The sequence below is a fragment of the Alligator mississippiensis genome, chromosome 1 (assembly GCF_030867095.1).
Source record: "Alligator mississippiensis isolate rAllMis1 chromosome 1, rAllMis1, whole genome shotgun sequence".
Lineage (NCBI taxonomy): Eukaryota > Metazoa > Chordata > Crocodylia > Alligatoridae > Alligator > Alligator mississippiensis.
Window position 1 is genome coordinate 37,201,650 of NC_081824.1, and position 972,770 is coordinate 38,174,419.

General features: G+C 41.7%; 3 protein-coding genes and 2 long non-coding RNA genes across 13 annotated transcripts; 3 read left to right on the forward strand and 2 right to left on the reverse strand.

Moving 5' to 3' along the window:
• Window positions 1–21,365: 21,365 nt before the first annotated feature.
• MYT1L (myelin transcription factor 1 like) lies at window positions 21,366–484,677 on the forward strand. 3 transcript variants are annotated; one of them, XM_059729960.1, is made up of 23 exons: window positions 21,366–21,522; window positions 142,649–142,763; window positions 307,316–307,370; window positions 307,553–307,586; window positions 307,888–307,950; window positions 353,099–353,457; window positions 357,324–357,419; window positions 375,590–376,561; window positions 381,039–381,173; window positions 384,851–384,941; window positions 387,195–387,302; window positions 390,548–390,759; window positions 398,293–398,540; window positions 400,967–401,203; window positions 403,050–403,171; window positions 404,090–404,158; window positions 439,310–439,372; window positions 446,678–446,761; window positions 448,552–448,773; window positions 470,177–470,268; window positions 473,311–473,414; window positions 481,427–481,570; window positions 481,893–484,677. In XM_059729960.1, exons 3-23 carry the CDS (start codon window positions 307,316–307,318, stop codon window positions 482,031–482,033), a joined length of 3,651 nt encoding a protein of 1,216 aa, XP_059585943.1. In that variant the 5' UTR covers window positions 21,366–21,522; window positions 142,649–142,763; the 3' UTR covers window positions 482,034–484,677. The 3 variants fall into 3 exon arrangements, with proteins under 3 accessions (XP_059585943.1, XP_019348233.1, XP_019348237.1); XM_019492688.2 differs by lacking the exon at window positions 21,366–21,522 and adding an exon at window positions 28,270–28,588; XM_019492692.2 differs by lacking the exons at window positions 21,366–21,522; window positions 357,324–357,419 and adding an exon at window positions 28,270–28,588.
• LOC132251189 (uncharacterized) lies at window positions 463,200–501,274 on the reverse strand. Its single transcript, XR_009463078.1, has 2 exons — window positions 501,086–501,274; window positions 463,200–463,558 (listed from the first exon to the last, which is right to left on the reverse strand). It is a non-coding gene; the product is annotated as an uncharacterized LOC132251189 (long non-coding RNA).
• On the forward strand, window positions 500,276–639,849 carry PXDN (peroxidasin). Of its 2 annotated transcripts, XM_019492675.2 has the most exons (23): window positions 500,276–500,606; window positions 543,319–543,390; window positions 545,194–545,265; window positions 554,479–554,550; window positions 565,876–565,947; window positions 566,604–566,675; window positions 569,545–569,714; window positions 573,029–573,146; window positions 577,544–577,713; window positions 580,839–581,111; window positions 582,547–582,663; window positions 585,191–585,349; window positions 586,271–586,383; window positions 593,048–593,204; window positions 596,413–596,521; window positions 597,945–598,102; window positions 600,954–602,457; window positions 603,057–603,191; window positions 608,067–608,275; window positions 622,907–623,027; window positions 632,895–633,027; window positions 635,729–635,842; window positions 636,948–639,849. In XM_019492675.2, the coding sequence occupies exons 1-23, from the start codon at window positions 500,383–500,385 to the stop codon at window positions 637,071–637,073; spliced, it is 4,470 nt and encodes a 1,489-aa protein (XP_019348220.1). In that variant the 5' UTR covers window positions 500,276–500,382; the 3' UTR covers window positions 637,074–639,849. The 2 variants fall into 2 exon arrangements, with proteins under 2 accessions (XP_019348220.1, XP_019348221.2); XM_019492676.2 differs by lacking the exon at window positions 554,479–554,550 and having other exon boundaries at window positions 500,277–500,606.
• Window positions 639,850–682,989: 43,140 nt separating this feature from the next.
• On the forward strand, window positions 682,990–926,862 carry LOC109284386 (uncharacterized). 6 transcript variants are annotated; one of them, XR_009463079.1, is made up of 9 exons: window positions 682,990–683,529; window positions 683,614–683,734; window positions 687,091–687,175; window positions 687,653–688,571; window positions 739,882–739,986; window positions 777,323–777,493; window positions 918,003–918,144; window positions 919,243–919,296; window positions 926,538–926,862. It is a non-coding gene; the product is annotated as an uncharacterized LOC109284386 (long non-coding RNA). The 6 variants fall into 6 exon arrangements; XR_002091830.2 differs by lacking the exons at window positions 918,003–918,144; window positions 919,243–919,296; window positions 926,538–926,862 and adding exons at window positions 782,003–782,084; window positions 784,109–785,690 and having other exon boundaries at window positions 682,994–683,529; XR_009463083.1 differs by lacking the exons at window positions 918,003–918,144; window positions 919,243–919,296; window positions 926,538–926,862 and adding exons at window positions 782,003–782,084; window positions 785,084–785,690 and having other exon boundaries at window positions 682,994–683,529.
• Window positions 827,765–901,015, reverse strand: TPO (thyroid peroxidase). Its single transcript, XM_059726945.1, has 13 exons — window positions 900,990–901,015; window positions 897,358–897,527; window positions 895,660–895,792; window positions 889,100–889,229; window positions 879,343–879,549; window positions 867,062–867,577; window positions 853,693–853,951; window positions 852,516–852,686; window positions 850,048–850,285; window positions 843,661–843,869; window positions 840,599–840,769; window positions 837,788–837,919; window positions 827,765–827,868 (listed from the first exon to the last, which is right to left on the reverse strand). Exons 1-13 carry the CDS (start codon window positions 901,013–901,015, stop codon window positions 827,765–827,767), a joined length of 2,466 nt encoding a protein of 821 aa, XP_059582928.1.
• Window positions 926,863–972,770: the final 45,908 nt, after the last annotated feature.

Here is a 972,770-nt window from a genome sequence, read left to right on the forward strand (position 1 = left end):
CATGGTGTCATTTCAGATCTGTGGTGACCAATGGCAGCTCCCAAATTCCATATGAAAAAAGTGACCATTATGGGCCTTTGGGAGAAGCCAGCCCTCTGGTGTCAGAGCACATAATTGAGGAAGCCCATACTGGTACAGAAGTGGCTGTTATTACTCTAGAAACCCGATAACCCAGATAGCTATGGGTTTGTGACTACCCCCTTTGACACTGGAAATTCAGCTTTTGAGCTGCTGGTGAATAAAATCTTTGGTGCTGTTATCAACATTACATTGCTGCAGGTAAGTATCAGCATCAGGGATATGCCTGAAATAATAGTTGGCTTTCAGAGACTGAGGTTCCCAAACTGTGCTGGGGCCAGTGGCAGCACATATTTGCCATAACCTGACGTTCTAAAGGGTCCACTAAATATATCATCAAGCAGTCTTCTGTCATTCAGGACTTGGTAGTTTGCAGGAACTGTTCACAAACAACAGTGTAGGAAGTGCTGGCCATGTACAGAACATGAAGGTTTGGAGGCTATCAGGTATTTATACATTTGGGTTAGTGAGAACCTTTAGGTGGTGCCCATTATTATTTGGAGGAATTCTGCACAGCTCCTGCTGCCATCACTTATGCCAGGCCATACCCAGAAAGCAAGCTCTTGCAGAGCTTTCAGTTACACTGTTAGCAGTTGCAAAAAGATGGAGTGTATGTTTTGATGGCTTGGTCCTTGGGCCCGCACTGTTCAATTTCTTTATTAGTGACTTGGACGACGGGGTAAAAAGCAGCCTGTTTAAATTTGCTGATGATACCAAGAATTGGGGTGAGGTAGGCATGCTAGTAGGGAAGGACAGATTACAGCAGGACCTGGACAGGTTACAGGGGTGGGCTAACGAAAATAGGATGGGTTTCAATACTGACAAGTGCAGGGTGCTGCACTTGGGCAGTGGGAACCAGCAGCACACTTATAAGCTGGGAAACTCCCTTCTCGAGAGCACGGTGGCAGAAAGAGATCTTGGAGTCATTATTGACTCCAAGATGAACATGGGCCGACAATGCAAGCTCACAGTCGGCAAGGCTAACTGTACCTTGTCGTGCATCCACAGATGCATCTCAAGCAGGGCCAAGGAGGTGATCCTCCCCCTCTCTGTGACACTGGTCAGGCCGCAGCTGGAGTACTCTGTTCAGTTCTGGGCACCGCACTTCAGGAGGGATGTGGACAGCATTGAGAGGGTCCAGAGGAGGGCCACCTGCATGATCCAGGGACAGCAGGGCAGACCCTACAATGAGAGGCTACGGGACCTGAACCTGTTCAGCCTTCACAAGAGAAGGCTGAGAGGGGACCTGGTGGCCATCTATAAACTTACTAGCGGGGACCAGCAGGGTTTGGGAGAGACCCTGATCCCCCTAGCACCCCCCGGCGTAACAAGGAATAACGGCCACAAATTGTTAGAGAGTAGGTTTGGACTAGACATCCGAAGACACTACTTCACAGTCAGGGCGGCGAGGATCTGGAATCAACTTCCAAGGGAAGTAGTGATGGCTCCTGCCCTGGGGGTCTTTAAGAGGAGGCTTGATGTCTACCTGGCTGAGGTCATTTGAGCCCCATTTTCTCTCCTGCCCAGGGCAGGGGGTCGGACTTGATGATCTACAAGGTCCCTTCCAACGCTACTTCTATGAATCTATGAAGCTATTTTTGAGCATTTTTGCAGGGAGTAGAACCTGAATACCAATGGATTCTTTGTTGATCCTTTCTGCAGGAAAATACCCTGATAAGCACTGTAAATCCTGGGTCAGTGGAGACTAGGGAATTAGGAAGCTGTACGTGCTCACTGTCATAACACACACAGTGTTTCTGATTCCATACCTGCACACTCAGGTGTTGTATCTGAACCTGGAAAACCTTGTAACATGGTCCTCCACTTGTTACAGGGTTTGGCATTGCCTGTGCTTCTAAGGTCAGGAGCTTATATTTTGTTCCTCATAAATTGTATGGGTTGTTTCAGGCTAAGTGTTGATATGTCTGTCAAATAAAGTATAGATCTAAAAGTAATTTTCCATGCTGTCTAGCTTGGGGTTATGGGGTGATATTTAAGATGATTGTGTTCATTGTTTGTTTTATTTTTTTAAACAAAATCTTTTGGCATGACCTCTGCTCCACATTTCTTTACAATTGGTTGGGCAGCAGCAATAGGGCCAACAAAAACAGAAGCTTATTAAATTTGTCAGCACAAATGAAGAAAACTTTAACAATGTGCAATCAGACCTACTAACTGCAACCAATAAATGTTTGTATTTTAAACAGGCCAACAATACATAAGCAGAAGGAAGTGCAACACCAAAGTGTGATGTATATCCCTGGAAGAAAAAGTGCACCTCAAATAAAGAGTCATGCAGGTGGCAGTGGTGATGGGGTATCAGATGCCTGTAGCTACTTTTATTTTCTATCTTTTTTCTATGTCTTGTGTGCAGATATAGAGTGAGGGGGTTGCAAGGCTCTCACTGTTGCCTGAAGTATTTAAGACAAGGACTTCTACCTCATACAGTTCCTGTAAAAAGAAAGTGTCCTTGGGCATTTGTACATGCCACAGGGGTTTACTTTGGTTTAATTCTCCCTAAATTGAAGTGGTGGGTCTTTAAAAACACCACTTGAATTTAGGGTGAAGTAACCCCAGTGGCGTGCACACAAGGGGAGAGCCCAACCTTTACCTGCCTCTCTGGAGGCAGGGAGGGGAGGGAGAGCAGCTGGCAGGCCGAGTGGTCCCTAAGCTGCAGGGTTGGGGGGACTGTTTCTTCCCTCTGCAGCAGCGGCGGCACCCCCGCAGGTGACACCCACCCGCAAGCACCTGGCCCAAGTGGTCCTGGAGGGCATGGCAGCTGTGGAAGGAAGTACGAGGCCCCCGCACAGCTCAGGTAGGCAGGATCCAAGGAGAGAAAAAAAAAAAGATCAGACTCACCGCTTTTTTTTTTCCTTCAGTGGAGCCTGCCTGCACAGGCTACTGCCAGGCTGCCTGCACAGGCTGACTGCACAGCCCCTGAGATGCAAGGTGCCCGGTGCTTCCCTCCACGGCAAACTAAGCCACCTCAGAGATGGTTTATTTTGCTGCATCCCAAAGCCATTTAATGCGCATTACACTGCTGACACATGCAAACAGCCCACCATTAAAGCACATTACAGTGCTGACACGTGCAAACAGCTGCACCATAAAAGCAGTGAAAAAAAGGCATTAAGCCATTTTAAAGGCCAATATTGTGGCCTGTACAAATCTTGTGTCTGGCTTTGCACAGGCCCATAACCTACACTTGGCTCTGTGCATCAAGCTCTGTCTTGTTACCTATGGCAGTTCTTGTGCCAGAGCCATCTCAGAATCCTGTGCCTGTTAGCCAGTTGGAGGCCCTAACACCCACAGTTTCCAGTTTGGCTCCCTCTCTTAGATGTGTATTTTCCCAGAATTTCTGTTCCTGCTCCAGATGCTGCATCTGTCTCTTCTGCCCAGTTAATGGGTAACATTAAATATACGAAAGTTGAGCTGAACTTGAAGACCTATACTTGTTTTGCTCTTGGACATGGGATTTTCTGTATGGATGGTTGAAGATATGGAAACAAGTATCTATCACTATAGGAATACCCAGTGAATTAGTGACATCTGAAGCCTAAGCCTCAAGGATCCTTTTCTCAAAAAAGAATGGACTCCCACTATAAGGAAGGATCTTGTAGATTCATGATCTAATGAACATGTGGGAAACTGCTCAAGATTATGGTGCAAACTCAATTTGTTCAGGGTGAAGGGGATCAGTACTCAATTCTGAGTTTGTTGGAATTTATGGAAATGATACACCTACTCCCAGGGCACATCTACACATGCAATTAATGCAGAGCAATAAATTCCAGCACATGTACTGGAATTTATTGCTCCCAGGAGCACCCTGAACATGTGGCTGGGACTGTAGCACATTGAGCTAGGTTGGAGCAGCCCTGCCTGGCTGGGGACCTGGGGGTCAGCCTACCAGCCTGGGGCTGCTCTGACCCAGCTCAACAAGCTGTATAGGGGCCAGCTGGAGCATGAGAATGCTCCAGTGTGGGGCTAGCCAGCGGGCAGCCCTTGCACTGAAGCACACTCATGCCCCAGCCAGCTGGGTCAGAGTCTACATGTGCATTGCTGTGCACAAAAAAAAAAAAAACTGCAGCAGGATGATTCTTTACAAGTACTAACCTGCAGCAGAGTTCATTAGTTTTCTGTTGCCTAATAGGGCTGTACATGTAGACGCTGAAATGTTTACTGTGGAGCTAATTAGGCAACTCCTCAGTAAATGTCTTGTGTAGACATGCCCACACAGTTCGATCCTGTAGAGACTGATGTTGTATGTAGGGTCTTCAGATACTATTCTAGTGGGAGTGGTACACAAATCTGGATGCAACATCAGAAAAGATACTCTAAGGGAATTCTACCACAAGATTACCATAGTCTTCTGTTTTATCTCATCTGCTTCTTAGTTTCAGTTAAATTAAAATGTGTTCCAAGAGAGGATACCATTTCTCATTCTGTGTCTTTTCACTTGATTCCTTAGTATATCAGATGGGATGGAATAGGAGGACAGTTTATTACATTCTACTGACTCCCATATAGTTGTGATTGGAAATGCTTGAAAAAAGTGAAATTAATACACAGTTATGAAGAACTAAAGTTATGAAGTCTTATTTACATAAGAATCCAATTACTTTGGACTATAAATGATAAAGGGGTACTGTAAGAGACAATGGATTAGTGGCCATTTTCCCAGCTATAAACTCTCTGAGGAAATAAGGTTAAAGTCCCTGAAGGTGCTGGGATATGTACTCATAAGAAACTCTTTGGTTCCTGAGTAGAAATAACAAATAAAATGAAAAAAAAATCCACGTCACTGTAATATATATATATATATATTATATACTAAAACACACAGTAGTATACGTAATGTGTACATACACAAATATGCACAGTACTTAATAGGAAGATTTTTTTAAAGATTGAAGATAGAAGATAAAAGATGGATGTATTTAATACATCTGCTTTATACAGCTTTTCTGTAAGAGAAGCTTAAGTGCAAGAACAGAACGGGGGGAGAGTTTTATATTTAATAGAATTTCCTAAAACCTTGAAGTTAGCTTGATTTATTACTGCTCTATATTAAAGAAAATAAAGGTATGCTTTTTTGTTTCTAGTGAAAATCTGCTATAAATTCCCTGATCAGGAGGAATTTCAAGATAAGTAAGTGAAATAAAAAAGGTGTATGACTAGGACAAACTAGTGGTAATGAGGAGGTTCAATAGTAAAATAAAGTGAACTCAGCTGAGTGAAAGTAACAGGTTAAGAACTGTTCTATCTTTCCCACTATCTAGCACAATATATAAAGTTGTTTTTGAGGTTTGATAATAAAAAAGTAAAAATAAACTTTAATGATATTTGTTTTAAAATGGTATTTGATTTATTTAATTATTTAATTTTTAAATAAAATTAAATCATAGATTCATAGATTCATAGATGTTAGGGTCGGAAGGGACCTCAATAGATCATCGAGTCCGACCCCCTGCATAAGCAGGAAAGAGTGCTGGGTCTAGATGACCCCAGCTAGATACTCATCTAACCTCCTCTTGAAGACCCCCAGGGTAGGGGAGAGCACCACCTCCCTTGGGAGCCCGTTCCAGACCTTGGCCACTCGAACTGTGAAGAAGTTCTTCCTAATGTCCAATCTAAATCTGCTCTCTGCTAGCTTGTGGCCATTGTTTCTTGTAACCTCCGGGGGCGCCTAGGTGAATAAATACTCACCAATTCCCTTCTGTGCCCCCGTGATGAACTTAAAGGCAGCCACAAGGTCGCCTCTCAACCTTCTCTTGCGGAGGCTGAAAAGGTCCAGTTTCTCTAGTCTCTCCTCGTAGGGCTTGGTCTGCAGGCCCTTGACCGTACAAGTTGCCCTTCTCTGGACCCTCTCCAGGTTATCCGCATCCTTCTTGAAGTGTGGCGCCCAGAATTGCATGCAGTACTCCAACTGCCGTCTGACCAGCGCCCAATAGAGGGGAAGTATCACCTCCTGGGACCTATTCGTCATGCATCTGCTGATGCACGATAAAGTGCCATTGGCTTTTCTGATGGCTTCGTCACACTGCCGGCTCATGTTCATCTTGGAGTCCACTAGGACTCCAAGATCCCTTTCCACCTCTGTGCACCCAGCAGGTCATTCCCTAGGCTGTAGGTGTGCTGGACATTTTTCCTCCCTAGGTGCAGCACTTTGCATTTCTCCTTGTTGAACTGCATCCTGTTGATTTCTGCCCACTTGTCCAGCCTATCCAGGTCTGCCTGCAGCTGTTCCCTGCCCTCCAGTGTGTCCACCTCTCCCCATAACTTTGTGTCATCTGCAAACTTGGACAGAGTACACTTCACTCCCTTGTCCAAGTCACTGATGAAGACATTAAAGAGTATCGGTCCAAGGACCGAGCCCTGCGGGACCCCACTGCCCACACCCTTCCAGGTTGAGACCGACCCATCCACCACGACTCTCTGGGTGCGACCCTCTAGCCAATTCGCCACCCACCGGACTGTGTAGTCATCCACATCACAGCCTCTTAACTTGTTCACCAGTATGGTGAACAAGTATCAAAGGCCTTCCTGAAGTCTAAGTATACGACATCCACCCCTCCTCCTGTGTCCAGGCGTTTTGTAACCTGGTCATAGAAAGAGACTAGATTGGTCAGGCACGATCTGCCCGCCACAGACCCGTTCTGGTTTCCCCTCAGCATAATTTGCCCTGCTGGGCTCTCACAAATGTGAGCCTTGATAATTTTTTTAAAGACTTTACCAAGGATGGAGGTGAGACTGACTGGCCTATAGTTGCCCGGGTCCTCCTTCCTCCCCCTTTTGAAAATGGGGACCACGTTAGCCCTTTTCCAGTCCTCTGGGACTTGGCCCGTGCGCCACGAGTGTTCGAATATTCCCACCAGTGGCTCTGCAATGATGTCAGCCAGTGCCTTCAGCACCCTCGGATGGAGCCCATCCGGGCCTGCCGACTTAAAGGCATCCAGTTCTTCCAAGTGACTCTGCACCACCTCAGGATCTACGTATGGAAGTCTGGCGCCTTGCTGCTGCCTCTCTACAACCCCAGTGAGAGACTTGTCGTGCCCCTCACTTAGGAACACTGAGGCAAAGAACTCGTTGAGGAGTTCAGCCTTGTCCCCCCTGTCTGTCACCAATTGTTTCTGCTTAAAACTAAATGCTCATGATTAATCTTGAAATGATTTATTGCTTGACTCTCAATAAAACTGTGAAATATGCTGCCACAAAATATTAAAGTAAAGGGGATTGTACAGTTGGAAGAAAGTGTCACTTCCATGGCACAGCTGCATAAAAAGGGTTGGGCATTCTTATACAGGCTTTTCGAAAGCACTTGGTATTTATTTTTAAAATCTCACCCTGTATGGTCACCCAGGGCTACCCACTTTCCAATGGTACAGCCTGTGATATAGAAATTACATATTTGGCCATGTTTTATGTGGGTTCAGTGCTGATCAAACTGCTTTGGATATTTTAGGTTGGAGAGTAGTTTATAGGGCAATTTTTGAAATGGGCTCCTTAATAAAACATTTAAGTCTCATGTTCAGATCATTCAGCGGACACGTAGATGCATAACCTTGCCATTTGCCTGATATAGCTAAAATCTAATTCTCTCTAGAGACAGAGTAGGCACCTACCTATCTTTAGTATTGGCACCTAAAACTGCTCTTTCAAGGTACTGAGGATTTCTATTTCCCTTTGAAACATAGGCAAAGAGTAGCCCACCTTTTAATATAATTACCTATCAGTGTTAGAGCACTTTTCCAGGAAACAGGAAACTCAAATTCAGTGACCTCCTCAACCTAAGGGGATTCTAACCTACATCCCCCATCAGAGTAGCCTAACTACCTGACTATAGGCAAGGCTAGGTGCAGCACTTTTCACTTCTTATGTTGAAGCTGTTTCAAAGTGAAAAAAGAGTGTGACCTTGTATCTTAGCATTTAAAGTATTTATGGAGGAGGGAGGAGTCCTGGTTTCTTATCCCAGCTCCCATCACTCTGTGCATTTTTCTTACAGTAACTATTTGGGGAAAAAAACAGGAATTATCTTGAGAGCTGTGACTGGAACCCAGGACTGAGTGAGTGGCATAATCATTAGCATCTCTGGCTGAGAATTTTGCACTCCTTTGAAGGCAGTGACCTCCCTTCAACAGGAGTGATGGAGAGTGTCCCCACTCCTAGGTTAGCTTATAGCCTGGGGGTTGGATGGAAGGAGGATGGTGTATGCAGCACTTCATCCTGGAAGGTGGTTGCAACACTTTGCCTAGTTTCTGGATCCCAATGGGATATAGGAGGAAGTAGGGTATCCATGTACTCAAGCTGAGACAGTTTTGGACATAAGTGTCTAGGGAGTTTTCAAGCTGAAGAGGGAGCCACCTAGTGTCAGCAACCTATACCCTATGGGCCAGCTCTAGCTGCATGACCATGGGCTACAGTAGTAGTGGGCAGCAAGGGGCTTCAGCAGTAGTCATTTTCCCCATGCCAGGTGCTTTCCTCATGCCAGTGCAGGGAAAAGTGGTGGCAGAGGGTGTGGGAAAAGGCACCAGAGGCAGGCGCCTTCCCTGTGAAAAGCGGCAATGATGGATGTTTTTCCAGGCTGGCGGTGTGGAAATAGCAGCAGTAATTGATTCCAAGAGCCCACACCCCAGCTGCTGGCCCACCTCTGACCCAAAGTGGGTGAATCTGGCCTGCAGCCTTATAAGGTTGCCAACCGTTGATCTAGTGAGTTTTTTAAGTTAGTGGCTGCTGAGAGGGAGGGTGGTCTCAAGGTTTAGGCAGCTGAGGAACCTTCACGCATGTATGAACCTCTACAGGTTAATATTTGTATGAGGTGTTAAGGAACGCACATGTAAATAGACTTTGTTTGACTCTTCATGGATTAATTCAAACTCTAATCCTTATAGGACATCTGAATGTTACCACAATACAAAGTAATTTTTGTAGTCCAGGGTTCTGGAAATTTAATATTTTAGTGCTAAATTTGTGGTGCTTTTGAAACTAAGCAGGTTACTCTTCCAGCAGGCTTTGCTTGTGAAAAAGGATAGATTGCCATAATCTGTTTATGGCATATTGAAACCTCTCCACCATATTATCCGCTTGCTCTTATCCACATCTTCATACTTTCTAACCTAATGTGTTTTCCTGTTTCTCACCAGCCCTGATCAGCTTTGCTTTTCCATCCTCTTCTCCTCCAAGTCCCCGTTGAAAGCACACTGCCTCCAGGAGGCCTGCTGTCCTTAGGCTTCTTCTCAAAGAAGCACGTGCTAAATAATAAATATGCTAACCTTTACTGCTCAGCTTGCAAGATCTGTTATGAGCTGTTCTTTAACCGTTGATTATTTAGGTCATCAGCCTACTTTAAATATGTGCATCACTCTATATGGATTGCTTTTGGTTCTGCTTGTATAATGCCTAACAGAATATGGCCTTAATTTTTTACTAGAGTCTCCAACTGCTGCACAGTAAAAATAATTAATAATGATAATGCATGAGTAGATAGTGGGACTGCTCATATGCATAGTGATATTTATTTGCCTAATTCTTTACAGGACTGGAGCCTTAGGCCCCAGTTCAGCAAGTAAATTAAGTACATACCATACTTTAACCACATCTTATTGATGTCCACATAGTTGATGAAGCAAAATCTGCATGATGTGAAGAGCATACAGTTGTAACAAGGTAATGTAAATATTGTTCAGATCAAATGTGATTGTCCACTAGATTCGTGCTTGCTTTGATGTGAATGGGACTATCACTTACTTTAGTTTGGACACCTGTTTAAATACTTTACTAAATTAGTCTTTAGCTCATGAACCTTTCCCAAAGTGTCTCATATGCTATTAACATTATATTCTATTCTCTCATTAGTGATAAAACAAATTAATGTGTTCCTGCCAAGTATTTTTATTAAGCCACTTTTCAAATGAAAACTCCCTTTGCATTTAGTAGTAATAGTTTCTTTTTTTTCTGTCTGGCAATGATAATTCCCATAATGGTTTACATAAGGGACTTTTGTTTGGGCGGGGAAATCAGCTAGTAGGAATAAAGAATCATTGGAATTAGAGACAGGCAGGCCTATTAGGTTGTCTACACTACTCCCCTGCAATTGTAGGTTTGCTCTCTACAGTATAATCTCCAGTGCTTTGTTTGGTCCAGTTGTAAATGACTTGAGCAATATGACTTTACTATTCTCTTAAGATATTACGCCACAATTTAATAGATTTCATTATTAGGGGTTTCCTTTCTTTTTTTTGTGCTAATATTGGACCTTAATATTTCTTACTTAATTTATTCCCCTTCCTCCTACTTATATCCTTTGGACACTCCAAACAATTACCTTCCCTTCTTGGTGTTTCAAACCTTCAAATACCCATAGAAAGTTATCTTGTCCCCCTTCAGTTATTTACTTAAGGTCTGTGCATGTGGTTCTTTTAATCTTTTCCCATAAGCTATTCCCGGCAGCCCTTTAATTGTTTTTATTGCTTTTCACTGAATTCTCTCCAATTTGTCGACATCTCTGTGGATTTTCTTCTTTGAAGTCAATAGCAAAACCAATAGCAAAACCAACAGCACACATCATCTCTCTGTACATAATAAGAAACAATTGTCCTGGTTTTGGATACAGAATGATGAACCAAACCAGATTATTACAAACTCTCTCACACAACATTTATACCATTATCATGAGCAATTTTTTTGTTATGTCCTAAAACATTACTTCCACCTGAATTAACCTGTAGTACTGAAATGCTGAGAGAGGTGTTTATTTTTGGCACAAATCAGTAATTCTGGGATTTTATGAGAATCCAAGAAAAATAAGCATTAACTGAAGAGGTCTGTTTTTAATCATAAACACTTTAACTGAGCATCTGAATGTCCCTTGCTTATTCAGACTGACATTGCAATATGAAAGTGTTGGGGTTCCATTATCCTAAGTGCACCTGTTATTTTTTTGGTCTTTTGGTCCCTTCAAAATAACATGATCTGCTATCAGCACTCTAGGTTATAATATGATGCCTGGGCACATGCAGATCCATAACTATAATTTTAGGCAGGCAGGATCTGTCCTTTGTTCTGTTTTTTGTTCGATCAGTGCTACACGAAACTGGGTACTGCTCTATGACCAGTGATCCTAGCAAGATGAAAATACAGATAAGCAATAATAATTCTTTATGCAGTTGTTTGACTTTTATATATTGTTCATGTTTATGCACATTGTATAGGATCAAATTCTGGAAAATGTGAAGCTTGTGGCATTAGGTATAAATATTATGTCACCTGACTTTTAAAATCTGTTTATAGCACACCTTGGCTCACAACAAACATAGAATGAATTTATTTATCTTAGTTTAGTCCCTTAACATTTTGCCTAAAATTGTGTGGTGAGGCTGCATAGTCATCTGTCTGTGCTCTATAAAGAAAAAATAATAATAAAAGAATGTTTCAAGTGTGTTGAAAATTCTTCTCTAAAACTGTATGGCAAGGTGTCTTTACAATATTTACTTGATTAAAAAAAGACTTAAAAAATTCAGCTCACCTCTTCAAAGGGGTGTGGGTACTGATATCTCTTACAATGGGAATTTATGTTCAGAGGGGTAGGCCTCAGAATAAACTGAACTAGGAATATAACTTTCCAGTTATGCTACCTACCCTGCTCAGTCCCTCTCTCTTATGGTGGCTTACATGTCATAGATTTCTAGGGTCGGAAGGGACCTTCTAGATCATCAAGTCTGACTCCCTGCTCTAAGCATGAAAGAGTACTGGGGTTAAATAACTTCAGCTAGGTGCCTGTCTAATCCTTTCTTGAACACCTCCAAGGTAGGGGAAAGCATCACCTCCCTTGGAAGCCCATTACATATTTTGGCAACCCTCACCGTAAAGAATTTCTTCCTCATAGCCAATCTAAATCTACTCTCTTTTAGTTTGTGGCCATTCTTTCTAGTAACCCTGAGGGGCACCCTAGTAAACAGAGTCTCCTTTATTCCCTGCTGACCCCCCATGATGAGTTTGTAGATAGCTACAAGATCACCTCTCAGCCTTCTCTTTTGAAGGCTGAAGAGATTCGGGTCCCTCAGTCTGTCTTCATAGGATCTTACCTGCAGGCCCTCAACCATACAAGTAGCCGTTCTCTGAACCCTCTCAAGGTTATCCACATCCCTCTTGAAGTGCAGTGCCCAAAACTGGATGCAGTACTTCAGCTGTGGCCTGACCAATGCTGCACAGAGGGGAAGTATCACCTCTCTAGATCTGCCCGTGATGCACCTAGTAATGCAAGAAAGAGTGTGGTTAGCCTTACTTATTACCTTGTCACATTGATGACTCATGTTCATTTTTGCATTGACCAAGACTCTGAGATCCCTTTCCACTGTTGTGGTACTCAGAATGGTACTTCCCAGTCTATAGGTGTATTGGAGATTCTTTTTCCCCCGGTGCAGCACCTTGCATTTATCCTTGTTAAATTGCATCCTATTCTGATCCGCCCACTTCCCCAGTCTATCCAAATCTGCCTGTCTCCCTACCCTCCAGTGTGTTTACTGTACCCCATAGTTTGGTGTTGTCTGTGAATTTGGACAGAGTACTTTCAACCCCCTCATCCAAATCACTGATGAAGATATTGAACAGCACCGGTCCAAGGAGAAAGCCCTGGGGAACACCACTGCCTTCATCTCTCCAGGGATAAACTGCCTCATCTACCACCACTCTCTGAGTGCATCCCATAAGCCAGTTTTTATCCACCTTACTGTGAAAAAATCCACATCACAGCTACTCAGTTTGCATGTAAAAATTGTGTCAAAAGCCTTTTTAAAGTCCAAGTAGGTAACAGCCCTTCATCTAAACACTTTGTGACCTGGTCATAAAAAGAGACCAGGTTAGTCAGGCAAGATCTGCCCTCTATAAACCCACGCTAGTTTCCCCTTAACATGTTATATTACCTGCTGGCCCCCAACAAATGTGATCCTTAATGATTTTTTCTAAGGTCTTGCCAAGAATAGAGGTGAGGCCTATAATTACCCGGGTCCTCTTTCCTCCCCTTCTTGAAAATAGGGATCACATTGGATCTTTTCCAGTCTTCTGGAACCTGTACTGAGTGCCATGAGTGCTCAAACAGTTGCACCAGTGGTTTCACTATGATACCAGCCAATTCCTCTAGTACCCTTGGGTGAAGACCATTGGCACCTGCTGACTTAAATATGTTCAACCCCTTCAAGTGCCCCTTCACTAGGTCAGTGCTAACCGTAGGTGGATTGGTATTTCTCTCATGCCAGACTAAAGTCTTATTGGGAAGAATGTTTGTATTCATGTCCAGGGAACACAGATGCAAAGGAGTCATTTGAAAGCTCCACTTTATCCATCTTGCCTGTTATGAGTTGCTCTAGAATATTTTGTAGAGGCCCTATGTTACCCTGTGCCTTCTTCTTGCTCCTTATGTACTTAAAAAAGGACTTTGGCCTTCCTCACTGCTTCCCTGAAAGCACAAGCCAAGCAGTTGTACTCTTCCTTGGTGGCCGCCCCCTGCTTCCACAGCTTGTAAGCCTCTCTTTTCATCTGAAGGTTCTCCTGGATTTCTCTGTTCAGGCAAGAAGGTTTTTTGGCTCTTTTGCCTCCCTTTGTGTGAACTGCGATGGTGTGCCTCTGTGCCTGCAGGATCAGTCCCTTGAGGAACTCCCATCCTTCTTAGACTCCCAACTCACAGATGTGATTATCCCTCAGTCCCACACTAACTAATCTCCTGAGCTCATTGCAGTTGGCTTTCTGGATGTCTATCACTTCTGCCCTACTAGCTGTCTTTCCCACTTTTCTCTGGATAGTGAATCCTATCAACTGGTGTCCACTATCCCCTAGGTGACCTTGTACCTGTAGATCCCCCACCAGGTCCTCCCCAGTGGCCAGAACCAAGTCAATTGGAGGTAAGAGACTCTGTTCTGGTCCACACAAGTTGTCCACATAAATAACAAGACATAACTTTTTTAGGTAATGATACTGAGGGTATTTTTGCTTGACTGTGTTCACTGTAATAAGAATATAGGTTGTAGCCATCTTGGTCTAAGGACATAGGCAGACAAGGTTCTTTGGGTAAATCTGATATCTCTTATTAGACTGACTCAAATAGTTGAAAAAATTCTTCTTAGCAAGCTTTTGGGTATAAATACCCTTCATCAGGCTGAGGAAGCATCTACAGTTGTTGTATGCTCTTCCTGAATTGGAATGAATAGTAAAGAAGCCAGAGGCTGGGATGGAATGCCAGTCAGTCAAGATGTAAATTGAGGAGTCAGTTCATGAGAGGCAGGTGGGGGGGAGAGGTGGGAATTAATGTAGCTGGTAAATATTGGAGAGGTACCTGGGGAGTCAGATGTCAGGCGGGTTATGGTGTGTCATGAATCCATTGTCTGTATTTAGCCCATGAATTTTAGTATCCAGGAGGCTGATGAAGTGAAGTTCATAGGCTTGTTCATGAAAGGTGCTTTGTAAATTCCCTTTGAGGATTAGAACTGAGAGATTGGAGCAAGAGTGATTTTCTTGTGAAAATGGCCCCACATTATGCCAAACTTTTTATGAGCCACCTGGAAGAAGAATTCCTCAAGGACTGCACCATCAAACCCTTCCTAAACTTCATCATTTGGACTGAAAACCTGCAATCTCTGACTGAGTTCCAGCAGAAATTCAACAATCATCACCCTTCCATCTGACTATCTTTTGAATACTCCAACACCAACATCTCCTTTTTAGACACAATGATCACTATCCAAAATGGTATGATACAGGCCATGATATACAAGAAACCCACAGACCAACATACTTATCTGCACAGAACCAGCAATCACCCTAAACACACAAAGAAAGCTGTAATATACAGCCAAGCTCCCAGATACCACTAAATTTCCAGTGAGGAGAATACCCGGGATCGCCACCTCACAAATTTCAAAAGGCTTTCACTCAACAATAACACTCCTCCAGAGAGCTAGATTGCATTATTGAAAGAGCCACCCAGATACCATCTAAATAATTGCTCCAGTACAGAAGGAAAACCCCCATGAATCTCACACCACTAGTTATGACATATCATCCCTCCCTGGAACCTATAGGGAAAATCCTCAAACACTTGCAACACGTACTAAAAGAAGACCCAGTTCTTAAAGAGATCTTCCCAGAACCACCCATCCTAGCCTTCAAACAACCACTGAACCTTGCTAACCTCATCACCAGAAGCAAACTTCCTATGGCCCAAAACATACCAAATGGATCTAGACCAGGCCATGACAAGAAATGTAAAACCTGCCAACATAGCTCCACCATCTGCACAATTACTACACCCCACAACAGAGCCATCAGCATTCTTCGATCTTACAGCTGTACCTCCAAAAATGTAATATATCTCCTCCAATGCAGCAAATGCCCTGATGGAAAATACGTAGGAGAGACCAAACAGCAACTGTGTACCAGAATTAACACACGCCGGAAATTTAGCAAAGACAAGAACACCCAATTACCTGTGGGGGCACATTTCTCACAAGAAAACCAATCTCTCTCCAATCTACAAATTCTAAACCTAAAATGGAATTTACAAAACACTTTTCACAGGTGAGCCTATGAACTTCACTTCATCAACCTCCTGGATACTAAAAATCATGGGCTAAATATAGACATTGGATTTATGACACATTATAACCTGCCTAACATCTGACTCCCCATGTACCTCTCCACTATTTACCAGCTACATTCATTCCCCTTCTCCCCCCGCCCACCCTTGACCCCTGTCTCTCACCCACTGACTCCTCAATTTACATCTTCACTGACTGGCATTCTTGCATGCATACCAGCCCAGCTTCTGGCTTCTTTACTATTCATTTCAATTCAGGAAGAGCACACACCAACTGCAGATGAGTCCTCAGCACGATGAAGGGTATTTATACCCAAAAGCTTGCTAAGAAGAATTTTTCCAACTATTTGACTTGGTCTAATAAAAGATATCAGATTTACCCAAAGAATCTTGTCTTCAGTGTAATATATACTTTCATGCCTGTCAAATTAAGAGGTGTGGATAAGAGTGCAATTGATTGCATCTCTTTCATTTTCCAATAACCAGGTTTCAGAAAGTGGCAGTAAGAGCAGAGCAGTAGTCATGTGTGATGCTACAATTTTTTTTGCCTTTGCTTGTGACAGATGTGGAGCTTCAGGAGCATCATTACACTACCCCGAACATATGAAACCTTGTGGGGCTAGGCTCCATAGATCTTGTGTACCTACTGGGCTTGCCAGTTCATGGCTCATCCATTAAATTAATTTATAATAATTTCTAGTAGCTCTAAACTGACAAGACTTGGCACATTGTACTATTGCTTACTATCTAACAGGTATTTCTCTTTTTTTAAACCACATTAAACATTTCACTGGGAAAATGATGGAAGTTATGGCTGGGACTGATACCCACCAACACAAAAGTTGTTGCAGATATTGTAGGACCTATCTGTTAAACTCAGTTACATTGTCTGCTGCACTTTTTCTTAGGACATTTGAAGTGAATTGTGCCTTATGACTGGAGAATCTATTGTTGAGTCCAGAAAACCTAGAATGAAAACTTCAATTTTTCCAAACTTAGGTGTGAAATATGAGCACATTTTTGATATCCAGGTGAAGTCACATATTCTGAGTGAGATATTATTTTTATCTTATTGCTATATTGTGTGATAGTAGGATGTTCTGTAAACCTCATCTGTCTTCTCTGAAATTCTCTCTTACTGAATATGGTCCGGTCTGTGCATCCTACAAGTTTTGCTTGAGTGAGAAAGTGCATTAATGGAAATTAAAAGATTGTCAAGCATTTGGTGAGGAATTAAGTCAGAGAATGTAGGAAGTTCATTTCCAGATGTTAGCATAACCATACAGAAGTGGTTCTGCTAATATGAGGTGGCAGATCCTCACTAAACAGTGTGCTAACAGCTTTGTGTGGGAGATAGTCCTTACAAGGAGTTGGTTGGTCAGTTAAAGGACTAAATATCAGAGGAGCCTGAGACATATAGCTTCTTCTTTTCTCCAGCAAATTCTATAGGAGACAACAGTAAAGATGAACTCTTGAATGGTTGCAGTTGGGTAAAGTGCAATTAGAGACTACTTATGCTTTGATGTACAGGAGTAGGTGGGCTCTATTTGGGTGTTCTGGGAGGAAGAGTTTGAGGTTCCAAATTTTACCAAAATAATGGTAAAATGGTGATTAAGCTCTAACTGGTGATTTGGCCTTAATCACAGCAATGAAGTATGTTACAAGTACTTCCTCTCTTTTGGCAACTACTGCTCTTCATTTCATTTAGTCAAAGCCATGTTTAGCAAACCTACTTCATAGAATCATAGAAACTTATGTTTGGATGGGACCTCAGGAAGTCATTTAGCCCAATTGCCTGCTCAAAGCAGGACCATCCTCAACTAGATCATCCCAGACAAAGCTTTGTCAAGTCAGGTCTTAAAAAGCTCCAAGGATGGAGCTTCCATCACCTCTCTGGGTAACCTGTTCCAGTGTTTTACTACCCTTCTAGAGAGAAAATATTTCCTGATATCTAACTTAAACTTCCCTTGCTGCAACTTGAGACTGTTGCTCCTTGTTCTGCCACCTGCCGCCACTGAGAACAGTCTAGCTCCATCCTCTTTCCAACCCCACTTCAGGTAGTTGAAGGCTGCTATTAAATCCCCTCTTCTCTAGACAAAATAAGCCCAGTTCCTTCAGCTTCTCCTCATAATTCATGTGCTCCAGCCATTCACCGTTTTTGTTGTCCTCCACTGGACTCTCTCCAATTTGTCCACAATGTAATTGTGGAAAATCCTGACAAATGAATGCAACTTCCTTCTATTGTATCAATGGCAACAATGTTTTAATTTGAAAATTATCAAATTCACTTGAAGAGTTCTACTAAATAAAACATTCAACTACCTTCTAAAAATACAAAAGACCTATTTATTTTACTGTGTAACTTAAACTTTGGGACATTCATTTCAACCAGGGCAAGAGAAGGGCATGAACCTAACTGTTCAGCTGTCACCTAAGGTAATGTGCCTACTCAGTTTAGGAAATTCTCAACTGCTGGGCTTCTGAATAAACCCAGTTTGTCCTGAGATTGTGTGTATTACAAGTGAGCAACCAATGGAAGTGGTTTTGTAAACCAAAGCTTTCTGTCTAGTAGAAAAGGGGTTAAAGCTAAATAAGGGCTGGGCAGGAAAAGAATCCAGGCAGAATGTCTCTACATAGAGAGCAGTTAGTATGTGCAACAAACTGCCAAGGACAGCAGAAAGAGAAGCTAGCATAAATAATTTAAACGGAGATTAGATAAATATTTGGAGGGGGATATTGTGGTGGAATAATTGCTAACTGGAAGGAGAAAGTGGACCTCTAAGCTTCCTGGCCCCTTTTTGTGCTAAATTGTCCTACAGTCCATTAGTCTGCAGCCTGCCACATCCCATAATTTTTAGATTTGGAGCTGGATTTTTTTAAAAGCTTGCACAAGAATGAACTGTAGAACATAGGCTGGGATGTTACTGTGTCGTGCAATATGGCTTTATGATTCATTCATTCTCCCAGACTGTTTCTCCAGAGCTGGTCTTGGGTTGGAATTCTCAGCCCTGCAAAGATACACAGGGTTGAGTGGAAGGAATATAAATGCTTCACTGGAGCCAGACTCAGGCTGGGGCAGTTGCTGTCAATATACTGAAGTTGAAATACATTGACAGGATGGTGGGGGAGGTATTCTGCAGTGCCGCAGATCCCAGGAATGCCTTATCTTGGGAGTAAAGGATTAGATTTTTTATACATTCATCAACACGGTTGTTTCTTGTTTCACTGAGATACATCTACAGCTTCAGGTAACGGACTTAGCCAGTTTGATATAGAAAAACCCTGTTTTGACAGTGTTCAGTAGTTTTACAGCATGAATGTAGAAAAAAATGTGCGTGTGTATTTTTTTCTTTTTAATCTGGAAAATGAAATGGGAAGCCAAACATTAGCAAATGGAATGTATATTTTTTTCTGCAAGAGGTAAGAGAAGTGACAGACAATTTACAGTGAAATGATTACATGTTTCATTGCATAATTTATGACAATGAATGTTTAGATGAAAACCTTGTTAAAACACTGCTCATATGGGAATCAAAAATCTTTGTAAACACACCAAAAGGCATCAGGTCCCCTGTTAATCTATTAAGCAACTTGGATTTTCTTCATGTCCATTCCCCTTCATTCTTATTCTTATCTCTTACAATATGAATGTGTAACCCTATAAAAGAATCCCATATGAATTGGAGACTTCTATGTCACAGCTGATTATTTGATAATCTAGGAGTGTTATCTTTTATTCCATGGTGACCACGCAAACCCTAGAGGACTGTTGTCACTCACACGCCATAGCCAGACTGTACAGGGAAAGCTCAGTCTTGGTCTCTTGGAGACAGGAAAATCTAAGCTACCATTTTTTAGCAGACTGTAAATGATTCCTATTCTTTGCTCCACAGAACATCCGATGTGGTGCCCAATCAGCTGAGAAAGCTGCACAGACGTCATTAGCTCTGTGTGTGTGTGTGTGTGTGTGTGTGTGTCAGGGACCAAGTGCACAGCCAACTGCAGCTGCTTGCAGAGTGGAACCTCCATTAGAGCAGCTCTATTGATTTCTGGTTCACACTGCAGCAGCAGGGTTGGAGCGCAGAAAAAAAAGCACCTCTCAAAACCCGGATTTCACTAAAGGCGTCTTTGTATGTAAAGGTCTAATGTGTACACAGCTTGGTCTGTGCCTGCAGCCTGCCACCCTGTTTGCTTATGAAAGTCGCACGCACACACAAAGAGAGAAGGAAGCTGAAGAGCCAACTCAACACCTTGCTTGCCTCAAAGAGCAGCCTCCTGCCCTGATTGCAATGCTAACGCTTGTATCAATGCTGGTTTAAGAAACCTGCATTTGTCCAGTAAATGTATTTCATACTTAACTGATAGAAAAGCCTCCTCTTGTATTTGCTGCATTTGGGATTTTTCCAGGAACCATTGTTCCAATTATATTTGTCCCAAATATATTTGACATGGGCTTGCTTCCCCCTTACTGCTGGTCATGATGTGTGATGCGTTATGTGCAAGAGACCATTGCAGGCTTTGGGATAAAATCATTTTCCCAATAGTTTTTTTTTTTTCAATATAGGAGGCAATGCACAGATGAAGCAGGAGCTGGGTTTGGCGATTTTTGTTCCTGTCCTCAGATCTGCTTTCTACCTAATGGCTGGCAATAATTTATAGCTGCATGTTAATATGTTGTCTTGGTATTTCAGCATATCTGAGGAGAAAATCCCTGCAAAGGCAGTATGTCTTTTCACAATAGCTGCATGTCAGTCTGGCAGACAAGAACTGTGAGCAATATACAATTAAGGGGGAAAAAACCCCCAGCACCATTAGATGTTAGGGGGAGGAGGGGGAAAGAAGAGATGGTAATACCTTTAAAAAATAAAAGGCAGTAAGCCATTATTAGCAAAAGCTATATTGAGCATGCTTGCCAGACAGGCAGCACAGCTCAGCTCTAGTTCCGCCCAGACATGTGCCTTGCCATTTTCATTTTAATCAGTCTGCTCGGGATGGCTGCTGATTCATTTTGCGGGATGGCCCCCTGGGAGCCAAGGTGGAAGCCTGAGGCGAGCTGCTATTGCATCAATGCAGCACTCCACATCAGAGACAGGGAGGGGAGAAAAGCTCCAACAGCAGATTGAGTTCAAAACATCAGGCTTGCTATTTAAAAAAAAAATGTCTGTAAAACGGAGAGGAAAAAACCCAAGAAACCCCAAAACCATTAAATAAAACACAATTAGCAGTGAGAAAATCTCTCCTGCTTTCTCCTGCTCCTTGTGTCCCAAGAATCGCTGGAGCTGCCATTTCTCTGCACAAGCCCTTGTTTAAAAAAGAAAAAAAGATGCTCTCTATTTCTCTATTTACCTGATAACTAGTTGGGGGTGGGATACCTGATTTAGCTGGAGACTTTGATTTGTGGGATTGACAACCTTATTATGCAGTGAGCTTATTATTGATATTATTCTGCTCTCGGTTGCCATGACCACCTTGTGAGAGACATTCAATTTTCTCTCTTCCATCATCATTATCTATGAGGCCATCTGTTGTGGAAAATGAATTCAGCCTCATTTGCATGACTGATAAGCAAATTTTTTTTTTATCTATTTAACAGAAGGTCATATGCCGGGGATTTGGAGCTGGTGAAAAAAAAAGTGGAGGAAAAAAAAAGCATATCGAGAGGATGAGTGGGAGTGCGTGCATTAGAGGATGTATGTGGAAGTAAAACAGATCCCTCAGGCCTGCTAGCCTATCGTGCTGCATTTGTCATTCCTGCCAGGGCGACATTTTTCCCCCCTAAGCTTCTGCACACTAAAGAGAGTGAGAGAGCTTTTTCCCTGCAGTCTACTTGAAGCCCCCCTGATTTTTACTCAGTGTTGGTGGGTGCATTTTCTTTTTTTTCCTAATCCCTGGAACATGGGGTGTCTTTTCAGTGTTCAATGAAGAAAAAAGCAGCCTTTTCTGGGTCTATGTGGTATGCTTCTTACTCCTCATTCTTTCAAAGTTGTAGTAAGATAGGGCTGTTTCTTAACCATGCTGAAATGCCGTTCTTCTGTTTAGCTTGTAATGGTTAAGGATACAGGTGATTGCTGTGTTTTATTGGGGGGGAGGGGGATTCTTTTAGCTAACTGGAGGGGTTATTGTTATTTCATTTTATTTTTGCAGTCAATTTTTGTAGCTGTTCTTACATGTCCATTGTTTGCTCTTTTCAAGTTCTTCTTGCAGTGCTGCTGTGTAGTTGAGAGTATGTTGAGCTATAGACTAGTTTTATTAATATTCCAGAGTCTGGCTTTAAAAGCATTACGTTGCATGCATTAAGCATGTTGTTGTTTATAAACTTGCTGCATGTTGTACGGTACTTGTTAGAAACCAAGATCCTGAGACAAAAACTTCACAGACAATCATAGAATACTCGAGCATTCCAGATATTCAAATACTTTTATATAAAAGATACTGAGATATGATGCTTTCTTTTAACACCAAATATGATATTTGTGACACTGTGACAGAAAACCAATGACTTGTATTTTTAAAGAAACAGTCGGATATAATTTGTATTTTTAAATATCATTAACATTAACATTTCAAATCTGGTTTAACATGTTATCTCCTTTATAAAAGAGGACCAGGTTTGCAAATGAGGGTTATTGGTTTAATTAACCCTGTTGAAACCTTCATAGCTTGTACTTCAGCTTGAAGATAGTTCAGATAAGTGCAGCTTGAAGATGATACTGGACAATGAAACTATAGTCCATGTAAATTTAGTGAAAATTATAAATATAACAGTAACTTAATACTAAAAATAATTATAGTCTAAAAACAAATCTGGAGTAATTAAAATATACTCTTGTAAAGCAGATTTTCTTCTTGCACCTGTATTAAAAGAGATTAAACTCCACTGAAAAAGCATGCTATTTTTCCTCTGTAATGAGCACTGTAATCTTGGTTAGATAAACTCTAGACAAATCCAAAATCTTTAAAATGTTCATTTCTTATAGAAATAATATGTTAGTGTAAACTTAGATTTTAAAAATCTAAAAATATTTTACAGGGCTGAAGTATTGCTTTAAAGACAGAAAGTGAGTTATGAAGTATCCCCCTTTTTGGCAAATAATTATTTTGTTTAAGTTATTTACTATTTACTAAGAACTTTGTCAAAATTTAACTCTGGATAGTCACTCTTTGCACACTGAAATGATTGTAGGAGCTGAATTTCAGGTGTAAAGAAGTTTCACTTCTATTGAGGTCAGATACAGTATGACAGGTCTCTCATTTGTCCACATTAAAGAACTTCAGTTAAATTACTCAACTAAAATACCTGCTTTTTGTTTCCAGAATTGTATTCTACAAGACCAGTAGTACAATATCATGATAACATATGACTACTAATATTGTTTTTAAAATTCTTCTCTCCTGCAAAATGCATATCTCTACTGTAGATTTCTTTAAAAGAATGGTATTTAATATGCCTTTGGTATCAGCCATATTTATCATGCATATTAGATTTTTGTGGTGGAAGTTGGATTACAAAACTAATTTCACACTCATAAAGTTGAGCACAATGCAGCTCTGATAGTTTGGATGGATTGTCTGAAATGTTATTAGTTTCCTCAATGGACTTCAGCTGAAAGTAACAGGAGAGTAGTAGGATACTGTGTATTAGCAGATAGTCTTGTAGCATGGAAAGGTGGAAGTTTCCACTTCCCATTCTCCCCCCATTAGAATTGTTAGGATCTTCCAAAGGAAAAAAATGGTAAACTTCTGAAAAAGCCTAAAAGATAGCACAGTTGGTTCTCTTCCCCCTGCCCCCAAAAAGTTAATTACCAAGCTTGGTTGGATTCCTCCTTGCCACCCTGACATTTGACTGCTGCTAATTCACTGATTAATCTCATTAATGTGATTATAGTAGGATTTGGAGTTGGCTGCCATTGTTCTGCAGACAGTGCTATTCAGCCCGAGCACTTGCCACCTCATTCAGTTGTGCTGTGATTTTTCAAAGGCTGGTTGAGTGAGCTATTGTGAAAGAGGTTTCTCTGCCTTTCCCTTTCAGCACCAGGAGCTGTCCGCTGCTGATAGCAATTACATTCAGCACTGACTGACTTCCTACTAGTTTACTGGCAATGTGAAAATGACTTACTTTCATCACCTTAATGATTCTGCTCATTGAGGTAAAAGCAGGAGAGGCTTTTATGCTTTATAATTAGCCAATATGAAGATGGCTGGAGCAAAATATAAAATCTATGCATTTTAATGTCCCTCCTTTCTATAAAAGCTGTTCTTGCATGCATTTTGTTTTGTCTGTGAATTCAACATAATAGTGAGCTTAAAGAGTACTTCCTTGCATCCGTGTAATTTTAGCATCAAGATATAATGGAAATTACAAGGGTTGAGTGATGCCTCCTCTTCAAAGTATTGCATATTGAGCTAATACTGGTAGTTTTCCTCTTTTTTCCTATGAATAAACAAGCATGCAATATCAAGTTAAACTCTACAAAATAATGTCTGCCCTCACGAGCACCATTATAGACAGGGACTTTCCTGTATTTGCCCTGCAAGCCCCAGTTTTCAGGAGTTTGACATTGGTAAGCGTGTTATTTGTCTGAAGCTTAGTCTGAAATATCTCTTCTAGGTTTCTTCGTTGTATCAATGACTGAGCCAGTTTGCAATTGCAGTAGTAGTAGTAATAATGATAACTTTTCTGGTTTGAGATTTCTAAGCCATACTAGGCATGATTTGTTTAAAATAAGATGTTTTGTGCCGCATTTGTGCATGATCTGCTGTGCTGTTTGCTATCTGCTTCTTATTATTTAAAAGTTGTATTGTTATCACTTTAATAACTAGCTCCTGCACATGCGCAGTAACTCTTTTATCATATATTCTTTCATTTGTATTCTTTATGAACATGACCCTGTGCTCCAAATTGAAGCCATACATTAAACTGTATGGTGGCAAGAATTTTTCACGACTCCAAAGGACCTATTGCCAATCATTACATTCAAAATTCATTTGTGCTAAAAGTGCCTCGCTGAAGAGCAGTTAATCTATTAAAGTAAAGAATGCACTTGGATGTTTTGAGTACCAAGTTACACAATAGATTGCAACGATTCCTCTGCAGACAGTCTATTGAATAAGTGATACTTGTCAAAATCCCCTAAATACATAGAGAGAGGGCCTAGTTTAACCTTTTGCGGGTTACTGAAAATTCCACTTTTTTCATGTAGGGTTTTTTGGAGGTTTTTTTGTTTTTTTGGTGTTTTTTAAACAAAGCATGTCTACAAAAACCTGCTCTTAAGTAACAACGCATCTTCCCCTTCTCCTTCTCCCTTCTCTCAACCCCTCCCACCTCCTAAAACCAGGAGTGTTTTTCCTCCGCTGCTTGGAAAGCCTGTATCTTTAGGGATCTATAAGGAAGGATTGCACAGAGCAAATTCTGCCGGTGACAGCCACGCTACGTAGTCTAATTAAGACTGCTCGTTAGTGGGTTTTTTCCTGTAATACAGGGCTGTAATTTCAGCCTGACAGGAGTAAGTTTGTCTGATGCTTGAGTTATGCTTCTGGTGTTTGTCTAATGTTTCAAGTCCTGCAAGGAACTACCACCAGTGGGAAGGCAAGTGAGGTGGTAGGGTTTCGAGGACAGGTCAGCTAGAAACGGGCTCACTTCACTTCGCCTTGAAGAAGAGTGCTGTGGTGTGTCGTGAGCACTGCTTAAACATGACCTGCGTCCCCTTGCCCCCACGGGGAATGCACGGGGAGGGGAGGGGAGGGGGAGAAGCCATCCCACAACGTTAAAACCATGCCCTAACTTCTTCGGCAGGATAATTAGGCCAATGAATCACCAGTCTCTCAGCTTGTTCTTTCACACTAGTCTTTTTGTAAATGCTTCTAATTTATGCAGCTACCTGAACATACACGCACGCATGCTTTGGCCCCCATCCTGCTCCCATGCAAGGCAATGGGAGTTTAGCTGCCATCTTCAGCTGGCAGAAGGACAGCTGTAGACAGCAGAGAGAGGGGGGAGCTAGGCTAGAGACTGACACTTTTAAGCCGTCTAAAAAGTTTGCAAACACCTGTCTGGATACTGCCTCCTCTCCCCCCCTCCCCCCCCCCCCACTTGGAGCAAGTATGTAGCATGAAGTAGGGAGCTGTGGCATATGGCAAAAAGAAGCTTATCGGGGGGGGGGGGTGCCCCCTCAAGGAAGTGAAGTTATTTTAAAATGCTAAAAAGAGAGGAAAAATTGATCCGAGACAATAGAAGAGAGAGAGTGTGTGTGTGAGAGGGAGAAAGATGATGATGAGTTTCATTAAACACCAAAGCCAGGCTTTATGAAGCAAGCACGCCTGACAACACTTGCTTTTCCGTTGCAAAGGTCAAAAAGAAGCCTTTTCTCCTTGGAAAACCTCTCGTAGCTCCCCCCTTGCCTGGTGGGCTGCTTCCACTTGGTCTGCCTTGTCTCTGCTTCACACCTGCATTGTTCAAGCATTCAGAGCTGCTCCTGCGGGTGCTTCCTCAGTGAGACACTGCTAGGCTTTGGCGTCAGGAGGAGTCCTTAGAGTATAGGGAGATATAATCAGAGATGACAGAGAAAAATTAAAGAAAAAACAGGGAGGTGGGGATGACAGGCGGGGGAAGAGACACGCAAATCCTTTTTGTTTTATGGGGAAGCGCTGCATTTTCCACCTTTAAAAAAAAAAAAAAAAGAGGCATCCAGTGGATTCTGCTTTTGCCAGTGCGCTCCCAGGATGCTGCCTCGGCCCCTCGGCCCCTGACAAGAGCCAGGGCTTTCCGGAAAGTTGGTTGAGGAGCCTCTGTGCTAGCTCAAGATGCTAAGGGCTGGGCACTGAGGCTCTTCTTCACTTAAGACTGCAGTGATTCCTGGCAAGGCTAGATGGGAAGGGAATTGTAACCTCTGTAGTAACCAGTATGTCTGGTTTTAACGCGTCAGGCAACAGGCTCAGTCTTTAGGGGGATGACCCGGCGGGCTGGGACTTCCCACTTCGGGGTCAGCCTCCACCGCTGGAGCAGTGGTCAGCTTTGTCTTCCTCGAACCCCTGCAGTGGGTTGTCAGCAGTGCTGGTACTTGCAAAGAGCATCACTGTAGACAGGAAACTAAGAGAGTGGAGGAACTGGGGGGTTGCAATGAATACAATGGGAATAAAGAGGGCAAGGCAATCGACGTGCGTCTTTGCAGACATTGACTTGAAGGGAGGGTTTTGCCTGGGAGCTACCCACAATTTTACTGGCAAGAGCACTACTTCTCTCCTCTCTGCGTGGGAGAAAAAGGGCATGAGGAAAGGCTGGGCTCCCAGTGGCTAGACTGGCAGACGTGCCACTTACCGTGAGCTCCCGCTTCCCTCCAGTCAGTTTATTAATGAGGAACTTGTGTTTCCCCTTGTTGAAAGATCGCTGCGGTGCTAGTTTGGGCACAGATTATCCTCCTGGAAAGGACGGGCATATCGGGGAGGAGTGGGGGAGGCAAAATTCAAACCACCCCCTCCCCTTGGACAGTGTTATCCTCCTATTCACCTCCTTCAGTCCTGACCACGATCCCCCGCGTTACAGAGGAGCCGGATTAAAAGGGAGCCCCTGCAATAAGGCTGATTACAGTGTTGGGGGAGGGGAGGGAAGGGGAAGGGAGGGGAGGAGAGGAGGTGTCAGTGAAAAGCTGTCTCCTGGAAGTGGGTGTTTATGGCAGAGAGCTTTGTAAGGGGGTGAAGTGCAGGGATTTGAGCGATCAAGACCCGCTCCTGAAGAACACAGCTCGTGCTTAGGCTGAGGCAGGCGGAGGATCAGAATCAGCAGGCGAAATGCTGGTGAAAGCCACCGACAAATCCTGCCCCCTTTTGTGTGCGGGAGAGTCCGCCTCTGCTGGGGCTGCCGGGCAAATAAAAGTTTAGCTGCCCAAGTTGATGTCGGGGTAGGTGACTGTTCATATCTGCAGCTCCTAATAGTTGGTTTCTTTTGTTTCCAAGGGGAGACTGTGGTGTTCGCTGGTAAAATAAATGAGGCTTTTGCAACCCTCTCCGAATTAACCCTCTGCACGCTGGCAGGCTATTTCAGCAGCCAGCAAACGATTGCTAACGTTTAATTACTCGCGTTTCTTAAAAGGAATATGTAAAAGAGTTACCGCTCGGATGATTTTTTTTTTCAAAGCCCCATTTTTTCCCCATTACATTAACAATCGAGGAGGTATTTTTAAAATCCTCTCTTCCTCGCTGTGTGTTAACAGCCTGCCTTGCATTTAGGCTTCCCAGCTATTACATTCAATACAGCAGTGCACATGATACCCATTCTGCTCCAGAGATTGAAGGGCCTGTGGGCACGGTGCGGGAAACACAGCAGACCTCCCCAATCCAGTCTGCCTCTTGCAAGCCTAATAAACAGGATGGTTTACAATTATTGGTTTAATCCAAAACTCGAGCTGAAAAAATCCCTAGCTCAGCGGTGAAGTTCACCCACACATTAGGATTTTAGGAAAATGGATGTGTGTTGTGTTGCTTAAAGGCTGCAGACTGAGACAGGGTAAGTCAGCAATATGCTACTGATGTTATTCTGCTGCAGTAATGTGGTCTCTAAGGGAACTTGCGCTTGATGCATACTACACAGCCCAGGCTTTCTGTAGCCCATCGCCTGTCTGTCTGCTGCTTTTAAATGGAGGTTACAGTTGATCCATCAGCCCCAGAGCTGCACGCATGCCCATCTTTTTGCATCGTTTAGTGGTGTCAACTTATTAATTTCTATCTTCTACTCCAGGCCCGGTGGTTTCCTGTCTGAAAGCATTATTACTTTTGTCCAGGTGGCAAAATAATTAGCATACTGATGAGGAGCGATCCTGTCTCTGAGCCTCGCTAGCAGGAGAAGATGTGCAGTGGGAAGTTGATTGGATGAATGGCGAACAAATGGTGGGCGTTCAAAGGCTTTAGAAGAGTTTTGTTGTCGTGGAGCAGGTTTGTCAATTTTCTGGGTGAATCTCTTAAGATGGAAGGCAGGGTGGCTGGTGCTGAAATGATTGCTTGCCAGACTGGGGCCTAGTTGAAGGTGCAGAATTGGACTGCATGCCTAGATCCTTCATTTGGACTACTTTGTTTTTGCAATTATTCAGCTTTCCTTTTGCTATTCCCTCCAGGTAAATATGTCCTTTTATCACTGTTCTTGCTGTCTCGGTGCTCTTTGCTGGTGTTGAGAAAGTGAAGGAAAGTTCAACTCTCTGGTCAGTCACAAATAGCCAGTGTGCTGTACTTTCTTCCCCGAAAGCTGCTCAACATCTTTTCCTATGCACAGATCTGGAGATAAGCTGAACAGCTTGGGGCCCGATCCTGCTCCCCCCGGAGTCAGGGGGGAGGGTGCCATTGATTTCACTGGGAGCAGGATCGATCCCTGGGTGCTGATTTGTTTGTTTGTTTTTTTCTGAAATGTGTAGCATTATTCAATGTGGTCAGTTCATCCCATCTAGAACAATGCAGTCAATCCTGTAACAATTATTTCAATTAAAGCCCCGGAGATAATGAGTTCTGATTGGGGTGCGTTTTCCTGCTTGGAAGATTTTTAGCTGCTTTACCAGCAAACTCACTCCTGGTCCTAAAACCTAAACTTTAGTTGTTATTGATCTACAAATTGCTACTGAAAAAAAACATTATTTCTGTATTGTTGAGGGAGACTCTTTATTGAAGATCAGGTGGGAGGGGGGAAAAATAACTAACCAGCCTTTCAATTAGACAGATTTCTGCTAGGAAATAACAGTGAACCTAGGTAGAATTCAGACTTTTAAGAGACTAGCCTCAAATGTACGTTTCTTATATAATTCTGCTGTTGTTATGTTCAATGTTGGTTGTTTTGATGTCTGGGTGAATTTGCTTCCTTTTTTGGAATAGTTTTATCCTGTTTTAATGGTTCTTAATGTCCTTAAAAATGGAGATTTTCATTTTAACTGACCTAATTTTTTTAACTGCTGTTAAGTTTGGGGTTAAGTAGAAATGATTATTCTTTAATTGTCTTTACATAGTTTTCTGACAATTGCTGATCAGTTTATGAATGATTTGTTTTAATTTTAGAAGTTTGTATTTTTAAGAGAGACCTTTAATTATTTTGCTGGAAAAACTGTATTTTTTCAAAGACAATTTTAGCTTTTATCTTTTTTTTTTAAATGTATTAGGAGTAAGAGTTTTTATTTTCATAAAATCCTAAACAAGCAGAAGAAGTCATCTTCCCTCCAAAATCTCCCCACAAAAAATGATGGCATAAAGTATTAACCCTTAATTAGCAGTTTGGAGTTACTTTTGATCATTTCATAATGCTGTTTAAGTTTGGAATGCTAAGGCTAAACTTGCTTGTTAGGGTGTAGATGAGTAGTCTAAAATTCTAAATTAGGAAAACCAAAGTGAAGTAAAACTTCATACAATAAAAAAGATTTTATTGAAAGATTTTTTTTCTTTAGAGCTGTTTTTTAAGCATATTCCTTTATCCACTGAAACAAAGAAAAGAAAGAACAATTGCAAATGGTGAATGTAAAATTGTTTACATTTTAAACTTATCTAAAACAATGGTTTGATTTTGTGTTTATTTATACCTTCAACTTTTTAGAGGCTGAACATTCATTTTTTTTTAATTTGATTTTAAAACCATTAAGGAAAATAGTTTAGTATTTTCTAGGTGTAGTGGCTTCTTTGTTTTAGGCTGGCATGCACAGGTATATTTCTGTATTTTTATAGAGGCCCAAATTGTATCACAATAGTTTTTAGTTCATAGGACGACTTTCTTGTTCTACTCTGCATTACTGGGGGGGGGAGGGATATGCATTGTAGAATTGAACTACTATATAGCTGGAGACAAAGACAATTAAGAAAGAAGAATAGGGACTGAAATGTGTTTTCATGATGTCTTTTCTTTCCTGGTGAATTTATACTATTATAGGTTAGGATGCTTTTTCCTTCACTTTTTTATTTTTATCATTTTGTTGTACAAAAGCTGAATAATATTTTAAAAGTCAGTACTTCATTCAGATATAAGTATATGTTTTTAAAAAGCACTCAAACATTGGTTGGATTTTGCAACTTTGTTTACTGAATGGTGAAAAAGTACTATTCTGAATACTGTGTTATTTTTCTGTCCTGGTCATGCTACATGCATGCAAAAATAGCAACAGAGAATTTTTATAAAACACATCCACTAACATTTCCATAAGTAACCTGTCTGTACATTGTTATTTTTAATATACAATATGACCATATTTTAAAAATGAAGTTTGCCCATATCAGACTGCATTTTATGATGAACTCTAGGTTCAATAATTGTTCTTTTAAAATCCTTATTGATGGCAAGATAATTTTTTCCTCCTCCCGAATTTTTATACTGCTGAACACCATTGTGGAAATGCTACATCTAATTTTAATTGATCAGAACTACACAACTGTTTGCATCATATGGACCAACTTTGAATGCAATAATAAAGCTGTTGATAGCATAGTGCAAGAAAAACTTTATGGCTGAAATTACTTGCTAATTCCCCTTCCCTGAAGAGAAGTGATGACAACCTAATAATGCCATTACAGTTACTTTAAATAGAAGGGCACCTATGGAGTGAATTGGGGCTTAGCACAGGTGGTGCACTTTTCTCCATAAAACATGCCATCTATTTAGAAGTCATGAGGAGAGCAAAAATCTTTTTAGTATGTTGATAAAGATTTTCCCTGTAGAATTTTCATAGCATCTTAGTCATGATGTTTCTAATCAAACCATCTCAAGCATACAGAGAAATCAACAGATTTTAATGAAACTGAACTGAAGAGGGAGTAGGTGGGGAGAAACAAGACAACAGGATTTCTGATCCCTTAGAAGAGCTGAGATAGAAAGCAATCAGCACTGTTATAAGATTGAGTTTTAAATCTGATCAGATCTCAGATCAGATTTGTTGTGGACATACTAGTTTAATACATTTACACTGAAGCTGCAGTGCATATAGAGCTCCATCACCAGGTAACAGTACTACTATCTAACCTGGTTTTGGAAATAATCAATACTGCAGAGCACCCCATTGAGAGCCATCAAATCAAGTCTGGTATGGAACTGTCTGGTAGACTGTAAACATTCAGAAATCAATGCTGCATCTGCCAGTAGACCCCTTGGTTCCCTGAAACTCTCACCTGCCTGATGCATCTGGGCAATTGGTTTCAGAAACCAGTTTCCTTCAGGATAAATTCAATGCATCTTGTGGGTCAAGCATAAGCAAATTGATTATAGCTCTGGATCATGCAAAGTCATAAACATCTGTAAGGCCACAGATTTTCAACCAACCCAGCACTGGGACTATTATTTTGTGAACCATTCAGAGTCCATGTTTTTTATACTTCCTGCCAGCATGGCATTTTTAAATTAGGAAGATGATTAAAAAGGGAATGGTATACTATGGATGTATGTTGACATGGACTGTTGCCAGATGTTTGAGTCTGGGTCTGTGTAAGGTGTTGCGCATTGCTACCTTCATTGGTAAGGGATTGTAAGACTATGGCTTTTTTTTTTTTTTTTTTAAATATCCATCCAGCTTGGTAGGTTTTGAAAAGGCACTATTTTGTTCTCAGTACTCAGTGTAGGCCTTATCCAAAGCACTATTGAACCAAAGAAAGACTCCTATTGACTCTAGTTAGCTTTGCAGCAAGTATTACATACTGTTTACCTTTAGTGTGACTTTGGGGCAAATATATTTGTGGTGTAACTTCACTGTAAATGGTAGAATTGCATCATGGATAGATATCTAAAACCTGATAACGTCTTATAGACATCTATGCTTTACAAATTAGGATGAATCTATAGGAGAATACAACAGTAATTTACATCTTTCATGCCTCATACTGGTCACTGACTGCCCTGTATTTTCAGGTCTCTGTTACAGGAATACTGACTGCAACACATTTCACACATACTGGGAAAATGTGATATTTATTTGAAATATGTCTATTATTTATATCATACATGAATGGTTTGTGCTATTTTTTGAAGGGAAATTCCCTTTTCTCCTACTGTCTCTGGTCAGGACTGGCATATATTACCAAGGGAATAAAATTTTATGCCTAATTTTAGTGTTTCTCTGCCTAATGTAGTGTGAATAAGTACCATGTTACAGCATTTAACCTTGTCCATCTTTGTCACTTCCTGAACACACTTGCTCAGCCCAAATAAAATTTAAAATTGCTGTAAGACAAGATTTCTTATTTGGATAAACTATGGAAAGTGATCTCTCTCTCTCTCTCACACACACACACACTTGGAGCAAATGCTTTGGGATTTCTTTCTGTGCTGCAACAAAGTCTTGCATAAGGATCAGGGAATACCTTTTAAAAGGGTTTCCCCAGGCCTCTTGTGCTGTTGGCTGCCAGTGGTTCATCTCCTTAATTCTTATCGCCTTCCCCAGAATTAGTTGCTAAATCAAGTGTCTTAATTTTATGAATTTAAGAATAGCTTATTCTAGTCTATCTTCTAAATAGGCTGTAGAGATTTGTTCTAATAATGTAGTTTCAGAGCTGTTAAACAATTTCTCTATTGTCTCAGAGACAAAGAATAAAAGGCCGAAGTTTGGATATGAAATTGTGGGAACTGCAAGGTGAACCCTACTATATAGAACAGTGCTGCTATGCCACACATGTAACCAGGGAGGATTATCATACCAAAATGCTTTCAGTTGACTTTGTATAGATTTGGAAAGGAGTTGAATTAAGGCTATGGACAAATGAAACTTTTAATCACTTTAAAAGGGGGGGGAAGCTTTTGCTCAGGAATGCATATCAGTTAAAATAATGCAACTGTTACGTCTGCATGTTTTTATAGTGATACAAGTTAGCTAAATCACTATATAAGCTTAACCATGTTTCATGCAGAATTAGTTACAACAGTGTTGCTACACTTTTATTGTTACAGGAGCATGCTGATGTAAAAGTAAGATATACAGTTACATCCTAACAGCTTTTATTAATATTATTCTATCAGTACAGACTGTTTATCTGTGCACTGGGATAGGTACCTGAGAAAACCATGCAGATGCATACCAGACAAAGTGTGGTATCTATTAATTTATATTCATAAAAATGCTTTTGGCGTCTTTGCAGAAGCCTCTTGGTTTGTGTATCGTTTATGGAATTACTTGGTCGTATAAGATGCTACGAAGTTTTACCAATAAAATTTGTCATAAGTCAGCACATTCTTGTATGTGTCCACACACTGTTTTGAATCTGGCTAATAAAACCTGTATCTTATACTGTTCAAGTTAAACTAAAATCCTTTTGACATTGCTGTGAGGATGCTGAGTTATTGTTAGTGGCACAAGCATTCCTCTACTAACAATCCCACAGTGCCCCTGTGACTGTGATAGTGACCAGTCTGGTCACAGTTTTGAAACCTGACAGACCAGAAGCCTGTTTCACTTCCCTTTAAAATCCAAGGTGTGTGTTTTGAAAACACCTTTTTCTTGTGAATATGCACATCTCCACACAAACACAAAAATAAAGCTTCCTCTAAACCTTGTGCCACTGTCTGGTTCAGGAAAGAAGTCCTGGATTTCCTCAGCTTCTGGAGAGAAGAGCTGGTACAAGACTTGCCACAGAAATAAATAATCATTTGGACATTGCACATAACGTGAAAAACCTGGGGATTACAGGGATGAGCAGTAATTCTGGGCAAAGGAGAAGGAACAGGGGGACTTCTATGAAATGACAATGAAGCCATAAGAAAATCTGGGGCACCTTTGTACCTGCCACCACATCCATGCCAAGTTGGATGTCACAGGAGACTCCAACATCACCCCAGGAGTGATGATAGGCACACTGGCAACAACTGAGGAAGAAACCCTAGTTGTCCATGCTGAAACAAGCTTGTTGAGAAGGGAGGCATGCAGGTTCACACCCAACAAAGGACCAGGAGCATTTTGAGATTGAGATGAGCTCAGAATTGGAATCCATTGGAGAGGGCAAGCAAAAGGGAACTCAGGTAGGTGTGTTATTGTGTGCTGCTTTTTTAAAAACTTTGTTCACAGGCCCTGAAATGTATGCCCCCTCACTTGTCCTCCTTCCTCCTCTCTCAGAATGGTATCTGAATGGAAATGGGCAGGGAAAAAAGGAACTGACTCTTCAAATCCAGTCTATTTTAACAAGGTTCAAGGGTTCACTGACAAACAGGCAAAAAAAAAAAAAAAAAAAAAGTGAACAAAGATAGAAGCAACCTCCAAACAGTCCCAAGCTTTTGGCATGGCAGATAGAATTTTTAGCAATATAAATCAATTATTTGCAAACAGAAAAATAAATGCACTGAAACATACCTGAGCATTCAAATAAATTGCATCAGAAATTTACAAGAATTCTTGCAAACAGTCCAGTTACCAGTGTTCCCAACTGCATACATTTTATGAATAAATTTGTAAGGCAAATGTAAATGTAAAAAAAATCTAGCGATTTGTGTGTGTGCAAGAGAGAACATCCAAAGTGACTTACTTGCATGGTGTACTAAGGTCAGGCACAGAAAGGGATAAGGCTTGGCTTAGAATTGGCTTGTAAAATTAGAGAGCAGCAGCTAAACTTCATTGCTTATGAAATTTTAGGTCAATCTTGGTATGAATATCCTTTTTGACCCTCCATACAATCCTAGTAACCCTCTCATATACATTCCTTTTTTGTTTGTTTGTTTGTTTTATTGTGCATTTCTAGGAAGGGATGCCTTGTTTCTCTTGCTGTTATAGGATACCATGCTTTGCAGTGAGGTCTGGAGTATCACTCTGAAATGGATGGCAGCATATGGGGACAGATGACCTCCAGCTGACTTGGGCATTTTCTTTCTCTGGGTCTTTGGCACCCTCATGTGCAGTAGACAGGCCAATAGCACCATTGTCTGAAATGAGCTTATCGGTATCTACTCCTCTATCTATACACTTCTTATCTCAGACAGTCCACTTGTGGAACCCCTAATGATTACAGACTTAAAGAAGTGTCCCCATATATTTACCATACTGAGGCAGTGTTCAGCTGCCCTGAATAGATATGTATTTTATGAATGCTTTTATGGATAAAAAATAGAAAGCTTTCTTCTGATATTATTTCTGATTGTGAACCCTTTAAGTCTAACAATATCTATTTGTTTTGTTTATCAGTGGCCTGGGCCTATGGTGTCCATGCAGACAAACTGATCAGAAGGACACATTTTGTGATCTTCTCCTGAGGTCTCAGTCTGGATCCTGTGACACAGGAGAGGGAAGAGAAGGTATACTGGAGGAAAGGCCGAAAGGTAGAGATGAATAGGGAAGCACACCAAGACATTTTTTCAATGCCTAAGTCAGCAAATCTAGATGCTGCAAAGTCTTACAATGCAAAACATCCCAGTGTCTTGCCCTCCAGCAGTCTATCCCATGTATCTGCCAACCTGCCAAGGCACTAGCATAGTCTGCCACAGTATCCCTTCTAATCAGCCCCAGTGAAATATAAAGATACTATGTTCTGAGTGTATCTATGCTGATGCAATTTAAGTAGGAGCACTCAATAAGTTAGTTTTTACATGGCTTGAATGTTTTTCAGAAGTAATTTGTTTATTACTGTGCAATAAACTTTTATTTTATGAAAATCATGATTTACTTACTTTGTCTTATGAAATGTGACCTCCCACAATCAGTAGGTCTCCCTGGGTCCATAAAATGTGTTATAAATGATTTTTCATTAAATTGTTAACCCAAGTACAGTTTATTCACAATGACGAACAAACTAAAACAAACCAGAATGACACATGGTATATTGTTAAGGTGCATTTTTAATGTCTACATCATCTGGATAGAGCTTCAAATAGGCTCTTGTACCTGCCCTTGTGTTGAGTATTCAAAATCAGCAGGTTTTCATTTCCCCTTCTGCTTGCTGGTAATGATTCCTCTCTTAGCTCTGAAAATATTAAGTAAAACACAGGATGCAGAAGTAGCATTAGGAGCATGTACAGAGATCGAATTTGGGCATAACATATCTCTAACCTACTTTTAGTCTACCAAATGCATATTTAACATCCAAATGCACCTGCTCAGACAATAGTTAGAACTCTTCTTGTTGATACTTAGGTGGCTGGTATATGGCTTCATGAATCAGGGGAAGCAAAAAATAGGCTGGTTTAGTGAAACTCACAGTTGCCATTGTTACTGCACCCATGAAGCTATATTCTGGTTCAGGAAATATGGTTTTACTTGTTTTTCAAGAAGTCCAGCATCCCTAACACACTTGATCATCGTGCATATTCCTTAGACAACTTATGTTAAGGTTAATAAAACAGCCCTTTTTGATCTACTATAACTTACAATACCTGTTTCTGTTAATGTGTTTAGGAACAAGGTGGAGGCAGTAGAACTTGGATATGTGTCCTGTCTGCTGCTTCACCACAGTTTGAAAAGTCCACTGCATCAAATACTTTTATTTAGTGTATATTGGCCAAAACCACAGTTCTATGCAACAGGGCAAGTTCTGTGACTTTGTGCATCTTATTAATGATCTTTTCCACTGTGGATTTATCAGCACCAAACTAAATGTCCAGTAATTGGTAGCAATCTGGGGTTGTAAGCTTTCAGATTGCAGTTGCCACCTGTTCTCCATCATCAAAACAGCTCTCACTTCAGTATCTCTGCACTGGAAGTTTGGGGTGAACTCAGCATGCCATTTAGAATGTGACTAGCCCCATCCAAAATACACATTCAGAGATTTGCTTTATGATCTCAAAGGTCTGTACCTTTTTCGTGAGACCTGAAGCACTGCTCCATTGTGTGTAGGTAGCTAGTGAATGCCTGCATTCTCCATTCTCCTTTGGTTTTCTTGTTTTCACACTTTCATGGTTATACACTGTAGTAGTTATCTAAAATTCTATTAATACCAAAGAACTAAGTACACTGTCTCCTAAAACAGATGAAAGAATTCTGTTGATGTGGTCAACATCCCTTTTTCATTTGAGATAGCATAGAAGTGGTAAATTGGCATGAAATAGAGAAAATTGTGGGATGGCCCCCCAAGAACTGCAAGGAGTTATATAAAAATGATATAAGGAAGAGATGGGTAAGAGGTGAAACAAAATGAATTGTCACAACTTGAATCCAAAATCCCACAGCCCCATGGAGGAAGACATTGGTATTTCATGGTACTGTACCAAAAATAGTTTCACAAGTCAATGCTCTGGAAATTGTATGGTGTACCGTGTACCCACAGTGCAGCATGTCTGTGGCCTGTATGAACTTTCATTATGAGGACATGCTACATTAATAAATGCAGCAAAATGAACCTAGGCTCTAGTAAAATTACTTTTTCAGCAGGTCTATGCTGGTACAAATACTGCTGGTAAAATGTTATTGTAGATACAGTCTGAATGTGTGTATGCTGGTATGATAGGATGCTTGGCTCATCCTTACTCATCTGTGAAATGTTGTGTTTAACATATAAATACAAACAAGATAGAGTCTGTCTGGCTGCTATGTTGTGACCAGTTGAAGATTAAGAAGCAGAGATGGAAAAGACAAAGTCAGAAGCCTCCATACAGGCAAGCTGTTTAAATGACTGCATATCGCATTGAGTTTAACACAGGTTATCATACCTGAAAATTCCAAATTTCAAAGCTTCAGAACTCTTGGCAGAGGTGATATCTTTTTATTAGACCAACTAAATATTTGCAAAAAAAAATTTTTATGTACAAGCTTTTGGGCACGATCACCCTTCCTCAGGCATAGGAAGAATGCAAAGATTGTAAAATTGCTCCTAGGTGGAAATGAAAATTCATATTTCACAGGAGAGCTGAACATGTATTAAGATCAGGAAACATTACTAGTTCATTTTGTGCAAACGAGGCTCAGATAAATGTTAGAACAGTCTATTTACCTCCATGTACTTTGGTTAAAATCCATTTAAGGAGGAAACTTTGATACAACTGTCACTCTATAGTCTAACTCTGGAACTTAAGAAAGCAGACCTAGTGCTTTGCCATTCATATCTAAATACGTTTTATGATTGCTTACTTGGGAACATGATGGTAAGTATAGAAGTAGATTGCCAGATACAATCTTTACACCAAGGGGACACAACTGCTTTCATATCCATATTTCAGAACTAGCAACACAATATTTTTCTTGTTTGAAGTCAATGAAATTTTTGTCATTGAGTGTAGTGTAGAATAGATCGGGGTAATAGTTGTATTAACTCTCTGCTATTTCACTTAGCATATGCGGTTTTGGCATATTTTAAGGCGATGTCATCGCCAGTCTGGTGAGCTTGAAGGCCCCCAGGTAGCATTTTGAATGGACATGAGTCAACATGTGGGAGATGGTTTGAAATTGTCCACAAGGGAATTTGTTGTCATTGCAAAGGTTCCACTGCTATAGTTTTGAGGCACAGTGACCCTGTCCAGTTCCTCCACTATTTAAATTGTACACGTTTTCAATTTTGCTATCAATGGGACTCGAATGCTAAAATATGTTTATCTTTGCTTTATCAGTTGAATTCTTAGGAATCAGATCTCTTTCTTGATTTATCAGTTTATCCAAAACTCTAAATACTGAATTTGAAAATGAAGTGTCTTTTACTTGCTAAAGTTTTTTTTTTCTGAAAAAACAGTAACATGGTTTTGGTAAGTTTAAAAAACAATCTTTTCCCGAGAGATTGCACCCTTAATACAAGCCAAGAAACGTTCTCCTGTCCTCTCCAGAGGCAGAGATAGTGCACCTGTTTACAAATAGATTGGAACGTTAATGATCAAAACAATATTGTATTGAAAGGGTTAGCGTATCTGTAACTAGTCAGTGTAGATTAGTAGCAAATAATGCTTTTTACTCAATATTTGATGAGTGGTAGATTTTGAAGGCTTCATGATTATTTAAATTTCTGGATTGTGCTTAGGACCTTACTTTGCTAAGTCATTCACTACTGTAACCATTCTCTTTTTCTTAAGGGTATGCAGAAGCTTCATCAACATAATAAGAAAATCTGTATACTAACCAAAATCATTGGATTGCTCTGATTAAATAAATGGTTGTATGTTGTGTAAACCTTAGAGACATGAATGTAGCTCTAGATACCTTAGTGAATATTTCAGAGGAGAAACAATGGTTGCAGTACAGTGTAACTGGTATATAACAAATAATAATTGTATACATCTGTTGGATATATGAGGAGAATACTCAGTATCTCAGAAAATTAGACCAGTAGTTCTCTACCTTTTTAGATTCAAGGCACTTCTCCATAATGTATCTGAATGTAGTGGCACCCCAATTCAAAAAATAATGTCACTTGTTTTGTTTTTATTTACTACAGACAAATAACAGAGTAATTCCTCTGTCCCAAAGAACTGAGATTGCAACAGTTCAGAATGAGATTCTAGATTATTTTTTGAATTCTCTGGTGTATCTTTTAATTCATACATGTGTGTTTGCATACCTAATAATGCTAATATTGTGTGGCACCCTGCAATGCCCTTAAAGGATCTGAAGGTAGCCTAGGGTACGATGTCACCCTGGTGAGGATCACTGAATCAGACACTGTTGACAGATGTAAAAAAAAAATATTCTAATGCATAACAGATTGATTCCTTATTCTGAAACAAGATATCTGTGGAAAGTTCCATGTAATTAAATAGTAATAATCATTTATGTAAATTTAAGTATGGATCTAGACTTAAATGCTTGAGCCAGGTGCACTCTTCTTAGAGAAAGACAAAAGTTTTCAAATGAGACAAAATAAAGTTTTAGCAATAGTGGCATATTTTGTATCAGTTTTAATAAGCTATATAAATTTACTAAATAAAAAATGAAGTCAAAACACTGAAAGGAAATATTTTTAAAATATAGTATTTTGACCTTCCTATTGGAAGCAAATTTAGTTTTAAAAAATTCTATAGTTTCATTTAAAATAAATGTTAAATTACAATATAAATAATTTTTGTTTTGAGTCAAATAACATTTTTGTTCAAAGAAAAAAAGTTTTTGGGGTTTTTTTTTTGCTTTGTCCAATAATTACAAAAAATCATTTTGGATTTACCTGAAACCATTTTAGTTCTTTTTATTATTACTAAGAATTCATTTTAATTCTTTTTCTTAGGAACTGGTAGAAAACTTCAACTAAAAACACAAAGAGTAAAAAATATGAACACTCATTTTTATACCTCTAAGACCTAAATCTCCCACACCTTCAAGTCACTGTTGTTACCCGCCAAAATGAATTGTAGAGATCTTGAGCTGAGATTAGAAAGGTGTAAGTGGTACTGGTTACTACAAGTTCTTTAGTTCTTATTAGCTCTACTTTATACTCTTGCCATATAAGCTTGAAACATTTCTTTCCACAAAGGTGAAAGGAAGAGGGACAGTGAGTCTTTTGTAGTCTTTGATAGCAAAACTTTTTTTTCCCAAGAAAGAGAACCAGTAACATAATGGCTTGGATTAAATAACTGTGGACTACATTTGAGGATTAGCTGGAGGGGTTCTTGATTTGCTATTGTAGATACAGAAAAGAGGATTGGATGCATCTCAGTCTTATAAAACACGTTATGAATACTAGGAAATGTGATCTTGTCTTTTGGGGTGTTTTTGTCATTACTATTACTTTTGCAAATGAGCTAGCCACACACTTCATTTTGGTTTCATGTTGATTTTCTCCCTTTTCGTCCTTCTGTAGGTCCCAGTAACATATTTCTATTTGAGTATCTCCTTTTCTGATGCAAAACCCAGGTTATAGTCTGGAAATCGATAGTGTGGCACAGGAGCAGATCTGTAAGTGCTGCTATCAGCTATCACCAGAATTTCTAACACATGCTGCTAGCTATTCCTGTTTTTTAGCAGTTTCTTCAGCCAGCAAGGAGAGGAGGCGGAGGAAGGGAGATATGGACAGGCTGCCCTTGGTGGTGTTAACTATCATGGCTTTGTTTCTCAGATTGGTGACAGGCACTAACACTGTTCTTCTGGAGGTGTGTTCTGATTGGCAGTACCACGTGGGCATTGGCTTGAGAAACAGTAACAGTAGCAGAGGTGTTAATAAAAAAAGACTTATGCTAAACTTTGACTGAGAAGCCAAGAAAACCTACCGAGTACAATGGTGTCTACATTGTTGTTGGCAAATGTTATTGCAGCATGCATGTGCATGCCTAGAGTAACTTTAATCTAGCTAGTCTGGCAACCAATCACAGAGAAGACCTGGCTGATTAGGGTTCAATATAAGCTGAACAGGCCTGCACAGGGGCTGTGTCTGGATAATAATTAGGGAGCTTGTTCACACTGAAACTTGTGCCACTGCATCTCTACCATGATAGTTAGCTGATTTTAGATTAAGATAGCTTGGATGTGTTTACATATGCCACCATTGCTCCTGATTTATGGTGTAATTATATTCTGAGACTGAATGCAATGTGGTGCAAACCTATTTTGCACTGTTAGAAGCACACACAATGCAGAGCATATGAAGGCATGTTAGGCCTTTAGCAGGTTCTCTTTTTTTATAGATGAGCAGCGGTCTGGGATATGAAATTTCACTGAAGTCTAGGTCACAAATACTACATAATACCATGAATAAAATCATGCTTTGTTCTACTTGTGTCTTCTGTCTCAAAGCTCTGCACAACTAAGTATAATTAACTAATGCTTACAATACCCTACTTAGGCAGGTTATATTATTTATAAATGTTTTCAGATCTGTGAACTAATACTTCATGAGGATAAGAGACTTACCAAGATACAAGTTGATCATGGTTAACATAAAAAAACTAATTTCCCTTCTTTGTGTATAAAGTTTCATTAGTAGTTTTTTCTTGAGAGAGAATCTGATTATTAAAGCGCTTGAAGCTGCACATTATAAAGTGATATGAAACATTCTTACCTAACTGTGTCTTAATAAAATGGCAAGACCAACCATTTATTCTAGAAGAACTTGAAGCTATTGTAAATGCTTTTGAAATGTTTCATTTACCTTGACAACACATGTAATGTGGTATTTTTGACAGATAGTTTATTTAGCTATTACTTCATTCAAGGGCACAGTCTTTATTCAGTGTCCTTGTATGTAGCAGTGCAACAGGGTTGTGACTAGAATATAATTTTGGGGAGGTATTCTAATGAAAACAAAAGGAAAACCAGGGACCATAACCCAACCCCCCTTTTTTGTGTGACCATCTTTCAAAGAACAATTTCTTTAAAAAGGGAACAAAGAAAACACCTATTTCTTACTTACCACATGAAAGCAATACATGTATTTAGCTAGGGCTTAAGAGCAGCTTTTGATACTGCAGCAAAATGAAATCAATGTCCAATCTTTTCTTGACAGTACAAGTATCATCCTGCATGCTAGTACAGAGGCCATGATGTACTTACAAGTATCACCTAATGGACTCGATTTCAAAATTCAATGCATCTCCATTTTTTGTAAAGTTTTCTAATAAAAAACCACACCATAAATAATAGTATCTGGACTTTTGTCACAAGAAATGTTATAACAGTAGTAATGTACATTAATGGAATCATTAGAAGATAGTACACCTCCATCAGTAAGGTAGTAAGGGATTTAAAATAAATTAGTCACGTTGCTGCACAAAAAGTGATGAAAATGTAGATTTTGTTGTCAGTGTACCTTATGACATAGTGCTGAAAATACATTTAGAATATAACTATTACTGATTTGTTGGGCATCTTTATAGTGCTCAGTTCAGTACAAAGCAGTCAGTTCTGCTTCAAAGTGCTGGCAATATAAGGCCCTGATCTTATGAAGGAATCCATGCCTGTGTATCCTTTATATCCACATAGATTCTCATTATTATCAGGGAGACTCCATGCCAGTGTAAAGGTCCATGTGAGCAGATAGTTTTGAAGATCTGACCTATATTAGACAGCACAATACAGACAAATCAGGCAGTGAAATGCCACCTAATATTCAAAATTCATAGTGGTGCAGATATCATCTTTTTAAAAGAGTAGCACACTTGATGCTGAAGAACTCCAGGAAATAAATTAATTTAAAGAGGAAATTACATGAAGAGAAGGTGGCCTTCTGTTGCACAAAAGAATAGGAAGGAAATACAAAAAGATAAATATTGTGATTAGAAGAGTATAATTTTGGAGTCTGACACCTTGTGATTTGCCAGGGATAGTAACACTTTGGTATGATCAGTACAAACATTTTTGGGAGCAGTAAATATTTCTGAGCCCTGGACTTGTGCCAGTGCCCAGAATAAAGAAAGTGAGGATGTCTGAAGTAACTTCATAAATGCTCTGGGGTGAGTCTGTAACACATTTGAGGTTCGGTAACACATGTAGAAACTGGTCCGCTGGCAGCAAGACCAAACTTTGTTGGAGCTAAGGTAAAACCTGAATTCAGCCTATTTGGCAGCATGTTAGTCTTAGCTGGTTCATGCCAAAAACGAAGAACTGAGTTTAAATGAGGTTCCCTAAAGTTATTTAAGGTCTAGGACCACATGCTTAGCTGGAGCAAACCAGCATAGCTTCAATCTGTCCTAGTCTGCATAGGTAGTTTCCTAGTAGATACTCAAAATAACTTCCAAGGAGCAAATAGATGTATAAAGTATATATGTATATAAAGTTGATGTATAAAGTATGGCCTAGGTCTCCTCCAATTGGAAGCAATGCTAAAGCCCTATATCTCCTATTCAGAAAGCTTACCTTGCTTTTATTGCACTAGCAAATATATTGTAGGAATCTGTCCTGCACTTGCATGAAGATACTTTGGTTAGACAAATAAGAGTTTTCATTCTTAAGCTCTTTTATTTTAGACTTGCAAGAGTTACAGTGAAAGGGGGTAGGTTGGAAAAAGGCGTAAGGCTAAGAGAGGGGAGGGGATAAATTAGGGGACAAGAGAGAGGAGCACTTAGAAATAGAATTTGTGATCTTGAAAATAAGAACAATCATTTACTGTTTTTTGTATTAAGGAAACATAAGTGTGTTTTTCACACAGTGAGTGTTGTATAATAATGAAAGCAGGTTAATTGATGTGCCTTGCTATATCCAAACACTCTGCTCTTCTGCTCACTGCTGTCCTTTGAACTGACATATGTTAATGCAGAGCATTCTCAGAATCAAGTTATAGCAACTAAACAGCAATTCCTGATAGAAAAAGAAAATGCAAACAGTATGGTGCTGCTGTATTTGCTGTGTGCTGGGCACAGGTAGCTTCTTGCATTGTAAAGAGAGATGATTCTTAGCTCACACACTGCTAGAAAAGATTAAGGACCAAATTCTTAACTCCATAAAAGCAATCTCTGCTCAGAGTGCATCCACTGACATCATTGCGGTTACATTGGACTGACATAGATTTTACTGAGAGAAGAATTTGATTTTGATTTGTAAATGATTGGGAGTCTGAGATATTTTTGGTGGAAAACTGGATGTGAAAAAGGAAGATTGCATAGTACTGAATCTCAAGGCCAAGGAATAGAGGTCTTCAAAAAATGTTCTTACATTCAGAAATCTAAAATCTTGGAAATACCTCCCTTCTCCTGCTTCCTACCCTGAAGTCAGTCTTTCATGCAATCCCCTTCTTACCCAAAAGCAGCCCTTCTGGTAATTTTCTGAATTTTAAATACTCTTAAATTAAAATTGCAGCTGATAGACTTTATTTAGACACTTCATTTTTTTTTTTTTCTACTCAACTTCCTGCACACTCTGCTACCTGTCTCACACTCAGAGTCAGAATGAAATTGGTCTCCGCAATATTAGGAAGTAATAAAGAAATAAGATCTTAGGGGAAAGAGAGCTGTGAAAATCTTCCCCCATACTTTGAAGCTATGTGAATGACAAAATAGATGCCCTTTTACCATACAGCATGTGGTTTTGTTTTGTGTGCATATAGAACCTAGCATGGTAGAGCCCTGATCTGCAGAGGCTTAACTGGACACTTGAGCACAAAGGGCAACATCAGCATCTGGGTTGCCAGCAACAGCAATGGAAGTCAAGGTGATGGTAGAGCTGCTGCTATTTTTGTGCCCCCCATGCACCACGGGTCAGGGCCCTGATTGCCCCCCTCTTTGTTATACTATTCTTGTTTTGTGACTGTGGTACAGATGCTACAGTATTATGAAACATTCAGTATGACAATAATCACTAATGCTGCATAAGAAATATAGGGTGCTGACAGAAGTGATGGTTTGTCATGCAGTCAGGCCCCTGAAGTGCTCTACAGATGTGCACTAAAAGAAATGCACAGCTGCAGAGAGCTTTAAAAATGCCCAATCGTGCAACAGTCTGAACCCTTATTACATCCAAAGTGGAGCACCTTCATTAACGTCTGTCAGCATGTTGCAGGAGCAGGGCTGGGCTGACACAGTTCAGCCCTGTTCCAGCACTGTCTTCAGAATGGGAGGGGGACAAGAAAGGGGAGGGAGTTACATCTGTGGTTTGCCCAGCCTGTTCCACCCACTCCACCCTTTAATGCAGGCTGGGCAAACCCCAGACTGAACTACCTGCAAACACTCCACTTGTCTCCCCTCTCCCATTCTGAAGAAAGCACTGGAGCTGGGAAAGGGGAGGGACAGGGCTAGGGAAGAGTGGATGCAGATAAGCAGCTGTTTCAAACTGCAGCTCAATCCTCCAACTCCCCCTCCCTCCCCCCCCACCCCCCACAACAAAGTGCCATGAGTTACAAAGGGGAGCTGCACATTTATCAGCACCCATAGTCAAGGCAGTTATTTCATTTTCACTAGGAAAAAAAACTTAGACAAGGCCACTCATGGATGGTTGATTAGTGTTGACTTCCATAGGTACCTCACCAGGCCGCCTCTTCTCCTGAGGTTTTCTATTAAATTGACACTACATTGATTATTTTGGTATATCTTTCATATTGCCAAAGACATAGCCTGAGCTAGTTTAGACTACCTGGCTAAGTACAGACAGTCAAAAAGCCCAAGGCTGAATCAATTTGGTCTTTGCAGGTTAGTCTTAACTGCAGAGATTAAACTGAGACACAACTGGACAGACTCTCACTTTTGATTGAGGAAATGAAGCCACATGCCTGTAATGGCTGAGGCCAGAAGCCAGGGGGTGCTAAAGCACAGCTCTCTGGCATGTAGCCCACATGCTGTCTGTGTTCACTTTCTCCTCTTGCTGCCCCTGAGGTCTCTGGTATTTGCAGTCCAGAATTACAGCAGAAGGACTCTGCAGAGTTGCTCATCACTTCCTCTTCCTGCTACCAGGTACCTCTGGGATTTGTAGTCCACAGTCACAGTCAGTAGTAAGTTTTTAGCAGGGGAGAGAAGCTCTGTACTCGGGGGGGGGGGAGGGGAAAGGAAGCTTAACCCCCCTCCCTGGCTTCAGATCCCAGCCAGGGTTTGCCTGGGGGGCGGGGAAGGGGGCCAGGTCGTGCCTTCTCCCCGACCCCAAACCCTTCTCTGTTGGAGCAGACAGCACAGCTCAGCCCAGGGCTGGAAAACATGGTGGGATTTTGGGGGACTATGATTTAACTTGAACCAGGAAGGGGTCTGGGACAGAAGTTTCATAAACTGTTTTGACCCAAATCAGTTAAGTCTGATACTACATTAAACCAGTATCCAAACCAAATGGCTTAAACCCATTTCAGCCATTTGAAAATGATATATGTGCATTGAACTTCTGTTCTGTTACAGGTTTAAACCAGTTTCTGATCACTTAAAATGGTTTATGTGTAACTTCTGTCCCTAGCCTGAAGTTCCAATAAACAGTTTGTTATGGTTTACACAGATGAAAGTTAGGAGATCTGGTCTATTGTCTATAATGTCAGCTAAAGCAAGTGTAAGTACTGGAAGGCAAGGTAGAGGCCTATCTCATTTATTTCATATAGAGGTAATCAAGTAACCTGTACTGAGTATTATTGATTATGAGCTTGTCCATAGCAGGTCCATGTTTGTTTAGTTACTGTTATGGAAAAGTGACAATGGTTTGAATTTAAAAGGATTTTCTTCATTATGAATACTTTTTGTTAAGTGGTAAGGATAAGTTTTAAAAGACAAGCAAGGAGATGTGCAGAAAAGAAGAAACTGAAAATGAGCACGATACAAATTAAAATGAGCATGATGGGTATGAACAGGCATTGATTTCTAGCAGTGCATATTTCTGAAAAAATTCCACTGCTAGAAATATTTCCAGGAAAAGGACTACACTAGTATTTAGCCTGCAGCCACCCCCTCTCTCCTACTTTCTGTGCCTTCCCCACACTGGTATGATCTTGATCTGGGAAAAGCAGGGACACCAGCAGCTGCTCCACTTCTTCCAGTCCCTAGCAGGTAGGGGAGGGGTAATGGGGTGGTAAGAAAAATGCCCCATGCCTTTCCTAGGTGAAGGATGTGGGTGGGAAGCAGGGAGATAAAGCCCCCACCTGTTCTCCAGACTGGGCAGTCTTCAGTCTAGGGAAGAAGCAGGGAGCAGTGGTGGCTGCTCCACTCCATGCCTCAATTGTGGAACAGTGAGACAAAGCCATGGGCGACTGGTGCCTCCCGAGTCTGGGAGGGGGGGGCACCAGCAGGGCATGACCAGGAAGGGGGGTTCCCCAGCAGCCAGCTGGCAACCAGGGGGGTTCTCCAGTGGCCAGCCAGTGACCGAGGGGGGGGGCGTTCCCTAGCAGTGCCGGTGACTGGGGGGCGGTCCTCCAACAGTCTGTCAGCAACTGGGCGGAGTCCCCCAGTGGCCAGCTGGTGACCAGGGGAGGGGGGTCCCCCAGCAGCCAGTCACCATGCATGCTGGCATCTCCACATGTGGACATGCTGCTGGCAGAGCCAATTTCAGGGGAGGCAGTAGTGCTTTCCATGCCACCCTACCAGGCAGAGCACTTGTCCTCCCTACATGTTGCCTATGGACAAAGGCCCTATTTCCCAGGCAGTCTCCAGTCTGGGGGAATGCAGAGAGCATTGCCCCACTGCTCTACTCCTTTTCTGGAACAGATTGGGGGAGGAGGGGAATGAAGCAGTATGCAGGCATTCATTCTTGAAAGTGAAATTCTCTTGTAGAAGGAAGGTCTTCCAGGTGTCAGTCTTTTCTCTGGAGGGGCATGTTCCCCCAGGAGAAACTGAATGGGCACTTGTACATTCCTAGTTTCTACCAGGAGAGTGGTGATTCTCCTGGTAGAGCTGTAATGCCTAAACTGGGTTTATATCTGAACAGGAAAGCATGTATATCCCTATACTAATTCACTTGGAGTCATACAAAAGTTAGGTTTAAAGTAGCTGGCTTGGATAAATGGAGTAGTCTAGTTATAGTACACAGAGATCAATGCAAGCTAATTTAACCATTTAATGGGAGACAAAAATCTAAGCCATGACTGGTGGCCACAGTAAGCATTTGTAAAACAACAAAGCTTGTGAGGAAAAAATTACTGCTTCCAGACTACCAATCAAATTCAAGTAAAAACATATTTTTAAAGTTTTAATAGGAACATATTTTCATAAAAGTTAAAAGAAATTGCTATTGCCCCAATCCAGCAGTTTCTGTTGGAGATTGTGGGATCAACAGGGGGATCAGAGGGGAAGATGAGGTCTGTTGGGGAATTGTGGGGGCACGTGGGGTCTGTGGGGTAGTTGTTGGGGTCCAGAAGAGTTTTTACCAAGATCAGGGGGACTCACAGGGTCTGCAGAGGGGTTTGGGAGGATGGGGGGGATCTCTCTTCCACCTCTAGACAAACGACCCCCCAGTGAACCTATCCCTCCATTCTGCCCACTCCTCCCCCCCACCCCAACTTACTTCCTCAGTTCCCAGCATCAGTGAATGCTGATAAAACTAGCACTGGGAGCAGCTTGTGGGATAGGGGGTTTGGTGTGCTGGAGGAGGGCAAGGGAGTCTTGCCCATCTGCGAAAGGGGGGGAGGGACTGGGGTCCTAAAAGTAACCTGGTTCCAGGGAGGGGGTAGAAAAAGCTCATCCCTGAGACTAGGGCCAGCAGCTGGGCTTTCCCAGCCCTGGGGCTGTTGGGAACTGTACAGAAGGTCAGTTAGATTGGTCTCACTTGACCTGAGCTAAGTTAGATGACCTTGGAGGTACACTTAACTTAGATCAGATTGTCCATTTTTAGATGGATTGAATTGTCCTGAACTTCTGTACAGTTCATGTATAGATATATCTATTTAGTGTAAGGTTCACACCTTGGTGAACTAAGTTAGATCAGGTGGCCATTTATTATAACACAGTCTAACCTGCCTGTTACTTCCTCAAATATCTGTATGCATCCAAAGCTGATTTATTACCCTTGTGCTATTTCAATGTACTAGAACAAAGAACTACCCTGGATGATTTTATTCTGCTTACTGTACAGCCTACTGGGCACCTATACACATGACGGACCTCTGCCCCAATGCGTGCTAATTAGCAAGTGTTGGAGCAGACTTGATTAATTGAGTCTGCTGTAAGTCTCTTTGAACCTGCTAATTAGCACACTCCAGCAGCCTCTGTCACGTCTATTCAGCATCCCCATGTTTCAAAATGACAGTGGGGGTGTTTTAACTAAAGCTTGTTAAATGAGTTTTAAAGTGCCCCCACCGCCATTTTCAAACATGGGATGCTGAATACATGTTCACACAGCTCTCAGAGCTGCTCTAATTAAAGCACCTCTCACTCCTCCCTGGAGCACATGTATAGATGCCCACTATTTTTTTAAAAAGTACTGAAATGTAATGGTCTCTGACGATCACACTGTAATACTGCTGAATATATTAACAATGCATAACTGATTCAAGTGTCTGATTTGCATTATCAGAGCACTGCTTTTGCTCAATAACCCTCTGGTACAAGAGAATTTGCGTGCCTTGTGCTGGCAGCCCAATCAGAATACAGGAATTTGCATATGCATAGTACAATCCTTCCAACATTTGAATAGGCATATTCCTGTATTTTATAGGTACTATGAACCCTCTGCTGTGATTGGCCCCTTTAGTCAGCAATCTTAACTGCACCAGCTATAAAATACCACCTATCTTTCTTGCTCCATTCTTCTAAAGGGAAGACCTGTGAAAAAGCTGAATGTCAGAGAAGAATATTAAAAGCCCAAAGAAAAGAAGTTTGTCAAATGACTGAAAAAATAAACCTCCATTTGACTCATTGTTCCTTTTTACAGACTAGCAATGGTTATATACTTTTATTTCTGATTGCTTATTTTGGGAGAATCCTAAGCTGTCCCTCTCAGTTCAGTTTTGATGTCTGTAAAATATTTTATTCTTTCCCCTTATAAAAATGTACATAATATGAGGTGTTCCCTGTTGTTGTTTGAGAGAAGAGCCATACTGGTGTAGAGAGAGGAAAGAGGACAAGCTACAGAAGACTGAGGAGAAAAGGAAAGAATTACATGGGATGGGGAAGAAAAGAAAGAGTTGAAAGGTTTTCTTTTTCTTTTCTTTTTTTAACTTTTTCTTTTAAAGTCATTTAGCTTCAGTTTTGCAGAATGTATTTTTGTCTTATTTCTTTTCTTTCAATAATTAATTTAAAAAAATAAAAAATGTGCATAACAACAGATTATTAGTTGCTTCCAGTGACCTAAGCAGATGAACTCAAGATGAAACCATTACCTCATTGAAATCAAGGGGTGTTTTGCCATTGATTTTGGTTGAGCCACAATTTCATCCTCCAATTCTAGTGTTCTAGAATTTTTTTCTGATCAGTTTATAGCAGTTACCATCTGAAACACACTTCAGTTGTTGTTAAGTTATAAATACTTCCGGGAATCATGTTGGAGTAGGGTTTGGGATAACTAAGAGAAGACCATTGGGTTCTATTTCTTCATCTGCCACTGATTCTCTCAAGGTTGTTCAGTCAGTTTCTGCATCTGATTCAAAGTCTGTTGAAGTGAATGGTCTCACTAACTTCAAGGCACTTTAGTAAAATGAAGTGTAAAGGGATCTAATCAATTTATAAAGAGCCATAATGAAAGTGTTTAGTATACCAGGATACTCTGTGACAGATATAATGCAACGTTGCAGATTTTTTCCCTCGTGTTGTGCTTTCATGCATGTATGCATTCTCTCCTCCCTCCTGTCTTTGACTGACATTTCTCCTTAGATAAGCAATTAATTCAGTGTCTTCTGTGTTTCTTGAAAAATACTTTTGGCCTGATCCATGCCTATTCATATATAAAAAAAAAAATTTTCCCAGTGACTTCAAAGAACTTTGGATTAGATGAGCAGGCTAATGTCTACTACTAAATATCCACATATTATTCTTAATCAGTTCTTCTGTTTTAGAAGCTCCTTTGCTAATGTGAATTGTCTCGTTCAAACAGTAGTGGTTATTTTTTTTCAAAAACCCGTAACTAATTTAATACAATTAAAAAGAATGCTGTAAATTAAAATTCTTAAGTAAGTCCCATTTCTGTCCTACCCAATGCCATAGGCTCCACCAAGGTGACTTTAGTGTGAGCAAGGGCAAAATTCAACCCTTAGAGCTTACATGATTGCTATCCTATCAGCACTTTCTGCAGTGTGGGAGACAGGTTGATCAGCAGAATCAGGGCTTTTGCTCTCTGAACAGCACGTTATCCTTCAACCTCCTGTGTCTGGAGAGGATTTCAGGACAGCAGTCAGGTCATGCCACACCTCAGAGGCTGATCACTTTGCTCCAGGCCATGCAAGGAGATTTTTGGCATCTGCTTCAGACAAAGCCCTTCAGTGTTTTCCCTGCCAGGAGCATAGGTGTTGCAGAGACAGATGCATGAGGTCAAGGGGCAGTGGAAATGTACAAGAAAGAGCAGCAAAACAGATACCATGTTTTTAACATGAGCTTTATATAGTCCATGCTTTTTGTTTCTCCTTTTTAAAAGAAAATACTAATGTCATGTTTTTTCATGGGACTAAGTTTATTGGTTCTATAGGGAACATGTCTGTCCTTTTTTAAATGAATTCCTCTTTCATTTCATTAAATATTTTGTAAATCAACATGTATTTAGAGATTAAAAATAAGTCTTCCACTTTGTAAAACATTTGTATAGATTCATAGATGTTAGGGTCGGAAGGGACCTCAATAGATCATCAAGTCCGACCCCCTGCATAGGCAGGAAAGAGTGCTGGGTCTAGATGACCCCAGCTAAATACTCATCTAACCTCCTCTTGAAGACCCCCAGGGTAGGGGAGAGCACCACCTCCCTTGGGAGCCTATTCCAGACCCTGGCCACTCGAACTGTGAAGAAGTTCTTCCTAATGTCCAGTCTAAATCTGCTCTCTGCTAGCTTGTGGCCATTATTTCTTGTAACCCCCGGGAGCGCCTTGGTGAATAAAACCTCACCAATTCCCTTCTGTGCCCCCGTGATGAACTTATAGGCAGACACAAGGTCACCTCTCAACCTTCTCTTGCAGAGGCTGAAGAGGTCCAGGTGCTCCAGTCCCTCCTTATAGGGCTTGGTCTGCAAGCCCTTAACCATACGAGTGGCCCTTCTCTGGACCCTCTCCAGGTTATCCACATCCCTCTTGAAGTGCGGTGCCCAGAATTGCACGCAGTACTCCAACTGTGGTCTGACCAGCACCCGATAGAGGGGAAGTATCACCTCCTTGGACTTATTCGTCATGCATCTGCTGATGCACGATAAAGTGCCATTGGCTTTTCTGATGGCTTTGTCACACTGCCGACTCACGTTCATCTTGGAGTCCACTAGGACTCCAAGATCCCTTTCCACTTCCGTGCCACCCAGCAGGTCATTCCCTAGGCTGTATGTGTGCTGGACATTTTTCCTCCCTAGGTGCAGCACTTTGCATTTCTCCTTGTTGAACTGCATTCTGTTGTTTTCTGCCCACTTGTCCAACCTGTCCAGGTCTGCTTGCAGCTGTTCCCTGCCCTCCGGCGTGTCCACTTCTCCCCATACCTTTGTGTCATCCACAAACTTGGACAGAGTACACTTCACTCCCTCATCCAAGTCGCTGATGAAGACATTAAAGAGTATCGGTCCAAGGACCAAGCCCTGCGGGACCCCACTGCCCACACCCTTCCAGGTTGAAACTGACCCATCCACCACGACTCTCTGGGTGCGACCCTCTAGCCAATTCACCACCCACCGGACTATGCAGTCATCCAAGTCACAGCCTCTTAACTTGTTCACCAGTATGGGGCGGGATACCGTATCAAAGGCCTTCCTGAAGTCTAAGTATATGACATCCACCCCTCCTCCTGTGTCCAGGCGTTTCGTTACCTGGTCATAAAAAGAGACCAGATTAGTCAGTATATTGGCTTGTTATACTTGAACAGTCACTATTGTTCAGTTTTGTTTTGAAGGGAAGTAGATTTTAGTAGATATCCTTTGGAAATGTTTAGGGTTAGCTAAAGATCGGGTATACTTCAGGTAGCAGCTGCACAAACTTCCTAGCAAACAATGCTAGCACAACTCAGTGCTGATGTGCCGTGCTATGCTACGTTAGGTCACTTGTGAGGAGAGGCTGTTGTTTGTTCCACTTGAGAAGTGCCCTTGTGATGCAGGTAAATCCAAGAACTAAAGGTGAGGTCTCTACCTTCATTTAGATTTTTATCCTTAACTTAATCTGGACCAAGACAGGCCAATGTACCTAGGCTCTGACAGTGTTTATACTACAACTTACTTTGAGATTTCAAGAAATACCAATTTATACAGGATTTTCTGTCTACATTCACTCACTGTTCACTTAAAGAAGGGTAGTTAGCCGTGTTCATCTCAAGTCAGGCAGAAAGCAGGACAGGGTGGCTCCTTAGCATCTGATGAAGTAGGCTGTTACTTATGAAAGTGTCTGCCTCTTTAAACCAGTTAGTCTCTAAGGTTTTACTCTGCCCTGTCTTCTGCCTGACCATTTACTTGGTAAAGAAAGTGGAAATATTAGGAACTAAAGTGTCTGATCCTGAAAAGTAAGTAACTTTTTCATATAGAGAGTAATATACATAAAATAGTATACACAATACACAATGCATAAAATAACATAGAATAGCAAATTGATTCGATACATGAGTCACATAGAAGTCACTATGTAGTCATCCTTCTTTTTAAGCCATTTACACCTCTGCTGTCAGAAAAATATGTATTAACATTCATGTTTGCAATATATGTTTAATAACTTGAAATCTATAGCAATTTGGAGGGTATCTGTGCCCTACTCTTAGTTAATGTGCTTGTTAGTTATTCATAATATACTGGTCACAAACATATTACTTTTTTCAAGGCTAATCCATTTGAGTGCATTTCTAGAGATGAGTAAATAATCCAATAGTTTGTGTAAACTGACATCAGATACTAAATATTCAAATATCATCAGAAACAGAAGCTTCTACTTTGCATTCCCAGTGTTGCAAATGCAAAGAGTTCAAGTGGTTTTACTACTGATTTACTGATTTACTACTGATTTACTAAGAGACATAAATAGGATTTCAAGCATTTTCTGATGAAATAAACTAGTATCATTTTTAACATTTCTATGCAGTCATAGAGAAGTAGGGCTAGAAGGGACCTCCAGAGGTCATCTAGTCCAACCCCTGTCTGAAGCAAGGTCACCTCTTTCCAAACCATAATCTAAACCAGGGGTGGGAAAAGTCTGGGCCATGGGCCAGATCAGGCTTGTGATGGACTCCATTTCCTAGCAGCCTCTGCCTGCCTTGCTGTGGTCAGTTTCCATGGTGACCTTAGAAGTGGTGGGGCCATGACAGTGTGGGGCCAGGATTTCCATGGAGACCAGCATCAGCAGCGCTGGCAAGGCACTCAGCTCAGTGGGGAGCTGCTCCAGGGCTGGGGTCTTGTGGCGATGACAGTATGGTCTAGAGCCGGGGTAGAGCTGTGATCCATTTCCTGCACGCCTAGGGCAGAGGTGTGCAGGCAGTGGATCACAGCTCTGCCCCAGCTCCAGACCATGCTGTCACTACTGCAAGATCCCAGCCCCGGTCCCGGAGCAGCTCCCCGCCCAGCTGCACACCCTGCCAGCGCTGCTGAGGCCAGTCTCCATGGAAACCCTGGCCCTACATTGTCATGCCACTGCTACTACCGGGGTCCCCATGGAAACCAGCTGCAGTGATGTGGGCAGGGGCTGCTGGGAAATTGAGTCCAGCCACTGGCCAGATCTGCCATTTTGCCCAGCCCTGACCTAAACTCCACATAAGACTACCAACAACCCTAACACAACGTAGACCTAACACCCTAACCTGCCACAAGTAAAGCAGGGAAACCATGGCAGCCAACATTTACGACATAACACAACATTTATTAGAAAAAGTCTCTCGATTCTAGGATGAGATTTCTGGTCAAGACAGGAATTCAGACCAGGGACTTGACCTGGGTCTACCACATTGCAGGGGAGCCTAGTTAAGCCTAACTCTGTGCCAGAGACTTAACTGGCAAAAGGTATACCCTGAGCAGAAATCGTGTGTGTGTGTGTGTGTGTGTGTGTGTGAGATCTCCCCACCCTGGCTGCTGGTGCTGGGGCACAATGTTCCCACACTCTGACCACTTGCTATGGCATGGACTCTTGGTGGCTGCCATGCTGGTGTCCTCTTTAAATCAAGGGCAAGGGCAAGGGCTCTGTACCAAGCTGTTGCTACTGCTCTGCACTGTGGCTGTTTGGGAATGGTTCCTGTAGTAGATAAGTCACAGAACTCTCTCCCCAAAGCTTCAAAAGCTCTTGCATTCTGATTGGAAATCAAGCTTTTGCTCAGTTCTAAGCAGAGAAATATGCATAACATTCTGCAAAGATTACTCCATCCCTTTGTCTCTTTCTCCTTATCATCACTTAATGTTGGCACACTACCATCAGGGTCATAGTAAGTAAATTACTTAGTTTATTAAAATTTTGTCTTTGATGTGCAGAGTTCCCTTTACAAGAGTTTTGTTTTCAGTGCAAAATATATTGTTTTGTAGAAATGAAAAATGTCTACTGATTAATTTCCTTTAAATGCAGTTTGTATATTCTGTAAGCAGAAAGGCGTTGGTATATATGCCATGTGATGTGAAAGCATTGTTTAGTTAGATTAGTATTGTTTAAATTAAATTAATAAAAGTGTGTACCCAATGCATTTTCACTAAAATTGTTTATTATGGTTGCACATTTCCTTTATACATAAACTTTGTTGTCAAATAACCTTTTAAACTGATTTTTTTCACCAACAGCAAGCTCTCTGAAGCTAAAAGATGCTTCAGTCATAACATACAATCAAATACATCACTTCATTGATCAATTTGAGCTCATTTTATTTGTTCTCATGACTTTTTTTCCTTCTACTGTGCTGCAGTTTTTTCTTTTAACATTTGGTTCTTTCTTGATTTTATTTTTTATTTTTTTCAGCCTAATTCTCTGTTGAATTTGTGTAAAGCTTGTGTCAAAAACCTTGAAATCTTCAAGAAAGAGGAACATATAAGTTTTGTCTACAAATTTAGACTAGTCTGTAGCATAGTTTCAAGTCTTTTCAATCTTAGCATATAAGTGATGAAAAGATTTAAAATCATTTGCTTCAAAATATTTTCACAGAGTTGTAGGACAAAATAGAGTCCAGTTACCTTTTGAAATCACTTTTTAAGCTCAGAGTAGCTACATTCTGAAGCAGTTTCATTTCATGTTACTTGGACTACCAATAAATATCAAAGGTAGCATTTCAACAGTTCCTGCTCTTAGATCTTCTCCTTCTGCTCTTTCATAGATTCATAGATGTTAGGGTCGGAAGGGACCTCAATAGATCATCGAGTCCGACACCCTGAAAAGGCAGGAAAGAGTGCTGGGTCTAGATGACCCCAGCTAGATGCCTATCCAACCTCCTCTTGAAGACCCCCAGGGTAGGGGAGAGCACCACCTCCCTTGGGAGCCCGTTCCAGACCCTGGCCACTCGAACTGTGAAGAAGTGTTTCCTAATGTCCAATCTAAATCTGCTCTCTGCTAGCTTGTGGCCATTATTTCTTGTAACCCCTGGGGGCGCCTTGGTGAATAAATACTCACCAATACCCTTCTGTGCCCCCGTGATGAACTTATAGGCAGACACAAGGTCGCCTCTCAACCTTCTCTTGCAGAGGCTGAAAAGATCCAGTTTCTCTAGTCTCTCCTCGTAGGGCTTGGACTGCAGGCCCTTAACCATACGAGTGGCCCTTCTCTGGACCCTCTCCAGGTTATCCGCATCCCTCTTGAATTGTGGCACCCAGAATTGCACACAGTACTCCAACTGCGGTCTGACCAGCGCCTGATAGAGGGGAAGTATCACCTCCTTGGACCTATTCGTCATGCATCTGCTGATGCACGATAAAGTGCCATTGGCTTTTCTGATGGCTTCGTCACACTGCCGGCTCATGTTCACCTTGGAGTCCACTAGGACTCCAAGATCCCTTTCCACTTCCATGCCACCCAGCAGGTCATTCCCTAGGCAGTAGGTGTGCTGGACATTTTTCCTCCCTAGGTGCAGCACTTTGCATTTCTCCTTGTTGAACTGCATCCTGTTGTTTTCTGCCCACTTGTCCAACCTGTTCAGGTCTGCTTGCAGCTGTTCCCTGCCCTCCGGCGTGTCTACATCTCCCCATAGCTTTGTGTCATCTGCAAACTTGGACAGAGTACATTTCACTCCCTCATCCAAGCCACTGATGAAGACATTAAAGAATATCGTTCCAAGGACCGAACCCTGCGGGACCCCACTGCCCACACCCTTCCAGGTCGAAACCGACCCATCCACCACGACTCTCTGGGTGCGACCCTCCAGCCAATTCGCCACCCACCGGACTGTGTAGTCATCCAAGTCACATCCTCTTAACTTGTTCACCAGTATGGAGTGGGATACCGTATCGAAGGCTTTCCTGAAGTCTAAGTATACGACATCCACCCCTCCTCCTGTGTCCAGGCATTTCGTAACCTGGTCATAAAAAGAAACTAGATTGGTCAGGCACAATCTGCCTGCCACGAACCCGTGCTGATTTCCCCTCAGCATAATTTGTCCTGCCGGGCTCTCACAAATGTGAGCCTTGATAATTTTTTCAAAGACTTTGCCAAGAATGGAGGTGAGACTGACTGGCCTATAGTTGCCTGGGTCCTCCTTCCTCCCCTTCTTGAAAATGGGGACCACGTTGGCCCGTTTCCAGTCCTCTGGGACTTGGCCCGTGCACCACGAGCTTTCAAATATTCCCGCCAGCAGCTCTGCAATGATGTCGGCCAGTGCCTTCAGCACTCTCGGATGGAGCTCATCCGGGCCTGCCGATTTAAAGGCATCCAGTTCTTCCAAGTGCCTCTGCACCATCTCAGGGTCTACGCATGGCAGCCTGGCACCTTGCTGCTGCCTCTCTACAACCCCAGTGAGAGACTTGTCGTGCCCCTCGCTTAGGAACACTGAGGCAAAGAACTCGTTGAGGAGTTCAGCCTTGTCCCCCCTGTCCGTCACCAATTGTTTCTGCCCATTTAGCAGGGGTCCTATTCCTCCCTGGGCCTTCCTTTTACTCCCTATATATCTAAACAACAATTTCTTGTTGTCTTTTACTTGGGTTGCCATCCTCAGCTCCATGGTAGCTTTGGCCTGCCTAACTGCCTCCCTACAAGCACGAGCAGAGGAGGTATATTCATCTTTGGTGATCTCTCCCTGTTTCCACTTTTTATGTGCTCCTCTTTTGTCCCTTAGGCTCTTGTGTGCAGCACATCTACTAATCCCATGTAAGTGCCAACAAAGAGTGCAGCTTAGTTTTTTTCTCACCGATTGCAAACTATTTGACTCTATCATACCATGCACATCAACAAAATACTGCTGTGTCATTTTGCCAGATGAATGCAATAAAATGAACTGAGGCCTTCTGGCAATACTGTAAGACACAAACTGGAGCCCAATAACATTGTTTTGCGTTCTTGATAGATTTTCTTGGTGTTCTAAGCCTGTGCAATAGCTGGGCTTGTCATGAGGAAATAACAGATACACTAATGATTCAACATTTGGATCTGCGTATGACAGAGTTTTAATGTGAACAAGAGGAATTACAGGATTAGGATTCTGTGGATAAACAACTACATGCATAATAGAGCACCAAGATCAGAAACAAAAACTGCTGCAACTTCTGATACCCTTGGTGGATTATAATGTCATTTGTCAAAGGTGCTGTCATTATAATTAAACAACAACACTTTTTCATTGTCCATTTGCAGCAGCTGCTCTGGCATTTTCTTCCGGCTTAGTTTCTTGGAGTTTTCTGTAAACTGTGGGCACATCTACATGTACTTCTTTTAAGTAGGCTTAACCTAAAATTGCCATTTTTAAGGTGCATGTCCAGGGTTCAAAATATGAAGGGTTTGTGGGAGCTGAGCCCCCCCATAAGAGATGAGAGCCCCCATAGGCCCAAACATAAAAGATGAGAGCCCCTGGCCTGCCTCATGCTTTTCTAAGTAGCTCAGATGGTGGCAGCAGCAATGGTGGCTCCTTCCGGCTTCCACCTGACACTGCCGCAGACTCCCCCACGAAAAGTCAGAGTGTAATTCGAACTCTACTTGTGTCTATACGTGCACGCCTTTAGAGCACCTTAAAATGGTGATTTAAGGCTATGTGAGCCTAAATTTGACACCTGTATAAAGCAGGTGTCAAATTTAGGTGCGAATAGGTAAGTTGCACAGTACACGTGTAGATGCGCTAATGCACATTAACACTGTGCATCGATAGACACATACTGCATTAATGTGCATTAGCGCATCTGCATGTGTGCGAATGTGACTTAGCTATTCACACCTAAATTTAATGTGCCTTAATATACCTTAGCATGTCCACGTGTGCCTAAGTCACCTTAATGTGCCTTAAGCAAATTTTAAGTTTAGGTGAGTGTAAATACATGTGTAGACATGCCCTGTAATATATAGATTACAGCTTTCAGGCATTTAGTTCAAACCTATAGTAAATGTAGCTGTAGACCCTTACTTCTAGCTCTTGACATCCTCTCACTGGGCACATCTACATGTGCAATTAGCACGGCTGAATAAACTGGCACAGTTCATGCCAGAGTGTATTGCTCCTAGGTGCTAAATTTGCACATGTGCATGGGACTGCAACATGTTGAGCTGGGTCAGAACAGCCCCAGCTGGCAGAGGTCCCACGGGGTCAGCCTGCCTGCCCAGGACTGTACCAACCCGGCTCAATGCGCTGCAAAGGGGCTGGCTGGGGCATGAGGGTGCTCCAGTGCAGGGCTAGCCTGCAGGCAGCCTGCACACTGAAACACCATCTTGCCATGCCAGCCCTGTCAGCATCTACACATGCATTGCAGCATAGTATATAATGTTGCTGCAGGATAGTACTTGTGTTTTACAAGTACTAACCTACAGCACTGTTTATTAATTTAATGTGCCCGAATACGGCCACACATATAGATGCTGAAACTTTACTGTGGAGCTAGTTGGGCACTCTGCAGTAAATGTCTTGTGTAGATGTGCCCACTGAGTGCTTCTTTACAGCCTGCTAAAAGTTGACCATAACTTGGCTTTCCATTGTCGTGTGTGTGTGTGTGTGTGTGTGTGTGTGTGTGGCACTCCACTTTTGTGATACGCAGTTCCATGAATTTTGAAATGTAATGGTCCTGGATTTATTGATATATGTATGTTTGCTCTAAATGATGAGTGTGTCACTGCACTGCTGTTGTTATGGATCTTGCTGAGCTAGAGCTTTGTGAGCTTGCAACCTGACATAATCAGTTTCTCAAGGATTTACTTTGCCATTATGGCAACATCCTTTGAAACAGTCACCAGTTTTCTGGGTAATAAAAATGTATTGCTCCACAGTACTGGCTAATGCCATATCTCTGATCTCAAACGCATTGATGTTCAATCCAGGATGAAACTTCCATTTTGCAGATATTGGCAATTTCAGGACAGAATTTCTGTGTGCAGTTTTATATCTAAATGCATGTGAACAGCATCCTTGCATATGACCTTCTCTTCTGTTCATCCTCTTCAGTTCACACAATGCAATTTATTATACATCAGTTGATTTTCTTCATTTTCATAATATTCAGCAACATTACATCTTCTGCTGACTTTTACAATGTCTTCTTAGCATTCTCCATTTGTGTGATGGTGGACATGCTACTGGCAGATTTTCTGTTTTTTATTTTGTTTCAATATTTTGCACAAACACAGCAGGAATACAAGTAGTATGTATTTTAAAATCTTAATAAGTAGTAACTTAAGCAGTTACTTATAGCTTAGAAATAAAAATGTAGTGACTTGAGCAGGTGCTTGTAGCTTAAACTATTAAATAGAAAAAAAAAAGACAAAAAACACAGAGACATGGTAATTAAATACATGTTAAAAGATGCACATACACTTTTGTTCTAAGCAGGTAGGGTTAGTGTGTCAGGTGAAAACTGGGCAGAGATCTGCTTTGCATGAAGTCTCGCAGTGGACGAAGCCCGACCTGCCTGTCAGTTTGCTTAAGAGTTCATAGGTGGTACACATGCACATGTTGCATCACATAATGCTTTTTCTATGCTCTCTTTGTTTATCTACTTTTTGTGGGGTGTTTTAGACTTTTTGCAACTTTTTAATTTTGTGCAAATCTCTACTCTATAAACTTTAAAATGATATATGATGTGTGGGGATACAGTAAATGCAGATACCTTTAAATGGTGTTAATGCTCCATAGCATGTTAGTATATAGACTGATAATCAAAGATGAATTTATGATGAAAATATAATAATGATGATTTAGACTTGGTGGGCAATTGAGGGGTATTTTATGTATTTTATACTTCTTTTATGAAAAAAAAACAAAATGCAAAAACATTTAGATTTGACAACTGAACACTGAAATTCGTAATCCTACTGTTCTACCTCATGAAGTTTATAATTAAGGTTTCTGCGCTCTCTTTCCCCTTTATTAGTTGGCTACTAAGTCAGACTACATTTTTCATGACGTCATTTGTAGAAACACTAGGTTTTTTTTCTTCCATGAGCATATATATAAAATGAGTAATTTTTTCTTGTTTTTCCAAAAATTTAACACATAGCCAAAATTCTAAATTTTATCATGAGTCCTTCAATATGTAATGCTCCCTAATTTTTCTTTTTAAATTAATATTTCTTTAGTGGTTTTGGACTTATGTTGTAGTTGTAATTGATAATTTATTTATGCAGAATACCCCAGAATACAAAACAAGGCAACACAATGAACCCTATCATGGGCAGGATCCCCTGGGAAGCCAGACTGAGAGGGAGAGGAGTCCAGGAGAGCTGTATGTAATTTAAAGAAGCCTTAGTGAGATTGCAGGAACAAACCATCCTGATGTGCAGAAAGACTAGCAAGTATGGCAGAAGACCAGATTGGCTTAGCAGAGAACTCTAAGGTAAACAAAATCACAAAAAGGAAGCTTATAAGGAGTGGAAACTTGGGCAAATAACTAGGGAGGAATATAAGAGCATTGCTCGGGAATGCAGGAATGAAGTCAGGAAGGCCAAAGCACAATTGGAGTTGCAGCTAGCAAGGGATATAAAGGGTAACAAGAAGGGTTTCTACAAGTATGTTGGTAGCAAGAGGAGGATCAGGGAAAGTGTGGGTCCCTTGCTCAATGGGGGAGAAAACCTTCTGACAGAGGATGCAGAAAAGGCTGAAGTGCTCAATGCCTTTTTTGCTTCAGTCTTTACAAGCAAGGTCAGTTCCCAGACGACTGCATCAGACAGCACAGTTTGGGGTGGAGGTGATCAGCCCTCAGTGGTGAAACACCAGGTTAGGGACTACATGTAAAAGTCCATGGGGCTGGATGGGATGCACCCAAGGGTGCTGAGGGACTTGGCTCATGTGATTGCAGAGCCATTGACCATCTTTGAAAACTCATGGTGATCAGGAGAGGTCCCAGACAATTGTAAAAGGGACCTCTTAGTGCCCATACTTAAGAAAGGTAAAAAAGAGGCTTCAGGGCAGGGGTGACTGATGCCTCCTGAATCTGAAGGAATACAATATGTGGGTGGGACCGGGGCAGGCCAAAAGTCCCATATCCACTCCTATACTTCTGTGCCATATCTTAGCTCACCCCCTCCCCCAACATGCTGCTGGCCTGCATGGCAAAATAAAACTGCCCTGTCCTGAGCGGTGCCAAGTCAGCGGCCAATATTAGGGGGTCATGTGCCCCCTACCAGTTGCCTGTGCTTCAGGGAACTACAGACCAGTCAGCCTCACCTCGGTCCCTGGAGAAATCATGGAGTAGATCCTCAAGGAATCTATTTCTAAGCACTTGAGGAGAAGAAGGTGATTAGGACCAGTCAGCATGGATTCACTAAGGGCAAGTCATGCCTGACCAACCTGATTGCCTTCTATGATGAGGTGACTGGCTCTGTGGATGTGGGAAGAGAGTGGATATGGGGAACCTTGATTTTAGCAAGGCTTTTGATATGGTTTCCCACAACATTCTCGCAGGCAAGCTCAGGAGGTATGGGCTGGATGAATGGACTGTAACGTGGATAGAAAACTAGGTGGAGCATTGGGTTCAGAGAGTAGTAATTAATGGCTCAATATCTAGTTGTCAGCCACTATCAAGTGGAGTGTCTCAGGGGTCGGTCCTGGGGCTGGTTTTTCTCAATGTCTTCTTCAACAACTTGGAAGATGACATAGAATGCACCCTCAACAAGTTGACAGCAGCTGGGGAGAGTAGTAGATATGCTGGAGAGTAGAGCTAGGATTTGGAGTGACCTAGACAAATTGTAGGATTGGGCCAAAAGGAGTCTCATGAGGTTCAAGAAGGACAAGTGCAAAGCCTGCAGTCAGGACGGAACAATCCCATGCACCAGTACAGGCTGGGGACTGACTGGCTGGGCAGCAGCTCTGCACAAAAGGACCTGGGGGTTACAGTGGACAATAAGCTGAATATGAGCCAGCAGTGTGTTCTTGTTGCCAAGAAGGCTAACAGCATACTGGGCTGCATTGTTAGGTATGTTGCCAGTAGCTTCCAGGAAAATGATCATTCCCCTCTATTCAACACTGGTGAGGCCACATCTGGAGTACTGTGCTCAGTTTTGGGCTCCCCACTACAGAAAGGATGTGGACAAATTGGAGAGAGTCTAGCAGAGGGCAACACAAATAGTGATGGGGCTGGGGGACATGACTGATGAGGAAAGACTGAGGGGACTGGGCTTGTTTTCTCTAGAAAAGAGGAGACTGAGAAGTGACTTAATAGTGGCCTTCAACTACCTGAAGCAGGGTTTGAAAGAGGATGGAGTGAGACTGTTCTCAGTGGTGGCAGATGACAGAACAAGGAGCAACAGTCTCAAGTTCCAGCAAGGGAAGTTTAGGTTGGATATTAGGAAGAACTTTCTCACTAGCGGGGTAGTAAAACACTGGAACGGGTTACGCAGAGAAGCGGTGGAATCTCCATCCTTGGAGATTTTCAAAACCTGCCTGACAAAGCTGTGGCTGGGATCATCTAATTGGGGATGGTCCTGCTTTGACCGGGGGCTTGGGCTAGATGACCTCCTGAGGTCCCTTCCAACCCTAAATTTCTGTGATTCTGCGATTAATTCTAACAGACTAAGAAGCCTTAGTTGTTGACCTAAACATTTGTGATTACCTAGATATGGTTCATGATCTGATTCCCTTTACTTTGTCCAAACAGAAAAGTATACCAACCAGCAATATGTACATTTGGGATTTTGAAAGAGGATTTTCTGAGTTTTAAAGCAACTGTCAGCCCAAGAGACATGAAACATAAGTTTAAGGTGAGATATGTTAAAAATAAAGGAATTGTTCAAGGACATTCCCTGGGCTCAGTACCATACTTTAGCAAAACTTGGCAATGTGGCCTTTGACTGTATAATAAGGTCCATCAAGCGGAAAGAATTGCTTTTGCTAGACTACTGTTGGATACTTCACATGGGTCTGTTATCCACACTTGTTCACTGAGTATAGGTATTTACACATAGAAAAGAAATCTGATCAGGGTGCTTTTTTAAACTTGCTGATAAGAACAACTCATAACCCAGCATATAGAATTTGATGTTAGGCAATTTAATAGCAGTGAGGGAAACTGGGCACTGGAATAGCCTGTGGGGGAAGTAATGGGTTCACTATCACTTAGAGTCTTCAGGTGCTTGTACACGAGCATGGAGGCTGCTCTGACACGCTGTAATTACAGCGTGTCAGAGCAAACATGATTAATCGAGTTGCCTGGAGCATGGTAAATACACGTATCAGCATTCCCATGCTTCAAAATGGTGGCAAGGGCACATGAACTAAAGCTCATCAAACAAACTTTAGTTCACGTGCCCATGCCACCGTTCTGAAGCACGGGGATGCTGATGCACAAGATGATGCAGTGCTTTAATTAGAGTGGCTCTCAGAGCTCCTCCACCCCCAGCCCCTGGGGCATGTGTAAAAGTGCCCTTCAAGTCTTTTTACAAGATATGTTTAAATCTAGTTAGGTTCTGAGACAAATGTGGGATGGTTGTGGTGGTTCCTCCTGGCTTTGGGATCTAGATAGCTATAGTCTATGGCCCTAGTCATCTTCTTTCCTCTTTTGGGCCATGGGAAGAACAAAATATTTTGCTTGCCCTAAACTTGCTCATAGAACTTGCAATTTCACATTAAGACAATGACTATAATCAATTGCCAGGCCTCAGGGCTTCAGCACCATTGGCTGAATCTATTCTATTTTTTTTGTGTTGTTTTGATTGGTTTTGTTTTCCCCATGTTTTGATTGCTTTTCCACCTTCCTCTGATGCATCAGAGATTAGCCACAGCTTGAGATGGGACACTACAGAGGTGGAACCAGGATAATGAGGTGGTACAGAAAATCAGCTTTTTATGTGCCTTGTTGATGTGTCTTACATCCATGATCCGAGTTAAACTGTGGAATTTGGGGCTTGGAACAAAAATTTCCCTCGGGTCAGATTAATGGGGGCTTTCATTTTTGTCTGGCTTCTTTGGCAGCAGGTTATCACTTGCTAGATCATCTGGGTTTATGCCACCTAATTGATTCCCTCCCTTTGCGGGGGAATCAGGCTTTGATGACACTTTTCATCTACCCTCTTCTCTTCCTGTAGCACAAAACAGCTAGGAATACTGGAATGCTTTGGTCTACCTAAAGTACTTAACAGGCATAATTGGCAGGACATTATATATTGACTGATCTCACATGTCTTGCCTACCCAATATTCTTGGTTTAGCTCATATAGAATGCTGGAGTGTGTTAATTAGCATAATTTAGTTTTCTCACCATGATAGCATCACAAATTCACATGCCAAATCTGTCCTGTTGTTTTCAACAAAGGTGTATGTGTGTGCCCTCAATCTCATGAGGGATTAGAAACCAGGGCAGCAACTTTCTTGGCAAGTATTCTAACCTTTAAATTGTTAGGTAAAAGGTAAGCAGTAGTGGAACCCCAAAATCTCTTGTATTTTTGAGTACAAGTGACCATGGCTGCTACTATTACGCGTTTCATGTGCCTAGATGATGTCTATCGGATTAAACTACTGAGGAACTTCAGCACATTTTAGATGCTTTTCCATCTTTGTGTCTAGGTTTTAGTGCAGTTCAATAGATGCTCAGCTGCTCAGATTGAGGAATTTTTGAGAATATCTGAAAACCTACATTTAGGCACCTAGAGATCACTGCACTGCAAAATATAGGGGCAGGATGGAGTTAGGCATCCAAAGGATTTTGTGGCTGCTGGAGCTGGGATTTTCTGGATCACTTTTTGCCAAGCATCCTGTTTAGGTGCCTTGTTTACCAACATGGAATTTGCCCTAAATCTTGAAAATGTATTTAATAAAGTTTTTCAGTTTATATTAAAATATGAAGGTTTTTCCATTGGAATTGCCAAAAAGAAGCAAACTAAGGCCTTGGTCTTGCAAAGATTTAACCATGTGCTTTAAGAAAAAAAGTAGTCTCATTTAATCTGGTGAGACTACCCACATGCTTCATGTTAGGCCTATTTTTTAAGTTTTTGCAAGACCAAGATTTTATAGCCTATATTGTAATACAGGGGTGGGCACCCTTTTCTGGCTGGGGATCAGAACCATTCACCTTGAATCAAAGATGGGTGGATACAAGGACCCGGCCCCTGCTGCTGCTTGTTCCCATGTCATCACAAATAAAGTGCCTGCAGCTGAAGCCCCATGCTGCTGCTGCATGCAATCGAAACTCATGTCTGCAAGCCAGATCCAATAGCTCCATGGTTCTGATCCAGACTGCAGGCAGTAAGTTACTAATCTCTATTCAAATGCACTGACATTGACAGCCCACACCATTCTGTCAAATACAGAAAAAAAGAACAAACCAAAATAGAGAAAGATATTTGCCAGATTTGTACACTTTCCATACTTTTATATGTTGCCTGTTATATGTACAGCAATTATAACATTTTCTAACAGAAACACAATTTTCAAGCTGCTGGTTCCTGTTTAATGTGCAAGATGTTTATCCTGAACAGCTAAGATTTAGGAGGGTTTTTTTTTTTTCCTCCAGACTCTGTACTATTAATCAGGTACAATGCTATTTTGCTTCTTGTTTTAAAAAGGACTGTCTGAAGCAATCTTGGCTGTTCCAGAGGGCTTGTTTACAAGTTACAGCTTCACTTTTGCTGTGCATGTTCATGCCCTAACAGTTCTTTTAAAGTAATAGAACTCAATTTTTTTGAAGTGTAAGTAAGATTGGAATGGATGCAGCTAAACTTCATGTCAATGTTGTTTCAGATCGCAAGTATTTACCATCCATACACTGAGAATTAGTGAAGCTCTGCATTCTGGTGCTAGTGTTTGTAGCAATTCCAATCCCAGCGGGATGAATGGTCTGGATGATGCATCTCAGCTGACTTCTGTCTCCTGCTGCTCTCCTTGTTTTAACATTGTCTGACTTCCACACACCTCTTCTATTTTTTCCCATTTTTGAAATGTATCAAGGCCACATCTATACTAAGGGGAGGAATGCTACTAACGTACTCCATATCGCAGTCATGTAAATGCATTAGTCATGGGCCTGGTAGCCAGTTATTGTAAGTAATATGCTTGATTCCAGCTTATGGCAAACCACTCTAATAGAGAACAGAAATTCAAATTCAGCTGGGAAAACTAAACTTTTGTTACTAAAATGCAAGAGATGTCATAATTTTCTCTTAGTAAGTACTTCCCCTCTGGGCTATGTTATATGTTATCTATTTATCTTAAGCACTTAAATAGTTCCCATAACCACTGTAGCTGAGAACCAACAAATCTTTAATTTGGTTATCCTTACAATAAACCTGAGAGACAGGAAAATGCTGTTATCCCCACCCCATGGATGGGAACTGAGGCACAAAGTGTCCTCTTCCAAATCACTCAGGAAGCCTGTAGATCTTAGCTAGCACTCGTTCCATTTAGGTCTCCATATCATAAGTAACTTTATTTTCTTCACCCTTAAAATTCTGATCACTACATGTGCCTGCAGGGAGAGCAGCCATTTTGTTGGCACTTGTTACTGACTTAATCACACACACTCTCACACATTCTCTCACACTTTATTTTTTGCAGATTTTTATTATTTGCTTGCTTAATGATCTCACTGTCATTCTCCAAGCACAAAGAGCAAATGATATAATTTTATTTCCAAGTGACTATTTTAGATTAAAGAAAAAAAAGAATAGAAATAGACATCAGGCAGAGTTAAGACAGACTGAAACAACTGATGAGGAAAAAAGGCATGGTAAAGGAAGTAATGATATTGCTCAACTACATATGGAACTGGGAACAGAATGAGGTTCATGGTTCATGTAAAATACAGTAATTTGGACAGCTGGAAAATCTGTGTCTATCAAACAGTTTGGAAAACTGTTCTTTTATTCCTTTTTTTTTTTTCTTTTGTAAATTCTGTATGAACAGACTTAGATTTTGGTCAATTCATAACTATTCAACAAATATAGCAGTTGAACAAATTTGAGTTTATGGATTCTTGTGACCTCTCTTTGCAACATTATAGTTATTACTACCGCTATGTGACTCATGACCTTACTTATATGGTAATTTTTCTTTGGTCTACTCCAGTCAGAACATTAGCATTGATACCATGTGTCCATTTAAGCGTCATCTTGCACTCCACAAACAATTAATAATTTGACTGTTTATGAATAATCTGGATTAGAAATTATTGGTCCAAATTATTCAGAGGAAAATTTAGAAATAATTAATTTTGTCCATGGAATGAATAGGCCCAGGGTCCATTTGCAAAGCAAATAGAGACTATTTGCTCCCTAAAAAATATTTGTGAATAATTTAACTAACTGTAAATATTGTAAATTCACTGTAGCAGATGGTTGAGTCCCTTAGCAGATCCACAACAGTGAAAAGAGTGGTGCAGTGATGGTGGAAAGCTCACTGCACATGCATCTGACAGCTGAGACCAGAGCTCTTGGCAGCAAACCAACAGCAAATGGGTGTGATCACTTCCCCTGGATCCACCCTATCTTTGCCTTATCCCTCTCCTTCGCTCCAGAGATTGATATCCAGTATGCAGTCTCTTTCTGGAGTGGCATTATGATGTAACAGTGTGTATTATGATGTAACACTCTTCCAAAGGCTTCTGTTTTGCTGACTTTTATAATTATCACCTGAAATTTATCGTAGACCAGAGGTTATAATAACCAGTCTCATTTACAATATGTCCTTATAGTCAGATATGATTGATGTGAGGGCTCTAAGTATATAGATTAAATAAACAGTGTGCCTACAATTTCAGTGTCAATCAAATTTGCATAAATAACATTAAGAAAGATTAATATTATTGTTTCAGAAAGTATAAATTTAAGTTGCATCAAATGTAGTTTCTTTATTAAATACATGTAAATTACATGTTAAAAATCCCATTAAGTACCAGTGGCCTTTAGAGTTTCTAACATGTCTTTACTAGTTCAGAGTATATTTTGTGAGGAGGGTCAGAATATAATGTGGTTCATCTTTTTGTCTCAGGCTCACAGATGCTACTGTAGGAGTATTGCAGAGGCTGATGTGGTTTTTAGTAGCTATGTTGGTGTAACTCTGTCACTGTATAAAAGACACAGTAAGGAAGATATTTTGGAAGAATAACATTGAAATGCCAGGTAAAATCCAATATTATATAGATAGTATCAGTTTTACTATGGGCAAGGTCTTTTGGTATCAAAGGCCTAACAGTTCCTTAAAGTATGGACTATATTACTCTCTCTTGTGCTTTGTTATGGTGTAATAGAGAATTATGGCTGTCTGGAGAAATTATCCCAAGTGTTATGGGTTCTACTGGGAAATAAATAGTCATGACCTAACTTACTCTTCCTAAGCCAAAGGCAAGGATGCATAATGGGGTCAATGTCAAGTATCTCACTGTTAAGCCTGAAAGAGAGACAGCATTACTAGTAGCACTATTAAAACAAAAAAGAAAAGAAAAAAAGGTCTTAATTATTTTCAGTATCTTAAATTACTAAAACTATTGCAACAGTTTTTTTCCCTTATTAATAGTGGATGGTCAGTATATGCTGAGACATTGTATTCACAATAAATACAAATAAAGGATTTAAATGTATATATTGTGTATATATATTACTTACAATACACACCTGTACATATACATATATATGTTTAATAAGCCAAACAAATTTTAACATTGTAGGATGCTTATAACAGGTATAACAGCCAACTAGAAAAGCAGTCTGGATTTTCAGTGAGCAAGGTCACGTATACATTCTTTATGTTCTTTGGGCTGATTTACACCATGGCTGCTACCTTTGGGGAAAGAGAACAAAAGAGAGAGAATGAAATTTGGCTTCTAAAGATTGTGGCAGCAACTAGAGTGCAAGAAAGTATAACAAGGGGGAATAGTGAAGAATGTTTATTGAACAGTTCCACAGCTCTTTCATTTGAAGTTATAGCTCTCCAAGGTTTGATGAAAGTAAGTAAATGAAGTAGACTCAAAAGTCTGGATGATTGCCAGAAAAGGGGGTCTCTTTCAGTTTTAGACCATGGTTCAAATTAGCAATTGGTAAAATAGCTCTAAGGATGTAAGAAAGATTATGAATCTTTGTCTAAAACACAAATTCAACTCTTTTGCGATTAGGTTAACTTTAAATAATTACTTCATTTGAACATGTTAGGGACTATTTAGAACAAGTTAAGGAGTATTTACAAAAGCTGGACATGTACAAATTCATGGCAGAATTGATGCATCTGAGGGTGTGACGGTAGCTGGCTCATGTGACTGCAGAGCTATGAGCCATCATCTTTGAAAATGTGTGGTGGTTGGGAGAGGTTCTGAATGATTGAAAAAGGGAAAATGTAGTGCCCATCTATAAGAAATGGAACAAGGATGCAGGAAACTACAGCTCAGTCAGCCTCACCTCAGTCCCTGGCAGTGACAATGTGTAGGGGATACATGGGGGTGCATGTGCCCCCCTGATTCAAGAGGCACCAGTTGCCCATGGTGCCTGGAAAAATCCTGATTGCCTTCTATGATGAGAAGACTGGCTCTGTGGGTGTGGGGAAAGCAATGAACCTTGACTTCAGTAAGGCTTTTAATACAGTCTCCCACAACATTTTTGCAAGCAAGGTAAGAAAATATGGGTTGGTTGGATGAATGGACTGTAAGGTGGATAGGAAATTGGCTGGACTGTCAGGCTCAAAGGGTAGTAACCAATGGCTCTATGTCTAGTTGGCAGCCGGTATCAAGTGAAATGACCCAAGGGTCAATCCTGGGGCCGGTTTTGTTCAATGTCTTCATCAGCGACCTGGAAGGTGAGATGGAGTGCACAGTCAGCAATTTTGCAAATGACACCAAGCTGGGGGGCATAGTAGATACATGGAAGGGTAGGGCTAGGATTCAGAGAGACCTAGACAGATTGCAGGATTGGACCAAAAGAAATTTCACGAGGTTCAGTAAGAACAAGTGCAAATTCCTGCCCATAGGATGGAACAATCCCATGCATCAGTGCAGGGTGAGGCTAGACTGGCTAAGCAGCAGCTCTGCAGAAAAGGACCTAGGGGTTACAATGGATAAGAAGCTGAATATGAGCCAAGGGTGTGCCCTTGTACCAAGAAGGCTAACATCATACTGGGCTGCATTGGTAGGTCAAGGGATCCCAGCAGATCAAGGGAAGTGATTATTCCCTTGCATTTGGCACTGGTGAGACCATATCTGGAGTACTATGTCCAGTTTTGGTCCTCTACAAAAAGGATGTGTACATGTTGGAAGAGGGTCCAGCAGAGGGAAACAAAAATGGTTAGGGGACTGGGGAACATGACTTATGAAGAGAGGCTGGGGAATTGGGCTTATTTAGTTTAGAGAAGAGAAGATGGAGAGGGGATTTAATAGCAGCCTTTGACTACCTGAAAGGTGGTTCCAAAAAGGATGGAGTTAGGCTGTTCTCAGTGGCGGCAGATGACAAAACAAGAAGCACTGGTCTCAAGCTATAGCAAGGGTTAGATATTAGGAAAAACTTCCTCATGAGGAGGGTAGTAAAGCACTAGAACAGGTGACCCAGAGAGGTTGTGGAATCTCCATTCTTGGAGGTTTTTAAAACTCGGCTAGACAAAGCCTTGGCTGGGATGATCTCATTGAGGATGGTCCTGCATGAGCAGGGGGTTGGGCTAGATTACCTTCTGAGGTCCCTTCCAAACCTAATTTTCTATGATTCTGCGATTCTATAACATTTTCATTTCCTTCTGCATTCCTTCATTTAAGCCATAAATTGAGATAATACACATGGACATACACATACAAATATGATATAGCTTTACAAAAGAGCTACTCTACCTTAAAAGTATGTGTTAGGGACTCATTACAATGTGGCTGAATCTGGGGTAACTGTCCACATATAACTTGCACTGAGGGTATGTAGACCACAGTAATGTATTCCCTGCTACATTCAGGGGGAAATACCTGTGATGATGTTTTGCTAAATGCAGATTAGGTGTGGACAGATGGAACAGTTACATGGTCAGCTGGTGTTTGCTCCCGACGCTAAGTCCCCTCACTTAAAGCTTTAATTGTATGTCTGTGTGGGTGCACAGAATGCTTCTTTTATTGCATTTTGGTCCACCTAGGTGGAAAACAAGGATGGAAGTCTTGTGAAAAGGTCTCTTGCTATTGCTCAGTTCTGCTGACCAACAGGTTTGGATATTTCATTCTTACGAAAAACTCCTGATGAACTGAATTAAGATGGAACCAGAGAGACCTGAAGAAGAATGTCTTGCATTTGAAATCTTGTCTAACTATATAGTTGATCCAATAGAAGATATCACCCTAAGAAATCCTTGACTCTCAATGATACCAATGGTATTTTATGGAACTTATTCTAACAAACTTAAAGATTTGATAAAGTATGATACCTTTTCAGCCTTTCTAAAGAATCCCTTCAAATACATGTTACAGATTTGTGTCCTTTGTATTAAATTTGGTAGATAGTTATTAAATTCTACAATGTTTTTCCTAAGAGGCAAATGATCTGGTTACAGAGCCAAATGTTCAGGTGCTTATTCAAACTACACAAAATTTATGAACTTCCTTGAGGTATTCTCCCATGCTTAAGTCAAATCTAGGCTTGGTCTGTATGCAAAAGAAACGAAGGTCAGATGGTAACTTCCAATCTGCTGTTTTACATAGAAGGAGCTGGTTGTTTAGTCCATTTCTAGAAGTATATGTATGCGACAAAATCCACCACCTCACTTAGCATTAATTGGCAGCCTTTTTCTGGAAATATCACTAAAAAAGTTAAGGCAAAAGCATAACTAGTAAGGTTTGTGCTTTGGGCAGATGCTATGTGCTGGAGGTGTTTGTGCAACCAGAGGTTAATGCCACAGCTGCTGGGTGTGTGGACCCTCTTGCTGCTGCTACTGTAGCTCACTTCTGTTGCCCCAGCTGTAATAGGGGGGCTGCATTAACCCTCTGGTTGTTGGCTATGCCAATACCTTTCTCTGTAGCAGCAAGGTTGCCTGAATGATACAAGGCTGATGAGGGGAGTAGGGGCATGCACATTCACCTTCCCCATCTGCAGTGCTGCTGCTGAACCCCAAGTGCTACCAGTTTCAGCTACCAGCAGCAAGGAATAACCATGGATTCAGTGGCACCCCTTTAAATTCATTCTGGCACCCATTTTATTTGGGGTGCCAGGACTCATGCCATGGTCACCCATCCCTAGTTTCAATACTGAACCAAGGATGAAGCAGGCATGGAGACTGCATTACTCTCTCAGAAGACATGCCAAATGCATGGGCTTAAGACTGTGTGTTGAATATTGACTATCCAGTACTTTTCATGAGAATGTAATCCATTTTATGAAAGCCTAATGCTTAAAATATTGTGAACAGGAAAGTCCAAAACCTACAGTAATTGTTGAATTAACAGGACATTCTAAATATAAGACTACTAGAAGAATATTTGAGTTCTTCATGAAGGCCAGGTGCACAGAAAAGGAAAACAAAAAAAAATGTAGGGTTAAACTGAATGAACTCTGTAATACGCATAATTACTCTCATATAGGACCCATTTTTTTTTAAATAGACTGTTAGTTATAAACATATTCAGTCTAAAAACATTGCAGTAGTATGTTGAAGTACTGATTTGTATTCAGTACTTGCTTTATTGTCCTTGGTTGTATCTAGCTTATGACTTTAATAGGATTTAAGGGTGTACACTTAGGCTTTGCTCTATTATAAGCCCTTTTTGTGAAAATTTGCCTTTGTGCATATTTTTGATTTTTGGTGTTGTCTTTAATGAAAAAAAATGTTCCTATTTGATCCAGTGTAGCGCAGTAGAGCACATGATATAGTATGGCCTATTGGCTATTCAGAAATCTGCAGAATATTGCAAAGAACCCAACTGAAGTCCATTCTCACTGTTATACACCAGACTGTAACTATGTGTAGCTGAACTCCGGGGCCAGGAGGGTCCTTCCAATCCTGTGATCTCACATTCCTGAATTCTAATAAGGAAGTTGGGTTTTAGAGCCCCTGGAGCCTTTTTTGACTGCTGCATGGGGCAGCACAAATAACAGGTAACTTTAATTATTAATAACAAATGTCCATGACAAATGAGCAGTTGGTTTTCATTTAAAAGCAACCTCCACAGTGAGAAGGACTGATAATTCACATTTATTCTTAAAACTGACCAAAGATGCATAGACTATCTCCAAGCTGGCCAGAGGAACCCCAGAACAGAAGATGACAATGTATGCTGGCTTTTACAGCAAGTTCAGAGACAGTGTATACCTTTTGGCTACTTCTGACTGATTAAAAGCATCATTATTAATTCAGCATCATACTTGACTATTGTCTAGGATTCCAGACCGCTATGGCTAGACTACTCTCTTGTTCCAGGAAGCAAGACTGTATCATTCCATCCTGTGTCACCTTCACTGCCGTAGATATCTGATCTGTCTCCAAACCCAGTACCTTTTCCCAAACTCTCTTTACTGCTCTTTTGTACCTTTTTGACCCTTTGTCCATCTTCTTTCCAGACAATTTGTTTGGCTTTTCCCCCTTCCTGACCTCTGTCTCCCCTTTCAGTGACTCTCCACAATCAGATGCGACTTGCATTTGCTTGCTTCCTTTATCCAGAACTGTTTCCCTAACTCCTGCCTTTCAGCCCCTGTGTCACATTTTCCTCTGATCTTCACAAACCTTCCTATTCAACACTTCAGCTTACAGCTGACTGTAAATGTTGCTCATTTAACCCTTTCACTATTATTGCAGCCCTCTCTCCTCCCCTTTTAGGTATTCAGTCAGTCAGCATGCTTTATATTTCAGCTTCCTTTCCATGTGACCTTCCTTTGCTGTTTTTGGTTGTTTTTTGTTTTTTGTTTGTTTTGGGGGGGGTTGTTTTTTGTTTTTGTTGCTTTGGAGCATGGCTGACCCCAGCTATATAATTTCTGAAGTTTGTGGAAATTAATATAAACTCACTCATATTTGGTCTCATTTGAATGGAAACCACACTTGAATAATTAACTACAAAGTGCGAATAAAGTTTTTTCACCTTAAATGCCAGCTACCATTTAGACACCTAAGAGAGAGAAAGGGATCCGGCTGTTTTAGTTTTATATTGTCAATGCAGCAGAGAGATGAATAAATTGGACTGAGAATGTAAATGAGTACATTGTCTCATAGAAGCTGCAGTAAATTGGGATGTTATGAGATTTACCTCAAAGGACTTTTTTAGTTTTAAATAATTTGACAGATTGCTAGCATGACCTGGGTGGGGGGTGAGGCCTGTGAAACAACATGAAATTACTTTGGTTTGGAACTTGGCTGCAGAGTGGATTAAGAGCTGGTGCAATCTCTGAGCAATGGACATGACTTGGAAGAAATACAAGGAGTGCATGAATATTTTAGAGCAAGGAGATCCTGAACTGTTGAACTCCCATTCCCAGTCTAGCAATCATAAGTCAGTCAAGGAAGAATCATGATGTAGTGCTGATTTTATATTCATATTAATATTGGAGTTTGCCATTAAGCCTACATTTGATCAACAAACCTAAAATAAAGGTAGAAGAGGGTCACCACTCCAGGCACATATGGCTTTTGCTTTCTACCAATGTAACTATGTTGTTTTCACTTTAATTCACAATTAGTGTAAGGAGAGGAGCAGCAAGCTCACACAATCACACAGAAAGAGAATCCTAGATTTGGCGAGAAATAGTCATAAACATTGCTTACAGACATTAAAAAACCCACAAAATGGTGCTTTACTTTAAACTCCATACACCCCTGCACCAAGCCCAGCACATGCCCAGAAGAGGCATTGTGTTAGCTGGACCTGGCTCACCCAACATCTGTATATATCAGGCGCTTTAGTGGGGCTTTTTTGGTGCTTTTATTGAATAGTTGATTGAATTCCCTTTAGGTAGAAGTGCCAAAAAGGCCCACTGAAGTGCTTGATCTGTACAGATGCTGCGGGGTTGGGTCCAACTAACACACTGATGCTTCTAGTAAAGCATGGTTTTTTGGGTTTGTTGTTTGTTTGTATTTTAATGTGGCAAAAAATGGCAAGAGATGCACTTGAAAGCATACAACTTTAAGTGTACTGACATGTGAATAAATAAATATGTATTTAGACCCAGACTATTCTACCATTATAAGGAGTAGCACCTTCCTATGTGAGCAGCCCTCTGGATCAACGGAACTAGTCTGTGCCTGCTGTGGCTCAGAAAAGCTGAGTGCAAATATGACTTTAAGATACTGTGTTTTCCTGTATCCATAAGCTATCTGTCTTTCTAATATATTAGAATTACTTCAAGTCTGCTTTATTTTATCCTGTTTGTGCATGGCCCCAAGGAACTGTTCCAAAAACCTTTAACTTACTGAAACATAGGAATATCTCAGTTGTGGCTTTTCCTCTGGTGGCTCAAAAATTTAGTCTGGGAAACTGAATAGGAGCCTTTATGGCACATTTACTTGACCAAGGTATTCTCCCACAGAAGGGGAACCGTTAGATTCAGTAGTGTAGATAGGGGGACGGGGGCACAATAATACCCACTATTGCACTGTTAGGCTAGCCATAATAACACAGCACAGCTACTGACACTGCCTCATAGGCCACTGCTGCTCAGGGCTCAGAAGTGCTCATGTATGCTTCTTTTAATTCAGTTTAAGTGACTTTTGCATTGTGTTTAGCATAAAGCACACTTGAAGAACTGGCCCATAATAAAATGAAGGTGGAAACATTAGTTTCTCACTCATAAACACTCAGATACAGTGTATATAGTTTAGTTTTTAATTAAATCAAAGTAGCCTGACCTGAAAGTCATCAGATAAAATAGTCATGCTCTCCCTTCACTGATTATTGCCTTGATCAGCAATGGGACTGATTTTTTTTAATGGAAAAAGGGAGAAAGAAGGACTGGGATTGAAAGACAGCCATATTCTCCTGGTGCCTTGTTAAGAAACTCTATAGCAGAAAAAGGCAAGGGGACTACATTCTGGTCAAAGGAAGAAATAATTTAGATGAAAGTAATTAAAAGGAGAAAAACAAAAATGAATCATTTGCCATGTGTTGTGATATCCTGATGATACCCTCTATATATTTATTGCTTCATCTAACAAGGTCCTTTCTTATCAAGGTCTGCATTTTGTTATAACATTTACCTTTCTGTCACTTTTATCTTAAAGAAGAGAAGCCATTGTTTTATACTTGATGCAGTATTTGAATAAAAAAAGAACTAATAATGTACTCCAGAAGCCAGATCCTCAACTGGCATCCATCAGCCTAGCTCCACTGCCTTGAGTTTACTTTGATGATTTGCACCGCCTGAAACTCTGCTCCACAATGCCATGAGCTTCTCAGGGCCTTTGTTTAACCAAAGGGGACAGGTCAGAACAAGCCTCGCCAGTGGCTGCTATGACAAGTGATGCAGGAGAGTTCAGGTGACAGATAGAGTTAGTCAGCCAGGAAACACAAAGCCATAATCAAGATGCCTTTATGTAAATGCAAATTTTTATTGTTCAAGAAAGTCTTTAGGTATTTTCTGCTGGCAAAGGGCAGTAAAATTTCCTGTCCTTACCCCTCAGTAAACAAAAAATACATGCGTATTAGTGTTACTTTCTCTTGCTTACTTACTGTATTTGAAATAGCATAATATGCTGTCTTGATTCTACATTCTGCATATATACAATACTTGCAATGAAACAATATATGTTTTGAGTGCAGAAGTGGGTAAAACATTTCCAAAATTTGTTTTGAAGAAGAAAAAGTAATAATATTCCTTAGACAATACTTAAATGTTCTCTTTGAGTTTTGATATACCATTTTAAAGCAAAAAGTAGTAGAAATCTTTTTTTTTTTTTTTTTTGTAATGTATGGGTTAGGATATATATCTTAACAATATTAGCAGGAAATGCATTTAATGCTACCTGTATACTGTTTTACTGTTATTCGTGCGGTATTATGATGACTATCTTGAAAGCAATGACTAATTTTCTTAAAAGCTGCATGTCATTTGTTCATATTGCAGACCTAGCTTCTCAGAGATTTATAAATGTTGGATAAGCACATAGCCTTTTATTCTTATAAAATAGCATTTAATGAGGCAACAGATCCTTGAAAAGTGATCAGGCTGTTTTTTTTTGTTTTTGGGGTTTTATTAAAATCCTTTTCAGACATGTCACAATATATTTAATCTGAAGTACATGCAAGAGAGAACATTTAATGCAGTATACAGAGAAAGATAAAATGTAGGAAAGGAATGCAAATGCGTTAGTACAAGACAAGTACGATGAAGTTTAAAAGTATACCATTGACTAGAGCAACTTCAAAATGTTGCTAAAAATACGGAGATACATCATCCGATAATTGGATGCAGGAGTGAAACCTTTGTCTATTGTCTTTTAACGGGATTTGTGTTCATAACTCTTGTGTACAGCTTTTAACAATGCCCTGTCTGTGCCTCTGAAATTTTAGTCTGGAGAGCTTTCCACTTCCCCTCAGAAAGTAATCCCTCCAAGGAGCAGCACCTTTTCTCTAGAACAACAGACTCCCAAAACTGGGTGCTAGACAGAGGCTAGAAATCATGCCATAGCGCAGGCAAGGTTCATGTGTTAATATGCTGATCTGCTCTGTGTCAGACACCAGCTTAGAATTGAATCTTGCCAAAAGCACAGGTGAAATATGCTGCTTGGGCTGAGCAATACCCTGAGCAGATACGAGTTTGTGGCACAAAACCAATAAACAAGGTCTTGATGCAAGCTGCAAAGATTAGTCAGGAGTGAATTCAGGTTATGGGAAGGAAAAAAATGCAGAAGCAAGAAATTGTTACTTCTGCTTCTGAAGGGGGGTATTCGAACGTCATACAGCCAGGGAGTTACGTAAGACTGCTTGCCTTCCGTCCACCCACACAGAATTTTGCCAGTGAGTACATGCTGGGATTAATGCTCTATGCAATGTTCAAAACTCTTTTCTCTCAAAATGAAACGTAATGCAACCTTTGCACAAGGCCAACATTGGAGCCATAGGCCACAGAACAGGATGGGCCACCCAGGCCATGGCCCGACCAACTTTTAGCACATTAATTTATATAACCCACAAATGCGCAAATTGTCATTCCACTTAAAACTGTATAGCTATTCTTTTAACTGCATAGCTAGTTACATTAACACGCTAAAAGTTGGTCGGGCCATGGCCCGGGTCGCCCACCCCATTCCATAATCTATGATTAGAGCAATATCTCTCTGATCTGCGTGGTAAGATATGGTCTTAAAACAGAGAAGTTTGTGTCTTTTTACGCTTCATAATCTAGGTTCTTTGAAAAGAAATACTTGTGTACAGGTGAAGAGCACTGGTAAGAATACAGAATGGCATGTTCTAGCTGGGTCCTTTTTAGGTTCAGGTAATTCAGTTGAGCACCTAAAGGACAAGCCTTTTATTATTTGCCTGTGATTAGATTTATTTTTATTTTGATTGTTTTGATGCTGGTTGTACATTTACATGGCACTTGCATGTGAGGAGGGTTGCCCATGTGACATTTATGCTGCCCTAATGCTGGCATTTAAGCACTTCACATATTATTCTCTTAGTAATCATAGTACTGGACATAATGTTATGGGTCCTGCTTGGAAACAGGCTGACTTACCTTCTGTCACCATAACTTTTGCAGTAATGATAACTGCTATGCTCTCAGCCCCAAATTGGCTTCCCTTGTAGATGTGAATAAATGGTAGTGAAGTTATTCACAGTTTACTGTGGTAAATATATTCATATTAAGACTTTTTATTTACTCTAAGAATACAGTAGCCCTTACAGTGTGATTACTTGAACAATTTGAAACAGATCTGAATACCTAGTTGAAGTTAGTTGTGTTTTTATTAACAGCAACTTTGAAGAAAGAGTTATTGAAAAGAGGTGAAGGATAATCCTTGAGGAATAGTTTTTAAGAAATATGTTGGAGAGAGAGAATTATATAAAAATAGTCTTAATAGCAGTATGGTGTTGTTTATACAATAGGCAGTTTGTAAATATATGTATTGTTACAGCTATAGTACAGTTGAGCTACTTAGTTGTATTATATTACACTGACAGTTCAGAAGTCACTCACTGCTTTATGTTGCATCCACGACCTGTGCTTACAAAACCAGAAGTGACTATTTGAAAACCCGCCCTTCATATTTTTAAACTAAATAAATATAAGATGTACCATAGAATCATGCAAAAAGAGCATGCAACAGAGACCTAGAGATATTCAGCATGCATACCTGCGCCATAGACAAATACACAATACCGTAAGGGATTTATGTCCAGGGCGCATTCAAGTAAACAAGCATATAGAAGCTACACACACATGCAAACACATTTTAGTTATCACTTAAATAATTACAGTTTCAAAGGCCACATCCTCTTTTTCCAGGTATTTCCAGGGACACAACATTGGGCACATCTACAAAAGATATTTACCGCGCAGTAGACTAATTAGTAGGGGTGTGCAAAATGGGCCGTATTCAGTTTGGATTCAGATTTGGCCTGAATCGGGGACAGTGATTCGATTCATTGATTCGGATCACTGTCCCCAATTCGATTCAGCTGAATCTGAATCCGGAGATTTGATGCTGATTCAGAGAATCAGTGATTCGGCCATAGACACAGCTTTAAATGTTTTTTCTACATACCTTGAGGTACCAGGCGCAGCTCGTGAACGCTGAGATGCTGGGGCAGATGAAGCATCCTACAGGAGCATGGGGGGAGCCCCCATGTGCTTGGCAGTGAACCCAGAAGTGAACTGGAAGTACTTCTGGTCCACTTCTGGGTCCGCTGGGGAGCGTGCTCTGGGGACCCCCCTTGTGCTTCTGTGGGACACTCCATCTGCCCCAGCATCTCAGCATTCATGAGCTGCCTGGTACCTTGTGGTAAGTAAAAAAAAAAAAAAAAAAAAAAAAAAAAAAAAAAACATTTAAAGCTGTGTCCAAATCGGTGAATCATTCCAAATCTCTATGAATTGATTTGGAGGGTTCCTATTTGATTTGGAGAGATTAAAGGATCTCCTGATTAGATTCAGATTTGGAGATTTGGCCACCGAATTGGGCCAAATCTCCGCCAAATTGAGTCAGTGACCAGAGCTTTGCAGAGCCCTACTAATTAGCTGTGCTAATTAAATGTCATGTGTCTACACATGCACTCCTATTAAGCACTGGAGTTTATTACATCATATTAATGTGCATGTGGCTCACATTCCATTGGCTGCTTTGCACAACAGCCTTAGCAGAATCTGACCTTAAAGTTGGAACAGAGAAATGCTGAAGAATCTGTCCCACTGAAAGTGGGGAGGAAGGAATGCTTTGTGACTTACTGATAAATTAAAAGTTTCTTTGCTATACATTTGCCAATATACAGAGTGAGCCTATGACCAGGCTTTACCCATGTTCTGTCAATCTTTGTCATTTTAAATCCTTGAGGCCACTGTCATTTAGCATAATGTAGATCAGCCTTCAGGCTCTTCTATGTGACCATGGACAGGCCCAGAAAACAGGTGGCTCAGAAATCATTCTTCTGAATGCTGATGTGCTTCTCAGCCATAGTGAAGATTTGGGCATAGAGATCTACAAATATTTTCAATGTATTTACAAATAGTGTTAAAACATGAAGAGAAAGAGACCTTGAATTCATTTAGAAATGTCAACCTTTAAGGAGTGTCTGGCAGAACAATATAAAAATTATGGTTCTTGATAAGAAGAAAATGTTAATCCAGCCTCTTTTAAAAAAGATATCAGTAGTTTGGAAGGGATTAAAATTAACATTTTGATCTTCAACAAGACAGCTATAAATCAGGGATAACTCTTGAAGTAAAAAAAATGCTGGATTGCTGCAGGGTAACCTGTATCACACTCTGAGTATTTTTATTTTATAAAAAATAAAATAACAAGATATGAGCCACTGCTCATTGTGTAAAATATATCAAATGATATTTCAAAATTTCCTGAGACGTTTGCTTCTCTAAAACATTTTGCCTATTTTGTTTTTAAAACTTTGATTTTAAAAGTTTTTCCCAATCCTAAAGATTTCATAGAGATTTTCCTAATGTAATCTCAGGATCTGAATTTAATTGTATTTACTATCAATCACCTTTTTATATAATGAGAAGACATGGGTGGTTCTGCTATATTCATTCGATTCGTGAGGTCAAAACAGCTATATGATCAGGGGGAAAAAAACAAAGTGCAGACTGTCTGCATAATGGCTGAATTGATAAATGTCTGTATTCCTAATTATATCATATACTTTGAATATATAAGTGGAGACAGAAATTCATGCCACTTATCCTGGGTAAGAATTTTTTGGCATAGAAGGGCTTCTGATCTGAACAGAGAGTTGTACATGCATGGTTCATTAAAGTGGAAAAGCCTCTGCATTTGAGATAAAGCCTGCAATCTCCACTCACATAGGTAGCCACACAGGGATACTCTTGTGCTCTCGAAGGTACATTAGGACAATTATGCAAGTCTAACATGTCTGTGATAAAGAATGCCAGGAAAGGGGTGTGGTGTCCCCAAATTAGGAGATTTCAGCCCTGTACATCAATTATTCATGTACTCCTTTTTGCAAACAAATGGAGCGATGTCACATTTCCTGGCTGCAGTTCTTTCATATACTTGTGAATAAACAATACATGGGAACCTCCTCAGGGGCATAGACAATAGGGAGCACTCTGCCAACTTGTGATTTTTATGCATCTTTTAGGTAGCTCAGGTGTCTCACCGTAAAACCTAGCATTCACGAACATTGTACAGATTTTTGACAACTGAGGGTCCATAAAACAATGGATCATCCATACATATAGTTTTTTCTCAGATGTAATATTGATAATATTCTTCTTTTACTAATATAAACTAGAATAGTTCCTCCTGTCATTTAATTATTTTGGAACACCAGAGATCAACACTGAAGGAAATTACATATTTATGATAAGGGAAAATTTTACAATAACTACTTTATTCAGTGCATTTTGTCTTTCTGTATTTATGAATTGTATGGGCAACTATCTATTTACTGCCAGTATCCTCATTATTCATCATTTGCCAAACAACTCCTAGTTTGCAGCTTTTGTACAAGTCATGTCATTATACATCTGAGTGCCTAATTGCACCCACTTCTCTTACACCACTAAACATCTCATGTTGCATTGATAACTTCTGCTGAAGGAACCTAGGTTATGCTGTGTTTGTTTCATCTTGAATGTACATATAAAGCATATGTTTATCTTAAGTGGTTGGATAAGTTAAACTTTTATAATCAGGTTTACAGTGCAAAAATTCAATTCTGTGAGTTCATCTATAATTTTATGAATTCTCTATATTCACCTGAAGTTGGCTGACATTTGTATGAGCCAACTTCTTCACTGGAGAACTTTCTGAGGCAGCATGAATGGCTAATATATTGGGAATTTTTTTTTTTTTTAACGGAACAGCCAGCTTTATTACTGACTGTTGACCGAATCTTAGTACGAGTCAAAATGAAGAGTTTTTATATGTGGAAAAAGTCTTAGTGAAGGGAATGGTGCATCATCTTCTGGGTAGGCAACTGAAGCATGCCACAGCTGAAATAATCAGTAACATAGTTTCAGTTTCACTGGGCATGTCTACACATGCATTTACGCCAGCTTAAATTTACTGTGCAGTGAGCAGGAATAGGTCGGTGTCTACATGCGCAGGTATTAAAGCACGTTAACTCTGTGTGTGGGCTGACTTGGGATTAAAGACAGTCTCAAGTCAGTCCACACACAGTGTTCCTGCACAGTAAGACATCTACATGTGTGTTACTGCACAGTAAATAATTGGGCATAAAATTGATACCTGCATTATGCAAGTATAAAATTTACACTCAAGTCAGCATAAGTTGCCATATTTGCTGCGCAGTATGGGCTTGTACATGTAGATGTGCGTCTCTACTGCACAGTAATTTTGCATGTACTGTGCAGTAATTTCACCCATACTGCGCAGTAAATGCACATGTATAGATGCACCCACTGAGAGTCAAAGCATATGCTACAAAATGCTGCAATCCTAAATGCAAAGTAGTTACATACATATTGATTGATAAAGGTTCATAATATAGTGCAGCTAGGAGCAATTTTTTAACAGAAGTTAGAAGAAATAAGTTAGAAGATACAGAAGTCTTCTACAAGTTAGAATAAATGGTAAAACTTCTGATATATTTTGTGTTCAAATAGATGTTGACTAAAGCACTTGGAACCTGCAGATTTATCCATAGATTTTGTCTTTGTAATATTAATCCCAGTCATTCTAGTCCATTTATAATGTCTAGTAAGTAGCAGAAAACCTGTCTTGAATTAAAAAGGCAAGGTATGGGCCAGGTTCTAAATCTCTTGGTACTGCTACAGGACATATCAGATTCATAGATTCATAGATGTTAGGGTCGGAAGGGACCTCAATAGATCATCAAGTCCGACCCCCTGCATAAGCAGGAAAGAGTGCTGGGTCTAGATGACCCCAGCTAGATACTCGTCTAACCTCCTCTTGAAGACCCCCAGGGTAGGGGAGAGCACCACCTCCCTTGGGAGCCCGTTCCAGACCTTGGCGACTCGAACTGTGAAGAAGTTCTTCCTAATGTCCAGTCTAAATCTGCTCTCTGCTAGCTTGTGGCCATTATTTCTTGTAACCCCCGGGGGCGCCTTGGTGAATAAATCCTCACCAATTCCCTTCTGTGCCCCCGTGATGAACTTATAGGCAGCCACAAGGTCGCCTCTCAACCTTCTCTTGCGGAGGCTGAAAAGGTCCAGTTTCTCTAGTCTCTCCTCGTAGGGCTTGGTCTGCAGGCCCTTGACCATATGAGTTGCCCTTCTCTGGACCCTCTCCAGGTTATCCGCATCCTTCTTGACGTGTGGTGCCCAGAATTGCATGCAGTACTCCAACTGCGGTCTGACCAACGCCCTATAGAGGGGAAGTATCACCTCCCTGGACCTATTTGTCATGCATCTGCTGATGCACGATAAAGTGCCATTGGCTTTTCTGATGGCTTCGTCACACTGCCGGCTCACGTTCATCTTGGAGTCCACTAGGACTCCAAGATCCCTTTCCACCTCTGTGCCACCCAGCAGGTCATTCCCTAGGCTGTAGGTGTGCTGGACATTTTTCCTCCCTAGGTGCAGCACTTTGCATTTCTCCTTGTTGAACTGCATTCTGTTGTTTTCTGCCCACTTGTGCAACCTATCCAGGTCTGCCTGCAGCTGTTCCCTGCCCTCCGGCGTGTCCACTTCTCCCCATAGCTTTGTGTCATCTGCAAACTTGGACAGAGTACATTTCACTCCCTCGTCCAAGTTGCTGATGAAGACATTAAAGAGTATCGGTCCAAGATGGTGCACAAGACACCAGAAAATGTTGGGTGTCATAAGTATTAAGTACATGTAATACTACAGCAGTCTTGATAGGATGTTAAGGTAAAGTATGGTACTTCCACATGTATCCCATAATTCTGATGGCCAAGAGAGGAATGTGCTAGAGCATCTGCCCCAAGCCAAACATCCAGTGACTTCTGTTGCTTGACAAGCCTTCTAATTATGTGGAGCAGTCACTGGATTTACTTCAGTTTTGATTTGGAAATATTCTGTGACTCCCTATTGTCCAGCCTTGCTAGCTGTTGAAAGAAAAAAATAGGTTTATAAAAAGTAGTACCCACCTGGTTATTCTGGGGTTCAGTGAAAGAACTACAACCTCTGCCAGTGGGAGATGGACAAAGAGACAGTAGGCCTTCATCTGCCCCTAACTGTTCCTCTTTTCAAGATCTGTTTTCTTTTCAAATTATGTACATTGACAAGGTAGGTAGAGACATTTTCTCCAATCTTTACCGTATTTGAAATTGAATGACTTTTTGTTTCTTACTAACCAGAATGTTACCATACTTTTACAAAGCACTCTGGTCTGATAATTATTTGACGGGAATATTAAAATATATCTATGAAGTTGTAGTTCTAAGAGTGGGAGCTGACACTCACACAGACAGAGGGATGGGTTGAAAAGTATATTTTGCAAAAGTCCAGATATGAAATTGCTGCATATACAAAGTGCTAATGAGGAGCAACATAAAATGCAATGTTTTGCCCTTGTAACCTGCAGATTTATAATGTCCCTATCCATTCCTTTTTAATCCCTCAAAATATAGTAATAATTGAGCCCTACAAGTTTGATCTGACTTACTTCCACCAGTGAATTTAAACTGCTATACATCCAATATAACTTTTAAAATTAAAGCATGTGAAACATCTTGAGGAAAAAAAAAGCAATGGTTGAGGAAGAAATTAATTTCATTTTGAAAATGATATGAAGTAGAAAGTTTTGGGATGCACAGTCCATAGTGGTGCAGGAAAAGAGTAAAGACCTTTTCTTTAAACAAAAAATGTTACAAGAACAACATGGCCCAGAATTGCTTAAGTCTAGTGAAAAAGATGAAGAAACTGGGTGAGGACGTTTCAATTCTGCTCCTTAATATCACTTAAATTTTTTTCACTTGAGCCCTCATTACTTGGGACCACTTAAGATGGTCTCCATATTAAGTGGCATGGTCTGGGAGTCTGTTTTCAGGAAAGAAGGTTCAAATTCTCATGGCTGGTTCTCCCTCTTACACTAAGATTTTGGGCCTGGGATTTCATTTTATTTCTTTTCGTTTTTTGAACATTAGGGAGAACACGCATGCTTCATACTCCTTAGGGTATTTCTGCCAGAAATCATGTAGTGAACTGAAAGGAAGTGTAAAAATTCCATAATTATTCCTTATCTGAAGTAGGTGTGTCAGACTCATTCTGTGGTGAAAGCTGATTTACCCATTTCATCCATGGGTTAAGTCTAAAAAGTCCCTCAGCTCGACAAGTTAAATACAGTGTTTAATTAAAAATAATTAAAGTAAATGCATCTGTAAAGCTCCTGTTCTGCTGCCAGCTAACATTCCCCTCTGGTCATGGTGGAATGCCTGGCCTCTCCCCATCCGTCCTTAGTTTGATACAGATGTTGATGTACCTTCCTGGATGCAGTTCACTTTGGAAATCCTTTCTCCTTTAAATATGCCACCTGGGCATTTCTCCCCTTCCCATCCACTCCCTCCATTTGATGATCATTTTTCCATTCCCTTCTTCCTCCCTGACATTTGTTTGCATAGGAATTCTCTCCTCATCCTTTGACTGAAACCTTTTTTTGCCTTTATAGTAGCTGTAGAGTGCGTTCCAAGCCTGAAACCGGTACTCTCCCTGTGCCAAGAAGATAAAGGATGTACCTAATTTCTCTGGAGATGGAGTGCTATTGTTGATCAGCACATGCAGCCTATGAACTTGTGAAACCTTAGGGTACTTGTACATGTGATGCCATTACCATGTACATGTGACAAAAATGTCACTTTGTGTGGCTTAATGGCATCATGCTGTACATGTATAGGAGTCTTGGGGGGTTTAAATGAGTTTGCATTATTGCAAAGTAAACTACATCCTGCTATAGTTTAGTTTACAACACTGGAAATTGCAATGATGCAACTGCTAACTTGCCCCCCATTCAGGAGAGAGGCGGGGAGGCTCCACAGAAAAGAAAGATCAGGCCTCTCACTGCTTTTGCCTTCAGCAGGCACCTACTGAAGGTAGAAGCAGCAAGGGGCCTGATCTTTTGTTTTATTTTTGGTGTAGACTGCCCACTTCTTCCATGACTGGTGGGGCAAGCTGCCAGTGGGCCAAGCAGCCCCTGAGCTGTCGGGGGGGTCCCTGTCCTTCCCTCCACAATGGCAGCACCTCCCCCACAGCTGCCTGGGCCAGGAGCTGCCCCAGGTCAGGGTTGGGGAAGAGTTGGATCAGGTCGGGTGCTACCTCTGCCGGGGGGGGGTCAAGGATCAGGTCCCTCACCATAACCATGACAGAAAGTAAAAACCCTAAATTGAAATGATGGGTTTCAATTAAAAACTCACTGTTTCAATTTAGGGTGCATAAAATGCAACCTTAAGGATTAAACCTCACATCTACAAGCACCCTTAGTTATTCTACCATCCTTCTTCCTATTTCTTTTATATTGTCATTTTCTTATTTAATTTTTTCTTCTTTCTTCACTTAGCATCATATCTTTAGGGGTTTAGGAGGTTTCTTTTAGACTTCAGGCTTGATGGCGGGTTCTCTCTTTGCACCTGCCTGAACAGTTTTTTGACTGCACTGGGAAGGACAGCCATTTTGGATCACTTAGTTTCTGTTCTCCTGGCCTTTGGTCCTTTTTTGCTCTCAACTTGAGCCTTTTTTTCCCCTCAGGAAGTTTATAATGACTTCCACCTAAATCTCTTGGATTTTATAACTGCCTGTTCTGTGAAGGGCTTATTCTGGCATTGGATACCCAACGTAAGTCATATATCTCAACAACTATGCCATCTGTCACATTTTAAATACAGAATGGGAAAGGAAACATTATTTCTCTTTGACAAATACTTGGTCTTGTCTCTGGTCTGGGCTTCACTTGGCACCATTGACCATTCAGGCCCTCCTTTCCGGATGCCCTCTTCTTGCTTCTCACCACATGCCACAGATCGGAACTCCTGTTCTAACAGTTGATTGACCCCTGATATATTTTGGAGCAAAATTTTTGTCTCCTTTCTCAGTCACTCCCACGTGGGAATTTCTTGCTTCCCAAGTACTTCACTTCCCACCCAGGACTGAGCCAGCAGTAGATTAAACTCTTAGAACTCAAAGCCCTATAGAGACTGCATGGAAGCTTGTGGGGCACAAGTCCACCAATTCTAGCTCCAAACATGCTTTTCCCCATTGTATACTCCACAGGACCTTTCAAGAGGATTATGTACCAGACCATCAGGATTGTCAAATGCCTCTTATGACAATAATCTGATCTAAGGTAGTCAAATTTAAGAGCACAGTTGTCTTCCTCAAGGACTAAACAAACTCCTTTCCAATCAGCTCCAGTACTCCAGTGCTGCCATCAATTCCTTTATTTATAGATTTACATTGAACATCATAGATTGTAAGGCTGGAAGGGACCTTGGAAAATCATCAGGTCCAGCCTCCTATACCAGGCAGGAAAGACAGGTGGGGTCAGGTGACCCCAGCAAGATGACTATCCAGTCTTCTCTTGTCATGCCACATTAGCCTCAGCTTCCTCTCCTGCTTCCTCATAAGGATCTAACAACCTTGGCTTTGGCAAGTTTCTTGGCACTGCCTATACCCAAGGTACCTTTTCTAGATCACACCCAGCCCAGGCCCAATAGCACTTCCTTTTCAATACTGTCACTTTGGGTTTCAAGTTTGATACAACTTGTGATTCTGACAGTCTTCTACCAGTGCAACCAGTGGAGCCCAGAGAACTTCACCCTCCTTAGGGACTGTCACTCTTCTCTGCTCTTTAGACAAAGAGGTTGGGAATATCAGGATCTTTTGTAAAATCACTGGGGGAGCTGATTGAACCTCCTTTGTACACTTTGCTCAAAATCCTGCACCAGTTGCCTGGACATTGACCATCTGGCAATCCTGGACCTTATCGATGTGCTATAGCATACACCAGTTTCAGCACCACCAGGTGAAAAGCATGTGGACTGAAAATACAATGTTTTGCCTAAGATAGCAAACATCATCAAGTTCCTTGATGGTGGAAGTGACAAGTGAAAAAGGTGGCAGCATGAAATCAATATTTTAAGGAGAGATACCATAAAGACTGAGTCACTTTGGCTAAAAAGACATACTAAGCCAATTGGCAATATAAGATTTCAGATTATCAAGCATTGTTGGATATGACTTACGGATAGCTGAGTGCTTTTCAAGCCTTTCTGACTCAGTGTCTCATTCTAGGGAGCCCTTTTTGTTTCTTATGTCAGAGGTTAAAGCTGTTATGAAAATAGCTTTGCAAATGTCCTTGGACTCTGCAGGAACATACTTTCACTATATTGACAACTCTATCCTTATTGTCTGGGCAGTATGGTTCTGGCCCTTAAGGAAATCCAAACATTGTTAAGGACAATGTTTTTTGAAGACACTTAGCATTTTGATTCAAACCTTGCTGAAGCCCTCCATTCCCTAGAATACTTGAGGGCAACCCTGAACTATTTTGTGGTCTACCCTTCCATCTCTAACCCAAGACCCAAACCTGATTTTTTTTTTAAGTCCAGAGAGAATGTCTGTCTGGTTACAAACCAGTTCAGCCTAGCCAGGTTAGACTAACCTGCAAAGATTGAATCAATTCAGGCTCAGGTTTTTTGAAGGTCTGTCCCTAGCCCAGTGGTGATTTCCTTAGTGAGGAAAGTGGGCAAGATCTAAGCCCTCATAGCATATCCTCTGTGTGGGTTATCTATCTAGATAGCAAGTGATGTATAGAGGATCTGCTATCTAGACCACCCAAAGTTCTTGCTGCAGGTGATTTCTGAGTTCTGCCAAAGCCTGTAGATCATCTTGTAAATCTTCCTCCCAAAATCATGTTCATCTTAAGCTGAAACTTCTTTGCATTTATGTCAGAGGAGAACGTTTGCTTACCTGCATAGGATCAAACCTTGTCACGTGTCTGTACCGCTTTGTCTCTGCCGGTAAAAGATCAAATATATCACCCCAAAGATTACCATTTGGATATTGGGCTGTATGGAATTGTTTTATTAGACTGCTTAGGTGGAGTTGCCCTTTGTGGTTTGATTCCACTTTGTTGTATTCAGGCTAACCCTACTGCTTCTCTTTGCAGTATCTTCAGAAAAGATATTTGCAAGATACTGGAGCTCTTCATATCATGCAATCATGGAAGCCTTTAAGGTAAACCTTCCATTTTGCTGCCAATCCTTTAGTTGCTATTCATTAGGAGGACTGTGGGTCCTGTCTCTGTGTGTGTGGATGGGAAGAAATGTGGGGTACTGGTATCAAGTGCAATGTACAAATTTGCCATTGAGAGGAAAGTGAGAAGCACAAACTGGCTGTTTATTCCCTTGATGTTGCGGGGGAGGGGGAGCATATGCCATAAGTGGGGCTGGAATGCAGGTAATGCTAAGGCAAAAATGTTTGTGGTCAAAAACTCTGAGGCTGAGCATATGCACAGCAAAAATGATGATATGTAGATAATACATCTTGGAAAAAACTAGTCAGTAATGTAATGGGGATGGAGCACCATAGCATCAGCCCTAGGCATCATTTCAAAAAGAGAGCAAGATCAGCAGCCACTGCCACTGCCCTGGTCCCTACTGCCACCACCTCCCAGATTACAGAATTTGGTAGTTACACCTCTGAAAACAGTTACTGGTTACTAAGTTCCTTTTCTTTTAATTTCTGACTTAAGAGTGTCCTGACAGACTCTGTACCATGGATTTGTTCTGGGATAGAGAAAGATGGGCATAATCAGTTGTGAACTCCCTTCTCATCTCCTTGTTTTTCAGCTCTGGCTTCTCTCAAACTTTTGAGGAGCAACAGACAGGCTGCTGAAGGCTAGTTCCTTTTGTATTTAAAAAAGAGAGTAGTGGACTGGGCGGAAACGGGATTTTTTTGGAGGAGGGGCTTGGGAGGCAGATCCTGTAATATTACATCATCTAAAGCACAGGTGCCTAGCTTGCTCTGCGGGCCATAGGTCTGACATATTTGATATCTCAGTTTAAAGTGTTGTTTGCTGAGAAATTCAGAAAACATACTGTTAATCAGAACTACAGAACTTGAATCTGAGGGGTAATGCATTACAGATAAAGGAAGAACTGCATACCAGTGTACAGCTTTATCAGAAAATGATCCATTTTTCTTATCCTCTTTTAAAGTTGCTTTTAAATTTCAATAAACATGTGGGTAACTGACTGATACCAATTGGCTTTGTGGTATAAGTGTGTTTTTTGGTGTGATATATAATGTAATATCGATCACATCTTTTGTTTCCTGTCAACCATCGGAACCAAGTTCTGCCCTGATGTAAACTGTGTAGCTTTACTGACTTCCGCAGGACTGTAAGTGAAAGCAGAATATATTTCTGTTTAACTACCCATCCCTACTTTTGAAATATCAGCAAAGTAATTATTCTCTTTTGAAAACAGAGGTAAAAATATATAACTGGGGGAAGCAATGAACTGGGGAAACTGAGAGTAGAATTTGGACTTATTTGTAAATTTAAGAGACAGTGATATATCACATAGCTATGAACACCTATCTGTCTGTCTACCTACATTGGAACCAGAGGGAACTGCAAAGGGTAGAACAATCCGTGCTGAAATGAATCTAAAAGAAGCAAATTTGTTGGGCCTAATGTGCTTTTGTTGTCCAGTAATACCTTTATTCCTCATGAAGGAGTATCAGGTTTATCCAGACCTGTTATACAATTCATAGCTAGCTGAATACAGTTCCAAATACTGACCTTTAAGTGGCATTAAAGGTCCAACATTACAGACCAGATTCACTAAGTCACTGATGCACGCCACTCATGCTGATTCACTGAGGCACACCATTCATGCAGAAAATAAAAAGTAGAATCTGCAGCACAGAAAATTCACTGATTTCTTACCTTTCCTCTATTTCAAGTCCATATGTGGAGACTTTGCAGGTTTGGAAGTCTTGAATCTTTTGGAAACAGGCAAAGTTTCAGGTATGAATTCTTAATTTATCATTTTAAAGCTTCAGCTAAGCAGCATGGATCAAGTACCAATTTAAGAATATGCATGTTTTATATCCTTTAGAAAATGTACCTTTTTAGTAGGGTTACTTCAACCAGTTCACTAAACTCACATATTTCAGACAGAATTGAGATAAACCATGTGCTGCCATATGCAAAAGGCATTAACATTTCACATATTAACAGACAATAATTGTAAAATGACCTAGGTATCTATTTTACATACATTTACATAGGTAAACCCCACAATTGTAAATATATGGTACCTGTGGTATGTAAGGTGAATTTGAGAGAGTTAATTGAGTACAGCTCCTTTTGTTGAAAAGCTTTTTTTTTTTTTTTTTTTTTTTTTTACTGCAATACAGAGATGTAGCTGCTCCATTAAGTCAGTTCTTGTTCATTACTTCATGTATGTGTCTTATTTCTTATGCTATTGAAATCCAAGACTATTTCTGGATTAGTGAGTAAAATCCAACACAAATTCCACATCATATAGTCATCATGACACTGTGGAGCTGGTGCATTTTTCCTTGATGTATCTTGAAGAATAGAAAGGAAAATGGCTGCATGTCCCTGTAGTGTGGGGTTTGGGAGCCTTGGATTCTCTTGCAACTCTGCCATTTACTAGTTGTATATCTTTGGGCAATGGCGTGTCTTTGAGCAAAAGCCCAACTGAACTGAACTGCAGTATCCTTCATTGCCGTGGGTTAATAATACTCCCTAGTGGAATTAAAGTTTAATCATGTTTGTTTGCTTTTTCAAAGGACTTTGGTTGAAAAACACTATCTAGCATATAAAAGGTAGTTCTTGTATTTATATTCTCTGACAAATATTCAATTGGCTTGGAAGGAGGAGTGTGTATGTGATGTATTGCATGTGAAGCCGCTTCTATTGCCAAATTATAATAAAAAAACACTAAAAACACTACTTGTCACAGTTACAGCTGCTGTTTGTGGTAAATTAGGTCCTAACTTAATACCAAATACAAACTGAGATGAGATTAATTTAGGTTTCCTGATCTGAGAGAGACTTCCTCTGTTTAGGCAAGGTTGAGTAACTGTCAAGTGTGTGAAACCTCTCTTTTGAGTTTAGGATCAATATCTGCATGGTCCACATGTAAAATCTTAGAGGGAAATTTTTGTTTTTGGTAATGCCAAACACATCCACCCACATATACACTTAAAGATATAAATTAATATATAAATGAAGTCCTTTGAGGACTGAAATGAAAGTGGATGCTTTTGGAGAACCCATCTAAAGGATGATGGGGAGATGTGATAATTATTTATTTAAAAAAAAAAAAATTGTGCTGACAGCTGTAGGCTGCCAAATGACACAAAATGGCAGAGAGAGACAACATATATGTCCAGAAACACATATACATACATGCCCTGCATACAGAATGAAGACAGTGAAGGAAAAGTATCTTTCTGGAATAAAAAAAATTAGCTCCCTCAGTCCTCAGAAGACCTAGTAGCCTTTTTACAGTGTAGTCAATATCAGCATTTCTCATCTGTGTATAAAAGAAATAAACCTAAGCTTGGTAGTGACAGAGAATTAAAATGCAAAAATTACAGCTTGGATTTGAAAAGCCAGAGTGGCTGAGGCTTGGAAAGCAGATATCACATCCCAACTGGAGTGAAATCCCTGACAGATTAATGGAATAATCAGGATGAGCTAAAATATTGAAAAGTTTATGAGTAAGTGGGAGATTCAGGTTCAAAAGTGTACGCTATGACAAGACTCTCAGAGTGCATCTGTGCAGCAGTCACAGACATACAGTCAGGAAGTGACTTCAGTGTAGCATGAAAACCTCAGCTGCCTTTTAAACTAGCTGGCTCAGATATGGATAGCAACCCGTTCATGGCAGCAAGGAGCTTACTATAGGGTTATTATTTACCCTGATTCTCAGTCACTTCAGTGACAAGCTGATCAGTCATACTATAGGCCAGTCATTCTCAAGCAAGGTGCTGTGGCACCCTGAATGTCATGAGATCTATTTAAAGGTGCTGTGGGGTGCCATCAATGTTAGCACTCTTAGATATGCAAACACTTGCACAAGTTTCACAATATGAACCCAAAGATTTCAAATAGGAATCCATAGCACCAAAAACATTTTGTCCTGTTGTGGTCTTTGCAACAAAACAAAGTATGAGCAAAAACTAAGATCTGGCATTTTCGGAGGGGTGCCTTGAATCTAACAAGAAAGGCCCTGGGTCTAAAAGGTTGAGAACCACTCTTCTAGACTGTCAATTAATATACATCCTTTAGTTTCTTGTTAGAAAATTGTGTGGGCATATTTACAGAACTATGTGATAAATTTAAACAGAAAAGTCATTAAGAAATTTCCACATGGATATCACCAATAGATATTTTGGTGAGGTATATATTTATAAAGTAGTCACCATCAAAAAATGTCTGAATTGCCTTTGAAACTAATAACATTACCACAGTATTCATTATTTTACCGTGGGAAATGTAAAGAATATTTTGAATATTACAAATTATCTAATCAAAGGCATAATTTTAACTTTGTAAAGGTGTATAAAGCACTAAATAAGGTATATAAAGCACTAAATAGTAAAAGGTATATCACTAAGAGCATTTATACACCTATTTTCCCTTAAGTTTTACAAAAAAAATTGGCATTTTTATAAACTAATGTCAGTTCAAGCTTTAATACTAATTAAACTAGGCTATTACATTAAAGCTTTGAAGGCCCATACGCTCCTCTAGAGGACCTGTGTCCTGGGGTTCTTTCCACAAATCAGGATCCTGAAGTCCTTGGGGTTATCTGTGCTGCAGATGTCTCTTCTCTTTGGTCCTTGGCTTAATGAGTCTCTCTGGATTGAGTTTCCCCATGATTTAATCTCCCTCCTGAAGTGGAGAACTCCCAGAGCAGCATTTTTGGCAGTCTCTCACCCAAGGCTTTCCTCTTTGGCCCTTTCTTACCCTTCTACCCTCATCCAAGTGGCAGGCTTTCTACACAAGCCTTATCCAAGGTCTGTCGTTTCCAGGCTACATTTCAGAAACTTTCCCTTCTCCCTGAAGTGCACATGTCACATTTCTACTCCTTCTGCTTATATAACTCTGCTTCCTACTAGTTCCACTCTCTGAACAATCTGATTAGCTGGGAGGAGAGAGTTCAGATGGCCATCAAAAATCCTATGCCTACTGCAGCATTATTTATAATCCATTGAGAATCCTGCTGCAACAATCATTTTCCTAGCCCACTTCTTTCACCATGTCAGCCTCTCTTTGTATCCCTCCAATGACTCCTCATTTTCTGTCACATCAAACATAAGCTACAGCCTTTGCTTTCAAGGACCTTCATGGCCTATCTGTTCTCTCCCTATCATCCCTCATTTACTATTGAGCTTTCAACTCCTGCATTGGATAAGCTTATGAGGCTAGCCTCCACTGTCCACTTTTTACATTTTCAAACAAACTCCTTTGTGCTTTGTCCCAGATTTTTTTCTCACATTTGGGAAGGGCTCATTTTAAACATACAGAAAACCCTGCTCTATAATACTTTTTCAAATGCGTTCTTACAACTCTCATTTGCTTGATGCATGAAGAAAACTTGACAGTGGTTATGCCTCCTGTATATTGATACATCTGCCTCTTAGGCTTACTAATATCATTGAATTGTTTCCTTACATTCCACTCTGTTTCCCTATATCCATTTATTCTCTCTTCTCCTTAGACTTTAAGTAGCAAAGACCATCTTTTTGGTCAGTTTTGTACAGTGCCTAGCACAATCTGGTCCTGGTCTGTAATGGGTACTTTGAGCACTACAGTCACACTGTGTTTTCTTGTATACCACAGTCCTCAAATGAAACCTGCGCCTGAAGGCAGAATGTAGAAAAAAAGATTTTTCCAGAGTCATGGTTGACTGTGAGACAGAGAAAGTCCTCTTGGAAACACAGAGAGCTCAGGAAGTGTGGCACAAAGGTGAGGCAGAAAGCTAGCCCCAGACCTGTGTGAGAGCCATAGCAAGACTGTTACTTATTTACTGTAAATAATTATTTGTAAATGCATTTAAATAATAAAGTGCTGTTTCCACATCACAAGCTTCATGAAGATACTATAGACTGCATGCAGCAGCTCACTTACCCTCAGCCAGCTGAATTGCTCCTTATGGCACAAACTACAGTGCTCAGTCAATAGCTATGGCTGTGAGAGGGTTAACGCTGGATTCTGCCCCTGTTCTTTGCAGCTTCAGGGAAAAGTGGCAGCCACCTTGGCAGCTGTAAGTCAGTGTTGGCTTGCTCTATTCTACCCTGCTTCTATTCCAGTGAGGAAAAATCAGCTTCCCCACTTAAGAAATGCACTTCAATTTGGAGAGCTGATTTTGAGGGGAAAGGTATGTGTGATGTGTGAGTAATTATGATAATAAATTCCTTGGCTGCAAAGCCCAGAATGTCTGCAGAAGTTCTATGAGCCAACCAGCACTGAGATAATTTATCAAGTGTTTTGTTAGATAGAGGGAAGGGGGCTGGGGGCAGGGAACCAAACAAGAAATCCATATAGTCCTCTTATAGTTACAGCATTTCTGTTGAAAAATATTTGGTGTGTGTGTGATATATATATTAGCATGTTATGTAGATGCACCCATTGAGTCAGCATCTCATGTAGATGTGCCCGTTGATCTGCAAAATTATAGTAGTTTACCTTCACTGTAATCTGTTAAATGTGATTCCCTATTTAAACTTCTAGTGTAGACAATCACAACTAGCCTACACCTCTTTTTTAAATACATATAAATATGGTCCCAAACAGAAATGTTTTTCATAGTCTTATTAAGAGATTCTTCTCCCATTTTAACTACCTGCTCAGTAGGCATATGTTCAGAGTTTTTACTTTTCTGTAGTCTAGTAACCAAAAATGAACCCTATAGTTCTCCTAGAGAAGTTACTAGTTCTTGTTTGGGAACTTAAACTATGCTGTTCACTGTAGTCTATATGTCACTTAAGGTCACTAAGGCCTCTTAGACTCTGAATTTTGGTCAATCTGGGACCATATTTATATGTATTTTAAAAAGGGGTGTAGGCTAATTGTGGTTGTCTACACTAGAAGTTTAAATATCAGGGAATCACATTTCAGTAAATTCGATGTTTTGTTGTGAACTTCTCTGTTGCTTTTAAAATGTCTAAAAACAGATTAAAGTGAAGGTAGACTATTATAATTTTGCAGATTAATGGGTGCATATACATGAGAAGCTGACTGCGCAGTAGCCAGAAAATACTGAATAGTAGTGCATCACAGCATGGACAGTGCTAATACACTACTGAGCAGTATTTATTAGGCTACTCCACAATAGCATCACCTAAAAGATGTTCACTGACACTGCTGCACAGTAACTCCAGTTACTCCAGTTACTGTGCAGTTGTTTAGTACCTGCTAATACAGATATTAAATAAATGTGCAGCAATAACTGTTCAGTAGTATCTTGTGTAGACACCCAATTATGAGCAACCAAGATAAAGAATAAAAGGTCAGTGGCTTAATCCTGTACCCCTGAAATTCAAGACAGTGTTGGATTGGACCCCACTGGTTTGGACAACTGTAAAACATTACATGCAATAGTACAATACTACATCTGAATAAAAATTGCTATGAAGGCAGCAGGATTAGTTAGCGAACATTTTAAACAAAAAAACCCTGACATTTTGCACCAGAAATTAACTTCTAATTTTTTTGGTTTGATTTGAATAAACATGTGTTACTGATGAGAGATCCTTGGTTTTGTGAACTACATTCACATTTCATACAGTTCTATAATTTTTCAGGCAATACTATGTAATGTGCAGCCTTGACTGGGTATGCAACAGTGCCCTCTACTGGAAAGAGTATATCAGATTCCCTTATCATTGGAAAACATTTGTTTCTTCCCCAGTTAATCACTCCTGTTACTCCCTTCTCCATCCCATTTAACAGAATGCTTTGTTATTAGTGTTGTAGCATGAGGAGCACCAGTCAGGTTCTGGTACTTGTCTGCTGCCTTTGAGTTGGCTGTATTGAAATTATCTGGTAGGCAGACCTGGCATTTCACTGGACTTGGAAGGCTCTGGTGAAATGAAACCACCTTCAAAATAATCTAGCATTTATGTTTGATTTGTTCTCCATCATCAAGACTTCATCTGAATAATGTGCAAACTAGGTGAAGCTGCAGCTGGCAATTATAGGGTATCTTAACTATTGCTTTCCATACATTCAAGCTTTTATTTCCTTTTAACACTATCTTGTAATGTCTTAGATTTGGGGCATTTGTTTTAAAAAAGTTTATGTTCTTTATGTTCTTTCTTTTACATCATTGATGGTTCCTTAGTTGCTTTGGTTTGGTTTTGAAGTATTTTGTATGGGTTGCATCTCTTGTTTGAGTGAGTGAAGCAACTCATCTTTGCATGAAGCAATGTGATCTCGTTAAAAAGGACCACTTTATAATAATGAGGTAGGCAGATTATGTAACTTTTTGGGAGAACTCTCCAGCCAGCAGAGAGACAGTTAGAGAGAAGTAGGCACTTGGTATCTTATGAGGGAATGGATAATGTCATAGTTAATGCCTGCAGCCTAGTGCTCATAGCATCTTACGCGTATGTATATCATCAGGAATGCAATTTGAAAAACAATGCAGAGAATATAGTTTTATATTGGTTGGAGAGCCATGGCTTTTGTTTAGTAAGGTAAAGAAATAGTTCCATAAATTCATCAAGTGGTAAAATAGAGCCCAGATGCAAACTTCAGGGACGTGGAGACATGAGGTTTTGGTTTGGCCCATTTCTGAAAAAAAAAAAAAAAAATGGTATCCTAAAGCATGTACATACAGAGGAGACAAACAAAAACTTTATTCCAAGGCTGAGTGTGGTCTTATATCTTTGAATACCCACAGTTATATGTAGAGAAATTCAGGTACTGGGAAAACATATATATATAGATAAAACCAAATTTAGCAAGGTACCAGCAATATTGCCTATATTTTCAAGAGGAGGTCTAAGTCTCAGGGTTTGTAAAATAAGCCACCCGTAAACAGCCAAACTGAAATTAGAATTAATTAGGGATGTTATGTGCAATAAGCACAATAAATATTTATGGCACTTTGCAGATACTTGAAGTTGAAAGCAGCTAAGAAGTTTTAAGTACTTAAAATAGTCATTTAAGTTTTAATTTTTCTTAGTCTGTAGACTTGTAAGCCATTGCTGCGCACTTTGGCTTTTCTGTTTAAAACTACTTTTTAAATAATTTAAATGCCTATTAATGACCTATGTTTTTTACATCATGGGTACTAGGGTTGGGAGTGTTGATAAGTTAGTGGATTGGTTACATGCAATTTGCTACAATGAATTAAAAGTGTTTATCTTGTTCAATGCTATCTTACTGAATGATCAGTAACTTCAATGGGAATACCTTTGCATCTGATACTATTGAAGGTGTCTATAGATGTTGAAATCTAGCTCTTAATAGTTCCTTATTCAGCGGGTGGCTCTTTTGACTTTGGTGGAATTGAATAACAATGGCAGAATCTGGTCCCAAATTTTTATTAAGAAGTGAATTGGCTGACAGTGATTTCCTGCTCACTCATTCCTCCTGATAGAGCAAGACTTTGCAACTCTTTCTGAGGCTGAATAATGCTTCATTTCTCAAATAGGGGGAGCAAAGTCTAACCCAATGTAATTATAAGGATGGAAAATGTTCTTCAGAAAATTAAAATATAAATCAGCATTTTTAAAAGTATGATAATCGTTCAGAGTCAATACAGATATAAATGAGTTAGTATGGGGAATATTTTTCAGTTTCTTTGAATGTTATTGAGGTAGAAAACAAAACAGAATAAAATAGATAACTAGGTGCTGCAGGCAGGTATTCTGAAATATCTATTTTGCTTATTTTCATGCTGGAACTAGCACTTTGTATATGGGAGCACTTTTCATCCTCACTGTGCTTCCCAGTTTTTAATATACGCTCTTCTACCCTCAGCTTTTAATATACCCTCAGTCCTGGAATTCAAGTAAGAATTTCCATTACCAATGGGAAAGCTGAAAGGGAGAAAGAGAGACAGACATTATATAAAGGAATCGGTATTAGGGGTAGGATTAGAAATAGAGATTGTGGATCCCATTCCATGCGCAAAGCACTAGATTGCATTCTCTTTGATTGTTTTACATTTTAGCAGATGGCTCAAATGCCTGAATAGTTCTTTGATTTTGAATATTCTGAATCAAGTGATTCACTGAAAAGGGAACTGGGAAGTTGTTTCACTTTGGGAAACACTGGGAATTCTCAAAGTGGCCTCTAACATTTCCAAAAGCTATATTATATTTATTGCCTCCACTTCCCAACAAGATCAGAGTAAAGGACAACATGTGTATGCACTCCAGGAGCAGACCATGGATTAAGGAGGTTGTGCCTCATAGATTCATAGATGTTAGGGTCGGAAGGGACCTCAATAGATCATCGAGTCCGACCCCCTGTATAGGCAGGAAAGTGTGCTGGGTTCAGATGACCCCAGCCAGATGCCTTTCTAACCTCCTCTTGAAGATCCCCAAGGTAGGAGAGAGCACCACCTCCCTTGGGAGCCCATTCCAGACCTTGGCCACTCGAACTGTGAAGAAGTTCTTCCTAATGTCCAATCTAAATCTGCTCTCTGCTAGCTTGTGGCCATTGTTTCTTGTAACCCTCAGGGGCGCCTTGGTAAGTAGAGCCTCACCAATTCCCCTCTGCGCCCCCGTGATGAATTTCTAGGCAGTCACAAGGTCGCCTCTCAACCTTCTCTTGCGGAGGCTGAAGAGGTCCAGGTGCCCCAGTCTCTCCTCGTAGGGCTTGGCCTGCAAGCCCTTAACCATACAAGTGGCCCTTCTCTGGACCCTCTCCAGGTTATCCACATCCCTCTTGAAGTGTGGCGCCAAAACTGGATGCAGTATTCTAACTGTGGTCTGACCAGCACCCGATAGAGGGGAAGTATCACCTCCTTGGTTCTGTTCGTCATCCATCTGCTGATGCACGATAAAGTGCAGTTAGCTGCTTTGCTGATGACTTCGTCACACTGACTCATGTTCATCTTGGAGTCTGCTAGGATTCCAAGATCCCTTTCCACTTTCATGCTGCTGAGCAGGTCATTTCCTAGGCAGTAGGTGTGCTGGACACTTTTCCTCCCTAGGTGCAGCACTTTGCATTTCTCCTTGTTAAAGCGCATTCTATTGTTCCACATTCATGGAAGGAACTATAGTCAAAATTCTATGACCTGCCCACCTGCCTACTTCCTACCCATCTAGAGGAGGAATAGTTGCCCTGCAGAGACTATCCTTAACCCTAGTCTGTGACTCAATATACAGATAGTCCACAGGCAGAAGTAAGGTCCATTGTATGCACAGCTTGTACTAGAGGTCACCACTTTGTAGCAAAAGATTTGACTATAGGTGCCAATCTTCCAGTAAGATTGTACTAAACTAGATGAACACTTTTTAGTTTATTTTAGAAGCAAGCATGTAAGCAAATCCAGCCTATTTTGTGTGTCTGTTTGTCTGAAGGGAGGCACTGCTTTCATGAATCAAAGAAAAAAGCCTAGCTGTAAACAAAAAAAAATCAAGGGCCAGCTTTGTCACCCTTACTCATTCACAAATCATGTGAAAGCCATGAAGAGTCTTGGCTAAGTGAGACCACAAGTTCTGGAAATCTTAGCATATATACTTAGCATTTATATAATGAATTTAACCTTGAAACATCCACCTAGAGTTAAGGAAGTATTAAATAAATATCAAATGAGATATAAAATATATCTCTCCATGCACAAAAGATGCTGCCTCAATACATTCAGAACTGCCCTCAGTAATCCACACTGAATATAAGACCTTTTCCCATATATTTCCCTCTTTCCTAAGGTAACCACATACACACTTTTTGTGACAGACTGTGCCCTTCAGATTTCTGGTAGTTGTTTGTCCGTATATATTTGTTCTCCCAACGTTTCCTTTTTAATTGCACTCTCCTTTCCTCTGCAGTGCTCTCTTGCTGACAGCAATATCAGTTGATGATGCTGGGCAGTGTTGTTATGGCAGGATCCCCTACTGTGTAACTCTTGTATGGAGCTTTGTATGCTGACTCTTGAGCAAATGCAAATTTTAAAGAAATGTTAATTTCCTCAGCAGTTCTAGATACAGGGTGTTATGATATTTAGGGCAAAACTCAGTAACCAAGACTAGGCACTGGAAAGCTAGGGCATCTTGCTTATTTGTTTTTCCTTTAAAGTGTCCTTGCTATAGATTTTCAGAACAAACACAGTATAATACAGTGTATGTCCATATCATGGCCTTCATCCAGTCCATCAAAAATGTATTACAGCAAGATTCAAGCATGAAGTAGAGAGAAGGAAAGCTTTTAAAAGGGAAGTGACTCAGGAAGAAGAGGGAAGAAAAAGTTTTTAGTTGCATTGGATGGTACAAACAAAAGGTCATCTGCTAACTGAGAATTATTTAGCTCTTATAGAAATGATTCAGCTCATCCATGTGCATGATCAGAGGGCAAAAGAATAGGTCCTACAAAGAGAGGCTGAGAGCCATGGGACTCTTCATTCTGGAAAAACATAGGCTTAGGGGGGACCTGGTGGCTACCTACAAGGGTTGTTCATCAGGATCTGGGAGAACGTCTGTTCACCAGAGCGCCCCAGGAAAAACAAGGACCAATGGTCATAAACTCCTACAAGACTGGTTTAGGCTGGACATAAGGAAAAAATCCTTTACTGTCCAAGCCCCCAAGACCTGGAATAGACTCCATCCAGAGGTGGTTCAGGCACCTACTCTAGACTTATTCAAGAAGTGTTTGGATGGTTATTTTGCTGGGGTCCTTTGATCCTAGCTGACTTCCTGCCCCTGGGGCAGGGGGCTGGACTTGATGATTTTTGAGGTCCCTTCCAGCCCTAATGTCTACGAGTCTATGAAAACCCCCCATATAAACAAGGAAAATTTTTTTTGTAAAGAAAAGAAGATTTACAAACATGATGGGCTATGTTTTTAATTGCTGCATCTATCCTTTAGTCTAACACTTGAGTGCATCCTTAGGCTCATAAATTTTGCTCATAAGTAATGGAGTCTCAACCACATGCACAGGCACAAAAAAAAAATCCAACAGAAATTCAAGTGCATGCATTTTTATATATGCACAATGTAGAGACATGCTATCATTTCAAATGCATTTCCCTATAGTTACTGCTTAGTGAGAGGGTAGGTTCACAGTATTTAGGTGTAAAAGATAAAACAAACAAACCCCTATTGCATCATTGAGTTCATTCCCTTGGCAGACAGATGATTGTCCCTTGGTTGGTAATGTTATATCATTAGCTATTACATGTATCTATAACTAGAATCAAATCTCAGTACCTTGCCCTGAGTTTTTCTCATTTATTAATCATTCAGCATCTAGATTTGCTAAATAAAGGGTGATACTGTAGGAGACTTACCAGTGTGTTTCTGTTGTTGGTGTTAGCACTTTGAGATATGCAAAAAACTTACTACTGCATACTATTCCTACTTTTTAATGAAAAGGGAACTCTCTTCCCCCCCCCCCCCCCAAGAGATGTAGAGAAACCATTTTCCTTTCTGTAAAGATCCTTATCAGTCACTATATTATATTCCTCGTGCTACTTCATGGTAGCAAGGGGCACCATAACCCTTTCATCACATTGCTTCAGTGCCCCTGGGCGTTCAACTGTGTCATTCTCTCTAAAGCTAGTAAGTGTAAGTGCAAGTGCATCTTGGAATAATTGTGTTGAAGAAACAACCTGGCACTACACACCTCAATCACACTGATCACTTGTCCACGAACAGCTGTCTACTGTACCATTAGCTTGTTGTCATTGTTCTTAGTTCCATTATTTTGGAATCTAAAGTTTAAAGCTTGCTTTGCTATTTCCACTCTTTATCTGGACTTGTCTCCTAATCTTTATTGATTACATAACTTTGTCATTTCCAAATGTTTGTTAGTGACATCCTTAAAAAATATTTTGATGCTTTTTAAATAATATTTTTGTAAGTCAAGCAATATGTTAATAAGAATAACAAGAGTAATTGACAACCAGGTCCTGAAATAGGTCTTATACTCCCTACTCGCTGATTCGGGAGTACAGGACCTGTATAGAACTGTCCTGTTAATGCAAATCCACCTGACCTGGAAGGATCCTCTGTATGTCTGAGTTAAAAGTCACAATCATCACCAAATTTATTGACCATCTGTAGACAGAGATTTCAGGAAAGTGACTCAGTAAATAAATTCACCGTCAATTAAAAAGGTGGAGATAATTTAACAAAATATTTTCCAGACCATACAATTCATTACCCTAGGCTAGATTTCTATCCCCACATCTCTGACCTTAGTGTGTTCATCAAGGAAGCAAAAGGGTGCAAAGATGTCTTTTGCAAGTGCCAAGGGAACTATTTCAGTTCCCTCTCTCAGGAGAGTATGGGGTTTTCTAAAGCACATTATACCCAGGAGTACAAAGCACAACAGTACAAATAAGACAGAAGGGTTCAGGCAGAAACATAACTATGCCAACTCTACTGGTTGCCCTCAGATGAGGGAGCTTTCAAAGAAATAGTGCTGATTATGCACTCTCTGTACATGCTAGGGGACTTCAGAAGGGATTGTGCTTGCTGATGCACAATCCCTCCTGGAGTTTCCCCCCAGGTTGGTACAGCTGTGTGCTGCTGTCAATGCAGGGTTATGTAGAAGACACAAATACTGGATTAATATCAACCTGTTTTTTTGGAGGCAAGAACATGTGTAACCATAACCAGGGATTACATTAAACATATCATTACATATCAAATGGAAGGGCAGAAGAATGACAACTGGCTCCCAAAACAGGTCCTATATTCCCAACTCACCTCTGGTCACTGCTCTAGAGTTGGGCAAAAGAAGAGATTCAGGGACACCTTGAGGGCCAATCTGAAGAAATGTGATATTAAATGTGATATTATTACTTGGGAGACTCGAGCAGTGAAGTGCCCCCAATGGTGCCGTTATATATAACAAGGTATTGATTGCTTTGAACAAACTCGCCTCACTAGGGAGGTGGATAGCTGAGAGAGACAAAGGGAAAGAGCTGTGACCTAATATTACCAGGATCCACGCCTTCCTTCCAAAACTACTTGCCTTGTCAAACACATGGATCTCAGCTTGGCCTCCTCAGCCATCTCTGGACTCACTAATGACTCCTCTATTTATTAGAAGACTGTCCTCCTTGAGGGACTGCCAAAGATGGTGACATTAAAACAACATTAGTTAGAAACATCCATTTCCTGGAGGGGATACCCAAGTAGTTTCTATATGTAATTTATATTTACAGGGCACACTTCAGTTTTAATGTAAATGGGAATGTCTTCCCATTAAATCAGTGAGATTTGTAGCCGCTTCTGCTAGCTCAGTATTTGGTTTGATGTGCCTGAAATTTAAGCAAGATAAAAAGTTGAAATTTATATAAAACAAGATCACAATTGTGGCATGTTTGCTGAAGCCAGTGCTAACAGAAATGCCAATTAGTGCTACGCGCGATGGAGATTTTTCGTGATGTGTTCACAGTGCTTCACTGGGAACTAGACTGAGACCGCCAAATCATTTTCCTACAGGAAAAATTGAGCGATCATCAAATGCTAATGACATTTGGCCATTAGTGACCTGTTCTATGTTTGAATCAGTGACCTGGAGGACATAGGCCTATTACCAATACACTGAGATGATTTTTCTCTGCAGTTATAGTAAATTTTAAATTGTGATACATTGAGAAAATTCATTGTTGCATAGCTATCAACTGCATACTTCCACTTGCGTGATGATATATAATAATAGTGGCCTAACCTGTAATATGAAGCAGCTACAAACTTATATTAGCTGCCAAGACCTCTTTTCTTAACACTTCTTGTCAATGGCCTGTGGACATACAACAGTAAAAGTATCAGAGCCCTCTGCTAAATGGAATCAGACCTGTTCAAATGTTATCAATTTTGTAATTGTCTCACCCTCTAGTGGCTTGTCTGAAAACATGCTTAAAAAAAAAAAAAGAGATCTCTGTTTTTGGAGCTTAAAATTCAGCAACTGGAGCCTGCCTCTTCAAGGCTAAAGTCCTGGTGCCTGACTAAGGGTACAGTTACATGACACTTTTACTACATAGTAAAGTCTATTTACTACACAGTAAAAGTGAAGCAGGCACACAATGCACAGTGCTACAATATACTAAATTACTTGAATCTAGGGTAAAGTTACCCTTTGAAAATTTGCAGTAACTTTGCTACATAGGAAAATTTATCATGAAATATATTATCCCTAATCAGTTTTATCCTAGGATAGCCCCATTCTCACTGCAAGGCAGCTCCCCAGCCAGCAGTCAGGTAGTGTCATAATGCCTACTGCTGGCAGTTACCTTGGTACAACTCATTGTGGGTCCATTTCTTGCTAAATTCAGGGTAAATTACTTCCTGGTAATTGTATCGTCTGTCAGCTCCCTGATTTCTAGCCCCTGTCAAACCCAGATATTCTCCACTGCTCTAGTGCTCCATACATTTATAAAATGACTTCAAAGCATCTGTTTTAATGCTACTAATAGCCAGGGGCAGATCCAGGGGGAAGCAGTGGGAGGGGGGCTGCAGTGGTGCAGCTACACCTCTTTAATTCCTGCTCCAGCAAAACTTTAAAGCCTGGGAGGGGCAGTTACATTTCTATTCAAGTAAAACTGAAGGAGTCAATTGACTTCATGGCTTATCATAATTTACTTTATTCCTACTAATCTGTCTTCATTTCTTGGGTGGGTATTAATGACCCTCTCTTTTTCAAACCTTTGAAATGATCTTGATGTTCCACTATTCAAACTATCTTTCCTCTTTGCTGTCTGTTAGTTATTTCTGGTAAGGTCTCTCTTCTATTTCATAGTCCTAGGACTTTCTAGCTAAAAACCTTACTTCAGGTGTGGTAATATTACCACAGGTGTAGAAATGACTGATACTGAAGTATTGGAAGCACTGTAAGGACACTCTAGAAAACTAGATTTTGCTTTATGAATCTGAATAAGAAATGCACATTTAACAATAATGACTACAGGGCTAATAAAACAATATATTTTTAGTATTTAATTTTAATATATAATCTTGCAAATTGGTGCACATTCCAATAAAGATATATTTGTTTTTGATTTCATCTTAAAATGAATACGGTAGTGCTAGTCTAGCATTCTAGTAAATCTTCTAGTTTATCTTTAATTGGAGAAGAGCATGCGTTGTGCTATATGTCACGATACGCCACACCATCCATACTCCCTTTTTCAACATCCTGGATCCACCCATGCAGATACCTAAGAGATTCTCCGTCAGTTCAAGTGAGAGGCCTTTGTTTTGAAACAGATTTAGGAGTTTTATTTCCTAGACGGCATGTGCAGGGTAACTATAGTGTCAATATAAAATTGTGCCCCTCAGCTGTTATGCCTTTGTGCTGACTTTTTTTCAGTAAGAAAAAATATACCTTTACTGACAGAAAGATGTTCTGTTGCTCCTGCTTTCTCCACACCCCTCCCTCCCCCAAAAGAAAAAAGATTTACAAGGTGGTTGTTCTTTGAATAGTAAAAGAATCTCCAATAAGCCATATGTGAGCAGTTTAGTATTACAGCCCCCTTTAGCATGGACCCAATTTTGCTAACATTTTTTGTTGCATGATATCAAATTGCAAACAAATTGCAAGACAAAAACCAGATGTTTGATATGTAAGTAACTGCAGACATTTGTGAGGTACCGATTGCTTTTGTGCAGGTGCTCTTTTTGCCTGAAACAGAGAAGCTGTGCTGCAGCTTGAAAATATGCCTCTAACAGGGCAAGAAATATTAGGAATGGTTAACTTTTATCCCAAGATGCAGTCTTGTACCTATTAGTTAGGCTTTGCTTTTATTATAGTATTGGCTACAATGGATTAAATGAATTGATCTAATGCATTAGAACTCATACTCTAAAAGCAATCCCAAATTTTCTGGAGAGTCCCCAAATCATGGCAGCAATACCTTCACCCTGAACCAAAGATTAGCAGAGTTAAGCGCTTCCAAATTATTGTAGTGCTAGTTAATTTTTTTAACCTCTGCTGTACATTTTTTGGCTCAACCAAGGCCATGCTTATCCTTAATCTCTTCCCTGTTTTTACCTCTAAAGGCATGTGAGCAAAATAGCATCTAAATTTTGAGAGCTCAGAGAAAGATGAAAAAGAGATGCCAAAATATTGAAATTAGGAACTGTAGCCATGTCAAAATCTTAACAAGGACTTCTACTTTTTCTGTCCCTCTTTGTCTCCTCCCCACTTACTCTCCATAACTCCTCCCCAGACAATGCAAGGGCTGCTTTTGCACTAATCAGCATAAATAGATGGTAGCTTCAAGTTTTCTGAAGGGAATTGTTCATAAAAGCCATGTTTTTGCTGTACTTCTGTTGGGATTTACTATAAGGAAGCAGGAAGGAAGCAGTCATTAAAGTAAAAGAAAACTAATAATATAAAGCATATGCAAGAATTGCTGTGTGTTGCAGAAGATAATAATGTTTAAAATATTAGTGTTAAAGCACTGAGCTCTTTACTGTTCTGTTGTTTTCAAGGTGCTCATATGTGGCTAAAAAAGGTCTTGGATATATGTTGCAGTCAGTAAGAAATTATTTTCTGTTTTGTTCTTTTTACTTGGAGGTCTATCTTCTGAGCGCATGTTAGAGATACCTAGCAGATAAGTCTGTGAAATGATTTGCTATGTGTTCTCTTAATGAAGATCCTGATAGTTGTAAATGAGATGTGAATTTTCAAGATCTGCAAATGAAACTGTGAGAAAAGCAGAAGCAGAAAATGTGTCTTTTATTTACGAGAAATCCTGTTTAGAATAGGGGAGCCAGTGTCTGGCACTGGTTTAGGAAAATGTGCACTCTTGAGGTGAGAGCGCTGGATTTTTGCTAATAATGCTGTAACCAGAACTTCCTTGATTCATTCAGGAACTTTCAGAAGCTGTGATGACATACTGTATCTATTTGCATCACAAATTCAAATGCAATACAAATAGAACGATTACTCTGTCTCTGAAGAACTTGATTTGTCTTCCTGTCTGGAAGCAGCAAAAAAGTATTCACAGCTCAGCTTTCCTGATGTTACATGGATAGATAATGTATTTTAATCAGGGATGAGGGAAGCACTCATTATGTAAAATGTGGCAGTGACTGGAATAGTGTGAGTGAAAAATGTGCCTATGGAAGCAAAAGGTTGGAGGTCTGCAGAAATGCTCCTTTAAAGGGCGACTGCAGGAACAGGTTGTGTGGAGCGGTGTTGATTGACAGGATTCTCTCACTCCAGCCAATCAAACTAGAACAGACAGGCCAAGAGGAAAAGAAAAATGGCAAAGGATCAAGTAACTGGAAAGGGGCATTTGCTCTGGGAGTAGAGCTACAATGACAGCACTGGTCCAGAGGTGACACAAGATAAGTGGCAAATTCAGGGAATGGGGGATGTTGGAGGAGAGAAAGAGACCTGCAGCATAGACAGACACCCTGGAGCAAAAGGGAGGGGGAGTCTGAAACAGACAAATATGCCTGAAGAAGGGAGGGGTGAGAAAGAGGCAAGCTCTGGAGAGAGAAAGAGAGAGTTCATTGAAAAGGGAGACAGAGAAAGGGCAAAGGCCTGAAGGCGAAAGAATGAGGGTGGAGAAGATGGGGAAGTGTTCTTGTAAGCTGAGCAAGAAGACGAGAGATTTATCAAAATGGAGAAGAACGAGCTAGAGCTAGAGACATTTCATTTGATGATGCCAGAAATTTAAATTCTTCTATTAGCTTTGGGGTGGAATCTCCACATTCCACAAGTCAAAGCATTTTACTTAAACAACATTCTAGGAGCTCTCAAATATTTGCCAAATGTAAGGAATGTTTAAATAATAATTAAAACCCCCACTATTTTTCAACACCAATTCTCATACTATAGCTTGTTATCCTAACACTCAGTAGGGTTATATTCCACTAAATCTTTTTTGTTGTGGAGGTTGGTTGTATTATATAGTTATATTTTTCTTTCCATTTTTATATTTCCAGTATGCCCAGCAGTACTACCTTTACTGTGTAACCATTCTGCATTGCTGCTGTAACTACTGTTGTCCTTGTCCTGACTACTCATTCCTGTTGGGTTCTTACCTAATTTACCCCACAAGGCCAAATTATGAAGAGTTTGGCTCCTGTGGCTAGACACCTACATGGAGGCTAAGTACAGGCAGTCAAAAAGCCCAAGGCTGAATTGAGTCAGTTTTTGCAGGTTAATTTAATCTGCATAGATTGAATTTGATAAGCCAGCAAACAGAAATTAAATTTGGATTCCAGAAATGCACCCACATGCCTGCAGTGGCTCAGGACACAAGCCAGGGGGTACTAGAGCATGCCTCTGGCTCAGCTGAAGCACACAGCTTGGGCCATGTGGGGTGGTGAGAGGGTTGCAAGGGAGGTACAAAGCACCCTGGAAAGTTGGGGGACTGTGAGTTAACTTGAATCTGGAGGGGATCTGGGACAGAAGTTCAATAAACCAATTTAACCTAAATCAGTTAAATCTAATACTACATCCATCCAGATTGATCTTAAACCAGTTTCAGACATTTTTAAAGCAGTTTATGTTCAATAAACTTCTGTTGTGTTACAGATTTGAACTAGTTTTCAGTCACTTATACTGGTTTATATATAATTTCTGGCCCTAGCTGAAATGGACATTTGGCATTGTATTGATTTGAAAATCTAAATAAGATTGGGAGAGCTTTGGGGAGCTGATTTTTGCTTTGAGTAGCCTAGCAAATTCAGGGGCTGGTTAAGACTGATGAAGTTTAACATTTTCTGTTACTGTTCATGATTATAAAACTTGGTGAAAATGTTGAACGCTAAGGTCTTGCAACATCAATACTAGGTTTTGCTATTTCAAAATTCAAAGCAGATTTTGCCAAGTTGCTACTTAGGACTCCTACATTTTTTAAGTAGCTGACATGCTGTTGAAAATAGCCAGATACCTTCTCAATCTGATAACAATTAATATTTTACTTTGGCATTAGGTAATGCTGTGCATACATATAGGGAAAATACACATATACTACTTGACCTGTTTGGCTATATTGACAGTTTAGATCAAATTTTCAGGAGGGCCTCAACAATGCCTCTCATCTTTCACTTGCTGTTGTTAGCTCAAGATGCTGGGCTGAATCTTGTATGCCTACTATATGCCACTTTTCTCACTAAATTCCATGGGAGAGAAAAAAGTAGATGTTATTTTTGGAAATAGCCATGGAAACTTAAAGGAATATCAGCTTATGTTAGTTTCATCTTCAATTGTTGCAGGAAATGGATTATAAGAATTTTATTATTTTTGCAAATTATACATGCTTTACAAGGCTGAAATCTCTTATAAATATAGCTGTAATGTTAACTTGGATAGCATACCTACTACCAGCAAGATATTTGAGATTAGGTTTTTGGATTTATATACAATTTTGTTATTCCATTCACTTTTCACTTATTACAACAAGGTCTAAGTATACATGCTTGTTTGTACATAAACATCTTGGCAAAGATGTGGTGTCCCCAATTTTTGGATATCCCACTTGAGAAACCTTCAAGTAGCTTCAGTCTTGGAGAGGTACATCTTTAACATTTTCTGAAAATTAGGCTTCCTTTAGATATCTCTACTTGGACACCCAAAAATCAAGGTACATAAAATGACTAGTCACTCCTAAAAATCTTGGCTTGTATGCTTATCCATGTTGGAACACTAGGTACTTTTCTGCATGTGCTCTACCAAGGAGTAATTATGGAAGTTTTGATTTAGCTTTTGTCAGGTGTTTGATAATAACAATATGAATGGTAACTGTTAAAGCTAGGAAGCTATCTTGGTGGATCATTTCATAAAAGGATACCTGGATTAAGCCTCTGTCAAATTAAACATCAAATTAAAAAGGGCTTGGGACCTGGATCTTCATTCTGAACAAGCAACACATGGTGTAATCAAGAGAAGAGACCATTAAATTATCCCACAGTTCTGTGACCATTCTGTTCATGTCCAGTTTCTTTCAGTTTAAGTGAAAGTGGCTGGTTCCTAATATTTTGGGTGACAGTGGTCCCAAGGGGAGGTTATAGCTGTTGAGGGTTATGGAATGCAGGGGTGACCATCTGGCTTTTCTGGGGCCTAGGATTTGGCAGCTTTGCCCTAAACCTATTGTAACATGGTACAGGATCTAGTCATCAGTTGCCTTTCATGTCTTCCAAAAGGCACAAAAGTAGAGTACAGTCAATTGCACTGAGGGGACTACCAAGTCCTGGACAGGGTTAAAATGTTTCCAGTCCCTAAGGGTGTCCTTGGATGCATTCCATGTGTGTTATTCCACATGAAAATTGTGGAGGGAGTTCCCATGACCCTCAGATGGGTGTAATTTTAAAAAGACTTTTTGGGGGTGAGGGGAATTGTACATGATTTCTAATATTTAATAAGACAAAAGAGCTTGAAGAGAATATATTTTTATCTGAATAATCTGGAAAATGAAGAAGAAATTTTCATTAAGAAATGAAAAGGAAAATTGTGCTCATAATTGCTACAGATAGTACTGTCAATTTTTAGTGCTAACATTTGGAAGCTTGAAATGAGGGCATTTAGGGAGGAAAAAGAGGGATGTGCCTTCAGCAACACTGAAAATTTATTAGTCTGGGAGAATTTTCAGGGGAGACACAGTGAGGGGGAAATGGTGAACATTTTGCTAAAAAAAAAATAATAGGGACATCTCCAAAATAGGAATGATTGGCATGTGTAAACTAAATAAATTCTCATGGGCTGGACCTACCAGTAATGCTCTTTGACCTTGCTTCATTATCATTTGGTCTTTTATTCTATTGTTTCCCAGAGCCCTCTCTGTTTCTGCTTTGCACACTCTCTCTCCCTCCAATCTTCCTCAGTGTTTGCTTAGAATTTCAGTGCTCTATTGCACTGTAGACCTTTGTTAGTGAGTATGAGAATAATAAATAGGCTAAGAAAGCAAGCTAAATCTGCCTCCTTAAAAAAAGAAAGCTTGCACATGAATATATTAACCTGTAGGTTGAAAGGTAACTACAGTAGTGTCTTGTGTCATTTACTGGGCTGCTGTTAGATCTTGTGTGATTTCTCAAGACATCTTATATCAGTTTGCATTAACCACAGGCTCTGTTAGATATGTGGTGTGAGGTTATCTCATGATAACACCACAAGTAATGCAGATCACGACTGTATGTTCACAGGATATCACCTCTTCCTACTGTAAAAATGCACAAACACGGCGAGCTCATAAGGGATTTACAGAGGAACTTTTTCTCAAGCGTATAACAATATGCAAATATCTCAGGATCAAAGGTAAGTCAAAGAAAAATGGCATTGAGTAGAATAAGTCAGCTCAGCTAGCAGCCTAACTACATGACAGACCCACAGGCAACTTCAGAGCTGTCAGCTTCACTGCCTGTGGATCCCACCAAGGAGCCAGATGCTGCTGTTGGAAGAATATTTTCCACAGCTTGGCATCTGGGTTTTGTGATGGCCTTGTGTCACGTGTTAGAGCAGGAGCGCTTACCCTGCTGCTGAAGATGGACACAAAGGAAAATAGGATGTGTCTGTATTAATAATAATTAACAATAAATTAGCAAGTCAGTTTTTAAGTAAGGTTCTACTTGCCAACATTAAATAGCTAAATACCTTAGAAAAACATACCAGCAGCTATGCTTTATGTAGGAACACACATTTAAACCTCACGCACAAACTAATTGTTTCCAGATTCTCGCTTTCAGCGATTTTTTTTTTTTTAACAAAAGTAAGAAGTGTATTTTTATCTCAATGTGCAGGAAATTACATGCATGGTATTCTTGAATTCATCCTTGCAAAACTGTCAGTCTAGCCCCAAATTCTAGTCACCCACTCTCTAATGTGGTGATTGATAGTAATGATGCTAATGAAAAAAATACCGCAAAATGCCATTTTGCTTGGCCACTAAATCCCATTGCATCACAATTAAAATGTACCTGTGCATGCTGAGGTAGCTGAAATCCTACAATGCTGTTCTGTTTAGAGAGGTAATTTAACTTTTTTAGTGCTAATTTCTTCCAGTTCACAACATTTACTAAAAATGGGAATGCCTTTGTGGATTTATTAAAATTATAAAAATATTGATCAGTCACTACTTACATGAGGTGTGAATGAGTCACAAAGCCCTGATGACCTGAAATTAAAAATATATTTTAAGATGAGAACTCATGCTAGACATGGAAATATAAATAAAAGTTAACTTGGCTGTGGTGGTAGGTTGTTTTTTAATTACTTTCTACTAAAAAATAATGTAGAGATCTTTATGAAAGCTATATATATGTTACATATTATATAAAAAAGATACAATTTTAAATGTGGGGTCAGATTTGTGGAGAACTCCTGCCATTCATTCTCTGGCCAAAGTTCCCCTAGAGTCATGCTGAACCAAGAACCCAAAGGTGCCATAATTTGACCCTTTACAAATACAATCATTTGTGGATGCTGTCACGGGACAGGATCCTTAAGGATGGCCGTGACCTCCCCAGGGCCACCTTACCACGCCAAGTTGGCCCAATGAGCACCCTCGATTCTCGCCCGCCACGTCTTTAATTGAATGATTGATAGGGAGGCTGCCTTTCAGTCCTTTTGGACACGGTCTTGATTGACTTTCTGGACCCCATGGGTTTCTGGACCCCTGGTGGGTTCCGCTCCAAGATAGATGTCACACAGGGTGTTTCGGGGCACCCTAGTTTTATGGGCTATGCATGGCTCCAACCGCCTCTCTACCACACCCCAAGCCTCGCTGATGGTACTGATGTTCTTTGGTCTGGGTCTTGTTATAATTTGGCCCCCTTGTCCTCTCTGGGCTCTCCACGGCCCTGTCTCACTCCACACCTCACTGGCGAGTGGGCTCTCTGTGGCCCTGTCTCGCAAAGTGCTGTGCCCTCTCTGGCACTGGGGTCTGTGCACCTCAAATGCTGTGCCCCCTCTGGTGCTGGGGTCCCCACACTGCTGTGGGTCCCCTATGAGGCCTCCTCCTTCCCTTAATAGCCTCACCCAAACCACCGGTCTTATACAACAATAAACAAAACACAAGCCCCTGGGCTGTAACATAAATTCAAGTCGCTCGGCTATAACCTCATTCAATAAGCCATGCCTGGTACCTCGAGGTATGTAGAAAAAACATTTATAGCTGTGTCTATGTCCAAATTGCTGATTCTCCGAATCAGCATTGAATCTTCAGATTCGGATTCAGCCTAATCAAATCGGGACAGTGATCCAAATCAATTAATCGAATCATTGTCCCCAAATAGAGCCAAATCTGAATCAAATATGGCCCACTTCGCACACCCCTAATGGGGCAGGCTGAGGCATTCATTAAACTAATTAATTAATTTTAGAAACAAGAAAAAACAAAAACAGGCTGAGATATGGACATGTTGGATAAAATTATAAATCCACTGAACTTGAACTAATTTTGTTGCCAAATAAGTAAAATCATGAGTCCAGTTAAATTTGACCATGTGCTGTGTAACAATGGCAAGTTTACTCAGTGACTGTTGTAGTAATGCCTGTCAGTGACCTTTGTGACCCTAGTCCAGATGAGGTACCCAGAACCAAAAAAATGAAATTCAGTCCCTTACACAACTTAATAACAGTCTTGGCTGTCACAATTTTATTAAACAGTTTAAGGAAAAAACCTAAATTTTTCAAATAATTGAGTAACTTAAGGCCATGAGTAGATTAAATGAGGGGCATGTGTGCAGGACACTTCAAAGTGTGTTAAATGATTTTGCACCACTTTAATGGTGTTGGTGTTTGCACGTGTCGGTGGCATATTGCACAGTAATTCCAGCTGCTATAGCAAATTCATCAGCATAATGCTCCTTAAGTAACTTGGGGTGCTCTACAGCAGCAAAGCAAAGCACCAGGCTCTGTGCAGCGCGGGGTCTCCGCAGGAATCCCATCCAGGCAGCTTGGGAGCAGCCTGGGAAGGCAGGCTCTGCACAAGAAAAAAAAAAGCAGCAAGCCTGATCTCCCCCTCTCCTGGAGCCTGCCTGCCTGAGCTGCATGGGGGCCTGGTGTTTCCCTCCACAGCTGCAGTGCCCCCTGGGGCCACCTGAGCTGGGTGCCTGTGGGCAGATGTTGCCTGGGGGGGGAGGGGGAGGTGCTGCTGCCATGGAGAGAAGCACCACCCCCGACCCCCTGCAGCCCAGGGACCGCTCCACCCACTGGCAGCTTGCCCTCCGCTCCCCACTGCCAGAGAGGCAGGTAAATTCAGGTGTGTGCATGACATGGGGATTTAAAAGGCCCTAAATTGAAGCAGTGTTTTTAAACACCCAGTGCTTCAATTTAGGGCCCATGTTTTATCTACACACACCCTAAGCTGCTAAAGTCGTTTGCTTGAAAGGAAACCTATCATGAACAAGAAGGAGTGTATTTGATGCTTACAAATTTTCCTGAAAGCAAATGACATGGCAGGGAAACCAGCAAGTTGGAACCCAGCACATCACTGTTTATGATGGTCCTGTGTCCAAACCTTTACTTTAAATAGCTGGGGAACTCTTGTCTCCATGGAGGGATCTTCTTGTTATTGAAAAAGATAGGAGTGGTCACAGGGATGACATGTCAATCACTGCCTTTGTCTCAGCTCAGCATGTGAATTAGTTAGTGAAATAAACTAAATAATATTAAAGGAAAAATGGGTTTAGAGATTTCCATGAAGATTAAAAAGTGAACCCATAAAAAGAATATTTGATAATGGAGCTTTTACGTGCCCGGCAGGGAGCCATGATGTTTTTGAGATTGTTCCCAGAGGTTTCACCTCTGAAAATTCCTAGTTATAGGGACTGATGTTACAACATCAAAGATCCTGACTAGCTGGCTCTGACATATCATTCCCAGCAGGTAATCCCCTCCGCGGTTAGTAGTTTGGGGAATGATGTCATATCACAGTAGGTGAGGAGGTACTTAGGTATTACCTCTGAATTATCCAGAAGAAGTAGCTAATTGAATAAATTAATAAATGGGAATATTTGGAGGATGTAAAGAAAGAAATAGCCAAATTTTACTTGCAGTTTTGTCTATAAATGTGGTTAAACTGAGTAATGAATGAAGAAATTATTTAATGCATGGACGAGATTTTTAACTAAAAAAATAATTTTCTGTCCTTGCTATGATTTCAAAAGATTAAAACTGATCAGATTCTCTTTTTAACAGATGTATAAACAATATATATGTCTTGGCAATAAGACCTTGAGTTCTTAATAAACATTTGTCTGTTGTACCTTAAATAACCTTTTTTGGTTTTGGTGTGTTCAGTTATTATCCAATGCTTCCTCTGGTTGAGAGAGAAAACAGCTATGTCTCATGTCCAGTAGTCTCTAGGCGTCTCTTTAGTTCTTACTGTATTTGATTTCCAAATGCTGCTGACCTGTATGTATAACATAGCTGGGCACTGAAAAAAACTCCAGTTACTCCTCTCCACCACTGCCCAAAGAGCAGTGATGGAGTATATGCTCCTTCTCTTCACAAGACTTTCCCTTTAAAGACACACTGGTATTTATCTTACCTTCCTTCCTCTTCAACCTGGATGATGCCACTCTAAACAAGGCAGGTCTGATAGTCAGGGTTTGATACTCAACACAGTTTAGGGCCATCAGATATAGTTAAGCACCGGAAATATTAGCTGCATTAGGGTTGTAATTCCCCTAGACTAACCACTTGGCTGATTAAAAGAGCATAATCCAAAATCTTTGCACAATCCTATTTTCTAACAACAAAATCATAAGTGTCTCAGAAAAAAATTAAAATTACCATATTTTGTCTATTCAAAGTTGGTCCTGAATTTAAAATGACCCCCCAGTAGCTAGATTCTATATATGGAAAAATTATAAATTTGTTATAATTTTCCTGGTATACAATCAACTTATCAGAGGGCTGTCCTAAATTCATCCCCTTCCTATTGCTTCATAAGGGAAAATAGAGGCTGAGGGGTGACAGACAAGTGCCCCCTTTGCCCTCTAGTCCCCACTTCTTCTGCATGAAGCCTTCTGCTCCCCTGCCACCTTCAGTCTCTGCCTCTGTTCCCCTCCACTCCCTTCCCTCTCTGCCTCTTCCCCCCACCCCCTTACTGCCAAATGCTGCTCAGACTCTATTCCCTCCTGGAGCACAGCTGTAGTGTGGAAGCTCAGCCCTTGCTGGGCCATGCAGCAGTGTCAGCACTGCTGACTGGCTGGTCTGTGGACAGAGTTTCCATGTACTCCATGCACAGGATGCAAACGGTGTTCATGAATGCAGTGCTTTATTCATGGATTTCGCCATTCACTGGGGATATGAGAATGTATCCCCCACGAATGGCAAGGGTCTCCTGTACCTCGTCCCAAGGATAGTGGTCACAAATAGTTTGCTAATAGAGATAAAATTGGAAATCAGGAAAAACGCCAGCAACCAGTAGCACAAGTGGGCTATATGCAATGTGCTCATAAGCAGCCAAATCCTTTGAGCTAGGGGACATTGTAATCTGAGTAAACTGGAGTCTCCCAGTCACATCTCTCTTAAACCTCAAGTACAGCATATTCTGGTAATCTAGAGTGGAGGTGAGTAACAGGGACCTCTGTGGTACAACTCACATTTGATAAGAAAGGGCAGTTGTAAGGTATTAGAAAGTGAAAAACATGTTTTAAGGTGACCGTAAGGAAATCCAGGACAACTGGGACATCTAAGACACTGCCTTCTCCACCCCCTCCCAAGTCAGCGGCACAGCTGCAAGCTGACAGGCAGGACAGTGGGTGCAGTCCAGCAGGGAGGTGGAGCTGCCTGGAGCACCATGCTGCTCTGCCTCCTTGTCCAACTATACCCTGTAGCTCTGGGATTCCAGGACTCCTGTTTTAATTTTTACCAATCGGCAGGGACTGGCCTTTGAAATCTGGAACTGTGCCAGCCAAACCAAGACACATGGTTACCCTATACTTACAGGGTCACCCTATATGGTCATACATATGGTCATCCTTAAATTTATGCAACATAGTTTTCTAAGCTTCCTCAAAAGTCAAACAAGACAAGATGCTTTATGCGGCTATGATGAAAGGAGGAGGCAGTTGTCTTTGGTGTAACAGAACGTAAGTATTTCTGTGTGTGCAAAGAGCCACTTTTATGCATAATGGTAATTGGCTAATGAAAACAGGATTATTTATTTGTCATCCAGCTGCTGCTTCCTTGTAGTCAGAATTGACTGAAAAATGGGAAGTTTCTCCTCGGGCACCATGGTCACGGGTTTTCCCTAGGAAGCAAACTAGTAGCTTGAGCCAGAAGAGCCTATTGTGACCATTGGTCTTGTCCTGGCCCAGGAATATGGCTAATAGTGCAAAATGGGAGGAAGAACTTAAAACATTAGCCAGGGGAACTAGCCTTAGAATTACAACCCTAATGCAGCTACTGTTTCCGGTGCTTAAATATATCTGATGGCCCTGTGCTGTGTTGAGTATCAAACCCTGAGTATCAGACCTGCCCTGTTTAGAGTGGCATCATCTAGGTTGAAGAGGAAGGAAGGTAAGATAAATACCAGCATGTCTATAAAGGGAAAGTCTTGTGAAGAGAAGGAGCATATACTCGATCGTTGCTCTTTGGACAGCGGTGGAGAGGAGTAACTGGAGTTTTTTTCAGTGCCCAGCTATGTTATACATACAGGTCGGCAGCATTTGGAAATCAAATACAGTAAGAACTAAAGAGATGCCTAGAGACTACTGGACATGAGACATAGCTGTTTTCTCTCTCAACCAGAAGAAGCATTGGATAATAACTGAACATACCAAAACCAAAATGCAGTGCCCCCAGCAGCTGTGACAAGGGCATGGCTGTGCTGATGATTGCAGGAGCAGAAGGGCAGCGGTGGGAGCCCTGAGGCAGCAAGCGCAGAGCTCCTGAAGAACTCTTTTTAGTGTGAGGGGCCTATAAAACTTTTATTTTCAATGAAGCTTCTCCATCATAACCTGATGACGATAACAAAAACATTTTTTTAAATTTTGTGGCAAAGGTCTCTATAATCAGTAAAGCATGAAGAGCAAAAAAACCTGAATTAGTTACAGGTGGACCCAATTTATTATTTTTATTTATTTATTTATTAGACTTATGCTCTGCCCTATCAGAACAGCTATTTATATAGGAAACTCTGTTAAAAAGGAAACACTTTTAGAACATTGCATTTTCTATAGGAGAGGAAGGTTCTATATACTGGCCAAAAATCATTTCTTCATGCAAGTCAAATAAGAACAAAAGGGAAATTATCTTTAGCCGTTCCCCCCCCCCCCCCCCCCCCCCAAAAATGAAGAATTAATTTAGCCTGGACAAATAGGAAATTATATCTTTAGGTTAGCACAATGCTAACATCTCGCCCCAAACAAACCATACCTCTTGGATGTACCTCTCACCCAAAACAAACTATAGCTGACAGAAAGTTCCTTTCAGAAACAAGACCTCTGACTTTCATCTACACCAGGGGTCAGTACCCCCTGGCACACATGCCAGAGCATGCCATCTGATGCTATTTTGCTCAGAACACCACTGCCGGCCTGGGCTCTGGTTGGCTGCTGCCAGCCACGGAGCCTGGGCTGCACCCAGCAGGCAGCTGGGAGGCTGCAAGCTCTGCTACAAGAAGCCCAGGCTTCATGCCTGGCAGCAGCTACCCAGACCCTGGGCTGGCTGTAGCCACAAAACTGCAAACAGCTGCATCAGGCTCCTGAGCCCCAGCATGAGCTCCATACCACCACCAGCTGCACACATACCTCAGAGTGGAAAGCAGGGGAGAGGCCAGGGTTGTCCTGTATCAGGCCTCTTCCCACCATCCATTCTGAGGCATGTGTGTAGCTGCCAATGGTTTAGAGCTGATGCCAGGGCTCCAGAAGAGGGGCAGTGCCAACCTCTTCCCAATGCTGGGGCCGGGCTGGGCTCAGCCAGCCCAGGAGGCTCCACCCCTTCCAGCACAGCTGCCTCCACTGCCTGCCGGCCCTGCGCAGCTGAGTCCATCCTGCTCAAGCCCACTCTTAGCCCAGCTCCAGCCCAGCCCCCACACAGGGAGGAAGCTGGCACCACCCCTGCCAGGGGCATTGTACCTTTGTGGGCTCAGCTGTGTGGCACAGGCAGTGGTGGCAGTGATGCTGGGAGAGGTGGCTACAGGGGGGTTAAGATGAAGTTTGAGGTAGCTACAGCCTCCCCCCCCCCCCAAGACTTCCCCCCAGTGCCTCCTCTGGGCAGGGAGCAGCAGCAGCAGTAGCATCACCCCAGCTCCTCATGGCTGCTGCAGCTGTATTGCAGCCACTTGGCCGAGGAGAGCCTAAGGTGAGAGCAGGGGGCCAGCATTGTGCTGCCCCAACTCCCCTCACCTCCCAGCCTGTTGAGCTGCCACAGCCCCAGGACAGGGGGCCTCACCCAGCCCAGTGTGGCATCCCCCGAGAGAGAAGGCATCTGGCTAATGGGCAGGCTCCCAGCTGGGGCCTCAGTGGGCTGCACTGCAACCTGGAGGCTGGTTCCCTTGGGAAGCACAAGGGCTGCAGTGGGCCTGGGGCATCACTGGGTCGGTCTTTGTCATGTGGCCCGGTCATGTGCATGCGTGTGTGTGTGTGTGTGTGTGTGTGTGTGTTTGTCTGGTGGTATGTGTGTGTGCATGCGTGCATATGTCTGGTTCTGTGTGTGTCTGTGGTTGTGTGTGCATGCATGCACACGTCTGGTTCTGGGCATGTGTGTGTACACATGTGTCTGTGTGTGTCTCATTCTCTGTGTGTGCATCTGAGTGTGTGTCTGGTTCTCTGTATGTGTTTGCCTGTGTGTGCCTGATTCATTCATTCTCTCTCTCTCTCCGTTTTTCTTCTTTTATCTTTCTCTAGTCTTTTTCTCTTTTTTCTTTCTCTTTCCCTCTTCCTTTCTTTCCCTCTTTTTCTCTCTCCTCTTTTTCTTTTCTTTCTCTTTCTCAGCACAACATGCTTAACAAAAATAGAATATGCAACTACAAGGTTGGATATGAGGTTTTATTTATTGTCATTAAGTTTAGAATTTTTAGGAAACCTGGTATTTACTGTAACCCCCGCCCCCCGAACATGTTTGATTATTAACTATATTAATATGCAGTGCGTCCTGCCATGTACCCCCCACTCCAGTTTTGTTTTTCTGGCATGCTGGCACTCCAGCACCTTAAAAGGTAAACATTGTGGTTCTTTTGGCACTCTGGCCAAAAACATTGCCTTCTACATCTTTCTTCTATTGTAAGATGCATATAAATCTACCATGTGGATTTACATTTTAACACACATGTTCTTCACCTACATGTATTTGTAGATGTTTGAGATGGAGAAAAAGATTTCATTGAGAAGAAAAGTATATCTAAGACCATGATATATAATGTAATAGGTGTTAAAGGAGAAAATTAGGCAGTATTGACCTCAAACAATATTAAAAGAAGTGTGTGTTTATGTTGAAGTTATTGCAAACAATTCAGTATGTTTATGCTTTACTGCTAAAAGGCTCAAAAGGTGATCCCTGGAGACTTTTACAGCTTTTACCTGTATTTCAAACTCTTTCTTTTTTGCCTACGTAGTAGATATATGAAAATGAGAATAGCATGAGATGAGACTGAAGGCTGCAGAATTAAAGAACATTGTTAGTTACAGTCACTTTCTTCGGTCTTCGTCCTCTGGGACTTTAGTTTTACTATGTCCCACTGAACCCATCCAGTGTCTTCTGTTGAAAGATAGGCTTTGCCTCTCTTCTATCTCTTCTGCATTGTAGTCATTGTTATGTGCCTCAGCTTTTAAATACCAGAATATGTTATAATTAAATTTTTAAAAGTCCTGTTTTCGACTGAAGTATGCCCCACAAAATTATATCCGACTCTGAGATTTGATGATATGTTGTTCTTAATTTGCATTCCTTGTGAGGAAGGGGAAGAAAGGAGGATATGGGTAGCTTTAACATTGCATTTTCTAGCTTTTCTAGAGACAAAATTATTTGTCTTTTTATATTTGAACAGAACTATTCTAATATTTTAAATTTAATTTTCTATTTACAATTATGAATGGAAGTCCAAATCATGATCCCATTCAAACAGATGGGAGAGTTCCTATATATTTCACTTGAATCAGGATTTAGCAGGGGGGAGGTGGGGGGACATCAATCTGTATCTGATAGACACTTTCTTCATGGCCAATGGGGTAATTACAGTCTGAAATTATGACCTTTACAATAAGAGATCTTCTTTTACTCTCTATCATGTAAAGATGTAATTGGGCCATAAAATCCTTATAAAAATTATGAAAGGAACTTGACTGAATAGATCTGGTAGATGATTTTAAAACCTGACTATCATAGTCATCATATAGAATTGGTATTTTTTAAATATTCCTTAATGTAATTATAGCACAATCTCATCTACCCAAAGTTAACCAAAACTTCCTTTTTGCTAGATCATGGCATAAATGTTTTCTCCAGTTGTTTACCTAGAGAAACCCTTATCTAACTGATTTTTTCCAATGCCCTCAAAACATTCCAGTTAAACAGAAGGCTTTTACTATAGACACCATAATAGTCCAATCTCTCACCACATTTCATAGACATTTAAAAAAAAATGACTAGTGATTTGGAAGGATCTCATTTTTTAAAAAGAATGATTTTTCATCATGTTCTAAATATCCTGGTTAAAGTATCTCGAGCTGACTATCCCAAATGGAGTCACTTAGAGTCAGTAACCACTGTTGCTAATAGTGGTTCTTTAAATTAAATATGACTTTGGGTTCCTCAAAAGCACTGGAAAGTAACAGACATTTACTACTTTACCTATTGCTACCATTATTGCTCAGGTCTCTTTTGTACTATTTGTGTATCCAAGAATGCCATTTACTGGGAGAGGAATTATTGAGCAGTAGGAATACATGAAGGATCGGTATTTTTAATATTTTCTATTTACACAGGGCATTTCAAGTGAGGATTTAGAGTACCCTAAAGACGCTAATTTTCATAGGCGACTGGTAGTGGGTGCTCTAAGGGGGGCATATGAAACCCCTGACAGGGCGGTCTCCAAAGCCGACACTGCCAGCAATGTCTGCGGGTGCTTGCCAGCTTTGCCCCCACTACTGATGCTGCCAGCGGCGTGTGCGGGTGCCCCCCCCCCCCCCCCGACTCAGGAGGCACCAGTTGCCCATGCTAATTTTCACATTATCCCAGTAAATTATGCTTACTGCGCCCATTTTATAGGTGAGGAAAGTAATAGATAATACATAGACAAGTTAAAGGATTAACTTAAGTTCATACAGTTAATTGCTTCTTAGCGGTCCTGGCTTGAAAACCATTTCTCAAATATGAGATTATACTATTCACCACATTTCAGTCAGTGTTACCACAGTCTGTAATTATAGGAATATACTGCTTCTAAATTGTAAGCCATATTTACATGAATATTATTTTTTGAGCAGCAACTGGCCTTTCATTAATATGTGTTTGTATCATAGCAGCAATAGTCCAACTATTTTAATGTAGTCTCTTTAGAAATTACATGATGAAATATTTTCTTATTTTTTAAGAAACACCTTTTTAAACTTACAAACAACTAGACCTGAAAAAAATTATTAAGAATTATTTAAAATTATTACAAACTGTTTGAACAAGGAATTTTACTTCATTGTTGTAACTTTCCACAGTGCTATGGTTAGAGAACTCTTTTTCCTCACTGAACTTTAAAAACAAATGAAAACATTTTTTAACTCAAATGCTCTCTGGTAAGATTTTTTTTTTTTAATTATTGGATACATTGGCCACCAGAGTTAACTTCTGAAGAAACAAAACTATACAGAAGATCACAAGTGAGGTTTGGATGTTCCCTGCTTCTTTCCTCCCCAATTCAGCAAGTTACTTATGCCTAGTTGTGAGCACAAGAGTTGTCCTAGCAAATCCATATACTTAAAGTTAGGCACATAATTAAATACCTTACTTGAAACATTGTTTTGATCTCCTGCTTCCAGTCAACACTGGAACCAACATGTTTATCTTTTTAGGGCACGGATTATCTTCTAGTGAGTGATCCTTTTTGATAAATGTGGCGTAGGGCTGATGGACTGTGGGATGGTTTATATATCCATATTGGATTTTCTTGAGCAGAAGATATTTCATCATGTCTGTTGATTCCAGAAGAGAGAGAGAAGAAATAGGGGATAAAAATAATGAGAAGGATGAGCAAGATCATAAGGAAAGTTTTATTTTGGATCTTGTTTCCTTAGCTTATTCTACTCTGTCAAAGCAACTCTCTCTTATTAGGGTTTCAGCACTGACTGTGCCACTTTTAATTGTCATGTTCTTGTTGTGTCATTTAAAAAGCTAAACTTGGAAGTGTTTAATTTCTTTTTGCATTGTTTAATAAAATGTGAAACAAAAAAAATGTCGGTGAAGCATGACTTTAAAACAGGACCTTGCTAACATGGGTAGAGTTAAAGAAAAGACAAAAAGGAAAGAAGAAAACTATTAAAAATTCATTTTAAAGGAAATTATTGCCTTGTCCATGACTGTCAGGAGCATAACAAGCAACTTAGATTTAAAATTCCCTTTTGGAACAGGAACAGCTATAATGGGGGAATCCAACTTCTCTGAATGTAGTTACACGTTGCACTAAGAGAAAGGAATAATAGGTCAGAGATAGCTGTAATGCTGTTGTGCAAGCCAATGCCCCCAAGAGATGCTAGAGAAATGTCCAAAAGAAGAGATGTCTAGCAAATGTTAAGAAAAAAATACTCTACTAATGAAACAGTTCTCATTTTTACAAAAAAATCATGTATTTGTATTGATTTTGCTTAACACTTGAGTTTTGCATACGCCTGAAAAACAGAGTGAATAGTGTTTTCATAAATGTCTAAGTCCTCTTCTGTAAAACATATTTGGGAATTTGACTTCTACTGACTTTCTCCAGCTGCGTGTTTGCTGTCAAACACAGATACATATCCAATGAGGTAACTGAAGTTGGCTGTCTCGCTACCAAGTCTAGCTTTAAAGGCCAGGCTTTAAAGTTTCACTTCAATGTAGTGAACCATGCCACAAGTGGGTGGATAGTGTTGACCTTGTCTGCTTATTTCACTATAAAAGTGCATCTCTTGTGGTTGTGAAGATGTTGCCGGTCAGTCAGTTTCCTATGTAGAGCTGTTTGGGAATTTTTTTATGCTTAAAATTCTGGTTTTATAAATCTTTTTGGAAAATGTCAACTCCACGCAATAAATTATTTTGGCCAGTTTTGTCAGCAAGGTTTTTTGGGTCCAGAATGGAATTTATGGTCAGAACAAGAATAAGATGCCAGAACAACCTATAAGACTTCTCTGCTTTCTGCTTATGGCACAGTTGTTAGGGTGCCTATCCTAATCTCTCTGGTCTATAGAGTGTCTTATACTGTCTCTCTCCTCCAGTGAATATTTCATTGCTTATATAAAGTGGATCAATTCCAAATAGAGCTAAGAGAAACCTGCTCCAATGCCTTAACTTAGGCACTACCTAAGGTGAGGGTCAGGTAGGTTTCATTCAGACAGTGCAAGGACTCAAATCTAGTGTTCCACATCTCAGTTAAATGCCCAAATCACTAGGCTTTTGGCTATTCTGGAGTGAATCTCTTTTTCAAAAAAGTGAACACTTAAAAAAAACCTCAAGGTATTTCCAAGTGAACAATTTCCCATCCAGTTCTACTTGCAAGAATGCAAATCAGTTTTGAAAATGTAGATAAGGTTATTAAGTCACTTCGAGACTTTGGAAAATTTACCCAAGATCCTTCATAGTCGTAATTATTTTAAGAAAATTATTAACTTGGTTCTGTAGTTAATATGCATTTTTATTTATTTATTTTGCATCGATAAGACTGGCAAAGCTGGGTACTACTTAAGGATGTGTGTTGTTTCTTTAAATTAAGTTCCAGTTTTCTTTTCTGGGAGGCCCTCTGTGACTTTTATCAATACTCAAATATCCCCTCTGCTTGGATAATTTAAGATATATTGTAAAAAGGTATAATGATATCCCCAAACAACACGTGGTATAAGAGGGGTGTACTTGGTACATGGTATATGATATATTCAGCTTAAAGTATTCATGTCCTCTATGTGCTTTTGCAGAACCAGGGGCTTTTTTAAACCTGTATTCTATTTATAGCAACATCACTACTAAAGAATACGCTAGCCACTGACATCAATTCCATTTAACTTAGTTTACTATTATGTTGCCATTCTTATTTGTCATTTTTCAATTTCAGGAATTATACAGCATTTATTCTTCTAATGTGTTGTAACATACCCAGATAGGTGTATTATAACATTGGAATATATTGGCATTGCATTTAAGAGTAATCTCTCACATTGTATACCTCCCTTTAAAGAGTATTTCTCCTACATTCAGAAAGTCCTCCTATATGTTTAATTATTGAGGTTAGACTGAATTCCATATTAAGGCTCATATAAGTGAATTGACATTTTATAGATGTTTTTAAGCTGCAGTTTTCATTGTGAAAATTGTAACTTTGAAATTCCTTTTATTTTCAAATAAGAAAAGAATTAATTCTTTTATCACAGTATTTTATCAGGCTACTGAATCATGTGATTTGATACAGTAAAAGGCCTGGTAAGAAAGAATGGACCCTAGTCTAGGAGCTAATCAAAATTATGCCAGTAGACTTCAGAAAACCTTGGAAAAAAGGTGTACAAACAACCATTTATTTATGATGCTGTAATTTACATTGGGTTTGAGTTCTAATGTAAATTATGTCTGGAAAGAATAAAGGCATAAATACTGTTACCCCAGGTTATTAAGAATTACTGTATTACAGACCCCCACCACTAGGTGGTAGGGACTGTTTAAGCTTCAAACTGCAACAAGTACTTAGATGGCTGTGGAAAGTGAAATATATAAAATACATGTCTGGTGTATAACTACTGAATGCAAGGATCAGAAAAATGAACTTTGGGCTGTTGCTATATTAGGTAAAATATGTTTCCACCAAGTTCATACATAAAATTGATAGTAAAATGTTCATAGACCTAAACGCTTTCTTACCTGCAGTTAATGTGCCCATTTATCTTGGATACCAAAAGGGCAGACCAAGAGGCTGAACACATATTCCTTCAGTCACATTGGACATGCATGGAAGAAGTCAGGACATGGATGGACATTCACAGAAGATTAGAATGGGATGCAATATTTAATCTAGTGCCAATGCTGCCAACTCAGCCATCCTGAAAAATCAGACATAGCCTAACATATATCATGCCTAAAATTATTTTATGTAGTGTTAAGAAAAACAGGACATTTGATTTTAAACTGTAATGGGTATATAAACTATAATGTTGTTATTTCAGTTGAGTCACCATAGGCCAGTCCTGTTGCTTACAGTGTAAGGAGTATTTGGGGAACTTCTCTTTTATTGTTCAGCTGTCTCATAAAAGCAGGGCCTAGTCTGCTGCTAGTAAGAAAATGATTGTGCATGAGCTTGTGGCTATACCTAATCTCTATCTCTGTGTGCATGTATCATATACACATACAGTTAAATATAAGAGAGAATCTGAGAGCAGTCAGGATAGTACTTCTGTCTGAGTAACAAAATGCATAACCTCAATAAACAGAATGGCAGCTCTTCAGTGTATTTTGGGAATGCTACAACAATATCAATTAAAACAAAAGTACTTTGAATCTTAAACTACACAGCTTTGCTGTTATATTAGGAAATGTATTTATAGATGTGTTTCAGGTATGTTGTCCTTTTTTCTTCTCCATCTAAATATATATATTTTTTTTTAAATGTCCCTGTTTTTTCCCTGCCAATCATATACTCATTTAGTCCCTGTTTCTTTTCTTGTGAGGCTAAGCTGGCTTCCTCATTTTTGCAGTTCATCAATACAAAACTGATTTGAAGCTGAGCTGTATAATAATAAGCCTTTCAGCAGCCAGGCTTGACACTTGCCTTGTAATTAAGGCCTTGATGGTTGTGTTGATGGCAAATGAAAGAAAATGGCTTTGTTCTCAATTCCAGAGGCTTGATTGCTGGTTCTCGTTCTCACCTGAATTCGACCCATTCTGCATTGTGCACATGATTGCTGGAGTGTGAGTAATTGCAGCACTGGCAGATGACATTTTCATGAAGCACACTCTGTACTGCTCCAGAGGGAATTTACAGAATTTATAGCTGGAGAAGCTCATCAAACATGGATTTAGGAAATGCCTATGTGAAAAGTGGGAGCCCACAACCAAATATCAGAGCTTTTCTTTTGACATTTGCTTTTACATAAAGGACTACTGCCTGCAACCTGTTTTACCTTATGTTAGCAATCTTTTCTGAACTCGATTTTGTGATTAAGAACAGTTATTTAAGTTAATTAAGGCTAAATCTCTGTCACACATTTTTCTTCATTTTTCTCCTTGAACTGGAGTATAAGTAGAATAAGGAGGAAATTTTATTTCTTGTTTCCTATAAAGATTTTACAGATGTAGCTGTTTGAAGCTCTATGGCTGCTTTCACCTCTTGATGAAGAGTAGCTTTGTTTTTTAAACCAGATGTATTTTCCTCTTCCTTGTGGCAATTTTTTTCATTCCATAGAATGTATTGTACATTTTATTTATCTTTTAAGTGACACAAACATTAGACATTTAAATAAAAAAGGAATAAAGGCCTGCACAGCAGTTTCAAAGGCAATAATGCACATGCCTTTAAGGAAAGAGAGCTTAAAATACTTGAATATCACCAAGCTCTTAGCTCTCCAGCATTGACTATTGTAAATATGAATTGCAGATTAGAGATTTGTATGGTATGTAACATGTCATGATATGTATAATTTTCTCCATCCTTCCACCCCATCACTTCTGCCTTTTTTTCCCCCACATCTGTCAGTCTCTGCATCTATCGCATATTCGCCTCATTGGAATGTAACCTTACTTAGCTTCTCTTTGCTCCCTTAACACAATAGCACTTGGACAACTACCTATAGATTGTTATTGCATTTATACCTTTCCCAGCAATTGAACTATTGAACTAACAAAAACATTTACACCATTCAACTGACCTTCTTCAATCACAAACTATTTAGGCTGTCACCCACTTTACAAGTGAAGATACATAACCACTGTGACTTGGATGTATTTTTATACTGCTGTCTGTCTGGCAACTGAAAAGTCTCTGTACTTAGCTGCTAATATTCCCTGAAGCTCCTTAATCACATCAGAGAGAGAGCCTTTCCTTTTTTTCATTTGGTGTTATTGAGAGATCCTGCATTGTTGCATGATTACATTTTTGTTGGGTTTATTGATTAGCCACTGGGAAAATTTAAGCAAGAGGATCCTTTGAGTTTCTGTAATAAATATTCTTTGATCATATGTAGTGCTGATGTTGTAAATGCAAGACTGCAATCTGAAATCCTGTTTCATGTTGTTAAACTGCCCATTGTTTTTGATGCGGTTTGCTTTTGCCACATTTCAGTCATGTATCTGAATCAGTACCAACACATGGCAACAGGAAATGGATCAATCTAAATATTGACAATGTTGCTAGTTTATACTACCATCCTCAGGCAATTTGGTAGCACAGGGACAGACATAAAAAAGCATCTTACCTGAATTTGTGGGTGGTGTAGTATTCCCACTCAAATCATGAGGGAATTTTGCCATTGACTTCAATGGAAGAAATATAAAGGCCATAATAAGTATCTCATGCTATTAGTTGTCTATTGTAGATACCTTCGTTCATTGCTAGTACTAGTTCTGAGTTTCAGTATTAGTCTTTAAGGCCCTTGGTGCTTTGTGGCCTACTTTTGAGACTTTAGATACAGATCCTGAAAGATACTTAGGTGGCAAACTCCCAGTGATTTCAGTTAGGCTCCTAAATAACTTTTGGGATTTGGTGTTCAGTTAATCACCTGCGGTTGTCCAGAACAAAGTAGTGATTATGCTTATGGGAAAGCACAAGGCAGAGATTTTACTAGCATGCAGGTTCTCAGCTTATAACGCATGAAGAAGAAAGGTAGTGTGACTTCAAGATACCTCTGAGCCATCCTGATCCTGGGATATTTGAAAGGTTCTAGGGAGATTCTTGGTACCAGTTAAGGGAAGGAATGCATGAAGTATGCAGCTCCCTGGGCTTAAAGCAGCTAACTTTTGGTTTGCAAAGTCCAAGACATAGTTTCAAACACTCCACAGACTCCTGGAACTGAAAATACTTTATAGCACTTACAGTTAGCGTAGCCACATTAATGAGTCATTGTGGGCAGTCTAATTACTTCTGATACAAAGCAGAAATACTTTGAGTGTAATATCATGTGAATATACCCATATTACTTCTGGTTCAGGAGGTAGCCTGCTTTTTGATCTGGAAGAAATATACCTATGTTCATGCTGCACCGTACCTGGAGTAATTAGCTTTGGTTCTGGTTAGCGTAGCCACTTAAAGCAGAACTGTGCATGGACAAATTAGTTCTTCAGGGACACTTTTAATTATCATGAAAATGGTGCTGTTTTAGCATGCCTTCACTGCATTCAGTTTGGGAAGTAACTGTGGACCACATCTTGAATAAGACTTAGTAGAAGCATGCTCATACACTGCCTGGCAGCTTGGCACATGCAGCAGGACACTTACAGGTAACACTGGGGCATTTGATGTGGAGAAGATCAGGTGATTCAGGACCAATTTTCTGAATTCAGAACAAAGACGGAATTATACCTAGTTCTATTTCTACAATTTGGAGTACCCTCAGTAAGCATCAACTAAACTCTCCTTTCACATGCTGAAAGACAATATATAGACTTCTATCACCTTATTATTTTCAACCCAAATCAACAGGTCATTGATAGTTATTTTCTCCTATTCAGAACTCTAAAATTTAGATTTGCTTTGTTATGTCTGAGATGCTGAGACAATCCTGAATTAAAGTTTATTAAACTAAAAATGGTGATGAAACCACAGAGCTTTTGTACTTTCAACCTTTCAGTTTAATTAAAACTAGAATGTAGTTCTGCATTTTGAGATCTAGATCTCCCATCCTGTAGGTTAGAATCTGTGTTTGCAATGGCTTTTACAGTATTTATTCTTTTAATTCCATCAGTTGGTGTCTCTATTTGTTCAACATCTAATTATACTATTCAGTCAAGTTCACCTTTTACTTTCTATCTCACTACAAATTGAACTTTATGGGATGCATATATGTTTGGCATACTAGTTTCTGTATCAGCTGTATTATATATCAAGCTATTAAAGACATCTTTTTTTGTAATCTTGTTCAGGATACAAGATATACTGCATTTGCAGGTTATACTTCAATGCAAATTCTACATTTATCTTTAAACAGCTTTATCACATGAGCTTAATTTTCCATTTATTTTAAGATTAATTTTCCATTTAAAAAATTGTTATAAACCAGTTACTCATAGGAACTTGTTTTGTAACTATGGAAAGCCCAGGGACTGCCAGGGAGCGCTGGGTCAGGAGCCAGTTGGGGCAGGAGGACATAGTCCCTGCCTGGACTCCTGTGGGGAGCCCTGGCAGAAGGCAGCTCCTGGGGCCAGGGAACTATCTCCCGACCCCTGGTGGATAGCTGACCAGGAGCTGATTTCGTTCCTCATCAGGTGTCTACACAAGCGCTATGGCACCATTACTAATCCCAAGTAAATTTGCTACTTGCATTTGCAAGTAGCAAATTAAACTGAAAGGTTGAAAGACACACATGCTTACTTTGCAGTAAAATGTATAAATGCGAAGCTAAGCATCTCATGTAGATGAACCCTGTCTGTCTGAAATTTCCAGTGTAGGTGCTAAACACGAGAAAAATAAACATGGGTTGATACAGGCAGCTGTCCCTAAGAGTTGTACTGATAGCACAAATTCCTTAAAAATCATAATATAGCAATCTAGATATGGCACAATTATTCATTGTAAATAAATTATCTAAAGGATTCCATTCACAAATAATTTACAAGGTGGTCCTGAGCTACAAAGAATGTATTCATTTTTCCAAAGTATTCTCCAAATGTATTTTTAGACAAACTGAATCGCCAGAGGCTGCTTCCCCTATTGTTCACTATTAGTTATCGTTAGTATGTGAATGATCACGATATCTTTTTTTCTGCTCTTTTTGGTTGACTAAAACTTCTGAAAGAAGATAAAAATTAATGAGAAACAACAAACAAATATTTTTGGAAATATAGATCAACCTGAACAAATGATTGTCAAAAGAACTGTTCTTTGTACTTTGAACAAATTTTTGTGAACATCCTTTTGCAGCATTTTGCCTAGCTCTAGCATCACAAAATATGCTTTACTGCATTACATTTTTCAAGTATATTACCATACTAATTAATTGTGTTATGTCTGTTTATCTTGGTCAAGGGCTATTGCAACTTGCAACCACAAAAGTATGGGCAGTAGCTCTTGTGGTGAGGGGATATTGTACTGAGTACCAAAGAATTTCCCCTAACTTACTCATTTTCTTCCCTTTTACTGTTCTGGTAGCAATAAACCAGAGAGCCTATTTCAGTAGGGTGGCATATGAAAAAAAAAATTCTGCTTCTATATGGAGCTGGATTGCACATTAGTTAGTATGAACTAGTTTATGTAAATATACATATAAATAAAGAAATAAAAGAGCAGACTTGATGGTCCTTAAGGATGTGTTTCAGATTCATCACCTTCATTACCTGCATCTTATTGCTTAGATAGTCGAGTGGTGTCTGTCCTAGAAATCCCTGCAGTAACAACATTCACATGCGTCTCCTCTATTGTCTGTGGTAGAGTTTGGTCATAAGTTTCTTCTAACAGGATCCATGTCTTCCTTTGTGTTTGCACTCTACTGAGGATACTAGTACTAAATCAAACTAGAGTTACTGCTTTTGATATTATGCCAGCCTTTCATAGTGCTGCAGGATTGCTTTGTTAATTTTCATTCAAAAGATTATGTGGCTATTAAATAGCTCAGTATGGGTGTTGCAGAAGATTGAATATGAAATCCAGCTAAAGTGTAAAACTATGCCTTGGACCTACATAGATGAGCCCTTGTTCTTTCATTCAAGGACAGAATTTATTTCTCTGTCTGTGTAGTACACACAGAATATAAACTGCTTTAACCAAAATCTGGCATTGTTCATGGTGTCAGTAATGTATGCCTATTGGCCACATCCATTCCCAATAAAATGTTTGAGCTACTATAGTCAATGTGGAACTGCAGATGTGTATTTCCTGTAACTCTTTTAAACAATTATATTTTGTGCAAGGGTTTCTTTCCATCTGATTATTGGCACTTTTTAAGATTCTATCACTTTATCATCTAGGTTGCTAAAGAAAACAGCAAGATTTGTCCAGAAGGGAAAGTCTATGTCTGTGTTCTACATTTAGTTTAATTATTGGCAAATAGCCTCAAATACTCAGTCTGGTTTTCTTCTGCTTTGGCTCTTTGGGCAGATCTGTCCTGTGAATGTGACCCTGTGAATGAACTTGTAGGCATTTAAAATGCTTCCAGAATCAAAAGCTTTTTTTCTTAAAAGCCTTCCCTCTCATCCTAAATAGATGAGAGCAGCAGGAAGTTAGATTTGAGAGAAAGGGCAAAATTCCGGCCTGTTGCGTGCTTGGGTGGCAGAAAATTCAGTGAACCTCTCTCCAGTAATTTCAGGGCATTCATGCAAGAGCAGAGCTCAACATGGACTGCATGCTCCTTTAGATGCTACGTACCTGGCAGCAATCCATAATCTCCAGGTAGATTGGCCATTCAAGTGAGGGACAATGTCAGAGCCCTTGTTGTCCAGCAGGCATGATACTATTGGCACTGAGTCTTAGTGGCAGGGCTTGCTGCTTTTTTAGAACAGCAGCAAGTAACGTAACAAAATATTTCACCTCTGTTCTCCAGCCATCTTGCCCCTTGCAAACAAAAAAGTACAGGGACAAGGGACTTTTCACTCAGCAGCTAGTGCCCTGCTCCCTTGGCCTCTGGCATGCCTCACAGTCAGAAGGACAACATTTTGCCCATAGTTTGAGAACTACATTGCAGTCTTCCCCCCAAAAAACAATCCTCCCCTTAGTGCCAGCTATGTTGTTTTCTCATTAATTTTGAATTGTTGCTTGGCAGTGACTGATTCTTTGAACCATTAATCATACCTAAGCTAAATTTGACATTGGGAAAACATGCCATCACGAATGCACACGGATACTTATGCATTGTCTGTCTTCAGTATTGAAGCATTCAAAAATTTTGAGGGCCCTAAAAGTCATCTTCGGATGTTTTTTCTCAGATAAAGGATGTTCTGTGTTAATGCTTTCCATTTCAGATTGCCCCATCTTAATTATACTTTTTGAGTTATGGACATTGTTTTATGAGGCTGAGATAGATTTGCTTCAAAATCAGATTGTCAAAAGTGCTATTTATTTATGGTTACATTTAGGCATGTTGTAATGTAAAAGAGTGTATTTTGTCTGTGGTGGTATCTCAGCAATTCAGTGATAGATGTACTGTATCTTTTCCTTAAACTAAATTGTCTGATTTTGCAAATGGATACAGACCATTGCATTTTGACTGGTCAATTAGGCTGCTGAGTTCTTGTTCTGCAGTTGCTCTTATTTATTCAAGACATTTTTATTTTTGTTTGACCTTTGACCTTTTGTATTTATTTCCAGAAGTCCAGCCTGTGGGCCTGAATCCATGTCTGCTGAAGTGAATGGCAAAAGGTCCATTGTCATCAGCAAAAGTTGGATTGGGCCCACAGTGCTTTGATTCAGGTGACTGCCAAGTAATCCCAGGGTCATGATTTTAGTAGATTTATCTGAACTGTCATCTGCTAATGTCTGTTCACAATGCTTATTAATCTTAAATGTATTGGTTCTTTTTTAATGATCAAAACTAGTGGAAGTGGTTTCAATTACTTTACCTTTTCCCACAATAATTAGTGCACAAATGAAAATTACTACACTAAACAGTGACCACCAGTACTGAGTGGTCACAGCATCTCAGACACACAATTTATTAAAGTATAATAGGGATTTGCTTGTTGCTTTTGTGCTGCTGAATGCTTCCCTGGGATTGTGTTCCAGTCTCAGTTTCCATTCTTCCTTCTTTTGAGGGGCAATAAGCATTTTCTGGGAATTGCTAGTTCTCAGCATTGGTCAGGATTTTGTCCATGATGGATACATGGAGCACTGGGTATTTCACCCCAAGTACTAAACCAACAAAGGTATTAGCTCCAGGTGTTTTCAGAACTCTCATGTTAAGTGCCAACACTTATAGCACTTCAGAGGCCTAGATACTAGTCTCTCCTTAAACATGTTTTATTTAGGTAATAGGAAGTACAGATTGTTACTATACTATCAGATAAATTCTACCCTCATTTGTATATAACAGCTCTCTTTCTACCGCTTCAGAAATAATTTAAATTTGTGTTTAGGCCACTGGAATTCAGGGGTTTAACATTAAAAGAAATGTAATTGAAGGCTGTAACAGGGAGCCAGAGGACTTCTGTTATTTTAAGAGGAAACTGTAGCAGGCTAAGCTGGATCAGGGAAAGGCTGGCAGCTAGGAAGCAAGCTAGACACTAATGAGCTGGCTGCCAGTAAACACACAGATTGCTAACCACAGGTAGAGGCTAACCCTGGGAGGGTAACTCACCCAGGGAATGAAGACAGAGCAGCAAACAGGACCAAGGGAGACGGGTAGACAGCCCACAAGCAAAGGACTGCAGACAGCTGAACTAAGCCCTGGCGTAGAAAGCTAAAGCATCATTGGGCACAGGAGGGGAACACCTATGAGTAGCTGCAGAATCACATGGCTGAATGGGGCAGGATTTAGGAGGCACATAAAAAAGCCAGTGCCTAAGATCAGGCAGTCGGTCTGGCCCTACAGCCAAAGGGGGAAGAGCCTCTGACCAGGAAGGCTGCAGAGGAATGCCTGGATGACATCTAAACTGCCCTGGGACTATCAGTAAGGTGCTGAGGACTGACAGGGAATACAACACAGGGTAGAGGGAAGTTTTATAGTATAGCAAGTGAGCTGGGGTTTATGTTTGGATCCAGTGTGAGGTTAGTTTGCATTACAGCCAGTGGGCTTACTTTTTTGTTAGTGATTAAACCAGTGGTTTGGGCGTGACTGTAGGGGTGTGTTCCACAGCAGGGCAACTGGGGGAGCATATTGTGGGTAACCCATAGTAGGGCTCCTGAGACGTGCGTTATGGGTAACCCACGGAAAGATGCCAGGGACACAAAAGTGTTTGGAAGCCCTAAGCCCTGCCAGAGACCAGACTCCAGAGAGAGAAGACTATTAAAAACTGTAGTAGGAAAGCCAAGTTAGATGGCCTGGCACTGGGAAGGCTAAGGCCAAAGCCCAAGAGGGGCAAAACCAGGACCAGGGGCCCAGAGCCACGAGGAGCAGGGCCATAGCCCTAGCAGAGAGATGGGGGCTGGCTCCAGCCATGAGGGCCAGGGCCTGACCCCAATAGCAACATAGAAATGGGCCAAGGGCTGAGGGCCCAAACCAAGAGAAATGGGCCAGGGACTGGACAAACCTGAGATTCAGAAGTTTGGCTAGGGGAGGTGTGCCTAGGCTAGTAGTCTACAGTAAAGAGTGACAAGTGGGCTCAAGCTAAGAGGGCTGAGGCTCATAAAGGCTGGTGCATGAATCTGTAGTATCATCTGTGAGGCATGGGCATAGCTACAGGGGTGGCCAGAGGCCATGAATAGCTAATAAGACAGTAGGTCCCCTGAGGCATTGATGGGCCAGAAGGGCCCACTTAGCAAGAGGGGCTAGACTGGACACAATCCAAGAGGTCCAAGAGGGCCCTACTGGACACAGAAGCAAAGAGGGCTCACTTTTGGACCTCTGGCAGACTCCATTTTTTAGTTCTATTATTCCAACAAAGGCATGGCAGGAAGTAGAAGAGGGAAGGTACCCAGGGAGTCAAAGCAGGACAGGAGCTGTGTGGCTACCAGCGGGTATTGCAGCCATCCCTGGGGCCTCAGTCCCATTACAAAGGCAATATAGTCTAAAATTTCAGAATTGAAGAACCAAATGCATATTTGCTTAGCAATCTGGCATGAAAACAGGTTCCTAAATGACTGTTAACACTAGTGGATATTTGATCTGCATATTTGCAGTTATATAAATGCACCTACAAATGTCTGATGGTGTTTAGATATGAGACTTGCATGTTATCGGACAACAGGCAAGAATATATGGCTGAAGTTGATGTTGTCGGTTCTTTAGCTTCCCAAGTCACAGTGACTTGAATTTTTGCTATGTCCAAATCTCCCAGTGATTTTAGTGAGAGGTTGTAAGCCCTTAATGCCTTTGAAAATTAGTTCATATGTATTTTAAAAATGTGGGTGAGGATGACATTATTCTCCTTCTTTCTCTTCCTCTCTCTCTTTCCCTCAGTATAGGAAATAGTTAATTCTGTTGTACTGATGGAATTAATAATTATTTATGTTTATAATGGAAAAAAACTTAAAAAAAAATAGTTAGATGTTGCTTATGAGAGGGAGAAGAGATAAAATTCTTGTATGTTAAATTTTGCTGCAGAAGTCAAAGTTTAGTCATCTGCTTTCTGCTCGAGTTGTCAGCGGTAATGAATAATGCATGTCATAAGGGGGTTGCCTTTACACTGCTATGGTTACAGTCGCTAGCCTTGGTGCTGAAGTAGAAACACCTCAGAAAATAAAAATATAGGAATAGATGATCCATTCACATTTCACAGAGTTGCAATGGTACGTTTATTGCATAAACAATTAAGTTTTACCTCGAATTAATGTGTAATTGAAGTTGGGTGACATAGTGTTGCTGTTTTCATCATTACAATATATCAATAAAATTGCAAGATTGGGTCAAACATTTCAAGCTTTACTGTCTCCTTATTTAGAAAACCCCCCTCTCACTTAGGTCATTGCATAGAGGCAGAGTAAAGTCATCATCAGGATAAGGTTCATTGTATGCAAGACATTATAACTATACTAATATAGAAAAGAAAACTGTTGAAGCTACAACAATGTTTCCCTAACAAATTAGAACCAGTTTCTTTGCTATTTTCTACTTAAAAATTATTAGCTTAATCAAAACAAAACAAATGGTATCAAGAATTCTGGGCTCTTAGTAGGGCTCTTTGCTTTAATAAGTAATCTCTTTATAGCCCATTGAACGGAACTATTATATATATTATATTATATTATTATTATTATTATATTATTATTATTATTACTATTTTATATGAAGAATTGTTAATGAGACAAGGTCCTTAAAGTGTAACTGCACTTATAAAATATATGCTGACTCTTCTGTGAACAGGCTTATCTTGTAAGCATAATTCCACAATCTTTCCATGGGTACTAATTCATTATTTTAAAGCACTATAAGTCCTCTCTTGTAGTATTTTTAGAAAAACCTAAATAGAGAACTAGTAAAACACATTTTACTATATTACATATGTAAGCTGTTTGTTCCATAGGAAAAAATATTTTATCTTATCAAGTTTCAGTTTCTAAGTTTTTTAAAGTATTTCTTTGACTGAGAAATAGCACATAAGGAGTCTAGTACAGTATCTTTTAGAGGATTTATGGTAATACCTCTGAATTTAGATGATCATAAACAGCATGGTGAGCCCCTTAGGGTCTCTTCATTTTCTTGACACACTCCACTGCTGCCCCATTAACACTTTGTCTGTTATTGCCATATACTCAGTTTAATGAGTATCTTTGAATTTGGAGCTCTATACAAGAAACAATAGCTAAAACAACTGATGTACCTTCTGTAGCTTTCAACACAGTTTCCATTTCTCTCTGCTAGCTTTTTTTAAAGAAAAAGTATTAAATTGTTTACTCTTCAGCATAGTACCTTATATCTGGAATGTCTTTTTTTAGGTATAGTACAATAAGCTCAAAAACTGAGTAATGGCTTTAAACACAAAACCATCTAAATCAAAGGTAAATACATACTTAATAGATGCCAGAGAAGGTGATTTGTAGCCTAAATTTGGTCCTGTTAATATTGAATCTTAATATAAAGGGAAAAAAAAGTATGCTATGTTTCTTATTCTGTCAAAGGACAAGACAATTTTATGTTTGTGTTAAGAAAACTGAAGATTTAATTTCTAATACCAGTGAGGAGCTAAGTATCTGGCATTTGAGGTTAGAGTGTAGTTCTTAATATTATTTATGATTAAATTTAATTTTTAAAATTGAATTTATTGCATTGATATAAATGCATGGATAAAACAGGTTAAATTAACAATGAAATAAACAATTAAACAAGCTTGTTGTCAATTAAGAAAATCTAAATTTAAGGCCTGTATAATATGGCACTGGACTACATCAGAACATTTAAGTCCAGTAATTTTATTTTGTGCTGCTTATTAATAGATCTGCTAAATTAATAACATGCTACAATACTTACTTTTATCCTTAACTTATCTACCACAGTTGCTACAGGGTCCAGAAAGGACTTGAAAAATTGAATAAAAGTTTTAGCCATTGGTCTTCATGTGAATTCTCTGCAGAAATCATTTTTATTTAATATTAAACTGTAAGCTTTTAAACAAAGATTTATTTGACTAAAGAAAATACAAGTGTGATTAATTTTTGCTGCTTTTCAGATGATTTAATTAATTAATTAATGTATTTTTATTAGAAAATGAATCTGGAAGAAAATTGGTGAATCCAATACAGTGGACCTACAAGCACCCTGACAGGCTCGGAGAGCAGAGTCTGGACCAAAGAACAATTACCCCATCAAACGATTTCAGGTACAATTGACCTAAATATAGCACTCTCTTGAGATCATTGGTAAGAGTTCATTTCCCATATTGTTTATCCCATTTGCTACTCCTAGTAACCATTATGATTTTATCTGCCCGGTGCTTCATGACTTCTGGGATGCATTTAAAAGTTCTGTTGTGTGTTCTCTTTAAAAAGACAACTAAAGCTAAAAAAAAAAAAAAAAATTGCAATTAAATTAATTGATGCATATATTGTTCTTGCTGCTGAAGTTGTATAGAGCAAGAATGAGTGCCCAAATTATTGTAGACCTGTAAAGCATGTGTAGATACTCCCACTGTGAGGGGATTTAATAGCAGACTTCAACGATCAGAAGGGTTGTTCCAAAGAGGATGCAGCTAGAATATTGTCATTGGTAGCAGAGGACAGAACAAGGAGCAAAAGTCTTAAGCTATAGCAAGGGAAGTTTAGGTTAGATATTAGGAAAAAAATTCTCACTATGAGGTAGTAAAGTACTAAAATATGTTACCCAAATAGGTTATGGAATCTCCATCCTTGAAGATTTTTAAGACCTGGCTAGACAAAGCCTTGACTGGCATGATCTATTTGGGGATGGTCCTGCTTTGAACAGTGGGTTGGACTAGGTCAGTGTTTCTCAACCCATGGGTCACAATCCAAAAGTGGATTGTGAGTGCAAGAATATATGAAAAGGTTGTGAACAAACTTTAAAAATTGATTCTCTTTTAAAGATAAAACCATGGGAAAACATGGGTTTTCTCTTGTAGGCTGGCAGAGTTCCAGCCTGCAAGGGGCTGCTTAGGGCCCCTTATGCCCGACACACTGGGGGGTGGGGGGATGGGAAGGATGGGGGTGTGGGGGGCTGGGACCCGGCCTTCCCCCTGGAAAGGCCAGGGAGATATTGTCGTCTTAAACTATTTACTGAGTCAGGACTGGTCATCAATGTTTACAAATGAGTCTTGGTACAAAAAAGGTTGAGAACCACTGGAGCAGATGACCTCCTGATGTCCCTTGCAACCCTAATATTCTATGATTATATAATTCTGTCTATATAGTATATCTCAGTTGTTTTGCCAGAGAATCCCATAATGCTAATATGCTTTGTCTGTGGAAAATAGTATGTATATAATGCTTTTTACAGGATAAAAAAGGACTTACCCATTTTGAATGTATTAGCACTTATATCTTACAGAGGTAAACCTTAAGAGCTCTAGATGCATCAAACTAATACATTTGGTTGACTTTGTCTAATGCCACACACAGTCATATTTTTGCTGAAATAATTTCAGAATTTTTAAACACTACTTGAAAAAAGGGAAGAGAACTTTAAATTTCTGCAAAATGTGAATTTCAGTTTAATCAGAAGGGCATATTTAAATTTTGTAGAGAATCAGAATAACAGTTATCACTGCTATAGTTATTTTTTAACCATAGTTCTCAAAACACTTTTTGTGGATTGTATAAGCTATATTATTCCTATTTTACATATGTAAAACTGAGGCTCAGAGAAGCTGGATAATTTAGTCATGGCTGTTCATTAAATCATGGCAGAACTGTGGATGGAGTCCAGATCCCAAACTCCATTCTCGTAGCCTATTCACTACAACAAGCTTCCTGTCTTAATCAAAGGTTTATATTTACATATGGATCACTATTAATTAGATTAGTATTTTTAAATAAATAAAAATCCTACCCAGCTTGGCTCTAGTTAGCCTTCTGTTGAAGCATTATGTTCATTTTGTGAACCATATTTGAATATGCGATCATTGGCGATCTGGACGGGGGCGTGGAGAGCACCCTTTCCAAGTTCACTGATGATACCAAGTTATGGGGCAAAGTTAGTACACTGGAGGGCAGAGAGCAGATTCAGGCCGACCTGGACAGGTTGGATCAATGGACAGAGAGAAATAGGATGCAATTTAATAAAGATAAATGTAAGGTACTCCACCTGGGAAGGAGGAACTCCCGGCACACCTATAGGTTAGGAAGTGTCCTTCTCAGCAGCTCAGAGGCAAAGAGGGATCTTGGAGTCATAACTGACTCCAAGATGAACATTAGCCGGCAGTGTAACGAGGCCATCAACAAGGCCAATCGCACCTTGTCGTGCATTAGCAGGTGCATGACTAATAGATCAAAGGAGGTGATGCTCCCCCTCTATGCAGCACTGGTAAGGCTGCAGTTGGAGTACTGTGTCCATTTTTGGGCGCCGCACTTCAAGAGGGATGCAGGGAATCTGGAGAGGGTCCAGAGGAGGGCCACTCGCATGATTAGTGGCCTTCATGATAGACCCTACGGCGGGGAGGTTGAGAGAGCTGAATCTCTTCAGCCTTCACAAGAGACGGCTGAGGGGAGATCTTGTGGCCGCCTATAAGTTTATTAGGGAAGGTCAACGGGGAATAAGGGAAGCACTGTTTACTAAGCACCCCAGGGAGTGACTAGGAATAGCAGGTGTAAACTAGTTGAGAGTGGATTTAGGTTAGATATTAGGAAGACATTTTTCACAGTAAGGGCGGCCAGGATGTGGAATGGGCTTCCAAGAGAGGTGGTGCTACCACCTAGCTTGGAGGTCTTCAAGAAGAGGCTAGATAATCACCTGGCTGGGGTCATCTGACCTCGGTCCTCTTTCCTGTCAGGGGCAGAGGGTCGGACATGATGATCCATTGTGGTCCCTTCCAACTCTACAATCTATGAATCTATGAATCTAAAAGGTATATACATGAACAAAATGGTGAGCATTTAGAGGAAGTTGACCAAATACTAGTAAATAAATAAATGATTAAAAAATATAACCAGTAAGGAAAGTTTAGACTATTGGAATGATTTTTCCCTAAAGTAAGATAAATGAAAAGGCATTATTTCAATTGCTAAGTGAAGCAGGAACAAATGGGAATAAGTTCCTGTGATGTACCCTGACTCCAAATATGGTCAGAAGTGCCTTGGAGACACACTCCTTGAGTGTTCTCATGCTTTCAGAGGTGTCCTTCAGGTCCAAACCCCTCTCTGCCATGTGCTGTTTGACTACCAAGAACAAAGTAAGGTGCTGCAAAGATCAGCTCCTTGGCCCACTGCACCTCAGATTTACCCATCTTATTTATGTCTTGTCAGCTCTTAGTAGAGTGTATTTTGCCAGCTAGAAGATTTGCAACCTAGTCTGGTCATGTGCTCAGAAATTTTAGATCCCTCCCCCTTTTATAGAAGAAACTTATCTGTGTGGTCAGACGCTTTGAAATCTCACTTATCCGTGACAGTAAAATATAAAAAGTACGAAAGAACAAAAGCAACCCTAAGAGATCAGTAACCATATGTTGAGATACAGACAGATATAAGAATAAACAAACAAAAGAAAATATCAGAGTGATAATTTTACTTTAACCCTGCATATTAGCCTACAGCTCCTCCTCAGCACAACAGGCTGGAAAGCAGCTGCTGCTTCTGACCTTTCTGCCAGGGCCTCCTGCAACTTATCTTCTCAGCCTATTACCCTCAGCCTGCTGGCTGAAGGCCTAGAGTCATTCCCTATGCCAGGAAACCTAAAAACAAACACTTGCAAGGCTTAAGCATGGTTTTTATCTGACCATTTACATACATTAGCCGTTTGATTTTGGGGACCCCATGCTATTGCACATAACTTCCTGTTCCCCAAGTATGTACCTTTTTACCATACTGGTGGTTTTCCTGATCTGATAATGACCAGGAGAATATTTAATCCTTTCAGACATAAAAGGTGCGTCTGCACATGCCACTATGGCACTGTTTTACTGTGCCATTATTTAGAACTGCCTTTCAGAAGTACTAAAAGATGGCACAGTAACAACTGGTACTATGCTGTGCGTACGGCACATAGTTATTTTTAGGCACTACATCACTGTAGCAATGCGCTATAACGTGGGGGTGCATCACTACAGTGACGTATCTGTGGCATCATGCGTTTTGCCTGCAGAAGTTTCATTGCCATAGCATGTTGCCATGGTGACCCAGCAGCATGTGAAGACTCCCCCAAAGACTACTAACCCGTATCTTAAAGACAGAGTCTGTCTCATTTTAATGTCCTCCCATGAAGAGCCTGAATAGCCAGGTGTTGTTCTCACTACAGGTCTCTCCTTTTAAACTGTGAATTTGCTATTGTCTGGAAGGGCCTGGCTCAAGTGCCTTAGACAACATCTTCAAGGGGCTATTTGACTGGCCATTTAACATACCCATGACAGATACAAATTCTCAGTGTTTATTTCTCTCAAGTATGATTAAGGGAGGAGCACTTAAGTTACTCATTGCCCTATCAAACAGTCTTTGCCAAAATATAAAAGTATATAAAATTTACATTCATAGCAAATACCACAGTTCATACAGACATAATAACAATAAAAATAAATATAGCTTGATGCTATTTATACTAACAGGTTATACATGCTATATCAGTAAAACAAATTCAAGAAAATATGCATGACATCCCACCATCACCCCAAAAGATGGGTCGGTTTTTTACAGTTACTATATGAAAAGATTGTGTGCGCGCCGGGTCTGACCCCGGGTTGCTTACGTCACTCTGCACGTGGGCTGTGGCCAGCAGCCCGGGCAGGCCGGGTCGGAGAGGGCGGGCACCGAGCTAGAATTAGGCACAGACACGTAACGGTTGATTTTAAGATTATTTTACTTACACCGAGATGGTCGTGGTGTAGGCTGAGAACTTGCTTGAGTTGCGGTTACAACAAAAAACACAAACACATGTGGAGGTTGCAAGGCTCCACGCAGACAGAACACGACAAACTCCGGATCTCCAGGACAAGCGCGCATTAAACTCGTCGTTACGTCTTATAGTAGGCTCCGTTCGAAGACGGGAAGAGGTGGGCGGTGGATCAGGCCATCAAACCCCTCTGAGCGACACACAGGGTTTCTATTACCCTGCCGCGCACACCCAGAGTCCCCACGAGATGGATGCGGAGTCCTCTTCGGCTTGGGAGGAAACTGCTCAAGCCTCTTATACGGCTAGCAGGCCAATCGCTAGCCGCCACGTGTGAATAATTTAGCACTAGCCAATTGCGGGGCACGAATTTGCATACGACGAGCGGGAAACCTTTGCACCGTGCATTTCTGTGCTGCAAAGGAAATGCACCCTGCAAAGATCACTGCAAAGTGGCGGGAACACTTCCCTGCACGCGGGTTCTCTGCGCAGCAGAACTCCTCCGTGCAACGAAGTTGTATACCCACGGGGATAATTCTTAGTGCCGAAGCACACACAAAAAAAAATCAGACCTTTGGGTCATGACAGATTGTATTAAATATTGGGGGAAAAATATCTTCCAAATTCTTCTCCTCTCAATACAAGGGCACATCGTATCAGAGAGGAAAACTCTTGCTTTGGAATGTAACTCCCAGCAAACTCAGCTAGTGGAAGAGTGCTCAAAAGAGGATAAAACATTCAAACATGCACGACTGAACATTTACTAGGTACGGATGGCTGAATTCAGAGGTTTTCATATTGTGCTATATGGATTCTATGTCTTTTTTTGCTGGCCTACTGAATGAAACATTTGAAAATCAAGTCGTGATTGACCAAATCAAGTACTGATTGAAGGTTAGGTAGGTTCATGAAAGGACCTCTGTGTTACAAAATGTTCCACAGAATAAAAAGTTAGAGAACTACCAGTTTAAGAAAGCAATCCTTCCAGGGTACCAAGGGACAGACTGAATGACTCACAAGTGGTTGTCTGAGGCTCAAATAAATCTGTATTGAAATATTTACCTAAATGTTCCTCAAGTGGACCAAAGTTTCTTTTTGCATTAAACAAATAGAATTGGTTAACTTTTTATTGACTATTACAGTTCTACGAAGGCACAACCCTGGAGGCAAAACCCAAGGGAAATATGATTTCTTCCAGCTCTTATGTTGGAAAAAAATCGACCCCAGTTCTGTAGTGGTACTTCATTTACACATATTTTTGTTATAAAATTGTTATACTCCCTCAGCACTGCCTGAATAGAAATGTGACTGCTCCTGCCAAGCACCTGGTTTTAAAGTTTGGGTGGAGCAGGAATCAAATGGTGTAGTGCCCGAAGACTGGAAGAAGGCCAATGTGGTGCCTATCTTCAAGAAAGGGAGGAAAGTGGATCTGGCTAAATATAGGCCCATCAGCCTGACTTCTATCCCAGGGAAGATCTTAGAAAAGTTTATTAAATAGGCCATCCTTAATGGACTGGCCGATGCCAACATCTTAAGGGATAGCCAGCACGGGTTTGTCGCGGGTAGGTCTTGCTTGACCAATCTTATTTCCTTCTACGACCAGGTGACTTATCACCTGGACAAGGGAGAAGAGATTGATGTTGTATATCTTGACTTCAAAAAAGCCTTTGATCTGGTATCCCATGATCACCTCTTGGTGAAACTGGCCAATTGTCGCCTTGGGTCCTCCACGATCCACTGGCTGGAAAATTAGCTCCGGGGTTGGACCCAGAGGGTAGTAATTGATGGAAGTCACTCATCATGGTGTCCTGTGACCAGTGGGGTCCCCCAAGGCTCTGTCCTTGGACCCATATTGTTCAACATCTTCATTAATGATGTGGACACTGGAGTCAGGAGCAGACTGGCCAAGTTCGCTGATGACACCAAACTTTGGGGAAAAGCATCCACACCAGAAGGTAGGCAGGTGATCCAGGCTGACCTGGATAGGCTCAGCAAGTGGGCGGATGAGAATCTGATGGTGTTCAACACAGATAAATGCAAGGTTCTCCATCTTGGGAAGAAAAACCCGCAGCATCCTTATAGGCTCGGCAGTGCTACGCTGGCTAGCACTATGGAAGAAAGAGACTTGGGGGTCATCATTGACCACAAGATGAACGTGAGCCTGCAATGCGATGCTGCGGCTAGTAAAGTGACCAAAACGCTGGCTTGCATCCATAGATGCTTCTCAAGCAAATCCCGGGACGTCATTCTCCCCTTGTACTCAGCCTTGGTGAGGCCGCAGCTGGAGTACTGCGTCCAGTTTTGGGCTCCACAATTCAAAAAGGATGTGGAGAAGCTTGAGAGAGTCCAGAGAAGAGCCACGCGCATGATCAGAGGTCAGGGAAGCAGACCCTATGATGACAGGCTGAGAGCCCTGGGGCTCTTTAGCCTGGAAAAGCGCAGGCTCAGGGGTGATCTGATGGCCACCTATAAGTTTATCAGGGGTGACCACCAGTATCTGGGGGAACCTTTGTTCACCAAAGCGCCCCAAGGGAAGACGACTAGGTCGAATGGTCATAAACTACTACAAGACCGTTTCAGGCTGGACATAAGGAAGAATTTCTTTACTGTCCGAGCCCCCAAGGTCTGGAACAGCCTGCCACCAGAGATGGTTCAAGCGCCTACATTGAACACCTTCAAGAGCAAACTGGATGCTTATCTTGCTGGGATCCTATGACCCCAGCTGACTTCCTGCCCTTTGGGCAGGGGGCTGGACTCGATGATCTTCTGAGGTCCCTTCCAGCCCTAATGTCTATGAAATCTATGACATGGGGGTGCAACTGCAGTATTGCAGCCCCTCTCTCCTTCGTTCAGATACACCCCTACCCTTAGTAGCCTTTATGAGTACTGTTTACTTTAGGAATGGCTTTATAATGAGGTCTCCTTTCACAGATTATGAGGGTCTATCTTTCAAGATGCTAGTACTTATTGAGAGCTGCTGACAACCTGTTTAATGTTTAAGGTTGCACTTCAGAGAAGATGCTCTTTATAGTTCTTTATAAAAATTAAGTGTTTTGAAAAGTAAGGCTACAGCTTCCAACCCCCAGCCTACATCCTCTCTGTGCTGTCAAAGAGTATAAACAGGCATCATATTTCTTTTGGAGGAAAGCCATTTGCCCCAGGATCTTGCAGATATATAAATCCATTGTCCTGCTTTAAGTACTTGTGCACAATAAAATGTGCTAACCCTGTTTCCTGGGACAATTCTGTGCATGTCTGTAAGTTAATCAAGGGTCATTTAGGTTAGTTTTAAGTCATTCCAGGGGTAGGCCTGTCAGGTTGTGTGCTGACCACCTACCAGCAGAGAAGCAGCAATGCAGCTTTGGAGGCCTTTGTGTTTTAACGGCTGCACCACTCACATTTTACTCTGAGTTAAAACCCTGGATGATGAAGACTGCTTTCAAATGAGACATCTGTTTACAGCCACAACAGTAAAAAAGGAGCTGCATATATACTCTAAATAGGTAGGTGAGAATTTCCTGGCCTGGGAGAATCCTGGCTGAATGGAGCTGGCATTTTAGGGCCACTTCATGAGAAAAATCAGGTAAATAAACATTTATTTCTAGCCAGGTCTGTATCGATCAACGTTTGTTCCCCAGTGTTCCACCAAACAAAGAGATGAGAATGGAGTGCAAAGAGGAGGGATAGTCAACCTGAGATTAGAGGGACCTAGGATAAAGTTCTTGCTATGCCACAGATGTCTGGTGTCATATAGGGTGCAGACAGTAATGCAGCTTCCCTGTCTAACTCATGGCACTTTGCAGAAAGCGCTATGACTTAGTGATCCTCCTCAGCCAGCAGGTGTTAGCTGTTTGGTTGGGAAGGTGGAGGATCAGCTCCAAATTGGAGTTGATCCCAAGAGAGAGGCTGTGTCTCTGCAGCATCTCTCCCCTAGCTCCACTGACCCTATCACAGCTCTGGTACTGTGTCTGGATGGGAGGAGGGGGAAGGTAGGGGAGGGAGCTTGTTCTGGGGATTCCCCAGCTGTGCTTGGAGGAGGGGAGGCTCCAATCCACCCTTCAGAAGTACAACCCCCAAAACAAGTTCCCTCCACACCCATTCCCCCTCTCCTTCTAAAAACAGCATGGGAAGCAGAGCTGGGCTACATCAGCTGAGCCCTGCTCCTGGTAGGCACAGACAGAAATTAATGAAGGTGCTCTGCTTTGGAGCTATACATCTGGACCCTCACGCAATGAGGGTTCAGATTGTCATGGGATTGGGTCCTTTTAAAGCTGCCTGCAGCTGTACACCTCTGTTTCCGCATGTCTGTACACTGCTTTCTGGGGACAGATCAGGCACAAATTGTGATGTCTGTGAGTGCTGTGCCCATAGGCTCTCTGTGCCTCAGTTCCCCATCAGTAAGATGAGGCTAATGGTGTTTCCCAACCTCATGGAGTGTTGTGAGAATAATTAGACTATGAACCTCTCCAGTCCTGTGGTAAAGCCAGGAGAGTTAAAATGACTATTATCTAATCTGAGGCTCTTTTCTCTTATCTCTTTTCTGATTTGGAAAAATGCAAAAGTGCTATACAGCTACATCTGCCCCACCTCCCTTGGAAAACGTACACAGAAAAATTTGTCCAAAAACAAACAATCATGGCTGTTGAGTATATTTTTATCTATTATCCCCTAATTTGTACATGTTGTGCAGCGTAATTAAGTAGGTGACTAATTAAAACAACAATAGGTCAAATGACTGTAGTATCATGTAAGATCATTCATTTGACTTGCAATTGCAAATACTCAACTCCAGATGACAGTATATATACAAAATAATGTATGTTTTTGCTTTCTGGACTCTACTTCCTCTTTTTCAAGTCAGTAGAAGTTTAACTAGATCTGGAGTGTTTCTGTGTTTTCAGTAACTTCATTAAGGACTCCCACTAATAATTTAGTTGTCATCCTTCTTAGCTTTCCTCATCAAGCAGGAATGAACAATATATATTTCTCAGCTGCACTGTGAATATATATGGATAATGATAAAAAAGTATGGGCACAGAAATCAACATAGTGCATCGAGTTAGTTTAGACAGAGTACTGCAAATATACTGTCATGATGACAAGTTCATATTAGTTGCTGGCAGTATGAGATAAGACTTCCTAATATGACCTTCTAAAAAAATGACAATGTATCAATCAAAATGTTATGCATTACTAAATTTGGTATTTATAAATAATTACCCTAAATTTTAGTACAGAAAATTATCGTATACAATTGTATTTCTTTTTCTCTCTAAATTTCAGTTGTTATAAAAATGTGGCTCCCACCTTCTTATATCATACTTCATAGATACCATCTCTGCTTCCATGACCAAGCATAACTGTTTATATCACATGAGCTGGCAAACTGTGATTGATCACAGGTTCTAACTGATGTTAGCAGACTAAAGAGAGCAGTTATGTTAAAGATGAAAATGTAAGGGCAGGGTCATGTCACCAATAAGAGTAAAAAAAAAAAATGTTTCTAGTGTTTTCAGGGATATATTGCTCAGTCTGCCAGAAAGCCTAATCCTTAAATCATCCTGAAAATTGTGTGGGATATAAGATCAAATTAAATTTACTATTAAAGGGTACAGTCTCTCCAAACTGCCCTGGGAGTTATATGTATAAATTCCCACATAGCAATGTGAAACAATAACCCTAAGAAAAATATATTTTTAAGAAACATAATGATAAGAGTCCTGATAACATACAACCAAAACTGAATGTGCTTTGGAGGGCTTCTGATTAAAAGACAAGAGATTTAAACAATTTTGGTTATTAGATCCTTATAGTCTCATAATACAGAACCTCCCTATTTTTATTCCTTTATCATTTGATGAAGAGACAGGGGAATCTCATTATCTTTATATCAGCTTCTTTCCAACTAGGACTTTTAATAGTCTCAAACAGCACTCTGCACTTATTATTTGATTCTCATACATTACAGTACACACACACACACACACACACACACACACACAGACAGAGTAAACAGAAGTATGCAAAGAGCTTGACAATTCTTTGATTGTATTTCACTTCAGTTGAACAGCCATGTACTATGATGCTTTAGTACATGTTATACTCCTACTGAAGTTGTAGCAGACACAAGGGTGTTGCTCCAAAGCCCATCATCGTCAGCATAAAGATACTCATTTATTTGGCAGGCTAAATATCAGACTAAAGGTACACAGGCATTGTAGAACCAGAACAAAATATATTCTTGATGCAATAGAGAGTGTATGCTATTACAGTACCTATTAAAAGGCTACCTATTTTATGCTTTAGACTAAAATGCAAAAATATACTGCAGCTCTTTTAGATGACTAGTAAAATGAGCTTGTTAAATAATTTAAGGTCTCAAACCTTTTAAGAACAGAAGTAATTGAGGTTTTAGATTTTTCAATCAACCAAAAAAAAAACAAACCTTTAAAAAGTATCTGTTAAAACCACCCCATGAGCTGGATGCTCCACATAGATCTTTACATAACTTCTGGCAAGATCTACGTTCCTTTCTGTGCATTCATGAATATGTAAGAACATGAGAATTGCCATTTCTGGGTCAGATGGTGTATCCGTCTTGCCCAGTATCCTGTATCACGAAGCGGCAGAGTGGATGCTGAAAAGGAGAGTGAATTGGTATGACCAGGATTTTTTTTTCCGCTGTTCCTCTCTCACTTGCAGCCTCCAGTATTTAAGGTCTAGGAAGGTCTAATTCAAAGGTTGTATTCCTAATTTCCATGCTCAATAGCTACTGATGCACCTCTCCTCCAAGAATTTGTCTATTCCCTTTTTGAATCTGGCTAAACTGCCAGCTTCCACAACATCTGGTGGCAATGAGTTCCAAACCTTAATTACGTGCTGTGTGAAAAATAACTTCCTTGTGTTGATTTTAAACTTACTACCTACTAGTTTCATTTTGTGACCCCTAGTTCTTGTATTGTGAGAGAAAGTAAATAATAAATACCTATTTATTTTCTCTTCACCACTTAGTATCCTATAAACCCTTATCATGTGCCTTCCTCAAGCGTCTCTTTTCTAAAGTGAATAGGTGTAGCCGCTTTAGTTTCTCCTCATATGAAAGCTCCATTCATACTGCTAATCATCTTTGTTGCCCTTTTCTGTACCTTCTTTAGTTCTTCTATATCCTTTTTGAGGTGTGGGGATCAGAATCTGAGGCTGTTTCTAGTGGTAGGTTAGAAGTTCAGTAGTTTCCAATTTGAGCTCCTTCAGGTGAATGCTATCAGGTCCTTAACAAAAATGTCTTTTACAAAAATGCAGTTTGTCCTCAATAATACCTACCAAGGGAAAGAATTGTTTAAGAATTCAGGCCTAAAAGTTCACCAGTAGACAAGGTTCTTCAGGCAAATCTGATGTACTTTATTAAACTAACTAAATAGTTGGAAAATGTTTTCTTAGCAAACTTTTGGGTTTTAAAAAACCCAAAAGCTTGCTGGAAAATGTTTTCTTACTATTTAGTTGGTCTAATAAAAGATATCAGATTTACCCAAAGAACCTTGTCTGCCTATGTCCTTAGACCAACATGGCTACAACCTACAGCCTTGTAAAGGTTCTCTGTGCTTTTACAAGAAGAAGCAGGAGGATTAAGTTGGATTTTGAGAAAGCGTACAAAGAGGGCACTGCAATGTCAGTATTGCTCCTTGGGGTCCTATGGGGAATTATTTTATTGTGGTTTGGAGGCAGGAACAGGACAGGAGAGGATGGAGTTTATGCCCATCAGTTTTATTCAGCATTGGCCCCAAATGACCCTGAGGATTTCTATTTAAAAATTCATACAGGAATTAAATGTTGCTTGAAGTAGCATTACCTCCTGCTGTGTCCTATCTCATGGCAGCTAATGAAGCAGTCCATAGGAACCTAGCCAATGGCAGCATGGGTCCAACAGTGCAGAAGAGTGGGACAGATCTTACCATCAGATGAGATCCTTTCTTGTTGGCTTTGGCAGGTTTTGCCCCTTATGCATTCCATAGTCTCACAAGCTGGAGGTTTTTAACAGGTCCTTCTTAGTGACTTGAGAGCACACTACAGAATCATAGAGCAATAGGGCTGGAAGGGACCTCCAGTGGTCATCTAGTCCAACCCCTTGCTTGAGGCAGGATTATCCCTATGCAATGCATCATTTTTTTTTTTTTTAGGACCATCATCCCTATCATTTCTATCTCTCTCCTAAGTAATTTCAATAAAACAGCCATATAGTTTCATTTTGTTTAAAATCCATGCAGCTAACTACAGAAGCAGAGATACTGTGGTTAGGTACTTTACACTAGTAGAATGATATAAAATTGGTTCCCTATTATCATCATTAGTATCAGAGTTTCATTCAGCTTCTTACATGACGAAGTGCTCAGTATAGTGGGGCTGAACTTTCCAAAGGCTCTCTGTTCTCCTCCTTTGCTTGAGGTTTTTTTTTTCATGACTTAGGATCCTGCAGCCAATATAATAGGTCATAAGGAAATTAAGAATATTTTAACTAATTAGACTTAAAATGAACCAGTGAAGGCATAGAAGTATATGCTATCAGAAAAATCTAGTTTTTGCATGCATACTTTCCCATGTTTACAAAACTCCAGATCTCTGCAAACTGAAAATCTTTATCAATTTCCTACTGTGGACTAGCACAGGGATGACAGCCTGGAGTAAGCAGATTGGTAGCGAGGCTAGCAGGTGCCAAAACATGCTGTTTCATGACCCAGTGTAAAGATGCCAAAAATAATTCCAAATATTCTTCAATAAACAAGTGCAGAAAACAAAGCTTCATAAAAATAGGAAGTAACATTGTCTGTAGTAGTGCAAAATGCTTGAACCTAGAAAACCAGGGTTCTCAATTTTCAGCCAGACTTGTGTTCATGTTTGGATGATAGTGTTTCAGCCAAAAGCCCATATGTAGCCACCTAAATTAATAGCCTAATTTCAGAAGTCCCTAGCACCACATTCCCATTGATTTCACCTACTTAACTGAGAATTTAGATAGCTTAACTTGAGCCACCCAAGTTGTTTGCAAATGTTGGACTTAATTTTTCTATGCCTTATAATCCCTATCTGAAAGATGGGAAAAATAATGCTTATCTGCCTTTATTTGCAGTGCTTCCAAATCCTGAAATGAAAAGTGCTACAAAAGTGTGTGTTATAGTTGTTATGTTATCACTTTATCTTAGTATTAATGTAAAGGCAAATTTAAAGTGCTGGAGCAAGTTTGTTTCAGCAGCCCAAAAGCAATTTGTGATAGATAAAGTGAGATCTGGATGTCTATGTTAAGCAATTGTGTTTAGCTTTAAAGATAGCAATACTGGAAGTGTGCTAAGTGAACTAGAACTTCTAAAATGCACTGCAGCATTATCAAGATCATTGGAGCACAATCACTACTCTGCATTTAGTCCTAAAGTAAGATCAGTGGAATAAATATATAGCTTAAAACAAAATGTAAAACCACAGAGGAAAGTGAATAAGGAAGAAGGTGTGAAGGTTTATTCTGATTTAAGTATGTTATTTAAATTTGAAATCCCTATGACACCACAGCTCCTTTACCAGGCTGCCACTAAGCATGTGTTGCATGAGATAGTTAAAAGTTGCTAAGAAGTAAATGACTGCAAATATGACAGTGGAGTGATGATTGTTGCAGTTTGCAGAAACCCAAAGAAAAGAGTGTGATAAAAATTTCAGGGTGAAAAAATATTGCTATGGCAACGAGTACTTTCATTTAAAAGTGAGTATGAAAACAAAGCCTAGGTATCCAAAGTTTATAAGAGGACATATATTACATGATGGAAATAGGGGAAATGACAGTTTAACCTTTTGGGACATGACCAAATGAGTGTGGATGTACATTATGTGGTGCCAAAGATCCATATGTGGCACCACACAATGCACACACAGGCATTCTCTGCACTGCTGCTTTGTAGCGCAGGGGGTTCTTTTGACCCTGGGAGATCCCAGGTCAGAAAATCTCATGCTAAGAAAAAAGTGGGGCAGCGCACGTGGTGGCAGCACGCACCACCTGAAACTGGATCCTGGCCAGCCAGAGCCACACTCACGCTGCCAACCAGGCTTCCTGCCATGGCTGCAGTCCCAGGAGGCCCCCAGGATTCCAGGTAAGGCTTCTGGGGCCAGCACAGTTGCTGGTCATGGCCTTTCCTACCCGACCTGGGATAACCTGCTGCGCACCAGAGCACATATGGAATGGGCATTCCCCAGGGACAAATAGCAGCAGCATAAGGTGTGCCACTACTACTTGTCTCCAGGGGCACAAATATCTGCGCAAATCTGGATGTGCCCTTTTAGTCTGTGGACATGTGTATGCAGTATGTGGTCCGTAGCACCAACTGATTAGGCTCTGTCGGAAGTGTCAGTGTTCTTTATATAAATAAAAAAAAATCATGGAATATATTGTATTATTATATCATTCCATCCATCCCTGTATCAGCCAGGTCCATACTTCCGCTGACCTTATGTACATCTCTACATGTAAACTGAAAATGAAAACGCATTTTTATAGAGAATTAACCCAAACAATCTAGAAAATCATAGGGGCTGTGCTGTCTGGAAGAGTAAGTTGCTTCACTATTTTTAATTTGCAGGGGCTGTCTACTGATTCGACCTGTGCTGTAGCACCCTTGTGCCCCAGCCAGCCACTCCACAGCACATTGAACCAGAGGGGAGCAGCCCTGTGCTGGCAGGCTGACCATAGGACCCCTTCCCAGCTGGGGCTGCTCCAACCTGATTCAGTGTACTGTAATCCTTTGCACATGTGTAAATGACAATAAACAGAGTTTATTGCTCCCAGGTGCATGTTCACCTTGGATTTTATTGCTTAGCATTAATTCCACCTGTAGCTGCTCCCAGTGGGATTATTCTAATTTATAGCCAGGACATGCTGTTAGAATAGTTTCCTGTGACTCCAGAGGCTTCAATCTGAGCCTGTGTCAGGCTCATAATGAAGGCTACCCTCACTTGACCCAGCTGTAAGTGGATACTCAGGGCAGAGAGTAAAAAGGGACCAGGTGTAATGCCAGCTACTTTGCTGGAATCTGCTCATTGTACAGAATACCAGTTCTAGGAAAGTAGGAGAAAACCTGCTTTTTATACTTCTGCACCAGGGAGGAATATTGCTCAGACCTTTAAGAGGGGCTGTGGTGAAGAAATTTCCCAGAAACTGGGCAAAGAGTATCTTGAAGGAGACAGTGTTTTGGATTAGAACTTGTCAGAAACTTTCAGTTGAAATGATTTTAGTGGAAAAAACATTTCATGCAAATTTGATCTTTTTCTGTGGAGAGATTTTGAGTACGCGAAGAATATTTTGGTTTCACACCAAGAAAACAAATTGAAATATTTTATTTTTGTTTTGTGAGACCCAAGTTTGAAATAATTTGCTCTGCTGAACTGACTTGAAAGGTTTAATTCGCTATTGGTTCAGCATTATACTGCTTCTCCTTTTGATGTCATATTATCTTGTGAAAGATTTTTGTTCAGATGCATGAGGGAGGCTACAGCTATTGCCCAGAATGAAATAAAAGTTCAGCCCAAAAAAAGTTTTGTGGAACTAATTTACTTGGATACTTATTATTATCTGTTCATTACATTGATAGTTGGGAACAAGATGAGAAGCACCGTACAAGCACAGACATGGTCCCTTCCATGCACAGGGCAGAGGCAGGGTGGGAAAAGGGGTAGAACACAAACAGAGAATGAATAAAGGGACGACAGCAAATATTGTGTTAGCTCCACTGGTCTGAACTGCGTTTTTGTGTGTGTGCAGTTGTGTGAGGGTAAGCTAAATGGAAAGGCAGGAGGGTGAAGGTAGGTGAGAGGGACAGCGATGAAGAGGGGTGGGGCAGCTGAGGCTGAAGAAGAATCTGTGAGGGAGGGAAAAGGGAATGAGACTGAGTAAACAGACAGAAAATACAGTCAAGGCTTCAGGTAATGCTCAAATAATATCTTCAGTGTCCTGGGGTTCCTGTTCGAGCTGCTTCTGCAACTGCTTCTGTTGAACTGAGTCCGTGCTGCAGCTGCTTTTCCTAGGGTCAGATGGCAGAGAGAGGATACCCCATAAGTTCCAGTTCTCACAGAGGGACTCTCTGCATAGTTCTGGATCTGAGAGGGTGCTTAGGAGAAGAATGGGGGCATTTTCCTCCTCCCAGCACAGAAGTACTTGGCTTAACTATTTCTGAAATTTCTTATGAGCTTCTTTACAACTTTAAAGTTAAAGTAAATTGAAGCAAAATAAAATGACCCAAAAAACCAGAAAGAAACTGAGTTGGAAACCTCAACTGATAATAAAATGAAGGAAAACTACTGGGACATGGGAAACTGAGGTAGGGTACATAGACCTATAGAATAAGCTCTGTCAGCAGGTTTAGAAAAGAAATATATTTATTTCTTCCATAGTATGAGATGATAGTGTATCTTAATCACATGAAGAAAACATACCTTAGTTACTATAAATGTGTAGCTGACACAGAGTTTTTTGCTTTATAGTTTATCTTCCAGCACAAAACAAAATATACTATACATTGTGTTTGCTACTGAGATTTAATCTAACATAATGGAATTTGCATTGCATCCTATATTGGGCCAAACTTGACCTGTTCAGGAGCAAAAATGAACTCTCTCTCTCTCTCTCTCCCTCCCTCCCACTTACTCCCATTCACCCACACAAATACATATAAAGCACCCACACATATATATATAAAGGAGACAGAAAATACTTTATTTTGATTAATCTAGTGCAAATTTTAATAGCTTCAATTAATACATATTTGTTTTGCCACAACATTCCTCAAGGTCTGGCTGGTTACATGTTTGTCTCAGCACCCTTATCCCTACAGTTTTATTGTAAACAAGCACTAAGGCAGGTTGCTTCAATTCAAAACTTTCAGATTTCCTTCATGTAGTCTCACTCTTTCTCTGTAAACTGTGTGGACTCTTCTACATGGAGCAGCATGTGTAGGTAGACTGGATGAATGCATCCCAAACTATTTAGAAAGTTTTGTGAAATATGACATTGCTCTCTTCAATCGTTCCCAAACTAAGTGTCCTGATATCAAAAGGGGTCAAAACATTTATAAGTGGAATTCATTTACTACAGATAGGCACAGTATAATAATGAGGTTGCAAACAGTTGCAAGTTGACTGAAAGTTTGGTTTCGGACCAAATGACTTGGAATTGCTGCTTGACTTGATGAAAGATGAATTGATGTAGCTCCTGCAGTGAGATAAATGTTTAAACTAAGGGCCTTGTTACAAAATAATTTTGGGTTCCTGGAACTCCTAACCCCTGGACTGTCTGCACATTAACGCCTGAAACTAGTTTTAAGCACTCATTAGGTGGATCAAAATTACACCACTCCAGGGCAGAACCGTCTCTGATCAGTGTTACCCAACTTGTGTCAGGCTAAGGTGTAGCCTTAGGGCTGTGTGAAGCTTCGGGTGCTGATTCAGTTTGGAGGAGATTCAGCCCAATTCAGTGGTCGCATCTCTGAATCTGAATTGAATCGGGAGACCAATGAAAAGGTCTGAATCAATTTGGAAAAGATTTGGAGAGTTTTGGCAATTCAGGCAGTCCCCGCTCGCTGCAGCAGGGAGCTGGACCTGGACTCCATGCTGGTAAGTAGGAGACAGGGAGAGAGGGGGGAGGCAGCCATAGGGGTCCTCTGTCAGGCCCCATCCTCTGCCTGCTTCCCCAGCCCCCCTGTGTGCCCCCTGATCCCTGCCTGCACTCCCAGCCCCCCCACCCCGCCATGGCTGCTCCACCCACCCCAGCTCCCAGATCTTTAAAAAACTCTCACTCACAGGCTTCTGTGAGGTGGAGGGGCAATCCCTGGTGCCCCATACTGTTGGGGGGCTCTGTCATGAGCCCCCCAGCCCCTGCCTGCTATCCCAACCCCTGCCCCCCATGGCTGCCCCACCTGGCTTCAGCTACCAGCTCTTTAAAAAAAAAACAACCCAAAACCCCCAGACTCACTAGCTGCTGCAGTGGCCTCGGGGCATCTGGGGGCTTGTTACAGAGCCCCCCAAAAAGCATGGGACAGTGGGGGGAAGCAGGGATCATACCCCGTCTGGCAGCAGCATGTAAGTTGGAGCTTTTTTTTTTTAAAGGGCTGGGAGCTGGGGTGGGCAGGGCAGCCATGGGGGTAGGGCTGCGAGAGCAGGCAGGGATCAGGTGGCTCATGACAGAGCCCCTCCATGCAGCTTGGGGCAGTGGGGGGCACCAGGGATCGTCCCCCCTACCTGGCAGCAGCTGGTGAATGGGGGCGGGTTTTGGGGGGGGGGTGGTTAAAGAACCAGGAGCTGGGAGAGCAGGCAGGGTAGCCATTAAGAACAGAAATGGAGGATGGGGCCAATTTGGAAATTTGGCTGATTTGGCAGCAGATGAATCTCTGAATCAGATTCAGCTGAATCCATTTGGGACAGTGATTCAAATCACCAAATCAAATCACTGTCTCCCGAATTAGCTGAATTCGAAGCAAATACTAGCCACTTCGCATAGGCATAGTAAACATCACCCCCACACCCTCCCCATCACTTCAGGTCCTCTTTCACTGCCCTCCCGCCCACCCTGCTTACTTGTGGCTGCCCGCACTCATTGTCCTGGAGAAGCAGGTGGGGAAGGGTTAACCTGCCTGCCCTGCTATATTGGTGCTCTCTGAACCTGCTCAGTCCAGAAAAGAACAGCATCACCGGTGGCTGCTTTTGGGACATACAAAGCAGGCACTCACAAGTGGGTGGGGGCAGTCATGAACCCCAAGGGATGGAGAGGAAGCCATGGGGGCAGGGGGAAAGGGGAAGCTGAGAGGGTGGGGGGGAGCCCCAGGTCAGGGGGAATCCAGGGAGCCCTGGGGGGCAGGGGCCATGGGGGAAGCCCAGAATGGGAGGGGCAGGGGATGAGGATTCAGTCCTCCAGGCCCCTACTGACCTGAAGTGTGACTGCTCCAAACTTGAGGTACCACTTAAATCCATCAACATTTGTGTGGCTCGCAGTCTAAGGTGTAACAAGGCCCCAAGCATTAGATTTACAAAGGCTTTTTGGGTGCCTGAAGATGCATATAGGCATTAGGTGAGCTACAAAAAGGATGCCTGAATAGATTAATCACCTAACTTCATTGAAAATCAATAATTGTTGAGCCTAATCCCACTAAGCACATCTGTAAATTTTGCTAAGCACCCTAGATACTAAAATATCTTTGTAAATCTGGACCTTCATCTAATATTTTAAAATATTATTTTTAGAGACAGAGCAGTTTGTCATCTTTAACAGTCACTGGTGAATGGCAAAAGTAACAGGCAGAGTTAATGGGAGATCTCCAGAATCAGATGGATATCCCATAGGATTCTTAAAGACATTTTCACACAAGTTAAGCATTTTCTTTCATGAAAGTTAATTTTTTAAACTTGAATACAACTCTCTTACCTAGCCTATATAAGAAGCCTTCATAGTGGGGAAACATCAAGATTAGGAAGGATTTACATTATTGTTGTTTAACAAGATAGAGCTGAATAAATCTGAATAAATGTTGAAATAATATACTGGCTCCCGGCTACTGGATACCTTTTTTACTGGCCTTACTCATTCAGACTGAGCTAACCTCATTTTGGGTTGCACATCTATAGGCAATCTCTGAAAATCACCAGCCTAATAGGAATGGGAGTGTGAATGGAAAAGCAGAAGCACTGGTCATAGCATTGGGAAGACAACATCAGATGTCCTTTTAACATTAAAGTTTGAAGCCCTTAGCGTAGAGGACATAGGGGACATATGTGTCACTAGATAGAATTGCTTCATGTACATAGTCTACCGAACCTCCTCAAGAGAAATCTCTCTCCACAATGATGGGCTATTTTCTATGGTTCTGTCCTTTTCACTTTCATTTGAATTCGGGTATTAGTTGCCTGATTTTTAAAGGTGCTGAGAAACTCATTGAAGTTAATGAAAATATGCTTTATACTTCTGAGAGTCAGACAATAAATAGCTTGCTGAACTTTCTTAGTTTAATTAATTCAAGTGATAGTTATGGACAGTAGGAAGTACAATGTTGATACTGTTTTTAACTAGTCTATCTTTTACTTAGTGTATGACAGTAAAGAAAATTTTGGCTAAAATCTAGATATACACAATACTCTAGTAACACAGAAATAGTTTTCAATGTAGAATAGGCACAATAACCATAAAACCCCCCTGAATTAATATGGGATGATTAAAATTCTATTTTTAATCAAATCCCCAAGAGAATCTCCAATTATGTACTATTGTACAAAGAAAAGAAAAAAAAATAGGTTATGAAGTACAAAGATAGGCAGAGACAGAAGTAAGATTGCCAGTGCAACATTAATGTGCCCCCCCTTGTGTGTATGCATTATGAAACCATCTTTAATTACATGATCACATATTATTTTTCCACAAGACTCCTGCCTTATGCAGTGCAAAGAATATATGGTAGTCACTTAATGAGTAGCTGTTCAATATTTTTTCTTTTCATTGTTCCATGTGTGGTCCCATGAATTATATACTGTATCCTATTTAACCCCTGCTCCAAAGACAGTTATTAATTTCCTCATGGGAATTTTTATACTGCTCATCACCAGTCTCCAAGTGCTTCACAAACATTATCTTTGCCATGGGTGACTGGTGCCGCCTTAGTCAAGGGGGCACATGCCCCCCAACGACCAGTCAGCAACTGGGGGGGTCCCCCCAAAGCCAATCTTGCCAACCAGGGGCAGTCCCCCTGTGGCAAATCTCACCAACCAGGGGGGAGGGTGTGGTCCTCTCATGGCCAATCGTGCCTACTGGGAAGTAGCCACGGTGCACCCACTCCCTGGCCAGCACTCACAGGGGGGCACTGGCACTCCCGTTTGCCCCCCCACCTGTCACCTAAGCGGGGAGTGCAGCCTGTGACGGGGTACACCAGTCACCAGTGCTCTCAGGGGGTGCACATGCATCCCCTATGCATCGCCACTGATCTTTACAATACCCCAGGGAAGAGAAGAGACATCTTTAGCCCTGTTTTACAGGTTGGGAACAATGGCACAGGGATATTAAAGTAAAAAATATATATCTATATATATAGATATAGATATACACACACACACACACACACACACTATATATTAGTGTATATATATATACTATATATATAGTAAATTTGGCTGCCCTATTTAAGATGCCTAGAGCTTGATTTTTTCAGAATATTTAGCATTATGTAGAATTTTATGTATTTGGTTGCCATTTACTTTAGTCCTAACTATGCAGGCTCTGCACTTTTACAACTCAGATTCCAGGGTAAAAAAGTCAGCTACCTATGAAATGAGGAACAAATTATTAGTGACCACATGTGAAAAGTCTGGTCTGAGTGATTAGTCTTTATCACAGAGGCATTCTGTGGCAGATGCAGGGATAGTGTCCTATTGTCTAGGATAGTATTCAACTGACTTCTCCATTATATACCATCCTCTCCTTTCCTGCAGTCCCCTGCCACTGACATTACATACTTCCCTGCTTTTAGAGCAAACAAAGCAGGGGTCCTGCAGACAACAACCTTTTTCAGTACATATCACTGATTCATTCTCAGAGAAGGTCTATCAGGTAAACTGAATGATTCAGGTGCCCTCTGGGAAAAATAATATATGATCATGTAATTAAAAACTCTGTCATAATGCATGTGCACAGGAGAGTAAATCTGGGTTCGTACAGCCAATCTTAATTCTGGTGTTTTCTGATTTCCTGGTCTTTGATGTTGCAATATCTTAATAATATCCAAATGATGATTTGATAATGTTATTACATTTACTTTAGTTTTTGTTTTACTGGTTTTTGGTTATGTCCCATTTCCAAAACTTTACAAAAAAGAACTGAAAAATCCAATAATGTGACATACTGACACTCACATGGGCCCACAGTAATTTGGAGCCTTAAAATCTGCCACACAGGCCTCTGCCACATGAACTATTGGATTACCTAATAGTCACAGGAGACTGTCATTTTCCCTGAGAATAGTACAAGATGAAGTTGTGATGCTTTGCTAGTGGGTTCACAGAAATTTTCTGACAGCAAAGGAATGGAAAAACTCAGTAATCAGGTTCTATTCCAGACTCTTCAGGAGAGTGTACTACAACGGGTACAACCTCTTCTGCCTGTCCTCCCACACACTCCTTATGCTCTTCTTCCTCCAACCTGTCTCTGGCACAATCCTTTGTCTTCCCTGACATTGTATTCTCATCCCAGTCCCATTCTCCTCACCCAGCCAGTCCTAGAGTCTGCTGCTTTCTTGTTGCATAGCCAGTGTTAGTCTCCCTTTCAGACTGTCAGTCCCCCAGCTTCTTGTCTCAGTATCCATTTCCTTGCCCACTCATTCCTAGTCTCCCCTCCATCCCATCCTGTTCCTTGTTTTCTTGTACAATCTGCATCCATTGCCCTTTCTGCTCTGCATCTAATCTGTCTTTCCTCCCCAAATTTCCAGTCACCTTTATGCCTATATTTCCTTTCCCCAACTCCCAGTCACTTGACTTGTTGAGCAGTCTTTCTAGTCTCCATTCACCTAGGTCATGTCTACACTTCAGTGTTGGCATGATCCAGCCAGGATAACTCCAAGCACAATCCACTCACTTGCTTCTGCTTGCACATTCTCAACTTGCAAATGCTCTGGTCAGGCTATTCTATTGTCATCTGCAATGAGTGCTTTTAAACATTCATGTCACCTATGTCTCAAGAATGGTAGCAAAAGGATTCCCTGGAGCATCCCCATCAGTATATTTCTAGACTTGGTGCACACAGTGAAATGAAGCCTATTTCTATCTGCCAAGTTGTACCTTCTAAGGTAAAATTGTTGTCACATTGTACCCAATAATCCCTCCAGCAATCAGCGCAACACAACAAACACAGCTGGAGTATGTGTAGAAAACTGCTGGAATGCAAATCTATGTAACATGACATGGAAAGTGGCACACACTCTTGGTCAGTCTTCAGATCTGTTATTGGAGATTAATGGAATTTTACATTAGTGTGCCTGTCTGTATAATGCAAGTCTGAGAATTTTTTTGTTACTCCTGCACCTGACACTTTTATTGAAGACGTAGGTTCATTCCCCTGCTCTGATGCATCTCCATCACTCTTTGGTATAACTTTGGACAAGTCTGTCCGAGTCTCAGGGCATGTCCCAGGTTTAGTGCCAGTTGGTATGTCCACAGTGCTGCACAAAACCAGATGATTTGAAATTGAATTCTAATTTCAAAGGTAACACATGAGGAGTGAGGATAGTTACATTGCCTCATGCTGTACTGTGAGCACTTCCCTACCTTAAAATAAAATACATTAAATATTGAGATATGCCTAGATACTACAGTAACGGGGCCCATATTAGTATATATAATTGATGGATATTAGGGGTTTGGAAGGAATAGAATTGAATTCCCCCAACATCATCCAGTACACAGATCTGACCCTCTCTTTCCTGTTCCATTTTTCCTTACACTCCTCTAATTCCACATTTATGTCCTACAACTGCCTGAACCCCCACCCCCCTTACAATTTCCTCAGTAGAGTTCTAATTCTTCCAGCGTGGTCTCCATCATTTTCATTATCTGAGTTCTCTTCCATTCACTTATTCCCAGTGGTAGCCCACATGTCAGACACAAGAGCTTCCACTTACTTGCCACTCAATACAGTAAGTAGGCTTAGAGGGGCTATTAGGATGTGAGAAGATGGTGAGACTGTGCAGTATACCTGTACCACCTGAGCGGAGGAAGGGGCAGAAGAGTAGAGATGCCAAAACCCTATTCCAAATCTGGATCTAGTATATGGGGAAGGAACCATATATAGCCATCTGCAGAAAATAAGAGGTGTGAAGTAGGCCATTCATTTCACTTGCATGTTTTCAGCTGAATGAGAACACCCAGTGAAGATGAATGCAACCTGAAATTATTGTTCTCAGAGAGATAAGCTGCTTCATTCTTTTCAATGAATGTTCTTATCTTCCTGTGCTGCCCACTCCAGTATCAGTCCCTGTAAGCCTATACTATAAACCAACCATGCCCTTTCCTATTATGTCTGTACTACACTATCAATGTGGGTGATTGGTACTCTGGTTGACCCACTCTAGGAATGAGCATCTTCATAACGTAGCTCCAACCATTTTACAGTGCCTTCACTGTTTCTGCACTCACCTGTGTGTCACCTGGTTCTTTGCTCTAGGATTCTTTCCTGGTCTCAGGGAAATTATGGGCGAACACTGTCTTTTGGGGACGGATAATAGAAGGAATATATTCCTTAGCTTTTACCTGAGTTTATACTCAGGTAAACTCTAAGGAATTATAATATATAATTAATTATAATTAATACTATATTATTATTACATTATACGATACAAAATGATAATTATAATTATTAATTAATAATATGATGTTATCAATATTATATTAATAATTAATATATTCCCACTAATGATATATTAATTATTAATTTATTATTTATGTAACAAATAATATATTAATAATATATTATATTATAAATTACTAATATTATTATTAGAAATGTAATATAATATTTCTTTGTGGATGTGAGACGTTAAGACTAAATAGAATAAAACTCAGGTAAATAGTTCAGAGAGACTGCAGTTTAGAGACACTCAATTCCACATCCAGGTGGATGTCCCCTGCCTGATCCTGACTTACAGCATCAAGGAAGGGGGCAGGGGTGGGAAACGCTAAGATGAGCCCTTTGAGAAAAAGCACCCTACATCTTGATTCATCTGGAAGGGTGGATGCTAGCTTACCTGCTCAGATAGGGGAAGAGGCAAAGGGGCAACCAGAAGGAAGTTAAATTTATCTCTTGTCTGCAAATGAAGTAGACAAAAATATCATCCCTCAAGACTGGATAGATTCCTACTTCAGCTAATATTCTTAGTACATGTAAAGATATATCTTTTTATCTATATATACAGATATATAGATAGTATATTATTTATATATATATGAAGGTTAGATATATCTATAGTGCCTGTTAAACAGCATCTAACAGCTATAAAAAGACTATATATGTTTTTAGGATAATATATATTCCTATTATATGTTAAGTAATTATATATAGTATATCTTTACATATAGTAGGTATATATATTGTCCTAAAAATATATGTAGAATCCTTTTTATAACACATAGATACTGTGTAGTGGGCACTATAGAAATATCTAACCTTTACATACAAAGAGGGTAGTTGTGCATGTGTAGGTCCTTTCACCTCCCTTTGTCTCGTCTTCCCCCTCTTGCCCACGTCTCAGGTGATGGGTCATTATTCTTTGTTGACAGTGAGTGAGAGTCGCTGGGCCTTGATTCCTCCCAGACTTGGTTTAGTTCCTTGTCCCGCAACTTGTTGGTGTTGGTTCTTCCAGCCAAATCTCCCTCTTCAGGTTTAGTTGTTCAGGTTTTCACTGCGATTGCCTTACTTCCTCCCTCTCAACCCCTTCATCACTGCTTCCAGCTCCTCCCAGTGAGCCTCTATATTTGGTGATTATCCCTGCATTGGCCAGTCTTGCATAGGTTGGTCTCCCCTAGCCCTGCTCCAGGTCTATTAGACTAAACTGCTTTACAGGGTCCAGGTGCATGGATTAGGACCAGATTAATTATAACTCAGAAGCAAAGGGGATCTTCTCACCAGCTGTCTCTCCCTAGCCTAGGAGTACTAAATCAGAGTGAGAGAAAGGGGGGGAAAAAAAGGAACAGATTTTCATCCACTGTAGCAGTGATCCAGACTCTCAAATACACTAAACAAAAGTTTTGAGTTCCCTGGGTCCCCTCCCAGGTTCAAAGGTCCAGATAGGCTTGCTTAAACTGTTTTGAACCTTGCTGATATTCTCCCAGCTGGCCTGGACAAATCTCTCCTTTGTCTGGACCATCTCTGCTTCCCTTGTGGCTACCCTCGGATCTCTGAGTCTGCTTTTGCCCTCTTCTCAGGCTGGCTTGGCTGCCCATCTCCCAGGGAACTCCCCCTGCTTGTCCCTTGCCCTCTGACTTGTAGGGCTACCTACTGCTACCCCGCCATCCATATTCCTTACCTCACTGGATGTGACTGGGTTGTCCTTTGCTTGTGGTCTCTGTGGTTGTGGTGCCCCATGAGGGTTCAGCTGGCTAGGTCCCTGGTTCTGCTGCTCCTCTTCTTAGTCCAGCTGCACCACCTTTGTTCTGGGAGACACTGGATACCGTGCTTCTTTCATCATCTTCCTTTAAACAGCCCAGGCTTCCTCCTGGGCCAATTGGTGCTGGCTCCTTGGGACACGTGTTCTCTGATCCCTGGTGCCTGCGTGCCACTCTGGTTTCCCCTTGGACTTCTTTTTCAGCGCACTGGCAAAACACAGCTCTCCTGGACCCAGCTGGGTGATTTTCCTGCCAGTACTACCAATCCCACGGGAGTATAGCAGGGCCTGTGTCCCAGCCCCTGCTATAGCAGTTCAAAAATGGCATAACCATAGAACAAAAATAAAGGTTACACAAGGATTTCTTGGATTCCGTGGAACTAGAAGATCTAACGTCCCACTAAATCCATCTAAACTACAGTATTAAAGGTTAGGTTTCATACGTGGAGCATAGCTGACACTGTTTGATAACCTGAAATAACATCTAATTACGAGGGGAGGGGGGGGAGATTATTGCATTGAAATAGAAATGTTCATTTGCAGAGTCTTTTTAGGCCTAACAAGAACAATCTCACCCAGGCATGCCACAAATTAGTGCCACACACTCCTCAAGTGTCACTCCCATTCCCTTCCCCCACCCAGTGCTTTGCTCTGCTTTCTGCTTTCTTCCTTATGTCCCCTACCCATTTGATACTATCCTTTCTAAATTCTGCTTTATCTGCTGCTGTTCTGCGTGTCCCCTCTCTGATCTTCTGTGAACTATGCACAGAGGACGTCCATGCTGCTTGCCACAGGTTGGTCATCCATCTTCTAACCCATACTTGTACATACTCATTAAAAAAAACCCAAAACAACAATAAAACCCCCACACACAACTCATTCCTGAGTCGATTGGAAGAATCTGCTTCCTAAAGAATGATGGGTCTGATCCTGTAACACTTGCTCCACTTTGGCACTTATTTCCAGTTATTAGTAAAGCTTTGGAAGGCTTTGGGATTTATCCATCAGAACTGACTTTACATTCTCTAATGATGAATTAAATATGTACCTGATTTTGGTTTTGTCTGAACAATGTATACTATGTACTTGTGTTGCACATAAACTACACAACTAAAACTGGGGAAAATGAAAAATATCCAGATACTAATTCGGTTTTACCTTTATTCAACAGTAGTAGTTGCATCCAGTTCAGGCATTTTGTACACAGTGAATGCTTTTCTCTTTTCATTTACATGTACTTATGTAAACTTTTGCTAAACAATTAATCTTTTTCAGTTTGATCTGGTGAGAGTGATTCCCTTGTGTGATCAGGAGTCAAGCATTGATTACTGTCATGCGAAGGGCAGAGGACATTAAAAATGTTAGAAAACCAGCCTTTTGTTACCTAAATAAACAGCTGGGGTCCTTTTTATGCCACAAAACATGTAAAGAAGCATATTATTGCTAATTCATTTAAGAAAATCATGAGCCACTTGAATATCATTGAAAAGAAAGGTACTTTGTACTGCAGTCATTCAGTCTAGTTTATAATGCTGGAGTCCTTCTAAGAAAATGTACTCTATATCCAGGCTTTAAAACAGTCTCTGATTTTCTCTGTGTAGTTATGAAGTACTGGACATCTGACAAGAGCATGACATTTTTTTAACTGTGTTAAGTATTCTTTATTTCTCAGTTTGTAAATTAAGACTTGAATCTCACTTTCATTTAAAAAAGGAGCAGAAGCAAGCCACACCTCCTCCCCTACGGTTCCTCTTGAAGTGCAAAGCAGGGTCCAAACATGACTTCTCCACATATCCCAATGTTTATAGCATGGAGGCTGGGAGGAACTGTGCTTTAGTAATGGCTAGATAACAATAGTCCTTTGGGCTAGGGGCAGAAGTTACAAATCAACTGGTTTAAGTGATCAGAAACTGGTTTAAACCTGTAACCGAACAGAAGCCCAGTGCACATATGCCATTTTCAAAATGTCTAAAACCAGTTTAAGATAAACCTGGTTGAAGGTAGTATCAGGCTTAATTGATTTGGGTCAACTCAGTTTATGAAACTTCTGTCCCAGACCCTTTCCTGGTTCAAGTTAAATCAGAGTCTCCCTGCATATTTTCCATCCCTGGGCTAGGCTATGCTGTCTGCTCTAGAGCGCAAAGCTGGCCTCACCCCTCTGCTCCCTAGCTGGAGCAAGGTCTGGGACTAGGGAGGAGGGTTAAACACCTCTTCCCATGCTCAAACTTACTGTTGGCTGCAACTGTGGACTACAAATCCCAGAGGCACTTGGAAGCAGAAAGAGGAAGTGATAAGCAACCCTGCAGAGTCCTGCTTCTCTAATTCTCCACTACAAATCCCAGAGACCTCAGGGGCAGCAGGCAGATGAAATGAATACGCAGCCAGAGAGCTTTGCTCTAGCGCCCCCACTTCCCCCTGCCCAGCTTCTGTCCTGGGCCACTGCAGGCATGTGACTGCATTACCTGAATCAAAGGTAAATGTCTGTTCACTTCTATTTCCATTTAATCTCTGCAGTTTAGACTAACCTGCAAAGACTGAATCAATTCAGACTTGGACTTTTTGATTGTCTGTACCTAGCCTTGGTGTCTATAGGCAGCTGGCCTAGATTAGAGAAACCCCTAAACTACTCTTAACTATGTCAGTATTAATGCAGAACAGACCCTGGAAATACCAACTCTCTTAAAATCCCTCCAGCCACGTTCCCCCCCGCCCCCCCCCCACACACACACACTTTTTCTGCTAAGTGGCTGAGAATCTGGGTTTTATTTTTGTATAATGAGCCCATTTTAAAAAGAAGGAAAAAATGATATGATGTTGAAATTATGAGATCACACCACAAATAAGACAGTAAAAGTACAGGGGCTGAGTACAGTGCATTATTGTATCAGACACTTGCCCTTTGATAGGAGGGCCAGATTTTGTTTCCTTCTATTCTTGAAAGAAATGTCACTAATATTCTGTATGTCTCCTTTAATCTTCCTTCATACTGCCTCCTTTTGTGATCTCTATGAACAACATCCTAGCCTGCCTGTCTGATGCCTGTATCCTCAGCACCATCTTCAATCCAGACTTCTCTCAAGACTCTTGTATCCAGGTGCTGTTTCAGTTTTGCAGATTTTTTCTGTTTAACGTATCTAAAATATGGCATTTATTTCATTCACGCAGCTTTTTAACTCTTATCTAGGCTTTCACAGAATCAAATCTCAATTTCTACAACAACTTTTTGTATGGCCCTGGGAAATAGTCTTACCCAGGTCAGATCCATCTAGAATGATACTTCAAAGATATTTTTTGTAGTGTGTTGATTTGACCATGTTGCCCCTTTCTGGTTCCCCCTTTTTTTTGGGACAACAAATAAGCTAACTGTTTTCATTGTTAAATCTCTTTGCAATCTACCCAATCTGCCTATCAGCTTTCTTTCAATATTGAAAGGTCAGCTTCTGCTTCCAAATGATTCCTGTTGCCATTCTGCACAGCTCACGTCCTGGATTTTCAAATAAGCATATTTGTGTTTTATCCCAGGCAGCATCTCCTGCTTGGGAGTGGTTTCACGAAGTTGCTTTATTATTTTCTTTCAAACTTTCTTTTGCTATGATGCCTGAAAAAAATCTTTACAGTAGTTAGGCTGGTGGTGGGTTGACAGCATTGCATCTCACGCTAGCCAGTATTGTCTTCCTGCTTTCTTATGCTGGCCCATTTCACATCCATCTATCATCTTTTATTTTATACTAATATTCTATATCTTCTAAGATCTGAGAGGCAGAGACTGTCTTTTCTGTAAGTTTGTACAGCACCTAGCATAGTGGGATTCTAGCTCACATCCAGGACTCTTAGACACTATGAATCAAAGGAGGCAAAAATGCTTCTGTAAATGTACAGGAGAACCTAGCTGGTGTGCTTGCATGTTGTGTGGAAGAGAATGGAAAATTGCAGAAAAGAAGCTAACCTCCAGAGCCAGGTACAGGCATTACACTTTTGCTGGTATAAATGATCGAAAACTGGTCTATACCTGTAACAGAACTGAAGTTTGGCACACACCGACTAGTTTAAAAATGGAGAAATCCAATCTAAGAATTGCCCCCCACCAAAGAGTGAACGTGTGTTCTGTCTGCTACCTATCTAAACTATGCTACTTATGGAAAACCATGCAACTTAGATTGATTCCTCCTCAGGCTTTTTGAGTGTCTGTACCTAGCCCAGAGTTCTGCTTTCTTAAAAATGTTCTGTCACTATCCTGAGATTCCTTGTCAGCTTCATACTTGCCTTTCTGCTTCCCTTAGCATGAAAACTTCTATACTCACATTCATGCTAGTTTACTATGCTATAATTTGACCACCATTTATACTATCTCTGAATTTACCTTTGTAGGTATTAGCAAGCACAGTTGCAGAGTGGAGCAAAATAAGGATGGATGTCTTTGAATGTCTTTGTTTTGGGGTATATTCATCAGTCCTTTAACATCACATTTGTACTGTCAAGTGAAAGCTGCAGTATAATTCTCCCAGTAAGTCAAGGCAAACAAGACTCTGAAATTTGCATGCTTGCTGCTGCTCACCTGGCATGCTTGCTCTTTATCAAAGCATGAATATTCTTCTGAGGCTTGGGCTAAGGAAAGTTAACAATTATGCCAGCAATGTAGTGGGAAATTTAAAATGTTTCCAAGCACACAAGCCAATGAAACATAAGCAAATGCTCAGAACAAATTTCATTGTATCATGATCTCTCTCTAAACATATGCCTGTGTGTATGGATTCCCAGACTAGATTGTTGGCTGCAGGAGAAAAACAGAAAAAGAGTAAAGAGAACCACAAATTCAGTTTCCAAACTTCATTTTATTTTGAAATACTCTTTCTTTTTCAAAAAACATCTGAGTGTTGGAGATAGGAAGAGAATAGAGAGATGGCATATGAATTAAATTTCTCCAACGTCATGTCTTAGGCACTTTGCTTTTTTTTTTGTCTCAAAAACTGTTCAAGAAACTGAGAGGATAGAGAGGGGCAGTGTGGGATGAGTGATAAAACTACCACAAAGCAAAACACAAATGTAAAATAACTGAATGGGGTTTTTTTGCTTTACTTTAGTGTTGTGAGCCTTGAAAACAGCATTTCCCACTTTATTTTCCATCTGCTGACTATAATTAAAGCCTATCATAGACTTTTGTAATTTGAAGCATTTTTTCTCCTATAGCTTTAGTGAATTTAGCCTTTTTCTTTTAATTGCCATTTTTTTCTTTTAAAATCCCAGGAAATCTTTTTTTAAAGTATACCTCTGATATGGGAATCATTGACATAGTGGCATTAACAGGTTTTACTGCTTTATCTCCTCCTAGAGTAAAGGTGGTCAAATGTGGCAGTGCTGATCCATGGATTGTCTGGCATGGTACTGCAGAGCAGTGAGGTTGCAATCCCAGTGCACTCTTTTGTGAGACAGAACTGAAGCTTCCTCTGGGTAAAATCTATTCCAAAACGTGTGGCTGTGAAGTGGAATTTGCTATATTGTGCTGGAAATGTACAGTTAGGCTGATGCATTAAAAGTCAAACCACATTAGCTTTACCTGTTTCCCTTTTCAAAATCATTTGTCAGTATATTTAGCGTTTAGCAAATACAGTGAACTGAAAACTTTGGAACAATACAGCGTGACATGTCAAATGGCTGGGGCGAGCAGGGGAGGGGGGGTGGGAAGAAAGGAAGGATGCAGTATAGTGCGTATATAGATATGATCTCATTGTACACCTTTTATCTGTCCTAGATGGTAAACTCTTTGAAGTGGGGACCACGTGCTCATCATAGAGATCTGGTAGCAATGAGACCTGTGGGTACTAGTGCAGTATCAGTAATTAATAATACAGATAGTGACTGTGTAAGTTCAACATGATTCTTCTACTGAAATCCAGAAGAGGAATGAAGAGAATTTTTTAATTTCTGTGCCCATTACTGTTTTCCTTACTTTGTTAAAATTTGAACAATCATCTTGAATGCAGTGGGAAGGGAGAGCTGTGATGTGGATATCAGCCCATAGGGATCTGGGCTAAGATCATCACATTCATTTCGCAAAGCACACTAAACAGCTATCAGACAGTAACAACTTTCAGTCATTACTTTAGCTGGGTTGGATTTGAATTGACCTCATAAAGGTGAAAGGCCCTATGGACCATTACTAGTCCCGCAGGGTCATGCAGTCCTCTTTTCCCGTCTCCTTAAATTTGTGCTTCATCAACCTATGTTTCTAGCATGAAAGCAACCAGAACTTTTTGTCTTTTACATGTACTATACAGACATTGTAAAGTACCTACTGAGTACAAGAAAAAAATCATACATTCAAGGAGTTTGTCTTTAAAATGAATTTTTAATGTATCACCTACATTTGAATTTTATCAAATTGGCCCTCAAGTTTCCCAGTTACTACTTGTATTATCTCTTTTCTTTTTTCTTTCTCTTTTTTTCTTTTCTTTGTGGTGATATTTTTCTGGACCAAAGTTAAATCTCCTGCAAGGTCTTCTGTCACTTTTTTTTTTATTTGAATCTCACCTTTTGTTCCCACTAGGATACCAAAGAGTGGCAAGTTCAGAAACAACAGGCAGGAAGATGAGATTATTTTCACTGTACGTCTTTATCTAAAAGGCTTTATTTTTGGCCCCATTATCTTACTGATAGGGATAGAGCACTAGGAAGTTTAATAACCCCATATTTTTGCATTGAAAGAAAGGTTAACCCTTCATATGTATAACTTCACATTTATCACTTTGCTCATTCTCATATTTGAGTCTTAATTATTTAATTCCTATAAATCAATCCCTCACCCCCTAAGAGTGAAATTGCACATTACACTTAGACCATACTACATCTGTGGACTGTTAAACTGTGTAAAAGTTAGAATATGCTGTAAGCAGTTGCACATTAAGAGTTAATACTGTTTCTTGTCTGTACAGCTCTGACTTGCCACTAGGGCTAGGGACAGACCTAGCCAAAGTGACAGACAGCCAAAGTGATCAGAAACTGGTTTAAACCTGTAAAGGAACAGATGTTCAGTGCACATAAACCAGTTTGAAAATGGCCGAAAGCAGTTTGAGATGAACCTGGTTGAATGTAGCATCAGACTTAACTGATTTGGTTCAAACTAGTTTATGCAATGTCTGTTCCAGACCCCTTGCTGGCTTAAGATAAATCAGAGCTGTCCCCCAGCATCCTGGCATGCTCTCTGGCTTGGCAGTGGTCTCTGCTCCACAGCAGAAATGGCCCCTCCTATGCTCTGCAGGCATTTCCTGGCTTCTGCTCCCCCCTCCCCTCTCCACTCTGTGCTAAGCAGGCATTCCCCCATCCCTCACAGACACCTCAGCATTAGCTAGCAGATCACATGCGGGCTACAGTTTGTGCTGTGGGAGACAACAGAGGCAGACAGGCTTTTTGGAGCTATTCAACAGGTAGCTTAATGTCCTTCCTTGTAAAGGAAGCTGTTTAAGAGCTGTTTGCTTCCCACACCTTCCCCTCACCACTCCCTGCTATGCAGGAATTCCCCCCTCCCCTCTGCCTTGTGGAGAAGGTATCTGTGTATTAGCTAGCAGACCACATGCTGGGTCCATACTGAATCAACAGGCAGAAACAACAGGTAGCTTGTAATGTCCCTCTGTTTTCTTAATGGGGCAATAAACACTGAGATAAGGGTGACACTGTTATCAGCACCCCCATTCCCACCCCCAGCTTGCTTGCCTGTCAGTTTGCTGCAGACCATATACAGAAGCAGGGAGGGAGTTGAAAAACTCTATATCATCAACATATACATGCACTGCACACATACCCTTTGCCTCGGTGCCCACCCCTTGAGCAGCAAGCTGGGAAAAGCCTGGGACTGCAGGCAGACTGGGAGTTTACACCCCTCCCTAATCAGAGCCTCCTTCTGGGACCTGGCCACACCCTGCTCAGTTCAGCTCTGCAAGGGAAGGGAGGGCTGCTCTAGCACCCCCTGGCTTCCAGCCTGAGCCACTGCAGGCATGTGCAGGCATGTGCCTGAATTTTCTCAGTCCAGAGGGGTTGTCTATATGGTTGAAACCGGTTCAGCCTAGCCAGGTTAGACTAACCTGCAAAGGTTGAATTAATTCAAGCTCAGGCTTTTTGAATATCTGTCCTTAGCCTAGAAGGCTGACAACTGGAGGCATGGCTAGGATCTCAGGGCAGGAGGGGCGACTGGGAGAGGTATATCCTGGAATGCTGCAGGACTGTAGATTGCTTTTTGTCCTCTGTGGAACACATAGAGGTTACTCTGACACAGGCTAGGTAGATTGACCCAGTGTTAACCTTTGTCTGAAGTGGCATAACTTTAAGATGCTCGGAGGGAACTTAGCATGAGTTAATGAGCTTTAACATGCAAATGCTTCCATTTTAAGCACCCTTAGTATGGTCTAAGCATAACATGTAACTTCACACTAAGATCAAATGACAGTGTACATAAAGGATGGGTAAGAAATTACCATTTGGGTCTGGCCTTAATCCTATTTTGCTAGTTTGCTGCAGTTACTGCCTTTAAAACTAACTGAAGTCCTTCTTTCAAATGCTGCATTTTACTCCTTAATAGATGAGTAAATATATTTTCTTGGGAAAATCACCTAATTATTTATATCTTTATGAGGTCCAGATAACAGTTCCTGTTCAGAACACTTATAATGAAGAACAGCAGCTTAAAGAACATTTGATAATCAGAATGCATGCCAATATTGTTAGTGCTAATAATAATAACAACACTGAGAAGTCAAAGTCTTCTTTTTAGATTTACATATCAATCTCTCTCTCTATTTCTTAGGGGGGTTACTTTTTTCCACATTTATGAGCACAATTAAGGGCTTAATTCAATTAAAAATATTTTGTAGCTGGTGCAACACAGAGAGCCATCTAGGACCCTGGAAACTGTGAAAATTGGCTGTACACCCAGTTAGCTCATGCAGCAAGGAATTAGCTGAAATGCAGAAGCCAATTAACAATAAAACTTTTATGCAGCACTAAGCTGTAGGCATTGGGGTAGCCAACCAGGAGGTGCAGAGCATATGCAAATGAACTGTTTCTCAGCTAACGTGAACCAGCTCTACAGAACCTTGTAAATCAACCCCTTTTCCCCACTCTCCCATTTACAATTCATGCAGTTGCAACCTGGAGTGGCAGTGGATGTAGTGACTGGGCTCAATAGCTGCTTTTCATAAGGGTATTTCTCTATGTAAGGAGCTACCTACATAGATTCCTTAAATGAAATGGAGATGGAAAAATGTGGCAGTTATTAATTGTTAGATTATGACTCATTATTAGTAAATACAGTCAGGGGCAGCATTTGGGAGCATTTGACTCTGAACCTTGCTCAGTTATGTACCCATTATGTAATTACATATGCCCTTTATCTATGACTCAGTCTCTACGTAGTATTTCTCTGTGGCAATGAGGGTTTGGAGGTAAATCTTGTCTTTTGTGGCCAGCTTACATACTCGCTTTTGGCATAGAAGGGGTTTCTGTGGGCCTGGGTAGAGAAACGAATTCTCCCCGTGAGAACAGACTGGCAAGAATCAATCCACAATCCCCAAGTCGCATAAACTCCCTCAGTCTACTTTACCAGCTGATTCTCTTTTGCTAAGTACCAGTGTGTCAAAATTGTGTAGGGAGCTCCTGCAAAGCTGGACTCAACAGAGCCCAGCCAAAATGAGTTTTTTGGATCTTGGCCCATCATCATCTATGCATCAGAGAAGACTCTGTCTGGGGCTCTCTCCAGCTCCTGCTGAGTGGAGAGGACTTGTTTCTGAACAAGTCATCCCTACAGATGGAATACACTATACAAGTGCAAAGGGTTACTATTCCAGGAATATTTAGTTATTTTTTTTACTACAGCTATGAATGCTTACAGAAAAAAATCAGTTTGCAGTTTTGCAGTGGGATCTATCTAGGCACCAAGGTCATGCATGAATCAATTGAAGGATAGCAACCATAATGAGAATATGGATATGCAACAAGGACATTTTAAAGCAGCATTTTAAAAGACCCAATACTGTGTTTTTCACTCTACTGATCTGAATTTGGCAGCAGTGTAATCCCTGGGGGCTGCCATTTCAATGATAGTTCCAACAGGAGACCCAGCCTAATGACCTGTATCAAAGCAGGAAGATCAGTGCTGCAGCCAGACAAACACAAAGCTGCCGCCAGTTGACACTCAGAAATGTAGAGGGTTTCCAGAAGCCATTTTTAGATCAGTTCTATATTTTGTCCAGAGTGGTTATTTTTTTCCCCTCTTTGCTTATTTTTGTATACAACAAACAAAGCAGGTGGAAAAAAGCATACAGGAAAAATACAGAATTAAAGGGAGCTGGGAAGATCTCCTGCTGTTCCCTGCCTTTCTGGCTGCATCTTTGATATTCTTGTCTTTCTAACTCGCATCAGATTAAAGAATGTGTACATCAAAGAGGGTGTTTATACATGTCCTCTGGGAGTAGGGGAGAGGAAGGACTTTAGAGCGGCTCCAAGAACTGCGCTAATTAAAGTGCCCAGACCGTCTTGTGTATTGGCATCCATGCGCTTCAAGTGTGCGGCTGGGGCACTTTATCTAAAGCTCATTAGACGAGCCATTTTTTAAATGTGGGGACACTGATACGTGAGACACTGGAGGCTGGTGGAGCACAATAATTACTATACTCCAGTAGACTCAATAAATGGTAACTGCTATGATGCGCTATAATTACAGTGTGTCAGAGCAGCCTTGCTCCTCATGTATAGGTATCCAGAATGGCAGGTTTACTTCATGTTTTAATGTTTTAGTTATAAGCCATTTACAATAAATAATTACCAATGCCTTGGCCCTAAGTGCTTAAGAAATGTTGTGTAGTCCATGAAAACTTTTCCTTATTTATGTTAGGATCCAACAGAACAGCAGGGTGAAGTTTCATCTATTGAGATTTCTTGTTCTTTGAAGATTTTTTGGACACAGTCTCTTTAACTATGTCCCTGCTTGACTAATACCATACATCTGTTTTGTCCCTTGGTAGTAAGGGATAGGGGAAAATCTCTAGAATTTACATTTTTCCCTAGAAGATGGCAGGGGCTGATGTTTCTAGCAGCAGGAGATGTCCATCTAGGAAAATTCATATCATGTCAGTCAGTCTAAACAGAATTACGGACATTTTTCTATGTAACTATGTATATATAATACATCTTACTGTGTAAACAGTAACATACACAATTTTTCCAGTTATGTTGGATATACTAGGTGAGACATTCAGGACCCATAACCAAGACCTTGTCAGACATTACATTTCTATGCAATTAAACTGTACTGTGCCACATGTTCAAACAGTTCAGCATGTGATGAAAATGACAAACGAATTACCAAGGTGCTCCTCCAGCCACAACAATGCTCTGATGCTGGGTTCCTTCACCAGCAAGTTTTAAAGACAAGTTTGGTAAACCCAAGCTTAGGGAATGGGTCCCCTATTCCGGGTTCCACATGGACCAATATGTTGAGGGTGTTTCCCAATCCCAAACCTGTGTGTCTACATATTTAAAAGGAGTTGGGTGTTTTGAAGGTCCTAGTATTCAGGAAACCTGGCTTCCGGGAACTGTTCCCTAGTGGTGGGTTTCCCCACAATGGAATCTGAGAAATTTTATCCAGGGTCCCAAAAATCATGCATCCTGACAAGCCAGATCTTGAATGACAAGTTTTTAGATCTCATTATGTGATTAGACATCTGCCAGAGGCCCAAGTACCACTTGCTACTTGAGAAGGAAAAGATCCATAAAAGTACAACATTTAGTAAAATCATTTACTGTGATTGTAAAGTGTCTTTTGTTATCTTTGTCAATGACAGGTTAAACTAGAGGTGCTCAACCTTTCTGCCCCACAGGCCAGAAGAGTAGCATGGGACCAATCCACAGGCTACGTTGAGGCCTGTACTTTAAAATCTGGGCTTGGTCCCGGCACTGCTCTCTCCCACCTCCACACACCAGAAATGGGTCCTCGGGGCCTGGCATCACCCTCTCCCACCCCGTCCTACTCATTCATTAGGATTGGGCCCTGGAGGGGCCTACGCTACCCCTTTCTGCATCCTGGGATTGGACTGTAGGGGTCTAGTGCCACCCCCTCCCTGACCTTCACACTGGGCACGACTACATGTGTATTTACACACACTTAAACTTAATGTGCCCTTACTTAAGGTGATTTAGATGTGTGTCTACATGTGGACAGGTTAATACACATTACAGTGCTAAAATTTAGGTGCGAATAGCTAAGTCGCATTAGCGTACATGCAGATGTGCTACTGCAGATGCGCTATTGTGCCTTAACAGTATGTTTCCATTGACACACATCACGTTAATGTGTGCTAATATACATGTGTGCTAATGAGACTTGGCTATTTGCATCTAAATTTGATACCTGCTTTAAGGATGCACACATGTAGACAAGTGCCCTTAATGTACCTTAAAGATGTTGATTTTAGACTAAACCCACTTAAAAGAGGCACATGTAGATATGCCCACTGGGATTGGGTGCTTGGTCCAGTGCACAAGACTCAGGGCTCTTCATGGTTTTAGAAATTTGGCAGCAGGTTAGTGATGCCACCACTCCCCTGCTGCCAAATTTCCAGACCTGGGGAGCCCCATGGATGGGATGACATGGTGCTACGGGCTGGATCTGGCCTGCAGGCTTGGGGATGAGCACCCCTGGATTAAACCAAAATACTGAATTAAAGCAGGGAGGAGGGGGTGAAGATTTAACACTAGTAAGCATGTATCAGACGTTCAGTTTTAACTGTTTGTGCAATTGCTCTACCCTGTCGTAAGAAGAAGCTATACTGGGACAGTTTACCCTTGAATGAAACACCTGCCAAGTTACTGTTGCTTGGCTTCCACTTATTGAAAGAAAGAGAAAATTTACAAAACAGTTACAACAGATCATTTGACAACCCCTGCACCCTCCCTTTTAAATTGGTGTACTTGTTTAATTTGTCCATCCCTTTTATGGATGGTATCCAAGTCTGTGTGGTTATCCTGTATGCTGCTGTAGTTGCAAACCTTCTGTCTCCCTCTCAGATTTCTGTTTTTTCTGCCATAATCATTTTGTAAAAACCAGGACTTCCACACACAGGTGCTAATTCTAACATAGGAACATCTAACTTGAAATCTACCAGTTCCAAAAAAGTAAGCTAAAGGTTTTTTTAACTGAATCTAAACCTTCTGTCAAATTTTGGGTTGGGGGGGTGTTTGTTTTGCAATTATTTTTTCTATTTTTCAAATTATTATCTTTTTTAGATGTCATAAAAACTCAAACAACAGGGAATGCTGACTACAAATAGGAAAATGTATCATACTATAAGTACTATCAAATGCACAAAGTAAAGAATTTAGGGAATATAGAGAAAGATAATCTCTAATTTTTTCATATGTAATGATTTTAAATGTTATGTGTAATAACACTACATGGTACTGTTATTATCAAATAATCATGTTGCTGAAGGGTTTTTTTTTAAATGATGGATTCCTTTAAATTTGGAAAAAATTTCAAGAATAAAATATTACTATTCTTATATGAGTAGCAGACAGTGTTGTTTACATATTTCATTTCTGTACGCTGAAAGGGATATTCCCAGTATGTTGTCATACACAATGAGCACATGCTTTAAAGCATACCTTAACACTGACTGATTTATCATCATCATTTGATTTAATGTTTTTTCCCAAACATTTTGAATAGTACGGTTTTAGCTTTCCTTGCCTGTGTTACAAGCATTCAGGTATGTTTAGCAATCTATTCTTTTCGTTCAAATGTTGCCTCTATTCTCAGACCACCCTTAGTGCTAAATCCTTCAATCAGATCCACAGCATGGAATTCAGATAAGCGGCTTAAATGGAGTATTATCTTGGCTGCAGTGTGTAAATGGGCATCCTTGGGATGTGTTCTACAGTGGATCTGCACCTTTTAGTGTTGAGGCTAACAGGTCTTTACAAAATGGCATGGAGTGATAGGTGAATAGGTTGATGATCATACGAAGCTCGAAATGTGCGGATTTTCACATCCTCAAATAAAACACATTCCCAACCTGAATCATGAGTCCCCTTGAGTCTCACTCTGTAAGATCTATTCTCTTCCAGATTCCCTAAATAGAACAAGAGCAGGAAGAGCAGGAGGTTCAACACTCTCAGCTCAGGGCCTGCTGCTTCTCATTCAGGCTCCATATACTGAAGTGTCCACATACTGAACAGTGCTTTAGTTCCTTTAGCATTTCCCTTGGGTCTACCCTGAAGAGCATCACGCTCTGGAGTATTTCTTATGGGCAAGGAAAGAATTCAGGATTTTATGCTAATACTTCTTACTGTGTGGCTTTCTTGATTCTATAATACACTTGTGCACTTGAAGGAGGTAGTATAATATCTTCATGGGAAGCCTTATTTAATGATCTAATGGTTGTACTGGATATAGTGATCAAAATTCTCTTCCTGTACAAAGCAGCAAATAAAAATGGCCAAAATAATTTAGGAAGTTGAATTGGGACAGAAGTGATGAAGTAGTTTATATTTGTTAGACCTACAGAATACGGTATTTTCTCACCTACCACATGCACTTTTTCCCCCCAAAAGACAGCTGCTGGAAATTGAAATGCACATTATATGCAAGGAAATTTTAGCAGGTTCTGCTGGCAATAGGGCAAAAGCAAAAGTAAAATCTGCATGACACATGGAGGTGGGTGCATATACACATGCATGTAAGTGTGACTGAATTTAATGTGCATTAAACTAATGTGCATTAAGCAATTTTGTTGGTATCTCCATATGCAGGGACTTGGCACTAAATTTAGTGGCTGGGCAGACCTGGCACTAAAGTTAGTGCCGGGTCGCATCCACATGAGTTAATGCACTTTAATTAATTGTGCCAAATTTGATACCTGAATTATCCTAAATTAACCATTTTAATGCACAATAAGGGTGTACATGTGTAGATGCACACCTGTAATGCACATTAAATTAGGCTAGTGCACATTGACACATCTCGTGTAGAAGTGCCCAGGGACCAGAACAATAAGCAGGCTGAGCTGCAAAAGAAGTGGGTGTGTTGGGTGGGTTTGTGGGTGGGTGTGGGGGGTGAGGTTTGTGGCGGGAATTGTTGGTATGAAGTTTGTGGTGGGGGCCGGGGGGGGGCACCACATACCTGCCCCTCCCACCCACCCCCTGCAGCACACAGCTCCCAGCACTGGTAGCAGCAGCCAGTGAGGCTACTGGGTCCACGGTCCTCTGCAGCCACAGCCCTGCCTGTACAGTGCCCCAGGGTCTGTACATGGCAAATGCACCTAGTCTGTTCTGCCCTGCTAGTGCATGCCTTTGTATAGGAGCCATCCTGGTCCTGTCCAAGGGCATGCACTCGTGGGGCAGGTCAGGCTGGGCCTGTTTGCCATGCACAGATCCTGGTCAGGCATTGCTGTGCTGCCATGGGGCTATGCCTCCAGAGGACCATGGTCCCAATGGCTCAGCTGGCTGCTGCTGCCAGTGCTGGGGGCTGTATGCTACAGGAGGTGGGGGGGTGACATGTGGCAGCCCCCTGTCAACCCCCCCACAAATTCTACACCCACCTACACCCCCTATATCCCCCCACACCAACCCACACAGTCCCCTCCTACCCCCATGTCCCTGCTTGCCTGGGTCCAGGTCACACTGCAGCCTTGCTCCACTCCTATTTGCCCCAGCATGCTGAGGTAGTATGCTGTGGCAGCCGGGGCACCATACAAATGCTCTGGCCAGAGCATCTCTCTGAAGGACTCAGACTCCAATCACCTCAGGGCATGGTCCTGGGCTCTGAACTGCTTTTTTCCCACATGTTGTTGGGTTGTTTTTTTTTTTATACTGGGATTTCCCGGTATCAGATTTAGAGTCTGCACTGCAAATATGCAACATGGGGAATATTTTTTCATTCTAAGCATGCCTCTTGCAGCATCTCAAACTGCTCTGAGATGTTGCAGCAGGCATGTGAGCACTCATCTGGACACAGCCACTGGGTCTATCCTGTCAGGTCTCCAGGTGTCAGGGCCTGTTTACTACACTGTATCTGTGCTGTGTCTAGAACAATAGAGTTCCATTTGAGGTTGATCCTTAGGCACTGCTACATTAAAAATGAGGATCAGGATTTTTTTTAAAGCGTCTGTTTCTTAGTTTTAAATGTTTCCTTTTATGTTCATTGTGTGCATCCTTGTATTTATACTGTAAGAAAGTACATATAAGAGTGTCAGCTTTATCTTTCTTTTCCAGGTCACTGTTTTAAACATTAGATCTCTCATATTTTTGCCTTGGGATGTATTTTTTTCTTCCTATGAGAAAATTTGCATACAACTATTAATTTATTGTCCTTTCTGGACCTTTTCTTCTTCAAATATATATTTCTCAAGATCGAGAGATCAAAATTAGATATAATATTCAAGGTGAGAGAACATAAAATCTCTGTCAAGTGGCAATGAATATTTTCAATTCACTTGTAATATATTCCAATATCCTGTTTGCATTATTTTTCTTTGCGGTGCTGTAGGTTGTGAATTATTTGGATGTGCTTTCCACATTAACTTTATTTCTGTGTAATGTTTCATGGGAATGTAAAAGCAGAAGAGACCTCCTGGGCAAGTTTCCTGTATTTACAAGAAACCGTTTGTCCCAAAGTGTACCCAAGAATATTCATCCTCTTGCACACCATCGCCACAAAATGCTCACTCAGTACCAGTAGGAAAAACAGAGCATCCAAGCCAATTTTCCACCCCCAGCTATAAACAAAAAAGCAGCAACAAATTTGAAGAAAGCAGCAAAAAAACCCAAAACCCAAAAAACAAACAAAAAAACAAAGAAAAAGAAAGAAATCCCCCCAGGGTCAAGAAGAAAATTCTTGGTCCCTGCAGGTGACTAGCAGAAGTACTGGATATGGAATTAACAACAACTCTTATGTATGCAAGTAACCAACACAGACACCAAGGGTGCCTGTAGAAGTTTGTGGAGGCTGCTTTGATGTGCTGTAATTACAGCACATTGGAGCAGACTCGATTTAACTGAGTCTGCTGGAGTATGCTAATTAGTTAATAGTAATAGTTGGTAGGGTCAGAAGGGACCTGAGCAGACCAAGTCCAACCCCCTGCCATGGGCAGGAAAGCATGCTAGGGTCAAATGACCCTGGCTAGGTGTCTATCTGGCCTCCTTTTGAAGACCCCCAGAGTAGGAGCAAGCACCATTGCCCCTGGAAGTTGGTTCCAAATCCTAGCCGCCCTGACTGTGAAGTAGTGCCTCCTGATGTCTAGCCTGAATCTACTGTCCATCAAGTTATGGTCGTTATTCCTTGTTACTCCCGGTAGTGCTCAGGAGAACAGGGACTCTCCCATTGCTTGCTGGTTCCCCTTGGCCAGTTTATAGATGGCCACCTGATCCCTTAACCTTCTCTTGTGGAGGCTGAACAGGTTCAGGTCCTGTAGCCTTCCCTTGTAGGGCTTGCCTTGTTGCCCCCTAATCGTGCGAGTGGCCCTCCTCTGGACCCTCTCGATGCTGGCCACATCCCTCCTGAAGTGCGGTGCCCAGAACTGGACACAGTACTCCAACTGTGGCCTGAACAATGTTGCATAGAGGGGGAGAATCACCTCCTTGGACCTGCTTGAGATGCATCTGTGGATGCACGACAAGGTGCGGTTAGCCTTCCTGACGCATCCTCACATTGGTGGCCCATGTTCATCTTGGAGTCAATAATGACTCCAAGATCCTTTTCTGCCTCTGTGCTGACAAGAAGGGTGTTCCTCAGCCTGTAGGTATGCTACTGGTTCTTCCTCCCCAGATGTAATACCTTGCACATGTCAGTATTGAAACCCATCCTGTTCTCATCCGCCCACCCCTGTAACCTTTCCAGATCTAATTGTAGCCTGTACCTCTCCTCAAGTGTGCCCACTTCTCCCCACATCTTAGTGTCATCCATGAATTTGAGCAAGGTGCTTTTCAACCCCTCGTCCAAGTCACTGCTGAAGATGTTGAACAGTGCGGGCCTGAGGACCAAGGCCTGGGGAACCCCACTGCCTACATCCCTCCAGGTCAAAAATGACCTGTCCACCACCACTCTCCGGGTGCAGCCCTCCAGCCAATTAGCGACCCATCTGACTGTGTAGGCATCAACACCACGGTCACCTACTTTTTTAATGAGAATGGGGTGAGAGACAGTGTCAAAAGCCTTCCTAAAGTCCAGAAAGGCTACATCCACCACAACACCTGTGTCTAAGGATTTTGTGACCTGGTCATAGAAGGCAACCATGTTGGTCTGACAGGATCTGCCTCTAATGAATGCATGTTGATTGCCCCTAAGCATAATCTCCCCTGCAGACGTGCACCTGGATAATTTTCCCAAAGAGCTTCCCCAGGACCGAGGTAAGACTAATGGGCCTATAGTTTCCTGGGTCCTCTTTCCTCCCTTTTTTGAATACGGGGAACACATTGGCCCTTTTCCAGTCCTCTGGCACCTTGCCAGAGCACCATGAGTGCTCATAAAGCCATTCCAGGGGTCCCGCAATGACCTCTGCTAATTCCCTGCAGCAGCTTCACTGCAGCAGCTTCCATGTCTTGTGTATCAGCAAGCTTGTGCTTCAAAATGGTGGTAATGGTGCTTTAACTAAAGCCCCTTGAACAAGCTTTAGTTAAAGCGCTCCACGCCACCATTTTGAAGTGTGAGGACACTGATACACAAGACACTACAGGTGCTTTAATTAGAGTGGCCTCAAGGCCGCTTTAATTTAAGTGCTCATCCCTGGAGTACATGTAAAAACACACCAAGATTCCTTTCAATTTCCTTATGGGAGGTACCTAATATTCAAAGCTACTTTCCTCGTGTTCCAGTAATTATTCCAAGACCGCCCCATCCTCTCATGCTGTTGCTTTCATAAACTTCTCAAGCTCCATCCTGAAGGCATTCAGGCTCTGTCTCTTCACTGCTTTGTTCAGAAGAAATTCTTGAATTTTACTCTTGTAAAAGTTAGAAACTTTCTTTTAATTCCAGTTTCAATTTGTTTGTGATCTATTTGTGCCCAACTGATCTTGAACCCATATTTTCCTTTAACTTAAATAAGCTCTTCTCCTTCCTGTATCTTCACCTCTCATGTATTTGTGAGGTAAAAATATCCCTTTTCAACCTTCACTTTGCTAAACTGAACAGGCCAAGCTCTTTTAATCTCCTTTCTCAACACAAAATCCCCATCCCTTTAAGCATCCTAATTTCCCTTCCCTTAAACTTCCTTTCTAAATTAATCTTTCTTAAACAAGTGATCCCTATGTGTTTGGCTTTCCACTTCACACTATCAAATTTCATACCATTTCTATCATTCAACTGCACAAGTGTGATAATCTGATGGTTCTTCATACAAGCGGTATTTCACCAACTCTGTCATCCACACAAGGTTTTGTCAACTGTTTATCATCTTCAGCCTAACACTTTTAATGTCAAAACCTTGTTAGTATTTTTTTTTCATTTTTCCTCCTGCAGAACCACACCTAGGAATGATTTGTATACAGATGGTGTATTAACTAAACCAGTCCATTTACTAAATATTCATGTAAAAGGTCCTGGGGCTTTCCCATTTTTAGTTATATCCAAATAAGCTACAAAAATAACATGACTTCCTTGAATTTCATGAAAGAAAGGATGACTAAAAAATATTTAAGCCATTTTATCTGAAGATTATATATAATGAAAAAGGGTAGGAGAAATGTGCTTCATTACAAAGGAAAATAGAGTGGGAGTGATTCATTATTGCAGTGTAAATCTGCACTTCTGTTTAAGTCAATAAATCTAGTCCATTTTAAACTCATGTAAATAAGGCCAGCGATTGCCCCAAAGACTTCAGAATTAGGAAATAGTTAGATACAATATATCTTATTTATTCTATTATAAAATGACCTAGATTATAAAATGACCCCCCAATAATTAGCTTGTATACATAGACATACATATATATGTGTATATATATATTTGTTATAATTTTCCAAGTATAGAGTCTAATTATTGGAGATTTGCCTTGACTTTGTCCCCATCCCACTGCTACAGCAGGGAAAATAAATCGTAGGGTTCTGTAGCTCTTTGGTCTCTGCTTCTCCCTCCCCCCACCTCCCAGATCTTTCCCCCGGCAGCCTCTTCACTGTCCCCTTGCTCAGAGAGACCCTGCTGTACCTGAGCAAGTGGAAGTGAGGAGAAAATTTGAAAACAATAACCTTGAAATTATATACTACCCATAGACTTAGTTCATCCAGAATTGATGTGTGTTACCTTTTTTTTGAAACTGCTTCAGGTTTTTGCATGGGTGTTTCGTACACACAATTTTGAGCAGCACTAGCTAGACTTATGTCTAGTATAATTTTTTTTGCAAAAATATATTTCTATGTGTATGAGTATGTATGTGTGTCTGTGGGCAGTTAGGTGGGTATACACTCCCCCCCCCCCCCCACACACACACATGCCTCTACTTCCACTTCCCTATCTCATGACCAGTCAGATTTACTTGACAGGCCCTAGAATAGATACACTGTTACAGCATTAAACGTATTACAATATTCGCACCTGGACATCCTTGCACCCATTTGCATCTCCTTACACGTTACAGTCACACTAGCCCCGCTCTGCTCCATCTACCTCCCCTACCTTTTCCCTTGCCCTGCTCCTGCCACCCCACTGTTCTCCTCCCTAGTCCTTAGTCCATGTCACTCTCTTCATCATCATTGTCATTGTCGTCTTCTCCTCTGTTATCCTAGATATTCTTATAGTTGTTCTAGATATACTTATAACTAGTATAAACTATGCATGGTATTAGTCCAAAGCCAAAAAGCTCATGATAATACAGGAAGACGAAGTAGGTGCTGTACCAGGTAAAAGGATTTCTGAAGCAATCGAAGTGAGGAGTGATATGCTGTCCCACATCCAAGACAGGAAAACAAACACAGTTATAGCAAATTGAGATTTAGAAAAAGCATATGACAAAGTGGATCATGATATATATTTGAAGTGCTAGGAAAAAAGGGGTTCACAGAAAAATTTATATGTTGGCTAAGGTTATTGTATAGAGAAGCAGAGTCAAGTCCAAATTAATGTACATCTAAGCAGTAGGCTTGTGTGAAGTGGCAAGTTCACTTTGGATTTGGATTTGGCTGATTCAGAGGACAGTGATTTGATTCAGAGATTCAAATTGCTGACCTGATCTGATCAGCTGAATCAGATCTAAAAGATTTGGTGCTGCTTTAGCGCCACTTCGGAGATTCAGCCATAGACTAAACAGGCAGCTGACACAGCTGCCTCTAGCTGGTAAGTCTGTTGGGGTTGGGGGGGAGGGGAGGAAAGGGGAGTGGCGGGGAGGGATTGGGGCATTCTGGGGCTTGGACCCAGCCAGGGCAGGGGGGCACATTACTTGAGGAGCGGGGCAGGTGTGGGCATGGCCCGCTCTAGGAGGAAGGGGGCAGCAGGGCATAGCCTCCTCTCCCAGCACTGCCATGCTCCCATCCTGTCTCCCCCCCCACACTGGCTGGCAAGTGGCGGCAGGGCAGAGTCCCAGCTTACAGAGCTGATGCAGTGTGGCAGCGCTGGGAGTGGGGCCTATGCCCTGCTGCCACTTGCCCCCTTTTACCCAGAGCAAGCCACACCTGCATTGCACCTCCCCCCGCCCCATGCTGGCTGGGCAGGCAGCAGCACCCCAGAGCCCCTGTTTCCAGTGCTGCTGCACCGCATCAGTGCTGGGAGAGGGGACTCTGCGTTGCTGCTGCTGCTTGCCAGCTGGTTCAGGGGGTCGGGCACTGCCGCCGCTTGCCAACTCAGATGGAAGGGTGTGTGATGGCATGGCAGCACTGGGAGTGGGGGCTATGCCCTGCTGCCTCTTGTCCTCTTTTGCCTGGAGTGAGCCGTGCCTGCATCCTGCCCCCCCCCCACCACAGCTGGGCAAGCAGCAGCAGGGAAGAGCCCCCACTCTGAGCGCTGCCGTGCCCGCATCCCGCGCCTCCCCCTGCATTGCTCCCCAAGTCCCGTGCTCTTCGCCCTGGCTGGGCAGCTTGTCTCAGCCCCAATTCCTTCCTCCCACACTCCCCTTCACCCCCTCCTCCCCAATCCCAACAGACTTACCAGCTGGAGGCAGCTGTCAGCTGCCTGTTTAGTCTATGGTCAAATCTCTGAATCAGCCAAGTCTTTTCTGAATTTTTTCCAAATTGAATTCAGAGTTTTAAATTGGTCTCCCAATTCAATTTGGATTCAGAGTTTCAGTCCCCAAATCAGGCCGAATCTTCTCCAAATCAAATAAGCTACCAAAGCTTTGCACAGCCCTAATAAGCAGGGCTTTTAAAATCCAAACAGCGGTGAGACAAGAGTGCCCCCCTATCACCACTACTATTTGTGTGTGTAGCATTAGCACAAAGAATAAGAAAAGACAAGGTCATAAATGGAGTAAAGGTACTGGGCAGGGGAAGTAGTTAGAGAGTGACTTTCAATGGAAAGGGTGCTAAAGCATACATCAGAATATGGAGATGCGACAGGGGCTAAACTAGACAGGTCAAAAGTAATGTAATGGGAGTGGAACTGGAAGGACTTAGAAAAGTTGAGCCTTCAAATAAGAGAGAGAGAAATCAGAAGGCTATGGATCTCAATGAATGCCAAGGGAAAAGGTAATACAGCATGGGAAAAGGTGACAGCAAGCATACCGCAAATATTTTGCTTATGGTCCAGACGGACACTGTCCTTTGCCAGAAAAGTGGTGGCAGTTAAGGCTGTGTTATTGCCAATTATTCTATATACAGGAATTGTATTCCCACTGATGTAGCAGCAGATACACAGGGAAATATGCGTGTTCTTTTGCAATGCCAAATGATAAAGGTTGACTAGATCTGAACTGTACAAAGCAAGAGAGATGGGAGGATGGGGGCTGCCAGATTTGGGATTGTTCATTTATGCAGAATATGTAAATGCAGTATGCAAGGCAGTCATAGAGGGAGAGGGAAAAGCAGTATACAGCACCCAATTTCACAAAGATGCAATTTTGTGGAAATGGGGACTATATGAATCCTCTTTGAAGAGTCCATGGGTGTGGCAACTGCTAATTCATCACATCAGGATGGGAGTTTTTATGCAGAGGTATAAAATAGAGAAGGTAGGGATAGAAGTCCTGAAGGAACATAAGAAATTGATGAAAGCGTTAAGGGAGAGAGACAGGATGGCTCTGGTGGGAATCTTTACAGAAGCACAAGTGAAGAAGGTGTGGGGAGCAGTGACTGGTAAACATCTAAAAGGGAAACATGCTGACCTAGTTTGGCTGGGTGTAAGAAATATTGCTCGTGAGAGAAGTGCAACAGAGATGGAGCTTGATGAGCTCATCAATGTGCTGAAGGCAGATATGCAGGGAAGAAGAAATGGTGGGACATATTTGGGAGTGTGCATATACAAAGGGGGTTTGGGAAAGGGTCTACTGATTTCTGAGCATCATCAAAATAAACCTGTTGTTAGCTTGAGAGATGGTACTATATCAGGGCTGGGCAGTTATTTCAGCTGGAGGGCCATTTAATGAGTTTATGTGAGCAGTCAAGGGCCACAAGGATATCTTCACCCCTTGACAGGTGCCCCAACTCCTGGTCGCCATCTTGGGTCCAGAAGTCCCGCCCCTAACCCCTGACCTTTGCCACCAGTAGTCCCTCCCCTCCCCCCCCCCCCAGAAGTACTCCTTTGGGGAGGAGGATTGCCATTTTGGAATCAGAAACAAACAAATCATATACTAAAAGTCAAACTTCTACTACAACATAATTTAATTTTATTTCAAAAAATATTTTTGTCCTGAGTTGAGTTTGTGTAGTGTATATAGAGATGATTGTGTAATAGCTCAAAAATAAAGTCTTACTCTTATATATGGGGGGGGGGGTGCGTGTGCATGTGTGTAGGGGGTGTAGCTGTGTTTGGGGGGGAAGGGTATGTTGCAGGGTGCGGGTGTGTGTATATGTAGAGGGGCTGTGGGTGCAGGGTGTGGGTGTGTTGGGTTTGTGGGGTTTGAGGGAGGGTGGGGAGGTGTGGAAACCCCTTCACATACTTCACCTCCCATAGTACACAGCCCCTGCCTTCGTAAATAATTGGAAATAGTATAAATGAATGCTAGAGAGAGGTTTGTTTGTTTTTTTGTGAAAGAGAGCTATTGGGAAAAAATTACAAAACAAATAAAACCAAACCAAATGATCACCTCCACAATATATACAGAAAAAAATATTCTCAAAATGTTATGGCAATATGAAGACAAACTAAAAGAGACAGGTGTGTTTGGCCAAGTAGCCTTTTCCTAAAATGTCTTGTATTTTTACGTTCACAACCCCCTTCTAAAGTGTCACATTAATCCTACTACCTAGAAGGCTGACAGTCCCTGTGGCTTTAATGAACTCTTTATCAGGGGGTGACAGCAAATGGTGCAGTCAGCAAGCAACCCTACTTCCCTCTACTCCTGAGACCATAAGCATGACTTCTACAGTGCTCCTAGCTTTATAGCTCTTAAGCTGCCAAGGTATAAATGTGTGTGACAATGGCCTTTAAAATGTGCGACAAAGACTCCAAATGGGACAGAAAACAAGGACAAATTGCAGAGCAGAGTTGAAATAATGTCAGCTTAATCTCTTTTATACATGTAAGGTTTTTATAACCTTGCTTTCTATATTTAACATTCTTCGTGTCAATAATTGACCATAATTAACGGTGGGAGAGGTCTGTGTGGGGCAGAAGAAACTGAGGTGTCAGATGAGTTTTTGGGTATAATCTCATTGTTTCTTATCAGTTCTTAAAATATTCTGCTTAATCCTATAGGATATACAATCTCCTCTCCTTATTGTAATTACTTCTTAAGACTCTCTTTTAGGTGATATCCTAATATACTTTTCTTTTTTCCCCAAAGTCTTTGTTAATACAGAAAACCAGTACAGTAACCTGTAATACCAGTATAGTTATTTTGTATTGTTTATTGTTCACAATAATGTTTATTGCTGCACAAGACAAAACTATTGTGACAATAGTCTTCTTCTCAGAGCAGTTTATATTGTAAAAGGTAAACTAGCAAGACAAGTGTGGCAGGCTTGCTGGACTTTTCCCATCTCTCCAGGTTTAGGAAACCCCAGATGCGATTGGTGGGGCAAAACCCATCAATCGGAGATGGGCACAGGAGGAGCTAGGAGAAGAGTCCGCTCTGCCTCTACTCTGGGGTGGGGGGGACAGGAGTGGACCTAGTTGGGGACTGCACATTGCAGCCCCCTGATTTGGTTCATCTTCAGCCTTGGGGTGGAGCCCCAGAAAGGGATATAAGCAGCTGTGTGCCAAGCACATGAGAGAGTTGGTGAGGGACAAAGAAGGAAGAGGTCCCAGGGCCAAGAAGACATGGGAGAGCTGCCCAGCAGGCATATCTGGCTGCCCAGAAGAGCCCAAAAGATTCTGCCGCTGGATGGAAGCAATGGGCAGTGCTGGCATTGCTGCACAGAGGGTCTGCAAGCGACCGGGACCCTGGGAGCCACAGCGAAGCAGCTGGGATTTCCAACCCCAGCATGAGGCCAGGCTGTGGTGCAGGTGTCACTGTATGGAGGGTCTGTGAGGATCCAGGAACCTGGGAGCCACAGCTAGGCGGCTCGGGTCTCTAACCCCAGCACAAGGCCGGGCTGCAGTGCAGGCGTCACTGCATGAAGGGGCCGGAAGGGACCGGGACCCTGGGAGCTGCAGCGAGGCATCTCGGGTCTCCAACTATGGCATGAGGCCACGTATGGGAGACAGCACTAGTGTGGGGTGAGTCATTGCAGGGTGTAAGGCCCTAGAGGAGGAGAGGCTGGGTGGTCTGGGATCCATTCCCTGCAGTGGGTCTGCCAGGGCCCTGGGAACAGAGTGGTTCCTGAGTGCAGGGAGCAGTATTTGGAGCAGCATGGCCCTGGGCATGCACGAGGTAGCCCACGCCCGCAACTCCCCCCGAGAAGGTTTGAGCCACTGGGATACATGAGCGAGTCATGCTGCTCTGCTGATGCCTGGAACTGAGCCCTCCCTTGAAGAAACATTAGCCAGGTCAGGGAGCATATGAACACTGCCCCACCCAGCTCCTTGGGACACGTGAGTCAGTGGAGCAATGGGTCTCCCACCAGGGAGTGACACTTGATGGGGAGAGGTAGCCTCAATAAAGGGGCAGAAGGAAGAGGCCCCCTAAAGGAGGGTAACCACTAGAGAACTCTTGCGTCTTATATTTTGGAGTGTTTGCTGATTGTTTGATACACACTGTGCATTTTTGGAGTGTTTATTAACTGTTAACAGTACACCTTGTATTTTAGAGTGCCATTTGTTGTTGTACTTACCTGTTCATAATGTTTGGGATCATTCTGCTTACCTGTTTACATTTGGTTTGTATATATACTTATATGTATTTGTAACCTGTACATACTCACCTTAGTTCACTACCTTTATGTATATAAAATTTGTACCTGGTTAAGACATTGCTTTCTGTTCCTCCTCTATTGAGACACGATAGGTGGAATGCAACTGCGAGTAGACTGCTGTTCCCACCCTCAGCATGTGTGCCCTGCTGATTTTCTCCTTTTATTGGTTGGTGGGGGGGCACTCACTTTGGGGACACTGGGTCTACACAAGCATAGAAAAATCTATGTGGCCTGAACTGTGCTTTACTATGAAAGCATGATAGGGCATTAATACTGATTAGGACATCTTGGCACTCCTGAAATATAAGTATAAAATCATACAAAAGGTGTCTTAAAAAGACATTATTAAAATTTCAAAGCAAAGTGCTTGAAAGTAAGAAAATCCCACAATTAAGGCTGCTCATGCAACTTTAATTAACTCTCCTTTATGTATCTATTATTAGAAAGTCCTAGCTATATGGTCAAGCTTGAGCATTCATATAGCTACTGGAATGCTCAGTATGCTTGTGGTGTGGCTGGGTAAGTACACAGCTCCCTACGCACATAACTGGACAAGGGTAATTAGCTGGTGTTAGATACTGGAGAGGGAGGACAGGCCCCTTCTTTCCACCCAAGGGCTTTTTAACCATTTGGGTATGTAAAGTAAAATACAATTCTGTCCCAAATTATTAATATCCCAATGGAATATCTGCAGTGTTCATCTCTATAATATTTGTGTGTTTGACAGCTATTAGTTTTTTTTCACAACATTCATGTAAGTGGACTTTCTCTTAATGCCTTTTGCATAGAGAATTGCTTACTGTCATAATTAAGACATTTCCTAACTTTTATTTTGCAGCATTAATGATATTTTTTTAACAGAGTTCCTTTGAGGATAACTTTTTATGTTTTTAAAGCAAACTTAAAAAAATACAAAATTGCCATACATGTGAATCTACAGCAAGTTTGTAGATTCACCACACAAACCTATGAGGTAATCAGGCATCTGATAGCAGTAGCAAGTTGTAGATCAGAACTAGAGGCAAAGACGACACTTTGCCAGTGGGTTTCATGGCCATTTTCTGGCAGCCATTGGTGGTGAGACTCTGGAATGCTGGCTTCCATTCGAGGCTCTATTAGGGTGTGCTTTTTAACAATCAGAGGCTTTTCTGCTCCATTCTCGTCTATCTCTCCTTGACTGGTCATATTTCTAAACCATCATAGTTTTCTCTCTTAATTCATGCCTACTCCTCAGACTTCTTATCCTAGTCTCCCAACCCAGCTATTCCGAATATCCCTGTTCCTCATCTGAGATCCTTCTCTTTTCCCTAGCCTGAACTAGCATCACTTCCCAAGTCCATGTATCCAATATTCATTGGCTCTCAGTGCCATTTTCGCTTTCTGATGTTATCATCCAGTTTAAGTGTCTCCCGTTCCTGGATTCCTTCAATCTTGCACAGCCAGTCCAAATCCTCCCCTTGCATCTGTCTCTCCTCTTCCATTCATTCAGACTCTCCCATTCCTCACACCCCAGCTTTAAGCCACCCCAGTGTATGACCTCAGTTTCCCTCTTTGGCTCCCAATCCCAGCCAGCCACTTATAGTGTCATACAGTAAGAATACTACTGAAAGAAGCAAAGGAAGGAGCAATAAATAGTTGGTATTTACACTTTAGCATGTGTGACTTTCTCTGAACAAGTTGGATTTTAGCAGGGATATAAATGAAGAGAGATTGGAGACATGGGGCATATGGATTGGGAAGCAATAGAGATGATTACAGAAGATGACATGGGAAAGGGAGAAAGAGGTAACAAAGGCTTCATGAAGGTGCGCATTCCTGACTAAAAGAAACAGTGATGGCAGATATAATAAGTGCCAAGTCTGGGATGGTCTTAAAGAGATTGATTTTATTAACAATACCAACAAAGTGAAATATACACAAGTTAACAATAGGCACATCTACATGTGTGCTTTACTGCACATTAGACTAATTTAATGCGCAGTAAAGCATCACCATCTACATGTGTGCCGTAATTAGCGCGCAATAGATTAATTTACTCTGGCATAGGGGAGTCCCATCAGACACAAGTACTAACCTATGCCACAGTAAATTACTGTACTTAGATGCACGGGTAGATGGAGACATCAGGATTAATTTACTCTGGCTCAAATTAAATTGGAATATATTCACTCATATTAATTGCATGTGTAGACACACCCACTTAGTAAGTAATATAAAGTCATCTTCTCATAGGATTTGATCTGGGAACAAGACCAAGTCTATAATTATTTTCCCCAACATAATAACTTCAATCTAGATCCAATACCTCATATAACTTCTCAATTAAAAACACTTAATTATAAACCATAACAAAGACACTTCCTCTTTCATTTTCTCCCACTTGGTAAATCTCATAGAAGTAATAAATTACACTAGAAATAGATCCTGTTCCATTCCTCTTCGTAGATTTACATAAAAATGTGACTTGCATCTATATTTTTTTTCGATTTCACTTAGATTTATGAAATCTAGAATATATATCTAGATTATAAACTGAAAACCATTTCAAATACAATTCCCTTCCCCTGTGTATTACATAGTGAAGTATTGTACCTCCACTACAAATATGCATGGTTTGTGATGCTCCAAACACTCTTCTGTTTAAGGTGTTGACATCAAATACAACAGTAAAAGCAGACAAACATGTTCAGCTATCACAGAAACCATCTTAGTGTTATAGGGATCAATGGAGGAGTAACCAGGTAAAATAATCTAGCCTGTGTTAAATACCAGGTCAGAGTAGATGATCAAATGGACCCTTCTGGATGGTAATTCTATTTCATAGATTTCATAGACATTAGGGCTGGAAGGGACCTCGGAAGATCATCGAGTCCAGCCCCCCGCCCAAAGGGCAGGAAGTCAGCTGGGGTCATAGGATCCCAGCAAGATAAGCATCCAGTTTAATCTTGAAGGTGTTCAATGAAGGCGCTTGAACCACCTCCGGTGGCAGGCTGTTCCAGACCTTGGGGGCTCGGACAGTAAAGAAATTCTTCCTTATGTCCAGCCTGAAACGATCTTGTAGTAGTTTGTGACCATTCGTCCTCGTCATCCCTTGGGGCGCTCTGGTGAACAAATGTTCCCCCAGATACTGGTGGTCACCCCTGATAAACTTGTAGGTGGCCATCAGATCACCCCTGAGCCTGCGCTTTTCCAGGCTAAAGAGCCCCAGGGCTCTCAGCCTGTCATCGTAGGGTCTGCTTCCCTGACCTCTGATCACGCGCGTGGCTCTTCTCTGGACTCTCTCAAGCTTCTCCACATCCTTTTTGAATTGTGGAGCCCAAAACTGGATGCAGTACTCCAGCTGCGGCCTCACTAAGGCCGAGTACAGGGGGAGAATGACGTCCCGGGATTTGCTTGAGAAGCATCTATGGATGCAAGCCAGCATTTTGGTCGCTTTACTAGCCGCAGCATCTCATTGCAGGCTCATGTTCATCTTGTGGTCAATGATGACCCCCAAGTCTCTTTCTTCCATAGTGCTAGCCAACATAACACTGCCACACATAACACAGATTTCACTGATTAGGTGAAATCTCAGGTCTTCACTCAAACTTTGAACCGAGGCAAACAATTTTTTTTTTTTTGAGTGTGAAGATATTTCATAATTTTAAAATACACACTCCTGGCTCACTTATAAGAATGTAACTACGCTATAATATTACCAGGTTTTTTCAGCTGGCTAAACCGTGAGTCCATTCTTTCTTTTCCTGCAATCCTCTGCCTCACTCACTACATACCTGTTAACTATTAGAAAAATGATTCACAGGTCTTGCTTCAGTACACAACACCAATTTGTCCTCAGATCAGATCCATAACATGAACTGAATAAGGCAGTGCTCCTTGAATTTTTGACCTAAGTGAGATAAAAAATGATACAGAATCATGATATTGTTTTGTTTCCAACTCTATTTGTTACTGATTTGGGGCAATGTACCTTCATTTCAAATAGGCTTTGGGTTCTTTATGCATTAAAAAAAATCAGGAGAGAGAGAAGGATATTTTGTTGGGAATAAGAACCTGAAGATCCTTTTGAGACCCATCTCCTGTCTGTCTTTTTTAAAACAAAACCTGCCTTTTTTTTCTCCCTTCTTTCCTGAGTCATACACCAAGACCCTTTCAGTGGGGTTCTTACTGCTTGACTCGTAGTTCCCCAAAGTCCCTTCCCCCTGTCATGGGATATACTGCCAGGAGGTCACTCTGTATTCAAATCAATTAATTTAATTCTTGCACAACCCAACATTAATTATCTGCATTATCTTTGGGACAACTTCCCGCAATCAGCTACTTTCTGTAACAGTCCTGAATGAGGGAAATCAACTCATTCCCCCCTTGGGGCTGACATTAGTTACAAAGCCCAATACTTTGTATAGGGGACATCCCCCCCTCCCCCTCACTTTGCCCACAGTCTGTCACCAAGTCCCTAAAGGAAATGAAATAACAATGAGAGAAAAAAAATGACTGAGGACTTCAATTCAAGGTGAACCTTTTCCTGGTTGGGCTGAGTACTGCACATGCACTGTTTCTTCACATATGCCCAGGACTGCAACACATAGAGCTGGGTCAAAGCAGCCCTGACTAGCAGGGAGCTTGGGAGGTCAGCCTGCTAGCCCAGGGTTTCTCCCCCCAGCTCAGTGTGCTGCAGAGGGGCTGGCTGGGGCACAAGGATGCTTCAGCACAGGGCTAGCTGGCAGTTATTTCCTGCACTGAAGCACCCTTGTGTCCCAGCCAGCATCTGTGTGTGTGCTACTGTGGAGTAAAAAATTCCGCAGCATGATAGTACTTGTATTTACAAGTACTACCCTAATGCAGAATTAATTAATTTATTCCAGCCTAATAGGGGTGCATGTGTAGAGCCATGCAGTTTACTGTGCAGCTAATAAATCTACTGCACAGTAAATGTCTTGTGTAGATGTGCCCAATGGGAATTTATGACCAGGTAAGGGTGGAGGGTAGGTGTTACAAAAAAGGAATTAATTGTTTAGTTTGTTGATTTTACTTAGGCAGTCAGACAAAATAATATGTGTGATATGAAAAATAACTGCTTTGAGATGAAGGTGGAAGGAAAAGGAATATGAGATTTCCCCACCCCACTTTATCTTCTGGGGTTGTTAACCTTGCTGTATAATATTAGCAGGAAGGCTTCCATCAGAGTAGCCCCAATCTCAGTAAAGGAAACCACATTTTGAGACAATAAAATTTTGCAAATGAGGGGATAAGAGCACATACTGCTATATTTCAACAATGCCAAAAGAAAAGTCACAGGAATCTCTAACTAGCAATCTACAACACATAGTACACAGGCAAAAAAATCCTTACATAGAGGGATATTTCTGCTTCTGTTGGATGAAATCCATGTGCCCTTTTTTTATCTATGGCTATTTATATGGCAATTTCTCCATATCATTCCACCTCCCTCCCCCCCCCCCCAACAAATATAACTCTATTAGTGACAGAGGAGTGGTCCCTGTTTAAGTGTGGTGCAGCTGGATGAAGACTTGGCCCCTAATGCTCTTTCCAAACTGGGAGCATTAGTAAAAGATATTCAGCATATCCAGTTCACTACAGGGCTACAAATGATGCAAGGCAGATTAGTATATTGTTTGTTTTCTGATCAAATACATGAATTCTAAGCCAATGCATATTACTCGCTCTGATAAAGACTGAGAGGATGTGCCAAACAAAGGAGGGCTGTTCCTGGTTCACCAGACAACAAGGCAGCCAGCACTTGGGTGTGTATAGTTTTTGTGGATATCCTCTGTTTCTGTTTGAGTAGGAAGCCAACGGGCTAATAGAGCTTCTACTTAAGTACACATGCGTGAGCAAGCCATAAGGTTCTATTGCTTCACATTGCTGGTGACCAAAGCCAGTAAATATGAATCAGTCCTACACAAAAGAAACTTACTAAGCCAAGTAGGTTGAAGGGAAAAGGATTTTGTGATATTTTTGTCATGTTTATAAATATATGTTTCCAAATGCTAGCATTAAGCAAGGAAAAATCGCTACTAATTTCCTCTTCCAAGTCTGAACCCAAACATGCAAAACTGTCTCCTTTTACCTTAAACTGGGAGAAAGAATCAAAATGTTGGCAAATTCTGTTGAGTCACCCTAGGCAGACAAATGTAGAGTAGAACTAACACTGTTCTATGACCTTTCTTCCAGCCCTTCCCCCACCAGTAAATGAGGGACAAGAGAACTTGATACAAAACTGGTATATCTGCTAGTTCAGTAGAAGCAGTCCTGACATAAGGCCAGGTACAGATATTACATTTTACCAGAATAGGTGATTGGAAAGCAATCTGTACCCATAACAGAACAGAAGTTTGGTGCACACAGATTGGTTTAAAAATGGTGGAAACCGTTTAAAAATTTCTCCCCCCGTGCCCCACCTCCAAGAGTAAATATGTGTTCTCTACCCATCTAAACTATGCTGCTTACAGAAAAACACATAACTTAGGTCAGTTCCTCATTGGGCTTTTCTAATATCTATACCTAGCCAAAGAGAGGGAAACTGGGTCTAATATGTCTGCCAAGAAGGCAGCTGGCTCAATAAAACCAGCAAAAGCTGGTACATTGCTTTGACGCTAACTAGTCAGGATGGTATGTGGCCAAACACTTCTTTCACATTAATTTAGCTTCATCTGTCCATCCTGACAATCATATAACCTCATATTCTTTCCAAAATAGTGTATATAAAATAAAAATTGAGCAGCCCCTCCTACTGAATTAAGCAAGACACACATGTAACTGGGACCTTAATTGTTAACATAATTCTTTTCTCTCTCTATTTTCCCTCCCCTTTTACCAAAATATTTCATTGCTCCCATGCATTATTCTCTTTTTCATAACAGCACTGGCTGTTTTTCTCATTATTAGCCAACATTTTCCATGGGCATTTGACACAAATTCAGCCAATGTCTTTAGAAACAATGATTTTCCACTACTTGTTAATTCCTTTTGTGTTTATACCAGACACATATAAGTAGGGCTACTAATTACTCTAAAAACGCCTGTGAGAAACTTGCCTAAATAAAAAATGTTCACGTCAAAAGTCCATTGAGGCAAATACAATTCTACTGATCCACATGAATTCTTCATGCAAAGTGGCAGCTGGAATCCAGTGTCTTATGCTTCGGAAAGAAGTTTCAGTTTGCATATTTGGTGTCCTTATTTAGTGAATGCACTTTTGTGGAGCAGGGCACACGTACTCAGTCATCTGCAACTTCATCACACTTCCAAAGTTAAATTCAATAGCTAATGCATAGCAGATTAAATAGAAGAACCTGTGGTACACACAGGTACTTATAAACCTTGCATGAGAAAGCAAAAAAAAAGGACACATGACAGCTTTGAGCCCCAAAACAATGTATTTTTTAGTTGACTTTCATTTTAGAAAAATAAACAGGGTGAATTTATTTTGGGATAGATGGAAATAAGGAAGAGATAGGCAGGCCACAGTCTAGCTGATTTTTAGATTTTATTATTAAGTTCTTGGCTTTGATGGATTTGGGCAGAGGTTGAAGAGAATGAAAGAGGATTTCAACCAAGTTAAATTACTTTATTACATTTTCATGTAAATGTTACAAATGTAACCCTGAATTCCTATCTTTGCCCCAGGGTGAATTATCCCCTTCCCATCGGGGGCTTCCCCTCCATCACCAGCAGTGTGGTGGGCCCTCCTTCCTTGTGGGAATCCCTTGCCCAGGGCGGGGGACTCGCAACTCCCTGTGGCCTGATGGGCCTGACTCGTCTCCAAGGGGTGAGATGTCTCTTGCCTTTGCCAGGAGACCCCAGATGCCTTGTACGGTTCTTCCGGCCTCTTGACCCACTCTCCACCCTGTGCACTGCCCTGTGCACCAGTGGCCTTATGTAGGGTTGGAGACCCGCGATGCCTCGTAAAGCTGCTGTGGTCTTGTCAGCTCCCAAATCCTCCATGCATCATTTTGTGCACTGGGCTATTCAGCCCTGTGCAGCGGTCTGTGCACTGAGGGCTTCTACCCCTGCCCTGTGCAGGGTTGAGGACCCGAATCACCTTGTACAGCTGCTTTGGCATCGTCTACTCCCAGACTCTCCATGTACTGACCTATGCACCAGCGTCATGGCTCTTTCTGTGGCAGGACTGGGATGCAACCACTTGCTATTCCTGTCTGGCAAATGCATCTTCTGGGTACTTTGGGCTCAAGGTAACAATTCAGGCTGCCAGTGAGCCTGACAGCCAGCCTGCCACACAAAATTTAAAAATTGGCTCTCATTAGCACTTAGCTTTTCTGGAACAAGCTGGGGAGGAAATTGAGCCAGACTTGAAATCTTCGATGAGAAAAGGCAAAGAAGGTTTGTTGAAGTTTGGCGGAATCCTTTGTTACCGAACAAAAAATTCAGCATATAGAAAATTTACAATTTACAGCTGGCTAAGATTATTGTGTATTTCAGCATGATAGTCTATTTTTTACATATAATCCTGACTATTCAGATTTGAAAATAAGGTTGATCTATTTATTTCTTTGTAGAATAGTCATCATTGTAGGATCTTGACTTGACCTGTGAGAAATAATTATTTCATGACACAGAAGAAACAGAATCAGAAGCAGATGCTGTGTGAAACGTAGAATAAGGCTGCTTAGTGGTCATTTAGAATTAGCAGGAGGTCATAGCTTTAGTGACCTTGTATTCCCAGTGGTAACTGGAAGACATGACAATTACCTTGAGCATGCTTATTAGCGTTACCTTGGCAATAGTTGAGGGCCATTTTATTTAAAACAAGACTCTTCAAATTGCTAGGTTTCTAGCAGTATTACTATGATTAGAATAGAAAGATTTTTAAATTGCCATCTACCTTGGTTCCATACCTGTGCTTTGCATTACAAAATAAGCTTCTCTTAGATTTTAAAAGATTAAACAACTGGGCCTTTTTTCAGTGAGCTTACATTTCCCATAGTTGTAAGCAATGGCATAACTAGGGTGGTGTGACAGGGACATCCACTCCAGGGACAAGGCTGCAGAGGGATCAAAAACTGGCTTTTGCAAAAGATACACTATTGTGATCACAATGGCAGTGACTACTGGAAGTTGCCACTGCCTCTGGGTGTGGCAGCTGCCCCAGTGATCAGCTACATTGTTATTCTGTTGGCCATGAATAACAGGTGCCTCCCATGACTGGGGGGGCACCATGGCGGCAAGTGGGGAGCAAGGACTGCCTGCAGCCACCACCAGTGGTGTTGACAGCAGGGTCAGGGGGGTGGTGGCAAGCAGCAGGTGGTGAGCGGGACCAACCGCAGCCACTGGTGACCATGTCAGTAGCAAGGGAGGGGGGCAGTGACCACCCGCAGAAGCCAGTGGCAGCTTCAGCAGCAGCCAATCTCAGGGAGGGCACGTGCTCCCCTATGCCCCTCCATGTGTCGCATATGCTGTTGGCTGTAGGCAGTGGTTGCTAGGTGGTTACACTGCAGCCCTGGCAGATGTTATTTAATCATGTAGTGGGAACTGACCCTTGATCCCAAAATTGTGCATCCTGCGATGACAGATGCATCAGCTGGGGTGCAGGAACCCAGTTCCTGATCCAGAGCTCCCCTTATTCTTGGACTTTAAAAGGCTCCCTAGGTAGCCTACCATTGAGGAACCATTCCCCAATGATGTGCTGCATGGCATGTTGTTCAAGGGGCTGGGCAGCATTGTCATTGCCCTGTTGATTAAAGGTGTGACTTCAAATGTTCTCTCAGTGGCTTTAAATATCCCATTGCATAGGCTGTAACAAATGCTTTTCAAGGGGCAGAAGGCAGCTGTCATTCTGACCTAGGGGCTGCCCTGGGTCTGGGATGCAGTTGGCTAGGTAGGAGACATTCCCTGATCTGAAACACAGTGAACTGCTGCTACTTGAAAGGTGCACAGTGCAGCTCAGATTTATGCATGCCCTTTAAACATGCTTGGGAATAATGGGGATGAAGGGAGCCCTAGATCAGGGAGTGGCTCCCAAATTGTTTATATGACACTAATTAAAAATAGGGTGATATGTAGATATCAATAATCCCTTTTTTGTTATAAAGTTATTTCTGCCAGCATGTTTTGACTTTTCCAAAAATGGGTTTCCTAATGTTGCTGCTGCTGTTGGTGTTTGTTCAAGTTTGATAAACCAAGTGAAAATGGTCAACTGGTTCACATTTACCTATCTGCAGTTTTAAGCCATTTTTCCTGACATCTTAAGATGTTAAGGACTGTTCACACTGTTCCCACTTTGAGAAGATATGGCAAATGTATTGTTTGTACAACTGATTGGAGGACAGGCCTGTCTTGCATAAATGAAAATTTGTTTAGATGCCTTCTCTTGTAATAGCGCCTGTTATTTCCTACTATGAATATTGTCTTCCAGCTGAAGTTCAGGCCACACAGAGTAGGAATAAGGAAAAAACATATGAATCTTTGGAGGTTGCTATGGATATTTTGTGATTTTCTAATTACAAACTAAGAGAGTAAATGCCTGGTGAATTCTGAAGTGATACATGGATTATAACTGCTTCCAGAATGGATAAACAAATTCAAATATCTCCCAAGAGTTGATGTAATTTGTAGTATCCCTAGATTAGGTCTATTAAAGGCTCTGATATGTCTGTGGGGAAGGGAGAAGAAATGCTGTAACTTGTGGAGTATGTAAGTCCAAGAAGTTGATGATCCAGGCCACATCTACATGAGACACTGACTGCACAGTAGCTCATTACTACTGCACAGTACTGTCATGTGACGTGATGCTACTGCACTGTAGTAACAAGCTAGTGCTCAGTAGTAATGAGCTACTGTGCAGTAATGCCAGTTATTGTGAAGTCATTTAGTACTTGTGTGTGCATCTTGTGTAGACACGGCCTCTGACTACCTAGGACACCAGCATAGTCGGGTCACCATGCCAGGATGTGGAGGGACTCTGGTTTAACTTAAACCAGGAAGGGATCTGGGACAGAAGTTGAATAAACTGGTTTGAGCTCTATCAGTTAAGTCTAATACTACTTTCAACCAGGTTTATCTCAGACTGGTTTTGTCCATTAAAAAACTGGTTTATGTGCACTGAACATCTGTTCTGTTACAGGTTTAAACAAATTTCTGATCACTTAAACCAGTTTATGTGTAACTTCTGTCCCTAGCCATGGTGACCTGACTATGCTGGTGTTCCAGGTAGTCAGGGGCCGGTGGAAGGGGTGAATAACTCCCCTCCTTGCCCCCTGCCTAAGGGTGCCGTGCTGACTGGCTTCTGGCCCCACCCCTGCCCCTGGAGCAGTGAGGGGGGAGTGACCCTGTCTCAGTGTCCCAGAGCACAAGCCTCTTCCCAGCAGAGGGGCCAGACTATATGCAGGGGTGGGGCAAGCATAGTTGCCACAGTTGAGTGGCAGCAGCAGCAGCCTCCAAGCCCTGGTGTTGCTGCTCGCTGCAGTCCACAGCAGCTCTGACCACCCTGCTCATGGGTCCCCCTCTCTCCAGGAAGAGGCTTACACTCCTCAGACACCAGGACAGTGGCTGCTGCCCTGCTAGGTCCCTGCCCCCTCACCACTTCAGTGACAGGGTAGGGGACATGACCAGAGTCCAGCTGGCATGGCCCTTTAGACTAGGGGGCAGGGAGGGAGCTTATTGCTTAATGCTGCACCTGCCTATGGCACTGTGAGCAAGTATTATTTTAGCTCTAGAATTGCATATTTGCCATGTATGAACATAGGTGGCAGAATGGGGGGGACTAATGGGGCTTAGCACCCCCAAACACAGGGCAGTGGTAGGGCCACAAGACAGGCCAGCCACGCTGCACAGCTGGCGGGGTGCGAGACTGAGCCATGAGGAGCTCATCCAGGGGGTGTGGCTCCTGTTGCTATGTGCACCCTGGGAGGTATGGGGGGGGTGTGCCCCTGGATCTATATGGGGTAGGGCTGCTACTTGTTGCGGGCTGGGGCCAGGACTGCGCTAGGCAACTCCCAGCAGGGGAGTGCTGGTCAGGGCCAAGCTCAAGGCGGGCAGCAGCAGCAGAGGAAGGAGTTTTAGTTGGGGGCTGCAGCCACCCCAAAAGTTGCCCTAGCCCCCGCTCCCAGTGCTGCTGCCACTGCCCTGAGCACAGCCCAGCTCCACACCCCCCGCCCCCAACCAGGAATAACTTAGTGGAGTCCTGGCCCCAGCCCACAGCGGCTGCTTGCCCTCACCCCACACTAATTTGGGGCACATGCCCCCCATGCCCTCCCAGGGTGCGTGGAGCAGTGGGAGCCACCACCCCCTCCCCATGCTGGGTGCCAGCACCCTCTCCCCATGCCAGGTGCCCCCCTGGATGAGCTGCTCATGGCTCTGTCCTGCGCCCCACCCTGGCTATGCAGGGTGGGACCTCAATCTGCTCCCCCACCTCCCCACAGCCATTTCCCCTGTACCCAGCATGTGGTACAGAGTTACCTGCTGGAGGGGGGAGTGGGGTGCATGCATGTATGTACACACACTCAGCCCCCCTTCCCCCAAATATTTTTTTCTTCCTCCGCCTATACATATGACTGCAGAAGTGGGAGGGAAACAAATTTACATCAATTGATAAATTGATTTACATGGGAAAAACACAAAATTTTAAAAGCAATCATTTAGGGAACAAGGATGAATGGGTTGCATAGTGGATATTCGTGCTTGGCCTCTTCTTCAGCCTTTTGTTATGGTTTGGTTCTAGCTTTCTTTTTTCTCATAAGACAAGCTAATTCCTAATTTTCTCCAGATGCCTATTGTTGGTAATATCTACCTCTCTTTTAGTAACACAGCAAGTAATGGCAAGCAGATGCACTATATGCTCTCCTTAGCTGATCTCAGAAATGTGCATGTCAGCCATGGCAGAATTCAACAGAAACCTATAGTCATAGTCCCTTTAAAGGCCACCCACAACTTACTTTGTCATCTATTCAGCCACAGAAGAACTTCCTCCCACAGAAGCGTAGAGAGATGCTACAGAAGAACATTTATAATAGGTTCTTTCTGATGTTTTAAGTCGCTATCTGGATTTTCAAATATACTCAACATCTAGCTCCTTCTGTAATTTTTATCTTTATTTTTAAAATTCTTATGCATCCTGTAGCACATGACCACTTGGGACCAGCTGGGTACCCAGATAAGACCTGAGCTCTTCTGAAAATCTGTCCCCAAGATTACAGTGAGATTGCTTTCTAAAAACATAGGGAACTTGGAATTCTTGGTGATCTGTAGCCTCTGAATTCATGGGATCGCTCTTGAAAAATCAGGCTTGATATAAGTAGCAGGGCACAAGAAACTCATTGGAAGTCAGTACAGGAAGATGAATTTCTAGAATAAATCCAAACAAAATATACACAGTGTAAAAGTGCTATTTTAACCTTTCCTTTTGTAAGAACAAAGCTGCCCCAAAAAGGCATCTCTTTTTCAAGTAGGGCTTCCATTTACCATTCCTCTACCCCAAAAGAAAAAGCTTTGAATTATTTCCAAAAAAAACAGGTGTACAAATTATTCTTGCTAAAGCCTTCAGACATCAGCTTTCAGTATAGGGACTGTTCTCTGAATGAGATTAGTCGCATGATATTGGGCATAATAATGATACAGGGACCCACTTAGACTAACAAGACTGAATAGAAATCAGACCAATCACTTTTAATTTGGAGAGATTCCAAGTTAATTTTGGATTAAATTCAGTTTTCCCCTCCTCTCTCAAACACTACCCCCATAAAAATTATATTAATGAGTCACACATTTCTTTTGTGTTCATGGGCATCGTAAAGGGATGATTCAATGGCCTGTACTCAGGTTTGAAGTATTTCCACATCCTGCAACTAAAGGTTTAATTCCCTTCAGGGTTGTCTCTGCCCTTCATTCTTTCAGGGGAGACTAAAGTCATTGCCTGTAGGACTTGTAGATGTTACCCTAAAAACCAGGTTCTTTTTGTTCTGTGTGTGGGCTGAGCCTGTGCTAATTTTTCAGAGTGTGAGGGCTTGTCCTAGTATCCTGGATCAGAAAGTTTCTTTCTGTTTTACTGTTGGCCACCTTGTAACATTTTGCTTGGGCACCTGCATTGTGTGGCATGGTTTGCACATCATTAGAAGCATTCTCCAGTTCAATAGGATGAAAATTGCAATATAAGTGTAAATAATGATTATTATTCAGTATACCCCTACATTAAAATGCATAGGGTTCTATTTTTGAAACAGAACATGAGACTTTTAAATCCAATTTCCATTCCATGCCGTTTGTTAATGTGATGGTACTTTTAGACCTAACAAACTCCTTTAACAATCACCCTGCAATATCTGTGCATTTGAAAATATAAAATATAGCATGGAAATGGCTTACAAAATACAAAATGCTCCTAAGCATGCTATACTAGCTCGTAGTCGGATTGGAAGTATAAAGAGAAAAACGGGTTTACAATCATTGTGATGCTCAGGGATTTACGTGCCTTACCCCCCATCAAGTACAGCTCTAGCGTTTTCTACTTTCATTAAAAATTTGTCACAACAGGCAAATCTGATTCCAAGTAGAAAATATATCAGGCAATAAGATATGGGGATAACTTATGCCTGTGACAAAATCTGTAGTGGAAACAGATAGTGGTGCAAAGTTTATCCATTCTTGTGACAAAGTTGTGGATAATAAAGGAAAATGTATCTGTTCTGGTGACAGTCTGAAGATATTATTTATGGCCCTTCGTAGATGCCATGATGCCAGTAACAGCAACTTATGATGCAGAAAATAAATATTCTTCCTAATGCTTTCTGACTTCTCTCTCTTGCCATTGGCCATGAGCTGATCCTGTAATCGTTTAGGAAAAATATACCAATACTGGAAAGTAACTTTCTACGTGAGCCCTCAAATCCTGATTGCTCTATTTTTTTAGGTTGTCTCTTTAATTATGCTAAATGATTGACAAAATATGAATTATTAAAAGCAAAGATGCTATTCTCTTTGAACAGGTAGGTATTAGTCATCAAAGGACAGAATAGGACATAGAAATATTTAAAAATGTGAGGTGTAACAGCTAACTAGTCAAAAACTTAATAGATAAAATTAAAAACAATATGCACAGTACTATGGTGCAGTGATGGCTTCAGACACATTTACAACAATATTCCAACAAGGATGATTGTGCCTTAAAGGCACTTGACAATTTTGAAGTCAATATGGATCCAGACAGCCTCAAGGCTGTGTCCCAGTAACTACAGAAAGTCAGGGCAGACATGGAGAATGTACACACTGGACTGCACCTTCACAGGAGGCAGCATGGTCTCCCCATCCATCCAGGATCTGATCTAACAACACACTGAAGTATATATATAACTCGAACCTTTTAGTTTCCTTTGATAGTATATGGATTGATGCCATAAGATCATAATAATAACCATTTACTGGGTCAGACCATAGGCCCATCTTACCCATTATCCTGTGTCACATAGGGGCAGAGCTGGATGCTGAGACAGTCAACGGGGTATGACCTGAATTTTTTCCACTGTTCCTCTCTCATTTGCAGCCTCCAGCATTTACGATCTAGGAAGTTCTAATTCAGAGGCTGTATCTTTAACTTCCATGCTCAACACACACCTTTTCACCCAAGAATTTGTCCAGTCCCTCTTTGAATCTAGCTAAACTGTCAGCTTCCACAGCATCTGGTGGCAATGAGTTCCACACTTTAATTACATGCTGCATAATCCCCCCGCCCCTGTCCTTTTGTTAATTTTAAACTTACTACGTTCTAGTTTCATTTTGTGGCCCTCGTTTTTGTATTGTGAGAGATAGTGGACATATCTACATGTGTACTTTAATGTTCAGTAGACTTTTTTACTGTGCATTAAAGCATCATGTAAAAAATGTGATATTTCGCTAATACACAGCAAAATAGTCTATGTACTGCACATTAAGCATCACTAAAAAAGCATACCAATGCCCTACTGTGCATTAACGCAGCCTCATGCTCATTAATTTAGTACCTCACATCGAAGGTACTAGATTTAATGTGCATTAGAAAAGGTGCATTAATGTACATGCAGATATGCCCAGTAAGTAATAAATCCTTATTTACTTTCTCTTCACCATTTAGTATTTTGTTTATGTTTTTCATGTCCCTCCTCAAGCGTCTCTTTTTTAAACTGAATAGGCCTAGATCTTTAGTCTCTCCTCATATAGGAGTCCCTCCATACTGCTAACCATTCTTATTGCCCTTCCCTGTACCTTTCTCTAGGTCTTTTCTATCCTTTTTGAAGTGTAGGGATCAGAATTAGGCATAGTATTAAAGATGTGGGCACACCATGAATTTATAAAGGGTATAATGATACCCTTCAGTTTTGTTTACAATTTCTTTCTTAATAATCCCTAACATTTTGTTTGTCTTTTTGATGGCTGCTGAGCACTGAGCTGAGGTTTTTAGCGAATGTGTCCAATGGCTCCCAAATCTCTTACTTGTGCCAATGATACTACTCTTATGCTGGTATGGGCGTGTAAGGCTGAAACACGTGGACTGCAGTTATAACTAGTTTGCCCAAGAGCTCCTGCTTTTTCCTCATCTTTGTGCATCTGTGCAAAAGTTAAGTAGAACTGGTCCATGTACTTTTTGGTCATTACTTATACAGACATATGCATAGCCACTGTAGCCCTGTGCTTAAGTACAGATGGAGCTAGGTGAAACCTATCCTTTTACCCTCACATAGTTCAAAGAAACAATGCTCTGGCTTTATGTGGCAAAGGGTAAATTTTACCTTATGGAATATTGTATACATATAAGCTTTGCAATTAAAATAAATATAATTTTTAATTTCTTGGGTTGTGATCCCTACATATCAAATATCAGACAGATGTCAGGAGGCTTTAGCTGTTGGGCATTTTGAAGCCCTTAAATGAAAGATAGTAAGCAGTTCTAAAATATTTTTATGCTAATTGGTAGGGCCCTTCTCAGGCATAACCTTTGTTTACAAACCTTAATATTTAATTCCACATTTCTTAACTAGTAGTGAGGCTTAGGTCCAGAAGGAGACAAGTAGCAAAAGTTCTGGTGTTGCTGTTTCCAAAATCAAGACAAGATCTTCCTCTCAAATTCATACTTTGGATTTATGTTGAATATTCTGCATTTGAATCCTGCGCACCTGCCATTAGTAGTAATGGTCTTGTATTGATCACAGAGCATGCAGCAATAATGTAAGATAGAAAACCAAGAATGGGATTTTTCATGCATCTCTTTGTTGCTTTATTTTAGCTTATATTGAAAGATCCAAACCACTGAGCTTCATCCATCTAAATGAACGAATGCTGTACTAAGGAATTCATTATCACTGTTATGTCTTTAATGCATTCTTTCTGGATGTTTGGCATGTTCCCCATCAATCACAGAGACTCTTTTTCTCCTGTCTCACCACACTCATAGCCCCATAGACTCAATGACACTCTGGGCTACATAACATATTTGGGCACTAGAACCAGATCCAAGTATTAAGTGCCTAAGTGGACTTAGGCAACAAAGTTTATTCCTATTCAACTCAGTTCAAGTCCCTGAAAAAGAAAGTGAACATGCCTACATGGTACTTTTGTAACATACGATCATCTTAGCCATAAGGCTAAGATACAAACAGTAGTGACAGGAAGATGCCTATGTTAATTTGTTTTCAGAAACTTGAGTCCACTTAGGCAGCTCATAGGTAGAATAGGATTTGGCCCTGAGTCTTCAGACACATGGTAAGGGAGGTTCCAGCTAATTTAATTTTTTTGGTGGCACCTTAGGGTGCAAACAAGCTTTCATAGGACCCATCTTAGGTTTAGGCAGCTTAGTTTAAACTGCCTCAGTGAGGAGTGACACATGTAGGCATTCTCTGACTGGCAAGAGCAGCACAGCCAGCTAGAAGTAAGTAACTCGGGGGATAGGGAGAGACTGGTGGGATCAGGGTGGGTTGGCAGGTCCACAGGAAGAGCTACCTGGTCTGGGAGAGGTAGTCAGGGGGTTGAAAGTATCCTGGTCAAGTGGCTGGGCTTCCCAGACTCAGGGTTGAGCTGTGAATGCATGCAGGCATTCACTTGTCTAGGTTAACCCTTGCTAAACTGGGTGAACTAACTTTAGATTGGGCATGCCATTTTTAGGGTGACCTAAGCTTCAATGCCTAGCCGGTTAGATCAATCTAAATGTAACACTTGCCCATAAAAACTAACTCATTCACAATGGCATAAACTTTCATAGGTAACCACTACTGTACTTCATCAGATACAAATTTATATCATCATATATTTCATAGCACCTGATGAAGTAAGCAGTTGCCTAAGAAAGCTTATGCCTCTCTGAAAAAGTTAGCCTTTAAGGTGTCACCCTACTCTGCCTTCTGCCTAATTTAAGACTAATATGGCTGACTACCTCTATTAAAGTATCTATCAGTTATCTAAGCCCCTATCATTTTCCCATGTGTAAAATAGACACTAGTTAAGTATTCTTGTAAGAACAATTTTGAGTATCTGACATATAATGCTAGGTATATTATGTGGTAAAACCACAGAGTATATGAACAAGTACAGTGGTATATTTTATTTCATGTTCTTAAAGTATTTTTGAAAAATTATTTAATCATATATTAGAGCCAGCTGGAATGCTTCAGAATTTTTCATTTAAATGACTATTTCTGCAAAATAAAAATGGAATCTGAGTTTTCAAGGTCCTCTATGATTTATCTAAATATTTTTATTTTATACATATCAATCTTATAACTTAGTCTGGTTCCTTGGCACTGCTTCAGTTGTACAGGAGAATTAGAAAGGATCCAGATCCCCTCAAATTAGGAATTCCCTTAGAGAGGGAGAGCCATAATTAATGATGAAATAGTGTAGCCCGATCCTCTGAAACTTCCCTTCAACTCCCAACTTGGTGGCACATCTGTTTTCTTTTTGCTTAAGAAAACAATGGTGTGGCTGGATCACAGTTGCTTTGGGGGCCACAGTCAGCCTAATGTAGTTTAAAGTAGCTTTATGGCTGTTCTAAGCAATACCTGAGGAAAAACTGCCCACAGTCTATCAGGAAGTCACAAGGAACTTCCTGCTCTCACAGTAGTTTATTATTGATGCGTTAGCTGGATTCAGGGAGGAAAGGCAAAACATCCCAGTTTTACAAATATATATTTTAATTTTTAAGCTATGGAGACTAGAAATTAAACTTACTATTATGTTGTTGATACCTGTAGGCCAAAAGTGAGGTTGGTACCTTTTTATTCTACAAACACACAGTAAAAGAAGTCCCTGCCCCAGACAAATGTAGAAGAAAAGAAGTATTATTATTCCCCATGGGCCCTTGAGGCTGCTGGGGATGGGGCAGGGGGACAGGGGGTGAATGGGAAGGCAGGGGAGAGGATGTACTGTTGAGAATGGAAAGAAAGAGGGAGAATTCTTACCTGATTTGGGACCCTAAAAAATCCCCATCTGCTGCTCCTGAGGCACGGTCTAAAAGAGGAATGCAGCCACCACTTAAACTCTTCTGAATCCACCCTTTCTAGTACAGGTAGGTGCAAGAGACAGAGACAAACGGAAAAAAAATTGCCCAAGTAGTTCGGTTACGGTTTGAATAGATTCCAGCTGTCCCAGACCTTTATAAATAACATGAGATCCTGCCTTTAAATGGTGGCTTGAGCCTGTACTGAGTATATGTAAGAGCTGCTTTTCAACATAAATCAGCAGTGTAACTCATAGGCTTGCCTATGCTTGAAATATATGTGAGGAGGTACTGTTTTCAGATGCTAAGAAGTTCTTTCAAAATTGTGATCGATATGAATGCTCAATCTTCTGTTGCATCAGAAACTAGGAGAGGTCAGGATGACATTGGATAAAATATACCAAATGGTTTGAATTATTTCAAGTACATTCACACTATGATCAGATTCAGACAATTGAAAATCAGTTTTAAAAGAATTTTGGTTGTTGATCTGACAGATTTCAAATGCATTAGTCTCTCTGTAAAACGTACATGGGTTTTGTCTGAATTTTTGATAAAGATCTTTAAACTGGTTGGATGAAGGAAGGTTTCTGCTTCCTGATCTTTCTTCATATTATTATGGAAGGTTCTGTATATATACTTAGGGGGCCTAACCTTTTACTGTCTTATACTTTTGTAATCATATGCACTTGAGCAAAATATTACCACACCATACTGGAGGAAGGGGGAAGGGATCATGGGGGAAGCCCTGCCAGGCTCCATCCCTTGCCTGCTCCCCTAGCCCCCCTGAGGAGCCCCTCGGCCCCTGCCTGCTCTCCCAGCCCCATAAATGGCTGCCCCACTTGGCTCCAGGTCCTGGTTCTTTAAAAACAAACACAAAAAAACAGCCCCGTCCTCACCAGCTGCTGCCAGGCGGGAGGGGGCAATCCCCACTGTACCCCACTGCATGGGGGGGCTCTGCCATGAGCCCCCATTCCCCGCCTACTCTCCCCTCCCCCCCATGGCTGCCCCACCCAGCCACAGCTCCCGGTTCTTTAGAAAAAAAAAAAAAGCCCCCACTCACCGGCAGCTGCAGGGGCTGTCAGGGCTTCTGGGGGCTCGTGACAGCATGGGGCAGTGGGGGGCAGTGGGGATCACGCCCCACCTGTCAGGAGCCAGTGAGTGTGGGGCTTTAAAAAAAAAAAGTGCTGGGACCCTGGGGCTGTGTGGGGCAGCTATCAATGGGCGGGGAGAGCAGGTGGGGGATGGGTTCTCATGGTAGAGCCCCCCATGCAGCATGGTGCAATGGGGATTGCCCCCACACCCGGCAGCAACCGGTAAGTAGGTGCTCTTTTTTTTTCCCCCTTAAAGAGCCGGGAGCTAGGGCTGGGAGACCAGGCAGGGCATAGGGGCTCATGACAGAGCCTCCCATGCAGCACGGGGCAGTGGGGGGCAGTGGGGATCACCCCCACCACCTAGCAGCATCTGGTGAGTGGGGGCTTTTTTTTTTTAAAGAGTTGGGAGCTGGGGTTGGGTAGGGTAGCCATTGATGGGGCTGGGAGAGTGGACAAGGACTGGGGCCTGTTTGATTCAGACATTCAGTCAATTCAATGGCAGCCAAATCTCCAAATCAGATGCAGCTGAATTGATTCAGGACAGTGATTCGAATCACCAAATCGAATCACTGTCCCCTGAATCAGCAAATCTGAATCCAAAGCTAATACTAGCTGCTTTGCACAGGCCTAGTGTAAATGGCTATGAGCAGTGAAGAATCAGGACTCTTTTAGCTCTCAAAACGTTTTACACATTTATAAGGAAACCATCTCCATACTGTGGTCACCACATATGGATAATAGCTTGAATTTTAGAAGTGCGATTAGAATAAAATCCTAGGGCCTTGTTACATGGTAAATTAGGGGGCTTCTGGAGCTCTTAATCTCTGGATTAGCTTCATGTTGACACCTTTAAGTGACTTAAAGCACTCAATATTCATTTTAAAGTTATGTCACTCCAGGGCAGGATTATCTCTAATCTGCCTAATTTTGGTCTTGTTCTATGAAGGTATGGCCATGCCCTGCAGCTGTTCCCCCAAGTTGAAATCCTCCAGCATCACAGGATGCAGTGACCTCATCTGAGTTAGGGTGATTAGAGATGCTGGGGTGCAGTGGGGCCAGACACAGTGCTTCAACCCCTGGGGATGTCAGGCAGACCAAGTATTGCACCCCCGAGTGTCCAGCATCCATGGTGCCTACCACTGTCACCCAGATGGGGTTGCTACTCCTACTGGCAGTGGCGTTGTGGGGAGGGGGAAAGCTCCAGAGAAAAAAGGACCAAGCCCCTCAGAGCTCAGGTGGCACCCAGCTGGGCAGCAGCCCACCCCACCCATGCCACAGCTGGCCAGGCTGTTGGCCACCTGAGCTCCAAGGAGCCCAATCTTTTTTTTCTCTGGAGCCCTCCTGCCTTGCCCTTGTCCTTGCCCCCCTCCCCCCCTGCAGGCTGTCAGCTGGCTGGGCACCTCCTGAGAACCAGAAAGGATCCAGCCCCTCAGAGCTACAAACTGGGCCAGGGAACTATGGTTCTTAATTAACAGTCTTTCAGTGATGGCCCATTGGCATGAGGAAAAGTGGCAAGGTCTAAACTGAAAACTCTGGCTTTGGGTCTGCTCCTAATTTCTGTTCCCATTCACCAGTTCTAAGTCACAGCTGTGCAGGTGAAGGAGAGTCAAAGATGGTTTTTCATTTTAAGGTGTAGCTGCTCCACTAAACTGAACAACATTAAGCTGATTAACATTTGTGAGGCTTACAGCATAAGGTGTAACAAGGGCCCTAGAGCGTATTGTTATATTCTTAGAAGTGTGTTAAACAGAGCTAGTACTGGAGGTGAGTAGGAGCTCTTGTGATACAGTATACTTGCTAGGATGCAGTCTCATACTATAGGTTCTAAATGTACTTTTAAAGGAAAAGTTACTAGCCCAAATTTCAAAATATTACCCAAGTGTAATAGATGTAGTGCAATGGATATAGTGAAGTCTGCTTTATCTGAAGACAGGATGCAACAATATTCTAATGAAAAGCAACAAAAATGATTAGTGGTCTGAAAAAATGACTTATGAGGAAAAAAGGTTGAAATAATTGGAATTAATTAGTTGGAGAAGAAAATAGTGTGGGGGGATTTAAAAGTCCTTATACCTGAAGTGAGATTATAAAATGGATAGTGGTAGATTGTTCTCTATGACTATAGTGGACAGGACATAGAGTAACACTCTTGCATTGCAATAAAGTAAGTTTAGGTTGAATATTAGGAAGGACTTCCTTGCTATGAAGGTGATCTAAGCATTGGGACAAATTAGCTAGAGAGTTCATGTGAGAGAAACTAGAGAGAAGCTTCCATCTGTGGCAGTTTAATGAGCAAGTTAGACAAACACTTGCCTAGGATAATATAGGCAGGGATGATCCTGCCTAAATTAAGAGGTTATACTAAATAATCTCCTGAGGTCCCTTCCTATGATCCTATGAGCAATGAAATTTCCCATGTTCCGGTCAATGTGGTGTGAACTCTGATGCCCAATGATGGTCATTTATATTTCAATATTGTTAATTATCTTTCTGCTGATTGAAACATGCTAGAAAAGAATGATGAGGCCATATATTGAAGAACTGTGCAATCTCCTGGGAGTGACCTCTCATTTTGAGAATTGTGTGTGGCACTTGGGAGATGAAAGCATTTTTTCCCTCTCCATTTAAGAATGAGCCAATCCAAATGAGCCCCACTAGCCCAAAAAGTTAATTGGGAAATCTAAACCATATGGACACCAAACTCTAGTAGCTCCATGGAGCTGAACATATGTGGACTTACTTTGCATAATGATCTGTAAGTGGCATACAGTAAAAGGGCTGACTGCACCTCATTCCTTTTTATAGTGTCACTGAGCATAACCTCTGAAGTGCTGAGCGATTTTTGTCTTTCATGCCACATCCTTTTGGGTTAAACAAATATATTCAGTGTTCATATCCTGTCACAGGGCAGCTCCAAATCCATCATGGGAACCTTAGTTTTGGTCTCTGAAGTGGGATCTTTTAATTTTTTTTTGGATGGAGCTAAGAAAAGCACTGCTATTATTTTGCATTTCTTACCCTTTTGTAGATTTCTGTATGAATTTAGGATGCTATATATATGCTTACTAGATCAAAGTACTCTAAACTGGGTTCATATTTGGTTGGATCATCATGCTCAATATGTAGCCATCAATTGCACAATGTATAGTTGGGAGTTGGTATTGAGTGGGGTTTCCCAGGGGTCTGTCCTGCATTCAGTATTGTTTAATATCTTCATTAATGATTTGGAATATAGGAATGAGAGCACACTTAGCAAATTTGTAGAGGACATCAAAATTGGTGGAAGTTGCAAACACTGGAGTGTAGGGCTAGGATCCAGACTGACCTGAATAAAATGGAGAAGTGGTCTGAAATTGAACAGATGGAATTTGATGAGGACAAATAAAAAGTGGGGACTGATTGACTAGGTGACATCACTGCAGAAAACGACATGGGGGTTACCATGGACTACAAGATGATTATAAGCCAACAGCATGCTCTCACCACAAAACAAATAAACAGTGTGTTCTTATTGTATTAACAGGAACACTACTTACAAATCAAAGGAAATGATCCTTCAGCTCTATTTGGAGCTGATGAGACCTCACCTGGAGTAATATGTCCAGTTTTGAGACTCATACTTCAAGAAAGATGAAGATAGATTAGAAAGAGTCCAATGAAGGACGACAAAGGTGATAAGAGTTCTGGGATACATGACATTTGAAAATAGGCTAAAACAGGGGTGGGCAAAATATGGCCCATTCTATCCGGCCCACGGGGCCTCTAAAATGTTTTTGAAAATTAAAATTTATCTGTCCTTGGTTCCTCTCAAAAAATGACAGGAACCAGGGTCAGTAGGACCCAAGGGAAGACCAGTGGGCTCCTGGAACAGCAGGGCCCACCCAGACCTGCCCCCCTGCTGGGGCTTCTGGCCTGGGGCCACGTGGCTGCACTGGTGCCAGAAACTCAGGTAAGGGGTGGGGGGGGGGGAGAGCAAGGAAGGAGCTGGTACAGAGCATGGGGAAAAGCAGCCCCTCGCCTGCCCTGTGGATGGTGCTCCCTGCTGCAGCCCTCGCAGCCTGCGTGGGGCTGTCCTGAGCAGGCACAAACAGCCCCATGTGGGCTGCAAATGACTGCAGTGTGGGGCGCTGGCCACCAGGCGGGAAAGGCTGCTTTTCCTGCGTACTCAGCACCAGCTGACTCCGGGTGCACCTGTCAGAGTTGTGCAGCAATGGCAGCAGCTGCAACCCCTGCACTTGCCGTGCTGGGCAGCGTTTGCTGCTGCTGCCTGCCTGGAGCTCGCGCTGCGGTAGACTGCAGTGAGGCTGCCACCACTGCCTCTGTGCTGCCCACTGCATGAGCTCTGGCTGGGCAGCAGCAGCCAACACTGCCCAGCACAGCAAGCAGGGGGGCCGCAGCTGCTGCTGCTGCATGGGCTTTAAGCAGCTGCAGCAGAGAGCACCAGTCACGGGGCGGGCGAGGGGCCACTTTTCCCCAAGCTCTGCATCAGCTCCTTCCCTGTCAGGGAGCAGAGGGGTCGGGGCTGTGTGCCCTGCCTGTACTGTGGGCCTGGGGGGGGCATTAGGAGTGAGCGGGCGCAGGAGCACAGGGCCCGCACTGGTGTCCCGGGGCCAGCACCAGCAGGGCCCAGAGCAGGGTGGCAGGGGTGCAGGTTCCTGGCTGGCAGGGGCTCTATGGAGCCGGGCCAGCTCCCCCCCCACTTCTGGTGCATCCCAGCTTGGCTCCAGAGACCTCTGCCAGTCTGCACCCTGCTCTGGGCCCCACCAGTGCTGGCCCTGGGACATGGGTCCCAAGACATTGGCACATTGGTCCGAAGATGGTGACCAGGGGGCGGGGCACCTGTCAAGGGGCAGGGCTACCCAGGCGGCCCTCAACAGCTTGCTAAAACTGGGTAAGTGGCCCTCCACCCAAAATAATTGCCTGCCCCTGGGCTAAAAGGACTAGGATTATTTAGTCTGGAGAAAAGAAGACTGAACAGGAATGGTTAACGGTCTTCAATTACCTGAATGGTGATAATAAAGGAGTTAGTCTAATCTCTGTGGCCAGAAGGGATAGGATAGGGGCAGTGGTCTCAAACTATCATCCGAATATATTTAGTTTGGAGATTAGGAAGAAAATTCCCACTGTGAGGGTGGTCAAGCATTTGAACAGACTAACTGCAAATGTTGTGGAATCTGCATCCCTGGAAATTTTTAAAGGCAGGTTAGACAGACACTTGCCTGGGATAATTTCTTTAGAGTTAGGGACAAACCTGCCTTTAGCAGGGGGATGGACTAGATGACTGCCTGAGGACACTTCCAGCCCTACTTTAATATGATTATATGATTAAAATAATAATTGAACACTGAACCTTTGACCATTGTGTTCCTGGATTCTCAGTTCTCTGTTTCACAAAAAATGAGAAGAGGTCAGGGTACCACCCAGGATATAAGCAGCCCAGGTTGTTCAATTATTTGCTACAGAAATCCTGATTGGTGTCCCATTTTAAATGACTTTCATAGATTCATAGATTGTTAGGGGCTGGAAGGGACCTTGCAGATCATTGGGTCCAGTCCCCCCCACTCTAGGCAGGAAGACAACTGGGGTCAAGTGACTCCAGCAGGGTGACTGTCCAGTCTCCTCTTGAAAACCTCCAGGGTAGGTGACTGTATCACCTCTGAAGGGAGTTTTTTCCACAGTGTGGACACCCTGACTATGAAGGAGTTTTTCCTGGTATTAAGCCTGAAGTGGCCTTCCAGGAGTTTATATCCATTGGCTAGTGATGTAGGCCCTGAAAAAATAGCACTCCAGGGCTCTGGGTACCTCCTGCAGGATTATTTGTTCTTTCCAGGTGTGGCAGGGCAGATACTGGGTGACAGTATGGAGAAACTGGAATGGGGCAGGCTAGCCCAGCTGTTAGGGGCATTGCTTTGGCCCACCAAATCTAGGCCTACCATAAGGCCATCATACATATTTATGTTACAACTACTTTGTTTAAACATAGCACAAAAATCCAACCTCAGAAAAATCTAAATCAATAATTCCTCTGAACTCTGTCAAATTAGGGGATGAACCGGTTGAAGACTTTGGTAGTTTTGGAACTTATTCTCAAAATCATATTCATACTCCCTACTGTTCATTTTGAATGACACAGGGCATATTCACAGGACCACTCTTAATTAATTCCACTTCTTCTTCTTTATATCCAGGGGTGCCCTAGTGAACAGTTGTTCACCAAGCTCCTGATGCACTTCTCTGATATAGCAGTAAGCTGCTATCAAGTCCCCTCTCAACCTTCTCTTCTTTAGGCTAAAGAGGCCCAGGTCCCTCAGCCTTTCCTTGTATGTCTTGCCTTGCACGTCCCTGATCATATGGGTGGCTCTTCTCTGGACCCTCTCAAGTTTTACCACATCCTTATTGAAGTGTGGTACCCAGAACTGGATGCAGTACTCCAACTGTGGTCTCACCAGTGCTTGGCTGTGTAAGACTGCTTGTATTACACAAACACCATAGCTGACTTTGTTACTAGAAGTCTAAATTAGAAGTGTCTGATCAGGACGAGTGGCTCCAATTCTCATTGTTCTCTGAACAATTTTTGCTTAGGACCAAACCTCTTGATTAGAACGTTTAAAAGAGAATCTCAGGGTAAAACTTCTTTTGTGGAGAATGCTGAAAATAGGATTTCTGATAGCCACCTAACATATGTTTGTGTATATGCATATATACAATTGCCCGTTATATCTATAAGGGGCTGGATCCAATTACATCTAGTAGCTGCTTAAGTGAAATTCTGGTCTGACCTGTTCAAGTCTCTAAATAGCCTCCAATATAGCAGTTTGCAATATAGCAGGATTCCACAATAGGTCATTAGAGTTTCTACAAAGAAATAGAGGGTAATGGTGGAGCAGGCCACGAGGTACTGCACCACCATTATCAGGCCTCATCGCCTGGCTCCATGTCAGTTTTTACGATAAGGGTGGGGGCTCTGTGGCAAAAATTATATGAAAGGATTCTGTGACTTTAGGAAGCTTGAAAATCACTGCACTAATGCATCTACTTTTGTAACATGCAGCCATCTTAGTTGTAAAATTAAGTCACAAAAATGAGGAGGATGAAGAACCACCCACTTTTTTGTATTAAGTTTTTTTAGGGTAGTGTAGGGTATGATAGTGTAGAATACAATTGAACTTTGTTTTCCTGACCTTATAATTTGTTACCTCAACAGCCAACTCTTGCCCTGGTTCCAAACTCCTCTTTTGGGGAAAAATCATTGAATTGGTAGTCTTCTGACAGCTCCAGGCAAATCTAGATGCTATTGGATTTCTGAACCCCTGTCAGTCTGGCTTTCAGTGGTTTTTGATTAGCTCTTTTAGTGGGTTTTTATATAGTTGTTTATGAGATGTTGATAACACCATTTGTTTGCATGACACAGGGGGTATTCACAGAACCACTCTTAACTAATTCCATTTCATCTTAGAAGGGAGGTCCCAGAGCATAGTGGTGGTTTTGTGCTTGGTTGTGGGTCAGGACCTTTGCTGTGATGTTTCAGAAACTTTGGCAGAATTTAATTTTGTTGCCCATCCAGTGCAATGTATTTTTGAGCATGAGATCATGAGTAAGGTGCAAGTAATATGCTGGTGATGGCCAAGTCTCTCTCTCTCTTTCATCTAGCACATGCCCTGTAGTCTTATTTCTTATACCTGGTTACAGCTGTGGATTGGTGGGGAGAACCATTAAGAGATGAATCCAGAGAAGATAGAGATTATGGTGGTGGGCAAACCTCATGTCTTGCAGAGGATAAGACCTCATGTCTCGACCTGTGATCGATGGGGTTCAACTTCCCCTTGTCACTCAGGTTCTTGGCCTTCCAGTGTTTCTCGATCTTTATTGCACCTAGATTTTCAGGCTGTTACAGATGGTACTGTAGTGCTCCAGAGTCTGCACTTGCTTCCAGTAGCTTTCCAGGTGCAATTCAAGGTGCTGTTTTCTTGGCCCTTGTCATTCTGGCTTTCAGTGACTTACAGAACCCAAAATGGTCTGGAAGCTACTTCCTAAAGAGCCACCTTCTCCCTTAAATTCCATTATGATTCTGAAGGTTATCCAAGAGCAGCTTCCTGCAAGTATAATCTGCGCACCAAGTTTGTTGGGCAAAAACATGTGGGAGGTTTGTTCTCAGTAGTTGCTTCTCAGGTTTGGAACTCCCTCCCTCGTGCAGTCCATTAGAGCCTGTGCCTGGACATCTTCCAGAAGCAATGCAAGGTATAGTTATTTTGCAAGGCCTTCAGAAGGCAGAATTAATTTGGGGGGCATTATTTAGGGAGTTTGTTCTATTCCATGCTAGTCTATTTTAATATTTTTACCTATCTTTATAACTTACCTATTTTAATGTATTCCCCCTGAGGCTATTTTGAGGAGGGTGGCATATATATGTATATTTATATATTATATAAACCTGATAAATAAAAAACCATAAAAATCAAGGCCCCAAACTGAACTGATGAAATCCTCTGGAGCAGCAACAGGAGGAAGTCAGACTTTATTTCGGTGCAAGTAGAGATGATTCACAGGTCTCCAAATGTGAATCTGAACGGCATTTTGCAAAGTCGTGAGTGCGAAGCACTAGAAACAAAATGAGAATAGTCGATTTTATATGTCAGCTCTGTAACAACAGTAATTTAAACCATGGTGAGTGATAATTTGAGCTAACGGAATCGCGTCACCAGAAAAAAAGAACCAAGAAAAAAAGTTTTAGAGTTTAGAAATAAAATCAAGGTGCTGCTATACTTAATTGGAAGTATTCTCTGTCTTGTGATGCCACAGCTATTTGATGGGCTTGCATTTGTTCCCCAGCAAATCAAATTTTATTTTAGCCTGTGCTTTCACCTTCAGGAAATACTCCTTGTCAGCCAGCATGTTTTGTCATGTTTTTCATTTATATACTGTTGATACAATTGTCCAGCAGTAGATGTAACTATTCATCTTCAAGGAAACTGTTGGCATTATACGTTATGTATTCAGATTTTACTACATGTGAGAGAAACCCCCTATATTTCTGACATAACAGTTCGATAAAATAGCAAGCCGTTAGGTCAGGGTGAACCTTGTAAGTGGTGCAGTTCATAGTAGGGTTGTGCGAAGCTTTGGTCGCTGATTTGATTCAGTGGAGATTCGGCCCGATTCAGCTGCTGAATCTCTGAATCTGAATCGAATCGAGAGAGCCTTTAATCTCTCCGAATTGATTTGGACATAGACACAGCTTTAAATGTTTTTTTTACATACTTCAAGGTACCAGGCGGCTTATGAAGGCTGAGATGCTGGGGTGGATGGAGTGTCCCATAGGAGCATGGGGGGGTTCCCCAGTGCACTCAGCGGTGGACCCAGAAGTGGACCAGAAGCACCCCCCTCTCTCCCCCCACTCCTGTAAGACGCTTCATCCGCTCCACCATTGCAGTGTTCATGAGCCACATCTGGTTCCTCAAGGTATGTAGAAAAAAAATTTTAAACTGTGTCTGTGGTTGAATCACTGATTCTCCGAATCAGCATCTAATCTTAAGATTCAAATTCAGCCAAATTGAATCGGGATGGTGATCTGAATCAGTTTATCAAATCACTGTTCCCTGCTTCAGGCTGAATCAGAATTGAATATGGGCCATTTCACACACCCCTAGTTTGTAGATTCAGTTGACAGAATCAGCTCAGATTTGACGCTTTTCCAAATAAATCAAAGAAGTTCTAACATAAACACATGGATCGGTGTGGAACAAGGAACCATGGCCCTGTTACTGGGGGAAGGCTGTGGGACAAACAAAAACTGTGAGGACCCTTTAAGAGTAGGGTCTTTGTGGCCCAAAAGGGAAAAGAATTCAGGAAAAGACAATACAGCAGGGAGGACAGACAAGAATGCCATGAGGGAAAAGCCCCAGGAGTCAAGCATCAAAAAGGAAAGAAGAGACAGGGTATCGGCAGTCGCAAACAGTCCCTGCCACAGGTGAAGAGAAACCAACTAGGGCTGAAAGGACTAATGAGAGCCCCCTGATTCATGGATTCATAGATGTTAGGGTCAGAAGGGACCTCAAGAGATCATCGAGTCCGACCTCCTGCATAAGCAGGAAAGAGTGCTGGGTCTAGATGACACCAGCTAGATGCTCATCTAACCTCCTCTTGAAGACCCCCAGGGTAGGGGGGAGCACCACCTCCCTTGGGAGCCCATTCCAGACCTTGGCCACTCGAACTGTGAAGAAGTTCTTCCTAATGTCCAGTCTAAATCTGCTCTCTGCTAGCTTGTGGCCATTGTTTCTTGTAACCCCCGGGGGCGCCTTGGTGAATAAAACCTCACCAATTCCCTTCTGTGCCCCCGTGATGAACTTATAGGCAGCCACAAGGTCGCCTCTCAACCTTCTCTTGCGAAGGCTGAAAAGGTCCAGTTTCTCTAGTCTCTCCTCGTAGGGCTTGGTCTGCAGGCCCTTGACCATACGAGTTGCCCTTCTCTGGACCCTCTCCAGGTTATCCGCATCCCTCTTGAAGTGTGGCGCCCAGAATTGCACGCAGTGCTCCAACTGCGATCTGACCAGCGCCCGATAGAGGGGAAGTATCACCTCCTTGGACCTATTCGTCATGCATCTGCTGATGCACGATAAAGTGCCATTGGCTTTTCTGATGGCTTCGTCACACTGCCGGCTCATGTTCATCTTGGAGTCCACTAGGACTCCAAGATCCCTTTCCACTTCCGTGCCACCCAGCAGGTCATTCCCTAGGCTGTAGGTGTGCTGGACATTCTTCCTCCCTAGGTGCAGCACTTTGCATTTCTCCTTGTTGAACTGCATTCTGTTGGTTTCTGCCCACTTGTCCAACCTATCCAGGTCTGCCTGCAGCTGTTCCCTGCCCTGCGGCGTGTCCACTTCTCCCCATAGCTTTGTGTCATCTGCAAACTTGGACAGAGTACATTTGACTCCCTCATCCAAGTCGCTGATGAAGACATTAAAGAGTATCGGTCCAAGGACCGAGCCCTGCGGGACCCCACTGCCCACACCCTTCCAGGTCGAGACCGACCCATCTACCATGACTCTTTGGGTGCGACCCTCTAGCCAATTCGCCACCCACCGGACTGTGCAGTCATCCACATCACAGCCTCTTAACTTGTTCACCAGTATGGGGTGGGATACCGTATCGAAGGCCTTCCTGAAGTCTAAGTATACGACATCCACCCCTCCTCCTGTGTCCAGGCGTTTCGTAACCTGGTCATAGAAAGAGACTAGGTTGGTCAGGCACGATCTGCCTGCCACAAACCCGTGCTGGTTTCCCCACAGCATAATTTGCCCTGCCGGGCTCTCACAAATGTGAGCCTTGATAATTTTTTCAAAGACTTTACCAAGGATGGAGGTGAGACTGACTGGCCTATAGTTGCCCGGGTCCTCCTTCCTCCCCTTTTGAAAATGGGGACCACGTTAGCCCTTTTCCAGTCCTCCGGGACTTGGCCCGTGCGCCACAAGCGTTCGAATATTCCTGCCAGTGGCTCTGCAATGATGTCGGCCAGTGCCTTCAGCACCCTCGGATGGAGCCCATCCGGGCCTGCCGATTTAAAGGCATCCAGTTCTTCCAAATGACTCTGCACCACCTCAGGATCTACGTATGGAAGTCTGGCACCTTGCTGCTGCCTCTCTACAACCCCAGTGAGAGACTTGTCATGCCCCTCACTTAGAAACACTGAGGCAAAGAACTCGTTGAGGAGTTCAGCCTTGTCCCCCCTATCTGTCACCAATTGTTTCTGCCCATTTAGCAGGGGTCCTATTCCTCCCTGGGCCTTCCTTTTACTCCCAATATATCTAAAAAACTATTTCTTGTTGTCTTTTACTTGGGTTGCCATCCTCAGCTCCATGGTAGCTTTGGCCCGCCTAACTGCCTCCCTACAAGCATGAGCAGAGGAGGTATATTCATCTTTAGTGATCTCACCCTGTTTCCACTTTTTATGTGCTCCCCTTTTGGCCCTTAGGCTGCCCTGGATTTCTCTGGTCAGCCATGGAAGCCTCCTGGCCCCTTTCCCTTTTTTGCCTTGCTCGGGGATCGTCTTGCTTTGTGCCCGAAGGATCGTTTCCTTTAGGCACAGCCACCCTTCTTGGGCTCCCATCCCTTCAAAACTCCTACTCTGCAGTGCTTCCTTGACTAATCGCCTGAGTGCATTGAGATCAGCTTTCCTAAAGTATAGCACTTTCACCCTACTAGTTACCTTACCCACTCGCTGTCTTATGTTGAATTCTATTATAAGGTGATCACTGTCTCCCAAATGGCTACCGATCTGGAGGTCCCCTATCATGTCATCTCCTGTTGCCAATACCAAATCCAGTATGGCATTCCCCCTAGTGGGACCATGCACCTCCTGTGTCAGGTGGAGGTCCTGTATACAGGTTAGAAACCTGCGTGAGCGATGGGACCTTGCTGTCTGCGTCTCCCAGCAGATGTCCGGGTAGTTTAGGTCCTCCATGACTACCTCCTCTTTAGCTTTTATGGTCTCCGAGAGTTGCCTCAGGAGCCCCGCATGTATTTCTTCCCCTTGGTGTGGGGGTCTGTAGCAGACCCCTACCACCAAATCCCTTTCTCCTTGCCCCCCATGTAACCTAACCCACAATCCTTCTACTTCCTCAACCTTGGATTCTGTCTTGATGAGGGTTGATGTATATTGCTCACTGACATAAAGTGCAACCCCCCCCCCTTTCTTCCCCGACCTGTCCTTTCTATACAATCTATAGCCCTCAATATGTACCGCCCAGTCATGGGATGAATCCCACCAGGTCTCTGTTAGCCCCACTAAGTCATAGGTGTTTAGTGCAAGCAGGAGCGCTAATTCATCCTGCTTGTTCCCCATGCTCCTAGCATTAGTATATAGGCACTTGAGCCCTGCGACTGGTGCCTTTGCTGTCCCCCTGCTCCGAGTCCCAAGGGGCCCCTGTTCTCAGGCCAAGTGATAGGATGGGCTGGCTAGCAGGGGATGGACTTGCTGGTATAAAAAGCTCTCCCTCAGGCCAGCAGACTTGCTCTAGCCCTGGTTGGGGAAAGATGAGACGCCCCCAAGTAGGCTGCCGTATAGCCTGGGGTCACAGTAAGTGGAGCCCTGATGTGTAAAAGTGAAGAAGCCTCTTTTTGTGTTCTGAGTTCACTTACAGTGAGGCTGATTTGAGTTCAGGTTGTTCTTTGTTTTGCGAGTACCCAGATGGGCTGTGCTTTTTGTTATGGCCAGAATAGCAAAAACTGGAGGACTGAAAGGGGCTTTAAAGGGAGGCTTGGAAGCCACGTCTTAGATGCCTTACAGCACCCTGTGAGGTTTAAAACCTTTGTGAGGATAGACGACCATCAAGAGAAAGTGGGAGTGGGCCATAGCTGGGGCTCATTGAGATCACTTTGGTAATCTTCTAGAAATTTTGCCATGCTAGTGACGTAGGCCCTGAAAAAACAGCACTTCAGGGCTCTGGGCACCTCCTGCAGGACTGTTTGTTCCATCCAGACGTGGCCGGCCAGATACTGGGTGACAGTATGGAGAAACTAGAATGGGGCAGGCTAGCCCAGCTGCTAGCGGCATTGCTTCTGCCCACCCAGTCTAGGCCTGCCATAAGGCCATAATACATATTTATGTTATAGCTACTTTGTTTAAACATAGCACAAAAATCCAACCTCAGAAGAATCTAATACGATAATTCCTCCGAACTCTGTCAAATTAGGGGATGAACTGGTTGAAGACTTTGATAGACTTGGAACTTATTCTCCAAATCATATTTCCTACTATACATTTTGCATGACACAGGGCATATTCACATAACCAGTCTTAGTTAATTCCACTTCTTCTTAGGAGGGAGGTCCCAGAGCATGGCAGTAGGTTTGTATTTCATTGTGGGTCACCACCTTTGCTGTGATGTTTCAGAAACTGGCAGAATTTAATTTTGTCGCCCCCCTATTGAAGGAGCATGTGAAGAAGAGCTGGTTTCACAATCTTCAAATCAAAAGAGGTGCTGAAAGACATACAGTGTATATACTAGCTGTGTGTAAACTATTAGAAATATCTGACTGTCTTGAGACTGGAGGTGAGGTTATATACATAACTGGCTGCCAAGGGAGATGGGTCACTATGAGATTTGAATATCCTGTGAATTATCTTCCCCTCAGAAAACCCCTGCTAAATGTTGTCTGCTTAAATTTAGAAGAACTATACTGCAGAAGGATCACTTACCATAACTGAAACTACTGTTGATAGTTTCAACAAAGAGGCTTGAAAACTGAACAGACAAGGAAGAGAGGCCTCCACTTTGATCATTAAAGGTAGTATCAAGGTTAAGGTTAAACAGGGAAATCTCCTTCACCGTAGCCTTTGTTGTATTTATTCTTAACCTAAGAATATAAGAACATACAAAATGCCATTTACTGGGTCAGACCATAGGGCCATCTGACTCAGTATTTTGTCTCATACAATGACAGAGAGTAGATACTGGGGAAGGGTGAACAGGGCATGTATAGAATTGTCCATCCCCTGCTCCTTTCCCACTGCAGCTTCTGGTAGAGGTTTAATGAGTTCTGGTTCAGAGGCTCCATCCCTATGCACCTGCCAATGAACCTTTTCTCCAAAAAATTGTCCAGTTGCCTTTTGAACTAGGTTATATTGACAACATCCACAACATCTTGTGGAAATGAATTTCACAAGTTAATTATTTGCTGTGTGAAAATGAACTTCCTTTTGTTTCTTGTAATCTTACTACCAATAGTTTAATATCTCCCAGTTTTACTATTATGAGACAGTAAATAGCAAATCCCTATTTATTTTCTCAGAGCTTCTTAATAGTTTGTAAACCTCTATCATGTTCCCTCTTAAAAAGTCTTTTTTCTAAGCTGAAAAGTCCTAGCCTATTTAGTATCTCTCCATATAAAAGCCCCTCCATATCACTGTTCATCCTTGTTGCCCTTCTATAGTTCTTGTATGTTCATTTTCTGATCCAGGGACCAAAACTGCTGACAATATTCAAAGTGTAATTTATAAAGGGGGAAAATTATCTTTTCTGTTGTTTACAATTCCCTTATTCATAATTCTTAACATTTTATTTGGCTTTTGGACTGCTGCTGAACATTGCATTAATGTTTTTAGTGTCCACAATGAATTCAAGATCTCTTTCCTGTGGTAACAGTTCAATTAATGTAGAACCCATCGTTAATATATGTATGTGTATATTTTGGGTTATTCCCCTCCTCCCGCCATGTGCCTCTCTTTGCATTTAGCAACATTGAATTTCATTTGCCATTTTGTTGCCCATTTGCTCAATTTTGCAAACCCCTTCTACAGTTCTTCACAATCTGCCTTCTTCAGACAGAGGCTAAAGTGTTTGACTTTTTTTTCCGGAACAGTTATATAAATGAAGGACTTCTGAACAGTGGTTTTAAAGTAGTGGTTTGGAACTTTGCAACTTGTATGTGTATATCAAAAATGTATACAACATCTCCGCTTATCAATAGAGCAAAGGAAGGCTGTATTTCTGTTGGCATCGTCACTTCAAGGATATTAAATGCTTTTGCTAGCGAGTATTCCTATTGAAAATGTCTCCTCTTTTAGAAGTTATATGTAACACACTATTTTTTTCTTATTCAGGGCATAAAAAACTGCTTGATGGGGAATACTTATCTTTTAAACCATCTTCCATTGTTTCATTTGCCTTCAAACATGATTAACTTATAAGCAAATGTATAGTTTGTGGAGGATTTTTAAAAGTTGTTTTGTGGGGTTTTTTCCCCCTCTACAGAACATTTAGTTAAAATTTCTGGGAAGTAATGTAATTATTTTTGTGCCATTTAAAGTTATAAAGAATGGTGCATTACCCATACATCCACTAGTAGCTGCATAAAGCTAATGTCAGCAAATGAGGAAACAAGGGAACAACTTGCATCCACTTGCTAGTGTGCAATCAGTGTAAGAGTTCCTAAGATGGGCAATTACCTTAACTGTCTGCCTAAAGCAGCAACTGAGTTGCATGATCAGTCCGCTGCACAGGATTATACACCTCCCACTACTTGATGAAGAAATTCACATTCTGCATTGATAGCTGTTTTATAATCCAGAGGGCTGTCTTTAAACTTATTAGCCAAAAAAATAAAAAGAAACCCTGAGAACAGAGACAGTGAGATTAAAAAAATATTTCATCAAGTATTTACTTCCTAAAGAAGTTCCAGTAGCACATAATGGTGTGGTGGTGGTTTGGGATCCATTAATATTTCTGCATCTTTTTGGCTCAGCTGTTTTCATTCATTTAGTTTAAATTACTTGACTTTATTTAGTTGAAACTAGCAAAAAAAAAAAAAAATTCAGATTTGAAATGGTTTCTTTCATGCTATAGCAAAATTCCATTTCCAATGCTTCTAGCAAAAAGGAAGTGTGCACATTCCTAATCCTTTGTTTGAGTGACTGCAGTGTAGTAATCCATAGGAGAAAAAGAGTCAAACAAACAGCTGGCATGTTTTAGCAGCTACTACTAGCTTTCTCCAATGGCTGTTTCTCTTGAAAAGGAGGAATGGCTTAGTGAATTGAAGCACAGGGCTGAGAGCCGATTGTTCTAATCTTACCGCTGATGCTAACTCCTTTTGTTAGGCAAGTCAGGTGCAATCGAGCTCTGCATAATAGGGGTGAAGCTTTCTGAAGGGTGGGTCTGAGACTGTAAAAAACTCCCCCAGGGCCTATTGACCATTAAAGTATTCATCACCTCCTGCTTCAAGTACAAGATGCATTTCTTTGACCTCGTTTTCTCTGACATAAATATAAAGCAACATGTATTTCCCTATCCCGTCCCCTCCCCCCAACACCTACTGCCCCCAAACAACATTGACTATTACAAAACAACAAAAAGGGAGGGGAAAACAAATCTCTACAAAAGCAAGACACTCCAGTGCACATATTCCCTCATCCCCCAGGGAGGGGATGGTAGAACAAACGCATGACACATGTTTGTCACATTGCTTGATGCAGTAGGGCAAGGGAGTCAATCATAAGGCCCATGGGTTGGATTTAGCCCCCAGAGCCAATCGTTCTGGTCTACCAGTGTACCAGAGAATTTGGGGGCTTGGCTAGTGGTTTGCTGTAGTAGCCAGGCCCTGAAGAGTTTGACACCCCTGTCCTGACACAGACTTTACTCACTCTGTGGCGCCTTGGCGGTCTGCTGCTTGTGCTGCTTCTATCACAGAAAGCAGCTGCATGCTCTACTGTCACTGCAGTAGCTGCTGCTGCTGCTATTTCACCTACCCTGCTTGCCCCACTGTTATTACAGTGGTTACTATTGCTGCCTCTTCTACAGTGATTGCTACCACTGCCATTGTGGTAGCCACTGCTGTCCTGTGCGTCAGGCCAGATCCTGCCTGCTAGGAGTCCTGCAATCTGGATCTAGCCAGGGGCAAAGGGGGCGTTTACCACCCTGCATTATTATTTATTTAGCATCTGTGGTTTTGGCATATTGTTTCAGGCATCTTAAGGCAATGTCATCACCAGTGCAAAGACCTTGAAGGCCACCAGGTAGCATAGTAAATGGATGAGTCAACAATGTGGGACATGGTTTGAACTTGTCCACAAGGACATTTGTTGTCATTGCAAAGGCCCCATTGATATAGGTTTGAGGAACAGTGGCTGTGTCCAGTTCAAAAAAGGTTGAGAAGTGCCCAATAGCAACATGGCCAGTTAAATCCTGGTTGTCTGACTGTAGGGTCAGAGATGATGGATTGATTGGTGCTTATACTGACCATTCTGCATGCCACTGAGTAAGTAAGGAAATGTCAGAGGATTTTGAAAGAGTGGACCATACTGGGCATCTTGAGGGGAGCTCAGCTATCATTGGGTGGATATGTCCCAGTGCACTGGCAGCATAGGATTATCACAGGTAGTAAATTTACAGGTATTCCTCACTTAACATCATCCCAGTTAACATTGTTTCGTTATTACGTCGCTGTTCTATTAGAAAACATACTTGTTTAAAGTCGCGCAATGCGTGGTTATAACATCAATTGGCTGCCACCTGCTAGTAGGTAACTATTGTGATGTAATTAGATTCGCTCAACATTGTTTTGCTTAAAGTCATATTTTTCAAGAATGTTACTATGACATTAAGTGAGGAGTAGCTACACTTCAGCATTTGTGTGGCGGAGATAAGGGGGAGCAACATTATTGAGGAGTGGTAACCATGGGAGTGGAGTGGGGTGCAACGTGCCTGACACAAGACACATTGTAACATGCAGTTGGGTGTCCAGTCTTTTGCTGTGTGATGAACAAGTCCATCCAGGGGCACTGTACTCTGCAACTGATTAACAGTGCAAGGCAGTTGAATGTAGCATGGAGGGATCAGCACACCAAGTCTGCAAGTTTTGCAGGTAGGCTATTCAGTAGCCTGCACTACAGAAAGACACTCTTAAAGAACAAGGATGAGTGCAGTATAAGGAACAATACAGGATATAATCTAGGGCAGTGGTTTTCGACCTTTTTTCATTTTCAGATCACTAAAAAAATTCGAATGGAGGTGCGGACCCCTTTGAATTATTAAGTAAGGATAGTCACATACTTTTGATTGATCATAGCTATCTTTTCTGGACCTCTTAAACATAGTCTGTAGACCCCCAGGTTGAAAACCACTGATCTAGGTAACTTTTCTGACTCAGTTTCCCCTCTGTCAGCATGACTTTCTCAACATCAATACTGTGAGCATTAATGTTCACAAATTATTATATTTCATAATTGCACTCTGTAGTGCTGTTTATGTCCACAATGCAGCAGCGTGAAAATAATATTGATTTGCTTGGATTCTGCCTTCGGTAATAATGTATATGTTAACATTTCAAACTGTGGCCTGTAGGGATTACTGATATCGATATTTTTTCTATTGTTTCATATACAAAGCAATAACCCCTAGAACCCTTGAATGACTTGAAATCAATAAATGGGGCACAAAGCTAGTTCACATCACAGTGCATATTGGTCCCTGATAATATCTTCTTTCCTTGTAATTTTACTGTTTCTCTATTATGACTAATTACTGCATCTCATCTTCATTTAAAGAAGCAGGCTCTGTCATTTCCTGGCCATTGCCTACTCCTACTGAAAACAGGAGAACCATTTAAGAGGTAAGCTATTACTCCACTTGCAAGGCTATCAAAAGTTGTATTGAGACCATGAGATTGTAACCCCTACAAGAGGTCTATTACTTTCAGCTTGATTGTACAACTTTTGATGAACAGTTATTCACACACATAACTTCTTTCATGTCAGTAAGGTCTAGATCTGTACAGTTAACCCCACCCAGTTTATACCACATGGATGCGTCTAGATGAGTGCAGTCCTCCGGTATGTGGTGCCATGAACATGTCTGCAGTACCACCTACTGCACAGTCAGGTGTTCTCCGTACTGCAAGGGCATGCTGCCCATGCATGTTCTGCTTGGTGGTCTTTTTATGGGTTTTTTTTACCCCTGGAGATCCTCTGCCCAGTAGGATCACTCCTGTGGCAGCCCCAGGAGGCCCCCAGATCCCCAGGTAAGGCTGCTGGGGCTAGCATAGTGCTGGCCCCAGCCTTCCCTACTGCCCCAGGGGTAACTTGCCATGTGCCAAAGCATCTGTGGCCTGGGCATTCCCTGGGGACAAGTAGCTGTGGTGCAAGGTGTACCACTGCTACTTGTCCCCAGGGAACCAAACGTGCTCACACATCTGGATGTGGCCCATTATTACAATGGGTCCCACATCTGATTTTGTATTTTAGGAGATGCTATAAGCCATATCAGAAGATCTGCACATATTTGTCTAGCAGCAGACCATGCACTAGTTCTGCCTCTCAGGTATTGCTTTCTTCGTAGAATTTTTTCCATGGCAGCCATTTGTTCTTCTGTCATTGATAGTTTTAGAACTGATTTTTTTTCTGCATTGTTTCTCCATTTTCATTAGCATCCTGTCCTTTCTCAGTCTTGCTTCGCATCCTCTTGATTTTATTTTCTGCATTGTAGGTTTGTCCCAACCAGTTTTTTCTGACATTTGAACAGCTTGATAACTACCTTTCTTGTTCCCATATTTATTAATGAATAGTATCCTAATTTTATAACCTGTCTTCATTACAGTAGAAGTCCTAGAGTCCTTTATTCTGGTTGCCATCTTCTATATATTTCATAACTCTTTCAATTCTTGTTCTAATGCAGTACTGAGTACTGTCTCTGTAGTCTTTTGAATAGGGCCATAATGCTCTCCTCTATTTATAGATCTTTCTGTTTTTCTAGCTCCTACAAAGATGGAACTGTTACATTTCAGCCATGATATCAATTGGTACTTCCAACCCAGTCCTCATTTCTTTACTTTTTTCTTATGATTTTTTTTAAAGACACATTGTAATTCATCATAACTTTTTTCAGTTCTCCTTGGATCCAATCCCTCAGGTCTTTGGCACTACCGAATCCTCACAGTTTAGAACCATCATCAAAGCTACATACCTTAAAACATACATCATTCTTGTTGATGTATCTTGTTATATGTAATGTTCTACCATCTAAGACCTCTTAAAATCTAAGACCAGCATTTGCAAACTTGGGTCCCTAAACTATGTCATTTCAAGTACATATGAGACATGAGTGCATGGTGTATTTTAAGAGGTGCTCGGCATCTATACACTCACTTAAGTCAGTAGTAGCTGCAGGTTCCTAGCACTTCTGAACATTAGGATAGTTATTCAAGGATCTAAATACAGACAAAGGTGCTTAAATGTAAACATCCAGATTTATGATGGCTCATTCAGTATAGTGACCAATGTCCAATGAATGCCACGTGTCTTTTTTTCGCCTTTGTCTGCTCTCACTGTGACAGTCAGCATCAGTCCAAATTGTCTCTCTTATCAATGCTTCTCAAATTATACCCAATATGTAGGTCAGATTAACAGACTAATAATCATCTAATGGACTCTCTAAAAACATGACACACCACAGTAGAGTCTTTTTAATCTGCTTCTATATTTTGAAGTTATTTAAAACACAGCTCAGTGAGATCTTTTTCCATTAATATCTTCCTGAATGCTGGGATTCAGTCCATCCAGTCCTGGAATTTTATCTTCATTTTTACTCTGATTTCTTTTTACCTATTCTAGTGTCACCCTTCCTTTCATTAATTTTTCATTTTCTGCCTCCAGGAAACTTCTTTCTGATTCTGGCATGTTTCCCTCATTCTCCCTGGTGAACATACTTGAGACAAAGAAATCATTTAGCTTTGCAGCAATCTCTGCCTCATCTGTCACTAAGTCTCTCTCCCCCATCACACAAGGAGACTATAGTCCCCCTCAAAATCCTCCTGATTCTAATCTGTCTGTACAGTCTCTTATTCTTTGTCTTTCTTCCATCCTTAGCAATTCTCTTTTTATGTTTTGCTTTTTATTTTTGTGACCTCTTTCTTATTGAACAGACAAATACATCTTATAATAGAATATTATTAGAAATACCGTGGGAATGTTCTTTCTATGCATGATCTTATATTTTAAAAAATCACATAATAACAGCTAAAAAATACTATATAGGCCATTATTTTCCTGCTGATTTTTACATAAGAATCCTATAGATTCTTATATGAACAAGTGCATCTTCTCATCATAAAAGTTGCATTTGTTTACGAAGTGGGTATATTCCTAGTCACTACCAGAGGATAAAAGTGAAAAGCAGATTTTTTGGGTTGGTGGCTAAAATGAAAATAAAGGGAATAAAAAGGTTTTTTACCAAAAAAAAAAAAATATTTTGGGGGGGGTCAAACATTCTGTATAGTGTTTGGGTGTTTCACCCCCGTTAAAAATTAGCTAAGTTCCATCTCAAAACATTTCAATGAAAAGTTTACTCGTTTCAATTTGCAAATGTTGACATGGCATTGCAACTTTTTAAAAAAATTGTTTCCATTTTTTCCTGAAATTATTTGCTTGATTTGGCATGAATTCCAAAAATATCCACCCAGTCCCAATTACTCCATAGCAGCTTTTAAGGTACTGGCAATTTAACCTGTTTACCATTGATTACTAGTTATTTGGTTCCACTGTACCCTCACGCCACCCTGTCACAGCTAAAACTGAGACTGTTTGTGTCCTGACTTAAATCTCCTGTAGCTCAGTGAAAAGGAGAAAACTATCATTTGAGAGAGACAGAGGGATAACTATACTAATTCACTGAGTTAGACATCAATTTGAAATGGCAATATGGCTCCTAAAAACTCATTTTTATTGGTGCATACACAGAGGTAGCACACTGAAGAGCTAAGAGGGATATTCCTCTAAACTGTTGTGCTGCATAAACTTTCAAAGTGCATATGTCTTATTGATGATGAGTACTGTTGACCCCAGGCTCTTGTGTGCTTATGAAAATTTTACCATTTGATCACACTTGGATTGCTGTAGTTCTAGTCACTACATTGTAGTGCTAAGAAATGTTGTCAGACTTGAAGAAGTTCAGAGAAAATCAGCTAAAATGATCCAGTGGCTAGAGGGAGTGGTTCATGAAGCTACAGAACTAGGTGAGGAGACATGCTATTGTTTTTAGATATGTGTCATGTATAAACATGGAAGTGGGGGAAGAATGATGTAGAGCACAGGTGTCAAATTCCCCTGCCTGCTAGGCTAGATCCAGACCAGTGGTGACAGCAGTATGAGCAGCAGGGGTTAATGCAGTGCTCGTTCACTCCTGCCTAGTGCTGATATGCATGCTCAGTAGGGCTCTGTGCCCTGTATTTAGATTGCAGGACCCGCTCTTGCTTGAGCTGCCCCCAAATTCCCACCCCTCTATTAGCCACGTGACACAGCTCTGTAGGCTAGACCTGGCTTGTGAGCAATGTCATGCCCCTGATATAGGGTGGTATGTAGATGTGTAACTGGAAGTTCTGGGGGGAATTTTATATCAATAAAATATTCTTGCAAAGAAAAATTATAGAATAATTTCCCAAGAGAGGCTGTGGATACCCATTCCTTGAAACATTTTAAATAACCTTGACAAAGAATCTAGATTGTATTTGAAATGATTTGCATAACAAAGAGATGGACTGGATGATACCCAGTAGGTTTTCTGATGTCAAACTTCTATGATCCTATTAATTTTCTATTTGGCTGGTTATCTGTCCATCAGTGCTTCTATTGAGTTTATCAGTGTAGTATCTGGGCACCTTTCTGTGAGTTTCATGTTTTCATTATAAATGCTCTGGAATTCTATGGAATACCGGATGGTAGACTTTGGGGATTACCTGCAGGCAGCCTGATGGGTCAGATATTTGTATTCCAGCTCTTGTGTCTGCAGATCTATTCTCAATTCACCCCATTGGACTGATTCAATTACACCTGCGATACAGAGTGGTTTTTTACAGGGACTCAACAATGCTTACACTCAGCTTCATTTTTGTCTAGATATTGTGAAGCCCTGTGGGGATATGTTTATCATAGTTTATATAACTGATGCCTATGGGGCAAAGAGAGGTTAAGAACAAAGAGACAGCTTTAAGAGTCAGTTTCAAACTTCCTTAAGACTCTGACCTTGATCCTCTTCTCTTGCCTGTCATCTTGTGACTCTTGCTATTGCTGGTGTCAGAAATAATTATATTTTTATTGGAAATAATATTGAAAATATGGCAAAATGATTCACCATGATTACACTATCATGGATTACGGTGTGGCAGTAGAGACTTTTGCTTCCAAGTTAAAATCTATTCATTTTATCATTACTTATTTCTCCAAACCCCAAATTCACCCCATTCTCATTCCTCTATCTTGTCCATCCTCAGTTTGACATGTGGATGGTAAGCAGAGCTATACAAGAAAAGGTTTTACTAAATTAATACTTCTAAAAATTTCAAAAGTATTTTCCTTTGCTCGTTTCCCCATTTTTTCCTCAATCTGTATTTTTAAAAAATCCAAAGTCTTATTTTTTGTGAACTAAAAACCCAGAAAAAAACAAGGTAATCACAACATTTTATTTAGGTTCTGACCTCTTTATTAAAAAAATAAAATAATTAGCTTATCTTTCAAAGTTAAGTGACCAGATAGTCTTACTGATCAAGATTGATTTTATCTTTAGGAACCAAGATGCCATTTTGGTGGATGCTATACAGGCACAGAAGAAAATATATTCTGTCCCAAACCATTTCAAATCTAAGTACAAGATGAGAGACAATCATAGAATCATAGAAAATTAGGGTTAGAAGGGACCTCAGGAAGTCATCTGGTCCAACCCCTTGCTCAAAGCAGGACCATCCCCAACTAGATCATCCCAGGCAAGGCTTTGTCTAGCTGGGTCTTAAAAACCTCCAGGGATGGAGTTTCCACAACCCCTCTGGGTAACCTGTTCCAGTGCTTTACTACTCTCCTGGTGAGAGAGTTTTTTCTAATATCTAATCTTAACTTCCCTTTCTGTAACATAAATGGATACACATAGATAAAGGAGGAAAGCAAACAATAAAAGATTACTGGTCAGCATGTAAAGTATTTCTCTGAAAACACCAGTAGGGATTTGAAGGAAAATATGACATGACTTGGCTGATGCTGATAGGTTGCATGAGCAGGGGGACAAAAGACCTTGTTTGAAAATGTAAAAATGTGTGATAGAAGCTTGGTCAAATCACTCTTCTTAATTCAGGGGTTTAGATTGTAGCCGTGTTGGTCTAAGGATATAGGCAGACAAGGTTCCTTGGGTGAGTTTGATATCTTTTATTAGACCAAACCCAAATGGTTGGAGAATAGTTATTAAGCAAGCTTTTGGGTTCAAAAACCCTTCGTCAGGCTAAGGAAGCTGCAGCAGTTGGTGTGTGCTCTTCCTGGATGGAATGAAAAGTAAAGAAGCCAGGGGCTGGGCTGGGCTGGGGAGTCAGCTGCCAGGCAAATTGTAATGTATCAAAAATCCAACCAGGACTTTTTTTCTTTCCAGGCAATAATTTGGTTCTTTCTTGGCCTCAAATGTTCTCTTTCCTCCTAAACCATATGCATCTGAATACCTATCACAATCACATAACATTAGTGAAATTCATTTATACTTTACATTAACTAAGTTCCTGCTGAAATTCTTATTGCTATCTAATCACTTATTCAAGTCTTGCAGTCCCATTTACCTAAATCCTTGATCTACAAACTGAAATCTGTACCCATACATTATTGTTTTTCAGGAAGTAGCTCTCATTTACTTCATGGAACTCTGTCACCTTTCCTAGCTTCTTGTCTTTTCATAAATTCAGTTATGGTTCTATTTATATTTCATTTCCTGTCCTTGAGGAGGACATACTTTAGAATACTTCTATAACCCAACGTTCAAAGTTCCTACTGGGCACATCTACATGAGATGCTACATCACCATAGTGACAAGCTACAGCAACCTAGCTCATTGCTACGGCAAAATAGCATTGGCAGGCACCAACTGTGACGTTGATGCTACTATGCAGTAGCGTCAGAAACAACCTGTGCAGCGCTGGGACTGTGCAGTAATATTTTAATGATGCTGCAGTATTTTAATGACTGCAAGACTTGCTTAAGCAAGTACTAAATTACTGCACTGTAACAACTGCACAGTCTGGTGCACGTGTAGACATACCCACAGAGTGCTGTTACTACTCTCACACCCTTGTCCAGTATAGCTCTTCTGTCTCCCTTCCCAAGGCAATCAATAGATGGGAATTGCTGTTTCATTTGTACTGCCTGAATACAAAGAACTCCCTTGTCTCTCTTGCCATTTCTTTTGGAAGCCCCTTATATCAGGCTTTTTGATGGACCTGATGTGTAGCAAATCTTATCCTACATGAGGAGAACCTCAGGCACGTCTCTGTCAGGTCAGGCTCTTTGCATAAAATGTTTCAGTTTCTTCATGGTCTTGACATAGACTTCTAGATTAACTGTGGGCCCCCCCTTAAGCAAGAAGTCAACAAGAAGAGCATTTTCTATGTCTATGAATGACTTGGGGGGAAAAAACTAGAAGGCATTACTTTCTGACTGATCCTCATATTTAAAGTTGAATGGATGTGAAGAGGAGAGTTGGCTGCACAGTCCAGTTATGAAACAGTGTATGTATGCAGTCCTTTTATGTCCTGAAATAGGAATGTGTTTCTTGTACTACTCTAAAGTGGTATGACTGTCCACCAGCAACCCACAATGAAGGTTTTTTGGGAAACAACTCTTTTTTTCCCTACAGAAAGCTATAAAGACCAAGGAGAGAAATGAATTTCTGAATCAACGGTGCCAGCTAGTCTTTTGCTTTTAACCTTACAGGCTCCTGTTTGACTTATCTTTTAATCAGTGCTCTGTTAGTATTGCATTTAGATTCGTATAGTATTTTATTATGTGGGCCAAAACATGCAAAGGAAATCAGTGCCTAACTTTGTCAGTGAAGGATGGAGCAATTTTATGGCATAAAGATTTCCCAAGAGTACAGAAGAGAAAAAGAAAGGTTGTGGCCCTGATCCTGCAGTTTATTATGTGTGACTATAGGTTTACTCCCACGTGGAATACTACTACCAACTTCCATGACAGCATGGAGGCAAACCTCAGCAAAGTCAGTTATTTGGTTACAGACCTTGTTACAGTTGCTGTCCCAAATTTAGCTTGCTTAACTCTATAATAATTAAATGTGGTGGTTTCAATAGTGCAGTGATCGCAAAGCAGTGGAAGCATTTGGTTTTCACAGTGACTACATAACATAGAATAAAAGCAATAAACCTCTCCACTTCTTTGAGACCTATCACCTAAGCATATGAAATGCTTAAAACATTGTAGAATTAAGACTTACACTTTACCACATGCTCACACAAATAAACAGGTGTGGGAGACAGAGCTACAATGACAAGAGACTTTCCTATTGTGACATTATGAATTAGTGGACTGGTAAGAATACGGCCTACATCTCCTGACTCTCAGTACTCTAACAGTAGATCTCAGCCTTTCCCTACAATTAGTGTTCAAGCTAGTACTTTACTTTTTTTTTTTTAACTACTTTGTTTGCTCCCACGATAAAATTTCAAAGTGAACAGTTGATAATGTAAGCTTAGTAGACTGGGCCATGAATTAAACATTTTATTAAACAGCATTGTAGGGACACTAATTTCACCTTGTTTCAGAAAGACTCACAAACATACTGCATTGTTAAAAGGTTTTTTATTTAATGGTCAAATTATTTTTGGCATTTCTGCAATATTTTAATAACAACCATGTATAAGACTACACAGTAAGTCTAAATATGTTACACAAGTAAGAATGGAGGCTGCAGTTTTTTTATTAATGATAATAATATAGTAAATGGCCCACAGAATCACTACAAAGATTCAAAATAATAATACATTGTATGACTGCTGAAACATAGTATCTTGAGCCAATTAAATAGCCCACATCTCTCATAAAGCAAATAAAAACATCAGGCAGAGAAAGGCAAAACAAGAGCCTTAGAATTTAATAGTATGATGGTCAGGGGTTGATTCCCTAAAGGAGACTATTAGACTTCCAGAATGTGCCCAAATTAACTCTGGAGTGATGCCAGTACTGCAGGGCCCTTAAGAGGGTTCAGAGGCAGCCTAGCAAGCTTCACCTTTGCTATGCTGTACGTGCTCATTAGATGTTCCTCTAGTGCTGTCAACTGCTTAATTCCCAGTTGAAATATAATCCACATAAATGTTCTAAATGCATATGCATCATCTACTTATTGATTATTTAGATTATTAGATTATTTAGTTTAGGTAAAATATAGTACTGGATAGTCTGGTTTTATTTTATGTACTGAAAAACAGCTGTTAAAAATATATAAAATATATACTCAGGTAATGGCCATGATTCTCACCAGTTTTATTTCTGTTGAGAAACATTTTACCAGGTTCTTTGTTCAAAAACCCTTTTAAAGGTATTGTGTTCTTAGCTTTAAATATAGTAGCCATTACATGCTGGTCATGAGAGGTGTTTGCTTATTAATAAATGAGCAGATTTATTAAGGAACTAGACCTTGAACAAATAAAGTAAGAGTGATACTCAAATATTCTTTTATCCTTTCTGAATTCTTTACAAATTTTTGAACCTGAAGCACTCATCGTAAATGGTAGGCACATTGGACAGATGTGACCAAATAAGTAAATGTATTCATGTAAATGACCTTTGATAATGTATGTTTGGAAAATAGTGATTTAGGACATACAATGTAGATGTCTGTAACACAAGGACATTCAATTTACAGGTTCCTTTCTCCTTACTTCTCGAAGTTATGCATGAACAAGTATTTTGTAAATGGAGAATGGTACAGACTTTTCTAAATCTACATTGATTCTAAAAACAAGTGTTGCATACCTTACTGTGGCCTAAAAAATGGATTTCAGTAGCTGTTATACAGTAAAGGCCACTTATAGCAGGCTTGTTGGGCAATCAAAAATCTGACAAGAATATTATTTTTTCTAGCCCATCTCAACCACTATTAGATCTGTGCTATGTCCTGTCAATTTCAAGGCCATTATTAGAGCTAAAATGCTTTGAATAATGATGTATTAAGCCTTAATAAGGCATTAGCCTCTGAGTACAGGCTAAGCATGGTCTCTGAGTTACAAAGTAATGAGTATTTTGATGTGCAAACAGCTGAGAATAGTCTGTTCCTAATGAATTAGCAGGTGTGCTTAAATCAGCTTAAGTTGTGTATATAGTATTGAAATGAATGGCATTTGACTATTTGTCAATGGGACTAATGCTGAATGAAGTCTATTGTCTTCTATCTTTAGTATATATGATGATTACTATTATGTTGTATATTGAGAATCACTGCCTTGTAAGACAATATAGTAACAAACAAACTTAGAGATGAAAGAACTATATTTTGCACATGTGTTTGGTATGTTTAAAAAAGGGAAAACAAACAACAATGACAACAACAAACCTCTCAAATTAATTCTTAATCCTGGAAATACTTATGTGCATACATAGCTTTACTACCAGAGCAGTTTTATTGATTTCAATGGCAGTATTCAAGTGGTAAAGTTAAGCATGAGTAGAAGTGTTTTCAGGTTGAGGTCCTTAAATGCATTTCCCCTTAGCAAAGCATTAAAAAATCTTAGCCATATTGTTCTGCAAAGTGATATAAAAACTGCTGTTTCCTCTTCCTTCCACAAATAATTGATTAAATGTATGCCATGTTCTCATTCTTGTTCTAATATTTGTCACAAGACCTAGAATATATTATCAGTAACAGAAGGAGATATTAGCCATTAAAATGTGGTCATAATTCATTTTTTTCTGACAAAAATTGTTACAAGAACAGAAAATGGCATAAAACCAACCCACATTAATGACATATAAAGTCATCAGATTGTCATATTAACACTATTGGAATTATTACCAAATAAACTCAGCTGATTCTTGGTTTGACACACATATTGTTTCATGTTAAATTAAGTTAAAATGGTCACTATTAAAAAATCAGTTTGCTAACACTTACCTTGTATGATATTTGAGGTAACACAGCTTAGAAAAGGAAATAATTGTGATAATTGTATATCTGTTAGAACAATGAGTTGACTTTCTTAATACAAGCCATAGAAAAAGAAATGTTATGCTATTGTAACAAATGTCATCAGTGCTTGAACCTGGGACCTAGAAAATTAACATTAGTCTCAACCACTTGAGGTAGACTTATGATCATGATTCAGCTTTTATTAGAGTCAATGGAAAAATTCCGATTGACTTCAATGGGAATTGTTTCAGGACCTACATCAATAGCCATCTTCTGTGCCAAAATGATATCCTCTGCAGATCAGTGATAAAAGGCGCACACAACCTTCTGAATTGTAATAACCCCCTTGTTAAATAAAAATAAATGCCTAGATAACCAGCAGTAGTACAAGATAGGGCAAAGAGGGAAGATGAAGGTAAAAAGAAAAAGAAGTAAAGGATAGGGAAAGAGAGAGCTGCTGAAGGCTTGAGTTAAAAAGAAGGAAAGGAGGATAAAGGAGTAGGAAAAGTTAAGAGGCAAAGAGAGAAGTGGAAGAGAGCCTACAAGAAGTGGAGAGTCAATATATAGTGAAAGTAGAGGACTGAAAAATGAGAGGAGAGAAGGTAAGAATGAAAACGATGGTAAAATCCTTCTGTGTCAAAAGCAGCACCTTCACTCAGGCACTGACAGAAATCAGTTTCCAGAATAACTGATTGAAATCATAAGAGCTGGCAAGGGGTACCCAAGTCACCTCACCGAAGATAAGAAAGGAAATCTGAGGCAGACTGACTTGCCGAAGTAGGCAGAGAAATAGAAAGGAGAAATGTCTGTCTTTTCATATTGCATCAGAACAATGGTTGTTGATGTATTTTTAAACATGAAAATTTTAGAAACTTTTTTGCTAAGTAACAGAAATAGAGTGCTCATCTGGGATTGCCAGTTGCTCAGCTTGTTAGAAATTAGAAAGAACATTGACCAGAAGCACTCTGCAGGCTAACTTCCTGAACTTCAACCTTCCCTTTAGCTCCACTAACTCTTCAAGGTATTATACATGACATCTCTGGGCACCTATGAAGAGACAATGCTAACTACTGCTGACACAAAAGGGCCATATCCCTGGTGTAACCACAATGAGTTGTACTAGAGATGAATTTTCCCTAATATTTCTAACCAGACATTTAGAGCAAAATCCTATTTTTTTTACATTATTGTATCTAGTTTGTTGCTGAGGCAGGTTGATAACTGTGGTCCCCATAGGGCTTAGGCAACATTGTTGTTTCTACTTCATCTTTCTGTGAGTGCTGAAGTCTCTGTCAAGACCTGTGTATAATACAAAAGATTAGACTTGGATTAGCACAATCCCCCAATTTATGTAGTAACAGAGCTGTACACAATTCAGAATCAAAATGGGAAATATGTAAACTAATATCAGTTGACTCTTGGGATACGGAAGTGAGAAATTAGTGGCTTAATCAGTAAGTAGCAAATCTGGAAGGACAGTAGAGGAGGCTTACAGGAGAAAGTGGCTAGCTTGGGGACTGCTGATATATAGGATCTCCGATAAAGTAAAGAGCAGTAGCTACTATATATATAGTACCATATACCATATATACCATATACCATATATATATATGGTACCAACTTTCTCTTTCTGTGCATCTCATAAGGAAGGATAAGCAATCTGGGCTTATGGTAGAGGTGATATCTTTTATTAGACCAACAAGATTTTTGCAAAAAAAATTCTTTAATTGCAAGCTCTCAGGCACAAACGCCCTTCATCAGGCATTGCAGAAGATTGTAAAAGTTCTCCTAGGTAGAAATGAAAGTTCATATTTCATAAGATTTAACAGAGGAGTCAATAGATGGAAAATTCCTCTGGGCAAGCAAGTCTTAGCTGTTAAAGTGTCTCTCACCTCTCTTGTGAGGTTCTGTGATGATGCAAATTAGCTTGATTGAGAATAAGGCATTTGTAAAGCCTATGAAGATGGCACAGGAGTGACCCTTGTCTAAAGTTCTTTGGGCCAGGGGCATCCTTCCCTGACTTTAATAGATCTATTACACAGGCTTGTCACTGTAGTTTAGGTATTACAAGGGTTGATGATTAATTGTTAAAAAGGTGTAATACCCATAAATTAGGCAACTATATAAATGCCATACTCAGTACTTATGCACAGTTTCAGATTCTGTTCTGGGTGCGATGTGGACATGCAAGCATCCACATGCCCAGTGAGCATGCTCAGCAGATACGCAGCACCATATACCCACCTAGGAATGTGTGTAAGGCTAGGTAAGTACCAAAATTTTAGCTCAGCAAAGATCCATGGTGGGGGGAGGAAAAGGAAGGCATTCTCAGATTTTTAATCCACCAACCTAGTGGTTAGAGCCCAGGATGTGAAACACAAAGGTTCTAAGTTCAAGGTGAGGTTGAGTCTGCATCTCTTGTCTCCCAGCATAGTGCTCTAACCACCAGGCTACACGTTGGATATCACTGAGACCCCTCTCCAAGCTGACCCACTGCACATTGCCTTTATTAATCATTGAATAAAATGGATGGAGAGCAGGGGGAAGTTTTTGTCCCATTGGGCATGAGGACCCAGGCTTGAACCCAAGGAAACATCTATCACAGTAAGCCACACATTCATAGATTCATAGATGTTACGGTCGGAAGGGACCTCAATAGATCATCGAGTCCGACCCCCTGTATAAGCAGGAAAGAGTGCTGGGTCTAGATGACCCCAGCTAGATACTCATCTAACCTCCTCTTGAAGGCTCCCAGGGTAGGGGAGAGCACCACCTCCCTTGAGAGCCCATTTCAGACCTTGGCCACTCGAACTGTGAAGAAGTTCTTCCTAATGTCCAATCTAAATCTGCTGTCTGCTACCTTGTGGCCATTGTTTCTTGTAACCCCCGGGGGCACATTGGTGAATAAAACCTCACCAATTCCCTTCTGTGCCCCCGTGATGAACTTATAGGCAGCCACAAGGTGCCTCTCAACCTTCTCTTGCGGAGGCTGAAAAGGTCCAGTTTCTCTAGTCTCTCCTCGTAGGGCTTGGTCTGCAGGCCCTTAACCATACGAGTGGTCCTTCTCTGGACCCTCTCCAGGTTATCCGCATCCTTCTTGAAGTGTGGCGCCCAGAATTGCACGCAGTACTCCAACTGCGGTCTGACCAGCGCCCGATAGAGGGGAAGTATCACCTCCTTGGACCTATTCGTCATGCATTTGCTGATGCACGATAAAATGCCATTGGCTTTTTTGATGCCTTCGTCACACTGCCGACTCACGTTCATCTTGGAGTCCACTAGGACTCCAAGATCCCTTTCCACCTCTGTGCCACCCAGCAGGTCATTTCCTAGGCTGTAGGTTTGCTGGACATTTTTCCTCCCTAGGTGCAGCACTTTGCATTTCTCCTTGTTGAACTGCATTCTGTTGGTTTCTGCCCACTTGTCCAACCTGTCCAGGTCTGCTTGCAGCTGTTCCCTGCCCTGCGGCGTGTCCACTTCTCCCCATAGCTTTGTGTCATCCGCAGACTTGGACAGAGTACATTTCACTCCCTCATCCAAGTCGCTGATGAAGACATTAAAGAGTATCGGTCCAAGGACCGAGCCCACGGGACCCCACTGCCCACACCCTTCCAGGTCGAAACCGACCCATCCACCATGACTCTCTGGGTGCGACCCTCCAGCCAATTCGCCACCCACCGGACTGTGTAGTCATCCAAGTCACAGCCTCTTAACTTGTTCACCAGTATGGGGTGGGATACTGTATCGAACGCCTTCCTGAAGTCTAAGTATACGACATCCACCACTCCTCCTGTGTCCAGGCGTTTCGTAACCTGGTCATAAAAAGAGACTAGATTGGTCAGGCACGATCTGCCTGCCACGAACCCATGCTGGTTTCCCCTCAGCATAATTTGTCCTGCCAGGCTGTCTCAGATGTGAGCCTTGATAATTGGTTCAAAGACTTTGCCAAGGATGGAGGTGAGACTGACTGGCCTATAGTTGCCCGGGTCCTCCTTCCTCCCCTTTTTGAAAATGGGGACCACGTTGGCCCTTTTCCAGTCCTCCGGGACTTGGCCCATGCACCACGAGCGTTCGAATATTCCCACCAGTGGCTCTGCAATGATGTCGGCCAGTGCCTTCAGCACCCTCGGATGGAGCTCATCCGGGCCTGCCGACTTAAAGGCATCCAGTTCTTTGCCACTTTCTTTGACTTGGTCTCCTCCTGGCCCTCCATTGATCTTTTTCTTGGTTTCCCAGGGGGGAAACATCAAAGTACAGATGGAGAGGGAACTGTATAATGCCTAATCTAAGACTGTGCTGGATGAGGGGCACCTAGAACCCAGGTCTCCTCTTCTATGGGTGGGTGACTTAACCACTAGGTTGTTGACTTAAAGCATAGGATGGTTCTTCTTTCTTCTAGTTGATAGGTGTACAGAGCTATTCTGTTGTAGCCTCTGGCTAAAAAAGAGCCCAAACTCTGTAATTGCCAAAGATGGCACTTATGCTGGGTTATTACCATCTAGGTGCTTAAAGACTGAATCTGCAGTCTGAGCTCCTCAACCTGCCATTTACACTCAGTGTGACACTCAGTGGTGACACCACTAACAGTGCTACCTTGCTGTACGACAGCCTCCATCTCACGTATCTCAGCGAGATGTTCCTTCCGCATAACTTTAAATGCGGCCTCTAAATCAGAAGCCTCCCACTTCCACCTCTTCCTGTCACACATTTCCAACTTGAGCTGCTTCTGTGTGGCTTTCAAATCCTCCCTCAAACTGCAAACCTCTTGAGCGTCCTTCATGGAACTAGCCTGCAAAGTCTTAATCTTACCTTGCAGACGTTCAAGTTCTACAGCCTTATCTAAGTCTATCACTGCCAGCCTCTGGCTCAAGCTCTCCTTCAAGGCAACCTCTTTTTTTGTCTTGTTAGATAAGCTCCTAACACATGCTTATGTGCCCAAAAGCAGAGCTTTCTTGCATGTTTTCTCAGCCTGTTTCCTCTCCAAGATCCATGTCACTCACTGGTGGCACAGATTTTCATATGCCAGCTCATTACACATCCCCATCTTTCCACAAGGTCATGTCCCTTACTGAGAAAGACCAGGCAGGCTTCTTCCTAAGATGTGGCTCCAGCCGCTTCTCAGACTTCTTCACCACTCACCACTATGACTAGGACTTAATTAATCTGAGCACTTTGTGTAGTGACCCATCCTTGGGTGACCCCTCCAAGACATTCCCTGGACTACCACACTGGTTCATAAAGCCAAAAACACAACTTCTAACCAAATTAACCCTTTTAATGCCCACCCAGGAATGCCAAAATGAAGGACTGCCCATGGGAATGCCAATTAACTAATTAATCCAGAGGGTCATTAATCCCCTATGACCCACAGGTAGTCGGGGTCAGAGCATTAAAGTAAGTTAATTTCCTTGGGCATTGATCTACTGTATGACCCCACTCAGAGTTAGAAAGACTAGCTACATACTACAACACAGGTTGATTGAGCAATATAAGCTGTATTACACAACAAAACCCACGCAACAACTACCCAATGCAATATTCCCATAACACCTGAGCCACAACACAATAAAATATGCCCAATGGGACAATAACCTGACGAACATCCCAAACCCAATGTCCCTGGTCACACAACCAATCAGCTACACATTACAATGAGCTTTTGTCACAACACAGTTAACTGCTATGCAACTTCACAGACAGCCCAGGAACCACAGTTGGCAGGCAAGAACACCCTGGACCTAGTCAGCAAGAGAAAACCCTCTGACAGTCCCTGAGGATTTCTAGCTTTTCCATGCTTAGGTACTCAGCACCTCAAACAGGGGAAGGGTGATACTTTACCCAGCTGTAGCTTCCCCACAACCAGGTCACAGCAAGGAACCTGCACTTGATGAACTCCCACACCCCGGGGAGAGCCTGGAGTCAGAACTGTCCAGCCAGAGTGAGAGCAAACCCAAACCCAAGCCCAAGCCTGAGCCACAACCAACTTCTGCTGGTTGCTCTGGACTGGATTTATAGCCTTCTAATCATGCCACCTGTCACTCACCTAATGATCTAATCATTGCTTTTTTTACAATACCCAATTAAATTCAAATCTGGGCAATACTTAAAGGGACCAATCCATTCAAACTATTTCAGCTCCATGCAAGCAACATTATCATAACTGCCTTGTTAATTAACATATCAACATTGATAAGCAGTTGCATTACCATTATACACTTAATAGTAGGTGATGACTTCATCAAGATTCAGAGTTCAAACCTTCTAGAAACTTCTCACCTCTAGTCGTATGGCACATGTATGGACTTTCACTGTTCTACATTAGGTCCTTCTCTCTCTGAGCTGACTCAAACTATCATCTCATAGATTCATAGATTCATAGATGTTAGGGTCGGAAGGGACCTCAATAGATAATCGAGTCTGACCCCCTGCATAAGCAGGAAAGAGTGCTGGGTCTAGATGACCCCAGCTAGATACTCATCTAACCTCCTCTTGAAGACCCCCAGGGTAGGGGAGAGCACCACCTCCCTTGGGAGCCTGTTCCAGACCCTGGCCACTCTAACTGTGAAGAAGTTCTTCCTAATGTCCAGTCTAAATCTGCTCTCTGCTAGCTTGTGGCCATTATTTCTTGTAACCCCCGGGGGTGCCTTGGTGAATAAATACTCACCAATCCCCTTCTGTGCCCCCGTGATGAACTTATAGGCAGCCACAAGGTCGCCTCTCAACCTTCTCTTGCGGAGGCTGAAAAGATCCAGTTTCTCTAGTCTCTCCTCGTAGGGCTTGGTCTGCAGGCCCTTAACCATACGAGTGGCCCTTCTCTGGACCCTCTCCAGGTTATCCGCATCCCTCTTGAAGTGCGGCGCCCAGAATTGTACGCAGTACTCCAACTGCGGTCTGACCAGCGCCCGATAGAGGGGAAGTATCACCTCCTTGGACCTATTCATCATGCATCTGCTGATACACGATAAAGTGCCATTGGCTTTTTTGATGGCTTCGTCACACTGCCGACTCATGTTCATCTTGGAGTCCACTAGGACTCCAAGATCCCTTTCCACTTCCGTGCTACCCAGCAGGTCATTCCCTAGGCAGTAGGTGTGCTGGACATTCTTCCTCCCTAGGTGCAGCACTTTGCATTTCTCCTTGTTGAACTGCATTCTGTTGGTTTCTGCCCACTTGTCTAACCTGTCCAGGTCTGCTTGCAGCTGTTCCCTGCCCTCCGGCGTGTCCACTTCTCCCCATATCTTTGTGTCATCCGCAGACTTGGACAGAGTACATTTGACTCCCTCGTCCAAGTCACTGATGAAGACATTAAAGAGTATCGGTCCAAGGACCGAGCCCTGCAGGACCCCGCTGCCCACACCCTTCCAGGTCGAAACCGACCCATCCACCACGACTCTCTGGGTGCGACCCTCCAGCCAATTCGCCACCCACCAGAATGTGTAGTCATCCAAGTCACAGCCTCTTAACTTGTTCACCAGTATGGGGTGGGATACTGTATCGAAGGCCTTCCTGAAATCTAAGTATACAACATCCACCCCTCCTCCTGTGTCCAGGCGTTTCGTAACCTGGTCATAAAAAGAGACTAGATTGGTCAGGCACGATCTGCCTGCCACGAACCCATGCTGATTTCCCCTCAGCATAATTTGTCCTGCCGGGCTCTCACAAACGTGAGCCTTGATAATTTTTTCAAAGACTTTGCCAAGGATGGAGGTGAGACTGACAGGTTTATAGTTGCCCGGGTCCTCCTTCCTCCCCTTTTTGAAAATGGGACCACGGTGGCCCTTTTCCAGTCCTCCGGGACTTGGAAATCTCTTATTTCATAGAAGAATAAACTAACAAGTAGGCTGTGCATATGCTAGATGCAGTTGCTCTCTACTCTTTCTGTTTAAGCTGGGACACTGGGCTGCCAAGAGTCAAAGTCTCATGGGGCCAGAAGAAGAGCCAAGCAAGAGGAAACCTGAATGTACAGCTCAGTGAAATGGGCAATCCCATGTGAGGGTGGTGTCTTGGATTCAGGTCCTTATTACAAGGATTGTTAATGCATTTCACATAGGATAGTCATTGCTTAAAAACAGAAATAACCCTAAAACCAGAGACCAGAACATAGGACTGCATAATGTATGGACCTTAGACTTTTTTTTTCTTACAAACATAGCTACAAGTGCCAGGATTTCTTTTGGGAGGTCAAGATACTTGTTACCTTTAACAACAGATTCTAGCTTCCTATCTTATGTACTTGAAACATATAAAAGTGTACATTATGTATACAGGCAACCATCGCCATTCATGGGGGATACATTTTTTTATCCCCTGCAAATGGTGAAATCCGCGAATAAGGCACTGAGTTCATGAATGCAGTGCCCCCAGTGGCTGGGGGGTGGGGCACGGTTCCAGTGGTGACAGCAGGAGCATGGCAGCAGGATCCCAGTGGCAGCAAGTGCAGAGCTCCCAAGGAGCTCCTGTAAGTGTATAAAGTCTATTTAAAATGAGGGTTCAGCATTTGTGAATATTTGAGACGGTGAATGCTGAACCCGTGAATAGCGAGGGTTTCCTGTATACATATTAGGGCTGTATGAAGCTTTGGATACTGATTCAATTTGGAGGAGATTCAGCCTGATCAGGCAGCTGAATCTCTGAATCTGAATTTAATCAAGAGAGCAATAATAAGGTCTGAATCAATCTGAAGCTCTCTGAATTGATTTGGAAAAGATTTGGAGAGCTTTGGAGAGAGTCAGAGATTTAGGCAGTCCTTGCTCGCTGCTGCAGAGAGCTGGACCCCAACTCCATGTTGGCAACTAGGCAGTGGGGGGGGCTTAAGGAGTGGAGAGGGGGCCATGAGGAGACCCCCGCTGGGCCCCAGACCCCCACAGCAGCCATGGGGTTCATGATTGCCCCCCTGCCTGGCAGAAGCCAGTGAGTGCAGACTTTTAAAAAAAATTTTTTTTTTAAGTCCCAGGAAGCTGGAGCTGGGTGGTGCAGCCATTGATGGAGCTTGGGAGAGCGGGCAGGGGATGGGAGCTTGTGGCAGAGCCCCCTCAAGCAGCATGGGGCTGTGGGGTGAAGCGAGGATTGCCGCTGCACCCCCCCCCCCGCCTGGCAGGAGCCGGTGAGTGCGGGGATACCTATATACATAATTTTTTCCGGGAGCCAGGGTGCTGGGGCCAGGCAGGGCAGCCATGGACAGGCCTGGGAGAGCGGATGGGGGATGGGGTCTGTTTGATTTGGGGATTCAACGGTTTTGTCTGATTCAACGGTGGGTGAATATCTGAATCAGATTCAGCTGAATCTGTTCAGGACAGTAATTTGAATCACTGTCCCCCAAATCTGCCGAATCTGACTCTGAAGTGAATACTAGCTGCTTTGCACAGGCCTAATACATAGATATGACACCTACGCTGGTCATCTACCATTTGTACATAAAAAGGTCAGCACATACCAGGACTTAAGAAAATCTGGTATCTCAGATACTACATCATGTACCTACACTTCCTAAAAGAGGCAATTGTGGCATCATTTGGAAAATAATGAGTTTCTCAGTTCTCCATGTGTTAAAGTTAGTCTCATGATGGAAAGGCACCTAGGTGGAAAGAAAGAACCATGCTGCCTAAGATGGAATTGATCTAGTGACTGAGAAAGGGGAGACTGAGAAGTCTTTATGCAATAAGGATTTCATTACTGGGGATAAAGGTATAGTTAGGACAAGTTGTGGAGACAGGGGAGCTGAAGAATAGGAGTGTAGTCAAGGCTACACATTGATCAGAACTATTCAAGAACTTGTCCAGCAGGTAAAATCCAATGTAAATATATGGAAGAATTGAAGGGGATCATATGGCCTTTTGTGCCAATGACGTAGGACTCCTAGGAAGAAGACATAGATACACAGGGTCTTTGTGATTGCTTTCTCTAAAATACTTTTATTCAGTTAGGCCTAGTCAAACAAGCTAAAACTCATGGTCTCAGTGTATGGCTTAGATGATGGTGTAAAGAATAGTGTTTAAATTTATTATGGACAGGTGAACATTTTGGAAAAGCGGAACACCAGTAAGGATGCCAGTAATACCAAGGAATCTGTGTATACAGTAAAGGGTAGGATGCTAAATTTAACTAAATTAAAGCAAGGATGGGAAAAGATCAGAGAGAACGCTTTTATGAAATCTGGAAGATATCATACTAAAGAAGAGAATAAAACAGATACCTGATCAAAAATTTAAACCTATATATCTGTCTATACAACCCCCCCCCCCAAATATGTGTCTAGCAATGGACACTAATATTGCTAAAACAGGTGTTACTGAAACATGAAATGAATATAATAGTTGGAAACTGTGAGCATCTTTACTTGTGCTCTGGGCATGGGGGGTGTTTTAATTAGAGCGGCTCTTGAGAGTCGTTGTAATTAAAGCGCTCAGAGCATCCACATGCTCACATCTATACAAGCATGAAGCAGGGTTATCCTACTAGCCTCTGGATTAAGAAAAGGAAATTGAGCACAAAATATTTAAAGAACAAGAAGGCAGCAAAATCTAACAAAATGTAAATGATAGCGAGTTCAATTATTCACATAAAAGTGAGTCTAATGGCACAATGAAACAACGTTTAGAGAAACAATTTCTTGACAACTTACATGATTGTTTCTTAAAACAGCTCTAGTTCTAGAATATACAAGGGGAAAGGCTATTCTTGACACAGTCCTGTAATACGCATGGGAGCTGATTAAAAAACTGAATGCAGCTGATGCTCTCAATGGGTGTGTCTTCATGCGCATTTATTGTTCATTAAATTTACTGCTCAGTAACTTACTGCTTAGTAAGCAGGCTTACACTGGCATCTACATGTGCAGGCATTAAAGCACAGTAACAGTATATGTGGGTCGACTTGTAACTAAAATTAGTCCTCAGTCAGTACATGTGCACAGTATTACTGCACAGTAAGGCATCTACATGTGCATTACTGTGCAGTAACTAATCAGACGTAAATTTAATACCTTCATGATGCAGGTATCCAATTTACACCAAAGTCAGTGTAAGTGGTCATATTTAGTGCACAGTATGGGCATGCCCATACTGCACAGTAAGTTTTGGGTACTGCACAGTAATTTTGGTTACTGTCCTGTGAATATGCACGTGTAGATGTGCCCAGTAAGAATGACTACAATATAATAAAGGGCATTATCTGAGGAGCAAGTAAAGTACCAAAAACTAATAAACTGATACCAAGTTCAGAATCAATTATGATGCAGTGAGAAGAGAAAAGCCTAAAGTAAAATGAAAAGGGAGGAATAACCTTAGCAAGGGTATAGGTTGTAGCTATGTTGGTCTAAGGACATAAGCAGACATGGTTCTTTGGGTAAATCTGATATCTTTTGGTCTAATAAAAGATATCAGATTTACCCAAAGAACCTTGTCTACTATAACCTTAGGCAAAGCATTTATTTAGAGAAATGATAATAAAGTCTCAGAAGGCATGCATACCACTGAAAAAATAGGAACCAGGAAGGCAGGAAGTAATCCAATATGACTAAATGGCAAGGTTCAAGAGGTTATTCAAGTCAAAAGTCTTTCAAAATTTGGAAAGCTAGTTCTACTGAAGCTGGTATACAGGAGGGTGATAAATAAAAATAAGGAAAATTAAGAGAAATTTTTGAAGAAAAAATAGCAACTAGCTAATGGTATAAGAAGAATGATAAAACATTTTAAGTAGCATCGTTAAAATGTTATTATGCCTAAAAGTTGTCTAATATTGCTGCCAACTATGCAACTGGCCCATAAAAGATATCACCAAAAATGTTGCTTAAGACATTTTAAGTGTCTTGGCAGCTTGTGAGCTTGTTGGTGGGGAAGCTGGATCCACTCAATCTCTGGGATATTGCATGAAGGAATTAACAAGGAGAAGGACATTGTTGAGATGCTAAAACATTTCTTTCTGTCCATCTTTATCATAGAGAACTTTAGGATGACACTTGTCTTGATCTAGTCTTTTCTGACAATAAAGCTGATGTACTAGCAAAAACTGAAGCAAATGTTTTACCTATATATAACAATCAAAGAGTGAGTCAGGGAGTTATGGAAATGACTCTTAAATCAATTCTGGTAAACTGGTGGAATAATAATTAAACAACCAAACAAAATAACCCAACACTTGGAATATCCTGATGTGATATATTTTAACCAGCACCAATTCTATAAAAGGAAAAAAAATACCTAATTTATTGGAGGTAAGGATTTTTGGTGTTATCTTTTTTGCATTAACTGTATAGTTGGAAAACAATTTTTGGGGGTGTAAAGTGCCCTTCCTCAGGTCTTCACTTTGTACTTTCTTAGATGTCAGTACAGTAGTGCATGAAATAGAACCAGTTGAAATAATTTTTAGATCCCCAAAAGACTTTTGACAAGGTCTGCCCAAGAGGCTGTTAACAAAACTAAATAGTTGTTTATTAGGTAAGAGGTACAATATTTATCTTGGATCAAAAACTGCCTAGAAGACACAAGACAAAAATCAGGATTACAAGGTGAATATTAATCATGGCAAAAGACTAACCACAAAATGTCTTAAGGTTCCATATTAGGCCCAATGTTTTTTAAATGAATGTATTAATGATCTGGAAAGTGGGTAGGCAATGTAGTAGAAAATTTTGCAGATGATGTAAACTGATTTGGTTTAGTTGAACTCAAAAAAAGAAGAGCATCAGAGGGACTCAGTCAAACTAAGTGAATGAATAACATAGTAGCAAATGAAATCCAGATTTAATAAATGCAAAATATTGAACAGAAAAAAATCTTGTATTTTTCATATACACAAACACAGTTCTAAATTCACTGTATGCACTGAGAAAAAGGATCTGGGTACCCAGTGAAGACATCTGGCTTTTATGAGTAGCTGTAGTAAAGAAGTGAAACAGAATGTTACCATGCAGAAAGAACAGAAATGGTGAATAATAAGGAAAACAGTATAATCCATTCAATTGTATATCAATGGTGTAACTTCATCTGCACAACACTTTACACTACTGGTTAGCTCATCTTAAAAATATTTAAGTATTGAGGAGGTTCAGAAAAGGATAAAAGAATCTTAACAAGGGACCTTGAAACATTTTGAATTATAAAGCAAGGTTGAGAAAGTTGGTCTTGTTTATCTTAGAAAGGAGATGAATAAAAAAGGACATGATAAAAAATAGAAGTTAAATGATATAGAAACGGTTCACTGTGAGCTTCTGGTTTCTATGTTTCATGGAAGATCTGAAACATAAGAGAAGAGGGACATTATATGAAATCAGATGATTTAAAAGTCAATGTTGATTTAAAAATTAAGTTTTCACGTAGCAGTCAACTACATTATAAAACTCATTTTCAAAAGGTGTTTTTGAAGACAGGAATTTAACAAGATACAAACATGGAACAGAGGTTTATGTAAATAATAAAAAGACTGAGTCATATCAAAATGTAGTAGTTTTGGAGAGGTAAAACCATGTTTGGGTTCTGTAAGTAGTAGGAATTAGAATGATACCTTTATCAGTGCTCTAACTACTTGTATCCTCTTCACAAGCTGGTCATTGTTGGAGATAGGATATTGGCTAGATGGCCCTGAGTCTTGCAGAGTATGTCAATTTTTGTATTCCAATTGTAACTGTAAAGACTATATAAAATGGACAAACTCTTTACATATTTGTAAATGTACATAGATGTATTTACATTTACATCTGGAAATATACTAGCACAAGCTAGTCAAGGAAAAGTTTAGGTTAGATCTATGGAAAAACTTCTTTTCCACAGAAGTAACTAGAATCTGAAACACACTTTCATCAGGGCTGGTTCAGTCACCATCCCTGGCAGTGTTCAAGAGGAGGCTGGACAAGCACCTTGTTGAGTTTGTTTGAGCTCAGTTACCCCCTGCCCATGGTAGGGGACCAGACTTGATGATCTTACAGGTCCATTCTGGTCCTACTTTCTATGATTCTATGATTCTGGATGTACATTTAGAAATATGTAAAAGTATCCATTGTGTAAAAGGTATTTGAACTGTACAGAATTCAAAAGTGTGGTTAAATTAATATAATGTATGAATAATTAATTGATCAAAAATATGAGCTCTGTAGCTACAAATATGTTTCTGTGTATACATATGATAAGCCTAAACAATGAAAGTCGAAATATTTCCTCTGACATGAGAAGTAATCTAGGTACTGATGCATATAATTCTATTGAGGATATCTTCTCAAACTATCCTCCTTACACATATGGGATTTCTTTCTTCACAAAAAGAAGTGGTGTTTTCAAATACAACATATAAAATAAAATGCCTAATTGAATCTATTTAGTGGGTCTAACTGAGCAGGGAAGACACAGCTGTTAATCTGATAAGATCCTGGAACAACTGTAAGAAGGGCTGGCTCTTATCACAGTGAGATTAATCTTTAAAGGGTATTACATGTCACTGTTTCTCAAATAATGTAAATAATTTTATATGGGGGCAGCTAGATACCTAAATGCTAACATAGTCTGGCAGCCACAGGCTCCTTGAAAAAATCTAAATGTATTTTCTCATGACCCAGAGACAAAAATAGTTACAGTCAAGCTTGATTAAAACAGTTTTGATATTTGGATTAGAATGAATGATAGACAAGTAATAGGTGTCTTTGTGGGGGCAACCCTTGTATCACACTTTGTATTGTCAATCTAGATTTGTCCTAGAAATTTGGAACAGTACGAGCAATCATGTGTACTGAGTATGTAAATGACTAGTAACATTTGCTACTAAATCTTAGCTCATGGGAGTGGTCTGTTTACACCGATCTGGCCTGCTAAGAGTACCATTTCTAGTACTGTTGAGATTCACAACTTGGACTACTGCAAAGACTTGATTGTTCACATGATGATGGAAAACGTGAGATATACCCTTGGCTCGATGGGACCCAGTAACAACTGGGATGCTTTTTGGTTGGATTTGAAACTGGCCCTAGCAGAAGATACGCAGAGTTTTCTGTTTTGTGCTGCCTTTCTCCACAAAGCCTCGCAATTATTGCTTTGCACAAATGATGGGATGTATCCTTATTTTAGACCTGGCACTAATTAGACCACTGCAAATCTTTTCTCAGTGGATTAGGGTGCGGAAAGCACAGTCCCAGCTGTGTTTTGGATTGGATACTTTGCAGCTTTGCTGGGTAGTTGCAAAGTATATGAAGGGAACAGCCTCTGTCCTTAGTACATGGTTGGAAACTCAGACTGTAATTATACACCCCAGCAAGATAGATGAACCTGGTAGCAAGGACTAGTGTTTGCCTTTTCATTATGACTAAGCAGAGTAGTTGAAATTGATGCAACTGTTCCCTTGATCCATCCCACTATGGTCTGACCTTTTTCCATGGTAGGTTGGAAGTCAGGATTACAGTTGTAGGGAGCCATCTAGGGAGACAATTTGGAAATGAAGTTTATTCAGACTTGCCCTGATAAACTGTTTTTGACATTTTCATTAACACCTAGGCCACATATTTACATGCACGTAGACAGATATATCCACAGACGGATTGAATCTCAAACCAAACAAAACACAAGGTGGCTGTCCTCCAGACCCTTCAGACATGTGCCAAGTGTTCATTCTAACCAGAGCTCGCTGGAAATATTTCCAGTGAGTATAAAAATATTTCCAGTAAGTATAAAAATATTTTATTTGAAATAACTTCTTTCTGTATAGGTGAAAAGTCTAATGTAAGGGTATAGTTTCTGATGACATTCCTGTTGGAAAGCTTTCTGATATCCAGGATGCTTTAATCATTTCAGAAAAGAGGAAGGAAAGATCCAAATTAAAAACCTGGATGTTTCAGCAGAGTCCTGTTTTATGAAAGCATTCAAAAAAAAAGTTTTCATTGTAATCTATTATTAAAACAAATTTCTAAATCTCAAAAATTGTCAAAAAACAGAATTATTATTCTCTGGCCAACTCTAATTTTAATTTCTCCTTTGCAATATATATTTTGGTGTTTCTGCAATGCATTCCATTTGTGGTTATGAACATTTTATCATTATAACTAGAGGACAGGTCTGCATTGTTCATACCTTGACTAGAATTCATATTAACAAGCAGCCTACTTCTTCATTTGTTACTCAAGAGCGGAAAGAATCTATTGTTTTATCATTTTGTTTACAATGTACTGTAATCTTTTCAGATAGGAATAGGTCTTATTAAGTGGTTCCAAATAGATTCCTAGGTAAGGGTATGATAACCCTACTGAATACATACCTAGACAAGAGTGGATTAAGGGATTGTTTGGGTTTCTTTTGGTTTTCCTTTTTTTAAAGACAAGAACACTTTATTTAAGTTATACTAGAAGCAATGAGCCAACTTCAAATGATAGATTTATAAATTAGTATAGCAGAGGGACTGGAGATAGCTGAAAAGATTGATTTTGACATAAGGACTCTTTCATCAATGAGGTTCTGGTTTAAATCCAGTCAACATTGTAAGGAGTGAAAATTATTACCATCTACTTGCTGTCTCGTTCCTCATCTTAAATGTTGTGGTGAATTCAGTCCAAGCTCTGACTAAACTAATGTCAACTGCAACCTCTTGGTAAAGAGATTAAAAAATAGGTGGCTTCCAAACTACTTTCTCACTTTCACAGGTTAACTCTCTACTTGATGATGATTAAACTGCATTGTTTTTTCTCAGATCGAATCTCTACTTAATGATATTATTCATTCTCCAAGACTATCATTCTGGTAGCTTTAACATTATGTGATTCAGGAAAGCATTTAAGCATGTACTCAAAGTTAAGTTAGTGGGAATTAGCCATGAGTATAAAAACTATTCTGAAATTGAAGCTGGGTCAGGATACAAGGGGAATCAGGAGAGGGAGACCTGGTGGTGGGAGTCTACTACAGGCCTCCCATCCAAGATGAGGAGTGCGATCAGGCATTCTCTGGAGTGCTGATTGAGGCAGCTGACACTAGAGACATGATTGTCATGGGTGACTTCAACTACCCTGACTTCTGTTGGGAGGACCACATGGCCACCTCCAGCAGGTCAGCCAACTTCTTGGCAACAATAGACAATATGTTTCTGACATACATTGTGGAAGGGCCTACTACAGGTAAGGCAACTCTGGATTTAGTGCTGACCAAGGGGGAAGACATCATAGGTGACTTGAGGATTGGTGGTACTCTGGGCAACAGCATTCACCATCTACCATAAGAATGGGAAACCAGCCAGCAGAACAGAAGTCCTAGACTTCAGGAAGTGAGATTCTGGCAAACTCACGAGGCTAATTGGTGAGGTCCTCTGCAAACAGCAACTAAATGATCTGAGAGTCCAGGAAAAGTGGTGTTTCCTTAAGGAGGCAATTCTCAAGGCTCAAAAAAAGGCCATAGCCATTTGGACAAAAAGCAGGAAAGGTGCCAAGAGACCCACTTGGCTCAACAGAGATATTAGGGAGCTATTAAAAAAGAAAGAGGAAGCATATAAGCAATGGAAGAATAGCTCAGCAACCAGAGAGGAATACACCTGTATCACCAGGGCCTGCAGATACGAACACGGAAAGCTAAGTCAGGTATGGAAATCAAGCTGGCAACTGGCATAAAAGACAACAAAAAATCCTTCTACAGATACATAGGGAGCAAGAAAAAATCAGGATCCACTGTGGGGCCCCTACTGAATACTCAGGGGCAGCCCACAGTCAATGCCTATGAAAAGGCAGAACTCTTAAATACATACCTCATGTTGGTATTCCAGAAATCAAACAGGAGCCATTCACCTGACCAGAGGCCCAGGGAAGATCGGGCAGACAACAGATTACATGTCATCAGTCTGTACAGGTGAAGGATCTTCTACAACACTTGAATGTTTTCAAATCTGCTGAGCCAGATGACCTGCGCCCAAGAATCTTGAAGGAACTGGCCGAACTTATAGCAGCACCACTGGCCAAGTTATTTAAACAGTCGTGGAACTCAGGAGTGGTCCCAGATGACTGGAAGAGGGCCAATGTGGTGCCCATCTTTAAGAAAGGGAAGAGGGATGACCCTGCAAACTACAGACCCGGTCAGCCTGACTTTGGTTCTGGGTAAAATCTTTGAAAAATTTGTTAAGGAGACCATCAGTTACAAGGTGGTAACCAACAGGGTGTTAAGAAGCAACCAGCATGGCTTTGTTGAGGGTAGATCATGCCTGACAAACCTTGTGTCGTTCTATGACCAGGTAACTAGCCATCTGGATGAGAGGCACAAGGGTGACATCATTTACTTAGACTTCAGCAAAGCCTTTGAGTCCATCTCCCACAAGATTCTTTCAAGAAAACTAGAGGGTACTGGGCTGGACCAGTCTATAGTGAGGTGGGTGGATGACTGGCCTAGAGGCTGCTCCCATAGAGTTGCAATTGATGGGAAGGCCTCATCTTGAAGGGCCATCTCCAGTGGTGTCCCCCAGGTATCGGTGCTTGGACCTGTGATCTTTAATATATTTATTAATGACTTGGATGTGGGGGTGAAAAGCTTGATGATCAAGTTTGTGGATGATACAAAGCTGTGGGAAATCCAGGCACATCAGAGGATAGGGCAAAGATCCAGGATGACCTTGAGAGACTGGATTCATGGGCAGAACAGAATCAGATGAGGTTTAACAGGAGGAAGTGCAAGGTCCTTCATCTAGGTAAGAAGAACCTTCATCATAACTACACAATGGGTGGTGGTCCACTGGCTGGCACAGCATCCTAATGGGGGTCACAATCAACCGGTGATCCCATTCGGATCACTCCATATGAGCCAATGGAGTGATGAGTTTGCCAGAAGGGCAAATAGAACTCTGCATGCATCAGCAGATGTGTGACCATCAGATCCAGAGACAGGCTACTCCCTGTCTATTCAGCATTGGTGAGGCCTCAGCTGGGGTATTCTATCCAGTTCTGGGCAACACGCTTCAAGAAGGACATGAATAACTTTGAGAGTATGAAAAAGAGCCACCCTTATGGTTAAGGGCATGGAGGATAGGCCATATGAGGAGAGACTCCGGTAATTGGGCCTGTTCAATGTGAATAATAAAAGACTGAGAGGTGATTTGATAGCAGCCTACAAGTACATTGGGGTGAGCATCAAGATTTAGGGGAGCAACTCTTCAGGAAGGCACCTCAGGGGAGAGCAAGGAACAATGGGCATAAGCTAATAGAGTAAATTCAGGCTAGACATAAGAACATTTATTTTCTCTGTAAGGGTCACCAGAATCTGGAACACACTCCTAGCAGAGATGGTACAGTTACCCTCCTTCGAGGTTCATAGATTCATAGATGTTAGGATCGGAAGGGACCTCAATAGATCATCGAGTCCGACCCCCTGCATAGGCAGGAAAGAGTGCTGGGTCTAGATGACCCCAGCTAGATGCCTATCTAACCTCCTCTTGAAGACCCCCAGGGTAGGGGAGAGCACCACCTCCCTTGGGAGCCCGTTCCAGACCTTGGCCACTCGAACTGTGAAGAAGTTCTTCCTAATGTCCAATCTAAATCTGCTCTCTGCTACCTTGTGGCCATTGTTTCTTGTAACCCCCGGGGGCGCCTTGGTGAATAAAACCTCACCAATTCCCTTCTGTGCCCCCGTGATGAACTTATAGGCAGCCACAAGGCCGCCTCTCAACCTTCTCTTGTGGAGGCTGAAAAGGTCCAGGTTCTCTAGTCTCTCCTCGTAGGGCTTGGTTTGCAAGGTGTTCAAGGTGAGGCTGGACAGGCACCTTGTCAAATTCGTCTGAGCCCAATAACTTTCTGCCAATGACAGGGGACTGGATTTGATGATCTTACAGGTAGTAGCTACAGTATACAAATATGTACATATTATGGGTGTAAATAATTGTGCACATACTTCTGAGACCAGAATTATTCACAAGAGTAAAACTGAAACCATAGTTTTGGAGGGTAGGGGGAGGCCCTGTTAAAATCTACACCACAAATCTCAGCAGGTAAGGCTAAGTACAGACAGTCAAAAAGCCTGAGGCTGAATCAATTAAATCTTTCCAATTTAGTCTAAGCTGCATAAATAGAACTGATAAGCAAGTGTACAGACATTCACTTTTGATTTTGGAAATGCAGCCACATGCCTGCAGTGGCCCAGGCCTGAAGCTGGGAGGTGCTAAAGCACAAGTCCCTGCTTGGCTGGCATAGACAGCTTGGGCCAAGGCTAGCACACCCACCCTGCAAAGAGTGGGGGAGGGATTTGTGTGGGAGGTGAAAAGCATCCTGGGATGCTGGGGACTGTGCATTAACTTGAATCTGCAGGGGCTCTGGGATGGAAGTTCAAAAAACTGATTTAATCCAAATCAGTTAAGTTTAATACTACACCCATCCAGATTTATCTTGAACCAGTTTTGGCCATTTTGAAAGCAGTTTATATGCACTGAGCTTTTGTTGTGTTACAGACTTGAAGCAGTTTCTGATCACTTATACCAGTTGATGTGTAATTTCTGTCCCTAGCCTAAGAGCTCCTTTGGCAGCTGACATGTTTATATGCAAACTCTGAATGTTAAATATCATACAGTTAATAAAAAAAAAGATATTTTTGTTCTTTGTAAGTTTCACAGGAGATAATATTTCAGAGTGGTATGCACAGTGCATACTAGGGGTAGGAGAACCATATGACAGTGCTGAGCTGGTTTTACCTTCCTCGGGATGAGAAGTGATACTATGACATACAGAAGATCTATCCTGGAAAAATGCCAGTAGCTGTGTAAAAAGGTTGCACATGAGCAGTATAGCAGAGAAATTCACACTTTTAGACATGGAAATATGGGGATCAAAAGAAGGCAGAGAACAGTGTGTCTCAACCTTTTTAGCCTCAAGGCACTCCTAGCTAGGCTCAAGGTACCCCTTTTTAGGCTCAAGGCATGGCTCAGAAAATGTCAACTCTTAGTTTTCACTCATTTTTTGACTACAGAAAAATAAAAATTGTCTTTTGGTGCAGATAATTCGGACTGTATATGGACATTGTTTCTCCTGTAGAGTTACTGCTCTCCCAGGAGAAATCACAAGTGTACAGATGTTCAGGATTTTTCTCCCAGAACAAAAATGGCTCCTCCAAGATAAAAATAACCTGGGAACAACCAGGATTAAATTACTCCCAGGAGAGTTTCTCCTGGGAAAGAGAACATCTGTATATGTTCTCTTTTGAGAGAAGCGACAGCAGAGTCATTCAGCCTCCGAGGATGCTTTCCTCCCTGCCCTCTCCCAGGGAAACAGTGTGTTTCTCACTGGATTCTGCTGTTCCAGCTGAGCAAGGTAAAGAACAGGGCCTCTTCACAATCCCCACATAATGTAGCAGGGAGACACAGGCAGTCTGGGCCAGCCAATCAGGGCTGCCCTGTGTATTGTTACCCTTCTGTCTCTGGGTAGACTGAAGGAGTCAGCAGAGGCCGGGGCCACGCATTTGTACAGTACTGCAAGCTCTCTGCTGTTCAATGGCTTGGCACTTGAATGACTGTTCAGGCATCCCTGAGTAAGTTTTTCTAGCAGGAGAACAAACCTGGGAGAATTCTCCAAGATTACTGTGTGCGTACATGATGTTAGAAAGACCACAATAGTTCAGAATGTGTTTAACATTGTAGATTCCTATTTTAAGTCTTTGAGTTTATCTTGTGAATTGTTTGCACATCTAACAATGTTAACATAGTCTGGCACCCTGCAGCCCCCTTGAAAAGATCTCATGGCAACCCAGGGTGTCACGACACCATGGTTGAAAATCACTGCCTTAGTTAGTCCACTGGGGGGGGGGGGGCGGTCAGGAGGGATATGTTATGTTTCCCTTGGTAACAGAAAAAAATATTGCTTTTCACTTGGTGAAAAAGTAATGAATTTTACAAGATAAATTGGATCATTCAATTAAATGAAGGTGATGGACTTCTGGATGTTATGAAATATATATGTTGATTGTGTGGTAGATGAGCCCGCTTGTGCTAGTATAGACACACATGTACAAAATATGTACAGCCATATTTATATATATTATGATACAACCATTTATAAAGAAATGCTGTAATTAAAGAGCATAAAAACATGCTTCAGTACTTCAGACATTAACAGACTTGCTTAATTTAATTATTGAGTATTCCCATTGAATACTGAAGAGACTTACTGATATACATGGGACTACATGTATATCTGCTTATGGGCTTAAAAGTTAATACGTGAAAGTGTTTGCAAGATCAAACCCTAAATAACTGGACAAACCATTCACAGATGCAAATACTTTTTAAAACTTTGAAAATGGTTTTGTTGTTCCATGAAATGAAGGCAAGATTAAGAAAAAAATCAGCGGCTTTTCATCTCTGTACATTTCTGTATAACCTATTAGCTACAGACATATGCAGTAAAAATCTTGAGTTTAACACTGGTTTTCCTCAACAGAGTTAAGAAGTGTTTGGAGCCAAGAGTTTAGTTCTTCCCAAAGAGGAAGGAATCAGCCAAGGATTTCACTCCATTCCAACCCTAAAGTTTAGAAGTGTTGGGAGCATAGGTTAAGGAAATAAGAAGTTAGGATGCAAAAGGATAAATTGTGTAGGAAAGTTTACTTGAATCCTCCTGTCTATCCCTCTGCATAATACAAGTGCAAAGGGACTTCTAATGAAATTAGAAGCACTGAATTTAAAACATAAAAGAAAATGTATTTTCTTTTATAGATAAATTACTAATGGTACTCCCTACCACAGGATATTAATGTAGCAAAGGGCATTACGTTGCACAAAAATTAATTAGATATTGTGAATAATAAAAACAGTATGAGCTTCCCTAACTGGGATGTAGTGCATGAGGGATAGTGACTCTTTTATTTTTTTTTATATGTTTAGGTTAATTCTTTTTTCTTTGGATATTTCTAGTTTAATCTTGCATATGACTTCTCACCAAGGCACATTTCTTGAAATCTGGGGTCAATATTGGTCTATCCTCACCTGTATTAATATTGATTATGGTAAACAGTTGAATTAAAATTCATATAGTGATAAAAATTAATTTACACTGGGATTAATTACCAGCTATGGGGGCGTGTCTAAACAAGATGTTTATTCCAGAGTTGCCTAATTAGCTCCACAGTAAACATCTCAGCATCTACATGTGTAGTGCTATTAGGATGGAGTAAACTAATTAACTCCACTGCAGGTTAGTACTTGTATTTACTACCCAGCAGCAGAGTTTTTTACTCCTCAGAAGTGCACATGTAAATGCTGACAGGACTGGCTGGGGCATGGGGGTGCTTCAGTGTGGGAGTTACCTACGGGCTAGCCCCACACTGAACCACCCTCCTGCTCCAGCAAGCCTCTCTACACAATTACTTTAACTAACAGATCTTATCCTTAAATGTTAGGATTCTTTATTGCCTAATATTTTTCAAGTTTTAGGTCTAACGCAGGTGTTTACTGTGAACATGCCCAGCTAAAAATCATCTGCTATCTTTACAGGTCTCAGTTTTCCACGTGGGATATTGCCAAGGAAGGAGGGAGAGAGGCTCATATGAAGGCATATAGGGGGGCAACCAGCAGGAGCCTACATACCAAGTTTAGCAATTAGGGCTAAGGGAGATTTGTCTGTCTAATTATAATTAAATTCTGTGAGTGCTAAACTGTGAGCATCGCTGGAAATCCTGCTGCTGGAACTCTGAGCAATCTGAATTCCTGCTGAACAGGGCCTGGCACAGAATATTATGAACTCATTAAACTCTCCTGTCTCCAACAAAAACAGTACTTGCTTTAGTGTGGTTTACTGTGGTGAATACTGCCACTTTAATACTACAGTATCATAGATTTCATAGATTTCATAGACATTAGGGCTGGAAGGGACCTCGGAAGATCATCGAGTCCAGCCCCCTGCCCAAAGGGCAGGAAGTCAGCTGGGGTCATAGGATCCCAGCAAGATAAGCATCCAGTTTGCTCTTGAAGGTGTTCAATGTAGGCGCTTGAACCACCTCCGGTGGCAGGCTGTTCCAGACCTTGGGGGCTCGGACAGTAAAGAAATTCTTCCTTATGTCCAGCCTGAAACGGTCTTGAAGTAGTTTATGACCATTCGACCTAGTCGTCATCCCTTGGGGCGCTCTGGTGAACAAACGTTCCCCCAGATACTGGTGGTCACCCCTGATAAACTTATAGGTGGCCATCAGATCACCCCTGAGCCTGCGCTTTTCCAGGCTAAAGAGCCCCAGGGCTCTCAGCCTGTCATCGTAGGGTCTGCTTCCCTGACCTCTGATCATGAGCGTGGCTCTTCTCTGGACTCTCTCAAGCTTCTCCACATCCTTTTTGAATTGTGGAGCCCAAAACTGGACGCAGTACTCCAGCTGCGGCCTCACTAAGGCTGAGTACAGGGGGAGAATGACGTCCCGGGATTTGCTTGAGAAGCATCTATGGATGCAAGCCAGCGTTTTGGTTGCTTTACTAGCCGCAGCATTGCACTGCTGGCTCATGTTCATCTTGTGGTCAATGATGACCCCAAGTCTCTTTCTTGCATAGTGTTGGCCAACATAGCACTGCCGAGCCTATAGGGATGCTGCGGGTTTTTCTTCCCAAGGTGGAGAACCTTGCATTTATCGGCGTTGAACACCATCAGATTCTCATCTGCCCACTTGCTGAGGCTGTCCAGGTCAGCCTGGATCACCCTCCTATCTTCTGGTGTGGATGCTTTGCCCCAAAGTTTGGTGTCATCGGCGAACTTGGCCAGTCCGCTTCTGACTCCAGTGTCCACATTATTAATGAAGATGTTGAACAATATGGGTCCAAGGACAGAGCCTTGGGGAACCCCACTGGTCACAGGACACCACGATGAGTGACTTCCATCAATTACTACCCTCTGGGTCCGACCCCGGAGCCAATTTTCCAGCCAGTGGATCGTGGAGGACCCAAGGCGACAATTGGCCAGTTTCTCCAAGAGGCGATCATGGGAAACCAGATCAAGGCTTTTTTGAAGTCAAGATATATGACATCAATCTCTTCTCCCTTGTCCAGGTGATAGGTCACCTGGTCGTAGAAGGAAATGAGATTGGTCAAGCAAGACCTACCCGCAACAAACCCATGCTGGCTATCCCTTAAGATGTTGGCGTCGGCCAGTCCATTAAGGATGGCCTCTTTAATAAACTTTACTAAGATCTTCCCCGGGATAGAAGTCATGTATGTTATAGTGTAAGACACCTGGACAAGTCTGTGACAGTTGAGCTCTAGTAAACATATTAGAATCTGCTAAAAAAAAGTCTTAAGCAAACAAAAGGGGTTAGCAGTATTGTGACTGAAAAGCTTCCAGAACTTCCTTTTTACACCACACTTTTTGAATGCCTGGTTGACTAGTTATGGGCCTTCTTGAATCATTTTTAAAAGAAATGAGGTATGGATAAAGTACATTAATAATATGAAGTATTAGTATGCTATCTTTTGATGTCTAAAGGACCCCCTATTAGGACAGGGGTCCTAATAATTCTAGACATAGACTTTCTGCTGAATACCTTGGTGGGATGGACACCTGGGTCGCAAAAGCTAAACCAGGTAATTGGACAAGAATTTGTAGTCTCTATTTAGAAATTTAATGCAATCCAGTCTATATATTATTTCTTGTTCCACAACTTTCCATTCAAGTTGATTTTCAAAGTTTTGCTGTCGAAGAACAGCTACCCGAGGTCAGTGATGGACTGTCCAGGGAAGTTAAAGTGTTCTGCCACGGCCTTGTGTGTCTTTCTAGGACTGATGTCAGGTCAGTGTTCATTCACCCAATCTGTCCAGTGTAGACAGCAGAGGGGCACTGTAACCAGGTGATGGCATATATGCCATTGGTACAGTTGCAGGTGAATGAACCTCAGGTGTTATAATCTGTGTCATTTGGTCCAGTGATGATGTGGTCTCTGTTGTTGAGGGAGCACAGCTGGCATCTACATCCATTGCAAGGTCTGGTGCCCTGGTGAGAATTGGAGTTAGATAACCTGTTGCTCGAGAGCTACCATTTGAGGTTGGGAGGCTGCCTGTGAACAAGGACAGGTTTATTCCCTGTGACTACAGGTAAGATGATCATCCTTTTCCAGGAGGGGTTGGTCATTAATAATGTGTCTAAGGGGTTCAAGCTGGAGGCTAAAATGACAACCAGAGGAATTCTATTGCACTTGTTCAAGGGTTGGTATTGTAGTAGGTCTGAATAAGGTCTGAGTCAGGCTTTGTTGATTTGAGCAGCTACAGTTTCGGGATTGTATTCTAATTCTAGGAGTCCCTACTCCAGATTCTCAAGGTGTGCATCCTGGTCAGTGGGATCAGAGCAGATGTAGTTTTAATGTAGAACTTAACTGTAGATGATGAATCTAGTGGCGTTCTTAGAATGAAAACTGGTGACTGTTGAAGGTTGCTGTGAAGGTTGGTTGGTTTCTGATACAGCGTGGTGGCGATGCGGCCACTGCAAACTTTCATTGTAGTTTATATGTAATCTGCTTGTTGTGGGGAACAAAGCCTCCTTAATATTGCTCATCCACCTCTTTTTCTTTGCTATAATAATAATAATTATAATAATAATACTCTGAAATAAAGCTTTTCATTCAGATATTGCAAAGCACTTTAAAAAGAAGGCAATATCATTATTACAAGTTTACAGATAGGGAAATTCAGTCAGAGATACTGAAATTAACCCTGCAGTCCAGTGATAGATTCTGGAATACAGCCTTCTGAGTTCAAGTCAAGTGTCCTTTCATTGCTCTGAAAAGAAAACAGTGTTTCTGTCCTTTGTTCACTTCAATGATGCGTTATCCCACCATTCTTTTTCGTATACTGGAGCTGGCCCATAGTGTGCTGATGTCAAGGGTTTTCTACTGAATACAATTAGTTTTGGATCATATGGATGGACCATAATGACAGGTGAAATATTTTTACATGAGAGATGATAGATTCATTTTTCTCTTTATGACTATACCAGAAATTATACAACTAAATCAAATATCACACTCTTTCAGTAAATTCAGTTTTCTGTTTTGTGTCATCATCCATTTATAGAGATCCTGATCCAAAGCTTAATCAACAGGACAGAAAAAACTGAGATACTGGATCATGGCTTTCCTGGGATTTTTAAATGGAAGTATCTTTCTTGTTCATGTTGTAATTCTATTAAATGGGACAAACAGAGGAGGAGGATCCTGGGAAAAGAAGGGTAAAGTTTAAAGGGATAGTATTATAGATACTATCTATATAGGGATAGTATTATAAGAAGTATTATAACCAAAATTGCAAACCCTTGCAGGTCTAAATAAGTGTAATTTTTCAGCTTGCCTTCTCCCCATGTACCTATATATCTCGTTGTTTTCTCTATCTGCAAAGTCACAAGAGTTGTTATTTTTTCAAAACAGATGTAGCCAATGACTGCTTCACAATTTTTGCTTCTAAATCTCTAGTACCTTATGAATTCCCAATATAATGCAAATTTTAAGATATATTTGTAGGGCCTCAGTTTTAGTGGATGCAGTACTTCTCATGCAGTTAATTATGCCTGCAATATTGTACCCATAATACATTGTAGATGCAGTACAAGCCCATTTTAATGCAACTTAGATTATTCTTACAATCCCTTTATCCTGCCAGACTAGTTCTTCATACCTCTGCAAACTATTCTCACTTTCCCCATGAGACCAAAAAAAGGCCTTACATTTTACCATGCTTTCCCTTTGTTTGGTGCAGTTCCTTTTATCCAGTCAGGATACAGAAACAGTGCCATGTGTCTCTGGTGACCAATTACAAAATAGTAAGATAGTGAGCATAATTTACAAGCCATCCACATGATTAAATTTGTTTAATATGTATTCATCAAATAATTTAAAGTAACAAGCATATTAACACAAGTCAAAATTTGTTTAGGAAAAAGCCAGATAATATAAAAGAGTGAAAGTCTTGCTCATTATGAATTTTTCCCAGTCATATTAAATTATGACTTAACATTCTCCCTGAGTTATATAGGTTTGTGTAGAGGAACAATTTCTTTCTGCGAAGGGTAACATATTTTGTAAATTAAATACTTGCTTAAATCAGAAAGAAAAAATTCGCCTGAAATTAGGAAAATAGATTTGAAAAAATAGACTTCAGGTGTCAAATTTATTCCTGATGTAGCTTCTTTGGCTCTAAGCAATCTATACGAAGGAGGAATTTGGCTTAAAATGGGTACATCTACACGTGCATTAATGCACTGTAATTATGGTGCATTAAGTTTAGTACCTGTAATAACAAATTAATTTTAGTACCTGTAATAACAGGTACTAAACTTAATGTGCTGTAATCGGCGCTACTGCACAGTAGGACTGGTGCATTTTTACGTGAAGTTAATGTGCAGTAGACTAATTCTATTGTGCATTAGTTTATTAGCATGGCTTTCTCTGTGACAAGCTAATGCGCAGTAGATTAATCTACTTCAAGATGCTGTGCTTCTAGCATCTTGTGTAGATGCATCCACTCACTAGAAAAAACAGGACTTCACAAACACTTCTTTGAAGTCTTAAACATTATTATGGAGGTGTATAAAACTTGATATTAAAAGAAGTTTTCCACCAAGTCAGAAAACCAAATTGATAGGCTATGATTAAAAAATTAGTAAACCTCTACATTAAGCCTGTAGGATAAATTACTATAGCAATCAGAATGAAATCAGACACATGAATGAGTTCAAGGGGCAACCAAATGAGGTGCTTTGACAGGGCCAACAGACAAACATGATGACACTAATCTTAATGATAACAGAAAAAAAATCAAAATGCATAAATAATTGGAATTCAGTAAAAGTGTTTTTCAATAGCAAACAAGCCTGATTAGGGCTTTTCTACACAGAAGAGATCTTGTCTTGGTGTGATTTTAAAGCACAATAGTCTTTCTTTAATAGTACCCCATGTGGCCATTCTTATTCCACGCTTTGCAGTTCAACATAGTCCATGTTGGTCCTGGATGAAACTAAACCACACTTGCACATGCACAAGAACTCCACAGAATTGCTATTTTCTAGTGCAGACACATCTTTATATCATACAGCTATGTTTTTAGGCACAAAAGTGTTATCCTTTAACATATTCCTGTTATTAATTTTTTAAATAATTTCTGCTAAAGATTTTTCATATCATTAAAAGATACAAAGGCCTTTTGATAGGAGTAGGAGGGGGGTTGCTTGTGTCTGTCAGCTTAAATATATATTTTAAAGATAAATTTTACATTCCTTTTTATCAGTAGGTGCTCTTCCCTCTCTCTCCCCCCACTCCTCTCCTCCCCAAAACATTCATGCATGGGTGCTGCTTATTTCTCAATTTTGAGACTGTCACTTTTCTCTCTAGCCACCCCTCTGTACTGGTGGCTGCTGCTATAGCACTTTTGCTTTGGCTGGGCAGGCAAAGTGAATCCCAGTGAAGCAATACATCAGTTATGAAACTCCCACCAGAAATTTTAATATCTGAACCTGTGATCGATGGGGCCAATCTTCCCATTGGTACATGGGGGATTTTAACACATAATTTTCATGATGTTAAAGTGAACTCACATAAATTCTCCACACAGAGGAGAAAAAAAAGATATGAAAAATCATAGAACCCATTGTCTATTTTTTAAAGTGCATGCAGCCTTTCTTTTTCCAGTTTTGTCTTGTCAAATTTCTCTCCTCTGTCATCATCATCCTTTTATAAATGTATATGATGTACAGTCATAGACTGATTTTCTTTTTTCTTTTTAGTGCACATAAAAAATAAGTATACATTATTTTTAATATAAGTATTTGATTTTAAAAGGCAAAGTGCTATCAATTCTTTTGATATTTATTACAATATTAGCATGAGAAACTCTTTTCTTCCCAATTTGGAAATGGTGTGTACTTCACTGGGAATTCCATAGTAATTCATCATCACAAAAATCTACTTATACTGAATGATATTGGAATTCTTTTGGAAGTTCATACCCCCTCTACTTCCATATAAAATTAATTAATTCTGATTTTTTATAGTGTGATTTTAGGAAATGTACTCACCCCTTCAATGCACTGAGGATTTGTATATGTATACAAATATTCATCTAATTTGATATTATTACTCTGTATCTCAGTGTATGGGTAATATATACCCATCTGGGCATGCACATACATCTAGAAGGAGAGCCCTCTATCCCCAGTTTGGTAAAAAGGGAGTTTACTTTGTTGGACAGGATGCTGGAATAAAGATAGAACACACTTCTCTCTTAAGAGAATCATTTTATTGGAAAGCTAAACAGAAATTTAACTCGCATTCAGATCAGACAATGGAAATGCAAAACAAATACTCATGCCTCAGAGGATGCGTATAGGCCAGACCCCAAGAACTCTAAGCTCTTCTTCAGTTCTTCCAACAGCTCAGGTCCATTATTCTTCCCTGTGGTTTACAATCATAAATATACAATAATTATCAATATGCATCTGTCTACAACCTGCTAGTAGTTTGCAAGTTCCCCTTAGGTACCCTTCTGTAAAATAGGGACAAGGATACTGACCTCTTTTGCAAAGCACTTTGAGATCTACTAATTAAAAATATGTAAAAAGAGTCCATTATTATTGCATTAATTTTTGCTTCTAATAAAGATAAAAAGGAATGCCTGGCAAAAAAAGTTACGTTAACTAGCAAGGAAAAATATTACAAAAATATGTAAATGTTTTAGTTTTAAATTAATATTTTAAAAATAATATATTAATAGGCCAATATATGTATGGTCCATTCAGAAATGTGAGCTGAGATTTGTTCCATGCTTGTGGAAGGTACAACACAGAACTCACAGCCCAGGAGAGAGTTTGGGCATTTTAAAGATATCTTTGTGCCTTCTTAATCCCAAATGGCACTTGGGGCTAGATAAGCCAACAATGGGCACATCTACATGTACAATTATGGCATATGAATAAACTCTGGGACATATTGCTCCAGAGTTTATTGCTCCTAGGTATGCTGTTTGAATATGCGCTCAGGAACACTAAACTCTGGAGCAATAAGCTGCTCACCTGCTCCCCCTAGACCCTCTGCTAGCCAGGGCTCCTCTAACCTGGCTCAGTGTGTTGCAGATGAATAAATTTCAGATCTTATTGTACCAGAGTTTAGTGCTCCTGGGTGCATATTCAAACTGTGCCTAGGAGTAAATTAGTTTACTCCAGCCTAACAGTGGTGTACATGTAGACACCGACACGTTTACTGTGCAGCTAATTAGTCAACTATGCAGTAAAAGTCTTGTGTAGATGCACCCAATGTAATTTAATTTGGGAGACACCCTTAGAGCAGGTGCCAAGAGGTAGATGGCAGGGAATCTTTTCTGCTCTGGAGACTCAAAAAAGTCCCCTGCCCCCGCTCCCCCTAAGTCTGTGTACCTCATTGCTGCTGCAACAATAGTGGTACAGGGCTGCTGCTGCTGCTGCCGCCGCCGCCACCGCCAGGGTGTGGATTTCCTGGGGCGCTACTATACCAGTGGTCCTCACTAAGTTGGAACCCAGAGCTGGTGCCCTGCTTTCCCATCCCAGGCTATGTGACTGTTTCACTAGCACTCTTCTCTTCCCCAGAAGTGACTCTTCCAGTGAACTTTCCCTGCCTTTTCTCATGCTTGGAAATTCCTCCAACATGATTCCACTTCTCTCAGTCTGTGAACCCTCATACAGATGTTTCTGCCTTGGACTTCCTCATAGGTGCTGCTGCTGCATTTCAGTTCTTCGTTTCCTCTTGTACTTGTGACACCTGAATGTACATTATCTTCCTCCTGCTATGTCCCTGACCTTCCACCTGCTGTTACTGCTGTTGCCATTCCTGTTCCTCTTTTGCTGTAGCTACTGTGCTCAGCTTCAGCTTCCCTTTTTCAAGGACTTAACTCTAGAGAGGATATGGCTTTCAAGTCATATCACAGAACTCTCCACCAACTGAGCTTCCATTCCTTTTCCCCTTGCTGGATATCCATCAGCCCTGTATCCCCATGTAGTTTATGCACTTTTTCTTTCACTGAGAGGATCAGGGAGTGAGTGATGAGCCGCTGATGAGGCCGTAAGAGGAGTAGTCTCAGTACTGACCTCCCACCTGTTCAGCAGCCATGGGAGAGGTAAAAATGAAGAGAGAAAGAAATTTTGGCAGCTAGCCAATGAAAGCAGGAGACGCCAGCTGGGTGACCAGTGAGCCAAAGAACAGGGCAAAAAGCCAGAGCCTATGGCCAAAAGCTGGAGGTTATGTCAGCCTGGGCTCCACTCAGACCTTCTAACATGGATTTAACAAAAAGCCATATTAAATTTACAAAACATTTATATAAATGCCCACTTAATAAGAAATGGGTGCTGTGCTACAGATATCTCCTCTATCATTTTTCAACAAAAGATAATAGTCTCTTAATTCTCCATATTGCCACTCCATTCATACTATCCCAGTTAACCCATCTCCTTCTCACCAACACATCCACCTTAACCCCCTACTTCTCTCTACCACATTTATCTATTCTACCTTCCTCAGATGTTTTATAGCATATTGTGGTAAATTATTTTCAGTGTACCAGTTCATTTATTCATAACAGTGAATTCACACTAACAAAATGGTTATATGACACTCATCTAATTTTATAATTCTCATCCAATCTGGGGAAAGAAATAATATTATTTTACTTATTTTACCAACTCCAGTGAAGGAAGGCAATTTAACTTTCAAATAATCATTTAATCATTTGAATAAAAATGGGAATAACAAATACCTTTGGAAAAGACGAGAGAGGTAGTTAGCAGTGTTAATCAGAAGTGAGGCAGAATATAGACAGGGTAGCATCTTAGAGATCATTATGGAAAGCTATGATTTGTTCATGGACACTCCACAAAGAAATAAATAAGCAAGAAATTATTCATAGTACTTCATCTCTGTCATAAGCCATTGATACCTCCATCATCTGACATTATTACTATTATTCCAAATAAGCAATAGGTTCATTTGAATGGTCAAATGTTTTATACAAAAAACCCCCAAACAAATAAACAAGTGAACCCCTATGCACAAAGTTTGAGAGGGACTGTGTGTTGAAAAGAAAAGAATTGAAAAAATGTATTTTAGAGAGAGGTTTAGATGGTATAAAATGCTTGTGCCTTCTGCACGGTTCACTGCTTTTTCTCCTAGGGATATTCCATATCACCCTTGGCCTGTAAATGCACAGGTGCATCTTGCAATGAATAAATGATGTGTGCTAGTGAACTAAGAGCAAATGGCAGGGACACACAGGACCAGAGCAGTGTCAGCAGTGATGTCACCTGCTGCCACTAGAGAAGAGAAATAGGTATCCCTTCCAGATACTCTGATCATCAGTGAACTGATTTTAATGCTGCTTGCTTATCCTTACAGATAGTGAAGTGGTTTCATTCAAAGAATTTTATTTATATTATATTTTGTGTATTTCTCATTTATGACTGTTGATAATCGATCTCGTATTTATGTACAAGCTATTAACACTATGGTAATGGCCAATTAAAAATAAGACTAGCAGATTCAATACATTTAAACATTTTTAATAGCCCAAAAGCAGCCTATTTTGGAAAAGTAATATAACAAGGATAAATGAGTAGCATTTATGGTGTTTCAAGTAATCAGTTCTGTCTGACAGCGATAAAAAAATCTCTAAGGTTGATAGATATCCAGGAAAGCAAAGACAAAACCTAAAATAAAGAGAACAAAGAGAAAGCCAGAGATGTAGGGAATGAGATGAGGAGAGAAGGCTGAAGCTGGGTTTTCTCAGTATTCCTTCTTCATTTATATTTTATAAGGTAAGTAATTTGCATTAAGGGCTAGTATGATGTTTCATCTCTAGTATCAGAGATGGAAGGGCTTGCATCACTTTTAACCTATTGCAATGACACAGTAGGAATATTATGCCAATAATACTCACATTATGTACGCTCGTTATTCCCTAATGCTGTAAATATCCTGAAATTGTAATCTTAAACACAGTTGAAATTTTAAAGTAGTGTTGTCTTATGTGGAGTCCAAACTATGGTGGTGTAAAGTAATGGAAAGTCTTCTAGAAGTGGAAAGGGTTCCCAGTTAGCCCCTGCAGAAAGTGGGTGGCACCAGACAGAATAGGGTGTTATGATATGATGTATACTGTTTAAGCAAATTTCTTGACCAGCCTTTTTGCAGTAATACCCCTGTGGAGCCACAGCTACAAGCTACAGATGCTCTTTTTAGCAGAAACGCTTGTACAAACACCTTCTTGGGTGCCTATACACATGCAGGGAGGCTGCTCCAATACACTGAAATTACAGTGTACTGGAGTAGACTCGATTAAATCCCTGATTAAATTAAGTCTGCAGGAGCGTGGTCACTCCAACAGATTCCAGCATCATGTGTATCAGAGTCCCTGTGCTGAAAAATGGTGGTGGGAAGGCTTTAGTTAAAGTGTCCCCACCGCCATTTGACGAGCTTTAGTTAAAGCACCCCCACCACCATTTTTCAGTGTGGGGATGCTGATACATGTTACGATTCGGGCACTTTAATTAGAGTGGCTCTTGGAACCTCTCTAATTAAAGTACCCCCCTTACCACTCCCAGAACATGTGTATAAATGCCCCTTTTACCCTTCAAGCTTGTGGATACATTGGGTGTAACAACACTTGCTTAATGGGTGTAACAATACTTGCACCCCTTGTAACAACACTTGAAAGCACTTGTCCCCTGTCCCTGAAAGCACTTAACCATAGACTTTTGCTTTAGTCATGTGTTTAAAGTTAATCGTGCACTTAAGTGCTCTCCTGAATAGGGATACTTTTCTGAAATGGATTTAGTTTTTTTTAGGTTAGCTTGACTCTTCAGATGCATTTATGATTGATAAGGATTAGTTTAGATACTGAATAGTTTAGACACTTACTTTCAATTTATGGCTTATTTGTGAGCTGTTTGCTTTAACTATTCAGTATGTTAGTTTTGTGGCCTGGTTAGGATTCTAAATCATGTGCCTTTGCTCCTGCTCTGTGGCTGGGTGAAGAAAACTTTCTAAACATAGGTGTAAGTAATAATGAATAATAATCAACAAATAATGAGCTCCCTGAATACATTTCAGGTGATTAATGATCTGTGCTAAAGTATATTGAACTTGGATTTTCAGCCCTTTTTACCAAAACTTGCTTGAATACTTGCAGGTGAATGGTAGCAATCCAACCTTGATACTTATATTAACATTGGCATTTGAAATTCAGAAAATTATTTAACCACTTCTAAATATAGTAGCACACAAACAAACAAAAACAATAACAATAGCAGGACTCAGTGCTTAATGGCATAAGTACTGCATAAAATCAACATAAAGACAAGGGTGAGTTGAAAACTGACTAAGTATTCCTTTTTGCACAACACATTTTTGAAGTACAATATTTTCCCCCTTAAGTCTAAGTAAACGACGTCAACCCCTACTCCTGCGTCCAGGTGTTTTGTAACCTGGTCATAAAAAGAGACTAGATTAGTCAGATTAGGATGAGAGGGACATCAGCCACAAACACTGACTTAGACAGAATGCCAGAATGGCATCTCTTGCTCCCCCTCTTCCCCAAACCACCTGGCCTTAGGAGCTGGGCTGGAGCAGCCCTGCACAGCTTGGCTGCAGGAGCTGAGTGTGGGAACACCTCCTTCCCCCTGGGAATACAGGGGAGTTTTGGTCTGGGCACAGAATCATTAGTTATGCTTCTGTTCACAATAATTCACAAGAGGGAAGTTACTGTAAGCCACGTCTGCTTGGTGTGATGCTCTGCTCCCTCTAGTAGAGTCTAGGTTCCAAAGAGGCTGTATGATCCTGACTAAAATTTGTGGGTCTTTCAGGGTAGAAACAGACATTGCTTTGCATTGTCTTTGTGCCACCCTAAAAAATTTTAGGGTCATCCAAAGGCCAAGCAAACAGACATCCACACCTCTTATTGCACCACAAATGCCCAGAATGTGTGGGTACGACAAAGGTTGTATCAATTTGTGCCACTACATAGCAGCAAGAGCCTGTTTTCTTTATGGTGTGAGAGCATGGGGAGCCCAGAATTGCCCATGCTCTCCAGCCACCCTTGGCAGGTGTCCAGGGGCTTGAGGGGCCTGATTCCACACACCTCAGGAATTCCTGCATGAGATCAAGCTTCTCAAACCCCAGGAGTGTAGGCCCAGCTTTCCCTAGTTAGAGACACACCCCAGGAAATCTTGGGGTGCATCCCTGTAAGTGTAGAAAACAAGGGTTTCCCAGTTGTAAAGATGTACCTCTGAGATCTCCAGGGCACATCTCCATAAATAGGGAAAGTCAGGGTTTTCCTGCTTACTGAGATGTGGCCCCAGTATCTCCAGTGTGTGTCTCCATTAGCAGGAAAAGCAAGGCAAGTGCTCCCAGGGCTTGAGGGACCTGATCCTGCACAGGAATCTCCAGGGTACTCAGGACCAATCCCTTCAAGCCCCAGGAGAACACATTGTCCACTATCCTGCAGCATCAACTTGCAGAACAATAGGTAATGTGTGTTTCACCCAACAAAGTGGATCTGCTGTGCTGGGACACATCCTGGAACAGCTGATCCAATTCATTTGACAATGTCTATTGCTAAGATTAGTTCAGGCAGGAGATGCTCCTGGAGGCCCATGCTTCAATCCCTGCTATTGACACCACTTTTACATTATAATTGTGCATGTAAAAGTGTGTGAATCATTTCATGGTACAGATAAATTGATGCAAAGGTCTTGAACCATTTCCATTTTAGTCACTTGGAACCCTGCCATTACTTTTGAATGAGCAGGATTTGGGCCTAAACTTTAAATAAGCATTTACAGAGTATGGTGGTCTTTGGGGGCTTTGAACTTCACATCTCTCTTTGCTTGTCCTCTTCTCATGCAACTATATCCTTCCCTTTCTCCAGGTCTTAAATCCCTTTATTCAAGATGTCATAACAACCCTTACTCCCTACAATGTTTAATAGGCCTGGCATTCTGTCTTCTGGACTTAGCACATTGTGAAGTACACGCAAAGGCTTCCTGCTAAATAGTAGGGCTGCGTGAAGCTTTGGGTGCTGATTCAATTCGGAGGAGATTAGGCATGATTCAGTGGCCAAATCTCTGAATCCAAATCAAATCAGGAGACCAATAGAAAGATCTGGATCAATTTGAAGTCTGTGAATCGATTTGGGAAAGATTCAGAGACTCGACAATTCAGGCAGTCCCCACTCGCTGCAGCAGGGAGCTGGATCTGGGCTCTGTGCTGGTAAGGGGGAGGGGGGGGGGGAGACCCCTGCCAGGCCCCATCTCCTGCCTGCTCCCCCAACCTCTCTGAGCACCCCCAACCCTCACCTACTCTCTCAGCCTGGTCAATGGCTGCCCTGCCTGGCCCCAGCATCCTAGCACTTTAAAAAAAAAAGAAAAAAGCCCCGTGCTCACTAGCTGCTGCAATGGCCATTGGGGCTTCTGGGGGCTTGTGGCAGAGACAGCAAGGATCACCTGCCTCCTCCACACCTGGCCTGGAGGGAACCAGTGAATGCATGGCTTTTTTTTTTTTTTTTTTAAGTGCTGGGATGCTGGGACCAGGCGGAGCAACCATTGATGGGGCTGGGAGAGTGGGTGGGGAGGGGGCCTGTTTGGTTCAGAGATTTGTCCGGTTTGTCAGCAGCCAAATCTCCAAAGCAGATATGGCTGTAACAATTTGGGACAACGATTTGAATCACCAAGTCGAATCACTGTCCCCTCAATCGGCCGAATCCAAATCCAAAGCGAATACAGGAAACCCTTGGTATTCACAGGTTCAGCATTTGAGGTTTCAAATATTCGTGAATGCCGAACCCGCATTATAAATATCCTTTAAACACTTACCAGAGCACCTTGGGAGCTCCACACTTGCTGCTGCCAGGCTCCCACTGCCACTGCCGGGCTCCCACCATCATAGCCGGAGCCATGCGCCCCCTGCCCCCAGCTGCCAGGGGCACTGTGAAATGCCCTATTCGTGGATTTCACCATTTGCGGGGATCACGGAAACATGTCCCCTGCGAATGGCAAGGGTTGCCTGTACTAGCTGCTTTGCATAGGCCTACTAAATAGCACTTGAAATACATTGTGTACACCTCAGAAACATCATGCACATGTTATTTAAGGATAACAGTATGCAAGGTCCCACAGACAGACTGGAGCAATTCCAAGAAAAGTAACAGAAGTTGCTGGTTGTCAGGTTGTGGGACGGAGCAGGGGTGGAGGGGATGGCGGGTAGAGAATTTATGTAAACAAATAAAAGTTTAAAAACTAGTTTTAGTTTTTTTCAGATTCTGAAACCAAACACTCAGCTCTAATGCCTACCAACCAGTTAAATCATAAGTACCTATATGATCCCATACATTATCCTTACAGTCAGATATGAATATCTGAATAGCACAGACAACCTGTAACTTTGCAACTTATTATACAGAAACAAAAATTAAAAGCTCATATAAATTCTGAAAAGAGAACTATAGGCACTGTGCCACTGCAACTAATATCTCTGTAAATGGAATATACCATCTTTAAAGAGAGGATTGGGCAGCTGTTGAAGGGGTTCTGGACATAATTATTAGTAAGATTTTAATATTGCACATCATTTACATTGCAATTTAAGCAGGTAGATGTTTTTAATTTACCATCTGTGTAGTGAAATCAATACCAGGAAAATTAGGTTTTGCTTTAATTAGTTCTAACCTGGTTGACTTCGTTTCAGAACACTATACAGTACCCAAAATAGATTACATTGCTGTAGAATTGTGCCATGGCTATTTGGTGTATCTTACACTGTGTTTATTATGCATGTTACTTTAAGGCAAGGCTGCTATCTCTTCTCTTTGATTCCACTGTTATCATTTTTATCCATAGTAATGTATTCTATATATTTTTATTCTTGTGACAACTGCCTCATGTATCAGCTGTTCAGAGATTCAGCACCATGGTGTGAGATGGATAGCCTGCTATTTTCCCCTTGTGTTGGGATTCCCACACATTTCCATGGAAACCTGTAACCCCAAAGGAATGAAACACTGAAGCTACTGCTATATTATAATGCTGTACTGTTTGAAAAAACAGGCATACTATGGCGCCTGTGAACATCACTATAGTGAAAGGCCTGCCTGTGTTTCCATCTAAAACCTTGTATTTTAAGGTTCAAGATTTAGTTTTACATTTGTCACAAAAGAAATTATATGCTGCTTTTCAACACAGAACTTTATTAACATTAATAGGCAGAGAACATATGCACACCTACAAATATATATATATATCAGCCAGAAAGCAAATTAAAAAAAAAACAATTTGGAAAAAAGGAGTCTAGAGAAGAGTGCAAATCTCTCCCTACTCCAAAAACTAATTGTCTGAAATAAGTACATTGAATATATCTTCAGTGGAATAGCTTACAATATTTTTCAATATCCCTGAAGTGATAGTTGTAGCCATGGAATTTTTTTCTTGAACAGTTGGTGAACCACAAAAACTGTAACTGATCATAGGATCGTGAAATCAGAATTGAAAAATATCTTCTAAAACTAAACACAAACTGAAGATGGGGATTGGAAGACAAAAGGGATCGGGTGCAGCCTGCATTTCAAAAAGCTCTGAATTTTTCAAAACCTGCTGCTCATTTGTGCAATCGGAACGAAGTGATTTTTAGAAAGGTGGGGGGGGGGGGGGGAGGTTGTAACATCTTGTGGTACCAAACACTCCTCCGTCTCTGACACTCTAGTCTAAATATGTGGATATATATTTGAACTCATCTGTAATGGGATACTCTCCAGGGGTCGTTGGAACCTAGGTAAGGTAAATATTTAAACTGGAGATGCCTGTTGTGATGCTGATTACTGTGTACTGCTATAGCAGCCAAAGGAATCAGTCAGGATCAGAGCCTCCTAAAGCAAGGTACTGAATGTATACATAAGAAAACGCAGTGCCAGTCTTGAAGTGTCTAATTCAAGACAAGGAACAACAAATAAGCATGAGAAGAGTGAAAGAAGAAGGACAAAAATATTAATTGAGGGAAATTTTGGTTGTATAGGAAATGAGAAGGCTTTTGATGATTAGAAGAATGATGTTTTGGAATGGTCTTCTGGACAAAGGAGCGGGGTCTTTAGCATAGAACTGGCAAGTTTATAGTAAGGATATAATGATAGGATGGGGGTGTTCTTAAATCAAAAATCAGCATATATGATAAGTAGAATGAAAAGCTTGAATTCTCCATTTTAGGACTAAAAAGTAACTCCCTATCGGTGGTCATTTGATAGTCCTGGCCAGGAAGGAATTTTTTCCCCCTTGATTTTTTGCTTTCTTCTGGAGCATTGGATATTGGCCACAGCTAAATGTGGCAGTTTGACTGCAGTATGCTAGTATTCCTGGTGGATCACATAAACCATCAAAGTATTTGCTTTTCTGGAGGATCTTGTTTTTCTGCTTGGTTCTACCAAACACCAGATTCAGTGTCAGGAAAGCTTTTTTACCTCAGATCAGACTGTGGGGACTGTGGGGATTTTTGTCTCCTGCAACATGATTGCTCTGTCTCGGACAATTTTAATACCATATTAATCCTATAACTTCTTTGTTACTGCAGTGGCAGGACGCTGGGAATAACCCTTCACTCTGAAGGGCTTTTCACTTGTCACACATTGTAGGGTCTTTTGCCTTGTGGCTGTAGTGTTGAAACAGAGCTGGCATGAACAGTTTTTAGGACTCATTGGGAAATGGTTGTCTGAAAATGCAGACGACTGGAATCATTGGCTCAAGAGGCCTCTCCCAGTCCTATATTTCTGTAGACTTTATCTGCAGGTTATCTTGGAGCATTTTTATATTTTTACTATAAAAACATTCCCAATCCACTTGTCTTCTGTTGGCTACTGATTTCCTGTAAGTGGACCATCTTTGGAAAAATAAGAAGACAGAAAAGTAGAAAATTTGTTTTTATTTATAACCTAACCCTGAAAAGAGGAGATGTGTAGGGGGATTGTGAGTAGTACATGTAGTGATTTCTAGAAAATCATAGACCATAAAGTCAAGTATATTATATGAAAATCTGAACCTTCATTCAGAAAAATATGACTGCAGAGGAAAGGCAGGAAGGGTGAACCTGGGAAATAAAATAAAAAAGCACAAAATGTATTATTTAAAAAATAATAATTAAGCCCATCTCATGATTCTTGTGGGCCTAATTCAATGCTATGAGCTAGAGTTTGTGAGGGGAAGAACAGTTAAGTTGATAAAGGGCTAGACATTTTGACTCCCCTTAAGTCAGCAGGATTTTTTCTGTTGAGTTCAATGAGGCTAGGATTTCACTTTCAGAGTCTAGTCCTATGAATTCCTGAGCACCTTCAGCAAGGTACTAAGCAGCTTATCAGCACACACTGACTTTCAAGAGAGTTGAGGGATATTCAGACCCTTACAGCAGAAGTAAGAAAAGACTGGAGAGAAAGTTCAGCATAGATTCACCTGGAGAGATTTCTTTGAATATTATACTGTATATTTGAGCAATCTATGAGGTTTCTATACAAATGCAACTATATAATGAAAGAGTACAGTTATCCCACATTTATCTCTCCACAATGCTCTTTAAAAAATGTCTGCTTTCTGTGTTGATGGCTGCTTTCTGTGTATACCACTAAAACCCAGCTAAGAGGATGGAAGAAAACAAGAAAGCAAATAAAAAATAAACCAGCCTTGGTTTTGGTTATCCTGTAACGGGATCTCCTCAGCCTACCAGGATCTCCCCACCTCATCCTATGCTTATCTCATTTTTATTGCTCCAGTTTTCTGTTCTAGACATCAAATTTATAAATTAGAAACACAAAACTATTTGTTTAGGCATTACTTGCAGGGCATTTTTAACAAACTGAGAAATGCTGGGCTGGGTTCTCACTGGAAGTGATTGAAGTGCTAGGTGCACTTATCAAAACTTTCTCAAAACTTTTTCTCTTCTCCAGCATGGCTTTTTTTTTTTAAGAGCACAGACAAGGTAAGATGAAAACAACAAATTTGTGCAGTTCTCTGGTTCATTATGGAGATAGATCTCCTGCCTCTTCTTTTGCTATTGCACTTGTGGAGTTTAAAAATGATTATTCTTCCAATAGTTCATCTCTACTGTGTCTCTGCACACACTGCTACAATATTTATGGTAACTAGAATGTCACTAGCTCTCTGGGGTAAACAAAGAAAGAGCTGTTCTGATGAATTTCATTTTAAAATGTATTCATATTTATTTATAAATTCAGGTATTTTCATTAATTGATCTAAAAAGGATTTTAGGATTGAAAGAACAAACCACCAAAAATCTTCTACCTGGAGCTGAGGGTGTCCTTGCTATTAGCTAAAAATGCAATACAAAAATAGTTACTGAACTAACACAAACAGTACGGTACTGCTTCAGCCATTAACCAGGGCAGGGATTTCAAATCTGAGTTTTCATCCTACCTGTTCTTACCTACCATTAGACACACCTCCTTAACTGCCCTGATTTTCTCAAATGCCATCTTAAACAGACTTATTTTGTTTTGCTCAAAAGGACAAACAATTCAGTTGCAAACCAAGGGTAGGAAGGAACATAATACAAAGGGAAGAGGACTGTTTTTTTTACACCCAGGGGTGCATCTACACGTGCAATTAGGGCAAAGATATAAATTCCATTGCAGTCTGCACCAGAGTTTATTTCTCCCAGGCACAGTGTTTACATGTGTGCCTGGTACTGCTACACATTGAGCCAGCACAGAGCCGCCCCAGGCTGGCAGGGTACTTGTGCGGAGGGGGTCAGCCCTGGGCTCTAGGGGGCCATGTCACACAGCAGAGAAGCTGGTGGGGGCACAAGGGCGCTACAGTACAGGGCTAGCCAGCAGGCAGCCCCTGCACTGTAGCTCCCTCATGCCCCAGCCAGCCCTGGTCACTGTCTACATGTGCATTGTGGTGTGATAAATTACTCCATTGTAGAATAGTACTTGTCCCAGACAGTACTATCCTATGGCAGGGATAAATACTTTATTGTGCCCTAATGTGGGTGTACGTGCGAATGGTGATGCTTTACTACAGAGCTAATTAATCAACTCTGCAGTAAAGTGCGCATGTAGATGCACCCAGGGAGTTCCAGTGCAAGTCTCTACAGCTCTCAACTGTTGCACCGTGAGCCAGTTTCACAAGTCATAAGTTCCCAAACAATTTTAATCCCATGAGTATTTCCCCATGAATTTGGACTCCTATTAATAAGTTCTAGAAAGCTTGGTATTTCATAGAATCATAACATTATAGAAAGGCCGAGGTAACAGGAGCAATCACTGTATTTCCTGCATACTGCACTCCCCCAAATAAGACATGCACCTTATTTTCCGAAGGCTAGATGCAGAAACAAGATTTTTCAAGAGTCATGGCCTTTTCATGGAAACACTGCCCTGCAAAATGGCTGCAAGATTCTCTTTCTCTATGAGGAAGAAGGATGGGATACAGACCAGTGTTAACCCTTTCATAGCCACTCTGAAATCCATGCCTTATTCCAGGGTATCCAGTTACTCCAGGTAAACAGGCTCCCTCACCATCTAATGGAAAAGTGATATAATGGTGCCTAATTTGTGCACACCTGTCTTCCCTGTATCCTGGTGTAATCTACATTGCAGCTGGAGCATCAGTGGCCATTGGACCAGCTATAGCAATGGCTGGGCCAGCAGCAGCCGTGGCTGATCTACTTGTGTCCCCTCTAAATCAGTGCCCAGGGCTGGTGCCCCACTGTCCCATCCCTAGTTATGCTATTGCTTTCATCCTTCATGCACAGTTGTGTTGGTGGCATAAGAATAGTTTGTGCCAGAAAGTGTGGACACCTGAGATGATCAGCCATAATTTTAAATGCACCTACTTATGATCAATCCTGATTATAATATCTTGCAAACATAACTGGAATTAACCAATACTGTCTCATTCAGCCATCATAGTAACTTCAGAGGGATGGGAAGAGGAAATAAGATGCTGGAAAGGAAAGGAAAGGTGGAAGGGACCATGAAGTCATTTAGTTCAGCCCCCTGCTCAAGGCAGAATCATCCTTCACTAAACTAGCTCAGCCAAGTATCTAACCTGTTCTTTCAAATTTCCAAGAATGAAGATCCCACACCATTTCTATGTAACCTGATCCAGGATTTAACCACCTGCACAGTCAGAAAATTCTTTCTAATCTCCAATTTAAATATTCTCTGCTGCAGTTTGGAGGCTGTTGCTCCTAATCTTGTCCCCTACAGTCACAGAAAAGTCATCTCCATCCTCTTTATTAATTATTCTTTAGGTATTTTAAGATTTTTATCAAATCTCCCCTTCAGTCTTTTCTTTTCCAGATTTACTAATCATAGTTCTTTTCCTCATAAGTCATGTTTCATAGGCTGCTTATAATTTTTATCACTCTCTGCTGGATTCTTTCCAGTCTGTCCACATTTTTCTTGAAGTGTGGGATCCAAAACTGAATGTAGTATTCCTGGCAGGTCTCACCAATGCCGAAGACATTGGAAGAATCACTTCCATTGATTTGCAAGAGACACTCCTGTTAATACAATCCAAAATGCTGTCGGCCTTGCCTTTCTTTTCCTTTCCTTGCCTTTCCTACAAGAATCCACTGTTGGCCCACATTCATCTTATGTTCTACTGTAACTACCAGGTCCTCTACCCAACTTGATGTCATCTGCAAATTTGCTAAATGTGCACTTAATCCCATTATCCAAATCCTTAGTTAAAGATCTTAAATAATACTGGACCCAGGGCAGGCCCCTGGGAAACCCCACTTGACAAGTCCTCCCAACTAAACATTGAGCTATGATGACTGTTCATTTCCAACTACAATAATCCAACTAGTTTTGTATCCATCTTACAGTTCTATCATCAAGTCTGTATTTCCTTAGCTTGTTAATCAGAATGTCATGTGGACAAAAGACTTGCTGAAATTAAGGTGCATCATATTCACTTCTTTCCCCCCATCCACAGAGCCTATCACTTTATTATAGAAAGAATTCAAGTTGGTCAGGCATGAATTAATCTTGGTGAATTTATGTTGGCTGCTCCTGATCATTTCTTTCTCTTGTTAAATTTCTTAATGTATTAAGAAAAATCTTTCTATCTGGAATATAAAAATATCTTTCACACAATATTTACCTCAGATACAGGATTGGATCCCATATAGGTAGGTTAGGACCTTATATATGTAGGTTAGGATTTGTCTTTAGTAGTCTACATGTGTTAAAAATGAGATACACTCAGATATCACAGCAGTGCTGAAATAGAATAAAAATATAATAAAACAAAGACACATTAAAAAATGGAAATCAGACCCTACCCAGGCTGACTTTATATTACAGAGAAATTCAGGAACACTTTTGTCAAGATAAGTTTTATTTGAAACCTGTGGAAGTAAGGATTTGCAACAAAAACTTTGAGAGAGTCTTAAGTACTGTGGCAGGGCTGGGAATACTTTAATATAGCACATTTGTAAATGCCTTCCAGGTCTTAGATGTAACAATAGTAATACAACAGTACTTCCTTTCATCTGTACCCTGGGAAGATATTTGGATTTTTGCTATATATATTAAGCTACAAATTCATATGCATCTGTTTTCTGATTTTTACTGGGGATGGTTTTGTGCAGGTCCAGGGCAGAACATTTTCAATTAATATTTCATTATTACATTTCTCCTCTTTCCTTTATTCTCTTTTTGCATTGTCCAATACAATATTGTTGTTTAAAAAAATACAAATAAGTAAATGAATAAAGTAGGTGCTCCTTTTGTATAGAACAGCCACAATAAATAGGGATCTTTGTCCATGTTTAAGTTATGTTAATTGTGTTTGTGGTACCATAGTGCATATTTTGCTTGTCTCCCTTATTATATTATCTTTTAATTGTTGCATTTCTAACAAGAATAAGCTGTTTATAACATATGATTATCAATAAACATAGCGGCCTATAGAATAACAACAGTAAATACTTTTGATATCTTATGGTTCTGAAATAGCATGCATGCCATCTCTCAGATCAGAAACAGGAAACAAAGTTTCAAACACTGCAGAATAGCGAACTAGATAGAAGTGATAGTATTCAGTGTATGTAATGACAGCAGTAATCATCTGATTTTAAACAGGCTAACAGGATGTTTTTCCATCCTCCTTTTACTCCGGAGGAAATTAATTTGTTTAAGTCTAAGGCACGGGCCTCCAAATTAAATGCAGTTGGTTGGTAATAAAGCGTTTCTCATATTTGTTTATCTGAAATGTTTGTTGACTGGGAGTACATATCAAGGAGAACTAACACACTTCTAATCCCATTTAATGAAATTCAAAAAAAGTTTCCATATTTCCTCATGGTGCCTTGTACATAAAATGGTATATTGATCTTTCATATACTGCTGTGTCTGTCATCATCTCCAATAACTATAGGCCTGAACCAGTGCCTATTAAAGTTAATGTCTTGACACTGACTAGATCAGGATGAAAACATCCTAGATGTGATTTACAGGGACAGATTTTTGAAATTATCTTTCAGACATTTGGTATAACGTCATCAAAACTGTGGTCCTAAATAGCATGAGCACAAACCCTGCACATATAAATACATTCACATATTGGTGCTTGCAAACACCTACTTACATGTACTCTTACGTGGCTTGTACCCACAACTGTGTCTGTTTCTGATACATTACTTTACATGTGTCTTTGTTCTTTTTCATTCTTTGCCATGAAAATTGGGAGCCCAAAGATATATAAATTGTTAATAGGTATTTTTACTTGGGTTTCTGAGAAATAATTTACGTTGTCCATGTCCAGACATGGATAGTAGGGAAGTTAATCATATAGAATAGACCAGAGAAGTCTTGTTTACTGACAAACGCATGCATTTTGTTCATATTGCTTCCTTAGGTTACCTCAGGATACTAAAGGTTCTTAGCAAGAATATTCTGATACTAACTTTAAAATAAATGCATCAGGCATCACAGTTTGCTTCAGAAAGTGCTCACTCCTATTTCAAGGCGACTTGCTAGGCATCAGATAGGAATTTTCTCAAGCAAAGCGGAGTACTTAAGGACTTATTTTGAAGTCATTTTCCACAATGCTCTTCTGGTTCTCTGAATAAGTAAGCTTCTGAACCATGAGAACAAGTCAGTAAGTCCATTTTCTGTAAAACACCGGGTTGTTTTCCAAGTAGGCAGTCAATCAGAAGTGTGGTTGGTTTCCCACATTGTAGCTATCTAGGTCTGTGTTGAGTATAAGTAATTCAAAATAAAAAAGGATTGAAGCAGAGCATTATAGTGATGACATGTTTTAATATATTCAAATTAAAGCTACAACCAAAACTGTTACCACTTTGACTGGAATTTATATCACTGTACTTTGTTTTTTTATTGCATGGTCTTTATTCTGTGTGTGAACTCAGGGGCTATACTGTATGTGCTTATTATTTAAAGACCTTGATATACTATACTAAGGCATTATTTTTAAATACCAAATATATGCATATTTAGGTATGTGTACTTACTTTCCTTGTAAGATTCATTACAATGCCTTCAGAGTTTGTAACTCTTGGTTATAAATCTATACTTTTGAGGCATATTTTGTAGACCACTGTCTTCAAAGCTCTCGTGGTTTATAGTCTCCAAAGCTCTTCCCTTCAGGAGAAGAAGGGAAATTTCTATGTCAGACTTAAACCAGGGTACCCCATAGAAAAAGATGTGTATATTAAATGGTATTATTTCTTTTATATTAGAATTGATGGAACTCTGCAAAACGGCAATCCATGTATTGTGTTTCAAAACGTTGGCTATACATGAGAGCTTCAAATAGGCCATGGTAATTTTCACAGTGATAGAAAATGTTTCTCCCCACTCATTGATCTATGACTAATGTTTAGAAAAGTTAACTGATATTGAAAGTGTTTGTGCTGATTCTACATTTTCTATTCTTGGCAGACAGTGAAATATAGGACATAATCTGTGGTGCAGTCAGGACCCAGTCTCCATGAGATGTTCCGAGTCACAGGAGCATGCACAGAGCTTCTCAAATTGCTGTGGCTCAGAACATCTCCTACACTTGAGTCCATCCTGAAGAACACATTTAATTCCTATATTCAACAATCTGCCAAGACTAGAAAAGAGATCTGGACCACTACAAATGTTTTTATACTTAATGATGTTGATAAGTTACTAGCACAAGCTAAACTGATATAAGCAAAGGTTAAATTAGTATAAGCGTGTCAACATTTGTGTTTCACGATGCTCTAATTAGATCCATTTTTAATCAATTTCATTAAATGCATTCACTCTTCTAGTGAAGACAAGGCCTTAGGAAGGTCTCAGCAGCTTTGCTATCTTACACTTTAATAGAAATGAGAGCAGATGACGGTACTGGACAAGAATACAATGTAGAAGTAAATGGTCAGGGTGATTAGTGACACAGTATGACTTGTTCATTTGGACTAACATTTAGATTAAGATTTCATTTGGACTAAGATTTAGATTCGTTCTAATTTACCAAACCTAATATCCTACCTTTTGTTATGGTTATGGTTAAATCAGACTTAAGGGAACACATACTGTTAAAAAATCATTTACTCAAGTGTTTTTGATCTCTTTGCTTTTGTTAGCTTTGACTCTCTGGATGACAGTCATCTTTGTTGGGTCCTTTAGTTTCCAAAGTTCAAATTTTCTGCTGTAGAAGACCTGATATTTTGAAAGTACTCTTCAGTCTAAGTAACCCCATTAATACATTTAGTTTGCAGTAAACTGAATGATTTATTTGGCCATGCTTACTGGAAGGATTAACAAATTACTAATGTTCAAGTTTGGACCATTACATTTTTCATCATCATCATCAGACATAGGTCTGTTCTCTTTATATGTTAGCTTTTGGGACAAGCTAGTAGACTGCCACAAGCATTTTCCATCAGGCCTGATGCTTCCTGTATGCTCCCTTTCATTCTTATAGCTAAGGTTGGATTTGGGTCAGTGACGATCTTCTGGAGTGGTATGAGAGTACGTTTGACCCTGTACTGCTGATTGGAGCAGTGCAAAGATCTGGTATTTGATTTATCAGCAGAACCAAAAAGTAAGAAAAAATTTTGGTTCAGAGAAATTTGAAATTAAATTATTTCAGATAGCTGCCTCAAGACAAACTGAAATATTTCTTTTTGGGTCATATGACATTTTTATTTGATCCACAATAGAACATTTCATATTTTGGAAGCTTCTAATAAAAACAAAAAATAAGAAGACAAACAAAAACTCCTACAGGGTTAAATTTTCAAAGCTGCCAGGATAGGAGGTGATGGTCATGGTGCTTTTTAACTGCATGCAGTAGCTAGGGAGCTGAAAAAACCAAGTTCAAATCCGTTCTCTGTCTGATTGAGAGCAGGCATTTGAATCAGGGTCTTCTGTCTCTCAAGAGAGTGCCTTTAATATCAGGCAATAGGATAGTCTGTGTCTCTCTACTCTGCATAAAATACCTGCTTAACAAACTTAATATTCACTGAGCCAGAAAGAAAGAGAATGGCTGTATTGCCTACCAGTTAGGGCATTCACCTAGGAATTGGGACACCTGGGTACTACTCCGTGCTCTAATGAATTTTTAAGTATTTTGTGTAAAGTGGAACAACATCAACCAAAAAGACTGCGGCAATTCACTCCAGAATACATTATAGCATGGTGGATAGTACATTCTCCTGGGAGATGAATTATGTGGCTTCAAACCCCCACAGGAAGGAAAACCTGAGGCCCTCTTTACATGTTTTACCTATTATACAATTACATGTTAAAAAGTCCAACTAGCTATAAAGTGATTGCTCGAAAATGTGTAATAACTTTATAGCTGGTTTCAATCCAGGCTTAATTTGCATGTGTAGGCAGTGCCCCTGCACTGGGGCAATCACCCAGGCATAGGCACCCCATGCACCCCTAGGATTGGAAGATCACAGCAGTACCCCGCTGCTGCCAATGCTGAGAGTCTTGCAGCTGAGGAAACTCTCAGTCCTGGCTCTTAGTCCCAGCTGCATCTGGCAGCTGTGGATGCTGGGTCTCAGCAGCGCCCCACAGGGCCAGGACCCAAAGTCTGCAGTTATAGTACTCTGAGTCCCAGCAGCCATGAGGCACTTATGTGATCTCCCAGTCTCAGGAGTGCATGGACCACCCCCATGGCTGGGATATTGTGGTGGCTGTGGTCTTCCAGCTGCAGGGATGCATGTGGCACTTCCAAGGCTGGGAGCCCCATCAGTAGAGGGGCCTTCTAGCTGCAGGATCCTGCTTCTTGCTAGTGCAGGAAGGAGCCTGGGATCAGTGATAAGGCCTGGGATCAATGCTCAGTCCACAATCACATCTCCTGCCATGCACAAGTGGCATGGCAGAAGGCACAATTGTATCGATCACACATTAGATCTCATTGCATATTTACCTGTACATATAGAGGGGGCCTGAGTCTCATCTCTTGAGCAAGTGACCTAACCATTGGGCTACTGAGAACAGAGCACCGTCTCCTCTCAGCTATGTACTTCTCACAGGGTAGACATCTGTGCGATTCAGAGAAGGTGGGTGTTTCAAACTCGGCATGTTTTGTCCAACATGTACTAGACAGACTTGGTTAAAATCGACACTCCTTTCACCTGCCCCTTCACCTTCAGATGGGGAGAATAAATTCATTCCAGTTCTACTGTTGATGGAGATGAACTTGCTCAAAGTTAGAGAGCAAGTCCAAAATATGTATTCTCCCATTGATCCGCAAGCAGGACTCTCCATGATATAGAAGTTATGGGTACATCACAAGTTAAAGGAATAATTTACATTCTACACTTAGTAATTTATTCATAGGCTTATCCTGCCCCTTTTTAAATAAGCTGTTTTACTCAAACTTTTATCTTAGCAAAGCTCCCTCTAGAACTCTCTTATAAAAGAGTTTGAATATAATGGTGTTTTCCTGGAAGTCGTCTTCATTATTTTATAGAATTGTACCATATTACTGTAAAAACTTTAACCTAAAATTTTAGCTACAAAGGGTGCACCTGGATTTGGAGGTAGGGGGTGCATGGAGACCCTTTCATTTCCATGTGCCTCCATCCAGACATGGCCCAGTTGTATACATATCCTGAGCATAGCTTGAGAAAGTATAGTTTGCTATTGTCACTGAAAGTGCTGCATAGCACAAAATGCTATCCGAAGCCATCCCAAGCATTTCACTACCCTCTCAGAGTCATTGTGTAGCCATCTGAATGCATCAGTTGGCCACATTTTAATTTATATTTATAAATTAAATTAATTTATTTATATTTAATTTTAATTTAATCTTATAGCTCCCATAATAAATACTATAGTAGGTTTAATTACGTCAAATGTCTTTTGAAAGGTTGCAAAACTTATTCCTGTTACAAGTAAGATACTGAAGTAACAGAATTTTGCTGTGCCCTGGTATAACTACTCCTATGTTCTTAGTTAATTAATAGAGCTGAGACGTTAGAAGCTAATGTCAGGAGGCTGAGAGTACATCTAGGGCAGTGGTGCACAACCTTTTTGCCCTGTGGGCCAGATGAACAGTGGTAGGTTGGTCCATAGGCCCAATTTCACATGCTGTGCTGGCCCAGCTGGGACCTGATCCAGCTGTGTGAGGATAGGCTAGCTGGAGCCTGATGTGTGGGGCTGCACCTAATCCAGCAGTCCAGCTATGCAGAGCTGGCCCAACTAGGACCCAATCCAGCCCCATGACGCTGGCATGCCCAGAGCTCAATCCCTCTCTGGGCAGTGGTCCAGCCCAGCAGCACAGAGTAAAAGCCTGATTCCTTTGTCCAGAGCCAGCCTAGGTATGGATGATCCAGCCATATGGGGCTTGGAAATGTGGTGATGTGGCAGCAGCAGCAGTGTTAATTGCCACTGCTTCCCCTCTGCCAAATTTCCAGAGCCTTAAGGATCCCTGCAGACTGGATGACATGGCTCTGTGGACCTGATCTAAGCACTGGGCTGGGGGTTAAATACCCCTGATCTACAGTTATAACTAGGATGTAAATATCATTCACAAAACTATCGAATTTAGTGACCTCTGGCAGAGTAGACCCGGCCCCAACCTTGACCCCTTATGTCTTTACCATACACTCAGCACTGCGTGGGCCCCAGGCTGCTAGCAGGGAGACATGAGTGGGAGCTGCGGGTATGGCTGAGCCACTAGGGAGCACTGCCCAGCTGTGGAGCCATGGCTTCCCTTCATCCCCATGGGTAGGGGCTGGGGCTGCAATGGACTTTTTCTCTGCCTGCACCCTGCCACCATGGGGAAGGAGGGAAGGAGGTGCCTGGTCCCCCACAGGGGTTGGGCGAGACCTCCCAGTCACAGCAGTGAGACTCCCAGCTCCATAGTGGGTCTGCCCAGTGTCCCCACAGTGGCAGAACCCAGGCAGCTGCCACGATGCCTCTTTGAGTCAAGCCACCTGCGTCCTTAGCACCACCTCAGGGCTGGGCAAGGCCCCATGCCACCCCGGCACCACAGGTGGAAGGGGGAAGGATGCAGCACAACCCACCTGTCCCCCAGGATGAGTTCAGGAGGGTCTGGTCCAGCAGCACAGATGAGATTTCCAGATCCAGGCCATTGTGGCACAAGCATGGCAGGAGGTGCAGGGACCCTATTGCAGGCCTGGGCCCCGCCACTGTGGGGCAGCTTGGCAAACCCACTACAGGGCCAAGAGTCTAGCTGCTGCAGAAGGAAGCCTCCCCCCTCTCCCCCTCTGCAAACCCACACCTCCTTCCCTCCCTCCCCTTAGCAGCAGGATCCAGGCACAGGAGAGGTCTGCAGCCCTGGCTCCACCTTCTGCCCCAGTCCCAGTCCCTGCCCATGGGGGCAATGGGAAGCTGCAGCTTCACAGCTGGGCAGCACCCCCTAGTAGAGCTACCCCCTAGTAGCTCAGCTGTGCCCATCCCCCCCCACCCCATTGCAGCTCCTCACCAGTGGCCTGTGGCCCGTGCAGCACCAGGCACACAGTGAAGACAAAAGGGGGAGGCCAGGGCTGGGGCCAATCCTGCCAGAGGACACTAAACAGTAAGCAGTAAATAAATATAATTGTCATTAACCATATAACCATTTACATCCCTAGTTGGAACCATTTCTCTCATTCACAGCTTATTCTAACATCCTGATGAAGAATACAAGACCATAGTTGCTACAGTATAAATTAAGGGTCAGACATTGCCATAAATCCTGGGCTTTTAGGAGATTTAGCTACCCTGGGCATTTTGACATAACATTTGTGCAATTAAGGCCTAATCAAAAACATACTGATATCAAAAGGAATCTTTGCATTTAATCGGGCTTTGAATCAGGTACTTGGAGCTGTCCCATTGAAAGGCATAATGTATCTGAGAGCAAAGTTGGGTGCAGTTTGATCCTTATATTTTCATTTTTTAATATTTTAACCCCATTTTCTCTTCCAGTCACTGGCATAATTCTCTCTCCCCCCTAACCGCCCCCCCCCACCCCGGCTCTGCTCATGCTCTTCCCCTCCCATAACTCCTGCTCCCCCATCCTTGCCAGAGGAGGCCCCCAGCTGCCAGGACTATGGAGCCAGGGACCTAGGTACACAGCCCCCTGCTCCTGGCAGGAGGCAGCAGCTGCTGCAATGGAGCAGAGCCCAGTTCCACCCCGCAGCTGCCTTCTGCCTGCCTGCTGTGGGCTCAGGCAGAGGGGGGGCTGCTCCCTGTCATGGCATGCACTCCTTGGGTGGCAGGGAGACCTGTGCCCCACAGATATGTGCATGGGGCAGGGGCTGTGTGCTGCTTACTTTAAGCTCCGCTGTTCTTTGCAGCACCAAGTTGCGCACAATGGGTAGCGGAGGCCCCAGAGGAGGGCAGCAGAGCCTGTGCCTGAACAGAGTAGTGCGCAGCCCCTGCCCCAAGCACAGATCTAGGAGGCATAGGTGTCCTCTACCCTGCCCCCCCCCAGGAGTGCACACAGTGGCAGGGAGCAGTCCTCCCCCCACCCCACCAAGCCCATGCCCACAGTGCACAGCCCCTGCCCCATGCACAGATCTGGAGGGCATTGGTCCACCCTGCCCCCTGGGAGTGTACACAGCAGTGGGGAGCTGCCCCCCCCCCGCCCCGGATGAGCCACTCGCAGCCCGTCCCACTCCCCACAGCGCCTTGCGGCTGTGCATTGCAGCTGCAGGCCCAAAGCCCCAGCCCTACCCAACTCCCTTTTTCCCTCCCTATGGGGGCCTCTCCCCACAACTTACCTGTGGGAGCTGCTCTCCAGGCTGCCTGGGGCCGTATGCCTGTACATGCACAATGTGCCTCCTGCCTGACCGCCCTCCTCCTGCTCCCTCTCAGCCTCCTGCAGGCTGGAATTCTGCCAGTCTGCAGAAAGCTCTGTCCAAAACTGCAAAATCCACGGGTTTCTCGGGTAAAATGAGAAATCTACGTTTGCCTCCAGTAAAAGGTAAAGTCTGTGGTTTACTCCATTTTTCATGGAAAACGGAAAACCTGGATCCCTGCTCATAACTGTGGACTTTGGAAGCCCTGAAATCCTCAGTCCTGTCAGAGTTTGTATAGCAAGGGTACCTAAGAGCCTCAGGTGTTAGAATCCTTGGTTCTCCAGCAACTTATCAGGTAATTTGACAGGAAAACATGCAGGTTTCCAATGGAAACTCACGCTTTTATTTGATGGTCCTTTAATTGCAAGAAACTGTAATCCCTGCAGTGGTCTCACATATCATGTCCTTCCTCCTACTAAATAGCCACCTGCTTATGTATCCAAAGATCATGTTCACCTTTTTATCTTCAGATTTGCACTAAGCTAAGAATAGTTATCTAAGTCTTTTTAAATGTCTTTACATTCCAGGATTCTGTCTCCCAACTTGTGTGACCCACTTTGTGTTCCATGTTACAGAAACTTTGTCCTATACCAAGTGATCCAGATTAGTCTGTGCAATGGATCTATCCCTAGTATTATTTATCACACCCCCAATTTGTTTATTATCTGCTAGTTTAATTAAGAACCATGTTACCTGTTACTCTGTCTTTTATATAACTAATGGTGATATTGAATAGTATTGAAGGCCCAAAACAGATTTCTTTGAAACAAAATTAGAAATACACCAGATATTTTCCATCTATAGTTGTATCAGTTAATCATTATGGACTACATTGGTTGTGTATAAGCCTGATTTTATTTTTGGGGTGCTTTATAATAGAATTCAAAATGCATCAGAGATGTCTAAGTATAAGATAACAACAAATTTATGTTTATTAACCAAACTTCTTATCTGATCAAAGAGCAATATCAAGTTCCTTCAAAAACCACATTACCTGCCTGATAAAACAAAGTTGATTTATCTTTCACTTTCCTACTGACTTTTGAGTGTGTCCTAATTGTATCCCAGGTGAACTTTTCCATGATTTTGCTAGGATTGATACCATGTTAAGTGGCTTATAGTTTTTCAATTGGTAGTTTGTTTGTTTGTTCTGTTTCCTAGAACTTTCCCAGAGTTATGAAAGGAACAATAATTGGCTAAGCCCTTTAATAGTCTTTGGAACAAGTTATCCCAAATTGCTGATTTAAAAATGTTTAATGGTTGCCATTTCTTATGCTTCCTGGTTATTGATGGAAAAATATTTGCTTATTAGTTTAATATATGAATATATTATCCTTTTTTTTTTGTTTGTACATAAGAGAAATATTTATTGACTATTTCATTTCTTCCTTATCTGTTTAGAAATTCAATATTATTACTGTTACTGCTACTACCAATTGTTACTTTCACTTGCCTCTTATCAGGGTGGTTTTTAACCAAAGACCTTATTATATGTTTCTGGAACTGTGGTTTCGGACATTTGATAAACCATTTCCAATCATCATATGTGTTTTATGTTTAAAAGTTTCCTTCTCCTCATTTTTTCTCAAGTTCTTAGCTTTGGGTTCCTGACCATTTAAGGTATCAAGTGTAATTAATATTGGCTAAGCCCATTTTCTATTTGCACATAAGTGAAATTAGGCCATGATAACTTGTGCCTTAGTGACCATTAATTTTTAGTTTAGTTGTCAATGCATCTTTATGCATGAGAATGAAGTGCAGTTTAGAATTACTCTGAAGTGGCCACACTACTTCTTGTGTTAGACAGTTATCATATCACATTTTTAGAAACTCCAGGAATGTTTTACTAGTGTCAGGATCAGATCTCCAACGTATGTCCCCCAAGCTACCAATCCTCCATAGTAACACAATTTTTCTTTCTATAAATGGAAATTAAAGGAGCTGCTCATCCTGTTTACATGATGATTTGGTTGCCTATAACAGGTCTTCTCTAGAACCTTGCCATGTGATACATGAGTTACAACAGGGGTGCTCAACTTCATGGCCACCTGAGCCAGATGAGAGCCACTGGGCCAGTCCATGGGCCAAATAACAGTGTCAAGATCAGGCCATAGGGCCTGGCACTGCTCCCTCCCTGCCCCAGGGGTATGGCACCCCCCTTTTCCTCCCCTGCACACTGGGATTGGACCACAGAGGCCTGGTGCCTTCCTCTCCCAGTTTACCACAATGAGGTCTGGTGCTGCCCTCGCCCTGCCTGTGTGCTGGGATCAGGTACCTGATCTACTGTGCAGGGTCCAGGGTTCCTCATGGGTCTGGATATTTGGCAGCCAGGGAGTGGTGTCACTACTCCCCCACTACCAAATTTCCAGACTGATGGGGAGCCCCACCAACTAGATCAAACATCACTGTGGGTTGGAGGCCTAGAATCCCTAAGTTAGATCATTGATCCATAAGCATTCCTGCTCTTCTGGACTGTCATTACTTCCTGGTAATGGAATCTTATATAGAAAGTGCCAGCACTGTCCTCTTCTGCCCACTCTTTATTCTCTAAATAAGTTTATGCAGTGTTTTCAACATTCCAGATGTATGACTTATCCCATCAGCCATAACTTTAGGCTATTCCAGAAGTTTTCTTTTCAGAAAGCGTACTTCTCATTATTCAAGTTTATTTCTCATGCTTCTGGCCTTGGCATATGTATTGGTATTAATGCTTCAGGCTCATAGTATCTAGAATAAAAGTGTGAGCATTTGTAATGTATTTGTCTTTTGGTCCTTCTCTAGCCCTCCTGACTACCGTAGCTCATCTGTGATCCAATCCATATACTCCCTCTGTAGAATTCAGTCCAATTTTCCATGAAAATGTAATGTAAATATCATATAGAAGGCAGATGAACTTCTTGCTGATCATTAAGGCTCAGATCTTCTCTTTCTAAGTAAATTTGACATTCCTTAGCATTTCTTGATGGAACTAAAGGTTCCCTAGGCCTCAGAGAGCCAAAGATGCGGCTACTTTGTCTAGACAGTTTCATACTCATACATAGGATTATTGAATGTGGTTGTGAGCCTTCAGCAACTCATTTTGTCTACGCACTCACATCCAGCATCAAACATAATATATGTACAGTAGGGTGAGGTCTGGATTTGGTTCCACTGTCATGGAAATAAACCTAAGTACATTAAAATCTCATTTCAAATCCCTATGCCCTGTCATTGGATCTGGGTGTTATGGATCTCCAGGTGCAGATTCAGGATTTGACAAGGGGAAGTCTGAGAGTAGAAAAACATGCTGAAAGGGTAGTTGAACCCCTGCTTTCAGCCTCCTCCTCCTTTGCCACCCACTGGTGTGGGCAGGCCCAGCTGCAGGAGTCACTAGGGGCTTTTAAAAGTCCCCGAAGCAGGTAAGAACTCCCTGTTCCCCTCATGCTCACTCAGATCTTCTCCCTTCCCATTCACCACCGCTGCTTTCCCTACTGTCCCTGGAGCACAGGGAAGCTTCAAAGCTTTTTCTTCCTGCTTCAGCCAGACTGCACAGGAGCTGGGCTCAGCTGGGACAGCAACAGTGGCAAGGGGCCTAGGGTGGGTTGCCGCACCCTGCTGGGTACCCTGGCAGCGGATGTGTGGAGGGGGATGTGACTGAGCATGTAGACAAAGGGGTGGGATTCTCATCTGCTTTGAGGATTTATAAAAAGTCCCCAGCAGTTCCTAAGGTTCAGTCCAAAAGAGGGCAAAGGGTGTGCAGCCATGCCACTGCAACTCGTCTGGATCTGCCCTCATGAATCTCTCATTTAAAGGGTTTTCCTAATGCGTGATTCTTTCTTCTGCCTGCCATGAGATATGCACTAGCTGTATCTTGATATGATTTAGAGTGCCTGAGTTTGATTAAAAAGTATATGAAAACTTGTGTTTTACTTCTTCACTCCTGAATATACAAACAATATCATCGTAAGTGGAACTAACATAATTTATGCTTGTTCTGTTAGCCTAAAATAATAATTAATTCAGCAGATTGTTCAGTGGTAGATTATTCCACATGATTTTTTTTTTAAGTGTTATAGAATCATAGGATCATAGAAAATGAGAGTTGGAAGGGGCCTCAGGAGAGGCTCAAAGCAGGACCATCTCCAACTAGATCATCCCAGCCAAGGCTTTGTCTAGCTAGATATTACACAAAGACTGAAGGTTGGGTAATTCCCCTTTTGGTAATTTATGAAATCATGGCACATTTATTAACACCAAGTTGAATCTCAAAGGAAGTTGTGGGAGCTACCAAGTATGTTGCTTTCTTGTTATTAAAATGAAAAAGAAAATGAGGTATATAATGGGTATTTGCTATATGCCAAACAGACTGTTCCACGCAAGGACGCAAAGCAGGCAGCTAAGCTACATGTAACAGCCACAAACATAGGCGTGTTTACTTATTTAATACATGTGCTACATTTATCAAAAGAGATGGGTAGTTAGCCATGCTTGTTTGAAGTCAGGCAGAAGGCAGGTTAAGGTTACTTTATAAACTAACACTGGGTGTCAAACTCATCTGGCCCCACAGGCTAGATAAGTGGAATGGAGCCAGTCCACAGGCTGGATGAATGTCACGGGACTACATCAGGCCAACAGATCAACCCCCACAGGTTAGATATAGCATGTATCCTGGACTGGCCGGAGGAGGTGCCACCTGTGGCACATGTCCCAGATGAGCCCCGCATGGGTGCCACATGCAGCTCAGTTCCATACTGTCAGGGCAGGCTCTGCACGTGAGTCAACTTCAAGACCCAGGGGCAGCACAGGGGATAATGAGGTTCCAGGGCCAGATCTGGCCCACAAGCCATATCTTTGAGAACCCTGGATTAACTGAATCAGAGGTGCATAAAAAAGTGTAACAAGAAATCAAAAGTGTAACTAGAAAGAATCCTGGCAAGGCCAGACTTTAGAATTCAGTGAGTTTCCTCACGAAGTTATCTTTATAGATGTTAGGCAACCATTTCCTTTGGTTCTTGACAAAGGATCATGTTCTGGCGAAGGGGTTCTGCTCCCGAGTCATGCACAATGGGCATATGCATAGATCTCACATCACTTATAGGAAAGGAGGCTCAGCTACTTTTGGAGTACTGTTGTGCTTTTGCTTGGGCCAGGTAAAGGATTCTTGTGTGTTTAGGGTTCCACAAAAGAAAACTGGGCAGGCTGAAGGAAGACTGGAGGACTTGCAAGAACAGACATTTTCTTCTCCCGACAGAAATTCCAAAGCTTAGCACTCAATTCCCTTTGTAAAGATCAGTTTAAAAGGATGTCTCTGGGGCAGCCATGGCCAGAATCAGCCTATAGTACAGTTTAAACCTTGCTGCCAAGAACCAGAACACTATGAAGCGGTGACTCTGGGAATGGCTCTTCCCTTCCCTTTTGTCCCACACATTTTCTGTCTTGGCTCTGCATCCTGTTTAGTGGAGACACAATACTGGTGTGGGGGGAGCTCCATGAAAAGGTCCACCCCAAGTTTTCCTGGACCTAAGTTACTTCCTGGGTAGTTTAAACCTAGGAGGGAATTATTTAGCTCAGTTTGGTGCTGATTGCTCTCTGCTAGCAGCATATTGGGTGTTAGAAGGACAGAATGTGTGAAAGATTAATTGCAAATCATTGGAGATGGTGTTTCTGAGCTTTCATATTTAAGGATAGGGTTTGGCCATTTTTAAGCAGTAGAGAGAAGTATATGGGTGCAGATCCCTGTAGTTTTGCATGAGGGAGTTGATGCTAGTCCTATCAGCTGTCAATCCAAAAATATTACCATAAACTGGTGATGACTGAAGTTGCGTGTGGTCCTGGGAAAGCAACCTCCCTACCTATTTGGGGGTTCTTGATTGCTAATCTTTGCTTTGAATCCTTTAAAGCAGCTGTTCTATGCATATGACCCTACCTGTGTCTCTAACTAGGCACCAAGCATGTCCTTATCTGATGTGGCTGATTCTCTACCTGGGAGTGGCCAAATTGCCAGTACAGGTGGCATGGGCAGCCTCTGTGTGGCATGTGGCAGATTAGAGAGGGAACACGCAGCACAGTGGCAGCCAGGGCAGGAAGCAAAAAGCAAAGGATCAGATCAGGCAGGGAACACACGGCTAGGAGCAGAAAGCAAAGCAGCCAACCAGGCAAGGGTGGGGCATCAGAGTAGCACTTGGGGCAGGAATGGGGCTAATTTATGGTTTGCCTGCCAAAAAGATTGTCCCCCCAGTGCTCTAGATATTATACGTAATGGGTGAAATACGTTTTCCCCTGATAAGGCCTTTGTTTCAGCACATTGCAGTAGAATCTGCATTTGTCACGTAGAGGATTAAAAAGGGCCCTTTTCTGATGCCATGCTGCACACTGCAAAACACTGGGAAATGAAGACAGGATGTTACTTGTTTCATAGAAGAATCAGAAAAAGCCACATCAACTTATGATACCATATAAGTCCCTGTTTATCATGCCATCTCAAATCTGATGAAAGCCCCTGTATCTTACTGGTAAAGAATTATGGTTGTCAGAATATTTACTATTGCATAATTAGTTACACAGGATTGGAGTGCTGTTTATAAAATGGAGGTATAAATATAGCTACATGCAGTAATTAAGCACTTTATTTAAACATGAGAAAAGACACCTAGACAGTGAGATACAAAAGCAAAAAGATAAAATTCCATATTAAATAGTAGTAGATTTATGATGGCTAATTGTGTCCCTTTGTCCTCTTCCCATTCTTTACTCCTTTCTTTTTTCCCACTCTAAAGCACTCTGTTACAAAGCAACGTATGTTATGGGGCTACTTGACCTTAGTTTCAAAAACTGTACAGAAATCTATTGCACCCTTATTACAAAATACTTCAGAGTAACCTGGATTTCTTTTCCAGAAAATCCATTTAAAAAAGAGGAAAATTATTGCAGTTACATTTTTGCAGAATTTATTATGAAAAAGGGCATATAAACCAATTGATTAAAGCAAAAATTATCACATGCTTTCTGTTTTAAAACAAATAAAAGGATCCTTAAAATCCCCTTTAAAGTGGACTTTCCCTTACAGGATAAAATGGAATTAAAATATTGTCAATAAATTGTGTGAGAGACTGTATCAATCTGTGCATTGATAGTCTGTGCATGCAGGATAAGAACATTGACTGCCTGCTAATCTATTCCCAGATGGAGGTGGATGCAGACGAGAAGCGCCATCGCACACGCTCCAAAGGTGTTCGAGGTATGTCTCTTGCTTCAGTAAATCACTCAAGGCCCCCGCTCAGGGTGACCTTCATCCTCCAGAATCTCTTTGCACAATTCATTCTGACCCTTGCTTTTACACAACCTTTTTGGTAATTTTCTGTAGAAGAGGGGTACTTGTAATAGATGATAAATTTTTATATATTTTCCATCTCTCTGCAGTTCCCGTGGAACCAGCCATACAAGAGCTGTTCAGGTTAGTGCTCCGAGTGTAAAATGTATCCCCATTAGCAATTTAGAAAATTCATGCCTTTTAATGGGTATAATGCACTTTCAAGTTCATTGGTGGTTTGCTCATGCCCTGCTGCACTGATGAAATTAATTCCCCTGAGACTTGCTAATAAAAAGCATCCCCTCTTTTTTTTCCCCTTCAGTTATTTGATTTCTCTCTTTCTGTCTTTGTTGCCCTCCATCTCTGTAATACCTACTGCCTGCTTTTAGTATAATCTGTCTGCAGCGCACCGGCACCTACATAATTAATTCTTTCCTTTTTGCAGCTGTCCTACTCCTGGCTGTGATGGCAGTGGTCACGTTAGTGGCAAATATGCAAGACATAGAAGGTAATACCTCTAATTTTTCAGAACATAGTGAAGAGATTTGGTAAACAAGTTATCTGGCATGACCTTGTTTACTCCCCAAACAATGATAAAAATGAGAGGCTGAAAATTCTAAAAGCCATTCTGGTTTTGTCCATTTTTTTCTTTTTTTTTCTGTGTTTTCTAACTAGCTTTGCCCTTTTTGTGAGGATAGTCAAAACATACATTTTCTATCACATCTTAGTAGAGCATAAAGTGGAAACTAAAACAAGGCAAATGAGGACAAGTCCCAAATTCTCTTATCAAACTTACAGCTATACTCTATTCCTCCTAATCATATAGGTGATAACCTTGAATGTCAGGCAAAATCTGAAACACTCTTTTGCTGAGGACACTTGTTCCTGTTTCCCATCATCTCTCGGTTTTTGTATGCAGTTCTGTAGATCACGTGTGGCAAATTAAAAATTGACCTTAGTGACGTTTTAGTGCCAGCGTGACTTCTGTCATTTAATGTGTTCATAAATGGAATGAAAACATAAGCTTTTGAGCACAGAGAGTTCAATGATCAGGTTAGAGTCAAAGGTCAAAGTCTAGGACAGATCAGTGATAATAAGACTTTGGATTCAGATGATTATATTATAGTCATAAATACTGTTACTTCAGCTCCTAAACTGTGATGAGTGGAGAGATCTCCAGCAGGATAATGTGTTTAGCTTTTTATTGTTACTAAAACATCAGGCATAATTACATTATATATATACATGTACCTGAAAATCATTTAGAATTTGATCTTTACATGTCTATATTCACAGTGTAAATGTTCAATTCAGCATGTGGTACATATAGATAAACAACTTTAGTTTCTTCTGCAGTTTGTTAATGCATCTCTTTGCAACCCTGTGAAAGTTACCTATTAGTTACTAAGTTGTTGAGCAAATCAATTTTTCTTATCCATGCAGTGCTTTATCTTATTTCATGTGACAACTATTTTAGAGGACAAAATGGCTGACTTTTGGCCATTTCTCTGTCAAACAAGAAAAAGCCACTTAACTTAATATTAAATTGTCTTAAAGCTTTTGTAGGTTTTTTTATTGATTCTTTTAAAGACCACTATAGTTTTAGGTTTTGAAGAAATCATTGCGATTTAAAGAGTACACATTTCACACTAAATATGGTGGCTACTTTGTAATAACGATATGTTGCCTAGAGGTTAAACTGAGGTAACAGCTGCTTTCATCTGTAAATTCAATTTGAGTCTAGGTGTGTGGTTTATGTGTAAATCTGCTCCACTCTCTCATATGCATCTAGTTTCTTTTCAGTGAATCATTCGTAAAGTTAAGGCTACACAAAGTTAGAAAATTAAGAAAAAACGAAGGTAAACTATGTTGTAAATAATCTTTTCAAAGCCATTTTAAAGGAAAATAAACAGGTTTTGTTTTTCTGTGTTTAATATTAACATTTCTTACCTTAATCTGTTTTATAATAGCTTTTTCAAGGATAGCAGTAATTTGGTTCACTGATTTAACAGAAATATACTAATCATTTTCCTTAATTTCAAAGAACATATATTTTTCCTCATATAAATTCAAGCTTCATCAGTAAATAATGAATGACACCAAATACTTTTTTTTCCTTCAGAAATTCCATGAATAGTCAACAGTTAAATATGATTATAAGTTCCTTCCCAAGAAATCAGTGGTACACAATTTAACTAAGTGTATTTCTTACAATTTAGATGTGTTGTTCAAACACATTATTTTTTAACCAAATGGAAGGAAACAATTTCTAAAGGAAATTTAATTTTGACAGTTGCATCTCTTCTGCATCACTGTACCTTTGCTATGCCTGTGAGTGTGTACTCTCACCTTTTCACTTGTCAGAATAGGGAATAGATGTATGGTTGGGCATGATTAGGTGCAGTTTTGAGTTGTTAATTCTGGATTTTGTTTTTTTAACATGATTCTGGTCTGTCAATAAATGAACAGACTGAATCTTAAATGAAATTTTGGGGAGACACAAAGTAGAAAAATAGGAAAGGTATCAAAACCTCTTCCCCCCATTTGCTGAAGTTTCTGTCTGTCTGTCTGTCTGTCTCTCTCTCTGTGTCTTTTTGGAACCCTGTCAGTCCATGAGTCAGATTATATTCAACTAACAGACCCCTTACTCATTTGACTAGAAAACAAGTTTTTGTGGGAGTTTTTAGCATAGTGTCTGTTTCAGAAAGATCAATTTTCAGTTATTCTATCAAATTGTACCAACAAATAACAACTTTAAGTTATTTTGAAAAAAAAGTTTTCCTTGCTTAATCGCTCCTCTGCTGTCCCCCATCGTAATTGTTTGGAAAGGGAAAAAAAAGGCATTTAATGTAAAAAGAATTTAGACCCTCATAAAGAATGCCATGTGTTCCAGGGAAGCACCTAGCTGAACTGAAATCCAACTCAGTTCCATTCAGTCCTACATAGGAATTTAATGAGGTTATGACCTTTCCATTCACAATAACAGATCAGCTCATTATTATGAATGAAATGTGTTTGCTTCTACTAGCAGATGCATTTAGAGTCCACAGAGATCTTATGATCTTTTTTTTTTCTAGATGTTTTGAATTCTCTAGGATTTCTGATCTTTTCTGCTTACAAAAGCATGTGACATAATTTTTATTTAGTTAATAGAACCATGCCATCAAATGGTGGCTAACACTCAGACCTCTTTAACTTAAACCAAAAAGAAAATAAAGACAGATCTTTAGATGAATATTTTATTGTTTTTGTTGGAAAATATCAATCTGGAAAACCAGAATTTAAAGGTTTGGTTTTAGGGATGTAAGTGCTGAAGTATTTTATGCCCCAAGGCCTACACATATAGGCTAGTATTCTGGAGTTCTATCCTCCTGTGGGGACCTTATATCCATACAAGTGAATGAGAGTTATAGGGGTTCTCCTGCATGACTCAGATTGTTGGATTAGGTCCAGTTTTGGACATTGAACCGCATAGGTGCATTTTTTCTGCACTGGGCAAAATTATGTTTTGAAGTTACACATGAATAAGAGGACTAATACAGGTAACTAACTACCTCTGTCAACATGTGCAAAATGACTGATTACAGTGAGGTTATCCATACCTAACTTAGGACAGACTGACCCATGTTGAAAACTTTGTTGTTATCCATGAAGAATTTTGTTTTAAAAAATAATTATTTATGCAATAGGTGGATACGATCTTTCATGTAAATAGATATTTAGGTACATCATAAAAACCTGCACTAGATACTATTAAAAAGTCTGGGGTATGTGCAATGGGCTACTGTGAAGCTGCCATAACATGGGTGTTTACAATTTTTTTTTCAAAAAACAGAAGCAATTAGGTTCTGTTATAGGCTAATCACTTGCAAATACCACACACTTCAAAATGAAGGCCATTTTAAAGAAATATGAGTACAAAGAAGAAATCTTAAAATTGTGTACTAATATTTCATATAATTGAAAACAGCTGAAGCCATTGTACTGAAATTGTTAAAGTGAAAAAAATCCTTTTAGGCTGTGACTATGTAAATTAAGTTTCAGTGAAGAAGGAATTTTTAAGGCTGAATCATAAATCCTTCAGATTTGTAAAGGGAATACTGATAGATCCCTGACTATAATACTGTGCTTCAGCTTGATTGCTGAAAAATCAAAATTTGGTTATGACAAAAAAGTGCAAAACCAAGCATTTCACGCAGACAAAATTCCTTCATGCCTTCTGATCGTACTGCATTTATAAGCCCCCTCTCCCCTTTTTTTTCCTATATAACATTAATGGAGCCTTGTGCAAAAGCAAACAACTACCACATTTATGAGTAGGAAACGTAAAAATAATGTCTGGATCTATAATATATGAATCTTCACTGACACTATAAAAGTCTTTTGCTTTTATCAGGCAAAACTTCCTATTAAATAACTTTAATATCAACCAGCTCTTTGTTGCGTCAGTATGCTGTCTCTGTTCCTTATCATCTTTTAAATTATACAGATAGACTTGTGATCATTCCTAATTTTTAAGGATGGAATTTGTTACTTGAAACAGGAGATTTGTTTGTTAAAAATACATTAATACTTTGCAGTTTAGCACTGCTCCTTTATTTATTTTTTTTAAATGCACTATATTATTGTTATGGCATTTTAGTTTATGTTTTAGTTCTGCCCTTTTTATAATAGACTGAGTCAAATAATTCAAACCTGAAACTTTAAAATTAAAAGACTCAAATGTCTTTCTCTTATTAGAAAATTATTGAATTTTCTCTGGCTTGTTGTGCCATATTTCTTATTCAAATTTTTTCATTTCATATACCTTTTCACCCACCAGTTTGATTGCCATGGCTGCAGCCGTGGGTGAATAATTGCCTGTCTTCACAGGAGCATGTTCTGGAGCTAAAGTCGAGTGCTTGCTTCCTGATGTATGCCTCATTTGGATTCTGCCGACAGCCTAGGGGCTGTATTATTCATGCCTTGACAGATAGCACTCACTAAAAGCATTGGAACAGGGCCAGGTACTGGCAGAGAGATAGTGGAGCATTGCAACTTGCAACTGAGAGGAGCATCTATAATACAAAAAAGAGAAATCCTCATACCTCCCTTTTACTGGTTTCACTTTGATGGAAAATTCATTTGCATCAAAATAAAATACCCTACAAATAAATATATTTTTTTCTAAACCATGCTTGAAAGTTTAACACAATTTTCCACATTTAATTGCAAAGCTGATTTTAATTAGTAAGGCCCTGCATGTGAAAAATGAAGATTCACTTGGGTGAGTGTAACACATTGCAGTGTCTGCTGAATGCTCTAATTAATGTATGGCTGCTGTACAACAGGGTGCACTGTGGGATATTTATGAAAAATTCTGTGCACGCAGCCAGTCTATCTGTATTTTAGTTCTTGAATCCACAAGAATAAATAACTTTCTCCCCTTTATTCTTTATGAGACATCATTGTGCATGCCATCACTCCATCCATAAACTTTATGGCATGCCTGTCTTTTTTACTATTTGTCAATGATATCATAAATCAGAAGTCAGGACATACATATTTTAACATTAATTTGAAAGCAGAGCATGGTTGCACACTGTGAAGAAACTGAGGTCCATTGATGCATTTGTGTAAAGTCTTAGCACAGAACACTGAGGTCCTTCTTGATACTTATTTTTTAAGCTACTATGAAAAATGAAGCTGAATCTGGGAAATAAATCCAAATGTATCTTCATATCTCTTGCGTTGCTATTCAACCTTTATTATACTATTAAAATAGTGATACAATAAATTCTTAGATATTTTCCAAAGGAAAAATCTTTTTATCCACCAATAATTAAAACGATTGTGTTTCACTTAATGATATAGTTGCTAATCATTTGCCAAAAACTGTGGAAAAATGTCAAAATATACTTCAAAGGTATTTTATATAATGTATTCTTGGGGATTTTTTCTTTAAAATTTTGGTAAACGTAGCTCCACTGCTTTAAGTCCAGTTAACTATTTTCTTCTACTAATTTTTAGTTGTAAGTGAAAGAGCAAAGGGAATTTCAAATGAAACACTGCAAACAATAAATAAATGTACTGACAGAGAATCCATAATATATTAGAGGTCTGTATTGGCTGCTGTCTGGTTTCTGCAATATATTCTTTGTCTGAATTTTTGATTAATGATTAAAAGGGTACAAACTTGGGCCTGAAACATCAACAAAATATATACCAGCAATTGGTGTATGGCTTTGCATGCTAGTGGCTATTGTCTAGGGCTTACCACACAAAGGAACCACAGTTCAATTCCTCCTACCACCATCTGGGTTGGGAATAGCAATTTCGGTGGCAGCAAGTTGTAGGATCTTGATGTGCCAGGAGTAGTAGCCTAATAAAGAGAGAAAATTCAAAGGCAGAATATCAGAAGGTGCTGACCCATCTGTGCAGTGACAATAAATAGCAGATTTGGGATGTGGGATATGCAGTAAGTCTCTGGGTTGGTACAATGTGTAGTGCTGAGATGATATGCTCATTTTCTTTCAAATGGCAGGTGCCAAGCTTATTTCTCATTCAGCACTCCCTTTGCAGCCACAGTGTCTGCTGTGGAAAGAGCTGTGTGGAGATGTAACTGTCAGCCACCAAATAAATGAGGACTGAGAGGGGAGTAAAGGGAAGGGAGTAAAGGAAAGAATACCCGGTAATACTGCAGAGACAATTTCCCCCAAAAGGCCCTACAAGTATCCACATATTTTTGTCTTCTTCCTAAAGGAAATTCATTTAAAAATGGCTGGCCTAGTATTTTGGTTGAAAACATAATGTGCTTTTATGACACGAATAGACAGTTTGAAGGTGAATTTAAGGTTTCTGCTTTTCAGGGCCTTGTTACACATTTCACTTAGAGCTGCTTAGATGTTAATCGATGTTAGTACTAGCTCGAGCTCGGAACAGTCACATCTTAAGGCTAAAAACCTTCTCTGAGTGTCCCCCACTTGCACAGCTGTGACTTCCCACTACAGCGCTGGCAAGCAGGGGACTGACTAGGAGCTACAGCTGTGAGTTGCCACCACAGAACTGGTGAGCCAGGGCCACCTTCTGTCCCTGCTCTAAAAAGTGAAAAAAAAAAAATGTAAAAAGAAATTAAGAGGTAGTAAATTAAAGAAAGTCTCATGTTTTAATTAATTGGGTTTTGGTATAGGAGTGTTAGGGGTGCTGGCCATGCTTCCTGGGGTGGCTGGGGGTGGGAGTGGTAAGGGGAGGTACTTTTTAGAGAGCTACTGCCCTGGGAAGGAAGTCCCAGTTTATGGGGACATGATCCTGCCCCCTAACTTGTTCCCCAGCCCTTTCCCCCGCAATCCCACTGCTGCTCCCATCCATGCCCCGCAACCTGGCTAGCTGGCATGTGCTCTGCAGGCTGTTTGCATGGGGTTGTACCCCTAGGGGTGGGAAAGGGATTTGGCCAAGTGTCAGAACCACCCCCTGGGCACAGAGTTTAGGGCATGGAAAGTTTAGCCATAGAGAACAGACGGGGAGGGGAGGGGAGCGGAGGGGGCACCTGGGATGCTGGTGGAGTGTAACTTGGTGGCTCATCTGTGGGGACTGTGGAATATGAGCTAATTAACACAGATCAGAGATAAACCTGCCATATAGTGGCATAACTTTAAGTGGCCTAAAGGGTGCTTAAAACTAGTTTCAGGTGTCAATGTGTGGACAAACCAGGGGTTAAGAGCACCAGGAGCCACCTAAAATTAATATGTAACAGGCCCTGAGACTGACAGAGGAAGATGGCTGCAGATATTGGGCAAGTTGTTTCATCTCTTTGTTCCTTATTTTCTGCATCTGTTAAAAAAGAAGCACATAGATCAGGGATGGGCAACGTAGAGCCCACAGACCAGACCAAGGGATTTTATGTGGCCTGTGGTGGGTCTACAGGCATGGGGCAGCCCAGACTATGGCATGTGTGGCTGATCCTGCTAGCCACTGCTTCCATTGTCACTGCTACCGCCAGCCCCCGCCCCACCGTCCACGTATCTCAGCCTGTCCATCCCATCCCACATCCACCACTTGGGGGTGCTGGATGATGCAGGCGGGTGGATGGGGTCTCCATAGAGACCAGCCTGGGACCCCTGTGGGCATAGCAGCTGGGCCTGGCAAATGGGATGGGGCCACAGATGAGTGGGCAGTGGCATCCAAGAGTGGGACAAATGGTCGAGGCCAGGGCTGGGATCATGGGGTGGTGACAGCATGAAGCCAGGCCCAGGGGAGAGCCATGATCTGCCCCCACACATCTCTGCAATGAGCGCTGGTTCTGGTTAGGATCAATTGCCCGACAACCCCTCCCCCCACACCTGGCCTAGGCCACAACAGCTCACCAAAACTCTTTAAGTGGCCATCTATCCCAAATAATTGTTTACCCCTTATGTAGACATATGGATAAGAACACTATATAAAAGGTTGCATATAGCTATTACATACTATATTTTCAACTTGTCTCTGATTTTTTCCTACTTGCACATAAATAGATAAGGATCTAAACCAGTGCCTAATTCAGTCAAGAGGAGTCTTTCCTAAAGCTGGATGATTGGGTAGAATCAAGTGATGGGAGAATTTTGCTTCCAGGTCCAACTAACTTTCCTATTTGAGATTTTTCCTACTTTGTCTTTATATTAGTAGCCTTATTATAGTTACTGAAATTTAATAAGCTATGAGTATTTATGATCATTGTTTATTACTGTGCATTTTAATAACACCTCAGTTTTTGTCACTGTTGTTACATAAACCTAAGGAAGGTCATAAGCAATCATACACATTCTGCAGAATTGAGTGGGGTACCAAGGAGCTGTATATGCTTTACCTGAAGACCAACACAGAAGAATGTTAATGTCTTGGAAGAAATTCTATCCATAGACAATAACTTATTTCCATTAATCTGTAGTTCTACATATTTCTTTAATTCATTCCTAGAGCCATTAATTCCTTACCCCAATTCTTATTAACCTCTGACCAAGGCATGGAAGAAGTATGTGGCAGAGGAATACAAAAATTACAAGGAGTCAGAATGAAAAATATAAAATGTTATCTAGCTCTCTCTCAAGTGAGTTACTGTGGTATCTGACACAGGGTCTGGACACACAACACATTTACACTAGTTTTGTACACCAATGTAAATCATAGCTCAGGCTTGAGGAAGGACACAATGTTCCTGAAAGCTTGTATGGTTTTTCTCTCAACTACATAACGAGTCTAATAAGATATCACCAAAAACCCCTTTGCTTCTCGCATATTTCTTGAACCATCATGGCTATAGCAGCATTTCAGCCTTGCTGCTGGGATTTAGAGCAGACAAAGAAGCAGTTAAATAAAACACCTACCTCAGAGTGATCTGTGGACACACAACTCCTACATCAATGTAACTTATGCTAGTGTAATTTTACCCTGATTCTTTCAGGGATAGGGTTAGGTGAAACTACCACAGTGTGTGTCTAGTACATGTGCTATTAATTTGAAGTAGACTTACTGCACAGTAAGCCTACCTAGGAGCATGTCTACACATGCCCCCCCAAATGTGCTCCCAATAGGAGCAGCCTGGTACAGGGCTGCTTTCACCCTGCTCTGCCCCCCTACAGCAACCAGAGGGAGCTCCAGGCTCCTGCTGAGTGCTAGCCTAGGGGCTGGCAGGAATCATAGGACTGGTTCTCATGTGCATGGGGCCAGGAGAGCTCTGTTGGCTGCAGTAGCAGTTGTCTCCTGGCCCTGTACACATCAGGAAGGGTCCTGAAGTTCATGAGGCAAGGAGACAGCTGCTGCTGCAGAGCTCTCCCACCCCATGCACATGGGGACAAGCCCTGTGGCCATTGGGGCTTCCCCATGAAGCTGGAGCTGGCTGGGACCTGCCCCAGACTGGATAGTTCCTGGCCAGTTCCAGGTTGTGTGAAGAAGCAGAGAGCTCCCAAGTTCTCGTGCTGCTTAGGTCCCAGCTCCTGTGGGAATCTGGGAGCTGAGCAGTGCAGGGAGAGGGGCAAGGCAGAGAGTTATCCCATCCCAGTCCTACTCAGCTCCTAGCTCCTGAATGGAGTTGGGAGCTGAGTAGTGGCAGGACTGGGGAAGTTCCCTGTCCCCTGTGGCTCCCCTAGTGTAGGGACTGATGGGGAGCAAATTTGCTTCTGGCCAGCAGCTACACAAGTGCTCAGTATCTACTGTGCAGTTAGTTTACTATCTGTATTTATGGGTAGTAGGTAATTGCCTAGTAGACTAATTTACTGCAAAGTAAATGTGTGCATGTGTAGATAGTGACACTTGACTGCACAGTAGATTAGTCTACTGCTCAGTAAAGCATCTTGTGTAGACACATCCACAGTGTAAGGTTTACATTATTTGTCTGCTCCTTGTTCACATTGGGCTAAAGGCTAATTAAACTAGTAAAAGTCAAGGTTGCATGTCCAAGCTTCCAGGTAGATGTATAACACAGAAAGTCCTGCTTCCCATCTGCCCAGTCTCCCCTGCCGACATACTTACTTATTAGGCCATGTGATTAGAGAAAGGAACATTGGTGTGTATAGAAAGAAACAAACAAAAAAAAAATAGGAGCAAAACCAAGGATATAAGAAAGAGGAGGATAAAGAATCAGATTTACTTTATTTTCTTTCTAAAATTACACTATGACCTGTCTTTTAAAATTGTTTATTGAAGTTCTTCAATAAGTTGAGACAGCCTTTCCAAAGCCATCACTTCTTATTAGTGGCTGATGCGATGTGCTGCTTCTAGTGGTGTCAACTCAGGACATGGAGGGGATGGGCGATCTATGAGCCATCTTCAGTGACAATAATAAAAAAAAAATCCCACAGTACAGATCAAATACCACACAGACATACAGATCCCACAGCTCATGAAGAGGTAATGGCCCAATACAGATTAAGGATGTGATCTGTAATTTTTGATGGCAACAAAGACAGGTGAGAAGAATTGGTCACATTTAATGACATTTCATACCATAGATTTATATTCATAGATTGTAAGGCTGGAAGGGAACTTGGAAGATCATTAGGTCCAGCCCCCTGCAATAGGCAGGAAAGACAACTGGGGGTCAGGTAACCCCAGCAAGGTGACCGTCCAGTCTCATCTTGAAGATTTCCAGGGTAGATGATTGCACCACCTCTGCAGGCGATTGCACTACCACAGTTTGGATATCCTAACTGTAAAGAAGTTTTTCCTTATGTTGACCCTGAAACAGTCTTCCAGGAGTTTATGGCCATTACTCCTGGTTTTCCCCAAGGGTGCCCTGGTGAACAATTGTTTGCTGAGCTCTTGATGTACTCCCCTGATGTAATAGTTCCAAGGCCCCTCTCAGTCTTCTCTTTTTTAGGCTGAAGAGTCCCAGGTCCCTCAGCCTTTCCTCATATGGCTTGCTGTGCAAGTCTCTGATCATGCAGCCCTTCTCTGGACACTCTCAAGCTTTACCACATCCTTGTTAAAGTGTGGTGCCCAGAACTGGATGCAGTACTCCAGCTATGGTCTCACCAATGCTGAGTAAAGCAGAAGAATCACTTCCTTGGTTTTGCTTGAGATGCATCAATTGATGCATGCTAGAGTATTATTTTCCCTACTGGCTACAGCATCGCACTGCCGGCTCATATTCATACTGTGGTCTATATTATGAGCTTAAACTTAGTAGGGGTCATATAAGCCCAGTATTCATTCCTGCCCACGGCAGGGAGTTGGACTTGATGATCTGCTCAGGTCCCCTCTGACCCTACATATATGAATCATCTATGAATTACCCTTAGGTCCCTTTCATTCATGGTGCTGGTCAGTTTGGCTCTGCCAAGCCAGTAGGTTTGTTGAGGACTGTTCGTTCCCGGGTGGAGCACTTTACATTTCTCAATGTTTAACTTCATCTGGTTTCGATCCGCCCAATCTGTCTAGGTCTGCCTGTATCTGCAGCCTATCTTCAAGCATGACCATGCTTCCCCATAAGTTGGTATTGTCCGCGAACTTGGCCAGTGAGCTCTTCACCCCCACATCCAAATCATTGATAAAGATGTTGAAAAGAACTGAACCAAGCACAGACCCCTGAGGGACATCACTGGCTGATTTCTCACCAGGATGATACAGATCCGTTCATTAGAACTCTTTAGGTCCTACCCCTCAGCCAGCTTTTGGAAGTTAAGGTATACAATGTCAACCTCCTTTCTGTTATCCAGGTGGTGAGTTACCTGGTCGTAGAAGGAGATGAGATTGGTAAGACAAGACCTACCTGCAACATGGCTGTCATTCAGAATCCTACCTTCTGCAAGCCTATTGCACATAGACTCCTTAATGAATTTTTCCAGGATTTTCCCTGGGATAGAAGTTAGGCTAATTGGCCTATAGTTACTCAGGTCCTCTCTCCTCCCTTTCTTGAGGATGGGCACAACATTAGCCTTCTTCCAGTCCTCAGGGACCTCTCTGGAGTGCCATGAGTTTTGGAAGAGTTTCACCAGGAATTCTGCTATGGCCTTGGCCAACTCCTTCAGCACTCTCGGATGGAGTTCATCCGGTCCTGCTGACTTATATATGTCTAATTTTTTTAATTAGACATATATGGCACCAGTTCTATGGCAATAGTAGGAAGGCGGTCATTTCTCCCATGCCCATTCTGTACCTTATCTGGAATGATTTTCCTCTTTGCCCGGTGAAATACCGAAGCAAAGTAGTCGTGCGGGAATCATTCAGTAGTCACCACAGTGGCTAGCTGTTGTTTATTGTGCTGTAAATTGTAGCATGAAGCTGATATGACAACTCTGGAAATACCAATGTGACCAAAGTTAGTAATATATGTGTTTTAAAGATCAAGCCTTAAATCAGTTCGGTAATTTATAGTGCTGTAAAACATGTTTAGCCAGAACAGCATATGATTGTCCCAAGATGTTAACACTAGGCATTCTCACTCATTTCTTGCTAGTTCTGGACCTAATTCAGCTCTTCAGGTGTGCCAATGCACACTTTTTTAATGCTATTGGTAAATATATTTGAAATAATCGCTGTGTGGAGTTCAATATCAGTGGACAAACAGGAAACTAATGGTGTTTCATAGTTTCATAGTAGCTTCATAGTAGTTAGGGTCAGGAGGGACCTGAACAGATCATCTAGCCTGACCCCCTGCCACAGGCAGGAATGAATGCTGGGTTCACAAGACCCCAGACAGGTGATCGTCCAACCTCCTCTTAAATTTGCTGAAGGTAGGGGCGAGGACCATTTCCCTGGGAATTGGTTCCAGATTTTGGCCACCCTAACTGTAAAATATTGCCTTCTGATCTCTAACCTAAACCTATTCTCCATCATCTTATTACCATTGTTCCTTGTCACCCCAGGTGGTGCTGGGGAGAAAAGGGCTCTACCTATTTGCTGTTGATCTCCCCTGATGAGTTTGTAGGCAGCCACCAGGCCTCGCCTCAGCCTCCTCTTGCTGAGGCTGAACAGGTTCAGGTCCCTCAGTCTCTCCTCATAGGGCCTGTCCTGCTGCCCTCTCACCAAGCGGGTGGCCCTCATCTGAACCCTCTCCAGGATGGCCACATCCTTTTTGAAGTGCGGTGCCCAGTACTGGATGCAGTACTCCAACTGTGGCCTGACCAAAGATGCATAGAGGGGGAGTATCACCTCTCTGGACCGGCTTGAGATGCACCTTTGAATGCATGACAAGGTATGGCTGGCCTTGCTGGCTGCAGTCTGGCATTGGCGGCTCATGTTCATCTTGGAGTCAATAATGACTCGGAGATCCCTTTCTGCCTCTGTGCTTTCAAGAAGGGAACTCCCCAGCCTGTATGTATGCTGTGAATTCCTTCTCCCAAGGTGCAGCACCCTGCATTTGTCTACGTTGAACTCCATCCTATTCTCATCTGCCCATTTTTGTAGTCTGTCTAAATCTAGTTGCAGCCTCTCTCTCCCTTCAAGTGTGTCCACCTTGCCCCACATCTTAGTGTCATCAGCAAACTTTGGCAGCATTCTTTCCACCCCCTCGCCTAAGTCGCTGATGAAGATGTTAAACAGTGCAGGCCCAAGGAAACAGTTTCTCCATCAATTATCTTGCAAGATCACATGCAAGGAATCTACCGGTTATATTTAGCTTTCTAGATATAGCCATTGATGAAATTTATGCTCTCAGTGCCTCACAAAAAAAGGTTATCCCTATTTTACAGGTAGGGAACTGAAATACAGACTAAAAGCTAGAACCACAAAGGGATTTATACATTTTACTGCCATTTCAGGTGCCAGTGCCCAAAATTTATATTCTCAAGCTGCCCACCCAGTTGCTATCTAAATTCTGCAGATTCTCTAGACATCTATACTTCTGCTTTTAAGGCATGCACCTGGCTGTGGATACTGATGAGAAAACGAACCTATCTCACATCTAAACCTCAGATTCACACACCAGCCATTCCTCTGCAGTCCTGTTGAGCACAGTTCACTAGGTGTTCTCAGAACACATCTTCCAAAACATAGCCTGAGGATATGCCGCTCCCTTTATTGAGTACCTCAGTGGTTAGGGCACCAGATTTGGGAGAGTTGGGTTTAATTCCCTTCTCTACCTGAAGGGATTAAAATTCACATCTCACACCTCCCCAGAAAGCACCCTGTCAGGCTGTACAGCAAAGGGGTGTTCTCATTGCCTCATGTTGAAGACATTTCACTTTACATAGAATTAATAGATATTCACTGGATCGGAGAGAAAACACATGGCTAATCACGAAGTCATCCAAGTTAGTGATTAAATCACTTGCTTTGGAAGGGAGAAACTTGTGTTCTAGTCCCTGCTTCAATTAATACTTTATATAAAACACTAAAGCAATGGTTCTCAACCTTGTTAGACTTGAAACATCCCAAAACAGACTCGAGGCACTCCTCAAAAAAAGCAAGCTCTTTGTTTCCCTTATTTATTTATTTTTTACTATTGAAAAATAATAAAGCAATTCTTCTGCTGCAAAGAACTCAGAGGCTGTGTGCAGATGAGTGCGGCCATGTGGTATGTGGCACCACAGACGCATCTGTGGTGCCACATACTGCACATTCAGCTGTTTTTTGCACTGCAAGGGAGCAGCATTAGGGGTGGATGGGGGGGGGGGGGGGTTGACTCCTAGATCTCCAAAGGTAAAAAAAAAAAAAAACCACGCGCAAAAAAAAAAAAAAAAAAAAAAGCAGAGTGGCATACATGGGGGACAGTGTGCACCACTTGAAACTGGGACCTGGCTGGCCAGAGCTGCCCTCTGGCTACTGACTAGGCTCCAAGCGGCAGGGTCACTACTGCTGCAGCCCCAGGACCCCAAGTAAGACTGCTGGGGCCAGTCCAGTGGAAGCCCCAGCATCCCCTACCCCAACCAAGGTAACCTGCCATATGTCAGAGGGCATGTGGCACAGGCATTTCCCAGGGACATGTAGCAGTGGCACAAGGTGTCCCAGTGCTAGTTGTCCCCAGGGAACCAAATGTTCATGTTCATGTGGATGCAGCCAGAAAGGCCACAACAGGTTAGAAGGTTTTTAACGCTTTGGATTCCTATTTAAAATCTATGGGTTTGCTATGAGAAACATGTTTGCACACCTGAAAATGCTAAAATTACATGGCATTTTGTGGCATGCTTAAAAGGATTTCAAGGCACCCCAGGATGGCCTTGGCACCCTTGTCAAGAATTACTGCACTAATGGAAACAAATAATGGATGCCAGATCCTGATAGAGCCAGGAAGCCTATTCTAGGTTACAGTCCTCACACTAGGCCATAGAGTCATACTCACTCTGTCTCCTGCCCTTTGAATACGTAAATAATAAATGCGAAGTGTAGAAACTTCAACATGAGAATACCCTTAACACAGAATATAATTTGAACATCACTTAGGGTACTCACCTGTGTGATGTTCATATCTCTGTAGGCTAGTAAACCGAGATTTCCTACATTCAGGGTGAGTGCTTTGGCCACTGCGTTACTGGATAAGGTTTTGCAGGGAAGGAGGAGGGCAGCTTTTCTTCTGGCCATGTTTTGAAAGAAAAAGCTAAAGTGACCTCATTTTTCAGAAAAAAAAGAGAAGCATGTAGGTGCTTAAATCATCCTATGCATTCTCTAAGGAGCCAAGAAATCACAAAGGAAATAAATATCTGAGCAAAGAATCAAACCCATGTGTTCTGAATCCTAGTCAGTTTCTTATTCTTATAGTAAAAATGGGTTTAAGCAAAGAAAGTGGCACAACTAACAAATGACCACTTGTTACATGCTTTTTGTACTGTTAATGTTTCATGTCGCAGAAGGCCCTGACCGGCCAATACTCATTAGAGAAGTGCTAGTTGTAGTTACTTCATTAGGGAAGTGCTGGTTGTAGTTCATTCTCCAATCAGCATTACAGTTAATGCCACGTTGATTTTAGCTCCTATAGTCAAGGTTAAAAAACTTTGATATTTATGACAAAATCTGTCATCTCTTTTTCAAAATGAAGTGCACACACTCACACCTGATGTACACAATATTTTTGTTTATAGTTTGTGAGGAAATCTGTTAATTAGCTTATAAGTTAAAATTAATTTTAAAAAAGAAATATGTCACTTGCTCTGTTATAGGTTTACAAAATGATTGTAATAACATAGACCTTTAAAACTTCCTGCAAGATTAAAATTCACTGAAGTCTACTGCATAGTTGCATTTGAAGTTTTTTTAAAAGGATTCACTGTGATTTTTCCATACCTGCAAGTTTCTTCTTCACTGGGGACTGAAGAAAAATGCTCCTCTTGCCCCACTCCTCTGTTTTTCTCAAATGTCTGGCTGGGATGAAATGCTTCTCTTATTAATTTGCTTTGTGGCCTACAGTGTCAGCTGTAGCCTACCCACCAGTATTTTTCATCCTACTCTGTTTGCTCCACACCCCTTAGTCTTTCCTTATTTTCTTTGATAATGATTTATTCCAGTCTTTCAAAACTTACTTTTTGAGAGAGCTTGGAGGCTTACTGTCGCCCCCTTGTTTTTTTAATGGATTTTATGCTTTTGCCATGAAGCACCACCATTTTGGGCACTAGGCACCATTTTTCTGCACAAGATATTTGCTTTTTCCATGATTTTAAGGTGGTTTTCTTCAACAAAATAATTTATTGGGGCGGGGGGGGGGGGGGAGGATTATACCATCCTCCAAATCTTTGGCACCATGATGCTCAGCACCACATTATACAAAGTCAACATCCTGAGATCAATCTATGACCACAGTGCACCCAAAGTATTTTTGTTTCTGGAACATTCCTACTGATCTGTGCCTCATTCCTAGGAGCCCTCTTACACATTACAGGAACTTGCCACTCCATACAAAAAGCATTATGTCTTCAAGACCACCCTGTCAGACACAGATTCTATGGAGGCTTCTGGACCATGAGGGCTAAGTGCACAAGCTCATAGCACTCTTGACCTTCCACAGTAATGGAGCCCTGACCTTGGCCAGGTCAGCACCTTTGTGCTCCACATGTGGCATTTCAGTTCTAATTCTGGATCTGTACACTGTCAAGCTATTTGCCATGACTCCTATTAACTCCAAAACTACTCTCTTTAGTACCAGATATTCAGAAGTACCATGTCCAGTATAGTAGCCTTCCATCAAATATGCCTGCATCAGCACTGCAGCTAGGTCTCATATTTGCTACCATACTACTTTTAACGCAAGAGTTGTCAGCTTCACCATTCAACACAGTTGTAATTTGACTACAACATAGACCCCCTTCTGGAACTGTATTTGAACATGTCCTCTCAAACTCCCAAGAAACCCTCACGTTCGGCATTGTGAAAGCATTATTTGTTTGATACCACACTGTTCCAAGTGTCTTAATCCTCTTACCCAAAATTGCCATTCTGGCTTTGGGGGCCACAGTCACTCTTCAGTTACCCTCGCCATGCAAGCCGTTTGAGGTAGTATTCTACAGTGTTCTCAAAGGCTACTTCATTAATGTAGCCTCCCTGACACTGGGGCCTGTTCTCTCCTGGACAGTCTTCTTGTGAAGAGGCTAAAGAGTTATTTTTCTTTCCCTGGCACTGCTTCTTCATCCACAGAACATTTGGGTTTCCAAGACTTACTGAAGTTCCTGAGCAAAGATATCTAACTTTGTTCTGAAGGGATAGTTGAGGCACCACTCCATTCATTATTGGACATCCTATACCAATCTAGGCCTGCTAAATTCATAAAAACAATGCTATTCTTATGCTCTGATGCTGTCTGACTTCCACTCCTCCTGTTGACAAGTGGGTTAAGATGAAGTAAAGAGGGCCCTGAGTTTTCATATTCTCACCCCATTCCATCTTGCCTTATTGTCACACCTATAAATGAAAAGATGGTTCTTCCAGATTTATTCCTAAAGATAGAGAACATAGGAACTTGGACTTTAAAGGAAAATCTATATTTATCTGCCGGTCCCCAATTTAGAATTTCTAATTATGAAGCATGTTTAGTAAAGAATGATCTCAAGATCTGTGAATTACTTGATGGCCATGTAGACCTTGTTTCTGCTCAGTCCTGAGATTCTTGCTTTGCTCAATCATGAAGGGAAGGCAGTTGCAAAAACACTGTTCTAAATAGCTCTAGACTCAGCTGAAAAAGCAGCTCAATCAATGGCCACATCGGCAGACATTGTTTTGGTGCTGGGTCTGGTTTGCCCAAAGACATTCAAAATCAGTCAAACACCTGCCTTCTAAAGTGATTGAGTTCTTCAGTGCCAAAAATATATGCCCCTTAAGTCCTTCACAGATTCCATAATAATCCCTGTTCCCTCAGGATCTGTCCCCCCTTTTCAGGAAAAGTCCTGATTTTTGCTGGTACAGCTTCGTTAAAAGGCTCCACTGGTTCCTTTTCCACAAACTATCTCCTCTTTCTCTTACACTTGGCAGTTGGGGCCACCAAAAATAGGGAGAGATTCAAAAAAGAGAAATGATTTCATGCCTTCCTATTCTGCATCTGTCCATGACCCCTCTGCATGACATTGCTTTGATAGTAAAGTACAGAAACATGCTAGTTTCTATATCTCCCCCTTTCTGTAACCACCTTTTTTGTTCAGTTTGGGTTTGGATCACTGTTGGATGCTGGGTGCTCAAGATAAGAATAACCAGTAACACCAATTTGCAGTAGGAAAGATATTGCTTCCCCTTCAAAGAAAGAGATTTTACAGCAATTATTTCCCAATCCCAAAGAGAAAAGGAGGATGTAGACTGACTTGAGAAAACTGAACAGTTATATCTGCAAGCTCAGATTAAAGATGGTCATCTGAGGAGCTATCATCCCATCTCTGGACTGGGGATGGATTACCATCTTCTCACTTGCAGGATGCAGGATATTTTTCCATATATCTTTTTGGCAGTCTCACAGAAAATGCCTACACTTGCTAATGGGACAGGACCAAAACCAGTATTAGGATGTCCTTGTCAGCCCTGATCCCCTGAGATTCCTCATGAAAGTTTTTTTGTTTTTAGCACTGTACATCCAAAGATAGGGGATCACAGTAAATCCTTATGATTGGTTTGTAAAAGAGCTCCCTGTGGAGCATGTTATGAAACTTACAGTCTTGTTCCAGTCACTCAGGTGGTGTAGACGTGTTCAAATGATTCGGGATTTGTTTTCCCAGTAGAAAACCTTGCTCAGAGACCCCTAAATAGATGATTGAATATTGAGGAGCAAAGAGCTTTCAGTGCTGATGCTGCACAGCCAGCCTGTGCACACATCTCAGAACGTTCTGCAGTCTGCCTTGCAACAGATAACAGTAGCAAGCAGGGCAGCCCTGATTGGCTAACTCAGACTGCTCAGGATCACCTGCAGGAAATATAACGGCTTCAGTGTGAAGATTGTGCTTTCCCATCCATGCAGCACACAGGGGCTGTGTTTTGCTTCGTGCTCTGCTGGAGCAGTAGAGTCCATTCTCAGTGACGCATTTTCTCTCTGGATCCAGAGGTTGTGGGAGGGAGTTGTGGTATCAAGACATGCTGGAATGCTGGACAGTTGTGTTGCAGCTTCTCTCAGAAGTGTAAATATACATGCATTTGGTTTACTGGGAATGATTTTAACCCTGGTTGTTCTCTGAATTGTTTCCCCCTGCCCCCAGTGGTAATTTTTGCTTTGGGAGAAAAATCCTGAATGTCTGCACGCTCATAGTTTCTACTGGGAGAGCAGTGACTCTCCCAGCTGAAACTGAATGTCTGTACATGGCCTTAGTCTCCAAGTAAATGATCAGATGTCAATGCAGCTGGACATGTTCAGAGCTACTTTGAATATCATACTGGCAAGGGCCTTTCTTTCTTAGGACCATTCACAGGCCCTGAGAGACCTAATCCTCACATTTCAGAAGTATCTTTAAGTCTCTCACATTTATTTCTTGGTCATGTGGCTTTGCATATGTTCATGTAACCCAGGTATACCAAGGGTGAGCCCTCCCAGCCAAATAGAGAGGAAGTGGTGACAGGCTAGGGTGCTGAGGGAGGGATGTCACCACCCTACATGTGGATCCCTCCATTTCCCTATAGAGACAATCCCACAAGTGTACACTTAACTATATACAGTTTTATTATTATAAATATAATTAAAGCATTTACATGCCAGAACTAATTGGATACCTGATATTATAAACGAACTTTCATAATCTCCAAGTCAAGAAATGAGTTACCCGACCCAATGAATCCAATAATAAGCACCCCAGTGGGTAAAACCCGTACTTAAAAATACGTACACAACTGACCCAAAGATTTATTCAAGCTCTCAAGCTTGTCAACATCATGGTTAACAACACTAAAATAAAAAGAACAATATTATTTATAAAATATAAAGTGCAACATAAACTCAGAACCTCAACCACATAGGAGTCTAATTATGAATTCATTCCCTGAGCCTGGAGCCTGGAGAACAGGAGTCCCCTCACCCACTCCCAACAGGGTCTCTGAGACATTAAGGCAATCACCATTATGTTTGTCTGTCTGTAGTCAAACATCTCCTAGTCATGTGAAACATTACAGAAGGTTACCTCAGCTGGGTTTTTTCCATTCATCATAAGTGGTCCTTCTTTGTAGCTATAATCAATAAAAGGTATTATTTTTTTTCTGCTTTGGAGCTACCTTCAGTCCCAGATCCCCTTCATAAACTTTCCTGATTCCATGGCCTTTCTTTCCATACATTTGATCCCAAAAGTGATTATTAAGAAAGTAACCCAAGGTTCTATGTGCAGCATATTGATAACCCCCTCCATAGCTGGGAATATGAGTAAGTTGTTCCCTTGGAGATCAAGTCCTATGACTTTGCCCTTGGTTCCAGATCTTCTAACTTGAACAATGACAGATTGCTACATACAGACCTGCACTCTTCATGTTACCACTTGGATGTTAGGTGGATCTCATAGCTAGAAATGGCTTGTTCAGTAGGACTGTATGAAACAACCGTGTTTCATTTTGGTTTGGGATTCAGCATTTCAGAGGGGCAGTGATTCATTTCAGTGTTTTGGATCATCATCCCATTTCAATTCGGCCAAATCTGTTTTGGAGTTTCGATGCTGTTTTAGTGTTTCAGCCATAGGCTATAATGGGTAATCACTAAACTGCCTATAACTTTATCATCTCATGCCTGATTCAGATGAAAATTGCAGGGATGGTAGCCCCTTCTGAAGGCATGACACCTGCCAGATTTCAAGGAGATAGATGCAGGGGGTTTGTGAAACTGCACCTCAAACTGTTCAAAGCAAAACTAGTATCAGTTTCCGGCAGCTGCAGCATGCTGTCATCCCACATGTAGATCTGGGGGCCTGCGCCCCACCAGAAGGAGATGGGGGAAGGATCAGAGAGCTTGGAGAGAAATCAGGGAGCTGGGAACTGGGGAAATGTTCAGGGACCTGAACATTCCCAGCTCCAAGTTCAATTCTCCAGCTCCCAGTTTCATTCCCCAGCTCTCTGATCATTCCCCCAGATCATTCCCCCTGGATCTGCACACTGGACATGAGCAGGCTGCCGCTGCAGGGTGGGGCCAGTGGAAGCACCACAGTTTTCCCAGTGCTCAGTGCAGGCTATGCCAAGCGGCTGCTGCTGGTCCCAGCCTGCAGCAGCAGTCTGCTGAAACCCCACACGCAGATCCAGGGGCCTGCATCCCTAGTAAGAGCTGGGGGAATGATCAGAGAGCTGGGGGAAGTGATCAGAGAGCTGGAAAATCAAACCAGGAGCTGGGGAATTGAACGGAGAGCTAGATGTCAATATCAGAGCAGTCCTCTTTCCCCTCCCTCTTAGTTTTTGTTTCCCTGCAAGCCCGGCTCCAAAATGCCAAAATTCTCCAAAACATTTCTGAAATGTTTCCTTTCCAATTTGTTTCAGAGCTGTTTTGGAGCCTTCCATTTCAATTCAGATTTGGTGTTTCTGGTGCTAAAATAGCCCTAAAACACCTCTGAAATGAAATGGCTGCCAAAATTTTGCAAAGCCCTATTGTTCAGTTCCAGCCATAGATAACCTCATTCATGGTAGGAAGGATTCCACTCAAATCTCCTTACCTGGCAAAGTTGTCAAGCTTTTGTGCCTGGAGTCAACTAAGGTTTATTTTACTGCCTAAAACATCCTTTTCTTCTTATATTACTGGCTGGAGCTGAGGAATTTGGGCTTGGCCCTTATTTCCATCCAAGTCTACTTTGTTGCTGTCTCTTGTACATATCCATCCTCTTTTTTCCCACCTTGTCATGCTCATGACCGCTTAGTAGAAGTTTCCACCTATGTGAGGACACTATTCTCAAGGGGGACCTAAACTTAGCCCTTGCATCTCTTTTGTGTCCACCATTTCAGCCAATGGCAACATGCTCCTTGCTGCCTTCCTAGTGACAACCACCTCAGCAGAGAGAGTTGGCAAAATTCAGTCCATTATGGCAGATCCTCCTTACGGCACTTTTCTTCTAGACAAGGTGACACTCACCCTAAGTTCTTGCTAAATAAAGTCTATAAGTTTCATTTCTACAGGTCTCTCTTCAAAGCTCTGTACCTCTTAAACTGAGGCTTTGTTACGTTTCCTGGATGGCAAAATGTCCTTGATTATTATGTCCCTTCCTGTACATGAAAGGCTATGCATGTCTCCACAACCTTTCATAAAGGTAGCTGACAGATCTGAAAGCACAGTTATTTCTATACAAGGACTGCCCGGTTGGATCACTGGCTGTGTAAAACTCAGTTAAGAGATTGCCAAAGTGGATATGCCATTTCTGGAACATGCTTATTTCACCAGAGGATAGGATTTATGCAGTGTTACTGTAATTGACATCTGCAAAGTATAGCAACACAGAGTTTGATTTATGCCCTCACTAAGCATCACATGCCTTCCAGCTGATTTATGGGTACTGTTTTGTAGTTACCCAAATGTGAGAACGTGTATATGAACAATTATCTGAAGGAGAAAAGGAGGTTACTTACTAGTAAATGGAGTTCTTTGAGCTATATTCTCCATACACACATTCAAATTCTGCTTTCTATTCCCTCCCGCTTAGAGTTATAAATCTACGGTAGAGAATAAACTAAAAGGTGGTATATGTGCTCCATCTTTTGTCCTTCCCAGTATGGGTAGGGTGTTTAGGATGGGTTGGAATTCACTCTACAGAAACTACTAAGACATAAAAAAAAATCTGGTTGAAAGCTCAGAGGCTTCCTTTTCTCAGCAATGTAGCTACATGCTCCCCTAGGAAAAATGGTTACCCCAAATTTCAAAATGGCCACAATCTTCTGTTTTTTTTCCAATGGGAGTGAAGCCAAACTGCCATCATAGAAAGTTGCTGTTGAGCTTGCTGGGCTTTCAGGCAGTTCTACAGAAGCAGGTCCAATTACCTCTTCAAGTGACAGTGGGAATGTAATGGCTTTGCAAAAGTTTCCCTGTGATGATAAATGCTACAGCTGTTTGAAATTAGTGCTTTTATGACCCAGGCTCTTCACAAGCCCAACCAACTACATGTGCAAATGTAGGCTTATTAGCTCTGATAGGACACTAAATGTTATTTGCAAAGAAAGGGAATGGCAGTGGCCGGCTTAAAAAAGTTCTATCCTCACATATTAACCCCATTTTGAATCTAATATATACTGCTTATATCTAGACTGAGAAAAAATATTTGAAATCAACCAACCAAAAGACTTGCCCAAAGTCCAATGTTCTTTCTTTCGTTTGTTTTTTCTTTCATTTGTTCGTTCTTTCTTTTTGAGAAAATAGGCAGATCAGGATCTGAGTTGCAAAATTATAAAATAAGTATATTTTTTAGAAGTGATAAAAAATAAATTCTGGCTACAGCATTCACATAATATCTTAGAATTCTCACATTCTGTTTCCAGTTTGATATTAAAAGGATGTAGGAGGAAGGACTGAACTGTTAAAATGGCATTGACTAAAATGGAACCACTTATTTAAAATGCCAGCATTTAAGTAAAATTATAAAATAGACATAACTTTAAGTATTATCCATCCACTATAATCCAGACTATTCTGTGGAAAATACAGCAATTCATCATTTTTAGAAGTCACAATCCAGCAGAAACCATTGTAAATTGTCATAGTTTAGGATATCTAGTAGAAAACCTTTTCAGTGTTCATGAAATGCTATGAGATAAAGTGAAACCCAGTCTCCAGAGACTTGGTGGAAGCAAGAATGGGATTTGAACATTCTTCCATCACAATAGAGGTGCTCCAATTTCTTATTGCATATCTCCAGAAAACCGGAGAGGAGGAATCGAGAGAACATGACAGAAACATTCTGAATGCTTGTAACAAAATCTGACCAAACTTTTCAATTTTCTGAAGCATAAGAAAATCAGAAATATAGGATCACAGAATTCAAAGGTGGGAAAGACCTACCTGCTGTATTACAATATGGCTTTGGTGATATCACAGATTTTGAGTGATATTGCATGTTCATCAGATGCATGGATCTTCCTTCAAAACTCCTTATGCAGTTTTGGACTATAAACTCTCATTTATTACATTTACAGTGTGCTTATATGAATAGTTGAACTAAAAGATACAGATGGTCCTTTTATCCATAGCATTTCCTTAGGCACAATATTCAAAACACCTGTGTGAGCTCGGAGCCTAGGTATTTTCAAAAGTTTTATTGATTTTCAGCGGGACATAGGTGTCCATGTAACTAAAGTAATGAGACTAAGGCAATGTTTACATGGTAAACTTCTCAAGGATGCTGCATCGCTCCATGTGGAGCTTGAGATTGTCTAATTAGCACTGATGAGTGACAGTGTCCATTAGCCTAATTAACACACATCTGCAGGAATGGTTACTCGGCTTCCAGTTTAGGGGCAGTCTTGCTTGAGAGCACTGCTGTCCAAGATGGTAAGTTTACTACATAAACATGGTCTTAGGCTTGTAAGTCACTCAGACATCCATAAAAATGGAATCTTCTATCTTATAAAAAGCATAGCTTTCAATTCCCTTTCTTTCAGCCTTTCCCCTCCTCATTCCCTTCCAGCCTTCTTATTGCATCTCCCTTTCAGCCATTTCCCCATCTTTACCTTCCAATCTCTTACCCCTTTCCTACTCTCTTTCCAGTCTCTGTCTTCTCTCTTTCCAGTCTCCATTCTCATTGGGCTCCTATACAATTGAGCAGCTGAACACGAGGAGAGAGAACTGCAGCATTTCCATGTGAAATAGAGCCTTAGGAGGTGTGCTGGCAGTAGAGTTTCAATAGGAAACAGCCATTTTCCACCCACAGCCCAGCTGCCACATGTAAATCATGCTGTGTGGGGCTTCCACTCCCTTGGAAAACTATTTTCATTTCCCTTAGGAGACTGTTCTACTGTCTAATAGAGCTAACTGTCAGCTATAATAAGTAACATTATATACAGTAGTATTTTTTTTTTATCGTGATATGAGTCAGGTTGGATCCTTACTATTCTGGACTAGAATATGATGAACTCTAATTAGACCATTTGACTTGAACCATACATGAAAATCAAGGCCAGATTAAGGGATAGCCATTATGGGCCTGTGCCTAGGGCCCCAACTTTTGGTGACATGTAATTATCTCGAAAGCTGAGCTTTAACTTTAAAAGGAAAAGTGTGTTTCTAGTCCTCATAACTGCAAAGAAAACCTTAAATTAACTGAGCACTCATGATGTAGTGATGTCAACCTGAATCTGCAGAGAGCCGGAAAGACTTTCTCAGAGAAGGGCAAACTGTCTCCTGCATTTCAGAAGTGTTAATTGTAGACCCTGCTGTTCTGGGGAGCCCTGCCAACATGATAGGCAATTCTGTATGTGGCAGGAGGTAGCAAACATACCTAAGTAAATATACGCTTGCTGCTGGGTTAAAGAGTAGGGTCTCCCTCCTGCACCCTGTCCAGTAAGGAGAAGAGGCGCCTGATGCCCCTCTTGCTGCTCCCAGAAGGAGGGGGGGGGAGGGGGACTATGCCACAGTCTCTGCCATTCTAGAAGTGGGGAGCTCCTGGGTATTGCCATACCAAGTAGAGTGCAAGACCATGGAGGAGGCCCATGTTGCAGCATGCCTGGGCCACTGGATTGTTTTAATCCAGCTCTAGTGGGAATGCTGCAGTTCAAAACTCTAATGACTGTTTGAAAAGTAAATAAATAGTGGTAAAATAGCTGTGTCCAGCAAAGAGATTTACAAAATACTGGAGGAAAGGCCATAAAGGCAGATGGGGTTTCGTTATAAGGTTACGCTTCAGTAGTAAACTGAAGGGCACAACAGCTTGTAACCAAATTTTGTCAGAGAAATTAAACTCAAGGAGGTATAATGATGAAGGCATTTCAGAAATCCTCTTCATGTTAAACAGATTTTTATGTTAACTTTTGTGGCACAGAGCCTATTGAGAAAGAAAGCACCTATGAAAAAAATAACGTGGAGGGTAAACCTACAGTTCCTTCATAATAATACGTTTGCTAAATGCATACTAATAAAGCTTAACATTTTTACAAAGAGACCAATTTTAGCTGCAGCTTCCTAATGCCAGAGAATACTGGAATGCTGTTCTTCCTTTCCGTTTGAGAATAATGATTTTTTCTCAATGTTACAAAAAGGCACAATCTTTTATTTTTTTTTTCAAAACAGTAAGGTTTAAACATCTCAATCCTCTAAATACCAGAATTTAGAATATTTCACACTTGAGTGACTCCTAACCAACCATGTAAAACAAAGAACAGTGTCCTGCAGCTTATGCTGGAAGTGCAAATCTGGTATCTAAACACTGAAATGGTGGCAGTTTTATCATTCTGTTTTTGTCCATTTCTTCTATAATTTTATTTGTTTACTGATAGTACTCACACCCCTACATAAGAAGGTATGATATCTAGTTATATTTATTTCTATTGGTTATATTATTCAGTCATTAGCCATTTGGATAAAACAAGCCGCTTATTATTATGGTTACATGAAGCTTACTGTATGGTATGTCCCAGTAGCGTATCATGTATTACTCTTAATTAAAGTTAAATTAGGAACCAATGCTGTTGTATATTTGTGGGCAGATGACAGAGAGAATACTTGTGATATAAATTGGTAGTTGATATTTTCATTATAAAAGCCTTACATTAGGGATATAAAAAAATGACAGTACTATATTGCTCAGTATTTAAGTGCATGGTAAATGGTAACTTAACCTGCTGTGTTGTTAAGTATTATCTATCAAGTTTGCATGTAAGGATGTTTATTGTGCAAACACATATATAGATATATTCTTGCATGATTGACAATGTAACAGCATGCCTAGTCTTCATTTTCCAGCAGTTTAGGTCTTTTTAAGTTTGTGCTAATAAAAATTGTACTTATTGTGCTCATCTTATTAGTATTACTCTTAAAAATTCTTCAATTACTTTTAAAAGATTATAATAGAGATGTTGTAAATTATAGCTAAGGCTCAGAGCATCATGGCTGGGCCACAGCATTGTTTCATCCGTGGTGCAAATAGTCATTGTAATATGTGTGTCTACCACTTGTCAAATCTCTAGATTAGTGTTACTCAGTTTTCCCATTCTTTAACTCCATGCAAAAATAGTTTGGGAAACCTCACTTTCATTTACCAGCAAAAAAATAAAGGGGTGCCATGACCTTATGCTTTTCACCATATTTGCCATTGTGATATGAATTTATTTATGTTCCTTCATTACTCATGCTTTCCTGAGAACTGGGAACAATGTGAAGTTAATAAGGATTTCTAGTCTTTGAGCTCCATTGAGTTCACTTGCCATTCTGAGATTAGAGCAGTTCTCAGGACTACTCCCTGAGGTGAACTCCTCACAGCCCAGCACACAGCACCACGTGTCAAATCTTTCTGGATTGTCAGGCAGATCCTGCTGTTTGTCTGCCCATCTCACACTTTTCTGATCCATGCACTTGTGGTTGACCACACTGTCTGTTCCAATGGAGTAGACAGGGAAGGGTTAACCTACCTGTCTAGTCACCACCACCACTTCTGGGCTACTGCTCTTCTCAGGGCTGAGTCTAGCCCAGAGAGCAGCAGCAGCAGTGGTGGCAGCAGTGGCCAGGCAGGCAGGTTAACCCTCCCCCGCTTGCTCTCCAGGGGCATCTGTATACATACTTTTTTCCAGTGACACGCCTGAGATCCATCGTTTCGGAGCAGACTTGATCAATTGAGTCTGCTCTGCACATGAACTGAAGTGAACTGCACTGCACCATGTGTAGTTGTATAAGCAGCAAGAAGTGTATCAGTCAGTGCATAGAAAATGGTGGTGGTGTGCTTTTGAACTAAAGCACCTCTAAGGTGTTTTGTTTCAAAAGTATGCCACCACCATTTTCTCAATGCTGATGCACATTTTGCCACTTATACAACTGGATGTGTTGCACATCACATACACGTGTAAAAATGCCCCAGGACAGACAATGTAGGCAGTTCACCCATATTATCACAGGAACATACCATCAGACCTTTGTTTTCTGTTGTCCTGTAATTAATTACATTCATTTCTTATATCTTGTCTTAAAACAGCTCTTTGGAGCTCAGAGAATATCTTCTGGCACATTTGTACAGCACCTAGTGAAGTACTCACTCTATCAAAAGGCTATTAGGAGTTGTTACACACATTGAGTGGAGATTATTATTTTTGGTCTGAGTTTGCAGAATAATTTGTTGGAAACAAATAAACCTCATAGATAGAGACAGAATGCATACACAACATGCATGCAACATTTGTGAAGGTCTATGCTGATGCAGTATCTAAAAGATGTTCCTGGAAATGTTCCTACAAAAGATGGTGCTGCCATTTCTACCAGGAAAGTAGCCTCTTCCAGTTCCCTTCCCACTTTCCAAATATGAGAAAATTAGACTATTAGAAATGAGAAATAATCTATGTATGCATGAGTTATTTGCCTCTGACAGATAATTATGGAGCATTACATTCACGCAGGGTGCAGACAGAAGTGCAACTCCTAGCTGTAAATCAGAGAAATTTTGTAAAGTGTTCTGAGTTACAATGGTATCCCAGACCAAACAGAAATTCAGCATTGGATCCAGAGGGGAGGGAAATCCAGCTGCTGGCTTGCAGCCTACAGCCAGGTTCCCATAGCAATGTCCAGGACTCTCTGCCAGTGCTCTCTGTTTGCAGAATGGGAGGCAGAAAAGGCAATGGAGGGAGCTCATTCTTGGGGCCAAAGGGTGGGGAAAACAACCGTTTACAAAATTCAAGACAAATTGACAGATTTTCAGGTTATTTATTTTTTTAAAGAAGTTTTCAATAGATTCTTCAAAATAATCCCATACAACATACTATACCCCTCACCAATTTTGATGAGTTAGTGCATGAGACCCTAAGGACTCAGTTTCTATCGACCATGTTAGGATAAGTAAAATAACTAAATAAAATGGATGACCATCAAAAAGTAAATCAGCATCAGTCATCTAAGTTAATATTAGTAATGTGAATAAAACAGTTAAAAAAAAATTATTGTGAACCTGAAAAATCCCCTTCAAAGTTTTGTCCTATTATCTGAATTTTTAATATTTAGGAAAGTGAACTCCTCAGGAAAGGTACTGGTTGGCCCTTAAATCTGCCATTCACAGTCACTGGATTAAATTATGCCAATTGATTTTGTGTTCAAGAAATATTCTAGTCTTGGATGTAAAACATTCGGCTCAGATCCAAGAAAACACTTAAGCACATGCTTAGCATAAGGTATGTGGGTAGTCTTATAGAGGGCAAAAAATATTATCCTAATTCCTCAACTGCTTTAAATCAGCATAGTGTATTGACTAGTCATTTGATTTACAGCACATAATCTCAATTATTACGTAAGTTTTAAATGCATACAATCATATAAACAGTTCAAAAATGTAATTTTTGTAGGAATCTAACATTTCTGGGTTTTAATTTTATTTTTACATAAAAACAGTTTTGTACTCTATTGTGTTACACTGGTATTCACTGTTCATTTACCTATTCTTTCTTCCGTTCTTTCTCCTATTTCTCATGTTCTTTCTCTGTCATCCCATCCTCATGCTGGTTTTTGTTTTTTTTTTTATTTCTGGTTCCATTTTCTTGCATTATATTTTAAATTAGACCTAAACTTGTAAAAGGTTGCATATTGAATAACTTTCCACACATGAGTGGACCTGTTGAACTTCTTGGAAATACCAATATATACCAATACCAATGCATAACAGTTATCAAGTGTGAAAGGGCAGCATCTGGGCCTAATTAGTTTGTAAAGCTCTTTGAGAAAAGTATCACATTCTGGTATCTGTACTGTGAGTAGCCTAGCACACTTTTAGGCACTGTGGCTTTTGTCTGAAAACAGATGTTGCCTTTATGCTGTGATAAACATTTTATGGTGGCACAAAGGCCAAACAAACAGAATTCATGCTCTTTGTCATGCCAAAAATACAAAAAATTGTGCCTACTATGATAGATAATATAACATTTGCTGATTTTTTGCAGTAGACATCTGTTTATTTTATGGCAGGAGAGCACAGGCAACCCACAGCTGCCTCTGCTCTCCAGTCACAGTATGCAGGTGCTCCTAGGGTTTCAGAGACCCAATTTTCCATGTCCCAGCAATTCTTACCCTGCCCCTGCCCTGAGAGTGTTTACCCATGTTCCCCTGTTTGCCGAGGTGCACCCCTGGAACCTCCCAGGGGGGAATTCCTGGGGTTCACATTTGCAAGCAGGGTTACAGGGGTTCCCCCATTTGCAGAGGCATACCACAAGTTGGAGTTTAACAGTGTGATACACATGCTGGAGGAATCGCCTGCTGAGGGGTTCCTGTACTGCATGTCTATAAGTAGGGGAATCCACATAGTTCCCTTGTTTGCAGTTGTCTCACAGGATCAGACCCTATAAGCCCTGGGTCACCCAGTGAAGTAGATCAGCTGTGCTGGGACACAGTCTGGTACAGCTTATCCCGTTCCAGGGACTACATCTGTTTATAGCCTTAGGGTGAAGTAATATATTCTATTTATACCATACTTCAGGCACTTAAAACATTAATTTTACATGTTAAAGCTCATTAATTTGTGCTAAGTACTGTCTGAACTTCTTCAGGCAAGGGTTAACTGGGCCATGCTATTTAGCTTCTGTTACATTAAATTCAGTCTGCTCCACAGAGATAAAATGAGCAATTTGTAATCTTCCAAAATCCCAGGGTACACTGCTTGCAGCCCCCCTCCCCCCCCCCCCGCCAACCCAGAGCTGGCTCCTAACCACACCCATGAATGCCAGCCCTCTAGTGGCAAGTCATAGAATCAGAAAATTAGGGTTGGAAGGGACCTCACGAGGATACCTGGTCCAACCCCCTGCTCAAAGCAGGACTGTCCCCAACTAGATCATCCCAGCCAAAGCTTTGTCTAGCTGGGTCTTAAAAACTTCCAAGGATGGAGGTTCCACAACTTCTCTCAGTAACCTGTTCCAGTGTTTTACTACCCTCCTAGTGCGAAAGTTTTTCCTAATAGCAAACCTAAACTTCCGTTGCTGCAACTTGAGACCATTGCTCCTTGTTCTGTTATCTGCCACCACTGAGAACAGTCCAGCTCCATCCTCTTTGTTACCACCCTTCAGGTAGTTAAAGGCTGCTATTAAATGCTCCCTCAGTCTTCTCTTCTCCAGACTAAGCCCAGTTCCCTTAGCTTCTCCTCAGAAGTCATGTGCCCCAGACCCCCTAACCATTTTTTTGACCTCCACAAGACTTTCTCCAGTTCTTTCACATCCTTTTTGTAGTGGGGATCCTAAAACTGGACACAGTAGTCCAGATGTGGCCTCACCAGTGCCAAAACAAGGGGAATAATCACTTTCTTTGATCTGCTGGCAATGCTCTTACAAATGCAAGCCAGTATGTTGTTAGCCACAACAAGGCCACAGTGTTGGCTCATAGTCAGAACTCTGCAGGCAAAAAGCAGCTTTGACTGTTAACATGCAACTGCTCATAAGACATTTTCACTTTAGTACATCTTAAGAGTCCACATATTTAGTATTGTCTAAGTGTAATGTGGAACTTCATCCTTAGTCTTGTCAAAGGTATTATGTTTCCTAAGCCCCTGTGGTAGCGGAGGGGGGGGGGCAGGAGATTCTGGGGGGAAGGAGATTTTGGGGAGCTCTTCATCTTAAAATTTTAGGCCTACGTCTCAAAATATATTAAGTTTGCAACTGTTCTGGTAAATTAGTGGTTTTCACCAACTTGAAATATTGCTGGAAATATAAAAATACATCCAGGAGTATTTCAATATTTGTATGAAATAGTGGCTAGAGAAATATATATTTTGAAATATATTTAACTTTGGTGAAAATCATTAATATAGTATGTATATGTATATGTGTATGTGTATTAGGACTGTGTGAAGCTTCAGTCCCTGATTCCATTCAGGAGTTTCAGCCTGATTTGGTGGCTGAATCTCCAAATCTGAATTGAATCAGAGGACCCTTCAATCTCTCCGAATCAAATTGGATCCCTCATAGCAGGGGCTCATGAGTGCTGCAATGCTGGGGCACATGGGGTGTCCCACAGAAGTGTGGGGGGCTCCCCAGTGCGATCAGCAGCAGACCTGGAAGTGGACCAGAAGCACTTCTGGTCCACTTCCTGGTCCACCGGGGAGCATGCAGGCCCCCCCCCCCCGCCCCTCTCCTGGCTCAGTGACTGGTGCCTCCTGGGTCCCACGGGGTACAGAGGGGCTCTCCAGCAGACCCAGAGACCCAGAAGTGGACCTGAAGTACTTCCGGGTTCACTGCTGAGCATGCTGGAGAGCCCCCCTCACTCCTGTGGGATGTTCCATGTGCCCCTGTATCACAGTGATCATGAGCTGTGGTATCTGAAGCCACATAGAAAAAACTTTTAAAGCTGTGCTTGTGTCAGAATAGCTGATTTGCCGAACCAAGATCGAATCTTCAGATCTGGATTAAGCTAAACCAAATCGGGGACAGTGATCCAAATCAATGAATTGAACGAATCAAATCACTGTCCCTGATTTGGGCTGAATCCGAATCCAAATCAAATAGGGCCCATTTCACATAGCCCTAATATATATGTATATGTAGGGTGTGTGTATATATAATTATTTTATTTATATTATTAATAATAAAATAATACAATTAATTAATATAAAAATAGTATATATTATATACTACATAATATTTACATTTATAAATATAAATATATATTTTTAAGTTTATATATATTTAAGTCAATAAGTCTCGAGTTAATACCTTATTTTTGAAAAAGAAGAAGAGTAAAATAAAATTCATGGCATTATTTGATAACATACACATACTGTTTAAAATAACTGATGTGTTGCCCCAGAAACATAGATTATAGGGTATTGTAAAATGCTTTGGATGCAGTCAGAACAGCAGAGATTAATAATTTGATGGATGAGTTTATTATATTTTAGTATTTGTTTAGTACCAGATTTACAAAGATAGCTAGCCACATAGGATTTTCAAAGGTACCAAAGCAGGTAAAGCATTTGGCTCCCACTGAAATGATGGTTGTTTGGCATCTAAACTTTTCCATTGCTTTTGAATATCTCATAGATCCCTACTTTCATTTTTAGGGCCCTATGTATCCACTAAAGATTATACTCAAAGTAAAATAAAATGACAAAAAAAAGAGGACATTGTTGTTGCTGACATTTAAGTTAAAACTTACTGGGTGCATATACACGTGCACTTTACTGAGGAATTGATTAATTAACTGTAGTAAAGTGTCACCATTTATACATACATCCATAATAGGAAATAGTAAATTAATTAACTCTGCCATAGGATAGTACTGTCCAGGACAAGTACTATCCTATGGCAGCATAATTTATACCCCCACAATGCACGTATAGACTGTGGCTGGGGCACAAGAGTGCTACAGTGCAGGGACTGCCTACTGGCTGGTGCTACACTATAACACTGCCAGCCCCTCCACCCCCCCCACCACTGCCGCCTGGGGCTGAACCCTCAGGGCTGATCCTCCAGAACCCCCTGGGGCTGCTCTGCCCCAGCTTAACATGCTGCATTCCTGAGTGCAGGTGTAAACACTGCACCCAGAAGAAATCAACTTCAGTATGACCTGCACCGGAGTTCATTTTCTCACCCTAATTACATGTGCAGATGCACCCATTGTGTATGATTGTTACAAAACACTAATGAAATGAAGAATAGGAAAAACAAGTACTACTGAACTACTGACTGATATTACAGTCTTTATTTTTGAAATCAGTGGGCATGTCTACACAAGACACTACTGTGTAGTAGCATTGTTAGGCATGAAGCATGACGCACCACTACGGTGCAGTAGTAATGAGCTACTGCAAAGTAGCTTGTTGCTACTGCACAGTAGCATCTGAAAAAAAAAATGCAGTGACGGTACTGTGCAGTAACACTGGTTATTGCGCAGTCATTTAGTACTTGCTTATCCAAGTATTAAATGACTGCCCAGTAACAACTGCTCAGTCCACCACTCATGTAGACATGGCCAGTGGGTGTTTCACTTGGGGTTGGGCTTCAATGTGAAGCTCATATGATCAGATGTTTTTTATAAAAGAAGAATCAAATCAGATAAAGTGCTGCTAGACATGTGATATATGATGTAGCCTGTGAGGGAGTAGGGAACATCAATCAGTATTGACCTAGGAGGCCCCTTCCAGTCCTATGTTTCTGTAGTTGACATGGTTAAAAAGGTATAAATTGTGGGATAGCTTAAAAGCGTGTTCATAATTAATTATATTGAAAAATCTTAAAATACATCAGATTTCTAGAAAGTGAATTTGGGGATCAAATTGTGTATTTCTCAATGGTTCAATGGGATTTAATGGAGAATAATACCCTCTATTTTGAAAGATTAGACATAGTTGCATACAATAGTTTAAAAAGTCATAGAAAGGATAGTCTATTAAATAACATTGATTATAGACATAATTTCTTTATATTTCTATACATTCTGATTAGTTGAATCCCTAATATATTCAACAGGATTTTTCCAAAATGAATATTAATAAAAGACTCTGAGAAAATAAATTGAATGGCAGACAGAAAGGAAATGGGAAATAATCAGAAGTAAATGTCATGAAGTCCAAGTATCAGGGGGGTATAGGTTGTAGGAAATCCAAGTATGCACTCTGGAAAACAAGTAGATCTGAAGTGTTGCAGGGAAAATGAAACAAATGTAGCTCACCAGGAAAATACAGTGAGGAATAAAAGCAATGGGAAAAACATACAAGACAAATAAATCAATGTGGTCATTACTACAAGCAGAGATATACAAGTCTAAAAAGTATGCTAATAAGATGATCACAGAAGGCAAAATTGAAATTGGAAAAAAAATTGCAGAAGATATAAGGACAATCAATAACAGATTTTACAAATTTATAAGGGCCAGGAGGTCAGTGAGAGAGTCTGTAGTCTCTTTATGTGACTGTGAGGGGAATTTAGTAACACAGGAGGCAGAGATTACTGGAGCTAAATGCTTTCTTTGACTCAATGAGTTTTACCAGAGAGACTGAGGGGAAAATGCCAGAAATGGAGAAACGAGTTCTGGAGGCAGAATATGATAAATTAATTAACTAAGTAAGGGTGATACCAAAATAGTTTTAAAAGGCAGAAGAAATGGGGCAGCTAAATAGAATATAAGTTCCTGGTCAAATTGCCTGCTTCCCAGGATCTTTTAAGAGATTGATATTTCTAAAATTCTATGGACATAAGGTGTGCACCAAAAATAAATAAATAAATAAAAAGAGAAGGTTCATAGGATGAACTCTGGTGATTGCAGCAGAGCTGTAGCAGGGCAGCCCTGTGCCCTGGGAAGTGGTGGCTCACAGGGCATTTCCAGCTTCAGCAATGGCTATTTTTGCATCCCTCCCTGCCCTTCCCTTCCCTCCCCTCCCTCCCAGCAGCACCCAGGGATGCTGCCTTGCTTGCCCCTCATCAGCTGTACTACTAGATTGGAGACCTGTAAGCCAAACATCCAGATGTATCCTAGAACAAATTCAGAGTGAAGGAGGAAATAAACGGTTTACACTGTTGTAAAATAGTCACCAGAATGGAATTTACGAAAATACCATCTTGGTTAACATAAGGTTTCATTTCCTCCTGTGCAGGGTGTTGTGTGCACTAGTCTTAATCCTGCAAAGACTTGCATATACTTTTGCCCTGATTCATGTCCCTTTAAGTTTAGTTAAATTGGTTCTGCTGTTTCCTAACAGAGAGGTCCCAGAGGGTAGTGATGGGTAAGCCCTCTTCATTGCCTTGGGACCTTTCCTGTGAGGTTTCACAGGGCTCCATCTTGTCACCCCTCCTGTTAAATGTGTATATGATGCCACTGGGTGAAATTGCGTGGAGATTTGGAGTGAGGTGCCATCAATATGCTGATGACACCAAGGTCTACCTCTCTCTCTCTTGCTTGAGAGAGGGGGTGACAGAGGGATTGTAGATGAACTGTTTGGGGCTCCATTTGATGATGTTTGCCAAACATTTAAGGCTGATGTAGATGTAGTGCCTCACCAGGACTTGAAAAGAGTTGACACAGAGGGAAACTATATTCAATGAGCACTACCATATATCTTATTAAGATGGGCTGCATATTTAATGAGGTGTCCTTGTATGCAAATGTAAAATGAAGGGCTTTTTTTCTCCATGCTGCTTGGGAGAAAAAACCTCTCACCTTCTATATAAGTAAATATGGTACTTTTGTATGTACATAGTTACCTTACAAAACTCATTGCCACAGGAGATGGTACAAACAGAGTATAGCCAGGTTCAAAAAAGGACTAGACAGATTCATGGATGATAAAGCTGTTAATTGCTATTAAACACAACAGTTAGAGACATTTCCTCTGGCATCTCTAAATCAATAATGGTAGATGCCAAGGATGGCAATCATTGCTTTAAATCAAAGGTAGGCAAAATACAGACCATGGGCTGGATCCGACCTGTGGAGTGATTTTGTCTGGCCTGCAGCAGGTCCCTTGACTTCACAAGCCCATAGCTTGTCCTGGGATGCCTGCACGACAGCAGCAGCCCCCAGCCGTGCCAGTTTGGCATGGGGCAGAGGCACAGACTGGAGTGCAGGGGCAGCAGCAGTGGGAACCCTGGTGAAGGCACTGAATCTAGGGCTGGGGGCTGGTCTCCATGGAGACTGTGCACAGCTGGGTCACGAGCTGCATCTGGGGCTGGGGGCCAGTCTCCATGGCTCCATGGCCCCCCAGCCCTGGCCCTGGATGCAGCACCATCACCCAGGATCCCACCACTGACACTGCTTCCATGCCACTCTGCCCCACACCGAGCCAACAAGGCTGAGGTTTGCCAACACTTCATGGACATCCTGGGGCAAGCTGTGGGCTGGCACAGAGTGAGGGGTCCCAGCTTCACCCACCTCCCCTGGCCTGGTTCTGGCCACCGCAAGTACATGGCAGGGTGTGGAGTCACTGCTCGATCCACTCCTCTTCCTCCCCCACATGCAGGCTCTACACTCGAGATTGGGGGAAGGGGAGGGAAGCTAGGTTCCTCCCGAACATCCTCCCCTTTATGGGGCTGCAGCCCCCCAGCAAGGCCTGGCAGTGGCTTGCAGTTCTGCCATCGCCCTGTACTGTCCCCGCCCCAAGATCCAGGGAGTTGTTTGGGCAGGGAGCTGCATCTAGGGCCAGGGCTGGGATCATGGGGCGGTGACAGCATGGGGCCAGGGCAAGGCAGAAATGCAATCTACTCCCTGCATACCCATATTGCAGGAACCACCATCCTTTGCAGGGGCTTGCAGGCAGTGGACTGTGGTTCTGACTTGGCTCTGGCCCCATGCTGTCACTTCCCTGCAACCCCACCTTCTGATCCCAGCCTCACCCTCCCATTCTGCCCCTGAACATGGCTGCCTGGGCCCCATCCCAAATAGGAAATTTTGGTGAGCTATTGCACGTGGTGGGAGGGTGCTCACCTAGTCCATGACAGCTCACTAAAACAGCCAATGTGGCTTTCAAGCCCAAATAATTGCCCACCCCTTCTCTAGATACATGCAATTCAATGTTTTCCCTCTAAAGTATTTGCTACTACCACAGTCAAAGCCAGTATAGTGGGCTAGAGGGACTCCTCATCCAACCCAGTATGACACTTCTTGTATTTCTGTGTTGTTTTATTTATGCAAGTTGCCCTTTTAATTTGTTCTGCTTCTTTTACTGTAAACCACCCTGAGCCTTTGTTGTGTAGGGCAGCATATACATTGCATAAATAAATAAATAAATGTTTTTTTCTGAATTGAGGCTGCAGTGCTCAGCACTTTTGTAAAAGCAAGCCCACTGCAAAAAGCCAGAGAGTAAAAACTGGGCTAGATTTAAAAAGGTATCTATATATTGAAAGATGCAAATAGTCCTGTAACGGGTCTTATAAAAACACCTAAACAGGATATGTACCTAACTAACATTGATTTCAATTGTTCCTCCAATGGGGGTGTTTTTGTATGAGTTAAGTAAAGTATATAAAAATGTATAAAATATATAAAAATATAAAGCAATGAGGATAATGTTGAAAATAGGGAAAACAATCATGATTGACCATTTTCTCTGCCTTTGTCCAATAATTGATTACCAGTAATTAGTAATATACCAATGACACTGGTATTTTAAATTGCCAAATAAAAAATAAAAAGTAGTGTTGTTTCATAGATTTCATAGAAATTAGGGGCTGGAAGGGACCTCATGAGATAGAGTCCAACCCCCCTGCCATAGGCAGGAAGTCAGCTTGTTGTTCTATAAGACCATATTATCTGCCCTGTCTGACTTCAAGGAGGATTGTTTTTGGGTCCTGACTGGATTAGATGGCTTGGCAGGTATTTAGCAGCCCTTTTATTTAGGGAAGAGGTAAGCTTTGCAATGCAATCTAAATATGACAGACCTCAAATTCATTTTATCTCCAGTGACTGAGATTTTCATAGCTGAAGACCTTTTCTGCCCTTCAGCTCTGAGTGTTTCACCTGTTTCATTCTTGTTGACTGTAGTATTCTCAGAAAGTTGTGAAAAGAAAGAAAAAAACAGTCCTATAAATAACTAGGACCTGGCCCACTGACAGGTTTGAAACTAAGGATCATGAGCTTGAGAGAATACAGTATTGAAGATACTGGTATTGAAGAAGTTATAGCACTGATTATCTAAATAAGAAAGAAAAAAACTATATAAAATACAAATAAAGAGCTCAGTGACCTTTGTTAGTAAGCAAATAACAAACTGGGATCTACAAAGAAAGAAATAAAAATTAAATTAGAGGACCTGGACACACGCATAATAATAAACCAATGTAATAATGGAGCACACAGGTGTGAGTAGGTTCTGTTCCATCTGTTAGGTGTATAAGTAGATTTGGGTACCTAACTGAAATTTTACTCCGTGCTGTTCAATTCCTGAAGGTCCATGAATTCATCTCCTTTTGTGACAGTGCTATCTTATCCATAAGAATCACTGACCACAAAGCAGAAAGAACCATTTTAACAGTACAGGGTCTTGAGCAGGTTGGAATAGTAATACACTTAGGCACCTAAATCTACTTATGCATCCTGAGTGGCACGGAAGTGGAAAGGGACTTTGGAGTCCTAGTGGACTCCAAGATGAACATGCGTCGGCAGTGTGACAAAGCCATCAGAAAAGCCAATGGCACTTTATCGTGCATCAGCAGATGCATGATGAATATATCCAAGGAGGTGATACTTCCCCTCTATCGGGCGCTGGTCAGACCGCAGTTGGAGTACTGCGTGCAATTCTGGGCGCTGCACTTCAAGAGGGATGCGGATAACCTGGAGAGAGTCCAGAGAAGGGCCACTCGTATGGTTAAAGGCCTGCAGACCAAGCCCTATGAGGAGAGACTAGAGAACCTGGACCTTTTCAGCCTCCGCAAGAGAAGGTTGAGAGGCGACCTTGTGGCTGCCTATAAGTTCATCACGGGGGCACAGAAGGGAATTGGTGAGGTTTTATTCACCAAGGCACCCCCGGGGGTCACAAGAAATAATGGCCACAAGCTAGCAGAGAGCAGATTTAGACTGGACATTAGGAAGAACTTCTTCACAGTTCGAGTGGCCAAGGTCTGGAACGGGCTCCCAAGGGAGGTGGTGCTCTCCTCTACCCTGGGGGTCTTCAAGAGGAGGTTAGATAGGCATCGAGCTGGGGTCACGTAGACCCAGCACTCTTTCCTGCCTATGCAGGGGGTCGGACTCGATGATCTATTGAGGTCCCTTCCGACCCTAACATCTATGAATCTATGAATCTAATAGGTGGGATAGAAGCTGGCCCGTGCTGTATAACTAGGGCCCTACTGAATTTATGGTAGAAGTGGGGTGCACTGCAGCTTCTTTGGTGGAGGGGTCCCACTTGCAGCTTGGTTGGCAAGGAAGTGAAAGCCATGGTTTTAAACATAGTGGCATTTTTGCCTTTTGCACTTTTCCCAGTTCTGCTGTGACTTGGGTAGGACCCTAGATTCAGGTGTAGTATAAACAGTATGCCAGAGTAATTTACATAATTTTAGTATCCACTTCTATCCTGGAGTAGCTACTTGCTTAATACAAGTGGTTTGGCACTATGATAGCTCCTGTTGTGGCACCTAGCTCAAGAAAGCTGATAGGCTGCATGTAGAGCTAACGTAAGTAACACAAGTGTTAACACGATGTATCTAGACTCAGAGGAAAGCATAATACCACAATACAGATCACACCTGGATCACTGAGCACCTGTATTGAAACGGTATCTTGACAGAACTCAATAAGACACTAGATAGGTAAGACAATGGTAGTATGTTTTAGCAGGTTGTAATTATGAAGAAAGTTTGGGAAATTGAATGTAAAAAAGGAGAATAAGAACAGACATTTTGATGTGCATAGAGGTCTATACAGAGCAATTTAGATCTTACAACAGCTTAACTACAGAAAACAGACACAAAGGCCGGATACAGTTTGGTCATGTACATGCCTCAAGTATCATAGGATCACAGAAAATTAGGTCATCTAGTCCAACCCCCTGCTCAAGGCAGGACCATCCCCAACTAGATCATCCCAGCCAAGGCTTTGTCCAGCCGGGTCTTAAAAACCTCCGAAGATGGAGATTCCACCACTTCTCTGGGTAATCAAATTCTTCCTAATATCTAACCTAAACTTCCCTTGCTGCAACTTGAGACCATTGCTCCTTGTTCTATCATCTGCCACCACTGAGAACAGTTTAGCTCCATCTTCTTTCAAACCCCCTTAAGGTAGTTGAAGGCTGCTATTTAATCCCCTCTCGGTCTTCTCTTCCCTAAACTAAATAAGACCAGTTCCCTCAGCCTCTCCTCATAAGACACGTGCCCCAGCCCTCTCACTATTTTTGTTGCTCTCTGCTGGACTCTCTCCAATTTGTCCACATCCTTTCTGTAGTGGGAGGCCCAAAACTGAACACAGTACTCCAGATGTGGCTTTACCAGTGCTGAATAGAGGGGAATGATCACTTCCTTTGACCTGCCGACTACACACCTGCCAATGCAGCTCAGTATGCTGTTAGCCTTCTTGGCAACAAGGGCACACTACTGGCTCATATTCAGCTTATTGTCCACTGTAACCCCCAGGTCCTTCTCCGCAGAGCTGCTGCCCAACCAGACAGCCCCTAGCCTGTACCAGTGCATAGGATTGTTCTGTCCTAAGTGCATGCTTTGCACTTGTCCTTGTTGAACCTCATGAGATTTCTTTTGGCCTAACTCTCTGATTTGTCTAAGTCACTCTGAATCCTAGCCCTACCCTCCAGCATATCTACTACTCCCCCTGACTTGGCATCATCTGAAAACTTGCTGAGGGTTCACTCTATGCCATCTTCCAGGTCGCTGATGAAGACATTGTGCAAAACCAGCACCAGGATCAGCTCCGGGGCACTCCATTTGATACTGGCTGCCAACTAGACATCCAGCCATTGATTACTGCCATTTGAGCCTGATGCTTCTGCTGGTTTTCTTTCCACCTTACAGTCCATTCATCCATTGCCTGAGCTTGCCTCAGAGAATGTTGTGGGAGACTATATCAAACACCTTGCTAAAATCAAGGTACACCACATCCACTGGTCTCCCCATGTCCACAGAGCCAGTCATATCATTATACAAGGAAATCAGATTGGTCAGGCATTGCCCTTGGTGAATCTGTGCTGACTGTTCCTGATTACCTTCTTCTCCTCCAAGTGCTTAGAAATCGATTCCTTCAGAATCTGCTCCATGATTTTTCCAAAGACTGAGGTGAGGCTGACTGGTCTGTAGTTCCCTGGATCCCCCTTTTTCCCTGTCTTAAATATGGGCACTATGTTTGCCCTTCTCCAATCATCTGGGACCTCTCCTGATCACCATGAGTTTTCAAAGAAGATGGTCAGTGGCTCTACAATCTCATTAGCCAACTCCCTCAGCATCCTCAGGTGCATCCCATCTGGCCCCATGGACCTGTATATATCTAGCTTTTCTAAATAGTCCATAACCTGTTCTTTTGCCACTGTTGGCTGCTCACCTCCTCCCCAAACTGTGCTGCCTGGTGCAGTAGTCTGGGAGCTAACCTTCCCTGTGAAGACTGAGGCGAAGAAGGCACTGAGTACTTCAGCTGTTTCTGCATCCTCTGTCACAAGGTTGCCTCCCCCATTCAGTAAGGGACTCACACTTTCCCTGATCTTCCTTTTGTTGCTGACATATTTGTAGAAACCCTTCTTGTTTCCCTTCATACCCCTTGCTAGCTGCAACTCCAATTGTGCTTTGGCCTTCCTGACTTCATCCCTGCATGCCTGAGCAATGCTTTTATACTCTTTCCTAGTTATTTGTCCAAGTTTCCACTTCTTATAAGCTTCCTTTTTGTGACTTAGTTTACTGAAGAGTTCCCAGCTAAACCAAACTGGTCTTCTGCCATACTTGATAGTCTTCCTATGCATCAGGATGGTTTGTTCCTGAGCTATAAGGAAGACTTCTTTGAAGAAGATTTAGGTGAAATGTAGGAATCTACATTCCAAAGACAGATTCAATTTGTCCATGCTCCACAAGTCCCTAAACTTAATAGGTGCCTCAGTTCAGATGGTAACTCCATTTTGGATTAGGGTTTTCTTAGTTAGTAGACACTGGTGCAGTTTGACCATTCATGCAACTAGCTCTCACCAGTACAATCCACACTGGTTCTCCCCTCCAGGGAACTGATCAATTAGGATCTGTACAACTAGACTAATTGTACAGTCTTGTGCTCAGCTCAAAAATGACAGTGGAGGTTCCTACATTTTTGCCCAATAGCCTAATAATTAGAGCACTTACCAGGACCTGTTATTTAAATATTCCTCTGCCCACAGGAATTTCAGCCTACATCTCCTACTTCACAGAACAGTGTCCTAACAACCATGTGGAGAGGAGTATACTGTACTTGGGTTCTGGTGCTTGCTTCTCAGGACTATTCATTCATTTTATTTTAGCCAGCTAATCATTAAAAAAAAAAATCTCAACAGTTTCTGGAGCCAAGGTTCTTCCTTTCCCTGGGACATGCCCTAACTATAGATCATGCTTTCCTTACTTGGCTTCTCCTGGCACTTTGGCTCTTGTGTTATTGGTTATCCAGTGGCCCAGGCTTAAACTGGAGAAGGGCATGGGTGAAGGGGCATGTTCTTTAGGTTGTTCTTCTGGCAAATGGGTTTGGATCTTGTCGGACTAAGGAGGGCCTGAGTGAGCGTGGTAACCACTAAGCTATTCCAAAAAAAGAGGAATATGCTACCAAAAAATTGAACTAGATGTTCTTGATCACAAGTAAATGGAGACATGTGTCACCTAAAGTAAGTCATGCACCTTAGCTCCAGAGATCAAGATGAGTTCAAACACATCCCTATGCTTACCATTTCTTTTTGATTATTTTTACATGCCTCTAGATTCTGTGGAAAACTCAGATATCCTAAGTCTCCCTATTAACCTTATAGGAACCCTAGGCTTTTAACTAAATTAAACTGAATCATCCTCTTGGTACAGGCACCTAAGCTCTAGGTATGAATAGGCACTTACATGACCAAACTTGATCTGGCTCCAAAATGATATGGCTTGATTTCTATTTAAAATCAGAGAAGAAAGAAGCATCCTTATATAGAGGGTAAGAGCTCTCTCTATAAACGGACATTGTCTTGGAGTGGAATCAGCTGTGGCAGGAATCAGCAAGCAGAAGAACCCCTATGCAGAAGTATGCATCAAGTCAGGGTGTGGCAGTCTGAAATGTGTGTCATGGGAATCTCCTGCAGGGGAATTTCTGTGGTGCACAATAAGCAAAAGATGCCCCCCCCCCCCCTTTTATGGCATCACAAACTGTGACTGCTTTGGGTTCTGGCAACATTTTTAGACACCTGGAACACAATAAGGAGCTGGGATATCTGTTTGCTCAGAAACTTGCCGCTACAAAAATGTTTATTGTGGCACAAAAGCAATGTCTGTTTGCACCCTCAGAAGCAGAAATAACGGCTATGAAAGGATGATTATATTTGACAGGCACTAATGGGGAAATGGTAGAAGCATGGAGAAAGGAGCACAACCCTATGGAAGAGAAGAAAGATTTCCATCTGTCATAAATATTATCTCTGATGTTAAAATAATTAGAGAACAAATGGCACCCAACTTTAGAGAAGCTGGACTTTCTGAAAGAGCCTTTTCAAAAAAATATTGCACATTATTATTTTTGTTGCTGTTTTTGTTTGAAAATTCCTGAAGCTGGTTCTGCCCTTTTTGGTTTGTTATGCTCTACGCAACTTTCTGGCATGTAATGGAGAGATTAAAGTAGATATTTTAGGAAAATTATCATCATCATCATCATAAAAATAGAGTACAAATGGATTCCCATTGTACATGATCAAATATTTAGTAGTATAGTATAAACCTATGTAGCACTACTTTCCCACTGTTAATTCTACTTGTCATTAGTTGTTAGAAAAAAAACTTTTAGGAATTAAAAAAAAAAGCATCTGTTCAACATGCAAAAGAGAGAAAACAATGAGTAGACTCTCTGTTAACATCCCTATTAACTGTATAATTGAAATTGTGATATTTGGGTGTGGCATTTTCTGGAAATTAATGACTGTTCAGCAATCCAGTGGTTTTAAATCCAGTGCTCTCTGCTTTACTCATTGTTGCCTAAGTAGTGTTATATTTGGAAAATGTACATTTTAGGGATAGTAATTAATCATAGTACAGAATTATAAGTGAATAAATTGACCCAAAGCTTTTATCAATCTGACCTGTAGAGGAGATCTGCCAGACAGTGTAATAACACAAATCTTTTATTTCCTGAACAGTGTGTATGGCTGCCCTTTGGCAAAAAAAAGAAAAACACAAGATAAGCAACCCCAAGAACCTGCTCCCAAAAGAAAACCATTTGTGGTTAAAACAGACAACTCTTCGGTAGATGAGTGTTATGAAACTGATGGAACAGAGGAAATGGATGAAAAGGAGGAGGAGGAGGAAGAGGAAGAAGAAGAAGAATATTCTGATGACAATGAAGAACAAGTTGATGATGATGAGGATGATGAAGAGATAGATCGAGAAGAGGATGAGGAGATTGAAGAGGAAGAGGAGGATGAAGAGGAAGGAGAAGATGTGGAGGATGAAGAAGAGGAGGAAGAAGAGGAGGAAGAAGAGGAGGAGGAAGAACGTGGTAATAATCACAGTATTAGTAAAAAGTAAACACTGTCTGTATTCTGGGTTAATCTTCCAATGTGGTGTGCAGGGATTTAACTGTGCAGCTCTCATTAAAGCTAATGGAAGTCATGCAGCTAAATCTCCCTGCTCCACACTGAAAATGTACCCCACTGTGTTCCTTTAACGTTTATTTTAATAAGACCATTTTACAAATATTTTGAAGCTACTAACTCTCAGATTATTCAAAATGGAGGGTGGAGGTGTGTGCATGCCAAAAATGTCTGCAGAAATGATTAACTGGAAAGCATGCACAAATCAAGTAAAAGTACAAGCAAAGGATCAGCTACAGATGGATGTTTGTACTGATCATTTGCATATACATTTACTGGATCGGCTCACATAATAGCACTGATTTCTCACAAAAATACCACCACATACTTGAAGATGCTTTTAGTGAACTGAAATGGGCCTCTTCCCTGTAAACATTCAGTCCTACTCCTTTTCCCCAAAAAATTCAGAAAGAATTTTCACCTATTTTGGTTCTTTGAGACTTGGATGTTGTGTACTTTAGTTGATTTATTAAAACTATTGAGAGCAACAGGTTTACACAGATGAAGTCCTTTAAAAATTTATATTTTTTCGACATAATACTATGCCTGTTATGCCTTTCAAATATACAGATACTTATAACTAGCCCAAGTAATGTAGTAGCACTGTGATTACCCATTGTCATTTCTCTTTATTGAGATTTTAGACTCTGTGACTAGTGCTTTTCAAAATATATAATCAATATCCTCAAATCTCGAAACCTCCACCTTAGTGACATTATAATGTACTGGGTTGAAAATGAAAGAACCATAAAAAGATTAATGAGCTTTCTAAAAAGCATTTTTCCCATTTCCAGGGAACAAGCTTTTGGTTGGTTAGATTCATCTTTCTAACCAATAGAAATATAAGAAAAACGTTCAGCACTTCTCAATTGGTTTCCTCTTAGGAGCCAGGTATAAAAGTTGTCTGACTTTTGTTTCAGCATTCAGCTAGATCAGGTCTAGAAAAAGATTGAGGAAATGCTCTTTTCATTCAGGCAACCATGTGGCCAACAGATGGCAACAGATTTTCTCAACTGTATGAACCCATAGTTTTTCCTTTTTCACTTTAAATTTGCCAACAAAATCTATCAAAACCAGACAGCCAAGCTTGAAAGTTCTGGAGGAATTTAACACTTAGGGAATTGTTTCCTTATGACGCTCTTGTTTCAGAGCCTGTAAGGAGAGTCCATCATTACTTAGGCTATTGCTTTCTTGTTCAACAAGCATAGGAAATATAGACATTCTTTCTTTAGGGTTAATGACTGAACTTCTCAGCATGTGGAACATAACACCAATGCATTGATTTGGGGTCCAGATGGAAAACAGTGATACTACACTATCAAAAATAATATAACGATCTTTCCCCTTGCCCTCACCCCACCCCTCTCCTCCCCCAAAGTACAGAACTAAAGAAACTAGCTTCTGTCAATTTGGCAAATTGTGTAGTACATTTACTTATATAGATATTATGAAATATAATACTTTACTCATATCCAGAACTACTACATATCTAGTTAATGATCCAAATCAATGATTTCTATGTATAGTAGGCTGTAGTTAAGGATCACAAGTTAAGGATTTTATAGAAGTATCTCTGTTAGGTAATCATCATAATACCTGCACTTAACCTAATAAAAAGTTCAGTTACCCAAAGGATTCCATGTCACCTCAAAGATAATGTGTAGTTTCCTTGATAAAAGAAAAAAGAAAGACTGATTCTGTAAAATAGTGGAATTCTTTTTAACATACCATAAAATAGGATACTTGATAGTAAAATTATACAGGGCAAATTGTTTTACTAATTTAAGCATCATTGTATTTGCTACTCTGTGATTCCACTCACAGCACAGTTGATTCATAAGAAAGAATTAGTTGTTAATTATGTTGATTGTCTCTTACTAGAAGATTTAGAAGGCAGGTTAGACAAAGATTTATATGAGATGACTTAGACAGGCTGTTTCTGCCTTCAATAGGAGTTTGCATTACACTATCTCTGGTGGTCCTTTCCAACCCTATTTTTCAATGGTTCTGTGATTCTTAAATAATGAGTTCTTTTTGTTTCTGTCAGAGTGGGCAGACCTAGTTTTAAGATGTTAATGGAATTTGTTTGTAGGAGAGACCTCCAAAGGAGGGTGCATTGGGTTCTGGCCCCCACTCCTACCTCTAATGACATTTTGGCATTTTGCACTTAATAGTCATTAGGTAAAATTAATAGTAGTGGAATTGCATCTGCCCTACTGGGGACAGGTAACAGAACCAAGGGCCCCTTCTTGTCTGGGACAGTACTCATCTCACCGAGCCTCAGTCACAATGGGTTGTTTTTATAGACCCAACAATCGTACCAGTTTTGCTACCCAGTGGACCATCTACAACAAGAGAGGTTAAGGGTGATCTTGATCTTGCCTTGCCATTGCCTTGGTGGTTAGGGCACTTTTTCTTGGAATTGGGATGTGTAGGTTCCAAATCTCCACTTCCCTGATAAATGCTCTAATCACTAGACTATTTGGTTTAAAGGTGGGAGGACTGTCCTTCTCCTTTGGTGTCAGTTTCTAATCATGGATTTTATGCCACTAACACCTTGGGCACATAGTGTTATGAACCTTCCCAAACAGAACAGGTTCTCGAAAGAGCAAACATGGCCAGACAAGATGAGTTGTGCAGGAGGGTGTAGGATCTAAAATCTATGTAAGTGACCTGAAATACCACTAACTTTAGCCATACACATTAGCACCTAAACTGGAGCCTAAATATAGAACTTCTTGTGGAGAATAAGATGCCTCTGCATTTCACATAACAGTTTCTGTTCCTTGTGCTGTAGTTTTATGAGCACATAAAGCTACAGGACAAGGGACAGAAATCGGAATGTGAACTGCAGAGGCAATTTATTCTCATAAACAAACCTAGTCTTGATGGAAATAACAATTAAAACCTAGATAATTTTGCTAGTTTTTTACTTCTTATATACTATTACTTAGGTCCAATTCAGTTTCCTGTTACAAACAGGTAAAACCATATACACTCTAGTAACTCTTTTAGTGGAATTTTGCATTTTCCCTAAGATAATAGAAAACTAGATGTTGGGCAGGATTTTCAAGGAGACTAGGTGAGCTAGGATCATAATTTTTACAGGAAATATTGGGACTTTTGCTCCAAAACTACTTAGGCCTTTTTGAAAATCCTATCTTTACTGTTCAATCTTTAATAAAATAAAGGACTTGGAAGATACAGAAGCATCCTAAAGCAACACTCTTACAAATCTCAAAATACCAATTAAAGAGAGTCAAGGACTTTTTGGAGCTTGGTCCCAAATCCTATGTTCATATCCCTGTTTATAATCAATTGTATCAAAATATAATGCTTAAAATTTCCTTTCTATGGCCAAAACATCCTTTTTAATTCTCTAGTAATGTACTTAGTCTCTTTCATTAATGTACCTAATCAAAATTGCCCCAGTTCTGTAAAGACCAAATGTACAGCACCACCATTAAAGGAAAAATAAATCTTTCCAATTTCCTTTACATTCCTAAAAGAGAAGGTAGACAAGCAACCTTTGCTGAGATAACCTAATCTACCAATTCCAATCCATATGAGAGGTCAAAAAGTGAAATAGTAAGAGAAAGACCACTTTTAGGAATGCCCTTTCCCTATGGTGGTTATGGCTGAACATCTTTGAATTCAAATACTAAGAGCACACTTGATTTACAAGACAAACTAAGGTAATTCTCTTCATGAGAAGAGATCATTTCAGATAGCTGGTTCCCAAAGACTGTTTCACAAAGCTTTTCTATTATAGAAAGAAATCTCCGTTGGAGGAGCTCCAGGAACAGATGTTCCAAGGCACCATTTAGCCTATATCACATGAAGACATTCAAGATGGCTTGTACTCCAGGTATTTCATAATCCCTCAGGGTCAGGAGGAGTCAGGCTGATTCTAGATCTAAGGAAATTTAATACATCAGTCACATCTAATCCATTTCACAGATCATGCTACAAAGGATTTATTGAAGTTTGCTAAAAGGTGAATAGTTAGGATGTATAGATCTGTCAAATGCTCCCTTTCTCATCCCAATAAAACAACACACATTAATTTCCTGAAAGTTCATGGTAATGGATACTGTACAAGATACAGCACTAAATTTTTGCATAAAAGGTACATCAAATCATAGCTGTAGGGCATAGTCAAGGAGCATATTCAAGGAGACAGAATACAGATCTTTGAATTATACACCATCCTTCAGAAATATACAGGACAGCTGCTTCATCTGTTTTCACATTTCTCTAGATTAGACTATTTTTTAAATAATCTGGTACAGGTGGCCTTTTCCTCAGTAGCACAGACAACACTGTTGTATACAAGCACTCATGTCTTTAAATCCACTGGCCAAATTTTTACTTAACATTGATAGTGCTCTCCTTTATCTTCCTGATCCCCTTGTCAGATTGCTTCTGCAGCTGATTATACACGTCTTTCTAAGCAAGAGGAGACACAAACACCAACTAAAGATAAAAGAATTGTGTGTCCTGAGAAAATTGTGGCAGAACATATCTCCCTACTGCCCTTGCAGTTTAAGAGACTCAGTCTGGGAGACAATGAAGTAAAAACATCTGTATTAAAAGAGGTGTCTTGTCCAATCTGGTGACCTTTCATCATATTTATTTATTCAGAGTATTAGCAGGAAAGCTGTCACCCAATTGGTGACTATAGTAAATATTCTAAATCACTCAGAGCAAAACGCCATGTGCCTGAATACTGCGTAGGCAAAACATCCGAGAAAAGAAAATTATAGCATTAAATGAAGAGTTCAGGAAACAGCAGTTCACTGTTTAGAAGAATGTAGATGGAAAGAGGTTCATTTTCCAGGCCCAGAAGTTCATTTTCCAGGCCCACAGAAGATGTAATAAATACATGACAACCTCACAAGGGAAATCAAATCTTAACACAGTGATGATAGTCTGTTTTATTTGTGTGCTTTGATATATATATAAATCTTCTTTATAAAAAAGGTGGAAAATACTGGAGTAGGCATATTTTGCCACTGGAACTATAAAGAGCAGGAATAATAAACCCTAGCAGAGCATGGGCGATTGGCCTTGCTCCAGCTAGTTGGTCAGTGCTTATTGATATAAAATGGCAATATTTGCTTTCAGCTCCAGTGCAAGTGATCAGACCTTACTGTTGCGTAAGATAAATATTGCTGCTATCCACCCTTACATACTAGCTCTACAATTCTTGCTGAACCAGACCCATGCAGATGTACAGATTGCTTAATATTCTGGTTGTTAATAGTATGTATACTTTCAGATTCACATTCTAGCCGAAGTGAGGGTTTCTGCATCAAATTTGGAAATAACAATTTGATGAAAATAATTAAAAACAAAATAGCTTAGACTGAAACTTGCAAACCTAAAAGGCAAGAATGTGAGAAGAGATAGCCAGTCGATATCCTTTGGACATGTCCAATTCTTGTAGAAATGATTCAGATGCATTTATTACATTTAATTTGTTTATCATTTACCAAAAATGTTGCTGATTAGTAAATTTTCTCTTGCTATTATATTTTGCAATTTAGGTTTCTTAGACCCTGTCATTTGTAAACATATATTTTAGAAGTTATTGCAAAGTCTCTTCTGTGACCAGGGTTATGAATCTGATTCTGAGCTCTCTTACATCTGCACTCATCAGAAATAACTCAGTTTAAGTCAGTTGAATTCAACATCTCCCCCATACTCCTTTTCCTTAAGAAACTTTAAATAAAGACTGCTCACCACACTATCAGGTAGCAATTTTTTCAGGCCCTGGTAAGGACTTTGCTCTGTGTCTATTTGTCATCACTTGAGTAGTCCTAGCCACTTTAACACAAATGCTTAAAGTTAGGAAGGGTTTTTGGTTGTAGCTGTGTTGGTCTAAGGACATGGCAGGAAAGGTTCTTTGAGTAGATGCGATACCTTTTATTAGACCAACTGAATAGTTGGAAAAAAGTTCTTAGCAAGATTTCAGGTACAGTCACCCTTCTTTAAGCATAGGGAGGAGTGTCTGCGGGTCTGAGACTCCAAGGAAAGAGAGAAGCTAAAAGCCTGGCAGGATGTCAATGAAAATGTAAATAGGTAGAAATTAGAAAGACAAAAGTTAAAGAAGGTAAGGGAGGGGGAAGATAGCAAGGGGATAAAAACTCAAAGTGAGACACTGTGGTAAAATACAAGATAGAAAAGAGGCTGTCTGTGAAAAACGAAGTAATAGGACATCAGGAAAACAGGAGTGAGAGAAGCTAAAAGTGTGACAGGATGTCAGTGAAAATAAAAATAGGTGGAAATTAGAAAAACAAAAGGTAAAGCAGGAAAGGGAGGGGAAAGAAAGCAAGGGAGAACAAGGGCAAGGGAAACACTACAGTGGTGATATTACAAGGTAAAAAGAGGCTAACAGTAAAAAGGGAAATAGTTGGAAACCAGGGAGACAAAGGGCAGAAAAATAGGGGAGGGGAAGGGAGGGGAGGGGAGAAAAGGTGGGGGAAAAGAAGAACATAAGAGGTCAGGTCAGTCAGGTACCTGGTGAATTAGATGTCAGGCAGGTTGTAATGTCATAAATCCAATGTCTATACTGAATCCATGATTTTTTGTATCCAATAGATTTACGAAGTGGAGTTCATAGGCTTGTCTATGAAAGGTGTTTTGCACGTTCTGTTTGAGGTTTAGAATTGGGAGATTAGGGAGAGAGTGATTGACCTGTGAGAAGTGTGTCCCCACAGGTAGTTGAGTATTCTTGTCTTTGATAGATTTTTGGTGTGCATTCAGTCTGGTGTGCAGTTGTTGTTTGGTTTCTCCTAGGGCTGTGCAAAGTTTCAGTCCCTGATTTGATTCAGCGGAGATTTGGCCCGATTTGGTGGCCAAATCTCTGAATCTGAATCGAATCAGGAGACCCTTTTATCTCTCCAAATTCAATCGGAACCCTCTAAAGATTCAGACATAGAGACAGCTTTAAGTGTTTTTTCTACATACCGCTAGGTAGCAGGGGCTCATCAGTGCCGCAATATTGGGGTGCATGGAGTGCCGAACAGAAGCACGGGGGGCTTCCCAGTGCACTCGGCAGCAGACCCGGAAGTGGACCAGAAGCACTTCCAGTCCACTTCTGGGTCTGCTGGGGTTTTCACAGGGACCCCCCCCTCCCCCGCAATCCCCCAGCTCAGTGACTGGTGCCTCCTGGGCCTGGGGGGGGGCACCCAGGGTCCCCCTGCAGCCAATTGCCAAGCTGGAGGGGCATGGGGGGGGCCCCCAATATGTTCCCCGGCAGACCTGGAAGTGGACTGGAAATATTTCTAGTCCACTTCTGGGTTCTCTGCTGAGCACGTGGAGGCCCCCCCCCCACACACTCTTGTGGGATCTCCAAGCACCCCAGCACCACAGCAATTGCACACCTGCTACCTCAAGGTATGTAGAAAAAACTTTTAAAGCTGTGTCTATGTCCAAATTGCTGCTTCTTCGAATCAGCATTGAATCTTCGTATTTAGTTGAATTGAATCAGGGACAGTGATCTGAATCAATTAATCGAATCACTGTCCCTGATTCAGGCTGAATCTGAATCCGAATCAAATACGGCCTGCTTTGCACACCCCTAGTTTCTCCTGCATATTTTCCATCAGGGCAATTGCTGCACTGGGTGAGACATATAACATTTCTGGAGATGCAGGTGTAAGATCCAGGAATGGTGATGGTTCTATTGTAGGGTTCTGTTATTGTGGGGGTGGTGCAGATGTGTTGTCAGGTTTTGCATTTCTTGTCCTGGCATGGTCTGGCATGGTTCCCCTCCCTTACCTGCTATACCTTTTGTCTTTTTAATTTCTACCTACAGGCAACCCTCGTAATTCGCAAATCCGCTATTTGCAAATCCGCTATTCGTGGATTCGAATATTTGCGGTGCACCACCCCAATGAGGTGGGTCAGGGCGAGCGCCATTGTGGCTCCCTCTGGTACTGCACTGAGCTCCTGCCTCTGCATAAGCAGGCACGGAGCGCCGTGCATGGTTGGGGAGGGCAGAGCCGGGGAGAGCAGAGCGGAGAACAGAGCCAGGCAGGTGGAGAGAGCGCGCTGGGGATTGGGAGGGAGGTGGCAGCGGTGGCAACATCTTCTCCCACAGAGGCAGCTGTGGTTGGTCCCCAGGTGCTGCGGGGGAGTCCTGCGCTTCCAACTTTTCGCAGGGGGGGAGCTGTGGGGTCTGACGGGGAGCCCTGTCAGTATTCATGGATTTCACCATTCGTGGGGATCTCCAGAATGGATCCCCCGTGAATCGTGACGGTCTCCTGTATTTACATTTTTACTGACATCATGCCACACTTTTAGCTTCTCTCTTTCCTGGGGGCCCCAGGCCTGCAGAGACTCCCTGTGCCTGAAGAAGGGTGACTGCGCCTGAAAACTTGCTAATAACGTTTTACCAACTACTCAGTTGGTCTAATAAAAGATATCACATCTACCCAAAGAACCTTACCTGCCTAAAGTTAGGAATATACTTAAGGTGCTTAAGTATCTTGCTGAACTGGGGCCTTATATACTTAGTCCCTGTAAGCAGAAGGTAGAGACACAAGGTCCTACATAACAACATACATTTCTGTTCCTTCAAAGTAAATTATCCTGATGTGTCTCGGTGCAATACAAGGAAAATGATCCCATTTGAAAACTGATAGTGGGTCACCACTGTGTATCCCCAATTCAGGTTGTCAAACTCATCTGGCCCCACATACTAGATGAGTGGCATAGTGCCAGTCCACAGGTCAGATAAATGGCATGGGGCCAGCCAACGGGCTGGATTGAGCCCATGGCTACCTCTTCTACAACCTTTGGCTTGCCAGATCCAGCACCCGCAGTACTAACTCCAGCCAGTCCAGGGCTGCCTCACAGGTGGCACCTGCATTTGCCAGATAGGGACACATGGTGCCCACTCTAGCCTGTCCAGGGCAGACACCACATGTATTGTAGGTCCCAAACCAGCTGGTATGGGCACCACATGTAGGACATTCCTGGGACAGCCAGAGCAGTAGCTGCAAATGTTGGATTTGGGCTGCAGGATAGGTTCCAGACTGGCCCTTTGCAGGGCTACCACTGGAAGCTGGATGATGTGGCTCTGCAGGCCAGATCTTTGATACCCTTGCCAATCTCCATACTGTTCTGTACACAGAACTTCCATTGACATCAGGGGGAGTTTTGAAAAGAGAGCTAGGGCAGTTGAAGAATTGGCAATCTGGATTAGAGGCTTAATCAGAGAGCTTCAGTTTAAAAATTCAAACCAGTGATACTTGACAGCTGACAGGTTTTTTAAATCTTTTGCCTGTGCATATGTATTAACACTTGTTTTATGCTGAATACTAATCCCCTGAATATTAATTGAAAATGAGACATTGGCCCCATTGAGTAACATCAAATTACCTTTGCATTTCATTGTGATCTGCTTTTATACAACTGTACCAGGGGAAGCAGCCCCACTTCTCAGCACAGCAATATAGGACTCTCACAGATTGCGGTTCCAGGAGCAGAGGGATCACAAGGGCTGTGCTTCTGTTGCTTCTGTCTACCTGCAAACAAATGCAGAGCAACTCTTTGACTTTACCTCTTCCACATGGTGGCTGGCTAAGTGATATAAATTGCTCCTGGTGGGAGCAAAGGGGGACCTGCAGAAGGACTTCAAAGGGGCGATGTTGTGAATTTACAGATGTATTCTCATATTCATTTCGACTTTCCGTCCTAATAAGCCACAACTTTTGGCACAGGTATGCACTGTTGCTTAGCCAGGGCTAGATCTAAAGAGTGTATCTAAAATTTAGTAAATAAAAATATCTGCCTACACATTGATGAATGAACTCTTAATCCTATGTTAGACCCATGAATTCCATTGCTTTCTGGAAACAGTAGTTCCAAGAGAAAATAAAATTAGGTTTTCAAGGTCAAGGACCTGTAATGAGTATATATTGCATGAGTCTCTCTCAACACTAAGGCTGTAGCAGTCCCAAAAACATGCAGATATGTTCCACTCATCCAGCTCTGTTAAGGAATCTAATTTTCCTACTTTTGCTAAAACATTTTTTTATGCAGCTCTGATAAGAACAAATTCTGCTCATCTACTTATGAACAATTTCCAATTTATTTATAGTGTTTATCACATTAGAGATGTGACTACATGGCCAACAGGATTTTACCCAGAGAAAATAGAGCATCTTGTATAGCTAGTGAGGAAATTTCATTTTTCCTCCTATAATTTTCCTCTCTAAGGGTTTTTATGGAAAGGAAAGTCACAGCAAGACGTTTTCTGGATTATTCTGTTTGATCCAGATTATATCCCATACATCAAATCTGTAGTTAGTTTTACCGTATACCTTAAAATCTAAAAGGGCACTGCATGACTGAGGATAAATAAAAATAAAAATACTCAGAAAATTATACTTCTAAAACAAAAGCAACACAAAAGCACCCAATTTATAATAAACATTTATATGATAATATAGGTAACCCTCATATACAAGTATTGTCTCATTTGTTAGTATGGTTTAACATAGAATTAATACAGAACAATTCAATTCATTCTTCTGTCATTTGTACCACACATGAGACAATCCTTTTACATCTTAAGAGGTGCATTTGCTTGAATGAATTAATTTAGATTACACACAGTCTGTGGAAATTGTCTGCAGGAGCTAGAATTAGCCAGCCAGACATCTTGTCTATGTAGTCAGCAAAAGACAGAGGTCTAAGGCTGGGAAAGAAACCTCTTTAAGGAGCTAGGTTAAGGATACCAAATGATAATTAGAGAGAACCATTAAAAGGGTCAAAGAAATCAAGCTGTTTTTGGTCACCTTGGTTATTAAAATCCTCTGAATTAATGGTCATACATAGGCCATATACAGAAAATATTGATATTAGTCTTTGTTAATTTTTTTTTATAATCTCACTAACATTAAGCATGTAAATTACCTCCTGGGGCTAGAGTGCTTTTTAAAGAAATCGCTGCTAGAGATTACAGACAGTATGTAGTAAGTATTAGTGTTTTGGTATTATTTTGATATAGCTGTGTTAGAGAAAGCTTTTTCTAGTTAACAGGATTAACTGTTCAGGATTTGACATGAACTGATTGTGTGAGCCAATCAAATTAAACTAGAATCCATAGCTACGACAACCCTGAAATCGAGATACAACAAACTGTGCTAGAAAGTGGAAAGGGAAACACTAAAGCACTGGACATCACGTCTGTTTTCAGTTATGCTGGTGTAAAGCCAAAAATACTCCATTGGTGTCAGTGATATAACAGAACTGAATTTGTCCCTATGGACCAAATGCATTTGAAAGCCAAGCAAAAGTCTTGTTCTTTTTCCAAGCAGACAATGGGATGGTATTCTTGGTTTACTATATAGACTTTTAAAGTGCTATGTAGCCTGGCTTGATAATTCCTTCCGCTCTATATCATTTCTCATGCATCACATACCTGTTCCAACCAAATACATTAGGTTACAAAAAAGTGCTGTTCGGCTGAGAAAAATCTGCTAAACAGCTTCTTGGATGTCCTGCAAACCACTGGTCTTAAATCTTTATAGAGTTTCCCCCTACTAGTTTGGCATTGTCTGGTATAATTAAAGTAGTAGTTCAGTATTGAAGTTAGGCTTTGGATCGAAGCCTGGATATTTATTGTTTCTCCTGCCATTACAATACATTGAATAAATCACTTTCTTCACAGAATTAAGCAGCAGAGGCAAAGGAATACAATATGACTGATACTTATTATTACATCATTAAGAACAGAGATGGCACCACATATTTTATCTATCTACTTGGGATATCAAATAATAAATATATTTAAAATATTATTTTGGGAACATCTAATGAATGTAACCCGCCTGCCTGGTTATTTGAAAACAGGAAAAATCATGATCTGTTCCTGAAGGAGTATTGGGTCAATTCTGAAAAAGAAGCATATTCTCACCCATTCTAGCTAGTCTACTACCTGATGGTTAAGACACTGTCCTGGGAAGGTGAAAGAGGATAGCTTGAATCCCTTCTGGTTGAGAAAGGCAGTGTGCCCAGATCTCACACGCCTTGTGGAAGACTAGCTAATTGCTTAAAATGAGAGGTGAGGGTACCTCCACTTGATCAAATTATAAAAACCTTCGCCATGTTATAAAAGAAATTGGCCAAGATGACATCTTGTGAGGATCCTAATCCTGTTGATGTGTATTAAGTATGCTCTGAATTTGTCTACTAGATCAGGCCCCTCAGGAGACTCAGTACTAAGATAATTTTAAAGTTAAACAGAAAGGTACCTAGTGAATTAGGTGCTTCCTGGTATAGGTGGCACCTAAGCATGTGTACGTTATGGCGTAGGGGTGTTGGATCACTGTTTTGGGTATAAGATCCTCTATTCTGTCTGAATCTTGCTTTAAGTACCTACAGGCTTTATGAAAGTAGTTCTGAGCTTAAAGCAGGTATGAGTAACAATTTACAAATGAGTTTCAGTCTGATGAAGTGACTCTTGTTGTTTTCATCATCATTTGTTTTCTGCTTATGGGATTATTGCTAAAGTCTCAAGAGTAATTCTTTTTTAAGGAATGATTTCATTGGACAATGGAAAAGCATCTTTGGGGACTAAGGGGAAAGAACAAGGTCCAATGAAAAGGGTAAAATAGGAGTAAGTGTGAAGAACAATGTTGAAGAAAGATACAAAATTTATTAGGCAGTCACCTTGACAGCACAGGAGAGAGTCAGAAATTGAAATAGGATTATAGGATCTATGCCTGATGGACTAAAAATTAGGAAGATCTGAGAGGAGGTGTAGATAAGAGCAGTATTTTCTAGAACACTGAGACTGCGTTTACATGAAACGCTTACTGCTCAGTAGCGTCGCAGGGCACAAACCATGCTGTGACGCTACTGCACAGTTGTAACAAGGTGCTGCACAGTAGTAACAAACTACTGTGCAGTCAGCATCACTATGAAGCCATGCAGGGATGCTACTGCGTAGTAATGCCAGTTACTACACAGTCATTTAGTACTTGGGTGTGCAAGTACTGAGTGACTGCACAGTAACAACTGCACAGTCAGTATCCCGTGTAGACACAGCCTAAAAGTAGGCATGGAAAGTTTGAACTAGATATGAAAACCAACAGGAAGACAGAAAGAATGAAAGTATAATAACCAGTCAACATGGCAGAAAAGAAAGCTGGGTTTAGTGGCAGAACTGGCCAGAACCTTGGATTAGGCAAACTGTTTGTTCCCACATGTAAGTCTATGGACATTCTATCAATATAGTTCTTATGCTGCCATTGTATTACTCCAGTATCAGAATGTCTTCTGGTAGGGCATTGAGACATGAATAAGGTTTATCTACCATAGTTCATTAAAAGACATAAGTAACATTGTTAGTATAATCTTGATGCCATTGCTTGATGTAGGTAATTTGAGAGATTTGCTGTTTATATGTTTTAATAGATAAATTGAAATTACTAGACCTCTCCTTAAGCAAACTCTTGGTTTTGGCCAATATGTTTATTAAGATTTGACTTCAAGGGATAAATATCTGCTAAAGGACTTTTTTTCAGAATAAGGTAAACAAGGCCTTTTTCTTTGCTACCTTGCACACTGTGTACTATTCTGCGTTTTATATTCCCTTTGTACAGGCCTACAGAACTCTACAAGGTACATTTTAGTCTAGAGTCAGGCCCCAAAAAATCACTTAAAGACATAGGTATTGACCATGGGTTAGCACAAAAAGATACTATACTTTAGCCGTTCTGCAGTGTCTCTTGATGTCCAGTCAGCAAGTTTGGGGTTAGCTGTCTGGTAGTCTATAATCAAAAAAGCTAGCCAGCAGGCTTTAGAGACTGTACTGGTTGTTTCTGATTCTATTAGCTTTCAGTTATTTCATGATTTCTACCTTTTCTTGAGATCTTCAGATAATCTGGATTCTTATGTATAGGCATTCTTAATTTTGAGAAATTTGTACAAAAATCATTCTTCTCAAAATGGCTTGAAAATGGAGATGGGGTGGGTGGGCTTGTAAATGCTGTGGCATATGTAGTAAAAGAATGAGTAGTGGAATTTTCTCAAGGACTTAGTGCTGGTTTAATATTGCTTCCTTTAAGATTATTGAAGTTTTACTTCACTGACAACAGTGGAAGCAGAATTATACTACTGCTGAGTGCTTTAGAAAAAACCCACCCAATATGTTATAACTATCTTTGGTTTGCCTTCCCATGATAAGAAAACCAAGGACCATTAAACCTGACTTGATTTGTGGAGAAGATATTAAAAACAGGGATGAGCCAAAATTACTAATCATTTAGAGATACATAATTAGGAGCCATCATCATGTATTTATAAAAAAGATAATTGTCCTTGGCAAATGCGTTTTTGCTTGAAGTCTTTGAATACTGAACATCAGCAGAGAGGTAGACAGTGGTGAACAACATGTACAATTTATGTGAGTTTTAGGGAAGCATTTGATATTGTTCCACTTAATAAAGTGATTTGGAAAGTCATAAAGCATAGTAGAGCAGCAAAAATACAAAGGGATAGAGCAAACAGATTCATGTTGGGTAGATTAGTTCTATTGACTCATAAGTAGCTCAGGCACTTCAGTGTAGAGCAATTTAAGGTAATGAGATTAAAGCCCCAAAATAATCACAGAAGCAGGAATACACAATCCAAACTAAGAATGTTTTAGGATGATTTCAGTGTGGATCGTCTACAAAATACTTGTAGAATATAACCTAACACAATCCCAGGTGAAGGTAGAGATACTGATTCTGGTCTTGTGTATGCTACTTTTATTTTGGGGGTGTACTTTTATTTTGGTTCACTCCACTGAACTTCAGCATAACTACCCCTGATTTTACACTATCATGAGACCAGATCAGGCTGAGAAAGTATAAATAAGAAAAATTTGGAAAATTTACTTTGGCACAGAGTAAGGTAAGCCCCCCTCCCCTCTCTCTCTGTATATACATGTGTATGTGTGCATATAATGGATATCTGACAGCTGTACTTATTTAATTATTTATGTGTGTGTTTGATTGACATGCTTCCCTATGTTTCAGGGCACATATGCAAATTGAATATGTACCATTGCAGTATTCCTTTCCAAAGAGGAAAAAGAAGAGGCAAATCCTTCCAAATAAACCCCTCCAACTTTCCCTCAAAGACTTGCTTATACTGAACCACACTCCACCGCATGTGAAAGGGGAGGCATAGTCTCAGATAGCTAAGGCGAAGCTTTGAGTGGTTTTCAAGGTTTCAGGCATCATGTCCATCTATAGTACTGAATAAATAACAATAATAATAATTGGGTGGATTGGAAGCTGAAAAGGAAGTTCTAAGGGCAAAGGAGGTGCTGGCGATAGCAAGAAAACAACTATCCTCCTAAAAGGATCTGAAATAGCAGCACTGAACAACAGTGATCACAAAAGTGGTGCAAGGGAACGCATAGCTAGAGGGACATTATTAGGAATAAATATGTATGTCCCTGCCAATTCAGATGACACTATATCAATTACTTTTTACACAAGTACATATATTCATAAATGTTTGGTTCTCAAAATGATTAATTAAAATGTATTTTTGCTGTGCTCAATTTTATCTCAATATGAGCAAATAAAATGTGGCCTTATTTTCTGGTAACTGTTTGATGGTAAGATACAGCTTATGATTCTGCAAGGATCCCTGTTATTGCTTTAAAAATACTCATACTTTTTTACTAAGTGAGCAAAAAAGCTGCCCCAGATTCATAGATGCTAGGGTCTATCAGTTTGCAAGACCAGATAAAGAGTAGAACAGAGAGAAAATTAAATACCAAAATATAACAGAAAAAAAAGAAATAAATATTTTTTTAAAGGAAGAAATGACACCACAAGACAGAATAGTTAATTATGTACAATATTTGAAGTCTGTGCAGACCTGCTTTGCAGCTCTCACTCTGATTTTATAATGCTGAACCCTACTGTGATATGCTATGTTCTTCAGCTCAGACCTTCCTTGCAGTGCTTAATGACTTCCTCACTTCATTCATTTCACTTTGAGCACTGGTTATTATTTGAATACTATAATTATTGTGGGAGATTCTAAGCGGTGGAACCCAACATTATAGCTATAATAAGCATTTGTGGGGCGAGGAAGGGGAGTAAAAATAAGTTGCATAGATGTTATATGGCATTAAGATGCATCAGATAAATAATTAGATTATTTTCCCTCCTGATTTTTGTTAGGTAAATAAAGATTAAATAAGAAATCAAATATGATAAAAATAAATTGCTTGGGTCTTTATATTAATGTATTCATACCACAGTAGGAACTGGTGCAGAAGCAACAAGTTATATATGATTAGTCCTGATTGTTCAGTTAGTCCCTGAAATCTACAGGACTGTTGAAGGGTTTGGGGTTTGGTTCAATTCTGATGAACTAATGGGAGTTGTCAGTTGACTTCTGTAGACTGGATTAGACTCAAGCAGAGTCTGAGCTCTGTTTCTCTCCTGTGGATAGGTGAAGAAACTCCCCATCATAGAAGATTTTGGAGAAAGTGTATTGAGTTGTCTACCCCTTCTCAGAATGTTTCTAGAGAAGGCAGCAATTTCCTTTTGTCTTTAGGCTTTTGTACAAAACAGAAACAAAAACCCTGTTGTTTATTTTTTCTCCTTCCTTCCTTCCTTCCTTCCTTCCTTCCTTCCTTGAAAAGTTAAAAATGTATGCTTTATTTGAATTGACAGTGCTGTATTATATTTTTAGACTGACTTTTATATATTCTAAACCTGTTTGTGTGATGTATAGAGGCATGTATGCACATTTCTATGTATATCACTCTGTCAGGTCAGGAGAAAAGTGGCGGCACAAAGACATATACTGTACATTTTGGAACTTCCATATGGTTGCAGGAAAAGCAGTAAAAACAGATGATGCTGTTTGGAGGATAAAACTACGCATCTGTTCAGGAAGCTAGTATAACTGCATAGGCTGAGAATTGTTAGCTATGGTATTTCCCTCATGCCCATGAAAGAAGACACCACAGATTTGAAAAGCCTTCTGGTTTTTGAAATCTGTGGCTGTTGGTAGGAATATAACTGCTGCTACTGAAGTATCATTGCCTCTCTCTGCAGAATCTCTCAAACTAAATGCTGTATATATTTTCCTTTGCAAAAAAAAGGTCCTGTTTTGCACAAGTTCTTATACTAAAAATATAGGAAGATTTATTCTTTCAAGAAATGTATAAAAACTTATTTGTAGAAGAAAAGGAAAGAAGCACTTTCAGGAATTCTGGGCCTTATTCCTGACTCTCCAGTGACTCATTTTGTGACCTGGGTTGAGTTACCTAAGTTCTCTGTGTCTCCCATCTGTAAAATGGAGCAAAAATACCTACCTCACAGGGGTGTTGTGAGGCTTTATTAATTAATTTTTGTAAAGTGCTTTGAGATCCTTGGATGAAAGGTGTTGTTGGAAATCCAATGCTTCTTCATTTTTATAGTGCAGTGCAGGAATTTTAGATTTTCAGGTGGTTGAAGGAACCTGACTTTTTATAACACTCCCCAAAAGTATCAAAATAGCCAGCATAGCAGGACACCTTGTTGTCTGTTATTTCTATAAGGATATATATAAAAAAAAAGCAACTTCCATGATCAAAACAGTCTGGGTTTTGACTTGTCACAAAACGTTGTGTTATTTTTGATTCACCACAAAACTACTCCCTCCAGGCTACAAGGTACCAGTTTCTTTCACTAAAACAGAAATGTTCAAGACTTTTAAAAAGATAGGCACACAGTGTCTAGTACTAATGACATGTTCTTTAATTACATGCAGGCAGACACCACTAACATAAACTAGCTCATGCCACAAAGTCACAGCTTCTAGTAGGGGAATGGCATATAACCTTTCTCAGGGAAGAACCAGGAGACTTCCTAATTGCACTTCTCCAATCCCAGCACAATCCATGACTCTTCTTAGAAGGATGCACAAATCTCTGTGTGTACCCACTCAGCCAAACTGACTGGACATTGCCCACTCCCTACCCACTTTTGCCTAAGTTGTTGCCTGGAGAAACATTTTGTTAGTGGCTCAAGAGCTTTTCTGAATGGAAATGCTACGATTTTGGCCAGAGCTTCCAAAGTCTGTGTAGGAGATATGATAAGACAGACAAGGTTCCTTGGGTGAATTTGATATCTTTTATTAGACCAACCTAAATGGTTGGAGAATAGTTATTAAGCAAGCTTTCAGGTTCAAAAACCCTTCATCAGGCTAAGGAAGCTGCAGCAGTTGGTGTGTGCTCTTCCTGGATGGAAAGAGGTTTACTTCTTCCTCATACTGTGTGGTCTTATAACAGCCATCCAAAATCCAGCCCACAAATAGTGTGTAGAGTCCTGATAAAATAGCTATTATCATTAAATACCAAAAAATACAAAGAACTAATTAAATTTTCAGTTTTAAAAATAAATAAACAATAAGTAAAGGAAGAAAATGTTAGAGCTGAATTAAAGTGAAGTAAAGTGGTGAAGTAATTTTACCACACTATTGGACTGACATGTTTCCAGAGTCATGTAAACAAAAATACATAGTAATCCAGGGTTACATGCAATACACATGCAGAGTACTTCGCATTCTGGCCTCAAGTAGCAAAGCACATAAACATATGCTTAAATACTTTACTGGACTGGCCAAAGGGCTTAACACCTCAACTAGGAGACAGAGTAGACCTGGACGCACTTCTCAAAAAATACCCAAACCTTTATATAAACAAGAAACATTCCTCTAGAAGTGCAGTGAGTTTTAAAGAAATCCATAGTGGAAGAAGCAAGAACACATGAAAAATACTGAGAGGAGGAACAAAGCTTGAATAAAAGGATTTATTCTCCTGCTTCCCTTACCCAGAAGTTATACTTTACATTTTTTTCCTCCATGATCTATTTTTCTTTTTCTTTTTAAGGTTGAACAGGCAGGAGAGTTGAAATAGGTATTACCAAACAAATAGAATAAGCAATATTATAGTTACAGCTTTCACCCAGCTTCACCAATGCTCAAAAGGAATTTACATGTCTTCACTCATACAGTATGTGAATCATATTTTGACTTTTCACTACCATGTAGGAAAAGTATAGCACATTCTTCCCATTGGTAATCATTGACATGCCCATCATTCCAGTAAAAAACCCATCTTTATTAAACAAACCCAAATGTCAAAGGTTTAAAAAGTATCACATAGCACACTCAGTGTGTACATGACCTTTACTAATAAGTATTAACTGAGATAATATACATCTTCATATCCTAGGTTTCAGTACACTGTGGGTGCATCTGCACAATTTTTTTACTGTGCAGCTGCCTAATTAGCTCATCAATAAAGTCTCAGCATCTACACATGTTGTCCTCTTAGGCTGCAGTGAAGTTAACTCTCCATAGGTTAGTACTTGTAAATACACGTACTATCCTACAGCAGTGTTCTTTAGTGTGTAGTAATGCCTGTGTAGATGTTGACAGGGCTGGCTGAGGCTTCAGAATGTGGGTTGCCTGCTGCCTAGCCCCACGCTGGAGCACACTTGTGCCCCAGGCAACCCCTCTGCAGCATGTTGAGCTGAGTCGGAGCAGCTCCAGGATGGCTCGCTGACCCCCCACAAGGCTCCCTGCCAGCTGGGGCTGCAACCCCTCTCAACATGCTGTTGCCCCAGGCAAACGTATAAACATGGTGACCATGATCAATAAACTCTGGCGCAATATACACCAGAGTTTAATGTATTGCATTAATTTCATGTGTAGATGCACCCTGTTAGACTCAAACTTGTACTAGCATCACAAGTTATTCTGGATGTCTAGTCCTAGGCTTAACATCACTGGCATTTTTCTGAGATATGGCTCTCTGCCTCATTAATTGCTTTTGCTTCTCCTTCTACATATCAGACATAGCCACAGTTAGCTGTAGGCATTCTATACCGATCAGATATTTCAAAGCAGCATTTGCACTGAATATTTTTCATGGGAATGATCCATAGCGCTAACATTCACAATAACATGAGGTTCATTCGTAAATTTAATTTTAGAATATGATAGTTAAATTGTTAAAAGCATTTGTTTTTCAAAAAATCCAGAATAATAGTTCAGTAATCCTTAACTACCTACTTCTCAGCAAACAAGTAAGAGGGAAGGATTTTAAATGGGGATCTGAACTGTATCTTACTGTCTTGCACTGAGAAACCTTAATCAGATCTACCTCATTTTTAGTGAACCGAAGCCATAAGTGGGAATGTTCACTATCCCGAGAATAACAGATTTCTCAAATAAAACAAAGATAAAAAGAACTCTATCAGTGACTTAAGCTTTCTAAACAGCTGAACTTAACACACACAGTCACTTATTAATAATCCTCCATGCTATATTTAAGGAACCCCAGTGTATATTAGACAATATATCACTTAAGAATCTCTGCTCTTTTTTTCGAAAACATAGGTTACTCATCTTTGTGCATCAGTTCCACTGCTTAACTACAGCCTACTATCATCCCAGGATCCCTAAACCACTATGTAGAAAGAACATTATCTTATGACTGTTGAGCTTTGTATTTAAAATTCTGATTTGTTCTTTTGTCCACCAGCCTCAAGAACGTATTCGCTTATTCCAAAAGCATGCCTGTCAGAAAATGTTATTATATTAAATTATCTTGCTACCTGAAATTTCTCACTACATTTCATTTAACCCCGAACACAAAGGTCACAGCTTAGAAACTGTTGCATATTTAGCTCTACCAATCTTGAAAAAAAGACTGAGTCCATTTCATAGTATCTTGACTTAGGTCAGCTCTTGAACCAGGTGTTAATTGACACAACTCCATTGATTCCTTTAAATTTACACTGGCTGAAAAGCTGGCCCACTATGTCATTCAAATTACTACTATGGGAAAAATTTTAACAGCTGTGATTACCTGTTACATACAAATGCCTGCAGCAAATATGCAGTGTTATTTGAGTAATTATCAAAGTATAGTTTACATTGAGCTCATTATTTAGTCAGCTTTAAATTTATTTTAAGACCTTATATCATGGTGACACATTTTAACTTTTGAGTTACCATAAGATATATCAAAAAACATTCTGTGTATCTCATACTGACTCCTTCGTTCAGAGTTGCCCCCCTGCCGTTTAGTAGCTACCAGAACTAAACCGAGTAAAAAGAGTTTCTCTGTGCTATGATAATGCAATATACAGCATAACATGCCAACAGTGTTGTTATCTAGCATTGCCGCTGTATAGGACAGGCATTTTGGTGTAGAACCAATATCATATATTTAAAACAATCTAGCTGGGAGATAGCACAGAAATTTATATTTGTGTTGTATATACAAGTCCTTCTACCTTCCTTTTCTGTAATTATTATCTTACATTTTTTTCACTTTTTCATAGTGTGTGATAACCAAGCTGATAGACTTTGATTTTTATCTATGGGCACACTTACTAAACTGTACTTTGTACCTCATTATGTATTTGTTTTTATGAGTATTTACATAACATTAATGATGTATACGATGCTTACCGAGAGACAATTCTTGCTTATTCATCAATAAGAAAACCAATCCAATAGTGCTCACTTCTTTATCATCTACCATACCAGGAAATATGGGAATGAGGAAAGTTTAACAAACCTAAAAAAAAATAAAAGAGCATGAATATTATACTTATTGCAAATCCACTAAAACTGTACAAGAAAAAGGAGAGAAAGGAGAAAAATGAGAATTTATGCCATAGTATTTTAGAAATAATACTAATTTTTTTTTAAGTCTTACCAGTTTCAACAGTTTGTTGTAAGTTTAGTAAAAGAAATCAATGGTACATAGCAAATATATGAAAATGTCCTTATGGGCTTTAGGAAAACTCACTTAATCAAAGAAGTTTAACTCAACTACACATGGGTCTTAACATTCTAGAGCAACTGTATGATTAACAGTATTTGACATGCAGTTTGTTTCTATCCATGCTATTGCAACAACAGTTCCAATTCTAGCCACTTTTTTCTTTTCTTTTCCTTTTTCTTTCTTTGTTTCTTTCTTTGTTTCTTTCTTTTTTTATGCAGAAGACCATCAAATGAATTGTCACAATACTCGAATAATGCAAGACACAGAAAAGGATGATAACAATAATGACGAGTATGATAATTACGATGAACTGGTGGCCAAGTCATTGTTAAATCTTGGCAAAATTGCAGAGGATGCAGCATACAGAGCCAGGACAGAATCAGAAATGAACAGCAATACATCTAATAGTCTGGAAGATGATAGTGACAAAAATGAAAATATTGGTCGGAAAAGTGAGCTGAGTTTAGATTTAGACAGTGATGTTGTTAGGGAAACAGTGGACTCCCTTAAATTATTAGCACAAGGACATGGTGTAGTGCTTTCAGAAAACATTAATGACAGAAATTATGCAGACAATACTTCACAGCAAGATAACAGGAATATGAACTTTGTAATGCTAGGGAAGCCTGTGAACAATGGACTCACAGAAAAAATGGTGGAGGAGAGTGATGAAGAGGTGTGCCTCAGCAGTTTGGAATGCTTACGGAACCAATGTTTTGACCTTGCTAGGAAACTCAGTGAGACAAACCCACAGGAAAGAAATCAGCAACAAAACATGAACACCCGTCAACATGTCAGGCAAGAAGATGACTTCCAAGGAAGAACACCAGATCGGAATTACTCTGACATGATGAATTTAATGAGGCTTGAGGAACAGTTGAGCCCCAGATCTAGAACTTTTTCTAGCTGTGCAAAGGAGGATGGGTGTCATGAAAGAGATGATGATACCACCTCTATTACTTCAGACAGATCTGAAGAAGTGTTTGATATGACAAAAGGTAACTTAACGCTGCTTGAGAAAGCTATTGCTTTGGAAACTGAACGAGCAAAAGCCATGAGAGAAAAAATGGCAGTGGAAGCTGGAAGAAGGGATAATATGAGATCATATGAGGAGCAGTCTCCAAGACAACTTTCTGGAGATGACAGGAAGCCTAAATCCAGTGACGGCCATGTCAAAAAGCCATATTATGGTAAAGGTAATATTTCTATATACCGTATGTTGTGTCATGAAAAAGTGTGAGCTAAGTACGGCTTACAACCCTAAAGTGAAGTTATTCATTCCACAAATGGGATCTTTATTTAATTTGCATTATGATGGCATGATTTGCAAATAAGATCAAGCTATGATCACAAAATAAAATGATTTATTCTGCAGTATTAGAAACATGTACAGTATTTCAGTGCATTACCATTTGGCTAAATTAGAAAAATGTAACTTTTCAGGGAAACCAAACAAATAAGAGATCATGTTGAAAGAGGCAAAGATTTTTCTGAAGTGTTTAATGTGTTTTATAGTAATTATGATTTAAAAACTATAAGGAGAATTGCATTGCTTGCCATATTGAATGGTGGAATTTTATGTAGCAGTTAGTCAATCAGCTATGAAGTGCATATTTTACGGATTGGATTGGGTAGGTGGCATCATGATTTATAAAATTATCATCAAATGACAGTTATTGATGAAGCCTCTCCCATCTAAAATATAGAATTACCTGATAGAAATTGAACAGTATCAGAATGACCGATAACATAAGATAGGGGCAGTGACTGCACATTAATTATTTTAAGATAGTAAGGTAATGGAAACCATTTGCTATGCAAGGCATGATGTGGCCTGGGCTGAGATCAATAGCAATTTCTTTCTTATATGCATTCCACTTCACTGGTTTCATTCCATTGTGGAAACAGTTAAGGTGCTGCCTTGACCATAATTCAATATAAAAGACAAAAAATAGACAAAAGGTTACTTTAGAATGTGTTTTAATTTAGGGAATTATCCTAGTGATGGTGCGTTTATATTAAAATGCCCCTTTTATGTGTCCACAAATGTACACATAGAAGACCTTTCCTATAAAGTGTTCAAAACCTCCTGAGGGTTGTTGGGTATCCCGAATTCCTGCTGATTTTAATGGAAGTTGAGGGCACAGTATTTCTCAGGAAATGTGAAGTACGTTGCAGAATTGGATCCATACTGTAGGCAACACTTGGTTTCCACTTCCATATTTAAAACTGTGGATTTTTTTTCTTTTTTTTCCTCAATCTATTTTCAAAGAATGGCCCTAACGTATGATTTTAACTTTAAAGTTAGCAGGTAGCATCTCAACTCAAGATATATTTTTTTTAAATTCCAGACTGTAAATAAAATAAAGATAAAAACAGTGTCTCAAAAGTTGTATAATTACAAACATGGAAGTTATTGGTGTCAATTTCTCTTTTGCAGTGTATCTGAGAGAGGCTTTGCTTGCTTTTAAACACAACTGTATGGTCCACTGACAAATTAGAAACTGGATATTTGAGGAAGACATTTTTATTTAGTTAACTACTACAAAGCCATGTGGTTTTTTGTACGAAGTACTGTTTGCACGTGACATATAGCAGGTGTATATTTGCCTCTTAATGTGTGGACATAAAAAAACCCATAGAGAATATGGAAAACCAATACTATTATTTTACAATCTTTAGAACAGAAGTATTTTCCAGACCGTGGATGCTTAGGGAAACACATAAACATATATATCTGCAGTCTTCAAAAGCCTAAAATTGCTTCTGACAATGGAGAAAATGTGGACTTCAGATTTCAGTGATTTCTAGAGTTTCTATGAAGTGATCCTGTCTCTAAGAGTGAATTAAATATATGCCAAAATAGAAGCCCTGAACCAAAAGACAACCCTGAAATTTGTGGTAGTTTGAATCAAGAAATTTTATGGGTGGGCTCCTTCTCTATCTGTAAAAAAAAAAGAATTAGGAAAAGAAGAATACCTCAGTGATTTAGAAAGGCGAATGAAAGAAAGAGCCTTGTGTATTATCATTCATTCTCATATCACATATAATCTCCCAAACATGCCAAGAAAGTTTTTTTTAAGGAGATGAATGATACAGCTAAATGGAAACATTCTCAGTGTATAAGGGAACAGTAAGGATTGGAGTTCCTGATTCTTCCTTTAGGACCTCTGCTCTTAGAGATCACTGAAACAATAAAGCAACAAAGCACTGAAGGAATGGCAAATCACCTTTTTTCCTTACCCTTTAAAATCTTCTGGAGAAGCTTTCCTCCAAGATGTATGACTTGTAAAACCTTACAAGCTTTTTCTGGCAATCTTCATTCAGGTGAAACTCACCATGGCAAAGATTAAGGATAAAGATTGCAAAATTGGACTAAAAAAATAATTGAGTAGCTTTCTCCATCAAACAGAACTGAGTACCCATAATAATCTACACATATATATTGAGAGGTGAATATAATCCTTGCCCCTGCGTTCTGTATAAAGCCGCATAGAATTTTAGCTGGATGCCTTCCATATAAGTCGATTGGAAACTGTGAAAATAAAATTCTGTACAAATTTTTGAAAATGTAAGTTTAGTGTACAGCATCTTTTCTAACTTGTTAGACCATAAAGGCTCTTCAGGAGCTGCTTTACTCTATAATGCTAAAGATCTGAACACAAAAGATATTTGCCTGACACTGTCAGGATATAAGTGAAGCTACGCTGAATATTCACTACCTGAAGTTCTAATCTAAGGACTCCAGAGAAGCCATTATGGTCTATTGTATCAATCACCTGCATTTTTAGTAGTCCTTGAATACTGTTATACTGACATATTTTTATTTAATTTCTTTTTATTATTTATTCACTTGTCTAACATGTTTCACACATTTCAAAGTGCTTTGCACAAAGAGTTGCACAGTATTTATTGTGTGTGTGGACAGGAGTGTGATTGGTGGTCTAGTGGTCTCAGCACAGGCCTATGTGGTTAAAACTCTTGAGTTCAAATCCCAGCATTAACACTGACTCCTTCTGTGGCCTTGGGTTTAACTGTTTAATCTCTGTATTGTTTTCCCCAAAGTGTAAACTGAGGATTATGGCATTTATCTACTTCACAGAGGTGATGTGATATTTCTGTGACTGGACAGAGCCTTAAAAATGGAATTTAATATACAGTATATATATCCTTACTATTATAAAGCAGAAAACATAGTGCTGCACTATATAGTCAATATATATGCAAATTTACAATAAACTGTTAATTAGAAATGTGTTTACAAAAGCTGAGTTTTAAAGATTGAAATTAGGCCAGAAGAGCAATCACCTGGTAAGGAAGTTCACAAAAACTAAGATGGTTGAGTAAGAGTTTGGAATTTAGAATATGCAAAAACCCCATGAAAAATATAAACTGTGGATTGAACGTACACTTTATCCCCCAGAAAGTACCACAGTACCACTGGTACTGAATGGTTCCTTTGATGCCATTGGGGCTGCCGTTATTCAGACTGGGGCTGAATTTGAGCCTAAGACTTAGCAGAAGCCAAATAGCAAAATCTTTTTAAAGGAAAAAGCATAAATCCTGAAGCAAAGCAATAAAAGGAGCAACATAAAATACATAAATGTTGATATAGATCAGCGTGGGTGCTGAAGTCAGGATGGACTGAAAGGGTGATGATGGTTGATTTTAGCCATTGTGAGCCACAGTCTTAGTACTTAGAATAACTTGAACATTATTTCCTAGATACTAATGTATAGATCAGTAATAGTCTCCAAAACATGGTAAGAGTGCTCAAGATGATGTGGTATAACTTGCAATATGTGTTGGGTTGGAAGATGCTACTTTACAAATGTTCTGTTTACATGAAACAAGCTGATGAAATATGTGATCAAGTTCTTGTTCAGGAGTAATTTCACCAGCAGTTCCATTACTTTCTTGGCATAAAACATTCGTTTGTTGAACAAAAATCTGCTTAGGTCCTTCCATTGATTTGTATATAAAGAAACTGAGAGCTTCATAAAAAATTATTAACCTTTTAATCTTATGAATATACAAACATTATGAAAGCATGACTGTAATAGCCCAATTATACTTACAGTACTTCTGATCAGATGGTTTTACCCCATCATAGTTTGTTGGAGAGAAAATGTTTTATACAAGTTCCTGTGCTTCATAAGGAATTCAGGGAAAACAGTGTCATCTGCTTAGAGTGCCTTTGAAATAGGCTTTATTTGTGCTGAATCACTGAATCAGTATGCTAAGGAGCTGGATCTGCTACTCTCTTGAGACTGAAACTCTATGACAGCACATTTGCAGGCTTTAATACATCCAGAAAATAGCACTGAAAAGAAGGGGGAGTCCAGCTAAACAGTTCCTGAGTGACCTTTTACCCTTTAGCTGATGATTTCCAGCAGAACATTGATTGACAGAGGTGGTTTTGCTATAAAAAAGGTCACTACCTAATGACTATGACTGGATATTGCTGTGATCATAGGAGCGTGCCATATGAAAAGAAAATAATGGGATAAAAGCAACAAAACTGTGTTAAGAAATAGAAGTTTGTTCTTTCAGTTTTCTTAAAAACATTTACCAAAGAATAATTTATATCACTTATAGCATTAAATGAACCTTCGTACAGACATGTGGAAAGGATCATTCACTTGACACATTTGTTGTAAATTATAGATCCCTCAAGAACAGAAAAGAAAGAGAGCAAATGTCCTACCCCTGGGTGTGATGGAACTGGCCATGTAACGGGGCTTTACCCCCATCACCGCAGTTTGTCAGGATGCCCACACAAAGATAGGGTCCCTCCAGAAAGTAAGTCCACATTGTTTCATGGAAACTGGGGATAAAACTCCAAAGATTTTTCTAGCATGCTTTCTATACCTTTTATTTATTTACTTCCATTTTCCAGTATGGTATGTCTCAATTTAGCAACCTGTTCTGTGTTTTAGGGTTTTTTTTTTCTTTATACCATCATTTTCATATTTCTACTAACTTTTACACTAAAAAGAACAACTTTTAAAGCTGTATTCTTTGATTTGGGAAATATGAGGTTATTTTGAAAGAGGTTCAGTCAAAGACAGTATCACACCATCAACCAGCCATGTCTTGCATTAAGACATGTTTGGAGAATTAATTTGCTTTCATTACTACTGTCTCTAGCTTGTAATAAGGAGATATAGATGGAAAAAAATCCAAATCAGCAATTTTGCTCATAAAACAACTCAGAATTTTAGACCATGTTCTATTGTCAGTTACGGTGGTCCAGCTTCCCCCAAAGTCGACGAGTTCTGTGAGTACTGAAGACAAGAGAAGTTGCACTTAGTTAAACAAAGATGAGCATTTAGTTCCAAATGTATATGGCCAGATTAGTCAAATTGTATAAATTGGCATAGTGCCTTTGAAGTCAATTATGACATGCTGATTTACACCAGCTGAGGTTCTGGCTAGGATCTGATTCACTTTCTTAATGATAAATAAACACATTTCAATAAGTTAAAAGGGGTAACTGTCCATGTGCCTGGGCTTAACCCACAGTAACTGAAAGCTAAACTTTGGTAATTTATCTCAGTGAAATGGAGGTAATTTACTATAGCTTAGCACAGGGCTACCCAACTTCTAAGTGTCCTGTGGCTGAAAGCCCTGAGGCCCATATCAGCAGGGTTCCCGCACGTCACGCCAAGGTAACCCATGGACCCTCAGGGTGCAGACAGCTTGGCGCCAACTCCATTCTTGCTGCACCTTGCGACCATACTCCCCCTCCCCATGTGTGCTGCCCCCTGCACAGAGCACCTATGCAGCCCTCAGGCTCATCCTCAGTTCCCCCAGCCATACTGCCCTGCTCTGCCCACTCCCTGGGGTTGGGGGCAGGCAGTGAATACTGGAGGGCAGCAGAGTGGGGGCAGGGGGTGGGGGGGGAGGAGCAGCAGCTAAATCAATGGGAGAACACCCGCTGGACAAGAGCCAGAAGTTAACCTCTTGTAGACCATCAGTTGGGTAGCACTGGTTTAGCTTTCACTTACTACAAAGTAAATGAGGCGCAGTTATCATGGAGCATGTACTTTAAGACCCTGCCACCTTTAGCTCATTGTAATGTGTTTGCATATCTACAGCTTTACTCACAGTGATGTAAAACTTTAGTTACTTGTTGTCTGTCACTTGAAGTCTGTGGACTTGATTCTTCACAGCCTCACAGCATAGTCATATAAGCCTGTGTAAATATAAATGCAACGTGGGTCCCAATCATTCCAAATTAGAATGGCAGCATTTGGCACCCATTTTGCTCAGATATAAATAACTGCACAAATTTGAGTGCAGAGAGGACTCAGACCCTGTTGATTGACACTGGTGTGAACCAGTGCAAGAAAGAGGAAAATCAAGCCGTTAAGGGCCTTGATACACATTAATTTTGGGCAGCTTCTGGAGCTTTTAACCCTGGATTGTCTGTACGTGAACACATTTAAGTGGTTTAAAGCACTCATTATGCGGCTTAAAATTATGCCACTCCAGGGCAGGATCATCTCTTGATCCACATAATACAACACCTGTTCCATTATGATGTGGTCACTCCTCAAAGAGGTGATGCCCAAATTGAAGGTGTGACTGGAAGCTAGCAATAAGTCTATCAACATTTATTTAGCTCATAGTTTAACATATAATCCAGGCCCTCCTAAGATGTATACCTTTCTGATCAAGGTATCTGACCAAGTCCAGTGTACAGTTACAATTTTATACTCATGTGGCACTGTTACCTTCAGTGGATATACACAAGCATAAACCTTGATTAATGTCTGAAGTAGGTCCAGAATTCACAAGGAAAGGGTGGGCTCAAAAGGAGAGGAAGCCAGAAATAAATTAGCACAGAGTGAAAGGCAGACCCAGACACCAGGTTCTCTTATAGCAAGATGGCTTTTCACACAACTAATATAATGAGGAAGTATGTTAGGGAACTCCCTAGTATCTTGGTTACTCTCTGAGTAGTATAGAATAAATTACTTTTTTTTTCCATTTTGCAAGACCCATAATTTTCTAAAGCGCAACTATTTTCTCAGGTGCTTAAAGTTCTCTCTCCTTTTTTGTTAATGGTAAATATAAAGCTCTTTAGAATTTGTAAATCAAAGAAGAATATAGCTTTAAACTGTTTGCATGTTCTGTAGCTATACTAAAATTAAAAAGGTGAGCTCATCTTTTTATTTTTTTTCTGTGATGCTGGACTTGTGAAGCATGTTTCAAAACAGCTGTAAATAGCAGGAATTTCAGCGTAAAAGATTTTTGCATCTGCACACTTTTTGGTACACATTTTAATATGCTGCTGGTGGAGTGATGACAATGATTATCTGTGGTTAAATCCTCAAGTCTCAATGCTGTTTTTATTTAGTTCTCTGCTCAGCTGAAGGATCAGTTGATTTCATTAGAATTCTTCTGAGGGAGAACTAAATAAAGCCTATTAATGCAATAGGAGAAAGGATGGTCATCTTAGTGAGTTAATGCATTAGCCATCTAGCTCTGAAAACATGGATTCTAATATGTCTCATGTCGTACAAAAGAACTTGTCTCAGTCCATTTTCTGTTTAATGTATCTTCACATTACAAAACCACTTGATTAGAGCAACATTATAAGAACAAGTGTTGCAATTCAGAAAATAATTGCCTTGACCGAGTTTGCGGGTACATTTTGCACCCAACTTGCAATGGATGCCCATGTAAATCCATTGACTTGCTTAAAGCTAGTGCATTAATCTCTACAGCAACTCTCAACCTAAAAGAGTGCTTGGGTGTTTCTTTTCCTTTTTTTTTTCAATTTACATCCAGTATAATAATATAACATTTGCAGAGATTTAATATAGACATAAAGGAACCAATTCTGTTCATTTTTCTGTAACTGGCAGTACCCATTGCCTGAAACAGGAATTAAACGCCTATGGCTTTGGGCAGAAATGGGTCCTGGTTAAATGAGTTGACTTTCATAATTATAGTCAAATCCTGCTCTCAGTTGTACTGATTTAAATCTGAAGTAACTCAATATATTGAAAGTACAACTGAGAGCAGACTTTCATCTGTTTGCTCCATATTTTGTGCACATAACTGTGTATTAAGAATGCATACACATCCTGAAAAAATGTGACCAATCCATACTTCAGTACTGGGCTATTCCTAATCCACACTTTATTATTGAGCTGATCACTGTTCAGCACTTATGCATGAAGATGTTGGGAATCTCCTGCTTCACCCTGCACCAGAGACACATTAATTATTAGACACTGTAACCTCCATAACTCTCACGATCCAATGTTATCCTGTGTTAATGAGTATAGGGTCACAATACCTCTTTTCCCTTTTTCAGGTTTTATTGGCGATGTGTGTTGTGTGTATTTTGAGGAATGATGGCTGTTAATGAATCCTGCTTTGTTTTAAAATGTTTTCATATATACTGGGACATGATTTTTTCTTGTTTTCATACTCTGCTGTTTTCTCTTACTCTCCTTGTCAAGTTCTTGCCATGCATGAAAATGTTCTTAAGTGTCCTACACCAGGCTGCACAGGTCGGGGCCACGTAAATAGCAACAGGAATTCTCACAGAAGGTAAGGAAGCTATCATTGGACTATAGTCTAAAGGGAACAGTGCTTCAGAACTGCAGCCCTTCTGGCAGTCTGTTTGGAGGCTGCGTGTGTGCATGTGTGGTTTTGTTGTTTTGTTTTGAACCTGACAGATGGTGCTTAGTGTGCTTTATTCTCTTTAAAGAGTAAATTCCTTAACTTGTAAGGGGGATAGATGTCCAGATAGATACTTCAGTGTAGACTTAAGCATTTTAAGAATTGTTTCCTTATGTTGTGGTTTTTATTTTACTTGTTTTTTCTGGTATTACTTGAACTATAGTTGTTTAAAAAAGAACACTGTGACTCTTTAGTGGTATGACACAGAAGAAAGGGCAAAGATTGTAAACATGATCAAGACTGGGACAGAGTTCTTTTTTAATACAACGGTTGTTTCTATCAGTGTTGATTATATAATGTGTGAAAAATTCCACTCGATTCTGAAAACTCCCTTTGTATGGATAAATGAGAAAGAGCACTTTAAGTCTGGCACTATCAAAAGGATCAACCTGCAGGCCTTACTCAGGCACATTTAAATGGGAGTTCTACCTGAGTAAGAAACATTATGAAAAAGCCTGTAAAATTGAAAAAAGGAGGAAGTCAATATATTGTTGCATATAAATTATTCCAGTAAAATTTCTTATAGGATTTTTAAAAAATCATCCTATAAACCCTCACAAAATGAATGTCATTTCCTCTTAAATTTGGGGGAATAATATATATTTTTAAATCTATTAAAAATTAGTTTTTCTTCACATTATGGCTTTTTCCATAAGAAAAACAAGGCCTGTATTGTAGTTTTCTATATAAAAATGCAGGGAAGGTAGGCAGAAAGTACTGGAAATACACCAGGTTACCTTCTAGATTATTTTCAGCAAGGAGCCTTAGGGGACTACTGAAGATACTGGAGGTATGGACCATGAAGTTTGCAGAGTTCTGGTTTACTGGACTATCTCATTTCAGCTACGTGTATCCTAGAATCCCCCTACAGGGGACCTACCCTTTGTGATGTGCTTTGGCACCCCCTTCTTCTCTGCAATTATATTTCCACTGGCTGCAGCAAAAGCCCCAGAGAAGATTCCATGGGAACCAATGCTGCTTGAAGCAGCATTAACTTCTGTTTGGATATCTGCTAGGATATCCAATGTGTGTAATGACAACATGTCAGGAGAGTGTATGACTTCGAAGTTGCCGAGTCCCTCTAACCTCTCTCTGCAGAACTGACCCAGAGGGATTTCCATGGGTACCCAGGGTGGAGCCAGGGGTGGTGGTGTAGAGCATTCTGCAGAGTCTGTGCTTACATCTTTCTGCAGCTATTGGGGCATTTTGCTCTGCTTACCTTTTTTCTGTAGAGAAGGAGCATCTGGGGATGCACTGATTTGCCTTTCACTATAATTTCTTTTTCTATGGAAAACACAGGGAGCTTCGGTCACATAAGCATGCAAAAACTATGATAAGAGAAATACCCCCTCCATTGTTAGATCACAGGTTTTTACATATTCTCTAAGAGCACCATCTGCTGGCACCAATCAATATATTTTCCACTGTTCTAAATCTATTCCAGTAGAAGCAGACTTATTATTGTCACTTCAAACATAGTTCAGGATTTGCAAATTAGAGTTCAAGTGCAGATGTCTGGATTCTTTTCATGTAACATCAACTGGAATTAGAGCACTCTTTCAGTACTTTAAATCCATGAATAAACATCAAGAATAATATATTTTAGACCTAGACTTTGAGACACTAGGCCAAATTCTGCACTGAGTTCTACACCTCACAGCTAAATTTGAGGTAATTATGCTGATTGACCTGTGAAGCAGCACAGAATTTGGCCTGTATGGTGTTGTCATTAAGTAATCTTCAGTGACCATCTTTGTGGCAGCACTCACATGAGTCTGAAGGGCAAAATTCTGCTAATAGAGCTGCATAGATTTCAGCTGATATTCTTTTCCTCTTACTTGAATGTCCATTGACTGCTGTCTCTGAATGTTCTGCCCGTCTTTAGTATGGGGAGAACAATAATGGTTATGAGATCTGCTGTGCAGCTTTGAAGCAGAATGTTGCTCAAGGAAAGGAAGTCTATTCTAGAGGAAATATATATATGATGCAAAAGATTTTGGAAACTTTTTTCCTCCAGATTCTTCCTCATGCTGCCTAAGGAGGAAAAGGAGTAATTGGATCAGTGCTATAATGTGAAACTACTCAGGACAAGACAATTAAATTTCCTTTCTGTAATTGCAGCCTCTCTGGATGTCCTATTGCTGCAGCAGAGAAACTGGCTAAAGCTCAAGAGAAGCATCAGAACTGTGATGTGTCAAAATCAAACCAGGCATCAGATCGGGTTTTAAGGTATTAGAAATCACTATAATACTTAATACTATGCAGAAATTAATCACACATTAGTTAATTTGAACATTTATATTTATGTACTTTGTACATACATCCATGTATATATATATATATATATATCTATATATATCTCCCTTAAAGAAGAGGTTAGAATCAGGGCTTCTGGATCCAGTTTTCCAACATTTCTTTCCCAACAAATTTACATGGGGGTGGGTTGGTAATTCTTTTGGCAAATACATGTAAAGCTGAAAGGCTCATTTTTGTCTTAGGCATTGTTTGGTGTAAAGATGACTGCTGGAGTGCAAAGTCTAAGAACAGTGTGAAAAAAGTTGGTATCTTTTGGGAATAAACTAATATTTACCGGTAAGTCTTGGTTTTTTCAGCAGGCTTTTACTAGTAAATATCAGTTTAATTGAAAACCAGAAGCCCTACTTGCAATACTAAATTGGCAGTGTACACCTTTCTTCTGAAAAATTGCTTCATGTAGTTTAGATTCCAAAAACACGCAAGGGCTAGTTCATGTCTGCATCCTCCACCCACACCTACAAACGATGAAGAGTAGAACAGCATTCTTTTGTCCTACACCTGGAGACAGGATGTTGAGCCAGTCTGGTATCATTACACCCTATCTTCATGCATTTGGGATTCTGCATTTATCATAAAATAGAGTTCATTTTTGCAATTTTAAATGCCCCCTAGTGTTGGGCCAGGCACAAATGGAGAAAACATGGTTTTTGTTGGAGCTAAGGTTTTAGATGGTAGTGCAAAGGCATTGACTTCTGCATGAATGTGCCAGCCCTACACGGATGATGCCCCAACAGCTGCAGAATTTTCCCACGGATACTGCGATATCGGTGGGTTAGGATGACAACATCCTTCCCTGCTCTTTGGGAGAATTTGAAGGGACTGTCACAACATACAGCACACAGATTCTCTTAGGCTTCCCATAGGTTTTTCTGCAACAGGTTTTCATTTGTATCTACATTTTAATAGGGTGGCTTAAAATGAAGGTTTCTTGTTGTATTATCAGCATCTTTCTTTGAATATTCTCTGAGTATTTCATCAAACCTTGATGGTCTTTCCTAAAACCTGGGGTGCTTAATAGTTGAGGAGACAGAATGATGTTCTGCATCACTATTCTGACTGTTATCTACTGTATACTGCCTTATTTTTCTTTCCCCAGTGCTTCAACTGGCATTCTCTGAACTATCCAGTTCTGGTTCTGGTTTTGGTTTTACTTTTTTCATATGATGTCCCAGAGACTCTCCTCATAGATTTTATGTTTTTAAAACTAATTATAAAATTATAAAAAACAAATTCATTCAAAAACAAATTTGCAAATCCTCATTAGCAAGAGTAGGGAAACATAAAATATGTTAGATTTTACATTAGACCAGTGCTCTTCAAAAAGAAGCTACAGGAAGTCAGGTGCCAGAGAGAGGGACTTCTTTTCAAAAGCAACATTTGGTTCTCTAGTAGATTCCTCAAGTGGTAGTTATGACAGTTTTGCTTTTTTTTTTTTTTGCCTATGGGTTGATCAGATATTTCAGCTCTTGATATGCAGTCAGAGTAATACTGTCATCTCAGGCACTGCTTCTTTTTGACCTTTAACTTATAGAACAATTTAAGATGCGTCCATCCACAACCAACTGACTGGGGACTTTGTACGTTCTAATCCCATGCACTGATTTTGCATTTGTCCTCATTGCATTCCCCCTCTCACCTGTATTTAAAGTGGCTTATTGAAATTGAAGTAACAGTCACAGGATTTGTGTTTTGTTTTGAATGTACAGTATATGAATTGGATTGTTGTTTAAAAGGGCCTAAATGATATCAGGCTAGATACACAGTGTAGTTTATGTCAGTCAGTTGTGTAAACTGGCCCATTGTATCTTGTGAAATATAAGGTGGGATCTTTCTAAAGAAACGCAGCATGCATAAAAAGAAGATAGTCTGAATGATATAATTTCTTGGATAATTTACACTGAGAGCTCTCATCTAATATCTATGAAAATGAATCTATTTATAAATTCAACATACTAAAATTGTATTAGTATCTTTTCCCTGTTTATCGTAATCTACTTTATCAGGCAGTTAGACATGATGATTCTTTTGATCTTGACTATATCAATATTCCTACAAGTTTCCTTTTCATTTCCTCAGCTTACAGAACTTGGTCAAGCACTTGATTCTAAGATTCTTAATTCAAACAATATCTCAGGTTTGCAGAAGATCATTAATTCATATTGAAATCAGTGGGATTACAGGGCACTCAGCATTTTAGAGGATTTGCCCTTTGACTGCAATCATTCTTCGCTTTCTTACATGAGTAAGGTCTGTAGGCTCTGGCCCTCATTTGCCTACTTTGCATATTGCAGCCTGCTAACTTCTGCATCTGTGCATCAAAGAGTCAGTACTTGTGGAAGATGGCTCTGTTGCACATATTTCACTAAGTCTTTAGAGACCTCTCAAAATGACTTAACAAAATTGATCAGGAGAGCCAGCTGAGCTTCCCCTCATTTCCCCACTTTCCCCTGGTTCACCCAGTCAATGGGAAACAGAACTGTAGATGACACAGCCTAAGACTATAATAATTTATACTTCCTTCTCTCTGGTGTTGTGAAATTCTTCAGTAGGACTATAGCTGGAGCAGCCTCACCAGGACTCCAGCTTCTGCTACAGTCATGCATACAGGGGTCAGCAGAAGCTGATGAAGCAGAAGTTCAGAAAGTCTCTTGCAAATCTCTCAAGATCAGCATAGATCTGTATATTGAAGGGATGGAACACTACTTGCTTTTATGACAGGACAAACCATTGAGGAAAGTCTACCAATTGATTGGCACCCTTAGTGCAATGTTACTTCTGACAAAGGAATACATCCAAAATGTTTACCAGTCTGCTTCTCCCTCTCTAGTCTACCTTCCCAGAAAGAAAACATTACTATGTAAAGTAATTTCAGAAAAGGAGGAAAATCCTTAAATATTTTCAAATGGAATATTTCACCAATTATATTACTTTTAGCCACAGAATAGTTTAGTAATATTATAATTAATTTTACTTATTCTATGCTTTGTTCAAGATCATATATATTGTTTGTCTGCTGAAAACAACCAAACCAATACATACAACAAAATATTACTGTCTCAAGTGCAATCAATAAGATTTTCTAAGATGAATTATTAAATATGCACAGACACAATAAACTGAACTGCATCTAATAAACTCTACATATCTTTAATTTCTAGGCCCATGTGCTTTGTTAAGCAATTGGAGATCCCTCAGTATGGCTACAGAAACAATGTCCCCACCACCACACCCCGCTCCAACTTGGCCAAGGAACTAGAGAAATACTCTAAGACTACGTTTGAATATAACAGTTATGACAACCATGCCTATGGCAAGAGAGCCATAGCTCCCAAGGTGCAATCCAGGGATATATCCCCCAAAGGATATGATGGTAGGAGGTGCACACTCTTATACATGAGAGACAAGTTTGTGGTTAATAATGTTGTTGTATATGTAAACATCATACAAATAAGACATATATTTCATGTTCATATAGTATTAAAGGGAACGCTGTTATGTTTAAATTACTTTAAAGGTCTTGGTATGTGGTGTTTGCTTCAGGATTGTTGCAATGGCCAGAGAACCTTTGTAGCTATTAAGCCCCTCGGATATATTGAGCCCAGAATAAAATCTAAATAATAGAGCAGCCCATGTGGTACATTAGCAATGTATTTTGCTGCAATCTGGAAGACCAGGCCTCCTGGGTTCCATTAAGAATCCAGCTGTCATATAGTAGTTCAAGCAACTCATATAAAGATAACATACTTGTTCTCTGGAGATGAGGAAGAAGGAAAGATGGACCTCATTGTTCTTCAATAGCCACTGCTACTCAGTTAATTAAGGGTGCCTGCTTGTCTTTACCCACATGAGAATGCCAATGGGTTCAGTGGAAGAACTCATGAGAGTCTGATGATCAGGACTTGGATGAAAGTGGCATTAACAACCCAGAATGTGGGGATATCTTCCCTCTTGACAAGAGAAATGTTGGTATGATGTCTGGCAGAGGAGAGGAATTGGGTTAGGAAACAGGATCTATCAGGTGCAAAAGAATGAAGGACTTGAAGTGTCTTATATTTTGGTATTCGGGATCTATCAGAATAACATACACTTTGTGATCTTTAAAATGGTACCCTGGATCTTCTTTTCTCTGAAACATGAAATGATTTATTTTCTTGTTAAAGTACTTGGTATTACTCATTGGCTACCATATGAATTCTCAGACAGGTGTCAAATCTTTGTATAGTAAATTAGAAATAAGTATGGGTTAGTAGAATAATCTCTACTGTTGCATTTAAACAGACTCTGACTTTGAAAAGTCAGAAGCGGGGAATGAGAGCATTGTTATAGCTTCTGCACCCACATTTCCTACATTCTTGATAGTTTAGCTCTGATAGGATCAACAGGCAAGTTGTTCCACAATAGTGGAGAGCGTAGCAGTGACTGTGTTTGTTTATGCCTAAACCTGTCTTTATATCTTAACCTTCCTCTATGCATCCTACTTCTACCTGGGAAAAAAACAGGAGATTGTAAAAAACAATGGGCTAATTCTGAGTAGTTCCTGAAATCAGTGGCTTTGCACCATTAGAACTGAAAATGGCATTTTACTTGTTCGGCATATACTTTATCTACTCTTGCAGATAGAAAATATACCAGATTCTACTAGACAGATTATGGGTATGTATAAATGTAGGGAGAATCTTTTCTGGTGTTGAAGTAAGCAGTCGGCATGTATCCTGGTAAAGTTAAGTTAGTAATTCATTCAAGTGTATGCGTAACTCCTATTGAATCAATAGGATTTAAGAATGGATTTAAAATTATACACATACTTAAGTATTTTTCTGAATTGAAACATAAAGGCTGAATGATCAGGGAGATCTATTTTACTTCATACATAAAAACTCAGCACCCACTAATATAAACAGAAGTTACCTGCATATACCCAGTGGCCAGAGCTGCAGGGAATTAAACATTTTTTTTCTTTGAAATACTGTTCTTTTTTTCTTTCATTGATCCTAGCTTGTTTCATAACACTATTGGTTACTTACAATTCAGTAAAATTCTTCTTCTTTCCCCAAAGCAGAATAACAGATCGCCTAGCCTAATTTTGGCTTACATACTTGTGGTGCATGCCTTGCTGGTATTGTATGTTCTTGCTGCTATAAAAACAGGTACAAGGTCATATTCTGATGCCATTAAAGAAAACCAATTGGCAGAAGACCTGAGTACATAGGGGCCCGAGGGCCCTGCCCCCCTCCCCCCTCAGAAATAGTGCTGTCTCCTGAAATGAGTAAAGCTTTCCACATGTCCATCATCTTAGCCCCTCCCCTGGCAAAAATAAATTTGGTGCCTATGCCAATTGAAGATATGCATTTCATTAAATGTAGACAAGATTTAATCCTCCGTATTAAAACTATAGCTCTGTATCCTTAGTTATTGCAGGTGTAAAAGGGAAAGCAATGGTCTCTTTCCAATTTTAGGAAAATGTCTCCTTAGCTGGAGAGAAGCACTTCTAGATGCTTTGTAATCTTTTTAATGACTATCACTGCACTTTCATGCATAATCAGCCATATTGACTATAGGAAGAACACCATTTTTTTTTGTGCAACTACATTTTCCTCTGTGTGTCTTCTTTTAGCAATCTATCTGGCCATTTTTGGCCCTGGCTTTATGCTGTGGATGCTAAAGCACATTGGCAATGTGTAGGGGGTGCAGACAGGTGCATGTGCACCCCCAGAGCATGGCAATGCACCCCTTGCAAAAAGGCACCACTGACACCGCCAGTGGTGTCTGCAGGCAGTCTGCGATCATCGCTGGCCATAGCTGCTGCTGTCGGCAGTGTCTGCAGGTGGTCGCCAACCAGTAGTCAGTGCTCACCCCCCCACCGCTTCCAAGAATACTGTTGCCGCCTGCAGGAGCTTGCCATGCTCCCTTCCCCCCCCGGGGGCACGCGGCATTCATGCTAAAGCATGCACACAGTGACTGAGCATATACATACAGCTATGCACTGGTCAAGTAAATATTTGGCTACATGCATGTGTACCTGAGTATAAGTCCCAGAAAACTGAGGAGAGGAAGAGGAAATAGGCCTTCCAATGTCTTAGCCCCAGTAGCTGGGTGTTTAAGGCCCTTACCAGGAAGCAAGCAGTTCTTGATCTTCCTCAAAGGGGGTTTGAACTTTCATCTACTCAGACCTCCTAGCACAGTACTCTAGTGATCATAGCATAGGTCCTCTCTCTAGCTCCCTTTTTGAGGCTAAGCCACTACCTGGTACATTGAATAAAATAAATGGAAAGAAGTGCTAGAGGGGGGGGAGTTTATGCCCTATCGGATGCAAGGGTCCAGGCTGAAACCTAGGACCATTTGTTCCATTTCCAACAAGCCACCATCTCCCTGAGCCACATATCCTCTGGCTCATTATCCTACACGTGGTCCCAGTTCATGGCTGACTAAGGAGTCAGTTTCAAAAAGAGGTCTAACCCCTGCACTTTTAGGATTAAAACATGGGGGGCCTCCTCCAGAGTCTAACACCTGCTAGTGATGGGTTTCTGGCTGGCTATATTTTCAGGTCTTAGATGTAGGTATGTGCCCAGAATCAATGTGTGTACATAGTTGCATATGTGCCCATTCAGTGCATAGTCCACTGAGCCTCACCAGTCCATAAACATATTCCTACATGTCTACATTTCAGGGGAATTAGAATTTTCACCTGTGCATACATGCCAAAATTGCCAGTTATGCAGATAGAAAACTTTAGACACACAAAGGGAAATAGGCTTCCAACCCATCTGCTATTGAAATCATCAGAGAGGTTTGTACTGTATTTACTTGAAAACAATTTTTTTTCTCCAGTCAGCATGGGGGGGAAACAGCCTTGTCTTGGATTCAAATACCAGCCTGAGACAGGTAGCAGTTCAGCTCTAGCTGTGGCCCCACGCATGGGACTGAAGCCAGAGCTGAACCACTGCCTGCCCCAGGCTGGAATGGCTCGTTTGGCAGGGGAGGGGGCACACAGCCAGGGGAGGTAGACTGGGGGTGGAGGAACCTAGAGGGAGTGAGGCAGGGAAGGCAGCGGGAGGGCATGTGGTAGGGGGTGCATGATGGGGGATGGGCAGCAGAGGGGCCAGACTGTATCTGGCCTTTTACCCCCCGCAACACTGCTTGCCCTGCCACAGATGTGAGGTGGACAAATTTAAGACCACCTTCCACTGATTAGATTCTGTACATGGAAAATTATAACCATGTTATAGTTTTCCATATATAGAGCTTAATTACTGGGGGAGTTGTCTTAAACTCCAAGTTGTCTTTGTTTTGGGTTAGTACAGGGAATAGATTACTATAACATAAGACTGATTTATTTCTGAACAATGTACTCTCTTAGAGGCATCCTAGGATTCAGTGGGAGACTGAAAAGTAGTTGGAGGTGAATTCTGTTGAACAGAATGCAAAATCTGCAACATTTCTGCAGAATGCAGAAATACAAATAGTATCAAGGGTCAGAAAAAATGACTTAATCTTTGAGTCTTTGTTTAATATAAAAAGTCACTAGGATGAGTAACCTGGGAATAGATAAATCCCCCTGGACTGTCCTTTTTTTTCTTTTTCAAGTAGACTTTAACAATAACTGCCTAAGGAAGGGACAACTTATGTTGTTCATTGTGAAGCCAGGAAGATTTTACAGGAGAACTGCTTTATACTGAATTGGGTTTTCTTGTTTGCTTTTTGTGTATGGAGCTGCATGATGGCATTATTTTATATGGCTTAAAGGGAGACAGCAGCATGACCCAGTATTCAAGGGAGACAGCAGAATTTTTCAATAGAAAAGAAATTCAGGTGATGGTGGGGAGCTTCTTCGAATTTGTTCCCAAGCTCCTCAGGTAGTCAAGCAGTCCTCTCTGTTCCCTAGTCCTCTCACTTCTTTGCATTGGGACTGAAAAATCCTAAAGAGTTAGGGAACATGAGAGTTAGAGAAAGTGTTGGAGCTATGATTAACTTAAACACTAGACAGAAACTTCTAGACCTTAGGATATTGGGCTGGATTTAATTGTTTTCCATTCTATCTGTTTGGAGAGGGCTCCATACCTGACACTGGACAGGGCTCCTAGTGCTCCCCAGCTTAGAGAAACATGCAAAATAACTGAAAAACAGAAGCTGACAGCTATTATGCCCCATGGCATTCATTTACAGAGAAATAAGAGCCCAAGACCCTCTTGGAAATGAAGTAGTTGGACAAGCAATCTGAGAACTATTATGGCTATCTCTTGATGGGAGGGACTGCTTTCTTTATTCTGGTTCACTGCTGACCATAAGCCACCGGGAGACTGCAGAGCTCTCAAACACAGTGACATGCACACAGAATTTCAGTTTAGCCTTTCCTGTGTATTATACTGTATGTCACTTCCACTCCCATTTGCTACATAGGGATTTCTGGAATTCACTACAGTCAGGTTTCCACATTTCTTTGTTCAAGTCTAATGTGAGATAGATAACTCAGATTGTGTCAAGTGTTTAAAATCTGTACAGTGAAAATCAAGATAAAATAACTGGAACCATACCTGAAAGTTTTCAGGCAAGAAAGCTGTTTTTTATGATTTTGGTAAAACAGAAGCTAATAATGATACTTAGAAATGTATTGACTTTCAATTTATTTATTTACAAATTACTCTTCACAACACAGCTAAGCATATGTATTATGATTTCTTCTCTATTGATGGGAAAAATAAAGCAGAAAAATCATGAGATTTGACCAGGCCACAGAGGGAGTCTGTATCAGAGTCTGGAGGAGTTTCTATCAGTTAGACCTGTGTAGAGTTCTCTCTCTCTTTCTCTTACTCTACATGCACGTATATATAACACCATTTATTGTCTGTCTTATATTTATTCAATTTTAATCTACTATAACATTTGTAATATGTCTTTAGTTTTCTGCAAGGGGTAGAAAAGTAATTATGTTATTTGTTCATTTGAAAGAGTCCCCATTTGGCAACTTGTGTGTAAAGTAGTTGCTGTTAAAAATACAGCACTACTGTCTTAATTGTAACCAAAATCCTGTCTATCTTATATATTGGAAAATAATTGAGTGTCTTGAATATCATAACAAGGTATCAATGGACAAATGCTGACTTTTTAATGACCACCAACAACTACCATTTTAATAATGAAACTCTTGAAAAATAAGTCACGCACATTCTCCATGAACACTCAGATAACAACAGTGATCTAAAGGGTGAAAAACCAAAGAAACTTCATGAATGCTTAACATTCACTTCATTAAAAAAAATCACACCTTGTGCATTATGTGGGTTTCCTGAGAAAACTCCTTCATCTGCTATAAATTAAGCATTTTTTCACATACTGTAAACATTGACTTCATTGCGCTGTCCAAAAAAATGATAATGAAAAGGACAGAGTAAGCACTGTATGACAAAGTCTACTCCTGGACTCCAATTGAGGCATATCTACTTTTTAAAGCAAAACCTAATCTATAAAGAGGCTGAAGGGAACAGATTACTACATATATGTCTGCTTAAACAGACACACCTGAAGAGACTGGCATTCCAATTGAAACTACTGGGGAAGAGCTCCAACTAGTGTGCTGACCTTTTATACAGAACTCTAACCAACACATACTTGTATATTTAATAGAACAACGTCTTGCACTTATACATTATTATGCAGTATGATCTCTGCAGTATTCAGAAATACACCTTAAGGGGAAAAAAATCACCATAACATGTATGTATCTCTTGACATTCTAATTTGTGTTACATGAAAACATAGCTATGCCCAGTCTTATTAAAACAACAGGCACTTTTTTATCAACCGTTAATGAATACACTTTTTTTGAGCAACTTCTTTGGATAAGTTGTTGAAGGAATCTGGGGGGAGGCAGGGAAGGAGCATGTATTTCATTTTCTCTAGGTAGAAAATTTTAGTATTCACTAAAAAATGAAACCCTGGTGAAGTGTTTAAAAAAATGAATTGTATTGTGCAGGAGAAAGTGCCCAATGTGTTTCACTGATTCTGTCATGAACAGCCGTTGTGATTTATAGTATGTGTCAGTGAACATGTAGTTAAATGCATGCCTATAGCCTGATTATGAGAAGTGCTCAGCATCCCCAGATTGTGTTGTTTTTAATGAGGGCTATGGGCTCTGAGGACCTCTGAAAATCAAGCAGTTTAATGTCCTTTTCTATTCATATTAATTTTGTTTATTGTTTATGAAGCTCCCACCTCCAACTTCAGCCAACACTCACCCCTTCATTCTGCGACCACTTTCTTTTCTGATTTTCTCCCACTTCCTCTCCCTGCTATTGACCAATGGCATGGCATTTGTTCGTGATTTTGAAAGAAAGACTACTCTGATTACCCAAGACATATGGTTAGCACTTTGGCCCAAAGATCAAGCATATTATTACTATGAGCTTGATCCTCTCTAGGTCCAGGGAGTGGGATCCTCACTAGGTCCAGGGAGTAAGATCTCTTATGAATCTGGATTTTCTGCAAATTAGCAGAACACTAGTAATGCACTAGAATTCATTACAAAAGAAGGAATGACCCAAAGAGCTCCCAGCTACCATATGAATATGTAAGAAACTCTTCCCCTGGAGTAAAAGCAGTGTTTCCCTGTGCCCTTAATTCATGCACAGTGCTTGTTTGCTAAATCTGGCCTGCTTTTCAGTACACTACATGGTCACATTAAACACATCTTTCATTGTTTTGAATTGGATGTTTAATACACGCACACATTTTTGGCATGTAAAAGTTGCACAAAAATCATGAAATGCATCCATCATTTTTATTTCCTTTTTTTTTTTAACTACCACTGTTGCTCATAATAAACTTCACCCCCAGCAAACTGTTTTTCTTTTCACTTATGTGATATGCTGGTACTTTTGAGTCATCCTTGTCATATTTCTTCCCACAGCTAAACGTTATTGTAAGAATTCAAGCCCAACCAGCAGCACAACAAGCAGTTATGCCCCTAGCAGCAGCAGCAATATGAGTTGTGGTGGAGGCAGCAGTGCCAGCAGTACCTGCAGCAAGAGCAGCTTTGACTATACCCATGACATGGAGGCAGCACACATGGCTGCCACTGCTATTTTGAATCTCTCCACTCGCTGCAGGGAGATGCCTCAGAACCTCTCCACTAAACCTCAGGATCTCTGTGCCAGGGTAAAAATGAGCAATTATGTTTATTGATGAAGCTGCTTCTTTACTTCACTAGTTTTGAGCCCCTGATAGATTGAAGAATAGCTTTAATACTTGCTTAATCTTTTTCTCAAAACAACTGAAAAATCTGGAAGCTCTGCTAAGGCAGGAAAATAAAAGATAAAGATGCAAATTACTCATCAGTAGCTCTTGAAATACAGATCAGTGTATACAGTTAAAATGGTGCTGATAAAATGTGTTGTGCTGTCTTTTAATCCTTCTCTTACTGAGAGAGTCTATAGTAAGTATAAAAGCTATTTGGGTTGCTTAAGTGGTATTAATTGCACTATAGAATTTTTTTTTACTAAACACCATTTGATTCATAAATTGTAAGAAAGGATTACAGTTTAATAACGTAATTTAATAAATAAATCACACATGAGCCCTAAGGTTTTAGGATCTAATACAAAGAAATCTATGCTACTTGTGCATAAAAATGTCTCACCTATCCAAAGTATATAATAGCTGTAAAATCACTGCATAATCCATTGAAACAAACAATAAAATCTACCACTATACATAACTTCAAAGTTGCATAACAGTAATAATGAAGTGTCACCAATGGTCTTTATTTTACTAAATTCTCAATCTCTTGTTAAATGCGAACAGAAACCAATGAAGTAAAGTAATTTTGAAGTTTACCTTTATGTATAGGAAACCTAGCATTATTAAAAATTAATCTGTTTTTTGAAACACCATAAGAACAATTTTATTTTGCTACAAACAGGTTAAATCTGATTCTGACAGCTGAGGAGAAATGACTATTTAAAATGCACCAGCAACCAATAAAGTGGTACCTATAGGAGGCCACTAGATGGCTAAGTAGACAGATGCAGTGCAGGGGATACAGTTTTATTGTGCTTATAGAAGAGCTTTTGAGCTGGCAGACATGTTCTGCCCTTCTCCAGATAAACAAAGGTTTTCTTTCTCCTATTGTGTAAAGATTTTTGATTATACATAACAAGTTAACAACCTTAGCAATTAGTGATGGCAATTAAAGATAATCTTAATTTTTATGAATCCAGACAGATTAGTAACTCTGTTTTCAAATGCTTCCTTTTTTAATTAATTGATGTATTTCTATAGATGAGGGGAAATGTCTTTGTGGAATGCAAATAAATGCAGTCGTGTGCAATACCAACAGGAATGGGAACATCCAGAGCAATAGCATTGTAAATATTGTGTGACATAAGGAGATGTTACCCCTCTCCAGACACACTAAAATATATATGCTAAATGGGGAAATATAAATATATTATCAAACATATATTAATATGAAGGCAATAATCAAGTATAGGTTAGAATAAAAAGTATCTATCAAGGAAATAGCCCAAAGCAAACGATTTTGAGTCAGTGTGTCTTCCTGCAGCTCTGTTATTACCTCAAGAGGAAAGAGAGCTGCTAGACATCTAAGGAGGCAGCAGCATTCACACCAGTTCTGAAATCAAATTTCTGGTGAAGAGTTTCACCCTTGAAAAATGAAGGATTGTTGTGAGCATTTTGTGTTTTTAATGTATGTCCTATCCTTCCCATAGAAAGAGAAAAAGGAAAAAAAGAAACAAGATTTGAAAGAAATAATTCTTGGTCTGTTTCCAAAAGGGAAAAAAAATCCCCTACCCACTCTGTATTTCACAGTTCCTCAGTCACTGCAGGGAATGTCAGAACCAGCTTCTTTGCCCAAGCCAGCTGATTATAAAGATAGACTTTGGAAAGTTAAGACATATTAAACCTTAACATCTGTGATGAAGGATCTGAGAGCTCTTAATAGTTTGTTTTCTCCTCATATGACAATGGAAAACACGGTGCAAATAGATTTTACTTAATAATCAAAAGCTCTCTTTCTAAATCCTTAACTATTAGTATCAAAAGAACAAAGCATTTTCTTGCTTTCTTTTTTCTTGCTTTCTTTCTTTCTTGCAGTTAGATACTACATTCTACCTGGTTTTTATTGCCCTAGTCACCTAAGCAGGTGTTAGGATTGGAAGTAGCCAGAATCATGCAGATGTTAACTCAGAGAGACTAACCTGTCAAGAAGTAAATCAGAGACATAAGGGCAGCAACCAGCAAATACCTTCAGAGATTTAGCCTTTCATTTACAAATTTTACACCTGTTTTCAAGGAGGTGGTAGTGAGTAGTAGGATGTCTCCCCTTTTATTTTTTTTCCAAATTTCAAATGAACCCTTCAGGAAAATATGAGTGAATCTACTTTACCAGCATTAATGTTGTGTAACAGAATCATGCTATGTGTGGGTGGGGGCTCAATACTTACAATCTATACAGGCATGGTAAAGCTTTTTATCATTCTGCTAAGCAATCAGATTAAAAACACAGAGAGGTAACAGTGTGATAGTGGGAAACTGAATTAACAATATTTTTCTTATTTTGACAGAATCCTGATATGGAAGTCGATGAAAATGGAACCTTGGATCTAAGCATGAACAAACAGAGGCAGCGAGATGGTTGTTGTACCATTTTGACACCGCTGGAGCCAATGTCGCCACAACGACAAGCTGTGATGAATAATCGGTGTTACCAACTGAATGAGAGCGACTGCTGGGACTTACCAGTGGACTACACTAAGATGAAGCCCAGTAGAATAGATGAAGATGATTCCAAAGAGATTAATGTATGTCTTTTTCATCTATGGGATCTCATTAAATCTGATTGTTTTAATACGTTAGTTTTCTAAACATTTGGTAGGAAAATACATGATGAACAAAAATAGATGGTTACCTACAAAAAAGACTTTCTGCTGGTGAATTTTTAAAAATATATCATATTTGCACACATCTGATCTGTGATTAACTCCCTTCAAACAACATTTGAACCATGAATGTGAATCATGTTTCCTAACAGTATTGTCTTGTTTAAATGTATTTTCTTCTGTGAAAACATTCTAACATTTTCCAAATGATCTTATCCTAGCCGAGTAAGTTGGCATAACTTTTTACAATACTGGAATCAAGGTTTAACCAGCTTTCAGGACAAGATGTACTCTTCATATTGAAATTTTAAAATGAAATACTAAACATGTAAAGTATGCTTTACACAGAAATGCATATCAGAAGCAACTGTGGAATACAGGATGAATTTTCATCTATTTGACCTAACCAAGATTTTGCTTGTTAGAAGGCCTGCTCCTGAATTATCCATGAATTCATGATTTCTATTACTGTTCAATGGACTTTACACCTTATTAGTAAAATATTTTATTTCTAAAGTATAATGAAGGGCTTGTGGATGTCATTGTTCCTTTCAAATTCACGTTGCTCTATTCTGTAAACAGAAAGGGATATGTGAAGGGAATTTGGTCCTTAGTGACTTTCTATCTGTTTTACACTGTACATTGTTGCATGGCATGTATTTTCCATTAGTGCTCTGAAAGGGTGCTCCTGACATTTGCTAATGCAGCAGTTTTATTTGTGATGCTACTTCTTGCATTCATCAGGTTTCAACTCGTGCTCATCATACTCTGTGCAGGATTTAACCCACTCTAATCTAACCAGGATTTTACAATTTCAGATTTTTGTAGTAGTAATTTTTTCTCTCTCCAGATCTATGTTACAAGATTAATAATTTCCACAGTAGTGTGTAGCAGGATGTCTCTTCAATTTATTTTAATTAGAACTTACTATGTCACCATTTTTAATAGTTTTGAAACATGCAAGATAATAGCATTTGGTTTTTTCCTCACTGAATACTGTCCTGCCTCCACTAAAGCGAATGAGTTTTACTATTGATTTCACTGGGTCCAAAATATCCCTCATTATCTAAGAAAAGGGAGGTAATGCAGACTGCATAGCATTCTTACTGAAACAAGCAGAATGATATTTTAACTCTGGTGCTTACAGCACCATCTACAGGAAATTCTGCATTCAGTCACTTTTCCTTCACCTCTGCTTTCAAATTTCAAAAGGCTGAATGCATCAGTAAAGTTAATTATAAATTACAAAATGATATTTTGCCAGGCAGATCCATTGAGGCTTGCCCCAGATTATGATACTATATGTGTGTATAGCAATGGCCATAATCATTGTTCCTGATTCATTGTTAAGGGACCTAACACTTTTAAAATATTATTTTTAAGTTGGCACTTTGATGTATAAAATATTATATTTAGGGTTTGGATTTTTTTCCTTGGCTGTGTTTTGTACAGTATGGTGACTGGGAAAAATGATTGATTCTTTGGAATGAGAATAACTGTGACCAGCAGAAAATATCTGGTTTTTTTCCTTTCTTCCTTAATTTTGAAAACAATGTGATTCTCTTTCATGTGTTTAGAAGTGTGTATTGAAATGTAAATGCACTATATAAAGGCTTAGTAGGTGAGAAAAAATGTAAAATAATGTCAGTATTTTTCTGACTAAATGGACATAATGGAGGTGCTATGTCGGATAGCTCTACATTGCGTTGTGTCTATGTATATTGTGGCCTCACCTAAGTGGGACTAATATCTCTGTGTTTGCATGCAGCCAGAAGACTTGGATCCTTTCCAAGAGGCTCTTGAAGAACGAAGGTACCCTGGTGAAGTTACAATCCCAAGCCCCAAACCCAAATACCCTCAGTGCAAAGAGAACAAAAAGGATTTAATAACGTAAGCATAATGTGAGGTGAAATTATTTTTTTCTCCTTTTAACCTCTTCTCTTTGTCTTTTTTTAAACAAACGAGTACATATACGCCTTGCAGTATGAGCATGCAACATTTGCAGCATATAAATGTTTCAAACTGCCAGTTAAGTAAAGTGATAAGCTAATGTGTATTTGCTTGTTCTTAATGATGCTATATTGTATTGAGACGCCATTTTCATTTAATCCTGTTCATTTTGCAGCTTTTCGATAGGATGCTTAAATCCCCTTGCAGTCATTGCAGCTAAACTGGAAACAATGAAACTTTTAAAAGTTTTTTTTTTTTAAACATACTTACTATTTTGGCTGTTTTTGTTTTTGTTTGGTGGCAGATGTCCAACACCAGGGTGTGATGGGAGTGGTCATGTGACTGGTAATTACGCCTCACATAGAAGGTGTGACTTCATTTTTTTCATGGTGGATTCTGTCTTTTCAATTTATTGTTTTCAGCTTACCTCAACAATGCTGTCAAAGTAAAACGTTGAACTATGTGTTAACCCTTTGAGTAATATATGTTGACCTTAAAGCATGCTAATTTGTGTGTTGTATAAACGTCTTTTATTTTTAAATAGATTACTAAAATTTCCAAAGTATTTTAAATCTTTTAACTAGTTAACCCAGGATCACAAATATTTTTGTTACACTTTACTATTCTATAAAACCAAAAAAAGGACTTTAATAGTATGTAGTATTGGAAGTAAAGTTTATTTATAAATATATTCAGAGGGTTAACTATATTACAAAATTCAATATTACAGCACTTGCCCCATCGCTTTTCTGCATTACAATTTTTATTTTTATTTTTTAATCTTTATGTTGTGTTTGTTTGGGAGAGCTAGTTTTATAGGTGTGTTGACTTACTTGGATATCCTGCCATGTCTTACAGTTTATCTGGGTGCCCCTTGGCTGACAAAAGCATTCGAAGTATGCTGGCCACAAGCTCACAAGAACTCAAGTAAGATATAAAGAAAATCATTCTCTTTATGTATTTGCTCACTATTTGTATATAATTATTTCAAAATATAGATAGGCTATTTGAGAAGTCACTAGCTGACACTTAGGGACTAATCCATGCTAGGAACTTCCATTTTGATCATTAGGAGTGCCACACAGTGGTCAGACTAGACTTAAATCTATTTATTTGGTATATGTTGATATATCTATTTTGGTTAGTCTATAAATGCAAATCTACTCTGACTTCTAACTGTCTTCTGTGCATACAGTATATGTTAGGGATGGGCAGGCTTCTGAAGTTCTGGAGTTCAAGTTTAGACAAGTTTTGGAGTTCAGGTTTCTATATTTTTTAATCCCATGTCAAAATGTATCCAAACACTCCAAGCCTCTTGAGTTTGTCAGTCTGAGCTGGAGACCTCATGAGAACAGATGGATGAAAATATTCCCAACTGCAATTTTGGCAAAGCAATTATTTTTTTTTTTCAGAACATCAATAAAATGGTAATTCTTGAATGAGGCAAAAGTTTTTAATTTAATCTGAACCAGTTTGTCTATCCCTAACTCATGTTTTATTTTCTCCAGGTTTACATCAAAGCTATTAGCCTAATTCATAGTCCCACTTGACTACTTTTTCTGGAATTTTCTTAGATGTTCTACTGTCTTATATTTTACATACATTAGAATGAAAATATGTGAGAAGTGTAAGTTAATATTAGTTTTACATTTAGTTATCTTTTTAAAATGTGAAAAAACCCTGTAGTTTTTCCATGATTAAATTGGGTCTTTTAATATTTACAGAGATTAAATATATTTATGTAGAATAATTTGCTATATACAGAGTTGTATAGAAAGTTATAAAATTCTTGGTAAAACTCTTAATTAGAATCAGATAGGAAAGGTGTAATATCTAGCTTTTAATTATTCCAAAAAAAAAAGCTACATGTTGTAAATTATCAACATTTGTAATTAATAATTCTACTCAAATGTTGTAACCTCCATCAAAATTTTACATAATCCATTATGGTAAAGTAGTATTAAAGGTCTACTTTCACTTGTCTCCTGAACCTGAACTTTTGCTGAAATTCTGCTCATGGAAGGGGTAGGGGAATGAATAATCACAGGTTAGTGACCTTCCTCAACATGTCCATAGTACATAGGAAGCAAGTGCAGAGGTTCAAATTAAAGAAAAATAGAGTAGGGAAGCATAAATAGGTACCTTTTGCTGATCTCTGAACTTACTGAGGAATATTCTCAAGTATTATGCAGGGATTTTACCTCTCATGGCCTGAGTAGCCTTAAGTTTATATGTGGACTGTTGAGGCAATGAACCCAAAAGCATGGGGACTGTTTTAGAAAGTCAGCTGCTAAATTCAGGTTACTCTTTAGATTTACATAACAGGTTAGTAGGTTCTCAAAGGGGTGAGAGGCTCACCTTGCTTAATCACCAACTCAAATATTATAGGTTTGAACTTTGTTACAGGTATCTCATTCTACTTAAAAGCTGGTAGTTGGGGTAGGTAAAGAGCCGAGAGAAAAATAGATCCAGTAAAAGCAGAAGGTGAGATGAAGCAAAGTACATAGAGTAGAGAACAGCTATAGAGAGTATCTTGGACTTCGAAACACGTAGTGAATGGGGAAGAGGTAAACAGTAACAACAGTGGTTGAAGGAAGTATGACTGTATAATGCCAGCATCTGTATGACTCTTGGGATAGCAGGAAGAATGTGTTCGCTAGAACCCTATGTGGCACTGTCAAAGAAAAATGTAATTTAAGTTGTCCAAAGTTGTACTTCGGGAGCATTGTCTTAAACTTTATGAAGAAAGTGGTTTATTGTCATCTTCTTCATCCCAGGCATCGCTACCAAAGTGTACATAATTCAGACCAATTATATATATATCCAATTATATATATATATGTCATATATATCATATATATATATGATATGGATGATTTTATATATATATTATATATATGATATGGATGATTTTGAAAACAACATATTTGGATTTTATGTGTGCATTGGGATATAATCAAAGTAAAAAACCTCCATCTTATAAGAATATTATTAAATTGCAAAGGCAGTTACTCAAATATTGGGAAATCCTAGGTTTAAGCTGTTATCTAGCCCTTCCTACATATTCATTATGAGAGATTTTTAATTACATGATCACATAATATTTTTTCTACAAAACAACCACCTTATTTGGTGCACAGAATGGATGGCCTTCCTGAATAAGCAATTATTCTATATTTTGTTTTGTCCTTGTGTTCAGTATGGGGTACCTATCCTGCTTTAGTTACTGTGTACTATTCAAACCCTGCTCTCAAAACAGAATTATTCATTTCATTTTGTATTCTCATTAGTTTAACATTATCCCCATTTTACAGAGAGGGAACTGAGGCACAGAGGGATTAAGTTAATAAGTATCCATTGATTTTGATTGTCTGATTTCAAACTTCTAGCATGCTATTTTTCAGAGTCCTTAACACTATATAAAACTACATTTGCAAAAGGAAGCTGCCATTGAGTTTATTGTCACTGTGAGAGGCCAGTGCTTTTGCATAAGCAATACTGACTGCCTGTGAAAATTCTGCTCTTACTGACCTGACTGACATCATGGTTGAAGGCAAGGCAAATCTAGTTCTACAGGGCAGTATCGCATTGCCTAGCCATGAGACTGTCCTTTCCCATCAGTCTCCTGCCTCATTCACTGTCTCTTTCTAAATTCTTCTCCAAATGAGAAGGTTTTCTACAGAGACTCCTTCACTATATTAACCCTGAGTTATCCCCTGAGTAGACCTATCTCATTCACTGAATAAGGTAGAGGGTTGCATAGGGAAAAATGTGATCATCTGAACACTGATCACAATGTATATCCATAAAATGAATTGAGCATAGGGATTCTGGCATTTGCTACTTTTGGAGTGTTTGATCTTGCAACCTGAATAATGTTCTTTTAAAACTGAGTTTTGGGGAACTAATTTCCTAGGATTTTAAAGTAGCAGACTGGACAAAACCCAGAAACTCCATATTGTGGCATCACAGACATCATACGGGACGTCAATAGCTTCAGAACCTTTTTCAACCACACAGCAATAACAGAAACTGACAGTAGTAATAGGTTATCATTTTATAGTAGACCAATGCTGAGAAACTTTGCCAGCACATTTCATACATATTTCCTGGCAGCACAGTTAAAATGAGATTCACGAACCTGGGTACTGGACAGGATTGTGCAAACATTCCTCTGCTTCTTCCTAACTGGCAGGAGGTATGGAATCATAGAAAATTAGGATTGGAAGAGACCTCAGGATTATCTAGTCCAACCCCCTGCTCAAAGCAGGACCATCCCCAACTAGATCATCCCACACAAAGCTTTGTCTAGCCGGGTAGTTGAAGGCTACTTTTAAATCCCCTCCCAGTCTTCTCTTCCCTAAACTAGTTAAGCCCAATTTCCTCAATCTCTCCTCATAAAACATGTGCCCCAGCCCCCTCACCATTTTGTTGCCCTCCATTGGACTCTCCAATTTGTCCACGTCCTTTCTGTACTGGGGTGCCCAAAACTAGACGTAGTACTCCAGATGTGGCTTCACCAATGTGGAATACAGGGAAAGAATCACTTTATATGACCTGTTCCTACCAGTGCAGCTGAGTATGCCATTAGCCTTCTTTGCAACAAGAATACACTGTTGGCTAATATTCAGCTTATTGTCCACTGTAAACCCCAGGTCTTTTTCTGCAGAGCTGCTGCCCAGCCTGTCAGCATCAAGCCTGTACCAATGCATAGGATTTTTCTGTCCTAAGTGCAGGACTTTGCATTTGTCTTTGTTGAACCTCATGAGATTCCTTTTGTGAGTGACAGTCTATTTCATCAGATGCGAAGATGTCTTATGACATGATGATGTATATGCTTCATCAAATACTTCAAGGCAGGCAAGGTTCTTTGAGTACATGTGATATCTTGTATTAGACCAACTGAGTAGTTGGAAAAAATGTTCCTGGCAAGCTTTCAGGCACAGTCACCCTTCTTCAGGCATGGGGAGTCTGCTGTTCTGAGACTCCCCATGCCTGAAGAAGGGTGACTGCACCTGAAAGCTTGCCAAGACATTTTTTTCCAGCTGCTCAGTTGGTCTAATACAAGATATCACATCTACTCAAAGAACCTTGCCTGCCTATGTCCTTAGACGAACATAGCTACAACCCAAAACCCATCAGATACTTCAAAGCACTTGAAGAAGTAGGCTGTCGCCTATGAAAGCTTATGCCTCTCCAAACTGGTTAGTCTCTAAGGGTATGTGTAGACATTACACTAAGATAGACTTAACTAGGGTTAGGTCAATCTATACAGATGTTTGGGGAGGATAAATCAGGTGAAAAGTGGCTATCCTGATCCAACTTTCTTCACCTTAGGAGGTGAACTAAGATAGATCAAGATTGGGTTGGCCCAGTCTAATAAACACCTGTACATGTTCAGAGAGCAGTCATGGGGCTGGGAAAGCCCAGCCACTTGTCCCAGCTCTGGGTCTGTGATTTTCTTACCATTGCTGACTGCCCTGACTGGGATAGTTTTAGCCTCAACCCTCTCACACACAGCAAACCTCCCCACAAAATGGATCCATTAGCTGACCCCAATCTCCCCTCCCTGATTTACTTAGATCTAGTTCCCAACCTTGTTCCTGGCACCAGAGAATGTCTGCACAAGTGGGGCTTGATCTATGATCACGCAGCTTAAAATAAGCTGCATGATCATCAGTTGTGTCCTGCAAGCGTGTGTAAATACCCTAAAGTGCCACACTGCCCTTCTACCAGACTTTAAACTAACATGACTCCCTCTTTCTCCCCAACTGTCAACCCTTCTGCCCCACCCCTTCCAATCTGCCCCAGAAATATCTCTTCTTCATCCCTAGCTCCTGTCCCAGTCCCATTATCCTCAGCTAACTAGTTTTAGTTCTTCTCCTCCCACCTTTTCATCCTTCCAATCTCAGCTTCCACTGCTAAACTACTTGCCTAGTATCAGTAGACACCTATACATGTGCCTGACACCTGCTCTGATGCACTCCAGCAGCATCGGCATCATGTGTAATTGAGTGTCCCCATGCTTCAAAATGGCGGCGGGCCTGCATTAACTAACGCTTTTTCAACGAGCTTTAGTTAAAGTGCCCCAGCCTCTGTTCTGAAGCACAGGATGCTGAATAAATGAAATGCTGTGGGCGCTTTAATTAGAGCAGCTCCCAAAAGCCGCTGTAATTAAAGACACCCCCCCCCCCCGGAGTACTGTTCCTCACTCCATTCCTTGTCCCCATGTCTTTTCATTGACAGTCCTTGTCTTTCTCAGCCCACACCACAGCTCTTTATCATATATTGTCTCACCTTTCTCCTCACCTCCTTCCTTCTTTTTATAAGTCCCACTCCCCTTGTCCAGCCTCAGTCTTCCCCAGAGGTTATCAATCAATTTCAGTCTCCCTCTCTACCTGCTATCCCATTTCCCCACTTCCCATGATAGTACCCAGTCCCATTGTCCTTGTCAAATCAAATCATCTTCCAGCATCTGCTCCTGCTCAAAGTCTGGCTCTTATTTCCTATGTATTTAAAACATGCTGCTTGAAAACACAGGAGAGATCTCCTCATGCTCTTATTTGTGCTATCCAGACATGATGTGGTCCACAACAGCCCAGAGCTACAAGTGTATGGAAAAGTTAGCTCAGCTTGAGATACTCTTTAGGGAATTTAGATGCTAATAATTTAACGCTCTACTTGCATGTGTGAACTTAGATTTTCCAAAGACTTGGCCAAATTTAGGAAGACTGTCTCAAAAGTAGATTTCTGACATGGTGGCCACCCTATGCCACAGCCAAAGCAAGAAGTACTAGAGCTTTTTAAAGAAAAGGTCGCCCACATTTTTTAACTTGGACAAAATAACAGGCATTTTCTTAGCCTTGTTATTGAAAACATCTAATTTTTTTAATTGATTTTTTTTCGGGAAAGGCCATTTGAGGTAGACATCCAACATGGAAAATTTGAGGGTTAAAGTTTGGCAAAGAAAAAACCCTGAAAACAGGGTCTGAAGTTGGAATGTGTGAAACTATTTTAAACATAGGTAATACTATCTTCCTTACCTATAATCATATACATGAAAGTGATAGCTGTGCAACACATTGCAAAATTATTGGATAATTATATTTATTCATGTTTTAAGTGACAGTTCAAAGGGCACTATCTTACATTTTTTAGAACTAAGAGCTGGTGTAGTATGCCATTGAAAAGGGAATATTCCACCTACTTCCTGTGGAAAACTCCAAAATAGACTATTTAAATATGTAATATTTTGAATGCATAAAAATTTAGATAATATTGAAGTGCTTTGTGAATGAAGTAGAGCAAGGGTAACTTAAGTTAATAATATTAGTAAGAAAATAGTTCTTAATGCCAAAAAAGGCAAAATAAACTATTAAAACTTCTGTAAAACACTTAGAAAGCAGGTTTCCCTAACTTACAGCATATCCAGAATACTTGGTGGTATAGTATGATATAAAGATTTTAGTCCTGGACACCTTTATAGCACATTGTACAATGTATGTTATCCCTCTGCGTATTGATACAATGCACTCAAAAGTATATAGTATGCAATTTTCAGCTGGAATTTTGCCAGGACATGGTGATGAACACATCTATGCCAAAAGAACCATGGAATGTTTAATGACCATACATAGATTTCTGCTTGCTCTAGATTGTTGTAATAACAACATACACATATCCTTTTTTCACACAAACTATCACAATCAATTAGATATGTTAATCTGCTATTCTTTACTTCTGTTCAATTTTTTCTGTGACATACCTGTCCCAAAGAGATCAATATATGCAAAAAAGGGTGAAATTTACTTGCAGAATCCTAAAAGCAGTTCTAAACTCCTTAATTCCTGCTCACTTTGTGATTGGGGTTTGCATTAGTTCCTATATGCAATTGAGAAGGAAACATCTGAAGATGGGTGGCCATCTCTTCAGGAAGAGGCCATAGGATCTGCATGTTATGATAGGCTCCAAAGGGAGGCAAACCAGTTGCTGGTTTTGCAGAACTGGTTAGTGTGTGTGTGTGTGTGTGTGTGTGTGTGTGTGTTAAGTATATGAGTGTGAGTATATGTGTACACACACACACACATATACACATGTACACACATATGCACCCACTACTCGCTCCTCTTCTCTTCTGCTTCCACCAACTACTGTTCATCTGGTGCTGCCTCTCCTATCTGGAGAATAGACAACCCAGGCAGCAGTAACAGCACCTTCTGTTGTCTCTCTCATGTCTATGAAAGTTCACTCTTCTCTGATTCATGTATTGCTTCCTAGTTTCAACATCCCAAATAGAACCTGTTTACTCATATATATAATTAATTGACTTCTCTGCAGGTTGCTGATTTTTAAATAATCAAATTGCAGCTGACTTATATGTAAATATGCAGTAATTGTTTATAAGACCTAAATAGCATCAACAATTAGAAGACTGGAAACTCAAAGTAACAGGGGATCGCTGAAAGGTTGATTATAGTATAAGCTTCTTAACTTTTTCATAACCAGAGCAGAGTCTGTTTTTATTATTTATCATACATATCATAATGGATTTTGTTTCTCAGAACTACAGTGATGGGACCCTAGAAATAAGTTAGGTCAAATTTCGCAGCAGCAAGTGGATGGAAGAAGCTTTCCCAGGCATCAAGCAATTTTAGACATGGCCAAATTAGATGTTGATATCAACACCTTCTATTCTGTAATTTCATTTTGATAGACACGGGTAGGACTATACAGTACTCCAGCCTGACATACAGTGAGAGCATAAACATGAAACTCTGTATACATAGTTCAGATACAGGCCAATGCAGTTACAGCATTTGGTCAATAATCTTCACTACTGAGGGGATTTCTTTAGCTTTTAGTTTCTAGTTACTGGCGCCAGCAAAAAGAACTTCAGTACTTTTAAGAGTGTCTCTGAAGAAATTAACTTCTGGCCTGAATCCAAGCCTTTTCAGTGTTATGTTTCAGGCTGTAATGGTGTTGAAAGACAACTTTTTTCTTCAAAAGTAAAAGGATGCTGGATCAAGCAGCAAGCTTCCCTATGGTGGGAGAGCAATTATCAGTCTAGTAACACACACTTATGTAGTTTCAGATGAATATTGAAAGGTTCAGTTGCTAATAGACTCTTTACTTCGCCTTCTGGTTTACTGTAGGAATGTAGTTTCCTAACTGCCACAGTGAGTTTCATTGTTTGATAATAAATAATTTTACAAAGTAAAGAAAAATTGCCCAAAACATTATAACATAATATAACAGATCTTCACTTAAAAATTAGATGATTCAATATTAAAAAACAACAATGTAAATATTCAGTTAACTAAGCCAAGCCAAACTCATGCAGGCTAAACACTATCCTTTTTCCTTCAGTGCCCTGCCAGTTACAGCCATTGTACATCTGTGGGTTCAAGAAAATGACTGCTTGGAGTTGAATTCTGTCATTCTTTTTATAAGGTTCTTTTACATGGCCAGATCCTATCTCTGCTGAGTGTAGGACTTACACTAAGGCAGATTACCTATATTTAACATAATTTCCCTAGAGTCAGTTCTCTGCCAGAGATTCCTGGTAGTGCCAATATTAAATTATGCCAACCTCCCAGAGGTTCAACACTCACGAGAATCTTCCATAAGCCTCCAAAATCATTTGGACCCCAGACACTGAGGTCCCCCAGCAAAATTTCCAATCTTCAGTTGTTTTCTGTAGGGGATGCCAAGTGGCCTGTCCCTTTGTTAACTTTAGGGAAGGAAGGCAGTCTTTCTGCTTTCTACGCTGGAGACTTAGGGCTTTGCTTTTCTTGTCTACCTTGATATAGGGGAAAGGCTTAGGACTAAATATGGCTATTTCTCTACTCTGGAGCTAGGTTTTCCTTGCTCCCTTTTCCATCTTATGTCACTTCTGACTCTAACTTCTGTATCCTTGGTCAGTCTTTATTGGTACTTCTCATTCCCCTTTTCCCTGTTTTTTCCTTGTATCAGTGCCCCCCTCCCTCTGCTCTCTTAGTCCTAAGAGATAGGAAGAAATGGGCCTTCATTTCATCAGCTATCCCTCAATATGAGGATAATGTCCAACGGGGGGAATTACAGCTGAGTTTTAAGGTGGCTGAGGAGTCCAATCCATGCTCTGCAAGTTTTCCTACAGACATGACAAAGCGGTTGTAGGAGATACAACTGTTGGCCAGGATGGTGTGCACTTTCCTTCTTCCCTTGCCATTTCTTGGCTTCCTGTGTAAGACAGTTGTCTTTGAAGTGGGCTGTATCTTGATATGTGGTGCAGCTCCATTGAGGCCTGTTACCAGCCAGCATTTCCCAATTTGTAGGGTTGATGCCACTCTCTTAAGGTATGCTTTCAGGGTATCCTTGTAGCACTTCCTTTGTCCTTCATGGGTCCTCGTACCATGACTAAGTTGAGAGAAGAGGATTTACCACACACAGTGGCTAGCTCAGTGGAGTTGATGTTTCATGATCTTTGCCTCAATGCTGGTTATGTTAGCTAAGGCTTGCATTTAACCCACTGTCCAATTACTTAGGTTAGGTTAGCTGTAAGATTAGGGACTGCTGTAATGCAGGGAATATTGAACATTCTCCAGGTCATCTCTTTCCTTCCTGCTGCCCCGTTATCAGGGGATGCCTCTACATGTGCTCCAACACATTCTGATTAGAAAGTGTTGGAGCAGACTTCCAAATAGTGGCAGGGGAGCTTTAAGTACAGCTCATTTGATGATCTTTAGTTAAAGTGCCCCTTCACCATTTTGAAATGCAGGATACTAAATACATGAGATGCTGTGGTGTTTTAATTAAAGCAGCTCTTGGGAGTATACATGTGCTCTGGGGTCAGGGGAGGGGTGTTTAATTACAGAGCGGTTGGGAGCTGCTCTAATTAAAACACCCCTCCCTCCACCCCAGAACACATGTATAAGCACCCTGGAGTTCTAACAACCATCATAGGTGCCCAGGGAGGAAGGGAGGAGAAGTTGTTAGGCACAGGTCTCTTGTTCATTCCCTACAGTGGCTACTGTTGGCAGGGGGCAAAAATATATACATATTTTAAGAGCCTGAAAAATAGCTATCCAGAGGTGCTAGCCAGGACTGGTAGTGTCTAGGACATTCCAAGGACCTTACAGGACAAAATGGTACAGCTGAAAAACAAGCAGTAAATATGGGGGAATTTACTGTTTATAATTGTGCATGCTAATCAGAAGATATTTGAAAATTTTAGGCCAAATCCTCATGCCAAACTCCCAATGCTTTCTATTTCCCGGGCTACATTGCTTCAGTTGGAAGTGTATGAATAAGGATCAAATGAAGGCAGCAGGATTTGGCAGGAAACACATACTTCCAGAATTGGCTTTCTAACACTGTCCCTTATTTGAAGACTTCAAAAAAAGTTTAAAGTCCAAATTCAGTAGTAAGCCAAAGACTTAAAATTTGCAAATATGCTTCTTTACAAATATATATATATATATATATATATATATATATATATATATATATATATTTATTTAAGGCCATATTGTAACTAACCGTCACTGAGACAGAAAGGGAGCAGAAAAAGGTCTTCCCCGCTTGACTAGTCCATGCATGGGCTTGTCCCAGTTGTCTGTAGGAGTGTGTATGTGTCTTTGTCAGTCTACTGCTAAGGACATTCAGTGCTCCAAATGGCACAGGAATGAACCCAGCCCCCATCCAGCCTAGCCCACAGAGTTCGCCAGATATGCTGGAGGGGGGAAGTTACATCATCTTGCAATCTAGACAGTTAGATTACCTATGTATCCCTTATAATAGACAGTTTCCCTGCTTTCGGGCCAAGCTATGTTGCTACTTCAAGATAATGTCTCGTTTTCTGTGAGCCCAACTAAGTGAAAACCTGAAGAGACTCCCTATACCTGTGGTTTTCAGCCTTGTTCCATTTGTGGCCTTCTAATAATAATTGAATGGTGGTGCGGGCCCCTTTGGAAATTTTGAATGGAGGCGCAAACCTCTTTGAATTGTAAGTGTGGGTATTCACATACTTTTGTTTGATCTTAGTCATCTTTCAGGGATCCCATAGACATGACCTATGGATCCCCAGGGGTCTGTTGACCACAGCTTGAAAACCACTGACTTATACCATTGAGAGCTGGTTGCCTGCACTCCATGCACAGCCTCTCCAACCTAGGCTGTCACCTGTTGGCAAGTTTCTCTTTCTGCCTCCCTACACAGTGTTATTCTGAACTTCTTGGCTGTGTCCACATGAGCATAGATGTTTGGTTCCCTGGGGACAAGTAGCGGTGGTACATGTTGCGCCGCCACTACTTGTCCCCGGGGAATGCCCGTACCATGCATGCTTTGGTGCACGGCAAGTTATCCTGCGTGGGGTAGAGGAGGCTGGGGACAGCACTGGGCTAACCCCAGCAGCCTTACCTGGGCTCGTGGGGGCCTCCCAGGGCTGCAGCAGCATTGACTCTGCCGTGCAGAGCCTAGCCAGCAGCCGCAACATGGCTCTAGGTGGCCCATTTCCGCTTTTGAGCGGCGCACGCTGTCCGTATGTGGACTGCTCCGCTTTTTTTTTTCTGTGGGTTTCTTTGACCCCTGGATATCAGGGGAAAAGGTGGAGTAGTGCACATGGGCAGCATTCCTTTGCAGTGCAGAGAACATCTGAATGTGCGGTATGTGCTACCGCAGATGTGTTTGCGGTGCCACATACCACAAGGCTGCACTCATCTGGACGCGGCCCTCATGCTTAATTTCAATTCTCTTCCAAAATCCATACTTGCGTAGCAGCGAAAAAAATCATTTTCTGAGCCGCCTTCCTCCTTACCTAGAATTGTCCTGCTTTTTCATTCGGAAAGTCCTGTTATTTTACATGCAAGAGGCAGAAACTTGTAGAGGAAGAAATTAGTATTTACGGTTTTAGTCATCTGAGCTGAGCTACGGTTACAAAAGATTATGTCTCTCTCTGCCACATAACATATGCACATATATTGTGTGACATATGCATACATATATGCTGACTTTAGGTTCTATTGATATTCCTTCCCTTCTTAAAAAAAATCAAGTTCAAATAAAAGAATATGATATCAACTAAAATGAACAGCCACAGCATAGTAGACCCAAGTATTAGAATACACAAATGGATACCTCAAAGGAAATAAACAGATTTGTCTTGGGGCCGGGGGGGAGAGACGGGGGGTCTGGACTTTGCTCAATAACTGCCATTTTTAAAACTTTATGATTATATGGTTTTTTTCTTCTTCTAAAATCAGTTCCCTCTGCACTGACTGTTCTGGATCCTGAAGTGGATCCAGCACCTAGAGCCTACAGTTGCCACCCTCTTGGTATTTTTAATTGCCATTTCCTAACTGAACATGCATTTATTAACCTTGTTAGCACAGGGTCATGGTCACCAGCATGCTGGTTATTCACAGAAAATAGAGCACCAGTGTCTCACGTTGTGGTTTTCTCCCCTATATTTTTTCTTATGTCCATCTTGTACGGACTCTGTGTGACTGGCCCTTGGTGGGGTCACTTACGACCCCACTGAAGATAATATAACTATTCTGTTGGCTGTCTGCCACCCATTTTTTTCTTAAGAATCTAATGTTTTTTCTCTCTCTTGCAATAAGGGTGATTGTTAGCCATTTTGGTTATAGCATTTCTTCCTCTCTAGTTCCCTGCTATCTATCTCTTTAGGCTATGTTGTTTATAACTCAGTAAGCTTATTAGAAGTTGGCACTTGTATTTTTGTCATTGTGAGTTCCTGAATTGTTAAACCTAGTAAAGAACTGTGGCAATAGTCTAAAAATGTGCGGCACTAATCCCTTTAATGTCAAGATTCTTTATTTTTATCAAGTCCCTTTGATATTTGTATTGACTTTACTGTTCATAAAGTCGATTGTAAGGACTTGATATGCTATATTTAAACTGATGTTCCAAAAAATTGCTGAAATGGAGCATTTATAAATTGTGGGATGTTATCTGTTTTTAGCTCCTATGGAATCCCATGGTGAAAAAAACTGCAGTTTACAGTGGATTATTACATTGCTACTTTATGTGTCATGTAACAGCATAACTCAAAAAAAAAATACAGACCCTAAATAAAATCCATCAAATAAGATATAATCTTCCATTTCATTTAAATAGATCCTTGGGCCACGTGCAATTAGGAGTCTCATTTGGTTTCAGTGGGTTTTTTTGCATTCTGTCTCCTGTATTTATTGCAGATTTCCACTTGGATACCTTATCTTTGATGGCAGCATGCATGCCTGGCCAGAACAGAACACCTTGGGCTCTGTTCCTGAACTTCTCAATACTCAAATGGGCACTGTAGGTTATACCTAGCATTTCCAACCTCATGTTTTGTGGTGTTATGACAATGTTCTTTGTACAGAATCCCATTATATGCAGCAATTTCATCCTTATAGTCTTAATAAGTTTTATACTTAGAGGTGTCTGGGCTTTTTCTGTTAGCTTTCTGTCTAGAATACTTTGCTGAAGCTCTTGTAAGGTTGGGCCATTTCATATTTCTCGCTTGAGTTTGTTAAATTTTGTGTCAGAAACAGGTAAAACTTCAGTTCTGTTTACATATTTCCCCTTGTTTTCACTGTCTAAGCACAATCTTAAAAGCATGTATGCTATCAACAGCTTCTTACTAAGACCTTGCATTTCTTCTGCATCTTCTCATGTTGCACAGTGTTCCACACAGGCATAGGTAATGCCTGAATGAACTACCTTTCAGGAAAGGGCTTTGATCAGTAACTTTTCAATTCTGTTATAATTTTCTGAAGTCTGAGCTCTGCTTTGCACAATGGCACCTCTACTGTTCCAACTATTCATGGTATGTTTCTACTTTGACTTACTTTTTGCACGTAACAATATTTGTGAAAACATTTACAACCAACGTCTTTTGCCACCATTCCTTTTTCTGGTGTTTGTGTTTTATTTACTGTTTCTGAAGCATGTGCCATTTAACCTTCATCTTGCAGAAGCACAGCCTTAATTCCTTATGAGCTAACATCAGCTTATTGTAAAAATTTCAAAGCCTCCTAAGTGCTTTGAATCTATGTCCCATATCCTGTTTTAAATTAGGTGATTAGGATCCTAAATCCAATGGACCTTCACTGGGATTTAGGCAACTAAATCACTTAGGTGCTTTTTGAAAAAAAGATATAATTGTTTCTTAACTTAGGCTCTTTCTTAATCTGAAAATGGTTCACTGATGCTTGACAACTTAAATTAATTTCCAAATCTTTTCTCTTGTCAGTCATTCCATTTCAATTCTGAACAGTCCCCAAGCTGCATTCTGAGGAGAGCATTTAACTGTGATAAATTAGCATTGAGTGTGCTTAGATATTTTAACATGTCCATGAATCTCTTTAAGGCCTTCTTGTCTTGGACTCTTTCCATTCATACAGTTGCCTCTGCCTTCCTTGGTTTTGGTCATATTTCTTTGCCACTGAATGTGTCCTACATAATTCATCTCATTCAATCTGACATTTACTTTTGTTCAATTCAAGGGTCTTTGACACAATACAGATATTATGCAATCTCACATGTGAAATTGATCATTTTTGCCTCCGTTCAGGAGATCATAAACAATTCCTTCCATGGCATCCAGCTCCTCAAAGATCTGGTATATGATGCCGTGGTTTATCCTGAGTGCTGAGGCAGTCCCCAAAGGAAACTGCTTAAATTTGTATTAACCACAAGGAGAATTGAAAGTGTAGTGTTTTGCACTTTCCATATTTGGTCAGAACTGTCAGAATACTTAGCGTATACCCAAACTACACCTACTCCTATGTACTGAAATCCTAGATGTGGTTGTCTACTTTTTCAGATGATATACTTTCATGTAGCTCCATTGACTTCAATAGGGTTTCACTAATGTATATCACCTGATGATATGGTGAAATGTCCTAAGCTATTATATCAGGTTCGCATTCATGTTTGATTGTCTTATTTACATTTGTTGGCGTATATCTGTCCTTAATTTGTTTAATGGCTGTACAGTTAACTCAGTATTTGTACAGTAACATTTACATTTCCATCTGGGTATGTTCACCGTTTTAATTTGTACCTCAGTGCTAGTGGGACTCTGGGTGTTAAAGAAATGTTTGGTAACACAGTAATATTTCTATCAATAAATGTTTTATACTCTTAAAACATACCTCTCAAATGTCTCATTATCCTCATCCTTAAAAATACCTTTTCTGTCCCAAAAACTGGAATTCCCACACATGTTTGCTCATCTGCCATTGTAGGCTACTTTCCCCCTTTAACACATTTAATTTCCTCTTTCACTTTTTAAAAATCTGTTTAATGGTATCTCTTCTTCTGCAAAAATGAGTTTATAAGTTTTATCACTTGGACTCATTTTGTATCCACTATGTGAAGGGGGCTTGAGTTTTTTATGGACCTTGTCCATCATTTTTTGATGTTCACTGGGCATGTCTACACATGTGCTTTAATACACAGCAGCTTATTTTACTGCTCATTAAAGCGTCATGTCAAAAATCTTGCTAATCTGCTAATGCACAGTAAAAATAGGCTATTGCACATTAAGCATAACTAAAAAAGTGTGTGTTTTTGCTACTATGCAGTAGGGCAGCCTAATGTGCATTTATTTAGTACCTCACATTAGAGGGCACTTTTATGTGTGTTCCAGGGGTGGGGAGGTGCTCCGAGAGCTGCTCTAAATAAATCAATGCAACATCTCATGTATCAGCATTCCTGCTCTTAAAAATGGTGGTAGGGGTGTTTGAACTAAAGCTTGTTCGACGAGGTTTAGTTCAAGTGCCCCTGCCAACATTTTTAAGCACAGAGATACTGATACACAAGACATGGGAAGCTTCTAAAGTGCAGCAAATACCACACTCCAGCAGACTCGATTAAATGAGTCTGCTCCAACAAGCTGTATTTATAGCCCACTGGAGCAGCCGCCACACTCATATACAGGCACCCACAGGTACTAAATTTAATATGTATTAGGAAAAGTTCATTAATGAATGTGTAGATACACCCACTGACTATGCTTACTTTGCACTCAGCCTCAGTTTCTGTGTGCAAATTCATTCTTATTTATTTATTTTCAACAAATAAGTTGCAGAAATTTGCTTTGTATAGTCATTGATTTTTATTAAAGAGCCATGGTTTATCATCCTCATCACTTTTTTCCTCCAGTTCTATTCAACATTGTGTTGCTTTATTTTTTTACAAGTTTTATTCGGAGCGTCTCACTTCTGCAGTGTGATTGTAACTGATTGTGCCACACCCAAAGGCCTATGAATGCTCTTGTGAGGCGGTTATAATTTTGTCAACAAACTCCATAGGGGCAATTCAGCATACTAGAAGCCCCATGGCAACACCATTTAAATTTAAGATACGAGGGAATTTTTTATTTTTTTCTTAAATAACCCATTATGAAAATAAAATCCCTGAGACATTAATCATGTTATTATTTTACTAGTCAGTTTATTGTATACTTTTTCCATATTATGAATCCTTAGTGGGTGCATCTACACATGCCATTAAGGTGACAAGATAAACTCTGACACAGGTCACGCTGGAGTCAGCTGCTCACAGGTGCAGCGTTTATGCATGCGCCTAGGACCACAACGCTTTGAGCCAGGGCAGAGCAGCCCTGGACCCCAAGTGGCAGCATTAGGTGGCAGAGGAGCTGGCTGGAGCACAGGGGTGCTAAAATGTGGAGCTAGGCAGCAGGCAGCCCTCACACTTTAGCACCCTCATGTCCCAGCCAGCCCCTCTCACCATCTACGTGTGCAGAGTAGCAGTGAATTACTCTGCTGTAGGATAGTACTATCCCAGACAGTACTATCCTACAGCCAAGTCAATTAATTTGCTGTGCCCTAACACCAGCGCATATATAGACTATGGCACTTTACTGTGGAGCTAATTATTTAACTCAGCAGTAAAGTGCACATGTAGATGCACTTACTATTATATACTTTTTGTGCTAATAATATATAATTGCATCAGAAAAATTTTAGCAAGGAAGGTGGAACGCTTGTCTGCTCTGTAGAGGAGTTAGACATTTATGAATCTGGGTGGGAGACAGAAGCAATGTGGGATTGTAGGCTAACCAGGCTACTATCATTATTTGTTTGCATTACAGTACTACATAGGAGCCTTACCCATAGGCCAAGACTCTTGTGTTGCTGGCATACAACATGTGGCGAAGAAGAGGTCCTGACTTTCCAAAGTTTGCAGTCTCAGTACATTAGATCCAAGTGTATTGTGTGTGTGTGTAGGTATGAACATATGTATATATTACCTGCATGTATCTGCTGAAGTGACCAGTGATGATGGTCAAGAGCAGGGGTTGTCACCCTATAGCCTGCAGGACAGATACAGTCAAAGGACATGAGGGTTTGGTGATATTGGACAGTGGGGCTTTCCCTGTGAAGATCAAAGAGAAGCAATAAGCAGCAGGGGGGAAAGTGGCAGCAACAGATACTTTTCCCATGCTGGCACAGAGAAATATGGAAAGGGTGGGTGTTTTCCCCATGTCAGCGGCAGAGAAAAGTGGCAATGGCAGCTGGATCTTAGTGACTGGCCATCATGAGCCCACCTCTGACTTTCATAGATTCATAGATGTTAGGGTCGGAAGGGACCTCAATAGATCATCGAGTCCGACCCCCTGCATAAGCAGGAAAGAGTGCTGGGTCTGGATGATCCCAGCTAGATACTCATCTAACCTCCTCTTGAAGACCCCCAGGGTAGGAGAGAGCACCACCTCCCTTGGGAGCCCGTTCCAGACCTTGGCCACTCGAACTGTGAAGAAGTTCTTCCTAATGTCCAATCTAAATCTGCTCTCTGCTAGCTTGTGGCCATTGTTTCTTGTGACCCCCGGGGGCGCCTTGGTGAATAAATACTCACCAATTCCCTTCTGTGCCCCCGTGATGAACTTATAGGCAGCCACAAGGTCGCCTCTCAACCTTCTCTTGCAGAGGCTGAAAAGGTCCAGTTTCTCTAGTCTCTCCTCATAGGGCTTGGTCTGCAGGCCCTTGACCATACGAGTGGCCCTTCTCTCCAGGTTATCCGCATCCTTCTTGAAGTGTGGCGCCCAGAATTGCACGCAGTACTCCAACTGCGGTCTGACCAACGCCCTATAGAGGGGAAGTATCACCTCCCTGGACCTATTCATCATGCATCTGCTGATGCACGATAAAGTGCCATTGGCTTCTCTGATGGCTTCATCACACTGCCGGCTCATGTTCATCTTGGAGTCCACTAGGACTCCAAGATCCCTTTCCACCTCTGTGCCACCCAGCAGGTCATTCCCTAGGCTATAGGTGTGCTGGACATTTTTCCTCCCTAGGTGCAGCACTTTGCATTTCTCCTTGTTGAACTGCATCCTGTTGTTTTCTGCCCACTTGTCCAACCTATCCAGGTCTGCCTGCAGCTGTTCCCTGCCTTCCGGCGTGTCCACTTCTCCCCATAGCTTTGTGTCATCTGCAAACTTGGACAGAGTACATTTCACTCCCTCGTCCAAGTCACTGATGAAGACATTAAAGAGTATCGGTCCAAGGACCGAGCCCTGCGGGACCCCACTGCCCACACCCTTCCAGGTCAAGACCGACCCATCCACCACGACTCTCTGGGTGCGACCCTCTAGCCAATTCGCCACCCACCGGACTGTGTAGTCATCCACATCACAGCCTCTTAACTTATTCACCAGTATGGGGTGGGATACTGTATCGAAGGCCTTCCTGAAGTCTAAGTATACGACATCCACCCCTCCTCCTGTGTCCAGGCGTTTCGTAACCTGGTCATAGAAGGAGACTAGATTGGTCAGGCACGATCTCCCCTCAGCATAATTTGTCCTGCCGGGCTGTCTCAGATGTGAGCCTTGATAATTTTTTCAAAGACTTTACCAAGGATGGAGGTGAGACTGACTGGCCTATAGTTGCCCGGGTCCTCCTTCCTCCCCTTCTTGAAAATGGGGACCACGTTAGCCCTTTTCCAGTCCTCCGGGACTTGGCCCATGCGCCATGAGCGTTCGAATATTCCCGCCAGTGGCTCTGCAATGATGTCGGCCAGTGCCTTCAGCACCCTCGGATGGAGCTCATCCGGGCCTGCCGACTTAAAGGCATCCAGTTCTTCTTGTACTAAGTCAATCTAACCCACAGCCTTAAAAGATTGCTGACCGTTGATCAAGAGTACTGACATTTAAAAAGTCAGCTACAGTCTTTAGTTATTACCACGCTGAGATGAAGGAGGGGAGTTGACATCTCACTGATCTATTATTTCAGGTGTCTGCAGTCTCAGGAATTCTGTATGAGTTTACAAGCAGTTCAGAAATATTTTTTTCAGAAATAACCAATTTGATTCTAGAGAGCCCTTCTACTATAGGGGTGTGAAATAAGAAGATTTCCATTCTTTCCTATGCCCAATTTTTTGGATACAGAGTGAACTCGATTCTGCAGGGCAGGCTGTTTGGCAACATTCTGTAGCACTAATTCACACAGAAATCATTTTTAAAAGAGGATAAATACTTAGAAATCGCAAACCTCACTTTACCTGTCTCACTATCTTAAATTTCTCCTAATAAAACTGATACCACCTTAAAAAAAAAAAGTGGAGTGTCAAGGAAGTCCTATTGGCTGTTGAATTGAGGAAGTTGCAGATTTAAAAACCCCTGATTTTCCTATATTTATTTCAAAATCTAAATTTTAGTAGAAATCTGAACACTTTATCTTAAGCTGATATTAGATCTTGAGCATTAAAAACCTGCTCATTACTCTTTTTTTAATTAAGAATTGGAAATTGCATTCAAGCAACTAGATTACTCATTAGGATAAATAAACCTAAACCAAAATGTGGCACTTGAACTTCTGAGCATCCATAAATACACTGCCAGATCCAGATCAGTTTTCAATCTTAAATTAAAACTTCCTGATTTGTGGGCACAGAATTGTTCTATGATTTTTTTTTCTTTTTGTGAAAAAGTCATGAACAAATTATGAAAATAATTAAAAATGGAATGAAAATAATGTAATGAATGAAAATAAATGCAATAAATATTAAAATCAGTTATGGATTTCTCTTCTAGGCAAACTGCTAGGACTGTTGTCTTTTATTTTTTCTGGAAAAAAGATTATATCATGGGGCCAGATTCTGTTCCTTCAGCTCATATGAACTGAGTGTAGATATTCAAGAGCAGTATTTGCAGAGAGTAATCTTAACAAAAGCCATTTTACATGATTGTTTTTGGTCTACAAAGGAAAATAACATTGTTATAGCTAGGATCTGGGAGAAGCACTAGATGTTTTACAGAATAAAAGGACTTCTTTAATAAAACAGTATTATCTGTAGTTTTATAAAGCACTAACTATTATCTGTAGTTTAAGCAAATAATTTGTCTGACCTCTATTTAATGTGTCAAACCTTGTGCCCAACAAGTGAGTACAATTTACATATATAAAAGAGTTATAATTTTAGATCATCTTTCCTGAATAATTTCAATAGTGTTATTTTTTTTTAACTTTACTGAGCTAGATTCTTAGTCCATTTCACCAATTTTACAAAAAGTTAATTTTATTGACTTCAGTGGGATTGTTCCCAGTTTAGACCAGGAAATTAATAAGAGTATCAAGTCCATTACTGCAACTTCTGTTAAAATTCTGATAAATGTTAATGTACCACAAACTGATTTGTCTTAAATATCCATTTCTAACCATACCATTTGGAGTTATTTATAAAAAACCAATTGTATATTACCTTAAAGTTAAAAGCGTGTGTTTTATGATAGTGACAGTGTTATTACCATTGAAAAAAAACCTTTTTTTTTAAATCTATTCACATTAATGAAAATACTTGTCATATAGGAGTAAAGTGGATATTGTGAATAACTTATTTAGCCCTTTTTTTTTAATGGAAACAACTTATATTCACAAGTTTATTTTTTGTAATAATATAGAGGTCTGATATTTTATAATGATGCTTCTTTTGGGTTCATTTATGTCCTGGAGGCATAACCCACAGAAACGGACCATGTAAAGATGGATCATTTATACAAAGCAGTTGGAATTCAGTGTACTACTTCCTGCCTATACCTTCTCTTATAACCATGTACCATACAGACCTTGACCTTGACATTTTCTCTGACTATGAGTACATAAACTGGACTTCTGCTAGGGCTCCTCAGGGTGTATATGGTGAACAGAAGACTAATTTTTTTTCATAGATTTCATAGACATTAGGGCTGGAAGGGACCTCATAAGATCATCAGGTCCAGCCCCCTGCCCAAGGGACAGGAAGTCAGCTAGGGTCAAAGGATCCCAGCAAGATAAGCATCCAAATGTTTCTTTAAAGTGTCCAGAGCAGGTGCTTACACTACCTATGGGGGGTTGGACAGTAAAGAAGTTTTTCCTTATATCCAACCTAAAACAGTCTTGTAGGAGTTTGTGACCATTGGACCTTGTTGTCATCCCTTTGGGTGCTCTGGTGAACAGGTGTTCTCCCAGATCCTGATGCACACCCCTTATGTACTTATGTACTAATAAGGGGTCCTTTCCCCACCCAACACTGTATCATATGTAAAGCTTTCATACTTCATGTTAGTTGAAACAGAAAAAATATTTCTTTGAATTTAAGAACCATATTTTCAGCTGTGTTCATATCTTCCGATTAACCTGAATTCTTTTAAATTAGGAATATCTGAAATAGCTGAAACAGTGATTTCTAAACAAACACTCTCAGAATGTGAATTGGAATGGTAAGTAAAACAGAATATTAAGGTTAATATTAGCTGATCTGGAAAGAGAAAAACACCATGTACGCTAATGTAATCATTCACTTTGAATTCAGGCTAGTGAATAGTTATTTGAGAGCAATTTGTTACAATCATAGGAAACAGCAAATGATTTTTTAAAATAAAACACATTTTTTTTTAAATCAGAAAAACCACAGCTTTTGCAAACAATACATAAGGCAAAATTGTTACAGTCTCTTTGTCAGGTCTTCTTTTTCCTTCTGCAGTGACAGGTGGTCTGTGACATGAAGGTATGTTAGCATGTCAGTGTTTCCTCTTTTGTCTCCTTTCCCAACACAGTATAATTTCTAGAGTATGGAAAGATGTTTTCTATATCAGACATATGCTGTCTCACCGCCATTTATCCCTAGTTATAACCTTTGCCATTCCTACTACTCTACAAAGCTGTTTCTGAAAACTGTCCTTGCTCTTAGTAGAACATGGAATTAAAGCTTTTTGTCCCAGTTTACCTCAAGGAAAAGGCAGTCAGTGCTGGAAAACCAAGCAGTGAATTATACAGCAAAAACTAGCACTATACATTTTCAAAGTGCTATTCATACATATTCCTAGGAAGCTGACATTATTACCCAGACTTGGTAAATAAATGTGGGGGTTCCCATTATATTCACTGAGAATTTGTGGAGGCTCAGTACTTCTGTAAATGCTGAGGGCTTATTGAAGTCAAAGGGAGTTATGGGGTTCAACCTCTCTGAACATCAGTTTCTAAATGTCTCAATAATGTTTTGGAATATTTGGCCAAAAACAGGTCTCCTTTTGTTTTGCCATAGTTTTCACTAGAATAACCTGCCCTTCTCAATGTGATATAATTTATGCTGAACATGTTTATTAATTTAAAAAAAAATCAGGCTCAAGCTTTCATAAGCCTCTGTAACTTGGTAATATGTAGGAGGCCAGGAAAAAGGCCATTTGTTTTCATAAAATGAAAAGAAGCAGTTTTTCTCTCCCTTGCTACTGACTCTTCACCCCAGAAATAGAGAGCATCACTGCTGCTTCTGCTATCTGGGGAACCTTAAAAAGCTTTTCTCAAACCTCATCTTCCAGCTGCCAACCTGCACCTTTGACCACATGACAAATCCTTTCAATCAAAGGGACAAACATGAAGAAAAAGATCAAAATCCTATCCAATTTTGTAACCCTGTGGTACAGTGGCACCTTTCAAGGTTGCTGATCAGTGCAGGGAGGTTACTGTGCATATAGAACACAAAGCCCAGTAGTTATTTTAAGGTTTAGTTAGGCTAAGTATTTTTATTAATTAATAAATTAATATTTACTCTGAGTAAAGACTAACCAAACTAGTTGGTTTTCTCAGTTGCTTTACTAAAACATGGGCTAAAAGAAAAGGTATTAAGGCAGCAATTCAGCCTTAGTACATTTTCTATCATTGTGATTACATTTTTTTGATTATTTTTCATTTCACCTTCTGCTAGTAAAAAAACCTCTTAGTGTGACTAAGTGGCATTCACAATCCCATTCATTTATGGCTGTGGTTTCACTGGAGATAGAACACTTAAGTAAAGGTCAAACATACCCCAACTTGAGTCTTTGGCTCCATCTTGCAAATGCCATTAGAACATGCTGTTCTTAAGTGACAGCCAGGGTATGTTTTTGTAGCTATTTTCTCCTTACACTCCAGCTCTGTTTGATGCAGTTGGCACAGTTCCTTTGATTAATGTGTTTCATATAATTTTAAATAGTTAAGACATTTGCATATGGAGTGACCATTGTAAACAAAAGAGACAAATGCTAAATAGCTAATTTAAGCAAGTCCTATGTCTCCCATTCTTTGTTCCCCAGTTCTCTTCTCCAAAATATTTGATGGATTGGTCAAACCACCAATTAAATATAAGTTGTGATATTTTTTATCTCTGCCTTTAAACTGCTGCTAGGAGGAGTTTTGTCCTTCAGACTAGTGAGTCTTTCCTGGGACATGCTGATTGCTTTAAATTCCCTTGGATACAGTGTACTCAGCACCTCCTAGGAAGCTCTCAGCAAGCACATTCAGAGCCTCACTTCTATATTTGTTTCTGCAGGGAAGGGTTATACAGTACAAAGGAGCAAAAGAGCAGGGAACTGACAGTAAAGCAAATGGCAGCAGCACATTCAGAAATAGCAGTTCAAGAATTATGCTGCAGCTAGCCGGTAATTTCAAGATTGTGCAGGGCAAGGAGCAGGTTACAGGTCTTTCACATCAGTCTTTATTAATAAGCTCCCCACCCCAGCCCAAAACCTAGATTAGAATGGGATTTTTACATCGCTCAGTATTTGTCTGATTTTTCTTTCATTCAAATCAGTAGTAAAACTCCCATTGACATCAGTGGCAGCAAAGGCAGGCCAATGTTAAACACTCTTGAAAAATCTTACATTGTTGCATACACTAATGAAATCACAGACACTGCCTACTGTATCTGCTGCTACCGTTGTGGAATTGGTTCTCTCTGACCGACATTCACTTCCAGGAAATGAGATCTCTCAAGTGAGAGATCTCCCTGTGGTTCTTCTATTTGGATCAGTCCTGACATGGAATGGCTGATTGGCAGCAAAAGTCCATGAAAGTTTAGTGGTGTCTGTTTTAAGATGCTATGTATTCATTTAACTGTGAACATAGAATAAGCTAAACAGACCAAGACACACTTTTTGGGGGGAGAAGTGTGTGCACATATGCTGTTATTCAGGAAGTGCTTTTATGATTTAAAATCCCAGCCTCCTTGAATCCATAGTAACTTTCAAGTATGGACAACCCCATTTCCTTTACTGTAAATATTAAACATTAACCAGGCCCTTAGGATTTCAGAAATGAACTTTTGAGCTTGTGTGTATTGAGACTTATTCCTCTCCTAATGTCAGTGAATTGTCTCCGGTGGAGGAGATCTGCAACTGGCCAATGCTACTCCCAAAATAAGGAGTGTTGGCTATGGATGTTGTGGGCAGGAAATGAGCTGATTCACAACTTCTCTCAGGCATCTTCTATGAGTGGGGCACTCTGAAGGTCATGCTTTTTCACATTTGAAGCACGCCATGTCTTTGGCTACTAGCCTGTTAAGCAATACAACCTGGATATATCTGGATATACCTCAGTGGTAACAGTGAGCAGAGCACCAGGACACTTGATGCTAGTGTGGTAAAAAATCCGGGTTGCTGGCACAATGGGCAGCATGCCATGGTGGTGACTGAATGCCTAACTGAATGCCTGAATCAATATAATTAATTTAAAAACCACATAGGTATCTGTGTGTGCAAGTGCAGAGATACTGTAAAACGTAACCAGTTTATAAGAGAAAGGCTTGAATTTAATTTAATAATATATATCTCATTCTTTTTCACCGCCACAAACATAGAAGCTTAGTGAGAGTGTAATATTTATAGCTCTGGAGCTGAAGCACAGAGTATATGTGCAAAGAAAAGCCATATGATGAATTACATTTCACTCAAAGAGAAGAAAATGCAGGCAGCCCTCTCCAATTTTGAAGCATTCAGTTGTTGGGAATTTATGGAAGTAGAGACAGGGACAGAAAACGTCTCTAAACTGATCTCAGTCTTATAGTTAGACTACCTCCATAGCCCTGATGTGGCTTCCACTACACCTAGAGAGGCTGAAATAACTGTGTAGTGCTAGTAGCATAGCCTTCCACTGCACACTTACCTCCTTCTCTGACCTGCACGTATCTCTCCTGCTCTCCTTTTCAGGATTGTGTTTTTTTTCCCACTTTGGGCATGTCCTCCACAAATGGCTTGCCCATATCCAATGGAATTTTACTGGTTCCCATGTCAAGAGTCCTCAGCATCTAAGAGACAAAGACAGGATTTTTCCAACTGTTTGTTCACTCAGATTTCACCAGCAAAATACTTTTTGGGCAGCCTCTGCCTGTTAATCTCCCATGATTTTACGTAGCCTGCCTCTCATACTTTTCTCCAAGGTCTTTTTCCTTTATTTGTATTAAATTCAGATATACCAGAATATATTCTGCATCTGTGCCTTCATTGAGACTATTGCATGCCATAGGACTGTCATGTCCGTAGTGCTCAGTGAAGGAAGAAGTGCAGGGGCCCTTTCTCACAGGAGAAAACAAATATTTAAAACATTTCTTAAAGCTAATATATATGTTGAATGCTCTTCACTATTTTGGTTGGACCCTCTAAAAACTCAGCATGAAAATCTAGCATTAACTACTTTTTTATTTTAATCTTATGGTCCTGTGATATTAATTAGGATCTAATTAGTATCTGCTTATGAAAGTGTATTTGCAGATATTAGAATATGTAAGCAGGAGCTAGAGCTCCACTGAACTTTCCTTTATCTAGATACTCATACCACAGAGCATATGTTCAAATGAGCTTAGCACTGGCCTAACTCTACTCCCATTAAAGCAAAAAAGTCCCATTGTGGAAGTTTGATGGAGGCAGTACTGAGTGCTTTTCAAAATCGCACTCTGTGAATCTTGGTAGTCAAGAAAATTAATTACAATACAGGAACATCATAGTGATTCAACTTTTCCTGTTCTAATGCAGGGGTTGCTTTGCTTGTCCAAGTCACTTCAGCTAAGTGAGGTGGACCACCAATAGAGATGGCAGAAGATGAAATAACATAAGCTGGGAGAACGGGATGAGGGACAAGTACAATGAAAGAGGGGATGATGGAGAGAGAGAAAAATGAATGGTGAAAGCAGGAAGAGTTATATAGTGCATGGAGATAAGAGAGCCTGACGAGGCAAAAAGAAGGGACAGAATACAAATAAAAGCTATCAGATGAGGTAGGCAAGAATGACAGGAACAGTAGAAGAGAGATGAATGGAGAAGGGACAGCAAGTGAGCATGAGGCAAGGAGAAGGATCAGAGAGTAACACTGTGCTTATAGGAATAGCAGAGGAGAAAAATGAGCAAGGAGCTAAGCAGAGGCCCGGGAGAGAGAAACAGACAATGGGGACAAAGATGAGAGTCTAGGTATAGGAAAAAAGAGGAAAGAGATCAGAAGGAAAATGAAAGGAAAGAAACATCAGGTGAGGAAAAGAAGAGGGGAGGTGAAAAGGGTAAAATAAAAAGTAGAAGGAATGGCAGAGCAGAAACAGGAATGGGAGGGATAAAAGATGAGAAAATAAATCCATCCCTAACAGAACAGCTTCACAGATAAGGTGTGCTGCTTGTAGGAATCCAACTGAGAGAGTTTTACATGGGTTAAGAACTAAAGGCCTGACTCTTCAGGAATCAAGGAGTACCCGAAGCCCAAATTTAAGTGAACTATAGTAAGAAAACTGAAAATAAATTAAAATAAAAAATGTAAAAGGGAAGAGGAGAGGGCAAAATGCCTGTGTACCTACTGGAATTACAGCAGAGAGCAGTCCTTCTTCTTACATTTCTGTAGGGAAAAACCCAGAATTATCTTCTGTGTTACATACTTATATTTGCAACTGACAACCTACCAAGACACCTGCTCAAATACTAAGATTTAGTGTTATAGCTTTTCCTTTCAGGTTGTATTTCAGAAATAGTTCAGAAATGACTAAAAGTTGTTACCTCTGGTCATTGTTCAATGCTGTAAATAAAATGAATTTAGGTTTCAGTCTAGTTCTTCCTGAAGAGGCAATTTACATTATGACGACCACCACAATTGTTGTGAACACTGTTGTTGGCAAACTTAGTAAAAAGCAAAGGAAGGAATAGCACAGAAAATGACTGTATTCTCAACCCATAAATGCTCCCTCCGAGTCAGTGCAGAAGTGCATGGGAAGGGCAAAGGAGTGAATCTTATTCTGCTGCCATTTCTGTTTTGCCTGGTTTGGAAGTTAAATAGAAGACTACTATGTCAAGGGCTGTTAATATACTGATTTTGACAGGCACTAAAATTCATATAGACATCAAAACACAAAATCTGTACCTTACAGTAAATAGTATTGCTTTACAGGTCTTCCTTCTTTTTTCTTTCTCCCTCTCTTTCCTCCCTTTCCTTGCCAAAGTATCCCCTCTGCATTCCATTCAGTGAACTACAAAAGAAGTATCAGTAGGACTTGCAGGCTGCTTTAAATTCCTAACTTTGTTAATGAAGCAATTTATTATTTCAGAGGAAAATGGTTTTATGGTTGCAGTCTTCAGGTCTGTAAAGAAAATGGACTGGTTCTAATCCCGGCATTTCATCAGACTTTTTTGTGTGACCTGCCCATCATTTAATGTCTCTATGTCCCAGTTTCTCCCTCTACAAAATGCAAGTAATACTTCTTTTATCACAAAAGTGCTGTTACAGCAATGTTTGCAAAGCACTTTCACATCCTCAGATAAAAGATGGAAATGCAAAGTTTTATTGTATTTGCCTTGACGGCCCAACCTGTTCATTCCACTCTTGGTGACTGATCAAAATAAGGCAGTATCTCAGAACATGAGTACTTTGAGGACAAGTATGTCAGTCCCAAAAACTGAATAAAAAGTAATTTTTTTTCTAATTTTTGACTATTCTATATGTTTTAATAAAAGATCACCTCTCTTTTTTAGAAACTGTCATCATGATCAAAAAAACAAAAATAACTCCTATAAGAAAGGTACAATTTTCTTAGCCTTTGTAATGTAGTCTTAAAAAGTTCTGTACAATCAAAGGCTGTGTTACATATCGCACTTTGAGCTGCTCAGATGTTTGGAATAGTCACACATTAAGGCTAAATAAGACTAAAAACCTTCTCTGACTGTTCCCTACCTGCACAGCTGTGACTTGCCACCAGAGGGCTGGCGAGCAGGGACCTGACCGGGAGCTACAATTATGAGTTGTCACTACAGGACTGGTGTGCTAGGACAGGCTTCCTTCTATCCGTCCTGCAGGTGGAGAGGTGTGAGAGGGTTTAGGGTGGATGGGATGGGATGGGATCATGAAGCTGGAGGGTTAATGGGATAGAGTTGGGTAATGAAACAGGTGGTGGAAAGGAAATGGGGATGGGGTAACGGGTGGTTTGATGAAGGAAGTCAGTCAGTGAGGGATAAAATAAAAAGAAATAAAAACAAAAAGAATTTTAAAAGAAATCAAGAATAAGTAAATTAAAGGAGGTATCATGTTTTAATATGTTGGGATTTGGGTTTGAGGTATGGGGGATGCTGGTCATGCTTCTGGGGTGGCTGGGAGGTGGTAGCAGTGAGGTAAGGAGCTTTTGGGAAACTGGGAAGGAAGCCCCAGCTCATGAGGACCTGCTCCAGCCTCCTGTCCTGTACCTCTCTCACCCCACCTCCTCCAAAACCCCACTCCTGGACCCATATATGCCCTGTGACCTAGCTAGCTGGCATGTGCTTTGCAGGCTGTTTTCATGGGATTACTCCTGTGGGGTGGGAGGGTCACACCCCTGGGGGAAGGAATGGACGTTTGCTTGGTGCCAGAACTACCCCTGGGGCAGTAGAGCTCAAGGGGTAGAAAGTCTCTTTACATGGAACACAAGGGCTGGGGAGAGGACACTGCATCCTGGGATGCTGGAGAATTGCTACGTGGGCAGCTCATCTCTGCGGAGTGACCACAAATTGATAGAACACAAACTGAGTAACATGAATCAGAGACAACCTGCCCTGGAGTGGCGTAACATTAAGCTGCCTAGAAGTGTGTTTAAAATTAAAATTAGTTTCAGATGTTAATGTGTGGCTAATCTAGGAGTTAAGAGCTCCAGGAACTACCTAAAATTAATGTGCAACAAGGCCCCAGTTGACTTAGTCCCATTAAATTCAAAAGGGTCTTTCCATAATAGCTTTTATCTATATCTGGCCTAAAAATGTAACATGTATGTACAGGTTAGATATACTGGTATATTTCGAAACCCTATGTTGATTTGTTTATCTTTGTAGTAGCACTAAAGTTTGCAATGAGGTTTGGATCTGCCTTGTGGTGAGTGCTGTATAAACACAGAGACAGGTCCGGTTCTTAGCGTGGATGAGTTGGATACCGATGATGGATTATGAACTGTTTTATAGCTGTACACAGCTGTTGAAGTCCAGACTAGCCTGGCAATGATTAAAAAGAGGTTGCTATCTGAAGGCTTTTATATGGCCTTTGTGAAATTTCAGCTCCAGGGAAGTGAATTTCCTAAGACAAAAATGAACTGCAGCAGATGAGGACTTTGCCATAAACAGAATTGTCTATAATGTTAACTTTTTTCTTAACTGTTTATTTATTTGTGAAGTGTCCACAGAGTGCTACTAAGCCCCCAAAAGTTTACAGCCTAGACAATATACAAATCTGCCAACTCATGTGAAACTCAAGAATACTCTTTTTTTCCTAGTGAAAATAAGGTCTGATTCATAAAGGGAAAAATTATCAACCCTAGTTTGCGAAAAGTTGTAAGTATGTTCTTAACTCTAAGCACATGTAGTTCAGTTGATGCTAAATCTGGGCCTATCTGAGTAGTTTCATGATTATTGTTTGAGTGTTTTTTAATATATAAATGAATACAACTTTACAGATAAATGAGCTGACTAGAAGGGAGACATTCCCATTTTTCCTTGTGTCATCAGCCTTTACCATTTGTAGTAAACTCTCTAAGAGAAAACAATATTGTGAAGTGAGTACATTAGCAACATATTCTGTGATTTATTGTTGTTTCAGAGTTTGCGGGGAGGGGGAGGCCTTTCTTTTATGTACCTTCATCTTCAAAATAGGAGTCGTCCTAATTCATAAGACTTAATACAGGGCGGGAGCTGAGGGGGCGGGGAACTCTTTCTGGTCTGTCTTACTTTTGTGTAAGATCCTAAATAAATACCCACAAGTGAGGCTGTATATTAAAAAGAAAAAAATCTGCTAGACCTAGAGAAAAGCCTGGAAATGCATGTTCAAATTATTTTATTCTTTTTAGTCTGCTGAGTTGGCACTAGTCACTTTTTGTTTGTTTGTTTGTTTGTTGTTTGTTTGTTTTGCATGGTTCTTCTGAGTCCAAAACCAATACTGAATCCAGCTGTCACAGCTTGTTGTTTAGCTGCCTTCACTGCTGCTGGAACGTGCATGTGCTCTGGCAGCAGTTTTCTTTGGAACATCCAGTTAAATGAATGGGACATCAAGATGCTCTAGGTATGTTCAGCCCCACTGGACAAGCTCATTTGCTGGATGTATCCAGTATGCTATTTAGTAGTGAAGTGGTTAACAGGGATCATTGTTTGGCTTTAGAGTCCCTTAACCTCTTTGCTGTTGAGAATAATGAAAAAGCTCCTTTGCTAAAGTCATTTTGAAAGCTAAAAATCAGTTTCTGCCCCTGTCAAATTATATTCATTTTTTAACTACCCATGGCAAAGTGTATGTTCCTTTTTCCACTTGTTCTGAGTTTGATTTGTCAAAGGTTTATCACTAAAATTGCCTCTTGTATTTGCACGTGCAAACCCCTGTGCTCACAATTTTCAGCATTAATCTATGCATGTATAGCTGACCAGCTCAAACATTGATATGTTCTGATATCAGGGCTTGAAAATTGAATATGTAAGCATCTGCTTGTCCATATATTCTGAAAATCTGGGCTCATGACTTTGATGACACTGAGGATTTTTATCTAGCTATATAATCTATGTGGAATGCAAAATAATAATGCAACACATTGAGGCCAATATAAATTTATAACAAAACAAGTATCATAGCCCAGAAATTAGCACATGAAAGTCCTTTTTAAAAGCCTTGCCTGCATGAGAAAGTTGCCCTGCTTTAACAAAAGGTAGTTTATATTGTTTTAAATAGTGTGTACCCCGGTGTGGACTCCCTTATATCAGTTATGATTAGGACTGTTTTGTTTGGGAATAAATTGCAATTCTTCTGAAAAAAAAGCCACTCTTAAACTGAAATAAGAGTTTAGAGGTTAACAAAGAACTGATTCAAATTACCGTAGTAGGTAGGGAGGTAGGGTAGAGATGCCCTGTGGGAGGATAAGGGAAACTCCTTTCAGAGTTTCTGTGGAAGAGGCAGGAAATTATGACTTCCAAACTCTGCAAGTCTCTTTGTTTTAAAAGGAAAGGAACTATGTGTTACAAACAAGGTCTACTGGGGGAATTTGCTAAATCTTTTCTCTCTAGTGGTTACTCGGGGTACATGCAGATATTTGGGGAGCTTAGCAGGAGTTTAGGTTGAATTACAAATGGCCACTCTTAGGGACCTTACACTTAGATCCCTAGTTAGGTTGATCTAAGTTCAAACTGTACAGAAGTTCAAGAAGTTTAGACCAGTCTAAAAATGGCTGACCTAGTCTAAGTTAAGTGTACCTCCAAGGTAATCTAACAGCTTGGGTCCACTGAGACTGATCTAACTGAACTCTGAACTTCTACACAGTTCCCAGAGCGGCCCCAGGGCTGGAAAAGCCCAGCCACTGGCTCTAGCCCCGGGTCTGGGCTTTTCCTACCTGCTACCCTGGCACTGAGCTATATTTAACCCCATGGACCAGCCAGCCTCCCCAAGGCCTGCCAAACCCCCATCCCACAAGCTGTTCCCAGTGTTGGTTTTACTGGCATTCCCCAGTGCCGGGAGTTCAGGAAGTAAGTCAGGGTGGAGGGAGGCATTGGGCAGGATGGGGGTGGAGGGTTTGGTTCACTGGGGGAGTTGTTTATCTGGGGGTTGAGGGGAGTCAGGGGGTCTAAAAATAGCCCCTCCCCTTCCCCCCCAATCCCTTGCTAGTCCCCCTGATCCCACAAAACCCTTCTGCACCCCACTTACCCCTCTGTGGACCTTGCTTGACCCCCTGATCCCCCAAGCTCCCTTAGTGAACCATACTAGCATCCCCACTCCCCCACTTCCCCTCATGGACCCAGACTGTCTCCCTGATTATCCCACCATCCCTGCCTCAGACCCCATTCCCCACCCCCCCCAAACCCTCCAATACCCCTGTGGACCCTGCTTGCCCCCAATCCCCCTGATCCCCCTCCTGAGGACACCACTTGCCCCCTGATATTCCCTACAGACTCTACTTGCCCCCTGATCCCCTCCAATCCCCCCCCCTGCAGACCCCAGTGCTCCCCCAATTCTACCAGTCCCTCCCCCTAGAGCCTCCTTGCTTTCCCAGTTCCCCCATAGTCCCCTGCCAGCCCTCCCATCCTGATTTACCTTAGATTGGGTGGCCTTTTTTAATTTAATCTAACCTACCTCTAACCTCCCTGAATGTCTGTATACACTTAAAGGAAGGGTCCATTCAGAGCCAAAGTTCAGGGATGCTTTGCTTACTGATGGGGTAATAAAGGTCCTTTCCTCCATCTCCTCTGGTATGACATGATAAAGGCCTGATCCAGATCCCAATCAAGTAATTGACCTTAATGTAAATGGGAACTGACATTAGTAGTGTTCCAGATACCTAAGGAAAAAGAGAAAAAAAAAAGAGGACAGTATAAAATATTAATTTTAATGCTTAGGTCTTACTTAGCATTTTTCCATTTGCAGATGTCAAAGCACTTTTAAAATCTAAATATTTTAAATTGAAGCATTCAAAAAGCAGCATTTTAACCATGTATTAACTACTTGATTTTTAATTGATAATGTCCAATCTATAAGACAATTAAACTCCAAGGACATGTGTGTTAGTCATCTGTATCTGGTGCAGGGCAAAGTAAAATATGCAAACTGTGTATATAGTGAATGAAGAACTTATTCGCTGTGTATTTGAGACCAGATTATGCACTTATTTGTATCTGAACATTGCCCTGAACTTTCATGGAGATACCCAAGCTCGGCCTCACCCAGAATTTAGGTGAGGTGGTAAATAAACTTGAATATTGTATCTGAATAGCATTATCTTCATTATTATTTGGTTATTATTTGTATCACAATAATGTCTCCAGCCATTATCTGCTGGGCGATGTAACACACCAATCTGAAAGAGTTATATAGAGGAAGAGGTATAAGAAAGAAGGGAAAGGGAATACTCCGTTCAAGTGTGACATTGGGGCATACAAATTAAATGACTTGCCTAATGTGTCAGGAATTTTGTGGCTGAACAAGATATTAAACTTACCTAGGTATACATGGGAAAATATCAAGAAAATAGTGATACACTGGTGTATGTATGGTGTCCCTCACCTGATCTCACCACCAGGTAAAACAGCACATCTGAATTACAGTTAACAGAGACTCTGGTTGAATTTTTGTCCCTCGGGTTACACTAATTGAGTTTGAGGCTTGGACCCTGTGAAGCTCCACAAGAGTAGAAGGTTATAACGAGCTGAACAAAATCTTAACGTTCAGCCTTCAAGGGTAAAAGAGTACCCTTCAAGGGTATGAGAGCTCCTAATTACTTGGACCCCTGATTTTCCAAAGATCTCCTCAGAAACAGTTGTGAAGCAAGAGTTCACTTACGTAAGGCCTGCATTAAGCAAAAGCTTAACTGGGGAGATCAGTAACTTATGTTAAATCGGGTATTCACACAAGCTTCAGGAGCTCGAGTATTACACCCCACCTGTCCTCCAGAAAGCTCACGTAAGCATATTTTAACTAGGAAATGTGTAGGGTTTGTCTGATTTGTACATGACGTACATAAAGTAGTTTCACCTCTCTTCCTTTTTTTGTTCCTTTTGACTGGATGAAGGAACTAAGACACCTTAGCTTTTTTGAGGCCTACTTCAGAAGTTCAAATACCTGCTGCTTGTTTTCATTAACATTTTAATTTATTCTTGATCATTCACACCTGTCTCCTCTATGTAGAAAATAAAGTACCGTGGGTTGTTTTTTTTTCCTAATTAACTATGACTATTCACAATTCTGCCGCACATAATTAAAGCAACAGCTCCTTTGTCCAGTTTGCTGTTTCTCAGTGGTTGGATTTGCATCCACATTACTTTTAGGCTGAAGTTTTGCCACAAGAGGGCAGTCTTTATTTTTTCTCTGCATGTTTCCTACCTTGCCTCTCAGAGGCTTTTTTCCTCTAGTACAAAGAGGTCAAGTGGTATCTGAGTGGTGCTGCCTACCTGATAGTGTTGTGTGTGGCAGGCTTAGAGCAGCAGAGGCAGCTGGAGACAGGATGCCTAAGATGTAATACTGTCATTATCTCAGTCTCTAAACGTTCAACAGAGGGTGTATGGGTTTGGACACTGAACATATCCAGCGCCTGTGATGAGGTGGCTTCAGGCTGCTGCTGCTCAGCCTTGGAAAAGCCCTCACACACCTACTGCTACCAGAGGGGAGAGGACCCGGAAAGCTTCTGCTTTCTGCTTCTGAAAATAGCAGGCATTTCTGGCCTCTGGTTTGGGATTAAGACGAAACCAGAGTCGTATCTGGGGTTTCCCAGGTTGGCATCTGTAGAAACAGCATCCAAATCAGTGACGTTTTCTGATGGACACTGAAGTCTTTGGTTGTTTCTTTGAAATAAATTACCCTATTTATATACACACATATATATTTATTTTAGGTGTCCCACCCCCGGTTGTGATGGCTCTGGACACATTACTGGAAATTATGCTTCACATCGAAGGTATGTAAAGAAATTCTTTCGGGTTGTTCAATATAAAAATATCAAGCGGTGTCTATCATGTAGAAAAGGGGAAACCGCTCTTCTTTTCGCTGAAGAGGGTAGGACAAGAAGCAGTGGGGCTGAACTGTGGCAAAGCAAATTTAAAATAAATCTGGGAAAATAAAATGTCCTTCCTGTCCATACAGTAGGACAGTGAAACAAGCTGCCTAGGGAGGTTGGGGAAGCTCCTTTACTGGAGGTTTGCAAGAGGCTGGATAAGCTTTTGTCTAGAATAGAGTAGGAACTGCTCCATCTTGCATGTGTGGTGCGCACTGAGGCAGGATCAGGTATACTCCGACCATCCTAGATAGAGACTTATCTAGTCTTTTCTTAAAGAGAATGAGAATTAAAGAAGATGCCCCAACTTGCTCCCCAACCAGTCAGCTGGATTTTACTAATGTCTATCCTAAATCTCATTTTCTCCAAATTAAGCTTATTTCTTTCCGTCCTGTCCCCAGTTCAAATGAACAGCAATTGATCATCATCTTTATGATTTTTACATATCAGATGACTGCTAGCATGGCCCCACTCAGTCTTCTCTTTTCCAGACAAAAAAAATCCCTAATTCCTTCAGCCTTTCCTCATCGATCATATTTTCTAAATCACTTTGTCATTCTTGTTGCTGGTAGACTCTCACCAATTTGTCTATATCTTTCTTTAAAATGCAGTGCCCAGCACAGTACTCCAGCTGACTTCTCACCATGTCTTTCAGACACCACTCCTGTTACTATATATAACAATGAGGCTCATTTTGTTTTGCAGCAGCATCACATGTAGACTTAAAGATGTTTCATGCAAAATGGGGAAAGGACCTGGGAGAGAAGGGAAAATCTTAATTTGTCCAATTAAACTATTGGTATTTACATCAGGTAGTAAGAAAAGCTGCAATGGTTGAGGTATAAGTGGTAACCATAGTATCTTCTAATTCACATAAGAGGAGCTATGAGGGTACTACAATAACCATGGTAAATGCTGAGTAGTTTACCCCCTGCATCTACATAAAAAGTATAAGGGAAAACAACTGCTTTATACTGAAATGATTCCACTGTTTAAAAGGAGTAGTAGAATGCAAGCTCTCTTAAGTAACACAAGCTTCCTGCTCTCATTAGAGTTGGTCTTGATTGTCTTCTCTGTTACAAAGACTTATCAGTGGGAACTCAGCTGCAGGCAGTAGATACAACAGTGTAAGACTGGTATAAGACAGAAAATTAAAACATAAATAAAGAACCAACATTAAGGAATCTGCCGCACCTTGGAGCCCAGTATAAATGACAAATAAGTTTTCCTTTAAAGCCTAATTAAATTTGAAACTAAGAATTACCTTGAAAAAGACATGGTGTAAAAATGTTAATATCACCTAAGTGATCTAGGTTTTTTTGCATTTTCATGAGTGATTTAGAGCCAGATTTTTAAAGGTATGTAGGTGCCTGAAGATGCTTAAGTCAGGCCAGATTTAAAAGCTTAAGTGTTTCCAAAATCCTTACCTCTATACTTAGACACATTTACAATACCTAGACTTCTAGATCACTTAGGAGTCTAGATCTTATCAACAGCCAATAAAAAAATAAAGGTGTTTTGCTAAAGCAATGCCCAAATTTGTTGCATCTGCTACTTCAGTTCCAAGCAGAAACATAGATTCAAAACATGGTACAAATGAGACCTAAGGTCTTATGGCCAGTCTTAAAAGTAATCTAAGCAGTCTGAGAGAACCCAAGGAATTCATAATCTTGAAAGAAACTAAGGAACTAGGGAAAGATTTTGGGCAAACGAAATGCACCTAAACCTACAAGTGAGATGAAGGACATCCCTGCCCTCATCTGTGACATATTTCAATCCTGAAAATAGAGAAAATGATCTTTGAGGACATTTTCCAGAGCTATTTGTGGCCACTGGGTTTCCAAAAAGACATACTCCATCTCCTATTACCCTGCCACCCTGGACAGTGGTGAGTTAGCGCATAGCTCCACCGTGTGATGTGCAGAAAATGTATAATTACCTTGGGCAGGTCTACACATACGTATCAAAGTGACACAATAAACTCTGGTGCTTATCATGCCAGAGATTTTTGCTCCCAGGTGCTGCATTTACACATGAGCCCAGGACCACAGCACATTAAGTTGGGTCAGAGCATGGGGCTCAGGGAGGGATCAGCCTGCCAGCCCAGGGCTGCTCTGACCCATCTCAACCTGCTGCAGAAGAGCTGGAATAAAAAACTCTGCAGCAGGACAGTACTTGTATTTACAGGTACTACCCTGCTACCGAGTTCATTAGCTTACTCCAGCCTAATAGCTGTGCACATGTAGTCACCGAGACATTTAATGAAGAGCTAATTAGTCTACTCTACAGTAAACATCTCATGTAGACATGCCCCCTGTTTATGAGTTTATGAAATTTGTGTGTCACACAGGACTCAGTGCAGACAGAGCCAAGAGTTAAAATATCAGATAGGTGGACCAGTCCTCTCCTACCTCACTGGCATGTAGGGGAGGGTACAGGCTGTTCAGCTCACTCAGATAAGGCAGACTGTTTCCCAGTGTGCATCAAACAATCCTACCAGCTAATGTAGAAAAAAAAGGCTGAGGCCACAGCCCAACTTTTTTTAAATTTTCTTTCACATAAGGCACCCAGATTCTTGGGTTTGTCCTGAGGTCAACATGTTTTTAAAAGGGTTTTGCTCTTGTGTTCTGGGTTTATATCCATCCCATGTCTCTGCTCCTGTAGGCAGTCCCTGCTCTGTGAAGAATTAGGGATCAGTTGATTGATAAATGGGCTGTCCAGGACAAATGCATCAGATTTTCAGTATTTCAACTGCCCTTAGCTGATTCTTCCCTCCCACACTCATTTTAGTGCATTTATGCCTCTATTTTGTTCTCCTGGTGCTTCCAGCAGGAACACTAATTTGAATCTCTCTTTTAAACAGACACCACTGGTGTTAATCATCTATACTATACAAACAGGCATTAATAATATAAAACATCTGCTCCTCGGGGATTTGACCATTGTCTGGGGATAATCTCACACTTTATGGTACATCTGTGGTGGGGCAATCCAGAGTTTTAGAATACAACTGGAAATGCTCATGTTCCTTATTGTGTCTCAGCAGTTACTCCAGTGCTTTCTAGCATTAATATGGAGTTTTACGTGGTAATCCAATGCATTATAGCTACTCAGATTGATCCAATTTTTTGTGTATTTGACCAATCATGTTTTCCTAATTTAGATTAGGGAGACTGGTTTAGACCATGGTTTCATTTGTTTTGTTGCATGCCCTGCATATGCCAGGAAGTAAAATAGGTGTTTGTATATGTGTGGGTGTGTGTATGTAAATACATCTTTTATTTGTCTGGGTCACTGGGGTTTAGTGACTGCAAGGCTCAATGACTCTGATTTCACCTCCCCTAGAAAGCCATGTTTTCAGCACCAAAAAGAAGCACTGGAAAGAGTTCTGCCTACTGAATCCCCAAGCCTACTGATTTTCCCTAGAGATATCAAGTCTATGTGCTGAGTTGTTCCAACAATTACTTAGCCTGTGAGATCTGGCAGGATGGCTACTAAAATATATACAATTGCATAGTCAGTGTATATTGATGAAAGGAATAATGAACTGATAACCTAAACCTTTAAGAATTGTTATGTGTAGTAGACTTCCCATCTGTCTAGTATTTTTACATCCGTCCCTGAAAATATATATTATTTTAATCCTTTTAAATCTGGGTTAAAGTAACATTTTTCTTTAAACTTGATAAAACTTTTAAAAACTCTTCCAAATATCTGAATGATGTACAGCTGTCTAACTCTCTGTTAAAATGTCTGGGCATGATTCGTATTTAAAATGCCTGCTGAATATTAAGCCCATGAATACATGAACCAAAATTTAGCCCTGGTATAATCATGTGCAATTCCATTTAAGTTAATGAGGCAATTCAAGAAGTTGAAGTTATACTTGCATAGTTCAGGGCTGAACGTTGCCTGTCATCCTCTGTCTTAAATTATAAGGAATTAGTCTGTCATAAAAAAATGAAATAAATATGTTTACTCTGTAATAGCTGTTAGTTACAATAGAGTAAAACGCTAAAACAAAGGCTCATATTTGACAAGTGTTTTCTTAAGGAACGTGCTGTTTAAAAAAAAACAACATACCTCCAGAATTGTGTGTTTGAAATGTACTAAGGAACCTGAAAGGTCTTGCATTTGCTAATAAATCATGATTCAAATTTTCAAAATCCTATTATAGTAAGATAATGCACAAACATACCAATAAGTGTGTGATAATTAAATTGATTGCTTATGAAGAAAGAGGTAAATCATTCATTGAGGCATCTTTTCTTTAGTCTGATATTGTGATGAAGACTATATGTAAATATCACTAGGCACGTCTACACATGCCCCTATGGTACTGTCGTTACTGAACTTTCATTTAGTACTTCCTTTTGTACGGTGGTGGCACACGGTTATTTCTAGCTGCTACATTGCTGTAGCATTGTGCTATATTCAGGGAGTACTTTGCTACGGCACCATATCTGCAGCATCACAGTTTGTGCCCGTCGATGCTATGTCATAGCATCACATGTAGATGCACCCAGGGCTGCCCAGTAACAACAATTATTACTTCACTAGGATGTGGCCTCACCAGTGCAGAATAGAGAGGAATAATCGCCTCCCTCGATCTGCTGGCAATGCTCCTACTAATGCAGCCCAGTGTGCTATTAGCCTTCTTGGCAACAAGGGCACACTTGACTCATATTCAGCTTCTGAATATGAGTGTAACCCTCAGCTGGTCCCAACCCTGTAGTGGTGCATGGGATTCTTCTGTCCTAAGTGCAGGACTTTGCACTGGTCTTTGTTGAACCTCATGAGATTTTTTTGGCCCAATCCTCTAATTTGTTTAGGCCACTCTGAATCCTACCTGAGTCCTACCCTCCAGCATATCTACTAGTCCTCCCAGCTTGGTGCCACTCGCAAATTTACTGAGGATGCAATCCATCACATCTTCCAGATTGTTAATGACCGTATTGAACAAATCTGGCCCCAGGACCAACATGTTTAGCACCAGGTACTTCAGAGGAGTGAAGTACTTCAGAGGAAGGTATAAGGATCCTAGAAGATTGGTTTGGGATGATGTACAACTACTAGTTCTCTTTCTATGAAGAATTAGACATTTGCTTAACCCTGGAAGCATGAGACTTGTATATCCCTTCCTTACAAGTTTTGTTAGCACCAATTCTACCTTTGAATATTCTTGATATCATCATAAATATTTAATACCTCCTGGAATCTTGTTAAGATCATGGCCTCAGTGATGGGCAATGAGTTATACAGCTTAATCTACATTTTGTAGAAAAGTATTTGCCTTTATTGGTTTTAAAATTTTCACCTTTTAATGCAATTGTTCCTGTTGTTGTTCATGTGGACAAACCTTTCTTAATCATCTCCCTTCTAAGGTAAATATTCCAAATCTTTTCAGTTTTTGCTCATTTTTTCAGGTCTCTGTTCATTCTTACCTTGCTTCTTTTATAATCCCCTTGTTCTGCAATATGCTTTTTTGCAACTGGGTGATGAGTACTGCAAACAGTATTGTCAATGAGATGGATAAAGTCATTATTGTGTTCTTATGCTTTGTTACAGTTCCATTCCTTATATAATCTAATGTCCTTTTAGCTGTCTTTGACCACAGTTGTATACTGAATAGAGGTCTTCACTGAGCTATCAATCATGAGGGCTAGGTCCTTTTCTTGAGCTGATGCAGTTAAATTGAAACCATGTAAAGTGTAAACTATTTTTTCCCTCTAATATAATTTACCTAGTATTTATCTATTCAGAATTTCATTTGCAGTTGTGTTGCTCTTTGCCCTAGCTTGTTTAGGTCTCAAATTCCTCACAGTCCTCTCAGGTCTTAACAGACTCATATAACATTTCTATTATCTGCAGATTTTGCTGTCTTATCACTTGCCTCCGTTTGTAAGAATTTTATAATTATAATTATTATATAAAAAACACATGGTCTAGGATGGAACCTTGAGGAATCCCACTCTTAACTTTTCACTCTGATGGAAATAGACCATTTAATACTCCTCTTGGCTTTGTGTCTCAGTTTTCACTTGTAGCAATATTTGTCTCTCGTCATAACTTTCAAAGGTCTTTAGATGCTTGTCTGTCTCTTCAGTTAATATCTCCTTTCATATCCGTATACTTAAGTTGAAAAACATTTAAATTTAAGATTAAACATCAGTTTTGGATGTACAAAGTTGTGTTCCCAATGTACATAAAAATAATTTTCAACTCTTTGAATAGTTATTTTGGTGTTCCCAGACTTTTTCAGCATAGCTGCAAGTAAAATCTATTCATTTTCACATTACCTATACTTTATATGGAAAAAATAACTTATGCAGTCTGCGGTCAGAGAAATCCTTTGCATCTGGTACAGTGCTGAGCACATTTTAGTGTCTAATAAATGCTAGTTTTACCAGCTAACTAGCGATGTCTATATTAGATTTTCACCTTTCCTTTGTGAACTTGGAATACTTCCCGAAGTGCCAGTCCCATCTTTTCCCCTTACCTGGTCTGCTTCTCAGCTTTCTGCTCCCTGCCCTACATTCTCAGCCCAAGCTGCTGCTCCACTTTGTTCCATACTCTGTACTGTCTGCCTGATCTGATGCTCTGCTTTCTGCTCTCTGCCATACCTATCATTGTACTTCCTGCCCCCTCCCCAGGCTGCTGCATGCCACACACAGAGGTTGCCCGTGCTACCTGTGGCACCCATAGCACAGGTTGGCCACCCCTGCACTAAAAGATTTCGAATGACAGTGATTTCAGTTAGCCCTCCTCAATAGATCCAAAGATCCTTCCTGTTTTTTTTCATTTTATTTTCCTTCTTTCACAACCAGAACAAATGTACTATCTTTCTGGTCATAAAACTGTGGATCCTACTATTTTTGGAGTCTTCTATTGCTATGTCAGCTGGATGGATCATCAGACACAGACTGTAATACCTACTTTATCTGTCTCCTCAAGGTCTTTCTGTGTGTAGCCTGCACAGTACTCCAAGTCCCAGCCTGCTATCACAAAGATAGATACTTGGATTCCCCTTGTGGTTATGTATTGCCAGCTATCTCTACTCTTTAAATTACCTGAGCTAATACTATTGAAAACAAAAAAGCAGAGTCTAGCTACTAGTATTTCATGTGGAAAGAATACACCTTTATAGATCCCCTTGTTAAAATTATAAAAAAATAAGGAATTATGCTGTAAAATATTATCTTCATTCAGTCTTTCAGGTTGTCCACGAGCAAAGAAAAGTGGAATCAGGATAGCACAAAGCAAGGAAGACAAAGAAGATCAAGAGCCAATTAGGTAAGTACAAATTTAGTCCAAATGGCCTTTATGTGTTTTATGAGATCAGGTACATCTACTTTTTTTACCTTGAACTTTGTTGTGTTTGTCACAGTAATTCAAGAAGAAAGGTATGCTGAAGCACATGACCTATGCTTAGCTGTTTTCAATCATGGTACACTAGTATATGATTCTCCACTATAAATCAGAATAAGAGAGGTGTCATGACATGACCAGAGCACATGGCGCAGCTGCTACTTGCAGCAATGACTTCCAGTTGGTGCTACGCCAATTGTGTGTTTGCATGGTTGCAGTAGCAGCCATATTTTTCTGCCCCATACCCACTCCCTCCTACACACACAAATCGGAGCCTGGGGCAGCTGCCTTGGTCATCCACCCTAGTTATGCCACTGCAGAGTAGCTCCATTGAGTTCAGTAACTAGTCTATGAGTCAGAGGAGCTGTGTTGGTTCATACTGAGGGAAGATCTGACCCTCTGAATGCTTCTTTTAATGTGAAATGCAAAAAGCACTTAAACGCCTGCCTCCCCAAACGTCATCATTCTCTTTTTTAAGTGTAAGAAAATACTGTAGGCCAACTATGATTATACAGAACAAAGTATTTAATGGGAAAAAGAAAGAAACAGCGTGCATGATTACATCTGAAAATCAAACCTTATAGTTTAGGTATCTAGAAATGAAAGCAAGTGCCTAACTTTAGGCAAAAAATAAAAACAAAATTTTTGCAACTATTTAGTTGGTCTAATAAAAGATATCACCTCTGCCAAAAGTTCTGCATAACTTTAGGCAAGTGTGAATTTGTTGGCCTGTGTTTCTCTGCAAGGTACAGTGATCTGAGCTCCCATTGAGACTTCTCAGCACCTTCCAGGATTAGATTCCAAATATTGCAGCCTTGTTTCAGAGCAGGATAACCAGAGTATGAAACTGATTGCTTCAGTTTCCTAAGATATAAAACATACTCAAACAGCAACACACTGAATAGTAAATTCAATTTCTTAAATAGTTAATATTGAAAGCTGCCCCTATTAACATTGGTAATTAAATATCTTCTTAAAAATATGCAGGGCCCTTTATATATATGGGAACAAATCATGAGAAAGACCATGCACCTGACGACCACCAAAAACTAATTTGATTGACATCTCTGGACCCTGTCCCATGAGGTTCTAATAGCAACATAATCAGTGAATGTGAAAGGCACTCAGCACGCTGCCCAATAACATTTCTGGTCGTTTATCATCTCTGCAAATCTGGCCCATGATCTTTTACCTAACTTCTTAGTGCTAAATGGGGCAAGAGTATAACTGATACCTAAGTTGACAACATTACCATAACTGCAAATTAGTCCCCTTAGTTTTTATATACACATTAAAACAGAACCTAGAATTTTACTAAGTAAGACTTTAAAAATTTAGAGTTTTTGTAGCAAATTTCACTAAGTGGTCACTGAAGCTCAGTAGTGGTATCCAGTGTGGTATATGCCATGATGAACATCTACATTTCAAACATGTATCTATCTCACAATGTCTCTTGTAACCGAACAAGCCTGGGGCTTTGCCATTGATTAGTATCTCTGTCATTGATGAACCGAAGAGCTACATATCTTTTTTTTCAGATTAACAAAGCTCTTTTAGCCTGATGCTTCACAGTATTCCATAAGGGGAATCTTAGATTTTTTTAGAGCATGATTTTTCTTTTTTTTTCATGTCAGGTTTATTTTGACTTTGTTGTAGAGGCTACCAGGTATATGATGGCAAGACAATAAAGTTTATCTCATCTATCTGCTATCCAGATGTCCAGTTCCTGGTTGTGATGGTCAGGGTCATATAACTGGAAAATATGCATCCCATCGCAGTGCATCAGGGTGCCCGCTAGCTGCCAAAAGGCAAAAGGATGGGTACTTAAATGGCTCACAGTTCTCTTGGAAGTCAGTGAAGACGGAAGGTATGTCATGTCCGACTCCAGGATGTGATGGCTCAGGACATGTCAGCGGTAGTTTTCTTACTCATCGTAGGTAAGTAACTACTGTCCAAAATACTCCTTCCATTAGATGAGTACATTTATAGTACAGCTTCTTGCATGGCACGTGACCATTTTAATTTTATTTTGACTTGCATATTTCTGTAGGAGGCAGTCTGTCTTGTGATTTAAATGCACTTGAAACAACTTGGAGTCAAGACTTACAAGTTTTAATTTTAGCCATAAGGTCTTCCAGGCAGAAATTGCATCCCCTCTATACCTAGAGCACAGAACATTTGCCACTTCCTTGCTAAAGGACCTTGGACCAATTACTGAAGCAGCTATATGAGCATAAGCCCCAAATGTACATACATTTAAATCAATAACATGTCATCAGTACCTTTACAGCTTACTAGTCAACTCTTGTGACCAGTGATTTTACTATACCAGAGGAAAGCAGAGCTTTTTTGCGATAGGAGGACCTTGCTGGTGCAGTATATTAGTATTTCTAAAACAATATGGCAATCCTACTATACCCCTAGCACAAGTATGTTAGTTTTCAGTGTTTAATGCGTTGTATATAATTCTATACTCTAGATTAGAATCTATAGCTTTTTGTTAATGTACTACACCCAAAGCAGTAGCAATCTGCAGGAAACCAGAACAGCATTCAGTTTGTTCTGTGAATACTAAGTAACCTACCTTGTAAAATGAATGCCAGCGGATGAACTTCATGCCATTTAAAACAGGGGGCTGCATAGTGCACTGGTTGCAAGCCCAGAGCTGCACACCATGTATGCTGCATGCTCAGGTGGCGGGGGCTCCCCAGCACTCCCACCACACAGCCAGCAGAGCTCCCAACCACATGGACAGAATGAGCTCCCCCTTGCTGCTGCTGTGTGTGCAGTATGAGTTCCCTGCTTCTCTTTGCTGCCATGGAGGCAGCAGGCTCACCGGCCTGGCTTGGCCTGCTGTGCTGCCACACTCCAGAGACGCCAGCTGCTTCAGCAGCTGCAGGGGGAGTGGGAGAGTGATAGGCAGTGACTAAGGTGCAAGGACTGGGGCACCAGCCCCAGGTGCCAACTTGTGGGAAAGGGGCACAAAATAGCAACTGCCACTTTCCCAGCCACTGCATCATTTCTGGCAGCTCGCTGCTATGGGTGTGACCCCTGCACCATCTAGGGTGCAGAACTGCTGTTATACCTCTAACTGTTCGACTTCCTTACTAGCTCACTGTGAGCCAGCTCCAAAACACTTAGAAGTCAGTGGAAACTTGCCATTTACTTCAGTGGTTTCTGGATCAGGCCTTCTGAACAACGGCAGCAAGAATCCTGGCACCTGATTTAAGGTCTGCCATCAGTGACAATACTGTACAAGTGATGTTATTTCAGGAAAACGGAGTAGGGAAGTACAGGCATTAAGCACATAGGCCAATACCCGGGTTTGGTGTGGGAGGAGGCCTATTACAGCTTAAGAGGATAGAATGAATATGGAATGTGGAAATGAGTCCCTAAATCTGATATTAAAGGGATTTTTTAGGCAGCTTAATTTTAAAAAAATTAAAAATTGCCCAGCTTCGATACTGTAAGTTGGTTTTAACTGTCTGGAGAGACTGGGCTTCAGGACCAGGCTTGCTACTCTAGAGCAGTAGGAGAAAGGCACATGCAAGGATAATATTTTAAGGGCACTTTGGTCCTGTCCTGTCTGTGTCTTCAGTGCTTCAGTTTCCTTCACATTAGAATTCACCCCTTGGGAAAGATGACCATGCATGTTTTAATGTCCTTTTAACAAGGAATAAATTTGCTACCATAAGAGAGTATATACATTCTTTTCCTTACAAATCTATAAACTAGGGCAGACCTGGGTCACTAGAATGAAATCCTGCATCTTTCTGCACTGTCACAAAAGCTCCCCTGTGGTAGAAGTGCAATACAGACAGTTGTACTTGCATTGTGTTGGGTGGTTGTGGGCAGCTTGGTAGAACAGTAGCAGCATGGCCTAAATATCTCTGAAATGCTTAGATGCACTGGTGAGAGAGAGTGGGAGTCATTTTTCGCCTTGTGAAGGAACATGAGTGGAAGCTGTGTGTGTGCAGGTCATGGGAAATGTTTGCCATGTGACTTTTTTTTAGACTATGCATTGTATGCATAGTGGGGGTTCATTAATTCTTGAGCTGTCAAGAAACCAGCAGGAAGATATTAGCAATGGATCCAGTTAAGACACCTCCTGACAAATAGGGCATCAGGTTAAGGAATAATATCTGAGTTATTAGCAGTAAGGATGCTGTCTGCAGGCTCCTGGCAAAGTTATGCAGTTGTTTTGCTGAGGATGGGAACAGACTGATCAAAAGGACTGAAAGAGTTGAAAAAAGATGGGGAGGCAGTTATCAGGAGCTGCTCATGGTGGGGCTCTGCACTTAGGGGCTTTTCTAAGCATCAAAAGGGGAAAATAAGCCTACCCATGATGGTTCTGCTGTGTTAAGATCCCTTTTATAGAGCTCCACCAACTAGGTATTCTGCATCTCTGTGCCATGACCAGCCCAATTCGGCAGGCTGCTTTGAGCATTCCTAGCACCCCTGACTTCAGTTTTGTTCCTCCAGGTACAATTAAGCAATACTTTGTTTTGGAAAGGCTGTTTGGTTAGTGTATTAACTACTAGTCACAATGCCTAAAGGGAAGGCTTGTAGGCACCTTATACTGTAAGACCTGCTGAAGAACCATAACTGGTCCAAAGGGTTTATACTCCAAACCACAGGGCCATAAGTAGGAGAATCACAAGTCTACCCCAGATCACAAGATGGCGAGAGGCCCACTTCCTGATAGAGGTGGATACAGGCAGACCAAGAAAGGGGTCAGAGGTGTAGTTTGCTCTTCATGACATGTCACATGTCAAAGCACAAGCTAGTTTCTGCCAAGTGGCTCCTTGACTATTAGTATAGTTCAGAGCTCCCATTTTGAGCATGGAGTATTTGCTTTTTTCCTGGAAATTGGTGCTTGTCCAGGATCAGACCAATCAGCATTTTTCTGGGAGGTGAGAGATATATGTTTGACCCCCCTCAGCTAGAAACCAGGCCCCCCACTTCCTGGATGACTTATCTATCCACCAGGCTATTGGGGTTTTAACAGAATTTGCTCAACACCACCAGAGAAAGCTTTCCAAGGAAAGTGCTGAACGTAGTGGTGCTAAATGAGGCATAAAGTCATTTGCTGGATTGGGATGGTCAGGTGCAGAGCTGTCTAGCACCTGACCATCCCAATTTGGTGAATCTCAAAAGGGCCAACCTAGAAGCTTGGCTAAGCCAAAATGAACTCATTCTGGGCTCATGTAGTTGCTGAATTTTAGGTATCTAAAGATGGGTCTCAGGTGCTTTAGCAAGATAGAGTTTCTGTGCATCACTTCTTAAACCTAGGCACCTAAATTTCACCTAGATCCCATTTTAGGTGCAGCAGCACAGAGGGCTCCTATATACATGCAGGGAGGCTGCTCATTCGAGTCTGCTGGAGCGTGGTAATTACTGCACTCCAGCAGAATCCAGTGTTACATGTATCAGCATCCCCCACACTGAAAAATGGTAGTGGGGTGATGAGCTTTAGTTTAAAGCACCCTGCCACCATTTTTCAGTGTAGGGACACTGATAGACATGACGCTCTGGGTGCTTTTAATTAGTGTTGCTCTTGGAGCTGTGCTAATTAAAGTGTACCCCTCCCCAGAGCACATTTATAAATGCCCATATACTTTTTTGTGAATCCCACCCTAAGATTCAAGAACAGGAGTCAACAACTTGTGGCCCGTGGGCCAGATCTGGCCCACAAAGAGACTATCTCCAGCCTGTGGAAGCTCAGACTATCAGCAACATGCTCCAGCCATGGTAGCAGAGGAGTCATATTTATTTTTGTACTACCTGTAGTGTTCAGTTTATTCTCTCTGCTGAAACAGAGTTGAAAACCCTAGGGTGCTAGCACCCCCCTTTTCTATCTGTTCCCTTTGCAGTATCTGCTGATCTCCAAGTAAGTGGGAGGTAGGGGGCTGAGTCACAAGCAGTGGCCTATGGTGGCAAAAGGTTGCCAACTCCTCTCTACAAGCATGAAAGATTTGCAGCAAATATTTACTGAAGAACAGGTCCTGCTAAACAAACTTCTTTGCATCATAAATTAATGTATTCAGGAAGCCTGTTTTCAGTCCTAAATTCTGGAGAAGCATGTGCTGTAATAAATCTTTATTTTCTTTTTTCCTCTTTTCTCACCAGTGTGCTGCTGATATTGCCTCTGTCCCCTTCAGATCTGCCTGCCCTGCCTTCTCTAGGTTCATCCTGGTTAGCTTGCCCCTCTTACCTTTGTACTCTAGCTTCCTTTTGCCCCTGTTTCAACTGGGTGACTCCCAGGCATGGTAGGAAAAATCCTGATTTGACTGGAAATATTTGCCACATAGGCAGAATCTTCAGAGAATACCTCTGCTAAACTCTAACAAATATCCATTCCACATGTTCAGGTGGAGACTCTCAGAGTCCTATAATTCAGCCAAAAGAAGGTAAACTTCCCTGGGGACAGCAAAATGTATCTCTCTAACTCCAGAGCAGATACTCGTGGCAAAGTTTAAGGCTGCCCCAAAGGTGGGAGGCTTCTGAATGCAATGGGTGTCACTTTTTTTTTTAACACAATGTATTTTATCTAGCTGTGTTCTGAGAAATGTTTTGACAAAACGTTCAGAAAAAAATCAGCCTAAGGCAAACACCTGGTGCTGAAAATTTCAAGCAGACCAGCTAAAGTTTGGCAAATGTATAAGTAGCTAAAAATAGGGTTTGATGATGGAAAAACTTAGACCCCTTAATTGTGTGCACCAGTTCTGCTTGTAATGATCTGGAAGTGGAAGCCTGTAGCAAATTAATGGAATATGCAGATTCTGTTAAAGGAATCAGAGCAGAAAACTATTATAAAAGGCCCAGGAGAGATAAAAAACACAGGCAGAAAATAACAAAATGGAATTCAGCTTAGAAGAAGATACAGGGGATAAACTGGGAAAGTAGTTATACTGAAAGGTCCTGACAAGTGATCATATACAGCAATCTTTTCATGTATTTACAATTTGACGTGGCAGCTAAATAGGCCAGCATAATTTTGGCGGCATATGAACATTACAGGGTAAGAAGGCAATAATCCCTCTGTATTAAATAAATGAAAACTTTCATATCACTCCCTTTCCCACTAAATATTTTCTGTGCTGATTCAGCAAATATTACGATAACAGAAACTTGCCACTGAACTTCTATACACATTTAAGAGGCAACTTTGACAGCACTCCTCAAGGTTTAGCCTTACAAAATGATTCAGTCAGTTTCCTGGTGTATTTTTGTGCCCCAGGGTGGGGGGACAGTGACGGGAAGTCACTGTGAAGGCACTGCCCTCCATCTAGCAGATGATAGAGGATTGCTCTCAGCTCTGTGGCTCTGTTTCTTAGTGCCACTGGGGACGGGGAATCTGTCAGTGAGCACAGGAGTGGGACTGGGCTCGCCCACAGCAAGCAGACTCTGTTCACAGCCAGGACTGTTCACAGCAGGCAAGCCTAGTCCTGATCCCATGCTCAATGATGGACTGGTTCTTGGGGAAGCAAGCGGGCTGTACTCCCTGGGGCTTCAACTGTCCACTCTCCTTCCCCCTGCCTTTGGGTGGGTGGGGGGAAGTAGGAGCACTGTGGGATGCTTGGGGTCTGTAGGCTCCTTGTAGTTCTCCAGTGCAGTGAACAGAAGTTAGATGGGGTACTACAAAGCATAGTATTATAGAAAAGTTCCTGTTTCATCCGGGATAATTTTTGAAGCACTTATGTCATTTTAAGATCATGGAAGGCAGTATATACAATCATCTCCTCTACTTTCATAGTGCTACAAGGGCATATTTAGTGCTATATATATAATGCCTGTCCATGGTCATACTAGTTTGGCAATGTTTATTGTTCCATCCAGTTTCACATTTGGTCTCACTCTTGTTTCATGATTCATTTTTATTTAGCAGTTAAGTTAAAGCTGTATTCTACTTTTTAGCTACCTTGAAAACGGGGCCAAAGAAGTGCTATCAATGCATGTGCCTAGTGGCCTTTTACTTGGGTCACGTTTCTGTGCATGTATCCCAGAACAACATGTTGACCACAGTGTGCTGCACTGAGTGGGCTTTACTGTTAAGTGATAACATTGAAATATTTAATTAAAGTAGTTCTCTCCTTGAAATTTCCCTACCACAATGATAGCTATACTTTAAAATGACTTGTGTCACTTTTTGCCATTAACATTTCTACTAATATAGATAAGTTATGGTGGTCATTTAATGTGATGCTTTATTGTTTGAAGCTTCCAAAACTATTAGAAACATTTCTGTACCAGGATTATACCTGCTTTAAAATCAGTTTAATTCACTGTCTACCAATTTACATTCCTTTTGAGTAGACATCTTCCAAAAGGCAAAGTAGATAAAATGTACAAAGATTATTGTCATTCAGACAGAGTAGAAAATTTAATATGGTTTAAAAGGGTGACATAACTCAAAGATGAGACTTCCTGGCTGAGAACCTTGAAATGGTATTGAACCAAAGGAAGAAAAGTAACCTAAAGGTTTCCTCTAGCAAAACACAGCAGGTGGGCACTGTGGGGGCTAAGGTGATTGCTCTTTCCACTGTAGTAGTACACTCCTTAAAAAAGACTAACAGAATCAACCTGTGTGAGGAACCCCACCATCACTAATATACCTGAACTGGTAACCTCTCCCCTCTTCCTTCTCCAGTGAGCATTGCATTTTAAATAAATGGGTCCTGGTTTAAGTATTCTTTTCAATTTCCTCCTGCTGGGGTTATCCTTGGGATTAGTTCAACTCTAATCCGTGTTGCCACTACTAACAATTTACTGGCAAGAGTGGAAAATCAATGGAACCCATAAAAATATTCTTCAGCAAGAAACAAACAAGTAGATGTAATACAAGGTGAGAAGAGACCATTGTATAAATGGTCACTTCTCAGCATTTATACTTAATGACTGAAGGTATAAATGGACTACAAAGTTCAGATCCAAATTTACCAAATATCTGGGAATATTTACTTTGAGGGTTGTGGCGTGGCCCATTGAAACAGATGGGGAAAACAGGATAATTTAAATCCTGATCTCAACTTCAAAGTGGTTTGCGTATGACTTTTATTTTAATCCATTTCTAGAAAAGTGAGGTGCTTAAAGTACCAGCATGTTCCTTTCAGTGTTTGGTAGAAGGATGTCCTTTTTAATAAGTAGGAAAATGGTTGTGTGTCCTTGACTTCAGGAACTTTGTGCAGGGGGTTGGAGTAGATGACCTGCTGAGGTCCCTTCCAACCCTTATTTTCTATGATTCTAAAACTGTCTGGTCAGTGTATCCATGCTACATAGTATATAGGCTTTGTGTTGAGTCTCTTGTTTCTTCACGTCCTTTTCGTAGCTTTGTCTATGTCTGCCTCCACCAGCAGAAGTTCCATGTGTATAATTCATTCACTTCTGGTGTCTTTGTGGGACTCCATTGTAGCAGTTCTGCCTCCATTGGGAAGGGCACCAGCCAGTGATGGGGCCTCTATAGCTGGCAGAAGGCACAGCTGAAAGGTACCTTCTACTAGGTGCTGGGTGATGGTAGAAGCCTTATCCTGCTTTGCAGATATAGTGTAACTCTACCCCCACAGAACAGTTTTGAGTGTGTATGCACTCAAAAGTTCTGCCAGGAGACACTTGTAGTGTAGCCAAGACCCTTGCCTTGTACCCTTCACAGCCTTTTGTATATACAGAAGTTGGATTTGCATTTGTCATATGATGAACTGTGAACACTCACACAAAAAATGTACATGTGAATTTGTATTCAAAGTAAGTTAGAAATGTAGCCTAACTGTTCTTTACAGTTCCCATTGGAAATAGATCAGTAAGCTTACATCCAGTTTTACAGTTGTGGTAACTGATATAGGAAAATTTAGGGGTAGATTGTGAGAAATCCTGCCTGTTTGTGCAGAGAGAGATAAAGCCTGGGAAACAATCCTCCCATAGGAGAACAAGCCACAGTCGCAGCCTTGAACAATCCTTGAGTACAAGTGCTGTTGAATTTGAATTTCATTGCTTCACCAGTATAAGTCTTACCAAATGGCATTGGGAGAAACAAAGGTTTATCAGGGATCTTCTGGGTCACTGACTCATTTCACAAAATGGATCAAACTCCGTTTTAAAATTAGTCACATTTCTTACCCCAACTATTCCAAGCAGTTTCCAACCAGTAGAGAAAGGTTCATGGTATGCTCTTCAAAGGATGGCTGCATATGCTCAGTTAGACCCATGATTTTTTCCCCCCTATAGTTAGCTAGAATGACTTCTGAGACTGGCATTACATGGTGGCCCTTTTATCCTACAATACAAGTCCATGGCTGTGCAATGGCCATACAACACATTTACAATGGTGTGATCTACCTTTGCACTGGTGTAATATGGTTGGTATGTAGTCATGCTGGTCCAGGGACTACTCTGGAAGCGAAGCCTTTGTGGTGATATCTTTTACTGGTCCAATTATATCATTGGAAGGGAAGTTAGACAAGTTTTACGTTTAGCTTTAGCTTTCCCAACCATGTAGTTACTGGTCCAATAGAAAATATTCCCAAAAAACTTGCTTTTTGCACTGGTAAGCATGTGGAGTGGACACATGAAGTACCCTAGTGTAAGTCACTGAGCTTCAGTGTAAAGATAGCCCTGAGAAATCAAAAGTTACAGTGGTGTACGTGCCCATAGCTCTGTTTGCCACGCCATCTAGTTCACTGTAATAGCTTCTAATACAGGCAGCTGTCTGGGAAGTGCTGAATGACCATCCTCCTGCTCTGGACACGTATGCTGTACATTATTATACAGATATTGTTACACCAATGTAAATATGCCTTGTGCCTGCACTCAGATTCAGTATCTAGTATTTCCTCTTCTGATGAGATGTCTTCAGGAGCAAGAACCGCTAGCATGACTAGGTATAGGTAACAATCCGTGCTATTTTACTGAGGCAGCTCATTTCAGGGGAACTTACTTTGTGGGCAGAAATGAGGTGTACATTGCCACTTTTCCCCCCTTAACTCTTCTTTCTCTCCCTTCATAAAAAAGAAGAGGACAACAGCATTTATATACATGCTTGGACTTTAACAATGAAAAATGCAAGGCACCTTTGTGCACTTGATTTGGATTAGCCAAAGCTCTCAGCTGGAGCGTGCCACCACCACAGGGTAAACACATGCTAAAACATTATATGCTTCTTGAATCAACTAATTTAATTCTCAGTTGACAGCACAGTATAACCTCATAAATGTGGCATTCAAAATTCTGGAATTCTCAAAAATCTGGCACTGCAGGCAGGTGGTGGCGGCTGCTTCCAGGGCTGCAGCAGGGAGCAAAGCGGAGGGAACTGTCAGTGGGTGCAGGGCAGGGGAGACATGGCTCTTGCTGAAGCAGGGACTGGGGTGAGTGGGAACAAGTGGATCCCCGGCAGGCACTGGACACAGCACAGGTTTTCCGCACTCACCTCATCCCCTGCTGTAGTGGCTCTGGGAGCGGCCAACGCCAGCTGTCTGCAGCTGCTGGGCTGTGCCATGCCCCGAACCCCCCGGGGCTCCGTTTGGTGCAGGCAGGTGGTGTTGGCTGCTCCTGGGACAACTGCACCAGGGTCTGGGATGAGCGGGGACAAGCGGAGCCCCAGGGCAGCATGGGGCATGGCTCAGCTTGTCCCCGCTCACTCCAGCACCTGCTGCAGCGTGTCCAGGAACAGCCAATGCCAGCTGCGGAGGGAGCTGTCAGTTGGTGTGGGGCAGGAGGGGTGCAGCGCTCACTGCTACACCCCCTACCCCAGGAAGAGCCCATCACAGTCCCCCAGCCCGCAGCCCTCCCAGGGTGTGCGTAGAAGTAAGGGCTACCCCCTCCCTGCTCCGCATCCACTGACAGTTCCCTCTGCTTTGCTCCCTGCTGCAGCCCTGGGAGCAGCCACCACCACCTGCCTGCAGCCGCTGGGCTACGCTGTGCCCCTCCCCCTGCCCCAGCCTCACTCCCTCCCTCACAGCCAGTTTCAAAAATCTGGCATTTGCAAATTTCCAGCAGGTGCTGGGTCCCAAGGATGCTGGATTTATGAGGTTATACTGTGTTTAGAAAAATACAGCATGTAAGCAGTGCACTTACCCAAACTTTACCTAATTGGGAGGAACAAATTTATTATCAGTGAAGCAAAGTGTTCAATTTTTTTTTCTACGAAGAATGGCAATAGCAGGCAAAGTAACCTTATTTACTTTCTCGATACAAAAATGCTAATATTCTACACTAGAATAAGCCAATCGTAGACCTTTATGCCTCTGTAAAAATCAACATAAGGTTTATCAGGCATTAGAGCATAAAAAAAAGTGAGTGAAAACAGGATTGCACACTAATTCCTCTTGTAACAGAAGATCTGTGACTCAGATGTCAGTTGTAAAGGCCTTACATCCGATGTGAGATTATGTGTATTAACCTACTGGAACCATTTATTAATCTGGTGACGTGTTTCTCTTTGTTGGGGTTGTTTTCAGAAAAGTCATTTTCTGAAAAGTGATTGTTGAGGAGTGATTTAACTCTTTGCCTACCAAAACAGAATTTACTACTGTTTTGTTTTGTTTACTAATGGCTCAAGACAAGTAAAAGCAGGCCATGTCTACATGGTTATGCTCTGCCCTTTGAATCATTTATCTTATACCTGCCTTGGCCACATATAACAATTAAAGTGTAACAGCTGCTGCCCTTTTGAAAGATCTCCAAATGTATGTGTTTGCATACTCAGAGAATAGGGACTATCTAACATGGAAGGGAGATTAAAGACTCCTGCAAGTCCTGACTCACTTTACTGCATAGTATATATTAATTTATTATTATTATCATTGTCATTATTACTATCATCATCATCATCATTGTTTATGTTATTGTTAGTGTTGTTATTATTATTGTTAATACTGATATTAAAAGGATGGTGTTAAAGTGATATTGTAGCCAGGATGGTCCAGGAGTTATGTGAGAGGAAAGAATTCCTTAGGATCCTTAGAATTCCAATCGTTTCTTGGACTCAACTGCATAGCTGGGAAGAGTTAGACAGGCTTCCAAGTACAAGACATTCTTCATCAGGTCTGAGCAATGAAAGACAGTACAGAATAGTCTATCTTAAAAAAGATACCTAGTGGGTGCACCTACACATGTGCATTTACTGTGCAATAGCCAAACTTACTGAGCAGTATGGGCACACCTCTACATGTGTACACCCATACTGAGCAGTAAATGTGGCAATTTACACCCGGTTAGTTACTGTGCAGTAACTCATGTGTAGACGCCTTACAGTAAGACTGTGTGCGTGGACTGACTTGGGACTTTAATACACTTTAATGCTTGCACGTATAGATGCCGGCCTGTTCCCATTTACTCCACAGTAACTTTAATCTGGTGTAAATGTATGTGTAGACACACCCAGTTGAACCAAAAGCTGATCAAGGGGTCTGCACTTTTCTGTTCCACCCATCAGTACTTGCAGTATTTAGTCTCATTGGCTAGAGACAGAAATTACACAAACTGGTGTAAGTGATCAGAAACAGATCTGGTTTAAAGCTGTAACATAACAGAAGTTTAGTGCACATAAACCACTTCCAAAATAGGTGAAACTGGTTTAAGATAAAACTGGATGGATGTTGTATCAGACTTAACTGAGTTAGGTTAAATTGGTTTATTGAACTTCTGTCCCAGATCACCTCCAGATTCAAATTAACTCACAGTCCCCCAGCTTCTCAGGATGCTTTGCACCTCCCCTTGCAGAGTGGGCTGGCTAGCCTTGGCCCAAGCTGTCCACTTCAGTCGAGCAGGGAGGCATGCTCTAGCACCTCCCAGCTTCTGACCTGAGCCATAGCAGGCATGTGGCTGCATTTCCAGAATGAAAAGTGAATATCTGTTCACTTGCATTAGAAATACATTTCCAACCTTTATACATGTAAGAACATAAGAAGAACCATATTGGGTCAGGCCAATGATTGATCTAACACCATATCCTATCTCTAACTATGGCAACTAGTATATATATATATTAACAGGAGTATATGAGCAGAGAATGTCTAGTATAATCTATCCCCTGTCAATCCCTTGCTGACTTTACCCATAATTGGTTTATGATGCATCCTCAGCTGTTATTTTGAATAGCTATGAATGGACCTATCCTCCATGCATTTGTCTAATCCCTTTTTGAACCTGGTTGTACTACCTGCCTCCACAAATTCCTGTGGCAACGAGTTCCACAAGTTAACTACACACTATTTTTAAAAAGTACTTCCTCCTGTTTGTTTTAAATCTGTTTAATTTCAGTGGATGCTCCCAAGTTCTCATATTCTGGGACTTCATGAATAACAGTTCCTTATTCACTTCATCCACAACTTTCATGATTTGGGAGCAGTCTATCAACATAGCCCACCTCAGCCTCCTCCTTTCCAAACTGAAGGGTCCTAGTGTTTTTTTAGTCTTCCCTGGGACAGCAGCTACTTCATATCATGTTGCTCTTTGTTGTCCTCTGTACTTTTTCTAGTTCCACTACATCCTGTTCTGCACACAAGATAATAGATTTATTTAGTGGTATAATGATGTTTTCTATTTTGTTTTCAATTCCTTTTTTAATGATACTTAAAATTTTATTAGCTTTTTTGGTCGCCACTGCACATTTTGCTAGTGATTTTAGAGAACTATCTACAATCCAAGATCTCTTTCCTGCGTCATAATGGCTAGTTCAGTGCCCAGCACTGTATATGTATAATTGAGGTATTTTTCCCCACGTCTATTACTTTGCACTTGTCAGTTTGCAAGTTGATCTGGCAATCAGTTTTGTGAGGTCTTTTGTGCAGCTCCTCTCTCTCAGCTTGGGATTTGACTACCCAGCATTAAAACTTTAAAATTCACTGTGCACTCACTTTTTCAGGTCCTTTATGAAAATATTGAACAAAACTACCCAAGCACATATCCCTGTGGGACTCCTTCCTCCATCATGAAAAATGACCTTTCAGCTATCCCTTTTGTTTCCTTTTGATCCATGAAAGGACCTTCCCTTCAGTCCTACAGCAATTCCATTTTTTAGTAGCCTGTGGTGATGAACCTGGTCAAAGCCTTTTTGAAAATCCATATATATTATAACTATTGGATCCCCCTTGTCCACATGCTTGTTAACACCCTTAAAGAACTCCAATAGAATGGTGAGGCAGGATTTCCCTTTACAAGAACTATACTGACATTTTCAGTAGATCAAGTGTATCCAAGTACTGCTGATTTTTTCCTTTTATTTAGATTCTATCTACTTGCCACAGAGATAGATGTGAAACTCACTGGTTCTCAGAATCACTTCTGGAGCTCTTTTAGAAGATGAGTGTTATATGAGAAACCTCCCAGTTGTCTGACACAGAGAGAATTTGTATAGATAGGTTATATACTATTGCCAAGTGTTCTAAAATTTCACACTGCTGTTCCTTCACAACTCTGGGGTGAAAACCAGATGGTTCTGGGACTTATTAACTGAATTTATTGATTTGTTCAAAAACCTCTTCTATTGGTTATTGCCATCTTTTTTATCCTTCTTCCAAATGGCTGTTACTATCCTTCTTCATCTTTAGGTGCTTAGAGCATCTAGCAGTTTCCACCGATTTATTGGAAATAGCCTCAACCCAAACCCCAGTGTTGGTCTGTTGAGACTTTTGAGCATATTGATAGGACCACAATGGACCACAATGATAGTCTGAGTAAATTCAGTTCTGGGTCATTTGTCTGGCTTATTAAAGATGTAGAAGGAAACATTCAGGATCAGATTAAGTGTAAACTGCTCTATTCATGATAATGGTATATTATTCTAAACTGCAGAGAAGACCATGTAAAAATCAGCATGACAGAGGATCCTAGCGGGCTGCTGGTAGTTTCTGTGTGGGTGCCAGCACAGGATGCAGGTAAGGCACTTACTTCATGACTCCCCCTAACACCACCCTCCCACATGGTAAAGTGAAGCCAACTGACAAATTTAACTCAGGTTGTCCCCTGTGGAAATTTGTCTTTGACTTAGTCTCTAAGCCAATTAAGCCCTCTTCTCAGGTTATAGCCTTACTATGCAAATACAAAAGTCCAAAGAAATCAGAATGCTTTTCTCCTGGGCAGAGGTTTGGGTCACAGTTTCTCTCTGCTGGCTTGGTGGTAATGTCTGCAGAACTTCCACCCCCTCTGTTTTCAATTTTTCATCTAGCCTTTGGGCTTCATTCCTGTGTCTTCCTTGTCTCTCGCTGTTGTGAGGAGCTAGAGATATATGTTAGCACTTTCCTTTCCCAGCATTCCCTGCCATGGTATTTACCAGCATCAACCCAAACTCCAAATCCCAGCATGTTCCAGTCCTTGCTAAAACCAGGAACTAGGTAATATTAGACACAGACCATGCCTCAAAGAACTGGTATACCCTCTTGCTCAGTATTTTTAATGATTTCACTGATGGTTGTTTTAGCAGAAAGATTCAGGTTTTGTGGAACAGCACACAGAGTGGGTTGAGGAGGGGGATTATTTAATTGGGCGGAGCCTGGTGAGAATACCTTCCTTGCCTCTGAACTGGGCAAATAATTTTGAAAATAAGTCCAAACAATCCCTTAACATGTCTGCCAAACCAAGCTCCTTTTTTTGCCTGGTGACATCTTGATGCAACATCATGGCACTGCAAATTCAGAAGATAATGTTTCTGTCCTGAAAAAGGATGATTTTTGTACAGCAGCACAGACATCCCTGCAATGATGATCCAGAAGAGCCTTTTCTCCAAGAGACCTGAGATACAGAAGGAATAGGTTAGCCACTTCCGTATTTGGGCTACATAAGAACATAGAGCACTGGATGGGAAGGTTCCTTGTGAGTCCGTATCACACAGTAGCATAAGTAGGGATATGAGAGGGGCACAAGTGTTGGACACTGAATTAGAAGGGGTGCCAGAATGACACTTCTCCTCACCCGTCAGGAGCAGCCATGTAAAAGCTGGGTGCTGGGACAGGACAGGAGCAGCCCCGACATGTCAGGATCAGTGAGGGTCTTTGAGTCCCCAGGGCACATAAAACTAATCTCCTTTCCCTCCCCCTCCCTCTGGTCTCTGGCATTTGGCACCCCTCACTCAGGGAAATTTTGCCCAGTGCACTAAACTTGATAGTTACACCTCTGCAATCACAGGCAACAATGCTTCTATGCTTATATGCTTCTTTGTATAAACTTAGCAAGCTCCATCTTAAAACAGATTGTTTGACACCACTATTGATATTTGTAAGGCTGTTCCAGGACCTCATTGGTACCAATGGTTAGAAACTTTCTTCAAACTTCCAGCCTAAATTTAATAACAGCCAGTTTGAATCTCTTACTGTGCCTGCCTTATCCCTTAGCTTATATAGCTGTTCTTCCACCCTTTTGATCACCTATGATGAAAAAATCATAAACCATTTAGTTTGCTAAACAGTACAAAACCTTCTTAGTTTCTCTTCATTCTTCTTTTCTGGTTGCATAAAGTAAACACCTTTTTGACACACTGTAAAAGCTACTAATTCACTTAACCTAGTTTACAATCAGATGCTTCAGCCAACTGTGATCCAGAGGTAAGATAAAAAACATTCCAGACGGAGCACGAAAGGAGAGAGATTCTAGGAGGGTGAGATTCCAGATGGAACAGAATCTTATCCCCATTTTCTCTTTTGTGCCAATAATATCTTTCTCTCAAATATAATTGTACATCTTGCATCATTTTATAGTTAGAATCCACTGAGCTACTACATTCTTTTGTATTTACATTGTTTTGCAAGACTCACTTCCTCCATAGTTATAGCATTGTGCTAGGTGCTGCACAAACAAACAAAAAAGAGATAATGTATTTCTTGAACAGTTTACTTCTTATACAGGAGACAAATACGTGGTAAAAGGAAAAGATCCTCAGAGAACAATAGATTTATCCAAGGTCATAGAGCAGGTCAGTGCAGATCTTGGAACAGAACTGTCCTGGCTCCCAGCTGCTAAACCATGCTAGCAGCTAGAAGCCTGCTGCTACCCAATGCTGCTACATGATAATGCTGACAGTATTTTATAATATTGATTGTATAATTTTTTAATAATTGTATAATATCTCAGGAACAGACAAGTATTGAATTTAATTTTTTTGATGGAAAAGGAAAAATTCAAATTTCTCTTTCTAAACAGCAGTGCTTAATAAAAATTCAGAGTTTTGTGAATGTAATAATTCAGACCTTTCAGAGCAGCATCTTTAATGACTGAATGTCAGCAATAGAAATTCGTAGATTGTAAGGTTAGTAAGTATAGTTTCAGTCATCTTGTTTAACCTCCAGCATACCACAGGACATAAAGGCTAGGTACAGACATTCAAAAAAGACAGGTAGCGAACAGAACCCTTTGGTGGGGTGTGGTAAATCTTCGATCAGGTTTTGTGTGTATCAAACTTCTCTCCTGTTACGGGTATAGACCAGTTTTGTGTGCTGAACTTCTGTTTTGTTACACATATAGACTGGTTTCCAATCACTTATACTGGTAAAAGTGTAATAACTGTACCTGGCCAGAACTTCACCTATGTATTACTTCATCAAGCTTGAGAACTTGTGGTTGAAATAAAGCATATAATTTAGTAACACATCAACTTTTAGTTAAAAATGTTGTGTGCTAGAGAAGATGCCACATCCCTTAGAAACCTGTTTCAAATTGGAGTTAGATTATATAGGAGAATGTAAATTGCAGTACTCATCTTGACTCCAGATTTAAACTAGATCTGTGAATAATTACAACATTATTAGGAATTTTTCATTTAGCAAAGGATGCTAAAGTTAATCATAAAAAAAATTTAAAAAAAATACATTAGAAGCGAGAAGCCATTGAGTGAATCAGTAGAGCCATGACCAAGGTGTAAAAGGTTCAGTCAGGGACAGTAAAGCCATAGCAGAGAAGCCGAATGAATTCTTTGCATCAGTTTTTATCTCAGAATATACTGGGGAAATTCCCATGCTGCATCAAGCCTTCCTACTAGATAGGTCTGAAGAGTTGGAGCACAATGAAGTGACAACAGAAGTTTTAGAACAAATCAATAAAGTAATAAGAAGTCACCAGGACCAGATGACCTTCACCTGAGAGTTCTGAAGGAACTCAAAGCAGAAATTGCAGAACTGTTTTATATTAAGTGTATATAATTTTCACTGTCTGCTAGGAAATGTTCTTTTTCTAAAGTCCAGCAAACAGCCTGATCCAGGATATGTTACATATTTTAAAAAGCCTTTTGGAAAGAAGACAGTTCATCTATGTGTAGTGGAGATCTCTGTAAAAACTGTTGTTACAAATGGCTTCTTTGCCAGGGGACTGATATGTTGCCAAAATAACACTCACCTTCAAAAAGGTCTCCCAACGTGATCTTAAAAACTGGTGAGTTTCTCTTCCAATTCTGGCAACTCAGTCAGAACAGCAGTCACATGGACATATGAGATCAGCTGGGGAAGAGTCAGCATGTTTTTTGTAAAGGGAAATCCTGCCTTGCCAGTCTACTGGAGTTCTTGGAGGGTTTTTAACAAGCATTTGGACAAGATGGATACATTTGGACTCAAAAAAGCTTTTGACAAGACCCTTCTCCTAAGGCTTTTAAACTAACTTTGCTGCCAGGGGACTGGAGGAAAGTTTTTTTCATAGATTGAGAACTGGTTAAAAGATAGGAAACAAAGGGCAGTGATCACTTTTCAGGATGGTGGGAGGTCAGAAATGTGGTCCCGCAGGGATCTGTGCTGGGCCCAATTTTGCTTAACATTTTCATCAGTGACCTGGACATGGGTGTGCATAGAGAAATCTCCAAATTTGCTGATGATACCAATTTATTCTGGGTAGTCAAATCCCAAACTGAAGAAGAGAAGCTGTGGAGAAATCTCACCCAGATTAGTGAGTAAAAAGTTGTAGATGAACTTCACTGTGGACAAGTGCCAGGTAATACACATTGCGTAAAAATACTTCAACTTCAACTGAAATAGATTCTATGATTCAGGAAAGAGACCTTGGAGTCATTGTAGATAGTTCTCTAAAAATGTCATCTTACTGTGTAGTGGCAATCAAAAAAGTCAGTAAAATGCTGGGTATCATTAAGAAATGAATTGAAAACAAAATGGAGACCATCATCATGCCATTTTACAAATCCATGATGCAGTCACATCATAAATATGGAACTATGTACAGTTCTGGTCTCCACATCTCCCAAAAAGGATGTAATAGGATTGGAAAAGTACAGAGAAGGGCACCCAAAGTGAAGAGAGGCATGGAGTAGTTGCTATACTAGAAGAGAGGTGATGGGGGATATGATAGAGGTCTATAAAATCATGAAGAGTGTGGACCCAGGGAACTGCTGTTCACCAAGTCCCAGAATACTAGAACTAGGGAGTGCCCACTGAAATTAGTAGAGACAGGTTTAAAACCAAGAAGCGAAAGTATTTTTTTATTACACTTGTAGAATTCATTGCCACAAGAGGTGATAGAGGCAGATAGCATAGCCAGGTTGGAAAAGGATCTAGACAAATTCATGTATGATATATCTGTTAATAGTCATTGAACAGAATGGTTGAAGATGTTTCCTCTGGTGTCTCTAAACCAATACTGGTGGGTAAGAGTAAGGGTAAGGAACAGGGTAAGGGTAAGGATCACTCTAGATGTATCTGATTCAGTACTCTCCCTCTAAAGCATCCAGTACTGCCACTGTCAGAGACAGACCTATTTGTTGTGTGAAGGGTTTGTTGGACCATTCTTTTGACCTAGTGTGGCACTTACATTTTAATAGTCTACTCCATCTCTGAGAACTAACTGTAAATGCATTCAGTGGGATGTATGTAGCATGTAGAATATAGAGGTCCACTAAGTTATATATTATATATGTCCGTATGTATATACATATGCATTTGTGTACAGGCAGTCCTCGGACTTACGACACAATTGGTTCCTGGATACCACATCTTAAGTCGAAACGTTGTAATTCGGAACCAATTTTTTCATAAGAAACTAGATTATAAATAGGGGATTGGTTCCTGAACCGAGGCCCGATACCCTATTTTCACTAAAAATACCTCAGAATTTTGTACTCGACCAATTATAGGTGAGTAATATAGCTACATTAATGTATTTATACTGTAAATAGCAATCGTATTGATTTGGAAGGACTTCTTTGAGGTGACTTTGCTGGACTTTTTGAAAGGCTCTTGTTTGGACTTTTTGAAGGGTTCTTGGCTGGAGTCTTCTCAGGAGTCTTGGCTACAGGTTTTTCTGGAGTCTCATCTGCTTTCTTAAAGGAAGTGTCCAAGGAAGTTTGGACAGATGTTCTCCAGGGAGATGAGCAACGCAGCGAACTTGTTCGCTGGTATGGCGTCTCATTGGATCAAGCATTGTAAAGTTGAAACTGATGTCATAAAATTGAAACAGGATAGCAATTTATAAACGTTGTAGGTGTGAAATATTGTAATTTGAAAGGTTGTAAGTCAAGGACTGCCTGTATTATATTATTATATATCATAATGTGTGTGTGTATGTGCGTGTGTATTGAACAACATAGAACAAGTTTCCTGGAAGCATTTCAAAATTTCCTTTGGTTTTCAAGGTTGATAGACATGGGAAAATAATACTTTACCTCAAAATGACAGTGAATATATTTTCCCTTTTTTCCCCATTCTATTCAAAATAAAAGCATCAAGGACATGATTTTTAGAGATGGGGATAGTTTTTTGCCCATAGTTAATTTCAGACGTAAAATGGTAAGCACAGGATATCCTGACCATTGTTTTCATTCATCACAATAGGGAGCAGAAAGAATGCATTCTCATGACAAGCTTTTCTATACTCCATAATTAGAAGAAAGCCATATGAAAAGCAATTTAAACTTTTTGGGCAACTTAAGTGACACAATGGATAACTGAGTCTGCATCCGTACACATCACAAATTCAGCATTCTAATATACATCCCATGACTAGCAATGGCAACATCCCGTTTTTGATCCTTTAGGGACATTTTTTGAAGATACATGGTGAAATAGTGGCCTCAGTAAAGTCAATGGCAACTCTCCATTTACTTTAGTGGGATAAGAATTTAAAGAGGGAAAAAGGTAGTAAGATTTCTGTATATTAGCAATTTTGCCAATAATTAAATGTCAGCTGCTGTAAGCTGACAGAGTTCTGTTGAAGACAGTATAGCTCTGTAGCTATGTTGATTTACACTGGCTGAGATCTTGCCTAATATTTAATTAATGAGTAAATAAAACCACTGAGCTAATAGTAACAGATACAGATATTCCATATACTTGTAATAGTACAGATACCATTTTTAAAGTCAACTGTTTCTGCTTTACTAGTTCTTGCTCACTATCGAGCTTTCTGTGCACACATTTACAAATGTAAAAAATTACTGATTGACTGAAAGTTGTTCTGTAGGGGATATCATATTTTGGCTAAATGAATTTCTGTGGCGGCCTTTATAGTACAGGAGCTCTACATTACACTAGATATTAATCAAAGTCTTTATAGCTTAACTGGGTAACTAGTTTGTCCTACATTTAAGAGATAATGAACTGAAAGAGAAAAATTGCTTCAGACCTTCAATTATCTGTGTTTTAAATGGACTGTTACATTTTCCTCAACTTCCTGAATCATAGCTAAAATTCCACATTTCATGAAACTATTTAGATATGTACTCACCTGTTATGTATAAAACTGCACTCAAAATAGTATGTAGATTTAGTATGTAGAATAATATGTAGATTTTGGAGGAACTAGGCCTAATACATACTGTCAAATCTAGTTTTATGTAAATTGTATATAATTTTCACTATTTACTGGGAAATGCACTTTTTCTAACAGACTGATGTGATGTATATCACGTATTTTAAAACGCCAGTTGGGAAGAAGACAATTCACTTATGTGAACAAGAGAACTTTATAAAAACAAACATATTTTAAAGGTGCTCATCATTCAAATGAGCTAAGTGTTGAAGATACAGCCAGCTTGTCTCTCCTGTCCTTGAAATGCAGAATGATCATGTTTGTGTTTATAAACTGGAGGGGGTGGGGGCAATAGTGTTTTGTTTAATTTGGACACTTAAGTGGTCATCCTTTAGAAAAGCTAATTTCTTACAAGGGCACTGCATCATTAGGTGACTGAATTGTTTAGAACTTTTACATGTTTTACCTTTTCCTAGTTTTCTATATAATCTGCATGAATGGAAAGAGGTGAGGGTAGAAGTGAAAAAGATCATTTATAATAAATTCTTGTTCTTTTTCAGAACCAAACACAATGTGGACAAACTTCCTCTCTGTTGTTTTCAGGCTGGTCTTAGTTGACAAATTTATCGTTAATGACCTCTTTCAATTAATAGACTCTTTTTTTACTGTTTACAGTCTATCGGGATGCCCCAGAGCCACTTCAGCCATGAAGAAGGCAAAGCTGTCTGGGGAACAAATGCTAACAATAAAGCAGCGGGCCAGTAATGGTAAAATTGTAATCATTATCATTTAAATATTGTTACTTTAGAAGATAAAATAGATATTGCTCTGTGGGCCTTTTCTGTGTATGTAGGTCTTTTTTTGTATTTTTAACGGATTCCTTGTAGTTAGAAAAGCAGTGGACTTTCATGTTGGGAAGCCTGATTTAGAAATACAGTGGGTCAGATTTTGGTCTGATTTATACTAGCATAAATCTGCAAAACTAAATATTACAGTGTACTAAAATGCTGTGCTTTTCTGGTTCATCTATCATGTTCCAATGTGATTAGTGGGTCTTAAATGGTTTGTCCAAAAGGGAAAAAACCTGGCTTTCAGAGGTGCTGAGCACTCACACTACCCTGAGCTGTGTGTGCATAGTACTTTGTGAAAGTTGGGCTGGAGGGACTTAAGCTACTCATCATCAGGAAATCTTACAGCCAGTTTGGAGGTCCCAAGCAGCCCCCACTCCTGGCTGATGGCCTTTGACTTATGGGAGACTAGGAAACTATTTCTGTTTTGTCCTCTGAGACAAAAAAAGACAAAGCATTGTAATGAACTTGTGTCATAGTATTTCCACCCCTATGTTGGAGTAAAATGAAAAGCACCTTCAGCATCGTATAGACAGTATAAGAGAAAGTACTTCTTAGTGCATGTTCAGAATTTTATTTAATAAGGGCCTTTGGAGTAGGGATTTTTCCTGAGCCATAAACCTCATCCCTTCCATGTAAAATAAGCTGCCATCAAAATCTGTAGAGCCGCAACCTTATCCTCTTTCAATTCAAAGTATACCACTTCCTTAATAACCTATAGAAAACTGCCTTCTCATTGTCTAGATCAGTGTTTTTTAACCTGCAGCCCACGGACCACATGCAGCCCAATCAACACACTGCTGTAGCCCATAAGTTGTGTGGGTGTGACACACATAACACATTGAGAGCTGCATTTGTGGCTCACTATGGCAAATAGGTTGAGAATCACTAGTCTAGACTCGTGGGGAGTTGATGATTACTGCTTCTGGCTAATTAAGAATTGTGCTCATTCTATTATTTTTGTTACCATTTCCCCCATCCCCACCCTTCCACCTGTATGTTTTACGTTTCAGACTGCGAGCTCACTGGGACAGGGACTATAATTAATTATATTTTTTATAGCACTTTATGCAAGCAGGCTTTGATTTAACCTTTGACATGGTTACAATGTAAAATATTTAGAATCAGTAGCAATCCATACTTGGGCCTTCTGCAGTGAGAAAACAAGATATGCAGGTTGGGGCTGAAATTAAGTAGCACTTTGTCTGACTCCAACAAAAGTCCAGTTCACACCTCAATGTTTAAGGAATAAAGGCTACTACCAGGCACTTCAAAGGAGCCTACAATTAGGTAAAATGTGAGATTCATTAGAATTCTGTAGAAGCCAAGAGAATCCCCTGGATTTTGGGAGGGACCTGTAAAAATATTGAAGTAATTTGGTATAGATGTAAAGTCACTAGAGTTCCCACTACATGCATGGGTTGCATAAAAGCATACATTACAGCTCCAAAGAATCTACTGACAGGCAAAATACCAACTACCTCACAAGAAAAACTGTTATGAGGACCATGAGTCAGTACGTACGTATGCTTGTACACGTATATACAAACCACTTGTTTGTATGTATGTAAGTCTGTTTATCTTTTTGGGGGATTCATTCAACTTTTGCGGGTGTGTCTCCTTTTGGAAACCCCTCTATTTGTTGTTCACTGTTATTGAGAAAAGAAATGTTAAACAGAACAGGAAATATCCAATGTGTCCGAACTTATTTTTGCCCTAATCACAAAATGCTGACGTGTTCTGCTAAAGTCCTTTTTTTTAAACTTAAGCACAATTGATGCGATTTCCTTAAGCCATTCAGTGTATTTCTATTATAGTACATTATATTAATATACTATAGCAGACTGAAAATTGTCTTACACTTCTTAACATATCAGGACAGATCCTCAGCTGGGATAAACTGGGTTGTTCCATCAACTTTGGTTACTGTGGGAGGCAGAAGGTTGAGGAAGGCAATGGTAGCAGAACTGAGCATTGAGCATTGAGAACCTGAGCATTGAGAAATCATGACCAGACCTCCCCAAAAGTATGGACGTGTTTTAAAAACTGAGAGATGTAAAAAATAAGTTTCTCAGTGTTCTTCTCTGTGAAGTTGTAGGAAGAAGCTTGTCTCTTACAGTTTATATAGTTCAAAAATCAACCCTAAATCAGAAGCAAAAATGTTGGAAGAAATTAGGCAGGGGATTCCACTTGCTCCCTCATAACTCCTGGCATACGGGCACTGCCGTTCTAGGCCTCTTTACCCTATCATTATCCTGCTTTCACCTATCCATTCTGTCATGACCAGTCTTCTGCCCCACATGTACCCACCTTCCATGCTCTTTTCATAGCCTCTGGGTATGATACCTTCCTCATGTGTTTGCCTTTCCTTCCCCTCAATCTTCCATGATTTTTCTTTTTTGCCCTGCTCATTCTGCTTTGATTCTTCCTCTTCTGTTTTGCTGCCTTCTTCACATATACCCCATTGCTGTCTGCTACATCCACATTACTCATTCCTTCCTTTTGATGCCTGTATGTTCACCCAGTCCTCATAGTGCCACTCTCTTCTATAGGCCAGTGTAGCATCTTTCCTGAGAGCAATTAGGATTCATTCTCATTCCCAAAGGATAGCAATGACCATCTTTGCTAAGGGCAACATACACTTTCTTCATCAAAACCTGCCCCAGACCTCTGGCTCAAAATAATTTCATGATTTAATTTAGAAGAGTTACCACTATGGCAAACCGTGGGAAGTTTGTCAGATTCAAGGGTTGGGTCAGTAAAGGCACTTGCTAGGGAAGTTTATTTACCATTTCTTTCATGTCTGTACTTGCCTCCCGCATAGCCCCAAGAGTTTGATGAGTCTTAGGGTTTTGAATGTTTATTTTAATAAGTTTAATTTCAAATGTGAAATGACTTGATGACTGAACTTAGATTTATAGCTTAATTTTTTAATGTCTCTTTTATTTTTATATTGCATAGGTATAGAAAATGATGAAGAAATTAAGCAGTTAGATGAAGAAATCAAGGAACTAAATGAATCCAATTCCCAGATGGAAGCTGATATGATTAAACTCAGAACTCAGGTAACAGTTTTATGAAGCCCTAAATTCAGCCACTTTTTATGTACAATTGGTGAAAAGAAATGTAGGAAATACACTATTCTCTCTTACACATTTTGCTTTTATTTCCTATATAATTTGTCATTTACAAGTTTAGAAAATATTATCTGCACTGCTATATCTATGACACATGCCACCAGTTATAAGAAAAATGAAAGCCACGGCTAAATATATTTTCCAAAATTGTCGCCAAGGATGACCTGTGTAGACAGTTTTGCATTTTCTTCTGGTAAGGTTATATGCAACTGTAACATCAGTTACACTCTCAAAGGGCTAACTTTTGTTATGCACTGCTATGGCAAGGAGTATGGATAGACAGCACCAGGCCTTCTGCTTGCAGAGGGAATTAATGCTAGAGAAACAGCAACTGCTGTACCTTCCCATATGGCAGGCTGTGTGCCTTCCACACCCAGAGAACCAGAGACCTGGTTCACAGCTCATTTTAAGCCCATCAGGGGTCCACAGGAGCAAGCAGAAAACAGAAAAAATACATTGTAAAATTTCTCATTTGTGCTTTTCAAGAAAACCTCTTTTTGGTGACAGCCTTGAGTGGTTTTCTGGCTCGTTTGAAAATGAGGGAAGAAATAAGAATGGTAAAATTTTTCATCCACCATTCACTGAAATTGTCATTTCCCCAACATTTTCCCGTCAAATCTTATATCCAGTACAGTTTGTAGCACTTCATCTGCCCACAACTTGTGCTTATGGAGAGCAAGTACCGAGGGTGTGATTTTTTCTAAGTGCGTTCCATTTACCAACCTCAGTATGTTCTCTTCTAAAAAGCCCCTTGACTTCAATGAGAGCCATGCTAAGCCAGTAGCATCCATTTTTGAAAGTCCCACTCCAGCAGTCTGTATAGCTGACTGTGCCTGCCTTCCCTTGTTCAAAAGAAATATGAGCAGGATCTGACCCATAGATTTTGTACAGTTATATCCTAGCCAAACCAGTATCAAGTTTAACCATTCCATGAATCTATACTTAGGGCTCTTCTTATCATTATTGACATTTGTGTCAAAGTATTTTTATAGTCATATGTAAGGAAACTGTATGAGTAGCTATATGAGCTATAACATATGAGTAGCTATATGAGCAGCATTAACATTTTTTAACATGAAATTAAAAAAAATATGAAACAGTCCTCCCACCCAAAGGGTATGTCTACACGTGTGCCCCATTGCACAGTTAGTATTGCTCAGTCCTGGCGATGTTCAGGTCATTTCCGACCTTACTGCGCAGTAGCTCATTGCTACTGCACAGTAGCGGTGAGCTACATTACCATAGCTCACCACTACAGTGATGTTGTGTCTCGTGTAGATGCACCCAAACAGCATAAAATACATACATGTGCATTGGCAAGATATTGGCTTGTTCTGATAACACCCAGTACTTGTGTTCTTTTGATAAGTAAAGTGTAATAGGGATGCAATCCTTATGAAGATTTGTGTATGTGAACTTCTTATAGGCCCAACTGTATGGTATTCTTGTATGGACTGAACCGAAATTCACCAAGGGGGTGGGGGAGGTAACTCCCTACATATTTTTGGATTTCTTTCGATCAATAAATAGAATGAAATATTTTAAAAATCCTTTAGCAATCACATACACATTCATAAAGTTACTGAGATATGAAAGTGCTTGCAGGATCAGGGCTTTGGCAGACAGAGCTGTATCAACATAATGATCATATGTTTACTTTAGTTTCTCGTATTTTGAGTCTCCAGCTGTTAGTTTTCCTATCTCAAACTGCATGCTCTCAGAAAACAGGGCAAGGGTTTATTTTGGGTCATTGCATACTTGAAGGAAGTTGCGGAGTTCTCCCCACTGCACATTCTTAAGGGATGTTCAGGGGACCTCATATATGTTTTGATGTGGAACAGCCTTGGAAAGGGGGTAAAAGTGTCGTGGTGATATTTACTGCCAATAAATTATTGGCACCAAATGGAGACTCATAGGAGAGTCAGACTTGATAATAATTTAAAAGTAATACTCTGATCTCCTTAACTTTCCTAAAGAAAACCAGCTTTTATTTTAAAATCACAGACTTAGTGGAGCAGTTACTAAGACTATCAAAGTTAAGGCTTTTAATATTAATGAAAAGTAAAGTGATATAAAAATGCATGGCCTGGTTTAGACTTCAATCATATTTCTTTACATAAGTTGGGAAATATGTAAGGGACAGTAAATTAAGGTAGAATATGGACTTCACTTTCTGTCAGTGTGAGAAGTAACTACTTGTACAAATTGCTGATATTCAGTATTTAATGAAAGTAGCAGTGTATTAAATCCTTATCCTCTGTAACTTCATTAAAATCAACACAGGTTAGATGCTTAGCACCTCAAGAGAAAGAAAAAAATCCTAATGGATGACCAACTGCTAAAGGATTAATCTTGCAAGATATTGTGCAGTCTCAAATTCTACTGAAGTCAATGGGTATTGACAGCACCCTGCATTTCACAGAATATCTATTTTTATGATATTTGATGTCAAACTCTTGACTTCTATCATTACTTTTGATATACTTTAATGATGAATATTTAAATGTAATGATTGTCAAAATGGCTGACTTCAACAAAGGAAAAATCACAAAAACATTCACATTCATAGTGGCAATGACTACTCTTTTGTGCTGTATTCCAAAGAGAACTCTTCTGTCTTTCTGTATGTGTAATGTGCCTTGTCTGCTCCCTGACATAGAAAAATACAATCCAGAAGTGTTTGAATATGTTTCCATTACTTCTGCTAACATAAAAATAATTTAATTGAAATTGGCACGGTTGCAAAATGATAGAAAAATAGTTCAAGAACCTTTTCCAAAGAAATGTAACCCTACAAACCAGCAATATAAGCCTCATCCTGAATTATCTGCTGCATAAATGTCAGTAGCCAAAGTCAGACCAACTCGAGAATTAATTTCATATGTACACAGAGTTCTTCAGAAAATATTTGCTCTCATCAATTAATAATGAGCACCAAATTTTCAAAAACAGCATCTAATTTTGTGTCTACAATAATGGGCATAACAAGGAGATGTGTAGTGACTTGATTGTATGAGATAAAGTAGATGGTCACATAAGGATCTTCTCCCCTTCAACCTTAAAGTTCTCATTTGAAGATTTACTGTAAGCACCCAGACCATAATATGATTGCAATTACAAATCAGATTGTTCAATATCAAAATTCATCATTTAGTCCTATAATTTAGTGTGAATGCTAAATTAGAGGTGGCTTGAGATTCATTTGAGAATTTGAGCATATCAGTATTAGTTTTACTTCTCCAGCTTCATTTTCTACCCTCTTGCCAATAGGTATCTTAGTATCCATACTCATACCCACCCATGCCTACTCGTACACACGCTGTACACGGATGGCATGTCACCCTACAGTGACATTTCTCTCTGCCCTGGTCATTTCTCAGAGTGCCCTACCCACCGATGTCCATATGCATGCTCCAAACCCAGAAAAATTCTTGAAAAGACATTCTGGGGTCATCTCCAGTACCTACTTCTGAATACACCAAAGACCAAGGTCTTGACCCTAAAGTATTTTCACCAGCATATTTCCAGGTTTTGAAAGACACAAATACTCTCAGGAGCGGCCAGGCTGGGACACATTGTTGGCAAGGGCATGTCCTTAGTTGTCCTGTGCAATGGAAAGCAAACAACCATGTACACTTCGAAAACTTAAAAAAGTGTCTTCTTTTTTTGACAGATGCTACTTGTCTGAATAATATATTTAACATAGATAATATTGCTAGAAATGCTAATGTCTCTCAAAAAGGGAATACATTTTGTAAGCATGACCATTATATTTATATCAACCTCATACCTAGTGGGTGCATCTACACATGCCATTAAGGTGACATGATAAACTCCGGTACAGTTTGTGCTGGAGTTAACTGCTCCCAGGTGCAGTGTTTACATGGGCGCCCTGGACCACAGCAGTTTGAACTGGGGTGGAGCAGCCCCGGTCTGGCAGCAGGCTTGGCACGTTAGCCCTGGACTCTGGGTGGTGGCTTCAGGTGGCGGAGGCGGCTGTCTGGGGCACAGTAGTGCCCAAGGACCAGAGTGTGTGGCTAGGCAGCAAGCAGAGGTCTGGACCCCTGCTGCCTGGGCTGACCAGGCATAATTTACACCTGGGTTAGCATTTACACATGTGTTTAGGCAGTTATTTTCTTCACAGTAAGATAGTACTGTACCCAACAGTACTATCTTATGGTGGCAAAAATTAGTTTGCTGTGGTCTAATAGTGTTGCACATGTAGACAGCTAATTAATCTACTGTGCAGTTAAGTGCATGTGGTGAAGCAGACAGTGGTAAGATGAGCTGAAGAGCCCCAGAGATGGTACAGGAGGTGCACCCAGTAAATCACAAACCTGATTTAGGCACCCATGTTACTTATGCAATGAACTGGGAGAGCTAAGTATCCAAGAATCCAAGATTGAAAATACTAAGCAGAGGGACTTCTAACCTGAATAGTGAAAGAAACGGCTGTATCTGAAATCCTGCCTCTCTCCCAAATTTAGGTGTCTTACCTGTATGAATGGGAGATTGGGGCTTACATTCCCAAATCACTTCCTTGACTCAGACACCTTAGTCATTCCTTTGGGAAATCAAGCCTACTTTTTTTTTTCTTAAGACCTCGTCAGGTCTTAAGGTCCCAGGGCTGACCTTATCCTGATGGTTAGAGCACTCAGCCTGCCAGTGGGAGATCTGGATTCATGTCTCTCCACAGCACCCATTTCCTGGGTAGATCACTTGATCCACAAAGCCAATAGGCCCTCCTGTTGAAGCTTGGCCAATGGCCAAACAGGATTGCAAGATTTTAGGGAGATAGTAAGGAAGAGAGCGCATGACACTGTAGCCTACTGATGAGAGCACCTCTTTGGCAGGGAGGCAGTCCTGGGTTCCAGCTCCTTCTCTTCGGGCTACTTATTCATTTTGTGCTAAAGTGTCATGGGATAAAAAGTAAAAATAGTTTCAGACTCCAGGGGTCCCCCAACCCAGGAGAATGCCCCACAGGACTACAGAGTCATACTCCCTCTTGCTTATTCATTCTTTCCACATGAGCCTTTCAAAATAGACCAGCTTCAACAAGAGGAATGGATCATCTGCAATCTACCTTCATAGCCTCCTTGTAGGTGGGATACCTAGCTATGAATCTGCACACGTTGAAGAGAGTGTAGAACCTAGGTCTACCATTTCCTGAGTGAGTGCTCTAACCACTAGACTATTATATAATAACAGTAGTCACAATACCACTGTCCTTATCTTTATCTTCTCTTCTGAGCACACCAGTTTTCTTTACCTGAAAGTGCAACTTAGGCATCTAAGTCCAGTGTGGGGGAAAGGAAAGGGGGTGCGAATCCCAATATCATGGAGGTGTTTTAGTCTAAGAGATGAGGATTTTAAAAGGAACTATCTCCAATATTTCCTATTGATTAAATTGGTTGTCCCTCCCTTGCCTCACTCCTCAGCAAACTGGCTATTGTGAATCCTGTTCTTAGGCACCTAACTTGAGTTTCTGAATTCCACTCCTGGCGTCTGCTAGGAAGTTAGGGAAGGCAGCAGTGAGCATTACAGTACTTATGAATGCATAGCCCTTTGTATATCTTGCCATTTAGTTCGCGTCAAGACATGCAGTCACATGTGGTTTGTAGGACTACAGACCTCTTTGCAGCACCCCAAACTGCACACCTGGCATGTTAAAACATACCCTGCAGTGCAGAGTTGCAGCACGGGGGCAAAATTTGCTACCAGGATTGGCTGGTAGCAAAAAAACCCAAAAACAAAACACAGAGAGAAAAAGCAGTGCAGCACATGCTACAATAGTGTGCGCCAGAAAAAACAGAAGCTCGTTCCTCCAGGGAGACACTCTGGCTGCTGGCCAGAGCATCTCTACTGTTTCATTTGTGCCCAAGATGCTCCAGCATGCTGGGAGCTGAGAGGAGCGGGGGAAGGTCAGTTTGCCAGAAGCAGGACAATTTGTCCCTCACCAAAGCACGTGTGCAGGGGCGTCCACTGAGGCACAAAGTAGTGACACAAATTTGTGCTGCTACTATTTGTGCTGCTGCAAGCACATTCAGCTGTTCTCTGAGCAGCAAGGCTGTGTGTAGATGAAATGAGGGGCATGTGTGCACGACACTTTAAAGTGGGCTAAATGCACCTCAGTGGCATATTGTGCATTAATTCCATCCACTGTAAGAAATTTGGCGATGTAATGTGCCTTAAATGACTTGGGGCACAGAAAACTAAAACTCCTCCGAGGAGTTTTAATTTGCTGCCCCTACAGCCGCGGAGCGAAGCACCAGGCTTAGGGGCCCTGCAGAAAGCTCTGCAGGCAGCCTGGCAGCAGCTGGGAAGGCAGTCTCCACCCAAGAGAGGAAAAAAAAAAGTGGCAAGTTTGATCTCCCCACCCCCAGAGCCTGCCTGCCTGCCTGCCTGAGCTGTGCAGGGGCCCGGTGCTTCCCTCCACAGCTGTGGTACCCTCCGGGGCTGCCCGAGCTGGATGCCTGCAGGTGGGTGCCACCGGGATGGGGGGGAGGGCACTGCTGCAGGAAACACCCGCCCCACCCCGCAGCCCAGGGAACACTCTGCCCGCCAGCAGCTCACCCTTCCCTCCCCACCAGAGGGGCAGGTAAGTGCGGGGTGTGTGCACAACACGGGGGTTTAAAGGGCCCCAAATTGAAGCGGTGGGTTTTTAAACCCACCGCTTCAATTTAGGGCCCCCATTTTGTCTACACACGCCCCAAGATAGCAGCCTGAGGGGAGAGCAGGGTTTGACCCTGGCAGATTCTGGGGTCAGAAACCTCCCCCCCCACAAAAAAACAGGGTGGTGCAAGAAAGGATAGCATATGCCACCCAAAACTGGAGCCTGGCCGGCCAGAGCCACACTCTGGCTGCCAACCAGGCTCCAACCGGCAGGATCACCACTGTTGCAGCCTCAGGAGCCCCCCAGGACTCCAAGCAAGGCTGCTGGGCATGTGGTACAGGCATTCCCCAGGGACAAGTAACAGCCGCACAAGGAGTACCACTGCTTTTTGTCCCTGGGAAAACAAAACACCCAACTTGTGTGGATGTGGCCCATGAGTTTAGGCACCTCTGGAGTCAGGCCGCCACTATACAAGGTTTGCAATTTTTGTCTTAGCCACTTAAAATCTCACTAAATCTGTACAAGTCCTTCTTTGGACATGCTCCTGAGTGCCTGAACAGCTTGAAAGACCCTTAGTAAATAGCTCTGACCCTTAGTAAATATGCAACAGGCCAGACATCAACAAATAACATAATGCTAATAAACAAGATTTTATTTAGTTTTTTTATTACACACAAACATTCACACCTCTTATAGCACAATACAATAATGAAAAACAGTCTTCAGATCCTCCTTCTACATTATTTTGTTATATATTGCACAAAAAATGTGTAAATTATTCACTAGCAGCTGTGTATAAGAGAATATGTATTATGCTATTATAAGTTGAATTTAAATATCATTGCAAAGAGCTCACTTGTACCAGAAAAAAGTTGTGCACTCTTAAGTATAAGAAAAAAAATATGATAAACATATAATTCATTGATACTGGCCCTGAACCTACAACCACCATGAATGGATTCTTACATCAGTACAGAGCCCCATGGACTCAACATGGGTGTAAGAGTCTGCCCACCTGGATCCGCTTGTTGTATCAAGGCCTATATTAATGTCTCTAGATGCAAAAAGGATATTTATTTTAAAAGTGTTAAGATGATATAAAGCCAATGCAATCAAATCTATATTAAATCAGTATTACCACCACAGAAAGACAAGCCGTTAAAGTAAATCCTACAATTACCCCTAAGTATTAGCTATTCTTACATGAAACCTTTTTAGATGAACAAAATGGTCTTTTGTCCTCTGATATTTCTGTTATTACTCAAAGAGAGCATGCTTTATAACGGCTTGCCTTATATTACATTGTACACAAATTTGTCCATTTTAGATTACCACAATGGAGAGCAACCTGAAGACGATAGAAGAGGAGAACAAAGTAATTGAACAGCAAAATGAGTCTCTTCTTCATGAATTGGCCAATTTAAGCCAGTCTTTAATTCATAGTCTAGCTAATATCCAGCTGCCACATATGGTAAGTGATTGAGAGCACAAGTTAAGGAATTTGGCGATCTTCAGTTCACTTCATACAGTAGATGTCTTTTTTATGTTTATGGTTCCTCAACCAGTTGGATATTTGTGGTAACAACACTGAAACCATAAAGATAAATCTAACGGCTAACAAAGACATGGCGGGCCTGTTCCAATGTATCCTGTAAAATTAAGTAAGATCTAAATAGGCATTTTAAATATTATAACAAATGGTGGCAATATGCCTTGATTATATGTTATGCTTAAATGAATATACGATTACAAAGATAAAAGTTGTATATGAACTACTATTTAATATCTCGTAGGAACCAATCAATGAACAAAATTTTGATGCTTACGTGACCACTTTGACGGACATGTATACAAATCAAGATCGTTATCAGAGTCCAGAAAATAAAGCCCTACTGGAAAATATAAAGCAGGCTGTGAGAGGAATTCAGGTCTGAACAGCTGCTATAGTGGTGAAAGTCTTGCTTAAAAAAAGGATGCCTCTTGTTTTTTGCTGCTGTAATTTACCAGAAAGTGTTATATATTTATTTCTGTTTGAAACAGTGTTATGCTTACAAGACTTCATAATGATTTTATGTCTTGCTTTAAAGATAGTAACTGCAGAATAGTTTTTTGAATACATTCACATTTTGTACGTTTTCATATAAGCTGACATAGTGTGATATGCCATGTAATGTTTATAGCTGCTAATGTATGCACATTTTTGGGGTATATATATTTCTGAAGAGGTAAGCTGATCAAAATAAATAGAGTGTAAATTCTTTTTAATGCTTTAGTGATTAAATGTTTTAGTATTTTGAACTGAAATGGACAAAAAAAAAAACAGCTTTGAATGACAATGTTGCGGTCTGCAGCCACTTTTTAAACACTATCATTTTGCCTCATGTTGGAGGATTTTATGGGATTTAAGAAATACATTTTGTGTGCATATTGTTTCATAGCAAGAATTGGTTGCAAAAATGCTTTATTTTTGAACAATGCTTGAAAATATTATGTGACTTTCGTTTTCGGAGGTTGGTGTGTGGTGGGGGCAATAAAATGAGGTTTTTTGAATTCCAAGAAAATGGCATGGATTAGATGTAAGATACAAAATGGGTAATTTATTGTAAGACAACATCAAGCCATGGAAACTTGACAGAAGATTCAAAGCAGCTTAAACAGCACTTTTTAATTAACTTCTAAGCATTACATGGTATGAATATGAGAACTTCCATTATGAAAGGAACTATATCAGAGGTGGACAACGTGAAGATTTCAGCTTTTATTTCCAAATAAACTTTGGAGCCACCATTCTCTTATCTCTCCTGGACTGCTTAATTCCCCTCTGAACTATCTGTTATAGCGATGTAGTTCATCTTTCAGAAATTCTGTACTTTCAATTTAAGATGGAGGACAATATTTTAAAATATTGCTTTTTTACATTTTTAATTTTGGGATAAACACAAATGATTTGTGTCTAATACAGTTACTGAACTGGATTCATTGCTTGCTTTAGTAGGAATGCAGTTCAGTAAAGATTTTTTCTTTTGCTTTGCCAAGCATTTGGTCCCATTTTTAGTACTTTAACATTTATATTTTGACTTTTGTTGGAGAACAATCATTACTGCAGCATTCACATATGCTTTGTATTTGTTCTATTCCTTATTGCAAAAATGAATGCAATCAAATTTTTAATGTAACTAAATATACTTCAGCACTTTTTTTGCTTTAAACTGGATCATTTTAAGAGAAAACTTATTTATACCTTCAATATTTGATTGTTTTCTTCAAAACAACTGCACTATATGTATGCATAAGACCACTTTTTCTTACTACATTTTTTCCTTCTTAAGTAGTAATTTTGATGGTGTTGTGTTTTACAGATGTTGAATTTATTTAAATTTGATAGCATATCTTTTCCTTCCATGTCTTGATGTTATGCAGAAAGTACAAAAGTACTTTAAAATTTTGTTATGAAAAAGATGGGTTTTGTAAAAAATAAAATATTTTTAGCAGAACAGGACTTACAGGGTCATTGTCCCCACAATGTGCCAGTTGACTATTTGCACTTACCTTGCCCTATATATCCATACGGAGGTGTGCAATTTCTTGTGTCATTAGCCTTGTGACACTAAACCTGAACAAATTATAGTGGAAGCCATTATGGCCAATCCAGTAATATTGCTAAGGGAGACTACAGGGATCTCACAACAAATATTCTGATACAATACTCAACCTCGGTATATATATATATGTATAAATATATGTATATCCCAGCGGCACTTTATACTATTCACTGTACAAAAGCTTACAGTTTTCCACGAGGACTTTAATAACTAGCTGGGAAAAGATTATGTAATTACTTTGGGGCTCTGCAGTATCTTATCTGTACAGTGCCCTTTTTCTGTTGTGCTATTAGTTGTAGCTGCCATGCTCAGAATTGCCTTTTTGAGAGCTGAAGCAAGGTGCTTGTTGTTCACCTTCTGCCATATATATTGTACTTTTGCCCTAGCCTCCTTTTAGGGCTTTCATTGTTCATAATGGCATATGCATTTTTCCACTGCATTGTGTCTGCAGCTTCTTTGCCAATATAGTAATGCTTTCGGTAGAGTAATAGGTAGTATCAGTTTTGGATTCTTATTGTTATCACCTATGTACAATGGAAAGGGATTTTAAGCACAAATCTGCTGCTCATCTAATGTTGGTACATAATATCAAATCAAAAGTTATCTGTGACTATTATATAGGGATCACAAAAGTGTCACATATTAGAATGCTGACCTTTCATATGAAATTATTGTGAGTCATCAGAGTTTATTTATTATAACTTATTGTTCATATTCATTTCTAAGTTACTTTAAGTAATCATTTATTAAGACAGAATTTTGTATAAACTATTTATTGTGCTCTCTGTGGAACTGAAGTTTGATTTATTTTTGTACTACACGGCATGGATTTGTTGACATTTTAATTTTGCTATAAATGTGTGGAATCACAAGTTGCTGTGATACTTCATTTTTAAATTGTGAACTTTGTACAAATTTTGTCATGCTGGATGTTAACACATCTTACTCTAAATAAATAAAAAAATGTGTTGCCACATTTGTAGTACAGTCATTCTATGATCAGTGCCAACATTTTATCTTTACTTAATGAATTGGTGTCCATAGCAAATAAATATCCAGTTCCTGATTTCAGTGATATGCTTTGGCCCATCATTCTTGTTGCAGGATTTTCAGTTGCACCATTGAATTATCTGGTTTCTTGCCACCAGACACGTGTAGGAACAGCCAAATGATTATATTCTTATCTTTTTTTAAATTTTCCTGCCAAAAGGTACGTGACATGGGAGCAAATGAGTGATACTTACCACTATGGATAACTTGACTGCAATATTGTCAGCAAGACTTTTAAAAATTGCTAATTAGGTTCATAGGCCCCACAAATGAGTTAAGTACCTGAAAAATAATCATCAGCCACAGGTGCCATAATCTTCAGATTCATTTGACCTCCACTGACCATGTTGTTTTTAGAACTGGTCAACTCAACAGGGAAGCTATGCTATAATATTAGTGAACACGAATGCTTTTGGTCATTGTTGTCTGAGATAGAAACAATACCTTATGATGCCTGTGGCCATGTGCTGTATCAACCAGCATCCTATGACTGCTGCAGACAAATAAATTAGGGTCAGCCCTCCAAATGAGTTAATAGCCAGTCTACATATTATTTTCACTGCTGAACAACCTCATTAAAAACATTTTTACTGGTATATAAACAAAATTAATTATGCCATTAATTGACTTATAAGTATAATGTTGACTTTAGCATGTGCTGGATTCCTGCGCTGGAATCTGTGTTTTACATTACTTAGTGGCATCAGCAAGTAACACTGCTTCATATTATCCCTCCAGGCCATTCTTCTTAATTACACTCATTAGAGATCATACTAACTGGCCACGGCAGAAGCAGTACCCTATACCCTAAGGCAGACAAATATATACCCTAGAAGCAGTAACATATACCCTAGATTCTCTTTCTTGCCCTTGCAACTGCTGGTCAACTGGCTGCTGAGAAAGGATAGAGGATGTAGAGTGCTCAGGACAAATCTACATGTTGGAGAGTAAGAGAAAGTTTATGGTAGGAAATGCAAAGTTTGTAATCAACCCATTATATCATATCAAAGCAACAAAGAAGAAAAGAGATTCATTGTTTATTTTATTCAAGTGTTTATGGTGTCCCTGAATCCACTGGGTTTTTTTCTTTGTGGTGAACATATAATATTACAGGAAGAGTCACAGAGAGTCTTTCAGCACAGGAAAGGAATGGTTTCCTAAATATAAGGTTAGGAAAGACCCGAAGAAAAAAGATGAGAAGCAGAAATAAAGTGTACATGTGAACAAAAGAGCACACATTTCTGAGACTAGCTATATTTCATGGCCTTTAGCTATTAGGGAAACCACTTGTCTTTTAAACAATTATTTGACTAACTACGGCTCCATCCCATATATCCCATATATCTGGAAGATTTCATAAGAAAGCTGATGATGCTAAAGAAAAGAAGAGTTGAGGCCACAGAATAGAGTGAAGAGACAGTTGAAGAAATGGGATATATAATACCTTGTGTGTACACACTTTGCAATAATTTTCAAATACATCCAATTTACACTGGATCTCACAGTGAGTTTGAGTCCTATAACATATATCCTAATACAAAATAGATCTTTTCATGTTAAAATTTTATATAATTATAATAGAGACATGTCCTTAAAGCTTGTTCTACCTTCTAATTTATCTCAACCTATTAACTGAATTCATCTGTATAAAACTAACTCGTAGTTTTCAGAATATTTAAAACATTTCTTCAGCAACCTTATACAGGTTGGCAGCTAAAATTTTGCTTTTCTATTTTAGGGCTTGTGTAGCTATGACCTTTTGAATATGAGAAATCTCTTAAAAATATCAATGCAGTGTTAGCTATGTTAGCTAAAATACATTGCAAACCCTTCATTACAAGAGAAAGAGAAGTTAAAAACTGCTAATAAAATTAATTCCAAAAAAAAAACTTGGCAGGTTGGAGCTAATACTTTTTATAGCCTATGAATGGACAGAGTATGGGTTTGCAGGTGCATGGAAAAATAGTCAGTTTGAATTTTAGGGCCTGACTATGTTGCTGCTGTGCCAAGTTCAAGACCACCACTGAGAAGCACATGCCTCCCACATACTTTTCCTCAGCATGCCAGCAGTGGAAATTAGGCAGCATAGCTGGCTTCGCGTCACCGTGAACACATGTCCCTGAGCTTTACTCCTTGGCTGTCTCAGGCTTGGTTTTAGTTCAATGTCTAAGCTCATTATATTGCCTAATTTCTGTGCTTTGGCATTCACTGAACAGGGGGGAAGGGAGCTACTAGCAGCAGTCTCAGGCTCACCTTGGAGCCAGGTAGACATGGCCATAGAGTCTTAGTATTCTCATCAGTAAATACCGATAGCCCCAACCCTTTCTTAAATATCTATAAGAACCAATTAATACTATCCAATGCCTTTCTCTTCTATCATGTACATGTTAGTATCCTATTCTTATATGTTCCCTACATCTTAATATCCAGATGACCTGTGATAGCTGTGAAGTAAGCCAGAGATTAATCACTTGGACACATGGGTCCATGGCAAATATTCCTCTCCGAGAACAAACTTCCCTACTCCTTGCATTTCATGGGCAATGAGAGCTATTAAAAAGAAGCTCAGACCACAGGCTGTGAAAAGGGTCTGACAATCTGTAGGTTGGCCAAGTATCTTTCCAAATTGTTTGCATGTCTATCAAACAACTGTGAACCATTTTCATTCCATCCAGGAAGAGCGCACACCAACTGCTGAAGCTTCCTTAGCCTGACGAAGGGTTTTTGAACCCGAAAGCTTGCTTAATAACTATTATCCAACCATTTGGGTTGGTCTAATAAAAGATATCAAATTCACCCAAGGAACCTTGTCTGCCTGTGTACCATTGAAACACTTAACACATAATGAAGCAGTATAAGATTGCTCATAGACCCAAGAGCAAGCATTGGAAACAGTGAAGAAAACCCAGTAGTGTAACTGAGGGACAATGACTGGGACAGCACCACTAGGCACTGCCGTTGGGGTGGGAGGGCATGTAAAAATAGCCTCCGCCACAGCCAGCAACTGGTTGCATCGCCCCCAGCAGCACAGCAGCCAGTATTTCCCTGTATGCTGCTGCTGCCCAGGGTGCAGAGCTGCCCTGTTACCCCTCTGAGAAAATCACAAAAACAAAACAAAGCACCAGTCCCAATGTAGTAAAACCATCCCAAACAGGTAGGGGTCCACTGCAATCCCTCAGAAGGACTGAGTCAGGAGTAGAAACCCTGACTCTAGGCCAGAAACCCAGAGCATTTTGCTAGCAAAACCTTGCAGACACAGAAAAGGAATATGCTCAGCCAGAAAAAGTAGCTACTGGAGCAGTTTGAGTGGAATAATTCCATCAGCTCACCTTTGGGCTGATCACACGTGGTTAAAAAGATTTGTGCAAAAACAGCTACAGAGTGAATGCAAGCCATTACAGCACATTCCTACAGCTGTACTGCTATGACAGGAAAATAAGGAAGGTCACTGCTGGTGACAAATGTACTGAGCAGGTTTTACCTTCCAGAGTTTAACATACCTGGTTCCATGGAACATGTGGTAGTCTAACCTCAGGCTACAGTAAATGTCCTTCTCTGCTGGAAGATACCAGGAAATCCAACAGGGAACTGGAAAGGATGAAAGACTACAGGCAGCAAAGCAATTCATATTGCCAGACTGGCCAGGTCACAGAAATGCCAAAAGGGTCTTGGTTACCTCCCTCCTACCAGATGAGGACAGGGGTGAGAACTGGTCAGATTTGGAAGGGGAGAAGGCAAACTGGAGAGAGAATCTGCAAACATCATTCCTTTTCCCTACCACATGATCCAGATCCATGCCCAGATAGTCCCATGTCACTTGTGACGAAAGGAAATGCCTGTGCTACTAGTGAGGCAAGGGAGTAGGCCCCTAGAAAAGCCCTTAGGATAGTACTGATCCTGCCTGCTTTTTCTCCTCTAGTTAATAACAAACCCTTTGCTACGAGCCTTTTGTGGCATAGACATTTCAAAGTCGGAGGTCTTTCTGAGCCAAACAGTTTTATTGGTTTAGCATAGTAGCCACTTGTCCCCAGGGAACGCCTGTGCCACACATGCTTCGGTGCACAGCAAGTTACCCCAGGTGGGGCTGGGCAAGCTGCATCCGCTACTGGGCTAGCCTCATCAGCCTTTCCTGGGGGCCTCCTAGAGCTGCAGCAGCAGCCATTCTGCTGTGTGGAGCCTGGCAGGCAGCCGGAGCATGGCCCCATGTGGCCCCACTCCGCTTTTGAACAGCGCACACTGCCTGTGCATGTGCTGCTCCAGTTTTTTTTCTGTGGGCTTTTTTAACCCCTTGATATTCAGGGGTCAAAAACCCCCATGGGGATAAAAAGCAGAGGAGCTAAAGCATGGGCAGCATGCTCTTGCAGTGTGGAAAACATCTAATTGTGCAGTATGTGGCATCACAGACATGTTTGCAGTGCCACATACTGCATGGCCACACTTGTCTGGATGCGGCCATGTTGCCCAAGGTACCAAACCTCCTCAGACTTTGTAGAGAATTAAATTGTTTCTCCTGACTGCCAGCTATGTTATAAAAGTTCCCCTATTCTTCCTCTCTCATCAGTCCTGCCTTGAACCTTGCCTGTGGGCTGTGATATGTTGATGTGGAAGCTAAGAAATGTCACTATGGATTGAAAAACATGAGATGGACTCCTACTCTGGACCTATGCCAAAAGTTACCTCTGTATTCAGGCTTGGAAATCAAAGCCAGCCAGATGTTAGCTACTCATATCATTCCCTTGGGTGTCACTGGCTACAGAAACTGGCGTACCTTAACTGGCCCTCAGTCACCCAGAACTACAGACTTTAAGCAGCGATAATTTTGGAATTGAGGAAAGTGGGCAAAAGAACTACATCTGTTTTTTGGGGGGTTTTTTTTTTTAATTCTATGACATACTGAAATCATGATTGATGAGAGATAACTCATTCAATTCTTAAAGCAGAAGATAGCATACGGGGTTTTATACTTAGAAAATGGAAGCTACTACCATACCAAAGAGAATATGATGTAGAGTAGGTCTATATTACTTTGGCAACACACTTGCGAGCACTGCTGCAAAGCATAGTCCTCCCCCTGAGTTTATGGTCCACGCATCACACCCTAAACCCAGAAAAGCAGCAGTAATGTCACCCCAAGGGAACACCCTCTCCCGCCCATTGCTGCTCTCATTATGCTTATCCCAGGGCATTCATAAGTAGATGACTCCAGCCACCATTAAGAGAAAGAGTGCTGCTAGATTAGTGAGATGGTGTGGGTGGGCAGGGATGTGCTCTCCAGCAGAACTTACACTCTAGTTGTAAAAAAAAAAATGCTTTCAGAACTCAGGATGAAAAGAGAGAAGGAAATGTACTCCTTTTTTCTTCCCTTTCTCTTTCCCAGTCCTCCCTTCCATCTTTTCCCCTCTTGATTTGGGGGGTGTGTGTGTGTGTGTGTGTGTGTGATAAAAATCCATGTGCTGGGAATAGTCAGTCAGTGTGTTGTTTTGGGAGGGCACAGGGGTCAGAGCAGCATGCAGAAAGGGGACGGGTCAGTACGGCTCGCAAGGAGAACGTAGGAGTAGGAGTGGTATTATTCAGAGTGCCATGTGGGGGTTAGGGTAGTACTCAGGGAAGGGCAGGTAGGTACTGCTGGATCCAATGTTGCCAAGACCTGGTGGCAACAGGATTTGGTGGCACTGGGTAACACAGATGGCTGTAGGGGGCTTAAATCCCCTTCCCAGCTGCTGCCAGCACTGACTTCTCCTCACACAGCAACATCTCCCAAAGGGCTACAGGGATTTGCACCAATGACACAAATTGTATTAACTTCTCCTTTACATATAATTAGTGACTTAAACAACATATTTGTATTCTCTTCTTGATAATAATAGGGGAAAGGCTTGAATAAATTCTTGAAGCTTTGAAACTTTCTAGAAGAGCACATTAGGGAAATACCAGCAGATTTTGTGAATTTTATAACATTTTAAAACCTTTTGTGTCTGGCTCTTGTCGTTCTTGGTTAAATCTTCATTCCTAAAACAAATCAGGCTACTGTAAAATGTACTGGCTATCTGCTTCTAACTTTAGATTTAATTTACTCTTGTGATGTTCATTCCAAAGAATTCTATACATATGCATAATTGTCACAGTGAAATACATGGTCTCATACAGCTCCAATAACAGGGTCAGTGCTATCACTCTGCCTGGAAGTATAGGCAACATTTACAAGTATGTCACACCTCTATGCTAATATTTAATCAGTTCATGACTGCCTAATTTTATTATTAAAATACAGGTTTTAGGTCTGAGGTAGTAGCAAGGAGCCAGCTCTTATGTGAGTAACCTTTCATAGACGAGCCTACAAACTTCACTTCATAAATCTACTGGATACAAAAATCATGGACTAAATACAGACATTGGATTTATGGCACATTATAACGTGCCTGCCATCTGATAACCTTAGATGCATATTGGCTTCTATTCTACTCAGAAGAGCATACAATTCAACAGCAGACTAGACTCTCTCTAAACCTGAAGAAGGGTGTTTGTGCCCAAAAGCTCACAAAGAACATTTTTCTAACTATTTAGTTGGTCTAATAAAAGCTATCACATCTACCCAAAGAACCTTGTCTGCCTATGAATAATATGAGAAACTTATCATTAAACTAGATATTTGAGATAGTGGCAGATTAGAGTAGTCTGTCTTGTAGAGAACCCACAGTTTGAATGGAATATCTAGCAATATTGAGTTCTCTTCTGAGCACACGAAGTACAGTGGCTACTCACCAGTCTGAGCAGATGAAGTCTCTGTAACTCAGAAAAATGAGGTGATAAGGGTTTTGAATGGGTAAATGAATATGGACCCTGTTGGGTTCAGCTGCTAGACTACTAATCCATCAGATGTTGTACTGAAATAAAAGCAAAGTTACCCTTCTATAGCAAAGTCATGGTTATACAGCAAAGGGGAGTGCTTTTAGCCCAGTATTTTACTGAAATAAAAAGGTTTCACTTTCAAGCTATAGTTGCTATCATACTGATTGTTAGATTAGTTTAGTTTTTTTGATATTACTTCATTTGTGTGACTAAGTAACCGCAGGTAGAACCCTTAGCAATCTGTATTGGCTTCAGTAGTCTAACCTTAAAAGTAAATGTTGTTAAAGAAAAAAAATGCTTTCTATTCTAGTGGCCATCTAAAATGTTAAACTAGAAAAGGAATATTAAGCAAATATGAATGGAAAAATAAACTGTTGAGACTTGATCCAAGAGAAAATATCCGCAGTTTGGCAACCTGCTCAAACCTTAGGAAACCACGGCTCCTTGATCTACAGCCAGCCTCTGTACTTAGGAGAAGAGTTGGCCTACCACGGGAAGTGAAAATAAAGAACTCTGTGAAAAAGAATTTCCCACAGGTAAAAGCCCTCAAAGAGGTGAGCTTTTGGTTTTTCCGCACACTAATTTCTCTTAGCATCACCACAAAAAGGAATTGTGTATTAACAGCTCAATCATAGAGCAAATCTCTTACTCTGGAAACAACCAGTGTATTATTTATAGCACAGTGGGTACGTCTACATGAGACACTATTGCACAGTGGTTACTGCTAATTTATTTAATACTTGTATAAGCAAGTACTAAATACTCAGTAATAAGAGTTACTGTACAGTAGCATTTTGACACTACCACACAGTAGTCTAATACTACTGTACAGTGCGGTCTCAGCATGGTTTTTGCCATGCAACACTACTGCACAGTATATCCTGCTGGGCATGTCTACACCAGCACAGTCAGCGGCTGGTGTAGACATGCCCAGTAGCACCTAGAGGCCTCCCCCAAGAATGGGGCCATTATGAGACACACACAGAAACAGCATAAGACACAGACCTGCACTAAGGACCGTACAGACAAAGCAGGAAAATATAATATGATTGCTTCTATCTTTTAGATGGGAAATGGATGCAGTCAGATTCAATGACTTGCCCAAGATCACACAAAATATCTGGGACAGAACAGATCTGTTGTAAAAACTTAACCATTAGGTTTTCTGTTGTATTGTATATTGTACTCTGAACAAATAAATAAACTCTTATAAAAATGTAATTTATAGTAAAACACTGAAAACCATTAAAATGTGAAAATTATTCAAGATACACTTTTAAGTACTCTTAGTATTTAGCTGAAGAGCTTTTCAATACAGAAATATTTCTGTTAAAAGTAAAAATTGATAAAATCTTGGGAGCCAAAATAGTTCATACCTTAAAAAAAGATAGACAGTATGACATACCCTAAGAGTTGTCCAGCTGGACTGTGTGTAAACTCCTTTCAGCTTCCCTCATAGTCATGCGGCAAGGAGGTATGTTTAACCCAGTTTTGCAAATCTGAATTTGAGTTAAATACCAGTGAAGACACCGTAGCTTAAGTTTAAAGTCAGGTTAGTGGCTAGAATTCTACCAGTTACTGTGACAGTTGGGGCCTAATAAATATTTTTTCTAACCTAACCGGGATATAACCAGGAAGTGGATTTATTCTGTGCCTATTGGAGCCAAAGGTAAAGTCGACTGAGGTCAACAGTGCAGTATTGAATACTGCCATAACAGCCAAGACTTGCCATTTGCCTTATAAAAAGAATACAAAGCACAGGGTATGAATGTACTGAAGTGCAAAATGGACCCAAAGACAGAACAGTCCAGATTTTAATCTATATTCTTCATAACTGAAATCTTAACAAAGCAGAATGAAAATAAAATTAATTGAACTTGTTTTTATTAGTGCAGGAAATAAAATCTATAAAATACAGTACTAGTGAGAGAGAGAACCAGCAAGTGGCAGTATTTGACAGAGGTAAGCAGAAACTTTAAAAAAGAAATACATTGTAAAACTGCAGGGTGAGCATTTTTACAAAAACTCAGAAAAAAATACTTCTGTTTTGTAGCATAGAATCTCACTAGCTTCAAGCCAGATCTTCAACTGAAAAAAAAAAAAGCAACACAATTCTCATGTGCTTTTCAACACAACGCATTTCTCATGGGCTTTTATATGGAGGGTCAACACAGTGACTCTGAAAACTTTATAAAAACTTTCATGAAAATTAGCTAAGACTTGCAAAGAGGAGAGGGAAAGCATATGTTTTAAAACCTTTGGAACTTTTATTTCACTAAAGAGTTGGGGGGGTGGTGTGTTTTAATTTTGCTTAGAAAACCATAGAATATGCAGCATTCTAACAATCACTATTAAGATCATTCTACAGTTTTATTACTGTATAGATTTTATAAAAGAAAACAAGATGCCTAAATGAATGTTTTGCTGATATATGAGAGAACCTTTATTCTTAAATTGTGATAGGGACAGCAAAGGCCAAGAAATGGGGCCACTGTGACACACATACAGATACAGAGTAAGACCCAGATCTGCTTTGAGGACCTTATAGACAAGGTAAACAAATATAATATTTATAACAAATACTTTGAAATTTATTTCCAAATATGCCTTTCTTAAATTATATGTATATACTACCTACCAAAAAGAAACCTAGAGACACCCATACAGGCAAATAAATCTTAATAGTAAAATAAATAGATCTCATTCCACTTCTGAAATTATGGATTTATTTAATATTTCTTCACTATGACCATCAACACTAGAGGGGAACCTCTGGCCTTGATCTTGTTTCTTACTAAAGGCTTGAATCTTTTTAGGTAGTTTTCTGAAGACATATTATTTAGGCTTGTTCTGTTTCTTATAAAGGAATAAAACTGTGACAAAAGAATGCTCAGGTAACAAAACCAAACTCTTAGCAGTTAGGACCCAGCAGAATTACTATTGGCCAAGCAACTCCAAAGTACATCAGATCTGTACTGTATAGTTAAAGCACCATGGTGAAGTATATCCTACCCATTTACTCCTGCCCTGTATGCTTCAGCTTTCTGAAATGAGAGGACATAGCCACCAGAGTAGGTCCTTGAACATTACCAAGACAAAGGTTCTCCACCAACCCTTCCCAGGCCAGCTGAACATCCCTTACACTATCTACGTAGATGGGGAGGCTCTGGAGTATGAGGAGTACTTTCCGTATCTCGGCAGCCACCTCTCTCAATGGGCTACCATCAATGAAGAAGTCCAGCACCGGGTCATCTGTGCTAGTGTCGCCTTCTTCAAGCCGCAACAATGTGCCTTAGAGAATAGAGACCTTTGGAAATTGACGAAGGTCCTGGTTTACAAACCTGTCATAATGATCACCCTCCTCTACTGTAGTGAAACCTGAACCATCTACAAACACCATATTGAGACCCTTGAGAGCTTTCACCAGTGGCTGAATCCTGGGGATCAAATGGGAGGACTGTCAGAACAGCATGAGTGTCCTCCATGAAACTATGTCCACCAGCATCGAAGCCTTGCTCTTGAGAAATCAACTTCGATGGATGGGCCACTATGTCCAGATGTCCAAGAACCTCCTCCTCACCAGATTCTCTTCTTCCAGTTCTCCATTGGCCAATGCTCAAAGGACAGCCAAAGGAAATGGTACAAAGACATGCTCAAGGTCGCCCTCAAGCATTGAGGCATTGACACTAATAGCTGGGAGGAGCAAGCTGCTGACCATTTGGCGTGGCACCACCTGGTCCATCAAGGCACGTGCCACTTCAAGGCCCAACAATTCGATACTGAGGTGGAACAACGGCAGTGGAGGTCGGAGAAGGAGACCAACACAGGGCTGTGAATCCCATTCCCCCACACAACAAAATGCTTTAATTGCTGACGAATGTCTGCATCCAGAATTGCGCTCCTCAGTCAGCTGAGGACCCATCAAGCCTGACAGACATCATCCTCAACTTCGAGGGACCATCAGCGAGACTTACCACATGCCAGTAATGCCAGGTACAGACAGCCTAAGCATGGATCTGAGCGTGGATCTCAGACACTCTGAAGCTGCCCCATTTTTGGACACTGGCATACATGGAACAGGAGTGAGTGGGGGGCATGCTTCATGGTAGATGTCCTTGGCACAGCAGAGAGGCAGTTTAGATTCTCAATAATTTCCTGCCCCTTTGTGAATATGCATACTCTTGCTTACTTAATGATCGTATACATTTTTTGTGCTTCATTTAGGGCGCAGGATGGCTATCCTCAGAAGATAAAATCCCTCTTGCTCTTGCAGGACAGTTTTGAATAAATTGTCTAGGAAGACGTTTGTCCTAGTAAGTAGCTTGGAATAGAATTTATTTCTTTTTTAACATAGTTTTAAAGCATTTTCTTAACACAAATTCTCCCTCTACTGCTCGGTGTCTCCAGAGAGATTCTAAGTCTTCCTCTACTTCTGAAGAGATCTTTTAATCAGCTTATATGTCCTTTCTTTCATTCTCTGGCAGACTCATCTTTTAAAATAAAACCAGATATTTGATGCACTGTCTGTTATTTTCACCTTGTAATCTTGCAACATACCACATTTACCCGAATCCAAAATGATTTTAAACTTAATATGAGCCACCCTGGCTCAGGGCAGGTGGTTGCTCAGCTCCAGCTTCGGCCCCAGACCAAAGCCAGAGCTGCTTCCTGTTCTGGGCCAGTATTTGAATCTAATATGAGACTGCTTTTCATCCTAGGTTGACTGGGGGGGAAGTGGACCTTATCTTGAATTCAAATAAATATAGTAATTTCCTTTTAAATTAATCCTGTCATACTGAATAAACTATATTAGCTGGAAGTTAACATATGATCACAGGAAAATACTGTAAATACTTGTAAGTTGTTGTCATCAGGTTTCAGAGTTAACACAACCTTGGGATTAATGTGCTGTGATACTTCTACCCTCACACAAATTCAGGGAAAAGGAACTGCATAGGTTTACAATTAGAATAATATGTTCTGAATCATAATACCTAAAGGCTTCAGTTTTTTAATAAAAAAGATAAAGCATTACATTCTTCTTCAATCACTGAAGAGCTTTAATATCCTTCTTACCCCAAAGAAATAAATATTGGGGTATGGAGAAAAAAAAACAGTAAAAAATCCTCAGCAAATTACAAGAAGGCTCCTTATGTTGGTTTCTAACCTTAAATTATGACCCAAAGTGAAGATTAGTTGGGAAAAGCAAAAGAAAAAAAACCCCAAGTTATATAATGCTGATGATGTAATTTATCTTATTGATTTATTTTTTCTAAATTATTCAGCACTGGCACCAAGACACAGTTTTTGACCCCAAAATGTAGCCCAGAACATATAATTGGTATGCTTAGAAAGCAGGAACTGACTACTGTCTCAGTAGCTCACTAAATGTCAGATTGATTTGCATTATACTGGAATAAGAAGCATTAATATTCTATCCAATGTATAGTGCTGTGCTAATTGCATGTCACCTCACACTCACTAATAATCCATAGGGCATGAAGAAAGCCTACACTAAATGAATCATGAGACATTAATATTGCATTCCTAAGAAACACAGAGGTTAAGTGTAACTGAAAGTAAATGGAAAGCATGCTGCATTAAGGTTAAATTATCCAATTAGATTGAACATATCCATAAAACTCTGAATCTCAGTCAGAGAGTTGCTGTTGCACTGACATCTCCTCTGTGTACAGCAACAGTATATTGAAAAGACCTTTCCACACTTGGCATGTCTTTCTGAGGTTATAAATAACCTCCATCGTGTACTTTCTTTTGGAAACTGAAATAATATTTCACAAATAATTTAATAAAAGAAACCAGTGTCATTTTCCTAAATGCTACCATTAATAATTTTTTTATTGATACATGGACATGTATGTGTGTTCTAATCTATTCTCAGGTGGCTAAATTGTCATAGCTCCATTGATTTCAGTGGAACCACACAATTTGCACTAGGTGAGGACTTAACTCTAGATTTTTATAGGACAGAGATGTGTTTGTTAAAGGGAAAGGTGTTCTCAGAGGAAAACCCTATTCATATATCTTAACATTTGTATTATGTTGTTCCTCACAGTTAAAATGTATAATAGATTCTATCTATCCAGGTATTAAAATAAGCCCAGATCCTTAAAGATATTTAGGGTGTGGACACATATAACATGATTACTATGCAATAGTTTATGCTCTATTTTATTCCCTATTAAATTTACTCCACGGTTGGTATGTCTAGACAAGAAGCTTTACTGTGCGATAGACTAATCTAATGCACAGTAAAGTATCATCATCTACATGTGTGCATTAATTACTGTGCATTAAATTAATTTAATGTGCTATTTGCTCATTGTTTCACCTTTACAGGGTGAAGGAGAGGCCTGGAGAGATCCTAGTGTCCCAAAGTATAGAGTGAAGAATAAGCCATTAAGTCAACAGCCTCCCTCAGCTGTCTGAACAGAAATGCCACAGAAGTGCTGCACCATGGAAGCAGGAATCAAAGCAGGGTGCTTCTATTGCAGGCAGAAAATCAACTTCCCTGCCTAAGATATGTACCCCAGTTCTGGGGGGCTGATTTTTTGGGCAAAGGTGCATATGGTATATGAATAAATATGGTACCTATGAACTTGAGAGCAGGCACACTAACGTATTTACCTAAATCCAAGAAGACCTTGAACGTAAGAACTTCACAATAATTAGATTCTATATATAGAACATTTACAAATTTGTTATAATTTTCTATGTATATAATCTAATTATTGGAGGGTCATCTTCAATTTTTCCCTCCCCCCACTGCTGCAACAGGTAAAGCAGTGGCAGGGGTGGGGACCAATGGTAGGGGTGTAGGCAATGGGGAGGGTTGTGAGTGAAGCAGGTGTTAGAGGGTATAAGCCGCTTGTCCCCCTGCCACCTGTCCCCCCGTTGCCTCTGCCTCCACCACAGCCTTGGGCTTCCCACCTCCCCTGCAGCCTCTGTCTCCTTGCCACCCCCCTCCTGCTTACCCTTGCTTCATGCTGGCAGGTTCTGTTCCTGCTCCAACCTGGGGAACAGAACACAGTCCCAGCCCAGCTTGGGAGAAGTGATGACAGTGTAGCTCAGGGCCCAGCCAGAGCTGCTGCTGCTACTGGAACAGGCTGGGGCCATGCTCTCTGCCCCAGGCTGGAACATGAGCAGAGCCTGCAGGTGCCAGAGCAGGGGTAAGTGGAAGAGATTTGTGGGGAGGAGCAGGCAGGGGGGCAGACACTGCAGCAGGGGTATAGTGGGTGTTTGAGGCTGCATGGGGGCAGAGGTGGCATGGAGTAAGATGGAGAGAAGATAGGGGAGGACGGCTGGAGGGCAGAAGTGGTATGAGGTAGGAACTAGGGGAGCTCTGGGCTGAACCTTGGGTCAGGGCTGGAGCTGCACCACCTGTCTGCTCCCCTGCTGCCTCATAGTCAATTCCAAGAAAGGGAATGTTAAATAGGGGGGTTATCCTTGTCTTGGATTTGACTAACTACGGTATATTACAGCAATCGTATACTGAAATGCTAATTCCCAGGAGAAATCATACAGTAATCTCAAGAGCTCAACAGAAGCAGGGAGTCTAAGGAAGAGTTCATTAATATGTGCTCCAACCATAATTTTTTTAGGATTCTACTGAAAGAGGCCAATCTTACCTCTGCTTCAATTCTGGATTAGGAATGCATGTGTGTTTGAAAACAATGCTCTCCGGACAGCTGAAGCACGCCTTTAACTTCCCTGACTGGCCTGAGGAAACGGAGGGCTTCAGCACAGTGAACGTGGGGAGGCGCAAAACATTTTTATGGCCTGATCGGAGCAGGCATCTCTGAGGTTCAGACCTGACCTGGGGTAGCTGTTGCTTGGAGAGGGATGCTGTGTTGCCTGGCTGTGTGCACATACCTCTGGGTGGAGGGTGGTTAGAGGTAATAATGGGACCCTCCCCTGGGTGTGCGCGTGTGTATGTGTGTGAGTCTTGCTGTGCATAAATGTCTCAGGAGGGGACAGGGGATGGAGGCAATAATGATTGAGGGGGAGTGCATGTGTGGGGGCTGGGAGGGGATGTGCGGGGTGTTTGTATGGATGGGAATGTGTGTGTGGAAGGAGTCCTGGGTGTATGTATGGGAGGTGGATGTGTGGGGGTGTGCGGAGGGAATGTATGGGTGTAGGTGTGCGTATGGGGGCTGTGAGGGACGTGTGTGTAGTGCATGGAGACGATGTGTGTGTAGGGGATGTGTGTGCCTGGGGGGTGCAGAGGGGATGTGGGGGGTATGGGTGTGTATGGAGGGGATGTGGGGATGTGTGTGTGGCAGGTGGAGAGGATGTCTGTAGGTGATGCAAAGGGGATGTGGGTGTGAGGAGGGGATGTCTGTGGGGGTGTCTGTGTAGCAGGGGGAGAGGATTTTTATGTGTGGGTATGTGGGTGGTGGAGTGTGTGGAGGGGATGTGTGTGTGCATGGAGGTGTGTGTGTGTGTGGGGTAGGCAGTGAAGGGGATGTGTGTGGGTGTGAGGGGTCGCCGTGTAGGTGCCGGTGATACGCGGCCGGAGACGGCCCCGGGCGGGGCGCGGGCAGGGAGACGCTGCCCGGAGGGGCCGTGTCCATCCCGCCTGGCGCGGCGCGGAGCCCCAGCCCGAGGCGGGGCGGTGCCACTGGCGTCCCCTCCTCCTCCCCCGTCCACCCCGCAGCCAGCCCGCGCCGGGGCCGGACTCGCCTCCGCCGCCGCCCGCAGGAACCGGAGCCGGAGCCGCCGCAGCCGCCGCGGGCGGGACGGAGACCGCCTGGCCCGCAGCATGGCGCGGGGCAGAGCCGCGCTCGGCTTGGCGCTGCTGCTACTGTGGGGCGCGGCGCTGGTCCTGCCCGCCGCGCCGCAGCCCCAGCCCCAGCCCCAGCCCCAGCCGGCGGCGCGGGGCAGCGTGTGGTGCCCGAGCCGCTGCCTCTGCTTCCGCACCACGGTGCGCTGCATGCACCTCATGCTGGAGGCCGTCCCCGCCGTGTCGCCGCAGACCACCATCCTGTGAGTCCGTCCCTCCCCCTCTCCGCCACATCCTCGGCCGAGCCGCCCTGGGGGCAGCGAGGGAGGTGCCCCCGGGGGCTACAGGCGGACGAGGTGCGGGAGCCCGTCCCGGGCTGCTCGGAGCCAGCGCGCCCGGGGCTGCACGTGCGGCGCCTTCGGGCGCGGGGAAGCCGCTTGCGTGGCTGCGCGGCCCGCCGGGGCTCCCCGGGAGGCGGCAGTGAGGCTTTTCCTGGCCGCCGCGGGGTTGCGAGCGCTTCCTTCGTACCCCCTTTTTTCCCTTCACCAAGTGCTGCCCCGCCGCCGCCCGTGTGCCAAGGGCCCGGGGCCGCGCGCGGCCGAGCCAGCCCCCGGGGATGGGGTGGAGGGGGCGTGTGGCGACATGAAAAACATGAAGGGCCCGCTGGGGGGCACTTCCGGCGCGATTCACGGAGATCCTGAGTCTCGCAAAGCTCCCAGCTTGAGGGCTTTGTCCCACTGACCTGCTTCTCGGTTTGGGAGGACTTGAGCAGGCTCTTCAGGACTTCCTGCTACTCTGCTTCCACACAGTTAACCATGGAGTTGAGCTTGGTCCTGGGGATTGTCTTCAGAGCCGGGTGTACTCCGGGCTTTCAGTGAGAGCTTTTCAAACCGGTCCTGCCAAGCCTTCCTGCCGTCCAGACTCCAAAGACCATTTCATCTGAAACCCCCCCTCTCCCTCGAAACCCCCACCCCAAATGACTTGCTCTTTGGCAAGATGTGTAATTTCTTGGCGGACCCCGATCCGTCCTGCTGTAGTTGTAAAAGTTTTAGTGAACAGTACAGGAAGCGAGTGGCTAATGTTTCTTACATTTGAAGCAAAGTACATTTACAGCACACCTTTTATATTGGCCGGGGAGCTTTGCTGAGTTTCCTGTCGTCTCATTTTGTGAATCAAGCTAAGCGTTTAAAAAAAAAAAAACGTTCCTAAGGATAAGGATGTGAGTTGAAACAGTTTGGATACATGGCCCGGGTAGGAGGGCCTGCAGCAGCAAAATATATTAGATTAAAACTAGCCAGGGTGCAACTCCCCTTACCACGGATATTTATAATCTTGCAATGAGTCAGAGGAAAATGTGTGAACAATACAGGCATTATACTTGTCTAACCTTCCTAATAGATCAAATCCCCCAGTCTCCCAAATTTGAGGTACTGTGCAATCATTTTCAACTTGTGAGTCACGGTTGTGGCTCTAACCTTTGGAATTGGTATTTTAAATGCATTCTTCTTAGTGTTAGTAAAAAATTAAAAATTGGTAAGGTAAAAAAAAAAAAAAAAAGGTGATGGGGCCACCTGTTCATGGCGAGCTAGACTAGGCCAGGTCAGGGGCAAAGGCCGTAGGAGTCCATCAAGGTTTTTTGAAACAATCTCTAAACTATGTCAATGTGTATTTTTACATTTTTATTTAACAGAGCTGTAAATATATATTCATGTCATATTTGATGGAGGTGGTAGACATGTAATCCATGACCTTAGCTAGGTTGTTTAGGAACATTAACGATTTGTTTCATGTTGATTCACTGTTGCTAGATGGTAGCTATAAAAATGCCATACTTTTGGAGCAGTAGGATGTTTCTACTGGCAGTGATCTATTTGCTACTTTTGCCTTATCTTTTCTTTCTTGAATATACGACTCTATTCTGAAAAGAGACTTTGTACAAATAGCATCATGGAATTGCCTTGTTTACTGTGCCTCAGCAATTTCCAGAGCATATTTTTTCAGTTTATGTCTTTTTCCAGACAGCCTCACTTGGGAGCTGACAGTTGAGCTGTATTCTTTCTGGCTCACACATCACCTCCAGTGGGGGATTAAAACAAAATGAGGCTTGGATGCAATCCAGTTAAATGTCTTCCCACAAATCAAAAACTCCCCACAACAGATCAAAGATTTATTCTGAAGAAGAGCTGGTAACATTCCTGGTGTGTTACCCTGCCATTGCTGCTCCTGCTTTTCAATCACCTAGTCCTCCTCTTTCCCTACTTCCTGACATCCTCCCTCCCTTCAATACTTTATTGGTGGATCCGTTGCCTTGGTTCAGAACAGCAGCAGTTCTACAGAAATCTGCAGAGCGTGACTGTAAGGGGTTCACCTGAGCAGATGAGATTGCAGGAACAGATCTTATGCACGTGCAGGGGCCTGTCCATTTCTAAGGTCCAGGTTCTGCAGATTTTTAGTTCTGTTTCTTTTCTATTCCTTGGAAAGCCCAAGAAAGCCTGTAAAGCCATGAGCTGCTCATTTCCCTAGTATTATCCTTAAGAACTACTTCTTCCTAATGTCCCCAAACTTCAGCTATCGACGATGAGGTAGAGTATCTGTGGGGATTGCTGATATTTATTTGAAATAATTCAAAAACATCTAATAATACATATGTAATATGTGCTTTTATTGTTACTCCTGTTTGCTAGTTTCATCCTATCCTATATTTAACTAAAAGTTTTCGGGTCAGGGATGTCTTTCAAGTTTCCGAGTAGCATGTTGTACCACTCATTCTAATTTAGGGTCTTTGAACGATGCTACAATGCAAACTGTTGTGCTGTAATCCACCCCTGATTGTCACCAGTACTAAAATATCACAAATTGGATTTTACATTCAGTTACACCAGTGCAGACCTATTGTCCTCAAATTTTCTGTGGTTACACTTAGGCAGTCCCTGTGTTTTAACTGGTTATGCTCCTGTGGTTGAGCTTATGGCCGTTGGATCTCTGCCTGAATTGGAATCAAATCCAGTTTATTTAATTTTGCTGTGTCGGATACATAGTGTAAAGCAGAGGTTCTCAGTCTTTTTAGGCTCAAGGCACCCCTCTTTAAACTCAAGGCACTATTTAGAAAATATCAGTTCTTAGTTTTCACTTGCGGTTTTTTCCCACAGCAGAAGAATAATACAGAATTCTTCTGTTGCAAAGAACTAGCACCACAACAGGTCAGAATGTTTTATCACAGTGAATAGCTATTTGAAGTCTCTTGGTTTGTCTTGTTAGCCATGTTTGCAAACCTAGCAGTGATAACATTGTATGGAATCCTATGACCCCCTTAAAAAGATCTCAGGGCACCCTAGGGTGGCAGAGCACCCTGATTGAAAATAACTGGTGTAAAGAGTTGTAATATTTTTTATTAAAAAGTAGAAAGAGCTTATTTGTCACAAAAGTAAGGGGAATCTGCTACACAGGCATCCACTGTGTATCTCTTTAAGTAACTACAGTACAGCATGTTTGTTTTAATAATATCCAAAACAGACCCATTTTATGTATCAACAAGGCTGCAGTATTTTGCCTGTGGTTGTTGATTTTAAAAGTTCTGAAAGTCTGTAGTTGCCTCTTAGGGTTTACTGCCTATTAGTTAACAAGTCACAAATGATAAGATTTAGTGATTAAGTAGGATGTGATGTTAACTATATGATTAGTTTCAGCCTCTTAATCTTTGATAGCACAACTGATATTTTAGCCCCAGTTTATAGCTGGAACTGGAAAAATCCTCTTACTGAACTCACCTGGATTGTATAGCAAACTTTCTGTGGTGAGTGTCTTCAGCTTCTGAAGGTGGTAACTCCTAAAGAAGGTGACGTAGCACCTTTTTGAATTTGCTGACTGATGGCTTTTGTGTGTCCATTGCTACTCTATTTTCTGCATGCCAGAAAAATGAAATGTATGACTTAAATCCTGTCAGTTTTCATCATTCCTATTGGAAATTCCATTGGTGATGGTGAAACTAGAATTCCTCATTCAATTCTGCTGTTCCAGGAAGTTACAAGTAACAAGTGACAAGCACCGGAGATATTCTGTATGTAGAAACTTTCAAAATTGGAGCTTGATAAAGATTCAGCACCATAGGTGCACCTTTTCTAAGCACTTGGTGGAGAAAAAGGTGATTAGGACCAGGCAGCATGGATTCATCAGGGGCAAGTCGTGCCTGACCAACCTGATTGCCTTCTATGATGAGGTGACTGGCTCTGCGGATATGGGGAGACTGGCGGATGTGGTGTACCTTGATTTTAGCAAGGCTTTTGATATGATCTCCCACAGCATTCTTGCAGGCAAGCTAAGGAGGTATGGCCTGGATAAATGGACTGAAAGGTGGATAGAAAACTGGCTGGAGTATTGAGCTCAGAGAGTAGTAATTAATGGCTGATGCCTAGTTGGTAGCTGGTATCAAGTGGAGTGCCCCAGGGGTCGGTCCTGGGACCGGTTTTGTTCAATGTCTTCATCAACGACCTGGAAGATGGTGTAGAGTGCACCCTCAGCAAGTTTGCAGATGATGCCAAGCTGGGGGGAGTAGTAGATATGCTGGAGGGTAAGGCTAGGATTCAGAGTGACCTAGACAAACTGGAGGATTGGGCCAAAAGAAATCTCATGAGGTCAACAAGGACAAGTGCAAACCCTGCACTCAGGACGGGACAATCCCATGCACCAGTACGGGCTGGGGGTGTACTAGCTGGGCAGCAGCTCTGCACAAAAGGATCTCAGGGTTACAGTGGACAATAAGCTGAATATGAGCCAGCAGTGTGCCCTTGTTGCCAAGAAGGCTAACAGCAGACTGGGCTTCATTGGTAGATGCGTTGCCAGTAGGTCAAGAGAAGTGATTATTCCCCTCTATTCAGCACCGGTGAGGCCACATCTGGAGTACTGTTTTGGGCCCCCTGTGTTCAGTTTTGGGCCCCCCATGACAGAAAGGATGTGGAAAAATTGGAGAGAGTCCAGTGGAGGGTAACAAAAATGTGGAGGGGGCTGGAGCACATGACTTATGAGGAAAGACTGAGGGAACTGGGCTTATTTAGTCTAGAGAAAAGTAGATGGAGGGGGAATTTATAGTAGCCTTCAACTACCTGAAGGGGGTTTCGAAAGAGGATGGAGCTGGACTCTTCTCAGTGGTGGCAGATGACAGAATAAGGAACAACAGTTTCAAGTTGCAGCAAGGGAAGCTTAGGTTAGATATTAGGAAGAATTTTCCTCACTAGGAGGGTAGTAAAACACTGGAACAGGTTACCCAGAGAGGTGGTAGAAACTCCATCTTTAGATGTTTTTAAAACCTGGTTAGACAAAGCTTTGGCTGTGATGTTCTAGTTGGGGCTGGTCCTGCTTTGAGCAGGGGGTTGGACTAGATGACCTCCTGAGGTCCCTTCCAACCCTAACTTCCTATAGTGCTGTAATCCCATGATTCTTGCTGTCACGATTACAGCATCCAATAAAGTGGGGTAAGAAAAGGGCAGAGAGCTTCTGTCTTGCAGCAGTCAGAAGGCATTGGATTGCAGATGCTATGACAAGGTTTGCCCAGTGCCTCAGCCCTATGGATTCGGCTTGCTTCCCTGGACCTGGCTTTGGCCCCATGCATGTTGGGTCATGCCTGCTACCCTTGGCCTACACACTGGCCCGTCATCTGGCTGGCAGCTTGCCACCCTTCTCCTGTTGCCATATTTCCAGACATGCAAGGAGCCTGTGGGCCAAATGACTCAGCTCTGCAGGCTGGAGATTGAGCACCACTATCCTAGCTTGTCTATCCAACCCCTTCTGCAACACCTCTTGTTGAGTTCTCACCTGGGAGTTGTTACTGGCCTGTGACTCCCTGTCTTTTGTTGTGGGCATGTATAGCAGACAAGTGTAGTCCTGTGGCTGAAAGGTGCTATATTAAATGATCTCTGTGTGCAAGTGCTTGTGGATTGGTCTGTAGGTAAGCTAGTTATTGTAGAAAGAGGAAACAGAAAACTAGTTGGGAAGAATAGAAAGGAAAAACACAAAGAAGGGGGTAGAGAATGAAGTGTAGGGGGAAAATTTTAAGGAACTTGAGGACAGGGAAGGGAAGACGGACAGCAATATCAATATAGGAAAAGCTATGCTATGGATTTCTTATGGGAAAATATATAAGAATATAGAAGAGTAAAGTTAAGAGATGAGAGAAGATATAATAAAATGTAGCAATTTAATTGTAACAATTAAAATAGAGTATAAATTGACAATCTATAGCAATTAATTACAGAAAAAATATTTTATCCTTAAAATTAAAGATGTTCTTATGCAAGCATTTTTGTCTGTGTGAAAAAGGTCAGTAATCCATAAAGGAAACTTCCAGCCTTGATTTTAGAATCTTGAAGCACTTGTTTTGAAAACATCTTTGTAATTTTTCTCTCCTATTGATCTGACTTAAAATAGAATTTTTATAATTACTTCATTTTGCATTCATATGAGTGCCTCAGACTTATGGTAGAGCTGAAAGGTAAGCCTGGTGCCATATTGTATTATACTCATAATACATCAATTCAAATTTTAGAGGCTGCATAATTTAGATAGCTCTGGTGCTGCGAACAGCTATGTGTATGCCTAACTTTGTGTATCAGATGTCTAGAATCCTAGTCCTTCAAGAATTTACTCATGGAGGGAACTGTTTACAGTGAGTAAAATGAAGCATATGTTTAAGTCTTTACAGATTTGGGGGAAATTTCCATTTCTGAAAACTGCATTTGTGAAAGCATCATTTTAAAATCTGCCTTGCAAAGGTTAGACATTAATTATACATCAATCCCTCCAAAAAGAGAAATAACACACTTTACAGGGGGGTTTAGTATTTTTCCCTTTTTAATGAAAAGACTGGACCTATTTGACTTTATCATTGGTTCCACTTGGAATTTGATGGAAAAATCAAGAGTACCTTGCCAGGCTTACTGCTGCAAACATGGGCAGGAATTCAGGGCAATCCAGAGGCATGGTGCAATGAGCACTGGCTGAACTGAAATGGAATGACTCCAATGTTTTTCTTGATTCATTCTCTTGCCCTGCTGCTGGGTTTCATTTCTTTTTGCCATGGAGCTATTGCTGTTGAATGGACTCTTTTTTAAACAAAGAAGACTGAATGAACATTAAAGTTACAGTAAATAAAACAGGAATACTGAAACTGTTTTGGGGGGATAGGGAGGGTTTGCAGGTTTCTTCCTCTTTGGTGTCTCAGTGAGAGCTACAGGGCTATGGTTGGCTGTTTGTGTTCCCACCTTTTTCTTGTGGTCTATCTGCTATATATATACATAGGATTTCTTTAGAGCTGGAAATGTCATTTTATGAGTTTGCACAGCGTTAAACTTAGGGCCTTTTGACACAACTGCAGTCAAATAGCTAGGGTGGATTTGATTTAAATCATTATTTAAATCACTGGTCAGGAAGCCTTGAATGAATCATTGTTTTCTACAAAAAGTGCATTCTTGTTGTTGGATATAACCTTCAATACAATATTCACAAACAGGGTCTCTTTTATGGCCTGGCAAGCCTGCTGCCATGCTGTGTTTTCCCTTCTACCATACTATTCCCTCACTAGATAGCAAATCAATGGGGAGGCTATACTCAGAAACTTATCCCTCGAGACTTCTGGAATGGTTTGCTCAAAATTTTTCTTTTTTGTTTTTACTTCTCCTTCCTCCTTGCATTTATCTCCAGACTCCTCCTCCTTGCCTAGATCTACTCCACACCCAACAATCCTGTTCCAGCGGTTCCCAAACTCTGACAGATTGTGAACCACCAATTTAAAACACTACAGCCTTAAGTACCACCAGCACATTTTTGTCATATAATATAATTATAATAAATCTGTTAACATGTGCCACTGGCACGTTGTTTGCATACCACGGGTGGTACATGTACCACGGATTGGGAACCGCTGCTCTATTAATTTAATTTCTTGAAACCTTGCACTTTTGGAGAGAGGCAAGTGCTTGTCTCCATGTACACAGATTGGCAGAGAGACAATAGAGCTGATGGGTGGGTAATCAGTTCTGTTCTGTCTCAACTCCCATCTACTGCTGTTAACAAGGATGTTATTTCTGGAGACACAAATCTAGTTTGAGAACTAAAACCAAGCATCATAGAGAAGCTTAATGGGATCGTCTAGAGTAGTCCCATTGGATAGAATGGTTAACTGTTAATTGTTGATTTTGATCTACCCTGCAGATAGTGCTAATCACACAATAATATTATGAAGTAGCAAAAGAGTTTAGTACACAGTTGTTTCTTCTTTTCCTCCTTGTAAGTTACAAAAGAAAACTTAACAAAAATGTAGGGCAGACCTTTAACTTTATTATTCCTTTAATGGCTGTGCTGCTGTCCTTCTTCCTGATGGAACCTTGTAATTAGAGCACTTCCTTCAAATCTTTTTTTATAATTATTTTTCCTCCAAACCTAATAAAACGTTCTGATTCCAACACTCCTTCCCCTTTTCGTAAGACAGAATACTGAATACAACAATCTACTTGGTACTGAACTAGAAGAGGAGAGAAAAATAATTTTACTGTGTACAGCATTACATATATTTTACAGGGATCATACTCAAATGCATGTTTTTTTTTATTTACACAGCATTGACTATATTGGTGCATGTGGTACTCTTTCATTGACTATTTGGCTGTCTTTGCTGTACAGTACAGTATAGTTAGGGTGACCATATTACTTTTAAGGAAAGTAGGCAGCAGCGCTTTACCATGCCTGCTCCTCCCTCTCCCCTGCCTGGCACATCATGCTGCTCTGCCTTAATTTCTGCTTTAATTTTCACCAACCAGCTGGGACCAGCCTACAAAATCCAGGACTGTCCTGGCCAAATTGGGACGTATGGTTACCCTGAGTATAGTGCAATGTAGACACCCCCAAACTAGTTTTGGGTACTGGTAGCAGCCTAGCACAGTGGTGTGGCTCTTGGCACAGGCTGCAGAACACCCCAAGAAGCCGGATAAACCTGTGGGCAATTAGTCAGCCTTAATCTGTGTAGCTGTAGCTACTTTGGTACATGGACTCGAAGTAGCTACATGCCCATAGTAGGTATGTCTTAACTGCAGTAGCAGCACTGACTATAGTGTACATAGTTCTAGAAGGTACAGCTTCCAACAGTTCTTAGTCATCCATTTGTTTCTAAAATGTAATACCGCTGAGTTCCTTAATGGTTTATATTTGGAATACAGGGCTAGAAGGGACGTTCTGGGCCATCAAATCCAGCCTTCTGTGTTTATAAGTAACCATTTATTCAAATATTCCTAAAATTTGCCCTGCCTGAACAACTCACACACGCTAAAGTTATAGATTGTGGACATATATATTAAGCTTGGTTTTAGTTGATGTTTGTAAAATGTTTTAATTGGTGTTTTGGATAACTTTTCATATTTTTAAAACAGTTTCACATAAGCAAGTAGTGTTGAAATGTAGTAATCATTCTCATAGCTCATAAAAAAATCTGTTTTTTAAATAAAATGAAACACTTCCATGCACTGTCTATTTACAAGTGGTGAAAAAAGCAGAAATTATGAGTGGATAGTGTAGCATACATACAGATGAGAAATTAATAAACCTAAAAAAATATTGCTTTGTTGCTGGTTGATTGCTTAATGGAGCAGGCTGTCTTTGAGCAACATTGCAGCTCTTGTTTTTCAGATCTGATAATTGGAATCGTGATTCTGGAAAAAGAGTTTTGGATAGATTACATTTTGACAGAAATACTTTCCCTCATTAGAGAAAGGAGTGTTGGAAAGCTCACTGGTTACTTTAGGAAGCATGAGTTGCTGGTCATTTGCTCTGACACAGGTGGTTTGCTTTGTCTCCATCAGAAGAAAACCTTACACAGTTGCTTTAATCAGCCAAAAAGGGCGAAGTTCCATGTTGAAAGAAGTTGTGCAATGCCCTCAGAGGGTTTTGAGAACAACCGATAGTGAGACGAGATGGAATTTGTTTAAGTAAAGATAAAGACATGTATACATTCCTACCAGAATCAGAGTCAAGTCAGACTTAATTGCATTGCTAAAAGCCAAGCCTAAATTACTTGATATCAATTAATATACTTTATTACTTACGCTATTGTATAATAAATTGGTTGAAAACCTTTGAGCATCATATTTTCATTTCTGGTAATCTACAGTTTACCTACTACTGCGTGCACTACATAAGATGCTTACTGTGCAGTATACTATTTAGCTGGAAAATAAATGTCTTGCGTCTACACATGTGCCCCTATTTGGCTGGAGCAAATTAATTTACTCCGCAGCAGAAGTATAAGTACTATCCTGCTGTGGAGTAAAAAACTCTGTAGCAGCGCATGTGTAGATGCCGCCCCAGCTGGCTGGGGCATGAGGGTGCTTCAGTGAAGGGCTGCCTGCTAGTTAGCGCTATGCTGAAATATCCTTATACCCCAGCCAGTCTCTCCACAGGATGTTGTGCAAGGGGGAGCAGCCCTAGGCTGGCAGACTGATCCCTGGACTCTGCCAACTGGGACTGCTCCGCCTTGCCTCAACCTTTTGCGGTCCTTGGTTGCATGTGAAGACAGGTGCCCAGAAGCAATAAACTTGGGAGCAATAAGCTCTGGAGTTTATTCATGTGCATTAACATGCATGTGTAGACACGCCCACTGTGTATTTCTTTGAATTATATAAAGAATGATATTCTGACAACTCTAGATCTGGGAAACAGCTGAAACATTGATTGAAACTATATATAAAAAAATAAGTCAGACAGAGTAAGCATGGAAGATTTCTATTGGAATTAATCACATCTGGTAAAGAAGTAAGTTGATAAAAAAGAAGATTGTAATGGAAAGTTAGGTATTGTTTCTGTTTATGCCCCTAATTAGCTTGTCAAAATTTCAAAAGTTCAAGTTTCAATTAAGAAAAAAACCCCTGAATATTTAAAGAAAAAAAATACAAGATTTTGAATAACATGTAAAAATATATTTATTGTGGTTTTGACAAGTTCTAACATTACAAAGTGTCTAATATTAAGAGGTGGGACTTGTTACAGATAGGCTACTCCCTGTCTAATCTGTTTTGGATAGGGAGTGGCTTATCCATTTTTTTATAGGCTGCCTATACATGGCAGCTCCATGTCTGGTTGGTATATCCATGTATTACCATAATGCTAACTTTGGTCATTCATTACTATCAGTATTTATTTGTGCAGCAATGGGAATGGACTAAGTAGTTTACACATAGACAAAGATAAGTGTCCTAGCTTCAAAGGAATAATGATGTAAGCAAATATTGTTTTGGCGAATGGTCAGTTGTATTTAACTAATGCACTCACTGACTATATATAGTCAGGAACTGAAATCTTCGCAGTTCAAGCCTGTAAATTAAGGATAATCTATTGACAATCAACCTCCTTTCTATGAAGACAAGAAGTAAGGGCTTTTTTCTTTTCTTTTTCTTTTCTTTTGTTGTTGTTGTTGTTGTAAAGGAATAGAAATTTTGGACCATTTCATTTTATATTGAGTCAGACTTATATTGACAGTTATCTTTAGTTCAGTTTGTTCCAAGTGAAGCTTAACATTCCTAAATACACACCTTTATAAAAATGTACTCAAGAAATATTACTGAACATAACATAATCAATTTTTTGTTCTGAGATGAAGCTCTTGGTTTATTGATTAATTTTATATTGTTGAATGAATGCATAGTAGTTTAATGCGTCTTACTGTGCTGTAATAAACAACCTGTGTAATAAAGTGGCCTTCCTGACTGTAACTCCAGAGGTGTGAGGATCATTTCTGGTTGTGAATTTGTATTTTGCTTAGCATGACTGAATCCTGGGCTATGACTGAGGGTTGGTTCTAGGCACTTTCATACAAATGAATAATAATGCAGTATATCAGGGCTGCTCGACCTCTAGCTTGTAGGCCACTTGTGGCCCATGGAGCCGTAGCATCTGGCCTGTGGGACCTGCCATGGGTCAGGAAATCTGGTGGTGGGGGAACACTGGCAGTCAATACTGCCACCCTTCCCTGCTTTCAAATTCCCAAGCCCTGCATGGCCAGATTAGGACTGGGCCACATATCCTTTTCCCTCTGTGTGGCTGGATTGGGGCTGGGCCATGCCCCCTTCCACCTCTGCACACAGACAGATGCCCCCTTCCACCTCTGCACACAGACAGATCAGGGCTCTGCCCCCTTCCCGCTACGCAGCTGGATCAGGCTCTGCCTTGTTGCCCTGTGCCAGATCTGTCCTGTGGAAGGACTAAGCACTATCTAGAGGGGGAAAAGGTTGGGCACCACAATAGACTCTTTATGTAATATTGTTCACTACAGTATGTAATGATTTTGGAGGTATGTGGCAATTCTATATACGGGGTGGATTTGATTTAAACAGATTTAAAACACTGGTCAGGAAGCCTTGATTTAATCATTGCTTTCTAAAAAAAATGTATTCTTGTTGTTTGCTTTCATTTTTAGAAGGTATACACTATACATTTTAAAGCAGTCATTTATTTTGATATTTTTTCAGATTAATTTTGCAGCTACATGAGAAACCTGTTATTATGATTTGGTTATTTTATTTACCAAAGTTAATTGAAGCAGGTATTTATGAAGTCATTGGGAGGTGAATTATCTCCATTTCACTAGATTAATCATGGATATTTGGGAGATATGTTTGCTGCACTGTATAAGGAAGAAATCAAATGAGCGCTGCAGTCATATGTTATTAGCTTGGGGCTTCCTTCACTTTCTTCTAGATTTGTTCTCATCTTTGATTTCTTCTCTCTTTTATGGCCTGGCAAGCCCACTGCCATGATAGGTTTTCCCTTCTACCATACTGTGACTGCTGGGTCTCGAGTAATCGGTCACGTGCTGCCTTGGCTCGCGCACTGAGGGGTGTACGCCCTGCAGCCTCCCGAAAAAGGCCGTGCTGTTGCTCCCTCTGCGGGAAGCCTTCCCCTATCTCTCCTGCCACGACTTGAATGTTTTCCACTGCGGGGGAATGACTACCCTGGGATCTTCTATGGCACGGGTGGCCCGGTGGTCACTAGCAGGGCTCTACCACCCCTACACCCTGTCCTCACGCCATCTCGATGAGTTGTCCTGTCTTCGTGACCATATACCTCTTCTTCTACTACCGTGGAGCATCCCGATTTCTCTCCTGTCCAGGATACTGGGTTCCGAGGCCGATTCGTTTATTCCGTCCTGGGTTGTGTTCACCGGTCTTGCTCGCGGTGTCTGTACTCTCCCCATAAGATTGGGTCCCTAATATAGTTCATGGCCTGTTGTGACCTATTTATGAAACTTTTCTAAAAAGGTTACATAAATATATTGTCTCAAATAGTGTATCATTAGAAGTTATATTCCATGATGACATCTTTGAGCTTTAATGTATCTTAAATTAAAGTTATCTTTATCCTGGTTTATTTAAAAAAAAAAAATCTTAACAAAACAAATATGATTAAATAAAAAACATCAGACTTTTTATTTTAAAAGATTATTCATTTTTATCTACCTTGTCTATATATGAACATATATATGTGTGTGTATGTGTTTGCACACAGACATATGTACATGTATATAATACAACTCCCCTTCATTTCCCCAAATCTAAGATATCTTTGAATTTAACCCCCCCCCATTAGATTTTAGCTATGGAAAATTATAAATCTGTTATTATTTTCCATGGCTAGAATCTAATTATTGTGGGGAGTCATTTTAAATTTGTTCTTCCTACAGATGCTCCAGGAAAAGAGCAGCAGCAGAGGGGCAGGCAGTGGGGAAAATAGAGGTGAGAAGGTAGTGGTGGAGGGAAGCAGGGGTGCAAGTAGGTGTTGGGGAAAGCAGGGGCAAGAAGCAGGAAGGGAGGAAGCAGGGGCAAGTGTTGGGGAAAACAGAGGTAGTGGTGGGGAAGCAGGCATCCTGTCGTCCCCCCCGGTCTACTTTCCCACCACTTGCCTTCCCTTTCTGCTGCCTTTTCTGCTGAGCAGGGCACAAGTGAAGCCCCAGAATCACCCCTACTCTGCACAGCCAGGAACAGCCATGCTGGGAGCCCAGCTCAGCAGGTGCAGGTTCCTTCTTCCCTGCCTTGTGCCCCTCCCCTGTCTCCCCTGCTGTCTGGGAGCTGGCTAAAAGGAAGAATCTGTGCACTGCAGATCCAGGGACCCTGCCTTGCTGCTCCCTGCAGCAAAGGGCAGGAACTGCTCTTGAGCCCCTGCCATGTCTACTTCAGCTTAGTGTCTAACTGCTCCAACTGGAGGCTGTGGGGAGCTGCTGTGCAGAGAAGCCCTGCTGGCTGAACACCACAGGAGCAGCTTACAGATGCCTCCTTCCCTGCATGGCTTCTGCCAGCAAGGAGACAAGGGGAGGGGACCTAGGGAAGGAGCAGAGCTGGACACAGGAAACTGCCTGCACAGCTGCTCCTAACAGCTTCCAGCTGAAGCAGTGTGATACTCAATTCTAAGATGAAGTTTTGTGTCGTCCCCCCCCATGATGAATGAGGGAAAAAAGCCCTCATCTTGGAATCAAGTAAATACATTATATATAAAAACTAAACTCACTTTTACATTCCAGTAAAATCCACAATCAATAATCTCTACTATTCCAGCCTTTTTATAGAACAGTTTCCTTAAGTTATCCTCTGTTGTCTTTTGTACATTCCATTGGGAATGGGGTTTCTAATAGTATTAACACATGTTCTGTAACTAACTCAATTTGCCTATATGCCATTATTTCTCATATGGTGTGTACTCTTTTTTTTTTCTCATCTGCTTTCCCTCACCACTGTGCAAAAGTCTAACTGAATATGTGCCTCAGAAATTATCCTAACTGCTGCAAGTATGTTTAGTTGTCATAGAAAGTAGAATATATATATGCAGTATTTTGAGAAGGCAAAATGTCTCTGGTTAATTTACTGGCCGTTGCAACAGATTTGGCTTTGAAAAAGTGTTCTTCTAACTGTAGGGGACTTATTACAAGAAATATGTGAACAAAGCATTTGAAAATATATTTTAAACTTTGACTATTCGTTGTATGGTGGAAGATCTCAAAATAAGAAGAAATGTATTTCCATATTGTTTTTCTGTAATGAACTGAGTTTTAACTGCTATGATTTAATGAACAGCCAACCCCTACCCCAGCCAACCAGCTCCCAGTTTTGCCTTTGAATACAGATACCTTTTTTCCTCCTTGCATATAGCCCATACCCTTTTAACCAAAATGAGGTGGTGAAACTTGAGGTGTGAGAAAACCAGATCCCTGTGGGTCTGTATTAATTGTTGCCATTCTGGGAGAGCCACTAACAATTAACAACAATTAATACTGCCAATGGTTCCCCCTACCAAATATTCTAACTTCTGTGGTGGTGTAGCCCCAAATGCAAGGTTTGGCCAGTGCCTGGATTTGGCTCCCAGTGGGGTAAACATGAAAGGTTAGACCCAGCACATGGCCCCAGAGCCAGCGTGCAGACTCTGACTTGGTGCACTGGGTAAGATTTGGCATGGGGCTAGAAGCTGGCACTTGGGCTTTGTGCCCCAGGCTGCACCCAGCACATGGCCCAAGACTTGGCACATTGGGTCAGTCTGCGGGCCCCATCTAGTGCATAAGGCTGGCAGCAGGCTCATCTCCCTAGCTGCTGTTACTCAGTTTCTGTAAGGAGTATTTTTCCCTTTGTTCTGCAGTGGTGGCTGTAGGGTTGTTGGGGCCCTGAGCAAGAAAGTCATTTGGGGCCCCTTAGAGGCTTAATTTTGATGACCTAGAGGCAAGTTGGACATTTTCAATTTCAATTTCACTTTGTCCTATCCACAAAACTGCAATAAAAGTATCTTAATATTCTTTGGGGGAATTAGATAAATAGTCAAGTGTTAAAATGAAATAGAGCCACTTCCTTGCAAAAACTTCCCCATCCCCAAAATTTGGGCCCCCTAAAGTGTGGGGCCCTAGGTGGTCGCCCAGTTTACCCTCCCCTAAGGCTGCTACTGCATTCTGCCTCTTTAAAACAAGGTTATATTATATATGAGGTTATGGTATATGTTGTAGTATATGCATGTCCTATATAGGAACATTGCATTGTTGTGAACACCACGTGAGGCTGAGTGATTTCAATTAGGAGAAAAAAATTCACATGAAAAATTTCTGCATTAGAAAATGTAGTTAGTACTAAATTTCTGAGCTCTGTTTTGATTCAGAATGGAGCTGGGTAGCACCCAAACTCTACCCAAAGCCCAGGAGGTTCCTGATCTGATTAGAACACATCTAGCATGATAGCACGGACTAAAACATAACATGGACTAAAACAGGGACTGTTACTCCAAAACACAGCTGCTGATGCTGCTTGGTGCTGCTGTCCCATTTTCTACATAGCCTACTGGTTAGAACCCTCATTTGGAACTGGGAACACCTTCTGGGCCCTCCTAATCAGGGCCGTCCCGGGGGGGTGAAACAGGGTGACTGCCCCAGGCCCCACATTTTGGCAGGCCCCACAGGCAGTGCCATACAGGCCCCACCGTGGCTACCATGCGCCACTGCTGCCGAGTGCTGACGGCTCTGCCGCCACTGAGCACTGTCAGCTGTGGCTGGTCACCACCCCTGCCCCCCCACCATCGATACCACTGCTGGCTTCTGCGGGCAGTCACTACCCCACCCCCTGGCCCCGCACTGGCTGATATGCCCCGCACCCTGCACATCCCTAGGGATGGCTCTGCTCCTAAGTCTCAAGAAAGTGTTGTAATCAACAGTCTGTAGAATTGCCTGGCTGGGGGTACTGGTGAAGTTATGCCACATCTACCCAGAGAAGCAAAGTTTGTGGGGCTACAAACAGAGCAAGTAAGAGGGGTTATAACTGTAGCTCAGTGTGGTGAGGAGTCCTGGGCCCAGTTGCAGCTTTCAGGATTGCCTGTACATCTTACATTAGAAACATCATTGTGGATTTGTTTTAAATCAAATTGATTTAAATCACACTTTAAATCACTGGTCAGGAAGCCTTGTTTTCTACAAAAAGTGCATTCTTGTTGTTTTGATATCTTCTATTCATTTAACTTCTTGAAACTTTGCACATTTAGAGAGAGGTAAGGGCTTGACTCTGTGCAGAGAGCCAACTTGCAGAGAGCCAGTAGGGCTGATGGGTGGGTAATCAGGTCAATTGTCTCTCATCTCCATACATGGCTGTTAACAAGGATGTTATCTCTGGAGATGACAAACTCTTTCTATGCCTGAAGAAAGGCGTCTGTGCCCATAAGCTTGCAAAGAACAATTTTTCCGAATATTTAGTTGGTCTAATAAAAGATATCACATCTACCCAAAGCACCTTGTCTCTCTATGACTTCTGAAGACACAAATCCAGTTTGAGAACTGAAACTGAGCATCACAGAGATTCTTAATGGGATCTTCTAGACTGAGCACTGAGTCGCCATTGGGTAGAGTGGTTTTCTTTAATCTATCCTAATCTGTAGGCGAGCCTCCAGGAACCCCAAAAGATTGAGCCCTTAATATAGTCCATGGCCTATTGTGAATGATTTATAAAACCTCTAAAAAGGTTACGTGACTACATTGTCTCAAATAGTATATAATATAGAAGTTATAATCCCTATTCCATGATGATATCTTTGAGCTTTAACATATTTTAAATTTAAACTATCTTTACAGAAATAATTTTTTTTAAAAAAAGCTTAACACAAAAATGATTAAATACAAAATTGGATTTAAATTTCAAAAATCAGATTTTTAATTTTTTTAAATTGTTTTTTATCTACCCTGAAAAACCTTTAGGTACAATAAAAAAAACACAACATAATTGGAAGTTGGGATTGGAGAGTAGGTCTATTCTCTCCTTAATCACTACTAGACTACACAGTCAGGGTCTTTCTTGGGCTATCTCTTTCTGGTTCCATTAATTTTGCACACCTTTTTACCAGGTTTCACCATTTCAGCAGGAGGGGTGGAAAGTGCCCCCATCCCAGCCTTGCCTCTGTATCCTACTGGTTAGAACATTCTCCTTAGGGTAGGGAGATGTGGTTTGAACTCATTGGCCACATCCAGACATGCAGGCACATACAGTTTGTGGCACTGCAAACCTCTTTGCAGCACTATAGACCACACATGGGAAATGTTAAAATTTGTCCCCCATGGCAAATTTACAGCATGGGGCCAAAATTTGCTACTGGGAAATCCTGGTAACAAAAAAAAGCGCTGGGAAGAAAAGCAGCTTGGTGCATGCCACAGGTGCGTGTGCCAGGAGACATGGAGGATTAGTTCTCAACTTTTTAAGACTCAAGACAGTCCTTGTTATACTCGTGGCACCCCCTCAGAAAATACTAGCTTCTAGCTTCCACTTGCTTTTTGCCTATATAAAAATAATAAGGTAGTTCTGTTGCCAGGAACTCAGAAAGACCACAACAGGTCAGAACGTTTTTGACACTACTGAATCCTATTTGAAAACTCTAGGTTTGTCTTGTGGATTGTGTGTAAGCATTTGCACCCATGTAGCAGGTCATGCCCTGAAGCAACCGAGTCACCCCCTAGTGGCTGCCTGGCTCCCCCTACTTGTTTGCCTCCTCCGGCTTCTCGGGGATCCACCCTGTTGCCTTTCCTGCCATGCCTTGATGTTGTAATTGGGCTGGGAGGCTGCCCCTAAAGGTCAGTGAGTTTTGGGTCAGGTCTTAGATCCTTGTCTGGGCTGAGGCCCTGCTGCACCCACAGCAAAATGGCTTTGGGCCACTTTACTGTGGCTGTCCCCTTCCACCTGAGGTCCACTGTCCCACAACCCTACCCTCCTGGGCCCCAACTCAGCCTTGCCCTTCACAGGCTTTGGGCCCCTTGGCTCCTATGTCACCCTTCACGTGCTCTGGGCTTGTGCCCTCAGTCTTGTTTGCTGCATGCTGCAGTCCTTCAGCTGAGAGCAGCATTCCTCCCAGGGCTGCTTGTGGCCTTCAAGCTTTTCAGGGCTTGCGACTGGGCTTTGGCCCTCTCAGCCGTAGTCGCCTTATGCTGCTTGTCTCCCCTTTGAATGGTTTAGGACTCGGGGTTCCCCGGCACCCTACTCGGTAGCCTCCTCCTCCCTTACAGCCACACCCTGGTCCTCCAGTCTTAGACTTAAATACAGATATAAAAAATACCACTTCCCAAACTAAACTGTACCCCCACTCTGGGCCAGCGCCCCACCCATGAACTACTGGTGCCTCTAGAGACTGGGGAGCACCATGGCGGTGAGCAGGGACTGCCTGCAGCGGCTAGTGTTGGTGTCAGTGGTGGTGAGTGGCAAGTGGGGTCTGCCTGCAACCGCCAGCATTGGTATTGGCAGTGGTGAGCAGGTGCTGCCTGCAGATGTCAGCGGTGGTATCGGTGGTGGGGATGGAGACTGGCAAGCGAGGACCACCTGCAGATGCCACCGGCTGCATTGGTGGCAAGGGGGGTGGCAAGTGGTGATAACCCTCGGAAGTCAGCAGCAGCTTCGGCAGCAGCCAATCTCAGGGAGGGCCCATGTGCCCCCTGTGCTTCCCCTACGCATCGCCTATGGCCCCACCCCAAGGCATATTTTCCTTTTAGCTGTTCTGTTTAGTTCCCCTGGCTCACTTGGTGTCTGTGGGCCTGTTTCCTGAAGCTCTTCTCTCCCAGGAGCTTTTCCTCCAACAGCACACAGGGACAGACTGCCCCATTTGCCTCAGGCCCTGGGCTTACGTGCTTTTAACCCCCATCAAATCCAGCCATACAGCTCCGCAGCCACACACACGGCCTTCCCCCTTGCCTAATGGCCAGCTTGTGCTCCTCTGCTGCAGCCCCACATGGCTGGCTTGGCCTGCTGCACTCTAAGGTGACAGGAGCCTCTGGTTCCCTGTCACAAAACCTAATAGTGCTAATACCGCACAGCATCCTGTGGCACCCTTAAAAGGATCTTGTGGCACCACAGTGCCCTGACTGAGAATTATTGTTCTAACCACTAGGTATTACATAGAGTAGACAGCACCAGGATGTCCTTCTCCTGTAGTGGTATTTTTGAATGAAAGTGTCTGTGACTGTTGACCTAAGTGCAGTGTTATTAGTAGGCGCATCTACACGTGCTCCTACAGCGCAGTTGTTATTGTGCCATCATTTCATACTTTCTTTAGGAAGTACTAAATGATGGCACAGTAACAGCCATTACTGCGCTGTCCTAGCGGCGCATGGTTATTTTTAGCAGCTATGTCACCACAGTGATAAACTATAAGATAGTTTGAAGTCGCTCATCACTAGGGCGACATAGCGTTGGCATTGTGGGTTGTGCATGCCAATGTTACGTTGCCATAGTGATGAGCTACGATGAAGTAGCATCTCATGTAGATGTGCCCAGTGTGATGCAAACATAGTCTGATTGGATTTACATATGCAGGGATATGTTTGTGAACCCTTAATCATTTTGGCATGAGATTAGGTGCTGAAGCACACAGCTCTGCTGAGATGCCAGCATCTCTGGGCACAAAGCAGAACTTGAGGTGAGCACTGGATTCTTGTTTTCTTAAAACAAAAAATACTTAGTTGCTCAGTGACTCTCAAGTACTCTTTTTATGGCTTGCTGTCCAGGATTTAGGCATCTAAATTCCACCTAAGTTGTGCTTTATGTACCTAAGCCGTTTTGTGGATCTGGGTCTCAGATACTAGACTGGCATCTGCAAGCCTTAGGATCAGGGAGCCACATTTTCCTTTCCGTCTTCATAGTCTTATATGAAGGCAAGAGTCTAGTACAGAGAACTTAAGCTTGTGTTTATATTTTTTTAATTAAAGCTTAACATCAACTGAATTTGTTTCTAAAAAGCCACAATTCATAGTTAACCAGTGAATAATTCTTGTTATTGATATTTAAATTTTGGGTGTTTGGCTGCTGCTGGTATTCTTCACTATGGCATTCTTAAAGATCATTTATATAATACAGGGGTTTTCAACCTTTTTTAATAAGTCTACCCTCGGTGGCTGGATGCAGAGGTGGGGGGACAGGGGTGTAGCACGCGGCTGGATGCAGAGTGGGTGGGAGGTACTGCGCGGACGGATACGGAATGGGGGGCCACTGCTACTTCATGTTTCCTTACTTTGTTTATTTTAATGCAAAATTACACAAAATCATGATTTACTATTTTAATTTAGTCACCTTTCTGTTTAGCTTTGATTCAGAAGGCTGAATGATTTTTTTTTGTATGTATAACCCGTTGTTGGCAGAACACTGATGATATTATAATTTTGTTTGCTAGGAGGAAGAAGGTAGACAGTTTAGACCAAAGGTATTTGCTACCCTGAGGCTATCGCGTATATAAAATGACTAACAAACATATACAAGACTAACAAAGCCTTCTTGGAAATGGCAGACACAGCTGTGGAATTTGCAGCAGTCAACTTTTCCATCTCTCCTTGCTTTTATTTTTTTTCCTCATACGCAGTTAGGACTTGGTCAGAGAAGAGAAAGGAAGAAAAGTGGGAAAGGAAAATTGTTGCAGGCATTTAATAGATATATATATATATAGAGCGAGAGAGAGACAGTTTATATTCTTTAAAAACTAAGATCTTTTTGATAAAAACAGGCTACTACAACAACAATTCTTGTCTATTTGTCATGTCTGTCATAAAAACAAAAAGTTACAAATTATAACAAATTGAGAACTACCATACTCCTCATTTAACATGTCTGAAAATCTGTATTTAAGGAATAAAGGATTATAGCATTAATGCATTTTACAGTTTTATGATGTTGTATGGTGGTTTGTACATCAGTGGGATGCTAGTATCTCCCAACTCAGTGAAACTGCATTACAAAAGTAAGATTAAACGCTATCAAATAACTAATTATTTGAATTTTGGGGTAGGCTGTTTGACAGAGTGTAGTCTTGCAATGTGGGCTGTAGTGAATTGCAGGGAATTGTGCTGCTGACCCCGCATTGCTCTGCTCCATTGCATGCCACTCTGCCCCATGCTGAGCTGGTGGGGCTGGGGGCTGCCACCATTGCTCAGGCATCCTGGAGCAAGCTGTGGGATGGCATGGGATGGGGGTGCTCCAGTGATGTCCGGAAGAGCCAAGGGCCTTGATGCAGGTCAGGCAAAATCACTCTGCAGGCCATATTTTGCCCACCCCTGCTCTCTTAGTGCACAACAGAACAGCTCCTTGAATTACCACCACTCTAGAGTCTCCCTTACCCACCTTTTGGCTTTTTTCTCCCCTGCTTTTTCACCCTTCCCTTCCCTTCTTTACTTTTTGTTTTCCTAATTTCTACCTATTTACATTCTCACTCATGTCCTCTCACACTTTTAGCTTCTCTTGTTCCTTGGGGTCACAGAACAGCAGAGACTCCCTATGCTTGAAGAAGGGTGATTGCGCCTGAAAACTTGCCAAGACCTATTTTCAAAGTACTCAGTAGGTCTAATAGAAGATATTACATCTACTCAAAGAATCTCTGCTTTCTTGTGTTGATGAGCCTTTCATATTTTCTTAGTGACTCCCTTTGGGTGACAAGGTTAGAGGCATTTTGAGATGTGATTAACTGGTATCTGCTAAAGCCAGAAGGGGGTGGAGGTTTTCACTGATAGATCTGGGAACTCTTCTGACTGCAGTGAAATGTTTTCATGGAAGAGTCCATAGAATCTCTACTAACCCCTGGTTCTTTGCTTGCAGGGGTAATAGCTGCAACCCCCTAGTGGATGAGGAATTATTCTCAAGGTTGGCCTTCTTTCCATTTAAACAGATATACCAATAATAGTTGGGTAGAGAGATTGCCTGAGACTACAGGTAGGTGCAAAGACATTGTATAACAGTTGAGACAGTGTAGCCTACTTTGTTGGTAAGGAAATATGCAGTCAGTCTTACCACAATTCCAGTTCCTGTATTGGAAGTGAAAGGGTCTTAAATCCCCTTTACCCCTTTACCATTTCAATATGAATACCAGTTTACCCCCATTCCATGCTAAATTATCCCATTGAGGGTGCAGGTGGATGGTGGTGTCCCGCCCCCCAATCGGGTATGGGGCAGAGTTGTCTGTCTAGAGTCAGGAAGTAAAAGGGCAGGTTAGTAGAACATGCAGAGCACATTTTTTTTTAAAAAAAAGAATATTTGACTTATTACCAAAAAAAAATAAATTTTTTTTGGCTCCACATGAATCTAATAGAAATTAGAGATAACATAAAAGCCATTGTTAATACAATCTTTTGAAAAGCCTCCATGTTTTGCCAGTAAGGTAAAACACTGCAGCAAGTCAGTAAGTGGTGGATCTGCCATGAATTAAAGCTTCCTGATCAATTATTGGATGCTAGCTTTTCCTTTTGGAATAATTTTTAGCCCTTGATTTTCCCCCCCTCCTCCCCCCCCCCCCCCCGGCTTATCTCCTGCCTTGTCTTCTTTAGCCCTTACCTTATAAAACCCAACTTTTCGTAGGAGGAAGCAAAATAGATACTATCCAGTGAGGTTCCTCATATGTTCAATACTGAGTATTATTTATGTATGGTACAGTAGAACCTAAGTATTTTGGATACAGATAGTTTACAGGTCACTTAGTTTGCAGAAGGTTGCCAAATTTAAGAGGCAGCTTCTCAGTTGCTTGCTGTGACTCTTACTTCTGAGGGAACTGTTTCTCTGATCAGCTGGACCGTAGCTGCGGTTCCACCCAACTGCTCCGAAAAGCAGAACCCTTTGACATAAAAGTCATAGCAAACAGCTTTCACAGCTTGGAGCCATCACACAGCTGCTTTCTGAGGCTATACGTCTCCCAGGCAAGTTCATCAACCCTCACTTTTGCCAGAGAGGAAGAACCCTAATCCTGCAAAGAATCTGGGCTCTTCCTGCATCCAGACCTGTCTACACTAGTGAAAACAAACAAACAAAAAGAGACATGCATGTCTCTTATGCATGAGACAATCCCATGCTAATGCATTTGTCTATCTACAGCGTTCCTTAGATTATCCCTATTTTCACACAAAGTCCATGTTTCTTTTTTCAGGAACAGCAACTAATGTTATTCATGCTGCTTCTCTTGCTTAGATTGCTCTTTCTTGAGCTCCTTCCCTAGGTCCCTCACTGGAGAAGGAGCATGATTAGATGAGAGTGATGCCTGCATTGATTGGCAGGGTGGGGATCTCAATCATAGGTTTGTTTCCAGCTTGGGAGCTGGCCAAAAACTGAACACGCCTTCTTGAAGGTCTGAAGAGCCAGGAAGGGTGCCAAAAAATCAGAGCTAACCTCTAAAATCATGGACTTAAAACTCTGTTTTTTGGCATACATACAAGTTGTTTTTAAAGGTGCTTAGAATATTGGCAGAATTTATTTTTCTGTCTAAATGCATGTCTTTTCCATTAACAATATATGCTCATTTGCTTGCACCTGCGTCCTGTTTTCCTAACAGGAAAAAATAACTAATTTTCCACTGAACAGACATTACAAAAATTGCTTTTGCAGGAGGATAACTTTTCATTTGCATCTTTCTGCTCAGAATTCACATTATTTTCTCTTGCAGGATGTTTTCATCTTAGTTTTGTTAGTTTATCTTTGAGCAGTGTAGTAAAACGTACATATTATGAGAATTCTGTAAATGTAAGGCCCTGTTTCTATCATATGATAAAAATCAAAGCTGTTGTAACTTAGAATGATACACCTAGTAACAACGCTTTTTGGTATCATTTTAACATCTTTTTAGATCAAACTGCTGGAAGTTTAAATTCAGCGAATACAGACTAGAAATCATAAAAGTAAATTTAAATCTGAGGAGAATTTCTTAGGAATATGGTAGATTTACTATCACTTGATGTTTGTAAGATCAAGACTGGCTGTATTTATGAAATTAGATACCCTAGTTCAAGCAGAAATTATTGATTTTTCACTTAGTGTACTTCTTTGGCTTGTACAGGGTATGAAAAGCTACTAGAAATCACTTTTTCTGTGATAGTGTGCACATATTGAATGGCATTTTAATGGTGTTTTTGTTTTTGTAACTATATCCTCAAAAAATATGAATCTAATTAGACTAATTCAAACATAACATCATATCTGGAATATGTGAGTAAAACACACATGGAGATAGAATTATGAAACATACTTTTTATAAATTTTGGTCATTACTCATACTTCACACATGTAAAGGCCATTTCATTGTATCTGAGAAGGGATCATTTAATTCCTGCCACAGGTAGCTCACTAAAGAATTACTGTGTAATTGTATTGCCATACCATGTAGGGGTCTCATCATGGACTCAGGCCTCATTACTGCAGCGTACTCTGTGTAGGGCTACAGAAGCTTTACTTGGTGCAACATGTGATAGTCTACTTTCTGACAGAGCTAAGCTACCAGGAATACACATCTCTAGTGCTCCAGACTACTATGGATCAAAGGGATGGGGGGAAAGGGAGAGGGGCAGGTGGGAAAGCAAAGGCTGCTTGGTGGCGGGGAGAGATGGGGAGAAGAGGTTGTAGGGGGGAGATAGCAGGGTGCAGAGGCAGTGGGGGAAGTGCAGCAGCTGCAGCTATTTGACCCAGTCCTGGGTAAGTGGCTGGAGCCCACAGCCACTGCCTGCCTCCTCCTGCCCCCCCCCATGCAATTTTAAAATGAGGGGCTTTCTCCTCCATGTTAAATGGGAGAAAAAAACCTTGTCTTAGTCTCAAGTAAATATGATAAATTGATAATGTTGTCTAGAGGTGTACCAATGCATCGGTCCGATATTGGATTGGCATCTATATAAAGAAAAATGACTATATCGGAAATCAGCCTGATGTGGCCAATAAATGCCTGTGCATGCATGCAGCCGCAGTGCAGCATGCAGGCAGCAGGGAGCACAGCCTGGCAGCTTGGAGAGCTGCATGCAGCTGGTAAGTCTGTCATTGTGGAAGGGGAGGGGATAGGGAAGGGGCGTGGGAGTGTAGATCAATGCCCCCTGCAGTGAGGGAGGGAATGGGGCTGGGGCTGGGGTAGGCACTGTCCAGTGGGGACGGGGTGGAGCAGCAGGGCATGCGGGGAAGGGGGTGTGGCTCTCGCTGTTGCATGCTGCTCAGCCATGAGGGCACAGCAGGGGGCGTGTGCCCTCAGATCTGCGTAGGGCAGGCTGCAGCTGTGGGCTGGGGCCAGAAGCTGTGCTGCGCTGCACTCGGGGTGGGCGTCAGTACCACTGGGAGGAAATTATGGGGGGGCTGCAGCCGCCCCAAATTTTGCTGTAGCCCCCTCCCAGTGTCACCACTGCCTGCCCCGAGTGCAGCGCAGCCCCTAGACCCAGCCCGCAGCTGCAGCCCCGCCCCCCCCGCTGCCCACCCTGTTCAGATCCAGGGGCACACCCCCGCCCCGGCCTCCCAGTCGAGCACTGTGTAGTGGTGGGAGCTGCTCCCCCTCCTTCCTGCGTGACCTGGATGAGCCACGGCTCTGTTCCGTGCCCGCCCCGCCCCTGCTGGCTGGGCAGTGCCTACTGCAGCCCCACACCCTCCCTCACCATGGGGAGCATTGATCTGCCCCCCACGTCCCTTCCCTCCCCCTTCCCCTTTCATCACAACAGACCTACCAGCTGGATGCAGCTGTATTGAAAATCGGATCAGTATCAGCCAATATGCCTCCTTAAAAATTGGGTATCGGTATCAGCCCACAACATCTCGATGCACCCCTAGTGTTGTCTTTTTCATTGTCTTTATTTAGTTTCAGAGTTTAAGCTCCCTTGAGGTGAAGAGGGGGAGTTGACATCTTGTTGCTCCTTCTGTAAAGTGCAGGCAGTCTCAGGCAGACAACATAGCCAGATTTTAAATCTCCTCAGAGTATTAAAGGAACCACAAGTGTTAGAAACATAATAAAGCACAAAACAAATTTTGGAATTTTAGATTTTGAAGTACAAATGGCTGTAAAGGATGGACTTTAGCAATTCAAGGATACAAAAATGGGGAGCCAGAATATGGGGAGCCATGTTTAGTTATCTTTGAGTAATGTTTCTATTAAACGTACATGCCTAAATCATGGGGATCTGTAAGAGGATGCAGTAATAGTAAACAACAGGCTTGAACCTGTAAAACTGGCCAGAGCCTAGGTATTGTCATTTACACCGATGTTTAGAAAGGCAAGCAGCAGCAATAGCAACAGAGGCACTGAAACAATATCTAAATGACAGTGGTTTGGCATCTGGAATGCTGTCTTTTCAACTATAATGGCAAACTTTTATTTAAAAAAAACGATAGTTATTTTGTCTTGTTTGTTTTTAGCTAGTTGTTCATATCAGTCCTACTTTGGTATACGAACACTAAAATATCTTAGATTAAATGTAGAAAATGACTTCTTTTCATTCTAACCAGTGGAGGGAAGCCACCTGGAAAATGAATTGCAAGGAGAATTAGCAGGCATATAAATTTGTTTCTAAAGAGTTATTAAAAATAAAATTTCAAGTGCTACATTATTGTTATTTTAAATTTTCTTAGTTTCTTGGAATTATATATGATTATAAACAAGCTGTATTAAGGGAAATTAGATGTAGGTAATATACTTTAAAAAATAATTGAGAAAAGAAAAAAACAATGGACTTGTCTTTGTCCAACAAAGTGACACATTTTTAACAGGGCTGTAGTTAAAGCAGCATTAAAGTGCCATTGACATTATCCAGTTACTGCACTGACTTGATTATATAACCTCTTTTGTGTAATTTTCATGCTCTGTTCTGTTTGAATGTTTTTACTATGCTGATGGCTGTTTTTCATTTCCTGCTGGGATGACCTTGAATAAAAAAGAAGAATAAAGTAGGCATAAGCAATGTAGTCTTGCTGGCATTTGCAGTTCTTTTGTTCTGCATTGAGAAGCCAAGTGGCTTGGCATTTATATTAGAGGTTTTTCTGCTGCTGGTGAGTAATTGGTCTGTATTCTCCTTTATTTGTTTTTTTGAATAATTGTCCAACTATATAGAGTATTCCCACTGAATTCTCTATTTGTGTTGAATTCCCACTGAAATTTTTCCTGTTCTGAATATTTCATCTAAGAATTACCAAAATAGCTAATAAGATTAATGTAATTTGACTACTGATTTTTATTTCGTATCTATAATTCTTTAAAAAAACTAATGCCCATTAATTTATTTTTCTTTCTTTAAAGAGATTTTCACTTTTTTTTCCTTGAAAAAGGAATATAAACAGTTAGTTTTAAGAAAAATGGCACATGATGCAATGGGAAGAATTGCCAATTAATGCTGCTTGGTGTTTCTTAAATACTATTACATCCTGAGGGGAAAATACATCATATTGTATATGCCATTTTTCCCCACACCTCTGCTATATGGAAGTTTTCAGAGAAGGTTCAATGATGGGTAAAAAGCACAATCAAATATATTTAGAATTCCTTCTTTGAAAACAGAAACAAGAATTGCATCTCTACTGATTCATGTGGAATCAAAGTACAGTTTTTTTTCAATTTGCCAGATTAAAGCATTGAAGATTGCATTATGATATTATGTTATTTACATGTACTTATGTGGAAAAGTTTAAAACTGAAGACAGTTAAAATTTTGGTTGGAATTTACACAAATATCGCATCCACTACTGTGATGTCTGAGCTACTAATGATCTTTGTCTTTTTTGTGTTATAATATTCCTGTGAAGCATTTCCATCTTGTGGTTGTGGTGACTTGCCAGGTTCACATAGTAAGAAAAGATACGTAACTACTTTTTTATTAAAAAAGAAGAAACTACCTCTTCTACTATGTGTCTTACACTAATATGGACAAATATAACTTTAAGTGATTTCATATTTTGTCAGCCTTAATCCTAGTGTTAGACGATTTCTTTTCTACTTGATGGATATTATATAGAGATGAATCTAGTATATTTTAATAATTTTCTTACTTAATATTTTTAATGTATGATTATTATAACCCATTTTTTAATTAACGGAATAGGTAGTCAGCTGCATTTGAGACTGATGCAGTGCCAGAAACAATGTAAATATTGTTTCAGGATAATTTTTATAAGTGCTCACACAAACTGAGGTTGTCAGATGTTTTGCTGTGTTCAGCTGAGTTTTACTAACTGCATTCCAGTATTAGTGAGCAAATGAAGAATTTATCTCCACTTTGGCTGGAAGAACAGTTGTGATTCAGGGGATTAAGGAATAAGATAGGGATGGGGATCCTGTGCAATCTTGATACTATGGAAAAAGTATTTCCAAAGCTTAGCTCATAAAACATTAGATTTGTACTTCTAAGTGTAAAATTTGATTTAAAAGCTTTTGACCATTTCCTGCCTCTGCCAACATGGGGTGAAAACAGTAAAGGAGGTAAATCTCCATTTTGATTACTTTTAATTTTGCTTTTCAGATGAAGGGGGACTTGGATTTAATACAAAGACTTAAAGGCCAAGTCTAAAAACAAAAGATGAAAAGCTAAACATTTCTAAATCTTGGCACATGCATAATGATAAGTTCATCCACAGGCATTTTTAACGCAAGAAAAGAGAGGGTCTGCAAAATAAACATAATCTTGATTTACTCATCTCCAAGATCTTGCAGATAGTATTATATGCAAACAATGCGGGTGCAGTCCAGCTGTTGGAGCTAGAAACTATACATGTTTTCCCATGTTCTGTTTTATTAAGCTCAACATTGTATCTAGGAAATCACTCTATGATTATAGTATTTCTGGTTTTGGTTTTCATTTGTTCACTGTGGCTCTACTGCTAGTTTTGTCGGGAATTTTTTCAGCTGTTATTCCCATAATTTATCCAGGAGGCCGAGTGCAAGATTCCTGAGTATTTCTCACAGCCTGTACTCTTTGTTTTGTTTAAGTTAATTAATCTGAAGAGCACTTGCATGCAGTTTCATGTGAGCTACCATTCATTTATAGAAGACTAAACATAGTAATAAATTTATATGACTCAGTGAAAATAGCAAATATACACCCCCTCATGATACTATATAGTACTCAAAATGTACTTTGATTTTGCATAGGTACATACTGCATTTCCTTATTTTCATAAATGTCATCCTATATCTATTGCATATATGACTATAAAGATTTTTGTTGCAAGTCTGATGGATCATTTTAACTAAAGCCTCCTTATGTAAGTAACGTGTAATGACAAAGGTCAGTTTTCTGTAAATAAGTATGCATTGTATAAAATTGTTATTTATTTATATGAATTAGCGGATTTAATTTTTGGCATTCTTGTCCTTGATATTTCTGTGGTTTGGTTGATCAGGGAACCATTTTAGAGGAATTACTTATTCAACAGCAAGTATTTGACTTCCAACCAACCACCCATGTAATCAGGAGGCAAGTAAGGCCCAAAAGATAAGGCTACTATTACAGTTAAGCCATGATACTGTGTGGGCACATCTACATGTTTGGAAGCCTACTAATGCCTCAGTCACTAATAATAAAATACATTTTAAATAATTCTAGATTTTGGTATTTGATTTTGGGTTTTTTATCATGGAAAATCAGAGCTCCTCCTGCCCACTTAACTCGCATATGTCCAGGCCCTTCACTCCCCATCCACAGCCCCCCACTCCAGCCCTCTGCCCCCCAGCCATGCCACAGGGGGCTCCCAGTTACCAGGGCTATGGGGCCAGGGACCCGGGTCCACAGCCCCTTGCCCCCAGCAGCAACACCCAAGCCTCAGCTGCTTCCTGTCACAACCCAAGAGTGTGATTTTTGTTTGTGTGCACTTCGGCACTGCTAAATTATTTCCCGCCACTCGTAGCTTTCTTTGCAGGGTGCATTTCTTCGTTGCAAAAAGAGAAGTGCACGCTGCAAGGAGTTCCCGCCATTTGTATTCAGATTTGTGCCCCACTATTGGCCAGTTCTAAATTATTCCCACGTGGCGGCTAGCGATTGGCTTGCTAACCGTATAAGAGGCTTGAGCGGTTTCCGCCCAAGTTGGAGGACTCCATGACTATCAGGAGGAGGAGAACTTCATGTCTCGTGAAGATCTTTAAGCGCTGTGGATCCTATCGGACCCAGCGTGTATCTCAAGAAGGCTATAGGGGTCTGATCAACCTCTCGCCTCTCCCTGTCGCTTCCTGATCTCTCGACGTACCCTTCCCTGCGCGCAAGTTCCACGGAGCCTAGAAAACTTTGTGTGAGTGAATCCAGAGCTCTACCTGGGTTTGTGTCCTGCAGTTATTTTCTTCCCATCGCCGAAACCCCATTGCGACGTACTTTCGAGGTTTTTATTCATCTTCCCGTCGCCAAAACCCCATTGCGACGTACCCTCATGTTCTGCAGGTTCGAGTTTTGTTTTGTTTTGTAACTGCAACTCAAGCAAGTTTTCCTGCCTGCACTGTGACCATCTTCGGTGTTAGTAAAATAATCTTAAATCAACCACTAAGCGTCCATGCCTAATTCTAGCGTGCCACCTGTCTTCCCCGACCCGGCGTGTCCGGGCTGCTGGCCACAGCCTGCCGCGCGAAAAAACCCCCGAGGGCCTCAGACTGCTCCTGGCCCACACACTTCCCATGGGAGGTGGTGGCTGCTGCAGCATAGCAGAGCTCAGAGCCCAGCTTCCCCTCCCCCATGGGTTACACAGCCAGAGCGGAGCCCATGGTGGGGTGGGCTGCCTGCTGCAGGCTTGAGTGGGAAGGCGCACACTCCCAGAGGGGCAGGGGGAAGCTGTGGCTCCCAGACCTGTGCGCGGGACGGGGGCAAGTGTGGGCTGCCTGCTCTGGGCTTGGGCTCCCCACCCTGCTGCCATCCCTCCAGACCTTTGCAGCCCAGTGGATGGGACCCAGTGCGACATGTGAAGCTCACAGCAGCAAGGAGCTTCCCACTGCCCTGGGGACGTGCCTTCTGTCTGCCCAGCAGGAATGAGGGGCACAACTCTGCGCTGTCACCCCGCTGCTGTCGGGCAGGCAGGGGACAATTTGCCAGGGTGACTCTGGGCTCACAGCAGCAAAGAGCGTCCCTGCTCTGTCCTGCCATCCCAGGTCCCAACCGCTGGCCTGCAGAGACCCCAGGGGAGGGCAGCTGGGTGGAGTGTCCAAGTCTGCATTTGGCAGGCAGCGCACTCAGTGCACAGATTTGGGGGGACCCTCCTATCCCATCCGGGAATGCGTGCAGCAGTGGGGAGCTGCCCCCCACCCCGGATAAGCCACCTGTGGTCCCGTCCTGCTCCCTGTGGCTGCTCCCTGCTCCCTGTGGCTGCGCATTCCGCCCCTCGGCTCCAAACCCCATGCACCATCCGGGTGGGCAACAGATCCAGCCTTTTCCACCTCCCTCCCCCCCATGGGGGGGGGCCTCAGTCTCCCCTCCCCACAAGACTTACCTGTGGGAGCTGCTCTCTAGATGCCCCCTGCCTGACCACACTCCCCCCACTCCTCCGAGCTCCCTTCAGGCTTGAACTCTGCTAGGCTGCAGAGCTCTTTGTAAAAGTACAAAATCGGCATATTTCTTTGTTAAAATGAAAATTCTGCATTTTCCTTGCGTAAAAGGGGATATCAGTGTTTTTTCCTGGAGGAAACTGAAAACCCAGATCCCTGCTAATAACATGGTGCAATAGCTTATTAGCACAGTTTTTGACTGGCTTGCTACTGTGCTGTGTTATTAGGCTACCATGTGGTAAGCGTCTCATGTAGATGCACCTTGTGACTGTTAAATGTGTTGTAAGTTGGACAGGTTGTAAGGTAATTGTGGATTTATCCTGTGGAACAGTAAAGGTCCACAATTGGGAATCGTAGGAAAGTAAAGCTGGAAGGGATCTCACAAGGTCATGTAGTCCAGCCACCTGTGTAAGGCAGGATAATCCCTGACTAAACTATCCCAGCCAAAGGTCTGTTTAACTTGCTTTTGAAAGTTTCCATGGATGGAGATAGCATAGTTTCTCTTGGTAGCTTCTTCCAATGCTTGACCACCCTCATAGTCATGTTCCTCCTAATTTGCAACCTACATTTCCTTTGTTGCAGTTTGAAGCTATTGCTCCTGGTCCTGTGGCCACAGAGAAAAGCCCATTTCCACCCTCTTTGTGATTCTACTCAGCCTTCTCTTCTCCAGGCAAAATAATCCTAGCTCTTTCAGTTTTTCCTTATAAGTCTTGCCTTCCAGGCCTCTGATCATTTTTTTTTGCTCTGTGCTGGACTCTTTCCAAACTGTCTACATCCTTCTTGAATGTATGACTTTGCCAGCCAAAAGCAAACATGCTTCATATAGCTTGAGGGCTTGGGTAGGGAGCTTGTGCCTGTCATCCACAACTCGGGTCCAACAGAACTTTTATTTCTTAGAATCTATTGGTTTACTTAAGTGTATTATGGATTTGATTTTGGATAACCCATAATGAGATGGGTATATATTGAGCAATAATTAAATGCACCAATTTTCCTTGTTAAAGAGTTGCCTTTTGTTAGACAGCCAGGTCCTACTGACAGAATAGAGAACATAGCAGTATATTTTTTAAACTATTGGTTTTGAAGTATTTTAAGGGCAACATGCAGCTTTTAATATATATCCATTAGCCAAAAATGAAGAGGTAAGGGTTAACTCTGAGAAACAGGATCAGTACTCATGCTCCTTTTTAACTTCAGGTTGCTAGGAATTTTAGTAAGGCACTATCCATTTACTCTTTTTAGGACTAAAAAAACTGTATTCATTTCTGATTTCTGTTGTATACTAATAACTAGCTCTTCATCTCAAATGATTGAGAGATGTGGGAAGTCCACAGCTTGATCTGTTAGGCCTGAAGTATGTGACCACAGTACCTTAAAGCACAAATGCTGAATTCAGCTCTTCTGTATATATATATGTTGTCAATGGTACTACTTTACCACAGTCAGATTAAAAAAATGTTCATGGTTTTAGCTTGGTGTGGTTACTTGGCAGCATTTGGAAGCTAAGCACATGCAGTACTCTACAAAATAAAATTGGAGTAAATTAGATAAAAGGAGAAAAAAATTTAAAGTAATCCAAATGCAATTTGCACTTGACTAGTGAGGGCCTCAACCTTAATTTTAACCTTTTTCACTTTTTCTAGTCCCTAAGAATTTTCTGATTATTATAAAACAGACCTAATGAAAAAAAAGCATGAGTATGTATTATTTTAATGTGCTTTAAAAGCACTTTTCTTATTGCAAAAAAATTAATTATTGTAGTGGACAGATTTACGAAAGGACTGAGATAGCTAAATGTTTCTAAGTCTTTTTATAGTTGGCTGTGTCCAAAATGACCATTCAAGAAGACCCTTCTTTAATGAGCACCAGGGTTGCCAACGCAAGACAGTTTCTTTTTTTTAAACTGAAAAAATGCAGACTTTTACTGACAACCAATCTCTTTTTACTGATGTATGTTTTACATAATATAAATGTAAGTCCCTGGACAAAGGCCAGCTTCAAATTTGGGGGGTTAACACCTGCCACAGTAAAACAAAAGTTTTCTTGTCAGTAAAAAGTTTCCAGATTGTCAGTAAAAAACAAATCATGGGTTGGCAATCTTGCTTGATTACATCACTGGTTTTGTATCATGCTCCTCCACCTAGGGGTTCTGTACTTACTCCTACACCCTGGTGCTCTGACCACACCCTGCACCATGCTGCCCACCCTCCCCCCCTCCCCCCAGTTTAATCCCCAGCCTTACACTTTTCAGTCCTGCTCCCCTCCCCCCACTTTTCCCAACATGGATTTGCAACAAAGGACTAGTATTGCCTACCTTTGATACAGTGATGCTAAAGGGAGGTGACGGGATGTAGCAGCAGCATATGGCTAGGGGCATGAGGGGGCTACAAAGGCTCCTGTGATCTACAATGACAGAATACTCCCTGGAGTGTGCTGTGCTCCCCTCAGACCCAGGTGATGATGCTCTGCTCTGTGTATCCATCAACGCTTGCCTACAGCTTATTAAATCAAGTTTCCAGTTGCTTAGTTTTGTTGGGTTTTTTTACGGATGGCTCAGTTTTTTTATGAGCTTTATAAGCAGGCATTTTTAGCTTTTATTTATTTATTTATTTATTTATTTATTTATTTTTAAACAGACTGTCTGTAAATTTACAGGCAGTTGGCAACCCTGCTGACCACCTACCCCCAAAGATCTCTACTTCCCGAAGGTGCCTGGAACACCCTGGTCTAAAGTGAAAGATCTCTAGGTGCTGGCATTTCCTATGTCTGCACATGCTCAGAACTTCTGCGGCTACGCAGCTTGATGCTGAAGTCATACTTAAGCTCCTTTGGGATCTAGAAACTATGCAGAACAGCTGTAAGTTCTCAGAGTGGGCCGTGGACTAGTCCTTGCCATGTACCAATATGTTCAGCTCCCAAGCACTATTAGATGGTCAGATTGAGTGTTATGGCAAAGCTCCTACCTGCTCCACACACTTGGGGCTCTGGTGTAAGGAATAAATGGGTGCCTTGTCTTTCTGCCATGGGGAGAGCCTCCTCAAGCATGGTCCATGGCCCTGTTGGCTTTCCCTGGCTGTTCTCAGTGCCCAGCTTGGAGCACTCCTAATGTATATGATGATAGCATTGGGCTGTTCACAGGATGTGATCATGGCTTCTTTATTTTTAAATAATAGTGATGGTAGTGCTATAGTTTATTTTTAAAGAGTAACACATGGGTAGAACACGTGCCCAGGAAGTGCCAGGAAGTGGGTTTCTAGGGCTGTCTGAGGGGTTACTACCTACATCTCCAACCTTCCTCATGACTGCCCTACCCATTTGTTTACAGGCAAAGCTGACTATGTGAGGGAATATTCTTTACACCTCTTGGTGCGACCATGCAGGAGGGAAGCCTGCTTCATGGAGCCAGGAGCAGAGAGAGCACAGGGACAGCCTGAGTTTGTAGCTTAGTGATGGGGCACTTGGTGAGGAAGGGAAAATCCTGGCTTCTGGTCTCTACTCCCATTACTGTTTGTATATTTTATAGTAAACAGCCATTGAATAAAAGAGAGAAATAGTGTAATACTGCTAGAAACAGGGACCACGTAAGTCCCTCAGTGTATGGGTGTTTGAATCAACCTTTTGAGATTCGTGACCCTCCTGGTGCATTTTAGATTCCAGCATGGAGCCCAGGTCCCTAATTAATAGGTACTGTAGCACTGAAGTTTAGGTTCCTAAGGCTTCCACTGAAGTTAGCTCTTCAGTTATCTTCAGTAACTTAAATATCTGAGGATAACAGCCTGCTGTTCTAACTCAAAGAAAAGTTTTCCACTGGAGGAGAAGATGAAACCAAATACCTATAACACGAGCCATTGTTTGTTTTTTTGTTTTTACATTTGCTTTATTTGGTATCACTGCAGTTTTATTGTGCAACACAGCAATATGGCAAAACATTTCCTTCTCCCATAATCTGTTGTAATCTCAGTGTTTTAAAGTTTAAATAAAAGTTTATCCCTTTTATCTCATTTTTAAACATTTAAATCTCGAAGTAGATCCCAGGCTTCTCTGTCCTCTTGTCCAGATAATTATGGAACAGAACTATGCAGTCTTCCACTTCCTTATTTTTAAATGGACTTTACTTTTGCCACAATAGTAGAGATCTGTGGGATTCATATTAAAGGTTGCAGGCCCAGTCCTCTTTCAGGACTGTGGTAGCTGTGTATCTTATGTGTCTTTAGGTTCATTATATTCATCTCCAAGGCAGATAAACAGAATTCTTTAATTCAGGGATGTCAGAGATCTGGCCTGTGGAGCCATTTCACCAGGCCTATGGGACTGGTAGATGGGTCAGGAATTCATGGATTGGGCGAGTGGTATTGGCATGCATGTTAAGGATGAGGTGGTCATCCTTCTTTCAAGGAACAAATGTTCTTATTGCTGTAGTAGAAATGTACTTGGAATGCAAGCTTCCTCTTTTTCTTGGCTAGAGATGTGTTTTAAATCTATATTACAAGGAAGAAGGAAATTTAAAATGGAATTCAGTTCTTGACTTTAATTTCATATATGAATAATATATCAAATTGTATATTAACTGTAGATTAATGGAACTATTTAGTGCATAATCATACTTACAATTTTCATTTATTTAAGAACATGTATCACTAAGATACAGATTTACAATTAAACACATACAATTACTGTAGCATAGGATGCACAGTAAAATGTTTTCCTACCTGATCTTCCTTTTCTGCATAATATTTGATGTCCATTCTAGTGCTTTTCACACAGATTTGTGGCCGAGAAGTTTTGGTTCAGAGGTAGTAGGGAAGATCAAGGAAGTGTACTACACAGCTGTGAAACCAAATTGAGTGGAGTTTGTTGCAGCCAATATTTTGTTTTCCATTAATGCAGTGAGCTGGAATGACCCACTTCAGGTCAGAGGAGAGCAGGTGCTAGGACACAACCCACTTCCATCTGCAGTGGCATGGGGAAAGTACCTCCAGCCAATCTGAAGCCACCTGCTGCTGAATGCTGCCGAAGGTCCATGTCTGCAGGCTGGATCTAAGGCCACTAACAGACATTAAAAGATGGCGTGATAGGGTCTAATGTGTGATCCCAATAGTTTCACTTTGTGCCATGCCACACTGTGGCTGAGCCCTGTCAGTTGATTGGAGCTCCCAGGCCCAGGGGTTCACCATGCACTCTTGAATGCTGCAATCAGCTGATGGGCCTGCTAAGTGTGGGGGTTCATGGGATTATCACATGCCAGGGGGAGGTGCACCCTGTGCTCCCAAGGCTGGGAGCTCAAACAGCTCCTCAGGGCTGGGAGCCCTGGTCATCTGATGGAGGTCCCAGCCTCGGTTACAGGCAGGTGCTGCTGAGGCTAGGAGCAGGGGCCACACATTTAATTAAGGGCATGACAGGAACCAGCGACAAGGTTATTACACATATTTTGCTGTTGCTTGTTCCTGGTTTTACTGATTGAACATGTGGCCAGATTAGTACTAAGATGAATTTAATGAATTAATTGTCTTAAAGTGTAATGTGTGTAAGGGGTCTAGTGGCTCTGCGGCCTGTCAGTTGCCAAACCCTACTTTAATGTGTTGGAAAATGGGGATAGAAAGCTGTAAACAGCTAAGGAGTTATTCTGTGAGGAAAGAGATCCTCCTGGTATACTGTTCCTAGGGCCATTCTGTATGTTAGGCAAATGTATGTTAATTTAGTGAACATTTTATGAAAAGATATGTTAACTCACCTATGAAAATATCACAATGTACATGAACAGTAATAATTTTTTAGATGTGTGATCTCTTTTCTAGATGTGAAACTTGACATTTGTCTTTGGCCAGCTCTAAATACTAAGATGGCAAGTAATTTTAAGGATGGTCTTTTTTTTAATTTAAAATTATAATAAATCCTTCATTATGAGAATTTTTTTTTCTTTTGGAGCAGAAGTTGTTAGTTTATATTATCCCAGCTGCCTGTGGAGAGTTCGGGATTGAGAGTATGGTCAGGGGTAGAAAGGTAAGAAAGGTTTATTGACTTAACAAAAACACAACTATGCATAATAACAAGACAAACAATGACAGACAAAAACAATTCGCATCAGCAACTTATCGGCAGTCCCCTCTGATGCCTGATGTACAACAAGTTTCTCTTTCCACAAAGTTCAGCGAAGTTAGGCGTCCCCGATCAGCGCTGTCCGAGAGGTACCGGGAAGGATCCTGGAATTCAGTTCTTGGCTTCCTCGCAGTCCACAGGCCTACTGATCCAGGCCAACAGCTAAATAATCTTTTTTACAGAGCTGTATCTTATTTCTGAATGATTTCCGGATATTCTAGCTAATTTATAGCTTCTGAATGGTACTGATAACACACAACCACTTAGATTTTTTTTACTTCGACTGTCTGTAGACTGACCAATAGCAGTACAAGCCTTGCATTCCTTTGATAAGGTAATTTTAACTACACCACAGGGCCTTACTACTTCAAGGCTTTGCTAAATTTACTAGGCCTTACTTTATACAAGGCCTCACTACATCTTAAACTTTAATTAGGCTTTTAGCAACAACATATAGCTTAATATCTAAACAAATACAGAAAAACACTTAGTCTAATTGTCATAGAGCCTTCAGCAAGCATCTTTATTACACAGACATAATTTCAGCTGTCATATATGATTAGGAATGCATGAGAAACAAAGGCAATCAAGAAGCAGGGGGAGAGTCTAGGTATGTACTTGCAATCCTTTATTACACTGTGTCAGTATCACTTGAACTGATTTTTGTTATGATAATTGTTATGACCTGCAGTGGAACATGGACTGAAGTGGGATACTACCATATTAACTCAAATACAAGACAACTGCCCAATAATTAAATTCTTTACACAGAAAATGTTTAAATATATGATCAATTTTCCATGTATAGAATCTAATTATTGGAGGATCATCTTCAATTTATCCACCCCCATGACTGCAGGTGGTGGGGGGAGGGGTGATGAGGGGGCAGTCATAGGACAGGTGGTAGGAGACAGACAGTAGGGGAGGCAGGAGGGGATGGCATGTGGTAGAGCAGGTGGAGGGCAGTAATGGGTCAGGTAGTAGAGGGTAGCAAGTGAGAGAGGCTGGCAGCCTGCCCTCTGCTACCTGCTTTGCCCCCCCCGCTCACTTATCCACCATTGTGCCTGCACCCCCACCACTCTTGCAGCATGATGTCCTGATTCCAGAGTCTGTCATGCTGCAGCCCATGGCACAAAACATAGCTCCAGCCTAGCCCTGTAGCAGTTGTGTGGAGCCAGCACTGCTATTCTAGCTTGGCCCCGTTGCACCAGTTGGGGGGAGCTGTAGTGACAGAGCCAGACTGGAACAACAGTTATGGCTCTGCTTCACTGCTGTGGGGCTGGGCTGGAGCCATATTGTGTGCCCGGGCTGCAGCAAGGACAGAGCCAGCAGGTGCAGAGGAAAGGTAAGGAGGAGTGTGGTAGAGAGGAAGAGAGGGAGAAAGATGAGGGTCGGGGGGAGACTAGGGTCTGCCAGGGAGGAATGGTAGGGCATGCAGAGGCAGTGTGGAGAGAGGAGGCAGGCAGCAGCTGTGGCTCCAGCTCCAGCCCCAATTTAGGTTGGTGTCTGAGCTGCAGCAGCTGCCTGCTCCCTGCTTCTCCCCCCCCCCGACCCGGTCTTATGCTCGATTGTAAAATGACGGGCCTTTTTTCCCCCCCGTGTTAAATGGGGGAGGCCCTCATCTTCTAATTGAGAAAATATGGCATTCTGCAAAAGCAAAATGTGAGAAGTTGAGACAATGCGTGAAGGGAAATGGGGAAGAACATAGTCTCTGGGAGGATAAGTGGTTTTGCAGAATGGGGAGACTAAATCCCAAATCACATTCTCTAGAAATCCCTTCAAAACCCCACCAATCCCTTGGTTAATCAGGCTGGATATATGCTTTGTGGCTCCCCTCGGAGGCAGACAGTCAAATAGTTTGTCTTTGTCACTATTTTTGACAGTGGAAAAAGAGGTGGGAAAGTGGAGAATGGTTCAGTTCAGAGTGGTTCAGGCACTGGACTCTGTTAACTCCAAGGTTCACAAGAGCAGTCTGAGGATTCCTTTCTTAGGACTGCTAGAAGCAAAGATTTCACATACCATAGGCATGATGGCTTTAATTGTTGTAAGCTGAAAAGATAATACTGACAGCTATTAAGGTGGCCTAGGGCTACTTTCTTCTAGAAATAATTCTGCCTGTGCCTTTCGGCCAGAGTTCTGTTTGTCTGTATGTCTTTTTCTTTCTTTTTTTTGCTCATTGATATAGTCTCATCTGCATAGCCACCTTATGCGCAGGTAGATGTTTTAAACTGAGTAAAGTTGAGTACCAAACAATAGTGGGAAGCTATGTAGCTCAGCTGGTAGGGTGACTGGCTATGGACTAGAAAGACCTGGGTCACAATCCTATGTGAGGGTGGTGGATTTCTATTCATCATTTCTACTTCCAGTGGTTTCCTGAGGCTCACCCACCTGATACCCATCCTATTCCAATAGGTCCTGATACCCATCCTATTCAATGGGTATCAGGACCTACCTGGAGATAAAGGTCCCTTTAGTTTGGTACTGATCATATCATCTCCTTCTCAATGCTGAGTTAAAAGAAACGGTGAAGCCCTGCCTCCACTGTCTCAGTGGTCTGTAAACAGGATATCTTTACCTAAAAAGGGTTGGTATTTTTGACAGTTTTGGTCTTGATCTCTTTGTGCCTTGTCTGATTGTAAAAAATATAATACAATAAAAGATAATTACAATTTCCTGTTGCAAAGATAAATGCTTTAATATTTGTAGGGCACTTGTATGCTACTGAAATTAATGTTCTTGATGAAAAGAGCTTCTGGGTAAATGTTATCATTATAATTTTGAGTGTTTTACTCCCACTTTATATGAGGATAGGTGATTGCATAAAATGTAAAGTAGAGATTCAGGACCTTAAAAATGATTGTTTGTGTTCACTCAACGTGACTTGTAACATGACTTCTTGGAGAGAAAAATAGAGGACATATAGGTGTTGGGTTTCCTATCAATAGAGGACAGAGTAGCAGAAAACCGGAATGTCCTCTATGATGGCCACCTTATCCAGGCACTGGACAGCAGAAAACACAGGCCAGATTCAAATTTAGGAGTTTTACACCAACTTTTCAAATGTAGCTTAAGCCCCCACCCAGGAACCTGGGAAAATACATTTTAAATGGGTGTTCTAATGTGAACAAACTTCCCCATTTGCAAGCAAATGTTAAACCAAAACGAGTTTATTATAAGGGGAAAAGATAAAAGGAGCAAACACAACATTAAAGAGAACTTAATTATTGGACCATAACTCAAACCCAGAACAGGTCAGTCACAATCATTAGCAAATCAACCCTGGAGCTATCACCTAGCCTGGTCATTTGGACAGGGAGTCACTCCCATGGCTGCCCTGGGGGTTTTACCAGATAAGCCAGCCAAAGTAGCAAGTGTTAGGTATGGAAGCTGGAGTTGCTGCCAGTGATGCTGGGGAGTGCTGCCCTGTCCACTGCTGCTAGGGGTCACAGCTGCTCCTTCTCCAGTGCTCTTAACGTAGCTATGCAATCCCAGCTCTTTTGGACCCTGCATGATGTCAGTGATAGCCTCAGAGATTTTTTTCAGCTATTGCAATTATAATGAGACTCTTTAGTGGCTTTCACATAAACCCACTAAAGAGTCTTGTGCTCAGAAGCACTTCTATTTCAAGGAGTGACTCCTATCTGGAATCTCTCCCATCCTCCCACTCATGCACATCAATTTGGCACTAAAACTGGGAGCCATCTTCCTGCAAATCACAGCTTACAGTGAGGGCTGACCTTTCAATTACGTTTGCATAACTTTGCATTAACAACATTTTTGTGCCTACAAACTACAGTTTTGGAAGATAGAGCTAATGGACACAAAATCTGATCCATCTGCCCTTTACAATTGGACACTTGAACCTCGAATAGTGTAATACAAACCCCCAAAACAGTGAAAACAGGCGTGAGTAGCCCCCTCAAACTTGCATACATTACAGAACACAGCCATTATCAAACATGAAGAGCGTAATCAGGGTTACATTGTTCAGCTATAAAGATAGTCCACATTTGCTGGAATGTATGGCATGTTACAGCTGTGCTGTGCAGCTTGGCACAGGATTTATGGCTGCATGAGGAGCCCAGGTCCATGCATGTGGTGGGATCTGAGGAAGTTTATCCCAGATTCCAAAAATTGCATATCCTGCCATTCCAAATCTGGAACAACTGGCATAGCAGGATGTAGAATTGTTGAGATCTGGGACACAATTCCTCAGATCCCATCGTGTGTTTAAATTGATGTCTGGCAGGGGCTTTAATTGCCTTCATACAGAGTTGTTTTTAATCCTCCCTCAATGCACGTACTGTATTCTCCTTCCTCTCCAGTTTTCCGAAACAGTTTTCAGAAGACAGGTACAACAAGTGTTACTAAATAGCAGAATTCTCTACACTTCTCATGGTCAACAGCTGGTATTCAGCACAGCTCACAGACTGCCTCTCACAGGCCACTTTGGCTAGTTGCACCAGTTCAGGTCAACCCCCTTATTACATCCCTTTAATACTGGGTTTTTTCCTTCCTTCTTTGATCTTGAATTATGAACAGAGACGAGGATCTTCTGTCTCAAAAAGTTACATAAGAAAAACATTTTCATACCAATGACTATACTGACATTTTTGGGTTTTTGTTTTTTTTTTTATTCCACAGAGATCTACGGTTTAATAGAATTAAAGAAATCCAGCCTGGTGCGTTTAGACGACTTAAAAACCTGAACACATTGTAAGTCATTTTTCTGCTTTAAAATCACTTTCTCTTTTCAGTCCAAGACTAGAACCTGGGCATTGTGTCAAATTCTGTTAGTGCAGTTCAACTGAGTAGTTGATGGGGATAGTCCCCTGAGGCAAGCAAGATTTCGCTCAGATTTGAAGTCATGTACATTTCTATGTTCTGAGTTTGATTTATGTTTGCTACACACTTGGTTAAATCTTAAGAGGTCTCAGAAAAAGTGTTGAATTTGTTAATGTTATACAATGTTTATTACATTCTTCAATGAAAGATATGAAAATACATAGTCAGATATTCTTAATTTTTAATACTGTGGTGGTGTTTTAAAATTTATAGAAGAGTAACATCAGATTTCTTACCATAGGCAATTATATCAAAGTTGTTCAATGATGGTCTACAACTGCAGTTTTACAATGTGTGGAGTACTTATGAGTTTCACAAACCCCAAGCTTAGATGCATTGAAATATTTTTATCTTAATAGACTAGGCCATTCTATAGCAAAACTTATTTTCATTTTTAATTGAAGTTAGTTTTTTAGAGGTCTCTGAAAACACATATTAAACAGAACAGAAAACATTTGAGCCCAACCATTATACAGATAATATATGTGTGCAGGCCTTTTACTGTAATATCTTCTTGCTTTTCCTTAAAATGTAACTTTTGAAATAGAAGGTAGAAATACAAGTAAACCTATTTCCATTCCATTCAACTGCATGGACAGTTTTATTTTTATATTCACAGTGATTTCTAATTTGGCTATTTTTCTATATACAAATAACAGGTGAATTGGATTTTTTTTTCCTTAACATGCATGAGAATCTTAAGAGAAGGACACAAGAAAATATTTTAGCAATTCATTTAGGACCTGTTTCAAAGCTGACTGTAATGAGTAGACTTTGAATTATTAATATTACTATTTATTACATTTATTTATATTTCAAGAATGTCTTGGGGCCCTAATCAGTCATTACAGCCATACTTCTCTAGTCGCTGACTGAACACTTAATAGCAAGAAGGTCCCTGTTGCAAAGAGTTCTCTCAAGTGAGGATCAAATTTGTTATTTTGAGTTTAATTCTTTTCATTGGGCCCACTTCACACTGGGAGCATCTACATGAGACACTAGTGCTCAGTGGTACTGCACATTTATTTAGTATTTTTATAATCAAGTAGTAAATAAATGTGCAGTAACTGGAGTTACTGTGCAGCAGTAATGCTGGCAAATGCCTTTTAGTGACACTACTGCGCAGTAGCCTAATAATATGGTGCAATAGCACATTAGCACTGTTGGTTTATAGTATGTCAGAGTAGCCTTCCTGAATGTGTGTAAATGCCCTAGAGGAGCAGTTGGTAGAGGGTTTTTTTCCCTTGCATCTTTAACCTGCATGAAACCAGGTCTCGCTTACATGCACAATGTAATTTTTTTCTTTTTAAAAACATTTTTTTTAAGCATTTAATCCTGATTAATTAGATTTAATCCTGCAATATGTTGAGGACACTCCTGTCCCAGTTCAAGGAAGTGTTAAGCAGATGTAGTTTAAAAGCTTTAAATCTTGATCCCAAAATGTTTTTGTATGGAAATATCCAAACATGCTTGGGTTTAAAAGAGAGTAGCCACAAAAACATCAATTTTATTTTGGGTAGCAATTATAGATATGCCGCAAATTTGTTTTTGTTTTTTTAAATGTGGGTTTTAATGTTTGGCTTGTTCAAACATTGTTATATTGTCAAAATATTCTGTATCCTTTTTATTAAAAAACCTGTTTTAACAACTTATGTATTATTTTCCTTTTTATAGGCTTCTGAACAACAATCAGATTAAAAGGATACCTAATGAAGCATTTGTAGACCTTGAAAATCTAAAATATCTGTAAGTTTAAATAACTCTGATCTTTATCTCAATTGATGATTTCAGAAATGGGAAAAACCAATTACAATTCAATTTGACTTACATCCTCAGGTGGTGAACTGTTATGAAAATCTTTAAATATGATTTTCAGCTACTGAGGCTAGAGGTGTGTATGTAAATAGATGGTTTGGGGATTGTTATAATGATATTGAGACTTACTTGCATGTTGCTGTTTTGAATCTAGCTACGGTAGTAACTGGAAATACTAGTTACAATAGAAATTTCAAAGGAAATTTACAGAGTATCTATTGAGCTTTGGATTTTTAAGGGAGGTAGGAGCAAACTTCCCACAAGTTCCTTGGAAAATTCAAGCCTAAAGTCCCCTGCTTCATACATCAACCATTTCAAAATTCAAAAAAATTTCTGAAACATGCTTTCTTTTCATTTGTATTGTACTTAGTTTTATTCTTAAGATAATTTAAAAGCTTATGTAAGGAATTGCTTTCACTGCTGGTTCAAGGTTACAGGAATTTTAGAAGTTAACCATGGGGGGGGGGGGGGGGTCCAACATTTTTAGGATGGTGAACACCATTTTTATCCTATTTCAAGGAAGGTGCAAGCATCTCGATTATCCAGATTAGCAAAAGATATTCAGTAAAAGAGCTGCCTGATTATATAATCAGATTTTTCAACTAAACATTAAATAGACATGGACATAGAGCTATTCTCCAGTTTCTTGAGCTGCTTCTTCAAATCTGGATTTGTGTTTTGTGGTAAATGTTTCATTCTGCTGCTTTTTGCGATATTGAATATTTTATAAATTACTATCCAGAAAGAATGGTGTTCAGTGTTAAGAAGGGTGGGATTCTATACCCTTTTTGTGAAACCATGTTTTAAATTAAAAAAGAAAGTATGAAATGATTCAGATTGGTTGAGTTTTTCATTTTGGAGTGCTCAGCACTGAGCTACGAACCATCTGTATCCATATATCCCTATATGATTGTGTGTGGGAAAATAAATATCTCTTAACTTTATTTGTATAGATGTTTTTTCTGTAGGTTAAAACTGCACTTAATTTTATTCCCTGGTGTTATTTTTAGCATGAGTGAATCTAGTATTTTTGAAAAGAGAGGTTCAGGAGGTGTAATGCATCTTCACATCACACAATGTATATTTTTCTACAATTAAAATGAAATTAGAAGCTTTATTAATATGCTAGAGGCCTACGGCTATATTATTCGGTTTATGATTGAAGCAAAAACAAATATAATGGAGTATGATTGCCAGCTCCAGGGTGGAGCAGGCACCTGGTGCTAGGGGGGTACAGATGTTTCTCCCCAAGCCTCGTCAGACAGAGCTGCTCTCTGCATGTGAGTCCCCTAGATGGCCCCAAAGTGCCCCAAAGTGCCACTTATTGCCTTGCCTTCAAAGTGGTACAGGAGGCCCCACAAATGCCTTCTGGCTCTACTCTGTCCCCATTATCCCACCATTCCCCTCACACCATACTGAGCCCTCCCCTGCCTCTGAGCATTCAGATCTCACCGCAGCCCCTCACACCCCCTGGACCTCTCTCACACACAATGCCTCTTGCTCCCAACCCTCTTCACATCCCATTTCACCCCTACCCCCGTCCCATTTTCTACTCGCACCTCCCTGCCCCCATAATACTCCAGTCCCTCCTTACCCCACATCCCTCTACCCAAGAGGTCCTCCTCCCCACAAAAGCCCTTTGGTATCCATGACACTCCATCTATATTCTCATGGCCCCCAGGAGCCCGTACTCCTCAAAATCCCTCCCAAACAGTTCTAACCTTGCCCCTCATGGCTCCCAACGATGGGGTAGGTAGGGCCAGAGTTGCAACTGCCCCGCCCCCCCCCCCATTGCTCCCCACCTCCTCACAGTATGCTCATAGGTGGCCACCACTGCCCTCTACCCTGAAGATACAGAAACAAACAGTTGGGGTCAGGAGAGGACTCACTTCAGCTGCTTGACAGTGTCCCTACCCATGGAGACCAACCCCCTTAGCCCAACCACCCTCCAGATCTGCCTCCAATTTTTAGTTATCCTGATGATCATTTTCCTAATTATAAATTGGGAGTCTTAATTCCCCAGTCTATCCCAGAGAACTCATGAAGTCAAAGACTGGCCTCTCTATTATATGGACTTAGTGCTTATTGACACAAGGACTCTACTGTGCAATAAGATAGAGTGAAAAATTAAAATGCTGTAGCAACTCAGGACTAGGTACAGTGGAGTGGGTAATCTCGCACAAAGGCATTCTTAGTGTGCCCTAAGAGTATCCACGTGGGAAATTACTGCAGAGTAGCTAGTGTGGTGTAAATTAACCCTCTAGCTAACCACACAATAATTTCTCTGTACAGGCAAGCCCATAATGTTTAGTTTTCTTATGTTCAAATGCTTTCTGGTTTCTTATCAATGTGTGCTAACTGAGACAGTTGAATGCTTCTCTCTGTTCATTTCAATGAATGTTTGAAAACAAATGCATTTGACTACCCCTTCCTGAGTTTTCTACTGTGTTTATCTTCCATTTTTGCTTTAGATGTTCAATGGGCACGTCTACACAAGATGCTTTACTGCTCAGTAGACTAATTTACTGTGCAGTAAAGCGCCACCATCTACATGTGCAGTAAATTAGTCTACTGCACGGTTAATTTACTACCTGCAAATAATTGACTGTGCCATAGTTAGCACAGTGTAGTATGTGTAGATGCCAACTGGGAGCAGATTTGTTTCTGGTTAGCCCCACCACAAGGGGCCACCAGCAGGCTAGCCCCAGGGCCACGGGGCTCAGAGCTTCTCTAGCTCCAGGCCTGGGGTGGCTCTTTGGCTGCCTCAACCTGGCCTTTGAAACTCTGCAGTGACTCCAAGGGCCTGTGCCACCTGCTGCCTGCTTCTAGTCACAGGGTTCTGCAGAAATGGCTCCGTGTTGGTCACAGCAGCCTGAATGGACCCTGGTCTTGGCCCCCAGCCCAGCCTCGCTGTATGCCCGCCTGTCCTGCACTGTGTACTGCAGGCATCTGCCTGGGCCTGGCAGACCCGGACTCTTACCTGCAGCCCTTGAGGGCCATCGAAGGAGCCACACTGGCATCATCCCTGATGCCACACACTGTGTCCTAGGGGCCTAACTGGTTCCAGGTTAAGACTGCGGAACTTGTGGTGCTGTGGGTTGGGGCCAGAGCCAATTCACCTGGGTTGGGTGCTCCAGCAACCATCTATGAGGCCCTGGTGGGCCACACGTGGGAGTACCAGCATAACCAGTTGGCACACCAGTGCTGCATAAAGGTCAAGGCACTATGGGCGTAGTAGGTCTGCGTCACTGATCACAACTGCCACTTGGGGACTGCCTGCAGAACCATGCCCTTTGCAGCAGCTGAACTACATCCATGTTGCCCGGAGCTGTGCCATGTTCTTGAGTATGGCCAGCCTGCTAAAGACTCTGCCTTAGTAGGGGGAGGATCCCTCGGGGTGCCAGGAGCACGTCCCACTATGGTCTCTGTCCATGGCATTGTCCAGCAGCTCTGTCAGGAGCCACAAATCATCACCGCCAGCGGGGACAGACTCAGACCACCAGGAGTACTGGCCATGCCCACCCTGCACTGGGATAAAGGTCCTCCCCACCCCTACCTCTGCTCCCAGCCCTGCCCCCACCCCTCCCTCCTCACCTGGCCTGGCTGAGCTCCCCTCAGGCCCCTGAATTTTCCCCCTGCAATATGCAGGGAGGTGGGAGGCAGTGCAAAACTTTGAGCAGCCAGTGCCCCCTCAGCTAGGCAGCCACGGGCCTCTCACATGTGGAGAAGAGCATCAGTGCCAGCAGCAGTTTCATCCTCAGCTGTGGGGGAGAAGCACCAGCTGCGCAAAGGAATGCATCTTCAGGGTCACCACCAGCTTGGACTGGGGCCCTCCATATGTGCTGGCTTTGGTAGTGGCAGACCCAGGACAAGACCCTGCTGCTAGTGGTGGGGTTCTGTTGTTCAGGATGGAGGGTTGGGTGGGATCTGTTTGAGAGAGATGATGGGACAGGGTCTGTTCTTTAGGAGGGAGGGTGAGACAGGGTCTGTGTTTGTGAAGGGGAATAATGTGCTTTGCAGAAAACTTTTCCCAGTGAGTTTGGTCTTGAGGGTGTGTGGTAGGTATGGGGTCTGTGGCCATGTTCCCTATAGCAGGGGGTGCAGGAGGAGGGGGTCCACCAGCACCTTTTGCACTGGGTGGCCTGGCCCCTGCTGTCAGGTGTGCAGCACCCAAGCCATATGTGGATACTAATGTAATGTAGTACATTGAATGAAGCTAGTAGCAGAAAGGGGGATGTGTAAAATGAAATGATAGGTGAGAGTTTCAGGGCAAACTGGTAGAAAAAACTTTAAGCATAGGGACAGACATTACACACACTGGTTTAAGTGATCAGAAACTGGTTTAAACCTGTAACAGAACGGATATTCAGTGTACATAAACCAGTTTGAATATAGCTGAAACCAGTTTGAGATAAACCTGGTTGAATGTAGTATCAAACTTAACTGATTTGGTTAAACTGGTTTATGCAATGTCTGTCTCAGACCCCTTGCTGGTTTAAATCAGACTCCCCCAGCATCCCAGCATACTCTCTGGGCTGGGTGGGGCTCTGGTCTATAGCACAGCTGGCCACTCCCTTCTGCTCCCCAGCTCCAGTTCTGGCATAGACTGCAGCCTGCTCCCCCTCTCCCCATCACCACTCCCTGCTAAGGAGGAATTCCCTCCTCCCCTCTGTCTTGCTGAGGAGGTGTCCGTGTATTAGCTAGCAGACCACATGCTGGCTGCGGACCCTATTGAAACAACAGGTAGAATCAACAGGCAGAATCAACTGGTAGCTGGCAATGTCTCTCTTGTTTCCTTAATGGGGTGAGTAACACTTGAGTTAGGGGGTGAGAAACACTGTTATCAATTCCCTGCTGGGCTAATCAAAGCATCCTGTAGCGGTCTGGCCATGCCCCCCTCAGCTCAGTACAGTGGAAGGAATGGGAGGGCTGCTCTAGCAACCCCCAGCTTCTAGCCGGAGCCAGTGCAGACAATTGCCTGCATGTTTGGGATGTCTGTGCAGTTATAAACCAGTTCAGCCTAGCCAGGTTAGGCTAACCTGCAAAGATTGAATCAATTCAGGCTCGGGCTTTTTGAGCGTCTGTCCCTAGCCTTATAGATATGTAGGTAAGAGTAAGGCTACAAATGAACTTATCATTAGAAACAAAGGGCCTGATTGTGAAGCAGTAGACAAGAAGCCAAACAAAGAATTAAGACCAGGGATGAAATGGTCTGTTTTAATCTGGGAAAAGATTTATTTTAGCAGCAGAGTATGGGCATGTTAACTGAGTGAGCAGTGAGTGGTCCACAGGCACAAGAAAGTTAAAATAATGAAGATGACAGGAACATGGAGAAAGCTTCTAATAGAGCAGAAAGGATAGAATAAGTGGTAGGGTTTTGACAGGTGCAGGGGAAGAAAAGGTGTGTTTATAAATTTAGGGAAACTAGTGTTATACCCTCCTCTCCTCTCCTCTCCTCTCCTCTCCTCTCCTCTCCTCCTAACTAGTGCATATAAAATGTAGCTGCTAATGTTCTCAGTGTTTGATGGCATGATCTTATCAGTTTCCTCTGAATCCACCAGGTACCTCCTCGTCTGGTGTCATCACAAATTTATACTGATAATCTCTTTATGGGTCTTTATAAGTCTTTCTTCCTTCCTTTTGGTCCCAAGAGTTCTAGTTTTTTGTATGTCTTCCTTCCTTCCTTCTACTCACTCATTAAATTTTGCATCACTAGCTTTGAACATTGTCATCATTTATTACTTTCTGGCAAGTGTCCTGAACAATCATCTCTGTCTGTCTTTGAACAACCTCCTATATATAATGTGACCTTTTAAACTTTGTCTGCAAGGCATATATCCACTTTTAAGCCCGTCTTAAAAGCCCACTTCTACACTGAATCTTTTTATCGGCCTCTTGAAGGCTCAGATCATATATAATCTCTTTTTCCCCATTTCTTCCCTCTGTTTGCTTACCTGTCTGTCTGCTTTACTTTGTGAACTATGTTGGACAGGAATCATCCTTTCTTATGTTTCTGGAAATGGCATAGGATTTTGCAGGTGTTACAGAAAGCAAGTAATAATGGCAGTATAAAATCTTTTATAAGACTAGTAAAATATAATCTCAATTCACTTTAATTCAGTGCTTTATCCATCCTTTGCAACATTCTTATAGTTTGATGTTTTAATAGATTAAAGAATTTATAATTAGTCATATTGCTGTGCCCTGAATTACACTTTTATTAAGACTGGGATAACTTTGGAGGGTATGCTTGTTAAGGAATAGAACTGTATTTGCAAAGCTCCAGATACTGGAAACAGTTGAGTTTAAAAGAGTTTGTTAAACATTTTGGGTTCTTATCCAGAGTGTTTTGACTTTTCATAGGTTTGTGTAAATTAAGTTGCTATGTTACTATGAATTTTCTGTCTCACTGTTCATGTCACATTCTGTTTCTTCTTAGATACTTTATTAAAGAACTCTGGTTTGTAACGGCTGGTATAGCTAGTATATTTGTTACAGCACATGGTTCTTGTAAACATTGTGGATTGCTATGAGTTATAGGCCACTATCCAGTAAATTCACTGTGCTCCACCAAGGCATCTTTAAGCACCCTGTGTTGCTTCAAACAGGGTTCTTTCTAACAGGAAAACAGTAGTTGTGTTTGTGTGGCACTTTAGGTGGGCTAATTAGTACTAATGAGTGATCATGTCACTTACTGTCCCCATGTTGATTAGAAATCTTTGTGCCTCAGACATGGTTGACCTTCTTCCAGATTAGGAAGCTGTCCTCCTACAGTAGCACAGTTTGCTTGAGGATGATGCTCTGAAATGCATTGTGTATATTGTAGATGTAGTCAGGGTCTTCAGAGAGAGAGGACACAATGGAGTAGGGTCACTTAAGTATTCTTTGACTGCTGCTGGAGGGTATATAAACCTATGTCCTGGCATAGTTTAAGGTCAGACCAGAAGGGCCTGCAGTGAGCTCTAGGACAGTGTTTCTCAACTCGTGGGTTACAACCCAAAAGTTTGTTGTGAGAATATATGAAAGGGTCATGAACAAACTTTAAAAATTGATCAGCAGACTTTAAAAATGGATTCTTCTTTAAAGGAGAAATAACATGGGAAACCTGTGGCTTTTCCCTTGTAGGCTGGCAGAGTTCCAGCCTGCAAGGGGTTAATTGCCCCCCCCCAATCCCTTCCCCCCAACACACTATGGGACTGGGACCTGGGGGGTGGGGGGCAGTGGGTCGGGAGTGGGGGGCAGTGGGTCAAGACTGATCATTGATGTTTACAAATGGATCCTGGTACAAAAAAGGTTGAGAACCACTGCTCTAGGAGATAGATAGGAAATACTATTCCTCCTCTGGTCTGCGGTGGAATGGCTAGCAGATCTTTGAAGTTGTCATTACATCATCTCCCTCAGCCCAAACAACACTGGTCACTACTTTGTTTTGCCGTTTTCTCTGTTATTTTGTCTGGTCCAACTTACTTGACTAGTGCTCTTTAAGGATCCAGAAGATGAAGAACGTATGGAAAATTATATATATAAAATATTGGATAGCAGGAAAAAATAGGAACTGAAATGCATAAGGATAAGATGAAAAGAGAAAGATGTTGTTAATTACCATGATCCCCCAAATTGACAACTCTGAAACAAAATAACTTATTTCCTTACCTGCAAATGGCATCTCTGCATATAAAGCGAAAAACAATCCTGAATCTGCCTAGATCATAATTCATTTACAGTGTGTACCCTCCTTTCAAATGAATTGTGAGGTTCATGTCTGCACCAGGATTTTACAGTTAATTAAAGGAAGACAGCAAAGGTTAGATTCTATTCCACATTTTAGGATGGTTAAATGGATAAATTGAAAATCATAAATGCAAAACATATAAGAATTGTGCTGCTGCATCTGGAAAGTCCCTAAAGTCAATGTTATAACCTATTTGATGTTCCTAAATGTTGCTCTGTTACAGACCTAAAATGAAATCTTGGCCCTGATGGAGTCAGTGGAAAAACTCCCCTTGATCTTATTAGGGCCAGGATTTCATCCTTTGTGTCGGGTGGAATTTTCCAGTATTTTCAGCTTGGAAACCATGTTGACAAATCTGCCCAGAATATACTGTATATCATCAGGAAGCTGTTCAAATGAGTCAGTCCATTGTCAAAATGAGAGCCAACATTAGTACATCAAAGTCTGCATTACCTTTTCTGCCATCCATAGTATAAAATGTCTAATGAATTCTATTCCAATCAATCTGCCAAAAAAACTGAAGACAGCATTTACCCCAATAACAAAAGTTAATTAAATTAAAGCCAAAGAGGTTAGTTTCGGGTTGATTTCACGGAAAAAGTACAGTTGATAATTTAATTGTGTGAATTTGTCTTCAGCTATTAAACTCATTTTTTTTGAGAACATAGGGATTTCTCTTAGCTGTCAGTAGCATTAGATATTATAACCCTTTAACTAGACCCTATCAAACATAATAAACACAAATGTTTGTACTGATTCAGCTTGGAAGTTTTTTATTTCATTCTCTGGGAGATGAACATATGATACGACATACATACACAAATAGGTGCTCATATGTGTAGAGTCCGGTTAGCACGCATGTGGGTACCAATGGATGCCTAGCATCCTTGCCTCTAAAGTGAAGAAACAAATATAAGATGCTTGATATTCTGAAACATGTGCACCTGTGAGTATTTTAAAATTTGGTAGATTATAATATAAAGAGCTCTATAACTTCTTTATTTTTTGGTCCAGTGTGCAAACCAAGTATTAGAAAGAAAAACATAAAACTGAAGGCCTGTGGTTTTTGGAAGCTACAGTTTATCCAGATGAATGTAGGGGAACATGCCACAAGCTCAACAAGAAATTAGGGTCTGGAGAACCTCCAGAAGGACAAGACAAGGTCAACTGAACAACAGCTCACCAGCACTGGTATAAAGGCCTGCAAAGCCCAGTCTGTTCCTTTTCTAGCAGTTGAGAGGACCATTTATCGAGGAACCAAAGTATTTTTGGTGTGTACATGTGTTGTGTTTTGTTTTGTTTTCTAATGTGTAGTTGGAAAAACTATCTCCACGTGCCAACTTAATTCTTCTTTTCCAACTTAATGTAGCTCTAGTTTGTGTACTAATATTACTGATTGTTTCTTGTTTCAGCTATTTGTACAAGAATGAAATCCAGTCAATTGACAGGCAAGCATTTAAAGGACTTGCCTCTCTAGAACAACTGTAAGTGCCTTTTCTCTTCTGTGCTGTCATCTGTTGGGTTGCCTATCAAAGAAAAGTGCACGCCTTTGTAATTATTTTTCTGCCTGCATGCCTTGCATGTCTGCTCAAAATGGGATATTAGTAAAAAAAAATTCTTTGATCATTTGCATGTGAAAAACCAAAAATGATCTCTGTCAAAGTCTTCATTTCTATGTTTGTCTTTTGTTTGTGATTTACATTCCAGTTGTTCCACTGTGCTGTGTAATAGACAAGGAAAAGAAGCATAATCATGGACAAGTGTGTTGACTAGAAAGTTGGGATTCAGTTCTCATTTTCCATACCTAGATCTTTCAAGTGATAAAACTCCTTTGACTACAGAAGAGTTACTTTTGCTTTATATCATTATAAATAAAAACTGGCTTAAGTTCCTGCAGATTATTTCAGTACTTTTATTTAAATTGTTTTAAATTAACATACTAATCCTATTGATACATATGTAGCTAGTTATTGCCATATGTAGAAGGGGAATAAAGAGAGAACCTCATTGTCAATCATGGAGAAAGTATTTAAATAATTTTCAGTTGTCTGCTAGGAAACTTCACAAAAAAGTTTTCCCAATCTAAAGCCAGCTACTGCAGCATTCTGATTAGAGTTTTTTTGTATGCTATTGGCAAATCTTCTTTTCTTTATAGACTGTTAAACCTATTAGATATCTGAAACTCCATCTGAAAGGCTGTAGGCATGTACATTTTTACCAGTACCAGGGGGACAAGCTGGACCTGGAATTCTCAGGTCAGCTCATGGAAGCTGTAAAGTCACGGGATGTGGTTGTCATGGGTGACCTAAACTACTCGGACATCTGCTGGGAAGAGCAGTGAGCCAGGTCTGATCGCTCATGTAGGTTCCTAGCCAGGATACAGGACCTCCACCTAAACCAGGAGGTGCATAGTTCTACCAGGGGAAATGCCTTGCTGGACTTGGTCCTTGCCACAGGCGACAACCTGGTGAGGGGTCTGCAGGTACTCAACCATTTGGGTGACAGTGATCATCGCCTACTGGAATTTACTATCCAGTGCAAGCAGGGTGGTGAAAGCAAGCAGCAAGGCACAGGTCTTTGCCTTTAGGAGGCCCAACTTCTGTAAACTAAGAAGGTTAGTAGGAGAGGCATTGGTGTCTCGGAGCTTCAATGAGATGGGAGTCCAAGACGGGTGGTTGTTCCTCAAGGACACGATCCTCCGAGCTCAAAGGGAGTCAGTCCCAATGCGCACCAAGGGTGTCAGGAGTGCTAAGAAGCCCCCATGGCTCGGCAAAGGCATCCAGGGATGCCTGAGAGCAAAAAAGGAGGTGTGCAAGCAGTGGAAGCAAGGAGCTAATACCAAGGAGGATTACACCTCCGTTGCTCAGGACTGCAGGGAAGCTGTTAGGAAGGCCAAGGCAGAGATGGAGCTAGGGCTAGTGACCAGAATTAAGGATAATAAAAAGTCCTTTTTCAAATACATAGGAAGTAAGACAAAGGCACCGGGTAACATGGGGCCCCTACAGGATAGGCTTGGCAATCTGGTGATTGCGACAAATGAAAAAGCTGACCTCTTTAATTAATTCTTTGCCTCCATATTCCTGAACAGGGACCGGGATATCTCCCCCACTAGAATTGTGGATGGACCCAGGGGAGGCACCGCCATGCCTAGGGTCAGAGATGACCTAGTTAGGGAACTTTTGGAGGGGCTGGATGTGTTTAAATCAGTAGGTCCAGTTGCTCTCCATCTGAGGGTGCTGAGGGAATTGGCAGGGGTTGTAGTGGGGCTTCTGGCACAGCTCTATGAGCGCTTGTGGGGCACTGGCCAGGTACCAGAGGATTGGAAAAGGGCCAATATGGTCCCCATTTCCAAGAAGGGGAGAAAGGAGGACCCCCGCAATTATAGGCCAGTTAGTCTTATCTCGGTCCATGGGAAGACCTTTGAGAAAATTATCAAGGAGCCCATCTGCAAGGGTCCAGCAAGGGAGGTAATGCTCAGGAGCAACCAACATGGGTTCACTGAGGGCAGGTTCAACCTGACTAACCTGGCTTCTTTCTATGATCAGGTCACAAAGTCCCTGGACGAGGGTGTCGGGGTGGATGTCATCTTCCTGGACTTTAAGAAGGCCTTTGACACAGTTTCCCACTACATTCTCTTAAAGAAAACTTGGTGACTGCGGCATTGATGCCTATACAGTCAGATGGATGGCAAATTGGCTAGATGGTCCCACCCAGAGAGTGGTGATGGATGGGTCGTTTTTGACCTGGAGAGATGTGGGCAATGGAATCCCCCAGGGTTCGGCCCTGGGGCCTGTACTGTTCAACATCTTTATTAGCGATCTGGATGTGGGTGTGGAATGCACGCTGTCCAAATTTGCTGATGACACCAAGTTGTGGGGTGAAGTGGGCACACTGGAGGGGATGGACAGAATCCAGCTAGATCTAGAGAAATTACAGAGGTGAGCAGATGAGAATAGGATGGAATTCAATGCAGACAAGTGCAAGGTACTGCATCTAGGGAGAAGAAACCAGCAACACACCTATAGGCTGGGGAACACCCTTCTTGTCAACATGGTGGAAGAAAGAGATCTTGGAATCAGTGTTGACTCCAGGATGAGCATGAGCCGCCAATGAGAGGAAGCAGTCAATAAGGCTAACTGCACCTTGTTGTGCATCTACAGATGCACCCTAAGCAGGTACAGGGAGGTGATCCTTCCCCTCTGTGGCATTGGTCAGGCCACAGTTGGAGTACTGCGTCCAGTTCTGGGTGCCACACTTCAAAAGGGGTGTGGCTAGCATTGAGAGAGTCCAGAGGAGGCCACTTGCATGGTCCAGGGGCAGTGGGGCAGGTCCTACGAAGAGAGGCTAAAGGGCCTGAACCTATTCAGCCTCCACAAGAGAAGACTGAGAGGGGATCTGGTGGCCATTTACAAACTCACTAGGGGGACCAACGAGAACTGGGGGAGGCTCTGTTCCCCTGGGCACCACCTGGGGTTACTAGGAATAATGGCCACAGATTGTTAGAGAGAAGGTTCAGGCTGGATATCAGGAGACATTACTTTACAGTTAGGGCTGCATACAGGAAACCAGATTAAATACATTGCCTGTCTTTGAACTGCTTCTAAAAGCAGCATATGCATAGTAATGGAAACCAACTATGAAGTTGATTAAAGCAGTCAGCACTGAGCATGACTATAAAGTACATGGCCCATATAGGGCAAACATGTTGACGGGAACATACCAAAAGAATAGGTTAGTGTAACTTATCTGAATAAGATGTATCATGATGCCCATTGAACACAGCTCCCCTCAGTGTCAGCTCTCTTTCAGGTCATGGTGAGCCACTACATTGCATACATTTCAACTTTGTCTTCACTCCCACAGCTGAGCTTCACTTTTCTTTCCCATTCCCAGTGATTCCTGCTTCTTCACTATGAGGTGGAGCTGGACCAGGTTGCCCTATCCCTCACCTGCGTATATATTTTTGAAGGATCCGAGGACTCATGATAAGAACACCTGGTTTCAGTCATGAGTGGACAGTAATAAGCACATGGATCATTTGTGGGGGTATCTAGAGTACCCACACATACTGAACAGTGCTGAGCTGCAGGATCACCATGACTTGACTTGCTGTTGACTCTGGTGGGGCCCACCCCAGTGATCTATATGGTAAATCATGACCCTTTTGTCTTTGGACTAATATCATACATAGTTTATACTCTCTTTAAGTAAACGTAGTGGCTTCTTAACCTGCCAGGGGAAATACCATGTGTCTGTGTCCAGGAAGGCAGTTTTCCTGAAGTGCTACCCAGGAGAACTGCTCTTCTGGCGTGGTTCAGTACCTGCCGAAGTACAGCGGCTTTAAGCCCAGTTTATGGAAATGGGAGTCTCCTCCCTTGTTTGCTCCAAGGACCTTATGGCTAAGGGCAAGCAAAACTCGGTGGCATCTGAACCCCAAGCCTCCAGGCTTGGGCCTGCAAGTAGGATGCCCACCAAAGGTTTTGGAAACATCTGAAGCCCCAGGTGTGGGTGGAAGAAGTTTGCTGGTAGTAGGGCCACTTATGGTTCTGGACACTTGGATTTGGCATTAGTTTTGGCTAATTTGGCCGTGGATACAAATTTAAATAAAAAATAAATAAATAAATAAAATAAAAATACTCTCTAAGTAGGTGCTAAAGTGCTACCTAAAAGTGTGTTTATGGAATACCTGTGCTAAAACTTGCGGCAGTTTAAAAAAAGTTAAAATGCATAATTTCTGAGTGAACTAAGTCTATGGGTAATATATGTAAATTACTACAGCTATGTTTATTTCAAGGACAAGTTTTTTTTTTAATTTGCTTCTCACTTCCATGTGTTTAGGGAGAGCAGGGTCTGATAGCAAGGTGGGGGCGAAAGAGTTCAGAGGGAAGAATTTGGGGGGCAGGGCAGAGGGCAAAGGGGCTATCTGACACCCCTCCTTCCTGATGCATTTCCCTTACTGTAACAATGAGAAGGGGACTAATTCAAGGCAAACCTCCAATGCTTAGATTCCATACCTGGAAAAATATAGTACACTTTTATACATTTTCCATATATTGAATCTAATTACTGGGGAGTAGTTTTAGAATCAGGGCCATCTTGTATTTGAGTAAATATGGTCTCTTATTCAGATGGGCTGCACTAACCTATTCTTGTTGTACATTCCTATCAGCATGTGTGCCCCGTGTTTTACACTCATGCTCAGTGTTGGCTACATTTAAATCAATTTCATACTTGGCTTCCATGACTGAGCACATGCTGTTTGGCAGCAGCTTCATGATAGACAATGTATTTAATGAAATTTTGTTCTATGTAAATGCAAGACAAGTGACTTCCCCTTCATGTTATTTGGGAGAGAAAAATCTCATCTTGTATTTGAGTAAATATGGTAACTTATTCAGAGAAGCATGAATATCTTAGCTGTTGGTTTGTATCTTGCTTTAATTTGAATGTGTGGCATGGAACCCAGCATCAGGCTTCAGAGAGTGGCTTTAAATGTTCCCAAACATATTGGGTTTCACGGCACAGCTTTAAATGTTTCTGTATGTGGAGAGTTTAGTCACTCGCTGTGAATGGGGGCATTTAAAGCCACAACAGGCAATCTGATGCCCGGTTGACAAGTTTGTCACTTGGGGATCTCCCTTATCCCCAGCTCTCTGCACATGAACATTTGTGAAGTTGCCTGCATGCCCCAGCATACACACAATGGGATCTGAGGAATTTTATCTCATCTCCCAGCAATTGTGCATGCTAGCATGACAGATTGTGAATGTGTGGCATGGCAGGATGCACAATTGCTAGGATGTGGGATAAAATCATTGTATGATTAAATTTAAATCTGCCAGGAGCTTAAGATTAGAAGTGATTTTGGAACCAGAACTTCCTACTTTCTTTTTATGTACATCTAGCACAGTGGGAACCTGACACCCAACTGAGGCCTCTATATACTACCGCCACACATACTAAAAATAATAATAAAGAGGGAAAAAAGGAAATGTTCTTTGATAAGAATTGATATTAGAATAAAATGTTTATTCACAATTACTTTTTTTCTTTTTAACACTGGGTGCATTGACATGTGTGTGGCAGGGCACTGTTGGTGCCTGCCACTTTAAGGACTGAGCCAAGCAGCCAGCAGGTGCTTGATTGTGGCAGTCATTTTAGATCTCTGTTCGCTCACATAAACAGAGCATTTTGCTGCTGGCAGGCCAGGCAGTAACATCGCCTGGCTGCAGGGCTGCTTGGAACATCCTGGAGGTAAGGGCAGGAGCTGTAGGGGATGGCTTGGAGGCTCCTGGTCCTGGGCATGACCTAGAACTGCACCCTGCCGGGAGTGGGTGGCCTGGTGGGGCTCTCAGTGACGCAGGAGCATCCAGGAAATTCCAGGCCAGTTACCACCCTGGTGAAAGGCGGGTTGGGGCACCTTAATAACCCCAGCTCCCACAAGCGGGTGGGTTACCCACTAGTAGGGTTCAGACGCTGGACCCTGGAGAGAAAGTGGGGCTATAGACTCGGAACCTGTCTTGAAATCCCCTGACTGGTCAATGCTGGGGCCAGGAAGGGTCGAAGGGTCAGGGGCCCACCATGAGGGACACCCAGAGCTGAGGGCCTGGGGTTCCGACTGGCCTGGAGGCGAGGCCAGGGCTAGTGTAGCCAAAGGTCCAGGGGGCGGGGGGGGGGGACGACCACATACACCCATAAGGGGGAACAACTCAGGGAGTTATGTAGCCTAGAATGAAGGCAGAGTAGGCTGCCTGAGTGGAGGTATCCAGGTGGGGTTCAAACTGGAAGATTCTGGGGCCCAGAGTGGGGCTGGTGATGCTGACAACAACGGATGCCATCTGCGAGGCTTGGGCTGAGGTGTACGGGAGGAATGGAGCCGCAGATAGCGCCCCCTGGCATTGGAGCAGAAATTGGCAGCCTTCCATCTAATTAAGATCATTAATTAATTAACAACAAGGTGTGGCAGGAGAGAAGGTGGGCGGTTGGCCCAGAGCAGGTGGGCGGGGCCGTTAGTAGGCGGGCCCTGAGGAGGCCCCCTGTTACAATGTGCTATTTATTTGCAGTAGGCTTATTGTGCAGTAAAGTACTGCGCAGTAAGCCTTCCTGAGAGCATGTCTACACATGCTCAGTCTTGAGTGCAGATTTGCTTCTAATGGAACAGTCTGGTACAGGGCCACTTCTGCCCTGTTGTGCCCCCCTGCAGCAGTCAGACAGAGCTCCAGGCTCCCCCTGGTGCTAACTTGGGGCTGGCAAGGGGGAAAGGGACAGTCCCAGTGGGCATGGGTCCAGGAGAGATCTGCTGGCTGTAGCAGCAGCTGTCTCCTGACCTCATGCACATCAGGAGGGACCCTGATGTCCACAGGACCAGGAGAGAGCTGCCATTGCAGCAGGCAGAGCTTTCCTAGCTCCGTCCCATCAAGGCACACAGCTGCTAGCAAGCCTCCTGCTGTGCAGGGGGGTAGGGCTTCCCTGCCTGGCTGGGGGTTACTGGGAGCTGTCCTGGGTGTGAGGCAGCTGCTGGATCGAGCCTCCTGCCTGGCGGGGGGTGGGGTGGAGAGAGTGAAGCATAGGGCCCACTGGCAGCTGCCCTGCTTGGAAGGAGCTGGCTGCTTTGGGGAGCAGATGGGACAATCCTTGCCTGTCCCTGGAGCAGCTCTGTGGAGCGTGGAGCTGTCTGCTCCAGGGAGCAGGCAGCGGCTGGGAATCCAGCCCCTGCTTGTTCCCCAGAGCAGCTCCATGCTTCAGGTGGGGGCTGGGAATCCAGCCTTCATCTGTCTCCCAGAGCAGCTCCACATGCCATGCTGGATTCCCAGCCCCTGCCCACTACCTGGAGCAGCCAGCTCTGTAATGCACAGAGCTGCTCTGGGGGACAGGTGGGGGCTGGGTTCTCAACCCCTGCTTGCCCTCCAGAGCTGCCAGCTCTACCCCAGGAGCCAGGATGGGGCAGAGAGCTCTCTAGTTCTGGTGCTGATTGGCTTCAAGCTCCTGCAGGGAGCAGGGGAGCTGAGCAGTGCCAGGGCCAGGGACAGAGAGTTTCCTGTCTCCTGTGGCCCCCTGATGCCTAGGCTGATTGGGAGCAAATTTGCTCCCAGTTAGCATCTACATGAGTGTTACTGTGCAATATCTACTGCTCAGTTAGTTTAGTACTTGTAAATATAGGTAGTAAACTAATTGTGCAGTAGATAATTTACTGCACAATAAATGTGTGCATGTGTAGATGGTAACACTTTACTGTACAGTAGTTTAGTCCACTGTTCAGTAAAGCATCTCATGTAGACACACCTACTGTATTTCTGTTTGCTGGCACAGATAATATTTAAACTGGCAGTATATAACGGCTAATTTATGGAATTTAAAGACTCTTCTTCAAGGATCTGTGGTTATGAGGACTGTAGACCTAAACTGATGGAGCACACAGGCTGCTTTTAAGCCTCTCCTAGGTTAAGGCCATCCCCACGACTGTGGGAATGTGCATGCTGATGGCCTTCTTCCTTCCACCTCCCCTCTTCCCCCCCCATTTAAGACTGATATGCCTCCAGAGTCAAACTACAGTACAAAACAGAATCTTTAACTCAGTTTCATTTCTAGAGTGCTGCACCAGGTGAATACCTGAACATAAATGGAAATGGATTTTCTCTACCCTGTCTTTATAAGGGTGTTAATTTAGTAAAAATAGGTGAAGAGAAAGGACATGCGTATCTGCTGCTGTTCTGGATTTTCTTCAAGCACTGATTAGTTATTTCATCCATTCAGAAGCAGCTCATTGACCTTTCTAATTGTGAGGTCATTTCAAACCCATTTTGTTCAGCACATGCCTGCAGAAGATTATGATGAATAAGTGCTGTTAAGCAAGATAGAGTTATTGCCACCTGGGGTGAGTTACATCTTACACACTCCCTTTTCCAAGTTTAATAAAGTATGCTCTCTGTTTCTTTCTTTCTTTCCTTTTATCCCAAACAGGATTGTTTGATCTAACAGCCAAATCAGAGTTCAGAAGAAAGAATATAAAGGTTTTTTTAATAGTTGAAAGGAGAAAATAGATATTATTTTCATATCAAATTAATGGTACTAGGTAATTTTTAAGAAGGAGATTATATCCCCTGAAATGCAGTAGTTTCTGCAAGGTTATTTTCTAGCATAAATGGCTTTAGGATGTTTCATTATGATTTATTTGGGGCTACATTTTGTTAGTGTGTCACTCCATTACATACTTGGAATTGAATTGAGCTGAATACTCAAGGAAGAAGTTCATATGGGTTCTTGGTTCAGGCAGAAGAAAATGAAAAGTGATAGAGGGGCTAACAGAACACTGCAGTCAAACCCCAAAACTGCTGATTTCTAATCGGAGTTTTGTAACTGGTTCTGTAATCTTGGTGATTTTTCTGGCAGGAAGTCAGATATTTTGTAGCAAATAATTTCCTCTTCACTTTTGTCATCTTTCTCTATTCATGGATTGTTGGAGAAAACATTCGGACTTATACTAATTTGTGGGGGGGGTTCATAAGGAATAGCTTTTCAAATGTATTTGAGTTCATGGTTTGTTTATAAATTATTCATATCAAACTGAGTATTTTAGTATCTGGAATGTGCTCTTTGAGCTTTTGACCTCAATCACATGGTACAGTTTCTGACTCAATGACCCATCTCTTGTAAACCTCTTCAAAAGATGTTATATTTCTTGGGAAGAGGGAAAGGAGTACTTTCCCAAGAGACTCATAATGTCATAAAGCTCATAAAATCTTCTGGCCTTTAAAACCTTTCCCTCTTGCACATAAGAAATAGTAACATGAAGAAGAATGCATTGTATTCAAAAGATATCATCCACAAGAATCTTTGGCTTCTTTTAGACATTAAAAAAAAAATCAGCAGTACTTTAAACTTGACATGCTCCCGCAGCAAGCCCAGCTTGTGCCCAGAAGAGGCAGCTTGTTAGCTGAACCTGGCTCACCTCACATCTGTATAGATTGGGCACTTTAGTGAGTCGGTCAGCTATTAGATAAAAGAGCCTTGATAATGCTAATGCTGAAGCACCCGATCTATACAGATGCTGAGGAACCGGGTCGAAGTATTGCGCTGCTACTTCCGATAAAGTGTGGGTTTTTTGTTTATTTTTAATGTCTGCAAGCAGCCCATGTCTCTCATATTTCCTGACCCATCATGGCTACAGCATCTCTTTTAACAATACCAAACGTATGAGTATTTTTAATTATTTTTTTAATGCTTTACAATTTAGTAGAGAGAAGGTTGCAAATGGGACTTGTTGGCTTCAGAAGTCTCTTGTCATGTTTACTTTTGTATTACAGCTGTGGCTTTTATATAGTTCCTATATACCCTTTGCTGACATTGCTTCCTGGATCATGGTTTCTCCTTGTTTATAATGATGGGTTGGACAGCCCTCTTTCCTGTCAGTAGCCCATTAACTTTGGGCTGCTGGGCACTTGTCTGGCTGTGGGTGGTATGTGCCAGAGTCCTGTGAATAAGGGTAGTTTCTGAGGTGGTCTCCATTTCTTCTTCCTTTTCAACTGAATACCTGGCATGTGGTGATCATTTTGCTTTTGTCTGAGACTAGAGTACAGTTAGTGTTTCTCTGTGCGAAAGGTTGTTTCTCCTCAATTTCACACCTCATGCTGAGGAATTTGGTGTATATTTCACTGTTTTGTACCACTGGCTTTCTCACTCTTCTGCCTTCTTCATATTGCAAAAATACTCACATGTGTATTAAACAAGCAGAGTGGTGCTGGTTAAAAAACAAACTTTAAGAGGTGTGAATACATTTGGACATTATAAGGATTCAAGAGGCACAAATCATTTCCTGTCCTATATGCTCAGGTGTGCTTTTTCCCTCTTGTTGTTTCATTTGTGAAGTTGGGGTAATTTGTCCCTGGCACACTTTTTGTTATGATGAATTCACCTTTATAAAGGAATATGAGCCCAGCCTTATGGCTTTTGTTTACATTAGAGTTGTTACAGGTTCAAATCTAGCATAAGTACCGAGTATTATTATTATAATATCCAAAGATTTTATAGTCCAGAAGAATCATTAATAGACTTTACGTAAAGTCGTTCTTTTTTTCTCAATGACTTTTTTCAGCGATCATTCACATACCAGATGCTATTAACTATTTGACTGTCTTTTTTATTTTTTTGGCATGTGGGGAAAGATTCAGCACTTGGACACTAGTTTTGTATTATGATTTTTTTCTAGCACAGAATTCTTCTATTTACAAGGCAGGAGAGTTTGTATTTTAAATTAAGTTTTCTTGCGGCAGCAGGAATTTAGAACTTTCACAGTTTTAAAAGTTACTGATAAAATAGTTATAGTACAGGAAGTAGAGGTCTTTATCAGGTGACATTTCAGAGAGCATCTTTGACTGGTCTCAGTTATTTACATGGCTCTCAAACTGTAGGACCCATGAAAAATGTTGGTGCTGCCTGAAGGTTGCAAGTATTTTGTTGTATATCTATAAATATGCATTTTTCCTGTATTTTTTTTCATGTTCATTTGTTGTATAAAGGCTATTCATATATGGTTTTAATAAAAGTTTAGCTTCAGTAATAGCTTACTTGAAATATGAATATCTGTTCCAAAAATCTAATTAGTGATACCAGTATAGCAATTATTCCAGCCTTCCTATTAGGTAAGTCTTGCTTCTTTCATGTAAAAGGATATGATCCAAATGGCATCAAAAGGCAATTATAAAACAATACCATGGTCTAGTTGTCATTTAGTTGTGTTTGACAGAATGAGAAGCACTTTATAAAGTATGCAAGTAAATTTTATGTGCTTTTTTTTTTAAATACATTTACAGGTATCTGCACTTTAATCAAATAGAAACATTGGAACCTGAATCCTTTACCCATCTTCCAAAACTTGAAAGACTGTAAGTTGGTTTATTTTAGGGTGTGATACAGTAGAATCAGCTTGCATGAGGCTATCCACTATTCTGAAACTAGGAAACAATGTTATCTTTTGTGGAGCTTTACGTGGTTATGTATATATGTGTGTGCTGTCATAAAACTGTGCTGGCATAGTTGGCCTGATCCCATAAGGTGCTGATGGCTTTCTGGGAAGTGCCAAGCACCTTCCAAATTTCTTTTAATATGAATAGACCTTAGACAGGGAGAATGATGCAATAGTATTTTTAAGGTGTGTTTTGCAAGCTCAAAACTAGTTCCCAAGAATGTGGTTGATGTTTGCCTGGCATCATAGTTGTACAGAGAGATATTGCTAAAGTTTTATAAACATAAATCATTTGGTTTGTCTGTGCCCACTCTTCCTTTCCACAAGTTGTTTGTAATATTTAGCATATTTTTGTAGATGCTGAAATTAGTTCATCTTGGGGAAAAAAGGTGGGAATAGAATACCTTTTTAAAACAAAGCAAGAACCACCATATGGTTTTACAAGAAATAAACCAAGTTTACTTTTTATATGTTGTAAGATTAGTTTCTTTTGCAGGAATCCCAAAAGAAAACTTATTCAGTGAAAGTGTTTCTGACTCTGGATTCATATGTGCATCTTTCTCTGTTTTTTAACAGATTTTTACATAACAACAGAATAGCTCATTTAGTTCCTGGGACTTTTAGTCATCTAGAATCAATGAAGAGACTGTAAGTGAATTTAATTTAATTTTATAGTGGAGAACATGAAATAATCTATTTACATTTTATAGTGTCCGCCCTCCATTGCGGAGGGTTCTACTGCCTAATTATTCTTACTCTAGAGAACTTTTCTTAATACCTAATCTAAACTTTTCTTGCCAGTTCTTTAGATAATTGTACCTTATCCCACAATTTTTGATGGCTGTGACTAGGACTAAATCTCTTCCTTCATCTGTTATCTTTATGTTATTTATCAACTCTGACCTTGTCGCCAGTGATTCTTCTGTTTTCTAGACTAAATAAACTGCTCCTTGAACCTTTCCTCCTTCAGTGTGTCTTAATCTCCAGTCTTTTTATTGTCTCAGATCATAGTTGTTGCCCTTTATATTTTCTCTTGGTTATTTGTTCATACTAAACTGTAACTATAGTTATAATATCTTTCAGAATGCTTTATTGATTTAGGAATGTACTAAGCAACTCAACGCAAATTAAGTGTTTAAAATTGTGAAAAACTAAGGCACTTACAAATCAGATCATTCCTTGACAGGTTCATAATATTATTTCACAGCTATTTTTGAGTTAGTTTTCTGCCTTTGAAATTGGAACATCCTTGTCCTAGTTGTTGAAGAAAACATTGTGTGTGTTTCAGTGAGCTAGGTCTCCTCCTCTGGAGTTCAGTTTAACTACACAGGATAGGAACCCTATGTTATCAGCCCATGTACCTCAACAGATGGAAGCCTTTGCTGAAAGTTCAGGCTTTAAATATTGCAGTTAGTATTTAAGGGAAGAAGGAGGGGAAGATTTTTAGTTATATGTAATAGGATTTATTCTTTAATTTTTCTATTAAAAAAATTAAAACCTAAGAATTTACATAACAAAAAAATACTCCATCTAAAAATAAAGTTAGATCACAAAGTCGATAACTCAATTATCAAGAAATGCTGCATCTAGGTTGATTTTTTTTTTAATTTTTAAATTTTAATTTTTTTCCTATTTTAATTCTACTCTTACCTATATTCAAATTATGTAAGTATCATAGTGATGGGTGGACAAACAGGGCACTGTTTTCTGCTCCCACTGCTCCCACCCAGGCCAGAGCCCCTGGGAGTTACAGCTATGCAGTATGATCTAGTTTTAATATTATAATTTAGTTTTTAATAATGTAATCACATACTATTTTTCTATATGATCCCAGCCTCATTTAATGTATAAAATAATTAAAATGTATGCGTTTTGTGCATATGGATAATGATACTCATTACCAGGGATCCAGGTTTCCGTTTCCCATGGAAAAACAGAGAAAAATGCGACTTTCCCCTTCTACTTGAGAAAAATGCAGATTTCTCATTTTAATGGAGAAACATGGATTTTGCACTTTTGCAAAGAGCTCTCTGCAGTCTGGCAGAGTTCCAGCCTGCAGGGGGTTGGGTAGAGTGGGAGGATGGTGGTCAGGCATGGGGTGCCATGTGCATGTATATGTACATGGCTGCCAGGCAGCCTGGAGAGCAGCTCCCGCAGGTAAGTCTGGTGGCGGGGAGGGGGGATTGAGGCCCCCATAGGGAGGGAGGGAGGGAGTTGGGCAGGGCTGGGGCTGGGGTTGCTGCCCACCCAGTTGGGGCATGGCGCCCAGGGCCAGAATGTATGGCCGCAGAGCCCTAGTGGGAAGCAGAATGGGGCTGCAGGCGGCTCATCCGGGGGGTGAGGGTGGGGCTGGCTCCTTGCCGCTGCATGCACTCCTGGGCGGGGGGGCAGAGGGAACCTGTGCTCCTCAGATCTGTGTGGGGTGGGTGCAGGCTGCCTGCTGCAGGCTTGGGCTCCCCGCCCTGCTACTCTCCCCCGGGGCCTCTGAAGCCCAGCAGGTGGGACCCAGCACAGCAGCACAGAGCAGGACCAGGTAAGCAAGCTTGCCACTGTGAGCCCTGCTCCTCCCTGGTGAGGCATTCCCTGCCCGACCAGCAGCAGTGGGGGCAGTGGCATGGGGTTGTGCCCCCTACTGCTATGGGATGAGCAGGGGGCGCATTGCTAGGGCAGTGGGAGCTCTGATTTTTCCATGATAAAAAAACGCCAAATCAAATACCAACAGTTATAGGTATTTAGAATTCATTTTATTATAGTGATTGAGACCCAAGTTGGCTTCCAGATTGCTTAAAATTTTTAACTATATCAATAAAACATTGTGTTCAGTTGATATATATATATATATATATATATATATATATATATATATATATATATGTAGTGGCATTTCATTTTAATCATGGATTTGGGGGATTTATCAGAGAATTTCCTATTTTTATCAGAAAAAAACAAGGACCCTGCTCATTACCTATGATGTGCTTTGAAGAGAAAACAAATATATAATTATATATGTGTGATTGATTCTGTGTATGACTCTCTGAAAGCCAGTAGCTCCTATTCAGGTGCCCAAGGCCGTACTGAATAAAAGAAGAGTTAGAAACAGATATCTGGGGCATTGTCTCAATATTCTAAAACATATAATGGATATTTTAGAAGAATTCCATAACATTTTCTAATATACATTTCTTAAGATAAATATATTGGAAAATACCATAGAATTTAGATGGTTTGGATGAAGATGGGAATAAATAATTTCAAATTGCTGACTACAACAGTGAGCGTTGTCTGTCCTGTGCCATGAATAATGACAGGTTTCTAGAATACATATTGTTATTATGTAATTGTACACTCTATTATAATGGATATGTACAAAAGGGGACTAAATAACTTTCTTTTAACTGAGGTTTTCATATGTAATAGTAAATAAATATACCAGGGGTATTGCATCATAATTTTTAAAAATCTAATGAATTGTCCTAGCTTATTATTAAGTATAGTGGATGGTTCTTCTTTTACACAGGCGTTTAGACTCAAATGCTCTTCACTGTGACTGTGAAATTCTATGGCTAGCAGAGCTGTTGAAGACATATGCAGAATCTGGTAATGCCCAAGCAGCAGCTACTTGTGAATATCCAAGAAGGATCCAGGGAAGATCAGTGGCCACAATAACGCCAGAAGAACTTAACTGTGGTAAGGGTTTTTTGTTTTTTTTAAAGTGTGTTAAATACTTTTTTTTTTTTTTTTACAAGAACGTAAAATGCCTGTTGTTTAGACTAGGTGTACAATGGCTACTTTGAACCAACGTTAAGATTCTCTTCTCTATCTGCTTTTGACATAGCTGAAAACTCTCTCTAACTCAGTCTCCATCTTGGGCTACTATGCTGCTGTTCCTTTTAGAGTCCATGTTTTTTTTTCCCCTTCTGGTTGTCTTTCCCTTTCCTCTTTTATTTCCCCAAAAGTCTTTTTGTTCTCACCTCTCTGCACTTTTATGTTGTACCTTTTTGGCCAAATCCTATTTCACTTTTCCATGCCTAAATGGCACTTACATAGCTGTGCAAGTGTACTTTTCAGGACTTATAAAATGTTTAGTTTCTGTTTCCACTTGTGTAGCTCTGGCTGCCATGCAGTTTGCTTCTGAGCGTGCTTCAGAGGCTCCATTTCAGCCACATAGGTTCTGGGGTAGATGAACTTTGCCTGGTTACAAACATAATGCTGTGCAAGTCTCTGAAACATTGGTGAGGAGGAGGAAAAGGAAGAGAAGGATAAGAGTCCTTTTGCCTGTTGTCACCTTTTGTCACTTAGGCCCCTTTCAGGTGTTAGTAAGTGTGTGATGGAATTGAGGAATTTTATCCTGAATCCCAGCAATCGCACATCCTGTCATGCCAGATGTTCATGGTCTCACGTGGCAGGAGGTACACTTGTTAGATCTTGAGATAAAATTCCTAAGATCCAATCACACTTCTGCTGAGGTATGTAGCTGGCTGCATGCACGCCAGTGTGCAGTGAGCTGTTGATGGGGAGTTCCCTGGTCCCCATTCCATGTGAAGCCAGCTGCCTGCATGCCAGGGCAGGGGCAGAGGCAGCTGTGGGCCAGGCAGCTCCCTGGTCCTCAGCTGCCTGTGCTTATAGCTGTCCCACAGCTGCCAGACCTGTGAACCTAGCATTGGGCTGCACAGCATAGGCATGCTGTGCAGTGTGGTGTTGGGCTGCCACACAGTCAGATTAAAGTTTGATACAAATGAGCCACAAAGCTGTTTCATATTAAATGGAACATCTTTGTGTCTGGTTTCCTATTTTATTGTACCATAAATTGACTGAACATGTAGCATGTGACCATTTACTATGTGATTAGCACTTGAATTGCACAATAAATATAACTTCTGCCAGGGCCCTTGGATGCATAAAGTAAGATTCAGTCTTTCTTTGATGTGCTCATCCTTTCTTTTTGCAATGTTATCTACCATCTCTGCTAATGATTTCCATATCTGCTTTTCTAGCAGTGACTTCTACCTAACCTTACATATTTTCATGAATGCCCTGCTATTATCTCATGACGCTTCTTGTTTTTCCTCCCAAACTCTTAGTAAATTATTCTTAAGAGAAAGAGAAAAAAGAAGCTATTCTGATATGCATCTGTGAACTTGTTTATAGAGAAACATTAGATTGTTTTATATATCATTAACTAATACAGACCTAAACATGTTAGGACTCAACTTGGATGTTGATGATGAGCTGACTTTAAACGAGATCATTCTTACCTATACTGGGAGCATCTATGTGAGATGCTTCAAGTACAGTAAGCTAATTCTACTGCATGTTAGCGCAGCAGGCAAAACCCATGCTTATGCATTAATGCGCAATAGTGCCAATTACAGTGTATTGTTTAGTACCTGTAATTACAGGTACTTAATACACCATATTTACGGCATATTAATGAACATGTAGACCCGCCCACTGAGGGCTAACAATTTTAACAGTGGGCACATCTACACATTCATTAATGTGCCATAATTATGGTGCATTAAGTTTAGTATCTGTAACTACAGGTATTAACTTAATGAGCTGTAATTGGTGCTACTGTGCATTAGCCACAGTGCACGCTTTTCTGGTGATGCTAATGCGTAGTAGACAAATTCTGCTGTACATTAGCACTGGTTAGCACATTGCCCACCGTGCTAACATACAGTAGAATTAGTCTACTGTGCTTGAAGCATCTTGTATAGATGCGCGCACTGTGTTATTGTATCATAGTGCTATTAACTATCATAGCCAACATACATAGACAAAAGCCCTATGGCATGAGAGAAGCCTAAGAACTGAATATGTTCATATTGGAAAGTTTTTTCCTTTCTGTATTTGTCTGCTGTACATTCCTCCAAGCAGCTGTTTTAACTGGCTTTCAGCTTCAGAATATCAAGTGACATTATTGTTCCACATAGTACTGAAAAACTTATAAAAATAATTTTAGAAAATAACTCTTCCTGTACAGTTCTTTAACTTCTTTGATAGGAATTAACATATTCAATCTACTTAGACAAGAATAGCTCCTTTATGCAGACATACTAGATAAATGTGATGCTACCATGCTAAGAAAGAAAGAAATTGCCAAAAAACCTACAATTAATGTTTCTGTCTGAGGGGTGTGGAGCCTCAAAATACTGGAACAATCCTTACTGAAAATGGAAGCAAAAAGTGTACTGGAAGAATATTTTATAAATGTGTATTATATGCAATGGATTATACACTGCTGTCATCTGAGGTTTCCCTTCTGGGCATGCAGAATTCCTGTTGGCTCCAAAGAGCAATCTGAGCACAAATAGAATGGAAGTTAGACCATTTAGTAGTCAGTTTTGATATTTTATACTGTTTCATATACTGTATTGCTTTTTGTACAAAAGATATAGGATCAAGGAAGTTTAAAGGAATTGTTCCTGACTTGGAAACGTGTGAAAGTTCTTATTGACACAAGTAGGATTAGGTGACTCTGTTATATTCAGTCAAGCTTGCAAAAAGTATTTCACATGCACATTGAAGAATTTTGTTTCAGAAGAGTTAGTGTAACTTACACCATGACACTTTTACCTTCCTGTAGCCCTGGGCTACTCAATTTCTAAGCAGCTGAGTGACATATGCCCTGTGAGCTGCAGTGTTTTGCAATTAACCCCTTGCAGCCTACTGTGCTTGTTGGTGTAATGCTCTTTGTTAGAAAGTAAATCAAAATGTGTGTTTAAAATAAATACTGTGCTCCAGAGTCTGATATAAATTTGTAAAGGTATTTTTTTTTAGTTTGACATGAAGAAGTATTAGATATCAGATAACCAGTGATAGTGCTATAGGATGAAAAAGAGTGTTTAATCCTGATCATGCATGTAAATATTTTCATTTAAAACATCTGTGAAAAGCGTTATTTTGTAAGGTACATGGGAAAAATATAAATAATATTAGCCATTCTTTAGTAATTTTAGACAAACAGCTTTTCCTTATACATTTTATTGTTGATTTAGAGAGGCCAAGAATTACATCAGAGCCTCAAGATGTAGATGTTACCTCAGGGAATACAGTATACTTCACTTGCAGAGCTGAAGGCAATCCTAAACCAGAAATTATTTGGCTTCGAAACAAGTAAGCTTGGGCAAAGGGCATGGGGAGGAGGGAGAGAGAGAAATTGTACATATGTTTGCTGTGCAGTAGATTTTAAATATTTCACTTTTAAGAACACCATCATATTATATAAAGTAATTAAAATTGGGTCTAGTTCCTTTGTGGTTCGTAGCATGACAGTCTTATAATAGAAAACCTCAGAAAACATGTGTGTGATATTGTAGGCAAGATATTCAGTTGCAGTTTCTCGCAAAAAATCCTATACACCAAACGAACAAGCAAGCAAACCCATAGATTGATTGAAATGATGCATTGTGTACAAGGACTAGGTAATCCTATATGTGCATATAATTGCCCAGTTTGCATGTGGAAGTGAGGTGTTTTCAAGTGCAGTAGGTAGGTGCTTCTGTATTTTTTATAGCCTTAACCAGTCTTGTGTTTCATCCAGCATGGCTATAGTATTGTAGACTGATCAAATTCTGTCATGCCTTACATATCTCTTTAATAATTCAAAGATCTTGAGAGGTCCTTTTGATAAGGTCCTTCACTAAAGATTTTAAAACAAAACTGTGTTGCCATGGAATTAGATGGAAGATTCTTTTGTAGATTGAGAGCTGGTTAAAAGGTGGGATGCAAAGAGTAGAGCTAAATGCTCACTTTTCAGGGTGGAGGAAGGTCATTAGTAAAGTCTCACAGGGATTTGTGCTGAGCCCACTGTTGCTTAACATTTTCATCAGTGATCTGGAAAAAGGGTGAACAGTGAAATTTCCAAGTTTACAGATGATACCAAATGATTCTGGGTAGTCAGTCCCAAACTGATGGAGGGGAGCTGCAGAAAGATCTTACCTAGCTAAGTGAATGGGCAAAAAAAAGATGAACTTCAGTGTTGATATGTGCCAGGTAATACACTTAGGGAAAAATAACCTTAGCTACATACATACACAATGCTTTGTTCTGAACTAGCTGTTATGAGTCAGGAAAGAGAACTTGGAGTCATTGTAGATAGTTCTCTAAAAATGTCAGCTCAATGTGCAGCCAGACCAAAAAAGCTAATAAAATACTGAGCATCAATAGAAAGAGAATTTAAAACAAAATGTAGAACATTGTCATGCCACAGAAAACCATACTGTGCCCACATCTTGAATATCTTGTGCAGTTCTGGTGTTCTCATTTACAAAAGGATGTAGTAGAATTAGAAAAGGTACAGAGAAGGCAACCAAAATGATTAGGGGCATGGAGCCACTGTCATACCAGGGGAAACTTAAAAGACTAGGACTCTTTAATTTGGAAAGGCTGAGGGTAGGATGCAATAGAGGTCAATAAAATCATGAAGAGCATGGACAAAGTGAACAGACAAATGATGTGAGCCAAGTCCCAGAATACTAGAACTAGGGAATACCCACTACAGTTAGTAGAAGCCAAGTTTAAAACCAACAAGAGAAAGTACTTAGGCATTGTGCAGTTAACTTGTGGAATTTATTTCCAAGAAGGTGGTAGACGCAGATAGACTAATCAGGTTCAAAAAGGAACTAGATGAATTCATGGATGTTAGAACTATTAATATCTGTTGACTAGAACAGTTGGAGATGTTTCCTTTGGCACTTCAAAACTAATAATGGTAGATGACAGGGAGGGTAATGAATAGGGGATATTTCTCTAGATCGGGGTGGGCAAAGTCTGGCATGTGGGCCAGATCAGTCCCACGGCAGACTCCATTTCCGAGCAGCCCCTGCCATGTTACTGTAGCTGGTTTCCATGGAGACCCCAGGAGCGGCAGGGCTGTGATAGCATGGGGCCAGGGTTTCCATGGAGACCAGCCCCAGCAGCACTGGCATGGTGCACAGCTGGGCGGGGAGCTGCTCTGGGGCTGGGATCTTGTGGCAGTCACAGCATGGTCCGGTGCTGGGCAAAGCTGTGATCTGCTCCCTGCATGTCTCGCGCAGGGGCGTGAATGCAGCAGATTGAGGCTCAGACCCAGCTCCAGACCACGCTGTCACCACAGCAAGATCCTGGCCCTGAAGGAGTTCCCCACCCAGGTATGTGCCTTGCCAGTGCTGCTGGGGCTGGTCTCCATGGAAACCCCATCCCTGTGCTGTCAGGGCACCACTGATACTGCAGTTTCCATGGAAACCAGCTGCAGTGACACGGGGAAGGGCTGCTAGGAAATGGAGTGCGGCTGCAAGCTTCATCTGCTGTTTTGCCCACCCCTGCTCTAAATATATCTGGTTCAGTGTTTTTACTCTAACGCATTCACCCTGCCATTGTTGGAGGCAGGATCCTGGGTTAGAGATGCCCCATTAGTCTGATGCAGTATGGGACATCCTATTTTCTTATGAAATGGTTACAATTAAAAAAAAAAAAAATCACACACTAAAAATGTTATCCTCTGTCCCGTGTCCCCCCCCCCCCCTTCCTCCCCCCTTCAGTTTAGTTATACATGTGCAATGCATTTTTTGGTTTGTTCTTGTTGTTGGTGTTGGTTGATTTGGTTTGTTTTTGGAATGTTTTTTTTTGTTTCTTGTATGAGAAGGGCAGGTGATACTGATTGCTTTTAAAGGAAAAGTACAGAAGTATTTATGTTGGAAAAAAATGAAGAATGCCTGCACTTTTCAAACACACATGAAGGAACTCACTGTTCAAAAGGGAGCTTAACAAAGCTCCTTGATATAATTGAAAGGCTTCAAATGACACACACACACACACACACACACACACACACACACACACACACACACACACACACACACACACACTATCCTCCTTACATTTTAGATTAGCCAAAATAACTTTTTTATTTAATCAATTGCTGCTAAAATTGAACAATATGACATCTTGGTCTTGAAGCCCCTATTGGCATGGGTGGGAGTTTCCTGTGTAGAGTGGTAATAGAAATCTCTTAATTCTTGTTTTTCAGTAGTGAACTTCTATGTTACAATTATTCCATTAAAATTTGTTCTGGCTTAGCTACCTCTTATAATCAACAAAAACATGTATTCAGAATCCACATATGAAAGAGTTTTAACAAGAAGTATGAAATTGAGGTGTATGTCTATTGACACTGGCTTTGCATTTTGGCAACATGGAGAATGATAGAAAGTAAATCTATTTGCAAAGATGGTTGAAAGTGGCAAGATTTCAGTCAGAGAGGTTGATCTGTTGAGCAATCTTTATAGCATATGAAAAGGTAGATCAGTAGTTATTCTTGGAATTGCACAAAATGGATAAGTGCTTTATCTTTAATGTGTGCTTTTTGTGTTGGGTTAAAAGCACTGGAATTGCATGAGGTAGCTAGTAAATCATCCATCTTGTGGACAGTCACAGGTGCAGGCAGTGAAGAGCATAGCTATAACCTGTTTCCTTCTGAAACCCATCTTGGGGTTGTACAATAACTTTGTGATTTATGCCCTGTCTTATTACACAATTAATTGCATGAATGTGTGGCTGGGTTCTAACTACAAATGTCATTAACTGGTTAATCATGTCTTAAGTGTACCTGGCCAAGGGACTTAGGGTTCTTTTGGCTGAGAAGTTCTCATTCTTAAAAGAAGGTGGGAATGAGCATGCATATCTCAGTCATTCTTTTACACCCAAATTGTATATGCATTTATATTTTCATGCTTACTTGAACTTTTTGGTTCTGTATTCCTAATGTTACATTATCAAAATTGGTACACTTTTTGCTTGGTACACTTCTTCTTTTTATTATTATAAGACTAAAAGTTCTATTTTTATACATGCCACAGGAAAACCTGGAAAATTGCTTCATGTATGTTACTATATTTTACTGCATACATCACATACCATTCCCCTGTAAAACCAGACCCCAAATTTGACTTGTATTTATTAAGCAGGGAAGCTGATTTTCTTCTTGGGGTTGGAAGCACCCTGGTTTCATTCTGCTTTACAGTGCAGCCATTGTAGTATTACTGTTCAGGCCGCTGAGGAAGTCAGTTGACTTAATGGCTTGCTGTTCTGCACTTTGGTGTTAACAATTGTCTTACCTTTTAAATGGTTATGATGATCCACTAATCAAGCTAACCTTTCTTAGGGCAATTTTTGCTGCCTACTAGCTGAACCTGGTCTCTCCCTTTCACAGCCTCGTTAGCTTTTCAAAACAATAGATCCACCCATGGAAGCCAGTTTTTAGCAGGAGCTAGGCCTTCATCTTTAGTTATGCAGAAAAGGGAGGGTGAGTCAGCTAAAGGTTAGGCTCTGTCCGTGCTCTTTGCAGCCATAACTCTGGACACAACTTTTTTCTTCATGCTGCCTTTTAAAAACAAGGTGTTCATTATATCTGCGGGTGTGCTGTATGTGAGAAAACATGGTGTTTCATTCACATATTTAAACTTGCCTTCTTTGATATGTTTTCTGTGCTTGTAATTTGAAAGATGTAGTTCAGAAGATTCTTGTCTTTACAGTAATGAGCTCAGTATGAAGGAGGATTCCCGCCTAAACTTATTAGATGATGGTACTCTAATGATTGAGAATACTCAAGAGACAGACCAGGGCATTTACCAATGCATGGCAAAAAATGTGGCAGGAGAAGTGAAAACTCAAGAAGTTACTCTTAGGTACTTTGGATCACCAGGTAAAGAGATTTCGCATACCATTGTTCTTTATAAGATCACTTTAAAAATAAAGTACATTGGGTTTTCTACAGGTTTTTACTTCTTCTGCATCTTTGCACAATCATCAGCCCTTTATAGGAGTACTATTCTAATTACATGTCACATTAAGAATCATGAAGTTTATTTTCAAAAGTACATGAGGGAACGAGAAAGAAGATATTGAAGGGTGATCACATTCAGTGCACTGGTATAACTTTAGAGACTCAGATTTTAAATCACTAAGACAAAAATAGTAATGAACTGTGGGTTAGGTAAATTAGGTAAATGTTTTAGCCATATTTTCTCCATACTTCTTGAGTTATGCCTAATACTTCCTGAGCTGTGCGTAGGTCTTCTAATTGCTTCAAGTTTGTGAACCTTCAGTTTCATTCACAGGAAAAAAACCCAACCCTTAAAAATTACATTCCCATCTGAAAATTTTGTAGTACGCAAGTCATTTAATTATGCTTACTATTGCTATAATGAAAAGAAGTTGATATATGTACTCAAATAGAAGATGACCTTGATTATAAGATGGCCTCCCCAATAATTAGATTCTATACCTGGAAAATTATAACGCATTTATACATTTTCCATATATAGAATCTGATTATTGAAGGCTTGCCTTGAATTATTTGCAGGGAAATAATCTGAGGGATCAGTTAGCTCCTTTGCTCTCTGCTTCCCTCCAACTTTTGCCCCTGGCAGCCCCTTCATCCTTTCCTTACTTTACTGTCAGGTTCTGCTCTCTCTGAGTACATATAAGTGAGGAGCAAATTTGAAAACAATAACTTTGAAGTTAAATATGGCTGTAGAAATGTGCATATAGTACCCACAAACATAGTTTATCCAGTATTGAAGCTTGTTACCTTTTTTCAAACTGCTGCAAGTTTTAGTACCGATAATCTATGAACACGCTTTTGAGTAGCACTTTGGCACCTTCTTATATATAGCACAAACTGTGCATGATATTAATTCAAAGCCAGTAGGCTTCTGATTTACCACATAGTTAAGTGGGCTGGGCTCCACCAGACTCAACAGCATTTCAAGCCACGGTGACCTGACAGCTCAGCACTGATCAGTATTTATGTGTACTTCAGATACCCCCCACAAAGGATTCATGTGCTAATTAGCCCCAACTTGTGGCTGGAACCAGGTCCAAAAATGTATAGGCAGATGAGGCACAGGGCAACCTGGTCTGGTTTCACCTTGTGGAGGGCCGTGCCACACTAATAATATGTTCCAGGCTGAAAGAGGGGATGAGAGGAGGATTCTGGGTGAACCGTTTGGGGCTCTATTTGGTGACGTTTGTCAAGCATTTAAAGTGAAGAAGCAGGAATCACTGGAGATGGGAAAGAAAGGTGCAGCTTAGCTGTGGGAGTGAAAACGAAGTAAAAATGTATGTAGTGTAGTAGCTGACTGTGACTTGGAAAAAGAGTCAGTGGTAAGGAGGACTATCCTGTTCAGATGGGCTGCACTAACCTATCCTTGTGGTAGGTTCCCATTAGCACTTTTGGCACCAGCAGAGGGTGTTGGAGCTTGTTCCAGCCTCTCCAAGTGCTGGCCTGGTATTGCAGTACCTCCAGGCCCAGTGCATGTTCCTTCTTGGGGAAACAACTACCCTTTTTTTTTTTTTTTTTTTTTAGGGCCACATGCAACAAAAAAAAAATAGAAAGTTCCCATCACCATGTTTGCCCGTATGGGCCATGTGTTTGATAGTCATCCTTAGTGTTGGCTGTATTTAATCAACTTCATTGTTGGTTTCGCTTGCTGATCACGTGCTGTTTTTGGCAGCAGTTTATATGTACATAATTATAAGACTTTTTCCCTCAGGCCAATTGGGGGAAAATATATCATCTTGTATTCAAGTAAATATGGTATTTAAAATATTTCAATTAAAATAATTTGGGGCTTTTTTCATGCATTTAACAGTACTTGGTCTATAGGCAGTTTATTTCCATGCATCAGGTCCCAGACACACGTTCATTTAAAGCCTTCCTGGGATCTGATCCCTATCTCAACAATCACACTTCCCACTGTGCCAGACATGCATGGCAGGAGGTGCAATTGTCAGCCCTGGGTCTGTTCAAGGGCTTCTACCTGGACAGTTTAAATCCCACTTTCAGCAGCTCCAGTAGGGCTTCTGGATGTGGGGGGATCAGAGGCTTCTGGCAGGCAGAGTGAAAGGGCTTTCACTAATGGGGACTTTAAACTGCAGGCCTGGCATTTGAACTTGCTGGTGGAGGAAACCCTGCTGGGAGCCTCTGATTCCCCACACTTAGCACTCCTGCTAGAGCTGCAGGATGCTGGCTTTAAAGTGCCCAGCAGGGGAAGCCCTTTGGGCACTACCAATTTGCAGTCCCCCCTCTGGAAACCTCGTCCTCCACAACCTCATTAGGGCTACCCAAAGTGAGGCAATTCCAGTGTAGGAGTTTAAACGTATGGGCAGAGGAGCCTAAGGCCCAGTTGAAAAACTGTGATTGCCCTGGGGGCTGGTGCTAACAATCAGTTGCTAGTTGGACACCTGGCAAAATGGTCAGCCTCACCTTTTGGGGACCCAGGACTGTCAACTGGTTGCTGGGCATTCGCTCCGGACAGCCCCAGGACATGGACTTGCCACACTCTCAATTTAAGAGACTAGACAAACCAGCCATATGTTATATGTGGAAAATTTTTGTGTCTGGTTTGCCATGTAGCACCTTATATTGGGTGCACATGTGGCACCTTTGCCATTTATGATGCAATTTACATGCTAATTGTGGCATAAATGTAACGTTTAGTGGGTCTCAGTTTCTTTCTTGCTTTATCAATATCAAAAAGTAACTAAAAAGACCTATAACAATTACTGAGGAATTTAATAATATCAGGGCTTAGAGGTGCACCGATACATTGATAAATATCAGATCGGTACCAATATGAAGAAAATTGTCTATATCGAATATCAGCCCAACTTAACAAAATCAACTTGATGATATGCATTTAAAGCATGCAGTATGTTAAAACCTAATTATTTTAAATTTTATATAATTATCCCATGCAAAATTCAGGAAAACAAGTATTCTAATATTTAGACCTTTTTTTTTAATTTTTTTTTTTTTTCTGACAGCTAGGCCAAGTTTTGTGATCCATCCACAAAACACAGAAGTATTAGTTGGAGAAAGTGTTACCTTGGAATGCAGTGCAACTGGCCACCCCCAGCCACAAATCACATGGACAAAAGGCGACAGAACTCCTTTACCAAATGATCCTCGAATCACAATAACTCCTTCAGGAGGGCTATACATACAGAATGTGAACCAGGAAGATAGTGGCGAGTATACTTGTTTTGCAACTAACAGCATAGATAATATCCATGCGACTGCTTATATCATAGTCCAAGGTAAGTAACATTAAACAAGGAGGATGAATTTTGAAATGTGTTTTTTTTTTCAAAGCTGTGCATTCATTCAGAGCAAATATGTATTTTTATGTTTTAATTTCTAAATTGACAACTTCCAGGTATTCTTTTCATTGTAGGGCTTGATTCTGTTCCTAATACAGTCAGTGGAAGTTTTGTTGGACTTAATCAAAAAATAAAACTTACTGAAAGTATACCCAAATACCATTTATTCATGTTTTGAACTTTCTACTGCTAAAGATCTTCATAGACTTTTTTTTATATAAACACAAATCTATTCAATATCCAGTTTGTAAGTGACTAGGATATTTTCTACAGCAACTAACATTTCCAAAGATTAGGCCATACACTTGGAGTAGGGTGTCATCTCTCTCTTGTTAAGCACTAGGGTGAAAGTGACTGATTGATTTGCTATGTTGGTAGCTCTCAGTTGTTCCCTCCTCTTGATCCATTAGTGTAGCTCTTCTGTTAACTGGAAGTTAAAGTAGTACAGATTTTATTGCATTGAAATGATGATTTATTCCCAGAAAAGTCTGCCAATGCTATAGCATATAAATATTTTCAGGAAAAATAATGTTCGGTACCTTTCTTTTAAAGATGGAATGTTACTTGCTAGGTTTTTAAACTGTGGTCAGTTATATTTTTCAAGGGCTGTGTAAAAAGGATATAAAAAAATAGAAATTCTTTTTTTAATTTAAAATCTTTCTTCCCATATGAATTCTATCTTTCTCTAGTTAACAAAAAGAGAGGGGGTGCTATTTTTGTACCACTTTTCTTTTAGATTGTACACTCCTTGGAGCAAGAACCATGTCAAGCAGTGCATAATTTTTCAAATTATAGAGAGCAGTGTGCTTATGTCTTTTTTTTTCACTTACCTATCAGCTAATGATGGTTATATGTGGAAAGCCAAACATATTCCTGGTCACAGTGAAATACCATCATGTTACTACACAGACTGGCTTTGTACTTCTTTTACTGTTTTTCTACTGTTTGAAAGCACTGTGTGTTAGCAGAAAAGCCACAGCTCAGGCTGGTTGTGATCACATTGTGTTTTTCTTCATAATTTAGTTGATTTTTTTAAAGAAAGAAAAAAACAAGATATTTTGAATCCAGAGAACATTCCCTACTTGATTATACCAATATTAAGGTACATCATATTTTGGATCTATTATTCTTGTTGTTTATTACTTACTTGTATTGCAGTACTGTCTAGAAGCCTTACCTGAGATTAGAGCCTCACTATACTAGGCACTGTTCACTAAAAGACAGTCCTTTCCCAATGAGCTTACAATCTAAAAGAGCTAGAAGAATTCTGTTCCCCACAGACCTCTTCCTGTACATAGAAAATCATACATAATTTCAAACAACCATGCTTTTTCTAATTGTTTTTAAACAGTATCTTTACTCTCTCCTATAGCTTTGCCTCAGTTTACAGTCATTCCTCAAGATAGAGCAGTGATTGAGGGACACACTGTTGACTTTCCCTGTGAAGCACAAGGGTATCCGCAACCTGTTATTGCCTGGACTAAAGGAGGTAAGAGGTTTGTTCGTTTTTACTTTTAAGGCTTTTTTAGAATTGCTTTCCAAAATGTGATGCATGTGCCACACATGTGATTTAAAAGCTCATGTTTCTCTGCCTGAAGCTCATAAGCCCCTGGCAGATGTTATATTTGTTGCATGATTTAATGTGAGTTTTATGTGTTAAAACTGTAACATGCCAGATGTTAAAATAAAAAATGTGGTAGAGCCATTGCAAAAATGGCTAACCCACCTTAAAGAAGTTACTCACTGAAGTGGAACTTCTTTGTGGCATGTAAGCATCCCATGCTAATTTTAATATCTAGAATGTTACTTAAATCTGCCGGCACCCCACAGTGCTCTCAGCTCCTTCCCTCCTTCCAGGGCTCCCTGACAGCCCACCTAGTGGCTAGCTGTCAGAGAGGCTTGCACTCAGTCCTGTTCATTTAAAGGGCCCAGAGTCCGAGCAGCCTGGAACCTTGTAGTCACTCACTGGTCCCAGGTTGCCTGTGTGCCCTTTCAAGTCCTGGGAGAAGGGGGAGCCAAAGACCAGCCCCTTGCCATCCCCCTGGCTGGGAACATGATGTTGTTTCCTCAAGTCCTGGAGATCATGGCTGCCTTGATCCTCAGGGCCCAAGGTTTTAACACTGGGCGTGGCACACCCCTGCAGCTGGGAGCCCTGTCAGCTGATAGGGCTCCCAGCTGCAGGAAAGACCTGCTACATGTGCAAATTATTGCTTGATAGCAACCAACCATAAAGTAAGTACACATTTTCAAGGTCTAACTTTATAGCTGGTTGTAACTTTTTATCGTGTGAGAAGTACTTTGCATGTGTAGCTGTTCTTAAGATAATTGCACAGTTAACCAGCTAATTGCACAATACTTATAATATGTCAAGGGTGTATATACCTGTAGAGTGAGAAAAAACATGAGACTTCTAGCAGGAAAAGCAATCTACAGGTACCTCTTAAATAGTGATACATATAAAGCAGAGTTTTAGTGAAAACTTGATCTAATAGTGTTGGTGATTTTCCTTCTTCACCTTCTAAAGTGGCCATAATCACCTGTTATGTAGCATAGTCACTGATGAGAGAGGGATTGTAGGTGGAGAGGGAGAATAAAGAGATGAGACTGGCACTCAGCTTTATTTTAATGTTCTTTGTTTCATTCCTGTTATATTGGCATATTCCAGTTCTGCAATTCTAGTTATTATTTAGCTTGATGGGATCGGGAGAGGAGAAGCTATGTGAAGATCCTCTTTGTTAATGTGAAATAACAAAGGACTTTATTTGCATCCTTCCTGTGGTGATGAGTTAAATGCTTTTGAAAATGCTTATGTGCGAGTATGATTTCTCCTGTTTCTTAATGGAAAAGACCAATATTGTGAATGTACCGTATTTATGCCATTAGATGAGGTTCCCCCCCCCATTTAACATAGGGAAAGAGCCCCTCAATTTACAATCAAGCATGATGCAGCGTGGGGCAGGGGTTAGGGCTGAAGCTGGAAGTGCAGCTGCTGCCTGCCCCCAGCTGCCTCTCCACGCTGAGCCGCTCCTGCCCAGTCAGCGCCTCCTGCCCCATACTGCTTCTTTTCTCTCCCCCTGTGCCACACTCCTTAGCTTTGCGCCACAGACTTCATCTTTGCTACAGCCTGGAGCATGAATTATGTGCTCCAGCCCAGCTCTGTAGCAGCAGTGCCAGCTCTGCACCGCTCCAATGGGGCTAAGTTGAAGCCATGCTTTGTGCCCCAGGCTGCAGCACAGAGAGCCTACCAGCAAGACACAAAGGTAAGTGGGGGAGGGGCAGGTGGTAGGGGAGAGATGTCAGAGGGGTGGAGACAGGGGGAAGGTGGGGCAGGGACCCCAAACTGCAGGGAGCAGAAGCAGTGTATAGAGAGGGAAAGGGGAGGGAGGGGCATGGGAAGCGTGATCAGTACAGCCTGAGGGTGCAGGGGGACAGGCACGATAGGAAGACTGGAGGTAGAGAGGCAGCAGGGGGCAGGCTGCCTGCTTCTCACTGTCTGCTCCACCACCTCCATACTGCCCTTGTTATCTGCCCCTGACTACCTGTCCCTCACTGCTTTCTCCACTGTCTGTCCCATTACTGCCTCCTACCATGTGCCCCCTCCCTACTACCTCCCCCACTGTCTGTCCCTCCCACCACCTACCCCATTACTGTCCCCCTTATGACCTCCCCTCACCACTTGGCAGTAGTAGAGGGATAAATTGAAGATGGTTCTCCAATAATTAGATTTCGTACATGGAAAACTTATAGTATATTTATAAATTTTCTCTGCGTAGAATCTAATTATTGGGAGATCATCTTAAATTCAAGGTCATCTTGTATTCAGGCAAATATGGTCTGTTGTGGCAGTAGGTAATGGTTTCCAATGATTTGTCCTAAATTAAAAAAAAACAACTAGACATTTCACAAAACAATACTGTTGTTGTTAGCGTAAACCCTAAATTTCTTGCGTTCTCATTTTTTTTAAATAAATATTTTATCTTATGTTGTTATAACTAATAAATTATGTTGCGGTTCAGGGAGCCAACTGTCTGTTGATAGAAGACATTTAGTACTGTCATCTGGAACCTTGAGGATTTCCAGAGTGGCTTTACATGACCAAGGCCAATATGAGTGTCAAGCTGTCAATATTATCGGATCTCAAAGAATTACTGTATACCTAACAGTACAACCCAGAGGTAAGTTTTCAATATCCATATTTGCATCTATTAAAAATGCTACATTTAGACTGAGGTTAAAATATTAATTTAGATGCATGGTTTATTCTTTTCATCATGGATATTAGACTCGCTTAAATGTTGAAGTCTCTGGTTCAGATAATTCCAAAAGGCACTTTTTACCTTTATCACAGTAGAATTCATGTAATTAGTACATTCTCTCTTGTTCAGCATTTAACACAAAAGAGACTTGATGCTTTTTGGGAACTCCGAGTGCTCTTATAATATGAAAAGATCTTATAATATGAAAAAGCCTGAAAGTGTGGATGTAATTTAGTAGAAGAATAATGATATTTTAGCTGGGTTAAGTTTGCCTTTGTGGGTTTTCAGGGGCATAGGAAATCACATTACTGGCACAAAGGCTCATACTTCCTCTGAAATTGTAAAGCCTGCAGGTTCTAGAGCTGTTAAAGAAAATATTTCAGTTTCCAGAATATTCTAATATGGATATAGCAGTTTTTCCATAGCTTTCTTCTCAGAAATGGCCAGACTGGTCAACCAGACTCTTTTGGTTAATTTATTTTCTTTTGGGGGGTGTGGGGGAGGAAATCAGCCTGACCCAAAAATCATGGAACATTTTAGTTCAAATGGGGTTAACATTTGACAACAGTTGTAAGCAACTGAGAACAAAGTAGTGTAATAGTTTCCTTTAAAAACAAAATATTTTCTGTCCCATAGTAATGCTTTTGCTGATATTTTTACGTACAAATAATGGTACTTTCAAAATATTATTTTTATTTTTTTAAAATGTCCTTGTCTTGGCTTTAAAAAAATTTAATTCATCTAATGGTTATATTTATTTAGTATAGTTGCTGTTTCAAATTATATGCGTCTGAATTTTCTTTACTGTTCTTTTTAACTGTTAACGTAACTTCTTTTTAGTTACCCCGGTGTTCGCTAGCGTCCCAAGTGATATGACAGTAGAAGTTGGAACAAATGTTCAGATTCCCTGCAGTAGTCAGGGAGAGCCTGAGCCAGTAATAACATGGAACAAGGTAACAGATCTTTGTTGGACTGATTTAGAACGCAGTGCCTCCTTCACATTTCATTGGTGTCAAATCAGGCTTTAAGTGCAGAGCAGCAGACTGTTCTGCTTGTTCTGTGTCTAAGTAAATTGCCGCAAATACATTAAGCTTTGGTCTGGTAATGGTGTCCAGAATGCAGCTACGTAACCTGATTCTGCACAGGACTTTGTAACACTTCTCATACATGTGAACTGAAGTTCATATTGCAGATTTAAAATAAAAGATGCGCTACTAACAGCCTCTATTCCAATCTTACACAGTCCATGCTGCTCGATGCAGGGGAGGATCTCATGATGTCAGGCTTACTGTGCCCAAAAAACTTTTAAAAGTTGTCAGGTGTTCAGTCAGGGCTCCCAGCTGCAGGACCTTTTTTTTAAAGGTCCATGGCATCCTGAGCCCAACATGGGGGAAAATTCACTGATATCTGGCTCATAGCACCCCAGACCTTTAGAAAGACACCCTGTCTAGGGAGGAGGTAAGGGATGGTGCCCCACTACTCTCTCCACTCCCAGAGACCAGGAGGAGAGGGAACAGTGGGGTAGTGCTCTCTGCAGCTTCCTAATACCAGGGTGACTGTGGTCTGGGGAATGCATGGAGGAATCTTTTCCCCACTGCTCTCCACACCTTCCCTAGACCAGCATCCACTCTGGTATGGGGAAGGCACAGGGAGTATGGGAGAGGGGGGTACCTGGAGGCTGCAACACCTGTGTACTCCCTTTCTTGGAAAGACTTCTAATCATTGAAATTTCCCACAAATTCCCACTGCTAGAAGTGAATTGCTGTTCATATGCATATATACAGTACTGAGGCTGCAACCAAGAGTGTGATTTGGTGCCTTGTTGTGAAGCTTTTGAATGGTACCTTTCTATCCATGCTTATGCGGCAAATATTTGTTAATAATTTCCCTAATGAAAATTAGGGAAATAAGCACTGCGAGATAACATTAAACTAAAATTAAAACTATCTAAAGCAAAAAAACAAGGTAGGGCTTATGTTCAGTCTTGGCTTTTTTTTTCAGGTGAACAGGTAAAGGTGTATGTTATGCTGTATTCTAGCAGAGTCCACTGGCAAGCATAAAGAATGTAATGCCAATGGGAATCTTGAAGTTCCTGATTTACATCCCAACATCAATATGGGTTACAAATATAATGCTGCTTTAATTGTTGTATGCTAAATCTCCTCACATGCCACAATTTTCAAAAGCATGGCCCTTCAAAATGTGTGCTGAAGCATAACGCAGAGACAAGATTAATATTACCTTTCACTAGAACTCATTGTATTTTGAGGATTTTATTACAGCTAGTTGTTTGATTCTTTGATTGATCATATGTGTGAAGGTGCACACACACATTCACTTTAGTTGCTTCTGCTAACCCAGTGGTGCTCAGTCTTTTTCCCCAACAGGCTGGACAGGCAGAGCCTGATCTGACCATGGTCCAGATGGAGGTTCCAATCCAGTGGCCAGGGCCAACAGAGCAGCCACCATACAGCTATTTGGAGGGTGGTGGGAGGCAGCCCACCTTGAGCCCAGCCCCAGGGGGAAGAGGGGGCTTCACCTGGCACACTGGAGGGGCACGGGGCAGGCAAGTAGAGGAGAGGGATATGACCCAGCCCCACAAGGGGAAGGAGGCATGACCCAGCCCTGCAGGGAAAAGGAACATGGCCCAGCCTCACAGGGGGAAGGGGAAAATGGCACAGCACCAACCCAGCCTTGCAGGGGGAAAGGGGCATAGCCTGGCTGCAACCAGGCTTGCGGGGCTTGGGAATTTGACATAGGGGAGCATCATTGTTTTAATGGACACTGCTCCCCTACTGCCAAATTTCTTGACCTGTGGGCCAAATGCGATGGCTTCATGGAGGCTGAGCACCCTTGTGCTAACCTCTTTTTTCTTCTATGATATAAAGTGGGTTTGATCCCTTTTGGCAGTTGTCTTTGGCAGATGGTTGCTAGATTTGCCCTTTTATTTTATATTTGTGCACCAGAGTGGATTTGCTTATCTTACATATTTTTAAGTATTTTTGAAATTATTTTCCTGCAACCAGAGATGTAGGTTTTCTGGAAAATTTTCCAAAGCCCTATAAAACAGTGCAATCTGATTTAGCATATTTGTTTCATGTTTGCATTGCCCTAAATGCATGATCTGATTTTGCATTTAGTTTATTTGACTTATATTTAGTAAACAAAACTAAAAAGGTACCCCTAATAGCCACAAGCCATGTTAATTCGACGTCCCAATAGCCACAAGTATTTGAACTGAAATATTTGATCAGGAAAAAAAATTAAATACAACACACTTAACGTGGTTTATATGTTATATTCAAAAAAATTCAAAGCTTTATGTGGAAATAAATTATTTTTATTGGAATAGTTGTAAAAATGTAAAGACAATACATAATAGCATGTACTTCCCTTACACTGTTTAAATTTAAGAAAAAAAAGAAGGCACTGAAAACCGCTGACACTAATTTCAGCACACCCAAAGAACTGTGTCTGATACGTCCACTCGCCTACTTCAGCAGAGTTTAACTCTCTTCCACTGCAGTCATTGCAGCACCTCCAGTTTCACTGTCACTATCTGTAGAATCACTTGCACTATTTATTAGTTCCATTTCAGAATCAGATTGAGGCAAATCTGACTCAGAACTGCTTGAACCATGTTCTCTTTTGCTACAGGATGGTTTTACCAATGAGTCTATGGGCAAAGGCAACTTATCACACTGCATCTTCTTCACTAATTGTGCTTCTAACTCATTCTCCAGAAGCAAGACATTTTGAGAACTAAAAACAAGCTTAGCGGTGCGTTCATTTGTTAGTCTATTCCTCTTTTTTGTCTTGATTGAGCTGAAAGCCTTCCAGTTCCATTCACAAAAAGCTGCAGTTGGTGGAATGCTTATGATCCTTAGAGTGATCCTGGACAACAGTTGGGTGTTACAGTCTCCCTTCCACCATGTGATAGGACATGTATTCTCTGTTGCCCACTAAATGATGTCTTTGGGCCAAAGTTTTTCTTTTGTACTGTACTTGGCAATGTCTGTCATCACAGCTATTTTGTTGATGTTGGGGACACTCTTAGCTACTTCTATAATTGTATTGAGAGCAGTAGATAATTCATCTTCTGATAAATGTTGTCCTCTGTGTTGAGGATCCAAAAGGTTTGCTGCCAGATGAACTGGACAAGAGCAAAACTCAGATCTCTTGGTAAACATTTGTTTTACTTCTACTACTACTACTTTGGATAGAAGTGAAGAAGGCAAAAGCTCAATTAGATTTTCATTCAGTTGTCTGAATATCTCTGGAATATTTGAAAGGCTTGGTGTATCTCCTTCAAGTTTCTTGATAGCCACCTAAACTGGTAGTAGCAAATTGAATGCTCCTTGAACTTGAACCCAGAACACATCGTTGTTGAGAATTTTCTTCTTAATGTTCATGGGAATAATCTGGGATACCATGCCCTCTACTGAAGCACACTACAAACAGTTCTCTGTGCACAGCAAACTATGTAAACACTTTGTAGCTGAGTCCCATCTAGTTTCTCCTGGCAATAAAAGTACACTTTTTCCTTCCCCTGCTTCTCTTTCTTAATTTCTTCAGTCTGATTAGCAACATGATGATTGTTGAATACTGTCACAATCGCTTTGCCATTTGCCAATATTGTCTTCATTGTATTCACGCTTACTATGTCCTTTGCCAGAAGATTCAACCCATGAGCAAGAAAGCCAAATACTATTAGATGAAGATACTTTGCCTTTTAATATTTGCCATGCAGCTTTCATGTTACTCGTATTATCACTTACAAGGGCAAGTACCCTGGAGGGACCTGCACTTTCAATCTCTTCACTCAACAATTTGGCTATATATTCACCGGCATGATGAGAAGATTTGGTAGCAGTTGCTTTTAGGAATATTGGTTTAGGTGTTACTAACACAGTGTTCACTAAAGGATTTCCTTGTATATCAGTCCATCCATCTGACATCAGAGTCAGTGATTCTTCTTTTCCAATCCTTTGAATAACCATTGTTTTAACTCTGTCATACTATCCAAGAGAGAATGTGGTAAGCGATAATATGACAGTAACTTATATGATGGACGAGTTAGTTTATGTTCCTTCCAGTACTGATTTTCTGTTATGGAAAGAGGTGTACCACTTGCAAATATAGCTCAAGCTAATGTCTCAAATGCTTTTTCTTGATCTTCTTCTGACATTTTGTCCACAAAGCTTGATAAAAAGCTTGACTGTCTTGAACAGTTACTCATGGTGGATCGCATATCTGGTGACAGTGATCTTGAAAGCAAGGATCCCAATTCTTCTTTTTCGAGACCTGGCAGCTCAACATTTTAATTTTCCATTTTTTGCAAATGTGCTATTTCACTTGAGCTACCAAGTTCCTGCAACAAAAGGGGGAAAAGATTTTTATTTTAGCCTATTCTAGCTTGGCCTCATCCATCAGAAAGAGAAGGACAAGTGGCAGGGAGCTTGTTTTCCCCCCTCCCTGCCAGAAAGAACACTGTGCTGCTGAACTTGCTGCTTAGTTGCCCTGGGACTGCAGAGCCAAAGGTAAGTATAGTCTGGCCTCTGCCATTGGCCAGAGGACTAAGCTCGCTTTGCTGGATTGAAATAATTAACTATCTGTTATGTAGTTTAAAAAATATATATTGTTAAGCCTAAACTACTTTGGGTACTTAGTGCAAGCAGAAAAGGAGGATACAAATATTTGAAATAAATAAATAAATGATAGTCCAGAGTTGCATTAGCAACTTTTAAAATTATAATGTTTTAATACAATATAGATGCTAGTCTGTATGGTGTGTTGTTTAATGTATTAATTTGTTTACTTACATAGGATTCCCAAAGCAGACTTTTCTCAGATGATGTTGTTCTACTACTTGGTTATATTTAGCTTTCTATGTATGGCTTGTATTCTTTCAGGACAGTTTCTACATGTTATTAAATGTTTCTTCATTCTTGTTGTGGTGTTAGCATACTCCTGTCTGCAATATTTACATCTAGCAACTTTCTTCCTTCCTTCAGTGGCTTGAATGTCACTAGAATGATGCCACACACTAGTTTGTTATTTTCTGATTAGGCATTATTATGACTACCTCAAAGGAAAAACACTAAAAAACTAACAGATCTTATGCAAACACTTTCAGCTTCCCCAACTCGAGAAAAGAAATGAGACACTGCTCTGTGTGTTTGAAAGTGAAACAAAAATTAATCATACTTTTAGTTTTGGTTTTGTTTTCACTTGCAGTCTGAGATGAAATAAGAATTTTAGCATTGGTTTTGATTTGACCTGCACAGTCTATTACATTAATTCATAACTTGATTTTTGGTTTGGATTATTATGTGAGTGTATTAACCCTCCTCTTTACAAATCAATATAGGTACTTTCTCACACGCTGCCTAGGGATAATCACCTGAAAAAAAATTACAACTTTGAAACTGCCAAGCTTGCCTAATTGTATTGGCATCCATTCATTGTTACTAATGAATTTTATGAAACAATGAATTCTTATGGAAAATTTCCCATGGAAAAATAAAGCACTGGAAAATTTTCTGCCCCACATCTCTGTCTGCAACTCTTCCAACGTGCACCTTCGTTAATTCAATAAATACAAATTATTAAAAAATTGACAGGTTACTTTAATAAAGAAATCCAGGGCATCCTTATCACCATGTCTGCTTTCAATACGTATGTATACTTTCTGGTGATTGAGGAACCCTGTAACCTTTAGTACAAACAAAAACAAACAAAACCTCCAAGTTGACCTCTGTCATTGTGGCTATCTTCCAACTCCCCTGCAATCTCAGTCATCTATCATAATTTAATTTCAGAGTGTACCATACATCTGCAAACCCTGGAGCACTGAGGGTTTCTTAAAAAGAAAAGAGCATTCAATCAAATACATAGTGTAATGAATCAGCTACGGGTGATTCTGCTGATACTCTTCCAGTTCCTGATTTGGGAAACTGAATCCCATTTTCTGTGGTGGTAGTCTTCTCCTTTTTATGGTTTTCAGATGGCAACTCTGATGCAGAGATGAAAGCCACCAGACAGGTGTGATTGGAACTATGCCCCTAGAGTGGGAGAGGGACTCTCAAGAGTAGCATTTCTGTTCTGCCTCCTTTGCAGTTAGTTAGCATTTTTGGAAGCTTTCAGTTTCAGCTGTTTTTATTCAATCAAATTTGAATCCAATCCAGTCCCAATAGCATACTGCATATCGCCAAAGGGCACATAGTGCTGCCTTTTGGACATGTGTTTTATCTGCAAAGGGCATACAGCTATTGAGCTATATTGTCATTGTTTTTTAGTTAAAAAATGGATGTACTTTACTGCTTTTTATGGGAGACATCTTATCTAAGTGGTGTATAGTTATGGCTTTTGTTATCATGAAATGTTGCTATCAGAACTGTAAAAAACTAGCCAATTGCCCATCAAGAATGATGGGGGAGGGAGAGGGCAGGGGGAGGCTGGGATGGTGTGCCCCGTCTAACCACCTAACACCCCATTCTGCCGCAAGGTGGAATCTCTTGTCTATTTAATGTTTGATTTTGGCATGTTAGCATAAATACTAATAAAATTCCTAGAAAGTGTGCATTCAGAATAACTAAGCATTGTGCTTTGCTGCAGGATGGGGTTCAGGTAACAGAAAGTGGGAAGTTTCATGTTAGTCCAGAGGGATTTCTCACCATTCGTGATGTTGGAACAGCTGATGAAGGCCGATATGAATGTGTTGCCCGGAATACTATAGGCTACTCTTCTGTTAGCATGGTTCTAAGTGTTGATGGTAAGGTTTGTAAATATAATGCATGGCAAGATATCAATTAGTTCCTAAATGAATGATGATTGTTTAACTTATAGACACAAAATCCAATAAAAAACACTGAAGGCCAACTTGTGAACTTCTTGCTTGCCTCTGTAATTCTTTTGACTTGTAAGACTAAATTTAGGTGACTGACTGCTTACCAGTCAGTAAAAGGTTGAAAAACTCAGCCAAAATCTTTCTAAGATTTAGGCCTCTATGTTTTCTTTTCTTTTTCCGTATGATTCATGACTCTTGAAGCATAGTAATGGCTGAAGCCCAAACATTTGGGGTTGCAGGAGCCATGCTAGTTTCCTCCTGAGGTATTCTTTTGCTGTATCTGAATTTGCTGAGTCTGACTTCTGAGCAAATGACTTGACTTGAAAGCAAATCATCTGGCATTTTTAAAGGAAGCCTCACCATAGCCAGTTGGAAACTAGGTTGCTGCTGCAGGCAAGGAATTCCTAAAAGTGATTCTTAATGGTTGTATAAGAAGCAATGGAAATAACAAATGAGCAAGGATAGGTGTAACAAAGGAGTTTTTATATTATATATTATTATATTATATAAAATAATTGCGTGCATGTCTATATATATATATATATATATATATACATATATATATATATATATATATATGGTAAAAACCTACCTGACAGTCTTGACAGTGTAATATAATCTCTCTCTAATATTTGTATAATCACTTTACATTTATATAGACTGGTCCTAAAGCATTTACTGATGGTGCCAAACTTTATTTTTTCAAATTCCCTTTTATTAAAATACTATTCCTTTTTACTATTTCCTTTTTATTAAACTATGTCTATACACCATTTTTCCTTTCCCTAGCACTAAGATTAAATCTAATATTTTTTTACATCATGTCATTATAACAGTATGGTATAGATTCAAAGATCTGTTTTTGTATAATTGGTTATTATTTCCTACTGCCCTTCAAAATATTCTTCATTTTGTTGTGCTGTCATTAACGTGTTTTAATGATCTTTAATGTGCCAGTTGATCTGCCCTCTGAACATACAGCCTAAATAAAAAACATGAAAAGCATAGAACTAAATTTTCTATGTAGATGGTATAATACCATGGCCATGGACATATACACTGTTTGAAGCAATCTAAATAGCAAGAATGCAGGTGTTCACCGATGAAACACTTCATAAATGATCCTTGAAAAAGAGATCTTTGAAATGCTTCATTTTGAAGCACTTCCTGCAATGAGAGGCAAGGATTTCTTTGGGTAATATTGTTAACAAACCAACTCCATAGTTAGTATAGAGTTTTATATAAACTTTGGAATGCAAGACAGTCTTTTTTCTTCCTGGAACATCTTTACTTACCAGCAGTCTTCCAGCATCCCACAGTGCTCTGTTCTGTTCCCCCCACCCTGTGGGAGTTGGGGAGGGAAAGAATGGAGTGAACAGCCAGTGAGTGGTCTTCTGTGCACTCAGATCACCTTAGGAACCTACTAAGGCCAAGAGGCATGCGTGGGATTTTTGGTTGCCTACTCTTTGGCTAAATAGCAGTGTAGCAGCATATTTTTTTAGCTATCTTGAGGCATTTGGTGGTGGGCCAATCGGAGGGAGGAATGGAGGCAAGGGAACTGCATGTCTGCATGATGTTGAAGTATATCAAATATGAAGCACTCCAGGTTTCAGAGTGCTCCAAATGCTCATCCATCCTATCTTCCTATCTCTCTTTCTCAGCTCCCTTCTTGTATTCCCTTTTGACCAAAAACAATTATTTGCTCTAAACTCTGTATGTCAGTACATCTGAACTCCAGGAGAACACCCAGCAGCATCCTGTAGAGTTGGAAGTTATTCCCTGGAATAAGCTAACTATGAGATGAAAAAGCCACAGTCTATCTAAAATATTTCTTTTGAACTAAGATTAGGGTTTTTTCCATGTTCCCAAAATAGATTTTTGATATAACTCCCTTTCCTATCATTTAGGTGTAGGTTAAATAATATTTCTACGGAAGACTAAAGCCATGGGAGGGACGGAAATATTCCTAGCCATGGTATTTTAATACTACTGTGACTTTTAAAATCTGGATTATATTTGAAGCAGTACACAATGAGGATACATTTTTGTTGTCTTCAAAAATATTTGAATGCTTCAAAGCTATATTTTAAAAATTAAAGTACCTATGATTATTTTAGGGTCCCTGTAAATTGTTTTCCATTAGAATAGTAAACCTATAGGTCACTGAATTGAAAAAAAAAAGTGTAGTATGTCAGCTGAAAAAGCAAGCTATTGGTGTTTAAAGCAAAAAATAAAATACAATTGTAATTTCTGCTGTTTAGGTCCTGAAGTTTAAACCATGTTTATCCATATTCAGAAAAATCATTCTTTACGTATTTTAATGGAGCCAGAAGCTGAGCTACCAATTGTACAAAATTAGTGACTTTGTGCTTTGAAGATAAAGTTGTGAATTTAAAAAAAATCTCAGAGAAAAACATAGGAAATTAACAGTTTTATGTCAAACTGACAGCAGCAAGTATACTCACAATTAACATAGGTTTGATATAGCTAATCATTGCAATCATTGCATTGTTGTGGTCACCCCCTTTTTCCTCCAATTTTTCTATTCTCTCAGTGTCACTTTCCAAAATTAAAAGTTCTGTGGGTCTCCTCGAGGATTGGCAGTATAAAGATCCCATTGTAGAGTTTTGTATTAGTCAGTAAACTCAAGCACTGAAGTCAATGGGAGTCTTTTCATTGATTGCTGTGGATCCTAGATCATAGTCATTGATCCAAGCATCTTTAAGCTGCTGATTTGCCACACCAGATCAAAAGTTCAGATATGCAAGCTTCACTTCATATTCACTTTTTGTTTTGATCATGTTTACAAATTTGTAAAATTTATAAAGATTACAGCCATGTCCACTTTAATGGTCTTGTGAACTTTTGACATACCATTTTATTATTAAAAGCAGTTTAATTTAAAAAATGATTTTTTAACTGGCATTGCAAAATCTGAAGTCCTCAGCAGGTGTAAATATGGTTTAATAGAGTTCCCAAATGGTGAGTAATTTTAAATTTTGGAGCAGGTAAAACTTACAGAAAAGTGGTTCTCTGTGAAACTGAAATGATGTAGTGTCTAGACAGTACTTTATAGGAGTAACTATTTTGTGTGGTAATTTTTGCTCTAACATGCAACTTCATGTTTTTCTAGTTCCTAATGTCAGTCGAAATGGAGATCCATTTGTACAAACGTCAATTGTGGAAGCAATCGCTACTGTTGACAGAGCTATAAATTCAACACGTACACATCTATTTGACAGGTATTGTGCTATTAAAAAAACTGGGAAGCCGAAATTAATTTTGTATATACCAAAAGATATAGAAAAATCATCAAAATCAATGCATAGGAGAAATGAAACAATGTCATGATTTTATATAACAACTTTAACTTCTGGTTAGTTTCTAGAGTCCTGGTAATATGGCATGAGATCACTATGTAAAAATAAATTGCACCATGCTATGCAAAAAAACTTTTATCCAATAAGGCTCTAAATCAGGATTTAGCAACCTTTTAGAGGACTGGGCTGGCCACTTGAGACTTGGCTACCTTTCCCCTGAGCAGCCAAGCTGCCTACTAATGCCTCTGCCATGTACTACCATTTCTCATCCCCAACAGCGGTGGGAAGGGTGGGATGGTAGCAACAATGTTGATGGTAGCAGCATGTGCCACAGGAATGGGGGAGAAAGCAGTGAGAGCTCTATGGGGTGGTAGGGATGCTGCAGAGGGAATCAGCAGTGTGTTGGTGAAGGGGGCCAGCCACGCTCTTCCTTTTGCTGCTGCAGTCCCAGTCAAGTCACTTTACAAACCAGTTTTGGCCCCTGGACTATACTAGAGATTGGCAACCTTTTTAGGCAGAGTGCCAAAAATACCCACAACCATGTCTTGTAAAATGTTTGCATGTCAGGGGCAGATGGCAGGGGAGCTTTGAGAGGCCTGATCTTTGTTGTAGCAGTGCAGCCTTCTTTCCCGCTGTCCACCCTGAGGCATGCGTGCACCCACTGCCAGCAGTGAGCCAGGCTGAGCTCCACTGACCCAGGTGTAACCTCTTGCAGCCTCCCAGCTGCCTGCCACACCTGGCCTGGGCTCTGGGTAGGCCCCTGCCACCTTCCATGGAGCCCGGGCTGCTTGCAGTAGACAGCGGAAAGGCTGCAAACAGCTGCAGCAGGGTGTGCAGAGCCCCAGCCTGGCTCATTGCAGGCAGCAGGTGCACGTGCACCTTAAGAGAGACAACAGGGAACAGGGCTGGGGCTGCACTTCCACACCAAGGATCAGGCCCCTTATAGCTCCCCTGCTGTCCTCCTTAGGCCCGAATGCCAAGCAAAAGCCTTTGTGTGGCACACTGGCACATGTGCCGAGGGTTGCCTACCCCCGAGCTAACAGTTGCTAACCCCTCCTTTAAATATTTACCCCAAACATTTGGAAAAAGGAGTACGTTTCAATAGCTCGCTGCTGTTTTGATGTTGGTCTAACGCATTTTAATGTAAATGTAATCTATTTAAGTGTTTAAATATATTTATTCTTATTTATTTTTGCCTTCCATTTTGGGATGAGTAACCAAGGTATAGTCTAATCATATCTAGTGATATCTTTAGTTGCAGAACTTATATTATTTGTAGTGTTATGGTTGTTCTCTTATAGCTCTAGTGTATGCATTCACAATTTTTTTTCCAATGATCTATTAGTCGTCCTCGTTCTCCAAATGATTTGCTAGCCTTATTTCGATACCCAAGAGATCCATACACTGTTGAGCAAGCGAGAGCTGGAGAAATATTTGAAAGAACATTACAGCTTATTCAAGATCATGTACGAGATGGTTTAATGGTTGACCTAAATGGAACAAGTCAGTCCTTTTTTCCTTATTTTTCTCTGTGTTGTACTGTGTATATGATCTCAAATACTTATACTTCAGGCGGTGTTAATTTTAAAAACCTGACTGCCATTTAAATCATTGGAGCTCAGCTGACCATGTAAAAGTTCAGCAAGAACTAGGGTTGCCAATTTGGGTCCTTGCTTTGCATATTGTTATGTTTTGATGTAGCTTCATAGAGATCTGATCATGCGTTATTTTAATTCCCACTTTGGCTTGCAAAGAAGTCCTTGCTGCAGTCAGATTCTTACAAGTGGTTCAGCTGAAGTCCATAGTATTGTCTGGTAGAGCGTGAGCTGTTGTTTCTTAGCAAGACTTGTATGCTGATAAGTCTCAGTATTTTTATTAGTTATTTTCTCAAATAGAAATATTATAAATCTGTATGTCTAATAACAGAAAAGAGATGACCTATGAGGAAAGATTTGACATTTGTGATCATTTTGCAAAATAAGGTTTTATATTTATTGTAGCAGTTTTCCTAGCATTAATTACTTCTTCCTTTTTGAATGATGTAGAATATCAAACTAAAGTACTGTAGTTGTTTCATGGAGGCCTGTTCTTAAATTGATTTGTGATTAAGAAACATAATTACTGCTGCTTTTTTTATAAATCATAGAAGAAATACGCAGTTTAATATTTCTTCTCTTTTAATTGTTGAACTTAGCATTCAAACTCATAATTCCCACCTTGAGAACATACAACTAAACATACAAAGAAAATTGTAAGGTAATTGTGTTGTAGTATCTATAAGTTTGTATTTTTGGCAGTTGATATGTAGTGTTTCTGCACTTGAAACGTATGAGCAAAGCATTTGAAAATAATGATGGCATTTTAGAAGTAATGCAGAGACTAGGCACACAACCAAAAGCTACACTAAAGTATGAGAGAAAATATTTTCCTTATAGTGTTCCTTTTGATGTTTCTAATTGAGAATGTACTGTAACTTCCTAAAATTCTAACTATGACCCTAAACTAGTCCAACATTTTTATAAGGCCGAATAGAGTAATCTTTGTGGAATTGGTACACCATAATTTTTGCTGGTAAAGGTGGACTATTAAATTAGACTTAAGCAAACAATTTACAAGGCATAATTCATCACAAAAAATCATATTCTTTTTGTAAACACAAAAGCTCATGATTTCTGTCAATTTATTAGTAATTGAAAACGTCCTTTTTACTCCCCACCCCCTCCCCACGCACACATTTTGTAACTATACTGTGCATGTATTTGAATGTTCAGAAAATTGCATTTTGTCACATCAGTGACACAGAAATTTTTTTGCCTTACTGGATGCATATGTGTGTATTCGTAGTGCAAATTCATGCACATCTCATTTTGAATTTTCATGAATAATTGTGTATGAAACTACATGGTATTAAAAACTAATCAGTCTAATGTTGACCGAAAGGGCTCCTGCCATGATCATATGAGTTTTAAAATGTAAACAAAAAGCTTAGACTTTATATAGCATTAGTAATAGTTTATGTAGTATTGGGACTTTTTCTCAGAACCAGGTCTAGTGTTTGATCTCCCAAAACAGGTATCTTTATTTATTTTAAAGAAACTGGAAGTGTGAAAGTAATATGTTTTCATGTAAATGGCCTCTTTCCTAATCTCTAGGTTTGGATCTGGGGAAGCTATGTGGAGCCTTGGATCTTTGATCCAGATCCTATTTTACCTTGATATGCTTAAGTCATGCACATGCAGATGTGTAACTGCATTTTTTGCACTTGGGTACAGTTTTGGATTCACCTTGTTACCACTACCCCATGATTCTCCACTAAGTATACTCAGAAAGCTTCATTGTGACCACATAGCCACGTGGGGCAATAGAACTTTCCAGGAATGTGCATAGTGCAAGACAAATTAGTCTCAGGCCCCTGGCCGATTTGCAGTGAAAGATGTAATGGGATCTGAGGCGTGATGCCCACAATCATGCTTCCTGCCATGGCGCATGTACATGTCTGATTTTTTGTTTTTTTGTTTTTTTTACACTTGCTTCATCTTATCTCTGATTAAATTATAATTTTTCCACCTCAAGGAATATGGCTACTTATATGTACCTAGAAAAGTTGGGTATTGTAACTGTTTTTGTTACTTCCTTTTTTTTATTCCTTATTCATCATAGTAAATATTGAAGAATATTTCAAATAAACTCATGGATATTTGAAAGGATGCCATGAAGCAGAGCACAGGACACAAAATAATGGGTATAAACAGCAACAAAGCAGATTTAGATTAAATCTCAGGAAAAAAATGTCCTTATACTTACAACATTAGAACAGTGGAACAAGCTGTGGAAGGAAATTGTAGAACCTACTTCAATGGAGGTTTTAAAAAAAGGCTGGATAACCATTTGTCTCTGATGGTTTAGGAGTAGCACATCCTGCATTTGTGTAGTGTGTTGAACTAGATGGTTCTGGCAGACCCTATGATTCTATGATAACTATCTTGACTTTTGATATTAGTTGGGGGTCAGATTTTCAAAGAGGTTAACTCATTTAGGTTACCTTTACATGAAGTGAACATGTTTTCAAATAATTTGCATGGATGTCAAGTACTGTTGAAAGTATACCAACTCCAGAGCTGTTTTTAAAAATGTGACACTTGGTTGTTATGATTTTTCCCCCCTTCTGCTTAAAAGTTGGCATCTTTATAAGGCTTCATTCTGACCTTCTAATGGCAGCATTCTTTTCTTAACCAATAGCTCTATTTAGTAATATGGAAAATATAATAAAATTTTGTCCAGTAGTTTATTTGTGATACTAGATTTTGGACAGGAATATGTCTTTAATTTTCCCTCTGCCTCTCTTTTATTTCAGGCTATCACTATAATGATCTTGTATCTCCACAGTACTTGAACCTGATAGCAAACCTATCGGGCTGCACAGCCCACAGAAGAGTGAATAACTGTTCAGATATGTGCTTTCACCAGAAATATAGGACTCATGATGGGACTTGCAATAACCTGCAGCATCCAATGTGGGGAGCCTCTCTAACAGCCTTTGAACGCTTGTTGAAGTCAGTTTATGAAAATGGATTTAATTTGCCTAGGGGCATTGGATCTAATAGACGCTATAATGGATACACACTCCCTATGCCTCGCTTGGTTTCCACTACTTTATTAGGAACTGAAACAATAACCCCTGACAATCAGTATACTCACATGCTAATGCAGTGGGGTCAATTTCTTGATCATGACCTTGACCTCACAGTTGCTGCTCTAAGTGAAGCGAGGTTTTCTGATGGTCAGCATTGCAGTTCAGTTTGTACAAATGATCCTCCTTGTTTCTCAATCATGATACCACCGAATGACCCCAGAGTTAGAAATGGTGCACGCTGCATGTTTTTTGTACGTTCCAGTCCTGTTTGCGGAAGTGGCATGACATCTCTTTTAATGAATTCTGTTTACCCACGGGAACAGATCAACCAGCTGACTTCTTATATTGATGCATCCAACGTATATGGCAGTTCAGACCATGAGGCACTAGAAATCAGAGACTTTGCAAGTCAAAGGGGCCTTCTGAGGCAGGGTATTGTACAGAGATCAGGCAAGCCTCTTCTTCCCTTTGCTACTGGTCCACCAACAGAATGCATGAGAGATGAAAATGAGAGCCCGATTCCTTGCTTCTTAGCTGGGGATCAGCGTGCTAATGAACAGCTGGGTCTCACTAGTATGCATACATTGTGGTTTAGAGAACACAATAGAATTGCTACAGAGCTACTGAAACTGAATCCACATTGGGATGGTGACACGATATATCATGAAACACGCAAAATTGTTGGTGCAGAAATGCAACATATAACATACAGCCATTGGCTACCTAAGATCTTAGGAGAGGTAGGCATGAAGATGCTTGGAGAATATAAAGGTTATGATCCTAATATTAATTCTGGCATAACTAATGAGTTTGCAACTGCCGCTTTTAGGTTTGGTCATACACTTATCAATCCTTTATTGTATCGGCTGGATGAAAACTTTGAACCTATACCACAAGGCCATGTACCTCTTCATAAGGCATTCTTCTCTCCATTTCGGATTGTAAATGAAGGCGGCATTGATCCACTTCTAAGGGGATTGTTTGGTGTTGCTGGTAAGATGCGTGTACCATCGCAGTTACTCAATACAGAATTAACAGAAAGACTCTTCTCCATGGCACGTACTGTGGCTTTAGATCTGGCAGCTATGAATATTCAAAGAGGCAGAGATCATGGAATTCCTCCCTATCATGATTTTAGAGTGTACTGTAATCTGTCTTCAGCTCAGACTTTTGAAGATTTGAAAAATGAAATTAAGAATCCTGAAATCAGGGAGAAACTTAGCAGGTGAGCTTGAAGTGCAAAAGAATATTTTTTAAAGCAAGTGTAATATTATATCTAATTGTGCACATGAAATTAATACTTATTGAAGTGCATGAATCCTAGAAGAAAATGTACATGAAGCAAGTGATGAGGGAAATTTCCCACAAACCATCCTGTTCTCAACAGGAAATGTGTGAGTCTGGGATAAGATTTAGTAACGCTTTGGTAAGCTATGGACTGTCTTTTCCTTACTAGTGCCCCATATTGTGCAATTCTTCCGCTTCAAAAGTTGTAGAAATTGTCTGAAGTTCCTGTGTCACTCTTTGCAAGTCTCTGAAGTGCCAGCTGTGTCAGCTAGTATTACATCCCATTTTATGAGTAATATTAAAAATATGTAAACATATTTAAATTTAATACTGAGATTGCCTGACAGTGTTTATTTCTGTAGTTTCACAGTCCATATTTTGAATAAAATGTACCAGAAATAAGGCTAGAAGTGATATTATACCACTGTCATGTTTTTCTGTTAATTTTTCAGGCCTGTTGCCCATATTTGTGTCAATACTGACTTGTTTGTAATACATGATTTTTCATGCATACTGTTGGTATTTTTCTTGTTATAGATTATATGGTTCACCGCTGAATGTAGATTTATTTCCTGCTCTAATGGTAGAAGATTTAGTTCCCGGTAGCCGATTGGGGCCAACTTTGATGTGTCTGTTGAGTACACAGTTTAAACGTCTTCGGGATGGAGACAGGTAATTCTTAGTACTGTGGAAAACTTTAAGTGATTAAAAATGAAAAAAATACTTAGTTGCAAAAGTATGTTTAAGCATCTTGTTTCAACAGCTAATCTCCATTTCCTTTTCTTACATGATTCTAATATAGAAATGAAAAATAAAGCTACCACTTCCACTTCTTTCACAAACTTTATAAACTCTGTTTTATCTCAGTTTCATTTCTATATTTGACATCATATAAGAAAATAAATGGAGGTTTGAAACTAAATAAAGCTTTTCAAAGGACCTAAAATGTTAGCTGTTCTGGCTTAATTTTTTGGAATCATAATTCCAAACTGAGGCAGACAAGGTTCTTTGGGTGAATCTGATATCTTTTATTTGACCGACTTAAATAGTTGGAAAACAATTCCAAACTGATGTGTCCATAGGGCCATATGGGATGCACCCAAGGTTGCCGTGGGAGTTAGCTGATTGATTGCAGAGCCATTGGCCATAATCTTTGAAAGCTCATGGTGATCAGGAGAGGTCCTGGATGATTGGAAAAAGGCAAACATAGTGCCCATTTTTAACAAAGGGAAAAGGTATGGCTGGCCTTGCTGGCTGCGGTCTGGCATTGGTGGCTCATGTTCATCTTGGAGTCAGTAATGACTCCGAGATCCCTTTCCACCTCTGTGCTTTCAAGAAGGGAACTCCCCAGCCTGTATGCATGCTGTGGATTCCTTCTCCTAAGGTGCAGCACCCTGCATTTGTCTACGTTGAACCCCATCCTATTCTCGTCTGCCCACTTTTGTAGTCTGTCTAAATCTAGTTGCAGCCTCTCTCTCGCTTCAAGTGTGTCTACCTCGCCCCACATCTTAGTGTCATCAGCAACTTTGGACAGTGTGGTTTCCAACCCCTCGCCCAAGTCGCTGATGAAGATGTTAAACAGTGTGGGCCCTAGGACCAAGCCCTGGGGTACTGCTCACATCTCGCCAGTTTGATTACAACCCATCCACCACTACTCTCTGGGTGCGCCCCATCAGCCAATTTTTTACCCATCCAACTGTGTAGGCATCAATGCCACAGTCACTTAATTTATTGATGAGAATGGGGTGAGAGACAGTGTCAAAGGCCTTCTTAAAGTCTAGAAAGACTATGTCCACAGCAACACCATCATTCAAGGATTTAGTTACATGGTCATAAAAGGCAATCAGGTTGGTCTGGCAGGACCTGCCTTTGGTGAAGCCATGCTGATTGCCCCTGAGCATGATCTCCCCTGCAGGCCCCCCACAGATGTGCTCCTTGATGATCCTCTCCAAGCTTCCCGAGCACCGAGGTTAGGCTTGCAGACCAATAATTACTTGGGTCCTCCTTCCTCCCCTTCTTAAAAATAGGGACCATATTAGCCAGTTTGCAATCCCCCGGCACCTGGCCAGATGACCACGAATGCTCATACAGCCAGGCCAAGGGCTCAGCGATGACCCCTGCCAGCTCCCTCAACAGCCTTGGGTGGAGGGCATCTGGACCTGCAGATTTAAAAATGTCTAGCCCTTCCAGAAGATCCCGAACTACATCTGCCCTGACTAAAGGCTTGATAGAGCTATCCCCAAGATTGTCCCTACCTCTGGTAGGTGGGATATCCCAGTCCCTGTTCAGGAAAACAGAGGCAAAGAAACTGTTAAAAATACCAGCTTTCTTGTCTGGCATGGCCACCAGATTACCATTTGTGTCTTGCAGGGGCCCTACATTGCCTGGTGCCCTCTTCTTGCTCCCAATGTATTTGAAAAAGGACTTTTTGTTGTCCTTAATCCTGGACACTAGCCTGAGTTCCATCTCTGTCTTGGCCTTCCTTATAGCCTTCCTAAACTCCCGAATCTGTGAATCTGATATCTTTTATTAGACCAATTTAAATAATTGAAAAATGATTTTTAAGCAAGCTTTCGGGTTCAAAAACCCTTTGTCAGGCTGAGGACGTTTCTGCAGTCTGTGTATGCTCTTCCTGGATGGAATAAAAAGTAAAGAAGCCAGAGGCTGGGCTGGTATGCATACAAGATAGGCAGTCGGTGAAGATGTAGATTGAGGAGTTAATGGGTGAGAGACAGGCTGGGTAGTGGAGGAGAGAAGGGTGATAAATAGTGGAGAAGTACCTGGGGAGTCAGATCTCAGATAGGTTATAATGTGTCATAAATCCAATGTCTATATTTAGTCCATGAGTTTTAGTGTCCAGGAGACTGATAAAGTGGAGTTCATAGGCTTGTCTCTGCGAAGTGTTTTGTAAATTTCCTTTGAGGATCAGGACAGAGAGATTGGAGAGACAGTAGTTTTCTTGTGAGAAATGTGCCCCCACAGGTAATTGGGTATTCCTGTCTTTGATAGATTTCCGGTGTGCATTCATTCTGGTGTGCAGTTATTGTTTGGTCTCTCCTACGAATTTTCCATGTATTAGTGTACAAATCTGAGATTTAGGACCTTGCAGCAATTTCATGGAATCATGGGAAAGTAGGGCTGGAAGGGATCCTCACAAGATCATCTGGTCCAATGGCCTGCTCAAGGCAGGATAATCCCTGACTGAACCATCCCTGTACTGTGTCTGCTCTTGAAAACCTCTAGAACGGAGATTCTACAACTTCTCTTTGAAGCCTGTTGCAATGCTTGACCAGCCTCAGTCAAGAAGTTCTGCCTAACCTCCAACCTGCATTTTTTCTGCTGAAGCTTGAGGCCATTTCTCCTAATCCTCTTCCCTCTTTCCACTTTATAATTGCCCTTCAGACTTTTGAAGATTGTTTTCAAAACTTCCCTCAGTCTTCTTTTCTTCAGGATAAATAATCTCAGTTGTTTCAGCCTTTCTTCATAAATCATGCTTCCCAAGTTTCTGTCATTTTTGTTGTGCTCTGTTGGAGCATTTCCAGTTTTTCCAGCGTGGGGAGCAAAACTGGATGCAGTACTCCAGGTGAGTCCTTATTAGTGGCTGAATAGAGAAAAAAAAATTGCTTCTCTTTGTTTTCTAAGAGACACTTGCTTTAAACAACTCAGCGTGTTGTTGGCTTGTTTTTGCAGCAAGAACATACTGTTGGTTCATATTTAACTTATGGTTCCCAGGTCCTCTGCAGTACTACAGACTAGCCTGTGGTTCCCAGATCTGTATTTGTGCATGCAGTTATTCCATCCCAAGTGCAGGACATTTCACTTGTCCATTTTTAATTTCATATGATTTACTTTGGACCATTTCTTCAGTTTATTCAGGTCATTCTGGATCCTAGTCCTACCCTCCAGTGTGTTTGCAACTCTACCCAACTTGGTGCCACCCAGAAAATGGCTAAGCATAGACTCAATCCAGTTATCCAGATCACTAAAGAAGATGTTAAAGATAGACAGTAAATCCGGGACAGACCCCTGGGGAACCCCACTTGGTACCTTCTCCCAACTAGGTATTGAGCCATTGATAACAGCTTATTGAGCACAATGTTCCAGCCAGTTGACATTCTACCTTACAGTATTTTCATCTAGGAGGTACAGAAGTGGTGTTTCCCAGAGGTCTGTCTTGAGTCCAGTATTGTTCAACATTTTCATTAATACTGGGTTGTATGATGGGATTGTGCTTAGTAAATTTGTGGATGAGACCAAGTTCATCTAGCCTTTCAAATTCAGGATGGTAACTACATTCTACATTTTCATGCCTTGATCTCAAGGACTAATTTAGACCTCTCAAAATAAGAAGACATGCATCTTCACATATCAACTCACCAGGTGCTCAAAAAACATTTAATGTTCCAAGTAGGGTCCTCCCTGGAACTAGAAGTTATTTGACTAGCATAAATGGGCTATCCATGCTGTATGAATTAACGACCAGAGTAATACCAGACAACGCCAAAGCAATTTTTTATGTTAGCAGATGGGGAAGGAGATGTAATTGTATACTTTTTGCCAAGAAGTTTTTTGTTTTCAGAATTTGTGTGTTCATCAGTAGATTGCAGCAGTCTGATGTATCAGGCTTTTTGAATATTCTGTGGGTTCAAGACCCCTGGCAGATGTTACATTTATTGTGGCAGATATCACATTTACATGTGATACATTTAACGTACTGCATGTTTAACAAATTTATTGCACCATAAAATGGCAACCCAACCACAATTTTACACATGTAATGTAACACATTTTTGTGTAATACATCTTTGTTACTGGTTTGAAATACATTTGTGTGGCATGTTAAGCAGTGCCCTGCAGTCCTGTAGGAAATCTGTATGCAGGGTTCAGGGCAAGGCTGGAAACCAGGGGGTGGAGGGAGTTTTGTTGTTAGCATTGGGCAGGAGCAGCTTCTGGGTCCATTTCATAATTGTCCCATGGCTGATTCCCAGGATGGAGCAGGGGGCAACCCTGTGTCCCAGTGCAGAACCCAAGGATGTCCTGTGGCCAGTCTCAGGTCATGACCCACTGATTGTCAGGATCAGGCATGGGGCAGCCCTAGGCACGTGATGACAGGCTTCTCGCTCACCAACAGTCATGAAATTGGAATCTGAGGTATTTTATGCCCAGTCACCAAATCCTCAAACTTGAGAACTCTGCCATTGTGTGATGCTCTAATAGTTTTGTATTTAAACCTAAAAGTAAAAAATATAATTCCTTTTCCCTGTCTCCCACATGTTCTACCACTTACCTCATCTTGATCCTCTTATGCTAGGAAGATTTCTGCCAGAACAGTTTGTTCTGCATGGGAAGATTGTTGTACTAAAGGCTCCTGGCTAATAGAAGGCAGTATAAAGTTCTCTGTTAATAGTATCCATTTTCCAAATAATAGAACCTTTATCCTTTGAATATAGCATTCCAAGGTCTCTAGCAAAATGCAAGCTATCTGTCATTGTTTTATTATTGTGAAGACCACCTAGGAACTTGCCTTTCTTTTCTGTGAGATTACAGGTTATGGTATGAGAACCCCGGTGTGTTTACTCCAGCTCAGCTCACTCAGATCAAGCAGACTTCCCTTGCCAGAGTTCTTTGTGACAACAGTGACAACATAACCAAGGTGCAACGTGATGTCTTTAAAGTGGCAGAGTTCCCACATGGATATAGTACCTGTGAAGATATTCCTAAACTGGACCTCAGGATGTGGCAAGATTGTTGTGAAGGTTTGTATACAGTGAATGTAATGCTGAATGAAATACATTCATGTATCCCTTGTTTCTAGTTGTTTTTTAATGGCCCTCTTGGACAAGATTTTTAAGAGGTTGGTTTTGTTTTAGTTAGTGCTCAACCTGAAATAGGAAGAATATGATTACAGAAACAAATGTGAAGCATGCAAAAGTACTATTCAACTTCCACAAAAATGATATGCAATGAGACAATCTAGTCAGGTTATGATTTAGAAGTGTAGCTAAGACTCTGAATAGCTGTCAGTGGGTACATGGGCACTCCAGTGCCAGAAGTCAGAATTATTTATTTATTTATTTTTACTGACCCACTGTACTTTTCCTAGCCTGTATCAGTTCCCTTTAGTCAGTGCCTGGCACCTCCACTCCATGTAGCTGTGTAAAGGGTAAAGGAAGGACCAATTATTACTACTTTCCATCTGACTGTAGCTCAGAAGGAAGAAAGCCTCAAGGGGAATGTCCAGATATGCGCATACGTTTGGTTCCCCAGGGACAAGTAGTGGCAGTGCACCTTGCGCTGCTACTTGTCCCTGGGGAACGCCCATGCCTTTGGTGCATGGCAGGTTGCCCTGGGTGGGGTAGGGGAGTCTGGGGCCAGCCTTACCTGGGGTCCTGGGAGCTTCCCAGGGCTGCAGCCGTGGTGATTGTGCCACATGGAGCCTGGCTGGCAGTGAAGCATGGCTTTGGGTCGCCCAGCTCCACTTTTCAGCAGCCTGTGCTGGCTGAGTGTGCATTGCTCCAGTTTTTTTTTTTCCTGTGGGTTTTTTTGACCCCTGGATATCCAGGGGCCAAAAAAGCCACAGGACCCCTCCCTCCCCCCAGTGCAGCGTGGCGAACCCTGGACTGTGCCAAATGTGGTTGCAGTGCCACATACCGCATGGTCGCACTTGTGTGGACATGCCCAAGATGATCTTTCCCTCTATCATATTTTAAATAGTTATTTTTCACATATAGCTGAGGATTAAATACTAATATTTGCTTATTTTGGCATTGGCTTAAGTAACTTCCTTTTTGCTTTTAGGATTTAAAAATTTTAGATTTTAAGACTTTGGAGAAATTTTACCAAAAGCAGGTGAAGACCCCTTACAGTGCAATCAGAGTAAAATATTTTAAAGGTGTTTCATCTTGTGGCATAGCTATCTCCTTCAACAGTGGCCAGTGATACCTTTTTCCTTGTTCAGAAGAAAGCTATATTCCAGATATGTCCTGCTTGTGTATCATTTGATAAACAAACAAAAAGTTGAGGTAGGCCATGACTCAAATGCATTTATTTGATAAATTAGTGCATACCTGCTTTACATCCAAAATGATCATATCAGTCTGTCTCATCAGGGCTACCTCTATGGCCTGTGGAGACTCTATACTCCTTTGGCAAAGACTACTTATGTTACAAAATCCTCTTAAAGACATAAAGTCATCTTGAAGGCCAAAAAAAGAAGCAGGGTGAAACTTGAAGAAAGCAAGGAGAAAATTCTGGTGTTTTAGGGGGACCCTGATCCTCTTTGCATTATAGTTCAGTAATGCTGTTTTCAGATTTGTTAAATGAACACTAGAGGTAGAAGACCTGCTTTGCATCTGAATAATAAATCTTGGCTTTGCTCAAGACTTTTTAAGAAGAATGACTTATGGTAACTGAGAAGTTACTTTGTCCTTCCTTCATGGGAAAAATATTTTGAGCTGAGCAAAACAAATACATTGAGTGACACAGCTATAGGAATTAAAAAGATGGATGATTTATTACATATAAACATCAAGTACAATAAGCACAATTTCAATTCTTGTGTTCTAAATTTTAAACAAACAATGCAATTTAGAAGAAGTTTTGATTGTAGTACTGCTATGAAAAATGAATTTTCAAAGTTCTCCATGCATAAATATTGATAATACATAAAACAAGAAATGGAAAACAGACAGCCAAAGCCTTTGTGGCAAATGGCTTTGGGCTTTGGGTTAGATATTGTGCTTCCTATTATGTGATCAAGTCCCTGAAAAACAGGTAACACTAAGTAGATAGGTCCTCCTTCTGTTTGCTTCTTTTTGTGTCTTAGTCACAGCCTTAATGCCAACACAGTGGTGTTAAGCAATGGAAGTAGGCACAATGATTTTTCAGGGACATAAGCAGAGTGAAATAGGACTGTGTTCAAGTACCTAAGCCACTTAGGTGTCCCATAGGTAGAATGGGATCTTCTTCTTGGAGATCTTTTTTTTTTTTTTTTTTTAACTAGTCTTTCTCATGAAAGATACAACTACACTGGGAGAGCCCTACCTGCAAAACGCTGTTAATACTTGATGGCATTGTTGAATGTGAGTGTTGTGGAGAGAAATTCTGCTCCTCTGATCTACTTAAGTATTCATCAAACCTGATAAATATATTTCTGTGACATGATTCTGATGGTGAATGAATCTCTACCATATTTGTAGTGTTTTGTTGCATAGAGGAAGTGCCTTGTGCCACCTTATTTTATTAACATAAAACTTAGCAGTGGAATTTGTCATAATTTGAATAGACTCTTTCCTAATTCAAGAATGTCAAATGTAGTGCTCAAATATCTGATGTATTTACATGTAGACAAAGGAGCAGAAGTGTGATTTGACTCTTTTCTCCAGAGGGGAGACAATAAGACAAGTTGGGGAATCTCCATTGTCATGTCTAATAGATGATTTACTGGCTTGAATACTGACTTCAGCCAACCCTGAAGATAGCTAAAGTGAAGTCTGGCCCAAAGAGATAGAAAGACATGAGTTCCTGTGTCTGAGAAGCTTTGTGGATGACTTAACATGATGTGTCTGTTATGTTTCTTGTCAAAGATGAGTTGCTTCATGAGAAGCTTGAGTTGTTTGCAGAATACAAGCTGCTGGTTTGATAGAGTTCAGTTAAACTTACCCAAATTCTAACTACCGAGAATGTGTCAACATATTTTTCTTGTTTACTCTTAGACTTAGATGGGCAAAAATTTGAGAAACGAATTCTATGTTTTTCAATATATAACATGGAGAAGAACCTTGAATCAACCAATTGTTTAGATAAGGATAAACTTGAATGTTTGGCCTTTGTTTCCAAAGGAACTCTGCAAGTATTTCTACATACTTTGTGAATGAACTTGAGGCAGACAGAAGTCCAAAAAGCAGATATTTCTATTGGTAATGTAGTGATCATACCATGAACTGCAGAGATTTTCTGTGAGGGGAAAAAGTGAAAGAGCCAGAAGAATGAAGCTTTGAAAATGGTCCTTTGTATGCTGAACTGGTCTTTGGGATATATCAATATGCAAATTGCATATGCTCTAATTGCTTCTTATTGGGCTAAGGAGCATACATTTCTAGGAATTTTAATATAACTCTTGAATCTTTTATAGTATTTATTTTTCAAAACTTTCAAATGGTAATCTATTGAACTTTTAATATCTTTAAGGATATCCAAGCTTTGTAACCATCTCATCTCACAACTATAGCTGTAGCCATGGTATCTGATGCAATGTCAGGTCTGTCTTGTGTCAAATTGAAGGGAGATCAAGAGTCTTTTAAACAATTCAGAGCTGTAGAACCAAGTTATCTCAAGAGACCCAGCACCAGGATGGGTTACATTTTTCTAACTTGATGTAGGTATCTGATACCTTTTGTTAGTCATCTTCTATGTCTTTTGCAATCTGTCTATACACAGTGTGCACAGGTTGAAGGAGTCCTTCATTGATTGCCATTATCTTCCTGTCTGGTAGGGATGAGGGAGTACACCCAATAATTGGTAAGATTTTTTTACTAGCCATTTCCAGTGGAATATCTAGGACATCAGTAATTCCTTTTAAGAACCTGTTGGATTTTTTTTTTAAATAATTGAATGAGGAGGAACATGAAACAACCTCTTCATCCAGAGAAAACAATGATGCTACCAGAGGAAGTTCAGTATGGAGATGTTGTTCCTCCTCAGAAGTATGTTGTTGAGGAGAATCTTGGGATTGAGTATATTTAAGGGCTGGGTTGTGCTGTATAAAATTCCACTAGTGAAGGTGCCATTGGTATGGAATATTTTGAAGATAGAAGATGTTTGAAATAGTAATGACAGTATGACATCTAGTGAGGAAAACCATCTAGTGTAGGAAGACCATATAAGTGGAGATTGTCAATGGATTTCAAGCAACATGTGGACATCTATTTGTCTTATGTCCTGCAATCTAAATTGGTGTCTAAATTGAGTTTCTGCAGAAAAGTCAGCTAGTGTGTATGAAAGGAAACAATATATTTCTGAGGAGATATATGCCATGTCTACACAGCTTAGGGCACAGCAGTGCTAACACATGCTGCAATTCAGGTAGGATACATCACATCTGCTCTATGTATACTAGCACTTAAACTACAAGAAGTATAGCACTGTGTGCTAGGCAGTTATGTGCATTAATATGGCTACATTTACTTTCAGTCTGAGAGGTAATAGACCTCAAGAGAGCCTGCCATATCTCAGCACTGATGTTGCTTTGCACTGAATAGAAATACCCTTAGTCTTTTTGTCATTGTCCCTCTATCTTCTGCTCGGTAGAAGAGTGGGAGCTACTCTTGGAGACAGTCCATGGCCTAGCTTTTTCTGCAAGGTGAAATGTTTGAACGCTGAGGATCCAATATTGTCCAACCTCAGATTTTTCCAACAGAGCTTCTCAGTCATGCCTGCAATCAATTTTATCGCCTGTCTAGATTTTTTCCAAGTTTCTTTTCTATTTTAGTAGGGTAATTAAAATAGAACATATTATTCAAAAGGAGACCATGCCATCCAAAAATCCACATTAAACATGTTACCTGCTCCAAAAGTTAGATGCCAGATTTATGGTTGTTTGCGAAACCTTAATTTTCCTGTTCTTCCTATTGGGAGTTTCCAACTGCATTTTTTAGCCCAAAGGTTGGAAATCAAGTTCCAGGGTATAGTTTGGAAAAGTCTGGCTGATGATTGGCAGGGAACCAGAATAGGCAATTAACTCTTATGCCAAATGCCTGAGAGGTGGGATTTGCTACTGGGGTAGGTCTTGAAGGACAGGTATATAGGCAGAGAGCTTTAATTTTAATAAGAAAATGTGTTGTTTTCCTGACACCTTCTCTTGTGAAAAGTCAAAAAGTGAAGTTGTATGATTTCTTTGCAGTGTCATTACATGACAGTAACCATCCTAAGCAGTGTTTCAGAAATGGACCCTTTCACTATTAGAACTGGAGTCAAAAAAGGCTGTGCAATTGCACCAACACTCTTTTCCATCTGTATTGCAGCTATTCTGCATCTCATTGCTGGCAGACTTCCCTCTGGAGTCAGCATCCAGTATTACATGGACAGGAATCTCTTTAACATCAACTGGTTATGTTCCAAATCCAAAATTACCCACACCTTCATTACTGGTCTTCAGTATACTGATGACTGTGTTGCTTGTGTGTACTTAATTGAAGAGCTTACATATGCTTCTGTAAAGTATATAAAATGCTTGGACTTGCTGTCAACATCACGAAAACAAAGATATTTCACCAACCCACCCCAAACCAACTAGCTGCTCTTCCACAAATTACAGAGGAAAATTCATGAGGAATGATGATAATTTTCCTTACCTAGGTAGCGATCTTTCCCAAAATGTTAACATAAATAACATTCAACACTAGAAAAAAAATCTACCACTGCTGCCTTTGGAGGTCTCCAAAATTGTTTCTTCGAAAATCATGACATCAGGACCCAACCTACACTTCTCATCTACCAAGCTGTTGTCATTCCTACCCTGTTTATGGATGTGAAGCTTCGTTGATGCATCAGAAACACCTGAAAGTCTTGGAACATTACCATCAGTGATGTCTTTGGGAAATCCTTCATATTAATTGGAAGGACAGAAGAACAAACACTAGCATTCTGGATCAAGCAAGCACCACCAGCATCGAAGGTATGTTTATATGGCACCAGCTCCATTGGACAGGACATATCATAAGGATGCCTGACCACTGGGTCACAAAACACATCCTATATTCCCAATTTACTCATGAGCAAAAGAGATTCAAGGACACCTTGAAGGCCAATCTGAAGAAATGCAATATTAACACTGAATCATCCCCGATAGCATAATGATATAGGATAAAGCACCAATCATTTCAAGGAAACTTACTTCACTATGGGGATGGATAGATGAGAGAGATAAAAGGAAAGAGCTATGACCCACTATCACCAGGATCTATTCCTTCCTCCTGGAACTATATGCCATGTGTCTGCAGTCAAACATGCAGATCTTGGATGATCGGACTCATCAATGACTTCCCTTTTTACTGGCACTCACATTGAGGTACTACTACCACTGAACCTCTTTGCCTGCTTCCTTTACTCTATCATTCTGAGCAATCTAAAAAAAGCCTCAGTGTCTGTTGTTACTCTTTGGGCATGTCTACATGTACATTAATGTGCTTTTCCTAAGGCGCATTAAGTTTAGTACCTCCAATGTGAGGTACTAAATTAATGAGCATTAGGCTGGCCTAATGTGAAGTAGTGCAAGCGCACTTTTTAAGTGACACTTGATGTGCAGTAGCCTATTTTACTGCACATTAGCATAATAGCATGTTTTTTATGGACTGCTTTAATGTTCAGTAAAATAGGCTACTGCACATTAAATTGCACATGTGCATGTGTTCTGTCACAGGTAAAGATCCTACTCTTTCCTGTCATGTTAGTTGTTCCCTGGCTTACCTAGCAGGACCTAAGTACTCCCTGGAAATTCACTGTAGAGGTGTTTGATAAAAGTATGCAGAGCTTTTCCTGCCATCTCCCCTTTGACTGCCTGGTAAAGAGTTTTTGTGATTCTTTTTGAGTTATTCTTTAGCCGAGCTTCAACTTTTAACCCCTGGAGGATCATATTCAGGAAAACATTGCAAAAAGCTTTCACTCATTCACTTCACCCACAGGGGTTCTGGTCTTGTTTGTCTTAAAGATGTATCTTTATGGTTGTGCCTGGATTACAGATAATTATCAAAATCACAATTCAGAACCATCCTTATGAGTGATCTTTTGGAATGAGTGCATACTGTAAGGATTTTCAGTAAGCTTCACCTTTTCAGAGCCTAGAGCTGGTTTTGTATCCAAGAGGAAGATAAGTAGAAAACAGCCTTTCAAACTCTGGATGGACATGTGGACAGCTACCTAGTCCTATTGTTTAATCTCCTTGCAGTGCTCTAGCCAGATTCTAGCATTTGGTAAATTACATCTATAGGGGGATATTGGATCAATTTTATTGTGATCTATTTAGATAGTATTCTGATTTTTTTTTTTAAATCACCTCATCTTCATACTATTGTAGTATCATGTTAGAATAATTTGTGAAACTGGAAAAATGTGAATTTAGTTCTATATGAAGTTCCTAGGTTGTCATATCCTCTCAAGTGTTTTAAAGTGAACTCAAGATTAAAGCTTATCACAAAATGGACATATCTGAAGGATTTGCAGGGAGTATAGTCCTTCCTGGGTTTTGAAATTGATATCAATCCTTCATCAAGGATTTCTTCAGATGACTACCTAATCTAATTGTCCTACTCCAAATGGAGGCCCATTTCTCTTGGATGGAATATACCCAAGTTGCTTTCAGCAAGCTAAAACAAGCTTTTACTTTGGCCCCTTTAACAATGCACTTGGACATCAATATGGAAGCAAATACATTAAGTCTTCTTTGTGGAAGCAGATACATTAGGCTTCACAGGCAGGACTGTCCAGATGGGCTTGTGAAGCAGTCTGGCTGTTGCACCTGCTACTCCCATATGTTGACATTCTTGTAGAACAGCACTGCAATATATGGGAGAAGAAACTACTACCCATCAAGTTCACGGTGGAGTAATGGAACAATCTACTCAAAGTCTCTTGCTTAGGTCCTCCCAGTCATAAGAACCCTGAACACTTGCATATTGCAAGAGGCCTTAATTACAGGCAAATCTACTGGTTTCAGTTTTATCCTGGTTTTATTTCATACTTGTGTACTCTCAGGGCACAAAGAATGCCAAAAATGCTCTCTCCTGCAGAAGAGAATGGCATAAAGTCCTTCTCAAATCTGCAAACCCTTTATGACTATTTAGTAGGGGTGCACCAATAAAGATTTTTTTTTTTTTTGGCCAATACCGAGGGCCGATTAATAACCAGCCGTATTGGCCAATATCAATCCGATAGCCGATATGCAGCCTGGCAGCTTGAGAGCAGCATCCAGCCAGTAAGTCTGTTGCGGAGAGAGGTGTAGGGGAGGGAGGGGGAGGGGGCTGATTGAGGCCCCCATGGTGAGGAAGGGATAGGGGCAGGGGCAGATACTGTCCAGCCAGGATGGTGAATGGGTCCCCAGGGCTGGTCACGGGAGGCACATCCAGGAGGGGGTGGGGGCGGGGTGTCCGCAGGCTCGGGGCCAGAGGCTTTGCTGGCCTCTGCCCAGCGGGGGCTCCTGCCTCTTCCCCACTCCCTCCCTCACTGTGGGGGCCTCAATTGCCCCCTATGTCCCTTCTTTCCCACAGATTTACTGTGCAACTATGCAAGTTATTTAACATAGATCTTAACTCTACACTCACATATTTTGGGGTCTTTTGGTTTTTAGGGTTTTTTTACAAATTACAAGATACCAACACCTATTATTACTCTATTCTGCTTCAGGCTTCCAGTACCTACACCACCTGAATTTCTCAATCATTTTTGTCAAGTTTAGTAGGAGCTTGAAGACCACGTGTAGACAGCCAAGAACATCTACAATTATTAGACTGACTGACACAGATCATACCCTTCTGGATTTGCATTTGGGAACCAAGTGTGATTGTCTACATGAATCCTTAGCTTTACATGTACTTCAGCTAAATTTGCTTACTGGTACCTGGAATCTTTCCAGATTATCCAACGGGTATTTAGGCATGTTCAAGATCTGCCTGTCGGGGACAATGAAATTTGTACTGTTTTTTTCATGTATCAGTATTGAAATCCATACCAGAAAAAAAAAAATTTCCTGGAACTCTTTAGCACTCCTCTCCCACTGTTTAGAATTTGGGGAATGGATGAAGTTCATCCTTGAATTGATTTAAGTAAAGCTTTGGTGCTTTATTCATTTGAGAAATCTACAGAACTTGTTCTTCAGACTTGGGTTCTGGTTCAAAGTCCTGGATTTCAATCCTTCTTTAACCACTAATCCAGGAGGCCAAGCTTTCCTTGTTTTTCCCTATCCTCAATACTCGCACTCGAAATAAAAAGCAGGACACATGCAAGATATGAGAAGAGCAGTTGAAATTAAACTTGTTAGTTTAGAAAAAGATCTTAGTTCATTTCCTTTCCCTCTGGGCTGTGAGTATTCAGATTTTCTGTGTGCAGTGTGCTCCATGTCCATGCATTAAAAAGTACATAGTTTACTTAGCTGTATAACACAATGAGAGTTCCATATATCAGTTATCTGCATAACATTTACATGCATAAAGTACTCAAATCTATAGTATCTTTCAACATCACCATCTACTTTGTAACGCAGTTGAACTCTGTTTCATAATTAGTGCCAAAAATGGTGAAGGGGTGAAGCAGCTGTCAAAAGTTGTAGACTTTTGACAGCCCTGAAAATGACAGGGATACTTAGTTTCAGGACTCCTATCTCCCCTCATTATCAAGACTGAATATCTCCCTATGCTGATTAGCTCTCCTCATTTCAAGGCTTTTAATAGTGCTATTGTATTGAAGACAGTCCGATGATATGATAGAAGCAAGATTTGTGAAGTGAGGCAATATCTTTTATTGGGAAAACTTTTATAGCTGGGGGACATAGGAAAAAATTTTTCCCAGTTCAAGTCTGGGGAAGAAGTCCGTGATGGGGCGGGAGAGTGTTCGCAGCTGGCACTTTCCCCCTCAGCAGCAGGGGCTTTGGCAGTAGTTGACTTCCCCTGCCTCCATGGAGACAATCCTTGAGGCAGAGAAAAGAGAACAGAGGAAGGAAAAGGAAAGAAATCCTATCTTATGGATTACTTTCCCCTGCAGAGAGACCTGCAACTTATGTGGGTCTGTGGCTCAAGGATTGGACTCAAGTCACAGTAAGGCCCATCAATAAAACATGGTACAGATCAACTTCGAATTGAGGGATTGCTGCTGCCGATGACAGAGACAAACGATAGTTGTGGACACTCTCCATGTGCCGCTGTCGGGAAAAGCAGTGGTGGTGGGTGCTTTCCCTGTGCAGCCATGGGGAAAGCAGTGGTAGCAGTGTCTGAATCTTACTACCAACTCAGCCCCACAAGTGCAGGCTGGATAAAATGGCTTTGGCTACTGTTGGTTGCTGGCCCCTGTCATAAACCAAAAGGGCTTCGGCAAGTACAGAAGATGTTGTCCATCAGCTTTATAAAATGTTACAGGACTGACCCTGATTTATAGAATCATAGAAAATTAGTGTTGGAGGAGACCTCAGCAGGTCATCTAGTACAACCCCCTGCTCAAAACAGGTCCATCTCCAACTAGATTACCCTAGCCAAGGCTTTGTGTTGCTGGGTCTTAAAAACCTCCAAGGATGGGGATTCCACAACCTCTCTGGGTAACCTGTTGCAGTGTTTTACTACTCTCCTAGTGAAAAGTTTTTCCTAAGATCTAACTTAAACTTCCCTTGCTGCATCTTGAGACCACTGCTTCATATTCTGTTATCTGCTGCCACTGAGAACAGTCTAGCTCCATCTTCTTTGCAACCACTCTTCAGGTAATCAAAGGTTGTTCTTAAATCCCATCTCAGTGTTATCTTCTCCATATTAAATAAGCCCAGTACCCTCAGCCTCTCATCAGAAGTTGTGTGTCCACCTAACCATCTTTGTTGCCCTCTGCTGGACTCTCCAACTTGTCTACAACCTTTCTGTAGTGGTGGGCCCAAAACTGGACACAGTACTTCAGATGTGGCTTCACCAGTACTGAATACAGGGGGAAGAATCACTTCCCTCGATCTGCTGGCAATGCTCCTACTAATGCAGCCCAGGATGACGTTAGCCTTCTTTGCAACAAGGGCATACTATTGGCTTATATTCAGCTTATTTTCCACTATAACCCCCAGGTCCTTTTGTGCAGAGCTGTTGCTTAGCCAGTTTGTCCCGAGCTATATTGGTGCATGGGATTGTTCTGTCCTAAGTGCAGGGCTTTGCATTTGTCCTTATTGAACCTCATAAGATTTCTTTTGGTCCAATCCTCCATTTTGTCAAGATCTCTCTGAATCCTAGCCCTACCCTCCACTGTACCTACTACACCCCCCAGCTTGGTGTGATCTGCAAACTTGTCGAAGGTGCACTCCAACCCATCTTCCAGGTCATTGATGAAGATACTGAACAAAACTGGCCCCAGCACTGACTGGGACATTCCACTTGGTACCAGGTGCTCACTAGACCTCAAGCCATTGATTACTACCCTTGGAGCCCAAAGATCTAGCCAGTTTTTGTCTCCTTTACAGTCCATTAATTTAACCCTTACTTCCTTAGCTTGCTTGCGAGAATGTTGTGGGGGACATATTAAAAGTCTTGCTTAAATCAAGGTATATCACATCCACTGCTCTTCCCACAGAGTCAATCATCTCATCATAGAGGGCAATCACGTAAGTCAGGCATGACTTACTTGCCCTTGGTGAATCCATGCTGACTGTTCCGAACCACCTTCTTCTCCAAGTGATTAGAAATGGATTCCTTGAGGACCTGTTCCATGATTTTTCCAGGGACTGAGGTGAGGCTGACCAATCTGTAGGTCCCCACATCCTCCTTCTTCCCTTTCTTAAAAATAGCCACTATATTTGCCTTTTTCCAATTGTCTGGAACCTCTCCCAATCACCATGAGTTTTCTAAGATAATGACCAGTGGCTCTTCAGTCACATTGGCCAGCTGCCTCAGCCCCATGGACACATTCAGCTTTTCTAAATAGTCCCAAACCTGTTCTTTTACCACTGTTGGCTGCTCACCTCCTCCCCAACCTGTGCTGCCAGATGCAGTAATCTGGGAGCTGCCCTTGCCTGTAAAGACTGAGGTGAAAAAGGCATCGAGTGGGGCATGAAAGGGCTTCAGCCCTTTTTACATCATCTGTCTCTAGATTGTCTCCCCAATTTAGTAAAGGACCCACAATTTCCCTGATCTCTCTCTTATTGCTGACATACTTGTAGAAACCCTTCTTGTTACCCTTCACATCCCTTGCTAGCTTTAACTCCAATTGCACTTTGGCCTTCTTGACTTCATCCCTGTGTGCCTGAACAATACTCCTATGCTCCTCCCTAATCATTTCTCTAAGTTTCCACTCCTTGTGAGCTTCCTTTTTGTGTTTTAGCTCACTGAAGAGTTCCCTGCTAAGCCAAGCAGGTCTTCTGCCATACTTGCTAGTCTTCCTGCACATAGGTATGGTTTGTTCCTGTACCATGAGTAAGGTTTCTTTAAACTATAGTCAGCTGTCCTGGACTCCTTTCCCCATGAGACTGGCCTCCCAAGGGATCCTGCCTATCAGTTGCGAGTGAGTTGAAGTCTGCTGTTCTGAAGGCCAGGGTACTTACTCTGAAGCATCCCTTGTTTCCTTTACTTCTGCAGAATTATACATCTGTAGAAAGTTGCACCATGAGGTTGTCCCTGTATAACTTAATTTTTTATTAATTTTTATTCATCATATTTTTTCACCTGCTCTTCTTTCTAGTTAAATTTGTTCTGTAGTGTTTGCTGTGTCCCATCTATCTCAAGCTGTGAACACATGAGAGTGCTGAAGCTGGAGGCATAAACCTGAAGTGAATTCCACTTGGTAGCTGAACGCAAATTAAGTAGGCTGGGTATTTGAAAGCATGGGTAACGAACAGGTTTTGCACTGAAATTTAGACATTCGAAAGCTTGAAAAATGAAGTTCTGATTTGTTGGGACAGGGCAACAATTTTCAGAGATTGTGGCCTGTTTACAGTCTGGCATCATGAATTAACCTGTTTATGTGATAACCATGGCCTTAGGCAGACTAATTTAGAAAGTTAGATCTTATAATGTCCTCTTTGGGAATTCCATCCTCCATAATCTATTCTAGATAAGATAAATCCTTTATGTGCTTCTAAAGTTTTTGGGGAGTCTGATACTAATTATAAACATGGTGGAATACAGGATAAAAATTAAGAAATACATGCAGGGGAGTTCCTATTTCCATATAGTTTAGAGCAGAGGTGGGCAAAATGGTGGATCCAGTCAGCGACCAGACTCTTTCCCAGCAGCCCATGCCCACGTGGCTGGGGCTGGGTTCCATGGAGACCTGAGCAGCAGCCACACTGTGATAGCACGAGGCCAGGGTTTCCATGTAGGCTGGCCCCAACAGCACTGGCAGGGCATGGAGCAGGGTGCAGGGCTGCTCCAGAGTTCAGCTGGGATCTTGCATGTGAGCCAGAGCCAAGGCAGAGCCATGATCTGTAGCCTGCATGCCCCGGGCAGAGGCGTGCGGGCAGCAGATCGCAGTTTTGCAACGGTTCCTTGCAGTGATGACAGTGTGGTCCAGAGCCAGGGCAAAGCCGTGATCTGCTGCCTACATATCCCTGCCTGGAGCATGCAGGCTGCAGATCGTAGATTTGCCCTGGCTCTGGACTATGCTGTCACTGCCGCAGGCTGGGCTCTAGAGCACCTCCCTGGCCTCTGGTGTGCCTTGCTAGCAGGGGTGGTGTCAGGGGAGGGGCTGGGGGGCTATAGCAACCCCAGAATTCCCCGTAGCCACCCCTCAAAGTGGCGCTGCTGCCCACCCTGCACAGGTGGCAGCAACTGATTGTACCCCACTTCCACCGGCAGGATACCCACCTCAGTGCCCCCACCAGGAAGAGACTGGCACTGCTGCTGCCTGCTAGAGCTGCTGGGGCCAGTCTCCACAGAAACCCTGGTCTTGCACTCTCACAGTGTGGCTGCTGCTGGGGTCTCCATGGAAACTGGCCCCAGCCACGCGGGCAGGGGCTGCTGGGAAATGGAGTTCATTGCTGGCTGGATCCAGCCCATGGGCCAGACTTTGCCTGCCCCTGCTCTAAAGATACTTCAAATACAGAAAATGGTCCATTTTAGCCGGGAAACGGCCAGGAAATAGATTTTCCTTTTTCGAGCTCCCAGTTAGGCAACTCAAATCTGGGATTTGAAAACTTTTGTCTTGCGTTATTAGTAAACAGAATTATGATTTCACAAGTTTTTGCTAAAGTGATATTGCTATACAATTCACTCTATCCTCTTCTATCTCCCTTAGGTATGATACACTAACTGAATTAAAAAGTAGTAAAAACACTTTTTGTAATTGAATCCACACAGTTAGAAGATTTGATGAGTGCCTTTTCACTTAGTCTCTTCTCAGGGTAGAACTATGCTGTTAACAAAATTACAGCCTTCAGAAACCATATATTGTTCTGAATGATTCAAAGTGGTATTCTATGAATTATGGAAAAGGTAAATATCACAAAAGGAGAAATGTTTTTCTTCTATAAGGTAAAAACTTTTTAAAAGACCCCTCCCCAAAAAACAGGCTATTAAAAAAACAACAGCTTTCAAGCAGAAAAAATATTGGAGGAGGAGTCAAAGATCCATTTTATGCTATTCTTGAAAAAGAGACATTTCAGATGTATTTTATCATTATTTGCTAGTTTTGTTTCTAATATGTACTTTGTCGTCTAATTTCAGATTGTAGAACTAGAGGACAGTTTAATGCATTTTCATACCACTTTCGGGGAAGACGCTCTCTTGATTACAGCTTCCAGGAGGACAAGCCCTTAAAGAAAGCAAAAACACTAAAAACAGTAAGGTAAGGGTATATATAATGCAAAGTATGGGAAAAGATTTATTTTTTCAAGTAAGGAAAGCTGAATGATTTGTTGTAAAGGCAGTCTCTAGTCCATAGGTTTTTTGATAAATTTCATTTTGACAGCTCTAAATATTCAGCAGCAGCAGTGCTCACCTTCCAGCTCAGCATCAGTAATAATAATAATAATTATACTAGTAATTCAATCCTAGTTTTTTTTTCTTTCTCAAAAGAAATGTGGACTAACAAAGGTAAAGAAAGTAATTATAGGTCTTTGTTATCCACGTGCCAGGAACACATTCAAACTCCTGCTGTTCTTATAATGATCTAAGCAGTGAGTTTTATGTAGTCTAGCCTCTCTCTCCCTACATGTCACTTAATTAAAATTTAGGCCAGGCCAGACACTGGGGATTACAGAAGAGAAATCAGTAATAATGGATCTTTTCAGAGCAGGGACTGGGGAGAGGTGTGTTGTCAAGGTGATGGTTGTAGCTTCCTGATCCTTAATTCTCTCCAGCACTGATATAAGTTAGAGAAGCCTACAATCTGTTCTAGTCTGACAGCTGGTAATGGCCAGAAGGGGCCATACCCTGATTACATATTACTAGAGTAAAGTGGAATCTGCTTTATCCTGACATATCCTTTCTTTGCCTTACTCTGCTGTGGTACACTGGAGTCAGTCGATGCAGGAACCATATCTGTCTGCTTTATGTCTGAGACCTGTGCTTTATGCCAAGGGAATTTTCGGACTGGCAGTGGCAGCAGATTTTAGCTCCTTCGCAGTATCTGGAGCTGAGAGGAGGACACTTCGCTTTTGTGTGTTCGTAACTGTAGGAGGGTGTCCAGTCCTTTGCATAGTAAAAGCCCATCGTGTCTCCTTTCTGTCAAGAAGTTGTGTTCCTTGTGGCCTAGATACCACATGCTGCATCTGTTAAGCAAGCTTCTTCAATTATAACTCTATTAGATGATAGTGGTTCCCAAGAATCTTACCTTTATATGGCCCCTTTTAAGGAAAAAAATTCCAAATTTTTTAGTGTATAATTCAACAATAAAATCAAGCCTTGACCTCTTCACTCTTCCTCAGAGGTGTTGGAATCCGCTCAGACTGAAAGAGTAATCAGAATGAAACAGATTTTTATGTGGAATTTGCAGTATATCGTTTGTATTTTATATGCATACATCTGAAAAACTTTTGTCAGATTCTCTTACACCTGTTAGGCACATGGTAAACTTAGCTGCCAAATGGGTGTGGACAAAAAGAAACTTGCAGCAGCTTCAAAAGGGGAGGGGAAGTTGCTACTTAGGAGCACCTTGAGCAGCTGATACATTGCACCTATTATGTGTACATGGCCCTATCTATAGCACTAGATGTGTAGCAGAACCACTCAAACTTTAACCCTGCTTCATCCAAGGTCAAAGCTGAGGTGATTTACCTCACTTGTATCACTCTGGAACCATGCAGACATAGCAGTTGCAATGTAACCGCTGATTCACGTTCTCCAGTCATAGCTCCCTGTCTCCTTTTGAAGCCACGCCAGGTGAGCGTTTGCCTAGACCCAAGTATGATTCTCTTTCACCCTGCTTCAGTCCCTGAAAAACTGTTAATATAGTGGGTATGTCCTCCTCCTCACTGCTAGGAGCTCAGATTTTACAAGAAAAATGACAGTCAAGCTATATTATTCTGATCCTTTCAATTCATTTCCTTCTTAAGCTGAAAATTCAGTAAAGCAAGAGAGTGATCCCAGCTTGCTCCAGTTCGTGCTTTATCTTAATACTTCGATGGAAGCTGTACTCAGGAAATGAGAATACAGCATAGAACAAAATTAAAAATACAGAACATTTTCTGAGCATACGTTCAGTTTTTACCTATAATAATCTGTAAGCCAGAACAACTGTTACAGAAAATTAGTAAATGCAAACAGGAATCAAAACAGTGCTTACAGGTTTGATTTGTGCTAACTACAAAATGTATGCATCTCAGGTCCTTGGCTCCTTGAACAATCTTTTAAAAATATTTATATGTTTTTAAATAAGCAATCTTTCTCCTTTCAGTTGCTGCTAGTGAAGGGTAGCTTAGTCACAGCAAAAAGTAAAAAAATCCAAATTCTCCAACAGAGCATTTTAGCACTTCCCACTATCTAGCCAGATAAATTTATCTTCCTTGGAGAGAAGTTATATTTGATGTAAATTTGGTCTTTCTATTTGCTGTGCATACTTTAGTCTTTTAATAATAAATCCCCAGTGACAGGTAGACATAGAATGAAAAAGACTCTGACCCTAAAGAATTCATCTTCTGGAGGATAAGGATAAAACGGGTTGTTTTGAGATGTCTAGTTGAAGCAACAACGTAAAAAAAGTTCCTTTCTCATTTGTTGTTGTTTTTTAGAAAGCAGTGAATTGAAGGGCCTTGAATGGCGCTTTGCTGGCATAGGTGACTGGTAGGGAGTGCACGGGGCTGCACATGCCCCTCCTGACAGGGCCAGTGTCCACCTGATGGCCACACTGATGCTGTCAGCAGTGCTGGTGTCCCTCCTGACAGGGGCACTGCCGTCGGCAGCTTCTGCGGGTGCCTCCTCCAGATTCAGGAGCACCAGTTGCTTATGTCTGCTGGCATGTTATAGCACTAGCTACAGTACACTGCCCCTCTACAAAAACACTTATTCCAACACCAAACAAAAATACTGTCACTTCTATAGCTGTATATACCTGATCAAGTTAGAACTACACTAACATATATCCAGTGATGAAATAACTTCATTGAGAGCTGGGAGGTTGCCCCACAGTGACTCTGTCTCATAATATTGCAGCAGCTTTCAAACCAAATATAAATATAAAAAATATTAAGGACAAATTATTAAGAATAAAAAATACTCAAACACTGTAACTTCACTTCATTGATTGCTGGAAGTTGTACTCAATTAGACAAGCACTATAGACTTTCAGACTCTTGTGAGTAAACTTTTATCAACATATTAAAATTCCCATAGCATAATTAATAATGGACAGGTTAAAGATCCTGGTCCTATTTTATAAGAATATAAAGTTGCTGAGTCCAATAAAATGAAAGTCAAAAGAAGGAAAAAAAAAAGAAAGAAGAAAAGAGTCTTCTGAACATTTGAAAAAAATAGCAGTAGGGAGGAAACAACTAGGCAGGAATTTCTCAGGTTGCTAAATGAGAAGCTATGTTTATAAATCAAGTTCTAAGGATATATTGATCTCTAGTATCAGGGCCTTGTTACATGGTAATTTTAGGCAGCTCTTGGAGCTCTTAAACCCAGAACTGTCCACATATTAATACCTGAAACTAGTTTTAAGCACTGTTTAGGTGGTGTAAAATTAAACCATTCCAGCCTAGGTCTATCTCTGATGCATGTCACCCCACTTGCATCACACTGATGTGTAGCCACCCCACCCCACCCCACCCCACCCACTCCTCCTCTGCCCACTGGCCCAGATTGGGCCCCTGCCTCATCCCCCACCCTCTACAGCACCCTAGGCCCCCACTCACTGGCACCCTGCCTACTTATTTGTGGGTGCCTGCAATATCTGTTCTGGGGGAGCAGGCAAGAAAGGGTTAACCTGCCTGCCTGGCTGTCCCAGCTGCTGCTGTCTGGGCCAGCCTCAGCCCCTAGAGAGCAGCAGCTCTGTGGAGGCAGGGGGCCAGGCAGGCAGGTTAACCCTTTTCTGCTTGCTCCCAAGACAGTACAGGCAGCCACAGGTAAGTGGGGGTGGGGCAGGGGAAGCCCAGAATGGGGGGAGGGGGCAGAAGGGGAGGGTTCTTACTTTTCAGTCCTCCAGGTCCCTGCTGGCCTGAAAGTGTGAATGCTCCAAACTTGAGCAAGGACACCAATACATTTTTGAGCAGTTCACAAAGGATAACAAGGCCCAAAGAATGGTGTTACTCATAGAGATATCTGTCCTGTAACATCTACAGTCCTCTCATGCAGCAGTCTAATCCAGAGGAATTAGAATAGTAAATCTTTTATAAGGAGAACATGATACAGTACTGCTGGGAGAAATAAAAATCCCTATCTGCAGGAATGGAATTTACTGCATTGAAGTGCCTAGGACAAGCATCTCTAACCTGTTTCCATAGAACAGTCACTTCTTATCAAAAGCATGTGTCGGAGTTCCCTCTACTCCCTTCAACAGCTGAATAACACTCTTTGGAAACGATAGTTTATATGGTATTAGGAAAATGTCAAATACTGCTTTTGTTTCTTTTAATGTGTTTTTGTAGTTGGAAGCTGGGGGAGGGCTAGACTCCTGTGATTAGCCAGCTCTGAAGACCACAAAAAGTATTTTAAAACAGGGGTCCTCTTCTTGAGGCCCCGCCTTGCATGCTATAAAATCTCTATGTCCTGTTGAGCCACCGCTGCCTCCTAGGTGGGAGAGGACGGGCTTGGATCCCTCACCCTACCCGATTGGCCCCAGGTGCAGTGGGCAGGGCTTAGTGGTGGGGAGCCCTGGGACCCCACTCACCTGAGCACTAGCAGCGTGGAGACTCACTTGCAAGATGGAGGCTGCGGGGCTGGGTGGGGTGGGCTCGTCCCTGCCACACTCCTTCCCCTTCCCTCAGTTTCAATTGAGTGAAATTATTGTTTAATTTTGATTTGGAAACAGAGCCTAAAAGGCTACCAAACTTTGATATTTTCTTAATTGAGGAAAAGTACTGTGCATTTTGTACAGTGTAAATAAAGATAAGGCAATATTCATAGAAAATTGTCCTTTAGCAGCTACTTGTTACTTTTCATACTCTTTGACACATTTTAATTTGCATTCTTCTTCTGATCTGGGTAGAGCATTTTTTCTGTCTGCCTCATTTTCAGTAATCAGAGCAGGTGGGGAAGATTAGACCATTTGTTGTTAAAAAAAAAAAAATAACAGCTGGATTACTTGAATTCTGACATGTTAGGCTGCTTATGTGAAGAGGGCTAATTTAGATTAAAAGAATGTGAAATCTAATGGGGTGGAACACATACCAATTAGTGTTTGTTTTTAATGTAAACAGAATAATTTTTAATCATACATTTTGTTTTGCAAAATGATTCCTCACCATCCATTCATGTTGTAAATATCTCCTAGCTTCTGGGGAAAATGTTACTTATCCAGAAATGTTTGGTGATGTGACCCTACTGCATGGTCTCTGAGCATTTAATGTAGTAATTTGTTGAATGTAATTAATACTAGCTATATTTTAACTGTATATTTTTTCCAAATAATATACTAGTACCAGAGGCAGCAAATTTCCACAATGGCTTCGGGTGTCTTTTCATTGAAGATTGAACTGATTAAAATTATTTAATAATGCAGATGTGTCAAATGATGATTTTGCCTGTGCATCAGGCAATAGATAAGTGGCTCTAAGTTATTCTGCTGTATAAAATAATTTGAATTCACATGTTACTTAGATTGGAAACAGGCATATATAAAGCATTGCTTTTTGCTTTGTAGCATGTAAACTAGCTTTTTCCATTTTTAAAGACTGTGGTTTTTAGGCACAGGTGACTTTTTTTCTGCCTATTCATAGGCAGAAATTATAACACAAGTCTAAATGCAGTGCTGATTACAAATAATTCATTGGTAAGCTTTCATTCTGGGGTTTTTTTTCAGCTTAGCTATTTCACTACTACTTTTTCTCAGTGCCTCATAGTATATATCCTGGGAACTGCAATGAAGACAACTATTTTCTCTCCTAAACATAGAATCATAGAAAATTAGGGCTGGAAGGAACCTCTGAAGGTCATCTAGTCCAACCCCTTATGTGAGAGAGGATTGTCCCTATCCAAACCATACTGTACAAATCCTTGTCTAATCTATTATTAAAACTACATAGTCAACTGTTAAACACCATTATGTGGCGTAGCTCCCTAACCTGCTACAGGTAAAGTAGGGGGACAGTGAAGGGTGTTACTGGTAGGGTTAGTGGGTAAAATATGCTAGAGAGATCCAAGGAAGGGGGGCACCTGACCTCCTCTCCACCTCCCCCATCCATAGCAGTGTGACCATTGAGTAAAATTCCTTCCTTACACCAAATGTGGAGATTGATCTGAATCTGAACAGATGGACAAGACCCTTTATCCCTGAACCTCCAAATTCTAGTCCCAGTAGGAGCACCAAGTTCTTGATTTTTGTCCCTTCGAGTTCTTGCTATTTCCTCATATGCTTCCTTGGTGACCTACCTATCTGTCCATTGCTTTCATGCTTTTCTTTTGCATTTGTGGCATCCTAGAATTGTGATGTGCAGCTACATTGGTCTATTCCCATCTTTCTGGTGTTCCATCACATTGGAACAGCTTCTTGTTGGGCTTCCAATACTGTGCCTTTTACAAGCTTCCAGGCCCCCTGTTTGACTTTATCCTTAAGTCTATCCTTCCATGGTACCAAGCCTACTTGAGTCACAGGACGTCTGCTTATTTTAAATCAAGTGTCTTAGTTGTGCTGACCTTTTGCTTATCCTGTGTCAGGATCATGTATTCTATTATATTGTGATCACATTTTTATCCCAAATTCCCCATTACCTTCCCCTCTACCAATTCTTTCCTATTGATCACAAGGTCCAAGGTGGGCGATCCCCTATCTGTATCTCTCAGGGCCTCTGGCTGGTCAGGCCCAACCAAGCCAAGCTCTTGAGCTTCCATACCCAACCCTGATCCTGGCCTAATGTGATGACCCCAGTTCTCTGTGATGACCTCAGAGCACCACTCTGCTCTTTCAAGCACACCTGTAAACTCATGCATTGATAACAGTCTCAGTATGCTCCAGCAAGCCTTGCATTCACTGCTGTCTCTAGTTATCTTGGGTCCTGACTTGGCTTTGGCTTTCCCTAACCCTGTTCTTGGATCTTCCCTGGAACTGAGCACCCGGCTGTCTGATTCTCCTGGCTTCTGACCTCAGCTTGCACCCCAGACTACATCTCTCAGATCTCCACTCCCATGAACCGGACCCTGCCGTGATGCTCTGGTAACCTGTATCCACACCTAACTGACCCACTGGTTGCCCTTCAGGGGCCTATCTGCAGACCCAGCTGCCTATGTCCCAGCTGAACCCTTATAGTATCCTCGGCCTTGTGGAACAGAAAGTTGCCCTCCTCCACACAAGTTAGGAACAGGCTTGAGATCTTATGTTTCACTGTATTTTTCTTCCAGCTGATGACTGGAAATTGAAGTCTTCCATCAATCTTCCATTATTTTTGGATAGATTTGTCACCTCTTTGAGGAGGTTCAGCACTTCCTCCTGACTTGACAGTCTGTAATAAATTCCCACCATTACGTCAGTGCTGTATCTTTCACCTCTTATCTTTACCCAAATACATTCTGATCTGCTACCTTTTCCTGGGAACAAGGTATGTATTTCTGACATACTAGGCAGTGCCACCACCTTTTCTCCCAACCTGGTCCTTCTAAAACAGAGTATAGCCCTCAGTGTTGATTCCCAGTCATAACAGGTGTCCCAATGTTGAGCAGATTTTTCTTGCTCTTTCCCTTCTGGATTGTTTGTTCTTTTGCTGGAGGGTTTTGTTCATTGTCCCCCATGATGAACAAAGAACTCCTTACTAGGTTGTCCAGACAACATCCAGAAATGCTCTTTGCCATTCTGGTTGGATGGATCCCATCTTTTGATAGCAGTCCTCCTCCCCCAGAACATCTGCCTCTTCTCAAAGAATCCAAGGCTTTAACATTGGCATCACTGTGTCAGCCATGTAGATACAATAACCCATGCCTGGGTCCTTACCTTCTACTGGAAGGACTGATGAGAACACCACTTGTGTTCCAAGCTTCCTACCAAGAAGGTATCTTCCTGCCAGGAAGGAATCTTCCTTCCTTCCAATCTCTGATCTGCTCAGTGTCATTTCTGGCAGTATCATTTGTGCCTACACGGAGAAACAGGAAAGGATAGTGGTCTAAGGGATAGATGAGTTCTGGGAATCCTTCTGTAACATCCTGAATATGGGCTCCAGGCAGAAAGCACACCTCCCAGGACTCCAAATCTGGATAAAAGACTGCTTGTGTCCACTGCAGAAATGAGTCACCTACCATCACCACACTCCTCTTTTTTCTTAGTGCAGTGATGTTAGAGCCCCTGGCTGCTCTTCTTGCTCTCTAGACTGCTGGATTCTCTGCATCTTGCATGCTGATGTTTCACCTCTGCCTCTTCCCCAGCTGTTCTTCTGAAGAGTACCTGAAAGTGGTTGCTGATTTCAATCCATTTCTCTTGAATTCAGGAGACCTTTTTTCTTCTAGAAGTCCATATTGCCATTTCTTTTCCCTTTGGCCTTTCCAGTGCCAGTTTCTCATGATTCCTGTCAAAAAAAAATCTTCATTTTCCATAAGAGCATGCAGCATGGATACCCAATCTATTCCTCCAAGATAGATGGATCTTGGAGGAAATAAAATAAAAAGGTCTTGACCCTCTGAGAGGGATGTGGCACAGATGTGGCACATCCCATGCAAGTAACAACTGTTGATCCCGTCTCCATTTATGCTTCCTGTGTTTCGTGGAGACACCTGGGCTGCTGAAAACAGAACAAAAGTAAAAGGACCCACACACCCAGATAGAGAGGAAGATTCCTTGTAGCAAGGGAGCAGGGCTGTATTTGCTTCTTCTCTGCTCACAGGGGGCTACCTTTTATAAGGCTATGTAGCCTGGCCATGCCTGGCTACTCCCCTCAACTACCTAAACCATCCCCACTTGAAGTAAATCACTCCACATATAGATGTGAGCACAAACCCTGTCAAAGTCGCTCTAAAAACGGGCACAAGGTAAAACCCACAGACACCACAAATCACATAAAGTTGAAGCATCCTATTCTCAAATCTACCAGATCCTGATCATAATTTACTGAGTAGGTGTTTAATAGGATTTAGGCAAAATTTAGGATATGTAAAGTATATAAACAGTCTAAAGGTGGCAAAAAGACAGAATGTGACTAACCTATTGGTTATGACACTCGGTTGTGAAGGGGGAGTTCTAGAGTTCTAGTTCTAGTCGCTGGTGGCAAGAGTGTTTATGCATCTTAAGTTGATAGCCACTGGGGGGAAACCCCCCACAGAAATAACTCTGGCAGCAAAGACCAGCACCCAAATATATCACTTCAAAGAGAGTGCTCTACTAACTGGGCTTCAAAGTCAGGTTCCTTATTGCTCCTTCAGTGAGCCAGCTTCAACAGGAGGGCTGGAGGTGGAAGGTGACTTTTATTCAGCCTGCCTAATAGTGTGGGAGTAAAGGCACTGTCCCCAGAGGTGGGAGATATGGGTTTGAGTCCTCAGCCTGATGAGGGCCTATCACCCAGGCCTCTCACTTCCTAGACAAGTCCTCTAGGCAAGTGCCACCTGGGCAAACAATTTTGTTTACTTTGTTGATTGAATTGTCCTCTCCTTGGGGCTTAGGCCTAGTGATTAAGTGTAGATCACCTGCAAGTGGATTAGGATGTCATCCTCTCCGCCCCTACACACACACCCTTCAGTTTTAACTGGCTTAAGAAAAAAAATTATGGATTTACTCTGACCCTGAGCCCAGGTCCAGCTACCATCACACTGTTTTATTTATGAAAAGAGAGAAGGGCATTTAACTGTATTAGTTTGAAGCCATGAAGGAGGCACCTTAGAGAATGGCACTTTAGAGTCTATTCAGAAAGCTTGTGAAAGTTTATTCAGAGAGACAAGACTTTTGTAGGTAATGGCCTAGTTCATCAGATACTAAGCACCCTGACTCCCTGCCCTGCCTTCTGCCTGTTGTATTTATGTGTTTCATAAATATAGGACTTTTAAGTTGGCCATTTATTATATTCTTGATGGTCCCTAAAAATACACAACAAAATGAAAGTGTCAAATGGAGTTAATCTTCTGATATTGTTACCTCTTGTTGCAGTTCTACAAAACAGGGTAAATATTTTAATAATGCCACTTTGGCATCTGAGGAACATGTGAAAGTACCTGTGTCGAATGACTTCAAAGAATTTGTTTTGGAAATGCAAAAAACTATTACAAGCCTCAGAAACCAGGTAAGGGAACTATAACAAACATTTTGTCATCTTTAAGTTTATTTTAGAATGTTCTGAACTCTATAAGTACATTTTCAAAGGAAATTATTGCTCCTACAGTATTTTTAAAATACTTAGTCTTCTGCCAGATCCAAAGAATATCTGAACAAAATGCAACATGGCATAGCATAAAATTGTTGATTCTTTTTGTAATTTTTTAAATCTTGCACTAAGCAGAGATGAACTGTAGATGTCTGTCACTGAAACACTAAAGCAGTACATTTCAGTCTCCATCTGTGAAACTGCATGTGGATTTCGGGTAGGCTCTTCCCCACTCCCAATGACTTTATGGGGATTAGTAGAATGTTTTGATTACAGATAAAGGGTGTGTGTCTAAGGGAAATCTATCTACTGTGACGTATCTGTGCTAAAGTATACAGTTGATATAAAATGAAGGGATATATGCCATTTTGGTATATGTCATTCTTCCACAGAATGCTGTAAAAGAAGTGTCTTTAAGAATGAGACTAGGTAAAATAATTTACAAAACAGACAGCACTTCCCCTTCCAGCCATGTGGCTTCTCGGCTGCCTTTTGCTCAATGGCCAGCCTGTCCTTTGCTGCCGCCGCAAGCTTAGCCTGGTGCACTTACCACTTAAAGTGTCAGGAGCCAGTGGCTCCCTGTCACAGAGGCATTTTTTAGAAATAACTAAAATTATTATCGAAATATTATTAAGTTCTAAATCAAAACTCAAGATATGAATGTCTCTCAGCTTTTTGAGCATCTGTATCTAAACTGTACAGCTGTGGACAGTTTATAAACTGGAGGACAAAACAATAAGTTCAGATGTCCGAGGCTTTCCATTCTTTCTATGGAGGGATGTTCCAGCCCTTCATTTGTCATACAGAATTGGTTTGGAAGAGAGCTGGTGTTATATAAATGGCCTTTCTTACCTCAGACTCTGTGAACTAAGTATACTCAGGGGAGTGGAGATCTCATTTCATGATTTCCTGGGAATGAAATTGGTTGCAAGTAGTTCTTGTCCTTTTATGGTTTAACGTTGATGACTATTTTGCATCAACAATTACTTTTACACTTACTCAAACTGTTACTAGCAGCAAGCTTCATGGAAATTACAGCCAGAAGAGATTACTAGATTGGCTAGTCTGACCTCATATGCATCTGGCAGACATTAAGTTTTGCCAAAGTCCAAAAGCTTTATTTGTGGTGACTATTTCACATAGTCATCTCTTCAAAGTTGCCACGATATGATTTAGTCACATTGCCCCCCAGAGCAGAGGTTGGCAACTTTTTGCTACTTTGGGCTGCTCTTTGCAACCCAGTTCTCATTGCAGGCCACAAGTCTCTGCCACCTTGAGTAGCCAGCTGCCTTTACTTGCCCTTGCCACTGATCCCCATCCCCTCTGCAGTGAGGATACATGCAGACAAGACGAAGAAGCAGCTCCGCCTCGGAGGGGAGTGCTGCAGGGAAGATGGCAATACTTCAGAGCTCCATGCCATCAGTCCCCTGTGCCACATTGGTTACCTTCATGGGCCATAGGTTGCCACCCCCTGCCCTGAAGCACAGAACTAAAACTTGTTAAAAATATTTTCTGAATTTCAAAGGCTAAATTGTTCTGTAGGGAGAATAATTAAATCTTTTGTAATAAATAAATGGGACTTCTTATTGAAAATAGGATTTTTTTTAATACATTGCTACAATACAAAGGAAGAGATAACTATCCTGTTTTTGTCCTTCAGAAGCCTACTGCCCCTTTGACAGAGAGTATTAAATACTATGGGCCGGGATATCCCTACCACAGTGGCATACCGAGGCAGGGGGAGAGAAGCATGGGAGGGGGCCATGGCACCTGGGGGGGCGCTGGCTAGAGAGACTGGGGTGCCTCCCACATTTTGTGCATGACCCACTCACCCACCCAGTGGGTTGTGGCTTGCTTTGGCCAGCTGGAAATTCCGGCTGCCGCCCCTCCCCCTGCAGCGGTGTGCCGCGCTGCTAATTCCCCTGTGGAAGTGCTTTGGGGTGGGAGACAAGGTCCCATACAGGCTGATTTGCCTTGGGCCCTGCACCATGCTCGGATTGTTCCCGGGACGGGGGCGGGCAAAAACGCAAGCATTGGCCCCTGGACGCCGGAGACCTACAATATGCCACTGCCCTACCATATTCAGCATATCAATTCCTCCAAAATGGAGATTGTCTTTTAGGCAAGTTGCTTCCCTTGTGCAATAAAAGGAACTTTGGGCATATTAAATTTGTGCACTTTTAGTTATGATCCCAAAGGTCAGACAATATTACAGCTGCTTTGCACCATCAAATAGGCATGAATGTTAGGGAAGGTGGAGAAGAGACAGCTGTCAACAAAGTAGCAATTCATTCAGTATTCTATAGCCTAATACTGTAATCTTTTTCTTTAGACAGAATTATGAATTTATTTGCATACTTGTCAGTTGTTTTTGTTTGCTAACCTTAAATGGTCATGTGATTCATGCCATCACATCTCCAGTAAGAAAACGGTAGTATTCTATTGCATAGATTCTTTCCATTTTCTCCCTTCAACCTTTTAGTATTTCAGGAATGTATTAATTAAGTTGTAAGTAGGATGCTCACTAATGCTCCTTTTGTATTATCTCTACGTAAAGTATCTTAAGCAAGAAAAGCTTTATTTTGATTTGATGCCTAATTTTAATTCTTTCTGTTTTCAGATAAAGAAACTTGAATCACGTCTCAGTAGAACTGACTGCACTGATGAAAAGGGTAAATCATATTCCACCAATGAAACCTGGAAAAGAGACCCTTGTACAATGTGTGAATGCAAAGTGAGTATGCTGAAATTGGCTTTCGGGGCTTAAGTTATATCATGGTTTGCTTTTGCATCTCAACTGCTCATTTTGTGCCCCCAATTTTTATTCCGTTTTTGAATCTGAAGGATTTTTTTTAGGAAAACAGATACTCTTTAAACACTTATTAATTATAATATATATAACTTCCATTCACTGTTTTGCTGATACCTGCAAAATTGTCAGGTACAATTAAGAATGATGCAATATAATATAAGCTCCTTTCAAAAGCAGTTTTTTAGAAGTATATCATTCAATAAAAGTTTGTGTACTATAATATTGACATTTCAATTTTTACCTTTCTTGAATGGAAAAATAATGTAATATATCAATAGTGCTCAACTTGTCTGAGCCAACAGGCCAGGTGAGTGGCATGGGACCAGTCTACAGGTTGGATCCGGTACATGAGGTCGGTCTGTGGCAGGATCCACTGGCAAGCCAGGCTTTGAGTCCCCTCCAGCACAAGGGGCCAGTCCCAGCTGCGGCCCCAACCCTGCGCACCAGCCCTGGCTGCAGACCCAACCCCCTGGGTTGGATCCTACTGCGGACCCAACTCCACACACCAGCTCCTGCCACAAATCTGTCTTTGTATGCCATGCCATCTGGCCCATAGCACTCCCTATGAGTTCAGAAGTTTCGCAGGGGAATGGTGGCAGCATTAATTGCTGTGGCTCCCAGAACCAGAGCCATAGCAATTAATGCTGGCACCACTCTCCTGCCACCAAATTTCTGGAGCCCCACAGGCTGGAAGACATGGCTTCATTGGCCAGATTCAGTCTGTACACTGTAGGTTGAGCATCACTGTAAATATACTGAGGAATAGTTTTGGTTTTGTGGGGTCCTTGAATTTTATGAACATATTTTTAAATAAAATTAATTTTATATATGGTTCGTTCAGATAGATTTACAAGTTTCCTCTAACAGCCAATTTAACATGCAACCCGCCCCACAAATTATACAGAACTTATCTCAGTAGAAAGAATGGTTCTGAACACTTATCAGTAGCACAGATACTGTATTTGTTTTGTTTTGTAAATCTGGCTAAATAATGTGTTAAGCTTACCGGTTTTTTTTCTTACCCCAGGTTGGTCAGATTACTTGTTTTGTAGAATCATGTCCTCCAACTGACTGTGCTGCACCAGTAAAGGTCAAAGGAGCTTGCTGTCCAGTCTGTTTAAAGCAAACTATTAGCAAGGGAAAGAAGCCATAAAACTTCTTTTAAGAATTTAGGTTGCATCCTCTTTCAAGTATATCAATGCCTGCTGATAGCAGTTACAGGTAACCACAGGCTTAAAATGACAGCAAGAAATCGGGATTTACATGATGACTTTCTAAAGGTGCTGTAACAGTGTGAGACAATGTGTTATTTTGTTCCTTGCCCATAAAAAAGATAATCACAATGCAAAAAATATTGAAAGGGAAATGAAGCCGATAGGTCAAATAATTTTGTATTAAACTTCTCAGGTTAGTCAAACTGAAACTGGTGCTACTTCTAAAAGAACACTGTCAAATGTTGAGAACCCACACTGATTTATCTTAAAATTAATACACCATGACATTAGTACACCATCTCCTATCTATGAGAAGTAACTTCAATAGTACTTTTTACACTTTCTCTTCTAAAACTTTCAGATTTGACAGGGAAATGTAAAACAAAATATGAATAAACACTGTTCCCAGAACAAGGCCAATATAGGATTAATATCTGTGCCCATTTCTACATTTGGATTCTGTAGTCAGTTATTTTTGTATATCACCAAAGAAAGTTTGCAGTTAAAAAACTTTCTTTTAATACAATAAAAAGGTAATTATATTTTGATAAATTAAAAAAAAATGAAATTACAAGGGAAAGAAATGCCATGTTCCTAGAAAGCTATTAAAAATTGAATGCATTACAAAAAAAATTGACAGTGTCTTGAATGTGGTTTGTTTCTCACTTTAGGAAATAGTAAATAAATCATACTACATAGCATTTAATATTAAAATGAACATAACCATTTTTGTCCAAACCTATGTAACTGCTTAGCTACTATTGTGATTCATTTATTTTAAATCATTGTAAAATGACCATCCAAAATCAAGTTTGTGAACATGTGTCTCTTAATCTCAGACATGCTCACACATATAGTTAGTATTGGTCTTGTTCTGAAAATGTGAAAACAAGTTGCGTACCATTTTGTATACAAAGATACCTACTGAGTAATATTACATATTATCATAGGTTCTTTCCTATATTGTGGTACTGTTTGTGAAAAAAACAGAACAATGAAACATTAATAATTAATTGTGAGTTGACTACTCATTTTCTACCTAAAGAGGTATTTCAGTTTTTAGGGTTTCTCCAGTGTCGTTTAACACACACACATTTTTAGCTCAGTCCTTATATCGACTCACTGATCCTCCATTTAACTTTATTTTCCAACTTAATACATTTTTAACATTATAGAATCTAGGTGGATGTTCACGTGTCCAATTGTGTACCTTTTAGCACTCCAATTTTCCATCTTGTTATGAAGAATATATTATATTAAGTGAAGGACAACTATCATACCTCATTTTACAGTTTTGTTTTGTATTTCATTTATAGTGCTTCTTCCCAAAAAATCCCTAATTTAGAATTTATGGCTCAGTCCTGAAGTGCTTATTCAAACACAAGTCCTGTTGAAGTTTATTATGTTCAGTGACTTCTAAATTAGTTGTTAGGATTTAAAGATCAGGGATTTGGTGATTAATGGAATCTGCACAAAAGTAACCAAGTGAGTCCTTTCAAAATATGTAAGCAGACTGAATGCTTAATTTGCATGATAAATTGAATAAATGTGTAATAGTTAATCTGTAGCAACCATGCAAGTTCCACTATAATATTTTGGCACATAATTTCCATGATTACTGTCTTTAATGTTTTATAATCTGATAATCTACATACTATGACAATATCAGTGTATATTACAAGCTTACTAGAGAGACGTCTGTCATGGCATAGTAAGAGTGATATGTACATATGAGTGGTATGTTAAGCAAAGGTGTATGTTAGAGATACATGTGGTACTACAATTTACATGTTTAAGAATATTTGAATTGATTTTTTACATAAAGTTTTGACTTAGGTAACCTTATATTTTAATACTTTTAGAAATTGTGTTTGGCGAGCTTGTTTTGATGATCAGGGTCTGTAGGGCTCGCCATTCCTCTTTCAGTTTGTTTTGGATATGCTGGTAGTTTGGTTTTGATGAAAATCTATACCACATATCTCATCCTGCAAGCCCAATGAAGTTGGAACTTCCAGTTCCCTACAATAGGTATTCTCTAGCGGTAAGGCTGGTGAACTAAAGCTAAGGCAGTATCATGATTAAAGTATCTGTATGGTTGTATAAACGAGTGAAAGTAATATATCCAATAGGTTACCACTTCCATCCTCTATCCCCGATTATATTTTAATTAAACATGCTCAGGATTCAATCATGGCAAAAGAGTGTTCATTCATATTATATAATAGTACCATGTATCTGATTTTTTCCCCCTTCAGAATAAAGTGAGTATCTGTTCACCATTCAGTATTTACTCATTCAGTATATTAAGAGGGCTTTAAGATTTGAGACATGTTTAGAAAACTGTCAACTTGAATTATCTTCCACTAAACAGCTGGTAATAAAACATTCAGGAAAAACAGGGCTTCATCCACAGTTTAAAACATACTAAGCAACTATGGAATGTCTAAATTCACCTTTATTTCAGTGTGTGTGTAATCAGCACCCATTTAAACATTTCTGAAACAGTGGCCAGTGGCTCGATGACCATTTCCTCAGTATCCACTGTGAGAATATTGCTGTAATATGTTGCTAATTGTGCATATTTATTTACTTTTTAAAAAGTTACCTTAAGTAAAGTCTTTCTTATTTTTATTGTAATCAGTAATTTACCAAAGAACTGTTTGCACTGTGTAATGAATGCTTTTCAGTTCAAATAAAATGGGCCATGTTTCCAAATACAGACTTGATTTCTTCTTGATACACGCACATTTTCTTTTGTCTCCCATTGATAGGTTTTGTATAAAAGAACCAGACTATCAGCTTCATACAAGTAGCTGAGAATGAACTCCCCATATAACATAATTTGATGACATAAAACATAATATCAATTGATGACATAAAATCATCAATCAATGAAACAAGTAAATGTAAGGTTTATGAAGTAATAGAGCTTTATTTTAGTGGTGAAAGTATACATTATACATTTGCTGGTTACTTCCAGGGAACAGACAGAGGGTGAAGGTAACATAATGGATGGAATTGGTTACTAGCAGCTGGGCCTTTAATAGCTCCCTATTCCAAATGTTTCTCAAGAAAACCTGTGTGAAAACTTTTTTAGGTGTCACTTTGCATTAGGGATGTAAATACCATTTAAATCAGTGCTTCCCAAACTTTTCCTCAGCATGACCCCATTTTCTCAGCATGGCCCCTCACTCTCAATCTGCAGCCCCAAACAACCCCAGGTGCCCCTCATTCCCCATCCACAGCCCCCCCCCCCCCTTACAGGTGCCCCAGGGCCAGAGCCTATAGCCCCCTGCCCCCCCATCAGTGTCCAAACCCTGGCTGCCATGACTGGAGCGAAATGCAAAGCTTGGCTTTTTGGCCCCCCCCAAAGCCCCATCCCCTCCTTCATTGGCAGCACTACTGGCACAGAGCCTGTGCGGGGGAGGATTCAGGTTGCCTGCTATAGGCTTAGGGCTCCCCACCCTGCTGCCTTCTCCCTGGGGGGCTCAATGGCCTAGTGGTCAGGAACCTGCATAGGAGCAAGGGAGTGCCGCACTGCACCACACCATGCCACCATGGATGCCAAGCTGAGGTGTCCCCTGCTCACCCAGCAGCAGCATGGGCACTACTCTGTTTTGCTGCCGCTGCCCTGCCTCACCTTGCAACACTCCCTCCCATGCCTGCAACACTCCCTCCCACAACTGGTCCCAGTTGCTGGGCCATAGAGGCAGCTCCTACCAGGAGCTGGTCTGGCCCGGCTCCAGACCTGCACCCTGCTGTGGGTACGGAAATCTCAGGGGGTATGTTTATCGTGAGCCCATCTACTGATATTGCGACCCCATTTGGGAACCATTGGTTTAAATAATGACCTGTTTAAACTCCTATAATTATATCAGTTACTCAGTTATCTCAAAACACATACCTAGCACCCTGTGTGTGTGTGTGTGTGTGTGTGCACATGCGCGTGCTTTGCATTGCCCCATGCATATGTGGGGCAGTTCCCCCATGCCCTCCCAATCTCCTTCTGCAGATCTTTCCGTAATATGGAGCTGGGCACACCCCTGCCCTGTTCCAAGCAAAGTATATAGCTTGGAGTTCCTAGCCTGGCTTGTTTTTGACTGCTCCATCTTTAATCTGTGGCACACTGTAGGGAGAGGGAGGCAGAGATGGAGCTGCATGCTGCAACAAGCTGCCTTCCTGGAGCAATACGCTGCTTCCTTCCCCACCAGACTGAGTCCAGTGCTAAATAAATATTAACTGTAATGAATTAATGTTGTAAATATACTTACCGTTTAACTGTTTAACCATTTAACCTTTCACATCCCTACTTTGCACGCAAAATAAATTGCACAGAGGTACTGAGGACAGTGTTGGGGACCACCCCCCTCCCATTCTCATATAATTTCTTCAGCCTCCCCTCCCCCCCTACTCTTAAAAATGATCTTACTCTCACTTTTTAATCCCATCTTCTACCTGTTGTCAACACCTGACTTGCTGCCATGTGCTAAAATACTATGAATACACTATCAGGAGATCTCACTTTTGACCACTGCTACAAGCATTTGTGTTTCTCTTCCAACTACATTTTGGAAAAGGACACTTGTGGCAGAGCAGAATTAGGGTGTACTGAAGGCAGGAATCGTGACCTGGACCATTGGGTCTATTAGCCATGAAATCATCATTCTTGCCAGTAGAAATCCTTTTAGAGACCTCACCACAAGTTTTGTATTTTGGGATAAAAGTTACTGTTAAAGTCAATTTAATTACTCATCTCCTATATGTATATTACTCATCTCCTAGTTACTCATTACCCCTATACAGTGACCAAACCCTAGGTACCGTGCATCTTGAAACTAGAAAGTTCCTTAATGGTTTTGTTCAACGTAGGTGGCAATTGCCTTAAGTCCAGCAGAGTTTTAAAAGCTGCAGTGTGATTAATGTACTTCTGAAGTAACTGGCTTTGCCAAACAATTAAATAGGAAGAGTTAAAATTTAATATAATCTAGGAAACGTTCATGAAAAGTCTTTTAGGATGTCAGCTGCTATCCTGTTTATATATGGTTTTGACTTTGATTTGTTTTTCAGTATAATATTTAAAGAGTTAAAAATGAACCAGATGAAGTAACTTTTTTTACAATATGCTACCAAAATATGCCCTTTTTCCTTAAGCAATGTTGAGAAATAGTATTCAATTACTTTTTTCTAACATCTTTTTACTCGAGAAGACCTTGCTTTTTTCTGCACCGGAGGATAAAATTGTTGTGGCAAAATAATGGGATATGCTCATCTCGTTAATTATGCATTTGACTCATGATTTATTCCCAGGAACACACCATTCCTCTCCCTATCAAAAAAACCCCAAACATTTGAGGTTCAAAAACAGTACGTTTTAGTTTGTTTGCTTTTCTCAAGCAGATGTTACAAGCCCCAAGGTAATGCTTAATGGCAACAGAATTCACTAGCTTTGTATCATCATCACTATGAGCTACAGCAGGGGTTCCCAAACTGTGGTACACATACCTCTGTGGGCACACAAGACATCTCTGGGGGGTACGTGGGAAAAATTGTGAAATTGCAGATTTAATTTTCAGCTACAGTAATGTAGCCAGAAAAAAACAGAAGACTTAGTCCAGATGAACTTTAGTTTGTTTGTGAACAGTCCAGTTTGTTTAATATTTAATTCCATGACTTTGCTTCAGCATTCATCACAGAGCTTCTGTCTCTCTGTAACTTGTCATGAGTATAAAACAGATGGAGCCTTGCACAGGAGATTTTGTTTGCAGAAATGTCTTTGTCTTCAACCAAAGCAGACCATGGCCTGGGTTCTATACTCAAGTTGCCAAGAACTTTAATAACAAAGTTTTCAAAGGTGTCAGTCATTCAGAACAAAACTTTCTGGCTGGTGCTGTTACGATATTTTGAAACGCATTAGTTAGTAACTGCAACATTCTCATTAATTGATTTATTCCTATTGATTAACTTCAGGCAACGATCAGCTGGTTCTGTCATCCACCCACCACATACATTGCATCTGAAAACACACACACACAAACTTGTATTATGCAGTAATAATAATCTGCTGTTTTACTGCCTGTCTGTAAACTGTCTAAACTCATTTTACAAGTGTTGTCCTTTGAGCCCCTTCAAGTTACTAGGCTGCTGAATAAATTGGGGGTTTGATCCACAAAGGCATTTTAAGCACTGCAGTGCTCAGTTTTGCTGTGTTTAACTTTCAGGTGCTTGGCCTCCATAGCAAAATCCACAATCCTGAGTTAAGCGCCTTCATTTACGGTGAATAGGAAAGAGTTAAGTACTTCAAAATGGGATTCACAAGAGACAACTAGGGCTGTGCAAAGCTTCAGTCACTGATTCAATTCAGAGGAGATTAAGCACAATTCAGCGGCTGAATCTCTGAATCCGAATCAAATCAGGAGACCCTTTAATCTCTCTGAATCAAATCGGAAGGCTCTGAATCGATTCGGAGAGATTTGACAATTTGGCCATAGACACAGCTTTATATGTTTTTTCTACATACCTCAAAGTACTAGCTTATGAACGCTGAGCTGGTGGGGTGGATACAGCATCCCACGGGAGCGCTGGTGGGTTCCCCACGCACTTGGCAGCAGACCTGGAAGTAGATCAAAAGTACTTTCGTTCCGCTTCCGGATCCACCGTGGAGCACACAGGGGACCTCTCTGCCCCCTGGCTCAGTGACTGGTGCCTCCTGGGTCTGGGGTGGCACCCAGCATCCCCCTGCGGCCAATCGCTGAACCGGGGGCTGTGGGAGGGTGTCCTCTGTGCATTCAGCAGCAGATCCAGAAGTGGACCAGAAGTATTTCTGGTGGTCCACTTCCATATCTGCTGCCAAGTGCCTGGGGGACCATCCCCCCCATGCTCCCATGGGACACTCCATCTGCCTCACCATCTCGGCGATCACCAGCCATGCCTAGTACCTTGAGGTACATAGACAAAACATAAAGCTCTGTCTATGGCCGATCTCTGATTCTCCAAATCGGAATTGGATCTTCAGATTTATATTTGGCCAAATTGAATCAGGACAATGATCCAAATCAGTGAATTGAATCACTGTCCTCCAAATTGAGCCAAATCCAAATCCATATTAAATACTCCCTGCTTTGCACACCCCTAGAGACAACACATTATGTAAGGTGGCCAATAGGAAGAGAACGGATGTGTCTTAAGCCCTTGAAAAGTCTCACTATCTAAGCACCTTTTTCTTGATTGCAAGGAGGTATCCCCCCCCCACTTGGAATTCATAGTCCTGAAGTCTTTGCCAGAATTAAGCATCTGTCCCACAGAGACATCAGATTTTCCTTTCATTATGGTGGTGATCATTTTTACATAAGACCTCAATGAGGATATAAGAAACATAGGTTTCTGTACTCTGCCTGTATCTCATGATTCAAGCCCATGTCTCCCTAGTTAGAATAAAAATTAATTTGGGGAAATTGGGACAGCATAGGCCTCTAAACTCAACCTTTTGAAGCTCTTCTGTTTTGTATGGGACAATTACAAAATTCTCCTGTAGTTCTTAGTCATAATAACAGACAAAAATTAAGTGTGAGTGTAACTGTTTAGCTCAGCACCTGGGAAAGTGGAAACCTCCATTCCGATTCCTATTCTAATGACTTTTCTATCCAGTTACTGGTTAATATAAAACACATGGGATTACCTCCTAGCTGAGTGTCTAAACCATTGAGCTGTTATATAAAGCAGAAATTTAATGTCACATAGAGGGGTGCCTATGGAGTTTCAGCACCTTCAGGGTAGAAGTTTTAAGGATCTCAGTTTTGGACTTGGGCACTTCAGAATATTTCTTAAGTTTATTTTTACATTCATTGATAAAAGAGGCTGGTCAATTTAGTTACTTTATCATTTTTTGCACAATTCCAATGTTAATTACATACATAATATTGTATATGTGCAGGACTATGCCTCAAAGAGTTTCCAGGAAAGAGCAAATCTATTTGAAGTCTTCTTAAGGCCTCTCTTGCAGTCAGTTTAAGTGACCTTTAATTAAGTGCTTGTAGGTTTAATTACACTCATTTTTATCGTCCACTAAAAATAATGAAATCTGGTATGTAACAAAGAGCTTGTTAGGTGGAATGTGTCATTATTAAATGCCTACATGATTACTGATATATGGTGACCTCAGATGTTTAAAGGATTATTGAGCACAAAAGTCTGTGTCAAGTTTTGCTGTGAAGAAGAATATTATCCTTATTGAAATTAATGGGAATCAAATACATTACTACGTAAGTCCTACTCAACCTTGAAGGGTTGGAGGATAACTCTATTACCAAATGAAGATGAGCAAATAATCAAGACACGGTGTCCTAACTTCACACTTCTATGCTTGTGTCATGAGGCACATCAATGTGTAATCATGCTGAGCCATGAAGAGGCAGTGTTGTCACCTATTGACATGACATGGCAAGGCAGGCATACCGGGCTGTTCTGTTTTGGTTATCCTGTGGATTCTGTTGCTTGTTTTTATGCAATATTCCTGCTCTCCTTCTCTTATCTCCTAATCTGTAGTGAGGTGGGAATGAAATCTAGCTCTCACATTGGCTTGTTTTCTTTAGGTCTGTCCAACATATGCCAGGCAGTGTTATGAGAACTCCTGTGTTTATTGTTATGAGTGCTTTTGTATGAATGTAGTGTTGTATAAATATCCTTGTCCAGACTTAGGAAAAGCAGATAAACAAGGAACTTAATGGATACATTCAAGATGTTTGCATCTGGTTGATATTTCAGTAATATAAGTTTATATTTCCAAAATCACATATTTTTTAAAATGTCATTATATTTTCAAAATAAACTAAATTACTTATATCTTTATTTGTTATCTGCATTACAGACATTTATGGAGTCACTACTGTGAGTTTTATTTAATGGAGATTAATACAAAACTATGTTCCCAGGGGAAAATGTGTTCTTTTAATGTGCTTTTTGAATGGGAAGAAGATTTTTGCAAGTACCATGTATTTCTCCTCACCTAATTTCCCATGGGGCCAATTAGACACTTGGAAATGCATTAAATATAAATGATTAAGGGTTATCTTTTTATTTAATATATAATATAGGTATGAAAAAAAGTTGCACATTAACAGGGATGAGATTTTGCTATGGAACAACTGCTACACATGGGATATCAACTTCAAAGTGCTCAGAACCACTGCACTTGTAATGATATATGCCCCAGCAAAATATTGCACACCTAGACGGTGCATAAGTTGTCACACTAAAAGCTTGACACTGTACTTAACAGTATGCTGAGACTTATAACAGGCTGCACAACTTACAGGTGTACTCTCTGTACTCTAGGGCATTAGACCAAATGATACAAGATGGATCCTAACACCATTACTGGCAGTAGAGGCAAGAGATGATGAAAATCACCTGCTCTATCAGCTATTAACTGGGGAGCTCCCTTTTCGTCAGTGCAGAGGCAGAAAAGGATCTTGGAGTCATTATTGATGCCAAAATGAACATGGGCCAGCAGTGTGGGGACGCGGTCAGGAAGGCCAACCAAACCTTGACAACATGGAGAGGGTCCAGAGGAGGGCCACTCGCATGATCAGGGGCCAGCAGGGTAGGCCCTACGAGGAGAGGCTGAAGGACCTGAACCTGTTCAGCCTCCACAAGAGAAGGCGGAGGGGGGATCTAGTGGCCTGTTACAAACTAGTCAGAGGGGACCAGCAGGCATTGGGGGTGTTCCTGTTCCCCCGAGTACTACCAGGAGTGACTAGCAATAATGGTTACAAGCTGGCAGAGGGTAGATTCAGACTAGACATCAGGAGGCGATACTTCAGTGTCAGGGTGGCTAGGATCTGGAACCAACTTCCAAGCGAAGTGGTGCTGGCTCCTACCCTGGGGGTCTTTAAGAGGAGGTTAGATGAACACCTTGCTGGGGTCGTTTGACCCCAGTGCTCTTTCCTGCCTTGGCAGGGGGTCGGACTTGATGATCTGCTCAGGTCCCTTCCGACCCTACCAACTATGAAACTATGAAACTGAGGACCTGAACAGATTGAGACTTAAGAGGCTTAAAAGTCACAAACTTTATATACATAAAGCCCACAAACTCCTGGAAGAGATTGCAGATGCTTAACCAAACCTATGGGCAACAGTGGAGTAGGCCAAACCCTGGGAAAGGTCAGACCTATTTCTACAGTGTTTTATACTGCCATCAAATAAGTCTCACATTAGGCACCACTTTGAAAAACAAGCATGGGCCAATCTGAACAGATTGAGTTCTGGATACAAAGACTTCAAAGCAACACTTCACAAAAAGAACTTGGACACCCCCAGTGTGAATGCGGTGTCCAGCAAAGAGCACAGCACTTAATCGAAAGTTGCAATCTTTACAAATGCCCAGATGGGACAGATGGAATCCACACATTGAGCAATGATACCAGACAGTGGCTTATAGATCTGGAAGTTGATAGCTGATGCCATATGAAAGAAAGCCACTATGTGGTGACAGTTTAGGTCCCTGCAATTACATTGTAGTAGGTCAGGGGTGTCAAAGATGCAGTCTATGGAGCCATTTGATCTGGCCTTTGGGTTTCAAATTGACCCTGTACACCATGTGAGGCACATGGAGCTGTTCTGGTGCATGCTATCTACAACAAATGGAGCTGTACCCAGTGCCTGAGTTCCATGGGGTCTAGTTGAGGGCACTGGCTCCAGGGTTAGTCTAAATTCAGCCCACAGACTGTCACTGTGTGTTGGAGCTAGTGCACAGGACTAGTCTGGTGCAGGCACCACATGCAGCAGGCATCATGCAGTGTGCCCCCTGTGCCAGCCCCATGCCCCACGTGTAGCTCAAGCCCCACACCAGAGTTGCTGTGCTGAACTTGGCATGTGCACTGTATGCTGCATAGGGGTCCAATACAGGGCATGCAGTGCCCTACTGAACCAGTTCTGCCTGCTGGCTCTGAGGCTGGTCCAAATTGGGCCCACAGACCAGCCTCATGCATTGCAACCAGCACAGGTACCTAATGCAGTGTGTGCCCCAGACCAGGGCCAGCACACACTGTACACATTGCACAGGGCCTGGTCGAGGACAGGCACGACAGGGCTGGACAAGTTTGTCAAGTAATAGTTACACTATTACACTAGTTACACTATACACAAGTTTGTCAAGTAATACTGTTCCACTTGGCTTAGCTTTCAGTTACCAGAATATGTGGGGGCATACGAATAGTTACCTGCATCTACTGTTCCATAGCATGTCTTCATTCCCTGCCAGCTCATTTAATTTGATCATTTGTCATTTGTTTCCACTAAACTCTTAGCTCACAAGCATAGCTCAAATTTAGAATATTGAATTTCTGTACTGTTCTGATCATGAATCACCCTACATGTAAGTGGATACCACATTAGGTACCATTTTAGGAAAAAGAACTTTTTCCTTTGAAATAATTTAAAAGTTATAGATTGGAGACCTTGAACTTCTGTTGCTTGTAGAAAATTACACAGGAGAATCAAATAACCAAAGACAGGACTCAAAAGGTTTTATGCACTAAAAATAAGATAAAAACTACACTAAAAAAACTGAGCTGGTATTTTTATTGCATCACAAAAATCCTGAATATACAAGTGTCAAGATCCTCAGAAGCCCCCAGTCATAAGCAGCAGTCTGGGTTTTCCATTTCTCATGGGAAAACAGAAAAAACGTGGATTTCCTCTTTTAACAAGGAAAAACATGGATTTCCCATTTTAATAGAGAAACATGCAGATTTTGCACTTCTGCAAAGAGCTCTGCAGGCTGGCAGAGTTCCAGCCTGCAGGGGGCTGGGGGGAGTGGGAGGAGGGTGGTCAGGTGGGGGGTGCCATGTGCATGTATATGTACATGGCTGCCAGGCAGCCTGGAGAGCAGCTCCTGTAGGTAAGTGGAGGCAGGAATGAGGCCCCCCCTAGGGAGGGAGGGAGGTGGGCAGGGCTGGGCCCAGCCAGGCAGTCTGTGGGGCTTGGGGTCCAGGGCCAGAATGTGCAGTTGCAGGGCCCCGGTGTGGAGTGGGATGGGGCCGCAGGCAACTTGGGGGCAGGTGGTGGAGCCAGATCCCCATCATTGCATGCACTCCTGGCGGGGCAGGGGAGGCACATACCCCCCATATCTGTGTGCATGGCAGGGGTGGGGATGAGCTGCCTGCTGTGTACTTGGGCTCCCTGCCCTGCTACCCTTCCCTGAGGCCTCCACAGTCCAGTGGGCAGGACCTAGCACAGCAGGGCAGAGTAGGGCCAGGCAGGGAAACTCCCTGCTACTGCAAATCTCATGTTGCATTGGTGAGGCATCCCCTGCCCACCCAGCAGCAGTGAGGGCAGGGGCATGGGGTTGTGCCCCCCACTGCTGCCAGGCAGGCAGGGGACGCTCTGCCAGGGCGGCTCAGAGCTCACAGCAGCAAGGAGCTTCCCTGCCCAGGCCCACTCCGCCGTGCGGTGCTGGTTCCCACCTGCTGGGCTGCAGAGGCCCTGGGGGAGGGCAGCTCACAAGCACAGTTACCACAATGTATTATCATCCCATTACTGTTTTTCAGACAATCATTTGCAGAAATTATTTAGCTATTTGTGTTTGATAATTTAGGAACAATAAATTGTGTGTTTATGTGGAAGTAGATGGCCCTTGATGTCCCTTCCAAATCTGTTTCTGAGATCAGATGGAGGATCCTCCTGTGTATCAGACCAAGGGAGTAGAAATAAGGCATACAGATTTCCCCTTTCAATACACAGGTGGTTGAAGGGCCCTCCACAGTCCAGTGGACAGGACCCTCTATATCACTCAGATAACAGAATCAGGCTTCCTCTTTCCCCTTGACTTCCTTTCTTTACAGTGATCAGGATTTATTAGGAAGGGTCCTCAGCCCAGTCCAGCCTAGCCTAGCTCCTTCCTGAGAAGTAGGAATGACGGTTTTGCATTCCCTCCAACTGGGGAAGGCGTGGAACCTAGGTCTCCCACTTCCTGGTTCATTATCTTGCAAAAGGGAGGAACCACCAAATGTGCCCCTCTTCCATGTTTCCTGTAGGTTGGCATGCAGTGAGCAGAGGCTCACCCTGCTGAGCATTTTGAATCCCATTCTTAGACACCTAGCTCCTCATTCAAAGCAGGTTAAGGATTATGATTTCCCTTCCCAGAGTTGAGTGCTAACTTTCAGGTTTGGGAGTGCTTAGCATTGCCACATCTGTGAGACTCAACTTAGAAGACTCAATATTTAATGGTCATCAAATATGATTGATTTTTTTTTCATCAGAAAATGCTGAGTCCACAGAACTAAAAATTTCACAGTTATGTAACATTTTCATCTCTTTTAAATGAAAAAGTATCAGAAAAAGTTATTGATAAGGTCACAACACTTTCCTTTGCTTTTTATAATCTAATGTAACTTATATTACTAAGCAATAATGCTGAAGAGAAGCATGTTGATGTTCCCAAAATGGTGCTTTTCTGATTTTTTTCTTACAGAAAAGTACATTTTTGCCATGATTTAGGATGAACGGAAATTTTGAAATGCTTGCATTTCCAATTAACTCAAATTCCAAGTTTCAGCCAGCTCTAATAATCATAAGGGGATACATTGGGCTGAATCCTGAAACCGTTTTCAGCACTTCTCTCTGCAAACACGTTTCTTAAAGCAATTAGTTTGTCAAGCATGAGTGACCCACTCACTCTCAAAGGTAGAAATCACTTCCAATTATTGAAGGTATAACCAAGCTTTTTAAGCTAAGGGATTTCTTTCTATCCCCAAATGAGATCAGTTTTTCTTGTAAACTATGAAATCACATGGCACCTTGTGGCTGAAACCTCAAATATTGTAACAGAAAAGGCTGATTATTTTTAATATACTTTTGAGAGGTGTCCTCTGAGCCTAGTGAAACAGATCCGAGTCATTATGGAAATCAAATAAGTAGTTCCCTTTCACCTGAGCTGTCGAGGCATCAACATATCCAAACATTGGATACAATTGCCAGGCTCTTGTTAGATGTTAGGTATATTTAAGAACAACATGGAAAGCTATTCAGTTTTAGATTATCCATCTGAGCAATAATGAACAATTACAGCCAGAGCCACTGATTTGTTGTGGTGCAAAGCTGTTAATAAGGATTTTGAAATCTCTAGGCCAAATTTATTTAATTTTCTTCCCCTAAATCCTACCAGGTATACAGCTAATATTTTCCATTTATCTTTTTGACATGCTCAAAGAGCGTGCTGTTCAGCTCATCTGAGCAACAGTATTATGCTGGAGTGAGGGTAGTAGAAATGAACTTGGAGCCTGACTTTATGACATTTTCAGAGACTTTATGTCCAGAAATAGAAGCATAACTTTCCATTTTGGTGCCCAGAGCAGTGTGGAGTAATGGTGGGGGCAAGGAGGTGGCTCTTACCTCCTCATGCAGGCGGTGGTGATGGCTACAGTGGCATGGGTTGCTCCTGCCTTGACTCAAGCTCCTCCAATGCGGGCTGCAGCAGTGGCACAGGCTCCATGGAAGCTGTCATTCTGGTGCCCGCTATGAATCAGTGCCAAGGCTGGTTCTCTCCCCTCCATACATAACACAAAGCATGGAATATCACTGGGAGTGGGAGCTGGGTGGTGGGAGGCATCCAGGAGAATGGTAGGTTTTCAGACACCCCTCTCCTTTTAGGCTAGCATAACAATCACTTTGCTGGGCATGCTGGTTGTGAATCTTATCTTAACAGCTAAGATCCCCTATGCATTTTATAAGAAACTTAGGTGCTTAACTGATGGCTGTGAATTCCCTTCAGGAGCTTCGTGCCTAAGGCGAAGTACAGACAGTCAAAAAGCCCAAGGCTGAATTAATTCAATCCTTGCAGGTTCATCTAAACTGCATAGATTGAACTGGTAAGTTAACAGATATTCTTTTTTGATTCCAGAAATGCAGCCCCATGCCTGCAATAGCTCAGGTCAGATGCCAGGGAGTGCTAGAGCATTCCTCCCTGGTCAGCTGGAGCAGAAAGCTTGGGCCAAGGCTAGCCCACCCACCTCACCCACCCTGCAAAGGGAAGGTTTGTGAGGGAGGTGCAAAGCATCCTGGATTCTGGGGAACTGTGAGTAAGAGCCTGGAGGGGATTAGAGGCAGAAGTTCAATCAGGTTTCTCTCACTTTGTGTGGGTTCTGTATGTGTGAATTCACTCTTATGCAATGACCTTTTTATACCAAAAATTTGCTATATGCGAGGTAAATTCACACTTATGCAATCAGTGTGGTGGAAGCCCACAGTCAGCTGCTTTGTATGGTGCATTGTGGGAGTGAAGCGCACCAAAATATAGTCTCCTGTGTGGATCTGTGCTCCTCACTCATTGTCTGGGAAATGTTTCTGTAGTTGCCATCCCCAATATGATAGTGCCCTTGACTTTTGTGTACTATCTGCTGTTGGTGAGTACCAAAATTGTCTTGTAAAAGTGGTAGAAATGGGTCTGGGGGTCAGTACAGTTGAGGCCTTAGAACGTATCCCTATTTGTTAAATTGTAAAGTGGGTTCCCTTTATGTGAATTTAAGTTATGCGCCATTTACCAGGGACATATGTACAACATAATGCAAGGGAAACCTGTAAACTGATTTAACTTAAATCAATTAAGCCTGATACTACATCCATCCAGGTTTATCTTAAACCAGTTTTGGCCATTTTGAAAGTGGTTTATGTGCACTGAACTTCTGTTGTGTTACAGATTTCAACTGATTTCCAATCACTTACACTGGTTTATGTGTAATGTTGTCCCTAGCCTAAGAGTGGCTATTTACAAGTGAAATGCAGGTATAAAATAGGTATCATCTCTTTTGGCCAGACCGCAGAATTGGCCAACATTCATCTCTCTTGCCCAGCCAGTAGATATACCATATTGTCTTGGGAGTCTTCTAGATTGTTAGAAACGTGGCTGCTATATAGGATTCCAATTAGCAGGATTTGGTTTTCAATGAAGAATGAGATCTCAAGGTTCCTATTGTTACAGCATTATTGGCAAAAACAGAGCAAAAAAGACAAGCACAGGGATCAGGACTTACAGAGGTGCATTCATTAATACAGTTCTCCTTAGGGCCTTGAAAAGAAAATCTGCAATATGTCAGGAAAAAAAAAACAATCCTTTCTTCCATGAAGTCAGTGTTAGAAGTAATTAGTTTAGCTGTCTTCATGCTGTTTTCATGCATATTAGCTTCAAGCTGAAGGACTGGAAGGGAAAAATCCATGGCCTATGGGACTCCTTCACTACACATACTTTATTCAAAACAGAGTATTTGTAGTGTTACAACAGGCTTTGATTGTTTCCAGGCTATGATGGGGATGAGGACATCCATCTACTCATTCATGTGATGGATGACTTCTGCTATCCATATATGAACAGACCCCTTTCTGTGGCACCAGCAATGTCACAATCCAAAGTAATTCAGTATTAGGTAGCCCAGGTGGTACATGGCTGGTACCCCCTCTTCAACTGAAGGGATGTTAGTGGGTGTGTGCATGCTGTGGGAGTATGGCTGCCTAGCTTCAGGCCAGCTGACCTTCTTTCCCTACAGAGCAGAGCAGAGACCAGGGACACCCAGTGATGCTTAACTAATTACAGGTTTAATTATACAATCTAATATAAAATTTATACACATGTACACACACACACACACGCGCGCGCACACACAATTTACAAATATAGGTTTACAAACTCTTATTAACCCTAAACCCAGGCAATCTCAACAGGATATGGTAGACAAAGCACCATGTTAGCACAGGCCTTGACCCTCTTTGGCTTTCTGGTTAGCATGCAGCCCTTGCCCTCAGTAGGGCCACCCAGGTGGCAGGCAAGGGAATACTCAACAATAAAACTCAGGTTAGATAGTAAATCAATAAACAAAGACCTGGCAGTGATGGAACAATAACTGATCGTACATAAGTGAGATTACATCAAATAAGATACAATGCATAGAGATCATAAAGATAACAAATACAATGAAAGCAAATATTGAATAAGGGATGCTCTAGTAGGCCCTTAAGCAACTGAACCACTAGCTGGCTAAATAAAGCATCTTACAATTCTCTCAGAGTACAACAATAAGGACTCAAGTTTACAGCAAAAATCCCAACAAAACCAGGAACAAGAACACAACAATGGAACAGCAACTGTGCCCAAAGAAGAAATGACACCAGGGGAAGGAACCTGTTACCTTAAGGAAACACCATCACCCTCCCCTAGGCCCCATAAGCATGAAGCCACCCTTAACAAATGGGACCCTTAGCTCCTCTCTCCACACAAAAGGGGTTGTCAGGGGGCCTCCCTTTAATGACCCAAATGGGGAGGGCCTTTCCTCCCCCATGGAAATCCCCTTCTCTTCCCCTCTTGGGAACTGCAATCTCCTTTTCAGGTAACTCAGGACTCCCAACAGTTCTGGTGGACTTGACTTGTCTCCCTCTCTCTGTGGGTTGGCTGTGGGACTTCCCCCACTCGCTGGGATGGTCGTTCCATCCTGCCATTGATTTTTGCAGGAAGGCCCGAGGTGCCTTTTGCAGCTACCTGGCCTGTCAGCCCGCTCTCAGCCCCGTGCACTGCCCTGCGCACCAGAGGGGCACCTGCCTCATGTAGGGATTGGGGACCTGTGCTGCCTCATACAGCCACAGCATCCTATCAGCTCTGTTCATCTCTTTTAGCCCTGAGCACCACCATGTGTACACAAGGGGCACCTGCCTCATGCAGGGCTGTGGGCCCGCACTGCCCCACGCAGTTGCAGCATCCCATCAACTCTACTCAGCTCCACGCACCACCCTGTTCACCCAAGGGCATGCCTGGTTTGTGCAGGGTTGGGGATCCACGCTGCCTCATGCAGCCATGGTGGTCCCTTCAGCTCTATCAGCTCTGTGCACCGCTTTGTGCACTGAGGGCTCTTGCCTTGTGCAAGGTTGGGGACCTGTACTGCCTCATGCAGCCTCTGAGGTCCCATCCACCCTTCGGACTCTCCGTGCACCATTGCTACAGCTCTTTCCACAGCGGGGCTGGGGTGCAGCCACCTGCTACTTCCCGCTTGGTGAAGGCATCTTCAGGCCTTTCTCAGGCAAGTACTCCACCCCGCTGGTCAGCTCTACAAGCGTTTTTGCAGCCCCGTCTTCATCATCCCTTGTCAAAGCTGCCTGTGAGCTGGGCATGCAGGCTTTTATCCCTTCTGGAGCCTCCGCCCCTAGATTGGAAACAGACTGATGGGAAAGTCTGAGGGATTATTTCCCCTCAGGTCCTCTTCTTCACCTTGACCCTAGGTCAAGGCAGGGAAAGGCTTTCTCTTGCCTTCTCCTGATTAATGGGGAAGGGAAATGCCCCCACCAATTGGCCTGAACCATCCGGCTCAAGCCATCAAGCCGGGCTGCCACCAGTCAGCCTGCCAGAATTAGAAAGTTTTCAGAAAAAGGAATGAATTTAGGAGAAAAGCAGTGATTAGTTTGGGGCTGGCAGACTGATATCTGAGGGAGATTAAGAGTTTCATACACATGTTGTGACATATCATGACCACAGATTTGGTCAGATGCACCATTGAGACACTCCTGGGGGGTTTTCATACTTTCAGGGGTGCCCTTCAGCCCCAAACCTCTCTCTTCTCAGCTTTACCTGCCTCACCTAGGCCTTGCCAGCTCTTAGCAGCGTGAGATTTTGCCAACTATAAGAATCACACCGTTGTTCAGTCATGTGCTTAGAAAGTATAGCTCCCTCTACCCCTTCCATAGAAAAGTCCTGCCTATATAGCCTAATGCTCTGAATTCATAATTGCTACTGACAATAAGTGAGCTATAAAAGATTTTTAAAAAAAGATTTTTTATAAGAACAGCACCTGGACTAGCCCTAACAGCGTAACCCTATGGTTTGGGGGGCCTCCCAGGGCTGAAGTGATGGTGATCTGGGCACACGGAGCCTGGTCAGCAGCCATGCTCTGGCCAGGCTCTGGTTTCGGGCCACATGTGCTGCTGCTACATATACTGTGCCACTTTTTTTGGTGTGCTTTTTTTTATAGCGGGATTTTCTGGTATCTAAAGTTGTTCCTCAAGGCCATTTTAAATTCTACTCCTATCTTCCAAAGTATCTGACTCTCCAAATTTTGTTAACTGTGTATTTAATAGGATTGTGTGAAGTTTCGGTCACTGATTCAATTTGGAGGAGATTCAGCCCTTCATCAGCTAAATCTCCGAATCCAGATCAAACAAGGAAACCCTTTAATCTCTCTGAATCAAATCATACCTCAAGGTACCATGCGCGGCTCGTGAATGCTGAGATGGTGGGGCAGATGGAGCATCCCATGGGAGTGCAGGGGTTCCCCTGCGCGCTCAGCAGCGGAATCAGAAGTGGACCAGAAGTACTTCTGGGTCACTTCTGGGTCCACCACAAAGCATGTGGGGGACCACCCCACCCCCTGGCTTGGCTACTGGTGTCTCCTGGGTCTGGAGGGGCACCCAGGGTCCCCCTGTGGGTAATCGCTGAGCGGGGGGGGGGACTGGGGAGTCCCCCACATGCTGCAGCGGTGGACCCAGAAGTGGACTGGAAGTGGTCCACCACCAAGCATGCAGGCGACTCCCTTGTGCTTCCATGGGACACTCCATTCACCCCACCATCTTAGCATTCATGATCCATGCCTGGTACCTTGAGGTATGTAGAAAAAAACATATAAAGCTGTGTCTATGGCCGAATTGCTGATTCGCCAAATCTGAATCAGATTCAGCCAAACCGAATCAGGACAGTGATCCAAATCAGCAAATCAAATCTCTGTCTCCCAAATTTGGCCAAATCTGAATCTGGACTGAATATTGCCTGCTTCACACAACTCTAGTATTTAATCCTATTGTCCATTTATTAAGTTCAGATGGGAAACAGATATCCTGGAATTAGTGTCCCCTTCCAAACTACAAAGTGTTCTATAAAGTTAGTTCTATAAAGGAGTGTGAAATATAAGTGTCAATCCCTTTCTCTGGCACTGGAGTGAATTGAGCCTGTCTCCCACATTGTAGGAAAGGGATCTAATATCTAGGCTATGTAATAAGGGGTCAGCTGTACCTTCTCTTCCTCCCCTTTTGACTTGAGAGAGAGAATCAGCCACTGCTACATTTTCTGTGCTGCCCAATCTGCTATGCTGAGTATTTTCAAAGCACAGTCACCAGATTGTTTCCTTCATGAAAAATTAGTAGAGGAATGTCAAAGGATCTTACTAAGGCCTGATCTAGGTACCAAGCTGTTTAACACAGATCAAAACTTAGGGGTTTTGGGGCATGAACAGAACTGGAAATTTGGGCATCTGGCAACCATTACTGTTGAAAACTGAAGTGCCAACAGACTTCATGTACCTCTTGGGTTACATGGCAGCTCCCAAGGGGCTTCCAGGATTGTAGTTTTGAACTTGGATATTTGGGTCCGGTCCTAAAATAAGAATGTAAGCAAGAATGCTCAAGTCATTACCTAGCTAAGACATGTACAGTTTTTAGAGGTGGGCAAGGCATTTTTATAGGAAGTGATAGTAAACTGTATGGTGAGAATGCCATGATTTCTAGTGCATTTTTCCAAGTTCTTAATCTTTTCTTTGTGCAGTATAGTTTAGAAAAAATGTTATCTTGACTGTTAGACCAAAACCAAACCTAAATTTTGTCACTACTCTATCACCCCCACCCATTGTCAAATCAGTACATTCCTAGGGTGAATACAGTGACTATGGTTAAAATTGGATAGCATTATTTATTTTGAAAGTGAGTTGCCCATAATTCAGCATGCTGCTTATATTTTGAAATTACTCACAGAAATTATGTTAACAGGCTGTGAAGTCAAGCAGTCAGAGTTAGAAAATGTCTGAATTAAGGCTGCCTGTTCAACTTTTAAGTTGCCCTTCTTGTGCACTTGTGCCTTATAATACAGTCTTTCCATAATTATCTGATCATGTATTACTTTTCTCCAGAGCCTTGCTTCAGTCAGTGCACGGGATTGGCAGTACTCGCCACACAAGCAGCTATTCAATACTTGGTTGAATCCCCTTGGTGGCCCCTATTCTATACTTATAGCACTCTCTTCTAAAGGCAGACTTTTAAATTCCTCATGGACTTTTCTATGATGTACCTCATTACAGAGTCAGAGCACTTCCCAAACATTAATGAATACTTCACTGTACACTCTTGCAGCCAGAGACTATTATTATCTTTATTTTACAGCTGGGGAATGTAGGCACAGCGAGATTAAAGTTAATTATGTCAACTAATTTTGTGTGACCAATTTGGGATGCTAATGCCTGTTTGTTCAAGTACTTAAAATTTTATAGGATTTAGCTGTTCCAAAGGTAGGTTTTGTTAAGTTGGTTTGCAGTTGTGAGTGCTCAGAGCTTGTACAACTCTGATGTCAGGTGTCTCAAATTGAGTGCCTAGTAAAATGAGGAACTCACACTTAGAGCTAAATCCTATTAAACCCTCATATTCCTAGGAGGAAATTGCACAGCCACATAACTATAGTTTGCTGGTCCTTGTACACAGTTTAGGATTCAACATAGCTGTGCTCACCCTGTGCTTTCCTGTTGTGCATGTTGCATTCTGGTTGCATATTTGTTCAAGTGGAATGAATCCTACTGCATGTCTGGAATAGATAGAAGTAATTAGACATGTAGAATACTAATTCCTAAAATGGTAATCACAACAAATCCATGACTAGTTTGACAGAAGAGGGAGATAATTCACCCACCTTTCAGCCCATGAGACTAGTAATTAGGTAATTTATCCAGAGACTGAGACCCCTTGGCCTACTGGGCAACTTGCAGCCAGGTGTGGCAGGATCTGGCCATGGTTACCCAGGAGCACCTATTCTGTCCACCAACCAGTGTTCCATGTTAGAGGGTGTTCAGCATTGCTGGGGATGTTGTGCCACCCCACCGCACCTCCTTGGATCCTGGTTTGGTGGAGCAGTTGGTGTTTCTCAAGGTGAACCTCCTGCTGCTGAGGCTCCCTGAGCTCCACATGCAGATGGAGTGAGTGCCACCCTCCTCACTCCATCTGCACCTATGTCCTTTTTAAATTTTTTTAAAACCATTTAATGCCCCACTCTCAGAGCTGGAGGTGGCACTCACTGCATCACCAGCCAGCAGGGGAAGAACATATCCCTGCTGAGCTTCCATGCCAGGACGAACTTGGAGGTATGGGCTAGGGCTATGGAGAATAAGGCCCCAGGTCCTGTGCATGAATTAAAACTGCACCCTGCCAGGGTTAGGAGGCCTGGTGGGACTGCCAGTGGTGTGGCAGCCCCCAAGAAATGCCAAGACCGAGGACCTTTCTGGTGAAAGACAGGTAGGAGGTACCTTATAACTTCCAGCCACCACATGCATGCACAGTCCTAGCTAAGGAAAGCCCAAACCTCTAAGATCTTTGTGAGGCCTGAGGCTTACTGGTTGTAGTGCAGTTGTGAGGCTTCAGGTGAGGTTAGCTGCCTGGATGCCATCTGCGAGGCATGGGCTTCTGGGTTTAAAATCCTTTGTCAGGCTGAGGAAGCATCTAGTTGGTGTATGTGTGCTCTTCCTGGATAGAAGGATAATAAAGAATTCAGAGGCTGGCATACAATGCAGGCAAGAAAGCCAGTCAATGAAAATGTAAATTGAGGTGTCAGGGGTGAGAGCGAGGGTGGGGTGTGAGGGGTGAGAGACAGGCTGGGGGCAGGGGAAGGGGGTGTAGCAGGTAAAAGTAGAGAAGTACCTGCTACCAGAGGAGGAGTCAGATGTCAGGCAGTTGTAGTGTGTCATTAATCCAATGTCTATATTGAGTCCATGAGTTTCTGTACCTAAGAGGTTGATGAAGTGAAGTTCATAGGCCCATCTGTGAAAAGTGGTTTGTAAATTCCCTTTGAGGATCAGGACTGAGAGACTGGAGACAGAGTGGTTTTCTTGTGAGAAATGTGCCCCCACAGGTAGTTGGGTATTCTGGTCTGTAATCTATTCTGGTGCACAGTTTGTGGGGGTACTGGAGGTATGTTGGCAGGCTTTGCATTTCTTTTCTGGATCCATGGTCTGGATCCATTTGGTGTTTTTTGGGCTGTAGGAAGTTGGCTTCTGGTGATGAGGTTAACGAATTTTGGTGCTTGTTTGAATTAACAAACCATTATTATAGCAAAATAACATTCAATACATTTGGCTACATCAATCACTACTAATATTTTAATATAAAGCTATAATATAGTATATTTTGATTATCTGACATATACTTCTTCCTTATCCATGTGCTCTGTTGATTATGTTGAGTTAAATTTAATAATAGCTTTCTTTACTTTGCTGACCAAGCCAGTTGCTACATCTGCAAAGGTTTTGTGTTATGGCCAGTCAGCCACAGGCTTTTGAGACCTACACTCCTGCAGCTTTGGCTTGGGCCTCTTGAAAATGGCCAAGCCTTGCAACAATGTACCCATGGCTTATGCTTCACAGGCCTATGTACAGCCTACAGATGTCAGCCAGGAAGGAAGAAGGCCCTACGATTTAGCCTACATCTCTCCCATTAAGGAAGGGTGGACCATTTCTAGCATCTGATGAAGTAGGTTGTTGCTTCTCTGAAACAGTTAGACTTTAAGGTGTCACTCTGCCCTACCTTCTGCCTGACTGACAGACCATCTGAAGACTAACACAGCTAATCTCCTGTATCCTTTATATGACTATGGTGCACTGACGTTACCAATGAGTTTTCATAGCTATTCACTAGCAGCAATGGAACACTGACTCCTGGGAATCCTGGATTCTGGTGCAAGTTCTAAGGGGAATGCATCCTAGTGGATACAAACCTTTCTGTCCCTGTTTTCCCCAGCCTAACCTTGCCCCACTCTCCTCCCCCAACACTGCCAGGGGACGGTCCTTGACCCAGTATCCCCTCCCATACTTCTTAGTTCCTAGCACTTTCCCACTGTTCCCTGCCCTTTGACTCCAAGTTGCCATCCCACCATCTTTCTTTTTTTTCTCCTTCCAGACTCCGTAGCTCTTTATCCTGGTGCCCCATCTTGACTGCACCTTGGCTCCAAGTTGGATTTGGCTGAAAGAAACAAGCATATCAACAAGTCCCAAAAGAGCAATTTTGACTCTAACATAGGCAGACATTTACTGTAAATCTGATACCTGGATTATTTCCATGTTGCAAGAATGGCAAATGGTTCACTAAATAATACACTTTCATAACTGCATTATCATTTCAATTAGAGAATATTTCATGGGGATTTCTAAATAGTTAATAGAAATGAACTGTAGTCCAACTCACTGCTGAGCTCCACAACAACACGTGTCCCTAGGTTCATCTAAGATGCTCAAAAACAAACTGGGCCATGATATCATCAACAGATGTTGGATGTATAACTTGATGTATTTCTTGTGGTTAGTAGGCTGAAGAACTGACCAAACTATTATTCCTCTTTGTGTAAAAGCAATGATACATCTGTTAGAAATTGCAATGAGACCTTTGGGGTTTTCCAATGGAGCTATATAGTTTTGCAGATGTAACTAATTACACATTGTTAGATAACAAAGCTTCAAACATTATTTTATATAAGAAAGCATATCATATTTTGCTTGATCAGTTTTAAAGAAAATGACTTTAAATATGTTTACATTCTAGTTCTGTTTGCAGAATCAAAAAACCAAAACCCAGTTTTGCACAGAGTTAACATATTGAACAAACAGCAGTACTTATTTGTTGATAACTACATGCAGTATTTTCTATTTAAAAGGACATTTATGCACAATTATCACCAGCTATTTCCAAGGATAGAAACAATAATTATGGTAAAATGTTGGTATGGTAAATGTATGGTAAAATTATGGTAAAATGTATACTGCATAAGGTTAGCCACTGTACCAGGCAGACGGAAACATTTTGTCAATGATGCATAGTGATATGTTACATGCATTTTAATTAGCTAGCTCTTACATTTTTATATAAGGAAACAGCAGAGGAGTGCAGTTAAATTTAACACAATTTTGGTTTTAGATGAGGATTATTATCTAAAAGATAATTATCTAAAGAAAAATAACTGACAAACTACAATTAAGATTGTCAAAAAAAGCATTTAATTTTAATGGCAGGTGTTGAAATTCTACCTCTCTTTGAAAATCTCCCTGCAGATGCCTTAGTTCTAAGATGTAGTATGAAAATGTCAATGCATTGGAAAACATCTGCTTTAAGATCTCTCTCTCTTTTTTTTTTGGATTCTAATCGATCCAAAAAAATGTTTTTTCTGAGCCAGTAGCTCATGAAAGAAGCTCGGTGAAGCACTATTTTTTTTGCCTCCTCTGAAGCTAACTACATATCTTAAAGGAAATGCATTCTATTCTTTGACCAAGGATTAATCATTGTATATTTTATGCTATTTCCAATTCCTAACAACAACTCAAATTTACCTTCTCTCACCTGACTTGCATGGTGCTGAAGTTTCAGGTGATTCAACAGAACAAATTCAGGACATGTTGTAGGCACTCTCATGCTGGTAAGTTTTAGAGAGCAAGTGAAGACATTTGAAAAGGCTATGAATGAAAACCATTGGGCTTTTCCCTGAACACTTCTTCAGTCTTTGCCATCTAAAAAAGGTCTTTCTGGTGGCCACTGCTGCTGCTTCTTAGCAGCAGATCCCAAAATTGGTTTCCCTCAGTTGTCATTCAGAGGAAAGAGAAGGAGAAAAGTGATTGTTCACAATCTACTGATTAGATACATCATCTGCAGTCTAACTCCTTCAGTGTGGGAAGGCTTGTTTGGATCGTAAACAATATTAACTCTATTGTTATCAGCACAATTCTTTACAATGCTTTACATGTGAGGGATGCACTGTTGCTCCAGACTACATCATTTTCCTGGGAAAGACATTGCAAGGAAGAGGTTCTAACTTTTTTTCCTGAGATTAAGAAGCAGGATTATGTGTGTTATTCACCTATCTGCCTCCTAATAAAACAGAAGGAAAGCCCTGAGTTTCATCTCTCTGATTCTAGATCTAGCATTCCAGAAAATATAGGTTTGCAAAATAAAAACATTTTCATAACCCTGAAGCTTAAAAGGACATGACACCTGGCAAGCTACTGTGCATTATTTTTAAGGCCTGTTAGACCCTTGACAGTATTTTAAAAAGAAAACAGTGATTAAATACACTTAGTCATTTGTTTTGCAGAATCAGAAATATTTTTCTCTGATTAACCAGACCAGAATTTGGACACTAGAGAGTTTCTACAAACCAGTTTCTCTTAGTATTTTACTCTCCTCCAGGTGGCTAAGAAAATTAATCCATGTTTCAAATCTCAGCAGACCCACATGTTGGAGATGTCACCAGATCCCTAAAATAAATATGCTGTATGAAGCTGGAAAGGTTTCAAGAGTTCCCACAATTATGAATTTATTTCATATTCCCTATTTCATGTCACAGCTTGGAACAAATTATAATCTTTCCTAACCAATAGTAATAGGCTTAGCTGAAGATAAGTTTTCTGTGTTTGTGAAGGTGGGTTAGTGTGAAAGTAGGTTGCCTATGCTGTAGGCAGGGAAGGAGCAGGGCAGATGCCTGGCAGCCCTCAGATCTATAACTCTGAGGATACATCTACATGTGCAATTACTGTGCCTGAATTTACTGCACAGGCTCCTACTTACTGCTGTGTTAGCCAAACTCCACACCCGCACTGACTACCACCTGGCCTTGGTGGACCTTGACTCCATCTGGCCCATCCTGCTGTACAGCCTCATGCCCAAGCATAGGGCCTAGCCTGTGCCCTGCTGCCCCTATGCTATCCTCTGGGTTGCCTCCTGGACCCCGGCAGGGATGCCGACAATGCCCATATGGAAGCTGTTTCAGCTGCCATCTACAAACTCCTGGGGCTCAAGCCCCACCACTTCTGAGCCTGCCCTACGAGCTGGGACTGGTGGCACCACATTGTCCAGAATGCATGGGACAATGATCAGTGGCATGACTTGTTCTGGATGACCTGGGCCATATTCCAGGAGCTAGTCCAGCAGCTGGGCCCACATCTGGAGCACCAGTCCACCACCATGTGTCTGTCCCCTCCCCGTGGAGACCCACATAGCCATCACCCAGCTGATACTCACCACACCCACCAGCCTGTGCTACATTAGCTACATGTTCAGGGTGGGCAAGGCAACCACTGGGGAGGCTGTCCTGGAGGTCTGCAGCACTCTCCAGGATGTGCTGGCCAACACCATGCTCTGAGTTGCTGACCCTTTGGAGTGGGTGGTGGGCTTTCAAGCACTCAGTTTCCCCCAGTGCACTGGGGCTCTTGACAAGATATATCCCAATCACCTTCCCACCTCCCATACTACAGCTGGAGGGGCTTCCATTCTATCATGCTGCAGGCCATTGGAACACCAGGACACCTTCATGAACATCAGTGCCAGCTGTGCTGACAGCACCCATAATACCCAGGTTTTTTGGAACTCTGCCTTGCCAGCCTGGTGGAGAGCAGCTACTTCATACCTGGTGTCCTGGGCCTGTAGCAGGGTGATGTGACCATCCTTCCCCTCCCCATTGGGGACCCCACCTACCTGTTGCTCCTGTGACTCATATGTCTGGACCTGAAGCTGTGTGCTGGTTCAGTGTGCCTTTGGGTGTCTCAAGGGATGCTGGTGAACCCTCACCACTGCTGCAGTAGGGAGCATGGGGTTGGCCAGCACATCCTGGAGAATTTAGCAGACTTCCAGGACAGCCTCCCCCGTGGTCACCTTGCCCACCCTGAACAGGTGGCCGATGTAACACTGGTGGCTGTGCTCCTACATGAGCTTGGCCATGCCTGCATAAATATGGGTGTTGACCCTTGTGGCTCAGGCAAACTGGTACTGGACCTGTGCATTGCCCTAAATTGCAATAAGGTCCACAATCTCCTCCTTGGTCTAGTTTGGCCCCTGGGCTGCTATTTCCACTGTCAGAGAGGCTGACATGGCAGCTGTTGCCAGGGGCCTCGAGTGGTCAGGCTGGGGCTATCTCTGCCACAAGGCTGCAGAAACTGCCAGTCACATGGTTCAGCACCAAGCAGGAGGCTGGAACCTGCTGGTGTGGTTGAGTTTGCACCCAACATAAGCTTCTACACATGTGCTATAGTGCATTAGCTTAACGTGCTGTTTTCTAGTACCTATATCTACTGGAACTAGCAAATGGCACATTAGACTAATCTAATGCACAGTAATTGCTGTGCACATGTAGATGGCAATGATTTACTAAATATTAGATTAGTCTAATGTGCAGTAAAACTTCTCATGTAAACACACTCTAAATGAAATAATTATTTATCAGTCAGACTGGAGAAGCAAAGACTCAGGGGTAACTTGGTGGCAGCCTACAAGTATATGAGGGGTGTGCATCAGGAACTAGAAGAACGTCTGTTCACCAGGGCACCCCAAGGGAAGACTAGAGCTAACGGTCACAAATTGCTGGAAGACCATTTTAGACTGGACGTAAAGAAAAACCTCTTTACTGTCCGAGTCTCCAGAGGCTGGAATAGAGTCCCACCAGCAGTGGTGCAAGCATCTATTCTGGATACCTTTAAGAAATGCTTAGATGCTTATCTTGCTGGGGTGATTTGACCCCAGATGACTTCCTGCTCCTTGGGCAGGAGGCTGGACCCGATGATCTCACGAGGTCCCTCCCAGCCCAAATGTCTATGAAATCTTTCAAATCTATTTATTTGACCCAAGTTCTGGTTTCCTTTAATTAGTTGAGTTGTACTAGCCATTGATTCAATGGTCAGCAAGAGACACATGAGAGAGTGAGCTCTCATAGATTCATAGATTCATAGATGTTAGGGTCGGAAGGGACCTCAATAGATCATCGAGTCCGACCCCCTGCATAAGCAGGAAAGAGTGCTGGGTCTAGATGACCCCAGCTAGATACTCATCTAACCTCCTCTTGAAAACCCCCAGGGTAGAGGAGAGCACCACCTCCCTTGGGAGCCCGTTCCAGACCTTGGCCACTTGAACTGTGAAGAAGTTCTTCCTAATGTCCAATCTAAATCTGCTCTCTGCTAGCTTGTGGCCATTGTTTCTTGTAACCCCCGGGGGTGCCTTGGTGAATAAATACTCACCAATTCCCTTCTGTGCCCCTGTGATGAACTTATAGGCAGCCACAAGGTCGCCTCTCAACCTTCTCTTGTGGAGGCTGAAAAGATCCAGTTTCTCTAGTCTCTCCTCGTAGGGCTTGGTCTGCAGGCCCTTAACCATACGAGTGGCCCTTCTCTGGACCCTCTCCAGGTTATCTGCATCCTTCTTGAAGTGTGGCGCCCAGAATTGCACGCAGTACTCCAACTGCGGTCTGACCAGTGCCCGATAGAGGGGAAGTATCACCTCCTTGGACCTATTCGTCATGCATCTGCTGATGCACGATAAAGTGCCATTGGCTTTTTTGATGGCTTCGTCACACTGCCGGCTCATGTTCATCTTGGAGTCCACTAGGACTCCAAGATCCCTTTCCACCTCTGTGCCACCCAGCAGGTCATTCCCTAGGCTGTAGGTGTGCTGGACATTTTTCCTCCCTAGGTGCAGTACTTTGCATTTCTCCTTGTTGAACTGCATTCTGTTGTTTTCTGCCCACTTGTCCAACCTATCCAGGTCTGCCTGCAGCTGTTCCCTGCCCTCCGGCGTGTCCACTTCTCCCCATAGCTTTGTGTCATCTGCAAACTTGGACAGAGTACATTTCACCGAGCCCTGCGGGACCCCACTGCCCACACCCTTCCAGGTCGAGACCGACCCATCCACCACGACTCTCTGGGTGCGACCCTCTAGCCAATTCGCCACCCACCGGACTGTGTAGTCATCCATGTCACAGCCTCTTAACTTGTTCACCAGTATGGGGTGGGATACCGTATCAAAGGCCTTTCTGAAGTCTAAGTATACGACATCCACCCCTCCTCCTGTGTCCAGGCATTTTGTAACCTGGTCATAGAAGGAGACTAGATTGGTCAGGCACGATCTGCCCGCCACAAACCCGTGCTGGTTTCCCCTCAGCATAATTTGCCCTGCCGGGCTCTCACAAATGTGAGCCTTGGTAATTTTTTCAAAGACTTTGCCAAGGATGGAGGTGAGACTGACTGGTCTATAGTTGCCCAGGTCCTCCTTCCTCCCCTTTTTGAAAATGGGGACCACGTTGGCCCTTTTCCAGTCCTCTGGGACCTGGCCCGTGCGCCACGAGTGTTCGAATATTCCCGCCAGTGGCTCTGCAATGATGTCGGCCAGTGCCTTCAGCACCCTCGGATGGAGCTCATCCGGGCCTGCCGACTTAAAGGCATCCAGTTCTTCCAAGTGACTCTGCACCATCTCAGGATCTACGCATGGAAGTCTGGTGCCTTGCTGCTGTCTCTCTACAACCCCAGTGAGAGACTTGTTGTGTCCCTCACTTAGGAACACTGAGGCAAAGAACTCGTTGAGGAGTTCAGTCTTGTCCCCCCTGTCTGTCACCAATTGTTTCTGCCCATTTAGCAGGGGTCCTATTCCTCCCTGGGCCTTCCTTTTACTCCCTATATATCTAAAAAACAATTTCTTGTTGTCTTTTACTTGGGTTGCCTTCCTCAGCTCCATGGTAGCTTTGGCCCGTCTAACTGCCTCCCTACAAGCACGAGCAGAGGAGGTATATTCGTCTTTGGTGATCTCTCCCTGTTTCCACTTTTTATGTGCTCCCCTTTTGTCCCTTAGGCTGTCCTGGATTTCTCTGGTCAGCCAGGGAAGCCTCCTGGCCCCTTTCCCTCTTTTGCCTCGCTCGGGGATCGTCTTGCTTTGTGCCCGAAGGATCGTTTCCTTAAGGCACAGCCACCCTTCTTGGGCTCCCATCCCTTCAAAACTCCTACTCTGCAGTGCTTCCTTGACTAATCGCCTGAGTTCATTGAGATCAGCTTTCCTAAAGTCTAGCACTTTCACCCTACTAGTTACCTTTCGAAGCAGATTCCTTATGTCAGAATTAACTGTCTTGCTTACTTCTTTGCATCTATTTATATATTCTTTCATATGGAAAATCCTCTTGTGGTATACCTTATATTTTTAAGGAAGTCCTCAGAAATTATGACCAGATGGTGGATATTTTAGTTTGTTTCTCACTGGAACACAGCCAGCATCATTTATGGCTTTTATGGAAGACTTAAAAGATTTTTAGAAGAGAACTTTAGGATAGGATTTTTATTACAAATTAAATGAGAAAAAAATATTTATTGTCAGCAAATCATGAGTTAGCACTTGTTAAACAGGCAAAACAGCTCCATTATTGGAACCTGTTTTTTATATTACAACTTTACAAACAGTTAATCTTTGGGAGGAATTTTTCATGATTTTTCTCTGTCCAGAAAATCTTTTAAAGTATTAGGATAGTTTTTTTAGTTCTTTTTGAGCTACAGTAAACTGCAATTATTACATGCTTAGTAAGAATGACTATTTATTACTTTATTACTAAATAATTTGACACACAAACTTTACCTGCCCCCTGAAAAATCCCTCAAAGAATATCATATATATATTGATTTTAAAATATATATATTTAAAACCTGTTTTGAAAATGTCTAATTACATTTTTGGACAGGGCTACCAATACAATTTCAGTGAACAGGAGTATTCATGTCAGAAAAATTACTTGAATATGTGTTTCTGGGCTGGGACCTAAACATACACATGGATAGAAAAAAGAAGGGAAAACACAAGGAGGAGGCAATGAGGAACAAAAGTTATAAACCTCTGGATATGTCTCAGCTCACTGAGAGAGCCATGCCCTTTTTATTAATTGTTTTAAAGGTTGACCTTTGTCTCAATAAGGGCTATCCAACTTTTAAGTAGCTAGGGGCCCCACTCCACACAGGCCACACCAACATGAGCCACGGGCCACATGCCATGCAAACATCCACCTGCTGTACCCCCCCCGCATCACCCTCAGCAACCTGACTGTGGGTTCCTCTGGCACTGTGAGCTATGCCACCCCACCCTGCCCTGCACCATGGGGCAGAGGTAGGAAATGAAAGCCAGAGGAGGGAGAGAGAGACTGGAAAATTGGGCAGCTGCTTCATTTTGAGTAATGGGGGAAGCAGCAGCTAGTGGGAACCTACCTGCCATAAATTAACCCCTCACAGGCCAATGCAGCTTGCCAATTGACATCCTTGGTCTAAATTACACTGAAGCACTGTATCTGGACTCCTGCCACACTGACTGTATCTGGGTTGTTTCCTGTTTTTAACCTGTGTGTGGTTTCTGATGCGGGGGAGGGGGTTTAACTTTTATTTCTGTTTCCAACTCCTGCTTATTTCATTTTTCTTATTTGTAACTCATTCCTTATTTTATTAGTAATTGCTATGTATTTGGTTTTTTTGGGGAGGTGCAGGTCCCTTTCTTGAGCAATAAGAAACATTTTTCATCTAGCCTGTGAAAACTCTTGTTTTGCTTTCACACTTCTTCCTCCTTGCCTTCCCAAAGGTATGATCTCTTTTTATCCAACTCTTTTCTTCAGACATACTAAAGCCCATTGTTGATAAAGAAAAAGTCCAATGGGATGAGCACAATTCTACCAAAACCTCATTTTCCTGTGAAGGGGTATTGATTTCTCTCCTAGTGCTGGTGGGACATTTTATCATGCACCCATTAAAAATTGACTGTTGGTGGGTCTCTTCATTTATATGCAGAGGTAAGTGAATTTGGAACCTGATGTCTATTGGTAGGAGGCTGAGTTTGGTAGAGGGTAAAAGGGATAAAGGACCAGTTAGAATGCCATTTTGTGCCACTTTGTGAAAACTTGTATGGGCACCATTGCTTTCCAGTGGCTTTCAGAGTGGTTGGGGTAACATCTTTTGCATTCTCTGGGTTTTGGTCATTTTCAGACTACAGTGGTGTTTTAGGAATTTTTCACTTGGCTTTGCCATGATCCCCTGAGTTCTTCCTTCATCCCATGGTGATACCACCATAGCAAAGACCATCATACCAGTCTTCCCTGCAAGCCATCTGGCCACAGCAACTCTGTCTCTTGCAACTATATAGTAAAAAATGTTAAGAGCTTTTACAGTTATCTTTCTCTTTGTGCTTCCATTGTCTTTTTTGGGGGGGGAGGGGCGGGGGGAGGGAGGTCAGTGTTTTTGGCTAGGGTGGCTTTGAATGTTGCACTTTCAGTGGCAGTAGCAAGGCTGATACTTATGAGGAAAATAAAAAGGTGCTCCAGGGAGGATATGTTCATGGACAAGTTGAAGAGTACACATATGGCCAAGAGTCAATGGAATAAGAGTACACTTGAGTAGCACTCTGGGGCTGGAATGGAAAGGAAATGTGTTAAGGAAGAGGTGGAAAAAAAGGACAGTGCATTAGCATGTACACTAGAACATAAGGGATCAACTGAAGATGTTCATTGACCCTCTTCCCTGTTTCAGGGAAAACAGTCTCACACTTGTATCCCGGAAAATTATGACTTTGCCTGCACTACCCTGAGGCAGACACTGATAAGACTCTTGCACCTTCTCTTCCTTCAAGACTTTGCATAGCTCTAACTGTTTTGGGTTATCTGTTTTGGGTTATTTTCTTGCAGGTTGCTTGTTTTGTCTGATTTTCCCTGTTGAAGCTTGAAGCCATTGTACTTAGTCCTGTCCTCTGTGGCCACAGAGGAAAGCCTGTTTCCATTCTTTCTGTAATTGTTTTCCAGGTATTTGAAGACTGTTTATCAAATTCCCCCTCAGTCTTCTCTTCTCCAGAGTAAATAACCCTAGCCTTTTCAGTCTTTCCTGAAAAGTCATGCATCCAAGGCCCACCAACATGCTTCTTGTTCTGTGCTGGACTCTTTCTAACCTCTCCACATCCTTCTTGAATCATGGGACCCAAAACTAGACACAGTACTCTAGGTGAGGCTTCACTCTGCTAAATAGAGTGGAAGAATTGCTTGAGGGTGCAGACAGAAGTGCAACTCCCTGCTGTAACTGAAAACACTTTGCAGGAAGTGTTCTGAGTTACTAAAAGTCCCTTGGAGCAGACAGAAGTTCACTGCTGGTCCCAAGTGGGAGGAGAATCTAGTTGCTGGTTGGGACCCTGCAGCCAGTTTTCCCAAGCAATGGCCCCTCTTCTCTCCCAGCCTGTTCCTGTTTCAGAATGGGAGGAGGGAAAGGGAGCAGAGGGAGCTTGTTCTAGGGGTTTGCCAGCCGGCTCTGGAGGGTAGGGTGGGTGTATGGAAATTCCACCCCCACCTTGGAGGGGGGCTCCAATACACCCGCCTCACCCTGCTTTCAGCAGGGGCTGGAAACCCCCCAGACTGGACTCCCTCTGCTCCCTTTCCCCCATCCCATTCTGAAAATAGCAACAGGATGGTAGACAGTGCGGACAGAAGTTACAGAATAAACGTTTTAAAAATGTCTTCATCTGACCCCTCATGCAATGTGGGGTGGGTCAGATTTTCACCTGATCGGCCATTTTTTAAGCTGTCTGCAGCCATTCACTTGTGTTTGGTCATGGCTATAAACTGCTTTCTGTGGCCAGATCGGGTGAAAATTGTCACTTCTCTTTGTGCTCTGATTTGCAAGTGACACTCTTATTATGTCATCTTGCACTTTCTCATTTGGTAACTGAAACTCTCCTTGCTGCTGTCCTAATTTTGCCCATAATATACCACTCCCAGGTCCCACAATCTTTGCATCACAAGGTGTCATATTGTATTTCTAATTCAGTCAACAGAGCTACGTGTGATGACAATGAACAGTGCTGACAAAAGCATGTACTGGTGGCTTAGCACTGTTAGCTACTGTTTATTATAAAAAATGTCCAGTGTTCATATGGTCTCGGGTTTTATGCAAATTTCTCTGGATTTCTCACAACTTTTAGTGGTGTTGTGCTTACAGTTATTGCAATTCTGAAAAAAGCATCAAAGTAAATTGCTAGATTTAAAAGTTCCTTTTTCCAAATAACTAGGACAACTTGCACATTTAAGGCTCAAAGGCTGATGATAGTGATGTACTCACTAATGAGGAAAAACTCAACCTTTTCAGTTAGCTCTTGTAGGCATATGTTTCCCAGATTAAAGGCAGTTGTTAACTGCTCAACGCAGAATTCATTGTCCTGGTCATCTTGTAAAACCAGGGTTTTTTGATCTTCATTGATAATGCTTGGCACATCTTTTTTTTATAAAGCAGATGTACTGAATAGGATCATTTTGGTGGTATGATGGAACAGTATATGGATGTGGCTTGGGATCAGTCTTTTAGGTATGGATCCTAAAAGAGACTTAGTTAAAGGTGATACTGGGGATTCATACAACTAAAAGTTAGGCATCTGGCTCTGGATGCATAATATGCAAAGCCATGGGAGGTTTCCAAGTTCTTTTTACTTCAAATAGTGAGAGGTAGGTGTTTAGGGTTAAATTCATTAAATTGTCCATTCACTGATTCACTCTTCTCTTTTAAGGTGTGCAGGTGGGGCCCATCTCTGTTACAGTAGTCTAGTCATTACAGCACTGACTAATAAGAGGGGATCTGGGTTCTGGACTCTACTCAACTCTAGACATGGATCTAGGTTCTAGTCCCACTGCCAGATTAATTTCTATTTTTGTTTTTTTTTAACCAATACGTGTTTAATGTAAAAAAGTAACTTGTTTTAGCAGTAGACTTCCCTCCTTCCAGGAAATCATCACAAGAGCTGATCCATCTTGCTTGCTTTTAATCTGCTCTCATGAGTCTTATTTGTGGAATAGGGGTGGGGATGGGAGATAGGGAAACCTTAAGCATTTAAGGAAAAGGAGATTAGGGACAACTGAGGCCTTGTCAGCAGCTGGGGAAATCAACTGTAGTCTGACCTCTATACCCATACTCCACCATACAATCAACAGAAACTGTAGCTAGCTTTGTTTTTCACCACCTTTGTGACACATGGATCTCTTTTGCATGCTTAGAATGATAATCATGGTGTATTTTACTGTTGGTAAGCTGAAGAGCTCACACCTTTTTTGTGCTGTACTTAGAAATGGTCTGCTTTTCTCATAACATTTTTTCCCACTTGTTCTCAGAACAACTTGTTGCTCCAGTAGTTACCATGGGGACTGGAAAGGTTTTCAGCTGACTCTTGCACAGAGTTATTGCTGGCTGCTATAGAAGTCTGTACAATTCCAGTAGTGTGATACTGTTATCTGTATTTATTTTACAGTTTATCTTTTCTGCTAAGGACAAAATGCATTCCAAGTCTGGGCAGTTCACAAAAATCAACAAGGAATAGAGGGCATCTTGTTAGTGCAGTATTTCTATTTCTTTTCATTCTGGTTTCTTAAAGACACTTTGAAGACTAAATTCAGTCCCTTTAAAAAAAACTTTAGATCTGAGAGTGGGGATTGCCCTTAGGCAAATTAACGTCTAATTTTTCACCAGCTTTCATGTTTCATGCTTTATCCTCCTAGACCTACCAGGTACACAGGCCTATTCAAGATAACAAACAGTTAACACAAAAGACACTCCATTTGTTGGGAAATGTAGGGATAGAAACGTTCCTTGTTATTAGTCATTAGATCAAAGCTACATTATAGAGGAATGCCCTATCTGCATTCATTGAACAAACAGCGATAGGCTAAAACTTCCAAACTGTGATTAAATTATATACACAGAGTCCTATTAATTTCCCTTTAAAAACCTGATTTTCATTTTTAAAAACAGTGAGCACCCCAAGTTCACATTTCGTTCCAAAGTAACAGTGCCCCTGCGCCCCCCCCCCCCCCCCCCCGCTACTTTCCACCTCAGGGGGAATCATGCATGTTCCTAATCAGAAAGGTCCCCACACTCATGCCTGTGTGAGTCGTTAGTTAGGACTGTGATGTTACGTGAGAATTCATGCATACTCAGATGCATTGGGTGTCTAAAAATATCATGCTTTAATGTACATGCACATTGATGGCAGAGAAATGCCAGGCATTCCTTTAGGTTTTTTAAAGTGAATGTGCACAAATATATAACAAAGAGTCAGTTCTAAAACTCAAAACTACTTCCCAATCAAGCAAGGCACTTTTAGCAGAGCATGTATGCTAATTGTTCATAGTTTTTTGTTTCAAATAATATGCAGCTGTAATTTGCAAAGTAGTAGATCTTCCACTACCCCCAGCTATTCAGGCAACTTGACTAAGTGTAAAGAAATCAAAGGAGACAGAGGGAGGGCTGCAGTCAAAGAAAATTGCTGTTGAAACAAGGGAATCTTCTTTCCTGACAGACTTTTCTAAGACAAAAGGGTATTTGTTTTCCTCTTAGTACCCACGCTGGCATGGCTTTTATTAGAGTATTAACAGGCCAAGGTTACAGCTGTACTGGATCACCAGCCAGCATTAGCAGCCAAATAGTCTAAAGTAATCTATGAGAGCACAGCTGTCTCACAGTACTAGGAAGTGAAGAACACAGAATGAATAAGTGTGTCAGGGTGAAGTGGGAAGAAGGGACAAGATAATTAAAGATATTGGAGAATACAAATAACATGAATTATTTTGAGAGTTTGCTCTCATTCAATGAACCTGGAACTTGAAATTCAGTGAGATCAACTGCTATGGGGCAGAGATGGATTAAAAGCAAGCCTTTAAATCCAGTCCCATTCAATCCAGGGTGAGGAGGGGAAGAATTAGAGCTGAGTTCCCAAGCACTACTGTGTTTTTGATTTCTGGTCACAACCAAAGGTCACAACCATTTTCTGTTGGGATACAGTCACAGTCTCAGACAAATTCTCAGAAGAGTACCCAAGGCTTCTTCCAAAATCTTATGACAGTTAACAAGATTTTGGTACTGTTGAATCTACTGCTGAACCAAACCCTAACTCTGATTAGACTTCATGCCTGTACTTCAGAGTCAAACTTGAACTTAGGCCAGATGGAAAGTCTGTCTCGTCAGACCATCTCCGCTAAACAAATTTGTCTGATATTTTGTCACTGTTGGAATAATCAAGTAGTTGCAAGGCCTTAACCTTCTATTTTTAGGACTTGCATATATGGAGTTGTGTTGTTCATCCTTCGTGGGCGAAGATGACTTCATCCAGCAGGGGGATGGGAGGGAAGAAGAGAGAGAAGAAGTGGGGAAGAAAAAGGGAAGAAGAAAAGAGAAAAGGGGCAAGAAGGAAAAGGATAAAAAAGGGAAAGGGACAAGAACAAAGGGGGGTGGAAGCTAGGTCACATGAGTACATAGGTGACTTATAGGTCTGATCTTTGCTTTGAACAATCTGCTGCAGCAGGGGCAGGAGAGCAATGAGAACTGGATACGGGAGGTTTTCGTTTTCCTGGCCGTGTGTTTCTTCATTGCTTCTGCTGTGTGTTGCTGTTCACAGGTCAATGCTCTATTCTGGATTTGGGATGTCCAGGATGCATGGCTGTGAGCAGTTTGCTCCCATAACTCTGGGTCAATGCCAAAACTCTTTAGGGACACCTTTAGGGTCTCCTTGTACCGCTTCTTTGGTGTGCTGTGAAAGCATACTCCATTTGACAGTTTGCCATAGAAGACTTCCTTTGGCAGGCGAGTGTCTGGTATTCTTGAGAGGTGGCCGGCCCATCTTAGCTGTGCCAGTTTCAGCAGGGTGTGAAAACTGGGGAGAGTTGACAATTTTGAATGAGCTATTTAGCTAGCTATTTATAAATACCTTAATATTTATAAATATCTTTGTATTAATCAGATGTGTGTAAAGTGGAATGTCCCTTTGAAACTTTTCAGTTTTTTATTGTTACTGTGCTGTTTTCTCTCAAGCAGGCCTAGTCCTTTTTGTAAACCAGAACTTCCGCATAGAAACTTTAGTTGGTAGTTGAACTCTGATTTTATTTATTTGATTATTCAGCTACTTGTCTAAATGATTCATGGTGCATGTTTTTGTTTCTGACTTAGGCAGCTCATTACGTGGTATAAACACACTCTGTGCAAATGGAAGTCACAACCCAGTATGGAGAAAAAATGCTACAAGACTGTACAGTGCTCAGTGTTTGGCAATAGCCCCATATTTCCAAAGAACTTTTGCTGCCAAGAGTCTAAATCATCAGGGTGAGCTAAGCGGTTGGCTAAATCTGTTATAATAAGCTGAACGATCGTCTGCATGGATCCCATTCTTTGGGGTGGATTCTATTCCAACTATTAGGTTTCTAAATGAAATTAGGTGCTTAAGTGCAATTTTATTCTACCACGCTCGAACACATAAATAATTCATACAAAAGGTGAATAGGTCCTCCTGCTTCTCACTGCTTTTTTGTGATTCAATCACAAGTGTAAGATGGTGGCATGTTATAAAATGTTCATGGACTTGAGCAGATTAGAATTGCAGTTAGGTTTTTAAATCTACTTGGATGCCCAATAGGTGTTGTAGAATCTGGTTCATTTGTGGTACAGTGGATGTGTCTACACAAGATGCTTTACTATGCAGTAGCATAGTTTACTGCATAGTAAAGCATGTGTGTTTACATGTGCACACACTTACCATGCAGTAAACTTTGCTACTCACAAGTAAATGTGTTACCTGCATGTAGCAAATTTACTCATGAGTACTTACTGTGCAGTAACGCACATGTAGATGCCAACCAGGAACATATTTGCATATTTGTTCCCAGTCAGCCCTGCCACTAAGGGGCCAGTCTCAATACAGCCCCAGGGCCCAAGGGCTGGGAGCCTCTCCTGACCTAGGGATGGCCTACCTCTATGGCAGCCCCAGCCATAGGCCCTTTAAAAGCCTGCAGGTAGTTTGAGCCCTGGGGTACAAAAGCAGGGAGCCTGGGGGTCTCTTGGCCTTTGTTGCCCCTGCACAAGCCACAGGCTAACTGTGCCAGCCTGCATGCAGCCTGCTGCCTGGCACTGCAGTGCCATGCAGCTGCCAGGCCCACACTGTCCATCCAGCCCTGCAGGCTGCTGCAGGTTCCTGCCAGCACCAAGACCATGCTGCAACTGGCTCCTGGCCACTGGGGCCAGCGCAAGCTGCCTGCAGCCTACCCCCAGCAGCCTGCCCAGACCTGGCAGGTGCTGCAGTGCATCACCTGGCAGCACAGGGACAGCTGCACAAAGGCCTTGAAAGCTGGCATGGGAGCCCTGATGGCATCATCACCAATGCTAGACTCTACCACCCAGGGCGCCAGCTGGTTGCAGGAGGAGACTGGCAAAGTTGTAGTACTGTGGGGCAAGGTGGAGGTGCAGTGGCAGTTCACGTGGGGTGGGTGCTCCAACACCCACATCTATGAGGGGCTCTCAGGCTGGATGCAGGAGTGTGGGTATGACTGGTCAGTGCAGCAGTGCCACATAAAGGTCAAAGCCTTCTGGGCACAGTGGGTCAGCATCTCTGACCACAAAGGTCAGGGAGTTCCCACAAGTTCATGCCTTTTATGTGGTAACTAGACACTATGCTTGTGCCCTGGAACCCAGGCCGAATCTGCGGGGTCATGTCACTGGAGGAGGGTCCCTCAGGGCGCTAGCTGCCCATCCTGCTGAGTTCCCCTCCCCAGCCTCCACCACCAGCTCGTGGAGCCTAGGTCAGTGCCTCCCCCGACAGCTCCTCAGGCATGAGGTGCACTCAGCCCCAGGCATGAGGTGCACTCAGTCATGTAACCACTGGACACCAGCAGTGCCAGCTCCTCCCTGGGGGGGTCCTGGCCGGGCACCCACATGCTGTGTTCCACTGCCCCGTGAGTCTGCCAGGAGCTGCATGTTGTTGCCACAAGCCAGAGCCAACTAGAGCCACTGGGCATGCCAGCCCCGGCCATGAGGTAAGCCCCGTACTTGGGGGAGGGCTTTCTCGGCCCCAGCCTTGGCCCCATCCCCAGCCCTGGCCCCGTCTCTGGCCTTGGCCCCCTGCTCCTCCTTCCTGCATGGCCTGGCTGCTCTCTCCTGGCCCTCGTGCAGGGAGGCAGGAGACAGTCCAAACAGTAAGTATTCCTGCTAGAGAGCTGGCAAGTAGGGCAGGCACAGAGCACAGGTCAGCCCCTATCCATGCCCCTGCTTGCCAGCCTTCTGGTGGCAGCTCAGAGCTGTGCATGTTACAGAGGGTATTAACCCTCAGTCTGCCACTGCTCTCAGCACTTTCTAACTTTAACAATGGTCTAACATTCCTTAAATTTAGAACCTGCTAATTGTAATGTGTCAGCACATCCTAACACAACTATCTGCCTCTCTCTGCTTATATAAATATTAATCTGAGTAGAACCTATTATAGCCAACCATTGATTGTCTGGATTATGATATGCATAAGAGATCTAGTCTATCTAGATTCATCTAGCCTGATGAATCTGCTTGTGGCTGACAAGCCCAATTTGAGGGTGACATAGCTTGTTACAAATTTCATAGATTCATGTGTTGTCTTCATCGGAGTCCAAGTTTACAGCATGCTGCTTCCTTCTTGCTTGTTTTGCTTCCATCCTCTGGATCAAAGGCGCTTCATGTTGAGCTGCACCCAGTGCCAGATGTTCCCTCCAGATTGGACTGGATTCTATGCACTCCCCCCCACTCTGATGCAGAACAACTTCATATCATTTTTGCATGTCATGGTGCTGCTAAAGAGGGCAACTCTGCCTTTTAGAACCATCTTGAATCTCGCCATACAAAATATTCTTGGGGATACATTCTCCTCCCATCCTCCTGACATGGCCAAACCATTGCAACCTCCTCTTCTCAATAGTGGTTTCTAAGTGTGTCAGTCCTGTACACTCCAGCACATCATGTGCCTAGCATATGTAGTCCACATTTCTGAACCATAAAGCAGAGATGATAGCATGCAAGTCTCATAGATTCACATCCTCATTTTAGTTGATTGTTGCTATTCCATGCACTTTTCTGTAATAGCCCAAAATTCTTTTTGCTTTTCCAATTATTTTAGTCAGTTCAGCCAGAAGGTCAAGATTCCTGCTGATCATAGAACCCAAGCAGCAAAAGCTGTCAATGATGCCAAGAGATTTGCCCTCCAGGGTGATCACAGACATTAGTCCTTCCACCCTTGGGTACATGATTACAGTCTTCTTTAGACTAATTGTCAACCCAAAGGCCTTGCATGATTCAGAAAATCTGCCCAAGAGATTTTGCAGGGAAAATTCACTGTAAGCAATCAAGGCTGCATCATCTGCAAACAGGAAGTGTCTCAGAACCAGCTGTTTCACCTCAGTTTTTGCTCTAAACCTTGCAATATTGAACAAGACTCCATCTAGTCTGGTTTGAAGCTATATGCTACCAGTGCTGTCTTTGAATGCATGAAGAAGCAGGAATGAAAAGTAGATGTTAAAGAGCACATTGGCGAAGAGCACAACCCCTGTTTCACCCTGTTGTTGATATCAAAGGCATTTGATTCTTTGTTTTTGTATACTACTGTTGCCTTCATAGCATGCCATATAACTTTTTGCAGAGTTTTTCCCCTTTAAAAAAGACATAGCTTTTGTCCTAAAGATCTTGTAATCCCTGAAGGACCATGGCAGATCTCTTCAGGATGCTGGTAATGGAATAATTTCTCTGATTATCATAATTTGCTATTTTAATGGAACATATTTCTCCATCTATGTTAAAGCATTAAAATCAACCAATGGGGCACTGTATAATTAGACCATACTAAGGCCACTTCAAGAATGAATGTCTACATGATAATGCTTGTTAATTCACATGAAGTTTCTTCAGAATGTCTCAAAGTAATCCCACTTCAGGTGAGGGCTAACTCTGGCCTGTACTACCCAGCTTGTCTTAGGGTAACTTCAGTCTTCTCCACAGAGATAAAACAAGCAATTTGCAGTCCTCTAGCATTCCTGGATGCACTGTTTCAAGACTCCCCATGCCAAACCTTCCACTTTCCCAAACTCTGTTGCCCAGGGGGTAGAACTGCCCCAGAGCAGGCAGGGCCCTGCCAATACGGGGGGAGGGGGGGGCATTGAAGAGGCAGAAGCATGGAGCTGGGAGGTGGAGAGGCATGGGAGCATAGCAGCTGTGGCTTCCCTTTATAGGCCCCTGCACTCTCATCATGGGATAGGGAATGGCGAGACAGGGCTCTGCTGTGGATTTAGGATTCTGAATGGCTGCATCATGGGCAGGTCTTGTTTAACAACCTCATCTCCTTTTATGATCAGGTGACTCGCCATCTGGATAAGAGAGAGGAGGTTGTCATTATATACCTCGACTTCCAAAAAGCTTTTGATCTGGTATGCTATGATGTTCTCGTGAGAAAATTGGAAGACTGTGGACTTAACTGTGAGACAGTCAGGTGGATAGGAAACTGTGGGGTAGGACCCAGAGAGTTCTAATGAATGGATCTGTGTCACCTTGGTGGGAAGTGGCCAGTGGTGTCCTGCAAGGGTCAATCCTTGGTCCAGTGCTATTCAACATCTTCATCAATGATTTGGATGTGGGGGTGAAGAGCTCACTGGCCAAGTTTGTGGAGAACACCAAGTTATGGGGAAGCATGGTCGTGCTTGAAGATAGGCTGCAGATACAGGAGGACATAGACAGGCTCAAAAGTTGGGTAGACCGGAACCAGATAAAGCTCAACGTTGAAAAATGTAAAGTGCTCCACCTGGGGATGAACAATCCCCTGCACACCTACAGACTAGGCAATACCAACCTGACCAGCACTATGAATGAAAGGGTAATAATAGACCACAGTATGAACATGAGCCAGCAGCGCGACACTGTAGTCAGCAGGGCTAACAATACCCTGGCATGCATCAATTGATGCATCTCCAGCAACACCAGAGAAGTGATTCTCCCACTCTACTCAGCATTGGTGAGACCGCAGCTGGAGTACTGCATCCAGTTCTGTGTGCTGCACTTTAACAAGGACTAGGGAATGACCTGCTGGGTAGCACGGAAGTGGAAAGGGATCTTGGAGTCCTAGTGGACTCCAAGATGAACATGAGTCGGCAGTGTGATGAAGCCATCAAAAAAGCCAATGGCACTTTATCGTGCATCAGCAGATGCATGACGAATAGGTCCAAGGAGGTGATACTTCCCCTCTATCGGGCACTGGTCAGACCGCAGTTGGAGTACTGCGTGCAATTCTGGGCACCGCAATTCAAGAGGAATGCGGATAACCTGGAGAGAGTCCAGAGAAGGGCCACTCGTATGGTTAAGGGCCTGCAGACCAAGCCCTACGAGGAGAGACTAGAGAAACTGGAGCTTTTCAGCCTCCACAAGAGAAGGTTGAGAGGCGACCTTGTGGCTGCCTATAAGTTCATCACGGGGGTACAGAAGGGAATTGGTGAGGATTTGTTCACCAAGGCGTCCCTGGGGGTTACAAGAAACAATGGCCACAAGCTAGCAGAGAGCAGATTTAGATTGGACATTAGGAAGAACTTCTTCACAGTTCGAGTGGCCAGGGTCTGGAACGAGCTACCAAGGGAGGTGGTCCTCTCCCCTACCCTGGGGGTCTTCAAGAGGAGGTTAGATGAGCATCTAGCTGGGGTCATCTAGACCCAGCACTCTTTCCTGCTTATGCAGGGGGTCAGACTCGATGATCTATTGAGGTCCCTTCTGACCCTAACATCTATGCATCTATGAATCTATGTGGTAAAGCTTGAGATAGAGTCCAGAGAAGGGCCAGCCCTATGATCAGAAACTTGTGCAGCAAGCCATACAAGGAAAGGCTGAGGGATCTGGGACTCTTCAGCCTGAAAGAGAGAAGGCTGAGAGGTGACTTGGTAGCAGCTTCCCACTACATCAGAGGTGTATATCACGGGCTTGGTGAACAACTGTTCACCAGGGCACCCTTGGAAAAAGCTAGGTGCAATGGTCACAAACACCTGGAAGACCGTTTCAGGCTCAACATTAGGAAAACCTACTTCACAACTAGGGTGTCCAGATTGTGGAATAAGCTCCCTCCAGAGGTGGTGCAATCGCCTGCCCTGAAAATCTTCAAGAGGAAACTGGACGGTCACCTTGCTGAGGTTACCTGATCCCAGTTGTCTTTCCTGCTTGGTGCAGGGGACTGGACCCGATGATCTTCTGAGGTCCCTTCCAGCCTTACAATCTATGAATCAATGAATCTATGTGGGGAGTTTTCCTCTGATCCCTGCCACCCCAATCTCAGCCCCTCCAGCTTTCCCTGAAAAGTTCAATTAACTTTGGTTACTCAAGCCATAGCATGGTGATCCACAGTTTCCATGCCCTCACCCCTCTCTGCCTTCCAGATCCATGCTCCTGCTGCTGCAAGCCCCCTCTCTACCCCATAGCAGGGATAGAGCCCACTGTCCTGGCTCCTAGCCACAACTCTGCTCACCAACCTTCTAGTGGCAAGTCAGAGCTGTGCAGATAAGAAACAGTATTGACACTTAATGTGTGACTGCTTACAGCATGTTCTAACTTTAACACCACTTAACATTCTACAGATTTAGTATGGTCTCAGCAGAGCTTCCTAACTTCATCTGGTTCCGGTCTAAGTATTTTAAAGGGAAATTGAGTCATCCTATTGGAATTCTAAATGTCCTTTCCCATGACGTGGAGGGCCAGGATGCCTGGTAAATGGATGTAAGGAAACTAGAAAGTTTGGGGAAACCCCAATAAGTACTGTGGTCCTGATAAACAATTAGAGCTGATCAAAATAGTTTATTGTTACTTTTTAAATGGAAATATGTGTTTTAGATCAAAACATGTTTATTTTGATCACAATTAATCACATTTTCTGAGTTTTTTTAATACAGAAAGCAACAAGAGTAGTTTTCAAAAGACTGAATAATGTTTGTTTTTTATTTATTTTATTTTTTAATGGCTTCTCTGTTTTAGGGGGGATGAAATGGTTTGTTCAATTCACTGAAAAACATTTCATTTAATTTTTTTGGTGTATACCATGGAACATTGCATTCAGGCTTTTACATGGAAAATAGCAAGTATTTTTATTAATTATGTTCATATTATTGTCAAATGTTTATCTGTTAGGATGTTTTTCATCCATAAATATTAAAATTCTTACAAAGGAAAAAGGCAAGGTAGAGGTACATCTTATAGACTGAATCAGAGATGCATAAGCTTTTGTTGTGTTTTTTCCCAAGTTCTCAGCATAAAAGAAAAATGTGAGGAAGTATCCAGCATCGGAAAAGATTCTTCTGTTCCAGCTGTTCTATTATGACAGCTTGAGCCATTGAACGTTCTGTCTCCTTTTGAGCTGCTCCTTTTCCTGTCTTGTTTCTCCAGCTTGACAGCTAATTTGTTGGCTTCCTGCTCAGTTCTGCCTTCCTTCACTTTTCTTTCATAGCCTGTTTTCTAGCTTTTCTATTCTCCGTGCTCTCATTTTTGGAACACGTCTGTATGGATACTTTTGGCAGGTCAATGTTGTTAATCACTTGCATGCGTTCAGTCTACTTTGCTGTAAGACCTCTAATATGCAGTCAGATTCCAGACTTGCTGGAAATTATGATTGGTTTGGACATTGGGAGGTTCTCAGTAAGTTTTGAGTGATCAAACAATTTAGAGCATATACTCCAAGCAGATTTTCAGTCTTATTTTCCTTTAGGTTTCCTATTAACTAAAGCTGAGATTTCCACCTCTTCCTTTATTTCTCATTGAGGTAACTGTCTGATTTTTTTCTGCATTCAAAAGCATTGCTTTTCACACACATCAGCCTCTGGATTAATATACTTGTGTTTGTCAGGAAGTGCAAGAAACAGAATAAAAAAGTCCTCAGAGACTCCATTAGTGATTGGAGTTGGTTCAATAGAGTTCCTTCTCAGGAGAAAAAATTATGAAGAATACTATATGTATATAGAAATAAGGTAAGGAAATCATGAATTCAAAGGTAATTCAAAGCAAATATGTCACTCAGATATATAAATGCAGATCTTACCATGCCATTCTATACTTTTTATTTCACTCTACTTTCTTTTTTGCTATTCTAATGGAGAAATCTGAACTTCAGGTATTAAAGCTCAATTGTGATTTATCACATACCTTATATGGCATTATTTCTGCTCTCTGATTAGCTAACTGTAATTCTTATAATTGGGTTTCTGGCATGAATAACTGAATAACTTGTTTTCTATGGATATTATCATGAACATCTTTGATAGAACTCAATTACACAAATATTTACAGAGAGAGGTTGCAACGGGGGGTGAAACATAAATTGCTTTAAAATGTGAATATTTGTGGAAGATATTTGCTATGTTTATGCAAATCTATTAATAAAAATAGAAGTTTCAGGCATCACTATTCTGAATCACTGGTCCATCTGGTGCTGTATCTTGTCTCTAACAATACCGGATGCTTCAGAGACAGCTGTAAGAAACACTGCCTTAAGTAGCTGTGGAATACCCTAACTGTGGGAAAGTTGCTTTCTCTCCTTCAGTAATTAGAAGGTGATTCATGCCTTGAACCATGAGACTAGATATCTCTTAGGAAATGTCTGTTTATAATCTTAAATCAATTCTTTCGATATTTTTATCATTTGTATAGAGGTCCACTATTGTTTGGAATCTTGCAAAGGATGTCAACTTCAATAATGTATTGCGTATATCTTATCAAGCTACACTCACTTTTTGTGGCATCAGAATGAAAAGGGATGTCACATATCACAAATAAATCAGGGCTAATAAAATTCACACTCTCGAAGGGACCATCCATACTTAAGGAAAAGAGAAATGTTCAGATGAATTAATGGTCTGCAAAAAACCCCAAATGTTGGGTTACTCTGTTTATACTAGGGTGTCCAACCAGGATTTGGAGAAACTGAGATGACTCAGAAGTATTATTCAATAAAAGTATTAGCATTAATCCCCAAAGAAAATATCTTGTTTTAATCCACAAAAGCAATTCCCACAGATAGCAACAACAGCTGTAAAAGGAAAGAAAACAAGGTAATATGTGGGTTTGATGAAATGCTTCTTTATACAAAAGATTGGATAACCTCATATGTTCTGTACTTTAAATGTGCTACAGTATATCGTATTAACAATTTGGAATCTGTATGGAAATTGAGAGAAACAGCATTTTAGTAACTAGGGAAAGTCTGAATGGATCAAGTACTAACTTTTGCTAAGAACTTGTGAGTTATTTCCTCACACAGAGATAGCCCTAACACTGAGGGTCCCCCATTTCCTGGGCAAGTCCTTTCATCACAAAGCTATTGAGCAAGTAGTAGGTAGTCTTCTTTTTCCTACTTAGTGGCCTTGCTGTTTAAGCCTAGATAGGGGATTCAGGCTGTGAATCACTCCTTAGTAGGCATGCCTAATTTGAGGCTGCAGGAAATAGCATAAATATGGCCTAACTTCAGGAAACACGTGAGCTTGCAGGCACTTCCTATTGGTTGGCCTGTGCATTCCCTTGCTTAGCTTGCTGGCTGCTGTAAAAGTAATTCATTATCTGCATTCTCATTATGGAGACCTAGGATGCCTAATTAGTATTTGTCACAGTCATGACCAGAAAAACAGCCCCACAGTATTGTACATTGTAGAAACACATCTGTAAGGCCAAACCCATCTCCTGAAAAAGCAAGTTGGGATGAGAACCAGAAGTGGTAAGGTCTGAAGTACACTCAGGATAGTGTCACAGCCAGAAGCTCTCTACCTCTTACTCTGCCTTATCTGCTAGAGTATGATACATCCCTTGACAGTGCTTGTCCTCCTGTTATTAAAGGGACTCTCTGCATCTACTAGTATGCCTTTAACTTTTTCTTAGAGTGCAGATCAGGATCAGCCTTATGACAGAGCAGTTTCCCCATCTCCCCCCCCCCCCCCCCCCCCGCCCTCCGCCCTCCCCCACTGCATGTAACCCCCATATACTGGAACAAAACTTGCAGATTAGAAAATAAAAATTGGGATTTTTTCTTTACATGTTGTGTTCTTTAATGCTATAGGACAAGAAAATTGTACAAAGGTTTTACATATATGAGGTGTTGAGAGGCTAACTATGAAAATGGGAAATCTACTATCTTGCATAGAAAAGCAAATTGGCAACGGTGCTCATGACAATGCCTGTAGCTGTCGCAAGTGCTGAATGTAGTTTTTCTAAGATGAAACTGATAAACAATTAGGCAAGATCAAATATGAGCCAAAAACAATCTAAGTGTTTAAGTCCTCTCAACTCAATATGAAATTACACTGCTGCTTGATGTTGTCACACACGGTTTTTCTGGAAAAAAGCTTGAAAAGTTTTCTTTCAAAGTTAAATTATCACTTGCTCTCATAAGAGTATTTTTCAATGACACCAATATGTATTTTATTTTGTTTGTAAATTTTTTTAGCTCAGAGGTGTCAAAATCATTGGGCCCTGCACGTTGGATAAGCGGTGCAGGGCTTGTCCACAGGCTGGACGAATGATGCAGGGGGAGCCCCGTTGGCTGGATTGGGGCTAGAAACCCCACATCCTGCTCCCCACTCCCCCCTGCATGCTGGATCCAGCACATTTAGCACATTCTTTGGCTTGTCTGGGATTGTGCCACATACAGCACCTGTGTAGGGCCAATCTGGGATACATGCAACACAGGTCCCCAACTGGCCAGGAAGGGTGACCAGTAAAGTGTGAGTCCTGGGCCCTGCATATAGGCCTCAACTCTGAGACCTAGGGATAGCACATGGAGTGGATGATGGAGCTCTGCAGGGTGTTCTCTTTGACACCCCTGATTTAACTGGTGACAAACTTTTGTACCTTTAATTAATTTGTACACAAATGTGCTTAGAATACACATGGTAACTGTAGGCTGCCCATGGACACACCTGCAAGGCTCGTACTTTTTCCAGAGTGTCTGGCCAGGTGTCTCTGTCATTGGCCAAATTTGCTCTAGATGCGTAGGGTTCTGTTCCAGGTCCATGATATGGGAACCCAAGCTGCCCTTGTAGCATAGCTTGGAAGCTGCTCAGGCTCCAGGTGCCCTGTTCCTGGATGCTCCTTGCTTTTGTAAAATTCAAATCCGTGGCTGGTGCCTGAAGCCCTGCCCAGGCTGCTGATGGGGCTTGTGCAGAGCCCAAAAGCAAAGTAAACAAAAGAAGAGCATATCTGTGGATTCACTCTGTTGTCCTGAGGCAGCAGCTCCACTGATTTCTGCTTCTTCGTAAGGGGTTCATCTGGGGACAGCTCTAGCCCTCCCCTTCTGGCTGCCTGCTGCTCTTCTTCCCTTCCCTCTTATCCTCTCCAGAGTCCCTGGTCACCTGACCTCCTGGCCAGCTGAACCAGTCACCTGCTGTTGCTTGACAACCCGGCTCAGAGTTGATCATGATCAGGTATGTCGAGTGCTAGGAAGGAGAACACCTAGCTCTTTGTGAGCGGTGCTCCCACAGCCCTAGGGTGAGGGATCCTAAGGTGAGGAGGGGGGAGGCAATGGACTGCAAAGCCACAGCAAGGCTCTAGGGTGCCCAGGTTGCCCTACCCCAGCCTTCCTTCTAGTCATGGGGTGGGGACCCCATTACAGTAACATACCCATAGACCACCAAATGAATTGTTTTTAAGAGGCTCTCTGCTTTATTTTTGCCTTGCTTTCTACAGTTTATAAGGCTAGCCTTGGCATGGATAACAATGGTAATGGATAACAGTAGTGAACTGGAAGGGCATGGGAGGTATGAACAGGCAAGGCATGTATTCACACATGCAGATCAGGAGAAAACTGAAAATGAAGAGCTGTTGTGACACAAATAATTCATAGATGTTAAAGCCAGAAGAGGCCATTGTGATCACCTAGTCTGATCTCCTTCATGTCATAGGTCATGGGACTTCACTATTGAACCTTCTTTGAGAAAATCTTTAGTCTGGAGATGCTTTAGTCTGGAGAAGAAATTCCCTCCCAGTCTTCTAACAGAAGCCTTCAACTCCCTGAAGTGGGGTTCCGAAGAGGATGGAACTAGACTGTTCTCAGTGGTGGCAGATGACAGAACAAGGAGCAGTGGTCTCAAGTTGCAGCAAGGGAAGTTTAGGTCAATTATTGGGAAAAGCTTTCTCATAGGGAGGGTAGGAAAGCACTGGATCATGTACCCAGAGATGTTGTGGAATCTCCATCCCTGAAGTTTTTAAGACCCAGCTAGACAAAGCTTGGCTGGTATGATCTAGTTGGGGATGGTCCTGCTTTGAGCAGGGGGTTGAACTACATGACCTCCTGAGGTCCCTTCCAACCCTAATTTTCTATGATTATATGAAAAACATCTACTTTTCATTAAAACATTGCTAGAGGTGGAGAATCCAGTCCAACTCTTGGTAGCTTGTTCTAAAGGTTAATTACTCTTATTGCCTGATTTTTTTTAGTTTCATCTTCTAGCTACTGCATGCTCTTATACCAGTGTGCAGGACTGAACAGCCCATAATCTAAGCTTTGTTACACATACAGGAGTTACACACCATGAGCGAGTTTCCTCTTAACCTTCTCTTTGATAAGCCAAATAAACTGAGTACCTTGAGTCTTTCCCCAGAAGGTATGTTTTCCACAACTTTGATCATTCTTATGGTTCTTCTCTGAATCCTCTCCATTTTTTCCACATTCTTTAACACTGAGGAACCAAACCAGCAAGCATCGAGGAAGTGAACCAGCAATTCCAACGCTGGTGCCAATGAGAAGGCTTCGGATTCCTTGACCATGGCATGCACTTCAGGGAGAGAGGACTCCTGACAGCATCCACCTCATGAGGAAAGGTAAGTCCCTATTTGTGGCCAGGATAGCTGATCTTCTGGACAGAGCTTTAAATGAAGATTGCTGGGGGACAGGGATACACAAATTCAAACATGTCCAGGGACCAACATACAAGTAAGCCCTGTAGATAGGGACACTAGGAGAGCCACTCTTTTGGGAGCTGAGGGAATAGTTCTCTATCAGTGGGACAGGAAGCTGAGGGCCTCAGTAGGAGGACTCAGGTGCCTATATACTAATGCCAGGAGCATGGGGAACAATCAGAAGGAGCTAGACCTCCTACTCCCCACATATCTGAAGTACTATTTATTGTCCTTGATTCGTGTAGCCAGATGGAGTTCAGTTGCAGCCTTGGCTTTTCTAGTTCACTCCCTGCAGGTGTGGACCAGTGCAGTATACTCCTCCTTAGTGGTGTTTTCTGTCTTCCATCCTTTGTACACCTCTCTTTTTAGACGTAGGAGGCCCATGAGTTCCCTGTTAAGCCAAGGGGGTTGTTGGGCCCTTTTACCACCTTTCCTATGGGTTCGGATGGACTCGACTCCCTTCTAGGATTGCTTCCTGAAGGAGCAACCACTCATCATGAACCCCCCCTTCCTGTGAAATCATGGCCTTCCAGGGCCTCAAGAACAAGCCTCCTGACCTTATGAAAGTCAGCTTTCCTAAAGTCACAGACTACTGCATTACTGGCTGCATTACTGGCTGACTGGCCAGAAAAATTAATCACAGCTGATAAGCTTGCAGAAGGTAAGCCAATAATGACTCCAAGATCCCTTTCTGCCTCTGTGCTCACAAGGGGGGAGCTCCCCAGCTTGTATGTATGCTGTGGATTCCTTCTCCCTAGGTGCAGCACCCTGCATTTATCTACATTGAAGCCCATCCTATTACCATCTGCCCACCTCTGTAGTCTAAGTCTAATTGCAGCCTCTCTCCCCCTTTGAGTGTGCCTATCTCTCCCCACATCTTGGTGTCATCGGCAAACTTGGACGTGTTTTCCACCCCCTCGTCCAAGTCACTGATGAAAATGTTGAACAGTGTAGGCCCCAGGACCGAGCCCTGGAGGACCCCACTATTCACATCCTGCCAGGTCGAGTACAACCCATGCAACACCACTCTCTGGGTGCACCCCATCAGCCAATTTTTGACCCATCCAGCTGTGTAGGCATCAATGCCACAGTCACTCAGTTTATTAATGAGAATGGGGTGAGAGACAGTGTCAAAGGCCTTCTTAAAGTCCAGAAAGACTACATCTACGGTGACACCATCATCCAAGGATTTAGTTACCCGGTCATAAAAGGTCATCAGGTTGGTCTGTCAGGATGTGCCTGTGATGAACCCATGTTGATTACCTCTGAGCATGATCTCCCCTGCTGGCCCCTCACAGATGTGCTCCTTAATGATTTTTTCAAGGATTCTCCCCAAGACCGATGTGAAGCTTATGGGCCTATAGTTTCCCGGGTCCTCCTTCCTCCCTTTCTTACAGATGGGGACCACATTAGCTAGTTTCCAATCTCTGGGCACTTGGCCCGTGGACGACGATTGCTTGTACAGCCAGGATCTAGTATCCCACAATATCCTCATGAGACAATTAGAGGATTGTGGGCTTAACTCCAAGATATCCAGGTGGATGAGAAACTGGCTGTAGGATAGAAACCAGAGTCATAGTGAATGGATATGTATCATCCTGGTGTGAAGTGGTCGGGGTCAGTGCTTGGTCCAGTACTTTTCAACATATTTATGAATGATTTGGATGTGGGGGTGTAGAACTCACTGGCCAAGTTCACGGATGACACCAAGTTATGGGGAAACATGGTCATGCTTGAATATAGGCTACAGATACAGGTGGACCTAGACAAGCTAGCAAGCTGGGCATATCGGAATCTGATGAAGTTCAGTGTTGAGAAATTTAAAGTGCTCCATCTCAGGACGAGCAACCCCCAACACACCTAAGGGCTTGGTGGCACCAAACTGAATAGCACCATGAATGAAAGGGACATCGGGGTAATAATAGACTACAATATGAATATGAGCTGGCAGTGCGATGCTGTAGCCAGTGGGGAAAATAATTCTCTTGCACTCATCAATCAATGCATCTCCAGCAAAACCAAGGAGGTGATTCTTGTGCTCTACTCAGCACTGGTGAGACCGTGGCTGGAATACTGTGTCCAGTTCTGGGCACCACTCTTTAACAAGGATGTAGACAAGCTTGAGAGAGTCCAAAGAAGAGCCACCCATATGATCAGTCTTAAAAGGCAAGCCATACAAGGAGAGGCTGAGGGATCTGGGACTCTTCAGCCTGAGGAAAAGAAGGCTGAGAGGGGACCTGGCAGCAGGTTACCATTACACTAGGGTGTGACAGAGCACCTTTGGTGCCTGTCACTTTAAGGGCTGTAGCAGGAAGCTTCCAGGTGGCTGATGAGGGCAGACATTTTAAGGCCTAGTGCCTGGAAAGAGGGAGAGTGGTTTGTGACCAGCCAGCAGGGAAAAAACATCTCTCTGCTGAGCTCCAGCTCCAGGAACATCTTGGAGGTAAGGGTAGGAGCTATGAAGGATGGTTTGGAGGCTCTTGGTCCTGGGTATGACATGAAACTGCACCCTGCCAGGGAAGGGTGGCCTGGTGGGGCTCCTAATGGTATGGGAACCCCCACAAAATGCTAGGCCAAGTATCTCCCTGGTGAAATGCAGGTAGGGGTGCCTTAAAATCTCAGCCCTCACTATACAGTGGAGAATATACAAAGTATAGGGCAGGGCACACTGAGGGAAAGGCACCTGAACCCCTGGGGGTGTAAGACCCCAAGCTCATGAAGGGGCAGTATGGAGCCCTAGAGAGGGGGCAGCATGAAGCCCAGGATGGGGCATAAAGGTGACCCCAAAGAGGGGTGGAGAGTGTCCCCGAGAGGGGACAGAAAGAGCCAAGTGCCTGGGAAGGGGCCGGTGGCTAGATTCGGTCTAGGATTAGGCATGGACCATCACTCATGAGCCAGGTTGTAAGAGGCACCCAAAGGGCTGCGGGGTCCCCAGAGTGCCCCAGAGTGCATGGGAACAAGCACTTCTGGGGAGCAGGGCAAAGTGGAAGAGGTCCAGAAGAGGGGAAGAATGAAAGAGGCCCTGTGAGAGGGGGCAGTATACTTGACTGAGTGGAAGAGGTCCAACATGGGGCAGAGTTGGGCTTGGGTTCTGGCCAGAGCACCTATAATTATGAATGCTATCTGTGAGGCATGGGCCACAGTGTAGGGAAGGTTTGGAGCTGTGAATATCACCCCTAGACACCAGGGGTTCAAAATAGGCAGCCTCCCATCTAAGTATCATCTTTATTATTTACCAACAGAGCATGGCAGGTGAGCTAGGTGGGTGGTGGCGTGCCCATAGACAGAAGGCGGGATGGTGCTAACTTACCCTGTCACGTAGGGGAGTACATCAGGGGCTTGATGACAAGCTGTTCACCAGGGCACCCAAGGGGAAAACCAGGAGTAATGGCCACAAACTCCTGGAAGATCGATTCAGGCTCAATATTAGGAAAAACTTCTTCACAGTCAGGGTGTGCAGGCTATGAAATAAGCTCCCTCCAAAGGTGGTGCAATCCACCTACCCTGGAAATATTCAAGAGGAGACTAGACGGTCACCTTGTTCGGGTCACCTGACCCCCAGTTATCTTTCCTGCTTGGTGCAGGGTGCTGGACCTGATGATCTTCCCAGGTCTCTTCTGGCTTTACAATCTATGAAACTGGATATAGCATATGAGTAGAACTAGCATTGACTACAAATGTCTTATCACCTTCCTATTAAATGTATCTTTGTTTATACACCAAAAGATTGCATTGCTGGCCACGGTATTGCATGTTCTCGCATGATTCCCAGGTCTATTTTTCAGTTGTTTTTTCCCCCCTGGGATTGTCTATACCATGTTATAGGTATGGCTTGTGCTCTTTATGCTTCATATGTATAATTTTGCATTTAATGGCATTAACATGTTTTATGTTTTCTTTTAGGTTTTTGTATAAGTAATTAAATAGCATAGGACCAAGAACCAGTTTCTCTTGGAACCCACATATTTAATGATGACACATACTTATTGATGACTCTCTGTTACAATTAAATTTTGAGACTTCTCAATTAGACATCCATATTGGTGTGCTATATTGTTTTTTAATTAAAACTGAGTGCTGTATCAAGGCAAATGTCTTACAGAAGTGCATTGTATCAGCACTATTACCTTTATCAACAGAACTAGCACCTCATCATAACGGGAACAAGGCAATTTGACAGACACTACCATATTTACTTGCACACCACATATATCTTTTCCCAAAAAATCAGCCCTCCAAAATTGAAGTGTGCATCTTAATGCAGAAGGTGATTTTTCTTTGGAATAGAAGCGTGAAGACACCATATTACAAAATGCCTGTTTGCTTGCTGACAAAGAAGCTAGCAGGAGGGGTGGAGCCCATTGTTAACCTTTTTACAGCTGCTTTCAGTCTGTTATCTGAGAGAAAAGCTAGCAGCTATTTTCAACATAGCCTCTCCATGAAAAAGACAATTCTAGGCCTTGGAAAAATCTCCAGATCTTGAAAAATCCGTTTTTTTATCTTGTCTTCCAAAAGCAAAATGTATGTCTTATTTAGGGGTGTATGGTGTGTGATAAAATATGGTATTTCCCATAAATTCATATTGATTGGAAGTAACTATATTGCCATGTTTCCTTTCTTTATTAATAATGATAGGAGATTCAATGAATAACATCAGGCCTATAATTATATAGGTCATCTTATTAACCCATTTTAAATACTCCACAGCATTAGCTTTCTTCTAATCTCCTAGAATATTCTGAATATTTTAATGGTTATATAAAATCTCGTCAAATGATTAGGTGTCGGTTTTGGGGATCTATTTATTTTAAATGTGTCTAACATCCTCCCTTGACCCTCTCTGCCAGTCATTGTATGGCATCTGGCTGCTCTGGTATGCAGCCAGAACCCTACTGTCCAAGCCTCTGTTGGTTGCACTTGGCTTCAGTCCATATCATCCTAGGCTAATTTGGGGAGATTCAAAGAAGGGTGGCCAGGTGGGTAGTGCTGTCCAGCCCTCTGCTTCTGTATGTCCAGAGGCTAGGTGCTCTGGAGCTCCCCACAGTGTTTGCCTTATATGGTGGCTTTAACAAGCACTTTCCCTGGAAGCCTTTTATTTGCTGGTCAGGGACCCCAGTCTGCTGCATTCCAGGCTGATTTCAGCTGAGGATGGGGATGGAGGGATGCCTGGCAGGGAGGGAGGGTGTCTGCCTGCATCCCTGCTTCTGAATTTTTGGAGGGCTGAGATTGGCGGGTGAGTATAGCTTAGATTGTAAGCACCTGTCAGATGAGGAAAACTGAGCCACTAAAAAATGGGCAATTAATACCACAAAATGGCTGTCAATCCATGATTGGTCAATATGAATTAGCCCATTCATTTTTAATTGTTCCTCAGCCTCCTGCCTGCACTCCTGCACACTTGCCACCTGCCCTGCTCTGCTCACACATCTCTGTGCAGTTGCCAAAAAAGCAAGTTAATTGAATGGCTTTCAGGAGAGAGATCCTATAGTGCTGGTGGCTGCTCAGATGCATCATAACCACTGGATGTTTTTGCTTTCACTTTAGAAGTTCATCTAATCTTAGAATGACAGCTCATGCTTTGATTTCAGTAGGATACAGTACTGTTTGCTTGTTCCTTGAAGGACGATCTTTCCATTCAGTTTAGAGCAGAAGGCCCAGCAAAAATCATTTTTCTTCCTTGGTTTAAAAAGTTCTTTGTGGACATGCTTGTTTTTCTTACTTGTCAGGTGGAGCGGGTTCCATTCAGCCATTTTAATTTTCCATAATATCGTCTGCAGTTTCCATACTGAGACGTTGGTGTTCATAGGAAATATCTACTTGTTGAAAATCCCTACTGTCCTGTGGTCATCACCTGCTCAACCTTTTCTGACTCTGGCTATACAGAATGCCACCTCATCCCCTTACTTATGGTGGTTACAAACTGCCAAGCCTCAGCTTTGCTGCCCATGAGGCCAGTACCTTTCTTCTTGAATTGGGGTAGTGCTGTGTCCTCGACTCCTTAGGTTCTCTTATGCTCCATAATGCCATATACTTCATGTACCTGTTCTTCCAGTCTCAAGCTTTTATTTCCAGCACAGCCCCCAGCTTGCACTTCAGACACAGGATGTTCCTTCTGACTTCTGGCAGAAAAAAAAAGACCTATTCATTCCAGGCCATAACCACTCTCATCCTGCTTTGAACAACAAGCCTGACTAGATGATCTCTTGTAGTCAGTTCCAGCCTTACTTTCCTATGACCCTATTACTATGAAATTAGGAACTTCTCACATTCTTTCCCTAAACAATCTCTGAGATCTGAAATCTGCAGCTGGCTGCAGCAATTTGTTCATTTACCTCTGTCATCCAGGGCCACTGAAATCTTACTCCTAGTTTATGGGACCAAGGCTTTCAATTGTCATTTTTGAATTTTATTTTTGTACTCAATAAATACTTGATTTTTTTCAGTGGTTCTGTTACTGAAAGCAGCAGAATTCAATTTTGCAGAACTAGAAGTATTTTATTTTATCATTTTAATTTTAACAACAATAGAAGACCTATAGAGTGACCAGAGTAAGCAGGGTTGATAGAACCTTATTTGTAACTGAAATAAATGGTCTAAAAATCTTCACTTTTAGAATCTCACTGCCAAGTTTGTATCTAACTTTTGGTCACCCATTCAGAATCCCTCCTAGCAAGAAATGAGAGCATGAGCTTATGAATTTACATAACTCCTGCTATTTATCACCAAGTCTTTAGCTCAATTCCATGTCATTCTGTTAACTGGAGCAGTAACAGGCATAGTATATAAAACCTGGAGAAGTGTCAGAAAGGAAAAAGTATCCTTGTCTGGGGAATTTTTCAGCCAAGTGAGGGCAAGAAGGAGAACATTGTGGGCAGCTCCATCCTCTGAGCTAGGAGAGAATAGGAAACCCCATCAATCCCTTGAGTGAAGAAACAAAGAAAATGTAGACAGAAGCAATATAATTTTTCAGTTTCTCTTGGCTCAGTGCAGACAGCCCCCTTTTCAAGAATCTGTCTATTTTAATTACATTCTTCACCTGCTTAGAAAAGGGATAGTCTATACTTTTGGTTGTATTTTGGTTATATGGACTAATGTTACTACTTCTGCAGCATCAGTATTAGATACTGCACTGTAAATACCAACATGCTTAAAGAAAGCAAAAATCACAGGTGTTTCTGAATAATTTTAGCTAGTCCTTTGTGGCAAAATAAGAAAATACCATTAGCAATACAATTTGCGAGTGCTCTGTGCAAAGGAGTAGGTGTTCTGTCTGCCAAGAAAACTCCTAAAGGTATTTTACTTAGCTATGTAAAATGCATAAAACCACCCAGAAGAAACTATAAAATAATGGTGAAATATGTGCCTATACAGACCAGGATAAATTAATGCAATGGCTTTGTCCTTGTGATATATAAAACTGGTTGAGTCCAGGAAAGTCTCAGACTGCAAAACTGTAATTCACTTTTTAAAGGCTGCCAAATTGCTTGCTCTCATTCACATTAATTCTTTGCAAATATTTTGGTGTAGAGGCTCAAAATGTCATTAAAAACATGCATGCTTCAAAGCACAGCTTGTCGTTCTCTCCCTCTCTCTCACACATATATTCCAGTTGGATGTGCTTCTTCTGATTAAACAATGGGAAATACCTTTCTGTCCAAGATTTACTACTTTCTACAAATGCCTGACAATGAATTCTGGCTGTATACTTTTCTGCAGAAGGATGCGAGTGAAACTTGTAAAAGTTCTGGTGCTCTGCTCATCTGGCAGCTGAAAAAAAAATCCAACAGTCTCGCTTGGTCTAGGACTGAGAGTGTGGCTGAAAGAGCGTAGCAAGAAAGAAAGCTGTGTGTGTGGACATTTTAATAGTACAGGTGGATCTTTAAAATAAAAAAGCATATTGCTGGAAACTTTCTGATAAATAAGGCTTAGAGAAAATATATCCAATTTTAATTATTTTTATTTGATGTTATTTTATTCAATATTTCTTGCTACTTTTGCTGTCCAGGGTGCACAATTTTCTTAATTTGTTTTCATTTAATAAACTGCAGGAACAATCTAGCCCTGGTAATGCAATGGTCAGATTGTCTTTTCCATCCATTTTTTTTTTAATCAAACATTTTCAAAAGAGTAAATTGTCATAAAACATGAGTTCTTGAGGTGTCATGAAAGCTAGAGGGAGTGTGACTGTAGGTCAGCAAGGAAGCTACCCCTTTAGGAGGCAAGAATCCTGAATTGTGGTCCCTGCCCATTGTCAGAGCATAGTTTAGTGGTTGAGTGCCTCGGCACAGTGGAACTTTCTAGCACAAGGCACAGTGAGATTTTGTATGAGGGAATCTCTCAGCATGGTGGAGAACACTATTGGCCAGTTCTAAATTATTCCTATGTGGCGACTAGCAATTGGCTTGCTAGCTGTATAAAAGGTTGGAGCAGTTTCCGCCCAAGTTGGAGAACTCCGCGCCCATCTCGGAGTTAACGTGGCAAACTGATCAACCACTGACGACTCCCTGTCGCCGACCGACCCAGATGTACCCCCCGTGTTCTGCATGCTCGTATTAAAGATATCTCGTCGAATTAGAGCTCCTGGTTAAACTGAAGGTTGAAGTTTGAGTTTAACTTTCTTCCTACGCTGTACATCTCGACAGTGTAAGTAAAGCCATCTTTGTTTGAACCAGTACACGTTTGTGCCTAATTCTACTCCAGCGGTCGAAAGTACCCATCTGTACAACCCAGCCGACCCTTTCCCGGATCCCCCTCGGCCCCCAACTGGCATCACGAACAGGATCAGGATCAAGATTGGGGACAGGATCAGGATCAGGATTGGGATTTGGGGAAGACCCGATGGAGTCAGAATTAGTTAGAGGCTGCCCCTGGCGTAGTGGGAGACACCACGTGTTGAACGCCGCAGAACTAGGCGCCCACATCACCTATCATCAGGCGGGCAGAAAAAGTGAAAGGTGCGTCAGCGGCTACCTTTCGCTGAAGGGGGAAGAGGAAGATTCAGAAGGATGGGAAGCACATCTACACCCCGGAGCGTTCGGGTGTGTGATGAGCAGCGAGCGGGTCTTGTTTAAGCCCCGGGAGGAAGGGGGCACCGCATCCTTTGCCAGATTCGAGCCAAGCGAAGTGAGCCCGACCCTCAGCCAGGAGTTTGCCCGCTGTACGCAACTCGTGCGGGAGGGTGGAGAACCAATGCCGACTGACTGGTTCAGTCCCCCAACCCTAGCATTTGGGTTGAAGGGCCACGAGGTTCTTTCCGAGCTTCGTGAAGGTCTAGAGGTGGAGGAATGCACCACGGACAAGGGGAGAATGCTGAGTGAACTGTTCCGCGCCGTAACAACTTTGCTGTGGAAGAATGCAGATTTGGAGGCCCAGCTGCTCGCAGCCGGTCAGACAGCTAAAGAAGCAGCAGTAGAGAAAAGCCCAGAGTCAACGCCACTCCAAGATGGCACCGAGGAAGGAGCGAGCTGTCTGGAGAACCCGGAAGAGAAGGGCGGAGCTTCGGGAGAATCGGCGGGAATCCGCCCAGCAACCCCGCCCACCAAGGTGACGTCGCTCCCGGCAGCCCTGCCTCCTTACCATGGGGAGGGGGCATTGAGTGGAGGGTTACATCCACCCCTCCTACCAGATGCAGCAACAGCTCTGACAGCAGCTTGTTCTGCAGCGACAGTCATCCGAGTAACTTGTGTGCAGGGTACAGTCCGCACCACCTATCGCGCCCGCACTTGGACCAAGTTGCAGGAGCTGTGTAAAGAATCAAGGATAAAGCCTGAAGAGACTCTAGCCATGTGGTTAGGATGTCTGGTCGTGAGATTCGGTCCGATTTGTTAGACTTGGAAGAGGCTAGTTTCCTAACTCGACAAGCCTCATGGAGTGGAGGGCACGCCACCGATATAGACCTAGTGACGTGCAATATTCATTGGCCCATTCCACTTCCAACGCTTGTCGTGGGCCAGGTCGATCATAAATCCCACGTGTGGCACGACGGCCGTCCATCGAGGGTCAGTGCAGAACAGATTCTACTGGTGATAGTAGGAAGTTCATATTGTTCCTGGAACTCCTGAGTACACGCCGTGGGACTGACACCGCCCCAACAGCGAGGACCATGGCCTCACCGCCACCTGCGAAACCCAGGAACTGTTCCGGTGACTTTCAATAATGTAGAAGCCTGTGTTGAAGTTTATGGAGGAAGAAACGCCACCATCCTTCGAATCCTCCTCAACCCACTAGCTGGCCAACCTGCGAGTAATCTTTTGCGACAGCTCCCAAAGTTACAGGCCCTCATGAAGTCAGACACGGGAACCTCTAGCGACTTGGAGCGAACATGGCAACCGCCGCAAAGAACGCCAGAGGAGAGGATCATGTTTGGATTCCTCCTGCATCATTCTAGGCTCACGAAGAGGCAGCTGCAAATCCTGGGAGATGCGGGCCAATGGCAACTGGCCTATGAACTAGGTTTCCAGTATCCAAGGGAGTCAGACGACGACTCCGGGACGTCCTCATCTCGCTGAGCATGGACAAGACCACGCAGCATCTGTGCATGGATCGTCATCCGTGACGGTGCATCTGCGAGTGTGTGAGAGTCGTCCAGAGCCGAGTCGTGCCTGAGCACCTGTATCGTGTGCTTTGGAAAAAGTGGGAAGCCGTGAGAAAAAATCTGATTGGCTGTTCTGTTGCGCGCGCGGCTTCATATAGATATTGTAGTATAAGTGAATTAACTGTTCAAAGAATACTTTCTTTGCAGTGTTTTGTCTGAGGCTTGAGATACGTGTCAGAGGCGGACCCAGAGAGAGAGGTGGAGAAGCCTGACTTCGTCATGACACCTATTGAACTCCTTGTGATTGAACTTTTTGTAACCAATGTAGTTATGTGTGTTTGTGTTTGTATTGGTTATTATTTTATTCGATCCATTGAGGACGAACTTTTTTCGTTGTATGTTTTTGTATATAACCAGCTACCTCATGAAACCCCCAAGAGGAGCGACAATTTACACGACGTGCATGTGCTTAAATTTCCAGCTGTGCCATCGACAAGGGGGCATGTCAGAGCACAGTTTAGTGGTTGAGTGCCTCGGCACAGTGGAACTTTCTAGCACAAGGCGCGGTGAGATTTTGTACGAGGGAATCTCTCAGCACAGTGGAGAACACTATTGGCCAGTTCTAAATTATTCCTACGTGGCGACTAGCAATTGGCTCGCTAGCCGTATAAAAGGTTGGAGCAGTTTCCGCCCAAGTTGGAGAACTCCGCGCCCATCTCAGAGTTAACGTGGCAGACTGATCAACCGCTGACGACTCCCCGTCACTGACCAACCCACACATACCCCCCGTGTTCTGCATGCTCGTATTAAAGATATCTCGTCGAATTAGAGCTCCCGGTTAAACTAAAGGTTGAAGTTTGAGTTTAACTTTCTTCCTACACTGTACATCTCGACAGTGTAAGTAAAGCCATCTTTGTTTGAACCAGTACGCGTTTGTGCCTAATTCTACTCCAGCGGTTGAAAGTACCCATCTGTACGTGCCGGGTTTGTGGCCACAACCCAGCCGACCCTTTCCCAGATCCCCCTCGGCATTTTTTTGGATAAGACAATCATTGGTTAAAAACAGAATAATTTTGGCATCTGAGACTGGAAACCCTTCTTCCCAGGGGAATGCCTTCCTCACTTGCCTGCAAAGACATAGTTTCTCTTGTTTGCTTTGCTTCTGGGCCCATGAATCTCTCACTTGTGGCTGCACAATGTTCCAGCTACAGTAGAAGAGATAATATCCCTTCTCTTCAGACTAACCTATTTTGCTATGTTTAAGGTACACAGAGAGGTAGAATGTGAATTTGAGAGAGTCTAGAAGCCAGGTTTCCAATTTTTTGAGGGAGAACTCTAACCACTAGACTATTGGGCAAAAGGCTGGCAGTACTACCAACAGCAGCTGTGTTTTGTAATGAACTATATGCATGCTGTCAGCAGCAAACCATTGCTGGCATGTTCTGTGGTTGCCTAAGAACATACTTTGGCTCTTACCACCATTGTGGATCTCAACAGAGCTCAGACAGGAGTTAAGCACCTAATTAGGTTACCTTCTGGGCATGTGCAATAGCCGAGGTAAAAATGCCTAGGGATGTCTACAGGTCCAAAATGGAAGCATTGATGAATCTAGGTGCCTATGGCATTTTGCATAGTTGATCTTGATCTCTTTGCGAGTTATGTACTGAAGTTCAACGTAAATTCAATTCTAAATCCTGTTTAGGCACTTACAATGCCAGTTTGGATCTGCCCCATCTTCTAGACTTGCTAACATCATTTATCACAACAAATTGCAGTATTGTCAAGGTCATGAATATGTCTCTTCAGATTCAAAAAGAAACTGAATTAGAATAGAGAAGGAAAAGCATAAATAGCTGCACACTCAAAGGGAGGAACACCAAAACCTGTTTAAAAATGTGTTTTATATTATTCTCTTTTTCCAAATTACCCCAGTTTCCTGGAATATAATCAACTGAAATTGGCACAGAACTTAGATTAACTACAAAAACAAGCTGTTAAAGAATCAAAAACTGAAATGGTTCCAGGATATTTTTAAACAAAAGAAGCTGATTTAAAACAAATAAAGAGTACCTTAAAGTGTTTGCAAGCCAAATGCCAACTCTAGGATAGGAATATACTGCAAACAAAAGTGAAACTAACTTATTGTTGCCCTAGCTGAGAGAAACGCGAAAAGGAAATTAACAGAATGCATAGGGGAGTTTTAAGGAGCAAGAGAGAGGGGTGTGTGTGTGTGTTTGTGTGTGTGTGTGTGTGTGTGTGTGTGCACATGCGTGTGTACATTTTTCTACACACACACACACAGAGTGCAATATGCAATACACACTCAAATGCATACACACACACACACACTCTGTGTGTATGTATGTATATGTGTGTGTGTGTGTGTGTGTGTGTATGTATGTATGTATGTGTATATATATATATATATATATATGTATATATATATGTATATGTATATGTATATATATAATTTCATAGACATTAGGGCTGGAAGAGACCTCACTGCAGGAAGTCAGCTGGGGTCAGAGGACCTTATCAAGATAATCATCCAAACGCTTCTTGAATGTGTCCAGGGTAGGCGCTTGCACAACTTCTTGGGGGGGAGGATGTTCCAGGACTTGGGGGATTGGACAGTAAAGTTGTTTTTCCTTATGTCCAGCTTAAAATGGTCTTGCAGGAGTTTGTTCAATTACTAGATTACTATACCATTAAAACCTCACCTCGACCCATATTACAAATCTAGATACATATTTGTTATTGGTCTGTGTATACATGTGTATATATAAAAATCTAGTTACATATTTATTATTGGTAATATGGGTCAAGGTGAGGGTTTTAAAGGTATGCTAATCTAGTAACTGCATAGTTCCTGGAATAACTCTATGGAACTAAATAGATTTATATCAGTAATTATTTTACCTCTTCTTTTGTGGTTTCTTTGAGTTTACTGTACACTTCTAAGTTCTTTTCTTAGGTCATGTCCAGTTATGCAGGGGCATGCACTTGCAGTGGCACAAATTGCTGCAGTGCATGCCCTTGCACCTGGTTGAAGAGCCTCCTGGCCTTTTTGAAGCAGACCAAAGAACAGAAGAATCTAGTGGGGGGCATCACCCAGTGGTATGCAGACCCTATGTTTTTTGTCAAGGCTGCCAGAGCTGTGGCCAAATTTATGCAGCAAGATCTAGGCACCTGGCAGGTGGCTTACAATCTGGAGAAGTTTGCACAGTGGGAGAGAGACGAGTGGGGCCTGAGAGGGTTCCTGGAGTAGAGTAGGGCATGATAGGCCTTCCCCGACCTGTCTCTGCTATCTTGTTCTGCTCTTGGGTGCTTGCTCTTCCACCCACACCTTACCTCACTCTTCCTCTCCTATACCCACACCCATGGCAGCCATGACCATTGGCACTTTTAATATCAATGGTTGTCAAAATCTGGTAAAACATAAGGCCATCCTGGAGCTCCTGTGCCAGAAGCAGCTGACCGTAGCCTTCCTCCAGGACGTGCATTCTGACAGGCTCAACCAGGTGCCTTGGCACACTGCCTGGTGAGGCCACTTGTTCCTGAGCCATGGCACTAACCTCAGCTGCTGGGGTTGTGACTCTCCTGCAGCTTGCAGCTGCAGCTAGACACAGCGGTGGCGTGGGAGGTCATCCCCGGCTGCCTGCTGACTCTCCACATCACCCTAGCACAGCACCACCTGCTACTCTTCAATGTCTACATACCCACTGATGGCCAGGAGAGGATCATTTTCTTTGAGACCTTGGCCACCCTCCTGCACAACACTAGTGAAGATGATGACCTGCTCCTTGTATGCAGGACCTTTAATTGCACCATTGACACCTCACTTAACCGCATAGGGCTTGAGACTCACCTGCCTTCATACTGCAAGCTGCAGTCTGCTCTGGAGATCACAGACCTTGTCATCATCTGGCAAGCCCTGCATCCTGAGGTGCACCAGTACACCTGGGCCAGGATGGGTGCTGGTGGTCTCACCATGGCCTGCCTTGACTGCCTTTATGTCACCAGGCATCACCTGCCACTTCTGCGCAGCAGCCGCATAGTTCCCTCAGGCCTGTCAGATCATGGCTAGGCCTGCTGTGAACTGAACCTGCCTGGGAGAGCCTGCGTGCAGGTGTCTTAATGGTGCTTTAACATCAGCTTGCTTCAAGATTCCTACTTCTGGGACTGCTTCTCCCACTTTTGGTGGGGCTGGGAGGTTGCAAGACTGAGCTACTCCTCCTGGAAGCTATGGTGGGATGTGGGCAAGGTACAGGTCTGGGCTTTTTGACAGCAGTACACCCAGCTGGCCACAAATGAACTGCACCACTGTATCTGAGAGCTGGAAGAAGATGTGGCAGAGCTCGAGGCTGCCCTGCTGGCTGCCAGCAGTAATGCAGTGCTGCGCAAGAGCCTCCGGTTCCGCAGGAAATGCCTGCATGACTTGGTGGAGAGTGCAGCCCATGGCGTAAGGATCCATGATGGCTGCCAAGAACTGGCAGAAACCGACACCCGAACCTGCTTCTTCAACCTGGAGTGGCAGTGGGCAGCGAGCGAGTAGATCACCTCAAGACCCCCTAGGGCTGAGTAATCATGGACCCAGGCAAAATACATGAGCACGACTTCGCCTTCTATCATGACCTGTTTACAGCTGAGCCATCCTGCCCCGAGGCCATGTGGGAACTCCACAAGGTTCCTGTCACATCTCTGCCCCCTAGAGGCCAGGAAGCTTGAGCAGGAGTTGTCTCTGGAGGAGCTGGCAGCCACTGCGGCTGGCCTTGCCTCTGGCAAAGCCCCAGGCCTTAGCGGGTTACCTGACAAGTTATACAAGACTTTCTGTCCTCTCCTCGGCCCCTGCCTCCTGCGTGTTTTCCAGGAGAGCCTCATCAACAAGGCCCTGCTAGTCAGCTGCCACTGAGTGGTGCTCATGCTGCTGCCCAAAAGGGAGAGCTTGGCTGCATTAAGAACTGGCTGCTGGTCTCCCTGCTCTGTGCAGATTACAAGATTGTGGCCAAAGCACTGGCAACCCACCTTTGCACTGTCATGGCCTCCATCACTCGGCCTTAGCAGAGCTAATGCTTGAAGACAACCTGTTCCTGCTGTGTGACCTACTTACAGCCAGTGAACTCTTTGGCTTGGACATTGGCCTCATCTCTCTGGACCAGGAGAAGGTCTTTGAACAGGTGGGCCATGCCTACCTCTTACAGACCCTGAAGGCCTTTGACTTTGGGCCCCTCTTCACTGGGGCCCTCCAGGTCTTGTATCAAGACACCTCCAGCTCTGCGCCCTGTTCCCCACACACAGGGGCAAACGTCAGGGCTGCCCCCTGTTGAGCATGCTCTATGCCTTGGCCATCAAGCTGCTGCTGCATGCCCTGTGGCACCACCTGAGTGGTGTAGCCCTGCCATCAGCCATGGGTCCATCCATTGGCCCTCCACTTCAGCTGTTGGTGTATGCAGATGACGTGACCATCTTCCTCAACATCCAGGAAGACGTGTGGGCCCTGATGAACTGCCAGTGAGCCTATGAGTGTGCCTTCTCAGCCTGTATCAACTGGGACAAGAAGTGATACTCTGCTGCTTGGTGCATGGACCAGCATAGCCCCCCCCCCCCCCCCCAATTTGCCAGGGGGCTTCACCTGGTGTCGTGAGGGCCTTAAGGTCCTGGACATGATCCTGGGGCCACTGACCTTCATGGTACACAACTGATATGGCCTTGAGGAGGGAGTGGAAGCCCACCTGCAATGGTGGTGCTGGCACCTACCCAGCCTCTCCAACCATGGATGTGTCCTCATCACCAATAACTGGTGGCAGAGACCCTGTGACCCAGTGTGCTGTACTCAACCCACCACAAGATCTACTTGAGAGACTCCATCGCCTCCTGGTAGACTGTGTCTGGGATGGGCTGGCTCCCATGAGCCATCCTTTACCTACATATCACTGCGGGGAGCCAGAGCCTGGTCGACCTGGTGAGCAAGGTGACAACCTTCCACCTGCAAGCCCTTCAGCATCTCTATGGTGAGGAGTGCCTACCCTGGCAACAACTGATGTGCCAGTTCCTGCAGAGGGTGGGGGCCCTCCGCTTCTACTGGGAGCTCTTCCTAATGGACCTCATGCTCCTGAACTGGGCAGTGCTTCAGGTCTTCTACTGTGGTGTGGTACAAGCCTGGCAGGCCATATTTCACCTTCAGCCCTGGGCCCGGGCCCAGCACCTGCATTTCCTGCAGCTGTTGAGGGAGCCCCTGGTGCACAACCCAGCCCTGCAGCATCCCATGCTGAGCCTGGCCTCTCACAGCTGCCCTCATCCAGGTGTATGTCCTCTACCTGAGCCATCTCCTTGACCCCGCTTGTTCGGCTTGGCTCTCACATGAGGCCCTGACCACCTGGCTAGACATGAGCTCAGTCCACAGCATGGGCCATCTCCTGCATGACATCCAGGCTGCCCTCCCAATGGAGGCAACAGCCACCTTGGATGACCATCTCTGAGCATGCCAGGTCCTTCATGCCATGTATGCCCTAAATGAGGCTTTTCCCCTGCTGCTGGTCACCCTGGCCATGGCCAGTGAGATGGCCAGTGAGCCTGGAACCCTGTTGATGCTCTGCGTGCCTCCCGACAGTGACATGGGTTGCCCTTTTTCTTCTCTGTCACATAGAAGCCTTTATGCCTGGGTGGCTTACTTCCGCCATGCCCAAGTGCTGGTGGGCCACCCCAATACAACATGGCGACGGCACCTGGGACTGCCAGATTCCCCACTGGCCCACCCAGCTTGGCGCACATTGTAGAAGCCACCAACCACCAAGAAGACTGGCAACCTACAGTGGCAGTTGCTGCATGACATCCTAGCCACTGGCATGATTGCATCCCATTTTGACCCAGCCACCTCAACAGCCTGCTCCTTCTGCCTTGACTGTCCGTGACAGCGGCTGCTCTTTGTTGACCTCGAGCCACTGCTGCAGGCACTGGGCAGAAGCCTTTTGGAGAACACCTATGTGTGCTCCTACCTGTGCCGAGCAGGGTGCCATCTACCTGGCCAGTTTTCTATTGGGTCAGGCCAAAATGGTCGTCCTTAAGAGCTGCTGCAACTGGCTTGCTGGGACCAGCCTTTGAGACATGCTGGGCCCTTGAGGGAGTGCTGTGCCACGTGGAGGATGGCTGTCTTCAATATGCACTCTGATAAAATGACCAGTCTGGGTGACCGGGCAGGCTCGGTGGCGGACTTCAACTCTAAGCTTGTGTTGCACCCTGGGCCCTCACTAGACTGCTTTTTGCTTTTTTTCTTTGTGTGGGAAGTTGTGTGGGTTTTGTTACGTGTATGACTGGATAGAGCAGGGTAGAAATTGTTTGTTTATAGTGGGCTTTGGTCTGTACGACTGTGCAGCCGGTGTCCCAACCACATAATGACATGTTAGGCACAACGTGTAATACTGCAAAGGTGTCTGTCATGCTGTGATGTTATGAATGTGATGGCATGGTGCTCTTGGTTTGATGGTAATTTGTTTGTCTTTGTTTTTTATATTGGACCTGGGCCCGAGAAGGGCCAACTTTTTGTACCCTGAGCCCCTGAATAAAGTAGCCTAAAAGTCAAAGTCCATCTACCCGTCCTTCTGTCCTTCCTTCCTTCCTTCCTAAGACAAAGGCAGGACATGGGACCCACAGACCAGGTCAGCTCAACTGTGCAGGATGGATGGAGGTGGCTCAGGGGGAAAGTGGGTGGCTTGGACGGGGCAACATTGGGAAAGGTGGCTAGGGGGCGGCTAAGGAAAATTTGGGGTGTCTATAGCCTCCCCATGCCCACCCTAGCACCAACTCTGAGCCTGAGTGAGGGAGACTTTTTGTTTTGAAGCTTCTTGGTTGTGCTTATGTTCCATTTTGAACTTTGATACCAGAAGACTGGATTGTGACTATGGGGGTGGTATGCATCAGGCAGCCTAGCTTGGGTCAGGGGCCCAGAGGGTCAAGAGCTGGCCCAGGGCACATGAGAAAGGGGCCAGGAGCCCAAAGCATGCAGAAGCCAGGCCACTATAATTGGGCCCAAGCTTAGAAGTCCACAGCTGGAGTATCCAGCAGGTGAGGCCAAGAGGGCCAAAGCCCATACAAGCCAGTGAGAAAATTTGGAGAGACATCTTTGAGGCATGGCCATGGCTACAGGAGTGGAAGGAGGCCATGAATATAGCCCCTAAGGAAACTGGCACTGAGCCAGAGGGCTGTAACTTAGGACACAGACAGAAGTGACAATTTTTACCTGATTTGGTCACAGGAAGCAGTTTATAGTTGTGACCAAACAAAGTTGTGACCAAACATTGCATGAGGGGTCAGATGGCATTTCAAAACAGAGCATTTTATGTAACTTCTTTCTGCACTGCTGCCTAGCCTGTTTCTCTTTTCAGAATGGGAGGGGGGAAAAGGAGTGGAGGGAGTTCAGCCTGGGGGCAAGAGGTGGGGGTGGTGTTCAGCCTCTGCTGGAAGGTGGAGTGGCTATATTGGAGCCCCCCCTCCCTGAGTTGGGGGCTCCAATTCACTGACCCCACCCCCCAGCACCATCTGGGGAACCCCTAGAACAAGCTCCCTCCACTCTTTCTCCCCTCCCATTCTGAAACAGGGACAGGTAGGAAGAAAGGAGGGGCTATTGCTAGGGGTAACTGAATGGAAGCTCCCAGCCAGCAGCTAGATTCTCCTCCCACCTGGAACCAACAGTGAACTTCTGTTTGCTTCAGAAGATCGTTGTAACTCAGAACACTTCCTGCAAAGCATTCTTGGTTACAGTGGGGAGCTGCACTTCTGTCTGCACCCTCAGTGCACGAGGGGCAAGGCTGGGGCTATCTGGGTACTGCTCACTTTAGGACCCTAGGGCAGCCTCCCTTAATTTCATAATTGTACCATCAAGGCATGGCAGACAAGGAAGAAGGAGGGTCTCCTGAGGAGTGAAGTGGGGAGGCAGGAGCCGTGTGGCCACCAGGGGGTAACATAGCCAGATGCATACAAATGTGTGTGAAAACTGGAACACTGAACACAGCTTCACATTAACTGCAAATAAAGAATAAACACAGCAAGAGTAATTCTATTTTGGCAGAATACCATGCCACATGGTGATCCCCAACTTGGTTTTGGGGTGAATCTGCAAGGTACACTATGAAAATATAAATAAAACAATTTCTTAACCATGAAGTGTCTCAGTGAATAATTTAAAAATCCATTTAATTTCATTTTATTAATACCTTGGGAAAATTTCTCAATCATTGTTCCCATAATAATGGGCATAATAGAAGGGAAAGATTTAAATAGAAGCTTCTGAAGAGACATTACATGCACCACAGGTTTAAAAAAATGGTGAAATGAAGGAACTGGCAGCATAAATTTGCTGATAATGTAATAGTTTAGTGGTAGCTAGGGAACAATGATATCTGCTTATTTCCAGATGCTAGGCCATATGGTGTACTTTGGTCCACATGCCTGGTTTAGGATTTGAAAACTTTGATTTTAAATATTGGGATTATAATTTTAAAATTAGCACATGTAAAGTTACACAGCATAAATAGTCATTTGCAGTGAGTCAGACTATATGCCAGACACCTAGCATTACAAGGTACCTTAAAAATATATTACGGTAAACTTCCTATGTAAAGTGGCACTTTCCTGCACCTAATAATGGTCAAAGAGCCAAAACATCATGGAGTCATATTTAACTAAAACTTAAATACACAGGAACTAATGCTTTCTGTTGTGAAGGAGAAATAACACCACTGAAGTCAATAGAAGGTCTGATTAAAAGCAATTGTTTTTGAGTAAGTAATATCAAGCTCAGTCTCTCAGTTATATTTTATTAGTGCTGAAGTGCCTTTACAGCAAGAGGAAAAGGGGGCTTTCTGCTACAAGGTTTCTTCTTTCCTTTGTATGTTAGGCTCTTCTTTCCTTAAAAGATTTAATTCGATGCTGATTAGACAGTTTCCAAGTGTTTTGATCCTCAGCAATCTTCCCCCCAGTCTTTTGGCTCAATAGTCATTGTCTTCTTATCTCTCTTGCAAACATCTTTGAAATGGATATTTCACACATGCTGTAGAGTTTTCCATATACAAGATCCTTGTGTATATAGCTGTTGTCCACACTCTGCATCTGACTGAGCCATCAAAGTTGATGCTGACTGAGAAGAATGTTGGCACATTGCAAGACTTCAGCTACTTTTACCCACCAGGAAATTCCTAGAATGGGCCAAAGACAAGTGAAAATGTGGAAAGTTTTGATTCATGGGCTGCTGTTTGTGGATGATACTGCAGATGACACTGCTGTTTGCAGGTAGCCACACAGAGAGCAAACTGCAAAGCCAGCATCAAGAAGACAAATGTTATGAGCCCAAACATTGATTCACTACCATGATTACAATAGCTAAAAATATATTGGTTGTTGTAAGTAAATGTACATACCTTGGCTCCATTGTTGCCAACAGCGTGTCAATTGAGGCTGAACTGAATACTTTTATTGATAAAGCATCAGGTATCATGAGCATGCTCAGCAAATGAGTGTGGAACAAAAACACACTAATGGTTAAGACCAAAGTGCTTGTGTCATCAAAACCCTTTTGTGTGGCAGTGAATCCTGAACCACATACTGTATGCAAGAAAACTGCCTCAACAACTTTCACTTATATTGCCTTTATTGCATTCTAGCAACAACAGAAGATTACTGTGGATAATACTTTGCAGATCTGATATTAAATATTTGCTGCCAAAATGTTTTCACTCCAAGGGCACATCCAGATGAGCACGCATGTGCCTCTTGCAGCATCTCAAAACCTTTTGAGATGCTGCAAGAGGCACATGCGGGAACAAAAAACCTTCCCTGTGATGCAAATTTGCAGCACAGGGGCAAAGTTAGACTCCTGGATATCTAAGGGTAAAAAAATACGCCCCCCCCCCCCAAAAAAAAAAAAAGAAAGCGGGGCAACTGGAGGCTCAGTCCCCAACAGAAATGTTCTGGTAGCCAGCCAGAGCATCTCTATGGCTGGCCCTCATCCTGGTGCTGAAGCACACTGCCTGCCTGTGCAGGGCAGGCAGCATGCCAACTACAGGGAGCTGGACCCGGGCTTCATGCTCCTAAGTAGGGGGTGGGAGGGGCTGGAGGAGGGGGTAGGAGACTATGGGGGAACCTCTGCTGGCCCCATCCTCCGTCCACTCCCTGAGCCCCCCAGATTGCTGCCCCACCCAGCCCCAGCCCCTGCCTGCCCCCCCGAGCTCCCCCATCACTGCCCTGCCTGGCCCCAGCATCCCACCAATTAAAAAAAACAACAACTCACATTCACAGGCAGTAGCAGCTGCTGTTGGGGTCACTGGGGCTCATGGAAGATCTCCCCTGAACAGCATGTGGTAGTGGGGGGGCAACGGAAACTGGCCCCAGCTACCTGACACCTGCACTGCCACTGCCCCATTGTGTGGGTGCGGACGGGGTCAGCAGGGTGCCACGCAGTTCTGTGAGCTGTCAGTCAGTTTGGGCCACTTGAGCTGACTGGTGCTGGGCCCTGGGTGACAGACGCAGCAGCCTCAGGTGCCTGACAAGTGCACAGGGCTGGCCCCAGGCTCTAGCTCCCTCTGGCTGTAATCTGGGAGGAGCTGGGCAGGGTTATTTTGCCCCAGGTGCAACAACTTGCACCACACCAAAGTGCACCAAGTCCAGGCAAGTGCACTGAGGCAAAAAGCCCCAGCTCAAATTTGCACCATTTCTATTTGAGCTGCTGCAAGCACACATGCCTGCATGTGTGGACACACCTCAAATATCTTGCAAATAAATAATTTTGAATGTTGCCAGAATTTGTTCTGGCTACTGGAGCCTGCTATAAATCCAGTGCAGGCAACCATGGTCCTCTTAAGAAGATAACATAGGTCACATCCAAACTTGTGGAAATCATTCAGTGAAGTTGCAGTGATTCTCACCAACTGGGGCTCTGACTAAATATCTAGTCATGCCTTTATCTAGTTTGATAAAACTACTGATAAATTTGTCACCTTGGGCCCAGGTACCCTTTTCAATATTATGATTTTTCATTGAAAATCTGAGAAGTATAAGAAGAGCCTGTATGAATGGTTCAAAATGTATCTTTCCTGTTTTAGTCTTTACCTCCTAAATGAGGAATCTTATACATTTATAAATTGACTAAACAAACTGTTTTTAATTTTCCTTCTCCTTTCTCATCTGCAGGATCTTATACATTTCCTTCATTCTACCTTAGATCATATGTTTCATCCAGTTCAAAATACTGACCTGTGTGGGGCGGTAGGCAATGAAGGGAATGTGTGCAAGGAAGGGGTGTCAGTGGTCACAAAGACTTGGCAAAGGTTCCTGGGCTTTATCCTTCTTCTGTGAAGGCAGCAGCAAAAAAACTCCAACTTACTGATAAAGTGCCAGATCAGGCTTCTGAAGAAAAAGTGCTATGCTATACTATACTAACCTATCATGGCTGTACAGGACCAGACAGGAATGGGTGACACCAAAGCAATGTGGTTGACAGCAATCTTTGGCTTTCTCTATATGGCCCTTGAAACAAACCCAGGAGACTGGCAAAAGGTAAGCCCTGCCCACTTGCATCAAATTAGCTAAAGTAGATGAGGTGCTGTAGAGAGCCAAGGAACACACACTCCTGTGCATACTTTAGAGGCCACATGCATATAGCCTTTGTGGGATACCTTTTTCCTGGGTTAAAAGCAGTGGGTGGTGTAAGAGATGTGTTTTAATATTTTCCTGAGCAGAGCTAATTTTAGTTCCTTATTGCAAAACTATATTTGCCATGCCAGTTGTTGCTGAAATTCTTCACAACTAAATTAAAATATGTGGGGGTTCTTAAATTCTGTGCTCCATTGATTGCCCTGGGCAAGGTTCGTATTTAGGGGTTTAACATCAACCATCAACCAAGTAAGAAAGTGTTTGGTTGTCAGTACAAAGTCTGCAGATGGTCAGGAGGGCTATGAAGCCCTGAAAGACCAAGCCCTTCAGGGTTCTACACTATTCAGATACCAGGTGGTGCTGCTCTGCTTTCTCTGTCAGTGCTTGCCTCCAGCTTCTTCAGTCAAGCTCCTGTTTTCTTAGGGGTTTTTTAAACATACAGCCCAGTTTTTTTAATGGATGGTTGGCTATCCTGACACTCACTCTTGTTTGCTTAGTCCAGGCCATCACACCAAATGTAATGTTAACTTTAAACCATTTTTTCTTAAAGGAGAGTGAAGTACTTTAACATTCACAGAGGTGAAGGGATAAGTGGTTTCCAATGCTGCTTACTGGGACTCAACCTAAAGCTGGCAAGGTCTAGAAAATTTAATACAAAGTGATGCTGTAACAAGTGTTAATCACTGGGCACTGATCAGTAGCACAATTATGGTCTTGTTTGGTCTCCTAGGCATAAAGAGATTATTAGGCTAGGATCTTTGAGTGTACTAATAACACACTTTTAGAAGGTAGGGGACTACTTGCTATCTATATTAATGGGGAATGATAACCCTTGTCTTCTAAGTTTGCTTTCACTTTGATAATTTACAGTTTTATCTTTATCTTATTGAGTCAAATAGGAACATTGTTTTTCAAAATGCACCATACTAAATTATTCCTAAAGAAATATTCCTAGTAACTGTAATTCAGTATCTTCTGGGAGCAAACACTGGAGTCCATTTATTTCCAGTTCTCTTGCAGTCAGTCTTGACCATAAATTTAATAATCCCATGCAGAATTAATCAGAATACTGTAGTTAAGAGCGACTTAATTCCTGGGTAATGTTAGTCATCTGCAAAATATAAATAGATTACCATATTGTTATTTCTGTTACGTAGTAATGAAGAAAGGTATGACTATCCCTTATGGAACATAATATACAGCAGAATATATTTTTTGAATATTTGGGTGTATGTTTTTCCCCCTCTAAACTAGTGGTTTACATTAACCCTGGGAGACTGTTTGGAACCTGGTTTGCATAAACTTTCTCACATGTATTCTCATGGTTTGAGGGATGATCTCATTTCACATAGTTTGGGGTGGGGATGTTTAATGCAATCCATAATATGTTCTTGCTTTTGTTGTAACTACAGCAAATAAAAATAGGCAAATAAATACAAAGTTCTTTGTGAACTGATGCACTGGGTTTCTGTGGGAATCATTTCATAGCTGGATTATACTTGAGGTCCCTGTGAACAAGACAGGATAACAGATGAGTTTAAATGCCATCTGCTTCCTGGTTTCATACATGTCAGTGATACCTGCACTTAGCTTGATGCCGAGGGAGAGAGGACAAAATGGTTATGAAAGATGGCAGTAACAGGAATCGGAATCTTTTGGACAGTGGTAACATCAGTATCAAAATTCTGAAAAAGTGTACATTTTTAGTGGCCTGTTCATGGATCAGGGTTAGTTTTTTATGGCCTGTTTATGGATCAGGGATGTTCATATTCAGTTGTTAGAACCTATTGTTGTTATGCTTCATATCTGGTAAATGTCTTGGTAGAAAGCTAGTACAATGGAAGTAAATTCTACTGCAAGAAAGGGTGGGGAGAGGGAGTAATAAAGCCACCTTCTCTATACACAATGTGAGACTCAAGATTAGAAGACCAAAGATACCCACCATAGTTCCATTACTATAAGCAAATATTTTTAAAATGTCTTTTAATTTGTTTTATTGGAGTTACTTCATATTTGTGGGTTCAATGCTAAAGGGATAAAAATATTCCCCAAATTTTCAGCATGGCCACTAATACTATATTTACTCTCTGAAGATAAGGGACCAAGCCAAAGGAAATGTGGAAATAAAATTTGTTTGACCGAATTTAGACTCTCCTCAAACTCTCTTACTGAGTCATGCTTCCTTATACCAACTTACTACTGGGTAAATAATTGTAAGGGTGTGCAAGCTGGTGTTACATACATTTCAAGGAGTTGGAGATAGGTACACTTGGAAGTAGAGATGACAACCTCCCTTTTGCTGCTTTTCTGGGTGCACCATAGACAAGGATGAATGATATCAGTTTAGCATGTTTTTACTTGGTGGATGAAAGAAGATGGATGATTGCTGCGTACGAGTAAATTCATGTGGGTCCAACTCATACAGTTAAGAAGGGACCTCAAAAGAATGTTAACTGGTTTAACTTCTGTGTTGAGGTGGCAAGAAAAAAGTATCACTTAAACTTGTTTGCTGTGTGATGCACAGGCTGGTGGGCTGCAGGCCCATTTTTCCCCCTGTCCTGCATGCTTACTCCTCTCTAGTTTTCCTGTCCGCTCTTTTGGCTTTGCCTATACTCCTTTCTGCACCCCTCCTGCATGCCTGCTATGGCCTTTGGCTCTCTCATTGCCAACGGCCTGCCCTGTGATGCAGACAGCTCTCTTTGATTTCCTATGCCAGAGCCAGCTAGATGCTGCCTTTCTGTGTGAGACACACACTGATACACTAATCAAGGGAACTGGCATGCTGCCTGGTGGGGCCATATGTTCCTGGGTCATGGCACCTCCCTCAGCTCAAGGGTCATGCTCCTGTAATTCCCGTAAAAACTGAGCATGGAAAAACCCCAAAGTGCTGAACAAAGACTGGCAATCCCTATAAAAAGAGGATCTGAAAGATGCCAAATTGGGTGAGCCATCTTGAATGCTGCTTTCTTCAGAGCACAGGTGCATCTGTTCACCCCGCTCCAGCTTCTATCTTCATCACCTCCTCAATAGGTCTGGGCTGACCACCCAGTGCCAATATTGAGGAACTGCTGCTGGTAACTGTTATGGTGACAATGATTTGGATTTTGGGGAGCACTGGATTTGCAGCTGAATACATAGGCTTTTTCCTGTGTCTCAACAGAGCTGCTGGTCACAAGGCAGAATGATGTATTAAAAATAACCTTGCAAATGCTTAGGCAAGCAGTTTTCTAACAAGATCGTAGTGTTAGAGCCCATTGTGTAAGAAGAACAAGATGCAGCCCACCAGCTATCATCAGGAGATAAAGCAGAAGCAAAACCTTGGAGATGGTGCTGAAGTCATCAAAGAACTAGAAAGAATCAGTGATTGACCAAGAGTACCCGAGTTCATCGCCTTACGCATGCGTTCTTAGCAGAGAGGCATGTAAATGAATGAAATGCATAGGCAATTCCATGCTAATGAAGTAAATAGTAAGCCAAGGAGGAGCTTGAGATGGAAGGAGAAATGGGTGGAGCAGAAGGAGGGATGGAGGTGGAATAAATGTTAATAAGCATGAACCAAAGTGTATAAATGTGGAAAGAACTATTATTTGTGGCTGCTCCCCACGTTCATAGACTGGCTGTCTGTGAGGGAGCTCACCCGAAGCTGTCTCCATTCTAAATAAAGCTGTTGCGAGCAATGTGTGCAAGTAGCATTTGCTCCCCGCTTGCTCTGGCTAATGAGTAACAGGACCCATGAGCAATTGGATCATCATCTCCCTAGTAGTTGGGTGCTGCATGGAGTCGGGGTCTAACAGTAACTATGACATCTGAATGGAATGGTTGCTTTGTGTGTATGTATGTTTATGCATGATGATGTGTATGGTGATATGTGTGTGTTTGTATGAATGGTGTGCTCAGGCTTCTGTCTGCTCTATGTAATTAATAAATGTGGCATTTTGCCTTACGCCCCTTTTAAGGACTTGCTCTTGGTTTGATTAATTGGTAATTTAAAGTAACAATAGGATTGCCATGACACGCCATGGCTGCTTGTGTATTGCCAAGCATTACCTGCCAGCCCTGCGGGGTGGGTGCCTCATCATGTCTAGGCTTTTAGATCACAGTACATGGATAGTGACCTGGGCAATGGGCCCAACACCTCCTTGACTCTTTCTGTGCCTCCTGACAGCGAAGCTGGGGTTTGCCTTGACTTTGCACAGACCTCCCCCCCAAATCCTTACAGCTTAGAGGACAGCTGAATGTGCAGTACATGGCGCCGCAGACATGTTTGCGGCGCCACATACCACATGACTGCGGTCATCTGCATGCATTCTCAATAACTTTAGCTTAGGTCTAAATGCTACAATTTACTAAATAATACACCTGACAGCAAGTTTTGAGAGTAATTATGAGCACATATTTACAGAATACCTTTCATTATCTAGGCTTTTTCTCCTGAGATGTCCTAGAACATTTCCCAAGGTATATACCTACAATATATTTGACATGCAGACACCTCTAGACAAACTAAAGGCTTCAGAACTGACCCCTTCTCTTTGTTTTTAAGATCTCATCAAAATATTTATTTGCCTTAAAAATGTAAAAGTGTAAAGAATTGTTTATAAACTCAAAACTGCCCAGGGGCAGAGACATAGTGTCTTCAGATGAGAGCAGTCCCTTCTCCTGCCATTACAGGAAGTAATTTCACAAAAGGCATCAATGTAGTTCTGTTTTTGAGATGGAGGCATGCGTGCATGCACACAATACTTTTATGACCTTAGTCTTGGGTAGGCTAAAGCTTCTAAGGGAAAAAAGCACTCCTTTGTGTGGATGAACAAGGTCAGAAGCCAAAGAGCTGTTTTAGTTGTATAATCTGGTCTGCCAAACTCCAGCAGGACAGGGAAATACAAAAGGAAGACACTCTCTGCTTCCTTCCCTTGAGGAACAATGGGAAGTGTAACTAAAGCAAATGCTTTATTTGCATAATTTTTCCACCCAGAATACCTTTCACAACCATTGGAAAATGATCAAGGACTTCTACATTGTAGTAAAGAACTGGTAACAGGTTTTATATAAATACTAGGATTTTGCACTGTTGATAGAAATCTGAGAGGAATTTTTGGCAGGAGATGTATAAAGATTCATACAAGTAAACATAGGCAATGATATTCACCACCAAATAAAATGTGGCAGTGCTGCCTTTGGATGCCTTCAAATTTGTCTCTTCTATGATCATGATATCAGGACCTAAACCAAACTTCTTGTCTAGCAAGCTGTTGACATTCCTATTCTGTTCAACAGATGTGAAACTTGGACAACATATGAAAAACATCTGAAAGCCTTGGAATGTTACTATCAGCAATGTCTTTGGAAAACCCTCCATATCAATTGGAAGGACAGAAGAATGAATGCCAGCATTCTGGCTCAAGCAAAAACAAACAACCTCAAAGCCATGCTTATACAGTACCAGCTCCATTAGACAGGACCTGTCATAAGAATGCCTGACACCTGGCCATTGAAATAGGTCATAAAATCCTAAGTCATCAATGGTCACCACTCTAGAGGTGGGCAAAAGAAGAGATTCAAAGTCACCTTGAAAACTACTTTGAAGAAAAGCAGTATTAACATCAATACATGGGAGACTCAAGCACTGAAATCATTCCCAGTGGTGCTGTGATGTATGACAAGGCATCAATCATTTTTGAGAAAACTTGCTTCAATGTGGAGACAGCTAGACAAGGGAGACCAAGGGAAAAAGCTGTGACCCTGCATCACCATGATCCATTCTTTCCCTCTGGAACCATTTGCCATATCTGTAGTCAAACAAGCGGATCTCAGATCAGCCTCTCCAGTCATCTCTGGACTCACTGGCACTTTTTAAGGAGTTGTGCAGATGCTTGGAGCTCTGTAAGTTCACTGGCAGGTCTGTGCAGGGTCTGTCTGGAGTTGGAGTGTCAATGTAGCAATGATAGTTCAGGAAATGTACAAGAGGCAAGAGTTTTTTTGTGAGTTTTTTGTATCAGGACATCACGTTCAGTGGAAATCATACATTCCAGCATATCACTAGGCAACTTCCTGTCTTAGATGTAACTATTGTTTTGTTAAAATCCAGGTAGAGATCAATGTAATAATGCATTTTAGACTTTTACACAACACCCATACTTGTCTTAGCTAACCATTATGTTCTTCCTTAGTGAATGACTCTCAAATGGTGTTTCTCCCTCCCAAATGCATTCTTAAGCCTCCACAACTTCTGTATAAAGATGTTTTATTTTGTTCCATTTCTCAGCATTTTATTGGCATTTCTTGAGTGTGATTAAGTAGAGTTCCCATCCTGTGTTCCCTCTCAACGCACCACCCACACAGACAAGCTCACTCTCTAAAATTCACTTGGCCTTCCCTCCGTAACTGACTGCAGTGAAAAGACAATGCAAACCACAGACCCAGTGTAAGTGGGACAAGTGAACGATGAATCAGGCCCATATTTTTCAAAGAGCAGCTGTGACAGGAAATGAAGAAGAAAACAGAAATGTGGGAGAAGGAATAATAAAACTAGAATATCATATGGAAATTCTTGAATTACTGAAGCTTTTACTCAAGGGCCTTCACCATCTCATGACCAAACAGTTCAGCTATCTTCTTACATCTTCACCATATACTCTCCCCCCACGGTTCCAAGCGTGGGTTTCTGTTAAGTGCCATTGTTCTATTTACTTCAATTGCAAAGTTCTATTTCTGTGATGTTGAACTCATTAATAGGCTTATCCAAGGGTTCAGGTTGCCCTGATAATGTACTCAAGGGCAGTTATCTCTGCAAGCTATTTTAAAGCACTTTGAATCCAAAGTGGAATGCTAGGCCAAACAACTGGTTCCGTTATGGCTAATGAAACCTATAGCAGGCTGCTATGTTTACCAGAATTAATCTACATCAGATTAATCTACCTCTGGAAAAGGCCTCAAGATTTTTTATGTCTCAGTTCCCCTGAGTGCAGGCAGGGAAGTATGTTATCTATGAACCTAATATCCTATGATGGTTTGTAATGAAGCTTTTTTATCATGTAATTAAGGTGAATTTGAGAACACATGAATGTATACCATTATACATACTGAGACAAAGTATGATTTTGTGTGAGCAATGTTGTACATGTTAAATAGGCCTGATTTTCATAAAGCAGTGAGGCCCTACCCTCTGCAAATGACATTTCCCACTTAAAATTATTAAGCTGGGCACCCAAATACTGAGGTACATAGAATCACTATTTATATTTGAAAATCCTAGAAGAAAACTCTAAAGTGAACTAGCAATAGAAGTCACAAACACATTTGATTGACTTTTGACTGATCAACCAACCAAATATTTGAAACCCCATATTAAAGGAACTTAATAGAGATTCTGGTTTAAAACACAAAGTAGCTAGTAAAAATTGTGATTTTTAAGAAATGAGATAAACACACACAGATTTTTCTCAACTCAGTTTCAGGAGGAAAATGAATTCAAGTTATAGCTAGTTACACAAAGCTTTTTCACAGGTTAAAGATCTGAGATCAACCAGTCGGCTATGGTTCTAGAAACTCTGAGTATGGTATTTTGCCCAGATGTGGAGCCCATTTAAATTCATGGACTCCTAGAACTGAGGCTTTGAATTATGTAGGTGCTTGAAATGAGGCATAAAAACTGATAGGCTTTAATAGTGATTTAGGGCCTGAACCTTTGTTCCTTTTGAGGCATAATACTACATGCAGTTTTGTTGGAGAATGGAATAGTGGATAAAACTACTAGCCTTGAATTTTCCCAGTAAGCTTTTTGTAGGCTTGTGCATGAAAAGACAAATGAAATAATAATAAGCAAGATAGGAAGGATAAAGTAATCTTTTATGGCATAAAAGTGCTACAGTTTGGCTATTGAACTACTGATAAGTCAGTAGGGAGAAGGGCAAACAGGGAAGCCTGCAGTGAAGGCGCTTCGTGCACATGTTAACGGTTGCATATCTCTTCAGACTTGATTATGTATCCATTAAATACCTCATGCCTTTTTAATCTTAAATGTAAATATGACAATAGGTATGCATGGGGCTTATTACTATTAATATTCATTCGTTCATTTGTATGATAGTAGCATGTAGTGGACCCAGTTTTGATTAGGTGCCTTTTATGCCACGCACTGTGCAAACATCTAATGAAATGCCCCCAGAGCTTATAATCAGAACTAGGGGTTGGCAACCTATGGCCCATGGAGCCATTTTATGTCAGCTACAGTGTGGGAGAGTTTCTGCACCATTTCAGTGTCTGGGGCTTCATCAATATTTTGGCAGCAAAGGGGTTCGCTGGTGCTATGGCAAGGCATGGGAGAGAATCAGTGGTGGCAATGACAGCAGTTGGGCCAAAAGTGCTGGCCTGCCTTGGACCCAAGTTTGGTTGTTTTGTTCCACCATTTATAACATGTTATCAACCACTGATCTAACAGAAAAAATGGGGAGAAATCAGGGGGTTGTAGAAAAGCCAGGCTTCCAGCAGTTGCCAAAAACAAAATATTTTTTGTTTGCAGTTATTGAAACACCAAATATTTTAGTTTCTCAAAGAAAACACAATAAATGAAAAAAAAAAACTTGATGAAATTGTAAATGCTTTCATTTTGTGTTGAAGTTTTGTTTTGTCAGGGAGAAAAGGCTTCTCTCCTTTTCCAAATTCAGTCCCCCTATGACTAGATCACACTCTTTCCAGTCTTTCTTGGTCTTTTAATTTTAATCTCTTAAATATATTTTAACAAACAGCATCCTGTCTTGCAGTAGCAGGACATTGGCCATGCCCTAGTCCCCCTGCTTTACATGTGGCAAGTTAGTGTTCATGATACTTTCAGGCATTATGCCTAGTAGCATTATGCCTAGTAATAACAGGATTATTTGTGCATTTTTGTTTGGAATAGGCTAGATGGACACTTAGATAAAATGGCTTAGAAAGGGGTGATCCTGTCTTGAGATGAGGGTTGGACTAGATGACCTCCTGAGGTGCCTCCAGCCCTATATTCCTATGAGTCTTTGTTGCTAAGTTTACCTCAACAAGCTACCCCCCCCCCACCCACCCCTGCCATCCACATTTTCTGTGCCAGAAACATTACAATAGTAAGAAAATAATATAGCTATAAAGGAGAAAGAAATATAGTAAGGTCTTCATTTTTCACATGAACTATTAGCCAAAGGCTAAATTCATGCATTTTATACTGCTTACTGACTTGTGACTGCTGTTATAAGGGTGGAGTTATGATAGACCAGAATTAATGGAAAAGCTGAATAGGAGTGGACCCATGCAGTCATCTTCCTGTGGCAGACACCATGAGATCAGTGTTGTCTGAGGAATTACCCACCTCCACTGAGGTATGTGGAACAAATCCCTTTCTCTTGCTCCCTGAACAAAATTAAAAGCTCTCTAAGAATAGCATTTCCTGCCTCTACACATAACCGTTCCTTGTTTGTGGGATTTGTATATGGCAAAAAAGGGAATATTTTTCATGAGTACTATGTTCTGGATCCATAAGGGGACTCAGGGCCAAGCATTCCAGTAGGTATACCAGGACAATGCTGAACATTGATATATAAAAGTCCCACTATGGAGTTTGGTGTAGCAATATCTTGCAAGGCCTGACTTCTAAGAGCTTTTGCAACTTGAACAGTTCTAGCCCTGAGCGATGAGCTGAGCTTGAGTTTCAAGCTCTCTTTATAATGCCTGGGCATCCAGACAGCTGTTGGAGCTGTTCTGTATATAAAATACTTAAGTTCTCTCACTAAAGGAGGGATTGAAACCAAGGTCACCCAGGTGAGTGCTCTGATTGCAAGGGTATAAACTCAGTTTTATTCTCAGGACCTATGAAAAGTGAAACAGAGAGAGTTCCATCCCAGAATACCCTGTTGCCCACTGGTCAGGATGTTCATGTGGGAGGTAAAGGACTTTAATTTAGGGCCCTGCTTCCAAATAAGATTGTAGAAAGATTTGAACCTGAGTCTCTAGTCTCCCAGATAAGGGCCCTAATCACTAAGATACTGGATTAGGGAGAGGCGTCCTGTACTCCTGGGTGTCCAGTGTGGGTTAGGTGTACTCTGAGACAAGTGAAGGGATGTCTGACTTAATGATCATGCTGAGCTTCAAAGAGAAAGAGAAGTACTTATAATAGAAGTGGATTTTCCTCAAAGAGATTTTGATTAGTATGTCTGGATGTGTCTACACAACACTTTTTCTGTGGACATGCCTAATTAGCTCCAAAGTAAATGTCTCAGGGCATTTATACACATACTTTTACCCCAGCATCACACTAGAGAACCACTGCTTCAGAGCAGACTTGATTAATTGAGTCTGCTTTGCATGCAAGCTGGGATGAACTGCACTGCACCACGTGCAGTTGTACAAACAGTGAAATGCTCGTCAGTATGCAGAAAATGGTGGCAGTGCACTTCTGAAGTAAAGCATCTCTGAGGTGTTTTAGTTCAAAAGTGCACTGCCACCATTTTCTCAGCGCTGGCTTGCATTTCGCAGCTTATACAACTGCATCCATCGCAACGCCAGGTGCTTTTCAAAGCACCTGGGGTTGTAATGCATACACATGTATAAATACCCTCAGTGCCTACATGTGCAGCCCTATTAGGCCACAGTAAAGTAATAAACACGGCTGCAGACTAGTACTTGTAAACACAAGTCCTACCCTATGGTGGTGTTCTTTAGTGCACAGCAGCACACATGTAGATGCTGACAGGGCTGGCTGGGGCATAAAGGTGTTTCAGTGCAGGGGCTGTCTGCTGCCCCGCATTTGAACATGTGCCTGGGACTGCAACAAATTGAGCTGGGTTGGACCAGCCCCAGGCTGGAAGGCTGACCCCTTGGCCCCCCTGCTAGCCAGGGCTGCTCTGACCTGGCTCAACATACTGCGGTCCCAGGCACATGTTCAAATGTGGCACCTGGGAGCAATAAACTCTGGCACAATATGCACTGGAATGTATTGCTTCAAATTAATTTCATGTGTACATGCTCCCTCTGTTTCCCAGATTTCTTCTTTTACCTTTATCTCAATCAAATAGTATTCTTTCCTCCTTTACCATGGCCATTCATCAATAAATAGCATCTGCCTGCCCCCAGATGTACACAGGTACTTCCAAAATAACAATTGTAAAATTTCAGATAAATTTCTCCAAGGAGATTCAATGACATCCGATGTTAAATCCTGATTTTTCATCAAAAATGGTATTCCTTTCTCAGAGACAGGAATATCTCATAAGCTTATAACTGACCTGCCTTTGCCCAAGGAAATAAGCTAATTTGAGGTCTGCTTGAAATCAGGTTATCCTTAGATTTACAGTGACATTCTTAGAGTAGAGAAGTAACATAGGTAAGGGAGCTTGTCTGGAGTTGTCCAGTGATTTATTAATGCAAGGAACCATGATATCTACCTCTTTCCCCATCATACATTTCTGCTGGTGGACAAGAAAGTATACAAATCACTCTGCATGAAAGTTGCTGCATTGCAGTGCTTTAACTCCAAATATGCCTTTGGGAGGGAGGTCTGATTTACTGCAATGCACACCTTGACAAATGATTATAAGAACATCATCATCTTCTGTGTGTCAGCATAATTTGAGCTTTTAAGCACATAAAATCACTAGGTGATGAGAAATAGCCAATTAATCGGTGAGTGATTTACCTCTCTTGCAGAGCATGCATCTAAATTTGGTTGGCCATAACAAATGACACAGAACTATTACAAACCCTTAAGGTGAAAGACAAAGCAGTCTTTGTTTGCAAAAGAGGGCTCAGTCAAGGGCTGAGTTTACTAAAAAAGGCATATGTTTTGTAGGAAAAGATTCCATAATTCAGATGATGTAGGTGTGCTGGGGGAGAACTGTGTATCCCTTGCTTTCAGCAGCTCCAGTAAATGACTGACTTCAGTCCACTTATTTCTACATACCTGGAAAGTGTGAAGTAATTCTTATAGCATTACATGTCACCCCTATTTTGGAAATCCTCTATACCTCAAAATATGCAAATTTATAAATGCTAAAAAAAGGGCTTATGTGTCAGCTGGCAGTGGGAGAGAATGCCACATATCCACGATCCTGAAGTAAGGTTGCTTCCAGTATGGGTTGTACCTGAACGGCCTAGGAATTGGGGTATTTTTCAGGGGTTTATTTGAACACTTGCCCAAAAATTAAAGCTTCCACTGCAGATTGACAGCTTGTAGCTGGAAAATCAGGATGCAGGCAAGATTGGGAGCACAGTGAGGTACAGATGCACCAGGAGTGACAATGGGTTGATGTAGGTGACTGGGTAGGAGATGGGGACTGCCAGAGGCTCTCCTGAGGGTCCATGGTGATGACTGGGAGGCAATAGGGGCTCTTCTGAGGGTGGTTTGGGGTCTTTTTGCACAGTTCCATGATACTCTTTGGGGTGTCCTGAAATTGCTTTGGCAAAATGTGGCGACCCTACTTTGCAGAAGGATCAACACAGGAGTAACTGGACAAAATTATTTTGCCTGTTACAGAGGATGCTTATAAGGCTTATACCAGACGCTTATAAGGCTGCCACTCTGTCAGCAGGCCCTCTGTCCTGATCTAACAGTGAGGCAGCTAGCAGTGAGCGGAGTGGAGACTCCCCACCCAGCTGGGGGCTCACTACTAGCTGCCCCACTGGCAGATTGGGGCAGAGGGCTGGGAACTGCTCTCCTTTGCAGCTCTTTCCGAGCCCTGGCCCTTAATCAGGGGGCTGGGGCTGGGGGCTCCCTGCTGCTGGGGAAGGGTGACATTGTGCCCACCTAGGCTCCACCACTGGAGCCTGCCCCATCAGCTGGCAGCTCCTGAGGGCTTGGATCAATTTCCCATCCCCAACCAAGAGACAGCCCCGTGTTCCCTGCCAGCCCCTGGACCAGCACCCAGGGGGAACCTAGAGCTACCCCTGGCTGCTGCAGGGGGCCAGTGCAGGGCTTGAGGGGCAGGAGCAGACTGCTGCCAAGAGCAGCACAGCAAATCTGCTCCTCCATCCCTGCACATGTAGATGCCTGCCTGGGGTGGGTTTACTCCAAAGTAATTTACAGTAAACCTACCCCACAGCATTTAAATGTGCAGGTGCACCCACTTCCTATTCCAAATCCTATTCCACCTTTTAGATCCCTAAGGCTGCATCTACATGAGATGCTGACTGTGCAGTAGTGTTGCATAGCAAAAACCATGACGTGATTGTACTTGTGCAGTAGTATTAGGCTACTGTGCAGTCAGCATCACAAAAAAGTCATTCATCGGTCTTGGGTGAACTTGGGTTACTGCATAGTCATTTAGTACTTGCTTATACAAACAAGTTTTGTTTGGACCAAAATTACTTTACACTTTCCAGGTATGTAGAAATAAGCTTATACAAGTACTAAATGACCGTGCAGTAATGGCTGTGTAGTCAGTGTCTCATGTTGATGTGCCTAAGTGAACTTAGCCATCAAAGTGTGATCCATTTCCATCCTACTCAAGGCCCTAAAAACTATTAATATAAAAGGTGAGTGGAAGCTTCTCCTCCTTGCTACATTTTAATCTTAAACCTAAGATTATTACACCACTAGCTAAATGCCCGCCAAGAATGACAGATTTCAGGCAGTGTTTACATGGCCCCTCCTTCATCCTTTGCTCACCCTTCAGAGCCGGCCATGTAAAGACTCCCTCCACCACTGCTGCCTCCTCCCCTGCCACCCAGCCCCAACAATTGCTGCCACTGTGACCCCTCTTTCTCCTCCTGCCCTGCTTCCCTCCCTCCCTGCCCACCACATCCCCCTCCATGCCACCTGTTTTGGGGGGTGGTGGGGAAGGGTGGTGGTGGGGTGCCACCACTGTGACCCCCACTTTGCCTTCAGGCAGAGAGGCATGGGGAAGCCCCGCTGCTTAGGTGGCTGGGGTGTGTTCGCTGCTAACACCAACTTCCCCAGCAGCAGCTCAAACTTGGACCCATGCAGCCCAGGCCCACACAGCCAATTGTCACCCACTCTCTTGGTGATGCCTGTGCAGTTGGCCAAAAGCATTATGGACAGACAGACATACAGACAGACACACAGACAGATAGACTAAGCCCTTTATTATATTGGAATAATAGTATACTACAAAGATAAATGAATTGATGTTTTGTTTTTTTTTAAATGTTGGAACTGGATTGCACTTAGGTGGCTAAGTGCACCTAGATGTAATAGGATCTGGCCCTAGTTTTTTGCAGAAAGAAAGGTCTGAAGGAGAGACTTACACACACTAAAGTCTGGGACTAAGAGAAAAGTATATGCATGAGATCAAAGAGTGCCATGCATGCAACTGCTGAAACAAAGAGGCAATGCCAGGCTTCAGGACACTCTCAAATGAGAATTTCACACAAGTCTCCATTGTGGAAAAGGCAGTAAGAAGTGTGAGTAGAATGCTGAAGTTTTACTTTCAGATGACAACCTAATTTGTACACATATATTCTATTACCATAGCGGAGCAATCATTGAATTTAAACCCCTAGCTTAAATATAGCTAGGCAAATGCAGCTATTATGTATTAAGAATATGTTTGCAAACAAACAAGCTGACCCACTTAGTTGGTATGCAAAACAGCTTACATTCCTTGTTATTGAATATTCCACTAACAAACTTAGATTCATGCACATTGTTGGATGAAAACAAAAGTATTGTGGCTACTAATGCTGGTAAATATTAGCACAGGGATTCACAGCTGGAGTGCTTTTGTAGCAGCTGTTCTGAAGGTACTTTTTATTATTTCCTCTATCAATTCATTAAACCATTATGAATGTTTACAGATAATTTGTGAATGGCTTAGGTTTATTAAAACAAAATCATTCCAGTCATTATCAGAAATAATACTTTGTGACTTCTACAACTAAAGAGCAAATGCTTATATGTTTTGAGTAATTTAATGGAAACACAACTTCTGAATAGCATTAGTAAAAATCATGCACTGAAATAAAGGCCTAAGTGAATTTGCTACAATGTTTCTTTCTACACATATTTCTTTCATGAATCAGTCCATGTGGGGTAAATATTGTTTCTTGCCTGAACAGCTCTAATTTACCACTAGAGAGCTGGTGAGCAAGGGTGTGGCTAGGAGGGGAGGGTGATGGTGGGTGTGGGAGTAGTGCATCCTGGGATGCTAGAGGACTGCAGCGTTTCATTTTATTTCTCTGGAGCAGTTACCCTAATACAGGCTAGGTAGCATGGCCCAGAGTTAACTCTCACCTGAAGTGGCATAATTTTTAGATGTTCAGAGGACGCTTAGCATGAATTAACAACTTAAATGTGCATTTTAAGTGACCTTAATATGGTCTAAATATAATGTGTAACTTCACTTTGACCTTTATTTAAGTAATTTATTCACTTAAATCCAAAGTTTAAAGCCCCTTAAATACTGCCTAACACTGATGGTACCAAATGTCTGTAGATGTCTACATTTCTACAGTTAACATTCCTTACGCATTGTAAGTTCTGCTTCTGGACATCCCTAAATCTTTACAGTGCAGATCAGTTATGTATTTCATTTATACCCAAGCCTCATGGTAAACCACAATTTAAGTCTTCCTTCACCTATGTCATCTACAAGGACCTGACTTGGTAGGCAGTCTTAGAGCACATCAAAGCAAATGGGCTTCACAAAAAAAGAAACACACCATGGAGTTCTGGCCAACTTTTATAGAATAACCTAGTGATTAAAGTAATCACCCAGGACGTAGAAGACCCACATTCAGTACTCTGCTCTGTCTGATGGGATCTGAACCCACATCTCCCATGAGGGCCCTAACCATCAGAGTATAGGCTATTTTCAGATATGGGTTGCTTTCAATAGCTCCTGTTAAATCCTTCCACTTTTTAAATATGTATTGGTAGAGCACTGTTGCTGGGTTTCTTGTGGGAAGTTAAAAGCCAAGGAGATTTTACTATTTTTTTCTCTGAATAAGGTTTTATATAAAGTGGTATTAGCCATTTTGTTTTACAATGGTTTTATTGTTCAGTGATTTAATTGAGCCTGGGTTAGCTGGTCTTTCTATGTTTGGATCAAAATAAATAAGTTGGTGCTCATTTCCACTGCAGAACAGAACAAAGATTGTCCTAGGACAGTATGGCAGGAATCATTACCTACAGTATTTGCTGTGAATTTGAACTTTTCCCCATGACTGAATTTGGCTCATGCATAGTTATTTAAATCAGAGTTAGGTTTCTTTATAATGTAGGTAAGAAGAACCTTACAAATAACCCTGCAAATAATGCATGCTCACTGTATAGTAGGAATGACATGTTAATTGAGTGCAGATGGCTTGCTTTTCTGGCCAACTGTAATTAATCTGTAAGCAATCTGATAAGTAGGGTGACCTGATACAAAGGGAATTACAACATTAGAATACATAAATTTTTTGCTGTTCTTTGGTAAATTAAATTCATTTGATGTAATTACTCTACTAAAGATTGGAAGTTAGTTGCATCCAGGTAAAGTTTTTTCTTTCAAGACCACTCAACTCAACTAATATTTCCAACTGATGTGTGTCTGGAAAGATTAGGGGTGTACTTCATAGCCATGTTGGTCTGAGACAAAAAGACATATGAAAAACTAGAACTCTTGGTTCCAAAATGATATCTTTTATTAGATCAACTGGAAAATTGCAAGAAAATTGTCCTTTTCTGCAAGCTTTCAGGATTAAAGTCCTTTTGTCAGGCTCTGGGGAAAGCGTAGATGCTACAAGATGGTAAAAGACCCCATAGGTAGGAAATGAAGTTTATTTCCTACCTATGGGGACTTTTTACCATCTTCTACCATCTATACTTTTCCCAGAGCCTGACAAAGGGACTTTGATCCTGAAAGCTTTCAGAAAAGGACAATTTTCTAGTGATTTCCCAGTTGGTCTAATAAAAGGTATCATTTTGGAGCCAAGAGTTCTAGTATTTATATGTCTAGAAAGATTAGGGTATACAATCCTCAAAATTTATATTTTGCAGCATTCCCCATTTTTCTTCTCTGAATAACATGACCTTTGCATGCACAAATATTGTTTTATTTGCAACATTGACAAAGTAGTATTCAAATCACACGTAAAACTGGAATGCTTACACATTTTTAGATGAAATACCTGAAATGAAATACACTTACACAGCAATTGTGATGCTTGAATTTCCTATGAAAGAATGTCAACATCCTTTAAAACATTTCTAAGAGAACAGAGCTAACCTGGTAAAGGACATTCCAATTTGTTCTCACTTATTAGGTGCCAAAAATTCATGATCACTAAGCCGTGATTTGATTCTCTTGGCTACAAAGGACCAACTCTTGGGATAATCATAAATTCTAGTTTATTGGATGGGATGTGAAGTTACCAATAAAATCATAAATGCAAACTTTGAGTTATGAGGGGTACTGGTCACCTTAGCATGCATGTGCCCATGCACTCACACACACTTTGCACGCATGCACACATACACGCACACTTATGCACTCACTCATTTAAACCCATGTCATTTAAACCCATGTAGTATAGTGTATAGTAGCTGCTGTAGTGATTGTGAGAGCACTGGTGTCAGTATATCTATCTATCTGAGATCCTGGAGTCTGCTGTCGATGGTCAGTTTCCTTCAAGGTGATGTCTTCTCCAGAAGGTGTTCGCCTGCTTGTCCTTCTGTTTCTGTAGGTCAGGTGCTAGATGACAGAGCACCACTGAGGGTCACGCTTCACTCTTTTATTCCTTTCTGGCAGACTTGTGTGATCCCCCAGCATCATTTTGGCTGCCCAATCCAGAGGTCACTGTCACATGTGGGTCTTGAGTAGTGCCTGACAGTTGTTATTCACAAGGGTCTTGCCTGCTGGTAGGGCAGTTTTGGGAGTCAGTTTGTGATTTTGATTAACTATGGTATTGTTAAGGGTTGCAGGAATAGTCAATAGGGTGGGTGCTTAGTCTCATGAATCAGTTCCTTGGCTTGATTAGTCTAAAATGGCTTGTAGAGTTTTGTAAGTTCCTCTGGCTATGCTATTGTCATTTAATTACCTACTGATCATCATGCATACCCACATTCACTCAAGGACCAGCCCAATATAGCAGATTTTATCACTTTACAATTACAATATCAATGCAGTTTTTAACAGTGGTACAGGGTGTAACTTCATTCTACAGGGAGTACATTCCTTAAGGATTTAAAAGTATAAAAATATAAAATACAAAATGCCATGGTAAAGATGAGACAGATGAAATATAAAAATGCACTGTTAGAAATATATAAAAATGAAGTGAGAGGTAGTAAGGATCAAAGGCTACTGGGGACAGCAGCAGGCTATATTTACAGTCTTTGAAGTGTATATTTTAGTTCTGTTTTCTTTAGTGACACTTAGCTCAATCAATATGTAGATGTAGTTTGTAGGTTTCTCCTACAGAAACCCACTTCAGCTTTCTGGCTTGTTCTGAGCCTTGCCACACCTATGCAATGAGTGTGCTAGGTCTCTGCCAATATTTAGAAGAAAAAAGAAATGCACAAAATGGGGGGTGCAGGCAAGAAGGGATTTCTTGTTATAATTCTACATGATCAGCAAGAGCATTTTACTTGTGTCTATATTATTAAATCCACACAAAGAGCTTTATCTTTGATTAGAGAGAGATAGTTAGCCATGTTAATCTGAAGCTAGGCAGAAAGCAGTGTGGCACCTGAATGAGTTAGTCTCTAAGGGTACCTGTACATGAGTGTGGAGGATGCTCTGACATGCTGTAATTACAGTGTGTCAGACCAGACTTCATTAATTGAGTCTGCTGGAGGGTGATAATTACTGTGCTCCAGCAGTCTCCCATGTCTCATATAAATGTCCCCGCACTTAAAAATGGTGGTGGGGGTGCTTGAACTAAAGCTTGTTTAATGAGCTTTAGTTCAAGCACCCCACCACCATTTTTAAGTGCAGGGACATTGATACATTAGACACTGTGGTGCTTTAACTAGAGCAGCTCTTGGAGCCTCTCTAATTAAAGCACCACCCCTTCACCCCCACAGAGCACATGTAAAAGTGCCCTACAGTTCTTCCCTGCCCTGCCTTGTGCCTACCTTTATCTTTGTATATATACATGACTGGAGCTGATCCAGCTTCATTTTTGCCATGATATTCCCCAAAAATAGTAGCTTGGAGAATGAAGTGTAGTTGGTGAAGTTGTTAGCATCAAGAGACGGTTCCTTGATCTTTAGGTTTACAAGTGCCCATTGCAAGACAGCCTTTAGAATGTGAAGTATTAGGAATCCTTATCAAGTACAGGGTCAAAACCTCTATTACTGGTCTCACCCAATCCATAATGACAAGGGTTTAGCTCAGTAGTTTATTATAACTCTCCTAACCCTGATACGCTCTTACTGAACAAAACTGGCTGCATCTACATGTGCATTAATGCGCTTTTCCTAATGTGCATGAAATTTAGTACCTCCAATCTAAGGTACTAAATAAATGTGTGTTAGGCTGCTCTAATGCTCAGTAGTGAAACCACATGTACTTTTACTGATGCTTAATGCACAGTAGCCTATTTTAGTAAAATAGACTACTGGGCTCGTAGGTGCACATGTAGACATGTCCACTGAGTGGCAATCCTAGAAGAAAGATGTGGTACTGCATCTATCACTTTCTTTTCTTGTATTACTCTTGTATTACTATGTAAACTAGTCCTGATCAAATCACTATGTTCAGCAAAGTAGATTGCCCCTCACAAATAAAGTATACTGGCTTCTCCGTTCTGTGGTGTTCTACTGGATGATACTTTACTATAGCAGAGAAAAATAATTATTTTATAGCCTTTCTTTACAACAGCTCAGTAGTGTGAAAATTCTCCATTCTGCAGCTTTTCCAGTACTTGTCCTCTTTATTCCTTCAATTATCTCATGCTTTATATTAACTATAGTTTCAAATGGGGCGATGAAAGTAGATAGGAGGTCTAGGTGCCAGCCTGTCTGTGTTCTTGGATAAAAGACTGTCCTATTAACCATTAAATGGATAAGCAACAGCAGCCCTTAGATGAAAATTAATTAAATCTGTCAATTTTTAAAAATCACCTAACTGACTAAGGAGTCAAGGTGGTCAAACATTTTTTGATGGATACTTCTGATTTAGTAGAAATGAAATGTTCTGCAGGAATGTGTCAATTTGCTTGAAAATGTTGATGCAAAGCAGGAAAGGAAGGAGGTTGGCCATCAAATAGGCCCCCCTACTTAGGTGAGAGCCCGGGAATCAATGGGTTAATCTACATGTATTATTATCATGCAGCAAGAATCTTTGGCACATATCATGCCAGCATTTATTGCCCCCAGGCGCTGCATTTACATGTGTGCCTGGGACTGCAACCAGGGTTCAAATTACATTTTGACTTGGGGCAGGGGGGTCTGAAAAAAAAGTTAAACCGGTTCATTGGAAGGACCAATCCGATTGGCAACCCCCCAGGTTATGATTTTCAAATCTTACAGGGGGGCACTCATCTCCTATGGAGGGCTTAGCCCCCCCCCCAAACTCCCCCATATAACAGGGGGGCACTCATCTCTTATGGGGAGCTTACCTCCCCCCCCGAGCTCCCCCATAATTTGCACTCTGACTGCAACACATTAAGCTGGATTGGGGCAGCCCCAACTGGCAGGAGGCCTAGGGGGTCAGCCTGACAGCCTGGGGTTGCTCCGACCCAGTTCAGTGTGCTGTGAAGGGGCTGCCTGGGGCATGAGGGTGCTCCAGTATTGGGCTAGTTGGCAGGCAGGCCATGCACTGAAGATTCCTCATGCCCCAGCCAATCCTGTCAGCGTCTACACTAAATAAAGCCACCAGCTCCAGGATAGTACTTGTATTTAAAAGTACTAACCTATGGCAACGTTTATTAGTTTACTGTGACCCAACAGGGCCGCACGTATAGACATGGAGACTTCACTGTGGAGCTAATTAGGCAGCTCCGTAGAAAACGTCTCATGTGAACGTGCTCAGTGTTTCATTTTCAAAACCTCTGCAAGTATAACTCCAGAGAAAGAAAACAAATTTGCCCTGGAAAAATGAATCATTTACTCCTGGGTATTATAAATGTGTGGGCTGGTTTTGGTTTGCATGTTGCAAACAAATATAAAAACTGGGTTGAATTTTGCAATGCTTTCACATCATGCTTGAAAATGAATGGTATGTTCCAAGATGTCTATCTAATTGCTTATCTAGTGGGCAGTTGAAATCACCTCCCCAGATGTTATTAAACAAATAAAGTCTGCAGTATTCAAAAAGCCTAATTTCCTGAAAAGGGAAATAATTTCCTTTATATTATGTACATATTCCTAATTTCTTGTAAAGCTCACAAAAGAATCATGTGATAGCAGTAGCTACTACTGTTCACTAGTTTAAGAAAAAATAGCTCAAATTCTATGTTGGCATAACTCTGGTGACTTGTGTAGAAACTGGTCGAGAGAAATTATACAACTACCATTTGGGGTAAAGGTAGACTTTGGTATTTCAAAGGATAAGTATTTAGACATCCCACAGGAATTATAGAAGGAGCATAGGAAAGTAAGTGAAAACCTACCTGACCTTTGCTTTTGTGGCCTTGATAAGCATATAAAGAAATACATGCATCTCTTGTAAGAGAATTACTCGTGCCCTTGTTCCTTTAAGTGCTAGCAGGATGCACATGCATTTAATTAGTTAAATTAATCCCAGTGCATTACAGTTTTAAGTGTGGCTACCAAAACTTGTACTAATAAAAAGTAATTTAGCACTTTTAACTAGTGGGCTTGAAATATTTGCAGACTTAGACAATTTCAGTTCAACATTATATTTTAGTTTTCCCAGGTCAGTTTTCAAGCTGTCTCTCTAAATGAGACAGTACAAATCTAAGCGGAAAGGAAACCCACCCAAGAAAGAAAAGCACACATGAATGCCAGTTTTTTTCTGAAAAGGGGTAGGGCAAGTTCCATCATCCAAATTGTGCTTTACATGGAAAAACCAAATGCGCTAAAAGCCAAATCTAGCTACTTTTCCCCCCACAACATTCATTTCCTGTGAGCCACTTATACATTTCTCTCTGCATTAAACCTTTGCAAGACTAGTAAAGCCTAGTTCAAGATTTTCCTGTTCTTTCAAATGAGGTCTCATTAATGCCAGATGATCTGCAGGTTTATACTTCATAACTCAATAGACATGTCCTGGGACTTGGTTTTCCTTATTTTGTTGCTGCAAAACAGTGTGCAGATGGTTTATTATCCATAATCACTCCCAGTTCTCCTCCCCAACCTATGTCCTATGACATTAACATTACACATTATAAAGCTCAAGCAAATTAGCATTTTGAGGGATTTTATCCAAGCACTCGTATAGGCTACCTGAAAGGCATTCATTAGAATGAGTTCTCTGACAAGCAAGCTCACATGTTAATGATTCTTGGAGGTCACAAGAAATAAACAAAACATCTAGAAATAATGAATAATAATATTTTATATTTATAAAATATGAATGCTTTTCATCCAGAGTTCTCAAAGTCTCTTATGCCTGTAGCATATAGAAACATCTGTACTTAGGAAGATTTTTACGGGCCCATGAAACATGTCAATAAAAAAGACTTGATTAATTTGCCAGACCACAGACTGCATCATCATTTCTATTGCCTGTTCATTTAGTCCTTTAAAATGGCAGTTCTGCTGAGAATAGCAGTTATATAAGGAATGGTGTTTCTACTGAAGAGATCCACGGCCAGCATCTGATCTATAGCTTGCTATCATCAATGGAGACGCTTCTATTGACTTCAGGAGACTTTGAATAGGATGCTGTGCATATTTAGAGTAATATCCACTTATACTAGTGACAACAATAAATTCTTGCTGCTTTTTACTTCTGTTAGTGCTGCAGATCTCTGGGATGACTCTAGTCAGGTTTGTGCTTCATCAGCAGAACTGTCTACTAAGTTCTGCTTGAAGAATCTGTTGTTGGTGATGTGTGAGGCCAGCTGGCATTCAAATTCTGCAGTGAGCTTTTTAGAGTGGGCAGTTAGAAAAAAGTCTGTCTAAACTGAGCAGTTTTAATCTTGCATTACTGAAGACCGTTGACCTGGAATTTCTTGATGCCTATTGTACAGTGCTACTTTTCATAATGAGGCTACAATTTAAGCACAATGGTAATAAACAGAAAAATCTTTATTGTTGGTAATACGTGGGCCCAGACTGAGGATATAAGAAGCAGGCATTGCTTTTAACTTCAGTGGGGCAGTTGCTTTAGGAACAGAAAGTAAAAATAAAAAAAACCTGTAATTTTCTCTTGTTTTAATTTGTTTGGTATGAGCACTTTAAAGAAATGTTAGCCAGAAGGCTTGATTAAAAATCCAAAATACTCGCAAATCTTTCTCTTAGAAATAAACAAATTACTTGAGTCATCCAACTTCCTGCCACTTCAGACCCCCAGTCTTCAAGTTGCTTTTTATCCAGACTCACCTCACATAATGCGAGAGATGGATTTTCAAATCAAACCATGCACTCTGCTGTGTGCAACTCCTGGGTTCTATTACAGTTTGCAGGAACACAAGGGAAAACGCCAGAGAGGAAAATTGAGGGAGCCACTGCTTCATTTTGAGAGGAAAAGAAACAACCCTAGAAGACAGTGAAAGATAGGACTGGGGACTATCTATAGGAGGGAGAGCAAATCCACAAGGATGTCCTGTAATGTTACAGACAAGGGGCGTGATCTGCTGTCTGCCTTCTGCAAGCCTGAGAGTGGAGTATCAACAGTGCATGATTATGAGTGTGTAATTAGAGGGGAAGCAAAATCTTGAGCTTAAGGACCTAGACTGGAACTCGGGAGACCCATGTTCAATTCCTAGGGTGACCAGAGGGTTCTTACAGGCCTTCTGTAAGGGGAGAGTAATAATCTTTCCTTCTTCTGTCTTATCTATTGACAGTGTAACGGCAGTGTCTTCCAGATGGGGGCTTTTTTGTGGTTTGTTCAGTTGGAGACCTGAACTTGACCACAAGAATACAGAGTTATGCTGAGGTTTGTTACAGTTTTAATGCTATTGTAGTGATGGTGCATTGGCCAAATACAGATAGGCTATAAAGGTAGAAAAAGTGTAGGTATCGGTAGAAAGCATAATAATGTTTTTAAGGGACTGTGATTTTTTTTTCTGTAGAATGCAAGAGAGGTTCTTGCAAGACATGTTCTTGTTTCACTGAGATATTGAATGGATTCTGAGATGAACTACAAATAACTTATTGGGAATTTGAAATAAACTGAATATTGAAGAGAGAATGTGAGGATACCTTTAAGAGTGTTAAGTGTAAGTTGTTACATTGGCCTGGGGGTTGCAAGAGGGAATCGGAGGGAACTGCAGAGGAGTAGGCTAAGAAGGCTGTCTGAATAAATAATCTTTATCGTTCTATAAGTTTAACTCCTTGGTCTTTTAAGGATAACACAGAGAACTTAACTTGAATTCCAGATATATTCTTCCCTTCTTCAGTCAGTTGATAGCACAGCTATCCTAATATTACATTTTAGTCATTCACTGTAATATATGAGTACTACATGATAGCTATGTGAGATAGGAAGTTCCCATTCTGCAGAGGCAAAACAGAAAGATTAAGACCCAGAACTTAAGTGGCACAAAATTCCTGTTGGTACTCCACACATATTCCTGGCACCTGCTGTCAGACCTCCTGAAGACCAGGAGTTGGGAATAACTGGGGATTTAAAACAATTTTTAATACATACATCTGTCATATAAGTTAGCACAGAAAGGCACTTCACTTTACTAACAGTTGAAGTTATTAATGGTTTAATGAAATTAATAAATGTAATGTTGTAATGATATGTGTACTTTACATAAGCATGTGAAAGACTAATTGACATTCACAGATGTTATACAACCACATCATACACTCTTTAGTTTCTAAGCTAACATATTTACTTGAATACAAGACAGCATTCTTTACTCCAATCAGCACTGTAAAAAAGCTCCTCATTTTACATTTGCATACAATACAACGTCATGAAATCTATTGTATATCATTAAACTGTTGCTAAAAGCAGCCTATACAACACTGAAATTCACCTTTCCCATTTCCAATGCAATAATTCCTGTTTCTTTATCAGCTTCAAATATCTAGCAAACATCACCAAATGACATCCCAAACAGTTCACCCAGAATCTCTCTTTCACCCCTCTCTCAGCTGGTAACAAATGATTAGTGTGGCCCTGCCCTCCTTGGGGGTAGAGCCAGTCCAGGTTGCCCCGTGCCTCATTTACATATACATTTTTGGAGGATCCCAGGACTCATGACAAGAACACCCACTTCCAGTCATGATTGGGGGCTAATTAGCACATGGATCCTTTGTGGGGAGTGTCTGGACTATACATCCACACTGAGCAGTGCTGAGCTGTGGGGTCAGCATGGCTCAAAATGCCGTTGACATGCTGGGGCCCAGTCCAATGAGCTATGTCTTAAATCATGAGTCTTTTGGCTTTAAACCAGTATCATTCATAGCTTGTTCTATATATGTGTAGGTACAAAAGTTATACTTAATGGTGTGTTTATGAAGTAACTGTGCCAAAACTTGCAGCACTTTCAAAAAAGGTAAAATGTATTAATTTGGGATAAACTAAGTCTATGGGTACTATATGCAACTTGCTATAGGTATGTTTATTTCAAGGTTAATGTTTTCAAATTTCTCCCTCATTTTCATGTGCTCAGTGAGAGCAGGGTCTTGTGGTAAGGAGAAAGGGAAGAAGATACAAGGAGCAAAAGTTTGTTGGGGACAAAAGGTAAATCTTACCTCCCAGATTAATTTCCCCTGCTGTAGCAGTGAGTGGGGGACAAATTCAAGGTAAACGTGCAATAATTAGATTCCTGGGAAAATACAGTATATTTATACATTTTTCCATGTATAGAATCTAATTATTGGGGGGTTGTCTTATATTTGAGTAAATACGATAAATCAGTTTGCAGGGGCTTCAAAGCACTTTTGCAATGAGTAAGTATGTCATACTGCATCCATCAAAACAGCTATCATGTAAACAGCCTTGTAAGTAAGTTAAAATAACTGTATAGATTTGACTTCTAGCAGATGTATGGGAAGTCTATATTTGTACTTGATTTAATCTGGAGCCAAAGATCTGAATAGATTTGCTTGCAGTTCTTATTTAGTTTATGACTAATTCTGTCAGTTGATTTCCTTCAAATTGTGGTCAGGATAAGAATATCTGATAGGAATATTTTCTTGCAGCACCATGATCAATGCATTATGTGCCTAATTTGAGAGGTTAGGTCATGATTCTGTGGGATTTCTCAGTTTGCAGCTAACATCCCCTTTTGAAAAGGAGGGGGGTGGGGTTTGCAGATGTCCTGGTGCATCACCACGTGGGACACAACACACATTTTCTCCTGGTAAAAACAAACTAGAAGCATTACTATGAGGTTAGGGGGTCCAGGCTATATTATTCCATTTAAGATCAAGCAAAAAAAAACCCTTTATTGGAATGTACATTAATATGCTATACCATGTATTATGTATAACAACACAACTAGGCAAAAATAATCAAAAGACATGGTTTTATTAGTCCTAGAATTAAATGAACATCTCTTTTCCATAAAACAAAATTGAGCTTTCTTGAACAGTGTTTCCAATGCTTCACTGAATGTTATTTCCACACCTAAGTGAATGTTTTTAACTAGAGTTAAAACAGTCTTCATTGCTTTGAAGTAGGAGCTACATTACTAGGGGCAGCTAGTAGACAGAAGAATTGCAGAGGAAAGGATAGCTTGATTAGTGGAACCATTAAAGACCATTTAAAAAGAGAGGGGGCCATTAACAATTGTGGCATGAAGAGTTTAGAAAAAAATCAGGGAGATGATAAGCCATGAAGTGCACTGGCTCTCTCAGTACTGTCTGAATAAAAATGCTGCCCCCCTCCCAGGCAGTTGATTTTAAACCAGTTGATCCAGGTAGTAATCAAAGCAGGATGCAACTGGTCCACTGTACCCCCTTCTGGTGTAGTAGTGACTGGTCACTGGGTCTCTCAAGTGCACTCCCAAGTGCAGATTCTGTAAGTGACATCCTTCTTGAGCAACGGGACCTTGCTGTCCACACTTCCAGGCACTGGAATGGGAGGCACAGGACTCTTCAGCCTGGAGAAGTGTAGGCTCAAGGGGACTTGGTGGCAGCCTATAAGTACATCAGGATCTGGGAGAAAGTCTGTTCACCAGGGCACCCAAGGGATGACAAGGTCTAATGATTACAAACTGCTGGAAGGAACAGGAAACCACAGACCATTTTAGACTGGACATTGGCAGTGATTCAATATCTAATATTCAACAATACACAAGATATTCAGTATTTAACAATACACAGGATAACACTCCATAGGCCAAATTCCTTCCTTCTTTGGTGTTGGTTACCAAAAGGTTGCAAATGATGAAGTGGAACAGTAGTTGTATGTTATACCTGTATTCAAATTGGCTTTGAAATGCCACTACCTATGTGATTTTTCATACCATGAACATAAATAAGGGGTGTAACTACCAGACCTAATACTCCTATGGAGCTTTTGGACCTGTGATTCAGACTGGAAGTTGCAGAATGTACTTCTCTAGCTGCTCAGATACTCCATGTGTGGTTTCTTTAAAAGTCCATGTTATGTCATATCCATTTATGTTGCTGTTATCAATGTATAGATTATGTTATGCTGGCTATGTATATCTTTATGATTTTGGACATGGATTAGCAAAGGAACTGACAGATGCATACTTCACACAAAAAAGAGGGGGTTGTATTGCTAAATATCTCTTGCCATTGTGTCATTAGGGCAAAAAGAATTGCCACACTCAGACACATGCGGGACACATTATTGACTTGGGCACCCAAGGCATTTTCTTCCTTGGGTAATGGGGAAATCAACTTCTATATAGCAAAGGCACCTGAGAAATAGCCCATGAGCCAGAGGAATGCCAGAAGTCACAGGGCGAGAAATGTCTATCGGATTCTGGAGACTCATGAGGAGTGCTGGTGGTAAGAAAAGCAGGACTGGATTAGACATATTATAAGGGCTGTTTGTAAGGTGGCTGTGGTTTTTGGATTTTTTCCAGGCTGGAGAAGGGCCCCAGTCCCCAGCAGCCAGGGATGGCTAAATCAATAGGAAAGCTGATTTCTGGAGATACTGACAGGACTTTCAGGTGGAAGCCAGAGGAAAAGTTAAGAAACTTTACTTGTATTTTTATTCTGTCTTCAAACTTATGCTTGGTTTTGTTTGTATATTTCTTTACTCCTCCATAATGAATCCTTCTGTGTTTTTATCTCCTCATTGATTGCCTGTGGAAAGAGTGACACCTGGGTGGCTGATTGCCTAAGCTAACCTGTTCTACAGATTTCTTTTACAGCTCAAGGGGAACTACATGGAACTGGAAGAGATTTCCCTGCTGTAGTGAGATCTGATAGAAAGGTGGTGGAGCTGAAGCTCATGGGGAGAAGGTGTTATTCCAAGGCAAACTTTGGGACAGGCTGTAGAATGGTGGAGAGAAATTCAGGGCCCTAAGGTACCCTACAGATGGGTTTGTGACAGGAGGATGAATGTGGAAGCAGTGAGGAAAGTTTCACCAGCGCTATCAAGAATCACACATTTTGTTCAAACAGGGTGTGTCTACACGAGACTCTACTGGACAGTCATTACTGCACATTTATTTACTACTTGTATTAGCTAGTACTAAATAAATGTGCAGTAAGCAGAGTTACTGCTCACTATCATCAGCAAATATCTTTTAGGTGGTACTACTGCATAGTAGCCTAATAATATTGCGCAGTCGCGTATTAACACTGTGTTGTTACATGCTACTTTGCAGTATTTTTCAGTTACTGCACCATCAGCATCTCGTGTAGAGTAGACGCACCTACAGAGGACATCTTCTGGAGAATGTCATAACCAACTGCAGCAAGAATCGGTGGTTTGGGAAAGAACACATCTGGGAGACTGTATCAAATCTTCTACTTCCCTTACTCACAATACATTTTTCCATCAAGGGGGTCTCACTTCTCAATAAGATCCTAGATAAATTCTCATCTGGGAATGACAACTGACCTGCTGAGCATGAAAGTTGGAAGTTTGCATTGCAGTTCTCCAGAAGAGAATGTGTCTAGATTCTCTTGTGGAGAGGTGAGACCCCTGCCCTTGATGGACAAATGTATTATGGGAGGGGGGAAGTAGAAGGTTTGAGACTCAAGTAATGAATATGTGGGTGGGGGTAGTGAAGAGGATGGGTAGGTAGTTTGTCTAACTGGGACTGATGGTTGAGGTCATTCTTGAGACAGGGTCTTTCTTTTGGATCAGTTGTTTTATGAGGGAAAAAGATGCCTAAGACACACAAGCATGTAAAAGAGATTTTCCATCTGATATGTGCATGTGAGACCAGTCATAGATAATTAAACCCCTGCCAGAAGGGACAAAGCACGGGGGATTAGGGTAATACATATTGCAACATGAAGCATATACCACTGACCTACTCCAGAATGCTCTTTTGTGGCTCTGTCCATGAAAGATATATAGTGAAGTCTCCATGACTTGGCGGAAAGGCAGGAGAATGGCTTACAATTTGTTCCCTTTACAGGACACACTTCCTCTTATAGGTTATAATTTGCATGAATTTGCAACCTGTATTCCTGGTTCAACTCAAAATAGGAAGCAAAAAAACCAAACCAACAAAAAAACAACCCTCAAATCCCATGTCGTTAGGGACAAAGAATTCCAGTATGGACTACAGTATGCATTTGTTAGGAGATTTTAGATAGATGCTGTTGATTGGAGATTCAAGGACACCTTGAAGACCAATCTGAAGACATATGATCTTAATACATGGGAGACTCAAGCACTGAGTCATCCCCAGTGGTGCATGATGCAATAACTCATTGATCATTTTGACAAAACTCACCTCACTAGGGAGATGGATAGATGAAAGAGACAAAAGGAAAGCGTGTGACATGACATCACCAGGATTGACACCTTCCTCTTGGAACTACTTGTCCTGTCTACAGCTGAGTATACAGAGCTCGGATTAGCTTCCTGAGGCATCTGCAGACTCACCAGTGACTTCCCTATTTACTGGAAGATCATAATCTTCCTATTGAGGGACTGCTGCCACTACCACTGTTGGTTATTGGTGTGATCAAGTAACAAGACACATCTTTCAAAATACAATTAGTTATAGTAAATTCAGTCTTTAGCCCTGAACAGAGTAAAATTTGTGCCTATAGAAATAATGAAAAAATCACATTGAGACCATTTGTGTTGCAGATATTATGATATATACTTTAAGGAATCAGCAACTTTTAAATTGAGGAAACCACAGGCTAAACAGTTCGGATCCTGATTTTAAATCTCATCCTCTTCACAATTCAGTGCTAGTTTAGCCTAGTTTTTTTTTTAATTTATGCCCATTATAAAGTAGGTGCTAACCACACCAGTGGGTTGCAGATTCAAATTTAGGAGTTGGTAAGTTTTGATTTAAATCAGTTTTGGTTTAAATTTAAATAAATTGAATTCCCTGCCCTCTCTGTAATTTAAAATTAATATCCTATTTTTTTCCAGGGGCTGTTGTGTGCTAGCAATGGAAAATCATATTTTTAATCACATTAAATGTTTTGTAGAGGTTTTACTATGATACTGATTTTTCCTACTGTGTGGCTGAAAAATGGTTTTCAAAGTCTAAAATAAATAAAGGATTTCACAGGCAATGAAATGTCTGCATGAAAATCTTTTTGTAGCAAATAATGTTTTGTTTTGTTCCTACTGTAGACATTGTAGGGTGAATTTTCAATGGATTTTTCTTTTTAGCATGTTATTTGCAGGGATATTTGCTTGTATTTTCAATAAATCATGTGTTTGCGTATACTCTAAACAGGCATTTCATGCACAAATCAATAGTGAGGGTTGCAAAATCAACATTAAGAAGTGCTATAAATGGTTTATTCTAACAAATTCTGGTGAAAGAGTGCTGTAAAAGATGGGTTGGGGAGCAGGACCATAAAGGTGTGAGGTGAGTCTGAGCCTTGATCTGGGCTAATGCTGAAAATTGCTCCCCCAAGTCAATCCAGCTGGAAATGGCTACCTAGTTACTCTAGCTGGGCAGTCAGAATTGGCTGGATGTGACTTCCCTTGTGTGCTTTTGGCTGGAAAACTGGTTTGTCTTAACCATGTTAGCACAACAATGGGCTGCTAAGCTTGGGTGAACTTTTAACCTTGCTTGGGGGAAAAAAAATGGAGTACAGGACTATCCTTCCAGTGAAAGAACAAGCTTGAAAATATAAAAATAGTGCAAGTAAACAGCTGGGTATATTTAAAAAAATATTTCTATTATCTATTAAGAAATCTATTTAAAAGCTGAAATTTGTTTCATGCTACACAATACATTCTTGTAATAAGCAATACTCTTTATTCAGACTATTAATTACTGCCCCGCTCCTGTCTGCATTTGACAAGCTCCAAAATATCCACTTATACAACAAAGCTTCCGCCTGCTATAAACAGCATGGGAAATTTGCTTGCAGGCACTTTGTCAAGTCCTTTGGCTAGAACAGTCAGCAAAGCCTACTCATTCATGTTTCTCATCAGTCCTCCCCTCCCTCTTTTTTCCCACTATCAGAGACAAAAAGATGACACCGTGTTTACAGTGGACTGTGAACTGTTTCATTGTTGCTGATTAAAAACAATGCATGCCAGACCTTTGTGAGAATTTATACTGCAGTGATAAATCTAGTACATGCCAGTCATATGCTTTTCAAACCTCCTAGGATGGCCATTCATTGTTCCAAGATAAAGACCTTGGACTCTGATAAATTCCACTATTTGAAAGGAGGAAAATCCCTTTGTAGTTTACTGTGGTGCACTGAGTGATATCTTTATAGCAGGAGATTAGGAGGGAACTTCACCAAAGTATCCTATATTCTACAAAGGCTGGAGAATATAGATAGTCTCAGTTACTATAACAAATAACAATAAGCTAAGTTAAAAGTAAAGACTAAAAAAGATAATTCAGGTAGACATTCTTTATGTAGATTAGGATGGAATGGGGGTAAATTCTCTTCTCATTCAAACTGAGGTAAATATCCAAGGAAATCAAACCGATGTAAATGTACTCCTGCCTTTTCAATCAGATTAGATTACTTAGGATATTTTAGCTGAAATGACATTAGAACTTGGCCCAAAGGACTTTATCACAGCAAATGGCAGAGGTACAAGTAGGGCAGATAAATATTTGGGATTCAGCTTCTAATTCAACTGGGATTCACTTGCTAATGCACAGCTCTAGGATAATGGAAGAGATGGAAACTGACTATATTTTCACTGCTGAAAATTTCCAAGGTTGCGGGAGATGGGGGTGGGGGAGTCCATAGAGGCTTAGAAATGATTTCTTAGCAATTGTTTCCCTGCTCCTAGCACAAGGGGGTAGGGAGAATGGGTAGCCATGGTGTGCTGTACTCCAGGATGTTCTATCTAGCATAGGGACAGCCAAAATACTGCCCACGGGCCACACCACCACTTTCATCTGGCTTTCGGTGCCCACCAACTAATTGAACCCTACTCAGCCCTTCTTACCAGAAGGGTGGGAGTGAGGCACCCATGTGTACACACAGTGTGGAGCCCACACCAGGGGTATAGCAGCAGTACGGAGCTCAGGTTGGCAGGGTATGGGGACCTTCCTCACACTCCCCCCATGGTGTGCAGCCCCCATAGGCGGCGGCAGCAGCAGCAACAGCAGCAGGCAGGGGTGCTGGGGTGCTTGCGCCCAGTGCAGGTGCTGTTCTCTGGTGGTGCGCAGTTCCAGCCAGTGCTATAAATGGGAGTGAGGAGTGCACTCTGGCTGGGCCACTGCTATCACCAAGGCTACCTGCCACGGACATGCAGCTTCTGCACTCATGTACCACCAGAGGGAAGCTCCACACTCTGGAGCCATCTGTCTGCACTGCTTCTAGCTGTGCCGATCACAAGACTCCACCAGAAGTGGAGGGGAGCCCCAGCTCCTGCTTCCCCATGGAGTCCCAGGACCTGCATGGCAGGGAGCAGGGCAGGCAGCCGGCTCCAGTGCATGGAGCTTATCTCCAGAGGTGCACAAGTGCAGAAGCTGCGTGTGCTTCTGGGATCATCAGAGATAGAAGTTTGGTGTTTTTTTGGAAACATTTGGTTATATAGACCTGTTGTCCATATTTCTGTTGCTCCAGCTCTTGCTGGAGGGCCTGCTGCTGCTGTCACTGTTTGTCCTCAGTTCCGTTTGTCTCCTCCCTTCCTCACTGTCACCGCCCCCTTCCCTGCTAGGGGGGAGTTGGAAGATCCTGTGCCACATGTCTCTGTGCCAGGTGGCTTTGGCTGTGTTCTCTCCATCCTCTACTACCGATTTCTGGTAGTGGGTCTGGAGTTCGTTTAGGACCATTTTCACAGTCTACTACCTTTACATCCATGTGCCTGTACATCAGGAGGTTCCTGGCTTTCCACAGGGTGCTCCTGATGCAGGATGCAAACTGGTCAAAATGGGCTGACGGGTTCCCCTGGTGTTTGGCGAGGTGCCCGTACAGCGCCACTTCTCTGGTCAGCCAGTTGACACCGGTCACTACTTTGCAGAGCTGCTTCACCCTGTTTCATACCTCCTTGGCACAGCTGCAGAGCCAGAGGAGGTGGTTGATTGTCTCGATGGCTCTGTAGCAGTTGGGCCTGGTCTCCCCAGGTGTCCATCTCTATGCCTCTGGGCCCCCACTGGCATGGCTTGGTGGGCTATCAGCCAGTTCAAATCCCTGTGATCTTTGTGCAGGTCATTGTGGTCAATGCGCTCCCACATGGCCTGGCATGCATTGCCCAGGAGCAGGTTCATGGGTGACATGATGTCCCTCAGCCTCACTATCTCCTGGATCTTCTTGTGGTTGCTCATGGTCATGGGGCCTGTACTCTGCAGGCTGTAAGACTGCAGAACTGGTTTAGGATCTCGTAAAACAACGGTGAGCCCATGATCCACAGTCTGTGGTTGGTCAGTTTGAATCCCTCCAGTGTCTCAGGATGTGCCCTGCAAAATATCTCACCAGGTCCCTGACTCCACTGTGATCCAGAAACTCAGGAAGCTGTTAACCTGCACGTTGCTGGTCACATCCACGTAAAGGCTCCTGATCCAGCTGATGAAGGTCAAGGGGACTCCTGTCCACTTCAGTACCTGGAACAGGAACCAGTGGGACACACTGTCGTAGGCCTACTTCAAGTCCAGGTTTAGGACAATGATGCTCTGGCCTCTCTCCCTGTGCAGCTGCAGCGCATCTCTCATTTGCACCAGGGCTCCATGGATATGGCATCCCAGCACCCCACATGACTGGTCCTCATGAATGGTTGCACCTAGGACAGATGTGAATTGGTCAGCCAAGACTTTGGCCAGCAGCTTGTAATCAAAGTTCAGGAGTGTGATCGGCCTCCAGTTCTTCAACTCCCCCTTGGGCCCTTCTTGTACAGGAGGGTCCCCCTGCACCCAGCTGGCCCTCCTGCAGGCATTCTCAGAAGAAATCCAGCAGATCTGGGCCCACCAGGTCCCAGAAGGTCAGGTAAAACTCCTTGGGCAGGCTGTCTGACCCAGGAGTTCTACCAGAGATAGAAGTGGCCCAGCCAGGCTGTGCTTCTCACTGTGATATACAGAGCTAGCCAGAGCTGTGCACTGCTGGGCAGCAGTGCCTGCACTGGGAACATGCTGCTGCTGCTGCTGCCACCTGTGGGGGCTGTGTGCCATGGGGGAATAAGGGGGTCCCCACACCCCCCACCCTCCCTCAAACCCAACAAATGCCACAAACTCATACCCTGCTCCCACAACTCCCCACATATACACATCCCAACAAACCTACTGCCCCCCACACAGCCACACCCCCCAACAAATCCCAACCCCACCATACACAATGCCCACCATACACACACACACCCCACCATACATACAAACACCCCGCCACAACACACACACATACACCCATACAATATACAAGACTAAGAATTTATTTTTGAGTTATTATACAATCATCTCTATATACAGTACACAAACACAAATCATGACAAAATATTTTTTGTAGTAAAATGAAAGTATGTTATAGTAGGTGTTTGACTTCTGACATATGATTTGGTTTTGTTTCTGGTTTAAAAGGGCAACCCCCACCTCCCAAAAGGAGTTTTTTCCATGGGGCAAGAAGAGGGACTTCCAGTGGCAAAGGTCAGGGGTAGGACTTCCATCCCAAGATGGTGAGCAGGAGGTGGGGTAACTGTCAAGGGGGCAGGGTTACCTATGTGGCTCTTGAAAACTCACCAAACCTCATTAAGTGGCCCCCCCAGCTGAAATAATTCTGTACCCCTGATCTAGCATTTAGTAACCTTGAGACAATTCTTCAGCCTGTGGTAGGAAGGGACAAGGAGATCCGGAATCACAATGGATATTAAGATTAAATTTAATAAAAGGTTAGGAACGATTTATAGATGTTATTATAACAATGCATGAATTGTATGTGTTATTAGTGATTATAAACCACTTCTATAGAAAAACATAACAATGGCATATTACCAAGTCATCTTTTGGTCTGTTGAATATGAACAATCTATAACACTTGGTTAACCATTCATTAAAACAGCTATTAAATATTTACTTTTTTTCTATTATTTATCCATTTACCTCCAACATGATAAGTGAATGTTTCATAATAAAGTACCCTAAGTTTTGAAATATGAATACCAGCTAGATGCAACTGCCTTGACATTGCTAAAATCCCAATAGGGGGTTGTAGTATATTTTAAGCATCTAGGCTGTACATTTTATATACTCTTCTAACAAATAAAAAATAAACAACAAATAATTAAATAATAGGAAGTATATTTTATATACTCTTCTAAATATTCCACACTACTAGTCCATACTATTTCCAATGGATCTTTTTTTTCTATAGGGCTGAGCCTTCTGGTATTGACTTATAAAGAAATTGTATACTTAGAGATGAGATAAGCAGAAAATAGTGGTTGAATTCCCCCTCACCCCTCTGGGTACCCTGAAGTAAAGAAATGCTATTTGGGAAACTCAGTTTGTCCACCTGGTGCCTATATATTGTCACAGTTTTTCATTATTTATTTACTTTCTATTTTTCTATGGAACCCTTACTCATTTAGTGCATAGACTGGACATTGGCCAGTATCTCATCTCCGTTTTCCAAATGAAGAAGCAAAGCTCAGAGAAATGAAGGCAAAAAAAGTGTCCACTCTCTTGAAATGCAACGGTTTGGTATGCCAAGCATGACATAGGACATTTTTGGTCGAGGCAGGGATAGAACTACTGGTAAATTATCCTCAGCAACATTTAGCTATCTTAATTGTAAGACTGGTTCAACATTTTTGGAAAGAAAAGGGGTTTTTTTGTTTCAAAATGTCTTGTTTTGATTTTTTTTTTTTTTTTGTATTCTACAGCATTGAAAACAGCAAAATCAAAACAAAATGTGTGTTTAAAACAAAACATTTTGAGTGACCCAAAATTATTCTTCTTGTCCTAAATTATCCTTCTTGGAGAGTTTTAAACTATTCAGTTTTTGTTCCAGTTTGGAAGAAAACAGATTGCAGAATATCATAACTTACCAGACAACTTATCAGACAACTCAATTTTAAGTTTAGTACACTGATCTCTGCAACCTGAGCAGTAGGTTGTCATCATCTCTCTGGACCAGAAGGAGACAAGACAGTTTGCCACTGGGTTTCACAGCTGTTTGTTGACATCATAATGGTGACAATAAGGAATCTTAATACCAGTTCTATGGTTCTAAGAGGTATCATGGTGTGGTGGTTAAAGTCTCCCCCAAATTTAAGCCCTTATGCACATATCCATTCTGGTCTTCTGTGTTTCTCTCCTAATCTCTCCTCACCCTCTTGTGCCTACCTTACCTTCTCCTCCTGGGTCCGTTGTCCTTGTTTAGATAGTTTCATAGTTTCATAGATGTTAGGGGCTGGAAGGAACCTTACAGATCATTGGGTCCAGCCCCCCTGCACTTGGGCAAGAAAGACTTCTGGGGTCAGATGATCCCAGCAAGATGAGTGTCAAGATGCTTTTCGAAGATCGCCAGGGTGGGTGACTACCAGCTCTGCTGGGAGCCTGTTCCAAACCCTCGGCACTCAACTTGCAAAGAAATTTTTCCTTATGTCTAGTACGAAGCTATCTTCAATCAGTTTGTGCCCATTATTTCTTGTCCTCCCCGGGGGGGGGGGGGGGGTGGAGCTGGTGAATAGATGGTCCCTCAGGCCCTGATGTACACCCATGATATACTTATAGGCTGTCACCAAGTCCCCTCCGAGTCTTCTCTTCTGCAGGCTGAACAGTCCCAAGTCTTTCAGCCTCTCCTTATATGACCTGGTTTCTAGGCCTCTAACCAGATGCGTGACCCTCCTTTGGATTCTCTCGAGCTTCTCCACATCCTTCCTGAAGTGCAGCACCCAGACCTGGATGCAGTACTCTAGCTACAGTCTCACCAAGACCGAGTAGAGCAGGAGGATGACATCCTTAGCCTTGCTCAAGATACTTCGGTAGATGCATGCCAATGTTTGATTAGCTTTGCCAGCTACAGCATTGTATTGGTGTCTCACATTCATTCTGTTGTCTATCACAACACCCAGGCCTCATTCAGTTGTGTTGCTGGCAAGCGTAGCACTGCCGAGCCTGTAATTGTATTGTGAATTATTTCTCCCCTGATAGAGCACTTTACATTTCTCCATATTAAACAACATCAGGTTGAGGTCTGTCTACCTCACAAGCCTGTCCAGTTGGCCTGTATTGCCAGCCTGTCTTTGAGCGTGACCATGCTCCTCCATAGTTTGGTGCTGTCAGTGAACTTTGACAGTTTGCTTTTAATACCCAAATCCACATCATTGATGAACAAGTTGAAAAGTACTGGTCTGAGTACTAAACCCTGAGGGACACCACTGGTCACTTCCGCCACGACGACTCAGTTCCATTAGTCAATACTGTCTGGGTCCTACCACGGAGCCAGTTACCTAGCCATCAGACTGTAAAGTAGTCGAGACTGCATTTTCCCAATTTAACCATAATGACATCAAGGGAGACCAGGTTGAAGGTCTTTTTGAGGTCGTAGTTTTTCCCTCCCCTTGTTCTCCTCACTTCCAGTAACAGTCTCCTGGCCAGCTTGTCCCTATTCCTTATTTGAACTGTTTCTCTGCCTTCCACTTGCCACTGGCTCTCAGTTTTCCACCCATGCCTCTCTCTGCTTTATTGCCTACCTAGTATCAGGTTCCTTGCCTTGCCAGGCACGTTATCACCTCACCTATTACTCCTTATATGAATCTACTTCCTTTTGCTCCACTGTTCTCAACATAGCAGACCCTGAGTATGGAAAAAATCATTCTTGAGGGATATAATATGACAAAGTTATAAACAACTGAAAGCAGGATCTTATAATGAGATGAATTCAAGCAGCCTTAAATAATGGTGATGTTGGTAACTGAACCAGTAAAAAATAATATTTCTTTTTTCTCTCTCCATCTTATTCCTTTCCCTGTCTGGTTCTTTTCTTCTGCTGTGCTTTCTGTCTTCTTTATCTGAGAGGTTTTAATCTCTTCACTCTTTCCTTATTTTCTTTCCTCACACTAGGCCTTCCTTTGTTCTGTTTCCCCATCTCAAATGTCTTTTGTTTTCCCTTCCCACTTTAATTCATCCCCTTAGTCCTTTACTGCTCTTTTCACCCTAGTCCCACATCTATGATCCAATTTCATTATTTCCCATAATCATTTGTCACTTTCTCTCCCTGCCTTTCACACATCCCTCTCACTCCACCATTTAATTCTCTTCTTTTCATGGTTTCTGGTCTCTCTTTCATTCCTTCCCACTAAAGCAGCCCATATGACCTCTGCAGGCTCTTTATGCCAGTCTCCTATCCTGCCAACACTCCCTCCCACTCCATTTCCTCTGCACATTTTATGGCCACTACCCTCTTCTGTTCTGCTCTTCTTAGGACCAGAGTTATCTAGGACTATGACCCATCTGAGATGCCCTCTCAAAGTTTAGAAAACTGTATACTTCTGTTTCTGTAGGAGCTGTGTCTGTAGGCAGTAGCTGAAGTAAAAACAGAGGAGCAGCACTGGGCTGAGTGTGTAACATTTGGACTAGCTTCAAATTTTCTTAGTGAAGAATAGGGAGAGAGTTAATGGAGAGGACTGGCAAAGTGCCAGCATGCATAGTTTACATGAACTGTACAGCTGGCCTTGTTCATTTGAACATTTTCCTTGGTTCGATTCACGTGGCTTTACAGCAGTAGGATCCAACCTTCAGTGTCTGTAAATTGCCATAGCTCTACTGAAGGCAATGGAGTGATAATGATTTACACTGGATAAGAATGTGGCTCCTAATTCTTGTTTTTGAATGGAGCTAAAAATTGAAACAATAGGGTGTCCTTTCATGTTGTGAGTTGAGCATAATTTCAACATATAACCACAAACTGTCCCAAGAAAACATGAAAAGGATTGTGAAGAATCTTTAAATAACCTGGTTCACAGTTTTAAATATGTGTTATCTTGTGCTTTCCTTGGTATCAGGCTTTCTTGCAAGCATTTTGCATGGATCTATTTGAATGTATCTCCTATTGAAAAAACATGGAAAAAAGGGTTCATAGTGCTTTAATATTTATATGTGTTCTTTTCACTATAAGTCCTGTGCCTTTATTAGCTAGCAAAGTGATATTAAATCCTTGGAGCTTAGAGCTCTCAGAACTTAAAGGCTACAAAGAAAGCTTAAGGCTCAGGGTCACATCATCTAATTCTTTGGTTACTTGCTGCCTAGTGCAGTCAACAGCTCTGTGTTAAGTGCCTTGCCTGTCTATATCATGAAGTCGAGAGATAATTAGCTATGTTAGTCTGAAGTCAGACAGAAGGCAGGGTGGTAATTTATGGTGGAGTACAGCTTTACTTCAAACTGTCATAAAGACACTTAAAAAGTGAGCAGTCACCCATTAAAGGGTGTTAACTCATGGTAAGTACTCTCTATACATTTTAACATTATTCCAATTCATGTGAGGTTTATCTTTGATTTCCTTTACCCAGGTTATTCCAGGGTTTTGTTAGTCTGCTCTGGGGAGATAAAACATTCTGGGGGTTTATACATGTGCTCCGAGGTAAAGCAGGGGGGGCACTTTAATTAGAGTGGCTCCGAGCAGTACTCTAATTGAAGCAGTAGCTGCCTTACACGTATTCAATATCCCTGTACTTCAAACTGATGGTGTTAAATGTTCAACAAGTTTTAGTTAAAGTGCCCCCACTGCCATTTTGAAGCCTGGGGATGCTGCATATATGTGATGCGGAAGCTGCTGGAGTATGCTAAATAGCATGCTCCAGCAGACTTGATTAATTGAGCCTGCTCTTATGCAAGCTGATTATCTTGTGTATAGGTGACCTCTATTTTCATTGCTCTAGCATCCTAGAATGCACCATTCCCAGTCCTTCCTGCTACTTTACTCTGTGGACAAACTTTCAATCCTCCTGACTTCTACTGTTCAGCAGGGCAGTGCTGGTCCCAAGCCAACACTCCCTCCTGCACCCAAAGGATGTGACCCCATCACATGACCACTCTGAGCACCCAGGTGCATCTCACCAGTTTGCTGCTTGCTCTAGCAGCCCCATGCAAACAGCAGTCCTACTACATACCTCCATGATGAGAATGAGCCAGAAAATGGAAACCATTCTCAGGTCTCAGCTCTGCCTCAGTGTGACATGCATGCAGCTTCTTCTTCTTCTCTTCATGTCTCTACACCACATTTGATCATTTTGTTACATATGCTTGTGCTGGTTTATTGTACTTTGTGAGATCTTTCATTGTAAATGTACCTTCAAATAATGGGCATTGCAGCAAGTGTTACAAAATCTGAGGCTCTGTGCCACATTCACAGGTGAATAGTATAGCCCCACTTCATTAGTTTCTTGGGGCATCCAACTCCAGTATGTAGGCAATTTATGTATTGCCACCTTTGCTGCAATTTTGGCGATGCATGCAGTGAGCCTGCTGGGTTTCAGTTCTGCTCTGGTATGAGTGCTAACACAATCCCCCCAGTGAAATCCCAGATCAGTGAAACGTACAACATTTTAGGGTTTTTTGTTTGCTTTTATTCTTTTCCTTACTCCTTTGTTTTACTTCTTCTCTTTAACCAGTTTTTCTTCAAAATGTTTCCCTTCCCACTTGTGGCTCCAGATGGTGCCATCTGGAAAGCCACAGCCCCTGTGGTGGTTTCCCAGGCTTGGAGCTACATGCCACTCTCCTACCTCCTCTCCCACCCCAGAGGCAGGATAGAACCCTGGCTCCTTTCCGTGGCTGTGCTTGCCAGGCCCTCTAGTTGTGAGCCAGACTTCTGCAGGTCTAAGATGACATAAGCCTGTGATTGCATTGAAACTGTCCTAATTTTATGATGGCATAATATTCCACAGCTTTAAAATGTTTTAAAGGTAACTTGTAACAGCACCCTTTTAGAGACTAATGTGCTATGCCTTCTGACTCTATACATTGCATGGAGAGACTTAAGTGGCTAAGAATTTGATGCACAAAGGTTAGCTCCCAATGACATTTTCCCATTTTTATTCAGTAACTCTCTAATGGAAATTATATTAATGATACTCTCAGCAGGAGCTAGAGCCCAGGTCTCCTCCTCTTTGAATGTGTCCTCATTAATGGGCAACAGTTAGGCTTTTCTTCTTGCTCCTATTCCAATGGTTTTTTCATAGCTTCTTCACAATAGTCCAGCCTTAAGCAGAGGAGCGGATTGCACCTCCTCCAGATATTCTGTAGCCTGTTGCTTAGAGTGCCTTCATGAGCAATTATCAGCAAAGAAAGCAAACTTGCAAGTTAGGCCCAGGTGGGCCAAAAAATGAACTACCCAATATGAAATGAACTATTACTACTCCTTTCATAGCTTGGAGAAGGGAGATTTCTCTGAATGGCTGACATGAATCTTTCACATGACTGCACATACATCAGTGATGTGAGACCACCCACCGGAGGAAATGACTCCCCTAAATCCTGTCTCTATTTATGTACATGCAATTCACAGTGAATTCAGTAGACTAAATTCTGCCCTCATGTTATACCAGTGCCAGAGAATGCAACGGTAAAGAAATAATAAAAAACAGCATTTGCTCCAATGTGGGTCACATATGTGCTTTTGAGAAAAGGTTTTGGCTCTATGTTAGCAATTCCTTTGCAGTATAACTAACCATACTGTGGTGCAGATGTATTCATATACCAACTACATATTGGTTACCATAAAGGGAACTGAACTGGGACTTTTAAATTAATTTTACTATGAAAATATGTAATATAACACAGACTCTTGCAAATGGTCATCCCTCATACTGATGTAATTCATGCCATATTTTCACTGATATAGAATCTTAAAATCCTTAATTTACCATATTTACTTGGTTCAACATTGGGAAAATTAGCCTCATCTTAGAACTGAGTAGTAAGTAAAAATGCAGTACCTGAAGGCAACTCTGAGTCCTGTGCTACTTCCTGGCTTTATGCTGATTCCCTCCCTGCTCCCTGGTTCTGTGCTGGGTCCTTCTGCTCCCTGGCTCTGGAAGCAGTAAGGGAATCAGCTTGGAGTGAGGGAGAAGTAGAGGATCCAGCACGCAGACAGAGAGCACAAGGGACACAGCGCAGTCATCTGTGAGCATAACAAATGGGGATGGGGAAAAGGGGAAGCAGGCAAAAGGGGGCAAGTGGCCAGAGGACTGGCAAGGGGGATCAGACATGGGGGGGTGGGGAGGTATTGAGGGGGAATTGATTGATGTGTGCAGAAGGCCAGGCACAGGGGAGGGGAGCAAATGGCAGGGTGAAGGGGGCTGGGGTCAGGCTGCCTGACCTGCCTCCACTGCTTGCTCCCCACTCTGCTTTCCTTGACACAGTGGTAGGGAGGACGAATTTAAGTTGACCCTCCAATAACTGGATTTTTTATGAAGAAAATTATAAAGAAATCTATACTGAATTCTGTATAGGTTTTATTTGTGGGGGTTGTCTTAAATTTGAAGTAATCTTGGATTTGGGTAAATATGATAATGTACTTCTGTGACAAGATAGCAAACTTCTGAGATAAGCGAAAAGAAATTGAGTTAACTTATTTAGATTTAAACAAAGCTTATAATTCTGTGCCTCCTGAGAAATTATTTGCTGAACTGGAAAATGCAGGAACAAGCCATCCTGATGAGCAGGAAGACTAGCAACTATGGCAGAAGACCAGCTCTTGGCTTAGCAGGGAACTCTGCAGTAAACTAAATCACAAAAAGGAAGCTTATAAGATGTGGAAACTTGGACAAACAACTAGGGAGGAATATAAGAGTATTGCTTAGGCATGTAGGGATGAAGTCAAGAACCAAAGTGCAACTAGAGTTGCAGCTAGCAAGGAGTGAAAGGTTTCTAGAAGTATGTCAGTAGCAAGAGGATGATCAGGGAAAGTGTGGGTTCCTTACTGGGTAGGGAAGGCAACCTTGTGGCAGAGGATGCAGAAAAGGCTGAAGTACTCAATGACTTTTTTGCCTCAGTTTTCACAGACAAGGTCAGCTCCCAGAGTACAGCATCAGGCAGAACAGTTTAGGGAGGAGGTGAACAGCCCTCAATGGTGAAAGAACAGGTTATGGACTATTTAAAAATGCTGGATGTGTATAAGTCTGTGGTGCCAGATAGGATGCACCCGAGGGTGCTGAGGGAGTTGGCTGATGTGATTGCAGAGCCACTGGACATCATCTTTGAAAACTCATGGTGATCAAGAGAGGTCTCATATGATTGGAAATGGGCAAACATAGTGCCCATATTTAAGAAAGGTAAAAAAGACGATCTAGGGAACTATGAACCAGTTAGCCTCACAGTTCCTGGAAAAATCATGCAGCAGATCCTCAAGGAATCCATTCATTTCTAAGCACTTGGAGGAGAAAAATGTGATTAGAAACAGTCAGCATGGATACATCAGGAGCAAGTCATGACTGACCAACCTGATTGCCTTCTGTGATGAGATGACAGGCTCTGTGGATGCAGGGAGACAGGTGGATGTGGTGTACCTTGATTTTAGCAAGGCTTTTGATATGGTCTCCCACAACATTCTTGCAGGAAAGCTAAGGGAGTACAGGATGGATGAATGGCCTGTAAGGTGTATAGAAAACTGGCTGGAGCATTGGCCTCAGAGAGTAGCAATCAATGGCTCGATGTTTAGTTAGCAGCCAGTATCAAATGGAGTGCCCCAGGGGTCGGACCTGGGGCTTTTTTGTCTTCATCAATGACCTAGAAGATGGCATAGGGTGCACCCTCAGCAAGTTTGCAGATGAAACCAAGCTGGGGGTAGTAGTAGATATGCTGAAGGGTAAGGCTAGGATTCAGAGTGACCGAGACAAATTGGAGGATTGGGCGAAAAGAATTTCATGAGGTTCAACAAGGACAAGTGCAAAGTCCTGCACTTAGGACAGAACTATCCCATGCACCAGTACAGGCTGGGGGCTGACTGTCCAGGCAGAAGCTCTGCAGAAAAGGAGCTAGGGGTTACAGTGGACAATAAGCTGAATATGAGCCAGCAGTGTGCCCTTGTTGCCAAGAAGGCTAATGGCATACTGGGCTGCATTGGTAGGAGTGTTGCCAGTAGGTCAAGAGAAGTGATTATTCCCCTCTATTCAGCACTGGTGAGGCCACATCTGGAGTACTGTGTTCAGTTTTGGGCCCCCCACTAGAGAAAGAATGTGGACAAATTGGAGACAGTCCAGTGGAGGGCACCAAAATGGTGAAGGGGCTGGGGGACATGACTTATGAGGAGAGGCTGAGGGAACTGGACTTATTTAGTCTAGAGTACAGAAGACTGAAAGGGGATTTAATAGCAGCTTTCAACTACCTGAATGGAGGTTCAAGAGACGGTGGAGCTAGACTGTTCTAAGTGGTGTCAGATGAGAGGACAATGAGCAATGGTCTCAAGTTGCAGCAAGGGAAGTTTAGGTTAGATATTAGAACTTATTTTCTCACTAGGAGGGTAGTAAAACACTGGAACAGGTACCCAGAGACGTCATGGAATCTCTATCCTTAGAGGTTTTTAAGACCCAGTGTGGCAGAGCCAGGGGGAAGAACAGGGAAGAAACCCCTCCTGCCACCCTGCCCTGATCACACAAGGCCCTGAAACTCACCAGAAGCCTGGTCCTAACCCAAGAATTGCAGAGCCGGGATGGTATGTCCACTGGTCTCCAGCAGCATGAGGATGGGCGGCAGAGCCAGGAGCCAGCAATAAGAAAGGCTGCCAGCTTAAATGGGAAGTGCAGGCAGGAACATAGCTATGGCTCCACAGGTGCCTCTGAGTCCTGATGCGGAGGTGAGACAAAATCCCACTGATGCAGAGTCCCTAATCCCTTTTAGCTGAAAGGAGCACCTCCAGCTTGCAGCAGTGACGGGCTGTGATTGGCTCCTGAGAGCAGGCGGGGAATTCAGAAGCTTTCCGGAAACTGTATCTGATGGCAAGCTGAGGAGAGAGCCCATCTGGAAGCTCATGGCTGAGGGTCTGCTAGCCTTTTCGTACTCTATTAGTGAATGGACTATTGTGTAAACCCGAAGCCAAGGGGTGGTGCTTATGGCAACGATGCTGAGGCACAGCATTGAGTGAGACTATTAAACATCCAGAGGCATGAGGCAGCAGTGTAGGGGTAGAGGAACTCCCAAAATTAGCTGCATATTAAATTATTATTTTGGATCATCCCTACTTGGGGAGATATCAGTTGTCCCTTTGGAGGAGAGCAGTGACTGTCATTGGCCATTTCCTCCTAACATTATTTCCATCTATGTTGTGGTGAGTGAGGCAGGCTAAGGACTGTGATAGTTCTCCCTTGAAGAGAGAGAAAAACCTCCTTTTAACCTGGCAAGGGCCCATAAAGTGAAAAGGACACTGAACTTGAAAAACTTTACCCTTGAGGTGATGCCAACTTGGTGACACCTGGCTAGACAAAGTTTTGTCTGGGATGATCTAGTTGGGGCTGGTCCTGCTTTGAGCAGGAGGTTGGATTAGATGACTTCTGAGGTCCCTTCCAACCCTAACTTTTTATTATTCTATGATTCTAAGTCAGGGCTCAATGCTACAGTCCTGAGGTGGATAAAGAGTTAACTAAAACGGGAATTAGAGTCAGGGCTTTGTTGAAAAATGACTTAGCTGACTAAAGATAATTTTGTAGAAGGTGGTATTAGAAATGGTATAAAGTTTAACAGCATGATGCAGAAGTCATTCGCTTAGGATGCCTATACACGTGCATTGAGGCTGCTATGACATGTTGTAATTACAGTGCATTGGAGCACTGGGATGTATTCATCAGAGGTACTATTCATAGATTCATAGATGTTAGGGTCGGAAGGGACCTCAATAGATCATTGAGTCCAACCCCCTGCATAGGCAGGAAAGAGTGCTGGGTTTAGATGACCCCAGCTAGATGCCTATCTAACCTCCTCTTGAAGACCCCCCAGGTAGGGGAGAGCACCACCTCCCTTGGGAGCCAATTCCAGACTTTGGCCACTCTAGCTGTGAAGAAGTTCTTCCTAATGTCCAGTCTAAATCTGCTCTCTGCTAGCTTGTGGCCATTATTTCTTGTAACCCCCGGGGGTGCCTTGGCGAATAAAACCTCACCAATTCCCTTCTGTGCCCCCATGATGAACTTATAGGCAGCCACAAGGTCGCCTCTCAACCTTCTCTTGCGGAGGCTGAAGAGGTCCAGGTGCCCCAGTCTCTCCTCATAGGGCTTGGCCTGCAAGCCCTTAACCATACGAGTGGCCCTTCTCTGGACTCTCTCCAGGTTATCCACATCCCTCTTGAAGTGCGGCGCCCAAAACTGCACGCAGTATTCCAACTGCAGTCTGACCAGTGCCCGATAGAGGGGAAGTATCACCTCCTTGGTTCTGTTAGTCATGTATCTGCTGATGCACGATAAAGTGCCATTAGCTTTTCTGATGGCTTTGTCACACTGCCAACTCATGTTCATCTTGGAGTCCACTAGGACTCCAAGATCCCTTTCCACTTCTGTGCCTCCAAGCAGGTCATTCCCTAGGCTGTAGGTGTGCTGGACATTTTTCCTTCTAGGTGCAGCACTTTGCATTTCTGCTTGTTGAATTGAATTCTGTTGTTTTCCGCCCATATGTCCAACCTGTCCAGGTCTGCTTGTAGTTGTTCCCTGCCCTCCGGCGTGTCCACTTCTCCCCACAGTTTTGTGTCATCCGCAAACTTGGACAGAGTACACTTCACTCCCTCGTCCAAGTCACTGATGAAGACATTGAAGAGCATCGGTCCAAGGACCGAGCCCTGCGGGACCCCACTGCCCACACCCTTCCAGGTCGATACCGACCCATCCACCACAACTCTCTGGGTGCGACCCTCTAGCCAATTCACCACCCACCAGACTGTCTAGTCATCCAAGTCACAGCCTCTTAACTTGTTTACCAGTATGGGGTGGGATACCGTATCGAAGGCCTTACTGAAGTCTAAGTAAACGACGTCAACCCCTACTCCTGTGTCCAGGTGTTTTGTAACCTGGTCATAAAAAGAGACTAGATTAGTCAGGCATGCTCTACCTGCTATAAACCCGTGCTGGTTTCCCCTCAGTACCATTGGTACCAATGGTACTAGTACCATTGTAGAAGGTATTGGTCAGATCCCATTTAGAATGCTTCATTTGAAGTTGTATTTTATGGATTTTTTTACATAAATGTTTGCCTGAAATCAAAGAGGACTAGATTCCATGGATCAGAAAGCATGCGTGAGCCAATGTTATAGTCCTAAAATTAGGTATATTCATTTATTATAGGATTCTGACTGCCAGTCAGTTGAGGTGAGTATTAAACCTTGTTTAACCTAAAAAAAATATTCTTTTATGTCAAGTTATACTTAAACTTAACCATTGCTGTACCCTAAATTATACTTTGCTTTGAGATTTGTGTAGAAAAAATGTGAAGTAATAAACATCATAGCATGAATGATAAACAATACATTTTGCCAAGTACTCCAATGACTTAATAAGTCTGGTTGCTTATCTCTAAACAAACTTTGCTGTATCATCTAAGTAGACAAAAGCAATATGGTACAATAAACGCAGAATAGGTACTGAGGCAAAGAAGAACTTCCATTCCTCTAGAAACTCTAGAAAGCACACTTCCAAATAATGATGTTTCAACTGGTTAAATGCAAATTATCTATCTTGGCAACTGTCAATCCTCTGGAACATAGCGTATGTGCAATAGGTCTATGTGACCAGCACACCAAGACCTTCAGCGTGTATGCCTAGGCAAGAGTATGGAGAAGTGGAGGCTGTCCTAGACCTCCCATCCCCCTTCTTTAGACTATCGAGACAGAGTCCAAAGGCCAAACTGAGTCCTGATGTTCAGAGCCTCAATTGTAGCTTCTGCCAGAGACCAGAGCAATAGATTAGAGCTTCTGCTGACTGCCTATTGCCTCAGCAAGGGCGAATTTCTGTCAGGGTGATGTCCCTTAGTCTTTCTCCAGCCAAGGAGTACGCACAAGGCAGTAGGGACAAGGGTTTTGAAGTGCCCTATACTCACCTTATTCCAGAGGTTGCAACATTTTGTTATTTTATAGGAGCTACCTTGCTACAAGTAGCTTCACCATGTTGCCACCAAGCCCTCCTGTCAGATGTGTTTTACAGTTGTAGCCACTATTGCCCAAAGATATTATATTCTCTCTCTTAAGAAACACTTTTTGGTGCATATAGCACATGCTGCCTCATGCTATCCTACTGGAGGTTTGTGAGTGACTGGAAAAGGTAGCTACATTTTCATTTGTATTCCTTCCTTGGTCTCACTGATCACTCACCAAGAAAAGTGCCAGAAATAGTAACATGTTTTAAGATGGACATCTCACAGAAAGGTAGGGCTAGAAGGGACCTCCAGAGGTCATCTAGTCCAACCGCCTGCCTGAGGCAGGATCATTCCTACCATCCCATACAAAACATAATCTGAACTCTACATAGACCCTGACACAACACAGCCCTAACACCCTAACCTGCCACAGGTAAATCAGAGGGACCACAGCAGCCAGTGTCCTACTTCTAAAATATATTGTCAATATACCTCCACTACAGAGGAAGGCAAAACCCCCCACAGTCCATATTAATTTGGCTATGGAGTAAAATTCCTTCCTGACCCTAAATATGGTGATCAATCGGACCCTGATCAAAGGGGCAAGACCCTCTGGCCAGGAACCTCTGGCTTTGGCCTCAGTAGGAGCATTGGTGCTGTCTAAAAACTACCTGAAGCCATTCCCTTATTTCACCTGGACTGACAAAAAAGACATCAGATGGACATAATCTTAGGTTATCCTACATTCAAATTGAATTTAAATCAATTATAAGAGAGAAGTTCTGTATTTCTTTAACTGGACCCTGAGCCATGTAGTTCCTTAGCACTGGACCCAGTTCTAAATATGCTAGGGACCTCCATCTCCCATTTATCTCACTGAGAATTGAAAGTGCTCAGTAACTTGGGAGGTAGTAGATTAGTTTCTTAAAACACAGACCTTAGTTTTAAGTCTAGTTATCAAAGCCTACTAAGTGATTAGCCACATGGTATAATTGCTTCCATTTTAACTTAGTCTTCTGGTTTCTTAAGAGAAAGTCACTTGAACAATGACTATCATTTTATGTGAAAACCGCCTTTGGAAGAACTTTTAATACCATAAGATACAGAGGGATATACCATTTTAGCCTTTTTATTTAATAAACACAGGATTAATTGTTACTTTTCCCATGACATGTAATGACATGGTATTTCCTTTCCTTGAGTAATAAAACTTGTATGTAAAGTTATTTCCAAAAGGATCATATCATATCATAACATGTAATAATACTACCACCTTGTGGGAAAGAAAAATAGCTCAGTTAGCTTCAAGGATAATTTACCATTTTCTCTCAAATGTTCTTGAAATTATAAACAAGATAGTTAAACAGAAACAGTTATGTTGCAAAGGCCGAAGGAGAAAGAGCCAAGGAGGATGAAGGCAGAGATTCGATTTTGGCTAAATGACCGTAAATATATTAATATCCCATAAACATCGATTTGGAAACACACAGTAGCCACTTACTGAACTTCTAGTTTCAACTCCTTGATTTTTAAAGACAGACAACGTTCTTTGGGTAAATCTGATATCTTTTATTAGACCAACTAATTGATTTTTAAATGTATTAAGCATTTCACTGCTTAGTATTGCCTTCCTTGACTTCCTTCCTTAGCATTGCCATTTAATATTGCTAAGTGACATAGATAGCTTAGTTGAATGTTTAGAAGTGACTTAGGCACTTCTGGCCATCTCCACAAGGGTATTTAATTTCAGGGCTGCTTAAGTGCTGTTGACGATCTAGGCCTCTGTGGCAGAGCCAGAGCTAGACCCGAAGCCAGTCAACTGCTATAAGCTCAAGACAGTGCCCTTTCTTTCTTCAGTCCACTCCTATATCACCACGCTCCCTTTCAAATCCTACAGTAAATGAGACAGAATTTGGACAGAGAACACCTCATTTACTACAATGCTAAATTATTCCCTAAGCACTGTCTATTCTGATCCTGAATGATACAGTCCTGTGGAAAAATAGTATGTAATCATATAATTAAAGCCTGTAATAGAGGCCGACACATGATGATGTGGAATGGGTTTGAAACCTTAACTGTGACATTTTCTAAGTATAGAATATATATTTTTGCAACTCTAATTGCATTTTTTTTAACACAGGGATTTTTCAAACACATCTCATTTTCCAGGAGAATGTCCTAATCACCAAAGACATCTTTTACTCCTCTTGTTGAACCCACGCCACCTTGTAGAAAAGAGTATAAAAGTCACAGTGTCACAAAGTGACAGAAAACAGGAGAGGGCCTGATTATGTACCTCACTGAGAAGGGCCCTTCCTTGGGAAAGGAAAAAAAACCCTGACTGTTTCCAATGCTCTTTGTATGTTTTATCCAGTGATTACATATTGAAAACATGTAAGTGCACTCAGAAATGGGGGAGGGTGCATACTTAGTCCAGCCTAGCCCATATTTGGATGGTTAGAGTACTGTTTTAGTAGATGTAAGATACAGATTTGAATCCATATTGAAAGGAATTTAACCCAGGCCCCTCACTTCCTTTGTGGTCTCTCTAACAGGTGGACATAATGCAAAAGATAGCCACCACACACCTTTTTTCTTAAAGGATTGCATCCATGCATATTGAATTCAGTGCTGCCAATAGGAGTTGGGCATATTTAGACCACATCTGCAGTATTAGGCCTCTTAGTGGAGTTAGATGTGCGGACACCTATCTGCATCTAGCCCTAATTTATGAATCTGTCTAAAGTGCCTAAGCAGGTAGTCAGGGGTTTTATGGCTAACTTAGATCAAGATGCCTAAATGCAATTTAAAATGCAATTTAGTTGTTGCCTAAGCTCTGCCCCTGTAATGTTTGCAACCTAACTTTCAGGCAAATGGACTTTTTTGAAAATCCCACTTGTGTGTAGCTATGAGTTTGTAGATCCCTAAATACCTTTAAAAATAAAGTCATAAGTCGCATAAGGCGAGACTGAGCAGATTGCCCATAGAAACACGTGAGCAGCCGGCATGAGATCTGGCCCTGAGCTTGCCCCCTGTTACAGGTGGGTTCTCAGTACTTTCTGAAAACCAAGTCCTGTTATTTCAAACTGAGAACTAAAAAATGGGGGCATCCCAAACTATTAGTCACTTCTCAAAAATTTAGCGAAAACAGACAAAGAATTACATTTCATAATAGAACCCCAGAAGGTGAATTCTTAATTACAATCAGTGAAGTTTAGTAATATAAGACAAAAAAGACACAACATCTTTAATTTGTTGCTGTCCCAACTACACTGTAATTACTCCTATCTACCCCTGTGGCTTCATTAGAGTTCTGCACAGTTTACATTGCTATAAGCAAGAGAAGAATCAGATCAACTGTTAAATGTTTACATGCAGCTAACATCATTCAGTTTCTGACAAGTTGCATGTACAGTATAGGAAATTAGAAATATTTTACCTGAGATTCTGAATTCATTGGAATTTATACAATTCCTTTTCATTGACTACAATAGCTGTTTCTTTTTAAAACTGCTGAAGAATTGTTTCCTGTTCTGAAAACTTTTTAAGTTATTGAGAAATGAGACATGGAGATGAAAAAATGTTTCAAAGTGTTTTTTTGTGTGGCAGAGTTAGAGAAAGGAAAAGAGGGATCCCAACCAACCCAAAGGAGCAAAAACCTCTGCTGTTAGAGCACTCACTTGTAACAAGGGGTGCATACACACATACTAATTTTCTGACAGTTAAAGCTACCTTAACATTTTTAAGTCGACTTTAATGTCAGAGCATATACATGTATGTGACACAGAGTTGATGTAAATGTAGCACAAGATAACACATCTCCCAGGAGTATATCTTGAGTCATATTAGTTGACTTTGCTCACAAGATGGCTGCAACCATGTCAAGGAGCTGTACATGTGTACGCTCTGACATGGCTTAACTTAAGTTGACTTAGTTAAGTTTCTTCATTTTAAGTCAACTTAGTAAGTGTGAATGCACCCAAGGGCCACATACCCATGAACAGGGACATGTAGTTACCATGGGGGAAAAAAGCAGCAGCATACATTTGTGCTGCTGCTTTTTGCCCCAGTACATGCCTCCATACATGGGGTCAGTGTGGGGAAAAATGCTCTGGGTGGGGTAAGGGAGGCTGGTGCCAGCACCTGGGCTGGTCTCAGAAGACTTACCTGGGGTCCTGGGGCCTTACTGGGGCTCCAGCAGTAGTGATCTGGTGTGCAGAGCCTGGCCAGCAGCTGGAACGTAGCTCTGACCAGCCAGGCTCCCTTTTTGGGTGGTGCAGGCTGCTGTCATGTGTGCCATCCCATTTTTTTCAGTCATGGGTTTTTTTGACACCGTGATCTCCTGGTGTCAAAAACCCACCACGTGGCGAAGTTAGCTGTATGGGGAATTCCTGCATGTGTGGTGTGCGCAATGTGCATTGCTGCCGACAGGTCTGCAGAACTGAATACCACGTGTGTGCACTCATCTGGATGTACCCAAAAAGTCCACGGTTTAACTCCTTGCTGTACCTGAGTTGTGTCCGTAGCTTACATCTCAGGCAAACACTCTGACTGATGGTGTATTTTGGTAGGAGATTTATTCTCACCAGAAAACTTTCCCAGTGAGATTCATTGAAAAGTTACATTCCCTTGAAAAGTTTGGGGTTTGAGAAATCTGCATTTTCCAATGCAAAAATGTTTTGGCAAAAAGTAACCCATTTTTTCGAGAATAACCTAATTTATTTTTCCTCAAACAAGTATTATAGAAAATGTTGCTGGCTAGAAACCTTTTTCTAAGTAACAAGAATAAACTGGCAAATAACTAACACTGAGCTGGTCATAATGACAAATTTGTTCAAGTGCATGTTCTCATATTTTGGCACTGTATTTGGTAATCATTGAAGTCTCCTTTGGGATTTTTAACTCCTGCAGAACTGCGCTTTGTTTTACACCCTTATTCTTCTCACTTTCTGTGCTGGAAAGTCTGATCATATTCTCCATTTGTTTTGCACTGGAAAGAAAAATATTGCTTCTTCAATCAGACTCATCTTGTGGATTGACCTGAAAGGCGTTGAACAGCTAAGAATGTTGTGATTTAAGTCTTTCTTTAACTCCTTCTAATTATAAAGAACTAGGGTTAAAATTTGCAGCTGTGCAGGCAAGCACAAAGCCCAGATGCAGTATAACGCTTCAAAGTGATTAACAAAATATTGAATCATTGAAGCATCATATTGTAGTGGTAATTAAACGGTAAATTTGCTGAATACTTGCTGTAATTTGAAATATCCATGTATTTAATTTCAAGGCTAATCACCAGAGGATTTTGCTAATTCTACCACAAACTCACCAAAAGTTATCTTGCTTTTATTATTAAAGTCATTCATTTTTCTAATAGATAACAAATAAAATTGATAGAGTAATTTTGGCAGTTTGTTGAAAAACAGTTTCTCGGAGTTGTAAAGCATTAATTTTATTTAATTAATGAATATGAATGATTTTGGCTACCAGGGGAAATCATAGAATCATAGAAAATTAGGTTTTGAAGGGACCTCAGGAGGTCATCTTGTTCAACCCCCTGTTCAAAGGAGAACTATCCCCAACTAGACCATCCCAGCCAAGCCTTTGCCTAGCCAGGTTTTAAAAACCTCCAAGGATGGAGAATAGGCCTGTGTGAATAGGGAACTATTCAAGTCATATTCAGCTGATATGGATGCCAGCAATTCGATTCAGAGCTCTGAATCACTTTTCTGATTTGATTCGGCCAAATCGGCTTTGGAAGATTCAGTGCCAATTCGGAGATCCGGCCATAGAGTATAATGGGGAATCAATTAAATATCTATAACTTAGTTGCTGTTTGGCTGATTCAGATGAGACTTACAGGGATAGTGGAGTCTGCTACGAGCATGAAGCCTGCCAAGTTTCAAGATGATGGGTATAGGGATTTTTGGGAAACTGCCCCTCAAAGTCCTGAAAGCAAAACTCATGTCACGTGTGTGTGTTAAGCCACAGCAAGGTGAAAACTGCAGGAGTGGTAGCCCCTGCTGAGGCTACAAAGCCTGCCAAGTTTCAAGGAGAAAGGTGCAGGGCTTTCTGGGAAATTTCACCTTAAATTTGCTGACAAGCAAAACTCATATCATAGGTGACACTGTGTGTGTTAAGGCGCAGTGGAGTGAAAACTGCAGGTCTGCTAGGGCCTGCTGTGGCCATGAAGCCTGCCAGCTGTCAAGGAGATAGGTGCACGGGGTTCTGGGGCCCTGCACCCCTAGCTGCTAACAGCCAAAACTCGTGACATGGGTGCTTGTGCAACTGTGTCTCTCTTAGGGTGCAGGGGAGCGAAAACTACTGCAGGCCTGGCTGCTAGGCCCTGATGTGGCCACAAAGCCTGCCAGCTGCCAAGGAGATAAGTGGAGGGGGAGTCTGGGTTCTGGGGCCCTGCACCTCTGGCTACAGGCAGGAAAAACTCGTGACATGGGTGGGTGACACTGTGTGTTTGTTCAGGTGCACCCTTCCTGGCACTGGGGCCTCTGCACAACATGGCAGTGTGCCTCAGTGAGGTCTCCTCCTCCCCTACAGCCTCAGCTCAGTCCACCACTGTAAATGACAGCAGGTGAAAATAACTTAGGTGGCTCAACACCAATAGCACCAGCATCATCAAAGGTACCCAAACAGAACTCCTCTCAAGTAGGATCACCTAGTGTGTGTCTGTTAGGTGCGCCCTCACTGTGTGACTCTGTGTGTGTGTGTATTTGTGTTCAGGTGCACCCTTCCTGGTGCTGAGGCCTCTGCACAACATGGAAGTGTGCCCCACTGAGGTCCCCTCCTCCCCTACAGCTTCGGTCTGGTCCACCACTGTCAATGGCAGCAGGTCAAAATAACGTAGGTGACTCAGCAGTCAGCACCAGCAGCATCTAAGGTAGCCAAACTAAACTGTCACAGAGTCTTTCTTTTTATAAAGGAATTAACAGCAAGAAGTAAAGATGTTGTGTTGGATATATGTTACTCGTGATATGCGATGGGTTATCTTGTGTTTTTATGTTTATATGCTTATTATGAAAAAATCCTGGAATAGTTAAAGAAATAAATCTTAGGAAGCTTTTGGGTTGAAAAACCCTTTGTGAGGCTGAGGAAGTTCCTGCAGTTAGTGTGTCACCTGGTCCTGAATGGAAGGAATAGTAAAGAAGCCAGATGCTGGCCTGGCATACAATGCAGGCAAGAAGGTCAGTCAGTGATAATGGAAATGGAGGTGTCAGGGGGTGAGGGACAGGCTGGGCCAGGGGTGGGAGGGAAAAAGCAATGTAGCAGCGGAGGTAAAAGTGCAGAGGTACCTGGGGAGTCGGATGTTCAGCAGGTTGCAGTGTGTCAGAATTCCACTGTCTAATCTATACGGAGTCTATGAGTTTCTGTACCTACTACCTAGGAGGCTGATGAAGTGCAGTTCATAGGCCCAGCTCTGAAACGTGGTTTGTACATTCAAACAAGCACTTAAGGGGCTAAGAGTACTCAGAAACCCCCTTGGCTCAGCAAGGGCATTCAGGAATGCCTGAGGACTAAAAGGGGGGCATACAACCAATGGAAAGGAGGAGCTATTACCAAGGACGAGTACTCCTCCTCGGCCCATGAGTGTAGGAGGGCTATTAGGAAGGCCAAGGCAGAGATGGAACTCAGGCTAGTGTCCAGGATTAAGGACAACAAAAAGTCCTTTTTCAAGTACATTGGGAGCAAGAAGATTCATAGATTCATAGATGTTAGGGTCGGAAGGGACCTCAATAGATCATCGAGTCCGACCCCTTGTATAGGAGGGAAAGAGTGCTGGGTCTAGATGACCCCAGCTAGATGCTTATCTAACCTCCTCTTGAAGACCCCCAGGGTAGGGGAGAGCACCACCTCCCTTGGGAGCCCGTTCCAGACCTTGGCCACTCGAACTGTGAAGAAGTTCTTCCAAATGTCCAGTCTAAATCTGCTCTCTGCTAGCTTATGGCCATTATTTCTTGTAACCCCTGGGGGCGCCTTGGTGAATAAAACTTCACCAATTCCCTTCTGTGCCCCCGTGATGAACTTATAGGCAGCCACAAGGTTGCCTCTCAACCTTCTCTTGCGGAGGCTGAAAAGGTCCAGGTTCTCTAGTCTTTCCTCGTAGGGCCTGGTCTGCAGGCCCTTAACCATACGAGTGGCCCTTCTCTGGATTCTCTCCAGGTTATCCGCATCCCTTTTGAAGTGCGGTGCCCAGAATTGCACGCAGTACTCCAACTGCAGTCTGCCCAGCGCCCGATAGAGGGGAAGTATCACCTCCTTGGATCTATTCCTCATGCATCTGCTGATGCATGATAAAGTGCCATTGGCTTTTCTGATGGCTTCGTCACACTGCCGACTCATGTTCATCTTGGAGTCCACTAGGACTCCAAGATCCCTTTCCACTTCCGTGCCACCCAGCAGGTCATTCCCTAGGCTGTAGGTGTGCTGGACATTTTTCCTCCCTAGGTGCAGCACTTTGCATTTCTCCTTGTTGAACTGCATTCTGTTGTTTTCTGCCCACTTGTCCAGCCTATCCAGGTCTGCCTGCAGCTGTTCCCTGCCCTCCGGCGTGTCCACTTCTCCCCATAGCTTTGTGTCATCTGCAAACAGAGTACATTTCACTCCCTCGTCCAAGTCGCTGATGAAGACATTAAAGAGTATTGGTCCAAGGACCGAGCCCTGCGGGACCCCACTGCCCACACCCTTCCAGGTCGAAACCGACCCATCCACCACGACTCTCTGGGTGCGACCCTCTAGCCAATTCGCCACCCACCGGAATGTGTAGTCATCCAAGTCGTAGCCTCTTAACTTGTTCACCAGTATGGGGTGGGATACCATATCAAAGGCCTTCCTGAAGTCTAAGTATACGACATCCACCCCTCCTCCTGTGTCCAGGCATTTTGTAACCTGGTCATAAAAAGAAACTAGATTAGTCAGGCACGATCTGCCTGCCCCGAACCCGTGCTGGTTTCCCCTCAGCATAATTTGTCCTGCTCGGCTCTCGCAAATGTGAGCCTTGATAATTTTTTCAAAGATTTTGCCAAGGATGGAGGTGAGACTGACTGGCCTATAGTTGCCCTTGACCTCCTTCCTCCCCTTCATGAAAATGGGGACCACATTGGCCCTTTTCCAGTCCTCCGGGACTTGGCCCGTGCACCACAAGCGTTCAAATATTCCCACCAGTGGCTCTGCAGTGATGTCGGCCAGTGCCTTCAGCACCCTCGGATGGAGCTCATCCGGGCCTGCCAACTGAAAGGCATCCAGTTCTTCCAAGTGACTCTGCACCATCTCAGAGTCTACGCATGGTAGTCTGGCGCCTTGCTGCTGCCTCTCTATAACCCCAGTGAGAGACTTGTCGTGCCCCTCGCTTAGGAACACTGAGGCAAAGAACTTGTTGAGGAGTTCAGCCTTGTCCCCTCTGTCCGTGAAGATGGCACTAGGCAATGTAGGACCCCTGTAAGATGCAAATGGTAATCTTGTGGCTACGCCGAAAAGAAAGCTGATATTTTTAACAGTTTCTTTTCCTCTAATTTCTTGAACAGGGACTGGGATATCCCACCTACCAGAGGTAGGGACAGTCTTGGGGATAGCTCTGTCAGGCCTTCAGTCAGTGCAGATGTAGTTCGGGATCTTCTGGAAGAGCTAGACATTTTTAAATCTGCAGGTCCAGATGCCCTCCACCCAAGGGTGTTAAGGGAGCTGGCAAGGGTCATCACGGAGCCCTTGGCCTGGCTGTATGAGCATTCATGATCATTTGGCCAGGAGCTGGGGGATTAGAAACTGGCTAATGTGGTCCCAATTTTCAAGATAGGGAGGAAGGAGGACCCAAGTAACTATAGGCCTGTAAGCCTCATTTCGGTACTCAGGAAGATATTGGAGAGAATCATCAAGGAGTACATCTGTGGGGGGCCTGCAGGGAGGATCATGCTCAGGGGCAATCAGAATGGGTTCATCAAAGGCAGGTCCTGCCTGACCAACCTGATTGCCTTTTATGACCAAATAACTAAATCCTTGGATGATGGTGTCGCTGTGGACGTAGTCTTCCTAAACTTTAAGAAGGCCTTTGACACTGTCTCTCACCCCATCCTCATCAATAAATTAAGAGACTGTGGCATTGATGCCTACACAGTTGGATGAGTAAATATTGGCTGATGGGGCGCACCCAGAGAGTAGTGGTGGACAGGTTGTACTCAACCTGGTGAGATGTGAGCAGTGGGGTACCCCTAGGCTTGGTCCTCGGGCCTGCACTGTTTAACATCTTAATCAGCGACTTGGACGAGGGGGTGGAAACCACGCTGTCTAAGTTTGCTGATGACACTAAGATGTGGGGCGAGGTGGACACACTTGATGGGAGAGAGAAGTGCAACTAGATTTAGACAGACTACAAAAGTGGGCAGACGAGAATAGGATGGGGTTCAACGTAGACAAATGCAGGGTGCTGCACCTTGTGGGAAGGAATCCACAGCATACATACAGGCTGGGGAGTTCCCTTCTTGAAAGCACAGAGGCAGAAAGGTATCTCGGAGTCATTATGGACTCCAAGATGAACATGAGCTGCCAATGCCAGACCACAGCCAGCAAGCCCAGCCATACCTTGTCATGCATCCAAAAGTGCACCTCAAGCCGGTCCAGAGAGGTGATACTCCCCCTCTATGCGACTTTGGTCAGGCCGTAGTTGGAGTACTGCATCCAGTACTGGGCACCGCACTTCAAAAGGGATGTGGCCAGCCTGGAGAGGGTTCAGAGGAGGGCCACCTGCTTGGTGAGAGGGCAGCAGGACAGGTCCTATGAGGAGAGACTGAAGGACCTGAACCTGTTCAGCCTCAGCAAGAGGAGGCTGAGGGGGGACCTGGTGGCTGCCTACAAGCTCATCGGGGGGATCAACAGAAAATTGGCAGAGCTCTTTTCTCCTCAACACCACCTGGGGGGATGAGGAACAATGGTCACAAGCTGATGGAGAACAGGTTTAGGTTAGAGATCAGAAGGCAATATTTTACAGTTAGGGTGGCCAAAATCTGGAACCAACTTCCCAGGGAAGGGGTTCTCGCCCCTACCTTGGGCAAATTCAAGAGGAGGTTGGACGATCACCTGTCTGGGGTCTTGTGAACCCAGCATTCATTCCTGCCTGTGGCAGGGGGTCAGGCTAAATGATCTGTTCAGGTCCCTCCTGAACCTAGTTACTATGAAACTATGAAACTCTCCAGTTTGTCCACATCTTTTCTGTAGTGGGGTGCCCAAAACTGAACACAGTACTCCAGATGTGGTCTCACTGGTGCTGGATAGAGAAGAATAATCACTTGCCTTGAACTGCTGGCAATACTCCTACCAATGCAGCCCAGTATGCTATTAGCCTTCTTGGCAATAAGGGCACAGTGCTGGCTCATATTCAGCTTATTCTCCACTGTAACCCTCAGCTTCTTTTCTGTAGAGCTGCTGCCCAGCCAGTACGCCCCCAGCCTGTACTGGTGCATGGGATTGTTCCGTTCTAAGTGCAGGATTTTGCACTTGTCCTTGTTGAACCTCATGAGATTCCTTTTGCCCCAATCCTCCAATTTCTCTAGGTCATTCACTCTGAATCCTAGCCCTACCCGTCAGCATATCTACTACTCCCCCCAGCTTGGTGTCATCTGCAAACTTGCTTAAGGTACACTCTATTCATCTTCCACATTGTTGACAAAGATATTGAAGAAAATAAGCCCCAGGACTGATCTCTGGGGCACTCCACTTGATACTCCAACTAGATTCCTTGAGGATATGCTCCATGATTTTTCTAGAGACTGAGGTGAGTTGATCAGTCTATGGATCCTCCTTTTTCTCTTTCTTAAATATGGGTCGTATATTTGTCCTTGTCCAGTTATTTGGGATGTCTCCTGATTGCCATGAGTTTTCATAGATGATGGCCAGTGGCTCTGCAATCACATCAGCCAACTTCCTCAGTGCCTTCGGGTGCACCCGTCTGGCCCCATGGACTTGTATATGCCCAGCTTTTCTAAATAGTACCTAAACTGTCTTTCACCACTGTTGGCTGCTCACCTCCTTCCCAAACTGTGCTGCCATGTGCAATAGTCTGGGAGCTGACCTTCCCTGTGAAGACTGAGGTGAAAAAGGCATTGAGTACTTCAGACTTTTCTGCATCCTCTGTCACAAGGTTGCCTTCTCCATTCAGTAAGGGACCTACACTTTCCCTGGTCGTCTTCTTGTTACTGGCAAACTTGTAGAAACTCTTCTTTTTACCCTTCACATCCCTTGCTAGGTGCAACTCCAACTGTACTTTGGCCTTCCTGACTTCATCCCTGCATGCCTAAGCAATACCCTTATACTCCTTCTTAGTTGTTTGCCCAAGTTTCCACTTCTTATAAGCTTTCTTTTTGTTACTTAGTTTACTGAAGAGTTCCCTGCTAAGCCAAGCTGGTCTTCTGCCATACTTGCTAGTCTTCATGCAAATCAGGATGGTTTGTTCCTTAACTCTCAGCAAGGTTTATTTAAAGTACAGGCAGCTTTCCTGGTCTCCTCTCCCCCTGAGACTGACTTTCCAAAGGACCCTGCCCATGAGGTCCCTGAGCAAATCAAAGTCTGCTTTTCTGAAGTCCACTACTCTTTATCTTCCTGAACTCAATCATCTTGTGCTCACTGCTGCCCAAGTTGCTATTCACTAGTACATTCCCCATTCTTATTTCAAGACATTTGTTTTTTAACAGTTCACATATATTTGTTCTGTATTTTAGTATCTACATTTTTCTTTATCTTAAATCACTCTTCTTCTTCCATACTGTTGGTTCCACAATATTTTCATGTACAGCACTCATATCCCTTCCAGCCTTTTATTTGCTAGGTTAAGCAAGGCAAGTTATTTTATTCTTGTTTTGTGAGACAAGTTATGTATTCCCTTGATCATCCTAATAGGTGCACAAAAAGGCTATATTTCAGATTGAATTCACCTTTTATGAACACTAGGCTTGTGTACACATTTATTAACGTGCAGTAGTTACTGTGTCTTTAGTTTAGTACTTAATTATTAATTAAATGTGCAGTGACTACAGTTACTGCACAATAGCACCTGTGCATGTTTTTTTTGTGATGCTTATTGTGCAGTCACTTAATAACACTGTGCAGTAGTGTATTGGCATGGTTTTTTACCAGTACGCTACTGCACAGTGTTATTAGGCTACTGCACAATAAGTGTCTCATGTAGATGCTCCCAAAGATTACTAACATAGTTGATTTAAACTGTGATCTAATTTGTACCTTGGACCTTGGCATTTTCCTACTCCTTCTTATTCTTTCTAATCTCTACAGGAAATACTTTTCCTGATATGCTATATCTAACTTGTCCAAGAATGGATCCTATTTATGGCTAATAGGATCCATGAGATTGACTCAGATAACTTAGTCTTTCTCCTCTTCTGTCATTTCCAGCTGATGAGTTCTTAGCTCATAGCATAAGTTCTTGTTATTCATTGGTAATAGGGCTGTGTGAAATTTTGGCAGTCGTTTCATTTTGGAGGTGTTTTGGCCTGTTTCGGAGCCTGAAACCCTAATCCAAAATGAAATGGAAGGCTCCGAAACATCTCCAAAATCAAACGAAACCACCCAAAACATTTTGGAAATGTTTTGAATGTTTCAGAGGTACCTCCTGGGAATAGTCCAGAACAGCCCTCCTTTTAAAGTGCCGGGAGGTTGGGGCCAGGCAGGGGATGGGGCTGGGCAAGACAGCCATGGGGCCTTCTCCCGCAGCTCCCCCCACCAGGACAGAGGCAGGCACAGCCAGAGGATCCACAGGAGAATCTGAAGTGCGGGGCTGTGCCTGCCTCTCCCAGGCCGATCTGAATCTCTGAATCAGTGCCAAAATAGCATCGAAACTCTGAAATAGATTAGGCCAAATAGAAATGGAACAGTGATCTGAAACACTGAAATGAATCACTGTCTTCCAAAATGGCCAAATCCAAAACTGAAACAAAACACAGCCATTTCACACAGCCCTAATTGCTAAGTTCATGACTTCACACTTTGTATTATTAAGCGTCTTTCCATTTGTTAAATTACACATCTTAAGGTCATCCAGTTCTTCCTGTATGGTATTCAAATCCCTTTCTAGATTGACAGTGTCTCCCAGCTTTGAGTCCTCAATGGATTGAACTAGTGTGCTTCCATTTTTTTCCATACCAAGGTGTTTACAAATTTGACCTTTTTGTCCCTTTAACCTGTGAGCTCCCACAGTTGAATAGCCTCAGGTGCAAATTAAGCTGCCTCAGGGCTGGTCTTTCTTGAGTCCCCTGTCTGTTTCTAAATGAGGACCAGACTGAAAAAAGTTTTGTTTTTCAGTTCATTTGTGGAAATACATGTCAGTCATCTGTCCTTGCGATTCTATTGGCTGTGCCTCGAGGTAGGGTGATGCACAGCCAGGAGAAACAAGGGTTCCAAACAGGGGTGGAGGCAGTGAGGTGGTCTTTTTGTGAACGCCCTGCCCCCCTGCTGGCCAAAGACGCCTGTAGCCCCACTCCTTATTGCTGATTGGCTGAGGAGGTGGCACCCCACCACCACTGATTGGCTAGGGGTCTGACCCTCACCATGGGGATTGCCTGTATTCTGGGAGTGCATCAGTGGCTACCCTATTTGTTATATGTCCTGCAGAACACATCAGTATTACATCTTCAAGGACACTTCTTCCAGCTAGTGCTTCCCATACTTTTGATACCTGGAGCATACCTTTTCTATGGATTAAAATTGGCAGCATACTTCCCTCTCATACCCATAAAGGCAGTAACATAAGTAGGAGTGTCCAAGAGGGGCATTCGTCATGGGCACCAAATTAGAAGGGGAGCCAGGCTCACTCCCCACTTCGATCACGTCTTCACCCTGGCAGCAAGAGCAGCCTGTAGCTTAGCCATGCAGGGAACTCTAAAATAGTCCCTGACTGCTGCTGATGCTGCTTTAAGAGGAATAGCCAGACCAGGCAGCAGTGGCTGCTGCAGCAGCTTGCCTGAGGACTTTTTCAAAGAAAGACTGGGTAAGACTTCAGTGTTCCCCTCCCTGCCCTGCTTGTAACCCATACATGCCCACTCCCTGTGCTCCCACAGGGCATTCCCAGGGCATCAACTCCCCTTGTTATGCTTCTGTGAAAAAGTATATATATATACTGTTATATATATATAACATATTCCATTCCCCTGTCAGAGGAAATCATACTAGTGCTGAGATGTTAAAAAATGACACCAAATACATCTTTCCTTAAAGCAAAGGCTTAGTCTCTATATCAGTGGTTCTCGACATTTTTAGCCTCAAGGCATCCCTTCATATTTTTTTTCTGAATTTCACCCCAGTTGAAAATCACTGAGACAGATCTAGATTCAGAAAAGATACAGAGGAAGAGCTCTTTGAGGTGCAAAAATCTGAGAATCACTGATTTAGTTTGTGTCACTTAAAGGCAGCAGGCCAGGACCTAACCTTGCTGTGCCCTTCTCTTTCCACTGTCTGCCCCCATCCTGATCCCTGGTATATACCTCAGGGGGCTAAAGCAGCCCCCACTGCTGAGGCTGCTTTTGCAGGGTCTAATGCCAGCAAACAACACCACACTCATCCTGACAGCCCTAGGAGCACAAGAGGGGTGGAGGGGATGAGTGATGCTGCAAAATGTGGCTTCATCTATGTATCCACCTACCTGCAGCACAGCATGCTGCTGGGAATCTTGGGGTGGGGAGGAGAAGGGCACAGGGTCCAGGGCAGAGCTGGAGAAGGCAACAGTTGTGGCAGTAGTCCCCAAAGAAGTAGGTACTGCTGAAGTAGCTGGGGCAAAAGTACAGTGCTGGACAGGAAGGAGGACTTTTATCTCGTGACACAGATCATGCAAGTGTACTATTGTACAGTTTCATCACTTCCATAGCTCTTTAGTGTGCTAGGGCACACCCTTTGGGAATCATTGTTTCAGGCCCACTGCTGCATGTTCTATGGTGAGTATAAACTAAATAGCATGTATTCACTAGTAGCTGACTGGTCAGTCCAACTAACAAAGGGGATAAATGCCAGTGTTCCCCTGAAAACATACCTAATATACATGCATTATGGATGTGAAATGAGGGTGACCTACTGTTGTCATCTCAAGAGCCTGGAGAGGTATTACCAATTTACCTCTGGAAAATCCTCTTCATCAAATGGGAAAATCACTGCACAAATGCCAGCATCCTTGCTGAAGCCAATGTTATCAGCAATAAGTCAGTGATTTCCAAGTACCAACTTTGCTGGACCAGGCATTGGGTGCAGATATCCAACTCTTGACTCCCAAAAAAGTGCTCTGTTCTGTGCTTAGCTTTGGCCTGAGATCTTGTGGCAACCAGAGGAAATGCTACAAGGACACAATGAATGGATGCCTCAAGAAAACGGACACTGATATAAAGAACTGGGAGAAGCTGGCTGCTGACTCCACTGGCATCACAACCCCAGCTAAGTGGCAGCCCAGTGTGAGGCAGTGTTTTGCCCTTGAAGCAGAAACAAGAAAGCAGGAAAAGAAAAAGGTGAGAAATCTTGGCGTATGGCCTACTCTCCCCTGAAAGACCTGCAACTTCTATGGACAGATATACAGGTCAAGGATTGGATCCTTAGGTCACCTCAAGACCCATCAATGAGCCGTGGTACAGATCATCCTTGAATTGCTGCCACCGCCACTGACTCCTTGAACCATGCAAGAAAAGTCTAACACATGTACACTCAACTTGGTAGTATTTCTTTCACTTGCATTTTAGGATATGATCATTTTAATATATTTTCTATATTCCTTGACTGTTTTGTAAACTTCCCAGGAAGACATAACCTGACTGACAAGATACTCAATAGGGGGTGAATACATAAAACAGTTTGTAACCGCTTTAGTCTTTTAGGCACCTGTCAGTCTCCCTGAGTTGTTTACTATATTCTTTTTGTATTCCAGGGTGGGTCTGACCCTGAAGCAAGCCTTAGTTTTGGGGACCTTAAGGAAACATCCATTGCTACCATTCTATAGTAGCCTCTGGTTCAACTAACATTATACACAGTACCTCAGATGTTCCTATTCATCATAAACTGGGAATTGTACCTACATCCTTGTTTGCTTCTGGCAGAGGTAAGCTGTTAGGAAAAATCATTTATAAATGTGGCTGCAAAATCTTGTTCATGCTTGTTATTTATTTACTTTAATGTGAACATCTGTTTGCTCTCCATGGAAAGGCTGATTGTAGGATGTAGCAATAAAAAATTAAAGTAGAGCAGAGACACTGAAACAGTAATAACAGTTTTATAGAAAATACATTATATAGAATAAACCTGATTTTTTATAGGATTACAAGTTTGATTTACCAAGGGATCAACATAATATACTTAGATTTCTGAAAGACATATGATTTACTGTCAGACAACATTTCAATATTTTTTTTTATACTGCCATTTTTTTTTAAACTGAGGTATGGGAGTGTTTCAGATCGGGTCCTGAAGAAATATGTTCTTGGTCCAATGCTATTCAATATCTTTATCAATGTTTGGGAACAAAATATAAAACCTAACAATTTTTAGACAAAACAAAAAATTGTGGAGTGAGGATAGTGTTAGGTGAGAGCAGTCTGGATAGCATGACACAATGCAGGTGTCGCAGTGGATATAGTCTTTCTGGACTTCAGGAAGGCCTTCAACATGATCTCTTACCCCATTCTCAGTAAGAAACTAGGAGACAGTGGTGTCGATGCCTACACGGTCAGATGGGTCACTAAATGGCTGGAGGGCCACACCCACAGGGTGGTGATGGACGGGTCTTATTCGACCTGGAGGGATGTGGGCAGTGGGGTTCCCCAGGGCTTGGTCCTTGGGCCTGCACTATTCAACATCTTCATCAGTGACTTGGGTGATGGGGTAGAAAGCACCCTGTTCAAGTTCGCAGATGACACTAAGATGTGGGGGGAAGTGGGTATGCTAGTAGGAAGGAACAGGCTGCAAGCGGATCTAGACAGGTTACAGGGGTGGGCCGAAGAGAACAGGATGGGGTTCAACATTGACAAGTGCAGAGTAATACACCTGGGGAAGAAGAATCAGCGGCACACCTACAGGCTGGGGAACTCCTTTCTTGCCAGTGTTGAGACAGAAAAGGATCTTGGAGTCATCATTGATGCCACAATGAACATGGACCAACAGTGTGGGGACACGGTCAGGAAGGCCAACCCCACCTTGTTGTGCATCCACAGATGCATCTCAAGCAGGTCCAAGGAGGTGATCCTCCCCCTCTATGCAGCACTGGTCAGGCTGCAGCTGGAGTACTGCGTCCAGTTCTGGGCGTCGCACTTCAGGAGGGATGTGGCCAATATGGAGAGGGTCCAAAGGAGGGCCACTCGTATGATCAGGGGTCAGCAGGGGAGGCCCTACGAGGAGAGGCTGAGGGACCTGAACCTGTTCAGCCTCCAAAAAAGAAGGCTGAGAGGGGAACTAGTGGCAGTCTACAAACTAGTCAAGGGGGACCAGCAGGCATTGGGAGAGTCCCTGTTCCCCCAGGCAATTCCAGGAGTTACAAGAAACAACAGACAAAAGCTAGCGGAGGGTAGCTTCAGGCTAGACATTAGGAAGCACTATTTCACAGTCAGGGCAGCTAGGACCTGGAACCAACTTCCAAAAGAAGTGGTGCTGGCTCCTACCCTGGGGGTCTTTAAAAGGAGGCTGGACGAACATCTGGCCGGGGTTGTTTGACCCCAGTACTCTTTCCTGCCACGGCAGGGCGTCAGACTAGATGATCTCCTCAGGTCCCTTCTGACCCTACCAACTATGAAACTATGAAACTATGAAACTATGACTCCCTTGAAAAATGCACGTTGATGCAGCTAAATGTAAGATCATATATCAAGGAACTAGGGAATTGCTCATACTTATAGTTTGGAAGATTGCACTTTGGGGAAAAAAAATGGCCTTAGAGGTCAGGATAGAAAACAGATTCTGGTGGCAGAGCTGTGCCAGGGAAGGTTAACTGTGACATAATCAGAGGTAACTCCAGTGAATAAGAGTCATGGACCAAGCAGTGGCAGCACCACCAGGATGTAGTGGGGACAGCAGATGTCAATGCTTTTCCTCCTGAAAAGCCACATATATCCTATGATGGTGCTGTGACATGGTGAGTACAGGTTGCCACTATAATAAGCCTGTCCAGCCCCCAACCATGGGTCTACAAGTCCTCAACAGTAGAGGTGGTAGAAGAACATGCTAGAATCTCAATGGCTGTGAAGGCAAATGAAGGCTTCAGTCGAACAAGATCTCCAATTATCTTGGCTTCTTTGCTATTGGATCAAGGTCCAGGTCTGTTAAGAACTGTGTGGAAGCTGATGTGCAGAAACTTCTCCATGATAAAAGCAATCATGCATAGGTGTCTTCCATGAAAACAGCTTTTGCACATTATTCAAGTCCTTTGACAACCAGCTAGTGATGATGGGAGCAGGATTGTGAAGCCTAGAAACTTGTAGTTACTAACTAGCATGAAGGCAGCAGTTACAAGAAGGTCATCTAGCATTTGTATGAGGCAGGAGTGTGATTCAGCAGCTGTAACTGTAACTGAGCATCTCTCTTTAGGATCCACTCTGCTCACCCCACTGAAATCTTGTCTCAAACTCAGGTAACACCACTGTCAGTGCATATGCTCTGACTCTTGATGCTGCTAGTGAAACCAAGGAGGAATTCTATGCCAACCCTGACCAAGTCCTTTCTGTCATTCTGGAGGAAGATAGCCTGATTCTGCTCAGTGATTTCAATGAACACCAGAGTTGGAAGGGACTCAAATCTCTGGAATGGAACTATTGACAAACAAGGAGCGGGAAAAGTTAACTCCAGTGGCACCCTACTCTTAACCAAAGGAGTGGGACATGAACACACCATCACTAATTCCCTGTTCTGCCAGAAAAACATCATGGCAATTTGGACATGGGTATGGAAGTTATAGTGGCAAAGTTTGTAGATGACATCAAGTTATGGAGAAATGTGGTCACACTGGAAGACAGGTTGAGGATACAGGCTGACCTGGATAGGCTTGTATAGTGGACAGATCTAATCCTGATGATATTTAACACCAGGACATGTAAAGTGCTGCACCTGTGGAGCAATAACCCACAACATACTTACAGGGTTGGTAGTGTGCTACATTAGCCAGCACCACAACTGAAAGAGACCTGGGGGTGATCAACCTTAAAATGAAGTTGAGCCACCAGTACGATGCTGTAGGTGGCAAAGCAAACAACACTCTGGCATGCATCAACCAATGCATCACAAGCAAGACCTCCTCCTGCTGTACACAGCATTGGTAAGGCCTCAGCTGGAGTACTGCATCCAGTTTTGGACACCTCAGTTCAAGAGGGATGTGGAGAAGCTGGAGAGAATCCAAAGGAGGGCCATACAAATGATTAGAGGTATGGAGAACAGACCATGTGAAGAGAGGCTGAGGGACTTGGGACTGTTTCAGCCTGGAGGAGAGAAGACTCAGAGGGGATTTGGTGGCAGCCTTTAAGTATATAAGGGTCAAACACAAGGGGCTAGGAGAACACCTATTCACCAAGGCACCCAGGGGAAGACTAGGAATAATGGAGATAAACTGATAGAGGATTGCTTCAGATTAGACATTAGGAAAAACTTCTTTATGGTTTGTGTGTCCAGAGTCTGGAATAGGGATCTTCAAAAGATGACTAGATGCACACCTGGCTGGGGTCATCTGGCCTCAGCAATTTTTCCTGCCTTGAGCAGGTGGGCTGGACCTGATGATCTCTGAGGTCCCTTCCAGCCCCAAGGGGTGACAAGGTTGAATGGTCACAAAGTCCTCCATGACCGTTTCAGGCTGGACATAAGGAAGAACTTCTTTACTGTCCGAGCCCCCAAGGTTTGGAATAGACTGCCGCTGGAGGTGGTTCAAGCACCTACTCTGGATGCCTTCAAAAGACATCTGGATGTTTATCTTGCTGGGATCCTATGATCCCTGCTACTTCCTGCCCCCTGGGGCAGGGGGCTGGACTCAATGATCTTCCGAGGTCCCTTCCAGCCCTAATGTCTATGAAATCTATGAAAACTTTTTATGAATCTATGGCAACACCTGTGATCTAAGCATTGCTTTGAAATAATCTCAGTTTTGACATAAATAAAGTATAATAATTGATTTAAAACGTCTTCCGTTGATATCTATTGGGCTTTTTGTGATGAAATGTAATGACTGTAAGGTCATTTATCCAGTCCTTAACATTAAGTAGTTTGTTTAAAGTCCTTTTATTTATGTATCTTGAAATTTTAAAGAATGTACCCCCTCCATTCCAAAAATATTATCATTTTTTCTTAGGCAACGCTACACTAAGAACCCCTCTATATATGCAGGAGAGGCACAATGGGATCTAATGTGCAATCCATACAATCATACTTCCTGCCATGCCCCACATGCATGGCTGGAGATGCAATTGTGGAATCATGAATTAGATCCCATGACACCTTATCACTGATGTGAGGGGAGCCTGGGTTCATAATCTGCTCCACTTTCAGTTACACTTGTTGCTTCTTAGGCCAATCTAATGTATCTATTTTAGGAAAAAGAGTTGTGGTGAGACACCTTAACAATGCACTATATCATCCCCAGGCGATGGTTTATGGGAATTGTCCAACTGCAATCTTATGGTTCAAGTATTCCCTGGAAAAACTGTTAGCGTGTAGCACAAAAGGTATGACTATATAAACACCATTCTTGTTTAAATTCACTGGTTAGCAAATTGTTTTTCCCCATCTCTTTTGGTGTTTCCTCATTCCTCATGTTTTTTCAAATGTCATTTGAGGAACAAATCTCTGATAACTCTGCAGTATCAGGGGGCCTCACTTTCTTCTTAGCTCTAGGGCTTATCTAAATGACTGGCTTTACTTCTCCCCTGTGGGTCACATCACCATTATCCACATCTTGGATTAAATGAATTAATCATGAGACCTCTAAATGTCATGTCCTATGACACTGATACATGAAGCTGGCCCAGGTGCATTTCTGTGCACCGCAGTGGGATGTAATTTAACTTGTCTGAAATTTTTGGGCTGCTCACAACTGTAAGACTGTTTCAGGGGACATGGTACCTGTCAGAGGTGGCAAACTATAAGAAACTGCCAGTATAATTTGAAGGTAGGCTAGATTTGTACCTTATAAATTAACCAGTGTATATATATGATGAAACAAATTAAGCTGATTGCAATTAACAAAATACAGTCCCAATCAAGTAGCGTATTCAAAAAAAATCATGTGGCTTAGTTTTTGGTAAAACCCTGTTGTACTTCTTAAGTTTTCACTACAGATGGTGCTGTGTGATAAAGTATGTGCTATGTCACATCTGGAGATAAAAGAATGAGAGATTAACTTGCAGTTCTTTGTTATAGGTTCCACAAGTCACCTAAAGTCTTTCTGTATTTATATGGAAAGGATATTATTTGATCATTGTTTGATTTTGATGTTATTTGATCATTATTTGATCATTGTTTGATGGATAAATAACAAGCCAATATTGAGTCTATCATAAAAATGATAATAATAAATAATAAATAAAACAACACAAATAAAAATAATAATAAAGAAATAAAAATACAAAGCTTGCTAGGAAGAATTTTTCCAACTATTTAAATGGGTCTAATAAAAGGTACTAGATTTACCCAAAGAACCTTGTCTGTCATAAAAATAAGATACTGAGATATTTTAATATTGAACAAGTTCATATGTTGCTTTAGTGGGGAAAAACAGTGATTTGATTGTTGAGAATAATTAAACTTTTGTCATTTGTTCTCATTTCTGGACCGTAATGATATACTATTTCCCTCTGGTATCCAATATCCTGGATGTCTCCAGTCTCATGTATCTGATGGGGGATCTTTATTTCAACTGGAATCAATAGGAATTAGTTTTCTAAATTCAGGGCAGTGGCATGAGAACTAAAATTTAGTGCAAGTGGCACAAATAATGCCTGTTTAAGAGAAGTATCTGGAAACAGAGAATGGAAATGTTTTTCTGAAAAATGAGAGATAACTTGTGCCTAGAAAAAAAAGAAAAGAAATTAATATATCATTGAGTTTGCTACAAGTTACAAGTCTGACTGACTCCAGATACATGACTGACTCTAGTAGAGTTACTAGAGTAAATAAGGGTAGATTTTTAGTCTACTAGTGCAAACCCTTTGGGCTCCTATATACATGCAGGGAGGCTGCTCCAATGCTCTGTACTTACAGCACATCAGAGCAGACTTGATTAACCAAGTTTGCTGGAACGTGGTAATTACCACGCTCCAGCAGGCTACAGCGTCACTTATATCAGTGTCCCTGTGCTGAAAAATGGTGGCAGGATAGTTTACACTAAACCTTGTTTGACGAGCTTTAGTTCAAAGCACCCTGCTTCCATTTTTCAGTATGGGGACTTGGATACATGTGATGCTCCAGGCATTTTTAATTAGCATGGCTCTCAGAGCCGTGCTAATTAAAGTGCTAAAATGCCCCTTCTCCCACCTCCCAGAGTACTTCTGTAAACACCCTTTATGCCCTTAAAGGGACACAGGATACTTGTTCAATCTCTGCATTTTGGGTTTCTTATTCTATATTATTTGTAATCCTTATTGTAAAGTTAAAAACAAACAAACAAAAAACCCACCACCACTACCACCAACTAAAACAAAACCCAAAGCTAGCCTATTTTTTTAAGTCTGTTAATTTGCTCACTTTTCAGATGGAAAATACTGATTCTGATGGAGTTCAATACACCATGGTACCTGCACTCCATTTGCTTCCTGCTTATGTACCTGTGTTAAGATGGCACAAAAGGAACGCACTAGGAAGGTTGTTTTCTAGTTAACTTGTGCTCAATCCTCCAACTGCAGCAGTAGCAAAGAAAAGCTGAGCATGGTTGCCTGATTCTGCTTCTCCTTTTGTCCGTGTGAAAACCTCTATCAACTACATACAAGCAGGATCAGTCCACTTTTATAAATATAGGGCCAGGTATTAATTTAGTGCTGAACAGTCTAGTTTCACTATGAAATATGCTTCACTTGGAAGTGTTCAGAGGGAAGGCATAATAGGGGCACTTGCAGAACATACTTCCTCATACAGTTGCACCAATCTAGGTTTTGTAGAATGAGATTTCTATGCCTTTTCACTCTGGGCTCTTTGCTGAATGTACTGAGAAATCCTACAGTCTTTGTTTTTTTTTTTTTAAGAAGCCCTCTGCCACATAACTTGTTTCTGTACTTATAGACATGGGTGGATCTAAAATTTTGAAAAAGGGGGTGCAGATGGTATGGTGCAACATCACATATAACACGACACACTTTTCTCCAGGTAAAAATAAATTAGAAGCTTCACTAGTATGCCAGGGGCCATATTCAGTTTAAGATGAAAGCAAAAATGAATATAACTTTACTGGAATATACACTAGTTTGCTAGATTATATGTTAAATCAAAAGATTATTAGTCCTGTAGTCATTGTATTTAAATGTACATCTCTTATTCAGATTTGTAATATCAAAACTAGCTTCCTTGAGCATCTTGATGGTGTATCCCATGCTTCACTATCAATCATTTTCACACTTGAGTTGATGTTCACCTGCATTAATATTACCACACCTAAGTATCACAACCCAAAGTTGTGATTTTTTGTTTGTGTGTGCTTCGACACTGCTAAATTATTTTTCCCGCTAAATTGCAGCTTCTTTGCACGGTGGAGTTTGCTGCTGCAGAAGAGAACCCTGGTGCAACGGAGAATTTCCCGCCAATTTGAAGCTTTCTTCGCATGGTGCATTTCTTTTACATCTAAGAAAATGCTCGGTGCAAGGAGTTCCAGCCATTTGTATGAGAATTCGTGCCACATTATTGGCCGATTCTAATACATGCACACGTGGCGGCTAGCGATTGGCTTGTTAGCCGTATAAAGGGCTTGGGTGGTTTCCGCCCAAGTTGGAGAGAGAGCAATTGGAGTTCGAGAGGGAGAGCGTGAAGATCTCTGAGCGCTGCAGATTCTTACGGACCCAACGCTTTTCTTAAAAGGCAACAGAGGCCTGATAACCGAACCCGCGGAGCTTCAACAACTCCAGGGAAAAGAACGAACAGCCTCTAGCCTCTCCCCATTGCCGATAAATTCCTAGATGTATCCCTTCCTGTACGAGAAACTACCGAACCCGCGGAGCTTCAATAACTCCGGGGCAAAGAACGAATTGTCGTAGTCCTCTAATGAGGATTTAAGCGGAGCTGAACCTGGAAACTGTCCAGCCTACACCACAACCATCTTTGGTGTAAGTAAACAATCTTTAAATCAACCACTACGCGTCCGTGACTAATTCTAGCTCGCCCCCGGTCTTCTCCGGCCCCGCGTGCCCGGGCTGCTGGCCACAGCCTGCGTGCGCAAAGACGGGCCCGGCTCGCCCCCGGCCCGCACACTGAGTTAGGGTTTTCAGCTAGAATTAAAGATAGGAATATGAAACGGAAGAGAGATATTACCAGAAATGTCTAATAAACACACAAACCACAGAAGAAAAGCTAACTTGATTAATGCAACAAGACCATTACAATGGAAAGTGGGTCATTAGCACCTGAGATTAACAGGAATCAGTTACATTATAATGAGCCATGAAATCAATTGATTCCATCAGCACTGCCTGAAAAGAAATGCTGCTGCCTCCCCCCGGCTATTGGCTTCAAAGTTTAGGTGCAGCAGGAATCACAGGTGGTATAACTGCATCACTGCATCCTCCTGAATCCAGCCCTGCCCATATACCAGCTGAAGAACTGATCCACTGTCTATTAAAATGATTTTGACAAAGGGAGTGATTAAAAATTGTAAATCACAACAGCATGGCATTGTTGAAAATATCAATGGTGATATCAAGGAATGAATGGATATGCAATGGTCTGGTTACTCCATAGAAGTCCCTCCAGGTCAGTGGTATATGTAGAATAAAAAGACCAACAATAAAATAATATTTCAAATCTAGAAGACATTCTCTGCTGCTACTTATTTATGTTAATCACATTTCCAGGTCAAGCTGATTGGTTTAAGACTCCATCTTGCCCTAATCTTTTGGCTCCCTGGCTTTTACTGTTATGTTGTCTTTCTCTTTCTAAATATTGTCCTATACTTTATACCCTAGTGAACTGGCATATCAAGCTGGGTTTGCATTTGGGGCAAAACTTGTTGGGAGAGAAGGGGGAGAGAGACAGTTTTGAGACTGGCAGAGGTGGGGGCGGGGAGAGGGGCCCAGGGCATACAGTTTCTGAGAGAGCGGGAGGAGGTGCAGGGCATAGGTTTTGGCAGCAGGCATGGGAGTAGTAGTATGGGGGGAAGGGCATCACCATATCCATCTGGGAGCTTTTAAATAGTCCCAGCTGAGCTGCTACCATTTGTGCTCTGCCTGCCCTAGTTCTGCTGCTCTTAAAGCAACAGCAGCTGGGAACTGTTTGTTTCTGGCATGGCAATGCTTCCAGGACTCCACAGGGATTGCAGGCAATTCTGGCACCATCCTACTGCTTGGGGTGGATGCTGCTCTCACCCACCCTTAGTTACACTACTGTGCTAGTGCATGTGTTTCCCAATATCTGCAATTTGAAGAGTATTCCTGCTGTAAATAAAATCTATGCCATTAAAAAGCTATAGTTGAAGTAATCGCCTGATCAGAGGAAAGTTCATTAGGGATGTATATGACGTAGTGAAACTTGACGGTCATGATACTTCCTTGACGTTATTTGGCAATGCTATTTGTCATTGGTAAAGCACTTGTACCAATAGAAAACTGTTGTGGTAACAAATTAATTTGTCATAAACTATTTGCAATGAATAATTGATTTGCCCTTTTTCTATTCATGAATTTGCAATCAGATGCATTTTTATTAATTAATTCTTATTTGAGGAATTCACCTATAGCTATATTCCAGGGCCTAACATATTCCTTGACTTAACATGGAGCACTATTACAAAATATAATTTTTAAATTCCAAAAAGTTTAAAGTATTACTTTAGGTTAAAATAGGTGGCTTATGGTTTCTCCCTCATGTAGAAAAACTGGCATATCCACTCCACTACACCTAGCATAGGTTCATTGCTTTAATATAAAGTGGTAATTGCACAATTTACTTCAAAAGTGCCCATCTTCTCTTTTTAAGTGCTTTTGAAAATCCCTTTAGGAGCCTATTTGCACCTTTAGGAGTCTAAATACCTATACAAATAAATTTAAAAATTGTGTCTCCTAAATCACTTTGTAGCATTTCAAATATTTACGTAAACCCTCAACTTCCAAGTCCTTTTCCCTCAATCATTTTAATGGTTCTTTTTTGTTGTTCCTCTCTGATATGACAAGCTACCTCCTTCTACTCATCCATCTTTACACTTCTAAAAGATTGTATTTGAAAATGCTTGTGCAAATTGACTTTGATTTAACAGTGATAATATTACAGAAACCCAAACTTCCAGATTATTCTCTTTTCATTTCTGGGCTAGACTAGGTTTGATGTAAATCCACAAAGCTAAAAACTGCATTGACTTGAATGAAGCTCTGCCAAGGTTACCACAGCTAAAGATCTGTCTAGACTATAAGTTGTTTGAGGCAACTAATACATTGAGAATAATGTATGATATGCTAGACATAATGTATGATATACTATAATATACTAGGATTTTACTAATTTCCAGTCTCAAATTTTCTTAATTTGAGTAACACAGATACGTAATGTCACCCATGTGAAGAGATAGAGCATTCCTTTGTGTGCTTTTCCTATACCTGCAGCAAGAAAGGAATGAATGTCTTGCTTTATAGAAAGACACTTGAATACAGATTAACATCATTACCATAAAGGGTCTATGTAGTATTTTTAGCAGATCATTAATTAAGACAAGAATTAATGGTAGAGATAAAGGCTAGTTGATTTAAATAGTTTCTAACTCTGATAAGATACCTTATCTCCTTAATAATATAACATTGATCTGTGCCCTATATTTTTAGAAATGACAAAAAAGGATGGGGTGTATAGTTATACTGAAAGAATCAAAATTACATTGAGTATGGTCCTTCCAGAATGTAGCTATATAACACTTTCATTACAAGACTGATTTTTATTTTAGAATAGGCCTTATTTAGGTTTTAATTGAAGACCCCAAACTCTGGGTTTTAATTGGAACCCAGTGTTGTCAAACCTTCACCCAAGATTTATAAATGTTTTGAATTAACCAAAGCCTAGCTTTGAAATAATCTTACATTATCTCTTTATCCATTGAATAATACTCAAAGAATGGCAGGTGCTCTATAGGTTGCACAAAAAGAGCTGCTAGTCAAAGGTTCTGTTCTATGGCCATTGGAGTCAACTGATGCCCTTCTGTTGGCTTCAGTGGCCTTTGGGTTTGTTTTTTCTTAGCACATGAAAAGAAACAATGTGGAGGTGGGGAATGATTACTAATAATAATACCTAGGATTTTTTAAAGAAATTTTCTTAGTGATAATTCTGCCTTTGGAACTCCTAGTTTAGTGGCTGTTATTGAGTAATAATAGCTGTTGTTTATGTTAGGCCAAGTAGGCTTTTGAAAAGAAAAAGAGGCGGTAACAATAAAAACAGTTCTATAACCCTTCTGTCCCCCATAGCATTAACAAACAAGTCTTACAGTGTTTTCACAGTGTTTAAGTAAACTGGTGCAGTCCAATTTCAAGTTGCAATTTGCCCCCAACTCTATTTTTGGAATGTTTAATGATAGGATTTTATTCTAAAATATATTATAAAATATTAATTGGACAGAAGCATTGCCAGCAGCACAGTTTACACTATAAAGCAAAATATAAACATATCCAGAAATCTACCTGCTGGGGTCTGACTCTAGAGTAAGGCATCATAATCTTCCCTTTTCAAATAGTCACACAAATTCCCTGGCTCACCTTTCATTTTTATTTGTTACCAGTTTATAAAGAGAGAGGTCAATATAAGTTCTTGGTGATAATTTCTGCATACATGAATCTTTGTACAGCTGGGGAATTGTACAAGTGGTAAAAGTACCCGCTCTAAAAGTAAGATTAATCGGGCAGCATTATGTAGGGGTATTAAATTAAGAGCAAATATTGTACTGTGTTATTTCCCTGGGATAAGAATGATTTGTAAGAGAAAATAGTCATGCTACTTACTACACTAATGCAGTTTAAGGTTTGATTTATACGGACAAACATTTTTCACAGCCCAACTCAATAGTTCTATGCAAAATTATGTTACAGTCTCCCTTCAGCCACTGTACCTTTAGGGAGAAATAAGAAATAAAAAAAATTTTCCAACAAAACCCATGGCCAGATATCTTCTTTCATGTTACAGCCCTTAGGATACAGCCATATAGCAAGCATTTCTCTGACAGCAATATATGTACAATTTGTATAAAGTAGGTATCTGTGACCTAGTAATTCTTCATCCATAAAAATAACCAAGTAATTTAAGCCCAAGGGGCCTTGATAAAACCATAGGATACAGCGCACATTTCCTGAAATATTCCAGGCCCTCAAACTCTAGGAAGTGTCCACATTGGCTATACCAGGTTTTTTCAGGCAAGATGGCCCTATCTGTAGGAAAAAAGGAAAAAAAAACCCAGCCCTCACTCTGAAGAATATTTTCCACTATCACGTGAAACACATTGAACTACATCAGGGATGTCAAAGATCAGGGCAGCCCTTGGAGTCCCATCATCTGGCCCTAAATGCTGCCCCTGGGTCTCAGAGTTGACCCACATGCTGGGCATGAAATATGCCAGACCAGCCCCATGAACAAGGTGCAAGGCTTGTGCTATACATAGCACAAGCTATGTCAGTTCTTGTTCTTCAGTCAGTCCAGGGCCAGTGCTAGACAGGGCACCTCCCCCTGCTAGTCTGCGATGTTTGCTGCATTTAGGGCATAGAAAGAAATGCAACAACCTTGGTGCAGGGCCTGTCCTCCAGACTGGATCATGCTGATGGACCCCTCCTGCTTTCTGGCTCAATCATACACAGCACAATCTGGCCAGTTCAGGACATATGTGGACTGGAGGACTGTATGTACTGGGCCTGCACCATTCACCCAGCCTGTGGGGTCAGATAGTTTGACACCCCTACAATACATCAATATTTTTCTTCTTATACAAAAAAGAAGTGCATCACAAATAACATGTATCAAGATCAAAATACCTGTACACTCAGTTTAATAAGTCTTAAACATTATATGAGCACAATCTAGTGATTCGTAAATTATTACATATTAATCCAGAGGGGTTTTTTTGTTTTTGTTTTTGTTTTTTGCTTTATCTCTATTAAGATTCTTCAGAATAAATCTTAGCCCACTTTTATGTGCTTAAGTGGCACTTACATATCTGCATAACTGCAATTTTTGGCTCTTACACACAGTGTGGATTCTATTTGCATGTGTGGAGCTATGCTCACCCTGTGTGTCTCTCTGGGAATGCTTTTATGGCACCGTTGACACTGGATTTTAGAAACCCAGCCCCTATACCTTTGCTTTGTGTGAGCACAGCTGTCAGACCAACCACACCACCTGCCAGTTGATAATTGGTGAATTTATTGATACAGAGTGATAACAAAAAGCAACAATACAAACAATCAAGCGGTTCTATATCAACCAATCCTAGGGCTGTCATCAGAGTCAAACTACATCTGGTCAGGAAGCAGGTTCCACTCTGAGGCTCTTTCTTCTAGGTGTCTGGAGTCTGGAGGTGGGATGCCAAAGCCCACAGCCCCCCTCCAGTGGGGTGCATGGGATGGGCTGCTGGTGTGTGTCCTCTGTCCATAGTGGCCTCGGAGACCCTTCCTGGATGACAGGGATGGGGATGGGGACCCCTCTCAAGGAAGAGAAGGAGGGACAGGGAGGGACAGGAGGGACCCTTTGTTAATCTCAAGTCTCTGCTTTTGTATTCTCCTTCCCCCTTGATGAATCCTGATGAGTCTTCATCCATGGCTATCTCTGGTTGGCTGTCTCATGTGGTCACATGTCTATGTAGCCTTCTGGGCCTTCTCCTGATTTGGTTTGTTCCCCTAAAGCCGGGACATAGGCTCCCCTGCTCTCTGAGGCCTTGCTGTTGGTGTCACTTATCTTGTGTTATGGAAAGTATGGTACATACTTTGGTTCCCAGGATGTGTTAGACAATCTGTCTGCCTTGAAGGCTGTGATCTTGTGTTAGGGCATGCCTCCCTCAATTCTCAGGCTGTGTCCATCCATTGGCCTTGTTGTGCTAGACAGCCCATCCGCTCCCAGAGCCATGAGAAGCTGTGTGTGTGTCTCCCAAGCTCTTTAGAAACCCATTTAACCCCTGCTGCCCATCTTGATCCCTTATAATGCATATATCTATACCTATAAGCCAATTCCCAAAAAACAGGGAAGAAATTGAAAGAAACTGTCAAAGATAGTGAAGTGGTGGCACATATATGAAAATATACTTTAAAATAGTAAAAGAACAAGATATGTGTAAACTTTGTCAAAAGCTGTGTGTACAAATTAATGCTTCTTCATCACAATAGCTTGATGGCCTGGTTAGGCATAGGTAGATCTTTGACATTTAAATACAGCATAGGATTTGATTTGGAATATTTTATCCTATTTCTCACATCTGCTGAAATCAAATGTAAAATAGAGTTATGTGATATCTGTATCAGGATCATTCTACTTTTGCCCCTTCAGCATGGAGGAAACTATTGAAATTTATAATTTAAATTCTAAAACTGTAATAGGAAGGAGAAGGGGGAAAATGTTTGAGATCTTTTCAGGTGTTATCTTCAGCTTCTTGCTCATCTCATGCAGACTTGCTTGTGATTAATTAATGTTGACATGGAAGATACCATAACTGACTAAACACGCTAATGTACAGAAAGCAAACAGCCTCTGCCATTTACTACTTTAAAAACTCCATACTTCATTGAAGGAATAAAGGAACTGCCAATATTTTTCAATGAGTGAAATTTTAATGTTTATTGTAAAAAGCTGAAATGAGAAATGCCAGCATTTTGATCTACAATATGATCTTGCTTCTTTTGAATGGACTTAAGATGAGACCTAAGTATCTCTATTGGGCAGTAATACACATACGTTTTCATTTTGCAATTAATCGAGTCTGCTACACATGCGAGCTGGTGCGCACTGCACTGCAGTGTGTGCAGTTGTATGAGTGGTGAAATGCACATCAGTGTGCAGTAAATGGTAGTGGTGAGCTTTTGAATGAAAACACCATTGCAGTATTTTAGTTCAAAAGTGCACCGCCACCATTTTCTCAGGGCTGATGTGCTTTTCGCCGCTTATACAACTGCATGCACCTCAGTCAGTGCCAGGAGCTTTTAAAAGTGCCCAGTGCTGCGGCACAAGCATGTGTACAAATGCCCATTTAGATCAGTGGAGAGGCACCTATTTTGGCCAACATTATTGACAGTTGTGCCAGTACCTATGTCTCTGATTTGTGCAGTGTTTTTAAATTGCCCACATCAGTCATTCCTTCTCTTTTAGCTCCCTCTAAAAGAGGGACTAAACATCCCAGAGAGATCCTCCTACTCCACACCATGAAGTGTGTGACCAAGCCCTACGAGGAGAGACTAGAGAAACTGGACCTTTTCAGCCTCCGCAAGAGAAGGTTGAGAGGCGACCTTGTGGCTGCCTATAAGTTCATCACGGGGGCACAGAAGGGAATTGGTGAGGATTTATTCACCAAGGCGCCCCCGGGGGTTACAAGAAACAATGGCCACAAGCCAGCAGAGAGCTGATTTAGATTGGACATTAGGAAGAACTTCTTCACAGTTCGAGTGGCCAAGGTCTGGAACGGGCTCCCAAGGGAGGTGGTGCTCTCCCCTACCCTGGGGGTCTTCAAGAGGAGGTTAGACGAGTATCTAGCTGGGGTCATCTAGACCCAGCACTCTTTCCTGCTTATGCAGGGGGTCGGACTTGATGATCTATTGAGGTCGCTTCCGACCCTAACATCTATGAATCTATGAATCTATGAAGTCTTCTCTATATACCCAATTTATTGATGTAATCCTTTTAATCTAGTCTTTCTCTAATTTATGACCATATAGGCCTCTACTTCAACATTTCCTGTCTCCTTTCTCCTCCTTGTTCCTCCTCAATTATTTCACCAATGGTCTCAACCTTTCTGACATCACACGTTTCATTCTGCCAAACACCTGGCCACTTTTGTACTATTCGTTCCATTTATTGGAACTAGGAGTCTTGGCTGACAAAGGTTCTGATTTTTCCTTATTCTTCATTTCAATCCGTTCTTTGATAACCTGGACCTCTCTTCTCCTGGACTTTCTTCAGCATTTCAGATTTTGTATTAGCCATGTCAGGGTACTCTTTATACTTATTTCATATCTACAGATAGCATTTTCTCCTCTAATGGCAGAACAAATATCTCTGTAATATGTTGTACATAATGGAATAATTTGATTGTATAATTTCTTTTTTTAATACTTGTACATTAAGTAAACATAATCAATTACATTAATATTTAGAAAGCCTTTTTCATGCACGCACCCCAGGATGCTGCACAAAGAAAATATAAAATGCATATAATAAAATATTAATAAGCTAAATAATGTTAAAAGCTGCTTAAAATTACTGTAAAAGTTGGCACTAATGCTGAAGTTTTAGTACTTGATGAAAATTAATCCATAAATGGAAAGTAGAAATGGCTGAAATACAAGTCTGGCTTGTAGAGACATCTGTTTGCAAATACATCATCTGTTGTCTGCCTGTCTTACAGATGAAATTACTTGGAATATGGAACAAACATTTACTATTACCGGCCTGTAGTGTATAGAGCAAAACTTCCATGTGGTCCACAGCAAACTCAACCTGCTTTTTGCAGCAAACTTCCTAGATTGTGCAGCAAATTGGAAGCTCTCAGCAGCATTTTCTACAGTAGACTGAAAATTATTTGACCACTGCAGTTAAATTTTAGCAGTGTAGGTTTATAATGAATTTAATATAAAAAGGATTAAGGTTTCAGCAGTGCAGCCAGCCTGATCCCACTAAAGTCAATGATAAAATTCATATTGATTTTAATGGCATAAGCATTTTGCCTTTTTAGATGTTAAGTTTGCTGTCTTTTTTAGAGTCCTCACCATTTGACTTTTCACTGTCAGAGATTTTTGTATTGTTAAGACCTCAATATACTGCAGGTGTTGCAAGGGTAGTACTGACATGGTTGGGCACATAAAGACAATTGACAATTTGTAAAAGTGCAAGACACAATGAAGAAGGCTTCTTCCAAATGGCTGAAGGGCTGACAGAGCTCTTTCAATGGCTTGCTTCCTCATAAGATGGAAAAACAAGGTTTCCTTCCATAGTGGAGAAGCAGGACTGAACTCCACTGGAACTAATCCTAGTCCTGCCAGATATGCTGCTGGACTGCAATCATATATTGCCAGAGGAATGCAGGAGACATGTTGTGCAACCCATAACATATATTAGTGCTGAGGTATACAGGCTTCCCGCCAAGCACAAACAGCTGGTACAGAGGAGTATCCCTGACAGTTTTCACAAAACCCTCCTCCCAGCACTGTATCAGTCAAGTCAGATTCATCCCTGACTAAACCATCTCAACCAAATGTCTGTCTAACCTGCTCTTGAAAAGTTCCAAGACTGGAGGTTCCACAACTTTTCTATGCAGCCTGGCCAATGCTTGACCACCCCCAGAGTGAGAAATTCTTCCTAATCTCCAACCTGAATTTCGTCTACTTCAACTCCTGTCCTCTATGGATCCAGAGAAAAGCCCATCTCCATCCTCTCTATAAAGACCCTCCATTTATTTGAAGACCATTATCAAAGCTCTTCTCAGACTTCTGTTCTCCAAACTAAATAACCCTAGTTCTTTCAACTTTTCCCTATAAGTCATGTTTTACTATATTCTTTTACCTTGCTTGGATCATTCTGCAAGGGAAAGGCTGGTTGCCTGACTACTGAGTATGACATGGAGGACCTCACTGCTTAGAATGTGGCCATAGTGCACCTACCCAGTCTCAATCTCTATTGCGTAAGGCTTGTTATATAGCATATACTTCTTGCCCAGATATTCCTGATGGCTAAAAAATGGTATTTAGAGGTTTGTTTTGGGGAATTGTCTTGTAGATAAAGTAGATTAGAACAATGGTCCAGGGTAATGGCAAGGGTTAATTGATTTCTAAAAGCCTGTTTATGATGGCTTCCTTCAAGGCCCACTGTGTTTGACACAGGCAAGCAGCAAGGAGACACACAGGATGGGAAATTGAAGACATGTATCACACTGTTCCATAACAGAGATAAGAGACTCTGCTGGGTTGGCCAGGTCACAGTGACCAGTTGCAAAGCCCTTGGGATTTCCAGTTTTGGTAGATGGACCAAATTAGGATAAACTGGTAAACAAACAAATTAGGATGTGTGCATGTGATGGGTTTGTGAAACAAAGGAATATGCTGACAGGACACAAGGTGGACAGTATGATGACCACAGGGAAACCAATCAATGATGCCCAGAGATGAAGAGTCATCAGAAGGGGAGAAAGAATACAAAAAGAGGGATTTCAGAGCAGCAAAGGGTCCCTGAGAGGGGAACCCGAGGCCACCATAGACAGAGGGCACACCACCAGCCTGCCTCCCCTACCCCCACTGGGAAAGCCTCTGACCTCCAGGCTGCTGACATCTGACATTCAAGAGAGAACCTAAGAGTGAAGCTTGCATACTGGTCAGATGTACCTTGACTCTGTGAGCCCAGGGACTGGTAGATATAAAATTGTTTCCATTATTCTTAGCTGCTATCTCTCTGTATCAGTAAAATTTGCCTATTATTGAATGGAGAGGTCATGGTTGGACTGAGGGTTTGGGCCTGCCCACAACAAGGTATTTGTGTCATAAATCCAGTGCCAACAATTCCCAGTTCTCATCTCCCTGGTTAGATGAAAATCAATCTGCTCCCCTTCTCAAACTCCATCCACCCAATGCCCATGTTTCCTACCACCCACAACTCCCAGTCTTAGCCTCCCACACTATATTCCTTATTTAAACTCATTGCATTCTCACTGACTTCTTGGCTTTCTCTTTTTTGCTTATCTACTCCCATTTCTTCACCAACACCTTGGTTCCTTCTCATAATTTGCTCTTTTTTTCTTACTTCTTCCCTCCATCCCAATTATTTCCTGTTTCAATCTCTTTCCTCAGACAGCTTCATTCCTGCCATCTAATCCCAGCTCTAAGGTATGTTTTCTCTCAGCTCCCCCTGGATGGCTTTCACTCTCAGTGTGCACATCTACATGAGATGCTTTACTACACAGTAGACAAATTTACTGCACAGTAATGCATCACCATGTAACCATGTGCAGCAGGTACCACACATGATCTCAGAGGCATGGGCTTGGGTCTTGGAGCTCCCTACTGCCGGGGCATAGAGACATAGTCCCCACTCAGGCTCTGGTGGTGGAGCCCACATTGGCAGCAGGCTGCTCCTGGGGGCAGGGAACAATTTCCTACCTCCTGGTGGCTGGCGGACGAGGAGCAGATTTGCTCCTGGTCAGGAGTCTACAAAAGTGCTACTGTACAATAATTAATCATAAGTAAATTTGCTACTTGCATTTGCAGCTACCTAGGCTTGGCAGCACAGGGACAGCTGCACAGAGGCCTGGAGAGCCAATGTGGGAGCTCTGACGGTGTCATTGCTGATGCCATATGCTTCCACCCAGAGGCCCAACTGGTTGCAGGAGGAGGGGCTGTCAGGATGGATGCAGGAGTGTGGGCACAACTGGTTCACATGGCAGTGCTACATAAAGGTCAAGGCCTTGTGAGCACAGTTGGTTACTATCACAATTATCTGCTGGGATGTGCCCACAAGTCCATGTCCTTTATGTGGCAACTGAATGCCACCCATGGGACCCAGGACCTAGACCACAGCTGTGTTGTGCACAGCAGAACAGGCAGCCTGCCGAAGCCCCTGCTCTGGCCTGGCACCCACATTGATGTGTTGCTGTAGGAGGGCCCTTTGAAGTGCCAGCAGCTTGTCTCGCTGAACTCCCTACCCTCAGCCTCCACCAGCAGTTTGGGGAGCCTGGGCCAGTGCCTGCCCTGACAGTTCCACAGCCTCAGCCCCAACCCCAAGGCGCAGCCATCCACATCATCACCAGCTGCCAGCAGCACTGTAGGGGGAACCTAGGGCCAAGGGAGTGCATCCACACTGGATGTGGGAAGGCAAATAGGGAGAGGGGCTGGGGCCAGGGCTGGGGGCAGGGGCCAGTGTGGGGAGGGCCCTCCCCACATTGCAGGGCTTACCATGTGGGTTGGGATTCATAGATTCATAGACACTAGGGCTGGAAGGGACCTCGGAAGATCATTGAGTCCAGCCCCCTGCCCCAGGGTCAGGAAGTCAGCAGGGATCCCAGCAAGATAAACATCCAAATGTCTCTTGAAGGTGTTCAAAGTAGGTGCTTGAACCTTCTCTGGTGGCAGTCTATTCTAAACCTTGGGGGCTCAGACAGTAAAGAATTTCTTCCTTATGTCCAGCCTGAAACGGTCTTGGAGGAGTTTGTGACCATTCAACCTTGCAATCCCTTGGGGCGCTCTGGTGAACAGATGTTCCCCCAGATCCTAGTAAGCACCCCTGATAAACTTATAGGTGGCCACCAGATCACACCTGAGCCCATGGCTCTCAGCCTCTTATCATAAGGTCTGTTTTTCCTGACCTTTGATCACTTGTGTGGCTCTCCTCTGCACTCTCCCAAGCTTCTCCACATCCTTTTTGAATTGTGGAGCCCAAAACTGAACACAGTGCTCTAGCTGCGGCCTCACCAAGGCTGAGTACAATGGGAGAATGAAGTCCTGGGATTTGCTTCAGAAGCATCTATGGATGCAAGCCAGCATTTTGCTCACTTTACTAGCAGAAGCATCACATTGAAGGCTCATGATCATCTTGTGGTCAATCATGACCACCAAGTCCCTTTCGTCCATAGTGCTAGCCAGTGTAGGACTGCCCAGCCTATAAGCATGCTGCAGGTTTTTCTTCCCAAGGTGGAGAACCTTGCATTTTTCAGTGTTAAACACCATAATGTTCTTGTCCTCCCATTTCCTGAGCCTGTCAAGGTCTGCCTGGATCACTCTCCTGTCCTCGGGTGTGGACGCTTTACTCCAGAGTTTGGTGTTGTCGGTGAACTTCGCCAGTCTGCTTCTGACACCAATGTCTACATCATTAATGAAGATGTTAAATATATAGGCCCAAGGACAGAGCCTTGAGGGACCCCACTGGTCACAGCACACCACGATGATTGACTTCTGTCAACCACCACCCTCTGGGATGTTGTGCCTGACAGCTCCAGTCAGTCTGAGCTGATGGTGATGATGTGTGGCTCCTTGCTGACATGTTAGGGGTGGAGCACAGTGTGCAGGCACCCGGCCAGGGTCCCTCCACCCTGGTAAGAAGCTGGTGCTGCTGGCAGCCAGAGGTGACATGGCCAGCTGCACCTCATGGCTAGGGCTGAGGCTGTGGACTTTGAGGGCAGGCACTGGCTCAGGCTCCTTGAGCTGCTGATGGAGGCTGCAAGTGGGGAGATTGGGCGAATGGGCTGCTGGAGGCCCAAGGGGGTCCTGGTGACAGCACTGTGGGTGCCAGTTCAAGGCAGGGGCTCAGGCAGGCCTTCTATGCTGCTGTATACGGCTGTAGCCTCAGTCCTGTGGCACAAGGATGTCTGTCAGTTGCCACATAAAGGGCATGGACTTTAAGCACTCCCCTACTTATGATTTTGGTTGGTTACAGCAACCCACTGTGTCTTCAAGGCCTTGATCTTTATGTGGCACTGCAGGGCTGACTAGTCACACCCACACTCCTACATCTGGCCTGACAGTCCCTGATATGTGTGGGTATTGGAGCACCCGCTTTGTGCAAACTGGCATTGCACCTCTTCCTCACCCCCACAGTGCCAGGAGGTCACCAGTCTTCTCCTACGACCAATTGGGGCCCCAGGTGGCAGGCATGGGCATTGCCAAGGACAAAGGCACAGGGGCTCCCATGCTAGTTCTCTGGGCCTCCACACAGATGCCTGTGATGCCAGGCCTGGGCAGCTGCCTGCAGCACCTAATGCAGGGGCACACCATGGGACTGGGAGCTTTGCAGTGAGGCTCTGCCCTGCATCACCTACAGGCTCTGGGTAGGCTGGCAAGAGTAGGATGTGGACAGCACATGGGTCCCTCCATGGGGAGGGACCCTGAAAGCCATGGGGAGGCCAGCACTACAGAACAGGTAAGACTGAAAGCCATGGGGAGGCCAGCACTACAGAACAGGTAAGAAACAAGAAGGTAAGGAACAATGGGCCCCTTGGGACTCGGAGTGGGGGGGCAGCAAAGGCACCAGTCGCAGGGCTCAAGTGCCTATATACTAATGCTAGGAGCATGGGAAACAAGCAGGATGAACTAGCGCTTCTGCTTGCACTAAACACCTATGACTTAGTGGGGCTAACAGAGACCTGGTGGGATTCATCCCATGACTGGGCGGTACATATTGAGGGCTATAGATTGTGTAGAAAGGACAGGTCGGGGAAGAAAGGGGGGGGGTTGCACTTTATGTCAGTGAGCAATATACATCAACCCTCATCAAGACAGAATCCGAGGTTGAGGAAGTAGAAGGATTGTGGGTTAGGCTACATGGGGGGCAAGGAGAAAGGGATTTGGTGGTAGGGGTCTGCTACAGACCCCCACAACAAGGGGAAGAAATAGATGCGGGGCTCCTGAGGCAACTCTCGGAGACCATAAAAGCTAAAGAGGCGGTAGTCATGGGGGACCTAAACTACCCGGACATCTGCTGGGAGACGCAGACAGCAAGGTCCCATCGCTCACGCAGGTTTCTAACCTGTATACAGGACCTCCACCTGACACAGGAGGTGCATGGTCCCACTAGGGGGAATGCCATACTGGATCTGGTATTGGCAATGGGAGATGACATGATAGGGGACCTCCAGATCGGTAGCCATTTGGGAGACAGTGATCACCTTATAATAGAATTCAACATAAGACGGCGAGTGGGTAAGGTAACTAGTAGGGTGAAAGTGCTAGACTTTAGGAAAGCTGATCTCAATGCACTCAGGCGATTAGTCAAGGAAGCACTGCAGAGTAGGAGTTTTGATGGGATGGGAGCCCAAGAAGGGTGGCTGTGCCTAAAGGAAACGATCCTTCGGGCACAAAGCAAGACGATACCTGAGTGAGGCAAAAGAGGGAAAGGGGCCAGGAGGCTTCCATGGCTGACCAGAGAAATCCAGGGCAGCCTAAGGGCCAAAAGGGGAGCACATAAAAAGTGGAAACAGGGTGAGATCACTAAAGATGAATATACCTCCTCTGCTCGTGCTTGTAGGGAGGCAGTTAGGCGGGCCAAAGCTACCATGGAGCTGAGGATGGCAACCCAAGTAAAGGACAACAAGAAATTGTTTTTTAGATATATTGGGAGTAAAAGGAAGGCCCAGGGAGGAATAGGACCGCTGCTAAATGGGCAGAAACAATTGGTGACAGATAGGGGGGACAAGGCTGAACTCCTCAACGAGTTCTTTGCCTCAGTGTTCTTAAGTGAGGGGCACGACAAGTCTCTCACTGGGGTTGTAGAGAGGCAGCAGCAAGGCGCCAGACTTCCATGTGTAGATCCTGAGGTGGTGCAGAGTCACTTGGAAGAACTGGATGCCTTTAAGTCAGCAGGCCCGGATGGGCTCCATCCGAGGGTGCTGAAGGCACTGGCCGACATCATTGCAGAGCCACTGGTGGGAATATTCGAACGCTCGTGGTGCACGGGCCAAGTCCCGGAGGACTGGAAAAGGGCTAACGTGGTCCCCATTTTCAAAAAGGGGAGGAAGGAGGACCCGGGCAACTATAGGCCGGTCAGTCTCACCTCCATCCTTGGTAAAGTCTTTGAAAAAATTATCAAGGCTCACATTTGTGAGAGCCCGGCAGGGCAAATTATGCTGAGGGGAAACCAGCACGGGTTTGTGGCAGGCAGATCGTGCCTGATCAACCTAGTCTCTTTCTATGACCAGGTTATGAAACGCCTGGACACGGGAGGAGGGGTGGATGTCGTATACTTAGACTTCAGGAAGGCCTTTGATACAGTATCCCACCCCATACTGGTGAACAAGTTAAGAGGCTGTGATGTGGATGACTGCACAGTCCGGTGGGTGGCGAATTGGCTAGAGGGTCGCACCCAAAGAGTCGTGGTAGATGGGTCGGTCTCGACCTGGAAGGGTGTGGGCAGTGGGGTCCCGCAGAGTTCGGTCCTTGGACCGATACTCTTTAATGTCTTCATCAGCGACTTGGACGAGGGAGTGAAATGTACTCTGTCCAAGTTTGCAGATGACACAAAGCTATGGGGAGAAGTGGACACGCCAGAGGGCAGGGAACAGCTGCAGGCAGACCTGGATAGGTTGGACAAGTGGGCAGAAAACAACAGGATGCAGTTCAACAAGGAGAAATGCAAAGTGCTGCACCTAGGGAGGAAAAATGTCCAGCACACCTACAGCCTAGGGAATGACCTGCTGGGTGGCACAGAGGTGGAAAGGGATCTTGGAGTCCTAGTGGACTCCAAGATGAACATGAGCCGGCAGTGTGACGAAGCCATCAGAAAAGCCAATGGCACTTTATCGTGCATCAGCAGATGCATGACAAATAGGTCCAGGGAGGTGATACTTCCCCTCTATAGGGCGTTGGTCAGACCGCAGTTGGAGTACTGCGTGCAATTCTGGGCGCCACACTTCAAGAAGGATGCGGATAACCTGGAGAGGGTACAGAGAAGGGCAACTCGTATGGTCAAGGGCCTGCAGACCAAGCCCTACAAGGAGAGACTAGAGAAACTGGACCTTTTCAGCCTCCGCAAGAGAAGGTTGAGAGGCGACCTTGTGGCTGCCTATAAATTCATCACGGGGGCACAGAAGGGAATTGGTGAGGTTTTATTCACCAAGGCGCCCCCAGGGGTTACAAGAAACAATGGCCACAAGCTAGCAGAGAGCAGATTTAGACTGGACATTAGGAAGAACTTCTTCACAGTTCGAGTGGCCAAGGTCTGGAACGGGCTCCCAAGGGAGGTGGTGCTCTCCCCTACCCTGGGGGTCTTCAAGAGGAGGTTAGACGAGTATCTAGCTGGGGTCATCTAGACCCAGCACTCTTTCCTGCTTATGCAGGGGGTCGGACTTGATGATCTATTGAGGTCCCTTCCGACCCTAACATCTATGAATCTATGAATAAGCAGGAGCTGCCTGAAGCTGGGACTGGGTGCTCACAGGTCTGGCAAGAGCCCACACCAGCCAATAGGCCTGGACAGCATGGTCCTACAGCTGAGCAGCACTGTGGTGCCAGGCAGCAGTGCCAGAGTTCAGGCAGGCTGGTGTGGCTGGCCTGCTGCCTTCCCAGGGGGACACAGGAGCCTGTAGTGGCCTCAGGGTGCCTACTTGTGCCCCAGGGCTCAAAATACCTACTGGATTTTAAGATCCTGAGGCTGGGGTTGGCACAGAGCTGGCTCAGCTCTAGGGCAGGAGAGGTTGCCCCCCTAGTAGCAGGGCTGACCAGGAGCAGATTTGCTCTTGGTTGGCATCCCATATGTGTTACTGCACAGTAACTAATCATGAGAAATTTGCTACTTGCATTTGCAGGTAGCAAATTTACTCCTAAGTAGCATCATTTACTGTGCAGTGGGCATGTGCATGTGTAGATGTACACACTTACTGTGCAGTAAACTATGCTGCTACACAGTAAAGCATCTTGTGTAGACACACTCACTGTTTAGTACTTTACTGCACAGTAAGCTTAATAAGAATGAACAGTATACAGAAACAACCCAAACAGGGTACAGGGCTGAGGGCAAATCAGCCTGTGTGGGGCCCCACCCCTGGATGCAAGGAAGCCAGCAGCAGATTTGGCAGTGGGGGGAGCGGGGGTGCAAGAGGTGCCAAGTGGCCAGACATGAAACCGGAAGCAGCATGGAGTTGCCATGGCTGCTCTGCCCGGCTCCATGGGGCCCCCCAAAACATGGGGCCCGGGGCAGTCACCCCAATTGGCCCCCCTGTGGGGATGGCTCTGATAGTATGGGTAGATGCTTCCAATGTTGCATTCCTACCCTCAAGCTTCCAATTCTGGACTGCACATCCCAGCCTCTTTCAGATCCAGCTCCTGTCCTTAAATCAAGATAGCTTCCTCCTCCATGAAGCTTTGGCCCAGTCAGGGAGAAAATCAGTCTCTTCTCTTCTTAGTCTCCAATCTGATACAATTGTAAGCTTATGAGCTCACCTGTGTATTTAAAAGGAAATTCCTACTTAATTTTCCACAGCCTTGGTCTGGAGCACATTCACTGCACGTGAGAACGTCAGAATTTTTACCTATTTAACTGTAACGAGTTTTGACTGAGCATTTGTTAATTGCACATGGAGGGGATATTATTTACATAAAGCTTTTTCTAATCTGAACAGTAGGGAGTGCTGCTAGCCCTGGCTGAATTTACACAGCTTGATAGCTTTTCATGATTTATGGTAAGTGATATGGTAGATTTATTATCATCCTAAATTAAGAAAAGTGAAATAGGTCCCAGTTGGTCAACACTGGTAAATTCATCAGCCACACAAATCATTACAGAATATGCAGTTAATTTCCCATTCACTTGGAGACAGAATTGACTATGTGGGGTTTCCTTCTCATATAATATAACAACAATTAGACATTTTTCTCCCCGTGCTGAAGATCATATTTATCAATTCAAAGTGAAGAATAGAGATCATGTGAAGTTTCCCGTTATCTTGTTATGCCTTACAGTAAGTCTGTACTGCAACACATTACATTCCTTTTATCTTAATAATGCAATAACAAAAAAAATCGGTCAAGCTCCTTTTAAAAATATATTGTGGGTTTGAAGAAAGAAAAATGAGCAAGAAAATCTGAAAGCCAAGGTTGGGGAATCCCATTGCTAGTTCTTTAAATGACATTGCATTAGCTAATAGCAGTGATACAAATAGTTTGTCAATTAAGTATCTTTGATTATGAAATCCTTGCATAATTTGCACATTTAACAGTGGCCTGTCATTGTTTTTCACTGCCTGCATGCTTTCATGTTTGTATTCATGGTATACCTTAGGGAAGTTATTTTTCCATGCATCTTTTTTTTTCTAACTGCTGTTTTCGTAAGTTAGGGAATTTATTTCCACATGTACTTGCAGATTCTTGCTAACTTGTCCACCTTCTCTTATTTAACATAATTTCTTCCCTTCTTGGGTCACTTGATAAAGGAAAAATTAGCATGTTCTTGGGAGTGTCTAGGACTGGTAGGAAGGATGGAGAAAGCTCTGAAAGGAAGAGTAAAAAAAGAGAAAATTTTGATTACCAGAGTAGTGGAGAAATATTTAAAATCACAAGATAGCACTACAAATGAGGCTTTTCTGCTGAAAATGCCATTAGAAGTCATCATCAAAATGAAAAACATGCATAGACATTTTTACAGGTGCTGTACATATATACTGCAAAGTCACCTTGAAAATTGTAGAAATAGATAACCAGCATTAAGGCACAATGTCTTAAAAATGAGGGTTGTGCAGGAACCAGTATTTATGAATATCGGCCGAAATTACAGACTGAAATATAGTTATGTGCTGGTAGAAGTGAAGTTGTCTTCTTTGAAACTTTATTTCCTAAGATAAAGATCCATTTCTTTACATATTACTAATCTTAGAATAGAGATTTCCAAATTAAGAATCTTTAAACAGCTAATGGTTAGCATGTAATAGCAGCAATTCAGATGAATACAGTGCAAAAAAGCTATTATGTATTTTAAAATGGTTATGTTAATGATTATATACAGGACATTTATAACTGGAATAAAGCATGAATAAATAAAAGGAAGGATGTATTTCTACTCTTTATATTTTATTGAATGGTATTCTGGAATTAAGAATAAACCTGTTTCTGAAGTCACCTGTGCTTTTGCTTTACTAGGAGATGAAACAAATCTTTGTGGGACTCCCAGAAACAAACATAATTCACTTTTGCAGCAGCCATTATATTCATATTTAATTGCTTTGGTAGCACTAGGAGACTGTGAGGTAACTGAATGCAACATCATTTGAAATGTGATGCATAATGCCAAAAATCAAAATGTTTAATATAGAATTATAATATGGAGGTTATTTGTATCAAAAATGTAAAACAGTATGGAATAAGTATATCTGGATGATTCTGACTAAATTGCCTCTTCCTTTAATATTTTAAATATTACAAAGAAGTGTGCTGTAGCTGTCCATTATTTCTCAAGTGCTGTAAAAATAATTTACATGCTGAATAGAATATGGGGGTCATTTGTACGATCCTAAATGGAAGGAAAAAAGAGAAAACGTTACATTAATTTAATATCTAACTGTAGGCCGTGATTCAGTAAAGCTGTTAAGTATAATGTTTTGCTGATATGGACAGATATAACACTTAAACTGTGCCAAGAATGTCACTGATTAGCAGGAATCCTGGTTTTACCTGATAACAAATTGAAAATTCTTGGATAACTCCCCCCAAATCTGCAATTAAATTGAAACACCACTAATCTCTCTCTCTCTCTCTCAGTAGAAAACAATGTTTTATTGATGTATTTACAATTTTAAAGCAATTTGGAAGCCTACCAGTGCCTCAATCACTATACTGAAAAAAATTCTAAGTACCTATACATTTTGGTATTTGATTTTGGGTTTTTTATCATGGAAAATCAGAGCTCCCCCTGCCCTTTAAGCTCACCGGTATGCAGGTCCAGGACCCTCACCCCCAAGCCACAGCTCCCCAGCCCTGCTGGTGCCCCTCACACCCCAGCCACAGCCCCCTTCCCCACAAGCCTGTGCCAGGGCTACAGGGCCAGGGACCCGAGTCTGCAGCCCCCTGATTCTGCAGCAGTGCCCAAGTCCTGACTGTCATCCGCAGGAGGTGGTGGCTGCTGCAGTCCAAGTGGGGAACCCAGCTACCCCTCCCCCATAGGCAGCATGGTTGGAGTGAAGCCTGTGAGTGGGGGGAGGTTCAGGCTGCCCACTGCAGGCCCAGGTGAGGGTGGGGCCAGCTCTCTGCCGCTGCACATGTTCCAAGGGGGATGGGGGGCACATGCCCCCCAGATCTGTGCATGGGGCAGGGGCAGATGCAGGGTGCCTGCTGCAGGCTTGGGCTCCCTGCCCTGCTGCCCCCCCTCCCTGCCCATCATAATTTACAAAGTATATCCCGGATCATGAAATGATGGTAAGGGAGCAGGGGTCCCTACACATACCCACTTACAGGTTTAAAGCCTATATTTAGGGATCTACTCAATTTGAAATTTTGCAATTTTTGCAGAAACCACAAAAAAAGTTGGTGTCCCCAATCACTGTGAAAGCTGGTGTTCCTAGTGATTTTGCATGGAATTGTTGGAAGGCAGTGGCCTGGCCTCGCAGCCTGCTGTGGGGAGGGGAAGGAGAAGCCACTGGTATGAAGGAGAGCAACCAAAATAGTGGCCACCCCTTCCTCACTCTGCTGCTGACTGGCTGAAAGGGCTGCTTTTTGAACAGCCCTGCCCCTCTCTGCCAATCAGTTGTGAGAAGTGAGACTGCATGAAAGGCAGCCCTCTCAGTCAATCAGTAGCAAAGAACAGAGCCCCTGGGGACCCTGAGCCAATCAGTGGTGGGAGGCGGGGCTTGCCATAAAAAGAATGTGAAAATAGTACTGGATGCTGTGAGTGGCCCACAATCTTTGACTTCGCTTCCATGCACTTTAAATGGATATTTACCTATATTTATATATTGCCCACTTGCTGTGCACGCGTCGTATTCCTTATCTGTTGCATTATCTCTTTTTGACTTTGTTTCCTAGTATTCCTGGTTTCTAACTTGGGAACGCACCCATGTCATCCCCTTCTGATCAAAAAAAACCAATTCCACGGGCTCATCATTTATTTCAGGTGCGATCCCAATGAGCATTCTTGAGGAAGATTCCTATTTCATTTTATGTGAAATTGCTGTGTGACTGCCATTGAGGCACTTTTACACACATTTGTATTCTTTTTCACCATAGGGAGAAACAAATTGTTCTGCATGTCTACACACATGCTTGTTGCAAACCAAAGAGAGGAGGAGAAAGGGGTCCCTTGTTTTAACCCAGTGGCTAGGACTCTTGCCCAAATGAGGGAGACCCAGCTTCTGAGCTCCCCTCCCCTTTAGACAGGGTCTAAAGATGCATTCACGTCTTTCCAGCAGTGTTCCAACCAACAGGCCACCATAAGACATTATCCAGTTCAGTCTCTTCCCTGTCCTCCCCCTGAAGGTTACCTATTGCACCTTGCATTTTGTATCCATTGGATGAAGAGCAAAAGGGAAGTTTCTACCCCATTGGGAATAAGAACCTAGGCTAGACCGTAAGGCTTCCTCCCATCCAGGCTAGCACGTATTTCACCAAGCCATTCATCTTCTGCTCTTGCATTTTTCCTGGACCATCACAGCAACAACACTACCAAGAAATAATCTGATACTTTGAGACATGTTATACCTTATTAACTGATTCAACCTGTGGACTGGGCTGTGAAGTCTTCATTTCATGGCATTTTTTGCAATCTAATTCCATGGGCACATTAGTTCTGTATTTTAATTCAGTGGGTGCATTAGTGCCTTTTAACATGTTCGTTTGAATTGATCCTTTAGCAGCATGTGCCCTGTTTAAAACAAACATGTTAAAGTTATTATCAAATTGCAACAAACTATACAATTCATCATGAAGTCAAAATATAGTTCTTCAACTGAAAAGGATTGTTGGGAAGTATAAATTAAGTAACAATGAAGGCAGGGCAGGGTGCCTCCCCCTAGGTTAACCCATTCAGATAAGCTTGTATTTTCATAGGCTACTGCCTAATTCAGTAAATGCTATGAGTAGTCCTGCAGAGAGTAGGGGTACTAAATAGAAAGGAATAAGAACCCTGAGACCAAACCTGAAATCCTTAAATCAAGAAGAACTTTGAGAGCAAATAACATAAAATACTTTTCAAATGTTAAAATAAAAGAATATTTAATGAAAAAGAATTATTATTACTAATAATATAAATTAGTGAATGTGTATTTGTCCATCTGAAGGCTCCTCTCCCTTTTCTTGAATAGGCTTACTCTGCCACTAACTAGATTGCCTAGTCTACTGCACTTCTTTCGTCCTATAATGGCTCCTGGTAGCACCTCTTCAGCTTACAGCCCTATGGCATCCCTTCAATCAAACTCGTTACATTTACATGGAGTCTTTTCTCTGATAGTTAGTTCAGCCTGCTTCTGCCTCTTTCTTAGACCTCAGAAGGGGCACTTGATACCCAAATGCTTGCCCAACAGGTCTCCCAAATAGATACAGTTAGTCCAATAAGAGATACCACAGAAAATCCTTGTCTGTTGTACATTATCTGGACCATCAAGGCTACAACAACACTCCAACTCTATTACAAAATCTCCCCAGTACAACATTTTTCAAAATCATGTTCTATCCCATGGAAGTTTGACTCTGACAAATATCTAATTTACACCATTACAAAAAGGTGCCTGTATTCAAACTAGTGACTGAAAATATTATCAATTTCCTAATTTCTTCAGTTAAAAATATGTTGTTTAAAAGTAAATTAGGAAAAAGTGGCAATTTTACTTGGAGGCATTAAATGTGAATTTAAGACTGGGTTTAGCAAAACAGTGTCTGAGAATGCTGAGACGGCATTGTTAATTTGTCATCTGTACAGTCCTGTGGCTGCAGTTTGGCTATTCAGCATGCTGCTCGTATAAGTGGGTCAAACATGTAAGTTAGCTCAGTACAGGTGTTATATTGTTTCTGTCCTCTGAATCACCCAAATGAAGCTATCTTTTCTATTATATACAGGGCAGTCAAAAGATTTAATCCCAGGAAAAGCTCACTTATCATCAGTGCATATTGTCTGGCAGGTGGAATAATGTAATAATCCCTATAGAGGACAGGATGTTTATAGAAAAACAATAGAAGGATACATTTACTAGTGGTACTGTATGAAGTATCACTATTTCACATGCTAGTATTCACATGCTATTTTGATAGGAAAAGGGGTATATTATATCCCCCACAGCCCTAGATTACTACATCCACCAAGTCACATGGCCCAGATCTGAAATTCATGATCATGAGGGCTGATTAAGGCATGAATTGGTTTGGCATCTCAACTAACTAATGCAGTTGAGATTATTTAAGGCAAACTTCATCTGAATGTGCAACTAGCCCTTTTTTGACAATATAAAGTTACAATTACAATCCCTTCTCTCCACGGGGAGATCAAACAGCAGTAAGGGTAATGTCAGAGTCTCCTTTCACAATGAGAGTAGTTCCTTGTGACTTAAGTAAAAATTAGACTACTCAGTCTGGAAAACAGAGCAATGACTGTTTAATAATGGGACAGGTACCAGAAGCCAGGTAAGGGCTCTAAGCGCTAGAATATGGTGTGAGGCTCTTGCATGTATTCTATTTCTGGCCAAACAAATCTTGAATTCATTGTTTTAACAGGAGAAGTAGAAAACACCCCCAGGTAGACTAGCTTATAGCCTAATGGTTTGGCATTCTGCTGAAATGGCAGCTGAAGCCTAATATCCCACTTCTGTGGTGAGTGCTGTAGCCAGGAGACTATTCTTAAAAAAACAAAACAAACAAACACTGACCAAGTCCTGACCTGCTGATTTAAACTTAGATATAGGCTCTTACATTTGAACATATTCTGGAACCTAAGAAGAAATAAAGCATGTGTCTATCAGGAGCCTATGCTCTACAGAGGGCTAGGAGTTCAGCCACACCTCTGTTCTTAGCATTTCCTTGAGTTAGCTCTTGGTATTTAGGTGGGTCTATGGTCCACATCTTTGATGCCCCTGATTTAGGCATCTAGGCATTCAGTTGTGATCCAAAATAACTAGTCCAGTGATTTTCAATCAGGGTGCTGTGGCACCCTGCCTGGGGTGCCTTGGCATAATTTCAAGGGTCCCTTTTCAAGGATGCCACCCAATGTTCAATGTGCCAACATGATTCACAACATATCCATAGAGTTCAAAGAATCATAGAATCAGAGATAGAAGGGCTGGAAGGGATCCCCAGAGGCTATCCTAAGGCAGGATCATCCCTATCTAAACTGCTGTATATAATCAATAATCTGTACTCTACATAAGACTACAGCCAACCCTGATACAACACAGACCTAACACCCTGACCTGACACAGGTAAAGCAGAGGAACCACATGGCCAATATTTTGTTGAAACCTTTCTGTTTGGTTGTGGTCTTCCTGAGTTTTTGAAACAGAAAAATTGCTCAATTCTTTTTCAATAATAAAAAAGATTACAAACCAAGAGCTGGCATTTTCCAAAGGGCACCTTGAGTCTAATGAGCGGTGCCTCAAATCTGAGGGGAACTCGTATCTAAAAAAAAAAAGACTGAGAAATGCTGGATTAGTCCTTAGTTCTCTGGGTAGGCACCTAACTCAAGGGTGGTGGGAGTCCTTATGTCTTGAATGCTAGCCTCATTAAAGCATTTGCACAGGAAGAGAAAACTTTGGGGTCTACAGCCTACTCAGTTTAAGGGGATTGTTTCCTACTGTTACGTACTTTCTAGGAGAATGCCCTACCCACAAGGCTATAAAATTGGTTTGGTAGGAACATGTTCTTTCCCTCTCCTTTAAACTGTGTCAATGGTAAGCCAAGAATGTAAGAGCCATGGTCTCAGAAAGAGAATGCATGAAAAGGAGCCTGATTCTGCAGCCTAATGGTTATGACACTCACTTGGGTATGCAGGGTGCTGGTTCCCACTTCCAGAACAGTACATAACTAAAATCAGATAGTCATTGGTTTAAAAAACCAGAAATGCATATAGGAATGAAAAAACTAGAAATTCAGGTGCCCTGAGCTCCAATATTCAGGTGCCTCCAGCCCCAGATACCTATGAGCATGCCCAGAAGGTCAAGTAGAAGCTCTGCAGTCTAAAATGGTGCCACTGCCATAACTGTGGAACAGAACTAATTTGGCTTGCTTTTTGGAATTCAGACACCTGCAATCTGACTAGGTGCTGTCTGCGAAAGTCCTGACTGAGTTTGTATCCAGAATTTGGCCCCTACGGTGCCGACATGAGCACTGAGGCTGCTCCCACTGTGTTGGAATTCCAGAGCTTTGGAGCAATTGCTGCACTCCCGCAGCCTCCTGCGTCTTGTGTATCAGGGTCCCTGCTCTTAAAAATGGTGGCAAGGGCGCTTGCACTAAAGTTTGTTGAACAACCTTTAATTCAAGCACCCCCACCACCATTTTCAAGTGTGGGGACACTGATACGTGACGTGCTCTCGGAGCCGCTTCCTCTCCCCCAAGCACATGTAAAAGTGCCCTTCAGCTCCTAAGTCACTTAAGATAGAAATGTCATCCGAGGAAAATAAACTAAAGTATTTCTGCAGCAGTTATCAATAATCAGTTTCATTCATTTCATATGCAGGTTAAAAACCTCTATACATTTCAGGCTGTATGAAAGTTAAATTAGGACATCAAATTTTACTCAGTACTGCTATCAATGAATGGCTTAAACCTTGCATAAAATCAATTTTCAAACAGCTCTTTGGTGTGCTCAGTTTTTTTCACTACTACATGAAACAAGAAGCTTCAGACAATATGAGTAGGAGAATGAGGGCAAAAAGGTGAAGAAAATACTGTTCATTCAGGACAGAAGGAAAAAGAGTAATCTGGTCCTGTAGGCAGCATTCACTTATTGAATTGGCACTCCTCCTGCTGCAGGAGTTAGTGACAGTGACCTTGATATGGCCTCATTACAGAAGATAATTTTATGAAGCACCAACACTATCTTTTTTCAATCTACCAAGTTAATAACTACTTGTTTAGAATGCACAGTTCCAAGCAGGCATATCTACTTGTCAGTGAATTGTGGGATGTAGGCATATTCTTGTACAGAAGCAGCATGAAGTCACATTGCTCTAGGATGTGGGTGACCAAGATATAGCCTGCAGGCTGGATCTGGCATACAGAGTCATGCCATCTGGCTTTTTGCGGGGCTCCCCATAGGTCCAGAAATATGGTGGCAGCACAGCAGAAGCATTAACTACTGTGGTGCCCAGAGCTTCCACAATTAATACTGCCACTGAACATCCTGCTGCCAAATGTCCAGACTCATGGGGAGCCCTACTGGCAAGATGATGTGACCCCTCACACTGGATTGGGCCTTTGGACTTGCCCCATGCACTGGGGATAGATGAGTTGGGCACCAGTACTTATGGCATTACAGTGAGGTCTGTACTTGAGGTAGAGGAGAAGAAATGTGCAGACTGCTTCTCTCTGTGGTGCACAGGGTCCATTCCTTGGAGACAGTAGTAATACCCTCCTGCTCCACACACCCTTTGTTGGCTAACATCTCTATACGTAAAGGGCTTAGTCCATCTGTCTGTGTGTCTGTCTGTAGCGCTCTTTAAGGGTGCTGGGAGCCTGACATGGTGGGGAGGGCAGAGGGAGGGGCCAGTGGGAACCAGGCTCCCAGCTACTGTGAGAAGACAATTAGATGCACAATGCCATTAAGAAAGTCGTCATTCATCTGTCATTCTTGACGGGCAATTCGTTAGTATATTTATACACATGCATATCCTATTAGTGCAGGGACAGGAATTTTTCCTAGCCCTTAGTAAGGCACTCATTATGGGATGTCTCGCTCCTTCCTGAGCATTCAAGGATGATAGACAAACTGCCTCTTGAGAATCTCACTGAAGGTACATCTACACAACACAATACAAAGGCACTCAAGCTAGTTCAGAAGCAGCTAAATTTCATACCAGAAAGAGCCCTAACATACACATTTTTTTCCTGGGCTAATATACTCTGCTGTTCAACAGCTTTTCAGAGCTATCACACATATGGCACTGCATTGTAATTGCATCAAATGTATGTTTGCAGTTGCATGTACAGTCACTGAGAGGCTTGATCCAGCAAGGCATTATTCTTCTAATGAAGATTTTGTGTGGTAGCACTCATTGTGCACCATGCACTTTTTAAACACCTTTGAAAGATGCTCACCTTACACAGAGCTCACAAGCTAAGTACAAATAAGTAGAGCCATGTCAGGAGGTAAAAACAAAAAACAAAAAAAACAGGCTGCGTATATATAATTGGACTGCACTGCATGCAACACTATAGACCTAAGCAGTTCTTTTCAATTTCTGAACAACAAATATGGACCTTGGTTTGGCAGAAGTGCCATTTCCATGGTGTTCCCTGATAATATCATCATCAGGACCAACCTCTTTCTGAATCATGCTACTGGGACCTCTTTACTCCAAGAAGAAGCACATCCATAGATCTTAAAATATGGAGCATATAGTTCTCTGTAGTACAGCTTCCCTGAAGTATGCTCCCTTCCACCTATATAAATGGAAATTCAAGCCTTACACATTTCATGAAGTGCAGCTGGGTTCTAAATGACTTGCTCAAAGACAGACAGCTGCTGAAATTATAACCCAGGAGTTCCAGGCTCTGAGCCACATACCTTACCCATTCTGGTTGGAACAACTTTCTAATACAAGGTAAGTTTCTCAGTGTGAAAAATGCCTTTCATAACCACCAGAAGTGTAAGTGAATATTAAGCCTTAATCATTTTTTCAGCAACATTATCATTTTAATTTATATTACACTAGTTTTTGGAAGGTGGAAAAAGCAACTCAAACCCATAGCCAAAATCCAATGTCACATTATTCATCAAAGTTTTTCAAGTGGTTTAAAAAATATTTTAAAAAATGCTTCAGGCTTTTGAAGCATTCAGTGCCTCTCTACCTTCAGCCCTCATAGCTTTTGGAATTTTCTCTACATTTCAATGATGCTAAAAGCAGTTAAATAAAAAGTAACACATTTGATATAAAATTATCTTTCTAGTAGCACTTCTATGTCATCGAATACTTATTTTTCCCCAAACTTGTGCAAGTCTCTGTTCCCTGAATCAGAACATTTAATTTTCATCTCTACATTATGAATTATAATTTATTAGGTGCCAACTTGCAGAAGACTTTTTCATATGTTTAACTGTTAAGCATATAAGTTGTTCTTTTGACTTCACATACATGATTTCTGTGGGAGAAATGTAAAATTCATTTCCCTGTCTGGTAGGCCTGTGCAAAGTGGCTAGTACTTGCTTTGTGTCATGGCGGGGTCCTTCAGGAGGGCTGTGGTCTCCTTACAGCCCCCTCACCGTGCCAAGTCGGCCCAAGGGCACCCTCAAATTCTTGCCTGCCACGTCTTTGATGGTTAGATAAAGTTGGGAGGCTGCCTTACGACTCCCTGGGCACGGTTAGCTGGGACCTCTGTCCCCGTGTGTTCCCGGACCCCCTGGGGGTCTCCCGGCATGATGGGTGCTCCCCAGGCACCCTAGCCTTATGGGCTACGCGTGGCTCCTACCAACCCCTAATACCATGCCCCAAGCCTTGCTGATGGGATAGACGCTAGTATGTCTCTCTATATGTACACGGCCTGTCTCTCGGGCCTCCTCTGTGTACTCTCGCCCCGCTCTCTGGGGCCTCCTCTTCTGGGCTACCCTCTCGTAGGCTCTCTGAGCCCACTCGGGGCCTCCCTGTAATGTTGCCCCTCTCTGGGGCCTTCTCTGTAGTGTCGCCCCCTGTCTGAGGCCTTTGCAGTAGTGCCCTGGGGCTTTCCCTGTAATGTCACCTGAACTCGGTCTTCTAAAATACAGCCCCCCGTCTGGGGCTCTCTGCGCCCACTCTGGGGACTTCTCGGCAACGCCCTCTGACTCTCGGGCCCACTGCGCTGCCACCCCGCTTCTCCCAGGGCTCACCGCACCACTACCCCCTCTCACCGGGGGCCACCACAGCACTCCATCCTGCTCCAGGGTTTTCCGCAGCACTAGCCCTGTTTCAGAGGCTCACCGCACCCGCACTGGGCTTCCTGATAATATGGCCCCCTCTCTGGGGCTTGCTGTGCCCCTACTGGGCTTCCTAATAATATGGCCCCCTCTCTGGGGCCGTGGTCTACATACCCCGCAAGTTGCACCCTCACTGGTGCCGGGGTTCCCATACCACTGGGGTTCCCCCTTGAGAACACTGCACGCTCACTGGTGCTGCGTCCTCACTGGCGCTGGGGTTCCCATACCACTGGGGTTCCCCCCTTTATGAGGATACTGCGCCCTGACTGGCACTAGGGCCCCCACACCACCGTGGGGCCCTTTATGAGGCCTCCTCCAACCCCTATAGCCTCACCCAAACCACCGGTGTAATATCAGAAGCAAACATAAACTCGAGCCTCCTGGCTATAACTCAACTCAAAGCCATCTGACTAAACCATGGTGCTCAAACCTCTCAGAGCTGCCATCCTTCACTCAGCTAGAGCGGTTCTTGCAATGCTCGCATTCTAGCTCTAGGAACTCCTGGCCTCTGGCAGAGAACTGCCAGCCTGGCCTCAGCCCTGGGCTTTATGAGGGCCAGGCCCTGCCCCCTTCTGGCCAGCTGACTCACATTAGTTGCCCCGGCAATCCGCAGCTGTGCTTGTTATGTTCTGCCAGGGCTCTCTCTCCCTGGCAGTTTCCACTCTCTAGGAGCAGAGCACCGAGGTGCCCTGCGACACTTTGGATTCAGATTTGGCCCATTCAGGGGATAGTGATTTGATTCAGTGATTTGAATTACTATCCCAAATCGATTTGGCCGAATATGATTCAGAGATTTGGTGGCTGCCGAATTGGCTGAATCTCTGAACCATACAGGCCTCATCCCCCACTTGCTCTCCCAGCCCTGTCAATGGCTGCCCTGCCCAGCCCCAGCACCACGGCTCTTTAAAAAACAAAAAAAAAGCCCTGCACACACTGGCTTCTGCCAGGCTGGGTGCGGGGGGTGATCCCCACTGCCCCTCAGTGCCCTGCACTGTGTGTGTGGGGGCTCTGTAATGAGCCCCCAGAAGCCCCAATAGCTGCTGCATCAACCGGTGAGCGTGGGGCTTTTAATTTTTTTTTTTTCAGAGCTGGGACGCTGAGGCCTGGCCGGGCAGCCATTGACGGGGCTGGGAAAGCAGGCAGAGGTCAGGGGACGCTCAGAGGGTCTGGGAGAAGAGGCAGGGGATGGGGCCTGGTGGGGCCCCCCCATGGTACCCTTCCCCCTTCTCCAGCCCCCTACTTGCCCTCTACTTACCATCATGCAGTCCAGGTCCAGCTCCCTGTGGTGGCAAGTGGGGATTGCCCGAATAACCGAATCTCCACATCTTTCTCTGAATCTTTTCCAAATCTATTTTGAGATTTTGAATTGATTTGGACCTTTTTATTGGTCTCCCAATTCGATTTGGATTCGGAGATTCAGTCACTGAATCAGGCTGAATCTCCTCCGAATCTAATCAGAACCTGAAGCTTTGCACAGCCCTAATATCTGGCACAATCACCATCACATTTTCAATCTTATTTAGGGCAGATCTACACCACAAATTTACCAGGCCAAGTAGTGATGTCCTCAAGCAGTCCATGGCTCCTAGCATACATTCATTTAATGGTTTGATAGAATCTGTATCCCCAGTCCCAAAAATCACACCTCCTTCCATGCCACACGTGCATCATGTACATGGCAGGAGGCACAATTTTAGGATAGTGCATCAGATTATAATCACACCATTACTACTTTCCAGTGCAGGAGGAACCCAGAGACATAATTTCAGACTCTCACTGTACTGGCAAGTTGAAACTGGGTGCTGCAGCCCCACACGAGGGCCCAAAAATCTGCTGAACTAGACAACCCGTAGTCTGGTTTCAATCTTAGGGCTGTCCAGGGCCCAGGACTGATAATCAGCTATTTTTCAACTCACAGCTCTGGACAGTCCCAGCTCTGGTTCACCTGGGACTATCCAGATAGGTGGTCAACAGATTGTTGGCTCCAGTTAGACAGCCCTGGCTCTTGAACCCTGGTCCCTAGACAGCCCTGAGTGTTGAACTAGACCTGGAGCTGTCCAGGCTGGGGCCAAAAAATGAGCTAATCTCATGTAAAGCCATCAGTAAGGGAATCCCTTCATCTCCCCTCACTGGCAACCTCTGATCCCCTGAACTCTGTAGCCCAGCAAGAGCTGTCAGTCATGGGGTTTAAGGTCCCTGGTGGGGAAGTTTTTTTGACTTCTCACCTCTCCCCAGTCTCACGCTGGGGCCAACATTCAGATGACTGTTGGTCCCAGACCTGGGACCCTATGAGGGCTTGTTCCAAACTGACTGTGATCCTGGTTACATGTTAAATTTAAAGCACCATATAATTCATAATAATGTTCTACATTATTTGGGTTTTTATATGTGGGACATTTTTATGGTTTGCTTGCCATCTTATGATGCCTTAAATTGGGTGCATGTGTAGCACCCTTCCCATCTATGCAGTGATTAACATGAATGTGACCTTGAGGTGGTCCATGTTCAAAAAGCATGATGTGGGGTGGTGGGGGCTAACTTGTATTACTGAGTAGCACTGTAATTTAGCCTACTCATAGTGCAATGTGAATCCAGCATTGCATGCAGGTCGAGAAATCCATGAAGCAATACGCATTTTAAGAGCCGTAATGCCTGCAGTGATAAGTTTGTGCTACAGACATTCTCTTACAAATTGTTTATATATATATATATATATATATATATATATATATATATTTACCTTCCTTCTCTCTAGAAAGGACATAGAGTCATAGAAAATTAGGGTTGGAAGGGACCTCAGGAAGTCATTTAGTTCAACCTCTTGCTCAAAGCAGGACCATCTCTAACTAGATCATCCCAGCCAAGAGTTTGTCTAGCCAGGTCTTAAAAACCACCAGGGATGGAGAGTTCCCAACCTCTCTGGGTAACCTGTTCCAGTTTACTACCCTCCTAGTGACAACATTCTTTCTAATATCTAACCTAAATTACTACAATTTGAGACCATTGCCCTTGTTCTGTCATCTCTCACCACTGAAAACAGTCTAGTTCCATCCTCTTTGGAAACCCCTGCCCAGGTATTTGAAGACTGCTATTAAATCCCCTCTCAGTCTGCTCTCCTCTAGACTAAATAAGCCCAGTTCCCTCAGCCTCTTCTCAGAAGTCATGTGCCCTAGGCCCCTCACCATTTTTGTTGTTCTCTGCTACAGTCTATCTAATTTGTCTACATCCTTTCTGCAGTGTGGGCCCCAAAACTAATTACATCCTTTGACCTGATGGCAACACTCCTACCAATGCAGCCCAGTATGTCATTAGCCTTCTTGGCAACAAAAGCATACTGCTGGCTCCCATTCAGTTTACTGTCCATTGTAAGCCCCAGCTCCTTTTCTGAAGAGCTGCTGCCCAGGCAGTCAGCCCCCAGCCTGCACCAGTGCATGGGATATTTCCATCCGATTGTTCCAAAGTGCAGGATTTTGCATTTGACCTTGCTGAACCTTATGAGATTCCTCTTGGTCCAATCCTTCAATTTGTTTGGCCACTCTGAATCCTAGCCTTACCCTCCAGCAGATCTACCACTCCTCCCAGGATGGTTTCATCTGCAAACTTGCTGAGGCTGCACTCTATGCCATCTTCAAGGTCATGGATGAAGATATTGAACAAAACTGGCCTCAGGAGCGACCCCTGGGGCGCTCCACTTGATATCAGCTGCCAACTAAATATCTAGTAATTGATTACTACCTTCTAAGCCCAATTCTCCAGCCAGTTTTCTATCCACCTTACAAGCCATTCATCCAGCCTGTACTTCTTTAGCTTGCTTCTGAGAATGTTGTGGAAAATGGCATCAAAAGCCTTGCTAAAATAAAGGTACACCACACTGTACATCCACTGGTTTCCCCTCATCCACAGAGGGGAAACAAATAGGAGGATTGGGCCAAAAGGAATTTTATTATGACATACAATAAGGACAACTGCAAAGTCCTGCACTTAGGATGGAACAATCCCATGCATCAGTACAGGCTGGGGGCTGACTGGCTGGGCAGTAGCTCTGTAGAAAAGGACCTGGGGGTTACTGTGGACAATAAGCTAAATATGAGCCAGCAGTGTGCCTTTGTTACCAAGAAGGTGAATAGCATATTGGGCTACATTGGTAGGAGTGTTACTAGCAGAACAAGGGAAGTGATTATTCCTCTCTATTCTGCATGGGTGAGGCCACATCTGGAGTACTGTGTTCAGTTTTGGGCTCCATGCTACAGAAAGGATGTGGAAAAATTGGAGAGAGTCCAGCAGAGGGCAAGAAAAATTTTGAATGGGGCTGGGGCACATGATTTATGAGGAGAGGCTGAGGGAACTGGGTTTATTTAATCTAGAGAAGAGAAGGCTGAAAGGGGACTTAATAGCAGCCTTTAACTACCTGAAAGGAGGTTCTAAGGAGGATGGTGCTAGACTGGTCTGCGGCCCAAGTTGCCATCCACTTCTATATCCACCACCAATTCTTCCCTGTATCTGAGCAAGGAATTACATCTAAGACATGCTATTGTTTAAAAATTGTCATTTGATTTTTCAAAGGAGTTTAAATAGTAGGAACTATGATGCAATCTCTATTTATTTCCCCACTTCACATCTTTCCTCTATGAACTTTATTTACTTGTAAGGTTTTCTCATAACAACTCTTTCTTAGTAGCATCAAGAAAAGTCTAAAGTGAACAAGAAAAAAGAAAAACAGTCCTACTCCCGAAAAGCTTACCATTCCAAGACATGAGAATGGAAAAGTTAGGCTGTGCCTGGAAGATGAGGGGAAATAACTCAGAGTGTGCTTTGTCTTGTTTCTTTTAGTTTGGTAGGGTTGTTTTCTTATGCATATAATGCAAGGACAGGGTTTTCAAGAGAGACTTGAATGTGAGGTGCATGGTAACCCTTCTAAACTGTGATTGAAAGGATACTGTATGGGGCGCTTCAGACAAATGTATGAGTATGTGCAGAGGAATATAATAATGAAGATTGCCAAAATGCAGATTTGTACTCAAACCAACAGGCAATTTATTTCCCTTAACAGTGTTTTCAATTTTCTTATTACAAATTCCTATGAACCTAATGAAAGTTTTTGTCTCCTAGTGATAACTTTAAAGGTGTTGAGCCTATTGCCCTGACTAAATTACAGCTTAGTTGACTACTGGATGCTGATTTAATTCCCTACTGAAGGTTCAGTTGAAGCATTGTTTAAACTTTTTTTTTAAAATAAAATATCTTGTGTGGTTTTGTAATTGCAGAATAGCTGTTATAATTGCATTAACACTTAGTGTTATAAAGCAACTTTAAGGGTATATGACTATTAGCTTCAGAGTCTCTAAAGAGTGCTGGCATTCTACAGGAGGAAAGATACTTCATAACCACATACGTAATCATTTTTTCAATAAATAAATAACCAGTCAGTGTCTACTGGGTTTCCAGTTGAGAGGATAACTTAGTAATGATTGGTCTTAAATAAAATCCTCATCCATTTTAACTGCCTATAGGAACTAGTTTTCACAAGACATCTCTTTTATACGTATATGACATTCAGGCTTTTGTTATAATAGGGAGAGAAAAAAGTTAACATGAAGAAACCTGAAGGTTTTGTGAAATAGCCACAAGAAATACTTTTGTTCTGCAAAAAATGAGAAAACTGCTCTAGCACATTGTACATGTCCTAGGTTATAGAAAAGCTTCTCTTTACTGAAAGATTATTTCTATTATGCTGCCAAGTTCAATATCTGTAAGGTTAAATTGTAAAGTGGACTTTTCAGAGTATTTTCTAATTTGATTGTTCATAACTCAGTGATCTTTACTTATTCACAATGGATATTTCTCTTTTCCTTTTATCTTTCTGCCTCTTTCTCCATTTAGGTTTCTCTATTAATCACATATAAAGAATATGTTATGATTATAAAGTGAATTTATCCCAGTTATCTTAAGGTAGCTCTACACTACACATGTGTATTGCTAAAATGCAGCCACTTCTGGTATAAAATAAGGCAACCAATCTGCACTACAATTCTACATACTAGGACTTGTAGGAAAGTAACTGATAACTTAACCAATGGGTCTTATAAAGACAGAAAATATACACGAGTATGTTATAATTGTCATACTCCCACATGCAAATGGCAAGAAGTTCCAATTCTTTTTTTTTGGAAAACCAAAAAAATGGTATAAAATCTCTGTATGTTTTATGACTGAACGTGCTCAAGAACTTTGTTTACTATCTTTTTTCTGTCTTTTCTTATCTGATGGTGAAGATAGCTAAAATTTGGTTTTCATATGTTGTGCCTTTAATTATACTACTGGTCTGTTTGCTGTGGGGAAAACTCTGAGCACATAGAAGATAGAATCATGCTGTATACCTCAGAAATACAGGGACAGAAAAGTGGCTTGTAAAAAACAGTGCTAGTTACTGTGACAACAGCATACTAGCTGGGAATGTGGCCCCATGTAACTAACAGATATTTTTGCCACTGAGTCCAATAAGTAAGAATTCCACCATCTTAGGACTTGTTCACATTCCTTGAGAAGTAACTCAGGTTAAAGAATTTTATTTTTATCTGAATAATATTGGAAAAGAATATAATGGAAGAGCTTGCTCAGCAATATGTCTGAGCATATAGGATAAATTTAAATTGAAGAAACAGTTCTATGGCCCCATACACATTACAGGTATTACACAATTAACTGGTTAATTGTGCAATTGCCTTGAAACCAACTACTACACGTGCAAAGTACTTATCACATCATAAAAAGCTCCAACCAGCTACAAAGTTGGACCTTGAAAATGTGTACTAACTTTATAGCTGGTTACTTCTGAGCTTAATTTGCACGTGTAGCAGGGTCTCCCCTGCGGCTGGGAGCCCCATCAGCTGATGGGGCTCCCAGCTGCAGGGATGCACCACACCCAGCTAGGGCTGGGAGTCCTGCAACTTTTGCGATTCTCGGCCTCAGTAGCTCTGGACTTCCAGCAGGACCCTGCAGCCCCTCGGACTCAAAGATGCTGACACCCTGCAGCATGCCTCCTGATGCCGGGGTGTGGCTGTGATTGCCCAGCCCTGGGGTGGCTGAAACCTCCAGAGCTGGAAGATTGCTGCTGCCATGATCTCCCAGTCCCAGGAGTTTCATGCGACCCTGGGACTGTACCACACACACACACACACACACACACACACACACACACACACACACACACACACACACACCACCGCCCCCCTCCCACCAGATCAGAGGCCATGAAAAAAATTATAATTACAAAGCCAGCTGGGTCTGGAAAATAACTAAAGACACAATCAAAACTATTCTAACTGAAAAATGTCCTGCAGCAGTGGGATGCTTTGAATTTTGTCTGAAGAGGATGGTGGAAGATGGGTAAATCCTATAAATTATCATCAGAGAAAGTAAAATAGGGGAACCATTAATGAGTGAATTAAGATATTATTTTGTTTTAGTTGTAAGTTAGTTTAATTTAAATATGTCCCAGTTGACAGTGATTGGTTATCATTTCAGTGAGAAATGTCAAAAGCTCCCTAAAGCATCTTGGAGCACATAACTCTAAATCTCTCCATTTAAACATGCAGCATTGGGATTTGTAATGATCACGAAGGGTCAGAACCTTCCCTTTACATCTTATCCAGGTTAATAGTAGTCTCATTCTTAATGTATTTGCCTCTACTAATGTTTTGACATAGAGGGAATGGCTGTGTACATTACTCTAAGAGCTCTAGAAAGAAAAAAGAAAAAGAAAAATAGAAATATTTGCTTTCAGTCTATAACTATTTAGGATGATAGACTACAAGCACTTGGAACAGAGAGTGCTCCCCTAAACTAAACAGTGGAGAAATATGAGCAAAAAATAATAGACTGATTATGTTGTAGATCAATATTATTGTTCACATTGTAGGGCAGCTGAAAATCTATATACCACCTTGATAGGATACTTCAAGAGACCAAGCAAGAAGGAGCCTGACTGTATGGCCCAGGCTTAATGAATTTCAGCTAAGAGAGGAAATGTGCATTTCAGTCCCTGCCTCCAATATTGTTAGCTTTAGTCCATTTTATATTAAATAATCACTGATTAGAAATTAACTAGCCACCTCTGCAGAAACCAGATCCCTTCAGGCTGAGGAGGGGGTCTATAATCTAGATCTCACACTTCCTAGGCAACTGCTATAACAACTAGACTACTATTACAAAAGCCATGCACTGCCCCTGTCCATCTGTTTGCCCATCTGTCTGTCCATTTGTTTATCAATGAAAGTGCTGATATTTTGCATGAGTCTTGAAAGTTACTTGCCAGGTTGTGTTTGGTATGCTCTGAAGGTGCCTAATGGATAGGGTCTTCTGGGGAGTTAGGTGCAGATGCCTTATTTGAGAATCTAAAAAATGCCTTTAGAAAGGATAGAAATGTCCTTAGACAGGATACTATGCAGAGACAAACTGTTGTTCCTGAATCCTTAGCTCAGCCAAGAGTGTAAGGTTTTTGTGAATTACTTGTTTGACTTTAAACATCTAAATTATGCCTAAAATGAGATGCTTAAGGACTCTTTTTTTGGACCTCACCCTACATGCCTATCCTAATTCATACAACACACAATCAGCAGATAAAGCTGTTCTGCATAGCCACAATTTAGAAACCTACAGTCCTTACTTTTCAGTAGCCACATCTACATGAGACTCTGACTGCACAGTAGCTCATTACCACTGCAGAGTAGTGTCTCATGGCACAAAGTGTGACACAACGTTATGCACGATAGTAACAAGCTACTGTGTAGTCAGCATCACCAAAAGCTGTTTAGCAATGCTACTGAGCCATAACTCCAATTACTGAGCAGTCATTTAGTATTTATGTATACACAAGTACTAAATGACTGCACAGTAGCAATTGCACAGTCAGCATCTCATGTTAATGTGCCCATTATGTAACAAACTATGAACTACCTAGTTGGGTAAAGGTCAATGTATATACATCTCTGTCTCTTTTGTGGATTTTTCAGTGAGAACAAGCACCAGATGTTTGAATTCCCTTACCCTGAGTCACTCGTTATTGTCTGAGTGGACAGAATGACAACTTCTGAGCAGATGCATACATTTTGGTGCCAGTTAAGATGCATTGAATGCAAACTTTCTTCACTTACGTTGGTCTTTCACTATTCAAGCAATATATTACCACTGAGTCTATTTAAGAACTGAATTGTTTGGAAACAAACAAATAGGCTGAGGTTATCTCTCCAATGTAGTGGGCTGAAGAGAATTATAATAAGTAATTCGTATAATAAGTTAATTTTATTTTCCCAATCTAGATATGATAGAAAGAGGACAAATATAAATATATTATAGTACTTGCAATATCAGCAATAACCTTTACAAAGAAGTCCTAATGCTCCAATTTTATTTTAATATGTATTTTGTTTTGTGTTTTATAAATACTTTTGTGCTATTAAAGAAATAACATTACTGTAAATTCACTGTACTATACTGTTTTTAACCCTCCCATACAACTGAAGATTTAACTTACATCTCTCAAGTCTCAATACAATTTATTCATACTCATTTATGGGCACATCTATGAACCCACTTCATATAATTTCCAAGTGTCAAAAGTTGCAGATATTTTCTTTCAAAAATCCAAAAAAACCCAGTGTGTTAAGGGTTCCCACGATCTCTATGACTAAACTGCTAAGTTTAGTAAAGGCAGCACCATTGTCACGATCCTGACAAAAATGTCAAGTTTGTTGCGTCATGCCCAGCCAACTAGTTTCCTATTACTATAGGCCACAGTTCTGGCAAATTTAACAGGCTGCTAACACATAACATGAAAAGATATATGGAAGGATAAGAAGAGTACACCAATTAAGGCAGTCACTGATAATCCAGATTTCATATAGTTCATAGATTTTCAGGGTCAGAAGGGACCTCAGCAGATCATTGAGTCCGTCCCCTGCCCAGGGCAGGAAAGAGTGCTGGGGTCAGATGTCCCCAACCAGGAGCTTGTCCAGTCTCCTCTTAAAGACCTCCAAGGTAGGGGAGAGCACCACCACCCTTGGGAGCCCATTCCAGATTCTGGTAACCCTTATCGTAAAGAAGTTCTTCTTAATAATCTGCTGCCTGTCAGTCTGTGGTCCTTGTTTCTAGTTACTCCAAGGGGTGCTCTGGTAAACAGAGTATCTTCTATGACTTGCTGCTCCCCCCCCCAACAAATTTGTAAATGGCCACAACATCCGCTCTCAGCCTTCTGTTATGGAGGCTGAAGAGATCTGGGGTCCCTCAACCTCTCCTCATAGGACCTATCCTGCAGGCCCCTAATCATATGAGTGGACTTCCTCTGGACCCTCTCAAAGTTATCCACATCCCTCTTGAAGTGTGGTGCCCAAAACTGAATGCATTACTCCAACTGTGGCCTTACCAGTGCCACATAGAGGGGTAGTATCACCTCCTTAGACCTGTTCATGATGCGTGATAGAGTGTGGTTAGCTCTATTGATCCTTTCATCATATTGTCAACTTATGTTCATCTTTGAATTAACTATGACTCCGATCCCTTTCTGCTGCTGTGCTGCTTAGAAAGTCCTCCCCCAATCTGTATGTGTGTTGGCGATTCCTTCTCCCTAGGTGCAGTACTCTTGTTAAGTGCAGTACCCTAGTGCACTTATCCTTGTTAAACTGCATCCTATTTTGTTCTGCCCACTTTTCCAGCTTGTCCAAATCCACCTGAATCTATCCCTGCCCTCCAGTGTGTCTGCTTTGTCCCATAATTTGGTGTTATCCACAAAGTTGGACAGTGTGCTCACTATGTACTAGGTGTTGAACAGCAGTGGCTCAAGGACCGAGCCCTGTGGGACACCTGCCCACATTCTTCCAAGTCAATCAACAATAAAAGTCAATTAAGACCACTAGTGGCCACTGAGTGCATTTCAGCTTGAATGGTCCTGAGAGGTCATGAGCCTAAGTTCCACAGTTTTAAGTTGAAAGTTTAATGTAACAAATATACATCTCTAGCAATGGTTTACATTTTAAACATTTTCAGAGAATACAAAAACACAGAGTAAAATGCAATTAAGTGTGCTGTTAACTGTGGCAGTACTACTTTCCTGAAGGCAACTGGAAATAAGAAATTTTGACAGGCTACATTTGTGTGCCTAACTGAGCTATGTGTAAATGGTAGTATTCATAGCTACATTTAATTGAGGCTTATAATTGCACTCATATATATGAAGGGCAGCTTTAAAAGCTAGTACTTTACTGTATCAAGAGTTTCCCATTAAGAGAATGTTTACACTAATATCTACTTTGATGTTATACATAATAATCAAATGTGTATATGTTACAATTGAGCTAATGCGGAATATTACCTTTATTTCAGTGGGGGCAGAGTTGACTGAGGCCATGAAGTTTATTGTTCCTATTTTTATTCTTCCTTACCTTACAAGTGGTCTCCAACAGTACCATTTCCTCAAACACTGGATGTGCACAAGCTTTCATGGGTCCCAGATGAAGTTTGGGTGGCTTAAGCCACATACACCTGAGCTCAGAGTGGCATGTACAAGTATTCACTACTTGCAGCAGGAGGTAAATTGGTGGAGGAGGGGCTGGTAGGATTGAAGAGTAGCTTGTCTGTCTGCAGGCAGGGGGTTGCCTGATCTAGAGAGGTGTAATCGAGTGGGGAGGGAAACAGTCTGGTCAGAGGGGAGAGGGAAGAACAGCACAGCTCTGGGGATGTGAATGGCTGGGCTTTCCTAGCCCCTGGGCTGTGCTGTCAAGTGTTTACTTGGTCAGGTTAAGTTTTGCCAGACTGGGCTAACCTTTTATCTATCTAAAATTAGTTCAACTCTGCCACTGCCTCTGAGGTGAACTAACTTTAGATCACGTGTGCCATTTTTACAGCTATGTAAACCCTGTGAAGCTTGCATTCTGAGCATTCAGATTGTCCTTAGTTAGGGTGCGCTGAATGTAAGGTTGTATGTACTCTTAGAAAGCAGGGTGGTATTAAGGAATAAAACTCAGATTTTAGAATGGTGCTTAGGGTATAGTCTATTAATTACAGCTCTTAATTCAGTCAGTGCCCTCAGAAACAGAGGTGAAAATAGCACTAAGTAGATAAAATCTGCTTTTAAAGCAGTATTTTCAGAAAAAAACCCCACTTTATTTTCTTCAAAATGTCACTGAATATTTTAGTTCTGAATAAGACAGTATTTTGATTAAATTCAGTTCAGATAACTGACATTTTTAGGTACCATTGATTCCAATGAGGAATTGTTTGGTGTATCTAAAATGAACTAATGATAATGAAAATGTTCATTGTGAAAGAGATAATGAACAGACTAATAGTTATATTGTGTAAAACAAATTTTATACTGCAGGGATTCACAGATAGATAACTTTATGTTACCTATTGACTGCAAAAAGAGAAGACTTAATTTAAGAAAATTCCAAAAGAAGAAAAAACTGTATGCTTGTCAAAGAAAGACTGGTGAAAAAAATATACATGAAACTTACCATTGACAAATTAGTGTCCAGCTTAGTACTGCTAAACAAATTATCAGAACACCACCTAAAATGATGGAAACTAAAGAGCCTTTAGGAAGTCTTCCAGAATCTGTAACATATATAAAAATGGGTTTCACTGCATCAGCAACAAACACACTGTAATGACATATCAGTCATAGTATTTTTTCCAACATGCATTTTTGTATTTTCTGCCCATTAGGCATTAGAACTCCCAATAAAAATCAATAAAACCATTATGCCATCCCTCAGATATGAAAACTTGTTTTACCCAGCAAGGATGCTCCAGGAGACAAACAGAGTATCTAAAAACCCTGAAGTAACCCCCACTGACCACACACCCTTAGTTGTTACACATCACCCTGCAATAAGAAAAATCAGATAACAATTACAGACAATACTCAAAAAGGATCAGATTTGACAGAAATATTCCCAATCTCCTTGTTCTTGGCTTTCAAACAACTCCTTAATCTTGTCCAATTCATCATCATAAGCAATTCTTTATTGATCAGCGTACTGTTAATGGGATGTAATGGGTCACAATCCTGTCTTAATAAGAAATACAAGACTTGCCAACTCATCTCCACTGCTACCACAACAAACACCCCCATATTGAAAGTGTTAGAATCCACAGATCCTATACATATCTATTCCTCATCCAGTGTAACAGATGACCTCACAGAAAATACTTAGGTGAAAATAGACAAAAACTACACTCTTGAATGAACAAACACAGGAAAAGCATAAAGGACAGACACACACATAAACAGGGAGGAAAACTCTTTTCACAGAACTACCACTCACTTTGAGACGAGCAAAGTTTTTTGTGATATCTTTTATTGGACTAACTGCCTAGTTGGGAGAGCTACTGGACAAGCTTTTAGGCATCAGATGTTCTTCATCAAGTCTCTGAAGAAATATATAGTTGGTCCAATAATATCTATCAAAAAATAATAAAAAAGGAAAAAAGCTTTTCCTTTCCATGTTTCCTTGACCATCATGGCTACAAAATATCAGAACCTCATTTTCTAACCTTACAATCCTTGTCCTCAAGGGGAATTTACAAAGCAGATTGAAAAAAAGATGGGTCTGGGAACAAATACTCATACCTTTACTGGACAGAAAAAAACAAGGACTAAACACAAACATTGGCTCTATTATAAACTATGTATTAATCTCTCTCCCTCCTTGATAGTCTTGTTATTTTCATTATCAGGTTATTATGCTTCCTACTGCATTTCTCTGGCCTTTCAGCTAACCGGATAATGAGTCTTTGCAGTTTTTACAGCCCTCTTCTAACCTTTAGCTAGGCTGTTTCTATTTACATATGGAGTTTTCCCATACATTATTGTTCTATTCATTATTTAGCTCAAGCTGTGTCTGTTTCTTTCTCAGACCTGGAGAAGTGTTTGTGCTAAAAATGCTGGTCTAAAACCTCTCGCAACCATACAGTTAATCCAATAAAAGTTATCATTCTCCAAAATATCCTTGCATCTCATATATATCCTGACCCATCACAGCAACAATATCACTCCAATACTACTATGATATTAATAAGGCCAGTTTTCCAGTTTGAATCGGTCCTCATTGTTGCATGAAATATTGGTATATAATACTATGCAGATTCTACCAGGCAATGGAAACAAAGGTTTTATTCCTCATCTAATACTCATGCTGAGTGGAAATCAGTCCCAAAGTAAAATAGTGGGATTAATTAAACTGAGTGAAGTCATGGGCGCATGCAGGATTGTGGCAATGGGAGTGGGACTACGCCCACTTTAGCTGTGTCGTGCATGCACAGTGAAGAGAGCTCATGATGTATATGACATACAGCTCAAGGGTCTGTGGCTTCAGCCCTTCACTGTCAGTGAACATTTTCTCTGAGCTCACCATCACTTCAGCACAGCATGTGCTATGAGCTCTTTGAGATTTCCAGCTCAGGGTTTGCCTGGAGTCTCTGCTTTTAAGTAGCTTTGCGTCCTGCCCTAACTCTAATTCTAACCCTCCCCCAACTCCCTCTCCAGATTCAGCCTCAGGGGAAAGGAACAGATGAGCAGTTGTGGGCAGCCCCTGAGCTCTGTTAAAACAGTGCTGAGTGTTCCTGCCACTACTGCTCACCCCTCCCTCTTTTCCCTGATGTTGAATTGCAGGAAGTGGGGGAAGGCAGGATAGCAGGGACTCTGTGCAGATGCTGTGCCAAACAACCGGTGAGCTCAGAGTGCTCGCTGACGTGGTGGTGAGCTCTGAGAGCTCCCAGCATATGCGATGCACAGTGAAAGGGGGATACAACTGCACCATCATATCCTGTCTGGTTTGCCCCTGAGCAAGGATGTAGCAGCTATATTCATAGTGACTGATATCTTACTTTAGAGTCAGTCCTATTTATTTTGATTACTAGAGGTGACAGATTGTAGCCATAGAAGTAGAGAAAAATCTGCTACAAGTTTTTGTTTCTGTGTAGAAAAGAAGTTCTAGTACTACTAGAAAGCAGGACAACTTGCAGGAGGTGAAGGGGACCTGATAGCCACATGAGACCAAACATTATTGGATGACCTGGATGACCATTTATTAGTCTGCATAAAATCTAAAATCTTCCAAAAATGGTGATTATATAGTGAGACAAGGATTTTTCTGGGTGATAGCTTTTATTGAACCAACTGTATGGTTGACATAGACTACATAAGTTTTTGAATGCAATGCATTCTAGGTCATTAGAATTCCTAAGTCTTACATGATACTGAAAAACTTTGGCATACATTAATTGTTTGTTAGTACCTACTTGCTCATAGATATTATCCCCTCAACCTCCTCACAGATATTACTTACTTTAACATTTAATATCATACCAAATAATCCTCCTTCCAAAGAAAGCACTTATTTTTTAGAGTAACTCTTAAATAAATTAATTGGAAATGAGCTGCTTCAGCTTCCCCTCAAGGAATGGATCAACAGAAGTAGTGTAAACTGAAAGACAAAGTATAGACTGAAGGATAAAGTGTGGCCTAAAAGGAGAAAACAAACAAACAACAGCAACAAAACAACACAAGTTTCTTTTAACTGGTACCACCTCCTAGAGATCGATACTGTATTGTATATAAATGCATTGTTAGACTATACTTTTTTTTAAGGGTGACTTTTACCTCTGTGCAGCATTCATTCCTAGGTGGTACCCTTTTTCTCATATACCACGCATCCCCATATAAGCAGAACACCTACTCTTTGAGAAGGAAGAATGACTATTTTTTCCATAGTTATGGCAGCATAGTGCAGGGGTAGAGCTAATCACCCTCCCTTTTCTGCTTAGTCAAAAGATATATAGTTTTAACCCTTTTACAGTGGAATTGTCAGAAGCTCTTGCCTGCTGCTGAAGACTGGACATCATGGCTGAATCTGAGATTTTCAAAAGAGATTAAAATAGCTTGCAGGTCTGTGGAATAAAAGAAAGACAAGGAGTAGCTAACAGCCGGGAAAATTGCAAAAAGAAAGGATAGCTTGATTAGTGGAACATTAAGACTATTGAAAGGAGAGAGGGTTGTTGACACCTGTGGAATGAAGAGCAATTATCAGGAATCAGGTAGATTATAATGAGCCAAAAGTCAATTGACTGCATCAGCACTGCCTAAGTAGAAATGCCACTGATGTTGTTGGATAGTTGCTTTTAAAATGGGAAGAAATTCTTAGCAGAAAATCACCCTCCCCCCTAGAGGTGTCACCCCAATTTTTGGGAACCAGGTATGTGTTGTATCACTGTTAATTACTTTCATCATTTGGAAACATCCATAGCTTAAATTTCTCTTTATAATTTATTATAGAATTTATAGAGATTTCTTATGCTGTGTTTGGGCTATATTATTGGTCTACAGTCCAGCTCAGTTGGTCATCAACCCATTCATCCTAATTGACAGGTAGATCCCAGAGCCTCTTTTGGTCGATCCTGGGCTGGGGGAGAGCTGGGTGCACATGCATGCGCACATCTACTCCCCCCGCCAACCCCAGCAGGTTAATCTGTGGGGGAGGGGAGGCGCGGGAGTCAGATCAAGGCCCCTGCAGTGAGTGACTGACCATGCAGCCCAACCAGGAGCAGGAAAAGGCAAATAAGGCCCCAGTCTGGCCAGTTGGTGGGACTTGAGCTTAGGGGGCTCATCCAGGGGTGCAGAAGGGGCTCCCCCCCATCTCTGTGGGACTGGAGGTGGTAGAGCCTACCTGTGCTCAGGGTGCAACAGGCAGCCCACAGAAGCAGCTGCCTCATCCCAAGCACAGGTGGGGTGGGGGCATGGGCCCCCAGGGGCTCCTCCAGGCTGCGTCCAGCAGCAGGAGCCCCCTCCTCCCACATGCCCCTGGATGACCAGATCTTCCCAGACCCAGCCGGGCATGGGCCAATCCTACTTCTGTGCCATGCTGAGCCCTGCCCACCTAGCGGCCAGATGAACATGGCATCGGACCCTGGCCTGGCCAGGTCTGGAACTTTCCAAGGTCTAGGAGTGCATGGGTGGGGACTCCTGCTGCTGAAGACAGCCTGGTGGAGGCCCTGGGGGCCCGTGCCCCTCCACCTGTGCTGGGGACAAGGCAGCTGCTGCTGTGGTCTTCCCATTGTGACCGGAGTAGAAGTGGGGGACAGGAATGGATCCCTGGGTCCTCCACTGGGCTGCTCCCAAAAGCAGGAGCCCCCCACCCCCACACACCCCTGGACAGTGGAGAGTCCCAGACATGGCCAGGCTGGGGCCCGATCCCACTTCTGTGCCGTGGCTGTGCTGAGCTGTCTGCCTGGCAGCCAGACGAATGTGGCGTCGGGCCCTGGCCTGGCCAGGTCTGGGACTCTCTGCTGAGGGGTATGACTGCAGCAGGCCCTAGTCTACCATCTGCCCCAAGGAGAGAGAGACAATTAGTATTTCAGTTGCTGGTGCACGAATATAATTACTATTGTGAGTATATTGGGGAGGGTACAAACAAATCTCTACTAAACTTATGCTCTGTGAAGCGTGCTTTCCTATGATGAAAAACCACTTTTATAGTACTGATATTGGGGAGTATTATCATCACCTCTACTCCTTTGAGCTGAAGTGCAGGACAGCACAGCATCTGACACCTAATATATTATGTTTTTTAAACAAAAACCAATCTTTCTGTTAATGTGCTTCTCCTGCTTCTGGTTATTATCTGTTATTTACATTATAGTGTATTTTAATGGGTCCTACCATTTTGGGGCATTTTAAGAAATTGAAAGGATTTTCATGGCACTATTGTGTGATTTCAAAACAAGTCCAAGTCATGCCTCTTACCAGTAGCATGATGAAAATTAGGGGATATTTTCAAAAGCACCTAAAAGTTTGTGGAATACAACTTTCTTTAGCCTGTTTTGAAAATTTCCTCACAAATGACATCCCTCTGTCACATTTTGTACCCTAGAGTTTTGATTCAAAGATGTTTTTGAATCACTTCTCATAATCTCTTTGTACGGAGTATTTTCTTTTCAGTCCTAATTTTGAATTCATCTATTTTTTTCCATTAGTTTGAGACCAGGAAAATGGAGAAAATAGGGATTTGTAAACTGAAGATAAGCAACAAATCTATATTATATTATTTATCCTTATTGTGAATAGGAGAGTCAATTAACAAGTTTACTGTTCCCATCATTTCCCAGTACAAGTTTTGACTGAACTAGAAATGTTACCCAACTTTAGAAAAGGAAGTCTGGAAACTAACGATGAAGTCCACCATAAAACAGGACAAAATGTTATATGAATGCGCCACATAGAATCATTAATGTTATTAGCATTTTTAAGAGCACTTTAGAAGATTGAAATACTAAAAATGATTTGAAGTACTTTAATAATTTTGAGCCCCTTTAAACCACATAAGCCTAAAATTTCAATCACTTCAGAATTCCAGCTGTTCATTTATTATAAGCCATGTGTTGGTTTAAGAGAGTTGAGATGCATTTTCACTCTGGTTCAACAAGTTCCTTCTGAATATACAAAGTACCAGCTGAAGATAAAAAAAAGGCTATTCAAATACAAGTTATGAAATAAAAATACAAATAAAGCAATGAGCAACATAAATTACTCTGAATAGCAACTACAGTATAATAGGCCTGTGTGAAGTGGCTAATATTCGCTTCAGATTCAGTCAATTCAAGGGACAGTGATTTGATTCGATGATTCGAATCACTGTCCCAATTCAAATCAGCCAAATCTGATTTGGAGATTCGGCTACTGCTGAATCTCTGAATCAGCCAGGCCAGGCCCATCCCCTGCCCCTCTCCCAGCTCAGCAAAGGCTGCCCTGCCTGCCGGGGCCGGGGAAGCAGGGGGCTTGGGGGGCTCATGACAGAGCCCCCCATGCAGCGTGGGGCAGTGGAGGGCAGCAGGGATTGCCCCCCTCCTGGCAGCACCTGGTGAGTACTGGGGCTTTTCTTTAAAGGGCCGGGAGCTGGGGCAGATGGGGCAGCCATGGGGGTCTGGGGGAGTGGGTGGGAGTGGGGGGACTGTGGGAGCAGAGGGGTTGGGGGGGCTGTCCTTGTCCAGGGCTTCAGGGTGCTGCAGGGTGCTGCAGGCTGCTCCAGCCTCCGGTCAGACCTGTCAGCCCCCAGGGGCAGCTGTAGGGCAAGCACTGCCAGCTCCCCCAGCCCACAGCACAGCACCAGCAACCTGCCCGGACCCTGCAGGTGCCACAGGGCATTGCCTTGGCTGCGTGGCTGACTGTCCCATACCATGCCCCTGCGTTGGGCGCTGCAGGCAGCTGTGTGGGCCTGGCAGCTAAGGGACAGCTGCACGGGGGCCCAGAGAGCCAGCATGGGACTATGATGGCCTCCTCCCTGTCTGCACATGTGCCCACATCTATGCCTTCCACCCAGGGCCCCAAATGGACCAAGGAGGAAACTGATGATTTTCTGGTGCTGTGGGGTGAGGCAGAAGTGCAGCACTAGTTTGGGTGGGGTGGCTGCTCCATTGTGCACATATATGAGGCACTGTGAGACCGAATGTGGGAGCACAGGCACAACCAGTCAGCACAGCAGTGCCACATAAAGGTCAAGGCCTTGCAGGCACAGTGGGTTGCTGTGACTGACCACAACTGACTGTCCAGCGGTGCCCACAAGACCCTCCCACCTAGAGTAAGGAAGCCTCTCCTGGCTCACCAGCTCTGTAGTGGCAACTTACAGCTGTAGCTGAGTTCACCAGCCCTTTAATGGCAAGTCACAGCTGTATACGTGGGGAACAGTCAGAGAAGGTTTTTAGCCTCAAGGTGTGACTGTTACAAACTTGAGCTAGCACGAACATAGATCAACATTTGAGCAGTTCAAAGTGCAACATGTTACAAGGCCCAAAGTCATTGGTGAGGATTCAACAACAATGCTAAAATGTAGATTTAGCCCCAATGTTTTGGGAAGTATGCCTGAATCATAATTTTCTTAGTAAGTCTCCTTATTAAATATTAATCTTCTCTCACACTACTTAACTTATGAGATCTTATGAGATCACAGATGATAGAGAATGCCTGTGGTTTAATCCCAGGATATAGGAAGAGGGATCATATCCTTCTTAAAAAGTCTGTCAGTAAATGAGTAGTTTTTCTTACGTTGCAATAAACAGGAATACATATAAATAGCTGTTGACTGACTGACCATGAGGCTAAAGTATTAATCAATTCATCACTAACAAAAGAACAATTTGGCTCAAGAAGAAATATGTGTTCATTGGCTATGAATACATTTAGGATGGAACTAGAAGTTTTCTGGCTGTCAGACCAATGAAGTTTTGAAAAAGTCATCCAAAAGAAATATTGGGGAACAACAAACCTAACTAATTTTAAAATGGAGCATGATCAGTTTATGAAAAGATTTATACAACATTGCTGTCTGTGATAGCAGGAGACTAGACCTGATGACCCAAGTGGCCCAATCCATTATTAAATTGATCTAATTCCTATGGGAAAGAACACCACAAATGCAGAGAGGTTATAAATAGATGACAGTTAAAGGTATAGGATGAAAATAAATTCTAATACAATGAAGATAGCTGGCTGGTTATTCCATGAGTCCATATCTTTGCTATTTATATTCTTCTCCCAAGGTGCACATGTGTTTATAACAAATCCCAACCTCTTGTTGCAGATCCCAGTGATCTAATTTTTCTACATTAATCTGCATGTTGGTCTCACTGGATTTGGAATGGTCTACAAATTGCTGTATGTCTTAACTTCTGCTAAAGGAATATTCTGCAAATTAAAAAAAGAAATACCTATAAAGAGTACAGAAAAGTGTCATTTCTCTGCTTTTTTAAAACTAATCTGGCAACAACACAAGACTTATTTTTTAAATACAACCAGCAGGAAATGTCACTCCAGCACACAGAAGCAGATCATCCCCTTGGAAGTACTCTGAGAACTGTTAGTGGTCCCAAACCACAGTGTGACAACCAAGTGCATATCACATAAATGAGCACTTCAATATTTGCAAAGGTGACAGTGCATACTATGAGTCTCCTGGGAAGGTATCAGTTTACTTTTTCTCTGTGCAATTAAAAATAACATCCAGCTGGTTTCAAGGTTTCATAGGTGAGGTGTGCAGTGAGATGGAATGTTAGAACTGTATATGCAATGAGATTCATGGCCCATTAATAATATTGCAAAATACAGCATTGCTTTAAAAAAAGAAAATGTTGTGTTGTAGTGAGAGAGAAATTGGAGTTCTGATTAATACACCCTATTAGACTCACCTTGGAAAGACTCTGAGTGTGCTTTTTGTAGGTTATAACAATGAATCAAGATAGCAAGTTCCTTAGTTTCATTGCATGAATGTGAATTAGTTCTGTCGTCACAGTCTCTCTGGAAGCAGGAACCCAGCTGGCATTTTAGGGAGCTGATTCTTCTGCTTCCACTCTCAGAGACAATTGTTTATAATGCCCTACAAGATCTAAACTTAACCAAATCATAGAGCTAGATAAATAGGTTTCTGTGAAAAGAGAAACCAGGGCCATGAAGAGGAAAGGGCAAAGATAAGGAAAGAAAAAGAAAGCAGAGTGCAGATAGGAAGGAATATTGGTTGTAAGTAAGGGGTCTGCATTTTTGTTCGGTTTAGCACAGTGAATTTAAAGTCAATAGTCTGAGAAGCTGGAGGTTGCTAATGAAATACAGAATCTTTTATTATTACATCACCAGTTAAAATTGTATTTAACTTGATAGTATTTGAAAGTGGCAACAGGTTTGGAGTTATTCCAGCCATCAGAAGTCCATGTAGAAGGCCCAGGGAAATCTGCCAGAAAGGTTGAGGAGTTTAAAGAACAGCTCATTTACATGCCATACTCGGTTAGCCGATGCAGCTCTGAAAGCGAACAGCATTACTTCAAACGCTGCATGATGTGCTGATTCCATGCATAACAGGATCATACACTGCTACCAAGATTTCCTCAGAGATAATTTCAAGATTATCTCTTTCCAAATGAATTTTATATTTGTCCAAGCAGTGAAGGAAAAGGATGTAGGTAACCAATTTATGTATACAATTAGCACGAAAAAACTAGAATATGGAAATATTTATGTTCCCTTTTTTTAACAACCTATAAGGCACAAGTATTATACTATAATCTGTGAACAGTTACTACTTCTATACAGCTTTTGCAGTAGAATACTGTGTACTATTAGCAGTCTGAAAAAATAAAAGTTGAAAATCTTTAAGCCTAACTTTGGCTATTTAATAATATTACCTCAATGTTTTCAATATCCACTATACAAGCATACAGCTCAGATAGATTGAAAATCAAGCACTCTCAGAGAATGATTAGGGAATATCTCAAATACTGGAATTATTCAAAATGAGATTGGATTATAATTGTGTCTATATTTCATTTGGCAGACTCATTTTGGTTGACAAACTGAGTGTATCTTTACAGGTATGGCTGATTAAAGTATATAATTTAAACAGTTAAAAGTAGATTTTGAATAACAACTATCTTTTATTTCAAGTTTGCAATTTGCATACCCAGATCACTTGAATGGTAGGAGCAGATACATTACCTATGCAAGTTCTTCCATCTTCTGCCAGCTCATAGGGATCAGAACAAAGACATTCATAGCTGCCTTTGGTGTTAATACAGTTAGCAGACGGGTGGCAGGGTGAACTCATGTGGCTTTCACATTCATTTATGTCTGTAAAATAAACAGATCATGATAATTAATGGCCAAAAACTATCAAGATGATTTACTACATTATTAAATATGCTTCCAATAACCGGTATTACAAAGAGAAGAACACTTGTACACAAATTCCTAGATCCTGGTCCACGTATTAGACATCTAAGCTTATGTGACTGCTTGTACACAAATATGATCTTGCTTTATGAGAGTGATTCCACTTTGTTTGTAGAGGCACAAAGTTCTTTTATTTCCTCTCAGTGGGCTGCTGTAGGTGCCTCCAAGAACATGCAGGCACTGAATAGATTACCAGTGGGAAATGCCAAATTCCTGGCTATGTGCAAATTTCTCCACCTCAAGCATCTGATTCAGGGCTGAATACGCCATACTTCCATTATCTTAGGATCCAAATCACCTGAAGGGGAAGAGGAAGAACAGGACTCACCCATATTTTAGCAAAGGATAAATACTCTGCAATGTTGTCAATATGTGCACTAGGTAATTTAAATCTCAAGTGAATGTCTACAAGAGCTGCATTTACACCTCTGAACTGGATTTTTGAATGGTGGACATACCCTAAGGAAAAAATATAGACAAAATAGCCTACCATACCCGCAGTCTAGTGTTGACTTAGCTGTTTTTCTACAACCTGCCTCAGGTATCCCTTAAATACAACAAGCTCCATTATTTCCATTTTAGAGATGGAAAAATAGAGGCGGAGTGAATTAGGCCTAGATTCTGCCACCCACTTCCATATTCATTCTTTGCTCTGCTGAAGAAAATAAGGCTGTGAAGTATGAGAATATAAGAAAAGCTGGCAAAGTCGGGCATCAACTGATTTACATGAGCCAACAGGAGTAAGAAGGTGTTACCAGCATGCATAATACTGTGTTCTTGCACAGTAGTACAAGTATAAAGTATAAGTGGTATCTACTGTGAAAATAAAGTAGCCTCTGTACAAGCGGTTTCCTGATGATTTTCTTTTTATTACAAAGGTAGTGTCTACTTAATGAAACATGGCTTGTTTTCATATAGAAGATATACAAACTTTTGCTTACATTGTTGAACATATTCATAAAAACAGGGATGAGAAATGATTAATTCATGTAACTTATTTATTCAGTTTTCTGCCAGAACATTAATATATTGAAAAATATATATTATTTATTTAACAGCTTTATTTCTTTATATGGCATTTATGTGGGTGGAATTCTGCAGACAAATAGGATTTCAATAAAGGGAAGGCTGCAGATTTCATTTGATTTTTTTGTATCTGGTATACAATTAAGGTAAATAGCTGTCTATTCTACTGTCACAGAAATACTGATAAACAGACTTTACTGAACATCAGCAGTAACACCTGCATTAAAATTAATTTGCCACCACCTACAAAGTATTCCTAAATATGGCCTTTTCAGATTTAATTTTCTCTAAAGTTCTCATAAAGGCTAAACAATTTCAGTATATATAGGAACTCAGAAACCTGAGCACACAGAGGAAGATGAACCCTACATAAAATGAACTCATATGCAGTAAAACTCCCTTAATAAAATGTTTGTAATGCCCCCTTTCTCCTCTAATCTCCTCTCCCATTCAGTAGCAAAAAGAGAAAGAAACACAAAAGGCAACACGCTGAAAATATTCATGAGCCATGTTAAGAAAGAAAACCTGCACTGTGTAATTTTTAACTGGTACTATTTTTCATGTGCATTAATTCTAATTCTAATTAGCAAATTTATAGGAAGGAGCAGGAGATTCAATTAACTACTTTTATAACTCCCATGCTCTTTACTGACTAGATATCTGGATTCATGGTACTATACTAGTTAATTATGGGGCAGCTCCCTTCAAAACATCACTGGAAAGATATGGGGTCTGTCCCCAGTTGCTCTGCTATGATGCTGACTATAGGAACAAAGGAAAGTGTGCTTCTCACTTGTTTTCGGTGTAATACTCAGCAGTAGTCACAAAACTTCATGCTAAGTTCCTGTTTTGTAGAACTCAATATTTTCCCTTGACATCATTCCTGTAAGTTGACTTATGAAGCAGACTCGGTAGAGTTGGAGCATCTATTTAAAAATCCCTTAAGTACTTGTATGGAGTTACAGCTAAACTAATTTCAGAAGTTTAGCTGTCTCTTCAGTTTAAAAAGCACACCCCTGGCTGCTACGATATGGAAAGTGAAAGTTTTGAAACAGGTTTTTTTTAGAAGCATAGAATCATAGGGCTGGAAGGGACCCCGAAGGATCATCGGGTCCAGCCCCCTGCATGAACAGGAAAGACATCTGGGGTCAGGTGACCCCAGCCAGGTGACCGTCCAGTCTTCTTTTGAAGACCTTGAGGGTAGATGATTGCACCACCTCTGGGGGGAGCTTGTTCCATAGTCTGGACACCCTAGTTGTGAAGAAGTTTTTCTTAATGTTCAGCCTGAAACTATCTTCCAGGAGTTTGTGACCATTGTTTCTAGTTTTCCCCTGGGGCGCCCCGGTGAACAGTTGTTCACCGAGCCCCGATGTACACCTCTGATATAGCGGTAAGCCGTAATCAGGTCCCCTCTCAGCCTTCTTTTCTTTTGGTTGAAGAGTCCGAGATCCCTCAGATATTTTAAAGGATATAATATAGGGCAATTTTATTTTTGGTGAATAGTGTAAGTCTTTGGCCATTACAAAGTGAGACACATTTAAATATAGATACCCATACAAACTGGTGGTGGAAAATTCCATTCTTTATTTGTACAGGTTAATTGTTCTTCTCCTTGTAGCTGGAATCCAAATTGACATGAATAAATCACTATGGATTTTCCGAGTTCTGAACAATATACAAAGTCACCGTTTTCCACTTTCATTGGGACTCCACATGTTTCCTCTGGAAATAAAGGGAGACATATATATTAAAGATATATGTCAGTTTTAATAGTTTTATCTATATACCGAACATCATTTCCCATGTCCCTGATACATTGACTGCATGTATTGAGTCAGGCTTAAACTTAACCAGGAATTAAAAATTGGACAAAAGCTGTATTAAAATCTGTCAGAAAGAAGCATTATTCTTGTTAAATATTTACTTTTTCATACTGAACATTGTACAGTTATTATTTAGGATCTGATGCAAAAAAGGTGGATTGGCAATAATTAGCATCACCCACCTAGCATCACCCTCAGAGTGGAGCTTGCAACTGTGAATTTGGTTCCTAAGGTCTCTTTAAAATGACTACAGAGTAGATTGCATCTCAGAATTGGAGTCATAGCATCCAGTATGCTGAGTGGTGAGATGGTTAAGCTAGCCTGAAGGAGAAGTGTGTGTACAATCCCACCCTCTCCCTGGCTTAGATAGCTATGCAAGACAATATTCGCAACCCTGAACTTCACTCTGAATTTAGGAACCTAAGTCATCTCTTTGAGTGTAGATGAGTTGCTTCCTCCTTTCTTTTAAAAGGCATCTGGAAAAGAAGGTAATGGGGAACTGTTGACTTTCATCTTTTATATAAGAGACTATAAGTTAAAGCACTCATGTACAAAGTAGGAGAGAAGAATGTAGGCATTTTCCAGTCAGAGTGAGTTCAAACCAACAACTAGAAGAGAGTGCTCAATACATCATGATATTGAGGAGAATGGGTTGGGCATTTTGTTAAATAGATGCTGTTATGCAGAAAAGAATGCAAGTCATGGGGCCAGAAAGAGAGAAATAGTGAACAAGAGTGAGCATGAGACTGCAGCCCAGGGATGAGGTCACTCACTGTAGAGTGGGTAGACCTGGTTATGATTCTGGTCCCCAGGACTGTATTTGGACAAATGTATTTAGGAATGTGACCAGCACTCAGACACTCAATCCTGCCTCTCTCCACCTCAGTAGCATGGTAGTCATTCTGGGCATACACACAGTAGCAGCACTCGAGGCACTTACAGAACTTCATTGGTGAACCTGAAGTATGCAGAGACTCTAAGGTCATGTCCATACATGCAGGCATGTGTGGTGTGTGGCACCACAGACTGCATGCTTGCAATGTTATAATGTGCCCTGCATTGCAAATTTGCAATTGGGGTAGGGGGATAAATTTGCTACCAGGATTTCCCAATAGAAAAAAAAACAAAAAACCCAAGGAAAAAGGTGATGCAGCACATGCTACAATAGCATGTGTCAGAACAAACAGAGACACAGTCCTCCAGGGAGATGCTGTGGCTGCTGGCCAGAGTGTCTCTACTATTTTATTTGTACCCTGGCTGCTCCAGCACACTGGGAGCCAGGAGGAGTGGGGAAAGGGCAGTTTGCCCAAAGCAGAACAATTTGTCCCTCACCAAAGCACACATGCAGGGGCGGGCTCTGCTGCACAAAGTAGCGCCACAAATTTGTGCTGTTACTATTTGTGCCACTGCGGCTGCATCCAGAGTGCAGCCATGAGGTATGTGGCAGTGCAGACATGTCTGTGGCACCACATACTACATATTTAGTTGTTTTCTGTGCTGCAAGGAAGCAGCGTGGAGGGTTTTTTTGACCGCTGGATATCTGGAGAAAAAACACAGAGCAGCGCATGCACAGGCAGTGTGCACTGCTCAAAAGTGGAGCTGGACCACCTGGAGCTGTGCTGTGGCTGCCAGTTAGACTCCATGTGGTGCAATTGCTGCTGTTGCAGCCCCAGAAGACCCCCAGGACCCCAGGTAAGGCTGCTGGGGCAGCCTCCCCTACTGCTCCCAGGGGTAACTTGCCACATGCCAGAGTATGTGGCATGGGCTTTTCCTGGGGACAAACAGAGATGGCACAGGGTGCCAAGCTGCTAGTTGTCCCCAGGGAGCCAAACATCCACACCACATGTGGATGCGGCCTGCAAGTATATGCCCTTGCACATCTGGATACAGCCTAAGGAGATTAGTAGCAATTCTGTGGATCACACAGTTAGCCTCAGGCAATGAAGACCTTTTGTGGATCTGGGCTGAGGTAGAATTTATATTCTATCTATATACCATATTTACCCAAATCCAAGACAGCTTTGAATTTAGGGCAGCCTCCAATAATTAGATTCTATAAATGGAAACTTTATAAATTTAAAATTTTCCATGTATAGAATCTAATTATCAGAGGGTCATCTTAAATTAATGCATCACTCCCCAACGGATGTAACAGAGCAAGCAGCAGCACAGGGGGACAGGCAGTCAGGGGTCAGATGGCCTGACTCCTGTCCCTTGCCTCCTGCTGCCCATTTCCCCCCACTTTCCCCAATGCTGCCTGCCTCCTCCTGATGCCTGTGTACCCTGGTACCTTCAGGACCTGAGGCCTGGGCCTCCTTCCCCACATGATGCCTAAACTCCCTCACACACCTTGCCCCTGGCACTTATTCCCCAGCTGCCTGCTCCTCTACTATTTCTCTGCCCTCCATCCTGCCTCCCTCCAGGCCTGCACCCCCTGACCCCTTGCTGCCCCACCATTTGCCCCCACTTTCAGCCTGCGCCACCATGCCTGATGTACCCCTGGCCCATGCCTTCCTTCTTGGCTGCACCAGGTCTTTCCCTCTCCACTGTTGCTTCCTCTCTATCATGTCTCTGTTTCCAGCTCTGACACTGGTCCCACTGTGGCCCAGGACGCAGAGTACCCAGCTCGGCAGCAGTGGTTGCAATAGCTCTGGCCCCAACTTAGGTCATATGGGAGAGCTTTGATGAACAGGGGATTTGAATTCAGGGCTCTCAGCTCTGAAGACAATGTTATAACCAATAACCACCCATTCTACCTAGTCAGAGAAGATGCTTAATTTTCTAGATTACCTTGCTCATAGGTTTCCTGCCAAGCTTCTAAATTTATTCCTGGTATATTGTCACATGACTCAAAGTCTTCAGGAAACTTCCCAAGTTGAAAAGCATCAACTGGCACTTCTGAAAGTCCTGTATTGTCACAGATTATGCGGGACAAAGAATGTTTTTTGAGCTCATGCCTTTGCACTTCTGTGAAAATATCATCATTTTCCCACCAAAATCTGGAAAGATAATAGAGGCATAAAAAGATGAAATTCAAAGAGTTGAATATTCATGATTGCTGATACAGTGTTAGTATAAAACCAAAAATAAACATTTTAGCAAAAGACAGTTATGAAATATACTTATTCATGGAGATATAATAATAATTAATTTAATTTAATTGGTTGAAGATTTACAAGCCCATCTTAAAACTCATAAAGAACTCAGTCATACAAAGAGCTCAATACCCCTGCAAAGTACCAAACATCCAGCAACCTCTATGGATGTCAGTAAGAAATGTAGGTGCTCAGAACTCCCTTGAATGGCTCATTGACAATGGAGGATCCAGGATTGAACACCTGCTCTGACAGAGATAACTAGGGATCTGGGTTTTCTGTTCCCCATGGAAAAATGGAGAAAAATGTGGATTTTACCCTTTTCCTGAAGAAAATGTGGATTTATCATTTTACCAGAGAAACCTGTGGATTTTGCAGTTTTGCAAACTGTTCTCTGCAGGCTGGCAGAGTTCCAGCCTGCAAGGGGCTGGGAGGAGTGGGAGGAGGGCGGTCAGGTGGGGGGCACCATGTGCCTGTACAGGCACATGGTCCTAGGCAGCCTGGAGAGCAGGTCCCGCAGGTAAGTGTGTTGGGAGGGAGTGGGGAATTGAGGCCCTGATAGTGAGGGAGGGAGGGAGTTGGACAGGCTGGGGCTGGGGCTACTGCCCAGCCGGATGGTGCATGAGGCTTAGGGGCCCAGGGCCACAATTTGTGGCCTCAGGGCCCCAGGGGGGAGTGGGACTGGGCCACACATGGCTTATCTGGGGGGCAGGAGGGAGGGACCAGCTCCCCTCCGCTGCGCACATTCCTGGGGGGTAGGGAGGACCCATGTCCCACCAGATCTGTGCATGGGGTGGAGGCAAGTGTGGGTTGTCTGCTGTGGGCTTGGGCTCCACACTCTGCTGCCCTCCCCTAGGACCTCTGAAGCTCAGCAGATGCGACCTGGCACTGTGGGGCATGGCAGGGTTGCATGGGGATCTCCTTGCCACTGCGAGCTCCTCACTGACCTAGCAACATGTCCTCTGCCCACATGGCTGTAGCAGGGGGTTGCAGGGTTGTGCCGCTCACTGCTGCCATGCTGGCAGGGCAGTGAGGAGATTGCAGCGGCAAGGAGATCCCCGCATGGCTCTGTCCTGCAATGCCTGGTCAAACCTGCTGGGCTGTGGAGGCCCTGGGGCAGGGCAGCAGGGTAAAGATCACAAGCCTACAGTGGGAAGCCTATGTCCACCCTTGATCCCCACACAGATCTGGAGGGCATGGGTCCCCCCTACACCCCTGGGAGTGCATGCACCAGCAGGAAGCCACCCCCCTGCCTGAGCCCACAGCAGGCAGGCAGCAGCGGGGGAGCTGGGCTCTGCTCCACTGCAGAAGCTGCTGCCTCCTGTGAAGGGGAGGAGGCTGTGGACTTGGGTCCCTGGCCCCATAGCCCTGGCAGCAGGGTATCCCCTCTGGGAGAGCTAAGGGTGGCAGAGGGCTGTGGGTGGGGGCAAGGGGCACCAGCAGGGCCAAAGGGCTGTGGGTGGGAGGAGTGAGGAGCATCAACAGGGTCAGGGGACTGATGCGGGGCGGGGGGGGAGATGAGCACCAACAGGTTGTCGGGGAGCATAAGGAGTACCAGCAAGGCCAGTGGGCTGTGGAGTGGGGTGAGGGGCATGAGCAACGCCTGGAGGGCTAATGGGGGGGAGTGAGGGGCACCAGCAGGGCTGGAGGGCTGTGGGGGGAGTAAGGGGCATGAGCAGGACCATGAGTCTGTTGGGGGGGGGAGTAAGTAGCATCAGCAGGGCGGGGTGGGGTGGTTGGGGGGAGTGAGGAGCCTTTCATTTTAATCACAGATTTTGGGGGTTTTCTCAGAGAATTTGTAATTTTTTAATCAATGAATTTGCAGTTTTTTATCAGGGAAAACAAGGACCCCTGGAAATAACTCAGAAACCTCTGCTTAGGTATATCTAAATAAAGAGGATAAGATCCTGTAATAAAGGAGCTGAGGAAAAGTGTCTAAAAAACACTAATGTGTTAACATTAAAGGAGAGGATTACCTATCCATTAGTGTACTAAACATAGGTTTATATTGGAAAGTTGCAAAGAGGAACAGGTTGAAGCTGTTCTTGAATATTTCTGTTTTTCACCACCACTGCATTCCCACCACCATTGCATCTACAAGTCCACCCAGGATCACAGCAGTTTGAGCCAGCCCCAGCAGCCCAGTGCTGGCAGCAGGCTTGGTGGGGTCAGCCCCAAATTCCAGGTTGACCGTTGAGTGGTGGAAAGGCTAGCCATGGCATGAAAGTGCTGAAGTGTGGGGCTAGGTGGCCTGCACTTTAGCACTCTCGTGCCCCAGCCAGCCCCTGTCACCATCTACACATGCATTTCAGTGCATGTAATTACTCCACTGTAGGATAGTACACTGTCCCCAACAGTACTATCCTAAGATTAAGTTAATTAATTTACTGCACCATAATACCAGTGCAAGTGTAGATGGTGATGCTTTACCAAAGAGCTAATCAGTCAATTCAGCAGCAAAGTGCAAATGTAGATGCACCCAAGACGTATCTAACATCAGTATCACCATCCTGGTGTCAGAAATATCTAACACCAGGTTTTAGAATAGAACACTATTCTAACATTATTCTTACATGCAGAGCTAGTAATCAGTTCTTGCTTTTCATACTTAACTGAAAATATTGAAATCATGAAGTAATAGTTTCAAATTGCATAAGCTGTACCTGGTGTTTAGTGTTTCATGCCCTAGCAGTTAGACTGCACATTTGTGACATAAGTATTTATGTATCTCCACAATATATGCTTAACTTACATTAGAGGACTGTTAAAATGATTTAGGAAACCTTTGTGTAATGTAAAAAATGCTAGTTGAGATTATGAAATCATTTCTGCAAAATGTAACATCAAATGCCTGTCTATGAATATGGAATCCTCCATTTGTCAGGCATATAATCTCTCCCAGACTAGCTACAATAGAGTTATTAAATATAATGTTTGGATCAAGTGACTAGTATGCTATGAAGGCTGACTGAAACTGGAAGAAACAACTTCCTTCAACATGTTTTCAACGGAGGGTAGAAAAATCACAAGCAGCAGAACAAAGAAGCCACATTGTTGGAACAGGGAATAGGGACATATATACTCAATGGACTCACAGGAGGAAGCAGCAGCAGGCTCAAAAGAAGAAGAGTGAAGCTGGCTTTTGTAGTGCTTGAGGGGTAGTTGCTGGGGGCTGATCCAGGCCAAAGAAAATGAGCTGAGCAGAAAAGACTCCATGGTTCAGACAGCAATTCATGTATTGTAGGAGGAGAATTCTGAACACCCAAAAGACTGAACCAATCACAAGGAATGTACCAGGAAAATATGTGTGGGGTTTACAAGTTGTTTCTCTTGTACTACTAAGTAAAGAGCAATAGTATTTTCACTTGCCAGATGAAGAAGCAAGCCATAAAAGAGAAGGCTTACAGCTTTGGTGAGATTCTGGGAGATATGCAAGAGCAGCCAGGAAGTCTTGGGAACCACCTGCAGTAGATTCAGAATTCAAGCAACTGGACTGGAGGTCTCTATTACTGTTTTCGGATTTGACTACTTGGAAGAATTTAGTATTATCTGCAAACTTAGAGATTTTACTGTAAGCTTCAATACCCAGGCCATTAATAAAAAAGTTGAACAAAACCAAGCCTTGCATAGATTCTTGTGAGATGCCACTTTCAACCTTCTTTCATCCTTACCCTTCACTTCCTATTTTTTAACCAGTTCTCAATCCTAGAAAGAACTTTCTCTCAAATCCTGTGGTAACTGGGTATCTTTTTGTGTTGCTTTGTACCTTGTTTTTTAAAAAGTCTTGGGTGAAGAACCTTGTTGATTTTTCAAAAATACAAATATATTATGTCAACCACACCCCTCCCCCCCAACATGCTTGTAAACACCCTCAAAGAACTCTAGAAAATTGGTATGGCAGGAGTTCCCTTTATAAAAACCATTGTGACTCTTCTCTAGCCATGCATATCCATGTGACTACTGATTTTTTCTTTATTATAAATTCTACCAACTTGCCAGTACGACTTTTTTGGGCTTTTTCAGAATCATTGAGTTTTGTCTGCCTGAGAATTTTGAGTGGGGTATGCCAATGCCCTGGCTTAAAGGTCTTACCCCTCCAATTAGATTTTCAGATTTAGACCAATAATGAAATTTGGGGTCAGGAATTAATTTACCCCGTTATCAGATTGGTATGGAGTGACTGTAGATATGCAGGGAGACTGCTTCGACACTGCAATTAATCAAGTCTGCTGGAGTGTGCTAATGAGCGCACTCCAGCAGCCTCTGTATCTCATGTATCAGGATCTCTGCACTTCAAAATGGCAGTGGGGGTACTTTAATTAAAGCTCATTCAATTAGCTTTAGTTAAAGTGTCCCCGCCACCATTTTGAAATTCAGGCACACTTGCACATGAGGCACTAAGGGTGTTTCCATTAGGGTTACTCACGCCCCACCCTGGAGCATGTGTAAAAATACCTATAGTTTTTCAATGATGTTTAATGCACACTAGCCTATTTTAATGTGCATTAACTAAATAGCATGTTTTGTTTAGTGATGCTTTAATGAGCATTTAAATAGCGAATACACATTAAAGCACACGTGTAGACATGCACTTAGGCTACTGAACTAAAAGATATACACCTGGAGATATACTTTGTCACTAGGCAACATGCCACAGACTTTTATCCAAAAAGCCTTATGGCAGCCATCCAAAACCTGATAATACATCTGTTATCATGTTTTTATTTACATATGGGGTTTTACACGTGCCCTTATTCTATCACCTATTTAGCTCTGTTGTGCCTCCTTTTTTCTCAGAGACCTAAGGAAGGTTACTATGGTATTCCACAGCTTGCTTATGTATCTCCCAACTGTTGGTTCAGTAAAAGATATCATCCACAAAAAGCCTAAACTATAATGATGAATTTTAACCAGTCAAAAATCTTGCTTGATTTTGATTTATGAGACTGAGCCAGCATCTGGGAACTGATATTATGAACTAAGCCAGCTACCATTGGTTCAGAGACTACATGCTTATTTACATGATAGGTATGTCACTTTGGCAATGAAATGGAGTTTGGGCCTTAAGGCTAGATTTAATAAAGGACTTTGGCACCTAAAGCAGGACTTAAGTGGAAAGGAGGTATATAAAAGGAAAAACTTCAATCCAAAATAATTCCATTTCATTTCTGCCTAGCCTCACAAGTCACCTAAATGTTTGACTTCCAAATTATCTAGGTACCTAGCTTTCTGCTTCTGCATGAGTCCAGAAATGCCATAGTCTTAGCAGCTACATTAATATGAAATGAGTTTCATCAAATAAGTCAAGATTATTATATGAATACTTGTTGGACTGGACTTTAACTAGTAATAGATTATTTGGGTCCTTCTTTTTCCCCCAAATTCCATATCTTCACAAACCATATCCATTCTTCAGGACTTCCAATGGATTTTAGAATCCGTTAGAAATAGAATATGAGCCCTGCTACACATTAAAATTAAAGCTGGATAGAAACCAGCTCTAGAATTGTTACATATTTTCAAGCACTAAGTTTATAGCTGGTTGGCTCTTTTTATAGCTGGATAGACATTTGTGCAATAAAAATGCACTTGTGGCCAATCTAAATTAATTGTGTGAATAACCAGTCAATTGTGTAATACTTATAATGTGTCGCATGGGCATTTTATATTTTGAATGCAGTGATTAAGACAGAATCCCTTATTCATTCAAAGTCTGAACCTTCAGTTCTTAAACTCCTTTTTTCTCCCAAAGTGAAGTTTCATACACAGAAACTTAAATCTCACATAGGGGTTATGCAGGCAGGAATTTGGGGAGGCAGGTATCTGCCTGCTGGATGCTGACACATCTATCCACAGGAATGATCTTTGTGTAGGCAGGAATGGAGCACACTTCCTAAGAGAAAAAAATAGGCAAAAAGCAAATTGACTAAAATGACTAAGCTATCAAGGGATAAAGAACAAGGGAACATAGTAGGAATTGTTAATAACAACATTACTCTTTCCTTTCAAGTCTTATTTCTCACACCTGTAAAATACCCAACAATTTTTGCTGCATAAAAATCAACAGTTTAAAAATGCTCACCGGTCACCTTCCCTCAGTGCTTTCATTTGTTTTCCAATTAGACATGCAAACAGTGGGCCAGTTCTAGCATCTGGAAGGAAGTTTTCTGCTAGGCCACCAAGCCAAACATCAATATTGTTAGGATGATGGTACAATTTTATGATTTTTTCAGCTATTTTCTTGTTAACTATAATCGTATTCATGTAGGTTTGAGTCTCTAGTCTTGGTAAGTCACAGAATTCTCGCCAATCATTGTAACCTGTAAATATTACATATATAATAAGATTAGACTTGAAAACTCACTAATTAATGTAACATTCAAAATTAATTAATTATTTGGATGAGATTTTGACTTATTCACAATGAATAGCATCTAATTTTGAAAACAGATTCATTAGAATTGACTGAAACCAACTGGACTTCTTAGAGAGTAAGATATTACTCAGTGGTCACGTCTACACATGGCTGTATAGCGCCTTTGTTACTTGCTAAGGGAAGTACTAAAAGATGGTGCAGGGACAGCCCATATTGTGCTGTGCTGGCTGTGCATGGTTATTTTTGGCCACTATATCGCTGTAGCAATGCACTATAATGAGGGAGCGCACAACTCCAACATAGCAGCAGCATCACAGTTTTTGCCAACAGATGCTACGGCACTTAGTGCATTGCTATGGCACCGTAGCATCTTGTGTAGATGCACCCACTGGGAGCATCTACACATGCATATTAATGTGCTCAAATAAACTCTGGTGCTTATTGCACCAGGGTTTATTGCTCCCCTTTGTGTGTTTACATGTGTGCTCGGAAGCATAGCATGTTGAGCCAGGTCAGAGCAGCTCTGGCTGGCAGGGGACCTGGAGGGTGAGCCTGCCAGCCCAGGGCTGCTTTCTGCAGGTCAGCATGCTGTGGAAAGGCTGGCTGGGGCATGAGGGTACTTTAGCACAGGGTTAGCTGGCAAGCAGCCCCCATGCAGAAGCACCCTTGTGCCTCAGCCAGACGGGACATTGTTTACATGTGTGCTGCTGTGAAGTTTTTTACCCTGCAGCAGGATAATACTTGTAAAGCAAAATCTGTGTTAACTCCCCCCCACCTCCCTTGCTCTGCAGGGGTTTTCAGAAAGGTTGAAAACCCCTGCCTCAGATAACTGGAATTTTTAGATACCCGGCACCACCCTTACCCCACTCTTGCCAGTTAACACAGCTTTTGCTTTATTTACAAGAACTATCTTGCTGCAGAGTAAATTAGTTTACTCCAGCCTAATGGGGCACATGTGTAGATATGCAACATTTACTGAGCAGCTAATTAGTTTGCTGAGCAGTAAGCATCTCATATAGATATGCCCAGTGTGATGGCACTTAAGATATATTAATTGATGCCATATCACATTAATAGAAATGTCTGGATATAAAATAACACCGTCATATTTAAAAACTCTGAAAACTAGACCATGGAAACATTTTGGTGAAGGCAAATTAATATACAAACACAAAAAAAAACGTGTTTGGGCTTTGAATTTTTAATAAAAGAAAAAAGAGGAATGGAAATAAACACACCCCATTACAAATACAGAGAGGCACTCCATGTGATTGTTTTTCCCTATGGTTGACCTGAATCTGTAAGGTTGCCTGTTAGAATGAAGAAAAAATTATGGAGGCACAGAATATAATGTCAGAGGCAGTAGCAATGGTTACAAGGTATTATACTGCTACCAGAAGAATAGAAAATTCAGCTTTTCTGAATAATCTAAAAATGACATATTACTAGTATCTAAAACCTAAATTGTTAGAACCATTTTGGTGGAAAGATTCTAACAGCTCATGCTGAGATGAATTCATGGCATCTAATGATGCTTCTCAGAAAGGACAGTGTGACATATGTAGCTATGAAACTGGTTTCTGTATTCTGTGCACTGTACTTTTTTACATCTCTAAGTCTCTCTCTACAGAGATGGAAGTAATTTACATATTGTGCTCTCGCAAAGAGACTACCTTTTTTTTCAGGTAATTTTTATTAAACATAAAAGTCATTTTAGATTGAAGGTTTGAAGTTGTTCATTGCATTTAGAAAAGTAAAATAGGAGATGGTTGATAAATAGTTAAAACTGAATTGTCCCCCGTGTCCCACTCCCCACCCCCCTGCCCATTATTCCCTAATTCAATATTTTGAGATTTTGAAAGTTCTGAAAAGTCCCAATAGCAGGCATAGCTGCTAAAGCTACTCCTTAAAGAGATAATAATCCCTTCACAAGTGATTGATCCATTAAAGTCTCTAGGGGTAAATTTTAATTTTAATGCTAGTGAATAGTTTGTTACTATCAAAGGTAAATTAATTATGATCATGCTGTGTTGTTCTAAAAGCAGCAGTGGTTACACAGTTAAATCTCTGATTAAATATCACTTCAGAACCTTTTGGTATACTCTTGATATACCTCAAATAGAAGTAGGAACTTCCTAATACATAACAAGAAAAAAACAGGAAAAAATAATGACCTGGGAGTCCATGATCACGTCCACGTTGTAAATTTAATGATGCTAAATCCAGCGAACCATTATTTGACAATACAAACAGCTTTTCAGTTAATTCTTCATTCAACATTTGATCTTGCATCTGTAGTTTTGCTGACCTTGCTAGGACACCTCTTAATAACGGGTCCAAACCTCCTTTCAACACAAATCAAATTCAGTGTTACATTATGAGACATAACCCATTATAACTTTCCTAACAACCCTGCCTGAACTGTATTTAAAAGTGCATTTAATGACAAGAATATTACAGTGCATTTTGAAATGGGAAATAATACTGCAATTGAAATTGTGTTATCTTGTTCTTAGGACAACACACATTTAAAAGATCACAAGAGCGTTTAGCCATAAAAGCTTTAAAAGCTTTACAGTTCATTATCAATTTAACACACTGGTTTTAATCTGATAGATGAATTATTTCTAATAATGTCTGTCTGCTTCAAAAGACTAGTTAATAAAAACAAACTTTCTCTGCTGATGTTATTTCTTTGGACACCATTCAACAACCTGAAACAATGATGTAATTAAACAAATGCTCTTTAGCATTAGATGCTCTTAGATGATTCTGGAATGTAAACGGTAAAGCTAAGTACAGACAGTCAAAAAAGCCCAAGGCTGAAACAATTCCATCTTCACAGGATAATCTAAACTGTGGAAATTTAACTGATAAGCAAGTGAACAGACATTCATTTTTGATTCTGGAAATGCAGCTACATGCCTGAAGTGGCTCAGGCCAGCAGCCAGGGGACACTGGAGCATGCCTCCTGCTCAGTTGGAGCAGACAGTTTAGGTCAAGGCTAACCCAGCCACCCTGCAAGTGGGGATTTGCAGGGGAGATGCAAAGCAGCCTGGGATGCTGGGGGACTGTGAGTTAATTTGAATTTGGAGGGGATCTGGGACAGAAATTCAGTAAACCAATTTAACCTAAATCAGTTGAGTCTGATGCTACAGCCATTCAGGTTTATCTTAAACTGGTTTCAGCCATTTTGAAAGTGGTTTATGTGCACTGAACTTCTGTTGTGTTACAGATTTGAACCAGTTTCTGAACACTTATGCAGGTTTAAGTGTAATTTCTGTCACTAGCCTAATAATTTTGAAAAATACTGAAATATTGTGCAAAGTTGTAATCCAATTAAAAGCATACCTTCTTTTATAAGCCTCCAGGGGCTAAAGAAAACTTCATGTAAATGAAGATTTGGGAGGTCTGGATCATCTTGATATTGTGCATTCAGTCGCTTTATTATTGGCTGAATTGTGGCATGACCAAAACGAAAAGCAGCTGTTGAAAAGACATTAGAAACTGTGGGATTTACTGAGGGATCATAACTTTTATATAGTCCAATATATTGATTAAAAGCATCTGGACCAATGATTTTTGGGATATAGTCTCTTAAGGTAATGATCTGAAAGGAAAGAAAAGATATATCTTAGCTAATATTTCTAAAACATGATAATGCTCACCACTTCTAAAGAGCTGTGTAAGAGCTAATTTAAATGCTTAATCACAAATGGAAGTGAAAGGAATTCATTTCTACTGCTACAAATTTCTAGGAAGTTTGCAGAGGTAGAAATTTTCCCAAAAAAGGAAGCACACAGGAATTCCAGCTTGGCTGCTCCCCTGCTCCTCACACCTTTCCCAGACTGGCAACTTCCTGGTCTGAGCTATGGGGATTCCCCATCCCCATTTTCCTGAGACAGAGGTAGTTTGACTGTTCCCCTGATCCCACAGATCATCCAAATTCCTCCCCTGAGCCTCCCCAGATACCTCCTGATAATAGAGGAGTCAAACAGGAGCATACAGGCATTCATTCTGTTGAGAGAAACTCTCACACTAGGGAGATCTTTCAAGTGTCAAAGTAGATCTTTCTTGCAGATGAGACATTTCCTCCACAAGAGGGAGGAATTGTCTGTACCCTGGCAATTTCTAGTGGAAGAGTGGCATTTCTCCCACTAGAAATATAATGGCTGTCTGAGACCCAATAGTTTCAATAGCCATATATGGAAGTGGTTCTCAGCCTTTTTAGAATGCAGGCACCCCTTACTAGACTCAAGGCACCCCTCAGAAAATGCCAGCTCTTAGTTTTCACTTATTTTCTGACTAGAGAAAAATAACAGAGCAATACTTCTGTTGCAAAAAAACTCAGAAAGATCACAAGAGGTTAGAATATGGATTCTTATTTAAAATCTCTGGGTTTATCATTCTTTCTCTCTCTCTGTCTCTCTCTCTCTCATACTTTGCTTTCTGCTTTTCCTTTCACAGAATCTGATGAAGTGAGCTTTGGTTCACAAAATCTTGTGATTGTGTGTGTGTAACCATACACTTTCATTGGTCTATAAGGTGGAAATTGACTCTGCCTTCTATTTGACTTCAAACTAACACGGCCAACTATGTGTCTTGATCTTGTCAATCATGTTTGCATACCTAACTCTGCTAACATTGTGCAATACCACATGTGACCCTTGAAACAATTTCAAGACACTCCACGGTGCTGTGACACCCTGGTTGAAAATCACTGATATACGGAAAGAAAATGTACTTAGTTTACAGAGGGGAACAAACAACTTAAGGTTAGGTTAGAGCCTATTAAGAATTTAGTAATCTAAAATATTGGCATAGCAATGCCCAACTTTTAGGTAAATGGCTGTCAGAGTTCAATTGAAAATCTAATCAATTAGGTGGGGAGAATCATATGCCTTGGAAGGGTACAAGAAACTATGTGTTACAGCTAGTCAATAGGAAACATTAAGTACTGGGGTGTGACATCTTTTCCCTCAACACAACATAACTATTAGTTTGGGCTGAAAGCAGGTATCTCTTTTCACACTGAATCCACAGTCTAGAATCCTGCCCTTAGAGTAGATGTCTATACCTATTCTTTGAAAGAATGAGCAAAGTTTATCATTTTCTGGCTAGATGAGGAAGCGGTGCTGCTTACTTTTTTTTTTTTAATAATAGGCCAATAGCTAAAGCACATCAGCAAGCAGTGGCAGGCCTGGGTTCAATTTCTTCCTCAATCCAAGGGGAGACAAACAGATAACTCCCACCTTCCCAGAAACTGTTTTAACCACCAGGGCCACTTGTACACATGATGGGTGTTTAGTCCCCTAAATTGAAATGGTGGGTTTTTAATTGTGATGATCAAAAACCCACCATTTCAATTTAGGGGCTTCCATCACCATTATGGTGAGGGGCGCAATCCTTTTCTTTCCCCCCTGCAGAGCCTGCCCATGTCTTCCGTGACTAGGGAGCGAGCTGCCAGCAGGCTGAGTGGCCCCTGAGCTGCAGAGAGCTCTAGACCTTCCCTCCAGGGCAGCAGCAGACCCTGAGGCCACCTAGGTGGGCTGCTAGTGGGTGGGTGCTGCCTGGGGAGCAACACCACTGTGGAGGGAAGGTCTGGGGACCCCACAGCTCAGCAGCTTGCCCCCTGGTCACAGGAGAGGTGGGCAGGCTCTGTGGGAAAAAAAGATCAGTGTACAAGCCCCACAATTGCCTAGCATATCCACTAGACCAAAGTGTGGCTTGGAGAGATTACTTGTCCTTCTTATAATAGCTGCCTGTTCACAAGAGTTGATGTGAACCTTAAAAATTATATTATGACCAGATCAAGTATTGGGTACTTAAAAAGTAGTGATAACAACATAAACTATTATAAAAACCTACATAAATTCCCTTTGTTATCATCAGATTCTAAGTCACCTGTTTGTGACACAAATCTTGTTTCCTGTAAGTTAAAAATGACCAGGTTTTAAAATATTCATTCCCAGCATTGTTTGGTAGATATTGTATGCTAAGCTGCAGCCAATTTATAAACTCCTAAAAATCAGAATTTAAAATAGAAATCCTGATAAACATTTCCTATCAAAGTCTTTTTTATAATGTAATAGAATTACTGAAGCGTGTAAGTAATACTGAAGCATATAAATAATACTGACCAAAAATGAGGAAATGATATAATTCCCAGAATAAATGAAATTGCATTATAGATTAAAGATTACATTGAATTTAATAAAGCATAATGGGATGAGTATGAAGTATAGTGAACTCATTAAATACATCATAGGTTCAGTATAATATGCAATAAACCGAAAGGACAAATACACTATAAGCTTGATGCAGTGAATATTGAAAATCTAGTTTGTATTAAAAAACGACATCAGATAATATATTTCATTATCTTAGGCATGACACCCAGAAAAGCAGGCTCCCATAAAATCTATGAGCTATGACTTGTACACCTGTGACAGTCACTGTATCTAGAACTGGATGGGTAGTTGTGGCTCCTTGTCAACTTAAAGTTTTGTACTTTTCTAATTAAAAATGTTCATGCAGCAAAGAAGCTACTTTAAACATGATACATAAGGACTTTGGATGGTTTCTTGATTAGATTCTTCCTTACATGTTACTTGTCAAATAATTAGATTTTTTTAATTGCTGGAAATAGTGTGGTTGCCATTAGTTAACATTTCCCAACATTTTCTAAATGTTATGATCAAGGTTTTCATGATGGTTCTTTTCAACTGTTACATGGTTAGAATTAGCTTTGTGTCCTACCAGTAGCATCTCATAGAATCAGACAAAGGCTGAGGAACTAATTTTCCCAGCCTCACAGGCTAGTAAGAGCAGGAAATATTGAGACAGCAATATTCAAATATTTAAGGAGAGAAGGAAGTGGGATAAAGGGAAACGGTACTGTGTTCTGCTGACGTAAGAACCCAAACTGTCCAGTTTAGTACAGACCAGCACTAACTGGGACAAAACCAACTCTAGGTACAATTCTTATTGTGTGCCTTCCAACTTAATACAACAATTTGAGGCATGCCTTTGCTCTTCTATTGGAAATGGAGTTCATATGTCCTTTTTAGTTGTAGAACTGAAAGAGGGGGTCAACTCAATTTCAGGTTCTCTATTTACTCTGGGACTCCATGTTTTTATTAGGACTAAGGATAGAAGAGTTTTGCATATGTCTTATGCTAAAAGGTGCATGTATTTGAGACTGAGACAGAAACTCATACATCCGTTGGATGATGGGTGTGATGTCAGACAGAAGTACTCTCTAGGAAAGTAAAGTGGAAACCAAGTAGCATACTGGAGAAAGATGTGGAACCTGCCAGAGAACCATAGGAACAGTATATCAGAGCATACAATGCCAAGGATTTGGAGCTACCTTATACATTAATTTATTTAGTTTCATTTGGCAATGAAATGTCACAATTCATATCCTGCAGAAGTTTAAAAAAATAAGCCTAAATGTAAATAGCTAATGAAACGGGTATGACCAAGATTTTTTCCACTGTCCCTCTCTCCCTTGCTGCCTACTGCATTTAAGGTCTAGGGAGTTGTTTCAGAGGCTGTATCCCTAACCCCCATGCTTAATAGCCATTGATGCCTGTTTCCTCCCAGAATTTGTCCAATCCCTTTTTTGAATCTGGCTAAACTGCCAGCTTCCACATCCGCTAGCAATGAGCGCTACACTTTAATTACAGACTGTGAAAAGCAATGTCCTTTTGTAAGTTTTAATAACTAGAGGCTGCTTGGAGATGTTAAAAAAAAGTGCTTTACTTTAAACTCTATGCACTCCTGTGCCGAGACCACTGCATACCCAGAAGAGACAATGCATTATTTGGCATGAGCTAACCCAATGTCTATATAGATCAAGCGCATTAGTGAGGCTTTTCTGGCACTTTTATCCATGGGTGAATGGTGCCTCCCAAGTCTGGGGGGGCACCAGATCACTGATGGGGGGGGGGTCCCCAGCAGCCGCTTGCCGATGGGGGTGAGGGGTCCCCCAGTGGCTAATCACTGAGCCAGTGATGAAACCGGCTGACTTTTCCAAGGGGATGCCCGGATGATCTCAGGGGGTGCATGTGCATCTGTTTGCACCCCCTATGCATCACCAATGCTTTTATCTAATAACTAGTCATCTATTAAATAAAAGCACCAAAAAGCCCTACTAAAAGCACCCAATCTATACAGACACTATGGAGACAAGTTGAAGTAACATGCTGCTTCTTCCAGTAAAGCACAATTTTTTTTTAACATCTGAAAGCAGCCACAGAAATTAATTTTAAAGTTGGATTTTTTTCTAAATTTGTCATGAATAAACATCATATTTTTGTTTCAAATAGTACTCCTTAAACATTTATTTTTTTTCTATGTAAACCAAAGAACATCCTTACCTGAAAATACCTCAATAAAGTCTAAACAAAAAACTGCAACATTGCAAGGAAAACAAATCTAGGGCTATTTCAATGAATTGTACTAGGGCTGATCATTTGTTTGAGATAATTGCAAATCATAAATTAATTTTAGAGTGTTTGAAACAGCAGAAAAATTCCTGAAATGCAGAACAGAAAGTCTCAGATCCTATATGCTACTGAATATACCCAATTTCCAAAATTGCGGGTACTGAATGCTACCTCAAGTCCTCACAGAATAAATCTCCACAAATAACCCTTTGAGGAAATAGATTTTAATCAGTAATGTCACTACTTTACTTCATTGTCTAAATCAGAAGTATCAAACTCACTAAGGAGTGCAGGCCAGATCTGGACCACAGGATCCTGGGCCAAATCTGTGGTGGGGGGCATGTATCCACAAGGATACAGGGGCAGGCAGTGGCACAGAGCTCTGGCCAAATGCAGCTCCACACTGCTGCAAGCCCTCAGCTCCACACCACTGCTCAACTCAGGTGCATGCCCCTGCCTCTGTGCTGCATTAATATAACTCCATGAAGCCTCACACCCTTGGCTCCATAGCGCTGCCTGGACCTCTGGCTGATCAGCAGTATTGGGAACATGCAGCACTGTGGAGCTGAGGGTGTGCATTTTCAGTAGTGCACTGGACTACCAGTGGACTGGATACAATGGTTCCATGGGCTAGATCCAGCCTGCCAGCCATATGGGTAACACCCCTGGTCTAAACAGTGCCACTGCTGCAATACTGTAAAAAATGAAGAATAATAGGCATTAATTCCTATGGAAAGTGCCTTTGAATTTTCTGATAGCTGACATCATTGGCAAGCCAAATTCTCAGTGGCAATGATGTGTGGTCAATATTTATGCAAAGATTCTCTGTATAACTATAGCACAACCCCTGACAAAGTTTATTAAGCCTAGGTTCATGTGCCTACAGAGTAGCCTCAGAAGTATCTGGTACTGGCTCTGGCACAGAAATAAGATTAAATAGCAACCATAAATTTGGACCAATACATGTTATTACTGAAAACCCTTGCTTCTTGCTTATTTCCTGGACTGTCACAGCTACAACAACACTTCAGCCCTACTAGGTTAATTAGATTAGTGGAGTGATCCAGCATGAAAAGCTCTTTTCACTTAAAGGACAGAATTGCAATACAACATTGTTGAGTATTTCCAGCACATGTCTGCTCAGTGGACCTCCAGCCCTCCAACCACTACCCTTAACCATGTGGGCACAAATGACATGGCTCAGAGCAATTCCAACTGGGTTATTAATGACTACAGGGCTCTGGAAATGGGGCTCAAAGGGTTGAGGGTGCAGGTGGTTTTCTCCTCGATCCTTTTGGTTACGGGTCACGGACTGAAGACGAAGAGACAAACTGAAGTAGTGAACAGAAGACTGTGGTGCTGGTGCCATTGTGAAGGCTTAGGCTTCTATGACCACAGTCTGCACTTTGGAGAGAGAAGCAGAAGTTCGTTGGGAAGGGACAGCCTCCACCTCACTCCTTTGGGGAAGAAGCTCTTCTCAGCTAGAATGGCTGACATGCTTGTCCAGGCTTTAAACTCAGTTTGCTGGAGGATGGGCGTATAACCATGAGTGCAAGCCCAACAAGCATCAACCACAAAATCAGCAGGTCAGGCTGCACAAGGGAACTCACTCCTACCCCAGCCCAGGGATGGGACTTTTCTTTTAAATAGATAGGGACTTTTTAGACAGATAGGAGTACAGGGAAGTCTAGGGCCTCCAATGGCAGACTCTCTTGCCTGTACACAAATGCCTGGAGCCTGGGGAACAAACAGGAGGAACTGGCCCTTCTGCTAAACAGAAATGACTATGATCTCATAGGGATAACAGAGACCTGGTGGGACTCCATCTATGACTAGACCACAGGTATAGATGGCTATACCTTGTAGAGGAAAGATTGTGTTGAAAGAAAGGGCAGGGGCATAACTCTGTATGTGAAGGAGCAGTGCACTTCCCTACAAGTGGAGATGGGCACCCAAGGAGGGCGACTTGAGATCCTCTGGGTTAGAATATGAGGGAAATGTGGTGAAGGGGATATAATGGTAGGAGTCTACTACAGATCTCCAAATTAGGAGCAAGAGCTTGACCACAAATTTACTAGGGAACTGGCTGAGGCTGCATGCTCTCGGTGCATGGTTGTCATGAGTAACTTCATCTACCCTGACATCTCATGGGAAGAGCACTCAGCCAAATCTGATCAGTCACAAACCTTGACATGCATGGATGAGCTCTACCTGTCTCAAGAAGTTTCCAGGTCCACAAGACGTAAGGCACTGCTGGACCTGGTACTGGCCAAAGGGGATGATCTGGTCAGCAACCTAAGAATCAAAGGGAAGCTGGAAGACAATGACCACAAATTGATTACTTCCACTATCCATTGCAAAACTGGCAAGTCAGTCAGAAATACAGAAATCCTCAACTTTAGGAAAGACAACTTTCATAAGATCAGGAGGCTAGTTGTTGAGGCCCTGAGAGGCCATGATCTGACAGGGAGGGGAGTCTATGATGAGTTATTGTTCCTTAAGGAAGCAATCCTTGAAGCACAAGGGAAATCCATTCCATCCCATAGGAAAGGTAGTAAAAGGGCTCGGCAACCCCCTTGGCTCAATAGGGAAATCATAGACTTCCTATGTCTAAAAAGAGAAGTTTATAAAGGGTGGAAGACAGGAAATACTACTAAGGAGGAGTATTCAATACTGGTCCACATCTGTAGGGAGTGAACTAGGAAAGCCAAGGCTGTAACCAACTGGCTAGATGAATCAAGGACAATAAAAAGTCTTTCTTCAGATATATGGGAAGTCAAAAAAACCCAAGGGCAACATTGGACCCCTGCTAAACCAAATGGAGCAGCTGATAACTGACACCCAGGAAAAAGAAAATCTCCTTAATTCTTACTTTGCATCGGTCTTTCACCAGCCCAAAGGAACATTCCTGCCTGGCAAGATGCAGGATCATCAGGGTAAGGATGAACACATGCCCATCATTGGCATAGATGTTGCGAGGCAACACCTTGAGAGGCTGGACATCCACAAATCAGCTGGCCCGGATAGATTGCACCCACGTGTGCTAAAGGAACTGGCTGACATTATAGTGCAACCACTAGCAAAGACAGTTGAGAACTCATGGTGCTTGGGTGAAGTACCTGAAGATTGGAAGAGGGCCAATGTGGTGCCTATCTTCAAGAAAGGGAGGAAGGAAGATCCAGCAAACTACAGGCCAATTGGTTTGACCTCAATCCCTGGAAATATCTTGGAAAAAATCATCAGAGAAACCATTAATGACAGGCTAATGGAAGGCAACAGTCTGAGGGATAGCCAACATGGCTTTGATGCAGGTAGGTCTTGCCTGACCAATCTCATTTCCTTCTATGACCAGGTGACATATCACCTGGATAAAGGAAAAGAGGTTGATATGTATTTGGACTTCAAAAAAGCCTTTGAACGGGTGTCACATGATGTCCTCATGGAAAAACTGGGGAATTGTGGCCTTGACAACCTTATGGTCCAATAGCTGGGGAACTGGTTCTGAGGTTGGACCCAGAGAATGGTAGTTGATGGAATGGAATCAACATGGCCCATCGTAAGCGGCGGTGTCCCCCAGGGCTCTGTTCTCAGACCTGTACTCTTTAATGTATTTATAAATGATCCGGACTCTGATGTCAGAAGTGGACTGGCTAAGTTTACTGACAACACCAAATTATGGGGAAGTGTGGTCACAACTGAGGATAGGCTTGCGATCCAGGCTGATCTTGACAGGCTTACAAGGTGGGTGGATAAAAACCTGATAGCATTCAACACGGAGAAATGCAAGGTGCTCTACCTCAGGAGAAAAAAAGTTGAGCCACAAGTGCGATATCGCAGCCAGCAAAACAAACAAAACTCTGGCTTGCAACTACTGATGCATCTCAAGCAAGGCCCAGGAAGTCATGCTCCCACTGTACTTGGCCTTGGTGAGGTCACAGATGGAGTACTGTATCCAATTCTGGGCTCCACAATTCAGAAGGGATGTGGAGAAGCTTGAAAGAGTCCAGTGGAGAGCTGCATGCCTGACCAGAGGGCAAGAGAGCAGACCTTATGAAGACAGGCTGAGAGGCATGGGAATCTTCAGCCTGGAGAAGTGAAGGCTCAGGGATGACTTGGTGGCAGCCTATAAATACATAAGGGGTGTGCATCAGGAACCGGGAGAATGTCTGTTCACCAGGGCACCCCAAGAGAAGGCGAGGTCCAACGGTCACAAACTCCTGCAAGAGCGTTTTAGGCTGGGCATAAGGAAAAACTTCTTTACTGTCCAAGTCCCCAGGGCAGGGAATAGACTCCCCCCAGAGGTGGTGCAAGCATCTACTATGGACACTTTCAAGAAACATTTGGATGCCTATCTTGCTAGGATCATTTGACACCAGCTGACTTCCTGCCCCTGGGGCAGGGGGCTGGATCTGATGATCTTGCGAGGTCCCTTCCAGCCTTAATGTCTATGAAATCTATGGAATCGATGACATAACTCTATCCAGGCCACAATTATTCAGATTGCTTATGAAAATGTCATGTGGGACTGCATCAGAAACCTTATTAAAGCTCAAGTATATTATACTGTATTTCTTTCATCTGCCACACTCTTATCCTATCCAAAGAAAGATATTAAGTTGGTTTGTCATGGTTCATTCTTAACAAATCCATGTTGACTGCTAGTGATCACCTCTTCCTCTCTATGATTGTTTTATAATTTACTCCAGTTACTTCCCAGGTAGTGAAGGCAGGCTGACTGATCTATAATGTCTTGGGGTGTTCCACAGTGTCTTTTCTGCTTCATTTCTGGTGTTAATGATGGGCATGGGAGTGAGTAGGAAGTGTTAATTCCCTCAGTGGTGAGATTGTGCTGTTTGTTGCCACAGTGTACACATGCTACATGAGTTATATCGATAGCAAATACCTTCCAATACTTGCTTGTTATGAAAAACGTTTTAAAAACAATATTGGAAAAAAACAAAACAAAAAACAACCCAAAAAACAAAAACAATTCTAACGGGAAAAGTATATTTTTCAGTCTTGTTATTTAATTTTTTTTTTAATCCTGGTGAACCTTTCCATAAAATGTACCCCCTCAGGCAAAGAGGGGGTCTGTATAAATTTAACTTAAAGGGTGAAACTTTTAGACATATACAGCAACTGGAAACAGAATCCAACTTTAACTTTAGTTGTCACTAGTGCTCCAGTTATAACACCACTCTAATAGAGATAGTGCAATTACATACAATGAATGAAAGTGCCTGAGCCAGTTAATAATATGCCACAGGCAGATCTCATTAGTCTATGATGCTGCTAGAGATAATGAGTAGCTCAGAGTCATGTAGTGTAATGCCTTAATGCCTCGTGCAAACTATTTTCTTTAAGGGCATGATGTTTCTGATTCCTGCCTATTAACATCTGAGTGCACAGAAGCAGAGCTTTTGGTTTCTGACTTGTCCCTTTCTGCTAACTAGAATCAACCACCATTCTGAACCTGTCAATACAATTCTTTTTAAACAAACAGCATTTTACCACTGCAAAACTACTAAAGAAAAAAATTACTTTCATGACCTAAATATCATTTTAATATTCAAATGCACATCATAGTGCGAATTGGTTATGCAATGAGTTTCTACTTGACATATATATTTGAATAAAGTATTTTTTTCTATCCCTCTCAAAATTAGCCCACACACTCTATTCTGAAAACCAATTTCCAAATAATTCTGAATTGGTTGATAGAGGGAAGTAAAAGAACAGTGAAAATAAAACATGTAAATAGAGTAGAACATTATAGTTCTTGGAAAAGAAACCCTATTTAATAACGAAGGGAACAATTTGTTGTGTCCTACTGAGGTTGTGGTAGCAAAAATTGTCTCAATGGAATATATGTAATGAACAAAAAAAAAAGGGAAAAGGGAAGCAAAGCAAAGGCTGAATGTTGAATCCTCATAATGGTTGATGAAAAAACAAAATAGGTGAATAGCCAATGGAAATACAATTTTCTACTCAGTAGCTGCATCTACACAAGATACTGACATCACATGGCACATAAATCCATTCAGCAGTGTTACTGTATAGTAACTCTGGTTATTGTGCAGTCATTTAGTATTTGCATGTACAAGTATATGCAAATACTAAATGACTATGCAGTAACACCTGCGCAGTCAGAATCTCATGTAGATGCGGCCACTGGGCATGTCTACACAAGATGATTAACTGAGCATTAGACTAATCTAATGTCCAGTAAAGCATCAGCATCTACACATGCATTGGACTTACTGCACCATAAATTAGACTAATGCACCATTTGCTAGTACAAACAAATACAGGTACTAAATTAACAGTGCATTAGCTACTGTGCAGTAGCACATGTGTAGATGCTGACTGGGGGAAATTTTCTCCCAGTCAGCCTCAGCAGCAGAGAGCCACAAGGGGTGGGAGGGTTGGGGGGAAGCTGTCCATGGCTCTGGTGCAGAACTCAGGATTGCAGCCTGGTTCTGTAACACTGGCTTGGAGTGATGCCCCACGGCTGATTGGCAGCATCACCCTGAGCTTTCCTCTCACTTTGCTTGCTGAAGGGAAGGAGAAGCTCTCTGTTCCTGGTTCTGGTGCTGCTCAGCTCCCTGCTCGTTCCCAGTGGGGAGCTGAGCAGTGCCGAGATATGGGAGCCCTCTGTTCCCTCACCATCAGGTTGGGGACAGAGATCTTTCCCGTCCATTCAGTCCTGCTGCTGCCCCAGCACATGCACCAGTCGGCTCCTGGGCAGTGCCAGGACTCATGACAGAGAGCTCCTTCATCCCCTCAGCAAGCAAAGTGAGGGGAGAAATCAGGGCACTGCTCACCCACAGGGAATCTACTGAGGCCAGTGCCACTAAGCCAGGCTGCAATCCTGAGCTCTATGCAGCTGTAAGCTGTTCCCCACTCTGAGACATCTCCTCCCCACTCCCTGGAGCCCAGACCTGGCCCCGGTGCCCACTGCCAGCCCAGGGCTGGAACTGGGGGAGCCTGGAGCTCCCCCTGGCTGCTCCAGGAGGCAGAGCGGGGGCAGGAGGCAGAACCAGCCCAGGACTCAACTGCTCCCATTGGGAGCAAATTTGATCCCAACACAGGTGCATGTGTAGCTGTGTTCCTAGGCCTTATTTCCTGTGCCTTATTTCAATGTGCAGTAACCTTAAGGTGCATTAATTGCATGTATGGATGCACCCACAGTTTCAAATGAAAATTCTTATTGGACTTTCTTTGATTTTTTCAATACTGATTTCTCCTTCCTATGTTCTCGGGCCCTAAAACGAGTTTCTGGAGTTTATGCATTAAACTGTCAATGGATATGTCCACATGTTCAAATAATGCAAAGCAACAAACTCAAAAGCAGTTTGAGCTGGAGTAAACTACTCCTGGGTGCAGCAGCAATTGTGCTCCTGGGACAGCAGCAATTTGAGTCAGTATGGAGCAGGCCCAGGCTGACACGGGGTATGGGAGGTCAGCCCTGGGCTCTAGGTGGCAGTGCTGGGTGACAAAGGGGCTGGTTGGGGCACAAAGGTGCTGAAAATGTGAATCTGTGTAGCTAAGCAGCAGTCAAGAGTCTGGCACTTAGCGGGCTGGGAGGACCAGGTACAATTTATGCCCACAGTCAGTGTCTATACATGCATTTAATCACAGTAAATTATTCTGGCAGAAGATAGTAATGTCCCCAACAAAACTATCTTACTGAGGCATTAATTAGTTTACTGTGGCCTAATACCATTGCACGTATAGACGGTGATGCTTTACTCTGCAGCTAATTAGTCTACTTTGCAGTTAAACGCATGTGTCGACACAGCCAATGAGGCTGTCAGTACAAGCTCCCAGGTATTTGTTTATTTTTTTCAGGAGAAAGAGAACTGTAAAAGTGGGAAACATGCTTTTCTCCTTGCTTCTTTGCTTTTCCAAAACCACTATCCTGAAGAGAGCCTGAAAAAGTAGAGACACCTCAATAGAATAAATACCTATGAGGAAATTCTTACAGAAGAGGAAAAAGTTAGAAAGTGCATTAAAAATAAGAACAGAGAGACATGGAATCTGAACAGGATAAGGACAAGAAAACTGAATATCCAGGATTTCGATAAAAGAGTAAATCTAACACAAAAGTCCTACAGACTAGAATAGGAAAGATGATCCCAATTTTTTTTTTTTGCTTGTGAAAAGACATATTAGGTTAGTTACACTAGATTAACTAACATATTAGGTTAGTTACACTAGATCCACAGAAATAGCAATAGTAATTATTAACCAAGTAATAAGACAACCTGATGTAGGGCACCAACAATTTTTCGAGCTTCCTGGTAAACTGTTTCAGAGCTCCAGTGGTAATTTTGCCTCTTCAGTGCTTTAGCCAGCCGGTTATGTTCTCTCAGCCACAATGTATGCATAGCTGCTAATGAGATTACTTCACTAGATCTGCTGTCCCCAGCCATAAAACATTCAATCCTTTCAGCTTCATTTGAACTTGGGTCTTGTGCACAGGGTGATGGGACCTGGTCTACAAAAGGTAAATATTCCCGATCATTGTCGTAATATTGCGCATTTATTCTAAGGAGGCCTTCATCACTTGTAAAATTCCTCAGCTTTTTTTCCATAGCAGGTGTGCTTCCATAAACAGTGGAGGCATCAAGAAAGGAGGTCAAGCCATTAATCTGTTCTCTTGGATTTAATGTTGATAGATTTCCAAAGAGAATGCCATGATCACCAGTGCCACATGCAGGAGAAGAACGGTAAAAGGGCAAGCAATCCATTCCAGTGGACAGTGTATCATTGGGAAATACCTGTGTAAGAAAAATGGACATTCTTGTCAGTGAAAACAATGTTGCTCAAGTAGCAATACATGGAATATGCAGTCATTCTAAACTAGTAATTCAATCTAAATCCCGGTTTTCAATTGTTTGTCCCTTTTTTGCAGCCTACCACCTCCTGGACTGAAATTTTCCAGGCTAAGTCTTGGTTTGAAACTGAGAATGTTGGGTTTTCCTTAAGTTGTTAAAAGAAAATCAGCTCTTTTGAGGCAAGGAAAATGAAACAGTATTTTTTCTCATTATAAAAGCTATTTACTTCCATCCATTTTGAACAGCTCTACAAGTGAATTATTTTAGGGGGTTGAAAACTAAAACAGAAGTGCAAGTGAGTCCTGGAAGCTGTTTTAGTAAAATCCATTTTGATATGATCAAATTAGGAGCCATCAAATATGATGTGCTAAACAGGTTTGTGAAAATATGTGGGTCTGGAGCAAGACTGAGAAAAATATTTGCCTCAGTGAACAGAGCATATGGAGAGGCAGAGGAGACTGCCTTAGTAAGAACCTGATTCAAAGCTAATTGAAATCAATGTGAAGAAGCACAGATGTCAATATACATTTATTCCATTGAGCTTTTGGGTTACTAAAAATGCATATTAGTAAGCAGAATATGAACTGCGGGTGTTTCTCTACTTCCAACTTCTTAAGATGAATGCTGGAAACATTTATGTCCTATAGGGCTCTCTAAATCAGCGGGGAGGAAAACAGATGCTTTTTTTTATATTGCAGGTGGGCCAAGAGAGAAGCTTAGAGCCAACAATTCCTTTTAAGGCAACAAAATTAATAACTAACTTTAAAAAACAGTTTTATGTGTAAAACATATTTGCCTTGTTCAAAACACACTCTCTGTCACCAGTCCTGCAGTACGCTTCTGTACTGCACTTTTCTGAAAATCCCATTATTTCCAAATTCTACCAATACATCATTACATATCAGTGTAATGAGCCATGTTGAGCCACAACAATGACTCAAGCCCAGGAGTTTCAAAAAAGGAATTTTCCAGTGAAAATGGCTGTTAACACCATGATTTGGGTACAAAGAAAATGCAATTATAATCTTTGAGATTTCTTAACCATTGATCTTTCAAGAATTGTTAAATAGATATAAGTTCCCCATACTGGAGCTCCTGAAACATCTGCAGAATCATAGAAACATAGAGAAGTAGGACGGGAAGGGACCTCCAGAGATCATCTAGTCCAACCCCCTGCTTGAGGCAGGATCACCCCTATCCAAACCATCTATACAAAACATAATGTGAACTCTATGTAAGACTACCTCACAACACAGGCCTAACACCCTAACCTGCCACAAGTACAGCAGGGGAACACAGAAGCTAATGTCTGGCAGACCTGTTGTGCCTTTATACTGGACTGGCAGACCTGTATAATGAAGCTCTTTTCCTTTTCATGGGATAAGTAGTGTGCAGCCAGCAGCTGAATGTGCAAAGAGAGTTTCCGATGTTATTTTTCATGGGACATCAAACATGACCTAGGAAAAAATCCTGTTTTGTTATGATGAGTACACCATTGCATTTTTCTCTACACCTAATGAAAAGTATTCATATAAATACATTCCTTTGCACAGCATAGTTCAAGGGGAAAACCCCATATTGTAGCTTTCCTGGTTTAGTTGTACACAGGCTTAAAATTATATTATAAATGGAACTGACTTACAGAGACATTTCTTTCAAATTCAGCAGAATGAAAGACACTAATTGCTTCCATGCATTGCAATGTCTAAACTGCAATGTCTTTAGGGTATATACTTCCCTTTAGTGCAACTATTTTGGGGGAAATGGTCTCATGTTAACATTTTGTTGAAGATTTCTAAAATGAAGTAAGGGTTTGTGAAAGCAAGGATAGCATACTATTAGTGATATTGATAGCAAGGAAAAATTAAGCCCTGTATTTTTGTAGAGGAAATTTTAGCAGCAACAAAGTCCAGGGTTCAGGAGACCTGAGTTGTATGTCAGGTTCAACATCTGCAATACTGGACGTGACTCACCTCTCTTTGCCTTCGTTTCCCCTTCCATTGTTTTTACGTCTTATCTATTTAGATTGTGAACTTTTCTCTTGCTATATAACTGCACAGTGTATGATATCAGCTGGGATTTCTAAAAGCTGGTGACCTCATGTTAAGAGTTCACTTGATTTTAAAACAATTAAAATTAATTACTACAATTAATAATAAAGAAGGACAGCAACAGTATGGTGTGCGGGCCTGGTCGGGCTCCGGGCCCTTTTCGTCACTCTGCATGCGAGCTGTGGCCGGCAGCCCGGGCAGGCTGGGTCGGAGAGGGCAGACGCCGAGCTAGAATTAGGCACAGACACTTAACGGTTGGTTTTAAGATTGTTTACTTACACCGAGATGGTCGCGGTGCAGGCTGAGAACTTGCTTGAGTTGCGGTTACAACAGAAAACACGAACATGTGGAGTTTGCAAGGCTCCACGCAGACAGAACTCGAACAATCATGTGGAGTTTGCTAGGCTCCACGCAGACAGAACTCCGGATGTCCAGGACAAACACGCATAAAACTCGTCGATACGTCTTATAGTAGGTTCTGTTCGAAGACGGGAAGAGGTGGGCAGTGGATCAGGCCGCCAAACCCGTCTGAGTGACACACAGGGTTTCTATTACCCTGCCGCGCACACCCAGAGTCCCCACGAGATGGATGTGGAGTCTTCGGCTTGGGTGGAAACTGCTCAAGCCTCTTATACAGCTAGCAGGCCAATCGCTAGCCGCCACGTGGGAATAATTTAGCACTAGCCAATTGCGGGGCACGAATTTGCATGCGAAGAGAGGGAACTCCTTTGCACCATGCATTTCTGTGTTGCAAAGAAAATGCACCCTGCAAAGACTGCTGCAAAGTGGCGGGAACACTCCTTTGTACGCGGGTTCTCTGTGCAGCAGAACTCCTCCGTGCAATGAAGCTGTAAACCCACGGGGATAATTCTTAGTGCCGAAGCACACACAAAAAATCAGACCTTTGGGTCATGACATATGGCATAGAAGCTCTTTCAATCAGGTGTGGATCCTGAGAGTGGTGTGGTGTAGCCAAACCCCCTTTCCGCAGTGTAGCTCACTAGCTCTGTTTCCCCACAGTTTTGGTCCCCTGTGCAGTTGGGACTACTTTATAGGAGCAGCAACTTTTTAAGCCCATGAAGCAGGTAAGAATCACCCTACTTGGCACCCTGTCTGTGCTTCCCTCCCATTCTCCCTCCCTCCTCTACTTATGCCTCCAGGTGCATGAAGGTCAGACTTGCTCACTGCTACTCCTGTCTCCAGCTGACCCAGGGGTGGAAGAAAGCTCCAGAGCCACTCCAGCTGGGGCTGTAAGGAGTGGCTGTGCAGGGAACACCGCTCAGCAGAGTATAGCAGCAGTGGCAGTGACAGCATGGGTAACCCACCCACCCCACCCACCCACCAAATCACTGTCCCTGTCCTTGGCCAAGCCCAGCACCCAGAGCAGCTGCTCTCCACAGCTTCCCTGGGTCAGGGCAGGAGTGCATGGGGCAATGACAGTGGTGGGCAAGTCTCTCCTTCCTGCACTCAGAGGCATAAGTAGAAGAGTTTGTGCTGGAATTTATTGTGCACCTAGCGACATCTTCTTCCTAATCTTGTATAAGAAATATAATATTATTTCCACGGCACTCATCTTTATTACTTTAGATGACACAGAACTCTGAATATGCTACCCAACTATGCAGGAGAACATAAAAAATGAGAAACCATCTTCTTCACCTAATCTACTCCAAAAGAGACAAACTTAAACAAGGCATACTAATTTATGCTACTAAACGTAATATTAACCTGGAAACATACTTGGGTAGCAGGCCCCCTCCCCCTCCCCTGATGATAGCCAACCGATAGACGAGGAAAAAGTGGAATGATGTATCTCAACAAGAGCCACTTCACAGGCAGCATACTAGCAACACAGGAGAGAATCCAAACAGCAGCACCTAGAATAATATCTTCAATGATGTCACAGCATTCCCTATTCAAAGGCCTAAACTTCTGCCCAGAGAAACAATCTATCAAGATACTAATATGTGGAGAATTAGGAGAAATCCTCTGTAGGTTTGCCTGAAAGAATACTTCCACAGTCAGGACGCTATCCCTTCTGACAACCTTTCTACCACATAAAAAACAAACAAACGAAAAACCCAACACCCCCCCCAACAAACAAACAAAAAGGCTGACTGGACACGTCCCAGTGGATGAAACAACATATTGGACTGCTACAATGACTGTTTCAGGAAGAAAGCTAAGAGTGAAATTCTCAACAAAAGCCAGGACCACCACAACTTCTTTTCCTCAGTTAGGAAAGACATGCAGTTCCTAAGATCCAACAACAAAACAGTAATCAAACAAGTGGGCAAAAGAGGAGCTATTGGCATACTCAGTCATGAAGACTACACCATCTGCTGTAAGGAAAAGACTCATGGGCTGTATTCAGATGAGCAGGCATGTGCAACTTGTGGTACCACAAACCACTTTGTGGTGCCACAAACTGCGTGCCTGACATGTTAAAATGTGCCCTGCACGGCAAATTTGCATTGCAGGGGCAAAAACTAAAATTTCCCAATTTTAGTCCCAAGTCAGTCCACACGCAGTGTTATTGCACTGTAATGTCTGCACATGTAGACGCCGCTGTAAAAAACACTTACTGTGCAGTAACTTACAGTAAGTTACTGTGCAGCAAAAACACATCTAGACATGCCTACTGAGTAGTCAACTACACTACTGCACAGTAAAGTATTTTGTGTATCTGTACCCCTTGTGTACAGATTATTGAACAACATTCTAGTGTTTTCACTCCCCCAGCCTAGCCTCTTTGGAATAGAGCCATAATTTATGTGGTTTTCTTTCTAATGAAGAAAAAAATACCTTAGCTTGCTGGAGAAAACTGATTCTTGAGGGATTTTTTATTAGCTCCTTGTTTCAATGTTTGAAAAATGCTTCCTCTAGTCACATTAATGAACTGCTTTGTGTAATGGTCTCCACTACCTTACACAAAAGCAGATGAGGAGTGGGCATACAACTCAGTAGATGCAGAAACACATCCATCTTCATCTGCCCCTGCTTAAGCTTGTATTAAGTTTGAAAAACCTAATGGATAGAGGTATATTGCTGTGTTGAAGTTAGCGATATTTTTCACAATTTAGCAAATATTTGATGTAGTACCATTAGTTATTAAAGGGCATCTCCAAAATTGCTTAATTAATTATAGATCCTATTAACTATGTACCTATTAGTTTTAAAGAAATGTCAGTTAATTGCCCTCAAAATCCTTAAAACTTTGTGAGAAAGTAACATTCAGGTTATAAACACTCATTCTGAGCTCTGTACCTAACAGGTTCTGTTAGGACATATCTTTTTATGATAGCCTGAAAATGTATCATGCTCTGACTTCATAGATGAGGTGACATACTTTTTTTCACATCTCCTATCAGAGAAAAATGTTACATAACAATGAGGACTATGGACACTTTTGATATTAATGGATGGATTCAATCTGGCATCTATTAGGGACTTCTTATGGGGGTCTACCTAAGAAGATTGCTGTTTTGCTGTATTTAAAACATGGCTTCATGGCTTTGGATGAGAATCTCCAGACAACAAGTTGAGAGACCTTCAAGAAAATGAGAAAAAATTACAATCCTTCTTGGAACATCATCCCATGGTCAAAGAAGCTTAAGTCCTGCTGGTGACACAACCTGCACAGCCAGGCACTGAACTACAGAATGCACCTGCTCTTGCCCTGGTCCTTTCCCTTGACTGGAAGGATCAAAGAGAACACCACCTAATACCGTTCCCTTCACCCTGCACCCAAAGTTGTGTAGTCACTTTTGACTGCTCAGGGTCACCCCTGGCAGTATCATTGGTGCCCACATGGATGAGCAGCATAAGGTAGTAGTTAGAGAGCTGGATGAGTTTTGGTAACCTCTCCATGACCTCTTGGATATGGGCTCTGGGAAAGCAGCAGACTTCCCAAGAGAACAGGTCAGGACAGCAGATGGATTCCTCTGTCTCCCAAGAAGGGAGTTTTCAACTACCGCCAGCAGTTGCTTCTTCTTTGTGGCAGTGATATGGATCTTTTCCACCTTGGGGAGGGCTTGGGATGCTATTGGACTAGCTGGACATCAGCTAGTAAAAGAAGGAGATCACAGAAGAGGAGCCAGGAGGACTATGCAGGAAACTGGTGTGGTAGGGCTGAAGTAACCAGACTTCTCTTCCTCCTCTGTGCTCCTAAATAGGCTTGATGGGTCCCATTTGGTTTGGTTTGAGGAATGGTACAAGAACAAAGTTCTGGTCATCGGGGACTCCATCCTGAGGGGATGGTCCAAACTGTCGCCTGGAGCCTTGGTCATGGCAGGTCTGCTGCATGCCTGGAGTGAGGATTCACAATGTCACAGAGACCATCCCTAAAATCATCAAGCCCTCTGACGACCCACTGATTGTGGTCCATGTGGGTACAAATGATGCATCCAAGGGCAAGCCAGATAACATCATGGAGGACTACAAGGGCTTGGGACACCAACTGAAGAAGACGGGAGCCCAGGTGGTATTTTCCTTCATCTCCCGGTAAGTGGACGGGGTAGGCATCATGATGCTTGCATTGACGTGGTTAACTGGCAGCTTCATAACTGGTGCCATGAGGCAGGCTTTGGGTTTTTTGACAATGACTCGTGTTTTTGTAAGGAGGGCATGCTGGGGTGGGATGGGCTTCACCTCTCCCCTAATTTCCTCTAGGTTGGCTGATCTCGTATGGCAGGCTTTAAACTAACTTCACCGGGGGAAGGGGCCTCTTCGAGTGGAGAGGATTCTTCACCAGCACACAGGGTGACAAGAGGAAGGGAAGCCCAGGTGAGCATCAACATCCAGAGAGCAGGGGACCACTACTGTCCTGGGAGTGGCAGGAAGGCATGTGAACCCTCAGGAGGCCTCAGGTTCCTCTACACTAATGCTCATAGTATGGGGTGTAAGCAGGAGGAACTGTGCCTCCTGACAAGTAAGAACCCAGACTTAGTAGGGCTCACAGAAACCTGGTGGGACCCTACCTATGACTGGGCAGTGGGCATTCAGGGGTACACCCTATATAGAAGAGACAGGACACAGATGAAATGTGGGGGGGGGGGTTGCGCTGTATGTCAAAGAGCACCTCACATCATCAAGGATTAGCTTTGGGTTAGAGGAGGGTTGGGCAGAGACACTATGGGTCAAACTACAAGGGGGGCGTGGCGAAAGGGACCTTACGGTGGGTGTCTACTACAAACCACCCAACCAGGGGGAAGAGCTAGACCAGGACTTCTCAAGTCAGCTTATGGAGGCGGTTAGGTCAAGAGATGTTATTGTCACGGGTGACCCAAACTACCCAGACATTTGCTGGGAGGAGCAGACAGCCAGGTCTGACTGCTTGCGTAGGTTCCTGGCTGTATTACAGGACCTTCACCTTATCCAGGAAGTGCACAGCCCCACTAGGGGTAACGCCTTGCTGAACCTGGTCCTGGCCATGGGGGATGACCTGGTGAGGGGACTGCAGGTCCTTGACTGCAGGTCCTTGACTTGATTGGGCAATAGCAATCATCACCTGCTGGATTTCATTATCCAACCCAAGGTGTCTAGCGCTCACACCAAGGCTAAAGACCTTGACTTCAGAAGGGCCAACTTCAATGAGCTTAGAAGACTAGTGGGGGAGGCACTAAGGGCCCAGAAGGTAAAGGAGATGGGAGTCCACGAGGGATGGTTGTACCTTAAGGGGGAGATCCTCCAGGCCCAATGGATAACAGTCCCTGAGAGAAGCAAGGTGGGTAAGAGTGCTCAGAAACCCCCTTGGCTCAGCAAGGGCATACAGAAATGCCTGAGGACTAAAAGGTGGGTGTACAACCAGTGGAAGGGAGGAGCTATCACCAATGAGGAGTACTCCTTCTCGGCCCATGAGTGTAGAGGGCTGTTAGGAAGGCCAAGGTAGAGATGGAACTCAGGCTAATGTCCAAGATTAGAGACAACAAAAAGTGCTTTTTCAAGTACATTGGGACCAAGAAGAGGGCACCAGGCAATGTAGGGCCCCTGCAAGACACAAACAGTAATCTGGTGGCCACGCCAGACAAGAAAGCTGATATTTTTAACAGTTTCTTTGCCTCTGTTTTCCTGAACAGGGGCCAAGATATCCCACCTACCAGAGGTAGGGACAATCTTGGGGATAGCTCTATCAAGCCTTCAGTCAGCGCAGATGTAGTTAGGGATCTTCTGGAAGGGTTAGACATTTTTAAACCTGCAGGTCCAGATGCCCTCCACCCAAGGGTGTTGAGGGAGCTGGCAGGGGTCATCACGGTGCCCTTGGCCTGGCTGTATGAGCATTCGTGGTCATCTGGCCAGGTGCCGGGGGATTACAAACTGGCTAATGTGGTCCCAATTTTCAAGAAGGGGAGGAAGGAGGACCCAAGTAACTATAGGCCTGTAAGCCTCACCTTGGTGCTCGGGAAGATCTTGGAGAGAATCATCAAGGAGAACATCTGTGGGGGGCCTGCAGGGGCAGGGGCAATCATGCTCAGGGCCAATCAGCATGGATTCATCAAAGGCAGGTCCTGCCAGACCAACCTGATTGCCTTTTATGACCGAGTAACTAAATCCTTGGATGATGGTGTCGCCATGGACATAGTCTTTCTAGACTTTAAGAAGGCTTTTGACACTGTCTCTCACCCCATCCTCATCAATAAATTAAGTGACTGCGGCATTGATGCCTGCACAGTTGGATGGGTAAAAAATTGGCTGATGGGGTGCACCCAGAGAGTAGTGGTGGACGGGTTGTACTCAACCTGGTGAGATGTGAGCAGTAGGGTACCCCAGGTCTCGGTCCTCAGGCCCACACTGTTTAACATCTTAATCAGCAACTTGGACGAGGGAGTGGAAAGCTCGCTGTCCAAAGTTGCTGATGACACTAAGATGTGGGGTGAGGTGGACACACTTGAAGGGAGAGAGAGGCTGCAAATAGATTTAGACAGACTACAAAAGTGGGCAGACGAGAATAGGATGAGGTTCAACGTAGACAAATACAGGGTGCTGCACCTTGGGAGAAGGAATCCACAACATGCATACAGGCTGGGGAGTTCCCTTCTTAAAAGCACAGAGGCGGAAAGGGATCTCGGAGTCATTATCGACTCCAAGATGAACATGAGCCGCCAATGCCAGAACGCATCCAGCAAAGCTAGCCATACCTTGTCAAGCATCCAAAGCTGCATCTCAAGCCGGTCCAGAGAGGTGATACTTCCCCTCTATGCAACTTTGGTCAGGCCGCGGTTGGAGTACTGCGTCCAGTACTGGGCACCGCACTTCAAAAGGGATGTGGCCAGCCTGGAGAGGGTTCAGAGGAGGGCCACCCGCTTGGTGAGAGGGCAGCAGGACAGGCCCTATCACGAGAGACTGAAGGACCCGAACTTGTTCAGCCTCAGCAAAAGGAGGTTGAGAGGGGACCTGGTGGCTGCCTACAAGCTCAACCAGGGGGATCAACAGCAAATTGGCAGAGCCCTTTTCTCCCCAGCACCACCTGGGGTGACAAGGAACAATGGAAATAAGCTGATGGAGAATAGGTTTAGGTTAGAGATCAGAAGGCAATATTTTACTGTTAGGGTGGCCAAAATCTGGAACCAACTTCCCAGGGAAGTGGTCCTCGCCCCTACCTTGGGCCAGTTCAAGAGGAGGTTGGATGATCACCTGTCTGGGGTCTTGTGAACCCAGCATTCATTCTTGCCTGTGGCAGGAGGTCAGGCTAGATGATCTGTTCAGGTCCCTCCTGAACCTAGCTACTATGAAACTATAAAACAAGTCAGTTTGTATATTATGAAAGTGCTCTGGCTCTAACAATGAATTTGTTCTTTACATTTAAAGACACATGCCATACTTGCTTCTTCTAATTTAAAACACAATATATATATATTTTTAATGATAGCTAGGTTTTCCAAGGTACATTAAAGTGTTTTTCAAATGTTCATATTTTTTTACAAAGCATGATTATTCTTTTCAGTCACTGATTTTTAAATGCCTCCAAGAAAGGCTTTATGGGCTATTAGGAATACACATCCCTTATGTATACTCCCTGTCAGTAGTCTATTCAGCACGGAGGTTATAAATTTACTTCAGTTTCCTCTATGTTTTGGAGCAACTAAGCATAAGGGAGATGACTCATCACTGCAGTTACAAGGGCTGTCCATGTCCATGACAATCAACATGAATCTTTCCATTGACTTTAATGGAAATGTAAAAAGATACAGTGAATGAAGACAATGGATCCGATTATGAGCAGCACCTTGGAAAATTGGTTATGTCAATGGAAAGTGAATGTGCATATAAGTAAGCTACCATTCTGATTTACAGGAATTAGCACCAGCCCTACTTGTAATGGAACAAGAATTTCACTAGGTAAAGGGCAACAATCATGGAAAAGAATCAATTAGCCTGAATATCTTTGAAGCTGCCTTGAGGAGCCACAGCATTTACAGGATTGTATTTTGGTTGAGTGTCATAATCTGGATATCCTTACTGGACTTTTGTTGTTCTGGAAAGACACAATTTGCTTTTTTAAAAGGTACTCAGTGGGTGTGTGTATACCTGCAATTAATGCAGTAAATAAACTCCAGCACATATTTCATCAGAGTTTATTGCTCCCAGGCACCATGTTTATATGTGCACCTGGGACCGCAGCACATTGGGTCAGGTTGGAGCAGCCCCAGCTGGCAAAGCCTCAGGGGGTCAGCCTATCAGCCTGTGGCTCAACATGCTGCAGAAGGGCTGGCTGCGGCTCCAGTGCAGGGCTAACTGGCAGGTAGCTCCCACACTGAAACACCCTCATGCCTCAACCAGACCTGTCATCATCTACACATGCTTCATGGCGCACTAAATAACACTGCCATAGGATAGTACTTGTGTTGACAACTACTAACTATAGTGGTGTTTATTAGATAATGACAGGCTAATAGGGTCATATGTGTAGATACTAAGACTTTATTGAACCCAGTGATATTTTCTTTGCAAGGAAGAAAATCTCCTCTGGTTTATGCATGGTATTTAATTTTGCTACTTAACAGTGTAATGGAAAGATCTTACTAGTAAATCAGACAAGGATTCATAATCCTCTTTCTTTGCAAGCTTATTTTCTCTTTCAACCAGAAGATAACCAGCTCTGGAGTCCAACTTTTCCCCATTTGCTCAAAAGTTATGACCCATTTTATGTACATTTCTGCAAACGACTGAAGATCATTTTGGTGAAATAATTAAAACATGATTTTTCACAATTTCAAGTTAGCCAATGGAAATAATCATGCATTCACAGAGTATAGTTAAGTTCCTTGAACTTATCTGATTGACAGTTTAAAAAACAGAATTATTTATGACTATTTACCTTCTTTTCTCACTGGCATTCAAAACCTTGAAGCACAAAAACAATGCCGATATTTTTTCTTGCCCATTAATATTTTTCAATTTGTATTAAATGATGTAGACATATCTATGTACACTTTACTATAACCCCTTCCCTCTGTACATCTGACTTTCTCTGTCATTTAATAATTATGTTGAACACAATTCAATAATTTTATGCTGTGTTATTTCTGATAATCTATCAAATCCCTTTCATATTCTATTACAATCATGTCCACATATTTGTTGTACAACTTACCCTACTTTACATTTTTTACCTGTTTGCCTGGTAGCATTTCTGAGCAAATGCAGTTAAAATCATACCTTCATTGGAAAACATGGATTTTGGTTTTCACATGTCAGTTGGCAATCCACCCCTCTTAGGAAGGCAGCTCTGCTTGTGCTCTGAGGTGTAAATGCAATATCATGATCTATGTATTGTCCCCACAGCATAAGAATATCAGAATATAGGTTGTCATCAGTAACAGCCTCATTAGATGCATGAATAATTTTTCTTGTCACTTCACGGACCTAAAAGAAAATAACTAATTTACCTGGAATGCCAAATAATATTTACCTCTCACAAAATGATAAAACACCAAAAAAACCCCACCAAACCCCTCCACAAAAAGACCAAATACCTCACAAAAACCCAAAATCTGAAAAAGTGATAAAAGCTATAACCAAATCATCAACCCATTTCTGATAACCTACTTTTCATAGTCTTTTGTAATAGAGACTTTTAGAATGTCTAAATGCTTGCATTCTCCTTACACTTTTTCTAGTCTTTTAGCAGTGGAACAATAGTAGGAGGGCAGTCTGAAACTGGCACTGTCTTCCAGGAGTGTGCGAAGCTTTGGTCGCTGATTTGATTCAAAGAAGATGTGGCCCAATTCGGTGGCTGAATCAGTGAATCCAAATCAAACTGGGAGACTCATTAAAGGCTCCAAATTCATTTGAAGCATCCAAATTGATTCAGAAAAGATTTGAAAAAGACTCAGCATTTCGGAAGGCTGTCTTGTGGGGAAACAGAAACTGAGAAGTGGGGGAGGGGGAAGAAACTGCTCTGATATTGACATCTGCAGCTAGCCAGTAAGTGTGATCTTTCCCTGAGTTCCCTTCCAATCACGGTGCTCTAGGGGAGGTATGTAGAAACAGCATATAAGGTTCTGTGTGATGCCTTTCTCTGCCTTTTGTGAGCTGTCTGTCTGGAAGCAACAGCGTGTCAAAGGTACTTGCTGCTACTTGTGGCTGGCTTGCTAGTCAGTCTCTTGCTAGTCTCTCTTCATGGAAAGGATTGGATACACCTTAGTAATTACCTTTGCCTAGAATCGCTCTACTTATCCCTATCCAAACCATTCTTTTCAACTTATTCTTCCCCAAAAATCCTCTTATTTGTTCTTGTTATTTTTTTTCCCCCAACACATTTTAAAATGAAAGCTGTGTTTTCTCTGGCAGTGTCATCCATCACTGTACAGGAAAGCACACATATTACACACATATATTAAACAGATAGAAGATATATTACACAGGCACATATAAACAGAAGATATATACACACACATATATTAAACACATAAAAGATATATTACACACACATATATTAAACAGATAGAAGATATATTACAGATAGAAGATATATTATGCACACATACAAGATATATTAAACACATACAAGATATATTACACACACACATTTTCCAGCACACCAAACATTATGAAGCATGCCGGAACGGCAGGTGCCAGGTCTTCTGGCAGAGGAGGTAGAGGAACTAGAGGGGGTAGGGGTAGATGTGCAAGTTCCCATCCCCCCCAAACATAGATGCACCCTATTTCCTAGCAGCAATGAATCTTTTGCTGCCAGTGGGAGCAAGGAGGTGGGAGCAGTACCTGTCCCTGCACCACCTCCACTAGCACCAGAAATAGCCACCAGCACCAGCATGACTGTCTCCTGCACCCCAAATCCAGTGCAAGCCTCCCAGTGCCAGAGGAGGAGCTGGATCTGGAACCAAGGGACCTGAGTGTCCTGGTACCTGGGGAGTCAGATGTCAGGCAGGTTATAGTGTGTCATAAATCCAATATCTATATTGAGTCCATGAGTTGTTATATCCAGTAGATTTATGAAATGAAGTTTGTAGGCTTGTCTACAAAAGGTGTTTTCTAAATTCCCTTTGAGGATCAGGACTGAAAGATTGGAGAGAGAGTGGTTTTCTTGTGAGAAATGTTCCCCCACTGGTAATTGGGTGCTCTTATCTTCTATAGATGTATGGTTTGCATTCATTCTGGTGCACAGTTGTTGTTTCTACGTATTTTCCATCAGGGATTTTGGTACACTGGTCGAGATATATAATGTTCCTGGAGGTGCAGCTGTAAGATCCAGGAATGGTGATGGTTCTGTTGTGGGGTGTAGTAATTGTTGGGGTGCTGGAGATATGTCGGCAGGTTTTACATTTCGTGTCATGGGATGATCTGGATCCATTTGGTGTGTTTTGGGCTGTAGGAAGTTTGCTTCTGGTGATGAGGTTAGTGAGGTTTGGTGCTTGCTTGAATTTATAAAACGCTTTTCAAAGACAAGCCTATGAACTTCACTTCACCAACTTCCTCAATACAAAAACTCATGGATTCAATATAGACATTGGATTTATGACACACAATAACCTGCCTGCCATCTGACTCCCCAAGTACCACTCTACTTTTACCTGCTACATCCCTCTTTCCCTCTTTCCCTGTTTCTCTTTCACAACCTGACACCTCAATTTACATTTTCACTGACTGCCTTTCTTGTCTGCAGCCCAGCCTCTGGCTTCTTTACTATTCATTCCATCCAGGAAGAGCGCACACACACAAACTGCAAATGCTTCCTCGGCCTGATGAAGGGTTTTTAAACCCAAAAGTTTGCCAAGATATGACAACATCAGGGATGGTAGCCCTGCTACCAATTATTCAGTGGGTATAATAAAAGATATCACATCTACTCAAAGAACCTCGCCTGCCTGTTCCTTAGACCGACGTGGCTACAACCTGAAACTGAGTTAACATATACAAGTGATGCAAGTTTTGATTTCAACATATTGAGGTGCACTTTCACAGAAGCCCCTGCACCTATCTCCTTGAAACTTGGCAGGCTTCATGCCCTCAGAAGGGGCTACCATCCTTGCTGTTTTCATTCAATTCTACAAATAAATGACAAAGTTATAGGTATTTTAGTTATTCCCCATTATAGTCCATGGCTAAATCACTAAATCACACCTAATCAGCACCAAATCTTTCAAATCCAATTTGGTCAAATCAATTCAGGACAGTGATCCAAATCACTAAACTGAATCACTGTCCCCTGAATCAGCCAAATCCAAATCAAATACTGGCTGCTTCACACAGGCCTACTGTCTTCACATTGCTTCACAGAAGCTCTGGCTTTACACTGCTTCATGGCAGAATAGCTGTAAATACAGTAAAGGTTAGATACTAGTCAGAAACTCAGCACTCCACTCCATATTCCCTAGCCACAGGAAGCACCACATACATTCATAGCATATTTTCCCTTCACCAGCTGTACAGAAGCCCTTCTCTGAAAACTCCATGAGGATATATTTGGTTAGATTTGAAGCATATGGACAGGTTTACTTATATGACATAGTTTGTATCTTCGTCCAACCAAAACTATTAGATCAAAGTAGCACAAGCTATTTCTAATTTAGCATCATTACCTTTACAGGTTCTTTCTGAAGCCTGATACTGTTCATGCTTGAGAGCTATGCTGCTGAAAGGAAAGACAAATGCTGGGAAAGGACACAGTGCAGAGACACAGATTTCAAGGCATCTGTGGATAACCTCCCCAGCTATTTTTCAGGGGTGTAGGGAACAACAAACCCAGCTGCACAATAGACAATCAGGATGAAACTTGAACTGAACTTAAGCACTGATGACGTTTCCAAGTTCCTGGATGGAACCATTTACTTATGGGACCATTTACTTCTGCAGCCTAAGATACTCCATCACGTAACTACAAGGATTTTCATAATGCTATAACTATGCATTTCAAACTGACCATGGTGATGGCTTTGAGCTATATACTCTCTTTTTAATATTCTTCAAAACATTATAGTAATATTTATTCCTTATTTTGACTCTGTGTATGTTCTGCTATTAAAAAGGGATATATAAAATGTTAAAAGAACAAAACTGCATACATTTGTAACTGAGGAAAGCCCGCAAGGAGGTTTATTTTTAGGTGGTACTAATTTTAGCACATCACATGGTATGTTAAAATGAAAGCATTGTTTTAGCTTAACATAAGGCACAGGGGAGCTTGCTGATGTAATTTGTCAAAAATATGAGCAGATTTTGTGCAGTAGGACAAGCCTTATTTTGGTGTGCTTTGCTCCATTAACACAAATTCTAAAGAACCTGAAGACCTTTGCCAGGGATATCATCTAGTGTAATATTTCTCATCCATTTGTCAGTTTTTCACCTGTAAGCACCATTTTGTACTGTTTAGAGATGCAACACTTGATTTGTAACAGCAGTTGCAAGCATCATTAGTACTAAATATTGTGTCACCCCATCATTATTACCAGTAAGTATTGGAAAATGAAAGTGAAAAAGCCAGAAGACTATAAAGTGATAAGATGCTGTAAGAACAACAGTAGACAATATTTTCCCAATTGAAGTTGTAAGGGGTAAATTTGGCAATTTGAGAGAGCCTGAACCAGAAACACCAGATACAACTCACTTATATTTTGGTATGACCTTCCACCTAGCTCCATCAGCAGCAGCAGCAATCCCTCACAGTTGAGGATGAGTGTTTTCCATGATTGACTCATCTGTGTTTCCATAGATGCCTGATAAGGCCAATCTGGGATCTACAGAGGCACACGTTTCCTTGTGGGGTGGATGACCCCAGATTCCTGATTTGGTCTGCAACACACTGTTTCTACCACTCCTGCTTTTCTTTCTCTTGTTGTCATCGTGAGCTTTCAAAGTACTGAGATCCTTGCAGCAGACTCTTCCTCCATTTGGGAGGTCCTGGGCAATAGTTTCCCACAATATTGATGCTGCATTTTATTTTTTAAGAATAAAACTTACTTTGGGAGCCTGCAGTCAGACATCCACATGACATGGTTGGCCCAGAGAAGTTGATTTTTGATGATCATTGCCTGGATGCTTGTGGTGTTTAAGAGGATGCTAACATTGGTGTGTCTTCCCACTGGATTCAATGGATCTTTTGCAGGCAGAGTCAGTGGTACTTCTCTAGTGACTTAATGTGTCTTGTGTATGTTGTCCATGTCTCAGCTCTATACAGTAAGGTGGAGATCACAACTGCTTGATAAACCATGAGTTTGGTTTCAAATTGATGTCATGATCTTTGAATACCCATATCCTCAGGCATCCAAAGGCTGAACTTGCATATTTGAAGTGATGGTGGATTTCTTCATCAATGTCAGCCTTCTGCCAAAGATGGCTTCTGAGGTACAAGAAATACTCAATGTTCTACAGAGTCTCACTGTAAGACTGGATTGCAGGAACTGGGGACTGTTCATTAAGAGCTTATTAATGGATTACCTTAGTCTTCTGAATGATAAGTGTGAGTCTCATTTTCTCATTTTCTATACCTTGGTAAAGATATCAACTATTGCCTGAAGGTCTGCTTTTGAGTGAGCACATACTACAGCATCATCAGCATACTGAAGCTCAATGATTGGAGTTAGGGTAGTCTTGGTTTTGGCTCAGAGTTGGCTGAGATTCAATAGCTTACCATCCAATTAGTAATTTAGCTCCACATCAACTGGAAGCTTGTTGGTGTTCATATGTAACGTCACAGTAAGGAATACTGAGAAGAGTGTTGGAGTGATGATGAAAACTTGCTTAGCCCCCATCTTAACCTCAAAAGGATTTGTGATAGATCCATTAATGGGAACTACAGGCAACCCCTGCTTAAAGCTGTTTCACTTAGCGCTACTTTACTATAATGCACATTTTAAATTGATACCTGATTTCACTTAGCGCCCAGTGAGTTTCTTTATAATGCTCATGGTCACCATCTTGGGTCATTAAAAACACTTGTGGTCATCATTTTGGGTTGTCAAATACTTTAAGTTTTACTTACTCATTTTGCTTAACGCTTGGTTTTTCAGGACCCAATTAAGAGTGCTAAGTGGGGTTTGCCTGTACTGCTCACATACCATCATGAAGTGAAGAATAGTGATGAATGTTGGTGGGCATTCATACTTCATAAGGATCTTAGAATCATAGAGAATTAGGGTTGAAAGGGACCTCAGGAGGTCATCTAGTTCAACCCCTGCTCAAAGCAGGACCATCCCCAACTAGATCATCCCAGCCAAGGCTTTGTTTAGCCATATCTTTAAAACCTCCAAGGATGGACATTCAGCAACCTCTCTGGGTAAACTGTTCCAGTGCTCTGCTACCCTCCAAGTGAGAAAGTTTTTCCTAATGTCTAACAAACTTCTCTTGCTGCAACTTGAGACCATTGTTCCTTGCACTGCTCTCTGACACCATTGAGAACAGTCTAGTTTCATCCTCTTTGGAACCACCCTTCAGGTAGTGGAAGGCTGCTATTAAATCCAACCTCAATCTTCTATTCTCCAGATTAAATAATCCCTGTTCCCTCAGCCTCTCCTCAGAAGTCATGTGCCTCAGCCCCCTAACCATTTTTGTTGCCCTCTGCTGGACTCTCCTCAACTTATCCAAATCGTTTCTAAGGTGGGGGGGAGGAGGGAGTACAAAAATGGACACAGTACTCCAGATGTGGCCTTACCATCACTGAATAGAGGGAAGAATCACTTGCCTTGATCTGCTGTTGACGCTTCTCCCAATGCAGCCCAGTATGCTGTTAGCCTTCTTGGCAAAAAGGGCACATTGTTGACTCATATTCATTGTATTGTCCACTGTAGCCCCCAGGTCCTTTTCTGCAGAGCTTCTGCCTAGTCTGTCAGCCCCCAGTCTGTACTGGTGCATGGGATTGTTTTGTCATATGTGCAGGACTTTGCATGAGTCCTTATTGAACTTCATGAGATTTCTTTTGGTCCAATCTTCCAAGTTGTCTTGTTTACTCTGACTCCTAGTCCTACCCTTCAGTGTATCTACTACTCTCCCCACCTTGGTGACATCTGAAATCCTTCACAGTACTTCTCAGTTGACAGGGCCAAGGCTTTCATGAGGTCAAAAACCATGTAAAGAGGTTTATGTTTTCCCCAGCATTTTTTTCCTGTAGCCAATGAGCAGTGAAGATTATGCTGGTTGTGCCTCTTGATGCCCTATACCCACCTTGAGATCATGGGAGGAGCTCTTCATTAAGTGGAAGGATATGGTTCAGGAGGGTTCTTGCAATGATCTTTACATGATGGAGGGCAAGGCCATCCCTTTATTATTTTTACAGTTAGATCTGTCTCCTTTCTTGAAGACTGTCACAAGCATGGCATCCCTGAGGTCATCTGGGATTTTGTCATTATCCAGATCCTTAAAATGAGGGCATGGAGCTGCGCTATAAGCTCCTTGCCCCCCTGCTTGAAAATTTCAGTAGAAATTCCATCTGCTCCAAGTGACTTCTCATTCTTTATCTGCTTGATAGTTTTTCTCATGTCATGAAGGGCTGGAGGGATTCCAAGATCATCTCTGACTGGGCATTGCAGGATGGAACTGAGAACACTCCCATCAATAGCTGAGTCTCAATTAATAAGGTCTTAAAAATGCTCCTTTGAGTGGGCCTTGATGAATCCCTTTTCCTTAATCAGGTCTCCTCCATTCTTAGGTCTCAAGCAGTTGGCCCATAAGTGCTCGGACCATAGATGACTTTGGTGACACTAAAGAAACTTTGCATATCTTGGATGTCAGTGACATGTTGAATCTCCTTTGCTTTGTCTTCCCACTATTCTTCGTACCGCAGATCCTCCTTTAGACCTCTGCCTTGGCTTTTTGGTGATTCAGTTCTTTTCACTTGGAGTTGGTGTCATTCTGCCAAGCACAAAAGGTCTTGTGCTTACAGTATATCAACTTTTGGATCTCCCAGTCGTTCTTATCAAACCAGTCTTTGTGTTTCCTGGTAGAGAATCCAAGTGTCTCTTTGGAGACACCAATGATGGTGAACTTGAAGGCACCCCAAGTGCTGCCAACATTCTCCCATTGTTGTTTATTGGAATTCACCAGTTTTGAGGCACTGCTTGAAGAGCTGTCACTTGATTGGGTCACTGAGACCTTCAATGTTCACCTTCCATTGGCATTGCTTCTGCTGCAGCTGTAATTAGGGAGCCAGTCTAAATGACATAACTGAGTGGATGAGCCAGTGATTGGTTCAGAAATTGTCAGCTCCTAGCATAGGTTGAGGATGCAGACATCTTTGCAATCCCAGGCACAAACAATTAGGTAGTCAATCTAGTGCCAGTGCTTAGATTGTGGTTGTCGTCATGATGTCTTGTACCTGATTTTCTAATGGTACAGGATGTTGGTGATGGTGAGTCCACATTTTGCTCATTTGATCAAGAGGGGGATGCCATCGGAGTTAACCTGTCCCATTCCTTCCTTGCCAGTGGTTCCATTCCAGAGGTTCGAGTCTCTTCTGACTCTGGCATTGAAATCACCAAGCAGTGTAAGCCTGTCTCCCTCTGAACTGTCAGAAAGGAGTTGGTCATGGTTGGCATAGAATTCCTCCTTGGTTTCATTGGCAGAGTCAAGAGTCAGGGCATATGTGCTGATGACAGTGGTATATTGTCTCCCTGGCAATTTGGGATGGAGAGTCATGAGGCACTTATTAATTCCAACAGGGGACTTACTGAGTTGGTTTATGAGTTCATTCTTAATGGCAAATCCAACTCATTGAAATTGGTGTTCTTCTTACTCTTTACCCTTCCACAAGAAGGTATAGTTGCCTCTTTGTTCTTTGAGCTGCCCATCTCCCACTTGCTGGGTCTCACTCAGTGTAATAATGTCAATGTTGTGTCACCTGAATTCTCAAGCCATGGTTTCAGTGTGGTGCTCCAGGCATTCACTATTAGGATTGTCCATGAGGGTCCTGATGTTCCAGGTCCCAAAACTGATTGTGTTTTCATTGATTTGAACTACAGTAGAGGTCAACCCACTGGACACAGTTATCCAGTTAGGAAAAAAGGTAGGCAGACTGAGTTTAGGACACCTTGTCTAGCTCCCTCTCCATGTGGGTTAAGTAGAGTGGATCCTAAAGAGGGCTGCTCAGTCACAGTTACAGCTGCCAAATTGCACTCCTGCCTCATTCAAGTGATAGATGACCTTGTAACTACTGCCTTTATGCCAGTTCATGACTAGGAGCTCCCAAACCTCTCAATTCTGATCCTCTTGTCACTAGCTGGACACCGAAGGGCTTGAAAAATATGCTAAAGCCATTTTAATGGAGGAAGCCTACGGGTGATTTCACCTCATCACTGAAAATATAAACCTAATCCACTTGCTGTCACTGGCTGTATTAAATGATGGGCTAATGGCACACCTTTGTGTGCAAGCTCAAGATCTGTCATGAAGGAACTTGAGAAGCACTGTAGGGAGGTACTTTAGTCTGCGTTGACCTATTCAGAACTGACCCTGAGCTATATACTTGGCTTGATTGCTGGGCCTTGTTGTGCCATTTTTAAAAAAATCAGCAGTTGACTTGGGGTCAGGAGGGAAGCCATACTGATACCTTGATCACCTTGGATCAAATCCAAATTGTTCTTGTAGGTACTTCCACTAAGGTATTATGATACTTAAAATGTTGAAGTATTGAATGAATAGCTGTGATGCACATATATTAGTTTTAATTCCCTGGACTCTGTCTTCCTTCTGAATTGTGAAATCCTGCCTAAAATTCAGGTACTAATTAAGTACCTAATAATGACCCAGATCCTTAGTCAGTCCCAAACAACTTATTCTTCTGCACAGATTGAAAGAAAAGTAAAGTCTTCAGTGTTTAAATCACTGAACAAATAAGTAAAACAAACCACTCTAAAAATTAACATCGATTGTGGCTGGATTTCACTGATATAAAATAAACTCTAGAGTGTTTGGCATAAATGAAGCCAAGTGCCATTTCAAATGATTTGCTAATTAGTCTCCTAACCGGTGGTAGCTCAAATCCATTGTACAACATGCTGGGATTCCATCCTTTGGGCTGGCTGATTCCATCTTCATAAATTGGAGGGAGCCATCTAGCAAGAGCTGTGTTTGATGCTCCCCATCTAGGGTGTTCCCTGGGAAAAAATAAAAGATTAGAAAATATTTTTCAAGTTTAAAATATTTACTTATGTGAGTGCATTTCCCAGCAAGGGACTATTTATTTGATGGATGACTGAAATGTCTCTGGTTACAAGACTTGATGTACACCAAAGTGAACTTGGCCCAAAATAATGACTCAGTAGTTTTTAATTACTGAAATAAATACAAGTATTTTTAAGGCTTGAACTAACATTTTTAACTAACATTACAACCTTTTGAAATCTATGGGAGTGCTGTTTGTCCAAAGCCTTTACATCTGTATTATCATTCATGAATGGGGTGCACGCACATGCTCCATCCCCCAAATGCGGAGGCTGGACCCAGCAGGGAACAGCTCCTGTGCAGCACCCCCGAGGCTCCACCAGGTTGTACTGCATGGCTACATGGTAAAACCCCCTGAACCATGACTGGCAGCCAACTGGGGCTGCCACATGCAGTATGGGCCTCAGGAGTGGCCAGAGAGGCAGGGCACCAGGCTGCTCGCAGTGGTGGGAGAGGCACCATGTAGCCACACAGCACAAACCAGTGGAGCCCAGGAGATGCTGCACAGGGACCACTCCTAGCTGGGCCCAGCCTCTGCGCATGTGGGGATGGAGCCTTGACACAGGCCTCTACACTGTCCCACCTCACCCCACTCTGCCATCCTGGCTTGCCACATGCAGGTTCCCAAGCCCTGGCCTTGACTTCCTCCCCTGGCTTGCCCTACTCTGCCCTGCCTGATCCCCACCCCAGGCAGGAGAAGTGATGCTCAGCCGAGCTTGTCCCTCCACCTCCAGCCTGCTCAGGAGGAGCTGGGCTGGACACATTACAAGTGGGGTGGTGCCAATCTGGGCTTCAATTTCCAACAAAAAGCTGGGATGCCGATACAGCCTACAAAATCTGTTACTGTCCCAGCCAAACTGGGACATACGGTGTCACCCTATTCATAGGCAGTAAGTGCAGCTTCCAGGTAGTACACATACATTTATAGGTCCAGGAGGACACCAAACAGGGAACAATTATTTTATTAATACTTCATTGATCTTGAGCACACCAAAATGGCTCAATTTGCAAGGCTATATGGGACAGTAATACACTTAATTAACTGCAATAATTCACACTTGAAGGTTGAAGTATGCCTTAATAAAGCATTCAAATTAGTTACAGTTGATTTGTCCATATTGAAATTGCATAAAATATTGCACATAGTTTAGTACTATTTTATTCAATTAAAATAATAAAATGTTAATTTAACTGCTTAACCAGTGATTATTCTCCTAATTGCTTAGCTGCTCACTAGAATACTACTGTAGTAAAAATCCTTTCAGATGCTTTGTGATTGATGCTTTGTGTTATCTTAAACAGTGTATCAAGTCTGTTTAACAAATACTGTACACTTGGTTCTGTGATTGAAAATGCTTGCTCTGCAGGTTTCATTCAGATGCTTTAGTTGTCCTTATTTTTAGTGGTATCCACTATTTCAAAACTGAAACCTTGAGCCAGTGATTGGTTCAGAAATTGTCAGCTCCTAGCACAGGTTGAGTGATGCAGACATCTTTGCAATCCCAGGCACAAACAATTAGGTAGTCAATCTAGTGCCTTATTACGAAATAATTGATGGTCAAACAGTAGAGATTCAGAAATAAATCCCAATTATATTGTCCATGTAGAATTCTCACCCAAATCAACAGAATTTTGAATTAATTCTGGCAGCTGAAATAACAGGGTTGCTTTTATACACAACCCTACAGTGTAATCAAATATAAATACAAGATTCTCTGATGTGTGTACTGGATATTTTTTACTTTTGTTACATTTTTTTAAAGGTTTTTTGGCAGCCTTGGAAGGAACCCAAAATTCTTAAATGGAGGTTAATGCCCAGATTTTTGCCTTTCAAATGATTTTTTTTTTAATGTGCCAGTCTAGTTTTGGTATCAATTTTTTTTTCAGGAGGGAATATTTAAATGAATGTGGTATGACTGTATAAAAGTTACTGGAGGATTCCTTCATGCTTTATAATTTTCTGAGATAACAGGGATGTACATAGCAAAACATAGAAAGAGATACAAAGAAAGCTGTGAGAAATAGCCTCAAGACTATTTTTTGTTAATGGAGCTGAGTGACAGCATAAAAGGCACATAAAAAAATGGTGATGAGGATGTAAGAGCAAGAATAATATAATACAGACATTCATGGGACCCAACCTATGGTCACCTGGCTTGCTTTGAGCCACATGATATTAGATCAGGTACCATTTGTGCAGACATTCACCGGTGCCAAGAGTTGCTTTGGTAACCCAATCAAAGTAAGTCAAGGTTGGAAGAGAGGTGGGTAGGACAGGGGAGGGCTAGGAGGTCTGAGGAGGGGAGTTGGCAGGTGCAGCGGGATCTGGAGGGTTCACAGTATGGGGGTTCTCTGTCTTGGAATGGGGAGTTTGGACGGCTAAAAATACCCCAGTCAGGGTTGGGGGAGTAGGAAGAGGGTGACCCTGGAACTGGGGTGAGCAGTTAGGCTTTCCCAGAACAAAAGGTGCAGTCTCAACATGTACAGATGTTAGGTTGGGCTAATCCATTCCTGATCTATCTTATTTCAGCTGAGGAGGTGAAGTAAATTAGATTGGGCTAGCCATTTTTTGCCTAATCTAACCTCTCTGAATCTCTGTACAGATCTGCCTAGTTAGGCTGACCAAAGTGCAACTTATGTATATACACTTTGTTACTTGCAAACAACAGCCTAATGAGCTAGACACCCAATGAGAGCCGGACAAAATTTTACTGTGCAAAAAAGTGTTAAAGATTCTTAGAAGTAAACTTATAAATATGGCTACTGAGAGATCATTAGAAAGACTCACACGCAGTGAACAGTCTCAGAAATTATTCACTCATTTGCATTGAAAAGAAAAGGGGAAATATAACATGTTATGACTGATACCCATAACTTCATGAAACCCACCAGATTCATAGCAGAAGTCAAACTTCAGATGGGGTTAAACTAGTTAATAAAACTGCACTTGATTATACCAGTAAATGATCTGCTTCATGAAGGGTAAACTGCAAAGCTACCTTTCCCTGCCCCTACATAATTAATTAGTTTATCTTCAGATCTCTTTCATTTTCCTACATAATTAAAAGTATTCCTATATATACCATTTTGGTGGTGCCCAAGATAAAACAAAGGAGTTGTTTCGACAGGTCTTTCCTTTCATTCCCTTCCATTACAAAACACATCCTCCTTTCCATTTAAAATCCTCTCCAACCCCACCCAGTTAAAATATTTTTACCACACAAACCTACATAGTATTAAATTACATTTTAGCTTTGTTCTAAGGATTTCACACAAAGGAAAATTTAATATTAATGTTCCATATTATATATTCCATAATCCAAGAGTACTGTTCACAAAATGCACAAACATTGCAAATATATTAATCAAAGAGATAGCTACAATCAAAACATTTTGATTATTTAAAGTTTGTCATAACTTCATTCCTCTTCCAGATAATATCATCATAGAACAGCTGCTTAACTTTAATATATAACACAATATTCTTGTTACTGACTGATGAAAATTGCATTCTACTAATAGGGAGTTAAGATGATTAGATCTGAAGCAATTTGAATGGAAAAAATAGAACTAATAAATTATATATGTATAGTGATAATGCAGATACATGATTTGAAATCTTTGAAGATTGTTTATGTTGTAATTTAATGAGCCAGCTACTCAGTTGCCACCTATCAGTATATGTAAGTTAGTCAAGCCATATTTACTTACACTAGTTAATGGCCCAGCCAAATTATTTAAAAGGCTGTACAACTTATTGCAGATGTTGTAGACAGTTAGTATAAACTGTCTACCAGAATGGTTGTTTTTTATGCTGACTATACAGGTGCATGTGTCTGTAAAAAGTTAAAGAGGAAAATTAGACACCATGTGTCAAAAACTAGAAGGACCTAACCACAACATGAATCTCTATTTCAGATGCTAAATAATTCTATGGGGGTATGGAAGCATTTAGTGGGCAGTGGGCACACCTATGTGTGCATCAATGTGCTTTTACTAATGTACACTAAATTTAGTACCTCCAATATGAGGGTACATCTACACATGCATTAATGTGCTTTTCCTAATGTGCATTAAATTTAGTACCTGCAGGACATGTCCGTACATGCAAATAAGTGTGACTAAATTTACTGTGCATTAAGCTAATGTGCATTATTTTTGGCTGGCGTCTACACGTGCAGGAAATTGGCACTACCATTAGTCTTAAGTCCCTCCAGCTCTGCCATGTGGCCCTGTGGCCACTGGGGGAGCTGCAGCCTTTGACCACAAGGCTGCCAGCACTTGGCAGCCATCTTGGAAACTCTGATCCTTAGCCAGCCCCTTCCCTACCCAGCACAGGGGCAGCACACAGCAGCTCCCTCCTTGCCCATCCTGCCTCTCTGTGCCAGGGCTGCCCCTGCCTCTGCCAGCAATACCCAGTGCCCCACTGCTCCAACCCTGCAAACAATGACCAGTACTTCTGCTGGCCATGCTGGCCCCAGCACCCCGCCCAGGCCCCAGGAGAGCCGCACACCCACCAGCAGATGCCAGGACCCCGGCTGCAGGAGACCCTGGTTGACCCTCACCCCCTGCACTCCTAGACCACCTGCCCCACTCCCCACACCGCCCACATTCTCCCTGCCCACCACCAGTGCCACTCTCAGAACATGCACATGTGTGAAACAAAAAAACATTATTACCCTCACAATACCCACCCCCATCCCTTCCCCCTCCCACCTCAATCAACAAAGCCCCTCCACCCCCCCCACACCAACAATAAAAAAATATGCTTACCAGTGGAAAACTATTTGTAATATTTTGTGTCTTTAGGCCCAGAGTGAGGGGCTGTGGGGGAGGGGCGAGGTAGCAGAGCCCCAGGGCAGGTGCCCAGCACACCAGCCTTTGGACTCAAAGATATAGAGCTTTGAGTCCAAAAAAATGAGACATGAATGGATTGGTCAGAACCACCCACATTTGGATTTCTAATTAAATCTAGTGGGTAGTCACTGGAATTGTTTTTAACTTTGTGCCACCTATATATTTCAAACAAACCATGAACGGACCTTGGTGAACTCCTTGGTTTTGTTATTTAATCAGTTACTTCTGTTATGAGATTAGTCAGTGTTGCCACATTACAAATCATCTTTAGGAAGGTGATTTGGTCTCTCTGATAAAATCATTGTGTTACAGTCCCTGCTCAAATTGAACTTCGACATAAGACCAAGAATGTGCATGCAACTGGGTGCATCTCCTGAGATCCCCCGTAACCCTAATTTTCTATTTTATGCAATTTCATGCTTCTGTTATGAAACTTGAATGCTTTGGCTTGATAACTTGCATTAGCATTTTGGAAAATCTCTAACTCTTATCTTTGGTAATAAGCCACCAAAGTTTGCTTACTGCTGTTAGAAAACAAGACGTGATGACATGACATGATGTTATTCAGTGCTCATGCAGACTAAGTTGCATGAGGAGCAACATTAATACATTTTTATAATTTCTGAGCCAGGGAATGGGAAACCTCACATCAGCATGTGAATCATGAGAGCTGCAATATAATCACAGGCATAATTTTTCTAATGGCCTCATCAATAAAGAAGCAAGTCTTGTTAGTAAGCTCTTTAGGGAGGAAGAAGCTATAAATAAAACTTTGACAAGAAGAAGAGTCAGTTTTAAAGTCCTAGTGTAGCATACCCAGAAATTAGCAAATGAGAATTCTCAGATATATCTCATGTAAGAGTTTAGGCTTTGGAATCCCTCACAGGTAGAGGTAATATGTTATTTATGCTTTCAGAGAACTATTACAATTATAATATAACCCTGCTTAGCTTAAACCCAATTAATCAAGCCTCCTGAGTAACAAGTGTTTGGTCATATCCAGACATACTGCACCTCATGGTCTTTTAAAGTTGATGACTCTAGGGAGCCAGGCAGCATTTTCTTTACTGAACTCATGGGATAGAAACCTTTTCCATGTAGATCAGCCATATTGTGCAGACTTGTATTTCTATACTATACTTGAAAGGCAGGTTATTTAAATATGGCCAGCTACCTCCCCTTTCATCCACACTGTCTTTGTGGTGCTACGTGACCAAAGTATATTCCAGAAATTTCAGCCAAACAAAGCTGAGACAGACAAACATTTTAACATCACAGTCCACTACATTCAAGAAATTGTACTGAGGCTTTAACGTACAGGAAGGTTCTGAAAAAATTCAAGATACCATTTTCTTTCCTTTTACATGCAGATCTTTTGTAGGTCTTTTACTACTGTTTTGCTAAATATAAGATAAAGTTGAGTAAAACATGTATTTTTGCATAGAAGATACAACTTTCTCAGTAACAGGAAGAGAAGTGTGTCTTTCAAAAATCTATTTTTCTTACCTGTTATTGCAAGCACCAGTAATGAGTCGGTATTTATTGGCTAAGCAATTATTTGGACATTTTGGTGGCAGCATGTAAGGTAGGCAACCAGACATATTGGCAATTTTCCTGAGCAGATCAGCTGGTAAAAGATCTGGGGAAAAAAGTGTTAACCCAACAAGTTTGCTTTCTTGTCACAGAGTACTGTTATAGCCATTTTGAATATCGACATTGGTCTGACTCTATCAGCATTAGAGCATCAATATAGTTCCTATTCTAAGAGAAAAATGGGTAATTTTAGGAAACACAGTACAGTGACTATTTGCACAATCTTGTCTAGATACAGCACATTTTAGGTCTGGTCAAATTATTCATTGCCATTATCTAAAAAATACGACCATTTTATCTCCTTACCTATAGCTAGGAATTGATCCTGATATCTGCTAACATATTAAAAACAGTCTCTGTTCATATTCTCTATTTCATATTCATTTATTTGGCTTTTCTTTCCCATGTAGGACCTTACATTTGTCTTTTTCTGAATTTTCTGTGTGTTGTTGATAGCCCGAGTCTATAATTTATCAATAATTTATGAATTTTAATCATAACCTCCAAAACATTTGCAACCCCTCTGAGTTGTGTGTCATCTGCAAACATTGTTGTGTGTATGCTAAAGAGTACCCTAGAAATGTAATCTGAATATCTTTAATCTTTATGTCTTTCTTAGTGATGTAAGAAATAAATGAGTTATTACTGTATTTTCTCACACAGATCCCGTAATTTCCCCCCCAAATCCAGCTAGGGAAAATTGAAGTGTGCATTATATGCAAGGAAAAGTGAATGGTATGGGTTAAAAATTTGGTGCATGTTGGGGGGTCTTTGCAGTGTTCATTTCCATGACTCTGGAAGCCATGGCAATTAATCGTCCTGTCCCCCACCCCACCAAATGTCCTGACCTGTGAGGAGCTCCTCTCCTCAACTGTGTGCTGGATCAGGCTGGTTGGCAGGGTTGCTCTGTGACTGGCCCCAGTACATGGAGTCTGATCTGGCGCACAGTCCCAGACCTGGTGTGCCTGGTCCAACCCCACACATTGACTCCAGAGCTGCATGCTGATTTGAATCTGGTCAGATCTGTGACACAGTGGCAGACCCAGCACAGTGCCAGACTTGGCACATGGCCCCAGAGCTAGCATACAGGGTAAGACCCAGCATGTGGCTCCAGAGCAGGCAGGTGAGATCAGACCAAGAACGTGTCTCTGCAGCTAGTGGGTGGCCCCAGACCTGGCATGTAGTTCCTGGACTTGTCACGTAGCTCTGGTGTCAGAGCACAGGGTCAGATTCAATATGCAGCCCTGGATCCAGCATGTCAAACTGGTCCACGGGCCGCATCTAGCACATAGGGTTGGCAGCAGGCTTGGAGGCAGGCTCAGTGTCCTAACTGTTGCCATTCACTCACCTCAATCAAAGATTTTTTTTTCTTCAGGCACTCCTTCCAAATCAAGGGACATATTATATAGGGTGTATCTCATATGTGAGAAAATATGTTACTTGTATTTTGTAAGATATTTTAAAGAAATGAACTGCAGGCACTATTACTCTAATAGGTGGATATGACTTGTACTACAGCCTTAGTAGAATACAAAAAAGGAAGTAAAAAAATCTTTAATGTAAAAGGCACAACTGAAGTTAGTTCTGCCAATGTCTGTATGTTGTATTTACCAGTTGGATGCACTGAACGTTTCTGCTTCTGGCATACTTTTTCTTTCAACAGATGTATTGAAGTTTCCATCCTTTCAGCTGCTTGGGAAATCTCTCTGCTCTCCAGTTCAGGAGATTTTGAAAAAGCCAGCAGTAGATCAGAAGTCATTATTCCCCTTCGTTGGAGATTTCTGTAACAGAGATAAAAATATGTTCTTAAAAAAGTCCCCTTTGGACATACTGATACTTATAAGTAGGGCTTGAATGGAGAGAAAAAAATGAAACACTAGCAACTTTTTGTTGTCTTCCTAGATTTCTTAAACTTATCTTTTCTGTTCTAAAAAAGGAAAGTGCATTCCTGCAGTGTCCCATGTGTGTGAGCAGCTTTCATGATTACATATAAAATAGTCTAGAAGAAGAAGCTAAAAACCCTGGTTTGGAACTACAATTAAACAAATTAAAATACCATATGGTGTGCATGACTACTTGCTGTACATATTTATAAATCAAATGTAGAATACTGTAAGATTACCTACTGTACTTACTCAAATAGAAAATGACCCTAATTAAAAAAAATAACCCCCAATAACTATATTTTCTATGTGAAAAATGTATATATTTGATATAAGTTTTCAGGCATGGAATCTAATTACTGGAAGTTTTGCCTTGAATTTGTTCCTTTCCCACTGCTACATCACGGAAGATAAATGTGAAGAATCAGATAGCTTTTTGCTCTCTGCTTTCTGCCCCCAATTTTAAATTTAGGGAAAAAGCACAAAGGCAGTTCCCCATTGCCACAAAATTGTGCAGCTGAGATCCCTGCATTTGGGAAGACTCACGGGGTCAGCCTCCCTGGAATGCAAGGGACAAGTCTCACCCTCATTCTCATACTTGATCTTAGCCCAAGAAGCTGGTACTCTCCCTCCATTAATTTAATACAATCCCCATAGTTTCTTTCTTTCTTAGGTGTGAAAATTTTGTATCTCAGGTCAAATCAGCCAAATCAGTACACATTTATTATGAATTGATGATGCCCTTGAAGCAAAACCTGTATTGTGTAGGAAAAGGTCAGGCCTGTGAGCAAAACACATATCAATCCCAAAATATAATACAGTCATAAAGTATCATAAAATCATAGATAATAGAAAATTAGGAAGGGCCCTCAGGAGATCATCTAATCCAACCTCCTGCTCAAAGAGGGACCATCCCCAAATAGATCGTCACACCCAAGGCTTTCATAGAGTCATAGATGTAGGGTTGGAAAGGACCTTGTAGATCATCAAGTCCGACCCCCTGCCCCGGGCAGGAGAGAAAACCAGGCTCAAATGATCCCAGCCAGGTAGACATCAAGCCTCCTCTTAAAGACCCCCAGGGTAGGAGCCATCACCACTTCCCTTGAAAGCTGGTTCCAGATCCTAGCCACCCTGACTGTGAAGTAGTGCCTTTGGATGCCTAGTCTAAACCGACTCTCTGATAATTTGTGGATGTTATTCCTTGTTACCCTGGGGGCGCTAGGGGGACAGGGTCTCTCCCAAACCCTGCTGGTTCCCCCTAGTGAGTTTATAGACAGCCACCAGGTTCCCCCTCAGTCTTCTCTTGTGAAGGCTGAACAGGTTCAGGTCCCAAAGCCTCTCTTTGTAGGGTCTGCCCTGCTGTCCCCGGATCATGCGAGTGGCCCTCCTCTGGACCCTTTCAATGTTGTCCACATCCCTCCTGAAGTGCAGCACCCAGAACAGAACTCAGTACTCCAGCTGCGGCCTGACCAGTGTCGCATAGAGGGGGAGGATCACCTCCTTGGACCTGCTTGAGATGCATCTGTGGATGCACGACAAGGTACAGTTAGCCCTACTGACTGTGAGCTCGCATTGTTGGCGCATGTTCATCTTGGGATCAATAATGACTCCAAGATCTCTTTCTGCCACTGTGCTCTTGAGAAGGGAGTTTTCCAGCTTATAAGTGTGCTGCTGGTTCCTACTGCCCAAGTGCAGCACCCTACACTTGTCAGTATTGAATCCCATCCTATTTTAATTTGCCCACCCCTGTAACCTGTCCAGGTCCTGTTGTAATCTGTCCTTCCCTACTAGCCTGCCCACCTCACCCCAAATCTTGGTATCATCAGCAAATTTAAACAGGCTGCTTTTCACCCCATTGTCCAAGTCACTAAAAAAGAAATTGAATAGTGCGGGCCCGAGGACCGAGCCCTGGAGGCACTCCACTGCCCACTTCCCTCCAGGTCGAAAAAGACCCATCCACCACTACCCTCTGAGTACGACCTTTCAGCCAATTTGCAATCCATCTGACTGTGTAGGCATCAGTGCCACAGTCACCTAGGTTTTTGATGAGAATGGGGTGTCAAAGGCCTTGGTGAAATCCAGAAAGACTACATCCACCGCAACACCTGCGTCCAATGCTTTTGTGACCCGATCGTAGAAGACAATCAGGTTGGTCTGACAGGATCTGCCCCTAATGAAACCATTCTGGTTGCCCCTGAGCATCATCCCTACTGCTCGCCCATCACAGATGTGCTCCTTTGTCTAGCTAGGTCTTAAAAACCTCCAAGGATGAAGAGTCCACAACCCCTCTGGGTAACCTATCAGAGAGCTTTATTACCCTCCTCATGAAAAAGTTTTTCCTAATATCTAACCTAAACTTCCCTTGCTGCAATTTGAGACTATTGGTCCTTGTTCTGTCATCTGTCACCACTGAGAACAGTCCAGCTCAATCCTCTTTGGAACCCGCCCCGCCCCCTTCAGGTAGTTGAGGGCTGCCATTAAATCCCCTCTGTCTCCTCTTCTCTAAACTAAATAAGCTCACTTCTTTCATCCTCTCCTCAGAAGTCACGTGCCCCAGCCCCTGAACCATTTTCACTGCTCTCTACTGGACTCTCTCCAATTTGTCCACATCCCTTCTGTAGTGGGGAGGGGTCCAAAACTGGACACAGTACTCCAGATGCTGAATAGCTCCCCTCGATCTGCTAGCAATGCCCCTATTAATGCAACCTAGTATGCAGTTAGCCTACTTTGCAACAAGGACACACTGTTTGCTCATTATTCAGCTTACCATTCACCATAACCCTCAGGTCTTTTTCTGCAGAGCTGCTGCTTAGCCAGTTAGTCCTCAGACTGTAGAAGTGCATCATATTGTTCCATCCTAAGTGCAGGACTTTGCATTTATCTTTACTGAGCTTCATAAGATTTCTTTTGGCCCAATCCTCCAATTTGTCGAGGTATCTCTGAATCTTAGCCCTACCCCCCAGCATATCTATTACTCCCACCAGCTTGGTGTCATTTGCAAACTTGCTGAGGGTGCACTCATCCCATCTTCCAGGTCACTGATGAAAATATTGAACAAATCAGCCCCAGGACTGACCCCTGGAGCACTTCAATTGAAACTGGCTGCCAATAGACATCAAGCCATTGAGTACTGGCCTCTGAACACAATGATGCAGCCAACTTTCTATCCACTTTACAGTCATATTAAAAGCCTTGCTAAAGTCAAGGTATATTACATCCAGTGGGCTCCCCATATCTACAGAGTCAGTCATCTTACCATAGAAGGCAATGAGGTTGGTCAGGCATGATTTATCTTTGATGAATTGATGCTGACTGTTCCTAATTACCTTCTTCTCCTCCAGGTGCTTAGAAATGGATTACTTGAGGACCTGCTTTGCGTCATTCATACTTAAGTGACTTCTTTGAGAGTAGGTTTTGTTTAAACATCAATTTTAACAACAGAAAAAGACTACTTAAGGCAAAGGTGTCAAATTTCATTGCTGTGTGCCTTGCAGGACTGCTAGAGGGGCCAGAAATCTGGGATAAGCAGGCGTGGGGCCTACTGTCTAAATCCAGGGCATGGAGCCCCAGTGGGAACACATGCTGGTATAAGAGGCAAGAAACATCTGTGCTGTGTTAACCCTCTCCATTACTCACCTGCCCTCTGCTGCTGTCACCCCCCCCCATACACACACACCTTACCTTACTGCCTCCACTTGCTCTGTTGCCACATCTAGATCCAGCGCTCAAGAAACCACATGCTCTGGATCTTGCACAGGGAGCAAAGTGGGTTTAACACTCCTGACTTAATGTATTAAATATAAGTGTGCAGTTTAATGTTCAACCAGGAAACTGCTTGACAGGTTGTCTTGAGTCCTCCAGATAACAGTTTCCATTAAGAAAATCTTCATAGACTGGGTAGCTATCTCAATTTCAATGTGCTAAGCTCACATTCTGCAAGTAAATTGCTTTCAATATTATAAAAATGAGCTCCCACAAAAATTTATCCATTTAAAGTTTGAGCCAAAGGGGTGAGGAAACCCCTGACTCCAGTGGGTTTCAAATCAAATCCATGACATAGTTCTTCCAGGTACAGATATTCAAAAAGCCCAAGGTAGAATTGATCTACTCATATCTTGGACTGGGTTTCACCATTTTAAAACCAGTCTGTGCATGCCACACTTCTGTTGTGTTCTGGATATAGATCATTTTGTGTGCCAAATTTCTGTTCTGTTACGGGTACAGACCAGTATGTGAACACATATACCAGTAAAAGTGTAATGTCTATACCTAGCTCAGTGTATTAGTTTTCAGAGAAGAGGTTTAAAGAAGAAATAATCTATTTATTTTAATTGGAAAAACATGTACTACTTAACAATGAAGGGAGGTGAACATATGTATATTAACTACACTTTGCTGGATATATCTATACTTTGATTCTGAAAAATATCCCAGACTAGATCCTTGGTTAATTTAAAATCAGCAAAGTTTTACTCATAGCTTATGCCAAATTATATTAGCTGACAAAATGAAAGATTAATTGCATTGACACTGTTTATAGCAGTGTTCAATTTGTGTAATATGAATTTTGGGGGGAGAGATGGTAAGGAATCTGGAAAGAAATATGCCTTCATAGATTCATAGATTCACAGATTGTAAGACTGGAAGGGACTGTGGAAGATCATCAGGTCCAGCCCCCTGCACCAAGCAGCAAAGACAGTTGGGGGTCCGGTGACCCTAGCAAGGTGACTGTTTAGTTTCCGCTTGAAGATTTCCAGGGTAGGTGACTGCACCACCTCTGGAGGGAGCTTATTCCACATCCTATACACCCTGACTGTGAAGAAGTTTTTCCTAATGTTGAGCCTGAATCAGTCTTTCAGGAGTTTGTGGCCATTACTCCTGCTTTTCATCTATATATTCACAGTGCAAACACACACAAATAAGGGACAAAAATATTTTTTGAAATAAAATAAAATATCTTTTGTAGATGTTTGATTTTTAGTGTAGAATTTGTTTTTTTTTTTTCTTGTTTTAAGATGGCAAACCCTCTTCTGAAAAGGAGCACTTCTGGGGGCAAGGGGAGGGACTTCCAGTGGCAAAGGTCAGGGGTTAGAGGCAGGACTCCTGGTCCCAAGATGGTGACCAGGGGGTGGGGCACCTGTCAAGGGGCAGAGCTACCCTTGTGGTCCTTGACAGCTCATCAAAATTTGTTAAGCAGCCTTCCAGGCTACATAATTGCCCATCCCTGAATTAAGTGCTTCTTCTCAACAGTATGGTGGCCCAATTAAAAGAAAATAAAGTAACTAGATAGGAATGTATACAATTCAATAAAGGTGGCAATAAGACAACACAAACCCAATGTTAGTAAAAAAGAAAATCTTTATATGCTTAAACAAAAAAAGTCTCAATATGAAAGCACACAAATAGCTAAAACGCTTGGAGTTGAGATTCTGAATAAGCAGGTCCTCAAAGGAAAGAAAAGTGCAGGTTTTTGAGGTATTCTCTCTGTATCTGTCTCATTCTCTAGGCATGTTTTTGATGGAATCTAGTATGCAAAAATTTCACACAGACTCAAAAATGCCCAGTCCATGCGTTCACCGAATTTCACTGAAGATAAGCTCTGCATGTGAAAGGACAGGGGATTGGAGTCCTTGTGGTGTAAGTTGCAAACACAGCTATCATTTGTTGATAGCTGTGTTAATATAACACAAGCCCATGAAAGCTACGAGATTTACACTAGTGTAAAACTATTATACACAGATAACAGTGAAAAGTGGCCTGCTACTAATCAGTTACCAGATCACCTTTCCTTCATTACTGGACAATATTCAGCAAAGAATGGACAATCCCAAAAACATTTTCCCCTTTCATTAAATCACATGCTCCCTTTCAGTTTCAGAACTTTAGGGTATGTTTACAAAGCACAACATTGTTCCATGCACACACAATCTTCTTACTGCCATCTAAGGTTAACATTCAGACAGTAATCTATGTGGAGCATGGGAGCACTGTGAGGAGATAATTAGCAGAGTGTATTAGCCTGGCTGTGCTACCACATCTGTAGTACTTGTTCTGGACCTAGCAAATAGAGCTAGCAAGGGCATCTCTTCCCAGTCAAGATTTGTACAGTAAACAGATAACCATGCAATATCATCCTTTGGACTTGACTTAATATATGGGGTATGTACAGTCATTTGCTGCACCTGGTCTATATTTAGGTGGCTTACTTTAAGCTACCTAAAGGTAGACAGGGAGCGGCACATACAGGTATTCACTTTGCTGCTGCTGGGAGCCATTTGGGCAGCCTGAGGTAAGTAACTTGGGGGGATAAGTAACTTGGGGGAGCTGTTGAGATCAGGGATGCAAGTAACGTGGTGGGGAGTTAATGTATTTGGGGCAGGTTTGGCAGCTTTAGAGAGTGCTGGCAGGCTTATGGGGAAGGGTGTGCAGGTGTAAGATCAGGAGGCTAACAACAGCCCAGTCAGGGGCAGTGGGATGGGAAAAGCACAGCCTTGGGGCTGGGCGAACAGCTAGGCAGGAGCTAATGAGATTGAGTTAACCCTTTCCTGGATTGGGTTAACTCTTTCTCTATCTAAGTTAATGTATCTAAGGAGGTGCACTAATTTAGATTGTGCGCCAATTTTTTTGGCTGAATCAACCCCTCTAAATGCCTGCATGACTGGGCATTAGATTGACCTAACCAGGATTAGGTTGATTAAATGTATCACCTGTGCATACCTGTAACAGCTGTTTGTCTGAGGGGTGGCTGCGATGCCCCCTGGTGGCCACGCAGCCCCTGCTCTGCCCTCACGCTTCAGGCTTTCTCCCTTCACCTTACCTGCCATGCCTTGTTGTTCTTGGATCTTTGGAAGGGGAGGCTACCCCAGGGTTCCCTGATCCTATGCTGTTATTCAGGTGTCTTTATCTCACCTTAAGGACTTATAACATGGCTTCAACTGCCCTTTACACCAAAGCCATGCCTCATGGATGTCAACATTTGCTTTCAAGCTTTCTCTCTCTGCCCACACTCAGGGACCTTGCCCATCCTGGCTACTTCCAGGTACAGCCCTCTCTGCCCACACCAGACACTTTGCCCATCTTGGCTACTCCTGGGTATGGCCCTGGGTCACTGACCCTGATCCTGCCTCTCCTGAGCTTCTGGGACCCTGGCCCTGACTTTGCCTTTCTCTGGGCTTTGGGCCTTTGACCTTGTCTCTGACAGTGGCACTCCCTGCCTTTAGTCCTTCTCCCTAGACCCTGGCCCTCCTCCTAGGCCAGCTGAGATCTCTGGGATCCTGGCCTTGACAGTCTCCAAATGTGGCATCTCCTTGGCCTTGGGTCCCTTCTGGGCCCTGGCCCTACTCCTTGGCCAGCTGAGACCTCCAGGCTCCCTGGCCTGGCTTGTCCCTCCTGAGCTATAAGTCATTGACTCTGCCTCTCACCCCTTATGAGCTAGAGGTCCCTGACCCCCTTTGCTCTCATGACCATTCTTTTGTGGCCCAGCTCTTTGGCCTTAGCCCCTATCTTTTAGGCCAAGGCCTGGCTCCCAGGCCAATTAAAACCACCTGACCTCCTTTGTCTCAATCCCCAGACCACCAGCCTGGTTACCACAACTTAAGTGTTTGTCAAGAGCTTGGCTGCAGCATTACTGCTCAGGAGCTCTGCACATCTTGGCTGCCAGGTTCAGACTACTGCCCCACCCACCCCCCTTTTGGGTCAAGTGACACCTGATTGCCTCCTTCAGCACCTGCAGACTGCTCCATCTGCCGTCTGCCTTCTCTTAGAGTAGCAGTAGCACCAAGGCTCCTGCTACCATGCCCTTTATGCCTGAGGTCCTTTACACCCCACAGGATATATCTCAGAGCAAAATTCTTGAGCCAGGGCATTTTGAATCATGACTTGAATATTACTGAGTAACTGGTAACATTTAGTGACAATAGTTTCATATTTGGGGTGTTGAAATTGATTTTCCACTTCCCAGTAAATACAGATGGTCCATTGCCTGGGTAAAAATAGGAACCAATAGAAGAAAGCAGCTTGAATGGCATCTGAATTGGCAGCATTGTGCAGAGCTGTTGTCTGTCATTTTAGCCAGCTAAAAGCTCTACTTCCTTAAGATTTTCCCCAACTCTGTAAGTCATATTTTCAAGACTTTGTAGCTCTGATCTGTTTAGGAAAAGATATAATCTATTTTTCATTTGAATTGGATTAACCTAAAATATTCATCATTTAGACTCATTTCAGACTGATCTAAACCTTGTCCAAAAAAAAAATATATATATATCTTGAACGTATACAAAATCTGGTTTTAATAAAACCTTCACAGGAAACATTTTTAAATGATTTCTGGTAGAGCTTCCCTCCTAGTTTGAATTTTTTTTCATAAAAAATTAGGATGCTTTATCCACTGTACCCAATATTGCTACTTTTCTTTTAAAAATTAATAAAATTTGAACTTTATTTACATAGATATCTTTATTTACATAATTACTTACACAAATTAAATTGAAATCAATTGTTGTTCTTCCTTGATCATTATAATAAAATCCATTGGTCTTTACCTCTGAAACTTAATTTCTTGAGAAGATGACTATCAATGGCAAAGAGATCAAAATCACAGGGTCAGGCCTGTCTCCTTTTCTTAATCATGTAGTGAATATTTAATAATATGGATCATGAAATGGTTATTCATTAGTTGCCTTTATGAAAGAACTATTTTCTAAAAAAATTGCACCAAAATGTACTTTCAAACAAATGTATGTCCTCTCTAAGCAACCTTTTCATGGCTAACTACCTCTCTATGAGTTAAGTTAAGCTAACTCATTTTATACATATCCGACAATGATAAAAACATATTATTTAGCAAAGCTGGTAAAAAATTCAAAGGACATTTTTCATGGAAATATTTCTTCGCTGGAAGAAACTGAAATTTTATACAGGTAAATATTTTCAGTGGAATTTTCCATCCACAATGAAACACCTAATTTAAGGTCATGACACCTTTAATCATTATTTCTGCCTGAATTATCATTATTTCTCAGAGTTCTTTAGGCCTTCATCTTTTCTGTAGACCAGAATGCACCTCTCATGATGCATCAGTCTCTCCTTGTGGCTGAGCCACCATAGGACCTCATGGCAATTATATGAATGTGGTATATCTACTGCATCCAGATGTGCAGGGACATGAGCTTGCAGTGGCACAAAGAGTAGCAGCACAAATTTGTGCCACCACTTCATGCCTCAGCACACACCCCTTTGTTGTCCTGCTTTTTTGCAGGGCACATTGTGCTGCTTTGGGCAAACTGCCTGTGCCCAACTCCTCCTGGGTCCTAGAGTGCTGGACCAACAGGGGCACAAATGTAGCAGTAGAGATGCTCTGGCCAACAGTCAGAGTATCTCACCGAAGTATTGAGTCTTGAATTGTTCCAGTGCATGTTATTTTCAAGTGCTCTGTGCCACTTTTTCTCTCCAGGACTTTTTTTTGCTACCGGGAAATCCTGGTAGCAATTTTTGTCTCCACACTTCAAAATTACAGTGCAGGGCAAATTTTAACATACACACATGCAGTTTGTGGTGCCACAAAGAGGTCTGTGGCACCACAAACCACACATGCCTGCATGTCTGGATGTGGCCATAATGGGCAGATATACTCCAGCTGAGGAGCACAGCCCATGAGAAATAATGAGAGCATATATTTTGTGTAAGGCACTGTATATGAGCATAAGAAGTGCCTTAATGGGTGCATCTTGATCTTAATGGAGCATCTAGCCTGGTATTCTGTCTCTGACAGTGACAGCACTGGATGCTTTAGAGGCAAGCAGTGAACAGGGTACAGCTAGAGTGATCTATCCTTTGTTCTTTACCCTTCCTGGCATCCACCACCATTGGTTTACAGAATTTTCCAGAAAGGGAGATCAGTGTCTACTTTATCCAGGTACAACATTTATGTCAGGAATGTTGAAGCAATATTTTTTCCCCAATGAAAACAATGAGACAATACCTTTTGCAAGTTCTAAATTAGCTTTTAAGACTTTTCTGTTCCATGAATATACTTCCCTTTTTTGCTTTTCATTCTGATTCAGGATGAAAGCAGATATAGAAATACTAGAATTTCTTACAGAAAAGAAATGCTATTTTCCCCATGAGCTCCAGTTTTAAATTGTGTGAAAATATACAATAGCACAAATCACTGTAGTACTCAGGCATTATCAGCCAGATAGGAGAGAAATGGAAGAAATCAGTGACTAAAGCAGACTTGTAAAACTTTTAAATATAGAATTTGTCATAGGTCATGACCCAATTCTAATGCAAATCATTTATATTGCAAACAATTTTAACAGGCTCCGATTTGTCTGGGAATTGCCAACAGGGTAGGTAGAGGCTCAGGAGGACTGCCTGTGGCTCTTTGGATTAAAAAGTGATATGTGTTGCTAATTTTGATAAGCGCATATTAGAAACAAATTACTAAAAAATAAGATAAGACCACCAAGATTAATGCTGAATTCTTGTCAGGGTTTATACATATGTATACATATATATGTGATAGGAAAATATTACATATATGTATGTTCATATATGTATGTAAACGTACATGTTGCAACTTCAATTACTATAACCCTAGAAAACATTATCTTTAGGCTATGGGCACAAAAACAAATTTAGGTGAGGTGAATGGACATCTTGCTGAAGAAAAAATGATATACTTTGGCTGTCATGCATGCTTGTCATTTCATGTGTACCACATAGAAAAGAAATGTCAACCTGCAATAGCATAACTTCTTTCTTTAAAGTTGTTTTTTTATTTACAGAGGGGTAAGATGTACTCTAAGATGTCCCTCCTCCCCTCATTTATTTCATGGAAACTTGACTGTGTGCCCATGCTCAAGTAATTTATTTCTTATCTTCAGATGCTTTCTTTCTCATACTGTCATAAAAAAGCATGGCAAAAAAGGATGGTAAACATATAGAATCATTATACTGCTACCACAGTCAAAGTGTTTGGAGGAAACAAAAATGGTATAATGTAAGATAATATGGTTATTCAAGCTGCAAAGTGCTGGATAGGATAAAAAGTATCCAGGTTGAATAGGATAAAACCAATTTTAGCAAAAAACATTGAGAATTGTTAAATCATTAACTATTTTGTTCAGTGTTGGAAGCCACATGTTCTATATATTCAGATTTTAACCAAACTATCATCTTGTTATTTTTTAGGTTTAGTGCATCTGAATATAGATAGAACAAAACAAATTGTAAAAGGTTTAAGATAAATGCTGGGAAAAATGGTTTTGCCTGGGACATTAAGCAACAATTACAAATTAGGTACAAATGAACTTGAGATATTTTTTCATTGATTACATTGAACTGTACCCTGTTGCCTTACCTCCTTCAAATAGATAACCTGGTCCAGCTGAGCTCTGCTGGGCAAAGGACCTCAAAAAGTGAAAACATAAAGAGACAACATGGTCTAGTGCAGGGCCATCAAACTTCTAAGTGAGGGGCTGCAAGCTGCACAAATTGTACCAGCAAAGGATATGAGCAGCCTTGTGTTGCACTGGGCCATGGAGGTACCCTGGACCCCATCCTGAAATCCCTCCGCCCCCAGCCACAGGCCTCCCCACTGCATGGCATCACATAGATAGTCCAGGCTGGGGCCTCCTCTGGCACCATGGACTGTGTGGTAGAATACCATCTCTGTCTTTCCCCAACTCTTCTAGGTGACAATTTGGTTACCATGGTCACTGCAGAAGGCAGACATCCCATGGGCTCCAGGTAACCCTGAGTTGTAACCTGGGTTGGATACATTCCTGAGGAGTGGGGAAACCTGCTCCTCCTGCCTTTGTAACTGGCATCACATACCTGGGTGGGGGCTTAAACTCCATTGTTCTAAGCAATGCCAACCTGACTGGGAGGGGGCTAAAGACCCTGCCAGTCTACCCAGCAACCAGTGATGCATTTCAAATTGGTTGACTGGCAGCCAACAGTTGCTGGCCTCCATTGGACCAGGTAAAAGAGGTCATAAGGGTGATATAAGTTAAGGATTGCCCAGGAGGAGGGGCAGTAACCATGATGAAAACTCAGAGAGAAACTGGACCATCTGAAACTCACTCTCTCTTCTGAAACTCATGATCAATGAGCTGCCTGCCTCCAGAGGGAATCTCCACCTGCCTCTGGATGATACTCATGAGTAAGCTACCTGAGATCTAACTAGATATATAGCTTGCAGTAACTCAGATATGTGATCAAAGGCTACCATGCCACTTTGCTCTAAGGGATTTCTCTGATATTGCTCTACCTTGTACCCTATTCCAAACCTACTCCTTGTAACCAATAAAGTTCTCCTTTGTATCTAGCATGGGAGACTTATTGGGAGAGGGACTAGATTATGCCTTGGGGTCCCCTTGGTTCAGCTGACTAAGGGAGACCGCTATTTGTGCTTCAGACAGGAAAGTATCCCAAATTCTTGCAGTGGGTCAAGTACTATCTAGGACTACTAGGCCCGTGTTTCCCAGGGGGCACAGGGCTTAAATCAGTTCAGACCCTGGGTGGTGGCAGCATTACCCCCAGGCTACAGGGTGTGCTCAAGGAAGGGGGTCGGCCAGATGTGAGGCACCCCAAAGGAGGCACTTGGAGCCTGGAAGGTGTTCGGGCACAGTGAGGTAGGTGGTTCAGTGCAGGAGCACCCCCTACTGGCCTGCCACACATGGCAGGAGCTGTGGGATCTGACAGCCTGCTGTATTGAAGGCATAATTTGGGGAAGGGAATAGAGTCACTGAAAACCCTTGAGCAAACAATCTCTAATTTGGCATTGGGTCTACTAGACAGTGTAGATAACTAGGATGGCTGACAAGTATGGCCACCTGACTGAGGATCATTTGATGGAAAAGCTGAAAGGGATAGGCATCCAAAGAAAAAAAGGGCAAAAGAAACAGGACCTGATTGAAGTCTTGCTGGACTATGAGTGAACCAGGGAAGTGCCCATCCTGGTTCCAAGTGAGAGTGGAGATGATGGAACCACTCTTTCTGACAAGCTAATGGGAGTGAGCCTCCCTGAGTGAGAAATGCCCAAGGAATGACCCCCTTCTCCACCCAGTGGGTTGGACCTCCAGAGATACAGGCTGGAGCTGGAAGCTCAAAAAGCCCAGTGTAGGCACAAAGCACATAACCTTGAGCTACAGCTGCATAAGATGGAGCTGGTGGAGAGGGCAATGCAGCGCCAGCATGAGAAGGAATAGTGTGAGCATAAGGCTAGAGAGGCCCAGTGCCAGCATGAGGCAGAGGCCAAAAAGGCAAGGCTCAAGCGTGAACACGATCTTGCAGTACTCCAAATGCAGTCAAATGGTGGAGCCGTGGGTGCTCAGCCAGAACCAGCTGTACCTCCCAGACTAAACACCCCAGTCTTCTCTCACTACAAAAGACGGGGATGATCCAGAAGTGTTCCTAAGCAACTTCAAAAACCAAGCGTGCCAATGGAAGTTACAAAAGGAAGAGTTCATGAAACATATGGATGTTCTGATTGAGGGCAGCATGTCTGTTGTCCTGAACAGCCTGCCCTTGGAATCAGCAGATAACTATGACACCTTTAGAGAGGCGGTGCATGTAAGGTTTGAGCTAGGTCCAGATTACTTCTGAGAAAAATTCTGTAGTATTAACCCCCAGCCAGGAAAGACCATGCATGAATTTGGGTCCCTGCTATGGGACTCATACCAGAAATGGAAGAAGGGAGCCAAAGCTTCCACTGTGGAGCAGGTGGACATGCTTATGGTGCTGGACCAATTCTATTGCAAATGCCTGAGGAAAATTAAAACCCTTGTCAAGGATAGAGGCCCTAAAACAACCTGGGAAGATACAAAAATTGTGGACCAGCTGTTACTAAATAGACAGGGGCTGAACCAAAAGGCTCCCTACTTTGGGAAGGAACAGAAAGGATTCCACAAAGGTGGGAAGGGAGGGCCAGGCCCAAAAAGGGAAAGAGAGCCACCTCCTTCTGAGTGCAAGGCAACCGCAGAGTCAGACAAACCACTCAGTTCGGAAAAGAGGGGTTGCTATAACTGTGGGGAGCTGGGCCACGTCAGGCCCAACTGCCCAAAGCTAAGCAACAAACCCAAGCCAATCAGCCATGTTATAGCTGTAAACAGTGAGGAAGGAGACCTGAGCCACTCTGATAGGTGTACCTGTTGCTACAGGACTACAAACCTGGAGGAGGTGACGGCCAACCACCACTGAGATAATGGTAAGAGGGAGAACCCTTGTTGGGGACCTGGACACAGGGGCCAGTGTGTCATTAATCAATGCCAACCTAGTTTCACCCATGGATATAGTCCTGGGGAGGTCCCTTACCATACAGGGGGTGGGGCTCCAGTCATTCAAGGTACCAGTAACCCATCTCTCCATTGAGTGGAGAGGCCACAGGATGTGCATAGTACTAGGAGTGCTGGAAAAGGCTCCTGTCCCCATCTTGGTGGGGTGAGATGTTATGAAGCTTGAATACCTGCAAAGGGAGGGGGGCCACTTCATAGTGCCCTACCATGTTAATGTGGTGATTTGTCAACAGAGCAAAAAGGCTAAGGTGGGAGGAGTGGAAACTTCCTAGGGCCCAATCACCCAATTGGCTGCAGAGGCAGAGGGAAAGACTCCCTGTGACTGCAATCATCCACCAGCCACTGAGGAAACTGGCGACCTTGAGGTTGGGTTAAGTGACAGTCAGTCAGTGGCAAAGGAAACCGAGACTCTCGGGGAGAAGTTGGAGGACATCCCCAAGCGTGAAAGTGCACGCCTTACAGGAACACCAGACCTACCCACTGATTGCTTAGCTGGGAAAGAGGAGTTCAAGCAGGAGGTTCTAGAGGACCCCAGCTTGGAGGAACTACGGCAGATGGCTCAGGAGTAAGGTACAGAGTTCACCCCAGATAAGAGGGAACAGGTGGTCTGGGATAAGGAACTCCTCTATTGGTTGTAGGTACCAAAGAACCATGTCAAGACCTGGGAGCCCTGTCACTAGCTCATAGTACCTCTTAAATTCAGACAACAATTGTTTTCCATGGCTCATGATTTACTTTACTGGTACCTCGAATGACAAGAGAAAGGCTCCCCTACAGCCCCTCCCCCCCCATCATTGATCAACCCTTCCAAAGAGTGGGTATAGACATTGTGGGCCCACTGAGGCATAAGACTCATAGAGGGAAGAAATACATCTTGACTCTAGCGGATTTTGCAACTCAGTATTCGGAGGCAATTGCTTTGGCTTCCACCGAGCCACCTGTAGTTGCTGAAGCCCTGACCAAGATCTTCTTTCAGCTGGGTTTCCCCTCTGAGATCCTGACTGACAGGGGTGGGAACTTCCTGGCTGAGGTGATGAAGTACCTGTGGAAGTGCTGTGGGGTGAAACATCTCACCACTGCCTACCACCCCCAAACAAATGGGCTTGTAGAAAGGTTCAATGGGATCTTGAAAGGTATGCTAAAGGCCTAGGTGGACTCTAACCCCAATGACTGGAATGAGAAACTTCCAGGTTTGCTCTTTGCCTACAGGAGGTACCCCAGGAGTCCACTGGGTTCTCACCATTCGAGTTGATGTTTGGGAGGAGAGTTAGGGGTCAGGAGAGACTCTTTGCTTGATTGCCTGGGCCCAGCCAAGGTCATCTCTACTCTTGATCTGTCCAAAGGTTTCTGGCAAATGGCACTGGATCTGGATGCCATAGCCAAGTCTGCCTTTACCACACCTGTGGGACTATATGAGTTTACAGTTTTACTTTCTGGTATGCACAACTCTCCCACATCTTTTCAAAGGCTGATTAATAACCTGTTACAAGGATGTGAGCAGTTTGCCATGGCTTACACTGATGACATCAGTACACCATCTTCAGTCAGGACTTTGAATCGCACCTGATGCATGTGACCACTGTGTTAGGTAAGATCAAGCAAACTGGTCTTGCCGTGAAAGCCAAAAAGTACCAGTTGGCACTATCTGAAGGGGTATATTTGGGACATTGTGTAGGTGGAGGTCAGATTGCTCCCTTGTTGGACAAGATTGAGGCCTTTAGAGACTGGCTGCCCCCACAAACCAAGAAGCAACTCAGAGCCTTCCTTGGTCTGGCTGGATACTACGGGAGGTTTGTCCCTGGATTTGAAGCAACAGCTGCTCCCCTACATGAACTGACCAAGAAGGGCAGCCCTGATCCAGTGGTCTGGAAGCAGGGGTGTCAGGAAGCATCTGACACCCTAAAGGCTGCCCTGATCAAACAACCAATTTGAATGCACTGGTCCATGAAAAACCCTTCTATATAGCCATGGATGCCTCCAACTCAGGACTAGGAGCTGTACTCTTACAAGAGCACAAAGAGACATGACACCCTGTGGTTTACTTACACTGGAAGTTAATCCCTTGGGAGCGGAACTTGTCATCTATTTAGAAGGAGTGTCTGGCAATTGTCTGGGTGCTGAACAAGCTGAGGCCCTATCTGTGGAGGCAGCATTCACTGTCCTATTGGACCATGCCTCACTCCAATGGTTGCAAACCATGCAGAATACTAACACCAAGCTTCAACAATGGGCTTGGCAGCTTCAAAAGTTCAACTTTGCCATTGAACACATATAGGGAAGCCAGAATATGATAGTGGATGCCCACGGCCAGGGGGTGAGATGCCAGCAGTCCGAGTGGCTCCTGAGCTGCGGGGACCCCGTACCTTCCCTCCACAGCAAGGTACCCTGCAGGTGGCACCCACACCCTAGCACCCCACCCTACAGTCCTAGGGGACACCGCCACTGCAGAGGAAAGCACCGGGCCCTGTGCAGCTCATGGGCTGTGACCCAGCAGCAGCTCATGTGGGCAGGCTCTACTGAGAAAAAAAGAAAAAAGTGGTGAGGGGCCTGATCTTTTTTTCCCTTTCTCCTGGAGCCTGACTGCTTCTCCTGCAGCTGTGGAGCAAGCTGCTGGTGGGCAGGGGGTCTCATCCTTCCCTCTGTGGCAACAGAGCCCCTCCAGGTGGCACCCACCCACTAGCACCCTGCCTGGGCAGTCCCAGGGGTGCCACTACTGAGGACAGAAGGGCCAGGCCCCCTGCGGCTCAGGGCCTGCCGGCAGCTTGGCTGCAGGAGAGGCTCTGGGAAAAAACTAAGGATTGGGCCCCTCACCACTTTTTTTTTTTTCTCCTGGTGGACCCTGCCCACAGCAGCAGGGGCAGGGAGGGGAGGTGGCTGAGCTGACAGGGGGCCATCACTTTGATGTGATGGAAGTTCCTAAATTGAAATGGTGGGTTTTTAATCAACACAATTAAAAATGTACCAATTAAAAACCCACCATTGCAATTTAGGGCAAACTAAACCCCTGTGAAACAGAGGGCTTCCTCGGGGCCAATCTGCCATTGGCCCACCCACCTGTTTCTGGGCCAACCTCCTGCCTTCTTGCCTGTCTCACCTTGTTGTTATATAATTATGTTGTTAATTAGGCAGGAGGCTGCCCATTTCTTTCCCTGATGCAAGGGGCACTATCTGCGGCTCTATTTCTCCCCTACACTGCAGCCCAAGTCTCGCAGATGGCATCCACAGATGTTAACCTCACTGGCCCCACACTGGGCTCCAGAATCCTTCAATCCAGACCCCAACTGGATCCCTCCACTCAGGCGGACTACTCCGCCCTCATTCGGGTATGCCTATCTCCCTGAACTGTTGTCCCTCTCAGGTATGGTCCCTCTGGGACCTTTGGACACACAGGCCCTGGCCTCACCTCCAAGGTTAGTAGGAAACCCCAGGCACTCAGCTCTGGGCATCCCTTGTGGTGGGCCCCTAGCCCTTTTGACCCTTCTGGTCTTGGCCCCAGCATTGACCAGTCGAGGGTTTTCAAGTCAGGTCTATGAGTCTCTAGCCCCTTCTCTAACTTGGGCCTGCCTTCTTTACCCTTCTGTGGGGTAATCCACCTGGTTTTGGGAGCTGGGGTTATTAAGGTACCCTGACCCACCTTTCACCGGGGTGGTAACTGGCCTGGCATTTCCTGGAGGCTCTCACACCACTGGGAGCCCCATCAGGCCACCCACTCCCAGCAGGATGCAGTTTTAGGTCATGCCCAGGACCAGGAGCCTGAAAACCATCCCCTCAAGCTGCAGCTTACCTCCAGGATTTTGCATGAAGCAATGTTACTGCCTGCACTACCAGCAGCAAACTGCTCTGTTCATATAGGTGGCCAGAGATCTAAAATGGTCACCACAATCAAGCACCTGCTGGCTGCTTGGCTGAGCCCTTAAAGTGGCAGACACCAACAGTGCCCTGCCACACCCTGTAACATGTACAAGCAGCCTTAGACAGTAGGTTCTACAAGGCTTATGTATGAACCATTTCTAACAGAGTCCTGATTGGAGCATCTAGGCACTAATTAAATGCAAATAATAGATTATAACAATGGTAATGTTAGATTTACTGACAACCTGGAGTTCACAGTAAGAGACAACAGGAGGTTACAACAAACAGTCAGGGTAAATTCAGGACAATAATGAGATAATTTTGAACAGCACAGTAAGCAGTAGGAATTGGATCAGGCTATTATTCAGAAATGCTATTTTAAAGATATTATACATTTTCTAGAAACTCATTACATTTAAAAAAAGAAGTTTAACTATAACTCAAACCAATAACTTTAATGTATTGCCATTCAATATTTACGGTAGTTAAGTAAATGGCGAGGGACTAAAATAATTCCAGAATCCAGTTGTGATATTAAACAACTTGACTGAGGAAATGCATCTGTACATTATGATCACAGTTCAAGTTCAAACTGAGGTCAGAAATGAAATCTAGTTTTGTGCACTCGGCATGTTCGCAGTTCAGAAACCTAGTTCATGAATTTGGCAAACATAACCTTTTACTACTGTACCCAAGATGATTAAGAGTTTCTCAATCTCAGACTGAATAAGAAACTGGTTTTTCATCCCATGAGTTCTTTTTCATTCTCAAGGGCAACATGGAGTTTATTTGTATTGTGGCTTCCTTCAATTATTTGGAAGCCAAAGCAATGTGATTTCAGCTTTCACAGTTCTGTGAACTCCAGAACTTTGAGAAGTTCAGACACTGAGTTAAACCAATTTCTCCCTTAGTTCTCAGGACTTGCAGTAAGTAAAGCCTAAGTAGCAACTTTTTTCTAATATTAAAAAAAGAAAAAGGTTAACTTATATCGCCTGCATTTTTAAATGAAAACACAGAATTATTTTAGGACATGCTACAAGATGTTTAGGAGAATATCAGAATAGACCATTTATATATAGGTCTGCCCATGGCCAGGAATTGATGTTTAAAAGAAAGGTGCAAAACACCCATAAAGAGAAAAATTAAGTAAACAGATGTTCTCCCATTGACTTTTACAAAACTCATTTGCACGCTGATTTGGCTTACAATGCATTAAATGGTGTAATGTTGCATGATAGAGGAATGTGTCTTATTGATTTTATCTAGTAAACAGTTTGTGCCCTGAAGTTGGTCCACCCTGCTATATTATAATAGTTAATGCAAATATAGATGCTAACCATATGTTTATGAGTTCAGCTTGCAGGTAATGAGCATTCCAGCTCTGATCTTGCAGAACATAGATATGTTCTTCTATTACTAATGTGAATAAAGTTAGCAATTAATTAAGCTCTTTTTTGTATCAGGATCAGAGTGTTCACTAACTAGCTTGCAGAATGAAGCATTTCCCACAACGGAAATTGTATATTTTATAATGCATTCTTTACTCTATTAAACTCTTCACCAATAATATCCTGCCTTGGAAAGAGCTAACTGTTAACAGCTTACACTGGATCCAATAAACAGCTTACATCAGATCCAACAGCTTACACTGGATCTAATAAATACTCATTTAATCATTTTCAAATTTATCACCTGAATTTCAATAATTGTCTTCTTTGTTATGGAAAAAGATAACAGGTATTAGTCTCTAAGATGGTACCCTGCCTTCAACTTTTCTTTTTTAGCTGACTGTATTACTGGGAAAATATAATGAAAATTCGGTGTTGCACATTAGCATAATACATATCTGGGTAGGTGTGAAAACTCAGAAAATATTGAGTCAAAACATTATGCAGCCAGCCATCTTGCTTTAGATTCAAATTACTCAGAGACTCAGAGTTATTAGTATATACTCTCTTTTTTTACCCAAATATCTGTAACTGTACAGATATTTAAAGTGTCCTGTTATTTGTCAAATTATAGAAGTATGCATTAATGCATTTCCAGGATATTATAGAACAGGCTGGTTCAGATTAGGACATGCTTAAGGCCACATCTTAGTGTCATTGAAGTCACTCGCTTGAAATGACCTTCTCATTTATATATACAAATGAATATATACATTTTAAATTTTATATACATATACATATATATAAATATATATAAATTTTTACCTTTTTAGTGTATGGTGCATAGCATAATCAACTATGTTGGACCCCTCCTGGATAGCTCCAGTAACGCAAGTATCTTCAGTTTTTCCTTCATGTTAAAAAATAAAACAGTCAAAAAAGAGGAAATAATCATCGAAAGAATCCACCAAAAAGGTACTTATTTTCCTTTATAACATGTACTTGAGTATGTTATAAGGCAATCTAACTGTTTCTGTTGAAAACATTTCTTTTTTTTTTCATTTGACTAATGTAGAGGGAGCTGCCTTAGTATTTGGCTTTTAGTAGTAACTATATTATTCAACATAACAGATCTACTACAGGGTTGGTAAGGAGACTAACATTAACTTGAAAAAAATACTTTTCTCTACAAATACTATTTTCCTAGGGGATTTAGGGAAAATTATTTAAAGCTCAACATCATCATCTCTATTTTTTCCTCCCTTTTAATATATATTTAACTTACTTTGAAAGACCTGTGGGGCCATTAATGTACTATTTTGTAATACTTGCTTTTAATGCTAAGATAGATAAGTCAGGTTTTAGCTACTCTCCAGATATTTTCTCATTTACACAAAGTGATTTCTGTTTTTAGACCCTGTCCAATCTTTTCATATAAGTAGTCTTATCTTCTAGATTCATCAGTACCTATTCATTATACCATGAGGACATCAGACATGCTGAAGTGGCCTTTCCCATAATTAGTATTCCTGTATTCCTGTCCGCATTAATGGTGTCTTGACACTTGGGATTCCTACACAGTACTTTAGTTGCCAATGATCCAGAACTGATATATTAATATTCCCCATGAGTTCTTTGATGGCACTAATCTTCATAATTATATCATTATGAGCTATGTGGCTAATGGCTATATGCCATTTTTCCTTCCATAGATTATATATTGATTTAGATTAACCTGCTGACATGCTGAAATGTTCCTGATGGCTGCAGGGGACAGGACAAGAACTAGCAGTCTTAAATTTCAGTAAAGGAAATTTAGGTTGGATATTAGGAAGAACTTTCTCATTATGAAGGTAGTTAGGCATTGGAACAGGTTACCTAGAGAGGTCATGGAATCTCCTTCCTTGGAAGTTTAAAACAAGGTTAGATAAATACTTGTCTAGGATGATTTAAACAGATAATCCTGCCTTGAGTAGGGGGCTTGGACTAGATGATTCTCTAAAGCTTACATTTAGGTTTAAAATCCTGTTGCTCAGTTTCCACCTTCATTTACTAGAGTCCCTATGTTTTCAGGCTGATGGTGATCTCCGCATCCTGGCCCTAGCTGGAACTGCTCCTTGGCCACAGGTGAGTGTTTCAAAGGGCTACAGCCTGCTGCATCCCTTGCCCAGCCCTGAGCTTCCCCGCCAGGGCTGCTTGCTCTGCTCTCTATGGCAGCAGGGCCAGCACCTGCTCCCTGTTCCTGCTCACCCCCAGCTCTGTCTCTTTGCAGGCACTGTGCAGTGCCACTGCTGCTCATGGCAGTCTTGGGCAGGGCTGATGTCCAGAGGCAGTATGCGGGACCTTTTTTTTCTTAATTGCTGGGATGCTGGGGCTAGGTAAGGCAGCCATTGGGGGTGGGGCTGGGCGGGGGAGGGGAGATCATGACCCCAGAGCTCCCACATCCTGTGAGTGTGGGTTTTTTTGTTTTTTTATTTCTTGACTACTGGGGCTGGGTGGGGGGGGGGCGTGATTGGGGAGTGGGGGCTGTGTGGGTGGGCTCTGTCAGGAAGCCCTAGAACCCCCACAGCCTCTCCTGCAGCTGGTGAGTGCGGGGCTTTTTTTTTTAAACGTGCCGGGACTAAGCTGGGGCTGGGTGGGGTATGGGGCTGGGCAGGGCAACCATGGGGGCTTCTCCTGCAGCCCCCCCTCACTCAGGGAAAGACAGGCACAGTTGGAGGAGCTGCGGGAGAACCTGCAGCTGCCTGGCTGTGCCTGCCTCTGCCTGATGGATCCAAATCTTCAAATCTCTCCGAATCTTTTTGGAATCAATTTGGAGGCTTCCGATTTGATTTGGACCTTTGAATAGGTTTCCCGATTCAATTTGGATTCAGAGATTTGGCTGCTGAACTGGGCTGAATCTCCTCTGAATCAAATTGGTGACTGAAGCTTTGCATAGTACTGATGGCAGGGCTGCACTGACCTGGGACTAAAATTAGTTCTACATCCTACCACGTGTACACACCTGCCAAAAAACGCTTAATGAGCATTAGCTTAATGCGCATTAAATTTAAACCTGCTTAAATTGACGTTTAGGCACACCCTAGATGTAGGTGAATTTTGACCTGGAGTCTTCCTTTTTTCCCCTGTAAGAAAACAGGTTTTCTTTTTCATGCAAACTTTTGCTGGAAGTAGCTGCTTTTCACCAACCAAAATCTGTTAAACTATATTGGGAGCTTAAATTCATTTTTTTACAATCATGAAACCAAAAAATATATATTTAGAAAAATCAAAATGATGGACCGTCACAACTACAACCTCACTCTTAGACTCCTATACCTTTTAAAACACAGGCATGAACAGAGGTACCATATTGGATGTGACCATTAATTTTTGGTCATGTAATTGCACTAGTCTGAAGTTTTCTTAGCCATTCCCTGACTCACAATCTCCCTTTTAATTTACAATACAGCACCAGCCAGAATATATAAGGAACATATTCAATCTCTGAATTGGGCAGATGTGGTCTAGCAAAAACAAAGACATTTTCTATTTTTTTCCAGTTTAGATCTACTTTATCACTTTGAAGTACAACAGTTTTTAAGATACTTTCAATACTGATTCTCACCTACAGTAGTAAAATAACAAAATAAAAAGAAAGAAAAACCTCAGTATTTTATACTGTCCGACCCAGACTATAATTTAGATCTTGGTTAAATTTAGGTTACAATTTTTCTCCATCTAGGGGTCAACAAATCGGTCTGAATTAGATCATACTGTCTTTAAATTAAGTAGTACTGAAGTCTTGAGCAACCTAAATTTCACAATTGTAATTCTAAGAATAAAGTCAAAGAAGTTTATCTAGAAACACTGTGTGTGAGACTTGTGAATACAACCAGTAAGGTAAGATTTTTTTTTTTTTTGCAAATATCTAGTTGGTCTAATAAAATATATCACCACAAGTTATGATGCCAGTAAGGTAAAACATTCATTCAGGGTGTATATACACATGCTATTAAAGTGCAGCAAACTAATCTCCAGAGCTTATGGCTCCAGAATTTATTGCTCCTGGGAATCCAGGAGCACCATTTACACATGTGCCTGGACTTCAGCACATTGAGCTGGGTCAGAGCAGCCACAGCTGGCAGAGGGGTCCAGGGGTCATTTTGCCAGCCTGGGGCTACTCTAACTGGGCTCAATGTGTTGTGGATGGGCTGGCTGGGGCATAAGGGTGCTTCAGTACAGGGCTAGTCAGCAGGCAGCCCATGCACTGAAGCATCTTTGGGCTCCCGCCAGCTGGGTCAGCATTTAGACATATGTGCACAGCTGGGCATGAAAAAGCTATGTATCAGGGTAATTGAACTCCTCATAGTCACAGGATATATAGGACTCTCAGACAGAGCACAGTGGCAAAACGGTTTTGTATGAAATTATACAAATTTTATTTATTTTTTAAAGGAAAAACTACATGGACATATATTACAAAACCTAAATATTCTGTTTTAGGTTAAAGACCCTTTTATATCCAAACCTGGCAGGCACTGCCAAAAACTTTTCAGTTTCACAAATATTATAATGTTAAGGTTAAAAAAAAGGATGTTTTAATTGTTACTTACCAATCATCAGATTTTTGTCTTTGTAAAACAAAGAAAATAAAACAGCTGTACAGGCCATTGTTGCTGAAATTCCCAGAACAATGAATAATCTCATCTGAAGGAATGAAACATTGTAGTGATTAAAAAAAGGATCACAGTCATTAAAATAAATAGTATGCTTTTTAAAACACAAACATGAACAGAGATTCCTGATAATTCTCCTATTAACTTTCTTTGCCAAGTAAGATCTGTTTTTTTATTAGAAATGAAATTACAAAATGTAATACTAAAGTTTTATGAAAAATTCAACTATCTTTTACTTTTTTCAGAGTAGTACTGAAATATTTTTGAGAAAGATCTAGTGGAGTTAGATGTACATCTTTATTTTACAGCATAAAATGTTTTTACAGAATCAGACTTTACCACAGAAATCAGGTGTTCCTGTGCCAACACAGTAAAAAAAAAAATCCCACCTTTTTCAAATACTGTAAACAGTCATATGATTTCATTACAATTTGAGACTCACTTTGTTGCATTTATATAGTCTGCACTGGATAATGAATCAGATTTTTAGGGAAAGAGTAACTATCCTATTAATGTACAGATGTAGGCATTTATATTATCCATATCATCATGGTATCTAAGCACCACTAGTATGTTCAAGACTATGCTGATGTAGCAAAGTAGATTAAATTCCAGCATCTTGCTTGTGTGGCTAGTATATCAATGCAAATTTATTTAAGCCTTTTGAGATTTGCCGTTTTTCAAATGGAGTACAATGTCCTCAGTTGAAAGTCTTTAAAAATGATAAGCTTTATATTTTACAAACATAAAAATCATAAACAAATCAACCCTGAAGCTGCAAGACAGTAATAATGCTCATAGAAACCAGATAAATGAACAACACTTCCCATTACATTTCACAAGTTAAAATTATGAATTTCTCTTAGAAAATGGAAAGCAAAAGTTTTACATTCTGACCTTTTTTCTGTTGAGAAGATTATCTTTCATGGCTCCGTACAGTATCAGTGGCAGTAAGACTTCTGAAGTGTGAAAGTGAAGTACTTTCTAGGGACCCAGCCTACCGTATAAACTTGTTCTATGCACTAGTACTCACAGAATGGCTTTGAAATTTTATTGACTAATTTATGTTTACACAAATGTAGCAGTTCACGTCAATGGTCATTATGTTTCTTTCTGTACTGTTAATGACACCTATTTGCTAGGGGGTGGATGACGTGTGGCTGTGGATTTGCTTTCTCTCCTGTCCTAAATATGAATTCAATAAAATTCAGTAGTCTGCATTTGACTGAACTCTATAGTGTGCTTACCTGACTTGCCCAGGAGGAGTATGTGTACATAGAACTGTATTTTGGGCTTTGCAGGAGCTGGGAGAGAGCATGATGAGGGTCCATGGTTGAGTAGGGAGTGATGATACAGACAGCTGTTAGAAAGATGACTTTTATTAAACAATTAGTGCAAGGGAGCACATTAATTAAAATGCCAACAAAAGGGGGAGAGAAAGCTTTGTAAGTGGCCACCAGAGTATGATGCCTGGAGGACAGACCAGACTTATGTCATGGAACACTCAATATGGACCTGGTTCACAGTGAACTGGTACAAAAGTGTACTTGATTTTCCAAAGACAACTTTGAAGCACTCCAAGCAGTTTTGACTCACTTTAACAGGCTTGTAAATGGGTACAGATAGACATACACTTAAACGGTTCCAAGAATGTCACTGATTGGGAACTGGTTCACAATTTTCTCTGGACAGAAGTGTCCACACGCATACTGCTCAGTAGAACCCTCACAGTTCAGGGATTGCATTGCTGCTGGAATGAACCAGAGCAGGGAAGTGAAATTGAAAAGATGCGCCAGGTCCAGGGCTAGAAAAGATGGGGACTGATTACTGAGGCCCCAGAGCATCCAGCCCCCTGGGAACCATAAACAGCAAAACCCCTCTCCCCACAGCACCTAGCAACTCATCTGCTTCAATTTACTGGTCCAGTCCAGGTCTTCATTGCCCTCTAGGGAATCCTGGAGAAATTCCAGACACTGACTCCTTGAATTCATGATGGTCTGAGCTGAAGCATAAATAGGTTAATTTACTTCACACTGGGCACATTTACACAAAACACTTTACTGCACAGTAAACTAATCTAGATTAGTGAATTGCTGCTAGTCAGTCTAAGCAGCATGGGGCAGGGGAACTGTCCCTTTCCCTGACCACCGGCTTCCCAGCCCCATGCCCCGATTGGCCAACCGGGGCGCAGGGAGGCAGGACAGCTTCTCCCACTTCCCAGAGCCCAGGCCTGACCCTGTTGCCCATTCTGTTTTATAAAATGCCCAACATGCAATGGTTCTGTCTCTGCCACCCCCCCCCCACCAGTCCCTGCTGCACCCAGCAAGTCCCAAGTGTTTGCTGTTGAAGACACAACCATCCATCCATCACAAGCAGGGGGCCATGAAGACCCTCCCCCCTGAACCTGGCTACCCCCTCCCCCCACAACACCCCAAATAAGCCTGGGAATTTCACTCAGGGAAGTGAAACTAAAACAAAGGCTTTCTGTTTCCCCATCCCTGTGGTCTCTGTAGGCAATAGATTTTTTGCAGTAGAGTTCTCGTTGTATCCTAGAGCAGCCCCATTGCCCTGCATGGGTTTGGCAGGGTGAGCAGCAGTGCATTGTGGGATGCTTGTAGGAGTGACCAGCTTTTGAAATGTTTCAGGAAGTTTAAACTGGTCTAAAGTGGCCTGGACATCTACACACTCAGGGTTTAAAGTGTATTTAGAATGTCCTAAGGGTTACATCTGTCCACACCTCATCTGTCTGCTTCAGGTTTAAACTGCATTTAAACTGATTTAAGTGCTACATGTCTCCACGTCATTAGGGAATTTCACGTTTGAACTAGGAACCTCACTTCCAAATGCTTATTTAAGCCAATTCTAAATTAATTTTTTTTTGAGGCTGGCTCATCACAAAGAAAGCATGAAAGCACTAACTTTTTCTTGGTCTTTTTTCCTGGTAAACAGCAAAATCATTACAAAAAGCATTTTCATTTTGAATGCCTAATAAAATAGGAGGCTTTGAACTATACCCTTTCATATACTTCACAGGTATTATAGGTTGCTTTTAAGACTTGAGGGTTTTCTTGTAGTCAATAACATGTCTGATTTACTTTGTAGTCTCATAGGTGAAAATCAAAGCAATCTCATTAAGTTAAAGGAGATCTTACTTACAAGACAATCTGTTTAAGGGGAATTTCAACCTTTGTTCAATGTCTGAGCTTGAAATGTTTATCAGCAAAAAAGACCATAAATAGTCATAGACAATAAATTGGTCTATGATGGAGAATTTGATATGGCAGCATCTCTGTTGTGCCTTCTTTCCTTTGCAACTTTAATCAGACATCCCCTAGTTTGCAGACAGAATATAACTATGCCTGTCTACTGAATCTCTAATAAGACAGTGTTAGTTACAAGTTAGAGATTATATTGATTGTAATAGAGCCATTTGCACTGACTCCGTTTTGCATTACCATTTCCATTAGGAGTTCAAGTTTGCTTCTGTTTCTCGTACTTTTACTTAAAGAATTAATTTACTCACCAAATTGTGCAGTTCCCCATTCAATGGAAACTCTATAAAAAGTTGAAAGGAGACTGAATGAGGACAGCAGGGTTTGACAATCAATAGATATATATATTATTATTAGTTAATCTATGTTGGCTCTGGATTTAGGACTCAGAGACCTTGTTTTGGCGGGGAGAGAGAGGAGGGGAGTGACCCATCCAGGGACCCACCCTCATACTGACCACGACCTTTTCATTGATGATAGGCAAACTTATTGATACACAGTGATAACAGGAAAGCAGCAATACAAACAATCAAGCAGTTCTATATATTTACCAAATCCTAGGGCTGTCCTCAGAGTCAAAGTACATCTGGTCAGGATGCAGTCTTCACTCTGAGGCTCTCTCTTAGGTGTCTGCACATCAGCAGTCTGGAGGTGGGATGCCAAGGCCTACACCCCCCCCTTGAGTGGGGTGTATGAGATGGGCTGGTCATATGCCCTCTGTGCATGGTGGTCTTCGGGACCCTTCCCGGGGAACAGGGGTGGGGAGAAGGATAGGGAGGGATGGGAGAGATGAGAGACAGGGAAAGATGAGAAGGAACAGGGAGGGACAGTGAGGAACCCTTTGTTATTTTCAAGTCTCTGCTTTTGTATTCTCCTTCCCTTGTGATGACTCTTGATGACTCTTCATCCTTGGCTATCTCTGGCTGGTTGTCTCTCTGTGGTCACACATCCAGATAGCCTTCTGGTACATACTTTTGGGCCTTCTCCTAATTTGGTCTGTTTTCCCAAAACCAGGACTCAAGCCCCCCTCTGTTCTGGGACCTTGCAGGTGGAGCCACTTATCTCGTGTTATGGGCAGTATGGTACATACTGCCTTGATTCCCAGTCTTGTTGGCCTTGTTGTTTTAGACAGTATGGTATACGCTTCCTCTGTTTTCAGGCTGTGTCCATTCATTGGCCTTGTTGTGTTAGACAGACAGCCTGTCTGCTTTGAGGGCTGTGAGAAATGTTGTGTATGTGACCAAAGCTTTTTAGAAATCAATTAACCTCTGCTGCCCATCTGAAAACCTTCACATGCATATATCTATACCTATAAGTCAATTCCCAAAAAAGCAAATCTTTAAATACTATTTTTAAGCCAACAATTTAAAGTCAATATTTGTTTTAAATATAAAATGCTGAGCTTGCTGCTTGTTGCCTTGTCTGCCTATGTCCTTAGACCAACACGGTAACAACCCAAACCCCTGCAACATGGAAGATATCGAATTCAGCCGTCTGAAGTGGAAACTGTACAACATGAAGAGCACACACCAACTGCTGAAGCTTCCTTAGCCGGACTAAGGGTTTTTGAACCCGAAAGCTTGCTTAATAACTATTCTCCAACCATTTGGGTTGGTCTAATAAAAGATATCAAATTCACCCAAGGAACCTTGTCTGAGCTTGCTGCTTTGAACTGATTTTTTTTTCACATCACAAGACAGACTATAATATGGAAAATATCTTAAGCACTGGTATTCAATTAACATAGAATGAGTAAATCTCTGAAATACGTTATTTTTATTAAAAATACAAATGATTCTGACAGTATACATAGCAGCAGTGAACATTCTTTCAATGTAGGAAACAACCTACTTTTCCTGATTAAATAAAATGGCAAGCATCACTATGCATGCTGACAATGAAAGCTGAAAGTACACTAAAAATAGCAATTAGGCTTCCTATTTCTCATTTCTCTTTGGACCCTGTCAGTAATTTTTAAAACATGAAAGAATATTTTGGCTCTTTTTAAATGTGGTTCTTTTATTTTTCCTTTATTTTGAATGATGATGAAATTTTAAGGATTTCTTTAAGTAGAGCTGCCCATCTGGGCCAATGCAGGCTGCATGAGCCCAGAAGCAGTTAGCTTGTGGCTGTGCCCTCGCACGGAGGGCTGTCCCTGCCATTGCTGAAGCTATAACTGTAAAAAATGTTCCAGTATTGGGGCTATGGTTTTAAGAAGAAGGATAGATGTGTTTGAACTAAAACCCAGGCATATTTTACATCACCAATAGCTTCTCAGTGATGACAACAGAAGCCCATAGAAACTTGACTAGAAACATGTCCTAACATCATTGGCCATTTGTAATTGGAAGTGATGGAAAGGAGGTGGGGAAAAACCCTATAACAGCTTATTTCAATCATGAAAAGTATATTGTAAAGCTTACGTTCTTCTGTTAGTAGGAACGGAGACAGTTCAATGAGAATTACGGACCAGACCCTGAAAGGATTTAGGCACTGGAAGCGAGAGTTAGGATTTACAACCCTCAAAATTCCTGCTCAGCTGCTGTCTAACTACGAAGGTGCCTAAATGTTGAAGATTTATGTTGTCCTTTTAAAAGTCCTTCCTCTCCATAACCCCGTCCCCATCCTCCCCAAAATGGATGTGGTATATGCACTCTTCTATGCTGAATCTATACTACCTGGCATGGAGTACATAAACAATCTTTGGTTCAGATAGAGGGGGAAAAAAGGACATAACTTTAGCTTTGTATTACTGCATTATCTTAGGAGGTATGATTTTAAAACTCCATAGGTCCAATTTCCTCTTCAGTTCAAGTCCCCATATGCTGGGTGACTGCTCTTGCCAATACCTTATTGTGTAACAAGACAACAGTATCCTACCATCTTCTATACTCAGAGAAATGTAGTTACCACTGTTAGTCTGAAGTCAGGCAGAAACAATGCTAAATGATATAGACTACTGCCTACCAAAACACAGGCGTTTCTGAACCAGTTAGTCTCCAGGGCTACCATGCCCTGCCTTCTGCCCATCACCCTACGTTTTTCAGTTCCTGAAACAGAAGTCTTAGGTGCCAACTTCAGGAGAGGGTTCAGGGGTGTGAATCCTTAGTAGAGTCACTTTTTGAAGCTCAGATAAGGCATCTAAACTCAGAAGGGAAGTAGGAAATAAGACACACACTTCTCATCAGCATTTCTTAATAGATAATTTAGGGGGCTCAGAATGCCTCCCCACTTTTTTTTTGTAGATCCCATTAAGGTGTCCAGATCTCCCCCTGTTTTGTGCATGGAGTCTAGGCACTTAAACCCAGAATACTGATTCTCTCATGAAGACCAAACAGTGCTCAGATTGTAGTTTGAGTTCCTTCATGGATCTAGAGTTAGGTGCTTAAATACCTTTGAGAATCTGAGCCTGGATTTTTATTATTCTGGTTCATTGAATTAACATTAGAAAGTGGATACCTTAAAACATTTTTTTTTTTAGTCATTAATGGCTAGAAGTCTAGCTGGGAGGAGATATCAAGTGGGGGTCATCAGGGGTCTGTCCTGGCTCCAGTATTGTCTAACATCTTCATTAAATGACTTGGATAATGGAATTGAATACATATTTGGCAGATCTGTGGATGACATTAAGTTGGGTGGAGCTGCAGACGCTTTAGAGGGTAGGTTCCAGAATGATCGAGATAGACTGGAAAAACAGTCTGCAAACATGAAATTCAACAAGGAAAAGTGTAAAGTCCTGTACTTGGGACAGAATTATTTAATGTCCAAATACATACTGTCAATGACTTAGCAGGCTGAAGTACTGTAGAGAAGGACCTAGGTGTTATAGTATACCATAAGATAAATATGAGTCAGTGGTGTGCTCTTGTTGAAAAGGAAAACCACTGACAGAATCCTGTGTTGCAATAACAGAATTGTCACTTGCTAACGAAGAGAAGTGATTCTTCTTCTTTATTCAGCACTGGTGAAGCCTCACCTGGAGTTCTGTATCCAATTTTGGGCCCCATGCTACAAGGATATGGACAAATTGGAAAGAGCCAGCAAAGAGTGACAAAAATAATGAGGGGACTGGGAAGCAAGACTTATGAAGAAAGGCTGAAAGAGCTAGCATTATTTACCCTGGAGAAGAGAAGAATGAGGTGGGACTTGATAATTGTCTTCAAATAGAATAATAGAATCATAGAAAATTAGGAAGGGACCTCAGGGAGGAAAAATGTCCAGCACACATACTGCCTAGGAAATGACCTGCTGGGTGGCATGGAAGTGGAAAGGGATCTTGGAGTCCTAGTGGACTCCAAGATGAACATGAGTCAGCAGTGTGACGAAGCCATCAGAAAAGCTAATGGCACTTTATCGTGCATCAGCAGTTGCATGATGAATAGATCCAAAGAAGTGATACTTCCCCTCTATCGGGCGCTGGTCAGACCGCAGTTGGAGTACTGCGTGCAATTCTGGGCGCCACACTTCAAGAGGGATGCGGATAACCTGGAGAGGGTCCAGAGAAGGGCCACTCGTATGGTTAAGGGCTTGCAGACCAAGCCCTACGAGGAGAGACTAGAGAACCTGGACCTTTTCAGCCTCCGCAAGAGAAGGTTGAGAGGCGACCTTGTGGCTGCCTATAAGTTCATCACGGGGGAATTGGTGAGGTTTTATTCACCAAGGCGCCCCTGGGGGTTACAAGAAATAATAGCCACAAGCTAGCAGAGAGCAGATTTAGATTGGACATTAGGAAGAACTTCTTCACAGTTAGAGTGGTCAAGGTCTGGAATGGGCTCCCAAGGGAGGTGGTGCTCTCCTCTACCCTGGGGGTCTTCAAGAGGAGGTTGGATATGCATCTAGCTGGGGTCATCTAGACCCAGCACTCTTTCCTGCCTATGCAGGGGGTCGGACTCGATGATCTATTGAGGTTCCTCCTGACCTTAACATCTATGAATCTATGAATCAATCTCAGGAAGTCATCTAGTCCACCTACCTATTCAAAGCAGGGCTATTCCCAATAAAATCATTCAAGCCAGGGCTTTGTCAAGCTTGGCTTTAAAAACCTCCAAGGATGGAGATTCCACTGCCTCTCTAGGTAAACTCTTCCAGTGCTTCACCACCCTCCTAGTGACAAGCTTCTTCCTAATATTCAAGTTAAACCTCCCTTGCTGCAACTTAAGACCACTGCTCTTTGTTCTGTCATCTGCCACCACTAAGAACAGTTTAGCTGGTTCAGGTAGTTGAAGGCTGCTATGAAATCTCTTCTCAGTCTTCTCTTCTCCAGGTTAAATAAGCCCAATTCCCTATGCCTCTCCTCAGAAATCATGTATCTCAGCACCCAAACACTTTTGTTGATCTCTGCTGGACTCTCTCCAACTTGTCAACACCCTTTCTGTAGTGAGGGGCCCAAACTCAACACAGTACTCCAGATCTGGCCTCAAGAGTGCTCAAGAGAGGAGACTAATCACTTTCTTTGACCTACTAACACACCTACCAATGCAGCCCAATATGCCATTAGCTTTCTTGGCATCAAGGGCACACTGCTGGGTCATATTCAGCTTATTGTCCACTTGTAAACCCCAGGTCCTTTTGTGCAGAGCTGCTGCCCAGCCAGTCAGTCCCCAGCCTGTACTGGTGCATGGGATTGTGCCGTCCTAAGTGCAGGACTTTGCACTTGTCCTTGTTGAACCTCATGAGATTCCTTTTGGCCCAAACCTCCAATTTGTCTAGGTCATACTGAATCCTAGCCCTACACTCCAGCTAATCTACTACTCTCCCCAGCTTAGTGTCATCTGCAAACCTGCTGAGAGTGCACTCTATGCCATTTTCCAGGTCATCGATGAGGACACTGAACAAAACCAACCCGAGGACCAACCCCTGGGGCACTCCACTTGATACTGGCTGCCAACTAGACATTGAGCCATTAATTACTACTTTCTGAGCCTGATGCTCCAGCCAGTTTTCTATTCACCTTACAATCCATTAATCCAGCCCATACTTCTTTAGCATTCCTGGGAGAATGTTGTGGGAGACCATATCAAAAGCCTTGCTAAAATCAAGGTACACCACATCCACCTGTCTCTCTGAATTCACAGAGCCAGGCACCTCGTCATAGGAGACAATCAGATTGGTCAGGCATGACTTGCCCCTGGTGAATCCATGCTGACTGTTCCTAATCACCTTTTTCTCCTCCAAGTGCTTAGAAATGGATTCCTTGAAGATCTGCTGCATGATTTTTCCAGTGACTAAGGTGAGACTGACTGGTCTGTAGTTCCCTGGATCCTCCTTTTTCCTCTTCTTAAATATGGGCACTATATTTACCTTTTCCAATCATCTGGGACCTCTCCTGATTGCCATGAATTTTCATAGATGATGGCCAGTGGGTCTGCAATCACATCAGCAAACTCCTTCAGCATCCTTGGGTGCATTCCATCCCATCCCATGGACTTGTACACATACAACTTTTCTCTGTTCTTTCACCACTGTTGGCTGCTCACCTTCTCCCCAAACTGTACTGCCAGGTGCAGTAGTTTGGGAGCTGACCTTGTCTGTGAAGACTGAGGCAAAAAAGGCATTGAGCATTTCAGCCTTTCCTGCATCCTGTCACAAGGTTGCCTCCCCCATTCAGTAAGGGACCTACACTTTCCCTGATCCTCCTCTTGCTACCCACATACTTGTAGAAACCCTTCTTGTTACCCTTCATATCCCTTGCTAGCTGCAACTCCAATTGTGCTTTGGCCTTCCTGACTTCATCCCTGCATACCTGAGCAACGCTCTTATAGTCTTCCAAAGTTATTTGTCCAAGTTTCCACTTCTTATAAGCTTCCTTTTTGTGATTTAGTTTACTAAAGAGTTCCCTGCTGCCATACTTGCTAGTCTTCCTGCACATCGGGATGATTTGTTCCTGCACTCCACTAAAGCTTCTTTAAAGTACAGCCAGCTCTGCTCAACTCCTCCCCTCAGACTGGCTTCCCAGTGGAATTTGCCCATGAGTCCTCTGAGTGAATCAAAGTCTGCTTTTCTGAAGTCCAGGGTCATTACTCTGCTGCTCTCCATCCTTCCTTTCCTCAGGATCCTGAACTCAATCATCTCATGGTTACTGTTGCCTAAGTTGCTATGTACTAGTACATTCCCCACCAATTATTCCCTGTTTGTGAGCAGCAGATCAAGAAGAACATGTCCCCTAATTTGCTGCTTCAGCCCTTGCACCAAGAAGTTGTACCCAACACTCTCTAAAATCTTCCTGGATTGCCTGTGCACTGCTGCATTGTTCTCCCAGCAGATATCAGGGTGATTGAAGTCTCCCATGAGAATCAGGGCCTGTGATCAGGAAACTTCTGCTAGCTGTTTGAAAAAAGCCTCATCCACCACTTCTTCCTGGTCTGGCAGTCTACAGCAGAACCCTACCACGACATCACCCTTGGTGTTCTTACCTTTGATGCAAAGCCAGAGACTCTCAGCAGGCCTATCTCCAGTTTCATACTGGAGCTCTGAATCATATGGCTTTTTTACATGAAGTGCAACTCCTCCTCCTCTTCTCCCCTGCCTGTCCTTCCTGAACAGTTTGCACCCATCCATGACAGTGCTCCAGTCATGTAAGCCCCCACCAAGTCTCTGTTATTCCAATCATGTCAAAGTTCTGTGACTGTGCAAGGATTTCCAGTTCTTCCTGCTTGTTTCCCAGGCTTTGTGCATTTGTGTATAGGTACTTGAGGTATCTAGTGGATTGCCCTGATTAATCAGGAAGTGTGAGAGCACTTCCCATTTCCTGCTTGCTCTTTCTCCAGGTGTCCCTCTTCCTCACTTTCCTCAGGAATTTGGTCTCCATGCTGCAGTGAACCTAGTTTAAAGCTCTCCTCCCTAAGTTAATGATCCTGTCTGTAAAAATGCTCTTCCCTCTCTTTGTCAGGTGGATCTCATCTTTTCCCAGCAATCCTTCTTCCTGGAACAACATCCCATGCTCAAAGAAGCCAAAGCCTCCTGGCCACATTGCCTGTGTAGCCATAATAATATTTAATTGCTTTTCAAATTATAATCACCCTTTAAGTATTTCTCAGATAACTGGCCCTGTGGATGCGGGGAAAGCAGGGGATGTAATACATCTTGATTTTAGCAAGGCTTTTGATGCCGTTTCCCACAGCATTCTTGCAAGCAAGCTGAGGAAGTATTGTTTCGATGAATGGACTGTATGGTGGATAGAAACCTGGCTGGATTGTTGAGCTCAATGTCTAGCTGGCAGCGAATATCAAGTGGAGTCCCCCGGGGTCAGTCCTGGGGCCAGTTTTGTTCAATATCTTCGTTAACAAACTTTGATTCTCCCATAGAGATTAGGAAAAAAACTTTCTGATGTTGAGGGTGGTCAAGCATTAGAATGGGCTACTTTGGAAAACTATGGAATCTCCATCCTTGGATGTTTTCAATAGTAGGTTGGACTGATACTTGACTGGTATGGTTTAATTGGGGATGATCCTGTCTTAAGCAATGGACTGAACTAGCTGGCCTTGAGGGATCCCTTCCAGACTCACTTTCCTATGATCCTAAAGGCTGCAATAGTTTTACAAATTATTCTTTCAATTGAATATACAATAAAATTAAACATTAAAATAATGGCAGACGTTAGTTATGTGAGTAATGATCAGAGATACATACAGCTGTCAAGAAACACTAGAGAATGAGAGTAAATGGACCCAAGCAACCAGTGGAAGATAAACGGCTTTCTATTCAGTATGTGGAATTATGCAAGAGCTGCAGACATATTGAGAGATTCATTAAAGGTACTGTTCACTGAAAGCTTCTTACATTACAAATACATTTTGTTAATTGAAACATACATTTTAAACCTAACGAGCTAGTACTGACCTCTAGTCATCCAAGTTCATAGTCACTTGGACAAATATGTATGCCCTGAATTATATCAAAATTTCATTAACCTTTCACAAATCAGGAAAGTAAACGAGAGGATGAAGAAAAATACAACTTTCTTTAACAGCCCTGAAATTAAGAGGTTACACATCAGTCAGTTTATGAGTATTTAATGTTCAAGTGGGCCTTAAAATAGGGCAATAAAAACAATTTAGACATTTGACGTCATAACAAGTTCAGGAAAAACAGAGTAGTTATTTTTAATGCTTTAGTGAGTTTAAAGTATTTCGTAGTTGGTATAAAGAAAGCTCCCAAATAGAACAAGAGGTTTTAGGGTGTTTTCATCTCTGCCAAACATTAAGATTATAGAGGAATATCAAAACATTAAAATAATTTAAAGTTATTTATTATTAAATACTAGCAAGAATGAAAACAATAGAATTTAAAATTATTATTATTGAGACTAAATAAAAGATTAAACAAGAAATATCAAATAAATGAGAAAGAACAGAGAGATTTCCAATGCAACCAGGTGGCTCCAACAATGAAGCTCTTGATTAATCCACTTAAGCCAATATTTTACATAAATCTTAAAAACTGAAGAAAGTGTAAATTATAGAACCAACCTGCCTTTTTATGATTGGAAAGATTATTCTATTGCTTTCTTATTAGCTATCTTTTTACTGATTTTAGTGTATCCTGTGGTTCTTAATTCTTCTAACCCTATTGAAGCATGAAAATAATTGGACATTTTCCATAATGTTGTTATGCATTTTGCTTTATATGATTAATATCAAAATATAGAAAGAAAGCATAAAGTATTTTAAATGTATATGCATTATTTGAACACCCAGCTTTGTGTTAAGATCAAATGCTGTGATAAAAATGTGAATGCTTACATAATGATATTCTACTAGGAAAACTAAAGATGGAGCTCTGCATATCTTACAGAACATCAACTCTCACTGGGGAATAGTACAAACTGATCCTTGGATATCTAATGTGTAAGAAGAAAAGCTGTGTAATACTGGGTGATTTCAACCTTATTTATAAACAAAACTTCTTTCCAGTTCATTAAAAATGGTAGTTTCTGAACATAATCAGCCCTACATTTAACACAGTGGGGACATCTACACCTTGACATAAGGCAATCTTGCTATGGCGCCATGCTTTAGGAAGTATTAAAGCACAGTAAAGTACAGGCAGTTACTGTGCTGTGCACATGAAGCATGGTAGGATTTCACCTCTGTGTCACCATAGCAGTTTATTATATTGGGGAGGATGCCACTGCAGTGACTGAGCTGGCAATCATGTGTAGACCTGCATGATCACTACCTTGCCGTAGCACTCCATACAGTGATGTAGCATGTCATTACATCACCATAGGGCAATGTGTAGATGTGCCCAGTGTAACTCAATATTGGAACTCATTTTGATTGAAAAATAAGAGCTAATTGCTGGCTTTAAAAATGCTTGGTTGGATAGATAACAATGAACGTGACATGATTAGATTTACTTGGTTCACAGTATGGCACCAACCAGTGGTGTAATACATTTAAAAACCATACATTTTAAAAAGCTTGAAACAATTGTTAGCATAACTGTCTGAGAGCTCTAAATTTAAGTGGAAAATGTTAACAAACTCTGGAAGTTACGTACCTTTGAATAACTCAATGCTCCAAGTAACACAAACACAAAAAGAAGTAATTTTACTAACCCCCCCCCCCCACAGCTCCCTTCTGCATGCTCCCCTCCCCACACTCCTTCCCTGAAAACATCACATTATAAGGAGCTGTGAAAGCAGTGCTCAAAGACTTAAAATAAATGTATAAAGAATTGGGGAAAAGTAAATTCATGACAATAAATATTAATCATAATAGAAATATAAAAATGTCACTGATAGTAAGGAAAGCTAAGGGAATCAATGAAATATCCATGGCAAGAGTTAGATGCAATAGGAAGCATTTTTTTACATATTAGGAACAAAAAAATCAGCCTGAGATCATTACTTATGCAGACGTTAAAACTCACAATATGATACAGAAAAGACAAAGATGTTCAACAGATATTCTGTTAAGTATTTGGAATAAAGCAGAGGGATATAGCCATCCCACATGACAGTGTGGAAACAACAGGAAATTTGCTATCTGTAATCCAGCTCTAGGATGCAGCGTAAGGAGGGGAGAAGGGTGTGGAGCAGTACACCTGAGATTGCTGGAGGACCAAGCAGAGGCTAGTATCAGAGGTAAGTGTACAGGTATTTCTTTCCTTGGTGAAAACTCTACTGAAAGTCAGTTCTACTCAGTCAGACAAAGCAAACATTTCTATCAGACCTGCAATTTTTGGTCTGGCAAAAACTATTTGAACACTTATACATTTAGGTTTTCTATTGATAGATCTTGGACTCCACCAGCAGAAATGTAATGCTGTGCACACCCAGAGATCAATCCACAAGAACGATACAGTCAGTTCAGGAAATGGGGTTTTCATATAAGGAACTGCCACAGGGCCAATCACCTCTCACCTGCTTTATATTGCACACTTGTTACTGAAATAACTCAATATTTCATTCCAAGTGACAGCAAAGGTGCATGTTGTGGCAGAGGGCAAGGTATGAAGGATGGCTGGGTAAACAAGTGTGCAGAACAGATTACCATGGGGATTAACAAGCAGGGAGGGTGGAAAAAGTCCCAAGGCCAGCATTGTTAAGGAGGGACACCTGGGTGGACTAATTAGCAGCCTGCCCAGGGCTGATAAAACAGATACTGGAAGGGAGGAAAGGGGGAGAGAAGAGGGGAGATTGGGAGAGTCCCTCCTGTGGGGAGAGAGAAGCTATGAAGATAGCAGAAAGGTACTTAAGCAGGGCAGACAGGAGAAAGGTCAGAGAGGGTCACAGGCTGAAAAAGACAGGATGCCTTAACTGTCCCAGGCAAAAGGGACGGTATTTTATTTTGTTTTGGGAGCTGGAGTGATCTCATCCTTCTTTAGTTCCTGGAGGACCGGGGCGGGGCAACTAAAAAGGGGTGAAGAGGAGATCCCCACAAGAACCCAGGCATAAACACGAAGTAAGAAAGTAACAGTCAAAGAGTACAGAGCAAAAGGGCAGGAGAAGGCCCAGTGGGCAACTGAGACAGGGTAAATCTAGAGGGGCAGGGTATAGCAAGGTCCTGCCGGGAGAGACAAGAGGATAGAAGACAGGGGAACTGCAAAGCCTAAAAGCTGCAGTTCAGACTGGAAGGATGAGTGAACTACAGAGAGACACGTGCACAACAGGTGATCCTTGTGAGCCATAAGCAGCCTCCCTTCTTACATTAACACTTACTCTGAACTAGATCACGCGGCAGACACTAGAACATGGGCAAACTTGGCTTAGGATGAGTTCCAGGGTAGGAAGAAACTGCAGGGTACCTCCTGTCCTGTGACACATACTTTGAATTTAATGGAGGTCGCACAAGTGCAGTGAACAGCTGTTCACCTTTTGGTATATATTTGGGTAGGGCACAGGCAAGTTTAGCTCCTGTCCTTGTCCTCAAAATTTTTTTGCAAGGTCTTTGCATATATGTGAACAGTTGCAGCAGAAAGCAAAGTGAGGATGTGGCATCTTCCCTTTAAATAATTTAAAATCGGCTTGCAATTTTTTTTCCTTGTTAGAACATGGCCATCCCAAGTGCAAATTCTGACTTCAGGGAAAGTGGACTTTGACCTATTTTACTATAAAAGAAGTGTGAAGTGTGAAGAAAAGGATGTATTTTTAATGTCTGTTGTCTGAAAAAAAAGCTAACAAAATTTACATTCCCTATAAAAGAAAACATACATTAAAAAGATTTTTTACTTCAGGAACAGCTCTTATCTAAAGATCTTGCCTAGCACAGACATAAACCTTTTTTTTTTCTGACCAGCAGGAATTTCTCTCTCCTTTTGAGTTGGAGACCAGAGGAAATAATTCAGACTTGTAACCGAGTATGGATATAGAGTGAAACATCTAAAAAAGTTCATTTTATTCCGTGTAAAGCACTGCCTGGAGGAGAACAATTTTCTACCACAGGAAAGTAGAAAAAGTCAAATATGTCCTTGCAAAATACAATTTAAGCTGAATGTAAATGAGTCGTTGCTTTAAAAGTTCATGTTCACCCTTCGGTCGCAAAGGCAGGAAGCCTCTTTCAGGATTCTTCCCAGGCTGGCAGTCAATGAAGTATCATGCAAAGTACCTCTGGGACTGGCTACAAAGGGGACATGATGAATCTCTGTTCAGCAGAGACCTATGCTCCTAGGTAAGAGTGAACTTGCTAAGACAATTTCACTTTTCATGGTAACTGCTGACAGCAAAGCACCTAGCTAAGAATAAGGGAATTGAGCCTCAAAGACTCACACTATGAAAACTGTGTCTGAAGAAGAACACTTAGGCTGAAAAACATGAGCTCCAGGCAGACTCTGAACTCAATCCACCTATAGCAACTGGAAGGATTAAAGCTATGGTGTATTTCTATGGCACTTTTTGTCCTTCCCTTACTAGGGATGAAATTCTTTATCTGTTTCAGAAAATGAAACCTCTAAACCACATTCACACCTTTAGATAATTTATATTAACTTTCTAAGTGTCACAATAGAGGACAATCCCTTATGGCAAAAGGTCTACCTACAATAAAGAATATAGGTACTGAAATATAGGTGTTGCAACATCTAATTCTTTAAGTAGCTTTATCCCAACATGGAATCCTTGACTAATCACTCACATGTCCTATAAAATGCATGGGGAGAGGCTGATCAAATCAGGACAGTGATCTGAATCAGTGAATTGAATCACTGTGCCCTGAATCAGGCTGAATCTGAATCTGAATCCAAATCCAAATCGAATACTGCCCACTTCACATGCCCCTACTACTTAGCTCTACTAAGAAGCAGGATATACCATATTTACTTACATACCACATGTATGTTTTCTTCAGCCCTCCAAAATTAGTGTATGTATCTTTAGAGGGGACACTGATGTAACTTTACTGGACTAGAAGCAAGGTGGAATAGAGAAAGCAGTAATTTATTACTGCCAAGATTGCTGCCAAGATGACTTCTTGCTGGGGCTGCAATCAGCAGGGGTTGAGTCCTGTGTTAACCCTCACGATCAGTGGTGAAGTGGAAGAAGTATGCCCCACTGGCTGACATCCTTGGAGGCCACAGCTATGATGTGATGGTTGACGCGCTCATTGTGGGAATGCTTGGAGCTTTGGACCCCAGGAACGAGAGTGTCCTGCATGCCTGCTGCGTCTCCCACCACCATGCCAAGCTGATGGAGTGCCTCATGGTGTCCGACACCATCCATTGGTCCCGTGATATCTAAGTTGAGCACATCACGGGCCACTGCCAGTACACCAACCCCACCAGACTGACCACCGCTGGTCTGGACCCAGAGGGGATCTCCTGAACCCACCTCTGCACCTGATGGACTCTGAGAGGAATCTTCAACGATGGACCACTCCACTCCACCAGAATAAATCCCCTGCAACAAGACTCTATAGACTGAGAAACATTCTTCAACCTACCCCTCCACCATCGTAGACCATTGTATGGGTTTGTGTGCATCTATCTTCTTTCTTTCTCAGCGTCACGACCTGCCTCCCTCTCCTTCCCGCCCCCCCGCCCCCAGGCTTAGTTGGCTAATATTGTATCTTCTGTAACTTAGTTGCACCCCCCCTCCCCATCTCCATCCCTCTTGCATTAGTCCCTCACTCGGAAGCTCTGTATTTCCCTTCTGGCTTTGTCATCTTTTTGGTTCATGAATCTTAAAATCCATTAATAAAATTCAATCAGACTTAACTGACTGAGGTCAAACAAGCTTATGGAACGTTTTTCTCAGACCACTTAATGGTTTAAGATAAATCAGAGTCCACCAGCATCCCAGCATGCTTTGCAGCCCTGGGCTGGGATGTGCTACCTACTCCAGAGAGCAGGGTTGGCCCTGACCCTCCTCTCTCTAGCCAGAGCAGTGAGGGCTGGCGAACAAGGGGTTGGGGGTGGGAAACCTGTCTGGGGGCTGCAGCCAGATCTGCCTGCGGGGGGAGAGGGACAGTCCCTGCCAGACATTTCTCTCTGAAGCACAGGGTTGGGGGAAGAGGGCAGGGTGGGGCAACAGCCTGAGAGGGACTGCCCCCCAAGGCAAACTCCTGCTGGGGTCTGGGAGGGGCTTTAATTCCCTCTTCCCCAGCTCAGTGTGCTGCCCATGCCCCTGCTCTCTGCTGGAGCAGGCCACAAGCAGGTAACAGCTTGAGAGGGACTGCCCCCCCACATGCAAACCCCAGCTGGGGTCTGGGGTGGACTGTAATCCCTGCCTTCACCAGTTCAGTGTGCTGGCACCAGCACATGTACGAGCACAATCATCACATGTATGTGCTGGACACAGAGGTACAGGAGAGGGTTGCAGACAGCTTGAGCTCCTGTGACCAAAGAAAGCAGAGAACTACATTTACATTAGAAAGCAGAACCTGTAAAAGGTGGGAAACCGGAATATCTAAGCAAGGACTTTCTGAATACCTGGGTTCAATGACACACTGTGCCCTTAGGATTACCTAAGACTTATGAAAGTCTTTCTCTTGTCTTTTTGGTATATTATATTTGATTTTAAGTTAAACTATGCTGTATGTGCTCTCATTCTCTCATTATGTATCACTGGGCTGTATCTTAGCTTAAGTGAAGGTTATTAGTTGTTCTGTCATTTGCTTGAGGTTACAAAGTGCTGCGTTCAATACATGCTTGCTTCAGAGAAAGGACTATTCTTGTTTAAGCTTTTATGAATTCTGTGCCACTACTTTCCCCCACCCCACTCAGTTCAGCAGTGGTGCCCCTCCCTGCCTTTGACTAGGGAGTGGGGAGGGCAGAAAAAGCCTGGCAGGCACTGCCACCCTGCTGCGGCTCCCCACCCTCCAGCAGCCTAACCTGGGCTGGTGCCTGGCCACACCCACTCCTCTGGATCAGAGCCGGGAGCAGGGGGGGGAGCCTTGGAGGGCTTCTCTCTTCCCTTTCCTTTAGCAGTGGTTGGCAGGCATGCTGTAGCACCCTCTGACTTCTGGCTTGAGCCACTGCAAGCATGTGGCTGCATTTCCTGAATAAAAAAAAAAAAAAATGTCTGCTTATTTGCTTATCAATTAAGCAAATAAGCCTCTCCCTCTCTGCCTCTTCCTTTACTCTTCTTCCCCCCCCCCCCGCTCGGGGAATCCCCACACTCTGAGCCCTTGGACCTGCAGGGGTTTCCGCACCGCCACTCCATTTATGACTCACCGCAGAGGCTGTCATTTGGCGCATCGATCCCCAAAATTCCCCTCATCGTCTGCAAGTGCGTCTCTGCCTCCTGGACTCTCTCAGTCTCCGTCGCCGTAGGTGTCCCTTCTCGTTCCTCTCAACGACAGCGTGCCCGAAGGCAACCTTAGGAAGTTTTCTCCCCTCTTTATTTCTCCTTCCTGGGTCCTCGTTGGCTGCCTGGGGTATTACGTTCCTCATTTCCCGGATGGCTTCATCTCCAGCAGCTGCTCCCTCATCTTAGTAACCGCGTCGCAGCTGCAACGCTGTTACAATCGTGTCCAGCCCCCCTGCACCAGGCAGGAAAGACAACTGGGGTCAGGTGACCCCAGCAAGGTGACTGTCCAGTCTCCTCTTGAAGATTTCCAGAATAGATTGCACCACCTCTGGAAGGAGATTATTTCAGTCTGGACATCCTGATTGTGAAGAAGTTTTTCCTAGACTTGAGCCTGAAGCAGTCTTCCAGGAGTTTGTGGCCATTATTCCTGGTTTTCCCCAAGAGTGCCCTGTTGAAGAGTTGTTCACCAAGCTCTTGATGTCCTCCCCTGATGTAGCAGTAAGCTGCTACCAAGTCCCCTCTCAGCCTTCTCTGTTTTAGGCTGAAGAGGCCTGTCCTTCAGCCTTTCCTCATATGGCTTGCCTTGCACGTCTCTAATTATATGGGTGGCTTTTCTCTGGACTCTATCAACCTTTTCCACGTCCGTATTGAAGTGCAGCACCCAGAACTGGATGCAGTACTCCAGCTGCGGTCTCACCAATGCTGTGTAAAGTAGAAGAATCACTTCCTTGGTTTCACGTGAGATGCGTTGGTTGATGCATGCCAGTGTATTGTTTGCCCTGCTGGCTACAGCATTGCACTGATGTCTCATGTTCATGCTATGGTCTATTATTACCCCTATGTCCTTTTCAGTCATGGTGCTCATCAAATTGGTACCACTGAACCTGTAAGTGTGTTGGGGATTGTTTGTCCCCAGATGGAGCATTTCTCAATGTTGAACTTCATCTGGTTCTGACCCACCCAGCTCTCCAGCCTGTCCAGGTCCTCCTGTAGCTGTAGCCTATCTTCAAGTGTGATCATGCTCCCCCATAGCTTGGTGTCATCTCCAAACTTGGCCAGTGAGCTCTTCACCCCTACATCCAAATCATTGATAAAGATGTTGAAAAACACTACACCTAGCATGGACCCCTGAGGGGCATCACTGGCCACTACTCGCCAGGACAACTCAGATCCATTTATAAAAACTCTCTGGTTCCTACCTCGCAGCCGGTTTCCTACCCACCTAACCATCGAGCTATTAACCCCACAATCCTCTAATTTTCCCATGAGAACATCATGGGATACCAGATCAAAGGACTTTTGGAAGTCTAGGTATATAATGTTGACTTTCTCTCTCTTATCTAGGTAGTGAGATATCTGGTCATAGAAGGAGATGAGATTGATAAGACAACACCTGCCCGCGATAAAGCCATGCCAGCTGCCTTTCAGAATCCTACCTTCTGCAAGCATATCACACACAGACTCCCTGATTAATTTTTCCAGGATTTTCCCTCAGATTGAAGTTAGGCTAACTGGCCTTTAGTTGTCCATATCCTTTTTCCTCCCCTTCTTGAAGATGGGCACAATGTTGACCCTCTTCCAGTCTTTGGACACCTCCTCTGAGCACCACAAGTTTTGGAAGAGTTTCACCAGAGGTCCCATGATGACCTCAGCCAGCTCCTTCAGCACTCTTGGGTGCAGTTCATCTGGTTCTGCTGACTTATAAATGTTTAAGTTTTCTAACTGATCATGAACTATCTCAGCGTCAACAGTAGGAAGCTGGTCAATCCCACCATGCTTACTCTGACATTTATCCTGCATGATATTCCCCTTGCTCTGGTGAAATACCCGAGCACAGTAGTTATTCAGGAGCTCAGGTTTTTTCCTAAGTGTCAGTAACCATCTGTTCAGAGGTGTTAAGCAGTGGCCTCACACTTTCATTTGTTTTCCTTTTGTTCACTATATACCTAAAGAAGGACTTCTTATTGTCCTTGCTTCCTGTTGCTAACTGAAATTCAGTTGCTGCCTTAGCTTTTCTAATCTTCTTCCTACAAGTGTGGGCTGTAGTTGTATAGTCCTCCTTGAGGACTGTCCCAAGCTTCTATTGTCTGTATTGTCAACTCTTCTAGTTGACTTGCCTGCCTTGTGATGGACAGTGAACGTGATGATCTTGTGATCACTGTTGCCCAGGCAACCCTCTATATACAAGTTGCTCACCAGATTGTCTCCTTTGGCCAAGACCAAGTCTAGGAAAGCATTACCTCTGGTTGGCCCTAGCACTTCCCCAAGTCAGATAGAGCTCTTCGATGCAGGTCAAGAAGCTATGTGACTGATCCGACTTAGCCGAGTGTTCCTCCCAAGCGGTGTCTGGGTAATTGAAGTCGCTCATGACAACCATTTCCCATGTGCATGCGGCCTCTGCCAGTTCTTGAGAGAACTCCAGATCAAGCTCCTTCCCCTGATTTGGTGGTCTGTATTATATACCTACAGTTAGGTCTCTCTCATCGTGCTCCACCCCCACCCCTGCAGTCTGACCCAGAGTGGTTTGAGCTGCTTTTCTTTGGAACTGATGTCAGCCTCCAAGGAGGTGTACTTCTCCCTCACATAGAGAGCTACACCTCTACCTTTCTTTCTTACTTGGCCCCTTCTGTGCAAGGTGTAGCCCTCTATGGCTATGTTTCAATCATGGGAGGAATCCCACCAGGTTTCCATGATTCCTACTAGATCATAATGCCCACTGGAGATTCAGAGGGCTAGTTCCTCCTGCTTGTTCCCCATGCTTCTGGCATGAGTCCTCCAATTGATGCCCTCGATTTCCTGACCTGCTGTGGGTGAACCATTCCCTCAGATTTTTCTAAAGTGGTTATCTTAGTGTCCCCAACATCAGAGCTTTCTTGTGTGCCAGTCCCTGGGTATTCTGCAGCTGGAATTTCCCCATCCCCTGGAGATCTTAGTTTAAAGCCTTATCTAGAAGATCGGCCATCCTGGCCAAGAACAGGGACTTACCTCCGCATGTGAGGTAGACGCTGTCCCTTCCCAGGAGTCCTCTCTTCCTGAAGTGAGCACTGTGGTTGAAGAAACCAAAGCCCTCTTGGTAGCACCACCTTCAGAGTCATCGGTTTACTTCTTCAACACATCCTTCCCTCCTAGGTCCGTGGCCTGCAACTGGTAGCATAGACTAAAAGACTACTTGCACCCCCAACCCCTTAAGCCCAGCCCCCAGAGCCCTGTAGTCACTCATGACCCAGTCTGGATTACTCTTGGCCATGTCATTTGTGCCCACATGAATGAAGAACATGGGGTAGTGGTTGGAGGGTCAGATGAGCCTAGGAATCCTCTCCATAACATCCCAGATGCGGGCCTGGGGAGACAGCAGACCTCTTGGGCTAGGGGGTCTGGATGGCAGATGGGTCCATTAGTGCCCTGCAGGAGAGAGTCCCCCACCCGCACCACTTGGCATCTCCTCTTCAGGGTGGTAGTTCACTGGCTACTCACCTCCTCCTTTGGTGTCTCCATTAGAGTTTCCTTGTGCATGATGAGGGGAGAATACCTGTTGTGCAGTGCCAGGGGAGGAGCAGCCCTAGCCCTGCATGTCCTGGAGCCTCATATAGCCATCTTCCAAGTAGTTCTGGGTGGGTCTTGGTGGCCAGTCTTCTTGATGGCCACCTTCTCATCTATTTTCTTCTCTCCCTTTTTGTTCTTCTGAAGAAGGGTCTAGCAGCAGCCATTGATGTAAAATTCATGGGCCCTGATGGTGTGTAGCTGACATATCTCCTCCTTGAGCTCCTACACCCAGCCACTAGGGAGCAATCCCACAAGTGAGGATGCCCCCATACCCAGCTGCCAGTGGCTGTGCTAAGCAGGCCTCACAGCCCAGAGTCAGGGGCTCAGTCTGGGTGGAGACTTTGTTGGCAGCACCAGGAAGCCTGTGGGCACGATGAACCTTGACCATGCCTGAGAGCAAGTCCACGCACCTACCTTGTCCCAGCAGCTTCCCTTCAGGCTTTGGGCCTCAGGCTTGTTGCTCAGCCCAGTCCTCTGGGTGCCTTTCGTGTGCCCCTCTGCGTGAACTCCTGTGCTAACTGCTGCACCCAAGCAGAGCCGTGCCTGTTTGTGCAGTCTGTTTACAGAGCTCCCTGGGGGCATCAGCTAAGTAGGGACCCGTGGAGGCGGGGGTGGGCTTTCCCCTTCCTGATCCTGATCAGCCAGCATGTCCCACCTGGCATGGCCCTCGCATGCTCACATGCATGCATGTACGCACACACACATGCTCATACACACACTGGCACTCTCCGAATGCCCCTGCTCTCAGCCACCCTCTCCTTTACCCCAGTTCCCTTACCTCCTGCTTCATGCTGTTGGGAGCGGGGAAAAGGGGTCAGTGGTGTCCGGGTGGCATCTAGGTCTTTGGCTCCTGGGAGCATGATGGGAGTTTACCCATGTGTCTCTGCCAAGGAGCAGGCCCAAATTAACATTTTGACTCATGTTAGGTCATATTCTGACAGCATCCCATGGGCCTTTGCAACACCCTTCTCACCCCTCCCTGGCAGAATAGCACTCTAGCCTTAGCCAAGCACTGTCCTCCAGGCTGTCACTGACCAGAATCAGTGAAGCCTCTGTTCCTAGGTCCATGTCCTTTCTCTCTATTTGGTCTTGCCGATTCACCATGTGGGGGCCATGTGGGCGCAGCAAGAATGGTTGTTGCTTTTGCTCAATGTCTTGGCTTGGCTTATTTTCCCCTTCAGGCTTACCTATCCCCACCCTGACCCCTCCCATTAGCATAGATCCACAAAAAGAAAACTCCTTATTGCTGAATTGCTCTTATTGCATATTGTCATGGGTGAAGCTGAACAAGTGCTGAATGTGGTTTAGCTGCTATTGTAGGCTCAGGCACTTCTACATGTGTTCTAGAGTGGGAAGGACATTTTAATTAGATCAACTCTTGGGAGCGACTTGAATTAAAAGGGTCATAGCATCTCATTTATTCCATGTCCCACATTGCAAATTGGCAGCAGGGGTGCTTTAGCTAAAGCTTGTTTACTTAGCTGGGAAATGAAGGCACAAGCAAATCATGACAGTAGGGGGTCAGAGACATGGCAGGCCATGTCCAGCAACCATCTCACCCATTCAGTTTCATAAAGCATGCTGAGAGGCATGTGAAAACCCTTCCTACCTGCTAGGTGCAGCCCTTGTAGGCAGGCTCTAAGTGCCCCCGCCCCCGAGGGCTAATGTCTGTTCTATTCTGTCCTGACTTAACTTTGGGCACTTAGAATAAAGCTCAAAAGTTAGAGTGCTTCCACACTGGTCTTCTTCAAGACCTGAATTTAGCCTGTATTTCCAGAAGGAATAACTCCATGTCATACTCTACCATGACTCTGGATATATGTATTTTTTTCTACATTCTACCTTCCAAAAACAAGGTGTGTGTTTTATTTGGGGGCATGTGGTATGCTAAGAATTCTTTGCGCATTACCCCAAAGAAAGCTCTGCATTAATGCATCATATGGCTTCTGTTCCTGAACTAGCTCACATATCTCTGTACAGCCCTGATTTGTGCTATGGTTCTGTGCTAATTCACAGGGCCAGGAAAGAGTTACCTTGGCTTTTGGTGGTAACATCTGACACCTTCTCTTGCAGTAGTGCCCAGCCCCTGCTCTGCTTGATGCAGCTGCAGCCAGAAGCTCAAGCCAGTTTGCCTCCATTCTAGTACCCTAGGGCACAAACTATCAGATATGCTTCTAGGAGATGGGGAAAAGAAGTGCACTTGGGGGCAGGAAGGAGAAGAGGTTTAACTTGTGGCATGCCAGCCAACAAGGTTGGCCACCACTGGCTTAGAATATAGATAGAAATAATAACTAGATCCCCAACAAAGATACTGGTGGATACAAATGTGTTATGATGCAACTGTTACTTCTGTATGGTCTTGTACTGATACCGGTGTAGAAAAAAACTGCTTCAGTCAGTTAAGGTGATTTAGCTCACTTGCATTACTACAGGCTCTAGTAAGTGTTATCGCAAGCTGCAGTCTCCCTCCTGTTTTAAAGAAGCTAAAATGTATGTTTGTCCATACCCCTACATTATGGATCTTGATCAGGCTTAAATATAAGCTTAATTCAAGCTACCAAGCCTATTTAAAAAATCAAGTATTTCTGCATCCACATATGTAAAGAACTTTGAGATGCTAAAGAAAAAGGCTTATTTTGCCTCCTGGTTTCAGATGCCTGCAGAGCTAATTAGCATCTAACGATCTTTTTTCCAGGATTCCAGTAAAGCACTTAAGTCCTTTATTCAAATTGGTCTGAAGAAGGTAGACTCCCCTAATACTAGTAGTGTTAAAAATTAATGTCTTTCAAGTATTACAAGTTTACTCCTACATATGGAATATCTTAGTGACCAGTCACTGCATCTACATGAATTCACATTAGTCTTACTGCACAGTATTCCCTGGGAGCAGATCTACCCATGCTCTCTGTTGAGAGCAGATTTGCTCCTGCCCTGCTCTGGCCCCCTGCAGCAGCCAGGGGGAGCTGGGGGCAAGGGGTATGGGGCAAGGGGCATGGGCCAGTCCTAATACGCACAGGGCCAGAAGAGGTTTCAAGGCCCCAGGCTGTAGCTCTCCCTGGCTGCAGATCTGGCAGAAACCAAGTTGGGTTATTTTGCCCCAAGTGGCACAATTTGCTCCAGAACAAAGTGCATGTCCGAGCACATGTGCTGAGGCAAAATGCCCTGGCTCAAATTTGCACCACTTCTATTTGAACTGCTGCAAGTGCATGTGTGTGGACTTGCCCCATGAGTACTAGGATTTTCCTACTGGTCTTTTAGAGTGTACTCAAGTCTTAGAAAGTGTCCACTGAGTTGAGAGCAAGTCCTTCCATTGGGCATGATAGATCCAAATAGGCACTGGATCAAGTCCTTAGACTTGTAAAATGGAGAGAGTCAGGATGATGCTAGAGACTACAAGTCAAGTGCTATACTTCTATATCAGTAATTTCTGTATCAGAAAGATTCACCAATCAAAACCTTTAGTAATAAAATACAGACGTTAAACAGCTGTTAACAAATCCCTTATATTTATTTTATGAATAGGGAAAAAAACATGAGCAATAAAGTATTTACTCAAAAAATGCTGTACAAAAGTAATACTCTTAGAGATAAACACCTTTACATTTCTAAAGTGCATCTCTTCATTGCTACAATATTTGGTTTATTAATTTACACTGTACATTCATAACTTATTAAAAAGTCATTGGCACATACTTATTGATTTATGGTCGATTTTTTTCTAGTGGATTAAAAATTGTACAAGGAGCACATACTGCATCAAAGAATTCACCTGTGAAGTGTATACACACTGTTCACACTCAGATGCAAAGACAGCACATTGACAATAGCAAAAGTACTGCTAGTGGTAGATCTAGAGTATACTGAACGAATAATAAACTCTTGTTAAAAGATTGTTTGAAAAGTGCAACACAACACACTTCCTGTGTGTTTGGAAGCTGTTTTTCATCTGTATGATATACTTCATGCCCTTTGAATCTACTTGTGTAGTCGTTCCACATGGATATATTTTGATCATGCAGAAGTTTAAAAGTTGCACTTCTCAAAATGAAAAGCAATACAAGCACTCTGCATTTCAGGTATATTTCTTTCACTTACACCAACAGAAATGAATATACAAAACCAAGCTACAAAATTACAGATGTGAAAGATTATGAATATCCACCAGACTCCTAAAAATATCTTGTAAAATGTTCTTTATTACAGAATGATGGCTTTGATGATTATTTATCAGCAGTCCCCTATACAGCAGCTATACAGCAGTTAATGCATGGCTACTATTCCATATAGTAATCAGTGCTCATTCAGTATTTAGACATCTATTTTGCTTGCAAAAATTATGCAATAATTACTAGTTGTTACCTCCCTCCTTCTATTATCACATGACCAGGACTGAAAAATGACAGCCTGGCCTAATGTGGTGGTAACTTGTTTTCATTATTAGATGTATAATGATCTGTGACATCCACAGACAGAGATACATAAAGAACCATAAAAACTATGAGAAAGGCATTCTAAAAAATAAGGTTGTTAATTGCTGTAAAATATTTCACTTTCAAATTCACAGAGTTTGTGTGTTTTTAATTTACAAAATGAGACCAGTATATATACTGTGCATATTTCCAATACTGAAAACCTTTCTTGGATTATTTTATGGGTTTTTCTTCCCCTCCCTTGTGGCAGTAATTCAACATAGTCTAACTTCCTAAAGGAGTGTAAAATGCTAGTAAAAGGTAATGAGAGATTTTTATTCAAATATATTGCAGATAAGATGGAGGAAATAATGACATTGGATCACATTTAGATGCAAAATATTGATTTGTCAACAGGAACAATTATAGAAACCCTAAACTCTTTGGGAATTCAGTAGAATTTCCAATCTATTGAGATCCACTTATTTTCTGCAGGATTGAGCTCTGACATTATTTAAAAAGTTTATTAAAAAGGTTTTATTGAATGACTATGAACTTTCCCTTGGTTTGGCATAGGAAAAAAGAAACATTTTAAAATGTAACTTGAGATGCACACCCCGTATTTGGTATGCAATGACAGGGAACAATTAATCCATAAAGTAGCACATTATATTATGTGCTGCTCACTAGGCCTTTTAGAAAAACAATAATGCAGGTAACTTGATGACAGGCATGAGTGTATGAACTTAGACTGAGAAGTTAATAGGCACTGATTTCATGGAAACCCTTCCCAAGCTCCATCCATGACATTTTTACTGTAACTAGAAATGGCTGTTTGCAACACAAAAAAGCTCTTCTTGATTGACAAAAAAATTGCCAATTTTACCCATGCTCAAGCTAAGTGTTATAGATTATATTACAAATGTTTCTGATGGTTTAGTGATACGACAAATTAATTTTCTCCAGGAGTGAAGCCCTACGTAATGCCATTTTAATAAACATTTATGGTCTAATGACTTGAATATGAAGTGGAAGGGGGCCCATTTTCATTTCCAACATTGCTCAAGATTGCAGAACCCATGGAAGGTTACTTAACACAAGCCTTACTTGGTTGTCCAGCACATAAAACAGATCAAAATCTTTACTTCCTTTTTTTTAATTTTAAGTGTGCTGTTATATATGGAAAAGGGCACTATCAGTGTAAAATATGTTTTACTGTATTATTTTATTTTAGCAAAGTCTATCTTTTTAACTGTCTTCATACATATCAAACTTGGGATACTCAGTTTTCTTTGCAGGGCTCTTTATACTTAGTTACACATTAAAACTGGTTCCATATTTTCCTAGTATTTCAGCATTGTATGCAATAATTTGGAGCAAAAATCAACCCATTTTTAAGTCAAAGAGCCTGCTTTCTAATATCCTTTGCAAGAAAAATCTATTATTTTACATTTAAGTATAAAACTTGCTAATTAACTTATATTTGAAATAAGAATTTGCAAAGTTATGTGAATTTAATAACCGAATAAGACAGGAAGTATTTACATGCAAAGTTCTATATAGTATTTCTTAAGCTTTTGTCCACATTCATGTTTTTCATTTAAATCAGAATTATGAGTACAAATGTACTTTCAAGAAAAAAACCCAAGAGCTGAAGAGTTAAAACTTTCTGTGCTGAAGGAACATTGCAGAGTTGATTAGCCAATCAGCTGCCCTGAATTCAAAAGATTATAATGCTATTCTTTAGCTGCTCTTCTTCCTACAGAAAATAAACAACATGAAAGTGTGTGGGGCGGGGGAGAGAGAATGCAACAGTATGTCTCCAGCCTCACCTCAGCATGCAGTCAGCTTAACATTAGAAGGAGGATAGTCCTATGAATGTATCTCAGCTACTTTTCCTTGAGTGACATGTAATTACATGCCATGAGCTGTCCCTTATTCTAAACTTTAGCTAACAGAACTTTCTCTAATATTATTAAAATATATTACCAGCACTGGAAACCTACTTTACGTATGGTCTTCGAAAGTTGGGTTCATGATTTTTTGGCCATGTGGGTTTGGCTGTACTGACAGAACTCATTTGTCATAAGTTACTCCTCTATCACACTAAAATGAATATAGAATAGGTTGTGTTTTAACTATATGAAAAAGCAGTGCAAAACATAGAAGAGCATTTTCTTATATGAAACAGCTCTTGTTACTAGACTATTACCAGATAACCTGACAACAATAGAAAACAAAAAGAAAAACAAAATGAATGTCAGAGCTCTTATGAAGAAGCATGTAACAGTACTGAATTCATCATCATTATTTGTACCCTAAACGTTTCATTCCCATTTTCCATAAGATCTCTGACCTCCCAGGGAAGCCCAGAGTTGCCTGTAGAGACAGATCCCCAGCTTTCTATTCCAGACTTTCATCTAATTCAGGCCCTTCTGGTACAAACAAGCTCTGGTACAAGCAAGATCTGGTTTCTTATTTTTTCCCCTTTGACTCACTTTCAGTAGCCTGACAGCCCCCTTGGCTTTCATAGACTCCAGACTCCTCCCACTGAGAAGACTGGTTAATTGGGGCCCTAAGCTTGGGGTACACCACCCCACATTTTTTTTTCTTTTTAGCCCAAGGGTTTGTCACTCTGTCACAGCTGTTTTATCAGAGAATATTTTGTGGCTATGATTTTCAGATATGTGCACCTAAAATTACCCTTCTGAATACTTCCTTTTGGAAGTACTAAATGATGGCGCAGTAACAGCTTGTACTGTGCACGGTTATTTTTAGCTGCTACATTGTTGTAGCAATGTGCTATAATGACGGAGCGTGTTGCTACAGCAATGTAGCTGTGGTATCATGGTTTGTGACTGCTGATGCTATGCTGCTACAGCGCATTGCTACAGCAATGTAGCATCATACATAGATGCACTCACTGAGAACCGCACTCACCAAGAACCTAGCAGCTGTCATTTGGAATTTCATTTGGACTTATTTCACTTGACTTTTAGTGATTTAGACTTTCATTATTCTAAAAGGGATTCTTTTTTTATTTAGAGCAAGACAAGGACTACCCTAGTGTCAAGGGGTGCATCTACACATGCAAGTAGCACAAACCAATAGACCCTGGCACATCTCATGCTGGAGGTTATTGCTCCCAGGGTCCCTGTTTGACTATTCACCTGGAACTGCAGCATGTTGAGCTGTTGGAGCAGCCTTGGCTGGTGGGGGAGCCAGAGGGTCAGCTTGCTAGCTCAGGGCTGCTCTGACCCAGCTCAACGTACTGCAGAGGGACAGGGTGGGGTACAAGTATGCTCCAGTATGGAGCTAGCTGACAGGCAGTTCCCACACTGAAGCACCCTCATGCCCCTATAAGTCCCGTCAGTGTCTACATGTGTGTTGCTGTGCACTAAAGAACTCTGCTGTAGGGTAGTACTTGTATTTTATTTACAAGTACTAACCTATGGTGGGATACGTTTCGGGTAGCCTAATAGGGCTGCATATATAGGCCGTTTGTAGATGACACTTTAAAGAGGGTTTGAAGTGGATTAAATGCCTTTTGCACCACTTCAATGGCATTGCTGTTTGCTTGAGTTTGAAAATTTGGCAGCATATTGCATGTTAATTCCAGCCGCTGAAGCACTTTTGGCAGCATAATGCACCTTAAATGACTTTGGGATGCAGCAAATGACTTTGGGGTGCTGCAAAGTAAAACACCTCAGAGGAGTTTTAGTTTCCTACCCTACAGCTGTGGAGGGAAGCATCGGACTCTGTGAAGCTCACAGAGTCTGCAGGCAGACCGTGCAGGCAGCCCAGAAAGGCAATTTCTACAGAACAGGGAAAAAAAAATGCGCGAGTCTGATTTTTTTTTTCCCCTGAAGCCTTCTTGCCTGTCTGAGCTGCGTGAGGGCCCACAGCTTCCCTCTGCAGCTGCAGTACCCCCTGGGACTGCCTGAGCCAAGTGCCTATGGGTGGGTGCTACCTGGAGGGGTGGGGCACCACTGCCACCGAGGGAAGCACCAGCCTCCATCCCTGGAGCTCAGGGACTGTTCTCCCCACCAGCAGCTTGTTCTCTCCTCCCCAGCACCGGAGACACAGGTAAGGATCAGGCTCCAACATGGGTGTACACGACACAGGGGTTTACTTCACTTCAATTTCGGGTGAAGTAAACCCCCATGTTGTCACAAAAGGCCATAGATGTTGAGGCTTTACTGCAGAGCTAAGTAGGCAGCTCTACACTAAATATCTCGTTGATGTGCCCAAGGAAAACTAAAGCAACCAGTGTACTGATACATTTTAAAGGTAACCTGACTCATTGAAATCAATGCCAGAGTTGGCATGCAGAAGCTTAAATGCTAGTAAAATTATTGAAGACCAGAAGGCAAGCGTTAAATTCAATATGCAGTAACAAGAACTTTCTTGTGTATCTAACTCGTATCAGGTAAAATGATATTTTTCTCTAGCCTTTAGGATTTCTATCTTGAATAATTGCCTTATTCTCAGTTCATGTTAAATACATTTTGCAATTTAGTCTGAAACTCATTACATCTAAGTGACAAATACAAAAGAAACCCAATAGTTCCTGTTAAACACCGTCATCAGTATCTTTTTGATGTTTGACTCTCAAAAAGCTCTGAAACTAGGAGAGTTATTTTTCAGAAGCTTCTGACACCCAGAAAATAATTGAGGCATATATTCTCTTTATTTTCTATGGTACTCAAACTTCCAAACATCCTCCAAAATGGTTATTTTCACAACAAATTGATATTTGGGTCTAACAGTAGGCTTACACTTGACACTTGTTATGAGTACTCTTTATCCATGTTAAGCAATCGGTAATAACTGTTATGCAATTGGTGAAGCAACACCACATAGGTTTCTTTTACTTTGTAGCATTGTGGCCATTAGCACTATGATATTTCAAAATAAATACTCAGTATTCTGATCATCTTTGCTGGGTGACTGTTTCTGCTTCTATGCTGCATGTGTTCTGCATATGTTCCATACTTTGCATTGTGGACTAACAAAAAGAAGTCAGTGTCTAAGGGGGCTGTATTGCGCTGCCTGAAGCCAAGTTGTCTCTCTGTTGTATTAGTAGTGTTCTGTCTCTTGAAAATCTCCTGCCACACCTTGATATTAGAAAGAGAGAGGTACCAAAGACTTCTGGGAGACAAAAAGGATTGGTTAAAGGCTCAGGAGGTCGGTTTATCTTTTCAGGGCTCCACCATCCCCATACCCTGCCCTAACCACACGAGATGTTTCAGGCCCATTGTTGCTTGCCTACTGGACTGAAGGTCTGGTCTTAATCTTCTGGACTCCTTTGTCAAGGAGTCTTCTTCTAAGTTGGCTGTTTGCCCCGTTCTTCCCTGCACAGGTCCCAAGCCAGCCACCTCTTCATTCTAATCCCACCCTTACCTTAAGGGTCGGGATGGATATACTCCTCCTTGGGGTGTAATCTCATCCATGTGTCTTTTCTTCTAGGGTCCTGAAGCAGTTATTTCCATCCCTTGGGACTGGACTCACCAACAGAGCAGTCTCTTCTGTCACTTTGCTGGTTTCCTCCTGGTAAGTCTGGGGATGAGGGCTTTCCTCCAAGCCCCAGGATCGGTCCCTTCTCCTGTCGTCTCTCTTCCTCTTCTCCATCTTTGCCTTGCTTCCTCTGAACTGACCCCAGATGCTTCCTTGGTGTCCATTTAAAACCCCTTTCTTCCCGGCTTTTCCCCCAATGGCAGCATCTGATTCACTGCCTTTTTTGCCTCAGATGTTCTCCTTTTACTTTTTTGGCATGGCTTTTACCTTCTTCTTCTGCCATTCTTCTTCTCCCAGGCTCAAACTCCAGCAGCTGGGCTTGCTATGGCAGCCTTTGAACTGCATGGCCCCAGCTGTTTACTTTAATTAGTTGGGGCACAGCATCTTTCCTGTCTCAGCTTGACACAATTTCTTCAGCGTCTCTGAGTAAGTTTTGTTCATGTTCTTCCTTGCATCCCTGTGGCAGGGTGCATTAGCCACCCTGTCACACATTGGATGAAGTCAGAATAAGCAATTTACATGATTTTTCTTTTATTCTGTCATCTTGTTTTTGTGAACTTGCACCATTTTCAAAATGTCATTGGGCAGAATGGAAAAAACACAGTTGAGAGCTGCAGTCCTCAAGGTGATAAATAGGCTGCTGAAATCTTACCATCTAAAATTGTGCAGCAACTTCAGAACAAAGGTGATACGAGAAACTAAGAATGGGGAGGCAAAATTCAGCAGACACTTCACCTATATCTTTTTCAAAAACAGCTTCACCAAGTAACCTATTTTTCTTTGGGCTTAGCCAGGTAGATTGCTGGGTATGACCACAGAGTGCAGCATAACTTACACAACCAGAACTGGTGTCAGAATTTCAGGATATGAGAAGCCCATTTCCTATGAATCTGTTCAGTACCATTCCTGGAGCAGCAGTGGTGGAACATGTACATGAGAGCTCTACTGAGCATGGAGAAGCTTGTTCCTAGCACTCTCTGGAAACTTACCATCTTGGTATCTACCAATCAATAGCTAAATATTTTGTTTTTAAAATTGTTGTAAACAAGGGTTTCAAGAAAGTACTGTTTCTGTACATTAAAAGACTGGTCAAGGCACGAGAGGATAAAATTGGGATTTCCTAATTGTACTAAGGCCCATGATAAAATGCTTGTGCCTACTTTTTGCCCAGTTCATTGCCTGTCACTAGAGTTCATTAATAGAAAGGACTATTTTTTTATGGTTTTGCACAAGGCATACCCATATTAACAGGACTCATCTGGAAATTTGTAGCATGCTGGAATCCTTAGGAAATATTGGCCCATTTTGTATGAGAAATGGCTTGCAGTTCTATAGTCTCTAGGGCCGTTTATGACATTTTTGTTCCTCAGATCATCATGAGGGACCAGCTTAACATCTGTTTCTCTGGCTTATGAAGGTTTATTGGAAAACTTGGTAGGAGAAATAAGAGTTTAAATAAATTTGGGGCAATTGCAGGTTGACATTGAAATGGGCATTTGGAAGTGAGTAGTGGGTAGAGGTACCTAGTGTCAAAGCTGAAGACTAATCAGAGTACTTTGCACAATCTATGTGAGACCAAAGGAGAATGCCTTGGAGATGAGTAGGAGGAGGAGGTTGCCAAATCAACTGAACCAACTGAGAAAGGATGGTTTTGCAGATGCAAGCAGAGGCAGAGATGCTGCATGCTCCTGCTGTGAGGTTAGGTGCTATTTGTGAACAATAGCTATGCTTTGATAGGTTTTTAATCATAAATTCTAGGCACTTTTATACATAAATGTAATGGTACAAGGATTTCATCATTCTTCAGATGTACATTTTAATAGTGTCTTTTTGAATTTTATAGCAGTGATGATGGGCATGTTAATGAACTGTGCAAGCTTCAAAACCACAAATGTAAAGACATTTAAATATATACCTCAGATGCAATGTTGTGAGCAGTAAAAAAAACCCGTCCTGAACAGATATCACCCTATGCAACTAGTATTTATTAAACATCCATTAAAATTCCATACTATTGTATGCATAAAAATATGTTCTTCAAGATCATTGCAAAGAAAGCTAACAGCATACTAGGCCACATTGGTAGTAGGTGTGTTGCCAGTAGGTCAAGGGAAGTGATTTTTCACCTCTATTCAGCACTGGTGAGGCGACACCTGGAGAACTGTGTTTCGTTTTGGACCCCCAATACAGAAAGGATGTGGACAAATTGGAGAGAGTCCAGCAGAGGGCAACAAAATGGTTCAGGAACTGGGGCATGTGACTTATGAGCACAGGCTGAGGGAACTGGGCTTATTAGTCGAGAGAAGAGGAGACTGAGATAGGATTTAATAGCAGCCTTAAACTACCTGAAGGAGGGTTAGAAGGAAGATGGAGCTAGACTGTTCTCAGTGGGGGCAGATGACAGCACAAAGAGTAATGGTCTCAAGTTGCCACAAGGGAAGCTTAGGTTAGATATTAGAAATAATTTTCTCACTAGGAGGGTAGTAAAACACTGGAATAGGTTACTCAGAGAGGTTGTGGATTCTCCATTCTTGGAGGTTTTTAGACCTGGCTAGACAAAAAGCTTTGGCTGGGATGATCTAGTTGGAGATGGTCCTGCTTTGAGCAGGTGGTTGGACTAGATGACCTCCTGAGGTCCATTCAAACCCTACTTTTCTATGACTGTTGGTCTCTCCATCAGTATCAGTAGCAAAGTCTTTAAGGAACCAAACATTTTCTCTCTCCTTTTTTCTTTTAATGTTTTAGGAAAATACATGTAGTTGCTATATTTCTGGTGCTATCAGGAACAAAAGGAAACCTAATTATTGTCCAAACTAGTTTCCAAGCCAGAAGTGAGAGAACATGCTCCCCGCCCCCCCCATTTTAAAATTCACTTCCCATAAGTTCTTCCTAGTTGTGAAAGATTGTAAAATATTTCATAATCTTCCCCATTTTTGTATGATCTCTGGGCCTGTTTGATGGGAGGGAATAGCTCATAGAATTAGTATGGTGACTTGGGGAAATGTTTGTTAAATACCAGGAGAGCTGTTGGTGGTCTCTGAATATATTAAAAAGAATGCTGCAGAGGTAGGGTAGGAATTGCATTATAACTCTATAGGTTGTGGATATGATGGTAGTTGGTGAGAGTAAGGGTAGCAAAGGTAGGCTAGTAATGGCATGTGCACTTCTGCAGGCAATCCTTAATTTGGATGTGCCCCCCAAAAAGGCAGCAGGATTCTTGATTTTTTCTTATTTGCCACAATATGAATGATATACTGTACTGCTTTTGTGAGGATGGTGCCCCCAAAACTACATGGGTAGTATAAAGAAAGATAGATGGTTTTGCAATCTCAGGTTCATACACACATGCAAAGTCGGTGTAAGTTGACTTCGTTTAAGTTAGGCCACATCAAAGCATATGCATGTACAACTCCTTGACATGGTGGCAGCCATTTTGTGAGCTAAATCAACTGAACTAATGAGACTGAAGATAATACACTTCAGAACGCTTAAACTTTTAAGAAACATGGTTAATAATATACCTCAGGGGTGTATTGTCTTGCTCTGCATTTAAGTTGACTGTGCTCCACATGTGTGTGTATGCTCTGACAGTTACGTTGACTTAAAAAAGTTAAGCCATCTTAACTGTCAGAATGTGTATGCACCCCTCCATACCAAGTTATAGCATTTTTCTTCATGTCAAGTTATAGCATAATGTGCTATCAAAGATAAAATATTCTGTGGTATGAATTCATTGAAATGTCCTGCTATCTCTTTCTCTCTAAAAATTCTTTGTAGCAGGGTTTGGGAATTAATATCATGTTATTTCCTATGGCTCAAATAATGGGCATTAATGAAACCAGGAACCAAATATACTTCTAATGCTTTCTCTTTTCTGAATTTGCCAGTACAACACAACCACCTTTCCATCATGCCATCTCTTTGTCAACTCAGGTGCTGCTGATGCTGCTATCTTGGCTAAAGCGGGTATGTGGGGAGGACGGTTGAGGAACAAGCCTCATGATAGGGTATCATCAGACAACATCCTGCAGAACATAATTGATAGTTGTGCTTTTACATATTTAGAGAATAAAAAGGAATGAGGAATTTGTATGCTCTCCAGGGTGTCCATAATTTTGGCCATTGAAGTGAGGAGCTTAAATGCTCAGAAAAGTAGAAAGAAGATGACTAATCTACATGCACAACTCTATTATATACTATAGTACCTATTAGAAGAGGTCCTCACCACCTGCCTTTCGTGCTGATTCTTTGTTTGTGATTTGGGGAGATACCAGCTCTCCCGAACTGTCTAATTGGGCTTCACCAGGTCAATGAGATCCTGGATCTCTGAATTAAATCTGTGAGTTCATGAAATCTGTGGATGAATTGTGGGATCTCCAGCAAATTTATGCAGTTTCTCCTAGTAGTTCTTGAAAGTTCTCCTAGAAGTCTTACTGTAATCCCTGTATGGTCCATTCTTATAGCCCTACCTGTAGCTCTTTTCTATTTCTGTGGCACTGGCTTGGGTCCTCATTTCACTGTCTGTCCCAAATTTGTTGTGGTAATCTTTGGCATACCTGTGTTAAGTTACTGATGTTCAGTTGGGCCTGGAAGTATTCTTTTCTTTGAGCAGCCATAAAGTCCAAGAGCTCAGCAGGGAACTATATTGCAGCTTGACTGATGAATAATCAGAAGCAACACAGATGTATGCAAATGTCCCTCTTTCTGGAATCAAGAGTCACAGAGCTTTGGACAGGTGTTTAAACAGGAAGTTGACACCCATAAGGGGAAAAGATAGAAAAAGATAGAATAGACAGGATAGAAAAAGATAAACAGGTAGGGTAACCCTACATAACCAGCAAAGTAATCTAGTTGGAGGACTTGACAAACATGCAGCATTAATTTAAAGATAGGAATGCATTCGCACCAAGTTGGATGTACACTGCCTGAAGTAATTTAGAAGCTTTTGAGAATAGGTAGAGGAAACATGCAGTCTGGATGATTGGAAGAGGGTGAATGTAGTGCCCCTCTTTAAAAAAAAAAAAAAATGGGAGGAGCATCTGGAGAATTATAGGACTAGTCAGTTTGACCTCAATACCCAGAAAGATCATGGAGCAGGTCTTTGTTCTTCTCTAGGTGTTTCAAAAAAAATTCTCAAAGTGATAAAGGAACAGCCAGCATGGCTTAACCAAGAACAAGGCATGCCTGATCAACCTGAGTTCCTTCTATGATGAGGTGACAGGTTCTGTGAATGGAGGGAGAACAGTGTATTTGATCATAGGTGGAGGAAGAAATTTTTTTGGTGGGGAGGGGGGCTGAGGCACCGCCCCCAGGTGGGAAAGTCTGTGGGGAAGGGGCAAGGGGAGAGGGAGGGAGTGGGCCTAGGACTGGGAAGGGATTGGGAGGGAGCAGAGCTGAGCCAGGATCAGGATCAGGATTGGGGCCAGGGCCTGCTGCATGCATGTGGCATCTGGGGTTGTTGTCCAGCATCCTCCCAAGTCAACAAACCCACCACCCCACAGCCCCACACCAGCCCTGGCCCCACCCCACCCCTCCCAGTGGGGCCTGGAGGCAGGGGCTAGAGTGGGGCCAGCCTTGGCTGTGCCACTGGGCTGGAGGGGATGGAGCCCCCGGGAAGTCCTGGGCTATCATTCCCTGAGCAGTGGGCTAGAGTAGATGAGCTCACAGAGTATCTTCCAGATCTATTTTCTTATGATCCCCACCACCCAACCTGGTAAACACAGTTCCAAAGTTGCCTTTTAATAACACACATTGAAATAGTAGATGATTTACAACCAGAAGTTTTGTGAATACAATCAGTTTAATGAAAATAAGACAAGTTAATATGCAATAAGTTTAAAATGTAAACAAGCAAAACATATGAAAAAAAGAAAAACTTACGTCCATAAATATTTCCCCCTAAAGAACTGTTATCCTTTTCCTAGAAACAGCTATAAACTTTGCCCTTATTTTAGAGCCTGGAAATACAATAACTAGATTCTCTTCCTTTCTCATCTCACATGCTCAGGATGTATATGCTATAACATGTACCCATTCACAATTTTACTGCCCATCTTAAGGAATCAATTCCTTTAGAAAATGAATGAGACATAAGACCTCTTTTTCCAGAAAGTTCTATGATCCAGTCTTGTTTCTGTTTTTTTTCCTTTTTCCTCTAGGTTTGCTACACTCCAGCTACCCAGCTGAACTTGTGTTTACCTATATTTGTAGACAAGGCCTTGGACTAAATCATTTAATCTTTTCTACTTCAAAAGCTTTGTTAATCACCTTCAATGTCAATCCAGCTCAAGCTCACCCTTCCATTGTGTCCACTTATGCAGATAGATTATTGACAGGATAAGGACAAAATTCTGTGCAGAAATATGTATACTTCACAAAGCTATAGTAGTCTTAACAGGTAACCATTAAGACTACTATAGCTTTGTGAAATGTACATATTTCTGCACAGAATTTTGGAAAACGATATTTGCTGAAGCAATTTTTTTTTTAGAAACCCAAGAGTACTGATCACATTTTTGATTGATAGGGATGCTATACTTCAGTTTTCATTTGATACACATATATTCAAGGTATTCATATGCATTTGTTTCTCAGTGACTATCTGTGAGCATGTGACTACACACTTTGTGTGTCTGTACACTATAGAACAAATGGTTTTGTGTTACTACTGGTGTTAACTAGCCACTCTAGGCAGGATATAAATCTAAAAAATAAAAATAAAATAATAAACCTGGTTTAACCATCCATGGAGGTTAACTCAGTTCTCTAGGAGATCCTCTAATGCTGTGAAATTGATTTAGGCACTGTGCTCATACATCTCTCTCTTCCAGCTTCTTCTGTACCAGGGAAAATGGGGCATAGCTCATTACTGGTATGGCATGGCATGGCATGGCCCCATCCTAGGGATAGCAAGGAATACAAGCATTTCTCTGTGGACTTCTTCCCACTATAAAAAAATCACCATTATTCCAGAATAATACCTCTTCCCTACCTCGTGCCCTTCTGGTCCAGTGCAACTGAATTTGCATCCAGATTACCTAAATGTAGAACAAAAACTGTAGACATTGCATGTATAAAAGTGCATATAAAATAAGATGCATGTGACAATGTGATATGAATGTAAAAAGCTGAAATTACATGGGATATTACTATTGAGGTAAGAGTGGCATTATGTTTTTTAGAGATACACTAGTTGACAGAAAGTTTGGTTGACATCCTCGTATAGACAAGTAACTTGACTGATGTGTCTCTATAAAGTTCAGGCATATTGTTACTTTTGGGGGAAATTAAAGAGAAGACATTCATTATAAAATAAAGAATTCTGAATGGTATATGGAGGAAATGAATACTGATGTACAAGGTATTACGGTCCAACAGTGGAACATCTGATTATTAGATTTTATACTTTGTTATTTTAAGTTAATAAAAATTGGCTAAAAACCACAATATCAGTTTTTCCAGAAAAATATTATTTACATTGGAAATATTAAGATTTTGGAGGAGATAATAAAGATTTGGCTGTGGTAATAAAAAAAAAATGTAACTAGCCGAGTATAGCAGTATTACAAAGCAGTACATAGTGAATTGGACTAGATTTCAGAGTCAGGCCTCAGACTCCTATTTTTTAAATCTTGCCAGCAATGGCTTAATATGGGGGGAAGAGCTAGTGCTCCAAATATTGCAAGTAGAGATAGTTCAATGTTGGGAATAGTTGAAACATTTTGAAAAATCTCCCTAATGTAGAAAGGGCCTTGAATTCAGATCCTTCAGTATCAGGTTAGAATAACCCAAATGTCCTAATTGGTAGCAAGAACAGGTTTATAGAGTATAGGTGGTAAAAGCGTAAGCTTTCTGACCAAGCAGAAGTCAAGTGATTTATCTTGACTATGCAGATTTCTAAGTTGGCAATAAACAGCAAATAAAAGTATACAAACATTATTCCAGAGAAACTATTTGATGTATAGGACTTGTTTCCCCTTATATAGCAAATAAGATCCTACTGTAGAACAGTAATTTAACACCTATGCAGCAGGATTCTATAGGATTTCATAGTATTGTTAGAGACTTCCAGTAAATCATGCCATCCCTTTGGGGAACCAAAACAGTTGGCTTAAAGAGAAGCATCTCCTGCAAAGTAATCAATATGATTCACACTTTCCAGCATGCAACTATCAAGTAAATACTTTTCTGGTCTTATTGTTACATCACGGTTTATTTTAAGTCTCTTAAAAAAAAAAAGCAGTAGGGTCTGAAACATTTTGTAATGTGTATGTTAAAGTGATAGCATGTTGCGCTCGATGCATTATTTTGCCCATGTTAGGCTGTGCCCTTAGTAATGTATCTGGAATATTTTATGCAGCAGCCTTCAAAGATATGTGCCATGGTAACAAAAGCCTGCTCCAGGGGTACACCCTGGTGGCTATGCAACCCTTGCCCTGCTTTGGCTCTAGGGTACCCACTCCTCACCTGCCACACTCTACTGAATGCTAGAGAATGAGGCTGCCTAATGGTCCTAGGGTGAGACCTCAGCTCTTCTGACAGCCAGCAGGTCCCATCCAGATCCCACTGATCTCAATCTTATGTCGTGCTTTGTAGGACCTCTCGCCCGCCTGTGCCCCTCTGGGTATTTGTAGGCTTCTGGACACTGCCTTTCCTGGGCTGCTGAGTCCCTGGCCCCAGTTGCTGTCCCTCTTGGGCTGCTGGGTCCCTGGCCCTGGTCTACTATTCATTCTTGCTAGGCTTCCAAGCTTCAAACCTCTGGCTAAGTGTGTCCTGTATCTTGAGCCCCTAGCCCTGGCAGGGCTTCAGACACCCTTGTGCCCACAAGCGCTACTGGGACTTCTCCCTTCCCCTGACAGTCCCAAGCCACCAGTAGTAAACTGTAACAAAGGGCAAAAGCACACTGGCTGTAATATAAACTTAGCCTGCTCTAGGTATAGCAAGCAAGAACAAAAGCTGTCTGTCTTGTACCAAAGCTTCCCTTACCCAGGGTAGTGTCCCTTTCTAAGGCATCAGTATTCTGCTGATAATCCTTAGAGCAGCTCTGAAGTCAGCCTGGTATCTTCCTGCAGTCTTCCTGGCCAAGAACTCTTCATCCAGTGGCTTGCAGGGCTAGATTGCCTCCTTGGCTCAGCTCTGGGTTTACATGCCAACTAAGCCCTGCCCCCTCTGGCCTAGCCACAGGGGTTCCCCCTCAGTGCCAAATGGCTGGTTGCCTTGGCTGCTTAGGACTGATGCTCTAGCAGCTTCCTGCCCTATTGTAATTCTACCAGGTCTGGGGTAAGCAATCATAGCTTCTAGTCTCCAGCTCCTTATTCCCTTGCAGCTAGCTCATCCTAGGCAAAGCTCTCTTGACTGTCATCAGGTGCAACCCTTTACTCTGATGGGCCTTTCCCCTGCCAGGCAGCAGGAATATGCTGTTGCCTGGACTCTCCTAGTTTCAGTTTCTCTTCTGAAAGTAACAGGAGCCTCAAGCTCTCTGTTACAGCCATACAACCATTTCATTAGCTGTTATGCTTCCTCATAAGTTTGAAAAACAGGTTCCTATATCTTTGTTCCACTTACATGGGATATTCTAAATATTTAAGATAAGACTATATATATAATAATCTGACAGTTCCCCACATTTGAGATTTCAAAAGATAATAGCCAATGGACCACCAATATATCAACATTTAATTTTTCCTAACCTTTTAACATTCTAATGTGAATAACGTCTGTATTATGTGCATGTCCCATTTAAATTGCTTATAGTTATCCAAAACAACTACACAGTATAATGACACTGAATTTCCACAGACCTAATATTGATTTCTATAACTTTCTTCATGACCTCTACAAATATTTCATAGAAGTTAAACACACACCCATATTTACATGACACATTCAAGTATCTGAATAAAATTATCACCTCTGTAGGGTGGATTGGAATTGAAGGTTCATATAGTTGAAGAGCATTTTCATTTAATTAAGAAACAACAGTTGATAAACTACTATGTCAGGCAACAAAGGGGTTAGGATAATTAACGAATAATCAGATTCATATATCTGCACCTCCACCCAGTGACTACTCTACTTCTGTAATTCCACATAAGGGGTACATAAGTGCTGCATTTAGGGAGAAAGAATCACCAACACACCTACAGACTGGGAGGTGACTTTCTAAGCAGCACAGCAGCAGAAAGAGAACTTGGAGTCATAGTTGACTCCAAAATGAATATCAGTCGTCAATGTAACAAAGTGATAAGTAAAGCCAACTGCACTCTTTCGTGCATTAGAAGGTGAATCACGAACAGGTCTAAGGAGGTGATAGTTGCCCTCTATGCAGCATTGGTAAGACTGCAGCTGGAGTACTGCATCCAGTTTTGGGCACCGCACTTGAAGAGGGATGTGGACAACATTGATAGGGTCCAGAGGAGGGCTACTCGTATGGTTAAGGGCCTGCAGGTAAAATCCTACAAGGAGAGATTTTGGGACCTGAATCTCTTCAGCCTCCACAAAAGAAGGCTGATAGGGGATCTTGTGGCCATCTACAAGTTCATCAGGTGGGGGGGAAGCAAGGAATAGGGGATACTCTGTTTACCAGGGCATCCCTTGGGGTTAGTAGGAACAATGACCATAAACTGATGGAGAATAGATTTAGATTAGACATTAGGAAAACATTTATTTACAGTGAGGGTTTCCAAACTCTGGAATGGGCTTCCAAGGGAAGTTGTACTCTTCCCCACCTTGAAGGTTTTTACTAGGAGACTAGACAAGCACCTAGCTGGGGTCATCTGACCCCAGCACTCTTTCCTGTCCAGGGCAGGGGGTTGCATTTGATGATCTACTGAGGGCCCTTCCAACCCTAAACATCTCTGAAATCTTTCTGACTTAAATTGGTATAAAATAATCTGATAGTGAAATAGGATACCCCTTTATGACCAAACCAAATCCCTTTTTTGTGGTATGAAAGGAATAACATGATCAGTGAGTCACTGTCTTCAGTCCAATTGGCTGAAAAAACAACAATTTGTTTTTTGTATTACTGTTAATTTAGCCATTATTTCTGCAACTTGGATTGTAAAAGTTTTTTTTTTTTTATCCTGAAAGGATGGATTCAATCCCATCTCTCCTCTTGAAAATGCTTATTTGCTAAACCTAGAAAGTCAACATGGGGCATGTCTACATGAGACATTTACTGCAGAGTAGACTAATTGGTTCTGCAGTAAACGTTGCGCATCTACACATGCACTCATATTAGGCTGGACTACACTAATTTTTTACTCCACAGCAGCACATGTGTAGACACTGCCTGCCAGCTAGCCCCACACTGGATCACCCTCATGCCCCAGGCAACCCCTCTACAACACATTGAGCCAAGTTGGGCAAGCCCCAGGCTGACTCCCAGGGCCCCTTGCCAGCTGGAGCTACTCTGACTCAGCTCAAAATGCTGCATTCCTGGGCACATGTTCAAGCCGTGCATGCAGAAGCAATAAACTCTGGAGCAATAAGCTCTGGAATTTATTGTTTTGCATTAATTATACATGTAGACAGACCCAGAGAGTCATAGTAGTAGTAGGAGTAGTAATAGTAGTAGTAATCAATGTAGCAGGAGGAGAAAGAGAAGGAGGAGTGATGATGATGGTGGTGATGGGAGTACAGCTGAAAAAGATACTGTTTGTTAGAAAAAGCCATAGAACTGTCTTTTGTCTTTTCTCTTTCACCTTTTACAATACTATCAAATTTAGGCTAAAAAACTATGTCACTTACCATAGCAGGCTATTTGAAATATCATTATTCCTGTTTCCCATCCACAGCACAGGAAAATATTACCTAATTTAAATGCTGCAGCTTTCAATATAGTCCCTATATTCCTTGCAGATCATAGAAACATAGAGAAGTGCAGACCTCCAGAAGTCATAAAGTCCAACCCCCTGCCCGAGGAAAATCATCCCTAGCCAAACCATCCTATACAATCTATAATATAAACTCTACATAAGATTATCATCAACCCTGACACAACACAGACATAACACTCTAACTTGCCACAGGTAAAGTAGGGGAACCATGGCAGCCAATTTCTTTCTTCTATAAAAGGTTGTTGATATATGATTAAGAAATCTCAGGCAGACAACCATGCCCCCTGCTACAGAGTAAGATAAAAACCCTTACAGTCCATACCAGTCTGACCATTAGGTAAAATTTCTTCCTGAAGTCAAATATGGCAGCTGGTCTGACCCTGAGCAGAGGGGAAAGACCTTCTAGACAGGAAACTCTAGCTTTCATTCCAGTGGGAACATTGGCATACACCAGTCAAAATCTCCAGGCTTGACTGTAACCAATACCCAATAACTCTGAGGGAGGCTTAAAAACACCCTGATACATGTAACAGAAAGGGGAGGTGGGACATCCAGCAAAGCCCAGAAGCATGGGAAAATATCCACAGTGGAATTAGGCATAGGTACTCCTAGATCATCCCTGATCACTGGCTCTCCAACATCTTCTTGAACACTTCTAGTGATGGAGAGTTCACCATTTCTCTAGGCAGTCTATTCCACTGCCTTACTATTCTCACATCAGAGAAGTTTTTCTGGATTTACAATATAAATTTACTTTGCTGGAACTTCAAGCCATTGTCGTGTGTCCTCCTCTCTGCAGCAAGATAAAAAGGTGCACTTCCTCTTTATGGCAGCCCTTCAAATATTTGCAAACTGATACCATGTCCCCTCTTAAGTACCTTTTCTGCAATATGAACATGCCTAGCTCCTTCAGCTTCTCTAGGTATGACTTGCTCTCCTCTTTGTTGCCTGCCTCTGGACTGTCTCTAACTTCTCCATGTCCTTCTTAAAATGTGGAGCCCAGTACTGCAAGCAATATCCAGCTGAGGCCTACCCATCCCAAAACTGTATTCACCTTTTGTGCAGCTGCACCACACTACAGACTCATATTAAGTCTGTGATCTACCAAGATTCCCCAATCCTTTTCCATAGTGCTGCCATGCAGCCAAATGTCACCCATTTTATATTTGTGTCTTCGATTATAATTCCTGAGGTGCTGCACCTTGCATTTGTCTACACTGAACTTCATCCTGTTAGTTATAGCCAAGCCTTCCAATCTGTGGAGTGCCTCCTGAATTGTGCTCACGTCCTCCAACATGTTCACAATCCTTCCCATTTTCATGTCATCTTCAAACTTGCTCAAAAAGCCTTCTATGCCAGCATCCAAACACACTGAATAGCACTGTGCCCAAAATAGGCCCCTGTGGCACTCCATTCAAAACTTCCTGCCATCCTGACTTGGGCCATAATAATTACCCTTTGTTTGTGGCTATTGAGCTAATTATCTATCCACCTTATCAGTAGTTTTATCCAACCCACATTTCTCCAATCTGTTGAGAGGGTCATGTGGGACCTTGCTAAGAGACTTGCTGAAGTCCAGATACACTATATCCACAGCACTCCCTTCTTCCTCTCAAGCAGTTACTTTGTCGAAGAAGGATATCAGTTTTGTTTGACATAATTTGTTTTTCATAAATCCATGCTGGTTGCTTGTGATCAGCCTTTCCTCTTCCAGATGCTAACAAATGGCTTTCTTTAGGATATGCTCCAGTAACTTCCCAGGTATTGAGGTGAGGTTAATCAGTCTGTGGATCCTCGGGTCCTCCCTTTTGCTTCTGCCTTTTCCAGTCCTCTGGTACCTGGCTGTCTCCAGCAACTTAATAAATATCTTTGCCAAAGGCTCTGAGATCTCCTCTGCATACTTTCAGTACCCTTTGGGGGTCGGACCTGATGATCTGTTTAGGTCCCTTCTGACCCTAAGTACTATGATACTATGATACCCTGGGATGAAGTTCATATGACCCTACTAACCTGAATTCATTCGGACCCATCAAAAGTATTCTGACCATCTCCATCTTTTTTGTTATCTCCTCCCTCAGCTTTCCCCCTTCCTTATTAAGATAATCCTTATTAGGAGTCTGGCTTAATTTTTTCTGAAGACTGAGGCAAAGTAGCTGTTGAGTCTCTCCACCTTCTTTGCTTCTTTAGATCAGCTGATCTTTGGAGATAAGTTATAATGAAACTGAGATTCTAGAGCTTTTCTTTGACTACTGGCCTTTGTCATCTCATAGAAAAACAGATAATATTTATTTTTTATATTCCTACTGTAACAATATAGTTATTTTTATGTAAGTGTCCAGAGTAAAGGCTGGGAATAGCTGAACCAGGACTCTGTATGGGGAAAGACTGTTAGCAGAAGGTATGTTTAGTTTGGAGAAAGAGAGATAATATTTGAAAGGGTGCCATAAAAAAGAGGGAGAGTAACAGTTCTCCCTTGCCAGAAAGGGCAGGACATGAATCAATAATTTTAAATTATGGCAAAGCAGATACAGATTAGCTCTAAGGAAAGCCTTACAGTTGAAAGAGAATAGACTAAGTTACAGAATCTTCTTCCTTGCAGGTTTTTGAGAGCAGGTTGAATAACTATTTGATAAGGTCAATTTACAAATAGTGCATCCTGCATTTTTTCAGAGAACCCAGACCAGGTGACCCTCAATGTAGAAACCTAGTTCTATGATTTTTAAGACTTACTTAATCAAAAATAAATGCAATATGGAAGTATGATGGTTTGCAAACTAGCCTGGGGCAACTAACCAACTGTACAGGACTACAACTGAGTGGAAACCAGTGCTCTTTGAGGGCATGTCCAGATGAGCGTGGATGTTTGCTTTCCCAAGGACAAGTAGCAGCAGCATACACATTGACCTCCCGGGGTCAAATCCCCGTCCCCCCCTCCCCCCCACAATGCTGCATGGTAGCAGCATGGGGAACACCTGCATGTGCAGTGTGTGGTGCTGCAGATGGGGATACAGCACCACATACTGCCTGTCCACGCTCCTCTGGATGAAGCCTTAAATGGCCATAGTTGTAGTAAGCAGCTGAGCTGATCATTCTTAATTCAGCAACCCTTTGAGGACTAAGCAGGTTGTGGACTCTCTCTTTATGAAACATCTGGGTTCTGCTGCATATCTGACTGAAAAATTCACATTTCTTGTTGAAAAATATGGCAAAACTTTTTGGGAAGAATTTAATGAGAAAGTCTTGTAAGGGGCAAGGAATCTGTGGGGGATATATTTTATTAGACTGACAAAATGGTTGGTATAGATTCAGACAAGCTTTCAGGTACTGCACGCTATTTCTCAGGTCTCATCTATGGGAGACCTTTACTATGCTACCCCAAAACTTATCTACCTCTATCCCCAACCATGCAGTTGGTCCAACATAAGATAGCATGCACAAAAATCCTTGCCTCACATATTTCCTGGGTGATCACGGCTATAATATCACTTCAACACAATGAGAATGTCTTCCCTTTTAGTAAAAAAATATGGATTTTTTTTCCATTTTTGACTAGCCATAACTATATATATTCTAATAAACAACTAATATATTCTCCATATAACTAATTAAAACATTTTCATTTTAAACACCCTCCTTTTATGTTTAGGAAAAGTTCTTTCTCTACAATCAGTTCAATATTAATTCACTTAACAAATATTTGTACAGGTTGCATACAACAAAGAAAAAGGTTCAGCTTATTATGGATCCTTCTTGAGGATTGTTTGGGTACATTAAAGGGCAGCAACTTAGGTTGGTCCTGAATGTTAATTGAATAAAACAATGAAATATTTCTAGTTTATTTGTGCAAGTAGCAGTCTGTTGCAAAAAAAATCAAACTATCTCCTATAGAATTAGTCTGTATATGGACCCTGTCTCTGTGGTGGCTCTCATTTTAGAAATTTTTTCTATCGGGCAATTTAGAGCAATGCATGCCTTGAAAAATAGATCAGTGAAGTCCTGCCCTCCCCCCTCACCTATCTTTCTCATTAAACTAATGAGAAACCTGACTTGTGACTAGCTAATGTTCTAATCACTTTACTATTGCCACATTCAGTGTCAGTTTCTTCCAGAATGGTTCATAAATACTATTACCATATTAATAAATGCAGTATGACACCAATAACAACAACAACAACAAAACACGTTTAATGAATAATGTAATGTAATAGTGTAATAAATAATGTAAATGTCAGTTCTTTCTGTGGCATAATTGGAATATTGATAGACATGTAGGAACCTAGTTAGAGTGAGATAATGAATATAACAGATGCAACATTATTCTGTGGGTTTATTAATACTTGGTAAGAAAACTAAAGGGATGCTTACCTTTAATTTCCTTTCTCTTATTTTTGTTACCTCATAGTATTACAGTCAGTTGTTCACCTTCTGGCAATTTATAGCTATTTAGCCAATGAGTGGCTAACTCCCTATGATGTAAATATGAGAGTGCAGCACTCCCAGTGCTGTAACTGTACTAGAAACTGATGTCAGAAATATGAGAGACAGCCAGAAAAATGTTATTCTTTTTAACATCTCTCAAAACCCTTCAGGAAAAAGACCTCTCAGTGATTCCACTGTATTCCTCGCTATGTCAGATGGAGTATTCAGAAGAAAGGAGATCCATATGAAATTCTTTTCTTTCCGTATCTTTATGTGTTTGACAATTTTAAGTTGCTGCATGAACATTAGTGAAGTCTCAGTGAACAAAGTAACCCAAATTTAATACAAAATCTAGATAGTTCAAGGAGCATATCACCTACTTAGAATCCAAGGCAGGATCCAAGGCTGGCTCTGTCAGCAGTGGATCCAGATGGGATGCAATGGCAATGTCACACCTCCCTTTCAGACCATGCCATGGGAGAAGCACCCAGGGACTTTTTAAAACCCCAAATCAGGAATGAATTCCTACCCCTCCTTTTCTGTCTGTGCTTAGTGCCGCATCCACTTTTCTCCCTGCCCCACTCCCATTCCCCACTTCCTTGCCTATTGCTACTCCTGTTCCCCTTGTCTCTGGCTGCCCCAAGTATGGGGGGAACTCCAGAGTTGCTCCTGTCCCATTCCAACCCGGCTGTGCAGGTAGCTGGGCTCAGCTGTGAACAGCAGCAGTGGCGGCAGTGGGAAGATTTCTTCTCCTTGCCCAATTGCCCTAGGTGTTCTCTGCAGGCCTAGCAGGAGGCTCAGGGAGGGGGAACCCATAGCCACTGCTGCCACTGCAACTATCCCCAACTGTCCCCAACTCCCCATATAGCACCCCCCATGGAGCAGGGCAGAAGCAACTCTGGAGCTCTTACTGCTGCTGGGACAGCCAGAGGCAGTGGCAGTGGTGGGTGGGGAATGGGAGGAGAGAGGAGGTGTCATTGAGCATGGAGCAGAAAGGAGGAAGCGCTGAGAGCAGGAAGGGAAGGTGTGGAAATTCCCGCCTTATTCAGAATCTTAAAAATAAAAGACCCCAGCTGTTGCTCCTGTGATGTGATCTGCCTGTCCCATTGATGGTGTGGGGAGAAGCTGGAAATGGGCATGGGGAGTGCAAGCAATCCTGCAGCACCTGTCACTGCTCCTTCACCTCCTTTTACAAAATCCTGGACCTGTCCATGGGCTGTCTGTATGGAAGTCTTTAAAATGGCTGCTTGTCATATCTTACCACATAGAGCAAAGCTTCTTCAAAGAGATTCTTCAAATAGCCTATTGTATTATAAGAAGGAAAACCACTGTTGTTTGTATTGTCTGTTCCTTTGATGCATGACCTGCTGCATCTTTCTAAGAAAAGAGTTGTCGTCTTTCATCTGGTATCATATTCATAAAAAATGAATAAGAAATTATCTTTCTGCAATCTAATTTTTCCTTTTTTGTCTTTGGATGCTGTTTTTTTTATTTGAATGGCCTATCATGCATCACTCTCTTTTTTTTGAGCTGGATACATTTTGGTAAAAGAATTCAAGGACATTCTGCTTTGCTTTATGAAAATGAATTAAGTAGACAATAAATGCTGTGTCTGTTTGTAGCAGGGCTTTATGCAAAAAGAATGTGCTGTTCTGATTCCCTCCTCCTTCTCATGGAGCTGTTTGGAAAACATTTTCACATTACTCCTGTGAAAAATGTCTTGGGAAAATACAGTTTGAAGAATGTCAACCAAAATT

Bases quoted from the DNA above. Each gene is read 5' to 3' on its own strand.
- PXDN (XM_019492675.2), top strand. From the start codon at position 500,383: ATGGCGCGGGGCAGAGCCGCGCTCGGCTTGGCGCTGCTGCTACTGTGG. The intron at 566,676-569,544 runs GTAAGTGAATTT...TCTTTTACACAG, and splicing joins CTAGAATCAATGAAGAGACT to GCGTTTAGACTCAAATGCTC. The intron at 608,276-622,906 runs GTTTGTATACAG...GTCTAATTTCAG, and splicing joins GTGGCAAGATTGTTGTGAAG to ATTGTAGAACTAGAGGACAG.
- MYT1L (XM_059729960.1), top strand. From the start codon at position 307,316: ATGGAGGTGGATGCAGACGAGAAGCGCCATCGCACACGCTCCAAAGGT. The intron at 307,587-307,887 runs GTTAGTGCTCCG...TCCTTTTTGCAG, and splicing joins GCCATACAAGAGCTGTTCAG to CTGTCCTACTCCTGGCTGTG. The intron at 357,420-375,589 runs GTATTTCATAAT...TTTTTTATGCAG, and splicing joins CAAGATGGCTTGTACTCCAG to AAGACCATCAAATGAATTGT.
- TPO (XM_059726945.1), bottom strand. From the start codon at position 901,015: ATGAATGACGCAAAGCAGGTCCTCAA. The intron at 843,870-850,047 runs GTGAGCATTTTT...TTATCTTTCCAG, and splicing joins GCACTGAGGGAAGGTGACCG to ATTTTGGTGGGAAAATGATG. The intron at 827,869-837,787 runs GTAATGTATCTG...TATATGTTACAG, and splicing joins AGATGGAAGAACTTGCATAG to ATTCTGGAAGACTTCCTAAA.